This window comes from Calliphora vicina, chromosome 3 (genome assembly GCF_958450345.1).
Source record: "Calliphora vicina chromosome 3, idCalVici1.1, whole genome shotgun sequence".
Taxonomy (NCBI): domain Eukaryota; kingdom Metazoa; phylum Arthropoda; class Insecta; order Diptera; family Calliphoridae; genus Calliphora; species Calliphora vicina.
This window is the reverse complement of record NC_088782.1, coordinates 28532264-29664471: the sequence shown is the minus strand read 5'-3', so window position 1 is coordinate 29664471 and position 1132208 is coordinate 28532264. Positions and strand designations below refer to the sequence as shown.

General features: G+C 29.9%; 9 protein-coding genes and 4 non-coding genes across 22 annotated transcripts; 9 read left to right on the top strand and 4 right to left on the bottom strand.

The window, feature by feature from the left end:
• The first annotated feature begins 13657 nt into the window (after positions 1–13657).
• LOC135954066 (intermembrane lipid transfer protein vps13F) lies at positions 13658–24237 on the top strand. 2 transcript variants are annotated; one of them, XM_065504121.1, is made up of 2 exons: positions 13658–14036; positions 23764–24237. In XM_065504121.1, the coding sequence occupies exons 1-2, from the start codon at positions 13770–13772 to the stop codon at positions 23965–23967; spliced, it is 471 nt and encodes a 156-aa protein (XP_065360193.1). In that variant the 5' UTR covers positions 13658–13769; the 3' UTR covers positions 23968–24237. The 2 variants fall into 2 exon arrangements, with proteins under 2 accessions (XP_065360193.1, XP_065360191.1); XM_065504119.1 differs by having other exon boundaries at positions 13664–14063.
• A 13390-nt stretch (positions 24238–37627) lies between these two features.
• Positions 37628–49406, top strand: LOC135955369 (uncharacterized). Its single transcript, XM_065505720.1, has 4 exons — positions 37628–37961; positions 41137–41819; positions 41904–43489; positions 47684–49406. The coding sequence occupies exons 1-4, from the start codon at positions 37628–37630 to the stop codon at positions 49404–49406; spliced, it is 4326 nt and encodes a 1441-aa protein (XP_065361792.1).
• A 12234-nt stretch (positions 49407–61640) lies between these two features.
• LeuRS-m (Leucyl-tRNA synthetase, mitochondrial) lies at positions 61641–64809 on the bottom strand. Its single transcript, XM_065505068.1, has 4 exons — positions 64654–64809; positions 62792–64592; positions 62350–62591; positions 61641–62288 (listed from the first exon to the last, which is right to left on the bottom strand). The coding sequence occupies exons 1-4, from the start codon at positions 64741–64743 to the stop codon at positions 61803–61805; spliced, it is 2619 nt and encodes an 872-aa protein (XP_065361140.1). The 5' UTR covers positions 64744–64809; the 3' UTR covers positions 61641–61802.
• Positions 64810–66307: 1498 nt separating this feature from the next.
• LOC135955950 (dynein heavy chain, cytoplasmic) lies at positions 66308–95211 on the top strand. 3 transcript variants are annotated; one of them, XM_065506383.1, is made up of 19 exons: positions 66308–66657; positions 70684–71255; positions 71321–72352; positions 72445–72848; positions 72961–73066; positions 75211–75366; positions 75426–76350; positions 76406–76970; positions 77057–78446; positions 78507–78629; positions 78692–79744; positions 80194–80972; positions 81074–81447; positions 81843–83226; positions 83618–84342; positions 89619–89817; positions 90345–90462; positions 91173–94780; positions 94847–95211. In XM_065506383.1, the coding sequence occupies exons 1-19, from the start codon at positions 66414–66416 to the stop codon at positions 95010–95012; spliced, it is 13923 nt and encodes a 4640-aa protein (XP_065362455.1). In that variant the 5' UTR covers positions 66308–66413; the 3' UTR covers positions 95013–95211. The 3 variants fall into 3 exon arrangements, with proteins under 3 accessions (XP_065362455.1, XP_065362453.1, XP_065362454.1); XM_065506381.1 differs by having other exon boundaries at positions 70681–71255; XM_065506382.1 differs by lacking the exon at positions 89619–89817 and adding an exon at positions 84488–84683 and having other exon boundaries at positions 70681–71255.
• Positions 95212–96403: 1192 nt separating this feature from the next.
• Positions 96404–119709, top strand: LOC135955951 (dynein heavy chain, cytoplasmic-like). The gene is made up of 19 exons (XM_065506384.1): positions 96404–96662; positions 100373–100947; positions 101021–102055; positions 102149–102552; positions 102620–102725; positions 102831–102986; positions 103047–103971; positions 104027–104591; positions 104663–106052; positions 106117–106239; positions 106306–107358; positions 107412–108190; positions 108307–108680; positions 108833–110216; positions 110624–111348; positions 111479–111674; positions 115115–115232; positions 115665–119272; positions 119339–119709. Exons 1-19 carry the CDS (start codon positions 96419–96421, stop codon positions 119502–119504), a joined length of 13926 nt encoding a protein of 4641 aa, XP_065362456.1. The 5' UTR covers positions 96404–96418; the 3' UTR covers positions 119505–119709.
• Positions 119710–119940: 231 nt separating this feature from the next.
• On the top strand, positions 119941–120012 carry TRNAQ-CUG (transfer RNA glutamine (anticodon CUG)). The gene has a single exon. It is a non-coding gene; the product is annotated as a tRNA-Gln (tRNA).
• An 8476-nt stretch (positions 120013–128488) lies between these two features.
• Positions 128489–128560, top strand: TRNAQ-UUG (transfer RNA glutamine (anticodon UUG)). Its single transcript has one exon. It is a non-coding gene; the product is annotated as a tRNA-Gln (tRNA).
• A 303-nt stretch (positions 128561–128863) lies between these two features.
• Positions 128864–128935, top strand: TRNAQ-CUG (transfer RNA glutamine (anticodon CUG)). The gene has a single exon. It is a non-coding gene; the product is annotated as a tRNA-Gln (tRNA).
• A 98-nt stretch (positions 128936–129033) lies between these two features.
• On the bottom strand, positions 129034–129105 carry TRNAQ-CUG (transfer RNA glutamine (anticodon CUG)). The gene has a single exon. It is a non-coding gene; the product is annotated as a tRNA-Gln (tRNA).
• An 8754-nt stretch (positions 129106–137859) lies between these two features.
• Positions 137860–143815, bottom strand: LOC135953523 (esterase B1-like). Its single transcript, XM_065503461.1, has 6 exons — positions 143676–143815; positions 142627–142945; positions 142416–142566; positions 138801–139349; positions 138573–138742; positions 137860–138507 (listed from the first exon to the last, which is right to left on the bottom strand). Exons 1-6 carry the CDS (start codon positions 143720–143722, stop codon positions 137953–137955), a joined length of 1791 nt encoding a protein of 596 aa, XP_065359533.1. The 5' UTR covers positions 143723–143815; the 3' UTR covers positions 137860–137952.
• Positions 143816–287046: 143231 nt separating this feature from the next.
• On the top strand, positions 287047–1041246 carry Mp (Multiplexin). Of its 6 annotated transcripts, XM_065503879.1 has the most exons (20): positions 287047–287160; positions 373504–373592; positions 379783–380321; positions 656463–656540; positions 673907–673924; positions 687277–687340; positions 696699–696856; positions 723439–723576; positions 740136–740327; positions 779851–780015; positions 811326–811895; positions 817906–817983; positions 837289–837529; positions 849532–849695; positions 849825–849917; positions 905512–905634; positions 935630–935760; positions 976037–976216; positions 1030083–1030310; positions 1041028–1041246. In XM_065503879.1, exons 1-20 carry the CDS (start codon positions 287129–287131, stop codon positions 1041086–1041088), a joined length of 3342 nt encoding a protein of 1113 aa, XP_065359951.1. In that variant the 5' UTR covers positions 287047–287128; the 3' UTR covers positions 1041089–1041246. The 6 variants fall into 6 exon arrangements, with proteins under 6 accessions (XP_065359951.1, XP_065359946.1, XP_065359947.1 ...); XM_065503874.1 differs by lacking the exons at positions 287047–287160; positions 373504–373592; positions 379783–380321; positions 656463–656540; positions 673907–673924 and adding exons at positions 734110–734154; positions 916547–916573; positions 935327–935341 and having other exon boundaries at positions 687280–687340; XM_065503875.1 differs by lacking the exons at positions 287047–287160; positions 373504–373592; positions 379783–380321; positions 656463–656540; positions 673907–673924 and adding exons at positions 724851–724868; positions 916547–916573; positions 935327–935341 and having other exon boundaries at positions 687280–687340.
• Positions 1041247–1066600: 25354 nt separating this feature from the next.
• On the bottom strand, positions 1066601–1090175 carry LOC135954900 (GTP-binding protein Rhes). Its single transcript, XM_065505144.1, has 4 exons — positions 1089550–1090175; positions 1078159–1078352; positions 1067123–1067306; positions 1066601–1067060 (listed from the first exon to the last, which is right to left on the bottom strand). The coding sequence occupies exons 1-4, from the start codon at positions 1090173–1090175 to the stop codon at positions 1066664–1066666; spliced, it is 1401 nt and encodes a 466-aa protein (XP_065361216.1). The 3' UTR covers positions 1066601–1066663.
• Positions 1090176–1105453: 15278 nt separating this feature from the next.
• On the top strand, positions 1105454–1111322 carry LOC135954481 (uncharacterized). Of its 2 annotated transcripts, none has more exons than XM_065504660.1 (3): positions 1105454–1105740; positions 1110356–1110820; positions 1110882–1111322. In XM_065504660.1, the coding sequence occupies exons 1-3, from the start codon at positions 1105572–1105574 to the stop codon at positions 1111133–1111135; spliced, it is 888 nt and encodes a 295-aa protein (XP_065360732.1). In that variant the 5' UTR covers positions 1105454–1105571; the 3' UTR covers positions 1111136–1111322. The 2 variants fall into 2 exon arrangements, with proteins under 2 accessions (XP_065360732.1, XP_065360731.1); XM_065504659.1 differs by having other exon boundaries at positions 1110350–1110820.
• Positions 1111323–1132208: the final 20886 nt, after the last annotated feature.

Here is a 1132208-nt window from a genome sequence, read left to right as displayed (position 1 = left end):
TGCTATCAATGGCTGTCAAACTCAAACTAAATGACGAAGCTTGTTCAAATTTTGACCGGAGGGTTTTATTCGTTCATATTTACCTTCAATCGAAAATCTATATTCGGTCATATATGACCCTCAATTGAAGACCTTTATACAGTCATAGTTTACCTACAATCGTAGGTCTTTATACCGTAAATATGTTTGCTTCGATCAATGTAATATTTTAGATTTAATCGTAGTCATTCGATTGGCAACAAATTCGGTTGCTATCACAAATCAGTTTTCTCTGTGTATCAACCGAGAACTCCTTCTGTTTAGGCTATATTGTGTTTTCAACAGACAGACAGACGGACGGACATAGATAGATCGTCTTATGAGGGCCCAGGATATATATACTTTTTAATTTTCGACGCCTACTAAGCATTATATTATTTCAAATTGTGCAATCAAGCAAAAATAAGAAATAGCTAAAATTTAGACACATGTAGTGATCATGTGACAGCTAAGAATATTGAATTTCGTTAGCGGCATTCAGCTATTACGGTCATTAAGCGGCAAATGTATAAAAAAGCAGCTGTAAAGATCTATTTTCATTTAAATCATTCTTAAAACAGCCCACGTATGTATGTATGAATATCAAAAATTTCCTCTCTACTGGATTTTTATTAACCAAACATCAGCCGTCAATGAACTTAACTCATTTTTCACATTGAATGTACATAAAAACAAGCATACAAAATTGTACATGCAAATTAAATGCATTTTCATCTACATTTTTTTTTTCATTGTATGATTTCAGCTTATTACCCATCCATCCATCCGTTTATTCATTTATTTGATGTAATAAAGAACATAAAATTTAAACAATGATGAGAGCCCTCAATTGTACAAAAATCAAAAAAAAAAAACGTATAAAAAATGGTGAAAAAAGAAACAATGAGTGTTAAAAAAAACCTACTTAAAGTTTAAGAGAATAACTGTAATAATAAGAGAATAGCACTTAAATGTGTATAAAATGCATATGAGTACGTACATACGTACGTAGATATGTAATGTACATGTGTACGTAGTACGTACCTTCGTACGTATGTGGAACAATATTTACATTACATTCATTGACATGTGTAAAACAATGTATTGTAATTGTTAAGCATTTTTTAAACAAATAAACATACTTTTGCCTGCATTTAACTCGCACATACAAATTGTATAATTTGTTTTTTTGTTTTTTGTAATTGTTTTCTTCTCCCAACAATGCAATAGATACTTGTACTTAAGTGTGAAGAGAAGTAAAATAAATAAAAGTGTAATCAGTAAGGGGTTAAGTGTTGGTACTCTACAATTTTTCATTTCTCATTTAATTGGTTTAAGTATTTAATCATTTTGTTACAATATATATAACAAATGTTGGTAAAAAATAAATATGTAACCAAAAGAAGTTTCGATACGTATTATTGCAATAAATAATTATAAAAATTCCGAAGAATTCAGAACAGGGGTTGCTGCTGAAAAATTGCCGTAATTGCGATATTGGTTTGTGCAATGATAGCCAGAGCAAATTTAAATGGCTTTATCTTCAAGTAATATCAGGTCCAAAGACATCGATGGTTGTCATACAGCGGCCCTTAAAGCCAACATAACCCATTTTATATTCAAGAGATAATTTTTGTTTAAAATTTTCACCTTCGAAACAAGTTATACTGAATCGATTAAGAACGATTCTGGAACCAGTTTTTGAATGTACAATTTTTCCTTAAAATGTTTAGCATTGGAAACGATAAATAGCAACCTTTAGAATTATTTGAAATTATCATAACTGGGAACTAGTTTCGAGAAACAATTTAGGAACTAGCACAAGCGCAATATTGATTAACAGAACACTTATGATATCACTAGTTCTATCTGGTTATAATCGTGATCGAATTCGGAACTAGGAATTCTCTAGTTCGAACATGTTTTCTCTGATGGTCTCTTTTTTTTACTTTGTATATAAAAAATTAACTGATTTTTATACTATAACAAATGTGGGTGTTTATTGGGTTTATAACTGAAAAATGCGGGATTTACAATAGATGGCGTATCTTATGAACGCGGTGAATGTGTTTTATCGGTTTCAATGTCAGCGAGAGATGGTTTATTTGGTTCAGAAGTAGGGATTTTGACACGGCAGACAAAGATCGCCCAGGGCAGCCAAAACAAGACCAAGAATTGGAGGCAGTACTCCATGATGATTGTTGTCAAGCTCAACAAGAGCTTACAAAAGCATTGGGAACAACTCAATAAGCAATACGTTTGCAAGCAGTAGGATTCATTCAAAAGCATGGAAATTGCGTACTATACGAATTGAGGCTGAGAGACCTCGAAAGACGATTTTGTCTGTCTGAAATGCTGCTTCAACGCTATAAAATAAAACCATTTTTGCACCGAATCATTATTTGCGATGAAAAATGGTTCCATTACAATAACTCAAAGCGTAAGAGATCGTATGTGAAGCCCAGCCAACCAGCCGAATCGGCTCCAAAGCCAAATATCTATGACGCTGGAACCAAAAGGGTCCTATCTATTATGATCTGCTGAAATCTGGTCAGACCATCACAGGGAACCAGTACCGAATGCAACATATTCGTTTGAAGCGAGCATTGGCCGAAAAAAGCCCAGACATGAAACCGTTGTATTCCATCATGATAACGCTAGGCCACATGTTGCAGTAACTGTTAAAAACTATGTAGAAAGAAGTCGACCTTACCCCGTCAGACTGCTATTTGTTTCGATCAATTCAGAACGCTCTCTCTGGGATATGCTTCTCTTTAAAACATAGTAACCGTTAGAAATTCTAGTGTATAACAGTATTTTCTATAGAAATTCTAGTGTATAACAGTATTTTCTATAGAAAATCTTGTGTATAACAGTATTTTCTATAGAAAATCTTGTGTATAACAGTATTTTCTATAGAAAATCTTGTGTATAACAGTATTTTCTATAGAAAATCTTGTGTATAACAGTATTTTCTATAGAAAATCTTGTGTATAACAGTATTTTCTATAGAAAATCTTGTGTATAACAGTATTTTCTATAGAAAATCTTGTGTATAACAGTATTTTCTATAGAAAATCTTGTGTATAACAGTATTTTCTATAGAAAATCTTGTGTATAACAGTATTTTCTATAGAAAATCTTGTGTATAACAGTATTTTCTATAGAAAATCTTGTGTATAACAGTATTTTCTATAGAAAATCTTGTGTATAACAGTATTTTCTATAGAAAATCTTGTGTATAACAGTATTTTCTATAGAAAATCTTGTGTATAACAGTATTTTCTATAGAAAATCTTGTGTATAACAGTATTTTCTATAGAAAATCTTGTGTATAACAGTATTTTCTATAGAAAATCTTGTGTATAACAGTATTTTCTATAGAAAATCTTGTGTATAACAGTATTTTCTATAGAAAATCTTGTGTATAACACTATTTTCTATAGAAAATCTTGTGTATAACACTATTTTCTATAGAAAATCTTGTGTATAACACTATTTTCTATAGAAAATCTTGTGTATAACACTATTTTCTATAGAAAATCTTGTGTATAACACTATTTTCTATAGAAAATCTTGTGTATAACACTATTTTCTATAGAAAATCTTGTGTATAACACTATTTTCTATAGAAAATCTTGTGTATAACACTATTTTCTATAGAAAATCTTGTGTATAACACTATTTTCTATAGAAAATCTTGTGTATAACACTATTTTCTATAGAAAATCTTGTGTATAACACTATTTTCTATAGAAAATCTTGTGTATAACACAATTTTCTATAGAAAATCTTGTGTATAACACAATTTTCTATAGAAAATCTTGTGTATAACACTATTTTCTATAGAAAATCTTGTGTATAACACTATTTTCTATAGAAAATCTTGTGTATAACACTATTTTCTATAGAAAATCTTGTGTATAACACTATTTTCTATAGAAAATCTTGTGTATAACACTATTTTCTATAGAAAATCTTGTGTATAACACTATTTTCTATAGAAAATCTTGTGTATAACACTATTTTCTATAGAAAATCTTGTGTATAACACTATTTTCTATAGAAAATCTTGTGTATAACACTATTTTCTATAGAAAATCTTGTGTATAACACTATTTTCTATAGAAAATCTTGTGTATAACAGTATTTTCTATAGAAAATCTTGTGTATAACAGTATTTTCTATAGAAAATCTTGTGTATAACAGTATTTTCTATAGAAAATCTTGTGTATAACAGTATTTTCTATAGAAAATCTTGTGTATAACAGTATTTTCTATAGAAAATCTTGTGTATAACACTATTTTCTATAGAAAATCTTGTGTATAACACTATTTTCTATAGAAAATCTTGTGTATAACACTATTTTCTATAGAAAATCTTGTGTATAACACTATTTTCTATAGAAAATCTTGTGTATAACAGTATTTTCTATAGAAAATCTTGTGTATAACAGTATTTTCTATAGAAAATCTTGTGTATAACAGTATTTTCTATAGAAAATCTTGTGTATAACAGTATTTTCTATAGAAAATCTTGTGTATAACACTATTTTCTATAGAAAATCTTGTGTATAACACTATTTTCTATAGAAAATCTTGTGTATAACACTATTTTCTATAGAAAATCTTGTGTATAACACTATTTTCTATAGAAAATCTTGTGTATAACACTATTTTCTATAGAAAATCTTGTGTATAACACTATTTTCTATAGAAAATCTTGTGTATAACACTATTTTCTATAGAAAATCTTGTGTATAACACTATTTTCTATAGAAAATCTTGTGTATAACACTATTTTCTATAGAAAATCTTGTGTATAACACTATTTTCTATAGAAAATCTTGTGTATAACACTATTTTCTATAGAAAATCTTGTGTATAACACTATTTTCTATAGAAAATCTTGTGTATAACACTATTTTCTATAGAAAATCTTGTGTATAACACTATTTTCTATAGAAAATCTTGTGTATAACACTATTTTCTATAGAAAATCTTGTGTATAACACTATTTTCTATAGAAAATCTTGTGTATAACACTATTTTCTATAGAAAATCTTGTGTATAACACTATTTTCTATAGAAAATCTTGTGTATAACACTATTTTCTATAGAAAATCTTGTGTATATCAGTATCCGTGTCTCATGCTACTAGAACAAGAATTATAGGAACAAAATTAAAATATTTTGATAAATATTAAAATGAAAGCTCATCTTTGCTTAAAATGTATCCATATTTACTTGTATAAGAGTTTTTGTCTTCGTAGGATACCGTTAACCTATTCGCATGTGTGACCAAAAAAATAAAATTTTTTAACGGCAGTTGCAAAACTGCTTTTTTCAAATTTTTAAAAATTTTGTTAAACAAATTTAAGAATTTTTTGATCATCTCATTGGGATTTATTGAGAATATAATAGGGAATAAAAAATATGAAAAAATTATGAAAATATCTCTTATAGTTTTTCCGTACCTCCGATTTAAATTTTGAAATTTTCGAGAAAAACCAATTACTTGGCCATTTTTTGGCGAATGAGCTCTATTTCCTTACTGTTATGTATTTTAAGTAAAACCTATTCAGAATATTAAGTCCAGATAATTCTAAATATACTCTGAAAGTTTTACTAAAATTTAAATTAAATTAAAACTTTTTTCAGGAAGATTTTTTTACTAATGTTCTCACCCACCAGTTTGGGTGAGAATGGCCAAAATCCAACTTTCATGTATTAAGGGCCACCCTAATGAACATCTTCTAAGAAGTCTGCCCCAATTATTGGATGGTTAATGTCGGCGACAATAAACTTTCAGGAGAAGCTTCTTCTTAAACCAAGTATTGGGGATAGGATAGCATCACATATTGATAGGTGTTCCATTAGCGGCAAATAGTTTATAATTTCCTGGACGTTTCTTAAACTTTTGGTTTGACAAAGGTTGACAAAGGCTGAGTTCCAGTATCAATTAAAAAACCTTTTTAAAGTTCCCGTGATCTTTAACGGGAATTAGAACGTGCTGAGCGACTGTTTCGAGAAATTTGGAGATTCTTTATTGCGTTTTTAGGGCCGAAATTTGTTTGAAGATAAACAAGAAATATCTAAAATCTTGTCGTCCATTATAGCTAAAGTGTCCAGGGGTTCTGAGGAAGTGGCTTGAGTTTAAGGAGGTAAACGCTTAAGCCAAATAGTGCGGAGGAACTCGTCTTTGACACCACCGTTGGCAAGATTAGGCATTTCGCGTAGAAAAAAAAACTTGGTTTCTTGTCACTGATTGGTAATTTATTTAGTAGGGTTTTTATACTTTTCTCTTCAGAAATGGAGAAGTGGTCAATGAGACGCTGTTTTATTTTGGTGTAGGCATCGTTGGGGCGTTCAGTAATTATGTCACTGACTTGGGAGAGAACTTCTGGGTCTAGTTCCGGTAAAACTGCAAAATACTTCAAGTTTTCATTGACTATGTTATGGTTCTCAAATTGTGCCTCCAACTGGGCAAACCAAATTGCTGGATTTTCTTTCCAAAATCGTGGATTATGGAGTTTTACCGTTGATGGAGTTACAACATAAATTGAACATGTCTTGGACTCTTTCGTGAATAAGTCGGCAAGTATTTTCAGGTAGAGTAGTAGTTGCAACAAACAGTATTACTATAGAAAATCTTCAAAAGTATTTTCAATAGAAAATCTTCAGTGTAGCAGTATTCTCGATAGAACAACATTTGTTTTCTTCTGTGTAACACTATTTTAAATATAAAATTTGATATATTTTTTATAGAAAATCTTGTGTATAACGGTATCTTCTATAGAAAATAATTTGAAGGGAATACAAATTTGAAACTGTTCGACACAAAGACACAAATTATCGGTCCTCTAGCTTATTTCAATATTTGACTGGGCTAAATATAGACTAAATATCTTTAAAGCGTGAATGAAATTAATTAAATTAAAGATGTTTTTCTTTAAAAATCAAACCATGACTAATAGGGGGTTATCGCAAAAATTAGCATACATTCCATAAGTACAAGTAGATGCACATACATATTTCTGTATGTATTTTTTTAAAATTTAATTCTTAATCATATTTAACACAAACAAAGAATTCTTAAAACACTAACCACATAATTAAGTGTTGCTTTTTTTTACAATATTTTTTGGTCAAGGGGAACCCTAATTATCTACATACAAAACCAATGATAGTGAGAGATTTAAGCAACAATAACAACAAAAATGTAAAAAATATAAATAAAATTCTATACGAATGAGTAGAAAGAATATTTTACAAGCAGAACAAACTGACTGACATGAAATTGAAATTGAAATTATTTGCACTGAGATTCTTAATTTTAGTTTAAAAAGCAAATTTTACGTGAACGGTTTCATTTGCTGTGATTTTAATGCGATATTTATTTGTTTTTCTTTTTTGTTTGTTTGTTAATTAAATTTTTATACGTTCGTTTGTTTGGTTTTATTCTTTTAAACAAAGTTCATATTAGTGGTTGTTGTTTTTATATGGTTTTTTTTTTGTTTGTTTGTTTATATTTCCACAAATTTTGGAGGCATTTAATTTTGTGACAATAACAATATAGTTGCAAAAATTCGTGCTAAATAGATTCCAAAAAAAGAAAGACAAAAAAAATGTGTGTAATTTGTGCTAAAATTTATATTTGAAACTATGTAATTAGTATTTGTATGTGACTGTGTGTTCTAATTTAACATGCATTTGTTTTATATCTACAAATGTATCTGCAAAATACAAATGAAAACCACTGTTACATAGATTCAAACATCGATATATGTATATACGCGTATCTATATTGTTACTTTTGTATTGCAAATTTTCAACATTTTCATTATGTCACAATTGTTTCATTAATTCTTAACTCTGGCTTTTTAATTTTGCAAATGAAACTGCTGCAAATGTTTAACAGAAACTACAAAAACCCCTAGTAAAAACAGTGAAAATATCAAATTGCCAAAATGATTTTTAATCAAAGCAATTACATATTTTGTAGGTTTTCCAAAAAAAATAATAATTATGTATGTGACTACAATGTCTATATGCAATGTAATGCAAAATCATGGAAAAAAATACAGTTGTATAAACATTTGTAAAATAATATATACAGAGGCGTAGAGATAAGGGCACGTTGGTGAATTTATGTGCTAATTTTACTCTAAAGTACTAAATATAGCAGAGTCATAAATTTGATCAGTTTTAAAAACAAATAAACATTTGCTTTCTCAGTTACTTGAATTTTTATTTTAAGAGAAAATACCAAATTTCATACTGTTATACACAAAATTTTCTACAGAATGTACTGTTTAAATCAAAAGTTTCTATAGAAAATATCAATAAGTACAAATAACAGAAAATACTGTTAAACACAAATTTTTCTATAGAAAAAGCTGTAAAACACAAAATGTTCCATAGAGAATTTTGTTAGACACATAGTTGTCTATAGAAAATACTGTTAAACACTCAATTTTCTATAGAAAATACTTAAAAACACAATTTTTTGTGTAGAAAATACTCTTAAACACAAAATGTTCTATAGAAAATACTGTTCAACACAAAATGGTCTATAGAAATTACTGTTATACACAAGCTTTTCTATAGAAAATTTTGATATAATTATTATTATATTTTGTTATGCACAAAATTTCCTGTAGAATACACTGCTATATTTACGAGGACGCGTCAATGAGTCCCTGACTTTTTGAATGAAACACAGGTTTTTGGATAAAATATCATTTAATTTTTCAATATAGTCTCCTTTGAAATCTATACACTTTATTCAATGTTTATCCAATTTTTGTAACCCCTCCAAAAAATTAGAGGTCATCAAAATAGGTATTTTTATTTTTATACCCTACACCACCATAGTGGGGAGGGTATTATGCGTTTGTGCAGATGTTTGTAACGCCAAAAAATATTAGTCTAACACACACCTTAAAGTATACCGATCGACTTAGAATCACTTTCTGAGTCGATTAAACGATGTCCGTCGGTCCTTCTGGCTGGCTGTCCATGTACTGCGCAGAGTACAGGTCGCAATTTTGAAGTTATTTCGATAAAATTTGGTACATATTTTCTTTCGGCCCAAGGACCAAGCCTATTGAAACTGGCTGAAATCGGTCCATTATTTCACCTAGCCCCCATACAAATGTCCTTCCGAAATTGGACCTTATCGATCATAAATGTTTAATTTATAAATTTATCTCCAGAAATTGCGCTCCAAATAAGTTTTATATATACAAAATTCATGTCACCAAATTTTGTTACGATCCGTCCATAACTAGCCATAGCTCCCATATAGACTCGCTTCCGAAAATCACTTTAATGTGCATAAATCGCTTAGAAATGTTGGTATACTCACAAAATTCAACATATTAAACTTTCATATAGACATAAATCACACGAACAAATTTCATGGTGATCGGTACTACAGAGGAGCGATCCCGTGATTGTTGAAGAACATCGTTCTCAGTGAACGTGATTTATAAATCACTGTTCTTTTAAACAGTGACTGTGATTACGTTTTAAGCAAAATAACAATTATGTTAAGAAGAATATATTATGTATTATTTCCAATTTAAATATGCTTGTATCTTAACCAGAAACTAATATTTGCTGATTTAAAAACGTTTTTTTAAAAAATAGGAAAATAAAAGAATTAAGCAAATGCAACAAAATTTTAAAAGAATTTTATACACTGTGTTGGAGTTAAATAAAATGATGCGCCTAAAAATAGTCAGTAACTGTTGTTACCAGTGAATGTTGAAAAATATAAAAGAACGACATTTAACAGTTTGTTAAAAATACGTAAAAGAACGATATTAAGTACCTGTTACTTTCTTGTTTTGTTACCAGTGATTTTTTAAAAACGTTACAAATGAATGTTGAAAGAACGATATTAAAAGTACCTGTTACTTGCAATATTCAGTAACTGTTGTTACCAGTGATTTTTCAATCATAGTGATTAAATCACAGGTATGAAAATATCGCTCATCTCTAATCGGTACATAATTGGTCATAGCCCCCATATAAGGCCCACTTCCGAAAATCACTCAAAAACATAAATTATTGAAATTTTAAAAGAAAAATGTTTTTGCTCATTTACTTAGTGTAGGGTATTATATGGTCGTGCTTGACCGACCATACTTTCTTACTTGTTTGAGATGATTTCAACGTTGGAGTCAAATCTCTTTCCGCCGTGCCATTTCTTTAGGTTTTAAAAACAAGAAATAGTCACTCGGATCTAAATCCGGAGTATAGGGCGGAACAGAGATCAATTCGTAGTCTAATTCATGGATTTTTGCCTTGGAAACTGTACATGACAGCCTTCTCATACCCAAGTGATCATTCAAAATTTAAACCACTGAGCTATTTGAGATGCCCATGATATCCACAATCTCCGACCGGCCAACACCATATCTTGAATTATTTCAATTGTTTCGGCTTCCATCGTCCGTGGTTTTTTACCACTGAAATTGATAGTGCTCAAGCCACTCTGTAGTCTGCTATCAATGGCTGTCAAAAAAAAACTAAATGACTGAGCTTGTTCAAATGTAGACAGGGGTCAACTGACAGATGCCTGTTGACAGGCTCAGTAATGCTCTTTCAATTAATAGGTAGGAAATTAAAGAAGTCAGGGACTTATTAACCGCACTCGTACACAAAATTTTATTTAGAAGATACAGTTATACGGACGAAAGGAAAAATTATGATCAAAAAAATGTATATTATAACCTTTACTCTTCTGAATTCGATAATATTTTGTATACATGTTTATCATGACAATACAGATATTAAAGTTCTCCAGAATTTCGAAATTTGCTTTAGTTTGGTTTCTATATACGATTAGGTTCAAAGTTAATTTTTATACCCTAAACCACCATAGTGGAGAGGGTATAATGCATTTGTGTTGATGTTTGTAGCACCCACGTTTAAGTATTCCAATCGACTTAGAATCAGAATATGAGTCAATTAGACAATGTTCATCCGTCCGTCCGTCCGTCTGGCTGGCTGTCCTTGTAAACCTTGTGCGCAAAGTAACAAGCCTATTAAAATTGGCTGAAATCGGTACATTATTTCACCTAGCCCCCATATAAATGTCCTCTCAAAATTGGACTTTATCGGTCAATACCTTTTTATTTATATAGGTAACTACAAAAATTTCACTCCATATAAGTTTTATATAAAGGAAATTCATGCCACGTAATTTTATGATGATCGATACATAATTAGTCACAGCTCCCATATAACGTATGCGGAATGAAATTGCAACAAATATTTGACACTGGCCAAAAGAATAAGTTTATGAGGACTTATTTTGACTTATTAGTTTTTTAGGACTTATTTTGAATTAAGTTATGTTTTACCCACTTCTGAAAACCATTTCAACGGGCATAAATCTCTTAAAAATGTTGGTATACACATAAAATTCGACAGAAATATATAGACATAAATCCCATGACCTAATTTCATAGCTATCGGTCCATAATTAGGCAAAGCTCCCATATAAGGCCAACTTCCGAAAATTATTCACGAAAATAAATTATTGAAATTTAAAAAAAGATTTGGCTCAGTTACTCAATGTAGGGTTGACCGACCATACTGTCTTACTTCTTTTAAATACATGCATGCATAATCCCTAAGTAAAACTATTAACATTTTAGAACTGTAAGTTAATTTAAATTTTAGCTTCAGTTAATGACAGACAAGTCGAAGGATATTCCCACTTAGATAAAAAGATATACATAGACTTTAGCTACCAGAACCAGTAGCTGATCCCCTGAATAATAAAAATCATAAAAAAGCCATAGAACCCTTGATGTAGAACATCTGATCAGAGTAGACCCTCTATTTAAATTACTAACGGCATGAAAACAGACGAACAATCCACTAGTCGGTTTCTTCGTATTGCAAACGAGCAACGGTTTCAGCTAATTGTAACATAATTGTCCGGTCTGTCAGCATAATCCGGCACCCAGAATAGCTCAATATTCACCTGAATGGTTTTACAATTCCCCAAATGTTCGAATGATATTTCTTGGATCCCATGGTTATGTAATCCTCAGCATGACCGCCAAGGGCAGAGCTAACTGTTTAGACAAGAGGTTAAACGACATGCAACAACTTTTGCATGATTTGGTCGTCTTGAAAGTGCTATGTAGACGCTCTATATTGGACTTCATATTGGGTGTATGTCTTTAAAATGCGGGATTAACAATAGAACGCGGCTTTTGTTTTAAATAACTTCTATGTCATATTGAAGGGATGTCGAATTTTGTGCCAACAAAGCGTCACCAAAGCTTATGGTGAATCTATTCCATCGGTTTCAACGAGCAAGAGATAAGTAATTTGTTCAGAAGTTTGAAGATTGGAGGCATTACTCCATGAAGTGTAATGCCGTATCGATACCAAAGCCAAATATCCAAAGCGATAAGGTAATGCTCTGTATTTGGTGGGAGCAAAAGGGTCATATCTATTATGAGCTACTAGTCAGGCCATCACATGGAACCTGCACCGAACGCAACAGATTCGTTTGATGCGAGCATTGACCGAAAAACACCCAGAATATGCGGTAAGACATGAAACAGTAACATTCCTTCATGACAACACTCGGTGACATGTTGCAATACAAAACTATTTAGAATGAATTGGTTGGAAAGTCTTGCCTCACCCGCTTAATAGTACAGACCTTGCCCTGTCCAACTACTACTTGTTTCGATCGAAGGAGAACGCTTTCTCTGGAATAAGATTCACTTTGTAACAGAGTATCCGATATTGGCTTGATTCCTTCTTGGCCTTAAAAGATCAGCAGTAATTCTAGCGCGGAATTCATATGAAAGATGGGAAAATATCATAGCTACCAATGGCCAATACTTTGAATAAATTTTTATTGTACAAATATTCCAAAATAAAATCTAAAAATTTGAAAAAGACCTGCTTTTTTATATAATACACCCATTAAATAAATCCACGTTTTTTTTGTAACAAAGTTTTATTAATCTAATTGACACGATATTTTCGATTAGAAATATTTCGATGTAGTAAATATATTTTTAAAGGCTACCTGAACTAGCTATAGCTGATATGATTTAGAAGATATATGATTTATGTCAGACTACACCTAAAGAAAAAATATAATTGTACATGATCATCACAATCATTTCAATATGATTACAAATTTTTTAAAAATATTATGATCACTTTAATTATTTAGATAATTGCGGGTACCATATTTATAATATGATTGCAGTAATTATCCATAATGATATAAATAATATTGTCAAAAACTTGTAATCATTTTGAATTGATTGCGGTCATCATGTACAGCTATATTTTTTCTCTGAGTGTACTTCAATGTTATTTTTTAGATTTTAAACAATCGGAAAAGGTCATAGATCTATAAAAATTAATGTTAAACCAAAGAAAAAAATGTATTTATAATTTGGTAGCAATTTCATACAAAAAATCCATTTCTAATTAACATTTAAATATCTACAATTCTAAAAACATAATTAAAAAAAAAGCACAGTATATTCCATAAATTAAAAAAATGTACATTTAATTTAAACAACATGCATTGTCATTGTTTATCTTTATAAAAGTGAAATTAAAACAAACAAATAAAAAATCAAAAGAAAAATTTAACAAGCACATGTCAGTTGAAAAGAAAACCCCAAAATAATTGTAAAACAACAACAACAACAAAAAGAAACCAAAAATATAAAATTGAACAATAACTAAAAATGACACCAGATATTATAACGAAAGCAACAATGACAGCTGCAACAGCAACAGCACCCAGCATATCGAAAGCAATATATACAGTATCATCAGCAACAACAAAAACATCAACATCAACATTATCATCATTGTCAATGAGAACAGCAACAACAGCAATATCAGCAGCAACATCAACAACAACATCATCGCCATCGACAACATCAATTGTGCAGCGACATCGATTAACAATCGAAAAATTGCGACATCGAGTGCATCAAATATTGAAATGTGTAATTAATTTGCATATTGATATATTGGTAAATGAACAATACACAACTACATACATACATAACTATTGTATATACAATACATATTTAAATACACTAACAATACATGGCTTTTACTTTTACCTTTTATATTCATATTTCAGTTTTTCCATCTTTTTTGTTTTATTTTGCTTTACATTTTTGCATTAATGAATATAGTTGTATAATGTATGCAAGCTTTTGTTTCCAACATTTAAATCAAATGCATATTTAAAAAAAACAAATTCTGAAATCTTTATCATTAAAATTTAAAAAAAAAAAATATTTGGGGGATTCAAATGGTCTGCTATTAGGTCGTATTGTCATAATGTCCTAAAATATTTTTTAGTTTAAACAAATTTTTGTTTAAACTTTCAAACAAAAAAGTTGTAAACTAATAAGACTTTTTGAACCATTTTTATTCTTTTGTCATAAAATAACACTTTTTTTGTTTGCAGCACAACAACAATTTGTTTAAACTAAAATAATATTTTAGGACATTATGACAATACGACCTAATTGTAAAATTTTTGAACATAGAAAACATTTTTGTTATATTTATTAGCTACGAGCACTTAATTAAATTTAAGTCCACTTTGCCCAAAATCGGTCCAAAATATATAACATTTTGCTATATTTTCATTAGAAATTCCAAATATTGAAAAATTTGACCTTTGACCTTCACGATTAGTGGTTAACGTTTTCCGATTTTAGTAAAATTTTCAGACCATATTTAAAATTGCCAGGACTATAATATTATGAATAGGTTTTACTCAAAATTTATAACAGTAAGGAAATTGGTCTCATTCGCCAAAATATGGACAAAAAAATAGTTTTTCTTAAAAATCACAAAATTTAAATCGTAGGTACGGAAAAACTATAAGAGATATTTTCATATTTTTTTCACATTTTTATTCCTCATTATATTCTCAATAAATTCAAAAGATCAAAAAATTCTGAAATTTGTTTAACAAAATTTTTAAAAATTTGAAAATGGAGATTTGAAACAGCCCTTAAAAAATATAATTTTGTTTGCCATACCTGCGAATAGGTTAACGGTATCCAATGAAGACAAAAACTCATACACAAGTAAATACGGATATTTTTAGCTATTATATATATATATTAATTTTTTTTTCCTAAATTTCTTGTTCAAGTGACCTGAGAAACGTTAATGGTCTGGCGAATTTGTAATAACTTTAACATTTTTTAACCAAATTTTGTCATTCGATTCATTTGCATTCAATTTCAAAAGTATTTATTTAGTAGCACCATTTTTACAAAAAACTGAAAAAATTGCATTTTTTCCGAATTTAAGCGATAATACAGTTTTTGGGTAATTTTCAAAAAAAAAAAATTAATGTAATATTCATTAATATAAATAAATCTACATATTTTAACGAGTTTCACCTATTTATTTCATATAAATAGTAAAATTTTGCATATATCTGAACTTTGACCTCGATGCGTCCAGAAATCGTTGTCCGATTTGGCTCAAATTTTCAGCACTCAACTCTTAGGCCTAGTGTCACAATATTCAACCCGGCGCTCTTTGAAATCTAAAAAAAGCAAGTAAGAAAGTATGTTCGGTCAAGCCCGACCATATAATACCCTACACCAAGTAAATGAGCAAAAACATTTTTCTTTTAAAATTTTAATAAATTATATTTTTGAGTGATTTTCGGAAGTGGCCTTATATGGGAGCTATGACCAATTACGGACCGATCACCTTGAAATTAGGTCGTATGATTTATGTCTATACGAAAGTTATTTATGTTGAATTCTGTGTATATACCAACATTTTTAAGAGATTTATGAACGCTATAGTGATTTTCGGAAGCAAGTCTATATGGGAGCTATGACTAATTATGGACCGATCGTAACAAAATTTGGTGACATGAATTTTGTATATATGAAACTTATTCGGAACTAAATATGGCTGATAAAGTCCAATTTCGAGAGGACATTTGTATGAGGGCTAGGTGAAATAATGGACCGATTTCAGCCAGTTTCAATAGGCTTGGTCCTTGGGCCGAAAAATTTATATGTACCAAATTTGATCGAAATATCTTAAAAATTGAGACCTGTACTCTGCGCACAAGGTTTACATGGACAGCCAGCCAACCAGCCAGCAAACCCTCCCCATTATACCCTCCCCACTATGGTGGTGTAGGGTATAAAAATCGTCTGTCACTCTAATGTAGCACACACATTGTACAAAAATATACAACCAACATTTTTTCTCACCTAATTTTATTTTTTTTTTAAACCAAAATTTTTTTCACCTAAATTTTATACAAAATATTAGTTTCATCAAAATTGTTTTTAATATTTGCTGAAGGATACATAAGATTCGGCCTAACCGAATATAGCACTCTTACTTACTATACCCTTCACAATGAGTGGCAAGGGTATATATAATTGTAATTTCTACATCGTAATAGATAGCGAAGTCGATATAGCCATGTCAGTCTGTCCATTTGTATGTTGAAATCAACTTTACGTAGCCCCAAAATAACTTACAAACATAATTGATATATCAATATATCAGGAATTCTCCCGGAACAGTTGCTATTTAAAATCGAGAAAATCGGCCCACAAATGGCTGAGCTATAAAGAAAAAACCGGGAATCCAGATATATATTTTTTATATATATCTGGATTACTAAGTCATTAATATAGACAATATGGATATATAATGATAGATATTTCAAAGTCCATTGCAACGATGTATATAGGGATATAGAATTTTTTTTAACCAGAATCAAAAGAAACTATTTTTTTAACAATTGTGAAAAAAATTTAATTTTGTTTACATAAAAATTTGTATTTGAAAGTATAATTGGTGAAGGGTATACAACAAATGCAACTCTACTAAAAAAAACATGTATTTTGTTTTTGTAAAAATATTTCCTAGCTGTCAAACAGCTAAACAACAGCTGACAGCCAAAAAAAATAAAGAAGTAGAAATTTACTTTCACGGAGAACAGCATCTCATTATATTTATACTTATATATGCTGATTATTTAAAACGATTACTTTTCTACTGTTTTATATTTGTTCTTAAAAGAAACAAAAACGTTATTGGTCAATTCACATGGTCTTCTATCATGTCATATTGTCATAATGTCCTAATATTTCAAAATGGTTGTTATTGCCTTTCAAGCATAAAATGTCCTAAAATAATACTACTCTATATGCTATATTTATTGTGTTATCGTAACCAACCAGCAGAGACCTGTGCCGAAGTCGTTTAAACCGAGCCGCCTAGTCGTGAAATCTTAGGACAATATGACATGATAAGAGACCATGTGAATTCACCATATATTTAAATTAAAAAACCAGTGTAAACAAACTTTGACAGTTAGAAACTACTCAGCTGGCTCTTTAACGTCACCTGTAATAAATTCGCCTTGCAATAGTTGATGTTTTTCTTATATTTTCGGTACATATTCCTGAGAGTTCTTTAAAAACAGGAAAGTTGTGTGATATGGTATCTTTTGTAAGCGGTTTTTTTAAAGAACTTATATGTCATTTTTAAGAGTAAATATCTGTCATTAATTCTCACTTAGTTTTTGCTTCGAAAATGTATAATGTTGTGCCACCAAAGCATCATATGCGGGAAGTTTTGCTTTAGTTCTTTAATTTGAAAAAATTGCCGTGAAGCACATCGATTGCTCTCCAAAGCTTATGGTGAATGTGTTTCATCAGTTTGAACGTGCGAGAGATCGTTTGTTCGGTTCAGAAGTGTTGATTTTGACACGGAAGACAAAAAAGTTTGAGGACCAAGAAATGGAGGCATTACTCCATGAAGATCGTTGTCAAACTCAACAAGAGCTTGTAAAATCAAAAATTTCAAAACTTTTGCGAGCAGTAGGATTCATCCAAAAGCAGGGAAGTTAGGTACCATACGCATTGAACCTGAGAGACCTTGATTTTGTTGCTTAAACGCTATAAAAGAAAATAATTTTTGCACCGAAACATTACTTGCGATGAAAAATGAATCCATTACGATAACCCCAAGCGTAGGAGATCTTATATGAAGCCCGCTCAAGCATCCGAATCGACACCAAAGCCAAATATAAATGGTAATGCTCTGTATTTGGTGGGACCATAAGGACCATATCTATTACGAGCTACTGAAATTTGGCCAGACCATCATGGGGTACCTGTACCGAACGCTACTGATTAGTTTGAAGCGAGCAATGGACGAAATGCGCTCAGACATGAAACAGTAATATTTTTAATAACGACAACGATCGGCCCCATGTTGCAATACCTCTTAAAAACAATTTAGATAGAAGTTGTTGGGAGGTTTTGCCTCACTTCCCAAGTACAGACCTTGTGCCGTCGGACTACTATTTGTTGCGATCGATGCAGAACGATCTCTGAGGGATACGCTTCACTTCAAAATAGAGTATCCGAAATTGGTTTGAAAGGCCTCTTCACGACTTAGAGTCTTAGATCAACAATTGGCCACTTTTTAGAAAAAGATGTAATGATTATGTTGAAAAACTAATATTTGATACTGAAAAACCTATAACATTTTCATACAGCTTTCTTATGCTGATATTTACCATATTAATAGGTTTTTAATATGTAGGTTACTTATGTATAAACATAAATATTTATCACATTTTTGGGTTAATTATTTTTATTTCCTCAACAACTGATTTAAGGTAAGCATCTGCTTATTATTAATTGATTTTTGTTACCCCATTTCCCTTAATCATTTCTTCCATTTCTTTTATATCTCTCTCACTATTTCTAATGCCTACTTAACACTGTCGATGATTTAACAAACTAGAACGCTCTGTCAATGTCATATGTTGATATGTGGTGTTTAAAAAATGCAATAGAAAAAAAAAATAAGTCAACAACTTGAGCACAAACTAAGCAGATTTGAAATATGAAACTATATACAGTGTTGATGAAATCTGGTATTCTATGATGCAGAAAAATACTTGTACAAAGCTTAAGTACTTAAAAATCATAATATTGTTCCACTGAACAGGTTCCAGAAATGATAGCGGATGTCAATAATGAATCGGAAGTGGTTGTGATTAAAATTATGTTCCAAAATATCAATCATATTTTTGATTGAAGATTTTGGGACATTTTTGGTACCAAATAATTCGTCACAGTATTGCAGTACAAAGTACTCGTTGTAGAGCTAGTTATTTTAAAACAAGTTCTGAAAAATATTCCCGGAGAATTATATCATTCATTAAAAAACCACTTATGATTTATGAAAAATGTTTGTTATTATTGCCCTACACTGTATGTTTGAAACACCGGCCGGCATACCTGTATCTTTATGCATCTTTAGTTTTATTTTGATTCATTATTTATTTACTCATGGATACAGATGAATAGAGATGTTTAGAAAAGCCGTCGTTTAAAATGAATAATGACAGCGGAAAAATTAAATGAAATATGAAGTAAATTGATATTTGACTAAATGTTAGCAGGTATTGGGGTATTTAAAAAGAATTTAGTAACAGGAAATAAACAACATTAGTCATTGACTAAATATTAAAAATTATTTTCAAAAAAACATGAAAAACTAAATTTTAGTATTGAATTCTTGAAGATCTAGGTTCATATAAAACTTGTTTATGTCCAATTTCAACACGATATAATTTTCTGAGGGGGACCTTGTATGGGGACTAGGGACAAATGTTTCCCGATTTTCGTCATACTTTACAGTATAATTTAAGAGGACTTAGAACTAAGTTGTACATAATGTTATTGCATCATAATCAACATTTTTATTACGGCTCAAACACTATTTCGGGGGGACATTTTTATGGGGACCGACATTGCTCATTTCCAATACCAAACAAATCTTATCAACAGAAAGTATTTCGAGGGTTTATATCAGCGATGTTCACGCCATACAACAATTGTTTGAAAAATTTACACACATTTGTTATTCTCTTTTAAAGACTTTTGTTCATTCATCGCTGAGCATGCGAAGAAAACACATGTGGCGGACTATCGTCATTTTTTTCAGAAAATTATTAGGCATTGTTGTTGGTTGTTTCTGTTCGAAGCATAGCAAACACACGCGTTTCAATTACAATTGAGGTCAATAAAACAAAGTCAAAACTAAATACAAAATTTAAGAGAATTTCGGACTTACAATGTATATATTTTCATTTCCTTAAAATTTAAATTACATTCATTTAATAAATTGGTATTATTTGACATAAATTCTAAATCAAAACTTTCTTCATTTTGTTATTATTTTAAGTGTTTGACATTATGTTTGCTGGGTAGCTCTCTCACCAATACATCTTAATTTTTATTTTTGAACATCACTGGTTTATATTCAAATAGTGCTATATGGAAAATCAACATTTTACAGGAGAGCGAAAAAACTGTTTTTTTCGTTAACTATAAGAGTAATAACTAAAGTTTATTTTACAATGCTATTTAAAAATGACGTCTAAATCCTACATATGTTAAGTTTATATTAATTCCTGATATTCGCGCTTATTTGTTAGATAGCACTTTTTACAAGTTGAAGTTTTTTGATACTAACAGTGAAATAAGCAGATAGCACTATTTGAACAAAAATAAAAATGAGCTTTAATGTATACTTTGAGGATTTTATGTAAGTAATAGGGTTCATACACAACACCATCAATGATGTGCCATCAAGTGATTGTGCAATTAAGCTGGACACACACACTACATCAGCATGCTGGTACAAAATAAATTTTTTACCAAAAATTGTGTGGAATAACGATAAAATTTGTAATTCATTTATTATTGCTATTATCCTAAAACAAAAATAAGAAAGGAGTAAAAAAACGCGTTTGGATGAAGAAATTGCTAGAAAACAAAGGAAAGCTAGGTTTTATTTAACTTGTATGAGCTAATTTTACAACACTCGATTCAACCATACTGGTACAATCAAAAAAATATCAAACTATTTTTGATAAAGCACCAGCAGCTGATACAATCACACTTCAAGGTCATACACGGCCAATCAGCTGGCACAATTAATGATGATGTAGTGTATGGGCCCAATAACACGAGTTTTTAATATTTGCTTAGTTGAATAGGACATAGTTTTACATACGTGAAGAACTTCGTAGTTGTAAGAAAGTTTATACATAAATCTAATCAGCTTTCTAGAATTTGCCACAGAATTTCTTTTCTAGGAAGCTGTGCTTTGCTTAATTTGCTTACTTTCTCAGGACATACTCCAAAACGTTTCAAATGTAGGCTGTAGGGAATTAATTTTGTTGGTTGATCGGGCTTGTCCGACTATACCATTTTACTTGTTTATTAAAAAGCCTTCTTCGTTTCTTTTCACAACGATTTTTGTTTATTTTTTCGAATGAAATATTAAAATAAAATATAAAAAATCAAATAATGCAAATTTAAAATATTATTTATAACTTAAGTAGTGAAGATAGAAGGATACAATTTTGTCATGTGGTATTCAGTATTTGGATCTTTAACTCACTATTTTTTTGAAAAAAAATTATTGGAAATCTAAAATGATATTCAAGGATACAAATTTTAAAGGACATTTTTTAACATATTTTGATCCTGACATGATAAAATCAAAATAATACGAAATATTTTACAACCCTTCTTGATCATTTGACATCAAATTTGGCATAGTAGGATGATCACAAGTATTTTAAAACATGTTTTCAAAAATTTACTCCTCTGAAAATTTTAAGTCCTTTTAAAAGCAAACAGTATTACGAAATGAAAACACAGTTTTTCTCCATTTAATTTATAGTTTTAGACGTATATCATCCGGTTCGTGTCTAATATTGAGTGTCGTACGGTGTAATATATATTATCTATTTATATAAAAACAAGTAAGAAAGTATGGTCGGTCAAGCCCGACCATATAATACCCTACACCAAGTAAATGAGTAAAAATATTTTTCTTTTAAAATATCAATAATTTATATTCGTGAGTGATTTTCGGAAGTGGGCCTTATATGGGAGCTATGACCAATTATGGACCGATCACCATAAAATTAGGTCGTGTGATTTATGTCTATATTAAAGTTAACTATGTTGAATTTTGTGTGTATACCACCATTTTTAAGCGATTTATGCACGTTAAAGTGATTTTTGGAAGCGGGTCTATATGGGAGCTATGATTAATTATGGACCGATAGTAACAAAATTTGGTGACATGAATTTTGTATATATAAAACTTATTTGGAGCGAAATTTGTGTAGATACATAGATAAATTAAACATTTATGACCGATAAAGTCCAATTTCGAGGGGACATTTGTATGAGGGCTAGGTGAAATAATGGACCGATTTCAGCCGGTTTCAATAGGCTTGGTCCTTGGGCCGAAAAAGTAATATGTACCAAATTTGATCGAAATATCTTCAAAATTGCGACATGTACTCTGCGCACAAGGTTTACATGGACAGCCAGCCAGCCGGCCAGCCAACCAGACGGACGGACGGACATCGTTTAATCGACTCAGAAAGTGATTCTAAGTCGATCGGTATACTTTAAGGTGGGTGTTAGACTAATATTTTTGGGCGTTACAAACATCTGCACAAACCCATAATACCCTCCCCACTATGGTTGTGTAGGGTATAATGAAATGGTCCATGTGTATAATGGCATCACGTGAGAACGGCTGGACCGATTTGGCTGATTTTTTTTTATTCGATTCGAAGTTTTCAGGAGATGGAATATTTTTGTTTATTTGAGTCCAGTCAACTGTAATAAAAAAGCTACCTAAAGTATGCAGTACAAATTTAGATATTTCAATTGCAAATAAATAAGAACAGGCAGGCAAACATGAAGAACTAACATAGTAACATAGTCAGCTAGTATTTTATAAAAACACTTTTAATATTTTATTATATACACGAATATTTCATAAGCATATAGCACTTTTTTACTAACAAAATAAATTGTGTCTTAGATAGCACAATACAAATTTTATGAAAAAAACCATTGGAAATATTTTTATTTTTTTAATTTAAATGACAGATGTGAAATTAGTCAGGGAATACGTTGCTATAAAAAACTAATTTTCGAGAAAATGTCATATAGCACTATTTGAATATAAACCCTCGATTTGTAGAAAGCTAGCTAGCTCGTTTCGTTTGGCCCCTATCGTGTTTTCAACAGATAGACGAACAGAGGGTTATGATTTACTCAGAATATATATACTTTTGTGGGTCTTCGATGAATATTTCGATGTTATTTCGACAAACGGAATGACAGACTCAATATGCAACCAATTTTAATATCAGTGGTCGGCACTCATAACCATCAGAGTGAGCATGATTGGAATAAATAAAAATTATTAAACAAAAAACAAAGATCACAATAAATAACTGGTCAGTTTGAAGCAGATAATAATAAACCATGTTCTCTTTATGCCTACCACTGCTCAGTGGGGCAGAATCAAATTTTTTTTGGAAATAGATCTGGTATTTCTAAACGGCTGGTCTGATCGGGATAAAATTTGACGTGGGCGTAGCCAAGAAGTATTCGAGTTTAAGTAATTAAAATGGGCCCTACAAATGATTCAAACACGTGCAATCCCATCATATCGGACCAGCCGTATAGAAATGCCAGATTTATTTCCAAAAAATTTTGATTCTGCCCCACTGTGCACTGCTTTATATTAAATCGTTTCCTAAATATAATAAATAACTATTCAAACTAATTGTAACTTAAATCCTTTGTCTACTTTCAGGTTCTTGAGTCGAATGTAAATCAACTGTTAGACGAGGTTAAAGAATTCAATGCCGATTTAATGGAAGTCAAGAGATTAGATGATCTTATCGAGACTTTAAGAGACTACAGTGGACCCACCATATACCATGAATGGCCATTTCCCTTAGTATGTCATGCTACTATAGATGAAGCTGATTTAGCACAAACTCTTAATACATCATGATGCTAATTATAAAAAATATATATACTCGTACTATACTACTATCTATCATTTAATCAGGAGCCTAAACATCTAAATTTAAATTTTTGTATTAGAAATATGTAATTCTGTTTAATATTTATTTTGCTCCTGCATTTAATTCAACAATGGACTGTTATTTATGTAATTTGTATTAAAATATTTAATTTTTAACCATATGTAAATGGAGTTTGTTTTTCCTTTTTTCTAAATAAACAATAAAGACCGAAATGTTTTTAATTATTTTAAGCAAAATGTTTACTTATTTATTTGTTTGTTTGTTACTCCACTCACTTTTTTAAGTTATAAAATGGGAAAAAACTTGCTTTTATTTTATTTACAATAATTTTGTTTTACTATGAATGAGTTTTTATTTTTCAAATTTTCATCTCTACATACTTAAATGTTTACATTTGAAATATTCGTACCCGTACTCATGCACAAAAACCAGATGTTTGTGGTTAAAAAGTTCTAAACGTTAACATGATATAGATTAGGTTAAGTTCAAAAAACAGTTTAAACAAAAACTAAACAGAAAAAAAAATATGTATAAACTCTCAACATTATTTTATTTTATTTAATTTATCATTGGAAAAATAACAACGTTTCAAAGTTTCAGTGTGCCTTTGAATTAAATATTTGTGGGAAACAAAATCCAACTGATTCATTCTGCTGGGTGGGCAAACAAAATATGGACATATTCAAATAGTATATGTAAAAAATGTTGTTTGTATTTATATTGTTTATATAAAAAATTCGAAAAAATATTTTTTGGTCAGCTATATGGAACGTTTTTGCTGAGTTTCAAAAACAAAATTCTTGGATGTATATCTAATATATTGATATAAGAAGTGGGTCCGTCAGATATCTGGGGCCTGAGGATATCTGATGAACTTCCAGAATAAATAATTTGTAGGAACCTAAACTCTACTCTTATTCAAGTTAAGTAATGAAATAGAATGCATAACGATCGTAACGGAGTAAACTCCCCTTCTTGAAAACGACTTTAGATCTCGTAGTGTTATCAGTGATTTATATTTGAAGCAGTCACGATTGAAACATGTTCCGAGAAGAACTTAGAGACATATTTCCTTTGTTTTGATTATGAAATCTAAATTGTCGACCTGCGTCTTTCCTATTGTAAAGACTCAAACGATTAATAAACATCTGAGGAGCAAGATTGCTAGAATTATGAATTCGTGCCTTGTGCAGGAGAGTCTTAGGACTAGAGGAAGATTACAAGGTGGGGTATCATCACCCCTATTGAGGCAACTGGTTGTCAGCGTTATCCTGAAAACTTTTGAGACAAGAAATCTTAAGATAGTATCTTATGAGGAAGAAAGTTGTGATACTTTTTAAAGGGATGTTTCATACACATAAGATACTTTCTTATGATTTCTTCCTACTATCAGTGAAATCATGCTGACATCGCTTGGCTAAATGGTTTCTTGGACTGAAAGTACGGGCTGAAAATCGGAAGAGTAGATCTTAAATTAGCTGAAAAGGCAAAGTAGTTGGACAACATCTGGGATAACAAATTATCTTGGAATAGGAACACCCAGGAATGCTTCAAAAGAGAACACGAAATCCCAATTATATTTCATAGGTGAGAATTAAGGCTTGCGACCAAGGTTATGCCATTGTCAGGTGGGAGTCTATGAAATTTGATATCGATAAGACTCAGATCTGCGCCACACTTGGTATCACAGGTGCCACTAGAAGCCTACAGCTTAGGATATCATAATATGCCTACTACATTTTGAGGTATATGTAGAAGGAGTGGTGGCAAAATACTTCCTATGACTCTATGAGTTTGCAAGGTCATACTAGGATTTTGTATGAAATCTCGAAGATTGGAAGAATGGCTGGATCAAACGGACTGTTTCAGAATATGCATTATTCACAGACAGATCTAAGATGGATATAGGCTCATTGATGGTCTCAAAGAGGAGACTGATACTCGGTTGTCATATAGACTTCCCGGCGAATGGAATGTCTTCCAGGCTGACGGTTTTGAATTTCCACGTGGTCAACTTCAAAATAATGTAACGAGCATCGAAATGAGATAGCAGACGATCGTATAAAGCAAGGTTCTGTACTGGACTAAAGATGAGAGGTAAAACCAACGTTGTGTCAATATTACATAGTACTATCTGAGAGGTATGCACTTGGATGTAACCAACCAATCTTAAGAGAACAGACTGGACTGCAAAGCTTCAAGGGTCATATGATGCTAGACATTACAGTTACCAGATTTTTATTAGGGTTGGACAGCGAGAGTTTGAGGACATTGGATAAGGATGATAAAGAGTCACTAGATAAAGTCTAGAAAAAATGGGGAACGGCATTTTTTTTCGATCTACGTGTCGAAGAGATTAAGACGATGGAATATATCATCAGTAATTGCCCAAGTCTACAACGCAATATTATGACTGGGCAAGCGACTCTACGATGGACATTACTACATGTATACTGGGACATACTTTCTGTTTCATTGGAGATATCAGATGGCATTATGACCAGAGTGTGTGAATTGGGGGGGATGTTTTGCTTCCTACTTCTTCATATTTTCAACCAACAATATTTGAAAATTATCATTATCTTTCGTTCTTCTTTTTAATGTATATTCTCTCTTATAGTATTTTGAAGGGATATAAGAGGTGTCACGTTCACTATCTATATACCACCCAATTTTATCCTAACTATGAGCAATGGTAACAAAGTAATTCGCAATAAATTTTGAAGAATAAAAGTTTTGGAAATATTCGATAATAACTGTTACTTTGTATGGTAGGTTCCATGCGATAATAATTGTTATTTTATATGGGAGATTCCATAGGCTAGGTGAAATCAGAGACCGATATTACCCATTTTCAATACTAAACAAACCTTATCGTTTGCGCTCAATCGTGTTTTCAATGGGCAATATGTGATATCATCTAGTCCCCATACAAATGTCTATTAAAGAGGAATAACTAATGATTTTCATATCTTTATATTTCTGTCCATATTTTGTTGTGTACATTTTAGTGTTTTCTATTTGCTGCTAACTTATTTAAATCAACGACTAGCACTGTTGCAATAGTAAATAAAAATAAATTCAAATCAAAATAAAAATTAATTAAATCAAATTTAAATAAGTTGAAACATTTGAAGTGGTTAATTTTGAGCATAATAAACAAAAGTTGATTTAAGAACAGAAATCAAAATTCTCTTACTTTAAGCACAATTAAAAGAGTACAAATCATAGAGAAACATAGAGCGGAAACTAGAAAAAAACACAAACATAAAAATTACTCAAAATAATCACACATACGAGAGTTGTTTTTGTTTTCACATAGTTTTTTCTACTAATATATTCTCACCAGTTAGGTTTCTGACAACTGAGTTAGGTCTCTGACAGAAGAGTTTCCGCTCTATGTCTATTCTCTATGGAACAAATATGTCTATCTATATATATAAAAATGAAATGGTCCATGTATGTAATGGCATCACGTGAGAACGGCTGGAGCGATTTGGCTAATTTTTTTTTATTCGATTCGAAATTTTCAGGAGATGGTTTGTAAAGAAAAATTCTGAAATTCCGGGTAAAACTCGGAAATTTTTTTTCTTTTTTAATCCAGTCAACTGTAATAAAAAAGCTCCCTAAAGTATGCAGTACAAATTTAGATATTTTATTTACAAATAAATTTGCTGGCAGGTGTATGTGGGTTGGAGAAACTTGAAGAACTAACATTAGTAAATGCTACCGGGCGAAGCCGGGGCGGTCAACTAGTTGTTAATATAAGGGAATTCCTAAAGGGTAATTTTAAAATTCATCAATAAGAATTAACTTTTTAAATGGATAATTTTTATAAGAATTAAACAAAACAAATACACTTTTATGCTCATGTATCGTAATTAGGGTTTTTATCCCGGGAATTCCCGGGACAAATTTCCAGGGAATTTTGCCAATTTTTTACTACCCGATTCCCGAGATTTTTAGTCGGGATTCCCGGGAATTATAAACTGACGAAACTACAAAGAAAACAAGTTAGAACTCTATTTTTTTAAAAAAAAAGGTTAAACATTTTTTTTACAGTTTTTCGTTGTTGCTGTAGCAGCAGTGTTTGCTGAGGTGAAAGCCCTTGGCCGAGTGAACTCGGGTCATTCCGCTGCGTAGAACCGGGTGTCGTGGGAATGACAGTTTTTCGTTTATATCTCCGCTTATTATTATTATTATTTATTTGGGGTTGTTCGAATGAACATTTAAAAAAGCATATGGAAAACTACACGATCTGGAAATAAAGGTGAATAATCTTCAGTGCCAAGATTGACCGGTGCGAATTATTCCAGAAAACACCAGTAGAACAAGGGCCCCTATTTTTGATGGCGGCACACCATTTGGTATTTTCAAGTATAGAATTGATTTTGGCCATTTTGGCAACAATGACAGCTTTATAATGAGTGTGTTCTGCAGCTGTTCTATTATAAAAAATTCACCTTTGAATCCAATAATTTTGAAATTTTCGAAATCAACATATCTCTTAACTATTCAGTTAAATGTATTGAATTCATTTCTTTTACTAAAAGGCTTAAGATATTTTTTTTCAATTCATTTTGAAAATGATTAAAAGCTAAAAAAAACTGAATGAAGAAAAAACATTTTAACTCAATTTGTAGTAGATTTGAATCAACAAAAATTTAATCGTTCAAAGTTAGAATAAATTCTGTTATTAATTCACTTCAAAATTAATTCAATTAGATATTGCGAATGGATTTATGAAATGAAAGGCTGACATTTTTTAATTACGGATTAAAATTTTATTCAATTAAGATCAAATTGAATTAATTAATACGAAGTTCTATATATAATGATTATAACACAAAGTTTTTATATGAAATTTTGCTATAATATTCATAGTTTACGGTATTATTATATATTTCGGGAATAGCCGAGTACCCGGGAATGTAGAGAAAAATTTTAACGATTCCCGAGAATCAAAAAAGGTCGGGAAATTAAAAACCCTAATCGTGATAAAAACAAACAGTGGTTCTATTTTTGTGGCCATAATTAATTACATCCAAACGGCTGGACCGATAGACTTGTCGATAGTCTGCTAGACTATTATTCTGATGGTTGCGAGTTCGATTCGCAGTTTGTGTTTGTTTAAAAAATTTTTGGATTTTACCTTTTAAAACTCCCTTAACATTTTACATTTACTAACTTTCGAAAATAACAGCAAACATTTTGTTTCAGTTGTAAAGGCAAGCTGCGTTCCACTTGTTATTATCGAATTATTGGCTTTAAGCCAAACTGCATGACGAATTTCCAAATCCTTCAAACACCTACAACTCTATTGACACTTCAGATACATATTTGAGCAAAACATTGGTGACTGCTCCTCTAAATATTATTTAAAGTTTTCGGAAAATGAGAATAAATAGTGGCTCCTACGTCAGCTTCGCTATGATTCTCTCTTTATATTGTTGCGTTTTAACCTTTTCAAAACGTTGGTTTATTTCCTTTAAATAAACCGGATACTTTTGATTGCAAATAAAAGCCGTTTAGTAGTTTGAAAATGGTAACAACTCTTTATTTATTTATAATGAACAACAACAGAATTAAATAGTCACTCAATGTTTGTTTATAAATTTGCAGAAATACAGACACACTTTATAATGTACACGAATTCACTTGAAAAATACAGCACACTTTAATGCACTCAGTTGATGTTTATTCGAATAGCGTCTCTGATAAACTAACTAACGACTGCAACCTCTGCCACTATTTATAACACTGCCATCTGCACTCTAGATTGTTCTTTAACTGTCAAAGCTCGTATTTTCGAAGCCTAGAGCATACGCCATCTCTGGTGAACTTTCTACAATGTTCATTAACTGTCAAATGATCAACTCAAAGCTTTTATTTAATGTTAATAATGCCCACAGATATGTTATAGTTTGAGAGGTACTGCTTTCAAATAGCATTATGCAACTTTAAATCAGCCGTTAAAATCGTTATATTTGAATTCAAGTACAATTTCATACACAGAGAAAACAGATTCGTGATAGCAACCGAATTTGTTGCCGAGTTGTTGATACTGCCTTAGTGACCGAATTTTACAGTTGTGGCTACAAAATTTTAGAAGGGATAACCAACGATTGGTTTCTTCAACTGAAATTCTTCTTTATCAACTGACTTTCAGTTGATAGAACCGAAAAATTCTATGTGTACAACCGAATCATTCGATTGGCAACAAATTCGGTTGCTATCATGAATCTGTTTTCTGTGTGTAACAATATGTATAGTAACAAATTCTTCAACACAAATTAGTTTCATAGCGATCGGTTCATAATTTATCATAGCTCCTATAGCTCCGAAATTCACTAACAAACTAAAATTATTGAAATTCTAAAAGACAAATGTTTTTGGTCATTTACTCAGTGTAGGGTATTATATAATATTTTCGTGCTTGGCCGACTAGAGTTTCTTTCTTGTTTGAGTTTAAAGAAGTAAATTTATACATATTATTCTTTTGATGATACGAGTAATAAACAATAAATACAAAATTGTAGATATGTATGTATGTGGTTTCCCAGCTTCTGTAGATTACTCAACGCTTGAACGCATCCATATTTCCTCTGCATTTAATATTTAAAGAAATGTTCATTCCGTTGTTTATTATCACTGGCCGAAACCCTTTTATACTTTATTCTATATTGATATGAATATTAATTATTATCATTTGTTTTTTTTTTTAAATAATAATAATTTTTATTTTTAAACAATGTCAATATCAATTCGTAAATAAAAGAAGTAAATTGGTTGAAACGAATTATAAGTACCCTACAAAATCATTAATGAAATTATGTAAAGTATTGAAATATTAAATTTCCATATAAAAATTATTTTACAAACGTTTAATTTAGTGACAACAAAAACGTTTAAATTCTTAAAGCTCTCTTACCACATTCTTTAACTTTAAGACAGCACTATCTCACTACAGTTAGCCGCTGTGTTACATACAACATGAACAACCATTAAAATTAACAATCCTCGTGCCACATTGAAGGGCATAATACCAAGTTTATTATTAAAAACCAACAACGAAATGAGGAAAAACAAGCCGGAAAACTGCAGTACTTATTTACTGATAATATTTATTTATAATGAGTCATTCAATGTCAAAGTGAAAGGAAGATGATGGAAAAATATATTGTTTAATGTCTGTACGAGTAAAGACATAAATAAGTAAAGCCACAATTTAAATAACATCCATCATGATGCATCATGAAACACGAAAAGTGTCTCATTATCGTATGGACATAATTGCGAATGTTGTATGTTTTATGGTTTGTTTCACTGACCACACTCACTACATACAAGAGCATTAGGGTGACACAAAAAACTCCTTGTGGATTTTCCCAATTTAAATAAAAGTACATAAAATAGGACTAAATTTTTGGACAAACGATTCTACGATGGAATGGGAGACATTACTAGTTGTGTACTGAACTAACTAATTGAAGTTTTGATATAATGTGAACCAGAGATAACTATTTATATACACAGTGACATCTTCTAGTAGTTTCATGAATTATCTAGCGGGCTAAACTATAATGTTCTATTTTTAAAGCTTTTAGTAGCTTTAATGTTAATGTTAGCAGCTTTAACATTTATCAAAAATGTTAATAACAGCATATTAATAACATTGTTGCTAAGTAGAAGTTTCGAGAAGTTTTCGTTAAATTCAAATTGATAGTAAAATTTCGTCTGCGACGGATATTTCAATATGTTACAAACGGAATGACAAAATCAATTTACTCCCCATATTTTTTGATGGCAGGTATAAAAACCTTAAAAACGTATATTTTTATACTTTGATCTAAATCACCAAAAACTGACGCCCGGACAAAAACATTGAAAAATTGTTTCTTCAAACAAACTAATCATTAATTTTAGTTGAAAAAATCTATATCTTATTTTTAGTCCATAAAAACTAGGACACACTAATGTAAATGTTTGTATGTAGGAAGAGTATAAGATGTATTAACTAGTAACTTCACAATCGTATTAATTACACTGCGCAACAAAACAATAAAAAAATTACAATATACTCATCAAGTTGAAGGCACTGTTAAATATTTCATCAGACTGTTTTTTAAAATTTTTAAGCTAAAACTAAAATTTATATTATTTGTTAAACATCTGAACAAATTAAATAATTTTATAAAATTTTGGGACTTCATTTACCTTAAAAACTAAAAAAATTTCATATGCTGATTTTCCACGAATAAAAATATAAAATTTGAATTAATGTACAATTTTAACACTTAAAGATATCATAACAAAATTTGGAACCAATATAGACTCAAATGTCCTGAAATCAGTGGCATTAGAATTTTTGAATTTTTTTATTTTCAAATACGGAAATTCCTAAAACGGGCAAAATGTGTTCCGAAAACTGGGTTTTTTTAGAAAGTGCCTATTGTGACGTTATTTACCGTGTGATAGTAAAAATACTTTGTAGGTATTTAAGAAACATATGGTTTTATACAAATATGGAGCTTTTTCATGTATCAGTGATTTGCCTTTTTAGTATTTTTTACTCAAACCGAATTTTTTTTTTCAAAATTGGCCAGTTTTGCTTAAGTGAGCCAAATTTTTCTTTGGACGCTTTTGCATTAAGTTATCTTTCTGGATCATATAAAAATTCTTTTAGTCCGGAAGAAATTTTTTTTCTACAAAAGAAAAAATATATGTGCTTTTTGGGAAAAAAAACGTAAAAAATACGGCCAAATACGACAAGTTCCAAATTTGGATGCGTATAACTTTTTATAGGCAAGAGATAACTGCTAGCAACTTTCTTTTATTTTATTTAGAATTTTATCTAGCTGATAGTTTAAAAATAAATTTGGTTCCTCCGTAAGTCCGCCATATCTAAAAAACTATAAAAAGATCGAGCAAAATTAAAAAAAAATCAATAAACCTGAATATCTCTTCAACTAATAACCTACACTTGTAATTTTGTAGATCTTCTTAAGGACTATTTATATTTAAAATTTCAGCTCATTCGGATCATAAATGGATTTTTGACGATTTTTTTTAAAAAATTTGAGACCCGAGGTTATCAACTTTGAGGGGCTACGTACTGACCCCCATTAGCGCTAGGAAGCTGAACAAACGTAAATCAACTCGAAAACACCTCAGCTCAAATCATGTGAAATTTCGTAACAATATCTCAAATAGTTCCCAAGATACCGAATTATTTCCAACAAAAAAAGTTTTTAAACCACTGTGTCGGTTTTTTATATTCAATTTATAAATAATCTATTTCTAACTAAAACTTCAAAATTTCCTTAACCAGACCTACAATCTGCACTTAATGAGTATTTTTTTTGTAGCACTGTGTTATTAATCATGTAAAATATAAATATGTAAATGCATTAATATTTATCAACATTTAAAAATATAGTGGTGGTAGTTTTTTATTAAGAATATTGTCAATTTTAATTATTGTTTTCATGCCCTCCGTTGGTGGTGGAGGAGGAAGTAGGAGTGTTGGTAGTCGTGTTGATTTAATGTATATACAAGTTTGTAATTCCGTTTATAAATATTCATCAAGGACTCAATAATGTTTATATGTTGTGGATTCTTATAATATTCATCATTTATTTAGCTATTTCCGCATTTCTATCTATCTAGGGAAAACATGTGCAGTCGCGAAATATGAAACCAAAAAAATAAATTGTATTCCCGTATAACTTCTTGAAAAATTATTTAGGTTTATTGTTATTGTCAGAAAATCAGCAAAATCGGTTCATTATAAATAAATGTGGTTCTTAAATTTAGACAAATTCGAAAAAATGGGATGAAAAATTAATGAAATATAATACGAAATAGTACAATACACATCTGCTATATGAACTTTATAAAACTTGGTTTTGTTTTTTAAAGCATTTTTCCTTTTCTAGTTAAATTAATTTTTCACTTTAAGAAACTTTGTAAGGATATTAGAATTTGATGACCCCAATTCATTACATTCTGTATTACATAGTAATGAGTTCATAGGATGTAGGATAATTATACCATTATACAACATGAATGGGCAAAGGTTTATATAAGTTTGTCATTCCGTTTGTAATTTCTACATCTTTCATTGGCGACCCCATAAAGTATATGGGAGATTTCAAGTGAATAATTTTTCAACAAAATCGGTCAAGAACTCTCTCTAGTTAGAGGGAGCCAAAATTTTACATTTTGCCCAAACATGTGTTTTTTCTCATCCATGTAACTTATTATCTATTGTTCTTATCAAAATGTATCCCAAATAATTTAGATAGCTATTTCTTCAATCTTTCAAAAAAAAAAAATAATTTTTTTCCAAAATCAAAAACTTATTTGACTTTTTTTTGTTTTCTTTTTCTCGAGCTTTTTAGTCGCTTAGTGGGATATGTATCAAAATATGTGTTTTGTAACTCAAGCTATACAATTTTTGACTTTTTTTGCAAAATCAAAAACTTTGTTGACTTTTATTCAAAATGGGCCCTTTTCTATTTTTGCTCGAAAGAAAGCTTAGGTCTTTTCCTTTGAGAGTTTTTTGGTCGCTTGGAAATCGAGTGGGATATACATATATCAAAATAAATGTTTTGTAACTCAAGACATACAATTTTTTACTTTTTTTTTGCAAAATCAAAAACATTTTTGACTTTTTTTTTCAACATTTTTTATTTGCGATTCCATAAAGTATATATATTCCGAATCGTTATAGATATCGGAGTCGATATAGCCATTTCTGTCTGTTGAAATAAAATTTCCAAATAACAGTCCAACTTATAGGACCACAAATGGCTGAGATGTAAGTAAAAAACCGAGACTACCCCTAATTTTTATACCCATCACCTTCGTGAGAAGGGTATATGTATATAAGTTTGTCATTCCGTTTGTAATTTCTACATTTTTCATTTCCGACCCTATAAAGTATATATATTCTGGATCCTTATAGATAGCGGAGTCGATTAAGCCATGTCTGTCCGTCTGTCTGTTGAAATCAATTTTCTGAAGACCGCTGATATCTTTTTCACCAAAAAAAAATATAAAAAAAAAAATTAAAATTTAAAAAAAAATATTTTAAAATTAAAAAAAAACAATTCGAAAATTTTTTATTCCAAAAAATTAAAAAAAAAATTTGTTCACCTACAAATATTTAAATTGTTTATTTTGAAGTATAATTTGGTGAAGGGTATATAAGATTCGGCACAGCCGAATGTAGCTCTCTTACTTGTTTTTACTCATATTTTTTTTTCACCAAAAATTGTTTTAAATATTTATCTTAAAGTATACTTTGGTGTAGGGTATATAGATTTGGCACAGCCGATGCCGTTTATGTTTATTTGCAAATAAGATTCATAATTGACCATAGCTCCCATGTTATACCCACTTCCAATAATCACTTTAACGAGCATAAATCTCATAAAAATGTTGGATATAACAGAACAGGTTTCATATGGAAATAAATTACACGTCCGAATTTGATGACGATCGGTACATAATTGGTCATAGCTCCCATATAACGCCCACTTCCTAATATCACTCACAAAAATAAATTATTAAAATTTTAATAGAAAATAGTCATATACGAAATTCTGATTGAAAATAGCGAAGTTAGCTACATATTCGAGAATGTTAAAAAGTTTAAAGACGCAAACCGTGACCGAAATAAATTTTATATTATTACGGTTACAGTTTGTGGATTTCAGTTATCATATTTAATCGGTAACGGTATTTTCTGTTACTTCAGTAACGATATTTTTATACCCTACACCACCATAGTGGGGAGGGTATTATACGTTTGTGCAGATGTTTGTAACGCCCAAAAATATTAGTCTAAATACAAGTATACCGATCGACTTAGAATCACTTTCTGAGTCGATTAAACCATGTCCGTCCGTCTGGTCGGCTGGCTGGCTGTCCATGTAAACCTTGAACGCAGAGTACAGGTCGCAATTTTGAACATATTTCGATCAAATTTGGTACATATTATTGTTTCGGCCCAAGGACCTGAAATCGGTCCATTATTTCACCTAGCCCCCATACAAATGTCCTTCCGAAATTGGACTTTATCGGTCGTAAATGTTTAATTTATAAATGTATCTCCACAAATTGCGCTCCAAATAAGTTTTATATATACAAAATTCATGTCACCAAATTTTGTTACGATCGGTCCATAACTAGCCATAGCTCCCATATAGACCCGCATAAATCGCTTAAAAATGTTGGTATGCTCACAAAATTCAACATAGTAAACTTTCATAGAGACATAAATCACACGACCTAATTTCATGGTGATCGGTCCATAATTGGTCATAGCCCCCATATAAGGCCCACTTCCGAAAATCACTCAAAAATATAAATTATTGAAAATTTAAAAGAAAAATGTTTTTGCTTTTTTACTTAGTGTAGGGTATTATATGGTCGGGCTTGACACACCCTACTTTCTTACTTGTTTTATTATATTTTAATCAAAGATGTGTACGATAGTCGAGGTGTAAGGCTATGAATTGTAACGACAGCACAAAACATGTTACATATTTGTAAGAAAATAATATAATTTTATAAAATATAAAAAAAACTGGTTGTTCTACCAAATTTAATGATGCATTTAAACAAATGTTGACAAAAATAAATACATATTTGTGTCACTTGAAATGTTTACATTTGTTGAGCAATTTCTAATTCCATCATCTAACTACATATGTACGTAATGGTATGGCAACTTACAGCAAAGGGCAAAATAAAAGCATTTAATGGAAAATTTTGTAATTTATTGCAGTAAAAGTAACCACTTGAATACAATTAAGGGAATTTTGAATCAACTTTACAACGAATTGTGGTTGAAAAGCTTTACGAACTATTCGTGAACTATTTCCTTTAATGCTTTTCTCATAGCCACCAGGGAGCGAAAACATGATAGGTTATAATATAATTGATTAAGTTTGATTTTGTTTTCCACTACACTGTCCATTTAAGAATAATACACCAATACAGAAATTCATTCAAATTGCCAGAAAAACTACAATAACAAATTGTTAAATAAACTCCAAATATATGTATGTAAGAACTATTTAAACTATAGCAACCGTATGCGACTATATATAACCCGAATAAACAAACTAATAAAAATACTAGATACTCTACTAGTATTTCAACGAACGAAAGGAATATTCAACAAAAATGTTGTTTTTTTTATAAAGAAAATATAAAATAAATATTGTTAAAAGAAATGTTGTGTTCAAATAAAACATACTTTTATTTCGAGTTTAGATAACAACAAAATAAACTGAAATAAACTGAAACAAACCATAAATGAATGAAGAAAATATAAATTTTTTTCATTTAATTACTTATTTACAAAGTTCACCCATGAATATACATGGAAAAAAGCAGCAATGGTAAGACCAAAAAAAAAATAAAAAAAATAAAATAAGATTTGAAGAACACAACTAATAAATGAAAATAAAATATTTACAGTTTATAAAGAAATTGTTATATACAGAACCAACAAGGATTGTGAAACTAGCAAAGAAATAAGCCAAAGCCAATATTTATAGAACGGAAAAAAAACATACAAGAGAAAAGTAGTAAAGGAAGGCTTTTAATGAAATGTCTATTTCAAAAATACGAGTAAAATCGGCCGTAATAAAACATAATGACAAGACCAGCAAAGAAACAACTACAACAACAAAAACCACAACACTACCACTTAAGGGAACAAAAAATCCAATTACAACAACCACAGCATCTACAACATTTGAAACATCATCATTATCCACCCCATTTACCAGAGGATCACCCAAAACAAATGACCAAAATAAAGCCAAAATATTACCAATGTCATCATCATCATCTTCAGCAATTGCAACAACAAATAAACAAGGAAAAGCTTTAAATGCAACTACAACAACAGCAGCAGCAGCATTAGCAACAACATCTTCAAGTACTTTACCATTTCTATTTTAAATTGATATTGAAACTATTTTCATAAAACCGGCTGTGCTAAACACTTTTTTTGAAGCTAGATTTTCCCTTGAAGACAAGTGCACAGTGGTACAGATAGAATCAAAATATTTAGGAAATAATTAAGCTATCTCTAACACAGACACTTCACGATCCGCTGCGTGGATTCTCAAAGTAGTTGTTATCTCATACATGCAACATTTTTAGAAGCTAGCGAATTTTTTGTGTAATCAATGGTTTTAATATACACACAGCCTCAAAAATGAGTAAACTCCAGTGAATTGTATTATTTTTTTTTAAAATAATGAAATACTAAAATCTCCCACCTAAACTTTTTTTCAAAACCGAAACTTTTAAATTTAAATAGATGGATAGATTTTATGATTTTCATTATCTTAAAAAAATCAATTAATTCACTGGTGTTTACTCACTTTTGAGGCAGTGTGTATTCCTTAGAATCATGCTAAGTAACATGTTATGTTTATCTCTTATAGTTAAAATTTCAAAATTTCATCATACCTAGGTCTAGTTTATTCAAAAGATACACACACCCAGAGAAAACATATAATTTTACAAGTTTTGAAACCAAATCAAAATAAGTTCAAGTTTTTTTTAACAATATTATGTTCACTGTAACTATTTATATAATTACTGCAACCATAATATGTTAAAATTTCCATTCACATGATTATATTATATCATATTATGTTGTTCTCAGATTAACCATAAACCGAGAACAACATAATATGGTAAATCCTTCATCATATAAATGGTTGTGACAAACATATACTTCTTTACTACAATCATATATATGATTGCTACAATCATGTGAATCGTAACTTTAATATATTATCGGTAACCATAATCATATAAATTATTACAATGACCATAATATTGTTAAAAAACGTGTTAACATTTTGAAATGGTTACAGTAAACATGCACAACTATAATTTTTCTCTGTGTGTAGGATACAATTTTTGACCAAATTCATTAAAATCATATTAAACATTTTCAAAGCATTAGATTGACTGGTTGATGTTCTCACGGGCTCACTGCATTACCATACAGATGTTTCTAGGACCATCTATCGATGCTTCTTGAAAGTTCTATTTCTACAATGATCAACTCAAAGCTTTTATTCCATGTTGTATGTTTCACAACTGTGTTAATAATATCAACAGATATGTTAATGATGTCCACAGCTATGTTAACTGCCTTTAATCGACCGGTAAACAACATTGTCCACAATTAGAAGTCTCCAGAAATAGAGAAATATGATGCAACTTGAAACCAGCCGTTAGATACAATTTCGTAACAATATGTTACAACTTAACAACGCGTTGGTGCATTACGTCATCGACAGTTTCGTACTTGATTAAAGAAACAGGTTGCATTTTATCTTTAATCTATTACGAAACTGTCAATACAAAGTGGGGAAACTTAAAAATTAAGAATTTTTTAAAATTCAATCCAATATCGGATACTGTGTTCCAAAGAGAATCGTATCCCAGAAACAGTGTTCTGCATCGTTCAAAACAAATAGTAGTCCGACGGAGCACGGTCTGGACTATAAAGCGGGTGAGGCAAAACTTCCCAACCACTTCTTTCTAAATACGTTTTAACAGTTATTGCAGCATGTTGTCGATCGTTGTCATATTCTAGGCGTTTTTCGGCCAATGATTCCTTCAAACGTATCAGTTGCGCTCGTTACAGGTTCCCTGTGATGGTCTGGTTAGATTTCAGCAGCTCATAAGAGATTGAAACATTTTGCTCCCACCAAGTACATATAATTACCTTAGCACCATGGATATTTGGATTTGGTGTCGATTCGGCTGGTTGGCTCGACTTCACATACGATCTCTTAAGCTTCGGATTATCGTAATAGATCTATTTTTCATTCGGTACAAAAATGCTTTTCTTTTATAGCATTGAAGCAGCATTTCGACTATTCGTATTGTAATCAATTTCCCTGCTTTTTTGATGAATTCTGCTGCTCGAAAACTTTTTGAAATTGCTGATTGAGTAGCTCCCAATGAATTTTCAAGCTCTTGATGAGTTTAAAAACAATCTTCAAGGAGTATTGCCTCCAATTCTTGGTCTTCAAACTTTTTTGGCTGGCGTGGGCGATCTTTGTCATCCGTGTCAAAATCACCACTTCTGAATCGAATAAATCATCTATCGCTCGTTGAAAGAAGTAAAGCAAAACTTCCCGCATATGACGCTTCGTTGGTATAAAATTCGACAATTTCGAAGCAAAAAAAAACATTTTTAAGAGAGAATAAATGACTGAAAATGACATATAAGTTATTCAAAACAAAAACCGCGTTCAAAAGTTACGCCATCTATTGTAAATCTTGCATTTTAAGTTATTTGCACAATATTACTAAGAGGTCCGAGCCTTCTGAAGTAGACCTACATAGTTTTTATGTAAATTTTAAATTTATGCCAAATTTTCTTCAATCGCATAGCTGCATTCAAAAAATTAAAACCTGTTTTGTATGCTCCAACATGTTGTTAAATATTTTGCAAAGGGAATTTATAGCCCGAAAAATTCAATTTTTTCGAATTTTTGATAAGATTTTTAAGAATTTTGGGATTCTCAATTTGTTTCCCTTACTTTTGCAGAAAATCTTCTCTGATTTTTTTAATTCTTAAAAATTTTATACATTTTTGAAAATAAGATACAATTTCCTACACTTTGATCTTATCTCTTCCACCCCTGGGCTACCAATCGGAGGGTTGCTGGTTCGATTCCCGCCAGAGACTCTGGGCGTATCTTCAAACAAGCTAAAAACTTCAAAGATTGTGTTTGTTTGTTTATAAAAAATACAAAAACTTATCAACTAGGATAGCGAGTCATTGTCTTTATAAGCGAAGTTTGTTTTTTTAATGATTTTCTGGAAATAATACAAGTTGTTTAGACGAATGTTGCCCACGATTGGCTATTAAGTTGATGATTGTAGCTTTTACTCTTTAAATCAATATTCTGAAAATTTCACTGGTCAATTTTAATAATATATTTTTCAATCTGGCTGCTACATTACTAGCCCAATTTAAGCTGTTTTAAGTTGTTTTAAACAAATTTAATAGAAATTAAATTGAAACTAAAATAGAAATGGTGTAGTAATTAAAAGAACATCCTATTCATTCACAGCAACAACATCATCAACAACAACAACAATTTTACCTCAAACAAATTTGCTGAAAATAGAACCATTTGTTCCTAGTCTTACAAATCGACCACAAAAAACTATACGACGTTCTTATAGTACTTTATCGAATACAACATTAAAAAAACACAATATCCAGCATGTAAATAAAAACTTACTTAATCAACTAGAAATACAAAAGCACGCAAAAACCTTAAATGGCGCAAGAGTTGCAGGCAATATTAAGGGAATAAATAGTGTAATTAACGGCTTGCCCAAAGTATTAAGGCAGCCGACAACGGCAACAACGTTGCGCAGAAGACCTGCCTTAAGAGGTCCCATTAACCGACAACGTTCCAAGTCGACTTCATCATCAAACTCCAATTCGAATCGTCCCATTACAGCGGGTGTTGCTGTAAGTGCAACACCAACAGGCGGCACTCCTTGTGCCTCACCATATTCTGCCATAGTAGTACAACAACCGAATGGCATCTGTCGCATACAGCGCAATGCCAAAGAACAAGAAAAGCTACCAGATCGTATAAATTACGATAAACGTGGTCTGACCGCGATACCCATATTTGAGAATGAAACAAATCTAAGATTGTTATCTCTGCAACATAATCTCATAAATACATTTCACATACCCCAAGAACAAGACGAACTGCTGGAGGAGGAGAAGGAACAAGTAGCAGCTGAAACGGAAACGGCCACCAGCATCAGCACCACCAGAGAACAAGTAATTAATGGTATTTCTTGTAGAAATGCAGAGCTAAATATTTTAGGAAACCAAACTCATCAACATCATCAGCATTTTTACAATAACAAACAGAGATTACCTTTGGCTGTGGCCAAACCAAATGTAGAACAATTGCAACCACAAGTACCTGGCCAGTTGATGTTGCCTTTGAATGCACCACCCCTAACAAATCCCATGACTTTTGGTAGCTACATATTGCAACGCAACAAACTGCTGCACAGATCTATTAATATGAACAATTGTCAAGTGAATAACCACAAAGGCAACTTGCAACATCCGGCTCAATTACGTTTTAGCATGCGTAAATCAAAAAGTTTTGTTAGCAACTTAAATTTGCAGTTAAATTTAACTAAACGTGCCATGCAAAATCAAAAGACCGCTTTACTAAGAAGATCTGAGGCAATGGGCAACTTAAAAAGTTTCGATTCTTCCACCAGCAACATAACAACAGATTCTACACAATCCACCTTATTAACAACCGAGGTAGATGAGTCTCTAGTGGAAGATGAGGAAGAGGAAGATAGACGCTCTACCTCATACTCCCCTCTGGCAATTAAGAACAAACAATTAATCATAAGTTATGATAATATCTTTAAAAATTTAGTGTTTTTGGATTTGTATGACAATCAAATAGAACGTGTCTCAAATCTGGATGGTTTGCCAGCCTTAACAGTACTGCTGCTAGGCAAAAATCGTATATCAGACATCTCGGGTCTTTGTTCCTTAAAGTCAACTCTGCGTGTCCTAGACCTACATGGCAATAAATTGTGCTCGATTTCCAACAAAATCAACTGTCTTAAGGAGTTAAAGTCACTTAATTTGGCCGGCAATCAAATACGACAAATTAATCACAATGACTTTATGGGGCTACACAATCTCAAGGAATTGAATTTGAAACGCAATAAACTGAAACGTATAAATGGTTTTCAACATTTGCTGGCATTGGAGCGCTTATGGTTGTGTCATAACGACTTGCACAAGGTGGATGATATGTCATCGATAGCCAAGGCTCAAAATTTAGTTGAAATAACCATAGAAAATAATCCCTTAACACTGGCCGGCGATTGCGTGTCGTTTCTAGTCAGTTACTTACCCAAATTACAAACACTTAGTCAAATGCCCATCACCGAACAGGTGAGAAAAGCTGCCATGACTTGGCGTACTAATAAGGAATTATCGGATGCTAATTGCAACCTTAGCAACAGGGAGGTATTCAATATTATACGCAGAGAAGAAATCATATCGAATGCCCGAACCAATTGGGAACTCTTAAGGTCACAGCAAATGGTGCAAAACTCTTTAAAACAACAGAAGGCAGCAAATAAAACCAATACGGAGTTGGAAAAAATAACGGAAACCAATGAAAACAGTTATGAGGAATTTATTAAATTACCACCCATCGAGAGTCAGCAAATTGGCGGTGGGCCAAACAATAAAGATACTGAGGAACGTTCATCTTCTGCTTCGAGTTTGGGACCAAATGTAAATTCATCTTCCAGCTGTTATAGTTCACAAGACGAAGATGACACTGGGGTTATAGGTAAAGCGGAGAAACCATCAAATCACATTGATAAACCACCACCAACATCATTGTCGTCGTCGTTGTCATCATCGATGAAATCCAAACAACAAATGGAAAATATTATAAATCATACATCGTCAACTGACAATAATCATCACCATCAACATCAGTCATCGTCTAAGGTGAGTCAATCATGTTAGTAACGATTAAGTACACTGTTAAAAATTATAATTTTAAACTAGATAATTTTAATTAGGACTTTCAAGAGTACTAATATATCTTGATCATAGAATTTAATTTACTTAGACTAGCTCACTATCACCTAGAGTACGAAACTTCTACAAATTAAGGATGCGTTCCTCATAGGGTTTCTTTCTAAAATAAGAAATATCTGGCATTAATATGGCCCATCAATAACGAGTGTGGTTTCCATTCTAAATAAGCCAGATTCCGTTATGAATAAGTAAGTGAATCCATGATTCATCCTCCATAAATAAGAGTCTCTGGAGAGAATCGAATTTGTAATCCCCAGACTGATAGACTAGCTCACTATTAACCAAATGACCCAACTTATACAAATATAAGATGCGTTTTTATAACAAAAAGTATTTGGAATTGATATGTTCCATCAATTGACGCGTGTTGTTTTCAAGATATACTAGCCATTAATAAGTATATAAATCTGAGATTAATCATCCATAACTCAGAGTCTTTAGAAAGAATCGATTCCGTATCGATATCGCAGACTGATCCCCTATTACTAGGGGATCCAATTTATACAAATTTAAGATGCGTTCCTCATAGGATGCACAAAATTAGGATGCATTCCTCATAGTCTTTGTTTTTATAACAAAAAGTCTTTAGGATTAATATGTTCCATCTATTTATGCGTGTTGTTTTCATTCTAAACTAACCATATTCTCTCATTAATAAGTAAATAAATCCGAGATTCATTATCGATAACTCAGAGTCTCTGGAGAGAATCGATTCCGTAACTCCAGGACTAAAAGAATAGCTTACTGTCAACTAGGAGACCCAACTTATACAAATTTAGGATGTGTTCATCATAGTACTTGCTTTCATGCACAGTAAATAAATAAATGAATCCGATATTCATCCTCGATAACTCAGAGTCTCTAGAGGAAATCGAATCTGCAACTCCCAAGCTCGCTATCAACTAGGGGACTCAATATAAGTAATATAAGAAATCTCTGGGATTAAATTGAGTCGTGTTGATTCAATTCGAAACCAACTAGATTATTTCATAAGCAAACATTGAAACTGTCTGTAGATAACGTAAAGAGCAGTCGAGTGACAGAAATAGTGGAAACAGTGGATCCATCATTTGCTGCGTGTTGTTTACTTGGTAAACAAACCAGATTATTTCATGAATAAGTAAACGAATGGGAGATACGTACTTGATAACTCTTGTTAGCATTGAATATATGGGAAGCTTAGTTTGAGCTTGCCCCTGCGTTACATTGACTGAATCTCTTTCCTTTCCTCATTGTGAAAACTTCTGCAATAATCGTTGAACATTATACCTAGTTTCCTAGCTTGCGACGGAATCCAATAAGTTGTCTGGTCCTACAATCATTATATAAAGGTCATAGCAAACTCGAAATAGAACTAGTGGTTTCATTTAACCAACTAATTTTAGCAAGCCCATGTCCAGAAATATCGCAATACCTGTTAAAAAGTATTTAGAATGAAGTTGTTAGGAAGATTTCCCTCAACCGCTTTATAGTCCAGTCCGTGCACTGTACGACTACTATTTGTTTCGATCGATACATAACGCTCCCTCTGGGATACGCTTCACTTTGGAACACTTTGGCTTGTTTCATTATTGTCCTCAAAAGATGAGCAGAATCCATAAATTTTCCTCAATTCTGGAGATTTGATCCAGCAGTTATTCTAGAATATCTCGCTATCTCGTTCAGAGACATCCAGGATTTTTCGGTTAACTTGGATGTAAAAAAAAACGGTTTCAGGACGGTTTCAGGGATTGTAGACTCCACTAATCCACCTGTATTTATTCAGGATAAGTGTGAGGAAACGCTTATAAAAGAATGATTTAAGTATGTAGAAGTCATGATTATTATAGATATCCTCATAGTATTTCAAGATCCCGGCATGCCCAGAGTCCATACAAATCCATGTTGTTCCATCGTTAAACCACACCTTAGAGTTGAGTACAAATGATATCGTCATTAAATCTACTAGACAGTTAAACATATCAATATATACCTTTAATGCTCCATATCATTCTACCATACTATCACCCTAACAAATGGCTTCACTACTGTCTTGAAAATCCAATTGATACTTCTCGTAGTAATCTTCCTATTTGTCCTAATGCTCTGGCCCTATTTATCATATTCTGGATGTTAATATTACAGGATAGTCTCCTATTTATGATAACTAGCATAACCCGGTGCACTTCGCCACCCATATCCTAGTAAAATTAAAAAAATATGAATGGAAATACGAAAATAACACATACAAAATTTGAGAATCTCTCAATTACAGTTCACTTGATTTCGAAAATAACTAACTAATTTTGTATCGGAGATACCACTCCACTGCTCTGATCCCACCCATTTTTAAACCTTTTATGTAAATATCAAGCTTTACTTTAACTTTCCTTATTAAGGGGGGAGGGGTCATTGCTACTAAGCCTATCATGCTTAGCTAAACTTTGTTTTTAGCTAAACTCCGTGGAAGGGTAATAAATTGATTGATACAGAGTTTAAATTCTTTAAGAATTATAGTTCTCCAGATATTCAAAATTAATAATTTACTTTGTGCCACAACCGCTAATGCAATCCCGATAATTTTCAGCCAATCTGTGTAAAATGGTAAGAGAGCTATGCGGACAAAGTTTGAAGAACCATGCAATTACTACTTTGTATGGGAGGTGACTCACCTCCTTCTCCGACATCTCCCATTTTGGGTGCTATGCCCTCTAATCTAATTCCGTCTATATTCAGCTAAACTCCGCACAGTAATAAGAAATTAATTCGCTAAAAGTTTAAACACTTTTACAATTATAGTTCTACAGATATTCGAAATTATTTATATACTTTGTATAGGTTGTGCCACGCCCACTATTCCAATCCCGAACAATTTCAGCGAAACTATGCAAAATTATAAAAGAGCCATTTAACTAAGTTTGAAGAATCTTGCAATTATAGTTCACAAAATATTGAGAAATAACTATTTACTTTGTATGGGTGGCGACTTACCATTTTTTCCTACCCGTCCCACTTTTGATTAAACTTCATGCAGTGATAACTTATAAGTAATTGATTCGTATGAAGTTTGAAAACCGTCACAATTATAGTTCTGCACGAATTATAAAATAACTATTTACTTATGTACAATTAGAAAATAAAAAAAACTCCTTCAAAATATATTTTTGTGACTTTAAATTACTAATGTCTTCTTCTATGTTTTCTAAAACAACAATCACGTAAAACAGAGCGAAATCAATACTGTTTAATTGTTTCTCTTATTTACAACAACAAATTGGACAAACATGCATTGCTTAGTAACATCTTTAAACGCTTATAACTCTTAAAAAACTGAAAAGATTTCAATGAAATATATATCTGCACTTCTGTGAATAAATCCCTTTAAAATGGTATATTTCTTGCGCAAATTGAATGTATAATGTGAGCGTAAAAGGGGTCTAAAGAAATCGACTTGCCTATTAATAGTATGATGATACCAAGATTTATTTATATTATGTAGTTTTCAGTCTGATTCCAATCAATTTTTAGGGAATACAGTTAATAACTTTTACATCATTGTGAGAATTTCCAGTTCAGTCTTCATAGGGTTCACAAATGTCAGATTTGATGCATCTATTGGATTTTCTTCTTCCAGAAAAAACTCACTAAAGACTACAGGAAATGGAAAGTAAAATGAGGACGAAAATAATGTTTTTTCTTAAGCTCTTCGGTTTATGATATCCTTATTAGAGCTGGCATTACTGTTTGCTTGGGATCTTATGATAAGTCGATTTTTTATGATCTTCTGAATTCCTTATACGATTTGACATAATTAATTGCTTGGGAACTTAGGAAGAGTCGTTAAAATGAAACTAGGAGCAATCAAATTAGTTCCGCCTTTAGAAATTTTAAGTGTAACAAACACAAATAAATTTTCTTTTCCAACAAACATAATTTTGTTAAACTTTTACATTACACCCAACATAACTATTTTTAATATTATCCAATTTCATCTTTCAGTGCAACAATATAACCAGTACAGAAATAGCAACCCCAACAATAGCGCTAGCTAGCAACTGTGCACCCACATTAAATTTACAATTTCCTATGGAAACTAACAGAGTGTCAGCTAACCAACAAAATCAAGCAGTCACATCAGCAGCAACATCCGTATCATCTTCAATATCCTTCACACAAACAACAGCAACGACAACTGCAACGGTATCATCTTCTATGGCAGTTGTTTCTCCAGCATCATCAGCAACATTTACTAAACGCTATATGACGGGTAGTTTAATGAGATCTCAAACAATTGTGGGTACAGTAACAGGTGCAGGTGGTATTGCTGTGGGTGTTGGTTTTGGTGGCAACAATGGTGGAGGTGGAGGTTATACAAACGGATATACGGTTAAAACAAATACCGTTGCCACAGCGAATAACATACGTTACCAAAGTAAACTGAACCCTAATGCGACCACTCAAACAGCTGCAATAACCACACTTCAGCAAACAATAACAACAGCAGCAGCAGCAACAATAACAACGACAATGATGACGACTACGACGACAACAACAGGTTATTCTATTGCTAGTGCAATAGCTAGCAACTACACAAACAATAGCTTAATGGCATCATCTATGAATGCCAACAATACAAGCTTAACATCGAATACCAATAAGACTTCGGTTACAGGAGCCTCTAATAGTATTACAGGTATTGCAACAGCAGCAACAACATCATCATCAACTGGTCCCTGTGGTGCCACTTCAACTAAATTAACAGCTATTGAAAGAGAACGCGAGCAGGGTGGCGACTATTTGATCGAAATTTGTGGTCGTTATTTAAACATTTATGGTCAGGGTGCTTTACGTTTCATTGACAAACAATGGAATCCCACAAAAGCTAATGATGTTCATACCTTAAATTTCAGCTACATAAACTTCAACAATATTGCCTCCATACTGGGGCGCATTAAGGTGAGATTTACACATGCTGAGAATTTTGTATTTCGCGAAACGAACATCAACTGTTTGGGCCAGCTGAATGCATTGGCCGAACTGCAGGGCATCAGTTCGCTGAGCATCGATGAAGAGGGTAATCCCATAACCAACAAGGACTTCTGGCGTCAATATGCCATCTATCGTCTGTCGCATTGGGGTCTCAAGACCCTCAATAGTATGGAGGTTACAGCACAGGAAATTGATAAAGCCAATTCCATTTATGCCGGTCTCTCGGATCTTATACTTTGGTCTATGCCAGATGCCATGCTACAGCCATTGCTAACACGCCTACGTCTAGACGAATCTTGTACGGCCAGCAAATTGTTGCCCAAACAATGGCTGCGTAAACCTGATAACAAATCGTTGCGTTTAGTTGTGGGTAAAGAAGCTTTACAGTGGAAAAAATCAAATAATCCTGAATGTCAGCACCTACCCACACCCCAGCAGGTACGTCATCTACAAAATCAATACTATAGCGGTGACACGTTAAACACAAACTACAACCAAACTTTGGCATCATCCGCCTCGTCATCATCCGCTGCAATGATGACATCCCCAAATGTTGCTTTAACGACACGTGAACGTGGTAAAATACATTTTACCTTAATGATGGAAAATACATGTAATGCGGTTGAGAAGCTACATAAATTGGAACAAATATGGCCCACCATGCTGCTGAGCATTGTACGCAATACCTTATTAGACTATTCACAATTGGATGTCTACATACGTAATTTAATGGCGGAAATAATGAAGTAATATTAAATGCATATCGCATCTACTTACATACGTTTACGTACGAGCAGAGATTTAAAGGAATTGTGTAATTTTTTTGGAGAGTGGAGTGGTATCAATGAACTAAAGTAGTTAATTTTGTTTAAAAAGAAACAAAAAGCGTTTCTTTTCCGGTAGTTAGTATATGTCTATTCCTAAGTTCTGGAAAGGTGTACTCGGTGGAACTCCAACTGCTTCAAAATAAAATACTATATTCGGATAAGATAAGCAGATCTTCGAATTCAATTTGAACTTAATCCACTAAAACCTTAATTTGGAATTAAGAAATTTCAGCCTTTTACGCCATAAAATTATTCCAAAAATCTAATTATCCAGCTTCATTCAAAGGCTAACATTTAAATAGAATTCATTAATCGTTGTGTTAATGCATTATAGAACTAATTCATAGTAGAATTAATTCAAATTTTAATGAAAATATTTTTTCTTCATAAATTGAATTGAAAAAAATTGACTTACCCCTATTTGTAATAGATTTGAATCATTCAACACATGTTAGCAAGCTATTTTGTAAAGGATTTGATTTAAAGAAAACTTTATTGATTAATTATATAAAGAATGAATTCTTAAAGGAATGATAAGTATGGAGTACTAGGGAATTAGGACAACGAATTAATTCGTGGTGAATGCTTTAATGGAATTGTGAGAAAAATATAGTTAATTTGATTTTGAAAATTGAACAAGTTCGCTCGTCAGACCAAAAAGATGTATATGATACATATCTCTTACAGACTGTAATCGTAACTAATGTCTGACTACTTGGCTAACTCCAATTTACATATTTCGGGTCATTTGCATTAATAAGTCGATTGGTTACGGTTTTTTCTGAGAAATTTGTACAAACTGGTTTTATACAAATTGCGTTGCGTTCCATATAACCCAGTGTGAAATCAATTGTCAATTTACCGTATTTAAGACGTAGAGTGCAGTCACTTGAAACGTTTATTTTGTACTGAACTCTAACTCTATTGCAGAGTTGTCGGAGAAAGGTTTGTTTACAAGCAATCGGTTATTGAACTATCTATGAGATCCTTTTTAACTGACTATTTGAGGTGAATTAGCATCCGTACATTTTAAAATAACTAGCTATGTAGCTGACTCCATGTAACTGGTATGTGGTACTTTGGGCCAGCTATCAGACAGTCTCATTTTAATCCAAAAGGGTTCAAATAACTAGTCACTTAGCTAGTTATTTAACTAGTTGTCACTGTTAAAAAAAAAAACATTCCAACTAGCAATTAAAAAAATAATTCTTTTAAATCTCTGCACTTGCACTAACTACAAGAATCGTATACATTCTAGATAATATTACGTATTATACTTTTATAATTGGCGCAATCCTACTACTACTCCAGCATGCAGCATAATAAAGTGTTCATATTGCTTGTTAAAGTAAAAAAAACTGCAGACAAAAACACATAAAAATTAAAGCCTCTTAATAACAAAAGAGTATAGACCAATTATATACATATATAACAATTTTATTTATAAATAATAATATTTACATTCATATTCGTATATACATACATACTATATTCTTAGATAAAATAAATTTAGAGCGATTTTTAAAAACACACACTGAATTGTCTTACTTTAAACAAATTAATAAAAGCATACTTAAACTAACCAACCTCCTTATTCAAAATCAATTTTAAATTTTATAAACAAATTTCCATACAAAATTTGTTTTATAAACCTGTAAGAAATTTAAAAATTTATTATGAATAAGGACATTTAAATGTTTAACCTTCCGTTAGTCACAATCTTTTTCAATCGAGACTAGTCGTAATGTATCAAATTGTATCAATAAAAAAGGCTCGTTTGAAAATAATCCCTTAACATTTTATTTCGAAAACATAAAAACAATATTAAATTCAAAGTATTTAAAAGAGTAATACAAAAAAATTGCAGTAAAAATATTATTTTATCAAAAAATTGCTTAAAATTTAGGATATTTAAAAAAATGTATGTCAAAAAAAGGTTTGTCTGTATCAACCAAATCAGTTGCGAGTAACTGAGGGTTAACTGAACACTGAAATAATAAACAAATTCTAAATTGTTTATTTATACATATATAAAAATCACGGTTAATAAGGGTACAAATGGAAAAATTATGATAATCTGTGATCAAAAGGGCAAGTTTTTCAAACGATTATCTAAGGTATATTTTCAACCAAAAATTTATTTTTTATATGAAAATGCAAAAAAACATAAAAGTGGCTATAAGTCGGTAAATAGTGCTTCAAAATGGAAAAGGACGATCATCTGTGATCACCTATTTTTTCAACCAAACATTGATTTTATATATGAAAATCCAGAATAATATAAAATTGGCTATAAGTCGGTAAATAGTGGTCCAAAATGAAAAAGGACGATTATCTGTGATCACTTATATTTTCAACCAAATATTGATTTTTTATATGAAAATGAAGTAAATCATAAAATTGGCTATAAGTCGATATATAGTGGTCCAAATTGAAAAAGGACGATCATCTGTGATCACTTATATTTTCAACCAAAAATCGATTTTTTTAATGGAAATCTAATAAAAAAATAAAATTGGCTATAAATCAGTAAATAGTGGTCCAAATGGAAAAAGGACGATCATCTGTGCTCACTTATATTTTCCACCAAAACTCGATTTTTTATATGAAAATCCAGAAAAACATGAAAGTGGATATAAGTCGGTAAATAGTGGTACAAATGGAAAAAGTATGATCACTTATATTTTCCACCAAAACTCGATTTTTTATATGAAAATCCATAAAATTGGTTATAAGTCGGTAAATAATGCTCCAAAATGAAAAAGGACGATCATCTGTGATCACTTATATTTTCCACCAAAAATCGAGTTTTAATATGGAAATCTAGAAAAACATAAAATTGGCTATAAGTCGGTAAATAGTGGTCCAAATGGAAAAAGTACTATCATCTGTGATCACCTATATTTTCAACCAAATATTGATTTTTTATATGAAAATGAAGTAAATCATAAAATTGGCTATAAGTCGGTAAATAGTTGTCCAAATGGAAAAAATACGATCATCTGTGATCACCTATATTTTCAACCAAAAATTAATTTTTTATTTGAAAATCCAGAAAAACTTAAAATTGGCTATAAATCGGTAAATAGTGGTCCAAATGAAAAAAGGACGATCATCTGTGATCACCTATATTTTCAAACAAAAATCGATTTTTTATATGAAAATTAAATAAAACATTAAATTGGCTATAAGTCGGTAAATAGTGGTCCAAATGAAAAAAGGACGATCATCTGTGATCACTTATATTTCCAACCAAACTTTTTTATATGAAAATGAAGTAAATCATAAAATTGGCTATAAATCGGTAAATAGTGGTCCAAATGGAAAAAGTACTATCATCTGTGATCACCTATATTTTCAACCAAATATTGATTTTTTATATGAAAATGAAGTAAATCATAAAATTGGCTATAAATCGGTAAATAGTGATCCAAATGGAAAAAGGACGATCATCTGTGATCACTTATATTTTCAACCAAAAATCGAGTTTTTATATGGAAATCTAGTAAAACATAAAATCGGCTATAAATCGGTAAATAGTGGTCCAAATGGAAAAAGAACGTTCATCTGTGATCACTTATATTTTCAAACAAAAATCGATTTTTTATATGAAAATTAAATAAAACATTAAATTGGCTATAAGTCGGTAAATAGTGGTCCAAATGGAAAAAGGACGTTCATCTGTGATCACTTATATTTTCAACCAAAACTCGATTTTTTATCCAGAAAAACATGAAAGTGGATATAAGTCGGTAAATAGTGGTCCAAATGAAAAAAGGGCATTCATTTGTGATCACTTATATTTTCCACCAAAACTCGATTTTTATATGAAAATCTAGTAAAACATAAAATCGGCTATAAATCGGTAAATAGTGGTCCAAATGGAAAAAGGGCGTTCATCTGTGATCACTTATATTTTCAAACAAAAATCGATTTTTTATATGAAAATGAAGTAAATCATAAAATTGGCTATAACTCGATAAATAGTGTTCCAAATTGAAAAAGGACGATCATCTGTGATCACTTATATTTTCAACCAAAAATTTATTTTTTATATGAAAATCTAGAAAAACATAAAATTGACTATAAGTCGGTAAATAGTGGTCCAAATGGAAAAAGGACGATCATCTGTGATCACTTATATTTTCAAACAAAAATCGATTTTTTATATGAAAATCTAGTAAAACATATAATAGGCTATAAGTCGGTAAATAGTGGTCCAAATGGAAAAAGGACGATCATCTGTGATCACATATATTTTCAACCAAAAATCGATTTTTTATATGGAAATCTAGTAAAACATAAAATTGGCTATAAATCTGTAAATAGTGGTCCAAATGGAAAAAGGACGATCATCTGTGATCACCTATATTTCCAACCAAAAATCGATTTTTTATATGAAAAATAAGTAAAACATAAAATTGGCTATAAGTCGGTAAATAGTGGTCCAAATGGAAAAACGACGATCATCTGTGATCACTTATATTTTCAACATTTATATCACTTATATTTTCAACAATATTTTTTATATGAAAATCCAGAAAAACATAAAATTGGCTATAAGTCGGTAAATAGTGATCCAAATGGAAAAAGGACGATCATCTGTGATCACTTATATTTTCAATCAAAAATTTGTTTTTTATATGAAAATCTAGAAAAACATAAAATTGACTATAAGTCGGTAAATAATGGTCCAAATGGAAAAAGGACGATTATCTGTGATCACTTATATTTTCAAACAAAAATCGATTTTTTATATGAAAATCTAGTAAAACATATAATAGGCTATAAGTCGGTAAATAGTGGTCCAAATGGAAAAAGGACGATCATCTGTGATCACTTATATTTTCAACCTAAAATCGATTTTTTATATGAATACCAAGTAAAACATAAAATTGGCTATAAGTCGGTAAATAGTGGCCTAAATGGAAAAAGGACGATCATCTGTGATCACTTATATTTCCAACCAAAAATCGATTTTTTATATGAAAATCTAGTAAAACATAAAATTGGCTATAAGTCGGTAAATAGTGGTCCAAATGGAAAAAGGACGATCATCTGTGATCACTTATATTTTCAACCAAAAATCGATTTTTTATATGAAAATCTAGTAAAACATAAAATTGGCTATAAGTCGGTAAATAGTGGCCTAAATGGAAAAAGGACGATCATTTATATTTTTATATGAAAATCTAGTAAAACATAAAATTGGCTATAAGTCGGTAAATTGTGGTCCAAATGGAAAAAGGACGATCATCTGTGATCACTTATATTTTCAACCTAAAATCGATTTTTTATATGAAAATCTAGTAAAACATAAAATTGGCTATAAGTCGGTAAATAGTGGCCTAAATGGAAAAAGGACGATCATCTGTGATCACTTATATTTCCAACCAAAAATCGATTTTTTATATGAAAATCTAGTAAAACATAAAATTGGCTATAAGTCGGTAAATAGTGGTCCAAATGGAAAAAGGACGATCATCTGTGAAAGTCGATTTTTTATATGAAAATCTAGTATAACATATAATAGGCTATAAGTCGGTAAAAAGTGGTCCAAATGGAAAAAGGACGATCATCTGTGATCACTTATATTTCCAACCAAAAATCGATTTTTTATATGAAAATCTAGTATAACATATAATACTATAAGTCGGTAAATAGTGGTCCAAAAGGAAAAAGGACGATCATCTGTGAAAGTCGATTTTTTATATGAAAATCTAGTAAAACATAAAATTGGCTATAAGTCGGTAAATAGTGGCCTAAATGGAAAAAGGACGATCATCTGTGATCATTTATATTTTCAACCAAAAATCGATTTTTATATGAAAATCCAGAAAAACTTAAAATTGGCTATAAATCGGTAAATAGTGGTCCAAATGGAAAAACGACGATCATCTGTGATCACTTATATTTTCAACACTTATATCACTTATATTTTCAACAATATTTTTTATATGAAAATCCAGAAAAACATAAAATTGGCTATAAGTCGGTAAATAGTGGTCCAAATGGAAAAAGGACGATCAAAGGATGTGATCACTTAATTTTCAACAAAACTCGATGTTTTTATATGGAAATCTAGTAAAACATAAAATTGGCTATAAATCGGTAAATAGTGGTCCAAATGGAAAAAGGACGATCATCTGTGATCACTTATATTTTCAACCAAAAATCGATTTTTTATATGGAAATCTAGTAAAACATAAAATTGGCTATAAATCGGTAAATAGTGGTGCAAATGGAAAAAGGACGATCATCTGTGATCACTTATATTTTCAACAAAAAATCGATTTTTTATATGAAAATCCAGAAAAACATAAAATTGGCTATAAGTCGGTAAATAGTGATCCAAAAGGAAAAAGGACGATCATCTGTGATCACTTAATTTTCAACAAAACTCGATGTTTTTATATGGAAATCTAATAAAACATAAAATTGGCTATAAGTCGGTAAATAGTGGTCCAAATGGAAAAAGCACGATCATCTGTGATCACCTATATTTTCAAACAAAAATCGATTTTTTATATGGAAATCTAGTAAAACATAAAATTGGCTATAAATCGGTAAATAGTGATCCAAATGGAAAAAGGACGATCATCTGTGATATTTTCAACCAAAAATCTATTTTTTATATGAAAATCTAGTAAAACATAAAATTGGCTATAAGTCGGTAAATAGTGGTCCAAATGAAAAAAGGACGATCATCTGTGATCACTTATATTACCATCCAAAAATCGATTTTTTATATGAAAATCCAGAAAAACATAAAATTGGCTATAAGTCGGTAAATAGTGGTCCAAATGGAAAAAGGACGATCATCTGTGATCACCTATATTTTCAACCAAAAATTATTTTTTTATATGAAAATCCAGAAAAACTTAAAATTGGTTATAAATCGGTAAATAGTGGTCCAAATGGAAAAAGGACGATCATCTGTGATCACTTATATTTTCAACAAAACTCGATGTTTTTATATGGAAATCTAGTAAAACATAAAATTGGCTATAAATCGGTAAATAGTGGTCCAAATGGAAAAAGGACGATTATCTGCGATCACCAGGGCAACCAAAAATATGCTCTAAAAAAAGTGTTTTATGCGCATAAAATATGCACTTATAAACGAAAAATATGTTCTTAAAATAAAAAAATATGCACTTAAAAATAGTTGGTTATTGTTTGGTTTCAAAATTTCATTAAAAAAATATATATGAAGTAAATAAAATATTGAGCTGATTAATTAAAATTGTTTATTATAGGATTAAATTTCATTGTACTGTCTTTGCACTACATGAAAATAGTTTGATTCAATTAATTTTATTATAGTTAGCAGTAAAATACTGTCTTTTTTCTTAAGTTTTAAATGTTCAAACTAAATCTTTGTTTTAGATTTCCGTAGAGTTGATTTGTGTCATCTTTTAAACGTCCTTATATTTCAAACATTGTTTTTGTAAGTAGTGGCATAATATTTTACTTGCTCAATCCATGTGCCCCATGTTCCGGATAAATTTCTCGAAATATTTCTATTCTACATAAAGCTTTAAAAATCACTTTTATATCATTTCAATATGATTAAAAGACTCTATGGAGAACGTGTGTAAGTTGTTGGTAAAAATTGCAATCGATTTTTTTTTTAATTCGGCTTCCAAAATTTAAATAGAATTATAAAAAAGCCTTACAATAGTGGAATGATTTTAATAATTGTGTGAAACTAAGCTCATTTAAGTCAACGAAAATTCATTTAAGATAAGTCTATTATGGATACTCTAATTTTTTTCTTTAAGTAGCCTAGTAGCCTAGTAGTAAAATATAGAAATAAAAAATTACAATACAAACAATAAAATTGTATTAAGAAAACAAACTAATGAAAAAAAGAAAGTATGCAATAAAAATATGCAGTTATGAGTCAAATATGCAAAAATATGGTATAAAACGCAAAATATGCTAAAATATGCAGTAAAGAGCCAAATATGCAAAGATATGCACTAACAAATCGATGCCAAAATTCTTAAGATTGTCTGAAACGGATAAATAACTAACTCATATGTTTATACGACGCACAGCAAAAAATATAATATTGCATAATTTTGGTTGCCCTGGTGATCACTTATATTTTCAACAAAAAATCGATTTTTTATATGAAAATCCAGAAAAACATAAAATTGGCTATAAGTCGGTAAATAGTGATCCAAATGGAAAAAGGACGATCATCTGTGATCACTTAATTTTCAACAAAACTCGATGTTTTTATATGGAAATCTAATAAAACATAAAATTGGCTATAAGTCGGTAAATAGTGGTCCAAATGGAAAAAGCACGATCATCTGTGATCGCCTATATTTTCAAACAAAAATCGATTTTTTATATGGAAATCTAGTAAAACATAAAATTGGCTATAAATCGGTAAATAGTGATCCAAATGGAAAAAGGACGATCGATCATCTGTGATATTTTCAACCAAAAATCTATTTTTTATATGGAAATCTAATAAAACATAAAATTGGCTATAAATCGGTAAATAGTGGTCCAAATGGAAAAAAGGCGTTCATCTGTGATCACTTATATTTTCAAACAAAAATCGATTTTTTATATGAAAATTAAGTAAAACATAAAATTGGCTATAAATCGGTAAATAGTGGTCCAAATGAAAAAAGGACGATCATCTGTGATCAGTTATATTATCATCCAAAAATCGATTTTTTATATGAAAATCCAGAAAAATAGTGGTCCAAATGGAAAAAGGACGATCATCTGTGATCACCTATATTTTCAAACAAAAATTAATTTTTTATATGAAAATCCAGAAAAACTTAAAATTGGCTATAAATCGGTAAATAGTGGTCCAAATGAAAAAAGGACGATCGTCTGTGATCACCTATATTTGCAACCAAAAATAGATTTTTTAGATGAAAACTAATTAAAACATAAAATTGGCTATAAGTCGGTAAATAGTGGTCCAAATTGAAAAATGACGATCATCTGTGATCACTTATATTTTCAACAAAAATCGATTTTTTATATGAAAATAAGTAAAACATAAAATTGGCTATAAGTCGGTAAATAGTGGTCCAAATGGAAAAAGGGCGATCATCTTTCATCACTTATATTTTCAACCAAAAATTGATTTTTTATATGAAAATGAAAAAAAAAACATAAAATTGGCTATAAGTCGGTAAATAGTGGTCCAAATGCAAATAGGACGATTATCTGAGATCACCTATATTTTAAACCAAAACTCGATTTTTTATATAAAAGTGCAGAAAAACATAAAATTGGCTAAAAGTCGGTAAATACTGGTCCAAATGATAAAAGGGCGATAAACTGTGATCACTTATATTTTCCACCGAAACTCGATTTTTTATATGAAAATCCAGAATAATATAAAGTTGGCTATAAGTCGGTAATTAGTGGTCCAAATGGAAAAAGGACGATCATAAAATTGGCTATAAGTCGGTATAAAATTGGCTATAAGTCGGTAAATAATGATCCAAATGGAAAAAGGACGATCATCTCTGATCACTTATATTTTCAACCAAAACTCGATTTTTTATATGAAAATTAAGTAAAACATAAAAGTGGCTATAAGTCGGTAAATAGTGGTCCAAATGGAAAAAGAACGATCATCTGTAATTACTCATATTTTCATCCAAAAATCGATTTTTTATATGAAAATCAAGTAAAACATAAAATTGGCTATAAATCGGTAAATAGTGGTCCAAATGGAAAAAGGCGATCATCTGTGATCACTTATATTTTCAACAAAAATTGATTTTTTATATGAAAATTAAGTAAAACATAAAAGTGGCTATAAGTCGGTAAATGGTGGTCCAAATGGAAAAAGGACGATCATCTGTAATTACTTATATTTTCATCCAAAAATCGATTTTTTATATGAAAATCAAGTAAAACATAAAATTGGCTATAAATCGGTAAATAGTGGTCCAAATGGAAAAAGGCGATCATCTGTGATCACTTATATTTTCAACAAAAATTGATTTTTTATATGAAAATTAAGTAAAACATAAAAGTGGCTATAAGTCGGTAAATAGTGGTCCAAATGGAAAAAAGGGCGATCATCGATTTTTTATATGAAAATGCAAAAAAAAACATAAAATTGGCTTTAATTCGGTAAATAGTGGTTCAAATAGAAAAAGGAAGATAATCTGTGATCTCTTATAATGTTTATGAAGTCAATACAACAATACAATGATATTAACAAATGTACAAGAGATATCATACCTGTGGCTCATGTAGTCATATTTCGAGACATATGCGTTGCGCCCAATGAAGAAGATTTCTATAAACACTCACTTTTTCACTAATATGTATCAGCAACCACTTTTTAATATAAAAGGCCATAAAGCTTTAATGCTTTTTTATATTTAATAAATTGCAAAACATACTAATTAATATATGTTATAATAAATGGATTTAATTTTTTTCCATTTTTTCATTTCACTAGACACAATGTGGCTGCTCCTTCTTACAACTCTTAACACTTAAACACAACCGTTTCTCTGTTTTTATCATAATGATTTTATATCAAATACTTTATCTAATTAACAATTAATCAACTTATCCGAGTTATTTTAATATTATTTCAATTTGTTCTTAAGTTTTCCACAATTTAGCAAAATTCTAACTAATAGAAATTTAAAACTTAAACACAATAGAATCTCTTTATTTATCATATCGATTTCATAGCAAACACTTTATTTATCCAATTAACCATATAAAATACAGTATTTATCCGTGTTATTTTAATATTTTTTGGATTTTTTCTTAAATTTTCCACAATTTAACAAAATTCTAACTAATACATGCCATTTGCAAGATGAACTGAAAGGAAATGTCAAAAAGTAGGCAGAGGAAACCGCCAATTGTATGCAAATATTGTAATAGATTAAAACAAACTTTTTTGTGTGAGCAGCTAAGTTCTGCGGCAGAATTATAAAAGCAGCAAGATCAATTACAAATTGTTTTGTTTACATACAATAATAATGAGAAAAAAGTAACGGCATTTTATTAACGATAAAAATAAACGTTAAATTGATTAAATATATAGATTTTTTAGTATTTAATTCTAAAACTAGTGATTCTTTTTCTATAATAAGTAGTACTCGTAGTTTCTATGATGAATTTTTGATATTTTTTTTAATTGCAGACGTTTTATTGAAAGTATATTTATATTTTTGTTTTAATTAGAGTATGAAGTAAAGTTCTAAGTGTAGTCTGTTGCATATCTTATAAAAATTTTAAATAAGCATTTTTTAAGGGATATTATTGCAGTTTTGGCGGAAACTAAAATTAAGACTTCCTAATTTTGAGATTTTTGGCAATTACTCGAATATAAATTTATTCTGGTTCAAGTTCATTAGTTTTATGATTACTCTGTATTAATTTAAAAAATAGCTTCTTGGAATGCATTCTCCACCCTGTCAGGGCGTCCTCAACAAAAATACCAATAATAAATTTGTAATAACAAGAACAATACACACAGGAGATTGTCCCGAACTAGTGAATTTACCTACCATTTAGGCTGACAACTAGTTACGTGGCTAATTATTTTAACGCGTTTATGTCATAAGCAGAGAGTCAATTAACCCATTTTGGATTACAATGAGACTGTCCGATAGCTAGTCCAAAGTAGTCAACGCATTGGATTCACATGCCGGTTACATAGAGTCTGGTTACTGTTTACTTCAACAGCTACATAACTGGACATCTCATAAACATAAACTACAAAGTGTACATTCGTGTCAAATGACCCAAAAATACATAAATTGGAGTCATCCAAGTAAACAGACATTAGTTAACATTTTGTCTATTAGGGATACATTGACTACTTGCTTAACTGCTGGGTTATGAAACATGTCAATAAATATGAATTTATTTCAAATAATGTTGAGTTAAATAGATGATATTTACAGCAGACCTTGGACATGTAAGATTTCTGAGGAGTCCCTTGGCAGGATAGAAAGAAAATACATTCCTATTTGCGAATCTTTGACAAATAAAGGTAAAATATTTAAATACGTAAAGGTAACTTCGTATATATATTGCAAAACGATAATTATTCTGTCTAATCGAATTACTAAGTAACCCTCCAGTTTAAAACACCTTTTCACCTTATGATTTAAAAAAAATAACAAAATGCTTTTAATTTTCACTTATCAAAGTGTCATTTATTTTGCGCTCATTTGTCTAACTTACTTTAACCTACTTTTAAATATGCAACACCTTATAAATTAAATAATTAATCAATCCACTTATTAACAATATATTGTAATGAAAAACAATTTCAATACAACTCTATACCTTAATGTACAATTTCTTCATTATTTGCTTTGGAAGTGGTTGTTTGTTTTTCCTGCTTAACTTTATCCACATAAATATTTAAAATCGCTTCAATGCCCGGATACAATACAAAATTCGTTGTACGTATTTTCTTATCAATTAAGTACGATGTCACTGAATCGGTATTAAATGCCAAATCTAATGCATCATTATGCGTTACCTTGTCAATATGACTGCGTGGTATTTTAATGCAACAATTTTCAAAACCATTAACTTTAATGGCTAAATCCAATTGATAATGCTGATCGATTTCCGGCCACATTTGTGACAGAACATCTTCATCCCACTGCAATTCAGGAGCGCTACTGTTTAAACGATTTTGTGCTGAGGCAAACTTAGACCATAATTCTGATGCAAAATGTGGTGCCATAGGTGCTAACATAATAAGTTGTGCGGCCAAGGCACGTTCGTAATGTTTGCCATAACGTATTATATGTTTAGGAGTACGCTGTGTTAAAGATACAAACACAATTAACTTAAATTTTATTGTGTATTTTTAAATTACTTACTCTTAGGGAATTTGTAAGTCCCTGCATTTTAGAAATGGCCACACTAAGTTGATGCGTGTGTCTGTAGTTAAATGTGGCGCCTTTAACATAGAAATTTCTAGCATCGAATAATTTTTCATCTTCGGCCTGAAATTCGCTAGAGTTGACATCAATTTGCAATTCATCCAAGGAGGAACGCAGTTCACAGAATTCATTCACTGTCAGCCACAAGCGTTTTTGCCAATTGAGAATACCAGGGAATGCTGAAATTTAAGTAGAAAATATATTGTAGGGTTAAAAAAATTTGTATTTGTTGTTCTGTAGAATTTGATCAAAATTTTGAATAACAATTCTATCTCACTCCATAGGTGGCATAGATGTATTTATTCTATGCCAGATTCTATCATTTATTGAGAACAAGCAATTGATCGCTTCAGTTTAATATAAAACGCTAAATACTTACTTGCACTTGACCAATTTCTATGAGACGTCGGCGCCACATCAGCTAATATTATCAGTCTTGTTGTATCGGTACCATATTCCTTGAACATATCTCCAGGATCGACACCATTCATTTTAGATTTTGACATTTTCTCCCATGTCATTACTACCGCATCTTTGGTACCCTTAAGTACTGCTTGATTTTTCTTAGCATTTACAATATCCACTTCATCTTCTTGCACATAACGGCCACTGCCTTTAACGCGAAAAGATCTGCCCATGACCATACCCTGCACCAGCAAACGTGAAAACGGTTCCGAACTTGGCACCAGGCCTTGAGAATGAAGAAAATGATTCATAAAACGAGCGTAATATAAATGCAAAACGGCATGCTCTTTGCCGCCAATATACAAATCGACTGGCATAGATTCTGCTATAATATTTTTGTCAAAGATCTCTTTTGTGTTGGCGGGATCCAAGTAGCGTAAATAATACCAGGAACTGTCAACAAAGGTATCCATTGTGTCCGATTCTCTAAGTGCATTGGGATTATTACACTTGGGACAGGAACATTTTAACGATTCATCGCGATTTTTTTCAAGCAGCAATTTTTCAGGCAATACTACGGGAAGTTCTTCGTCTGGCACTGGCACTACACCACATTTGTCACAGTGGATCATGGGTATGGGGGTACCCCAATATCTTTGTCGTGATATTAGCCAGTCCTGCAATTTGGAAGATACCTTATATCCACCAATTTTTAATCTTTGTGCAGCCTCCAATACTTCCTTTCTTAACAACTCTTTATTATGGTCCACTGCATTATACTCCTCATCGGCAAAGAACGAAAGACTTAGGGACTCTTGAAGTTCTTTGTCTTCTTCCCTAAAACTAGGTGCGGCCAAATAAACATCGCATTTGTTGGCAAAGGCGGGCACATCACTGAAAATAACGGGCATTATAGTGCCAGTAAAAGGATTTTCTATAGTCATATTGAAAGCTTTGTCCTTGGCTTTAGCCAAGAAATGATTTGTTTTCACGACCACAAAAGCATTAGGATCCTTAAGATATTCTGGATGTTGAGTCCATACCCTCAATGAACTAGCTTCGGAGGTGAACAGTTGAAAGCCATAACCATCACATTCTCCTATCCAATGTCTTTGTAGATTTATAATATCCCTCCAATCTCTTAGTGTAGGATCATCCAAACCCTCTAACAGCTGTTGGGCAAATGCTGTAGTTTTTATGAACCATTGTTTAAGCAATTTCTTTTCCACTTTAGCTCCCGAACGCCAAGAGCAACCATTTGCATCCACCTGTTCATCGGCCAACACAGTTTTATCAATCGGATCCCAATTCACTAAAGCCTCATTCTGATAAGCCAAACCTTCTTTATGCAGCATCAGGAACAATTTTTGAGTCCACTTGTAGTACGAAGGACTGCATGTTGACAGCTCATGTTTCCAATCAAATGAGCAACCTAAATCTTCCAATTGCTGTTTCATTTGTTGAATATTTTTCTCAGTCCAGTCTTTGGGTGCTATACCCCTTTGTATGGCAGCATTTTCCGCCGGCAGGCCAAAAGCATCCCAGCCAATGGGTTGGAAGACATTTAGACCGCACATGCGTTGAAAACGCGCCACTGTATCACTTATAGTGTACACTCTCACATGGCCCATGTGCAAATTTCCCGAGGGATAGGGAAACATTGACAAGACATAGAATTTCTTATCCAACTTGTTGTAATTGAATTTTCCTTCATTTAATGTACTGCTCCAATGCTTTTCAATTTTATGTTTCATATCATTGGTCAATTCCAAATCCTGCAGAGAAAATAAATACATTTAGACGTTGCATCATCCTGGCATATTGTTGTACACTTACTTTTAGCTCTGTACAACTTTGTCTCAACCATCTTCTTTGGCAAATTTTCCCAGCTTGTTGCAGCCAACGTGACTTAAGTAAAATCAGCATTTTTTTTAACTTTTAAGTTAGAAATTTCAAGGAAAATTATTCTTTTTTTCAACTAAAATACTACATTAACCACCTCCGGCGGCGTTTATAACAAAACCGAACAGCTGATGCTTTCTCTTTGCTACAGCTGTTTTACTGTTGCTTTTGTAATAGAATAAGGGGAAACAAGGTTGCCAAGTCATGAATAAGCAAAATTCGATTATTGCTTTTGCTATAAAAACTGTACATCAGTAGAGAATTTAAGCCAAATGGCTTAAATTCTTAATTAATTATAGAGAAAGGTTTAGTTATTTGGTTAAATGTCAGTGATAAATCATAATCATCGGATTCTCAATAACAAATCTCATTTATTTCACTTTTGCATTTTGACTGTAAATTCTGTAAACTAAAATTATATTGCATTTAAAAAAATGTTCTTTATTTTTGCAAAAAAGTCTTTACTGAATTTTTAATTCTTCAAATGCGAATATCTCGTAAGCTAAAGAAGATAATATGTATAAATGTAGCTTTTGTAGATCACTTTTAGTATATTCCATATAACTTTCAAATCAAAAACAAAAATTTGCCATCATTTTGAATTTTGATTATTTTTGAGTCTTGTGACTCGGCTCCCCCTTGGTATTTTAAATTCAAAAACTAATCACAACTACAACTGCCACATAGCCATTGTAAATTTTAAAATCGGACTATCCTTTTAGAATGAACAGATTTATTTCCACTTTGTTTAGTTCTTCCACTGTGTGAATGAATTCTGTCAATCTTTCATTAATGTCAACTTTCAGGCCGTCTATTAAAAATATTCAGACATATTTGCAAAACATGTTTAATATTTAAAAAAAACGTTCCATTTTAAATTTGGCATGAATTTGTATTAAAATTTTATTTATAGTATTATTTAAATTTTACAAAATCAATATACATTTTTGCTTCAAAATTATAAAAATTTTATAAAGAATAAGAAAGATTGTTGTAAAACTGTCTAAAGTCTGAAAAGAAAATATTTTATATAATTAAAAATATTATTGCACATTGTAAGCTTTCAGCACTACATATTTATTTTTACAATATAAAGATTTTATTTATTCACTTATTAGTTTCGTAGTAAAAAGCCAAATATAGATATAAAATTATTTATGAATTATTGATACCAGTTTAATACGTTTAGTTGCTATAATTATTTTCCTTATTATTCCTAATAATCTATTACAATTTTATATTATGTTAATGCAACTCTGTACCCAACTAAAATATAATGCTGCCATATCTTTATTTTCATTTGCCATTATTACAGGAAATTTTTATTGCATATATTGAGATAATGTTTTTAATAAAACAACAACCTTTATATATATTTTATAACTCGTTTTATATGCAAAATTTTAAATTAGTTATAGTTTAATTCATCAAATACTATAAGTTACTAAATGTATAAAGAAAATTTTAAAAACATGTGTGAACGATTTCCCCGTACACTCAATAGAAATCTACTGAAATCAAGGTGGCATCAACATTTCATATTTTTTGCACAGTCGATTGAATTTTCACATAAAGTGCGGACGTAATCAATCGACGCTCCGTGAAAAAATTTTGCAAACAAAGAAAACTGATACTAAATTCATTTCAAATACACAAAAACATCATAAATATAGTGAAAGTATAAGTGTTTCCTTATGGGTGATTCTTTGGAAAATCCCGACACTTCGGTGGAGGCAGTACAAAATGTTACCATAGTGGATTATGGAGCTTTCGCTAATTACATACGCAAAGCTGTTACCATTCTTTTGCCGGAGGAAGATGTTGTTCCACCGGCATTGAATTTAGCCCTGGAGGATCTGGATAATCAGGAAAGGATTAAAAAATTCTTGTCGGATCCCCAAGTGCAAGCTTTGTACATACAAAGAAATTGCTTAAAAGGTTAGTATGTATTGAAGAAAAATTCTAACGGGACTTGGGATGAATCAAAGGTTACGCCCATAAATCGATGCAATTGTTAGAAATGGAGCTTATATTTGGTTTTATATTAATAATTTATGTAAACAAAATGCAATTCCAAAAAATGTTTCATTTATATTATAATTTTTTCATTTTTGCTATACATATTTCATTTTTCAATCTTCTAATTGGAAAAAATCAATCTTAGTTTTTTTTCTCATTTTGCTGAAAAAATTGACGTCATTTTAATTTTGATGACTCATGTTCATCTATTACTTTGAAATATAAATTTTGTTCTAGTACAATTTTGTCGGCAAGTCAAAACCGGTATAAATAAAAGACAGCTGTTAATTTGTTTGTAAACAAATGCTTGTTATTTATATTCTTTTACATTTTTTTTTGCATTGTTATCAAACTACACGTTTTTTTGTTGTTTATAAACAAATCATAACATGTGTGCTGATAATAGCTATGACGTCACTGTGTATGGTCTATATGACCTGTCCTATACATTAATAAATCTATTTATATTTAGTGCAAATAGAATACGTAATACAGTGTATGGAAATAAGAAAATATTAACCAATTTGTTTTTTTAATTTAGAAATGCTGTATTCCTATTATGTATTAGATTTACATGTTTAAATTATAATTAGTACAAAATAAGAGCCTATTTATATTGGCTTTTCGTGCGATAAATTGCAGCAACTTGTTTGTTCGTGAGGAAGAAGTGTAGAGTATCAAAAGGGGTAGGAAATGTTGCACTATGTCGCATGACTTTTCATGTTTTGCTTTTGAATTGTTGTTAATTGTCAAAAGTTATTATGAAAAGGCACAATTTTATGGATGCAATCGTGAAATGGGCTTTGAAGCAATTTAAAATAAAATTGCTGCGCTTAATCCCCAATATAAATAGGCTCTAAAAAATATCTTTTGTATTTATATTTACCTAGTAAAATTCTATAAAATATTTTGGGGTGAATTATATACCTACAATTTTACATCTCCTTTAATATGCGTGAACTATGTACCTACCACTCAGTTGTTTAGAAACTTTTTATATTGGAAATTTCACATAGTCACTGCTGAGTTATTTCTGAGTTGATTTGTATTTACATGATGTAATAAATAAGGTGAGAGCGTTTCGACAACAAACACAATCACCCTTGTCGTGGTTGGCGTAAATTTCATACGCCTACGACAGTTTCGTACTAGATTAAAGAAACAGTTTTCATTTTATCTTTAATATAGTACGAAACAAGGGTGAATATTTCTTGCTGACAAGTGCATAGGTTCTGTCAAAATTGAATTTATCAAATAAACAATAAACTAATTTTATTTTGGCATCTCTTAGATTTTTTAATGGGTTGTTTATTTTTTAAGTTCAATTTTATTGATACCCACCTGATTATTTTGTATCTTTTTGTTATTATTTTTATTAAAGTTGATTTTAGCAAAATTTTGCTTCAAAATGTTTTTCAGAATTAAAGAGATTTTAATTTTTGTTAGAATTTTTAAATTTATTATTTTTTATGTCAACACATAATGTAAATAATCTTTGACAAAACCGTTACCAATGTAAACACAAAGCTTTTGTTATTTTTGCATATTAACTAAAAAGCGGCCGTTAAATTTTAATTATATTTGAAAAAGAACAACGTGCTTTATCCAAATTTCATTACCAGCCCAATTATGAACAAAAATTCCCCTGGAGTTTTCTCCCTTTTCTCATTTTTCCTATTCAAATTCAATGGGAAAAAACTCCCGCGAAATTTTTTATTCATAATTGGGCTGTATATGAAATGTTTTTATTCACATTTTCATTGTTGATTTCACCTTACTTAGTGCATCCTGCTACTAACCTAAAAAGTAAATGTAAATTTGTTGAATTTTTTGAATTTTTCTGAATTCATTTTTTGATATGTCGTAGCGGAAATTTTTTTCCCATGCCAAAAGCTATCGAAAAATCAAATCGATGGTATAATATCGAAATTTTTTTGTCAAAATCGGCCCACCCTTACATAGCTACATACATTAAATCGTCCCCTTAATAAAACAATAGTGTATAATTTTTTTGTCATTTCGAAATACTTGAGTTTAAAATTTTTGTGTCTACTAACCCACTTTGTGGAAGTAGAATTTCTGCAAATTTTGACGACATATAGAATTAGTTATGTAAATTCTTATTGTGTAATATAAAAAATAATGTATGTATATGCTTATACACTATTGTTTTATTGAGGGGACGAAATGCAAATGGACGGAACTACACAAACATTTAAAATCTATTTTTTTATTCGTTTTATCCATAATTGGGGGTAGTGCACTAAATGTTGATTGAAATAATCATTTCACTATCACTCACTAAAATTGCAAACAAATTAGTTTGCACTATTTTTTATCAGCTTTAGTGATAATGCTTATTTCTTAACTAGCTCTAAAAAAATAGTGATAATTTTTTAACTATCACTAAACGAAGATTTAGTGCAAAAATCTGCACTACAATTAATTAGTGTAAAATTTTAACCTGCAATCAAAAAAAGGCTGCATTATCTACTATCACTAAATTTTCAAAAATGAGTAGTCATGAAATTGTTGAATCCAATTTCGAAAAATAAAAATTTTAAATATTTTTTGTTATTTTTAATGAAATATTAGTCTTAAGTTTTAAAATAGTGCACAGAAATAAACTTAAACCATTTTGAACTTAAAAATTTAGTGCACAATTTGAAGTTGCACTCATATTAGAGCAGAAAAAAAAGTTGCAATAAACTGATGATTGCATTTTTTTTAAATCAACTAATTTAATTTTGAGTGCAAAATTTTTTAACTCACTATCACTAATGTTTAGTGAGGCTGCTAATTTTCAACTCAGCACTAAATATGAACAAAATTATTGCACTAAAACGCGACTTTATTAAAGAAATTCAAAGGGACGCAACTACAAGTGCATGTATTTCAGCTTTTATGGTAAATGATATTCTGAAATCTTATATTTTTTTTAAATTTTGATAATTCTGGTGGAAAATGTAGACTTGATCGAAGCTGTCTGTATTGCACTTAAACCCAATAAAAAAGTATAGGAGGATGTTGAAAACCCCGACAGCTATTTCACAAAAACAGTAGTTTTTTATTAAAAAAAAAACATTATTTTCACTAAAAACCGTTTTTTATTTCACCAAAAACCTTTTTTTTCACCTGAAGTAAATTTTTAAAAATCTAAATACTTCAAAAAATATTTATTGCAAGCAATACAACTTTTATAATGAATCATGAATGGAGATCATTCATTCCTAAGTCCTCTCTTTATTGCAAATAATTCATTATCATTACACTCTGCTACCTCCTATTCTATAAAACAACACTCATTTGCTGTTTTATAATTCTGCATTATTTCTATAACAATAAAATAAATATTCTCCTACCCCCGTTCGAGATGTATGAGCGTATGCAAAATATGTGCTTAATTAATAATAAAACTGACGAAAAAAAACTCTCTTCCGTGTTTGTTTCGACATCAAAAAAAGCTTTTTATTAGCTTTTTAAATCATTTTTGTTTTGTACTTGAAATAAAATATCGAATGACCTTGAATAATTATCATACTTTATACAGTAGAAGCGCACTGAAAACAGTGACATTGAATTGAAGGTTGTCGTTTGCGATTCAATGCCATCACATTGAATGCGAAGGTTAAAATATTGTAGGGAGTAATGGACTGAAATTACCTTCATAATCAAGGTGAGAACCTTGAGTGTGAACGAATGAAATGTGTGAATTTGTATTGTGAAGGTTGTTGTCGAGGACATGAGTTGTATGTTTTTAGACGTAGACTGACTATTGGTTGTGTGCTTACCTTGATAATGAAAATGTGTTAAGAATATATAGATCAAGGTTATTAATATTTATTCGTTTTATTTTTTCGTAAATTGTTGTATTCTAAACGAAGTAAACTTGTTTTTGTTTTGCTTTTAAATGAATATGTTTATTCTATTATTTTCTTGCAGAAGACGAAAATGAACAACCCGCTGAAGGCGAGGAAGAAAAAGAGTTCGTCAACTATCAAATCAGCAACGATGTTCATTTCACCAACAGCCGTATGGCATCGTTGGCCTGCATCAAACGTGGTGCTGTCATAGAAGCTGACAAGTCCATACATTCCCAATTGCGACTTATTAACTTTTCGGATGGTTCGCCTTATGAGACTTTGCATGCTTTCATTAGCAAATCATTGGCACCCTATTTCAAATCGTATGTCAAAGAATCCGGAAGAGCCGATCGTGATGGCGATAAGATGGCTCCTTCCGTTGAGAAGAAATTGGCTGAACTTGAAATGGGTCTTTTGCATTTGCAACAAAACATTGACATACCCGAAATAACTTTAACTGCCCATGCCATGGTAAATTCAGTTATACGCAAGTGTTCCGATGAGAATCGTAAAGCTAAAGTGGGAGACTTTGGCGATAAAGTAGAAGACTCATCGTTTTTGAATCAACTGCAGAATGGTGTAAATCGTTGGATTAAGGAAATCAAAAAGGTTACCAAATTGGATCGTGATCCTTCTTCGGGTACTGCTCTGCAGGTTAGATTTTCTTACACATAGATACATAATCAATTGTTTATAATTTAAATTATGTTTGATTTTAGGAAATTTCCTTTTGGTTGAATTTGGAAAGGGCTCTTTATCGCATCCAGGAGAAACGTGAGAGTCCTGAGGTAGCTTTGACCTTGGATATTTTGAAGCATGGCAAGCGTTTCCATGCCACCGTGTCGTTTGATACTGACACCGGCCTTAAGCAGGCTCTGGCCATGGTGGCTGATTATAATCCTTTAATGAAAGATTTCCCCATTAATGATTTACTCTCAGCCACAGAATTGGAGAAAATTAGACCTGCTGTCCAGCAGATTTTCTCTCACTTGCGTAAAGTTCGTAATACCAAGTATCCCATACAACGTTGCCTTAAACTTATTGAGGCTATTTCCCGTGACTTGTCTCAACAATTGTTGAAGGTTTTGGGTACTCGTCGCCTAATGCATATTCCCTTCGATGAATTCGAACGTGTCATGAATCAATGTTTCGAAATCTTTAGCTGCTGGGATGATGAGTACGATAAACTGCAAGGACTCTTGCGTGATATTGTTAAGAAGAAGCGTGATGAGCATTTGAAAATGGTATGGCGTGTTTCGCCAGCCCACAAGAAGTTGCAAACACGCATGGAACATATGCGCAAATTCCGCAGACAACATGAACAATTGCGCACTGTAATCTTGCGTGTATTGCGCCCAACTAAACAGCAACAACAAATTGAAAATGCCATTGAGGCCAAACAACCTTATAGCTTGGAAGCTGATGATGCCAATGCAATTGAAGAAGTCAATTTGGCTTATGAAAATGTCAAAGAAGTAGATTGCTTAGACATTACGAAAGAGGGTTCAGAAGCTTGGGAAGCTGCTGTAAAGCGCTATGAGGAACGTATTGATCGTGTGGAAACACGCATCACTGCCCATCTACGTGATCAGCTAGGAACAGCTAAGAATGCCAATGAAATGTTCCGTATTTTCTCAAGATTCAATGCTCTGTTTGTGAGACCTCATATTCGGGGAGCTATACGTGAATATCAAACTCAACTTATACAGAGAGTCAAGGATGATATTGAGGCTTTACATGAAAAATTCAAGGTAAATAATCGTTAGGCGGTAATACTTATTACTATACTTATTAATAAATATAACAAATACGAATGAATTTTACATTAAAATTATTTCTATAGGTCCAATATCCTCAATCAAAAAGTTGTCGCTTATCTACCGTACGCGATTTGCCTCCGGTGGCCGGCTCCATTATATGGGCTCGTCAAATAAATAACCAACTAACCATGTACTTAAAACGTGTCGAAGATGTTTTGGGCAAGGGCTGGGAATCACACATTGAGGGACAAAAACTTAAAGCCGATGGTGATAGCTTCCGTGCTAAACTCAATATCGATGAAGTATTCCAGGAATGGGCTCGTAAAGTACAAGAACGTAACTTTGGCAGCACCGGTCGTATATTCACCATTGATTCGGCCCGTTCACGTTCGGGCAAAGGTAATATCTTAAAGTTGCGCGTTAACTTTTTGCCCGAAATTATAACATTGTCCAAGGAAGTGAGAAATATTAAGAATTTAAGTTTTAGGTAAGTTATTTCAGTAATAATCCGTTTTCATGTTAATATTGTTTAATTTCTGTAGATTTGTCGAGGTATTGGAATTTAACTTATGTTTTTTTTTTTCTTTATACAATTTTAGAGTACCCTTGACAATTGTTAACAAGGCCCATCAGGCTAATCAAATTTATCCTTATGCCATTTCCTTGATCGAAAGTGTACGCACTTATGAACGTACTTTGGAAAAGGTAAGTTTTATTTTTATTATTATTTTTGCAATTTTTGCAAGCAGAAACAAAGCTTAAGCAAAATACATTTAATTAGAAATTAAATTTTAAAGAACTTTGAAAGAAAAACCATGTTATTTATATCAAGGAAATTTAAAATTTGGAAGAAATAAGCGGTTTTTTTAATTTATAAAAATTCGTTTCTTTTTAAGAAATTTGAGTTAACTTTTTGTTATATCAGCATTTTTTGTTATATGAACAGGGATTGGTATTTTCATAGATGAGACGGATACTCAGGTGTCAAATAGACTTGGAGGTCTTAAAAGCCTTGAAATTCATATTAAAAACATATTTTTGTTATCGACAGACATTCCGATGCACATAGCTAGATCGTCTTTAAGTTTCATAAGGACTCAAAATATATATAAGTTGTGGGGTCTACAATCAATATTCGACGAATGGTGTTGGGTATAAAACTTTCCTTAATGAAATTATACCTGATTGAAGTGCGTAATATGCGTATGCAACATTCAGAAAATTATGTTTTCTCTAAAAACTTCTGAAATATGCAAAAACTAATTTTTCAAAAGGCTTGCAATTTTTTAAAAATTCTGCCATTGGAAAAGTTTCTGAAAAAATTGGTAAACAACTTTATGCAGTCATGGTCTTTTACTTGTATCAGGGCATACTTAGAAAGGTGACTGTGATGAAACAGCTGATTATTTTTTTTATTCAGTTTGAATTGTCAATTCACTTGTGGTTGTTGTGGCTAAAAATACAACAACCCAAAAGCAAAAACAACAACAGGCAACTTTGACAGTTCACCTACTTTTTAACAAAAACAAAGTACATGTTGTTTTTGTATTGTTGTAGTGATGCAGTCACCTTTCTAAGTGTGCCCTGACTTGTATCTTAGCCATTTGTGGGCCCATTACCCCGATTTTCAATATAATATACCATAACTGATATATTGATATACCAATCCTATGTGAGGGTTGATTTCAACAGAAAGACATCGCTATACAATTTTAATGTAAAAGATTTTGTTGATTTTTTTTATTCGGCTTTCAAAAACCAATATTTTAAAACAATTCGTTAACAAAATTAAGATTGTTTTTATTATTTTTTTGGTAAATATAAAATAAAAAAAGGTTTATTACTTGCTTAATATTTGTTTCTGCAATCCATTTACTTTTTATTCAAACTTTTATATACCTTAAACATTATAACCACACTTTTTTTAAGTTAAACAAATACCTTCTAATTATTTTTCAAATATATCACATAATTTTGATTTTTGTTATACTAAGGGTATTATTATTCATTTAAAAAAATGAAGAATTACACTCTGATTTTTTTAAACTTTTAGACAACAAACATAAAGAAAAAAATTGGAAAAGTGGAATTTTTTTCTTTGTGTTTGTTGTCTAAAAGTTTAAAAAAACCAAAGTATAATTTTCCATTTTTTTTAAATGAATACCCTCATTATTTTAAGATTTTTTAATTTCAAATTTTAATAATCAAAAAAAGTAAACGCATGCACCTTATCTAAAAGGTCAGCAGCATAAAAAGCTTTAGTATTTATAATTTTGACACAATTTTACAATTTTTACTCGTACAAATATACCTTCAGCAGTATTCACAAATGTTTATTAAAGTTAATAAAAAATGTTTGCCAAATAAATTGTGTATGGTCATTTTACATTTATTAACTTTTATAATTTTTTGTGTTTAAAGCAGTTTATTTTTAATTTAAATTTAGTTTTCGTAATAAAACAATATTCATGCATATACATACATATTTTTACCCTTATCTCACCCACCTTCTCAAAACCTACAAACAAATATCATTATCCTTTTTTACTTACATGCAGCTAAATAATAGGAGTTTAGCACAAAATTCTGTCTTCAAGGTAGTAATTGAAAACGAAAACAAAAATGGTTTATTATCATGATTTTATATTTTAATTTCTTATCAAAACCAAAATTATTATTAGAGTAGAAGTTTTTAATTTTACTTTAATAAAAATTATTAAAAAAAAATCCATAAAAAAGCATGCTTTTGTCTAAAGGCACTTAAAAGTAGTAATTGCTAAACATTTTTATTGAATTTAATTGAGATGTGTTATGAGATTATTTTTAAATTTATTTATTTAATAAATTAGATTGAAGATCGTGCCAGTATTGTGCCCTTGGTAGCTGGTTTGCGCAAGGATGTTTTGAATTTAGTTTCTGAGGGTATTGGTTTGGTATGGGAGTCTTATAAATTGGATCCATATGTATTACGTTTGTCGGAATGCGTTACCCAGTTCCAAGAAAAGGTAAGTTGAGGGGAAATATTATTTAAGACTACTTTTTTAATATATTTGTTTGTGTAAAGGTTGAAGATCTTTTGGTGGTTGAGGAACAATTGGATGTTGATGTACGCTCTTTGGAAACTTGTCCTTATAGTGCTGCCACTTTTGTAGAGATTTTGTCTAAAATACAACATGCTGTTGACGATTTATCTCTACGCCAATACTCCAATTTAAGTGTCTGGGTAACACGTCTCGATGAAGAGGTGGAGAAAAAACTAGCTATGCGTTTACAGGCCGGTATACAAGCCTGGACTGAAGCCTTAACTGGCAATAAAAAAGAAGTCGATCTTTCTATGGACACTGATGCTCCAGTTCAGCCTACTCACAAGCTAGGCGGAGAGCCACAAATCCAAAATGCTGTTCACGAAATACGCATTACCAATCAACAAATGTATTTGTATCCTTCCATAGAGGAGGCCAGATTCCAAATTATGCAACAATTGTTTGCCTGGCAAGCTATTGTTACATCCCAAGTGCGTTTGCAAAGCTCTCGTTATCAAGTGGGTTTGGATAAGCCTGTATCGCAAACTTATCGCAATCTGTTGACAAAATTGCCGGAAAATAAAATATTGGAAAATGCCTACGATGCCATTGAGAGTAAAATTGGTGAGGTACGTAACTATGTCGATGAATGGCTGCGTTATCAATCTTTGTGGGATCTGCAAGCCGATACTTTATATGGCCGTTTGGGCGAAGACGTCAACTTATGGATCAAATGTTTGAACGATATTAAGAAATCCAGAACTACATTTGATACATCGGATACCAGACGGGCTTACGGTCCCATTGTTATTGATTATGCCAAGGTACAAGCTAAAGTCACCTTGAAGTATGACTCCTGGCATAAGGAGGCCTTGGGCAAATTCGGCACCCTATTGGGTAATGAAATGTCGACATTCCACACTAAGGTATCCAAGTCTAGAACTGATTTGGAAATGCAAAGCATTGGTAAGTTTGAAAGATGTTTAAAAGAAATTAAAATTATAATAATTTCAATTTACAGAGGCTGCCAGCACTACAGACGCCGTCAGTTTCATTACTTATGTGCAATCTCTCAAAAAGGAAATGTTGGTCTGGGACAAACAGGTCGAGGTGTTCCGTGAGGCTCAGCGCATTTTGGAACGTCAACGTTTCCAATTCCCCAACAATTGGTTGCATGTCGACAACATCGAAGGTGAATGGTCGGCCTTCAATGAAATCATTAAACGCAAAGACACTGCAATACAAACTCAAGTGGCCAGCTTGCAAGCCAAAATCGTGGCCGAAGACAAAGCAGTGGAAACTCGCACTATTGATTTCCTTAAAGATTGGGAAGATAATAAACCAACTGGTGGCAAAATACGCCCTGATGATGCTCTTCAACAATTGCAAATGTTCGAGAGTAAATATTCTCGTTTGAAGGAGGAACGCGACAATGTGGCCAAGGCTAAGGAAGCTTTGGAATTGCAAGAATCTGCTGTGCCCAATAATAGCTCAGAACGCATGAATGTGGCTTTGGAAGAATTACAAGATTTGCGTGGCGTTTGGAGTGAGTTGTCCAAAGTTTGGACTCAAATTGATGAAACTCGGTAAGTTTCAACATAATATTCTGTTTGAAAAAATTGTCTAACATTGTCTTTCAATGTTCCGCCTCTTATTATTTACTTTATTTCAGTGAAAAACCTTGGTTATCCGTACAACCACGTAAATTGCGTCAACAGTTGGAGGCTTTAATGTCCCAACTCAAAGAGTTGCCCGCTCGTTTACGTATGTACGAGTCATATGAGTATGTTAAGAAATTAATTCAAAGTTACATCAAGGTTAACATGTTGATTGTTGAACTCAAATCCGATGCTCTCAAAGAACGTCACTGGAAACAATTGACTAAAGAGTTGCGTGTTAACTGGGTCATTTCCGATCTAACTCTAGGTCAGGTTTGGGATGTTAATTTGCAAAAGAATGAGAATATTGTAAAGGATATAATGCGTGTTGCTCAGGGTGAAATGGCCTTGGAGGAGTTCTTGAAACAAGTCAGAGATACCTGGCAAAGTTATGAATTGGATTTGATTAATTATCAAAATAAATGTCGCATTATACGTGGCTGGGATGATTTGTTCAATAAGGTGAAGGAACACATTAACTCGGTGGCTGCCATGAAATTGTCACCTTTCTACAAGGTCTTCGAAGAGGAAACAATCACCTGGGAAGAGAAATTGAATCGCATTAATGCTCTCTTTGATGTTTGGATTGATGTACAACGTAGATGGGTTTATTTGGAGGGCATATTCTCGGGCAGTGCTGACATTAAGTCTTTATTGCCTCAGGAAACTTCTAGATTCCATAGTATTAGCTCAGAATTTTTGGGTCTCATGAAGAAGGTGGCCAAGTCCCCTAAAGTAATGGACGTTTTGAATATACCGGCTGTACAGAGATCTCTCGAACGTTTAGCTGATCTTTTGGGTAAAATTCAAAAGGCTTTGGGTGAATATTTGGAACGTGAACGTACTTCCTTCCCACGTTTCTACTTTGTGGGCGATGAAGATCTTTTGGAGATTATTGGCAACAGTAAAAATATTGCCCGTTTACAAAAGCATTTCAAGAAAATGTTTGCCGGCATTACTGCCATTCTGCTGAATGAAGACAATACAGTTATTTTGGGTATTTCATCACGCGAGGGAGAAGAAGTTAAATTCATGAATCCCGTCTCCACTGTGGAGCACCCTAAAATCAATGAATGGCTGTCAATGGTGGAGAAACAAATGCGTTTCACTTTGGCTTCTTTGTTGGCTCAAGCTGTCCAGGATATCAAGCAATTCCGTGAAGGACAAATTGAACCCCAAAAATATATGGAATGGTGTGACAAATATCAAGCTCAAATCGTGGTTTTAGCCGCTCAGATTCTCTGGTCCGAAGATGTAGAAGCTGGTTTACAACAGGCCTCTGAGGCCAATAGCACCAAACCATTGCAACGTGTTTTAGGCACTGTGGAATCCACACTCAATGTATTGGCTGATTCGGTATTGCAAGAACAACCAGCTTTGCGCAGAAAGAAATTAGAACATTTGGTACGTTTTGTTAAAGAGTCGTATTTTTGGAAAGTAATATATTAATAAAATTGATTTTAGATCAATGAATTTGTACACAAACGTACGGTAACTAGACGTTTGATTACCAATGGCGTCACCAGCCCCAAATCCTTCCAATGGTTATGTGAAATGAGATTCTATTTTGATCCCCGACAAACCGAGGTAATTACCATTGTTTTGTTCATTTGATTTTAGGTTTGATTTTATATTATCTTTTTATATAGGTTTTACAACAACTTACCATTCACATGGCTAATGCTCGCTTCTTCTATGGCTTTGAGTATTTGGGCGTACAGGATCGTTTGGTCCAAACTCCTTTAACCGATCGTTGCTATTTGACAATGACTCAAGCCTTGGAATCACGTTTGGGTGGTTCGCCGTTCGGTCCCGCTGGTACGGGTAAAACAGAATCCGTTAAAGCTTTGGGCAATCAATTGGGTCGCTTTGTGTTGGTCTTCAATTGTGACGAAACATTTGATTTCCAAGCAATGGGTCGTATCTTCGTGGGTCTTTGTCAAGTAGGCGCTTGGGGTTGTTTCGATGAATTCAATCGTTTGGAGGAACGAATGCTTTCCGCCTGTTCCCAGCAAATTCAAACTATACAGGAGGCATTGAAATACGAAATGGACTCAAATAAGGAGAGCATAACTGTGGAATTGGTGGGCAAACAAGTGCGTGTCTCAACCGATATGGCTATATTCATTACCATGAATCCTGGCTATGCTGGCCGTTCCAATTTGCCCGACAACTTGAAGAAACTCTTCCGTTCTTTGGCCATGACCAAACCTGATCGTCAACTTATTGCTGAAGTTATGTTGTTCTCGCAAGGTTTCCGTTCGGCCGAAAAGTTGGCCTGCAAGATTGTGCCCTTCTTTAAGTTGTGTGACGAACAGTTGTCCAACCAATCTCACTACGATTTTGGTTTGCGTGCCTTGAAATCAGTGCTCATTTCAGCTGGTAATGTCAAACGTGATCGCATTATGAAAATTAAGGAGACTCTAAGAGCTCGTGGCGAAGAAAACATCGATGAGGCCCAAGTAGCTGAAAATCTACCGGAACAAGAAATTCTCATACAGTCTGTATGTGAGACCATGGTGCCCAAATTGGTGGCTGAAGATATACCTCTATTGTTCTCTCTCTTGAGTGATGTCTTCCCCAACATTGGTTACACCAGAGCTGAAATGAAGGGCTTGAAAGAGGAAATCCGTAAAGTCTGCCAAGAGGATTATTTGGTATGTGGTGAAGGTGATGAACAGGGAGCCGCTTGGATGGAAAAAGTAAGTTTCTCTTTTTATTCAAATGGTAAAGTTGGTAAGAACTTTTGCCATTTACTGTTTAGACATTTTTTGTAACCGTTTTTCAATTTAAACAATTTGTTTTTTATTAAATTTCTTCCTTATTAATTTCAAATTTCTCTTAAAATCATTAAAAAAACAAACTTACACAAAACTAAATGAAAACCTGTAAAAATTATTAACAAATTTGTATATACATAAATGAAAACAGGGATTTGGTGAAACTTGGGTTGATAAAGTAAGAAATTTTCTAAGCTTTTGCTTTGCACTTACAACAGACAAGTTTAAAGAAGGTTTAAAATAAACTAACAATACAATTCGTTAAAAACCACCTTTTAAACTTGTTAAAAACGCTGTTTATTTAGTGTTTATTGCGTTCTATACCCTTAAAATAATTATATTAACTTTATCCAAATACTTGTTGTATTTAGGTTTTACAACTTTATCAAATCTCCCGTCTCAATCATGGCCTTATGATGGTGGGTCCCTCCGGTTCGGGCAAATCTACCGCCTGGCGTACTTTACTCAAGGCTCTTGAACGTTTCGAGGGCATGGAGGGTGTGGCTCATGTCATTGATCCCAAGGCCATTTCGAAGGAAGCTTTATATGGTGTTTTGGATCCAAATACTCGTGAGTGGACTGACGGTTTGTTCACTCATGTCTTGCGTAAAATCATCGATAATGTTCGCGGTGAAATCAATAAACGTCAATGGATCATCTTCGATGGTGATGTCGATCCTGAGTGGGTTGAAAATTTGAATTCTGTGTTGGATGACAACAAGCTGTTAACCCTTCCCAATGGTGAACGTTTGTCATTACCTCCAAATGTACGCATTATGTTTGAGGTACAGGACTTGAAATACGCCACTTTGGCTACTGTATCTCGTTGTGGTATGGTTTGGTTCTCCGAAGATGTTCTTTCGACCGAAATGATCTTTGAAAATTACTTGTCACGTTTGCGTTCAATACCCTTGGAGGATAACGATGACGATTTTGTGGGCATTGTTAAGCCGGTTAAGGATAAGGAAGACGAAGTCTCGCCTTCATTGCAGGTACAACGTGATATTGCGTTGTTGTTGCAACCCTTCTTCTCGGCCGATGGCATTGTGGTGCGCAGTTTGGAATATGCCATGGATCAAGAGCACATTATGGACTTTACACGTCTGCGGGCATTGAGTTCTTTGTTCTCAATGTTGAATCAAGCTGCAAGGTAATGAAATTATAAAATATTTAGTAGTTTAACACTTTAACTGGAAATACATAAACGTTATTTTTTAATAATATTTAATATTACTTTTGTTTTTTAAATAGAAATGTCTTGAATTACAACTCCACCCATCCCGATTTCCCTTGCTCGGCAGATCAACTAGAACATTATATACCCAAGGCCTTGGTTTACTCAGTACTTTGGTCGTTTGCTGGTGATGCTAAACTTAAAGTACGCACTGATTTGGGTGATTTTGTACGTAGTGTTACAACCGTACCACTGCCAGGATCAAGTGGTGTTCCAATTATAGATTTTGAAGTCAGCATGAATGGTGAATGGGTACCCTGGTCCAATAAGGTTCCCGTTATTGAGGTGGAAACTCATAAAGTGGCTTCGCCCGATATTGTGGTACCTACATTGGATACCGTACGTCACGAATCTTTGCTGTACACCTGGTTGGCTGAACATAAACCTTTGGGTAAGTTCAAAATAATATGAAAAAAACTAAAAACAAGAGTGTAAATTTTTTAAATACCCTGTACAAAGTATACTTGATAAATTTAAAAAAAAAAAATTTGGTGAAAAAAATTTTGGTAAAAACAAAGGTTTGTAAAAAAATTGTAATCCCGCTATAGTCGGAACGATAATGGGTCAAAATCTGGAAAAAATATTTTTTAGCTGGACTTTTTTCCATGTAATTTTTTAACAAACATTGTTTTCATCAAAACTTTTTGTCCACCAAAAAGTATACTATGTGTGGATAAGTGTGTATAAGATTCGTCACAGCCGAATATAGGTCTCTTTAATTTTAAATTATTTAAAATTTTCCATACAAAACAATAAAAATCTATTTCTTCTTGTTTACTTTTTCAGTTTTGTGCGGTCCACCTGGTTCTGGTAAAACTATGACTTTGTTCTCCGCTCTGAGAGCTTTACCCGACATGGAAGTCGTTGGTTTGAATTTCTCCTCTGCCACTACACCTGAACTTCTACTCAAGACTTTCGATCATTACTGTGAATATCGCAAGACACCGAACGGTGTTGTCTTGTCGCCCGTACAAATTGGCAAATGGTTGGTTTTGTTCTGTGATGAAATCAATTTACCCGATATGGATTCGTATGGCACACAACGTGTCATTTCATTCTTGCGTCAGTTGGTCGAACACAAAGGCTTCTATAGGGCCAGTGACCAAGCTTGGGTCTCCTTGGAGCGCATACAATTTGTGGGAGCTTGTAATCCACCCACTGATCCGGGTCGTAAACCGCTATCTCATCGTTTCTTGAGACATGTGCCAATCATTTATGTCGATTATCCTGGAGAGACTTCATTGAAGCAAATTTATGGCACATTCTCACGTGCCATGTTGCGCCTCATGCCCACTCTACGCGGCTATGCTGAGCCCTTAACCAATGCTATGGTGGAATTCTATTTGGCTTCACAAGATCGCTTCACTCAAGATATGCAGCCGCATTATGTCTACTCACCTCGTGAAATGACCCGTTGGGTACGTGGTATATGTGAAGCTATACGCCCTCTCGATTCTCTGCCTGTTGAAGGTTTGGTGCGCATATGGGCCCATGAAGCTTTACGTCTATTCCAAGATCGTTTAGTAGATGACACCGAACGTAGATGGACCAATGAAAATATTGATGTTGTGGCCTTGAAACATTTCCCTGGCATTAATTCCGAAGAGGCTTTGGCCCGTCCTATATTGTACAGTAACTGGCTGTCCAAGGATTACATGCCTGTCAATCGCGAAGAATTACGTGACTATGTACGTGCTCGTCTCAAGGTGTTCTACGAGGAAGAATTGGACGTACCTTTGGTACTTTTCGACGAGGTACTCGAACACGTTTTACGTATAGATCGTATTTTCCGTCAGCCACAAGGTCACTTGCTGTTGATTGGTGTTTCGGGTGCTGGTAAAACTACCCTCTCACGCTTTGTTGCTTGGATGAATGGTCTATCGATATTCCAAATTAAGGTACACAATAAGTACACCGGTGAAGATTTCGATGAAGATTTACGTTCCGTATTGCGTCGTTCGGGTTGTAGAGATGAGAAGATTGCCTTCATTTTGGACGAATCGAATGTATTGGATTCTGGCTTCTTGGAACGTATGAATACGTTGTTGGCAAACGGTGAAGTACCCGGTCTGTTTGAGGGTGATGAATATACTACTCTGATGACTCAGTGCAAGGAAGGAGCTCAACGTGAGGGTCTTATGTTGGATTCCAGTGATGAATTGTATAAATGGTAAGAAAAACTGTATTCTTGAAAAAAAAATATATATTTTTTCATTAAAACACTGGCGAATCTTATATAATCTAACCGATGATATAAATTGAAAAAAAAATTGGAAGATAAATTTTTGGATGAAATTTTTTTTTCATGAGCAAATTTTTGTTTAAAATAAAAATGTTTTACAAATTAATTTCCTTAAGAAAACATATTTTCCGTCACTCTGAACCTTTCTTTGAGAAATACCCATATAATTTATGAGATTAGAAATTACTAACGGAATGACAAACTTATCTTTCCACCAAAAAATATTCTCACGAAATCGCTAAAATTTCCTTCGAAAAAACCTTCACCAAAAATAATGTTTTTACAAAATTTATAATAACTTTTCCTTCCAAATTTTCAGGTTCACTCAACAAGTTATGCGTAACTTGCACGTCGTCTTCACCATGAATCCTTCTACAGATGGTCTTAAAGATCGTGCTGCCACCTCGCCAGCCCTGTTCAATCGTTGTGTACTCAATTGGTTTGGTGACTGGTCCGATTCGGCCCTCTTCCAAGTGGGCAAAGAATTCACCACACGTGTTGATTTGGAAAAACCAGCATGGTCAGCACCCGATTTCTTCCCATCGGTCTGTCCCCTGGTGCCAACTCAGCCCACACATCGCGATGCCGTCATCAACAGTTGTGTCTATGTACATCAGACTTTGCATCAAGCCAATGCCCGTTTGGCAAAACGTGGCGGTCGCACAATGGCCGTTACACCACGTCACTATCTCGATTTCATCCATCACTTTGTCAAGCTGTACAATGAAAAGCGCAGTGATTTAGAAGAACAACAGTTGCACTTGAATGTAGGTCTTAATAAGATTGCCGAAACTGTGGAACAAGTAGAGGAAATGCAAAAATCGTTGGCCGTTAAGAAACAAGAACTACAAGCCAAGAATGAGGCTGCCAATGCTAAACTGAAGCAAATGTTCAAGGACCAACAAGAGGCCGAAATCAAAAAGATACAATCGCAAGAATTGCAAAATAAACTGGCCGAACAGACTGTCAAGATTGATGAAAAACGTAAATATGTCATGGCCGATTTGGCTCAAGTGGAACCGGCTGTTATTGAAGCACAACAAGGTAAGACCTACAAAATCCAATACCCTTTAAAATTACTTAAGTTTTGCTCCCAACAAATTAAGTTAATAATAAGAATTTCCTAAAAAAAAGAAACTAAGAATAAGTTTAATTAAAAATTATTACCCCCCAAAAATGAAATCTTTAGCTGTTAGCGGCATTAAAAAGAAACAATTGGCTGAAATACGTTCCATGGCAAATCCACCGCCACCTGTTAAATTGGCTTTGGAATCGGTGTGTGACTTACTCAATGAGAGTGCACCCGACTGGAAGGCAATGCGTGGCATCATTGTTAAAGATACTTTTATATCGTCCATTGTTAACTTCCAAACCGAAATGATCACGTACGACCCACTTTATATTTTTTTTCTATCTTTTATATACAAAATATATAAACATATAATCAAACGTATTACATACATATTATTTAACTACTATACCTCCTAACTGTTGTCCTAATCTTATCCATCTTACTCATATTTTTTTTACATTTATTCTAAAACAATAGTTCTAATTTTTTTGTTTTTTTTTTTTAATAATTCATATAACTAAATTCATTTGCTAAAACATGCCAAATTCAATTTTTTTAAACTAAATTAAAACGAATTCTGAATTAATGAAGTACTGTTAGGACTTTTGTACATAAATTTAACCTTGTTTTTGGCTAATTTATCAATTTAAAACTCTAAATTCTCTAATCGGAAAAATTTAGTCTCCATTTATGAAATGACACAACTACTTTTCCCCCCATCTATCCAACAACAACAACTACCACCAAACAACCACCCAACACCATATGCAAAATGCCGCGCACTCTGAATACTATTTTAATTTATTAAGATTTAAGTATTTATTAATTATGTTTTTTTAGATGCATTTTCTTTTTAAACAAAAATTAAGTTTATTTTTAAAAATAATCTAAATCAGTTTTAGTCTATTGAAATGTTTTTTAAGTAAAAATATTCCCTAGAACCATATATAGTTGGTTAGTTTTTGCGTTGAGTATTTTCTCCCCAAAAAAAGAAACTAAACTGTTTGCTAACACTTACCTAATAATATTAAAGCCGTTCTTAAGACCCTCAATTCCTGCCATGTTAATTGACCCTGAGACAAGTTTTATGACAATATATTGTTACGTTTTATTGTGTATAGAACATCAGATCAAATTTTAGTAGATTATTTTGGACAAAAATACTCCAAAAAGGCGTATTGTGGAGATTCCACTTTTCTAACTTATCTAATTTTCCATATCGTCATTATATTTTTTTTATAATCCAATCAGTACCCATCACAATTTCAACATTCTCAAATATGTAATTTGATGTTAATTCTTTCGACTTTATTTACTTTATATTTTTTTTTCTTGATATTTCGTTAAAAAATTAGAAATTTGAAACCGATTATGACCAAGAGTCTAGGTTACTGACTGCTGACAAATAAATGAAATTCAACAAAAAAAAAAGTTAAAAGTGTTACTTCTTCAAAGTGTAATTTAAAATTAAAAATATTTTTTGTTCAAAATTGGATTTAGTTTTCCATTAATTTGTTTGACTTGCATTCCTTTCGACATAGAGAAACTTTTTATTTTTGATCCAGACGTTTATGACATTTCCTTTTCTAAAAATAAATGTTGCTCTTTTACGTAGTCAAATAGAACACGCTTCTTTACCTTATATATACTATGCCCAACATTTGGTTTTAAAAATCTTCTCAGTCCTTTAAAAGTACTACAATACATAAACAAAAATATTAAAGCCCTTATTTCGTCATTTTCTAAACTAATTCTATGAATAGTAATGTTGCAAATGTCCATTTAAAATAGTTCTAGATCTTGTTCATTGATCAATGATTTTTTTCTTATATAACTATATGATGATAGGTGTTACCTAATCTCTAGAATGCTAAAATTCTTTCTGGGTGATTTCTGGGTGACTGTCCTGAACTTGTTTACCTATCGATTTGGATCACCACGAGCTACATAATTAGCCAGGTAACTAGTTACTTGTATCCTAGACGGAAAACAATCTGGCTTACAAAAGTACATTTGACTCTCAAATTGATTAATTATGGTGCATTAGAAAAAATGTTTAACTGACTACACCCTACATTACATGGGGACACTAAAGTGACAATTGACTTCACGTTAGATTACATGGAATGCATGAAGTAACCAATTGACTTCTGCTTGCATTAAAGAGATTACATATGTGTCAAATGACCCAAAAATATATAAACTGGAGTCGAGCCAAGTAATTAGACATTAGTGAAAAGGGAAACATTGTCTACTGTCTCATGCATTAAGTGGGGAAATATTGGCGAATGAATTTCTAAAGATTATTTAGAGACACTAAAGTGACAATAGACTTCAAATGATCCAAAAATATATAAATTAGAGTCACACATGTGTTTTTAGACATTAGTGAAAATGGAAACATTGACTTCTGTCTCATCCATTAGGTGGGGAACGAGTGGCGATAAGATCACAGAGCGCATTAATGTGTAAATCGATTTCTTTATGGAAAAAAACCCCAGCATATATCATTCCTGTCACTTACAATATTGTAAAATAAATTAGATTTGCATAAATACATATCGTTAGCTTATTTATATGATTTATAATGATAAATATACACAATTTAGAACAAGAGCTTTGGCTACTTAAATATGGAGACACCGGGTAACTTTATGATCTATCAAGTATTTGTAAAGTGGTTATAGCGTAATGTGCAGATACTAAATTGGGCTAAAATACTACTGAATCTGAATGGTATTTGTATTGGCTTTAAGCAATCACCTCTGTCGCGAATCAATATTTCACATGAAATATTTTCCCTTTTCCTTTTTTCGTTCATCAACTTTGTTCACGTAAAGAAATTCCCCTTGTTGTGAAATTTTTAGATGGAATTTTGTAAACAATAAACAGCTGTTACTGTGGGGTAATTCACAAATAAAATAAAATACGTCCGACTCAAATAGTTTCAAAATTAAAATATGTGTTACAGTAAGTGCCACATTACCAACAAAATCAACTATTGTGAATGTAAAGTTCATCGTGATATTCCCGATAGCAATTTTCCCTTCGAGGGAAATGGATATTTCATGGGAACAAAATTTCATATGTTATTGCCGATAGGGGTGAATATTCTCAGCTTACCACCTCAAATAATTACGTCAGTAGTAAAGGTATTTTCTAACAAACTTATCTATGCAAATAGATGTTTATGGAGCTCTTCTCCTGTGGTATAGAATTGTTTACGTGTTAGTGTTAAAGTCTAATTTAATATATGTCTCATTGTACATTATAGTACATACATTTTTTTTATCCAAAAACCCTACTGGATCATATTTTTATTTCCTTCATTTCATAATTTTCTAATGCTACACTATGTATCCCCAAAATATGTAACTTGCAGTCATATATGATACAATATTATAACGGGTATGGGTCCGAGAATTGAAAATATTATGAAACAATTAACTATCTACTTAGAACTGTCAGACTACTTTCTAGAATCTCAAAGAAATATAGACAAAATTATCAACTTTTTTCGCAGGTTACCGAGTTTTCATTTATGAATCGATTCTTATGATTTCTGATTTTTTTCTTTCATTTATACTAAATGTACACTGAATTAAATCCATACCTTATATACAAGTAAACTGACACTATACAAACTATTTCATGGTTTCGCACCACGAAATTCTGATGTACAATGTACGAAATATTTTAGTATAAGGAGACACAATTTTATTTAATTTTCGATACAAGTTTCAATATTTATATTATGAAATAATTTTTTAATTTACTGAAAATTGTATATTTTAAACAATACTTCAGTGAAATAATATATCGAGACATAACAGTGAAAATATCTTAACGTCATAACAACAAACTGTACATGAGATGAGATTTGTTATAGTTTTTGTTATAAACTTGCGGTACTTGGAACACCTATAAAATTTCAACAGATTATGTAAACGATTCTAAAATAATCGTTTTTCATTGAAAAAAAATCGAATTTATTGTTGTTTAAGATATTTTCTATGTTATGGAAATACATACATTCTTGTGAAAATATTGCAAAATAAATTTGCGAAAGTAAATGAGATTTTCGTTAGGTATTTCAATTGCAAAAATACCTATTGCATAATGTTCGTATTAATAAATAATTTTTCTTAAATCCTGCGAAAAAAGTAGTTAGCAAAGTTTTTTGTTATAATAAGGCATGGCTTATATTCAGTGCAAGATTCGGCTATAAACAATTTTTGAAAAGGCAAAATTTTCACCCCGTAATAAAAATGAGAGCTAAAAATTTAACATCCATTGTCAACCGTACATAATTTTAACGTTTATTTTTTTCAAGAAAGAATACAAATAATGTAACGGGCAAAAAGGGCAACATTTACTACAGAAAAGAAATCGATATTAGAAAATAAACTGGGGGCAATTCTCGCACTCGTAATCGAAATAAATAAATAAACTCGTTAGTTATCATAATACATTTTATACGATATCGAATAAGAGAATCCCAAAAATAAAAAAGAAAACTAGCAAGTTGAAATAAGTATTCGCTAGTATATAACTGTGAGAATTGGCCACCTGTTCCCCGTTTTCAATATCTCCATAAGATTTGTTTTGGGTAATCCGTTTTGGATTACTAAATTAACTTTTGTTAGTTCTTTCTCTCACATTTGTAAAGTAATTCTCGACTCAATTCTTATGAGGCTTGCTTTTTCCCCTTTTTTTAAAAGAAACATTATCATGAACATTTCATATTTCATTGAGAATAATCACTGTATTCTAAAGATCATTTCTCAATATATATTTAATAAGCTAAATTGTCTGATTGTTGGGTGATCTTATTTAATTTCCGTTAAACTTATAAACTAGCACTTCAAAATATTGTGTGGTTATATCAAACTACTTTATACAAGGATTCCATACATTTTTCCTATTGTTGTCACGGTTTTACCGCCACCACCTCCACCATTGACTGAAATTATGATAAATTAATTAAAATATTCACTTACTAATTTAAGTAGATGAAAAGAAAATTAATAACCAAACAAGCAAACAGTAATAGTGCAGTGCAGAAATTATGTACTAGTCAGAATGAACTTAGTAATTAATGTTTTTTAACCATTGTCTAATATTTTTGTTTGTATAATATTAAATAACCAAAACAAATCTCTATATATATTAATTCTACTTACCAAACCAAACAAAACGAAAAAAAAACAAAATTTCTGGAACGAAAATAAAATTCATCCCCCCTCAGCTGTAAAATCGATACGCAAACAACAACTTGTTGAAGTGAGAACAATGGCAAATCCACCTTCCGTGGTGAAATTGGCACTTGAATCGATCTGTTTGTTACTGGGTGAAAATGCCAACGATTGGAAATCGATTCGTGCTGTTATAATGCGTGAAAATTTTATAAATTCAATTGTATCTAACTTCAGTACTGAAATAATAACGTAAGCATGTTTATAAAGATTCTTAAAAAAAAATGAAAAAGAAAAACAAAACAAAAAAATTTTGTTCATGTTTTTTTTTTTAAACAAACTTCTGAATTCAATTCCTCTTTTAATTATAATTTTGAGTTGTTGTAGTTTTGATTTGTTGATTTTCCAGTAATGTTGTGATTTGAGTTTTCTATTATTTATTGTTTTTTTTTTACTTTAGTTGAGTTATGATTTTTCTAATTTTTTTGTTGTTGTATTTGTGTAGTGTTTATTAACCTGTCGTATTTTGTTAAATTTACTAATTCTTTATTTAATGTAATTAACATTTATTTTGTATGATTTATGTTTTTCTTTTATTTTAATTTTTGTTCATTTCTAATATTTTCTTAATGGCTTCTGGTTATGTTGCTTTTTGCTTTTAATTGCATTTCATTCACCTGCTTGTTAAATTAACCTAAATGTTATACTACTGACGTGATTTTTTTATTAATAATTAAATTTTTTCATCGTTTTCTTTCAATCATATGTTTTTAAAACAGCGATGATGTCCGTGAAAAGATGAAGTCGAAATATTTAAGCAATCCTGATTATAACTTTGAAAAGGTTAATCGTGCTTCGTTGGCTTGCGGTCCTATGGTTAAATGGGCTATTGCACAGGTAAGTTAATAATTCACATCAATTTTCACAACCAATTTGAACCAACCAATCATTAAAAACTTGTAATAAAAGAGCTATATTTGGCTGTGCCGAATCTTACATCCCCTTCACCAAGTTAAATTTGAAAATAACAATTTTAAATAATTTTATTTAAACAAAATTAAAAAAAAATTTCCTATTTTTTTTTTTCAATTTTAAAATAAATGAAAAAAAATTTATGGAAAAAAAATTTTTTGACGAAAAAACTCGGGTTAAAAATATTTTTCCCCATTTGGAGGCCGCTTTTCTCGATAGACCCTAAATAGGGTATATATTCAAAAACCGTCTGTCTGTTGAAAACAACTTTCCGAATCCCCAAAATAACTTTCAATATATCCGCTATAGTCCAACATAGATTGCTATTTAAAATGAGAAAAAATTAGCAAAAAACATCGGCTACCTCGAATTCCAACTATTTCCAACTGCTACAACAACATTTCCAAGTTTAGAAAATTTTTTTCCAACATTTTTTTACCAGTTTTTTTCACCAAATTTTTTAGAAATAGTTTTAAATATTTATCTAAAGCATCAAAGATATTTCAGGATAATCTTGAAATTAAATACAATTTCTCAAATTCATTTTAAATATACTTTGGTTTAAAATGGATTCGAATCTAAAAAGTAATTCCTTCATTATATGTATGTATATCTTTTTTTTCTCATTTTGCTAGATTGAATATGCTGACATGTTGAAACGTGTTGAACCCCTGCGCGATGAATTACGCTCTCTGGAGGATCAAGCTGAGGTTAATAAGAATAACGCTGACGAGACTAAATCTTTAGTGGAACAATTAGAGCAAAGTATATCCGCCTATAAGGAGGAATATGCTCAATTGATTTCACAAGCTCAAGCAATTAAAACCGATTTGGAGAACGTACAGGCTAAGGTCGATCGTTCGATCGCCTTGCTCAAGAGTTTGAACATTGAACGTGAACGTTGGGAGTGTACCAGTGAAACATTCAAATCACAAATGTCCACCATTATTGGTGATGTTCTATTGTCGGCCGCTTTTATAGCATACGGTGGTTATTTCGATCAACATTATCGTACCAACTTATTCACCACCTGGTCACAACATTTACAAGCGGCCAATATACAATATAGAGGGGATATAGCTCGCACTGAATACCTATCGAATCCCGATGAGCGCTTGAGATGGCAGGCCAATGCTTTGCCCACTGATGATCTTTGCACAGAGAATGCTATAATGTTGAAGAGATTCAACAGATATCCATTGATCATTGATCCTTCTGGTCAGGCCACCACTTTCTTGTTAAATGAATACGCGGGCAAAAAGATTACCAAAACTAGTTTCTTGGATGATTCGTTCCGTAAGAATTTGGAGTCAGCCTTGCGTTTCGGTAATCCTCTATTGGTGCAAGATGTTGAAAATTACGATCCCATTTTGAATCCGGTCTTGAATCGTGAATTGAGAAGAAGTGGCGGCAGAGTTTTGATAACATTGGGTGACCAAGACATTGATTTGTCACCTTCGTTTGTTATCTTCTTGTCTACACGTGATCCTACTGTCGAATTTCCACCCGACATTTGTTCTCGTGTAACATTCGTCAACTTCACTGTGACCAGAAGCTCATTGCAATCTCAGTGTTTGAATCAAGTACTGAAGGCCGAGAGACCTGATATCGATGAGAAGAGATCCGATTTGTTGAAATTACAAGGCGAGTTCCGTTTACGTTTGCGTCAATTGGAAAAGAGTCTGTTGCAGGCTTTGAACGATGCCAAGGGTAAAATTTTGGACGATGATTCTGTTATAGCCACTCTGGAGACCTTGAAGAAGGAGGCTTACGACATCAACCAGAAGGTGGATGAAACCGATAAGGTTATAGCCGAAATAGAAACCGTATCGCAACAATATTTGCCTCTATCTGTGGCCTGCAGTAACATCTACTTCACCATGGACAGTTTGAATCAAGTCCACTTCTTGTATCAATATTCACTGAAAATGTTCTTGGATATTTTCTCCACAGTGCTGTACAACAATAGGAAATTGGATGGAAAATCCGATAACACCGAACGTTTGGGTATTATCACTCGTGATCTATTCCAAGTTTGCTACGACAGAGTTGCCCGTGGTATGTTGCACAACGATAGATTGACATTTGCCCTGTTAATGTGCAAGATTCACTTGAAGGGTACTTCGGAAATGAATCTAGATCCAGAATTTAACTTCTTCTTGAGAAGCCGAGAAGGACTGTTGGCCAATCCTATACCTGTGGATGGGTTGAGTTACGAACAAGTGGATGGAGTCAATCGTTTGCAGACAAGAGTTCCCATATTCCGTAAATTGATAGATAAATTACGTTCAATCCCCGAATTGGGAGCTTGGTTGCAACAAAGTTCACCCGAACAGTGTGTGCCTCAGCTTTGGGATGAGTCGAAGGCTCTGACTCCCATTGCCACCTCGGTGCATCAATTGCTGTTGATACAAGCTTTCAGACCAGATCGTGTAATTGCTGCTGCCCACAATGTGGTTAATGCTGTGTTGGGAGAAGACTTTATGCAAACGGCTGAAGATGAATTGGACTTTGCTGCTGTAGTGGATAAACAATTGAATGCCAATACCCCGGCTTTGTTGTGTTCCGTACCCGGTTTTGATGCTTCGGGTCGTGTGGATGATTTGGCGGCTGAATTAAACAAACAAATCTCCAGTATTGCTATTGGTTCGGCTGAAGGTTTCAATCAAGCTGAAAGTGCTATTAATATGGCTTGCAAGACTGGACGTTGGGTATTGCTGAAGAACGTACACTTGGCTCCTCAATGGTTGGTGCAACTCGAAAAGAAATTGCACTCTCTACAACCTCATTCTGGATTCCGTCTCTTCTTAACCATGGAAATTAATCCTAAAGTACCAGTTAACCTTTTGAGAGCTGGCAGAATCTTTGTCTTTGAACCACCACCAGGCATCAGAGCCAATTTGTTGAGAACCTTCAACACCGTGCCACCAGGCCGCATGATGAAGACACCTAGTGAAAGAGCAAGATTATACTTCTTGTTGGCTTGGTTCCATGCCATCGTTCAAGAACGTTTGCGCTATGTTCCTCTAGGTTGGGCCAAGAAATACGAATTCAATGAAAGTGATTTGAGAGTGGCCTGTGACACGCTCGACACTTGGATTGATACCACTGCCATGGGCAGAACTAATTTGCCACCCGAAAAGGTACCATGGGATGCTTTAGTTACCCTGCTATCGCAATCGATCTATGGTGGTAAAATCGATAACGATTTCGATCAACGTCTGTTGACCTCGTTCTTGAAGAAACTCTTTACCGCAAGATCGTTTGAGGCTGACTTTGCTTTAGTCGCAAATGTGGACGGAGCCAGTGGAGGACAACGTCATATTACCATGCCGGATGGCACCAGGAGAGATCATTTCCTTAAATGGATTGAGAATCTAACAGACAGACAAACACCTTCATGGCTGGGTCTACCCAACAATGCTGAAAAAGTGTTGCTCACCACTCGTGGTACTGACTTGGTCAGCAAATTGCTTAAAATGCAGCAGTTAGAAGATGATGAAGAGTTGGCCTACACCGTAGAGGAAACCAATGAACAAGCCGCAGCTGCCGCCGCTCAACGTCAAGAAGATGGCAGACCTTCCTGGATGAAGGTATTGCATAATTCCGCTACCGCTTGGTTGGAATTGTTGCCCAAGAATTTGCACACCCTTAAGAGAACCGTGGAGAACATTAAAGATCCTTTGTATCGTTACTTTGAGCGTGAAGTTACCATGGGCGCTAAATTGTTGCAAACTGTTATTTCCGATTTGCAAGATGTCGTGCTCATTTGCCAAGGCGAAAAGAAACAAACCAATCACCATCGTTCCATGCTGTCTGAGCTGGTGCGTGGCATAATTCCCAAGGGCTGGAAACGCTATACTGTGCCAGCTGGTTGCACAGTCATTCAATGGATTACCGACTTCAGTAATCGTATCAAACAATTGCAAAAGGTCTCTCAATTAGTATCACAAGCAGGCGCAAAGGAATTGCAAGGTTTCCATGTTTGGCTCGGTGGTCTATTGAATCCAGAAGCTTATATTACCGCCACTAGGCAATGTGTAGCTCAAGCTAATAGCTGGTCTTTGGAGGAGTTGGCTTTGGAAGTTACCATCACCGAGACGGGTGCCAATGCCGAGTCGAAGGATAGCAGCTTTGGTGTAACTGGCTTGAAATTACAGGGAGCTCAATGTAAAAATAATGAATTGTTATTGGCTTCCACAATTATGATGGATCTACCAGTTACCGTCCTGAAATGGGTCAAGTAAGTTTGATTGATTTTAATTTGATTTACCATATAACTTCATTAAAATTGTATAATTTTCTTTAGATTAACAACTGAGCATCGTGTTAGCAAATTGACTTTGCCTGTGTATTTGAATTCTACTCGCACAGAACTATTGTTTACTGTTGATTTGGCTGTAGCGGCTGGACAAGATCCTCACAGCTTCTATGAACGTGGTGTAGCTGTATTAACCTCAACATCATTAAATTAAATATAATATTATTTAATAAAAATATTTTAACATTAAAAAATATGCTTAAAATTTAAAACTAATTCCCTTTTAAAACCTATTCCAAATTGTTTAATCTAATTAACTATTCCAATGTTTAACATTATACAAATTTTAAATTAATTTCTTAAAAACTTTATTTCAATAAAACTTAATTTTCTTTTCAAAACCCTAAAACAAACATGTTTTTTCAATTGCAAACAAAACATTATACATAGGATATGCTTTTGTTGTAGAGTTGATAAGGATAAATGTCCTTTTTGTTGCTTAGAAAAGGTGTTAGAAAAATGTTAAATTGACTAAAGAACAGAACCGAAGTAAATTTTTTTGTGACGAGAAGTTCTACTATTTTTAATAATTTGTTTATATTTATTCCAAAAATTAAATTCGCGAATAAAATCGCGAGTTACTAGAAATTAAAAAAATAAAATGTCCAAATTTTTCTAAAGCAGGCTCGGATCCAGGGGCAAACAGGAAATTCTAACACCCCCTCCCCCCCAAACCGAAAAGATATAATATTAAAAAGGGGAAAAATGTAAATTACATTTTATTTCCCCTTCTCCCAAATGGATGACCTGGATCCGTGCCTGTTCTAAATGCTATGTGGTTACCGAATACGATCAAAATAGGAAGACCCTAAGTCAATTTGTTTTGTGACGTCTTATGGAATTCATGATATTTATTTTCTATACTTAACAAGAGTGTTATATTCGGCTGTGCGGAATGGTGGGTATACACACCATCAATATGTGACAATAAAATATTTTTCTGATATAGGGGTTATATGGGGGGTCGGGTCAATTATGGACCGACCCTCACAATAGTTGGTATAATGATTTAAAGAAGGATTTTTACATAAAAATTATATTAAACCTGGGACATATTAGGGAACAAGTTCGCAAAGAATTCGAAAAATTGAATATAGAGACTATATATGATGGATTATTAGAACTAATTGTTTTATAAAAAACTGTAAGTAAGCTGACATTAACCAAATCAACCACTAACATTAATAAAATATACATTTTTATTAAAACCACTTAACCACTAAACTTAACAAAATATTATACTGTATCAACATTTATTTATATCTACATGTATAATAAGTTTGTACGTATACATAAGCTCGATATTGCAATCTAGAGCTGATGGTCGGTCTATGCAGATGGCCAATGCTCATAATATATATTTAGTCTTAGAATTCATTCTGCAAATAAAATAAATGAATAATAATAATAATATTTTTTGCACAGTCGATTGAATTTTCACACAAAGTGCGGACGTAATTAATCCGTGATATAATTTTCCAAACAGAGAAAAATTTATATAAAATTCATTTCAAATACACAAAAAAATTAAAAATATAGTCGAAGTATACGTGTTTCCTTATGGGTGATTCTTTGGAAAATCCCGACACTTCGGTGGAGGCAGTACATAATGTTACCATAGTGGATTTTGATGCTTTCGCTAATTACATACGCAAAGCTGTTACCATACTTTTGCCGGAGGAAGATGTTATTCCACCGGCATTGAATTTAGCCCTGGAGGATCTGGATAATCAGGAAAAGATTAAAAACTTCTTGTCGGATCCCCAAGTGCAAGCTTTGTACATACAAAGAAATTGCTTAAAAGGTTAGTAATTGAAGAAAAATTTTAATGGGACTTGGTATGAATCAAAGGTGACGCCCATAGATTGATGTAATTGTTAGAAATGGGATTTTTATTTGGTTTTATTAACAATTTTTGTAAACAAAAAAATGTAAACAGTTTGGAATTTCTTTACCTTAATATAGGAAAGTCCTAAGTCGAGATTTTTTTTGGCTAAATATGATATATGAACCATTTATCGAAATAAACGAAAATCTGGGTTTACAAAATGAAAAAAAAAACTAGAATTAGGGCCTTTCTATATTAAGGTAACGATTTATATTATAGTTTTTTTTTTGCTCCTATACATATTTCATTATTCAGTTTATTAATTCGAAATAAAATCTATCTTGGTAGTTTTTTTCTCATTTTGCTGAAAAAATTTTCATTTTGATGACTCATGTTCAGCTATTAAAAATTTTGGCTAAATTGTTTTTATATCCTTCACAAGTCGATATAGCCTTGACCGTCTGTCCGTCTGTATGTTGAAATCAACTTTCCGTAGCCCCCAAATAACTTACATAAAAATGGAGAGATATAAGGAAAAACCAGGACAACCTTGACCTATTTTTTATGTATATCTGTCATTAATATAGACAATACGGATATCCGATAATAGATATTTTAAAGACCTTTGCAACGGCGTATATAGTGTCAAAGTAAGTAGGACTTACAATGGGTGAAAATCGGGAAATATATTTTTTACCCCGAATTTTTTTTCACCAAAAAAAAATTTTGTTTTCGCTAATAAATTAAAAAAAAAAAAAATTTAAAAATAAATTTAAAAAATGTTTTTTCCATGTTTTAAACATCTTTTCATAAAAAATCAGATTTTTCACTAAAAACCTTTTTTCTAACATATGTATATTTTTAAAAATTCTAATACTTCATAAAAATATTTATTGCAAGCAATACAACTTTTATAATGAATCAAGTCCTCTCTTTATTGCAAATAATTCTTTATCATTACACTCTCTTGCCTCTCGTTCTATATATTATTAAAATAAATATTCTTCCTCCCCTCGTATATGCAAAATATTTAATCCATAATATAGATTCTATATATACTTATAAAAAAGTAACGTACGTTACTGACTGATTCATCATCACACAGCCCAAACCGCAGAAGTTAGAAGAATGAAATTTTAACTGCAGGTTTCTACATCCCCAAATAGATCAACTAATATGTGATTTTTGGGAATTCGAATGGTTATTGCGTAAAAACGGGTAAATTTCTAAACTATACAGATACAAAAAAAATTAATAATGCATCTTACTCCATTAAAAAACAAATAAGAGAGTTATATTCGGCTGTGCCGAATCTTATAAACCCTTCACCAAATTATACTTAAAACTTTTTTTTTTTAAATATTATGTATTATATAAACAAAATTAATTTTTTTTTTAAATTGTTTTTAAATATTTTTTTTTAAATTTTTAAAATTCTTTTTTTTTCCAAATTTTTTTTAAAAAAGTTTTTGCCATTTTTTTTTTAATTTTTTTTTTTGAAAAAGAATTTAGGACGAAAAAAATTTTTTGATGAAACAAAAATTCGGGTTAAAATATATTTTTCCCGATTTTGACCCATTGTAAGTCCAACTTACTATATATAGCCTTATAACATCGTTGCAATGGACTTTAAAATATCTATTTTTAGATATCCATATTGTCTATTTTAATGACTTATTAATCCAGAAATAGATCAAAAATAGGGCAAAAAACGAGGTTGTCCGATTTTGTCGATTTAAAATAGCAACCGAGCCGGAAGAATTCCCGATATATGTATTGATATATGAATCATGTATGTTAGTTATTTGGGGGCTACGGAAAGTTGATTTCAACATACAGACGGACATGGCTATATCGACTTTGTTATCTATAACGATCCAGAATATATATACTTTGTGGGGTCGCAAATGAAAAATGTAGAAATTACAAACTTATATATACCCTTGCCACTCATAGCGAAGGGTTAATAAAACTGATAGGTATTTTGTTCATTTTCGAAATTTGAACGGGTAAATACTGTATTTTGGTACTTTTTTGGCACCCTATGTTCTTTATACGATTTAAATTTTGAAATTTATTAGCTTAGAAATAAATTTTAAATCGTATTTTTTACTTAACAAAAAATACCAAATATGAATTTGGTCTATTTTGGAAATTCGATAAAAATTGTGTTTATTTTTGTTACATTTTTCATAAAATATTATTTACTCTAAATGAATATTTTGAAACTTTTTTTTTTTTTTGAAAATAAATCAGTATCTCGGGAACTATTTGAGATATTGTAACGTTGATTTACTTTAGTTGATTTACAATTGTTCAGCTTCCTGGGGATTGGTCACCTCGGGTCTCACATTAAAAAAAAAAAAAATTGCAAAAAATTCATTTATGATCCGAATGATCTGAAATTTAAAATATCAATAGTCCTTGAGAAGATCTACAAAAAATACGTTTAGTTGTAGAAATATTTAGATTTATTTATTAATTTTTTATCTTTTTTTTCTAAAAAAGTGCCTATATTTTTTCATTTGTAGAAACAAATTTTCTTCGGGACTATATAAAATTTGTATATTATACGAAAAGAGAACTTAATGCAAAAGCGTGTAAAGTATAACTTGGCTCACTTAAGTGGACCTATTCCCCCCAGACCTATCCAAACTTGATCAATTTAAAAAAAAAAACAAAATAAAAAATTTGGATACGTTATATTGCTTTCCTTGGTAACTTTACAAAGTTTATAAGAAATTTTAACAAACAATTTAGTTGATTTTTCGAACATAGAAATCAACTAAAATTTTTGGTACATTAACTAAAAAATTTCGTAAATGTCATTCTAACCTTGCTCTTAGTTAAATTTATACTCGAATTTTAGTCAATTTTACCTATGGATTTTTTTGTGTGTAGTGGTATTATTTTGTAATGGGATACGAAAGAAAATAATTTTCAAAATACAATAGCGGTATTCAGTGTTTGGTGCGTTTACTTTTGTCATTGACAGTGAGCGGTATTTTACGCGGTACTTTGCAATGCTAAATGCAAATTAGGTAACAGCTGATATACAGAATTATTGGTCGTGAAAATTTACAAAAATGTGTTTGATTATTTTGTGAAATTGTTTTAAAATGCCACGAAATAAACCAGTATAGTTTTTATTTCATCTAGCGTCGACTTTTTGTTGAGTTTTTGTCTTTTTAATTTTATATTTACAGTTTTCGGCTCCATAGCACAGTGGGGGAATTTTAATAAAATGGCTAAAGTATTGTTTTTTGTATATCTCTTCTAGTAGATTCCATATACATATATAAAAATCTTTCAAATCGGATCGCAAACAAATATTTTTAATTTTTGATATACCCGATGTGGCCCATTTGGGGCTCGGCCTCCCCTTGGTATAAGCCCAAATATAGAACATAAACATATCAACACCTATTCTATAGCCATGGGAAATTTTTATTAAAATCGGGCTATTCGTTTAGAAATTACAGATTCATTTCCAATTTTTTTTTCAATTCCCCCATATTTGTTGAATGTTGGATTGCAAACAAAAGCTACAGTATTTTGCATTTACACTTTCGCAAGACCATAATCATCAAACACTGAACTCCGCTATTATTTCTTTCGAAATGAATTAAAAAATCGCAAATGTTTAATGTTTCTTCTATTATTTGAAATAATTTATTTCCTTCCAGAAGACGAAAATGAACAACCCGCTGAGGGCGAGGAAGAAAAAGAGTTCGTCAACTATCAAATCAGCAACGACGTTCATTTCACCAACAGCCGTATGGCATCGTTGGCCTGCATCAAACGTGGTGCTGTCATCGAAGCTGACAAGTCCATACATTCTCAATTGCGACTTATTAACTTTTCGGATGGTTCGCCTTTTGAGACATTGCATGCTTTCATTAGCAAATCATTGGCACCTTATTTCAAATCGTATGTCAAAGAATCAGGAAGAACAGATCGTGATGGTGATAAGATGGCTCCTTCCGTTGAGAAGAAATTGGCTGAACTTGAAATGGATCTTTTGCATTTGCAACAAAACATTGATATACCCGAAATAACTTTAACTGCTCATACCATGGTAAATTCTGTTATACGCAAGTGTTCCGCTGAGAATCGTAAAGCTAAAGTGGGAGACTTTGGCGATAAGGTAGAAGACTCATCGTTTTTGAATCAACTGCAGAATGGTGTAAATCGTTGGATTAAGGAAATCAAAAAGGTTACCAAATTGGATCGTGATCCTTCGTCGGGTACTGCTCTGCAGGTTAGTTTTTCTTATACATAAGTATATACATACATAATCAATTGTTTATAATTTAACTTCTGTTTGATTTTAGGAAATTTCCTTTTGGTTGAATTTGGAAAGGGCTCTCTATCGCATCCAGGAGAAACGTGAGAGTCCTGAGGTAGCTTTGACCTTGGATATTTTGAAGCATGGCAAGCGTTTCCATGCCACCGTGTCGTTTGACACTGACACCGGCCTTAAGCAGGCTCTGGCCATGGTGGCTGATTATAATCCTTTAATGAAAGATTTCCCCATTAATGATTTACTCTCAGCCACAGAATTGGAGAAAATTAAACCTGCTGTCCAGCAGATTTTCTCTCACTTGCGTAAAGTTCGTAATACCAAATATCCCATACAACGTTGCCTTAAACTTATTGAAGCTATTTCCCGTGACTTGTCTGAACAATTGTTGAAGGTTTTGGGTACTCGTCGCTTAATGCATATTCCCTTCGATGAATTCGAACGTGTCATGAATCAATGTTTCGAAATCTTCAGCTGCTGGGATGATGAGTTCGATAAACTGCAAGGACTCTTGCGTGATATTATTAAGAAGAAGCGTGATGAGCATTTGAAAATGGTATGGCGTGTTTCGCCAGCCCACAAGAAGTTACAAACACGCATGGAACATATGCGCAAATTCCGCAGACAACATGAACAATTGCGCACTGTAATCTTGCGTGTATTGCGTCCTACTAAACAGCAACAACAAATGGAAAATAATGCCATTGGGGCCAAACAACCTTATAGCTTGAAAGCTGATGATGCCAATGCAGTTGAAGAAGTCAATTTGGCTTATGAAAATGTCAAGGAAATAGATTGCTTGGACATTACTAAAGAGGGTTCGGAAGCTTGGGAAGCTGCTGTAAAGCGCTATGAGGAACGTATTGATCGTGTGGAAACACGCATCACTGCCCATCTACGTGATCAGCTAGGCACAGCTAAGAATTCCAATGAAATGTTCCGCATTTTCTCAAGATTCAATGCTCTATTTGTGAGACCTCATATTAGGGGAGCTATACGTGAATATCAGACTCAACTTATACAAAGAGTCAAGGATGATATTGAGGCTTTACATGAAAAATTCAAGGTAAATAATCGTTAGGCGGTAGTACTATACTATCGAGGAAATTGATAAATATAACAAATATTTATGAATTTTACATTAAAATTATTTTTATAGGAACAATATCCTCAATCAAAAAGTTGTCGCTTATCTACCGTACGCGATTTGCCTCCGGTGGCCGGCTCCATTATATGGGCTCGTCAAATAAATAACCAACTAACCATGTACTTAAAACGTGTCGAAGATGTTTTGGGCAAAGGCTGGGAATCACACATTGAGGGACAAAAACTTAAAGCCGATGGTGATAGCTTCCGTGCTAAACTCAATACCGATGAAGTATTCCAGGAATGGGCTTGTAAAGTACAAAAACGTGACTTTGGCTGTACCGGTCGTATATTTACCATTGATTCGGCTCGTTCACGTTCGGGCAAAGGTAATATCTTAAAGTTGCGCGTTAACTTTTCGCCCGAAATCATAACATTGTCCAAGGAAGTGAGATATATTAAGAATTTAGGTTTTAGGTAAGTTAGTTCCTAAGGTACTGGAATTAAGCTTATATTTTTTTTGTTTTTTTATATAAAATTGTAGAGTACCTTTGACAATTGTTAACAAGGCCCATCAGGCTAATCAAATTTATCCTTATGCCATTTCCTTGATCGAAAGTGTTCGTACTTATGAACGTACTTTGGAAAAGGTAAATTTTATTTTTATTAAAAGTGGTAATTGCTAAATATTTTTATTAAATTTATTTAAGATGTGCTATGAGATTATTTTTAAATTGATTTATTTAATAAATTAGATTGAAGATCGTGCCAGTATTGTGCCCTTGGTAGCTGGTTTGCGCAAGGATGTTTTGAATTTAGTTTCTGAGGGTATTGGTTTGGTATGGGAGTCTTATAAATTAGATTCATATGTATTACGTTTGTCGGAATGCGTTACCCAGTTTCAAGAAAAGGTAAGTTAAGAGGAAATATTATTTAAGACTACTTTTTTTAATATATTTGTTTGTGTAAAGGTTGAAGATCTCCTGGTGGTTGAAGAACAATTGGATGTTGATGTACGCTCTTTGGAAACTTGTCCTTATAGTGCTGCCACTTTTGTAGAGATTTTGTCTAAAATACAACATGCTGTTGACGATTTATCTCTACGCCAATACTCCAATTTAAGTGTTTGGGTAACACGTCTCGATGAAGAGGTGGAGAAAAAACTAGCTATGCGTTTACAGGCCGGTATACAAGCCTGGACTGAAGCCTTAACTGGCGATAAAAAAGAAGTCGATCTTTCTATGGACACTGATGCTCCAGTTCAGCCTACTCACAAGCTAGGCGGAGAGCCACAAATCCAAAATGCTGTTCACGAAATACGCATTACCAATCAACAGATGTATTTGTATCCTTCCATAGAGGAGGCCAGATTCCAAATTATGCAACAACTGTTTGCCTGGCAAGCTATTGTTACATCGCAAGTGCGTTTGCAAAGCTCTCGTTATCAAGTGGGTTTGGATAAGCCTGTGTCGCAAACTTATCGTAATCTGTTGACAAAATTGCCGGAAAATAAAATATTGGAAAATGCCTACGATGCCATTGAGAGTAAAATTGGTGAGGTACGTAACTATGTCGATGAATGGCTGCGTTATCAATCTTTGTGGGATCTGCAAGCCGATACTTTATATGGCCGTTTGGGCGAAGACGTCAACTTATGGATCAAATGTTTGAACGATATTAAGAAATCCAGAACTACATTTGATACATCGGATACCAGACGGGCTTACGGTCCCATTGTTATTGATTATGCCAAGGTACAAGCTAAAGTCACCTTGAAGTATGACTCCTGGCATAAGGAAGCCTTGGGCAAATTCGGCACCCTATTGGGTAATGAAATGTCGACATTCCACACTAGGGTATCCAAGTCTAGAACTGATTTGGAAATGCAAAGCATTGGTAAGTTTTAAAGATGTTTAAAAGCAAATAAAATTATAATAATTTCAATCAACAGAGGCTGCCAGCACTACAGACGCCGTCAGTTTCATTACTTATGTGCAATCTCTCAAAAAGGAAATGTTGGTCTGGGACAAACAGGTCGAGGTGTTCCGTGAGGCTCAGCGCATTTTGGAACGTCAACGTTTCCAATTCCCCAACAATTGGTTGCATGTCGACAACATCGAAGGTGAATGGTCGGCCTTCAATGAAATCATTAAACGCAAAGACACTGCAATACAAACTCAAGTGGCCAGCTTGCAAGCCAAAATCGTGGCCGAAGACAAAGCAGTGGAAACTCGCACTATTGATTTCCTTAAAGATTGGGAAGATAATAAACCAACTGGTGGCAAAATACGCCCTGATGATGCTCTTCAACAATTGCAAATGTTCGAGAGTAAATATTCTCGTTTGAAGGAGGAACGTGACAATGTGGGCAAGGCTAAGGAAGCTTTGGATTTGCAAGAATCTACTGTTCCTGATAATAGCTCAGAACGCATGAATGTGGCTTTGGAAGAATTACAAGATTTGCGTGGCGTTTGGAGTGAGTTGTCTAAAGTTTGGACTCAAATTGATGAAACTCGGTAAGTTTGAACATAATTTGTCTCCCATGCAATTAATTTCAATGTTCCCCTCATTATTTACTTTCCTTCAGTGAAAAACCTTGGTTATCCGTACAACCACGTAAATTGCGTCAACAGTTGGAGGCTTTAATGTCCCAACTCAAAGAGTTGCCCGCTCGTTTACGTATGTACGAGTCATATGAGTATGTTAAGAAATTAATTCAAAGTTACATCAAGGTTAACATGTTGATTGTTGAACTGAAATCGGATGCTCTCAAAGAACGTCACTGGAAACAATTGACTAAAGAGTTGCGTGTTAACTGGGTCATTTCCGATCTAACTCTAGGCCAGGTTTGGGATGTTAATTTCCAAAAGTATGAGAATGTAGTCAAGGATATAATGCGTGTCGCTCAGGGTGAAATGGCCTTGGAGGAGTTCTTGAAACAAGTCAGAGATACCTGGCAAAGTTATGAATTGGATTTGATTAATTATCAAAATAAATGTCGCATTATACGTGGCTGGGATGATTTGTTCGATAAGGTGAAGGAACATATTAACTCGGTGGCTGCCATGAAATTGTCACCTTTCTACAAGGTCTTCGAAGAGGAAACTATCACCTGGGAAGAGAAATTGAATCGCATTAATGCTCTCTTTGATGTTTGGATTGATGTACAACGTAGATGGGTTTATTTGGAGGGCATATTCTCGGGCAGTGCTGACATTAAGTCTTTATTGCCTCAGGAAACTTCTAGATTCCATAGTATTAGCTCAGAATTTTTGGGTCTCATGAAGAAGGTGGCCAAGTCGCCTAAAGTAATGGATGTTTTGAATATTCCGGCTGTGCAGAAATCTCTCGAACGTTTGGCTGATCTTTTGGGTAAAATTCAAAAGGCTTTGGGTGAATATTTGGAACGTGAACGTACTTCTTTTCCACGTTTTTACTTTGTGGGCGATGAAGATCTTTTGGAGATTATTGGCAACAGTAAAAATATTGCCCGTTTACAAAAGCATTTCAAGAAAATGTTTGCCGGTATTGCTGCCATTCTGCTGAATGAAGACAACACAGTTATTTTGGGTATTTCTTCACGGGAGGGAGAAGAAGTTAAATTCATCAATCCCGTGTCCACTGTGGAGCACCCCAATATCAATAAATGGCTGTCAATGGTGGAGAAACAAATGCGATTCACTTTGGCTTCTTTGTTGGCTCAAGCTGTCCAGGATATCAAGCAATTCCGTGAAGGACAAATTGAACCCCAAAAATATATGGAATGGTGTGACAAATATCAAGCTCAAATCGTGGTTTTAGCCGCTCAGATACTCTGGTCCGAAGATGTAGAAGCTGGTTTACAACAGGCCTCTGAGGCCAATAGCACCAAACCATTGCAACGTGTTTTGGGCACTGTGGAATACACACTCAATGTGTTGGCTGATTCGGTATTGCAAGAACAACCAGCTTTGCGCAGAAAGAAATTAGAACATTTGGTAGGTTTTCTTAATGAGTAGGAAATATTTTTGGAAAGTAATATATTAATGAACTTGTTTTTAGATTAATGAATTTGTACACAAACGTACGGTAACTAGACGTTTGATTACCAATGGCGTCACCAGCCCCAAATCATTCCAATGGTTATGTGAAATGAGATTCTATTTTGATCCCCGACAAACCGAGGTAATTACCATTGTTTTGTTCATTTGATTTTAGGTTTGATTTTAAATTATCTTTTTATATACATAGGTTTTACAACAACTTACCATTCACATGGCTAATGCTCGCTTCTTCTATGGCTTTGAGTATTTGGGCGTACAGGATCGTTTGGTCCAAACTCCTTTAACCGATCGTTGCTATTTGACAATGACTCAAGCCTTGGAATCACGTTTGGGTGGTTCGCCGTTCGGTCCCGCTGGTACGGGTAAAACAGAATCCGTTAAAGCTTTGGGCAATCAATTGGGTCGCTTTGTGTTGGTCTTCAATTGTGACGAAACATTTGATTTCCAAGCAATGGGTCGTATCTTCGTGGGTCTTTGTCAAGTAGGCGCTTGGGGTTGTTTCGATGAATTCAATCGTTTGGAGGAACGAATGCTTTCCGCCTGTTCCCAGCAAATTCAAACTATACAGGAGGCTTTGAAATACGAAATGGACTCGAATAAGGAGAGCATAACTGTGGAATTGGTGGGCAAACAAGTGCGTGTCTCAACCGATATGGCTATATTCATTACCATGAATCCTGGCTATGCTGGCCGTTCCAATTTGCCCGACAACTTGAAGAAACTCTTCCGTTCTTTGGCCATGACCAAACCTGATCGCCAACTTATTGCTGAAGTTATGTTGTTCTCGCAAGGTTTCCGTTCGGCCGAAAAGTTGGCCTGTAAGATTGTGCCCTTCTTTAAGTTGTGTGACGAACAGTTGTCCAACCAATCTCACTACGATTTTGGTTTGCGTGCCTTGAAATCAGTGCTCATTTCAGCTGGTAATGTCAAACGTGATCGCATTATGAAAATTAAGGAGACTCTAAGAGCTCGTGGCGAAGAAAACATTGATGAGGCCCAAGTAGCTGAAAATCTACCGGAACAAGAAATTCTCATACAGTCTGTATGTGAGACCATGGTGCCCAAATTGGTGGCTGAAGATATACCTCTATTGTTCTCTCTCTTGAGTGATGTCTTCCCCAACATTGGTTACACCAGAGCTGAAATGAAGGGCTTGAAAGAGGAAATCCGTAAAGTCTGCCAAGAGGATTATTTGGTATGTGGTGAAGGTGATGAACAGGGAACCGCTTGGATGGAAAAAGTAAGTTTCTCTTTTTATTCAAATGACTTTATCCAAATACTTGTTGTATTTAGGTTTTACAACTTTATCAAATTTCCCGTCTCAATCATGGCCTGATGATGGTGGGTCCCTCCGGTTCGGGCAAATCTACTGCCTGGCGTACTTTACTCAAGGCTCTTGAACGTTTCGAGGGCGTGGAGGGTGTGGCTCATGTAATTGATCCCAAGGCCATTTCGAAGGAAGCTCTATATGGTGCTTTGGATCCCAATACTCGTGAGTGGACTGACGGTTTGTTCACTCATGTCTTGCGTAAAATCATCGATAATGTTCGCGGTGAAATCAATAAACGTCAATGGATCATCTTCGATGGTGATGTCGATCCTGAGTGGGTTGAAAATTTGAATTCTGTGTTGGATGACAACAAGCTGTTAACCCTTCCCAATGGTGAACGTTTGTCATTGCCTCCAAATGTACGCATTATGTTTGAGGTACAGGACTTGAAATACGCCACCCTGGCTACTGTATCTCGTTGTGGAATGGTTTGGTTCTCCGAAGATGTTCTTTCGACCGAAATGATCTTTGAAAATTACTTGTCACGTTTGCGTTCAATACCCTTGGAGGATAACGATGACGATTTTGTGGGCATTGTTAAGCCGGTTAAGGATAAGGAAGACAAAGTCTCGCCATCATTGCAGGTACAACGTGATATTGCGTTATTGTTGCATCCCTTCTTTTCGGCCGATGGCATTGTAGTGCGCAGTATGGAATATGCCATGGATCAAGAGCACATTATGGACTTTTCACGTCTTCGGGCATTGAGTTCTTTGTTTTCAATGTTGAATCAAGCTGCAAGGTAATGAAAATATAAAATTTTAGTTTAAACGTTATTTTTTTCTTTATTGAGGAAAAGTTTTTAAATTTGTTTAAAAACTTACAACAATATTTAATATTCCTTTTGTTTTTTCATAGAAATGTCTTGAGTTACAACTCCACCCATCCCGATTTCCCTTGCTCAGCAGATCAACTAGAACAATATATACCCAAGACCTTGGTTTACTCAGTACTTTGGTCGTTTGCTGGTGATGCTAAACTTAAAGTACGCACTGATTTGTGTGATTTTGTACGTAGTATTACAGCCGTACCACTGCCAGGATCAAGTGGTGTTCCAATTATAGATTTTGAAATCAGCATCAATGGTGAATGGGTACCCTGGTCCAATAAGGTTCCCGTTATTGAGGTGGAAAACCATAAAGTGGCTTCGCCCGATATTGTGGTACCCACATTGGATACCGTTCGTCACGAATCATTGCTGTACACCTGGTTGGCTGAACATAAACCATTGGGTAGGTTTCAAATAATATAATTTTCACTAAAAATTTTACTTTGGTGAAGTGTATACGGATCAAGAGAATATAATAGGTCTCTTTAATTTTAAATTATTTAAAATTTTCCATGCTAAACAATAAAAATCAATTTTTTCTGTTTACTTCTTCAGTTTTGTGCGGTCCACCTGGTTCTGGTAAAACTATGACTTTGTTCTCCGCTCTGAGAGCTTTACCCGATATGGAAGTTGTTGGTTTGAATTTCTCTTCGGCCACTACACCCGAACTACTTCTCAAGACTTTCGATCATTACTGTGAATATCGTAAGACACCGAACGGTGTTGTCTTGTCACCCGTACAAATTGGCAAATGGATGGTTTTGTTCTGTGATGAAATCAATTTACCCGATATGGATTCGTATGGCACACAACGTGTCATTTCATTCTTGCGTCAGTTGGTCGAACACAAAGGCTTCTATAGGGCCAGTGACCAAGCTTGGGTCTCCTTGGAGCGCATACAATTTGTGGGAGCTTGTAATCCACCCACTGATCCGGGTCGTAAACCGCTATCTCATCGTTTCTTGAGACATGTGCCAATCATTTATGTCGATTATCCTGGAGAGACTTCATTAAAGCAAATTTATGGCACATTCTCACGTGCCATGTTGCGCCTCATGCCCACTTTAAGCGGCTATGCTGAGCCCTTAACCAATGCTATGGTGGAATTCTTTTTGGCTTCACAAGATCGCTTCACTCAAGAAATGCAGCCGCATTATGTCTACTCACCTCGTGAAATGTCCCGTTGGGTACGCGGTATATGTGAAGCTATACGGCCTCTCGATTCTCTGCCAGTTGAAGGTTTGGTGCGCATTTGGGCCCATGAAGCTTTACGTCTATTCCAAGATCGTTTAGTAGATGACACCGAACGTAGATGGACCAATGAAAATATAGATGCTGTGGCCTTGAAGCATTTCCCTGGCATTAATTCGGAAGAGGCTTTGGCGCGTCCTATATTGTACAGTAACTGGCTGTCCAAGGATTACATGCCTGTCAATCGCGAAGAATTACGTGACTATGTACGTGCTCGTCTCAAGGTGTTCTACGAGGAAGAATTGGACGTAGCTCTAGTACTTTTCGACGAGGTACTCGAACACGTTTTACGTATAGATCGTATTTTCCGTCAGCCACAAGGTCACTTGCTGTTGATTGGTGTTTCGGGTGCTGGTAAAACTACCCTCTCACGCTTTGTTGCTTGGATGAATGGTCTATCGATATTCCAAATTAAGGTACACAATAAGTACACCGGTGAAGATTTCGATGAAGATTTACGTTCGGTATTGCGTCGTTCGGGTTGTAGAGGTGAAAAGATTGCCTTCATTTTGGACGAATCGAATGTTTTGGATTCTGGCTTTTTGGAACGTATGAATACGTTGTTGGCAAACGGTGAAGTACCCGGTCTGTTTGAGGGTGATGAATATACTACTCTGATGACTCAGTGCAAGGAAGGAGCTCAACGTGAGGGTCTTATGTTGGATTCCAGTGATGAATTGTATAAATGGTAAAAAAACTGTTTTCTTTAAAAAAATATATTTTTTCATTAAATTACTGGCGAATCTTATTAATCTAACCGAAGATAAAAATTTAAAAAAATTTGGAAGATAAATTTTTTGGCGAACAATTTTTGTATGGAAAATTTTTTTATGATAACATTTTTGTTAAAAATAAATATGTTGGACAAAATAATTTGCTTATGAACATATATTTTCGGTCACTGTGGACCTTTCTTTGAGAAATGCCCATATAATTTATGAGGTCTGAAACGGAATGACAAACTTATATAAATACTTATCTTTCCACTAAAAAATATTCTCACGAAATCGCTAAGATATAATTTCCTTCGAAAAAACCTTCACCATAAATAATGTTTTTACAAAATTTATAATAACTTTTCTTCCAAATTTTCAGGTTCACTCAACAAGTTATGCGTAACTTGCACGTCGTCTTCACCATGAATCCTTCTACCGATGGTCTTAAAGATCGTGCTGCCACCTCACCAGCTCTGTTCAATCGTTGTGTACTCAATTGGTTTGGTGACTGGTCCGATTCGGCCCTCTTCCAAGTGGGCAAAGAATTCACCACACGTGTTGATTTGGAAAAACCAGCATGGTCAGCACCCGATTTCTTCCCATCGGTCTGTCCCCTGGTGCCAACTCAGCCCACACATCGCGATGCCGTCATCAACAGTTGTGTCTATGTACATCAGACTTTGCATCAAGCCAATGCCCGTTTGGCAAAACGTGGCGGTCGCACAATGGCCGTTACACCACGTCACTATCTCGATTTTATCCATCACTTTGTCAAGCTGTATAATGAAAAGCGCAGTGATTTAGAAGAACAACAGTTGCACTTGAATGTAGGTCTTAATAAGATTGCCGAAACTGTGGAACAAGTAGAGGAAATGCAAAAATCATTGGCCGTTAAGAAACAAGAACTACAGGAAAAGAATGAGGCTGCCAATGCTAAACTGAAGCAAATGTTCAAGGACCAACAAGAGGCCGAAATCAAAAAGATACAATCGCAAGAATTGCAAAATAAACTGGCCGAACAGACTGTCAAGATTGATGAGAAACGTAAATATGTCATGGCCGATTTGGCTCGTGTGGAACCGGCTGTTATTGAAGCACAACAAGGTAAGAACTACAAAATCCAATAGCCTTTAAAATTACTTACATATGTATTGCTTCCAACATATTAAGTTAATAATAAGAATTTTCTAAAAAAAAGAAACTAAGAATAAGTTTAATTAAAAATGATCTTTAGCTGTTAGCGGCATTAAAAAGAAACAATTGACTGAAATACGTTCCATGGCAAATCCACCGCCACCTGTTAAATTGGCTTTGGAATCGGTGTGTGATTTACTCAATGAGAGTGCACCCAACTGGAAGGCAATGCGTGGCATCATTATTAAAGATAATTTTATATCGTCCATAGTTAACTTCCAAACCGAAATGATCACGTACGACCCACTTTATATTTTTTCTATCTTTTATATACAAAATATATAAACATATAATCAAACGCATTACATACATATTATTTAACTACTATACCTCCTAACTGTTGTCCTAATCTTATCCATCTTACCCCCATTAATACGAAACCTGGTTAACCGTTAACTAACAGTTATAATGTCGGTTAAAATTATTTTTGTATGAATATTATCAGTATAACTATTAGTTAACACATAACCAGACTTCGTGTTACTGGGGGTTACTCATATTTTGTTTTACGTATATTCTAAATCAATAGTTCTAATTTCGTTGTTTTTTTTTTATTTAATAATTCATATAACTAAATTCATTTGCTAAATTATCCCAAATTATATTTTTTGAAAACTAAATTGCAACGAATTCAGAAGTATTGAAGTACTGTTAGGACTTTTGTACATAAATTTAACCTTGTTTTTGGCAGTGCAGAAATTAAGTACTAGTCAGAATGAACTTATGTAATTAATGTTTTTTCACCATTATCTAATAATTTTGATTGTATAATATTAAATAACCAAATATATATGTATATGTATATTAATTCTATTTACAAACAAACAAAACGAAAAAAAAACAAATTTCATCCCCTCAGCTGTAAAATCGATACGCAAACAACAACTTGTTGAAGTGAGATCAATGACAAATCCACCTTCCGTGGTGAAAATTGGAAATCGATTCGTGGCGTTATAATTGTATCTAACTTCAGTACTGAATTAATAACGTAAGCATGTTTCTAAAGATTTAAAAACAAAAAAGTTTGTTCATACACAGAGAAAACAGATTCGTGATTGCAACCGAATTTGTTGCCAATCGAATGATTCGGTTGCACACATAGAATTTGTCAGTTCTAACAACAGAAAGTCAGTTGAAGACGAAGAATTTCAGTTGAGGCAACCAAACTTTAGTTGCACCTTCCAAAATATTGTAGCCACAACTGTTAAATTCGGTCACTAAGACAGAATCATTCGATTGGCAACAAATTCGGTTGCTATCACGAATCTGTTTTCTCTGTGTATTTTTCTTTTTAACAAACTTCTGAATTCTATTCCTCTTTTAATTATAATTTTGATTTTCCAGTAATTTTGAATTAAGATTTGAATTTTCTATTATTTATTGTTTTTTTTTTTACTTTAGTTGAGTTTATGATTTTTCTAATTTTGTTATTGTTGCATTTGTGTAGTGTTTATTAATAGGGTGTCACACGGTACGTATTGCATGTGTTTTGTGACATGTATTATGACAGTATGACATGATAGGAAACCTTGTGAATTGACCAAATGTGTATTTTAATTGTGAGTGCAAAATAAAAAACACAAAACAAACAGAAAAAAAAAACAAGGAAGAGTGCTATATTCGGCTGAGCCGAAACCCTTCACCAAATTATACTTCAAAATTTAAAATATTTTTAGGTATGTTTAAATATTTTTTTTTTTTTTTTTTTTTTTAATTTTTTGGAAAATTTTTATTTTCGATTATTATTTTTTTTTTTTTTGTTTTTTCAATTTTTTTTTGTGAAAAAAAATTCGGGTTAAAATTTTTTTTTCCGATTTTGACCCATTGTAGGTCCAACTTAATATAGCCTTATATACATCGTTGCAATGGACTTTGAAATATCTATCATTAGATATCCATATTGTCTATATTAATGTCTTAGTAATCCAGATATAGGTCAAAAATAGGTAAAAAATCGAGGTTGTCTTGGTTTTTTCGTCATATCTCAGCCATTTGTGGACCGATTTTGCTGATTTTAAATAGCAAACTTCTCGAAAGCATATCTGGCAGAATTATTGAAGATTTGGATCCCGAAGGTATCTGGGGTCTTCAGAAAATTGATTTCAACTGACAGACGGACGGACGGACAGACAGACGGACATGGCTTAATCGACTCCGCTATCTATAAGTATCCAGAATATATATACTTTATAGGGTCGGAAATGAAAAATGTAGAAATTACAAACGGAATGACAAACTTATATAAAAATCATAACAAAATAAGTTTCATCGAATTAAATATATTTATTGTTACTATAAACTAATAAAGGTTATGTCACACACAATTACATATGTATGTACGTATGAAGGTGGATGTTATTAATCGTATTATAATTTAGACATACATACACAAGGAATTCCACATGTATCGAATACATGTCCCAATACATATGGAATACGTACCGTGTGACCCCGCCTTAAACCTGACGTATTTTGTTAAATTTAATAATTCTTTATTTAACGTTTATTTCTTTTATTTTAATTTTTGTTAATTTCTAATATTTTCTATGCTCCCTCGAGGAGTGAAATGAACATATCGCACTGGTTCCTCTGAAGACAGTCAACTCAAAATTTAAAAATTTTTAGTAGAGTCAAAAAACTGTTTTTTTTAAAACATTACAAAGTTCAAGACGAGTTGTATCCGTTTTTTGGAGAAAGAGTAGAGAAAATGATGAAAGATTTTTACAGTTGAAAATTGAAAAATTTTGAGTTGACCGTCTTTAGAGGAACTATTGCGATATATGAGGAGCGGCAGAACGAAAGGTACTTTTTTGAAAATTTAAAAATTTTGGGAAATTGATTTTTTCTAGAAGATTTATTTCAACACAAATTATATAAAAATACCAAAAAATCAATAAGGGTCCTCATGTAAACGCTTAAATGCCTCGCAAACTGTGCATTTTTACACTCTCGCAAATGAACTGTCAAAAAATTTATGGAAATTCGTTTGCACAACTCCGATAAGTTTGCGCGACAATTTAGACTCGCAAACTTGAATTTATTGTGCATTTGATGAATCAGCTGCTTTTGTTTGCTTTTATTAATAAGAAATAAAAATCAAATAAAATATAAAAATTTTGTGCATGTGAAAATTGTGTAACTTTGGAACAGAATGATTGTATTAAATGGCATTGTGTATGAAAACATTAACCAACAGCTAGAACATAAACAAAATCTTGCAAACTATGTATATCACCGTTTGTTCCAAAGATTTAACTTTCATTCAACATTTTTAAAATTAAAATTTATAGAATTTGAAAATTTTGTTTAAGGCTTTTGCTGAATTTATTTTTATTTGACATTTATATCAAATAGAGAGAAATTTAATGTATAAACTTGCACAAAATTGAAAAGGTGGTTTCATGAAACACGTCGTGCAAATTTGCACAATTGAACAAATGGGAAACTTAAGCGTTTAAATGAGTACCCTTAATTTGTAAAAAAATTCTTTTGTTTATGCGGCTCCTCATATATAAATATTTTGTTAATGGCTTCTGGTTATGTTGCTTTTTTCTTTTAATTGGATTTCATTAACCTGCTTATTAAATTAGCCTAAATGTTATACTAATGCCGTGATTTTTTAATTAATAATTAAAATTTTCCTTCGTTTACTTTCAATCACATGTTTTTAAAACAGCGATGATGTTCGTGAAAAGATGAAGTCCAAATATTTAAGCAATCCTGATTATAACTTTGATAAGGTAGATCGTGCTTCGAAGGCTTGCGGTCCTATGGTTAAATGGGCAATGGCTCAGGTAAGATAATCAAACACATCTATTCTCACACCATTTTTATTGAAAATTTACCCAAGGCTTTGAATCAACCAAATCATTAAAAACAAGTAAGAGTCCTATATTCTGTTGTTACATATTGTTGGTGATATGTTTCAGAATATATATATTCTTGATCGTTATAGAGTCGATATAGCCATGTCCCTATTGAAATCAACTTTCCAAAGTCTAAGCTATATATTTTTTTTCATTAGAAATAGTTTTTAATATTTATCTTAAAGTATACATTGGTGAACTAATAATTACATACTTGTTTATTAATTCAAAGATATTTCATAATAATATTGAAATTAAACACAATTTTCCAAATTCATTTTAAATACACTCTGGTTAAAATTAAAATTAAACTTTAAAATGGACTCGAATCTAAAATGTATTTATCTCTCATTTCCTTAGATTGAATACGCTGATATGTTGAAACGTGTTGAGCCCCTGCGCGGTGAATTGCGTTCTCTGGAGGATCAAGCTGAGCTTAATAAGAATAACGCCGACGAGACTAAATCTCTGTTGGAACAATTAGAGCAAAGTATATCCGCCTATAAGGAGGAATATGCTCAATTGATTTCACAAGCTCAAGCTATTAAAACCGATTTGGAGAACGTACAGGCTAAGGTCGATCGTTCGATCGCCTTGCTCAAGAGTTTGAACATTGAACGTGAACGTTGGGAGTGTACCAGTGAAACATTCAAATCACAAATATCCACCATAATTGGTGATGTTCTATTGTCGGCCGCTTTTATAGCATACGGTGGTTATTTCGATCAACATAATCGTTCTAACTTATTCACCACCTGGTCACAACATTTACAAGCGGCCAATATACAATATAGAGGGGATGTATCTCGCACTGAATACCTCTCAAATCCCGATGAACGCTTGAGATGGCAGGCCAATGCTTTGCCCACTGATGATCTTTGCACAGAGAATGCTATAATGTTGAAGAGATTCAACAGATATCCATTGATCATTGATCCTTCTGGTCAGGCCACCACTTTCTTGTTAAATGAATACGCGGGTAAAAAGATTACCAAAACTAGTTTCTTGGATGATTCGTTCCGCAAGAATTTGGAGTCAGCCTTGCGTTTCGGTAATCCTCTATTGGTGCAAGATGTTGAAAATTACGATCCCATTTTGAATCCGGTCTTGAATCGTGAATTGAGAAGAAGTGGCGGCAGAGTTTTGATAACATTGGGTGACCAAGACATTGATTTGTCACCTTCGTTTGTTATCTTCTTGTCTACACGTGATCCTACTGTCGAATTTCCACCCGACATTTGTTCTCGTGTAACATTCGTCAACTTCACTGTGACCAGAAGCTCTTTGCAATCTCAGTGTTTGAATCAAGTATTGAAGGCCGAACGGCCCGATATCGATGAGAAGAGATCCGATTTGTTGAAATTACAAGGCGAGTTCCGTTTACGTTTGCGTCAATTGGAAAAGAGTTTGTTGCAGGCTTTGAACGATGCCAAGGGTAAAATTTTGGACAATGATTCTGTCATAGCCACTCTGGAGACCTTGAAGAAGGAGGCTTACGACATCAACCAAAAGGTGGATGAAACCGATAAGGTTATAGCCGAAATAGAAACCGTATCGCAACAATATTTGCCTCTATCGGTGGCCTGCAGTAACATCTACTTCACCATGGACAGTTTGAATCAAGTCCACTTCTTGTATCAATATTCATTGAAAATGTTCTTGGATATTTTCTCCACAGTGCTGTACAACAATAGGAAATTGGATGGAAAATCCGATAACACCGAACGTTTGGGCATTATCACTCGTGATCTATTCCAAGTTTGCTACGACAGAGTGGCCCGTGGCATGTTACACAACGATAGATTGACATTTGCCCTGTTGATGTGCAAGATTCACTTGAAGGGTACTTCCGAAATGAATCTAGATCCAGAATTTAACTTCTTCTTGAGAAGCAGAGAAGGACTGTTGGCCAATCCTATACCTGTGGATGGCTTGAGTTACGAACAAGTAGATGGCGTTAATCGTTTGCAGACAAGAGTTCCCATATTCCGTAAATTGATAGATAAATTACGTTCAATTCACGAATTGGGAGCTTGGTTGCAACAAAGTTCCCCCGAACAGTGTGTGCCTCAGCTTTGGGATGAGTCGAAGGCTCTGACTCCCATTGCCATCTCGGTGCATCAATTGCTGTTGATACAAGCTTTCAGACCAGATCGTGTAATTGCTGCTGCCCACAATGTGGTTAATTCTGTGTTGGGAGAAGACTTTATGCAAACGGCTGAAGATGAATTGGACTTTGCTGCTGTAGTGGATAAACAATTGAATGCCAATACCCCGGCTTTGTTGTGTTCCGTGCCCGGTTTTGATGCTTCGGGTCGTGTGGATGATTTGGGGGCTGAATTAAACAAACAAATCTCAAGTATTGCTATTGGATCGGCTGAAGGTTTCAATCAAGCTGAAAGTGCTATTAATATGGCTTGTAAGACTGGTCGTTGGGTATTGCTGAAGAACGTGCACTTGGCTCCTCAATGGTTGGTGCAACTCGAAAAGAAATTGCACTCTCTACAACCTCATTCTGGATTCCGTCTCTTCTTAACCATGGAAATTAATCCTAAAGTACCAGTTAACCTCTTGAGAGCTGGCAGAATCTTTGTATTTGAACCACCACCAGGCATCAGAGCTAATTTGTTGAAAACCTTCAACACCGTGCCATCAGCCCGCATGATGAAGACACCTAGTGAAAGAGCAAGATTATACTTTTTGTTGGCTTGGTTCCATGCCATCGTTCAAGAACGTTTGCGCTATGTTCCTCTAGGTTGGACCAAGAAATACGAATTCAATGAAAGTGACTTGAGAGTGGCCTGTGACACGCTCGACACTTGGATTGATACCACTGCCATGGGCAGAACTAATTTGCCACCCGAAAAGGTACCATGGGATGCTTTAGTTACCCTGCTATCACAATCAATCTATGGTGGTCGAATCGACAACGATTTCGATCAACGTCTGTTGGCCTCGTTCTTGAAGAAACTCTTTACCGCAAGGTCATTTGAGGCTGAATTTGCTTTAGTCGCAGATGTGGACGGATCCAGTGGAGGACAACGTCATATTGCCATGCCGGATGGCACCAGGAGAGATCATTTCCTTAAATGGATAGAGAATCTAACAGACAGACAAACACCTTCATGGCTGGGTCTACCCAACAATGCTGAAAAAGTATTGCTCACCACACGTGGTACTGACCTGGTCAGCCAATTGCTTAAAATGCAGCAGTTAGAAGATGATGAAGAATTGGCCTACACCGTAGAGGAAACCAATGAACAAGCCGCTGCTGTCGTCGCTCAACGTCAAGAAGATGGTAGACCTTCCTGGATGAAGGTATTGCATAATTCCGCTACCGCTTGGTTGGAATTGTTGCCCAAGAATTTGCACACCCTTAAGAGAACCGTAGAGAACATTAAAGATCCTTTGTATCGTTACTTTGAGCGTGAAGTTGCAATGGGCGCTAAACTGTTGCAAACTGTTATTTCCGATTTGCAAGATGTCGTTCTCATTTGCCAAGGCGAAAAGAAACAAACCAATCACCATCGTTACATGCTGTCTGAACTGGTGCGTGGCATAATTCCCAAGGGCTGGAAACGCTATACTGTGCCAGCTGGTTGCACAGTCATTCAATGGATTACCGACTTCAGTAATCGTATCAAACAATTGCAAAAGGTCTCACAATTGGTATCACAAGCAGGCGCTAAGGAATTGCAAGGTTTCCATGTTTGGCTCGGTGGTCTATTGAATCCAGAAGCTTATATTACCGCCACCAGGCAATGTGTAGCTCAAGCTAATAGCTGGTCTTTGGAGGAGTTGGCTTTGGAAGTTACCATCACCGAGACGGGTGCCAATGCCGAGTCTAAGGATAGCAGCTTTGGTGTTACTGGCTTGAAATTACTGGGAGCTCAATGTAAAAATAATGAATTATTATTGGCTTCCACAATTATGATGGATCTACCAGTTACCGTCCTGAAATGGGTCAAGTAAGTTTGATTGATTTTAATTTGATTTACCATATAACTTCATTAAAATTGTATAATTTTCTTTAGATTAACAACTGAGCATCGTGTTAGCAAATTGACTTTGCCTGTGTATTTGAATTCTACTCGCACAGAACTATTGTTTACTGTTGATTTGGCTGTAGCGGCTGGACAAGATCCTCACAGTTTCTATGAACGTGGTGTAGCTGTATTAACCTCAACATCATTAAATTAAATATATGTAATATTATTTAATAAAAATATTTTAGCATTAAAAAATATGCTTAAAATTTAAAACTAATTCCCTTTTAAAACCTACTCCAAATTGTTTAATCTAATTAACTATTCCAATGTTTAACATTATACAAATTTTAAATTAATTTCTAAAAAACTTTATTTCAATAAAACTATTAATTTTCTTTTCAAACACCTAAAACAAACTTGCCTTTTCAATTGCAAACAAATCATTATACATAGGGTATGCTTTTGTTGTTGAGTTGATAAGGATAAATGTCCTTTTTGTTGCTTAGAAAAGGTGTTTTATTTTGCTGATTTTATCATTAACATGCGCATTGTCTGTAGCAGTAAGTGTGTATTTGATAATGTGTATGTATAAGTGCATTATGAAAAATATCCTTTTTGTTATTGGTTGCAACATTGTATCCTTAACGGGTTCCATGGTGTAATGGTTAGCACTCTGGACTCTGAATCCAGCGATCCGAGTTCAAATCTCGGTGGGACCTAAGAGTTATCTTTTGTTTTTAATATTTTCAAATATTCTAATTTTGGAAAGGATATTTTCGATGTTAACAGGCTTTAAAATGTGTCTTTCAAGTGAGGTTTCTTAATTTTTGTAGATAAAAGTAATTGCGAAAATGATTTTTTTATTATTTTCTTTTATGTGGAATTTCGGATTAATGAGATATTTATTTGAGTACATTTGAGTACAGAATTTTGAAAATAAGCTTAGAAGCAGAAGAATTCTCGTTGCAAACATTTCATTTTGACATTAGTAAACTACGTTTGCAAAGCTTACATGTCTATCAAAGTTTTGCAAGACCACAAGAATAAAATGCGAACAGGCCTACCTACTAACAGTTTAATAAATTTATAGGATATGTAAAAAACTGCAAACTCTAAATTTCTTATAGTAATAGTCCACAAACCTTTATACGAATTTGGTTTAAACTTGATTCATATCTTCATCTAATTCTATTATACTGACTAACAAAACATATCGAGGGCTTATATTCAAAACCCTCTATCTTTGTTTTTCACGAAAATTACTTTTTGATGGTAAAATGTTCAGTAAAACAGCCCTTATCTATGGTGTGAATTTCATAACAAACATATTTATTTTTGTTGTTTTATTTGAATTTTTGTTATTTCTCTATCTTGTACAATTAATTTATTCCGAATGCAAAACCCTCTATCTTTTAAAATATTTTGTTGGAATAATTTCTTTTTGGAATTCATGTTTTCTTACTAATTTTTGCATGCTGAACATTTTACATTTTTCAATCATTTATCAAAATAGCGAATGCCGTTTCTGAATTGAGTTACCATGAACATATTTTACCTTTTAGTTTTTGGAAAATAGATTTACTTAAAAAGTGTCTACTTTTAGAGTGTCATCTATTATTTTAATATAATTTACACCAATCGAACTGCAAACAAATTTAAAAAAGCTAAAATAATATAAAATATATTGTATTATTAGCCGTTATCTTAAATAAATCACGTTAAAAACTGCCAGAGGGCACAAATGAAATCAAAATAATTTAATTTTATTAATATGCAAAATCCTCTATCTTATCATCATTTTCATACATACACATTGAATCTTTTGAAAAACCCTCTATCTTTCATAAAGTCCCCAATAATGCAAAATTTTAAAAACAATTATAGGTGAGATTCAGTAGTTGCTTAAAAAAAAAATATTGTAGAATACTATTTGTGCATATGTATATTAATCTTCATAAATGTAAGATGTGAAGGAATTTAATTCTACAGATCTGTCAATCATAAGTTCAAAAATCTAAATAAATACAAGTTATAACTTCCGTTTTAAGTTAAAGCTCTGGCACTTTTTTCAAAAATATGGGAATAAAAAAATCTTAGCCGATTTTTTTAGAAAATTTTAATTTTTAAAATGCAATAGAAGTTTTGTTTATGGATCGTTTTTTAAGAAATTTTACACTTTCCCACAATTCCCAAAAAACTTTTCAAAAATGGTATTTTTAAGTTTTTTGATTCTGTTGATGGTACCGAGGCTCGGACTATAAATTCTCTTTCCACATATTTAAGAACATATTGGGACATCGATTAGAGGTTTTGGTTTTTTGAAAGCAGTTATGCTATTAGAGAAAATGTTGTCTAAAGTTTTTTTAAAATTAAAAAAAAAACATTTTAAAATTTAAAATAGCAATTTGAAATTTTTTATTTTCAAAATATGAAAAAAACAACTGGAAAAAAAATAAATTTTGTTTACCTAAAAATATTTAAAAAATTGTATTTTGAAGTATAATTTGGTGAAAAGTATATAAGATTCGTCACAGCCGAATATAGCTCCTCTTACTAGTTTTTATTTAATTTAAATGCACATAACTTTTGACTCAGTCGAGGTTCTAAAGAATATTAATAAATTTGTTGTTAATTAAAAAAAAAACATTTCAGGCAAATCGGGATAGATTTGGATCCGTTATTAGCAAAAAAAACAGACAAAGGTAGGTAAAAAAACTAAAATTTTAATTTTCAAATGAGAATAACTCGTAAACTATAAGAGATAACATATAGCTATGTCTATGTTTTTTTGTAGAACTCTTGTAGTAAATTCTATATACATATATACAAATCTTTCGAATCGAATTCAGAACAAAAATTTGGCATAATTTTTAATTTTTGATATACCCTGGTGCCCCACTTTTGGGCATTGTGGCTCGGCACCCCCTTGGTGTTTTAAGCTCAAATTCAAAACTTGAAGTTATCAACGCCTCCCCTATAGCCATGGGAAATTTTATTAAAATCGGGCTATCAGATTAGAAGTTACAGATTTATTTCCAATTATTTTTTCAGTTCAAATAATATTTCATAACAAAATTGTTTTATCCAATTTAGCCATAATTTTTGTTTTTGCAAAATCAGTATGTACTTTCTTTCAAATCCTGTTGTTGTTGTTTCCACAACATCTTATTGCATCAATAATATTCCGTTATTCTGCCGCAGTTCTGCTTTAAGCTTTACTAATACAAAGCAGAGCAATCACTAAAATTCCTTTAATCTATTACAATCGTTGCATACATTTGGCGGTTTTCTCTTTCTATTTCTGACAGTTCCTTTCAGTTTCGTTAGTAAATTGCTCGTATTAGTTAGATTTCTGTTGAATGCTTGAAAATTTTAAGAAAAAAGTGTTAAATATTAAATTAATTGAAGTAAATGGTATTGTTATACATATGTTTAATTTAATAAATAAAATGTTTATTGTAAAATCTGTGTGGAAAATAAAGTGTTTCGGTCGTGTAAGTGTTTATGATTGTGGTTGAAGAAAGAAGAGCACCTACTTTGTGTCGAGTGAAATAAAATTGAAGATTTGCAAAAAAATTTAATGCAATGTATTAAAAAAAAGCCATAAAAAAAGCCATAATGCTTAAATTATGGCCTTTTATATTTAAAAGTAGGTGCTGTGGTTATTGAAAAAAAATGCAATAAATTAGTGAGTGTTGTTAGTTATATTCGTATTCGTCTGGATAATGTTATTGGTTGGTAGCAGCATCTTAATATGTGCAACAGGTATGGAATTGCAAATTAATTTTTCTTTGTGGATCTTTGTTATTATTATTGTTTTAGAATAATTGTTATACTGTCGGTTAAAAATATTTTTATATGAACACTGTCGGTTTAACAATTAGTTAATACAAAACCAGACTTCGTGTTAATGGGAGTTAGAATAATTTGTATACCCTCATCATGTGTGGCAAGGGTATATGTATATAAGTTTGTCATTCCATTTGTAATTTCTACATTTTTCATTTGCGACCCCACAAAGTATATGTATATATTCTGAATCGTTATAGATAGCGGAGTCCGTCTGTCCGTCTGTGTGTTGAAATCCACTTTCTGAAGCCCCCAAAAAAACATACACGAATGATACATCAATATCTCCGAAATTCTTCCGGCTCGGTTGCTATTTAAAATCGAGAAAATCGGTCCACAAATGGCTGAGATATAAGGAAAAAAACCAGGACAACCTCGATTTTAGACCTATTTTTGACCCATATCTGGATTACTAAATCATTAATATAGACAATATGGATATCTAATGATAGATATTTCAAAGACCTGTGCAACGACGTATATAAGACCATAGTAAGTTGGACCTACAATGGGTCAAAATCGTAAAAAAGTATTTTTTAACCCGAATTTTCAACAAAATTTTTTTTTCACTAAATATTAAAAAAAAAATTAAAAACTAAAAAATAAAATTTTTAAAATTAAAAAAAAAATTTAAATGTTTAAAAAAAAATTAAAAAACAATTTCGAAAAAACAATTAAATTTTGTTTACCTAAAAATATTTAAAATTTTTATTTTAAAGTATATTTTGGTGAAGGGTATATAAAATTCGGCACAGCCGAATATAGCTCTCTTACTTGTTTTTGATTATACAAGTTAACAAAAACAATATTTGTTTTTGAGATAGGCTGGGTAGGACAACCTCGATTACTAAGTCATTAATATAGACAATATGGATATCTAATGTTAGATATTTCAAAGACCTTTTTCTGCGACGTATGTATATAATGCCATAATAGTCGGACCTACAATTAGTCAAAATCGGGAAAATTATTTTTTTAACATGAATTTTTTTCACCAAAAAAATTTTTTGTCATAAAATTTTTTCTCTAATTATTTTCAAAAAAAAATTTTATGAAATTAAATCGAAATTTGCAAAAAAAAAATTTACCATAAAATTTTTTTCACTAATAAATTTAAAAAAAACATTGGTTATCAAAAAATATTTTAAATTTGTATTTTACTTGTTTATTTTTTTATTTAATGATAAACTTAGAATTTTGTTTCAAAAATCACTATTTCGGACCATTGCCTGATGGTAGGATGCAGATTTGCATCGATTTAAAAATTTATAAATATTAATTTTTGTAGCTAGATTTATTGTCAGTATTAAAATTTTTTCTTAAAAATTTAAAAAAAAATCAAGTTCAGTTTTTGTAAATTTTTTTAAATTGTCAAATTTTCGCGACTAGGCGGTTTGTGATTTTGGAAACAAATTTTGAAGTCTTAGTTTATAGTTCTGACATATTAACCCGTGTATATTTGCGGTCAAAATTGTCCAAGACAGCTCAGTTTGACATTTACACTGAAAATTATTAAAAATGTAGAATACATGAAGTTTGTGTATTGGAATTCATTAACCCATGATAACTAAACTATAACTAAAGTAAAAACAAATTTTTTAAAGTAATTTCAATTAGACCATTAATAATGCTAAACAACGAAATTAACAACCAAAATAAATGTTAAAACTTTTTTTTCAATACTATAAAAGTATTTGCATTATTTTTTGAAAGGGTTAATAACGCACGCAAAAAATATTTCATGTTAAACAAAAAATTCGTACAGAAAGGGTTAATGTTTGTAAAACTCTATATTAATTTTAATTTGTATTACTAAAAAATTGTTTTGGAATTTAAATTGGTCATAATCACAATATGGGTTAAAGTAAAAAGTATATTGTTACGTTTTTACCTTTTAAAAACGTTTGTTTATTTGCTTTAAATAAACTGGATTCTTTTAATTAAAAGCTATAAGTAGTTACTTTACTTATTAAAATCTACAGAACAGTTTAAATATTAACTCTCTTGTAATACACACTGGTAATACAGTTGATGTTAACTATAACTGCGCATACTATACACTGACTGCTCTGACACTCGCTGTTTATTTATATAGCTAGTGCCATCTTCTAGTAGATTCATGAATTATATAATGTATAAAAATAAACGTTCCACATCGATCGCCTAGAGCTTTTATCAGTTTTAACACTTAATGTTGACATACTTATAAACAATGCACAGTGGTTTAGAAACTTTTTTTTTGGAAATAATTCGGTATCTCGGGAACTATTGGAGATATTATTACATGGTTAGAGCTGAGGTGTTTTTGAGTTGAATTACATTTGTTCAGCTTCCTAAGGGTAATACGGGCCAGTTTGTGCCCTCTCAAAGTTGCTCACCTCGGGTCTCAAAATTTTTAAAAAAATCCCCAAAATTTATGATCCGAATGAGCTGAAATTTAAAATATAAATAGTCCTTGAGAAGATCTACAAAAAATACCTTACATGTGTAGGTTATCTCCTTCAGTTGAAGAGATATTTAGGTTTATTTATTTATTTTTTTTAATTTTGCTCGATTTTTGTTTGTTTTTTAGATATGGCGGCCCTACGGAGGGTCGAATTTTTTTTTCAAAATATCAGCTATATTGGCAATAAAATTCTAAATAAAATAAAAAAAACTTGGTAGTTATCTCGTCCGTGTAAAAAGTTACACGCATCCAAAGTTGGAACATGTAAAATGGGCCTAATTTTTTACGATTTTTCCTAAAAAAGTCCCTATATTTTTTCTTTTGTAGAAACAAATTTTCTTTGGGACTATATACAATTTTTATATGTTCCGGAAAGAAAACTTAATGCAAAAGCATGTAAAGTAAAATTGGGCTCACTTAAGCGGACACAGTATCCCCCAGACCTATCCAAACTTGGACAATTTAAAAAAAAAATATTTAGGTTTCAGTAAAAAATTCTAAAAAGGCAAAGCACCGATCCTCGAAAAAGTTCCGTATTTGTATAACCCTATATGTTGTTTATAAAAAGCCTTTATTTACTCCTCAGAAGTTCCACAAACCTTGCCCGCTTTGACAAATTTGTACGTTTTTTCATATAATGCGTGTAAAAATCTGTTACACTAAAATTTCTGTTAAGTCAGTATGTGTTTGAATTCAAAATTTTCATTTGATATGTTAATAACATTTTGTACGCATTATATGAAAAAATGTACAAATTTGTCATAGCGGGCAAGGTTTGTGGAACTTCTGAGGAGTAAATAAAGGCTTTTTATATAAGTATTTGATACTGTTGAAAACATTATGACCTGAGGATTGATATTTTAGTAAAATTAAATAATTTTATAAAATTTTGGGACTTCATTTACCTTAAAAACTAAAAAAACTTTCATATGGTGATTTTCCACGAATAAAAATATAAAATTTGATTTAATGTAAAATTTTAACGGTTAAAGATGTCATAACAAAATTGGGAACTAATTTAGATCCAAATGTCCTTAAATTAATGACATTATAATTTTTGACATTTTTTATCTTCAAATACCGAAATTCCTAAAACGGGGAAAATGTGTTCCAAAAACTGAGTTTTTTTTAGAAAAGTGCCTACTGTGACGCTATTTACCGTGTGATAGTAAAACAACTTTCTAAGTACTTAAAAAACATATAGGGTTATACAAATACGGAACTTTTTCGAGGATCGGTGCTTTGCCTTTTTAGAATTTTTTACTGAAACCTAAATATTTTTTTTAAAATTGTCCAAGTTTGGATAGGTCTGGGGGATACTGTGTCCGCTTAAGCGAGCCCAATTTTACTTTACATGAACATATAACAATTGTATATAGTCCCAAAGAAAATTTGTTTCTACAAAAGAAAAAATATAGGGACTTTTTTAAGAAAAATCGTAAAAAATTAGGCCCATTTTACATGTTCCAACTTTGGATGCGTGTAACTTTTTACACGGACGAGGTAACTGTTACCAAGTTTTTTTTATTTTATTTAGAATTTTATTGCCAATATAGCTGATATTTTGAAAAAAAATTCAACCCTCCGTAGGGCCGCCATATCTAAAAAACAAACAAAAATCGAGCAAAATTAAAAAAAAAAAATAAATTAACCTAAATATCTCTTCAACTGAAGGAGATAACCTACACATGTAAGCGTATTTTTTGTAGATCTTCTCAAGGACTATTTATATTTTAAATTTCAGCTCATTCGGATCATAAATGAATTTTAGGGGATTTTTTTAAAAATTTTGAGACCCGAGGTGACCAACTTTGAGGGGGCACAAACTGGCCCGTATTACCCCTAGGAAGCTGAACAAATGTAATTCAACTCAAAAACACCTCAGCTCTAACCATGTGAAATTTTGTAATAATATCTCCAATAGTTCCCGAGATACCGAATTATTTCCAAAAAAAAAAGTTTCTAAACCACTGTGCAATGTTAATAACAAAAATTTATCTAAACAGATCATTTTCATTTATTTTATATTATATTTTAACAGATATAAAAGGGTTAAAAATGTCCTAGAAGTTTAAAATTACACACGTAAATTAGCAACATAAAGAAACAATCTGAAATGCAATATTAGAAAATAGGTTTAAAATGTATTTTTATTAAGAAATAATGTTAAAAAATTTAGGCCACAAACTTTATTTCTTCAAAATCGTCTAATTTCAAAATGTTCCCAGTGCTAACTCAAATTAAGTACAACCTTTAAAATTTTTTAGAATCGAAATTATTTTTTTTTTTTTTTGGAAATTTCGTTTAAAAAAAAGATTTAAATGTAAAATTTGAGATACATATACATATATATTAATGAGATTTTATATCTATGGTTATAATTGGTTCATTATTTAATCTAGAGCCCATACAAATATCACAAATATATTTTGGTTCATTTGACACGTAGTGCATATACAAGTCAATTGCTTACTTTATACATCCCAAGTAATCTAGCATGAAGTCAATTGTCACTTAATTGTCTCTAAGTAAATAATATAGAGTGTAGTCACTTTAAACGATTATTTTGTACTGCACTTTAGAAAGACTGATACAAGCTCTGATACAAAATGTTTTAACAATTTAAACGAATAAAATAACTTTAGTTGCATTTCTGAACTTTAGAGGCGATGTAACATGTCTAAAGATCATCTTAATTTGAAAAAGGTACATATTTTTACAATAAAAGAAATTTTTTGTTTCTCCATAAATTTGGAGCAGTCTAGTAATGCTATTTTATGTACTAAATAACTATGAATGTAATTTTGCTACATACTATGAAGGGATTTATTTAATTGACTAAATGGGATCATCTTTAAAGACAAAATAGAAAACTATTAATTGACACAAATTTTTTAAGCGGTTCTATGGTGTAATGGTTAGCACTCTGGACTTTGAATCCAGCGATCCGAGTTCAAATCTCGGTAGAACCTGGTCAAATTAGCCGATTTTTTTAATAGATAATAGTGTGGACAATACAAATTCAAAAAAGAATTTGTTGTTAAAATAAATAAAGCCAAAAATAATTAATCACATTATTAAATAAATAAAAATAGCCAAAAATAATGTTAGAATGAAATAACATATTTATAGTAGCATATTTTAGGGGTGAGTCAATAAATGGCAAACAAACACCTTGTGGATGTTAATGGTTTTAAATGTGGATTGCATTTACTCACATGCGCATTGAAGAGCTGATAAATTTATGTATTAAATTAAACTCGCGTAAAGCAAGCGGTTCCATGGTGTAATGGTTAGCACTCTGGACTCTGAATCCAGCGATCCGAGTTCAAATCTCGGTGGAACCTGCAAACCGGAATTCTCTTTTTTTTAACTAACAGAATCAGCATAAAAATATAATTATTTATAAATAGATGAAAGGATAAAATTAAAAAAAGATTACTCAAGGTTCCACCGAGATTTGAACTCGGATCGCTGGATTCAGAGTCCAGAGTGCTAACCATTACACCATGGAACCATGTGCTTGAAGGTCGACATGATGTTGTTTTTGTAAATTTGTTGTTGGCCTTGATAATGTTGTAGAGTTTCCAATGCTTGGTTTCTGTGTGTTTTATAATTCTACAAAATGTTTTTAGTGAGTTTCCAAACCCATCGTATGAATACAGTAGTGGCGTACAATAATATTTAGTAGTTTATTCACAGTGGATAGAAACAAATAATATGGAGTTAAAGGTATCTTAATCCAAATCATATTAGCACAAAGTATACAGAGGCGACACGGCAAAAAAAATATATTTGTCTCTTTCGCTCGAAACAATTTCAACTGGTTTGGTTTTGTGCTCATTTATATAGTTGTTTGTTTTAACGCACTGTCTGTATTAAACCGCAAATTTGTTTTCTCTTTCTATCGAAACAATTTCAAAAAAAGCTGATTTTAGTGTTTTTGAACGCCTCTGTATACTTTGTGATATTAGGATTCAGCTGAGAATTAATTCATGTATTGGGTATATGACTTTTTAGTTTTTATTTTGAAACATGTTTCTAGAATATTTCATGATGGAATATTACGGCATCGTATTCGGGGCGTTTTTCGGCAGCTCATAATAGATAGGACTGTTTTGCTCCCACCAAATACTAAGCATTATCTTAGCGCCATGGATATTTCACTTTGGTGTTGATTCGGCTGGTTGGCCGGGCTTATGAGCTGCTGAAATCAGACCAGGCCATCACAAGGATGCTGTACCGAAAGCAACTGATCCGTTTGGAGCGAGCATTGACCGAAAAACGCCCACAATAAGGCTTGGCCACATGTTGCAATACCTTTTAAAAAGTATTAAGTGTTTGGGAAGTTTTGCCTCACCCGCTTTGTAGTTCTTTATTTATTGTCCTGTATAATTTTGAGAATATTTTCTGTTTGTTTTCTTATTTTGGGAATTCCACGATTGCAATATTTTTAGTTTAATAAAAGTTTAGTTAGTATTCTGTTTAATTTTTAATGTGATGATTTGAAATGTATATTTATTATTAAATGTTACGCTTGTTTTAAGAATCTAAATATGTATTTTGTTCGAGGAGTGCAGATAGAAGGATATTTTGTAATAAGTTTGGCATCCTTTTTAAAATTCGAATAAAGCATTTTGTCCTTTTAACTTCGAAGCCAATAATTTTCCCATTAATTTATCTAATATCAAATATTTTCTAATTCAGTGTTATAATTTTTAGTATAATTCGAAGTTTAGCTAAGACATAAACTGCTTTTTCATTCACAATAGCTTATTTTTTATAGTTATGCCATAATTTGGCTTAATTTGACTTCCAATAGTAAATAAATATTAAAGAGCAAAAAGAATTTAATAAAATCACTTAAATTTAATGCAATTCATTTACATTTCTATTGTTGATTATTAAACTAATTAGATTTAACTGTTTATTAAACCACAAAAAATTAAAACAATTTGTTTACTTTTTATATATTTTTTTTTGAAATATTAAGAACAATTATATTTTTTAAGACAAATTCTATTATTTATTCAACTTCTCCAGTTTCACTATGTTAATTTTTAATTGCTACGTTTACTAATTTGTTTATTAACTTATATTCATTTGTTAATTTTAAACACTTTAAGATTTAATAACAGCGCCAGTCACAAGTATAATTAAACAACCTTTTCTATAAGCACCCTACTTTTGGTCAAATAAATGTGTATTTTATTTGTATTTTTAAATTTATTGACAAAATTCTTATTCATGAATGATTAGTCAATTATTCATATTTATGATGAATCAAAAAATTTAAATATTCCTGATTATGAGATTGATAGGAAATTTTAATAATTAGTAGCCCTAGTAACTATTTTATAAGTTTGTCATTCCGTTTGTAATTTCTACATTTATCATTTGCGACCCCACAAAGTATATATATTCTGGATCGTTATAGATAGCGAAGTCGATATAGCCATGTCCGTCTGTATGTTGAAATCAACTTTCCGTAGCCCCCAAATAACTAACATACTTAATTCATACATCAATATGTTTTTCTTGATTTTAAAAGTTCAGGGTCATTTGGATGCCAAGTGCTATTAAGGGTTAATTTCCATTTTTGTACTGTTATTAGAAATACTAGACTTCATGTTATATTTTTCTTAAGTTTCATCAAAATCGGTCAAAAAGTATATATTATTTCCATTAGAAATTCCAAATATTGGAAAATTTGACCTTTGACCTTCACGATTTAAGGGTTAAAGTTTTCCGATTTAAGGAAAACTTTCAGACTATATTTAAAGTTACCTGGACTATAATATTCTGAACAGATTTTATTTAAAACTAATAACAGTAAGGAAATTGGGCTCATTCGCCAAAATATGGCCAAGAAATTAGTTTTTCTCGAAAATCGCAAAATTTATATCGCAGGTACGGAAAAAATATAGGAGTTATTGACATACTTTTTTCACATTTTTATTCCCTATTATGTTGTAAATAAATCCTTATGTGATAATCAAAAAATTCTGAAATTTGTTAAACAAAATTTATAAAAATTTGAAATTGGAGTTTTTAACCTGCGAATAGGTTAACTGTATCCTATGAAGATAAAAACTCATATACAAGTAAATATGGATATATTTTAAGTAAGAATAAAATTTTGTTTTAATATTTCTCATTTTTAATAACTTTAACATTTTTTAACAAATTTTTGTATTTTATATCTTATTAGACGGACAATTACGTACACATTTCGATTCTTTTAAATTAAATTGCAAAATTAATTATTTAATGGCAAACATTTTAAAAAAAACTGACAAAATGTATTTTTTTAGCACCTCAAAACTAAATCGGAAGTCGGCACGGGTTGCCCTTCTTAGAACAAGCTAAACATATTTTTGGTGGTATTTTAGGTAATTACGAAAGTTTTCACCGGGTACCATTTCAACATTTCAAAAAATTTAATTCTAAGGGACACTCTAATATACATATATCCGCTATCCCGATTAGGTTGCTATTTAAAATCGAGAAAATCGGCCGACAAATGACTGAGATATAAGCAAAAAACCAGGACAACCTCGATTTTTGGCCTATTTTTGATCTATACATATCTGGATTACTAAGTCATTGATATAGTCAATATGTATATCTAATGATACTTCTTTGCAACGACTTATATAAGGTCATAGTAAGTTGGACATACAATGGGGTCAAAATTGGCAAAAATATTTTTTTACCGAATTCTTTTTGTCACAAAATTGTTTCAGCAATAAATTAAAAAAAAAAATTTAAAAATATTTTTTTTAATTTGGTGAAGGGTATATAAGATTCGGAACAATATAGCTCTCTTACTTGTTTATTCTCGCTTAGTTATTGAAAATTATAGTGTAAACAACAAAGTCTTTTTTTGCTTCGAATTTTGTACCAACAATTTTCTTTACTTCTTTAATTTTTAAAAAAAAGTGACGGTTTCAACGTGCGAGAGATGGTTTGTGCGGTTCAGAAGTGGTGATTTTTACACGGAAGACAAAGATCGCCCGGGCCACTCAAAAAAAGTTTGAAGATCAAGAATTGGAGGTATTAATCCATGAAGATTGTTGTAAAACTCAACAAGAGCTTGCAAAATCATTGGGAGCTACTCAAACAGCAATTTCAAAACGTTTGCGAGCAGCAGGATTCATCCTGCATGTCCGAAATGAAGATTGAACGCTATAAAATAAAATAATATTTGCAACGAATCATTACTTGCGATGAAAAACGGATTCATTGCAATAACCCAAAATGTAAGATATCGTATGTGAAGCCCGGCTAACCACCCGAATCGACACAAAAGTCAAATATCCATGGCGCTAAGGTAATTCTCTGTATTTGGTCTATTATGAGCTGCTGAAATCTGATCAAACCATCACACGGTACCTGTACCTAACGTAACTGATTCCTTTGAAGCAATCATTGGGCCAAAAATCCCTGGAATATGCTGCCAGACATGAAACCGTAATATTCCATAATGACAACGCAATGCCATGTTGCAATACCTGTTAAAAAGTATTTAGAATTAAGTGGTTGGGAAGTTTTGCCTAACCCGTTTTATGGTCCAGACCGGGACCCTTCCGACTACTATTTGGTGCGATCGATGCAGAACACTCTTTCTTGGATATGCTTCACTTTGGAACAGAGTACCCGATATTGGCATGATTCATTCTTGGCCTTAAAAGATGAACAGTTATTTTGGCTCAGAATCCATATGTTGCCAGAAAGATGGGAAAAGGTAATAGCTAACAATGACCTATACTTTGAATAAATTTATATTGAACAAATGTTTCAAAATTAAAGCTAAAATTTAAAAAAAAATTTCGAATTTTTAATTCATTTTGTTAAATTTTATAAAAGTAGAAAATTATCATGTATTGGATGATTTTCTACTTTTATAATGTATGAACTTTTATAGAGCGTTCTTCTAGTCGTTGTTGCCATGTCTAATCTCAACTCTTATTATATAAGTAACAGTCTTCTAATATTTGATCTGCTTTTAAACATCAATATTTAAGACATATTAATAAAATCATTAAAGTTTGAAAAAACAAATCAAATATTTTAATTTACAATACTTAATTTATGCATCACTTTTAAATCAATACAAACCATAAAAGATCTACTCGATATAGATAAAATTTAAAATAAATAACTTAAATAATATTGCAAATGCGTCAATAATAAAATATATAAAAACATTTAAATGAAATTAAAAATATCAATAATATTTAAAATTGGCATAAACGTTGACAAATGGATTTTTAAATTTATTGTAACCCCCTGGAATGTTATATAGATACCCTGGGGTTTGCGGTTCCGTCCTCTGTGTTAACATTGGTTTATAATACAATGAAAGGTGTATAAAATTCAACCTAAATCCTATTGTAGTTTAAATGTATGTTATTGTACATATAAATTATAATTTTAAAGTGTGCCGCTTGTGTTTTTTTTATTATTTTGTCACTTTAATTGTATATTGTTTTAGAAATTCAAAACATTTATGCCAATTAAAACAAAGTTATTAAATAAATTGTTTATGCTTAAGCTAAACGTATAAAAAAAAAATATTTTGACTTATTTCTTTGATTTATGTCTTAATTTTAAACTCAGACAATTAAATATTCAAACAAGTTTTCGAAACTTGAAAATGTCTGTATGGCAGTTAATTCAATCAACAAACTTTAAGTTTATTTTCATATACATATGTGCTGCATAGGATAAAAACAAAAACTAGATTTGAAACAGAGTTTTCATTTAAAAAAAACTATAACTATTTTTAAAACGTCTCTATCCTGACAGCAATTTTTAAATTTGAGTTGACAGGCCGCTTTCCTTGACAAATGTTGTGTAGTAGATTTATGTAAATGGTTTTAGTTTTCAAAGTTATATCTAATTATGGAGAGGAATTTAAAAAGTAGTGTAAATTTTAATGGATTTTTAAAAAGAAGATTATTGATAATAAAATAAATCTAGTTTTAGAAATTGAAATTAAAATAAAATTATGACAAGAGGAATTTATTTTTTAATTTAATGTAAAACAGGAAATTTATACTGCACCTAATTAAATTTTGACTATTAATTAGTTGTCATACTATGGTCAGCTGCATGATAAAAACTTTTTTATTGGATAAACAATATTAATGACATAATCATACAGAACATGTGTCACACGTGTCAGTATTCTATGTAGCTAATAATGCTATCAATTACCAAGAGAATTGCATAACTTGACAATGTTTAGTTTGATACTTGTCGCTGTTTTTTTTATAATTCACTATGTTCAGGTCTTTAATATCAATGATACTCGAAGCGATCAGCTTCCGCACCATTCCAAATAATACCGACATTTTTGTAAAGAGTGTAACATGGGAAAACCTCAGAATCATCTAGAACATTGGTAGGCGTTCATATTGTTTAGATTACGAACATTTTCGTGAATGTACAAGTATACAACCCGAAAGGAAGCAAAACACACAGCAAGAGCGTAAAAAATACAAATAACTCATTTAGTTGTAAACAATAGAGCGTAATAATACACATATTTCATTCTGTTGCTTGATGTTGTTGCGGATTTTTTATTTTTAACCCATACATGCACACAAACTACAATTTCTCTTTTTGCGCTTCCCTGATCTAGAATAACAGAAACTATTTATAAATATGTGTACAACTTCAACTCTTTTGTTATTACACAGAGAAAACAGATTCGTGATAGCAACCGAATTTGTTGCCAATCGAATGATTCTACCTTAGTGACCGAATTTTACAGTTGAGACTATAAAATATTGGAAGGAGTAACAAAAGTTTGGTTGCTTCAACAGAAATTCTTATTTATCAACTGACTTTCTGTTGATAGAACCGACAAATTCTATGGGTGCAACCGAATCATTCGATTGGCAACAAAATCGGTTGCTATCACGAATCAGTTTTCTCTGTGTAGTGCCGGTTTACACCATGATTTTTATGACGTCGTTTTTTCTTAATTCTCTTTTGATATTTTGAGTTTGTGGTTAAGAGGGTTGGAGTAAAAGCAACTTCAAAAGAGAATTAAGAAAAAAACGACGTCATAAAAATCATGGTATAAACCGGCACTAAGTCTTAAGCTAATTTCTCATATAAGAGTTAAAAAATCGTGATCATATGACTGAGAACCTAATTATCACATCTTGATCAGTAAAACATTGTGGCGACCATTAAAAGTATACAATATGAAAGAAAAATTAATATTTTAAACATTTATCTCCTTTTTACCCGATATTACAATTGGCCAATTTTAATTACAACCTTAAGTTATTGTTAATTACTAGGAAAAGTGAAGGGTAATGAAAACAATTTAGACCGAAACATTTAAAAGTGCAGGTGGTGTCAGGAGGATATGACTTGGGAATAATAAAACGACATCGGACACCAATTGCTGTCACGATATATTGTGCTTTAACAAATCTAATCCGTGACAAAGACAAATTCAGCTGTATGTCATTTACCCCCTCTAACGACAACGCCATACTAAAGCGTCAGGTCTCATTCTTATCGCCGAAGAGCGTCTTTCTAGAGGAATAACATGTGGAAAATCAAAACATTTTAACGAAATGCTTTGCAACTAATATAAGAAACTTGATTTATCAGCTCATTTTCTTTAGAAATTTGGCTACCAAGATAATTTCCCAAGTCTTGCAGACTTATCTCCAAAGTTGTGGATTTTGAAAGGCTTTGGGGAAATATAATTTCTTTCATGTTCTTGGAATGGTCTTTTCATTCAGCTTTATTTCGAAACATTTGTACAATATTTATTCAAAGTATTGACCATTATTAGCTATGATATTTTTCCATCCTTCTGGCAACATATGGATTCCGAGCCAAAAGAACTGCTCATCTTTTGAGGCCAAGATCGAATCAAGCCAATATAGGATACTCTGGTCCAATGTAAAGCGTATCCCAGAGAGAATGTTCTGCATCGACCGAAACAAATAGTAATCGGAAGATGCAAGGTCTGGACTATAAGGCTGGTGAGGCAAAACTTCACAACCACTTCATTCTAAATACCTTTTAATAGGTGTTGCTACATGTGGCCGAGTATTGTCATAATGGAATATTACGGTTTCATGTCTGACCGTATTCGATCCAAACGAATCAGTTGCGTTCGACACAGTTTCCCTGTGATAGTCTGGTCAGATTTCAGCAGCCCATAATAGATGTGACTCTTTTGCTCACACCAAATATAGAGAATTAACTTAGCACCATGGATATTTAGCTTTGGTAACCATTCGGCTAGTTGGCTCGGCTTCACATAAGATCTCATACGCCTCGGGATATCGTAATATATCCATTTTTCATCGCAAGTAACGATTCGGTGCAAAAATTATTTTCTTTTATAGCGTTCAAGCATCATTTCGACATGCAAAATCTTCTTTCAAGGTCTCTCGGCTTCAATTTGTATGGTACACAATTTCCCTGTTTTTGGATGAATCTTGAATTTTTGCTTGGGTAGCTCTCAATGATTTTGCAAGATCTTGTTGAGTTTGACAACTGTCCTCATGGAGTAATGTCTCCAATTTTTCAAACTGTCGCACGTTGAAACACTTTCACCATAAGCTTTGGTTAGGTTCAGCGACATGATATATCAGTATGTCGGGAATTCTTCCAGCTCGGTTGCTATTTAAAATCAACAAATCGGCCCACAAATGGCTGAGATATAAGGAAAAAATCCTTATATTGTTGTGTCATGGGTTACACTATAATGCTCAATAAATGACAGATATGTATCGTTTTAAAATGACATATACATAAGTTATTAAAAACAAAAACTGAGTTCAAAAGATACGCCATCTATTGTAAATATCGATTTTTTAAGTCATACACCCCATAAAATTACGGTTACCAACGCACAGTGGGTTGGACATATTTCAACCCACTGTGCGCTAGTTTAAATTTCAACTGGTCGCAGGCTTTTTGACCACCTATAGGCTTTTTGACCACCTATAATAGTCGTTTATTTGGACATTCGAGAAGACATGATTTTTGTGTGATGGAGTCGAGCACTTACAACAACTTCTATAATAATGCAGACGGTATGTAGTAGTCACTGAAAAGTATGCTATTCAGTAATTGCAAGTCGTTACCCAGTATTCGCAGAATTCTGGCATAACTTTCCCGGTAACCCTCGCAACTATATTTGCAAAATATATAATTTTATTATCAGTCTCTGCATGCGTTGCTAAAATCTCCATCACTTATGTTTTTAGATAGCGATACAATGAAATTAACAGTTTATAAAAACACATTTTTATTATTAAAAAAAATTATCTGGCTGAAAGAAAACAAGTAATTTAAGTTTTTTTTTTCTCAGCGCGCCTTATAACGATGATTTAGCACTCGTATGAATTGGTTTGGTACTCTGCGGCAGCGTGCGATGCAACTCATATAAACTTTTCCATACCATTAGTTTCTTCATTTCAGGCAATTCAATAAATTTTAAATCATCGTTGATATTCAAACATTTGAAAGAGTCGCTGTCGTGGCGTTGTAATGAACGCCATTTAACACCCTGCATGCCAGGGATTTTAACATTATTTGGATTTCCAGTCTCCGCAAATGTTGTCCACCATGAAATCATGCGTTGAATGCAGCGATATTCGCGGCTTTGCCGTTCCATTGGTTTGGCCAAAACACTACTAAAAAGATACGCAAGTTCATCGGTGTGTGCAACGCCAGTAACAGTAGCTGCTGCAGCAGCAGTATCTGGTCTACTGCATTCACCATCAAGGGAGCGCATTAAACGAAAGGGATTAACAAGTTTGTTTGAGTTAAAGTCGAAACGATATAGAAATGTTGAAGTTTTACGGCCATACTGTAAGCGTGCATCAATGGTCTTTTGTATGGGATGCCAATTGTATGCATAGGTAATGATCTGTAAAAAGGTTTAGTGTTTAAGAAAGTATTAAAAGTTAAAAAAGTTCAATTACTTCCACTTACTTCATATAAGTCTTCCAAAGTGGATTCTACACCTTTAACATGAATTTCTCTTAATTTCAAGCCTTTTTCTTGGCACTCTGGACTATTAGTTTTAAAAGCAGCCGCTTTAGGTACATATTGGCAGCATGTTTCCAAGAGTTTTAACATAGCTGGCTTATTTTTGATAGCAGCTTTAGGAAATATAATAACATTAAAACTTATATAAATTAAATTCTAAGCTGTACTTACCCCTTTGGAAAAACAAACCCTCCATAGAGTTTGCTCCCAAAATCACCGGAATATTGTTACCCCAAGCGTTTTCCAGTAGCTCCTCCACTGGTTTACAAAACACCGTATGAGCCGTAAAGTAGGGTTCTACATTTGGACCAAAAACAAACATTTCTCTATGATTGGGCTGCAAACTTCGTTCCGCTTCTACAATTTCTGCAGCCGTTAAACTCAGCAGATACTTTAAAATGTGCTTCTCCTTGTGTGACCCTTTATAGCCTGCTGCTACTGCTAAATCATAGTTGCGTGTAGTACATTCAGAAGTGGCCCAGTCAGCAGTTGCCACGCCAGACTGTAAAATGGCACGATGGAACAAGCCTCGAGCATGCTCACTTAACATTAGAAATTGCACGGCTGCTGCTCCGGCACTTTCACCAAACAACGTTACACAGTCTGGGTTACCACCAAATCTAGCTGAATTCTTTTTAACCCACTTTAATGCTAATATAATGTCTTTTAATCCTGCATTGCCGGGGGTATGTTGGACTGGATCTTTTAGGCTTAGGAAACCTTAAAAAAAATGAAAAATTTAGTATTTTTTTTATAAAATTAAACAAAAGGTTTGTAATAATAAATTAAATGTGTATTTCCTTAAATTCTTTATAGATTGGAGTCTTATTTACGTTTCAAGCTTAAGTAGAACTGTATTTGCTAGAAGTGGATATCGATATATGATATTTACTCCTCCTTCGCTCCTTCACTTAAAAGAACTTGTTTGCAAAGAACTACACTATAACAAACTTCAATTAATTCTTAATTACACAGAAAAAACTATATTTCAATTCAAACATTTATCACATATTGAACTGGTAATTGAAAAATTATCAAATTCAAAACTCAGAATTCAATAGAAAATATCAGAAAATTGAAACTTGATTCAATTATGAAATAATTGAAACCAGTTCAATATGTGACAAATATTTGAACTGAAACGGTTTAAGAAATAGTTTTTTCTGTGTAGGCAGACTGTTGTAACAGTTCTACAGTTGTCGAGAGTTCTTTAATTTAAGATATTGAAGAGCTGGAGAAATTGTGCCACGTAGGTCGATCGTAACCATATGTCACAATTCAGTAGACTTTTAAGAAGTTTCATAAATGCATAGTATCGTTAGGGCTCTGAAGTGCCAGAAACAATGTGTTCACTGCAGCAGTTAAGGAATTTGCACCTTAATTCTGCTAGGTCAGATCTTGTCTACGAAGTATTTCTCACTATCCGAAATGTTCATTAAGGACCTTGTTGCATCTATAGTCATTAGTGGCTTTGGAGACTGTCAGTTGATACAACGTTTTCTGAGTAGTCACTATAAACAATCGGATGACGTCGGATGGAACGACGTCCTGGATGTCATTACGCATCGAAGATGATCCTGGATAATAATGTAACGGTTGGGGTGACTAGGCAAATGACAAGCCATTAGGAACTGTCTGGTCAACAACGCATTATGTTGACTGACCGACTACATCCTGGTCTCCCCATAAAGGTGAACCACATTCGTCATTTTGACATATTCGGTTGAGATACGGAGTGCATTACTCTGCCCCGTTTGTAAGGAACGAAATCCATATTGGGCCTTATATGTCGCTCATCGTTTAGTTGATATAGGGGTCATGCGAGGAAAAGTGTAATAGGCTGTCAATGCCGTATTCCTTGGTTCCAGATATGAAGAGTAGCGGGCTTATCTGGTTTTAGAATGCGAATTATACGAGCTAAGTTGGTGAATCGAGAGACCTAGCAGTTGTGTAAGGTATTCCAACCTCCTGAAATGCCGTCAGGGCCAAGAGTTTCCGATGGTTTTGAATTTGAAATGATGTTCTCTACTTTACTACGAGTTCATTGTGCTACAGGCCTTTGTTTCCTGCGATTTATTAAACGCAATATCTTCTATGATTTCATCCTCAATTTTACCAGATTCTTAATACTAGTCCAGAGCCTTTTGAAGTACATCATGCAATGGTTAAAGTGGACTAACCATTTATTATAGCGATATTCATTAACTATATTATCAATCTGTGCTGCATGGGCTCTAAAATATGAGATAATTATATCAACCGGAAGATCGTGTAGCTGATTATTTTTGTCATCCATCTGACTTGTCGAGTTCTAACAAGTTCTATTTGTGTTTTGAAACTTTATCTCGGTCAAGAAAATTAATTAAATCGTGAACATTTTAAGAGTGGATATTTTGTAATTTCGTAAGCAATGGTCTAACAGCATTCATGAATGCTGACCAAATTTACTTAAGTTTTTCCTTCGATTTGTAACAAATGTTGTGAATGCTGATCAAAATCGGTCTTCGCTTGGCCATCAGAAAAAAATGTATTCATTAGATGAGTCATACTTTTCCATTTTCTAAAGAAATAAATCAAGACTTGTTGAACAAATTTAAGATCGTGATAAGGAACGAATTGTTGACGGTGTTGTTCTTTAAACATTGACCAAATCTAACAAAAGTTTTTGGCTTAGGATACGCTTTATCAAAATCGACATTTTACTGAAAAAAGTGTTTTGATATTCATTATAAACTTTGAATACCGCAGAATTTGGTTCATAAAGTCCAAAGTATTTTAAGAAAAGCAAGATCTTGTCGATTCGAAAATATTGTGAACTATGTGGGTTTTAAAATCATAGACCAAATCCGTAACACCAGTTATTGGTGTAAAAAAGGCTTTGAATATTGAAATGGTCGTCAAATTATCGGGACATCGTGTACAATTTTCGTTCGCTTCCGATGAAGCGCTCAAAACCGGCTGTCTTTGAATATCAAAAAGTGTTCTGATATTCATTATAAAACATTGGAGAACGTTGTTGGATATAGGTCATTCAAGACAGATCATAATCCTTTTTTTTCGAAAGCAGTTGTCGAATTGTCATGCACTAAAACTAGACAGACGTTTTTGGAAAGATAAGATCTCACAGATCGTCTCAAATAAATCCAATTAAACATCGAATTGAAGGATCATGAAAGATGCACCAGATATCTTTGATTTGACAACCAGATTTGTGTTCTTTCACTCACATCAAATGTAAACCGAGAGATCAATACTGTTCGAACGTTTTTTTGAATGCTTCGGAGAGGAAAAATATGTTTCGATTATCAATAAAGTACTTTTTCCCCATTCATTTTAAAATATAAATATTTGTTTAAACTAAAACTAGCCAGACGTTTTTGGAAAATTAAGGCAACCATAAGATCTCACAGATCGACTCAAATAAATGTCTTTTAAAACCCATTTACCCCCATTTTCTCAACCTCAGGATATTTTTTATCGTTACGAAAAACTGACAGTTCTCATACAAAATAAAAAATGTTAATTGGAGGTTTATCGTTACGAAAAACGATAACCAGATATTGAGAAAATGGAGATTAAACATAGAATTGAAGGGTCATGAAAGATATTTGTAAAATAAACAGAGAGTTGAATATTATTCGACCGTTGCAGATTTGAAATGCTATTTGGAAAAGGAAAAAAGTATTTAGAAATGTGTGATCACACATATACAAAAACTGTTTCGATTATCATTAAAAGTACTTCTCTTCTATTTGTTTATATAAAATAACCTTTTCTAAAACTTACCTAAAGCTCCCAAACGATATTGTACTGTAACTAAAATTACACCTTTTCCCATAAAATAATCCGGTCCATACCATTCACGATTGGCTTCGCCAAATTGAAAACCACCACCATAAATCCACACCATTATAGGTCTAGGTTTAATTGGCCTAATCTAAAAGAACATTCAAAGCAAATCATTAACCCAAAAACATTTAATCCAACAAAAACTTACATTATTTGTATAAACATTTACAAACAAACAATCTTCGGAACCTTCTATTGTTTGCGGGTCCATAGGAGAATATTGCATAGGCTTTTCACCATACATGCTACAATCTTTCACATTTTTCCATGATGTCATGGGCTTGGGAGCCCTAAATCTTAAATCTCCCACTGGCGGCAAAGCATAGGGTATACGCTCAAAACTATAGTAGATCTTTTTATAGAGGCTATACCTTTTGGAGCCTCTGATTTTGCCCGTATGAATTTTAATTTCCACTGGTTCATTGTCGACCGGTTTTTGGCATTGTTGTATTTTAAATTCCAAAGTTCTGTGAAATAAAAACAAATGCAGGTGACAAAATTGCTAACAACTTGGTGTTAATATATATTTTATTGCTTTGTTTTAATGATAATATTTATTAAGGGCATTCATTTAAAAGAGTAAGTTGAACTTTGGTCATCGTTTTCTTTACAGTTTATTACACTGTACAACAAATGAAGATTTTTGAAAAAAATACACGGTTCGACTGTACTACCAAAGGGTAGTAAAACCCTATACTCAGTTTGGCGATTTTGGTGACCAATTTTTTTTTATGGCCCTCCAGAATTTTTGAAAATCAATGGACCCTCAAAAAAAGGTGACATCAGTTTTTGTCCAACAGCAAATTCAGACTTGTTGATACCGCTTAACTATATATGACAATAATATAGCTAAGATTCGACTGGACAAATTTTACTTAAATTTTTTCCCAAAATAATAGCTTTTTTGTATTCTTTTTTTTTTGAAAAAAAAAATATAGGAAGACATTTTTTTCTAGTTTTTTTAGAAATCATCTAAATTATCGTTGCTGTTGTCTTTTCACCGTCTCAAATCGTTAGTCACACTTGTTTGCAAAAGTTTTCTTTACAAATTAAAAAACTTGTCATGCTTTTTTGATACATCAATTGAGACGTCACTCGATTGTTTTTCCTTTGAATTTTAGTTCTTTTAAATGAATCTCCTTAATATTCTTATTGTTTATTTATATTTATTATTACTACAATATTGCTTGGCTTTACTTTATTTTATAAAATAATTTATCGTTTTCACTTAATTCATAAGCCATTTTTAAGCGTGTTTTTATTTTGTTTTTCTAATAAACAATAACAATTTTTTTTATCACTTTATTATTTAGTACGAATTAATGTTTTCAATTCGAAAATTATTCTAATACTGAATGCATTTTGTGTCAAGTGAAGTGAACTTGTCGTTAGCATGTACGAATCTCATTTATTATTTTGATAATAGAGTAAATTATACTCACTCATATGTTATATTTACGGTGTCTTATCGCCTCAGTTGATAACAATAATAGGGTACAGTGAGACCTCGTTAAATGATCACAGAATAAAAGACACTTTTTACCGGAGTTTTTTCCATGTAAGGCAGATTATATTCTAACATAATTTAACGAGCTGAGTAACAACAAATAAGAGTGTGACAAAAAAATATTTTCTGCTATAGAAGTTGTATAGGGGGTAGATTCAACTGTTGACCGATCCTCTCAGAAGTTGGTAGAAATATTTTTGTTCATATAAAACTAGTTTATATCCAATTTCACCTCGATATTAATTATTATAAGACAATTATGAATGTTCAAGTCGTTTTCTGAGGGGGACCTTGTATGGAGACTAGGGAAAATGATGCCGATTTTCGCCATTCTTTACAATATAATTTCAGAGTACTTAGAACCAATTGGTGCAAAATTTTATCAGGATTGCCGCATAATAAACATATTTATGGCAGCTCAAGCAGCATTCCGGGGGGCTAAGTGAAATCATGGACCGATATTGCCCATTTTCAGAGGGTATTTGTGGAAAATTTCAGCAGCTAGCTTCTTCCGTTTGGGCCCTATTGTGTTTTCAAGAGATAGACAGAAGGATCGTCTAGATCGTCTTATAATCTTATGAGGACCCAGAATATATATTATTTTTGGTTCTACGATCAATATTTCGATAGGATACAAATGGAATGACAAAATTAATATAGCCCCAATCTGTTTTGATAGTGGGTATAAAAGCTATAAGATCGTTGTAGTGAAATATATCAAAATCTTTCGGGGAAATCAAACCCGAGACTGATATATTAAAAAATTCGATTTTTTTTTACCTTTTTTCCCTTGTTCAGGTCCATTGGTAGCAAACCGTTCAAAATTTAAGGAAATAATCAATTAATCAATAAATTAATACAATAAAAATGTACCTAAGAGCTCAACAAACAAATTTCTAGAACACCGTTTAGGTAACATCAATATAAGTTAGTAAGAAAAAACTAAAGGAATTAAGTGTTCTTTATGACAAGGGCTACAACTTTGCCTCAGAGAGTAAATTCCGAACTGTTTGCAAGATATGAGCATGAGAAATTGAACACTTTTTTGCAAAAATGACACCGAGGACCCTAATCTTTGGGGGCCCATAAAAAAGTGCATGACTTTGGGCAAATCTTTTTTTTGTCTTTTACCACGTAGTGGTGTCCGTATATGGTTATATTTTTTCGTGTTGCACAGTGTTATTAATAGAATTTTACATCTAAACTTACTGTGTCATCATTTGAAATCACTCGAAATCCTATCATTTTAAGTTATAATGCATTTTACGGCAAATTTCAGTTTCAAATTACATCAATTGATTTTAAGTCCCTCTTTAATTGCAAGACTTTCAATACAGAGCATGATAGGTTTTAACAAACACACATATGTTCTTATACTGTAGGGTATTTATACAATAAATAAATAAATTTATATATTTTTATTAAAATACACAATAAAATGACAACAACATAATAAACTGTAGACAAGTGGAAAATGAAATTAATATGTTTAAACGGACAGACGGCATACTACATCCATACACTTGTCCATTATTACATTTAGTGAGAGTCCGTACCTATGAATTTATGTTTCGGAATATGTATGGTTAAATAGTAAAGAGCATATAAAATAATAATACATAATAATATTGTATTTTTTGAAATGAAAATACCGCATTATGGTTGTTAAAAAAAAATACAAACATTATTTACATATTGTGAATACAATAAGTAGGTATGCACTTTAAACTAAATATACTTTGGTTTGTATAAATAAGTATAAATAATTTAAATTATGCCACTAATTAATTAAAACGATCGCTGCAGAATGTAGTAAAAGAGATCAAATGTTATTATCATGATATAGCAGATTAAATCTCTTTAGAAGTAGAAGAAGTTGTCATGATAAAGAAAACAGTAATACACTTTTTCTGCTACTAATCAGACCTAGCTAGATTCTTAGATTAAGAAATCTGTGGTAAACAGAATTTACGGGACTTGGAAAACTCAAAAAGTATGTTTAGCTAATTATGATCGATTAAAGAAAAAAATACCAAACAAATTTTATTTTTTACACCCACCACCAAAACATTTAGTCATTCCGTTTATACCACATCGAAATATTGGTCATAGACCCAGAAAAGTATTTATATTCTGGGACCTTATACAATTCTAACACGATCTAGTCATGTCTGTCTGTTGAAGGCACGATATGGCCTTGAGGGAATGACATTAAACTCGAATATATGTCTTATTATATTCATCACCAAAAATATGGGCATAAACTGTTCATCCATCTCTCTGACGCTTAAAAGCAAACTGGCAGTCCTAGAAATAAGTAACAGATAGTTATTGCTAAATTAAATATCGGTTTTAACCTATACCAAGGTATTTTAAGGCCTAAAACATACAATTATTCTTCGGTTTTTACTTATAAACTATGTATTTTCAATAGAAAAATTAAAAATTTAGAAATGAAAAACAAACTTTTTATCTGTATGGAAGAAAATTATAAATAATAAAGTTTTAGATTCATCATGATTCATGCAATTTCTCTAAAAACAAATCGATGTAAAAATATCTTTAAATTGAATTGTGTCTGATGATGTAGTAGCAGGCTGTCTTTCGCAGACTAGGCAAGGGAAACCTTTTAATAAAGAATGACACAAACTCATTTAAAATAAGTAAGAAAGTATGGTCGGTCAAGCCCGACCATATAATACCCTACACTAAGTAAAAGAGCAAAAACATTTTTCTTTTAAAATTTCAATAATTTATATTTTTGAGTGATTTTCGGAAGTGGGCCTTATATGGGGGCTATGTCCAATTATGGAGCGATCACCATGAAATTAGGTCGTGTGATTTATGTCTACATGAAAGTTTACTACGTTGAATTTTGTGAGTATACCAACATTTTTAAGCGATTTATGCACGTTAAAGTGATTTTCGGAAGCGGGTTTATATGGGAGCTATGACTAGTATGGACCGATTGTAACAAAATTTGGTGACATGTGGAGATACATATATAAATTAAACATTTATGACCGATAAAGTCCAATTTCGGGAGGACATTTGTATGGGGGCTAGGTGAAATAATGGACCGATTTTAGCCAGTTTCAATAGGCTTGGTCCTTGAGCCGAAAAAATAACATGTACTAAATTTGATCGAAATATCTTCAAAATTGCGACCTGTACTCTGCGCACAAGGTTTACATGGACAGCCAGCCAACCAACCAACCAACCAACCAACCAACCAACCAGCCAGCCAGCCAGCCAGCCAGCCAGCCAGCCAGACGGACGGACGGACATCGTTTAATCGACTCAGAAAGTGATTCTATGTCGATCGGTATACTTTAAGGTGGGTGTTAGACCAATATTTTTGGGCGTTACAAACATCTGCAAAAACGCATTATACCCTCCCCACTATGGTGGTGTAGGGTATAAATATTGATCAGGCAATTAAAATTCAAATATCTATTTATTTAATTTTTAAAATAAAAAATGCAACATTTTAATAACAAAGTCTAGCTGACTCAGATTGCTTCGCCAACTTAATCGTAAATTAACCATATTACAGTTACCACAATCATGTAAATAGTTACTGTGACTATAACATTGTTAAAAAACTTGTATAAATATTGAAATGGTTACAGTAAACATACACAACTATATTTTTTCTCTGCGTGTCGGTTCAATATTATAGAAAAAGTACCAGTTGACAAAATGAAAAAGTACTCCTTAGTTTGGTTTACTTGTCCATTTTTGGTATCATAATATCATTGAGCCTCCTATTCTTAATTATTTATTTACTGAGAAGCATATAAGCCGACTTTAATTTATATAAGCAGGGTCGCATTTTTTTCCAAAATGGGATCTTTAAGATCTTGTTGGTCTTGTAGTGGGATGCGAGTGAAATATATATCAAAATAAATGTTTTAGCTCTAAAATTTAATGTCTTGAGTTAGAAAACATTTATTTTATATATATTTCACTCGCATCCCACTACAAGACCAACAAGATCTTAAAGGAATATACCTAAGCTTTCTTTCAAAAAAAGTCAAAAAAGTTTCTGATTTTGCCAAAAACATAAAAAATTTTATATATTGAGTTACAAAACATTTATTTCGATATATATCCCACTTGCATCTGACTAAGCGACTAAAAGCCTCTTAAAGGAATGCACATAAGCTTTCTTTTGAGCAAAAAAAATTAAAAAAGTTCCCATTTTGGAAAAAAAAGTTAGATTTTGCAAATAAAAAGTCAAAAATTGTATGTCTTGAGTTACAAAATATTTATTTTGATATTTATTCTACTCGCATCCCAGTAAGCGTCAAAATAGGTCTTAAGGGAAAAGAGCTAAGCTTTCTTTTGAGCAAAAATTTTTTTTTTAAAAAACGGACCATATTGGAATAAAAGTTCGATTTTGCAAAAAAAGTCAAAAACTGTATATATTTATTTTGATAGATATCCCACTAAGTGACCAAAAATATCTTAAAGGAATGGACCTAAGCTTTCTTTTGAGCAAAAAAAAATTTTTTTAAAAAGGGCCCATTTTGAAAAAATGTTAGATTTTGCAAAATAAAAGTAGAATATTGTATGTCTTGAGTTACAAAATATTTATTTTGAAAAGGGTCTTCAAGGAAAATATCTCAACTTTTCTTTGAGCTAAAAAAAAATTAAAAAGGGTCAATTTTGAAAAAAAAGTCAACAAAATTTTTGATTTTACAAAAAAAGTAAAAAATTTTATGTTTTGAGTTACAAAACATTTATTTTGATAGATATCGAACTCGCATCACACTAATCGACCAAATAGGTTTTCAAGGAAAATATCTAAGCTTTATTTTTTGAAAAAAACGACCAATTTTTTAAAAAAAAGTCAAAAAAGTTTTTGATTTCGAAAAAAAATATTAAATTTTTTTTATTTTTTTTAAATATTCATTTCGAAAGATTGAAGAAAGAGCTATCTAAACTATTTGGGACACATTTTGCTAAGAACAATAGGTAATAAGTTACATGGATAAGAAAAAACACCTGCTTGGCTAAAATGTCAAATTTTGGCCCCCTTCTTCTTGACCGATCTTGTTGAAAAATTCAGCCGGATCGGAAGACATCGATTTCAAAAGTTGGTTCACTTGACATGAAATGCCCCATATATAAAATTCATGAATTGAATCGCGAGTTTTTCAATAATAGAAATATTAAAATTGGAAATCCATATAGGCCAAAATAGATTTTGTATAAATCTTGCATGGAATGAATGATTTATATCTTTCTTTTAATAAATGTTGTGTACCTTTTATATCCATCCCAAGTGTATCTGTATAAATACGAATATTTATACAACCTATGTATGTATAACATTTACTACCACAATTGTAAATACATTTAAAATAATACTATACATATGTAGGTATCTACGTATAAATATTCATATTTGAAAAGCAATATTTAAATCAAAATTATAATATCAATTTTATATAAATACGCACATATAAGAGTACATTTATGTAAATTGTTGGCAAACTTTTGTTCGTACCTGACAATGGGTTTTATTTTAAAATTTTCTTTTAATTGTTTAATTAAGATTCTAAATCTAAGAATGTAAAGCATGAACTTGACAACATATTGAATGTTATCATGTTGGGTTAAATAAATTTTATTTTATTATATCGATAATTAGAATTAACCAAAGCTTCCCTCTGCATAAATTATTGTAACAAATTATAAAACTTTTGTCCAAAACTAAATTTATCAAAAACTGTAAGCTATTAAATTCAAATTAAATGTTGGGATTAAATTATATAAATATATTGCCGAAATTTAAATTGTCACTTAATTACAAAATTAACATAATTTCCATAAAAGTTTAGAGTGCTTGAATGTCGGTACATATTATACAATACTCATAAAAATGTTTATATATTTTATGGTTTTCAAATTAATTCCTTTAACATTAAACATTTGAAACTATTAATTAATTCCTGTTAGATTTTTAATGATCGTGAATTTTTTTATTCTTTATTTAAATTTTTATTTTGGGCCAATCTTTTTTGCTACTACTATGAATAAACAGATTTGACATTTCTATAAGACCTAATAATACAAGTAATTAAACCAGACTATAACATATTTCGCATAATAATGGAAATTATTTAAAACAAAAACATATTGATCATTAAAAAGTAATAAAAACTTAAAAATAGTTAAGCGTCATTAAAAAAAAACTGAAAACAACCATAATATGGTCCACAAAGAAATAATAATAATAAACACTTGTTAATTCTTCAACCCAGTTTTGAAACTTTTACAGACAAATAATTTCCTTAATAGAGTTTTTTGTGTCTCTATTATTAAATGAACGTATTCAGTTTCAAGGTGTGTTTATGCTGGCAAATTCTCTGAAGTACTTCTATTTTATTTTTGGAAAAATGTTTTTATAGTATAAATACACGAAAATTAAACTGAAAATCAAGTATGAATATGGTTGGCCTAGGAGACTATTAAACATTTTAAATTAATTACGAGGATTGAACACTTTTTGAATTTCCCGGCACTTAACTGAAAGGGCAGCACTGCTGCTGTTAATAGGCATCTGTCAGTAGACTCCTGTAAAAATTTGAACAAGCTGCGTCATTTAGTTTGTATTTGAAAGCCATTGAGGAGAAATTGGAAAAAAGTGAATTTCATTTGCCCATTAAGCATTACTTTTTTGCGAAGAAACCATCATTCAAATATAGGCTAAGCTTAATAAATATTATGGGGACACTTCACCATCAATTTCAATGGTAAAAAAGTGTTTTACGGATTTTCCTTGTGGTCGCACAAGCACGAAAATGCCGAATGTTACGAGTTCAGGTTTCTACACCCAATATAATTGAAACAAGTAAGAAAGTATGGTCGGTCAAGCTCGACCATATAATACCCTACACTAAGTAAAAGAGCAAAAACTTTTTTCTTTTAAAATTTCAATAATTTATATTTTTGAGTGATTTTCGGAAGTGGGCCTTATATGGGGGCTATGACCAATTATGGACCGATCACCATGAAATTAGGTCGTGTGATTTATGTCTCTATGAAAGTTTACTATGTTGAATTTTGTGAATATACCATAATTTTTAAGCGATTTATGCACGTTAAAGTGATTTTCGGAAGCGGGTCTATATGGGAGCTATGACTAATTATGGACCGATCGTAACTAAATTTGGTGAAATGAATTTTGTATATATAAAACTAATTTGGAGCGCAATTTGTGGAGATATGTTTATAAATTAAACATTTATGACCGATAAAGTCCAATTTCGGAAGTACTTTTGTATGGGGGCTAGGTGAAATAATGGACCGATTTCAGCCATTTTCAATAGGCTGAAAAAGTAATATGTACCAAATTTGATCGAAATATCTTCAAAATTGCGACCTGTACTCTGCAAACAAGGTTGTAATCGACTCAGAAAGTGATTCTAAGTCGATTGGTACACTTTAATGTGGGTGTTAGACTAATATTTTTGGGCGTTATAAACATCTGCACAAACGCGTAATACCCTCCCCACTATGGTGGTGTAATCTATAAAAACTCACGATTAGGAGTTGGCCGATCGAAGATTGAAAGGGCGAGAGTTTGTGGAAGGCACAGGCATCTCACAGGCATCTCACATGACTCAATGTTTTCAATTTTGAATGATCACTTGGGTATGAGAAAGCTTTCCGCAAGATATCTGCCGCGTTTGCTCACAATCGGGTGCACAGAAGGGTACTCATGTGCAGTTTCCATGGCAAAAATCCATTAATTAGGCTACGAAATGTTCCTACGTGCACCCTATTCTGCGGATTTAGCATCGAGTTACTATTGCTTGTTTCCAAACCTGAGGGAATGACTAAATCACAACAAATATTTGGATGACCTCCACAAATCTTATTTTTTGGAAGGGATACAAAATTGGAGAAACGTTGGGCAAAGTGCATAGAGCGCAAAGGAGACTATGATAAAAAATAAAATAATTTTTTATTAAAAAAAAACTGTGTTTCTTTCAAAAAGTCAGAGGCTCTTTGACCCAAAATGGACAATGTTAACTGGGGTTCCCAATATCGCTAATATATTTAACAAATTCTGTTCAATAATGGGAATTTCTTAGTACTAAATTAAGCCATAATTCAGGAAATTTTTAAAATTGAGAATTCGCTCCGAAAGAGCGAACATTTCTTTATTTTTCCTTTTTTTATTTGAAAACTTTTCGGTTTTATGGGGGTGGGGAAATTCCTATTTCTGGATCCGTATTAAGATGGATATTGGAATAATATTTGTGCACATTACAAATATCAGAACTAACGCAATATACTCTCCCCACTATGGTGGTGTAGGATATAAACACGTCAACTTCCAATACATTCTCAACTACTTAAGTTTTTGACAGCAGAGTTTCCTAACTATGTCTACTTCTTAATACATCAATTTCGATATCAGCCATTTATAGAATATTTTCTCACTTCAGATAGTTTATTTTGGAATATACGAGTAATTGGGACAAAAACTAGAATTTGTAACGGAAATGCGCAACACCAAGACGATTTTGTTGAAAAATGCGTTGTTTTCATTTTATTTTTCAAAAAACCTATTTACAGAACCACAAAGATTGACGGCTCAATTCTTGACATTTCATGAACAAATGTGTGCCAAACAACACTCATTGATTTTGATGAATGGGAGACCAATGCAGGTCAATGGTTTTCCAATGTCAATACCGAAATAAGTTTCATGAAAGTCGTTTGAAATCGGCTTTTGCGCCATATACAAGAAATATTTATGTCTGTTACTCTTCGAAAAGATCAGGCATATTTGAGTGTACACATTCTGACCGTCAAACATATTTCTTTACATTGGATAACGCATAATTGGAGACACATATAAAAATAGAAGTATGTCGAGTTTTTGTAGGTCTTCTCATACAACTGACTTTTGAAGCACTTTTTTAAACATTGAACGAGGTAAACGTTTCTTGAAGAGTATAGAAGCTATAGATGTAATTAAAATGAGTTCCATTAATTCGTTAGGAGAGCAAAAAATGTTTCGAAAATTGGAAAAGTGTAAAAAAAATTGAATTTTTCCCAAACATGCTTTTCCTCGGAGGGGAAATTAATAAATGTTTGACCTTTTATGACATGTCTTTGAACTAACTTAAGTGAATTTGTTTCCGATATTATTATACTCTCAAGAAATTGTCACAATTCCAGTCCCATTTACATTTTAAAATGTAAAATAGTTTCTAAGAGTTCATTACTTGTACAACATTTTTATAAACATATTGTTACGAATTTGCACTAGCGATTTCAATTTAACGGTCTGTAGCAACTACCAGCAACATTCATCGTGTTTATAAACATTTCCATCAGTAGAAGCTTATCAACAATGTTGATAGCATGGGGTTGTTAGCATTGTTTGAAAGTATGGCAACACTGAACTTTAAAGTCAAAAGCTCTAGAATTCGAATATAGTAGTCGTCCATTAAGATCATTGTAGAGTTAACATCAACTGTCTTGTACATGATAAAGTGTTTCTGCATTTCTGCGAATTTATAAACGTGTATAAAAACACTGAGTGAGTATTTAATTCTGTTGTTGTACATTTGAATAAATAAAGAGTTGTTACAATTTTTAAACTACTAAACAGCTTTTATTTACAATCAAAAGTATCTGGTTTATTTAAAGGAAATAAACACCCGTTTTTAAAAGGTTAAAACGTAACAATATATTTCAACAAAACCTTATTAATTAATGTAATTGTTAGAAAATACCGAAAAAGCTTTCCGTAACAAATCACCTACAAAATTTAAAATTGCCAGTCTTGCTATGTAGGGTATTCAATTACAATAACACATTTCTTTTGATAATTTAAGTTTGCAATGAAAAAACACCTACATACATAAAATTAAACAAAAAAAAATCAATACAGAAATGAGAATTGTATTCAATAAATTGTGCAATTGAATTAACGATTCGAAACAACCCAACTGGAAATTTGGACGCAAAATTAATGTCAAAACTAATTCTTAACAAAAAGACATCTTCATTGTTAATTGTTACTTAAGTTGCAGTTGACAAATTAGAACCATATTGGAAATATGTAAATGACAAGTCTGAGTTGTAATGAGTTTTTAGCTGTAAATTTATATTCAGTTATAAATTTAAACTTGTGTTGACAGAAAAATCTGATAAGGATCTCTGAATTTATCATAATTTTTGTCGAATAACTGTAGGATTGATTAGGTTGTTATTATTGTAGCAGCAATGTCAACCGAGTTGACAGAATTGGTTGAGTGAACTCGAACCAATCCAGTGCTTAGAACCTGCTGTCATGGGAAAGTGAACCATTAGGTTGCGTATAATTCAGAAATATTGTAATATGGAAATGTAATAGATTTTTCAATGCTACTGTCAAGCTGCTGATTTTATCCTGCTGACATTTTAAAAAAAAAGTATTAGCAATTCATGGGGTCCGTAGCTTTTTATGCTGTCGCTAGTATAAAATCAACGTGGACCTAAAATGTTCAGCTGCGACTGTATTGCTCAAAATATTCTGTGACTTGTATGACTTTCACTGTAATTGTTCTGCAAAGAGATTGAATTCTGTCGCAACGGTTTCATTTCATTAAATGAAATTTCATTTCATTGCTTTCATTAAATAAAGGGTCTTCTAATAGGGACTTCTGAACTTTGACAGTTGATAGCGGCCATATTCTTGAAGGTACATCTGTCGAATTGGCTGGCATTTATTCAGTTGCTTTGCCAAATCACCGTGGACGGATATAGCGTTCAAAAACCCTAATTTTCATCAAAAAAACATCTTCAGCGATGAAGCTAATTTCTGGATAAATGGGTACGTCCTATGACCTATGACGCCCCATATTTCTTTGATAACGGCCTTGTCCAGGTCATCACCGTCAACGGCGAGCGCTATAGGTCGATGATTACCAAATTCTTTTGGCCTGAATTGGATGAAATGGACACCAACGACAGTGGTTTCAACAGGCCAGCGCTACGTGCCACACAGCTCATGTCACATTGGACATTCTGAAAGAGCGATTTGAGGGCATGGTCATTTCACGTGGAGGTGATGTGAACAGGCCACTGAAATCGTGCGTTTTGACCAGTTAGACTTTTTCTTTTGAGGTTTTCTTAAGTAGAAGGTATATGCGAATAAGCCACAAAACACAGCGGTCCTCAAAACCAACACAACCCATACCATCGATCAAATTCAGCCATTTTGCCTGTGCGCCATACCGCGAAGCCGAGGCGAACAAAAACCCTTTACATCCTTCGATTCTTGCACACTGACACAAAGAAGACATGTCATAAGTTAGTCAACGCTAGTGACGATATTCTGATTCGTCGGTGACTCCATCAGCAAATGACCGATGCATATCATGACTTTCCTATTGGGTATCCACTTTACGATTTTAACATTTTGCTCAATTTCATGCATAAAAACTGTTAAAGTTTTTTTTATATATTCTATTTATAGTCAATACAACGTGTTAGTAATGAAATTAAATTTTTTGGCTTCAATCGATTACAATGTTAATTTTTTTTATATTTAACACAAACATTTAGTTACTTTACTTAATACAATTGACATTCTTTAATTTTTTTTTTCTGTACATTAAATTAAACAATATTTCTGTGTAGTTTGTTGTTTTCTTTCCATCAGAAATCCCTCCATTTAGGTGTGTCTCGATGAATGAATGAATGTGGATGCAATGCAAAAGAAAACAATACGAGTATAAAACAAAAATTTTAAATGCATTTAACGTTTATTGTCTTGATGTCTTAAAATTTTTGACGTTGCGTTCTATTCTGTTGTATTCAAATGACTCACTTTACGAGTTTTTGTTCATTTGGTTTTGTAATTTATAAGGTGAGTGAATGAGTGGTTTTCAATATTGATTTTTTTTTTTGTATATTTTTGGTGTGTGCATTGCTAAGTTCAATAGCATTCATTTACAATTTGACAGTTGGTAAACATTGAAATTTATGTTGTCCCATTTAGTCACAGCCAATGCGAATAAAAATGGGATGTGAATATGGACAGGCATAAAGTATAATTGATGATGGTTGGGAGGAATTGACCTTTAAAAGAATTAGTTCATTGCTGATGTGATCGTTAATTTTGGGTTTTTACAAAAATAGATTTCGGATCCATCAAAAAAGATGGGTGTCATCGCTTTTCTAACTCATCAAAATATTTGTCGCAGACTCTCATTAGTAGTATATATATTCTGGGTGCTAATAATATTCTTAGGGCCTAATTCAGAAACACGATAGGAAAACAATTTTAAAATTTTTGTATGAAAAACCCTCAAAAATTATTTGAAAACTGAGTGATTTTCATACAAAAACTTTAAAATCATTTTTCTTTCGTGTTTCTAAATTAGGCCCTTAGACGATAAGGTCCAAACGAATGGAGTTAGCTTTATCAACTATCTATTGATAAAGTTTTTTTGGCATTGAAAATGGGAAATATCGATCCATGATTTAACCTAGCCTATTGTCCCCCGGAATACTGTTTGAGCAGTCATAAATATGTTGATTATACGACAATCCTGCTTAAATTTTGCACAAATTAGTTCTAAGTACTCTGAAATTATACGGTCAAGTTTGAATATTTTTTCATTGTAAGCGTTTATTACAAATATGTATTTAGGACAGTAAATAAGGAAATTAATTCGGAAAATTTTCATTCGACAATGTTGTTTGATTTGCAATGTAGGTTAACTCAACAAATATAAGTCAATTAACACACATTGATTCATCCTGTTCTCTCCGGGATCAATTTTGGCTGTTATGCCAGAGAACATTGTTACATTGAGGTAACTAATATTGAAAGATTGTTGACATGTTTAACGCATAATTACAGACACATACAAACAACGATTTATGTAGATTAGCGAAAAAAAGGCGATCGTGGTAGACGACCAATCATTGAGCCTTAAGATCATGAAGCAATTACAAAATTTTTCTTCTGAAAATAATAGAAAACCAACCGATAAACTCGTGTAATTCCTTATCATGCATCGAGGTTTTGCTAGTAGCTCTTTTTATATCCTTTACCATGAGTGGCAAGGGTATATATAAGTTAGTCATTCCGTTTGTAATTTCTTTGCGATCCCACAAAGTCGCAAAAAGATAGCGAAGTCGATATAGCCATGTCCGTCTGTATGATGAAATCAACTTTCCGTAGCCCCCAAATAACTTACATACATGATTCACACATCAATAAATGGCTGAGATATATGGAAAAAACCGGGAAAACCTCGATTTTTGCCCTATTTTTGATTTATATCTGGATTACTAAGTCATTACCAGGGAAACCAAAATATGCAAATGCATGTTTTTTCTGGTGAGTCTAATGAGCACATGGATAAGATATTTACACGTTTCAGAACTATTTAAGAATTTTGGCATCGATTTGTTAGTGCATATTTTTGCATATTTTACCCTTAAATACATATTTTTGCATATATTTGTTTTAAGAGCATATTTATGTCATATTTTGCGTTTTTAGAGCATATTTTACTGTTTAATAGCATATTTCGAGTTTATCAAAAACAAATTTTGTCTTACTTATTTTTCGCTGTTGTGTTACAGGTTTTTAATTCCTTTGTTTAAAATTCAAAATTGAAAAATAGATGGCTTTTCACCAAAAAAAAATTAAAAAAACAAACATTTTTTTTTTAAATTTAAAATAACAATTCGAAAAAATTTTTTATCCAAAATATGAAAAAAATGTTCACCTAAAAAAAATAATTTTTTTTCCAAAAAATTAAAAAACTGAAAAAAAATTTTTGTTCACCTAAAAATATTTAAAATTTTTATTTTGAAGTATAATTAGGTGAAGGGTATATAAGATTCGGCACAGCAGAATATAGCTCTCTTACTTGTTTTAATATAAAATAAGCACTATTTTAATAATAGCTCCATCTAAATATCAAATTTTAGTTCTAATTCAAACTTAACCGTTCTAAGTGTTAAAGAAATATTGTTTTTTAAATTTGCTCCTGTAACATCAGTTGATGTCGAAAGAACATTTTCTATGTATAAAAATGTTTTCAGATCCATTAGACAACGATTTTTATTTGAAAATTTAAGTAAATTTTTTTTGGTTAAATATTATGTAAAAGTTTGTTTTTTTAAGAGCATATTTTTTAAATTTTAAGAGCATATTTTAAAGTTTTTACTGCATATTTAAAGCGCCTAAAACGCTTTTTTTAGAGCATATTTCCGGTTTCCCTGGTCATTACTATAGACAATATGGATATCTAATGATAGATATTTCAAAGTCCATGTATAATGGGTCAAAATCGGGAAAAAATATTTGTATTCCGAATTTTTTTTTAATCAAAAATTTTTTTCCCAAACATTTTTTTTTTAAATTGAAAAAAATTAAAAAAAAGGTTTTGGGGAACACTTTTTTAATAAACAATTTGAAAAAAAAATTTGGAAAAAAAAATTTAATTTTGTTTAAATAAAAATATGTATTAAAAAAAAAATATTTTTATGTATAATTTGGTGAAGAGTATATAAGATTCGGCACAGCCGAATATTGATCTCTTACTTGTTTAAACATTGAACTGATTAGACTTATTCAAATTAACGTTTCGTGAATAGTAAAGAAGCAATATATCATTAGTTCATTGCCTTTCATGCTAAAGTGTATAAATATTGTTAGGATTTTAATACGGGTTTCCACACCCAACAGCTTTTGTATAGATTATCATAAGTGGATACTTGGCATCACAGTGCTGCCAATATTAACTGTCAAATCTGCTAACAAGAATATTGAGGCTGCCAAAAGCTCTGGAAATAGAACCTTCTAGTTTTGTCCGTTAGATAATTCATGTATCTTCTAGAATGCAGTCAGAGTTGTTACAAATTTAAATTACTAAACTGCTTTTATTTGCAATAGTTTTGATTGCAAATACGGTGGTTTATTTAAAGGAAATAAACCACCGTTTTTAAAAGGTAAAAACGTAACAACATTAAATATTTGTATGCAAGATTGTCCTAGATAATAGAGAACTAACACAGAACTAATCACATGATTGGTTCCTAGGCGAATGGTTGTAACTATTTATGTAAAAGAGATCAGTCACTTTTACATGACGTTGTTCTTGGAGGGGATAATTGATAGCTTTTAGGCCCTTCTAGATATGACATCGAACTAACTTAAGCGAATTTGTTCTGTTTCGGATATTTTTTTTTAAAAAAAAACTCTAACTTCAACCCAGATCGAGATTATAAATGATAAACAAAGTTATTGATTTAGCAATATATTTAAAAGAATGTGCTATAAATATTGCAATCATTTTGTAACATTAAACCATATTACCATTTACTGAGCTAAGTTGGCAAACATATACCTGTATGTATTAATTTCCCAGCAGTTCTGCATTGAATACTTAAGAATTTATATATTTTACGATAATTTGACACATATGTATGTGCTCTTTGTAAGACAGAAATATGTCAATTAGTTACTTTATACATCCCAGATAATGTATCGTGGAATTAATCGTTACTTTAGTGACTCTAAGTAATCTAGGGTGTAGTTACTTTAAACTTTTTTGTACTGGACTTCAGAACTTAGTTATTTTACCCACCAAGTGTCCTTTTATAATGCAGAATTTAGTCTCCGCCATTTATGCAGGGTCAATTCTCTTCCGCCTTGAATTAGTAGTCACATAGTGAATTAAATAATGATAGGTTAAAGAACTAGTTCGGAACACTTAACCAGAACTGCTGGGTTATATACCTATATGATTCTTGCTAAATATATATTTGAATTTGCATATCATATTCATATTATTTGAAACTAAACTTTCTTTTACAATTTCTAAGGATTTACAGGGAATTTAAACGCAATATACTCTTACGACGACTCGATTTGTTCCTGTTTTTTTCTTCTCTAAACACAGATATATACTCATACTCACTCTTATTAAAATACAAAAGCCATGAATATGAATGAATAGAATGTAATAAATACTACATTCATATAGTCGTTAGTTAGTATGTCTATGTATTCTTAACTGATAGTTTATTTAAAGATTTGCATATAAATTTAAAAATATTTTTATTATTTGCTATAGCGTTAAAAAGAAATGAAAACCATTTCTAAAGATTTACAAGGAAATACATATATAAGCGTTTAAATCCATATTTGTATTGTGTGTGTAAAGACTGTAAAAAAGCTATTCAAGTAAAAGTCAAATGTCTAGCCAAGGATATTAAAAAAGGATGTTGAAAAAATAAATAAAATAAATGCATTCATATTTGTTTTTTTATATTTTACATAGTAAATCTATCAATATATCTACATATATAGTAAAGGGGTAACGTTACTGAGTGACTTTGCCCAGCTCAAACACTATAAGGTAGAGACATGAAATTAGGACTATAGCTTCCACTCTCCCTATGTAGATCTAATAAAAAGGGATTTTGTTTTTAAATTCAAAGGTTCAGGGGGTAAAAACGTGTAAATTCGGTAACCTTGTACATATCTTCTAAATTATACAAATTCAAAAAAAGAATTAAAATACATCTACATCTACACAAAAAACAGGATAGATGTTTGGTACTTTTTTAAATTGGAACCTTTAAGAAGAGAAAAAGAGTTAAAACTGCATTTTGGTACTTTTTTGGCCATCAATGTATCTTTTAAAATGATAAACTTAGAAATACATTTAAACTCGTATTCTTTACTTATAAAAAAAAGAAATATAAATTTAATACTTTTTGAAAATTCGTACTCTTTAGGGGTGAAAATTGTACTTTTTTCATAATAAAGGGTTTCTATAAATTGACATAGACATATGAATATTTTATTATAATTTCCAACTACAATATTAAAATTTAATTGAATAAATTTGGTATCATGTGAATATTAAGAAATGTCCCAAAAAGGGGTAAAAACAGGAAAATACACTTTATACCAAATTATTAAAACACTTTTGATAAAATCTTATCCAGTTGTATACAAATTTACTAAAATAGTGATATTTGAAACTCGAGTACTAAGGTAAAAAATTTGGTACTACTTTTTTTAAAAAATATCTTCTCTTGAGCACAAGATCACCAGGGAAACCGGAAATATGCTCTAAAAAAAGAGTTTTAAGCGCTTTAAATATGCAGTAAAAACTTTAAAATATGCTCTTAAAATTTAAAAAATATTCATTCAATTTTGAATTTTAAACAAAGGAATTAAAAACCTGTAACACACCAGCGAAAAATAAGTAAGACAAAATTTGTTTTGAAAAGTCAAAATATGCTATTAAACAGTAAAATATGCTCTAAAAACGCAAAAATATGTCTTAAATATGCTCTTAAAACAAATATATGCAAAAATATGCATTTAAGGGCAAAATATGCAAAAATATGCAGTAACAAATCGATGGCAAAATTCTGAAATAGTTCTGAAATGTGTAAATATCTTATCCATGTGCTCATTACACTCACCAGAAAAAACATGCATTTGCATATTTTGCTTTCCCTGGTGATCACAGATAATCATCGTTTTTCCATTTAGACCAATATTAAAGGAACTAGGGCCTATTTTAGGTTTTCGTTTGAATAAAATCTAGTTTTGTTAAAAATATAAGTGATCACAGATGGTCGTCTTACTAGATTTTCATATAAAAAATCGATTTTTGGTTGAAAATATAATATGTACCACTATGTACTTCAATATGTACCACTATTTACGGACTTACAGCCAATTTTATGTTTTACTGATCTGATTATGTTTTAGATGATCGTCCTATTTCCATTTGGACCACTATTTGCCTACTTATAACCAATTTTATGTTTTACTAGATTTTTATACAAAAAATTGATTTTTGGTTGAAAATATAAGTGATCACAGATGATCGTCCTTTTTCTATTTGGACCACAATCTACCGACTTATAGCCAATTTTATGTTTTACTTGCTTTTCATATAAAAAATCGATTTTTGGTTGGAAATATAAGTGATCACAGATGATCGTCCTTTTTCCATTTGGACCACTATTTACCGACTTATGGCCAATTTTATGTTTTACTAGATTTTCATATAAAAAATAGATTTTTGGTTGGAAATATAAGTGATCAGAGATGATCGTCCTTTTTCCATTTGGACCACAATCTACCGACTTATAGCCAATTTTATGTTTTACTTGCTTTTCATATAAAAAATCGATTTTTAGTTGGAAATATAAGTGATCACAGATGATCGTCCTTTTTCCATTTGGAACACTATTTACCGACTTATGACCAATTTTATGTTTTAATAGATTTTCATATAAAAAATCGATTTTTGGTTGGAAATATAAGTGATCACAGATGATCGTCCTTTTTCCATTTGGATCACTATTTGCCAACTTATAGCCAATTTTATGTTTTACTTGATTTTCATGTAAAAAATCGATTTTTGGTTGAAAATATAAGTGATCACAGATGATCGTCCTTTTTCGATTTGGGCCACTATTTACCGACTTATAGCCAATTTTATGTTTTACTTGATTTTCATATATAGAATCGATTTTTGGTTGAAAATATAAGTGATCACAGATGATCGTCCTTTTTCCATTTGGATCACTATTTGCCTACTTATAACCAATTTTATGTTTTACTAGATTTTCATACAAAAAACTGATTTTTGGTTGAAAATATAAGTGATCACAGATGATCGTCCTTTTTCCATTTGGATCACTATTTGCCAACTTATAGCCAATTTTATGTTTTACTAGATTTTCATATAAAAAATCGATTTTTGGTTGGAAATATAAGTGATCACATATGATCGTCCTTTTTCCATTTGGACCACTATTTGCCTACTTATAACCAATTTTATGTTTTACTAGATTTTCATACAAAAAATTGATTTTTGGTTGAATATATAAGTGATCACAGATGATCGTCCTTTTTCCATTTGGACCACTATTTACCGACTTATAGCCAATTTTATGTTTTACTTGATTTTTATGTAAACAATTGATTTTTGGTTGGAAATACAAGTGATCACAGATGGTCGTCCTTCTATTTAACGATTTATAGCCAATTTTATGTTTTACTAGATTTTCATACAAAAAATTGATTTTTGGTTGGAAATATAAGTGATCACAGATGATCGTCCTTTTTCCATTTGGACCACTATTTGCCGACTTATAACCAATTTTATGTTTTACTAGATTTTCATACAAAAAATTGATTTTTGGTTGAAAATATAAGTGATCACAGATGATCGTCCTTTTTCCATTTGGACCACTATTTGCCTACTTATAGCCAATTTTATGTTTAATACCATTTTTCATATTAAAAATCGATTTTTTTTTGAAAATATAAGTGATCACAGATGATCGTCCATTTTCCATTTGGACCACTATTTGCCGACTTATAACCAATTTTATGTTTTACTAGATTTTCATACAAAAAATTAATTTTTGGTTGAAAATATAAGTGATCACAGATGATCGTCCTTTTTCCATTTGGACCAATATTTACCGACTTATAGCCAATTTTATGTTTTACTTGCTTTTCATATAAAAAATCGATTTTAGATTGGAAATATAAGTGATCACAGATGGTAGTCCTTCTATTTAACGATTTATAGCCAATTTTATGTTTTACTAGATTTTCATATAAAAAATCGATTTTAGATTGGAAATATAAGTGAGCATAGATGATCGTCCTCTTTCCATTTGGACCAATATTTACCGACTTATAGCCAATTTTATGTTTTACTTCATTTTCATATAAAAAATAGATTTTTGGTTGAAAATATAAGTGATCACAGATGATCGTCCTTTTTCCATTTGGACCACTATTTAACGACTTATAGCCAATTTTATGTTTTACTTGATTTTCATGTAAAAAATTGATTTTTGGTTGAAAATATAAGTGATCACAGATGATCGTCCTTTTTCGATTTGGGCCACTATTTACCGACTTATAGCCAATTTTATGTTTTACTTGATTTTCATATATAGAATCGATTTTTGGTTGAAAATATAAGTGATCACAGATGATCGTCCTTTTTCCATTTGGATCACTATTTGCCTACTTATAACCAATTTTATGTTTTACTAGATTTTCATACAAAAAACTGATTTTTGGTTGAAAATATAAGTGATCACAGATGATCGTCCTTTTTCCATTTGGATCACTATTTGCCAACTTATAGCCAATTTTATGTTTTACTAGATTTTCATATAAAAAATCGATTTTTGGTTGGAAATATAAGTGATCACATATGATCGTCCTTTTTCCATTTGGACCACTATTTGCCTACTTATAACCAATTTTATGTTTTACTAGATTTTCATACAAAAAATTGATTTTTGGTTGAATATATAAGTGATCACAGATGATCGTCCTTTTTCCATTTGGACCACTATTTACCGACTTATAGCCAATTTTATGTTTTACTTGATTTTTATGTAAACAATTGATTTTTGGTTGGAAATACAAGTGATCACAGATGGTCGTCCTTCTATTTAACGATTTATAGCCAATTTTATGTTTTACTAGATTTTCATACAAAAAATTGATTTTTGGTTGGAAATATAAGTGATCACAGATGATCGTCCTTTTTCCATTTGGACCACTATTTGCCGACTTATAACCAATTTTATGTTTTACTAGATTTTCATACAAAAAATTGATTTTTGGTTGAAAATATAAGTGATCACAGATGATCGTCCTTTTTCCATTTGGACCACTATTTGCCTACTTATAGCCAATTTTATGTTTAATACCATTTTTCATATTAAAAATCGATTTTTTTTTGAAAATATAAGTGATCACAGATGATCGTCCATTTTCCATTTGGACCACTATTTGCCGACTTATAACCAATTTTATGTTTTACTAGATTTTCATACAAAAAATTAATTTTTGGTTGAAAATATAAGTGATCACAGATGATCGTCCTTTTTCCATTTGGACCAATATTTACCGACTTATAGCCAATTTTATGTTTTACTTGCTTTTCATATAAAAAATCGATTTTAGATTGGAAATATAAGTGATCACAGATGGTAGTCCTTCTATTTAACGATTTATAGCCAATTTTATGTTTTACTAGATTTTCATATAAAAAATCGATTTTAGATTGGAAATATAAGTGAGCATAGATGATCGTCCTCTTTCCATTTGGACCAATATTTACCGACTTATAGCCAATTTTATGTTTTACTTCATTTTCATATAAAAAATAGATTTTTGGTTGAAAATATAAGTGATCACAGATGATCGTCCTTTTTCCATTTGGACCACTATTTAACGACTTATAGCCAATTTTATGTTTTACTTGATTTTCATGTAAAAAATTGATTTTTGGTTGTAAATATAAGTGATCACAGATGATCGTCCTTTTTCCAGTTGGACCACTATTTACCGACTTATAACCAATTTTATGTTACTAGATTTTCATACAAAAAATTTATTTTTGGTTGAAAATATAAGTGATCACAGATAATCATCCTTTTTCCATTTGTTCCAGTATTTACCGACTTATAGCCACATTTATGTTTAATACCATTTTCATATTAAAAATCGATTTTTGGTTGAAAATATAAGTGATCACAGATGATCGTCCATTTTCCATTTGGACCACTATTTAACGACTTATAGCCAATTTGATGTTTTACTTGATTTTCATATAAAAAGTCGATATTTGGTTGTAAATATAAGTGATCACAGATGATCTCACTTTTTCCATTTAGACCATTATTTACCGACTTATAAGCACTTCTATGTTTTACTTGATATTCATATAAAAAACCGATTTATCTTGCAAATATAAGTGATCGTTGGTCGACCTTTTTCCATTTGGACCAATATTTACCGACTTATAGCCACTATTATGTTTTACTTGATTTTCATATAAAAAATTGAAAATATATACATATATTTCATTGTTGTTTTCATACCTTTTTTTACACTCTTAAGGGGTTAGGAGGCATTAATAACCCGAACTTCAAAATATATTGGAAATGTGGTCTCAGTTCACTGACATATAAACGGAATAGGTTTATTTTATTGTTTTCCTTCTTTCACAAAAAATTCTCACAATATTTAAGTATTTCTAGGTATTAAGCAAGGTTTTTGTAAATCATTTAAAAGTCAAAAGGTTTTCAATAATTAATAACACTTACAACAAACAATCAATCGACAAAAAAATAGGAAATAATATTTTAATGCTCGTTGTAAAATTTTTAATGAATTTAAAGTATTATGAATGAATGAATGTATCAATACATTGATATTTATATAATTACATTTATTGAAATTTAAATGAATTATTGGTTGAATTAATATCAAGACAGAAGTGCACTCGAAAGTGAACAGTGTGCAAATACTTGACATTGTGCTACATTGATTTTATACTTTACAACTGATCTATAAATAGTACAATTGTGTGGCGTGTAGATGTCGTTGACCTATTTACATTACAATAAAAGTGCTCTATAACATCCCTGCAGTTTTACACTGACTACTTATACATAAGTAAACAACTGGATACTTTGTAAATTCCTAATAATCTAGGGTGAAATCAATTGTCATTTTAAACTTTTTTTAAATTTTCAACAATAAAAGAAAGAAAAATATAAAATACAGTTTTTATGGTTCAAGAGTCTGTTACAGAAAAACAAATTATGCAGAATTTCTGTAAACGCTTTGAAACGACCACTTAAAGCGATTACTTTTTTCATGAACCAATTAATGTTTCTTCTTTTAAAAAAATACTCCTATTTGTCTTAAGGTTATTTTAATTTAACAAACATTTACAACAGGCATTAAACTATTTTACATTGTCTGACTGTCTATAGATTCACACACTTCATTCATACACAGTGTATTGTATATTATGCCAGTTTTGTCCTAGTGACTAACTGTCACTCAGTCCCTGAATTTATCTGCCTGGCTGTGGTTCTATTTACTTGTATGCTTTTTCCATTACACATATTTGTACGCATAAGCACAAGTGGCCACTAAAGTCCAAGTACTTTAAGTTGTCATCAGCTTGCATTTGAATGTTCGCATGTGTATTCCTCTGGTTTCCTCCAGAAGATTAATGAAGTTGAATAATAAATTTAATTATTTTGATTACATTGCGTTAAGCTTCAATGCACATTTTATACCCAGCATTTTTATACAATACCAAACAAACTAAGTACATACAACATTTTCAATGCAAAAAAGTTGGACAAAAAAAAAAATAAATAAATGACCATCTGTGTGGTTCTGTAAATCAATAAAAAAAATTGCTTTAAGAATAACAAATAAAAAAAAAAGAATTTTAACTCATTCATTCAGTTGTTATTGAAAAACAAGTAAGAGTGCTATATTCGGCTGTGCCGAATCTTATATACCCTTTACAAAGTATAATTTAGAATAAAAATTAAAAAAAAAAATTTGTAAAAAAAATGTTGGTGAACAAAAATTTAAGAAAAAAAAAATATCGCGGTAGTCGGGAGTTATTGCCTACATCTCTTATATTATGGGCCGATTTTCTCGATTTTAAATAGCAACCTGAGATGGACTATAGCGGATAAATTGATGATAAAGTTATTTTGAGGCTTCGGAAGGTTGATTTCAACAGACATAATGACAGAAGGACATTGCTATATTGACTACGCTATCTAAAACGATCCAGATTATATATATCGCAAATGAAAAATGTGGAAATTACAAACGGAATGATAAACTAAGACTGGCACTTGTGGTGAATGGTATAAAAAATAAATAAAAATCAATTTATATTTACAATTTTCAGAGTTCAGTAAATTTTTGTTAAATAACACAAATATCTAAGGAGCTTTATCTCGTATTAAATTATTCAAATATACACTTTGAAAAAAATATTAGAAAGTTCACTCCGAAGATTCTTTAAAACCATAAGAATATAAAAGTTTGGCATTACGTTTTATTAGGTGTATGACTTAAAAATGAGGGATTTACAATAGATGGCGTAGCTTTTGAACGCGGTTTTTGTTTTAAAATTTTACAAGAGAGACAAATACAATCAAACTTTTTTTTTTTGCGTAAACATTTTGAAGTTATATAAACCGTACTTTTTATATGAACTTTTTCTTGTGATAAATTGGACTTAGCGCTTTTGCTCATCACTACTAAACAACAACAAAAAATGAGAAAACTGCAATTTTTTCTTTGTAAACAATGTATATTTACTTATTGAAATAAAATCTCAATTTCTAAAAAAAGTGGACTTAGAGCTTTTACATGTCAAGCCAGCGATATGTCATTTTGATGTTTTTGAACAATTGTAGTGTAACAACAAAATTTTTTTGCTTCGAAAATGTCTAATTTTGTACCAACGCACAGTAGGTCAAAATCGAAATTTTTTGGAAATAAATCTAGCATTTCTAAACGGCTGGTCCGATCGGGTTAAAATTATACGATGGCGTAGCCAAGGAGCATTCGAGTTTTAGTTATTCAAATGGGCCATACAACTGCTCCAGGGGCGTCGATATGAGGACTCAAAGTAGGGTATCGTCGACATGTAAAATTTTTAAACACGTGCCATTTTTTGTTTCCCATCCGATTTCAAAGATTTTAATATTATTGAAAGACCAAAAATTAACAAAATAAATGTTCAGAATAAATGTAGACCAAATTGTTCCTAATATTTGCAATCCTATTAAAATTATGATATAAAATTTAGTTTTAGAAACTCAATGAATATGTAATATGTAATAAAATCTTTATTTATTAACGAAACTCAATGAAATTTTTAACGTTTTTTATGTTTGTCATTCTAAACAACAAGGTGTAAAAACACTTGTCAAAAGATCAAAGGCAATTCCTAAAAATTGGAGCGAAAATCCAAAAATGATATTTTTTACAATTTTGCCTATAGGGTCCACATTTCCTTCGGGGCTGGGAAAATACTTTGGCGATAAATAGGGAACACATCAAGGTTTCCAAAGCTGCTGTTTGTTTTCTGGCCCAAAGTTGAATTTTTGATAAAAAAATAGGTCAAATTCCGAAGGGCGTAGGGGCGACATATTCAAAGAATGGGACATGTTTTTTATATCAAAATTTTCTCCGTAAGGATATCTTTCCGACAAACATAAAATTGTTATATGTTCTTAAAGACAGTTTTTTTTTTAAAAAAAGAGTTAAGTCACCTTATCGCCCAAAAAACAGCAAAAATCTATTATTATTTTAATATTTAAATTGAAAATCGTTTATTTTTGGATCCATAATAGATATTGACTCAAGTCTTTTGTATATTATTATTAATTTAGTTGTCTAACTAACAAAAAAAATTCGAGTCCATTCGGTCCAAAAGTACGACCCATATTTTTAAAAAAGCGGACCAAGGTATGGCAAAATTTTAAATTTTGAAATGCCTATAACTCGGAAATTATAAGAGATAAATAGCACACGCAAAAAAGACCTAGCCGAGCGCTTTCCGAAAATATAAAACCGGATGGGAAACAAAAAAATTGCACGTGTTTCAAAATTTTAATTTTAACGCTATAAAAGAAAATAATTTTTGCATCGAATCATTACTTGCGATGAAATCATTACGATAACCAGAAGCGTAAAAGGTCGTCTGTGAAGCTTGGTCAACCAGAATCTACGTCAAAGTACAAATGTTTCAAAATAGGAGCTAAAAATTAAAAAAAAATGCCTTATAGTTTGTAACACATCGAAATATTGATCGTAAACACACAAAATTATCAGAGACCTTCACGGTAATAAGTGACTTTAAAAATAAAAGTCCCGCCAAAACAGTTGTTTTTCAACGTAAAACTAAAAGTTGGGATGAAACTATTAAAAAGGAGTTTTAATTAGCCGTTATATAATAAAACTCATTTGAGGAGTTTAATTTTCCCCTCATAAAATAATGTATTAGTAGAAAAAACTATGTGAAAACAAAAACAACACTCGTATGTCTGATTATTTTGAGTAATTTGTTTGTTTGAAAAAAAGTAGAAAGTAAACGAAAAGAGTTTTATTTTATGAAGGGAAAACTAAAACTCCTCATATGAGTTTTCTTTATGACGGCTATTTAAAACTCTTTTTTTAAGATATCAAAAAAGTTATTTTATAATTTTAAAATAAAAATCCCTCTAAAACAATTATTTTCCAACGTGAAAAATAAAGTTCGAATGAAACTGATAAAAAGAAAGATTTAATTTGCCGTCATAAAATAAAACTCATTTGAGGAGTTTTATCTTTCTCGTCAACATAAATTATATATATTCTGTATTCTTATAAAATTTAAAGACGATCTAGCTATGGCAGTGCATCAGTTTTTATTTAGTGATCGAACAACAAAACAATTTTTTCTGTGTACTTTAAAACAATTCGTATTGAGTTTATTTGCCAAATGTTTTAAATGCTAATTTATTAGATTTTTTCGAGCAGTGTTTTTTTTGTTAAAACAAAACAAGAACTGGTTACAAAAAAGTGTAACAATTCATTGCTGTTGTTCCCTCAAGAGGTTTGATACAAAGCAGGCCATTCAAAACGAGGTGTTGTAGTAGGCTGACATTAATTTATTAAATTTTTTAAATTTAATTGTGCATAAATTTTACTTTTGCTTTTGGTATATTTTTCTATAAGAAAAACTAATAACATTTGAAAATGTAATTGTGTTTTTACGATTTCTATAAAATAACATTTATAACCGGCTTATCCTCTTAAATACCTAAGGAATTTTTCTTCTTATACTTTAATCTATTTGTTTACAAGGTCAATATTCTAAAAGAAAATCCATTCATCTGACAATAATGTTTATTTTTTGTTGGTGTTTTGGTCTTTTTTTTAATCCGAAAACACAAAAGATGTGTAGATGAGATATTTATTTTTGTATTTCTCATAAATTAAGATTTTTTTTGTAAAGAAATATAAAAATTTGTTTAAATTGTTTTATTGCTGCTGTTGTGATGGGGTTCTAAATATAAATAAATAAAAATGGCCAAGCATCAGGTCTACAAATGTGATGACACATAATGACAGTATTTATTTATGTCAATTGTCATCATATGCAGTATAGTATTTTTGGATGCAAATGTTGTTCACGCGCATATTAGATCGAAATAATAAAAATTGTCTTGTCTTAATGCAACTTTTGTATACCAGTTTGTAAATATTTTTTTGAATTTTCTTTATCATTACTTGATATAGATTAAAGCGGACATGTCCAGCCAACATTTAACACAAAATTGTCGTTATGGCAACAGGTGTCTTTTTTTTTAACATACATTTAGTATTAGAGTGCTATACGATTGTATGGAGAAAAAAGAAATTAAAACCTTAATTCCTTCTCGAATTGTTTCATGTATTGTTAACCTTCTAATGCTTAAGCATGCCTCAAGGCACTCATCGCAAAATGCCAATAAATGCAAATATAACTGATATTTCATTTCAAAAACTTTGAAAGCTTTTTTAAAATAATTTAAGTTTGTTTTTAAGCAACTGTTAAATGAGTTTTTGAAAGGAAAAAATATTTGCATTTTTGTGATAAGTGCCTTGGATATGCTTAAGCATTAGAGGGTTAATGGATGTTCTGCTGCTGTTGATGCAAAAATATTATATTATTCGGACGCTTTTGAATTCTAAACAATTCTAGAAGGAGTTATTATTTAAATTCCCCTAAACATCTTCATGCAGCAGTCTAATGCACATCAAACTGTTAAAATTCGTTGCCCAGTTAAGAGGTTGCTTCGATGATTTCTGCAAATATTTAAGCATATTTTTTTTTACATTACAGCCATTAAATAACAATTAGTAGTAATCGCAAGAACAAAATACACCACAAAAAACTAAAGTGGCAAATTGTAACGAATTCATGTTTACAGAAAGACACTCACACACATCTGTAAAATTAATCGTAATCTGTGGAAAATAAATGTTCAAACATTATTTCATCTCAATTTAACACAGACATTGCGAAAAGAAAATCTTTCTTTGCCAAAAATAAAATGTAACCCTCTCATGATATTTGCAGAATATTGAGACAGAGACACAGAAAACACACATACAAAAAAAAGTTTTTATAAAAAGTGCAACAACACACACTTGCAAATAGAGAAATTTAAACGTTAAATTGTTTGATTCAATGTAACGATTTTTTCATTTAAGTATTTTGGAGGGTAAATATTTATACACAGTGAGAAATGTTAGCGAATTTATGTTTTTTTATATAACCTTCATCATGGATATAAAACTAACTAAATAACTAACTAACTAACCAACTTTCCGTAGCTCCCGAATAACTTACATACATGATTTATACATTAATATATCCTCTATCGACCCGATTTGGTTGCTATTTGAAATCGGTCAACAAATGGCTGATATATAGTTGATATAGCCATGTCCGTCTGTATGTATAAATCAACTTTCCGTAACGCCCAAATAACTTACAAACATCACTCAAAAATGGCTGAGATATAAGGAAAAAACCGTGACAACATCGATTTTTGGCATATACAATATGGATATCTAATGTTAGATATGTCAAAGACCTTTGTAACGGTATATATAAGGCTGTAGGTATTTGGACTTATAATGGGTCAAAATCGAAAAAAATATTTTTTAACACGAATTTTGTTTTTTTCACTAATAAATTAAAAAAAATTGGAAAAAAATAAAAAAAAACAATTTCAAAAAAAAAATTTAATTTTGAATTTTTTTTTTTAAATTTTGTTTACCTAAAAATATTCCAAATTTGTATGTTAAAGTATAATTTGGTGAAGGGCACAGCCGAATATAGCTCTCTTACTTGTTTTTATATATATCTGGATTGCTAGTGAACCTTTGCAACGACGTATATAACGCCATAGTAAGTCAGATCTATAATGGGTCAAAATTGGGAAAAGTATTTTAAAAAAAAAAAATAAATTTTGGAAAGTTTTTGTTTTGTTAAAAATTTTGAACTGAATATTAAAAAAATAAACCGCTTTCCCATTTGTTAACAGCTCACCCCGCAATAATTCCCAAGGTAGCTCCAATTTTGAATTTGATTATTTTGACAATTGAATATACAATTTTCGTTATTGGTTGAACTTTAAATACAAAAATTATTGAATAGATAATTTTCGTAATTGAAACACAAAAAATAACTAAAATGTGTTTTCAATTACGAAAATTATCTATTCAATAATTTTTGTATTTGAAATTCAACCAATAACGAAAATTGTATATTCAATTGTCAAAATAATCAAATTCAAAACTCAAAATTCAATAGAAAATATCAAGAAATTTTGTTGAAACCAGTTCAATATGTGACAAATCTTTGAATTGAAACGGTTTAAGAAATAGTTTTTTCTGTGTAGGGGCACTCCTGCATATGTTTTATAGTATTTCATTGTTCTGTTTGAGAAATAGTGTAACCAATTATTCTTCTTTTTTTTAAATTTTCTATATAATCAAAAATTAATGTAATTTTTTTTCCGCAAAAAATTCTGAACTGCTTAATAAAGATTTTTAAATAAATTAATTTTTATAAACTTTTCTAAATTTGTTGTTAATTAAAAAAACATATTTAAAAAAAATTTGGATTCGATATAAGCAAAAAACCGTATTAAGGAGGTAGGAAACTACCCGGGAAATCCCGGGATTTCCCGTAAAATTATTGTCGGGAATTCCCGGGAAATTTAAATTTTTTTCTCGGGAAAAACGGGAAATTTAAAGTTAATTAAAATACTTTAATATATTTAAATATGACATCTCTGCTTGATGAATGGCTTGTTCCAAATATTAGTGGAGGTTTTAAACACCATTAAGGATACAGTAGAAGCATTAAGCCGAAATGAAAGCATTTTTCTGATAGGTGATGCTATAATGAACACACTTTATGAACAGCAGTTATCTAAAAATTCTACGATTTCTCAAAAAACGGTTCATTCAATTAAATTAAACCTAAAAACTTCAACATTATATAAGATAAATTGTAATATAAAAACACAATGTTAAAAATTTATGGATAGCAAATGTATGAACGTCTATTTGACCACAATGTTCAATCATCTGTTCAAAGCGTTGATGATGAGGTTTCCGAAATACAAATGGAGCAACATTTTAAAAACCAATTAGAATATTCAATCAATATTGAAAAGGAAAGCCCTAAACATTTAAAATCAAATGCTGAAAATTTTAAGCGGGAATTAGATTTATTTGAAGCAAGTAGCAATCGGAGAATACATTTTGATTGTCTTTATAATGCTTTAATAACGATAAAGCCAACACATGTTTAAAGCGATAGAGTTTTCTCGTCGAATGACTTATTGAATGCATTAGTAATTTTGACAAATCAATTTTTTAAAAAAATAGTTCTATGACGGACATATAACATAAAAATCAAAAGAAAGAATCTAAAAAGTACATTAAAAATCCCATTAACATATTAATCAACATCGAATTATAAAGATACATTCAAAATTTTTAACATTTTGTGACACTTAATTTCTCTTTTACTCTACTATATCATGAATACCGCTAATATATAATTTTATAGAACAAGTGCTCTCCAAATATTTTAACAAACTTTTTTTGGTTTTATGTGGGTACAATTGAATTGTAATGTAATGTATTGTTTTTTCTTTTTTTTTTAATAAAATGACACAATTTTATAAAATAATTTTCTTTTATACTTATTTTTCTAGTTAAAAAAACATTCCCGGGAATCCCGGGAATCCCGGGAAATGAAAGTTTTCATTCCCCTTTCCCGGGAAATTAAATTATCCGGGAAACCCCAAACCCTATTCGTCATCCATTATGCAACAGGTATATTTTTTTTTATAAAATTTGACTTCAATTTTCGTGCTCTGTCTTTGGCCTCTAATTTTTAGCAGAGTTCCTGTTGTTAACTTTTTGAGCCTTTTATGTTTTTAAACCTTTTCGTACCAAATAGTCCAAGTACTGAGATAACCGGACTGCTTTCCTACTGGATGCGTTTGGAGCTCTTTTGAAAATGCTTTCTATTTCTTATTCTTTTTATCAACGGACAAGTTCTCCCGATACTGTTTAATAAGATTGGAATCAGTTTGATGGCAGACCTTTGTTTGGCCAACTTTTTGTAGGACCAAGTTGGGTTTTGATGAAAATATATAATATTTTCAGTACATACATTTTCATCAGATTAACAACAAATGAACATAATTGGCATTAAAAATAAAAAAAAATCAAATAATACTTGGGTTAAAAGTTTGAAGGAAAAACTTGTGTTAAGGTTTTTTCGATCTCACTCCTTAAACACATCAATACCTCTTCTATAGCCAAGGATTATTGAAATCGAACTATCTGTTTAGAAGTTATTAAAAAACGAAATCACTTCCTCAACAATTTTTATTTTGAGTGTATTAGTAGCAGAGCTGTAAATGAATCACTCATTTTTGAATTAATTCGCGAATCATTCACACAAAAAAATGAATTGAATGAAATTTGAGTCAATTCAAATGAATTTGGTAAAAATGAATTGCAATTCGTTTCCAATTCAAATGAATTGAATTGATTTTGAATTAATTCAAATGAATTTGGTAAAAATGAATTGCAATTCGTTTCCAATTCAAATGAATTGAATTGATTTTGAATTAATTCAATTCATTTACAATTCATTTGAATTGAACAAGATTTTGAATTAATTCAAACGAATTAGAAAAAAAATTAGCAATTCATTTGCAACTCCGACGCGAAATTCGCAGCATATTTAGCAGATTCTTCAATGTCATTAAGTATGCAGTATAATTAATCGACGGTTAAAGAGTCTTCCTTTAAATATAATGCGCCGTTACCATCGTCAGCTGGTATTGAAAGATTATTTTCGTACGCCTCTATTCTAAACATCCCTAAACGTGGATCTCTTTCAGATGATAATTTTGAAAAGCTATTGTTGTTTAAGGTGAATGAAGTATTCTAATTAAATCTAATTAGCCTTATTTATGAAACTCAATTGTGTTTTGAACTACATACATTGTTATTTTTCCTGATTTTTGATTATTTTTGGAAGATAGTTTTATTTTTTTGAAATAAATATAATATAAATATTAGCAAAAAGTTTGTTGTTGGGTGGTCGTGGGTCACAAAATTTCAAAAATTATTAATTGCTTCTTGAATATTAAATACGTTATGTCGTTCAGCGTATTTCAAAATAAAAATCAGTTCTTCTTGAAGAAATAAACTGCAAACACCATGTTTTCATTGATCAGGCGCGTATACAGGACAAGGCTTTTCAATTTTTGTACTGGAAATTTTCATTTTGGTAGGAGAAATCTTTCATTCCCCCTAGAGATCTGCTCTTGAATTTGATTGATTGCAACTCATTTTTGAATCATTCATTTGAATTGCTAATTCTTTTTTCTAATTCATTTGAATTAATTCAAAATCAATTCAATTCAAATGAATTGTAAATGAATTGCAACTCATTTTTACAAATTCATTTGAATTGGAAATGAATTGAAATTCATTTCTGCCTAATTCGTTTGAATTGATTCAAATTTCATTCAATTCATTTTTTCAATTCAATGAATTAATTCAAAATTTAGCTAATTCATAATGAATTAAAATCAAAAAAGAATGATTCATTTACAGCTCTGATTAGTAGGTTAAAATTTAATTGTATTCACATGATATGAATACAGGGAAAAACACACACACAAACATCTACATACTACACTTTGGAAAAAGTTTACAGAAAACACATGAAACAAAACAACAACAATAACAACAAGAATACAAAAGCAATATCGATGTTAAAGTTCCATTAAAAAGATTACACGCCCTTGTGGCAATTGAGTGGCTTTTAAGCCGCTATAATACATGACAAAAACAAAAGCAACAACACGAAACTATAAGCGAGGGGTGCACAATTGGTCTGGCCTGATTGCAGGCACAAGTTGCAACAGAAGAAGGGTGGTTTTCATTGCAAAAAAAAATATTGCCAACACGTTTTTAAACTGAGGGTGAATTTGTATGTGCTGTGTTATTTTTTAATAAATTGTTTTTTTTTTGTTAAGGGTGTTGCATAAATACTACTGCTACTACTAGACTTACTATGTTGAATATTGTGCGTGCATGTGTGTACGAGTAGTTGCATTTAGGTGGGTGTAGTGGGTATATATACATACATATTTTTAGCATACAAAATCAAATTATTTTTACCAAGCTATAACGCATGTAGTAAGCAAACATACACACAGTCACACACAGTCAAGTATTTTAACCATTAAATGCATTGACTCGATTCTGCAACATGTAGCATGAATGCCAACAATATCAAAGAACAACAACGACAATGTTGTGTGTAGAAATCAGACAAAAAAATATTTAAAAAAAAAAATCCCGACAACTACCAACAATATAAATTACACAATCACACACACTTACATACATACATATACATACATATGTATGGATGTGTGAACGTAGAGCTACATACAATCACGGACAATATCAAACTATTTTGCAACACAAAGAGAAAATAAAGGAAAACAACTTTCCACCAACGAACACACACACACACTCACACTATATCACTTTTGTTAGACCACTCCACACTACCCAGACAATTTTACTTGTCGCCTTTCTTCTTCTCATTTTCTGTTTTGCACCCAAAACAATACAACTTGCCACACTAACTATATGAGAAAGCGCAACAATTGTGTTTTAAGTGGAAGACTTAAAATAAACAAGAACAATATTGAATGAAAAGTTTTACAGTGAAACGAATGCGGCAAAGTGTATAGTAAAATAAAGGTGGCATAATTCTACAATTTATATACCAAGTCTGTGGGTAAAACAAATCTGTGTGTTTCAATTATCGCATAGCACTGGGAAACAGGACGAAAAATGGTTCTTAAATTGCATAAGTTTTCTATTTAGAATATATAAAACTAAACTTATCTCGGTTTCATTTCTGATTCTTTCAATTGCGCCATGATTATTTTAATGTCTATTATCTTCTCCATCTTCAGGTAATCTAGTGTGAAATCAATTGTCACTTTAGTGTCTCTAAGTAAACGCCGGTGTAGTCACGTCAACAGCACAATCAGCGGCACTGTCTATGGTATTACATCGCGGGGCTGCATCTAAACTAGCTTCAACTTCCAACTTCTCTTTGCTCTTACTACTCCTTTCTTCAGTTTGCAGCAACGCGTTTTTATACCCTTCACCTTCGTGAGAAGGGTATATATAAGTTTGTCATTCCGTTTGTAATTTCTACATTTTGCATTTCCGACCCTATAAAGTATATATATTCTGGATCCTTATAGATAGCGGAGTCGATTAAGCCATGTCCGTCTGTCTGTCTGTCTGTCTGTTGAAATCAATTTTCTGAAGGCCCCAGATATCTTCGGGATCCAAATCTTCAATAATTCTGTAAGACATGCTTTCGAGAAGTTTGCTATTTAAAATCAGCAAAATCGGTCCATAAATAACGGAGATATGAGCAAAAAACCGGGACAACCTCGATTTTTTACCTATTTTTTTTATCTATATCTGGATTACTAAGTCATTAATATAGATAGTATGGATATCTAATGATAGATATTTCAAAGTCCATTGCAACGATGTAGATAAGGATATAGTAAGTTGGACCTACAATGGGTCAAAATCGGGAAAAATATTTTTTAACCTGAATTTTTTTTTCATCAAAAATTTTTTTGTCATACATTTTTTTTCCAAAAAAAATGTAAAAACTAAAAAAAAAATATTTTTAAAAAAATGTGGAAAAAAACTTTTTTTAAAAAAAATTAAAAAACAATTTCAAAAAAAAAAAATTTGAAAAACAATTAAATTTTGTTTACCTAAAAGTATTTAAAAAAAAATTATTTTATTTTAAATTATAATTTGGTGAAGGGTATATAAGATTCGGCACAGCCGAATATAGCTCTCTTACTTGTTTTCGCTTATAAAGTTCGAAATTAAAAGCTGATTTCCGTCTCTACCTAACATGACATCTATTATGTTTTCTGGAGTAATTGTGTGTCTTATCTTTGCCACAAGTAGACGTCTCATATTCTCGAATCTATTGCATTCAACCTAGGACATATCATTCTTGTGATTACACAGGAGGGTCTCCCATATTATCTGTGTGAGCTCATAGTAAAAGTCTCTAATGTGCTGCTTACGTGTGGATAACGAAATGTCGCATATGTATATGTCTCTGTCAGGAATCATGTCATCTTTTTTCCCCAGGTTGTCAGTAACAAAGTTGCCTATTTTATCTCTGTGTCCACGTACTCATATGAGTACGACTTTTGAATGTCTCGCCATCCTACTCAAGGATTCCTGACATTCCAGAATCAAACTCGATGTCGTGTAAACACCCATCAGATACTTTATTGCAGTATATACACGAATATCCCTGCCAGATATCTTATTATAACTGAGCCTATTGGCCGCTTATTTTATAAAAGATATTTCAGCCTGAAGAATACCAAATTATCCCAAATTCTTGGATGTAGACACCTCCGCCAACTCGATCCCTTTTTTAGAGCCATCCGTATATACCTAGTGACTCTTCGCATAAAGGGGAGGACCTCATCTTTCGCTAGTGTTAGTTCAACACCATTTAACTTATGCAGCGGGTAGTTTGGAATCTTGAGAAGGCCACTAATATGATGTTTTAGGGCTGATCCTATAGTCACAGATACTACATTTGTAAAAGCCCCTTCTATATCCAGAAGGACTACTAGCGTAAAGTTGTCAAATTCGATCAAATTCTCAATATAACTTACTAATGAGTGAAGTGCTGTGAGTTTCAGTGATTCTCTCCTAGGTATTCAGCAGAAAGGATGATAAACTTATTGGTATAAAATCCTATAATTTGTGTGTGATGTTTTCCCTCCTTTCGGAATGAATGTAACAATCGGTCCAAAGATCTGGTAAATATATACGACCATGTGAGATACATTTTGATCAGCCAAGGAGTAACCAGATCTACATTGTCCGGGTCCGGAGATTTAAATTTTAATAGAAATGTTATTTAAAAACCATTGAGCACAAGGCGCAATAAAATTTATTTTGGCCTACTGTTTTAATACACTTGCAAAAATATACGCATATTTTTACACCCATGTAAATTAGGGTGGCTACAAAAAATTTAAATTTCATACAACCGATTAGTTGATTTGTAAGTGTGTATTATATTTTGTATAAATTTTAGTTAATAAAGTCAGCAGCAGTTACAAAATTATTAAATTTTTATACATGCTTTAGGTATGCCCATATTTGCTTAAAAAATAATACGTGTATAATTATTTCGTATTAAACCAAAAACAGGGTTTCGGTCAGGCCAAAAACTAACTATTTAAGGCAAACGGTTCAAGATGATCATACAAAATGGAATTGAGAAAAAGTCAAGGGGGTGCTGCAAGGCACTTAACAGGCAAACAAAATCACACACTAAAATTTCACGTGCTAAAATTATGATATCACTCACAAAACAGCTGACAGAACAAAAACTAAAATTCAGAATTCATTTCGACCTTCGAGAGAAATGTTAACAAAATCTGTAACTAACGTTAAATTTAAAAAAAAAATATAAATTCTTTTTGAGATAATTGATTTTTTGTAATGTATGCCTTGAGGCACTCTTGCTGGTTAGACGGCTAAAAATTAGTTGAAACATGCTATAAAAGTAAGATAATTAAATTACATCGGAATTTGATAATTCCTTGAAAAAGTTTCGGTTTGAATCTGTAATTTTTATACCTACCATCAAAAAAGATTTGTCATTTCGTTTGTAAAACATCAAAATATTTGTCACAGACCCACATTCTGGGTCCTCCTAAGATTCTAAGACGATATAGCTATGTCCGTTTATCTGCCTGGTATTGAAATTAGGCAATATAGGTACATGATTTCTTTTTCTTTTTTCTTTTATAGAAACAAATTTTCTTCGGGACTATATAAAATTTGTATATGACCCGAAAAGAGAACCTAATCCGAAGGCGTGTAAAGTAAAACTTGGCTCACTTAAGTGGACCTAGTCGCCTCCAGACTTATCCAAACTTTTACAATTTAAAAAAAAAAATTGGTTTCAGTAAAAAATTATATAAAGGCAAAGCACCGATCCTCGAAAAGGCATCATGCTTATATAGCCCTATATATTACTCAAATACGTGCAAAGTTATTTTGCTATCACGCGGTAAATAACATGGCAGTAGGGTATTTTCTAAAAAACTTTGTTTTTGGAATACATTTTCCCCGTTTTAGGAATTTTGGTATTTTAAAATAAAAAGTGTCAAAAATTGTAACGCCATTGATTTAAGGACATTCGGATCTACACTATTTCCAATTTTTGATGTATTATCTTTAATTGTTGAAATTTTAAATTAATTCAAACTTTATATTTTTGTTCATCAAAAATCCCTATATTATAATTTTTTAGTTTCTAAGGAAAATGTCGTCCGAAAAATTCATAAAATTATTTCACTTCTCCAAACTATTAAGGTTCAAGTCCTAAAGCTACGTACACACGGTTGTCAGATTTTACAATGTTGTCAGATCTGGCAATGTGCTCGCAATGTACTGACAATGAAATATTATTACCAAAAGGTAAATTGTCAGTTTAGACGATTGTAAGAAAACCTTACAATTTCATTGTCAGACAATTGTCAAACAATAAATTTATATGCCAACAAAAATTGTCAGTTCACACGGTTGTCAGATTGTTGTATGGCAAAGGTAACCAGATCTCTTGTTAGACATTGTCAGAAGAAAATTCAAATCTTTTGACAAACAATTTTAATTGTCATCTGTGTTTATTTATAAAAAAGTCGGATATTTAAAGTATTATTATGGAACAGAAAAAAGCCATTGCATGAAGGATGAAGGCAAAATAGCAAAAAATCGTCGCAAAGTTTGGGTAAAGGATTGGGTACTTCGCCATCAGTAGGAAGGATTTTACGCTACATTGCTCATCCACTTACGAACTGACGAGCCGGAGTTGTATCATAATTTATTGCGAATGGTCTCCGAACAATTTGATAAATTTTGGCGATTTTTTTTTAAATGTGTGATTTTAAGGGTCCTCCCACTGATCCCCATTCCGAACACCTCAGCCGACTAAATAATACAGCACAACATAGAAGTGTGGACTTGATCATACTATTTCAACCAACAATCTTTGTTTTAGCGTCAAAAAATAGTAAAAACGAATGTGCTATTTAGAGGGACTAGACACGTTCATAATGCATTGATATGTTCACAAGAGTTATTCAGATTTACCGTAGCTACAACATTACTCAATATTGTTAGTGAAAAATTAGGAGTCCCTGGAAGTTATTCTAAAAAAAGTAAAAAAAAAATTTTTCTTCCTATATTTTTTTCAAAAAAAGTGCACGAAAAAGCTATTTTTTGGGAAAAAATGTTAACAAAATTTGTTTGGCGGACTCTTAGCTATATTATTGCCATATAAAGTTAAGCGGTATCACCAAGTCTGAATTAGCTTTTGGCCAAAAATTGATGACACCATTTTTTGAGAGCCCACTGATTTTCAAAATCTTTGGGGGCCCATAAAAATAAAAATTGGTCACCAAAATGGACAAACTGAGTTAGGGTCATGATCGTGTGTTTTTTGCACTGACAATGATGCCATTGTCAGATGCATAAACTTCGCACATATGACAATAAAAAGTTTCTGACAATGATCTTACAATGATCTGCCAATGGCAACGTAAGGTGTTTACTCGATTGTCGGATGTCTGATAATATTATTGTCCTACAATGTACTGACAATACTTTTTCTGACAACGTTGTAAGACAAAAATTTTAAGTTTACACGGTTGTTAGAAATTTTCTGAAAATTTTTCTGACAATATTGTAAGATCTGACAACCGTGTGTACGTAGCTTAAGGTTTTCAACAATACCAACCACTTATACAAAAAGCTTATATTTATTCACCAGGAGCTCCACAAACCTTGCTCCATTTTGAAAAATTTTAAAATTTTTTTATACATTCCATGCAAAATGTGTTTTTGAAAAAAATATGGCCATTTTTTCATGTTCCAAATTTGGACGCGTGTAACTTTTTATAGGGATGAGATAACTGTTAGCATGTTATTTTTATTGTTTTCGAAATTGTATAGCAAATATAAATAATATGTAAAAAAAAATTTCAAACCTTCGTAATTCCGCCATATCTAAAAAACAAAAAAAAAAATCAAGCAGAATTAAAAAAAATATATAAATAAACCTAAATATCTCTTGAACTAAAAGAGATAACTTACATATATTTACATATATTTTGTAGATCTCCTTATGGACTATTTACATTTTAAATTTCAGCTCATTCGGATCATACTTGGATTTTTGGAGATATTTTTAAAAAATGTGAGACCCGATATGGCGTGTAATTTTGCTAATTAAGCGTAAAGGGCTCTATTTACAACTTTTGTGTCTTTGGTGACCCCCAATGAAATTTTACGGCAAAAAGTTTCATAGAATATTTTAATCCTTAAATGTCCTTTTTGAAAGGACTTTTTGCGATTTTCTCGAAATAGGGGTCAATTTTACCCCTAAAGATAGGAGATAGGGGTTTAAGATCTTCCCCATAAAATTCCACAATATAACTCTGACAATAAGAATTCTCTCAGATATTAATTTACAAAATTTTTTTCCGTTAGTATAATGCTACCTTCGATCAAGAAATTAAAACTTTAACCCACTGTAAAAAAAATTCAGACCAGCTGGACTGACTATAAGTTTATTCTACAAAAATGATCTACTCAACATGACCTTTCAGAATTATGGGGTCGCTGTTCTGTTCCAATCAAAAATTCTCAATTTGTTGGACAGTGTTATTAATGTTTTAAGACCTATAACCCACGCTGGGCCAAGTTTTTTTCCACCGTAGCTCCGTGAAATTAATTTATATATAGTGATATTAACCTAAATTTCGGACTATAACTGATTCAAATCGCCATAGAAGGCCAAAACTACATATTGATGGTGGGTATACAAGATTTGGCACAGCCTTGTTTTTGGAAACATTAATACTTTTTCAAATTCCATACAAATGAAGCCTTATTAATGAACATACACAGTTGTAGTCATAGAGAAATATGCATGGAGCGGAAAATAGAAAAAAAATATACTCAAAATAATCACACATGCCAGTGATAATCACTACTACATTCTCACACATAGGTTTTTGACAACTGAGTTAGGTCTTTCACAGGAGAGTTTCCGATCTATGTGAATTTATCTATGGTTGTAACAAAATAACGCACAAGTGACATTAAAAACTCCCTCGATTAAGTTTTCCTTAATATGTTGCATTAGCAATCATACATTTATCACCCTACATAATTATTGGTAGAGAATATTTGTATTTTTAGTTTAATGTTTAACACAATCAAAATTAGTAAACCTAATACCTACTATTGAGTTTGAAAATGAGCCACATCCAAACATACTATGGTTGCCGCAATCATATAAATAAGTAAATTTGAGCTTAATTCACTAAAAGCATAATTCGGAATTAAAAAAATTCAGCCATTTATTCTATAAAACCATTCCCAACATATAAGCTTTAGCCTCATTCAAATAGAATATAAATGATTAAATTGTTGTTAATTCAAATCTAATATAGATTTTATTATTGTATTGGGTGTATGACTTAAAAATGCAGGATTTACATTAGACGGCGCGCCGAGGCGTATCTTTTGAACGCGGTTTTTGTTTTTAATAACTTATATGTCATTTTGAATGGTACATATCTGTTATTTATTCTCACTTAGTTATTGAACATTATAGTGTAAAAAACAAAGTTTTTTTTGCTTCGAAAATGTAGAATTTTGTACCAACAAAGCGTCATATGCGACAAGTTTTGCTTTATTTCTTTGAAAAAAGTGCTGCTGAAGCACCACAATTGCCATTAGTTTCAATGTGCGAGAGATGGTTTGTACGGTTCAGATGTGATAATATTGATACGGAAGACAAAGATCGCCCAGGCCAGCCAAAAAAGTTTGAAGATCAAGAATTGGAGGCATTACTCCGTGATGATTGTTGTCAAACTCAACAAGAACTTGCAAAATCATTGGGAGCTACTCAAGTAGCAATTTCAAAACGTTTGCGAGCAGCAGTATTCATCCAAAAGTAGGGCAATTTGGTATCATATTGAAACTGAGAGATCAGGAAAGACTATTTAGCATGTCAGAAATTATGTTTGAACGTTGGAAATGAAAATAATGTTTGAACCGAATCCGGTCAACTAGACGAATCGACAATAAAGCCAAAAGCTCTGTATTGAGCTACTGAAAACTGCCCAAACTATCACATGAAAAATGTACCGAACGCAACTGATTCATATGAAGCAAGCATTTGACGAAAAACATTCAGAATATGCGGCCTGACATGATCATGACATTGATCGGCCACATTATTTAATACCTGTTACTAAGTATTTAGAGTGAAGTGGTTGGAAAGTTTTGTCTCACCCGCTTTATAGTCCAGACCGTGCCCGTCCGACTACTATTTGTTTCGATCGATGTAGAACGCTCTCTCTGGGATACGCTTTACTTTGGAATAAAGTATCCGATATTAGCTTGATTCATTCTTGGCCTCAAAAGATGAACTAGTTTTTTTTGGCTCGGAATTCATATGTTGTCAGAACCTTATACTGGAAAATTGGAACAGTAACAAAACAGGAGCAAAATGTTAAAAAAATATTCACGTAACCACTCTATCAGAACTGCAGAGTAAATTTCCAAGTCCGTCAAGTGCATCGACATTAAATTCTAATCCTAAAAGTTATATGCAATTATTTTGTGAAATTGCTGTCCATATCGCATGTATATCAGATGTAGGGTGCCACATGACCGGAATTGTGCGACTATATATTTTCTTACTTGTTAATTTTTACTAGTCTTTTTGTCCATTTACATATATCAAGGTATAATAAATATAATATAAAAGTAACACGCCAAACACCGATTGTCGCAATAAACATGCAAACACTTTAACTTCCTTTTTCATCTACCTACACCAGCACACTAGCAAAATGTATCCTACATAGACTCTCTCCCAGGCTCAGGACAGACACACGAAACGAAACGACACTACACTGTACTGATTGCATTATGTGCTTGTTATTATCTAATACGTATGTACGTAGATATATTCTATGTATGCATGGATGTGTCAGTTGGTACTTTTACACTTGAAAATTTTCATCACTATTGTATCATCATCATTATCATCATCTGCATAAACCCCTGAACACTGCTGGATGCATCTCCATATGTAGGCTTGCTCTCCTACACACACAACACCGACCGAATATAATAGAATTTTAACATCATTTAGCATTTTGCTTTGACTTCTATTTGTAGTCTCTCCTCTTCTTTGTGATAATACAATTCTAATCGCTTGATAACGATGCTGATGATGATACACAAATGTATTTACATACATGCAGATACATCCTAACATGCATGTTTAAATGTTTGTAAATTGTAGATGGCACTCAGTAGTAGATACTTGTGTTTGTACGTACGTACGACTCCAAGTCTAATGGCATAACAGTAGCAAACATTAATAAAAACGCACCAACAACAACAACACCAACAGCTAGAAAAGAAAAAAAATAATAACAATAATATCTATTCTGCTGCAGTCACTGCTTTAGTATCAGTTAAAGTCAACGTTTACTGTTGACGTTAGCAAAGACGTCTACGCTAGTTGGGTTCTCTCATACACACACACACTGTTAAAAATATTGCATGTGCTCACACTCATTTGGTTTGTTTACATTTTTTTTGTTGTTGGAGCAGCTTCATTCACATTTTGTTGTTTTCGTTACCCCGTAGTTGGTTTTTGCGCTTTTTTTGTTGTTAATGTTAAATAGATTTTTACGCACAACAACTTGTTTGATTGCCGACGACCGGTAGAAAACACACAGATACAAATTACACATACATTCATATTCAATATAGATACATACATACATATATATTTTTGCATTTGGATGTAATAAAATATGTAATTTCGCTTTACATTTTTTTTGTCATGACTTGACAACGTTAAAAAGTGTTATAATTGCATTTTTGATATTAAATCCCATAATTCCCCAAAAAAAAAAATTGTCTTGATTTCCAAAAAATTGGATTATTCAGATATTTGATTAATGATATGTATACGACTAAAGCTAAATTTGGACTACAATTAGAGCTAATCTAATATCTACGATTAAAACTAAACTAAGACCATATTAAGATCTACGAGGACTATATAAAAAACTACGATTAAAGCTAAACCAGGATTAAAGCTAAACGAAGACTATATAAAGATCCACGTTTAAAGCTAAATTAGGACTACGATTAAAGCTAAACTTAAGCTATATAAAGATCTACAATTAAATCTATACTAATCTATATATATATAATTCTTCTGTACGTGTGTTAGTAACTGAACTCCTCCTTAACGGCTGGGCCGATTTCAATGAAATTTGTTGTGTGTGTTTGAGTGGGTCCCTGGATGGTTTAGATTCACAATTGATAGGTACAATGGGCATGGTACCTCCCATATAAAGCAAAAATTTATTATTGTATATCTGGAGTACTATTATAGCGGGAGTCTTGGCAGAACAAAGTTTGCCGGGACAGCTAGTACTATATAATGATCTACGATTAAAGTGAAACTAAGACTATATTAAGATCTATAATACCTAAACTAGTAGAGTTTCTGTGCAAATTTGTATTATGGGCTAAAATATTTGGTCAATTCACAAGGTCTCTTATCAGTCATATTGTCATAATGTCCTAATATATCACGACTCGGCAGCTCTGCTTAAACGACTCTTAGGCATTCGGCGCAGGTTTCTGCTGGTTGGTTACGATAACACAATAAACATAGCATACAGAGTACTATTATTTTAGGACACTTTTTTCTTGGAAAACAATAAAAACCATTGTGAAATATTAGGACATTCTGACAATATGACAAGATAAGAGACCTTGTGAAGTGACAAATTTTACAGATATACAAACTTTTTTTTTTTAAAATGCTTTACTGTCAAAAACAGTTGCAGATATGTTATTGAAAATCCCTTAATTGTTAATACAATTTTTAAAAAATCACAAAAATGCTATTACAGTAAACCATTGATAATCTGGACATCAGTTTTCATTACATTATGTACTCTATAATCTGGATTGATTGCAGCTGTATAACTTTATAATTCGTTTATTTCTTGTTTTTTCTGCTGAAGTTCAGTGTTTGTGCGAGATGCATTCAGTAAAGAGTCCACACAAAACTTTATTTCTGTTGGATTTGTACCTTTTAAATGTTATCATTTATTTAAATGATACATAAATATTTTTTTTTTCGAAATGTTTTTTTTTAATTTTTTCCTTAAAATCTCAGTATTCACGAAATTATTAACGATTTAAGATATTTTACTTTTTTTTATACCAAAAATTGATTTTGGATATGAACTATAAGTGATCAATGATTGAGCATATATTCCCTAAAATCGCAGTTATTATTACAAAGTTATTAAAGATTCAAAATATTTGAGTTTTTATATTAAAAATCGATTTTTGATATGAATTATAAGTGATCACAGATCGAGCGTTTTTTCTTAAAATCACAGTATTTAAAATGTTATTAACGATTTAAGTTATTTGAGTTTTTTATACTAAGAATCGATTATAGATTATGAGTGATCATAGATTGGGCTTATTTTCCATAAAATCATAGTATTTACGAAGCTATTAATGATTTATGATATTTGAGTGTTTTATACTAAAAATCGATTTTTGGTATAAAATGTTAATGATCACATATTAAGTTTATTTTCCCTAAAATCACTGTATTTACGAAGTTATTAATGATCACATAAAATATGAATGATCACAGATTGAGTTTATTTATCCTAAAATCATTGTATTTACAAAGTTATTAACGATGTAACATATTTGAGTTTTTTATACTAAAAATACCAAATATTCACAGATTGATTTGGTTTATCTACACCTATGCACTCGAGTTCCAAATATGACTGCAGGAACTATTTTGGGAATCCTCATTAATATTATTAACACATTGACTGCCACGTCGGACACATATGTGTGACACTGCACTATATGTCTGACACGACTTTTATTCTCTCTAGCCATGTCAGACAATAGTGCTGGATTTTAAGAATTTTTTCGATGTTGTCTGGAAGTTCCTCATCAAAACTGTAATCTTCACATTCTTCATCAATTTCTGAAATTGTACTGAGTATTTTTTCTAACTCAGTATCTCATAAAAAAATCCTTTTCGCCATTTCGTAAGACCCTCTTATTTATAAAAAAAAATCGGTTTCTAAGCAGTAAATATTACTAACAGTAGCCTAAATTCCAATATTGACGTTTTCGAAGAGATTACGCAAAGAAAATGCTGTGGCCCCCAGCATCTTATTTGGTGAAAGTGCCTTGGCAGTCAATGTGTTAAAGATTTCTTCTGTTTTGACTCACAGTAATGTACATTATAGGTAATGTCTAGGGGGCGGACTTTCATGCATTTATTACTGAAAAATATGCTCCAAAAATATCGAAATATAAGATTTATTTCAAATGTTTAGAAAATATTATTTAAATGGGGAATTTTTTAAAATATCCAAAAAGGTACCATTATTTACCAAATTTTACAAAAAAAAAATATGACTCTTCCAAAGCAAATCTATTTCTTAATGGCGTGTCTATAATACAAGTATAACATCATAGTCTTTAGAGCCTCATTCATTCGACTTACATTTTTAAATGTTGTAAAGTAGCAACCAATCATGATTTTAATCTCGTAATAAATGGCTGTGAAGTGCGGGTAATAACTCATCTATAGAATTTTGACATAATTTCGTCATCAATATTTGTATGCAAATATGCTTTTTGAAATAAAATATAACAAAATATGCAAAAATATGCCCTAACAAATTGATGCCATTTTATAGCAAAATGTGTGATTCGGATAGATAATTAGTCTACATTGTATATGGACGTTTCGAGAAAAAACATGCATTTTTTATCCAACAATTCTACTTATAAATCGCCAATGCACTTATTTTGAACTGTTAAGATCTTGTCATTATAAATCAGTAAAACAAATTAGGAAAAAATTGTATTAGTAAATACATATTTAAACAATTTGAAATTATAAATATGCATTTAATTAATTTGAAAATAAAGTATAAGTTTAATAAAAAAATTATCTAAATTTATCCCCATATAGCCTTAAGCATTTATTTGGGAAAATAAGACTAATATTCCAAGAACTTCTTAAGTTTAAAAACTTTTTATACATTTTTATAGTAAATAGAAATATTTAATAATTTTTCTTAATACAGTAATTTCTCCTAAAAGTTAATTTTAAACATAAAACAGCTGTTTTATGTTTAAACTTCAATGCATTTAAACATAAACATTAATAGAGCAATAATCAGTCTTATGTAAGTGCATATATAAAAGCATATGTGTACTAGGGTGGACCCTGTTAAAGAGATATACATGTTTTTAATTAAATGTGATATTAGTTTGTTTCAGTATTATATATAATTGTTGGATTTAGAGTGTTTAAAAATATTTATGTTAGTTTTAGTACCAATATTTTTGAAATTTTATGTTTTAATGAGCCAGATTAATTTCTATGTATTAATATTATGATGATATGAACAATTCACAAGTGCATTCCTAGCCACACATTCATATGTATAGACATATGTATGTAGATTTGACTAATCAGCAAATTGGCTTTGTCACCCTTTAGGCTGCAGAATACAAAATTATGTGAATCATATGTGCATATTTATTTATGTAAATATTTAAGAGAACTAGTCACTAAAAGATTGAGTACTTGCACTTTTGAAATACATAAATTTGTATACAGTTAAAAAACACTTGTATGTAGAAATATGTACTAAATATATAGAATACAGCACAGTTTATCTCATAAGTTTTGAAAAATATAGTGCTGACATTTCCTTAAGTGCCATTTAAACACTTCGAAACTAAGAAATTTCAAAAATTGGCAGGAGTCGAACTAGGGGATTTTTTGACACAAAGAGAAGTACTATAGCCATTGATGACAGGTCCTGATTTTGTCATTCATTTAGTAGACTGTTAGTAGGATGTAATTAGTATGTACTTAATAAAAAGCACAGAAATCTGGTATTACAGATTTGTTTAGTGAATGATAAATATTAGCAGCGATGTGACATGTTTATATTAGATGCAGTTTTACTGACAATATATCAAGTATTCTTTACTAAAAGCTTATACCAACATAAATATAACTTCATAAATAGGTTTATATGTATAGACTGCCTTAAAATTCTATTCATAATTAAGTTAGAATCGAAATTTATTTGAATATCATTCTTAATTTGTTCAATAGGTGGCAAGGCGTAGAGTTTATTTGGTTGACAATAGCATATTTCTGTTCGTTTAACGTACATAAACAAATAAAATAAAGGTTGTTTTTTTAAGACTGTTAGAATTTACGTTTAACTGTCAAACGAACTGTCATACTGCTGTCATTTTTTTGACATTTATGATCTGTATACTCTGGCATAACATCATGAATAGATAGATGCTTGAACAAAGCTATCAAATTATCCAAATTTACTTTGAAAGTCCGTAATGGATTCGGGAAACTTTTTGGCTTAAATGGTTTTTTAATAAACAAAATTTACACATATTACATCCATTACAACCAGAAAAATGTACTGTTTGGTGCGGTTTAATGCTGGTGGCATTATCGTATTTTATTTTTTCGATGAGATCGATTAATGAATATCGTTACCGCTCCATGATCAATGATTTTTTGTTTGAAAATATGGACAACTCACAGATAATTTACCTAACATAGAAATTCATAAAAAATCATGTTGCCTACATAACACCATTTTTAGGAATGTAAATAACAGTGCACTGCAGTGTTAGGTAAATTCTCAGCGAGTTGATAAGTTTTACCTAATTTATTTGACACGTAAAAAACATAAGGTGGACATGTTATATATCAATGGATAGAGGATTTTGTCTACTTTGTATATAGCTTTTGACAATTAAAAAACTCATGGAATAATTTTTTGAAAAATATGACAAAAAATGCTTGTTATTGAGATTTTGCTTAGATACAAATTTTTCAAATTGAAATAAAATTTTTATTTATGAATATTTTTTAATGAAATTTTACACTTATATAGACTTTTTTATTCAAAATGGAAAAATAAAAACAAATTTTGAAATTTTTAATCAGGAATCCCGCAATTCCCAAAAAAGTATTGAAAAATTCCAAAAATGGTATTTTTTCGTTTTTTGGCTATAATATCTATACCAGTGGCGGGGTTATCGGAACCCTTTACAAAATAATTAAGAACATATTGGGCCATCTAAAATAGGTTACTATATTTTTATATCGAGTATGCGATTTGAGAATTTTTGCCCTAAAGTTGAATTTTACATAAAAAATATGTATTTTTTGAATGGACCTGGTCCCTTAAGTATCAAAAAGTATAAATGTTGTTTTCATTTAAAATATTTGACGTAAAGTTAGATTTGCAAAAAGTACAAATTCATTATACATCCTCTTAGAAATTTTTTAGATAACTTAAAAAGAATAAAAGTACTTTTTTCCCAAAAAAATTGCGAAAAATCACCTTTTTTAATTTTTTAAATTCAAATGCATGTAACTTTGGACTCAGTTGGATTTTTAAACACTTCTTTCTTTATTTGATATATACATCTATTGTTAATCATATAAAAGAAAAATGGATAAATTCGGGGAATATTTGGAACCGCGGTCACTAAAAAACTGGAGTAGGGTGGGTAAAAATTTTGAAAATTAAATTTTCAAATGCGAATATCTCCTAAGCTATAAGAGATAATTGATAGCTACGACGAGGTTTTATGTACGAGGATTTATCGGAACACAGACGAAGAAATAGGATCATTTTAAAAATTGAACATACCCGAGGTGTCCTACTTTGGGAACCTGGTCCCGCTCCTGGTGGGCTCATGAGGTCGAATACACTTCCTCTTTGCGCATGTGAAATTTCATTCAAATCGGAGTAAGGGTTTAGAAGTTACAGATTTATTTCCCTCTTTTTTTATTCTCATACCACTGTGCGACATTGATCCGGTCGAGATGTGGTTGCAACAGGATGGCGGTACGTACCGTACGGTGACCGCAACCATAATTTATTGAAATCAATATTGGGCGATAACTTGTTTTCGAGAAATGAACTTGTCATTGGCCTCCAAGGCCTCTCGATTATTAACTGTGGGCCCACTGGTTTATGCAGTTAAACCAACTGACCAATTGACGGCTTAGAGGCCAACACATGACCTAAAACATATTCAAATGTTAATGACATGTACTGATCTTTCGATTAAACAATTTTTTTTTTATTAAATTTTACTTTTTTGTGTTATTTTTTACAATTTCAAGCGTTAAAAACACCCTTTATTAGAGCTGCTCACGTAAATATAGTACTCCTCAATCATTACCTAGAATTTGAGTTTGGTTCAGTTTGTTTTAGGAAAAACAAAGAAAATCAATAAAATCGGTACAGTACAAAAAATGTAAGACCAACTTAAAACAAATTTTTATACTGGTTTTTTTTTAAACATTTATACAATATAAATTTATTCAATGTATTAACCATTGTTAGATATGATATTTTTCCATCTTTCTGGCAACATATAGACACAGAGCCAAAAGAACTGCTCATCTTTTGAGGAAAATAATTAATCAAGCTAATTTCGGATACTCTTTTTTAAGGTGAAGCGTATCCCAGAGAGAGGGTTTAGCATTGATCTGTACTATAAGGTGGGTGATGCAAAACTTCCCAACAACTTCATTATAAAACGTTTTTAAGAGCTATTGGATTATGAGGCCGGGCGTTGTCATGATGGAATATTACGGATTCATGTCTAGCTGCGTATTCTGGGCATTTTTTGGCAAATCCTCGCTTCAAACGAAACAGTTGCATTCGGTACAGTTCCCATGTGAAGGTCTTACCAGATTTCAGCAGCTCATAATAGATAGGACCCTTTTGCTTCCACCAAATACATAGAATTACTTTAGCGCCATGGATATTTGGCCTTGGTATGGATTCGGCTGATTGGCTGGGCTTCACGTACGATCTCTTACGCTTCGGGTTATCGTAATGGATCAATTTTTCATCGCACGTAATGATTCTGTGATGATTTCTTTTATAGCGTTCAAACATCACTTTGGACATGCAAAATTGTCATTCAAGGTCTGTCGCACAGTGCTTTGTTTTCATATAGGCAATGGACAAAAATAGAAGGAGTTGTTGCAGACGAATAAAAATTAGTGGAATATTACCTTTTGGTAAGATTAAGAAAAAATATAATTCTTGAAAAAATCAGTGAAAGGACACGGGTACCTCCCATATATCCTGAACATATAATTTTTAATAAAATTCACAGTTATACTCCTAACATTTTAAAATTTGGTTATAGTCATTTTAATAAAGTTATTGTTGTTTGTGAAAATATTTATTACAATCGCAGCAAGGATTCGGGTGGCTGCCATACATCCTTTTCCTTAAAAAACCTATAAACCTGAATAAAATTATATTTTCAGAAATTATTGTTCTCTTATAATATCAGATTAATTTAGTTATTAACATTTCAATTCTAGCAAGGATTTACATAACTGCCATATATCCTTTAAAAAAAAAAATACTGAAATATTTTATATATTTTCTAAATTCGGAAGGACGGATGGACGGACATTTTCAAATATTGATGGCCTTATGGTTCAGCTGTAATATTAGAAACTGGATGTTGGACTATACTTTAAGTGTTCCTAATATCAGCAGAAGCTCATATTAATATCTAAATCTAAGGATATGTAGGTTATATTAAATTATTGAGTTACTTACATTTACGGTAAAAATGTATTATTTATGGGTGCCATCAAAAACAATTTTTTTTTAAAGTTCTAGTCAAAACGGACAAATAATGATTTCACATTATAATAAATAAGAGATAGGCATTAGTAAAAATTAAAGAAAAATTAAAATGGATTAACACGTTTTTTTTCAAAATTAAATCCAACTTTGGAATTTTGTTTGATTTCAGCAAAAAAACATACAACATCAAGAACCAAATAAAGACCTATTAATACACTTTATGCCATTAAACTACTTTTTTTAAATAACGCAATATTTCTTAGTTATTTAAAAGAAAAAACTGGTATTATTTTTTAAAAACCCAAAAATCTGGAGCTATTTCCCAAAACCATCAAATTGAAAATTTACGAAATGGTAATTTATACATTTAAACAAAAACAAAATTTTAATAGTTTTCATGAGAAAGGACAACTAATGATTACATTTTCTTATAGATAATACTTATGGCTATTCTATAGTAAAACATAATCAAAATAGATTAACACGTATTTTACTAATATTCCAACAAAGTTTTAGAATTTCAGGCTTACAATAAAAAAAATGTTAATTATTAAAAATTGCGCAGATTAAACTGTTCAACATTTTTTGACAAAAGCAGTAATTTTCCATAATTCTACATTCATATTCTTTTATTTGCAGCCAATCGCGAGTTTATATCTTTTTAAACGAACTTTTAACAATGATTTTAGTTAACCTTAAAAAAAATATATTTTTCTCCATAAAATTTATGTTGAAAATGTACTAACTTTAGCGACCTCTAGTGACGACAAAAAAAGATATTTATAAAAAAGTATTTTTTACATGAATGAGTTATTTAGTTGTCTATTGAAAAATATAAATTTCATTAACATCAAAGACATGATCTTGTTTTTGATTTTTGTCCATTGAACAAAGCACTGTGTGTCGGCTTCCCTGCTTTTGGATGAATCCTGCTACTCGCAAACGTTTTGAAATTGCTGCTTAAGTAGCTCCCAATGATTTTGCAAGCCTTTGTTGAGTTTGACAACAATCTTCATGGAGTAATTTCTTCAATTCTTGATTTTAAAATTTTTTTTACTGGCTTTTGCGATCTTCTATCTAAACCGCAAAAACCATCTTTTTCACTTTGAAGCCGATGGAACTCATTCACCATAAGCTTTGGTGAGCAATCGAATAAGTAAAGCAAAACTTCCCGGATATGACTCAGTAACTAAGTGAGAATAAATGACAGATATGTACCCTTCAAAATGACATATAAGTTATTAAAAACAAAAGTCGCGTTCAAGAGATACGCAATCATTGTAAATCCCGCATTTTTAAGTCACACACCCAATAAAATAGGATATTTCTATTGTGGCATCTTAAAATGAACTAAACTGGCGATTACGGTCAAAACGATTTTGTTTTATGTCGAAACCGAGCCGGTCTAATAAATATGCTTGAATGCAAAAATTTATTAGATGCAAAACATCATGCATATATTCTCGTTTAAAGACGAAGATGCACTTGCATGACAATGAAAACTTAGGGACCATTTTTGAGTGTATTTTTGTGTACTTTACCCCCCCCCTTCTACATATAAACATAAATACTTCATAATGAAGAGTTAGTTGGTAGAAAAACGAACTGCTGTACAAACATTTAGTTTCTAGAAAGTATGAGTAGTTTGACACAAATTGCACTATGAATCGAAAATTTTAAATTGAAGTGAACATGAATGCAGTCTAATGTAATCCACATAGTTTCCGATTTAGTTTGATCTAATCTGGACTTACGTTAAGTGAAATATTCTTAAGCTATTCAAAATTGTTACATGTAGATTAGTGTTTCAAGTAAAAGTGCTAAGTGCATTTTTAACAATTTTAAAGAAGATATCAAAAATGTTCCAAAATCATTTGAGTATATAAATTTCCTCATCTCATAAAGCAGTATTTTCAATCCAATTGTTTTATATTGAAATCTAAATTTTCCTAAAAAGTGGACTTAGCATATTTACACACTAATCTAATCCTTAGAACAAATGTTATACCCAGATCAAAACATGCAATAAAATCTTTGGGAGATCTAATTTCTGTTAATTTAGCTTTTTAATTATTTCTGTTTGCCATAAATTTATACAAATGCAGGCCCATAGTGCATATAACCAAAAATTCCTACAACTCTGGCACAACATCTAGTTAGTAAATTTTTCCTACAACTTCAGCATCAACTACCAAAGAAGGTGTTTCCTTTTATAATCCAACAAACATTCACACATTAGGAAAGTTTTTTATGTCTTTTTTATTTTGCAGTTTTATGCCATCATCCGCACATGCTGTAATGTGGTATGTCACACACAAAAATGTGACAGACAGACATACTAAATATCTATTTGACTCCACTACCTAAAACATGTTCCAGCAAATCAAGTCTGACATGAGCAAAAAAAATTCACTTTAATTTTTCAGCAACTTAATCGAAAGAGAAAATGTTTTTGAAACAATCAAAAATGCATTTACTACTTGGTCGAATATAAAAATACCCTTTAGCATTGGACTGGTAATGAAAGCATAAAGTGTGATTGCTCAGTTTAATTTCATATAATTTAAAATGAAAAATAAAAAAAATAATAGGGTCTGAAGATAAAGAGATGCTGTAATTAGTATGTGAAGTGTTTCTTTTTTTTTCTCAATATAAAAAAAAAAACATTGTCTTCAATATATTTTTACACGTTGTATGCTGCTATATTATGGCATTAAAAAAACACTTGTACAAATTGAGAAGAATTCTGTGTAATTATAGTGGAGAAAGGGATACAAATTCCACCTTCATTAATGTTAAGGGCAAACTGTCATTGTTGCAGAGAAAATGGGAATATAATAAACAGAAACATATTTCAAGACATACCTTGTGTACAACAAATATTTTCACTTTAAAATATCAAACGGTATTTTCGTTTAGAAAGATCATTTGTAACACTCAACTATTTTTAAAAGAAGAATAATTGTAAACTTTTAAGTGTATTGCATATGAGGATTTTCGAAGTCATGAACGCGACATTCGTACGTTTTATAGTTTCTGGTTTCCAATATATTAGCAATAAATATTGGGTGTATGACTTAAAAATGTGGAATTTACAATAATTTAACGCGTTTTTTGTTTTTAATAACTTATATTTCGTTTTATGAAAATGTTGAAAATTATAGTGTAAACAACAAAGTTTTTGTTTTGAATTTAGTACCAACAAAGCGTCATATGCGGGAAGTTTTGCTTTACTTCCTTAATTTCAGAAAAGTGCCCCTGAAGCACACCGATTGCTCTCCAAAGCTTATGGTGAATGTATTCTGGTTTCAAAGTGCGAGAGATGGTTTGTTTGGTTCAGAAGTTGTGATTTTGACACGGAAGACAAAGATCGCCCAGGCCAGCCAAAAAAGTTTGAAGAATTGAAGACGTTACACCATGAAGATTGTTGTCAAACTCAACAGGATCTTGCAAAATCATTAAGAGCTACTCAATCAGCAATTTCAAAACGGACTCATTTAGCAGCAGGACTCATTTAAAAGAAATTGGGTACCATACGAATTGAAGCCGAGAGACCTTGAAAGACGGCTTTACATGTCCGAAATGATGTTTGAACGCTATAAAAGAAAATCACTTTTGCATCGAATCATTATTTGCGATGAAAAATGGATCCATTGCGAAAATCCAAAGTGTAAGATAGCGTATGTGAAGCCTGGTCAGCCGAACCGAAGCCAAATATCCATGTCACTCTGTTAGTTCTCTGTATTTGGTGGGAGAAAAATTATCATATCTATTATGAGCTGCTAAAATCTGGCCATCACAGCTAACATGTACCTAACGCAACTGATTCATTTGAAGAGAGCATTTGCCGAAAAACGCCCAGAATATGCGGCCAGATATGAATCCGTAATATTCCATCATGACAATGATCGGCCACATTATGCAATACCTGTTGAGAAGTATTTAGAATAAAGTGGTATGTTTTGCCTCACCCGACTTATACTCCAGACCTTGTCCTGTCCGACTACTATTTGCTTCGAGTCAAGCAGAACGCTCTCTCTGGATTTTGCTTCACTTTGGAACAGAGTATCCGATATTGACTTGATTCGTTCTTGGCCTCAAAAGATGAGCAGTTCTTTTGTCTAGAAATCTTTTTATTGGCGAAAAGATGGGAAAAGGTCATAGCTAATAATTGCCAATACTTTGAATAAATTTATATTGTACAAATGTTTCAAAATAAATGCTAGAAATTTTATGTAAAACACAAAATATACGATCAGAACGCTAGAAAAAATGTGACTTGCATCTAATGTAATGCAAAAATTAGAAAAATTTTAATAATATAGCTTTCTGTGGAAAATTCTCATGTTAAAATATGTGCATTCTTTATTTGTAACAACATCTAGTATGATTTATCACGCGACATAGTTTAGTTTGTCCTTGTTAATTTTAATAATAGTTTATAACTGCCGGCGACTCAGTTTAAAATAACTAGGTTTGGTACTTATACATGTAATGTATATGGGCATTTCCACAGTCCAGAACGCGACATTCGTATGAATTTATAGTAAATAAAAAAACGAAATCTTAATTTTTTTTTTTAATTTTTCGATATTATTTTTTTTTGTTTAGTGCAAAAGCTAGATTTTATCGTTTCTTGTTGCCAATATACATGTTTTTAAAATAATTAAATGTTGAAATTTTTGCATTCGTTGTTTGTAACAAAATCTAGAATGATTTAGCACGCGACATAGTTTATGGTAATTTTTAATAATACTTTTTAAGTACCTAGTGACTCAGTTTAAAAGAACTGGGCATTTCCACAGTCCAGAACGTGACATTCGCATGCATTTGTGAAAAAACGAAATTTTAAATTTTTTTCCATTTTTCGATATTATGTTTGTCTGTTTAGTGCAAAAGCTACGTTTCTTGTTGCCAATATATTAGCAAAAAATGAATTTGAATCTAGAATGATTTAGCACGCGACATAGTTTACTTTGTCGTTGTTAATTGGTGACTCAGTTTAAAATAACTGGGTTTGAAACTTATAAGTGTAATGCATATGGGCATATGTATTTGTAAAAAAACGAAATTTTAATTTTTTTCCATTTTTCGATATCATTACAGTAGCATCATTTCAGTTGCTGTTTTAAATATATTATTAATAAACATGGGATCCAGAACGCTACAAAAAATAAAACCTTTTTTCTAGAATAAAGCTATATTTTTCAAACTAGAGTAGAATTATTTGATTTATGTTGATTGTTGTCAAGTTGAAATATTTGCATTCAATATTTATAACCTTAAGTATGATTTAGCACGCGACATATTTCCCGAAACGTTAAAGATAAAGATTAATTTAAGTTATTGTATTTCAGTAAAAGCTTCGTATATATAGTTTATTTATTACACTATACAACAAAATTAAATTTTTTCCAAAATTACAAGGTCCGAACAATAAAGGATACAAAAAAAGGACATGTGTATCGGCGTTTTCAAAGTTTACATCTGAATTTCATTTGACGGGGGGTTAAAGTTTCCCAACTCTGGAACATTCTTATTGTTAATCGGCATAAAAAACCATGTGATCCTTACATTTTAGGTATAAAATGTTACGGAGAACATTTTTGTAAAATATATTAACCCTCTAAATCCTCAAGACATGGGTCTTTTTTGTCCTTCTTTTAAAAAAGAGCAAAAACACCATTAAAACAGGGATTTAAGGGGTTAAAATGTTCCGCAAAAATATTATCCGTGAAATTTTACTATAAGTCCCTGAATACACCAATACTGAAAATTCAACCAGAAAGTCAACAAAAGAGAGCCTAGGGTTAATTTCGCATTTATTAAGAATTTTATTTTAAAGTACCCCAAAAATTTAGCATGTAAAAAAATAGTTCAAATTTAACTAAAAATCACTAATATCCCTATTATTTTACCTTCGATAGCAAATATAGATAGGAACTCCACTTCATTATCTTACAATGTCCAGCTTACAGGTATAAAGTTAAATTTCAATCTAGGTTACTTAGATACACTAAAGTGACAATTGACTTCAGGATAGGTTACATGGGATGTCAAAACCAAAAAGAAAATTATATCAACACAATTTTTATAAAACTAATTTGTGCGAATTGCCCACAAAACTAGACACTTAAGTGGCAATTGACTTCACGATAGATTACCTGGGATGTATAAAGAACCAATTGACTTCGCTCTATACTACAAAGAGTATATACGTGTCGAATGTCACAAAATATATAAATTATAGTCTGCCAAGTGAACAGATATTACTGACAATTACTATATAAGGGCTACAATGACTACTTGCTTAACAACTGCTGGGTTATATAACCAACCTTCAGTATGTTTGTTCATTTCCCTGCAATTATATCCATATCGAACGAAACAAAACATTATTACACTTTTACTACCCACAATCAGCTACTGTTTCGGTTAGTTCCTTTCTTCAGTATCCCTGCTCACACAAAAAAATCTACTAAAAACACAACAACAAAATCATCAAAATGCATTTATATGAATGAATGACTGACTGACTGAATGAATGACTGAGTGAACAAAGGAATGAAGGAACAAGCGAGCATCAGTTGTAGACAACTTAAAACTCATAAAGTTGTTGTAGGCGCAAATATTGTGTAAAAAAAAGAACAGTTTCTGTAACAAAAACATAAAATATTTTCTTTCTTGTAAAGTAGTTTGTCAGCATGTTGGTTTAACAGCCGACTGCTGTCGTCTACTGTGCGCAAGAAGAGTACTTGAGCACAAGCATCTATCTATACATTTTATAGTATATATAGGCTGATGTAGATATATTTACTAGGGTGGTGTTAATCAATAGTTCGACTACAAGTCATGATTTAAGGACATAACAGTCAGTCAAAGAGACACAAAATAAAAACAAATTAAAATGGAATGAATGAAATTTTAACCCATTAACACACATTCAGTGCAAGCTATTGTGGCTATTTCTCGCTAAAATACATAAACTTTTTTGGAGGTTGTCTCACATTTTTTTCTAGAACTTTTTTTCTACTGAACTTATTTGGCTAATTTTCAATAGCAACCTCCTTAAAACAATACTAAACATTTTGATTGAATCTTATTAAGATCGGTTGTATATTTTGGACATGAGCGTGATTTACACACACATATTTCTGTCTGGACTTACAATTCATAACAATCAATCATAGATATATTTCGTGCGGTCTAAGATGAATATTTCTCAGTGTAACTCACGGAATTATAAACTTTTGTATATAAGTATAACGTCATTCCGATTTATATTCAGGATATTTAAAGACAACGGGTCGCACTTTCCGTTGTCCCCAAATAACTTACGTACAGGAATGATACATCAATATTTACAATAATATTGCTGCAGTGATGTGCAGACAAATATAAAAACAAGTAATACCCTAATGAAAATAGCTATAAGAAAAATATTGCTTTATAACTGTGACTAAAACTGAAAATAGCAGTGGAAGTAGAAACAAGTTGTTGTATAATATTGTTATTGTAGTTACGTATTTACACCAGACACCTACAAATGTATGAAATGTATATGTTCGTTATAAACTCTCAGGAGAATAAGTTAACAGCAAAAATGGTTGATTCAAGTTTACTACATTAATTTTTTTTTGCACATACTCCTAAGATCTTTTGTATGATTTGTATGTTCACAAATAGGATCGGTAATGGGCACAGTAAGCGTGGCATTGTATTTATGAACTATACAAAATAAGGCAATTTCAATCACCAAGGGATTAATAATGATATGAAACAGACAAGCTAAATAGGATGGGAAATTAATAAGAATTGTGGAATTGACAAATTAAAAGCTGCAAGAGCTGTATGGAGAATGGAATCTTCAAGTTATTAACAGTTACATTTTCTGGAAATTGATCAACGTTTTTATAGGTTTATCGTAAAATCACAATATTTTTAATAATATTTAGTGTACAGGTCTAAATTCGCTGTTTAGAAATTGAAAGTTACAAAATCGTAAATTAGAAACTCAAAGAAATAACTAAAAGTAAATGTTAGAAAATAGGCTACGATATGTTTTTCAAAGAAATCATTTTAACGAATTAACATAGTTAACTTTGTCATAGTTAATTAATAAATAACTGGGTTTGGAACTTATAAGTGTAATGCATATGGGCATTTCCACAGTTCAGAACGCGACATTCGTATGACTTGAAGTGAAAAAAACGAAAACTTAACCATTTTTTTTTTAAATTTTTCGATATCATTTTAGCATAATTTTTATAACAAATGGTAGGTTTTGTCGTTTTGTTGTTTCTAATATATTAACAATAAACATAGGATCCAGAACCCTACAGAACGGAAATGCTCTGTATTTGGTGGGACCAAAAGTGTCTTATTATGAGCTGCTGAAGTCTCATCAGACCATCACAAGGAAGCTGTACCGAACGCAACCGAAAAACACGAATATGCGACCAGACATGAAACCTTAATATACCATCTTGACAATGCTCAGCCACATGTTGCAATACCTAAGTATTAAAAAGTATTTAAAATGAAGTGGTTCCTCACCCACTTTATAGTCCAGACCATGCCCCGTCTGACTATTATTTGTTTCGATCTATGCAGGACTCTCTCTAGTATACGCTTCACTTTGGAACAGAGTATCCGATATTGGCATGATTCGTTCTTAGCCTCAAAATATGAGCAGCTCTTTTGCTCGTAATCCACATGTTGCCAGAAAGATGGGAAAAGGTCAGAGCTAATAATGGCCAATACTTTGAATAAATTTATATTGTAAAAATGTTTCAAAATAAAATCTAACAATATAAAGCCAACCCATTAATTTTTAGTTATTATATATGTTGTTTGAAAAGCTTTGCAAATTACATTTAATATTACCTGTAATTTTAAAACATTAAACATCAATTGCTATTTTTGAAAAATTTGATCAGGATTGCCACAATACATAAGCAATATATTTATGACTGCACAAGCAGTATTCCAAGGAGGATATTTTTCTGAGGTCTAGGTGATATCATGGACCAATATTGCCCATTTTCAATACAAAACAGAGAGTATTTGTGGAAAATTTCAATCAGCCTATCAAAGCTAGATCATCTTAGGATCTTATGAGGACCCCGATTATATATGGATGATTTCGTGTCAAGTGAACAAACTTTTGACCCCGATGTCTTTCGATCGGGATGAAATTTGAAAATTTTTCAACAAGATCGGTCAAGAACTCTCTGAACTAGAGGGGGTTAAAACTTGGAGGTGTTTTTTTCTCATCTATGTAACTTATTCTTAGCAATATTTGACCCAAATAGTTTGATAGCTATTTTTTCAATCTTTCGAGAGAAAAATTTAAAAAAAATTAGATGTTTTTTTGCAAAATAAAAAAAGTCAAAAATTGTTTCTCCTCCTTTAACCACCTTTTCTTCTACAGTCTATATTGTTAGGTAAACAAAATTTAAATTTTTTTTAATTTTTAATTTTTTTTTCTTTGGAAAAATAATTTATGACAAAAAAAAATGTTTGATAAAAAAAAATTCAGGTTAAAAAATATTTTTCCGATTTTGACCCATTATAGCTCCGACTTACTTTGGCCTTATATACGTCTTAAAATCTATCATTAGATATCCATATCGTCTATATTAATGACTTAGTAATCCAGATATACATAGGTCAAAAATAGGTAAACAAATCAAGGTTGTCCTGGGTTTTTCCTCACATCTCAGCCATTTGTGGACCGATTTTGCTGTTTGATAGCTAACTGTTCGTTTTAATTTTGTGCGAAAGAAGTGCTTCGTATGTTATTTCGTGTGGAAAAATAAGGTTGTCAGATGTATTTCACATGTGTTCCACAATAAAAACCAGAGTACTGCTTTTGCGAAATTATTTCGCATATACAGTGGTTGACAAAACAATGGAAACTTTTCCAAATATTTCATTAGTGGTCTAAAATCTGAAATTTTTTAAAAAATTTTAACATTTTGGTAGTATTTTATTTGTATACTTTTATTAACTTAATTTAACAAAGAAAAAAGGACATAATTAATTAAATTCTAAAAAGAGAGAACAAAATTAAAAGATTTCTTTATTACGGCATTGACAAAACAATGGAAATTTAGGTATTATTTTAACAAATATGGTCTAAACTTTGCAATAACTCAATATTTTGTTGGGTATCCGTTATTTTTTATAACTGCTACACATCGACGATGCATTGAACCAATTAAAGAGTCAATGGTCTCCTTTGAAATATTGTGCCATTCCCTTATAACCGCCTCCGATAAATCTTCCTTCCTGGTATCGCTGCTAAATTATCTTGTCTAGGAGTAGTCTTACGAGGTCTTCCACCTAAATGTTGAGTTTTTACAGAACCGGTCTCATGAAATTTCTTTATAATTTTTGAAACTGCTGATTTATTTATTGAATATTTGTCACAGATACTTTTTTGTTTTAAACCAGCTTTAAAATCGTTAATTATTTTATTTTTTAAGTCTTCACAAATCTTAACTTTAGCCATTTTCGTTAACTTTGAAAAAAAGCAATTATGCGAAAAACTTAAAAAAAAGAAATTGTGAAAAATTGCCAGAATTTAAAAATAAAATAACTGTAAACAGGATGCTTTTTACATCGTTCTTTTAAATATTATTTTCGTGTTACACTTCTTTCTTGAAGTTTGTTTTGTCAGTAGTGAAATATTTAATATTTTTAATTTTGTTCCCTTTTTTCAGAATATAATTAATTATGTTGTTTGTTTTTCAGTTAATTTATATAAACTATACAAGTAAAATACTAAAAAAAAATTTATTTTAAAAAAATATTTTAAATTTTGGGCTACATATGGAATATTTGGAAAAGTTTCCATTGTTTTGTCAACCACTTTATTTCATTCCAAATATTTTTTATGTAGTTTGACAGCATTTCGCACGAAATTTTGAATAGAGTACCTAGCTTTATATAAACAAATATATAATTATTTACTTGTGTATAAAATATTTTTGTAATTTTACGATTTTTTGGTAGGTAAAACTATTTTTTTTACATATTTAAAATCTATACAATATTACCTTTTCAGTGATACCAATAATTCATACCAAACCTCAGCCGTTTCCATGTAGGTTCATGATCCATATAGGTCTGCCCCAATGTGCATTGTAGGTCCAACTTACTATAGCTTTATATATCTCAGCCATTTGTGGGCCGATTTTAAATAGCAACCGAGCCGGAAGTATTCCTGACATATTGATGTATGAATCATGTATTTAAGTTATTTAGGGGCTACGGAAAGTAGATTTTAACATACAGACGGACATGGCTATATCGACTTCGCTATCTATAATGATCCAGAATATATATACTTTGTGGGGTCGCAAATAAAAAATGTAGAAATTACAAACTTATATATACCCTTGCCACTCATGGCGAATGGTATAAAAATACACCCATTTTGAAAACAAAGTCAAAAAAGTTTTTGATTTTGTAAAAAAATCAATTTTTTTTTCGAAAGATTGAAGAAATAGATATCTAAACTATTTGGGACAAATATAGCTAAAAACATATAAAAAAGTATATATTGTCATTCACTGTAATTGCTGAAATTTTTACTGGTGAATGCTACTGAAATAAAGTGTAATACAACTGTAATTCAATTGCTTGACTATACTTCAAGGCTTGAATACACTTGCTTTCAACTTGATTTCCAGCAAAAATGCTTATTGGGACTCTTTCCCAAAATCTGATATCAATGTCTTGAATTTATTGAAATTCAAAGCTGAACATTAATAAACAGCTATGATTGCCATGTCAATGTGACAGACCCAATGGGAAAACAGATTTATTTCCAAAAATATATACATATTTTAATTATAACCCACTGTGCACTTAGAACACATGATGCCGCCACATAATGCAGGCAAATGTTAAAGATAACGATGACAGTGATAATAATTATGATGATGATGATGCTGCTGCTGCTGTTGCAATGGTGCATGCAACACTCAATGTAACACATTAAATAATATAACCAGTAGACTGTTAGTAAATACTTTATTCTCATTAACAACTAATTTAATATTACTTACTACAAATTTCGCTTTTATTTTGAGTAAACAAAAAAAAAATGCCGGGTTTTCTTGCATTTTGCTTGTTTTATATTGGTAACATGTATCTATGTGTGTAAGTATCTTTTTATGTTCTTTTGTTATTGTTTTGTTTAACACAAAACTTAAGTAAAGCCTTCTCTCCCAAGTGCTGACTGAATGTTGGCGTTGCCGTTAACGTTGACGCTGTCGTACAAGTTGCTGTGTTTTTGTTCTCTTAACTTTTGATTTTTTGCTTGCTTTTAACAATTGTCTTTACATTTGACTAAGTTTTTGTTGTTGACTGGTTTTTTTGGTTGTAACTTTTACTACTTAATGTTTGTAATGCATGCTCGATTGTATGTAGTACGTGTTTGTTGATTTTTTTCTGGATCATTTGCTTTCTTCTTGTTGGCATTGGGCTGCTTTTCTTCTTTTTTTGTTTGTTGCTCCATGTATATATGCCTTGTTGTTATTTGCTGTGGCTGCTGCGGTTGCTACTGCTATGCTACTCGGCAGCAGCAGCAGCAACTTATGCTGCATATCTATATGTATAGCTTGATTTGACTTTGCCTTTGTATCTACAAGTGTGGCTGTGAGTTGTCGGCCTCCTTCTCAGTTGGATTTTGTGCTTGTGTTGTTGCTATTGTTGTCGTCGTCGTTTTGTATCTGTGTGTATGCCAGCCTGCCTGCCTGCTTGGTTGGCTGTGTTTTGTGTGTGTTTTTTATTGTTGTTCTGTGTTTGAGTGAGTATCTGTGTGTGTGTTTTTGTTTGGAGGGTATCATCGTTCTAAAAGTAAAAAGCCTGCTTCAGTCTGTCGTTTGGCGTTCACAGAAGCATACATTGTGCAGGCGTGAATATACAATTTTTTTCGTATCTTAACAATAAAACGTGCGTTTTTTCCATTCTACATTCAGTTGTTGTGTCTCTTGTTTTTAGTTTTTGTTATTGTATCCCCAACATACGTATTTTTGGAATACACCGTGTTTTTCTGTTATTAATATTTAAATATATAAAAAATTTATTTTGTTGTATGTAGTTTTCATTAATGAATGAAAGTTCTTTAACATTTTTTTTGTTATTTTTAGTATTTTTGTTTGTTGAAAAGGCGCGATTTTCGTTTTATTATTGTATATTTTGTTTTTTGTGTAAAGAAAATCTAGTGAATTTTGTTGTTATTATTTTCAGCAAAATATAAAAAAAAGTAAATATTTGTGAAAATATAAATTTTATATGAATTTTCATATAAACTTTAACAGTCTGTCCAAAGGCTATAAAAATACAACCATATAAAAGTAAAAAAAGGAAATTGTTTTTGGCAATTTTTTGTATATTATTGTTTGTGCACCAATTGTTGCCAAAACAATATATTACCAGTGTAAAAAAATATTAAGAAAAAAAGTTTAAATAAATTTACAACTAAAAAATAAGTTTTTTTTAACAAAAAAAGTGCTTATAAGTTAAAAAATAAAAAAATAAAGTTCTCGAATAAAATATTAATTTGAAATACATATTGGGGCTTGAATTTAATAAAATCAATTAAAACAATTACGAGTTAATTCTGGTGCTACATAAGGTAATTTTTATAAACAAAATAATATTTGGTTACAGTGCAGTGCAAAATAAAAGTAACAAATGTAAAATCATAGCTTTCAATTTCCAATAAGATTTTAAGATTTTTTTTTAAATTAATAGTTTCTGAAATTTGGAATATGTGTTAATAAAATTCTTATTCGAATAAATATAAAAAATGTATTGTTTCCAATAAGAATTATTCGAATAATCTGGTATTCGAATAATTAGTTTAAATTGCTATAAAAATAATGTTAAATTAAATTTTTGGGAAATTTGCTTTCATTTTTACAATAAACTAGCTAAATCCGGAGAGTTACGCCACCACAGTGCACTCGCGATAATGTGAACTAATTAAAAGCAGGCCATTTTACTTTTGCAAGATTGTTCGCGAGTGGCATCTAATTCCCATCTACAGCTAGGAAAATCCCGAAATTATTATGCAGTTAAATTATAACTTAGCCACTATCCTCTTGATTTAGATTTGAACTCTGTGTAGGTAGATAAAATACGTTAAAAAAACAATAATAAGCTGTACATATTTTAAAGCTTTGTTCATATTTTAGAGTAACAAATGGAAGTAAAAAGTGTTCATATTATCGCGAGTGCACTGTATTCGGCTGTGCTGAATCTTTAATACCCACTATCAATATGTAGTTTATGCCTTCTATGGGGACACGAATCAATTACGTTCCGAACTGTACATAATTTGATAGAGTGATTTTTTATTTTTTAATTTTATCTGCTCATTAAGCATTATTTTTTGCGGAAAAAAAATCCTTACACAATTAAAGGCTAAGCTTGATAAATACTATTGGAACTCTGCGCCATCAATTTCAATGGTAAACTAAAACTATATTCGGCTGTGCCTAATCTTATACACCCTTCACCATATTACACTTCAAAATACAAATTTTAAATATTTTTAGGTAAACAAAATTTATTTTTTTTTCAAAGTTGTTTTTTTAAATTTTAAAAATAATTTATTTTTGTTTTTTAATTTATTTTTTTTGTGAAAAAAAAATATTCGGGTTAAAAAATATTTTTCCGATTTTGACCCATTGTTATTTTAATTTTTTAGTTTTTAATTATTTTTTTTTTTGGTGAAAAAAAATATTCGGGCTAAAAAATATTTTTTCCGATTTTGACCCATTGTAGGTCCAACTTACTGTGGTCTTATATACGTCGTTACAAAGGCCTTTGAAATATCTATCATTAGATATCCATATTGTCTATATTAATGTCTTAGTAATCCAGATATAGGTCAAAAATAGATAAAAAATCTAGGTTGTTTAAATAGAAAAATTCTCGAAAGCATGTCTGACAGAATTATTGAAGATTTGTATCCCGAAGATATATTACAAATCCATATATTTGTTGATGGTGGGCATTTTATAAAAATTAAGTGAATTAATTAAAACTTGATTTTTTTTAGAACCAATAATTATTAAATTTGACCTTGACTCACTAAAACCTTAATTCGGAATTAAAAATGTCAGCCATTCATTCCATAAATGCATTCCCATTTATGGAATTCAAAGACTTTTATTTAAAAATAATTCATTTATCGTTAAATTAATTCATAATCACCATTATCGTGGTTGGCGTAAATGTCTTATGCCTACGACTGTTTCGTACTAGATTAAAGATAAAATGCAAACTGTTTCTTTAATCTAGTACGAAACTGTCGTAGGCGTATGACGTTTACGCCAACCACGATAAAGCTGGAGGTCCACACCACGCGTTTTACGCTTTCTCGCATTCTACGCGGCTGTCAAAAAAGTAGAATCAATATATTTGTACGCTGCAAGTTACAAGTACAAAAGCGTGGAATGCCATGACGCGTAGAACGGTATATCTCGAAAATATGAGCTAACCTAATCAAACATTTAGTACCACTGAATTCAGCGTATCCGAATTAGTTTAAGCCGCTGGGTGCCCCTCTTGCCAGAAAAAAGTGTCAATTTCTTGCACAGTGTTATAATTTACATAGACAGTTTGGTATTGAAAATCCGCAAAATCGATTCAGTAGAACCCGAGTTATGGACCAAAATATGAGAAAAACTCAAAATGAATATATTTCAAAATTGTTTGCTATTTTGTTTAAACTTTTTGCAAAATATGTCATGAAATTTTGCACACTTCATTCCTATTATGACTTTGCATAGCTGCCATACAAATTTCTTCCCGAAATATGGCTCTATGTTACATAAATGCCAATAGAATAGCAGTATCAATTAAGTGGCCCTTATGTTGAAATTTTTAGATTTTTGGTGCTTCTATGGTCTAAAATCGTTCTCCGTCATCTAGAAACCAAATGTGCACATTTTATATGAAGTTTCGAAAATTAATAAAAAAACAAGTAAGAGAGCTATATTCGGCTGTGCCGAATCTTATATACCCTTCAGCAAATTATACTTCAAAATACAAATTTTATAATTTTAGGTAAACAAAATTTATTTCTTTTTTAATTTTTTGGAAAAGAATATTTTTCGAATTGTTTTTTAAAATTAAAATTTTTTTGTTTTAAATTTTAAAAAAATTTTTGGTTTTTAAATTTTTTTTTGGTGAAAAAAAAAATTCGGTTTAAAATTTTTTTTCCGATTTTGACCCATTGTAGGTCCAACTAACAATGGTCTTATATACGTCGTTGCAAAGGTCTTTGAAATATATATCATTAGATATCCGTATTGTCTATATTAATGACTTAGTAATCCAGATATAGGTAAAAAATAGGTCAAAAATCGAGGTTATCCTGGTTTTTTCCTCATATCTCAGCCATTTGTGGACCGATTTTGCTGATTTTAAATAGGAAACTTCTCGAAAGCATGTCTCACAGAATTATTGAAGATTTGGATTCCCAGATATCGGAATCGGGTCTTCAGAAAATTGATTTCAACAGACAGACGGACATGGCTTAATCGACTCCGCTATCTATAAGGATCCAGAATATATAAACTTTATAGAGTCGGAAAATTATATTGTGGAAATTATAAACGGAATGACATACTTATTTATACCCTTCTCACGAAGGTTAAGAGTATAACAAGTAATCTTCAAATGTAAATTTTAATTATTTTTAGGTAAACAAAATTAAATTTTTTGTTTAATTTATTAGCGAAAAAAATTTATAAAAACATTTTTTTTTTAAATTTCTTTTGTAATTTTTAAAAAAAACTTTTTTTTAATTTATTTGTGAAAAAAATTTCATAACAAACAAATTTTTTTGGTGAAAAAAAATTCGGGGTAAAAAATATTTTTCCCGATTATGACCAATTGTAGGTCCTACTTATTTTGGCCATATATACGCAAAAGTCTTTGAAATATCTATTATTGGATATCCATATTGTCTATATTAATGACTTAGTAATCCAGATACAGATCAAAAATAAGTAAATTTTAAATATCAATCGAGCCGGGAGAATTCCCGATATATACGGAGAGAGGGGCATTGCTATATCGACTTCGTTACCTATAACGATCCAGAATATATATACTTTGTGGGGTACCTAGGTGAAATCATGGTCCCATATTGCCCGCTTTTTGTGGAAAATTTCAGCCATCGAGCTCCTTTCGTTTCGGCCTTATCGTGTTTTGATCAGACAGACGGATAGAAGGACAGACATTGCTATCTAAGAATCTTATGAGGACCATGAATATACATATATGGGGCATTTCATGTCAAGTGAACCAACTTTTGAAATCGATGTCTTTCGATCGGCACCAACGTAAGTTCTATTGGATAGTATCTCAGACAGAACTTTTCAACAAGATCGGCCGAGAACTCTCTGAGTTAGAGGGGGTCAAATTTTGACATTTTGGCCAAGCATGTGTTTTTTCTTATCCATGTAACTTATTATCTATTGTTCTTAGCAAAATGTGTTTCAAATAGTTTAGATAGCTCTTTCTTCAATCTTTCGAAAAAAAATAAAAAAATTTTAATATTTGTTTTCCGAAATCAAAGTTTTTTTTTTACTTTCTTTTCAAAATGGGCCCTTGATCTTTTAGTGGGATGCGAGTTCGGTATCTATCAAAATAAATGTTTTGTAACTCAAATTATAACAAAAATTTTCCAAATATCGTCTTAAAATGAACCAAACTTCGTATTAAGGTGGTGGAGGAAAGCTCCATTCACTACAACCCCCATTATCTAGATTTTTATTGGGACTATCGATAGTCTTTGACTCCTTATTATTGCTGCCATCGTATTATACACTTTACAAATGAAGATTGTGAAAATTTAAAATTCTCTTACTTAAAGTACTTTTCAGGTTCACAAATAAGTACCTCTAGCTAGATGTTGCAAACGGAAAATATACTTTTTTCAGGTCTTTTAGTGAAGGGTACAACAAGAGAACTAATGGAATCTTTTTGTTAAACATTTTTTGCTAGTTACTTACTTAACATGTCCTTCACTATTAAGGTCCTTTAAAACATGAAAAAACTGTGAACAGTGTTTAACTCATAATAAAGCTATCCTTTGCTGGTATATGATCTGACTACATTTCACAAAAAATTACAGCAAATTTGTGAAAAATGTTAAATAATTAAATTTAACGTCAAAATTAAATTATTCAATTAATAGTGTGCAGAAAATAAATTAAATAAGACCACTTGTTGGATTCACTTTGTTGTTTGTGGCTTCGTTTTTTTTATTTTTGGGTTGTTATTGCTTTTGTGTAACGATTTTGGTATTCGGACATTTACACACAGGGACATAATAATAGGTACAGGCTAAAAAATATATAAACAACCACTCAAATATAAAGTAATCCATTAATTTAAGCAAGCACTTACAGCTTTAATTGAGAATTGAAGGAATTTTAAAAAAAATAAATTGCTCATTGACCTATTTATATTGTAATATATCCAAAAAAAAAACAGCCAATAATAATAAGTAGGTTAACAAAATGAACTACTTCAACTCTTAAAATGTAAATGTCAAATTAAGACAAAAAATACTACTGTTTTAACTCCAACAATGTCAGTATAATTTATTAATCACCAAATCGATTCAATTGTTGAGGAATTTATCCAGCTAAAAAATAAAATACACAAAAAGTTTGTATGTAAATACATAAACGACTATCTAGAGTTTAAATTTAGTTGTGTAGTTTATTGGTAGTTCTGTATTTCTCTCTTGATAGTTTTGTAAAAAAAGAATTTAAATAATTGCTTTTGATTAGCATATTTTAAGTTTTCTACAATATTTTGTTTGCTATATTTTTCTCTCTTATCATCTTTTTTTTTGTAGTTCTGGGCCCTTTGTTGTTGTTGTTATAAATAATTTGTAAAAAAAATTTATTATTTAAGCAAAACTATTGGCTATTTGCAAAAAATTCATATTGTATTCATTTTACCGGCATTTCATTTCATTTCATATACATATTTTTTGTTGGTTTTTGAGCCAACTTGTTTCATTATCTATACATTTGAATTTTTAATTTATTTATGGGTTTGTAGATAAAACAAATAAAATCAAATTGAAATAATAATGAAACAATAACAACAAAGAAAAAACCGTTTTAAACATCGATTTACATATTTGTCAATAAACGTTCTTTAATTGAGATTTTGGTTTTCAATAATAATAATAATAGACGGCCAACAAATATTCAACTTTATCGGTAATTTAATACACTCTACTCAACTATTAGAAATAATGAGATTTGTTTGTTTGAAATGTCTGTAGTAACATACATATTTATTGCTTAACCCTAACCTAGGGCTATTTTTTCATATTTTTCATGCTTACTCAGATATTTAGAAATTCGGTGTGGTCCAAGAAGAAACAACACGTGCTGGATAAATCAAGGATAAATATTGGTGAAATAAAACCAATGACCAAATGTTTTACAAATAGGAGTCGTTATATAAACACACTGATCCAGGACCAATAGGAATAGGTGAAGCAGAATTTCAAAAAGCTGTCAGAAGTCAATCAACAATCAAAACATTTTCTGATTTGCAAACACAAATGGACAATACTGCGAAAACCACAATCTGACATTGACTACAGAGTTATAGCTTAAAATCTACGATTTCGAATAGCCATCTGTGGTCAGAAACAACTGATCGTGAGATGACTGAAGATCTCACGATCGTTAAAATAAAGATGAGGCATATACTGTCAAACCTAGTTTTTTAAAGATAGATCGAGAGATTGGGTTGGATGGGATGCTCAATCTCAACATCTATGAGAGAAAAACTGCCCAATATTGCTACTTGTTGCGAAGAGTTAAAGTTCTTGCAGGTCTGAAATGTGTGTTTCCAATACTATCCTGATAAGTATACTACAAATAATTTTAGGGCTAAAATGAGGTTTTACAAAATTATACTCCTATGGACGACAAAACATTATGAATTCCGAGATTTTTCATAGCCACACGTCTCAGAGGTTTTATGTTTCTGATGCTCAATAAATATTAAATAAAGTTTGTATAAATACTAGGGTATTCATTCGAGTAATGATCGTAGGATTAAACGAAGAATTTCTTACGAATAATTATTCGAACAATTTAAAAATGGCCATTTTCGAAAAAGAATAATTCGAAAAATTTTATGTAGAATAATCGAATAAAACGAATGGGCAGACTTGGTATTGGACTATCTTAAACAAGAAAGGTGTTCCGCGATATAAGCAACAATTGTAAGGAAGAAAGAAACCGCAAAAGATCTTTAATCGAAGACAGTCCGAAGAAGGGCAATCTGATGCTACTATATATGTATATAGTTTTTTTGTTAATGTAGATCGTATTTAACAATTTATTTGGAATATTATAATGCAAGATTTTGAAAGGAAAAATTGCACGAAAAAGTTTGGGAAGCATTGTCCTAAACATTTAAAACAGGGAAGTGCAAAAAGAGAAATTGTAGTTTGTGTGCATGTATGGGTTAAAAATAAAAAATTCGCAACAACATCAAGCAACAGAATGAAATATTTTTATTTTTACGCTCTATTGTTTGCAACTAAAATTTAGTTGCTAAATGAGTTATTTGTATTTTTTACGCTCTTGCTGTGTGTTTTGTTTACTTTCGGGTTGTGTACGTGTTAATTCACGAAAATGTTCGTAATCTCAACAATATGAACGCCTACCAATGATTTAAAATCTAGGCACTTAAATGCTTCGTTTGACAGTTGAAAAATGAGTTTAGTCAAGCGGACTTTACACTGTATCAAGAGTGTCAATTCGTTAATATTTTCACCACACATAAATACGGATGAAGAAACATGATTTCTCATGTGTTTGTGAATCAAAATATAACATTTATATCTGAAATCAATTTTCAGACTGAGCGAATCAACTGATTCATTTCCTCAGCCTCGGTCATTCGCAAGATAATAAATTGGAATAAAAGTTTGACGTAGAATGTATTTTAGGAAAATAATGAATAGAGTAGGAGAAAGAACGTAACTTGTCGGTATTTCTGAATTAATCTGTATTAATAACACCGCATATTAAAGAAAGCTCGATATAAATTGAGGATAATAACTGACACCAAAGTTAATTAGTTTTGATTAAAGTTAACAATGCCACTCCCTATCTTACACCTGGGAAATATATAGAGCCACCACTTTATTTTTGCCAAAACGGTGAATGGAAAGATACCTATAGGAATTATGTAGCGGTTGGAAGTAGAAAGTTGTCTAACAAAGCCTCGCTGGTGCTAAATATACTGTTAGACTCTAAATTCTTAAAAAGATGACAGTTTTTTTGCTTTCCATAAATTTCGAAAGTCCTGAACAGATTTTAGTTGGGCGATAATCTTAAGCATCGAAGAGAACGATGTTTGTGGCCTTTGATGGTTATTTGTGATTCCTTTTAGCTGCTTATTTATAATGAGATTTGCTTGTAGGACGCATATTTACCGATATTTATGCAATAACCGATGTTTTTGTGATCTTTGACCTCTTATATCTATGATTTATGGTGAATTTTAGCACTTGAATTTCAATTAAGAGCAAAGAGGTATTTTCCTGACCTAATAACGTTTCGGTCAATGATGAACTTTTAATCGTGTTCTGTTTCCACTCCTCTGCATGTCATTGCATGAAGAGTCATTTCCCTCGACAAAGGGCATAGCTTCCCACTTGAATACAAATGCGTTTTAGTTCCCGAATTCACTTGGGAAACAAACATATTAGTTCGTCATTCGAGAAATTTTTGGTGTCTTTTTTCTAATCATGAGTGATCTCTTTCACATCTCCGTTTGGCTATCTGATCCCGAAGTTTCTATTAGAAATGAGTATAGGGGACAATATTGACACTCCCATTTTGCGTATTCTGATGCAATAAACAATACGATTATGTCTGACTGAAACTTTGAATCCTGAGCAAATATAGAATGGATGAAGTTATCTTCATGCAGTATTTGCATGTGATTGTCAAGTTGTGGATCATCCAGTGGCAAACATTAACACTACGAACAACTTTTACATAACCTCAATTGAATTCAAAAAACAACGAAATACATTGGCCTAAGATGTAGTATAGAACACCTGAAAATAGAGTCGGGATGTTAAATAAGATTTGCTGTAAAAAAAGAGTTTTTCATATATCTGTAGGATCACAGGATGATCGATTCTTCTTACGATAGTATTTAATACCTTAGTCGATTGTGGATGATGTAGAACACAATAAGTGTTTGGTAGTTTTTAAAGGTTTTTAAATTAACAAAAACCATTAAGAGGGCTATATTCGACTGCAGAATCTTATATACCCTTCACATAATTATGCTTAAAATAAAAATTTTAAATATTTTTAGATAAACAAAATTATTTTTTTTTTTAATTTTATGGCAACTTTTTTAATTTTATTTGTGAAAACAATTTTATGACAAAACAATTTTTATGGTGAAAAAAAATTCGGGTTAAAATATATCCTTCCCTTCCCGATTTTGACACATTGTAGGTCCGACGCTCTACGTCGTTTTAAAGGTCTTTGAAAAATCTATCATTAGATATCCATATTGTCTATATTAATGAGTTAGTAATCCAGATATAGGTCAAGTACAATTTATGGACCGATTTTCTCGATTTTAAATAGTAAGCCAACCGGGTCTATAGCGGATATATTTATGTGTCAATCATATACGTAAGTTATTTGTGGACTTCAGATCGTTATATACTTTGAAAAAAACATATGAAAAAAGTAGAAATTACAAACGGATTGACAAACTTATATATACCCTAGCCTCTCATGGTGAAGGGTATACAAATTAGACTAAACAATTTAATAGATGATTATAATTACTTTCTTGTCGAGTATTTCGAAAATCCGATCTATTCCTGTTTTTACATTCAAGATATCATGAAATTTTGGAATATTTAATTGCAAAAGTTTCATACATAAAACACGTTTAAACATATTTCACATATCCTTAATTATTTTTGTTTCTCTTGATTTAAGAATTATTAAGTTTTTTTTTATAATTTTCACTCGTTTTCTTGAATAGAGGATTATTTTGTCATTTATAAATAATTTTAGCATTTTTGCTATGTTTTTTTTACAAATTTAGATTTAATATTTTCTTTAGCACAAGTAGCTTATCTTTTGAATCGACTTGACCGAGAAATTATTTGTTTATATTTTTATTTTTTTTTAATTTGCTTGATATTTTTATGGTTTTTATTTATTGTGTCAACTTGTTTAATTAAAATGGCTTAAGCATTTCAATTTTTTTGTTTAATTTTTATTTAATTGTTTGTGGGTGATTTTTATTTTGAAAACAAAATAAAATAAAAAGCTGACAAATTTTGTTATTTATAGACATTTGGGATTAATTAGCAAAAGAAACAAATTTTTAAATATAATTAAATAGGTAAAATATTTAGACATTAAATTGTATAATTTTGTTCTAAGTATAATGACATGACTCTACATTAATTCTAAGCAGACATTAAGTCCTGAAGATGTTATTACTAATAGGGACTTAAATAAGTAATTATTTGATCTCAGTAAAACAATAGTAAGGAAATTACAAACAATCTGTTTGGTGGCTGAGCCTTTGCAACAAAAACTTTCGAATAGTCCCTCGTGAAGGATTATATACATCCATAGCCACATATTTATTCCTTGTAATTTATGATTGTGCATGGAGAAATCATTATTCTTTATTTCATTTTCGAATGTTTAAAGACAATTTATTAATTCCTCTTTATGTTTGTTTATTAACAAATTAAACAGACAAGGTTTTTTTTATAATTCTCCAAACACACTTACATTTAATAATGTTGTTTATACCCAGCAGTAAAGCAAGTAGTCAATGTATCCCTTACAAATAGCAATTGTTCCTAACGTCTGACCACTTAGCAGACTCCAGATTTATATATTTTGGGTCATTTGATACGTATGTGCTCTTTGTAGTGCAAAGAGAAGCCAATTGGTTACTTTATACATCCCAGGTTATCTATCGTGAAGTCAATTGTCACTTAAGTGTCTCCAAGTAATCTAGAGTGTAGCCTCTTTAAATTTGTACTGCATTTTTTTGTGAGTAATTCGTACAAATTGGTTTTATTCGAATTTATTGATGTAATTATGTTAATGTAATTCTCATACATTTAGTCAAATGTCACTTTAGTGTCTCTAAGTAACCTAGAGTGTAGTCACAACGTTTATATTGTACTGCACTTTAGAAAGTGTTTATTTTACACACCAGAAGTAATTTATTGGTGAGTTGTCGGAGGAAGGTCTGCTTACTAGCAATCAGTTATTGAGCTATATTTTTAACTGACTATTTGAGGTCAATAAGCATCCGAACATGTTAAAATAACTAGTTATGTAGCTGAGCAAGTAACCAGTTAGGTAACTATAAAGGTAATTGACTCTATATCAATCCAAAGCGATGACTATTTTAGACCAGCTTTCAGACAGTCTCATTGTAATGAAAAAGGGTCATGAAACTAGTAGTCACCCTAAATGTTAGGTAAAATCACTAGTTCGTGACAGTCTCCTAGAACTGCTGGGTAGGCATCGAAATAAACATGGATATGAACATGAGCATAAACATGGTCCCACGGACATGGCTCATCATTACAAGCATTTGTATGTATGAATGGTGAACCATTGTTTTAATTAAAGAGTATTAAAAAAATAATAATTTATTTACTTTTAATTGACTACAAAAATGCAGAAAATAATAAACAAAACTAACTTTAAATGTTAAATTTAAAAGCTGATGATATATGGCTACACAAATTGTATTCCCTGGCAAGGAATTTATTTATATGTGAGTGGGTTTTCTTTTATTCTTGTGATTTTATTAGTTTCTTTTTAAATTGTTGTAAATGAATTATAATTGTCAAGTCGTAAAACAAATTATTTAAAGCCCCCTGCATAAATGAAGGATTTTTTTAATTTGATGGGTACTTTGTTGTATTATAAAAATGAAATTAAGTTGTTGTTGAGGGCAATTAAAGTGAAATGAAGTAATGAAAGAAATAAGTTAAAAATTTCAAGTATTCAAAACTAAATTTGTAGAATTAGGAAGGGGGTAGACAAGTTAAATGTTATAACCAGGGAAACCAAAATATGCAAATGCATGTTTTTTCTGGTGAGTCTAATGAGCACATGGATAAGATATTTACACGTTTCAGAGCTATTTAAGAATTTTGGCATCGATTTGTTAGTGCATATTTTTGCATATTTTACCCTTGAATACATATTTTTGCATATATTTGTTTTAAGAGCATATTTATGTCATATTTTGCGTTTTTAGAGCATATTTTACTGTTTAATAGCATATTTTGAGTTTATCAAAAACAAATTTTGTCTTACTTCTTTTTCGCTGTTGTGTTACAGGTTTTTACTTCCTTTGTTTATAAATCAAAATTGAAAATTTAAAAAACAGAAATTTTTTTTTTTAAATTTAAAATAACAATTCCAAAAATTTTTTTATCCAAAAAATGAAAAAACTGAAAAAAAATTTTTGTTCACCTAAAAATATTTAAATTTTTTATTTTGAAGTATTAATTATATAAAGCGTATATAAGATTCGGCACAGCCGAATATAGCTCTCTTAATTGTTTTAATATAAAATAAGCACTATTTTAATAATTCAAACTTAACCGTTCTAAGTGTTAAAGAAATATTGTCTTTTAAATTTGCTCCTGTAACTTCAGTTGATGTCGAAAGAACATTTTCTATGTTTAAAAATGTTTTCAGATCCAATAGACAACGATTTTTATTTGAAAATTTAAGTAAATTTTGTTTGGTTAACAATTATGTAAAAGTTTGTTCTTTTAAGAGCATATTTTTTAAATTTTAAGAGCATATTTTAAAGTTTTTACTGCATATTTAAAGCGCCTAAAACGCTTTTTTTAGAGCATATTTCCGGTTTCCCTGGTTATAACTATAATGGTTGATATTAAATTTAAGGGTTGATGACTAACCATGGGTTTTATTATTTGTTGGAAAGTAGTAAAACTCTTAGTTTTAATTTAAATTTAATCAATTTCATTTAAAGCTAGTAAGACCACTATAAAATATCACTTATAACAAATATTGGAAATCTTAAAAAATATAAACATTTTCAGATATCTACTGTAATTTTTTTTTGTAATATTAGCACATTTTATATTAATTTCTGAGTTCAAGGCCAAGGTAGCACTCTTTACCAAAATATGAAACAACATCCTAAAAAGTGGATATTTTTCAAAACTTGTTGCAATTTTTCTTTATTTTTTGGTGAAATTTATTCATTGGCAGCCTTCTCATGTTAGTTTAAACCTATCAAAATTTGAACAAGATGCGTCATATAGTTTGTATTTGACAACCATTGGTAGTAGACCGCGTTGAAGAGTGGTCGAAATTAATTTTTTTCATGATCGCCGATTTGGATAATTTTTTGGTATTTTGTTATCAGATATCTGAATATTATGATTCCGTAATATTAGGCTGATATATTTATTATTTATTTGGACAGACACGATCGAAGATCATATATGTTCGCTTGTTTAAAATGGCATGCAAATTTACTGTATATTCAATCTTTTGGTACAATCACAGTAAACTTATCATTTGACTTTGTTGCATATTTTCGTAAATGACAATTGCCATAGATAAGACTCACATTAAAAAAAGTTGGAAAGTGCATAAACTTCAGTGGACTGCATCTTTTTAGCGCTGAGAAGCGCTTTTTAACTAAATATATCAAATTACAGCCTGAAGTCACAGCTAAAAGCTAAAAAAAATTCATCTGCTGCTACCTGCTCCTTTTCCAAAAAAAAATAGTAAAAGCTATAAAGTGAAAAAACATGAATTTTCGTTATTGTTGCCATATGACTGGTACTACATGCCGGTAACTGTGCATAAGATTCTGGTGCATGGAGCCAAAATTATAGCAGAATATAGGAGGAATAGCTCCAATAGGTGTGTTTCTATATAAAAGCCCTTATTCAATGATTTCGTTTTTATACAAGTTGTATGAGATGTGGGCGTAAAAGTGGGCGGATATTTTTCAAATTTCACACAAATGATTCTGAGGGTTGAAAAATGCTATGTGCCAAAAAACAATGCCGTACGTCAAAATTTAATTTTCTCTTTGTATAGGAGGTGGGCGTAAAAGTAGGCGGATCATTTTGATTTTTCCAATTTTTCTTGATTCAAACAAAAAATGTCTATGTGCCAAGAAAGCTTAGGTCCATTCCTTTAAGATATTTTTAGTCCCTTACTGGGATGCGAGTGGGATATCTATCAAAATAAATATTTTATAACTCAAGAAATACAATTTTTTAAATTTTTTTGCAAAATCGAAATTTTTTTCCAATATGGGCCCTTTTTTTAATTTTTTTTTTGTTCATTTGACATGAAATGCCCCATATATAAAACTATATATAATATATAATATATAATATATATTATATGTTATAGTTCTGTCATGATTGGAATCCGTGCCGAGTGAGCACGCCGAAGTTTTGAGGTATATTTATAAGGGGAAAAATGCAATTTTTTCAGTTTTTGTAAAAATGTTGCCATTAAATAATTATTTTTGCAATTTAATTTAAAATAATCGAAATGTGTACGTAATTACCGTTATAATGAGATATAAAAGACAAAAATTGGTTAAAAAATGTTAAAGTTATTAAAAATTTCCCAGGCTATTAACGTGTCTCAGGCCACTAGCACAAGAAATGTAGGAACAAAATTAAGATATTTTGAGAAATATTAAAATAAAAGCTTATTTTTACTTAAAATATATCCGTATTTACTTGTATATGAGCTTTTGTCTTCGATACCGTTAACCTATTCGCAGGTATGACCAAAAAAATAAATTTTTTTAACGGTAGTTTCAAAACTCCAATTTCAAATTTTTAAAAATTTTGTTAATCAAAATTCTGAATTTTTTAATCATCACATGTTGATTTATTGACAACATAATAGGGAATAAAAATATGAAAAAAGTATGACAATATCTCCTGTAGTTTTTCCGTACCTGCTATTTAAATTTTTCAGTTTTCGAAAAACAAATTTTTTGGCCATATTTTGGCGAATGAGCACAATTTTAGTGTTATGAATTTTAAGTAAAACTTATTTAGAATATTATAGTCCAGGTAATTTTAAATGTAGTATGAAAGGTTTACTGAAATCGGAAAATGCTAAGCCTTAAATTGAGAAGGTCAAAGGTCAAATTTTTCAATATTTGGAATTTCTCATGGAATGATAGCGAAATGTTATATATTTTTGGGTTGATTTTGATGAAACTTAAGAAACGTATAACACGAAGTCTTGTATTTACAATAACAGCATAAAACTTAAAATTAACCCTTAATAGCACTTGGGGTTAAAATGATTATAAACTTCACCCTAGAATATAGTTGTTTACAACCTAGAATAAAATATAGAAGAGTTACTGAGAGGCAAAAACCTAAGTCTGCTGTCAAAAGCCATACAATTTTGGAGAGAGTAAATATTATTAATATATTTAATATATGTCATTAGGTATCTTAATGCAATTTGATTTTGAAGGGTATAATCGATTCGCTACAGCCGAAAATCAATCTCTACATTCTTTTAGTTTGTTTTCCTAATGTGACCTATAATGCTAAAAAAATCATACATGAATTTTGCATTAAATATTTAAAAATTTCCAAGAGACTACTTAATTTTTCTTTATTTTCTCCAGACTAAAAAAAATAACATTAAACATATTGGCCATAGTGAACATATACATAAACTAGTAGATTTATGCATTAAACTGAAAAAAGAAATTGTTTATGGAATTGTTTTTTTTTAAAAATAACAAAATTGCTTATAATTAGGTCATATTCATATGTCTTATTTTGAATATATGAATGCGGCAGCATAATTTTGTGCAATGAATTTTTGTATATGAATTTAAATTAACTAGGATTAAGGAAATAAATTTCCTTGTTATTAAATTAAAAATTATCATTGGATCTGTAAAAGCATTTTACTGCTTATGACAACGATTTATTGATTATTTAAAATTATACCTGTGTGTTTGTAAAGCAAAAAGACCTAAGTGCAATTACCCAAAAAAATGTAGTTAATCATTTAATAGCGTTTTCAATTAACAACATATTAAAAAATATCTGTTATAATTTCAAAGTTATTTCAAAATATCATGTGCAAATTTCTTTGGCTTCATATTAAAAATATTTTTTTTTTGGGTCTCCTGAAAAGTTATTAAAAGTACTTAAGCTTTTTTGCTGTTAAGACGAGGATATGTGAGTTGTAAGTTTGTATATGTATAATTCATTAATTTACTTTGAAGTTTAATATTTACGTATGCAACACATTCTAGGCTGAGTTTTTATTAAAAGTTGCTTTTTAAGTGCCAGTAAAAACAATTTTTTTTCATAGTTTTTCATAGAAATAGCCAACTTTTATAATTTATTATGTATTTCTAATAATTTGAAACACAAATTCAACGATAATATCAATGACAAATTTATTGTTAGCATTAAATAGACATTTCTTTGCTTTGGATAGTAAACAATTTCTATACAGTAAACAAAATCTAACTAAAAAGGTTGTGTACATAGAAAGTCATTTGTTAAAAATGAATTAATATTGAAACAATAGAAAAATTCGGCCATGATGGCTGAATCATTCGTTTGCCCTAATGAAACATTTTTTTTATTTCTGAGTAGTTTACATATTATTCAATTTCAAATAACTAGGACTCCTCCTTCTCACGATATTTTTTTTTTCTAAATCAGACTATGTTCAACCTTCAACAAAATCATGTTAATCAAATCATGCTCAAAAAGCTTTTTACCGCCGCCAAATGTTACAACATTCTTACAACGTCTAGCAATTAATATTCAAATAATGCTAAAAATGTATGCAAATTACAGTTGTCATTTTTGAAATGTTCTAGTCATTCGGTGGAATTATCTCACATTTAAAACAAAATATACAAAAAAAAAAAAATAAATAAGAATAAAAATGCGTCAACAAGTTTAATTATTAAAATGTGACTAATAAATATGTAAGTGTTGTAGTTATTATTATTGTTTTAGATTAATAATTCATTTTACATGTCAAGTTTGATAACCTACTTAAGTGGCATTCAATCACACTTTTAATTGTTGTCAAATTGTTTAGAAAATTCAAAAACAGAGACGATTTGTAATGCTCGTGAAAAAAAAAATCACAGAATGTATTATTCATCGTATTATCTACGGTTTGGAAGTAGTTTGTGGTTGCAAGACCGATCGATCGTTTGAAACTGATGATCTCAATCAATTGTTATACAAAAAAAATACAATCACAATAACTAGACGGACACAACGAGTGTGACAAATGTAACTGTATAGAATTTAATATTTAGGGGAATTAATTAAATATTTATGTCAGATAATACGATATACATACATATGTATATTACCAAAATATCACATACTGAAAGTATACATAAACAAAACGAGTAGATCATGATGCATGCATGCACAAGCGAAAAGTTCTTCCGAATTTTTATTCAATATAAAAAGGTCTACTTTTATATCAAAATCGATATTTGGTGGCAAATAGGAGTAATCACAGCTTATTGGTTTTTTCCTCTGAAAAATCGATATTTGGTGGGAAATAATTTTTCCTTTTTCTTCCTGGACCTCTTATTAATGATCTATGAGTGATTTTAGATTTTTCATATAAATATCGATATTTGGTGGGAAATATGAGTGACCACAGATTATTATCCTTTTTTCTCTAGGACCTCTTATTACGATCTATGTGTGATTTTAGATTTTTCATATAAAAATCGATATTTGGTGGGAAATATGAGAGATCACCGATTACTGTCCTTTTTCTTCTAGGACCACTTGTTAACGATCTATGAGCGATTTTAGATTTTTCATATAAATATCAATATTTGGTGGGAAATATAAGTAATCACAGATTATTTTCTTTTTTCCTCTAGGACCTCTTATTAACGATCTATGAGTGATTTTAGATTTTTCATATAAAAATCATGGTGGGAAATATGAGTGATCATCGATTATTGTCCTTTTTCCTCTAGGACCTCTTGTTAACGATCTATGAGTGATTTTAGATTTTTATATAAAAATCGATATTTGGTGGGAAATATGAGTGATCACAGATTATTGTCCTTTTTCTTCTACGACCTCTTGTTAACGATCTATGAATGATTTTAGATTTTTCTTAAAAAAAATCGATATTTGGTGGGAAATATGAGTGATCATAGATTATTGTGCTTTTTTCTCTAGGACCTCTTGTTAACGATCTATGAGTGATTTTAGATTTTTCATATAAAAATCGATATTTGGTGGGAAATATGAGTGATCACAGATTATTGTCCTTTTTCCTCTAGGACCTCTTGTTTACGATCTATGAGTGATTTTAGATTTTTCATATAAAAATCGATATTTGGTGGGAAATATAAGTGATCACAGAATATTGTCCTTTTTCCTTTAGGAACCGTTTTAACAATCTATTTAAAATTATTTACATTTTTCATAAAAAAATCGATATTTGTTGGGAAATATGGGTGATCACAGATTATTGTCCTTTTTTCTCTAGGACCTCTTTTTTATATAAATATCTATATTTGGTGGTAAATATGAGTGATTATAGATTATTGTCCTTTTTCTTCTACGACCTCTTATTAACGATCTATGAGTGATTTTAGATTTTTCATAAAAAATTCGATATTTGGTGGGAAATATAAGTGATCACAGAATATTGTCCTTTTTCCTTTAGGAACCGTTTTAACAATCTATTTAAAATTATTTACATTTTTCATAAAAAAATCGATATTTGTTGGGAAATATGGGTGATCACAGATTATTGTCCTTTTTTCTCTAGGACCTCTTATTAACGATCTATGAGTGATTTTAGATTTTTCATATAAAAATCGATATTTGGTGGGAAATATGAGTGATCACCGATTATTGTAATTTTTCCTCTAGGACCTCTTGTTAACGATCTATGAATAGAAATATGAGTGATCACAGATTATTGTCCTTTTTCCTCTAGGACCTCTTGTTAATGATCTATGAATGATTTTAGATTTTTCAAAAAAAATCGAATGTGGGAAATATGAATGATCACAGATTCTTTTTCCCTTTTTTTCTTCTACGACCTCTTGTTAACGATCTATGAATGATTTTAGATTTTTCTTAAAAAAATCGATATTTGGTGGGAAATATGAGTGATCATAGATTATTGTGCTTTTTTCTTAGGACCTCTTGTTAACGATCTATGAGTGATTTTAGATTTTTCATATAAAAATCGATATTTGGTGGGAAATATGAGTGATCACAGATTATTGTCCTTTTTCCTCTAGGACCTCTTGTTTACGATCTATGAGTGATTTTAGATTTTTCATATAAAAATCGATATTTGGTGGGAAATATGAGTAATCACCGATTATTGTCCTTTTTTCTCTAGGACCTCTTATTAACGATCTATGAGTGATTTTAGATTAGTGATCACCGATTATTGTCCTTTTTTCTCTAGGACCTCTTATTAACAATCAGTGAATCACTCATCAGACAAATGAGTGATTTTAGATTTTTCATATAAATATCGATATTTGTTGGGAAATATGAGTGATTACAGATTATTGTCGTTTTTCTTCTAGGACCTCTTGTTAACGATATATGAATAATTTTAGATTTTTCATATAAAAATCGATATTTGGTGGGAAATATGAGTGATCACAGATTATTTTGCTTTTTCTTCTACGACCTCTTGTTAACGATCTATGAGTGATTTTAGATTTTTCATATAAAAATCGATCATAGATTATTGGGCTTTTTTCTCTAGGACCTCTTGTTAACGATCTATAAGTGATTTTAGATTTTTCATATAAAAATCGATATTTGGTGGGAAATATGAGTGATCACAGATGATTGTCCTTTTTCTTCTAGGACATCTTGTTAAGGATATATGAATGATTTTAGATTGTTTTTTAAAAAAAATCGATATTTGGTGGGAAATATGAGTGATCATAGATTATTGTGCTTTTTTCTCTAGGACCTCTTATTAACTATTTATGAATGATGTTAGATTTTTCATATAAAAATCGATATTTGGGGGAAATATGAAATATGAAAGCCATACGTGCTTCATGAATAATTTTCTTTAAAACGATCACAAGATTTTTTCTTCATAAGTGTAAATTTATCTACATAAGTGTGTACAAGATGTATGTATTTAAGAAAATTTCTACTAAACAGCCAAATAATTTTAATAATTTGCTTCCAAAAATTACATAGAGAAATAAACATTAGCATTATTTTTAAATTATTTATTAAATTTTCTAAACTGTGTTATAAAAGTAAGTGCAAATATACCATAAACAGCCATTATATTTATTATTATAATGACAGCTAATCCTGATGGTGTCAAGCAAATGCTGTTATGTGTCAGTTACTGAATTGTTATGCTAAAAATGAACATCCGATAATATTTAAGTATAAGAATAAAATTCAAATTATCGTTTACGACGAATCTTTAATGCCTTACAGCAAAATATGTACAAAATAGGGTAATATCCGGTAATACTATTATAGTAAGTACTATTTTATCATTTAAAATTCATAGCTGAAAAAAAATCTCTGGATTAACTTGTAAACCATTTAATAAATGATCTGTCAATTCGACAGATGCTGCTTCAACAATATGGCCGTCAAAGTTTGAAATCCTTATTGAAAGATCCTTTATAACCCGTTATAGATCAGATTAATTCAGAAAACAGTACTTGCAAATAAGCAAAATTGTATAATTTCAAATTCGGAATATGGCTACACCTTTTTGATATTTTTCTTTTAAATTAATGCAAAAACATGGTAAAAAAAACACATGTATGTGCTATGTAATGAGATATCTTTCTTCATTTATAGATTATGAGGCCAATTTTTGTATGAGTTACAAACAAATAATCAGTTTTAGCATACGGCACAATTTTTTGGTGGCACTTTTAAAAAAGTAAAAAAGGAAGTATACATGAAAAAATATGTAGAATTTGCCAAAAACAATAGTTGATATTTTGCAGAATAGGCAAATAATGAATTCTTCAAAGTTGAAATTTGAATGTACTAAAAAGAATTAGTTATGTTTTATGACTCAGGAATGTAATTGGTCTCAGCCTTTTTGCAATTTCTATTGTTATGGTTCTTTAATTAAGATATCTGTGTCAGCAACAGTCGAATAAAGCACTCTTACTGGTTTTCACAGAATTAGTGTTCGTTAAAAAAATGTTCAGTAAAAAATTTGTTTTTATTTTGGTAACTAAGATTCGAAATATTCTTCCTTTGCTTCTTACTTTTTGTAGAATATGCCTTATCTAGGTTTTTCAAAGTGTCTTAATATGTAAAAAATCGCCATGGAGACTTCTATTTTCCTAGAAGTTATCAATTAATTCTTTTAAATTTCTGTAAATACATATATAAAGGTTTCTTTTTGTTCCTGTTGCAAAAAAAATGAAAACACACACACCAACAAATAAGAGCAACTACAAGTACTGTCAGTGATATTTCAACAAAAGTTGTACTGGTATTACTCCTGTAGTAGTCATTGTGAAGCTCTTACCCATCTACTGGCAATAGCAATAAGTAGCAACATTAACATGTTGTCAACACTAACAGAGACATGGTGCAAACAGTAAAAAAAACGACATATGCAAGGCATTCATACCACCAGCACCATTATCATCATCATCATCATCATCACCAAACCTACAACAATACACAGTAATATGATGACAATGAAAAGTGACGGACTGACTGAAATAACACAAAAATACTCATACGAGTTTGTTTGTTCTTATGTATTTTCATATTTATTATTAAAAAAATATCACACTCGTACGTTGAAGTACTTGTTTTTAAACAGATAGAATGTGTTGAAATTAACATTTTTATGATGATTTTTGGTTCATTTTTACTTTACTTTTGGTTTTTTTTTTGTTTATTTTTCTGATATTTCAGGAGAAAGTTTTATACTTTGAGAGGGTGTATATAATATTACCTCCTTTTCGGCTTTAATGTAGAAGACTTTTTAATTTAAATTTTAAATAATTTTTAAGCAATATTTACTTTGCTCGTGTGTATTAGGGAATCTTACAGTGCCCTATTAAATTTGAAAGGACCTGTGAAGAACTCCTATTAAAAATATCACTCATTTTTATACTCATTTCTTATTTTCTTTGGCCCTCAAAAGATTCTAAGACGATCTAGATATGGGCCCAAACGAAAGGAGCTAGCTATATATACTTTTTGGTTCTCCAACCAATATTTCCATAAAAATAAGTTAAATTCAGAATGCTCTATTATTATTATTATGTCCTATGGTACCTGTAAGGAACAGTGGAAAATTTTGGTCATTTTCGGATCAAAAATCTGTAACTTTCGAATGGTTGAGTATTTCTGTAATATTTTTCTCTGTTAAATAGGTGGGACTTTAAGCTTTAATTTGTATTTTCGAACGTAAAAAGCGAATCATTATAAAAAAAGTTATGAACGCTTAAAAATACATTTTCTATTTTTGTTTTTAAATTTTGTATAAAATTGAGATATTAAAACAAGTAAAAGAGGTGTTTTTATGTATTTTCTCATTAGATTTATAGGTCTCGTTGAGTACATTAGAAATTGTGAGTGATCACCGATTATTGTCCTTTTTTCTCTAGGACCTCTTATTAACGATCTATGAGTGATTTTAGATTTTTCATATAAATATCGATATTTGGTGGGAAATATGAGTGATCACAGATTATTGTCGTTTTTTCTCTAGGACCTCTTGTTAACGATCTATGTGTGATTTTAGATTTTTCATTAAAAAATCGATATTTGGCGGGAAATATGAGTGATCACAGATTACTGTCCTTTTGCTTTAGGACCTCATGTAAACGATCTATGAGTGATTTTAGATTTTTCATATAAATATCGATATTTGGTGGGAAATATGAGTGATCATAGATTATTGTGCTTTATCTTCTAGGACCCCTTGTTAACGATTTATGCGTAATTTTAGATTTTTCATATAAAAATCGATATTTGGCGGGAAATATGAGTGATCACAGATTATTGTCCTTTTTCCTCTAGGACGTCTTATTAACGATCTATGAGTGATATGAAAATCACAAAAAATTTCAGAAACACCCTCAACAGAAGTTATTCTAAAAAAAACGTTTTCAGTGATGTTCGTCAACTCAGTAATTTTTTGCTTATTTTGATATGAAAGCTTATACAAAGTTATATCAATGTATTAAGAATATTTAGTTATTAACAAAACACGGTTTTAATTTTTCAAATCGGATGAAAATTGTAAAAGTTATTCAACTTTTCATTAACACCTCTTTTAGTATTTTCTCCCCCAGTGCATATGAATAAAAAAAAAAAAAAACTATTAAAAAATATTTGTACAGTTTTTAATTTTCAATGTAAATTTTTTCGAACTTTTTTCGAAAAAGTTAAATAACTTTTGCAAATATAAACCGATTTCTGCAAGGGATGTCTCGTTTATTTCTACATAAAATTATCTTTAAGACAATGTGCAAAAAAATAGGTTTTCACAGAAAAAATTCAAATTACTATTGTTGAATTTGAAAAATTACAAAAAAAATAAAACAGTATGCGAAACTTTTTAAAAAAAAACTTATATAATTTCTTGGAATGTGCATTTTATGCATATATTTTATGAAAGCTTAATTCCTTGTCTCTCCATAATTGTTTAAATTATATTCTTGTTTAATAAGAAATGCAAAACTGCCAAGATAAAAAAGCTCATTAAATTTAAAATTTTTTTGTTTTAATTTCTGAGTTGCTCAACATTTTTTCATGCCATTTGTCTATAGGCATGAAAAGGTAGCTAGTTTTAATATATCTTTTAGATAATAAGTTAAGCTTTAATTCTATGTTAAAACTAGATCGGCGTTAAACGGCGCCAACAGCTAAAATCCTAGTCAAAGTTGCGTAGGTAAGCCAAAAAGCATTATATATTTCAAAGGAATAAATTTCAAATCTGCTAACAACATATACAAAACTCATAACCAAAATCGAATCTGAACAAGATGCCCTTTCCAACAAGGTATAACAATCTTAAAAGAAATAATTATAAATATTAAAAATACGCTCTTGAATATTGTTTAATTTTAACTCCCCAAATCTTTAAAGTCTTCAAATCTTCTGTCGCCATTTTCGAATACTTCTGTTGACATAAGACTATTATTTCTGCAAATGGTTATTGCTTGATATCTTAACTTTAACTTGGCTTATGGATAATTTCAAACATTTGCAACAAGCATTCTTATAAAGCAATTGGTTAAGATCTATAAGATTCAGTGTAATACCTTTACAAGCAAGACCGCTTTTTCGAAGTAGATATATATAAAAAGGGGACTTCCACTTGTTGGACTGTTCCGCAATTATCCGCAAGGTATTGGTGCGATCAGTGCAACACTACTGTGGGAGGAACCGAGCTTGTTCATAACGAAGTTCCGGAAAAATAGCTTGGATATTCTATTATTTATAATGTGCGCTATCTCTAATTTTGACATTGCGTAAGGTCTCCTTTTTTGGAGCTGTTTACAAAAATACCTTCTTTGAACTGGAAATTTAATTCGTTAGTAGAGACGAGGATGTTTGCTGTCCGCTTCGAGCATTTTTGGTGCGATGTTATCTGCTCCTGGGGCCTTAATTGCCTTTAAGGTTGAGAAAGCGTTTAATATTTCGCTAAATTCCGGAGCCTCAATTGGGATATCTTATGGTTCTTCGTCGTACTATCTGGCGATATCCAAAAAGCTTTGTGCACTACTCTGTGTGACCTTTTCAGTAATATCTGATATCTCTGTAAGTGCATAGCACTGCACACATGTTAGGTTTGTGAAAATTCGCTCAGATCAAATAACAAACCCATTGTTCGAGAGCTCGGGTTATCTACCTAGTAAGAAGCAATTTGTGGCCCGAAATTTGTCACTAGCCCAAATATCAGCCTTTTAACCAAAGATCTTCTACCCGCTTTGGGTTTTAAAACACAGCCACCACGTTCTCACCCAAGTGACCTCACCAATGATCCTACAGGACAGAAGTCCTGGGGCCATAGGATCCCCGTGGCACTAAATAAAACTATAGCCAGCTGTGAATTTAATAAATTAAATTCTTACCAGGAATGAGGTCCATGCGCCTCGGAGCCCCGGTTTCGCTCCATATTCCCCTCGTAGCACAACATCAAGATGTGGAGCTCACCAAGATGCATATCCCTGCCCCCAGGGGGGCTTAGTTGGACAATAGTATGCCGACACCATTTGATTTTGGTTGGTTCTCTGGGTTTCCAGAGTATAGAAGTGTGAGGTTGTCAGAGGTTTTGTATTCGCCTGTTCCTGGCAATCTGGTTTCTCAAGTATTTACAAATTTTTCATGTGTGAGGCACCCTACTTTGAAATCCCACAGCCCCACTTCTGAGTGTCCTGTGGGCACGGGAAATTTTAACAATTTTAATTCTCATGCACTCACGCTTGTATATGCTTGTTTAAATTTTTTTTTTGTGATTAATTCGAAGTTTTTTCTTGTGGTTAATACGAAGTCATCCGATAGCAAGCAATTTAGCTTAATAAAAAAAAAATCATGTTAGTGAGCGCGAGAATTTTAAAGTTTTATATCGGGAGCCAGTTATCACTCACGTTCAGTTCTGTAGTTTTTATATTATCTCATTTCAAATATTGTGTTGTATAAATTTCAAAGCAGTGCATTTAAACTTTGCAAGTATTTTAGGGAAAGATCTCTATTATTCAACCTCCCATTACTAGTTAATATAATGATATCTTCTTAAAACAATATGGTAGTTTTTTTTATCAATAACATGCATAAATTTAGTGTATCTCACTGATGTAGTTCTATAGATATAGGAGAATTAATAATTCATTTGTATGGGGGGAAGCCGATTCCACCCACGTATACCCTTCCGATTTTGGCGGAACGTGTAGTTTGTTTTTAGAGTTACCCGCAGCAAATTTAGTGTGCATAACTATTGTAGTTCTAAAGATATAGCACAGTTAATAATTATTTTATATGGTGGGTAATTGAGTTCCCCCTCCTATATCCCTAAAATTTTGTTACAATATGCGGATTGGTCTAAGGGCTATCCACGTAAAATTTTGCGAGCGTCGCTTTTATTGTTGTTGAGATATTAATAAATCCGTAAAAAAGGGGCATTTGACCCCACTGTGCGATGGTGCGATACTATTAAGAGCAACTGATCTTCTTTCTATGTATACAAATGAGTTACATATTGAACGTCTAGACTTGAGAAAGAGGATTCAAGGTACCAGAAATTTTAACAAAAAGATGTATGAAATATCGATGATTACTTGTTCACACCTCGTAAATTGATTTTCATGATGTAGGAGCCATTTCGCATGATGACTTATCTCATCAAAAAAAAATGTTAATTACGAGCTGTTAACTAGACTGGAGTTTTACTAGACTAAAGACTGCTGGGCTTTCCATAGAGGAGATATTAGCCAAACTCCGACCAATAATATTCTAACGAAAACTCTAATGGACCCAATTTCAACCATGGCCAAGGCAGACTTTGTAAAAAATACTCTCATTGAATGTAATGTCACGCCTTAAGTCATATCATAAACATTTGCTCCAGTTCTGGACTTCTGTCAATTAAACCTCATAGCTAATTAAATGTCAAGTGTAATTTGTCAATATATTTTTTTGCCACTAAGGTGGTTTGCAAATTCTCACTATCACTGAAACAAAGTTTCCTTTGATACTTACTTACCAGCAAAAGCAAATGGTATGTGGTCTTATTTATATGCTGGTATTTACTAGGAAACGTGTCATATTTATTTGTTGACACATTACTGACACATCAGATTTAACACGCTGTCAACAACGTCATCATGCCTTGATGTTTTTGTTTCTATTTTGTTTTCTTTTTTTAAATTTGTCCTTTATCTAGTTTTTATGACATTAACAATACAAAAAATGTTATAAATATAAAAAAAAACAAAACAAAGAAAATATTTTTATTTTAAACTTAAATAAATACAACTGCTGTCACATTCTATGCAATCCACATAAACATACGACGAGTATTACCACTATTGTATAATTAAAGCTGTCATATTGTAAATCTAAATGTATTTACAAGAACACTGGGCTACAGATCCCCATACGTTTTTAATCATCATTGTGTTGTTTTTGTTGGTAGTAAAATGTCTAAAAAAAGTGTCTTTGTTTACAAATGTAATTTTTTTTTGTTTTTATTGTTGTTTTCTATACTTTTTTAATTAAAATTCCTGTCCAGTTTGTGCTCGTCTGCATATTTTTCTTTTTGTTTTTGTAAATAATGCTCATACGCAGTGTTCGGCAGTTTGAGGGCGTTGGAAGTAAGAGTGAGAGAGGGAGCTGAGAATGAGGCTACTATAGTAGTAGACTTTTTTACTAGTTGATATTTCTTGTTTTGCATTTTTAATTGATTTATAATGCGTGTAGTTTTGTTTTTCTTTTTTTTTAGGATTTACTATACTGTAACAGTTGTTTTGTAAACATTGAATGGTGTTGGGTTATTTTGAAAGAAAATACTAAACAAGTGCCCTATAATAGGTCAATTTGAATTTATACAAAGTGACATGCTTCCAGTAGACTTGTGATTTATATTTCAATTCAATGACCGCTTATTTTAATTCATAGTTCAAAAACAAATTAGCTCATCCAGTTGTAGTTTTTAAAGAGTTATATGAGTTAATTCATATTTGTTCTGAAATAACTACTCGTCATCATACACTAGTTCTACAATGCATTCTGCTTCTGTTGTATTCCATTGAGAAATATTTTCATAAAACTCTTGATATCAAACCAAGTAGAGATCTAAGGCTTGTAAATCATTTTTTTTTACATTTATGAAAAAATTGATTAGGGCATAGTATAAAATTAATCCTTTGATTTATTTCTTCACTAAACACGGATTTCTCGGCTTTGCATCACTATAATAGGGGGGAGTATTTAATTTTTGTTTGCATTAAACGATGCACAGTGGTATGAGATAAAAAAGAGGGAAATAAATCTGTAACTTCTAAACCCTTAGTCCGATAAGGAGATTCTATATATGTAATTTTTTTGAAATCGGAACACAAACGATGAATGGGATCATTTTTAAAATTGACACTTCCCCTTTGCGCATGTGAAATTTCATTCAAATCGGACTAAGCGTTTAGAAGTTACAGATTTATTTCCCTCTTTTTATATCTCATACCACTGTGCGATGCATTTACCTTTACATAGCAGTAATCGCCCAATAACTCAATTTGTATTTTTTGTTGCTTGACTGGTTTTTGTAATAAACGATTCAATTATATTCGGGATATGTTTTTTGCGACCATTCTGGTACACAATTTTCTAGCCTGCTCTGGTAAATACTTATGTTCGATTATTTAAGATCATTGTTTTTCATTCCGTCTAATTTCTATGAGGTTCAGAAAGTCTACCGCCGAGCCGCGCCGTATATCAACATAACATTCAGTACTATTGTATAAATTTAAATACGCTACCATACTAAATTATTTGTTTAACAAATATTTATTATCAAGGGGAACAATTCTAGAAACGGTTACCAACAAATTTAAATATAGAGATTTCCATGATGAAGAACGCGACATTAAAAAAATCTTAATTATTTGTTTTTCTTGTTTACGATAGCATTTAAGTAGCTCTAGGTTTAGTGCAAAAGGTGACTTTTGTCATTTTGTTGTTTCCCATATATGAGCAATAACTTAACACTGCACTATGGTCCCAAATAGATTTTTTTTTGGCAAAAATTAAAAAAAAAAAAATTTAAAATTGTTAAAAATTAATTTATTTTCCTAAAGACAAAATACTCCAAGCAATCAAGAAAATATATTTAAAAAAAACAGTTGACAACACTGCTGGTCTGCTAGGCTTTCAAAGTTGAAACTTTAAACACGTATTCTTAAATAAGTGTTAAAACAGTATTACAATTGTATAACGAGCAAACCTTTAAAAATAAAGTTATAAAGTATTTCAAAAATGGAAAATGTAGCCCAAGTTAAGTAGTTTTATGGCATATTTTTGAATTTTATTTTTGTTGAGTCCTTGTCGTAATTCTTGATATTGTGATTGTGTAGTTTTATAGTCTCGCCATAACCTATAAGTTCCGTGGACCAAAAGTTGTGTTTAGGCACGAACTTGCATGGAAGTTTAAATGTGGAAGTGTTCGCGAAAGTGTGTATTTTGAGTGTATATTCATATCTCGCCAGCATTTTTCAGCAAACACCCACAATTGTCATTTTATTTTAGCACAATTTTTGATTACCCGTACCAAAATGCTTTCGGATTGGACAATTAACGGGCGCAAATATGATGTACTAATACAGTGGGTTCTTTAAAAAATCAATAAAAATCTGAATAATAACAAAAAAATTAAATAAAACATAGATATATAATTTTCTTTTACATATAAAAAAAGAGTTCAGTTTGGATACCTTCCCATTTAGTGGGCGTAGAGTGTGGGCGTGGTACAATTGACTATTTTACATATAAAAAAAGAGTTCAGTTTGGATACCTTCCCATTTAGTGGGCGTAGAGTGTGGGCGTGGTACAATTGACTATTTTTTGTTTAAATTTATTTATATGCCATGGACTCATTTTCGAATGCAACTAGAAATTTGTTCTTTTAAGATATCAGTAATTTATCAGTTTTATGCTCGAGAAAGTAATTTTCGTAAGTATGCATATGGGAGCTATGGTTAATTATAAATTGATCCGAACAAATTTTTTATTGTGGATTTATTTCCGATAAAGTCCTATATTTAGAGTATAAATATGCGAATTGGAGCATAATTTTTAAAGCTATTTTTCATCTCCTTCACCATGAGTGGTAAGGGTATATATAAGTTTGTCCTTCCGTTTGTAATTTAAACATTTTTCATTTGCCGCCCCATAAAGTATTCTTGATCTTTATAGATACCGATGTCGATATAGACATGTTGAAATTAATTTTCCGAAGCCCCTATGTAACTTTCATACATATTTAATACATTAAATACTACCAAACTTAGGTTGTAATTTAAAATAGAGGAAATCGATAGGCTGAGAAATAAGCAAAAAAAAACGAGACTGCCACGATTATATCACCAATTTTTTTTTGACACTAAATTGGTTTTGTTTATTTAAGCAAACATTTTTTAAACAAAAATTTGTCATTCGCTAAAAATACCACTCTCACTTGTTTTACTATGTTTACATTAGTTTTTAATTGTACAATATTTATTATGATTTAGCATGCGACATTTATAGTGCGATATATTTTCCAGTCACGTTTGTAATATAATATAACTAGTTGACCTCCCCGGCTTCGCCCAGTAGCTATTTACTAATATTAGTTCTTCAAGTTTCTCCAACCCACATACACCTGCCTGCTCCTATTTATTTGCAAATAAAATATCTAAATTTGTACTGCATACTTCAGGGGGCTTTTTTTAGGATTAACTGGATTCATTACAGTTGACTGGAATCAAAAAAAAAAAAATTTCCGAGTTTTACCCGGAATCCTCCTGCTCCTGAAAATTTCGAATCGTATAAAAAAAAATCATTTACAAAAAAAAAATTTACAACCTTTCGTATGATTTACCATGCGGTAATTTTCCCGTCACGTTTGTAATAGGGATTAGTTCAAGTAATTTTAAGTCAAAATTGCATTAAATACCAAAATCTTCGTATTTAATATCTATTCATTCGAAATTCTTTAACGTAGCTCAATGGTAACGCATTTTATGTCATCTTTACAGCTATTCCCAAAGGTTCAATCAAACTTTTTCTTTCTATCGTGCAATTTTGTTTGCTTTATACGATATTTTTTCCTTTATTCTTTTAGTAGCTTGTTTTGATAAGAGATACAATTATGATAGCGAACGCGACACATTTTGCAAATCAAGTTAAAATGACTAGTGTGATAATATTGATTTCAATAAAAATTTTCAGATACATCGGTTATGGAGTACTGATTACTAAAGATCATTTAGGTGCAAGAACGCGACATTAGAACATGAACAAAATTCAAATGAGAAATTTTCTGTTGAGAGTGCTTTGTTGTTTGGGCTCTTTTCAGTGCTTTCATTTTAATTTATTGAGATTGCTAAGAGAAAGAAAATAATAAGCATATTCTGGTTATCGATATCGGTGGACCTTTCATTTCTTTTCTGCATTATTCTATGGCCATTTCATTAAAAAAATAGTCCTTCCTTAGTCGACTCCTATGTATAGAATATTTGATTTTACCATTCTAGTATCTATATTATTCCATGGCGTTTATTAAAACCAAATGTTTTGTCGACTGTCATATAGTTGCATGAGTGTATTCATATGTTATTTTCTTCTTTTTCTTCCATATAAATAAAATAAGTTTTTGTTATGTCTCGTTTAGCTTTGTTAACTTGATGGTGATTTACATACAGTCATTCTTATATACATATCTGTATGTACTACATTGTTCCATATTGCAATTTGTTGGCAAAATAAATTTATTATGACATTTTTTGTATATTTTATTAACATTCATTCTTTTTTTTTCCCCATTCTTTTCATTTAACTTGACTAAACAACAATTTATTGTAAACAATGATTTTTTTTAGAATTGCATCCCTCATGTGGCAAATGGATTAACTGCAGTTTTGGGATTAAGTAATAATGCAAGTTGTACCTATATATAAGCATTAAAAGGACAAGATTTGCTTGATTTTTCTAGATCACAAAATTTTAGTATATTTTACGATTCCATTTTAATTAAAAACAAAAAATCGATTTACCAATTTGTGATAGCGGTAACCATAATACGGTAAAGTAACGATTCACAAATTGGTCACAATCATAAATATGATTGTAGTAAATAAATATATGCTTACGGCAATCACAAACATATACTTATTTACTGCAATCATTTATATGATTGCTACAATCATGTGAATCGTAAGTTAACCATATTATGGTTGCCACAATTATATAAATATTACAGTGATATTGTTCAAAAACTTGAACAAATTTTGAAATGGTTACAGTTAACAGGTACAACTATATTTTTTTCTGCGTGTGTACATGAACATTGTTAGATTTGGTTCAGATTTTTCAACATATAGTCTTGTTGTTTTATTCAGATCTGTGTCTAGATAATGATCCTGAATATTTTATCACATTTCTCTACTAAATGTTTTAGAGAATTAATCTTTTTGCCAAACAATTTAAACTAAAAAAACTAACTGCAAAACTAAATAAAATATGAATAAATTAAATATGATCTGAAACAATAGAATATTGATAAGAATATACAATAATGAAATAATAAATATGTATGTAACTTAATTAAATACTAAAATTTCTTTTAACTCAAATAAAAACTCTAAAATATTTAATTTCTACAGCACGTTTTCGATAAATATTGAATAATATTTACAAACATTAGTTAAATACTCGTGCGAAAAAACCACTTCCTCTAAATTCTAGCATAATTAGATGCAGCCTAGAAAAACTAATTACAATTTCTTTGAAATCGTCTTACTATTATTCATATGCAAACAATGTTACTTTTACTTAAAAATCAATTTTTTTATTCAGTTAAACGGATGTGGTATTAAATAACAATAACAAAAGCTTATAATAAATTTATAGTATTAGTAACAATTGTCGATAAAATAATACAAATAATAGACGTCATAAAAAATACATTTCTTAACAAACAAATATTTGCTTAGTCCACAAAAGAAATTCCCACAGCGTCATATACACGACGCCATCCATACATAGTCCAATAAATACTTGTGCAAGTACTAGTTATATGCAAGTATGAATGGAACTTGCATGTACCATTTCATACTACAATAACTACATACATGTATGAATGGAATGCATGAGTACATTTATGCCACAGATACTTACAACCAACCAACTACATACTACATAAATTAAGGCATTTTATTAATTTAGCCCGAAACTAAATATGACACTTTATACAACTTTATGCTGCATGTACAAGTATCTTTATCAGATTTTCATTACGCTTGTACATACTCGCACAATCGATATTGGTTGCCTAACTTTTTTCTGTTTTTATTTTAATTTATAGGTTTTTTTTTTTGCTACTATTTCAGGCACTATGTATTTTGGCAGCAGTTTGTTCGTTCGAGAAGTTGGTAACCTAATTATTTATAACCAAAATTAAAATTTGTAGCATTTTTTGGAAAACTAAGCTGAGAACTCGGCTAATGGATAGGCTATGGATCCTAAGGACCTTATCAATACTGGTCTATAATTGAATTTTATATGTTCAAGTTGCTTTTATAACCTACACCACCATATTGGGGAGGGTATATTGCGTTTGTGCAGAGTTTTGTAACGCCCAAAAATATTGCTCTAACACCCACCTTAAAGGATACCGATCGACTTAGAATCACTTTCTGAGTCGATTAAACGATGTGCGTCCGTCCGTCTGGTTGGCTGGTTGTCCATGTAATCCTTGTGCGCAGAGTACAGGTCGCAATTTTGCAGATATTTCGATAAAATTTGGTACATATTATTTTTTCGGCCCAAGAACGAAGCCTATTAAAACTGGCTGAAATCTGTCCATTATTTCACCTAGCTCCCATACAAATGTCCTTCCGAAATTGGACTTTATAGGTCATAAATGTTTACTTTATATATGTATCTCCACAAATTCCGCTCCAAATAAGTTTTATATATACAAAATTCATGTCACCAAATTTTGCTATGATCGGTCCATAATTAGTCATAGCTCCCATATAGACCCGCTTCCGAAAATCACTTTAACGTGCATAAATCTCTTAAAAATGTTGGTATACACATAAAATTCAACATAAATAATTTTCATATAGACATAAATCACACTACTTATTTCATGGTGATCGTTCCATAATTGGTCATAGCATCCATATAAAGCCCACTTCCGAAAATCACTCAAAAATATAAATTATTGAAATTTTAAAAGAAAAATGTTTTTGCTCTTTTACCTAGTGTAGGGTATTATATGGTCGGGCTTAACCAACCTTACTTTCTTAATTGTTTTTATATAGGAAAACTTTAATAGTAATCAAGGCTTAGCTTAATTGGTCACTGATTTAAGAGTGAAGTCTGAAGTCATTTAATTTAATGTGAAGATTCTGGATTTTCTTATGACGAGTCTCACAGGTGGACAATTTTTTTTTTTTTTTTTTTTTTATTAATTCTTCAATTACATAACCGAGCCCTTAAGGGCCTTCTATGGTTAATAAAAGCTACTAACTATATAAAAACTACAATTAACAAAAATATATACATTTAAATTTAAAGTACTATACATAGTAAATAAAGTACAAAATAAGTAATCATTAAGATTTGAGATCAATAAATAGTAAAAGTGAAAACAAGCCATAATGAATGCTGGATAAGATTCTTATTGTTTTTCATTGCTTAACAGTACATAGTATAGTTTTAAATAATCTTTATAAATCTGTTACGCGTTAAGATAAACATGCGATTCTGCAAGTTCTAATAATTTTAATTTTAATTGAGGAAGTGTATAAGAAAATTTTCTCAATTCTCTCGGTAAGGCATTCCAAATTTTAGATAAACGAATTTGAAACGATTTCTGAAAGCAGTTCAAGTGTCTAATGGGAAAAATTATCTGAGTGTTTCTGGTCGAACGAGAAAAATTAAACATGCCAACAATATACCCAGGGTAACCTTTAACAATTGATTTATAAAAAAATAATAGCATCCTAATACCAATAAAATCATCAAAAGATGATCCAAGGAACTTATATATATGCTGAGTAACATGATCTCGTATTTTCAAACCAAAAACGTAACGGATAATCCTGTTAAAAATCTGTCTATATTTTCTTAGTATCTGGGCCCCTGTACCCGAAAATACTTCGGCGCAATATAGTATATGTGGCATTAAGACAGCCGAAGCAACTCGTCTTCTGATTGAGCAAGGTAAATGAATATTTAGTGAATATAATCTTTTTAATATAAATGATATTCGGGAGGATAACAAATTGAGATGTGGAGAAAAATTCAATAGGTTATCTATAACAAGACCTAGACATCTCATCTTATTAACAAATTCAACAGGAACATCATTAATTCTGATATGCATACTGCCAGTATCAAAACCAAATCCCATTAACTTTGTCTTGATTGGGTTTACACGGAAACCATTGTCAGATGCCCATGATGCAACACTATGAATGATGTAATTAACACCCTCCTCCAACACATCCACAAATTCAGCATCAGAATAACAAACAAATTGGACATCGTCAGCATATACAAAGGAAACAGGAAACGCCGTTAAACCTAAGTAAGAGGTCGTTAATATAGATCATAAAAAAAAGTGGGCCAATTACGGATCCCTGTGGAACACCACTAGTGATCCGTAGAGTGTGGGAAAGAGAAGTGCCAATGGATATATACTGATGTCTATCTTGTAGGTAGGATTTAATTAAGTCACAAGCATGACGTGAAAACCCAAAATCATGAGACAATTTAAAGAGTAATTTTGAGTGTATTACCCTATCAAAGGCTTTGGAAAAATCCACAGAAAGTAATACAACATTCTTACGGCTATCTAAAAACTGCCTGATCGAATCAGTCAAGGATAACAGTAGAGAAGTAGTGCTATGGCCACGTCGAAACCCCGATTGTGAGGGATGAATCAACGATCTACAATCTATGTACTCAATCATCTGGTCCTTTAATATATGTTCCACAACTTTTGAAAGGACTGGAAGTATAGAAATAGGACGTAGATTATCCAATTCAGTGGACTGTCCTTCCTTAATTATGGGTACAACTCTAGCTATTTTCCAGTTACAAGGGAAAGATGACGTAGTGATTATTGTGTTCACAAGATGAAGCAAGTGTGATGAAATAAACGAAAAAATAATCCTTAAAAATTTTAATGGCATGGCATCATGACCAATAGCATTCGATTTAATTCTCAGAAATGCTTGATACAACACATCAGGACCAATACCTGAGAAAGAAAAGCCGCTACCAGACTGACTATCTATGTAGTCATTATAACACCCTACGTCTTGTATTTGGCAACCAGCAAAATAATTATTCACACCATCTGGGTCAGACAACGATAAATGTTCCCTAGACTCAAGACATCCATTTTTCTTTAAGAAGCGCCACATATTATCCGGACTACAATCTTGAAAAATTTGTTCGTGAGCACGCCTCCTGAGCCTCCTTATAACTTTTTTAACCCTATTCCTGTAGCCACAGAAGATTTTCCAATTCTGTGGAGTCCTACACAGTAGATAATGGTTATACGCCAAATCTCTTAGTGAAATCTGGTAACAAATTTCTCTATCATTGAACCAATCATCCCTACTCAAACTCACCCTGCGACGAACCATCGGAACTAAAGCATGTAAGATATTAATATTCGACATAAAAATCGAGAGTTGCATATTGACATCATTGGTCAAGTACATGCCACTGAAATCACAGTCGTAACTAGCAGCCTCCAAATCCTCAATTGCTACTGCATTATAATCTGGGTATGATACAAATTTCGGACAAACTGGATTTGGAATGTCAATAGCCATAAAAATTAGGGAATGTCGAGATACACCAGGACATTGCATTTGGCCTGATATACCTAAAGAAACTGTGTTACTCAAAAGGAAAAAGTCTATTAATGAAGTCCTATCGCAACCAACATGATAATGGGTAGGTATGGAATTATGATGGTAAGTCAAATCCAAGCGTTGACACATAGAACGGACCAAAAGTGAATCAATTGGACAAAATAAATTCGTGTTAAAATCACCCATCACGACACAGTGAGAATATCTGACAAATAAATCACCCACAGAGCTCTCAAACGCACTCAAATCACCATCAGGCAGATAACAAACACCAACAAGTACTTTAATGTCCCGTATAGTGACCTCTACAAACAATGCTTCGCAGACGTCACCACTTGCAGACTTAAATATTGTTTTGTATTCGAGACTTTCTGATAGCAAAAGAGCAACACCTCCACCTCTTCTTCCATCCGATCTATCATTTCTACAAATCTTATACCCAGGTATATTTATCGCCTGTGACAAAACGTAAGGCCCTAACCAAGTCTCACTCAACCCAACAATGTCCAGATAATTTCCTTCCAAAATATGCCTTATTTCATTAAGCTTACCAGAACCCGCAGATGCGCAGAAACTAGTAATATTCCAATGTCCGATCTTTAAAAAATTTTTAAAACTATTTAAACTGTTACATATTAAAGAGTTATTACTGCAAATAGGACCCAAATTAGCAGCATTCATTATAGGTATGTATGTACATGTAAAATATGAAAAAAAAATATTAAAATAAAATATATAAAAAATATAAACTAAAAGAAATTTAATTTTCTCTGGCAAAAAAAAAAAATGAATAAGCTTTTCATTAATGTATTAAAGAAAAAACATTTTTTTGAGGAATATAAAATAAAGATTAATAGCTCCTTATTAAAAATTCAATAGTGCCGAATTGATATTGTATGTTTATAAATGCAACTAGGCAAAAGAAGTACTTCTTAAGAAGTTGTTAAAATTTAAGTTGTATTAAAATGTAAAACTGGGTAGTAAATGCTACTAGATAAGATAATATGAAGCCGAAAATCAACATCAAATTAATTATTTGTTCAATTCACAACCTGCATTGTATTGTTGCAGTATTATAAGGCAAAAACATTTTTAAAACATCATTTAAAAAAAAAATATACAACGTACATCGATACAACACCGGATGTGAATTGGACAATTATATATAAGATAAAAAAAAACCCATTGAATAAGTTTGTATAAGATACACAAAATATAAAACTACCAAAAAAAATTTCCCCTCCTTATTGCTTTAACTAATTCAACAATGTCTCCTCACGTTTGAGATTGTTATCTGGTTGACTGACTAGATGTTATGTTTTGCTTTGATTTTTGTTCCAGCACGTATGCATGTATTAGGAATAAAATATAGTAAATTCAAAAATAATTCCTCATGTAACTGTATTTAATAGCTCAGAAGTAAACATTTGATTTTATATGCGAGACTACAGCTAGTAGTTCATATTGGCCAGATTAAGAAGCCGATCGGCTAGTTAAAATAAAACTGTACGAATTTGAGGCAAAATCATTCTCTTCATTCTCTACAGCGAAAAGTAACAATAGGCTACATTTTATTTTGAAATTTCAAGTGGGCGTGGCACATCCCTTATACTGTAAATGGTTATTATTATGAACAATAACTGTGAAAGCCGCTGAATTTACTTCGGTACCATTGAGCGTAATTTGGCTGAAAATTTGCGGAATTGTATAAATGGGCGTGGCACCACCCATACAATGAAAATAGTTGTTTTCGAATATCGGGAGAACTATAATTGTGAAAGTCTTCAATCTTTACACGATTCAATTTCGTATCACTTCATGAGGTTTAACCAAAAATTGGAGGGTGAGTCAGTCACCTACAATACAAATAAATTAGCTATTTATAAATATTTTGAGAACTATAATTTAGAGTTGGGTTGTTCATGAACGAACAAGTTAAATTGAACAATTCAGTCAAATGAACAATGTGAAGTTGTTCAATCATCTTGTTCTTTATTGTTCTTTTTATTCACTTTATTCTTTTGGTCATCTGACATTACTTTAGATGTTTGAAATTTATATTTTGAAAACGCTTTTAAATGGGATTTATGTTGTTTGAATTTTATATAATTCCTTATTTTCTTTATTATTAAAATCATGTTATAATATGCCAAATTCTTATTCCAAAAGCAGAAGTGACCTGTTCTTTTTGTTCACAGCAAAAACATTAAGAGAGCAATTTTTCATTCACTTAGTTCAGTCAAACACCACGGAATAGAAGTGAACAACTGAACAAAAAGAACGAACTTGATCATTTATTTGTTCTGAACAAAAACGACCAATCAGTAAAAAGAACGATTATGCCCAACTCTACTATAATTGCAAGATACTTCAAACCTTGTCTAATCATTTTAGATAGTTTGGCGAAAAATCGTCGGTATTGGATTAGTTATATTCATTTATTTTTTTTATAAAATTCTTTTACATTTTTTTTATTTTACTACGACAGGGGTAGCTAAAGGGTTAAGTTAGTGTGACTATTGAGCGACATATAAAACTATTGCCGATCAATATTTTTGTTTACTTCAAAAGGTTGTCTTATCTCTCCAGTTAGGCGATTAACATGTTCAATTGTTCAACAAGAATAAGTTATTTTATTTGAACAATTAGTTCGAATACAGCAAAATAAGAATGAAATATATAAATTCGATAAAAATCACGTACATAACACAATTATTAGCACGTTTGTTGGAGTTATTAAATCTGGATTAAATCTGATCCTGGTGATTTGATCAAGTTTATATTCTCTCTGAAACTTGTTTGGGCTTACAGCTGGTATGCCAACATTATTCTAAACTTCAAGATAATTTGTTGGGGAGCTTATTGTTAAAATACTGTACTTAGGTTAGACGGCTGCCTGGTCTAGTCGAAATAAAGAAAAGCTAACTTGGGTCAGATAGATTAAAAGTGTAGATGAAATATAGAGGAAGAGGTCAGATGAGGAGTAAGATGAAGATTAGTTGCCAATTGCAATTCTTTATAAAGTCGTTGATGCATTCTAACTGCATATTCAAAAGTTCGGAAATACTATTAATGGAAAGATGTCCTAGAAACCTAATCGGTAGATCTCCTAATGCCGGGCAGTGACAAAGAAGATGAAAAATGGTCTCATTCTCCCAATTCATTAATTGAGTTAATTTTAATTTTTCTGCTTTTTTCCCCTATTATATTCTCAATAAATTCCAATGAGATGATCAAAAAATTCTAAAATTTGAAATTGGAAATTGGTCTTAACCCCAACCGATTTACCTAAAATTTGTTCAGGATGATTTTTTTACTAATGTTCACCATACTGGGGGATGAGAATGGCCAAAATCCAACCTTCGCTTATTAAGGGCCACCCTAGGGTTCACACCCCCCATCTTGCCTTAGCGAGCTCATAGTAAAAGTTACTAAATCTCTAATTGCATTTGGATAATTGAATCACTCATGTGAAGTAAAATGAAAAGGATGAAGAAAATTAATTTATTTTCATAAAATAATAAGAAATATACGTATTTTTTAATTGTTTTGAATGCACATAAGTACATTATGGCCACCTAAAAGTTTCTTCGGATTTTCTTAAGCATTTGATAGTCTTTTCGTTCGGTTTTGACATTAACTTAAGCTAGCTTATGCACATTATAGATAGGCCTTTAGCAACACAGTTGCCTAAAATACGGAGATATTTTACCCATATGAGTATGACTGTTGATATATTGTTATAACTGAGCCAGTTAGCCGCCATTTTAATAGCCGATATTTTACCTTGATTAATACTACATTCATTTGGAATTTTAAAAGATAACCTGATTCCATAATCCTGAATATAGATACCTCCGCCAACTTGATCTCCCTTTCCAGAGCCGCCCGTATTGACAGAGAGACTTATTGTGTCAAATGCAGGTCCATCCATTAATTGCAGAGTTTCTCAATAGTTTTTGGTAGTAAATAATACATTTCTATTATCCGGAAGATTCTTTATACGATCCGATTATATTTTTTTTTGAAAATTCGAAATTTTATTTTTTTCAAATTCGAATTTATTAAAAAATTATTTCGGTAACCGTATTTGATTTGATTGCTTTAGCGGTATTTCAGGATTGTTGTTATTATTGTTAAATTTAGATTTAAATAAACATAATATTTGAAAATACTGTTACCTGGAAATTTTCGAATGGTATTTCAGCGGTATGGTAATCGCTGTTATTTAAGTAACAGTATATTAGAAAAACGATTACGCTAAGCTGGGTTATGATAGCCAACCAACTTTTTAAATAAAATTAATGATTTATTTTCAAAATTTATTATAACTCAGGTGAACAGCAAAAAAGGCTTCACTAACCACTATATAGATTTGATGATTACATACTTAAGTACAAAAATGGTAAAATTTTTAAATTATTTGGATAGATTTTTTTTTAAATTTTTATACCCTTCACCATGAGTGGCAAGGGTATATATAAGTTTGTCATTCCGTTTGTAATTTCTACATTTTTCATTTGCGACCCCACAAAGTATATATATTCTGAATCATTATAGATAGCGGAGTCGATATAGCCATGTCTGTCCGTCTGTGTGTTGAAATCAACTTTCTGAAGCCCCCAAATAACTTACATACACGAATGATACATCAATATCTCCGAAATTCTTCCGGCTCGGTTGCTATTTAAATCGGTTCACAAATGGCTGAGATATAAGGAAAAAACCAGGACAACCTCGATTTTTGACCTATTTTTGACCCATATCTGGATTACTAAATCATTAATATAGACAATATGGATATCTAATGATAGATATTTCAAAGACCTGTGCAATGACGTATATAAGTTGTAGTAAGTTGGAACTACAATGGGTCAAAATCGGAAAAAATATTTTTTAACCCGAATTTTTTTTTTCACCAAAATTTTTTTTCACTAAATATTAAAAAAAACTTTAAAAACTAAAAAAAAAAATTTTTAAAATGAAAAAAAAAATTATTAAATTTAAAAAAAAAAATTAAAAAACAATTTCGAAAAAACAACTGGAAAAAAATTAAATTTTGTTTACCTAAAAACATTTAAAATTTTTATTTTAAAGTATATTTTGGTGAAGGGTATATAAAATTCGGCACAGCCGAATATAGCTCTCTTACTTGTTTTTTCTAAAATTGTGATTTTTTTAGATGTTTTTCAACATAATTTATGATAACTCTTAAAGGGTTAATCCGATATTATTGAAGTAAACTTAGAAAAGATCAAATTTACACAGCCTTTAATCCGTTTATATATTGCGTTTTAATCTGCTGAGTAGTTTCGGATTTATAATAACAAATTTAAGAAACAAATATATTTTTTGGAGAAAATAGCAAATTTTTGCGATTTAAAAAACTAATGAAAAATCGAAAAAATTCGCAAAGCCGCATATAATAGCATGAAAATGATATATCGAACATAAAAATCGATTGATTCTTTTCGAAATTATTTACAATTAAGTGAATTCGCTCATTTTCACAAAATTTTATTTTTTTGTTTGATATACATAAAATTGAGTAGCTAATGTTCTTTTTTCGATTGAATGAATTTTGAAAACATTTTCCCCATGCTATGTACAAATTTTCACACATATATTGCGTTTCAATCAGTTCAGTAGTTTCGGAGTTATAATAACTAATTGAAGCAATAAATATATTTTTTACGTGAAAATAGAATTTTTTTTGGTTTTTAAAAAATCATGAAAAATCGAAAACGGCAGAAATTGCTTAGATTTATTGCTTTATAGCAAAGCCACATGTAATGGGAAGAAAATGAGATATCGATCATAAAAATCGATGGACTTTTTTCGAATTTATTCACAATTAAGTGAATTCGCTCATTTTCACAAAATTTAATTTTTTAGTTTGATATACATGAAATTCAGTTGTTAATGTTCTTCTTTCGATTGATTGTATTTTGAAAACATTTTCCCCATGCTATGTACAAATTTTCACACATATATTGCGTTTTAATCGGTTCAGTAGTTTCGGAGTTATAATAACAAATTTAAGCAAAAAATATATTTTTTACGTGAAAATAGAATTTTTTTTGGTTTTAAAAAAATCATGAAAAATCGAAAACGGCAGAAATTGTTTAGATTTATTGCTTTATCTCAAAGCCACATGTAATGGGAATAAAATGAGATATCGATCATAAAAATCGATGGACTTTTTTCGAATTTATTCACAATTAAGTGAATTCGCTCATTTTCACAAAATTGTATGTAATTACATATGTAAACGTGATTTTTCATCGATATTGCAGTAAGTTTTGAAAGGAATCTATTGATTTTCCTAAGATATTTTTAATTATTTATCGATAGTCTAAAGAAGGGTTGGCATAAAAAGAACACGTATTATAATAACATGTAATACTCTTTTAAATCCTGTGTCATAATCCGACCAGCTATTGCTAGAGATTATTGCTTCTTTTTTGATAATTTTTATGAACTTTGTTGATATTTGTATTGTTCACAGCTAAATAACCAACCAAGTTTGCCTCCCCTGTAGGTTGTGACTGCCGACCACTGATCTATAGCATACAAATGACTATAGCTAGATTACATACTGCATATGTTTAATTGTTTATCCAATAGTTCATATTTCCTGGTTTCTATTAATCATGCTGCACCATTTCTTTATTACTTTTTAAATATATTTTCCTTTGGTTTTATTAAAAATTTGAATCTCCATGATTTTCTCACCTTAAACTTTTACACTTCCAGCATGTGGCATTCTAATCAAAGTCAATAATCACATAAATATGGTATTTTTTTTAGTAAACTTTTGCTTACATTAATGTGGTATAAATATACTGAATAATTAATGAATGAATTGCATTATTGTTAAACCAAACAATTGTCAAGAATTATTTTGTAGCTGTCTGTTTGATTTGATTTTGTTTATGGCAGGGCATTTAACAATCGCTAAATGCTAAAGAGATTTTCGAATTTTTAATATTACAGAAAAATAAAAAAAAACAACACAAAATTCATTTAACATCAATATTACAATCTAAACCGCTTTAATATAATTTACATAATCTATAGGAAAAAATCACTGCAACACTACGAGTATTGAATAAATATGCAAAACAATAAATTTATACTCATTCGGTACTGGTGACTGGCGCTTAAATTAAGACCATGTTTGAACTAAAGCTACTGCAATCAACTGCTATTACTACTTACTTACTTGATCATGATGATGGTGGTGGTGGTTGGTGGTGCTGGTGACTGGGAGCATATTTATATAAACACACCGTTACTTACACATGTACATTAAGGTGGTCCTTAGATGGAACCTTTTCGATGCTCGCAAAGTTTAAAAATCAGGGACCGTTACGGTTATAAGTTGTGTCAAAAAACTTATTTTATAACAGTTATTTTGTGACTTTAATATGAAACTCTTAAGAAAAGAGTTTTAAATAGCCGTCACAATAAAAATCATTTGAGGAGTTTTATTTTCCCGTCACAAAATAAAACTCATTTGAGGAGTTTTATTTTTCCTGTCACAAAATAAAACTCATTTTATGTAAATTGACACCTAAAGCTTGCCGCTGGTCAGATCATTACAATTTGTAAAGCACCTTGCATTGCAATTGAATAAATTGCCATTAAAATAAAATCAAGTGGGATTTTAATTTGTTATTGTTTGATTCTTATTATTGAATTGTTGTTTATTTCTTATGTGCTGTTTTTCTATAGCGAATGAGCGTTTTGAGTGGACGTTTTACATGTATTTTGTTTATGTTACAATAACAAAACACATGTTAAAATTCCACTCAAAGTACTCGTTCGCTATAGATAAACAGCACATTAAACAAATACTTACTAGACTCATATCAGATAGACTCAATAAAAAGAAGAAAATAAAATAAATGAGTTTTATTTTCTGACGAGAAAAATAAAACTCCTCAAATGAGTTTTATTTTCTGACGAGAAAAATAAAACTCCTCAAATGAGTTTTTTTTCTGACGGGAAAAATAAAACTCCTCTAATGAGTTTTATTTTAGACGGGAAAAATAAAACTCCTAAAATTTTTTTTTATTTTATGACAGCTATTTGGAACTCTAGAGTTTTTGATTTGGATAACCGTTATTTAATGTCATATAATGTTGGCTACAACTGCCCTATTCACCACAATTTTTATATAAGCTGAACTCGTACTATCAAATTTGGTACCCATTTTCGAAAATTTTTTAAAAGAGTATGGATTTCTTAAAAATGTTGGTATCCAAATAAAATTCAACACAAATAAGTTTAAAATATACAGAAAATACGCCACCTTATTTTATGGCGATCGGGATCGGGTATATAAATTTTAAAAGAAAACTATTTATTTATAATGATATACTCGATGTAGTGTATTAAGGAGTGAGATCGAAAAATTCTTAACATACATATATGTTTATAAAAAAGAAACCACTAAACTTACAGCTTTAATTTTTTTTTTATTTGATTGAAATTATTATTACAATTTACAAAAAAAATTATTTTTATAGTTTTAATCACTAGTGATGAAATTTTGAACCTTTTTCGGAAACCCTTCCATTAACGTTTTTATAGTGCTTTCTGTCACTTTGCTCGAACATGTAGTCCATCTCCGTTTAAAATCTACCACACTTTTGGACACCTTTTTTGTACTCTTCAATTCTCTTTTAACAAGAGCCCAATATCTCTCCACTGGCCTTAGCTCCGGGCAGTTTGGAGGATTTGCCTCTCTTGGTACAAATACCACATTATTGTTCTTGTACCACTCAAGGGCTTGTTTGCCATAGTGACAGGATGCCAAGTCAGGCCAAAAATAAGTGGACACATTATGAAGTCTTATGAATGGAAGCAGCCTTTTTTGTAAACATTCCTTGATGTAAATTTCGGTATTTATAGAGCCCGTTGTAACAAATGAGTGGCTTCTTTTGCCGCAACTGCATATTGCTTGCCATACCAAGAACTTTCTGGGAAATTTTGTCTGCTTTTGGGTCCTAAACTTTTCTTCAACATTCCCTCGAGCATCAGCAACATAAAATTTTTGACCTGGAAGTTGCGAAAAATCTGCCAGAACATACGTTTCGTCATCCATTATGCAGCAAGAATATTTTTTTATAAAACTTGACTTCAATTTCCGTGCTCTGTTTTTGGCCTCTAAATTTTTAGTAGCGTTCCTGTCAGGAACTTTTTGAGCCTTGTATGTTTTTAAACCTGCATTAGCTTTAACTTTTCGTACCAAATAGTCCGAGCACTGAGCTAACCGGGCTGCTTTCCTACCGGATGTGTTGGGAGCTCTTTTGAAAATGCGTTCTATTTTTTTGGCTTTAGAAACATCATGTGGACCATTCCTTCTACCTGAACCAGGTTTTCTATCAACTGACAAGTTCTCCCGGTACTGTTTAATAACATTGGAAACAGTTTGACGGCAGACCTTTGTATGCTTGGCCAACTTTTTGTAAGACCAAGTTGGGTTTTGTTGAAAATATTTAATAATTTCAGTACGCACTTTTTTCTGGTCACTCATTTTAATCAGATTAACAAAAAAATTAATATAATTGACATTACACATAATAACTGACATGTTTTTCAAAGGTAACTTGATCAAAAAAAAATTCAAATAATACTTGGGTTAAAAAATGTAATGAAAAACGTGTGTTAAGAATTTTTCGATCTCACTCCTTATATGTTTGGGCTTGACAGACTATACTGTCTTACTTGTTTTATTTGGGAACATCCACTACTTTTTTTTGGGGGAGCCACCCTACTATACATATGTACACAAGCATAATAAAATATTTTCCAACTATTTAATAAATGAGTAGTAAAGTCATAAAATAATAACTAGCTGGCTGGCTGAATATGAATAACTTGGCTGGATGGCTGGGCGGCTGGCTGGCTGCCTGATTGACTGGCTGACGAGAATCACACTGATTGTGTATCCGCCTTCTTCTATTCCGATAACATACTACAGCTCAGCTACAGCAGCACCATCACTGTGTAATTACAATATGGGCTTTTTAGTAATATTATATGTAGCTTTAATGGTTTGTAGTGTAGTGTCGATAGCGGGTATTACAGTGGCCAATGGCTGAAAATATGTTTGACAGTGTATTTAGTAGTTATAAAATGACTGCTGATTTTACTGGCAGTCGTTTTTATGAGAACAGCTATCACTACATCGACTACGACTAGATAATATTCATGATAAATTGATAGTGGTGTAATATTGATTGTCAAACCATGAATTATAAACGTTTATGGTAACATGATAAACATTATAAATTTGTGTAGCTACTTATAAGGGGTATTTTGTTAATGGAAGTGCTAAAGACTGACGGATTTTGGATTCTGCGACAGGATCAACAGAGATATTTTCATTATATTCCATAATTGAGAGTTTTAAATACAGTAAACTTTTCGTAAAACTGGTTTATTTGTTGATGTAAAATCTTCCACTAACTATCTATATATTTCGTTGTATTTTTATTCAATCATTAAAATTATATATTGCTTAGATTAATCAAATAAAACTCCTTAATTTAAGTCATCAATTCTTAAAAAGGGTGAACAAGTTTCTATTAAATTTTCCCATAAAATCCATTTACATATACATGTGAATTTAATGTCCAAATATCTAACTACACGCAGAAAAAAACATGGTTTTTGAAAACTTAATCTAAGATAAGATTTATGATTGTAGACCAAAGATATTATGATCATTATTAATCTTAATATGGTCAAATATAGACGTAATATCATAATATGTTCTGAAGCTGGAATTGAAAAGTTGATGTAATCGTAATATTTTTGATACTATTTCATATTGAAAGGTACCATGTAGGGTATTCATTCGACTAATGATCGTTCGATTAATCGAATAATTTCTTACGAATAATTATTCGAACAATTTAAAAATGGCCATTTTCGAATAACGAATAGAATAATCGAATAAAACGAATAAATGTTCATATATATTTAAATTTATTAAATTGCTTAAAATTTTTCATAATTCCAAATTTATATAAGTAATAATGACTCACAAAAATTGTATTGCTTCTGAAATTCGACAAATAATTCAACAAATTCACTGTAGATGAGTGTTCCGATAGCTCCTTCTATAAATATATAAATATTACTGCAAGAAGTTACAATTCTTAAAACAAATCTTTCAAAATTTTTTACTTGACCAATGAAAATAAAAGATTCGGAATAAAATATTTGTTATTTAGCTGGCGAAATATTAGAAGAATCGCTATTAATAATCAAAATATTAACTTAGATTCAAGTGGAGTTGAATGTGATGGAGAATGTGATTTTAAAACGGTCATCGAAAGTGATATTGAGGATGACATTTATAATGATTACATTGATATAGATGAAGGCCATGATCTTAAAATATATGTATATAAGTGTTGCAAAATATTTAATAAATCGAATGATAAACACAAATATTGCAAACTAACATGATTTTGAACATAGTTGAACATCTTTGTCTAACATGGTAATAAACTTTTTGTATATTTGTAAATGCGTCAATCATGCACTGCCTGACTTCAAATTAGCCACGTTCACTGACAATGATATCAAACTTTGGACAGATTCCCTTTATTGTGTAATTTCCCAAGACCACTTTATTAAGCAAAGGGTTTGCTAGTCAATTGTTTTGTAGATTGTTCGGGAGTTAATCTGATCAGAGTATTTCTGATGAAAATTTAATGATGAACTTTGTTTTCGAATGCTTTTTAACATTATCAATACTTGAATGTTAACTTTAACATCAAAACTTAATTTTTTACTTTTTTTGAAAAATATAAATTATTCGAATAATTCAATTAATTTTAAACATGTGATCGAATTATTCGAATAAGTTAAAATCTCTTATTCGAATTATTCGTTTTATTCGAACAAGAGAAAAATCGAATAATTCGATTACCCTAGTACCATTTGATACTTTCAAAGAATTTTCAGTGTTTTTTTATATTCCGTGTATGACTTAGAAATGGGATTCACAATAGATGGCGTATCTTTTGAACGTGGTTTTAGTTTTTAATAACTTATATGTCATTTTGAAGAAAACACATCTGTCATTTATTCTCTATTAGTTAATGATCATTATAGTATAAACAGCTAAGTTTTTTTCTTCGAAAATGTTGAATTTTGTACCAACAAAGCGTCATATGCGGAAAGTTTCGCTTTACTTCTTTAATTTGAAAAAAAAGGTACCGCTGAAGCACACCGATTGCTAACCAAAGATTTTGGTGAATGTGTTCCATCGGTTTCTACGTGCGAGAGATGGATGGCTGTTCAGAAGTGATGGTATTGAAAAGGAAGACAAAGATCGCCTAGACCAGCTAAAGCGGTTTGAAGACAAAGAATTGAAAGCATTACTCCATGAAGATTGTTGTCAAACTCAATCTCAAACATTAATATGTAGTCATTACGATAACCCGAAGCGTAAGATATCGTATGTGAAGCCCGGCAAACAAGCCGAATCGACACCAAAACCAAATATCCATAGCGCAAAGGTAATGCTCTGTATTTGGTGTGACCAAAAGAGTACTATCTATTATGAGCTGCTGAAATATGGCCAGACCATCACAGGGAACCTGTATCGAACGCAACTGATTCGTTTGAAAGGAAAATTGGCCGAAAACGACCAGAATATGTGGCCAGACATGAAACCGTAATATTCCATTATGACAACTTTAGGCCGCATGTTGCAATACCTGTTAAAAGCTATTTAGAAATAGGTGTTTGGGAAGTTTATCCTCAGTGTTTTTCACTAACAATTTTCAATCCCGAAATCCTGGAAAATTACGAGAGAATTTCTTAGTTTTATGTTATGTTTTTTGAACTTGACTTTCTCTAAAAGAGAAATTTAACCCAAATAAACCATTAACAAGTTCATTATTTAAATTATTCCAAAAACTCGTGAATGTTCAGGGCTGTCACATAATTCTATTCCGATTGAAAGTGGAATTATTTTTTCACAAAAAGTAAAACTAATATTTTTGGAATAAGAATTATGTATAATATTATTGGGTTTTCTTAAGTTGTAATTAACATTTTTAATTAATTTTTGATTTTAAATGATACAAATGGATGACAGGTAGTCAGTTTATCTCTTTATATTCAATTATTAATAGTTTTTTTAATTTGTATAAAATTACTTTGGTTTGTTTTTAACACATTTTTTAGCTTTTTAAAGAAGACAACATTCTTAAAATTGAATAATTTGTTCTAGGCGAGAATTGCTGGGATCCCGCGAAATTTCAAAATTGATACCGATTTCCTGGGAAATGAAAAAGTTCGAAAAAAGAAAAATAGTTCTCACCCGCCTTATAGTCCAAACATTGTTCTCTCTGTGATGGTTCACTTTGGATTAGATTATCCGAAATTGGCTTGATTCGTTCTTGACCTCAAAATGAGCACTTCTTTTGGCTCGAAATCCATATGTTGCCAGAAAGATGAGAAATGATCATACTTTGAATTAATTTATATTGCACAAATGTTTCAAACTAAAAGCAATATTAACAAGTAAGAGAGCTATATTCGGCTGTGCCGAATCTTATATACCCTTCACCAAATTATACTTTAAAATATATTTTTTTTTTTTTGGAAAAAAAAATGTATGACAAAAAAAATTTTTTGATGAAAAAAAAATTCGGGTTAAAAAATATTTTTCCCGATTTTGACCCATTTTAGGTCCAACTTACTATAACTTTATCTACATAGTTGCAATGGACTTTGAAATATCTATCATTAGATATCCATATTGTCTATATTAATGACTTAGTAATCCAGATATAGATTAAAAATAGGTAAAAAATCGAGGTTGTCCCGGTTTTTTGCTCATATCTCCGTTATTTATGGACCGATTTTGCTGATTTTAAATAGCAAACTTCTCGAAAGCATGTCTTAGAGAATTATTAAAGATTTGGATCCCGAAGATATCAAGACAGACAGACGGATATGGCTTAATAGACTCCGCTATCTATAAGGATCCAGAATATATATGGGGCATTTCATGTCAAGTGAACCAACTTTTGAAATCGATGTCTTCCGATCGGGATGAAATTTGCACCAAGGTTAGCTCTATTGGATAGTAACTCAGACACAATTTTTCAACAACATCGGTCGAGAACTCTCTGAGTTATAGGGGGTAAAATTTTGACAATTTGGTCAAACAGGGGTTTTTTCTTATCCATGTAACTTATTACCTATTGTTCTTAGCAAAATGTGTCCCAAATAGTATAGATAGCTATTTCTTCGATCTTTCGAAAAAAAATATTTAAAAAAAAAAATAAAAAATTTTTAATATTTTTTTTCCGAAATCAAAAACTTTTTTGACTTTTTTTTAAAACACGTCCTTTTTTTTTTTTGAACACCTACTTGGTCGCTTAGTGGGATGCGAGTGGGATATCTATCAAAATAAATATTTTGTAACTCAAAACATAAAATTTTTGACTTTTTTTGCAAAATCAAAAACTTTGTTGACTTTTTTTTTTCAAAATGGACCCTTTTTTAATTTTTTTTTTAGGTCAAACAAAAGCTTAGATATTATCCTTGAAGACCCTTTTGGTCGCTTAGTGGGATGCGAGTGGGATATCTATCAAAATAAATATTTTTTAACTCAAGACTTACAATTTTTGACTTTTTTTTTTGCAAATACGATATTTTTTTTCCAAATGGGCCCTTTTTTTAAAATTTTTTTTGTAGTCAAAAGAAAGCTTAGGTCCATTCCTTTAAGATATTTTTAGTCCCTTAGTGGGATGCGAGTGGGATATCTATCAAAATAAATGTTTTAACACAAAAATTGTATGTCTTGAGTTACAAAACATTTATTTTGATATATATCCCACTCGCATCTCACTAAGCGATCAAAACCATCTTAAAGGAATAGGCCTAAGCTTTCTTTATAGCAAAAAAAAAAATTACAAAAAGGGCCCATTTTAAAAAAAAGTCAAAAAAGTTTTTGATTTTGCCAAAAAATCAAAAATTGTATATCTTGAGTTACAAAATATTTATTTTGATAGATATCCCACTCGTATCCCACTAAGGGACCTAAAATATCTTAAAGGAATGGACCTAAGCTTTCTTTTGACTAAAAAAAAATTTTTAAAAAAGGGCCCATTTTGAAAAAAAATTCGAATTTGCAAAAAAAAAGTCAATAATTGAATGTCTTGAGTTACAACATTTTTATTTTAATAGATATCCTACTCACATCTTCCTAAGTGACAAAATAGGTCTTAAAGGAAAAGACCTAAGCTTTCTTTTGAGCAAAAAAAAATTTTTAAAAAAAAGTCCCATATTGGAAAAAAATTTCGATTTTGCAAAAAAAAATTAAAAAATTGTTACAAAATATTTATTTTGATAGATATCCCACTCGCATCCCACTAAGGGACTAAAAATATCTTAAAGGAATGGACCTAGGCTTTCTTTTGAGCAAAAAAAAAAATTAAAAAAGGGCCCATATTGGAAAAAAATTTTGATTTTGCAAAAAAAAATTAAAAAATTGTATGTCTTGCGTTACAAAATATTTATTTTGATAGATATCCCACTCGCATCCCACTAAGGGACTAAAAATATCTTAAAGGAATGGACCTAAGCTTTCTTTTGACTACAAAAAAAATTTTAAAAAAAGGGCCCATTTGGAAAAAAAATCGTATTTGCAAAAAAAAAAAGTCAAAAATTGTAAGTCTTGAGTTAAAAAATATTTATTTTGATAGATATCCCACTCGCATCCCACTAAGCGACCAAAAGGGTCTTCAAGGATAATATCTAAGCTTTTGTTTGACCTAAAAAAAAAAATTAAAAAAGGGTCCATTTTGAAAAAAAAAAGTCAACAAAGTTTTTGATTTTGCAAAAAAAGTCAAAAATGTTATGTTTTGAGTTACAAAATATTTATTTTGATAGATATCCCACTCGCATCCCACTAAGCGACCAAGTAAGTGTTCAAGGAAAATATCTAAACTTTATTTTAAGAAAAAAAAAAAGGACGTGTTTTAAAAAAAAGTCAAAAAAGTTTTTGATTTCGGAAAAAAAATATTAAAAATTTTTTATTTTTTTTTTTAAATATTTTTTTTCGAAAGATCGAAGAAATAGCTATCTATACTATTTGGGACACATTTTGCTAAGAACAATAGGTAATAAGTTACATGGATAAGAAAAAACCCCTGTTTGACCAAATTGTCAAAATTTTACCCCCTATAACTCAGAGAGTTCTCGACCGATGTTGTTGAAAAATTGTGTCTGAGTTACTATCCAATAGAGCTAACATTGGTGCAAATTTCATCCCGATCGGAAGACATCGATTTCAAAAGTTGGTTCACTTGACATGAAATGCCCCATATACTTTATAGGGTCGGAAATGAAAATTGTAGAAATTACAAACGGAATGACAAACTTATATATACCCTTCTCACGAAGATAAAGGGTATAAAAACGAATTCACAAATTCCTAAAAACTCAGAATGATTTTCGGCTACTGCTAACTATTTTCTATAAAAAATATTCAGTATAACAGTTTTATTCTTTAACAAATTTTCAGTATAACAGTTTTTTTCTATAAAAAATGTTCAGTATAACAGTGTTTTCTATAGAAAATATTGTGATTAAGAGTATTTTCTATAGAAAATCTTCAATAACAGTTTCTGCTATATAAAATCTTCAGTACAAAAGCATTTTCTATACAAAATGTTCAGTATAACAGAATTTGTTATAGAAAATCTTGCTCTTGAAAATATTTTCTAAAGAAAGTCTTGTGTATAAGGATATTTTCTTAATATTTTAATAATCTTGTGCATAACAGTGTATAAGATTATTTTCTATAAAAAAATCTTTTTGTATAATAGTATTTTCTATAGAAAATCTTGTGCATATCAGTGTATAACAGTACTTTCTATAGAAATTCTTGTGCATAAATGTATTTTCTTAATCTTTTTATAATCTTGTACTATAGAAAATCTTCAGTATAACAGAATTTTCCTTAAGAAAATCTTGTGCATATCAGCGTATAATAGAATTTTCTATAGTAAATATTTTGACTAACAGAATTTTCTATAGAAAATCGGCAATATAAAAGTAGTTTATCAAAAAGTTATACGGGAAAGATTCGATGATCCAAAATTTGATTGACAATATATTGCTATAAAAAACTCAGTATAGTTGTCGTAACCATGTTGAACCATATTTTTTTCTCTGTGTGTACCAGATAAAAAAATAATTTATATCTTGTTACCTGATGCATCATTATTATTTTAATAAAATACAAGTTTATTTTGTTGATTTTGTCTTTTTTTTTACATTTTACTAGTTGTGGTAATAATGCCATTTATTTTACAGGTTTCAATGTATAACTACGAGTACTAGTATTCTGTGGAACTAATGGTTTATTCATTAAGTTTTATTTTTCATTCATTGATAGAGCAAGTGTACCTTACCTGTGTGACACACTCACAAACAACATACATATGTATCCATTGAAGTTCAGGTGTTTAAGCGTTTTTGTGTTTGTAACTATTATTTTTTTTGTCTCTAAACTGTTTGTTGTAGCTAAACCAAGCAACCACAGGCAACTTCAACTGGATGGATGAAGGAAGGCATGGGTGAATGGATGGACGTTTTTGTGGTTGAATGGAAATTGCAACAATTTGTCTTTTACACTGTTGTTTGGTTATTTTTTTTTATTGTAGATTTTAATTAAAATAAGCATTTTTCTGTTGTTGTTTTTATTTCTTCTATTTGTTTGTAATTAATTTGGTGAATATATAAAAACACGTTAATTGATGTGTAATTGGTAGGAGTGATTTGTTATTAATTTGTTAGTAAGTAGTTGTTTGTGGACACAAACATGGGAATATTTATATAGATGTTTAAAGTTTAGTCAAAGTTTTGATTAAATTGTTGGCAAGTTGGAAGGGGAATTGACAATTACTTATTTATGTTCTTCTATTTATTAAGAGTGTAAGAAAACTGGTACAAGCCAGAATTTAAACCTCATGCTGGAAGGAATACAAATAAAAGTTAACGATAAGTCCCCTATGCTGTTGGGTATTGAAAATCAGCATAATCGGATCCTTATAATAAAAGCTATAAACCACAATGCACAATGGGGCAGAATCTAAATATTTTTTAAATAAATCTGCCATTTCTAATTGGCTGGTCCGATTGACATGAATTTTCATATAGAAGTAAGATTTTAAGGCGATCTAGCTATGTCCCTCCGTCTGTCTGTCAATTGAAAACACGATAAGGCCCAAACGTAAGGAGCTAGCTGGCTGAAGTTTTCCACAAATACTCTCTGTTGGGAAGGTTTGTTTGATATTGAAAATGGGCAATATTGATCTATGATTTCACCTAGTCCAGTTATAAATATGTAGATTAGTTCTAAGTACTATGAAATTATACTGCATATCATGGCGAAACTCGGGAAACATTTGTATCTAGTCCCCCTCAGAAAATGACTTCAACATTTATAATCTATATATATATAAATGAAATGGTCCATGTTTATAATGGCATCACGTGCGAACGACTGGAGCGATTTGGCTGATTGTTTTTTCATTCGATTCGAAATTTTCAGGAGATGGTTTGTAAAGAAAAAAAAATAAAAAATTACCCGGCTTAACCCGGCTTTTTTTGAGTCCAGTCAACTGTAACAAAGAAGCCCCTAAAGTATGCAATACAAATTTAGATATTTTATTTGCAAATAAATAAGAACAGGCAGGTGTATATAAGTTGGAGAAACTTGAAGAACTAACATTAGTAAATGCTACTGGGCGAAGCCGGGGGCGGTCAACTAGTTGTCTTATAATAATTAAAATCATGATGAAATTGGACAAGTTTTATATGAACCTAAATCCTTCTACCAGAAAAATATTTGATTGTCACATATCGATGGTGGATATACAAAATTCGACACAACCGAATAAAACACTTTTAGTGGGTGTTTGACTTAAAAAGTAAGGATTTTTTTTTTAATTTTTAGCTTTTATTTTGAAACATTTGTACAATATAAATTTATTATACCCTACACCACCATAGTGGGGAGGGTATAATGCGTTTGTGCAGATGTTTGTAACTTAGACTTAGAATCACTTTCTGAGTCGATTAAACGATGTCCATCCGTCTGTCCATGTAAACCTTGTGCGCAAAGTACAGGTCGCAATTTTGAAGATATTTAGATAAAATCTAGTACATAACATTTTATCGGCCCAAGGACGAAGAATGTTGAAACTGGCTGAAATTGGTCCATTATTTCACCTAGCCCCCATACAAATGTCCTTCCGAAATTGGACTTTATCGGTCATAAATGTTTAATTTATATAGGTATCTCCACAAATTTCGCTCCAAATAAGTTTTATATATAAGAAATTCATGTCACCAAATTTGGTTACGATGGGTCCATAATTAGTCATAGCTCCCATATAGACCCGCTTCCGAAAATCACTTTAACGTGCATAAATCGCTTAAAAATGTTGGTATATACACAAAATTCAACATAAATAACATTCATATAGACATAAATCACACGACCTAATTTCATGGTGATCGATTCATAATTGGTCATATCTCCCATATAAAACACACTTCCGAAATAAATTATTGATATTTTAAAAGAAAAATGTTTTTGCTCATTTACTTAGTGTAGGTATTATATGGTCGGGCATGACCGACCATACTTTCTTACTAGTTTAAAGTATCAGCTATTGTTAGCTATGACTTTTTTCGAACTCTCTGGGAAAAATATTTATTCCGAGTCAAAAGAACTGCTCATCTTTTGAGGCCAAGATCAGATCAAGTCAATATCGGATACTCTGTTCCAAAGTGAAGCGTATACCAGAGAGTGCGTTCTGCATCGATCGAAACAAATAGTAGTCGGACAGTGCACGATGTGGACTATAAAGCGGATGAGACAAAACTTTCAACCACTTCATTCTAAATATCTTTTAAAAGGTCATGTCATGAGGGAATATTACGGTTTCATATCCGGCCGCATATTCTGGGTGTGTTCAGTACAGTTTCCGTGTGATGATGTAGTTAAATTTCAGCAGTTGATAATAGATAGGACCCTTTTGCTCCCACCAAATACAGTGAATTTCTTAGCGCCATGGACATTTCGCTTTGGTGTCGATTCGGCTGGTTGACCGGGCTTTACATAGGATATCTTACGCGTTGGGTTATCGTAATGGATCCATTTTTCATCGCAAGTAATGATGCAGTGCAAAAATTATTTTCCTTAATAGCGTTCAAGCGAATTTCACACCTACAAAATTAACTTTCAATGCATCTCAGCTTCAATACGTATGGTACCATATTTCCCAGCTTTTGGATGAATCCTGCTGCTCGCAAACATTTTGAAATTGCTGCTTGAGTAGCTCCCAATGATTTTGCAAGCTCTTGTTGAGTTTGACAACAATATTCATGGAGTAATGCCTCCAATTCTTGGTCTTCAAACATTTTTGGCTGGCCTACGCGATCTTTGTTTTTCATGTTTTCTAAACCGCACAACCCATTCACCATAAGCTTTGGTGATCTATATTCTAGTTCTCATTGTTATTTTAATACCTTTTAAAATAATTATTTTCACTAAAGAAATCCCTCCTTTTAACTGCTGAACCATATCATTAGCATATTTTCCTCCATTTATTGACGTCAATTAATTATTTATGGTCATATGAGAAGCACATAAACTATTTTATGTTTGAAACTATTGAGACACAAACCAGCAATCATCTTTATATTGCCCAGATACATAGATAAATAGATAGATACGTATTTGAAAAACATTAATTAAGTGCTTTAAACCATAAGTGAAATCTGGGAATAACATCAGTTAAACAATAAATAATTTCCACATAAATAATTTTGCTTAGTTTTTATAGCCATTACGATGAGTGGCAAGGGTATATTTAAGTTTGTCATTCGGTTTGTAATTTCTACAAAAAGTATTTATATTTTGGATCGTTATAGATAGCGGAGTCGATATGGATAAGTCTGTCTATCCTTCCGTCTGTTGAAATCAACTTTTCGAAGCCCTAAAATAGCTTTCATACATTACAGATACATCAATATGTGCGCTATAATCCAACTTAGGTTGCTATTTGAAATCTATAAATTCGGCTCTCAAATATAAGCAAAATTCCGCGACAACCTTTATTTTTGTATTATATTTTTTTTCACAAATTTTTTTGTTCACCAAAAATTGTTTTTAAAATTTATCTTCGGTGAAGGGTATATATGATTCGGCACAAGCAAATATAGTATTCTTACTTGGATTTTCTTTCTATTTGCTGTGTGCATTTGTTGATATGATATATTTATTTAAACTAAAAGATGAAGAAAATTTTATAAAAAAAAAACATGATAGAAAATACTCATGTTGTTGCTAATGGCCAAGTTTGTTTGTTTGTAAATATATAAACATTGGAATTTATTTTGGCCAACAAAGTTTTAGCCATATGTGTATGGTAGAAAAATCTATTGGCCATAATTTAATAATTTAAACATTTTGTTTGTCTTTTAGTAGGTATTATTTATCTAAAATAACAGGGCTCTGTGTATAAGAACTACCACAGTTTCTGGCGTTTAGTTTTTTATCACAAAAGTTTAAAGAAAATGCTAAAGAAAACATATGGTTGTAAGACAGACAGATGTTGACAGGGGCATAAATTTCCAACTCAATGGCTAAATATTTAGAAACAAATTTATAGTTAACAAGTAAGAGAGCTATATTCGCGGCTGTGCTGAATCTTATATACAGTTCAACAAATTATATTATTTTTAGGTAAACAAAATTTGTTTTTTTTTCCAATGTTGCTTCATCATTTTTTGGAAATTTTTAAGATATTTCGATCAAATTTGGTACATATTATTTTTTCGGCCCAAGGACCAAGCTTATTGAAACTGGCTGAAATTGGTCCATTATTTCACCTAGCCCCCATACAAATGTCCTTCCGAAATTTGATTTTATCGGTCACAGAATTCATGTCACCAAATTTTGTTACTATCGGTCCATAATTAGTCATAGCTCCCATATAGACCCGCTTCCGAAAATTCAACATAGTAAACTTTCATATAGACACAAATCACACGACCTAATTTTATTTGGTGAAAAAAAATTCGGGTTAAAAAATATTTTTTCCGATTTTGACCCATTGTAGGTCCATGTTACTATGGTCTTATATATGTCTATGCAAAGGTCTTTGAAATATCTATCATTAGATATCCATATTGTCTATATCCAGATAAAGGTCAAAAATCGAGGTTGTCCTAGTTTTTTCCATATATCTCAGCCATTTGCTGACCGATTATCTCGATTTTAAATAGCAACCGAACCGTAAGAATTCCGGAGATATTGATGTATGAATCGTGTATGTAAGTTGTTTGGGGACTTAATCGACTCCACTATCTATAAGGATCCAGAATATATATACTTTAAAGGGTCGGAAAATTATATTGCGGAATTTACAAACAAATTGACAATCTTATATATACCTTTCCCACGAATAATAAATACAAATTTATTCGTATAGGATATGTGAAAGAATGGGTGTATGGCTTAAAAATGTGTAATTTTTTTGTTTTTAATAACTATTTAATAACTTATGGTTTTTTTGCTTCGAAAATGTCGAATTTTGTGCCGACGAAGCGTCATATGCCGAAAGTTTTGCTTCACTTCTTTAATATAGAAAAAAGTGCCGCTAAAGCACACCGATTGATCACCAAAGCTTATGGTGAATGGGTTTTAACGTGCGAAACAGAAGTGGTGATTTTTATATGAAAGACAAAGATCTACCAGGTCATCCAAAAAAGTTGAAGAAAAAGAATTGGAGGCATTACTCTATGAAGATTGTTGTTGAACTCAACAAGAGCTTGCAAAATCCTTGGGAGCTACTCAATCAGCAATTTCAAGACGTTTGCGAGCAGCAGGATTCATCCAAAAGCAAGGAAATTGGGTACCATACGAATTGAAGCTGAGAAATCTTGAAAGACGATTTTAATGCTACTTGAACTCTATAAAAAATAATTTTTGCACCGAATCATTACTTTCAATGAAAATGGATCCTTTACGATAACCCGAATCGTAAGAGATCGTGCATGAAGCCCGGTTAACCAGCCGAGTTGACACCAAAGCATCCATGGTGCTAAGATAATGCTCTGTATTTGGTGGGAGAAAAATGGTCCTATCTATTATGAGCTGCTGGTATCTGGCTAGACCATCACAGGGAAGCTGGACCGATCGCATTTTCTTTGTTTAAAGCGTGCACTGGCCGTAAAACGCACATGAACCATAATATTCCATTCTTCCAGATGTTGCAATACCTGTTATAAAGTATTTAGAATGAAATGGTTGGGAGGTTTTGCATGAGTCGGTTTAAAGTTAAGACCGAAAATCCCTGGGTTTTCGGGATTTGCTAAATCCCGAAGCTCGGGATTTTTTAAATTTTAAATCCCGGGATTTTCGGGATTTTCCAAATCCCGTTTTTCATAAATAAATAGGGGAAATTGTCATTTTTGTGTACCTTTTCATGCATTTTGACATTCTACATGCCCAAATATCACAAAGTGATGTTCAGAAAAGTTGTTAAGCTCAAGTACTGCTACAATAAGTTAATAAAGGAAAACGGTATTTTTGGTTTTCCTTGAGTGGGGCTCTAGAAAATCAATTCTTCACCTTTTTTTGTAAGTTGTCTAACAAAACTCAATCTAAATCCTCTTCAAATGAAATAGATTTTATCTCAGATGAGGAGCTCGAACAAAATGAAAATATTTCGATTGCTAAAAGATAAAAGATAAGCTACTGTTTTTACCAGTATGTACATTAGGTTGGGTCGATTTGTATGGACGATCAAAAACTAAAACAATGTATAGCAGAAACGCAATCTACGGGAAATTCTAAGAAAGTTTCCTCAAGAAACCATCGGTCTAAAATCAAATTCTATCTTGCAAATTTCGTATTTTATCCAATAAAAAAACTATTAAAAAAAAACCGAAATATCATTGGATAAAAGACGAAATTCGCAAGATAGGATTCGATTTTAGACCTATGGTTTCTTGGTTAAAATTTCTTAGAATTTTCCGTAGAATGTGTTTCTGCTATACGATTTTTCGTGAAAATCATCGACCCACCCTAATGTATTTATTGTTATTTCTTCTTATATAATGTACTCATGCAAGTATTTTTTGCTTTTTAGTGTCTTATATAAATTAAGTGCTAAATTAAAAATGTTCTTTCAATTGTAAAGACATAATTATGTACGTTTCATTCTTATAATTTTCGGTATTTTAGATTTCCCGAAAATTTCGGGATTTTTTACCAAATCCCGAACTCCGGGATTATCAAAAATCAGTCCCGATTAGCATCTCTACTTGACAGATACTTTAAGAACGTATGTATATGATTTCGTACCACTGTGGCATATATTTATTTCAAACCAAATTCTTTCGCACTTTGACTCACTGTGTGCTAAAATTAGATATACCACCCCACTTCTACATAGCGTCAAATAGTAAAAAAAAGAAAACTTTTCTTTTCATTTAAAACCCATAAAAAAATTAAACAAGAAAAAACATAAAATATTAAGAGAATTTAATATACAAATATTTTGGAAAATAGACAGCAAATAGATGATTACAGCAACAAAAAAAATAAATAAACAAATAAATAGAAAACATTTAAATTTAAGACAAATTATGATTTTTGTGTATCTAATTGGAAATAGCATCATCCATCGTCGGGAAGACTCCAATTTATTTATAAAACTTTTTGATGTTTTGTCTATACGAGACACCTGCTTTTGTACTAAAAATAAAATTTAGTTTTGCTTCTAATTGCAGTGGGTGGCTATGAAGAGGAAAATACTTCAAATTATTTTTAAAACTTTTTATGTCTACTACATAATTATTGAATGCAATAGAGTTTTTTGAATATAAATTTAATTTTGTTTTATAAATTGCTGAAAGATGAAAATTTCTTGTACACCCTCCATCCTTATTGTACAGAGGGGTAATTGGAAAATTAATTTTTATTGCAGGTACTTTATGATTTGATATTGGGAAATGAATATAGAAATTCGTTTCTAATATAGAATAATTTTTTATGCTAAATTGAAAAATGTTATTCTTTCGAATACAATTTTTTTCGATTATTCGAATAATTTTTATTCGAATGATAACCCTGGAAATACTTAATGTAATGAATGAATAATTTCTTTTCTTTTTAATAACTGATTTTTTTCTTAATAATTCATTTACAAATATGAAATAAATCAAATATAGTTGCATGATGTTTATTTTTTTCTAGTTATATATTTCGTAAAGCTTCTTAAACCCATATCTGTCAGTTGCAATGACAGCTAAATACTTTCCCTTTCATTCATTTAATACATATGTTTTAAAACAGATTTTTTTCTCTTTTTTGTTCATAAAAAACTGATAACAATAAATATTAATAATAATCAATAATATTGTACATTTTCTGTCTAATTTTAAAAGATTTATTTATTTTTTAGTTTGCTTTTCTTAATAATCAATTATTTTTTTTTCATATTTTTATGTTTATTTATTTATGTGTGTTTAGAAGAAGACAATAATCTAACTGGAACACAGAGAAACCTTTTAAGTTTATGAACTTTAGCAGACAAACAAACAAAAAATTAAAGTCAAAATAAATGACTACAAAATATAACACAAACATTTAAATGATGACTTATGTGGGGATTTAAAATTAAATGTGAAATATATTTGAAATGTGCATATAACAGGTTGAAGGGGAAGTAGATGGAATGAACTTTTCACATTAGAAAAAATTCATAATAAAAAATTTCATTAAAGTAGTATTCGATCCCACATACGACCCAGGGCCTAAAAGTTAGACACTTTAGTCATACCCAATTTTTAAAAGCTTGCAAATTTATTGTGCTTTATTATCAAGTTTTTTAACCGGAAATACTTGTGTTTGATATCGCTGGAAATCTTGCATTTATTAAAGTCAATTTACATTATTTTCAAATTTAAAAATTTTGAAAAAATCAAAATGTTCATGATTTTTAAAGTGTTTTTAATGTAGTTTCAGAATATAAAGTTTTTAAAATATGTTCGAAAATTGGAAAAAAAATATTGACCATTGTTAGCTATGACCTGTTCCGATCTCTCTGGCAACCGTTCAAAAACAACTGCTTATCTTTTGAGACCAAGAACGAATCAAGCCAATATCGGACACTCTGTTCCAAAGTAAAGCGTATACCAGAGAGCGTTCTGAATAGATCGAAACAAATAGTAGTCGGATTAGGCAAAACTTCCCAACCACTTCATTCTAAATAATTTTAACCAATTGTTGCACATGCTCGCTTCAAACGAATCAGTTGCGTTCGATACAGGTTCCTCTGTAATTGACTTTTTTCATAATAGATAGCATCCTTATGCTCAAACCATATACACTCAGGTCTCGTTTTATGCGATAGATGCGTTCCAAAAAAAATCGCATAAATTGAATTCGCATAAAACGATACTATAGCTTCATATAAAAACTAATGATTCGTTCCAAAATTCTGAAAAACCGCATAAATTCAAATTTTAATTAAAAAACCAAAGCAAAATCGCATAAAAAAATCAACAAAAATATAATTATTTCATTTATTTAAACAGTAAAAACAAAAACCCTTTAAAAAAAATAAACAAAAATATAATATTAATTCATTAATTATAGAAAAAACAGAAAATGATCCAAGAATTAAGCAAAAACATTTTTATGCAAATTCTGTAAATATGTATGATCAATCTGAATGACTGAATAATTGTCGGCATCGCTTAGGAATTGGTTCAACGTCACTTTCATCACTAGATGATATAATCATATTGTCATCATATTGTAAAATATCATTTTCATCAGTAGAACTTAAAAAAAAACATCTAAAATTTTAAAATCTATTAAAATTCCAAAAAAATCGTTAATTTAAAAACCGCATAAATTTGAATCCGCACAAAACGAGACCTGAGTGTACAGAGAATTACCTTAGCGCCATGGATATGGTGTCGATTCGGCTGGTTGGCCGGGCTTCACATATGATCTCTTACGCATCGGGTTATCGTAATGGATCCAATTTCCATCTCAAGTAATGATTCTGTGCAAACATTTTCGTTTATAGCGTTAAATCATAATTTCGGACATGGTCTCTCGCCTCAAATTTCTCTGTTTTTATAGCATTAAATCATAATTTCGGACATGGTCTTTAGGCTCAAATTTCTCTGTTTTTTAATGAATCCTGATGCTCGCAAAAGTTTTGAAATTGCTGCATGTAGTAGCTCCCAATGACTTTGGGATAATGACTTTGACAAAAATCTTCATGGAGTAGTGCCTTCAATTCTTAGCCTGCAAACTTTTTTGGCTGGCCTACGCGATCTTTGTCTTCCGTATCAAAATCAGCACTTTCGAACAGCAAAAAATATCTTGTACGTTGAAACCAATAGTCCGTTTTATACTTCAATTGTAAATCTTGTTTTTTATACCAATTTTATATTCAATTGCAAATCGTTTTATATACTATTTTTAGTTTCAAACATGGGCCTTGTTATCCTTCAATTTTATTTTCCATCATAGATGTGTTTTTACCCCAATTTGGGTTTAAAAATTATAAATTTTTTACCCCAATTTTTGTTTCAAATGTAAGCCAAACCTTAATTTTATTTTCAAACGTAGGGCCTTTCATACTCAAATTTTAGCTTCAGTGGTAGGTACACCCATTTTATCTTCCATCGTAGTTCATTTTATACCTCATTTTAGTTTTAAACGTATACGTTTTGATACTCGAATTATAGCTTCAATCGTATGTTTTATTATACCTCAGCTTTAAAAGTTAAACTTTGTCCATTTATTACTCTAATTTCAGATGCAATCGTAAGTATTTTTATCCTCCAATTTATGCTTCAATCGTTGATCTTTTGGAACCTCAATTTTGGAAATGTAAGCCTTTTTATATTCCAATTTTAGCTTCAGTCGTTGGTTTATCTATACTCCAATTTTAGATTCAAGACTGCAATTTAAGCTTCAATCGTAGATCTTTTTATGTCATTATAGTCTAATTTTTCGAAGTTTTTATTATTAATTTTCTTTATATTTGAGGTCACTTTTTTATAAATATTGGTATTTTTTATTTATTTTCAATATTTCGCTACACAAAGAGTAGCTCAATTAAATATTGTTACGAAATTGTACTTGAATTCAAATATAACGATTTTAATTTTAATAGCAATGCCCAAACTTTAACATATTTGTGGGCATTATTAACATTGAATAAAAGCTTTCAGTTGACCATTGATCGTAAGTTGGCAACGCTGTTTGCTGCGACCGTATATTCGAATTCGAATATTCAGTTAAAGAACATTTTAGAAAGTACACCAAAGATGGCGTATGTATTAGAAAACTCTAGACAGTTAAGGAGCAATCTAGAATGCAGATGGCAGTGTTATAAATAGTGGCAGAGGTTGCAATCGTTAGGGAGTTTATCAGAGACGCTTTTCAAACAAACGTCAACTGAGTGCTGTGTTTTTAAAGTGAATTCGTGTACATTATAAATTGTGTCTGTATTTCTGCGAATTTACAAGCGTGTATAAAAAAAACATTGAGTGACTATTTAATTCTGTTGTTGTACATTTTAAATAAATAAAGAGTTGTTACAATTTTCAAACTACTAAACGGCTTTTATTTGCAATCAAACGTATCCGGTTTATTTAAAAGAAATAAACCAACGTTTTGAAAAGGTTAAAATGTAACAATATAAAGAAAATCTTTTTATGCCTCAACTTTAGTTCCAACCGTAGATCTTTTTATACTCCAATTTTGCGATGAAACCCCTTACAACTGATATTTTTCTTAAAATATTTGTAGATCTTAAAACTTTATAAATTCTTGAAATTGCAAAATCTAGATTCTAAGATATTTTTCATGTAAAATCCCAGCATTCGAGAAAAACCATTCCCGTTTGAGATTCCTAATACAGGGTATATGTCAAGAGCCATTTTTAATATCTGCAATATTTTCATTCCGCCTGTCATTTTGTCGGTTGACATCATATGTTTTATTTATATATTATATTGTTATATTTTTACCCTTTAAAACGGTGGTTGTTTCCTTTAAATAAACCGTATTCTTTTAAATAAAAGTGATCAGTAGATTAAAACTTGAACAATTCCTTATATATTTAAATTTAAACAACAATTTAAATAGTCACTGTGTCATACTTTAAAAAAACACACTGGTAATACAGTTGATGTTAAGTCTAACAGAACCTACATTACACTGACTCACACTGCAACTCGCTGTTACTATCTTTATACACAGTACCATCTGCTAGTGGTTTCATGAATTATCTAACGGACAAAACTAGAATGCAGCATCAATGTTAACAGCTTTGACTGTTAATGTTGTCATAGTTATAAACAATGTTAATAACAGCGTTTTATCAACATTGTTGATAAGTAAAAGTTTCTACTGATGTGAAATGTTTACAAACAATTTCGTAGCAATATAAACAAATAGTGGTCATACAAAAATATTCAAATAACAGTTTCCATTCAAACACCCTGTTAAACAAATCAATAATATACATAGTACTCGTAAGTAGAAATGTTTTAAATAAATATTGACATACTTTGTAATAAAATTAACTTTTTTTTCATATTAATTAATTTATTCTACATTATTGTAATGTTGTCAAAATATAGTTCATTGTCATAACAACAACAGCAACAACTAGACAAGACAACAGTAACAAAAACAACATCATCTCTGTAATAAATTTTCTACCACAATTCCTACTCCTCCTGTGCAGCACAAAAATGATGCTGTAATAATTTATATTTTTTATTTAAAACCACTTTTTATAATAAAAAAAATTTATTCGACAATTGCATTGATAAGACGTATTACTAATAATATGTACAAATGTACACACAGAGTACATGAGTATTTGCTTGCATGTGTTTATTATAATAATTTTTTTTATTTTTTTTAAAGAAAAAATAAAACACTTTTTTTCCATTTAAATACAATTTAAACACTAGAAAAATACTAAATGAATTCATCATAGATGCTCGATAAGAATGTAACAAATTAATCATTTTATTCAAAAGTTGTATTTAGTTGTTGTTTTTCACAATAAATTAAAATTAGAACAAAATAGCGCCATTAGGTCCGACAATTTAATAAAACATTATTTTTTTTTTTTTGCTTTATGCACAATTACTTTTTAATAATTAATTTAAATTCACTTTTAAATACTTAAAATTAATTACACGATGACATGTAAATTTTCTGAGGTAATATTTTATATAGAAAATAATGAAAATGTTATACAAAATATAATACATACACCCTTAATACAATGTTGATAGTAATGAGGCAGGCATTTGAATAATTTTTGTATTGGTTTTCCTAATAGATAATTATTAAGTTTATTTATTAAATATGAATGAAAAAGGGCAAACATATTAAACAAAAATCTTATATATTTAAATGCTTATTGTGAAAGAAAAAAATCTTTGCTAAATTAATGTTAATAATCACAAATACTTTAAGCGGCTTAAGTATAAATATTTGCTTAATGTAGCGATTAAATGAAATAAAATTCTTCAAATACTTTCTCAAAAGCAGTACTTTATAAGGGAAGGCATATTTGGTTAAACAGAAAGGGATGTCTAAGCAACTTTGTTATTTGACTTTCGAACAATATTTCTAACTCTATGGGCACTTCTTAGCCATTTGGTTCTGCACATTGTCAATATTGGACAGTCGCATAGTAGGGTTCTATAAGGTTCTTTTTGCTGAAAAAAGTCGAAATCGACTTTTTGGTCGGAAAAAAGTCGAATAGTCGATAAAAGTCGAAAATAGTCGATAAAAGTCGACTTTTTAGATTGTTAAAAAATATATAATTTCAACATTATACTAAAACTATTGCAATTTGGTACACTTGCATTTTTTTGTAGTGTATGCTAATATAAATAATAAATAAATGTTTATAAAATAAAGCATTTTTTCTACACAAAATTCTTCCAACATTCTCCTAACTATTATCGACTTGATAAATTTTATTTTTATTGCTAAACATTACAAAAGGCGCATCAATAAATGTAGAAACTATGTATTTTATACAAGAAATGGTAAAAAGTTGAAAAAAGTCGATAATAGTCGGAAAGTCGAAAATAGTCGAAAAAAGTCGATTTAACTAAAAAGTCGAAAGTTCGAAAAGTCGATTTTTTAAAAAACGAAAAAAATCTAAATGTCGAAAAGTCGACTTTTTGTTTCAGTTATAGAATATGATCAGATATTTCAAGAACTTCACAAATCCTGCACTGTTCATTCTGAATTTTACCTAAAATAAATTGGTGATATCTATATCTACTGAGTCCGGTGAATACCTAATCTAGTAAATATTATGAAATTACCCTTTCCGAGCGATACCAACAACTGAGATCTACGTTTGGACAGTTACCCAAAATTCGAGTTCACTCAAAAATGTTCAGCAGTCCATGACGACACAAGACCTCACTTCATATAGTGATAAGTCTCTTAGAGCAACCTGGCTATCCGACATAACAATGATCCCAGTATTCCTCAATTTCCTTCATTAACATTCATTCGAGCATATAAGAATGGCGTAAATCTCCGCCTGAAATATTGATGGGAATGTACCCATTGGAATACCCTTTTGAAAATTGTGCCCATAAATACAAGACCCAGTGTCATCATTAGCCTGGTTGCAACCAGCGGTAAACCACACTTGATTGGCATTATTCAGCCTCCATGTCTGATTTATCCACTCATCCCATTCAGGTATAAGAACCCTAAACTTCCTATGTAACACCAAATTTGGTGACATATATTGAAGGAAATTAGTCTTAAGAACTTAATCATGTCATAATACCAAAAGCTTATGAAGGAGTGCTATCAAGGTGAAAGGTTGTAAGGTGAAATTATATTGTGTCCCTTCTACAATTCACATTGTCAGCGATGAAATTTAGCTATCTGAAATTGTGAACTATCCACAGCGTGTGATAATTTGGCACCAATTTCGAATGGGTCACCTGAATTAACTTGTGTACGGTAGACGAATTCTGCTACTTAAGCAGAATATCACATATTTCACCAGATTGCGGATCATGGATTTACACATTCCTAACAGAATAAAGAAGGTAAAATCTGCGTTTGCTAATTTGTACAAAATTTACCGCTCCAATCAAAACAGTATGAGGAAAAACTGCATACATATATTGCGAAACCTGGGTCTGCTTCAGTGTAATTGAGATCAAGCTGCAAGCATTTATCACTAGGTCGGTGCATCTTATAAAAAATAATGTCTTATCCGTGTTGTTATATGTTACGAAACCTGACACTGCTCCAGCTAAATTGAAATCAAGCTGCAAGATTTTGTCAATAGGTCGCTGCGTTATTGGATATCAGATGCCAAATTATACTGAAGATGTAACCTAAAGCTGATGGTAGTTGAAATGCCGGAAAGGAAGTGTATGGAAGGGTTGGACATGTTCTACGCAAACCTGCCAATTTTACTACAGACAAGCCTTTGACTTGAATCCCTAAGGAAGCAGATGGTTCGCTAGAGGTAACTGGAGACGAAGCTTGGAAATTTATCATGGAATAGAGCTATAAAGTTTTGTTCAAACAGAAGTGATTGGAATAAATGGAGCTCCTCCTTGTCATTAAAATGTCGAGATCATTGATGTCGGGCCTACATCACACTTAATTACAGCACATCTTAGACGGAAAATTAAATTCAACTACTTTTACGTATAACTATGCGATGCAGTTTTGGTTTCCATCCCGGGTATGCCTAGTTTAAGTTCTTCAAAGTTAAAACAAGGAGCTTTACCACAGAGCTACATTGTGTCTATGCGATCTATAAACTTCTAGGGACCATACGAAGAGAGGGATTCTAAAGCTCTCAGTCAGCATGCTACAGTTATTAGTTCCTCCCTTGATCGGCTAATAACTTGTGGAATCCAAACCAGATTGTGTATGCAATCCGATGAAATAAATTCTTCGGCTCTCAATTGTCTCACTAAAAGTTATTGGATAAGACTAGCTATCAAGACAAATGCTTCGGATATCGTTAGCTTTAGGAAATAATAACTATCCAAAAAGATAAATTTTTCGGTCCTCAATTGGTTCTGTCTGTCTAAATGGGATGGTATTGTTGTGGAAGACATGACGATGACAATAGATAAATGCTTCAGCTCTCTTTAGCCTAACTACTCGTTTCAGATAGGTACAAAGTAAGAAATTTAGCTCCGTCTGGTTAGACTTTGCTGCCTGGGAGCAAACTACAACTAGATTGTTACTTCTATTCTTTTATTGTTAATTAACTATGACATTTTCGCATCTTTCTGTCAACATGTTGCAACATATGGATTCCAAGCTAAAAGAACTGCTCATCTTTTAAGGCCAAGAACGAATCAAGCCAATATCGGATACTCTGTTCCAAAGTGAAGCGTATCACAGAGAGAGCGTACTGCATCGATCGAAGCAAATAGTAGTCGGACGGAGAACGGTCTAGACTATAAAACTAGTGAGGCAAAACTTCCCAACCACTTCATTCTAAATACTTTTTAACAGGTATTGCAAAATGTGGCCGAAAATTGTCATGGTGAAATATTACGGTTTCATGTCTGGGCGATTTTCGTCCAATGCTCGCTTCAAATGAATCAGCTGCGTTCGGTACAGGTTCCCTGTGATGGTCTTGTCATGTTTCAGCAGCTTATAATAGATGGCACCCTTTTGCTCCTACCAAATACAGAGAATTACCTTAGTGCCATGGATATTTGGCTTTGCTGTCGATTCGGCTGGTTGTTCGGGCTTTCCATACGATCTCCTACGCTTCGGGTTATCGTAGTAGATATATTTTTCATCGCAATTAATGATTCAGTGCAATAATGATTTTCTTTAATAGCGTTCAAACATCATTTCGGGCATGTAAATTCGTTTTTCAAGGTCTCTCGACTTCATTTCGTATGGCACCCAATTTCCCTGTTTTTGGATGAATCCTGCTGCTCGCAATTATTTTGATATTGCAGCTTGAATAGCTCCCAATGATTTTGCAAGATCTTGTTGAGTTTTTCAACAATCTTCATGGAGTAATGCCTCCAATTCGTGGTCATCAAGCTTTTTTGACTGGTCTGAGCGATCTTTTTACACAGTAATTTTCACTAATGTCTGATCACTTGGGTAACTTCAATTGATATATTTTTGGGCCTTTTTGGACAAGTGTAAGCCTTTTGTAATGCAGCGATGAGTCACGGTATACACCCTAGGTAATGTAGCGCGTAGTCAATTGTCATGTAGTGTCCCTATAGGTGGCCTTTGTTAATCCGGAGTTTAATCTTTGTAATCAATACTGGATTTTTTGACTACCGCCTAGGACACAAACGAACGAAAGAACTCGTCAGATAGGTAATTCTCTTAAGAGTGGGTAACAAAATGAGTAGTTCGGGTCAGTTACTCAGAACTTCTGCAAATTACATTTGGAAATTCTTATTATGTATAAGTTACTTTCAAAGTTCCTGCTCTTTAAACAACTATTGTAAATGTTTTCACAATATTGTGATCTGAATTTAGCAAACAATTTAGGGTATTCGAAATTCTCTTTTTGCTCAACTAAACACTTTTATACACAGAACTTCCCACATATTTGGCCAAATAAATACACACAAACATAAGCCAGCAAAGAATTAAAACGTTGCTTAACTTTTTGATGTCAGATTATTTTATTTCAAACAGCTTTTCATATTAGAATACCTGATACAACATGCAAACATTTATTTATTTTCTCGTTTTCATTTGTGCTAGCGATTTCCTTATAACCTGAGGTTTTAATTTCTATAGTAAAAGTTCAAATAACATCAACAGTATCATCATCAACTCCAGCAGGCTCATCAGGAATATAAAAAGACAACATCTGTGTTGTTATTAATACGAATGATAAATGAAAGATGTGCGTGGTTGCTGGCCGTTCATTGTATCCTTTGAGGGATGTATAGATGGATTTATTAAGTATGTAGTTTGTTTATATGTTTTCTTGTATTTTTTGCACTTTAGTTGTTAAGTTTTCCCAGCCTATATGAATATTGGCAGCATTTAAAAGGTAACACTTTCACAGCAACAACAACAAACAACCTTTTAAATGCTTTTCCAGCAAGTATGACCAGTTTGGAGTTGAAATGACATGTAGATGAACATTATTGTTGCTGTTGATGTTTCCTTCTCGAACTTTATTCATCAAACATCTTGAAAGGTTAAGTATTATGAGGATGAAATAAAACACAAAACGAAAAAAGAAAATCTTGATGATACTTAAGAGGATACACACATACATACATATGTATACGCAGCCAACAAAAACAAATCTAAGAAAAATGTTAGGGGAAAAAACAAAGATAATAAAGAAAATAATATCATCAGCATCATCATCAGTCGTATCATTGTTGCTAAACACACGTAGTTTTTCTCCTCCATCGTTGTACCTTCATCTAGTCTTTGTTGTTTTAACTCCGAAGGCCTTTTAGCTGTATTTTTTCCACAGCCTGAATCTACCATTTTTGTGATTGTTGTTGTTGTTGCTGTTGTTGTATTTGTGTGTTCATTATTATATTGTATGGGCGATATTATTAAAACGGAAACGGAAGTATTTTTGCAGTAAACCAACCATGTTGATGTAATGATAAGTCAGGTAAATAAAGTCATAACACGACGGCTTAACAAAACACGTTCAACGGATATTGAGTTGAAAGTTTTTCTTTATTTTTTTTTTTCGTAGCCTTTTTTTGTGTTTTTATACTTATTGAAAATTATTTATATTAAAGCCTGTCAAAGTGTAATGCAAAACTACTATATTCGGCCAATTAAGTTTATTTATTCTGTAGGGCACTTTTTATTACAAATACACTAAAATATATTGCTTGCAAATCATACGTGCTTTCACCAGTTCTACATTAAGTAACTACAGCTGCTTATTTTGCTTAAGGTTCCAAGCAAATCATTTTTTTCTTCTTTTTATTGAAAAATTATTTTAAAGACTTTAAAGCTTCTCCCCCTTTAGATTAATAAAACATGTGTTACTAACGATATGAGAAATAATTGATGCAAAAATACCCCTTAAACACCAAATCCTGCATTTATTTTAAAGGTCACTGGAAAAAGGTTTAAAATTTATGTACAAAATATCCAAAATCTAACCATGATTTATTGACACATATCAAAAACTGAATGCATAATTCATTAATAAACCCCTGGTTGAGTTTTTTTTTCTAAAAGGAATCCTTAAGAATCAATAGGTTTCTTGTTTTAATCTTAGAAAACATGTGTTACTGACACTACAAATTGTTAGCTGTATTTTTCTTTTTGGAAGACAATTTGCCAAATAACCCTTTTTAGGGTTAATTCATTTAATATAATTCCAATACTATATTGAGGGTGTTAGAAACTCTTCCTGTTTTATGAAACCGAATTATTAATAGTATTGGGTTAAATTGTTTTTATTGAAATCATCTTTAGTAGTGATGAGATTAAAATGACGATGAGGAAAGTATATTTAGTAATGGGGGGATTTAATACACTTTGCGTATAGTAAATCCTTCTCATAACGCATTGATAAAATATATTTGTTCTTTTACCAAATAAGTTTTTACAGCAGTGAAAAATTAATTTTTTATCCAAAATATAAGTGGTCACTAGGGTATTTATTCGACTAATGATCATTCGATTAATCGAGTAATTTCTTACGAATAATTATTCGAAGAATTTAAAAATGGCCATTTTCGAATAACGAATAATTCGAACAATTCAAACAATTTTATGTAGAATAATCGAATAAAACGAATAATATTTAAATTTATTAAATTGCTTAAAATTTTTCATAATTTCAAATTTAAATAAGTAAGTAAAATTGTATTGTTTCGGAAATTTGACAAACGATCACTGTAGATGACTGTTCCGATAGCTCCTTCTATAAATATATAAATAATACTGCAAGAAGTTACAATTCTAAAAACAAATCTTTCAAAATTTTTAACTTAGTACTTGAACCAATGAAAATAAAAGGTACGGAATAAAATATTTGTTATTTAGCTGGCGAAATATTAGAAGAATCGCAATTAATAATCAAAATTTTAACTTAGATTAAAGTGGAGTTGAATGTGATGGAGAATGTGATTTTGAAACGGTCACCGAAAGTGATATTGAGGGTGACATTTATAATGATTACATTGGTCTTTTAAAATGTATGTATATAAATGATCCTATTATCCGCGTATGTAAGTGTTGCAAAATATTCAATAAATCGAAACCAATATTTCAAACTAACGTTTTGTTGCAAGAAAAGCATGGAGTTCGTCTTATACATGATTTTGAACATCTTTGTCTAACATGGTAATAAACTTTTTGCGTATTTGTAAATGCGTCAATCATGCACTGCCTGACTTCAAATTAGCCACGTTCACTGACAACGATATCAAACTTTGGACAGATTCTCTTTATTGTGTAATTCCCGCACACCACTCTATTAAGCAAAGATTCGGCAACGTTGATAGAGCTTGATGTATAATACAATTTGTTATAAATAATTTTGAAATAGTGAATAATTAATTTACTGAATAATTAGTTACTCAATTTAAAACCCGAATTAATGAACGATATAAAAAAGTTCTTAATGCGTTTATATTGTAGTTATTTGAATTCAGGATCATGCCCAACTAGCTCAAGTTTTTTAAAGTATAGCTCCAAAACGGGTTTGCTAGTTAATTGTTTTGCAGATTGGGAGTTAATCTGATCAGAATATTTCTGTTGAATATTTAATGATGGGCTTTGTTTTCGAACGTTTTTTAACATTATCAATACTTGAATGGTTAACTTTAACGTTATTTTTTGTTTTTCTTTAACAATAAAATGATAAAAAACCGATATCAAAACTACATTCTTTATTTTTTAAAAAAATTAAAATTATTCGAATAATTCGATTAATTTTAAACGTGTGATCGAATTATTCGAACAAGTTAAAAATTCTTATTTGAATTATTCGAATAATTGGAATACCCTAGTGATCACAGATCGAGCTCGTTTTCTCGATTAAACACTTATTTACAAAGTTAATAAGGATTTTAGATTTTTCGGTTTTTCCATATGAAAAATCTAATTTTTATCAGAAATATGAGTGATCACGAATCGAGATCCTTTTTTCAATTGAACGCTTGTTTACAAAGTTATTAAGGATTTTAGATTTTTGTGTTTTTTCATATGAAAAATCGATTTTTGGTCAGAAATATGAGTGATCACTAATCGAGTTCCTTTTCTCGATAAACTCTTATTTACAAAGTTATTAAAGAATTTAGATTTTTGGGCTTTTTTTTGGCCAGAAATATGAGTGATTACAGACCGAGTACCTTTTCTCAAGTAAAAGATTATTTACAATATCGATGTTTGCTACCATTTATGAGTGAGCACAGATCGCGATTAAACGCATATTTACAAAGTTATTAAGGATTTTAGATTTTCAAGTTTTTTCATATTAAAAATCGAATTTTGGTCAAAAGTATGAATGATTACAGATCGAGCTCCTTTCTCGATTAAATTTACAAAGTTATTAAGTTTTTAAAAGCTTGTTTAAAAAGTTATTATGATTTTCGAGTTTTTTCATATGAAGTATCGATTTTTATCCGAAATGTTGTGATTACAGATCGAGCTCCTTTTTTCGATTAAACGCGTATTTACAAAGTTAATAAGGATTTCAGATTTTTGAGTTTTTTCATATGAAAAATCGATATTTTATCCGAAATGTTGTGATCACAGATCGAGCTCCTTTTTTCGATTAAACGCTTATTTACGCTTATGATATGAAAAAGTCGATCTCCTTGTTATTACGGATTGTAGATTTGTGAAGTATTTCATATGAAAAATCGATTTTGGTCAGAAATATGTATGATCACAGATCGTGCTTCTTTTTTCGATTAAACGCGTATTTTCAAAGTTAATAAGAATTTTAAATTTTTGATATTTTTCATATGAAAATTCGGTTTTTGGTCAGAAATATGTATGATCACAGATCATGCTTCTATTTTCGATTAAACGCGTATTTACAGAATTAATAAGGATTTTATATTTTCGAGTTTTTTATATGAAACACGATTTTTGGTCAGAAATATAAGTGTTCAGAGATCGAGCTCCTTTTTTCGATTAAACGCTTGTTTACAACGTTATTAAGGATTTTAGATTTTTGAACTTTTTCATATGAAAAATCGTTTTTTATCCGAAATATGAGTGATTACAAATCGAGCTGCTTTTCTCGATTTAAAGTTTGGATAAGGATTTTTGATTTTTGAAGTTTTTCATATGAAAAATGTGGTCAGAAATATGAGGGATCACAGATCGAGCTCCTTTTTGCAATTAAACGATTATTTACAAATATAATAAGGAAAAATGGAATTTTGGTTAAAAATATGAGTGATCGCAGATCGAGCTCCTTTTCTCGACTAAACGCGTGTTTACAAAATTATTAAGGATTTTAGATTTTTGATGTTTTTCATATGAAAAATCGATTTTAGGTCAGAAATATCAATGATCACGGATCGACCTCCTTTTCTTGATTAAACGCTTATTTATAAAGTTATTATTGTTTACAAAGTTACTAAGGATTTTAGTTATCATATGAAAAATCGGTTTTTTTTATCCGAAATATGAGTGATCACAGATCGAGCTCCTTTTCTCGATTAAACACGTATTTACAAAGTTATTAAGGATTTTAGATTTTTGAGTTTTTTCATATAAAAAATCGATTTTTGGTTAGAAATATAAGTGATCACAGATCGAGCTCCTTTTCTCGATTAAACGCCTGTCTAAAAAGTTATTAAGGATTGTAAATTTTGAAGTTTTTCTTATGAAAAATCGATTTTTTATACAATAATTGCAAAATCACCCTATGAAACATTTCTATAAAAATTTAAAAAATTAAAGGTAAATTGGACATAAAGTGAAGTTCCACTGTCGCGTTCTTATACCATTGTTATGAGTTAGTCGCTTTAACTACAAAAGTTTATTGATTATAATAATCTCACTAAATATTTTGGTTTTCAAAGACTGTCGCGTTTGCTATTCTAAGTATATTATTATATTTAATAAATATTTAGATCTGAGAGCGTGTACCAGTAAAACAAAAATGAAGTCATTGGGAGAAATTAAAAGAGGTGCACTAAAGTATTAAGAATACTGCTTTAATGTAATTGCGAAGACAAAATTGACAAAATAACTAAAATTAAAATTAAGCTTAAGAAACTTCAAAGTTTGAGCATTATATATAGCTTTAAGCAAAAATAAGGAAAAAATTAAATTCGATTGGGATTTCAAAATGTTGAACCAATAAATCTCATAAATAATAGCTACGAAACGTTTATTGATATTACTGGAACTGATCGTGAATGTAGCGTGCTAAATCATAGTAATCATAGTAATTGTGTAAGAAAATATTGAAAATATTTGCAAATGCCAATTATCAACAGTAAACCACAGAATTTACTTTAGTTTAAAAAATATCGTTTAAAAAAATTATGTTCCAATTTGCAGATTTTAAAATTTAACAAATATATTTTTTTGCCGTGTCGCCTCTGTATACTTTGTGATAATGTCACGTTCTGAACCGTGAAAATACTCATGTAACTTTTAACCCGGATAACACTATATTTTTCTACATATTTTCAATAACTTAACAGCATGTGAGTTTTCCAATCTAACTAATTCAATAACTCAGAGAAAATTAAACCTTAAACTATAATCACATTTATCTCTCTTAGGAACGCATTCTTGCTTCACACAATACCCAACTGTTTATCTTTATACCAACTTTAATGTTGTTTTGTAGACATAAGTGTATTGCTTGCTTCTTTTTTTCGTTTAATAGTTAAAATGTGTGCGATAAGTACGTGTGACTAGTTTTTAATTCGTTGCTGTAAATGTTACGGTTTCACCATTAAGTGGTTGGTTGGAAGATTGGTTTGTTCACAGTATGTCTGGCTGGCTGGGTGGATGAATGGTGAACGGAGTGGTTAATAGAAAGGATAAAAGTATCCTTGTTTATAACCATGTGTTGGTGCGTGAGGCTGTCTGTCTGTCTGCTTTTTTATATTTAGTTGTGCTGTGTCCTTTGTGAGTGTTATTTAGTAGATAATGTAAATTATGTGTGCTACCACATTATAAATACACACCATTTACGGCACATTATTACGGTGTGATCGCACAGATACTGTTACACATTTATGTATTTAAACGTGAATTTTTGGTTAAATGTAAATAATGAATTATTGAAATGGTTTGCATTAGTTATTTAGTTTGTTCATAAATCAATAATAAATACGTTTAATAACTTAAAAACAAAATAATGTTTGTTGTGGTGGTAAAATGGTCTCAATGGTCATGTATAGAACTGATAACATTTTTGAAATATTAATAAAGTATAGTCGGTTAAGCCAGACCATATAATACCCTATAGTGTATCCTAAAGTTTTACTAAAAGCGGACAATGTTAATCCTTAAATCTTGAAGATCAAAGGTCAACTTTTGCAATATTTGGAATTTCAAAATGAATGATAGCGAAATCTATATATATAAAAATGAAATGCTCCATGTATGTAATATCATCACATGAGATAGGCTGGAGCGATTTTTTTTATTCGATTCGAAATTTTTAGGAGAAAAAAAATTCAAAAAATTCCGGGTAAAACTCGGAAATTTCTTTTTTTGTGAATCCAGTCAACTGTAATAAAAAAGATCCCTAAAGTATGCATTACAATTTAGATATTTTATTTGCAAATAAATAAGAACAGGCTGGTGTGCGTAGGTTGGAGAAACTTGATGAACTAAAATTAGAATATGCACCGATTTTAATGAAAGTTGCGAAAATTTAAAAAAAAATCTTAAATTTACAATAACAATGCAAAAATGTAAATTAACCCTTAAGAGCACTTTGGGTCCAAATGATCCTCAACTTTTAAAATCACGAAAAACCCAGTCAAATTTATTGTCATTTGATCAGTAGTGATCTTAAGAGTTAATTTCCATTTTTGGTGGTGGAGATTATACAAATTGTTGCCATATTCAGCAAATTTATCGTGTTATAATATTTTCTATTACTGCATACAAAAAAATTGTAGACCGATGGATATTTAAAACCAAATTTCCTTATCGACAAAAAGTATTTATTTATAATACTGTAAAATTTAACTTCAAATATTCATATTAAATTTTCAATAATGTTTTTATTTTGTTCTATTCTCTTTACAGCTCCACTAATTCCATCTAAAAAGTAGTTTATTGTATAGTTTCGTTACACAAATAAAATTAACGTGTATTGAATTTACTGTCAACTCATTTTAACCAAGTTGATTGGTTAAAAAAAAACAACATCAAATGGATTTAGCATTTAAAATACAAATAATGTGGTAAGTGACAATTTTATTTTGCAAATTTATTTGAGTTTTCTAAACATGTATTAGAATTTTTGTATTTTTAATTAAATTTAATGAGTTGTACTGTTTGTTTATAACATTGTCATAAATGTTGGAAATTGTAATAAATTTCTGGTCATTGACAATATGGGCGGGAAATAAAGAGAATATTAGAATTTACATTTAAACAAAGTATTGTTTATAAAATTGATGGTGTTTAATAAAAAATCTTTTACGGAATGTGTAAAATGTATCAATTTACCACCTCTTAGGACACAGATGACAGCCTACCAGATCACCTGAATTACACTGCTCCCGATTTGTCTTGTCAATGTGAAGATAAATTTTCATACTTTTGTCAGTTCTTCTCTTTGCGAGCTACTAGAGTCCGTAGCTTTCTCACATTGACAAGACAAATCGGGAGCTGTTATTTCAGGTGATCTGGCAGGCTAAATACTGCCTCGTCGCGGATTATACTAATACTTCTTGTTCCATTTAAATCATTAGTTGATCCTATTTTTAACCAGTCCCGATATTTTATTATTATTTCTACTTTGACGAGTGAGAAAAGATTTGGCATAGAATGCAAAATTCTCACTTAACTTCTTTAAGGAAATACTCCATGCAATGAAACAAAAAAATTAGGTTAATTGAAAACAAAATGCGTGAAAAGAATAATACATTAAAATAAAAGGCGTACTTTTTCTCCCAACAAACATTGGACAGGCAACAGTTTAACTCTTTCAGCCAAGGGTTTTATGTTTATAAATTTATAATCTAAAACAATTGTATTTTTAATTTAATTCAGGTTAATTTATTATGAAAAACAAGTAAGAGAGATATATTCAGCTGTACCAAATTATACTTCAAAATACAAATTTTAAATATTTTTAGGTAAACAAAAATTTTTTTTCCAAAGTTGTTTTTTTTTAATTTTTTGGAAAAAAAATAATTTTCAAGTTGTCATTTTAAAATTTTTTGTTTTAAATTTAAAAATTTTTTGTTTTAAATTTAAAAATTTTTATTTTTTTAAATTTAAAATTTTTTTTTTGTTTTTGAAATTTTTTTGGTGAAAAAAAATTCGGGTTAAAAATATTTATTCCGATTCTGACCCATTGTAGGTCCAACTTACTATGGTCTTATATACGTCTTTGCTAAGGTCTTTGAAATATTTATCATTAGATATCCATATTGTCTATATTAATCCAGTAAGTAATCCAGATATAGGTCAAAAATAGGTCAAAAATCAAGGTTGTACTGGTTTTTTCCTCATATCTCAGCAATTTGTGGACCGATTTTACTGATTTTAAATAGGAAACTTTTCGAAAGCATGTCTGACAGAATTATTGAAGATTTGGATCCTGAAGTAAGTCTTCAGAAAATTGATTTGAACAGACAGACAGGCGGACATGGCTTAATCGACTCCGCTATCTATAAGAATCCAGAATATCCCAGCAGTTCTAGGAGACAGTACCGAACTAGTAATTTTACCCATCATTTAGGGTGGGAGCTAGTTACTTCAATAGCCACGTGACTAGTCATTTTAACATGGGCATGTCCTAAGCAGTGGGTCAATTGTTTCTTTTTGATTAAAATGGAACTGTCTAATAGCTGGTCCAAAGTAGGCAATGCATTGGAGTCACATACTGGTTAGATAGCGTCAGTTACCTTACTAGCTTTGTAACTGGTTACTTGATCAGCTACTTGACTAGTTATTTCAACACGTGCATGTCGTAAGCAGGGCGTCAATTGACCCTTTTGATTACAATGTGACTATCTGATAGCTGATCGAAAGTAGTCAACGCTTCTGGTGGGTAAAATAAAGTGCAGTATAAAAAAAGTTTAAAGTGACTTCTCCATAGGTTACTAAGAGACACTAAAATGACTATTGACTTCATGCTATGTTACATCGGGTACCAGATACTTAAGCAAAAATAAAAATAAACTGTATGAGAATCATATCAACATAATTTGTATAAAATCAGTTTGTACGAATTACACACAAAACGTTTAAAGTGTCTACACTATAGATTACTTAGAGACACTTAAGTGTCAATTGTCTTCACGTTAGATTACTTGGGATGCATAAAGTAACCAATTGTCTTCTCTCTAAACTACTAAGTGCACACACGTATCAAATGACCAAAATATATATAATGGAGTCTGCCAAGTGATAAGACATTTGTGACAATTACTGTCTTTAAGGGATACATTGACTACTTGTTTAACTGCTGGGATATATACATATATAGGGTCGGAAAATGATATTGTGGAAATTACAAACGGAATGACAAACTTATATATACCCTTCTTAAGAGGGTGAAGGGTATAATAAGAATAAATTAATATATAACTATGGGTATTTATGGAATGGGGTGGTTAGTTTATTAACCACCATGACGATTGACATTAAAAATATTGTAATTATGATAAAAATGTTCGTTTGAAAGCTAATTATTTTGATTAAATTTTCTCACCAAAACAAACTAAATAGCTGGGTAGCTGAGATATTCTTCAATTCTATTGTATAATTTGATATACCTCACTCCGGTTCTTTCAATCGAAAATTTGTTCACCATTTTGGTTTCGGCATAGCAGTTTTGGTAGTTAAGTCACTAACAGAAGTAACTATTAGCCAAATTTGAATTTTTTTGATTTTTTTAATATTATGAAAATCATTATAGTCCGACTTAAATATTCTTCTTCAAAACCGAATGTATTATTCAGCCCAATCTCCAGCTAACTGAAATATTTAAATTCTAATCGATGGATAGCTGCTAGTATTTTTATTATCTTAATAAAAATCAAGAAATTTGTGGTGTATACTCACTTTTGAGGTTCTCTGTATGTCATCATCCTAATAAAAATCACCAGAAACTTTTGACTGGAGCCCCGAAGGTATGTCACCGAGCACAATAGGGATCGGTTTGCACGTTATAATTCTCTTCTTCGTCGGATTCAAGACATCAGACACTTTCACAATCCGAAAGTATACCTTCCAACAAAATATCTTCTATATCACGGAATCCTTACAAAATAACATACAATTATGTAGAGAAACACATTATATACTATATTACTTATGTTATTTATCAAAGAGTATAGTATAAAATATTACTCTACCAGCAGAAGACAAAGAAACACTAAATAACAAAGCTTTTGTTATTAAATGTGGAAAAGCCCCTTAGAAAAACTGCTGCTTACAACATTTTCAAATTAATATATTAATTTGAGGGCAAAGTTTTTACAAAAAAAAAAAACATAAACGATGACTTCAAAAAATTTAATAGATGCCACTAATGTTTTGCAGACTCTAGAAAAGGTGGTTAGAAAAGTGACCACCAAACCTCAAGGAGTTAATCAAACAGTCAAATTATCAACTCTTGATAATTTATCTTTAATGGTTATGAATACCAGCATGTATATAAAACCTATTTTATTACGTTATTTATCAAAGAGTATAAAATATTACTTTGTTAGCATAAAACAACTAAACAAACACTTTTATTATTAAATGCGGGAAGGAGCCATAGAAAAACTGTGGCTTACAATTTATATATTAATCTAGCACTCTGACGGCAAAGTTTTTACAAAAAAAACATTTACGATGACTTCAAAAAATTTAATTTTTTTTAGCGAAATGCCAATAGATGTCACTAAAAAATATTTTGAAGGCTCTAGAAAAGGTGGTTAGAAAAGTGACCACCAAACCGCAAAAAGTTAATCAAACAAATTATCAAAAGTTGATAACACAGGCAACAAAATCGAAAAAATTGTATAGGCTTTTTAAACCACTACACAATTTTGATGTCTTGTAGATCCAAGAATACAAACATGGTCCAAATTTTAAATTATATGGAGAAGTTTTTTTTCTAAAATTTTTTTTGTAAAATTGTGATTTTTTTTAGACGTATCTCCACATAATTTATGATAATTCAAATGGGTTAGTCCGCTATTATTAAAATAAACTTAGAAAAGTTTAAATTAAGTTTAAAAACTCATGAAAAATTTAAAACGGCAGAAATTTTTCAGGTTTATAGCCACAAGTATTAGGAAAAAATGAGATATCGATCATAAAAATCGATGGTTTCTTTTCGCATTTATTCAGAATCAATAATATGTAGCTAAAAAACAGAAAAAAAATTGCCTTGTGTGGGAATCGAACATGCTGATTGTTTTCTGTGTTTTTGAAAGTTGTTTTTCAATCAATAGGAACAAAATGAGATATCGACAATAAAAATCGATTGATTCTTTTCGAATTTATTCACAATTAGTGAATTCGCTCATTTTCACAAAATTTTACTTTTTTGTTTGTTATACACAAAATTGAGTAGTTAATGTTCTTCCTTCGAATGATTGAATTTTGAAAACATTTTCCCCATGCTATGTAGAAATTTCCACATATATATTGCGTTTCAATCGGCAAACAATTAATTTTTTATGTGAAAATAGCAAATTTTTTTGTTTTAAAAAAATCACGAAAAATTGTAAACGGCAGAAATTGTCAAGATTTATTGCTTTATCGCAAAGCTACAAGTAATAGGAACAAAATTAAATATCGATCGTAAAAATTTATGGTTTCTTTTCGAATTTATTAAGAATCAATAATATGTTGCTAAAAAACAGAAAAAAATTGCCTTGTGGGGGAATCGAACTGGCATGCTGATTGTTTTCTGTGTTTATGAAAGTTGTTTTTCAATCAAAAGCATTAGAAGCCTGTGTTAAATGCAAAAGTTCATTACCAACATGTATAAAAATAAGTGCCTACTCTACTACTGCAAATAAAATAATGTGCTTAGTAATGACCACTCATTACAAAATAATGTATGTGGTAATTAGTTGCTATTACCAAAATTGAAAAAAAATTTCTGGGTAAGGTGCTATCAGTAGGTTATAATATTATAATTGCATAGTTTTTTTTATATAACTGATACTTGTTGTTGTTGGCGACTATGAAAACTACTTTTCATATTTATTTGAAAATTCTGTTCGCTGGGTTTAAACACTACAATCATGTGTTGAGTATTTGGTGACTGTGAGTGTCTTGTAGTTGCGCTTTTTGGGTATTTTACATGCAGTACGAGTAAATAAGTAAATATAAATAATATAAAACCAACCTAAAACAATTAGTTTTTGTTTGTTTTTTCTTTTTGTTCATTGTAGCAAGTGTCGGAGAAAAAAAAACTTTGTGGCAAATATAAATTTATTTTTGGTGGGAAGCAAAACAAAAACTCATATAAAAATTCAAAAACTTAAACTTGCTGCCTTTTTGATAGTATAACGTAAAAACACATGTAGGTGGCAGTTTTATAGGATGTTGTTTGTTGTTCATGCATTTCGGATGACATTTATTTTGTCAAATTTTTTTTGGTTTTCAAAAAATAATTTCAAGGAGCAATGACCGGAGTTAATGTAGATAAAAATGAATTTAAATAAAGTTTATAATTTAGTATGTATAAGAAAAATATTTATTGGGGTTTCAAATTATGGTATTTAAGACATTATATTGTTGGTTTTGCAAAATAATTTATGATTGTTGAATATTTGTATGGGCGCCAAAAATAAAGCATCATTGTGGCAATAAATTTAATTATTATTTGATTAAGACAAATTTGTTGTGGTCAAAAATTATATTATATTTTTCACATAAATAAAATAATTAATTATATTTAGACAAATTAATTGCACAATGCAATTATGAGTACAAAAATTTAATACGCTACTGACTTGCTTAAATACATTGCTGTGAAAACCAACAAATTTCCCTCTAAAATTTAAGGAAATAAAGTGTTTATTATCAAATTATTCATATGTACCTATTTTAAGAATGTTCAATTTGTTAGAGAGCGCAGATCGTAGTAGAAATTGTTAAAATTCAAACTATTAGAGTAAAGAATTTCGCATTTTTAACTAATTACTTCTGTTTCCATAAATGTTTTATCAATGCCCTCATAAATCAAGTATATATTCCTACATTTCATCCAAAGATTTGAAAGTATTAGTTCTTAATTCCATTTTTGAAATAAAATTAAAGTTTAGCTTTTAACCACTAATTCATTGGCTTAATTCCTTTGTACTTCAAATGTATTGAATTCATCGCTTCATTCTTTACAGAATCATTAAAATTGTTTGTCATTCAAATCCACTCATTTTTAATTTTTTCTTCAATTCTAGGCTTAAGTGAATTGTTATACCCACCATCAAAAAAGATGGCGGTGTATTGATTTGTCATTCCGATTGTAATACATCCAAATATTCTGGATCCTTATGAAATTTTAAGGGCACTGCTACATGTTCAATATATTGTGATATTTGGATCGCGATCCATTGTAATGGATCACGCAAAATTAGGTTATTCTGTGATTTGGATCGCGATCCATCAATACTGCATGCTACACGTTCAATAAATATCGCGATACTGGATCGCGGTCAATATATATTGAACGTGTAACAGTGCCCTAAGATGACCTAGCTATGTCCGTCAGTCCGTCTGTCTATTGAAAAGACGATAGAGCCCAAACAAAATAAGCTAGCACAAATACTCTCTGTCGGTCCATGATTTAACCTAGCCCCCATACAAATGTCCCTCCAGAATACTTTTTGAGCAGTAATAAATATTTTGAATATGCGGAAATCCTTATAAAATTTGGCAGAAATTAGTTCTAAGTGCTCTGAAATTATACTGTAAAGTATGGCGAAAATCGGACAAAATCGCTAGTCCCAATACAAGGACCCCCTCAGAATTAATAAATGAAATTGTGATGAATAAAGAATAAATATTTTATTTCAATTTGAATTAGATTTGAATTAAAAAAAATAAATAATCACTCAAAGGTTGGAAGAATTCTGTTATGAATTAATTCTTTTATAATTAATTCCACCAAGAATAAATTTTATTTAAATAAAAGAATGAATGACTGATTTTTTTTAATCGCGAATTTAGATTTTAGTGAATTAAGCTCAAATTGAATTAATTAATTCAAAGCTCTGATCTCGTTCTCGTTTTACTAGTCTATATCAGACTATTAAAACAAATTTTAGGCTTTAAAGATTATGGAAGTGACATTTTTGTTTATTTTTTATTTTTTTGTTTGTAGATTTTATTTAATGAGTTGGCTTTAGGCCAACTAGAATAATTTTGATGTTTGTACGCTTTCGTTTTTTTTTTCAACATTGTTTTGTAAACATATTTACTTATATATTTAGTACTTAAACGTATATAATATACCACAATATCGTGTAGATTTGTATAATTTTTTTGTTCAAATTTTATTGATCAATGAAAGTATATGAAACATGAAAGTGAAAATAATGTGAATATATCGCCAAATAATATTTAAAAGTGTATATGTTAACAGTAAATTATAAATACTATTTATTATCGCCTTGTTGGCAAATTAAATTTAATAATATATGATAGCCATGCTATCAAATTTTCAAATATTTCGGAAAATTCCACACAGGAAGTTTTGGGGATTAACATAGGACGATTTTGCTGGAAAAAACCTATTATTTTCACATTTTAGGTTAAGATATCTTAAATAACGAACAAGATATGATAGGGGTTAAACCTTTATTTTGAAATTTAAGAAAATAAGCTCTCGAATATGGCGAAAACATGTATGTTAAGATATCTCGTAAACCTTCTGAGGTCATATTAGGATTCAGCGCAACTCAAACTATTAAAAAGTATACTCTAGTCTTTGGGTTTCAATTTTGTCAGCCTTTTTTATACCGGTATATGTGGGGACCATTTTGATATTGTAAAAATTTGTTTCGGTTTCGGTCACAAATTTGTGGGCCTTATATGGGAACTATGACTAATTATGAACCGATCATCACAAAATTTGATGGGATGATTTGCGTAGATATGAAACATATTTGATTTGTATTTGGATACAAACATATTTCAGGGATTTATGCAAATTAATGAAATTATCGAGAAAGGTGCTTATATGGGTGCTATGGGCAAATGTAGACCGATCGGTACTAAATTTGATAGTACGAGTTCAGCTTATATAAATCTTATTTGTGCTGTATTTAGTTTGGTTATGTTTATAATTATGATATTTATGAGAGCTTAACTATTTGAAGAAATAATGGATCCATTCTAAGCAAATTTAATAGACTTAGTCGTTGGGGCAATACAAAAGACAAATTTTGTCTAATATCTTTAAAATTGCGACCTGTAGTTTGATTACAAGTTTTACATGGACGGACAGAAGGACGGATGCTTAACCGGCTCAGAAAGTGATCCTTAGAAGATTGGCATACTTTAAGGGCAATATTTTTGCACGCTACAAACATCAGCACTAATCAAATATACCCTCCCCACTATGGCGGTATAGGATATAAAAAGTACCGCTGAAGCACACCGATTGCTCATCAAAGCTTATGGTGAATGTGTTTCATCCGAGAGATGGCTTGTTCGGATCAGAAGTGGTTATTTTGACACGGAAGACAAAGATCACCCTGGCCAGCCAAATAAGTCTGAAGACCAAAAGATTATTGTCAAACTCATAAAGAGCATGCAAACTCACTGGTAGCTACTCAAGCAGCAATTTCAAAACCAGCAGCAGGATTCATCCAAAATCAGGAAAATTGGGTAGCATACGAATTGAAGCCGAGAGACCTTGAAAGACGGTTTTGTATGTCAAAAATTAAGCTTGAACGCTATAAAAGAAAATCAGTACCGAATAATGTGATGAAAAATGCAACCATTACAAGAAGCCCGGTCGTCCGGCAGAATCGACACCAAAGCCAAATACCCATGGTAATTATCTGAATTTGGTGGGAACAAAAGGCGAGCTTTGGCGGAAAAACTCCCAGAATATGCGGCCACACTTTATACTGTAATATTCTATAATGACAACGCATGTTGCAATACCTGTTAAAAAGTATTTACAATAAAGTGGTCCAGACCTTGCCTCATGCAACTACTATTTGTTTCAGTCGATGCAGAACGTTTTCTCTGTGATACGCTTCACTTTGGAACAGAGTATCCGATATTGGCTTGATTAGTTCTTGGCCTTAAAAGATGAACAGTTCTTTTGGCTTGGAATCCATATGTTGCCAGAAAGATGGGAATAGGTTATAGCTAATATTGGCCAAACGTTTTAATAAATTTATTTTGTAAAGGTTTCAAAAAAATTCCGCATTTTTAAGTCATACAACCAAAATACGAACTATGTCATGTTAATTAAATAGGTTTTTGAAATTTATTTTAAAACTGAAAAATTTTGGATTTGAGTTATGCGTGGAATTTTATGACTTTTTATACCCTACACCACCATAGTGGGAAGGGTATAATACGTTTGTGCAAATGTTTGTAACGCCCAAAAATATTAGTCTAACACCCTACTTAAGGCCGATCGACTTAGAATCACGTTTTGAGTCGATTAAATGATGTCCGTCCGTCTGACTGGCTAGCTGGCTATCCATGTAAACCTTGTGCGCAGAGTACAGGTCGCAATTTTGAAGATATTTCGATCAAATTTGGTACATATTATTTTTCGACTCAAGGACCAAGCCTATTGAAACTGGTTGAAATACAAATGTCCTCCCGAAATTGGACTTTATCGGTCATAAATGTTTAATTTATAAATGTATCTCCACGAATTCCGCTTCAAATAAGTTTTATATATACAAAATTCATGTCACCAAATTTTATTACGATCGGTCTATAATTAGTCATAGCTCCCATATAGATCCGCTTCCTAAAATCACTTTAACGTGCATAAATCGCTTAAAAATTTTGGTATACACACAAAATTCATAACATAAATAACTTTCATATAGACATAACTCACACGACCTAATTTTATGGTGATCGGTCCATAATTGGTCATAGCTCCCAAATCCGAAAATCACTCAAAAATATAAATTATTGAAATTTTAAAAGAAAAATGTTTTTGCTCTTTTACTTAGTGTATGGTCGGGCTTGACCGACCATACTTTTTTACTTGTTTTGTTATAAAATTATGATAGCTTATCGAGTTTAGAAAATTTTTATATTTAAACATCTATGTAACATCTGGGTAAATAAAATGCAAAAACGAGCTTTAGTTGGATTTTTTTTAAGATTTAATATTTATAATTATTGCTACTATGACCCAAAACTAGAGACTTCACATAAAATGTGCCACTTCTAAATTTGAGCCGATTTTACTCCTATTTTAAACAATTGGTTGTCAGAGAACATGGAAAAATTTTAGACTTTGGGAGCGATGAAAGGCCAATTTATTGTAAAATTTGAGCCAAAGTGAAGTATCGATAAAATTATTTGCAATAATTTTAATTTTTTTGTAAAATATTTCTTGAATTACTGCATACATTGTGTATTCCTCATTGCCTATTGTTTTGTTTTAAATTGCAAATGATTTAATTTTTCCATTACTAATAAGGCAGACATTGAAAAATCAACTCGAGTACTTTATGATGACACTTAAATTTAAACACCTCCACTCCTGTTACCAACAAAGTAAGCAATTTCTGTTCTTTTAATAGATACTTCAGAGAAAGAAGGAAAAAATACGAATGCACTGTATCTAGATACATCCTCAAGTCATGTGTAATGAAGCATTACGTATCATTGAACTTTATTGTGTATTGGGTTGGTAGTGAAATTCACATAGCAACAACAATAATAACAAGTAAGACAGCTATATTCAGCTGTGCCGATACCCTTCACCAATTCTTTTTTTTCATTTTGTTGAGAAATAAAATTTTGTAAAAAAAATTCGTATTAAAGAATATTTTCCCGATATACATCGTGGGAAAGGTCAATGAAATGTCTATCATTAGATATCCAAATTGGCTATATGAATGACTTAGTTATCCAGATATATGTAGGTTAAAAATAGCTAAATAAATCGAGCTAGTCATGGACTTTTGCTCAGCCATTTGTGGGACGATTTGCTCGATTTTAAATATCAATCTAAAATGGACTATAGCGGATATATTGATGTATCAAGCAAGCATGTAATTTATTTGAGGGCTTTTGAAAGTTGATTTCAACATACAGAAGAACATTGAGTCGATCCGCTATCTATAACGATCCATTGAGTATAAAAAATGTGGAAATTACTAACGGAATGACAAACTAATATATACCCTTGACACTAATGGTGTAGGGTATCAAAATATGTATTGATGACAACAATGTCAGCAACGAAGTCGCAACAAAACATTAGTCATTAAACGAATGCTACTTGAAAACATGTGGAGTTTTTCAAAATGAAATGATTACTCCTCCCCAGAAATAAAAATGAAATAATAGAACAGCAGCCAAGTGTATTTTTCTTCGAATGACACTTTTACTTCTTTTCCCTCTGTCGTTCTTTTGAAATGTGAGCAAGTACGTTTGTTTGTATTTGAGTTGTCATAATTTCTTCAGTGTCTACATTTTGAATAATTTTTGTTTTCCTGCTGTTTTGTGGCACAATTCATAAAGATCGCTTAATGAAGAAGTTTTTTTTTTTTGGTTTCAATTTGAAGTGTGTTATATTTAAGTAGCAGTATTGAAAGTACATATTTCACTTTACTCTACTCAATACTGCTATATTTTTAGTTGCTGTTTTTTTTTGTGTCTATTTGAATTTTAAGTGGAAAACAATCTAAGAGCAAGAAGCAAAGTGTTTGCATAATGCTGCTGCTTATGACGATGCTGCTGCTGATGATGACGTTTGTTTCAGTGCACTAGATGTGTGAGCATGTTTTTATATGTTGCAACTACTAGCAACCATGGTTGAGTTGGTGGGTGCCGCCAGTTTTATGAAAATGAAAAATCAACTGAAAATTTATTTTAAGATTTATAAACTAGTGACTCAGTTTTGAGATTTTGTTCGGTATTACTTTTTTGTTTCTTTAGTATGGTGTTGATTTTTTAATATTTTTAGAATGGCACATACATACTTGTACTTTAAGCTGTATGTAAGTGGATTCACTTGATTAATGTAGTTGGCAAATGATTTCCATAATTCTTGTTGTTGAAATAATTAATCTACTTTAAATAGTATTTGAAAAATCGAATAGTGTTGGGCTAGATTTATAGATATTGAATAATGAATTTCATGTATTTTTTGGTGGGAGGACAGTTTGAAGAAATATTGAACTAATGGAACTGAATACTTTCTAAAATTTTGGTTTAAGCTTACAATTTTGTCAAAAAGACAAACAATAAATATATTGAAACTAGAGTACATACGTATAACTATGATGCCAATATTTAAAAAATTGGATAAGCTGTTAAAAGTTCTATAAAATTGAAATTGCGCCATTTTATTACATTTTCGTATACAATTTTAACCTCAAAAAAGCGAATTAAAAATATTCAAATAATTTCGTATGACCATAAACAATATGCACATCAAGTTTTAACAAATTTGGAATACGAAAAGGCCATTTGAGTTTTTTCGTTGTTAAAATAAATTTTGAACCAAATGAGATAATCAAAAAATATAGAAGGCATATGATAGATAATTGATCAACATATGAAATCAGTGTTTGAAAAGGGTTCTGGCTTTTTTGGTGTCTATTTATTAGGGTATTCATTCGACTAATGGTCGTTCGATTAATCGAATAATTTCTTACGAATAATTATTCGAACAATTTAAAAATGACTATTTTCGAATAACGAATAATTCGAACAATTTTATGTAGAATAATCGAATAAAACGAATAATATTTAAATTTATTAAATAGCTTAAAATTTTTCATAATTTCAAATTTAAATAAGTAATAATGACTCACAAAAATTGTATTGTTTCTGAAATTCGTCAAATAACTAAAGACAAAGGGACTTTCGATCAATGTAGATGAGTTCTCCGATAGTTCCTTCTATAAATATATAAATATTACTGCAAGAAGCTACAGTTCTAAAAATCTTTCAAAATGTTTAACTTAGGACTTGAACCAATGAAAATAGAAGAATCGCAATTAATAATCAAAATTTTAACTTAGATTAAAGTGGAGTTGAATGTGATGGAGAATGTGATTTTGAAACCGTCGTCGAAAGTGATATTCAGGATGACATTTATAATGATTACATTGAAATAGATGAATGCCATGATCTTAATATATATGTATATAAATGATTTTATTAACCGCGTACGTAAGTGTTGCAAAATATTTAATAAATCGAATGATAAACATAATTATTGTCTAATACATGATTTTTAACATCGTTCAATAAATTTGTTTATCATGGTAATAAACTTTTTGCGTATTTGTAAATGCGTCAATCATGCACTGATTTCAAATTAGACATGTTCACTGACAAAGATATCAAACTTTGGACAGATTCCCTTTATTGTGTAACTCCCCAAGACCACTTTATTAAGCAAAGATTCGGCAACGTTGATAGAGCTTGATGTATAATACAATTTGTTATTAATAATTTAGAAATAGTGAATAATTAATTTACTAAAGAATTAGTTACGACATAAAATTAGAACGACATAAAAAAGTTCTTAATAAGTTTATATTGTATTTGAATTCAGGATCATGTCCAACTAGCTCAAATAGCATAGCTCCAAAACGGAAACTAATGGGTTTGCTAGTCAATTGATTTGTAGATTGTTCGGGAGTTAATCTGATCAGAATATTTCTGTTGAAAATTTAATGACGGACTTTGCTTTCTAATGTTTTTTAACATTAATACCCTACACTAAGTAAATGAGCAAAAAAACATTTTTTTCTTAAAAATATCAATAATTTATATTCGTGAGTTATTTTCGGAAGTGGGCCTTATATGGGAGCTATGACCAATTATGGACCGATCACCTTGAAATTAGTTCGTGTGATTTATGTTGAATTTTGTTATTAATGTTGATTTTTTTTGTGTATACCAATATTTTTAAGAGACTTATGCATATTAAAGTGATTTTCGGAAGCGGGTTTATATGCGAGCTGTGAGTAATTATGGTCCTATCGTAACAAATTTTGGTGACATGAATTTTGTATATATGAAACTTATGTGGAGCGAAATTTGTGTAGATACATATATAAATTAAACATTTATGACCGATAAAGTCCAATTTCGGGAGGACATTTGTATGGGGGCTAGGTGAAATAATGAACCGATTTCAGCCAGTTTCAATAGGCTCCGTCCATGGGCCGAAAAAATTATATGTACCAAATATTATCCAAATATTATCCAAATATTTCCAAAATTGCGACCTGTACTCTGCGCACAAGACAGCCAGACGACTAAGAAAGTGATTCTAAGTCGATCTGTATACTTTAAGGTGGGTGTTAGACTAATATTTTTGGGCGTTACAAACATCTGCACAAACGCAAAAAAAGTTGAGAGTAATTTCATTCAAATGAAAAAAAGTGTTCAACAAAAAGGTAAAAACGAGTCAACAAGTATATATTGGATTAAATAGGACATTTTGGCATTCTCCTGGTAGTAAAATTTTAACCCCTTTTGACCTATTCCACTAAAATTTAACTAAAATATAGAACCTGAGAAAAGAGAAATAATAACACAGCAGGTATAAACGGTACAGTAACATATCACACCAGTTCTTAAAGACATTATCCTACCAACATAACAAAACAAATTATCGATAATAGTTTGCGAGTAATGATAATTTACTTCTGATCAAATTTACAAAAATCTAATTTTTTATAAAATAACATAAAATATTTAAATTTAACAGCAATACTTTTATCTAATTTTTTGGCTACCTTAGTTTCAATGTATTTACTATAGAATGGCATTAAAATTTTTGAAATCGGAGTTAAAAAAAGTTGGACATTTTGCCGATGAAATTAAGTTCTGAGTCGAAAATTTGTGTTTTCTCCCCATTTTCTTTCAAACTATTTTAAGTTACAATAATATTTATATATTTCTTAAGTGGACTTTTTTCAAAAGAACAACAGAATCCATAAAAATATTTTATTTATTTTAACAAATTTCACTTTCAAACTTAACATTTAAAACCTATAAACACTCAGAGAAAAAGTATAGATTTACATGTTTATTGTAACCATTTCAACATTTTTTAAAGTTTTTAAACAACATTATGGTCACTGTAGTTTTTATATGATTACGTAACTAGAATATGGTAAAGTTACGATACACATGATTGTAGTAATCTTATCTATATAGGATTATAGTAAATAAGTATATGTTTGTTGCAAATATTTTTATGATGAATATGTCATAATATAATAATAACATCTGAACATATAATATAAAGGTTCACAATGAACACGATTGCCATAGAAATATGGGGCATTTCATGTCAAGTGAACCAACTTTTGAAATCGATGTCTTCCGATCGGGATGAAATTTGCACCAAGGTTAGCTCTATTGGATAGTAACTCAGACACAATTTTTCAACAACATCGGTCGAGAACTCTCTGAGTTATAGGGGGTAAAATTTTGACAATTTGGTCAAACGGGGGTTTTTTCTTATCCATGTAACTTATTACCTATTATTCTTAGCAAAATGTGTCCCAAATAGTATAGATAGCTATTTCTTCGATCTTTCGAAAAAAAATATTAAAAAAAAAAAATAAAAAATTTTGCAAAAAAAAATTAAAAAATTGTTACAAAATATTTATTTTGATAGATATCCCACTCGCATCCCACTAAGGGACTAAAAATATCTTAAAGGAATGGACCTAAGCTTTCTTTTGACTACAAAAAAAATTTTAAAAAAAGGGCCCATTTGGAAAAAAAATCGTATTTGCAAAAAAAAAAGTCAAAAATTGTAAGTCTTGAGTTAAAAAATATTTATTTTGATAGATATCCCACTCGCATCCCACTAAGCGACCAAAAGGGTCTTCAAGGATAATATCTAAGCTTTTGTTTGACCTAAAAAAAAAGATTAAAAAAGGGTCCATTTTGAAAAAAAAAGTCAACAAAGTTTTTGATTTTGCAAAAAAAGTCAAAAATTTTATGTTTTGAGTTACAAAATATTTATTTTGATAGATATCCCACTCGCATCCCACTAAGCGACCAAGTAGGTGTTCAAGGAAAATATCTAAACTTTATTTTAAGAAAAAAAAAAAAAAAAAAAAGGACCCATTTTAAAAAAAAGTCAAAAAAGTTTTTGATTTCGGAAAAAAAATATTAAAAATTTTTTATTTTTTTTTTTAAATATTTTTTTTCGAAAGATCGAAGAAATAGCTATCTATACTATTTGGGACACATTTTGCTAAGAACAATAGGTAATAAGTTACATGGATAAGAAAAAACCCCTGTTTGACCAAATTGTCAAAATTTTACCCCCTATAACTCAGAGAGTTCTCGACCGATGTTGTTGAAAAATTGTGTCTGAGTTACTATCCAATAGAGCTAACCTTGGTGCAAATTTCATCCCGATCGGAAGACATCGATTTCAAAAGTTGGTTCACTTGACATGAAATGCCCCATATATTTATTTATTACAATCATATATATAATTGCGACAATCATGTGAATCTTAACTTTACCATATTATGTTTACCACAATCATATAAATAATTACTGTGACTATAATATTGTTAAAAAAAACTTGTAAAATTATTGAACTGGTTACAGTAAACATGTACAAATATAGTTTTTCTCTTGGTGCAGTTGTCTCAACTCAAAATTAGCACTTTAGCATTCATGCAAAAACTCTTATTTCTAAATATGTATTTATCCAGTTCTAACAACTATTATGCAATTTTCATTTTAACGATTATAGTTTTCCTAACAATTCCTAGATATTTATTTACTTTTTTTACAATTCTACACTTTATTTTAGTTCTTATGCTGTTTTTTTGTTGTTGCTGGTCTCTTTCTATTGACCACTTTAAATTGTCTCGAAGCCAATAATATGCATGAATAGCACAGAAGAATCTCTACAAAACGAAAGCAAAAAAAATCTTTGGCTGAGTGACTTCATAATGGTAGTAATATGCCTGCTTTAACACTCACAATGACGTTTCTACTGCAAGAGTTTACCAGTAAAAGTTTACAACAAAATACATTAGAAGAATGAGAAAAAATAGAAATAGAAATGGAAATGTTTTCTTTGGTTGTGTCTTTTTTGTATTCTTTGCTGGCCTTTCTATCCCCTTTTCTAGGCTTTGCGGTTGTAGTGTGTTTGGCTGGTTTGTGTGTCGTCTTTATTTGTGTGTCGGCTGGCATTAAGTGCCTACCCGGCGCCCAATGGAGCTGAACACTCAAGCTCCTGTCACATTGATGGTATTGTTATTGCCAATCATTTTCTTTAAACTTCAACTAACATGTTCACATCATATTTTGCTGGGAGTTTGTTCTTTTTCTTGGTGTTTTGTGTTAGAATATCTGTCTTTTTGTATTTATGCTTTAAAATAGCCGGAGTTAAATAGTTTGTACTTTTTTTATGGCCTTTATGTTTTTGCGGCATTTTTAATACTTTGCTACTGGAAAGTTAGTGATGGGGGGACATGGCGCTTAAGTAAGTTTGGTTGTTAGATAAAAGAATTTGAAAAAGAAAACAAATAGAAAAATATAAATGTATGATCAAATCCGCTTAGAAAATACCCTAAGCCTATTATTAGAATTTATATGGGTATTAGTGTCAATTAAATTCGCTTTAAATTCTAACTTCGTGATGTTGTGTTTATTTATTACTTACATATATGAGAACTTGTTATGTTTCAACTGCATTTTAAGTTAATATTCACAAGGATTCGTTGAAAAGGACGTGTTGATTGAAAAGTACTCAGAACATGTTACGTACGGTCATAAAATTTAACCTAACTACTTGATATTCTTCATATTTCCAATACTATTAAAAATTTGTTGGCGTTTCCCGCGTTTCTCAAATCTTCGATATCAGACATCATGTAATGACTGATCAAAATCTTTAGCGTCTGCTTCGAATAGGGTTGTAGTTATTATAAAGAAATTGGGTGAGGTTTTCAAAAGTGAACCACAACAATCTTTAGTCTGTCATCATAATTATTAGAAATATTGGTAACACCGGCTCACGTCCATGTCAGGAGCATCCTTTCATCTGCAATACTCGTATTTTAAAGAAAAGTCATTGGAAATAGGCTTCAATGACGTTTTTGTTACTACGAAGGATACAATCGACAAGAAAAAGTAAGTTATGCCATCATTTTTGGATTGAATCCTGAATACTAGAAGCCCCAAGGGGTTTATCGGCCAATAACAAACAGGATGGGGAACATGCTCAAAAACAGAGCGATAGATTTATATTAAGTTATGGTTGTGACAATTCGCCAGATGGTGTTTTATCGCTACTCTTGCGACATCTGTCGTAAATAGAATCCTTTTTAAGTTTAAAGAGAAAAACTTCAAGTTTCATATGCAGATGACATCATGGTGCTTATAAAAGGAAAATTTCTTCTCAAGATATGTTTGTTTTTGACATAGTACTAACATGTTTCGTCATGGAATTCGAAAATTCCACTTTCTTCGATTGGTTGGCATTACTCTGGAATTCACGAAACTCTAAGCTCTAAGTGGTGAGAGTCGTATGCGCTCGTAAAGCCCTCTATGGTTGTATATTTGAGGGTGGAGAACAAAATACACAGCTCTACAGTGAAGAGACACAGCTCTAGTAAAGAGACTAGTCTGTCTATCGGACATTTGGGTGATGAATTCTGCTTCTCAAGCCAGATATTTTCACCAAAAACACTTCTGATAAGTCTGCCTTAGATTCAAAGAGTCAGGTGTACTATGACCGTGCTGTAAAAAGTATGGAAAGGCCAATCTGATAACATTAACCGGATTTCTCACCGAATTTTTGCAGAAGTTTTAAGATCAGAACGCAGACCACAGTAGAGGACACCCCGCAAAGTCTGTATTTTCGGGATTATGTGAACTCAATATACACTGGTGTTCCAAAGATGGAAACGGGCATGGATTTGTTAATTTTCTCTGATGATCTTGACCTGTTCTTTATTAATTTTTAACACCGCGATATTTGATATTTTTTGCATTGAAATATATACTCCGAAAATTTACCTTTAACCTTTCGGAAGCAACCAATGTTATGCACACCATTTTAAGGAGAATATCTTTGGCTATAAAATGGAGTAAAAAATTGTGCTGGCCTTTGAGTAGTTTCAAAGTTATGGACAATTATGTGAATATAATTTTCGACAATTTTAATAAATTTTTAAATTTTCAAATCGCGATATTTTTACATCGAAATGAGTTTCCATTGAAAAAGTCACTGATATGAGGAACATATTGGATTTATTATGTATGTGGTAAATTTCATTAAAATCGGAAATGGTAAATCCGACTGCTGTCCGCTTTCACATGCCTCCCATTAGTAAGATTGAGAGTGGGACGTATGTGCACTTAACGGTTCGTCTTTAGACAAATCAATGATGCCCAGTGTGAAATCGAATATGATCGAATAATGATCGATCATTCCGCAATCAAGCCCATTAGTCTCAACGTGGTGATGTGGACATTGGACATAATGATGTCAGGATAAGATGCGTCCCGGAACATGCTTAGGTAGTTTGAGAATGTTGACGAATTTACACTACATGTGTCGTTCTAAGACACATCTGTGTCTTGGGAATCTAATGTGATCGATGAATGGGCATTCAGAGAGTCGGCATTGTGGTGGTCTGCGATCTTTGGCTTGGAAAGCACCAACGCTCTTATTTGAACGAAGAGGTGAAAGAATCTATACAGCACCTTAACAAATATATTAAAAATGTCAATGCTTTAAATAAAGCAGCCTATTGTAGATGATTTTGTACTAAAAAGTTTCACGAAAGACTTATTAACATTTCTGTATAATAGCTTAGACATCCGATGTCAAAAGTCTCTTAAATATTATAATTTGGTTAGACTCATATAATATTATCTGCCTAGTAGGTCAACCTACAATTACAGTTCAATTACTGTGTACTCCATATATTTTCCTAAAATTTTCATTAACCATTTATTTGCTATATTCTTCCTATATATAAATAGTATTTTTTCTCATCAAATTTAAATATTTAACTAACCTAAATAATTTAGAATAACACTTGTTTCTTTACAGTCTGTTTAATCCCCATTGTGTATTCTGGCAAATAGTTTTTGCTCTTAAAAATTGAAATCAAACCAAAATTGCAAAATAGAAAAATAAAAACTGAAACTCTTCGAATGTATTTTGTAAAGAACTTGTAAAGAATAGTTAAAGCCATCCATACGAGCAAAAACAATGTATTTATACAAATATAGTATTTGTTCTAGGGGTTTCAATTATGGTTAAACTAAAGATTTCAGTAAACTATTGTAACATTATGTATACAATTGGTCAATTCACAAGGTCTTCTATCATATCATAATGTCCTTATATTTGAAAATGTTGTTATTGTCATTCAAGCTAAAAATGTCCTAAAATAATACTACTCTGTATGCTATGTTTATTGTGTTATCGTAACCAACCAGCAGAAACCTGCGCCAAACGCCAAAGAGTCGGTTAAGTCGAGCAGCCGAGTCGTGAAATATGTGCGATAGGAGACCTCGTGAATTGACCAAATATGTTTGGAATTTATTTCAAGATATATTATTTGGATGCATTTTTTGATGAAAATAAACTTTACTCTGCGATATCAACTATCAAAATGAATACATGTCAGATCTTCCAATGACATAATGTTCATAGACATTTTATCATTTGTCGAAAGTACCAATAGTGGAAAATTCAAAATTTCAAAAGTTATTTTTTTAAAACTGCCTTAAATCGTATTTCCATTTCCTAGTTTTTTCCCTTAATCGCAACCCCTATTTTGTCTAGCCTGCAGCGAAATTAGTTTTTTCTTCATTTTCAAGCACTTGTTTCATTGTTGTTGATATTTTCCTTTTGTATCTAAAATTGGTATCAAACTCAGTGCCGAAAGAAAGAAATAAAATGGAAGGGCAAAAAAAAAAAAACTATAAATGGCCACAATAAAAGTGTATTACTGAAGCAGAAGCTGGACACAAATATAGAAATCGAGTAAAGAAAATTTAATTCAAAAGAAAAACACAGTTACATCAATAAACTCATGGTATTAGAGGTAATCAATTTCTATAGAAATCATATGGTTAGATTAGAGTTTTTGTTGGGTAAAAGTGTTTAGAAAATAAAAAAAAAATATTATTCGTATTCATTAACTATTACAGAAAAGTGGAACAGGTTCCTAGTCAATCTATCAAATTTTCTGATATGTTGAATCGATTGTTAGAATGACCAATATCTTTTACTGAAAAGATCCATTTCATACTTTATATTAATGTTGTGATTTCCAGAATTATATGGACTCTAGATACATAACTCCAATTGAATTGGATGTAATTGGAATTTCCAGAAGAGTTTTAACAGTATCCCAAGTAATGAATATTAAATATAAAGTGCTCTGCGATAACTGATATCATATTACTCGCATAAGGACGTTATAGCTACAGGAGATACGAGCATATGGGCAGCTAATTCCTCCATCCAATGAGCGATTTCAAAGAAACCTAATTAATACAATGCCTTAAGGCAGAAATTTGAATACCCCGTAGATCATCAATATCCAGATTGAGTAGCATAGATTCCTTATTCGCCACTTCATCTACAATATATTTGAAAACAAGTAAGAAAGTATGGTCGGTCAAGCCCGACCATATAATACCCTCCACCAAGTAAATGAGTAAAAATATTTTTCTTTTAAAATATCAATAATTTATATTTTTGAGTGATTTTCGGAAGTGGGCCTTATATGGGAGCTATGACCAATTATGGACCGATCACCATAAAATTAGGTCGTGTTATTTATGTCTATATTAAAGTTAACTATGTTGAATTTTGTGTGTATACCAACATTTTTAAGCGATTTATGCACGTTAAAGTGATTTTCGGAAGCGGGTCTATGTGGGAGCTATGACTAATTATGGACCGATCGTAACAAAATTTGGTGACATGAATTTTGTATATATAAAACTTATTTGGAGCGAAATTTGTGTAGATACATAGATAAATTAAACTTTTATGACCGATAAAGTCCAATTTCGAGGGGACATTTGTATGGGGGCTAGGTGAAATAATGGACCGATTTCAGCCAGTTTCAATAGACTTCGTCCTTGGGCCGAAAAAGAAATATGTACCAAATTTGATCGAAATATCTTCAAAATTGCGACCTGTACTCTGCGCACAAGGTTTACATGGACAGCCAGCCAGCCAACCAGACGGACGGACGGACGGACGGACGGACATCGTTTAATCGACTCAGAAAGTGATTCTAAGTCGATCGGTATACTTTAAGGTGGGTGTTAGACTAATATTTTTGGGCGTTACAAACATCTGCACAAACGCATAATACCCTCCCCACTATGGTGGTGTAGGGTATAAATATAGTTTTACATCCTAATGAGTGTGACATTCGAGCTCTTCGCTACTCCTGTTTTTAGCGGAACCTTAATGCTTTTATGATATTCATGCTTGCTAGCAGCCCTGCGTATGTTGCTTCGGTCTGTGTTTTTAACGCTCCTTGACACCGGCTATAATGGAATTCGTCGTTTTCATTCATTGTGGTAGATTCCCCATTTTCTTCAGGACATACAGTGGTGGCCAGCTAATTAGGGACAAAATTCTTTGCTATGTTCCATGTGATTTTCAATTAATTTTTGAAATATTTCCACAAATATATATGCAAAAGGACTGCTCAATTAAAATATTTATTAGCGGAGTTACTTGTGCACGATGTGTCACTTCAACATGCATGATCTGTTATTCTCGATTAATTTGAAAGATCGTATTACAGTATTACAGTTATTGCGCCTCTTCCAAATAAACGTAAGCCAGATTTCTTCAAAAAAAGAAAAAAACTCATATCGACACCGTATTATTAGAGTAGCTGCGGCACAAGAAGAACATGCCAAACAAACATATTAAATATATTGTATTTCTGATAGTGTTGTTTTTGCACAATCTCCATTTAGTTTCTCTTTTGATAATTTTAAAGAGTTTTACTAACATCTATCGATTTCGGTCCCTATATACCGCATGTTTCATGGAGAACAAAAGAAAAATAATATGCAAACAGGAAACACCTGAATGCGTGACAAGGTTGGCTACAGTTACTGCTAAGCTACCATTATCCCTAGATTCCCTTTCAGTTCAATGACAACATTTAACGCTACCGATATAGTCGTATGTTGTCGTTGATCTTATAAGGAGCATTGGACCTTGGTTGAATATTTTCCTGTCTTGTATTAACGCTCTCACTTCGCTCCAGCCCTTATCCATTCCGGATATTTCTTCGTCGATTTGCCTCCTCCACGTATGAGCAGGGCGTCCCCTTCTTCTGCTGCATTGTCGATTCCACTCAATTGCATTTCTTGTGATGTCATGGCCATGGCCTTCCATGGCAGAGTTCCACGCCTCACAACCGTAAAGAAGAGTGGATTTCACATTCGTGTTAAAAATGGTTACCTTTGTATTCTTTGAAATGGAAGACGAATTCCAAATAGGTCTTAAACGATCGAAAGTTTGTCGCATTGCAAAAATGGCTGACATCTTCTATTTGAGTATTGCAAATTGTAAATAACTTTTGGGATGTCGCACTAACCCAGAGGGCTTTGGTTTTAGCAGTTTTTATTTTTAGGCCAGTCGCAACTTTTGTTGTTGTTATGATTCGAATATATAATTTTTTTTCGAGATCTTTCAGACGAGTCCCTTGCCGTTTTGGAGAGCACTTCGTTAAATTGTATCTATAACAGTAGTGGTGATAATACACAGCTTTGCCAATCAACGATTTCCACCTTACAGTTCTACTTAGCACTTTACAGTGTTTAATTCGACAGCTAGAGTTTTGGTAAAGGCTCTTAACCCTTAAATGCATATTGTTGCCAATTGTCTACATTCCCCTTCCACTTAATTTTAGACCAATATATGCTTGATACTAATTCAGATTCTCCTTCAGCAAAATCAAATGGAGTACAATAAGTCTCAGCTAAAGAAATTGTAAATCAAATTAAAGCTATAGGAAATATAATAAATAAAAATCAAATAAATATTTGATAATTTATAGAAAAATAAAAGTAAAAATCATGCATTTAAGGGTTAATAAGTGAGATAAGTTTGTTTACACCTTAGTGCGCTCCAAATCACACTGGGATTTAATTTGTCGATGGCTTTCTCGAAATCTATAAATTACATATAGAATGGTGATCGGCATTCCACAGACTGCTCGACGATAACACGGAGACTGTTTATATGGTCGAAAGTGGATTTGTGGGGTCTGAATCCCGCCTGTTCTTGTCTTAATGCTGGTGTCACCCTAATGGAGATCCTTTTGGCGATTATTTGCCGCAATTTGTATACGTATGGAACGAGTAGGTGGTGATCTGTTGCCATATCTACATCTCTGCGATTTCACACATCCAAAAGGGACCATCGCAATTTGCTGCTTATTGACACGTGATCAATTTGATTTTCCATTCTTTGGTCAGGAGACACACATGTTACCTTGTGTATCGTCTTGTGTAGGGATATCTCTAAATACCAATATTCTATAAAGCATTTATGTTATAAAAATAAAAATTTTTGATTTCAATAATAGAGTTTATAGAAATCTTAATTGGAATCACCCTTGTCAACACATTTTTAATTTTTGTAAATTTTATTAAGAACACTATACAACAAAATCATATTTTTTCCAAAATTACAATGTCCGACCAATAAATTTTGATAGAGGAGACTAGAATTCATTTGAGGGCGGGTTAAAGTTTCCCAACTCTGGCACATTCTTATTGTTAATCTTCATAAGAAACCATATGATCCTTACATTTTAGGTATAAAATGTGTTCCGCAAAGTTATGTAAAATGTTACGGAGAATATTTTGGTAGAATATGTTAACCCTCTATATCCTCAGGGCAAATATATTATCCGTAAAATTTTACTATAAGTCCCTAAATACATCAAAAGGGAAAATTCAACCAGAAAGTCAGGATTTAGAGGGTTAACATATTCTACAAAAATATTCTCCGTAACATTTTACATAACTTTGCTGAACACATTTTATATGACGATTAACAATAAGAATGTGCCAGAGTTGGGAAACTTTAACCCCCCCCTCAAATGAAATTCAGATGTAAACTTTCAAAATGCCGATACACGTGTCTTTTTTTTTTGTCTCCTCTATCAAAATTTATTGGTCGGACCTCGTAATTTTTTTTGTTGTTGTATAGTGTAATTTAATTTAGGAAGAAATTGTCGTTATTATGAAAATACCGTTATCGAAATAACAACAAAAACCGTTACCTTTTAACCGATAGTCAAACTTGTTCTACACATAAGGAATTATCTATCAAACTAAACAAATTTTTCATCAAATAATTATAATATTTAAATTCCACATTGTAAAGTTACCTCGTTCGAAAGAAACTTCGAAAGATTAGACTCCACATTCTTTGGAAGTTTGATAAACAAAATTTAGAATTTCATAGAGCAAGATTTTGTTAATAGCTTCATTTTATTTCCAATCTAGTTATATTTTATGTCTTATATTATTAATAGCAACTTATACTTATGTATATTCAAGCCACAATTTTATTTGCCTTAGAATTATCCAATTTACAAATTATTGCTTTTAAGCTTTAAATAAACACACAATTTAAAGATTAATTTATTATTTAATATCTATAATTTCAAGTCATATTTAGTCAAACAATTGAAAAACAAATCTGCGATTAAAATCATAATTTAACATTGATCTTTGAGTTGTGTAATTCTGTTGCATTCATTCTGTTCAACATTTAACTTGTGTAGTTTTATTTTTTTTTGGATTTTTGTATAAATTATTTACTGAAATCCCCCCCAAAAAAAATGTAGAAACAACTTTTAGTTATCAATTTGGCTTCGTCTTCGCATCTCATCTTGATTATTTTACAAAAATTATTTTTAAATCCTCCTCGCTATAACTCAAGTTCAAAACCTTTTGTGTGTGTTTAGGTTTGTTTTTTTTTCTCATTTGCTTTCCAAGATTTCATACGACTTCTGTACAATAGCGCGGTGGTGGTGGCTGTTTTGGAGCAGAAGTTGTGGGAATGCATTTTAATTTTATTTTATTTAATTTTTTCTTCTTTTCTTAGTTTGTGGATCATTGTTATAATTTTACTTTTTATTGTGTCTGCAGTTGGTTGCATGACTGGTATCGCCCGCATATCATTGTGTTAGCGACATGCAGCAGCAACAACAAAAAAAGAAATACTACAACATATTTTATTTTTTTGCACTCTGTAGGAGTTGTTGTTAAAATAGTTACTGCGTTTTTGCTGTGATTGTGTTGTAGTTTCGTGAACAAAAAAAAACCCAAAACATACAAAAATGTTGCCGGTTTTTTTAAGAAAAGTGTGTAGAGACCAGGGGGAGAACAAACTTTATTTGAAATGTGGGCCATGTTCTAATATTAAGAAATAGTAATTTTTAATATTTGTGTTTTTCACTTCTCTCGTCTAACAAATAATTTTATTAAATGTTTTTAATATCTAAAAGTTCTTTGTAGTCCTAAATAGGTTACTATTGAAAATAAGCCAAATTTTACCTTTTGAGACTGAGATATGAGCAATTATCATCTTAACTTTCAGCTTGAAGTGGTGTAAACTTGAAAATAATCATTTAAACACAGTTCTTATTGGGTGTATGACTTAAAAATGCGTTGGGAGGTACTCAAGCAGCAATTTCAAAACGTTTGCGATTCATGCAAACACAGGGAAATTGGGTACCATACGAATTGAAGCCCAAAAACATTGAAATGCGATTTTGTATACGAAATGTAAATTATTTTTGCACCGAGTCATTACTTCTGATAAAAAATGGATTCATTACCATAACCCGAATCCATGGCGCTAAGGTAATGTTATGTATTTGATGGGACCAAAAGGCACCTATCTATTATTAGCTGCTGAAATGTGGCCAGACCATCACAGGCAAACTGTACCAAACAAAACTGATTCGTTTGAAGCGATCATTGGTCGAAAAAGCCCAGACATGAAACTGTAATATTCCATCGCTTGGCCACATGTCGCAATACCTATTAAAAAGTATTTAGAATGGAGTGGCTGGGAAGTTTTCCTCACCACAACTTTCTGGACTATGTGAAGTGGGGTTGTCAGGTATGATTGCGACTCTATGAATGTCTTTTAAAGCTATGGTATACGATCTCCGATCCAATGGATCCTGCACATACATCAGAATATTCTCCAATGTCCTTTCTGACTTGCTTTGTTGGATGCTCCTCTGATGAATTTATTATTGATTATGTCGCATGGCTAGGACCAACTTTATTTCCACCGAGGCCCTCAAAAGATCTTGAAGATGAAGTTTTTTATATTTTATATGTTCACAATTTTTATTCTTTATGACAGAGGCTACAACTTTGGCTCAAAGAGTAAACCAAAATTCCGAACTGTTTGCAAGATATGAGCCTTAGAAAATTATCACTTTTTTGCAAAAATGATACCGAGGCCCCAAATCTTTGGGGGCCCATAACCATTTAAACTCTTTTCTTATTATCTTAAATAGCAGCTGGGAATATTGTTGTTATTGTAACGGTTAAAACTACACAATTTTACAATCGAGGTCATGATCAAGGAACTGTTCAACTTCTACTGGGTTATCTATTGGACGATGTGAAGTGGGTTTGTCAAGGATGAACGGCGACTCTATGAAAGCTACTGTTTAAGATCTGGGATCCAATGGATCCTGCATATACCTCTGAATATTATCCTTTCTGACATGCCTCGGGGGAAGCTCGTAGTTTGGATGACTTTTCCGATGAATATATTGTTACGAAATTGTACTTGAATTCAAATATAACGATTTTAAGGGCTGATTTAAAAGTAGCATAATAATAACAGTGCTGTAATAGCAAACTGTAACATATCTGTGGGCATTATTAAATAAAAGCTTTCAGTTGATTTGGTCGTAAGTTGGCAACGCGGTATTCGAATTCGAATATTCAGTTAAAGAACATTGTAGAAAGTACACCACAGATGGCGTATGTATTACTAAGATCTAGAATATTAGAATTTTGACAGTTAAAGATCAATCTGGAGTGCAGATGGCAGTGTTATAAATAGTGGCAGAGGTTGCAGTCGTGAGTGAGTTTATCAGAGACGCTTTTCGAATAAACATCAACTGAGTGCCTTAAAGTGTGTTGTGTTTTCAAAGTAAATTCGTGTACATTATAAATTGTGTCTGTATTTCTAAGAATTTATAAACGTGTATAAAAAACATTGAGTGACTATTTAATTTTGTTGTTGTACATTTTAAATAAATAAAGAGTTGTTACAATTTTTAAACTATTAAACGGCTTTTATTTGCAATCAAAAGTATCCGGTTTATTTAAAGGAAATAAACTAACGTTTTGAAAAGGTTAAAACGTAACAATATTATTGATTTTGTTGCATGACTGGGAGCACCTTCTTTGCCACATGTAGATGATTCTCCGACGTAATTTGAATACATTCCGTTAGTCAGTCTTCAAGGCAGCTTTGAATATTTCTCTTCTGGCTATCACTTAACGAAGGTGGCCACACTATATCAACGGAATTGACAACCAGATTTCTTTAACCTAAAATTCCCACGACAGCCAGTTCTAGTTACCCGAATGACCCGAGTTACCCAGTCAATGGCTGTCAATACCAGCAACATCTTTAGCTCCTAATGTCGTTAACCTCTGCTGGTCTTGCTCCCCTATACTAAATCCAGTAGTTTATTGTTACTACATTCCTATAGATTTAATTTTACTTCACTATGTTAAAGTGATGGCTTTTAAAAAAATTTCCTTTCGCTTTTTGCAACACCAACAAAAAAATAAATCACAATTTTTTTAATTGTTTTATAAATTCTTAATTTGCAAAGAAATTTAATCTTTAACAAATTCAAAAAGATCTCAATGTCTGAAACATTGTGCGGCAAATTTGTTCATTTGTTGACTGGTAGACTGCTAGTAGTTTTTAATTTAATTGCATTCCACAATTATTTATTATGTGGAAAAAAATTTGTTTAATTTTTTTTTTATTTTATTCAATTTACAACTTTAAATACTTGTTTTATGTAGTGTTAAATTGCGTTGAAGTCAACATTATTTAACATTTGCTTATGCGCATTTCACATACAATTTTATGGAGTTAAAAACATGTCACTGTTATGATGTAGTGAAGGCGTTTGTAGTGTAGGACGAAAATTTTATATGTTCAGCTTGCGATAACAAGCTTGATTATAAAGATTAATGTTGAAGCAATGATTTAGTGTTTTTAAAATTTGCACGTACATATTTTGTATGATAAGTTTATGGCTGTGATTGAAATGTAATTGTTGGAACAAAACAAAAAAACTGCATACATAAATAAAATTATTTGTTTTAATATGTTTTGATTGATTTTGATTTTAGAGACAGATTCCACTTTTCACAACGGGGTCTAAATGCAAGCATACATAATTTATTTGCAACTCTGTCAGGCTGTCAAACTTAACATGTTAAAGATAACTATGTAATGTTCCTTAAGAGATCACTAGTTTATAAAAACAAAGACACAATTTTCACATTTTCTATTTGCCTGCGGAAATATCAAAATGACAGCTGTTATTTTGACATATGCGTTTGACAACATGACAAGCATTAAACCATTATTAATGAACTTTAAAATTTTCTTTCACAATTTTTTTCCTCAAATGTTTTTTAAATAATAAAAGCCAAAGTCATTGTTAAAAGACAAACCATAACAGACAGAAATGGAAAAACTCATCTGTCATAAACAAATTTATTTTTTCCAAACAGTATCTATCGATTATTTTACTAAAAACAGTTCACTTGTCATTACTTGCACAGCTCTCCCCTTTCGCATGTAAAGTAAAAAATGTAACAGATAAAATAAAGTGTTACAAACACAATGACAATTTCAGTGCCTCCCTCGGTCATTTGTAGTGAATGAAGTGTGTGTAGAATTGATTTAGCAGTAACAACTACAGCAGCTAACTACTACTAGTACTACTGCTGCTAATAAGTTTAGTGTTTTGAGCCAGGATTGCGATATTGCAATTGCAAACCGTACCAAAGTTGTACCATTTTACACCCTTATGTAGAGAAAAAATATAGTTGTTAATGTTTACCATAACTATTTCAACTGTAATTATTTATATGATTTCGGAAACAATAATATGTTTAAGTTGCCGTTCACATGATTGTAGCAATCATATATATGATTCGAGTAATTATGTATATATTTGTGGTAACCATGTTTATGATGTAATTCTTCACCATATTGTGTTGATCTAGGATTGTGGCTATCATATTCTGAGAACAACATTTTATGATATATACATAATTACAGTGACCATAATGTTGTTAAAAAAACCTGTATAAATATTTAAATGTTTATGATAAACATGTATAGCTAATGTTTTGCTCTGGGTGCACCATCAAAAAATATCGGGGGTATATTAATTTTGCCATAACGTTTGTAACATATCGAAAGATTCATCACAGATCCACAAAAGTATATGAATATAGTTTGGTCCTCATAAAATTCTAAGACGGATATGTCCGTCTGTGTGTCTGTCTGGCTGGCTGAAAGGTTTGTTAGTTATTGAAAATGGGCAATATTGGTGAATGAATTCACTTAGCCCACATACAAATGTCACACCGGAACAATGTTTGAGCAGTCATAAATATGTTGATTTTGCTAAAATTAATTCTAAGTACTCTGCATACAATTTTTGAGTTAAAACATTTATTTTGATATATATGGCATTCCACTACGAGACCAAAAAGCTCATAAAGGAATATTTCTAAGCTTTCTTTCGAGCAAAAAAAAAAAAAATTAAAAAAAGTTAAAAAAGTATTTTGGAAAAAAAGTCAAAACATTTATTTTTAAATATATCCCACTCGCATCCCACTAAGCGACTAAAACCCTCTTAAAGGAAGCTTAATTTTGAGCGAAAAAATGTAAAAAAGGGACCATTTTTGAAAAAAAAATTAGATTTTGCCAAAAAAATTCAAAAAGGTCTTCAAGGAAAAGACCTAAGCTTTCTTTTGAACAAAAAAATGGCCCATTTTGAAAAAAAGTCAAAAAAGTTTTTGATTTCGGAAAAAAAATATTAAAATTTTTTTATTTTTTTCAATATTTTTTTCGAAAGATTGAAGAAATAGCTATCTATTTGGGACACATTTTGCTCAGACCAATAGTTAATAAGTTACATGGATGAGAAAAAACACATGATTGGCCAAAATGTCAAATTTTGACCCCCTATAACTCAGAGAGTTCTTGACCGAACTTGTTGAAAAATTGTAATTGTATTGTGTGGTCTAACCTTGGTGCAAATTTCATCCCGATTGGAAGACATCGATTTTAAAAATTGGTTCACTTGACATGAAATCCCTCATATTTGTTCTGAAATAATTATTCGTCATCATTAGGGGGCGGATTTATATGCAAATGCATGTTTTTTCTGGAACGTCCAAATACAATGTAGTAATGTACAATGTAATCCGAATCGCATACTTTGCTTTAAAATGGCATCGATTTGTTAGTGCATATTTTTGCATATTTTATTGATAATGCATATTTTGTTATATTTTACTTCAAAATGCATATTTATAAGCATATTATTCAAGTTTTTAATAAAAATCGAGAAAATGGCATCAAGTTCTTCATTTCTCTATCAGTAATTGAAAATATCATATCAGTTTAGTTTTTTTAAGTATCAAAAATTCATTGAATGTATCGAAAACATTCATTTCGATTTATAAGAGATTTTGTTATCATAGGATTTTGTAACTTCACATACACAGTTACAGCTCCTGACAGTCATTTCCCAGCAGTTCTAAGAGACTGTCCAGAACTACTGATTTTACCTATCATTTAGGGTGACAACTAGTTATATAAATATTTTAACATGTTCATGTCCAACTTAGATAATTTAGAGACAAATGCACTACACAATTAATGTTTAAAGTGACTACACTATAGTTTACTTAGAGACACTTACATGAGATGTATAAAGTAACCAATTGACATTTCTCTGCATTACAAATAGTATATACGTGACAAATGACCCAAAATATATAAATTGGAGTTAGCCAAGTGATCTGACATTATTGACAAATACCGTCTATAAGGGATACATTTACTACTTGCTTAATTGCTGGGTTATTACGAGGTGAAAATTAAGGTTGGATGCTACTTTACATAACAATCAAAATATTGATGATATTAAAAGGAAAGTGATAATATAAAAGCTCTAAAGATTATGGTTTTAAACCAAGATATTACAATTATGGCCATTATTACAACTTGTCTTTATTGTTAATTTTAGAACTTTAACTGTTTAATTCCTGGTACTATTTGAACAATCCTGACTGCTGGGAACAGTGTTGTGTATTTTTTGAACATTGCGAAATCACAGTTAATTATTTTATGTTTCTGCAAAAAAGTGCATATTTTTTAACTTTTTAGGTCATATTTTAATTTTTTTAAGCATATTTTAGGCGCATATTTTCCAATAATAAGTGCATGAAAATCCGCCTCCTATTCATCATATACTCGTTATACAGTGCATTCTGCTTCCCATAAAACTCTTCATATCTAACCAAGTAGGGTTCTAAGCTTGTAAATCTTTTATTTTTTCACATTTATTGGGACTAGTGTTTGGGGTTTCCCAGATAATTTAATTTTCCGGGAAACGGGAATGAAAAATTTCATTTCCCGGGATTCCCGGGAATCCTAGAAAAATAACTAGAAAAATAAGTAAAGAAGAAAATTATTTTATAAAATTGTGTAATTTTATTAAAAAAGAAAAACAATACATTACAATTCAATTCAATTGTACCCACATAAAACCAAAATAAGTTTGTTAAAATATTTGGAGATCACTTGTTACTATAAAATTAAATATTAGCGGTATTCATGATATAGTAGAGTAAAAGAGCAATTAAGTGTCACAAAATTTTATAAATTGTGAATGTATCTTTATAATTCGATGTCGATTAATATGTTAATGGGATTTTTAATGCACTTTTTAGATTCTTTCTTTTGATTTTTCTGTTATATTTTTTTTTTATATAAAATATATATATTTTAAAATAAAATTAAATTCATTTCAAAGCAAAAATATGAAATTCAAAATTACCTCATATAGTTTAAAAAGAGTAAAGCAGTAAAAAAGTAGTTCTAATGTATTTTGTTTTCTGCTAAACTCTTTTGCTACTTTGCTGTAGAAAGTACTCTACATTGTGAATACCGCTATTATATCATAAAAATAATGTTATATGTCCGTCATAGAACTATTTTTTAAAAAAATTGATTTGTCAAAATTACTAATGCATTCAATAAGTCATTCGACAAGAAAACTCTTTCGCTTTAAACATGTGTTGGCTTTATCGTTATTAAAGCATTATAAAGACAATCAAAATGTATTCTCCGATTGTTACTTGCTTCAAATAAATCTAATTACCGCTTAAAACTTTCAGCATTTGATTTTAAATGTTTAGGGCTTTCCTTTTCAATATTGATTGAGTATTCTAATTGGTTTTTAAAATTTTGCTCCATTTGTATTTCGGAAACCTCATCATCAACGCTTTGAACAGATGATTGAACATTGTGGTCAAATAGACGTTCATACATTTGCTGTCCATAAATTTTTAACATTGTGTTTTTATATTATAATTTATCTTATAATGTTGAAGTTTTTAGGTTTAATTTAATTGAATGAACCGTTTTTTGAGAAATCGTAGAATTTTTAGATAACTGCTGTTCGTAAAATTATAGCATCACCTATCAGAAAAATGGTTTCATTTCGGCTTAATGCTTCTACTGTATCCTTAATGGTGTTTAAAACCTCCACTAATATTTGGAGCAAGCCATTCATCAAGCAGAGATGTCATATTTAAATATATTAAAGTATTTTTAATTAATTTTAAATTTAAATTTCCCGGGAATTCCCGACAATAATTTTACGGGAAATCCCAATATTTTCTGCGAGGGAATTCCCGGACACCAAACCCTAATTGGGACCTACGATATTAATGGAAAAAATAAATAGAAACCAGTCAAACGCTGTCTCTTGACTTCTTGCTGAACTAAAAACGGATTTCTCGGCATTGCTTCACCATAATAGGATGACACGATTTAATTTTTTTTGCATTAAACCTTTATAAAACAGTAATCGCCCAATATCTCAATTTTGTATTTATTGCTGCTTGACTGGTTTTTGAAATTAACGATTCAATTACGAAAACATAAATTAGAAACGCAAAGCAACAATATGAAATTAAATATTAGAAAATAGACTACCAAATATATTTTAAGAAATAATTTTAACAAATTTGTGACGAAAAACTTAATTTCCTCTAAATCCTACAATTTCAAAAAGGTCCACACGCTGACCTATAATAGTTAAAATTTGTGTTTTTAATTATCATTTCGCGTGTACTTGAATCGAAAAAAAAAATTATTTAATATTATGAAATTTCGTTTAAAAAATCTTGAAAATATTAAATTTGGGATTTGAAATACGTATTCACACGGTAGTCATAAAATAATAACACGAAAAATATGACAGCAGTCATAAGTTAGTGTGCTATTTCAAATATGAGTCAGCTGAAAAAGAAAAAAAATTTCAAAGTTTTTTTTTACTTTTCATTTCAAAATTATTCAAAAAAGAAATAGTTTTTTTAATTTTTTAGTGAACAAAATTTTATGGCAACATTTTTTTTTATTTATTAGTGAAAAAGTATTACGATTTTGACCCATTGCAGGTACGATTTATTATGGCGTTATATATGTCGTTGCAAGGGCTCGATGAACAGTTTTTCCCATTCGACTTAGATTTACACAGTTTAGTCTTATTATTTTAGGACATTTTGCTTTGAAGCACAACAACAATTTTTTAAAACCATTGTAAAACTTTATGACAATATGACTTGATAGCACACCGTGTGCATACCCCAAGTATGTATACAATTTTATGATTTTTTTGTTATCAAATTATAATGTGTTATTGATGTCAGAAAATGACGAAGAACAATTTTTGAGCTTGGGGCATCGAAAATCGCTAAAGTGCAATATAAGACCCACCCTAATGAATAATGATAGAAAAAAACGGATCTTTAATAAAATCCTTTTATACATAAATAAAAATATAAATAGACTATTCAGTATTTTTAGTACTATATACCTGGTACTTTTGAAATTTCAAAAGTACTAAATTAAAGTGCATTTGTAGAATTGTGTACCGACCTGCATTAAACATGTAGGCATCAAAAATGTACTTCTGTCTATGCACGGGTATGCATGCAGTAAGTAAGTACATAAATATGTAGTGGCTGTGTAGACATGTTCAAACATTAGTTTGCGTTGCACATTAGTTGAATAGTTTTGCTGCAGTAAGCGTTGCTGTTGTTGGGGCCGCTTTAATTGCCTCCACTAAAAACGCGTGCACGCTTGTATTTTTATTTTTTTTCTCTTTATTTTGAGTTGATGTCTGGCATGTGCATTTAAGTTTTTGTAGTGTTGATGTCTCGTTGTTGCGGCTTATGATCGTATTGTTGTTGTTGTTGATGTAGTATAAATGTTGCCTTCTATTACATTAAGTCATTGAGTAATCATCATGACTTTATAGCTTCTAGTCAGCATGCACTTGCATTTTAATTTGAATATTTAACGTTACAAAGGGGGATTCCTTAATATTTGTTTGTTGTTGTTGTTTCTGTTCTCTATTTATTTACTTATTTTGTTTGTTTTTATAAAAGCAACAATTTTTCAGTTGCTGCTGTGTCTGATGTCTCTGCTAATTTATGCTGTTTGTTTTAGTTGTAGTCATAGTTTCTTTTTAAAACATTTATGATACATGATCGCTGTGTTGATGATGATGATGCTGCTGCAACAGAAACCGAATGTAACATATGTAAATGATTTAATTTTTCTTGTTTTATGTATTCAGAGTAGCTATCAATTTAGTTCTGGTTTTGACTTTAGATTTGTACTTTAAATTAAGAATTATGGGGCTTACATTGTTTTGAGTCAATTTATACACTTAACGAAATGTTTAAATGTATGCTTGATATGATGATACTTGTTTTGAAAGTGTAACATATTTATTTAATTCTTTTTCTGTTTCATGGGAACTGTTGTATTTATGTGTGTGTTATGGAAATTTTATGGCATTTCAGTTTCTAAATTATTTTTTTGAAATTAAGATGTAAAAATAATTTGTTACAGAATGTAGACTTTTATGATGAAATAACAAATTGATGGACAACCATTAATGTTTTAATAAGTTTCTTTGAATATGTTTTGCTGCCAGCAAAATTACGAAAAAAAGACTTTTTGGGGTGAAATTTCATATGAAAAATAACAGCATTTTTATACCATTAGATGAAAGGCAAGGGTACATAAATGTATATAAGTTTGTAATTCCGTTTGTAATGTCTACATTTTTCAGTTGGGACTTACGGAAGCTACCAAATAACTTACAAACATAATTGGTATTTCAATATTTTAGGTATGGTCTCTGTTCGGTTTGTTATTGAATATCTCCAATTTCAAGACATGTCAGATATGGATATCAAATGAAAGGCATTTCAAAAACTTTTCAAGCGACGAATACAAAATGTCTGAAAAATTTGGACATACAATAGGTCAATTTAGTTAAAAATAATTATATCATATTAAAGACTATTCAAGCGATGTATATCACGGCTTAAAAACCTTCCCAAGACAAGACTCACTCTAATTACCAGAGTTCACTCGGCTAAGGGTTTTCAACTAAGAAAATATTGCTGTTAAAACAACAGAAACGCATAGAAATTCGATCACAATGGGTCAATTTCTGAAAAATTTTAACAAATTAGTTTTTTTAACAAAAATTTTATTTAAAAAAATTGATTGTGTGTAGCTTTTATTTTAAAACATTTCTAGAATTTAAATTTATACAAGGTATTGGCCATGATATGATATTTTATAATCTTTCTAGCAACATATAGATTCCGATCTAAAATAACTGCTCGTATTTCGAGGCCAAGAACGATTCAAGCCAATATCAGATCCCTATTCCAAAGTGAAGCGCATCCCAGAGAGAGAGCGTTCTGCATCGATCAAAACAAATAGCATTCGGAAGGGACAAGGTCTGGACTATAAGGCGGGTGAAGCAAACCTTCCAACCACTTTATTCTAAATAGTTTTTAACTGGTATTGCATAATGTGGCCAATCGTTATTATGATGGAATATTACGGTGTCATGTCTTCTTTCATGCGTTTTTGGCCAATACTCACTTCAAACGTGAGTAAGAAGTGAGTTCCCTGTAATGTTCTGGCCAAATACAAAGCAGCTCCTACCAAATACAGAGCATTACCTTAGGGCACAGTGGAAAATTTTGGTTATTTTCGGATCAAAAATCTGTAACTTTTTAATGGATAAGGATTTTTGTAAGACTTTTTTTGTTGAATAGGTGGGACTTTAATCGTTAATATATATTTTTAATAATAAAAATCGAATTATTAGAAAAAAAGTTATGAACGGTTAAAAATTAATTTTTTTAATTTTTTTATAAAAGTCAAATTAGTCTTTCATAAATCTTTAAAGTCGAAAGTAGTGTATTCTGTCACCATTTTCGAATACTTCTGTTGACATAATAACTATAATTTCTGCAAATAAATATTGCTTGACATCTTAACTTTACGATAGAACTTGTTTTATGGTTAATTTCAATCATTTGCAAAAATCAATTATAAGATGCATACACATTATATAATCCACTGTGTAGTGCCATGGATATTTGGTTATGATGTCGATTCGGCTGGTTGGCCGGGCTTCACGTACGATCTCTTACACTTCGGGTTATCGAATTTAATGATACGTTGCAAAAAAGATTTTCTTTTATAGCGTTCAAACATCATTTCGGTATGCAATCGTTATGTTTCAGCTGCACTTTTTGCAAAACTTCCCGCATATGACGCTTTGTTGGCACAAAATTTGGAAGCAGAAAAAAACTTTGTTTTTTATAGTATAATTTTCAATAACTAAGTGAGAATAAATGACAGATATGTATCCTTCAAAATTGCATATAAGTTATTAAAAACAAAAAATCGCGTTCAAAATCCCGGTCATTCACCCAATATTTTTCACCAAACATATTGTTACGAAACTGTGTTTGAATTCAAAAAAAATTCAACTAAGACATATTAAAAAGATCATTTTCGAGGCGCCCAAATAATCGATGGCAGAATATCGACAAATTTTTGTTCTTACAAATCGGCCCACCCTACTGTTCATTAAAAGAAAGTAAAATTTCAAAAATTGTATTTCTTGAGTTACAAAATATTTATTTTGATAGATATCCCACTCGCATACCACTAAGCGACCAAATAGGTCTTAAAGGAAAATATCTAAGCTTTCTTTTGAAATAAAAAAAAAATTAAAAAGGGTCAATTTTGAAAAAGTCAACAAAGTTTTTGATATTGCAATAAAAGTCAAAAATTGTATGTCTTGAGTAACAAAATATTTATTTTGATAGATATCCCACTCGCATCTCACTAAGCGACCAAATAGGTCTTAAAGGAAAATATCTAAGCTTTACTTGAAGAAAAAAAGGGCCCACTTTAAAAAAAAAGGCAAAAGAGTTTTTGATTTCGGAAAAAAAATATTAAAATTTTTTTTATTTTTTTCGAAAGATTGAAGAAAGAGCTATCTAAGCTATTTGGGACACATTTTGCTAAGAACAGAAAGTAATAAGCGGGGCAACCAAAAGTATGCAATATCATATTTTTTGCTGTGCGTCGTAAAACATATGAGTTAGTTATTTATCCGTTTCAGACAATTTTAAGAATTTTGCAATCGATTTGTTAGTGCATATTTTGCTCTGTACAGCATATTTTATCATATTTTGCTTTTTATAGCATATTTAGCTCATAACTGCATATTTTTGTTGCATATTTTCTTTTTTTTAATTATTTTGTTTTCTTAATATAATTTTATTGTTTGCATTGTAATTTTTCATTTCTATATTTTACTATTTTTCAGGGTTCAATGATAATTGGTCTAAGTTACTTAAAGAAAAAATTAGAATACCCATAATTTAAGGAAGCTTAATTTCCGTATATTTGAATTAAATTAAAAAAATACAAACACAAATATCAACATTTAACAAATAATAAAAAATACGTAAAAAATTTACCCAGTAAGCACCAAAGTCCCAAAAATTCAAGCACTTGAACATTTTGTTATAATTTGACTTGAATGCAAATGTAATTATGTTTTAAACTTGAAAAATATTTGAAAAATTAAATATTTTTCAAACAAAAAACATATGGCTTAAATTTATGTTTCCTTTTTACTGGATAATGATATTGAGATAAAGTGTAATACAAATGTAATTAAATTGCTTGACTATAATTAAATCCTTGAATTACACTTGCATTCAACTTGAATTCCAGTAAAAATACTTATTGGGTAAATAAAATTTCAAAATTTTATGTATTATGGACAATTTCTTAACAAAATTTTGTATACATTTTCAAAATACAAAAAAACTTATGTTTTCTTTAGACAGTTATTGTTGGGCATTGACAGTTTACCATTAATATAAAATTATTAAACAAATGTTCAGAATATTTAGATCCATTGAAAACCTCGCATTCATTGTTCGTTGATAGATTTACACAAATTCTAACGAAGATATTAGATAGATAGAGGAAACAATGCTAAGCGTTTTGCTTGTCTGCTGATACAGCCAGAGTCTCTGACAGGAATCGAACTCGCAACTCTCAGATTGATAGTCCTGCACACTATCTTCTAGTATATCGGGTCACCCATTTTGAGTCCCAATGATAATCGCCGCAGTCTTAAATAAAAAAAATCATTCAACAATTGTAAGGCTTTTTGATAATTCTATTTAAATTTTTGAAGCCGAATTTATTTAGATGTTAACCTAAATACATGATGAATGCTCCAAAATCCATTTAAATTTTTTCACCAAAAAATTAAACACCCTCTCCAACGTGTTTTTTTTAAATATAATTCAAATGATAAAGAAGTGGTTTTTCAATCTACATGTAGAATAGAAACATTTAGAGAAATTTATGCAGAACATCCTCTCCCTACTGATCCTATACATATTGGGGCACATGAATTCAGAAAGTCAAATATTATCCTAATAATTACTAAACAAATTTGAAGTATTAGACAGTTTAAAATTGAATTGATCAATTGATTAAGATTGTCTAAGAAACTCTACGGAAATTTAAAACAAAGAATTTGAAAATTTGAAAACTTAAGTAAATACATAGTAATTTATTGCAATAATAAAATGAATTGCATCAGACTATTTTCATGTATAATTACCAAATTTAATTTATGAGCTCAATATGTTGTTTACTTTCTACTTATTTGTTTAATAAAACTTTGAAATTCAACAAAAACCAACTATTTTTAAGTGCATATTTTTTATATTTTAAGAGCATATTTTTCGTTTTTAAGTGCATATTTTATGCGCATAAAACACTTTTTTTAGAGCATATTTTTGGTTGCCCAGGTAATCAGATACATGGATATGAAAAAAAACCTGCTTGACCAAAATGTCATATTTTGACCCCCTCTAACTAATTGTGTCTGAGTTACAATAGAACGAACCTTGTTGCAAAATTTCATCCCGATCGGAAGACATCGATTTCAAAAGTTGGTTCTCTTGACATGAAATACCCCATATATATTATTTTTAAATTTTAGCTAAAAAATAAATTTATTCGAATAATCGATTATTCGACAATTATTAATCGAATACTTTTTATTCTAAACTGAAAAATTGTATTCATTCAAATAAAAATTATTTTCGTTATTCGATTATTCGACTAATTTTTATTCGAATGACAAAACAGTTCGAACTTAATGAGGTAAAGAAGTTTTGAAGCAATGTATAGAGCATAGTGTTCAAATTGGTAACAGGATAATAGTCGCAACTAAATGATAATTATTTATATTAATTCTTTGTCAGGTACATTACAATTTTTCTTGTAAGTAATGTATTAGTTTGAGTTCAGAACAGAATATTCTGAAGAAGATTCCCTACAAGTAGGTATTTTATGTAAGCTTATATGACAGTCCTTACTGAATAACTTCTAAGTAATGCGTAAAGTATGCAGAAGTCTTCGCAAAGATTGTTAACCAGCTATAGCATGTCATTATCAAGTCTATACTGGGCATGATATATATAAGGAACTTACTAAACTACTTTCTTAAACAGTCTTGTCATAATTGTTTTTCCAACTTTTTACACCACTTTCGTAAATAGAGGCCTACTGTGTTAGAAATAAAGACACGAGACACATTTAATAATAGGAGTATTTAGGTTACATTTTAATTTATATACTACATTAATTTGCAATATTTTCTTATTAACATCTATACAAATGTTTTCGTCTAGCAAATTCCTTTAAACAAGACACAACAAAATATTACAATTCTATTTAACGCTTACTAATAATTACTATTAAAAAAAATTTGCTGAAATATGTTCGTCATTAGAAATAATTGGAGCATTTGAAGGTTAATAAGCTGCTTATTTGAGATTTATTTTTTTTATATTTTGATTTAGAGTCGTGTAGTAGATTTTATGCAAAATATTTTTCTATAATTATGTAACGTTCTAAGAGTTTTGGCGTACAAAACAAATAATTCAAATATCTTTAAGGTTAAATTTAAGTTTAAATGAAAAAATATTTATTTATTTATTTATTTTGTTTAGCTTATAATACAATTGCCAATGAAATCTAGTAATTATGACCTAATTGGGACATACGACAAGATAAAAATAAATATTTGAAATATTTTCACAAAATAAATTTGTTAAATCACAACATTAATGATATGCAATATTTTGCTAGATTATTTTGTTTAGATATATGAACTGGAGTTGTTAAACTAAAGTTGAAACTGAGAAGCAGGAGAATGTTAAAGACAAGTAGTGCAGTAGCTTTAAGAATCAAAATAAATCATTAGGGTGGCCGTTAGTTGGGTGTTGTTGATTATATTAAAAATCTTTAGAATCTGAAGAAAGCTTATAATTTTGAAAGTAAAAAATCTTTATTTGCCCTACTATTCTCATAGATTTGCAACTAGACACATTACTTCCCCATCCTGCCCAATTTACTGACCTATTTTCATATAAACAAATATCCTGCATTAAATTCCATTTTCATATTTTTCAAATTATATTACAATTTCGTTTAGCATTCCAAAATCTATTAATACATTTTGTTTATAGGCCATCCTGTCCATAAATTATTTTTAAATTGCAACAAAAATAAAAATACAAAATTTATTTATTTAGAAAGCATTTTTATGTTTCCTTACTCACCCAACGAAACAGAAATACACTTTTCAGTTTAAAAGAAAAACTCCACAAAATTTTGAGCAAAAACCATGGGGAGTTTTTATGCGAATTTTCATGGGATCTAAATATAAGAAAAAAATAAAGATGCCAGAAAAAATGGCACATAAAACTAATACGAATATAAATCTGCATGTACATAATATTTGTACATATTCGTACTGTCTAGTACTCACTCGTAGCTTGCAGATAAACATTGTTTGTGTGTGTATTAAGAAAATTTAAATTTTATTTACCAACAAATCTTTTTAAGTCATACCAAAGTCAATAAAATATGCACTCACAGAAAAGTTAAATTTTGGCTTAAGATTTTCAGGTTTGTTTTTAAGCTAATGGAGGGAAAGATTAATAGAATTGGTTGTATCCAGTAAAAACTTATCCAAAACTGATTAATATACTTTGTAGTCACTACTACAAACTACTTATCTGTATTACCTGGAAGTAGTTTAGTAATGTATGGCTTAAAAGCTAAAGTAGTTTTAATATGGCAGTCCTTATTTTCCACATTTTGAATTTTCGATGCTCCCAAGGTAACGTTTAGAGGTTGCACACTTTATTTGATTTTTCGAGTTTTGGTAGCAATATATTAAGAATATTAAATATTGAAGAAATATTAAATGTTAAATTAAATGTCGCACAGTGGTATAGAAAAAAAATAAAGGGAAATAAATATGTAACTTCTAAACGGTAAGTCCGATTTGAATGAAATTTAACATGCGCAAAGAGGAAGTATTGTCGAGTTTAAGTTTTGAACTTGGACTTCATGGACCCAACATTACCACGACCATAGGTCCTCAAAGTAGGACACCTCGGGTATGTTAAATTTTTAAAACGATCATATTTCCTCGTTTGAGTTCCGATTTGAAAACAATTACACATATAGAATCTCCTCGTCGTAGCTATCTATTATCTCTTATAACTTAGGAGATATTCACATTTTAAAATTATATTTTCAACATTTTGACCCACCCTACTCCAGTTTATTGATAACAGCGAATCCAAATGTTTCCCGATTTTCTTTCTCCAATTTTCCTTTATTAAACTAACACATGTGTGTGTCAAATAGAAAAAGAACTGTTTAAAAATAATGACTAAGTCCAAAGTTATATGCATTTGAATTTAAAAAAAATAAGATGATTTTTACCTAGTTTATTGGAAAAAAAAGGTACTTTTTTCTTTTTATGTTATCTAAAAAATGCCTAGGAATATGTATTCGGTATTTATACTTTTTGAAAAGTAACTTTACATTAAATATTTTAAATGAAAAGAAATTTGAAAATTGATGATACTGGGAGGACCTGTTTCATCCAAATAAACGCCTATTTTTTATGAAAAATTCAATTTTAGAGCAAAAATTCTCAAATCGCACATTTTAGATGGCCAAAAATGTTCTTAATTATCTTGTAAATGGTTCCGATATCCCTGCCCCTGGAGTGGATATTATGGCCAAAAAACTTATTTTTAGGATTTTTTTTTAACAATTTCAAAATTTGTTCTTACTTTGCCATTTTTAATATAAAATTCTATGTAACTGTAAAGTTTCGTTAAAAAATATTCATAATTAAAAATTTAATTTCAATTTGAAAAATTTGTATCTTTGCAAAAACTCAATAAAAAGCATTATTTCTCATATTTTTCAGAAAAGTATTCCATGAATTGTTAAAAGTTTTGAAAAATAGACAAAATACCCTATCCATTGATATATAACATGTCTACCTTATGTTTTTACGTAGCAAATTAATTAGGGAAAAATGTCTGCGAGTTGTAAAGTTTTACCTAATTAATTCGACGGGGCAATGTCTGGGCTATAAAGCGGGTGGGGTAAAACTGGGCGTTTTTCGACCAATGCTCAGATGCATTCAGTACAGGTTCGCTGTAATGGTCTGGTCAGATTTCAGCAGCTCGTAATAAATAGTATCATTTTCCTCCCACCAAACACAGAGAATTTCATTAGAGCCATGGATATTTTTCTTTGGCGTCGATTCAGCTGGATGACCGGACTTCACAAATGATATCGGGTAATCGTAGTGGATCCATTTTTCATCACAAGTACTGATTCTCTGCAAAAATGATATTCGTTTTTAGCATTCAAACATCATTTCGTAAATGCAAAATCGTCTTTCAAGGTCTCTCGGCTTCAATTCGTATGGTAACCAATTTTCCTGCTTGTTTATAAATTTTCCTAATATGATATTCAATGGTTGTTACTTATTTTTAAAGGACGGAGTTTTAAATGGTATTTTTTACAATTTTGCTCATAGGGTCCACATTTCTTTCGGGGCTGAGGAAATACGTTGGAGATAAATAGGGAACACATCAAGGTTTCCAAAGGTGCTTTCCTTTTTCTGATCCCTGCTTTGGCATATTAGAAAATGTGGCCAAAAAAAAATGTTGATAAAAAATAGGTCAAATTCCGAAGTGCGTAGGGGCGTTATATTAAATATAGGACATGTTTTTTATATCAGAATGTTCTCGTAAAGATACCTTACAGAAAAACATAAAACTGTTATATGTTATATGTAAAAAATACTTAAGTCACCTTTCCGACCAAAAAAAAGCAAAAATCGACTATTTTTTGAAATTTTTATATTAAAATCGATTACTTTTGTATCCATAATTTATATTGACCTGAAATGTTTTGTATATTATTGGTAATTTAGTTGTCTAACTAACAATCCAAGTCCATTCGGTACAAAATTATATCCTATATTTTTAAAACAATTTCAATTTTGAAATGCCAATAACTCGGAAATTATAAGAGAGATTATAAATAGCTCTAGCCGAGCGTTTTCAAAAAATATAAAAATATTTCAAATCGGATGGGAAACAAAATATTTGAGCCCCCATAGCGCCTACCCTGGAGCATTTGTAGGGCTCGAATACTACCTGGCTAATCCCACGTCAAATTTTATCAAGATGAGATGAGCGGTTTAGAAATGCCAGATTTATTTCCAAAAAATTTTGATTCTGCCCCACTGTAAGTAGTTGGGTTCCCCTCGGGGCACGGATAAGCATCTTGGTTAGCTCCAGACCTTGGTGTTGTGCTTCGAGGGAATATATGGAGCGAAACCGGGGCTCCGAGACGCACGGGTCTCATTCCTGGTGAGAATTTAATTCTTTTAAATTCGCAGCTGACTAGAGTCTTATCTAGTAGCTCGGGGGTCCTCTGTCCCAGGACTTCGGTCCTGTAGGACCGTTGGTGTTGGTCACTTAGGGTGATGTCGAGCTGGCTGTGGTTTAAACCCAAAATCGCGGGAAGAAGATCGTTGGTTAAAGTACTGATGTTCGGGCTAGTGGCGAATTTCGGTGCACCAAATGAATCTTCTGGGTGCTGTTGCCGAGGACAACAGAGCCATTGAAAATAGCAGATAACAACTAGCGTTTGTGCTCAGGAAATGTGTTGGGATAGTAGCATCCGTGATGTACTGATTGTTGGGCTTGGCTCTTGATCGAGGTCTGTAGTGTGCATTATTGTGGCACACACTGACTTTTATCGGTCGGGAGCTTTTAAAGCCAGAGATCATACATTGGACTGGATTACCAGGCCGGAGGTTGCTGTTCTGATAATTGTCCAGGGCTTGTTAGTTGATTAGCTAGCTATGAATGGCAGGGATTAGATAGACCGAGCTCTCGAGCAAGGGGTTTGTGCAATGATCCGTGCAATCATTGTGCGAGAATTTGCAAATTGAGCGTTCTTTGGCGAGACGTTCAATGGCGGTGATAGACGCATGTTTCTATCCGGTGTTTACACCACCATGAGATTAAGCCTAAGCGGCAGGAGCTCATGTTAATCTGAGATACTTTGTAAGTAGTTGGGAACATAGAGAAACATAGAGCGGAAACTAGAAAAAAACTCAAAAAAAAATTACTCAAAATAATCACACATACTAGTGTTGTTTTCGTTTTCACATAGTTTTCTCTACTAACACATTCTCACCACTTAGGTTTCTGACAACTGAGTTAGGTCTATTCACTATGGTTGGGAAGGTCTTTGAAATATTTATCATCAGATATACTTTGACATAATACTTCAAATAAAATGTGAAAGTTTTCAGCATTTGGTTTTCAGACTACGGAGAAAATTTTTTGACGAGCATCGAAAATTCAAAAAGAGAACAAAAAACCCCAGCCGAATATACACATTTAATTACCAAATTTTACATTGGCCTTGCGACGAATCAATTCGATTCTCATTTAGTTAAGATTTCTTTACTCATAAGGAGTAATGTTTTCGTCAAAGGCAATGGAATAAACTATGTAATGACTTTCTTAAGTCCATATGCTAGAACTAGAGGCGCAACTGAGAGAAAAATATTTTAAAAATAAAAATTATGCCTGACAACAACAAAATAATTTGAATTACAAAGAATAACTAGAAGTGAAACGGTATCAAAAATAACCTAAGTATACCTAACTCTAACATTATATTTATATATATTAGTGTTCAAACCACTTTCACCACACTTCTCAAACATGCATAGTTGTTAAAAAGCGACCTTAAAAATTATAACCTTTTTACCAAGAATACGCAGATTTCTTTCATTACCATTTTTCCTTGAGCGTACTACTAAAAGGTTAATAATCTTTGCCACACATAAAAAATCCTACATTATTCCCCAATAATGCAGAAAATGTTGTAGATACTACAAAAAAGAAATACAATAACACCCTCATCATCATCGTTGAAAGCAGCAGCCACCAGCACGACACAAAAAACAACTTATTAGCTGTTTGCAATATTGTCAATAGCGAGATGGAAAAAAAACACAACAACAAGCTAAACCAAATAAAATAACACACTTGCAACATGTGTCTCCTGTTAACTCATCTTTAACAAACAAGTGTTTTTGCGTGTTTTATAAAAAAAACCAGAGTGTGTGTATGGTTACACATTCTACATCATGTTGCAAATGAAAATGTGAGACAAACATTTAAAAATTGTGATTTTTTTTTCTGGTTTCCTTTCAACTTCAATCCCCAAATCATTTGTTTACTTTCGCTTTTTCTGTTTTCTTACTTTTGTTATTGTTGATGTTGGATTTGTAGTCATCATCGTCTTGTTTTCTTTTTGTGTGTTTTTCAGTTTCCTGTGTTCTATTTATGCAAAATAAAATAGCGTTAAATGAAATTTGTATTACATACATTTGAACAAAAAAAACATTATCCATTTTCTGTTTGTAGAAAGCACACACAGATACAAAGCTTCTTATTACACTCATACATATGTTTTGCCACACATTTGTTGGTGTTTAATCAAACGTGTCCCAGCGGCGAAAAGAAGTAGTAAGCAGGCCTTCTGGAAGGCCTTATTTATCAGACACAAGGCCTCATTGCTCCATTCCATACTCATATATTTTTTACACACGATGTCCTAGCCAGCCAAGGCCTTCTTCAACAGGCCTGATAGAAGGCCTTCTTCAACAGGCCTGGTAGTAGGCCTTCTTCACAGGCTTGTTATCAGGCCTTTTGTATATTATTTGAATAGCTGTCACAATTATTTAAAAAACTGTCATTTCTAAAGGTAATTTTAATAATTACCTTTAAAAATTAAACATATTACAAATTATTTTAATTTGTTTATAATAAAAGCTCGTAAAAAAATTCACACAACGCACAACCGCGTTGTCAAAGAATTTAAGCAAAACTATTTTAAGTTTACTTCTTTTTTCTTTTCACTTTTTGCATTTTATTTTGTGTTTGTTGTTTTGTCTTTGGAATGTGATTTTTTTAACGGTATTTTGTGCTTGTACTTTTTTTGTACCAATAAAAAGAAGGGAGCAGGTAGGCCTTCCATAAGGTCTTCCTGAGAAGTCAAGCGAGCATGAGTACTGGATCTAAAAAAAGGTCTAGGAAGGTCTTACAGAAGGCCTTATAGCTGAAGGCCTCAAAAATTTCACCGCTGGGTGTGTTTAGCACAGTGAGTATTTGTGTCTGCGTTTACAAGAAGTTGTTTACTTTTCCTTTTTTTATTTGTTGGTTTTCATTTGTTGTTGTTGTATTTAAATATTTGTTGACTGACAACAAAATGTCGAACAAATTTGTTAAACAATTTCATTGTCAATTGATTTAGTTTATTTAGTTGTTGCTTTTGGCTTTGGTGCGTTGGTTTTATTCCGGTTCATGTGTACCCTACATCTGTCTCATCTGGGGCCTATTTCACTAAGCTACAAGTTCACAATTTTTGCCTGTAAAATTGTGAACTTGTGAATAATTGCGTTTCATCAAAATACAATTACAAGTTTGTAGCTACAAATGAAGTTTACAAGTCACAAGTCTACAAGTCATACTTCTACAAGTGGTTTTGTTTCACTAAACTAAATTTGCACTTGTAAACTTGTAGAATTGTAGAAAAAAAGCTTAGGGTCGACGGAGACCCTCAGAAAGTGAAGTTACAAGTGAATGATAAATTGAAATAAAATTTGATTTTTAACTATTTTTTAATAAAAATTAGTTAAAATAAACACAAAATCCAAAATTTTTAATATTAATTAGCATTTGGTTACCTTAATATAGAAAGGCCCTAACTCGTGTTTTTTTTCAGCCGAATTTTTTTTGCTAAATATGATATATGATTGGACCATTTATCGAAATAATCAAAAATCTGGGCTTATAAAAAACACGAAGGGGCTTTCTATATTAAAGTAACGATTTATTTATTTTGTTTATTATTAAATAGGTTTCATATATACAGAAGTTATGCCACCTAATTTTAATTTTCTTACTTGTTTTTTTTTTTGCCTTTGGGAATAGCCACTTTGGAAATCTAAACATATATAGACAATTCTAAATTAGTACCCAAAATTGCAAAAGTATTTATTTTTCTCAGTCCCCGCACATTATCCGATAGATTGGGTATAAACAAGTAAGAGAACTATATTCGGCTATGCCGAATCTTATATACTCTTCACCACATTATACTTCAAAATACAAATTTTAAATTTTTTTATGTAAACAAAACTTTTTTTCCCATAGTTGTTTTTTTTTATTATTTTGGAAAAAAATATTTTTCGAATTGTTATTTTAATTTTTAAAAAAAAATTTAGGTTTTTTAAATTTTTTTTTTGATGAAAAAAAAAATTCGGGTTAAAAAATATTTTTATATAAGAAATATTATTGAAATATGTTATATTGCGTTTTTATAGGATATTTTAGCATTTTGAGGAATAAAAAATAAGAATTGTAAAATTAATATCACAATATATATACAAGAACTTGTAATTGTAGAAATTGTAGTTTACAGGTGCAAAAAGCTACAAATGTTGTGAAAATTTTAATGAAACACAATTCATCAGCACTTGTAAGAATTAGACTTGTGATTGTAACTTGTAAACTTGTAGAATTGTAGTTTAGTGAAATAGGCCCCTGTTCTTTCTTAACTTTCTCAGTAGTTTTTAGGAAAATAATTATTATGCTAAAAAGAATAATTTTTTCAATTGGAAGATATCGAAAATAAGGGCCCCACTTATTTTCAAAAGGTTAAGTTGAGAGAGAATAGAACACAAATAGTTCTCAATCTCAAACATAAAACATAATCAATGTCTTGTTAATCTCATATCAAAACATATAAACGAAACTCATGTGAAACAAGTGGACGTGTTTTGGGTCAAAGTAGCAATAATTAAACAAAAATTTAAATTTCAATTACCCATAAATTAAAAATGTTCTGCCATCGATAATATATTAAAATCAATAAATTTCATGCCTATTTCAATTCCTAATTTTATTTTTTATCTAATTTTTATTAAACAAAATTTCATATAATCATTTGATTTTAATAAACTCTAATTTAATATTAAAAACTAGCAGACCCGACAGACTTTGTCCTGTCCAAACAACAACAGCATACATGTAAATTAATGTACATATTTTGAGTTTTTATATAAGTAATCGAATTTTGATCTGAAACATGAGTGATCACAGATCGAGCTCCTTTTCTTGATTCAACGCTTATTGGCCAAGTTATTAGATTTTAGATATTGTGAGTTTTTATATCAATAGCGCACTTATTGTCCTCGTTGTGATAAAATTGATGACAAAATATAAAAGGAAAATTGATTTAAATTATGTTATTATGTTCGTCATTAAGAGTTTTCCGGTTTTTCAACTTCGAATATCATTGATAGGTCTGTTCCGATGATTTTTATGTATGTATTGTACCTAATTAACATTTTAAAAGCTGCTCCATAGAAGTTAAACTGGCCATTATTTCACATATTTGAAATGAAAATGAAAAGTATGTGTACAGAACCATGATTTTATAACATAATTAATAATTGCAATATATTTTATTCCTTTAAGTTTTACATCGAGTTTGCATATATAATTTGAACGTACACACCATTTTTTGGTTAATTTTATGCACCTCTGATCTTAAATCAATTATTTTTCAATCGAAAATTTGTGAAATAAAATTTATAATGAGCTTAAATATGTAATCAAATCATATCTCGAGTGAAATGTTTAAATTAAATTTATGTGCTGTTTTTCTATAGCGAACGAGTACTTTGAGTGGAAATTTAACATGTGTTTTGTTATTGTAACAAAAACAAAATACATGTAAAACGTCCACTCAAAGTAATCGTTCGCTATAGAAAAACAGCACATTAATCCATAGACATTGGTGTTGCAACCATAGAGAAACATAGAGCGGAAACTAGAAAAAAACTCAGACAAAAATATTACTCAAATTAATCACACATACAAGTGTTGTTTTTGTTTTCACATAGTTTTTTCAACTAATACATTCTCACCACTTAGGTTTCTGGCAACTGAGTTAGGTCTTTGACAGGAGAGTTTCCGCTCTATGTCTATTCTCTATGGTTGTAACTTTCTATAACATTTTGCTAGATATTTTGACACAAATAAGATATTGAGTACGACCAAAAATTATAAATTTAAAGACGGAAAAATTTAATCGAAATATTTTGGAAATAATTTGAAAACATTCTAAGCTAAAATTTGATACAAATCAAGGCACTCTAATGTATATATAGCCATCCATCATTTAGACTCTGGGTCAAATTTAATTTACCGGAAGTGAAAATAGTCTGAAATACAGTGGTCTATTTGCCCATTGACACAAAAAGTAATTAATTTTAAATCATCTACGTACCATTTTGAAGATAATGGTGCAGATTTAGGTAATATGATATTATTTTAAATTGCATGTGTAATTTTTTATCGAATGTGTAATTTTGGTGTGACCAATGTGTAATTTATAATTCTCTCGGTGGCAACACTGATCTGCACTCTATATTGCTCTTTAACTGTCAAAGCTCGAATATTCTAGATCTTACTAATACATACGCCATGTGTGGTGTACTTTCTACAATGTTCTTTAACTGAATATTCGAATTCGAATATACGGTCGCAGCAAACAGCGTTGCCAACTTCAACAATCAATGGTCAACTGAAAGCTTTTATTCAATGTTCATAATGCACACAGATATGTTAAAGTTTGCTATTACAGCACTGTTATTTGAAAGCATTAGGCTACTTTTAAATCAGCCGTTAAAATCGTTATATTTGAATGCAAGTACAATTTCGTAACAATATTTTTGTTGATTTTTTATGCGATTTTGTTTTAATTTTTTTAATTTGGAACGAATCATTAGTTTTTATATGAAGCTAAATTATCGTTATATGCGATCGCATAAAACGAGACCTGAGTGTTATACAAATATGGAGCTTTGTTGCAGATCGGTGCTTTGAGTTTTTACAATTTGTACTCAACCTTTTTTTATACCCTTCGCCATGAGTGGCAAAGTTTGTCATTCCGTTTGTAATTTCTACATTTTTTATTTGCGACCCCATAAAGTGTATACATTCTGGATCGGAAAATCGGCCCACAAATGGCTGAGATATAAGGAAAAACCATCACAACCTCGATTTTTTTATCTATATCTGCTAAAAATCGGGAAAAATATTTTGTAAACCGAATTTTATTTTCATCAAAAAATTTTCAAAAAACAATTTCGAAAAAAAAATTTTTTAAAAAATTTTAAAGACAATAAAAAAAACATTATTTTTTTTATAAATAAAATCATATAAAAAAAATATTTTTAAGTATAATTTGGTGAAGGGTATAAGATTCGGCACAGTCGAATATAGCTCTCTTACTTTTTTTTTTCAATTGGCCATGTTTGGATAGGTCTTGTGGATACTGTATCCGCCAAATGTTACTTTACACGCCTCTTTCTCTTTCTGAGTCTGTTTCTGAATCATATACAAATTGTTTATATTGTCTACAAAAGATTAAATATAGGGATTTTTTGGAAAAAAAACGTAAAAAATATGTCCCTTTTTACAAACTCCAACTTTGGATGCGTGTAACTTTTTATATGGTCGAGATAACTGTTAGCAAGTCGTTTTAGTTTTAATTATAATATTAAAGCTAATATAGTTTTTTTTTTAAAATTTGTAAAACCAAAAAAGATCAAGCAAAATTAAAAAATAAATAAATAAACTAAAAGAGATAACCTACACATGTAGATCTTCTCAATGACTATTTATATTTTAAATTTCAGATCATACGTTAAACCTTGATAAGATTATAAATTGCAAAAGTATGAAATAAAGGTCAACCTATATTACACAATCATATGTTTTTAAATTAAAAAAAAAAATTAAATTTCAAAATTACTAATAAAATGTTTTCTTTTATTTACAAGCTGGGAACTTCAGTATACCAGTTATTTGCAGAAGGTTGTCAACTGTCATTTATCCAATAATGGTCTGTTTATGACAAATGTTAATATAATTTATATAAATACCATTTTTATTGATTAATTTTTTACAGAAAATAGAAAATAGTTTCAAACACATTTATTTCAGAAGCAGTTATTTTAAGTCACTACTTAACATTGTACGTATATTGCTGGAAAATAGCATCAGTAATGATAATCATACACATATAACAAAATCCTACGTTCTGTTAAATATCCACCCACTGTGCACTAAGTCCTACACATTTCCTTTATTAATGCTTGTAAGTGTTGTTAAAAATTATAGCATACTTTTAGTGCAATTTCCTTTAAGGCATGTTTTTAAAATATAGCTTACAGCGTATTTTAAATTCGTGTTGGCCTTAATAAATATAACATACTACAGATTATTTTTTTTCATTCACAGTCTGTACATCATTATTGTCATGCAGTCAGTCAAAGTTTATCAAAATAATAACAAAAAAAATAAAATTACAAATTTGACTTTTATTACAAGCTTTGCATCAATGTGTGTTTTTCTCTTTTTTTCCATAGCTTATGTAGTTGTGTTTGTACTGAGAAAAAAACAATTTGTTTTTGTTTCGTATTAAAAGGGATTTACATGTTGATTAACTTGCTGACTGCTCTTGGTGGCTGTTGCCATCAAACATGTAAATTTGTTTGGTTATTGATGTTTGCTTGTGGCTCTGTACGATTGTAGATTTGGTTTTTGAAGGATTTTTGCTTTATTAATGTAATGTTCGTTGCTGTTTATTTAAATTTTTGTTATTTGTTAGACAGAGAGATCAACAAGTTTGTTAATACTTATAAAGCTAATAAAATTTTCGATAAAATTCTATTATTTGTTAAGCTGTTTTATTATGCAAAGCCTTTGTATTATGTCCAGTTTATTCAAATCCAAATCCTTTGTCTTAAAACAGGAAACATGTGGGTTTCGGCTGGTAAGCAAATATATGTATGTATGAGCAATCCTATAAAAAAGGTCTATTGGAATCAAAAATAAAAATGTTAATAGGCAAATGATTTTTTGCATATTTATAAAGGTGGTCATTATTTTGCTTTCAAAAAATATTGAAATTTTTTAAAATTTTGAAAAAAAAAATCCAATTAAAAATAGGTTTTGTATTTCATTTACCCAATTATAACTTGATACCAAATCCCAATTTTACATTTAAAAAAATTGCAAAAAATTACAAAAGTGTATTCGATTTTAATAAATTCTAACTTGTCCGCTTTGGACAGATAAATATTTTAAGCTTTATGTCAACGGCAACATACCTGGGTATGTTTTGCATTTTTAAAATGCTGTAGCTCTAAATTGGATAATCAGATCGACTTGAAATTTCTTGATATCCTAGCAAAAATAGGATCAAGATAAAGCCCATTTACAAAGTTGCACCCTTACGTCAACAGTATACATACCTGGGTATCCATAGTAAATCTCATGCAAATATAATGATAAAATTGAAAAGTATAGTACTTTGTTAACGCTTTTACCCAACCTACTCCATATTTTTGATAACAACGGGTCCAAATATTTCTCGATTTTCTCCATTTTTCTTGTATTGGACTAACAACTAATGTATATGTCAAACGAAAGAAGAGTTATTTTAAAATCGTTACTGACTCCAAAGTTATATGTATTTGAATTTAAAAAAATTTAAAAAGGCGATTTTTCTCTAGTTTTTCTTTATTTTTAAGTTATCTAAAAAATTTCAAAGATGATGTATTAGGAATTTATACATTTTGAAAAGATAACTTTACACTAAATATTTTAAATGAAAATAAATTTAAAAATTCTTGATACGGAAGGGACCAGGTCCATTCAAATAACGCCTATTTTGTATGTAAAATTCAAATTTAGGGCAAAAATTCTCAAATCGAATAGTCGATATCAAAATAATGTAACCCATTTTAGGTGGCCAAATATGTTCTTAATTATATTTTAAAGGTTTCCGATAACCCCGCTCCTGGTGTGGATATTATAGCAAAAAAAAAAAATAAATAATTCCATTTTTGGGATTTTTCAAAACTTTTTTGGGAATTATGGGATTCCTGATTATAAATTTCAAAATTTGTTTTTCTTTTTCAATATCTAATAGAAAAGTCCATACAACTGTAAAATTTCATTACAAACTATTATTAAATAATAAAATTATTTTAATTTGAAAAATTTGTATCTTTGCAAAAACTCAATAAAAGCATTTTTTTTCATACCACAGTAAGGGTGAAACTGGTTATCATAAAATTTTTTAATCTTTTGTCTATTTCTAATAAAATAAAAAAAAATAATACATTTTTATGCTAACGGCAGCCATTCACCATACAAAACGTATGAATATACCCAGGTATGTTGCTGTTGACGTGCGTAAAGCAGTTCTGCTGTTGACATAAAGGTTAAAGGAATCTCATTTATTTTAATTTTGTATTTTGTACAAGATTTTGTTTTACACAGACAGACGGAGAGACATTGCTAGATCCACATAACAAAAAATTACAAAATTAATTATGAGTGCCTTAAACGGCATGAGTCCCATTTAAAAAGCCTTTAAGTTTCAATTTATATTTTAATTTTCTAAATGTATGTTTTAATCTAGCAGATGTTAAACTCTTACTAAGGCATTTGCAAATATTAATTAATTCCAACATAATAAATAATAATATTGTAATAATTTCTAAACAAAATTTCTTTTTATTTACATATGTATCTATATTAATAAACACACAATAATATTTATGAACATAAACTCATAAATAAAAATAATTACTATCTAATGATAGATTTCATTCATTACACATGATGAATGAATGACATGTGTGCGCCTGCTTTTTTTTATTATACTAAATACTTTATTTTGTAATTATTTATAAAGTATTGTAGTGAACTATAAATAATTACAATATGCAAATATATTTGCATATATTTCAAGTTCATTAAAAAAATATAAAAAATAAAAATAAAATGGTCATTGCAACAATATCAAGTATCCTTAAAATACTCTTGTGATTCATTTACAGTACAAAATCATACAATACAATTTTTTTATGTTGGTAAAATAATTTTCAGTTCATAATAACTTTTTTATACCCATAAAGCAATGAATTGTAGTAAATTTTTAAATAAAAAAAATTTTAAACATCAGCAAAAATCGTCATATGATCTGGGAAAAAAATTTAACACATTTTTAAATATCATTTTTATTTTAGCTAGATATAGTAAATTAAAGAATCATTCATATGCATATCCATAGAGAATATACTGGAAACTCACCTCATAAATACCAAACTCAGTTGTCATAAACCTAAGTGGTGAGTATGTATTAGTAGAAAAAACTATGTGAAATCAAAACAAGTAAGAAAGTATGGTCGGTCAAGCCCGACCGTATAATACCCTACATCAAGTAAATGAGTAAAAATATTTTTCTTTTAAAATATCAATAATGTATATTCGTGGGTGATTTTCGGAAGTGGGCCTTATATGGGAGCTATGACCAATTATGGACCGACCACCATAAAATTAGGTCGTGTGATATATGTTGAATTTTGTGTATATACCAACATTTTTAAGTGATTTTCGGAAGCGGGTCTATATGGGAGCTATGACTAATTATGGACCGATCGTAACAAAATTTGGTGACATGAATTTTGTATATATAAAACATATTTGGAGCGAAATTTGTGTAGATACGTATATAAATTAAACATTTATGACCGATAAAGTCCAATTTCGAGAGGACATTTGTATGGGGGCTAGGTGAAATAATGGACCGATTTCAGCCAGTTTCTATAGGGCCGAAAAAATTATATGTGCCAAATTTGATCGAAATATCTTCAAAATTGCGACCTGTACTCTGCGCACAAGGTTTACATGGACAGCCAGCCAGCCAACCAGCCAGACGGACGGACATCGTTTAATCGACTCAGAAAGTGATTCCAAGTCGATCGGTATACTTTAAGGTGGGTGTTAGACCAATATTTTTGGGCGTTACACACATCTACACAAACGCATTATACCCTACCCACTATGGTGGTGTAGGGTATAAACAGCACTCGTATGTGTGATTATTTTTAATAATTTTTTGGTTTGAGTTTTTTTCTAGTTTCCGCTCTATGTTTGGGGGATTGATTAATGTCCTAAAATATTTTTTTAGTTGAAACAAATTTTTGTTGGGTTTTAAACAAAAAAGTTATAAACTAATAAGACTTTTAAAAATTGTTTTAATGTGTTCAGGTTTAAATGTGTTTCTCAAATTTTAATTAAATTTATAAAATATTTTTATATTTTAGGCCAACTTTTCTTATCCACAGTATTTTGTATTTTACAATATTTGTGCGTTATGTTTACATATAAAAGTATTTTCAAAACCAAGCACGTAGTATATTTTTTTTTAACACAAGACAAAATAAATTCATAATGTTAAAACAATAAAATCATGAATTATATGTTTTTTAGTTCACAATATTGTGATGTGCGAAAACTTAATTTTAATAAAGTGTTTGAAATAAATTACAATTGGACATCTGAGACTGGAAAGACGGGGAAATACAGGACAAAGGGTGTCAATGATATTTCTGGCACATAGGTTTTCACTATTTTGTAAAAATTTTCCATGGTCAGAAATAGCGGCCAAGGATTCCTCTATTCCAGGTTGACAAATAAATTTATTTAGAAATAAATAAATTTTTGTTCACTGCATTGCCGACTACTGCATTACCAAACATCGGAGAAAACAAGATGACGCTAATTTCTGCGAGTTATGTTTTTTGAAGCCATTAATGAGACAAAATATAGCTACAGCAAAGTTTTATTTTTGTAACTTTAAAATCAGATTGAGAACAAAAATTTGTTTTTTTAGAAGTTTGAGATTTATATAAATTTTTTTTTATTTACCCCACAAAATAGGTCACAGACATGCAATATTTTGAAACGCTTGCTTTGAAAGATTTCATCATACCTTGTTCCGGATTTTTACATATGTATATCGGATACAAATTGTTACCGATTTCATTCATTTCATTTGGTTATTTTTCCCTTATAACGGTAAATATGTGTACAGAGACAAACAATTTACTTATTATGATAAACAATGGACCGATTTTAGCCAGTTTCAATAGGATTTGTCCTTGGCCGAAAATATGATATGTTCCAAATGTTATCGATATATCTTCAAAATTGCGACCTGTACTCAGAAATTAATTCTGAGTCGATCAGTACACTTTAAGGTGAGTGTTAGACTAATATTTTTGGGCGTTACAATCATATGCACAAACTCATTATACCCTCCCTACTATGGTGGTGGTGTAGGGTATAAATAGCTAACAAATTTAGGTGGTCTTGGTATTTTGCTTATATCTCATTTTCCCGAATTAAAATTGCAACCGAACCGTGATTATAGCAGATAAATTGATGTGTCCATCATGTATTTACATTGCTTGCGGACTTCGAAATGTTCCTTTCAACAGAAAGTCGGACATGGCTAAAAAATGTGAGCAATTTTTGTATAGGGGTCCTTCCAATTTGAACCCATTTTATATACAAATTTAGGATTTAGGCTATTTGTTCTAAAATCTCAATGCAGTAGTCCCCAATGGAATACAGTTCTATATGCCCCGGTGTGTTTTGAATATGCCATAAGTATTTTGCTAATCCACAAGGCCATTCATTAGGGGTCTCTGGGATTGGTCGTTAAAACTTGAACTAAAATTGCCTCTGCAATGTCAAGCCGAGTCGAGTTACTTTACAAAAATAGTGTATCATGAAATACGAGTAATTGGCCAACTGATATCTTAATATCTCCGTGCTGTATAACAAATAATTATACATTCTTTCGTATATAATCTAAACTTTTAACTCGTCTACCGAGGTCTCACTGCCACTCTTTTATGACTCAACCATAAGTTGTTTTGTTAAGTAAAACATTTAATATTAGATTTCTTCGAAAACTTTACCAAAATAAGAAGAAAACACACACACACAATTGACCGTAAACAAATAAAGTTTGTTATTTTTGTTTCATTGTTTGTTGCTGTTTTACATTTAAAGGCAATCACCAGAATCATGATGTAATTTTTTTTCAATTACCACCAATAGGAAAAATCTAATAATGAGTTGGTTTTTTTGCCCAACTTTGATTTTCTTTTGTTCATTGCTACGTTATCGTAGAAACTTTAATGAAAATATAGCCAGATGTTTCAATAGAAAACAGATGATTAGAAATAGATTTAATTAAATTTATTGCAAATGTAGTAAAATGAATGTAAACTAAATAAAGTATCTTTGTAAATGTACAAGCAAACTGTATTTATGTTGAAGATGATGTTTTTCTTTTTTTTTTTTTGTAAAAAACATTTGAATAACATTTGCCTTGACTTTCTCGTTTTATTTGTAGTTGTGTTGTGTCTGGTAGAGTTTTTCAGTTGGTTGCCAAGAGACCTTTTGTTGAAATTTTACTTTTAGTTTTTTGTTTATTTGATTTCTTAATATTGTTGGAGAATTGTTTGTTGTCTGTATCTTAATGTGTAATGTGATCAAATAGTTTAGTTTAAATTTGAGATTTACAAACAGATGATCTAAGGAATTGGAGCAGTGATCGGCATAAAGAGTTATGATGCACTTCCTTTCTCTGTAGAAATCTGATCATTAATTGATGTTGAAATATGATTGTTATTTTTAGCATTTTTATATACTTTGTTGACTTATGTGTTGTTTGCAGCTAAAAAACCGATTATGTTGAGTCGCAGGTGTCTAAGAGTGCCGAGCATTGAATTAGAGCATTTTTAATCAAGGTCAATTTTATGATATCAGAAAGAGAGTGATAGAAATGTAACCAACTTAAGCTTTAAACTAAAGATAAATACTTTACAATAGTTCCTTTCAAGACTTTTATAAAGCAAAACATAACTAGTCAAGTAATATATTAAAAAACAGTTTATTTTTATAAATTATTTTTTAATAGATTTTTCCCTGGTCACACTTTTTTTCCATTCAATATTTACAACAAATAAGACGAATGTATTTTTTTACACAATTAGTGTGTATTTAAAATAAAATAAATTTTGTGTGCACCAGCTGCAATATAAATATTTAATTTACATTTCATTAAATTATTCAAATTCAAACTTAATTCTCATTTTCCAAAACAATACACGAATTGTTTTTATTACAATTTAATTTTATTATATGTACAACAAAATAACACCACAAACTAAACTAAAAAAAAAAAACATTTACACATGTCACTCGCTTGCTGTCACATGTAAAAATTGTACATGATTTAGTTAGAAAAATACTTGTTTCGAATAAAATATCTATAAAAAAATGCATAAATCTTTCAAATATTGAAAGCAGTACCAGAGAGTGTGCAAGTAGCCCAACTTATGTTGTCTGTTGTCATCTGAAGAAGTAATATTGACATATTGATGTGGACAATGAACTGTTTGCGTAAATGCAAATAAATGCCAAATATTTGTTAGTTTTAACATATTTTTTGCACATAAATGTTGAAAAAGTAGACAATTTAACAGACAAAAGTAAAATGCAAATAAATTTGAAATTTTATTGCAGAAAATGTGCATATATTATTATGTGTCAGTTTAAAGTATACTTTTAAAATAGTTTAAGGTTTTAAGAGATTTTTTAATTTGTTGCTTTTAGCAAAATAAATAATGCATGCCGGACCAGAATGAGTTCTCATTCAGGATAATATGATCTTTCATTAGAAAAGTGTTAAACTTTTCCATGCTAATAAATTTGTATAAATTTTCTTAATATTTTATTCAACAACAAGTCAACTTTGACACATTTTATACTAAAATATGAAAAAGTGCAATATTTTTAAAGGACGATATTTTAAAGTGGCATATTTTTCAGTCCAATTGAGATATTGACTTGAAATTTATTTTGTAGTAACAAAAATTAATTTGTCTAAAAAAAACAAGTAAGAAAGTATGGTCGGTCAAGCCCGACCATATAATACCCTATACTAAGTAAAAGAGCAAACAAAATTTTTCTTTTAAAATTTCATTAATTTATATTTTTGAGTGATTTTCGGAAGTGGGCCTTATATGGGGGCTATGACCAATTATGGACCGATCACCATGAAATTAGGTCGTGTGATTTATGTCTATATTAAAGTTAAGTATGTTGAATTTTGTGTGTTTACCAACATTTTAACATAACATAAGCGATTTATGCACGTTAAAGTGATTTTCGGAAGCGGGTCTATATGGGAGCTATGACTAATTATGGACCGATCGTAACAAAATTTGGTGACATGAATTTTGTGTATATAAAACTTATTTAGAGCGGAATTTGTGTAGATACATATATAAATTAAACATTTATGACCGATAAAGACCAATTTCGGGAGGACATTTGTATGGGGGCTAGGTGAAATAATGGACCGATTTCAGCCAGTTTCAATAGGCTTGGTCCTTGAGCCGAAAAAATAATATGTATCAAATTTCATCGAAATATCTTCAAAATTGCGACCTGTACTCTGCGCACAAGGTTTACATGGACAGCCAGCCAGCCAGCCAGCCGACCAGACGGACGGACGGACGGATATCGCTTAATCGACTCAGAAAGTGATTCTAAGTCGATCGGTATACTTTAAGGTGGTTGTTAGACTAATATTTTTGGGAGTTACAAACATCTGCACAAACGCATTATACCCTCCCCACTATGGTGGTGTAGGGTATAAAAAATTGTTCGGAATAAATGTGGATGAAATTGTTCCTAATATTTACAAACCTATTAAAATTTTAATACAAATTTTAGTTTTAGAAACCCAATAAATATGTATGTAATATGGGCAATTCCACGAGAATCGCTACCACGACTGAAAACACAAAAACCCTTGAAACTTTTTTTCAAGATGATTTGAATAGAAGAAAATAATAAAATGTTACTATGTGAAAGTTTTAGATCATATTACAACATTTAAAAGACAAAAATATTACTTTAAACTGATCCCAGTATGCAAAATGATTCGAAGTTATGTCGAAAATGAATCATTTTTTCGTAAAATTTTATCGATATCGACTTCGATATAATGTCGAGAATGTGCGTGTTTTCCTAAGTAGAGTGCAGAGCGATAAAGAGTCGAAAATTAATTATTATTCTGATTCTAATTTTTATCGATATACTATACCTTTTTCGGTATTAAAAATGTTCTAAAATGATTCGATTTCGATTAAATATATGAACAATTTCGTATACTTTATACCATCGAGCAATTTCTTCTTGAAATAATGCATATTCAATACTTTTATTATTATCCAATAATGTTGCGTTAGATGTGTTTTGATTTTCAAATACAATAAACTCTGCACATATTTCTGATGTTTGCTAATTATGAGATTCGAATTGTCAAAAACAACATCAATAATTGGCTGCACTTTTCTTTTAAGACGTCTTTGATCCATTTTTCGTGTTAAACTATATTTTTATGAATATGTTATTGATAGGATAAGAAATTAAATTTTATTTTCTCACAAATTGACAAAAGAATAATATGTATGTATATGAATTTGTCAATTTGTGCAAAAATAAAATTTGACATTAAAAAAAAAACTCGAACATTATTCGCCATTTCAATAAAATATTGAAATACGTTATTCTAAAAAATGTAGATTGGATAGAGCATCATAATAAATTCATATTTTCGATTTTAATTCGAAATAAGTTCGATAAAAAGAACTGACTCGAAATGTTGCATACTGGGATTATATTTAATTTTTTGATGTTTTAGGCTAAAATTGCGGCGAAAACTAGGCTACCAATTAGCTTGTAGTATGAAATGAATCTGATTGTTTTTTTGCTATTGTCAAATTGTTTATTGAAACCGAATGTATATTTTCTATTCCCTTTTTTAGTTTTTGTATACATATATTTACGGAATATATATTGATTTATTATAAGAGAAAAATCTGTCACGTACGGTGTGTCACGTACGATATTAAATTTTATTTATTATAAAATCATCCAAAGATTATTTTTATTTAAATATGATGGATTGTAAAGGAAAAATATTTCGTTTAGTGTAAGAAATTAAAAGAAAACATAAAGCCGCAAATTTTCGCATATTTCTACATGTACCTCAAAATGAGTTCTGTTTTATCTCACATACGAGGCGGCATGAAATAACCCCCCACGAAATAACACCTCAAAAATAAAATGAAATAACCCCCCAAAATTTGGGGCCTTATTTCATATGCAATAAAACCCCAATTTTGAAAATGAAATAAGACCCCAATGAAATGTAATAATACCCCAAACAGAAATGAAATAACACCCCATTATTGGGGTCTTATTTCATATGAAAAAGAACCCAAATTTTTAAAATGAAATAAGTCCCCAAACACAGTGAAGGTGATCAAAAACAATTGGGGGATGCAAACGGTCTGCTATTAGGTCATATTGTCATAATGTCCGCTAGTTTAAACACATTTTTTTTTGTTTTTCACAAAAAAGTTTTAAACTAGTAAGACTTTTTATACCCTTCACCTTCGTGAGAAGGGTATATATAAGTTTGTCATTCCGTTTGTAATTTCTACATTTTTCATTTCCGGCCCTATAAAGTATATATATTCTGGATCCTTATAGATAGCGGAGTCGATTAAGCCATGTCCGTCTGTCTGTCTGTCTGTTGAAATCAATTTTCTGAAGGCCCCAGATATCTCCGGGATCCAAATCTTTAACAATTCCATCAGACATACTTTCGAGAATTTTGCTATTTAAAATCAGCAAAATCCGTCCATAAATAATGGAGATATAGCAAAAATCCGAGACAACCTCTGAAAATTTCATCAAAAAACACAATGTATTGCATGCTTTGACAAAAAAGCAACAAAACGTATGTTTTTGGATGTGCATGCTTTGCGTATTTGGTTTTTTTTGTGTTTGGTTTCTTTTAGCGTTGTTGTTGTTTTTTATACAACTAAACGTTTGTTTGGTTGTGTATTGGTTTTTTTGACAAAAAAGCAACAAATCGTATGTTTGGATGTGCATGCTTTGCGTATTTTGTTTTTCTTTTGTGTTTTGTTTCTTTCGGTGTTGTTGTTTTTTATACAATTAAACGTATGTTTGGATGTGTGTTGGTTTCATTGGCTTGCGTATTTTGTTTTAGTTTTTTCTTTTGGTGTTTTGTTTCGTTTGGCGTTGTTGTTGTTTTTTGTGTTCTTGATAAATTTAGGATGTTGTACGCTGAAAGTGGGCAATGTACATACAGTGAATGTCACTTAAAATCGTACACCATCGTAGTCAAATTTTATTCATTAGTTTTAGAAAGTTGATGTTTTGGAAATATTTTAAAATGCTATTTTTATATTGTGTGTGCTATTACCTATAAGAAAATTGGGTATAATTTTAATTGCCCTTATCCACAAATAAAAAAATTGGGTAAGACTGTCAGTGCCCAGAATATCAACGCTTCATTTAAAATCGTAAAGGCACTAAAAAATAGCAAATGATACCCTACAAAGTATTAGGATTATTTAATATTAACATTTTTTTTAATTTTTAAAGTTTTAATTGTAATTTAACATAAGTGTACGAATTTAAGTGAAATATGAATTTTGTGATGTTCATTAATTTTCATCAATATTTTTTTAACGAATTGAGGTTTTGTTAACTTTTTTGTTGAAATACATATTTTTTGTTCCAATTAATAAAATGACTTTTAATTTTTTATATAATCACCTATTATTGCCTGTATAATTTCATAATATTTAAAAAAAAATATGTTGTACGATTTTGAGTGACACTCACTGTACATATATACTAATTATAAAAAATAATAATGCATCAACAACAAAGGTGAAGGGTATATAAGATTCGGCATAGCCGAATATAGCACTCTTACTTGTTGAACTTTTTTATTGTTTTATAATAAAATACATTGTTTTATAAATAAATAAACTATAATACGAAATATATTTGGGTTTAATGAGATTTGTTAAAATATTGATTTGTAAATATATTCTGAATTAGTGTAATATTTTGTAATCAAGCGCAGGCGAAAAATTGTGTAAAAAAAAAAAAAAATGAAATAACCCCCCAAAAATCGTTGTTGTTGCTCTCTGTACTAATTTTTGGGGGGTTATTTCATTTTATTTTTGGCGGATTATTTCGTGGGGGGTTATTTCATGCCGCACACATACGATATACCCTTATTTCGCTCAATATTTTGGACAACAATATTTCGAAAGAACTTTTTATTATTTTAAAATATAGTACCGTCTGAATGGAATATAAAGACCAAATTATTTCTCAGATACTCTTATTTTTGCAAAATCTATTTCACTCTATAGGCGTACAAATGTCACATACGATGATATTGAATTGCCCATATGTAATAAAATCTTTATTTATTAACAAAACTCAATGAAATTTTCAAAGTTTTTCATTAAAAAGTGAAGGGGATCCCGCAATTCCTAAAAATTGGAGCGAGAATTCCAAAAATCTTATTTTTTCTTCGGAGCTGGTAAAATACTTTGGAAATAAATAGGGAACACATCAAGGTTTCCAAAGCTGTTTTCCATTTTCTGATCTCTATTTTAGGATTTTAGAAAATGTGGCCCAAAATTGAAACTTTGATAAAAAATAGGTCAAATTCCGAAGGGCGAAAAATATGACAGTTTTTTTATACAAAAATATTCTCCGTAAAGATACCTTGCAGAAAAATATAAAATTGTTATATGTAGCAATATCTCAACACCGGTTTTTTTGACCTTTTAAATAAATAACTTTGGCTTGACAATGTTCTGCAACTTTTTCCAGGAGTGTTAGGTCTACATTTTTACTGAATGTACTAACATTGAAAAAAATCCAAATAAAAGATATTTTTTTAAATTTATAAGAAAAATGTGTTTATCACCACCTTGCTGACATTTTTGCAACAATTGGTGAAACAGATAATTTCCAAACCTTTCAAAAGAGGTATCTGTGATGAAATTCTGACAAAAAATAAGGAATCTAGACGTACAAGTAATTAATAGTACACCGAATCTGTTTTTCTTTATAATTAAGTTTATTAATATCAAACGAGTTTTTTCAATTTTATATGTATATAGCAAAATTTGTCACAAATAGTTGAGATAGCTATTTTTTCAATGTTTCGAAAAAAAAATTAAAAATATTTTCCTTTTATTGGCAAAATCAAAAACTTTTTTGATTTTTTTTTCGGAAGGCTGAAGAAATTGCAATCTAAAATATTTGAAACAAATTTTGATAAGAGCAATAGGTAATAAGTTACATGGATGAGAAAAAATTTTATTTTTTTTTGCCGAACGTAGGAGTCGTCTTTTTAAATTTTTGTCGCGAGAAGAGCAATGTTTTTCTCTAAGGATAGAAAAAGTTCTAGCGAAATCATTAAACTTTAACATTACGGTGATACATTAGGTTGGTAAGAACAGATCACTGTTGTGGTTAAATCTAGAACTGGATACTTAAGGTCAATGACCCTTAGCGCCTTTTAAAGATTTTTCAATTGATCTGATCTATTCACATAGTTTTTTAAATGGCACAAAAGCTGCTGAAGAGTTTTGCTCGAAATTTTGAACACTACTCCAGAACTTTATTATCTAAAATGCCATGCTTAGTTTCTGAGATATTCATAGCGAAATAAAAAAACTAAGAATTTTGAATTTTTTCAGTTTTTTTTAGATTTTTTCCATTTGTGTCCGAACAAAACATTCTATCGTCAAGCGGATTTAAGGAATTTTAGATACTGAAGTTCCAAACTAGAGCGAGTAATTTTTGCATGTTGTGATTTTTGCATTTTCACATAATTCTTTCAGCAATTTTTTTTTCAGTTTACTGATAAATTTTTTGTCTTAAACCAAAGATTGCTATGCCAACTAAGTATCCCGAAATTAAAAACAATTGTTATTATATTATTAAAAAAAAATACAGCATCTAATTCGTATTCAGTTGAAAAATCCAAAATCTACTATTTTTATACCCTTTACCTTGTGAAAAGTCTATATATAAGTTTGTCATTCCGTTTGTAATTTCCACAATATAATTTTCCGAACCTATAAAGTATATATATTCTGGATCCTTATAAATAGCGAAGTCGACTAAGCCATGTCCGTCTGTCTGTTGAAATAAATTTTCTGAAGACCCCAGATATCTTCGGGATCCAGATCTTCAATAATTCTGTCAGACATGCTTTCGAGAAATTTCCTATTTAAAATCAGCAAAATCGGTCCACAAATGGCTGAGATATGAGGAAAAAACCGGGACAACCTTGATTTTTGACCTATATCTGGATTACTAAGTCATTAATATAGACAATATGGATATATAATGATAAATATTTCAAAGACCTTTGCAACGACGTATATAAGACCATAGTAAGTTGTATCTACAATGGGTCAAAATCGGAAAAAATATTTTTTAACCCGAATTTTGATTTTCACCAAAAAAAAAAATTAAAAAAACAAAAAAAAAATTAAAATGATAATGTCTAATTTTTCGACCTTTTTTATTTTAATTTTATTTATTTTTAGTTAAGCTTAAAAAAAATAAAATTAAAAAATTTTAAATTTTTAAAAAAAAATTTATAATAACAATGTTTTTTCAAGACCTAGGCGAGCGCTTTCCAAAATTATGAAATTGGATGGGAAACAAAATTGTACTCTACTTTGAAATTGAAAGTACCCTACTTTGAACCCCCATATCGCCACCCCAAGAGCATTTATAAGTCCAATTTAAATAACTTGAACTCGAATACTCCTTGGCTATGCCCACGTAGAAATGCCCCACTGTGCATTCGAGAGGCCTCGATAAGATCTACCAGAAAAATATTATAACTTCCCAAGCATTTCAAATTCATTATTTTTTTATCACTGTGTAATATATTGAAGTAACAATCATACATATATCGACTCCGCCATCCAAAACGATCCAAAATATATATACTTTATGGGATCGCGTATGAAAACTGTGGAAATTGCAAACGGAATGTCAAACTTAAATAAACTCTTGGCGCTCATCTGAAGGTTATTGAAGGGATAAGATAAACAATATCCCAGTTATTTAATATTTTACAAAACATTAACAATAATCCTAGCCACACTATTGTTGGTCTAAACATATATAAATATATCAGGTTTTTGGTTGCTGATTGTGATGCGGATCTAAAATTGGTGGTCATCGTTTCAAAGCTAAATATGTCAATTTATAAAATTTATCGACTTTATTAGCAACTTAATAGCAATGAAGAATTTTTTTGAAATATTTTAAATACTGTACAAAATTTAACTATTCTTGATCCAAAAATTATCTGGCACACCCTCATATAACAATTCCTTTTTTAAAAAAAAACGCTTTACTGGTCATTTAACATTGTTTTTAGCCTGCAGTTTTAGTTGGTTTTTTTGTCAATTATTTTTCAATTGTGGTGACAAAATATTCGTAAGAAGTTAAATATTTGACAGAAAATTAATTGTATTTGTTGTTATAACTAAATGTATGTAAATTAATCCCCAACAAGTATGAGTTAAATTGTTTATATTTATCAATGAATTTCACGTACAAACAATTATTTTCAAGACATCGAGCAAACAGTTGTAAATCTTTTTGTATGGTCTTGTCTTGTCAGTTGCTAGTGGTTGGTCGGTTAATCTATGCAAACTAAGGCTGTGGGTTTACGGGTAACCCAGCAAAATATTAAAAGTTTAAAAGTTTAGTTAAGTGATTGATTATATTACTTAATATTTAGTTTAAAAATTAGCGTAAAGCTGTTTTGGAGCTGCCAGTAAGTAATTGAAATCATCGTACATTTTTTGCTGGGTTATACTATGACAGTATGAGTATTAAGTAGCCTAATAATTGTTGGCTTGTGTCTATTACTTTATGTTATTTATTTATTTTTGTTTTGTTTTAATGAATGACGAAATATATGTTTTCACACTTGCTAATATTATTGTTGTTGCCTTGTTGGTTGGTTTTGTTTTGTAACAAACAATATTGAACTTAAATGTTTAAACATTCTTTGACGTCTGTGTCATTTAACATCATTCATTTACCCACAAATGACTTGATGGAAAACTTGTGTATTGCTGTGTATGGGTGTATTTTCCTTGTTAGACAAATACTCTTGCAGTCATTCACACACATATACACAGCAACAAAAACAACAAACACCCAATATTTGCATAATTTGGACATTTGTCAAATTGTATTCAAATATTCTTCTGAAACTAATTGACTTGTCAAATTAATTTTGAAATAATTATTGGTTTCAAATTAACCTACATAAACATTTTCATGAGTTGAGGAACATTTTATAGGCAATATATTGATTTTTTTATGTCGAACATTATACAGTGGAGGATTTGAGGAAAATTGATATTGAAAATGATACAACGATGTTAATGCTGTCATATCCCAATAGTTAAGCAAGTGGTCAATGTATCCTTTACAGACACATTAATATCTGATCACTTGGCTAACTCCAATTTATATGTTTTTGATCATTTGACACGTATGTGCTCTTTGTAGTGTAGAGATAGGTCAATTGGTTATTTTATACATCCCAGGTAATCTAGCGAGAAGTTAATTGTCACTTAAGTGTCTCTTAGTTACCTATAGTGTAGTCCCATTAACGTTTATTTTGTACTGTATTTTCTAATACATATTTTTCCAAAACTACAATAAATTATTTAAATATTTTATTAATAAACTAAATTGACCATATTCATACATAAGCATAACTGTATAGATATGTTAAACATGTAATTTATATGTATAAATACAGACATATGTAAATAAGTTCATATTTAAGCCCCACCATATAATTTATGACCACAATAACTTATGCGACATGTATTTAGTATTTATTTATTATTAACTCTGAAAAACGTTTAATTTTTATTTTTAGTTTTTAAATTATAACTTTATCAAAGTGTTGACAGAAATTAAACATTTGAGGGTGGACATGTGTTAATAAAAAAGCACCATAAATAAAATAATTAATCTAATGATAAATATTAAATATGAAATGATACTTATTATGAAGGGGATTAATGTAATTTTATTGGACTACAAAGTAATGAATGTTAACAAATTTGGCAACATTTTTGAGATTTTTTTTAGTATTTAGATGATGGAAAACAATTTTAGAACTTGGGAGGACAAAAAATCGAAAAAATGCAATTAAATTCAAATCGATGGATTAGAAAAGTTGTGATGAATTTCGATTGAATTTTTCAGGAATTTTTTTGTTAAACAATAGCCAAAAATACATTTATGATCCGAATGAGCTGAAATTTAAAATATAAATACTTGAGAAGATCTAAAAATCAAAAAAAAAATATAAATCGAGATTGAGAAAATAAAAAAAAACAAGTAAGAAAGTATGGTCGATCAAGCCCGACCATATAATACCCTACACCAAGTAAATGAGTAAAAATATTTTTCTTTTAAAATATCAATAATTTATATTCATGAGTGATTTTCGGAAGTGGGCCTTATATGGGAGCTATGACCAATTATAGACCGATCACCATGAAATAAGGTCGTGTGATTTATGTCTATATGAAAGTTATTTATGTTGAATTTTGTGTATATACCAACATTTTTAAGTGATTTAAGCACGTTAAAGTGATTTTCGGAAGCGGGTCTATATGGGAGCTATGACTAATTATGGACCGATCGTAACAAAATTTGGTGACATGAATTTTGTCTATATAAAACTTATTTGGAGCGAAATTTGTGAAGGTACATGTATAAATTAAAGATTTATGACCGATAAAGTCCAGTTTCGAGAGGACATTTGTATGGGGGCTAGGTGAAATAATGGACCGATTTCAGCCAGTTTCAATAGGCTTGGTCCTTGGGCCGAAAAATTATATGTACCAAATTTTATAGAAATATCTTCGAAATTGCGACCTGTACTCTGCGCACAAGGTTTACATGGACAGCCAGCCAACCAACCAACCAACCAGACGGACATCACAGAAAGTGATTCTAAGTCGATCGGTATACTTTAAGGTGGGTGTTAGACCAATATTTTTGGGCGTTACACACATCTGCACAATTTAAAAATTTAAACAATTATGGAGATGCATCGAACTAGTTTTTCATTAATGTCTGCATATTTCATGAAATTATGTAAGTTTTTATAAAAAGTTTCGCATTTTTTTTTATTTTTTTTTCGTAATTTTTCAAATTCAACAATAGTTATTTTAATGTTTTTCTATGAAAACCTATTTTTTTGCACAGCGTTTTAAAGATAATTTTATATAGACAAAAATGAGACTTTACTTTTTAAAATCGGTTTATATTTGCAAAACTTATTAAACTTTTTCGAAAAAAGGTTTACATGGACCGTCAGTCGACTCAGAAAGTGATTATGAGTCTATCAGTGTAGTTTAAGGTAGGTGTTATACTAATACTTTTGGGCGTTACAAATATCTGCACAAACGAACAATACCCTCCCCACTACGTTAGTGTAGGGTATAAATACACTTACGATATTCTACATAAAATACAGTTACATATAAATTTTTATACCCTACACCACCATAGTGGGGAGGGTATAATGCGTTTGTGCAGATGTTTGTAACGACCAAAAATATTAGTCTAACACCCACCTTAAAGTATACCGATCGACTTAGAATCACTTTCTGAGTCGATTAAACGATGTCAGTCCGTCCGTCTGGCTGGCTGTCCATGTAAACCTTGTGCGCAGAGTACAAGTCGCAATTTTGAAGGTATTTCGATCAAATTTTGTACATATAATTCTTTCGGTCCATGGACGAAGCCTATTGAAACTGGCTGAAATCGGTCCATTATTTCACATAGCCCCCATACAAATGTCCTCTCGAAATTGGATTTTATCGGTCATAAATGTTTAATTTATGTATGTATCTACACAAATTTCGCTCCAAATAAGTTTTATATATACAAAATTTATGTCATCAAATTTTGTTACGATCGGTCCATAATTAGTCATAGCTCCCATATATACCCGCTGCCGAAAATCACTTTAACGTGCATAAATCGCTTAAAAATGTTGGTATACACACAAAATTCAACATATTTAACTTTAATATAGACGTAAATCGCACGACCTAATTTCATGGTGATCGGTCCATAATTGGTCATAGATCCCATATAAGGCCCAATTCTGAAAATCGCTCAAAAATATAATTTATTGAAATTTTAAAAGAAAAATGTTTTTGCTCTTTTACTTATTGCAGGGTATTATATGGTCGGGCTTGACCGACCATACTTTCTGACTTGTTTCCCTTTTAAATGTTCTCATGAACTTTGACCCTCGTGTGGCACGCCAATTTTAAAAAGATCGAGCTCAAACTTTTGACATTTTTTTATCCTAACCGAACACAAAACTGCTCTTCGTTTTAGAAACAGATGAGTTTTCAGTTTTTTCATACATTGAAGGTTTAATCTTTATAGATAGATAAATCAATATTTAATAAATTTAATGAAATGTTTGAGAAAACTGAAAAATATATGTAAAATTTTTGAATTCGTAAAATGAATTGTATCTCATTATAGATGTAACAATTGAATCATAAAATTATGTGTTGCTTTTGGAAAATGTATTTCAACCATCATACGGATATAAATCTGGCATTTCTAAATGGCTAGTCCGATCGGAATAAAATTTGATGTTAGCGTAGCCAAGGAGTATTCGAGTATAAGTTATTAAAATGGGCAAAGTCTACTCTACTTTGTCATGTAAAATTTTTAAACACGTTTTTTTGTTTCCCGTCCAATATCAAAGATTTTTATATTTTTGAAAGCCGGTATGAAAAAACATGATTGATTGATTTATCTCTTATAATTTCCGAGTTATAGGCATTTCAATATTGAAATTTTAAAATTTTGCCATGCTTTGGTCAGCAATATTTTCAAGGACAGAGATGTAAAGATCGGACTAGCCGTTTAGAAATGCCAGATTTATTTCCAAAAAATTTTGATTCTGCCTCACTAAGGGATAGAGGTGATCATCTATCTTCAATCTAATATAACTTAAGGTACAATTCTTAATTCAAGAAATATTTGCTCAACGTGAGCATTAATTTGCATTGTGAAAATAATATTGCATCAATATCAGTTTAAATTCCCATTAATGTTTTATTGTACATTGTGAAAATGACTCCAAAAGTATTTTTTTAAATAAAATTCTCCGAAAACTATTTTAAAAAATTCTTTTCCCATGGTTATACAAAAGGTTAATATTCCTATTGAAGAATTTAATTGTGTGCCATAAATTGTTGACATATTAAAATAATTGACATGTATTTTTTTATTTCCCTAATTTCATTTTTAAATTTTAAACTATTTCAAATATTTTTCTACGAAGCAACACCCTTTTTTTTGAAAAACCCATATCACTAGAAATAAAGCAAAAATAAATATGTAAAACCTTTTTGTACTGTAATAGTTTGTTTCTAATATTAAATAAAATAATTCATAATGCGTTATTATAGTGTGTGTGGGGTTCATTTTTTATTTATTTTGAATTTGGGAAGCTTTTGATTTTGTATTGATTTGATTGGTCGGTCAAGCGTTACAAATTGTTTAAAATTAAACACTTTTGTATGCGTATTGAAGCAGAACATTTCGAAAGCAATTTTATTGATTGAAGAGAATTATTAGTTTGGTAAGATTTATGTAGATATTTTGTATTTCTAATTTTGTAGTCGTAATAAATAATCAAACTACATTTCATTAATTTTATTAAATACTTACGGAACTATGGGAGAATTCGAAAAGAGACACAAATATTTTCTTCAAAATCGATTTACATTTTTAGGGTAAATTTATGAAGTCATTAACAGTGAAATAAAAGCGTTTTTTCTTTCTATACTCAAGGCTAAGCATGAACTAGAAATGTATATGAGACTTGCATTTCTCTCTGTGTACTTTTAGTAATAAACCAAATTTACCACCGATTATACACTGACCATAAAATAAACTGGTGTCATAAAAAAAGTATTTAAGCATTTATAAGCGAAAATCGCACACAATTTACAAATGAACAAATTTCAATAAACAACCTGAGTAGGAAAATGAATATAGCAACAAAACTAATAACAAAATTCCCATAAATTCACCATTAAATTATATTTTTATGGTTGCAACAAAAAAAAAACACAAACAAATAAATAAATTTGGTAGTAAATCTAATGGTTGTTTACTCGTATTCTAATAGATACGTGTAAGAAAACGTTGCAATTATTTTTGGGAAACTTCTGTGTAAAATGAATTGATACTTAATTGATATTTTAAGTGGTTTAAGCTCAAACATATAAAATATTTAGCAAAAAATACTTAGGAGAAAATAAATCAAAGGTTTAAATCATAAAAAGTTATAGCTAGGTGTGACTAAATAAGTAAAAAATAATGCAATATGGGAAAACACTAAATTGTTCTTAATAAAAAGCTAAAATTTTTATTTGCACTTCTATAAGTTATTTGTTTTCTGGAAAGAAATGCTGAATTATCTGACCACTTGCTTATAAAGTCCTGTTTTGAAACTACAACGCACAGTGGTATGGGCAAAAAAAAAGAGGGAAATAAATCTGTAACTTCTAAACCCTTAGTCCGATTTGAATGAAATTGCACATGCGCAAAGGAGAAGTGTTGTCGAGTTTTGAATCTGGACCTCATGAGCCCGTCAGGAGCTGGGCCAGGGGTCCCCAAAGTAGGACACCTAGGGTGTGGTTAATTTTTAAAATGACCCTATTTCTTCGTTTGTGTTCCGATTTCATATATCGAATCATCAATTATCTCTTATAGCTTAGGAGATATTCGCATTTGAAAATTAAATTTTCAACATTTTTTTGATGACCGCAATTCCAAATATTTCCCGATTTTCTTCATTTTTCTTTTGTAGGATTAACAACAGATGTATATATCAAACAAAGAAAGAATTGTTTAAAAATCATGACTGAGTCCAAAGTTACATGCATTTGATTTAAAAAAAATTCAAAAAGGCGATTTTTCGATATTTTTTTGGGAAAAAAGTACTTTTTTTCTTTTTAAATTATCTAAAAAATTACTAAAAGGATGTATAATGAATTTATACTTTTTGAAAAGCTAACTTTACACCAAATATTTTAAATGAAAAAAATTGATAATTTTTGATACCGAGGGGACCAGGTCCATTCAAAAAACGCCTATTTTTTCTGTAAAATTCAACTTTAGGGCAAAAATTCTCAAATCGCATAGTCGATATCAAAATATAGTAACCCATTTTAGATGGCCCAATATGTTCTTAATTATTTTGTAAAGGGTTCCGATAACCCGCCCCTGGTATGGATATTATAGCCAAAAAACGAAAATATCCCATTTTTGGGATTTTTCAAAACTTTTTGGGGAATTGCGGGATTCGTGATTACAAATTTTTTACAAAATCCTCGAATTTATTTCCACAAAATTTTATGTGCTTACACTCAAAGTAAGCACATACAATTTTGTGAAAATGTGCGAATTCACTTAATTGCGAATAAATTCGAAAAGAGTTCATTGATTTTTATGTTCGATATCTCATTTTGTTCCTATTACACGTAGTTTTGCAATTAAGTAATAAATCTTAACAATTTCTGTCGTTTTCGATTTTTCATGATTTTTTGAAAACAAAAAAAATTGATATTTTCACATAAAAAATATATTTTTTGCTTCAATTTGTTATTATCACTCCGAAATTACTGGGCTATTGAAATGCAATATAAATGTGAAAATTTATACACAGCATGAGGAAAATGTTTTCAAAATTCAATCGATCGAAAGAAGAACATTAACTACTCAATTTTATGTATATCAAGCAAAAAATAAAATTTTACTTAATTGTGAATAAATTCCAAAATAATCAATCGATTTGTATGACCGATTACTTATTTGTTTGCTATTGGCTTTGCGATGAAGTAACAAACATGAACAATTTCTGCAGTTTTCGATTTTTCATGAGTTTTTGAAAACAAAAAAAAAAAATTTGCTATTTTCACGTAAAAAATATTTTTTTTCTTAAATATGTTATTACTAGCTGAACCCGGTCCGCGTTGCTGGCCCTTAGAAAACATCTGTTTTATATTGCATCTCGATTTTAATATACAGTTTCGGACAAAGTCGGTGACCCAATGAATTCAAAAATTCAGTAGGATAATCTACGGCTTGTTCTTCGTTCATTACTGTGTCAATCTATTTGTATTTTATTGTTTTGCCAGGCAGTTTCAATTGTATTTGCTTATTGATATTGTTAACATCATAATTTGTTGGTGGAAAAATTGCATGTTCCCACAGACAATCCGAATTATTGTAGTTCGTTGTAAGACTTGGGAATACTTTGTCGACAACGTCTTGAATATTCATTTGCATTTGGCAGAAGTCCAGAAATGAAATCTCATTTGTGGAGGGATCAATTGGAATTTTTCGTATCGTCATTGGAAAGCGTGAGCAATGATCCAAATCTGTGGTACATTTGGCCTTGAACTTTAAAGGTGGGCATGAAGCCGACGTCATTTGAAATCATGTGTTGTACTTTTGGATATTTTGAAGGAAGTGTTTGGAAATAGGATTCGCGCCGGAAATGTAACTTAGTAGCAGCTCAGACGGCTCAATAACTGGTGGCAGAATAACTTTACCGAACAGCACATTCCCGGGGATTCCTTAGGGAACTTCAAAATGATGCAATGTAAGTAATGTTTGTTCATTGCGCCAATTAGTACAGCCTTAAGATTCCTGTAGTCATCATACTTATTGTAATAAAATCCGGGCAACTTTAAATCGATACTTTCTCTTGATCGAGCCATTCTGTTTCTGCAGCACTCGATGAAGAAGCACTGCGACGCACTTGCTGAAGCTTTGATTCTCGTTCTCTTCCCGTTTCTGCGACTCTTGACGTAGATGCCCTTTCGAAAACAAATTTTATTTGAATAAAACCGCGGAGAGTTATTCAAAATATTATTTTTTTAATAGATTTCATATGGAAATTTTTTAATCGTGCACCTAATTTGCAAGAGTAAACAAAATTGATTATCATCGATTGATAATATAAAAGAACTTCTATAATACCGGACATGTGTTGGAATGTATTCCTTTCTTCGCTTACACCAAATCATTAATTTTTAGAATGATGTTAAGCAACAAAATGAAAATTGTCATTGTTTGAACGTTGGCAATAAAAAAAAGTATTTATGTATATGACTTTACAGTGTTACCCGCCAGGCTATTCTGAAGATTCCCTGAAAATTTCATCAAAATCGGTGGAGCCGTTTTTGAGTTCATTCGGAACATACATACACACATATAAACAATATATAAACGGATTAAATCTCAACTTTTCTAAGTTTATTTTAATAACTATAAATTTTTTAGTTGTCATTAATTTGATGGAGAAACGTCTAACAAAATTTATTTAAATTTAGTTTGCATATAAAAGCTGCATTAGTGGATATATATAAATATTTCCAGCCATTTTATTACTTTTTCTTCATTATCTGCTACTATTTACATATTATCTGGAGCAGGAGCTGGTAATGCTGGTAAAGAGCGATCTTAAAGTACTTAAAGTACTTAGCAGTGTTGCCAGGAGCTGGCAAAAAAAGAAGCTAAATTGACTTCAAAAAAAAAGGCCAGAAAAAGCTAAACCGCTTTAAAAAAAAGCCAAAAAAAAGCTAAAATATTATATATGGGGCATTTCATGTCAAGTGAAGTCGAGAACTCTCTGAGTTATAGGAGGTAAAATTTTGACAATTTGGTCAAACAGGGGTTTTTTCTTATCCATGTAACTTATTACCTATTGTTCTTAGCAAAATGTGTCCCAAATAGTATAGATAGCTATTTCTTCGATCTTTCGAAAAAAAATATTTAAAAAAAAAAATAAAAAATTTTTAATATTTTTTTTCCGAAATCAAAAACTTTTTTGACTTTTTTTTAAAATGGGTCCTTTTTTTTTTTTTTTTTTTTTTTTTTTTTTTTTTTTTCTTAAAATAAAGTTTAGATATTTTCCTTGAACACCTACTTGGTCGCTTAGTGGGATGCGAGTGGGATATCTATCAAAATAAATATTTTTTAACTCAAGACTTACAATTTTTGACTTTTTTTTTGCAAATACGATTTTTTTTCCAAATGGGCCCTTTTTTAAAATTTTTTTTGTAGTCAAAAGAAAGCTTAGGTCCATTCCTTTAAGATATTTTTAGTCCCTTAGTGGGATGCGAGTGGGATATCTATCAAAATAAATATTTTGTAACGCAAGACATAAAATTTTTTAATTTTTTTTTGCAAAATCAAAATTTTTTTCCAATATGGGCCCTTTTTTAATTTTTTTTTTTGCTCAAAAGAAAGCCTAGGTCCATTCCTTTAAGATACTTTTAGTCCCTTAGTGGGATGCGAGTGGGAATCTATCAAAATAAATGTTTTAACACAAAAATTGTATGTCTTGAGTTACAAAACATTTATTTTGATATATATCCCACTCGCATCCCACTAAGCGATCAAAACCATCTTAAAGGAATAGGCCTAAGCTTTCTTTATAGCAAAAAAAAAAATTACAAAAAGGGCCCATTTTAAAAAAAAGTCAAAAAAGTTTTTGATTTTGCCAAAAAATCAAAAATTGTATATCTTGAGTTACAAAATATTTATTTTGATAGATATCCCACTCGCATCCCACTAAGGGACTAAAAATATCTTAAAGGAATGGACCTAAGCTTTCTTTTGACTACAAAAAAAATTTTAAAAAAAGGGCCCATTTGGAAAAAAAATCGTATTTGCAAAAAAAAAAGTCAAAAATTGTAAGTCTTGAGTTAAAAAATATTTATTTTGATAGATATCCCACTCGCATCCCACTAAGCGACCAAAAGGGTCTTCAAGGATAATATCTAAGCTTTTGTTTGACCTAAAAAAAAGATTAAAAAAGGGTCCATTTTGAAAAAAAAAATTCAACAAAGTTTTTGATTTTGCAAAAAAAGTCTAAAATTTTATGTTTTGAGTTACAAAATATTTATTTTGATAGATATCCCACTCGCATCCCACTAAGCGACCAAGTAGGTGTTCAAGGAAAATATCTAAACTTTATTTTAAGAAAAAAAAAAAAAAAAAAAAAAAAAGGACCCATTTTAAAAAAAAGTCAAAAAAGTTTTTGATTTCGGAAAAAAAATATTAAAAATTTTTTATTTTTTTTTTTAAATATTTTTTTTCGAAAGATCGAAGAAATAGCTATCTATACTATTTGGGACACATTTTGCTAAGAACAATAGGTAATAAGTTACATGGATAAGAAAAAACCCCTGTTTGACCAAATTGTCAAAATTTTACCCCCTATAACTCAGAGAGTTCTCGACCGATGTTGTTGAAAAATTGTGTCTGAGTTACTATCCAATAGAGCTAACCTTGGTGCAAATTTCATCCCGATCGGAAGACATCGATTTCAAAAGTTGGTTCACTTGACATGAAATGCCCCATATATATTTACTATTTTTAAATAAAAAATTACAAAATATATTCATAAAATTAATAAAGGCAAATAAAATTAAAACGGTACACTGTTAATAATAAATATAAATATCAGAACTAGAATTTGCATAAATATAAATAAAATACAATAAATAATATTTATGTAATTTTTTTGATGATAATCTAATATTATTAACACATCAAACATTTTTTAACTTTACAATTTTCATTGTACTAAAAAGTCGGTCAACCTCTGCATTACTTAAAGGAAGTACTAAAAAGTTAAATACCAGTTTAACCATGTCAGAAAATAGATATCTTGGTTCTATATTTGTCCATTTGTAGTTTAAAATATTCTGCCCCTGAGCCTTAATATTCGCAATTTCACTATCATATATTAAGTGTATTTTAAGTGTATATCTACGGATCAATAATCGATTTTGCGAAGAGTTTTCATATGATAATCTTTGTCGCAATTGCTCAATTAGTTTAATTTGCCGTACTATTTGTTCATAACCTTCACTAATTAAACCATTCTTTATTTTATATCTCATTCTTCAAAATTGTATGAAAAATGTGGCGAAAACATTTAACAATTTTCAATTGGGGACGATAATGGATCAAATTCCTTGCATTGTATAACAATTTCAAAACACAAACTATTTAGAAGAAATTTTAAATCAGAATACAGATTTGTTGGATCCGCTGAATTGCTAACAAATGATTTATTTACGTTTTATACTTTGTGCAATACTGGTTTCAAAAACATGGTAGGCCAAATTATAATCAGTATATTAATCACTTGAATGTTTGGCTTTGTAGCATTGCTGGTTTGACGAAATCAAACCAAAATGGGTTTTAACTCGAAACATAGATCCACAATACGTTTAACGGCTATTGACAGCCATCGAGTATCACAAGCCTTCTAGAGTTTGTAGGGCTCTTGTCCATTATATAACGATGAATATAATGTGTAATAACAATTTTGTCTTGAAAAAAAATTTGCTAGACATTTTAGCTTTCAGATATAAAATACTCTATTTCATTTTGAATCACTTGATATTGTCAATTGTTATTTGTTCTTTTAATACTGCACAATTCTTGATTATGTTGAAAAACTAAATGAAAAACATGAATTAAAATGAAAATGGTTCACAAATATAAATTTAGCCTTTTTATTTACTCTTTAGTCTCAAAATTTTGGTTTTAGCCTTTTTTAATTTCAAAAAAGGCTATTTTGAAATTAAAACAAGTAAGAAAGTATGGTCGGTCAAGCCCGACCATATAATACCCTACACCAAGTAAATGAGTAAAAATATTTTTCTTTTAAAATATCAATAATTTATATTTTTGAGTGATTTTCGGAAGTGGGCCTTATATGGGGGCTATGACCAATTATGAACCGATCGCCATAAAATTAGGTCGTGTGATTTATGTCTATATTAAAGTTAATTATGTTGAATTTTGTGTGTATACCAAAATTTTTAAGCGATTTATGCACGTTAAAGTGATTTTCGGAAGCGGGTCTATATGGGAGCTATGACTAATTATGGACCGATCGTAACAAAATTTGGTGACATGAATTTTGTATATATAAAACTTATTTGGAGCGAAATTTGTGTAGATACATAGATAAATTAAACATTTATGACCGATAAAGTCCAATTTCGAGGGGACATTTGTATGGGGGCTAGGTGAAATAATGGACCGATTTCAGCCAGTTTCAATAGGGCTGGTCCTTGGGCCGAAAAAGTAATATGTACCAAATTTGATCGACATATCTTCAAAATTGCGACCTGTACTCTGCGCACAAGGTTTACATGGACAGCCAGCCAGGACGGACGGACGGACGGACATCGTTTATTCGACTCAGAAAGTGATTCTAAGTCGATCGGTATACTTTAAGGTGGGCGTTAGACTAATATTTTTGGGCGTTACAAACATCTGCACAAACGCATAATACCCTCCCCACTATGGTGGTGTAGGGTATAAAAAGGCTAGAAAAAAGCCACGAAGCTAAAACCAAAATTTCGAGGCTAAATAGTAAATAAAAAGGCTAAATATAGCCTCAAAAAGGCTAAACTGGCAACACTGGTACTTAGTTGTATCAATATGGGGCATTTCATGTCAAGTGAACCAACTTTGAAATCTATGTCTTCCGATCGGGATGAAATTTGCACAAAGGTTAGTTCTATTGGATAATAATTTAGACACAATTTCTGATTGTTTTTTGCAAAATCGAACTTTGATAGATAGTTTTTCATTTCGGAAAAAAATTATTAAAATTTTTTTTTTTTTTTTTAATATTTTTTTTCCTAAGATTGAAGAAAGAGTTATCTAACTATTTAGGACACATTTTGCTAAAAACAATAGGTAATAAGTTAAATGAATAATAAAATTTTGCTTGGGCAAAATGTCAGATTTTGACGCCATGTAACTCAGAGAGTTCTCGACCGATCTTGTTGAAAAATTGTGTCTAAATTACTATCCAATAGCATAGAACTAACCTTGACATGAAATGCCCCATATATGAAATTAAACTTATTTTCAATTGAACTAGTGTTAAAATTGAGAAACACTTTTGCATTTTGAAATTTTCTAACGTCCATCTATCTCGGAAGTGTCATTTATAAAGAAAAGGCTCTTGCATGTTTTAAAATTTAAGAGGTGAAATATTATTGTAGCACACCCATCTTTCACCAATATCTAATGCATAATAAGTTATGCATTGGTGTAGGGCATTTATGACTAAAAAATCGTAAATGTGAAACCACAAATGCTATTTATTATGTGGCTTCTGTAAGAACCTTATATAAATTATTAAAACATAACAAAAAAACCGTCTAAAATTTAGTTCTCTTGTTGTGTGTGTGTGTTTTTTTTTTGCGCTTTCATTTTAATCACAGACCCACAAGTGTATTGCGGTTTTTTTCGGAAGGATTTACTCAGTTTTGCTTTTAGTTTATACGTATGTATGTATTTATGTGTGTAGACACAACACATTCATTTGAACTTAACTGAAACATATTTATGTTATGAGGGTGTAATATTGTGTACATATTTTCATATTTCTTGGTTTTTGTTTTGTTTTTGCGAGTGTGGCCATTGTAATGTTTTTATAATCAAATCCATAATTTGTACTCCAACTGTTACGTTTCTATGTCTGGCTGGCTAGTTGTATAATATGTGAACGGTATAGTTAACCATACATACTCACACTACATATGTATACGGATATAACATTACATGGCATTTAATTATCCTTGTATTTTTACTTGTTTTTGCTGGTTAGTTTACTTTTTGTTTTTCTTTCCGTACTTACTTTGCTACGGTTTATGAATTTTCTTTTATATTTTTTCTTTATTTGTGAGTATGAGTGTTATTGTGTGGTTCATTGAGAAGTTAAGTCACCAAATATCATAAAGGGGAGAAATTGTTTTTACCCCCCATAATTTCTAGTTGTAGTAGTTTAATATGTTGAATCATTTGATGTTTATTACGGTTTGACACTTGTTTTATATTTTTTGCCACAACATATAGGCAGTTACTTTTTTTTATGTGAATGTGTGCAGACATACCCAGCAGTTCTGGGTGACTGTCCCGAACTAATGATTTTATCTATCATTTAGTGAGACCACTAGTTATGTGACTAGTTATTTTATTGACCCTTCATAGATAACAAAAAGTCTGTCTGATAGCTGATCCAAAGTACTCAATGGATTCACATAAAGTGTCACTTTTGTCTGCAAGGGCTAATCAAATATAATTAACCGACCAGCGCATATTAAAATAACTAGTCTTTTAGCAATTTATATAATAATCAATAGTTCGGGTCGTTCCCCTATTACTGCTGGGTACTAACGGATTTTATACAGATTGTGTTGAAATGTATAATTCTCATACCGTTTATTTACTTTTTCCATAAGTACTCAGCATTTTTATAAGTATTCAATGATAGTAATTTTCATTATTGTCAGATTCCAATGTATATTTAAGTGCAAAGAGAGTCAATTAGTTACTTTATACATCCAAGGTAATCTATTGTGAAGTCAATTGTCACTTGAATGGCTTTATGTAATCTACAGTGTAGTCACTTCAAAAGTTTATTTTGTACTCCACGTAAGAAAGGAGTTATTTTAACCAAAACGAGTAGAAGGCTTGTTTACAAGCAATCGGTTATTGAACCGTCTTATGAACTCACTATTTGATGTCAATTAATAGCCGCACATGTTAAAATATTCTAGCAGCCAGTCAAGTAACTAGGTAGCTCTAATGTTTGTCAATCCATGCGTTGTCACAAAGTCACAAAGCTAAGTATTTATCTAACTAGCAGTAAAATCACTAGTTCGGAACAGGCATTCAGAACAGCTTTTATAATTGTAAAAATGTTTAAGTGTGTGTATTTGTGCTTGTATGTGGGTTGGTTTATTATGTATTTATAATGTTGCCAATAATTGCGGTTTTTACAAATTACTCTGTGGTATGGTGATAGACCTTTACAAGTCTACATCATGAGTAAGTATGAAGGTTTAAATGGGCCTTTTAAAATGCCACATTGAGCAGGCATAAGACCAGCCTGGCAAACTTCATAGTTGTTCGATGTTAACAAAATATTCCAGAGCATTATGCGTTCGCGCTGAAGTTTGTAACGCCCAACAAATATGAGCCTAGAATCACAATCACTTTCTGTGTCAATTTAACGATATCCATCCTTTCGTCTGGATTGCTTGCTGTCTTTGTAAATTTTGTGCGCAAAGTAAAGGTTGTAATTTTTAAGATATTTCTATGAAATTTGGCCTGTTGAACCAGCAAAGTTAGTTTTATTAGATAGTAATTCAGACACAATTTTTCAACAACATCGGTCGAGAACTCTCTGAGTTAGAGGCTGACATTTTGGCCAAGCAGGTGTTTTTTCTCATCCCTGTATTTTATACCTATTGTTCTAGGCAAAATGTGTCCCAAATATTTTAGATAGCTATTTCACCAATCTTTCGAAAATTTTATAAATAAAAAAGTTTTAATATATTTTTCGAAATCAAAAACTTTTTTGACTTTTTTCAAAATGGGCTCTATATTTCTCAAAAAAAGCTCAAATATTTTCCTTGCAGACCTATTTGGTCGCTTAGTGAGATGCGAGTTGGATATCTATCAAAATAAGTGACCAAAAGTGTCTTCAAGGAAAATATCTAAGCTTTTGTTTGAGCTACAAAAGAAATTTAAAAAAGGGTCCATTTTGAAAAAAAAAAAAAAAAAGTCAACAAAGTTTTTGATTTTGCAAAAAAAATCATAAATTGTATATTTTGAGTTACAATTTTTGATTTTTTTTTTGCAAAATCAAAAACTTTGTTGACATTTTTTTTTTTTTCAAAATGGACCATTTTTTAATTTTTTTTTTTAGCTCAAACAAAAGCTTAGATATTTTCCTTGAAGACCCTTTTGGTCACTTAGTCTGCTGAGAGTGAAATATCTATCAAAATAAATATTTTGTAACTCAAGACATACAATTTTTGACTTTTTTTTTGCCAAATTGAATTTTTTTCCAAAATGGGCCCTTTGTTTTATTTTGGTTTGCTCAAAAAAAAGCTGAGTTGTTTTCCTTAAAGACCTATTTGCTGGGTTAGTGGGATACGAGTGGGATATTTATCAAAATGAAAATCACTCAGGTTTTAAATAATTTTTTGTGTTTTTCATACAAAAATTATGAATCGATCCGCATAAAACTTTTAGGTGTAATTAATTTGTATATGAAACTTATTTGTGGCAAAATTTGTGTTGATATTTATATAAATCAAGCCTTTTTTTGGTAGACCAAAAATGAACAAACAAAATTATTTCGGAATAAATGTGGATCAAATTGTTCCTACTATTTGCAATTCTTTTAAAATCCGTCCTTCCGTCCTACTTGTTTTTATTGCAAAGGTTAAATTTTTACTGCGTAGGTTTAAAAAGTATTTAGTTCCATCAACATGTTGTCAGCCATCCTCTTTATATTGAAAATATCCTGTAGTTAAGCGGTTTATGTTTTTTTGAATCCATATTTTATCAAGATATTCCAACAAATAAGAAGTATACCTCACAAAACATATGGAATATGAAATATAACATGAAGAAATTAAATTGTTCACAGGATTTGAGCAGTCATATTTATTACAATAAGTACTTATTTGGATTTATGCCAGAAAATATATTTTAAAAGTACATTGCCCTAAGAGTACTTTCCCTTTAGTATGTAAAGCATAATATCGAATTGTTTGGTGTTCTTTTATTTTTCTTAGTCTTGTTTTTGTGTTCAGTTTTGTTGTAGTTGTATTAGTTAATTTATTTTTGGAAGTAGTTTGCCGGATATTGTTCAGTTTATAGTGCTAATATTGACACCATGCGATTTTTGTAGTGTATTAGTAAGATTTTATGAATATTTTTCGTGTAATCGATTTTATGAAGCAGTCAATATTCAACATAACATTATAAGTATATATAAATAGAACACTAAAGGTGGTAATATAAGTATGGAAGATGAAAATATGTAAATGAAAGCGAGTTATTTATAATGATATTGGAATATTTAAAGGATTTAGTATATTTAAAGGATTAAACTAAATAGTGGTTAATCTAATCTAATTTAAGATTAAACCCCAGTTGTGTTGGTCTTTCTATTTTTGTCCGACTAAATAATAGGATTTTGTTAATACCTGTTTATAAAGTAAACAAGTAACATTATTATCCCTAGTCTATATTAGTTGATAGTTTTAAATATTGTACATAAATGATTTCGATTTTATAGTTTCTTACAATACAATTTCTTTTTTCTATTTTATTTACAGTTCGTGGAGAAAAATGCTGCTAACACTGGTTTTACTTCTAGCCATTGGACGTTCACAATCCATTGAGTTAACAGGTCAAGGCATCAAAGGTAAATAAAAATGATTTATAGTATATTTAAAGAAAATTCCCACTTTTAGAGACAGATGTTTTATTTTCTTCAACTTTTGATGGTAGCTGATTGGTTTTTTTCATTCGCCAATACTGTTTAGCGCAACAACATTCTGAATATACACAGAATCATTGCATACCTTTAGGCTTTAAAAATCGATCAGTGATCTGTTGGACTTTTTTGAAATCCATCCATATAAAGTATTTTTACGTATTTATTGGTAGAAGAGAGAATAATAATTTGAGCTACTTTGTTATTTATGTATATATATATAAATACAAAATAACAGTGTTCTAGGACTCATCGCTGTTTGTTTAGATTACAGGATAATAAGAGCATTTCAATTCGTATTGAAATAAAATACAAAATAAATAGTTTTCATTGTGAAAACGAAATAGAATTGTGGAATCTTCATATTCTCAAAAAAAATATGTATTTACGTACAGACATTCAAAGTTCCTTTACTATTTGTTTTAACTAAATTCAAGTTACATTTTGTTCTTCAATGTGGAACGTAAGTCCACTACATTCTGTATAAAAGTGGGTCATATTTTATGGCAAGAGTATTGAACAAAAAGGCACTAAAATGAATGTTGAATGATTAAATAAATTTACATATATAAAAAGTAATTGAATAGTGAAGATATTTGGCATATTTCTCATAACTAATTGGCTAGCATGAAAGTAATGTTTTATATGATACACAAAATATTTACAAATTTTGAGGTAACAAAACGCGTTTGTAGTTTGAAAAAGTCATCAATTCTAAAGCGGTAGTTTAACGATAACCATATTTTGGTGATGTAATAACACATAGATCACTTTGCCTGAATTGATTTATCGTATTTTTGTTCGAAAACCGTTTAATATAAAAATTCGTAAAAAATACATAATTTTTATTAAAATATTGGCATATTACTCTGTATGTATTTATAAATTTATCCACTTTTTCCGGAAATTCTCCCACTAAAGATTTTATAGTTGCATCCGTTACCATTTTGGACGACCACTTATTCCTAAAATCGGACATGTCCTGGGATACCTTTCATATGTTCTATAATAACACGGTGCTACGATGGAAAAAAACTTGGAAAACGGCCTAGCGTGGGTTATAGGTCTTGCTGAGTACACTTCAAATTGTCTCTAAAAATTTCAGAAACACCCTCAAATTCAGAAGTTATTCTGAAAAAACCGTTTTCAGTGATGTTCGTCGACTTATCGACCTGTAGCTTAGTCAGTTTTGGTCCGACTTTAAATTTGTTAACGGGTTTGCAAAGAAAACTGATTACGCTTTAAAATCATGTCTGTTTTTGATACATTTTTAAGTTATAAGTATTGTTTTTGTTAAGAATATCTAAAAGAAAAACAAAATGTATCAACTTTTTTGATTTTAGTCGCTTTTCATTGCTTATTTTGATATGAAAGTTTATAAAAATTTATATCCACATATATAGAAAATTTAGTTCATAACAAAACATGGTTTTAATTATTCAAATCGGGTAAAAATTCTTAAAGTTATTCAACTTTTAATTAACACCATTTTTAGTATTTTCTCCCCCAGCGCATATAAATAAAAATAATAAAAAAATATTTGTAAAATTTTGAATTTACAAGGTAAATTTTTTCGAACTTTTTTAACAAGTAATATCTCATTTTTTCCCATATAAAGTTGTCTTTAAAACACTGTGCAAAAAAGAATAGGTTTTCAGAGAAAAAAATTAAATTAACTATTGTTGAATATGAAAAATTTTGAAAAAAATAAAAAATAAAGCGATACTTTTTATAAAAACTTACGAAATTTTTTTTGATATACATCTTGTGCATACAATTTATTAAAGCTTAATTCTTTGTCTATCCATAATTGTTTATAATTTTGAAATCGTTCTAAAAGTGTGTGAGTTAGAGGTACTAAAGTACTACGATCTACCCTAAAACAGTTTTTTCAAAATATCTCAAAATTTTGAGGGTGTTTCAAAATCTTTGAAAACGGTTTTAGTATGTCCTCATCTAGGCCTACAACCCCCCATTAGGTCGCTTTTCAAGTTCTGACAAAAAGTGTCATTTTGTAGCAGAGTGTAATTATACCCTTCACCTTCGTAAGAAGGGTATATATAAGTTTGTAATTTACTCAAAGTGTATATATTCAGGATCTGTCTGTCTGTTGAAATCAATTTTCTGAAGACCCCAGATATCTTCGGGATCCAAATCTTCAATAATTCTGTCAGACATGCTTTCGAGAATCAGCAAAATCGGTTGAGAAAAAAACCAGGACAAATTCGATTTTTGGCCAATTTTTGACTTATATTTGGATTACAAAGTCATAAATATAGACAATATGGATATCTAATGATAGATATTTTAAATACCTTTGCAACGATCATAGTAGGTTGGACCTACAATGGGTCAATATATTTTTTAACCCGATTTTTTTTTTCAACAAAAAAAAAAATTAAAAAACAAAAAATTTTTTTTTTAAATTTTAAAAAAAAAATTAAAATTAAAATTCGAAAATTTTTTTTTCCAATGAAAATGAAAAAAACTTTGGAAAAAAAATAAATAAAATACCTTTGCAACGATCATAGTAAATTGGACCTACAATGGGTCAAAATATTTTTTAACCCGTTTTTTTTCAACAAAAAAAAAAATTAAAAAAACAAAAATTTTTTTTTTTAAATTTTAAAAAAAAAATTAAAATGAAAAAAACTTTGGAAAAAAAATTTTTTTTTTTTAAATTTTAAAAAAAAAATTAAAATAAAAATTCGAAAATTTTTTTTTCCAATGAAAATGAAAAAAACTGGAAAAAAAATAAATTTTGTTTACGTAAAATTTTTTAAAATTTGTATTTTGAAGTAGAATTTGGTGAAGGGTATCTAACATTCGGCACAGCCGAATATAGCTCTATTACCTGTTTCTTTACAAAAACCCAATACCTTTCCACAGGACGAAGTTATGGACAGTTGGGTGGATTTAACCTTGAATAAAATTCAAGGGCCTTTTTTCTATAGTAGCATGATGCCAAAGAAGTATGAAGACATCCTGTGCAGTTTTGATTAGCTTCTTTTGGCACAACTGCAAATGGCTTGCCACACAATATACTTTTTGGGGATTTTTTTTTGTTTTTTCTTCCGATATTATTCTAGGATGTCCATCAGTCATATAAAATTCTTAACCCCGAAGTTGTGAAAAGTCTACAGTACATAAGTTTAATTAATAATCCACGTATATTAAGTTGTAATCTATTATAAAATTTGACATCTAATTTTTCGCTCGTTCTTTACCGTATAGCGATCTGGAACTTTCTGAATTTTATACGACTTTACACCAGCATTAGCTTTGGATCTGCGCACAAAAGAATCAGTACATTTAACCTTACGAGTTTTCGGTGCTTCTTTTGCCTTACCAATATTTATTAGACGTTTTTTTCTTCATGATCCAGGTTTTAATTCAATATTCAAGTCATCCATATACTGTTTAATGGCTTTGGAAACAGATATTTTGCTATTTTTCTTGATAATGGATTTATTTAAAAAGTTTTAATAATTTTTTCGCTGTCCATTTTGACCGAAATAACAGTTGAAAATGAATGATTTAGAAAAGACAATAGCTGACGAATTTTTAAAAGCTAATGTGATTAAAAAAAAATAATAATTTGTTGGACCAAGGATAAGTTTTGGCTGGAATAGAGTGTATAAGTTTTTTTTGACGAGATTGAAGATATTATGAGTATCATATGAGGTCAAATTGTTTTTTTCCTTTTCAATTGAAATATTTTGAGGTTTTCACTAAAAATCAAGTTTTAGTCAAATTATGATTGATCAACACTTATTGAGGATTTATAAGAGTTTTTTAGATAAAAAATAAATTTTTATCAAAAATATAAGTAAGTTCAGCCCATTTTCTATTTTTTATACCCTACACCACCATAGTGGGGAGGGTATAATGCGTTTGTGCAGATGTTTGTAACGCCCAAAAATATTAGTCTAACACCCACCTTGAAGTATACCGATCGACTTAAAATCACTTTCTGAGTCGATTAAACTATGTCCGTCCGTCTGGTCGGCTGGCTGGCTGTCCATGTAAACCTTGTGCGCAGAGTACAGGTCGCAATTTTGAAAATATTTCGATCAAATTAGGTACATATTATTTTTTCGGACTAAGCCTATTGAAGCTGGCTGAAATCGGCCCATTATTTCACCTAGCCCCCATACAAATGTCCTCCCGAAATTGGAATTTATCGGTCATAAATGTTTAATTTATATATGTATCTCCACAAATTCCGTTCCAAATAAGTGTTATATACACAAAATTCATGTCACCAAATTTTGTTACGATCGGTCCATAATTAGTCATAGCTCCCATATAGACCCGCTTCCGAAAATCACTTTAACGTGCATAAATCGCTTAAAAATGTTGGTAAACACACAAAATTCAACATAGTTAACTTTAATATAGACATAAATCACACGACCTAATTTCATGGTGATCGGTCCATAATTGGTCATAGCTCCCATATAAGGCCCACTTCCGAAAATCACTCAAAAATATAAATTATTGAAATTTTAAAAGAAAAATGTTTTTGCTCTTTTACTTAGTGTAGGGTATTATATGGCTTGACCCACCATACTTCCTTACTTGTTTCCTTTTCAATTGAAATATTTAGAGGTTTTCACTAAAAATCAAGTTTTAGTCAAATTATGATTGATCAACACTTATTGAGGGTTTATAAGGGTTTTTTAGATAAAAAATAAATTTTTATCAAAAATATAAGTAATCTCAGTCCACTTTCTATTTTTTTTTATTTAAAAAAAAATTGGACAATTTAAAATATTGTGAAAAATATTTTGAAAAATCGATTTTTGGCCAAAAAAATATCAGTGATCACAAATCGAGGTCTGTTTATGGATTATCGTTTATTTACAATATTAGATCCCTTTCACATTATGCAATTTAGTAAAGCAAATCTCTTGTGTTTGTTGATGTCAGAGGTAAGGTTGGGCTAAGGAGAAGTATTCTGCATATTATTTTGTTGGCAAGAGACTTGCGCAAGAAGTTTTTGATTTTGTAAACATTAGACTGAGTTTTTCACATAGAAAATAATTTTTTTGTTACAAATATTAGTGATCACTGATTGTGTGACTTTTCTCAGTGAAACGCTTATTTGCAAAGTGGTTGATGATTAAGATATTTGAAGTTTCATTTGGAATATTAATTTTTCTTAGAAAGTTATTGACAATTTAATGCAATTTTCATTTTTCCTACTAAAAATTGATTTTTATACCAAAATTTCAGTGATCACAGAATCAGATACTTTTCTCGATTTAACACTTATTTACTAGGATATTGAAGATTTAAGCGCTTTTGAGTTTTTTACCTACAAAATAAATTTCTTTACAAAAATATAAGTGATCACAGATCTTACAACTTTTTTAGATTAAACGCTTATTTTGTTGTTTTTTTCAGATAAAAAATTAATTTTTAGACAAAAATATTACTGATCGCGCTCCTTTTCTCGATAAAATATTTATTCACAAATATATTAAAAAAAATCGATTTTCGATCAGAAATATTGGTGATCACAGATCGAACTTCATTTCTCGTTAAAACGTTTATTTATTAAGCTATTGAAGATTCAAAATGTTTAGAGTTTTTCACGAAAAAAATAAATTTTCAGACAAAACTTTTATTTACAAATATAATAACGATTAAAAAAACTTTAAGTTTTTTCCATAAAAAAACAATTTTTGGTCTCAATTGAACTTTAATTTACAAAGTTATTGAAAATTTAAAAATTCCGATTTTGTATTTCTAAAGATGTTCTCTATAATATTAACCGCTTATTATCCCCTGTCTATACTTGACAAATATTTATCATAACAATAATTGACGTTTATTGTCAAGACAAAGTTGTCTGTGCAAAAGCACAAACAATTTTGTTATAACGAAGCAATAATACTAATAAATGGGGACTATAGCTAATAATTCTTTATCTTGACAACCATTTTGATGTTTATCATGATAAAAATTTATCAGGTATAGACATGGAGTTATGAACTAGTGTAATTTGGCTTAAACATTTTTCAACCCATCTATCTTTTCACTCACTAACCAACATATAAAATTAACATAATTTTATCATTAAATTTTTTTTCCGTTTTTCATTCTCTCTTAGATGCCATTGCCGAATATGATATGCTGGCCATGATAAACGAAAATTTAAATGGCATTGAATTCGATTATGCTGAAGACGGTTTTCCTGCCTATAAAATATTACAAATTGCCGACATAAAATCACCATATCGTATGATTTTGCCAGAAAAACTCAATGATTTTGCATTGCAAACCACTCTACAACCCATTTCAGCCAAAGGTGGCTACTTGTTTAGTGTTGTTGATCCGTTGGATACGGTGGTACAATTTGGTTTGCACTTTTCGCCTGTAATCAAAGACTGCTGGAATGTGTCGTTAATATATACCGATGCCAGTGTTAGTCCAGTTACTAAGCGTTTGGTTAGCTATCAGTTGCCATATGAACCCAAGAAATGGGTTACACTGGCCTTTAAAGTGTTGAGTGATAAAGTGGTTTACTATTACAACTGTGAAGAGACAGAGACGACACCCTTGATGAGAGATCCCATGGAGTTGGTGTTTGCTTCATCTTCAACATTGTATTTGGCACAAGCTGGCGCTAAGTTTGGTGGTAATTTTGAGGTAAGTACTCAGATTTCTAATTGTTAAATTGAATTTATAGTTGTTCAATTTTAATTATATTGAATGAAAAACCAAACACGAAATGATAGAGGGCTCTTATATTTCAGGGGTTATATTTTAATTGAAATTAGCCATTAAAAGGTTAATGTAATAAATATTGTATTTTTAAAATTTTTCTTCCGAAACTTATTAAACATATTTTATCATTAAAAATTATAGAACATGTGGCTTTTTATGTTGCATATAGGAATTAATAAAAATTTTGTTTTTAAGTAAAATTTTATCTTATTATTGAAAATGGTTTTATGGGAAAAACTTATTTGGTTTAATGTTTAAATTCTGAAAATCTTTGAATATTTAATCATTTGTTGTGATTTTTTTTGAAAATTTTTTCAACAGTCATAAGCGTAGAGAATACACATAGAGCGGAAACTCTCCTGTCAAAGAACTAACTCAGTTGTCAAAAACCTAAGTGTCGGGAACAACACTAGTATGTGTGGTTACGTTGAGTAATTTTTTTTGTTTGGGTTTTTTTCTATTTTACGCTCTATGTTTCTCTATAGTTTTTTTACTAACACATTCTTACCACATAGGTTTTTGATAACTGATTTAGGTCTTTGAAGGTAGAGTTATCGATAGATGTGTATTTATTTATGGTCATAGGCATTGGAGGGGAACTTTTGCTCCATTAAATTAAGTATATCATATCATAACTTGAAATAGCACAGCAAAATGTCAATAAAACATCAATAATGTTTAATATGAAAAAGCGATGTTGATTAAAACTATGAGTTATCACATCGATATCACAATGCTTATTTACAAAGTTATTAACGATTTAAGATATTTTGAGTCTTTCATATAAAAAAAAGATTTTTATCGTTTAAACTCGTATTATTATTAAGGTATTTGGAAGTTTTCATATTGAAAATCGAATATTGGTTATAAACACTTTCATGGCCAAAAATATTACTGATTCTTTTCTCATTTAAACATAAATATCGATTTTTGAAGTAAAATATTAGTGATCAGAAATCGAGTTTGGTTTCTTAATTAATTAAGGATTTCTAAAGTAGTTGACAATTTATGCTATTGTTAGTTGTTCATATGGAATCTCAATTTTTTGTTAGATATATGAGTGATCGCAGATCCAGCACCATTTTTCGATAAAGCGTTTATTTATAATGATATCGATGTTTTAATATTTTAAGTTTTTATTTATTTTTACAAAACATATAGGCAATTGCATATCATCGTACGTGATATTTGTAAGCTTATAGAGTGAAATAGATTTTGCAAAAGTAAGAGTATCTGTAAAATAATAAAAAGTTCTTTCGAAATATTGTTGTTCAAAATATTGATCGAAATAGGGGTATATCGTATGTGACATAAAACGGAACTCATTTTGAGGTACATGTAGAAATATGCGAACATTTTCGAATCGTGAGAGGCGTTATGTTTTCTTTTAATTTCTTACACTAAACAAAATATTTTTCCTTTACAATCCGTCATATTTAAATAAAAACAATCTTTGGATGATTTTATAATAAATAAAATTTAATATCGTACGTGACATACCGTACGTGACAGATTTTTCTCTTATAATAAAACAATATATATTCTGTAAATATATGTATATAAAAACCAAAAAAGGGAATAGAAAATATACATTCGGTTTCAATAAACAATTTGAGAATAGCAAAAAAAAAATCAGAGTCAAATTCATTTCATACTACAAGCTTATTGGGAGCCTAATTTTCGCCGCAATTTTAGCCTAAAACATACCTAAAACATTAAAAAATTAAATATAATCAATTTGAACTATTATTTTTGTCTTTAAAATGTTGTAATATGATCTAAATACTTTTATTATTTTCTTCTATTCAAATCATCTTGAAAAAAGTTTCAAGGGTTTTAGTGTGTTTCAGTGGTGGTAGCGATTCTCGTGGAATTGCCCATATGTAAATTCGATGTATGTATAAAAATATGAACTCTTTGTCACAAATGGAACTCTTACTATAATTGCTTTGTATATAAAAAACGATTTTGGGCAACTATTGTTGCTAACTGATCTGGCTCTTTTTTTCAATTGAAAGCTTTTCTTACGTAGTTATTAACGATTTATGATATTTCAAGTTTTTACACAAATGGAACTCCTTTTCTCTATTAAATGTATTAAAAATCGTTATTGGTTAAAAATTGTAGTACTATCAATCATTTGGGAGGTAAAAAAAATAAAATTGTTTTTTTTTGAGGCCTGGGGGTGTTGGTTGTATGTGTTGTTAATTCCTATTTCAATATTTTATTTCTATTAAATGACGATTTAAGATATTTGGAGACTTTCATAGTGATTTTTGGAAAAAATATTAGTGATCACTGATCACGGAACGAGCTACTTTTCTCGATTGACATTGTTTACAGATCAAGATCGTTTTGTAATTAAACGCTTATTGAGTTTTTCAAATGAAATATTGATTTTTGGTAAAAAAAAATTAGTGAACACTGATCTCAGATCGAGCTCCTTTTTTTAAATTATGATATTGACGATTTTGTCGGTTTTTATTTTAAAATTTTTTTTGTTCAAAATATGAAACAGAAACTTCTGCAAATTTCCTTGTTTAAGGAAGGCTGAACTGATTTTGGCGATGTTTGGAGTCTTTCTTATACCAGAGAAAACAGATTTGCTGTGACAACTGCATCTTTTGGTAATCGAAAGCTTGTTTTTATAACCTTCACCATGAGTGGTATGAATATTGGAGTTTTCATCTCAAGTGACACAACTTTTGAAACCTTTGTCTTCCGATCGGGATGAAATTTGGATAGTACTTAGTTTAGACAGTTGAGTTAGAGGGGGTCAAAATTTAACATTTTGACATAAGTAAAAAAAAACACGATTACCTCTATTTGTTTCCATTTGTCTCACAAAATTTTGTTTACTAAATTTGTTTAAAAATTTTTACGCTTAAATTTTTTTTGACTAAAAATCCTTTTTACATTTTTTTTTACCAACATTTTGTTCATCAAAAAATTTGTTCACCAAAAATTATTTGTAATATTTTTCGTAAAAGTATACTTTGGTGAAGGGTATATAAGATTCGGCAGAGCCAAATATTGCATATTTTTTTATTTTAAATATTTGATTATGATAAATTAATTTTTTCAAAAATTTATATTACAGCATTTTAGGTTGTTAGCTTAAAACTTCTTTGAATCATGTTGTATTTTAGTATAGAAAATAAAAAAAATACATAAAACTTAATTTTATGTTTTCAAATATAAATAATTTTTAAATATATTATGTATTTATTATTTTTAAAAGTACTTATATTGAAATATAGTTATAAAGTCGTGTTATTCATTTAATTCTTTTTTTAATATTTAGAACGAATATCCTATGAAATTTTGTTATACCAACTGTATAACAAATTTCTTTAGTGCTTAATTTAACATTTCTGTTAAACTCTTAAAACCATAAACTCGTCGAAATTTATAACTACACTTCATATAAAAACAGCTTTTATTCGGCTTTTATAATACCGAAAAAAGCTTATAATTTACTGTTAGCAGCGCTTTTTTACACTCAACTGTTTAAATATTGCACTTGTTTCCACTAAAAAGAACTATAATACATTTTGTAGTATTGCTCTTTTAATATAAAACCAAGTTTAAGAGAAAATCCACCCTTAAATATTAAGCACAAACAAATATGCATACAAATGTAGGTATGTGTGTACGTTTAAGCATTCGTTTAACTGACCTATGCTAATAAAAATACGAACATAGTAGGTTTGTGATTACTTCGTTTTTTTGAGAGTTTCCTTTTTTTTAAAAGAGCATAAATATAGAGGGCGTTAAAATCAGTTGTTTTATTTACGCTAACTGTTTACCAAAGAGCATGAGAGTTTAGTTATTTATGGTGAGAGTAAGATAATGGGGTAATGATGATTTATTTGTTGTATTTGGTTATACTTTGTAACAAATTATTTAAAAATTCCTTTACTAAAGGGATTTTTTTTAATGACATTTTGTTTTTAGTTTATTTAGAGAGTTTTTTTATATAGCAAAAGAGAGCTGAATTTGTTTATTAAGCTAACTATGTATATCCTTTATTAAGGATTTTTTCTTTTTTGAGATGTTTATTTTTTGAACTCTCAGAGAGCTGTTTTCCTATTTTTGAGGCTATTGTTGGGTATTTTTACGTTTATGCTCCTGTTTTGTTGTTGTTTGTATTGTACATGATTTTCCTTCGTTTTTCCATATCTTGTTGAATGATTTTTCTGTGTATATGAATGTGTGTATGTAAGTTAGTGAGTTTTTTGTTTTTTTTTGCCTAAAAGAAAATGTGTAATGAAAAAAATTCATGCAACGAGTACATTTACCTCAGTCGTGTTTTATATCTTAACCGGTAAAGATGTATTAAGACGGGAATAATGTGATTGGAAATACGTTTAATATAGTACGTTAGTTACGGTAGCAAAAAAATTTAATAAAGAAAAAAATCCTTTGCTGGTTTAAATAAAAAAATCAAGAATTTAAAAAAAATTAAATAAAATTTTTAAATTATAAAATAATAACAAAATTTTCATAATAAATAGCAAAATATTAATTAAGTTGTTACAAAATCTGTAATACAAAATAAAAAGTGTTGAAAAAAATCTCATAAAAGAATTGATTTTAATTTTCTTTTTCCGCATAATCACTCACTCGTTTATACACGTGTATTTAAACGGTTTGTTTTTTTTAGAATTTCTTTAAATATGTCGATTTTAAACGCGCGCGGTTTTTTTGTTTGTTTGTTGGTTCATTCTTGCCTACATTAAAACTCGTACACCTAAAAGTATGCTATAACAAAGTAATGTAATGTAAACGAATGAAAAAAAATGTAAATAATTCAAAAATGCATATTAACATGCAAAATTATACATGTTCTTACATGCAAATGGAATTAACAAAATTATAACACATATACATGCAACATACATACTTACACATGTAGTACATACATACAAATACACCCTAAAGATATGCTCATAAAAATTACAAGTGTTTAGGAAAAGTATTATAATAAAATAACACTCATACGTCATGTAGACCCATTGTGTTGTACACAATACACTCGAAATGAAGCTATACACACATTTATACTTAAATATGTTTTGTTGTCCAGCTGAAAGTCTATAATAAAAATGTCTAAAAATTAAATTAAATCTGTTAAATTTATAGTTCCATGAATGCATGTAGCTTTGTTTACTTACGCTCAAGTATTGTCATCATATTTTTCAAAAGTGTTGTGATGATGATGATGATTTTTTTTTCTTCTCTGTCGTCGCGTGTTTTTATTTTCCAGTTAATTAAACATAATTCCTAACACGCATATTTACAAAAGTGTTTTAATAATTCTCTACCATGTGGCCGTTAAAGGATTTCGAAAGTACTCTTACATGCATACAAACAAACAAAACAAGTGTGATGACCATTTACCTTTTTTTTATAATTATAAATATTTTGTTTGTATGATCATTAAGTGTATGAAAACATGGAGAATATATAAAATAAAATTATTTGTGCATAAATTTAAAGCAATTTAAGAATTTAAGAGGCGGCTTTTCTTTTCATGTTGATGTTGCTGTAATGAGAAGTTACGTGTGTAACAAAATTCGGGGAAATCAATTTAAAATTTTAAACAAATAAAAAATACAAAAAATAAAGTAATTTAAAAAGATAAACCATAAAAATGACAGAAAATTGTTGAAAATTTTAATAGAACAGCAAAAGGAAAATAGCTCAAATGTAATTTTGACATAAGAAATAATTTAATAACATCGAGATATAATATATATAATAATAAATTAAAAAAAAAAATAAAATTTTATGGAAAAATTTTTAATTGTAAAAATATTCACAAAAAAACTCATAAAAACTTTTAAAAAATAATAAAGTTTTAAAATTTTAAAACTTTAATATATAAAAAATGTGTATAATTTTTAATATATTAAACTCTATTTGTCAAAACGGAATCATATACATTCTACATGATTGCTTGCTTTTAGCGATCCACAAATGTGTTTTCTAAATCTATTCAGAATCTGTTCAAAACCGTTAATATTTTCTTATATTAAAAGTGCAGCAATGCTGACTGAACATTTTAATTGAAAATTCATTAGGTTTAATACTCAATAGATTAAACCTAAGGATAATTTTCCATTTTAAATAAAAACGGTTGTATATTTAAATTAATTGATGAAATGAACAAAGCCGGTATTTTCAGCAAATATTTAGTTGATCTTCTACTTTAAAAAATTGAATATCAAAGGAAGGGAATAATTCTTTTATGACAGCACCTATTTTCGAAATGAAAAAATGTTCCAGAATAGTGGAAACTAAATCCAAATTTTATTTATTTTATGTTTCGAAATGATGAATTATTTAAAATTTTATTAAATCGTCTGAAGTTGAGTTTTAAAGACTATAAGGAGGAATCAAAACTTTTCGACAAGTCATCGGACGTTGCCCGTTCCATATTGTTAAAACTTGGTACAAAGGTCATTTATTTAAAATTTGTGGTTGCTCAAAAGTTTTAAATTTTGGTTTTATTTGAGGTTGGTTTTTTATTGAGGTTCAAAGTTTAATTTTTATAAAAGAATGGTGTAAAAATTGTATTAAATTTGTAAAATATTGATATAAAGTAGTGCTTATGTATTCTATTTTCAATTCCAAAAAACCTTTTATTTTGAACACTTTAGGATATTAAACTAAAACATGTCCTTTTTTTTTTATAGATTTTCCTCAATTATAAACCATTGTATGGTTAACTACATATAAGAAATACATGAGCGCACCTCGAGATAATAAACTTTTGATAAAAATGTTCTAATATTTCGAAGAATAATTCAAAAACTTTAAATATCTTCACCTGAAATGTAAAAGGGCGCAACAGCAAAAAGATTCAAAATTGAGTTTTTAATCGATATTGGTATAGCTCATCAAGTCACACGTTTTCACAAATTTTTAGCTTTCTATTTTTAAAAATAAATAAAATCATATTTGTAACCAGAACACTTTTTATTTTATTAAGTTTTTTGTCCCTCCTGTGGAATTTTAAAAAGTGATGATATGCCCTTTTGCATTTTATTTAACGATATGCTCAAAACAAAATTTTCTTATATTTTTCACTAAATTCTGGGTTTTGAATTTGATTATTTGGATAATTGAATATACAATTTTCGTTATTGGATGATCTTTAATAAAAAAAAGTTATTGAAAAGGCATTTTTGTAATTGAAAACACAAAACAAAAATGGTGCTTTAATTTTTTAAAGTTTATAAGACGTCGGCAATTTCTATTAGATTTAAATCCACAAAAATTTAATAAAAAAAACGTTAAATATATTTTATTATAAAATGATTTCGTATTTTGTAAATCATCTAATAATCAGGTACTTATTTATTGGATTATATGTCAGCCATTACTAAACTAATTCTAAGTAATGCAGGTGGTATGACGTAGGCATTGAAAAGTAAACTGTTCAGTAATTACAGTGACTAACCCTCCGTTAGTCACAACTGATTTGGCAAAATTTTTTTATTTTTATTACTCTTTTAAATACTTTGAATTTATAATTGTTTTTATGTTTACGAAATAAAAAGTGAAGAGATTATTTTCAAACGTGGCTTTTTCTTTATTGATATTAATTTGATACAGTGCGACTAGTCGCAATTGAAAATGATTGCGACTAACGGATGGTTAAAAACATTGTATTATTTGTAATTATATTTTCACTAACCTCTGGTTTAACTGTAATTTCACTCAAGCGGATTTTTAACTTAAAATCAAAAACAATTTTTATCTAATTTTCTTCATTAACTTTAAAAATAGAAATATATACGTTTTTTTTTATTTATTATAAAATACATATCTCCAGTATAAACTAATTTAAATGAAAACAAAATATAAAAATTAAGAACATGAAATTTGAGATATCCTTCTTCAAAGCACCCTAATCATACTAATTATCCCATTTCTGAATAACACATCTAAATAAAAAACGTTCAAGGATTAATATTAAACATTTTTTTTTTTAAATTAGACATAAAAACGTATATAAATTTCATCTCATTCTGAATTATTTTATATGTTTTTAATCGTGTAATTACTCATGTTTAAGAAAAATATTTGGAAAACGGAAAATAATTTTGTTTGAGATATTCTTTGTTCAAGTACGATTTTCTATTTTTTTTTGATGAGCAACGGATTTCTAGAAAAAAATTTAAATGATAAAATCTGAATAATACGAGTGGTTCTAAAGTTATTAACAGTCTTAATTTACATAGGATTTTGTATTCAAAAATATGAACCACAGAATAGATAAATACAATAACAAATTACACGCAATACATTCTCATGAATTAGGTTTTTGTCTATCGTTACGTATCTAGTTTTCATAATATGATCATTATCTGATAACATAATTTGAATTTGTGTCTTAGCGTGCTTATATAAAGCTAATAATTCGAAATGGCCTCGATCAGATTATAACTGAATAATCTGATTTAGTTATTAAATGCTAAATTAAAATATAATTTAAATATTTTATTCGCCATTTTGAATTTTTCAAAATTTATTATTGATTTGTAATTAGTGCTTATGAAAGTTTTTTTTTAAATCTTGTAATTGGTGGGTAATTTCCGAAGGGTTGATAATTTAACATAACACATTAAAATACAACAACCTCTTAAAAACACAAAAAATACAAATAATTACCTATATAAAAATTAATATAAAAATCTCTTTAAGCAGTTGATAACAAAATAAAAAATAATAATATTCCAAACATATTAAATGTCTTAAACTGATAAGAAAACGGCCAGGAATTCATATCATTTATACAACTAATTAATCAACACAATTAAAAAGCATATCGTTTTAACAAAAGAATAGAAACAAGATTTTAAACATAAAGAAATTAATCTCTAAACATTGAAAGCTGTAATAATTAAACACACTACAATTTCCATAATTCTCCAAGATACTTATTATTCAAATATAACTTTAAGAAATACAAAATGCTGCTAAACAAACAAGAATATAATTCTTATAAAATAAAAACCTTATAAATATAATTTAAAAATAAAACAAATCAAATAAAACAAAATTTACTAATTGTTACACTACAATTTCAAAATATTAAAACAAATAAAAATGTTAACAATTAACTAAAAATTTATTTAAAATAATAAAAAGTTACATATTTAAAAAAAAATTATAAATTGTATGTAAAAATCATGAGAGTTAAATAAATAAAGCAAAAAAATACCTTAAAATTAATTGTTTATAGCATATAATATAATTTCCAATACAATTCATACATGTCAATTTGTTTTTCATAAAAATAAAAATTATTAAATAAAATTTAAAGTGTTTTCCATTACAAAAAAAAGTAATTTTTTCATTTACATAGAGCAATAAATTAAATAAATAAATAAAAATTAAAAAAAAGTGAAAATAATGTTTGTTTAATTTAGAAAAATAAAAAATTAATTGAAGTGTGTTAAATATATAAAATAAATAAATAAAAGTAATAGATAAAAATAAATCAATAAACACTTTTGATTTAAGTGTCTTTGTAGTAAAAATTTTACATGCAGTTTTATGATTGCAAGCAAAATAAATAAATAACAAAGGTAAATAAATGTTTTCATTTAATATTATATATGTTTAGTTTAATAATAACAATTAAATATTCTCAAATGTTGAAGTTTTTTTTTTTTAAATGTAATAAATCTTAAAATTTAAAGTGTTATTTTTGAAAAGAAAATAATTTGCAGTTATCACTACACAAGGGCTTGTTCAAAATTTAAATTGCATACTTATTATTAGCTTATACTGAAATAAATCATAGCCTAATTTTAGGTGTTATAACAAAACTGTAATAAACCATTAGATTGACTCATGGAAACAAAATTTGTTTCAATTGTTTGTTTTAATAAACTTACTTAAACTTTAAAATAATAATTATTTGAGATTAAGGTCTTTTTTATAAAAATGTTTATATTTTTATTTCAATATTTCTTCACAGCATCAGAACGAAAATTTTTTTTAATTTAAATTTTTAACATTTAATTATTTAGTCAAATGTGCAAGCTCATGAAAAATATTTTATATGAAGAATCTGTCTGTGAGATATCATCGTCATTTTTATTCGTTGGAAATGCCTACTAATTACATTATTTAAGGAATATAATATCGTGCTAGGTGGGGCGCATCCGAAATGAAAATTTTCCAAGACTCTGGCTTATAAATCAAGCTGAATTTGGGCGATGCTCAGTGCGACCAAAGGCACCTTTGTCCGGCCAAAAGTCGAAAAACAAGGTTTTAGTTGGGGTTTTTTTGTCATTGGGTTGGTTAAAGAAATGCTCTAGGAGATGAAAAATTATCATAGTAAGGCCCCTTGCCTCAAATGCCTTTCATAATTTCAGTTTGAATGAGGCCTTCACACGAATGGCACACTACCGTAGGAAAGATCGACGAATAGGAGTTTCCTTTAAACACGTGTCAAAGTTTTTGTAATCAAGCAAATCAAACAAAACAAAATGGATTCTAGAGCAGAAGGTAAGAGCAATACACAAAATCAAAATCTGAATGTAAATTTCTAAATAGTAAATTGTTAGTAAGTGATATGTAAGGACTCATTTTTTATTTTTAAAACAAAATTGATGTGATTGAGTGAAACATTTTTTCCTGCTCTCTAAGCTACTGGAGGTAATAATTCAAAGAATTGTTCAACAAATAAAATAAAATTCAGCTGCAAGTATTTGCAAGTTGCCCTATGTTCGGCAAAAAAAAAATTATTTTTTTTTGTAACTGCCTTTCAAAAATACTTTCTAGAGGTGCCTTTGGCCGCACTGTGCGATGGCATGTTTTATGTTGGCTTTGAAAACCGCTGTGTTTTATGACCTGCGACTTAAAAAATACCTGCGACCATAAGAAAAAGTGCAACGTGAGATGATCATGTCATCAAATCACTTGTGCAGATTGTCCAATGTGGCATGAGCTGTGTGGCACCTAGCGCCGTCCTGTTGAAAACGTTGGTGTCCATATCGTCCAAGTCAGGCCGCAAAAAGTTTGTAATCATCGACCTTTAGCGCTCGTCATTGACAATGATGGCCTGGCCAATGTCTATCTCAAAGAAATATGAACTGATGACGACGCCAGTGCAAAATCTACACAAAGCAGTGACTTTTTCGAGATGCAGTGGACGCTTTTGGATCTCCTGTGTATTGGTATCGTCCCAAATTCGACTATTTGTTTGTTGTTCATTCAGAAATGGTCATTTCATAATCATTTACCACAAGTCCAGATGCTATGGTACCCACAAGTAATCTTGAGGCCGAATTACTGCATTCGTGATTGAATGAGCTTTCGTATCGTAAAGTGATTCTGATATCAAAATTGTAATAAAATGAGTGGTATATAAGTTTGTAATTTCTACATTTTTAATTTGCGATCCCACAAAGAGTGCAGAGTCGATATAGCCATGTCCGCTGGCCCGCATGCCTGTTGAAATCAACCTTCCTAAGGCTCTAAATAACTTTCCTAAAAATTACTTTTTTTTTAGCGTTCAAGCAGCATTTCAGATGTACCAAATCGTCTTACAAAGTATCTCAGCCTCAGTTCCTATGGTACCCAATTTCCATGCTGCAGAGAAAGATGCAGTTTTTTACAAGTTTTTTTAATAATATTATAGTCACAGTAACTATTTACATGATTGTGGTAACAATAATATGGTTAATTTACGATTCACATGATAGTATCAACCATGTATATGGTTACAGTAAACAAGTATATGTTTGTGACAACCATTTATATGATGAATGACTTACCATATTATGTTGCTCTCGGCTTATGGATATCATAATCTGAAAAAAATCTATAAATTTTGATTAAAATTTAAAAAAAAAATTTTTTTCCAAAATCTATCACGTGAGAATGGATGGAGCGATTTGGCTGATTTGTTTTTATTCGATTCGAAATTTTCAGGAGATGGTAAACTCGGAATTTTTTTTTTTTTTAGTCCAGTCAACTGTAATGAAAAAGCTTCCTAAATTATGCATTATAAATTTAGATATTTTATTTGCAAATAAATAAGAACAGGCAGGTATATGTGGGTTGGAGAAACTTGAAGAACTAACATTAGTAAATGCTACCGGGCGGGTCAACTAGTTTATTATAAATTTAGACTTGCATATTTTTGTAAAGAATAGTACCAAATATATAATAAAGTAATTGAATATGAAATTTCAATATCCTTATATAGTACAATATTCAATTAATCGGGTTTCTGGTTTAATCGGTTAATCGAGCAAATAATTAATCGAGGTTTATATTTATTCGGTTAATTTAAAATTGTTTGATTAACCGAATAATTTCTTTTTGTGTACAAAAAAATAAAAAAACAGCATATAAGGTATTTGAGATCATTATTGTAAACATATCGGCTATTTGCTGTTTTTTTGTTGTAAACATAAAAATTAAAATTCATATTATCTCTAATATTTGATAAGTAAAAATTTGGGTTAAATACAGATTAGAAAGATATTAACATCTACTATTTAAATCAGGTTTTCTTTCAGAAATCGCATGAGTTGTTGAAAATTTATTTAAGATATACATAGTAAAATGTCATAAAGTATTCAAAGACGTTTTTCTCGAAATGACTTTTTTTGAATTATGACGTTGTTGCAGCAAATGAGCGATGTAAGAGTTTTTTAGGGTTTTAGTGAGATGTTCTGAAATAATCTTTTATAAATAGAATATTATTTTAAATTGTTTTTTCTTTAGATTTAATAAAAATTTTCTTGGAAAAAGATTCTCTCGCAGATTGTATACGTTTCAGAAATCAAAAGCATGATAAAGAATATTCCTTTTTGAATTGTTTTAGATTTTGATTAATTTAATAGTTTCGTTTAGTTATGATAAAAGACTCATTTCAAAAAAAAGTTTCGTCTATAAATGTTAATACAAAGTTTCAAAGACATATAAATTAAATATGTCAGTTGTTATACATACTCACTAATCATGTTTATTGGATGTTCAAAAAATATCTAATTTTAATTTGAAATTTGTATTTGAATTGAAAGGGAAAAATAAATACAAAAAACAATTTTAAAGTGCAAAAAAGAGGAATTTCGGTTAATCGGAAAATCGGTTAATGGACACAAATTAATGGGTTTAGTTGTTATTTGAAAATCGTCAATTTTAAATTATTCGAACAGTTAACTGTACAAAATTAATCGGTTAACCGATTAACGGTTAATCGATTGAATACCATATTATATAGTGAAAGAGCTAACATCGGCAGCTTACAATCGATCCAATTGAATTAGAGGTGATTTCATCCAGAATTTCTGAAGAAATGTACGTACTTTACATGTATATAGTTATATTGGTACATTACCATTCATTATTCACCCCATTTGAAATGAGTTCCTGTGCAACCAAACAAATACATTATGGCAACCAAAATACAAATGACATTTCACTTAAAATGCCACTTGCAACATGGTAGACCAAATATTTATGTACATTTTGTGACACACAACAAATTTTTCTGAAATTTTATTTTAAATAATAAATTTCTGCAAATATTTAATCAACTTTATTTATATGCCGAAATACACTCACCAATAAAAATGCTGATTCCCCGGGCTATTAAACCACAAACCAAAAAAGAAAACACAAAAAAAAAAATGCATACAAGTGAAGTTAGTAAAATGTTTATTTAATTATATTTATTGTATAAATGTATATGTATTTATTTATACATATATAAATACATTTATATGTACTTATAGACCATGAGCCTCAAAAGTAAGTAAACACCAATGAATTATGTGATTTTTTTTAAGATAATGAAAATCATAAAATCCATTGTTGCAGATTAGGCCGAATATTTGGTGAGATTCTGAAAGAAGGTTTAGCTGGGACTCTAATGTTTTTCATTATCTTAAAAAATTAATATAATTCACTGGTGTTTACTTACTTTTGATACCCATGGTATATAAACAGGCAAAAATCAAATAAATTGTCATAGTTCACACTTCTGTGCTAATTACTGACTGTCAATTTAGTTTTAAATAAGGCTTTTAAATTAAAATAAAAATAATATTTGGTTTTTATGGAATTTCATGTAGTCGCGGGACAGACAGACTGAAGGACAGACATGCAAATAAATAACATGTCAGGATGTAATTAGATATTATGACAATACCAAAAAATAAAAAAAACAAATAACACATATATTTTGCATATAATATAAAAGTAATTTTAATTAATATATTTATTAGCGCACTTATTATGAAACTGTAGTTTTTTTTAGGTGAAACATTTAAATGCTCGTTGAATTGGCATGTTAATTGAGGAAAAATATGGTTTTATCTTTTTAATATTTATGAATAAAAACTAAACATTTTAATTATTAAGTATGCAATTTATGTGATATATTAATTAAAAACGGATTAATTAACACTTCATAAAGAAAAATGTAATTGTACATAACTTAATGTGTCGCAGTTAAGTCTAATGGCAATTATTTTAAGAATTAATAATATAAAATTAATCAAAATACAATTTCAAATTGCTAAATACTATTAACATCTTTGCATAATTTTTAACTAAACTTTGTAAAATATTTTTGCTTTTTTCCTCTACATTTTGTTTTACTTTATTTGTCTACCTCTTGTCTGAGTTCAACCTAGTTTTTATTAAATTATATAAAAACATTGTCAGATTTTAAAATTTTCCGCTTTGAAAGTTCAATACACTTCTTGCTAAACACCTTATTATATTAAATTTTAAACTTTTGTTTCGCCCCATAATAAGTTTTCTCAATTTAAGTTAATAATACACTGCTAGTCCTCAATTTTAAATATTTAAACGTTATTTTTTTTTTACAAACAAAAGTTAAACATTGCTTTATTATTAAGTTTAAAATAAGTACGTGTCTCAACAATAATGTACCACATTAAATTGCATATCTTGAGGGTGTAATAAAAATCTAACTTTCAGTGTATACTTTTAGGTTTAGTAGATTATGCTTTAAGAAAATCAATAATTTGTGTAACTTTGTTTGAGTTTTGAATAAGAGAAAGGTGTTTTTGTATTTGTTGGAAGAAAATTACAATAAAATTTAATTTTACTGCTGCTTTAAATTAAGTATATGTTTGGTATTATAAATACATATAATCTTTGTTGAATTTGAAATAAGGTGATTTTTTATTCTAGAGAGTATTTAACTGATGAGTCTAGCTTGGTGCATCATTCGACTGAAAAACGCTATATAAAGTGACCCTACACCACCATAGTGGGGACGGTATTATGCGTTTGTGCAGATGTTTGTAACGCCCACCTTAAAGTGTACCGATCGACTTAGAATCACTTTCTGAGTCGATTAAACGATGTCCATCCGCCCGTCCGTCTGGTCGGCTTTCTGGCTGTCCATGTAAACCTTGTGCGCAGAGTACAGGTCGCAATTTTGAAGATATTTCGATCAAATTTGGTACATATTATTTTTTCGGCCCAATGACCAAGCCTATTGAAACTGGCTGAAATCGGTCCATTATTTCACCTAGCCCCCATACAAATGTCCTTCCGAAATTGGACTTTATCGGTCATAAATGTTTAATTATACCCTACACCACCATAGTGGGGAGGGTATTATGCGTTTGTGCAGATGTTTGTAACGCCCAAAAATATTAGTCTAACACCCACCTTAAAGTATACCGATCGACTTAGAATCACTTTCCGTCTGGTCGGCTTCCGTCCGTCTGGTCGGCTGGCTGGCTGGCTGGCTGGCTGGCTGGCTGGCTGTCCATGTAAACCTTGTGCGCAGAGTACAGGTCGCAATTTTGAAGATATTTCGATAAAATTTGGTACATATTATTTTTTCGGTTCAAGGACCAAGCCTATTGAAACTGGCTGAAATCGGTCCACTATTTCACCTAGCCCCCATACAAATGTCCTCCCGAAATTGGACTTTATCGGTCATAAATGTTTAATTTATAAATGTATCTCCACAAATTCCGCTCCAAATAAGTTTTATATACACAAAATTCATGTCACCAAATTTTGTTACGATCGGTCCATAATTAGTCATAGCTCCCATATAGACCCGCTTCCGAAAATCACTTTAACGTGCATAAATCGCTTAAAAATGTTGGTAAACACACAAAATTCAACATAGTTAACTTTAATATAGACATAAATCACACGACCTAATTTCATGGTGATCGGTCCATAATTGGTCATAGCCCCCATATAACCCCACTTCCGACAATGACTCAAAAATATAAATTATTGAAATTTTAAAAGAAACATTTTTTTGCTCTTTTACTTAGTGTAGGGTATTATATGGTCGGGCTTGACCGACCATACTTTCTTACTTGTTTATAAATGTATCTCCACAAATTGCGCTCCAAATAAGTTTTATATATACAAAATTCATGTGACCAAATTTTGTTATGATCGGTCCATAATTAGTCGTAGCTCCCATATAGAACCGCTTCCGAAAATGACTTTAACGTGCATAAATCGCTTAAAAATGTTGGTATACTCACAAAATTCAACATAGTAAACTTTCATATAGACATAAATCACACGACCTAATTTCATGGTGATCGGTCCATAATTGGTTATAGCCCCCATATAAGGCCCACTTCCGAAAATCACTCAAAAATATAAATTATTGGAATTTTAAAAGAAAAATGTTTTTGCTCTTTTACTTAGTGTAGGGTATTATTTGGTCGGGCTTGACCGAACATACTTTCTTACTTGTTTTAAAATCTATTTATTTATAGAAAATCATATGTAATTTTCCAGTTTGTCTAGTGTAGGGTGTGAGTGTTGATTTACTATACTTTTGATTTAAAATGTTGCAAATAATTGTTATTATAATTTAAGTTGAGTGTTATATTCCCGCTGTTGTTATTGTTGTTTATGTTGCTATGTAAACGTTCATATGCTTATTCTGTAGACTCAAATAAATTACAGCAATTTACAATTGTACCACATACTATTTCGCCGTAAATATATTTCAGTGGGTGTATGTATTAGGATGATCACATTTATATGCAAAGAAAAACAAATTTTTCTTATATTATTTTAAAATTTAATTATTGAATTAAAACAAATTTAATGGCGATCGGACCATAATTGGTCATAGCTCTCATATAAGGTCCAAGTCCGAAAATCACTCACGAAAATAAATTATTGATTATTGATACCATATGGTCGGGCTTGAGCGACTATACTTTCTTACTTGTTTTAACATGATTTTTTCAACAGTTCTGTTGGACAAGAGATTTCTGTTATGAGGTGTCAATATGTGACCACCGGTATAACCAATTTGTAGCATCTCCAAAAAAAGAATTCTCAAGAAGCAAAAAAGGTGTAGAATTTACTATTTGGTATTGTTGTGCAATGAATTTAATATATGATGGATTACTTCCATTTCCATTCCTATTCTAGGAACTGTAAATTATGTTTTAATTTTTAGTGGGGTATAGATTTTTGTTGACATTTTTTTAAGTTATTAAAATGAACTACTTTTGAAGTAATGGAAAAGTTATTCTCTAAGAATTACTTCAACATGTCCACAAATATTTTCTTAAATGGGACACGAAAGTAGTTGGAAATTAAGCCAGTTTAAGTGACCAATGAAGTATTAAATGATATGAAAAAATAACTCACATACACGATTCATATATCAATATCTCCGGAATTCTTCCGGCTCGGTTGCTCTTTAAAATCAAGAAAATCGGTCCACAAATGGCTGAGCTATAAAGAAAAAACCAAGGCAAACTCGATTTTGACCTATTTTTTTTTACCTATATCTGGTGTACTAAGTAATTCGGTCCACAAATGGCTGAGATATAAGGAAAAAACCAAGGCAAACTCAATTTTTGACCTATTTTTTTTACCTATACCTGGTTTACTAAGTCATTAATATAGACAACATGGATATCTAATGATAGATATTTCAAAGTCCATTGCAACCATGTAGATAAGGCTATAGTAAGTTGGGCCTACAATGGGTCAAAATCGGGAAAAATATTTTTTATCCCGAATTTTTTTTTCATCAAAAAATTTTTTTTGTCATACATTTTTTTTCCAAAAAAAAATATTTAAAAACTAAAAAAAAAAAAATTTTTAATAAAATTTGGAAAAAACTTTTTTTAAAAAAATTAAAAAACAAATTTAAAAAAAAAAATTTGAAAAACAATTAAAAAAATTAAATTTTGTTTACCTAAAAATATTTAAAAAAATTTATTTTAAAGTATAGTTTGGTGAAGGGTATATAAGATTCGGCTGTGCCTTGGCTTAGCCTTCGGACTTGATAAGAACTTTCTTTTATATCATTCTTTCAATAACCTTTCAAAGACAATTATTTTTAATCATAAACTAATTATTTAGGAATCTGTTTATGGCAATTTAATACAAATATTAAGAGGCAGAACAAAGCTGAATTAATGGTAAATTTTTAATTTTATTCATTCTCCAATGTCGCGTTCTTAACCTAAATCATCTTTTATTATCTATGCTCCACCTACGTTCTAATCAAGTGTTTGATCATTTTAATTAAAATAAAAATTTAAGGCTTTATTCATAATCAATTTTAAAATTTTTTTAATACAGGTTTATAAAGAAATTTGGTTTTATATACCTTATATAAAATTAAAAATTGTTTATGAATAAGTGGTTTAGTGTCTTTAACTAAAACAACTTCTAATAATAATCACCCTAAACCTTTTATTTTGATTTTGCAAGTGTGTCACGTTCGCTATTGTACGTGCACATTTTTTTTTTTTTAATATTTTTATTAGTTTAGCATGTATATTTTGATGGGTAGAAATTTTGCAAACGATAAATGGATGCAACAATGCGATATCTTCGAAAAACTATCAGAAATATTTTAAAGTATAGAAATATATTGATAAAGCTGTTGAAAGATGACAGGAAAAATTTATGTTATTGAAGCTCTAAATAATAAATATAGTAAACCAAAAAACAATTAATAAATTATATGAACTAATCCTTATTAAAATAACGACAGGATAACATGTCACGTGCTAAATACTAATATAGGTTGTAAAAAACGAATTCAGATATTTCAACAATACAACTATTAACAGAAAGCCAAATTATTATACATTTGTTAAAAAAATGCCTTTTAAAATTATGCAGATTTATGCCTAGATGTTCTATTTGTTGTCGCGTTCTGGATTCCATGTTTCTTTCTAACATAAAGGAAACAACGAAAACTACCTTTTGCACTAAATACAGTGCTATTAAAATTCAATCGATAAATGAAAATAAAAAAATTAAGATTTCTTAATTTTTCCATTTCAAATGTCGCGTTCTGCATTTTGGAATTGCCTATATATAAAGACTAAACTAGTTTAATTTAAAATAAACTTTCATTTAAGTTGGGAACTTTTCTTTTTGGCCCCGCCTAATAGCTGTCTGTGTGAGTTTTAAAATTGTATTATTTTCATGTTATTAAATAGAGATAATGCGTTTACAACATGCGTGTATTGTTTATCTCTATGTTACTTCCATTTCGGTCGCTATGAAGCCAAACAAATTTAAATGGAAATAGATACAATAATCATATTTAAATATATAAAGAAATAATTAAAATAAAACCTGCAGCAAATGATTTGCAGAAAATTTAAATAATTTTTTAAAGCATAAATATTATTATAATTTGTTTTATCTATTGCTAGGAAATATTAAAATAGAATATGGAAAATATTTGTGATAAATTAAATTTATAAAAAAATGTATAGGGTCTGATTATAACACCATTGACTTTGGCTTACAGTTAAGTATTAATCTATGAAGTTGTACACCCAGCGAAAAAATATTGTTGTACATGTTTACTATAACCATTTCAAAATTTGTAAAAGTTTTTAACAATATTATGGTCACTGTAATTATGTATGCGATTACGGTAACCATAATATGGTAAAGTTACGATTCACATGATTGTAGATATCATATGCATATATGATTGTATTAAATAAATATATGTTTATGGCAATCATGTACGTGATGAATCATTGTATCATAACATGTTGTTCTCAGATCATCATAAAAATGGCTATCACAATATGATTCCTAAATCATGTGAATTGTAACTTTAACATATTATGGTTACCGCAATCATATAAATAACTACAGTGACCATAATATTGTTACAAAAAAACATTTAAAAATGAGGAAAAGGTTACAGTAAACATATACAACTATAATTCTTCACTGCTACAGTTTCATCTTGTATTTATTTTATAGAGCCTACAATCCATCTTCTCTTTAATCTTCTTTAACTTGTAAAATGTCTTGCATTTACTGTGTAGTCTTTTGTGAAATTTGCATTTACTTTCCATTATAAAATATATGATCCATAACAATTTATACAATATTTTCTCTAAACCAGCAAATAACAATAAAAACTCCTGGCAATTAGCAACATTTTATTTGTTTATGAGATTTCATAAACCCCTTTAAATACTTCAGCTCTTCAACCATATAAAAATAAATGGCAAAAATAAAAAATGCTAATAAATTATATAAAAAAAAATGTAATAAAAACAATTGACTATAAATGTAAAACAAAAAAATTAGACATAAATTAACCTTAACTTATAAACAAATAAAATTATGGTAATATTCTCACATAAATACACACACATACGTGCTCATAAACAAATACACTTGTATTTTCGTAAATACATATGTATGTATGTATGAAATGATGCATGACAATCTTTGTATAATCATGCTTATACACGTTAATACTCATATGAACAATTATGGTTTTAATAACAAAAGTCATAAACATAAACCATATGATTACTGTTGTTGCTGTTGTTATTATTTTTATTTTATTTGTTGTTTAAATTAACCTTAACTTAATTTGGTTTCTGCTTTATAGTAATAATTTTTTCGTCTTACCTTAAAAAGACATTCATATAATGTTTTCATGCATAATAATTAAACTCTTTTTTATTTCCTGCAATAAAAATCACGAGACTTTAAGTTTTGCAGGCCTTTTAAAAGACTTAATTAGACCTGATTTGAGATTCAATTTATATTCTAGAAAGACTTCCTTGGAAAGCCTATTAGAAGGCCTCTACTCTCCATTCTAATAAATCCGATATAAATGCCAACGAACATAACGGTCATTTCAATTTTAAATTCTCATTCGCAGCCATTTAAAAATAATTTTTTGTGATATATCACTGAGATAGTGATTTATTTGAGAACATTTTAGGTTTGGAGTTGAGAGAAACAGAAAAGAAACAAACACAAATAATGTGGATGAGTGATTTTTAATTTATTTTTTTCGTAAAAGTCAGCATGTGACTTTTATTTGCGAACATAAAAAATAAGTCGTAAAAATGCATTTGATGCAAATCAACGCTTCTGTTACTCAGACTTCATTACTTCATACTTATCATATTATTTCCATAATTTGTTAAAACATACTAACAATATATTATTGTATGTAAATAAAAGAGAAAGTAACAGTTATTAAGAACAGGAACAAATGAATTGTTTATCTCACATTAAACCATTAAAAAACAACAAAAACGAAAAAATGTCATACCAAACCATTTAAATAAAAATCATTTTATAACTGTTATTTTCAGTGATTTATTTTTATCACAAAAATATAATTCACAATTTGGGTTTTTTGGTATATGGACGAGTTATTTTCGATCACTGGTTTGAACTGGTTTAGTGTTTTAAAGAAGCATATAAGAATCACCCTAAACATTTTATTTTGATTTTCAAAATATGTCACGTTCGCTATTGTCGTTATTGGCGAACGGAAGTAATAATACTAAATCATGAAAAATTAAATGAAATCCATTGGAGTATAAATAATATTTTGATAATACAACTGAGATGACGTCGTGATAATACAACTGAGATGACGCTGTAGAGAGAATACAGCAAAAGTTACGCTATGGAATTGGGAAAAGCTGCAAAGGAGACAGAAAAGGTGGGCTTAGTTAAATATTCGAAGTTGATGTTATTGTACATACGAAGCTTTTGCTGAAATTAACATGTCACGTGCTAAATAATAAAATGTGTTTTTTTTTTAAGACCAATAGAACTTTCGAAAGGGTAAACTGTCAAACGTACTGTCATATTGCGCTCTCTTTTTAACATTTATGATCAGTATACTCTGGCAAATCATTATGAATAGATTGATGCCTGAACAATGCTACAAATTTATCCAAATTTACTTTGAAAATCAGCAAAATTGTGTTGAGCAATAAGACTTAATAAACAAAATTGCAACATATGGAGTGAGATAAATCTAACAGACTACATTATATCCAGAAAAATGCGGTTAAGACGTTTAAAAAATAAGGCCGGAGCTGTAATTGATTTGTTTGAAAATATGGATGACATTGATCAGGACGACAAGTGCCGCATGGGCCTGAAACCATCGATTTATTAAAATCAAAATTAGGCAATAACTTGATTTCGAGAAATGGTCCTGTCAATTGGACTTCAAGGTTGTGCGATTTGAAGTCTCTATATCATTTTCTATGAGACCACGTGAAGTTACTGGTTTACCCGAATCACTAACATACTGAAAATAACAAAACTTACTTGTTGCACTTCACTAGTTCTAACTAAAATCGAATGAATGAAAACAAAAAAATTAAAGATTTCTTAATTTTTTCATTTCAATCCACTACGAATGTCGCGTTCTGGATTGTGAAATTATCTAAATTACCTTAAAGTTTGTCATAACTCTCGTGCAGTTTTTCACATAACTCGTGTAGAGTATATCGGAGTATTCGTCGCGATCGGCGCCTGTTGGCTATGAATGCCGACCACTGTTAATTAGCTTCAATTATAGCTTATATTAGCATAGCAAGAGGAAAAGAGTGTGAAAGGCCAGATTGACAAAGAGTGTAAAAAATAAATATGAAGGCCTTTTAGAAGGCATCTGTACTCCTTATTTTTACAGCAGGGTTGTTATAAAAATACATAATAAACAATTATTGACATTCTTGTACATACATATGTATGCCTTCGTGAAGGTAGATATTATGTGTTCTGCAGTGAAGATACACTGAAATGTAAAGATTTAACAGTTCATTTACATACTCATACGAGTAAACATAATGATAGTACAAACTTTAATGTGCCAGTGAGGAAATGAAGCGATTATTTGAAGCTGTAGAACATTTTAAAAGTATATGCAATGCACGAACACAATTGTGATTATACTGGTTTAAAATTGTAGATAGGAATAAATTCTTAAGCCACAACTCCTTCAAAGAGTATTTCATATATTTTTAAAGTACTTTCGGCGTAAATCATGCTGGAATTTAGGCTATAATGAAGAAGTTTTTAAAAAAATTCAAAAAAAATTTGATCGAGGGTGTCTCACATTTTGGTCCATACTTTTTTTCCTGTTGAATCTATATTGTTGATTTTCAATACCAAATTGCGTAGGACATTGATATATATTTTTGATAAATCTCATTAATTTTCGTAGTGTGTTTTGGAACTGAGCGTGTTTTACACACACTGACTGATGGACTATAACACTAAATTTTTGAAATATTAAATAAATCTTCTTTATTTATGACTTTAAATAAACTGGACTGCTAGATCGCTATAAACAAATACGAAATCAGTTTTCATATCAAATTATTAAGGCGCTTGCAATAAAACAAGTTAAATTTCCTTTTTAGTTATTTATTACAATCCTAATGTGAATATGTTCTCATTATTATTATAACAAATTTTCCTGCTCCCTCATAAAACATTATTAAGTATTTTCCTTTACAACTCCCCCCAACCCCTTGCCGACCTTATTACATTCTATAAATACAAATTTCCTTGCGAAGTCATTGAATAACAAACAAGTTCATGCAAAATATCATTCATATGGAAGAAAATTAAAAAAAGGTTAATAATGCAACATTAACGTTTCGTTTGTTTTCCAGCTGGAAAGAAAAAAACATTAATAATTCTTAACTCCTGTTTAGAGGGATACAGACAAAAGACAATGGCAGTAATTTTAGAAAAAATAAAGGGTTTAAATGTTACCAACCCATATATGATGAATATGTGAGTGTGTTATGAGTTAAACATAATATAAATGATATTCATTAGAATACAAACAAAGTCATAAATATAGAAATGTTTTTACGTAAATATGTATGTGAATATAACTGAAGCTTTTTATTATGCATATGAATAAATGTGTTTATTAGGGAGGCTCTTAAAATATAAAACTTTAGAAAACAAATCTTAGCTATTTAGCAATATCTGCTAAAATTTATTTTTTCTGCCAAGGTCTTTACTAATTTATCCTTAAACATTTGTTTGTTTCTACTTTTTTATATATTTGTGTTGAACTATGTCAGTGTATATTTAGTTTTACATATGTATCTGAGTATCTGTCTATGACTGTTTACACCTGTAGTAGTGGGGAAAATCCTGTATGATTAATTATAATTCTTTGTAAGCATTTAGGAAAATTAGAATTGTTAATGTGTTCATGTAAAGAAACAATTTTTTAAAAAGATCATAAATTTCATTATTTTAAATATAAATATATTTTTATTGTTTTCGCTTGTGAAAAAAAAACAATTTTTAATAGTAAATATTATTATATCAGTTAAAAATGACAGCAAGCATTAGTTTTCTTTTTTAAATAGAAAAGGAGAATGACAAATGTTACAATATAAATAGTTTATTATAAATATGCTTATATTCCCAAACAAATTTAAATTTTACTTTATTTTAAGATAATATTTTTCAAAAATTTTGACCTAGCTAAGGAGAAACGGCCTATCTAAGGAGAAACGGAGCTTTTTATAATTTTTCTTATTATTTTCATATTGTAAAGTAATAGAACAATATTTTGCTCAAAAAAATTCTGTTGAATCAATAATTTGAAGACATAAGTTTTATGTCGTTATTCAGTTAGAAAGTCATATACGGTGATGGCCTTATTAAAGATCAGTTTTTTCACACGATAAGTGAACACGATATTAAACATGCTATTGTCATGGAGGGAATACGAACCAGATTAAAATAGTAATTTTTAATAGAGTATAAAGAATTTCGGAATTTAGGGGAATTCAGTGAATGATATTACTCTGGAATTACTTCAAGGAAAATCTAGTCCGTTTGGGGTAAGCTGTCTTGATAACCCATGTGCCCTTTTCATAAGTAGTTGCCCATTTTCTCCTTCAAAGTATTGGTGGATGTGTTATTGTTTTCATAGTTTTTTTTGACTTCAAATAACCCCATTAAAAGAAAGTTTGGTTAATTCACACGATCTAGGGGGCCAGTCATGATGACCGAAACTAGAAATTAAATAACCTGTAAATGTCTACTAAAGTAATTGAATTGCATCACGGAAGATGTATGACTGTCCACATGAATATCATCAAGTTAAGCATGTCTCCATATCAAGCACAATCACTGGGAATTTGATATTAATTGTAAATTTACTATTTAAATTAAATTTGCTATTTAAAATAAATTTTCTGGGAATTGCTATTAATAATAAATTAGCTATTTAAAGTAAATTTTCTGGGAACTTGCAATTTATAGTAAATTCTCTGGGAATTTGCTATTTATAATAAATTTACTATTTAAATTAAATATTCTGGGAATTTGTTATTTAAAATAAATTTTCTGGGAATTGCTATTAATAATAAATTAGCTATTTAAAGTAAATTTTCTATTTATAATAAATTTACTATTTAAATTAAATTTTCTCGGAATTTGCTATTTATAATGATTTTTTTTTGGAATTTGCTATTTATATTAAATTTTCAGGAATTTTCTTTTTAAAATAAATTTTCTGGGAATTTGCTATTCCACTGTGCATCAAATTTCGGGTCATTTCATATATATTTAATTTGTATTTTTTTTATATAGTTTATATAAAAATGAACTACATTATATAGTTCGAGATCTTTCCTGCTCTGGTGGATGCTCTGTAGAACCAGAATTTGAAGTAGACAAATTTTGTAGTTCACTTCCTATGTTTTCTTCTCCTTCTTGCTCCACCAACAAATTTCCGCTAACACAGCATCGGGAGACTTTTTTTATCGATATCTGCAAAATTTGTGTTGAAATGTATTGGGAAAAAAAAATATATGTATATTAAAAATTACCTCATTTCAAATGGCATTACAATTTGGTGGTAATGTTCACCTTGTTCATCTGATTCGGTTGCTAGTTGCTGACCGAAGTAGTCTAGATGATGATGTAGTAATGAATTTTGAGCGACATATTAACGCCTATTTTAGAAAAAGCATTCATCATTGCGTTAACAGATCTCTGATAGCTGTCAGACCTATTTTTACCCAACAACCCGCCAATAACCTCTTTGATTGATTGCCAAGCAATCAATTCGTTTTTATTTAAAATATTATCAAATTCCTGATTTTTGACCAGCTTCCGAATGTCTGGACCATTCAAAACACCTAAAGGAAGAAAAGTTATAAAAAAATATATATTTTAATCAGGAAAAATATACTTATTTTAAATGTTTTACCTTCTTTTAATTTACTTTCAGTGAGTGGGGGAAAATTTTTGCTAAAGTAGTGTAAACTTCATCCCTCTTAACCACAGTTTTCAGAAAACTTTTTACTATACCGAGTTTTATATGTAATGGTGGTAACAAAACTTTGTCTTGAGGGGATCTTCAATGTCGTTGGCATACGCATGTTTGCTTAATTCCCTACACTTCCATTCATGATTTGCATATTGATCACCCTTATATCTGGAGTCCCAGTCACATAGAAAGCACATGTTTTTAATGTATCCAGATTGCAATCCCCGAAGAATTGCTACAACCTTCAAGTAACAGCATATTTTCCATTGATGTTTATTGTAGTCTACTTCTTGAAGAATAGTTTTTAATGAGTCATACGTCTCTTTCGTTTCTACACTATAGGCAATTGGTACCGATGGTTTTGATTTTTTTTTGATGGTGCAACACTGCTTTTAAACTGGTTTTGGAGCTATCAATAAAAAGTCTCCACTTAGCCGCATTGTAATCAATGTCCATTTGGCTCATTAGTTTGTCCACATCCTTGCAGTAAGCAGATGTTTGCTCGTTATTTGCAAAAAACATTCTTGTAGTGTTGCTTGGCGATTATTATTCCACGATTATTCCAGTTTTTTTAATAATATTTTATTCTGATTTGAAAATTGTTTACGCTAAGAGTTGCATTTCTAATATTGATTTGAGTAGAGATGCATTTTTTGCACCATAACCGTTAAATTTAAATAAATTAAATTGTAAAAATACAAGTCTAAAAGTATTGAGTAACTACTACTAACTATACGACCCTATAATACCCTACACTAAGTAAAAGAGCAAAAACATTTTTCTTTTAAAATTTCAATAATTTATATTTTTGAGTGATTTTCGGAAGTGGGGCTTATATGGACCGATCACCATGAAATTAGGTCGTGTGATTTAAGTCTATATTAAACATAACTATGTTGAATTTTGTGTGTATACCAACATTTTTAAGCGATTTATGCACGTTAAAGTGATTTTCGGAAGCGGGTCTATATGGGAGCTATGACTAATTATGGACCGATCGTAATAAAATTTGGTGACATGAATTTTGTGTATATAAAACTTATTTGGAGCGGAATTTGTGGAGATACATATATAAATTAAACATTTATGACCGATAATGTCCAATTTCGGGAGGACATTTGTATGGGGGCTAGGTGAAATAATGGACTGATTTCAGCCAGTTTTAATAGGCTTGGTCCTTGAGCCGAAATATGTACCAAATTTCATCGAAAAATCTTCAAAATTGCGACCTGTACTCTGCGCACAAGGTTTACATGGACAGCCATCCAGCCAGCCGAGCAGACGGACGGACGGACATCGTTTAATCGACTCAGAAAGTGATTCTAAGTCGATCGGTATACTTTAAGGTGGGTGTTGGACTAATATTTTTGAGCGTTACAAACATCTGCACAAACGCATTATACCCTCCCCACTATGGTGGTGTAGGGTATAATAAATCTGTCCTAATATAATGTTAAAATTAATGAATTTTAAGTATATTAGGACCAGAACATTCAACTAAAATTACTTTATATAAATATTGACTTACTTCAATAGATTATTCATAAAATATATATGAAAAATTTTTACTCAAAAAAGCTGAACTTTAAAGGCGAATAACTTTAAAACACGAGCTAACTTTTAAAAACCCTTTGGGGGTTTTGGTATACTAATTATCTACTTTCATTTCCCGTTGGTCTCATTCGGGAAAGATTTTCTTGTTGCACAGTGTTCTTGGTAAATTTCTTGGAAATCTGCAATTTGAAGTAAATTTTCTGGAAATCTGCTATTTATAGTAAATTTCTTAGGAATTTGCTATTTATAGTACATTTCCTAGGAATTTGCTATTTATAGTAAATTTCTTAGGAATTCGCTATTTATAGTAAATTTACTATTTAAATTAAATTTTCTCGGAATTTGCTATTTATAGTAAATTTTCTCGGAATTTGCTATTTATAGTAAATTTTCTCGGAATTTGCTATTTATAGTAAATTTTCTCGGAATTTGCTATTTATAGTAAATTTTCTCGGAATTTGCTATTTATAATGATTTTTTTTTTGAATTTGCTATTTATAGTAAATTTTCAGGAATTTTCCTTTTAAAATAAAATTTTCTGGGAATTTGCTATTCATGGTAAATTTCCTGGAAAGCTGCAATTTGAACTAAATTTTCTGAAAATCTGCTATTTATAGTAAATTTTCTTCGAAATTGCTATTTATAGTAAAGTTTATAGGAATTTGCTATTCATAGTCAACTTTCAATTTAAATTTCGTCAATTTCAACCTAATAAATATGACAGATTTTTACTTTTTCCTGATACATGTTTGTGTATATGAGCCTGAATATCTAATTGATATATGAGATAATTGTGAACAACCTAAACCTTATGCTTAAATCTAATTTTAGTTTGTAAAATTTAAATCTTTGTTTTGCTGCCCTATAAATATATATATATATAGATTATGATTAGTTTTACTTAAGTATTTCAAATTCTGAAAATATATTAATTTTGTCCAGTTCAGTTTCTAACTATGAATATCCTGCATAATTTATGTAAATGAAGTAAATCTATTATATTGAATTGTATATAAAGCATGTAGTAAATTTAATTATAATCCGATTATTTACTACAACTATTTAAATAAAATAATTATAAAGTTAAATGCATTAACTAACCTACGCTTCAATAAATTGTTTGCTTAATATTCAATTAAAACATACATTAAATTGGATTTGCTTTAAAACTATAGCAATTATAAATTATAAAATAAATTTCAAGCTAAAGGAAAACAGGACGTATGATTAATATTTAAATAAATTACTATAGATAATACTCATACTCAAAAATCTCAATTTGGTCAAATAAAATTCACAAATACATTTAAACAAAAATTCATTTAAAAACAGAAAAAACTGCATAAAAACAACCGTATTCTTTAGCACATTAACTATTGTCAACTTTATGACTTTTTTATAGCATACCATTAGGCGTAGCAAAAGGAAAATGAGAGGAAAAATAAAAAAACAAGTGAACTTTTGTTTAAATTACATTTTAAATAAAGCAACTAATATAAAACTCATTTAACAGCAATAAAACAAATTTACATATAATTTAATTTCAATACAACAAAACGTACAAGAAAAAACAGATGAAAAGGTAGAGGAAAATGGTTAGAATAAAATTAATTTTTTTAAAAAAGGGAAAAAGAGAGAAAAAAATTAAATGACAAAATTTCTTAAAAAATTTAACAAAAATAAACCTTTGGCTATGTTTTGTTGAGGTTTTTATTTGTGAAAAAACCAAAAAATAAAACAGAAAAGGAGAAAGTAATTTAACTGATCATCATTGTCATCATCATCAAAGTAACAAGAGAAAAAAAAAAATGAAAATAAATTAACTTGATTTTAACTTATTTACGTGATTTTCTTTAAAAAATTTTTCCCAACTTTCCCTGGAACAAAGGCAAAATAAACAAGAAAAGGATATTAAAACTCTTGCCTTAATAGTTAAAAGAAAACTTTTTGTGCTTTACCACCACCGCCATCTGTACCACCATCAAAACTGAAAGTAGCTTATCTTGCCTTAACGAAGGCAAAGGCAAAAGACACAAGCAAAAAAAATAAAAATAAACCAAAGTCTAGTAAAAAAGCAAATGCCACTGAAAACAAGAACACAAACAGCCATGGGAAAAAGTTACTACACATATACGCAATTTTATACTACAAAGTATGTATGAATGACTGAATGTAGAATGTAGCATAGCACAAGGCGTTTAACATTTTATGCTGGGCATAATTACAATAAACGTGCAAGGTTACTGCAGTATATTGATGCCTCAACCAAACACTTTCTTGGGTTACATAGAGTCTTATTCATGTACTTGTACTATATAGACAAACAAGTAGAACAAATAAAAGTTTGCTTTAACAAAAAAGTTACTCTTAGCGTGTCTTTAAAATGTTATTATAAAGAGAGAGAAAGAACAAAGTGCACAGTAAAACCAAAATCTTTGTTTTGACTTTCTTAACGCTTTGTATGTTGTTTTATTGAGTCCTTTTTTCTCTTTGTTTGTTTGTTCACCATATCATACCCTACAGCCAGACAGATTAGTTTAGTTTTTTCTTTAAATTTAAGTTATACGGTTTTTTAATGCTAAATTATCTTGTAAATAAAAATAGGGGACGAAACGAAAAATTTCGATCAATAAATTAATTTTTGAACCTTTACTCTTCTGAATTCAGTAATATTTGGTTCATATATTTCCATTGTCATATAAATTTAAATTTCTCTTGAATTTTAAAATTAGCTTTTTGATATACTTGAAGAAATTCCAATAAACTGTTGCTTAAAACAGAAGTTATGCCTATATCCTCAAATATGTTAATAATGTGAACTTACCTTAATGTTAGTATCAAGTTTTTTTTATAGAAAGCTAACATAATTTTACAATTTCAAATATCATTCTAAATAGAAGTGACAGCTAACTTCCATCTCTACCATTTTAATATGATTGTTAGTTATTAACATAAATAATTTATTCAAAATTTATATTAATAATGCCACTTCCACTTCCATAACAATAACAAATTAGAATTTTCTTTGATATTTTTTTTTTGCACTTCCTTTTAAAATTTTACTTAGCGCCGTTTTCTGTTTATTTCCACTAACTAAACTCTTATCCTCTTTCCCCTAACAAAAAACAGTTTGTTTTCATTTTCAGCTTTTTAGCTTAAAGTTGGCTGCTGTTGTAGTTGTTGCTATCATTTTTGTTGTTATTTTTTTTAAGAGTCTTAAATTTTTTTGTAATGAAATTATGTACTTTAAGTTTAAAACTTTTTCCATTTTGTTTATAGTGTTATGCTTGCTTTTTGTTTGTTTTTTACAGTTTTTGCTAGACATTGTCATTTTTTTTTTTGGAAACTGAATTAAATCAGTTTTTGTGCTCTTTTTTTTCGGTAGTTGGTTTATTTCTGATGATGATGCTTTACAATTTTATGGAATATTTTATTAAAAAATTCGTAAAATTATAGTATTATTCTTTTAAATAGACATTTATGGTTTTTTTTGTTAGGTTTTATAATCTCTTTGGAAAGTGTATGTGTGTGTGGTATAAATTTGATAAGTGATGGTAACTATTTATTAAACTAGTTTTATAGTTATTGGTAAAGGGAATTATAAAGTTTCTCAATTGAGGAACATATTTTCTGTCACCCCCTATAACTAAAGGATTCAAAGAGGATTTGGAAGCTAGCGAGTAAGGAGTCATTAAGAACCTAATTTTCCGAGTAAGCTTCAGATAGAAAACGGGAAATCCGATCAGGACTTAACCTTCAAAGTATACCGATATTATTGAATCTCATAGCCCCTTGGATACAGAGGTTTCCTAGTATGGATTTGTCTTCATTCCGAAGGCAGGCAAAAACTTCAGACCGATAAGTTATCATCACCATTTCTTTTGAAATCACGGGAAAGAAAGGAAGACTACTTTATTTAACAGCAGGTGGCCAATCGATACGAGTCTATATGAGCTTGTCAGTACAATATATTAATCTCTCTCTCTGAAGGTGAATTTACTTCAGTAATTTTCTTAAGTGTTATCGATGTAATACATTTGTGGATAATGAATCTACTACTTGGAATAATCTTAGTAGCAATGTTGTTGTCTAGCCCATGATGTGCCACATAGTCCTAGTTCATGAATTTAATGAATAGTTCTTAATATCTTGATGTAAATATGGTAAGGCCGATGATTGGCTGGATATAGCAGACAAATCATAACAAAATGGAACACATAATTTTTCGATACATAGTTCTAGTTCATGAATTTAATACAAATTGCTAAATATCTGGTTGTCAATTTCAACTCCAAGTTGAGTGATAATTGTAATGTTTTCATTTTGAACTTCAAGCTGTGTTTTCAACCAAATATTCTAGAGAGAGTAAGATAGTCTATTTTCAAGGTACTAGATCGTGAAACTTTGAGGAAGATAGTTGAACTCATCCGCTCTAAGTCATGAATGATTCAACACAACACTGATACCATATCTTTATTAATGGTAGTAAAGGTATTCCGGTATTAATGCGAAATGGATTGGATTTGTACTATTGAAAAGCTAAAGGATAATGGGAAAATCTCCCCTACTCAGCCGTTAAAACACATAAGTACATATGTGCAATATATGCTTAACTAAGAAGAATTATAATAGTTCTTTGTAATGGCACGATTCTGTTTTTAGTGTAAGTAATCTGCAAGATAGTTGTGTTGATTGTTTTAAATGGAGTGGTGTTTCCCTTCATTACTTAATTTGTTCTATTATAGAAAAAAGTTAACACAAACTTAATTTCACTTTAATTTTTTATATAGTAATATCCAAAAGAGATTAATTTCGTTTGGGATACTTCTGTGACTTCAATTTACCCACTTCTAGGCTAAAACCAAGAACATACATTGCTAGTACTAGAACCTAGATCCAAGCATCTCGAGAAACTAATCACAGTTCTGTGTCAGTCTCTTTCGCTCTAGGTCATTTAAGTGCTATACTTTACTGACAGTCGAAAATCAAATATATTGCAACAGATGACTAATAAATAAATTCTTGTATATAAAATTATAAGCCAGTCTTTACTTAATTACTTCTTAGTAATGCACGCAATATATGTATATTAGTCTTAACAAAAAATTTTAAATATTAAATTCATGTCATTTCCATGTTATTTTTTTTTTGTTCGTTTTAAAATATAAATAAATATTAATTTCGCCTTCAAATACTCGCACCATAAATTCCAAAACTTCAATGACTTTTTCTCAATCAACATAAATAAAATAAAGTCATCATCTTAATGCTCCAGCAAAAGAGAATCCTAATTAATATTGTATACAATTCTAATGAAGACAGATAAGTATAAATATAATGTCTTCATTTTCAATTTACAAAATTGTATGCTGCCATTGCTTTATAATTTTTTAATGACTTTAATAATAATAAAAAACGACATACATACATATAGCATGCTTTTAGGGATAATAAAGGCATTTAAGAAATGACTTACAGAAAGAGAACAAAAACATAGAAAGTTTTTTCTTGTTTTGACATCCCTTTTTATTTTCTTAAATGTTGCTTAAGGTTTTTTATTTTTGTTGCCAAAGCTAATACCGCCTATGCCAAAGTCTTAAGGGATTTGTATTTTTTTTTCTTGTATTTCACATCTACCCAATACTTTTTAAACTTTTGTTTCTTTTTTTGTTGTTTTTTTTCTTTTTGTATAAGTTGACAGTTGTGTTTAAACTCTTTTGACGTATGTTAAGTTAGGCTACCACGTTATATATTTATTATTTTAACATAATCTCATATGTAAATTCTTGTGTCCTTTAGTTATATATAAATTTAAGGAAAAGTTATTGCCTGATAATGGCATAAAATATAAAACAAATTATCCTTTAATTTAAATTTTTTATCTAATTTTCTATAAGTTGTCCCTTAGCAATTGTTAAATTTTTTTTCTATATGTGCCAATGTCAAGAGTTTAGACTGTATTTAAAGGATATAAAAACTGTTAAGGAAAGAAAACAAAGCAGAGCATGGAAAAATTTTCTCGTTATGCTTATAAAGCCAAAACTGTCATCTTGGTGTTACAAGACATTATGCTAATTTTTTCTTTTTCATACGTTTATATATTGTGTTCTTTTTTTTTTGTTTTTTTTTGCCCTTTTTTAAATATATTGCAAACTAATTGCTTACTTCCGAGTCTTCTTTTTATACATTTAACATAGAGGAAATTAAAGAAGAATATAACAAAGATAAAAGAGAAAAAATTGTTATATGTATGTGTATATCGTAAAAAAAGTTTACTTCTGTCACCCTCAGAACATAAAGTTTCTAGAACTATAAGAACAAATTTCGATATTTCAAAATTTATAACTAACCTTTCTTTAGTTAGATCATAATATAAACATTTTGCAATAATTGCATTTTTATCGTGGAGAGGTTTTCTATTTACCAAGAGTGGTTAGAGTATATGTACATAAGTTTGTCATTCCGTTAACCCAATAAGAATTTTTGCTGAAATTCAAGTGGAAAACAAGTGTAATTCAAGCCTTGAGTCCAGTGTCAAGCAATTGAATTTTAGTTGTATTACACTTCATATCAATAGCGACACTCAATATTAGACACGAAGCGGATGATATACGTCTGAGACAATAAATTAAATGGAGAAAAACTGCGTTTTCAGTTTTTCATTTCGTGATCCTGTTTCCTTTTAAAAGGACTTAAAATTTTCAGAGGAGTACATTTTGAAAAAAATATTTTAAAATACTTCTGATCATCCTACTATGTCAAATTTAGTGTCAAATGATCAATAAGAGTTGTAAAATATTTCGTATTATTTATATTTTATCAAAAATGTCCTTTCAAATTTTTATCCTTGAATATCCTTTTAGTTTTCCAATAATTTTTTTTTAAAAAAAATAGTGAGTTAAAGATCCAAATATTGAATACCACATGCCAAAATTTCATCCTTCTATCTTAACTACTTAAGTGTTAAAAAATATTTTAAATTTGAATTATTTGATTTTTTTATATTTTATTTTAATATTTCATTCGAAAAAAATATAACAAAATCCGTTGTGAAAAGCAACGAAGAAGACTTTTTAATAAACAAGTAAAATGGTATAGACCTTATTATACCCTACACATTTTCGACAATGTTGCTTATATGAGAGCTATGGAATATTGTTGACCGATCGTCACGAAATTTGGTCGTGAGAGTTTGGTTTGAATATGTTTATAATTAAGATATTTATGAGAGCTTAACTATTTTCAAATAGGCCAATTGTATGGGAGCTAGGATAAATAATGGGCTGATTCTAACCAAATTCAATACCCTTTATCCTTGGGGCAATATAAAGGTTTGTGCCAAATTTTGTCGAATTATCGTTAAACCTGAGGCCTGTAGTTTGATTACAAGGTTTACATGGATGGGCGGACAGACGGACGGACATCGCTTAGTCTACTCAGAAAGTGATCCTGAGCAGATTGGTATAGTTTAAGGTGGGTGTTGGAACAATTATTTTGTATGTTGCAAACAACAGCCCTAACCCATTATACCTCCCCCACTATGGTGGTGTAGTTTATAAACATGCACTTTTCTTAATAAAACTGTTTTGTATACTAATACATTTTTTTTTTATATTTTAATTTGACCTTTATATACAGTGGTGGCCAGGAATTTAATACAAAAATTGTTTGCTAAATTCCACGTGATTGTCAATTATTTTTTCAAATATTTCCACAAATATGTATGCATGGGGACTGTTATAACACACAAGTGTGTTTTATTCGACTGTGTCAATTCATACATATGCACCACGAACACATAAAATTTTTCTACAACTTGACCAAACATTTTTTTTTTTAAATAAACATATTTTCTCACATTTATATCATTATATTTTTATTATTATAAAATATTCGGACCAAATTTCGTATTTTTAGTTCCATTAGTTTCGGTCATATCATGTTATTAACAGCGCATGTTCGCTGAGGTGGTTCAACGTATTTCCACATATCTTTGTCCATATATGTTTTACCGATTTTTCCAAAAATTTTTCAGAAACTAGAAACATTAATAATAAATTTCATACCCTTAGAGGTCCTTTTATTTTGGCTCTATCGCACTTAAAATTCAGTTGATGAACAAAATTCAAGTATTTGTCTTAAATTGGTGGCCACCACTGTATGTATATAAAGGATGAAATTTTGACATTTAGTATAGAATATTTGGGTCTTTAACGCACTATTTTTTCAAAAGGAATTTATTGGCAATCTTAAAGGATATTAAAGGATAAACATTTTAAAGGACATTCTTGACATCTTCTGATCCTTACAGGATAAAATAAAGATAATACAAAATATTTTACGACTCTTCTTGTTCTTTTGACATACAATTTGTTATTGTTGGAATATCAGGAGTATTTTTAAATATTTTTTGAAAAATGTACTTCTTTGAAACTTTGAAGTCCCTAAAAAAGGACACAGGATCACGAAATGAAAAACTGAAAACACAGTTTTTCTCCATTAAATTTCTAGTTTCAGACGTATTTGTCGGACGGTGTTATATTTGCATTCAAGTCGACTTCCAATAAAATGTTCAAGTGCTTTAATTTTACAGCTTAGGAGCTTATTTGGTATAATTTATACATCTCTCATTTGCGACCCCACAAATTGTATATATTCTGTATCGTTATAGACAGCGTAGTCAATGTCCGTCTGTATGTTGAAATCAACTTTCCGTAGCCCCCAAATAACTTTTATAAAAAAAACAAGTAAGAGAGCTATATTCGGCTGTGCCGAATCTTATATACCCTTCACCAAATTATACTTAAAAATATTTTTTTTGAAGTATTTTTATTTAAACAAAATCAAAATTTTTTTTTTAATGTTTTAAAATTTTTTTAAAAAAAATTTTTTTTTTCCAAATTGTTTTTTAATTTTTTTTTTTAAATTTCTTTAATTAATTTTTTTGAAAAAAGAATTTGAAAAAAAAAAATTTTTGATGAAAAAAAAATCTGGTTAAAAAATATGGTCGTTGCAAAGGTCTTTGAAATATCTATCATTAGATATCCATATTGTCTATATCAGGGGTGCCCACAAGTTCCTTATGGAAGAGTAAAAACCAATACATTTAAAGAAAAGCTACTTTTTATTCAATATTTGTTGTTGCTAAAACCAATTCATACAAAGAAAAAAGAAAAAAAAACTCACTTTCAACAAAAACAAAATCTACATGGATGATCGCAGTCGTCAATGTTTACCAGCTAAGCATACGAAACTGTTGTTGCTTTCAACATGCGTGTATTCAGTGAAGAACGACAAAAAAAATAATAAGACAAAGTTGTTTGTGTATTTTGTATTGCTAGTGCTGAGTGCTCTAGTGAGTATACAAAACACACAGCCTATAGCTAAGAGCAATTACAAAAACAAAAGAGTACCAAGAGTATAGGGCTTGGGCATGACTGGTCTATATTAATGACTTAGTAATTCAGATTTAGGTCAAAAATAGGTCAAAAATCGAGGTTGTCCTAGTTTTTTTCTTATATCTCAGCCATTTGTGGACCGATTTTCTCGATTTTAAATAGCAACCCAGCCGGAAGAATTTCGGAGATATTGATGTATGAATCGTGTATGTAAGTAATTTGGGGGCTTCGGAAAGTTGATTTCAACACACAGACGGACATGGCTATATCGATTCCGCTATATATAACGATCCAGAATATATATACATTATGGGTCGCAAATGAAAAATGTGGAAATTACAAACGGAATGACAAACTTATATATACCCTTGCCACTCATGCTGAAGGGTATAAAAATAATAAAATAAAATTTTATAAAAAATAATTTTTTCCAATAAAGTTTTTTCAATCAAAATTCGAAATAAAAAGAAATTTTAAAAAAAAAATTTAAATAAAATTTTGAAAAAAAAAAATTTATTAAATTTTTTTACCAAAAAATATTTTTAATTTAAAGTATTATTTGGTGAAGGTTATACAAGATTTGTCACAGCCGAATATATCTGTCTTACTAGTTTAGTTTTGGTTTTATTTGAAAATATATTTTGAATTGATTTAAAATCATACTTTCAAATATTTCAAAACAAAGATAATGTGACGACTTGTATTCCAATACTTTTAAAACAAAATTGTAGCATCCAGTAGTTCTGGGTGACGGTACCGAATTAGTAAAATTTCCTATTTTTTAGGGCACGCATTAGTTACAAAATTAACTATGTGACTAGTTATTTTAAAATTTCATTTAACCCTTTATACATTTCAAAGAGACTGTCCGATAGCTGGTCTAAAGTAGTCAACCTATGTTAATTCACGTGCCATTTACACCTTACTAGCTATCTAACTGGTTTTTGACTAGCTATAAATTTAAAGTTAAGTCAGCTTTAGTCCATTTTTAATACCAACAATTTCGAATCAACAGAAAATATTTGAGTACAATTTCATCCCCCATTAGACTCTATCGTGTCTTCAACAGGCAAACGGACGGACATATATAGTTCGTCTTGGAATTGTATATTGACCCAGAATATATATACAAATATTTCGATGTGTTATATATCCCCATATTTTTGGGGTTGGGTATAACAATTTTACACTTCAGATTACAATTAACTCTCTCCCGAGTCTTACTAATGGGTAAAATTGTATTCTAAAGTGCAATACAAACAAATTATAAAGTGACTACACTTTAGATTACTTAGAGGCACTAAAGTGACCACTAACTTCGAGCTATATTAACTAGAATGTATAAAGTGACCAATTGATTTTAATTTGCTTGACTAGCTATCAAATGCTCCAAAAATATATAAACTAGACACAACCAAGTGATTACACAGTTTAAAATGGCTAATTGTAAAACTGCTGGGATTCTATCCCTGGGCAAATCGTCTATGTAAATTGCTTTCTAAGGAGAAATTTATGAAGGAGTTTAATTTGTTGTCTTTATTACGCTTTATTTTTTATACTTTTTTCGCCAGCAGTAATTCTATTTTTCTCTTAATTTTTTTTTCCTCAAAACAATAAACCAGGGTTATAGCCAACAACTTTTATTTTGTTCTCTGGTTTCTTTAATGCTCTAGATGATTTAGGTTAAAAATTTTCCTGTTTGTTTTAAGGATTTCATTAAGTTTGTAAGTGTGTGAGACAGAATTTTTCTTTTTCAGTTTTAATTGTTCATAATGTGGCAGAGTTTGATTTTGGCTGCCATGGTGTCAAACTTTATTTTTTGGGTTACTTAGTAGGGATAAAGTAGGAATTGAACAGAAATAAGAAAATGTAAAGTACAAACAAAAGAGGAGAGTTTTGTAAGTCATTAAGTTAAATGGAATTATGATGTGATTAAAATTTAATTTTAAATAATGGATTTTTATTTTCTTGTTTATGTATTAGTATAAAAATTAAATTATTTATAAGCAAATTTTTTAAGAAAAGTTTAAGAATTTAAAGGGAAATGCAATAAAATATTGGCTAGTTATAAATAGTTTTCTAAATGCTTAAGTTCGTTAACAGTATTCTTTGTGAAGGAGTATGATAAATGTCATGACAGTTATAACCCTGAGCAAAATTTCAAAACATATTTGTAGCATACATTTCGGCTTAATATAATTGGCCAGTTTAAAGCCTACTTAAAGAATAATTTAAATAAAAAAATTACAGAAATAAAGCAAAACTTTATTAAAAATTTATGCTATTGCTTTGCCATACATCAGTTTTGCAACTCTAAATAGACACTGTCATTTAATGATACTAAACAAAAAGAAATTAAACATTCAGCTCACCTTGTACATGGGTTAAACAAAGTTTGAAAGGTTAATAATTTGCCGATGTTCCATTTACATGAAACAACACCCATTATTCACATGCATAAACTAATTGTGTGCCCTACACTGTGCCATGGTAACAACTATTTGTTTTACTAACAAAAATTAATTTAAATTTCAAAATCAAAAAGATTTTGTGCATAGTTATCCCTAGAGGAAAGTGGAACCGTAACATCACTGGTTTCGAGATTAGTTTCTCGGGGGATAGAGCCTGTTACTTTAATATTTCCTAGGAGGTAGGTTCGTTACCCATCTCATTTTTTGAGCAACATAACTCACATTAATTTTCCCTAATAAATTTTCTAATCTCTCTTTAGTTAATCATTTTAGCTGTACAACACCGTTCGTTCGTTCTTTACCCACTGCATTAGATTTCAACAAATTTTGTTTACTTTATACTTTTACCCTTTGCTTGTAAAATATATTATAGCTTAGGGAATATGTTTGAAAAAGAGGAACTGCAAATGTAAAGTTAAAGCTAAACTTTTGTTATTTTTTTTTTACATATTTTTTTGGTTTTTCCCTCTTCGGCTAAAACAAATGTTGGTTTTTAAGCTCCACTCCTCCTCACCTCTTTTATTCGTAGACAAACAAAATCAAAAGGTTGCCATATTGTATGCAAAAAATATTTGAACAAAAAAACCAACAAAAATGAAAGCAGATGTTGAATAAAAGTAGATAAAAAAAAGCACAAACACATGTACGTTACAGTTATTCTATCTTTTCTAATATGCAAACAAATGAAAGTTTTTCACATTGAATTGGGTTAAATTTCAAGAGAGAAATTAACATGCAATAAAAAGGGTTTTAAGTTTAAACAAACTAATAACAGGACGAGATAATTTTTATTGTTCAGAGGAAACAGCACAGAAAAAAAAGAAGAGGGGAAGTGGAGCAATAAACAGAATAATTATATACAACGAATAATAAATGAGCGTTAGAATATTATTTTCTGTCAAATTCATAAGAAAATTCGTACATAATTTTTACAATTAAATCTTAAAGAACAAATAAACCATAAAAAAACAAATATATGATCTTAAATTTTACTAAAAATATCAGTTTTAAATCATTAAAACTTTTACAAACTTAAAATATATTCTCTTCTTGAGTAGTGCTGAAAAATTAATACCTTAAATAAGTGGTTTAGCATAGAGCAATTTAAAACAATAATATGAAAAGCTTATGCAGTAGAAATATATGTAAATACAAATTAAAGCATACTTTAGGGGTTCACATAGCAATAGGAACATAAGTATACTTATGGGAACAATGAAAACATTGAGAGAGAATGATGGAAAATGTATAAAACAGCAGACGGAAGAAAGCATAAACTACAAATTATGAAAAATATTTATAAGGAAATGTTGAAAAATTGCTTGGAAGCATAACAGCAAATAAAAAAGTCATTCAACTTGTAGGAAGTCCTAAACATACTATTAAGAAAAAAATAAAAATTTCTAAATAAATTTTGTAAAAATAAGCATAATAAAAACATTTATTAAATTATAAATAAAAAATAATTTTAAGGATTTTAAAGCCATTAATGAGGGATGGGTAGAAAAATACACAAAACTAAGAGTTATCATAAATCCGTTTTTATGGATAGATAAAGTAAGAATAAAACTACTCAGGAGAAATTTGGTTTTGGTCTGGAAGTAAATGGCTCTGATATAGACTTGGGGGAATAGAAACCTATCTAGGTTCAGATGTCCATTATTTTAAAAAAAGTATAACCGTCTGGGTTGGCCGTTAATGGGTAAATAAATTTTATAATTATATATTTCAATGAAATACCATTAAAATCAAAATAAATGGTATGGCTCGTGGCAACGTCTGAAACCACATATCGTCCAGTTCATAGTCATCAATTTCAGGCTAAAATGAATCGGTTATCATAAGGCCATAGAACTCTGAATTGACGGTAACGGTTCTTCCAGTGTCGTTTTCGAAAAATACTACCCATATACATATCCAAACCATAATGATGCAATGCGACAATTTAGCTTGTTGAAATGAGGTCCATGCAGCCAAAAGTAGCCACATTTGAACTACATTTTGTTAAGTTTTAATTATTTTTACACATTCTTCGGTTGTTAAACGATCTACAGTGTTGGCCAGGTAATTAAGACAACAATTGTTTGCTAAATTCCATGTGATTCTCAATTATTTTATCAAATATTTCCACAAATATGTATGCATGAGGACTGTTTTAACATACGAACACATAGATTTTTCCACAACTTGACCAATTTTTTTTTTAAATAAACACTTATATCATTATATTTTTATTATTATAAAATATTCGGACCAAATTTCGTATTTTTAGTTCCATTAGTTTCGGTCATATCACGTTATTAACAGCGAATGTTCGCTGAGGTGGGTCAACGTATTTCCACATATCTTTGTCCATATATGTTGTACCGATTTTTCCAAACATTTTTCAGAAACTAGAAACATTAATAATAAATTTCATACCCTTAGAGGTCCTTTTGTTTTATCGCACTTAAAATTCAGTTGATGAAAAAAAATTCAAGTATTTGTCTTAAATAGCTGGCCACCACTGTATATTCGTAAATTTCAGAACCTTCATTGAATAAGTGACACTTTAGATGACAGATATTTAACAGCTGACAGCCAGCTCGGCGCTTTTGAAACCACTAAATGGATAAAAAATCTTACCTATTTTGTTCATATTATTTTTTCAAAGACCTTTCGAACGACATATATTTTATATAGTAGTTTGGACCAAAAATTGGTTAAAATTGGGGAAAATATTTTTTAAGCCGTTTTTTTTTTCACAAAAAAATATATTTTCAATCTTTTTGTCAAATTTTATTTTGGTGAATGGTATATTCGATTCGGTACAGCTGAATATAAATCTTTTACTTGTTAAATTTATGCTTTTCCTGGGAACTAAACTAATTCCTAGTACTTAGTATTTTATTTACACAAATATCTTTTGAAGTTTTAAATCATTTTATTTACCAAAAATTCGTTTAAACAAAATTCTTATTAAATATGTCTTTAATAGTATTTGAAATCATATTGATAAGCAGTACTTTGTGTAGATTTGTAAAATTAGTTTGTAATATGAAATTGCTTTTAAAATCGGGTTTTTATGATTATTTATTTCATAACTGTTCTAGGAATTGTACAAACTACACCATTTTCAATTGTATTTCAGTAATTTCTAATTATATTTCGGAAAATTTCAATTAATTTTCAGAAATTTCCAATTGAATTTCAGTAATTTCGAATTATATTTTAGAAAATACTAATTACACAGAAAAAATTATATTTCAATTCAAACATTTATCCCATATTGAACTGGTTTCAATTATTTCATAATTAAATCAAGTATTCATTTGCTCAAAAACAAAATTTCTTGATATTTTCTATTGAATTTTGAGTTTTGAATTTGATTATTTTGACAATTGAATATACAATTTTCGTTATTGGTTGAATTTCAAATACAAAAATTATTGAATAGATAATTTTCGTAATTGAAACACAAAAAATAACAAAAATGTGTTTTCAATTACGAAAATTACCTATTCAATAATTTTTGTATTTGAAATTCAACCAATAACGAAAATTGTTTATTCAATTGTCAAAATAATCAAAATCAAAACTCAAAATTCAATAGAAAATATCAAGAAATTTTGTTTTTGAGCAAATGAATACTTGATTTAATTATGAAATAATTGAAACCAGTTCAATATGTGACAAATATTTGAATTGAAACGGCTTAAGAAATAGTTTTTTCTGTGTAAATTTCAGAAATTTCCAATTATATTTCAGAATTTGCCAATTGAATTTCAGAATATTCCAATTATATTTCAGAATTTTCTATTCATTTTTCAGAATTACCTTCTTCATTTTCAGAAATTTCCAATTGTATTTAAGAATTTACTAATTGTATTTCAGAAATTTCCATATGTATTTCAGAAAATTCCAATTTAAATTTCTGAAATACAATTGGAAAATACTGAAATGCAATTAGAAACTTTTTAAGTACAAATGGAAACTTCTGAAATATAATTGGAATATTCTGAAATAAAATTTAAATTTCTGAAATACAAACGGAAATTTCTGAAATACAATTGGAAAATTCTGTAATACATTTAGAAATTTCTGATGTACAAATGGAAACTTCTGAAATATAATTGGAATATTCTGAAATAGAATTGGAAATTTCTAAAATTCAATTGTAAATTTCTGAAATATAATTAGAAATTTCTGAAATATAATTGGAAATGGTGTAGTAATCTACACATAAGTATATCCCTAAAAATTATTACTTATATTTTATTGGACTACTTTTTTGAAATTCTTTTATGCTAAATATAAGCATTATCGATTGAAAGAAATTATTTAAAGTTTTAGTAATATTATTAGCTTTAAAACTTGAAATCATTAGATTTGCTACAGCTTTGAAATCATTTGATATAAACTCTATGGTAAATTGCTACGAAACCTTCAACATTTGAGAATATTTATTAAGCCATTTCCATATTAACAAAAACTTGAAACATATTTTAAATTTATTTATTTCTTTTCTCTTTCAGTGTTCTATCTATCATAGTAATAAATCAACATATCATATTTAAAACAAAAATCCTTTAAACTAAATTTGTTTAAAAAAAAAAAACTATAATTAAGTGTTAACTAAATAAATAAATAAATTATTAATAATTAATTAATAAAAGACACGTAAAAACAAACTGCATTAAAATAGACAAAATGGCAATGGTTATATCGACACGTGCCAAACTTTTAATAACTGCGTTAATAGTCTTCTTTTTACTTGGTGTAGTTCTGGTTACCGGTTCAACGAAAGGTTGGTTCATACCAAATCGTTATAATGGCGAACGTGTTGCTGCTAGGATACAGGTAAATTTCTACAACATGTTTTGTGTTATGAACATATTCAGTTTACTTTTTCACGGGAATTCATTTATCTTAATATATTGAAATTTTTGGGCATAAATCTTGCTTCCATGTGTATTTAGAAACTATACCTAAATATGTAACAACAGTAACTGAATCTGAAAACTGCGTATATATAAACTAAATATTAATTCCATTGAAATTTAAATTGTTTTGCCTTTACACTAAAATTTTTTTTTTAAATTATATCTAATCAACGACCTACAAATTCAAGCACTTGAACAGTGTGTTGGAGTTTAATTTGAATTAAAAAAAAAATCTTTTAAACTTAACAAATATTTGCGGCTTGATTAAAATTCAATTACTTGTTTTTCTGAACTTGAATTCTAGGAAAATGCTTATTGTAATGCATAAAAATAATAACTTTTAATCAATATTCCTGTTAATTCTATTGTTATACATATCCTTGTGTTAAATTTATTTTTTATCTATTTTTTTTCAATTTGTTCTTTATTGCTAATTATATTGTTTTCATGAGAATTTCAAAGCTTCAATTATCAACTCTTTAGCTTGCCAAAATTATAAATTGTCAATGTTTCAATTGGTTATAGAGTCATTTACATATATTATTTTTGTTTAAATATAAAATAATATTCAACAATGAAAATGTATAAACAAGAGTTTATATATGTAAATATGTGCATAATATTTCTGTCATTGCTGAGTATTGCAGCAGAAAATTGAAATTGACTGAAAAGTATGAATAATATTATTGTTAGATTTATAGTTCAAAGATATGGTTCAAAATTGAAATTTCACAGTTATATAGATTTTTCTATTTAAAATGGAAAAATAAAAACGAATTTTGAAATTTATTATCAGCAATCCAGTAATTCCCAAAAAAGTGTTGAAAAATTCCAAAAATGGGAATTTTTAGTTTTTTGGCTATAATATCCATACCTGGGTCGAGGTTATCGAAACCCTTTACAAAATAATTACAAACATATTAAGCCAACTAAAATCGGTTACTATATTTTGATATCGAATATGCGATTTGAGAATTTTTGCCCTAAATTTTAATTTTACATAAAACAATAATTTTTAAATTTTTTTAAATTTAAAATATTTTATGAAAACTTAGCTTTCAGAAAGTATAAATTCCTTGTACATCCTCTTAGAAATTTTTTGCGATAACTTGAAAACTAAAAAAGTTCTTTTATCCCAAAAAATTAGCGAAAAATCGGCTTTTGAAAATTGTTTAAATTCAAACTTTGGACTTAGTCATTATTTTTAAATAATTATTTTTCTTCTTTGACACATACATGTGTTGTTAGTGCAATAAAGGAAAACTGAAGAAAGTCGAGAAATATTTGGATACGCTGTTATCAAAAAACTGGGTAAAAATGTTGAAAATTTAATTTTTAAATGCGAATATCTCCTAGCTATAAGAGGTAATTGATAGCTACGACGCACAGTGGCGCCGTTATAACAAGTGAAATAAAAAATACTGCAATCTCTTTTACAGTAAATGGTCCAACGATTTCAAAAATGCTACTCTTATTACAATCAGATTTTTGATTCAGAAGATATAGCCCTTCAAATTTGACTGATTTTCAGTTTTCAAAAAACAGAACATTTTTAGATAATTTTTTCCGCTTTCAGATACAATATATCGAAAACTATGTAACTGATCGTCATTATTTTTAGTTCCTTCGATAGATATATTTATTAAGAAAAGAATAAACAAAAATTGTACTGGTGGCTTTGTATTTGTCCAGGTAAATCGTTATTTACCAACTATCCATTTTTTCAATATTTCTCAATTTTGAAGGAAAATAAAAAAACTATCAATTTCTATATTTGCATATTTTCAAAATAAGTTCTTTGATTACTCCTTTACCTAATGCAAAAATTCCCAGCTGCCCGTCCTTGTCCCATTTTTTGCTAGAGGTCAAATTTTGAAAAAAGACATGGTTTCAAAAATGACATATGACCGTGAAAAACCAACCAAAAAATTTTTTTAATCTTTTCTGGAATAATTTTAAATCATAAAAGCCATTAAAAAGAAACATAAAAAATTAAAAAAAAATTAAAAAATATTTTATTTTACTTCCCATAAAATTGATTTTTCCACGAATTTCAACTTTGCTAATCCATAAGTATGCACCTGAAAGGCGTAGAACCTCATTTCATAGGCTGATCTATTATCTATCATATGCTTTTTAAATTTTTTGATTATCTCATTTGGTTCAAAAGTTATGATTTTTGCTACGGTTTTTTTTAGTGCTCGATGAGAAGATTTCATATGTGTAATGTTTTTGAAATCGGAACACAAACGAAGAAATATGATCGTTTCAAAAATTTAACATACCCGAGGTGTCCTTCTTTGAGGACCCGTGATCGCCTCCTGTTGGGTTCATGAGGTCCACATTCAAAACTTAACTTAGAAGTTTTACAGATTTTTATTTCCCTCTTTGTTTTTCTATACCACTGTGTGACGCTTACGATAAAATTCGTTTACTGTAAAATGTAAGCACTGACTTACGATAAAATCTTACCACCTGTAATTTTGAAGTTATTAACAATTTTGATATTCTGAGAACGCTAAAACATCAGTCGGTCCATAAAATTTTTATTTTTGCAATAAAAAAAGAAATTTAGAAAATGTCGCTTACAATAATTTGGCGCTAAGGGCTTGATATATAGTATGAATATAGAAAATAAATATATATTTTTATATATATTTTTTTTTTGCTATAAAGAAAGCTTAGGCCTATTCCTTTAAGATGGTTTTGATCGCTTAGTGGGATGCGAGTGGGATATCTATCAAAATAAATGTTTTAACACAAAAATTGTATGTCTTGAGTTACAAAACATTTATTTTGATATATCCCACTCGCATCCCACTAAGCGATCAAAACCATCTTAAAGGCATAGGCCTAAGCTTTCTTTATAGCAAAACAAAAAAATTACAAAAAGGGCCCATTTTAAAAAAAAGTCAAAAAAGTTTTTGATTTTGCCAAAAAATCAAAAATTGTATATCTTGAGTTACAAAATATTTATTTTGATAGATATCCCACTCGTATCCCACTAAGGGACCTAAAATATCTTAAAGGAATGGACCTAGGCTTTCTTTTGAGCAAAAAAAAAATTAAAAAAGGGCCCATTTGGAAAAAAAATCGTATTTGCAAAAAAAAAGTCAAAAATTGTAAGTCTTGAGTTAAAAAATATTTATTTTGATAGATATCCCACTCGCATCCCACTAAGGGACTAAAAATATCTTAAAGGAATGGACCTAGGCTTTCTTTTGAGCAAAAAAAAAAATTAAAAAAGGGCCCATATTGGAAAAAAATTTTGATTTTGCAAAAAAAAATTAAAAAATTGTACGTCTTGCGTTACAAAATATTTATTTTGATAGATATCCCACTCGCATCCCACTAAGGGACTAAAAATATCTTAAAGGAATGGACCTAAGCTTTCTTTTGACTACAAAAAAATTTTAAAAAAAGGGCCCATTTGGAAAAAAATCGTATTTGCAAAAAAAAAGTCAAAAATTGTAAGTCTTGAGTTAAAAAATATTTATTTTGATAGATATCCCACTCGCATCCCACTAAGCGACCAAAAGGGTCTTCAAGGATAATATCTAAGCTTTTGTTTGACCTAAAAAAAAAGATTAAAAAAGGGTACATTTTGAAAAAAAAAAGTCAACAAAGTTTTTGATTTTGCAAAAAAAGTCAAAAATTTTATGTTTTGAGTTACAAAATATTTATTTTGATAGATATCCCACTCGCATCCCACTAAGCGACCAAGTAGGTGTTCAAGGAAAATATCTAAACTTTATTTTAAGAAAAAAAAAAAAAAAAAAAAAAAGGACCCATTTTAAAAAAAAGTCAAAAAAGTTTTTGATTTCGGAAAAAAAATATTAAAAATATTTTATTTTTTTTTTTAAATATTTTTTTTCGAAAGATCGAAGAAATAGCTATCTATACTATTTGGGACACATTTTGCTAAGAACAATAGGTAATAAGTTACATGGATAAGAAAAAACCCCTGTTTGACCAAATTGTCCCCCTATAACTCAGAGAGTTCTCGACCGATGTTGTTGAAAAATTGTGTCTGAGTTACTATCCAATAGAGCTAACCTTGGTGCAAATTTCATCCCGATCGGAAGACATCGATTTCAAAAGTTGGTTCACTTGACATGAAATGCCCCATATGTTTATGGCAATCATGTATGTTGTTCTGAAATTAAATCCTTCATCATAAAAATGGTTGCCACAAACATATACTTATTCCTGCATTCATATATATGATTGCTACAATCATGTGAATCGTAACTTGACCATATTATGGTTACCGAAATCATATAAATTACTATTGTGACCATAATATTGTTCAAAAACTTGTAAATGGTTACAGTAAATATGTATATGTAGGGTTGACAGTGGGCCAATATCCCAGTGCGTTTGAATATATTGCACTTTTATTTTAGTTGTGTTTCTTTGGATTCTAAATAGTGGTCACGTATTAGATGACAATCAATTTGAATACCAAGGTAACTTACAAGGTTCAGTTAAGTGGACATATTTTCTATCATAAACTTTTATCGATAATTTGTGGTGCTATTTCTAAAAATTATTAATGTGAAACTATATTTTCACATGTGAACTCTCACAAATGCAGTTGAAACAACATGTAATAAAATGCTATTTATCTGCCCTCATCTGTTTACAAATAAGTGGTAAAATACATTAACTAAATCAATATGTTGATTATTATATACTTTCTATTATCATATAATTATGTAAATAAATAAACGAGGTGTACTTAACTAAGTTCATTTAAATTAAATGAATAAGAGGAAGTAAATGACTATATTTTCTAAATATGTTTGAGCACTTATATTTTCATATGTTTGTTTAGCTATGAGCAATTTAAAAAAAAATATAGGTTGTTCTCCGTGGAGTTTCAGTTAATAATGGACATATAATTTAGGTTTTCTGTGTAACTATTAAATGGGTCAATTGTGTGACACCTAAGGAGTCTTTAATAATTCAAGCTATATTTATTATTGTTTCCGTAAATCGTAATTACTAAGGGAATATATAGCTTGGTCATTCCATGAGTGACTCAAAGTTGTTTTACTAATTTCATTCGATATGTGTGTGTAAAACTTGCTGAAGTCTAAATTACAAAACCTAAATTAATGAGATTCACACAAAATGTTTATCATTATTCTATGTAGTATGGTATTGAAAATAAGCGAAATGGCTGCAGTATAAAAAACTTTATAAATCAAAAAGTGAACAATCTAAAACAACCTTTTTAAGTAACTTTCACCATGGTTTCCTTGATTTTTTGTAGTAAACTGTAAATGGGTTGTGGCAACTGTTGCAACAACAACAACATCAAAATGTATACATTCAGCATATTTTATCAAATATTTTTCTTTGAAATCATAAAAATACAGAATAATCTCCACTAAAACAACATTGAACTCATATACAGTTCCGAGAGTTCTTATTTGGTTCCTAGATTTCTTATTTGAGGAAAAAACTGGGTTGATACAGCTATTGCTGAGTTGAAAATTTTGATTTATGTTGCATTATAATTGTTGTTCTTTTATATCTATATATATAAAAATGAAATGGTCCATGTATGTAATGGCATCACGTGAGAACGACTGGAGCGATTTGGCTGATTTTTTTTTATTCGATTCGAAATTTTCAGGAGATGGTTTGTGAAGAAAAAAAAATTAAAAAATTCCAGGTAGAACTCGGAAATTTTTTGTTTTGAGTCCAGGCAACTGTAATAAAAAAGCTCCCTAAAGTATGCAGTACAAATTTAGATATTTTTTTTGCAAATAAATAAGAACAGGCAGGTTATGTAGGTTGGAGAAACTTGAAGAACTAACATTAGTAAGTGCTACCGGGCGAAGCCGGGTGGGGCAAATAGTTGTCAATAAAATTCCCTACTACACTCGTACTAAAAACAGTGTATAGTTGATTCTACAGCAAAAAGTTGTTAAATATTACAATTAACTTTAGTTTAAACCGCTGCAATTATAAGCAAATTGAGCGTATAAAAACCACAAAATATAATTTACGCATTTAAATGTTGAAATAAATGCAAGATTAACCAATAAAAGTAAAAAAGCTAAAAAAACACACAATTTCATATACATGCATAAATTCATACTTTATATAAAAAAACAAATAGTAATAAATATATGTTTATTTGCCTAGATTTGTATAAATATTTTGCTACAAAGCTAATAAAAATTTATTAAAATTATTTGAATTTTTTATTATCAATAGCTAAATAAATAATAGTATGTAATAATTGTTTTTTCAATAAAAATATCTAAAGTGAAAATCAAGCAAATCAATCAATAATGTGAGTAAAAAAAAATTGGTCGAATTTTTTTTACTCATGAATATATGAATTTGGAAAAATACTGAACTTAATCGAATTTTCGGTCGAATTTTTTTTATTCACAAAATATTGAATATATGAATTTGGAAAAATACTGAACTTAATTATAAGTAAGTTTTTTTCAACTAAATGACAATTATATTGATATTTTATATGCCTAATTAGGAGCATTACATGAGTATGACTTCAGAATTAAATATACTCATGAGAATTTCACATAAAAAAGCTGTTATATGATTTATATATTATTTTTGTGTTGTATTGACCACTACTTACCGTTTGCATTACAAAGAAGTTGTTTAGTAATGGTTTGCTTCATAACTGAACTAGTTCTGTAGAGTGCAAGTTGTAGTTAGTAATAATTATATAAGTAATGTCATGACATAACCGAGTTTTTGCTGGGTTATTGTAATTTAATAATAATAATTTAATTTTAATAATAAATTCTATTTTTCTGAAAAATTTTAAAAATAATATACTATGTCTATTATTCATTGGTTTTCCATTTAAATGCAAATTTAATTTAAAATAATTTTATTTCTAGTTTTCACTGAAACTACTAATTAGCCTTTTGTGTTTGTTGACCTTCGACATTATGGCGATCTATTCATGTAAATTAATTATTTATCAATCGTATTCATTGAAGTGGAAAAGAATTTCAAATTTGTGTTATAAATAAAATTAGGCATACATATGTACGGAAATATTATGGAATTACATAATTATATTGTTTTTGTGAAAATACTTAGATAAATATCATGTTAAATATTTAAAGGAGAGTAAGGTGTAGTAGGATAAATAATATAACTATTGTTAAAGCTTTAAATTAGTTAGGCAGAAAAAGGTTATTGGAAGGAAACATAATACAGGTCAACAGCAAAAAAAAAAAGATTGACTAACCACAATATAGATTTGATGCATCATGGCAACCTATACACAAAAATGGTAAAATTTTTCAATTCTATGAGTAGATTGTTTTAAAAAAAAATTTCAAGTAAAATTATAAATTTTGTTAGACGTTTCTTCACATAATTAATAATAACTCAAAAAGGGTTAATCCGATGTTATTAAAGTAAACTTGGAAAAGTTGAGATTTATATAAGCTTTAATCCATTTATATATTACTTTTCAATAGGCTCACTAGTTTCGGAGTTATAATAAAAATTAAACCAAAAAACATTTTTTTTTACATGAAAATAGCAATTTTTTTTGTTTTAAAAAAATCATGAAAAATCGAAAATGGTAGAAATTGTTCCGATTTATTACTCTATCGCAAAGCCACGTATACTAGGAACAAAATGAGGTATCGATAATAAAAATCCAGTTTATTCACAATTAAGTTAATTCGCTCATTTTCTCAAAATTTTATTTTTTTATTTAATATACATAAAATTCAGCAGTTAATATTCTTCTTTCGAATGATCGAATGTTGAAAACATTTTCCCCACGCAAATACAAATTGTCACGTATATATTGCGTTTCAATCGGCTCAGTAGTTTTGGAGTTATAATAATAAATTGAAGCAAAAAATTTATTTTTTACGAGAAATTAGAATTTTTTTGTTTTAAAAAATCATAAAAAATCGAAAACGGCAAAAATTTTCAGATTCATTGCTTTATCGCAAAGCCTCATGTAATACGAACAAAATGAGATATCGATCATAAAAATTTATGGATTCTTTTCGAATTTATTCACAATTCAGTGAATTCGCTCATTTTCACAAAATTGTATTTGCTTACAATCGTGTACTTTGAGTGGAAATTTTACATGAGTTTTGTTTTTGTTACAATTGCAAAACACATGTGATTTGTTTTTTGCTTAAAATAGTTTCAAAAGTAAAGTGTGGGTGGGTATATTGAAATTAGAGTGAGTGAGTAGGAGATTGTGAGTGAAAAATAGAATAATTTTTCAGGAAATTGCATTTTTGAGTGCAGAATTTATATGTATTTTTGTTGTTGTTATTGTATTTTATTACGGACTCAATACTTCTGAAATGCCCATCTACCATTCCAAACTATGACTTTTAAAATAATTAGGTTGGCAGCTAATGTAGAACTTCTTAAACGCCTGTGATTTAAAATAAACTGATACTTATTAAATACCTGCGATTCAAACCAAGCTTCACAAATATAAATGTATAACTGGGACTTCATAAAGTCAATCTTGGTTTTTTTTAATTCCTACGACTGAAGTCAATCTTGGACTTCTTCATGGTGAAGGGTCCATTCGTGGGAAGTTTTCTCGATTTCAAATAGCAGCCTAAGTTAGACTTTTGCTGATCTATTAATTTATTTTATAAACCTTTGATCAATGTATGCTTTATTCAACCTTAGAAAAGAAGAATTCTGCAAAAGTTCCAACATATTACAAAATATTTCTATGGATCACAAATTGTATGCATAAGAATTTTCTCATCAATTTTTCTTCCTTTCATTATCTGTCATCAACATTAAAATTTTTTTTTAAGACACATCCAACAGATCATAACTAAAATCTGTTAAGTACAACAGGAATATGCATGTATATGTGTTTTAGCCAGACGCGGATCCAGAGGGAGTGAAATAGGAATTTATCCCCCCAAAACCAAAACCGAAAATTTTTCATATAAAAAAGGAAGAAAAAAGAAAAATTTAGAACAAATTTTAATTTTCCCTCCCCCCCAAATGGTTGACATTTTACCGCGCCTGGTTTAAGCCTACACATATGTTTAAGTATGTGTGTTTGTTTGCTTGAATGCTTTCCTTTACACAGGCAAACACACAACGATTTAACATCAATAAAGTTAAATTCTGGTTATAAACTCCTTAGTTGTTGCAAGTAATATCGTCCTTTATATGCATCGAAAATTTGATGATTTGTAGGAGTTTTTTCCCTACTAAAGCATTTGAAATGATACAGAGTTACACATACTGATATGCGTTTGGTTCGATTTGGTTTTGGTATCGTTATGTACCTAGCGGGAAAATTTTCTGGGTCTTCACTTTGTAGGCCTTCAAAAATAACAGATTATACAATCTTTAAAATCCAATAGTCATGCCACCGTGCCTTCTCTAAGTAGGTGTTCTAGAACGCCTATGAATCTCCTTCGAATAACTAGTGATTGAATCAAAATAGTATAAACCAAAAACTAAATAAGTAGGCCTTCTATCAGACCTCTAACAGAAGCGTGTTGGTAAGTCCTTGGCCCGCATTGTCTCTCCGAGTAAAATTTAAGCGATTTTGCAAAGCGACTGATTGTTCTTTTGTCTGTAAAGTAAGGCCTTTAGGAAGGCATCTCTACTGCATCTTTTTCCCTCTGAGTAGTTTTAATACAGTTATATACACGTACCTATGCATAAATTCATTCACTGCACAGTATGAGTAGTCATTCAAAAGCCATATGATTTTGAGACTTCTCTTCAGAAACAACAATTGGAAATTCTTTATCTGGGTGGTTTTGTTGGGTGTTAGTTATTGGTACTTCCTCTATAGTTCCTTCGTTTTGTACTTGCTACGACTTTGCAGTTAGTAGGAGTATTTTAGGAAAACAATAAGAAAATTAATTTTTAATTTTTTTCGTTAGACTTAAAATAAGTTTTACACATCTTAAGTTTATCATTAATTTATCTTTTTGTCGACTACAATAACACTTGCAACTTAAATAAGCTGTTCTCAAAGACTTATTGCGAAAACTCTAGCGACTAGATTTCCTATCAGTCGGTCAGAAGTGGTAGTAAAAAAAATTAACGTTATATACACTTCTTTTACACTTAGTACCTTTAAATACCCTGCAGCCCTTAAAACTAGTTACAAGTTCACGACTATGTTAGCTTGAAAATTGGATCTCTGTTCATCAATATTTTCATATTTCCTCAACAACTATGATCAAAATAAGTTGGATATGAAGTCTTGTCTAAGTATCGTTAAAACTACAGTAAAATTTAAACTGCAGGTTCAGAGATGAATATGTGTGTGTGTTTTGCTTAAAATAGTTTCAAAAGTAAAGTGGGGTGGGTAAATTGAAATTAGAGTGAGTGAGTAGGAGAGTGTGAGTGCAAAATAGAATAATTTTTCAGGAAATTGCATTTTTGAGTGCAGAATTTATATGCATACTACGTATACTTGTAGTATTTTTTTGTTGTTATTGTATTTTATTACGGACTCAATACTATGCGGAGCACAATGGGCCAATGTTATACAAAATTTAAATTTAAAAATAAAGACCTACGTTTTGAACTAGAAATGGAACTTCTTAAAGCATATAATTGAAGCAAAACTGAGACTTTTTAAAGACCTATGAGTAGAGCCAAACTGGGACCTCTTTAAACATATGATTAAAGAAAGTTGGGCAACATAAAGACCTACAATTTTGGCTAATTCGGGCCTGTGATTAAAGCAGTATTAGGACTTTATAAATGCCCACCTACTATTCTTAACCACGACTTTTATAATAATTAGGTTGGCAGCTAATGTAGAACTTCTTAAACGCCTGTGATTTAAAATAAACTGATACTTATTAAATACCTGCGATTCAAGCCAAGCTTCACAAATATAAGTGTATAACTGGGACTTCATAAAGTCAATCTTGGTTTTTTTAAATACCTATGACTGAAGTCAATCTTGGACTTCTTAAATACCTACGATTGAAGTCAATCTTGGACTTATTAAATACCTACAATTGAATTATAACTGGCTCTTCATAAAGTCTATCTTGGACTTCTTAAATACCTAACATTGAAGTCAATCTTGGACTTCTTAAGTACTTACGATTGAAGTCAATCTTGGACTTCTTAAATACCTACGATTGAAGTCAATCTTGGACTTCTTAAATACCTACGATTGAAGTCAATCTTGTACTTCTTAAATACGTACGATTGAAGTGCAACTTGCACTTCATAAAGTCTATCTGGGACTTCTTAAATACTTAGGACTGAAGTCAATCTTGGACTTCTTAAATACCTGCGATTGAAGTCAAACTTGCTCTTTATAAAGTCTATCTGGGACTTCTTAAATACTTACGATTGAAGTCAATCTTGGAATTCTTAAATACCTACGACTGAAGTCAAACTTGGACTTCTTAAATACCTGCGATTGAAGTCAATCTTGAACATCTTAAATGCCTACGATTGAAGTCAATCTTGGACTTCTTAAAAACCTACGAGTGAAGTTAATTTTGGACTTCTTAAATACCTTCGATTGAAGTTAATTTTTTACTTCTTAAATACCTATGATTGATGTCAAACTTGCATCCATGATTTAAGCTAAACTGGAACATCTTAAAGATTGAAGCTACTCTGTTGATACGAAAAGATGATGGAAGCCAAGTCTGGTCTTGTTAAAAAACTTGTACGACTTTTACTATGTGATTTTATTTGTGTTAAATTTGTAATGTGAAAGAGTATACCAGGAGGCATTGTGTATTATTGGATACAGAATTGTATTTTCCGATTGCTCCCACTGTGTGAGTTTCATTATGTACAAACACGTGCATAAACATGCAAGAATATATGTAACAGTGTTCGAATAACTACAATAGTTAAACATGAAAACCAGCAGCAAACTGTGAAATCAGCAGTGGCAATAGTAACAATAACAAACAAAGGTCGAGTATGTTTGCTATTTTTTTCTCTCTGCTACCAACTACTACATCTACATAAAGCACACACATGCATAAATATATGTATACATATATGCAATGTACATACAAGCAATAACAACAACTATTGCATATGTAAGTATGTGAATAAATGCAAACTAATATAAAATTACTGCTATAAGCAAAATAACATTCTCTCAAATACACTTACACTCACTCACACACATACGTTTATGTAGAAGTAACAAACACATGCATATAAAATTTCAAAAAAAAAAAAACTGTTTTATTATCAAAATGAGAACTTAATATGCAGTAAGCAAAAAATTGAAAACCAGCAATATCAAGAAGGGAGGAGAAAGCAAACTGAATATGTTAGTAGGTAGTAGGTCAAGACTTTTGCATAAAATACTCTACACAATGTAAAGATGATTTAAAGGAAACATGGATAATTTCCTCTTAATTTGATCTTTAGTAGCTGTTTTAATGAGGAAATTGTTTTATTGCAAATCAAGTTCACAAATTTGATATTTTAAATGAATGCATTTGGATGCAATTAAATTTCATATGATGTTTAGAGAACTATTTAATAGGAATAGCTACAAAGATTTGCCTCTCATTTGCGACAAGATGGTCATAATTGAAAATCTGCAATGTTTGAATTAACCCTTTCAGTGGTTTTGTCGAATATATTCGACATTATAACATACTCTGTTTCTAAGCGCTTTTACTGTATAATAGTTTTAATTTTTTTACTTTAAATAAAAGACAGACACAGAGAGTCAGACAGACTTGGGAGCAACCAAATACAAACAATTTTATTTTACCCGGATTCAGCGTATTCAATTAGCATAAATATAAATTTTCATACTTTTAGCTCGACAAAATTATTTTTGATCCTGAAAGGGTTAAAACAAATACTGTTTCTTTTTGGATTGTTCTATTGAAGGGTATTTGACCTTTTAAATACCTGCGATTGTAGCTAAAATTGGACTTCTAGAAGACCTGCTACTGAAGCTAAACTGAGCCTTGTAAAGACCAACGATTGAAGTGAAAATGTTTCTTCTTGAGTTGTTCGATCGAAGATAATCTGTCGACTTTTTAAAGACCTACGATTGAAGCTAAACTGTTTGATCGAACTCTTCGTAAAGAGCTAAACTAGGACTTCTTAAAGACCTACGATTGAAGCTAAACTGGGACTTCTTAAAGACCTACGATTGAAGGTAAAATATTACTTCTTAAACACCTACGATTGAAGCTAAACTGGGACTTCTTAAAGACCTATGATTGAAGCTAAACTGGGACTTCTTAAAGACCTTCGATTGAAGGTAAAATAGGACTTCTTAAACACCAACGATTGAAGCTAAACTGGGACTTCTTAAAGACCTAAGATTGAAGCTAAAGTAGGACTTCTTAAAGACCTACGATTGAAGCTAAACTGGGACTTCTTAAAGACTTATGATTGAAGATAAGCTGGGACTTCTTAAAGACCTACGATTGAAGCTAAACTGGGACTTCTTAAAGACCTATGATTGAAGCTAAAATATGACTTCTTAAAGACCTATGATTGAAGATAAGCTGGGACTTCTTAAAGACCTACGATTGAAGCTAAACTGGGACTTCTTAAAGACCTATGATTGAAGCTAAAATATGACTTCTTAAAGACCTATGATTGAAGCTAAGCTGGGACTTCTTAAATAGCTATGATTGAAGCTAAGCTGGGACTTCTTTAAGACCTATGATTGAAGCTAAACTAGGACATCTTAAAGACCTATGATTGACGCTAAACTTGGTCTTCTTAAAGACCAAAGATTGAAGCTAAACTGGGACTTCTTAAAGACCTACGATTGAAGCTAAACTGGGACTTCTTAAAGACCTCTGATTGAAGCTAAAATATGGCTTCTTAAATACATACGATTGAAGCTAAACTGGGACTTTTTAAAGACCTATGATTGAAGCTAAACTTGGTCTTCTTAAAGACCAAAGATTGAAGCTAAAATGGGACTTCTTAAAGACCTATGATTGAAGCTAAAATAGGACTTCTTAAAGACCTACGATTGAAGCTAAACTGGGACTTCTTTAAGACCTATGATTAAAGCTAAACTAGGACATCTTAAAGACCTTTGAATGAAGCTGAACTAGGACTTATTAAAAACCTACGATTGAAGCTAAACTGGGACTTCTTAAAGACCTACGATTGAAGTTAAACTGGGACTTCCTATAATTGAAGCTGTAAATGGACTTCTGAAAGAGCAACGATTGAATCTATCTTTTAAAGACCTACGATTGAAGCTAAACAGTTTATTCTTAAAAAGCTCGATTAATGCTAATTTGGTACTTTTTAAATACCTACGATTGAAGATAAACTGATGCTTCTTAAAGAGTTTGCTAGAAGCTAAAAGTGGAATTGTAAAAAACCTATGATTGAAGCTAAACTGGGACTTCTTAAAGACCTACGATTGAACTAAATTTGAAAGACTTAAGATTGAAGCTAAACTGATTCTGTTGAAAGATCTACGACTGAGGCTGAACAGGTTCTTTTTAAATACCTAGGCTATAAGTTAAAGTGGTTCTTCTTCTAAACAGGGAATTCCTAAGGACCTATTACACATGTTAACAGCAAACAAATGCTTGAATAACCACTATATAGATTTGATGATCCTTGGTCCATGGCTATCTAAATACAAAAATTCTAAAATTTTTCAATTCTATGAAGAGATATTTTTTAAAAAATAATATTAAGTAAAATTATAAATTTTGTTAGTCGTTTGTCCACATAATTAAAGATAACTCAAAAAGGGTTAGTTCGATATTTTTAAAATAAAATCAAACAAAAAACTAAAATTTTCTGAGAATAAGCGGATTCACTCAAATGTGAATAAATTCGAAAAAAAATCAAGCGATTTTTATGACCGATACCTCAGTTTACTCCTACCATATGTGGCTTTTCGATAAAGTAATAAATCTGAACCATTTCTACCGTTTTCGATTTTTCATGATTTTTATAAAAACAAAAAAATGTGCTATTTGACATTAAAAATATATTTTTTGCTTCAATTTGTTATTATAACTCCGAAACTACTGAGCCGATTGAAACGCAATATGTATATGAAAATGTACACATACTAGGGGAAATTTTTTTCCAGCTTCAATCAATCGAAAGAGGAACATAAACTACTCAATTTTATGTTTATGAAACAAAAAACTTAAATTTTGTGAAAATGAACGAATTCACTTAATCTTGGATAAATTCGAAAATAATCAATTCATTGTTAGGATCGGTATTTCATTTTGTTCCCATTACATGTGGCTTTGCGATAAAGCAATAAATCTGAACAATTTCCGCCATTTTCGATTTTTCATGATTTTTTTAAAACTTAAAAATTTACTATTTTCACGTAAAAAAGATATTTTTTGCTTTTATTAGAGCCAATTCAAACGCAATATATAAACGGATTAAATGCTACGTAAATCAAAACTTTTCTATGTTTATTTTAATAACGTCGGACTAACCTTTTTGGAGTTATCATTAATTATGTGGTGAAACGTCTAAACAAATTTATAATTTTGCTTAACATTTTTTTAAAGAAACCTCTCCATAGAATTGAAAATTTGAACCCTATTTGTACTACTGGAACCACAATACTATAAATTATAAATTTTTGGATTTTGTTGCCTTGTGTTATTGAAGCTAAACTGGAACTTCTTAAAATCTACAATTGAAGTTAAACTGCAGCTACATTAAAACCTTAAGCTTAAGCTGAAAGATTTCATAACATATGATAAACAAAAGTTTTCATTTTACATTATTTCTATCCTTAACACTATACTAACCTCTCATTTAAAAGAAGGGTATTTAATAAATTCATTCATTCATATTTAGCTCTAATTTAAATAAATCTAAAACAATAGAAAAACTTATATGGTGATGTAAAACGACAACTCGCATAAAAATAATAATAAAAATATAATGATGATTTTAGCATAAAATCTTTTATTAAAAACAATTTCAAGGTTTTTATTCCCTTTTTGCTCTCTCTATAGATTTATACGCAAGACAATAAATGTTGAGTGAAAATAAAGAATAACTGGAAAATCATATTTTAAAATATGTATAAATATATAGTTTTTTTTTTTTTTTGTTTTATGCATTATATTTAATCTTCTTAATATTTTATCATAAAATATGATTTATTTTTTAGATTTTCTTTAATAATATACACACACTTATAAATATGTTCTCACATTTGCCTTGACTTTTTGTTTTTTTTGCTTTTTTTGCACAGAAAGAGAAAGTAAAGATTTATTTAACATTATCCTTTTTAACATGTATCCTTTTATAAAGTTTAACAAAAACAAAAAGAAAAAAGAAAGAATATGTATATTTTACATTATGGCTAAAAAGGATATGCTTTTATATATAATATAATTCATTTTTATATTACATTATTTTCTTTCTTTTTTTTTGGTTTATAGTTGTTATTGTTTTACTGTTGTAAAATATAGTTTTACCATTTTCATCCATGATGTTCTGGTTGATAAACTTTTTCTGCTACTTTGGTCAATCCGAATATGAACATATATGTACTATGTAAATGTGATTATGCTACGAGCCAAGTTAATAAATTGTTAAGACAAGAAATGGTTTTAGCATGTATATAAAAGAAAGTTACGAGTGGTAAGAGATAAAGGATATATAAGTAATTAGGTTAATAAAAGGGTATGGAATGGAATTTAATTTATTATATTTTGTATAATTTTTAAAATCATATGTAAATTAAAATGTTACCACAATCAAGGGAAAAATTGTTAAAATGTTGTAGGAATAATCTAATTAATTTGTTATGCAAATGTGGTTAAAAGTACTAAAATCCTTGAGAGAAAGCAAATGTTTGCAAAGGAAAAAAACTAAAAACTTGTTTTAACTATTTAGTTAAATAAACTTTTAAGAAATCTAACTAATTTTCAGTTTATGGTTAATGAATTTCTTAGTTAAAAAATCATATGAACTAGTTGTTTGGTACAATAGAGTTATGACAAGAGTTTTAGTAGAAAATTTAGTTTTGGTGGGAGGAGGCAAGTCGATATGAAATTTATTATAAAAATTCGTGGTTTTTAAAATAGAACAATGACCAATTTTGAACAAATATATCTATCTAAAAATGTCTAAAAAAGATAACGCTATATAAATACAATAAAATTACAAAATATCACCTGGCAAATAATGGCAGAATAGACACTTTTATGGAAAAACTAAATTTTTGTGACTTACTTTAGCCGTTTCAGGAATTTCGGTATTTTATTAAAGATAAGGCAAATATTATTATTCCATTGATTGAAAGATCTTCCGGTCTATATAAGTTCCATATGGTTACGGTTTTACCTTTTAAAAATGGTGGTTTATTTGCTTTAAATAAACCGGCTTGATTTGATTGCAAATAAAAGCAGTTTAGAAATTTAAAATCATAACAACTCTTTATTTATTCAAATTTACACAACAACACTTTAAATGGTCACTATTTGTCTGCATACAAATATACGTTTATAATTCACAATAATACTCACACTTTAATTACACTTTATAATGTACAAGAATGCGGATGATGTTAACTCTAACAGCGCCTATAATAAACTGACTAATGGGGTTTTCGAATTATTCGATTTTTCTCTTGTTCGAATAAAACGAATAATTCGAATAAGAGATTTTAACTTGTTTGAATAATTCGATCGCACGTTTAAAATTAATCGAATTATTCGAATTATTTAATTTTTTTTAAAAAAGTAAAGAATGAAGTTTTTATGTCGGTTTTTTAATAGTTTATTGTTAAAGAAAAATAAAAAATAACGTTAAAGTTAACAATTCAAGTATTGATAATGTCAAAAAACAAAGTCCATCATTAAATTTTCAACAGAATTTTCAACAGATTAACTCCCGAACACTCTACAAAACAATTGACTATCAAACCCATTAGTTTCCATTTTGGAGCTATGCATTAACAAATTTGAGCTAGTTGGACATGATCCTGAATTCAAATACAATATAAACGTATTAAGAACTTTTTTGTGTCGTTCATTAATTCGGGTTTTAAATTGAGTAATTAATTCTTTAGTAAATGAATTATTCACTATTTCTAAATTAGTTAATAACAAATTGTATTATACCCTCAAGTTCTATCAGGGTTCCGAATCTTTGCTTAATCAAGTTGTCTTGGCGAATTACACTATAAAGGGAATCTGTCCAAAGTTTGATATCATTGTCAGTGAACGTGGCTAATTTGAATTTAGGCAGTGCATGATTGACGCATTTACAAATACGCAAAAAGTTTATTACCATGTTAGACAAAGATGTTCAACGATGTTCAAAATCATGTATAAGACGAACTCCATGCTTTTCTTGCAACAAAACGTTAGTTTGCAATATTTGTGTTTATCATTCGATTTATAAAATATTTTGCAACACTTACATACGCGGTTAATACATCACTTATATACATATATTTTAAGATCATGGCCTTCATCTATTTCAATGTAATAATTATAAATGTCATCATCAATATCACTTTCGACAACCGTTTCAAAATCACATTCTCCATCACATTCAACTCCACTTTAATCTAAGTTAAAATTTGGATTATTATTTGCGAGTCTTCTAATATTTCTCCAGCTAAATAACAAATATTTTATTCCCTACCTCTTATTTTCATTGGTTTAAGTCCTAAGTTAAAAATTTTGAAAGATTTGTTTTTAGAATTTTAACTTCTTGCAGTAATATTTATATATTTATAGAAGGAGCTATCGGAACACTCATCTACAGTGATCGAAAGTCCCTTTGTCTTTAGTTATTTGTCGAATTTCAGAAACAATACAATTTTTAGAGTCATTATTACTTATTTAAATTTCAAATTATGAAAAATTTTAAGCAATTTAATAAATTTAAATATATATGAACATTTATTCTTTTTATTCGACTATTCTACATAAAATTGTTCAAATTATTCGTTATTCGAAAATGGCCATTTTTAAATTGTTCGAATAATTATTTGTAAGAAATTATTCGATTAATCAACGATCATTAGCCGAATGAATACTCTACTGACTACAGACTGCCATTATTTATACACAGTGCCATCTTCCTTCCAGTAGCTTCATGAAAATTATATTTCTATTTCAATGTTGTACGTTCCACAGCTATGTTTATAATGTCCAGAGTTATGTTAAGTGCTGTTAATCAGTTGGTAAACAACATTGTCCACAATTAGAAGTCTCCAGGAATTTAAATGATGAGAAACATGATGTAATTTGAAACCAGCCGTTGGAAACCGTTATATTTGAATCCAATATTTTATTACAATATCTTAATCCTATTCAATTTTACACTAATGCGAATTTACAACTTTTTCTTTAAAAGTTCTAAATCATTCTAAAAGTTCTTTTAAAATGTTTAATTTAATAATGCATTATTGGAGCCATAGACGTATGATTAATATTTATCTACCGAAGATAATATTTTCAATACGCAAACGTTTTTTTAAACGAAATTTAAAAACAATAAAAAATTGTTTTCGATTCTAATAAAGACTAAATAGTGCAAATTGTAATGGTTGTGTGTATTATAGGTTAGAATGGAGAACGTCTTGAAATATTTAGATTTCAAAAAAATTAAAGTTTTGGTTATACATATATTGTTAACTTTACCAAATTATACGTTTAAATTTTAAAATTTTTTTAAATAAACAAAATTTAAAATATTTTGCCGTAACATTTTTTCGCTAATAAATTAAAAGAAAAAATTTGTATAAAAAATTTTAAATTTTGTTTACTTAAACATTTTTAAAATTTAAAAGTATAATTTGGTAAAGGGTATAAGATTCGGCCAAATATAGCTCTCTTACTTGTTTTTTAGTAAATATGTTAAGCGATGTTTATGAAATGAAAAAGTGACGTTGCAAAGCGGGTGTGTGGTTTTCCACACATTTATAATTTCTATATAATCGACTGTCAACAAAATCTCTCATTGTTTTCAAAACTAATTTACGATTTCATAATTCTCTAATTTCCTTGGCAATGTTAACCCTTTTATATCTAGGGCCATAATTGTTTAAGACAGCAAAGTGAGACACTAAAAATTATTAAAAATATAATGTAGACGGAATTTGTTTGTTAAAAGCAATTATGGTATTAATAAATAATATGGCTGATAAATAAATAATATATTTTTTAGCTTGGACTTCAGAAGTTTGAAATTAAAAAACAAATAGCAAATATTGAATAAGGCAGACTAATTTTATCGATAGAAAGTAAAATAAGTAAAAATAATGTCACGTTAAAAAGGTCGCGTGGTAAATCATGCTAAAGATTGGAATTTTTCAACGTGACAACTATCACTACAATGTCACAGTATTGTATTGTAATTAAATAAAATCGCTTTAAAAAATTATGTTCCAAATCGCTGATTTTGAATTTTTCTTGAGTAATTCTTAAAAATAACGTGCCACAATGACCGATATATTTACTTAAGGACCAATTATGCACTCAAAAGGAAAAATCTAGGATGATATTTCAGATCCTGGCACAGGAATGAACAAGAAATTATATTTTTGTCACGTTCTGTATACCAAGTTTATTAATAATATATAGGAAACAACAAAATGACACAACCTGCCGTTTAAACTAAACTTAATGATACGAAGAAGTTATCGAAAAATAGGAACAAGAAACAATATTGTTAAGATTTCCTTATTTTCTCAATGTCGCGTTCTAACCCTTGGCAATCCCATGAAAAGTAAAATTCAATTGAAAAAGTTATTGATGTTTTCATTGAATGTTTCTGATGGGTGTTTCAGCTAAATCAAAGTATTCACAGTATTCACTATTCCAATAAAACGACAAATAAATGTGAGACATATGCAAAGCGACTTATACTTAAGTAATATTTAGCAGAATGTAAATTAATCTTTTTACAAACAATATTGTGGTCTATTTATGTATGGTTTGTCTTTGTTTACGTGAGATTGTTGGTGTATATATATAAATGTATACACCTGTAAATTACAAAATTGAAATTAACTTAAGTCAAATAATTGTGGTCAACCACAAACTGACTGTAGTTAAAACACAAACTAACATAAACTAAACCACAAACATATGTAGATAAAATTTATACTAATGTCTGCGTGTATATTTGTAATTTAGTTATGATGTTTTTGTACACATACACATATAACCATATTTACGTACATATGTGTGTGTAAATCTTTATGTAATCGTGTATATACTGCTTGTAAAACACTTATGTTTATGTTTGCTAATGTATTAATATGTTTGTTTTAAAAGCGTTTGTATGTGTAGGTTAAAATAGGTTTATTTGTGTGATTTTCGATGGCTTCCACTAATGAATACAATTATCATAATCAATTTACTTAAATGCTTTCTAACTTTATAAACAAAATTGTATGTGAACGAGTATCTTCAATTGACAATGTGTGAGAGTGTTTGCTTATTTTATCAGAAGACATATACATATTGTACGCTTAGTGTACAAATGTACTAACTCCACTTTTTATGAAAATTTAAATTTTAATACAAAACTTTGGTATAAGTAAAGTTACTATGTTTGCTTAAAAAATGTTTACATTCATTTTGTTTTTTATCGCTGTTATATTGTGGTATGCAAAAGGGCTGAGGCCATTTTTTTTTTGTCAAAAGTACAAAATTATTATCTCAGCCAAATAAATTGAGTATAACTACGTCATTAAGTATATAATTAGGTCAAAATTGTTTTAATTATTCATTTAATTTTAATCAGGTGTCCACTCTGTAACTGGAAATTTCTTTCCATTATTTAAGAAAATGATGCCAAACATTATGATGGAAGAATCTCGTACATGTTTGTAAAATAGGGTGACTTTTATTTTGAAATTTTTGGTTTTTGATACTCTTATGGTCTAAAATAGTCCTCTGTCATCTATGAAAAAGTGACGTTCCAAGATGGCTGTGTGGTTTTCCACACATATATAATTTCTATATATTTGGCTGGCAACAAAATATCAAAGTGTTTTCAAAACTATTTTTTATAACGCTAAAGCTTGGCATGTTTGACAACGACCTTGTAATTGTACTGTTAATAAACAAAATACTATTTCACCTTTCTACACATAATTACCCAGTTGGTTTTTGTCACAATTTTTCATGTTTCTTTTAATTCAAATATTCTTGAACTTGCCGGAGTCTATAACGTCTAAAACGTTTAAGAAAAATAACTTTATTTTGAACCTTAATTGGCATAAGAGTATTTCACACAATTTTCTCTTTCACACTCTTACATACACATACATATACCCCTGCTGCTGCAGGGTTTTTCATTTGGCAAAAGTCTTGAATCATCTTGTATTTACAAAAGAGTCCTACTGCTTAAACTAATTTGCTAGGGTAAAGAGAGCAGAACGTAATAGAGGGGAGACATTCTTTATGCCAATTCTAGAAAATTTGTTTCAATGTAGTTGAGTGTTTGCGAATGCCTGAGTACGTGTGAGTGTTTTGTTTTTGTTAAAGGAAAACCTGCATAAAATTACAAATGTCACGCGTAAATGACGCCTACAGTTCCAGAAAATAAAAACAGAGAGCAATGTTTTCATTTTCTGTGTTTTTTTTTTACTTTGCACGTCCATACATATTTTATTTTGAAGTTGCACCCCTCAGACAAATAGGCGTCTCAATGTAACACGACACCTTGTGGAAATGTTGGAGTTTTGTTGTACCTTCCTTTTTTTTTGTTTTTTCTATTGCTATTCACTGCTAATGATGTTTATTTGTTTGTTTTTATGTTTGTTTCCTATTACTGACATCAACATTAAGCAGTCCTGCTAGTTGTTGTTACCACTATTAGTAGCACCTCTTGAAGGACTGCTGTGGCAAGTGATAGAGGGAGCGAGAGTGTAGAAGTGGGGTGTTGTGTTAAATGACGACTGTTGACTGTTGATTAAAACATTAGTACAATTTTGTTTTTGTTAATGTATTTGAATTTGTTGTACCTTGTTACTATTTACTATTGACTGTTTGCATGTGGCCCTTGGTTTTTGTTAATATAGGCAGTATGACCAAAGGTAGGAGGGCAACAACTATTTAAGCAGTAGAGTTCATTATCAAAATTTTAAGATAAGGTGTGAATTGGATCAAACTGGAGTACCAAAGAAAACATTTAACTTTAAACATAATAACATAGAAGTCCTACTTTCATTACACCACCATTGATTGTATGGGAAACCATACAAAATTAAGATTTTGTATACATCTAAAGAGAAATTGCTGCGCGATGTTTATAAAACTCATTAATTGATTCAAACAAATTGTTTGGTAACAAGATATTTAAAAAGTGATGCTGTTTAACTGGTGTGTGGTTTTCCACACATATGTTATTTCTAAGTATTTCTCATCAGGAATAACATTTTTTGTTATCAAATGTGATGTTTCTGATGTAAAACATTTTACTTTAAAAATAAGGCCACAGGAGTCATCATTTTATTACTTTAAAATTATAACTTTCGATAGAATGACTATGAAAAAATACACAAGTTCTTCTTAGTTTCCATCCTATGCAAACCCAGCGCACAGTGGTATGAGAATAAAAAAAGAGGGAAATAAATCTGTAACTTCTAAACCCTTACGCCGATTTGAAATTCTCAGGGAGTTGTTTAGTTTTCCCTAATTTATTTGACACGTAAAAAACATATGGTAGACATGTTATATATCAATGCATAGATGATTTTGTCTACCTTTCAATAATGTATATAACTTTTGACAACTAAAAAATTCATGGAATACTTTTTTGAAAATATGACAAAAAATGCTTTTTATTGAATTTTGCATAGATACAAATTTTTCAAATTGAAATAAAATTTTTATTTATGAATAGTTTTTAATGAAATTTCACAGTTATGTAGATTTTTCTATTTAAAATGGAAAAATAAAAACAAATTTTGAAATTTGTAATCTAGTATCCCGCAATTCCCCAAAAAATCTTGAAAAATCCCAAAAATGGGATTTAGGGGCGGGGTTATTGGAACCCTTTACAAAATAATTAAGAACTTATTGGGCCATCTAAAATAGGTTACTATATTTTGATATCGAGTATGCGATTGGAGAATTTTTTCCCTAAAATTGAATTTTATATAAAAAATAGGCATTTTTTGAATGGACCTGATCCCGTCGGTATCAAAAATTATAACTCTTTTTTCATTTAAGGTATTTGGCGTAAAGATGGCTTTTCAAAAAGTACAAATTTATTATACATCCTCTTAGAAAATTTTTAGATAACTTAAAAAGAATAAAAGTATTTTTTTCCCAAAAAAAAATTGCGAAAAATCGCCTTTTTTATTTTTTTTATATTCAAATGCATGTAAGTTTGGACTCAGTCATGATCCTATAAAAGAAAAATGGATAAAATCGGAGAATATTTGGAACCGCGGTCACCAAAAAACTGGTGTAGGGTGGGTAAAAATGTTGAAAATTTAATTTTCAAATGCGAATATCTCCTAAGCTATAAGAGATAATTGATAGCGAGGAGATTCTGTATGTGTAATTTTTTTTTTAAATCGGAAGACAAACGAAGAAATAGGATCATTTTAAAAATGAACATACCCGATGTGTCCTACTTTGGGAACCCCTGGTCTCGCTCCTGGTGGGGTTATGAGGTCCAAATTCAAAAGTTAAACTCGACTACACTTCCTCTTTGCATTCAAATCGGCGTAATGGTTTAGAAGTTACAGATTTATTTCCCTCTTTTGCAGCGTTAACATGTTGCTAAAAATTTTCTTACTTTTTCGCTTCCCTGGAAGATATGTTTTGTTTATTAGACTTGCTATTTTCTATGGCAGTGGTTATGTGGATGATGTCTCTAACTTAACTTGTAACATTCATTGCTAGAAAATTAATGTATTTCTTTAGTTTTATATAAAATCCAGGGGAAAACTCAAATAATTAATTTTCTAGAATGAAAGTCAAAATTAACTTTTGACATTTTAAAATCCCTACTAAAATCCATCTTATTAAGACCTTTAGACATTTAGCAGCAAATGACAAAAAAAAAACACGTGACAATACTTAAATGTTGATTAATTAAATATTAGTGTAAATTTTCCCCTAAACTAGCTAAATGAACAAAAAAACATTCATTAATTTTAAGTTTTTTTTTTTTGCTGCAATGACGCTAAGATTTCAACATTTCAGCAGGAGGCCAAAATAACGACAACAAACAGAAACTGTTGCTAAAGTGTGACATTTGGCTGTCAAAATAATTTTTGCAAATAATTTGTTGACATTAATTTCCAAGAAATTTTGCATAAATAAAGTTATAAAGGGTTTGTTTTATTACCTTAAACAAGTAAATAAAGAAATTGTATAACAAATGTTAACATTTTTATATTAAATTAAATGACAATCCTTTAGACTACTTACGTTTTATTTTTTAACTAAATTTAATTTACTTATTTTTCCCTTTTATATGCTTAAAATAGAACCTTTATTCTTATAAATTTAAATGTTCCTGGTTCATCTTATAACGAACTAGATTTTTTTTTTGAAACTAGTATATGCTTTGTACATTCATATATCGAGTAAAACTGCTGGTTAAATTTTCTATGCAAACTAGATTTCCTTCTTTATCCTTTTTCCGTTGTAGCCATTCAATATGAAACAGGCTAAAACAACAAGAAAAAAAATTGTAAATAGAACAAATCGTTATTGAAGTTATAGACTCACACTTGACTACAACACAAGGTAAAGGGAAGTGAAGTGGAGTGCTTAAGGGAACGAGAAAAATCCATATGAAGTATAAAAAAAAGGTTCAATAGTTATAGGGAAGATTGTCATAAGGTGGTACGTATCTGTGATAAAGCAGTGGATTGTATTGATATTAACATTTCTAACAACTATATTTTGTGCTCTATAAGTCTCTCTATTTAGCTGAATTTTTTAAAACAACACAAAATTGCAATATTTTTCAAGAACGGAGATTTAAAGTGGTTTTTTGGAATCTCATTGAGATATGGACTTGAATTTTTTTTGGTAAAACCAAAAATTAACTTATCTATCCAAAAAAAATTAGTTTGGAATAAATGTGAATCAAATTTTTCCAAATATTTGCAATCCTATTAAAATTTTGATACAAACTCAGTAAATATGCAATAAAATCTTTATGTATTAACTAGGATTTTTAATTTCCCGACCTTTTTTGATTCCCGGGAATCGGGAAAATTGTTTCTATATTCCCGAAATATATAATGGTACTGTAAATTAGTGTTATAATTATTAAATAGTAGAGCTTCGAATTAATTAATAAAATTTGAAGTTAATTCACTTAAATCTTAATCCGTAATTAAAGAATGTCAGCCTTTCACTCCATAAATCCATTCCTAATATTTAATTTTTTAGATTCATTCCAAAACCTTTGTTTAAACTGATTTAATTTTAAAGTAAATTAATAACAGAATTTATTCAAACTTTGAATGATTAAAATTTTGTTAAATCAAATCATTTACAAATTTAATCAATTAATAAACTTATGAAGCTATTTTGTTATGGATTTGAAGAAGAAATATAAAGAAATTAGAATGGTTCAATAAGAAATTAATTCTATAAATAATGACTTCACTTTTTAAATTTTCATACGAAAAACCCCAAATAAATAATAATCGGTCTTTTATTGCCGAGATATAAGCAAAAACTGTAAAAAACTATTCACTGTTTTTTGGTGAAAAAAAAAATAGAGTTCTAACTTGTTTTCTATGTATTTTCGTCAGTTTTTAATTCCCGATATTCCCGACTAAAAATCCCGGGAATCGGGTAGTGAAAAATTGGCAAAATTCCCGGGAAATTTGTACCGGGAATTCCCGGGGTAAAAACCCTAGTATTAACAAACCCCAATTACATTTTCAATGTTTTTTAAACCTTTGCCTATCCCATACAAAAATAATTTATGCCGTACGTCCAAATTTTATTTGTTAATTAAAAAAAAAATAAAAAAAAATTTAATGATAAAAATAATATCATTTGTGAATCATATGTGATGCATGAGAATGTAAAAGCAATTGCTGTGAATCATATGTGATTCACAGGACAGGGAAAGGGTTAAATTTGTTATTCTAAATACCAAAGTGTAAAAAAAACTTTTCAAAAGGTTAAAGGGAATCCCGCAATTCCAAAAAATTGGATAGAATATCCCAAAAATGGTATTTTTTAAATTTCTCCCATAGGGTCTACATTTCCTTTGGGACTGAGAAAATAATTTGGGAATAAACAGGGAACACATCAAAGTTTCCAAAGCTTTGGGATTTTAGAACATGTGGTTCAAAGTTGAAAATTTGATATTCGAAAAATAGAACATGTTTTTATATCGAAATGTTTTCCGTTCTTAAAGAAAGTTTTTTTTAATAAAAAAAGAAACCAAAAAACAACCAATATTTACTATTTTTTGAATTTTGAAATTGAAAATCGATTGATTAGTTTTTGATTCTAAAACGATATTGCTCTGAAATCTTTTGCATGTTGTTGGTAATTTAGTTGTCCAACTAACATAGTTACGACTTATATTTTGAAAAAAACGGACCAAGGTGTGGCAAAATTTTTAAACTTAAATTTTGAAATGCCTACAACTTGGAAATTATAAGAGATAAAATATAAAAATCTTTGAAATTGGATGGGAAACAAAAAGTGGTTTTGGGCCCTCATAGATCCGCACCGGGAACATTTGTAGGGTCCATTTTCCCCAAAAATTTTGATTCTGCCCCACTGTGCATGTGTTCACCCTTTTGTGCACCCAATTGTGAGAGAAAGCGTCATCCTGAGGAAAACTTTCTCAATTAATCATTCAAAAGTTAGAACACTGAGCCATGTGATATGCCTATGACTTCCACAATCTACCACGCTTGTTTTTTTCCACAAAAAATAATGCTTAAAACATTGACTGCCACGTCTGACACATATTTGTGACACTGCACTATGCGGTTTACGCCACGTCGGACACATATGTCAGAAAATAGTTCTGGATTTTAAGAATTTTTTCAATGTTGTCTGGAAGTTCCTCATCGAAACTGTAATCTTCACATTCTTCATCATTTTCTGAACTTGTACTGAGTATTTTTTCTAACTCAGTATCCCATAAAAAATTCCATTTCTTATTTATAAAAAAAATCTGTTTCTAAACAGTAAATATTACTGACAGTAGTCTAAATTCGAATATTGACGTTTTCGAAGAGATTACGCAAAGAAAATGCTGTGGCCCCCAGCATCTTATTTGCCGAAAGTGCCTTGACATTCAATGTGTTAATGTGCGCACAAAATTCACTAAATTCAAAAAGTCACGTACTTACAAATGTGTAAACATGTCTCAGATGCCCTTATTTGACAACCCACTGTGCTGCTCATTGGGCATCACTGGTGTCCGCCATAAAACATTAAACTCACACACTCTTCTCCTACATGTGAGTGAAATATTATTGCAATCAGATTAAGCGATTATAAATGGGAGATTTATTTCCTAAGAATTTTGATACTCCATCTCTGTACAGCATTTAACAGTAGCTACAGATTGGGCAGCAAACCCTCAAAAAGTTGAAAGTGTACACGCAGAGAAAAAATATAATTGGGCATGGTTACTGTAACCATTTAATTAGTGTTACAAGATTTTTAACAATATTATAGTCACAGTAACTATTTACATGATTGTGGTAACTATAATATGGTTAATTTATGATTCACATGATTGTATAAACCATATATATGGTTACAGTAAACAAGTATATGTTTGTGACAACCATATTTATGATGAATAATTTTATCATAATATGTTGTTCTCAGATTATGATAAGCCTTAAGCCGAGAGCAACATAATATGATAAGTCCTTCATCATATGAATGGTTGTCACAAACATATATTTGTTTACTGTTGAAACAATCATGTGAATCGTAAATTAACCATATTATGGTTATCACAATCATGTAAATGGTTACTGTGACTATAATATAGTTAAAAAAACTTGTAACAATATTGAAATGGTTACAGTAACCATGCCCAACTATATTTTTTCTCTGCGTGTACGTACTCTTTCTTGTTAAACCACATACTAGATTAGAAAGTTTCTCGTAGTGACAAGAGTTTCGTAGTGACAAAACCTAATCGAATCGTATGATTGAACACTAATGATCAAAATTTCCAATTGTTTGGTTCACTCAATCATAATTCATCTTTAGCAATCTTTCGCAATTTCATCTGCTAATTAAGCAGTGGCCATTTTTCTATGACAAGTTCAACATGATTTTCGAACAAATCGAATAATTCAACTCTTCTATATCTTCAGAAACATTCCGTTGACAACGGCTCTAAGACAAGTTGTTGACACAGATCAACCGGGTGTCCAGTATTTCATAGTCTACGTCAAAATTGGGGAAGTTATCTTTTTATTTTTGGATATACGAAGGGTAACTTTGGAATTATTGAACTTTATTGTAGTATTGCCACAAAATTGGCTTATGAATGTCACTGAAGGACCATTAACTTTATTATCTTTCGTATTTCATGCAACGATTATGATTATGACACTGTAATCGGATTCTCCGGGTGGTGGAAAAACTAATTTCAGTATGAGAAGTAAATTTGTTGTCACTGGAATGATGAGGGAATTAATCACATAATTGTCTAGTACACTTGACTGCGAGTGACCTCATGCCTAAGTACCATCCTACTACTTACATATGTATGTAGATTTAAATTTAGCTTATAGAGTACATGTAGCTAAAAAACACATACATAGTTAGGGGTTTAAAGCTGCTGCATACATGAGCTACGGCAGTTATAACGAGGTAACATGCCTTTGTTACAGTAGAATATGAAAAAAGGATTTTGTTTTTTAGTACTCAACTGAAAACAGTTTATGAACCAAAAAAAAAATAAATAAACTAAGATAAAAAAGTAAGAATGCCATTGGCATTAGTTTAGTTTATTTTTTTTTTGCATTTCATTTTGCTATTTTTTACTTTTCAACTCTACGAAAGCATATTTTCTTGCAAACATTTAATTCAAATGGTAAAGGCATAAGCTCAAGTACACTACTACTTAAAATTGTTGAAGTACCTAAAAGCAAAAAATAGTTTATTGAATAAAGAGTCATCAGCAGTAAGGTAATTTCGATTGTAATAACCTTAAATATAAATAATTGCTAATCCATTGAAAAGTTACAAGTTTCCGATAAGTATTACTGCTAGGCTGATGTAGGGTATATCCATAACATGGAACAAAACATACATACAAGTAGTTTTTTGGAAAAAAAGGGAACCTTGTTATTTCTAAGCTTCTTCATTTTTATATTTCTTCTAGTGTGTTTTTTTTTCTATTGGTTTTTTATTTTTTTTTTTGGTTAGTATTCTACACTTGTTCTGTCTAGTTGTAAATACAATAGTAGAAATTTTACACTTGAGTGCAAATGTTTTTTGAGGATTTGTTTTATATGCTAAAGTTATGATAGTTTTCGGTTTCCCATAGAAGCCGGTGTATGAAGATAAATAGAAAGACTGAATGAAGCAACCTTAAGCATTTAGTATTTGTTCCACTAGAAAATGTATGTTAAACCATTTTGTTTCTTGTTTCCTGTTTTCTTTACGGTATATTTTAGTTGTTTTTTTTTCTGTATTCCTTGATTTTGGTTTTTTGAATATTTTAGTAGTTTATTTATGAGCCAGCTCTAAGTTTATGGTTTTAAGTTAGAATTTTTCTTACTTTTTTTTGAAGATATATAGTATAATAGAAATATAGTGTATTAGAAGAGTTTTGATTGGCTAAAACTATAAACTAAACAAATGAAAAGTTCTTTTAATCAGAGTAGATATGATCTCAATTGGTTTTGGCCATAAACAAATATACATAGAGCGGAAACTCCGCTGTTATAGACCTAACTCAGTTGTCAAAAAACTATGTGGTGAAAATTGAACTCAATGTTAAAATTGTATACATCTGATGACAATAAACTCTATTAATTTTAAGTGTTTACATTTGAAGCGCTGCACAGAGGGATGGATTAATACTAAATTAAGAAAAAAATTTAACTTTATCAAAATCGACCACGCCCAACGACCACTGCCACTACAATCCAAATTTATTTTTTTTCGCATAAAATTGTTTATATCCCAGCAAAAGTCTAGAAATTTGGTACATACATTTATTGAAACAAACAAAGGAACGCATGCCGAGTTTCAATTAAATCGGTCACGCCCACCGCCCACGAAACCATACATAGATAAGAATTTTTTGGATATTTCGTTTATTATTCGACAAAAAATGTTAAGTTTTCATCCTGTTCCGAAAACTTTCGAAAACTATTTTTTTTAATCGAAATCCCATCTTTCATTTTATTAAAAAAACAGATTTGGGGAAAGTGGAGCAACATTTTTTTTCTCCATAGAAAATCAAAAATAAAATAATTTTAAGAGCTTATAAATATGGCCACATCTTCTTAACGGTTTATGAAATCCCCATAATTTTTTTTTGTATTTATGGAGAAATGCTATATTTTTCGAATATGTTAAAGTTAAATGGTATTATTAGGAAAATTATACATAAATTAACCACTTAATTGCGTGAAAAAATAAGTAAGTTTTAGCTTAACACCCTTGCATGGACTTCACTTCAATTTCTTTAAAAAAAAATAAATTTTTCTTAAAACTATCAGTGTACATTTCACCTTTAAATATTTCTCTACAAAACTGCATCATTTGATTTTTAAAATTAAGTGTTTGAAAAATTAACTTTTTGACACCAAAATCCCTCTGTGCGCTGTTTAGATTTTCTTAACATTTTTAAGAGTTTTAGCTCTACGAAATTGCAAATAGAGATAAGGTTTATAAAAGCCAAAAGCTAGATTTATGCTTATAATATTTTTATTAGAAAAAAGTAATAAAATAGAAAAATAATATAAAATTTTTATGCATTAATGTTTGATATGAAATACAACTCAAAATTAATATCAATCATACGTATAGTGAAACTCGAACTAATATTAATCATACGTTTTATTTAAGTTACAAGCATTTTTGTTAAATTTTTCCTCTATTAGTATACTACGATTTATATGAAGATACAGCTCAGACTATTGGTTTAAAGATTTTATAATATTACTGTTTGTTAGTCTATCTAGTGTAGTGAAAAGATACAATTACAAAATAATTTGTGGTGAATTTTCAACAGTGCAATGACTTTTTTGTATGCAATAAGCAATATTGGCAAAACTACTGAGACAACTTGATTTTATACAATTTATTTCTTCTTTTATGTATTCAGACATTTGTACACAAATAATCCTCAAAATATATGCAAGAGCTTTCTTTTTATATTCTGGGTTTAACAATGCTTTTGCAACATTAAAAACGAAAGAAAAAATACACAAATTCGTTATAACGAATAAAAAGCCATACAAATAATAAATATTTTATGAAGATCTCAATAAAATAATAGAAAAACTCTCTATATAAATGTATGTATATGTAAACGAGAAGAGGTCAATATTTAAATCCTCTGTCAAAAGACTATAAATACCCAAAAATATATATTGACAAACAGAAGTTGTACGTATCCATAAAAAAATACATAGATATTAATAATATTGTTTGCAATCACAAAAAATAAAAGAAAAACAAATTCATTTTATTTTTTTTATAACATTTCTGTTTTATTTTTCAACATATTTTAAGTGATTGTGTGTGTTATTTTTCATATCAGCAAAAATTCATACTTGAATGCACAAATTTTCTTCATATAGCATGAAAATATATAAAAAAAAAATATAACATGAAATGCTTTGATATTAAAACCGATAATATCGGTAGCTTGCAAAATATAAAGTATTAAAAAGAAGGAAATAAAATAAAAACGATATAACCAATTATTAAGCTGGAATATTCAAAAAAAGAAAGAAATGTACAAATAAAATATTTAGAGATCTTATATTTGGTTTAGCTCTTTCTTAGAGCTTCAAAATCTATGTAAATTGCTTTTATAAAGCACAAAAAGAAAAATTGTTATTTTGCAATAATAAATAGATGTAGAATCTTTATGATTTCTTTCTTAAAGAAAAATAAGCGAATAAAATAAGAAAATACATAAAAAATTTAAAAAGTTTATTTCATTTGAATATAAATGCGTTACCAAATTGCAAATAGAGATAAAAACCATAAAAACCAAAAGCTAATTTGTTTTCTTATTATAATTTTTATTAGAAAGATGTTTTGAGATAGAAAAATATTAGAGAATTTTTAAGCATTAATGTTTGATATCAAATTTAACTCAAAATTAATATCAATCATACGCATAGTGATATTCGTAAATAATATTAATCATTCGTTAAATACTTTAATTATTTGATTTTTAGGTGCACAGAAAAAACTATTTCTTAAACCGTTTCAATTCAAATATTTGTCACATATTAAACTGGTTTCAATTATTTCATAATTGAATCAAGTATCATGTGCTCAAAAACAAAATTTTCTGATATTTTCTATAGAATTTTTAGTTTTGAATTTGATTATTTTGACAATTGAATATACAATTTTCGTTATTTGTTCAACTTTAAATACAAAAATTATTGAATAGATAATTTTCGTAATTGAAAACACATTTTTGTTATTTCTTGTGTTTTCAATTACGAAAATTATCTATCAAAGATAGATAAGATTTTAAGTCTCCAGCTTTTTCATTGTCTATGATCTTATAGTGACTTGGAACCTAAAATATCTGTGGATTCATGTATGTTGTGCACTCCTTCTTTCATTCGACTACTATCCTGGATGTCATAGTTTCATCTGTAACGGCAGACAGCTGCTTGACTGTTCGTGAAAAGTCTGATAATGTTACTGTTTTGGATGAAAATAAAAATAAAATTTTTTGAATTATTTACATATTAGAGTAATTCCAAATTGTCTAATAGAAAATACTGTTATGCATACAATTTTCGATACATAAAACTGTTATACACAAAATGGTCTATAAACAAATTTTAAACACAAAATTTTTTATAGAAAAAAAACTGTAAAAACATGAAATTTTCCTCAGGAGATTCAATTTATACCCAATTTTCTATAGAAAAACTGTTATACAGCCAATCTTGTACAGTAAATACTGTTATACAGTGAATTTTTTTCTATACTAAAACTGTTATACACAAAATTTTCAATGGAATTTGTTGCCAATGGAATGATTCGGTTGCACATATAGAATTTTTCGGTTCTAGCAACAGAAAATCAGTCAATAAGGAATAATTTCGGTTGAAGCAACCAAACTTTTGTTACTACTTACAATTTTGTATAGACTTTAGCTTTTCTTGAAATCCAAACAGATAATAAATATGATTACGTATTTTCAACACTTATATGGGTTTATCTTCATTCCAATGTCTATTGGGATTGCATGAATTTAATTTTTTCAATACGGCGAAATTAAGCGAAATAAAAGAAGATTAAGACGACATGAATGGACATACTTATAGCGAACATCAAATCATGTTGAGTATTTTGGAAAGTGTAAAATAGTCTTTTTAAATATAATAATAAATATAGCTTGAAAGTACCAAATCGAGTCGCATAATCACATGAAATTTTCCGTCCCTGTCCTTTTAGCTTTGCACTTTACCAGCTTCGATGATTGCAGCAAATTCATTTTGAAAAACCGAATTGTGATTGAGAAGTAATTCTAGTGATACAGTCAATGACAAGGAGACTTATTGTGATTCTGTCTCTTGGTAAAATGTTCAATATTTGTTGATTTGCGGTTGTATGGACGTCTTCTACGCCTTCACCCGTAACTCAAACTATGTTGCATTTCTTGCGCTACTATTTGTTTTACCTATATATCGATTGATCGCATTGAGAGGTATTTTGTAGAGATATATCTCATTGCACCACTTACGTTACGATCACCTGACTATTACTGAATAAGTTAGGATTTGACGAGAGTATAATCAATAGGTAATATCGTCATTTCACAAAAACTTATTAAGGAGTGAGATCGAAAAAACCTTACTACACGTTTTTCCTTAAAACTTTTAACCCAAGTAATATTTGATTTATCAAGTTATCTTTGAAAATTATGTCAGTTCTTATGTTTAATGTTAATTATGTTCATTTGTTGTTAATCTGATTAAAATGAGTGAAGAGAAAAAAGTGCGTACTGAAATTATTTAATATTTTCAACAAAACCCAGTTTGGTTCTACAAAAAGTTGGACAAACAATCAAAGGTCTGCCGTCAACTGATTCTAATCTTATTAAATAGTATCGGGAGAACTTATCCGTTGATAGAAAACCTGGTTCAGGTTCCTTCGGTCCACATGATGTTTCTAAAGCCAATAAATATAAAGACTTTTCAAATGAGCTCCCAACACATCCGGTAGGAAAGCAGTCCGGTTAGCTCAGTACTCGGACAATTTGGTACGAAATGCAGGCTTAAAAACATGCAAGGCCCAAAAAGTTCCTGACGGGAACTCTGCTTAAAACTTAGAGGCAAAAGACAGAGCGCGGAAATTGAAGTCAAATTTTATACAAAAATATACCTGCTGCATAATGGATGACGAAATGTATGTTCTGGACAATTTTTCGCAGCTTCCGGGTCAATATTTTTATGTGGCTGATGCTCGAGGGAATGTTGTCGAAAAATTTAGGACCCAAAAGCAGAAAATGTTCCCAAAAAGTGATCGGTATGGCAAGCAATATGTAGTTGCGGCAAAAGAAGCCAAACATTTGTTACATAGGGCTCTACGTCAAGGAATGTTTACAAAAGAGCATGCTTCCATTCATAAGACTTCTTAATGTGTCCACTTATTTTTGGCCTGATTTGGCATCCTGTCAATATGGTAAGCAATATGGTAAGCAGTATTGAGTGGTCGAAGAACAAAATGTGGTATTTGTACCAGGAGAGACAAATCCTCCAAACTGCCTGGAGATAAGGCCAGTGAAGAGATATTGGACTCTTGTTAAAAGAGAATTGAAGAGCATAAAAAAGGTGTCCAAAAATGGAGATGGACTACCTGTTCGAACAAAGTGACAGAAAGTTCAATAAAAACCTTAATGGAAGGGTTTTCGGAAAAGTTCATAAATTCATCACTATTAGAACTATACATTCACCGTTTAATTTCAAATATTTCCCAATATAATTTTGGATATTTTTCTTTACATAAATTTAAGTTTTCTCATTTCCACCCTTTCAAATTAGCATACAATTTTATAAATCTTCCAATATTTCACGAACTTTTCGTGAAAAAATATTTATAGTTGCCATTTAAAAATCTCACAAATTGTGGAAATGATAAGATTGGAAACAAAATATCTAGAACTCAAATTGATTCTCTTAACACTTTAAGATGAAGCAAATCAACACTTGCCATCCGACCAACACACTAAAACAAATTGAAAAATATAACAAGCAAGAATAGAACCAACCAAATCTAAAATGAAACAAAAAAAAAAACAGAATAACGATTTGTGGTTCTATCTTGACTTAAGATACATATCTACGAAAAATGCAATGGAGTATGTATTCGTAACATGCATGCATGGAAGCATGGCAGCAATACTGAATAGTAAAATGACACTGTCAATGGGTTATCAATCTTTAGACTCTACATACATAGCCGTTCATACATATAGTGGCTTAAAATCTTTCTTCATTTCATTTTATGCTACCAAAATAAAGGATAATGCGAGTAAGTGAGTGACTGTCTATATGTCTGTCTGTGAGAGAGGAGAGGGAAAAATAATTTAAGAAATGATGCTTGTGCTAATATATAATCCCTCTAGAATATTTTTTACTTTAGTTTTTTTCTAATACTACTGTACGTACAAGGATATAGATGTGTGTGTAAATGGCAAAAAACTCAATGTATCGTATAAACCAGCTTTAAATGCTCCATCTTCTTTTGGGTACTTTTAGTTTTTTTTTTCTAAGTTGCTGATTTTTTTTTTTTGCTTCTTAGATTATTTTCCCTGGCACGTACATAAAAGTTGAATTAGTGACGGATTTCACTGAAAACTTTTCAACACATTGAGCTTTATAAAAATCTATCTATGTATATATAAGAACGCCATGTGTTCGTGTAGATTCATGCATTTGCTAGATAAATTGTCTTGTCTAAAGTAAGTATCTTATTGTACGAGCAATGTCTAAGTAAACTTGTAGTTGTATGCGTGTTTTCGTCTATCTTGAATTACACTATTAGGTTTTTTTCTTCCTTTTTTCATATGACTGTAGTAAATTTGCTGTTGTTTTACTTTAAGTTTTTTTATTTTTGAAAATGCAGCTTAATTTTGTGTTTGTTAGTTTTCTTTTTATTTCTGCTGTGTTTTTCTGTCTCGATAACTTTGACTTGTAATGAATTGTTTGCTTTTAACTATTTGCACAAAAGTTACATTTTTGGCAACCAAAGAAAACCAAATAAAATCATTATTTTCTATTAAATTGAACAGAGACTGAGAGGTGGATATGTTGGGATGGAATGGTGTTTAATTTTTAGTTATATTTACTGCAGTGAGTCTTAGGAAATAGCTTAAATAAATTGAAAATAGCTTCAGACATTGATAATATATTGATTAATCTATACTATGACTTCAGTGTGTTGTAATTATTCTATTTTTAAATATGATATGATTTAGTGTAGGTCATATGTTTGAACAAATTTATTATGGAAAGCAAAGTTCTTCCAGTTACTTTTAAAAAGGTGTCTTTTTGATTTCAGAAAACATAAAATTAATGAGAAATGACTCAGACAGTCGAAAAAACCTAAACACACGTTTTTCCTTAAAACTTTTAACTCAGGTATTATTTGATTTTTTTTTTTTTTGATAAAGTTGCCTTTGAAAAATATGTTAGTTATTATGTTTAATGATAGTTATGTTCATTTGTTGTTAATCTGATCAACATGAGTAACGCTAAAAAGTGCGTACTAAAATTACTAAATATTTTCAACAAAACCCAACTTGGACCTACAAAAAGTTGGCCAAACAATCAAAGGTCTGCCGTTAACCTGATTTCAATGTAGAAAACCTGACTGAGGTAGAAGGAATGTACCACATTATGTTTCTGAAGCCAATAAATAGAAAGCATTTTCAAAAGAGCTCCCAACACATCCGATAGGAAAGCAGTCCGAAGGTACACGGACTATAGGTTCTGGAAAATTTGTCGCAGCTTCCTGGTCAATATTTTTATGTGGCTTATGCTCGAGGGAATGCTGTAGAAAATTTTAGGACCCAAAAGCAGAAAATGTTACCAAAAAGTGTTCGGTATGGCAAGCAATATGCAGTTGCGGCAAAATAAGCCAAACATTTGTTACATAGGGCTCTATAAATACCGAAATTCGTATCAAGGAATATTTACAAAAGGGGATCCTTCTATTCATATGCCTGATTTGGTATCCTGTCACTATGGCAAGCAAGGTCTTGAGTGGTGCAATAACAATAATCTGGTATTTATGCCAAGATAGGCAAATCCTCCAAACTGCCTGGAGCTAAGGCCAGTGGAGAGATATTGGGCTCTTGTTAAAAGAGAATTGAAGGGCACAAAAAAGGTGTCCAAAAGTGTGTTATATTTTAAACGGTGGTGTACTTCATGTTCGAACAAAATGACAGGAAGCACAATAAAAACCATAATAGAAGGGTTTCCGGAAAAGGTTCATAAATTCAACACTATTAATTAGAAGTATAAAAATTAAATTTTTGGTAAATTTTAATAATAATTTCAATCAGATAAAAAAAAATCAAAAATGTAAGTTTAGTGGTTTCATTTTTATTAGCCTCAGTCCTTATATTAACAGTTGATTTATTACTTTGTAGTGTAAGTTTTTGTAGAATTAGTATTAGGAAACCACAATTCTGTCATGAAATATTTGGGTTGTCATCAAAGCGCTGTGGATTCGAAATATAGATGGACAGAATTATAAAAATGCGTGTCTTCAGAATAAATTGAACTATATTTTTTTTATAATAGTTAACAAATCTAATAACACTTTCCGACTACATTTGTAGAAAAATGAATATAGAATAAACGTAAAGTCCAGTGGGTCAAAGTTTTAATTTTATACTAAACGAAAATAATGTTGTAATTTAATATCTTATTGTCAGAGTTATATTGTGGAATTGTATGGGGATAATTTTTGTGGAGGATATTGACCCTCTAGCTTCTCTCTTTAGGGGTCAATTTGACCATTTTTCGAAATATTAAAAATGTCCTTTCAAAGAGGATATTTAAGGACTAAAATATTCATGGTAAAGATACCAAAGTCATCAATAAAGCTATTAACGTTTAATTAGCAAAATTACACGCCACCTTGGGTCTCACATTTTTAAAAAAATCGCCATAAATCCATTAAGGATTCAAATGATCTGAAATTTGAAATATAAATAGTCCATAACCCTACGTTAGTCGCAACTTATCTGGTTGATACAGGTAAACATTTTTTGATTCTAAATTTTTTTAAACACCCTAAATTTTAAGCTATTTTTTGATAAAAAATATATTTTTAATGTATTTTATTTTTAGTAATCTTTTAAATACATTTAATTTAATTTTGTTTTTATGTTTACGAAATAAAAAATAAGAAATTATTTTAAAACGCGGCTATTTCTATATTGATATCAATTTGATACATTGCGACTATAGGCTCAATTGAAAATGATTGCGAATAACGGAGGGTTAAGAAGATCTACAAAAAAACATGCATATAATTAAAAGTAACACTTTTTGCGTTAAAACCAATTAGTATTGATAAAGTACTTCATTTAAAGTCAGACTTCAAAGCGGTAAATATTAATCGGTGATAATGGGGAATTACGGCTTTTGGTTTCAATCTAATTTTTTTACATTTTAGAACTTTGCCAAAAACAAGCACTTCCGTTTTATGACTGAAAAAATCTCTTGGTTGCTCGTATGCACAATCCTGTTTATTTAATGCATCCGTAATCCAAAATGCCTCAATCTGAGTCCCCCTATAACAGGGCTATGATAACGTAGGTTTTCCGAAGTCCTCCTTATCCTCATTATTATGTGTTTCATAGCAGTCGTATCCTAATTTCGTGTGAAGTAAGATATCAGTGGCAATAATATTACGCAGATGTGTACCAGGCAAATCTCGGTTCAGGGATTTTCTTTTCAGTACAAATTATTTCTTTCTCCCATCTCCTATTAACACAGAGGTATATTCTCTGTAATAGAAAGAATATGATGTTTTAATATGATGTATGATAAGTCAGATAGACACTCAAGTTACCTTTGAAGTTACCTCTAATGAGATGAACGGCTTTCTTGCTAGTGTTTGGAGTCATTAGTACACTACTCAGTAAAAAAATTATTCAATTCAATTGGAATTTTATGAATTATAATTAGAATTTTCTGAAATACAATTATAAACTTCAATTGGAAATGGTGTTGAACGAATTCCTAGAATTAATGCTGAGCTATAATTATTTGAAATGTTCACTATTAAAACTATTTGAAAGGTATATAACATACAGCACAGACGAATTTATTCCTGTTTAACAATTGCTGTAGTGTATAACAGCAATCCCTATTTTCATAAATTTTCTATTGTGAATAGAAAAAAAGTTCTGTAAATATTTGTAATTTCACCCATGTATTAATATTAATCATACGCTCCAGTATATGCTCACAATAATGTGAAATTGGCACATTTGTTTATAAATTTAATTAGTAAAGATATAAACTATTATAAATATGCCACATAATATTGTTATTTAAAAACAAGTAAGAGAGCTATATACGTCTGTGCCGAATTTAATATACCCTTCACCAAAATATACTTTAAAATAAAAATTTTAAATATTTTTAGGTAAACAAAATTTAATTTTTTTTCCAGTTGTTTTTTCGAAATTGTTTTTCAAAATTTTTTTTTAATTTTTTTTTTTAAATTTTAAATTTTAAATTTTTTTTACATTTAATAATTTTTTTTTTAATTTTAAAAAAATTTTTTTTTAGTTTAAATTTTTTTTTTAATATTTAGTGAAAAAAAATTTTGGTGAAAAAAAAAAATTCGGATTAAAATTTTTTTTTTTCCGATTTTGACCCATTGTAGGTCCAACTTATATACGTCGTTGCACAGGTCTTTGAAATATCTATCATTAGATATTCATATTGTCTATATTAATGATTTAGTAATCCAGATATGGGTCAAAAATCGAGGTTGTCCTGGTTTTTTCGTTATAACTCAGCCATTTGTGGACCGATTTTCTCGATTTTAAATAGCAACCGAGCCGGAAGAATTGTCCATACATACGGAGATATTGATGTATTGAAAGTTGATTTGAACACACAGACGGACAGACGGACATGGCTATATCGACTCCGCTATCTATAACGATTCAGAATATATATACTTTGTGGGGTCGCAAATGAAAAATGTAGAAATTACAAACGGAATGACAAACTTATATATACCCTTGCCGCTCATGGTGAAGGGTATAAAAATACTTTTAAGTAACATGAAGTCAACATATTTTGGGGTATCCACACGGTTTACTATTTGGTCATATTGTCATAATGTCCTAATATATTATGATGGCTTTATAAAATTTTTGTTGTGTTTCATACAAAAAAGTTCTAAACTAATAACACTATTTGAACTATGTTTATTGTTTTGCTATAAAATAATACTTTTTTTAACACAATAACAACTATTATAATATATTAGGACAATATGACAATTAGCAGACCATGTGAATACCCCAATTAATTTTTCTATAATAATAATAATGAAAAAAATATTTTAATATGTATAACAATTATCAAAATTAAAACTTTGGCTCATATTGTTACCTCATATTGTTACGTGTCATCAACATATTGAAATTAGAGATTATATAAAAAAACATTTAGTAAAACTGATATAAGGTAGGAAAAAAGTAGATTCCTTAAAATTGTTTAAACTATTTTAATTGAATAAAAATTAACCTACTTTTTCCATTAATTAATTTGATAACTATCAAAGGTTTATAAAAAATATTTTGTATGGACATTTTATTATTAAAAATAGCTTAAATCTTTAATAAATAAAAAATTTCTAAAAAATAATCGTTCCCTGAAGAAATCACTTGTCTGCTTACCAAATAATAATAATAACATCTATAGATTTTGTTTTCAAAAAACTACAACTTTTTCCCATACAAATAAACTTGGTTTAGTTTCTAATTTTGCTTAGAGATTTTCAAATTTTCCCACTTTTGTTTTTGTCTATCTGTCTGTGTATGTGTTTGGAAAAGTTTCTGGTTTAAAAAACAAGCAATTAATTTTAACTAGAGATTTTTTTGTTTAGTTTTATTTTTGTTAGTGTTTAATTTGAGTTTGCTGCTGTTCGAGTTAGATGTTTTTTTTTTGTTTGCTGCACATGTAACACAACCCATGTGGTCAACTGAAAATGGCCAATAAGGTAAATATTTGAAGCAGAGCAAAAATAACAATCACTTTTTGTTTAAAAGTTCAGAAAACAATATGATGGGCAAGTGATATTGGATAAAGTTTTTTTGGGGAAATACCTGGAATTGAGTTTTGTTATTCTTTGATATCTAACTCATAAAAAGTTTAATTAAGTGAAATACCTAATATTTGATTGATTCAATTTTCTCACTCATTCTCTATGTCTCTCTTTGAGCTTAATTTAGCTTTCAGCTTTGACTGTAACAAAGTAATAAACTTGTAATAAATTTCGGGATATTGAACTCAAATCTGAGAAGAAATTTTGTTTTATTCATTTGCGAAATTTCGAGACTAAACAATTTTGGTCTTGATGCTCCAATTATTGTTTAAGTTTTATCCTACTTTCTCATGGCTTTTTCTTTTCTGGCATAAATGATGGCTTTATTCAGCTTTTTTCCCTTTTCTGTGTTCTTTTCTAAAACAAATGTAGTTTGGTAAGTGTTCTTTTCATATAATGTTGCCCTAAAACCCCGAAGATATGCTACACGTTTCACCCTAAATGTTGTCAAAGGGTTAGAAATGCAGCACTTTTTAAACAGCAAAATGTATAGATTTACGACATTTAGAAGGTAAAAGAAAATAGCATAAATGGTAATGGTTTTTGTTTTATTGTGATAGTTTAAAATGTAAAACATTATGAGGGTATGGGTAACTTTTAATAAATGGTACAAAATAATCTGGCAACATTTTGTGTCAGAAAGGAAAACGCCATAAGTTTAATCACTCTGTTAGATCGCCAAGAAATACCAGGAAGTTCAAAGTTTTGCCTATTTTTGTCTAACACATTTAGCAACTAATTATGTAATTTTAACATCATCCTGAAAATAGTCTCCACAGTAAATGCTATTTTGTATTAATTCTGGAATTCTAAAGAAAACTTCTCTAAAACTAAAAGGAAATTTAAGTAAACTACTAAATAGGAAAACAAAAACATATTAACATTTTCTCTGCATGTTTCTCTATTCTTAGACAGTCTTTTTGGTGCATTCAATGGTGACAGTAGTTTTTATCCCAAATGTACATTTTTTTCAATTTTCTAAAAACACTTCTTGTTTCTCATCTTTTATTTTTTGTTGCCACAATATTTCATTTCTCTTGTTGTGGAAATCTCATCAGTGCTGACATACATTTTACTGTAAGACAACAACAACAATACAAAAGAAGGATTTAAATAAAACTTCTCTGAAATAAGTATGTATGTATGTGTGTATGCATGCATGTGTGTGCGTATGCAGCATTGAGTCTAACAAAAGACTAAAGATTCTCTTGTATTGTAGACGTATTAGTTGTACTTATGTACTTCTATGCAATAGGCTGGCACCGGAAGTTGTCAGTAATGAATGCTTACTTAATTTTAAGCTATAATTTCACAAGTTTATTTGTTCTAGTTAGATCAAAGGACAGCTACGTTTTCGATTTTCCCGATTTTGTTAATTTTTCTCATATTGAAACCACCCTAATATACAAGTATGCTGCACTCAACATAATTTAGTATAATGAAAGATACAAGAACTGAAATACCACAAACAGAACAACAAAAAAACTATTATAAAAAGAGGATCACACAAGGTGTTGGACTACTCGAGATAATTAATGAGAAACAAAATCCCGATGGACAGTAGTTGCCAAACAATAAAGTAATTTCATTCAAATGGAAAATGGTACAATGTGTGTATTCTATTTACAATACAAGCACACGTACATATATACATATATGTATACATGCATTAGGATAACATTTTTGTCACTTGTATGTGTCAGACTAATGACGTTATTAAGCCTACCTACAATGGGGAATTCGAACAAATGTTACCTGTTTCAGGAAATAATTTAAATAGTTCTTAAGAGTTTCTTTCAGTATAAAAACTTATCATAGTTTTAGTTTAACAAGTAATAGTTTGGAAAAATATTGGTAGAAACAAAAATGTTCGATATGGCATCGGATCTTACCCGTTTCAAAGTTGTTAAAATTTTGTACACAGGTCATAGACAATTTGAATTTGCTAAAAATAGTAAAATCTGATCAAGTTATTAACAGTTTTACTTTAGGTACTTTGCACGCCTCTATTAAAAACAAGTAAGAAAGTATGGTCGGTCAAGCCCGACCATGTAATACCCTACACTAATTAAATGAGCAAAATCATTTTTCTTTTAAAAATTCACGACTTTATTTTCGTGAATGATTTTCGGAAGAAGTCCTCATGAGGGTGCTATGACTAATTACACAGGGCAATAAAATCGAAAACATTTTAGAGGCTTTTTAAACCACTATACAATTTTGATGTATTGTGGTTCCAGTAGTACAAATATGGTACAAATTTTTTATTCTATGAAGAAGTTTTTTTAAAAATTCTTTTTTTTCAAAATTGTGAATTTTTTTAGATGTTTCTCCACATAATTTATGATAACTCAAAAAGGCTTAGTCCGATATTATTGAAATAAACTTAGAAAATTGTATATTTACATAACCCTTAGTCTGTTTATATATTACGTTTTAATCGGCTCAGTGGTCTCGGTGTTATAATAACAAATTTAAGCAAAAAATATATTTTTTACGTGAAAATAGCAAATTTTTGTGTTTTAAAAAAATGATGAAAAATCGAAAACGGCAGAACTTGTTCAGGTTTTGTACTTTGTATGTTATACAGTGGTTAGTGAAGCCCTTTTTGTGCTGTTGATGAAATAAGGTCAAGTTATGTCTATATGAAAGAGATTTTTGCTCGTGAAAATGATTTTGCAAGCGGGCCTTATATGGTAGCTATGACTAATTATGGACCGATCATCATAAAATTACGTGGCATGATTTCCGTATATATAAAATTTATTTAGAATGAAATTTATGTAGATACCTATATGAATTAAAAAAGTATGACGGATAAATTCCAATTTCGGGAGGACATTTGTATGGAGGCTAGGTGAAATAATGAACCGATTTTATCCATTTTCAATCTGCATTTTGCGCACAGAAAGTCAATATGTATACTTTAAGGTGGGTGTTAGAGTAATATTTTTGGGCGTTACAAACATCTGCACAAACGCATTCTATCTTCCCCACTATGGTGTGAAGGGTATAAATATGAACTTTGAACCTATGAAAGTTAAATTGAATTTCGAAATTCTGAGAACTTTAGTATATCAAATATTATCTCAATCAGAAGAGTTAAGGTTCAAAAATTAATTTGTTTTTATCGAAATATTTCGTTTAGTCTTTAACCTTCATAGGAATTTCGGGTCAAATTTGACCCATTTTGAAATTAAAATTGAATTTTTATAAAAGTGAGTGGTTGATATTTTATAAATTTTATTCAGTTTCAAATTTGAAAACCTACGTTAGGTTTTTCGAAAAAAATTAGGTCATATTTGAAAAAATCTCGAATTTTTGTTATGCACAATTAAGTTAAATGTTTGCTGCGCTTTGGTAGCACTAATATATATATTTCTATATTTGAATGAAAACTAGAATGCCCAGCGTAAATACCAAACAGTTACGTTAGGTTTTTTTTATAAAAAAATTGGCAAAAAATTTCTATTTCTTATTTGGGCTAAATTTGACCCGATAATCGTTGACGTTAATAAATTTGAAGACCCTATGAATGTTAAACAGTCTTCTCCTCGATTAATTTAATAATACTTTAAACAAAAATTCTCTATTTAAATGAAAAAACCTAATCCCTTTAGGCAACATTTAGCATTACACTAAAGCAGTAAAAACATTTACAAGACAAATTCCTTAAGGAATTTCTTAATCTTTAAATATATTTACAAAACATGTTTCACTAGACCTATTTCTTCTTCATATTCCTTTTTACCCACATTGACAGCTATTTACTGACGTTGCGATAACACAAGTGTGTATGTATTTGATTTGTTAGTTGTAACTAAATATCACAACCACAAAACAGTTTCCACAACATAAAACTACAGATTAATTTGATTAATACACTCTCAAATGTAATGAAACGTAAACGCATCAAAAAATATATACTAACGATGAAATATTCTAATATCCTTTGAGAAAAGGAATTTCTTTAACTCAAAAAGAAAAAAAAAAAACAGAGAAGGGAAGAGAAGCAAATAAAGAACGAAACTAACAAACAAACAGTAATTTAGTAAAGAAATTCTAATGCAAAATACAAGTAAAGTTGATAACATTAACACATACACACAGATACTTCCAAACAGAGACATTAATACATATATAGACGTTAGTATTAACACAAACATAAGTCATTTGTAGGAAAATTTGAGAGATTGTGTTTTATGTGCTGTTGGAGTCTGTAGGTTGCACGAGTTTATTTAATTCATAAATGCTCGAGTTCATTGCTCATTTACAAGATTAATGTGTATAAAATGACCGACCGTCTATAATCATTTTGTTTATGTCTGTATGAGTATTTTTAGTGGAGTGGTAGTGTAGATATTGATGTTTATTTTCACAAATCCAAAGCCACACTTAGCAGAAAGTATATACTTACTTTATAGTGGAATAAGTATGATAAAGAAGGCCTTTTGTTTCAGGTCCCAAATTTGTTAAAATTATTTCTTTCTTCTTATCTTCACAAGGACTACTAATAGCCCTCCCAATATAAATCTGCTCATATTCATTCCAGCATTATCGGATCCTACCCGTAGTATTTTTACGGTTTTACCTTTTAAAACGGTGGTTTATTTCCTTTAAACAAACCGGATACTTTTGATTGCAAAAAAAAACTGTTTAGTAGTTTAAAAATTTTTAAAGACTCGTTATTTATTCAAATGTACAACACAACAACCGTTTAGATAGTCACACTGTGTTTTAATACACACACACACATGTTTATAATTCACAACTTTTGCAGCACACTTTTAGGCAGTTAATTTATCTTTACTTAACTATGCTTCAAATTAGACTGGCTGATTGATGTTCTCATAGCCAATTTATATACACTGCATTACCATTTAGATGCTTCTTGAAAGCTCTATTTCTACAATGATCTTAACGGACAAAACTAGAATTATCGAATTCTAGAGCTTTCAATGTTAATGTTAGCAACTTAAACATTTAGTGTTACCATACTTACAAACAATGCTAATAACTGCGTGCTACCAACATTGTTGATAAGTTGAAGCTTCTACTGATGGACATTTTTACAACATGACGAATGTTGATGGTAGTCGCTATAGACCCTTAAATTCAAATCGCTAATGCAAATTCGTAACAAAACAATATTTAAGTTATCTATCCAATGGCAGATTCATTCGTTGTCTGACATGCTCATTAGAAGACAATTCCATGAGATCTTTTTGATCTTCCAGAAAAGTTTTGCATTGTTATACTCGTCAGCGTTTTTTGCCTACAAGTCATTCAGCTGTAGGTTCTCTTATTCTGAGTAGCATTTATTTCCTTCTTTAATCATAGTACTGATATGATTTTTACACTTTTATCTGCAAAATTAATTTCCTACTACCTTGGCTATTAATCCATTGATTACAGAAACTTCACCTTAAAATAATGTATTGACACAGGGAAGGCGACAAGATTTGAAATATTCATTCATGGATGGTTGTACTCAGAGGAAACAGATTCGTGATAGCAACCGAATTTGTTGCCAATCGAATGATTCTACCTTAGTGATCGAATTTTACATTTGTGGCTACAGAATTTTGAAAAGGGTAACAAAAGTTTGATTGCTTCAACCGAAATTCTTCTTTATCAACTGACTTTCTGTTGATAGAACTGAAAAATTCGATGTGTGCAACCGAATCATTCGATTGGCAACAAATTCGGTTGCTATCACGAATCTGTTTTCTCTGTACAACAATGTGATATACCGAATTATGAGTGTGAATAGGCATCAATGACGAGTGTTGAGTATAATTTGGTTTATATGCTTCGTATATTTAAGACTAGACTTAGAATTACTATAATTTAATTCGTTATCTGGATTTTTAATGTATATGAGACACAAAATTCCTATATTTACCCCTTAATATGTCCTGGAATGCATGAAGAATTATACAGTCCATATTTATTCCGATAAGAGGGCCATCGAAAAGAGCGTGAGGCTGACTTCTAAGATTACTGGTTTTACACTGCAATTGGTTGTCTGATTCATGGTTTCATAAAGTGGCTGGCTATGGTAAAAATAGTTTGTCAGGAATTGCTACAAATGTTATCGAGAATGATGGGTAATAATCCTCTTCGCACTATACCCACGAATGCCGCGGATATGCTCATAAATCTACTGCATGGGGTAGAAATGTGGTGGCGGTGAGCTTTGCGAATGTCAGGAAAACCCCTGAAGCAGTTTATGATGAATCATCGACTGCCCAATGCTGGCAATATGTAGAACTAAATGGCTAGGAAATGCCTTTATGGGACGTAATTGATCTCTCATCAAATAGAAGGTTAGGTTCTCAGGCAGCCGCATAGTGAAGATAGGAAAGAGAGCAGCTCACTTGGGTCCAGAAAAAAGGTCCCTTTGTGTTACCTGCTAATATAAAACAGAAGGGGAGAGTCATATTTAATGAAGAAGTAGATCAACTGAATAGGAAGGAGGTCCGAAGAAGAGAGGAGAATATTATTGTTATTATTGTCTGGCCTAATTAGCCAATTGCTTTTCCTGAACAAGGTATTGATGTCCGAAAGATCAGAAAGACTACTTAATGAACGATGTCCCAGAAACCTTAAGTGTAGATCTCCTAATCAAATAGAATAGTTGGCTTCTTATGTAGCCTAAATCTGTTGATATGAAACATCTAAGGCTGCCCAAAAAATCCTAGGAATCGCAGAGCATAAAGCCTAGCAAATAATAATAACAGTAATAATAGTGGATCATACGGATCATAAGAGATATGAAGTTCTCTAACCCTAGTACTCTGGGTGTGCCTGCAGACAAGCAAATCGCTTCACAGTTTGTGTTTGTTTAAAAAAAAATTATCAACCTTCTTCTCTCTGAACAATATGACTGAGCGGTTTAACGAAAGGTGGATACATCAATACTCTTGTAAACTTTGAATCGGTGTAGATTTGCCGAATGTTAGATGGAACAACAAGAGTGGTTGCAATATAGCTAGGCATATGTAGCCTCATCTGAATGTAGAACACTCTCATTACTGCCAGTGACTAGTAGAAGCTGCTGGAAGTATAGTAGAGCTTACAGTATTTTTAAGGTACTCCATTTATGCTGAATAGTAAGGTAGGTAAGAAAATATTTCTAAACCATACAGTTTTAAATGGAAATCAAATTTTTTGACACAAGTTCTGCTTACTGAAATATTCTTAAACTACTTTGCTATATCCCAATAAGCACCAAAGCCACAAAAATTCAAGAACTTGAACATTTTGTTGGAATTTGACTTGAATTCAAATGTAATTATGTTTTAAACTTGAAAATATTTGAAAAAATTAAATATTTTTCAAACAACAAACATATGGTTTGAATTTATTTTTCCATTTAGAATGTTATTGAAATAAAGTGTAATAAAACTGTAATTCAATTGCTTGACTATAAACCAAGGCTTGAATTACAGTTGCTATTAAAATGCTTATTGGGATATAATAAGGCCCTTTATTAGGATCTGCCATTAGTAAATTCTGGCTCTGAACCAGTTTAAATGTTCAATAATCCTGTGGTTCGACAGTCATTTAATTTAGATTAATGTTTCTTATAACTCAAAGTGATTTGTTGCTTAGCAGCGTGTCACTTCATCTTTGAAGTTTATTTCATGTTTTTTTTTATACTTTTTTCCAAATCATAGCCAGTAGAATTAGAATATAATAAATACGAATTTATACAATTAAACAATTTAAATATTGTGACATTATTTCATAAGAAACAATTAATTTGTTTTATAATGATATTTTTAACAAAGTAATTTCATAGAATTTTAAGATATAGTTTGTTGTTGATTCAAATTAATTCCAGTTTGAAAGAAAAGATTAAAGAGCATCTGTAAATACAATATATTAAATATATTTTTCCAAATCTTGCTTTACTTATTTTATATTAATACAGTAAATTTGTTATGTATTTTTTTACTAGCCTATTTAGAAGTCTTCCTTTAATTTTACCAATTTTCCTATTAATCTAAACATACATAACATTTTTATTTAGTAGCATATTTTCTAGCCTTCGTTTACCAATCAATCAATTTTCCTATTAACCCAAATATTTAAAACAATTTAAATTTGTTCTCTGCTACCTAAAAACAAAATTTCATTTAGTGCAATAAAATTTTACACAGGTGAACTTGTAAATATATGTATGTTTTGTTTTTTTCTGCAATTTATAAACCACAAAAATATACAAAAATTATTTTGTTTAATACTTAACAATGAAAAATAAAATTGATCATCAAAAAATTACTTTTTTCCAATATTCGTTTATATGCAATTTTTTTTCCCCAACATCAACAAATTTATTTTATAAAAAAAAAAATCCAATTATCATATAAATCGACAATATATGTATGTATATAAACGAGAGCAAAAAAAAAAGATTGAAAAAATATAACTAATGGGAATTTACATTTTACACGAATATTACAACACAACGATAAATTTTGATTTGATTACATTTGCTACATGTTCAAACGCATACACACACTTGTCACATGCACTCACATCCATTCATACATACATAAATAAATATACATACATGCATGTTTGATTTAAACACCCCTAACCTTCGATGTTGTTCTTGCCCCTCATTCCTGTGGAACAGCTTAAGCTGAGCAAATGAATATGTGAGAAGAGACAAAAACAAACACACACGGAAAATGAACACAATCTACCTCAAAAAAAAACATTTCCATAACAGAAATGAAAATATGGAAAAAACGAATTACAAGGAAATCTATATTGATATTGGAGGGGGTAGTGGGTGTCATTTAAATATGTACACCCACAAATATTTGTCAGTCAAATAATCAAACAGACATAAAACATATATACCCATTCCTACAGCAAGATTTACTTACATGAACTGAACTAAAAACGTTGAAATGTTTGTTGTCACAATCAAAAAAAAGGAAGATAGAGAAAAACAATGTTTGTAAGAATCCTGCTAGCATTTTCTATGGCAGAAGTTTTTGCCTTATTCTGATTTGCATATTCAGATCGAGGTTTTGACACCAGTCGGGAAAAAGTGTACATCTAAGGGAACACTTTTTAGTGTCTTCTAGAAGTAAAGAATATGTCTCATCTGGAAGTGTTACGAAAGTGTTTACGTAGCGATTATTGGACTTCTGGAAGTGTCGAAAAGTATAAGTTGTTAATGAAATAACTTAAATATATTTTATTCATGTTTCATTAGAAAGTAACCTTCCATTGAGTGATAGTTGTCCATTAGTCTTTCTGCCCATATTAGGTTAGGTTCCATGGTACCTACCTTGTCCTACTTGCCCTTTAAACTTAAAACCACTTACATATGGGGGATTTCACGTCAAGTGAACCAACTTTTAAAATCGATGTCTTCCGATTTGCAACATGGTTAGTGGGATGCGAGTGGATATATAGCAAAATAAATGTTTTGTAACTCAAATATAAAATTTTGGATTTTTTTTTTTTTGCAAAATCGAACTTTTTTTATTTTCAATTTTTTTTTGCTCAAATGAAAGCTTAGGTCCATTCCTTTAAGAGCTTGTTGGTCTCTTAGTGGGATGTGAGTGCGATAGTAACAAAAAAATGTTTTAACACAAAAACTGTATGTCTTGAGTTACAAAATATTTATTTTGATAGATATACCAAAAAAAGTTCGATTTTGCAAAAAAAAAAAATTAAAAATTTTATATTTTGAGTTACAAAACATCCCACTAAGCAACCAAATAGGTCTTAAAGGAATAGACCCAAGCTTTGAGCAAAAAAATTTGATTTTGCCATGATACAACAAAATAAGGTCCACCCAGTAGAAAATAAATTCTCAATTATGCAATTCTTGAAACGTCAAACAAAAGAAAATATAAAAAAATATGAAACAAAGTAAAATCAAAGTTTGACGTTATAGGGCTAAATATTGAAAACTCTCCCTAGTGATTCTACCTTCTACAATTATTGTATCATGGATTTTGCAAAAAAAAGTAAAAAATTGCGTATTTTAAGTTACAAAACATTTATTTTGATAGATATCGAACTCGCATCCCACTAAGCGACCAATTAGGTCCTCAAGGAAAATATCTAAGCTTTATTTTAAGGGGAAAATGGGCCCATTTTGAAAAAAAGAGTCAAAAAAGTTTTTGATTTCGGAAAAAAAATATTAAAATTTTTTTTAATGCATGGAATTTATTCAAGCTTTTTTCATTTGAAATGCATGAAAAATAGTTTAATTAGTCTTAAATTTAAATGCCCGCAAAAAGTGGTTCATTACTACCAGCAATGCTGAGACTGGAATTGTAGCTTTGATTATTTTAATTCATCCACATTTGTACAGATTATTTAGATAGAAAAAAAGTTATCAAGTTTTCTTTTGGCCACCCTAAATAAAACTAAAATATGGGAGGAAGGTGGAGCTTTATAAAACACAGAAAGTTCTGCTCTCACTACTATTATATTGCTTAGTTTTTGTTTAGGATTTTGAAACAAATATTAACAAAAAATCTAACGTAGTGCTGTTCTAAAGCTGCTAAATTAATGGTACTCCAATTGGAACTTCCGAACTTTGACAGTTGTTAACGGTCATATCTGTCGAATTGGCTTTAATTTATCCAGTTTGTTTTGCCAAATCATCATGGGTGAATATAACGTTCAACAACACGGGAAAATTATAAAATTACTTTATCAAAATGGGTGTTCTTTTCGTGCAAAGTTCCACTCACTTCGCTCATTTTACGGGGAGGTCCATTTCTGAAAGAATGTTTACGTCAACAAACAAAATTTTGCAAATGTAAAAATCAAAAATTTCATGTCCTCCTAAAAAACTTGAATAAAGCTAATTTACAGCAAATTATCCAACGATTTCAAATATGCTGCTCTTATTACAATCAGATTTTTGGTTCGGAAGATATAGCCATTCAAAGCTGACTGATTTTTCTGGTTCAAAATACAGACCATTTTTAGGTAATTTGGTTCGCTTTCAGATACAGTATCTTGAAAAATAGGTAATGCATCGTCATTACTTTTGATTCTTTTGATAGATCTATTTATTAAGAAAATAATTTGTACTGTTTGCTTTGTGTTTGTCCAGTTAAATCGATTTTAAATATTTTTTCAATATTTCTCAACTTTGATGGAAAATAAAAATAAAACCATTAATTTTCTATTTTGACATATTTTCAAAATAAGTTCTGTGATTATTCCTTTAGCTAATGCAAGAGTTTACAGCTGCCTGTCCTTACCGCATTTTTTGCTAGAGGTCAAATTTTGAAAAAAGACATGGTTCCAAAAATGTGTTGCCTACATTTTTGGGCAATCACATATAACCGTGAAACCCCATTAGATATACTACCTGCTTTTACGGATTGTGAGCAATATTTTACAAAAAATTTAAAAATAAATTAAAAAAAATAAATTTAAATCTTTTCTGGAATATTTTATAAAAAATTTAAGAAAAATTTTAATTCTTTTCTGGAATAATTTTATATCATATAAGCCTTTAAAAGAAACTTAAAAAATCAAAAAAATTTATTATACTTCCCATAAAATTTACACGCTGCTATATTCTATACATGGCATCGATTGGCCGGACTTTTTTTAACGAATAAAAAATGTCGATAATACCTCATCACACTTTGCTTTATTTTAATTTAGAGATAAGAAGACCTTAATGAAGGACCCTTTAGTTTAAATGAAACTAAAAGTTTTTTTCAAGAATAAAAATTCTAAAATTTTATTGCAACAGACTTTGGATGAATTAACCCTTTAACAACTCTGTGAGCAAAAAAAAAACACAGTTGAAACAGATACATTTTCATAGCTAATACACATTTGGGATTTTGTGGCAACCAAAAAAAAAGTGTGCGTATGTGAATGGGTAAGGTTACATTTTTTACCACAAACAAAAAGAAAAAAAAACAATTTTTACATTTTCTGTATTAGTATGAGGTTTAGTACCAAAAATGTTATAGTAAAAGCATATTTATCTCTCATCTGTCAATATGCATTGACATTTTAAAATGAAGAGTTTGTTGTTGTTGTTATATGCAAGCAAATACAAGCACACACCTACAAAAATACTCTATACACACATGAAACTACATATGAACACACAAGGATAAATGTGCTACCAAAAATGGAGAATTCAATACTGCATACATGTGTGTGTGTTTAGGGAAAAAGTGGGTGTGTATGGATATGTGTATTTAAATGTTGTTGTTTTTAAATATATTTATTTTAAATTTCATGTTTTAGAAACATAGCGTGCAGACAAATCCTTACAAATCCATTAAACACATGTATATATTTATTTATATGTATGTTTGAATACATATGCATGTATTTAAGCAAGTAGTAGGTGCTGTATGCTTTGTAAATTTGTGTAAGCTTGTATGTAGATTAGTTTAATATACAATTACATATACTTATTTATACATATATGTGTAAGTACCCAGCAGTTCTAGGAGACAGTCCCGAACTTGTGATTTTATCCATCATTGGATTCACATATCGGATACATAATGTTAGTTACTTTACTAGCTACCTGGTAACTTCAGTTACATAATTAGTTATTTTATCATGTACGGGTGCTAATTGACCTCAAATAGTCAGCTAAAAAGACATATCATAGAGAGTACAATAAACGATTGCTTGTACACAAACCTTCCTTCGACAACTCTCCAATAGATTGCTTCTGGTGGGTAAAATAACTAATTACAGTACAAAAAGAAAACGTTTAAAGTGATACTAAACTGGCTATTTTGAAAATGGGATAACAGTATACTTAAGCAAAAATAAAAATAAACTGTATGAGAATTATATCAACACAATTTGTATAAAAGCAGTTTGTACGAATCCCAGCAGTTAAGCAAGTAGTCAATGTATCCCTTAAAGACAGTAATTGTCACAAATGTCTTAACACTTGGCTGACTCCATTTTATATATTTTATTTAGTCACATTGTAATGAAAAGGGTGAATTCACCCCCTGCTTAAGACATGCACGTGTTAAAATAACTAGTCAAGTAGCTGATCAAGTAACCAGTTACAAAGCTAGCAAGGTAACTGAAGCTATGTAACCAGTATGTGAATCCAATGCGTTGCCTACTTTGGACCAGCTATTAGACAGTCCCATTGTAATCAAAAAGAGACAATTGACCCCCTGCCTAGGACATGCCCGTGTTAAAATAACTAGTCACGTGGCTATTAAAGTAACTACCTCCCACCCTAAATGATGGGTAAAATCACTAGTTCGGTAATGTCTCCTAGAACTGCTGGGATTACTCACAAAACGTTTAAAGTGATTACACTCTAGATTACTTGGAGACACTTAAGTGACAATTGTCTTCCCGCTAGATTACCTGGGATGTATTAAGTAAACAATTGTCTTCTCTCTCCACTACAAAAAGTACATACGTGTCAATTGACCTAAATAGGACATTGGTGACAATTACTGTCTATAAGAGATACATTGACTACTTGCTTAACTGCTGGGTATGGATAATCGTCTGTGGGTTTATGTCTATACTTAAATAAATGTAAATGCTTAAAACATGTTTGTCTACTTGTGATTTTCTGTTATTTTTCCATTTTAAATTTCCGAGAACAAAAAGGTCAAGGTAAATTTATTACCACCTTTTTATATATGTATATTTGCCTAATTTATCTTTAAAGCAATTTGTTAAAATTGTTTTTTTATTGCGCCAGTTTTTTTTATTAACAAATGTAATGGATAAATATGTATATAAATTATACAAATTAGAGTTTAATGCAGTGTTATTTAATAACTTATTTTAAAAGGAAGCAATGTAATATATAATTTTAAAATTTTTAATTTAACTCGAATTTTAATTATATAAATCTTTTAAAATGAAAAATGTATAAATATTATAAAGACTAATAAATTTAAATTGTAAATATATTTAAAAATCTGTGACCATGAAAAAAATATATTTTTCCACCCACTCGTTACGTGTGTTCTTGTACAACCAGGCATAAGTTTAAATACAAAAAAATCTCTCTTTATATACATACATATTTCATAATCCACGTGCATTATATTTTAATATAAAATTAATTTAACTAAATTAAATGTAATAACCCCAGTAATTGAGACAAACATCCATAAAATTTAAATGAAAGCATATCAAATAAATTAAAGTATAACTGTTGCCTACATTTAGGTTAAATTTTTTTTGTTGTTTTCTTTTTTATCAGCTAGCCATGCCAGTCTTGTACTTCATTATTGGTTACCTTTAAGGCATTTTAAAAATATTCTTTTAATTTAATATTCTTTTTTACGATTGCATAGTCCTTATATTATTATTTTATGAGCTGAAGTTGTAGGAATGTAACTTAACTGACTTTTGCTTAAAAAGGTAGAAAAAAGACCCTGACAGAGGGAGAGTGTGAGTGTGAGAGAAAAAAAATAAAAACGTATAATAAAGACAGGACTTAAAATCTTTGCGTGAACATGGTCTTTGTTGTTTTGTTTATGCTGTACAAATTATTGGCAGGTACAATTGTACGGCAATTACATTTGTCGGCAGCATACTTAAGGGGATGCTGTTTAAGTGATTGTATATGTGTATAAATATTTATTAAATAATTTTCATTTCCTGTTTCCTGTTTATTTGAAATTGTCGCACTGAGTAAGTGTTTGACGAAATATTCTGTGTATTCTATATTCCATAACTTTTGTATGAGAAAATTATTAAAAAAGGAAAATTCTTGTACAAGTTCAAGAGATAATTTATTTTTTATACCCTACACCACCATAGTGGGGAGGGTATTATGCGTTTGTGCAGATGTTTGTAAAGCCCAAAAATATTAGCCTAATAGCACTGACAGACATAGGATTTGTATACTATACTAGCGTAGTATACTACATGTGTGTCAACCTATACTATAATTAAACCATCAAACACTATGGTGTAAAGCTGGTTCGTATACTATGAATATGTACGTAGTATACATATCGTGGTATAGAAACCACATGTCTGTCAGGGCTATAACACCCACCTTAAAGTATACCGATCGACTTAGAATCACTTTCTTCGATTAAACGATGTCCTCCCGTCCGTCCATCTGGTCGGCTGGTTGGCTGGCTGTCCATGTAAACATTGTGCGCAGAGTACCGGTCGCAATTTTGAAGATATTTCGATGAAATTTGATACATATTATTTTTTCGCCTCAAGGACTAAGCCTACTGAAACTGGCTGAAATCCGTCCATTATTTCACCTAGCCCCCATACAAATGTCCTCCCGAAATTGGACTTTATCGGTCGTAAATGTTTAATTTATATATGTATCTCCACAAATTCCGCTCCAAATAAGTTTTATATACACAAAATTCATGTCACCAAATTTTGTTACGATCGGTCCATAATTAGTCATAGCTCCCATATAGACCCGCTTCCGAAAATCACTTTAACTTGCATAAATCGCTTAAAAATGTTGGTAAACACACAGAATTCAACATAGTTAACTTTAATATACACATAAAGCACACGACCTAATTTCATGGTGATCGGTTCATAATTGGTCATAGCCCCCATATAATTTTAAAAGAACATTTTTTTTTGCCTTTTACTTAGTGTAGGGTATTATATGGTCGGGCTTGACCGACCATACTTTCTTACTTGTTAGATATACATATTGTCTGTATTAATGACTTAGTAATCTAGATATATGTAGATCAAAAATAGGGCAAAAATCGAGGTTGTCCCGGTTTTTTCCTTATATCTCAGCCACTTATAGGCCGATTTTGTCGATTTTAAATAGCAACCGAGCCGGAAGAATTCCCGATATATTGATGTAAGAATCACGTATTTAAGGCTACGGAAAGTTGATTTCAACAGACAGAAGCACAGAAGGACATGGCTATATCGACTTCGCTATCTATAACGATCTAGAATATACATATATGCTATTTGGGGGGTCGCAAATGAAAAATGAAGAAATTACAAACGGAATGACAAACTTATATATACCCTTGCAACTCATGGCGAAGGATATAGTTACGATACCGTTAAGGAAATGGTGCATTTTTAATTATCGTTATGTATGAAGAACCTAATTTTCATAAAAAGTAGACTTAACACATTTACACTCTAAGCTATTATCTATATATAAAATAATGAAATGGTCCATGTATGTAATGTCATCACGTGAGTACGGCTGGAGCGATTTGGCTGATTTTTTTTTATTCGATTCGAAATTTTGAGCAGATGGTTTGTAAAGAAAAAAATTAAAAAAAACCGGGTAAAACTCGGAAATTTTTTTTTGAGTCTAGTCAACTGTAACAAAAATGCTCCCTAAAGTATGCAGTACAAATTTAGCAAATAAATAAGAATAGGCAGGTGTATGTGGGTTGGAGAAACTTAAAGAACTAACATTAGTAAATGCTACCGGGCGAAGCCGGGCGGTCAACTAGTTTTATATAAATAAATATTTTAATTTAATATTGATAATTCTAAAAATTAGTTTGCCTTTAAATTCGAATAAAATTTAATATTTAAATTTCTGAATTAGCTGCTAAAGGAAATTTATTTTTTTTAAATCTCTAATATTCAAAATTATTATTATTTTATATTTCTTTTAAAGTGCTTTAAATTCGTCTCCTATTGAACAATAAAAATATATCTCTTTCCATATAAACTTATACATATGTGTGTATTTTTTTATTATACATATAATAACCTTGTGATAATTTTCTCTTTGGCAGACAAAGAACAACATAAGTGTAAAATAATACTAAAAAAAAAGTTGGCGTAAAAATGTGAAAATTACACAATGCGGGTACAATAATATTTACAGGAGCGAGAGCATATAAAAAAATCCTTAATACATGTTTATAGTGGTATACATATGCACAAATTATTTAAAATTTATATACTGTCATTTCACTGCAGTTATTACACTATAAAGGGACTATAAACTGTAAAAGAAGCTATAAAAATAAAAAATAATAATAACTAGTAATTAAATATTAAATTTAATAAAGAAATAAAAATACAATTTAAAAAATTAATTCAGATTAAAAGGAGTGGAAATACAATAATATTTAATAAAGTTTTGTATAACTAAATAAACATTTATATTTAACTAGTTTTTAAATTTTGTTTATTTTGTATTGCAAAATCAGTATCATTACAAATCATCTACCTTAGGCTATAAATCAATAATTTAGTTTTATCTAAACAAAGATTTTTTTTTGTGATGTTTTCATCACGTATTTGATACACTGTGGCATAATTATAGTATGGATATTTGCTATTTACAGGGTGGTGTTTTTCAATTTTGTATATGAGATTTTGTCTAATATGTAAATGTGTGTAAATGTACTTGGCTTCAAATCAGCAATTCGAATTTTAGTAGTAAAATCACCTGTAGCCATATTACAAGTTATTTCCACACCTGTGAATTTTATGAACTCATTCAAATGTGGCATGTTATTTTGTTTTTTCCCCTAAAACCTATATTGAATAGCTACAATTTTCTGTTATTTTTTCAATAACTGGCCCTGAGGGTGTAAAGCATTTATTGTCTTTACGTTTCTTAGTAGAAATTGTGTGTATTCTTTTTGCCAACAGCAAAAAAGGGAAGTATGCCAAAATTCTACAATAAACTGTATTTGAAATTATATGTTAAATATGAAAATATTGGCTAAATCCTTTGATTATCTTACCTCTAAACGCACCTTCTCTTGCTATGCTCTAAAAATCTAAAAATTTCACACATTTTTCTTGTTTACGAATTCCAGACAATTGTGGTCCTTTACATTTGCTTTAAGGGACTAAAAGCTAAACATGTGTTCTTTATAAACCAAATATATATATTGTTTTTGTATAAATAAATATGTATGTATATTGAATTTTTACAACAACTTGTAGGTCTATGAATATAAAAATAGCTTACGCATATAAAATAACACAACAGGCCAGAGATGTATGGAATATGTTTAAGATTTTTGGTTTATTGCGTGTGTAGTTTGTCTGTGGTGCCACAAAATCGATAAATAAATAAATATTTCAAGGATTTGATTTGTTGGCTTCATGTTGTTTCGCTTTGTTTTTTTATGATACGAAATAAAATAAGAAGTTATTGAAAGAAAATTCAATTATGATTTATGTAGGCGTAAACCTAATTTTAAATTGTTTATATTAAGAATTTATGAATTTAACAAGAAGAGTATTTTTTTTGTTGTAATTTTTACTAGTTTTTAAGTTATTTCTAACAATGTTTTATTAAAAAAACACATGAGTTTCAATGCTATATTTCCTGCATAAATTGGTGCCTAAAAGCATGCTACAAATATGAATTGTTTTACATTATACAAATGTACGTATTTACATATTGCTTTTAAAATATCTTAAGTTATGTAAAAATAGTATGAATTGTCTATTGTAAATAAATTTCAATAAATTGTTCGTATTAGAAGTTTAATAAAATAAAATCTTTTTATACTTTGGGTTTAAGTTATAACAATTTTAAGCTTCTTAAACTTAACAATAAAATTATAGAATTTATTTTCAATAATCTTTACTTTGAAATGATTTATTGTAGAATAATTAAATCTATAATAATTTATTGTATTATAATTGTTACTTTATGCATTATAAGCAATTGAATTTATCAATAAAATAAATAAATTTGAAAAATACATTTAAGTTCTGAATATCTTGAGCCCGCTATGCTTCAAAATTAAATTTAAGTTCTTCAATTAAAATTATATAAGAATGAAGTCTATTCGTCGCATTTTCCATGTTCATTTCGTCATTATATTAAGCGAATCTGGTGTAGTTAAATTAGATACTGGAATAGCTATATGGCGCATAGACGTAATACTCTCTATACTTAGATGTATTAACATTCGTCTGATCTTCATCCAATGCCAATTCTTCACTTCTACGACAAACTCTATTTGGAATAACCCACAATGTTGTGATCAGTAAGAAAAACTAATCCACACTGACAACTATGCACCCCAGCAACCTTATGATATTTTTCAAACGCTAATCCAGACACAAGAATCGAACGAATAATAACAAATAATGGACCAGAAAATGATATATTGAGCTAGACTTCAACTTTCCAATGACATAATTTTGCACTAGTAAAGACAGATTGTTTGAAGATCGTCTTACTGTATGAAAATACACCGAGATATTTGTCCCAGTCAGTGATATTGATCTTATTGTTGTGACAAAAAAAGATGATCCGAGAACGGGTTCCCTTTTGTAAATGCTATTTTGAGCAAGACCTCAACTTACTAATGTCTTCCCCTTGAACTACTAAATATCGATTGATTGAAGCTTATTAAACTATCCCAACTGACACCAAAATATTTGTCTTTGTCAGTGATGGTGGTTTAGTATTGTTATACAAATATATACTTGCCTTTCATTATACCCTACACCACCATAGAGGGGAGGGTATTATGCGTTTGTGCAGATGTTTGTAGCGCCCAAAAATATTAGTCTATAGTATACCGATCGACTTAGAATTACTTTCTGAGTCGATTAAACGATGTCCGTCCGTCCGTCCCTCTGGTTGGCTGGCTGTCCATGTAAACCTTTTGCGCAGAGTACAGTTCGCAATTTTGAAGATATTTCAATTAAATTTTGTACATATTATTTTTTCGGCCCAAGGAACGAGTCCACTGAAACTGGCTGGAATCGGTCCATTATTTCACCTAGCCCCCATACAAATGTCCTTCCGAAATTGGACTTTATCGGTCATAAATGTTTAATTTATAAATGTATCTCCCCAAATTGCGCTCCAAATAAGTTTTATATATACAAAATTCATGTCACCAAATTTTGTTACGATCGGTCCATAATTAGTCATATCTCCCATATAGACACGCTTCCGAAAATCACTTTAACGTGCATAAATCGCTTAAAAATTTTGGTATACTCACAAAATTCAACATAGTTAACTTTAATATAGACATAAATTACACGACCTAATTTCATGGTGATCGGTTCATAATTGCTCATAGCCCCCATATAAGGCCCACTTCCGAAATTCACTCACGAATATAAATTATTGAAATTTTAAAAGAAAAATATTTTTACCCATTTACTTGGTGTAGGTTATTATATGGTTGGGCTTGACCGACCATTCTTTCATACTTGTTTTATATTACAAACATATTGTTAAACATAAATTGGAAAATTTAATTCTTTTGATTGCCTTAAGCTAAGTCACAATTTACTGTTTAGCGAAGACACAACAAAATGCTGATCATTTGAATACTTTGGATATGAACCCTGATGAAGTCTTTCTCGTCCATTATAAAATAGAAAAACTCACCTTAACAAATTTATTCTCTCTATCATGCTTTTCACAATCTACACTGCAACAATTTGTATAAATACTTTGGAAGCATTGGTCCCGTGACATGTGTAAAGAAGACATATCACTTAATGTGACCATTTTTTGAGATTTCAATAATCATTGACAAATAAATGCATTTTAGAACCATGTTATCAACTGGTTTCAATCCAATATTATGGAAAGTATTATAAGTAATCTTTCAGACACAACAAGTTGATTTGGATTCTCTTTCCCATAGAATATTTTCCTTAAAACCTACATAATATATATCATTGGTAAGGGCTTCCACTGAGTGATCATAAAAAGTCACAACCCTAATAATGCAAACCATTTAACATTTCCTCATTGTAAATTTTAAAAAAAAAAATAATTTCCCATTAACTTATTCAACATTTAGCTGTATCTATGTATATTATTTTAATTTGTCCTTTACACGAATTCCACAATATTAATTAAGTTCTATTTTTGCATTCCGCATAATACCTTCATGCCATGTGCCATCATACATAAATGTCTACATATTGGTTAACCAAATAATTTACATGTTAACTATTGTTATATTCATTCATACGTTCATTTATTCGTACCTACTTTTGTTCAGTTATACATTTATAAATTCATTCAGATATGTTCTTTTTTGTTATTCTATTCTACATACGTTGTTGCCATATAGAGTTTCGGGTACAATACAAAACCATATCCTGTCATAGGTAGACATGCATCTTAAACAATTGTTAAAATTCTCACGTAAAATGTATAAACATTTGTATAAAATGAATATGAAAAAGACATAATGAAATTTTAGTAACAAAAAAAAAAAATAGACATAATAAAATTGGAAAGGAATATCAAAAAGGGTAGAAGAGGTAGGGGAGCAAAACAGCAAAAACTAACAAAATGAACATAGAAACATATTTATTATTACATAAATACATATCTACATGGTTACACATGTATTTTTGCTGTTGTTTTCAAGAAAAGCCTAAATGTAGGCAACATATAACACTCCAGTTTGGTTTAACCCATTTTTTAAGGATACAAAATGAAAAATAAACAATTTGTGGACAATTTTTAATAAATAAAATAACATAATTTGTGAAACAAATGCATTACAATACTGCCACGCCTTTTTGGGAATTTGTCGGTGTATATACCCATGTATTTAGCTAAATTTATAACTTCTAACACTTTAATATGCAAAGTTATATCCTGGAAACGGAAATGGGTTAACATATTGATAAGCAGTACATGTGACAATAATTCTATTTATTTTGTTTTCCTCTTCGTCTAGCGTTTTAGTTCTTTGTAAAACTTTGTATTTTTAATGAAATGTAAACATATAATAAATGTTTAAATTGCATGCATTCGTGTTGACAAAAATCAACAAAGCCAAGGGAAGTAGAAAAAATAAAGAAAACATGCTACATATATAATAAAATTTTCTTGCATTTTATAGACATTTTTGTTTAAATACTGTACTTAACATGTAAGAGACCACATATTAATGTGGCCCTAATTTTGCACATTTTTTAAATTTGAAAAATTTCTGACGTCGATAACTCTTTACCCCCCTGTGTATACCTAATAAATCTGTATCTGTATCATAATAAACTTCAAAATGGTTGTCAAGATAAAACAAGTAAGAAAGTATGGTCGGTCAAGCCCGACCATATAATACCCTACACTAAGTAAATGAGCAAAATAATTTTTCTTTTAAAATTCCAATAATTTATTTTCGTGAATGAATTTCGGAAGAGTGCTGTGATCGGAGCTATGACTAATTATGGACCGATCGCCAAGAAATTATATCATGTTTTTATGTATATATGAAAGCTATTCGTGTTTAATTTTATGTGTATACCAACATTTTTAAGAGATTTATGCTCGTTAAAGTGATTTTCGGAAATGGGCCTTATATGGGAGCTATGACTAATTATGAACCGATCGCCATGAAATTTGGTTGTGTGATTCATGTCTGTATTGAAGTTATTTATGTTGAATTTTATGTGTATACCTACATTTTTAGGTGATTTATGTACGTTAAAGTGATTTTCGGATGCGGGTCTTATATGGGAGCTACGACTAATTATGGACCGATTTGGTGACATGAATTTTGTATATATAAAACTTATTTGGAGCCAAATTTGTGTAGATACCTATATAAATTAAACATTTATGACCGATCAAGTCCAATTTCGGGAGGACATTTGTATGGGGGCTGGGTGAAATAATGGACCGATTTCAGCCAGTTTCAATAGGCGTCGTCCTTAGGCCAAAAAAATTATATGAATCAAATTTTATCCAAATATCTTCAAAATTGCGACCTGTACTCTGCGCACAAGGTTTACATGGACAGCCAGCCGACCAGCCGACCAGCCGACCAGCCGACCAGCCAGCCAGACGGCGGGCGGACATCGTTTAATCGACTCGGAAAGTGATTCTAAGTCGAACGGTATACTTTAAGGTGGGTGTTAGACTAATATTTTAGGGCGTTACAAACATCTGAACAAACGCATTATAGCCTCCCCACTATGGTGGTGTAGGGTATAAAAATACCAGCTATAGCCTCCATTTATTAGTAGTATTGCTTCGTTTTGGTAAAATTGTTAGTGCTTTGTCTTGACAACAAACATCATTAATTGTTGTGATAAATATTTGTCAAGTATAGACAGGGGGTTATAATTTGATACAAAAACATAAAATTTCATGTACAGTAAAACCTTGATAATCCGGACCTCGTTAATCCGGATTATACGATAATCCGTACATCAGTTTCTATTACATTGTGTACTCTATAATCCGGATTGATTGCTTCTTTATAACTTTATAATATGGATTGTATACAAACTGCAGTGTTAATCACTATTAATTTTTACTCTAAAAACATATCTTTTCTTCTGTTTTTGATGAAAAAACAAACTATTTTCTAAGAAATTCCATGTTTTTTTTTCTAAAACATAGAAAACATAGAAAAGTACCGTACAAGACCTTTTTATCCGGATAATCCAGATTAGGGTCTACAATCCATTATCCGGCTTATCAAGGTTTTACTGTATATTTCAAATCCAAGATTTTACATTTTCAAAATTTTATTTATTTTTACCCAAAATAATATGAGCAACCTCTAAACTTTATCCGATTTTGCTGAAATTTTTGGGTTTTAGATGTTGACGAACAATTTTAGACCTTGGTAGCATCGAAAGTGCATAATGGGGACCTCCCTAATAAACATTTACTTATCGAAACATATATGTATGTATTTATGTAAGGGTATGCGTGTCTGTATCTGTGTGTGTGTTTAAAACAAATGACATGCCAAGCTTATACTTTATGTTGCAAAACTTTTGTTTTTGTGCTCCAACCAATATAAATACCAAGTCATACACAAAAACTATGCGAACACAACTTTCAAATGTATGCAAATAGAATAAAAATAAAACCAGGATTACATTCCCAAGAATTTGAATAAGGTTTCAAAGGTATTATTTCGAAATTTCAAATTTATTGATAATTTCCTAGGCTGGCCATGTGATGGATGTCAACCAATAGTAATATAATGAATTTTGTCCCCCTTCTTAAGGTTTGATCAAAACTATGACAAAGCTTTCTGTGTGGGCTGGACCACCTTCAGCCCCATTCAAATGACACCATTGCTTTGTCCCCCCTCTTAAGGTTTGATCAAATGTATGACAAAGCTTTCTGTGTGGTCTGGTTAAAAGACCTTGATTTTTAGGCTAAGACCACCTTCAGTCCCATTCAAATTACCCTGGGTGTTGACATTTTCTGCTGGCAGTTAGTAATATTAAACTTGCATATCATATTTCATATTGTAAAGATAAATTATAAAACTAAAATGTGAATAAACTTTAAAAATTGTCACCTTCCTGCTGTTTGTTAACAACAAAATCACACACATATACTACACAAGAAGAGAGGAGAAAACAAAATGAAATAAAAAATATAAGGGGAACACACAAAATGAACATAAAACGGCGCTGAACACCAACCGGGTTGTGTGAACAGGCAGTTATTTGCCAGTTGTTTGTCTCACTGTTATAAAACAGACTTCTGATTTCCGCTGTTTTAAACAAAAACAACAACGACAATAACAACACAGCAAATAAAATAACAACTACAACGACTTACAGAACTCAAACACCTTTAGGCAAAATTTCTTATGAATTTTATTTTATTTTTTTTAAAAAAAAACCAACTAAACTCCTCATTTCCCGCTTAACCTGCACTAACCATTCCATGCCACCCCTTTCACTTTTCATTTACACACTGGTAGCAGACACATAAATCCCGGATAAAGTTTGTAAATGAAAATAAACCAGAGAAAAAAATAAAAAAAAACTGGGGAGAATGTAAACAAATACGTTTAAAACGCTTGATGTAGTATTTGTTTTCCAGGTATAGACAGACATCAGCTTTTCTATATAAAAAAAGAAAAATAATAAAACTAAAACCTTATATGTAAAAGCATATTATGTGAAATGGAAAAAAAAAAATTAGGAAAATCTGTTCATTGGTCTTAACGAACCGTTTGCATGACAAATTGTAAACGAAGTGTTTTCAAAATAATGCAGATTGTTAGGGAATTGAACAAAATGTGTTGGTATTTAGTGGAATACGTTGGTTTTAAAATACTTTTGATGGGTATGTAACGGTGTTTTAGGTATAATATGTGATCAGAAGGGTATTATTGTTTTGAGTTAAAGCTTGTTACTAAATTGGTTGGAATTGTTTAAATAATAGTTAGAGATTTGTATTGTTTGGCAATAAAACATTGCTTTAGGGATTTTTTGTTGAAACAGAAAACCGGGAATGAAGACTAAATACCAAATTTATATTTCTAAAAAAGAAATAAAACCAGTAGATTTTGTGTACTTTTTATTCACTTTATTTCATAAACATCATTTACCTGCCAGTTTAGCATTTTCTAATATTTTGTTTACTTTTTGTATTGAAAATATCCAAGGGCTGTAAAACTAGTAAAAACAATGCAACATATTCACATAAAATTTAACAATTATGTATGGGACGAAATTTCAATAAAACATATTTTGAAACCTTTATTCTTCTAAATTCAAAATATTTTGTATACATAATATCCGTGGACATACAAAATTTTCTCACAAAAAGTTCTTTAGAATTTCGAAATTCGCTGTAGTTTTGTTTTTAAATAGATTCGAAGTTCATATTTTTTAATAGATACGTGCAAAATACCTAAGTTAAACTCTTAATAAATGTTGAAGAGATTTAAAAGCTAAAGATTTTTAATTTTTTTTAGAGAAATCAGTTTCTCATCAAAACAAAATCGTAGAAATCCATTCCTCTTCAAAATCAGCATAGATAATCATCATGAATAAATTATACAGTGGCCGACATAAGTCTACGTACGACCATTATTTTCGTAACTCGTGGACTTCTAAACCATAATACGTAAAAGTAATGATGCAGTTTTATTTCAAATGCATTTTTATTAATATAACAAAAAAATATCGCTATATTTATAATTAATTTAAACTGTTATTCACAAAAAATTAAAAAAATATGTTGACAAAAGTCTACATACGATCTGTACACTAAATAAACACTTTTCAGCGAATACAAATTTTCATTAAATTCAATATTTCGTTGGGCCACCACGGACATAAACAAGCCTCTGGGCATCGAATTAACTAAATTTTCCAGTTCTGCGGACGTTATATTTTGCCATTCTTCTGGAAGCTTCTCCTTTAATATCGGCTCACAAGTAATAAGATGTTTTCGGATCATCCGTTGTAGAATTTCCCACACGCTTTAAGGTGGTGTGTACAATTGTCGTAGAGTAGCCAATCTTTGACCGTTTGAGACGTATGTTTCGGATCGTTATCTTGCAGAAATATCCAACTTTAACCAAGAACTATCCAACTTAATCCAAAATGGATTTGTACTGATAACGATCCATATTACCCTCAATAAACACTAACTTTCCCACTCCAGAAGCAGCGACAGTACCCCAAACCATCACACTGTCAACACCATGCTTAACTGTAGCGAGTAAGTTTTTCGGATCCATTGCTGTATTTGTTTTGCGCCATACTTTATCTCTCTCCAACACTTCCAAATATGTTAACTTCAACTCATCAGTGAACAAAACTCGCTTCCAGAATTCCATGTCCTTTTCAAAGTGATTTTGGGCGAATTCCAAACGAAGTTTGCGATCCGTTCGCTAATTTACGAGGATTTCTGCTTTAATTACCATTATTATTGAAGGTTCTTTGAATTGTTCGTGAATAAATAATATCTTCTGATGTTGTTGTGAGTTCTTCGGCCAATTTTGTGGTATTTACTTTTGGGTTTTTGTTGACTTCTTTTAAAATGAAGATTACATCTCTACGATGCATTTTATTTGGGCGACCACTTTGCGGCTTGTTTTTAACTGTACCAGTGTTTTCAAAGTAACTGAATATTTCTTGATCTGTAGACTTAATAAATTGCATTGCTTATGTGTTAGCATTCAAAAAAACCAGGACATGCTGTGGTCGTATGTAGACTTTTGTCAATGTTTTTTTATTGTTTTTTATGAATAATTTTGCAAGTTTACATCGCACCAAAATTTTTTTTGCATAGCAATAAAAATGGATAGAAAAACAAAACTGCATTATTATTTTTTTATTTACCGGGTTTTCTCACATAAAGTGGCAAAAATTGTGGTCGTACGTAGACTTATGGCGACCACTGTAAAAACGTAATATTCCATAATGACAATAACAATGCCTGCTGTAACCTGTAAAATAGTCTCACCCGCTTTATAGTCCAGAACATGAGCGTTCCGGCTACCAGAAAGATACGCTTCACTTTGGAACAGAGTATTGAATTAATTCGATCTTGGCCTCTAAAGATGAGCCCTGCCAACCAGCCTACTCGATACTAAAGCCAAATATCCATGGTGCTAAGATAATTCTCTGTATTTGGTGGGAGCAAAAGATTCCTATCTATTATGAGCTGCTGAAATCTGGCCACACCATCACAGGGAACCTGATCCGAACGCAACTGATTCGTTTGTAGCGAGCATTGACTCTTGGCCACATGTTGGAATACTTGTTAAAAACTATTTAGAATGAGGAGATTGGGAAGTTTTGACTCACCCGCCTTTTATCCAGACTTTGTCCCGTCGGATTCAATACGGAACGCTCTTTCTGGGATACGATCCATTTCAGAATAGAGTATCGGAAATTGGCTAGATTCGTTCTTGACCTCAAAAGATGAGCAGTTTCCATATGCGCGGAATTCATATGTTTCCAGAAAGATGTTAAAAGGTCATAGCTAATAATGGCCATTACTTTGAGTAAATTTGTATTATGCAAATGGTTCAAAATAAAAGCTAAATTTATTTGCGAATTTATTTGCGAATTTTAAAGCGATTTCTGTCTGCCATATTAAAAATATAGTAGATTCCTAGAATGTGGGGCTTTTAATGGCTGTCCCAAAAATTACGCACGATTTGATGATTTTTGCTGTAAAGTATTGCCAACCAAAAAAATAGGGTTGGGAAAAAATTGGAATAAATGATGAATTTGAGTGATTTTACATCATTTGAAAAGTTTGAAATATGAACTTCCATAAAATACAAACCAAAGCGAATTTAGAATTTGTCAAATATTGTATTATGATTAGGTTTTTTGTGCCCCATAGTGCGTTGGACTATTAATCTGAGGGTTGCGGGTTCGATACCCACCAGAGCCTCTGGAGGTATATGCAGGCATTTTGAGACAGGTAAGACCTTGTCGAAAAATTATAATTCCTCGCAATGATAAACTGTTTTTGGTAAATCTTATGTAAGTGTCCTATTTTACACTGACAGACAGAGGGACATAACTAACTAGACTTAGAGTTTCTTAAGTTTGAAAAATGATAAACTTATATGCACTTGTATTATACAGAACATTTTCTGCATATTCATAAACTGAATGAGAATAATATAGATTCGTTATATTTTCTGCTTTGTTTTTAAACCAAAAAATTTAATTTAAAATTAAATTGTCACATTCCTCATCCATGCATCTCTATTACCTCTTATTTCCCTGTAGCATCATAGGACACAAAAACCTTCAACATACTTCTAGGCACAATACTGTCAACAACAACAATTTTTTTCCACTTTTTTCTTCTTCTTACCATTGCGGTTGATGGTGTCTTGTTGAGAAGTGCATTGGATTGCATTTTGAAAAAAAAAAATGAAAAATTTCTCTTTCCTTCCGTTTTATTTTACGATTCTATGTATTTTGTTAAGAAACCTTTAAGCAGTTTACCTTCACCCATACCTTGGTTGTTTATATGATTCTTTTTATTATTTTTCTTTTACCTTCAGCATTTGAACAATATTATTTGTGGCTTTTTTTCTAGCTTTCTTTCAGTTTTTCAGGTTTTATTTTAGTTTTGCATTTACTTAACACTTTTTTTTGCTATCTAGCTTCTTTTAACAATTTTGCTGGTAGTTTTGCATCATCTGTGGTGTATGTAAATAATATGTGGCGGTTCTTATTTTAAAGTTTATCTTTTTTTCGGTGCCAGGTGGGGTAAACAAAAACTTAAACTGCATTTTGCTATGACACCTTTAGTTTTGAAAAATTTTTTATGGCTGCAAATTTTATGTTTGATTTTTTTTTTCAGATTTTTAATACAATACTTTTGAAAAAGTTATGTTATTTTTTAAGTAAATAAGCTTAAAATTGTATGTGTGCATTGGTTTACTTTTTTTTTCCTCAATTCCTATTGTAGTTTTTGTTTTATTTTATGAAATTTATTTGTAGTTTTTTGTTGCGTGTTTGTTTTGTTAACACCACTAACAACTTGTACAAGTTTTAAGTGACAATAAGCACCTCTTGTTGTTGACGTTGATGCTTTTTTCCTCCCGTTTTGTTGCTGTTTAATTCTACATTCTTTCACAAGACTGACAGTGGCATCATTTGTTACCAAACACAGCTTTATTATGTAACAACAGAAAAAAAAGGGAAGAAAGTTTGCTAACAAATATTGCATTCGGCAAGAATGCAATATATGATGCTCTACATTGAACTTATCAAAAGCTAAGGTAGGCACTCATAGCCATTGGTAGGCATTCATATTATTCAGGTTACGAAGATGTTCGCCAATGTACATGCACACAACCCGAATGTAAACAATAGAGCGTAAAGATGCAAATATTTCATTCAGTTGCTTGTTGTTGTTGAGATTTGCCTACCAAGGTTCATAGCAACCAGGAGCCGAACAGGATCGTTGATTAATCTGTAAGTAACACGAGTGCCAACGAAAAATCATTAAAATTATTTTCAGCTTATGACAGAGAAACTGAGAATGTGCGTAGCATGTTGTTATAATCCATTGTCTACTTTCTCTTTATGCCGACCACTGGTCTAAAGGCTTCTTCTTTTCTAAACATAAGATCATGATCTATTACATGGTAGAATTTTTGACTGATTCATGAAAGGCCATATTATTAAACATTTCATTAAAAGATAACACAACTTTTCTACAAATTTAACTTTAACATGTAGTTCCCCTCACTATTCGACCTATTTGCCTGAAAACAATTGCAACTAAACTTTTTTGTTTTTTTTTTTATTATTTGCTGTTATGTTTTATTTGTATTTTATTCTGATGCTTATTCTCGTTGTTTAGTTGTATTTTATTTAGTTGTAAACCTTTAATGTAAAACTTTTCTGTAATGCAAAAGTTTTTCGATTAAAAGTATTATTTTGTATTATTTGTTTAAGATTTCGTTTTGAATAAGAAAATGATAAAACACACGGCAAACAACAAGCAACAACAAGAAAAATAAGCTAAAATAAAGTAAATTGTAGATATTTACACTGTGCAACAAAAGCAAAAATAAATAAATTAATTGTACCTGGAAGGCAAAAATGTATTTGTTGTTGTACTCGTAAGACGTTTAAAAGTTCTTAGAGTTTTATTCGTAGTAATTTTCTTTCTCTTGTTTGTCATATTTAAACAATCACGCTTTAGATGATGAGGTTTTGTAATTACGCAGGTGTTTGTTTGCTGCAATGTGCTGAGTTGAGAATTTTTGGGGGAGTTTTTCTTTAGTTTTGAATGATGGGGTTTGTTAAAAGTAGTGCAAGTTAGAGGGAGGAAAATTTGGTGGTTAGATAGACAAATGGTTATAGGGGATTTTAAAGACTTTGGAAATTGATTATCTAGTATTGTTAGTGAAATTTGTATCCAGCAGCGGAAAACAAATCTGCAATTTTTCTTATTTTGTTCATTATACTGCTAAATATTGGTCCCAGACTGGATAGCACATCTGGATTTGACTACATTTACAGTCATAATGCAAGAAACTAGCATTCTTGAACAATACATCCTTTTTTTATATTTTCTTGTCAAATATACATATTTAATTGCTTCTTTCCTGTATGCCCAACAAAAATTTTGTGAATTTTGGTACTGCCAATTAGTAAGCACATTCATTATTTTGTAATGAGTTGTCGTTACCCAGCACATTATTTTATTTAGTAGAGTAGGTACCTACTTATTTTTATACTTGTTGGTAATGAACTTTTTGCAATTAGCACAGCTTTATAGTGTGTTTGACTGTAAAACGAGACGTTGCTATTTAAAATCAAGAAAATCGTCCCTCAAAAATGGCTGATATATAAGAAAAAAACTGGACATTACTAAGTCATTAATATAGGCAATATGGATACCAATTTATACATTTTTCAGAGTCCATTGCAACGATGTATATAGGGCTATATATTGTAAGTTGGTTCAGATCGGGAAAAATATTTTTTAATCCGAATTTTTTTTCACCAAAAAAAAATTTTAACATTTTTTTGGAAAAATAAAAAAAAATTAGTTGGAAAAAGTTTTAATAAAAAAATTGGAAAACAATTTCGAAAAAAAAAAAAATTAAATTTTGAAAAACAATTTTAAAATTTATTTTTTTTTTAAATTAAGTTTAACTAAAAATATTTAAAATTAGTATTTTAAATTATAATTTGGTGAATGATTTATAAGATACAGCACAGCCGAATATAGCTTTCTTACTTATTTTTATACCCTATACCAACATACCAGAATATTGTCCCAACACCCAACTTAAAGAATACCAATCTGCTCAGGATCACTGAGCGATTCTGAATCGATTGAGCGATGTCCGTCCGTCCGTCTGTTCGGCCATGTAAACCTTGTAATCAAACTACAGGTCGCAATTTGAAAGATAATTCGACAAAATTTGGTATAAGCCTTTTTAATGTCCCAAGGACGAAGCCTATTGAATTTAGTGAGAATCGGCCCGTTATTTCTCCTAGCTCCCATACTTTTGCCCTATCTGAAAATAGTCAAGATCTCATAAATATCTTAGTTATATAGATATCCAAACCAAATTCAGCACAAATAAGTTTCATATAAGCCAAAATCGCACCACCAAATTTTGTGACGATCGGTCCATAATAAGCCATAGCTCCCATATAAGGCCCACATCCGAAAATTACTTTAACTTGCATAAATCTCTTAAAAATGTTGGTATTCAAGCCAAATTCAAAACAAATAAGTTGTTAATATAAAAAAGTCGTGCCACCAAATTTTATAACGATAGGTCCATAATTAGTAATAGCTCCCATTAAGGCCCACTTTTGAAAATCACTTTAACTGGCATAAATCTCTTAAAAATTTTGGTATTCAAATGAAATTCAACACAAATAAGTAATATGTATTCAAAAGTTTGTAACTATGGGTCCACAATTAATCATAGTCCCATATAAATTTTGAAAGAAAACTGTTTATAATCATCTCCTTGGTGTAGGGTATCATACTTTCTTAATTGTTTGTTCATGTTATTGGCTGTATAACTTAAAAATATGGAATTTTCAATAAATGGCGTATCTTGTGAACGCAGTTTTTGTTTTTAATAACTTATATGTAATTTTGAAAGGTACATATATGTCATTTATTCCCACTTAGTTATTGAGCATTATAGTATTTTGTGCCACAAAGCGTCATGTGCAGGAAGTTATGCTTTAATTTGAAAAAAGTGCCGCTGATGCACATCGATTGCTTACCAAAGTTAATGTGTTTCAAGGTGCGCGAGATGTTTTGTGCAGTTCAGAAGTGGTAATTTTGATACCGAAGAGAAAGATCGCCGCCCACATCAGCCAAAAAAGTTTGAAGACCAAGAATTGGAAACATTACGCCATGAGGATTGTTGTCAAACACAACAAAAGCTTGCAAAATAATTGGGAGCTACACAAGCAGCAATTTTAAAATGTTTCCGAGAAGCAGAATTCATCCAAAAGCAACGAGTTGAAACCGAGAGACTTAGAAAGACGATTTTGTATGTCCAAAATGCTGCTTGAACAATATAAAAGAAAATCAGTTTTGCACCCAATCAATACTTGAAAAGTGGATTCATTACGATAAACTGAAGCGTAAGAGATCGTATGTGAAGCCCGGCAAACCAGCCGAATGGACACGAAAGCCAAATATCCATGGTGCAAAGATAATTATCTGTATTTGGAGGGAGCAAAAGGGTATTATCTATTATGAGTTACTGAAATCTGACTGGACCATTACAGGGAACCTATAACGAATGAAAACTGATTAGTTTGAAGCGAGCATTGGTCGAAAAACGTCCATTATATTCGGACAAACATAAAATCCTAATTTATCATACCAATGCTAGAAGTAGTTGGAAAGTTTTGCCTCATCCACCTTATAGTCCAGACCTTGGCCCATCCGACTTGTATTTGTTTCGATCGATGCAGAACGCTCTCTGGCATACGCTTTACTTCAGTATTCAAAATTGTCTTGATTCATTCTTGGCCTCGAAAGTTGAGCAGTTCTTTTTTCAAAGGTTTAAAATAAAATCTAAATGTTTGAAAAAATTCCGTATTTTTAAGTCATATACCAAATAATTTATATGTTTTTGTTAAAACCATTGCTAATTTACGATAAAATAACTCTTACATGGAGCACTGAGTAAGCAGCTAGATTTTCAAACACAAGAAACTATCAAGCATGCCGGTTCGATTCCCACACATGATAATTTTTTTCTCTTTTGTACCATTGGTTTAGCAATATCACTAAAATTTTTCTCTTTTCCAGCTACCCTTTTAATAATTAACCTTAAAAAACTTTCACTTTTAATCTTTTACATTATTACAAAACAATAACAATTTTTGTAAAGTATTCCACGTGCTTTTTTTTCTGCATAATTTAATAAACTCAACTTTAGTTAACAACAATTTTCTTGCCATATCTGAAAATCAACTTTATTTAACCATTTATAAACATATTTAACCACATTTATAAAATTCTATAGAAAAAAATTCGACTAACAAACATTTTTGTGAATAAAATAAAAATTCACTTTATGAACAAATAATACAGTTTTTTTGTTTCGTTGATAAAGGTAAAAGATAAAAAAAAATTTAATTTTAAATTCTCTAAGGGCCAACCAAATAGAATTTTTGTTGTCATTATACGGCAAAACAATTTCCAACCAGCCAACCCAACTCTGCCAAGTCAAGCCAAGCCAGAATAGTCAGGCAAACAGACAGTCAGCCAAAATGGTCAACAAAAAAAAATGAAAATAAAAATGAAAAACGAATGAACATTTTATTATAAATCCGTATGGTTGACCAAAATTGTATTTTCCAATTGTTATTCCTTTTTTTATTTTTGTTTTGTTGCTGCTGCTCGTCCTCTAAATCCTTCAGTTGTTCGTAACTACTGTCGGCATGTTGTTCTAGATTTAGAGCAGAACATTGTTTTTCACTTTCTCTGGGGTTTTTTTTTTCCTACATACTGTCAGTATCTGTCTGCTAGAGAGTATGTATGTAAGTGTGTTGCTATAAATTCATTGTGTTTTAAACAACATTGTTTCAATTTTTGTTTGTTATGTGAGTGAGAGTTTTTTTTCCTCTTGTTTTATAGAATGAACACTTTTCTAACAACTATATAGCATAAAAAACACAAACAAATACACAATATGTCTAAGCCTATTGTAAGGAATATAATATAGATACTTGCAAACAGGGGGAGCTGGAAAATAAACCCTCAACCTAAAAAAAATTATAAGGCAACTATTTGAAAATTTGTGCTAAAAGTTTTTCAAAAACTTTTACATTTTATTTAGTACAATACAATTTAAACTAAGCGTGGTGTCCTTTTTCATACCAGCCTTACTGTTAATATGCATGTCTGTTTATATTAGTTTCTGTTTCGGTTTTAATTCTTATCTTTTTAGTTGTTGCTGTTGTTCTTGTTGTTGCTTTGTTTCCAATACAAATACTATTGAAGTGACGCATGTTTAGCAGTAGTTGCTGCTACAAGGACCAAGTCTAAAAAATAACACATCTTGTGTTTTGAGTTTTTTTTTTTTTTTTCATTTTCAGTTTTTCATTTCTAAACTTTTATTTGTTGCTGTAACAGTTTTTCCACTCATACATACATTCGTATACAAATAGTTACTCATTTATTTGGTTTTGCTTTTCATTTTGCTATTTTGTTGCTGTTTATTTTGTTTGGTATTGTGAAAGTATTACAAGAATTTTTCTCTTAAATTGACCTAAATTTTTATTAGCGCGAAATTTTTGTGGTTACTTAAAGTGCCATTTACATTTACAAGCATTTTGTTTAATTAAGTTTATTTTTTCTCTCCGAGTTGATAGAAAAGAAAAGTACATTTTGTGTAATAAATATAATTAAAATAAATTTAAACAGAATAGGAGTCTTAGAACTTAAAAGAAAAATTGAAACTCACAAAAGTAGGCTATACTATTTTTTAGTAATAATAATATAGAAATATACATAGAGGAAACTAAGGAGTGAGATCGAAAAATTCTTAACACACGTTTTTCATTACATTTTTTAACCCAAGTATTATTTGAATTTTTTTTTGATCAAGTTACCTTTGAAAAACATGTCAGTTATTATGTGTAATGTCAATTATATTAATTTTTTTGTTAATCTGATTAAAATGAGTGACCAGAAAAAAGTGCGTACTGAAATTATTAAATATTTTCAACAAAACCCAACTTGGTCTTACAAAAAGTTGGCCAAGCATACAAAGGTCTGCCGTCAAACTGTTTCCAATGTTATTAAACAGTACCGGGAGAACTTGTCAGTTGATAGAAAACCTGGTTCAGGTAGAAGGAATGGTCCACATGATGTTTCTAAAGCCAAAAAAATAGAACGCATTTTCAAAAGAGCTCCCAACACATCCGGTAGGAAAGCAGCCCGGTTAGCTCAGTGCTCGGACTATTTGGTACGAAAAGTTAAAGCTAATGCAGGTTTAAAAACATACAAGGCTCAAAAAGTTCCTGACAGGAACGCTACTAAAAATTTAGAGGCCAAAAACAGAGCACGGAAATTGAAGTCAAGTTTTATAAAAAAATATTCTTGCTGCATAATGGATGACGAAACGTATGTTCTGGCAGATTTTTCGCAACTTCCAGGTCAAAAATTTTATGTTGCTGATGCTCGAGGGAATGTTGAAGAAAAGTTTAGGACCCAAAAGCAGACAAAATTTCCCAGAAAGTTCTTGGTATGGCAAGCAATATGCAGTTGCGGCAAAAGAAGCCACTCATTTGTTACAACGGGCTCTATAAATACCGAAATTTACATCAAGGAATGTTTACAAAAAAGGCTGCTTCCATTCATAAGACTTCATAATGTGTCCACTTATTTTTGGCCTGACTTGGCATCCTGTCACTATGGCAAACAAGCCCTTGAGTGGTACAAGAACAATAATGTGGTATTTGTACCAAGAGAGGCAAATCCTCCAAACTGCCCGGAGCTAAGGCCAGTGGAGAGATATTGGGCTCTTGTTAAAAGAGAATTGAAGAGTACAAAAAAGGTGTCCAAAAGTGTGGTAGATTTTAAACGGAGATGGACTACATGTTCGAGCAAAGTGACAGAAAGCACTATAAAAACGTTAATGGAAGGGTTTCCGAAAAAGGTTCAAAATTTCATCACTAGTGATTAAAACTATAAAAATAATTTTTTTTGTAAATTGTAATAATAATTTCAATCAAATAAAAAAAAAATTAAAGCTGTAAGTTTAGTGGTTTCTTTTTTATAAACATATATGTATGTTAAGAATTTTTCGATCTCACTCCTTATAAAAAAATTACTCAAAATTATCACACATATCAAGCGCTTAGCGCCAAATTATCGTAAGCGACATTTTCGAAATTTTTTTTATTGCAAAAATTAAAATTTTATGCAGCGACTGAAGTTTTAGCGTTCTCAAAATATCATGTGTCACATAGTAAAGGAACTGTTTAAAAATAATGACTAGGTCCAAAGTTATATGCATTTTAATTTAAAAAATTTTAAAAAGCCGATTTTCGCTAATTTTTTGGGAAAAAAGAACTTTTTTTCTTTTTTAGTTATTGGAAAAAATTTCTAAGAGGATGTATAAAGAATTTATACTTTCTGAAAGCTAAATTTGCATAAAATATTTTAAATGAAAAAAAAATTAAAAATTTTTGTTACCGAGGGGACCAGGTCCAATTAAAAAACACCTATTTTTTTATGTAAAATCAAATTTTAGGGCAAAAATTCAAATCGCATATTCGATATCAAAATATAGTAAACGATTTTAGATGGGCCAATATGCTTTTAATTATTTTGTAAAGGATTCCGATAACTCCGATCCTGGTACGGATATTATAGCCAAAAAACTAAAAATTTCCATTTTTGGGATTTTTCAACACTTTTTTACGAATTACGAGATTACTGATAATAAATTTGAAAATGTTTTTTTGTTTTTCCATTTTAAGTAGAAAATTTTACATAACAGTCAAATTTCATTAAAAACTATTCATAAATAACAATTTTATTTCAATTCGAACAAATTTTATCCATGCAAAAATCTAATATAAAACATTTTTTGTCATATTTTTCAATAAAGTATTCCATAAATTTTTAATTGTCAAAAGTTATAAATATTTTTGAAAAACAGAAAATAGTTTGAACGAAATTATATTATATCGCTTCATAATATTTTTAATTCTATGTATAAATTTTAAAATAATCGAAAAATCCTTCTCCTGTAAAATTTGTGTTTTGTCGCTTATGATAATTTGGCGCTAAGGGCTCGATATGAATGTTGTTTTTGTTTTCACATAGTTTTTTTACTAATACATTCTCACCACTTAGGCTTTTGACAACGGAGTTAGGTTTTTGATAGTAATAGTATCACAAAGATAGTAGATTTTGTAAAAACTCTCAGTTTTTGGTAAGACCCTGTACAAAAATATACTCATTAGAAAAGTAAAAAAATAATTAAGTGAAATATTATCTAAAGCTTGTTTTATATGTATGTAAATAACACAAGGGACCAGAATTATAAAGGCTTTTTAAACCATTGCACAATTTTGATGTATTGTGGTTCCAGTAGTACAAATATGGTTCAAATTTTAAATTCAATAAAAATTTTAATTAAAATTAGACGTTTCTCCACATAATTAATGAAAACTCAAGAAGGGTTAGTCCGATATTATTAAAATACACTTAGAAAAGTTGAGACTTATATAGCCTTTAATCGGTATAGATATTATGCTTCAATCGCCTCAGTATTTTCGGAATTATAATAATAAATTGAAGCAAAAAATATATTTTTTACGTGAAAATAGCAAATTTTTTTTGTTTTAAAAAAATCATGAAAAATCGAAAAATTAAAAAAATTATCTGATTTCTTACTTTATCGCAAAGCCACGTGTAACATGAACAAAACGAGATATCGGTCATAAAAATCGATATATTATTTTCGAATTTATTCACATTGAAGTGAATTCGCTAATTTTTACAAAATTTTAGTTTTTTGTTTGATATACATCAAATTGAGTAGTTAATGTTCTTCTTTCGAATGACTAATTTTTAAAAGATTTTTCGCATAATATGTACAAATTTTCATATCTATATTGCGTTTGAATCGACTTAGTAGTTTCGGAGTTATAATAACAAATTCAAGCAAAATATATATTTTTTATGTGAAAATAGCAATTTTATTTTGTTTTAAAAAAATCATGAAAAATCGAAAACGGCAAAAATTATACAGAATAATTAATTTATCGCAAAACCACATGTAATACACATAAAAGGAGATATAGACCATAAAAATCTATGGATTCTTTTCGAATTGATTCACAATTAAGTGAATTCGCTCATTTTCACAAAATTAAATTTTTTTGTTTGTTATATGTACATAAAATTGAGTAGTTAATGTTCTTTTTTCGATTGATTGAATTTTGAAAATATTTTTCCCATGTACAAATTTTCATATATATATTGTGTTTCAATTGGCTCAGTAGTTTCGGAGTTATAATAACAAATTGAAGCAAAAAATATATTTTTTACGTGAAAATAGCAAAATTTTTAGTTTTTAAAAAATCATGAAAAATCGAAAACGACAAAATTTTTTCAGATTTATTACTATGTCGCTAAGCTACATGTAGTAGGAATCAAATGACATATCGGTCATAAAAATCGATAAATTATTTTCGAATTTATTCACAATTAAGTGAATTCGCTCATTTTCACCAAATTTCAGTTGTTTGTTTGATATACATAAAAGTGAGTAGTTAGTGTTCTTCTTTCGAATGATTGAATTTTGAAAACATTTTTCTCATGCTATGTGCAAATTTTCGTATATATTTTGTATTTCAATAGGCTCTGTAGTTACGGAGTTATAAAACAAATTGAAGCAAATAATATATTTTTACATGAAAATAGCAATTTTTTTATTTTAAAAAAATCATGAAAAATAGAAAACGGCAAAAATTATACAGAATAATTACTTTATCGCAAAACCACATGTAATAGACACAAAAGGAGATATAGATCATAAAAATCTATGGATTCTTTTCGAATTGATTCACAATTAAGTGAATTCGCTCATTTTCACAAAATTAATTTTTTTTTTTTGATATATATACATAAAATTGAGTAGTTAATGTTCTTTTTCCGATTGATTGAATTTTGAAAATATTTTTACGTGAAAATAGCAATTTTTTGTTTTAAAAAAATCATGAAAAATCGAAAACGGCAAAAAATTTTCAATTTTATTACTCTATCGCAAAGCTACATGTAATGGGAAAAATAGCGATATCGATCATAAAAATCGATAGTGGATTTTTGAATCTATTCAAAATTATTTTTGAATAGTTGATATAAATTCAAAATTAATTTTGAATCTATATCAACTGCTTACTTAGGCAGTTGATGCTAAACTCCAAGGTTTAGACTTCAAAATACATATTATCTTACAGTCCATTGGTTGGATTTGACTCGCTTTAAAAAACAACATCAAATGCTATAAGAATCAAGATTCAACGATTTCTGTTTTCATATATAAGCTGCCCTACTGTGAAAGCTTTTTAAATACCTAACATCCTATAAATTTGCACATCCTGTACAAGCTCTAGCAAATTTTACTAAAATAATGCAACAAAGCCATCAATTTCCTAACAGTTGTATAAATAATTGTTTTATAGAAATTTGCAGCAAACTGTATGTATGTGAAAAAAAAAATTCTAACCATACTTTGTTGGTTTCTACTTCATCTGCTCTTAATACTTGAAACACTTGGACACTTAAAACCATAAAACCTTACATTTCCTAATACTTTTGATTATAAAGCTTTTTATATTTTGTTGTTACACTTCCTTTCTCTCTTTCTCTCTCTCTCACTCTGTGTGTGTTTCTCTTATTTGCTTCTATGCGATTTTGATTTTATTTTATTTAATTTTTGTCCCTCTTCAGGCTTTTCCGCTTGAATTGTATGGTGGGGTATTGTAGGGACCATTAAACTACATTAAGTGAAATAGTGTCACGTTGAAACCTTTCATTTCGTTCCCAAATCACCAAAACAATTGTAATATACGATTCTCTTAAAACCACTGCTGCAAATACACAACTATGTGGGGTTGGAAAACAATACATTGCTATGAACATACATATGTAACAGTATTATATATATTTCCCTGTTTTTATGGGAGTTCAGATTTAGTATTATTTTACATTTTCTCACCCTATTTTTTTAGGGTAAATCTATTATTTTTACTGATTTGTGTTGTTGTTTTTTCTTCATATTTTTTTTTTTGCTCTTTTGGCTTAATGTTACTATTGGTGCAAGTAATAAAATTGCATTAGATTTGAGTAGTTCTTTTGTATATTTTTTACACTTACATTTAATCTTTTTGTTATTTTCAATTTTCATGCAATTTGAAAATCTGTAATGAACAATGGAAACCCACAAAAATAACAAAAATAACAAAAAAAACACAAACAGAGAGTGCAAAAATAAACCAAATGTGAAAGGAAACAATGTGTATAAAAAGACCATTAAACTTCAAATAGAAAAAAATTACACGTTTTCACCTGCAGCTGGAAAAAATCTAAAAATTCGAGAATCATTTTTTTTTTATCGAAGGAAGTTATAAAAACTTAATGTTTTGTAAATATGCAATGTTGTGTAACAAACCAAAAATGTGTGTCCGTTTGTACAGATGCATGTTTGCATATGTTTTTTTAAAAATGTGTTTAAGCATTTGCCGCATACGTGTAAAACATAAAATTTGTGGTTAAATTCATTCATGTTGACATATAAACTGTATGTAATTTGGAATTAAGTCAGGCTTAAAAAAGAACTAAAATGTGAAGCCTACTTTTAGGAATATATAGTAAACTAAAATAAAGGGGCATCAAAATGCACTTAGACATGTTGGAGAGAAAAAGTAACATGTTTTTTAACGGCTAAAATTAAATTGTGTGATCTTTGCCCTTATTTTTTAATAATTCTAGAGTATTAAATACACGATAGCGGTTCACATACGATCTCTTGCACATAGGGTTTCATTGCAATATTAAAAATCGATTATATTTGGACTCCTAAAAAAATAACTCTGAAAATTTGAATAAAACAAATATTTTTTTATATTTATAAAATCCAATTTTATATACCCAAAATCTTCATTTAGAAATTTAAAATTCCAATTTTTCATTAATTGCATACTTTTAGGGGGCATATTTCACAGAATAAATAAAATTTATAAAATACAAATTTGTCATAAATTCGTTTAGAAATCGTACACAAGATCTTTATTTAGAAATGTAAAATTAAAATTTTTCATTAAAATTATCTGGCAGCTTTGCTTGCCACCCATGGTGACGGCTACAAAAATATTGCATACTTTTAGGGGTGCATATTTCACAGAACAAATATCAATTCAATTTATTTTAATTTTTGAAAGCGTATTTATTGGTTTTTTATTGAAATGTACATACACAACTATTGTTTGCTTAAAATGCAAAAAATTCTGGGAAAACAGGTAAAGGGGAAATTGTTCTATAATTGTCAAAAAAAAAAATATGTATGTAATTGAAATTTTAAAAACTAACAAAAATATACATGAACAAATTGCAGTGAAAGGTCTCTTGTATTTTTCAACGAAAAAACGTTTTAATAAAACTATATTTTCAAAAGAGTTGATTTAGCTTTATTATACCAGGAAATACAACTATTTGATAAAACTTTATTATTAAGAGGTATTTTCCCCACTTTTTTCGTTTACCACAACTAAACATTTTAAATTAAACTTTGTATATGTAAAACTTTATTTAAAATGTAATATTTGATATGTAACATGGCAATATTTACATTTACGTATGTATATGTTTGTAATGAAAGGCAAATTATTCTACATTTATTTACATGAGAAAAATAGAAATAGAACATCATAACTTTATTATTAAAATGTTTCAACTAAATTGCCACAATAAAATGTAAATATGTTGTGATGTAGAAAAGTTAATAGCAAAACATAAGCATCTTATGATGTGTTTGCAAATTATGAAAAAAAAAAATATAGAAAATTAAAACACCAAGCTGGAAAAAAGTAAAACTTTCTCCTTTTATTTTTTTTGCTTTTTTTTGTCAAAACATGGTCTTAGAGGAGATGATTATGAAATTATACAGCTGGGACTAAGTTAACGGATACTTAGATTAAATATTAAAGAGTTCATTAAAGTTTAAAATCTTTAAAATTTGTTGTTATTTAAAAACAAGTAAGAGAATAAGTACACTTTAAGAAAACACTTATTTAGTATTCTTGATATAAATAAACAAGTAAGAGAGTTATGTTCGGCTGTACCGAATCTTATATACCCTTCACCAAATTATACTTCAAAATAAAAGTTTTCCTTATATCTCAGCCATTTGTGGACCGATTTTCTCGACTTTAAGCAACCGAGCTGGAAGAATTCCTGAGATATTGATGTACAGTGGTGGCCACCAATTTAAGACAAATACTTGAATTTTTTTCATCAACTGAATTTTAAGTGCGTTAGAGCCAAAATAATCGGACCTCTAAGGGTATGCAATTTATTATTAATGTTTCTGGTTTCTCAAAAATGTTTGGAAAAATCGGTAAAACATATATGGACGAATATATGTGGAAATACGTTGACCCACCTCAGCGAACATCCGCTGTTAAAAACATGATATGACCGAAACTAATGGAAATAAAATACAAAATTTGGTCCGAATATTTTATAATAATAAAAATATAATGATATAAATGTGAGAAAATATGTTTATTTAAAAAAAATTTTTGGTCAAGTTGTAGAAAAATCTTATGAGTTCGTGGTGAATATGTATGAATTGATACAGTCGAATAAATCACACTTGTGTGTTAAAACAGTCCTCATGCATACATATTTGTGGAAATATTTGAAATAATAATTGACAATTACATGGAATTTAGCAAACAATTTTTGTCTTAATTACCTGGCCACCACTGTATGAATCGTGTATGTAAGTTATTTGGGGGCTTCGGAAAGTTGATTTCAACAGACAGTCGGATGGACAGACCGCCGGACAGACGGACATGGCTTAATCGAATCCGATATCTATAAGAATCCAGAATATTTATACTTTATAGGGTCGGAAAAATATATTGTGGAAATCACAAACGGAATGACAAACTTATATATCGAGGGCCTATATTCAAAACCCTCTTTCTTGAAAAACACAACTTTTCAGGAGAGTTATTAAAATTCGGTATTCTACAACATTTTTTAAAAGCTCCTACTGAATCTCACAAATAATTGGTTTTTTAAAATTTTGCATTATTGTGGATTTTATGATAGATAGAGAGTTTTGCTTTTCAAAAATATTCAATGTGTATGTATGAAGTGATCAGATAGAGGGTTTTGCACTTTAATAAAAATTAATTATTTTGATTTCATTTATGCCATCTGTCTGTTTTTAACTTGATTTATTTAACATGGCGTCTAATAATACAATATTAAACAAGAAATTGTAGAGAAAATGTTATTGTAAATTTTTTTGAAATTTGATTGAAGAAATTATTTAAAAAAATATTTGAAAATAAATTTTTTTGAAAAGATAGAGGGTTTTGCATTCAGAAAAATTGTTTGTGTAAGATATATAACAAAATGCAAATAAAACAGCAAAAAAGAACATGTGTGTTATAAAATTCACACCATAGATGAGGGCTGTTTTACTAAAGATTCTGCCATAAAAACGTAATTTTCGTGAAAATCAAAGATAGAGGATTTTGAATATATTCCGTCGATATACCCTTCTCACGAAGGTGGAGAGTATAAAAATGGGTAAAAATCGAGGTAGTCGTAGTTTTTTGCTTATATCTCAGCCATTTGTTGCTATTTAAATTGTTTCGAATTTAAATAGCAACCGAATCGGGACTTTAGCAGATACATTGATGTATGAATCATGCATTTAAGTTATTTAGGTGCGTCGGAAAGTAAATTTCAACATACAGACGAATATTAAAATCATATTTAATCTTTGTTATTAGAGGCATTAGTGTATGTATAAGTAAATAAAATAAGTATTCATATATGCATACAGTCTCATCATTATCACCATCATAAATGAAATGAAACGTTTCTTGTTTTTTGTGTGTTTTGTGTATGAGCATTATACGTGAGTGTGAATTAGTAAAACTTGTGAGTTTTTAAGACTATGACTTAATGAAAAGATGATTGTAAAAGAACACACACACACAAATACATACTTACTCCCTTTACATATACATACATATATATGTCTCCATCTTTATCTAAATGTTTTCAAATGTCTGTATTTTTCAAAATATACATAAGTATGTGAGTGTCTCATTCAAAGTGTTTATTATCATTTGCATTTTACTTAAGAAATCCCATACTTCTACCATCTCCAAGTCATACAAACATATGTAACGCCCGACGAAAACAATTAGAATTTTTGGGCGTAATTTGTTATAGCATTTTTTTTTTTTTTACTTTTCATGTTTCTTTTGATTCATTATGTCTCCATGCTCAACGCATGTTCTTACTAAATATTTACACTCAATTAAAAGATAATTTGTAAATAGCTTAAAAACATTAAAATGTTTTTAATGTAACTGTTTGTAAGATGTCTGTCTGTCTGCTGCATGGAGGAGTGTGTAAAAGTTGTTTAGGTGGTGTGTGTGTGACTAATATGGATTAGCTGTAAAAGTTTTTGTAATTACAGTTTTATTTCCAAGTATTTGAGTATCACTGATTGTAGGAAATGAATTGAGCCTTGTTACAGTGCCAAATATTTGGGACTTGTGTGGTTAAATATTCACGAAATTGTGCTGAGCTATAAAGGAAAATTATTCGCTAAATGACTAAGTGTAAGTGGTATTACAAAAATTTCGAGTTGTGACTTAGCATATTTAACAGATCTTGATTCAGTAATTTTCTAATCAATTTACACTTACAACATATTCCTTATGGATTTTCCATAATCATTAAAAATGGAAGTGAGAGTCTTGAAAACAACTGATTTTCACTAGTCCACAGTCGCCGCGAAACTACAAAGAATCTTGTGAAAAAGTATTTCATCACATCGAAGAAGGTATATAAAAATCAATAATTCATAATATCTTAAATGATCTACGAAGTTCCAAATGAACCGACTTAACCTATCCACATAAGTACATGCTGCAGGATGTCCATTGAAGGCAGCATAATCTGAAGTGTGTACCCTGGGTACATATTACTCCATAACTAGAATACATTTTTCAAATCTATCACAAAAGAACTGCCACTTACGAAGACAAAAGCAATCTAAATGTTTTGAAATGTCAGCAATAGTATTCCTTCTAGCATCAACGGCAAGATTAATATATTCCTTATGAATGTTGTAATTCCGAAGTCGTTTTGTTTTGGGTCTATTGGATTCATAGAGGATATCATTGACAAAACCAATAGTGTTTGCTCTTAATGGAATATTAAATCTCAAAACGCCATCAGTGATCCGATAAACGACTTTTAACTTTATATTTCTTCTTTTGTTTCTTAAATTCAGTGCTCATACTCGCAAATAATCCTTGATTATTGCCACGAGGTATGCTGGGATGCTTAGTCAAATAAGAGAATTCACAATATTCTCAAAATTTGTTGAACACTTCGTTGACCTACGTTTCATAAAACCGTATTTTGTTGAACTTTCGATACATTCCTGAAACCAGCTACAGATTATACCTCCAATCCAAATTTTGCATAGAGGTCGGTATGATTAAAGTACGAGCTTTATTGCCTTCAAATGTTGAGGCAGCCAATTGAATATCATTGAAGGTAACCACAAGAAAGATGGGGGTTTCTCAAGTATTGTGAACATACACGAATCATTGCCTCCTGTTTTGGGAAAAGAAGAGTACAAAAGATGGAGAAAAAACATTTAAGTTTCTTTGCCGTAATTTTCTATCTAAATCAGTGGTGCCCGAACACATACCATCAAAGCTTTGGTTGTGTTGGTAAAACAGCGGAGAATTTGATTTGATTTTGTTCTGTGAGATGAAATCAAAGCAACAAACACATGATCATTATAAGAACAGTGGAGAATTTGATTTGATTTTGTTCTCTGAGATGAAAACAAAGCAACAAACACATGATCATTATAAGAAAATGCACAAGTAAGCTTATAGTGCATGTGTATCAAAGTAACGTCAGCAGAATTTTCTTGCCCTATTACGCGTGCTAGGGAATTGTGATTTCGGGCACCACTGATCTAAATCCATTATTCCTCTTCGGAACATAGGATGTCTATGTTGAATGACATGTTCAGTTTATCAATTTCAAACATCAAAGTTCGCGCTATCTGCGCCCTTCGTCATCTATTGATTTGATGGTTGGGTTCTATGATGCTTTCGGGAAGAGTGTGACCTACCTATTTCCACTTCCTTCTCATACAGTTTGGTTGTTTTGTTTGATCTTCTCTGTTAAGCCCGAATCTGCTAAAATTTGTTAATTTGTATTAGAAGTTTTTCTACCATGTCTGTTATAGTTTGTCACGTATGGAGTTATTAGTTCATATGACATTTGTGTTTTTCATGTTCACTTCCAAGTCAATATGTTTAGAATGGATGACCAAATCGATCACCTTTCTCAGCATGTCGCTATGTTTGTGGATATAAGTCATCATCATTCTCAAAATCGAGGTCTTCAAGATGTGGTTGGAAATTCCTGACAATTCCTCTTCTTTTTTCGCCAATGTTAGACATGATGTTGTTAAGAACTACTTGACATAATAGTGGAGATAGAGGACATCCATGCTTTACACCTACATTTATAGTAAAGGTTTCGCAATACCATCCTTTGTGGAGAAGTTTCAAAGAGGCGTTGTCATGCATGACCCTTATAAGGTTTACTGTTCTTTTCTTTGTTGTAATTTAAATCTAGCGGTCGTTTTCTTTATCTAGAAGGGGTGGTGATGTATATGGTGGTCTGGTCTACCATGAGTTCTTATGTATTTCCGAAGTTTAGATATTTCATCATTCCTCTAATATACAGTAATTTTTTTAACACTGCGCTTTCTTTTCTTCATGGAGACGATATTTTCGGGGAATTAGTTTAAATCTATTCCTTCCAGATATTAGCAGAATTTGTCTCTGTCGAATGTATCGCTATTCTAACTATTTTTGTGTGGCTGCTGTTTGCAGTGATAGTATAAGACGTATGTTCAGCTCTGCGGTCACTGTGGGTATCACAAATATGCAAACTAAGTTCGTTATAGATATTAGAACTAACCGAAGCAATATCGATTAATAAAATCCTTCTATTTCGATTGAATGTCTTTTCATTTTAATAGTTCATCAAACTCATACTATATAACGCAACTACCATTCGAGTAAAATCTAGCACAGACATTCAGTTCTGACTATACGAATTCCCCCAGTACCATTATTTGGGAAAGCATCAATGATCAGCACCGATATCAGGGATATGTTGCAACAATATATATGCAAAATCCGGAGACTATAACTTGAATAAGGTTTGCTAAAATAGCTAAGTATAAGTATAAATTCGCGAACTTTGTGCCCCACAAGTTCCTGAGCAGCATTTCATTGATTAATATTCATGAGGCTGAAATTTCTTGTTACACAGTATAGAGTTTATTTTACAAACAATAAAATTCATTTTATCAAACTCACATTACTTCCATTTCATATTGTTAATCATTTTAACACTGCGATGGACAGATAAAACAAATCTCGTAACTATTACTTAATAGTTTGAAAAGTTTTTGGACATTTTTATATATTTCTATTATTTTTCCCCTGGCCACAGCCAGGCTATATATACAATCCATCACTGTCTAATAAATTACACTTAGTTTGTGTGCAAGTATCTGAATGAATGAATGAATGTGCTGGTATGTGTTTTAATTAAAATAAACATGTCTTCATCTCAGATTTTTCATTATACGGCATTTGATGTTAAACTTTTCATACAATACATGTCCAACAACTCATTATATTGAAATTTGTGTAAATACACACACACACACACAAACAAACACATACATATGTACATTCTAATGTTTGGGAGTGTGTGAGAGTATATGTGCTTTACAAAGAAACATGATTAGTATTCATGTACATCTACTAAAAATACTATTTGTCCAACAAAAATATTCAATTTTTATTCATACAATGAAATAAGAAGGATTTTGCTAAAAACAAAACAAAACCAAACAAAAAAAAAACTCTTTCTATTTTGTACATTTTGTTGGAAATGTGTATGTGTAAGTAAAAACATACTGATTAGACAAACATACAAGGAATAATTTCTATACATGTTCTAACTATTGTTGTAACTACCCAGCAGTTAAGCAAGTAGTTAATGTATCCCTTATAGATAGTAATTCTCACTAATGTCTTACCACTGAAATGACTTCAATTTATATATTTCGGTTCATTTGTCACGTATATTCTCTTTGTAGTGCAGAGAGCAGCCAATTGGTTACTTTATACATCCCAGGTAATCTAGCGTGCATACAATTGCCACTTAAATGTCTCTAAGTAATCTAGAGTGTGGTGGTTTTATACAAATTGTGTTGATATAATCATGAAGTCTGTTTTTGCTTAAGTATACTGATATCCCATGTAACATAGAGTGAAGTCAATAGTCACTTTAGTGTCTCTAAGTAATCTATAATGAAGTCATTTCAAACGTTTATTTTGTACTGGACTTTAGAAAGTAGTTATTTTAGCCACCAGCAGCAATCTATTGTTAAGTTGTAGGAGGAAGGTTTGTTTACAAGAAATCGTTTATTGGACAGTCTTTGATATGTCTTTTTAGATGACTATAATAACTTGTTATGTGGTTGATCAAATAATCAGTTAGGTAGCTAGTAAAGTAACTGATGCTATATACAGCCGGTATGTGAATCCAATGCATTGACTATTTTGGACCAGTTATCCTAAGCAGGATAATGTAAGTGTTAAAATAACTAGTCTCGTAGCTATTGAATTAACTAGTTCCCACCCTAAATAATGGATAAAATCCCTAGTTCGGTACTGTCTCCTAGATTTGCTGGGTATGTACAGAACTGTGTTTGTTTACATGGGGTATATGCTGAAATTACAAATGTAATTTTAGCTCATATTTTAATGTGGTAGTATGTGTTTTTTTATACTGTTGAAATGCAAATGTGTACAAATTCATATGAATTTATGAAATATAATGTTTTTGCAAAGATTAAGTTTAATTTGAAAGTATAATTAAGTAATTTCAATAAAGCTTGCAGCAAAAATGTTTAACATTATGGAATTTATTACGAATTTGTATTATTTTACTGTTTTATATTTCAATCTAAAAGTAAATGTTTTAATACAATTGCAAAAATAAAACAAATTTTATTAGAAATATGTATATATTTATTTAAACATTTTAAATTGAAGTATTTGGAAGCATTTAAATTGTTAAGTGTATAAATTGTTTTTAAATGAAGAACTTAACAAGATTTGTTAAAAAAATTAAAACATATTTAGAATCTCTTTATTTTGATTAGTAGTTTTTATAATTGAAACTTTTCAATAGAAAAACTAAACAAAATATTGGAAAATAGCTAAAATCTATAAGTGACTGTAAATATAAGGCGACTTCAAAAGAGTTTATTTTCTACTATCATTTTTCTTATTGTAGCAGTCATTTAATGATGCCCTCATTTATACATATATAGAATTTCTGGAATTTATTTTTTCTAACATTTTAACCTTCATAGGGTCTTTGGGTCAAATTTGAGCCATTTTTAAATTAAAATAGATTTTTTTTTTAAGTGTGTGGTTGATATTTTCGATATTTTATTTAATTTCAAATGTCAGTAACTTCGTTAGCTTTTTCGAAAAAAAAAATTGGCCAAAAAAAATATCTATAAAATTTTGGGTCATATTTGACTCGAAACAAAAATCTTGATTTTTTCTTACTTTCAGAGCTTTGGTAGCACTACAATATATCCTACAATATAACACCAATATATATCTGTTTCTTTTCATCATACTTGCTAAAAATTATACTTCTATGAAAAATGGTATTCCCCCACCAAAGCTATGTTTTCTTATCCTTCATAAGGTCTTCTGGTCAAATTTGACACAATTTGAAATTAAAATTTAATTGACAAAAAAATATATATATCGTTAAAGTTAGCAAATTTAAAGATCCTATGTATTGATAATCAATTTATAAAACAGAATTTCCATAACAAATTTGCTTTATAAACCTATAACAAATTTAAGAACTGATTTTGAATAGGCCTATAATGTCTAAATTTTTATATTTTGTTTTTATATCCCGAAAACTGAGGCCAAACAATACTCCATTAACTGTTCATTTTCCAATTAATTTTGCTCATGTTTGTGTGGCTTTAACTTAAATAAAATAACCAAAAACATTTCAATTTGTGTCGCGTTCGCTATAGCAAGTGCATCAAACACGTAGGTGAAAAAATATAAAGAATATTGCGATAAAACAGTTAATGAGAAGCCAAAAGAAAATCTGAAAATTTGCAAAATACAGTGAGTTCCTGTAAGAAAAAAGAAAAAATATTGTATATGACAGATAAAGTAGTGTGATAGAAAAATAAATTATGCAAAAGAAAAATATAATTTGGAGCATTGCAAACAAACATTGGGAATATCAATAAAGAAGGCAGATAATGCTTAATAAGTAGGCTCCTTATATTACAAACGAGAAGGGAAAACATGTCAAGTGTTAAATCCCATTAAAAGTATTCTACTGTAGATTAAACAATCTCATTTTAAATATTTACATTGCAATTTGCAGATATTTTTGGATTTTTCTGGATGCACTAGAATAAGAGTTCTATATTTTGTCGCGTTCTTAATCGCATGTTTCTTGCAAAAACTACCTTTTTCTGTACTAAAATGATATAAAAAAATTGAAACAAGAAAACATTTCTTATTTTTCGCTTCAAAGGCATACGAATGTCGCATTCATGATCGTATTGTTTAATGCAAATATTAATATGATGCTTATTAGATTATGATAAGCGTTACTTATATGATTTCGGAAACAAGGAAAATTTTTTTTTTTATTTTTCGCCTCAAAAGTGTGCGAATGTCGCGTGACAACGACAGCCTTACTTATATGATTTCGGAAAACATTATATGATTGTTAAAAAACTACTTCTATTTTTTACGTCCCTGCTTCCATGTTTATTGCTTATATATTGGATAAAACAATGAAATGACATAACGCTTTTGCGCTAAAGCTAGCTAAGATTCTATAGAAAAATGGAAACAAGCAAAATTTGAATTTTTATATCCAAAGGCATAATAATGTCGCGTTCTTGACCGTGAAAATGCATATCTTAATTAACAAAATTGTTAATATGATGCTTAATTATGTTAAAAATATGCCAGCAATACTTATAATAAAATATTGCGGAAATCTTTGTATGATTATGGGCATCATTGTGATTGTTTAAAATTGTATAAGTACTTTTGTGCTATTTTGGTACCTTATTCTAAACTGGAATGGTAAAGACGATAAAAATTTAAAAATTTAGTATTTGTCACTCTTTCAAATAGTAGTATTTTTTAGTACTTTTTTGAAAAGGTAATATTTGCAAATTTGTCTTATTAAAGTAATTTTCTTGAACGAAAAATTACTTTAATAAGACGAACGAATGTAAAAAGTACCTTTGTGCTATTGACGTACCATATTCTAATTTTTTCATTGAATTAAATTTACTAAAATCACTGTAAAAATTACCCCATTTTAAACTTTATTCAAATGGTTCTATTACTAGTGCCTTATTCTAAATTAGTATGGTAAGGAACTTAAAATTTTTAGTTCGAATTTGTTACCATCATTGCAAAAATTCAGCATTATTTATATTTTTGAATAGGTAGTATGTTTAGAACTTTTCTTAAAACTAAATTTTTGTCAACAAAGTATTTTTCTTGAACAATTTTGTCCTCTTAAATTTATTATTATGCAGAATTTTCCCCAACTATAAGATTTAAATTATTAAATTTCTTTTACTCCTGTTTGCACACAATTTCTAGATGTTTTTGCTTAACATGAAATAAATTCTTATGATAAAATATGTATGAATTCTTAAACAAACACGGAAATTGACATCGTTTAAAGTGTGCCACTTAAGCCAGCCAGGCAGCCAACTTCTATTGTTGCTACTGCTTTGCTTCCTTAATCTGTCTCTCTCTTTTTCTCCCTTTCTCTTTAAGGATAAAAGTGAAACAAACTTGCTTAACTCTACTTACTAGAAGCACTTGAAGAAGTGGTAGAAACAGTTGAAGAGTTAGATAAAAAATACAAATGCCATAAAATGTTGTTTTTTTTTTACATTGTTGCATGTTACAGATGTCATTATTAATGCTGATGTAATGTTGACATTTCTGCAACAAAACTAAGGAAAACTTTGGAAAAAAAAAATTTAATTTATTGCTGTACAAGAGCTCAACAATAAAACTAATAGAATATTTAGCGGCGCTTTTCATTTAAAATGATTTTTTAAGTTCATAACAATTCAACATTGTCAACATTTTGTCATTGTTTGGTTTTTTATCAACAAATTAGCTTTGGATATACAAAAAATTGTTTAAAATAGAGGCTTGAAATAAATAAAAATTTAAACTACATGGCTTCATATTTATTCTTGAATGAGATCAAAAAGGGTAGCTCACAGTGGGTTAATATACATATATTCTTAGCAATAGTTGGGGCTAAGGCAAAAATTATATGAAAAAGATTTTAGTACGAAATGTTAAAAACATAATTTCAATAAATCTAAGTTCCTTTCCCTGCATTTAAAGCTGACCCACCAGTAGCTCTACATAAGTACTTACTCTATGTGTATATACAAATATTTCAAACGCCAGCTGCCTACAAAATTTGTCCTCATTTACCAGCAACCAACTTCTTTCGCATTCCCAGATCATTGAATAATTTTGCAAAATTCAAATTTACATTTTAGTAATAATCCGAAAAGTATACATTTTATTTAAGTCAAGGTCTACGTATTTATGTATGTTAACAAGAAAATATTTAACAAAAATATGTATGAGAGAGAAAAAAACGAAATAACAAAAATCCTACAAATATTTGTTCAACAATTTTCTTTAGAGAAAATTTTTAGCTTAAGTTTTTTTTTGCTACTCTGTTATATTATATACATATTTTTTGCTTTTAACATAAATATTTTTAATGTTTTTACTTAAATTCGTAACCTTGGCTAAAAGATATGCAGTTTCTTGTGCTTGAGTTAAAAATATATGAGAAGAAAAAAAAACGTAAGGATTTATACTGATGTTGGATTTTTTACGTTTTTTTTTTCTGCTACGCTGAAATCTACCTCAAATATTTTTATTTTATGTATATAGTTTGGTATAAGTTACATTTTTTATGTTATATTTCTTATAGCAAAGAAAATGTGGAACAGAGAAAGAAAAAAAAAGGAGCAAATATGTAAAGTAATATTTAGAATAAGAGCTGAGGCATATAGGAATTAAGTAGAGGTGCTACTATATGTTTTTTTTAGCAGTGTGGTTAATTTAATCTTAGAGATTTTATTTTCTTGATATTTGAAAACTAAAGAACAAACATGAGTGGTCCACTTATCTGCAAAAAGTTATTCACTCAACCCTCAACTCAACTTTGATAAGCACTAAAAAACATTTATGAACATAAATTTAAAATTAAAACAATTGCATTTTTAATTTAATTTTATTATGAAAATACCATCTCATTCTAAGGTTTTTTGTAGAATGAGGTGGTTAGTTTATTAACCACCATGGCGGTTGGCATTAAAAATAATTATGATCATTAAGGTTATTTATTATGAAAAAATCATCTCATTCTAAGGTTTTTTTGTAGAATGAGGTGGTTAGTTTATTAACCACCATGGCCGTTGGCCTTAAAAATAATTATGATACACATTTTCATAGCGTATAAATTTGTGTGAAAGCTGTTTATTTTGTGAAAATTTTGTGACAAAACAAACGAATTGAGAAGCCACAGAACAAAAGGTACTTTCTCGAATTTTTTTACAAATAGATTTTTTGGTATTTCTATAATATTTGGGTTGAAATCTTCTAGAAAAAATCCATTCCCCAAAATGTTTAAATTTTGAAAAAAGTACCTTTTGTTCTGCGGCTCCTCAATTAACAAAGTAACACTGAATTTGATGAACAAAAAAAACTTCGTGCATTTTTTATTAAATGCCTGAAAGTCTCTTAGGAAAACTGCGGTTCACAATATCTTCGAATTAATATATTAATCTAACCGAAGCATCCTGATGGCAATGTTTTGCAAAAAAAAACATAAACGATGGCTTTAAAGAATTGAATTGTTTAGCAAAATGCAAATAGCTGCCAATAAACTATGTTTTAAAGACTATATAAAAAAGGTGGTTAGAAAAGTGACCACTAAACCGCAAAGAGTTAAAATAGAGAAAATCGGCAGACAAATGATGTTTTTACATATTTTTCACCAACCATTGTTTTATTTATAAACAAATAATGAAAAAACTAAGAGCAAAGTCATGATATATGTATCAGTAATGTTAAGTGATTTATTTTTTTGTAACTGAAAATAAGCTGAAATTTCTAACAACTGGATTTATGGACGAGTTATTATGCAGAAAAACTATACAACTCTAAAGATTTCCAAAACATTTCTTCAATTCAATTCTTCAATAAATATATGAAATTTATTGTAGTATCTTGCGAAATTAGTCTATGAATTTTATTAGTGGGATGAAACGAAACATTTCAAAAAAAAAATTACTTTTTGAACCTTTAGTCTTCTGACTTCGATAATATTTAGTAACATATATAAGAATGTTCATATATTGGGTGTATTACTTAAAAATGAGGGACTTTTTCAACATTTTGAGACATTTGTACAACATAAATTTATTCAAAGTATTGACCATTGTCAGCTATAATTTTTTCCCATTTTTCTGACAACATATGGATTCCGAGCCAAAAGAACTGCTTCTCTTTTGAGGTCAAGAACGAATTAATCCAATATCTGTTCCAAAGTGAAGTGTTTCCCAGAGATAGCATTCTGCATCGATCGAAACAAGTAGTAGTCGGATAGGGCATGGTCTGGACTATGAGTCAAAACTTTCCACCCACTTTTTCCACCACATTTGGCCTAGCGTTGTCATTATGGAATATTATATTTTCATGTCTGGCTGCAAATTCTGGGCGGTTAACAGGCCAAAGAACCTGTGCACCAAATTTTAACTAAATTGGAACGGGTAAGGTCCGTTGTGTTCCCGAAAATGTTTTCTTCTTCCCATTTCCCATTTAAAGATCAAATTCTTAACTCCTCTCTTTCGCCAATATAGGCCATCACCAAACCGCCTTTATTCTCCATAAATATTCAGCATATATCACATTGTTACAAAAACTACCTTTAAGCCTTCATACTCCTACAAACAAAAGTCTATAGGAATAAAAAAAAAACAGTAAAAATATTTCTCTTTTCTGTATAAAATTTCACTGCAACTTTTGTCGTATAAAGAAATTCTTAAGTTTAACTACAATACACAACTAAAAACTCGGTTACTATGGCAAAAATATACAAAAAAAAATAATAAAACTTTAAAAAAAACGAAAATAGTTTAACAGCGTTTAAATAAGGAAATAAAACTGCAATATATTTTCAATAAAAGAAATAATAAAGACGTGTAAAATAAAAAATACAAAACAAAGTTTCTACTTTTATTTATAACATTTTAATATAAAATTAAATTTCCACATTGCTTGCAACACAAATTAACCATTTTATGAGGCCATGATAATTATTATATTCTATAAAATAATATTTTTTTTTTTGCAAACCTTTATATATATAAAAATTATATATATATTAATAACTTTTGTAATGAGCATGTTTGTGTTCTTTAATTAGTCTAGACGACTTTTGCTCCATTTCCTTTTCCTTTGCAATAGGCTGGGTTCTATTTTATTTCTGCATACTTTTTATACTTGCATGTTTTCTGCAAATTTTTTAATAAGCTAAAGAAAAATTTGTTTTTTTTTTATAATTTTGTTGAAGAAAAAGAAGACTAAAAAAGGACTGATAAAAAAAAATAAAAAAATGACATGTAGGTGAATTTCGTAGAATTGAAACAATATAATTTTCAATAGAATTTAAGATTATAACAATTAAGATTTTACATATTCATTTATTTGTAGAATTTATTTTCTTTTCCTACAATTTTGAATACAATTAAGTCTGCTTTGATTGGGTTGCAGGAGGTAATTTTGCTAAAGAATAAAATGTAGGTTGTTGATCTTCATCTAAATAGATTTAAGACTTAAAGTTTTTTAAAATTTTTAGCTTTTATTTATACAAATTTATTGAAAGTATTGGCCATTGTTACATCTGATCCTTTCTCATCTTTCTGGATTCCAAGCCAAAAGAACTGCTCGTGTTTTGAGGCCAAGAACGAATCAAGCCAGTATTGGATACTCTGTACTGAAGTGCAGCGTAACCCAGAGAAAGCGTTCTGCATCGATCTAAATAACCAGTCCGACGGGGCAAAGTCTGGACATGTGACATAGTGTTGTCGTGGTGGAATATTACAGTTTCATGTCTGGGCATTTATCGATAATGGTTGCCTGTAATGGTCTGACTAGATTTGGTGGGATTCTTTGGTCCCACCAAATACATAGGATTAGCTAAGCTCCTCGAATATCTGGTCGATTCGACTGGTTGGACGGACTTCACATACGATTTCTTACGCTTCGAATTATCGTGATAGATCCATTTTTCATCACAAGTAATGATTCAATGCAAAAATTTCTTTTGTCTCTCAATTTCAATTCATAGTCCTACATTTGAATAAATCCTACTGCTTGCAACTGTTTTAAAATTGCTGATTGAGTAGCTCCCAATGATTTTGTAAGCTCCTGTTGAGTTTGACAACAATCTTCATGGAGTAATACCTCCAATCTTTGGTCTTTTCTGGCTGGCGATCTTTGATTTGCGTGTCAAAATCACCACTTCTGTACTGAACAAACCATCTCTTTCATGTTAAAATCGATAGAACACAATCGGGGTGCTTCAGTGGCACTTTTTATTCAAATTAAATAACACTGTCTGTAATTTTTTAAGTCATGGAACTATAACCTTATACGGAAAGCAATACGTGATAAAAGATCAAAAAAAAGTCCCTTGTCTTCCAGTTTTGCCCAAAGTCATGCACTTTTTTATGGGGGACCTCCGGGGGACTCGGAGTCGTTTTTGCAAAAAGAGTGATAATTTTTTCAGCGTCATATCTTGCAAACAGTTCGTAATTTTGATTTACTCTCTAAAGCAAAGTTGTAGGTAGCCCTTGTCATAAAGAACAAAAAAAATCTCAAAAAACTTTAAAAAATTCAAAATAAATTAAGAATAGATTTGTTTAAAGCTGCCTAAAATTATGCTTTAGTTTATAATAACTTAATACATAGAGAATTATACTCCGATTTGTCATACAACAAATCATATGTATGATACAACAACAAAATACATGGACTAGCATGTATTTTGTTGTTGCCAGAGATAGGTTTTTGACAATTACGTCTCGTCTCTATGTTACCCTATGACTTCAGTTTATGGTGTGTTGCACTGTGTAAGTAAAGTATAGCAAATCTTGCCGCTATGACGCACAGTGCTTTGTTTTCATATAGGCAATGGACAAAAATAGAAGGAGTTATTGCAGACGAATAAAAATTAGTGGAATATTACCTTTTGGTAAGATTAAGAAAAAATATAATTCTTGAAAAAATCCGTGAAAGGACACGGGTACCTCCCATATATCCTGAACATATAATTTTGAATAAAATTCACAGTTATACTCCTAACATTTTAAAATTTGGTTATAGTCATTTTAATAAAGTTATTGTTGTTTGTGAAAATTTTTATTACAATCGCACCACGGATTCGGGTGGCTGCCATACATCCTTTTCCTTAAAAAACCTATAAACCTGTATAAAATTATTAATTTTCAGAAATTATTGTTCTCTTATAATATTAGATGCAAAGTTATGAAAATTTTATCGGAAGGATATTCATAATTCCAAGACATCAAGATTTCATTATCCTGCATAACATCTAATTTTTTTTTTTTAAATTTGTAAAAATCGTTTCTTATTTTGGAACCAATTTGGTTATAATCATTTTAATAAAGTCATTGTTGTTTGTGAAAATTTGTATTACAATCGCAGCAAGGATTCGGGTGGCTGCCATACATATTTTTCCTTAAAAAACCTATAAACCTGAATAAAATTATTTATTTTCAGAAATTATTGTTCTCTTATAATATCAGCTTAATTTAGTTATTAACATTTCAATTCTAGCAAGGATTTACATAACTGTCATATATCCTTTTTTAAAAAAAATACTTAAATATTTTATATATTTTCTAAATTCGGAAGGACGGATGGACGGACATTTTCAAATGTTGATAGCCTTATGGTTCAGCTGTAATATTAGAAACTGGATGTTGGATTATACATTAAGTGTTCATAATATCATCAGAAGCTCATATTAATATCTCAATATAAGGATATGTAGGTTATATTCAATTATTGAGTTACTTACATTTACGGTAAAAATGTATTATTTATGGGTGCCATCAAAAACAAATTTTTTTTAAAGTTCTAGTCAAAACGGACAAATAATGATTTCACATTATAATAAATAAGAGATAGGCATTAGATAAAATTAAAGAAAAATTAAAATTGATTAACATGTTTTTTTTTCAAAATTTAATCAAACTTTGGTTTTTTTTTTGACTTCAGCAAAAAAACATACAACATCAAGAACCAAATAAAGACCTATTAATGCACTTTATGCCATTAAACTACTTTTGTTAAATAATGCAATATTTCTTAGTTATTTAAAAGAAAAAACGGTATTATTTTATAAAAATTCAAAAATCTGGAGCTATTTCCCCAAACCATCAAATTGAAAATTTTCGAAATGGTAATTTATACATTTAAACAAAAACAAAATTTTAATAGTTTTCATACGAAAGGACAACACATGATTACATTTTCTTATAGATAATACTTATGGCTATTCTATAGTAAAACATAATCGAAATAGATTAACACGTATTTTACTAATATTCCAACAAAGTTTTAGAATTTCAGGCTTACAATAAAAAAAATGTTAATTATTAAAAATTGCGCAGATTAAACTGTTAAACCTTTTTTGACAAAAACAGTAATTTTCCATAATTCCACATTCATATTCTTTCATTTGCAGCCAATATCGAGTTTATATCTTTTAAAACGAACTTTTAACAATGATTTTAGTTAACCTTAAAAAATATATATTTTTCTCCATAAAATTTATGTTGAAAATGTACTAACTTTAGCGACCTCTAGTGACTACAAACAGAGATATTAATAAAAAAGTATTTTTTACACGAATGAGATATTTAGTTGTCTATTGAAAAATATAAATTTCGTTAACATCAAAGACATGATCTTGTTTTTGATTTTTGTCCATTGAACAAAGCACTGTGTGACGATTCCTTAGTACAATATTCGACATTTTCGAAGCAAAGAAAAATGTAAACAATGTAATGTTAAATAACTAAGTGACAAATAAATTATTTTTTAAAATTCACTGAAATAAGTTTTTTTTACGTTTCGTTTGAAAATTATAAAATTCTTTTAATAAAGACAAAAACAAAATTTCTTTCGCATTGTGTCACCCAAAAGTTTTATAAAAACTTGGATTAAATCCTTCTAAAGCGTATTTAGAACGAAATTACTTCATAAATCATATTCCCTATGTTAAAATTACTATTTTCTATTTCTCCATTACTGAGGGCGTATGATTAATTTATTATTAATCAATGACAGCAATCATACGCATCAATCAGAATATATCTTCGCTTAATAAAAAGGTACTTTTTCGAATTTTTTTACAAATTGATTTTTTGGTATTTTTATAATATTTGGATTGAAATCTTCTAGAAAAAATCAATTTCTAAAATCCTTAATAATTTTGTAAATACGCGTTAAATCGAAAAAGGAGCTCGATCTGTGATCACTCATATTTCTAACCAAAAATCGATTTTTCATTGAAGAAAACTCAAAAATCTAAAATCCTTAATAAGTTTTTAAATACGCGTTAAATCGAAAAAAGGAGCTCGATCTGTGATCACTCATATTTCATATGAAAAAACTCAAAAATCTAAAATCCTTAATACTTTTGTAAATACGCGTTAAATCGAAAAAAGAAGCTCGATCTGGGGTCACTCATATTTCTAACCAAAAATCGATTTTTCATTTGAAAAAACCCAAAAATCTAAAATCCTTAATAACTTTGTAAATACGCGTTAAAACGAAAAAAGGAGCTCGATCACTCATATTTCATATGAAAAAACTCAAAAATCTAAAATCCTTAATACTTTTGTAAATACGCGTTAAATCGAAAAAAGAATCTCGATCTGTAATCACTCATATTTCTAACCAAAAATCGATTTTTCATATGAAAAAACTCAAAAATCTAAGATCCTTAATAATTTTGTAAATAATCGTTTAATCGAAAAAAAGAAGCTTAACAAAAGATACTTTTTGAAAATTTAAAAATTTTGAGAAATTGATTTTTTGGTATTTTTATAATATTTGGATTGAAATCTTCTAGAAAAAATCAATTTCCCCAAATTTTTAAATTTTTCAAAAAGTACCTTTTGTTCTGCGGCTCCTTATATATAACGTAATGTAGAAAAACTTGATAACGCTGATGAGAACTGTTTAATTTCATACATTACAATTTAACTTCCAAGAAGCTATTTTGGAAGTGATGTAAATATAATAAAATAAACTGTTGGCGGCTCCAATGGAATCGGTTTTCATTAAGAATTCAATCATATATTGAAGACATCAATATTTAAAAGCAGTTAATAATTTGTTAATAATGTTAAAATAAAATATATAAATTGCTAAAATGTTTAGTTTCTAATAATCATTTCAAAACAGTGTAAAAATAAACGTTTATTTAATTTTCTATACGCTTAACAATGATGTGTTTTATACTCATTTCTCTTCCCTTTTGACCAGTCTAACGAAAATACTCTATTAACATTTATGCCTGGGAAAACATTTCACAAAATAGCGTTTAGTTTTGTAACTGCAACAGAGCTCAGACTCATCGTTAAACGAAACATGTACAAGTTTTATTTTCAAACTTAATTTTCGTTGTTATTCTATATAAATTTTTGTTAGTTTTATTTTTATTCTAGTATATCTAATTTTTTTCTGTTGCTTTTATAAACAACGTAATTATCAACTTAATTTTTAGTGTATTTTTTTTTGCAATTTATTTATTTTCTTATAATATTATAGCTAGAAGAACAAAAAGTAAAGAAAATAATATAAAAGTAAAATAAATAAAAAAAATAATAAACAAGTAAGTTTTCTAAAGTTGTAATTAAGAATACTAATTAGCAGGGCAAAATAACAGCAACAATAAAGTTTTTCATATAAACTTAGATGCCTGAAGTTAGAGAAAACCAAAACGAGAGTGCTGTGGTAACTGCAGTTCTTGACTGAAAATGTTCTTAACAAAGATCTGTTGTATTTTAAATGTAAAATTGCTAAAGATAAATACAATTTGTTTTATAATAAACTATAAAACTATGCAATAAAATCTGCTTAGTGTAGTGGGAGTTTAACATTTGTAATTTCAAAATAAAATAAAATATTTTGTAATAACTAGCTAAGGTAAAAGTTTGTATGTTGTAATGGTTTTCTTTATTTTGCTAGTACAATAATTCAATTGCAACTAATGTGTTAAACTTTTATGGATTTTACTTAAATGTATTGTATCAAAGAAGTTTGTATTCTACAGTAAACTCAAATTCAAATGCGGACGAACAATAATAATTGTAAATGCAACAATTATTTTAGTAATTTAAATGTGGCCTTTCTTCTTAGAAGTAGATGATGGACAAAGCTGCACATTTAATATACAAAATTCGAATATTCGTAAAATGTATTCCTATTCTCATCCCTGGTAATCAACGATACCCAAAATAAAACATTTAAAATCCTTAATATCTTTGTAAATACGCGTTTAATCGAAAAAAGGAGCTCGATCTGTGATAACTCATTTTTCTAACCAAAAACCTAATTTTCATATGAAAAAACTCAAAAATCTAAAATCCTTAATAATTCTGTAAATACGCGTTTAATCGAAAAAAGGAGCTCGATCTGTGATCACTTATTTTTTTAACCAAAACCCGATTTTTCATATGAAAAAAGTCAAAAATCTAAAATCCTTAATAATTTTGTAAATACGCGTTTAATCGAAAAAAGGAGGTCGATCTGTGATCACTCACATTTCTAACCAAAAATCAATTTTTTATATGTAAAAACTCAAAAATCTTTTAAAAAGGAGCTCGATCTGTGATCACTCATATTTCTAACCAAAAATCAATTTTTCATTTGAAAAAACTTAAAAGTCTTAAATCCTTAATAATTTTGTAAATACTCGTTTAATCAAAAAAAGGAGCTCGATCTGTGATCACTCATATTTCTAACCAAAAATCAATTTTTCATATGAAAAAACTCAAAAATCTAAAATCCTTAATAATTTTGTAAATAAGCGTTTAATCGAAAAAAGGAGCTTGATCTGTGATCACTCATATTTTTAACCATAAATTGATTTTTCATATGAAAAAAGTCAAAAATCTAAAATCCTTAATAATTTTGTAAATACGCGTTAAATCAAAAAAAGGAGCTCGATCTGTGATCATTTTTAGCCAAAAATCGATTTTTCATATGAAGAAACTCAAAAATCTAAAACCCTTAATAATTTTGTAAATACGCGTTAAATCGAAAAAAGGAGCTCGATCTGTGATCACTCATTTTTCTAACCAAAAATCGATTTTTCATATGAAAAAACTCAAAAATCTAAAATTCTTAATAATTTTGTAAATACGCGTTTAATCGAAAAAAGGAGCTCGATCTGTGATCATCATATTTCATATAAAAAATCGATTTTTCATATGAAAAAACTCAATAATCTAAAATCCTTAATAACTTTGTAAATACGCGTTTAATCGAAAAAAGGAGCTCGATCTGCGATCACTCATATTTCTAACCAAAAATCGATTTTTCATTTGAAAAAAATCAAAAATCTAAAATCCTTAATAACTTTGTAAATACGCGTTTAATCGAAAAAAGGAGCTACATCTGTGATCACTCATATTTCATATTAAAAATCGTTTTTTCCTTTGAAAAAACTAAAAAAATCTAAAATCCTTAATAACTTTGTAAATACGCGTTAAATCGAAAAAAGGAGCTCGATCTGTGATCAACAGGGAAACCAAAATATGCAAATGCATGTTTTTTCTGGTGAGTCTAATGGGCACATGGATAAGATATTTACACGTTTCAGAACTATTTAAGAATTTTGGCATCGATTTGTTAGTGCATATTTTGCCCTTAAATGCATATTTTTGCATATATTTGTTTTAGGAGCATATTTATGTCATATTTTTGCGTTTTAGAGCATATTTTACTGTATAATAGCATATTTTGACTTTATCAAAAACAAATTTTGTCTTATTTATTTTCGCTGTTGTGTTACAGTTTTTACTTCCTTTTTTTAAAATTCAAAATTGAAAAATATATTTTTTTTAATATAAAATAAACTATTTTAATAATAGCGCCATCTCAATATCAAATTTTAGTTCTAATTCAAACTCAACCGTTCTAAGTCTTAAAGAAATATTATCTTTTAAATTCGCTCCGTAACATCAATTGATGTAGAAAGAATATTTTCTATGATAAAAATGTTTTCAGATCCAATAGACAACGATTTTTATTTGAAAATTTAAGTCAACATTTTATAATTACAATAATAATCTTAATTGAAGAAGTGACTTTATATTTATATAAAATATCATCAAAAAATACCTCTGGAGGACTTTTCATAACTTAAGTTCCTATTGTTTTTATGTTGTATTTATTTTTTGTTATACTTTTTAGTTCTTGTTATTTTTGTTTATTTTATGTTACTTTACCTTTTTAGAAATGAATTGTATTGATTTTTTTAAATAAAAGTATACTTTTTGGTTAACAATTATGTAAAAGTTTGTTTTTTAAGAGCATATTTTTTAAATTTTAAGAGCATATTTTAAACTTTTTACTGCATATTTAAAGCGCTTAAAACGCTTTTTTAGAGCATATTTCCGGTTTCCCTGGTGATCACTCATTTTTCTAAGCAAAAATCGATTTTTCATATGAAAAAACTCAAAAATCTAAAATCCTTAATAACTTAGTAAATACGCGTTTAATCGAAAAAAGGAGCTCGATCTGTGATCACTCTTATTTCTAACCAAAAATCAATTTTTCATTTAGAAAAACCCAAAAATCTAAAATCCTTAATAACTTAGTAAATACGCGTTTAATCGAAAAAAGGAGCTCGATCTGTGATCACTCATATTTAATATCGAAAATCGATTTTTCATATGAAAAAAATCTAAAATCCTTAATAACTTTGTAAATACGCGTTTAATCGAAAAAAGAAGCTCGATCTGTGATCACTCATATTTGATATAAAAAATCAATGGTTTTTAATTGTACCAAATATTTCTCTTGACTTTTTTTTTGGGTTTGTGGTTTACTGCAAATCTTGTGTGAATTTTGGAACACTCTTTATAAACCTTGTAAAAATAATTTAATTTATTTATTGTAAAAATCATATTTTTGAAGTTAAAATTACTTTTAGTTCCTATACAGTTATGGCGTATGATTAATTTATAAATAATCATACGCTTTGAGTTTGCTTGGTTGGCATTAATTTACTGTACAGTTATGGCGTATGATTAATTTATAATTTTTTAAATAATCATACGCATTAAATTGATTTAGTTGGCACTGTACAATTCATTTTATAGTTTTATGCTAGTGGTTTTTGTCTCGGCTAATGTATTTAAGTTTTTATAATACAGAAAGAAACGCTTTGCAAGTATAATTCGGAAAATTTACTTTTTTAAGTTTCAAATTTAATTTCGTAGAGAACACTTAAACTCCCTGCAATTTAATTCAGCTATTATTGACAACTTCTTTTTATTTGCAAACTAGTTTTACATAAGATAATTATTTCCAGCTTTACTAAATGGAAGGAAAATAAAGGAATAAACTACAAAGATTAATAGAAAAACAACAATGAGAATTTCAACAAAGACATTTCCTTTTAGCAATTTTTTTTTCTAAAGAAAAGAAAGGATGTGCAAACAAAAAGCATCATTTTAAAATACGAATTACATAGTAAGAAAGTAGTTGATATGCGTATGCATTTCTACTTTAAAGAAAAGACTCTTGATTTAATAATTGTGTTCAAGTAGAAACAGTTTTATATGTCAGGTTTCGCTGAATTTTCTGTTAATAAATTTCTTTGTAATTTTGAACAAAATTTAAAATTGGTTTTAAGAAATTGGATGCTGCTACTGCTGCTGTTAAGTAGCAAAGTTGTGCAGAAGATTAAAAAAAAGTGCTAATGTAGGTATTTGTTTTGCTGTTCTCATTTCTTTAGCTTATTTTGCATTTATATCTTTTCATGCAACTATTTGCTTGTTATGTCTTATGATTCGAATGCAGCGCTTATGAGTGCGTGTTCTGTAGTAAATGACAACACCTGCTGTTGTAAGCTTATACGTAAATACATGCAATTGTTAAAACGGAAATCGTGAAAGTAGTTTCTTAATACCATTCTCAGCTGCAGTTACATACACGTAACTTTGCAATTCTTCCTGCCGGCAGTATGAAGAACAAAAAGTTAGTGTTTCTATTTTTATATTTTATTTGCTGACGTAGAATGATGATGACGAACATGGTGATGAGTGAAGATAGTCCACAGTGGAGAAATGCATAGGAATATTAAAACAGAAGAGCCTTAGCTTTGAAAAAAATTAAACTTGTAACTGGGTTGCAGAGTTTAAAAGTTGATTCATATGAGTGGAAAAAAGCTCTTATACCTGTGAATGCTTTTAGAAATGAAACTTTACAAAGTAAATTTTTAACATTTAAAAGCAAAAATATATTTAAATATATTTTACAATACTTTACAAAAACTATTTTACAATTTAATTAAGTTCCATGAACAAATACACTGCATTTTTAAAAACCCTAATCCAGATAATTTCTAAGTAAATATTTAAAAAAAATTACTTATGCAAAATACAAATATTTATTCAAAATTTTCTGTTTTCTCACCACTTTCTTGCCTCACTAACTCTAATAAATTTCTATTTATGTAGCTGTGTATGGAAAATAATTTTCCTGCTGCACTTTATAGATATCAGATTATGTAGATTTAGTAAATAATTTTAAGCTTATTTTAGTTTTAAAATTTATTAATATTTTATAATCATAGAATTTTATTGAAAATCCATAATGGATTTTTTCCCCTCTGACAAATATTTTTGCTAAATATTATATAAATATTTATAAATGTGATTTGGTATTGTATATAATTATAAATTCTTTTGTTGTATTAAATATTAATGTCCACGCAAATATCACAATGTACATATGTGTGTTTAAGTTGGTGTGTATATTATGAAATAATTATTAGTTTATGCTAATAATGTAAATATAAAATAAATTTGAAACTCAACTTAGAAATTGTGGTAAATGTGGGTATATATATAATTTTCCCTTTTCAACACCTACTAATATTCAGAGAAAAGCCCATTAAGTAAGCGCAAATTTTTCTCTTATTTTATAGTTTCAAAATTTATTACAAACAAAAAAATATTTAAATTTTTTTTTACAATTGTTACCGGTTTTTTTTCAGAAATATTTTAGAGGATGATATTGCGATAATGATATGTATTCTATAGAAATTTAAATAAATTTAGCTATGTTTAAATCATAAAATAAAGATTTTTAAATTTTTGTTCAGGGTGGCGTATGATTGATATTAATTAGGGACTTATTACAGAAAAACCTTAATAATTTTAACTAGGTAAAAGATATTGGTCATAAATAAACAGTTTCAGAAAGAAAACACTACGAGGAATAAAATAAACCGTAAAATTGTATTGGTTTATTATTTTGAATTGTTTCAAAATATATTACAAACAAACAAAATTTTTGATTTTAAAATTTTTACTAAAAACAGTTTTTAGTTGCCATAATGATACCTAAAATCATAAAATAAAGATTTGTATGTGATATTTCCGCTTTTGTTGAAAGTTAAGATTTTATTACTTCAAGCAATTTAACCAGAAATAATTATGTTATCCTGTAGCTATATCCTCATTATCGAAGAGAGTACAATAATGCTTCTAGCCTAAAATCAGTATTAATGCTGAATTTTTTCAAACGTTTAACTTTGATTTTGAAACATTTGTACAATATAAATTTATTCAAAGTATTAACCATTGTTAGCTATGAACTTTTCCGAGCCAAAAGAACTGCTCAACTTTTAAGGCCATGAACGAATCAAGCCAATATCGGATACTCTGTTCCAAAGTGAAGCGTATCAAATAGAGAGCATTCTGCATCGATCGAAAGAAATAGTAGTCGGATGAGGCAAGGTCTCGACTATACGGCAAGTGAGGCAAAGTTTCTCATCCACTTCAGCTTAAATAGTTTTTAACAGGTATTACTACAGGTGACCGAGTGTTGTCATGATGGAATTTTACTGTTTCGTGTTTTGCCGCATATTCTGGTCGTTTTTCGGCTAATGTTCACTTCAAACTTCAGATTACCTTAGCATCTACGATCTCTTACGCTTCGAATTATCGTATCCCGTATATCGTATTCATTTTCAGCACAAGTTATGATTCGGTGCAAAAATGATTTTGTTTTATAGTCTAAGCATTGTTTCGGACATTCAAATTCGTATTTAAATTTTTACCCAATTTCCTTGCTTTTAGATGAATCCTGCTGCTTTCAAACGTTTTCAAATTGCTGCTTGAGTAGCCCGCAATGATTTTGCAAGCTCTTGTTGAGTTTGACAATAATCTTCCAGGAGTAATGCATCTAATTCTTTGCATTCGAAAATTTTAGGCTGGCCTAGGCGATCTTTACATTACTTGTCAAAATCATCACTTCTGAACCGCACAAACCATCTCTAGCAGGTTGAAACCGCTAAGACACATTCACCAATAGCTTCGATGTGCAATTGGGGTGCTTCAGCGGCACTGTTTTTTAAAATTAACGAAGCAAAGCAAAACTTCCCGCATATGACGCTTTGTTGGTTCAAAATTCGACATTTTCGAAGCAAAGTAAAAACATGTTGTTCAATAACTAAGTGAGAATAAATGACGGATATGTAAAGCTATTGAAAATCCTGTCGTTATTATTTTTTAGAGCAATATTTGTACGGGATACTCTGCGCATTTAAGAGTTAATTAATTTATTTCTTTAAAACTGAAAATTTGTGGTAATTTCTGACTTTTGGAATTATGGACGAGTAATGTTCGCTATCTGCTTATAGATCTAAAAGTGATATTTAAATAAAATAATCCTCAGTAGTTTGTTAAATAATATTTATAAATAAATAGCCTATGATATGTGTGGTTATCACATCCTGCTAAACAAATTTAAAACAATATTTTTTTTCGTTTTGTATGGAGGGTATTTGCGGTTCGTTACAGCCAAAAATATAGCATTTTAAATTGTTAATAATAATTTTAAACAAAGGAAATAGTTAATAGTGGTTAAAATCATTCAATATTATTATATATGAAATACAACAAAAGTGTATAAATATTTAAAAATTAAAATGTATGGTTCGATGAGCGAATACATCAATACTAGGGTGGTATTTCCCAACTAAAATTAAAGTTTCCTTAGTTTAAAATGTTTTGAGAATATTCCAAGAACTTGCATTCGTGTTATTTACATTAACATCAAAGCCTTGGAACTCAAATGTGGAAAAAATATGACAAAAATCTAAAAAAAAAACAACTTTATAAGAACCTTTATATTCTTTAATTTTATATTATATTCTTTAATCTAGCAAGTACTTTAGTAAAAGCTTTTTTTAAAGAAAAGTAAACTTTCAGTTCATTTGGTTTGTTCCAAAACTTTTGTTTGGGACCTCCTATTATATGTTTATATACATATTTATTTAATTTAATATGGCTAATGCATTTTTATACAAACCAAAATGTTTAAATAAATAATTATGGATTTTGTACAAAAAAAAAATAAACAAATTAAATATGTAATATTAATAAAGTCAGTTGGTTAAGTTTGGATTAAATAAATAACAGTAAACTATAAAATCAAAAATAAATAAACTGACCTAGTGACTCTTTAGGGTTAAGACCTGGTTGAGTACTTCAAAATTGCAGTTCTGATATTTGAAATATATTTATTATGTGGATATTTATGCGTGTTTAGAATCAAATACATTCACAAATATGTTGTTTTATTTATATATAAGTTTATAATAAAGCTATTACTTAACAAGTTACAAGTAGTAAAGACTGCATGTTGTAGTCATTATATCATCAAAGTTATATTATCAGCATATTTCTGCTGATAATCAACCAATAAAGTTCATGAACTCTTAACATTTTTTTTTTGCTGTTTTAGCTTTTCCATTGAAATCAAATAACTTACAATTATAATCATATTAATTTAAAGTAAAGCTAACAAATAATTGAATAAAGTTTTAGCCCACAATGGCTAACCAGCTGTTAACCCAAAAAATACAAAGCTTGTTAGCTGTCTACCACTGCCTAGCTTCCATTTCCATTTCTATTTCGTTATTTTTTTTTCGTCTGCTACTTTGTTGCTCATTAAAATTGGCTTTTGTGTGTGTATTTTCTATCTTTTTTTTTAATAGATTATTGTGTTTTAATTATAATACATTTTTTTTTGCCTTTTACGAATTTTAATTAATTCCCAATCGTCAGTGTACCACATTTTCTTTTATACATAGTTCGTTTTTTTTTTGTAGGGGTGAAGCTGTTACAAATTAAGTGTATTTATTTGTTGGGGTTTTTTATGCATTTAGTAGAAATATATGGAGTTTTTCAGTGTGTTTTTGTGTCTGTGTGCGGTTTTGGCAACAGCTCAAAAACAGTTATTGGCAAAATTAAAAAAAAAATATACAAAAAATTGGCATTTTCGTGGTGCTTTGTTAGTTTGGAATTCAATATTAAATACACAAACGCATTTATAAACATTCATACACAACCAAATTGTTCCTTTCTCAAGCACACCTGCAATTATATTGATTCCATTTGCTTTTTGGATTATTTAATTATTGTTGCTTCAGGTCAGTATTGTTTTATATACACAGAAATTCATAAACATAATGTTAGTGTTTTACCTTTTAAAAACGGTGGTTTATTTCCTTATTCTTTTAATTGCAAATAAAGAGTTGTTACAGTTTATATACACTGTTGCATTATCTAGTAGTTCCATGAATGTTCTAATGGACAAAACTAGAATTTTCTAATTCCACAATGATCACCTAGAACTTGTTTTGTTCTGCGCTTGAAAAATAAGTTATTTATCCACCAGAAGTTATCTATTGAAAACTAGATTGTTACGTTTTTACCTTTTAAAAATGGTGCTTTGTTTCCTCTAAATAAACCGTATTCTTTTAATTGCAAATAAAGAGTTTTTACAGTTTATATACACTGTGCCATCTTCTAGTAGTTTCATGAATTTTCTACCGGACAAAACTAGAATTTTCTATTTCCAAAATGATCACCTTTAGCAGCTTTAATTATACCCTACACCACCAGAGTGGGGAGGGTATTATGCGTTTGTGCAGATGTTTGTAACGCCCAAAAATATTAGTCTAACACCCACCTTAGATTATACAGATCGACTTAGAATCACTTTCTAAGTCGATTAATCGATGTCCGTCCGTCCGTCTGGCTGGTTGTGCGCAGAGTACAGGTCGCAATTTTGAAGATATTTCTATAAAATTTGGTACATATAATTTTTTTGGCCCAAGGACGAAGCTTATTGAAACTGGCTGAAATCGGTCCATTATTTCACCTAGCCCTCATACCGAAATTGGACTTTATCGGCCATAAATATTTAATATTATTTTCACTAATTTGTAATTACTTGGCTGACTACCATTTATTTATTTAACTTGAAGTCTAATGTTACTTTATTGTATCTAAGTAATCTATAAGGTAGTCGATTTAAATATGTTTGTACTACGGTTTAAAAATAAGTTACCAGATAAATAACTTATTTTCAGCAAGTGTCATTTTGAAAGCCGGAGTTGAATCTTTGTTATCCAAGAAGGGGTCAATTGGGTTCCGCATAGGACACATACGTGTTAAAAAAACACTTGTTCGAATCAATCACCCAGAACTGCTAAATTAAAACTAAGTCATCTTAAAACTTATGAAATTATGAAAATACTGCACAAATAGATTTAAAATATTTTCTAATATAAAATATTACTTCTGTAAAATTTATATAAAGAATCTGAGTTCATTTGCAAACTAAGCATTTCATATTTCATTTATAAAACCAATATTGTAACACTTTCAAATTATTGAATTTTTTAAAATGTTTACAATTTATCAGCTTGTAAATAACATTCTAATTGCTCAGTTGATGTTTCATTCTGCAAAATAGTTTTACATTTTCTTTGTTTTTTATAGCAAATATGTATAAATTTCTCAAACTATTTATGGATTAACAACAATATAAAGACTTAAGACAAAACAATAAAGGTGAATCTGGCTACAGTAAATCTTTAGTTTAATGAAAAGAAACAATGCTGTACAAAATTGTACAATACACAAGTTAAAAGATCAATGAAAATATATTTGGGAAAAAGAGATTAACTACTCTTTTGCCACAGTTTGATCAATGGCTTTGCGTATTAAATGATGATGTTTGTAACAGTAACTATTGACGAAGATTCATCTTTATGAAAACAACTTACACAAGACCTAGTAATATAAATATTTGCCAAAAACTAAATTTATAAGCTAATTGTTGATACGATAAAGAACTTAAATACTCACATACGATTTTCTTATAACTAGCAGTGAATTTATGATACAGAAAGGATAACAATAAATGTTATATATTTATTTAGACTTCAGGCAAGCTAGTATTTCTGCCTTTATGAAAATTTTACAACCCTTGTCATACTAGAGTCCGCCTTTAACTCGATATTTTCCTTTAAAATTAATTTTGGCAAATATTGTTCACTACAAAATGCGTCCTTTCTTAAACGAAATCCACCCAAGCATTTCTGTTTAAATATTTAGTTTAAACATTAATAACTTAAGAAGTTAGCAAATTTAAAGACCTGATAAATATTTACATTTAGTTTTCACTTCTTCTTTTCTTTTTCGTTTTTTTTTCATGTTTTGGGACTCACTGTAGCCTAAACAAATAAAATCCTTTAGAATTTACCAAGAAACAGACCCATACACAGCAATACATATGTGTGCAGGGAAATTTAAGGAAAACATTTACTTATGCACAGTTACTTGCAAATATTTAATAGAAATATAGTTTGTTATTGTTTATGGTTTATATTGTTAGAAAAATAAATAAAAATAACAAAATTGTAACAATTTCATTGTGTTAAATATAACTACATAGTAAACATATGTATCAGTGCATACATACATATGTATGTATAACAATGAATGTGTGAGTTTGCATATACATATATACAAATTCTTTTTGTATGTATAAGTGTACATATGTTAAAGAAAATAATAATAATTGAAACTTGCACATATACAGGCATTTAACAACATGTCGACACACATATGTATGTATCTACATCTACATCAATAAAGATATATACCCAGCGGGAAAAAAATATAGGTTTTCACTTTGTAGGCCTTCTACAAGACTTGTTGTTACATTCTACACTTTACTCTGCCTGATCGTAGAAGATATTCTAGAAGTTTTATTCTTTATTCAAAATTCATATATGATTGTTTTGTAATTATTCCTCTATGTTGCCAATATCAATTCAAATTGAAACCGGAAAAATGTAAAAAATCATCTAAAAATGTTAATATTTTATATTTGGTGTATGACTTAAAAATGCCGGATTTTTTTTAAAATGTTTGACTTTTATTTTGAAACATTTGCACAATATTCAAAGTATTGGCCCTTGTTAGCTATGACCTTTTCCCATCTTTCTGGCAAGATATGGATTTCGCGCCTAAAGATCTGCTAATTTTTCGAGACCAAGAACGAATATCGGATACTTTGATTCAAAGAGAAGCGTATCACAGAGAGATACGCACAGTGGTGCTATTTGAGTTTTTTCGTTGCAAAAATCATAACTTTTGAACCAAATTAGAAAATCAAAAAATATATAATTGATCAGCCTATGAAATGAGTGTTGGAAAAAGGATATCAATGTTGAAATTTGTGGAGGAAACGATTTTATGGGAAGTAAAATAATTTTGGTTTTAAAATTTTAGATTTTTGATTTCAAATTATTCCTGAAAGATTTAATTTTTTTTAATTTATTTTTAAATTTTTTGTAAAATACTCCAAAAAGATTTAAATTTGTTTCTAAAATGTTGCTCACAATCAGTAAAAGAAGTTTATAAATGCCCAAAAGTGCATGCAACACATTTTTGGAACCATGTCTTTTTTCAAAATTTTACCTCTATCAACAAATGGGGCAAGGGCGGGCAGCCGTAAATTTTTGCATTTGGTCAAATAACTTATCTTGAAAATATGGCAAATATAATAATTTATAGTTTTTTTTTATTTTCCATTAAAGTTGAGAAATATTGACAAAAATGGATAGTTGGTAAATATCGATTTACCTGGACAAACACAAAGCAACCAGTACAAGTTTTTTTCTATTTTTTTCTTAATAAATACATCTATCAATAGAATGAAAAGGAATGACGATCCTTTACCTAGTTTTCGAGCTACTGTTTCTGAAATTACGTAAAAAATGGTTACGTAAAAAATGAAATTCATTCAAAATTGAAGCCCTATTTCTTCTGAACGAAAAATATGATTGTAATAAGAGTAGTATAATTGAAATCGTTGGACAATTTCCTGTGAAATAGGTTTATTAAATATTAGGGGCACATTATTTTTTTTTCTTTTAGGAATTTCACTTGTTCTACAGACGCCTCTGTGCGACGGTGCACAGTCTTCATTCTAAATACTTTTCTACAGGTATTGCAATACGTGGACATGATGGAATATTACAATTTCATGTTTGATTCAAGCTTCAAGCGAATCAGTTGATTTCGGCACAGGTACACTGTGATGGTGTTGGCATAATAGATTGGATGCTTTTGGTCCCACCATATACAGAGCATTACCCTAGCGGCATTGATATTTGGCTCACATACGATTTCTTACGCTTCGTTTTATTTTCATCGCAAGTAATGGTTCGGCGCAAAAATGATTTTCTTTTATAGTGTTGAAGCAGCATTTCATACATACAAAATCATCTTTCAAGGTTCCTATGGTAGCCAATTTCCCAGCTTTTGGATAAATCCTTCTGCTCGCAAACTTTTTGAAAGTGTTGCTTGATTAGCTCTTAATGATTTTTCAAGGTCTTGTTGACAACAATCTTCCTGGAGTAATACCTATGATTCGTGGTCTGAAAACATTTTTGGCTGGCATGGATGATATTTGTCTTCCGTATCACAATCACCACTTCTAAACCACATGTTGAAACCGATGGAAGACAATCCTCATAAGCTTTGGTGAGCAATCGGTGTGTTTCAGCGGTAATTTATTTCAAATTGAATAAGTAAAGCAAAACTTCGCGTATATGACGCTTTATTTGTACAAAATTTGACATTTTCAAAGTAAACAAGTAAGAGTGCTATATTCGGCTGTGCCGAATCTTAAATACCCTTCACCAAATTATACTTCAAAATTTTAAATATTTTTAGGTAAACAAAATTTAATTTTTTTTTTAGTTGTTTTTTGAATTTTTTGGAAAAAAAAATTTTTCGATTGTTATTTTAATTTTTTTTTAAATTAAAATTTTTTTTTTTTAAATTTAAAATTTTTTTTTTAAATTAAAAAATTTTTTTTTTTTTAAATTTAAAAAAATTTTTTTTTGTTTTTTTGTTTTTTAATTTTTTTTTTTTTTTTTAAAAAAATCTGGTTCAAAATTTTTTTCCCGATTTTGACCCATTATAGGTCCAACTTTCTATGGTCTTATATACGTCGTTGCAAATGTCTTTGAAATATCTATCATTAGATATCCATATTGTCTATATTAATGTCTTAGTAATCCAGATATAGGTAAAAAAATAGGTCAAAAATCGAGGTTGTCTTGGTTTTTTCCTCATATCTCAGCCATTTGTGGACCGATTTTGCTGATTTTAAATAGCAAAATTCTCGAAAGCATGTCTGACAGAATTATTGAAGATTTGGATCCCGAAGATATCTGGGGTCTTCAGAAAACTGATTTCAACAGACAGACAGACAGACAGACGGACAGACAGACAGACAGACAGACAGACAGACAGACAGACAGACAGACAGACAGACAGACAGACAGACAGACAGACAGACAGACAGACAGACAGACAGACAGACAGACAGACAGACAGACAGACAGACAGACAGACAGACAGACAGACAGACAGACAGACAGACAGACAGACAGACAGACAGACAGACAGACAGACAGACAGACAGACAGACAGACAGACAGACAGACAGACAGACAGACAGACAGACAGACAGACAGACAGACAGACAGACAGACAGACAGACAGACAGACAGACAGACAGACAGACAGACAGACAGACAGACAGACAGACAGACAGACAGACAGACAGACAGACAGACAGACAGACAGACAGACAGACAGACAGACAGACAGACAGACAGACAGACAGACAGACAGACAGACAGACAGACAGACAGACAGACAGACAGACAGACAGACAGACAGACAGACAGACAGACAGACAGACAGACAGACAGACAGACAGACAGACAGACAGACAGACAGACAGACAGACAGACAGACAGACAGACAGACAGACAGACAGACAGACAGACAGACAGACAGACAGACAGACAGACAGACAGACAGACAGACAGACAGACAGACAGACAGACAGACAGACAGACAGACAGACAGACAGACAGACAGACAGACAGACAGACAGACAGACAGACAGACAGACAGACAGACAGACAGACAGACAGACAGACAGACAGACAGACAGACAGACAGACAGACAGACAGACAGACAGACAGACAGACAGACAGACGGACATGGCTTAATCGACTCCGCTATCTATAAGGATCCAGAATATATATACTTTATAGGGTCGGAAATGAAAAATGTAGAAATTACAAACGGAATGACAAACTTATATATACCCTTCTCACGAAGGTGAAGGGTATAAAAAAGTAAGAATGTATGGTGGGTCAAGCCCGACCATATAATACCCTACACTAAGTAAAAGAACAAAAACATTTTCTTTTAAAATTTCAATAATTTATATTTTTGAGTGATTTTCGGAAGTGGGTCTTATATGGGGGCTATGAGCAATTATGGACTAATCACCATGAAATTAGGTTTGATTTATGTCTATATTAAAATTTACTATGTTGAATTTTGTGAGTATACCAACATTTTTAAGCGATTAATGCACATTAAAGTGATTTTCGGAAGCGTGTCTATATGGGAGATATGACCGATCGTAACAAAATTTGGTGACATGAATTTTGTATATATAAAACTTATTTGGAGCGCAATTTGGGGAGATACATTTATAAATTAAACATTTATGACCGATAAAGTCCAATTTCGGAAGGACATTTGTATGGGGGCTAGGTGAAATAATGGACCGATTTCAGCCATTTTCAATAGGCTTGGTCCTTGGGCCGAAAAAATAACACGTACCAAATTTGATCGAAATATCTTCAAAATTGAGAGCTCTACTCTGCGCACAAGGTTTACATGGACAGCCAGCCAGCCAACCAGACGGACGGACGGACATCATTTAATCGACTCAGCTCCCGATGACAGGCCTTGTAAAATTGAAAGGATTTTGCAAGGCGAATGGGTGTTCTTGTGTCTGCAAAATAAGGCCTTCATGAAGTCCTGTTTACCGCATATTTGTCCTGCTACTACATATACATATGTATACACTCATATATTCATAAGTAAACAATGCTAAAAGTAAATAAAACAATTTATTTTCTAAAAACAACAACAACAAACACCCATACACAAATATTTTCTGTTTATATTCAGCAATTGGTATATACAGTATATATATTATTGCATTGTAAATATGCACTCATAGTACATGCAAAATTTTAATATGGCTAAAAAGTTTATTTGAAAAATGTTGCTTAAAATTAGAATTTTGAATTTTTTGATCTAAGAGATATTTTTTTGAATATTTTGTTTATAAATCACAGATTAATTGAATTAAACAAAATAGGTTTAAAAGGTATTGAAATATATCGTTTATACCATTAATGATTTTGAAAGTGTTTTCCAACTGTGTGGTTTTTAACCTTCATACGGACTTCGGGTCAAATTTGACCCGATAAGTGATAAAGTTATTGGTTGATATTTTATGACTTATATTTAATTTCAAATGTAAACAACTACGTTAGGTCAAAAAAAAAATTGTCAAAAAAATATCTTTTTTTTTTTATTGGGGAAAAATTTCAACCGAAGATCTTTAATAATAACTTAAACTTTAAGACCTTATGAAGGTCTTAACATCTTAAGAATTATGTTTTCATTTTGTAAAATAACTTAGTTATATAAACTATAGCTAGTCTAAATAGTTAATAGACACAAATTAAAACAATTCCAAAAAATATTAAATATTCAGAAAAATTGGAATTATGGTCCGAGGCTGATAAAAAGCATACACTACATATTCAAAACATACTAAGGTGTATAAAACTAAATTCCAATGGTAACTCCATGCTTTTGGATTTTAAAACAAATTCGGAAATTTCGACATAAAATTGATACAATTTACAAGAACGATTATCAAAGCCTTCAAGGTGAAAATAAGCTTCATCCTTTCTGATGATGTTTCTCCAATGGTGGCTGCCAAATGTAATTAACTGTGAAATATTGTTTAATAAGTTATATGCATTGTTTTCTTGTGTAATACTCATTTTTAGTGTTGGTTTTCAATGGTCACTCAAATTACTTGAACCCTCATCTAACCCTTGTGTGGAAAATCACACAACATAAGTTTTTTTTTGCTACATGAAAAAATGTATTTAGTAAGATGAACAAAATTGTTTGTCTTAAAATGAGCTGTTTTTGTTTTAAACTTATTACAATAATTTGTATGTAAACTGTATTGAAGATAAACTAATTTGATGTAACAGATAACAAAATATAAAAATAAGAATGATATTGATGGTAAATTAACACACGATGTTAAACAATGTAAGTTTTTTTGAGGCTGAGTTGAAGGTTAATCGAAAAATTAGGTTATTAACAGCTGTATACAAAGTTTCAAATGTTTACTGATTACTATTATTAAACTTAAACTTTAATGGATTATCTACAACCTTAAATACTTTAATATTGTGCTCTGAGTTAAGACTATAATTTAAATGTGTCCTTCAAATCTATAAATCACTTGTTACAAATGTACATCTAATAATACATTAGTAAAACATATAAAAATTCCATTTTCCAAAATTTATCAACAACGCATTGAAATTTTCTCAATAACCAATAAACAATTGTCCATTAGGATGGCTCCCTTGTTGCATAAACAAATATGAGGTTATGTTCCAACTAAAAATAAAGTTATATTTTTTATTAAATGAATTCGCAGAAGTTCTGTTCTATAATTAAACCATGGAAGAGCTGTATCAAAGGTATATTTTTTCAGAATTTCAGGAATTTCTCAGAATTGCAACAAAGGAAAATAAAAATACAATTCAGTATAAAAATAATATACCCACATTTTTATAATAATTAACAAGAAATTTACATTTAGAAATATTTCAAGAAATAGTGGGTTCTGAAATAAACTTAACTTTTAACTGATTAATTGAAGCATTGACAATTTCTTTGCGGCTCTCCTAATGTTAAGCAAACCAACAGAATACATACGACAAATACTCGCATGTTTTTATATATTTAACAACTCATGTAAATACTAAGTATGACATAAATCTTTAATGATTGTTATTACATTTCACATGTACTTATGTATTTTCACATAAAATTGTTTATAGTTTAATACAAATACACACACACTCATATATAAATACATACATATGGTATATAAATGTGGGAGTATTAACAGGAAGTCAGGCAGGTGATTACATATATATCAGAATAAGCTTATGTTTGTAAGTACAGCTACTTACTTACTCACTTACTGGCACCAGCAGCTACAGAAAAAAACCCATATTTTACAAATTACAATACTACTTCACATATAAATACAATAATTGCCTAAATGAATGTATGAATTGATGAATTCAGTTAGATACAAGTTTTAGTTAAATATTAATTTCTAGCAATAGAAAATGAATTCCTGCTTATGAAAATGAAAAATTTGATCTAGCTAAGCTAAGAAATATTATTGTATCCTGCTTTCCTTCTATCTAATATTATTATAAATAGATTTCCAAAACTGAATTTGTTTTTATAACATTTAGCTACATATAATTGATTACTTATGTATTTGATTTTATGAATGTATCAATTTCCGGTTCTGCATTTATTGGATTTTTGTATTAATTTCGAACATAATTTATGTATGGTATAATTTGTATCAACAATTTTCATTTGGGGCAATTCCAAAGTTTTTGGATAGAATAAGGATTTTTGAATTTATAGAGCAGTTCCAAAGTTCCCTTTTTACTATTTTATAAAATCCTTTTTAGTATTAAATGGTTTTCTTTATTATAAAACCATTTTCCACTACAAAACTGATTTTCACTTTTTTACAAAAAAAAAAGTTATTCACAAAAAACATATTGTAAACAAGTAAGAAAGTATGGTCGGTCAAGCCCGACCATATAATACCCTACACTAAGTAAAAGAGCAAAAAATGTTTCTTTTAAAATTTCAAGAATTTATATTTTTGAGAGATTTTCGGAAGTGGGCCTTATATGGGGGCTATGACCAATTATGGACCGATGAAATTAGGTCGTGTGATTTATGTCTATATTAAAGTTAACTATGTTGAATTTTTTGAGTATACCAACATTTTTAAGCGATTTATGCACGTTAAAGTGATTTTCGGAAACGGGTCTATATGGGAGCTATGACTAATTATGGACCGATCGTAACAAAATTTGGTGACAAGAATTCTGTATATATAAAACTTATTTGGAGCGCAATTTGTGGAGATACACATATAAATTAAACATTTATGAACGATAGAGTCCAATTTCGGAAGAACATTTGTATGGGAGCTAGGTGAAATAATAAACCGATTTCAGCCAGTTTCAATAGGCTTGGTCCGTGGGCCGAAAAAATAACACGTACCAAATTTGATCGAAATATCTTCAAAATTGAGACCTGTACTCTGCGCACAAGGTTTACATGGACAGCCAGCCAGCCAGCCAACCAGACGGACGGACAGAAAGTGATTCTAAGTCGATCGGTATACTCTAAGGTGGGTGTTAGACTAATATTTTTGGGCGTTACAAACATCTGCACAAACGCATTATACCCTCCCCACTATGGTGGTGTAGGGTATAAAAATCATTTTTAGTATTAAACGGTTTTCTTCATTATACAACCATTTCCCACTCTAAATCTGAAAAAAAACATTTTTCATTGAAAACCATTTTTTCTACTAAAAACCCGTTTTTCTACCAAAAACCCGTTTTTATACTAAAAACCCGTTTTTATACTAAAAACCCGTTTTTATACTAAAAACCAGTTTTTCTACTAAAAACCAGTTTTTATACTAAAAACCAGTTTTTATACTAAAAACCAGTTTTTCTACTAAAAACCAGTTTTTCTACTAAAAACCCGTTTTTATACTGAAAACCCGTTTTTATACTAAAACCCGTTTTTATACTAAAAACTCGTCTTTATACTGAAAACCCGTTTTTATACTGAAAACCCGTTTTTATACTAAAAACCCGTTTTTATACTAAAAACCCGTTTTTATACTAAAAACCCGTTTTTATACTAAAACCAGTCTTTCTACTAAAAACTAGTTCTTCTACAAAAAACCAGTTTTAAATCCAGTTTTTCTCCTAAAAAACAGTTTTTCTCCTAAAAACCAGTTTTTCTCCTAAAAACCAGTTTTTTCCTAAAAACCAGTCTTTCTACTAAAAACCAGTCTTTCTACTAAAAACCAGTGTTTCTACTAAAAACCAGTGTTTCTACTAAAAACCAGTGTTTCTACTAAAAACCAGTCTTTCTACTAAAAACCAGTCTTTCTACTAAAAACCAGTCTTTCTACTAAAACCAGCTTTTCTACTAAAAACCAGTTTTTCTACTAAAAACCAGTTTTTCTACTAAAAACCAGTTTTGCTACTAAAAACCAGTTTTGCTACTAAAAAAAAGTTTTATTCTAAAAAACTAGTTTACTCTAAAAACCTGATTTAGTACTAAAGAACCGATTTTCTATTAAAAAATTAAACTGTTGTCTTTAAAAAATGTTATCTTACTAAAAAACCCGTTTTAAAAAAAGAAGTTTTACACTATGTAACTTTAGAACAGATTTGAGTGATTATAGTTCTAAACATTATCTGGGAGCTTTAAAAAATACCAAATTTTTTTGAATAAATCCTGTGTTAAAAATCGGAGTACCTTGGCTCATATATCAGGAATTTATGAACCCATTTTGATGATCGCATAAATATATCAGAAAAATATATTAATAACACATTTTAACCCATCCATAGGTAGTTTAGCATCCGGTTCTATATATAACTCTACCACTTAAACTTAAAGTTTCACCAAAATCGTTTAGCAAATTTTGTAGATTTTTGTTTTTAATCATATTTCCTAAAGACATGGAATACCCCCAATTATATTTTATTGTACATGATGAAAATATCAATATATTCAATAATATTTGGCAATTTTATGTGTAATCGAATTTATGAAACAATTAGTTGGGAAAACTTTTCAAATTATTTATTTTCTAACATAACGATTATGTACAACACAAACACATATTAGTATATTACTAAAAACTCTAACATACATACATATGTATTTTGTTTTATAACTATATAATTAATATGGAAATACTTTATACAAATATTTGTGTACATACATGCATATGAAATGAGTTAGTTGTATGCAAGTGTAAATGGAATATAAATATTAATGAATATAAATATATTGTAACTTTTATATTAAGCTAGACCCCTTCTTAGTAGAAGAAATTAAACATGATAACGAATTTTTCAGCAATATTGTGGATAAACAAAATATGTTATAGTTACCATTCAAATGTTTGCTGCAGTCATATATATGAGGCTATCAGCCCAAAAGTGGTGTATATTTGATAAGGGAAGGGATTTTATATTTGATAAATATATTTTTTTAATTTAATTTCTTTTATGAATATTATTTTATTGATAGTTGGTAATTTAAGGAATGTATGTAACTCCAGAACAGCAAACAAATAAAATTGTGGGTTACACTACTTTTGCGCTGATGGAATCATATATGGTTGAATATATAAGCTTATGTTTATGGAAATCATTTCTATGATGAATGTTTGTATTTAACAAACATTATTATGATATAATCATTCATCATAACATAATTGCCACAAACAAATTCATGATTACTACAACCATAATTGTAACTTGTAGTAACTATTATTGTAGTAACCACTGCCGGAAAGCTAATAAAACTGGAGAGTTGTACGAATTTTTAAAAAAAGTTAAATATGATTTAAAGGGCAGGTCTAATATACAATCATATTTGAAGTGTTATTTATAAATTTATGTATGGAGTTTAATATCAAAATATGTATGTGTTGTGTTGATGTGTCAATGTATTAATATTATTAATTGTTAAGCCAGATATTATTGTGGTTTTAGCACTTACATTCTATTGCACATAGCTTTTTGGTCTTTAGGCCAGCAAGACCAAGAAAAAAAGGTTAAATGAAATAAGCAAAAACATTAAGATAAGATCATTAACAACATTTATATTTAATAAATTTAGGACAAAACTATAAATGGAATTGAGTGTTTAACAAAAATGTTATTAAAGATAATTCACCATTTTACAATTTTAAAATATAAGAAATTGAAAAACAAGAACATTCGATAAAATTTATAAATACCTACATTACAGTGGTCCCAAAAACAGTTGTTAAGTTTCCTTCTTAACATAAAGATACAACTTTATCTTTACCAAAGTTAAACAATCTTATAAAAAGTAATTGAGATTTCCAGAATATCAATTTCTTCAAACACACGTGTGTTGAGTGCTTTGCTCAAATTTGTGTTGTGCCAGAACCTTTAGCTAAAAATAAAAGTTTAGAATGATAAAAATAAATATACATTTAATTTTATGCTAATAACTTGGATACACTAAACGAAACGCTGAGCGAAATTCCTGTGTTAATAAAAATAAATCATGCATAATATTAGAATATTAACCTTTTTTTGGTGCTCTCCAATAAACTAAGACTTTGTTGTGGGTAAACTTGAATACATTTTGGTTTTTTTTAATTTAAAACAATATTTTTTTTCTTGCTTTTTTGATTAGCTGGAAGTTTAATAAGCATTCAATCAAGATTATTAAACGTTTTGGTAAAAGATTTTCCAAAAAAAAGTTATAAGGTGTTTAGTATAAGGAATTTTTTTTTTTAATAAGAAAAAAAATATTTTACTTTAATCATTTTGAAATTGTTTGGAAAAAGAAAACAAAAAATTCCAATCATTATTATAAATTTAGTATAAATATATTCTATCAAGCAGTAAGCTTCTACACATACAATATGTATGTATATACAAAGTTTATAATGTTAATGAAATTCCTTTTCAGAAATCTTTGAAATTTTTTTTTTATATTTTTCCTTTTCAGTTTCCTTTAAAACGGTTTACCACTTTGTCAGCTGTGTGAATAATTTCTGTTTTTTGTTTCTGTGGCTTTTCTTTTTAATACATAAAGAAAAATGCGAATAAAATAAAACGTAAACATTTTCTTAAACAAAAAGTAATCAATAATTCATTTTGAATTTATTTTCTTCATCTTTCCTTTCGTTTATTTGCTGTAGAATTCTTTTTGTTGCCAGTTTAAAATTTATGATTATTCTTTGGTTGTTCTTTTTTTGCTGTTGTTGTCTTTACAACTTATAGATTTCTCGGTTATTTGTTAAGCAGATAACACAGAGTATTTATTTTTTTTTTATTTTCTTTTATTTCATGTGTCTGTTTAGTATGAATAAATTGTTTATGTTTTATTGATATATCTGTGAAATTGTATAAATTATAATTGTTTTCAAATGTTTTGGGGGGGTATTAAGAGACTCAATACATAGTTATTATTATTGTTTTAAAGTTGAATGCCTTAAAATATGCAACATATTTTAATAAGTATGTATGTATATGTGTTTTGTTTGTGTGAGTGGGGGGATTAATCCTAGCGGGAAAAATATGTAGTAAAGAGGCATTTTTGGCATCATTTCACACAGAGTGTCATTGCGAACCTAGGCCTTGCATACTCACTGCTGTTAGAGGGCCGTGAGAAGGTCTACTTATGATGGGCTGCAAGCAATTTATTGTTGTAAATTTGTAAACAGAGTTAATCAAAGAGATGCAGAGTATTTGTTTATTTTTTGATATAGACTATTTTCATTTAATCACTTGTTATAAGAGGGGGATTCGTAGGGCTTCTTGAACACCTTTTTAGAGCAGGCAGAGTGGAATGAGTATTGGATCTTTTAGAATGTGTAAGTAGCCTTTAAAAGGCCTATAAACTGAAGTCCTAACATTTTTTCCCGCTGGGATGCTTTAAATATATTTATATGATATTAAATTTCATTTTTAATTATAAAATGTTTATATAAATATTAGGACAGATATAGGTGTCTGATGAATAAGTTTCAGACAAAATATAAAAGTCTTTTGAAAGAAAAAAAACAAGATTTTCCAAAAAAAAAAAACATATTTCACCAAGTTTGGCTAACGATTCGATACACAGAGAAAAAAGTTTTGGTTGTGATAAGTGTAGCTAATCGAATCACAATGTGTGTAATTTAGATCATGGAAATATAACCATATACGGACAGCAGAACGTAATTAAAGACCAAAAAAAGACTTGTGTCTCCCAGTTTTGCCCAAAGTCATGCACTTTTTTTAATGGGACCCAAAGATTTGGGGCCTCGGTGTCATTTTTACAAAAAAGTGATCACTTTCTCAGGCTCATATCTTGCAAACAGTTCGGAATTTTGATTTACTCTCTGAGGCAAAGTTGTAGCCCTTGTCATAAAGAACAAAAATTAAGAACATATAAAATCATCTTCAAGTTAAAAATCGCAAAAAACCTAAAAAAAATCCAAATAAATTTAGAAAAATATCTAAAGCTGCCTAAAAGTATGCTTTAGTTTACAATAATTTAATAGTTTATGTCCCAATACACTTAATTTATTTAGTTTTGTCTTAGGGCACTGCTATTGAACGTGTAGCATGAAGTATTGATGGATCGCGATCCAAATCGCAGAATAGCCTACTTTTGCGTGATCCATTACAATGGATCGCGATCCAAATATCACAATATATATTGAACGTGTTGCAGTGCCCTTATAGGGAGGTAAGACGGCATGTATTGCATGTGTATTGGGACATGTATTCGATACATATGGAATTCCATGTGTATGTCAAAATTCACGTTATACATACGATTCATAATTTCCACGTTCAAACGTACATATGTAATTGCATGTGACATAACCTCTATTAGTTTATATGTTTGTTGTTTTTAATAATACATTTATTTAAAACATTTTTAAATCACACTAAATATATTTAGTGCAATGAAACTTATATTATTATGATTTTTCTTTACTCTTTTTCGTTTTGAGTTTTTTTATTTTGCACTCACACAGTGTTGTATTTCAAAATACAACACTTTTATACACACAAAAATAGAACATGCTCTAATTGCAAAAATGTCACAAGTAATACACATGTATTTTACATACGCAAAGTTTCATATGGATCACACGGTATGTATGTGTTTACATATGGAAAAATGTCCCAATACATGGCACAAAACACAAGCAATACATGCCGTCTGACCCCCCTTTTACTAACTTATATTGACCTACCCAAACGGTGTTAAGAATCATTCCTAGGAAGTTCATATGATCTAGAAAGTTGTTTATTGAGATCTTAAATACATTTTTGTAGTTGATTGGTCCGCAGTTAGTCCTAGCTCTGATATACATTTTAAAGAAAACTGTTCATAATCATATTATGGTAGGGCTAGACCAACTATACTTTCTTACTTGTTTTTGTAGTGGCTATAAAATTTAAGTCGTGGTGACAAAAATTTTAATATTTCAATTGTAATTCTTCTTTCTAAACTGATATTCTTTAGCTAGAACCCGAAAAATCTATTATTTAAAATTATTTTGTTTTGCAATAAGACATCTTTAAAACACCTTTTAAAATTTTCAAAAATTTTAAGATTAGCTGTTACCATAACCTTTGTTAGCCCAACATACATTTATTATAAAAACAAAGAAAAAACTATAAACATTTTTGTTTATACCCAAAATTAACAGCCATTACAAATTCAATTTCATTATAATCTTTTGTGCTTGAGGCTATAATTTCCCCAACACTTGCGAGTGTCAGTTGTTACATTTTTCAAAAATTTCTTTTATAAAAATTACAGCTTTTCAAACTCCCCACAAACAAACAGAAAATCAATTTAGTATTTTGCCATAAAACAGAGAGAGAGACCTTACAAAAGCTACAGCAACAGTAAAACGAAAAAAAATAAAGAAAATAATTGAAAACCGCGGAAACGGAAACGGATATGAGTAAATTCCGTTATTTCTGTGTTTCTTTTCATACAGCGACTGTTTTATTTTATATGATTTTATACATATTTTAGAATTTTTGTTGTTCGCACAAAATTGCCAAAAAAAAAAAAAACTAAGAGAAATAACGCTTAACATTCTAAATTGTATGAGAAAATGAGTGGCAAAATAAAAAAAAAAACCAAACGAAAACAAATTGATAGAGGTTTTGTTTGCCTCGTGTTCCACCTTCAATTTACAAATATTGTTGCCATGTTATTTTGTGCGTGTTAAATACAGTTAAAGTGTGTTTGTTGGTATTTTTCAGTTTCCTTTTTCGTACTCCCACATTTTGTTGCTATTTGTTGTTTTTGTTTTTGTTATTTTTTTTAATTTTTATAAGTACTTGTATGTGTATGCAGAAGTGTGTGTGCATTTGAAGCCAAATACAAATTGAATTTTTGTATTTATTTAAACTGCTTTGGCTCTTTGCGTGTATTTCTCATAAAAAATTCTTGTTGTACATGGTTTTCAAAGGAATTATATTTTTTTAAATACCTTTACTTCGCATATGGAAATTTCCATGTTGTAGAACGCGACATTTGTATGTTTTTGAAAAAAATCTTAACAATTTGTTTATTTGTTGGCATTTTTGACAACAACTAAGATTATTTCTAAACATTTTGACAATTCGTTAACCCTCAAAATTATTTACCCTCGTGTGTTGTTTTCCACACATATGGTATGTCTACGTGTTTGCAGAAACAGTATATTTGATAACAAAAAATGCTGTTCTTAGTGCAAAATACATAGAAATTATGTGTGTGGATAACCACACACTAAGGTTATCAATGTCACTTTGCAAACATCCCGTTATTTAAAAATATTTTTAAATCAATTAATGGGTTTTCTGTGCTAAATTGAAATTTCGTGAATTTCGCTTAACATATTTTTTAAAAATGTGCGGTTTTCCACACAAGGGTGAGATGAGGCTTATTAGAATCATTTGCTTATTAAAATTTTATTTTTCGGTGCCGCTGGAACTTTGTATGGAAATACTCATCTGCATGAATGTATATAAATGTGCGTGTATTGCCACATATGTGTTTATATGTTTAAAAGTGTTTGTTTTTAACATGAAAATAAATACCAGGTTTCCCTTTCTGTAATTTTAATGTTTTTTCTTTATTTAATTTTTCAGTGATTGCTTCAAATCAGGTGTGATTTAAGGGTCTTATTTTTAAATTAACACCATATCAAATGATTAAACGTGGATTTATTTCTTAATCGTTGTTTAGAATTTGCCAAACAACTTGATTGCATCTGAAATATATGAATTTACTTAAATGGTATTTGAAGTCAAAGAAATTTGTTAATAAAGCCATTTAAAGTTGAGAAATATTTCCAAATTTGTTGATTCCCTAATGGACCAGACGAATTAACTCATTTTTGAATATATTTTTAAACTATATGTCCTTTGAATATCATTTAAATTAATACCATGAGTGTGGTAGTTGAATGGATTAGATGAATAGAAGCAACTTTAGTTATCTATTTTTAATGGATTTTTAAAACTTTAATATCTAGCTATTTATACCCTACACCACCATAGTGGGGAGGGTATTATGCGTTTGTGCAGATGTTTGTAACGCCCAAAAATATTAGTCTAACACCCACCTTAAAGTATACCGATCGACTTAGAATCACTTTCTGAGTCGATTAAGCGATGTCCGTCCGTCCGTCCGTCCGTCTGGTTGGCTGGCTGGCTGGCTGGCTGGCTGTCCATGTAAACCTTGTGCGCAGAGTACAGGTCGCAATTTTGAAGATATTTCGATGAAATTTGATACATATTATTTTTTCGGCTCAAGGACCAAGCCTATTGAAACTGGCTGAAATCTGTCCATTATTTCACCTAGCCCCCATACAAATGTCCTCCGAAATTGGACTTTATCGGTCATAAATGTTTAATTTATATATGTATCTCCACAAATTGCGCTCCAAATAAGTTTTATATACACAAAATTCATGTCACCAAATTTTGTTACGATCGGTCCATAATTAGTCATAGCTCCCATATAGACACGCTTCCGAAAATCACTTTAACGTGCATAAATCGCTTAAAAATGTTGGTAAACACACAAAATTCAACATAGTTAACTTCAATATACACATAAATCACACGACCTAATTTCATGGTGATCGGTCCATAATTGGTCATAGCCCCATTATAAGGCCCACTACCGAAAATCACTCAAAAATATAAATTATTGAAATTTAAAAGAAAATTTTTTTTTGCTCTTTTACTTAGTGTAGGGTATTATATGGTCGGGCTTGACCGACCATACTTTCTTACTTGTTTTAACTGTGTCTATTCAAATGAAATTCACAAATCTATTGAGATCGTAAACTACAATTAAGAGGTAATGTTTTTAATTTTACTACATTCGTCTAGTTCATATTTTAGGAAGTTTCTCCATTTTTCTATATTTCTTATGAAAAGTTGCTTAATATTCAAGCATTAGCAAGAGATTCATATTCCAAATGCTTTATAATCTTCAAATGAAATGCATTCAATTTAATGGCAGCTTTAAGCTTATCGTATTTTCAGAAATGCAACTCATATAAACTGGTAACATATTAATAAAGCATTTTAAACTCTCTGATTTTCTACAAGATTTTAAAATAAAATATTCTTTAGAACTTATTACAGGAGCAACCAATTAAATATATACAAGCATTTATAACATTTCAACATAATTTGCCATAACTTAAGGTTGAGTTTATTAAAATCTTTACTTCATGAACTGGCTTATGCTTGCTACACTACACTACTATACCTATAAACTATTTCTATGCTTTTCCAGTTGGTATGGTTTCATCTAGAACAATACAAGTATATGTATCTAAGAACATTACTAATTAGCTGACAGACTAATAGACAGTCAGTAAGATAGACAGACAGACAGTCACTCAGTCACACACTTAATTTAAACTCGTATTTCAATCTAATTTTACAAAGTACAAAAAAAAAATAAATCTGAAATACTCGTATGTTTATATAGAACCTAGAAAATCCTCTTTATTTTTAATCAGATTTATATAAATCTTACTTTTTTGCCTCCCTTGACTCTCTAGCGCACGTCACAGGTTTATTGCAACTGTTACAATTCAATTTAATACATTTTATATGTATTCGACAATGTAGTTGGTAGTAAGAGCTTAATAAATTTCATTGGAATCAAATATCATCATTAACAAATGCATTTTAGCTTTAGTGAATAAGTATTTTATAGGATATATTTACGGAAAGTGGTGTTACAGTGAAACAAGTTAGAGTGATATTTAGAGTGATATTTTTAATACTATTTACTGAATGCAAAATTATGAATAAATATTTAGAATTTTGGGCTAAAACTTACAAACTACTTTTTGATCTTAAACCAATTGCATTATGAAATTTATTAGGATCGCCTTGATATAAAACCTCGGCACTCAAAAATCTCCTGACATCCAATTTAGTTTCTCGTATATGATAAATTATGCAAAATAAGTATTGGTAAGTGAATAACTAACCATAGGTCCCGCAAGGCCATCATTTGTAAGTCAACTTAATGCGGTATAGTTGTTTATTAATGCTGGTGTGAATATTAAATTTGGCTCATGTATGAAATCTAACGTCGCGTTCATGTACCTAAAATCCTGGCTTGTTATAAGTAGTCTGCAATTGTTCTAAAGTGGCTGAAAATTTCAATTCAAATCAAAATTGTATGGCTTTACATACAATGTTCGTCACGTTCACCAATATATACCACAGATGTGGGCTCGTTTGCGAAATGTTTTGCCATCAACATATCTTAGCTACTTTTAAAAACATTTTAACTTATGAGATTTTTCTATAAACAAATTAATAGTGTTCGATTAACAGTAAATTTTTCATTTGATTTGGCTCATGTCGCGTTCTTTTACATAAAATCCATTTTTGTTATTAGTACTACGCAATCGTTCTTATCAAGTGGCTGAAAGTTTTATCTGAAACCAAAATTGTGTAGCTTTACATAAAAAGGTTAATGCATATAATGATATCACTAAACATTTTATTATGAATTTAAATGCTTGTCGCGTTCGCCATCGTATACCACAGATGTGGTATAGCTACTTTTAAAAGCATTACCTAATTTGAAACACATTTTATTTTGTGAGATTTTTCTATTAAAAATCAATTAATACATATGAATTAAATGAGGCCAAATATCATTCGATTAAAAGTACATTTAATCATTTGATTTGGTTCATGTTTTAACGCGTTCATGTACCTTAATTTTAATCGAGTAGCTGAGCATTTTAATTCAAATAAAAATTTAGTAGCTTTAACTTTAACAAATGTAGTGCATTAATTTTTAAAGTGTATCGCGTTTGCTATTGTAAGCATATCTTGTTTCACTCACAATTGATTTTATTATTTTAACCGAATTAAAATAGATCCAATATAGTATAAAGTATCATCGCTCAGTATTCTGTGGACTTTCAGTTCAAGTGTTTGAAAACGTTAATTCTAATCAAAATTTAGTGGATTTAAGAAAAAAGGTTTGTCGCGTTCGCCATTTATCTTTTTCAAAAACAAATTTTTTCATAAATTTAACATGCTACAATGTGGTACTTAGAAAATATTAAAACAGATCCAATTAAGTATACAAAATATTGCTATAAAACATCTTAGAGTAAGAGTGAAGATCTTTCGAAATTGTAAAAAAGAAATAGCAAGCGATTGAAAGAACAAATACGAAAAATATCTTATAAGGCAGAAAAAAAACTTCACGACAGAAAAATAATTTACAGAATAAAATTAAAAAAAAAGCATTATAGAAGACAGAAAATACTAAATAATACACATTTGGTAGTTAATATCATTTCAAGTAAAAATTGCGTAAAGTAATCCTTATCAGAAACGTTATGGGAAAATATGTCACGTTATAAATCATAAAAAGTTTGTAAAAAAATGCATTTATCATCGCTCAAAATAATGAAATGCGAAGGTTTTGGTACTTAATGAAATTTTGAATTGAAATTACTTGAGCTAATTTTTATTTCAAACTTTTTTGGAAAATAAGTCGCATGATAAATCATAATAAAGTTTTTAAAATAATGTAAATGACAACTATCAAAAGAAAAAAATACGAAATATTTGCTAGTTAATGCAATTTTGAGTTGAAATTGCTGTAACAAATCCTTATTTCAAGCTTAACGCGAAAATTTGTCGCGTGCTAAATCATGCTAAAGAATGCAAATTACAACTATCAAAATCATTTTTTAAATTATTTAAAAGAGAATAGTTTTAAAGATACTATACGACATAGAATTTATTGTCGCGTTCTTGTACCCATGTTTATTGCTAATATATTGGAAAAAATAAATCCTACAGTTTGCTTTAAACATGTGCTACTAAAATGATATCGAAAAATAGAAACAAATGTTGCGTTTAAATTACCACATATAATTAATATTTACTTTTAACATATGTAGAGTATCATATAGTGGGGCTTTCTGTACCATATATTCTCACATTAATGGGCTTTTAAGCAATATAGTCATCAAAATTATAATTATGGCAGTTTGTTGGTATTAAAATTAGGACTTCGTTGATCGTTTTTGTACACAATTTACAAGATATATCGTAGCAGCTAAGATGTATGAGTAATTTTGTAATACAAATTTATAATAATGTGAAATTGTAAGGGAAACTTTTATTTAAAATATGTGAGTATTAAAGTTTTGTAATAAAGTTTCAACAAAAATGTTGTGTTTAATTATATAAAAAAAAAATTATAGTAAAAAGTTCTTATATGCATTTTTGGTAACTCTTCTCTTTCAACAACGAGTTGTTAAAATAACTATTTAAAAATACCATAGCAATTTTATCAGTATGTAATTAAAACTTTAAAAATTTCCTTTTAGTATGAACAAAGTAATGGTTGGTGGGAAGTGTATAATAGAGAAAACAACAAAAGAATTACCAAATAATTTTAATTAATTTTAAAGCAGAAAATAAGCTTTAGTTTATTTCTACCATAGAGAAATACACATAGAGCGGAAACTAAGAAAAATTACTCGAAATAATCACTTATACGAATGTGGGTTTTTTCACATAGTTTTTTACTAATGCTTTCTGACCACTTAGTTTTTTAAGAACTGATTTACTTCTTTGACAGGAGAGTTTCTGCCCTATAAATGTTTTTCTAAGCTTTCACAACAAAACCAGGAATAGAAAATTTAACAGTATTGTATAATAATCGCCGTACTTTGTTCTTTTAAACTCCACAATTAATTTAGTACGTTTAATCTCAAAAAAGTACCAGTCTAGTTAGAGATCAAAACAATCTCAAATTTTCCATTTATTAGTTCTGCTACTCAACTAAAGCACTTCCTGGTAAAAGTTAATTGAACTTAGTTGTTACTACACCTTCTAAATATATGTTGGTGGGATTTTATTTTTGTTTGTGTTATATTTAAAATAAAATAATTTCTTTTAAATTAAACTTTCCACATTTAAAATGATTTTAAATCCCCTTTAGAAGGTCTCTTCATTCATAACGATGCCATTAATTTATCGAAATAAGACAATTTATATTTACTGTAATAAGTAAAAGAAATATAGTGTGAAATTGTAAGGTTTAACTTTTTATCTTTTAGTTTTGTGTTCTTTATTTAAATACAAATTTTAAATTCTTTATTGAATGCCACAATTTTTGTTTAAAGTCTTTCATATTGTTTATTGAACTTTACTCCATTATTTATGCATTGATAATTGTTAATCCCTTGAGCATGAGAAAAGAAGAATTCAATTAACTTTTGTTATTGATGCAATAAAAATACACACTCATTTATACAGTGAAAAATCATTGTACAGATTGATTTTATCTCTTGTTCGCTCTGCATTTTTTTTCTGCCGTTCTCGTTTCTACTTTGACAGCAATTTAACTTTGTAAGTAACTGACAGCACTAACAATTTTCCCGAAATCTTTTTGCACAAATGTATAAACGAGCTTATAGACAGATAAGAACAAATGTATTGATTTAAAACAAAAAAAGATAAAAACAAAACAAGAATAGTATATAAAATGGTGTGGGCAATATGAAGGCGCGCTAGGATAATTGTAGTGAAAATTAGATTTAAGGATACAAATACTCTACAACAAGATTATTGATGGCTTAAAGTAGAATATATGTAAATTCGAAAGTCTATTACGATCCTTAAAATGCAATCTGTTGATTAATTATAGTTTTTTTGTAAATGTTATTTTATGGAATACAAACATTATGGGAAATATGTCGCGTGCTAAATTATACAAAACGTAATTACAAATAAAACATAAATCGAAGATTTTGGTAGTTTCAGCAATTTTGAGTTGAAATTACTTACCTAATTTCAAACGTGACGCGAAATAAAGTCGCGTACTGAATCATACCAAAGGTTATAGAAACGACTGCAAGTAACATCTATCACCAGAAAGCCACTTTATTCAATTTTTTTTTTTTTTTTTTTTATTAACGTTTTATTGATTTATTGAATCTGTCTATTTTGACCTTACAATAAGTATTTAAATCTTATAACTAAAATTAAAACTATTTGCTCTTCAGCAAGAGAGCCATTATGGTAAACTGTCACTCATCTTAGCGGGGTGGTAGATCTGCTCTACGGAGCCTGGATCGGGTTTGGGTCTGCACAAGTTGTCTTGCAAGCGTATTGGGATGGTTACGCAGCTTCACAATATATTTCTCACGGACTTTCTCGAACTCTTCCTTTACCAATGTCACTTCTAAGTCTCTGTGGATGTTTTCATTTCTTATGTACCATGGTGCTCCCGTCATGGTCCGAAGAATTTTAGATTGGGCCCTCTGTATAAGATCAATACTGGTGTTGCTAGCCATTCCCCATAATTGAATTCCATATGTCCAAATTGGTTTTAAAACGGTCTTATACAGGATGACTTTATATTCAAGGCTTAATTTTGATTGGTCACTGATTAACCAATGAAAGCTAGAGGCTTTTAACTTCATGTGAAGTCTCTTGGTTTCTATGTGTCGGCGCCAAGTAAGCCGTCTATCTAGATGAATACCAAGGTAGGTGACATAATCAGACTGCGGTATATTAACGTTGTTGAGTGTGACAGGTGGGCAATTTCCTCTCCTTAGAGCGAACGTAACATGTTTACTTTTCAGCTCATTTACCTTTATTCGCCAGTTTTTCAACCATGACTCCACACGTACGAGGTAATTCTGTAGTTGACTAGATGCCATGAGTGGGTTTTCGTCTGAGCTAATAATGGCGGTATCATCAGCAAATGTTGAAATTGTTAGTTTATCGCACGTAGGGAGGTCGGAGGTGTAAATCAAATATAGTGTAGGTCCTAGTACACTTCCCTGTGGAACGCCAGCTCCAATCTTGCATTCTCTCGTCACATAATCATTGTACTTAACTCTGAAAAGTCTATTCGATAAATAAGACTCCAGCAATTTATGAGTACATAGTGGTAGTAAACATTTGATTTTATGTATTAGACCCTTATGCCATACCTTGTCAAAAGCCTGAGCAACGTCTAAAAAGATGGCAGAACAATATTTCTTTAATTCAAAAGATTTTCGAATCTCTCCAGTTAAACGATTGACCTGTTCAATGGTGCCATGATGTTCACGGAAACCAAATTGGTGTACTGGGATAATGTTTCCATCATTCAAAAAAGGTATTATCTTTTCCTGGAATATTTTTTCGAATAACTTCGACAAACAAGGGAGTAGGCTAATAGGTCTATAAGAAGATGGCAGGGTTAAATCTTTACCCGGTTTAGGTATCATTATTATTTGAGAAATTTTCCAATTTTTTGGATAAATTCCTAGTTTCAAGATCGCATTAAACAATATAGATAGCAGAATTATTGCCACATTTGGTAGGTTCTTAATCATTGATGGCGTTATTAAATCATATCCCGGTGATTTTTTCAAGTCTAATTTATTTTTAATTACTCTATTAACATCCTCAGGACTAATATCGAATTGGGCTGCATTAGCCATTGTTGAAGCTGGCAGTTCTTCTAGTTCAAACTCATTTGCCGTGGAGTTGGGTTGAAATACTTCACTTAAATGTTCAGCAAATACTGAGGCTTTTTCTATAGCACTTCGTGCCCAGGTTCCGTCAGCTTTTCTTAAAGCGCTTTGTGCCTCTACCGGTGGCTTAATGTTCCTCGTTGCCTTCCAAAGAGAGAAATTTGTGTATTTTGTACTCGTCAAACTTTTAATATATTTTTCGTTTATGCGATCCTCCTCTAAATGAAGGGCTCTTTTCAGTTTTCGTACTGCTGCGGACAGCCTCTGCTTTGCAGCAGGTGATCTATTATGTTGCCATTCTCTTCTGAGTCTTCTCTTTTCGAGAAGAAGTCTTTCAATATCCGAACTTGAAATAGGCGTATTAGTTTTTGGAGGGATCTGGCACCTAGAGTGTTCCAGAGCCGAAACAATCAATGACGTGAAGTCATTAACGGTCCTATCTATGTCTTCCTCACACTGTAAATTAGGATTTGTGTGGATATGACTGCTGATATATTTCCTATATTTTAGCCAATTTGTCTTAAAATACAAAGAGTCCTTAGGAAATCTTGGGGTGTTGGGTCTCTCACAATAATTTATAATTACAGGAGAGTGGTCAGAAGATAGATCATAGGATATTTCTGTGGATATTGCATTCCGAATAATATTTCTGCATATGGCGAAGTCTATTAGATCAGGAATTTTTCTAGGATCAGTTGGCCAATAAGTTGGGTGTCCAGGAGACACAAAATCTAAGCAATTTTTGCGATCAACTAGAGCTTTATACAGCTGTCTACCTCTGGGATTTACCAATCGCGAACCCCAATATGTATGTTTGGCATTGTAGTCTCCACATGCCAGAAACCGATCTCCTAGTGTTATAAAGAATTCTTCAAATTTTTCCTTGGTCATCGAAAAACGTGGTGGGCAATATATAGAGCTCAGAGTTAGGTCTCCAGCTGGGTATTCAAGGCGAATAGATGTTGCTTGCATATAATCCTTTGAAAACGCTTCTAGGGCATAGTGTCTCAATCGGTTTCTAATTATGATACCGGTACCGCCATGTGCCTTACCATCCGGATGGTTTGTGTAATAAAATGAGTATCCTGATATATTAAAGTTATATCTATTTGTAAGATGTGTCTCCGAAATTAACATCACATCGATGCTTTTATTTAACATAAAATGGGAAATTTCCGATTTGTGTTGGTTTAAACCATTTGCATTCCAGAAACATATCTTCAAAAAATTCATTTTCTTGTTAATAGAATTTGAATCATTTGGTTCTGTGCTCTCAGAAGCTCTTGTATTGTGTTTTGCATGGATGACATGAAGTTAGTCATATTTTGATTAAGAGAGGAAATATTCTCAGTAAGTGTTTGCATAAGGTTTTCCAACCCTCCCATATTTTGGGGGACTTTTGGCTTTTGATAACCCGTTTTTAAAATACTGGCGTATGAGCTGGCTCCAGCATTAATTGTAGCTCCCTGGCCATTTTCCTGTGATACTGGATGAGCCGCATTTATTTTATCATTTGAAAAATCTACTCCAGAACTTAGTGGTCTAGATGTAGATACCGAATTTGTAGGTGTTGATTCAACTATTTCACCTCTCAACAGCTTTTGCCTCTCTCTTAATCTTTTTAGTAACTCCTTGTAGACCGGGCATCCGCGATAATTAGCGGAATGATCTCCACCGCAGTTACCACATTTCCTACTGAGACCATTCTCAACTATATCACATTGTGACGAAGAGTGCAGGCCTCCGCATGCAACACATACTGTGCGTAGGGTACAATAATTACGTGTATGTCCAAATTCCTGACAATTACTACACTGAACTGGACGATTACGCTTAAGAGGTTCCTCTATATTCACTCTACGATTCAACAAATATCTTAGAGTGTATATAGGGTGAGTTTCATTATTTTTTAATTTCCTATCATCAGGCTCTAACTCAACCCTAAACATTGGCTGAGGAACCTTGTCTCTATTAAAGATATTGACTACATTCTTTGTCTGATAGCCCAATTCTTCCAGGGCCTCCTTGATTTCGTTTGTATCTACACTGGACTCTATACCTTTTATGACCACTATCAAGCCCTTGCAACTCTTAAGTTGATATGTATAAAAGTTTTTCTTACTGTCATTTAGGTGTTGAGAAATTTTTCTATAACAATCCTCAGTGTATACAACTATTTTTGTCTCTTGCACACCTCCTTTTCTTATTGGAACAATATGAAAATTATTTTTTCCAATGAGTTCAATAAATGATTTCACTAAGCTATTAGAGCTAGTTTCACGAAGGAATATTGGTGGTGGTTTTAACGGTTTACGGATGGATTTATCATCATTTTTTTGACGATTAGAATCTTCCTCACTCAAGAGAGCAAAACGGTTACTTTTCAAGGGGTTATCAGTAATTTTTTGCTTCTTCTCAGAAGGCAGACTTTTCTGGGGACTTAAATTTCGCTTATTAATTCTTATATATCTAAGCATACCTGTTTGAACTGGAGATTTAGTTTTACTTATCTTATTTCCAACCTTAGGTATAGCACCACTTGATGTTCCATTATCTTCCATCACGGTATTTTCAGTGTTAAATACATTAAAACTCTCACTAGGTGTTGTTAGTGGATTACCATAAGCTTGTGTATTTATCATTGTCGACTCTGTTATATCTACTGCAGTATTTGTTGTTGTACCAGAACACTTTTTATTTTCTTTTATGCTTTGTTCTAAACAAGCATTACTAGGTGATGATGTGTGTGCAATATTGTTCTCATGTATTTGTATCACGGGGGAACAAGAGCGCGCTCTCTCAATCGGTTTGGCGGTTAAATAATTTTTGTTAAAGTCTGGATCTCTTATATTTTTGTTAGCACTTCTATTTTCACCCTCCCCGTTCAAAAATATGTAGGCATTTCTACCGTTTAAACTGAGTCTACTCTCATTATGAGAGTTCATATGCTCACAGTAATTTAACGAAATTTGAAAAAAGAAAATAAACAAAGCACTTTTAAACAAATTTCTATTTTTTTTGTTATATTGTATATTTTTTTTTGTTTGTTTATATTAAACACTTAGAGAAATATTTTTTTTTTTTGCGTCCAATCGCTAAATTTTTCCTTTTTATTTAAATTTTCACTGAAACCACTTAAATCGCGGAGCGAATAAAAAACACGTCTGCTTCTCATAAGAATTGCAGATAAATGATGAAAAAATGTTTTGCCTTAATATTTTTTAAGGTTTGAAAATATTTAATTTCAATAAATTTATGAAATTTTTGTTTCTTTAAAAAAAATGGAGGACTTAAAAATCTTTTATTAACCGAAAAAAGTAAGTAAAACACGTCTTCCCAATTTAAGTATATATTATAAACTGTAACTATGTATTTATTTTCAATTTTCATTTCAAGTTCTTTTGTTTTTCTTTTCAGCAAACAGTTACATTTTACATTTGATGAAATTTATAAAAATAGAGTTGCCATTTCTTTTCTTATGTCTATGTTAAATTCATATTTAAGTTTTATTTTAGTTTTTCAGTTTAAATTCAATAAATTATTAATTAAAAAAAAAAACAATTAATAAATTATTATTATTATAAAAAAAAAGATTTAAATACAAAACGTAAGTAAAAAAAAATTTAAAAAAGGGATAAAAAAAAATAATTTTAATTATATAAAAAAAAACCATTTGTGGAGAAAACCATCAAAGGCCAAAAAAACTCCACGCTCCAACATTCCGGCCCCATTGAAGGACCGTAGGTCTTCAAGCAAGTGGTAGTGGTGCTAATTTAGTGATTGGGCGTTTATATACGCCGTTTTTGGTTTTCACCTCCGCCACTCTGACCTTGCCGTCTTGGCCTTCGATTACGCGGACGACTTTCCCGGTCAGCCACTCTTGGGGCGGGAGATTGTCCTCGTGTACTACCACTAATTGTCCTATTTGCAGATTCGGTTCTTCTTTGATCCACTTGCCTTTGTCCTGCAACCCCAGAACGTAGTCTTTGGACCAGGCTCGCCAAAACCTCTGCTTGAGAGCGCATAGCATCCGCCATCGCTTCAAGCACCGCAGATTGTTGTCGTTGACGTCTCCGACGGATCCTGGCGGCAGCGAACGCAGACCCTCTCCTATTAGTAGATGCGCTGGTGTTAAGGCATCTCCGTCGTTCGGGTCTGGAGACAGCGGTGCTATTGGCCTGCTGTTGAGCACCGCCTCTACCTCTACGAGCATTGTTATCATCTCTTCCTGAGTGAGCAGTGCATTGCCCACGGCTCGTAGAAGTAGGTGCTTCGCCTGCTTCACGGCTGCTTCCCATAGTCCTCCGAAGTGAGGTGCCCTGGGTGGTACGAAGCTGAAGTCTACCCTGTACGACGCTGCGTACGACACGACGTCCCCTTTGCTCTTCTCGAACGCTTCTATTAACTCCTTGAGGATTTTGCTGGCTCCGACGAAGTTGGTGGCGTTGTCGCAGTACACTTTGCGGGGAAGACCTCTCCTGGCAATGAACCTTTTGAAAGAAAGAATAAAGCAATCAGAGGACAAGTCAGATACCAGTTCTAAGTGAACAGCCTTCGAAGTGAAACAAACATATACCGCTATGTACATTTTTATTGGTGGTCGACCGCGAATACGCAACGATATATTCACGGGACCACAAAAGTCTACGCCAACTATCAAAAATGGACGTAGACCTCTCACCCGATCGGTGGGCAAATTTCCCATTATTTGGGTCATAAGCTTTGGTTTATAGCGGTAACAGTGAATACATTTACGCACTATTCTGCTACACTCTTCTTTAGCATTTATCAGCCAAATATTTTCCCTCGAAAGAGATATCAATGCTCTTGTGCCAGCATGGCAATTTTCAAGGTGCAGATTACGTAAATATCGAGTCACAAAAAGAGTTTTCTTTGGCAATAAAAGTGGGAATTTAGTATTGTAAGGTAACGGTGCATTTAGCAACCTCCCACCTACCCTTAATAGTGAAAAGTTTCGCTTATTCTCTGTAAAATTATGTATAAATGGTGTAAGCCTTTGAATATTCGATGGCAACACCAGAGATTTCTGCAATTTTTGAATCTCCTCAGAAAAACTTTCTTTCTGGACAATTTCCACAAGTTTATAAAAGGCCCAACTCATTTCCTTAGCAGTAGGAGTTTTTGATTTGGAAATTTCACATTTCTTACAAAAATCTACGAATCTAAGCACATAGCACATGATTCTTAAAATCTTTTTATATGAAGAATGATCTTCGATTAACATCAAAAAGACATTTTCAAAATTCAACGAATTCTCTACTGCACTTAGAACATTAGTTTTTCTTTTTTCTAAAGACGATTGTTCCTCTGTCAAATCAAAATGATTATTAACAGGCCACATTGAATTGTCTTTTAAAAGAAATGAAGGACCAGCAAACCAAATCGAATTTTTAATATCATCTACATCACATCCTCTTGATACAATATCAGCTGGGTTTTGCTTAGTAGGCACATGGCGCCATGAAACATGGTCTGACCATTCTTGTATCTCTGCAACTCTATTCGAAACGAATGTTGCGAGACTGGATGGATGAGTTTTTAGCCAGTGTAACGTTATTTCTGAATCTGTCCAGAATGTTACACTCTCGATTTCAAAGCTTATCATTTTCTCAATTCTAGTCCACAACTTTGACAATAAGTGAGCTGCACATAACTCAAGTCTCGGAAGAGACTTTGTTTTGAGTGGGGCTACTTTTGATTTCGCTGTTAGCAAGCTACAAAAGACTTTATTTGAGTCACAACTTCTTATATATAGACAGCATCCATAAGCCCGAATTGAGGCATCTGCAAACCCATGAATTTGGATTGATGCTGAAGAAGTGGTGTGGACGAATCTTGGGATTTCAATAGAATCAATTTTCAACAAATTATCCTTTATTCAATTTGATTTTATTGGATAAAGACTGATTCAGAAAAAACGTATACCTCCTATCCCTGATAAAACTTATATTTGTTCCAACAAATTATTATTTTTATACCCTTCACCTTCGTCAGAAGGGTATATAAAGTTTGTCATTCCGTTTGTAATGTCTTCAATATAATTTTCCGACCCTATAAAGTATATATATTCTGGATCCTTATACATAGCGGAGTCGATTAAGTCATGTCTGTCCGTCGGTCTGTCTGTCTGTTGAAATATACTTTCCGAAGCCCAAAAATAACTTACATACACGATTCATACATCAATATCTCCGGAATTGTTCCGGCTCGGTTGCTATTTAAAATCGGTCCACAAATGGCTGAGATATAAGCAAAAAACCAGGACAACCTCGATTTTTTACCTATATCTGGATTACTAAGTCATTAATATGGATATCTTATGATAGATATTTCAAAGACCTTTGCAACGACGTACATAGTAATCTGGACCTACAATGGGTCAAAATCGGAAAAAAAAATTTTTAACCCGAATTTTTTTTCACCAAATGTTTTTTTTTCGCTAAATATTAAAAAAAGATTATTTAAATTTAAAAAATCAATTCAAAATTTTTTTTCCAAAAAATGAAAAAAACTCATTTGGAAAAGAAAAATAAATTTTGTTTACCTAAAAATATTTAAAATTTTTATTTTGAAGTATAATCACGTTAGATTTCAAAAATATGGCAGTTATTATATTTTCTAAATCATTAATTTCAACTGTTATATTGCTCGGTACGTGAAAAAATAATTCAAAGTTTTGAAAAAAATACAATATGAATTTACAAAAATATAGCAAAAGATCTGAAGGTTCATCATCATACTGTTTCAAAAGCCATTAAACTATGTATATAGGAAAGACTTGAGCATTGAAAAAAACCCTGGATCATGAAGAAAAAAGGTCTAACAGATATTGGTAAGGCAGAAGAAGTTCGTAAAAGTAGTAGAAAAGTAGCTCGTAAAGTTTCTAATCCGATTCTTTTGTGAGGAGAGCCAAAGCTAATGCTGGGTTGAAGTTGGAAAAAGTTCATAAAATTCTAAATCGCAATTCGATTTATTTAGGTAAAATTTTATAATAAAACAAGTAAGAATGTATGGTCGGTCAAGCCCGACCATATAATACCCTACACTAAGTAAAAGAGCTAAAACTTTTTTCTTTTAAAATTTCAATAATTTATATTCGTGAGTGAATTTCGGATCGATCGTAACAAAATTTGGTGACATGAATTTTGTATATACAGAACTTATTTGGAGCGCAATATGTGGAGATACATTTATAAATTAGACATTTATGACCGATAAAGTCCAATTTCGGAAGGACATTTGTATGGGGGCTAAGTGAAATAATGGACCGATTTCAGCCAGTTTCAATAGGATTGGTCCTTGGGCTGAAAAAATAATATTTGCCAAATTGTATCGAAATATCTTCAAAATTGCGACCTGTTCTCTGCGCACAAGGTTTACATGGATAGCCAGCCAGCCGACCAGACGGACGGACGGACATCGTTTAATCGACTCAGATAGTGATTCTAAGTCGATCGGTATACTTTAAGGTGGGTGTTAGACTAATAATTTTGGGCATTACAAATATCTGCACAAATGCATAATACCCTCCCCACTATGGTGGTGTATAAAAAGGACCTTTAGTGGTGTTCATACAATAATATCAAAATATACCATGGGAGGCAAATCCACCCAACTTTCAAGAAATTCGGCCTGGGGAAAGGTATTGGGTTCTACTAAAAAAGAATTAAAGAACGCTGGAATGGTATCCCAGTGTTATTTAAAAAAAGTACTTTTTATAGAACGAAATATTACCTATAATAGGGTACCTTTTAAGTGAACTTATTTAAAAAAGGAACTTTAAAAAAGTTGATAATATTTTTTAGAAAAGTTTTAAAAATTTACTTTTTTAAAAAATGTATTTTTAAATAGTTATGTACTTGAAATTATTATTTTAATATAGGTACATTTTAAAAAAGGTACTTTTCAAGAAGTCCTTAGTTATGAAAATATTTTGTTGAAAAAGTACTTTTTTGCTGAATTTTTCTTATATTTACAAATTAAACAATGAAATTTCGAATGGTAGTGAGTTTTTGCATTTCAATTCCATAAAAAAATGTTGGACTCCCCTTTACATTTTAAAGCAGATTTATATGTATATTGTTTTATTTTTATAACTTTTGTTCTCTCCACTTTCCTACTAAAAATATTTTCTTACATTACAACTGTAACGAAAGTGTTGTAACAACTATTGCCTCAACTAAAAGTGGCACGCAGATAAAATGAAATAAAAATAAAACAGAAAAAAAATCTTTTTAAAAAAACATGTATTTCTTCCCAAGTTCCAACTAAAGCGAGTGTAGAAGATTTTTTTTAATGCAATCATGTAGCATAGTAAATGTTATTGTATATAAAGGATTTTTCAGATACAGTATAGACATCCAATGTACGAGTATATGTATAAATGTGCATGTATGTTTTTGTATCCTTGTAACATTATGTATCCCTGGTGTATTGTTTGGAACTTTAAAAAAAAAAATCTTGTGTAGATTTAGTAAATATGTTAACAGTATAAAGTAGAGAAAACTCTTTTGTTTTTAAGTTTTTTAAAAACAAGTATGTTTAAGAAATTGCTGCTTACTTTGAAAGAATTTTTATGTTTACGTATAGAAAAAATTCAACTATTTTATCTCAAGTGATATTTTAGACATTTGTGTTAAGCTCGTATTTCCATTAAATTTAAACATTTAAATGGTTATAAAAGCAGTAAAGCTAGTTTTTCCTTTATTACCCTGCTTATTTAAGTGATCAGCCGCTGTCTTTGTTTGTGTAAAATTTATTTAAGTTTCATTTAAAGAAATTCACAAAAGCTGGCAAAATTTTTAAAACAAAATATTGCTGGTCACTGGTGTTGTATGCAAATTATTGTTTATGTAGTGTGTTTCTCTTTTTAAAATGAATTCCAGAATTCATTGTTTGTCTATTCACAAATTTGTCGGTCTGTTAGAACAATTGTTATTTGGCGCACATGTGCCAGTGCACAATAAAAAACATGAACTACTACAAGTGCTGGCGATCAAAAGGTTTTTGTTATTTTAATTTAACATTTTTAGAGCTGTTGATTGTTGTATTTAGCCATTGACGGTCTACACAAATCATCGTTTTGCCGGCTAAATGACCTAAGTATAGTTTTTACGATATTTTTGTATCATACAAAATATCTTTACTGATTTTGAAGTTATCACAAAGGATCATGTTAAGAATTGTGTGTTTTCTATGTAAGATTAAATTGTTTTTTTTTTTTGGCTGTCTTAAAAATTCATTAAATATCAGATAGGCTTTTTTGCTGGGCAAATGTCATTTGCATATATGCATTGCCATCTAAACCTAACACATGTATTTTCCACAAAAACAATTTTTCATGTTGCCAACAAAAATTAAAGGGAATATGTTCTACTATTTGTTAATATTCTGTGAGAAAACTAACAAGTTATCGATGATGAATTGTTTGCCTTTTGTTTGGCAAAATTTTCATTTTAAGGAAAACCATATTTAACATGCTTGTGTTCCTCTATTGTTTGTGTGTTGATGTGTGTATGATGAAATTTTTAGGAAAATATTGACAAAAAAAAAAAAATTGCCAAAATGTATGCATTTGACATGTTGCTTTCATTAAGGAAATACAAAATTGAAAAATTTCTAAAAAATGTTTGTGTCTATTTTTGCATACTAAAACAGATGTACACATCCTGCAGTTTTAAAGGTGGATATTGGAAAATTAAATCCATTTATAACTCTGCTTAGATAGGTGTTTATGTCCGTCCAACTTATTATGATCGTTTTTACTTACTATGACCGTCATTCTGGTGACTGATCTTGAACTGGTGTTTTTAACTTCCCTTTATGGTAACCATTGCTTGTCCAATTTATTAGGTATTTCAACATCTAGATTAAATGGATTACAAAGACACAGTCTGGTAGCTAATTTTACCTTATAAATCTAAGGTCACGTATATTTTAAAATAACTAGTTAAACAAATTATAAATTTTTTTGAGGCCAAGAATGGATCGAGCCAATATCGGATACTCAGTTCCAAAGTGAAGCTTATCCATTAATCGAAACAAATAGTTAATAGACGGGGCACGGTCTGGACTATAAAGCGGGTGAAGCAAAACTACCCAACCACTTTATGCTAAATACTTTTTAACAGGTATTACAACATGTGGCCGAGCATTGTCATAATGGAATATTACGGTTTCATCTCGCATATTCTGGTCGTTTATCGGAAAATGCTCGCTTCAAACGGTTTCCTGTGATGGTCTTCTCCGATTTCAGAAGCTCCTTTTGCTTCCATCAAATACAGAAAATTACTTTAGCGCCATGGATATTTGGCTTTGGTGTCGATTCGGCAGGTTGGACGGGCTTCACATACGATATCTTACGCATCGGGTTATCGTAATGGATCCATTTTTCATCACAAGTAAATATTCGGTACAAATATGATTTTCTTTTATAGCGTCTTTCAAAGTCTCTCAGCTTCAATATGTATGGTACCCAATTTTCATACCTTTGAATGAACCCTTGTGTTTGCATACGTTTTGAAATTGCAGCTTGTCTAGCTCCCAATGTTCTTGCAAGCTCTCTTAGAGTTTGACGACAATCTTCATGAGGTAATGCCTCCAATTCTTGGTCTTCAAACTTTTTTAGATGACCTGGGCGACATTTATCATCCGTGTCAAAATCACCTCTTCTGAACCATACAATCCATCTCTCGCACGTTGAAACAGATAGAACACATTCACCATAAGCTTTGGTGAGCAATCGGTGAGCTTCAGCGGTACTTTTTTTGCAAATTAAGGAAGTAAAGCGAAACTTCCCGCATATGATGCTATGTTGTACGAGTACATATTATAGTGCGATTATGGATGACCCAGTTAATCTCTGACTGCTATAATTGCCGACCACTTATTCAGGCATTATAACTACATACAACACAGTTACGCTGAATGCGAGTGTTGCTCCAAAATACATTATCACAATAAATCAGTTGAATGTGAGTATAAATTAGTAGTTTCCTGGAATACAACTTGACAATAAATTACATTTTTGTGACCAAAATTCTTTTTATTTTACATAAATGTAATAACTATTAAATATACTTTATAGTGGGGCAGTTCTACTGTTACTGCCCTTTTCATATTTTTTAAATTCATAATTTTCTTGTACCTTTTTTTTTTGAAAAGTTTCTCTCTTAATAAATAATAAATCATTTTATATAAGATGATAAGCTAAATATTGAGAAAACAATTACGTTTGGTATGGTTTTCTTATTTTTTCTTCTTATATTCTACAAATTGTTTATACTTAATACAAAAGGGAACAAAAAAACTAAGATGAACAAGTAAGAGAGCTGTATTCGGCTGTGCCGAATCTTATATACCCTTCACCAAATTATACTTCAAAATACAAATTTTAAATATTTTTAGGTAAAACCAAATTTTTTTTTTCCAAAATTGTTTTTTCATTTTTCGAATTATTTAAAATTTTTTAAATTTAATTTTTTTTTAAATTTAAAATTAGTTTTTTAAATTTAAAAAAAAAATTTTTGGTGAAAAAAAATTCGGGTTAAAAAATATTTTTTCCGATTTTGACCCATTTTAGGTCCAACTTACTATGGTCTTATATACGCCGTTGCAATGTTCTTTGAAATATCTATCATTATATATCCATATTGTCTGTATTAATGACTTAGTAATCCAGATATAGGTAAAAAATCGAGGTTATCCTGGTTTTTTCCTTATATCTCAGCTATTTGTAGACTGATTTTGCTGATTTTAAATAGGAAAATTCTCGAAAGCATGTCTGACATAATTATTGAAGATTTGGATCCACAAGATATCTTGGGTCTTCAGAAAATTCATTTCAACAGACAAACAGACGGACATGGCTTAATCGACTCCGGTATCTATAAGGATTCAGAATATATATATATTTTATAGGGTCGGAAAATTATATTGTGGAAATTACAAATGGAATGACAAACTTATATATACCCTTCTCACGAAGGTGAAGGGTATAAAAACAATAATGTACAACAAGTTATTACATCATTAGAGAAAACTTAAGTACTAAAATTGCTAAAACTTGGTAAAATCCTTAAGTATGCAGTTGAATGATTTTTATTTTTTTCTTGTATTAAACAAAACAAAAACAAATACTATATAATAAATAAAGTCAGCTACAGGTAAATGTAAGAAAATATAGATGGAAAGTTCTAGCAACCAGATAGTATACTTGAACAGCTTTTATAAACTCTCATTTCTCATTGTTCTTTTATTCTAAAAATTGATTAATTGCTCATTTTTCTTGCAATATTCCAAGTTCACTTTATTATTATGAAGCATCATTTGGAAAACAAACTAATTTATGGCTTAATATTTTTTTAAGTTTATTACATTGCAATTTAAGTAATAAGTAACACAGCGTTTATTATTGCAATGCAATTTACTTGATATTTTTAATATAAAATTTCTATGATTTTTACATAGAAATTATGATTTTTAAAAAAGGAAATTTCAACAATATTCAAACCTTTTATAAGAATCCTTTTGAAAAACATGCGATTTAAACTGCTTTACATCATCACTTGTGAATTGCACAATTGATTTTATTTTTATATTAATATGAACAGTATTACTCAGAAATTCCTGCATTTCATCCATTAATGAAAATCCCTCAACATTATTATTAAATCAGCTTTAAACTATTTAAACAATATTGCAGAGAAAAATAAAATCAATATTCCTTTAACAGAAATTAAAACTATCATTATTATTTAAATAATTTTTTTTTTCTGGAAACTTATTTCCTTAAAATCTGCAGCATATGGATGAATTTTATATCCTAGCAAATGGTTTCAATATTTAGTCACAGTATTACTTACATTTCTACATATGTATGTATTTGAAAGTATGATGTATACACGCAGAGAAAAAATATTGTTGTACATGGTCACCGCAATCATTTCATTTCACCATTACATGTTTTTCTAAACAGTAACCATAATATGTTACAAAAACGGTGTTCATGATTGCAGAAGTCATGATTCATGAAAGCAATAATGCCCATGATGAATCATTACACCATAATATCTCCATAAAAATGATTGCCAAAAATATATGCTTAATTTCTACAATCATATGATTACTGCAATCATGTAAATTGTAACTGTTGCTGAGTAATGTAAATAATTACTGTGACCATAATATGTTTTAAAAATATATGATCATGTCGAAATGATTGCGGTGATCATCTACATTATTTTTCTAGGTGTGCAAACGATTCGTGTGCGTATAAGTACGTATGTCTCTAGGTCTGTAGGTAAACTTACATATACTTCACAGCAATGTTCGTAAGTGTATGTGCATTAAGTAATGATTATATTACACAAAAAGCATGATGACAAAAAACAAACAAACACTCACAAAGTAATTCCCATACATGCAAACAAAGAAACCAAAAAATGCTCACACACAAAAGAAAACCCTCATTTTAATTTCCTACTTTTTTTCTCTATCTCTCTCATTATTTTCTTTTTCTGTAAGAGTACTCACTATATTTAAACACATTTTACTACTACTTTGTAACTGAAGTTGTAACAATGTGTTGCGACGACAACTGAATGAATTTCAGGGACATTTTTTTAAATCAAAACAAATCTTACATTGTTTTTGTCTTCATTTGGAGCAAGTTATCTGTGGAAAATTCCATCTCAACTGAGAGCTGCTTAAGGAGACAACTTTTTCTATATAAAAGTTGCTGCCCAAGGAGACATCATTTTCTATAGAAAAGTTGCTGCCCAAGGAGACATCATTTTCTATAGAAAAGTTGCTGCCCAAGGAGACATCATTTTCTATAGAAAAGTTGCTGCCCAAGGAGACATCATTTTCTATAGAAAAGTTGCTGCCCAAGGAGACATCATTTTCTATAGAAAAGTTGCTGCCCAAGGAGACATCATTTTCTATAGAAAAGTTGCTGCCCAAGGAGACATCATTTTCTATAGAAAAGTTGCTGCCCAAGGAGACATCATTTTCTATAGAAAAGTTGCTGCCCAAGGAGACATCATTTTCTATAGAAAAGTTGCTGCCCAAGGAGACATCATTTTCTATTGAAAAGTTGCTGCCCAAGGAGACATCATTTTCTATAGAAAAGTTGCTGCCCAAGGCGACATAATTTTCTATAGAAAAGTTGCTGCCCAAGGCGACATAATTTTCTATAGAAAAGTTGCTGCCCAAGGCGACATAATTTTCTATAGAAAAGTTGCTGCCCAAGGCGACATAATTTTCTATAGAAAAGTTGCTGCCCAAGGCGACATAATTTTCTATAGAAAAGTTGCTGCCCAAGGCGACATAATTTTCTATAGAAAAGTTGCTGCCCAAGGCGACATAATTTTCTATAGAAAAGTTGCTGCCCAAGGCGACATAATTTTCTATAGAAAAGTTGCTGCCCAAGGCGACATAATTTTCTATAGAAAAGTTGCTGCCCAAGGCGACATAATTTTCTATAGAAAAGTTGCTGCCCAAGGCGACATAATTTTCTATAGAAAAGTTGCTGCCCAAGGCGACATAATTTTCTATAGAAAAGTTGCTGCCCAAGGCGACATAATTTTCTATAGAAAAGTTGCTGCCCAAGGCGACATAATTTTCTATAGAAAAGTTGCTGCCCAAGGCGACATAATTTTCTATAGAAAAGTTGCTGCCCAAGGTGACATCATTTTCTATAGAAAAGTTGCTGCCCAAGGCGATATCATTTTCTATAGAAAAGTTGCGGCCCAAGGCGACATCATTTTCTATAGAAAAGTTGCTGCCCAAGGCGACATCATTTTCTATAGAAAAGTTGCTGCCCAAGGCGACATCATTTTCTATAGAAAAGTTGCTGCCTAAGGCGACATCATTTTCTATAGAAAAGTTGCTGCCCAAGGCGACATCATTTTCTATAGAAAAGTTGCTGCCCAAGGCGACATCATTTTCTATAGAAAAGTTGCTGCCCAAGGCGACATCATTTTCTATAGAAAAGTTGCTGCCCAAGGCGACATCATTTTCTATAGAAAAGTTGCTGCCCAAGGCGACATCATTTTCTATAGAAAAGTTGCTGCCCAAGGCGACATCATTTTCTATAGAAAAGTTGCTGCCCAAGGCGACATCATTTTCTATAGAAAAGTTGCTGCCCAAGGCGACATCATTTTCTATAGAAAAGTTGCTGCCCAAGGCGACATCATTTTCTATAGAAAAGTTGCTGCCCAAGGCGACATCATTTTCTATAGAAAAGTTGCTGCCCAAGGCGACATCATTTTCTATAGAAAAGTTGCTGCCCAAGGCGACATCATTTTCTATAGAAAAGTTGCTGCCCAAGGCGACATCATTTTCTGCCAAAGGAGACAACTTTTTCTATAGAAAAGTTGATATAGAAAATAGAAATTATTGTAGTATCGTTTTTATTCGTTTTATACTTATTATAAATTTAATAAACTCTGGTTGTTTTTTTTGCTGTTCAAAAATTTTAGTAAATGAGTCTTATAAAAGTAAAAGAAATAACGAAAAAGCACATTTATAATCTCATAAAAAATGACAGAAAACACAAAAAAAATAATATTTTGTTTGTTTGTAAACGTTACACCAAAAAAAGAGAAAAAAACTAAAAACACTAAACGAGTAGTTAGTGTTGACATATGCATGTTTGAGAGAAAGGTTAGGGAGCTGTTAGCTGTTTCAAATATTTCCCTGAAACCAAACAGTCATAATTATGCTTGTAAGGGAGGGTGCAAAAACGTTTGTTATAAGTATGAATGTTTGTTGTTTTTGTATGTGAAAGCTTAAAGAACAATTAACTTTAAGCAGGAATTATGATGATTAAACATGTCTTTTTGTTGGTTACTTACTTGCTAAACTTCATTGTGGGGTTTTAGGTGTGTGGCTATGTTTACGAATGTGTTTGTGTAAATGTCAAGCAATAATTAAATATGAAATTCACATGAACATTACATTTAACTTTTTTTATATATTTTATTTTTGGTTATTTGATATTAAAGAGACGAACCTCAAAGCAGGGAAAAGGGAATGAGTATCAAAATAAAAAAATAAGTGGAGAATAAAAAGGAAATTAATGAGAAAAATGTATGACAATGGCTTTTTTTGTGGCATTGTGTTGTGTTTTCTTGTGTACGTTGTCATTTTCATTGTCTTCAATTCATATTTTATTTAATATTAAATATAGTGTTGACATGATTTATGAATTATTAAGCTTAATGCGTTTTTATATGGTATTTGCGAATGAGTATGCGTTTTTACAATATTGTATGTACTTTCGTCCGTCTTTCCCTTTTATTCCTTTTACAAGTTTTTTGCAAATATGAAATTGAAATGATTTTCTAATGATTATTAGCCAATATTAATTAAAATTATTGTGGCTTTTATTGCACATATTAAATTTTTATGGTTTTGTCATTGAATATTTTTTTTTCTTTGTTTTTCATTACAATAATTGATTTATGATTAAAAATATGTATAAATTTCGTTTATATAATTATTTATTTAACATTTTATTGTTCACATTATTTATAATTATCTTTTTACTCTAATCTCGTCTAATAAATCTATAATTTTTAATGATATAAATTTATGCAAAATTTATACAAACAATACAAATTAATACAAAGCTTTTTTATGCAAATATACATAATTTTTAATCATATTTTGTGATATGATTTGCATACCTTATTTATATTAAAGCTAAATATTATTTCAATTGTCTCATTTAAGAAAAGTAAGGCGGATTTTACTTTATTCATCAATTTGTACTATTAAAAATTTTGATAATTATAATCAGATAATTTGTTTAATCAGAATAATATGACTAAAAGTATACAATTTATATTTTGTTTCATGTATTCAAAAGAAATTTCTGCTTTTTATACACTTATGTATGTACGAGAAAATAGGTGAAGTTTAATTTATGTTTCTATATATTTACAAAGACACATACTTCTAGATACGTATATTAGGGTGTATGTGTAGTTATTGTCGTTCTCAACTAAAATAAAAGTTTAATTCATTAATTTCTCAAAATGTTTGTCCTAGGTTTTATATTTGATTAGCTGACGCTAGCACAAGTATTTTAGGAAATGATCTCCTCAAACAAACTAAACCATAATTTTAGTTGGGAACATCCACAACTTATTTTTCCCTCATACAAAAACAACTACCCTAATCTACATACGAGCATATGTATACGTTTGATTTCTTCTCCTATCAACCAGCACAATCTTTTTGTTTTTTTATTTCTTATAAATAAAACTGTATTGCTATAATTGTGTCTGTATTTGCTTTGGTATGTGTTTATTTTATTGTCAATAATTATTATTGAAATAATCTATTTAGTGATTAGTCATAGTTATTTGATTTGTAATTAATGATTATCATAGAAAGTGTATTGGTGTGGAAAGATTTATGCATACTTAAATATGCACGTAAATGATTGACGTAAATGAAGCTAAATTTATTAATAATTATTAATAATAGAACATACAATAGAACACCAAATTATACTTTAATATTTAAACAATATTAAATGAATGAATAAAAGATAGGCTGGTTATTGAGCTAAATTAAATCAAAATCAATAGCCGGTGAAACAGCATTGTCATAAGAATATTAAGATCAACAGACACAAATGATTTACATAGCTCCGATCTTAGTAGACTATTTGATGATCAGTTCCTTACATGCAGGGAAAAAATATAGTTGTACATGTTTACTGTAACCATTTCAATATTGTTAGAAATTTTTTTAACAATATTACAGCCACAGTAATTATTTACATGATTGTGGTAATCATAATATGGTTAATTTATTATTTATATGATTGTATCAACCATATATATGGTTACAGTAAACAAGTATATGTTTGTGACAACAATATTTATGATGAACAATTTTATCATCAGAAATTGATATCAACATAATAAGTCCTTCATCATATAATTGGTTGTCACAAACATATACTTGTTTACTGTAGCCATATATATGGTTGATACAATCATGTAACTCAAAAATTAGCCATATTATGGATACCACAATCATGCAAATAGTTACTATGACAATAATTTTGTTAAAACATTTCTAACAATATTGAAATGGTTACAGTAAACTATAATTTTTCTCTGCGTGTAGTTTTTTGAATGCGGATTTGGATTAACTGACTGTCTTGATTGCTTTGTAATGGGTCTTTTTGTCAAGCATCTGCGTACCATTTATGCCGACTTCCAAAAGCATACACATCAATATCTAAATCAAAAGCTGCCATCAAGTCGAGAATCCAGCACCAGTGACAATTAATAGAATTTAATAAAAACAAGTAAGAAAGTATGGTCGGTCAAGCCCATACTTTAAGTAACCCTACACTAAGTAAAAGAGCAAAAACATTTTTCATTTAAAATTTCAATAATTTAAATTTTTGATTGATTTTCGGAAGTGGGCCTTATATGGGAGCTTTGACCAATTATGGACCGATCACCATGAAATTAGGTCGTGTGATTTGTGTCTATATTAAAGTTTAATATGTTGAAGATTGTGTATATACCAACATTTTTAAGCGATTTATGCACGTTAAAGTGATTTTCGGAAGCGGGTCTATATGGGAGCTATGACTAATTATTGACCGATCGTAACAAAATTTGGTGACATGAATTTTGTATATATAAAACTTATTTGGAGCGCAATTTGTGGAGATACATTTATAAATTAAACATTTATAACCGATAAAGACCAATTTCGGAAGAACATTTGTATGGGGGCTAGGTGAAATAATAGACCGATTTCAGCCATTTTCAATAGGCTTGGTCCTTGGGCCGAAAAAAATAATATGCACCAAATTTTATTGAAATATCTTCAAAATTTCGACCTGTACTCTGCACACAAGGTTTACATGGACAGCCAGCCAGCCAACCAGACGGACGGACGGACATCGTTTAATCGACTCAGAAAGTGATTCTAAGTCGATCGGTATACTCTAAGGTGGGTGTTAGAATAATATTTTTGGGCGTTACAAATATCAGCACAAACGCATTATACCCTCCCCACTATGGTGGTGTATGTTTTTAAAATTAACCTCCCTCTAAACAATTCATCCAGGAAGAACCCTAACCACCCCAACCCATTGAAAAGAGGATAACATCACTTCAAAGGTCTGACAGCCAACCAGCCCCTGGGAAGAAGGTAGGAATCAATGATTAGCAAGGTTCCCCACCACTACACCTTTTGTTAGGCAACGACAGATGGCAGCCCCATTACACTAGACTATCTACAGCAGACTAATCATCTAGTTAGCTGGAACAACCACCGATTTTCGAAACTGATACAAGACAAAATTACAAGAGACTGGATCTTATGGCAACATGGTTCATATATCCAAGGACCCGTTACAACAGACTAATCATCTACTTAGCTGGAACTACCATTTAATGAAACTGATATCCAAAAAACAATAGGCAAGATCTGATGTCAAGATCGTACATGGATACTCTAATAACTAGGACAGTGCAATCTTACATGGAAAATACGCGAAAACTACAACAAATCGTATAAGAGATGCTTTGTGGAAGCCAAATGCTCCCTAGATGGGTACTGGAGAAAAAAAAATTTACCATAAAATATTTTAAGATATTGTTACGTTTTAACCTTTTCAAAACGCTGGTTTATTTCCTTTAAATAAACCGGATACTTTTGATTGCAAATAAAAGCCGCTTAGTAGTTAGAAAATTGTAACAACTCTTTATTTCTTTAAAATGTACAACAACAACAACAGAATTAAATAGCCACTCAATGTTTTTTATACACGTTTATAAATTCTCAGAAATACAGACACAATTTATAATGTACACGAATTTACTTGAAAAACACAACACACTTTAAGGCACTTAGTTGATGTTTATTCGAAAAGCGTCTCTGATAAACTCACTCACGACTGCAACCTCTGCCACTATTTATAACACTGCCATCTGCACTCTAGATTGCTCTTTAACTGTCAAAGTTCGAATATTCTAGATCATACGCCATCTGTGGTGTACTTTCTACAATGTTCTTTAACTGAATATTCGAATTCAAGCAGCGTTGCCAACTTACGATCAATGGTCAACTGAAAGCTTTTATTTAATAATGCCCACAGTTTGCTATTACAGCAATGTTATTTAAAAGCATTATGCTACTTTTAAATCAGCCCTTAAAATCGTTATATTTGAATTCAAGTACAATTTCGTAACAATATGCAGCATCCTTTGGTATAAAATAAATCTAGATTCTGATTTAAGTTTTTTGAGTCTACTATAGGAATGTGAGACATATTTACTCCTTGTAATTGTAAAGAAAATTAAAGTATTTCAAGAAGTCAAATTATTATTTAAGTATATTTTTGGAATAAATCTTCTTCTACAACCAAAGTTATTAAAAACAAAAAACTGCGTTCAAAGCGTAAATACCGCATTTTTAAGTCATGTAGCCATGTACGTTTGTATGTTGAAATCAAGTTTCCGAAGTTATCCAATAACTTAAGTACTTGCCTTATACATTAATATATCAGCTATAGTCCAACTTAGATTGATTTTTAAAATCTATAAAATCGGCCTACAAATGGCTGGGATATAAACAAAAAACTGCAACTACCTCGATTTTTTACCCACATTTTTTTTCAACAAACATTTTTTTATACCGAAGTTAGTTCTTCCCCAAAATTAGTTTCATCTTAATTTGTTCACCAAAATTAGTTTTTATTAAAATTTTTATTGAAAATTTTTTCCACAAAATTTTTTTTTCCAAAATTTTTTCTTAAATATTATTTGATGAAGGCCATCTAAGATTCTGCATAACCGAATATAGCACTCTTACTTGATTTTTATATGGTTTTTAACTTTAACCCTCCAACACCAAATCAACACAACGCACTCTATTTGTATACAATATAGTTGCTCCAACATAATGTTGGCTTTTATATGTTTTGTTATTGTTGTTACCGTTGTTGTTTTTTGTTGTTGTAGAAACTATAAACGGAAATGAAATTCAGTTGTTGCGGAAATAATGTTTTCCTGTTATTTCTCATTAAATATTTTGCTGATGACTTTTGGGTCTGTTGTTTTTAAGGATTATTTTAAATATACCAAAAAAACATGTAAACCAAATCCAAATGGACAAAGATTTTTTGTAGGTTAGTTGACAAAAAAATTTAAAAAAAAGAAATAAATAAATGAAGAAATTAATTTGTGCATTAAAAGTAAGAATATTTAATTACGGTTTGGGGGAAAAGTGTGTCAGTGTGTTAAAAAAAAAAAAAAAAATTAATTAAAAGAAAATGTGGTTTTTATTAAGATTTTTAATGATTTAAGTTTCTTAAATACTGGAAAAGACATTTTAACGATTTCAGTGCACATTTGAAATTGCATTATAATTTGTTTTCTTAACAACCAAAACTGCTGAAACACTCACAATTATTTGGGAGAATTGAACCCGCAAACCTCAGACTGCTAGTCCAGCACACTACTATCTAGTCTATCCAGGAACGCTTTTAAATGAAATAAGTAGTCATTTCAAACAACAAAGACTGCTTTGATGTAGTGTTTTTATTGCAGTATAATGCTTTTTCCTACTTACAGACAAAAGCAATGTAAGTTGTTTTATATACTTTACATTTTTACACCCTTCACCATATTGTTGACTGCATAATATATATTAGGGTGTCACCCTTAATGTTTACAAAAATTAAAATAAAAACATTTCTGAATTTCTCATTCAGAACTTTCAGAAAATTTATTCTGCCCCTCCCCACCTTTGGGACTTGGTTTCTTAATGACTTTTAACTACTTACCTTGGGAGTTCATTCCCTGCTAAAGTTCTTCTTTTTATTTACACCAAAATATTCACACATTTAGCCTTCAATCAACAAGTCACAACAACTTCATCATGCAACACAAGTTTAATAATTTGACATACAACATAAATTCAGCCAAGTGTGAAATGTTTTTCCATAATGTTCGAGTAACTTCACTGTTACAGACATGTTATGTATATTGACGCAGCAAACATTGTTGTAACGGCGGCACACTTGAAGGAACAACATAAAAAAATAACGTATGTATAAAGGAAAATAAAGAAAGAGCGAATGAATAGATGGATGAGTGAATGAATGAATGGAAGAAATAAAAACATATGTAATGTTAAATTTATTGTTTGATGTTCATACTCAGACAAATAATAAGAACAATAATAGCTAATACTACAACACAAGTGGCAGTCATGCAATGTAACCCACAAATACTTTGCCTTTATACATTATTTTCGAGAAAAGCTGTTATTGTTAAATAGCGTTTTTATGTAGCATGAAACGCCAGAGAAATAAATATTGTTGGAGTATATTATAACACTTAAAAATGCACATTGTTTGAATTATGTCATGTTGTTGCTATAACTTCTTTGTGGACCTGAATAGCTTGCAATATAAAATTGGCTGAGATAGTTATTACAAGCAGTTTTATGGATTTATATCAACTTTATTCTTTAACATAATCCCTTTGAAGAGCTTTAGGTTTCTTTTAGAGGTTCTCTTAGATTAAGAAAACTTTGCAAATTTATAAAACTCTTCAAAGTAGGTGTTTTCGATAAGAATTTTCCAGTTCGTATAAGATCTATTAGCATGCAGCCATAGTTTTATGTTTTTAAATATATTTAAAGTGGGCAAATCATCATTCATATGTTTGCTATGGAAATTCAAAATCAAAAGCCCATTTCCTTATATCATTATAAGTAAAGCAAACATACAAAAAACTCTTCTATCTCTTGTATATAATTTTGTTACGCATAATACAAATCGTCCTGTCAATTTTGCGATATATTTTCACTTTAAATGTTTACCTCAAGAACGTAGAATTTATCGGGTAAATTATTGATATTTGTCCAACTATAACTAATAAACCAATGTAAACCGATTTATAAATTATGTGAAGAAAATGCGCCCAAGACAAGTTTGGAACAGCATGAAGACGCCGATTTCATAGTAAACGTAAACGAAAGGTTATTCCGTGTCCTCTAAATGTGAAAAACCCAATGTGTATGAGCTAAAAATTACATATCTTTTGAACGCTTTATGTTTTAATAACTTATATGTCATTGTGAAGGGTACATATCTGTATTTTAATCATACTTAGCTATTGAAAATTATAGTGTAATTAACAAAGTTTTCTTTTGCTTCGAAAATTTCGAATTTTGTACCAAGAAAGCGTCATATTAGGAAAGTTTTGCTTTACTTCTTTAATTTGCAAAAAAGTGGCACTGAAATACACCGATTGCTGAGGTTTTTTATTTCCCGACCTTTTTTGATTCCCGGGAATCGGGAAATTTTTTTCTACATTCACGGGTACCCGGCTATTCCTGAAATATATAATGATACTGTAAATTAGGTATATTATAGCCAAATTTCATATAAAAACTTAGTGTTATAATTATTAAATATCAGAGCTTAGAATTAATTAATAAAATTTGAGCTTAATTCACTAAAATCTTAATCCATAATTAAAAAATGTCAGCCTTTCATTCCGTAAATCCATTCCTAATATTTAATTTTTAAGATTCATTACAAAGCCTTTCTTTTAACTGAATTCATTTTAAAGTTAATTAATAACAGAATTTATTTAAATTTTGAATGATTAAATTTTTGTTAAATCAAATCATTTTCAAAATTAATTGAAAATATTGTCTTAAACCTTTTTTGTACTAGATTTTAATTGAAGAAAAATTTAATCATTTAATAAATTTTTTAAGCTATTTTTATGGATTTGAAGAAGAAATAAATTCTATAAATAATGAATTCTCTTTTTAAATTTTCATACGAAAAACCCCAAATAAATAATAATAATAATAACCGGTCTATTATTGCCTATTAATGCCATGTAAAAAACTTTTCACTGGTTTTTGGTGAAAAAAATAGAGTTCTAACTTGTTTTCTATGTATTTTCGTCGGTTTTTAATTCCCGGGTTTCCCGACTAAAAATCCCGGGAATGGGGTAGTGAAATATTGGCAAAATTCCCGGGAAATTTGTACCGGGAATTCTCGGGATTAAAACCCTATTGCTGACCAAAGCTTATGGCGAATGTGTTCCATCGGTTTCAAAGAGCGAGAGATGGTTTGTGCAGTTCAGAAGTCAAAAAAGTTTGAAGACCAAGAATTGGAGGCATGAAAATTGTTGTCAAACTCTACGAAAAATGATTATGAGCTACTCAAGCAGCATTTTAAAGACGATTGCGTGCAACAGGATATAACCAAAATCAGGGAAATTGGGTACCATACGAATTGAAGAAAAGCGACTTTGAAAGACGGTTTTGCATTTCCGAAATGCTGCTTGAACGCTATAAAAGAAAAAAAATTTTGCACCAAAAAAAATGGATTTAAAATGGATCCTTTGCTATAACCCGAAGCATACGAGATCCTATGTGAAACCCGGCCAATTAGCCGAATCGACGCTAAATCCAAATATCCATGGTGATAAAGTTCTATCTATTTGGTGGGAGCATAAGCATCACAGAGAAACTTTACCGTACTCAACTGATTCATTCGAAGCGAGCATTGGCCGAACAACGCGGCCAGACATGAAACCGTGATATTGCATCATGACAACTATCGGCCATATTATGCAACACTGGTTAAAAAGTATTTAGAATGAAGTGGTTGGGAAGTATTGCCTCACCCACTTTATAATCCAGACCATGCCTTGTCTGACTACTATTTGTTTCGATCGATCCAAACCGATCTCTCTGGGATACGCCTCATTTTGTAAGATAGTATCCAATATTGTCTTAATTCGTTCATGGTCTCAAAAAATAAGCAGTTCTTTTATCTAGGAATCCATATGTTGCCAGAAATATGTGAAAGGGTCATAGCTAATAATTGCCAATAATTTGAATAAAATTATATTGTAAAAATGTTTCAAAGTAAATGCTAAAAATTTTTAAAAATCCTGCATTTCCTCAATAAGTAACTCTAAGGTTTCTGGATATATTTTATTGTGGTTGAAGATTATTGATTTCGGCATCAGTGACCTATATTTATACTAAATATTTTATTCCAAAATTAAACAAGTAAGAAAGTATGGTCGGTCAAGCCCGACCATGTAATACCCTACACTTAGTAAAAGAGCAAAAACATTTTTCTTTTAAAATTTCAATAATTTATGTCTACATGAAAGTTTAGTATGTTGAATTTTGTAAGTATACCAACATTTTTAAGCGATTTATGCAAGTTAAAGTGATTTTCGGAAGCGGGTTTATATGGGAGCTATGACTAATTATAGACCGATCGTAACAAAATTTGGTGAAATGAATTTTGTGTATATAAAACTTATTTGGAGAGCAATTCGTGGAGATACATTTATAAATTAAACATTTATGACCGATAAAGTCCAATTTCGGAAGGACATTTGTATGGGGGCTAGGTGAAATAATGGACGGATTTCAGCCAGTTTCAATAGGCTTGGTCCTTGGGCTGAAAAAATAATATGTAACCTGTACTCTGCGCACAAGGTTTACAAGGACAGCCAGCCAACCAGACGGACGGACATCGTTTACTCGACTCAGAAAGTGATTCTAAGTCGATCGGTATACTTTAGGTGGCTGTTAGACCAATATTTTTGGGCGTTACAAACGCATTATACCCTCCTCACTATGGTGGTGTAGGGTATACAAATTCATCAAAAATGTCATACAAATTTTAAAATAATTTTTTGTCCAGTTTTAACGACGAGCCATTTCGTCAAAGTGAATTGAAATTCGAACCAGAAAAACATGTTAGGCAATCATATAGAAATGGATTGCATGATACAAATGTAAATTCCACAAGTTAAAATAAAGAAAGTTAAAAATCATTGATACAAATTGAATGCAGAAATCAATTTGTGACTTGTCAGACTTTGAATTCTGGGTTGTTGTATATATCTATACTAAATTTTGTGTAACTTTACTTTAAGACTTGCAAAAAATATCAAGTTAAATAAACTTACAAAGGGATTCTGAGTCGATCGGCAGAAATTTAATATACCTTTCCCACTATGTTGGTGAAGGGTATACAAAGTATTCCTTATTACACAATAAATATGAAAAGAAACAGTACTTGCCACTCATACTCTTTCAATTCCACCACATTCTCATTATTTTCGAATAGTCATACTGCTATCTCCTGCACAACTCCTTTGTCGTCTATTATTTAGAATTCTTATTTGTTTTGTTTTTCTTTTCGTATTGAATTTTTCAACACTTGCCAAATACAGTTTGAGTGGTTTTTAAAAAAATAAACAAAAGGCAACAACAGCAATAACTTTAATATTACTTTTAGTGTGTTTTTTATACATGTGAGTGTGTGTTTTTTTGTTGTTTTGGTATAAGGATGTTGTTAAAAAAATCAACAGCAGCAACAACAACAATAAAAAAACATAAATTGAACGTTGAAAAAGTTTAACTTTTTCCCGCTATAATATTGTTTCTGTTGTTAGTATGCAATGTTTTTATTGCTGCTGCCACATTGCTGCGGCTGCTACTGATATTGTCGTATGTGAATAATGTTGCATGTGTTCTAGTGTACGTTTGTATGGTGTAGTGAATGCAGTCGTGCGTTATGATTTTTTCGTTTTTTTTTTAGTTTTTTTTTCTGAAACGTTTAAAATTTCCACACATTTTCATTTAAACAAACAAACTTATACAGTTTTTTTGTATAAGGTTTCTTGTTTCGGGGAGTTTTATGTGTGAGTGTGTGTATGAGCAGTTCTTAAAGTAATAAATTCATATGTAAGGGGGTATTTTTGGTGCTCAATAACACTCTGCTACAAAGTGACACTTTTTGTCAGAACTTGAAAAGCGACCTAATGAGGGTTGTAGGCCTAGGTGAGGACATACTAAAACCGTTTTCAAAGATTTTGAAACACCTTCAAAATTTTGAGATATTTTGAAAAGCCTGTTTTAGGATAGGTCGTAGTACTTTAGTACCTCTAACTCACACATTTTTAGACCGATTTCAAAATTATAAACAATTATGGATAGACAAAGAATTAAGTTTTCATAAAATGTATGCACGAAATGTATAGCGTAAGTTTTTATAAAAAGTTTCGCTTTATTTTTTTTCGTAATTTTTCATATTCAACAATAGTTAATTTAATTTTTTTCTATGAAAGCCTATTCCTTTTTGAACAGTGTTTTAAAGACAACTATATATAATGAGATATTACTTATTAAAATCGGTTTATATTTGTAAAAGTTGTTAAACTTTTTTGAAAAAAGTTCGAAAAAATATACCTTGTAAATTCAAAATTTTCCAAATATTTTTTTTTCTACAGTTTTTTGTTTATTTTTATTTATATGCGCTGGGAGAGAAAATACTAAAAATGGTGTTAATTAAAAGTTGAATAACTTTTAGAATTTTCATCCGATTTGAATAATTAAAACCATATTTTGTTAAGAACTAAATTTTCTATATATATTGGTATAAATTTTTATAAACTTTCATAACTAAATAAGCAATAAAAGCGACTAAAATCGAAAAAGTTGATAAATTTTGTTTTTGTTTTAGATATTCTTAACAAAAACAATACTTATAACTTTAAAATGTATCAAAAAATGCACGTGATTTTAAAGCGTAATCAGTTTCCTTTCCAAACCCGTTAAAAAGTTTTAAGTCGGACAAAAACTGACTAAGCTACAGGTCGATAAGTCGACGAACGGTTTTTTCAGAATAACTTCTGAATTTGAGGGTGTTTCTGAAATTTGTAGTGTACTCAGCAAGACCTATAACCCACGCTTGGCCGTTTTCCAAGTTTATTTCCATCGTTGCACCGTGTTGGAATAGATTTGGAAAATTGAAACGAAACTAAAAATATCGATAAAAAAGGAAATTTTTACTCTTCGGAATTCGATAATATTGGATAAAAGAATAACTAAGATAAAAGACAAACCAAAGCTAAGAATATTTATAATAAAAATCGAAAATTTCTGAGTAACCACAAAACTTGTATGACCACAATTAACCTTTGTACCACGTTTTATTACAACGTATGTGTAATACTAATTCAAACTACAATAATATTAATCATACGTAGACTTAATAAGTACAACATATAGTTAATTGAAGCATACTGAAGCATAAGGTTAGGCGTTACGCTAATTCAAGTAAGAGCTGAGGACGCAATGTATACATTTATAATTGTAGCAGTTATTAAAATTCAGTTTCTTTTAAATAATGACATACTTTTTATTCTCTATCATCTCTGATGATACTTTTTATAGAAAGTAACTAAAGTCGAAATTATTTTTTATAGTTTGTTCTTATTATTGTTCGGTTGCTGCCGCTTTCGCTGCTGTTGTTGATGTTTTTTTTGTTGCTGTAGTACTTATAACAAAAAGGTGCTAGAGATGATGATGGTTATTCATGTATACTTTTACACTACAACATATTCAATAGCTTTCTCTGCCACAATACACACACTCTTACAAATACATAGTATATAAACATATTTTTTTCTTTTTGTTTCATTGTTGTGTTGTTTTTTTTTCATTCTTATTTGAGCAGACATGTTGATTTGTTTAAACGTGTAAGTTTGTGTATGTTTGTAAAATGCAAGCTTAAGTGTGTGTACCTACATAAATATATACATACATATGTATCTGAGTGTGTGTTTATATAACAAAACATACCATCATACAATATTGTTGCATGTCATGTTATCGTAAAGCAATTGCTGTTAATTATAGACGTCAGTTCGTGCATGTGTTTCCAAGTGGTAGTCAAGTATTTGAGCATTTTGTTGAATAACAAAAAAATGCCATAATACACAGATAAACACACACACACATGCTACTCAAAATAAGTTCTATTTTTCCAAAAAAAAAAATGAAATTGGTAAGGAGCAAAAAAATGCCAGCAACTGCAATCTTTTAAGGCAATTTGTTGTGTGGCTAAAGAGAGGTTTACTGTTTTAAAGGGATTTCAGTTGGTGTTGTTGTTTGATTTAAAGCGGATGTAAACATTTTGTTTATGGTGCTTTGCAGCAAAAACTGCTATAATGAAATAACAACAAAATTGTTTTTAGAAAATTTTCAATAATTTCCTTTTTGTTCAATATGCTGGTTTTTTGTTGTACTAATTAAAAATAAATTCAAACTAGAAGGCATACTGCTAAGGGAGCTTAAGGTTTTTTAAGGAAAGGAATTTCTATAGAAGTTTAAAGGATTTTGTAGCATTACATAGAGACATTTAAAAACTAAGACCATTTTAAAACTCTCTTTTTATAATTATAAATATAACCATATACGGAAACCAGTACGTGATAAAGACCCATGTCTCCCAGTTTTGCCCAAATTGATGCAATTTTTTATGAGCCCCCAAACTTTTTTTATGCGCCCCCAAAGATCAGTGATCATTTTCTCAGGCTCATATCTTGCAAACAGCTTGGAATTTTGATTTACCCTCTAAGGCAAAGTTGTAGTTCTTGTCATAAAGAACAAAAACTCTGAACATATAAAATCTAAAAACTTCATCTTTAAGATCAAAATCGCAAAAAACTTTAAATTTCGAAATAAATTTTTTAAAGCTGCCTAAAAGTATGCTTTACATTATAAAGTTTAACAGTTTATGGCCCAAAACACTTAATTTCTTTAGTTTTGTCTTACTAACTTGTATTGACCTACCTAAACGGTATTAAGAATCATTCCTAGGAAGTTCATATGTTCTAAAATGTTGTATATTGAGATCTTATCCAGCACAATCGAATTGCAAAGTATAGGTTTGTAAGAGAGTAGGTTTCATTTAAAATCTAGTGGTAAATTGTCTGTCAAGCAGCTTTTATTATTTAGCTATCTCTGTAAAACAGTTGATCTTTTTTAAAAATTCTTGCAAAATATTTGATTCTTCCTTCACCCATTCTGCCTCACAAAAAGGTACAAAAATTCTCTCAAATTACAAATAACTATAAACAACCACAATTTGTTGCCACAGCCATAAATTGTACATTTCTCCCCAAACAAAATGGCAACAAAACTCTAAATCTTGCAAAAAAAAAAATATAAAATCTAACGCAAGAAGTTGAAACCAAAGAAAGCAACAAGAAAAAATAAATACAGAATACAATTTCTTTTGAAATTAAGAAGCCACAAATAACTTAACTTTAGTTTCTTAAGCTCTATCGGTTACTTAATTGGTGTCTATTTTAATCCCTTGCAACATGTGTAACAGTGGGTGTTTATTTTTGCACCATTGCATGGAATTGCAACTGTAAAGAAGCAAAAAAATTCCCTATTATTTTGCACAGGTTTTCTTTTCAATGCTTCTACTCCCTAACCCACTCTGTTAAATTGGTATTATGGGAGTATTGAAGCTGAAGAAGTAAAAGAGTTGGAAAGACTAGTAATTATTGTTTTGTCTTACATTTTTTTCAATGTTCTATAAATCCTTTTTTTAGGTTTTTCTTTGTTTTGCTATAAACATTTCCTTCGAATGCGAAATTGAACAGGAATATTTGAAATATATAGTTTGAGTATAGCATAGTTTAAGGGGCAATAGAGGCTAAAAATGTATGCAATGAAAAATAAAAGAGAAGTTGGAATGTTTAGATCTACGTATTGCATTTAATTATTTTCTATTTTGAAATGCTTTTAAACAATACATGTAGGAATTCTGTCTTATGTTTCATTCACTTAATTATTTTTATGTTTCTTGTCATTCTTGTTTTTTTTTTTGTGATTCTAATAAGCAGTGTTAATTGTAAGTCAGTTGGATGGGTGAAGGAACTCAAAAGTAATGAAAATAGTGTGAAAAGAATTTGGAGTATTTTTTAATAGTTACATTTTTCAAAGCTTCGATAAAAGAAAGAAAAGAATATTTTTTTAAATTTATTTTAAACAGTTTTTGCAAAAATACTTTCTAAAAAATTAAAATTAAGAAAAAGTACTTTTTTAAAAATAAAACTTATGAAAAAGTACATTTTAAATACAAAATTTTTGAAAAAAAACATTTTCGTAAAGTACTTTTTTAAAAATAAAATTTTTTTTTACTTTTTTAAAAACAAAATTTTTGTAATAGTACTTTTTTTAAAAATAAAATTTATAAAAAAGTACTTTTTTAAAATAATATTTATGGAAAGGTACATTTTTTTAAAATATGTAACTTTAAATTTTACAAAAAATTTATTTTTAAGAAAGTACTTTCGAAAAAGCACCTATTTATAAAAAAGTACTTTTTAAAAAATTTTAATTTTAAAAAAGTTCTTTTCAAAAATTTTATTTTTAAAAAATTACTTTTCCAAAAATTTAAAAAAGTACCTTTCATACATTATTTTTTATAAAAAAGTACCTTTTTAAATATTTTATTTCTAAAAAAGTACTTTTTCATAAATTTTATTTTTAAAAAAGTACTATTACAAAAATTTTTTTTTCAAAAAAGTACTTTAAACATTTTTTTTACAAAAAAGTACTTTTTCATAAATTTTATTTTTAAAAAAAGTACTATTACAAAAATTTTGTTTTTAAAAAAAACCTTTTCCAAAAATTTAATTTTTAAAAAAGTACTTTTCATAAATTTTTTATAAAAAAGTACTTTTATTATACATTTTATTTTAAAAAATCTCTTTTTCAAAAATTTTATTTTTAAAAAAAGTAGTTTTTCATAAATTTTATTTTTTAAAAAAGGACTATTACAAAAATTTTATTTTTTTTTGTATTTGAAAAGTTACATTTTTTTAAACTGACTTTAAAAATACTATTTGTAGGAATATCTTTTAAAAAGGTTTTTTATAAACGATATTTTGCACAAATAGTTACGGTTTCAGTTTTTACTATTATTTGTTGCAAATATTGTGATTAATACATCGAGTACCACTGTATCCTCTTACTTAATGTTAAACTGCTACAATTAGCAATTAAAATTGTTTTAATTTCATTATTGCTCTCCTGTCAACAATTTCATTAGCCTCACCGTTTCATTTCATTTTCCTTTAATTTCTTTATACTATTGTATTTAAGAAATATTACTTATTTTAACTTTCATTTCTACCTACCACCCAGCCATTACTTATCTAATTGCTAATCTCCTAAATATGTAGAAAATGCTAAGTATTGGCTTACCCAGCAAAACTACAACAATTTCCTAAACACTGCTCTCATGAAACTGCAGTCATTTGAAAATTACCATAAATTTCCTGTTCTACAAAACGAAACCCTAAATGATATTTTAAGAAAAATTGAAAACAGCATAAAATTAGCAAACATGCTACCGAAACTAAATGCCTCTATAAAATAGCAAACTCAAACAAAAAATTCGCTGCCACATAAATGCAGCTATACAACCACACATGAGAAATTCAAACCATACCGGGGCTAGGAACACTGACCAACTCAATATATTTTCATATAACACCATAAACCGACATGAATATATGGGGGAATAGCTAAATATTACTTAGTTGGTATGTTTATACTACATGATAATCATGTAGAGCTATTTGTTTAAAAATACAACAACAGCGTTATATATTATACATTTTTACAATAAAAACGTTCTTCATATACATATATTGTAAAATAGCAAGAGCATGCATAAAATTGCAAAAATGCTTCATTTAAACTGTAAACCACCGCCACCATGCACTAATTTCACCAGAAACCTGCTGAAATATAAAAAATGGGAAAAAAACCTGAAATTATTTTTTGTATATAGAAAATAAAATAGAAAATTCAATGCAGCAGAAATAAAAAAAATTTTTCTGTTTGCACAATGTTTCGATATTTTCCTTTTATTATAAAACATTATTGCTGGTATTTTGAGTTTATACTTATTGATAGATTAGTGTGCAAAATATGTTAAGTCTATTTTTATATGAGAGAAAAAAAGATCTAAACGTGCCCATTGTAAAAACTGAAATCTCGAAAAATGTACAAAAATATTTAAAAAAACTTGAAGTTCACCCAAACCCGCTGGCCCGTAACATATTAGATAACCGTGGCCACACTCGATTAAGAAGGAGGGACACATCAGACCTAATCTGGAAGGAAGAATGCCAATTTAACCAAAACAACCATGAACACAAAATTTTTTCGTTCGGCACTGGCTGGACTAATTAAATAATAATATTAGATATAAGATTTGAACCACTTATTGTTAGTTCATTAAATAATGAAGATACAATAAATAAATAATGAAAAAAAAATGGTATTATAACTCCGAAAACTATGTGAAAATTTGTACATACCATGGGATAAATGTTTTCAAAATTCAATTAATCGAAAGAAGAACATTAACTACACAATTGTTTGTATATCAAACAAAAAACTAAAATTTTGTGAAAATGAGCGAAATCACTTAATTGTGAATAAACTCGAAAATAATCCATACATTTTTATGGTCAATATTTTCTTTGGTTACCATTACATGTGGCTTTGCGACAAAGCAATAAATCTAAACAATTTCAGCCATTTTCGATTTTTCATGATTTTTTTAAAACCAAAAACTTTGCTATTTTCACCTAAATTATATATTTTTTGCTTCAATTTGTTGTTATAACTCCGAAACTACTGAGCCGATTGAAACGCAATATATGTCTAGAAATTTGTAAATAGAACGAGAAAAATGATTTCAAAATTTAATCAATCGAAAAAGGAACATTAATTACTCAATTTTATGTATATCGAACACAAAACTAAAATTTTGTGAAAATGAGACAATTCACTTAATTGTAAAAAAAATCTAAAAGAATCCATAAATTGTTTATGATCAATATGTCATTTTGCTCCTATTGCATGTGGCTTTATGACAAAGCAATAAATCTGAACAATTTTAGGCGTTTACGATTTTTCATGATTTTTTTAAAACAAAAAAAATTGCTATTTTCACATAAAATATATATTTTTTGCTTCAATTTGTTGTTATAACTTGGAAACTATTGAGCCGATTGAAACCCAATATATATATGAAAATTTGTACATATCATGAGGAAAATGTTTTCAAAACTCAATTAATCAGAAGAAGAACATTAACTACTTAATTTTAGGTATATCAAAGAAAAAACTAAAAGTTTGTGAAAATGAGAGAATTCAGTTAATAGTGAAAAAAATCGAAATAAATCTATAAATTTTTTTGGTCAATATGTCATTTTGTTCCTATTTCATGTGGATTTGCGATAAAGCAACAAATCTGAACAATTTCGGGCGTTTTCGATTTTTTATGATTTTTTTAAAACAAAAAAAATTGGCTATTTCACGTGAAAAATATATTTTTTGCTTAAATTTGTTATTATAACTCCGAAACTATTGAGCCGATTGAAATGTATTAAATATATGAAAATTTGTACATAGCATGAGGAAAGTGCTTTCGAAACTCAATCAATCGAAAGAAGAACACTAACTGCTCAATTTTATGTATATCAAACAAAAAACTAAAATTTTGTGAAAATAAGAGAATTCAGTAAATAGTGAAAAAATTCGAAAAGAATCCATACATTTTTTATTAGCAATATGTCATTTTGTTCCTCTGACATGTGGCTTTGCGATAAAGCAATAAATCTAAACAATTTCAGGCGTTTTCGATTTTTCATGATTTTTTTAAAATAAAAAAATTTGCTATTTCTACGTAAAAAATATATTTTTTGCTTCAATTTATTATTATGACTCCGAAACTCCTAAGTCGCTTGAAAAACAACATATAAACGTAGTAAATGTTATGGAAAAACTCAATTTTTCTGAGTTTATTTTAATAATATCGGACTATCGCTGTTTGAGTTATCATTAATTATGTGGTTAAACATCTAACAAAATTTATAATTTTACTTAAAAAAAACTCTCCATAAAATTTAAAAATTTTAAAATTTTTGTACTTAGGTAGCCAAGATGCATCAAATCTATATAGTGGTTATTCGAGCTTTTTTTGCTGTTAACCTGTGTGATCTATCAAAGTCCATTTTGGGGACTTAGCACATTTGCCTTCACTGATTTCATATTGTTTAGTTGACTTTTAGCAGTTACTTATACAAACATTTGAATAATTGTATTGTTTTAACTTTACTATTCTATTAGTAGCCTACTTTGGGGGAAAGTTGTTACCTTGACGCAATGTTATTTATATCATTAGTAGATATGAAACCCTACTATTAAAATTTAAAATATATGTACTAATACTTCTATAAAAATTTGGTTAAGATTGAATGAATAAATTAATATAAATTATGCTTTTGATATCTTGTTGGAAAGATAACTCAGTATAGATTAAGACTTTAATATCCCGTTAGAAATATCAAGGTCCTGCCAATTTGTATGAAATATAGTTACAATTTTACATGATATTTGTTAGGCACTATATAAGTAATAAAGAACCACCCTAATGTATTCATTCACAGGTATATATGTATATTACGTTACACTGTAAATAGTTATGGTTTTGCATACATGATTAGAGAAATTGTTATAATAAGTGATGCATTATATTTGATGGCTAAGAGCTGTGTAATTACAAGTCACCACCTCTCACGGTGGCAAACAATTATTTTATAAGTACTATTTTCCACCACATACTGTACCATGTTCACACGCATTCATTCATTCGTACATTGATGCATGCATACATACCGACCTAAACATTTGATTATAAATTAGGTATCCATTTTGAATATTAAGAGGTTTCATAACACAATCTAAAATAGCACCAAAGTGCAACATTCATTGGCAGTGTATCATGGTTGAATGAATGACTGAATATTACACGCTAAAGTTTGTCCAAGAGTTGACATTTCTATTAACATGACCGGGAATAAAATCACTTTAGGAAATTGAATGAATAATTTGACTTAAGGTATTTTATGGCTGGACATAACTATGTACATATGTTGTTTTAGAAATTGTGTACTTAAAATAAATGACACGAATGACATGAAACACTAGTGACATGGGTATAATGCATAAAATAGAGTTTATTTATTAAAGAAATTAGATGTTATTATAAAATTAAAAAATTATTATGAAAGAGTTTTGTAAACAAAAGTAATAAAATTATGTTGGAAAGTTAAGCATATTATTATTATCATACAATAAAATTAATTTTCAACTACATAAAAAGTTGATATACATAATTTATCTCATTTATTCTATAATTTATCAAGCCAAATCATATAAAATTAATATCTTAATATTTACCTAAAAGTATGCCACACTTATTGTGTATATACTAATTGTATAGTCTCGGTACTGAGAGTAAATATAATTACTCTCTACCAAATATTATGGCTGACACAACAACAAAGTACATTGATTTAGATCAGTGGTGGCCAACGACAGAGTGCTTAAAATGCATATGTAGTAGTGAAAAAATAAAAGAGTACACAAATGGAAATGCGTGTGCTTTGCACTGAAAAAACTGTATGAAATTGTTTTTGTTTTGAGTTTACTTTGTGTTTTTACTCAGAGCATTCGTATTGCGTATGTATTTAGAATCTAAATTTTAGATGTATTTTTCTGTTCCAAAACTTAGGTTTGTATTGTACATTTTATTCTATGGTCTCGCCTTTAACGAAACTAAGATACTAGCAAACAAATTCCAGGAATATCACGAACAAATTTTCATCATTTTAATATTTTTGCTTAAAAACTGTTAGATTGTTTGCATTCAAAACTATTTTTTAGAACAAATAACTCCTTTCCAAGAACTAATTTACATTTAACTACTTTTTCACCATATGGCACACATATAGTTCCCCTTAAAACAAATTTCAATTGAAAAATTGAATTCTTCTAAATTCCCAAATAAATAAATAATAAAAAAAATCAACATTAACATAATTTGCAAAAATCAAATAAATTTCGCTGCATAAAACCATTTGCAAATACAATATAAACATTTAAGAAAATTGAATTGTTTTACTAGGAGAAAATGCTCACGCACATGTGTGTGATTTTAATAAATTGAAAATTTGAATTTTAAATATTTACACACGCACAATAGAAGCCCATGAAATGAAGAAACAGTGAATTAAATAAGTATACATACACAAAAATTCACTCATTGGAAACTGGCCTATAAATAATAAAAATATATTATAAATTCAGTAAATAATACATGTTTTATTTAGCAGCATTTTGGAAACTAAGAAATTTGGAATTCGTTAGCCTACTTTCTCTTTTAACTGTACCCGCATTTTTATTTTGTTTTGTTCTAGCATTTACTCTACACATGGGACATATGCCAGCCTGCCGTACAGTCTGCCTTTTACTACGTACTCATTACACTCTGTTGCAAATATTTAATGGTATTTAAACAGCAACATTTAATAAAATTCACTGGCATTTAATACAAAATAAAAAAAGCGCGTGATTTATAATAAATATTTATAAATGTTATATAGAAAGAAGAAACAAAACAAACACAACAATTTTGGCAGGAAAAATAAAAACCATTTTAAAGTGGTTTCTGATTATAATCGCGTTGTATTATTTTGTTAGGGAAAAAACAAAATTTATTTTGCATATGTAGGTATTTTTTATTTTTTGTTTAGTTATTTTCCATTATCTGATTGTATATTAAACACGTATAATTTGATTTAGAAATAAACCACATAAATTTTCTCTCTTTATTATAATAATTTGTTGCAAATTAATGATAATGATCGGTGCTAAATCTAGTCTAAAGGGAATAATTTATGAATTCTCTATAGTGAGCGTATGATTAATATTAAATTTTAATGATATTTAACATACTGGTTTTGTATGATTAATATTAAATTCGAATTATGGGAGCGTATGATGAATATTTATTTTTTATAGAAAATGGGATTGAAATAATTTATAGTTTAAATAAAAAAATATGGTCTGTCACAGACTATATTTCTAGACAGAAATATGTTCTGTCACAGACAATATTTCTAGACAGAAATATGTTCTGTCACAGACAATATTTCTAGACAGAAATATGTTCTGTCACAAACAATATTTCTAGACAGAAATATGTTCTGTCACAGACAATATTTCTAGACAGAAATATGTTCTGTCACAGACAATATTTCTAGACAGAAATATGTTCTGTCACAGACAATATTTCTAGACAGAAATATGTTCTGTCACAGACAATATTTCTAGACAGAAATATGTTCTGTCACAGACAATATTTCTAGACAGAAATATGTTCTGTCACAGACAATATTTCTAGACAGAAATATGTTCTGTCACAGACAATATTTCTAGACAGAAATATGTTCTGTCACAGACAATATTTCTAGACAGAAATATGTTCTGTCACAGAAAATATTTCTAGACAGAAATATGTTCTGTCACAGACAAATTTCTAGACAGAAATATGGTCTGTCACAGACAATATTTCTAGACAGAAATATGGTCTGTCACAGACAATATATCTAGACAGAAATATGGTCTGTCACAGACAATATTTCTAGACAGAAATATGGTCTGTCACAGACAATATTTCTAGACAGAAATATGGTCTGTCACAGACAATATTTCTAGACAGAAATATGGTCTGTCACAGACAATATTTCTAGACAGAAATATGGTCTGTCACAGACAATATTTCTAGACAGAAATATGGTCTGTCACAGACAATATTTCTAGACAGAAATATGGTCTATCACAGACAATATTTCTAGACAGAAATATGGTCTGTCACAGACAATATTTCTAGACAGAAATATGTATGTCTCAGGCCCTATATGGCATGATATGAAATATGATCTTAAATACAGTCGAGTTAACTCACTCCAATTCACTCAGTCGAGTTAACTCACTCCACCTCCCAATTCTGAGATCTTACAAAAATAGCTTTTCATTAACTTTTCTTCTTCAGAAGTTGCATCATTTGTAAAGAAAACACCTATGAACATGTGCATGATTGCATGTTGTGCAATGTTTTGACGTTTTAATAAAATCAATTTTAGTAAAATGTGTAAGGTATTTTGGTTACAACTTAGACGACTATAGCTTGCCTACTTAAACCACAATTTATTATTTTTCTTAAAAGTGAAGCAAAATATTTCTGTCTAGACAGAAATATGTTCTGTCACAGACAATATTTCTAGACAGAAATATGTTCTGTCACAGACAATATTTCTAGACAGAAATATGTTCTGTCACAGACAATATTTCTAGACAGAAATATGTTCTGTCACAGACAATATTTCTAGACAGAAATATGTTCTGTCACAGACAATATTTCTAGACAGAAATATGTTCTGTCACAGACAATATTTCTAGACAGAAATATGTTCTGTCACAGACAATATTTCTAGACAGAAATATGTTCTGTCACAGAAAATATTTCTAGACAGAAATATGTTCTGTCACAGACAAATTTCTAGACAGAAATATGGTCTGTCACAGACAATATTTCTAGACAGAAATATGGTCTGTCACAGACAATATATCTAGACAGAAATATGGTCTGTCACAGACAATATTTCTAGACAGAAATATGGTCTGTCACAGACAATATTTCTAGACAGAAATATGGTCTGTCACAGACAATATTTCTAGACAGAAATATGGTCTGTCACAGACAATATTTCTAGACAGAAATATGGTCTGTCACAGACAATATTTCTAGACAGAAATATGGTCTGTCACAGACAATATTTCTAGACAGAAATATGGTCTGTCACAGACAATATTTCTAGACAGAAATATGGTCTGTCACAGACAATATTTCTAGACAGAAATATGGTCTATCACAGACAATATTTCTAGACAGAAATATGGTCTGTCACAGACAATATTTCTAGACAGAAATATGTATGTCTCAGGCCCTATATGGCATGATATGAAATATGATCTTAAATACAGTCGAGTTAACTCACTCCAATTCACTCAGTCGAGTTAACTCACTCCACCTCCCAATTCTGAGATCTTACAAAAATAGCTTTTCATTAACTTTTCTTCTTCAGAAGTTGCATCATTTGTAAAGAAAACACCTATGAACATGTGCATGATTGCATGTTGTGCAATGTTTTGACGTTTTAATAAAATCAATTTTAGTAAAATGTGTAAGGTATTTTGGTTACAACTTAGACGACTATAGCTTGCCTACTTAAACCACAATTTATTATTTTTCTTAAAAGTGAAGCAAAATATTTCTGTCTAGACAGAAATATGTTCTGTCACAGACAATATTTCTAGACAGAAATATGTTCTGTCACAGACAATATTTCTAGACAGAAATATGTTCTGTCACAGACAATATTTCTAGACAGAAATATGTTCTGTCACAGACAATATTTCTAGACAGAAATATGTTCTGTCACAGACAATATTTCTAGACAGAAATATGTTCTGTCACAGACAATATTTCTAGACAGAAATATGTTCTGTCACAGAAAATATTTCTAGACAGAAATATGTTCTGTCACAGACAAATTTCTAGACAGAAATATGGTCTGTCACAGACAATATTTCTAGACAGAAATATGGTCTGTCACAGACAATATATCTAGACAGAAATATGGTCTGTCACAGACAATATTTCTAGACAGAAATATGGTCTGTCACAGACAATATTTCTAGACAGAAATATGGTCTGTCACAGACAATATTTCTAGACAGAAATATGGTCTGTCACAGACAATATTTCTAGACAGAAATATGGTCTGTCACAGACAATATTTCTAGACAGAAATATGGTCTGTCACAGACAATATTTCTAGACAGAAATATGGTCTATCACAGACAATATTTCTAGACAGAAATATGGTCTGTCACAGACAATATTTCTAGACAGAAATATGTATGTCTCAGGCCCTATATGGCATGATATGAAATATGATCTTAAATACAGTCGAGTTAACTCACTCCAATTCACTCAGTCGAGTTAACTCACTCCACCTCCCAATTCTGAGATCTTACAAAAATAGCTTTTCATTAACTTTTCTTCTTCAGAAGTTGCATCATTTGTAAAGAAAACACCTATGAACATGTGCATGATTGCATGTTGTGCAATGTTTTGACGTTTTAATAAAATCAATTTTAGTAAAATGTGTAAGGTATTTTGGTTACAACTTAGACGACTATAGCTTGCCTACTTAAACCACAATTTATTATTTTTCTTAAAAGTGAAGCAAAATATTTCTGTCTAGACAGAAATATGTTCTGTCACAGACAATATTTCTAGACAGAAATATGTTCTGTCACAGACAATATTTCTAGACAGAAATATGTTCTGTCACAGACAATATTTCTAGACAGAAATATGTTCTGTCACAGACAATATTTCTAGACAGAAATATGTTCTGTCACAGACAATATTTCTAGACAGAAATATGTTCTGTCACAGACAATATTTCTAGACAGAAATATGTTCTGTCACAGAAAATATTTCTAGACAGAAATATGTTCTGTCACAGACAAATTTCTAGACAGAAATATGGTCTGTCACAGACAATATTTCTAGACAGAAATATGGTCTGTCACAGACAATATATCTAGACAGAAATATGGTCTGTCACAGACAATATTTCTAGACAGAAATATGGTCTGTCACAGACAATATTTCTAGACAGAAATATGGTCTGTCACAGACAATATATCTAGACAGAAATATGGTCTGTCACAGACAATATTTCTAGACAGAAATATGGTCTGTCACAGACAATATTTCTAGACAGAAATATGGTCTGTCACAGACAATATTTCTAGACAGAAATATGGTCTATCACAGACAATATTTCTAGACAGAAATATGGTCTGTCACAGACAATATTTCTAGACAGAAATATGTATGTCTCAGGCCCTATATGGCATGATATGAAATATGATCTTAAATACAGTCGAGTTAACTCACTCCAATTCACTCAGTCGAGTTAACTCACTCCACCTCCCAATTCTGAGATCTTACAAAAATAGCTTTTCATTAACTTTTCTTCTTCAGAAGTTGCATCATTTGTAAAGAAAACACCTATGAACATGTGCATGATTGCATGTTGTGCAATGTTTTGACGTTTTAATAAAATCAATTTTAGTAAAATGTGTAAGGTATTTTGGTTACAACTTAGACGACTATAGCTTGCCTACTTAAACCACAATTTATTATTTTTCTTAAAAGTGAAGCAAAAAAACACTCAAAATATTAATACTCCTAAAAAATATTTGTAATAAAAAACCCAAAGTTCAGCGAAAACATATCAAAGAAAACTTTAAATAGTTTTTGGCTTCATTTATTTTAAAGTTTTGAAATCAAGTTTATTTTTTTGAAGTTTTTTCCTACAATCCAATGCAGGTGTAAGTTGCCAAATATATACAATACTTGACTTTTTAACAGTTGTTTTTATATATTTCTTATATAACGATATTTTTTACTGTATTTTCTTTTATTGTATAAATATAGAGAATTGTGTGAAAATCTTGAACTTCTTGTCTAAGTTTATCTAAAAGTTATTATTATTGCTGCATTGAACTCATTGTATTACATATGAAAAAGAAGTTAGTGGTAAAAGGAAATAAAAAAAGAACTCTAGTTTGAATGTAGAGAAAGTAAAACAGAATACAATACCAAGGGGTATAAATATACAACAGCTCTAAAACCAATCAAAAGCTCATAGTAACTATCATTTACCCAAAAGAATTAAGGGAGTTGCACTAACTACTACTACTAGCACAAAAATGTTAAACAATAGGGAAAAATAAAAACAAGAAAGTTGAGAAAATCAGCAGTGTAGAGAAAAAAAAACACTGATAAGTTTTCCTTGTTTTGTTGATTTTTTTTTTCTTGATTTTATTCCAACATTTTAACTTTTCTATTATTTTTAGAGATGAAAAGCAAATAGCATTTTTATAAGTAACTAACTAAAGGGCTGGTTGTTAAGGTATAGTGGTTTATTAAGAGTATACGTTGCAAAAATATTTGGTTTAATTTAACTTATTTGTTCAGTGTAGTGGAAAGTAAAACAACTCAGGCTAAAATGGTAAAAAAAAAAAAATTAAAAACAGAATAAGTAAAAACAAATACAAATATCTGCTTAATTAAAAACTAAAATCAAACAGAGATGGCCAGTGGTGGTAGTAAACGAAACTGATGTATTTTACACTAATTATGACTGCGGTAGAATTATTGATTTATTTTTAATAATATTAGTAGAAATCTTGTTTTATAAGTGGTACAATTTTGTTAATATTTAAGTGATTTCAGTGAGCGTATGATTAATTTTCAATGCTACTCATTGTGAATATGATGGGTGCGTATGATTACTATTGAATTTGAATGATGTTTAACAAGGGCAGCGTATGATTAATATTCATATACATATATTTTTTAAAGGAAATTTATATTAATTTTCTATATGAAATAAGGTTAGAACGATTTAATCTAAAAACAAAGCAATTTTATGTATTTTTTAAGTTATGACAATTTTTTAAAAAACTATTTCTAAAGAAAACTGTTACAGAAAAACTGCCGGCTGTTCTGCGAAAGTTTAATTTAAATGCGAAAACTTTGCTAAAATAAACAATTAAATTTTTTTCTTAACACAGCGCGTTAACAATTACTATTTACTTTGCTCTTAACTAAAAATAAAATAATAAAATAAATATTTTGTTTCTATTTTAAACAACAAAATATACTATATGAAAAAAAAATAATACAAAGCAACCTTCTTTTTTATTTTAATGCCCGATAATAAACGAGTTCTTTTGTTTCTACCTCTTGTTTTCTTTTTGATTTTTTTGTTCAACCAAGAAACTGCAATAGAAAAATTAAATAAAAAATAAAGAATTCTTTTTATTTACTTAGTTCTTGTTGTGCCATAGAAATTTATAACAAAATAGTAGTTTATTATTATATTCTGTTTCATTATATTTTTGTATTTTGTTGAAAAATAAAATGCAATTACGTAAATAATTGCAGTTTTCTGGTGCGTTTTCTGCAGCTTGTAGTGGAAATATTAAATGAAAAGAGTTTAAAAAAATAAGTTCTTTTGTTTTGCTCACATTTCAAAGAAAATTGTTTTCTTAAACAACTGCTTTTTAATATTGCGAAAACCATTTTCATTTGCAAGATTTGTGAGAAAATTTACAAATAAAAAAATAAATTGTTCAAACCTTAAAAAAAGTTTAATATTTTTAACAATATTTATACATGTAATAAATTTTTAAATAAAGTTTCTTGTAAATTTTGTTGTGCATTTTAAAGCTAAAAAAATATAAAAATACGGACTAAACAGAGATCTAAATAGTCTTTAAATAGTACTCCACCCTTAAAATTTTTAATTCCTGTCATGCAAATAGTCTATATAGTTACACACCACATTTTCTGTTGCAAAAACTATTCTACGCAACATTTTATATAGAAAATTATCTTCTACGCATAAAATTCTACAGCAAATAAAATTTTCTACACGCAGAGAAAAAATATAGTTTGGCATGGTTACTGTAACCATTTCAATATTGTTACAAGTTCTTTAACTATATTATAGTCACAGTAACTATTTACATGATTGTGGTAACCATAATATTGTTAATTTGCGATTCACATGATTGTATCAACCATATATATGGTTACAGTAAACAAGTATATGTTTGTGACAACCATTCATATGATGAAGGCCTTATCATATTATGTTGCTCTCGGCTTAAGGCTTCTCATATTCTGAGAAAAACATATTATGATAAATATGGTTGTCACAAACATATACTTGTTTACTGTAACCATATATATGGTTGATACAATCATGTGAATCATAAATTAACCATATTATGGTTACCACAATCATGTAAATACTTACTGTGACTATAATATTGTTAAAAATCTTGTAACACTATTTAAATGGTTACACTAACCATGCCCAATTATATTTTTTCTCCGCGTATATAGAAAAGACTACTAAACACAGAAATATTATATACAATATTCTTAAACACATAATTTTCTATAGAAAAAATGGCTTTCACAAAACTTTCTATAGAGAAACAATTCCACACACTATTTTCTATAGAAAATACTGTTAAACACAAAATTTTTAGATTTTCTTGAAATCTAGCTGCACACTAAACGGGATTGCAATTGTCAGCAAATTATCGTAAGTCTTCATATTTTTTTTCTGGTATAAAATACTAGAGCAGTACTACGGCACTTCTAAATATGGAACAGTATCAACAAAGTGCAAACGTAAGAGGGTGGGTTAATAAGTCCGCGATTTTTTAAATTTTCTGGTTCTTAACTGAAAGCGTAACACCGCTCCTGCGAACAAACTGCATAATTCAGTATGCGTTTGACAGACATTGATAGCAATAAAGGCTCAATTAAAGGCTAAGATTGATAAATACTATGGAAACTCTGCACCATCAATTTAAATGGTAAAAAAGTGGTTTACTGAATTTTGTTGTGGCCGAACATGCACATAAGCAGACGAATGTTCTGGATGCCCGAAACAATTGGAAAAAAATCACAATATGGTGATGGCAGCTAGGATATTGAAAGTGCGAGATATTGTTGCTGTCATATGCATCTCATATGGCTCAGTAGGTTTAATTATGAATGATCATTTGGGTATGAGAAAGCTTTCAGAAAGACGGCTGCCTTTGCTCAAAATCCGATGCAAAGGCGTACATACCGGTGTACTTTCCATGGCAAAAATTCATGAATTAAGGTACAAAATACTCTTTCTTCCACCAAATTCTCCGGATTTAGCTGCGAGTGACTATTACTTGTTTTCGAACCTAAAGAAATGTCTCCGTGGAAAGATATATGACTCCAACGATAAAATCAATTCACAAAAAATACCTATTTTGAAAATTTCGACAAATTTCATTTTTTGGAAGAGATATCAAAATTGGATCTTAAAGGATAGTCTCCAAAATAAAATAATTTTTTTATTCAAGAACATGTTTTTGGCCTTCCTCATATCAAAATTTTCATCCCTGTGCTATAATATAGCTTTAACAACACGATCTTACAGTTTACAAGTCCCTAGGAAAAAGCTTTTATTTACATATATTTTTGTCTACTAGATACATACTGCGAATGGTTCATGACTTTGCTTTTTATTGTTCTTTTATTAGCATTTACATTTACCTTTTATCAATAACTCTAATAACAACAACAAAAGGTTGAAGAATATGAATGAGAGCGTCTCAGATAAATAAGAGTATCAATAAATGTATATGTAGTTTTCTCTTTTGGATGTTTAGTTTAGCGGTAAACGTCGTGGTGATAGAAACATGTTTAGTGCGGTACGCGTAATTCGAAATTCATTTAAAACTTGATTTGATATCAATTGCCTTAATTGTCTTAAATCATTTAGAGCTCTAAATGATTTCATGTTATTTCATTCGGAATGCAAAATGTGCTTTGAAAATAGTTTAAACTAAAAATTTCTACATATAGCAAAAGCAGAATGTCTTAATTACACTCTGCTACAAAATAACACTTTTTGTCAGAACTTGAAAAGTGAAAAGTCACCGAGTTGTAGGCCTAGGTGAGGACATACTGAAATCGTTTTCAAATATTTTAAAACACCCTCAAAATTTTAAATTATTTTGAAAAAACTATTTTAGGGTAGGTCGTAGGACTGTAGTACACATTTTTAGACCGATATAACAACTTTAAACAACTATGGATAGGTAAAGAATTAGGCTTTCATAAAATGTATGCATAAAGAAATTGTGTAAGTTTTTATAAAAAGTTTCGATTTCTTTCTTATTTTTTCGTAATTTTTCAAATTCAACAATAGTTGTTTTTTTTTCTATGAAACCCTATTTCTTTTTGCACAGAATTTTAAAGATAATTTTATGTCGATAAAACGAAACATTACTTGTTAAAATCGGTTTATACTTGGAAAACTTATTAAACTTTTTCGAAAAAAGTTCGACAAAATTTACCTTGTAAATTAAAAATTTTACAAATATTTTTTTTTGTATAGTTTTTTTTTTATTCATTAGTGCTGGGGGAGAAAATATTAAAAAAGGATTTAATGAAAAGTTGAATAAGTTTTACAATTTTCATCCGATTTAAATAATTAAACCCACGTTTTGTTAAGAACTAAATTTCCTTTATACGTTGGTATAAATTTGTATATCAAAATAAGCAATGAAAAGCGACTAAACTCAAAAAAGTTGATAAATTTTGTTTTTCTTTTAGAAAGTCTTAACAAAAACAATACTTATAACTAACAAATGTGTAACAAAAATGCACGTCGTTTTCAAACGTAATCAGTTTTCTTTCCAAACCCGTTAAAATGTTTAAAGTCGGACAAAAAAATTACTGAGTTACGGATCGATAAGTTGACGAACATCACTGAAAACGGGTTTTTCGGAATAACTTCTGAATTTGAGGGTGTTACTGAAATTTTTGGACACAATTTGTAATGTACTTTATCCATCGTAGCACTGTGTTATTAGTAAACACATTCCAAATTAAAAGAGTTGAAAGAACAGAAACAAAAACAAAACATTGAGATAAATAACAAATTACAAATACACAAAAATTATAAAAACAAAAAAACGAAAACAAAACACTGAGACAAATTACAACAACAATTGTAAAGAAGAAGAAATAAATTTGCATAAACACCCGCTCCCACACTCACACAATGTATGAAACAACAACAAGGCATGAGAGCAAGAGAATCGAATTAAAAATAAACAAAATTTATTGAGCAAATTACAGCAACAACACAGTGGGTAAATAAAAACAGCTAGAACAATAACATGTGGATTATCAAGTGTTTATGAAAATATACATACATATGTATGTATGTATGTAGATTATTTCGGAATTGTGCTCAGGCTTGCCAAACTGGGGGGGATTTGGCGCCATATATTTGTTTTATTTAAATAATTTCAATAATTGAGATAATTTTTGTTTATAAAAACCCGAAAAATTCAATATCCCACTTTTGCTTAGAAAATCAATTCAATATATTTATACTTTACTGTATTAAATTATTGGTATCCTAATCACTATGCCACAAATTAACTATCTATTACGAATGCTACCCTCTTTTTTCACACATTTCGAAAGCAGCAATTTAAAAAATAAAAAAAAAACTACAATACTAACCGTTGTCATTAAATATTTAACATTCTTCCCAATCATGTTTAAACTTTACCTCCTGCAACATTTTTATAACAATCGCACAATTGCACCAAATCGCTTGATTGTCTATTATGTTGTTTTCTGTTTTACGTTTCCTTTTTAATGGCTTAATAACCTTTATATTGAAGCCAATTTTCTAAACCAGTTTTTAAAATTCTTAAATACTCTTTACACCTCCAAACTTAATTACCTGTACCTGTGAGTTTATGTGTAAATAAGGGAGTTGAGGGAAATAACAAAGTGAAATATATTTAGCGCTACACGGCAAAAAGGGAATGAAACTAGTTTGACGAAATATATGTATTACGATCCTATGGAAATCATCTCAATTTTCCGTATAAAATATTTTATGCACAATATATTCAGTAGAAACTAGGAAAAACCTTTTTTATGAATTTCTATGTTAGGTAAATTATCAGCGAGTTGTTACGTTTTCCCTAATTAATTTGCCACTTACAAAATGTCAGGAAGACATTTTATATACCAATGGATAGAAAATTTTGTCTACTTTTCAAAAATGTATATTTCTTTTGACAATTAAAAAATTCATGGAATACTTTTTTGAAAAATATGGCAAAAACATGCCTTTTATTGAGTTTTTGCATAGATACAAATTTTTCAAATTGAAATTAAATTTTTATTTATGAATATTTTTTAATGAAATTTCACAGTTATGTAGGTTTTTCTACATAAAATGGAAAAATAGAAACAAATTTTGCAATTTGTTATCAAGTATTCCTCAATTCCTAAAAAGGTCTTGAAAAATCCCAAAAATGATTTTTTTTCGTTTTTTGCCTATACAAGGGGCGGGCTTATCGGAACTCTTTACAAAGTAATTAAGAACATATTGGGCCATCTAAAATAGGTTACTATATTTTGATATCGAATATGCGATTTGAGAATTTTTGCCCTAAAGTTGAATTTTACATAAAAAACAGGCGTTTTTTGAATGGACCTGGTCCCCTCGGTATCAAAAATTAGAATTTTTTTTTTGATTTTAAATATTTGATGTAAAGTTAGCTTTTCAAACAGTACAAATTCATTATACATCCTCTTAGAAATTTTTTAGATAACTTAAAAAGATTAATGGTACTTTTTCCCAAAAAAAGTACCATTAAACTTTTTAAATTCAAATACATGTAACTTTGGACTCAGTCATGATTTTTAAACAATTCTTCCTCTGTTTGATATATACATTTGTTGTTAATTAAAAGAAAAAAGGAGAAAATCGGGTAATATTTGGAACCACGGTTATCAAAAAACTGGAGTAGGGTGGGTAAAAATGTTGAAAATTTAATTTTCAAATGCGAATATCTCCTTAGCTATAACAGATAATTGACAGCTACGACGAGGTTTTATGTAGTGCTCGGTAAGAAGATCTATATGTGTATTTGTTTTGAAATCGGAACACAAACGAAGAAATAGGACAATTTTTAATATTGAACATACCTACTTAGGGACCCCTGGTCCCGCTCGTGGTAGGCTCATGAGGTTAAAATTGAAAACCTAAACTCGAATACACTTCGTCTTTTTGCGTGTTAAATTTCATTGAAATCGAACTAAGGGTTTTGAAGTTACATATTTATTTCCCTCTTATTTTTTTTCATACCACTGTGCGGTGTTCAAATTAAAGAATTAAAGCAAAACTTCCTGCATATGACTCGCTTGTTTAAAATTCGACATTTTCGAAACAAAAAAAACTTTTTTTTACCAAATGTACCCTTCAAAATGAACGATTTTCTGTGCTATATCTTATTTTGATGAGAACCGGAGTTCTAGAAAAAACTTTAAAATCTAGTATTAGTAGCTTTAATAGGAAATTGAAAAAAATCTGACCAATAGTTCTAAGTTTATTAACAATTTCAGTTAAAAAATATGAACTTTGAATCTATACAAAAAACAAATTGAAGCAAATTTCGAAATTCTGGAGAACTTTAAATTTTATATGGCCTAGGAAAAAATATGTACCAAATATTATTTAATTCTGAAGAGTAAAAATTCAAAAATTTTTTTTTAATTTTTTCGTTTTATGACATTAATTAATTGACTTATTTGGTGTTTAATCTTTAGCAAGCCTTTTTTGATATACTTTCAATTATTATATTTTATACAATTATAAATCTGCAAACTCTTGAAGTGTACTCGTAATTCGTTGTTTTATTGAAGTTTTCAGTTTTTTTTTGTAATTTTTCTTGTTCTTTTTTTTTTAACACGCACAATTACTCTAGTGTTGTTTGGTGTGTTACCCCTTTTTTTATTTTATATTCTCTCTATAATTTACAGTGCTTTAACTCCTTATAACTGTTAATTGCTTTAAAATAGTTTGACAATAAAAATTTACGAGCTTTTAAAATACTCCAACAGAATCGAATGGTTTTTTATGGCATTTTCCTTTGGCACAATACCGGAAAAGCGGTTTAAGCCAAAAAACTATATAAGAGAATCATGGCAAAATTCAGTTTATTTTTTTTTTTAACATGATTTCTGTTTATTTCACGATTCGTTTGGGGTGGTTTTTTTATATGTATTTTTTTTTTTCAAGAATCAGTATGGCAGCAGCACAAGTAGCAGTTATAAGTAGTCGTAGTTTTTAATGACTTTTGGCTTATAGTTTCCAATGTAAATTACCATTTCACTTGTTTTTTTTTGTTTGTTTGTTGTGTATGTGTACCATTGGAAGGTTTTAAAATTGAGCATTAAGTTGAGTCATTTAGATGGGGATTTCAACAGTAAGGTTTTGTTTTTCTAATGGATTTTGCTGGATATTTTTTCACGTTCGCTTTAATTTGGCTAAAGTGTTAATAACAGTGTGAAACAAAATGAAAATAGCTAGTTTATACTCGTACTAAACCAGCAATTAAAATACCACAAAATGTCGAAAATAAATTTAAGCTAACAGGTTTTTTGGTGGTGTCTTTTTCTTCGTAATAGTATTTAAAAATTACACAGATACTGGATATGTGCGGCAGCGATTGGATTGTTTAAGTATTATATGAAACTAAATTGAACATCTTAAGGGCCATACACTTATTATGATTTATTGTTCAGCTTCTAGTGTAGAGTTTGTCATAAAAATCTTTTTAGATTTAATTTAATCCTTTTGAAATTTCGTTCAAAACTAAACTAAAATTTACTCTACTATCTGTTATAGTTGTAAGGTCATACTTAATAAGATTTCCCTAAAGCTTATTAATGAAAGCAAAAGCATTTCAAACTAAAAATCTGCAAAAACAATCCAGTGACAGATTGTCTAAGCGCAAACTACTACAAACTGTTTCATATGAAACCTAAAGAAATTCAATTTTGTAGCCGTTTTTATTATTTCTTTCTCTTTTTAATTTCATTGAGTCAACACAACGTTTTTATTTCAATAATTTTTTTTTTTTCATTTCAACATTTTTCAAATTTTGGCTCTAATTCAAAACTAAAATACGTCTAAAATGTTACCTCTGCTGTATTTTTTTTTATTATTTTCAACACCATATGTTTCAAATACATTTCATTCTCCAAATAGAAGAGTAAGCACGTTAGAGGATGCCAAAAATAAAATCGAATAGAGTAGACAGAACAGAACAGAACACAAACTAGAAATTCATTTTACCAATTGAAACTCGTAAAAGGATTAAGTGTTAACACAGGTTTTTATGAAATCCAAATGAAATGTTAAATAAAAAAACAACAAGAAGCAAAAAAAAAACAAAATATATTAAATTTTTATGTTTGAACATGGATGGCAGCCAGCTTAAAATAGTTAGGGGGTGATGGTGGGGTTGAGATGGTCATTCAAACACCTGGTTAAACGATTTTAGTTGTTAATATTTTTATAACGTTTAGCTGGCAACAAATGTTAGCATATGAAATAAAATGAAGAGCATACGCTAGATTTTTATAATTAAGTACTAACATTTTTTTATTAACGCTTTTAGTTTGTTAATAAAAAATATACATACTACTAAAATTTTATTTAAATATTTTACTACGCAGCACTTAAGAGTTAAAAACGTTAAGGAAAGAGTTCTTTTTTGTTTTAAGAAAACTTTATTAGTAGTGTAGAGTAGTAATTTATATATTTTATGGTTTATTTTTTGTTTAAGTGCTGTTATATTTAGTGTTAATTTCCTGTTATTCATATTTTTAGTTTAAGGTTGCTGTTTCAGAAATAAATAATTGTGAAATTGCATAATTTGACAGCACTGGTATGAATTTATGGATTAGTATTAAGAACTTTCTATTTCATTATATATATTTTTTTAATATGTTTAACACTTTTGTTTTCTTAGGTTTAAAGAGGGAATTATAATTTTCGATTTTACTGGTTTTAAAAATCTATACAAAAGTGTTTAAGTGAAAAGTTTTAGGTCACTTTGATTTCAAATAAATTAATTTTTAACCAAAATTTAAACATTTTTTTATGAACGCAGTGGATTCAATAAAAAATTACTAAATTACTAGGCCGATTGTGCAATAAATAAGGTACGAATTGTAGAGGAAATGTTAAAATATTGTGTGTATAACTTAAAAATGCGACATTTGTACAATGTAAATTTATTCAAATTATTGGCCGTTGCACAATGGTAAGAGAAAAAAAAGAGGGAAATAAAGCTGGAATTTCTAAACCCTTAGTACAATTTAAACGAAATTTCACAAGCGCAAAGAGGAAGTGTTGTCGAGTTTAAGTTTTGAACTCGGACCTCATGACCCCACCACGAGCGGAACCAGGGGTCCCTAAAGTAGGACACCTCGGGTTGTTCAATTTTAAAAATGATCATATTTCTTCGTTCGTGTTCCGATTTCTTCTCATCGAGTACTACATAAAACCTCGTCATAGCTATCAATTATCTTTTATAGCTTAGGAGATATTCGCATTTGAAAATTAAATTTTCAACATTTTTACCCACACTACTCCAGTTTTTTGATGACCGCAACTATTTCCCGATTTTCTCCATTTTTTTATAGGATTAACAACAGATGTATATCATGACTGAGTCCAAAGTTACATGCATTTGAATTAAAAAAAAATATAAAAGGTGATTTTTCGCTATTTTTTGGGGAAAAAAGTGCTTTTATTCTTTTTAAGTTATCTAAAAAATTTCTAAGATGATGCATAATGAATTTGTACTTTTTGAAAAGCTAACTTTACATCAAATATTCTAAATGAAAAAAATTCAAAATTTTTGATACCGAAGAGTTATTTCAAAAATGCCTATTTGTTATGTAAAATTCAAATTTAGAGCAAAAATTCTCAAATCGTATAGTCGATATCAAATTATAATAATTTCTTTTAGATGGCGCAATATGTTCTTAATTATTTTGTAAAGGGCGCCGATAACCCCACCCCTAGTATGGATATTATAGCCAAAAAACGAAAAAAACCCATTTTTGGAATTTTTCAATACTTTTTTACTAATTGCGGGATTCCTGATTACAAATTTCAAAATTTGTTTTCATTTTTCCATTTTCAATAAAAAAATAAAAATTTTATTTCAATTTGAAAAATTTGTATCTATGCCAAAACTCATTGTCATATTTTTCAAAAAAGTATTCCATGAGTTTGTTAATTGTCAAAACTTATACACATTATTGGAAAGTAGACAAAATCCTCTATTCATTGATATATAACATGTCTACTTATATTTTTTACGTGGCAAATTAATTAGGGAAAATTTAACAACTCGCAGATAATTTACCTTACATACGATGTCTTACGCTTCAAATGATCGCAATGGATCCATTTTTCTTTGCAAGTAATGATTCGCTGCAAAAATAATTTTCTTTTATAGCGTTAAAGCTGCTTTTCAGACATACAAAATCCTCTTTCAAAATCTCTCAGCTTCAATTCGTATGGTACATAATTTCCCTGGTTTTAGATGAATCCTGCTGCTTGAAAACGCTTAAAAATGCTGATTGACAAGCTCTCAATGATGTTGAAAGCTCTTGTTGAGTTTGAAAATAATATTCATGCTGGAGTGCCTCCAATTCTTGATAATTTTTTTGCTGGCCTGGGCTATATTTGACTTCCGTATTAAAATCTGGGTTTGCCGACATGGTGCACAGTCATATATATTTGACTGTGCACCTATATTGCAACCACATCTCTTCCAATACTAGTACTTATATTTTCAACAAAATAATCATGTTAGTCATGGTTGTGTTTTGCTCACCACAATGTTACTAACAATGCCTCCGAATAAATAAAGCTCCGGCGAAAATAACATTCTATACTGTGACTCTGATCAGAGGTAATGATCTTTGCTACATATCAGCTTTGTCGATCATTATAAATATAGCCAATAGCACTGACGAATAATAACTTTAACGTATAGTCAAAATTAGGAGTATTTTTTACCTTCTTGAGGAGTAGGTGTAGTTTGTCAACATGCATTTTGCATCTGTTTACTTCACAAATACCAAAAACAAAACTGCAATAGTTATAGCATCTTCCATTAGGGTAATTTGTTTTGGTCTCCAGAATTCTGTAAATAAAAATCAGCAAAATCAGTCAAATTGAGTTATAAATAATTTTTTTTTTGCAACATGCAAATCTTTAAAAAATCCGTCATTGAAAAAATAATTAAAAAATAAAATATTGGTTTTAGCAAAGAAAAGTATATTTTCACCAGAAAACCATTTTTTCATAAAAAAATAAAATTCTCAATAGAAAACCAAATTGTTTATCAAAAAATCGGATTTAAAAAATTATGTTTACCAAAAATACAAATTTTTCACCATGAAATCTATTTTTCTCCAAAAAATAAACAAATTTTCACCAAAGTATTCTTTTAGATAATTTATAAAATATTTATTAATTGCAATCATATATATGATTGCTGTAATCATTCGAATGGTAACTTAAACATATTATGGTTAAAAAACTTGTTAAAATTTTGAAATGGTTATAGTAAACATGTACAACTATATTTTTTCTCTTAGTGTATCTCCAATGTTTTTGCTTTACTCTATAGTGTTTGACCATTGGGTAAAAGCGTATTTGGTTTTGGTATATTGAATGATCACAAACATTGACAAAATGTAACTGAATGAAATTATTAAAAAAGTTATCGAAAAAATACAGATTGCAGACATTGCTTTTATATTTCTCATGTACCCTTTGTCATTCATGGTGAAAGATATAAAAAGTTACTTGCTTGCAGACAATCTTATTAACTTATTAGCTTAACTAATTATTTTAAACACATTAAAATTCATAAAAAAATGCACAACAACAAAAAATTCTAAATAAAATGTAGAAATAAATTGATAAGTTGCATTAAATAGACACGCTTTGAGGTTAAATATAACTGCTGTATACTCCACTTAGCCATATCTACATAATATATTCTTAATACTGGTAATTACTTATAATATTATTAATAATTCGTTTTGCCTTCAAGACACAGATAACGAGTGGTTTATTTGGTAGAATAGCAAGGGACAAAGACAGTGAGTTTACTAATTAATAATTTAGCTTAATAATGCAAATCATGTTACATGATACATATTTCAACAAATCTATAAAAGAAAATAGTCAAAAACTAAACAGCTATCGAATCATACTAATTAATGAAACATGACAAAATTTTCTAATTAACTCTGTTATTCTTTACTAAACACAAGAACAAAAGAACTATAATTAATAGAAATTAGATGGAACAAAAATATATACATTTCTAAAACAAAATAGCACGAAAAATTATTAATTTAATAATATTTATTTAATCTAACGATAAATGCTTTCATATTAACCAAAAACAAAGGACAACAGACAATGAGACAACAAAGAACAAAAAAACTATTAATAATTATAACTAATAATAAAATGACATTAAATGATTAGTAATAGATTTAGATTTATTTCTATAAGGACTGCAAGCGTTTTATTTTAGACATTTAATGCGTATGTAAGTCAAGTAGTTTATGGGGGTATCGGTTTTCGGTGGTCATTAGTTAATATTGTTTTGGTGTTGCGGACATTTATCTGGTAATTTAGTCGTGAATAAATGAGGTTATTAGTGCATAAATATGGTTTGGAGCAGTATTGTTGATTAGCTTTGTTGGGTGTTCAAGGTAATTTTTTATGTTTGTTTGAAGTGTGGAAAAGATTTATGACAATTTTATTTTTAGACATTTTTCAATGAGTTGGGGAATAAATAGCCTTTAATGAAAGGCTATTTATGAATAATGAATGACTAAATATAACTTAAGAATGCGTGATTTACAATAGATAGAGTAACTTTTGAACGCGGTTCTTGGTTTTAATAACTTATATGTCATTTTGAAGTACATACCTGTCATTTATTCTCACTTTGTTATTGAATATTATAATGTAAATACCAACGTTTATTTTTGGCTTCGAAAATATTGAATTTTTTTTGCCAAAAAGGTGTCATATGCGGGAAGTATTGCTTCACGTCTTTAATTCGAAACAAGTAAGAAAGTATGGTCGGTCAAGCCCGACCATATAATAGCCTACACCAAGTAATGGAGATACATTTATAAATTAAACATTTATGACCGATAAAGTCCAATTTCGGAAGGACATTTGTATGGGGGCTAAGTGAAATAATGGACCGATTTCAGCCAGTTTCAATAGGCTTGAGCCGAAAAAATAATATGTACCAAATTTCATCGAAATATCTTCAAAATTGCGACCTGTACTCTGCGCACAAGGTTTACATGGACAGCCAGCCAGCCAGCCATCCGACCAGACGGACATCGTTTAATCGACTCCGAAAGTGATTCTTTTTGGGCGTTACAAACATCTGCATAAACGCATTATACCCTCCCCACTATGGTGGTGTAGGGTATAAAAAGCGACGCTGCACAGTGGCACCCGTAGAACAAGCGAGGTTGAAAAAATCAACCTGAATAAACCTCTTTTACAGTAAATAAACCAAATATGCTACTCTTATTACAGTCAGATTTGTGGTTCAGAAGATATAGCTCTTCAAAGTTGAATGAATTTTATTGTTCAAAAAATTAGACCATTTTTTACATAATTTGGTCCGCTTTCAGATACAGTAGCTCAGTAGATCTGTTTATTAAAAAAAGAATAGAAACAAAATTGTACTGTTTGCTTTGTATTTGTCCAGGTAAATCGATATTTACCAACTATCAATTTTTCCAATATTTCTTAACTTTGAAGGAAAATAAAAAAAAACTATCAATTTCTATGTATATTTGCCATATTTTCAAAATAAGTTCTTTGATTGTTCATATGTTCAATATGTAAAGGATTCCAATATAATTTGAATTATTAAAACTTTGAAAAACAATTCGAATTTAGCTACAAAATTCAATGATTTAAAGTTCTAATGATAAGCTGATTATATCCATTCAATACCAAAACTATTTATTTTTCTCTACACACATTAATTTATTGTTTTACCACAACTAATTGGAAATGGATCTAAACCAAAAATCTCTAATACAAGTGTGTTCACATTGTTATCAAACATTCCTTGTCTGCTTTTCCCTTAAAGCATAAAATATTGCTTTTCGTTTGAACTAATTTGACCTCAACTTTTCAAAGCTCTTGTTACTGTTTTGTTGCCGATTTGTTGGCGGCTCTCATCATAGATGCTAGATACTGTATCTTATAGTTTAGTGTAGCAAGGAAGTAAAAAACACAATATTAAATTTCCCAACATAAAAGAAACGTTTCTCTATAAAGATTTTTTTTATCAGTTTCTTTCATTCCATAGCACTTAATGCGGCGTTTAATATGGCGCGGTTTGACGTTTCCATTACAACATCAAAGCTGATGTTTTCATGTGTACACACGTTGTAATATCTTATCGTAAGATAGAAAAACAAAACTTTATAAATATAAAATGCTGGTAGTGTGTGTAAGGATCTCTTGAAAAGCTAAAAAGAAAAAAATAATTGTTGATTTTAGCTTGTTTTTTTTTGCCACTGCAAAGGCAGTGTTTATTTAGGCTCTAAACTGCGATAGACAACAAATGATGCGATTTCCTTTTCGCTCATTGTCTTTTATTTAACTTTTTTTTTGCAGAAATTTTAAAGATATTTTTTTTATATTTATTTGGCTTGTGTTTTGGTGGGAGTAAAAGCATATGAGTTTTATTTGGGCATAAAGTGGGAAAGTATTCATATGTATTAAAAGTTAATATGACACATACATACATATATAGATGTAGAAAACAAAACGTGGTGGAATTGAAAATTCATGAGAAAATTTTTGGAAAATTCATAAACACTTATTTATATAAATGGTGTAGAAATACTTTCACTAAAAGCTAATGTAAATATCAGAAGATTATGGAGATAACTTTTAAAAAAAAATTTGTTTTGTAACTTTTTGTTTCACATTGAAAATTGAGTTTGGATCACATTGAAAATTGTCAGGTTTGAATGATTTTTTATGAAAAAGTTTTGAATTTAGGGTTTAAAAAAATTTTAACAAACTAATTTTTAAAACAATTTTATAAGATGCACTTTTTCAAAAGAACAAGTGGTACTTTTTAAATTTTTTTTGAGCTATTGATATTTTGATCTTCTGGAAAAAATCAATTCCCAAAAATTTTTTAATTTTAAAAAAAGTACCTTTTTTTCTGCAGCTCCTCATGACATCTTCTAAATTTTTATACCCTTCACCACCATAGTGGGGAGGGTATAATGCGTTTGTGCAGATGTTTGTAACGCCCAAAAATATTATTCTAACACCCACCTTAAAGTATACCGATCGACTTGTAATCATTTTCTGAGTCGATTAAGCGATGTCTGTCCGTCCGCCCGTCCGTCTGGTCGGCTGGCTGGCTGGCTGTCCATGTAAACATTGTGCGCATAGTACAGGTCGCAATTTTGAAGATATTTCGACGAAATTTGATACATATTATTTTTTCGTCTCAAGGACCAAGCCTATTGAAACTGGGTAAAATCGGTCCATTATTTCACCTAGCCTCCATACAAATGTCCTCCCGAAATTGGACTTTATCGGTCATAAATATTTAATTTATATATGTATCTCCACAAATTCCGCTCCAAATAAGTTTTATATACACAAAATTCATGTCACCAAATTTTGTTACGATCGGTCCATAATTAGTCATAGCTCCCATATAGACCCGCTTCCGAAAATCATTTTAACGTGCACAAATCGCTTAAAAATGTTGGTAAATACGCAAAATTCAACATACTTAACTTTAATATAGACATAAATCACACGACCTAATTTCATGGTGATCGGTCCATAATTGGTCATAGCCCCCATATAAGGCCCACTTCCGAAATCACTCAAAAATATAAATTATTGAAATTTTAAAAGAAAATTTTTTTTTGCTGTTTTACTTAGTGTAGGGTATTATATGGTCGGGCTTGACCGACCATACTTTCTTAATTGTTTTTTATTGCAGAAATTAAAATTTTATGGACCGACTTATGTTTTAGCGTTCTCAGAATATCAAAATTGTTATTAACTTCAAAATTATAGGGGGTAAGATTTTATCGTAAGTCAATGTTTATGTTTTACAGTAAACGAATTTTATCGTAAGCCACACACAGTGGTATAGAAAAACAATTAAGAAAGTATGGTCGGTCAAGCCCGATATATGTGCCTTATATGGGAACTATGATCAGTTATGGACCGATCACCATGAAATTAGGTGGTGTGATTTATGTCTATATGAAAGTTATTTATTTTGAATTTTGTGTGTATACCAACATTTTTAAGAGATTTATGCACGTTAAAGTGATTTTCGGAAGCGGGTCTATATGGGAGCTATGACTAATTATTGACCGATCGTAACAAAATTTGGTGACATGAATTTTGTATATATTTGGAGCGAAATTTTTGTAGATACCTATATAAATTACAACTTTATGACCAAATTATAAATAAAATTTATAAAGTCCAATTTCGGGAGGTGAAATAATGGCCCCATTTCAGCCATATTCAATAGGCTTCGACCTTAGGCCGAAATAATAGTATGTACCAGATTTTATCGAAATATCTTTAAAATTTCGACCTGTACTTTGCGCACAAGGTCTACTTGGACAGACAACCAGCCAGCCAGACGGACGGACTGACATCGTTTAATCGACTCAGAAAATTACAAGTCGATCGGTATACTTTAAGGTGGGTGTTAGATTAATATTTTTGGGCGTTACAATCGCATTATACTCTCCCCACTATGGTGGTGTAGGGTATAAAAAGATTGAAATAAATTTGTAACTTCTAAATGGTTAGAACCTTCTCCTGTAAAATTTATATTTTTTCGCTTACAAAAATTTGGCGCAAGGGCTCGCTATGAACAAAATTGAACATTTTTAAGAATCTTTGAATCTCTCTTCAAATAGCATGTACTTTTTTGTATTTCGATATGAAAAAATCAGTGTCTTACTTATATCATAAAAAACCTGTGAGTTTGTATTTAATTTCCAAAGCAGCTACTTTTATCTATTTATATATGAGGAAAATCAAAAAAATTTAAGGGTCGCTGAAAGTGAAACCACACAGAAAAAACTATTTCTTAAACCGTTTCAATTCAAATATTTATCACATATTGAACTGTTTCTAATTATTTTATAATTGAATCAAATACTCAAAAACAAAATTTTCTGATATTTTGTATTGAATTTTGAGTTTTGAATTTGATAATTTTGACAATTGAATATACAATTTTCGTTATTTGTTGAACTTTAAATACAAAAATTATTGAATAGATAATTTTTGTAATTGAAAACACATTTTTGTTATTTTTTGTGTTTTCAATTACGAAAATTATCTATTCAATAATTTTTGTATTTGATGTTCAACCAATAACGAAAATTTTATATTCAATTGTCAAAATTATCAAATTCAAAACTCAAACTTCAATAGAAAATATCAGAAAATTTTGTTTTTGAGCACATGAATACTTGATTCAATTATGAAATAATTGAAACCAGTTCAAAATGGGATAAATGTTTGAATTGAAATATAATTTTTTCTGTGTAATAATAATACTAAAATGTTTTCTTTTCATTTAGAAATATTAAATTTGGAATAGATAGTTTAAAGCACTCTGTTAGTTCTTAAAGAGTTTTACGAATTGCTTGCATTTGAATATCAATTAAGCAAAAGCTATGTTTTTAATTTATTTTTTATATTTTCAATTTTCAATTTAAACCAATATGAATTTTGAGAAAAATTATTAAAGCGAACAGCTTTTAGCATGTACAAGTAACTACATGTCGTTAAGACAGAAAATTTAAAAATATTTTCAGTAAAATTCTCCAAAACTTTTGATTTTCCTCATATATAGCATAAAAATTCTTAGTAAGCTTTTTAAAACATTAAAATGATAAAATAGCATTTGCAGAAAAATAACGTTACCAAAAAAATAAAAAAACATTTCAGTTGAAAAGGACGTTTGTTGTTTTACCGTATAAAGAAACTACCTAAATACATGCTGCCAAACACCCACTCACACAAAGCCGCTTTATACAGTCTTGGAAAATCAGGACTCTTTTCACACCAATTCGTATGTATTTTCCAAACACACACATAAACAAGAGCAAATGGATAACATCTTTAACAAACATAAACATCAAAAACAGCATTTAATTCTTTTTTCTAGATTTTAACTGACAAAAAAATAAATAAAAATAAAATGACAGTGTTTTTTACTCGTTCTTACTTGAAATGTGTGTGTGTGTGTATCATTAATTCCTTTTCTGTATCCTTCAATGAAAAAAAAAAATCTGATGGCATATAAAATAGCTCATGTAGGTTTTTATTTCAGTTTTGAAGTGAAAACCTTTTAACTGCAATCAGTTTAAAAAAATATAATATGAAATAAAATAAAACAAAACTGAACATTATAATCTACAAAGTAGCAATCTTGTTATTTTATATTTTGTTATATAAAATAAAATTTCTTTACACATAGTTACATACATTTATATAAAATGTATGAGTACATGGGGTGATTTGGTATTATGCCACATTTAGTTTTAGTTAATCTGGTATATTTAATTGCAAAGGCTGTCAGGAGTTATTTAGGTTGTCCTTTAATAGTAAATATTATCAAATGGACTTTAACTTTGAATTTAAGGAGAAAGCAGAAACGTGTTTTCTTTAGCTTTGCTACACCATAGTATGGAGGGTATTATGCGTTTGTGCTTATGCTTTAACGCATCAGTATACCGATCGCCATAGAATCACTTTCTGAGTCGATTAAACGATGTCCCTATTTGGCTATTTGTCTGTGTAGTGAAACTAAAGCGCAAAGTACAGGTCGCAATATTGAGGATATATTCGATTGAATATATGGGAATCTGCACAAAGTCATGTCACCTAAGTTTATGATGATCATAATTCATCATGGATCTCATATAAGTCCCACTTCCGAAAAACCTGTTTATCGAGCTTAAATATCTTAAAAATGTGGGTATTCACATACATTTCAACTGAAATAAGTTCCATATAGGCATAAATCATACGACCTAAATTCATGGCGATCGGTCCATAATTGATCATAGCTCACATATAATGCAATATTCCGAAAATCACTTTAACGTGCATAAATCTCCTAAAAATGTTGGAATCCAAATAAAATTTAACAAAAATAAGTTTCATATATACATAAATCACTCAACCTAATATCATGACGATCAGTCCATAATTGATCATAGCTCCCATATAAAGCCGTCTTCCGAAAATCGTTCACGAAATTAAATTATTGAAATTTTAAAAGAAAAATATTTTTGCTCATGTACTCTGTCAAGTCTTTCTTATTTGTTTTTTATTGAATCATAAGGTTAACAGGATAGGGTTATGAATGGCATAACACATCGGGAAAATTACCTACTCTTGTTTGCTAGCAAATGCAGAATTAAAATATTTTGGAAATAATTCCACCATTTCTTACTGGCTGATCTTATTACATTAAAATTCACATATGCTTAACTGAGGAGCACTTGAGTTTCAGTTTTGATGAAGGATTCTACAGACCTCGCAAGAGTGGCGCTTTGAAATCTCGCGGTACGGCACCTCAGATATGCAAATTATTTTGGTGTTCGTGCAAAAATGTTACTATATTCTTCCCTTGTTTGCATAAGATATTTATCTCTCATTGTTAGCGACTTATGGAATTTCAAACTTTCACCATACCTTTGTTTTCTCAATATGAAGGATACAATTTATGGCCCTTTTATGAAAATTGTACCAATGGTTTCTCTCATTTGTCATACTGTTCTTTTAGTTGGCAACAGTTTTCTGCACAAAAGGCGGTAAATGAAACTATGGCTTGAGTTTTACAACTAAAGGCATAATTAGTTTAAAGTTCTATTCCGTAACGAATCAGCTCTTTTGTTTTTAGCTAATGGGACGTTTTATAAGGCATTAGTTTTTCTGTAACGTTGCCGTTCTGTTGCGGATGAATCTGTTGAAAACTGAATTTTGTCCCCTACTTTAAGTGACAGCTAAACCAGCTGATATCATGTACAGAAACAAAATGCTAACAATTTGAAGTCAGCGGTAGCAACATTTTTTGAAAGTAAAATATTGTTACGTTTTTACCTTTTAAAAATGGTGGTTTGTTTCCTTAAAATAAAGGGCATTCTTTTCATTGCAAGTAAAATCAGTTTAGTAGTTTAAAAGTTGTAACAACTCTTTATTTATTTAAAATGTACAACAACCACAGAATTAAATAGTCACTCAATGTTTTTTTATACACGTTGATAAATTCGCAGAACTACAGACACACTTTATAATGTACACGAATTCACTTGAAAATACAGCACACTTTAAGGCACTCAGTTGATGTTTATTCGAATAGCATCTCTGATAAACTAAACTAACGACTGCAACCTCTGCCACTATTTATAACACTGCCATCTGCACTCTAGATTGTTCTTCAACTGTCAAAGCTCGTATTTTCGAAGCCTAGAGCATACGCCATCTCTGGTGGTTTTTCTAAAATGTTCTTTAACTGTCAAAGCTAGCAAACATTCAGCATTGCCACGATCTTACGATCAATGATCAACTCAAAGCTTTTATTTAATGTTGATAATGGCCACAGATATGTTACAGTTTGAGAGGCACTGCTTTCAAATAGCATTATGCAACTTTAAATCAGCCGTTTAAATCGTTATGTTTGAATTTAAGTACAATTTCGTAACAATATTGTTACGTTTTTACCTTTTAAAAACGCTGGTTTGTTTCCTTTAAATAAACGGCACTCTTTTGATTGCAAATTAAATCAGTTTATCAGTTTAAAATTTTAACAACTCTTTAATTATTCAAATCTACACGGAAACAGTTTAAATAGTCACTATGTGTTTTTATAAAAAACAAGTAAGAAAGTATGGTCGGTCAAGCCCGACCATATAATACCCTACACTATGTAAAAGAGCAAAAACATTTTTCTGTTAAAATTTCAATAATTTATATTTTTGAGTGATTTTCGGAAGTGGGCCTTATATGGGTGCTATGACCAATTATGGACCGATCATCATGAAATTAGGTCGTGTGATTTGTGTCTATATGAAAGTTTACTATGTTGAATTTTGTGAGTATACCAATATTTTTAAGCGATTTACGCACGTTAAAGTGATTTTCGGAAGCGGGTCTATATGGGAGCTATGACTAATTATGGACCGATCGTAACAAAATTCGGTGACATGAATTTTGTATGTATAAAACTTATTTGGGGCGCAATTTGTGGAGATACATTTATAAATTAAACATTGATGACCGATAAAGTCCAATTTCGAGAGGACATTTGTATGGGTGCTAGGTGAAATAATGGACCGATTTCAGCCAGTTTCAATAGACTTGGTTCTTGGGCCGAAAAAATAACATGTACCAAATTTTATCGAAATATTTTCAAAATTGCGACCTGTACTCTGCGCACAAGGTTTACATACACAGCCAGCCAGCCAGCCGACCAGACGGACGGACATCGTTTAATCGACTCAGAAAGTGATTCTAAGTCGATCGGTATACTTTAAGGTGGGTGTTAGACTAATATTTTTGGGCGTTACAAACATCTGCACAAAAACGTATAATACCCTCCCCACTATAGTGGTATAGGGTATAAAAACGTTTATAATTCACAATAATACACACATTTAAACTACACTTTATAGTGTACAAGGATGCAGTTGATGTTAACGCTAACATCGCCTATGATAAACTGGATAACTGCAATCTGCTACCACCATTTATATACAGAGCCATCTCCTTTCTAGTAGCTTCATGAATGGCTAGCTATATTTCTGGAGCTTTCAGCAGCTTCAATGTTAATGTTATCAGCATTAACATTTAGTGTTGCGATACTTACACACAATGCTAATTACAGCGTGCTATCAACATTGTTGATAAATAGAAGTTCCTACTAATGGAAATGTTTATAAACATGATGAATGTTGCAAGCAGCCTTTACAGCCATTCAAGTTATATTATATGTATTCAAATTGATAGTGCAATTTCGTAACAATATTTAACATTTCAAGAGGATACAAATATAAAAACATTCAGCATTTTATAAAATATTTATAAAGGTTTTTAGTTCAAAAACAGCTGATTCGTTCTTACGGAAAAACTAACTACAAAATACGAGCCTACTGAAACGATACAGAAAGAAAAGACTAATGTAGCCTAAATATTTGGTATTAACAATTCTGTATATTTAATTTTTAATAAATTGTTTAAAATTCTCATCTTATCATTTTATACTCACTATACAATTTAATAACTCCAACTATACTAACCTTAAAAAATACATAAACAATTTTTCTTAAATCATAATATTTAATAGTCTATCAAGTTAAAAATATGAAAGAAAAAAAATGGAAAGTATTTCAAAATTTCTTCACAGACAGTTCGTGTTTAAACTATGTAGTTGGAAGACATAAAGAAAAACAATATTGTTGGTGCGTTGTCAACAATGTTGACGTGTCGTATTTATGTCACTGTTGATTTCCGTTTGGACTGCAATTGCCAATGCTTTTTCACTGTCTCCTTTTCTCTCTCTCTCTCTATCATTCAGCTAACTTATCACTTGTTTATTTTTTCACATTTCCGGTATGCATGGCTAAGAGTGTGTGTGTGCATGTGTGAGTTTTCTTTATTTATTTAGAAAAACTAACTAACTGTAAACAGTAAACTACATACTCTAACAAATGTCGAGCTATAGCTATATTTATATAGCGTTAAAGTTAAAACGAATATTTTTTTTAAAGAAAAAAAAGTATTTTTTCTTATTCATATGTATATAGTATATTTATTTGTGTGTGCGAAGACACAGGACATACATATTTCCATCACACTGAAACAGGTATAAAGACAAATGGTTTGGTTTCCGTAGAATAGCAAAACACAAAACCAAACAGTTATAAAAACAACAAAACCCTGTGGGTAGCTTTATGTGGAAAAGGAGGAGAACGTACAAGAAAAAAAAAAACAACTAATGTAGCATATCCATCAAAATGTCGTAAAAATGAAATCATGTACAATCAACACACGTTTCTATAACTAAACACATGCACCTACACCCACTTATATACCTGTATACGTATCTAGATATGTATACCGTACCGTAACGTAGTTTGGGCATAGATACTGAGAAATACTCTTGAATTCATGTTTTAGACTTAAACATGATTCGAAAATGTGGTAAAACAACAACCGGAAGTAAGTCATTGAAAGATAACCTGGCATGTCACTCCATCTATACGATGGTATTTGTTAGATGATTCAAACTGCTGAGGTAAACACAAAAAAAAATCTATAAAAATTTCTTGTTGGGAAATAGGAAGATGGAAAAAGGAAGAGCAACTCAAAAAACCCAATTTTATTGAACAACATGAAGATATAAACAAACAGAACAGAACAACTGGAAGCCAGACAAATAAAATGAGAAATATGCCTAAGAGGCGAACATATGGATGGCTACTACTCTCTTCATTAATGTAGGAATTTAATGTAGAAAACTTGCTGGAAACTATGGACAAAGTTCTTCAAAAACTAATAAAGGCTCTACCATTTGTAGCTTTGTAACACTGTATTAGAGCCAACTATTCGTTAATTGACTAACCATAGGTTGTAGGCCTAGCTGAGGACATCGATAATCATTTTATAAACCCATTATCTTGAGACATGTTCCACTATGTATTTCTGACAGATCTGTGCCTCCAGAGAGATAAAAAGTGATATTAACAGTTTTCTCTTTAGATATTTTGCACTCATCTATTAAAAAATATGTTTTTTAAACAAATTTGAAATTCTGGAAATTCATGATATTATCGAAATCCGAAAAGTAAAAGTTCAAAAGTTATTTTTTTTATCGAATTTTTTTTGTTTCCTCCCAATAATGAACAAGTTTATAGCATTACACAAACATCGATTTTTCTTACATTGTTAAGCCAATAACGATTGATTTCCCTGCCTGGTTTTTATATCTACAAAAAACCTTTAAAAACTATTGTAACATTTTCTTCCTAAACCAAAGTTTACAAAATAGTATTATGCACAAAGAAAACAACTACATGGATTTACTATGCGTAAAAGAAAACTTCAAAAAAAAGTCTTGCCACACTACACTTTCCACACACTCAGACACTATTGAGTCTTTGACGATATAAGTATTCTTAAAATGTTCTTTACAGTTTGTTTGTCTGTTTAAGTTTGTTTTGGTAGAATGTTTTAACATGTTTCTGTTGCAAGTTTCTAGCCGGAAATAAAATCTAAGTTAAGCTTTCAACATCACGTGATATGAATAATATGTGTGGAAATGTGAGCTAGGGAAATTGCAATAATATGAGGCAAATAAGATTTATGTGTGTTTAATTTAAGAGTGGCAAATAGTAGTTATGATAATAAGGCATATATTTACATATAGCAGGGTCCAAATCGTCGCCTAAAATGCAAAACAACGTATCGTCAAAAAATTCGAAATTGATTCACTACATCATATTACATGTGTACAAGATTGTACTAAAATTCAAAACAACGTATCATCAAGTGCATGATTTTCTTAAACAAAATAACGTATACATTTTGAATAATTAATTAATAAATAGTATTTCACCTTATCTTAGATAGTTTCCTAATATTTATACCCTACACCACCATAGTGGGGAGGGTATAATGCATTTGTTCAGATGTTTGTAACTCCCAAAAATATTAGTCTAACACCCACCTTAAAGTATACCGAACGACTTAGGGCCATTACTACAACTTCTATTAAACCGTCCGTCCGTCTGGCTGGCTGTTCATGTAAACCTTGTGCGCGGAGTTCAGGTCGCAATTTTGAAGATATTTCGATCAAATTTGGTACATACTATTTTTTCGGTCCAAGGACCAAGCCTGTTGAAACTGGCTGAAATCGGTTCATTATTTCACCTAGCCCCCATACAAATGTCCTTCAGAAATTTGAAATTTATCTACGCAAATTGCGCTCCAAATAAGTTTTATATATACAAAATTCATGTCACCAAATTTTGTTACGACCAGTCCATAATAGTCATAGCTCCCATATAGACCCGCTTCCGAAAACGTGCATAAATCGCTTAAAAATTTTGTATACATACAAAATTCAACATAGTTAACTTCATATAGACATAAATCACACAACCTAATTTCATGGTGATCGGTCCATAACTGGTCATAGCTCCCATATAAGGCCCACTTCTGAAAATCACTCAAAAATATAAATTAATGAAATTTTAAAACAAAAATGTTTTTGCTCTTTTACTTAGTGTAGGGTATTATATGGTGGGGATTGACCGATCATACTTGTTTTCGATAAATTTGATGCAACTGAATTATTTTTTGCAGTCTTTATGAAGTTTTAATTAATGATATACCTTTTTTATACCCTTCGCCATGAGTGGCAAGGGTGTATATAAGTTTGTCATTCCGTTTGTAATTTCTACATTTTTCATTTACGACCCCACAAGGTATATATATTCTGGATCGTTATAGATAGCGAAGGCGACATAGCCAAGTCCGTCTATCCGTCTGTATGTTGAAATCAACTTTCCATAGCCCCCAAATGACTTAAATGATTCATACATCTATATGTCGGGAATTCTTCAAGCTCCGTTGGTGTTTAAAATCGACAAAATCGGACCATAAATGGCTGAGATATAAGGAAAAAACAGGGACAACCTCGATTTATGCCCTATTTATACCCTACACCACCATACTGGGGAGGGTATAATGCGTTTCTGCAGATGTTTGTAACGCCCAAAAATATTGGTCTTACACCCACCTTAAAGTATATCGATCGACTTAGAATCATTCTCTGTCGATTAAACGATGTCCGTCCGTACATCCGCCAGTCCGTCTGGCTGGTTGGCTGGCTGTCCATGAAAACCTTGTGCGCAGAGTATAGGTCGCAATTTTGAAGATGTGTCGATCAAATTTGGTACATATAATTTTTTCGGCCCAAGGACGAAGCTTGTTAAAACTGGATGAAATCGGTCCATTATTTCACCTAGCCCCCATACAAATGTCCTTCCGAAATTGGACTTTATCGGTCATAAATGTTTAATTTCTACATGTATCTACACAAATTTCGCTCCAAATAAGTTTCATATATACAAAATTCATGTCACAAAATTTTGTTACGATCGGTCCATAATTTGTCATAGCTCCCATATAGACCCGCTTCCGTAAATCACTTAAACGTGCATAAATCTCCTAAAAATGTTGGTATATACACAAAATTCAACATAAATAACTTTCATTAAGACATAAATCACACGACCTAATTTCAAGGTGATCGGTCCATAATTGGTCATAGCTCCCGAATAAGGCCCACTTCCGAAAATCACTCACGAATATAAATTTTTGATATTTTAAAAGAAAAATGTTTTTGCTCATTTACTTGGTGTAGGGTATTATATGGTCGGGCTTGACCGACCATACTTTCTTACTTGTTTTGATCTATATCTGGATTACTAAGTCATTAATATAGACAATATCGATATCTAATGATAGATATTTCAAAGTCTATTCCAACGATGTATATAAGGCTATAGTAAGTTGGACCTACAATGGGTCAAAATCGGGAAAAATATTTTTGAACCCGAATGTTTTTTCATCAAAAATTTATTTTTTGTGCTGGCTTAGGTGATCTTTGTCTTCCGTATCAAAATCATCACTTCTGAAACGCACAAACCATCTTTTGCACGTTGAAACCGATGAAAAACATTCACCATTCATCATTTTTTTCAAATCAAAGAAGTAATGCAAAGCTTCCCGCATATGACGCTTTGTTGGCAAAAAAAGCTTTCTCGACAGATATGTACTTTTCAACCGGACATATAAATTTTTTTAAACAAAAACCGCGTTCAAAAGATAAGCCATACACAGAAAAAAATTTACTGAACCGAGGTGAGAAACTGTGAAGGACCGACTACTAGCACCCGTTCCAACTACGAACACATGTAAATACAAATCAAGGCGGCACTGACTGTGTGAAATTTCATTAAGGTATCTCTAATCGTTCACGAATTATTTTCCAAAATAAAAAGTTTGTAAACAAGTGTGAGTAGTAAATAATATTAATGGTGAATTTCTGAAATTAGAAGTCATATTTAGAGAGTTTAGGATACTTTTTGGTTGACTTGGATTTGAATTCCCTGAATTCAAAACGCATGCTATGAAAGCCCTAATATAATTATTTGTCCACCTACTGTATACATCTGTTTTAGCTTTCCTTTAAAGTAACTAATCACCTTATTATTGAATTTTAAAGTATTTCAATTTATATATTTTTTTCCTTTTTAAATTTATTAAAAGTTAATGCTTTCTAGTTAGTTCAGAAACCCCCTCAACCGCTTTCCTTTTAAAAAAGGGATGATTTATTATTATGTTGTCTCTCATTTTTTTTTGTCATACACCCTTCAACGCTTTTATGTACATTTTTTGTTGGCCTTAAGATCATAATAGGACAAAAAAACAACAAAGAACTGAATGACGATTTCGGCATAAATTGTCATTTCTTCCCTTTTTTATTTTCTAGCCCATGTTTGTTTAACCAACATGCCAAAAAGCTCTATAGAAAAATCATTCATAAGTTTTATGACCAACATTTTTCTTGTGCTTTTTTTATATATTTATTTTCATTTATTTTGCCTTTTTTTCGATACGGTGTATTTGGTGACCCAACCCTCCTTAAACGCATCATAAATGTACGTGAGACCGTAAAATAATTTTCTTTTTATAGAATTTCTCATTTCATTTTGGTATGTCATGGGTAATTTTTGTGTTGGGTGTGTGGACACTCTATAGTAGGTATTGCAGAGTTGAGGGAATAGTTTAGCACAGAAAATAATTAGAACTCAATTTTGCCTCTCAATTAGGCTAAGGGACTTTAAACAAAACAATTGTATGGAAAATACTGGACATCTTTGCTTTGGTAGCTCAACTCTGAATTCTTTATTGCCGCCTAAATTTTTCAAACTCATTTTTCTTCTACATATTTTCGTTTAGTCACAAGCCGAGCAGATGAGAATGAAAAAAAAACACACGTAAAACGAAATCAAATTCTCCGCAAATTGGCTGAAATCTATCAAAGCATGTTCTCTGTATTGATTTAGATTGAACGCAAGACAAAGTAGTAAATTTATCTGTATTGAATGTTGACAAATAACTTGTAATAAAATTATGATATTTATGCTGTTAATAATAATCATAATAGCAGTAATGATGATAATCATGATGATGGCAATGATCTTTAATTTAATAAATTTAATACAAACAACAAAAAGGTCATACTTAGTAGAACTATAATAGACTGGATAACAATACAGATGTTTTATAGTTATCTTTCTTTTTTACTACATTTTATGTATTCGGGGTTATAAAAACTTGTGTCATTTTATTTGATTTTATTCTTTTATGAGTTATAAGTCATAAATTATGAATTACTACTACTACAACCCACTATTATTATGACAGCAGCAGCTCATATTGAAATAGTGTTTAATTTTTTTACGATTGTCATAAAACCAGTGACACCTATGAGGTAATAAAATACTTTCCAATACATATTTTGTCAATGAAAAGTTTTCTCAACTATATAAAACATAAAATATGTGGGTGAATTTAACAAGCTGGTAACTGTTCGTAACATAAGAGGCATATAAATGAGGTATATTTATAGCTTATTTGAAAGGTATCTTAAGTAGCATGCAGTTGTTATAAGCAGATTTTAATATAAAGGATTTCTGTTATGATATAAAAACATATTATTCATGTATTCTATCGATTGACTTGTTACCTTACTGGTCATGGTAACAAATGGGATTGGACCTCATTTGGATTGCTATCGTTCTATCAGATAAAACAATTTTAAGATTTTCCTCCATGGCTCAGTGGGGCAGAATCAAACTTTTTTGGAAATTAATTTGACAAGGAGAATTTGAGTTTAAAATATTAAAATGGACCCTACAAATGCTCCTGGGGCGTTGCTATGGGGGTTCAAAGTAGGGTGTCTTCGATGTGTACAATTTTTAAATACGCGTCATGAAAAAATTCAATATTTTTGAAGGACGGAGTTTTAATGTGCCATATTTTTTGAATCTAATTGAGATATTGACTTGAATTGACTTGGAAGACCAAAAATAAACGTATCTAAACAAAAATAATTAGTTCGGAATAAATGTGAATCAAATTGTTCCTAATATTGGCAATCCTATTAAAATTTTGATACAAATTTTAGTTTTAGGAAATCAATTAATATGTAATATGTAAGAAAATCTTTATTTATTAACAAAACTCAATGAAATTTTCAACGTTTTTTAAATTTGTCATTCTCAATAATAAACTATCAAAAACGTCAAAGCGAATACCGCAATTCCTAAAAATTTGAGAGAAAATTCCAAAATGGTATTTTTTACAAGTTTTCTCATAGGCTCCATCGGAACTGGGAAAATACATTGGTAATAAATAGGAAACATATCAAGGTTTCTAAATCTGCTTTCGGTTCTTTAATCCCAGCTTTGGGATTTTAGAACATGTGGCCCAAATTCGAAACTTTGATAAAAAAATAGCTCAAATTCCGAAGATAGTAGGGGCGACATAGTCATAAAATGGGACAGTTTTTTATACCAGAATGTTCTCTGATAGAAACATAAAACTGTTATATCGAGCCCTTAGCGCCAAATTATCGGAAGCGACATTTTCTAATTTTTTTTTTTATTACAAAAATTAAAATTTGGTGGACCGACTGATGTTTTTGCGTTCTCAGAATATCAAAATTGTTAATAACTTTAAAATTATAGGGGGTAAGATTTTATCGTAAGTTAATGTTTACATTTTACAGTAAACGAATTTTATCGTAAGCGACATGTCGCGAAATAAATCTGTAACTTCTAAATACTTAGATTGGTTTGAATGAAATTTCACATGCGCAAAGAAGAAGTGTTGCTGAGTTTAAGTTTTAAACGTGGACCTCATGGGCCCACCAGGGAGCGACCAAGGGTCCTCAAAGTAGGACAACTCGGGTATGTTACATTTTTAAAACGATCGTATTTCTTCGTTTGTGTTCTGATTTCAAAAAAAGTACACATATAAAATCTTTTCATCGAGCGCTACAAAAGTAGCTATCAATTATCTCTAATAGCTTAGGAGAAATACGCATTTGAAAATTAAATTTTCAACATTTTTACCCAACCTACTCCAGTTTTTTGATAACATCGTATACAAATATTTTCCGATTTTCTCCAGTTTTCCTTCATTGGACTAACAACATATGTTTTTGTAAAATAGAAAAAGAAGTATTTAAAAATAATGACTAAGTCCAAAGTTATATGCATTTGAATTTAAAAAACCGATTTTTCGCTAATTTTTTGGGAAAAAGAACATTTTTTCTTTTTAAGTTATCGCAAAAAATTTCTAAGAGGATGTATAAGGAATTTATACTTTCTGAAAGCTATGTTTTCATAAAATATTTTAAATGAAAAAAACAATAAAAATTTTACTTACCGAGGGGACCAGGTCCATTCAAAAAACACCAATTTTTTTTTTATAAAATTTAACTTTATGGCAAAAAATCTTAAATCGCATATTCGATATCAAAATATGGCCCAATATGTTTGTAATTATTTTGTAAAGGGTTCCGGTAACCTCGACCCAGTTATGGATATTATAGCCAAAAAACTAAAAATTCCCATTTTTGCAATTTTTCAACACATTTTTGCGAATTGCGGGATTGCTGATAATAAATTTCAAAATTCGTTTTTATTTTGCCATTTTAAATAGAAAAATCTACATAACTGTGAAATATTATTAGAAACTATTCATAAATAAAAATTTACTTTCTATTCGAAAAATTTGTATCTATGCAAAAAAATCAATAAAAAGCCGTTTTGTCATATTTTTCAATAAAGTATTCCATGAATTTTTAACTGTCAAAAGTTATAAATATTTTTGAAAAATAGACAAATAGCTTGAACGAAATTATATTATATCGCATCATTTTTAATTTTATGTATAAATTTCAAAATAATCAAAAAAACCTTCTCCTGTAAAATTTGTGTTTGTCGCTTACGATAATTTGACGCTAAGGGCTCGATATGTTCTTAAAGAAAGTTTTATTTTAATAAAAAAAATAGTTAAGTCACGTTTTTGTCCAAAACCACAGCAAAAATCTACTTTTTTTTAATTTTTAAATTGAAAATCATTTGTTTTTGGCTGCTCTGAAATCTTTTGTATATTATTAGCAATTTAGTTGTCTAACTAACAAAAACAAAATTCGAATCCATTCTGTCCTAAAGTACGACCTACATTTTTAAAAAAGCGAACCAAGTTACGGCAAAATTTTGAAATGCATCTAACTCGGAAATTATAAGAAATCAAGACCAAAAATATAAAAATCTTTGAAATCGGATGTGAAACAAAAGATCGCACGTGTTTACAAATTTAACAAAGGTTGAAGGTACCCTAATTTGAGCCCCCATAGCGTCGCTCTTAGAACATTTGAAGGACTATTTTTAATAACCTAAACTCGAATGCTTTTTGGCTATGCCCACGTCAGCATAATTTAAATCTTAAATAGTTTAAACCAATTCGGAGAAAATTATTAAATTACAAGCTCAATTGAATCACCAGCTAAACAATAAATGATTAAGAAAATACTTCCAACGTTTTTTAATACAATAAAACTTAATTATCTTACATTTTACTCTCCTAAAAATATATAAAAAAGGGGTGGGTCGAAAAAAGTTTTTAAAATTTTATTTAAAATTCCATTTATCAACTAACAGAAAACATCCCCTGCACCATATGATGACAACTTATAGTTTTTAGTCTGTAGAAAAATTAAATCAAGAAGAAAGCAGGCAAATTGTTTTCGTAGTAAACTTTAATCTGACTGTAAGCAGAAAATGGAAAACTTTTTGTGTTTTGCCAGCAACAACATCTTTAAAGAAGGATTTGTTTTGAAGGTTTTAAATATTTTAAAATACAGCAACAATACAAAAGAATACAATTTTGGCCGTAACACCTTAACAATACAATACTGATGATATTGTTGTTGTTGTTATTGTGTTTGTCGCACGAAATTGTTGCTTGTTTTGTTTTTTATCTCTATTGTTAACAGAAACTTTTCGAAAACAAGGCCAAGACAAGAAGCATGCAAGAAAAAACAAAAATAAAGCAAATAATGAAATGAAAAGTAAATAATGAAAAATCCTAATACACTTAAAGAAACAAACAAGATGATAAAATAAAATTTTAAATATTTTAATACTTATCCTAAAAAAAATTAACATTGTTTATCCTCATGTGTTGTTTTCCACACATAAGTTTTTTTTTGTAGTCAAAATTAAAAATATTGGTTTCTATTTGTTATACCTAAATGTGTTTTCTTTTTCCTAGTGTAATTCTCTAACAAAAAGTCTTTCTTTTCTGGTTTTGTGTAACAATAATAATAATAAAAAAAAACTGTTGTTTTGGTAGTCATTTAGGCCTTTAGGCTCTTTTTGTTTTAAGTGGACTAAAATTGTTTGGCAATAGTTATAAAATGTCTCTAGGGCCAAACGATAAACTAACAATGTTGCAATGAACAACTATAACTAAAAGTACAAGTACGTAAATAGACTAACAGAGTGTGTACGTTGTTATATAAAGGGCTAAATTAGAATTTTGTAGTGTGAATTTGTTTTTTATTATACAATACAATATTTTTTGGTACTTTTACTTATTTGCCTTCCCCATTTTACTTTTGTTTAACAACAAGAATACACTTTTTTCAAGTTTGTTATTTGTTATTTCCTTAACTTGCTGTTGCTGCTATTGTTCTAGGCCATGTGTTGTGTTGCCATTGTTAGTACAATTGTTTGTGTTTCTGCTGCAATAGTTTGCAAAGAAGTCAACAAGTAGAAATATTTTGATCATAAAATATAAGATTAAATAATAATCAATGCTTTAAAGTATCTCTTGTAAGCCAGGATTCTTTTCTAGTTATAAATGGCCTTGACTAAAATCTAAGGAACTAAATAAAAACAAACAAATTTAATATTATAAAGAAAAATCCGAAACATATATTGTATATTTTGTGGCATAACAAAACTTTAAGTAAATGTTAAATCAAAAATTAACATTTATTTAATAACATTAGCCTTAAAGCATTTTTATAAACTAAAAATCAATGCTTAAACATATGTATGTCTTTAAAATCTATTTAATTGAATATTTCATTTAACAAAAAATCCTCAAAATTAAAAATCTGTTAGAATACCAAATTCCAAGACAAAATATTTTATATGTTAATCATGTGGTTAATGCCATATGTTGGCATATTTAAAATCCCTGCTTTAAAACCTTTTTCAAACAATTAAAAAAAAAACTTAAAAAAAATAACCACAATTCCTTACAAAGCATCATTGAAAGGTTATTGAAATATTGTAAATACAATAATGCAAATAAAATCTACACACAAGCAAACAAAAAGTTTTCACACACACACTAACATTATATAAAACATATCCCTACAAACAATTTATATCTAAAAAGTCTCCCAAACTTATCATCAAGTTGCTAATCATCGAATATTATATCGATAGTGGGTCATGCCCGACCATATCGAGCCCTTAGCGCCAAATTATCGTAAGCGACAAAATACAAATTTTTCAGTAGAAGGTTTTTTCGATTATTTTGAAATTTATACATAGAATCAAAAATATTTACAACTTTTGACAATTAAAAATTCATTTAATACTTTATTGAAAAATATGGCAAAAAATGTTTTTTATTGAATTTTTGCATAGACAAAAATTTTCGAAATGAAATAAAATTGTTATTTATGAATAGTTTTTAATGTAATTTCACAGTTATATAAAATTTTCTATTCAAAATGGAAAAATAAAAACGAATTTTGAAATTTATTATCAGCAATCCCGCAATTCCCAAAAAAGTGTTGAAAAATCCCAAAAATGGAAATTTTTAGTTTTTTGGCTATAATATCTATACCAGGGTCGTAGTTATCGGCAAACATTTAAAAAATAATTAAAAGCATATTGGGCTTTTTAAAATCGGTTACTATATTTTGACATCGAATATGCGATTTGAGAATTTTTGCCCTAAAGTTTAATTTTATATAAAAAGTAGGTGTTTTTTAATGGACCTGGTCCCCTCGGTAAATTAAATTTTTATAATTTTTTTTTTCATTAAGAATATTTTATGAAAACCTAGCTTTCAGAAAGTATAAATTCCTTATACATCCTCTTAGAAATTTTTTGCTATAACTTAAAAAGAAAAAATGTTCTTTTTTTCCTAAAAAATATGCGAAAAATCGGCTTTTTACATTTTTTTAAATTCAAATGCATATAACTTTGGACTTAGTCATTATTTTTAAACAGTTCTTTTTCTATTTTACAAATACATATGTTATTAGTTCAATGAAGTAAAACTGGAGAAAATCGGAAAATATTTGTATACGTTGTCATCAAAAAACTGGAGTAGGTTGGGTAAAAATGTTGAAAATTTAATTTTCAAATGCGAATATCTCCTAAGCTATAAGAGATAATTAATAGCTGCGACTAGGTCTTTTGTAGCGCTCGGTGAAAAGATTTTGTATGTGTGCTTTTTTTGAAATCAGAACACAAACGAAGAAATATGATCGTTTTAAAAATGTAACATACCCAAGGTGTCCTACTTTGAGGACCCTTGGTCGCGCCCCTGGTGGGCCCATGCGGTCCACGTTCAGAAGTTAAACTCAGCAAACACTTCTTCTTTGCGCATGTGAAATTTCATTCAAACCAATCTAAGTATTTAGAAGTTACAGATTTAATTCCCTCTTTTTTTCTATACCACTATGTGTCGCTTACGATAAAATTCGTTTACTGTAAAATGTAAACATTAACTTACGATAAAATCTTACACCCTTTAATTTTGAAGTCGGTCCATAAAATTTTAATTTTTGTAATAAAAAAAAATTAGAAAATGTCGCTTACGATAATTTGGCGCTAAGGGCTCGATGTGATACAACATACAAATACATGTTTTGGTGTTCCGCACCAATGTTATTTGTTATTGTACAATTTGTTTTATTAACTGAATAACATTTCTTCGTAACGAAGTAGACACATTTCAGTGTATGTATCGAAAATATAATTTGCAATTGCAGGCAGGGATATGGACAAACACATGCATAGAAATAATATTGCAAAATATGTGACATTTATTCAATAATTTTTATGAATGTTATATGATACACATAATTTTAATATTACAGATATATTAGGGAGGTTCTCTTGTTCGAATAAAACGAATAATTCGAATAAGAGATTTTAACTTGTTCGAATAATTCGATCACACGTTTTAAATTAATCGAATTATTCGAATAATTTAATTTTTTTTTTTAAATTATTGAAGAATGAAGTTTTGTTGTTTTATTCGATTTTTCTACATGAAATTGTTCGAATTATTCGTTATTCGAAAATGGCCATTTTTAAATTGTTCGAATAATTATTCGTAAGAATCACGCAAGAAAATAAATTATTGAAATTTTAAAATGTTTTTGCTCAGTTTAGTATATTATATGGTCGGACTTCACCGACTTTTAATGTGCAAGTAAAAGTTTGATTAGAATTTTTTTTAAAAAACCCCAATTTCAAAGCGGTCACCATGAGAAAACAATTAAAATAAATTTAAAAAATTTTTATGTTTAACATTTACACATCTATAAAAAAATATAAAAACTATTTTTAATTGGATTTTTTTTTCAACATTTAATTTTTTATTTTTTTTTTTGAACACAAATAAAATGTGCAACCTCTAAACGTTATCCGATTTAGCTCAAATTTTTATGCGACTTTGTGAGCATTGAAAGTGCTAAATATAAGCTACCCTAATACTTATGTTTGTAAGTATGTATATATGATGTTTTGTTGTATATAATACACTTTTAAAACAGTTTTCCAATAATAATAGTCCAACAGAAGTTTATTCCTACAATATGTCTAAACTGACCAACAATGTGCAGAAAATGAAAATAATAAAAACTCGTTTAAAATACAAATGAAACTAAAAATAAAAATGAGTTGTACAAGAATGAAACTCAACCACAAGAATGACATGACAACTTTCATTATCAACACATACAGATGCAAATATTTTGTGGACAAATGTGCCACGGCTTACGAATATGATCTAAGTCAAAATTGAGGCAAAGTATCGATTCAAATTTTGTACTAGTTTGAAGCATAGATCAGAATTCTTCTATAAGTATGTGATAAAAAAATTATTCAAATAAAAGTTTTTGTAAAATTTCAAAAACATTTAGTCTTTGACTTAGACCAGTTTTACAAACACTATACAACTTGTCCCATCTATGTGTCTTTATTTAGCTAGAACAAATGTTTTTGAGTATTAAATGATGGTTGGCTGCTTGACTACAGCTGAAGTTGTATGGTTTCTTTGTCTATGTTTCAATTTGTTTTTGATGCTGACATTTGTATTAAATTGTTAGGGAATTGCAAATGATTTAATCGTTCTTTTCATCAGTTAGCTAGGACGTTGTTGGTTGTTAAAACAAATAAACTTAAATGGTTGAGTTTTACAAAAAGGTGTGGAAGCAAGATAGTTTATAGTAACAAGTGAAGAGAATAGAAAATATTAAATGCGTTTATAAGAAACTAGGCTGTACCGAATCTTATATACGCTTCACAAAATTATACATTAAAATAAAAATTTGAAATATTTTAAGGTAAAGACATTTTATTGTAAAATAATTTTCTTTACAAAAATTTTTTTTTTAAATTTTACTACATAAAATTTTTAAAATTTTAGACAAAAAATAACAATTTTTAAAATTTTTTTGTTTTTTAAATTTATTAGTGAAAAAAATTTTATGACAAACAAATTTTTTAAATTCAAATGCATTTAACTTTGGACTTAGTCATTATTTTTAAGCAGTTCTTTATTCTATTTGATACATACATACGTTGTTAGTCCAATGAAGAAAAACTGGAGAAAATCGGAAAATATTTGGATACGCTGTTATAAAAAAACTGGAGTAGGCTGGGTAAAAATATTGAAAATTTAATTTTCAAATGCGAATATCTCCTAAGCTATAAGAGGTAATTTTATAAGTGTAATTTTTTTGAAATCGGAACACAAACGAAGAAATAGGATCGTTTTAAAAATGTAACATACCAGAGGTGTCCTACTTTGAGGACCCTTGGTCGGGCCCCTGGTGGGCACATGAGGTCCACATTCAGAACTTAAACTCGAAAGCACTTCTTCTTTGCGCATGCTAAATTTCATACAAACCAATCTAACTATTTAGAAGTTACATATTTATTTCTTTCTTCTTTTTCTATACCACTATGTGTCGCTTACGATAAAATTCGTTTACTGTAAAATGTAAACATTGACTTAAGATAAAATCTTACCTCCTATAATTTTGAAGTTATTAACAATTTTGATATTCTGAGAACGCTAAAACAGCAGTCGGTCCATAAAATTTTAATGTTTGCATTAAAAAAAAAAAAAATAGAAAATGTCTCTTACGATAATTTGGCACTAAGGGCTCGATATATCCATATTTTCTACATTAATGACTTAGTAATCTATATATAAATCAAGAATATCTCAAAAATCGAGGTTGTCCTGGGTTTTTCATTATATCTCGATTTTAAATAGCAACCGAATATAGTTTATATATTGATGGGTGAACCATGTCTGTAAGTTATTTGGGGGATACGAAAAATTGGTTTCAATACACAGGCGGACAATGGGACAGACGGTTATGGCTATATTAGGGTATTCAATTAATCGGTTTTCTGGTTTAATCGGTTAATCGAGCAACTAATTAATCGGGGTTTAGATTTAATCGGTTAATAATCAATTAGTTTTAAATTAATCGATTAATCGATTAATGAAAAGAAACACAAAAATTTTGTCTACTTATATAAGTATTTTGTTAATAAAAAGAACAAAACATGAAAAACAAACAAAAGATAACAATTCGACAAAACAGTAAATAAATATATTCACATGTGAGTTCTTTTTAGGATTTTAGGGCGATCTTCTGAAATAATCTTTTAAAAAAATAATATAATTTAAATGCTTTCCTTTTAAACTTTTTTTTTAGTTTCAGTAAAACTTGACTTGAAAAAACTCTCTAACTGATTGAAGATGTTGTAGAAATCGAAAGTAAGGCATGATAAAAAATATTAAATTTCTCAGTTTTTTTTTTATTTTTTTCTAAGCATATAAAATCCTCTATCATACCATTGGAGTTATTTTTAGATTTTTTTTAGGTTTTGAATATTTTAATAGTTTCGATAAGTTCTGATAAAGGACTCGTTTCAGTAATAGCATCAGTTTCATCAATTACCATGTCGTCCTCCTACTCATTAGATCAAAGTTCATCTTAGAACATTCTAGAAAAAAGGTCATTTCCAATTTCCTTAGTTTTACTTTAAGTACTATACTTCAAAAGAGTTAAGAAATAAAATTTGTGTGTTAAACCTATATTTCTAAATAAAGTGCAAAAAAAATCGGTTAATCGGTTAATTGACATAAATTAATCGGTTTATTTGTTATTTGAAAATCGTAAATTTTAAATTATTTGAACAGTTAACCGGCAAAAATTAATCGGTAGGCTATATCGAATCGGTTATCTAAAGCGATCCAGAATATATATACTTTGTGGGATCGCAAATCAAAAATGTAGAAATTACAAACGGAATGAATGACAAACTTATATATACCTTTGCCGCTCATGGTGATATAAAAATTTTAAACCATTTATAATAAAAGTTTAACTTAAAGTTAGCCTAAATATAGGTCATGATTTTGAAAAATATTAACTGAAATTTTAACCAAAATAAATATTGTGTTTTTATTTAACTACAACTTAGAGTATAAAAAATAATGTGACATATGAGCAATTCCACGAGAATGACAACTACGGCTTAAAAAACAAAAACCTTGAAACTTTTTTTCATGATGATTTGAATAGGAGAAAACACTAAAATGTTACTATGTGAAAGTATTTAGCTTATTACAACATTTTAAGGGCAAAAATAATAATTAGTATTTAATATTTTAATTCAATTGGTATGTTTTAGGCTAAAATTGAGGCGGAAACTAAGCTTCCAATTAGCATTGTTTTGTTAATATTATCAAATTGCTAATTGAAACCGAATATAAATTTTCAATCTATTTTTTTAGCTTTTGAATACATATGTATATTTACGGACTATATATGGTTTTACTACAAGAGAAAAACCTGTCACGTACGGTATGTCACGTACGATATTAAATTTTATTTATTATAAAATCAATCAAAGATTTCTACATGTACCTTAAAATTACTTCCGTTTTATATCACGGCCGATATACCCTTATTTCCCTCGATATTTTGGGCAACAATGTTTCGAAAGTTCGTATTATTTTTTTAAAATTATTTTTCAGATACTCTAATTTTTGAAAAATCTATTCCACTCTGTAGTCGTAGAAATGTCACGTACGATGATATGGAATTGCCCATATTTCAGTAAAACTGTTCAATATTAAGACCTATAGTTATTGCTAATTTTAAGTTAAGTTAAAGACCTTCGCTTAAGCAAAATTCAAAACTTAAAAAACACAATTCTAAACTTACATACCAACTTATGTACGTATACATAATATTAATTTATTAGCGTATTAATAATAAGTATACGCAAACTCAGGCTTTACTTAATAAACATAGTGACAGCTATTTTTTGTAAATTTTTGAAGTATTTATCACTTTTAATTGACATGAACGAAGAAAAATTAGGTAAATACGATAAAACTATTATAAAAAAGGTAATTTATTACCTTCATTGTTTTAAAATCTGTTTTATTCTTTAACGAAAACATAAAATAATTATTTTTGTAAAAGCATTCATATTTCCAATTAATTACTTTTACAACATACATGCATATACCGTGATTTCCATCAAATCACTGTCTAATGGAAATAAATGGTTAATAAAACAAACATAAACATTTACTGTTCATAAATCACCACATTTTCATTAAAAAATTAATAGAATTTTTTTTTTCTTTATATTTTTTTTTTACTGCCATAAAAATTTTCACTACATATTTTAATGCACATGAATATAAAAAGAGAACAAAAAAAAAATACCATAGAACTTTGATAATATTTTGCCTGTCACATAGTGTGTGATGATTATGTTATAAACAATTTATGACAAAGAAAACGATTATTTATCAACAACATAAAAAAAATAATCAAAGTTGTTGTCTTTTTTTATTTTTGTTTGCCCCAACTATTATTTTTTTTTTTTACTACAAATTTTATTTAAAATTGCTGGTAATACGGGAATTCTTTTTTAACTACTAAAATATAAAAATGAAAAGAAAAAATAGAAATTACATGCTGTCATTCTTTCAAAATGAGTGCATGGTGAGTGAGCGACTGAACTGTACTGCACTGCACTGCTGCATACGAACCAACCAACAAACAGCAAACAACATTTTTCGAATATTTTTGGTGTTGTTTTTGTGTGCATAGAATTTCATTAGGAACATTTATCAAACTGCATGATGATGAGTAGCTGGATTTTTTGTTTATGTGTGTGTAGCTACTGTAGAATTTAACAAGAACAACTATAATATTTAGTGTAAAAAAATAGAGAATTAATATTGCAAAACTTCCTTTAGAAATTGCACTGTTTTCAAAAAAGTAGCAGTGGTAGTGGTGTATGTATGTCGAGTTTTTGTGTAGAGTATAACAACAACTACATGATGACATATAACTAGTTAATGTTTTCAGTTTTGTGTATTCATAAAGACGTGGCTGGTTTGAAAATTAATTTGTAACCAAATCTATTAAAATTAATGGAGACTTTATACTTAACACTCAGCTCTCCCTTGTGTGGGAAACCACACAATCATACCTTGAGTTTAATTCAGCACAGAAAACTCATTAATTTATTCAAAAATATTTAAAAAGTGACGTTGCTTACCTTCTTGTGTGGTTTTCCACACAACATGATAACATCTAACCAGTTATTGTTTTCAGTTTTTAAATATTTTTGATTTTAACATTAATTTGTATATAAATTTATTAAAATTAATTGAGATTTTATAGCTTAGCATGCAACTCACCCTTGTGTGGGAAACCACACAACCATACCACACAACCATGGGAGACTGATAAATCCGTGTGGAGTTATCAGTCTCCCATCGGACGCGTCCCAGGTGGCGGATAGGGGGAGCAATTGCCTAGTCTAGTGATACTGTTTTCTACAACAGGTCACTAGCCCTGTCAAATGCTCGAGCGTTGTCAATATTTTTAGACACTTTTTCTAAATGGTCTAAACTTCTTGACATAGCTAGGTCTGTAGAACGGTTTGCGATAGCCAACTATCATAATACTGTGACACTTTTTATGACATATGGTCACAGTATGATATAATTGGTGTTATGAATATGCTATCACAGGCGATGTGTTATTACAACAAATGGTCGTCTAGTGATAGCACTTTCTTTCTCTTTCCTGTGCTACAACCCGCGGACCAAAACTGTTCTTTCCTCTCTCTGTTCTTTCCTCTTTCTCTCCTTCTTTCCTTTTTCCCCCACTTGTAAGGTTAACGTGGTTGGTAGCAGTGCCGAGAACCTGAATGGCTAATTAGTGGTTAAAGAAGATTAGTCGCTAACAGCTCCCCTCCGGTGCTTATGACACGGGCCGGTTGTAATCACTTCTGTCTAGTCCATGTACGCCGTCACTGCATGGATGGTCCATCCCCTTACGTGCCTACTCGTGGGACCAAAAATGAAACCATCTAACTACAAAGAAAAAAACAACAACAACAAACCCCTGATGAATACTGATGATCTCGGTTCTTCATCAGAAGACGACCTATTGGCCTCTAGCCAAGAGACCTTGGTCGAAATGTCAGGCAGCGTGGGTGACCGTCACAGCACTCTACTGCCCTCCAAAAACTTGACAAATGCTTCTCTTCAATCGGATGCCAAGGCAGGCGACCAATTGAAGAAGAAAAGAAAAAAGAGGAAGAGTCAGAAAGACATCCTCAAATCCCGATACACCAAGGCGCGATTTATTCTTGACAAGATTGACAAGAATGCTGCCAGCGGTGCTCCCCATGAGCGTGATGAGGAAGATCGCGCCAAATACCAGGCTGTGGTAGACGAGTACCAAAAGTTTTTGGATGCCGTACCCAGCACTTCAAAGGCAGCAGCCGATGAAACAGAGAGGTCCAAGCGAAATCGCTCTCAGGCAGAGGGAGAAAAATCGCCTAAACGGAGAAAGGTTGCCGAAAAAAAAGCCGCTCCGGGACCTACATCCACCACGACTACTTCCGCCAGACGGCCTTTCAATGAGGTGGTTAAAGACCATCTTCTTATGGCTCTGGCGACCGAAAAAGAAGTTTCCTGTCCAGTCACTAAGGCTAAGAAAAGCTTCCCTCCATGGTGGAATTCGGAGCTATCTAAACTACGTAGGGAAACTCGTAGGGCCTTTAACATTAGCTATAATAGTAAATCATGGCAACCCTATCGTGATCTATTGAAAACTTACAAAAAAGCTATAGCAGTCGCAAAAAGAAACTCATGGCGATGCTTTTGTGAATCTATAGATAACACAAAAGACTCTGCAAGACTAAGCAGAATTCTAGCCAAGGGGCAATCCAATCCTACCTATATCAAAAGGATGGATGACTCCTGGTCCGAATCCTCAGCAGAGTCACTTGACATCCTATTGAATACTCACTTCCCGGGCTGCAAGGATGTTGCTACGGTTATTGGGAATGAAGGTAGGGCTCCATCCAATATCGATAGTAACATCATCTCCTATGACAGGATATCATGGGCGATTGACAGTTTCGCACCATTCAAGTCACCTGGGCCAGATGGTATTTTGCCAAAGATGCTACAAAGCGCAAAAAGGCATATCATTCCCTGGCTTCATAGAATTTTTACGCTCTGTCTCTCCCTCAACCATGTTCCGACTAATTGGAGGAGAGTCAAGGTCGTTTTCATTCCAAAAATTGGCAAAAGAAGTCATGAGAAGGCGAAGGACTTTCGTCCAATTAGTCTTTCATCTTTCCAGCTTAAAACGTTGGAAAGACTCATTGACGCTCACATTAGGCATCGTCTAGAGGGTACAACATGGCTCTCTAATAGTCAGCATGCCTACCTTAAGGGTCGCTCTACAGAGACAGCTCTGCATGAGGTTGTAAGAGTTATAGAGAGATCTCTCGAATTTAAACAATATACAATGGCAGCCTTTCTAGATATAGAGGGTGCTTTCAATAATGTAACTACTCTTGCTATTCAGCAAGCTCTTGCTAGCCTAGATGTTGAAGAATATATCAATAACTGGCTAGTTACCATGTTGAAATCAAGAATAGTCACAGCAAATCTTGGTAATAGCGTTAAGTCCAAGCAAGTGGATAGAGGCACTCCTCAGGGTGGGGTAATCTCTCCACTACTGTGGCTTATCGTTATTAACTCGATTCTCATTGATCTAGACAGAAAAGGGATAAAAGTTGTCGCTTATGCGGACGATGTGGTGATACTCGTATCAGGTCTGTTTCCGGACGTGATCAGTGATATTATGTCCACTGCTTTAGGGTTGCTCGACAACTGGGCCACCGTTAGTGGTCTCGGAGTGAACCCAAGCAAAACAGAACTTGTACTTTTCACGACGAAGACCAAGATTCCAAGCTTCAAACTTCCACGGTTGAAAAACTGCGAAATCCCCCTTTCAAATAATGCGAAATATCTAGGTATTATACTGGACTCTAAATTGTCATGGAAGCTAAATACTCAACATAGGGTAAAAAGGGCTACGGTGGCCTATTACACCTGTCGCAAGATGTTTGGTAGAAAATGGGGACTTAGTCCCAACATAGTTAAATGGATGTATACGGCTATAGTACGTCCAATTCTTACTTACGGATCTCTTGTATGGTGGACTGCAACTAAAAGGAAGTATGTCGTAGACCAACTATACAAAGTCCAGAGATCAGCCTGTATTGGTATAACCGGCGCACTAAGAACTAGTCCTTCAGAGGCACTGAACACTATATTGCACCTTGTGCCAATAGACCTTCACATAATGGCCACCTCTGCCTGTAGCGCAGCGAGGCTTCAAGCATCTGGTTGGTGGAGATCGAGAACATATGGCCACGCGGGGATTTTGGGCCAGTTGCCTCCGATCGTTCTCCAACCATCTGACTATATTACTCCATACACAGATTTTGATAGGGTATTCAAGGTCTTTATTCCCTCCAGGAGTGAGTGGGGTAGGGGTAATCTTGTGCGCGAATATGACACTAGGATATATACAGATGGTTCTAAAATGAGCTGTGGTGTTGGTTCTGGCGTCTTCTGTGACGAACCTGAGATAGGCATTTCGTATCGTCTTCCGAATGAGTGTAGTGTCTTCCAGGCGGAGATTTTTGCAATCATGGCAGCTTGCAATACACTACATGATCATAATACCCGCGGCAATATAGGTATTTTTGTCGACAGTCAGGCGGCACTTCTCTCACTGAATGCCTATACAATTTCATCTTCACTAGTTAGGCAATGTAGGAATTCTCTGTCAAGGCTAGGTCGTCTATCTGACATTACTTTGGTTTGGGTACCTGCGCACAGGGACCACTACGGTAATGAACAGGCAGACGAACTAGCCAGAATGGGATCTGCCTTAGATATCTCCAATGCGGTCTCAGTAGCAATTCCACTGGGGACTATTAAAGGTATCATCCTCAGACTTTTTCTTACAAGGGCTGAGAATAGATGGCGCAATTTAGACACATGTAGGGTAGCCAAGTTGATGTGGCCATCTTTTAATGAGAAACGCACTATGCAACTGATAACCAGGAATAGGAAGAATATATCAAGGTTGCTGGCAGTATTAACGGGACACTGGGCGTTAGGCAAGCACGCAAATCGCCTGGGACTCCCTTTTAACGACCATTGTCGCAGTTGTAAGGATAGGGAAAAAGAGGAAACGATTTTCCACCTCCTCTGCGAATGCCCAGCTCTGAGTGTCAAGAGACATAAATTCATGGGCAACTATACATTGACCAACCTTAGTGAGGTAGCCGGGTTTAAACTCAATGACCTTCTGAGATATCTCACGGCTACAGGTTGGGTCTAGTAAGCACACTTTAGTTACATTGCTATGTAATCGTCATTACATCTGACGAGTGGTGTGGTCTCATCAAAACGGGGTCCCTTCGACTCTACTTGATTGTTCGCACGTAGTGAACTACCACGTAAACCATAACCATAACCATACCTTGACATCAATTCAGCACAGAAAACGCATTAATTTATTCAAAAATATTTAAAAGGTGGCGTTGCTTACCCCCTTGTGTGGTTTTCAACACAACATGATGACTTATATGTAAGTTGATGTTTTCAGTTTTGTGTATTCATAAGGACGTGGCTGGTTTGAACATTAATTTGTTACAAATTTATTAAAATGAATGGAGATTTTATAGATTAACATTCCACTCGCCCTTGTGTGAAAAACCAATTCAATTCAGCACAGAAAATGCATTAATTTATTCAAAAAATATTTAAAAAGAGACGTTGCTTACCCCTTTGTGTGGTTTTCCACACAACATGATGACATATAACTAGTTAATGTTTTTAGTTTTTAAATTTTTTGGGTTTAAACATCAATTTGTATACAAATTTATTAAAATTAATAGAAATTTTATAGCTTAACATTCAACTCACCCTTGTGTGAGAAACCACACAACCATACCTTGACATCAATTCAGCACAGAAAACACATTAATTTATTCAAAAATATTTAAAAAGTGACATTGCTTACCCCGTTGTGTTGTTTTCAACACATATGTAATATTATTTTGCTGTAGGAACAGTATTTATTCCTCTCATTGTGTAAAATTTTATAATAATCAAGCCGGTATATGCTATTTATCTATTATAGTTATCAAGACTGTTTATTTAATATATTCTCATAATTTAATATTTCGTAACAGTTTTGTTGACTTATTAATTGTTCTCCTTTCAACTTATAGTTTCTGATAAAAACATGATGAAAAACAACCTTACAGTGTAAATGACAAGGTTGTTGATGAGTTTTTTCCTGTATGCACACTCCAAAAATATGTAGCCATACAATAGTTAAAAGATAACTTAAGTTTATCAAAAGATTGGTAACATTTCAAAAATCCTTAATAATTTCAATAATTTCGAAGTGTATGACAGTAAGTTCCTACTTTTGACATGTTGTCATTTATAGTGCTTACCAACTTCATTACTTGGAAATAGTTTGGTAATAACAGTTGTGGTTATATTAGATTATGAATACACAGCTTTTTTACAATGTATCAATATGATTCTCATTTAAATACGAATATTTTATGCCCACGATCAATGAGGTTTTACAACTAGTCATTTTGGTGAATTCAAATGAATTAAAGGGACTTATTTGTAAGCGTGAATGTTGGAATTTCCCTCCAATGCATCAGGTTTAAATAATGAGTTGCAATAAACAAAAGTATTAATTGTGCAGAACAATTACGTTGCCATTTTAAAGCATTAATTAGTAACGAAAGTTTCTGTTCAGATTCTTTTCAACTTTTTCAATAGAACTAAGATTCATTTTATTAAAATTTTAAGAAAGCTTGCAATTTCCACATAGTAGCTTAATTCAATTCGACTTGGCTTCCATTAAAATTTATTTTCTATTAGTTGCAAGATTTTGCTACCATCATCAGTATTCATGTACAAACAACAGTACTCACTCCCCCACTCTCTATCTCACACTCCTTCACTAGCTGCAGTTTAGTGAGAAAACATTGTCATTTATTTAATTTTTGTTGACAGTTTTGTTGTGCTGTTGAATGAGGTAAAAATGAGAAATTGTAATGATTAAAAATAAAAAAAAAATAGAAATAAAATCAAACATTTTTGTGTGGAGTTCATAGTGAACTGTAATTTGCAGAGAAATTTATAGAGGAATTAAATTAATTCGTTTAAATAAATATTTTATATTTGTTTTCTTTTTGCTGAATATGAAATTAAGTTGAGCTTTTCCCAAAATAGCGTTTTTATTGTAATTTATTTTATGACTTAACCTCCTTAAAAGTAACTTTAACTATTACCATTAAGTATATCTATGTATATGACATATTGAAGTACATGTAAAGTAACTAAAACAATAATAAGTATTTTCACTTAAACAAATATTTAAGTTTATATGAAATATTTGTCTTTCCATGTTGTTTAGGATTCCTAGAAAATATAATTTTATGTATGTTAGTCTTTAATTAAACTCTTTTTCATAAAACTTTGTATTTTATATTATTTTAGATATTTCAGAAAAGTAAATATAAATTATTTATTATTCTTTATTTACACAATGTTTTCTGTTTGTGTAGATTTTGGAAAAATAAATAATATTACAATTACAAGTGGCTCAAAGTAGCAAATTGGTGTGAATAAAACCATTTAATGAACACAACTTAAATAGATATTAATAAACAAAAAAACATTCAAATAATTAAAAAAAGTAGATGAAATTAACATTCATGTTACTATTGTGTGGGAAACCACACAAAATTTATAATTTGTATACATTTTTAAATAAATTTGTTCATGAAATTTCTTTATGTTTCCTGGAGCATCAATTTAGCACAGAAAATGCATTAAATGATTCAAAAATTGATTACAAATTTGCATTACTTATCCTGGTGTGTGGTTTTCCACACATATGCAATTTCTAATAAATAGCAAAACATCAGAGTTCTATAACAACTATTTGGTAACGCGGTATTTAAATATTACCATTGCTTACCCTGGTGTGTGGTTTTCCACACATATTCAATTTCTTAGAATTTTGCAATAGGAATAGCAAAACATCAGAGTTCTACAACACGATTATTCTACTTTTTGGTATTGTAATTTAAAAATTCTCATTGCTTACCCTAGTGTGTGGTTTTCCACACATATGCAATTTCTATGATTTTGTACTTGTAATAGCAAAACACCAGAGTTCTATAGTGATATTTAACTCGATATTTAAAAATTCACATTGCTTACCCTGGTGTGTGGATTTCCACACATATGCAAATTCTAAGAATTTTGCACTAGGAATAGCAAAACACCATGGTTATATAAGCCGATTGTTATACTTTTTGGTAACGCGATATTTAAAAATTCACATTGCTTACCTTGGTGTGCGTGTGGTTTTCCACACATATTAAATTTCTTAGAATTTTGCAATAAGAATAGCAAAACATCAGAGTTCTATATAACACAATTATTATACTTTTTGGTATCGTGGTATTTAAAAATTCACATTGCTTACCCTGGTGTGTGGTATTCCACACATATGAACTTTTTAAGAATTTTGCACTAGGAGTAGCAAAACACCAGGGTTCTATAACACTATTGTTTCACATTGCTTACCCTGGTGTGTGGATTTCCACACATATGCAAATTCTAAAAATTTTGCACTAGGAATAGCAAAACACCATGGTTATAGAAGCCGATTGTTATACTTTTTGGTAACGCGATATTTAAAAATTCACATTGCTTACCCTGATGTGTGATTTTCCACACATATGCAATTTCTAAGAATTTTGTCCCAGAAATAGCAAAGCGGAAACTAAAAATTTAAAAAAATTACATTTTTCTCGTCAATAAATCAAGCAAAAATATATATTTTCACATTACAATTGGATAAAATAAAAAAATAAATAATTCATAAATAAAATCGAAAAGTAGACTAATGAAAAATTTTAAAAAGTCGAAATTTGAAAAGTAAGTAAAAAGTTTACTTTTTGTTTCAATTCTAAAGAGCCTCTATCAAACGGTTTGGTTTTTCATATTTACCATTTTTTAAGTTCTTTATTTACAAATTTTATTTCTTAATTTTTCAACAAACAGGGTTATTTGCAAAAACTAAATGTTTATGGTAATCCAGATGCTTTGTCCATAACATGTATACCACCTCCCAAAAATACGGTAAGTTTCAAAATAAATCCTACAACAATTAATTAAACAGAAAGCTAATAAATAAGTGAATTTCAACAAACAAATTTTCTCTTTAACAAAAAAAATTCAACATACATTTTTTGCAATTAAATGCATTTTATTAAATTATTTAAAAATATTTTGTAAATATTTTGCAATTTTAAATTAAAATCAGCAAATATTTATGTGAAAAATGCAAAGCAAATGAAAAGTGAAAGAAGAACAAAAAAAAAACACAACAAAAAAAAAAAGAAAAACGAAAAATAATAATGATTGTGGTTTTAATGTTTGCGAATGTTCTGTTGTTTGAGTGTAATGGAGCGCATGTATGTGAAACTAACCAGGATATTAATAATTCACAAAGCAACTACATACATATCCAGCCATAACAGCGAAAATATCTTAACCAAGAATTTAATCGAATTTTAGTTTTTTATTGCAAATCGATTTGTTAAGGATCGTTTTCATAATCTGATAACATGTTACAGGTATAACAAGTATCTTTTATGATCAAAAAATTACAAAAAAATCTGTTCCTCTAATGTTTGCACTTAAGTTATTTTCGAGGTTAGGGCTCGAATAATGTATACATATGAATGTGTATATATATGTGACAACCAGAGCTACCATATTTGGGTGATTAACGAAAAAATGCTGTAATTAAAAATATGAAAACAAAACCTAGAGCAGCACAGGAGCTGATTATTTGGCGACAACCTTAATAAGGTTACAGAGGCATTCTATGGAGAAAAACATGTTGCTTATTTTCCAGGACTTTTTTAATATTTAATAATATTTATATTAATTACAATTTGTTTTTTAAGTCTTTATAGTAAAGTATTTATGCAGTAGATTTTAATATCAATTTGATGTTACATTTTTACGGAATACCCCTTATATCATTATTAACAGACAATGAAACCATTATCATGGCCACAACATACTTTTAATACTGATATTTTTTTTTATAAACAGAGTATGGATACATATTAGGGGGTCATTCGAAAAATGTTCATTAGTGCTAACTAAGATTAACATATAAAAACTATTTTGACAAATTCTAATTAGTTCTTTTATACTTGACACTTCTATTACTATATATCCTTTAAATATCCTTTTACAATTGAACAATGTTCACTTATTAGTCACATTCAATTGTTTTACTTCCATAATTATGAAAAAAGTTGTACATTTTCAAAAAGCGCCTTAACAATATTGAATAATAGCTTTTTTAAAATATACTAAATTTTCCTTTTTATTTTGGAAGATGAACAATTTTTTTTGTTATATACAATTGGTGCCGCCCTAAGATATGAGTTTATGTACATATGTCTATATTTTTAAGTTTTAATTAAAAGTAATAGGAAAAATGAGCATGAACTGAATTGTTTTTTTAATTTTTTTTTTCTTTGTTTGTTTTTGGTTTCAGTTTTTAATTCATGTAAATGTACCAAATCAGATTTTAACTGGAATAAGGTCAAATTAACCAATCATTTCGCATCAATTTTGTTTAATCCTTTTGCACATTATTGTGTGTTGCTGGTAACAGAGTAACATTTAAAATTGAAAATTAACAGAATTGTCAAAATCAAAATAAGTGGGATTTTTATAGAATTAACAAGATTTTTTTTAAACATTTGAGATATTTATATTTAGATCAAAAATCAAGGAAATCAATTCATAAATGAAATGATATGTGATCTATTTATTGTACATTTTGTTGATTTAAGATGTTTTGAGATATAGAATAAAATTAATATAGGGAAAATCAACGAAATCAATCCATATATTGCTGACAAATAAGCGAAATCAATCCATAAATGATGTCATTCATTTATTTACTTTAAGTCGATTTAAGATATTTTGACACAGATTTTAAATAAATATGAAAATAAGCAAAATTAATTAATAATTAGTTGATATATGATATATGTATATGTATACATATTATTTACGTTACGTTGCACAGGTGCGCCGTATAACAACTGAGGTTGCAAAAATAAAAAATTTCTTGTGCCCCCAAAAAATATTGAATAAACCTATTTTACAGGAAATTTTCCAACGATTTCAAATATGCTTCTCTTATTCCAATCAGTTTCAATTTAGTTCAAAGTTGACTGATTTCAGTTTTCAAAAAGAGACCATTTTTATGTAATTTGGTCTGTTTTCAGATACAACATCTCAAAAACTAGGTAACGGCTCGTCATTATATTTACTTGATAGATCTATTTATTAAGAAAATAATAAAATAAAACTACACTTTTTGTGCAGGTGAATCGGTATATACTAAGGTATTCGAATTATTCGATGAAGTTTTTATATCGGTTTTTTAATATTTTATTGTTAAAGAAAAACAAGAAATAGAGTCAAAGTTAAGAATTGAAGTATTGATAATGTTAAAAAACATTCGAAAACAAAGTCCATAATTAAATTTTCAACAGAAATATTCTGATCAGATTAACTCCCGAACAATCTACAAAACAATTGACTAGCAAACCCTGTAGTTTCCGTTTTGGAGATATGCATTAAAAAAATTGAGCTAGTGGACTAGTGGACATGATCCTGAATTCATATTAAGAACTTTTTTATGTCGTTCATTAATTCAGATTTTAAATTGAGTAAATAATTCTTTAGTAAATTAATTATTCACTATTTCTAAATTATTTATAACAAATTGTAGTATACATCAAGCTCGTTGCCAAATCTTTGCTTAATAAAGTGGTTTTGGGGAATTACACAATAAAGGGAATCTGTCCAAAGTTTGATATCATTGTCAGTGAAGGTGGCTAATTTGAAGTCAGGTAGTGCATGATTGACGCATTTTCAAATACGCAAAAAGTTTATTACCATGTTAGACAAAGATGTTCAACGATTTTCAAAATCATGTATAAGACGAACTCCATGCTTTTCTTGCAACAAAACGTTAGTTTGCAATATTGTGTTTATCATTCGATTTATTAAATATTTTGCAACACTTACGTACGCGGTTAATAACATCAAATACATACATATATTTTAAGATCATGACCTTCATATATTTCAATGTAATCATTATAAATGTCATCCTCAATATCACTTTCGACGACCGTTTCAAAATCACATTCTCCATCACATTCAACTCCACTTTAATCTAAGTTAATATTTTGATTATTAATTGCGATTCTTCTAATATTTCGTCAGGTAAATAACAAATATTTTATTCCGTACCTTTTATTTTCAGTTTTATAGAATTAACAAGATTTTTTTTTAAAACATTTAAGCAAATTATATTTGGACAGAAAATCAACGAAAGCAATCCATACATTAATGATATCTGATCTATTTACATTAAGTCGACTTAAATAAATATTTTGGGTGTATGACTTAAAAGTTCGGGATTTACAATAGGTGGCGTATCTTTTGAACGTAGTTTTTGTTTTTAATAACTTATATCGCTGGCTTAACATGTTACGCAAAAAAACAATAAAACTGATTTTTGCGTAAACATTTTGAAATTCTGTAAACGCAATTTTTTTGGTATTTTTCTTTGTTTTCCATGTTCGTAAAAGTAAATTACAACAAATTAAGACGTTTTGATTGGAGCAGAATATAATTCTAAAAGGGCATGTTGAGCAGATCATTTTTATAGAATAAGCTTATAGTCCAGCTGGTCTTATTTTTTTTATAGTGGGTCAAAGTTTTAATTCTTTGGTCAAAGCGTGCATTATACTGAAAAAAGGTGTAAGTTAATGTGTGAGTGATTTCTTACTGTCAGAGTTATAATGTGGAAGTTTATGGGGACAATTTTTGTGGAAGATCTTAACCCTTTACCACCTCTTTTTAAAGATCAATTTGACCTTTTTGTCGAGAAAACCAAAACAAAGTTTTTTAAAAAACGACATTTAAGGATAAAAATATTCTACTAAAATTTTTGCCTGAACATTTTAGTTGGAGTCTCTTTGGTCCCCAAAGTTGTAAATAACGCTATTTACGCTTAATTAGCAAATTGTAAGTCTTCGAACTTTCTGGCTGTTATTTTTCTTCTTTCTTGACGAAGTAGGTATAAATCCGACCACTCCAGTGCTACTAAATTTCTATTTATTTTTAGGGGGTATTTTTCAATTCATCAGGAAATCTAAGTTTAAAATTAAGTTCACTATCTGGTGTATATTTGCAGGAATGGTTAAACTGTTCCTTTTATAGGGACTCAGAGTTCATCACTAAAAAACAACAACAAATAACGTAATCAATGTATTTGATTGTAATCAATGTATTATTACTTTTTAGACATTACTAAGTACATTAAAATGTAAATTTCTAAAAATTAGACTTAGAGCCTTTGCATGTTAAGCCAGCGATACGTCACTTTGAAGGGTACATATCTGTAAAGTTTTTTTTATACCCTACACCACCATAGTGGGGAGGGTATTATGCGTTTGTGCAGATGTTTGTAACGCCCAAAAATATTAGTCTAACACCCACCTTAAAGTATACCGATCGACTTAGAATCACTTTCTGAGTCGATTAAACGATGTCCGTCCGTCCGTCCGTCCGTCCGTCTGGTTGGCTGGCTGGCTGGCTGGCTGGCTGGCTGGCTGGCTGGCTGTCCATGTAAACCTTGTGCGCAGAGTACAGGTCGCAATTTTGAAGATATTTCGATCAAATTTGGTACATATTACTTTTTCGGCCCAAGGACCAAGCCTATTGAAACTGGCTGAAATCGGTCCATTATTTCACCTAGCCCCCATACAAATGTCCCCTCGAAATTGGACTTTATCGATCATAAATGTTTAATTTATCTATGTATCTACACAAATTTCGCTCTAAATAAGTTTTATATATACAAAATTCATGTCACCAAATTTTGTTACGATCGGTCCATAATTAGTCATAGCTCCCATATAGACCCGCTTCCGAAAATCACTTTAACCTGCATAAATCGCTTAAAAATGTTGGTATACACAAAAAATTCAACATAGTTAACTTTAATATAGTCATAAATCACACGACCTAATTTTATGGTGATCGGTCCATAATTGGTCATAGCTCCCATATAAGGCCCACTTCCGAAAATCACTCAAAAATATAAATTATTGATATTTTAAAAGAAAAATATTTTTACTCATTTACTTGGTGTAGGGTATTATATGGTCGGGCTTGACCGACCATACTTTCTTACTTGTTTTTGTTTCGAAAATGTCGAATTTTTTTCCAACAAAGCGTCACATGCTGGAAGTTTAGCTTCAATTCTTTTATTTTAAAAAAAGTTCTGCTAAAGCACATCGATTGCTCACCAATGCTTATGGTGAATGCGTTCCATCGATTTCAACGTGCGAGGGAAAGTTTGTTTGGTTCAGTTAAACAATTTTGAAGACCAGAAATTTGAGGCATTTCTCCATTAAGATTGTTGTCAAACTCAACAACAATTTGCAAAATCATTGGGAGTTATTCAAGCAGCCAATATAAAATGTCTGCGAGCAGCAAGATTCGAATTGAAGTCGACAGACCTTGAACGATTTAGCATGTTCAAAATGATGTTTGAAAGCTATTAAAGAAGATATTTTTTACACCGAATCATTACTATGTTAAGCCCTGACAACCAGCTAAATCGGCACTAAAGACTGTCGGTTAAGAAGTCTTCAATGAACCAAATGTTAACCTTGTCCTAGTTCTTAAAAATTAATCTTTTTAAAATCATTCAATCATAAATATTTGTTTTTAATGCTGAATGGCGCCTGCAAAAATTCAATATGATGAATAAATTTTCAAATAAATTTAAAAAATATAATAGTTTGGCTCAGCTAAATTAGAATGTGACGTTGGGTTTTAAAAATTAGTGAAGCAATTGGCAAAGTCAAGTCATATATGGCTTGACACGAATTTTTTAAATATTTTTTAATGTAGCTCGGATACTGAGTTCTGTACATAGACAATATGTATTATGTCTATAACTTAAAAATGTGGGATTTTTTTTTAAATTTGTAGCTTTTATTTTAAACATTTGTACAAAATAACTGCTTATCTTTTAATGCCAAGAATGAATCAAGCCAATTTCGGATAATCTCTTCTGAAACAAATAGTAGTCGGATGGGGAAAGGTGTGGACTATAAGGCAACAAGTATGGTCATGATGCATCATGGTGGAAGATTACGGTTTCATATCTCGGCGCATATTCCGTGCGTTTAACCTATAGTTAAATTGCAAACACAAATATACCCCATTTGTTGTTCTTCATTTCCCAATTTCCCAATTTCAATACTAACTTTTTTTATTAAATTTCTATCGTGTATTTCCTGTCCTGAATTGTCTTAATTTAATACACTTAAAGAAATTGTTTTTACAAGACATTTTTATTTCATTTATATCATTTTATATTTTCATTTGTGTTTACGTAAATACTGTAGTTTTAACAACCGACATCCCTTTTCATGTCTGCAGCAATAAATTATAACAAAAATACAACTATTTGCAAACACTTTCACTAACTCACACACAGGAACACATCCTTTGGAATATCAAAAAAAAAAAGGAAACGGTTAAGCACACCTACGTTTGTTTTAACAACGACAACAGACAGTGGTTCTGGAACAATGAATGGAAGGAAATGAAACCGAGAGAAGTGATGGTGATTAAAAAGTATTGTGTGTAGTTCAAAACAGTGTGATCAAAAAGAGTAATTTTTTAATAGTAAGAAGTAATCACTCAAAGTTTCATCAGTCATATAATAATAAAAGTTTAAGCTGCTAATATTATGACATAATTGAATATTTATAATGATTGGGTGGCAAATGAATGACCACTGCTAGTAAAGGTTATAAAATCTACTTCATTACCGAACTTTCTCTACCCTTTTAATCCCACTGTGCCTATATTATAACCTTTTATACACATATACATTAATTTTGTTCTTTCTACATCCCTTTTAAAACTAATATGTACCTGAGTTTGTTTTTTCCACTTAATATTTTTGTAGAAAAACGAGAGAAAAAAAGGACATTATATCTTTTTATTTTGTCCACCCTCCCCTCACACTTTGCTGCCACTAATGATTGTTGTTATTTGCACAGAAATACATATAAGGAGATAGAGAGAAAAAAACTAGTAGACACGACAGAAGAAAAAAAAGAAGTGGAAAAGTTAAAAGGATAAAAATTGTTTATAACAGCATCAACATCCTCATCAGTAATGTCCTCATTTTGTTTTGCTAAGTTTTTTGTTTTCTTTCATTTTCACATCCATAATAGGCGTTTTATACAATTATTGCTATAAATTGTAAGTGTATTATACAAGTGGATGATACTTTTAGCCATGCAAACATGAGCAGGGAACGTGTAAATGCCGACATAAACATACATATATATAGACATAAAATAGTGGAATACATATGTATGTGATATGTTTCCCAGCAGTTCTAGGAGTCTGACCCAAACTAGTGATTTTACTTAGCACTTAGGATGACACCTTGTTATGTAACTAGTTACTAGAGCCTAGTTATTGTACCAGTTGCATGTCATAAGCAGGGGATTAATTGAGCCCTTTTGATTACAATGTGACTGTCCGATAGCTGCTCAAAAGTTGTCAACGCATTGGACTTACATTCCGGTTGCATAGATTCAGTTACCTTACTAGCTACCTAACTGATTACTTTTTGATTACAATGAGACTAGCTGATAGCTGGTCTAAAGTAGCCAACGCATTGGATTCAAATACTGGTTATATATAAAGTTATATCCTGTTAGCAAAAATAAAATAAACTGTATGAGAATTATATAAAACCAATTTGTATAAAACCAGTTTGAAAGCATTACTCACAAAAAAGAGATTACTAGGAGACACTTAGTTGACAATTGACTTCACACTGGATTACCTGGGAGTTATAAAGTAACCAATTGACTTCTCTGTGCACTATAAAGATAACATACGTGTCAAATGATCTAAAATATTTAAATTGGAGTCAGCCAAGTGGTCAGAAATTATTGACAATTACTGTTTATAAGGCTACATTGGCTATATGCCTAACTGCTGGGTTGTTATTTATTTTTACATGCATAAGTATATAAAAATATAAACGTGTCAGTAGCCATTTTAAGTGAATTTAATGTTGTTTACAAATAGTGTCCAATTTCCCCTGTACCTTTAGTACAAATGCTTAATAAACATTGAAAAAGTGGACCGCATACACTGGTCAACTGACCATTAGTAGCATTTATCAAATGCGAGGTAATTTATACATGTTTCATATTTCAGCATAATCAAAACAGCTTAAGTCGCTTTTTCATTAATATGACATTTACACAGGAAGATTATTCGGAATGTTACACTTATTGTTATGAACAATAAGGTTATTTGTTTTACCAAATATTTGTCTTATACACGCAGAGAAAAAACATGGTTGTGGTAACCATAAACTAAGAACAACATATTATGATCAGATTTATTTATTGGTTTCATGAAATATCATAATATGTTCTGAAATAATCATATTATGATATAAATCAATCATAATATGACCCAAAGAAATCATATTTATGACTCAATTAAATTATATTATGATCCAAAGTAATCATATTATTATTAAAATTTATTTTTATAAATACAAAATTTTGTTTTAATAGGTTTTAGTTTTGAGGTACTAAATTCCCAATTAAAATATTATTGATAAATTCACTGAAATTTATTGTTATTCGCTCTAGGAAAGTTAAAGTTAATATACAAATAAAACTATAGAGCGAATGGGAATTAGAGACAATCAAAATTTACTTGTAAAAATAACACAGCTTTGACAAACACCAGCACTTACAAATGGTGGGAAAAAAGACTATTAAAAGTAAACATATTACGCCTATAGAAACTTAACATTTAATGGTTGTACATAACATAATATGTTTACCTATTTATCATTATTTAGTTCTCCGAACCATTCGGTGAACCATATTCATATTTATAATATTTAATGGTTAAATTAAATTAAAACAACAATTATATGTTTTCTACAACAACATATTGTTACAACGAACATAGTAGTTGTCGTAACCATGTCGAACCATGTTTTTTCTCTGCGTGTAGAAAGACATAAATTAAATTTCACAGCATAGTTAATAAATTATAATAAAATGAAAATAAATTTGAAAAAATACTTACAAGTTTGCGGAAAGAACCCGAATCGTTTTACGGATTTTTTTTTTAATTTTACTTCCTAGAATATCTTTTGGATATTTTATTTAGTGATTAATTTTGTAAATCCCGGAGTCATGTGATAGTTTTTATGGAAAACAAACAAAATTTAACAAATTAGTTTTATATACAAATAAAAATGAAATCAGCGTCAAAGTGTTGTGGTTTTAACACTGGATAGAATCAATGTGTCTATCACCGCAATTGTGTGACCTACAAGGAACACAAAATTGGCAACTTTTCGTACACTGTCTGCATAGATCAATAACAAACCCCTTGCTCGAGAGCTCGGGCTATATAATCCCTGTCATCGTAGCTAGCTCGGCAATAAACAAAGCCCAGAACAATTATCTTAGCAGCAACATCCGGGCAGGTAAACCAGTCCGATATATGATCTTTGGTTTCAAAAGCTTCCGACCGATTAAAGTCAAAAAGGATGTATTTCTGACTCCACACACAATACAACTCGACCGAGAACCAAGTCCAAAGATCAGTATATCACGAATGCCACCACTCCAGTACATTTTCTGAGCACTGAGCGAACTGCTATCTGATATTTTTATTGGCCTTGTTGTATTGCCCAAATATCAGTCTTTTAGCCAACGATCTTCTACACACTTTGGGTTTTAAACAATAGCCACAGCTTTTCACAAAAGTGACCTCACCATAGATCCAACAGGACAAGTCCAGGGGTTCAATAGATCAACCGCTGTACTAGATTAACACACTAGTTAGCTGCGAAATTACAAAACAAATTCTTACCAGAATGAGTTCCGTGCACCTCCAAACCCCTGTTTTGCTCCATATTTGCCTTTGAAGCATAAGATCGAGGTGTGGAATTTCACCATGATGTATAATCATTCTCCAAAAACCACATGTCATGACATGTCATTGGTGTCTATATTATTCAATTCAGGAAAAAATAAGTTGATAATCATCGAAATATAGAGATTAACGGTGATTGCCTAGCCAATGCACAGTGGTGTCATTTGAATTTTTTCGTTGCAAAAATAATAACTTTTGAACAAAATGAGATAATCAAAAAATTTAAAAAATTTATCTATATATGATAGATAACACGGTGCTACGATGGAAAAAAAACTTGGAAAACGGCCTAGCGTGGGTTATAGGTCTTGCTGAGTACACTACAAATTGTCTGTAAAAATTTCAGAAACACCCTCAAATTCAGAAGTTATTCTGAAAAAAACGTTTTCAGTGATGTTCGTCGACTTATCGACCTGTAGCTTAGTCAGTTTTTGTCCGACTTTAAATTTGTTAACGGGTTTGGAAAGAAAACTGATTACGCTTTAAAATGACGTGCATTTTTTGATACATTTTTAAGTTATAAGTATTGTTAAGAATATCTAAAAGCAAAACAAAATTTATCAACATTTTTGATTTAAGTCGCTTTTCATTGCTTATTTTGATATAAAAGTTTCTAAAAATTTATACCAACATATATATAAAATTTAGTTCTTAACAAAACATGGTTTTAATTATTCAAATCGGATGAAAATTCTAAAAGTTATTCAACTTTTAATTAACACCATTTTTAGTATTTTCTCTATAAATAAAATAAACAAAAAACTGTAGAAAAAAAAATATTTGTAAAATTTTGAATTTACAAGGTAAATTTTTTCTAGTAATAACTAAAACAATTTCAACATTTCCACACGTTGTTGAACGTTATGTCCGTTTTTGGTGATTGATCAAAATAAACTGAATAAATGACAGCCAAATCGACAAATGTAACTTCAACAATGTGGCCGCTATAAACTCTCAAAGTTCGGAATTCCCTATTTAAAGATCATTTAGTAGTCTAATAATCTTTTAGTAAAATGTTAGATTGTCCAACATTTAATATTGACAAGATAATACCAAATCTTTGCTTGCTTTATTTTATTTATTTTTTTGCTTAGGAAATGAAATTTTATAGTTTCATCTATCATGATTATTTTATGTAATGAGTTTTCTAATGTAATATTCCTCTGAAATAAATAAAAACAGCATTTAAATGTATTCCATTAAAACTAGAACCAAGTGTTTGCCTTTTTAACTACAAGTGCTAACCAAATGATTTAAACATTTAACAGCAAAGTAGGACAACGTATAATTAACAGGAATATGTTAAAAAACTAAAAATTGTTTATAAAATTTAAAACTTATTTAAACAACATGCATAATTTCTTTTCGAATTTAAAATGTTGGAACATTTAATGTTTCTTTGTTAGTCTTTAAATGAAAACTTGTAAAATCTCTTATAAATGTATCTACTTTCAAAGATAACCTGTACAAACAAATATAAACAAAAATGTTCGTATAAAAAAAACAACTTTCTATTTCCCTCTGCTCCTACATTCACTACTAAGTGTTAAAAATAAGCTTTTTTCCTACGTCCATCATACAAATGTAATAAAAAGAAATTGAAATAGTAGTGACCATAACGACGATGACCAAGCTGTTAAGGATGATGGTGATGAAAATTAACTATGATCATGTACCACACATAAACCGTCAAATGGTTTTTGCCATTACGTCCATATAATAGTGTTTCATATTACACACACACATATTCTATTTCATTCCTCTCTTTCTCACTCTCTCTCTCGCTGTGTGGCACTATGTCTAGCTATTCTTAGTTGTTGTAATCACTTTCAGATGTCAAGTGTTCAGGTTGCCAAACGCACACTCAATCTCAAACGTCAATTGCCATCAGTTAAAAGTAAAGTGCTCGCTCGTCAATGCATTTCTTTCAAAGTAATATCAATAACTTAATGTATATAGATTTTTAGGGATTTGAAGGACATTATAGTTTGGAAAATTGAAAATTGTAGTGCGAAAAAACGATTTTTTTGCAATTTAGTTAAGTAATTTTTTGGAATATTAAAACAGATTTTGCATTGAAAGAAATTAATGTTTCTAGCTACATAATTAGTATTTACAGATACTGAATATTTCCAATTAAAAACTTAACAACCAAATATTAACCTAAAATTAGTTTTGCATAAACAGTATCGATTAATCGAACTAATAGTCGTTCGATTAATCGAATAATTTCTTACGAATAATTATTCCAACAATTTAAAAATGGCCATTTTCGAATAACGAATAATTCGAACAATTTTTGTAGAATAATCGAATAAAACGAATAAATGTGCAATTTAAATTTATTAAATTGCTTAAAATTTTTCATAATTCCAAATTTAAATAAGTAATAATGACTCACAAAAATTTTATTGTTTCTGAAATTCGACAAATAACTAAAGACAAAGGGACTTTCGGTCACTGTAGATGAGTGTTCCGATAGCTCCTTCTATAAATATATAAATATTACTGCAAGAAGTTACAATTCTAAAAACAAATCTTTCAAAATTTTTAACTTAGGACTTGAACCAATGAAAATAAAAGGTACGGAATAAAATATTTGTTATTTAGCTGGCGAAATATTTGAAGAATCGCAATTAATAATCAAAATATTAACTTAGATTAAAGTGGAGTTGAATGTGATGGAGAATGTGATTTTGAAACGGCCGTCGAAAGTGATATTGAGGATGACTTTTATAATGATTACATTGAAATATATGAAGGCCATGATCTCAAAATATATACATATAGTGATGTTATTAACCGCGTACGTAAGGTTTGACAAATATTTAATAAATCGAGTGATAGACACAAATATTGCAAACTAACGTTTTGTTGCAAGACAAGCATGGAGTTTGTCTTATACATGATTTTGAACACCGTTGCACATCTTTGTCTGACATGGTAATAAACTTTTTGCGTATTTGTAAATGCGTCTATCATGCACTGCCTGACTTCAAATTAGCAACGTTTACTGACAATGATACACCCCAAGACCAATTTATTAAGTTAAGATTCGGCAACGTTGATAAATAATTTAGAAATAGTGAATAATTAATTTACTAAAGAATTAGTTACTCAATTTAAACCCCGAATTAACGAACGACATAACAAAGTTCTTAATACGATTATATTGTATTTGAATTCAGGATCATGTCCAACTAGCTCAAAATTTTTAAAGCATAGCTCCAAAATGGAAACTAAAGGATTTGCTAGTCCATTATTATGTTATTCTTTCTTATTCTTTAACAATAAAATATTAAAAAACCAACATCAAAACTTCAGTCTTTACTTTTTAAAAACAAATTTAAATTATTCGAATAATTCGATTAATTTTAAACGTGTGATGGAATTAATTGAACAAGTTAAAATCTCTTATTCGAGTTATTCGTTTTATTCGAACAAGAGAAAAATCGAGTAATTCGAATACCCTAATAAATAGTTTAACTCTTTGAAGAGAATAAAAATTACTCGTCCACTAATTCAAGTGCGGAATATAACCACTTATTTTCAGATATAAAAAATAAATTAATTCAGTTTTGGTAATAGTGCTGCTAATCTGGCACGATTCAGAATATTGCTACGTTTATACCTTTTAAAAACGATGGTTTACGATAAATAAGCCGGATACTTTTGATTGCAAATAAAAGCAGTTTAGTAGTTTAAAATTGTAACAACTCTTTATTTATTAAAATTTATACAACAGATTAAGATTCGCAGAAATACACACACTTAAATTACACACTTTATAATGTATAAGTATACAGTGGTAATGCAGTTGATGCCTTTACTTAACAATGTTTCAAATTAGACTGACTGATTGATGTTTTCACAGCAAATTTATTACATTACCATCTAGATGCTTCTTGAAAGCATTATTTCTACAATGATCTTAAAATTAGTATATTCAAATTCTAGAGCTTTCGATGTTTATGTTAGCAGCTTAATCATTTAGTTAATGCTCATCTCAAAGCTATTATTCAATGTTCTATGTTCCACAGCTATGTTAGTTATATTCATAGATACATTAACTACTGTTAACATAAAACAGAATGGTTGAGAAGCATTATTCAACTTTTAACCAGTCGTTAAAACAGTTGTATTCAATTGCAATTTAGTAACAATATATTGTTTAACAAGGAGATTAATTTTCAGCTCGGTATGATTGCAATTTATTTACTAAGTCCTTAAATGAAAAATATACTTGATTTTTTAAATTACTTTATTATTTTAATTTAATTTATTATTTTTTTTATACATTTGTCATTCCATTTTTATTTTTTATTAATTTCCCCTTTTTTATTTTATTATTTTTTTTAGGAATTACCTTTTGATTATAATGAAATTGATGTTGATGTAGGCGGTTCTGGCCTGGTATGTTTTTTATTTATTTTACTTTTCATTTGATTTTTTTTAATTTTATTATTATTTTTTAATTATTTCTTTATTATCCTCGTTTTATCAGTTTTCTTCTGACGATGCTTCCGGTGATATATTTGATTGGGATGTAAGTAAAAATAACATTATTTTTTATTTATTATTTTTGTTTAATTAAATTATGCAATAACTAAAGGAAAATAGAGAAATAATAGACAAATAAATTTTTAAGAAGGCATTTCCATAAAAATTTAATTTTTAAGAAGATACGTTTTTAATAATGTACTTTTAAGGAGTTTTTATAAAAATATAATATATTTTAAGACCGTAATTTTGAGCCTATTACCTCCGATCTTACAACAACCTTCTGACAACCTTCTTAAAAAAGTACTTCTTAAGAAGCACTTTTCTAAAATGTTACATCATTAAAAAGACCCATTTCAAAATGGCGCGTATAAAGTACTTTTGTAAAGTAATTAAAAAGTGCTTTGTTAAAGAGATATTTCTTAAAAAGAACTTGTTTAATAAAATCAATTCTAGAAAGGATTTTCTTCATAAGTACTTTTTTAATAAATTCAAAAATACTTTTTTAATAAAGTACTTTCTTCAAAAGGACTTTGTTTTTAAAAAGTACTTCGATAATAAAGTACATTTTAAGAAAAAAAGTAACTTTTTCAAAAGGAATTTTAATTTGAAATTCAACCAATAACGAAAATTGTATATTCAATTGTCAAAATAATCAAATTCAAAACTCAAAATTCAATAGAAAATATAAAGAAATTTTATTTTTGAGCAAATGAATACTTGATTTAATTATGAAATAATTGAAACCAGTTCAATATGGGATAAATGTTTGAATTGAAATAGAATTTTTTCTGTGTAAGTTGCCAAGTATCTTAAAGTTATTATATTCTATTATTAATATCTAAAAATAAAAACATTAAATTTCATTTCTTTAAAAAAATAACTTTCATTTCAGTTGCTTTACACTTTATTGTTCTTTTTTTTAGGTATTTTTGTAATGTTTGCAAATTGCTTTAAATTTATTAAAAAAAAAATATTATTTGTTTTACTACTTTTATATATTTTTTTTTTGTTCATAATTTCCATGTATTTTTCATTATTTTACCTGAAAAATTTATTACATCCAGTGGTGTGCCTTTGATAAACTTCGAATGGATTCCAAAAAATTGTGTGAATGTGTGTATTTGGCCTATAACACATGTCAATTTGTAAAAATATTTCTCTGTCTCTCACTCTATATTTTGTGGAGTAATAAAACAGCAACAAATTTGTTTTGGGTCATGGCTGTCTGTAAAGTAAAATTAAACAAGAATTTTTAATACAAATAAAATGTGGGGATAAAATGAAATATTTTATGGAAAAACAGTAGCAACTCGATTACTATAAGGAAACTGGAATAAAAAGCAAATAATTCAAAAAGTTAATCATTCGGCTCTCACTACTAAAGCTACGTTTCCGCATACACCGTAATCGGCACACAAAACGAAATTCCATACATTTGCATCGAGAAAAAGTTCGTATTAGAACATTTTTTCGGTGCAAATGTATGGAATTTTGTTTTCGGTGCCGATTACGGTGTATGCGGAAACGTATCTTAAGGCCAGATATTCCAACATTACGGGGAATAAATGGTTTTCTTCCCTAAAATACTAGAGAATTTCTTTCTTTTAGAAATATTCTTTATTTTATTTTTTTTTGGAAAAAATCAATGTATTTTTGAAAAATATATGTAGACAATTTGATACCATTTACTTTACATTTTTCTGATTACTTGAAATTTTACTGTTTATTTTATTGAAAATATTCTTTTATTTTTTTGCACACAGTACGGTCTGTGCTCCATTGTTAGTTTCATCTCTTATAAAGTTTTTAATAAATATAAATTGCGAAATATTTTTCACTTCAAACATCCTTCGGCATAAGGGGAGACTTGCCAGATGCATACAATATTTTACATGTTGTACATGTGTATTTAAATATCAATCTGAAAATGCATACAGTATGCTAAGCCGCATAGCATAGACCTACAAATACTGTTCTTTTCAGATAAGCCCAGCAAAATACATCATACTTCACTACTTACAAAGCAAAAGTGTTATTGTTCTTATGCACTGGATTTAAGCTACTTTTTGGAGATGTCTACATATCCCACTAGCTTACAAATATGGACCAAAATTAGTAATTGCTTTGATGTTACCAAAATAAGAGTTACATATGCGGGGTATAGAAGCAATGAATTCAAGCTCCTACAATAACTTACGGAATTGTATAACAGAATCAGTTCTTTATTAGTTCAAAACACATTTTATTTATTGTATCTTCACAATAATTTGTTCAAATCTTGAATCTAAATATAAATTTTTATTTACGTCCCACCACAGTTGGATGAAAAATTAGTTCAAAACATATAAAGAGTTAGTTCCAGGTTACGTACTTGAAAAAAGTTATAGGAAATGCAAACGGTATGTAGTAGTCATTACAAAGTAATCATTAATTTGTTATAGCATGTCATTACCAAATTTTTGATATGTTTATATTAAAAGTCACACCATCTGTAATATAATTTATTACGAATATTCAAATATCTTCATACTTCAAAAAGAAAACTATATTTTTTCATTTCAAAAAATTATCGCAAAAGAATTCCACAAAAAGTACTATGTGCTCGTTATAATTTCTATGTGTCGAACTCATATCCTTATTAGACCATGTAATCTGAACAGACCTATAAATTTCTCACTGTATAGACATCTTATATTAAGAAAGCGGAACTGCTGACAATCTCCTTATCTTTCAGACAAGAGTCGGTTTTCACACGCAACGTTGTTGATAGGCCAGTCAGCATATACCATAACTGAGAATAGCTCCAGATAATTAATTAATTCTATATGATCCGACTGCATGATCCTCTCCCCCCTTTTGAAAGAAAAAATGTGAAGGCACCACCCACCTCAGCCGTAGATTTGGATCTATATAAATAGGTCTGTAATGTGTTATCAAATAGGGAAATATATTCTATTAGACACGACGCAATCAAAGGAGAAAATCTTCTCTCAAAGTTAATATTTACATTTTTTAATATGGGCATCATTCCCAGGTTTTATGATTCTGAGTCTAATCACCGAGTTCAGGGACACTATTTAATCTAAAAATTTTAGTTTTTTTAGTCCAATGACTTTAACCCTTTTTAACGCAGTAATATTGTCTTATAAAGCAGTAATATTGTCTTATAGTTTTGAAGCTTTTTTCAAATAAAAACAAAAGTTCTATTTTAAAATAAAGTCGACTTTAACAAAAATTAACTTTAAAATCTTTCATAGTTAGGGCGAATGAATATAAAAAAAAAGAAATTTCAAAATAATAAAAAAACAAAATGTACATATAACATAGAATAAACGCATAGAACGGAAGGAGAGAGTAATATATTACTCTCTTTTCACACATACGGCTGATACAAAAACAAAATACATGCAAAAAATTCTCATGAATTAGGTTTCTGACAACAGACTTAGGTTTTTGGCTCTCAGTTACCTATCTATTTGTTGTCTATGAAATAAAAGTTCAAAACAAAAAGCGTTTTTTTGAAATAATAAAACAAAATTTTAAATTATATTTGAAATTTGTTTTATGGTTGGAAATTTAAAATAATAGTCAAATTTATGGACTTAAAATCGACTTTAATGCTTGTGTAGTTAGGCTGATTTATTTTAGTTTTGGTATCTTACCCCCTGTCTATACTTGACAAATATTTGTCATAAAAATTAATGACTTTTATTGTCAAGACAAAGTTGTCTGAACAAAATCAATTAAAATTTTGTCATAACGAAGCAATAATACCTGATAATTTTTTTTTTGAGAACCATTTTGATGTTTATCATGATAAAAATTTATCAGGTATAGAGAGGGGGTTATTTGATAATTAGTATGAGTTTGGTAGACATTAGTGTTGTTTTCAAGTAAATAACCGATCATGTCGTCACCTGGTGGCTATGAGTGCCGATTACTGTTTTAGAAAGTTTAAAATCTTTTTTAAGTTGTTAAGATTTGCTATTACCAGGGTATTCAATTAATCGGGTTTCTGGTTTAATCGGTTAATCGAGCAAATAAGTAACTAGGGTTTAGTTTTATTCGGTTAATAATCGGTTAATTTTAAATTATTCGATTAACCGAATAATTTCGATTTAAATTTTAAACTGAAAATAAAACCTTAATAAAAAGAACAAAAACGTGAAAAATATATAAAACATAACAATTTAACCCAAAAATAAAAAAAATCTTTAGTTTAAAAAAAACTCTTGCTGATTGTAGATGTTTTAGAAATCGAAAGTAAGGCATGATAAGGAATATCCAATATCTCAGTTGTTTTTTTTTTATTTTTTTCTTAGTGTATAAAATCTTCAATTATACCATTGAAGTCCTTTTTTGATTTTTCGATAAGTACTGATAAAAGACTTTCTTCATATCATTTTCTCATCCGACAAATACATGTAAATTAAATATTATTACGAAATTGTACTTGAATTCAAACGTAACGATTTCAACGGCTGATTTAAAAGTAGCAGAATGCTTTCAAATAGCAGTGCTGTAATAGCATTATTAACATTAAATAAAAGCTTTCAGTTGACCATTGATCGTAAGTTGGCAACGCTGTTTGCTGCGACCGTATATTCGAATTCGAATATTCAGTTAAAGAACATTGTAGAAAGTACACCACAGATAGCGTATGTATTAGAAAGCTCTAGACAGTTAAAGAGCAATCTAGAATGCAGATGGCAGTGTTATAAATAGTGGCAGAGCTTGCAGTCGTTAGTGAGTTTATCAGACATGCTTTTCGAATAAATATCAACTGAGTGTGCTGTGTTTTTGAAGTGAATTCGTGTACATTATAAAGTGTGTCTGTATTTCTGTGAATTTATAAACGTGTATAAAAAACATTGAGTGACTATTTAATTTTGTTGTTGTACATTTTAAATAAATAAAGAGTTGTTACAATTTTCAAACTACTAAACGGCTTTTATTTGCAATCAAAAGTATCCGGTTTATTTAAAGATAATAAACCAACGTTCTGAAAAGGTTAAAACGTAACAATATGTTAGTTGTTATACTTACTAAACATGTTTCTTGGATGTTCGAAAAAATATGTAATTTTACTTTGACATTTGTATTTGAATTAAAACGGAAAAATAAATACCAAAAAATATGTTAAATTGCAATAACAAATAATAAATTTCGGTTAATCGGCTAATATATACAAATTAATCGGTTTATTTGTTATTTGAAAATTGGCGAATATGAATTATTCGAACAGTTAACCGATTAACGTTTAAAATTGGACCAAATGGGCTTAACCTAACGGTATGGTTAATACATATGTAGTTGGAGGTTCTTAGTTGTTTCTTCGTCCATATTAAAAGTTTAAAATCAATATTTGTTCGAATTTCATTTCAAGAAACCCTTACGAAAGTAGCTGCATATAAAATTCGTCTTTGCCTTTTCTTTAACGATTCTTAACATATTCATTTTTATCCAATAAAACTTAAATAAAATATTTTCCCAACAAATTTTTGGTACATGCTGTCTTTTTTTGCAGTAACTTTATTAAATATGTTTTTTTTTCTTCTTTTTCTACAATGACAGTTTCATTGTGGTTGGCTTTTGTGTTCTCTTGTAAGGAAAAAAATTAAACTTTTAGCACACTTCCATAAATACATATGTGTTTGGGTAGCATATTAAGGTACTACTACTAAAAATATATAAAAAATTTTGTATTGACACTATAACTATCAATTTGAATTTAACTGCCACTTCCTATATTCATCATGATTGTAATTATTACCATCATTAGAAATATCTATCAATGTTGATAACACGCTGTTATTGACATTGTTTATAATTATGACAACATTAACTGTTAAAGCTGCTAACATTATGAATATAGAATATTCTAGTTTTATCCGTTAGATAATTCATGAAACTACTAGAAAGTTTAAGTATTTTAGAGAATTTTCTTATTAAACGGTTTAAGTTTTATTTGATAGTTTATGTTGACCCTACTATTTCATGCTCATACTTTAGATGACAATGTCTACATGTGTATTGAACAAAAAGCCCCAAAATGAAAACAAACAACCTTGTAAGTGGTGACATGTTTTTTTGACATGTTTCTTTTCTTACCAGTAGTACCAACAATTTTTTTCTACAACAAGTTAAATATTCTTGATTTTCTCAAGTTTTTCCGTTTCAGTTTTTTATTTCATAAACTTTGTTTTATGTTGTAAGCTTTTTGTTTGTTTTCATTGTAAATACTTGTAAATAAAAGTGATTAAATATTTTTTGTTGTTAATACTTATTCTTTTTTTTTTGTTCTTAAGAAAATAAACTAAAGGTATTTAAGGTTAAGTTTAACATCAGATAAAGACATTTAGTTTAATAAAATCAGCAGGTTCTTTTATGTAGTTAAAAGATATGTGTTATTGACAGGCGAATGTATGTATATAAACATAGAAAATGATGTCAAATATTATCTCGTACTTGTAATGATATGTTACTTCATTGTAAACTGTCTGGCAACGCGGGAGGTAGGGAATGTTTAAGGCAGAAAGTAACTTCATGGAAACCATAGTGCTGAACGGAAGTTTAAAAATTCAATATTTCCGTTTGTCACAGCATGTTTTGCTAGGTCACATACAACATACATTTGCTGTAATCTTTTCATACATTGTTATTTATATAAAATACATGTTGAATAAGTAAGAGTGTTATATTCGGCTGTGACGAATATTTTATACATCACCAAACCTTATCGACAGAGAGTATTAGAGCAAAATTTCAACCATTTAGCTCCCTTTCTGTGGACGCTATCGTGTTTTCTACAGACGGACGGACATAGCAATGAGCACCCAGAATATATGTATGTAATTTTGTGGGTCTGTAACGAATATTTTAATGTGTTACCAACGGATTGACAAAATCAATATACCACCCTTATTTTTTTGATGGTGGGCATAAAACTTAACAATTTGTTGATGAATTTTTAAGCCATGACCTTTATTTTAAAATATGTATTTCCAGTTGTGGACATATGTATATATTTTGTTTGCTTTAAATGTGAATACAAATATAAAGAATACTTTTATGAAATAAAAATCGTTTATATAAACAGTTTTTTTAAATAAATTTCAAACAAGTTTTTAATACAGTTACCAAAAAATACTCCACTAATCGAATATCTCTAAACACTATTTTCAAATATTCATATTTTTCCCTCTACCAAAAAAAAAAAATACAATCACGTTCATATAGCTTTCTTTGCCGAAACCATTTATCAAAATAGCTATAATTTAAATAAAAATATAAAATTCTCAATAGTTGGTATAATTTTGTTCAGTTTTATTGTTTTTATTGATGTTTTTTAAACACATTTCTCATTCTATATACAAACACATAAAACATTTAAACAATTTTTATATATATTGTGTATAAAATACATACATATGTATGTCCATGGCATTGTTTTATTGTTTATACTGCCGCACTATTATTTTTTCATAAACTTTTTTGTTAAAAAAAATGCAAAATATTTTTAATAAAAAAACTTTAATACTTTTGTTTAAATGAAGTTGTATGCAGACAATGTATTGCATCTATTTATACTAGAGAGCCTCGAGAAAATATGTACTCTATTTACACCCCGAAAATAAAGTAATTTTAAGACTAATTGTTAATATGTTAAACTCAAGGACAAAAGGTAATTTTTGTAACATTTGCTCTCAAAAATAAAATGATATTTTCTTTGGGAAGTGACTCCAATAATATGTAACATCGGCCCAAGTAGGTTTACGCTGTTCAGAAATTGTGGATATAGCACACAGATTATAAATTTGTATGCAGATTCGTATTCAAAAATGCCTAACTTAAAGAGTATAGTGAAGTTGATTTCTCGTTTGGAGAGACACTTTTGCAGTTTCGGAGTATAATCTCAATTCAAGGTGGTCTCTGTTCAAGAGTGACAAAAACACTATGAACTTTACGCCTGCTGGGAAGTTGTACTCCTCCGTATTACTGAGTCAGAGTGGAGTAGATCTCCTCTAAAGGATCTCTCCTCAGAGTTTGTCTTCGAATAGCATCGCTCGTACTCTCTCATTAATAGTCGTATCCTCGGTTCATATTACGCGACTAGTAATATCGTTACGAGATGATTAGAATTGGTCGAATGCTTAAGTTAGGTGGCGGTCTATCGGCGATACGGTTTAGTTTTAGAGAATTTTCTAAGAAAATTTAGTAAAACTGAACTGGTCGCTTCTGTTTATTTTGTTCTAAACAAAAATAAATATTTTGGAACGAACAATGAAAGCCAAGCATAAGACACAAAACGTGTCGTTACAATGCCCCCAAGCAGGGAGCATTTTTTTCTAGAGATTTCATTTAAATCGTATTTAAAATATTATTGAGTTTGTAAGTTACATGAAGAGTAGATATAGGCCATATATACAAGTACTTGTTACTATTAAAAAGCGTTACCTCATTTAGTTCAGAGATATTCAAACATCTTTTTTTAGATATTGTTTAGTATTATCTTAATAAACTAATTTTAATATTATTTTTATATAATTTTAATTATTATTTCTTGACATTCGCATAAGAACTGAATTTTTGGGAATTTTTTCAATTGTGTAGGCTCGAGATGAGCAATTTTGGGTTCCGCCCATTAGCCCATTCCAAGTATGAATTCATATAAATACCAGTGTTTAAAAAGCTACAATAACTAACAAATTTTTAACTATTGCTACAACTACTGCTTTAAAAAAGTGTATGTAGCGGTAGCAGTAGCATTTGTGTTTTTTCGTTTTCTTGTTTTTTTAAAACAACTGCTACCTTCAAAATATAAAACTCTTAACAGAGCAGTAGTAATAAAACATGAATTGTAAATGGAGTAGTAGCATAAAAATACAAATCATTGCTACTGCTCTATATCGAGTTTTAATTTTTAAGGTAGCAGTAAAGTAGCAGTTGATGCAGCAGTTAAGGTAGCAATAAAAGTAGTCAAAAAAGAAAATCTTCAGTCATAACACCAAAATTGACAGAATTAAACACTGTGTGTTGTTTTTGTTTTGAGAGAGTTTGAAAAAATTATTCGTTTTTATTCGTCTCAGATGTTCGTGTTGCTAACAGAAAGATCGTGTTTTCTGTGTGTATAACAAAAAAGCCGAACTTTTGAATACAACACGACCAACTTACACAAATATACATTCACAACAACAACACATAATATACTTTTTTGGCTGAAGATTTTTATTTTTGACTTATTTTATTGCTACCTCAACTGCTACTTAGCTGCTACTTCAACTGCTACTTAACTGCTACTTCTTCTACTACCTCAACTGCTACTTCTATTACTACTAAATTTTAAAAGTAGCAGAATTAATAAAAAACTAATGACTGCTACATCAAAACTTTTCCTTTTTTATGGTAGCAATAGAAAATAAATTACTCTGCTACTTTTAATTTTTGCTTTTATTAGTACTACTACAACTACTGCTACCAAAATGTGAAGGTAGCAGTAGTAGTAGTAATTATTGACTCCGAGTTTTTATTAATTTTTTAACTAGACTACTTGTGTTTTTTCGTTGCTACTGCTACTTGTAGTCTAGTCTAAACACTGATAAATACAAATCAACTCAAAAATACCTCAGCACTGTTTACGGGGAATTTCATTAAGATATCTCCAATCGTTCGCAAGCTACAAAACTATTTCCAAAATAAAATGTTTCTTAACCACTGTGCAACAAAATCATACAAATTTAAACTTTATTTGTTTAAATCAGATGGAACCATAGATAAATGCACATAGATTGGAAACTCTCCTGCCAATGACCTAAATCAGTTGTTAAAAATCTAAGTGCTGAGAATGGATTTATAAAACAACAAGTAAGAAAGTATGCTCGGTCAAGCCCGACCATATAATACCCTACACTAATTTCAATAATTTATATTTTTGAGTGATTTTCGGAAGTGGGCCTTATATGGGACCTATGACCAATTATGGACCGATCACCATGAAATTAGGTCGCGTGATTTGTGTCTATTTGAAAGTTAACTAAGTTGAATTTTGTGAGTATAAGTGGTTTATGCACGTTAAAGTGATTTTCGTAAGCGGGTCTATATGGGAGCTATGACTAATTATGGACCGATCGTAACAAAATTTGGTGACATGAATTTTGTATATGCAAAACTTATTTGGAGAGGCATTTGTGGAGATACATATATAAACTAAACATTTATGACCGATAAAGTCCAATTTCGGAAGGACATTTGTATGGGGGCTACGTGAAAGAATGCAGCGATTTCAGCCAGTTTCAATAGGCTTGGTTCTTGGGTTGAAGAAATAATATGTACCAAATTTGATCGAAATATCTTCAAAATTGCGACCTGTACTCTGGGCACAAGGTTTACATGGACAGCCAGCCAGCCAGACGGACGGACGGTCATCGTTTAATCGACTCAGAAAGTGATTCTTAGTAGATCGGTATACTTTATGGTGGGCGTTAGACTAATATTTTTGGGCGTTACAAACATCTGCACAAATGCATTAAACCCTCCCCACTATGGTGGTGTAGGGTATAAATATGAGAAACAAAATCAGAATCGAATGTGTGAATTTTAGGAATAATTTTTGTATGAGATTTTTTTATAGTTTCCGCTATATGTACATTTCTCTATGGATAGAACATTTTAAATATTTTGAGCAGAAATTTACACAGTTTGTTGTTCTATAAGTCATATGATAGTTTTGTTAATCGTCAAAATTGTCACATTTGGACTTCAGAGAACCCTAGTGATTTTCGAGAACTGAAGCACTTTTTGCTGAATATTTTTGCATGGAGCCATTATTAAACCATATTTCTGCGAAAATGAGACTGGACAAGCAGTAACTCTTACTGGTGTTCGAGACTTTTTCTGGTCATGTATTCTCACGTTTCGGTAATCAGAATTGACAACCTAGATCGTGTGATATAACACATTGGATTGCCTTTTATAGAGTTATTTTATAAAAAGCCCTCAACCACACGTATTTAGAAGTGCAATGTTTAATGATGCATTAACGAAATTCAGCCACACTTATGCAAAATGATAATGGAAAATTTCAACAAAAGATTGCGCCTGTTCAAAGATCGATTTGCTACCTCACTGAACCCTTTTATATGATAACAAAATTTCTTATAAAGCCAATGGACTATTTTGTCCATTAGTCCTAGAACAAGTTCTCTAGAAATGGTAACCTATAATAATAGAAACTTGATTTTAAGGTAATGACTAGATCAGCTGTTTGTTGTGAGCTGGTCTATTGTACTTGTATTATTAAAATTTGTTCGATATTTTGTTCATGATGAATCATCATTTGTTATTTAAATAACTTACAATACATTAATAGCAAAATTTCCCTTGGAATTTTAGTGAAATTGGAAAGAAACATAATAAAGACAGTTCTCAATTATTTCATTTTAAACCCTGTTTAAACTACAACCCATACAAGTTAACACACCTAAAACTATATTTAGTTTTCATAACTTACAATAATTCTATAAGAATCTATTTACTTTACTATTTTATTCGCCTTGAATTGGCATAATTTGTAATTGAATTGCAACATTTTTTAGTCATTAAGAATAGTCGAGGAATATTCAGTTTGGGAAATTTTGTACAAAACAATCTTCCAAATGCTAACTGGGATCGTGTATATATGCAAATGTTGCAGTTGGGGCAGTAAAACCTCTGTTATGTTTGCACTGCTTTTCAATAGTACGAACTACGTAGTAAGCAGTGGTTGCTGCAGAAAATGTTGTTCATGCAGTTGCATGAGAAATTCCAAGTAAAAGTAATAAAAAATCTCAGTATGAGTAAGTAGTTTTTATGTTTTCCAACATCTATACATACATGCCAGTAGAAACTTTCATTTACTCAGAAAAGAAGAGAGAAAATACAAACAAGTACATAACTGCACTCGAATTTCATTCAACTGTAATGTTTGGAGAGTTTTACATTGAGACGGATATCATCTATGAATTTTCTTAAGTAGCAACATGAAAAGGTAAAGATAAAATAAAATTTTACAAGTAATACCATAATTATTAGGTACTTAAGTGTACGCTAAAGTATTTGAAAATTCATTAAAGATTGTTAAACAAAAGGCCAAGTTAAGAAATTACTAGGAAAATCTAAATATGATTTTTGTAAATTATTGTTGGTTTTTAAGTGTTTTCTTCCACATCAATTAATAATCAACAAGTTATTAGTAAATTTTGTACTGTTTTTTTTTAATATAAAACTGCCCTTAGACTGTAGCAGTTTTTATTAATAAAAGGGTGGTATATGTAGTTAAAATTTTTAAAAAAGTTTAAACAAAAAATGGTTTTTTGCTTTTTCGCTAAAGATTTTTCACAATAATTTTTCCATCAAAAATTTCTTGCTAAAAATGTTTTCACATGATTTTATTACCAAAGCTTTTCTCAAAAAATTGTTCATTAAAGAGCTTTTGACACAAAATTTCTACAAAGAAAATATTCACTCGAAAGCATTTACCAAAAAATGTTAATTGAAAAGCTTTTGCACCATAAACGTTTTACTAAAAACTTTTCAGGAAAAAAATTCAATGAAAATTTGTTCACAAAAAAAAAAAAATTCCAAAGACGTTTTAAATTCTTTTTTTATTAAAAAGATTTTCAGGTAAAAAATTTCGCCAAAAAGCTTTTACAAAGAGTCTTCCACTCAAATTTTTATTTTAAACATTATTTGCTTCAAGTTTTTCACCTAAAAATTTTTATCAGAAATTACCCCCTGTCTATACTTGACAAATATTTATCATAACAATTAATGACACTTGTTGTCAAGACAATATTGTCTAAGCAAAAGCAATAACAATTTTGTCATAACGAAGCAATAATAGTAATAAAATGAGACTATACCTGATAATTGTTTATCTTGACAACGATTTTGACGTTTATCATGATAAAAATATATCAGGTATATATATAGAGTTATATACTAATGTTTATGTTATAAGATATTTTACAGTTCCACCATACATTGATCCTAGACATTGTCTTCTGAGTTTTTCGAGGTCGGAGTATTTTAGCCCAAATTTCGTTGGCTAATTGCTTGCTTAAGAAGTTGTACTAAAATGTTTTCACATAATTTTATTAACAAAGCTTTTCTCTAATTTTTCATTAAAGAGCTTTTGACTTAAAATTTCCACAAAGAAAATGTTCATTCAAAAGCATTTACCAAAAAATTTGTATTCAAAAGCTTTTGCACCAAAAACTTTTTACTAAAAAGCTTTTCATGAAACAATTTCCATTAATTTCCAAAAGGAAAGGAAACGAAAAAGTTTTCAAAAATTTTTTAATGATAAAAATTTCTAAAACAGATTTCAAAAAAAAAGCTTTTCACTCAAGTTTTTCATTAAAAAATGTTCTGCTTCAAAAAAGTTTTCATTCAAAATCTTCTCACCAAAAATGTAATCTAAAAAGCTTTTTACGAAAAGCTATTAAAATTTCGTTTAAAATAAAAAGTTTTCACAAAACAAAACAAAAACGGTTTTTTAAAAACTTTTCACAAACAAATTTTTAACGAAAAGCTTTTCGTAATTTGTTTAGACACAAAGTGTTCAGAAAAACATTTCTCTAAGAAGCTTTACCGAACCGAAGCTTTATCAAACAACTTTCACAAAACATTTTTCAATAGAAAGCTATAAAGTTTTATCACTAGAAACTGTTTTCACTAAAAATATTTAACAAATAAATGCCTTATAATTTTGTTTAAGTATTTTCTCGAAAACTCTTTTTTCCTTATCGCTAAACGTGAAGTAACGCACGTGTAGTGTTTTATCATTTAAAAGTGTTGGTCAGTCGTAACTTGGCAAGGTCATTTCTCATCAGTGACTGAACTACAGATGGCTACCAGAGATTGTCAAGATCGACCAGCACTTAAGTATTTGAAAACCTTTTACTTCTGGGTTCACAATATTTAAAACATATCGGAAATATTAGCTTTTCTCTAAAAATGCTTCTTACAAACATTTTTTAAATGAAAGATTTTTCACCAAAAACTTTTTTACTAAAAAGCTTTTCAAACTATTTATACCCTACACCACCATAGTGGGAAGGGTATTATGCGTTTGTGCAGATGTTTGTAACGCCCAAAAATATTAGTCTAACACCCACCTGAAAGTATACCGATCGACTTAGAATCACTTTCTGAGTCGATTAAACGATGTCCGTCTGGTCGCCTGGCTGGCTGTCCATGTAAACCTTGTGCGCAGAGTGCAGGTCGCAATTTTGAAGATATTTCGATGAAATTTGGCACATATTATTTTTTCGGCTCAAGGAACAAGCCTATTGAAACTGGCTGAAATCGGTCCATTATTTCACCTAGCCCCCATACAAATGTCCTCCCGAAATTGGACTTTATCGGTCATAAATGTTTAATTTATATACGTATCTCCACAAATTCCGCTCCAAATAAGTTTTATATACACAAAATTCTTGTCACCAATTTTTGTTACGATCGGTCCATAATTAGTCTTAGCTCCCATATAGACCTGCTTCCGATAATCACTTTAACGTGCATAAATCGCTTAAAAATGTTGGTATACTCACAAAATTCAACATATATTACTTGCATATAGACATAAATCACGACCTTCATGGTGATCGGTCCATAATTGGTCAGAGCCCCCATATAAGGCCCATTTCCGAAAATCACTCAAAAATATAAATTATTGAAATTTTAAAAGAAATTTTTTTTTTGCTCTTTTACTTAGTGTAGGGTATTATATGGTCGGGCTTGACATTTTGTTGAACAAAAGAAATATTGTACTATTGGTACTCTAAAATATTTGTACAGCTAAAACGTTCGTTACCAAGTAATGAGTAAAAATGTGACACTTCACTACTTACAAAATGACAATTTAGACATATTTGTATTTACTACAGCCATTTATAAATAAGTGGTTAACTCATTGTTCGTAAGAACTCACACAAGCCTTTCTCTATAAAAACTATTAATAAGCAGTTATATATCAGATAATAAATAAGTCATTACCCCACTACTTCTAAGTAATGCAGGCGATATAAAATGGTTATTGAAAACATTGCCAATCAGTAATAGCAAGACATTAACAAGTTTTTCACAACATTTTTCATTTTGTTGCAATAATAAAAATGTTGTGAAAACAAGTAACCACCCTACTGTTCTAATAGATATTTGCTTCTGTGCATCAGAAGTATACACTTGTTTTCCATATTAACTATATGATGACTGAGTTTTTAAGTGTTTGTTTTACAATTTCATAGATTTTATATTTCCAATCACTGGAGGTAATAATATCCAATACATACTCCCATATAAATACAAATAAATTCACTCGCACTTCACATACACACACAAACTAGCATTCCTGCAATCTCACTCTCCCGCCAGCACCACTCTTCCTTTTATTGTTAGTGTTATAGTCTCTCGCTCTCTATCTCTCTCGCTCTAATGATAGTTTTGTGGCATTTTGTATTATGTGAAATATTGCTGTAGTAAAACCATTGTTGCTGTCATTTGAGGATTTACCGACTTTTTGCATAAGTGATTTTATTGGCATTTTGAGTTTGTTGCCACACACAGATACAAATACCAGACGAACGTTCGTATCCACACACACACAGAAATATTTATTATTTGTATATGTATACAATAAAAATAGTTTTTTGTAGCTATTTTTGCTCAACTGCTATTTTGCATTTTAGTTTTTATATTTATTTATTATATACATATTTTTTTATTTATTTTTTTTATTTTTATTATTGATTGGTGGTTACACTGTGTGAGTACTTTAACTTGTCCAAGTTTAATAATGGATTTTTCTAGTACTTTTAAAACAAAATGTTTATATGTGTGCTTATATATAGGTATATTTAAATAAAATATTTATTTTTATGCCAAGTTATTGACCTCTGTTTGTTGTAACTGAAACATCACTTAAGTGTTTAGTTGGCCAATTGGGTAACCAACATACAAATATAAAAGTTTATTTTACGATACACATTTCAATTAAAGTTAAAAATTTAATACAGGAAGTTTAGATTTTAGCATTTGATGTGTAAAATTAAGGGAAACAAATGATATTTATTTTGCTAAATTGAAATGTTTTGCAACTTTTTTTTTTATATAAATTAATTTCATTTCACCAACTTTGTTTATTTTTCTATATTTCCATATAGTTACTTTAATAAATAATAATTATTTTATTTCTTTATGTTTTCAGGCCACAAGCATTTACGATGGCAGTGGCATGCCGCCTCCACAGTCGCAATACCCACATGAAAGACGTAAGTATTTTTAAAATTATTAATAAATAATTATAGTGTTATGCTCGGCTGTAGTGAATCTTTTATACCCAGCTGATTTTTATGCATTTTGCACCCAGAGAAAAACCTTTTCAACATTTATACAAGTTTTTTTTAACAATATTATGGACACTGTCATTATGTATATGATAGCGGAAACCATAATATGTTTGAGCTACCATTCATTGCAGTAATTAAATATATGTTTATGGCAACCATTTTTATGGTAAATATACCACTTGTATCCCACTAAGTGGACCTAAGCTTTCTTTTGAGCAAAAAAAAAAAAATTTAAAATTGGGCCCATTTTGGAAAAAAATTCAAAAATTGTATGTCTTGAGTTACAAAACATTTATTTTGATAGATATCGCACTTGCATAGCACTAAGCAATCAAATAGGTCTTCAAGGAAAATATCTAAACTTTCTTTTGAGCAAAAAAAATTAAATTAAAACAAGTAAGAGTGCTATATTCGGCTGTGCCGAATCTTATATACCCTTCACCAAATTATACTTCAAAATTTTAAACATTTTAAGGTAAACAAAATTAAATTTTTTTTCCAGTTTTTTTTTTCATTTTTTATAAAAAAATTGTTTTCGATTGTTATTTAAATTTTTTTTTTGTGAAAAAAAAATTCGGGTTTTTTACGATTTTGACCCATTGTAGGTCCAACTTACTATGGTCTTATATACGTCGTTGCAAATGTCTTTGAAATATCTATCATTAGATATCCATATTGTCTATATTAATGTCTTAGTAATCCAGATATAGGTAAAAAATCGAGGTTGTCTTGGTTTTTTCCTCATATCTCAGCCATTTGTGGACCGATTTTGCTGATTTTAAATAGGAAAATTCTTGAAAGTATGTCTGACAGAATTATTGAAGATTTGGATCCAGAAGATATCTGGGGTCTTCAGAAAATTGATTTCAACAGACAGACGGACAGACAGACGGACATGGCTTAATCGACTCCGCTATCTATAAGGATCCAGAATATATATACTTTATAGGGTCGGAAATGAAAAATGTAGAAATTACAAACGGAATGACAAACTTATATATACCCTTCTCACGAAGGTGAAGGGTATAAAAAGGGTCCATTTTGGAAAAAAAAAATGTCAACAAAATTTTTTATTTCGCAAGAAAAGACATAAATGTTATGTTTTTTGTTACAAAACATTTATTTTTATAGATATCGAGCTCGCATTCCACTCACCGACCATATAGGTCTTCAAAGAAAATATCTAAGCTTTATTTTAAGAAAAAAAATAGGGCCCATTTTGAAAAAAAAAATAAAAAAAAAATTTGATTTCGGAAAAAAAATAAAATTTTTTTTATTTTTTTAAATATTTTTTTTCAAAATATGGATGAAAAAGATATCTAAACTATTTGGAACACATTTTGCTAAGAAGAACAGGTAATAAGTTATATGAATGAGAAAAAACACAAAAATGTCAAATTTCGAATCGATCTTGTTGAAAAATTGTGTCTGAATTACTATCCAATAGATCTAACCTTGGTATACATTTCATCCTGATCGGAAGAAACATTTTGTTTAAAAATTTTGAAAAAAGTTTTTTCAAAATTTAGCCATTTTTCAAAAACATTTTAAAATTTTGAATTTGATTATTTTTCACGACTAGGCATATTGAGATATTGGCCAAATGATTTTATCGTGATTAGAAACAAGAAGTTATTTTTTGAAAAATATTTGGACATGGATTACCCAAGATATTTGCGAAAAATAAAATCAATAATAAAGTCAAGGTAAAAAACTAAAATTTAAAAATTTTAACTTAAATATCTTTCAGAATATAAGGGATAACTTAGTGATCTAGGAGTATCTTTATTCATTCGTTGAAAATAGTATTACGAAGCCATTTTCAAAAATGTTCAGAATTTTGACTAGACATTTTTCAAACCGCAAAATATTGTATTTATACCTGATTTTTGCTTTAATAACGTAACTAATATTTTTTTTTTGAACAACAAAATTGATTTTAACCCTTTAGTGTACTTGTGCTTTATTAAGTTTAAAAAATAACTTGAATGATTGAGTTTATTTAACTTTATGAAAAACATTAAACTTAGCAACTTGAATGAGTTTTTCGTGATTTTAAAAGTTGAGTGTCTTTTTAACCCCAAGTGCTATTAAGGGTTAATTTTAATTTTTGTGCTGCTATTATAAATACTAGACATCTTGTTATATTTTTCTTAAGATTCATCAAAATCGGCCCAAAAATATATAACATTTCGCTATCTTTCCATTTCGCTAAATTCCAAGTATTAAAAAAATTAACTTTTGAACTTCACGATTTAAGGGTTAACGTTTTCCGATTTTAGTAAAACTTTCAGAGCTGGACAATAATATTCTGAATAGCTTTTACTTAAAAATCATAACAATAAGGAAATTCGACTCATTCGCCAAAATATGGCCAAAAAATTAGTTTTTCTCGAAAATCGCAAAATTTAAATCGCAGCTACGGAAAAACTATAAGAGCTATTGTCATACTTTTTTCATATTATTATTCCCTATTATGTTCTCAATAAATCCCAATGTGATGATTAAAAAATTCTTAAATTTGTTTAACAAAATTTTTAAAAATTTGAAAATGGAGTTTTGAAACTGATGTTAAAAAAATATTTTTTTTTGTTTATACCTGCGAATAGGTTAACATATAAAAGTAAATATGGATATATTTTAAGTAAAAGTAAGCTTTTATTTTAATATTTCTCAAAATATGTTAATTTTGTTCCTACATTTCTTGTTCCGGTGGCCTAAAACACGTTAATGGCCTGGCGATTTTTTAATACAATTTTTAACCAATTTTTGTGCTTTATATCTCGTTAGAACGACAATTACGTACATATTACGATTCATTTAAATTAAATAGCAAAAGTAATTATTTAATGGCAAAATTTTTGCAAAAACTGAAAAAATTGCATTTTTTCCCCTTGTAAATGCACCTTGAAAACTGAATCGCAAGTCGACACGGGTTGCAATCATGATAGAAAGCCAAAATTTCATATTTAACTATAGTTTTATATATATATAAAAAATAGAGGGTATGCGTTCCTAAATTCCCAAAAAAAAAAATGTTTGGGACACTCTAACCCATATTTGTACAAGTTTCAAGCTGTACAAAGTTTTCCGAACGATGGATATTTTGTTTAATTTGTTTTTTTGTTGGACAGATTTTTCCCAGTTTGCCCATATCTGATCAACAGAGAATATATTTGGGGAAAATGTGATTTCTCTAGTTCATATCGTGACTTCAACATGCAAACGGACACACATAGCTAGGTCGTCTTAGAAATTTAGAAGGACACTGACACTTTTGTGGGACTATGACCGACTCATCGAAATGTGTTACAAATAAAATTACATATCTATACCCCCTTCTTGTTGGTGGTGTGTTTAAAACTCTAATGGAAAGTATTATTTCATATTTTTTAATTTTTTCCTCTTCACAATCGAAGAGTACCAAATGCATTTCAATAACCTTGGCGTTTGTTTCTATAAACAGTTTAGTTTTTAAAGGGACACGCAATATACATATCTCCATATTATGCCAAAGCGAATGTAAGTAGATTGTACTGCGTGATTATTGCAGAATATTAAACAAATATTTCAGCATTAATTCAAGTATCTATCAATAGGGTTAAATGTCTGCCAACATCGATATAGAACTAGAAAAACGGTTCACTTAAAAGAACAACTCCATACAACATCAGTGTGTCTTAATTCAGTTTGGAATTTAATAATCATAACAGAAGAATTTGTATCAATGCATGGATACAAATAAAATGTTAAACTTAGTATATAACCATGTGATTTGGTTCTGTGTGTTTATCAGGCTTTGTAGCACTTGCGAATAGCTTTCTGAACAGTCAATTACACTGTATGTAATTTGTTAAGTCATGGAAATATAACCATATACGGACATCAGCACGTGATAAAAGACCAAAAAGTCATGCACTTTGGGTCCTCGGTGTCATTTTTGCAAAAAAAGCGATCATCTTCTCAGGCTCATATCTTACAAACAGTTTTGAATTTTGATTTACTCTCTGAGGCAAAGTTGTAGACCTTGTGATAAAGAACAAAAATTGTGAACATATGAAATCAAAAAAACTTCATCTTCAAGATCAAAACGCAAAAAACTTTAAAAAATTCGAAATAAATTTTTTTAAAGCTGCCTAAGAGTATGCTTTAGTATATAATAATCAAGGCAAGGATTTTCATGCACTAAAAGATTAAAAATATTAGCTTCTAATATGCAGAATAAAGAGAGAAAATATGCACTAAAAATTACAAAACTATGTAATAAAAATAAGATTTTTATTTGAAATATATTTACTAATACAAGAAAAATATAAATTTCTGGTCATAGCTTCAATATATATGTGACAGCCGATTTTTTTTAGATTTCAAAGAGTACCGGATGGAATATTGTGACTCTAGGCCTAAAAGTTAAGTGCTGAAAATTTGAGCCAAATCGGACAACGATTTCGAGACACGCATCTAGGTCAAAGTTCAGATATATGCTAAATTTTACTAATTATATTAAATAAATAGGTGAAACTTGTTAATTTTCTACATTGTTTTCCAGAAATATGTAGATTAATATTAATGAAAATTACATTAAAATTTTTTTTTTGGAGTTTTTGTAAAATATTTGCTACTATCTAAATACTTTTGCAATTGAATTCAAAAGAATCGAAATGTGTACGTAATTGTACTGTTTACTTTTATTGAAATTATGCAACACAAGATAGTGCCTTTAAAAACACTTTTTCCATTAGAAATTAATAAATCTATATCTTCAAATTGAGATCGAATTTCTTCGGCTACTCAATGTAAACCATGTGCTAAACTTTTTACATGAATAAGTTTTGAATAAAATACCTTTAGACTATTTGCTGCTACAAATGGAAAAATATGCCAAAAATAAGCATTTAAAAGAAAAATAAGCAAAACATGCATTTATAACAAAATATGCAAAAATATGCAACAACAAATCGATTGCATTTTGTTGCAAATTCTTCGATTCGGAAAGATAAATTGTCAAAAGTGATTTTTAGTTACTGACTACATACATGCATTTGCATAGAAATCCTTGCCCTAATAATAATTTAATAGTTTTCTTTTTTTTATTGTTTTTATTAAAAAAAAAAATTCAAATACAAAATTATACAAAAATAAAATATTAGTGCCTCAGCGCCAGTAGGCTTTGTAAATGGTTTATGGTCCAAAACATTTAATTCCTTTAGTTTTTTCTTACTAACTTATATTGACCTTACTAAACGGCGTTAAGAATCATTCATAGGAAGTTCATCCGAACTGTTTGTAAGATATGAGCCAGAGAAAATTATCACTTTTTTGCAAAAATGACACCAAGGCCACAAATCTTTGGGGCCCATAAAAAAGTGCATGGCTTTGGGCAAAATTGGGAAACACGGGTCTTTTTCGTGTTAAACTGAGAAAGGAATATCTCTTTCCGTTAGTAATTGAAGATCGATTATCAGATCATCAGAAAGCTCTGAAAAGAAGCGTTTATAAGACATTTAGCATTACGTCTGTTAAAACTATATCAACAATTGAGGGGTATAGAAGCAAAGACTGCAATCTCCATTTATTAATTTCCTATGATTTGGAATTTAAAGTGAACCGTTCTCCAATATTTTACAAAATTTATTTACATACTAGGACAGCATTTATAACGATTATGTGTTATTGCAATGATTTGCATTTGTAAACACATACATTGAATAAAAATTGAGTGATATTGTACTCATAAATACATAAATAAATTTGCACACACACTCTGTTCTACATATTTTTTACATATATGCACAATAGAAAATTGTAATTATTTTGTGTGTATGGTTGAAAAATTTTCTATGAAATCAGGACAATTTTCAATTGCAAAAAAAAAAATATTAAAAAATTTATAAACTTGGAACGCAAAGTATATATTTGCATAAAAGTAAACATCCTAAAGCTGACGTGATGCCGAGGAAGTGTATGTTAATGTAAACAAGGATGACCCTTTAAATGTTTGTAGCATTTACTCAATATAAAATTGCTTACTGGGTTGGTCTATAAATTATGTATGGAATCAAATTGATTGTGTGTTTGAGTGAATATATAACAATTTGTTTGTGTTATATTATTACTATTTATGTTTACTTTTTATTTTTATAGTAATAGGCATGAAATATAGAAAAAAACAATGAAATTTCTTACACACTGCATATGACATGTCAATGAAGTGTCAAACAAAGAATACAAGCGGATGTTTGAAAAATATCCTGCTTAGAAAGTATTACAGCCTTAGGGGACACCTTTGTTATTGTTACAAATAATGTAATAGTTTCTTTTGAATTTTCGTAATTGTGTGAAATAATGTTAGGTAATTATTTTGTATTGCAAAAACTTTTATTTAATAGTTTAAACACAAAAACAGAGAAAAGGTCGACTTAAAATGTGTGCTATTGCAGTTTTAAACATAAAACAGTAATAGTTGAATAAAATTAATGGAATTATTTTAAAAACCTTTCCACAGGAATATTAGAAGATGCAGCTAAGAAACTTAAAAAAATGTGTAATGCAAATTTAAATAGTAAACAAAGCAAAGATTTTTATAAATATCATTTAATTTTTTAATATTTTTCATAAAAAATTTCTAAAAAATATTCCTATTGATGCCTGCAATTGTTCATTGTTCAAAAATTCATCCCACATATATAGCGAAACCAATTCTAACTAAATAAAATTACTTAAACAAAACATATTTATATCGCAATTTTATTACTAAGAGAACTTTTCATAATAAAATTCATATAAGAACGAAACGAAAAATGTGGATAAAAAAAATTTACTTTTGAACCATTCCTCTTCTGAATTCGATAATATTTGGCAAACATGGCCTTATAAAAGTTCTCCATAATTTCGAAATTCGCTTTAGTTTGGTTTTTATATAGGTTTAAAATAAATCACACAGAATAACAGTTATGAAAGCATTTTTGTTAACATGGTTAGGTAGTGCATTTATTAGTCGATTAGTTAACAAATTATAAAAAGAATATGATGAATATTAAGTAGTGCAGTGCTGAGTTGGGTCGAAAAATTAACAGAATTTTTTTTTATACTACCCACTATCAAAAGAAAGGATTTTGCCATTCCGTTTGTAATACATCGAAATATTCATGGCAGACCAACAAAAGTATATATATCCTGTATATATGAAATTCAATAACGATCTAGCTATGTCCGTCCTTCTGTCAGTCGGTCTGTTGAAAACACGATAGGGCCCAAAAGAAAGGAGCAATTTTTAACTTTTTAACTTTCTATTGATGAGGTATATCTGGTATTGAAGATGGGCAATATCGGTCCATCATTTCACCTACCTTCCATACAAATGTTCCCTCGAAATACAGTTTATGCAGTCATAAATATGTTGATTATGAGGCAATCCTGATAAAATTTTGAAAATAATTAGTTTTAAGTACTCTGAAGTTATACTATAAAGTATGACTAAAATCGGGCAACATTTGTCCCTAGTCCCCACATAAGATCCCCCTCAGAAAATAATGTCAACATTCATTATTGCCTTATAATAATTAATATCATAATGAAATTGGACATAAACATGTTTTATATGAGCCTTAATATTTCTAGCAACTTTTGTGAGAATCGGTCCATAATTGACCCCATTTCCCATTTAACCCCTATATGAGAAAAATATTTTATTGTCACATATTGCTGGTAATTATACAAGATTCGGCACATCCGAATGTAACACTCTTTCTTGTTTAAGTTAAAATTACTACTTTTGCTTGATAATGGATGGGGGCGTATGATTAATTTTTAATTTATAAATGACAACAATCATACGCATCAATCAATATCGCTTAACAAATAATTTATAGCGTAATTTAGAAAAACATAAAAACACTGGTGACAACTGTTTTAAATTTCATACATTATGATTAATCCTACCTCCCATATAGCGCCTATATTAGAGAATGTAGAGTAACGAATTGTAAAATTGGTGAATTTTTAAAAAATTTTATTTGGAGAAATGATTTGATTTTAAAAAAATTAAAATTTTTAGTTTTTAGCTTTACATAAAAACAATGCTTAATTATTATTTTATTTTCAATATTTCGCTACTTCATTGAGTAGAGTCTCCAGGAAAAAATTTCAATAAAAAACAAGTAAGAAATGGGTCGGTCATGCCCGACCATATAATACCCTACACTAAGTAAAAGAGCAAAAACATTTTTCTTTTAAAATTTCAATAATTTATATTTGTGAGTGATTTTCGGAAGTGGACCTTATATGGGGGCTATGACCAATTATGGACTGATCACCATGAAATTAGGTCGTGTGATTTTTGTCTATATGAAAGTTTACTATGTTGAATTTTGTGAGTATACCAACATTTTTAAGCGATTTATGCACGTTAAAGTGATTTTCGGAAGCGGGTCTATATAGGAGCTATGACTAATTATGGACTGATCGTAACAAAATTTGGTGACATGAATTTTGTATATATAAAACTTATTTGGAGCGCAATTTGTGGAGACACATTTATAAATTAAACATCTATGACCGATAAAGTCCAATTTCGGAAAGACATTTGTATGGGGCTAGGTGAAGTAATGGACCGATTTCAGCAAGTTTCAATAGACTTGGTCCTTGGAAAGAAAAAATAAGACGACGGACATCGTTTAATCGACACAGAAAGTGATTCTAAGTCGATCGGTATACTTTAAGGTGGGTGTTAGACTAATATTGTTGGGCGTTACAAACATCTGCACAAACGCATAATACCCTCCCCACTGTGGTGGTGTAATAAATAAATTATAATCCTTAAAATCATAAATTTTTCCAAATCGAATCAAAAATTTTTAAAAAGTCACCAATTTTAAAATTTTTTTTTTTTTGATTTTTTCAAAAATATGATTTGTTGCAAAATTGTAGATTTTTGTAAAATTTGCAGATATTTGAAAAAAAAAATTATTATTATGATTTATTTAAATTTCTGGATTTTTTTAAAATTTATTATTTTCTTGTAAAATTTAAAATTTTTTAAAAATTTTAATATCTAACCCAGATAAAAGTCAAAACAAATAGAATTTAAATATTTGAGCAATTTTAAATTTGGTCATACAAAAGAATTGTGTGGCATGTTTTAATAAATTTGAAAGGGGTAAAATTCTGATGCCTTGTCCAGCAGTTTTGTTTCCTCTCTATATCAATTTTTAAATAATGTTCTTTATTAGTAATTCTATAAAATTTGTATTAACTTTCTTTCGTTTTCTTTTATTTTTAGCATATCGTACCATAAAAGGCGAGAAAGGTGAACGTGGTCCTAAAGGTCCTCCTGGTGATAGTATACGTGGTCCTCCTGGACCACCAGGTCCTGCTGGACCTAAAGGCGAATCAGGTTCATTTCCTCCCTTTATTGATTTTGCTAGCAATCCTGAGGCGGTAAGTAAAATTAAAAAGTACTCTTTATAAGAAACAAAATATTAATAAAACTAGTAAATATGCTATTTCAATTCGTGCCGAATCATAAAAAACTTTATCTAAAAAAACTTCATATTCTCAACATTGAAGACGATTCCGAATAAAGTTAATGCGTTTCAATTGGCTCAGTAATTTCGGAGTTATAATAACAAATTGAAGCAAAAAATATATTTTTTACGTGAAAGTAGCTATTTTTTTGTTTTAAAAAAATCATGAAAAATCGAAAATGGCAAAAATTGTTCAGATTTATTGCTTCGTAGCAAAGCCATATGTAACAGGAACAAAATAAGATATCAATCATAAATATCGATTGATTCTTTTCGAATTTATTCACAATTAAGTGAATTCGCTCATTTTCACAAAATTTTAGTTTTTTGCTTGATATACATAGAATCATACTACGTACACATTTTCACATATATATTGCGTTTCAATCGGCTCAGTAGTTACGGAGTTATAATAACAAATTAAAGCAAAAAATATATTTTTTACGTGAAAATAGCAAATTTTTTTGTTTAAAAAAAATCATGAAAAATCGAAAATGGCAGAAATTTTTCAGGTTTATTGCTTTATGTAATAGCCACATGTAATAGGAATAAAATTAGATATTGGTCATAAAAATTGATGGATTCTTTCGATTAGACTGCATCTTTCCGTTAATGAAAATAATCGCCACTAGGCACAATGATATGTGGTTTCAACGTGAAGAGGCACAACTATAAATCTGTCCTTCTAAAATTTCCTAATCATACACTTTTAAGATTACTTCGATTTCGGTTGTTTCCACAATAAATCAATAACATTATTGCAGTCACGTATGAGTAATATTTAATTCATAAATATTAACCATACTTGCATTAACCCTTCACTCTTTACTCATTTATAGATTTTTATTTAACCTACTCTTAAACTTTCCAACAATTTTGTTTAAATATAACTAAACCGTTTTGAATTTATTTATAAATCCCCCTGAAATATGTTTCACAAACAAACAAATTTATTATTTTTGAATTGAAAATCATTATAAATAATTTAAAATTCACCTTTAAATCAGCAAAACAAATTTTGTAATTAAACTAAATCCCTGTGTTTTCGCAATTACAGAAACACTCAAATAATTATTGTACGATTTCAGTGTGTTAAACAGTTGTTAAACAATATTGAAATACATAATAATATAAACATTTTAGAAATAAAATGAAATACTTATTACATGTTTATACAGTTTAGTACATATTTGTAAATCATAAATGAATAACAAACTGCTTAACTAACTATCTTTGTTTGGGAAAAAGGTCTAAATGTATATAAATGTTAACATTCCTATGTACATACATTTTAAAACAGACAAAAACAGATATTCTAACAAAGAGAATGCATACATACCAAAAATTTTAATTTCGAAAATTGATTTATTTTATAATTTACAAAAAAAAAGTTAATTTTCAATTATAAATGAAAACAACATTATAATAAAGAGCACATACACATGCTGCCTCATATACATACACACACACATAATGTATTTGTAAAATATTTTGCAACAACACAACACTCATAATATAAATAGAGAAAAATACAATTATTTATTCGATAAATTAATGCAATCAATATATACAATTTAGCATTTTCTCTTTACTCTTCTGACTGTTCCCGTTAATATGAGCCAAATTATACATGTGTATGAGTACATGTGTGCGTGTTAATGTTCATTTCCGCTTGGAGAAACTAAAATTCTATTAAATTTGTTTATTGTATTAGTGATGATGTTATTAAATGCAACAACATTAATACCAACTACAACAATATATGTATTTATGCATGTATCTATACAAAATTTAGTTTTTAGCTGAAAAAGTACAAAACTAAAACTATAAATTGGAATTCCACGAAAAAAATGGGAAATAATACACAAAGACTAAAAACAAATATAATACAACCAAAAACTACAACCATATAATTTAAACTTACATAGTAAAATTTCCACATACATAAACACATACATACATATATAAACATGTAAACATATGTTAACTAATACAGGTGTTTATTTATGTATGTTTGTGTGTCAGGTATTCCAGTGGGTGCATTGTTAGTATTAGTTAGAGAAAAGTGTTGGTAATTTATAGAGCTTACATGATTTCTGCTTTTTTCATATATACGAAACTTGCTGTGCACTATGGTTCGGTTTGATTGAAAGGTATATGAAAGTGAAATACTATGTTGGGTTTAGGAATTTCTTAAACTTATTTTCTGCTAGGTTACCATAACTTAGTGTCATTTTACAAAAAGTATTTTGAAGCTAGCTTGTTTCTGTATCCAAGTATAAAAGTCCTATTATTTTCAGCTTTAAACAATTTTAACACTTTTTGTCAGAACTAAAGACATAATAAACTCGTTTTCAAGGAATTTGAAACACCCTAAAAATTTTGCGTTAAGTATTTTGAAAAAACTGTTTTAGGGTAGGTCGTATTACTTTAGTACCTCTAAGTCAAACATTTTCAGATTGACATACAAATTTTAAACAATTATGAAAATTTTTTAAAGACAATTTTATATAAAAAAGAGATATTACTTGTTAAAATCGGTTTACAAAAATTATTAAACTTTTTAGAAAAAAGTTCGAAAATATATACCATGTAAATTAAAAACTGTACAAATATTTAATTTTTTTTAGATTTTTGTTTTTTTTATTCATATGCGCTGGGGGGCAAAATTCACAAAAAAGGTGTTAATGAAAAGTTTAATAACTTTTACAATTCTCATGTGATTTGAAACCATAACAACATGTTTGGTTAAGACCTATATATATTGGTATAAATTATTATGGGATCTTATATCAAAATAAGCAATGAAAAGCTACTAAAATTAAATGACTTGATAAATTTTGTTTAAGGTTATTTGGGAATAAAAAATTAATATTTCAGTAAAATTTTAGCCTTTTCCCAAAATGCTTCAGATAAACTAAAAATATTATACAAATAAAACTATAGAGTGATTGAGAATTACAGACACTTAAGCTTTATTTGTAAAAATATCAAAGCTTAAACAAAACACCAACAATAAACAGTGTTTTTATCTTGATTTTTTTTAGATATTTCTAGCAAAAACAATACTTATAACTTACAAATATATCATAAAATTCACGTCATTTTAAAGCACAATCAGTTTTCTTTAAAAATCCGTGGAAAACATACAGTGACCGACAAAAGTCTACATACGACCATTATTTTCGTAACTCGCGGACTTCTAAACCATAATAAGTGAAAGTAATGATGCAGTTTTATTTCAAATGCATTTTTAGTAATATAACAAAAAAAATATCGCTAAATTTATAATTGGTTTAACTTTTATTCACAAAAAAATTAAAAAAATATGTTGACAAAACTCTGCATAAGATCTGTACACTAAATAAAAATTTTTCAGCGAATACAAATTTTCATTAAATTCAATATTTCGTTGGGCCACCACGGACATCTACAAGCGTCTGGGCATCGAAGCAACTAAGTTTTCCAGTTCTGCGGACGTTATATTTTGCCATTCTTCTGAAAAGTTCTCCTTTAACATTGGTGCACAAGTAATAAGATGTTTTCGGATCTTCCGTTGCAGAATTTCCCACACATGCTCAATAACATTTAATTCCGGGCTTTGAGGTGGTGTGTACAATTGTCATGGCGCATGGTAGAGTAGCCAATCTTTGATAATTTGAGACCAATGTTTCGGATCGTTATCTCGCTGAAAATTCAACTTTAACCAAGAGTTAAAATATCAACGGATGCTCTCAAATTTTGTTCCAAAATGGATTTGTACTTATAACGATCCATATTATACTGTCGCTGCTTCTAAAGTGGGAAGTACCCCAAACCATCACATTGCCATCACCATGCTTAACTGTAGCGAGTAAGTTTTTCGGATCCATTGCTGTATTTGTCCTTTTCAAAGTGCTTTTGGTCGAATTCCAAAAGAAGTTTGCGATCCGTTCGCTAATTTATAAGGAGTTCTGCTTTAATTACCATTATTATTTAAGGTTCTTTGAATTGTCCGTGGATGAACAATAACTTCTGATCTTGTTGCGAGTTCTTTGGCCAATTTTGTGGTATTTACTTTTGAGTTTTTGTTGACTTCTTTTAAAATGAAGATTACATCTCTAAAAATAGATTTCAAACAAAACTGAATTATTATTTTTTTATTTACCACGTTTTCTCTAATAAAGTGGCTAAAATTGTGGTCGTACGTAGACTTATGTCGACCACTGTATGTATATACCAAATATTATAGAATTCAAAAATTAAATATAATTGATCGAAATTTTTGGCACATTATTCTGTAGAGCAAAAACGGTTATATTGCAAATCTGATTTCACCAGTCGATTCTACATCAAAAATGAATACAATTGTGTTGAGTCATACCACATTTTTTATTTTTTTGATTTGAATTTGAATTTTTTTAATGAATTAATTATTTTAAATCATTGCTAATTACCCTTGCATTTTGACAATTAACTATCTTTGAATTACCTACTCTAATTGTCAGAATGCTTGGGTAATTTTACTTAAGTGTTATATTGTCAAATAGAATAAGAAACCATTTTTAAAAAATAAATTACTCTTGTACTAATATTGAAAGCCACCGGTTTTGTATTTTTTACCTTTGCGAAATATTAGATTTTTTTTAATTCAGTTCCGAAAACATTTTGAAAAGTTTGCTAAACCTTAAAAATTTTTAATTAAGTGCAAACGGTCCTTAAAAAATATTAAGGAAGAACATTTTGGCGCCCGAGCAGGGACTGTTTTTTAAAATAAATTCGCTATTTACCGAGACCGTACTTTTTACAAGTTTCCGTGAGTTCGTTAATAAAACAACCCCGTTAACAAGTATATTAAAAAACACATAATAAACATTTAAAAAACTAAATAAACAAACAAACAAACCAACCCACAACACATAAACATCAACCAAGGAATCCATCCATCAAGAAGGAAGACCATACCAGATGCCTAATTGCAACTGCATTTTGTGCCAAAAGGAAAGTGCCGAACGTCAACAAAACCCTAACCAGGTATTTAAGAACAAATAATTGTGTGAGACTTTGCATTTTATTTATCTTTGAAATTAAAAAAAAAATAATTAATTTGATTGCCAAAGTTATTTCCACACCTAAAATTATTTGCTCTTCTAATAATTTTCTTATAAATCTCTTAAGTAGTGAAACACACAAAAATAGTGATAAAGTGCTTTATTGTTGTTTTTTATTTAAATTCAAATACACAAAACTTAATTATTAAGTTAAAATTAAAAACACCACAATTAAAAAGAAAGTCGCCTCCTCGCTGCAATTGTTAAAATCACTTATCGGTCGTTCTCTTATTTTTTTTAACACTCTCACTGTTTTCTTTGGAAAAATAATTAAAGTTTTATTAAAGTGTAAAAATATTTACATCTTTCCAATTTACCTTTTTTGTGCACTTGTTTCTTTTATTAACTCGATTGTTTATTTTTATCAACTCGCTTGTTAAGTTATTTGACACTTGTTTTGATTTATTTTCTTATTATTCGTTACAATAAATAAAACCGTTTACCAACACTGTTGAGTTGTAATGATCAAAGTGGCAACCGCACTGATCATATGGTAACAGACGGACAAATATAAGAACATAAACAAAAGAAAACAATACAAATAAAGGTGACAAAAAATAAATAAAAGTATATAAGTGAAAATAAATAAAAAGAAGTATATGTATACATATAAATAAAAGAAAATATATAAAAACAAATAAGGAATTATAATTGAGAAATTTTATAAGAAAAAAGTGATAAAATAGTGTAATTAAAAATAAAAATCATAAGAGGTAAAATTATTATTATCGGACGGACATTTATAAAAGTGATCGCGAGTAAATTTAATAATAAAAGAGGCAGTGGTAATTAATTGAACAACAACAATAAAATTAAAGCATTAAAAAATAAAATTGCGATAAATTCAATTGTTTACATTTATTTTCTGTTGCTTGCTTTTATTTAACTCTTATTCTTCTTAATTTGTGATACAACCCAACGAACAATTTATCGAAAATTTGAAATATAAAAATAAAATAATATTTTTTGTTATAATTTATAAAATTTGTTCGGGTACGGAAAAAATTTATTTGCGAACTGGTTTATAACCCAGCAAACAATATTGTTCAGAAAATTTTTCCGAGAATTAATAATTGCTATTAATTTATAAATAAATAAGAATATTGGTATAAAATAATTTGAATAAAAAGTAGTTGAAACCTTAAAGTCAATTGTTGTTTCTGCAAGTGCATTGAAACCGTAAGTTGATCTCGGAAAGTTTATTTATATTATTCTATTTTGTCTTTACGACAAATTTCCTTGAGATCCTTTTGAAAATTGATTTAAAATACAATTCAAAAAGAATTTAAACTTGGTTTCCGATTTTTCTTAGCAAGTTAGTTATTTAAACCTCGACTACAAAATGGGAGGCGGTAAAAAGCAAAAAAGTTCTACTAGTCTTGAGAGTTTATACCAACAGAAAAATAAAATTTTGAATAACGTTTCGAGAATTAGGCGATCTATTAAGGAAAAAACTATTTCGTTTAATCAAAATGAATTACATTGTCGATTAGAAATTTTGAATTCATATATTGAAGATGCAATGGACATTCAAACTGAAATCGATATTTTAGATCCCTCAAACGATGAAAGGTCCGATTTAGAAAATTTATGCGTTTCCACAAAAAGTATGCTTTTGGGTTATTTAACTCCCAGAGAACATAGTATCGCTGAAACTACTCTTGGTTTCTCAAGTCATCATAGCCGACTTCCAAGTATGAAGTTGCCTAAATTTAGCGGTAAATATGCCGAATATAAGAATTTTATTAGTTTATTCGAGAGTTTGGTAGATAGTGATATAACGTTAACTGAAATTGAGAAATTTAATCATTTAATCTCGTGCCTATCAGATGAAGCTCTGGGAACTGTGAAAGCTTATCAGATAAGTGAACAAAATTACTCCAAGGCTCTACAAAGTTTAAAAAGAGTTTATGACAATCCATGTTTAATATTCTTTGATAATATTACTAAATTGTTTGATTTACCGGAAATGTCTAAACCTTCTGCAACTTCCTTGAGGAGCATGATTGATACAGTTTCTGCCATTTATGGCTCACTTTTATCAATCGGAGATGACAAGGCAATTACTAATGCGATAATAATTCACTTAGTAATGACTAAAGTAGATCCAATCACTAGATCCAAATGGGAAGAGCAACTTGATTATGAAAAGTTGCCCTTATGGAGTGATTGTGAGGTAGCTTTGAACAAAAGATACCAACATATTTCAGCTGAAGAAGCTTCAAGTTCGAGATTAAAACCGAATACCAATTTTACGAGAAAAAATGAAAGTTTTAGTAAAAAGAAGAAATCCTCCTTTTCATGTCAAACTGATAACCAACAATCAGTAGCTAAATGCTTATTTTGTAAAGCAGCGCATTACTTATCGAACTGTCCTTCATTCTCTGCAGTGCCGGTGCAACAGAGATTTGACTTTGTCAAAGGCGTTCCCGCCTGTATTAATTGTTTGAAAAAAGGACATACGGTGACAAAATGTAAATCAACAAAATGTAGAGTTTGTAGTGGTTCCCATCATACATTATTACATAAATATGCTGCAAATGATGCACAACCTGAGAATGTTGCAAATTCTGATCCTAATGTAGCTTCAACTTCAAGAGCTTTTGTAAATCATTCATCTTCGGCGAAAGATAATGTAATTTTAGCAACAGCTTTAGTGCAGATCAAGAATAAATCTGGTCAGTATGTTTTAGCTAGAGCTCTTTTGGATTCCGGTTCACAAATAAATTTTGTAACCGAAGAACTATCTCAGCGATTACAATTGCAAAAACAAGAAAGAAATCTCAGTCTTATTGGTATTGGCAGAACGAATTCGTCTGCAAAACATAAACTTCAGGCTACAGTGAAATCTCGAATGAATTCCCATGAATTTTCTGCAGAATTTTGGATTCTTCGATCGATTTCCAACTATCAACCAGATCGTATAATTTCAACAGCTGGATGGAATTTGCCCGATAATATAGAATTCGCTGATCCATATTTTAATAAACCGCAAAGAATTGATATGTTGATCGGCGCTGAGATTTCGTCTGTCAAAAGAACCACAAACAAAAGAGATGTACAATTCATTCATGAAAGAGTACATTAATTTGGGTCACATGTCTATTGCAGATAATAAAGTACCCGATGTTTCTCATTATTTTATACCTCATCAATGTGTATTACGCCCGCAAAGTTCTACTACAAAACTTCGGGTAGTTTTCGACGCCTCTTGTAAAACATCTACACAACTTTCTCTTAACGATCTACTAATGATTGGTCCTACCATTCAAGAGGAGTTGTATTCAACACTTCTTCGTTTTCGAATGCATAAATACGCTATTACGGCTGACATTGAAAAAATGTACCGTCAGGTTTTAATTGACGAGGCCGATAGAAATTATCAATTAATATTATGGCGTGAAAATCAGTCTCAAAATATTGAGATTTATAAATTAAATACAGTGACTTATGGCACATCATCAGCTCCATTCTTGGCAATACGTTGCCTTACTTATGTGAGCGAATTATTCGAAAAGTCATTGCCAATTGGCTCTAAAGTCATAAAGAGAGACTTTTATGTCGATGATCTTTTAACTTTTGCTGACTCAATAGAAGATCTAAATATAATAAGGTCCCAAGTCACACAAATATTGCAATCGGCAGGTTTTAATCTGACTAAATGGTTTTCAAATTGTTATGATCAAGACTCGATTACAATTCAAAAATCAGTACAGATAAATCAGGATTTCACTAAAACTTTAGGCACTTATTGGATTCCGAAGAGTGACGTATTTAAATACCACTTGGATGATTTGTTTCAAAACTTGAAAGCAACAAAACGAAATATCTTGTCAGTTTCGGCAAGACTTTTCGATCCGCTCGGACTTTTGTGCCCTTTGATTATCAAGGCAAAAATTCTTCTTCAAGAATTATGGCTAATGCAGCTAGATTGGGATGAGTCTATTCCCACGCGCCTTGATACTTCTTTTACAGATTTTAAAGCCAATTTATTGAAAATTGACATAATAGAAATTCCTAGATTTGTTTTGACCTCATCAAATACTGAATGTCAAATTCATGGGTTTTCTGATGCCTCTATGCGAGCTTATGGCTGTTGCATTTATATCCGGAGTAGAGCTTCTGGTAAGACTTCTTGCCGATTACTAACGGCTAAATCGAAAGTTGCTCCTCTGAAGACCAAGTCTTTACCAAGACTTGAACTATGCGCAGCGCATCTACTAAGCAAGTTATGGTCCAAAATAAAGCATACAATATTATTTAAAGTGGAAAACGTTACATTTTGGACTGATTCAGAAATTACGTTGCACTGGATTCAAACTCATCCTTCTACTCTGGCAACATTCGTATCAAATCGAGTTTCAGAAATACAAGAACTATCGGGCCAGGCCACATGGCGTCATGTTCCAACTAAGGAAAATCCGGCCGATATTGTTTCTAGAGGATGTAATGTTGAAGAATTAGTGGACTCTGTTTGGTTTAATGGCCCAAAGTTTCTACTCGAAGAGACTAATATGTGGCCAGTAAATGAGCATTTCGAATTAACTCCCGAACAAAAGTCACTTGAAACAAGGAAAACTAATGTGTTTTTGGCTGTAGAAGAAAACGAAATTAATCCTATTGCGAAGATTATTGAAAGTTACTCATCATACAACAAAATGATTCGAGTATTTTCGTATGTTTTTCGCTTTCTCGATATTGCTCGAGGAAAGCAATTCCGCAATATAGGTATACCTACAGCGAAAGAGATTAATTGGACTTTTCTCCAGCTAATTGAATTTATTCAAAAAAGAGAATACGCCGAAGAGCTGAAAAAGTTAAGCAAATCACAAGTTTTGCCTTCAAATTTGCAACGATTAAATCCTTTTGTCCACCAATACAAAGATGAATACCGCAGTTTTTCACTACTTAGAGTAGGCGGGCGGTTGCTAAATGCACCAATTGCTCACGATGCAAAATTTCCCCTTTTAATGCCTAAAAAATCATATTTTATGGTCCTATATTTACGACACTTGCATTTGGAACACTGTCATGCTGGAGCGAAAGCCTTGGTAGCCATTTTACGTGATAAAATTTGGCTGATAAATGCCAGAGAAGCATGTTCAAGAGTAGTTCGCAAGTGTATTCATTGTTTTCGCTACAAACCTAAACTAATGAATCAAATAATGGGAAATTTGCCCGCCGATAGGGTGAGAGCTCTACGCCCATTTAAAGTATGTGGTGTAGATTTTTGCGGCCCAGTTAATGTAACACTTAAAATACGTGGCCGTCCACCTGTTAAAATGTACATCGCCATATTTGTGTGTTTTACGTCAAAAGCTGTACATATCGAACTTGTTACTGATTTGTCTTCAAATTCTTTTATTCTCTGTCTTCAAAGGTTCGTCGGCAGGAGAGGGCTCCCAGAGCGCGTATACAGCGACAACGCAACGAATTTTGTCGGTGCCAGTCGAGAGCTGCTCCAGCTCAGAGAAGCAATGGCCAACAATGCCGACGCCATGAAAACGTACGCTGCCAACAAAGGAATAGACTTTGTCTTCATTCCTCCTCGAGCTCCACATTTCGGCGGTCTGTGGGAAGCGGCCGTCAAATCCGCCAAAACACTTCTAACCAAAACCGTAGGCAAGGTGCTGTTGACGGTAGAGGAATTACAAACGGTTCTGGTTCAAATAGAGGCAGTCCTGAACTCCAGACCGATCGCTCCCATCAGCAACGATCCCAACGACGGCGAAGCGTTAACTCCAGCGCATCTACTATTCGGAGAGAGCCTTCTAGCGCTGCCGCCAGAATTGCCTCACGAAGAAGTGGACAGGCTGAGGTACTCCAAGAGATGGCGGCTTACCTGCACTCTCAAGCAGATGTTTTGGCAATCTTGGGAGAAAGATTACGTCCGCAGCCTCCAAGCCAAAACCAAGTGGGCGGAAGAAGAGCCAGATCTCGTCGTCGGCAAGCTCGTCGTCGTTCACGAAGACAACATGGCACCCCTGAAGTGGCTGACAGGCCGAGTATTGGCGGTAACCCCAGGCGCGGACGGCAAAGTGAGAGTAGCGGAAGTGAAGACTAGGAATGGTATTTTGAAGAGGCCAATCCATAAACTTGCGCTACTACCAATGGATTGAAGACCGTAGGTCCTTCAATGGGGCCGGTGTTGAGTCATACCACATTTTTTATTTTTTTGATTTGAATTTGAATTTTTTTAATGAATTAATTATTTTAAATCATTGCTAATTACCCTTGCATTTTGACAATTAACTATCTTTGAATTACCTACTCTAATTGTCAGAATGCTTGGGTAATTTTACTTAAGTGTTATATTGTCAAATAGAATAAGAAACCATTTTTAAAAAATAAATTACTCTTGTACTAATATTGAAAGCCACCGGTTTTGTATTTTTTACCTTTGCGAAATATTAGATTTTTTTTAATTCAGTTCCGAAAACATTTTGAAAAGTTTGCTAAACCTTAAAAATTTTTAATTAAGTGCAAACGGTCCTTAAAAAATATTAAGGAAGAACAAATTGATTTTTTTTGAATCCTTAAAATTAGATTCAAAGACCCACAACAGCTTATCAAAAAGGTACTAATATTTCCCTTCTATCACTACCCGTTAAAAATGTGTAAGGCTTATAGAAATGAATCGAAATCGGGAAATATATTTTTTAACGGAATTTTTTTGTCATACATTTTTTTATAACAAATTAAAAAAATAAATTTTTTAAAAATTTAAAAAAACAATTTCGAAATTTTTTTTTTAAAAAAAGGTAAGAAAATTTTTTTTTTTATATTTTGTTTACCTAAAAATATTTAAAATTTTCATTTTAAAGTATAACTTGGTGAAGGGTATATACGATTCGGCATAGACAAATATAGCTCTCTTATTTAGTGTATATAAAACACCAACATTTTTAAAAACCGATTTGTCGGTTAACCGAAAATTGGCCTTTTTTAGAAAACCGGTTTTTCGGTTAACCGACATCGAAAAAACCGTTTAACCATCATATATGTGTACAAAACATAAAATGTCCAATACAGTACATACAGCTTTAAAATTTGTAGTTTTTAGTAGTCAAGAATGGTTAATATTATATTAAATATAAAAAAGTGCTAAGTCCATTTTATTTTGTAAAAATTTCAAAATTATTATCTCAGTCAAATGGAATTGAGTATAAATATGTTACGAAATATATAATACTTGTTTTAATTATTGGTTTATTCATTAAATTTCAACCAAAAAATGTATTTTTTAATTAAATATTTGATAATTTTGACTTTCTGATATGAAACAGAAAATGTTACAAGTCCCAAAAAAGGACCTAGAAGATTCAAACGCTCTTCTTCTTAGCTGTGATTATTTGCCATTATAAACCATACCAAATATATAAGTAATCAAACTCCATTATCCGATTTCAAAAATTTTTCAAATCATGGATTTTAGAACGTTTTTTGTCTGTCCTGTAATATTTCTGAAAATTACTTTGTACCCTAAGCTAACGAAATGATTAATAAAATAAAATTTTAAGAACAAAACACACTATAAAGTCAGATTGATTGACTTACTTAACTTAACGTTTAATAAAAGCATCACTAAGTTTATAATGAATCATTATTAAGATTTAGCTTAACTCCTATAAGTATGCGAAATTTAATTTTTAATAGTTTCATTATGTGCAATTTATTCTGAAAAAGTCTCTACTGTTTAGAATCATTGTAATTCTTAAAAAGTTTTATCTAAAGCGGATTATATTGTAAATCAGCAGTTTAGGTTTCAAATCACAAATTGCACAAAAACATGAGATTTAATAATTTTAGTCCCAAATTTTAAAAACCGGTTAACCGAGATATAAAAACCGGATAAACCAGTTAACCGAAAATGAAAATTTTAAATTAACCGGTTGGCAAGAAACCGACATTTCAAAGAAAAACCGGTTTCTCTGTGAACCGGTTAACCGGTTTATAAACACTACTCTTACTTGTTTATAGAAAAATTTTATATAACGCTTGCAAGATCCAAACCCGATCCAGGCTCCGAAGAGCAAATCTACCACCCCGCTAAGATGAGTGCCAGTTAACTTAAGGCTCTCTTGTTGAAGAGCAAATAGTTTTAATTTTAGTTATTAGATTTAAATACTTATTGTAAGGTCGATAACAGACAGATTCAATAAATCAATAAAGCGTTAAAAAAAGTATTTTCTATTGAAAATATTGTATATAACAGTTATTTTTATAGAAAATGGAGTGTTTAATAGTTTTTTTTTTCTTTAGATAATGTTGTGTATGTAGTTTTTTCTATAGTAAATATTGTTGTGTGGAGTGTAGAAAATTTTCTAAAAAATCGAAATGTTATCAAAAACTTTCCAAATCAGAGAACAAAAGAGTCTCTTACTAAATCTATGTGTTTGTTACAAATGTTTCGTTCATGCTGCATGACAGAAATGTTGTTTCTAACAACTTTGTAAATTTAAATTTTGTAAAATGACCTTAATGTACAAACAAACCCATAGTGTAGCACCACTTCACATTATACATATGTATGGATGTGGGTTCATGTGTATATGTTTTCGTATACACATGTATTGTTGACGCGCTTAGACAGACATATGGCCGGAAGCAAATACCTGATTTCCCCAGATAACAATGTGTAAGAACTAGCGGATTTTCACTAACGTTATTTATACATACATACATACATTCATACATATGTGAAGTTGAAAATGTGTTTTTTTATATTATTTTTATGTCACCAACTAACTGATGCTAAAGCAGAGGTACTAGCAATAGCAGCAGCAACAGCAAATAGCGACAACAACCGTTACAACACATCACTTTTAAATTATTGTTTGTTATTTATTGTTTAGTTAGTATTTGTGCAAGTGGTTGTGTGTGTGTAGATATATGCAACATTCACATGGAGGTAAAATGCTGGAAGTCTATAGTTGAAGAGCTAATGTTTGCTTTAACAAACAAACTAAAAATACTACAAACTGTAGTTGTATGTAGTTAGAGCTGTTGCTGCTATTGCTAGTGCTGCTGATTTTACTGTTGTTTATACTCCTGTTGTGTTTTAGTATAAATACGTACAAATGATGCTTAACATAACAAGCTACACTCGCACACAAAACAATTTATAGTTAGATGAATTGTTAAAATCACATACATTTATACATGCATGCATATGTATCTAAGTGTTTGTGTGTGTTTATAAACTTACAAATACATTTAAACACATGTTTATGTGTTCGTGTGTTTATATTCACTATAATATGTTAGGATTATAGAGCAATTTATTCAAGTGGGCTTAAGGACACAAACATACACGGAATATACAGTACTTACGTTAGGTTGGCACATTTGTACTGCAACTAACTACCAACACACATAAAGTGTAAATCATTTATAGTATGTATGTATGTTCATTGAGGTGGCCCTTATTTTGCATGAGTATCCACAGGTATAAAATTGTTCTCTGTCTTCTAAAAATCAAATGCTGAAAATTTGAGAAAAATCGAATAACGTGGTTTGGGTCAAAATGTTTGAAAAACTAGTTCATTTCCTCCTAAATATGTAAAATATAAATTTCCTAACTCCCGGTCCACACTGTGAAACATTTCCTGCAAAACATTTTTAAATTCTCTTTTGAAACTGCATTCGTGTCCACACAGTGAAGTTTTTGCTTTTCAGTTTTTGACATTTCTGTACAGTACGAATACGAACGAATAAATGTGGATGACATACTCAACAAAAACTTCATGTACATGAAACAAAGTTCCTTTTTTCATTCCTCTTTCCCCTTTCATCAACAAACTCAAATGTTTTGCAGCAAATGTTTCACAGTGTGGACCGGGACTAACATCAATATCTAGTTTAACAGTTTTTCCTATTGTGGCTTTTCGTGGAAAACTTATTTGAAATTTTCGGATTTTAAAGTGATTTACTTTTTGGTCACAAATACGTTTCGCAGCATATTTTCAAATGTGAAAAGTTCAAAGTAAGGACCACCCTACTGCACATATTTGTAGTATGTGTTTATATATTAGTATTTGTAACAGTGTTTAGGTCAGCATTTATTCATTTATTTATTTAGTTATTCCTGTTTTGGTGTTCTATATGGAGTTTTTCATAGATTTTTTAAAACAGAAACTTTAATCAGTGTTATATTTTTCATGTTTTCAAAGAAAACGTTATTAAATTTTAACTTTTATGAAGGCTTAGATACCGTTCTACAATAACAACAAATTCTATTTAAGAAAATACAGACTTAGTTATTATTATTACTATTATTGGATTTTCGATGCTCTCAAATTGTTTTCCATCATCTTAAAACAAAATACTGAAAATCTGAGCCAAATCGGCTAATGTATAGAGGTTGCTCATTTTATATGAAGTACCAAGACTGTATTAAGACCTACGATTGAAGTAAACTAAAATTGTATAAAGACCTACGATTGAAGCAATGTAATCTGTATAAAGTTCTTACATTAATGCAAATTAATACTTGGATTGAGACAAACTAATGGTGTATAAATACCTACAATTTAAGTAAATTATAACTGTATAAAGACTTCGGATTGAGACAAACTATGACTGTATAAAGACATCCGATTGAAGCTCACTAAGACTGTATAAAGATATACTAAAGCAAACTAAAGCTATGTTCAGACCTAGAATTGAAACAAACCAAGACTTTGTAAAGACCTACGACTGAAGCACAATAAGACTGTATAAAGATCTATCTTTAAAACAAACTAAAACTGTATAAAACCTACCATAAGACTGTATAAAGACCTACGATAATACTGTATAAAGACATACGACAAGACTATATATATAGACCAACGATTGCAGGAAATTTAGATTTTGTAAAGACCTACTGAAGCAAGCTAAGAATTTATAAAGCAAACTAAGACTTGGGAAAGGCCTACGATTTTTGAACTAAGATTGTATAAAGACCTACGATAAGACTGTATAAAGACCTACTATCGAAGGAAACAAAGAATATATTGACCCCTACGATCGAAGTAAACTAAGACTGTATTAAAACCTACAATTGAAACAAGCTAAGACTGTATAAAATTCTACGATTTAAGTAAACTAAAAGAAAGATCTGCGATTTAAATGAACTAAGATTGTATAAGGACCTACGATAAAACTATATAAAGACTTACGATTGAAGTAAGCTAAGACTGTATTAAGAGCTACGATCGAAAAAAACCAAGACTGTAGAAAGACCTCAAGTAAGACTGTAGAAAGACCTGCCATATAAAGATCTACGATTGAAGTGAGCTAAGGCTTTATCTTAATACAGTCTTAGCTTCGATTGAAATAAGCTAAGACTGTATTAAGACCTGCCATCAATAGAATTAAGCTAAGACTGTATTAAGGCCTGTGGTCGAAGGAAACCATGACTGTTAAAGACTGTATAAAGACCTATGATTGAAGTTAGCTAAGACTGTATTAAGACCCACTATCGAAGGAAACTAAGACTGTATTAAGACTTACGACTGAAGCAAACTAAGATTCTATAAAGTCCTACTATTAAAGTAAACTAAGACTTTAGAAAGGCATACGATTTATGAAGTAAGATTGTATAAAGACTGACGCTAACTAACCCCCATTAACACAAAGTCTGGTTAGGTGCTAACTAATATTTATACTGTCGTTTAAAATTATTTTTGTATGAAAACTGTCAGTATAACTATTAGTTAACACATAACCAGACTTCGTGGTAATGTGGGTAAGACTGTATTAAAATCTGCGATTAAGGCAAACTGAGACTATATAAAGACCTTTCTGATTCCCTCAACCAATAAACCTACAAGCTTTAAAACAAACAAGTAAGAAAGTATGGTCGGTCAAGCCCGATCATATAATACCCTACAATAAGTAAAAGAGCAAAAACATTTTTCTTTTAAAATTTCAATAATTTATATTTTTGAGTGATTTTCGTAAGTGGGCCTTATATGGGAGCTATGACCAATTATGGACCGATCACCATGAAATTAGGTCGTGTGATTTATGTCTATATTAAAGTTAACTATGTTGAATTTTGTGTGTTTACCAAAATTTTTAAGCGATTTATGCACGTTAAAGTGATTTTCGGAAGCGGGTCTATATGGGAGCTATGACTAATTATGGACCGATCGTAACAAAATTTGGTGACATGAATTTTGTGTATATAAAACTTATTTGGAGCGGAACTTGTGGGAATACATATTTAAATTAAACATTTATGACCGGTAAAGTCCAATTTTGGGAGGACATTTGTATGGGGGCTAGGTGAAATAATAAACCGATTTCAGCCAGTTTCAATACGTTTGGTCCCTGGTCCGAAAAAATAACATGTACCAAATTTGATCGAAATATCTTCAAAATTGCGACCTGTACTCTGCGCACAAGATTTACATGGACAGCCAGCCAGCCAGCCGACCAGACGGACGGACAGACATCGTTTAATCGACTCAGAAAGTGATTCTAAGTCAATCGGTATACTTTAAGGTGGGTGTTAGACCAATACCCTCCCCACTATGGTGGTGTAGGGTATCAAAACTAAATTTGAATTGATAGCTGGTGCCAAATAAGCTGCGAAATGTTAGTTAAGAATCTGGAAATTTTTTAAATTTAATTTTTTTTTTGTTAATAAAAAGTGAGTCAAGAAAATTATGTCAGATATTATCTATTCTAAATCATTAATATTCAAGTGTAATTTCTGTCAAAATGGTCACCGAAAAGAAGTAGGTGAAAAAAAATTAAAAATCCAATATGGACTTTCAAAAAAAAACAGCTAAATATCTGAATGTTCATCGTCAGACTATTTCAAAAGCCATTAAACAGTATTAGGAAGTCTTCAACAGTGAAAGAAAACCTGGATCAGGAGAAAAAAAAAGTCTTATATATATTGGTAAGGCAAATGATGTCGTAAAACTCCTTCTAAAGCATCGAACATTTCTATCAGAAATACAGCTGGTAAAGTTAAATTCTCTGATGATTATGTGCTCTGAGTAGGGTTTTTAATTTCGCGACCTTTTTTGATTCCCGGAAATCGGGAAATTTTTTTCTACATTCCCGGGTACCCGGCTATTCCCGAAATATATAATGATACTGTAAATTAGGAATATTATAGCCAAATTTCATATAAAAACTTAGTGTTATAATTATTAAATATCAGAGCTTCGAATTAATTAATAAAATTTGAGCTTAATTCACTAAAATCTTAATCCGTAATTAAAAAATTTCAGCCTTTCATTCCATAAATCCATTCCTAATATTTAATTTTTTAGACTCATTCCAAAGCCTTTGTTTAAACTGAATTAATTTTAAAGTTAATTAATAACCGAATTTATTCAAACTTTGAATGATTGAATATTTGTTAAATCAAATCATTTACAAAGTTAATTGAAAAAATTGTCTTAAACCTTTTTGTACTAGATTTTAATTGAAGAAAAATTTAATCATTTAATAAATTTTTGAAGCTATTTTGTTATGGATTTGAAGAAGAAATTTAAAGAAATTAGAATGATTCAATGGAATAAATTAAATAATGAATTCTCTTTTTAACTTTTCATATGAAAAACCCCAAATAAATAATAATAATAGGTCTATTATTGCCAAGATATAAGCAAAAAACTGCAAAAAACTTTTCACTGTTTTTTGATGAACTGTTTTCAATGTATTTTCGTCTGTTTTTAATTCCCGGGATTCCCGACTAAAAATTCCGGGAATCGGGTAGTGAAAAATTGGCAAAATTCCCGGGAAATTTGTATCGAGAATTCCCGGGATAAAAACCCTAGCTCTGAGCCAAAGCTAATGCTGGATTGATGTAGTTAGTATAAAGTTCAGAATGTTCCAGATCAGAATGCATTAAAGAACTTAGAAGCAAAACAAGGAGCGAAAAAATAAAAAATACACCGGTTGTGTGATGGATGATGACACTATGTAGTGGTAGAATTTTCACAACTTCCGGGTAATTTTTATATGGCTGATGGACAATGTAATGTTTCAGAATAATACCGGATAAAAGCAAACAAAATTCTCCAAAAAGTTGCAGGTGTTGCAAGCCATTTGTAGTTGTGTCAAAAGAAGCCAATCATTTGTGACATCAGGCACGATAAACACTGAAATATATATTACGGAGTGTCTACAAAAACTGATTTTACCTTTCTAAAAACAGCACAGAGTGCCTTCATTATTTTTGGCCCGATTTAGCATCATGCTATTATGGAAAAAATGCCCTTGAGTGGGTCAGTTTTATACCACGGGAAGCAAATCCATTCAACTGTCCAGAAATTCGGCCCGTAAAAGGTATAGGGATCTTGTAAAAACAGAATTAAAGAACACAGGAAAGGTAGCCTAAAACATGTCCTGGGTGTCGATTCTGGTTCTGTGAAACGGTGAAATGAAAAAAAATCTTTTCATTTTCGTTTTCATTAGAACTTTTCATATTATTGCGATTCCCGTTCTTTAATTTGTTTTATTCAACATTTTCTTTTCATGTGAAAATATTTCAATTTATTTTTCATTTTTTCACTTAACGAGAATCAGAAACTCTATGAAAATATGAAAAACCTTTTCATTTCACTGTTTCACAGAACTATAATCTATCTTAATGGACATGACAAAAAAGTTAACGGCAGCAACTATAGAATCACTAGTGGGAGGATTTTCGGATAAATTTTTAAATACCCAGTAATATTCAAATATTTCAATGTTTAATAAATTTGTACAATATCTTATATATAAATATGCCATACGTTTTTTTGTGGTACACTTTTTAGTATGTTATTGTCCACCAATTCTGATGAAACTTTTATGGTTTAAAAGGTTATTTTCTCTAGATGTGCACAATATAAAGTTTTTTTAAAAAATTCTTTCCATAAAAGTGGTAAAAAGCATTTTAAATTAACTTGAAAAACAACAGCAACATGTTTATGCACATCTAAATACATACAAGTGCATTTGTACACAAACGTGAATAAACAAAAGTAACTGTATAATTTCGTTATTAGTGGTCGAATTTTGACCAACAGGCGATCCTAGTTTAAATAAATTTACGTTTATTTATTTTAATAAAGGAATAAGTTCTTTCTGACTCACTCTTTATTGATACTTTGTACCAAAAATTTGAAACTTCAAATAAAATGAGCAACCTCTAAACATTATCCGATTTTGCTCATTCATATATTTACTATTTCTATGGAGTCACCCATAAAATCTTTTTTTTTTAAACAGATTTCTATAGTTTGTTTGGTGCATTTGAAACATACACGTTTTTTTTCGTTTTATAGTACGTTTTTTTTTCATCTAAAACATTTCATTAACACGTTTACATTACTAACACATCGTAGCTGACACCCAATTTACAGAGGATTTATAAAAGCAAATTACCACAGCTTTAGCAAGATTTAGCCAACCTAAGGGAAGACCAGGGGAAAAGGGCTTGTATTTACAACTTAAAACCAAAATCCCATATACATAAATTTATATTTACGCTGTTTGTATGTAGCGACAAACAACATGACAACGTATTTATTTATAATTATTAATGAATTGATGTTTAGAAAACGATTGCAAATAGAGGACTTTGATAATTACAACAGATGCCACATCATGCAGTTTTACAACAGGCATGACCTGAATAAATAACTAAAAAAATATTTTAAACACAACAATTTATATGTTGAACCTAATAATAAAATGTAAATTTAAAGCATAATTTACAACACGTTGTTTAGTTTAGGCTGAGTTTAAATTTAAATTTACAGCTGTGAGGTAATTTAGAAAATATTGGTTATTTGGTCATTGGTCAACTTCTTAATTACTTATGGAAAATTAATTACAAATTCTGCCGAAATAAAAAACCTTTTTAAAAATTTAAATGATTTTCCAATAATTTATTTTGTAACCAAAAAAAGTCAAAATAAATATAATCGTTAGCCTAATTACATTTTCCATTAGTAGTGAGTGGTGTAAAGCTTAAATTAGCACTTCCGTTTCCATAATATGTAACACAAAACAATACATTTTGGTCTCTCTGTATGTGAGTGTATATTTTAAAGTGAGGTTTCTCTCTTTGTTTTTTGTGTTAAATTTTTCATACATTATAGAAATTAAACAAAAAACAAAATGTGTCATGTCTAAAATTGTTTTGTAAAACTTTTGGAACATAAATAGAGTAAAGTAGTAGTAGTAGTAGTAGTAGTCGTGTGGCATACTAATTGAAGTTAAAAAACATTAAGTGGTTTACGATGTTTTTAATTATTTTCTTTTACCCCAAACAAATTTCAAAATGACATTGTTGTTTATTGTCAATCTTTTTTTTGTAGTGCATCCATGTTTTATGGTTTCTGATATATAGAAATAATTATTTCAAAATGTGTTTGTATATAAATCATTTTATAAATTAGACCTTAGCTGATATGTTTGTTTAATGAAAGTTTTTCGAAAATGCCTAAAACTAATCTGTTCTAATAAATGATATGGTTTTAGCAGCGTTCTACTTTTTCATTGTAAATTAGTTTACACCATTTTTTTGGGAAAAGTTTTTATACTCTTCACCATGAGTGGCAAGGGTATATATAAGTTTGTCATTTCGTTTGTAATTTCTACATTTTTCATTTGCGACCCCACAAAGTATATATATTCTGGATCGTTATAGATAGCGGAGTCGATATAGCCATGTCCGTCTGTCCGTCTGTCCGTCTGTGTGTTGACATCAACTTTCCGAAGTCCCCAAATAACTTACATACACGATTCATACATCAATATCTCCGAAATTCTTCCGGCTCGGTTGCTATTTAAAATAGAGAAAATCGGTCCACAAATAACTGAGATATAAGGAAAAAACCAGGACAATATGGATATCTAATGATAGATATTTCAAAGACCTGTGCAATGACGTACATAAGACTAGTAAGTTGGACCTACAATGGGTGAAAATCTAAAAAAATATTTTTTAACCCGAATTTTTTTTTCACCAAACAATTTTTTTTCACTAAATATTAAAAAAAAAATTAAAAAGTTTTTTTTTTAAATTAAAAAAAAATTTAAAAAACAATTTCGAAAGAACAACTGGAAAAAAATGTAAATTTTGTTTACCTAAAAATATTTAAAATTTTTATTTTAAAGTATAATTTTGTGATAAGATTCGGCACAGCCGAATATACGAATATACTTTAGTAACTGTGTGTAGCTCTCTTACATGTTTTTTGATATGTTTACCTATTGAAAATTGTTAATGGTCTGTTTTTCAAAATATAAAAGATGTCCTGTTTTTGTTTTATCTTTGATTTGCGTTAGTTTGATTTGTAAGTTGGTAAAATGCCAAGTAAGTAATTGAGGCAGATATTTTGGATGAAATTTAAATTTTTGCAAAATAAAAATTTATGAAAATTTGTCGATTCACCTAAAATTAATTTGAAAACAATTATTCGGATAAAAAGAAAAGTTTCTACATCTTTCTTTATAAGTCAAGGATATACTTATATGCTGAATGCTTATACGTACATACCAGTATCCATCTTTCAATGTTGGGCGGTCCGTATGTCTGTTAAAATCAACTTTCTGCATCCCTATAATTTCTAGCATAATAGGCATTAATGACACGGTGCTACGATGGAAAAAAACTTGGAAAACGACCTAGCGTGGGTTATAGGGCTTACCGAGTACATTAGAAATTGTGTCAAAAAATTTCAGAAACACCCTCAAATTCAGAAGTTATTCTGAAAAAACCGTTTTCAGTGATGTTCGTCAACTTATCGATTTGTAACTCAGTCAGTCTCTGTCCGACTTTAAATTTTTAAACGGAGTTGGAAAGAAAACTGAATGCGTTTTAAAATGACGTGCATTCTTCGATACATTTGTAAGTCATATGTATTGTTTTTGTTAAGAATATCTAAAAGAAAAATAAAATTTAACAACTTTTTTGATTTTAGTCGCTTTTCATTGATTATTTTGATATGGAAGCTTATGTATACCAATGTATTAAGGAAATTTAGTTCTTAACAAGCCATCGTTTTACTAAAATCGGATGAAAATTGTAAAAGTTATTAAACTTTTCATTAACACCTTTTTTAGTATTTTCGAATAATAAAACAAATACAAAAAAAAATTATTTTTGTACAATTTTTAATTTACAAGGTAAATTTTGTGGAACTTTTTTCGAAAAAGTTTAATAACTTTTGCAAGAATAAACCGGTTTTAATAAGTAATGTCTCATTTATGTCTATATAAAATTGTCTTTAAAAGACTTTGCAAAGAAAAATAGGTTTTCATAGAAAAAAATTAAAATAACTATTCTTGAATTTGAAAAAGTACGAAAAAAAATAAAAAAGAAAGCAAAACTTTTTATGAAAACTTGAACAATTTTTTGAAATATACCTTTTATGCCTACATAGAAGGAAAGCTTAATTCTTTATCTATCCATAATTGTTTAAAATTTTGAAATCGGTCTAAAAATGTGTGAGTTAGAGGTACTAAACTTCTACGACCTACCCTAAAACAGTGTTTTTTAAAATAACTCAAAATTTTGAGTTTGTTTCAAAATCTTTGAAAACGGTTTTAGTATGTCCTCACCTAGGCCTAAAAACTCCATTAGGTGGATTTTCAAGTACAGACAAAAAGTGTAATTTTGTAGCAGAGTTTGATACATGAATATATCTACTTCCAGAATTTTGCTACTAAAATGTCGGTCCATAAATAGCAGCGTTATGATCCAAGATATGCCAAAAAGTTTTAGTTAAACATTAAGTCGCATAATGGTTGCGAAAAACAAAAAAAAAGTTTACAATATTAAATATTAGGAGCTCGACTTAAAAATTTATTTTGAAACATTTGTATAATATATGTAAATCTAGTATTAGCCATTCTTAGCTATAAACTTTTCCCATATTTCTGGCACATATGGAATCCGAGCCAAAAGAACTGTTAATCTTTTGAGGCCAAGAACGAATCATAATCTATTCTTCAGAGAAGCGTGAGAGAGAGAACATTCTGCATAGATCGAACGTAATAGTAGTAGGACGGGGCATAGTAGTCGAAGAGGTATTGTAAAATTTGGTGTTGTCATAATGAAATATTGCGGTTTCATGCCTGGCCGCATTTTCTGGTCGTTTTGGGCAGCTCCTAATAGATAAAAACATTTTGCTCCCAACAAATACAAGGAATTAACATAGTGTCATGGAAATTTAATTTTGGTGTCGATTCGACTGGTTGGTCGGTCTTCACATACGATCTCTTACGCTTCGGACTATCGTAATGCATCCATTTTTCATACCAAATAATGATTCGCTGCAAAAACTATTTTCTTTTTAAACGCTCAAGCAACATTTTAGACATGTAAAATCGTCTTTCATTATCTCTCGGCTTCAGTTCGTATTTTTTTCTAATAAATCCTGCTGCTGGCACACGTTTTCATATTGCTGATTGAGTAGCTCCCAATGATTTTGCAAGCTCTTTTTGAGTTTGACAATTATCTTCAAGGAGTTATGCCTCCAATTCTTGGTCTTGAAACTTTCTTTGCTGGCCCGGGCGATCTTTGTCTTTCGTGTCAAAATCATCACCTCTAAACCATCTTTCGCATGTTAAAACCGATGAAACACATTCACGAAAAGCTTCGATCAGCAATGGGTATGCGTCAGCTGCACTCTTTCTTTTAAAATTAAAGAAATAAAGCAAAACTTCTCGCATATGACGCTTTGTTTCACAAAATTCGACATTTTCGAAGCAAGAAAAACTATGTTGTTTACAATATAATGTTCAATAAATAGGTGAGAATAAATGACGGATATGTACCCCTAAAAATGACATATAAGTTATTAAAAACAAAACCCGCTTTCAAAAGATTCGCCATCTATTGTAAATCACGAATTTTTAATTCATACACCCAAGAGTTTACGCATCGGATTTCAGTTAGCTACAACTTTTAGAAGGACATTTTCAGATGATAATTGTAGATTTAAATTTGTGACAATAAATATATGGTTGGCCGGCCACACTGTATACCAAATCTGTTTGAGATTAAATTCTTTTAAAAACCATTTGTAAAAATTAAAATTTTGAGAAATTTATGTAAAACATAATTTTAATCTAAGGAGTGAGATCGAAAAATTCTTAACACACGTTTTTCATTACATTTTTTAACCCAAGTATTATTTGAATTTTTTTTTGATCAAGTTACCTTTGAAAAACATGTCAGTTATTATGTGTAATGTCAATTATATTAATTTTTTTGTTAATCTGATTAAAATGAGTGACCAGAAAAAAGTGCGTACTGAAATTATTAAATATTTTCAACAAAACCCAACTTGGTCTTACAAAAAGTTGGCCAAGCATACAAAGGTCTGCCGTCAAACTGTTTCCAATGTTATTAAACAGTACCGGGAGAACTTGTCAGTTGATAGAAAACCTGGTTCAGGTAGAAGGAATGGTCCACATGATGTTTCTAAAGCCAAAAAAATAGAACGCATTTTCAAAAGAGCTCCCAACACATCCGGTAGGAAAGCAGCCCGGTTAGCTCAGTGCTCGGACTATTTGGTACGAAAAGTTAAAGCTAATGCAGGTTTAAAAACATACAAGGCTCAAAAAGTTCCTGACAGGAACGCTACTAAAAATTTAGAGGCCAAAAACAGAGCACGGAAATTGAAGTCAAGTTTTATAAAAAAATATTCTTGCTGCATAATGGATGACGAAACGTATGTTCTGGCAGATTTTTCGCAACTTCCAGGTCAAAAATTTTATGTTGCTGATGCTCGAGGGAATGTTGAAGAAAAGTTTAGGACCCAAAAGCAGACAAAATTTCCCAGAAAGTTCTTGGTATGGCAAGCAATATGCAGTTGCGGCAAAAGAAGCCACTCATTTGTTACAACGGGCTCTATAAATACCGAAATTTACATCAAGGAATGTTTACAAAAAAGGCTGCTTCCATTCATAAGACTTCATAATGTGTCCACTTATTTTTGGCCTGACTTGGCATCCTGTCACTATGGCAAACAAGCCCTTGAGTGGTACAAGAACAATAATGTGGTATTTGTACCAAGAGAGGCAAATCCTCCAAACTGCCCGGAGCTAAGGCCAGTGGAGAGATATTGGGCTCTTGTTAAAAGAGAATTGAAGAGTACAAAAAAGGTGTCCAAAAGTGTGGTAGATTTTAAACGGAGATGGACTACATGTTCGAGCAAAGTGACAGAAAGCACTATAAAAACGTTAATGGAAGGGTTTCCGAAAAAGGTTCAAAATTTCATCACTAGTGATTAAAACTATAAAAATAATTTTTTTTGTAAATTGTAATAATAATTTCAATCAAATAAAAAAAAAATTAAAGCTGTAAGTTTAGTGGTTTCTTTTTTATAAACATATATGTATGTTAAGAATTTTTCGATCTCACTCCTTATACCTCATTTTCCATTTATATTTACAGAAATACACTGGCAAATGTACATGCAATGCGTCTGATATCCTAGAAGCCATCAAAGACAACGATATACTAAGAGAAACATTAAGAGGTCCACCAGGACTACCGGGTAAAGAAGGCAAAACTGGTGCACCGGGACGTACGGTAAGTTAAACATAAAAATCTTTAAAAAAAATAACACAATTTCGAGTTTCAATAAAAAATATTATGTTTATTTTGGTTTTTATTTAAAAATGCAAAAAAAAATTTAAATAATTTTAAGTTACAGTCACACAGGGTAAAAAGGAGGAACCACAATTATTAGCAAACATTTATTTAAAGTTGTTTACTCTTACAAGTGTTCTGTAAAATCAAACAGCTTCATGTAAAGTAAAACTAAATATCTATTGTCATTTGGTATAAGCTTTTCAAATAATTTAAATAGTTAATTATAATTTATTTTATTAAAGATTTTCAATGTGTGACAGTACCATATATCAAACAGATTTGTAGGAAAAATCACTGTTTGTTGCAAACTACCCCTGAAAACCAAGCATATACACAGCCTCAGAAGTGAGTATACATCAGTGAATATTTTGATTTTTCTAAGATCATAAAAATCATTAAATTCCGACTTAAATCTTCTTTTTTCAGAACCGAGTCTATTATTCAAATCAATATCCATAAAACCGAAACTTTTAAATTTGAATCGATGGATAGATTTTAGGATTTTAATTATCTTAAAAAAAATCAAATAATGTTTGGTGATTCCTCACTTTTGAGGCTCACTGTATGTTGCAAATCTAGCTTAAGTGCTATATTTTGCAGTAATACAACAACAAAATATTGCATATTCAAGGTTTGCAGTGTAGTTTGCATCGAAGAGTAATTTCCGCATGATCATTTCGAGCCTTAACAGCGAAAATATGTTAAGTGCATTACAACAAACTTTATAGGAGAAGCTTTTTTTGTGATAGCTTGCATGTTCTAAATCAATGTAAATTGTAATGGTACTTGGTTCATCTACAAAATTTGAAGAAATTATGTAAACGATCCAAAATTATTGATTTGCATTAAAAATTGAAAATCAAATATTTTTTTGGTTAAGATATTTTCGCTGTTAGGGCTCGATTTCAACTGATACTTTTTTATGTGATTACTAGGTTTTAACCAATATTTATAGAAAATCAAATAAAATTTTGATAAAAATATGTTTTATTTAAACAAAATTTATAAAGTTTGGATTCTTTAACACCTTTAGGGAAACATTTATATGAAAATTAAACATTTTATTCTTTATTGTATTTCTATGAAAATTTAACTGAAAACAAAACCATATACATCTAACGAGCATTTTGTATTTTTTTCATGAAACTCACAAAATATAAAATAAAAAATAATCAAACAAAAATCCCATCCCCCATGTTGCTTTGTTTCAGATGAATATAACGATTGAGGTAAACATTTGTATTGATTTAAATTGGCATTATGTCTAACATGTTTAATATTTAACAGTTTTAACAAAAAATAACTAAATTCTGCCTCAAACTAATTGTTTTAGCCAAAATTTCCAACTAATTTTAGTAGAAAAAAAAATATTTTAGTTATACCAAATCACTAAATTAATTTAACTTTAAAATGTTGTTTAACTGATATTTAACTCTATACTTTATCACTAATCAAATAACTTTCCAATAACATTTCTAAAATAACTGAGAATTTAAATAATATAGAAAATTATTTGGTGGAGGCTAAAACATAAACATAGTATAAACAAGTAAGAGAGTTCACCAAATTATACTTTAGAATAATTTTTTTTTTAATATTTTTAGGTAAACAAAATTTTTTTCCAATTTTTGTTGTTTTTAAATTTTTTCGAATTTTTTTTTTTATTTTTTTTTGGCAAATTTTTTTTTTTTTTTTAAATAATTTATGACATAAAAATGTTTCTGATAGAAAAAAATTCGGGTTAAAAAATATTTTTTACGAGAAAAATTTTTTTTATTTATTAGTGAAAAAAAACATATCACAAAAAATTTTTTTGGTGAAAAAAAATTTGGGTTAAAAAATACTTGACCCGATTTTGACCTATTGTATTTCTAACTTACTAACAACAACAAAATCGGACCACAAATGGCCGATTTTTGGCTTATATATATATATTTGGATTATACCTGGATTACTAAGTCATTAATATAGACAATATGGATATCTAATAATAGATACACTGGTGCATATTCTTATAAACGCACTTAATTTTTTTTTTCTGTATTTTTGTTATATCTTTGTTGTTCTCATTCAAATGCAAAATTTAACTTTTTTAATGAGAGACAACTTAACGGTACTTTTTGAAAGTAAACAGGTTTTTTTTCTTACTCTTGTTGTTTGCCTTAATTATGCGATCAAATGTTCTTGGTGCTATTTTAAGTGGAAGATTCGTATAAACGCAGACGTGAAATTTGTTTTTAAAAAAGTTACCAAAAATAAAATATTTTCAATTTTAGTTTTTTTTCAACCAAAGGTACGTTTCTATTTGAATCAATAAATTTTATCACTTTTAAAGATGCCCAAGGGAACTTTTTTGGCCGATCAAGAAAAGATTTGAATTAAATTTTTTCACGACCAAGGATGTTCCAATAGAGAAATTGGACGTAAAATCGATCGTTCGAAAAGTGTGGTTCGAAATTTCTTGAAGAAAGGTCAAAATTATGGAGTTCGCAAACCTACAAAGGGAAATACAAAACTAACAAGAAGAAAACCTAAACTAATAAAACAAGAAGCAACCCGCAACAAATTAAATTCCACACAAATAAAATATAAATTGAATCTTCCAGTGACTTCCAAACAGGTTGCACACATTTTACGAAACGATGAAAACATAAAATGGAAAAACCCGAAATGTAAACCAATGCTAAAAAAAGCACCATAAAGAAAATCGTTTAAAATTCGAGACAAAACATATGAAATGGACAGATGAGTGGAAAAAAATAATTTTCTCTGACGAAAAAAAATTAATTTAGACGGTCCTGACTCATACTCATGCTATTGGCACGATTTGAGATCAAACGATGTTTGGATTTCAAAATGTAATTTCGGTGGTGGCAGTGTTATGGTTTGGGAAGCGTTTTCTGCAGTTGGCAAGTTGAAGATATGTTTTGTTCCGACAAAAATGAACAGTGCGATTTATAACGAACTGTTGGAAGATGCTCTTCTCTCATTTATGGATGAAAAAATGGATGAAGATTGCATATTCCAACAAGATAATGCTGCAATCCATGTTTATAAGCAATCGAAATCATGGTTTAATGAACATAGCATTCCTCTGTTGGACTGGCCGGCTTGTAGTACGGACTTAAACCCGATGGAGAACTTGTGGGGATACATGGCCCGTAAAGTTTATGCAAATAATGCCCAGATTGAAAGCGTAATGACTGTGACAGAGCTGAAACTAAGAATTAAACAAGTCTGGGAGGAAATTGATTCCAATCTGCTTAAAAAATTAGTGGAATCAATGCCAGACCGTATTTTAGAAACAATCCATAACAAAGGATCATCCACACATTATTAATAATGCTACAGTGACCCATAAATTAAAGTGCGTTTATAGGAAACTACCCTTAAAAATGGCTGTTAATCTCGAAAATTAAGTAAAAAAAATAAATATAGAACAAATGAACTTTTTTTGTAAACAATATTTTAAGTGAAGTCTTAACTAATTTAATAAACATATTTGTAGCCCCCTAAATATATTCATGTTTAATTTTTACAATCTTTTTAAAAAAAAAGTAGTGTGCGTTTACAGGAATATGCACCAGTGTAGTATGTTGGACATACAATGGGTCAAAATCGGGAAAAATATTTTTTAACTCAAATTTTCAGAAAAAAAAATGTAAAAAAATTTAAATAAAAAATTTTAAAATAAAAAATTGGAAAACAATTAAAAAACAATTTTTTTGTTTATCTAAAAATATTTAAAATTTGTATTTTAAAGTATAATTTGGTGAAGTTTATATAAGATTCGGCACTGCCGAATATAGCTGTCTTACTTATTTTTATCTGATTTTGCCCATTTTCAATACCAAATTTGGTATAGATACAACAATTCTATAAACATTCTTATGCACATCCGCCAGTTTTCAAACAATTCCCGACGGTGTCAGGAAGTAAGCATTTTTTTTAACATATGTGAAATCAACTTTTCTCTTAACTAATAATTTCTTCGACTGCTTGTATATAAAAAAATATTTAATATAAAATAATACAGGAATAGGTATGCAAACAGAAAACAAAGCAAACCACAAATGGAAGAGAAAAGAACAAAATGCACTAAATGAAAATACAAAGAATTTTCATACAGTGGAAGCTTAAAAAAGAAGCAGGAATATAGCAATGAACATTTCCAAAGACAACTGGAAATGGAGTCATGAAATTTATAAAAAAAAACAAAACAAAACGCAATGAATATTTTCCTTGATATGTCCTCCCTATTGAAATTTCTTTCACTGTTATGGAAAAATGTTTTATGTTTATGTGAGAAGCATTAATGATAAAAATCTAGACAAAATAAAATGTAATGTAAATATGACTAAAGCATACATTTGATGACATTTTCTCTACAGTTTTTTTCTTTATTTTTTTTTTCATATATTTTCCAAATGCATTTTATTTGTGGGTGTAGTATTTTTTTTGCTATCATTTCATTTTGAACTTCATCATCATATATCAAAGTGCAACAAATGTACAATTTGTTGTAAAATTATTCACTATAGAGAATAGATGAGAAATGTTGGCATATACAGAAAGAAATCTGGAAGTTAATGGGTCATTCATTCGTTGTAGCTTAGTTGCAAAAAATAAAGTGTACTCATTTTGACGGCAATAAAAACAACCGACAACAAACGCATTAATTTATTCAATACTAATGAAAAAGTGAAGTTGATTACCCTTTTGTGTGGGTTTCCACACATATGTAATTTCTAGTATTTTCAAGGCATATCATTAATTTAAGGTCATTATGCTGTTTCTGCCAAAGATCATGTAAGCGTACTCATAGCCCAAATATTAGTGTAAAAATGTAATTTAAAGACAAACAAATAAAAAAAATATAAAGATAAACGTGTAATTGAAAGTAAATCATGATTTTGACAAAAAAAAAAATATGTGTGGAAAACCACACACAAGGGTAAACCATGTAATTTTGTGTAAAAATTTAAAAAAATATTTCTAAAATTATGTAGAGTGCATCTTAAATTCCAATCAGCTTTATTTATTTCAGCAAGTTGTTTTTTTTTTTAAATAATAATTTTAAAAATCTTGTTGTTCTGTTGTAAATTCTCTCAACTGTGTTTTATTTGGATTTATGTTGTTCTGCATTTATGTATATTTACATTTCTGTCCAATTCTCTTGTTGTGTATTTTGTCAAGTTGAAAATAACACAAACACCCAGATACTCAAAAATACTCATGCAAAATACTTACACACTTATAAAATGTTATTTATGTCAAAATACAATATATGTATATGTATGAAGTTGTAGTAGGAAATGGATACGAATGGAGAAAAGGATAATAATAGTAATGCGTAAGTTACTATTTATAACTGTATATACATATTTAGTTAGTCAATAGAATGGACCTTAAAAAAGTAACAAATATTAGAAAAATATTAGAAGAATTTTTATTTCTTGCTCCATTAAAAACCTCTTCGTCTTTCTTGAAAAACATCAGTAATTTTATTTTGGTGTAGAAATGGTGCCATCCTAATATATATGTATATGTACACCGGTATGTATATTTGGACATTTACGGAAGTAAATTCTTTTAATGTAAATGTCTGCCATTACTTAAGAGAGCTGTTACTAACGCAACAGCAGTGATATGAGAATTTTTGCAAAAGGTGCTATTTTGTTTTACATAAATATATTTACGAACATTATTTTAATAGAAATAATGTAGGTAAGTTTACTATCTCAAACTAGGATTAAGAAGATTTTAAATATATGAGACTTAAAATAGCTGGGAAAAGGGAATACAACTAGTAAAATGTTCTTAATTCTTGGTAAGACAATTGTCATATTTACCAACGAAACATTTTTCGGAAAGACATAATTAAAATAGGAACAAAATCATTATAATTTTCAAAAGGATATTCAAACGTATTTTTCGATCAACCAACACCAGATAAGATCATCTGATTTCAGATAATAAAGCAGTAAAGAACTTTTTTTTTACAATTCCTTTAGTTATTGTACAAATCTCGGCTGAAACTTATACACCCTTTACACACCATTTTTTCAAATATATTTTAAAAACTATTTTTGGTAAAAAAAGGTCCTGAAAAGTAAGTTTTGGTGAAAATATAAAATTTAGTGAAATTAAATTACGCAGAAAAAAAATTTAAAAAAAAAATGTTGGTTTTGGATATTTTTGTTCCTTGCCTTACTAGCTGTTACTGGTTTTACTAGCCATGGACACTTTCAATACAGAAAGTAAATAAACTATTGGAAAATAGTATAACTAGCCAGCAAACGATTAGCCTGATTGTTTGATGTATCAATCGCGTATGAAAGTTCTTTAGGGGCTTCGGAAAGATGACGTCAACAGACAGATAGATAGGCAGACATGGCTATAGAAATTACAATCTTGGCGCTCATGGTAAATGCTATAAAAATATTCAAGTCTTAGAACTAAGATTGAAAATATTTGCTCCTTAACAAGTTTTGATAGCCGAATGCTCTCGCGATTTCCTGTGAATATTAGAATTTCATGGTCAAAATTGTATTTCTTATATAAAAATTTATTTTAGGCCTCATCATGCAAGCCAAACAACTGCAAAAGTCGATTAACTAATAAGTATAAATTGTTGCACCTCTCAGTAATTCGGATTTCATTACTAACATTTCAAGAACACTCTGGAAATGTTATAACTATTGCAATGGAATGTGTCCTTCTAAAATTAGGAAACTTATTTCTGATACCCGCAATATTCAAATATTTTACCCAACACTCTACGTTGAAAATTAATTTTTTCGAATGTATGAGTAATTAAATTCCTGCAAAATTAATTCGAATTGAATGTCCACAGAACCATCTCTATACCTTCCATATTTTGATAGTTACAATAAAATTGACCTAAATTTAAAAAAATATATCAGGTGTATGACTTAAAAATTTAAACATTTGTACAACATAAATTTATTAAAACTATTGGTCATTGTTAGCTACGTCTTTTTCCCATCTTTCTGGCAACATATGAATTCCGCGGCAAAAAAACTGCTCATTTTTTGAGGCCAAGAACGAATCAAGCCAACATCCGATACTCCCTTCCAAAGTGAAGCGTATCCTAGACAGAGAGCGTTCCGCATCGATCGAAACAAATAGTAGTTGGTCGGGCACGGTCTGGTCTATATAGCAGGTGAGGAAAAAATTCCCAACTCTTCATTCTATATACTTTTTAACAGATATTTCGACATGTGTCCGAGCGATGGAATACTAAGGTTTCATGTCTGGCCTAATGTTCTGTGCATTTTTCGGACAATGCTCGCTTCAAACGAATCAGTTGCGTTGGGTACAGGTTCCCTGTGACCCTTTTTCTCCCACCAAATACAGAGCATTAGCGCCATGGATATTTAGCCTTGGTGTCGATTCGGCTGGTTGGCCGGGCTCTTACGCTTCTGGCTATCGTAATGGATCACAAACAATTATTTCAAATTAGAAAGCAAAACTTTCCGCATATGACGCTTTGTTGGCCCAAAATACAACATTTTATTATAATTTTCAATATCAAAGTGAGAATAAATGACAGATATGTTCTCAAATGACATATAAGTTTTTAAAAATAAAAACTGCGCCCAAAAGATACTACATCTATTGTAAATCCCGCATTTTTTAAGTCACAGATGAATTATATTTGTGCATATTTTGTTTTAATTTGAGTTTTCTTAATTTTTCAAATTATTTTCGCAAAACATCATTCTTATTTGATTTTAATTCGTTACGAATTAGCTAAATTTTGAATTAATTCTTTTCACAACAAATAAAATTTGAATCAATTCAAACGATTTGGGCAGAAATGAAATTCAATTCATTTCCAAATAAAATTAATTTGTTTTCAATTCAAATTAATTTGTTAAAGTTAATTGCAATTCATTTCCAGTTCGTTAGAATTGAATTGATTTTGAATTCATTTAAATTAATTGTAACAATGAATTTCAATTTAAATGAATGAAGTAAAAAATTAATTGCAATCAATCAAACTCAAGAGCAGATCTAGGGGGAATGAAAAATAATAATTGTAAGTTTCTTTTAGCAAATAAACAAAATTTTCCTATTTTGATAGGATTTTCGCCGATATCTAATATCAATATCAATTCCTATTCTGAAGCTAGCTGACAAATCCGGTATATCGTGGGAATTTTTGGACTAAACTAGGTGATATACAAAACGAGAGAAATGCTTGCTCTTGTTGAATAACAAAACGAGATTGATTACTGTAGATTTACTTACAAAATCAATTCAATACAAATGTGTTGGAAATGAATTTCTAATTATTTTATCTAATTCATTTGAATTAATTCAAAATCAATTCAAAAGAATTGGAAATGAATTGCAATTCACTTTGACAAATTCATTTGGATTAGTAATGAATTGCAATTCATTTCACAATTCATTTGAATTGGAAACGAATTGGAATTCATTTTTACAAACTTCATTTGAATTGGAAACGAATTTCGAAATTCATTGGACAAATTAATTTGAATTGGAAATTAATTGCAATTAATTTTTACCAAACTCATTTGAATTGACTCAAATTTCATTCAATTAATTTTTTTTTTGGGAAAGAATTAGTTCCAAATTTTCTAATTCAGTGCATGAATAATTCGCGAATTAATTAAAAAATGGATGATTCATTTACAGCCCTGCCAACAACAAAGTGAGACATTTTCTGACATTATTAATGGTAATACTTATAAGTTGAAACTAGAATTCAAAAACAGCAAAGTGAGTTAATGTTAGATTATGTCTACACGCAGAGAAAAAATATAGTTGCGCATGGTTACTGTAACGATTTCAATATTGTTACAAGTTTTTTAACTATATTATGGTCACAGTAACCATTTACATGATTGTGGTAACCATAATATGGTTAATTTATGATTCACATGATTGTAGCAACCATATATATGGTTACAGTAAACAAATATTTGTTTGTGACAACCATTCATATGATGATGGACTTATCATATTATGTTGCTCTCGGCTTAAAGCTTATCATAATCTGAGAACAACATATTATGATAAAATTATTCATCATAAATATGGTTGCCACAAACATATATTTGTTTACTGTAACCATATATTTGGTTGCTACAATCATGTGAATCATAAATTAACCATATTATGGTTACCACAATCATGTAAATGGTTACTGTGACTATAATATAGTTAAAAATCTTGTAACACTGTTTAAATGGTTACAGTAACCATGCCCAATTATATTTTTTCTCTGCGTGTAGGATGAGATTAATAGGCATTTAATCATTAAGTCAAAAACCAACTCTAAGTGCTAAACAAAATTTCTAATATCTGACACAATTATCTGATATTAGAAATTTTTTTCTTATGAAATCCTTTCAAATGTATTTATTTTAAACCTTAGAAATTCTTGGAATATACTTAATTCTAGAAAATGTTCAACTCTTAAAAATATGTTTACAAAACATCGTTCACGTTGGCTTAAAATTTCAAATGCATTTCAGAATATTTTCCATTTTATCTCAATTTTAAGAAGCTCAGACTCATACACTAAGAGCTCATATAATCATACATGGAAAATACACTGACAGACATAAATTCATGCATTCTAGTATCAACATTTTACAGTTTCGTTTCGTTTCTTTTTTTTATTATTATGTATTCAAATACGGGTATAAAAGTGTGTGTCTGTGTATATTTTTTTTTTATCTATATGCCCAAATGTCAAGCAGGAGAATTTATACAAAATCCTTATCGTAAAAAAATAAGTTTTTCTTCTTTTTTTACACAAAATAAGTAAAGGAAAATAAGAAAAAAGAAATAGTAATGTTTTCTATACCTTAGAGGGGTGAAAATGTGCATAAATGAAAGGAAAGTAAGTAGTTGTGGTTGATAGTAGTAAAAACATCTACAGCTGGAAACACTTTTTGTTGCTACAACACACGCATACTTGAGCATCTTAAGGAGGGTGACCAATTTTTTTTTTCTTTCTTTCTTGTTGCCACACAAAAAATGCCAAACTATTAAATTGTAAAGTAAAAATACGAATTACGTATACATTTATTTGCAGTAAATATCAGTATTAGGAAAATATTTTGTAAGAATTTGATAAGAATATTTCCAGGGAAATGTATTTAAAGTTTTAACACTTTATGGAAAAACTTAAGATAAAAAAGTTTTACCTCCTGATAACAAACAAAATTATTGTACTAATTTTCATGAAATGAAATTGTTAAGATTACCAGTCTTCTTAAATTTATTGTTTCAATTTCTTATATTTAGCTGCCACTGGCCGCTTAAGTTATTCAGCTTAGATACTTAATTCCCCTGACCCATAATAGTCATTTATTTCAGTATTATGATTATTCGTTTTTTTTCCTTTCCCCAAAATTTACATTCATTTATTTTATATAATTTTGTTTGTTTATATTTTATAAAAACCAGCCTCTTGTGGAAAGAAGTCTCTTGCAATATATTAAGCGTAAAACGGTTGGTAACTGTATTTTTGGGTATTATTTATTAATATTATTTGTTTTTGTACTTAGATTGTTTTTTTTTATTTCTTAATTTTCGTTTGCATTTGTTTGGTCAAAATTAAACCATAATCTTTACAAATTTCCCCCTATAAATCAAACTAAAAATTAAATGAAAAAAAAACAGCTTCATCTTAGTCTTGTTGTTCATCTGCTCGAGAGTAAAATATTTGAGGCGAACCATAAGTATTCCGCTAAATATAGCCAACCATTGGAAGAATAAAACAAAAAGAAAACATCTTCTTAACAACCACTAGAGAATGATGAGTGGTGGAACACAGCGCAGGGAAAAAAATATAGAAATAAAATATGGTTTATGCGTTTCTTAATCTCTAGACATTAAAGTAATCATAAGATGTAGTTATTATTATTAAAGTATTTAGATACATTTTTGAAATGTAAAATTGTAACTCAACAAAACATGTTTACTGCTCGTGCAACCTCATTAAAGTATAAAATAAAATATTTCCTATTACTTTATGTTAGAAAAATTACTGGAATTTATTTAAATATAAAAGGGTAATCCTTATTGTCTATTATTATTATTTAAATCTAAACTTACTTAAATATTTGTTAAGAATTCCGTATGTTCTTTTCTGTGTCACCCTTTTATACAAACATTTATATACCAACACTTAGTTTTCATTACACAGACTGATGAAATATAGCGAAATGTCGGAAATTCCGGTATGGCCACCATCATACTAATCCCTTTTAACTTATAGCAATTAATTTAATCCGATAAGTAGAAAAGAAACACTCTTTAACTATGCAGACTAACAAAAAAAAAACTTTAACTTGTACTAGAACAAACGCACACAAACATCAATAAATAAGCGCTCGCATGCGAACCCAACTGTGGAGAGTTTCATATTTAAGATTTAGTTGAATGGGTCTTGTCTTTAATACAAATAGACTTTTAGATAATATATAAAAATATCTTGCATATTTTTTAAAACATTTTTGAATTTTGGATAATTATCAGCTTATGCATATTTAATTTTGAAAACAATTTCTATTATTTCTATTAAAATCGAACATGAAAATCTATATCAAAGTCTTATTTATGAAAATATATTTAAAAGAATAGTACAGGAAAAGATTTAACATAAATTACAGCTTGGTATTGAAAATTATATACCGTTCCAACAAATACATGATCTGTAACCAATATGCACCAAAGCCCCAAAAATTCAAGCACTTGAATATTTTGTTGGAATTTGACTTGAATGCAAATGTAATTATGTTTTCAACTTGAAAAATATTTGAAAAAATTAAATATTTTTCAATCAAAAAACATATGTTTCCTGTGGAATACTATTAAAATAAAGTATAATACAACTGTAATTCAATTGCTTGACTATAATTCCAGGCTTGAATTAAACTTGCTTCAAATTGAGTTCCAGTAAAAATGCTTATTATGTATGATTTATAAGACAATTGCTGTACAACATGACGTATAAGTATTTTTAAATCTCGGGAAATAATGATAATAAACATACGCTACAGTGTACCACTGGGCAGAAAGAAAATATTTTGGAAATAAAAAACTGGCTTATCCGATTGTCATGAACATACAAGAGCATTATTCGAGTATCTTCTTATATATATGTAGGCCACACGTTTTTTTGTGGTACACTTTTAAGTATGTTATTGTCAACCAATATTAATGAAACATATAAGGTTTAAAAGGTTTCTTTCTCTAGATATGTACAACATAAAAAATTACGTTTTAAAAGTTTTAAAAGTGGTTGAATTTCAGCTAACAGGCGATCCTAGTAGTTTTTAATGACACACCTCAAAGACTCCTCGAGAGTTTCGCTGTGGAGTGTCAAAGTAGGGCACCTCAGATATGCAACATTTTTAAACGCTTGTGATTTTTACGAATTCAAAAATAATAGATTTGAATTTCAAACTTTGAAATTAATTTTATTTATTGATAAAATTTTCAAATAAAATAGAATTCAATGTTGTACATTGCTGCTCGGAACATAGTGAATGCTCCTATAAGCGGACACTAGTCATCGATTAAGTTTTTTTCCGTTAGCTGGCGCTGTCCGTTAACAAGTGAATGGTAACATAAACATATTATGGTTGCAGTAATCATACAAATAATTATAAAGAAAATAATATTGTTTTAAAGCTTGTAAAAATGTATAAATGGTTATGGTAAACATGTACAACTATACTATTTCTCTGCGTGCAGTTGTAGTGTCAAATACTACCCAGTATGCAACATTTCGAGTCAGTTCTTTTTATCGAACTTATTTCGAATTAAAATCGAAAATATGAATTTATTATGATGCTCTATCCAATCTACATTTTTTAGAATATCATATTTTAATATTTTATAGAAATGGCGAATAATGTTCGAGTTTTTTTTTAATGCCAAATTTTATTTTTGCATAAAATGGACAAATGCATATACATACATATTATTCTTTTGTCAATTTGTGAGAAAATAAAATTTTATTTCTTATCCTATCAATAACATATTCATAAAAATATATTTTAACACGAAAAATGGATCAAAGACGTCTTAAATGAAAAGCGCAGCCAATTATTGATGTTGTTTTTTGACAATTCGAATCTCATAATCAGCAAACATCAGAAATATGTGCAGAGCTTATTTCATTTGAAAATGAAAACACATCTAACGCAACATTATTGGATAATAATAAAGGTATTGAATATGCATTATTTCAAGAAAAAATTGCTCGATGGTATAAAGTATTCGAAATTGTTCATATATTTAATCGAAATCGAATCAATTTAGAACATTTTTAATACCGAAAAAGGTATAGTATATCGATAAAAATTAGAATCAGAATAATAAATAATTTTCGACTCTTTATCGCTCTGCACTCTACTTAGGAAAACCCGCACATTCTCGACATTATATCGAAGTCGATATCGATAAAATTTTACGAAAAAATGATTCATTTTCGACATAACTTCGAATCATTTTGCATACTGGGTATGATTCTATGTAAAGACCAATATTATTCTTAAACGAAATTTTCTGTCCTCAAAAACCTTATAGACACCCCAACTTTGGGCCGTATTTATATATATTTTATGTATATATCGAGAGCCTATATTCAAAACCCTCTATCTTGAAAAACACAACCTTTCAGGAGAGCCGAAAACTGTTTTTTTCGCGTATTATTTGAGTTATTAAAATTCGATATTCTACAATATTTTTTTAAAGCAACTACTGAATCTCACATGTAATTGGTTTTTGAAATTTTGCATTATTGTGGACTTTATGATAGATAGAGGGTTCTGCTTTTCAAAAATATTCAATGTGTATGTATGAAATGATCAGATAGAAGGTTTTGAACATTAACCCATTTATGCCGATTGCTTGAGCTTGATCATTTAGAAATTACTTTTATATTATTTTGGAAGCAAATGAGAAATGTGCAATTAGAGTTTTTTAAAAATTTATTGAAAAAAGTGGATTTTTAAGTCGTCCAATTTAGAGGACATTGGGGTCACAACAACAAAACTAAAACGCAATAATGAAACACTCATACATATAACAATCAAGCTACTCTTCATAAATATAAATTCCAAAAAAATATAGTATTTATTCACTTGTAAATGTACAAAATTTTACTTTCAGTACAAACGAGATATGTCCATAAACTAAATATGGGAATTATAAAATATCACAAATTAAAAATTCAATAACTCAAAAATAGTAGCAAAGCGATCATACAATCTCCAATGAGGTATTGGTGAGTACTAAGTACGTGAACAAAAAATATGGTACTTCGATAAACGTGACGTATCCTGTAAACAAGAACTACATGTAGTACAGTCGGCATATCTAGGTTAATAACAATTAATTATTTTGATTTCATTTAAGCCATCTGTCAGTTTTTAGAGTGATTTATTTCATATAACTTAATTTATTTAAGATAGCGTATAATAATACAATATTAAACAAAAAATTATAGAAAATATGTTTTTACTTTGCTTTTGTAAATTTTTTTGAAGTTTGATTGAAGAAATTATTTTAAAAAAATATTTGAAAATCATTTTTTTTCTGTAAGGTAGAGAAATAACAAAAATGCAAATAATATTTTGATATGCTGTATTGAAAATTTGTTTTCCTCATGTCATAACCTATCGAAAAATCGATGGCACAATATCGCCAAATTTTCGACCTACCTAATCATTAGGGTAGAGAAGTTTTAGCTTCGCACATTTAAGCTAATATTAAGAAAAGCAGTGAAGAAGGCAGAAAATACCTCATTTGGGCACTATGTAACAAGTATGGTAAAATTACTAGAATTAATCCTTATTGTAAACGTCATAGGAAAATATGTCGCGTTCTAAATCATACTAAATGCTGTACAAAACTAATGAAAATATTACGATTTTAGTTAAATAAACTAACTTTTTTATAAACCCTGATGATGAACAAGAAAAAAATATCGCTTTCATCACCGTGAAAATCCATATTTGATTTACTTTTAGGCATAGAGAAATATAAATAGAGCTGAAACTCTAGTTTTTCTGTAGTCTTCGCTCTATGTGTATTTCTCTATACTTTTAAATATATAAAACCTTTAAAATGTTGTGCCTAAAAATTAAAATCTGTTAAATTTATAAATTCTTAAATAAAATTATATTTTTACCTAAACTCTCTAGTAAAACTTTTCGTTAGCTTTAATGAATCAGCGCCATAATTAGATTCATCATTTATTTCTTTCCCCTTTTTTTGGGAAATATAATTCTAGACATTCTGTTTCCTAATCATATTTCCTTGTATATTAATTTGAACATAATTGTTATAATCTTGCATTGATGACTTTTTATATATTTTATATTTAACTACAACTTTTATTGTAAACTACAAAATGTAATCATCATTCTTGGAATATGTCAGAATTAACGCTAAAATTACTTTTTATTTAAGTACAACTATTTATGATTTAAACAACAACCTCTAAAGATTTATCCACCGACTTAAAACCTCAATTACAAAATGATTTGTTTATGGCCATTAAAATGAAACTCCCCCTTTTAAGCAATTTCTTACATATCCATACATATATACTTATACTTACACACATACTACGATTTCCCACCAAAAGAGTTTCAAGTTTAACACCAACACTTTAGCAACGAAGTACTACAATAACAATAACAAAAAAGGGAAAACAATAACAACAACAATATTGTAACACGCAATCATCAAGAAAACATGATTATTTCTTGTAGTTTTTCTTTATTTTATTTTTTTTTGTTTTGTTTTTATTTTATTGTGATAAATTTTTGTAAAGAAAAACACCAGAGAAAATGTGTTGGTTTCTTAGTTTTTTTTTTTATTTATTTATTTTTGTCTTAAAGAAACATTTTACCCTCCCACTGGCACAGTGTTAGTTGAAGTCATAAAAATATCTGACAAGGAGTGTCAATGTAGTGTAAATTTTATGGCCCTAAAAAAGCTTTTAATTTTTTCATGTTGTTTTTTTTTAGTCTACCAAAAATTAAAGTTGCTACTTTCTTCATTCTAACATTTAAGTTAAACAGAGAAAGAGAGAGTGAGGGACAAAACATTTAAGGAAATAAAAAAGTATAAAACAAATTCACAACCACATAAAAATTACCCATAATTTGTCTTTGTCTTAAAGCCATAAACACACCTTAGTTTGTTTTACTTACTACTGTAACTGCTACTACTAAATACTACTAGATACTGCTGCTACTACAGCTGCTTTACTCAGCTCCAAAAACCTTTACATTTATTCAGTTCATATACTGAACTGTTTTGCTGCTATCTCTTGCTTTTAATATTTATACATTCTTTGTATGGCTTTTTATTTTTATTGCTAATACTTAGTCTTTTATATAAAAAAACAACTCATTAATTTTATGTGTATTTTGCTTTGTTTCTCCCTTTCTTTTCATTTTTGAATTTAGGGTGCTACTGGGGTGCCAGGTGAACGCGGTGCCCCCGGTCTTAAAGGTGACCGCGGTGAAAGGGGCGATCCTGGTCCTCGTGGTCCCGAAGGTCTGCAAGGCAACAAGGGTGAGCCAGGTGTCGATGGTATGCCTGGCGTAATGGGTCCTTCAGGACCCCCAGGTCCACCTGGTTTGCCAGAGAACTATGATGTAAGTATTCATTTGTTTTATTACTAAAAATATTATATTCATTTTTTTAAATCTTAAGTTTAATAAAAAAATGCATAAGTTTCTTTAAATATATAGATTAATCAATGACAAATTGTATTCTGATCTTTAATTTTAATGAATTCAAGTACTAAAATGTTGCATACTTTTAGGATATAAAAAACAGATTAAAACTTTGCATACTTTTAGGTTATTACAGATATTTTATATAAATTTTAGTATAAATAGACCATAATAAAGGATGTAATACATATAGTAGGGACAATACCAAAATTACTTTCAAAATCTTACAAAAACTAACAAAATATTTATTGTTCTACATGTCTAGTCTTAAGCCAACCACTTATCTGTTTTAGCAATGTAATGACACACTTTTATACACCCTCATTATCTGAGTTTAGAAGTGTGAGAGGATATTAAAAATTAACCAAACAAATTCACTTATCTTCTCGCCTTGATTTTATGACTACCCAAAAATAAAATTAAAAAAAAAATCTGTTTTATATTTTTCTGTTTTTTTTCCCTGCTTATGGGTGTAAACAATAAAAAAAGGAGCAACAAAAAAAATGAAAAAGAATTAAAATCGTTAAAACATACGGCCATCGGGCCACACTATTACAAGTGTAGCGAATGGGAAAAAAATTAGAAAACGTGACTAAAATAGAAAGCCAAACGCACGTAACAGCTAAAAAACGGACGAATGAACGAACGAATGAATGAATGAGTGACTGACTAAAAGAAGGAACAAAGTCCATTAAAAACCTCATGATGGCTAAAATAAACAATAAAATTAGCTCTACAAATGCCTACTCGGCATCTATAATGTTCCATCTACTTTTTTTATGTTTTTTAATGCCATTCCATGCCTGGTGTTTCTTTACTATTTTCATCCTTTGCCTTTTTCGGTGTGTGTGTGTCTTCACGAGTATTTTTTGTGTGTGTGTTTTAGGCCACACAATTAACCTAAAAGGTTGAAAATAATAATAAAGAAAAACAACAAGAAAACTTCAGAAAACTTGAGCTGAAAAACAAAGTTTAACCCAAATAAATTTCAGTTTCTTTTTTTTTTTTTTTTGGGGAGACAATAAAAAATTCATAAAAATTAAAAGAGGTTTATAAATAAAACAAAGCGAAAAGTTACAAAAAAGTAAATGTATTTGATTTGGGCAGTTGAAGTAGAACTGTGAAACAGCTACCTACATATTGCACTGGTTCCTTTAAAGAAAGTTAACTCAAAATTTTTCGATTTTGACATTTTGCAAGAAATCGATGTACAGTGGTCATATCTACACATCATATCTAAAATCTTACATCATTTCCTCTAATCTTTGTATCGGAAGATTTCTTTTCAATTCATGTTAGGTCATGGTAGGTTAATTCGTCAGCCACCCAAAATATTTCCAATTTATATCATGTGTTAGGTTTCGTTGTGATATTAAGTTGGATCGTTTGATCTAACTAATCTTTCGACTTGATAAAGGTATGAATCACTCCTTCTTCTTCTTTTCTGTCGTCATAACTCACTGTGGAGCATAGGGCCTCTACAAAATTTCTCCAAGATATTCGAGCATTCGCAAGTATTTTTACTTCATTCCAGCTTTTCCCGCTTTTTTCTATGTCTTTAAGCAAGCTTCTTTTCCATGTGGTCTTTGGCCGACCTCTCCTTCTATTACCTTGTGGATTCCTGATTGGAGATAACAAGAATTGTATATTCGTTATACACTCGATTTTATTATATTTTAAATTCGTTCTTAAGTACTATTTACAAGAATCTTAAACTAGTCTAGTAGGTACGTGACGTTGTGCACATTTTCTTATCTATAATGCGTACGAGAAGACATATGATAACACAAACATCCCACGGACATGCGAGAATGATGGGTTTTATTATCTACTAAACGCACACATGCGTGGTGGAAAATGTAAACAATTATATATTTAATTTTACAATGATAAGATTAAATTACTCTAAGAATAAGGCTTGGCGTCTTATTTCATCTGTATCCTTCCTAAGAGTGTGCCCGATCCATTTACACTTTCTTCTTTTGATAATAATTTGGATTGGCTCAATGTTACATTTTCTATATAGTTCGTTATGGTTATGACGTTTCGCCACCAGATTTTCAAAATGGAACGCAAGCAACGGTTTGTAAAACTTTGTAGTTTACAGTTCAGTGCCATTGTCGTCAGCCACGTTTCGCAGCTATAAATCAAAACTGATAGAACGTTCGACTTGAATATGTTTATTTTAGTATTGACTGAAGTAAAGGTTGTTTTCCAAATATTCCGCAATTGGAAGAACGCACTGTTTGCCTTACCAATCCTATGTTGAATATCTGATTTTGCACTATCTGTTGATGAAACCATGCTTTCCAGGTAGCAGAATTTGTCAACAAACTAAACCTGCTTCTGACCAATGACAAAAGGGTTGTTGTTTGAGGTTCTTATTTTCATCGCCTTTGTTTTCCCTGTGTTAATTTTAAGACCAACATTTGCTGAGTGGACAACCAAATCATCAAGTTTCGATTTATGTCCGAGTGCTTAGCGGACAGAAAACAGATGTCGTCAGCGTAGTCTAAATCCTCGAGATGGCCGGTTAAGTTCCATTGAATACCGCGTCGATTAGTTGCAACCGTATTTTCAAGGACATTCTCTATAACAATCAGAAAGAGTAGTGGAGACAGTAGGCATTCCTGTCTTACACCCGATTTCGGAATAAATGGTTCTGAGAGCCGGTTGCTGTACAAGACTCAGCAATGGAAGTTTTCATAATCACTCCTACATAACAAGTAGAAATACTAGTATCATAAGTGCGCCCAAGATGAGAGCTTCAAGTAGTGTCTACCTGGTTGTTACCGATATTAAGTTCAGTAAATTGTGTTTTTATAGAGTGACCGAAGTTCGTATTCTCTATGCATCCATGTAGATTTTTGAATGCATCTAACGTATTTATGAACACTTATATGTAATTGCGGAATGACATGTGTATGTAATCTTAGTAACGTTAGGACTTGTAATATTCTGGAATACTTTTCCTGTGTTATTTAGTTCTTTTTTTAGAAGAGTCCAATACCATTCCACAGGTCGTAGTGCTAGATAGTTGAATGGATTTGCCTCCCGTGGTACAAAAATTTTATTATTGTTTGAATCCCACAAAACGGCCTTTTTCGTAGTTGCATGATGCCAAATTTGGTCAAAAATATGAAGGTATTCTGTGCTCCGCGGTTTTTGTACACACTTCGTAATATATATTTCTGAGTTTATCGTGCCTCATGTCACAAATGATTGGATAAGGTTTGTTTGGAATAGTGTTTATAATTTTTTTGGACTCACTCTTCTTATCGAGTATTTAAAATAAGGAAAAGGATTTGTTAACAAAAATGTATTAAACATTTTTGTGTTATAGTATACTTTGTTAAAGAAAGCTGAAATGGAGTTGGAGTTGTGTGATCTCACTCCGAAAACCAGCCGATAACTTTGCCAAGAAATGCATAGAATGAAATCCGTGGGGAAGCAGACGAGCTGTTCGAGCGCAAACTAAAAATAGAACTTGCGATATTGCAGATGAAGTGGATTGAAGTCAAGCATCGAGATTATTGCAACCACCTTGTTCTCGTTCTGTCCCTTTGCACGCTCGAAGAGTGAAAGGAACATATATACTTTAACGAAGGGTATACATTTGAAAACAGATTGCATAAATACTACCTTTGATTTTTAGATCCGCTACTTATTATTAATTAAATTCTGGTTTTGATGATCTAACAATTCATGTCTGTAGATTATTCTATTCGATACCAAATCTTCCTCAAATTTCTGTAAAATTATTGAACAAAATTTATTTATTTGTAGTTGTTTAGTGAATTACTATAGTTCTTTTTATAGTTCTTAGAAAGAATACATTTAATTGAAATAGTTACTAAATTCATTAAACTATTTTATTTCCCCCGCTTTTGTAATTAAAAAAAGCCTTTAAAAACACAATATTTCTTGTAAACAAGCCTTGTTTTTCTTTAAAAGAAACAACACTTTAAAATATTGTTTTTCTTTTAACCCTGACTAGTTAAGTATATACCCATGTATGTATCTATATACTAACATAAAACTCTTTGTGTTTATATTCTTCTTTAAGGTGCTATCACGTTAGGCTGACAGTGTTTAACAAAAATATTTGACTTGAGACTCAACCCTTTTCTGACACATTTAGCGTGCATGACACTTACATAAGCGAGCATTCGCACGATAACAATGCGATAATGCCAGCAAACATGAAGACGACGAGCAACAAAAAAATTATACAAAAAAAAAAACCAAAACGGAAGCCACCATTATTCTTATTTTTTTCCTTACTTACTGCTTCTAACAAGTAAAAAAGTAAACAAATGTATTTCTACATTTTTTTTGTTTTGTTTTGTCCTCTTCTTAGTTATGTTGTTGTTGTTTTTTTTTACTTGTAACAGACTTACGTTCGGAATACCGGGTATTATGGTGCTTGTATTCCATCTACTTGTATGCTCTTCTTTCTGTTGGTTACAAGTACACAAGTATTAAGTTGAGTGAAAGGCCTCAAGCTTAATAGTAAGACGACAGTTTGATATGACTTGGTAAAAGGTACAAAAAAAATATATATAAATGGAAAATATCAGTACAACAACAGTAGGAACAAACAAATGTACGTAGATACATAGAGTATCTTTTGGTTAACATGTTACCAAACTGATAATAATAATAATGGCCACGAAACGCACAAACACAAAGGTATCTACTTACTTACAGCAGGAACACAATGATGGAAAGTAAATGAAAAGAGAAACTTCAATCTACAGCAAACGAAAGATATACATATGTAGGTGTTGGTATGTGCTGAACGAGGGGAATATGGAAAATACTTTCAAATATTCGACACAAATATTTTTTGTAGAAACATTTTCGTTACTACTTAGACGATACTAGGATTTTACAAAGATGTTAAAACTATTGCATACATTTAGGAGTTACATTTTTACCACCACACCCACATTTCGTGTTTCAAAATATGAAAACTTATTTGCTTTAATTCATAAATCATCGGCAGTTTAGGAAAACTTAAGAGTTACAATTTGAGTGCACTACATAAGGAACGAAGCGATTTTTGAAACTTTGCTCTTTTAAATTCGATAATATTTGGTATACATGTTCTCCATGGCCATACAAAATTTAAAGTTATCCAGAAGGATAGACCTGTCCATCGGTCTAGATCGTTTTAGATCTATACTTTTTTGGGTCTAAGATGAATATTTCGATGCATTAAAAACGAAATGACAAAATCATCCTTTTGGTATAATACTTTATGATATCAATTTATTTGACATATTTACATATTTTTACATTATGGTTTATTATTAAAATGATAATGTTCAAAACTTAGATTTATATGTATATTGGCTGTATGACATACAAATTTGTGATTTATTTTGAAACATTTCTACAAGATAAATATATTCAAAGCATTGGCCATTATTAGTTATGACCATTTCCCTTCTTTGTGGCACCATGTGGATTCCGAGCCAAAATGACTGTTCATCTTTTGAGAATAAGAACGAATTAAGCCAATTTAGTTCGGATACTCTGTTCCAAGGCGAAGCGCATCCCAGAGAGAGTGTTCTGCATCGATGAATACAAATAGAATTCGGAAGGGCTAAGGTCTGGACTATAAAACCACTTAATTCTAAATAGTTTTTAATTGGTACTGCAACAAATGACCTATCGTTGTTGTGTCGCAATATTACGGCTTCATGTCAGCCGGCGGCTTCAATGAGCCCGTCATTGGAATGTCCACCAGGATGCCCATTTGTTTTCTTAGTTCTAGTTGAATTTTTGTTTGTTGAACAATTTCTTTATTTTGTTTTTATTGGTAGTCTGTACGCGATATGAATTATACACTCAAAGCAGCGAATCCACGCAAGGAGTGTTGATAATCCATACTCGTACAAATGTTCTTGTGGTTGTCTCAACTGAATCATATTCAGATTGTTAAACAATTTTGGAGTTGCTCCACAAATTCCGCAAGTCTGTGATGATGACTCCGCTATGGCGTGAAAACTTTCCCGTCAATCATTGTCTAATGGAATTCATGTTGTATTTTCAAATGATTTAATGTTGTAGGTAAAATTTGAGCAATTTGCCTTTTAACATTTTCAACCTCATTCCGAACTAAGTCTGCTGACTCTTTTTCAAAAATTAGTTTAATAGGTCTGCAGAACCTAGTTGAAGAAGGTCGATTATTTTCCCATAGTATTGACGATCCATTTTTTATTAGCAAAGGTACAATACATACAGCAAATAAATGCTGATCAATATTTCCAGTTTCGGGACATTAAAGCATTGCCTGTAAGTAGAGTTACCACTGCTTCCATCACAACCCCATTTATAAATGGCTTTTATGCAATCGTTGTTATTGCATTCAACTACGAGGTCCTCAAATGCTCGCTTAAAACGAATCAGTTGCGTTCGGTATAGTTTCCATCTGATATATTACGCTTCAGGTTATCGTAATGGATCCATTTTTCGTCTTTCATGATCTCTCCGCTTCAATTCGTAAGGTAATCAATTTGTTTGCTTTTGAATGAATCATGCTGCTTGCAAACATTTGGAAATTGCTGATTGAGTAGCTTCCAATGTTTTTGCTATCTCATGTTCTACATTAATCTCTATGGAGTTGTGAATCCAATTTTTGGTCTTCAAACTTTTTTGGCTGGCCTGGGCGATCTTTGAATTCCGTGTTCGCCATAAGCTTTGGTGAGCAATCGGTGTGCTTCAGTGCCACTTTTTTTTTAATGCCTTTTGGAACATTTTTGTTTCCTCCCATATTATATTGTAGTAAAAGTACTTTTTGAGCCATCCTTCGTATTACACTTTCAGATATACTAATTCTTACATTTGTATAATAGCATAGAGTTCTGTATGTATATTGCTGGGTATATACATACATATATATGTACGATAATAGACATACATGTAGTTGCAAACTCCATTACCACCTCGTTGTTAGACGAACATGACTCTAAATTGGCATGGTACATTTACAATACCTACTGCATACATTTACTACCCAGCAGTTAAGCGAGTAGTCAATGTATCCCATATAGATAATAATTTTCACTAATGTCTGATCACTTTGTAGACTCCAAATTATATATTTTGTGGGTCATTTGATTGTGGTTATGTGCTCTTTGTAGTGCATAGAGAAGTCAATTGGTTACTATATACATTCCATGTAATCTTGCGTGAGGGCAATTGATTCGTTTATTTCAAAAACCAGTCAAGCAACAAAAAATCTAAAATTATGTTATTGGGCTATTATTATTTTGTAAAGGTAGACGCATCAATTAATCAATTAATGCAAAAAAAAAACAAGTAAGAAAGTATGATCGGTCAAGCCCGACCATATAACACCCTACACCAAGTAAATGAGTAAAAATATTTTTCTTTTAAAATATCAATAATTTATATTCGTGAGTGATTTTCGGAAGTGGGCCTTATATGGGAGCTATGACCAATTATGAACCGATCATCATAAAATTAGGTGATTTATGTCTATATGAAAGTTATTTATTTTGAATTTTGTGTATATACTAGGGTATTCAATCGATTAACCGTTAATCGGTTAACCGATTAATTTTAGACGGTTAACTGTTCGAATAATTTGAAATTGCCGATTTTCAAATAACAAATAAACCGATTAATTTGTGTCGATTAACCGATTAACCGAAAATCCTTTTTTTTGCACTTAAAAAAATGCTTTTGTATTTATTTATCCGTTTCAATTCAAATACAAATTTCAAATTAAAATTAGATATTTTTTGAACATCCTATAAATATGATTAGTGAGTTGTATAACAACTGACATATTTAATTTACATGTATTTGAAACTTTGTTTATATTTACATGTATAGACGAAACTTTTTTTGAAATGAGTCTTTTATCATAAATAAACGAAGCTGTTAAATTAATCAAAATCTAAAACAATCCAAAAAGGAATATTCTTTATCATGCTTTTGAGAGTTTTTTTCCAAGAAAAGTTTTATTAAATATAAAGAAAAAAATCGTTTAAATTATATTCTTTTTATAAAAGATTATTTCAGAAGATCTCACTAAAACCCTAAAAAACTCACACATCGCTAATTTGCTGCAACAACGTCATAATTCAAAAAAAGTTGTTTCGAGAAAAACGTCTTTGAATATTTTATGACATTTTACTATTTCTTAAATAAATTTTCAACATATCATGCGAATTCAGAAATATAAATAGATGTTAATATCTTTCTAATCTGTATTTAACCCAAATTTTTACTTATCAAATATACGAGAAAACATGAATTTTAATTTTGATGTTTACAACAAAAAAACACTCTCACACAAAAAATAATTGACTTCTTTGAAAAGTGATACAACTATATGAAAGATTATAGAACAGCGCATATTTTGTATTACTCAGTTCAAAAAACACGGATTTTGAGTTATGACGTTGTTGCAACAAGTAGGCGATATGTATACAAAAATGATCTCAAATACCTTATTTGCTGTTTCTATAAAATTAAAATAGAAATTATTCGGTTAATCGAATAATTTTATATTAACCGATTATTAACCGAATAAATCTAAACCTCGATTAATTATTTGCTCGATTAACCGATTAAACCAGAAACCCGATTAATTGAATACCCTAGTATATACCAATATTTTTAAGTGATTTAAGCACGTTAAAGTGATTTTCGGAAGCGAGTCTATATGGGAGCTATGACTAATTATGGACCGATCGTAACAAAATTTGGTGACATGAATTTTGTATATATAAAACTTATTTGGAGCGAAACTTGTGTAGATGCATATACAAATTAAAAATTTATGACCGATAAAGTCCAATTTCGAAAGGATATTTATATGGGCGCTAGGTGAAATAATGGACCGATTTCAGCCAGTTTCAATAGGCTTCGTCCTTGGGCCGAAAAAATTATATGTACCAAATTTTATCGAAATATCTTCAAAATTGCGACCTGTACTCTGCGCACAAGGTTTACATGGACAGCCAGACGGACGGACATCGTTTAATCGACTCAGAAAGTGATTCTAAGTATACTTTAATGTGGGTGTTATACCAAAATTTTTAGGCGTTACACACATCTGCACAAACGCATAATACCCTCCCCACTATGGTGGTGTGGGTATAATTAAATACTGGCCCTATATAGTGCAGAAATAAATGGCCTACAGCGGAAGAAGAATGTAAACTTTATATTATTTTTTAAATACATAAATAAAAAAAGTTTTATGTTTATCAAACAGTTATACAAATGGTATAACTTTCATAGGAAACAATATAAATTTAGTATAAGTAATTTATAGGTTGCTAGGGAGATTTATTTGATTTACTCAAAATCAATCATTCGCTACTTGACGGGTTTATAAAATAAACGATTCAAATGTCACTTAAGTATCTCTAAGTAATCTCGAGTGTAGCCCTTTAAACTTTTATTTTGTATGACACTTCTTTGTGAGTATATTCGAAGTATACTGACATCCCTGTAACAAAGCGTAAAGTCAATTGTCACTTAAGTGTCTCGAACCCTAGGTCTCCACGTAGCAATATTTATTGCTGCAATTGTCAAATTTGATTGCGTCAATGAAATTTGCGAGTGTAGACCGCAAATTGCCATATGTAGCAATCCATTGCGCAATGATTGCTCTACTGATTGCCTGAGAAATTATTGCTAAGCAATAAGCTGTCAGATCAGTTGTCATTAATGTAAAATTTCTTCTTTCTATGATTCGATGCGATTAATTCATACATATTTAATTTATTTAAGTACCAAAAGTAAGAAAACAATGAAATTCGTGAAGAAAATCATGCAATAAGCAAAATACACCTAAGTTTTTCATAGAAATTCTCGCGTTGAAAATTTTGTATTTGTGACGAACGTTTTCTCCACTTAAAGCAATCAGCAATCACTTGCTGTTGTTCTGCCGACGTTATTGCTTGAGTTTAGCAATAAATATTGCTACGTGGAGACATGGGGTAAGTAAACTATAGTGTATTAGCTTTAAACTATTATTTTATACTGGACTTTAGAAAGTATTTATTTTACCATCCAGAAGTAATATCTAGGAGAGTTGTCGGAGGAAGTTTTGTTTACAAACACTTCATCGGTTATTGGACTGTCTATGAGATGTCATTTTAATTGAATATTACATGTTAAAATAACTAGTTATGTAGCTAATCAAGTAACCAGTTAGGTAGCTAGTAAGCCAACTGACTCTATATAACCGGCATGTGGATCCACTACGTTGACTACTTTGGACCAACTATCAGACAGTCTCATTGTAATCAAAAAAAATTCAATGCTTAGAATATACATGTGTTAAAATAACTAGTCACGTAACTACTTATGGGAGATAACTAGCACCCTAAGTGGTATGTAAAATCACAAGTTAGGGACAGTCTCATAGAACTGCTGGTTTTCGTTCATACTCGTACTGATTCAGTTATTCACTGACATACACACAATCGTACCTACCTCAAGCGGTGGTATACGTTTAACTTCACAATAATCGTTATTCGTATGTAGCTGTAACTGTGTCTGTATCACTTTTGTATGTTTGTAGTACAGTTTGTTACTCTAGGTTAGTAAAACTAGTATCACTACTTTGACTACTACCAAACGGAGGTTTTTGCGGTTTAACATTAAGGTACATATGTATATAGGTATAAGATTGAGTGTGTGTATTTTTCAGTTTATATAAATTTTCATACACATACATATGTATTGTCGTTCCATGAGGTATTTGAGCATTTAGCAAGTGGCAGTTTTCATTTTACTACTTTGTGGTCTTGTGAGATTATGTTGCGGCTGTTTTTCTTACTTACCACATTTTTTCCTTGTATCCTTGATAGTTATTTTTTTTTTTGAAGCTAGTATAGGCTTGAGTGACCAGACGTTTTAGTATATGTTTTAAATAATAAATAATTACAAATACGAAAAATTAAACTTTTGACTAAACACAATACAAAATCTTATATTTGATAATAATAAATAACTCAAGGCAACAAAATCGAAATAAATTTAGAGGCTTTTTAAACCACTATACAATATCGTGGTTAAAGTAGTACAAATATGGTTCAAATTTTAAATTCTATGTAAACCTCTACATAGAATTTAAAATTTTTAAAATTTTGAAATAAAATTATAAATTTTTTTAGATGTTTATCCACATAACTAATGATAACTCAACAAGGGATAGTCCGATATTGTTAAAATAAACTTAGAAAAGTAGAGATTTACATAACCGCAATTTTAGCTACACAATTTTATTTATATCAAACAAAAAACTTAAATTTTGTGAAAATGAGCGAATTTACTTAAATGTGAATAAATTCGAAAATAATCAATCAATTTTATATGACTGATATGTCATTTTGTTTCTATTACACGTGGCTTTGAAATAAAGTAATAAATCTGAAAATTTTTTGTCGTTTTCGATTTTTCATGATTTTTTAAACCAAAAAAATTTTATATTTTCACATAAAAAATATATTTTTTGCTTCAATTTTGTTATTATAACTCTGAAACTACTGAGCCGATTGAAACGCAATATATATGGAAAAATTTGCACATAGCATGGGGAAAATGTTTTCAAAATTCAGTCAATCAAAAGAAGAACATTAACTACTCAATTTTTTGTATATCAAACAAAAAACTAAAATTTTGTGAAAATGAGCGAATTTACTACATTATAAATAAATTATAAAAGAATCCATCGATTTTTATGACCTATATTTTATTTTGTTCTTAATACATGTGGCTTTGCGATAAAGCAATAAATCTGAACAATTTTTGTCGTTTTCGATTTTTTATGATTTTTTGAAAACAAAAAAATTTTTTGCTTAAATTTGTTATTATAACTCCGAAACTACTGAGCCGATTGAAACGCAATATATAAGTGAAAATTTGTATATAGCATGGGGAAAATGTTTCCAAAATTCAATTTAAATTTTATGTATATCAAAAAAAAAAACTAAAATTTTGTGAAAATGAGCGAATTCAGATAATTGTAAATAAATTCAAAGATGATCAATGGATAATTATGATCAATATCTCATTTCGTTTCTATTACATTTGGCCTTGATATGAAGCAATAAACCTGAAAAATTTCGGTTGTTTTCGATTTTTCATGATTTTTTGAAAACAAACAAATTTTATACTTTCATTTAAAAAATAATTTTTTTGCCTAAATTTGTTATTATAACACCGAAACTACTGAGCCGATTGAAACGCAATATATATGGAAAAATTTGCACATAGCATGGGGAAAACGTTTTCAAAATTCAATCAATTGAAATAAGAACATTAACTACACAATTTTATTTATATCAAACAAAAAAGAAAAATTTTGTGAAAATGATCGAATTCACTTAATTGTGAATAAATTCGAAAATAATCCATCCATTTTTATGGCCGATATGTAATTTTCTTTCTATTACATGTGGCTTTGTGATAAAGTAATAAGTCTGAAAAATTTTTGCCGTTTTCGATTTTTTATGATTTTTTAAAACAAAAAAATTAGCTATTTTCAAGTAAAAAATATATTTTTTGCTTCAATTTGTTAGTATAACTCCGAAACTACTGAGCCGATTGAAACACAGTATATATGTGAAAATTTGTACATAGCATGGGGAAAATGTTTTCAAAATTCAATCTCAATTTTATGTATATCAAATAAAAAACTAAAATTTTGTGAAAATGAGCGAATTCCATAATTGTGAATAAATTCAAAAAGAATCAATCGCTTTCTATGCCCCACAGCACACTTTGTTCCTACTACATGTGACTTTGCGATAAAGCAATAAATCTGAAAAATTTTTGTCGCTTTCGATTTTTCATGATTTTTTTAAAAAAAAAAAAATTGTTATTTTCAAGTAAAAAATATATTTTTTGCTTCAATTTGTTATTATAACTCCGAAACTACGGAGTGGCTTAAAACGCAATATATAAGCGAATTAAAGGTTATATAAATTTAAATTTTTCTAAGTTTATTTTAATAATATCGGACTAACACTTTTTTAGTTATCACGTCTAGCTAAATTTAAAATTTTTCTTTTTTTTAAAAAAATCTCTTCATAGAATTGAAAAATTTGAGCAGTTTTGTAATTAGGCCATGATGCATAAAATCTGTATAGTGGTTATTCAGCTGTTGACCTGTGTAATCATACTGTTAACATAATTAAAAATTACCTGGACACACGTTTAAAAACCAAAATAAACCTTATTTAAATACTAAATAATTGCTTTAATAAATTTTTATTTAAATCTATATTTATATACATCCCATAAGTCACTTATCAGATATTGCACATTATCATTTCCTTAAACATTTGCCATTTGAAATGCACCACTGAATTATCCTGTTTCACTGGTCACCCTTCAATTTCCGTATCTAATGTAGCGGTTATTATTAGCACTCTTGCGGTATACTAGAGCACAGGAAGGAAATTAGTTTTCTTAGCAAATTGTTTTAGCAGTTCAAGTAACTCAACTCCTATACCCTGGCATGCATATAGTAGATGTGGCACTGTTTTAGTATCTAAACCTTACCTCACCAACTACTCCATAAATACCACTATTCATTGTTATAGCTGTAGTTGTTGTGTTCGTTAATTTTCATTAGCAAAAGATTTTTCAAAAAAAAACATGAAGAAAACACTGCCATAGAAAAAACCCAGCGAAGGGTTTCAATAATTTCTTTATGAAGTTCATTAACCTAATTTTAAGTTTCAACTACAAGCCAAGCAATAATAGCAGCATTTACAAAAAAAAAAAGAACAGGACCAACCGTCTATAGTCAATTTACTATTTTAGTTTATTGTTTCGTAGCTTTCTTTGCTTCTTTTCTTTTGTTTTGCTATTTCCAGCTTTTAACATTTTAATTTATTTTATTTTTTATTTGTTCTCGTTAATTTTTTTCTTTCTACCATCATCTTCTTCAATTAACATTCTGGTTTATTGTGTTTCATAGTAGAAGGCATCTAATAAAAGGTGTTGATTGTAAAGACTCTTAAACACCAGCACAAACACTCTCCTCCAAACATATGTAATTCATTTATACAATCTTTAGAAATAGCTTTGTATAGAGAATTTTAATTATGAAAAATTGTATTGTTTTGTTTGTTGGCAGCATTTTAATGAAGATGTGTTGAGTGAATACCAATTTATTGTTTAATTTTAAATTAAAATATTTTCCATTTTCTAGCATTTACTAAGTAGTTGAAGTTATTTTATATTAAAATTCTTTTGAATGGTAATAAATATATTAATTGAGGAATTAATAAATTGTTAATTAGGTTAGTTATTGTGAAAGCATAAATTTTAAGTGCTAATTTCTACACATCGTCATTACAGCAATCATTTTATCATGATTGCAAGATATTCAACAATATTAAGGTCACAGTATATGATTGTCGCAATCATGTTTATGATGAATTACATCACAATATGTTGCTCTCAGACTATGATTATTATACATGGTATAATCCTTCATCATAAACATTATTGTCACAAACAATATCAATTACTACAAACGTATATATGATTGCTGCTAACATGTGGATTGTAAATAAAACATATTATGGTTTCCGTAGTCATATAAATGACCATAATAGTGTATATCCTGCAATCCTGTTAAAAGATTGCTGTGATCACATGGAACTACATTTTTTTATCGGTGTGCACAGTGGTTTAGAAACGTTTTTTTTTTTTTGGAATTAATTCGGTATCTTGGGAACTATTAGATACATTGTTACGAAATTTCATATGGTTAGAGCTGAGGTGTGTTCGAGTTGTTGACTCCTACGGGTAACGAAGACCAGTGGGTCAAAGTAGCTCACACCGGGTATCACATTTTTTAAAAAAAATCACCAAAAATCTATTTATGATCCGAATGAGCTGAAATTTAAAATATAAATAGTCCTCGAGAATATTTATAAACGTAGGTGTTTAACTTTATTTATTTAATTTTGCTCGGACTTTTTTTGAATTTTAAGATAAGGCGGCCCTACGGAGAGTCGTTTCTTATTTCTAAAAAATCATCTGTATTGGCGATAAAATTCTAAATAAACTAAAAACAACTTGTTAACAGTTATCTGGTCTCTATAAATAGTTACACGCATTCAAAGTTGGAACTTGTAAAAGTGCGGGTTTTTCCCAAGAAAGTCCCTATATTTTTTCTTTTATAAATAATAAAAAACAAGTAAGAAAGTATGGTCGGTCAAGCCCGACCATATAATACCCTACACTAAGTAAAAGAGCAAAAACATAATATTTATATTTCTGAGTGATTTTCGGCAGTGGGACTTATATGGGGGCTATGACCAATTATGGACCGATCACCATGAAATTAGGTCGTGTGATTTATGTCTATATGAAAGTTTACTATGTTGAATTTTGTGCGTATACCAATTTTTAAGCAATTTATGCACGTTAGAGTGATTTTCGGAAGCAGGTCTATATGGGACTAATTATGGACCGATCGTAACAAAATTTGGTGACATGATTTTGTATATATAAAACTTATTTGGAGCTCAATTTGTGGAGATACATTTATAAATTAAACATTTATGACCGATAAAGTCCAATTTCGGAAGGACATTTATATGGGAGCTAGGTGAAATAATGGACCGATTTTAGCCAGTTTCAATAGGGTTGGTCGTTGGGACGATAAAATAATATGTAACAAATTTAATCGAAATATCTTCAAAATTGCGACCTGTGGACAGCCAGCCAGCCAACCAGACGGACGGACGGACATCGTTTAATCAACTCAGAAAGTGATTCTAAGTCGATCGGTATACTTTAAGGTGGGTGTTAGACTAATATTTTTGGGCGTTACAAACATCTGCACAAACGCAAAATACCCTGCCCACTATGGTGGTGTAGGGTATAAAAACCGGGACAACTTCTATTTTTGGCCTATTTTTGATCTATATCTGGATTACTAAGTCATTAATATAGACAATATGGATATCTAATGATGGATTTGTCATAGTCCATTGCAACGGTGTATATAAGGCTATAGTAATTTGGACCTACAATGGGTCAAAATCGGGAAATATATTTTTTAACCCGAAGTTTTTTTAACCAAAAAACGATTTTGTCTTAAATTTGTTTGCCCTAATAAATTAAAATAAAATAAATAAAAATTAAAAATAAACAATTTCGAAAAAAAAAATTTTTTTAAAACTATTTTGAAAAAATAAATGCTTTTTTTATTATCAGTCGGTAAATAATTCCACATTAGTCAATTTTGTAAAAAAACTCAGTTTTTGGAAAACATTTTCCCCGTTGAAGGATGACGCGCGCGAGGCAGAAGAGAGCTCTCATGGCTAGGAAATATTCAAGAATGGACAGGTTATCGTGATGAACTAAATCTCCTCAATACTGCAAAAAAATAGAGAGTTAATAATTCCTGAACTGCAATATGAAAATTACATTAAATTTAATTCAGTTTAATCTATATCTCTGTAAATATGTTTGTTTTTTTTTTTTAAAAATTTTAAAACTTTATATTTGTATGATCGCTGACATCCGAATAACGGATTTGCAAATAAAAAAAGATGAAGGAAAATAAAAAATGTCAAAAATTATAATGCCGTTGATTTAAAGACACTTCAATCTACATTAGTTTCAAATTCTGTTATGATATCTTTAACTGTTTAAATTTTATATTAATTAAAATTTTATATTTTTCTTAATGGATCTTTTTAGTTTTTAAGGTAAATGACGTTCGAAAAAAACACAAAATTCTTTCATTTTACTAAAATGTCAATCTACAAGTCCCAAGGTTTCTACCAGTATCAAAAACTTATATAAAAATCATATATTTACTCTTCAGAAGCTCCACAAAAAATTTCAAAGATTTTTCATATTTTGCATAAAGTCGATCTTGCGTGATCAAGATTGAGCAACATGATGTTCCCGGATCATATCGATAACGATTTGCCCATTCTTCATTATTGCAGCACAATAGAGAAGTAAAAGTTCGAACATACTTCTTTAACAAACAATGTTTGTTTTAGCGTCAAAAAATAGTAACAAACGAAAAATTTTAAGGTACAAAGTGATTTTTGTGAGGTATTTAGAGTACCTAGATATGTTCAGATTGTATTGATATGTTCAGCTTTACTGAAGTTATAACATTGCTAAATATTGTTAGTGAAAAATTAGGAGTCCCTAGAAGTTATTCTAAAAAAAGTGAAAAAAAAATTTTCTTCTTATATTTTTTCAAAAAACTTGCAGGATAAAGCTATTTTTGTGGGAAAAAATGTTAACAGAATTTGTTTGGAGGACTATTATCTATATTATTGCGATATAAAATTAGGTGGCGAATTATCTGTTGGCCAAAAACTGATGACACCAATTTCTAAAGGCCCACTGATTTTCAGAAACTTTGGGGACCCATAAAAAAAAAAATAGTTACGAAAATGGACAAACTGAGTACAGGGCTTTACTACCACTTGGTAGTAGAGTCGAACGTGTACTGTCAAGGTCGTGTGTTTTTCAAAAAGTCTTCATTTGTTGCACAGTGTAATTAGTCATAGCTCCCATATATGGCCATCTTCCGAAAATAAGTTACTGAAATTTTAAAAGAAAAATATTTTTGCTCATTTACTTTCTTACCTGTTTTCTACTGACCTTTTCAAAATATTTGGTCAATTCACAAGGTCTCTTATCAGTCACATTGTCATAATGTCTTAATATATCTCGGCTTAACCGACACTTCGACACTTCGGCATTCGGCGAAGGTCTCTACTGGTTGGTTACAATAACACAATAAACATAGCATACAGAGTACTATTATTTTAGGACATTTTTTACTTGAAAAACAATAAAAACCATTGTGAAATATTAGGACATTATGACAATATGACATGATAAGAGACCTAGTGAATTGACCAATTGTATCTAATTTGTATATAAGACTATGATAAATAGACAACTGCCATTTTAATTTTTCATTTAAAATTAAATTCCCAAAATCGTTTGGTAAACACTCAGAATTCTAAAAACCCATTAAGCTCAGTAATTCAAATGCCACTAAATGTAAAGAAAAACCAATAAACGAAAGTTCATTATAAATCTATCTAGCTGAAATCAATGTTAAATCAAATTAATAAATGGTTAAAAGTCCTTAATTTCTGTCCTGCTTTCTCTGTGTTTTGGGCAAAAATCAAAAATTATTTACTTTTTCAATTTTCCCCAGCAAAAAAAAAAGGCAAATTTTACCAAACTCATCTGTTTTTAACATCAAGTGTATGTGTGTTTTGAATTTGTTGGTTTTTTTCTTCTTCTCAATAGCATTTTATAACCTAAATCTAAAAGAGATTTTCACGTAGTTTAAATAAAAATTACATTTTGTTGAGAAGAAAAAAACCGGAAAAATTTATTTTTTTTTTCGGTTTGTTGCCATCACATTAAGTTGAAAGGTGGTGGGGTGGGGATTGAATTGTATTCGGTGAAGTGATGAAAAGAAAACAAATTTCTTAAAAGCATGGCGAGTAAAGATAGAGGAGGAAAAGGAAAAAAAGCTGAATAAACCAGAGAACTGCAGTATAATAAGTACAACAAAAATACCAATGACCTAATAAGGGGAAAGGCTATACTAAACTTTAGAAAATAGAAATTCATAAACAAAATAATACACATTTCTTCTAGCATCTTTAATTCATTATTGAAACAAAGCACTTACTTCCGTAGTAGTAGAACGAATTTGGCAAAAATCACACCTGATACCAATAAAATTACAAACCAGCCTACAGATGCAATCATATAAAAAACCTGGCCTTTATACCAAATAAATTATATTAACAATATCTTCATTCTTCAAAAATTTTCTTTTCCCCAGACCTACCCCAGACCTTAAAAAGAAAAATTACACTAGCAATGACAAAAAAAAAGACACAGAAAAAGAAAAGTAAATTAGCATTAAACATCAGTCGAAAGAAATAAATAAAATAAAAAACAGAGTTCACAGCATAAAAGCTCTTGAACAGATGGTAACAAATTCATTTAAGCGTATAGAATATACAGCTACAAAAAAATATAACAAACAAATATATAAAAACGAAATGAAATTGTACAAAACGAAAAACAACTTGAGAAATCTCTACTAATTTATTTGGCAAGATACTACTCTGTCTCAAAACTAAAAAAAATACAATAATAATAAAGAAAAAAAGTAAAACAACCAGTAAAATACTTACCAGCGAGAGTGTTATTTCTTTTTTTTTATATATAAAACAAAGCAATTCCCTACATTATACTTTTTCGTTTTTTCGTCTTTTAAAAATTGCACTAAAAAGTATTTATTGTATCAGTGAACTTAACGATGTCATATGGTTGTTTTGCTTTTTTCGCCCACTTTTTTCTTATTGGTTGGGCAAAGTGTTGAAAGAAATGAAGTAGAGAAGAAAAATAAGAGTGGCTGCTGCAACATGGAGAATTTAAACACGATTAAGATGTTTTTTGTTTCACAGCTTTTTATGTTTCGCAAAGTTTTTATATGCGAAACAAATTTGTTTTACGTTTTGTTTTTTTTTTTCTTCAACATTAAAATCAAAAGGAGATTTTTGTTTTAATTTGATTTTTTTTTTGCAACAAATAATCATTTGGGAGGAATGATATGACCTGAGACCTGCGACTGGGTGAAACAAACAAAATTGTCGAATTTGTAACAATACCAATCCACATGAGAACCAAGATCAAGAGAAAACACAAGGCCAAATCTCATTGCAATCGGTCTACAATTGCTCAAGCTCCCATATCAAGCCCACTTCTGATAACACTAGTTTACAAATCAAACATTTTTGTATGCTCATGGAATGAAACTTATATTTTTGAGAGGACCTAGGGACGCTAGTTAATTGACCATTTTTTGTCTCCCACCTATACGTCAAAATTTTGAGATATATGGGTTTTTATTTTTCACCTGTCATGAGTACTACTAATGCATACTGTAGTGTACCGAATTGTAGTAATTAAGTATTTACATCTTTTTTGGATACTCAATACTCTGGCGAAGCTACTAGATACTTTTAGAGTTGAATTTTTTTGACAAATTCCAAAAAAAATTAACGGGAAAAAAATAAATACTGTTTAAAAGTACATCTTTCCTGTAGATAAACGTTAATAAATCGCTATTAAATACAAAACTCTAAAGTAAAAACTATTTTAAAATGTCTTCTAGAAAGTGTAAAATAAACCCAGGCCATTTTTGATTTATTTGCGGAAAAATTATTCAGTCAAATCGAGGTTTTCCTATAACATAAACACTGCAAAATGCTTATTTACATTAACAAATTTCGTAAAAGCTTTAGATAAGACAAAACTAGCATTTCAATATGTATGCAGCGTGTTCCCGAGTCTTTCTGAGGCTAAACTAAAAGAAGGGATATTTGTGGGTCCTCAAATAAGAAAAATTTTGGTTGATACCAAATTTGAGAGTCGATGTTGAAAATGCAGCATGGAATTCTTTTAAACTGGTTGTTAAAGAATTTTTGGGGAATAAGAAAAGTCAAAATTACAGAGATATTGTTGCGAATTTATTACATAATTTAGTACTGATGGGTGTAAATATATTCCTCAAAATTCACTTTTTACATTCTCATGTGGATTTTTCCCGGAAAACCTAGGACACATGAGTGATGAACATGGAGAGCGTTTCCATAAAGATTTGAAGTTTTTCGAGAGGAATTATCAAGGTTTTTGGGATCAGAATATGCTAGGAGACTACTGTTGAAGTGTCGTGAGGGAGACAAATGAAAATAATTATAAAAAGAGGACTAAACACTTCATTCTTCATTTTTTGTCCTAATTTAATGTACATTTTTACACGTTTCTTTTTTAATAAATATCTCAAAAGTTTGACGTCCAGAAAGTTAGAAGACCTAAATACACAAATCCCCATATGTTTCAATTCATGAGCAAAAACCTTGTAAACTAGTGTAATCACTCACGAAAATGTATTATTGAAATTTTGCTCATTTACTCTGTGTAGGGTATTATATGGTTTGGATTGACCGACCATATTTTATTAGGAAGTGCTTAATGTAAGACCTTTTATATGAAATTTCCACCATTTCACCTTAAAGTAAGTTGCTCCAGACTTACAAAATAGCAATGCCAGGACTACCTACCATACTTTCTAACATTTTGCCTACAAAATGTTGGCAAATTTGAAACCAGATGTTATCAGAATATTCCGTTTTTGAATACACAGAGAAAAGAGATTCGTTATAGCAACAGAATTTGTTGCCAATCGAATGATTCGGTTGCACACACAGAATTTTTCGGTTGTAGCAAAAGAAAGCCAGTTGATAACAAAGAATTTCGGTAGAAGCAAACAAACTTTTTTTACTGCTTCTAAAATTTTGTAGCCACAACTGTAAAATTCGGTCAATAAGGAAAAATCATTCGATTGGCAACAAATTCGGTTGCTATTACGAATCTGTTATCTCTGTGTATGCAAAATATCACATACCAGAGTATACTTGTTAAAATTATCACATATTAATCATACGCAATCATGGTCAATGTAGGAAAAAAGTCTATTTATTGTAGATTATTATAGAAAATTCAAAAAGTACAATTTGAGTGCTAAAAGGTGCAAATAGTCGAGTTCAATCGTGATTGTCATGATAGACGGACGTATAGCGGAAAAAAATATTTTGCAAGTTTTCAATATGATTTATATTTTACGTTTTGTTGTAATACTTACAATTTATTAAATATTGTTACAATTACAACATTAAATCTCAAGAGATAGAGACTCTTTACACCAAAATAAAATACAAAAAAATAAATTAAAAAAATGAGTGAACACAATATTCCAAACTCAGAAGAAAATAATGACAAAAAAAATACAATAACTTCATCTAGTAAAAATAATAATGATCATTCCACGAATGAAAGAAAAAGAAAAAGTGAAACACAAATCAACACAATGAGTAAACAACTTAAAAATAATTACTATGCTCTTTTGGACAATGATAAACATTGCAATAAAGAATATTTATGTAAATTTGAAAAACATGTTAATGAGCATGGTACATCAACATCTCAAAATGCTTCGTATGCAAAGAAAAATATAAATAACGAAAATGAAGTACAAAATCAAAACAAAAATAGAAAAATCCCACCAATTAATATATTTAATATTGAACCTAATGAACTGATAGAGTTTATTAAAAAAGGTTTAGAAATTGATCACTTTAAGATCAAAGAACGAAATAACAAAAAAACATCGTTATTTATGTCATCTATGGATGATTATATTCGTGTTAAAGCCTATCTTGAAAAAACCAAAACCGAATTTTTTACATATACTCCCAAAAGTTTAAAAACAAAAACTTTTCTTCTAAAAGGCCTTAGCGCTAACTTAGACAAGGATGAAATCTGCAGGGAACTCTGTAAATATAACAATGATCGTCTGAAAATTTTAAAAGTCAACCAATTTAAAACTAAAAAGTCTATTACAAATGGACAAGATCTTCCTATATATTTGGTTCAAATTAGTGGTGAAAGCAATTATAATGAACTTAGATCAATAAAGGGCCTTTTTCATCGCTGTATACGATGGGAACCTCTTAGAAAATTGGAAATTCCTCAATGTAGGAAATGCCAAAGTTTTTTTCACAGCGCTTCCAACTGTTTTTTAAAACCTAGGTGTGTAAAATGTGAGAAAATGCATAATATCGGAGAATGTGAACAACAAAAAGTATCTGATAATGAAAGAGATAAGCTATTTTGCGTACTGTGTCGTAAATATGGACACCCTGCATCATATCGCGGTTGTGAAAAATATAAAGAAATGCAACAAAGACTCCGAGCCAAAAAACAAAGTTTATCAGAAAAAAGATCATCAAACAAAACTCTAAATGTACAATCATCTATGAGCTTTGCAAACGTTTTGAAGAACAACATACAAACAACAAACAGTCCTAACCCAATTAATCAAATGTTGGAACAATTAAACAATACCATGCAGAATTTATCTAACCAACTACTAAATTTACACAAACAGCTTCAACTACAAACAAGTAGAATAGATACTATATTTTCTATGTTAGATTAAAATGGATGAATCAACTGCGAAAAGTCTTAAAATAATCGAAATTAATGTAAACTCTATAATAAAACTTAATAGAAGATACGATTTATTAAATTTTATAAATTTACACGATCCAGATATAGTTCTGCTAAATGAAACAAAACTAAATACGAAACACAATCTTTACTTTGAAAAATATGATATAGTACGAAAAGATAGACAGAACTCCACAAGAGGTGGTGGTACTGCAATATTAATAAGAAAAAATATTAAATTCAAAAATTGCACAAATATTTTCAGCAATTCACTTAAATGTTTAGAAGCTTGCATAATTAAAATACCATTACTGTCAAATAAAACCCTATACATTATATCATCATATTACCCTTCCGGTAATAACAGCAATTTTTTAATCCCAGATTTAAACACCATTTTCAAATCATTAAATTTACAAAATTCGGATATATTTTATATAATGTCAGGTGATTTAAATTGTAAACATTCCGATTGGGGTAACTCTACTAATAACCCTAAGGGTAATAAATTAAAAGAATGGTTAGAAAATAACGAGATCAATTTTAAATGTAGCCTTTATGCATCCACTACCCCCTCTTATCCTAGATGCGATTCGTATTTAGATTTGTGTTTAGCAGACACTCGTCTATCTATTCTTAGGTCTAATAATACTGTTAACTCTCTAAAATCGTTAGATTATGATAGTGATCACAATGCGTTATTAATTGTACTCCTAAATGATACAAATGATAATACTTTTTCTTTTTTTGTAAAATGTCCCAATTCTAAATTTAATTATAAAAAAACCAATTGGAATAAATTCAAAAAGAATATAAGAAATGTATATAAAGACACTGATCCCATTCCTAATAATAAAAATCTTTCTAACTCTGAAATTGATTATTACTTAAGTAAATTAAATGATGTCATTATAGACTCTACTAATAAAATAGTTCCGAAATTTAGAAGTAATGATATTATGAACAAAATTGTAAATCCAATTATAAAAAAACTACAAATAGAAAAAAGTAAAATTTTAACTATAATAAAAAAACATAACAGATTTGAAATTATATGTACTCTCCAAGAAATTAATTTTTACAAATCTAAATTGAAACTAATCAAGAAACTGATTATTGATAATTTTAGATTATCTGTTAATAAATACTATAAAGATATACTAATTAATTTTGATAAGAAAAATTCATCTCGTATGTTTAACGATGTCAAAAGACTATTTAAACCTAAGCAGTCACTGGATATAGATATGATAGAAATCAGTCAAGAGGAAGAAAACTTATTAAGTTATGTTGGTATAAATCCTCTCAATGCGGAGAGAGATAACGAGAATTTCATAATAAGAGATCATCAACAAATTTTAGACGTAATAGGAGCTTCATTTGAAAAAACCCATTCCTTTAAAGAGATTGACTATAATAACATACTACATGTAGATGTTGACAATTGTTTCACCAGATTTTTACAAGAAAAATCTGTTTACGAATACAATCAATCATCTTATACAAATTTTAATACAGAAAAAAGGGCAAACCAGTTAAGTGATTTACAATCTGAGGATTTTTTTATTACAAAAGAAAGAATATTTTATATTTTTAAAAATTTGAGAAACAAATTATCGGCAGGTATTGATACTATTCCTAATATAATATTAAAGAATATCCCAGAAGAATTGATCCTTGAATATTGCACATTATTTAATAATATGCTTAACAACTCATATTTCCCTCGAGCATGGAAATTAGCGAAAGTTGTAATATTGCCCAAAAAAGATAAAAACATCAACAAGCCAAAAAATTTTAGAGCTATAAGTTTGTTACCAAACATCAGTAAAATTTTTGAAATCTGTGTAAATTCTAATATTATTAATTTTTGCCAGAAAAATAATTTAACGAATGATAACCAATTCGGGTTTAAATATAAACACTCTACAATACATGGAATTCACCTACTAATTTCCAATATCAATTGGAATTTAAATAAATCTCTTTGTACAGGCGCATGCCTTGTTGACTTTGAAAAAGCTTTTGATAACATCTGGATTCCTGGTCTTGTATACAAACTTTTGAAATACAAATTCCCATTTCAATTTGTTATTCTAATTCACAACATGCTTTCTAATAAATCGTTTGTGGTTTGCAATGGGAACGAAATCAGTCAAAGAAAGTTCAATATTGTTAATGGACTACAACAGGGGACAGTTAATTCACCTATACTTTTTAACATATTTATTCATGACCTTTTACATAGCATGAATAATATTATTGGTTTCGCAGATGATATTATAATATATCACGCTGATAACAAAATTGACAAAATAAATGAAAATTTACAAAAATATTTCAATATTATCGAAAAATATGCTAATGATTGGAAAATGAAAATTAATATAAGTAAATGTGAAACTATATTATTCCGTCCTCCCGTAGGAAAGTGCAACAACAATATAAGAAATAACTGGAAATCCTTTGGCATAAAATCCAGTGATAATATATATATCCCTAATAAAAAAACGGTCAAATATCTAGGAATCAATTTAGACAAATTTCTTTACTTTAATGATCATATTAACTTACAAATTTTAAAAGCTAGAAAAGCCTTCTTCACATATAAACAACTTTTCTTCTCCAAACACGTTAAACCTCAGATTAAGCTTCTCCTTTATCAAAGCTTAATAAGGCCTATTTTAACCTATGCTTGCCAAATTTGGTTCAATGTTTCTCCTTCTTATATGGAGAAACTACGTAAATTTGAAAGAAAATGTCTAAGAGCATGCACCTCACTATACAAAGCTCCAAATAGTAATTACACAAAATACATAAGCAACCAAAAACTTTACAACGCAGCCAAAATCAGTCGAATTGATAATTTCATCATACACCTAATCAGAAATCACGTTAGAGAAAGTTCTATATGTTATGAAAACAACTTAATAATGGCTCCCTATTATGTAAATGATGAATACATATCTAAAACGTTACAAAATGGCTATGTACCACCTGAAGCATTTGTGCATCTAGATAAAAACGGCTATATACAAGACGAAACGGGCGCCCCAATATTTTTTCATATTAATAGAAGGGCCAATGTTAAAGCTGTCACTAGCAAACAACTTACAATTGAAAACAAAAGATTCGATTGTAGTTTTTTTGGTGGGGATAGAAATATCCTTCCAAATTTGAAAATTAATAAATACTGGTGGCTTAGTTAAGTACCGGAAATTCTTTTTCTTTTTATATCCTCTTGACTCTTTTCTTGTTATTATACTAATGTAAAGTTTTTCTAAAAATTTTTCTTTACGATGTAATAAATTGTTATTAATACAAAAAATACCTTGTATATATTTTGTACAAAAAATTATAATTAGATTTAAAAAATGTATTTATTGTATATTTTATACATATATGTAATATACTAGAGAACTCGTTTAAGGGACAGTGTATATTAATGTTACTTAAAAAATTCTGGTTTGTTTATTCCCAATGTAAAAATAATAAAAAATTTTATTAAAATAAACGATAATAAAAAAAAAAAAAAAAAAAAAGGTGCAAATAGTCCATTTTTGTTACCATAATATTATTAAGTCCTCTGTCATTGATACATTCTTTACTCAGAAGTTAAGTTAAATAATTTAATATATTAAAAGAGTACCACTACACGGCGCACAGAGTGATGGCTTCATACATTTTTTTGCAAAAATTATAAAGAGTGGTCGTAGAGCGCTGAAATTTGGTACCGATAATTATATGGACCAAACTAAGAAAAAAATTAAATTTTATCAGAATCGACCAGGCCCAACGCCCACTGCCCATACAATCCAAATAGATTTTTTCGCATAAAATTTTTTCTATCCAAGTAAAAGTCTAGAAATTTGGTACATATATTTTCTGAAACAAAACAAGAACGTATGCTAAGTTTTATTAAAATCGGCCATGCCCACCGCATACCGCCCATGAAATTTAAATGCAATACATTTTTGTGCAAAAATTATAAGCAGTGGTCGTAGAGCATTGAAATTTGGCACCGAGAATTATATGGACTAAATTAAGAAAAAAATTAAATTTTATCAAAATCGACCACGCCCAACGCCCACTGCCCATACAATCCAAATTGATTTTTTCGCACAAAATTGTTTATATCCAAGCAAGAGTCTAGAAATTTGGTACATACATTTATTAATACAAAAAAGGAACGCATGCCGAGTTTCAATTAAATCGCCCACGAAACCCATACATAGATAAGAATTTGTTTGATATTTCGTTTATTATACGACAAAAAATGTGAAAACTATTTTTTCTTATAATCGAAACAAGACAATCCCACCTTTCATTATACCCTACACCACCATAGTGGGGAGGGTATAATGCGTTTGTGCACATGTTTGTAACGCCCAAAAATATTGGTCTAACACCCACCTTAAACTATACCGATCGACTTAGAATCACTTTCTGAGTTGATTAAACGATGTCCGTGCGTCTGGTCGGCTGGCTGGCTGTCCATGTAAATCTTGTGCGCAGAGTACAGGTCGCAAGTTTGAAGATATTTCGATAAAATTTGGTACATATTATTTTTTCGGCCCAAGGACCAAGCCTATTGAAACTGGCTGAAATCGGTCCATTATTTCACCTAGCCCCCATACAAATGTCCTTCCGAAGTTGGACTTTATCGGTCATAAATGTTTAATTTATAAATGTACCTCCACAAATTCCGCTCCAAATAAGTTTTATATGTACACAATTCATTTCACCAAATTTTGTTACGATCGCTCCATAATTAGTCATAGCTCCCATATAGACCCGCTTCCGAAAATCACTTTAACGTGCATAAATCGCTTAAAAATGTTGGTATACTCACAAAATTCAATATAGTAAACTTTCATATAGACATAAATCACACGACCTAATTTCATGGTGATCGGTCCATAATTGGTCATAGCCCCCATATAAGGCCCACTTCCGAAAATCACTCTAAAATATAAATTATTGAAATTTTAAAAGAAAAATGTTTTTTCTCTTTTACTTAGTGTAGGGTATTATATGGTCGGACTTGACCGATCATACTTTCATACTTGTTTTTTGCTTTGTCTAGATAAGTTAAATTTTGGTCTTGCATTCAAGATCAATATCTCAATTAGATTCAAAAATATTCTACTTTAAAACACCGTCCTTCAAATATATTGCACTTTTCGAAGGTGCCCTTCTTTGAGTGCCCATGGCGCTGCTCCTTGAACATTTGTAGGATCCATTTTAATAACTTAAACTCGACTGCTCCTTGTCTACACCCACGTAAAATTTTATCAAGTTCGGACGAGCAGTTTTAAAATGCCAGATTTATTTCCTTAATACTTGAGTTCCAAATAAAACCATGTTAGTTAATTTAATTCACGACTATAGGAATAGGAATGTTTACACTTTTAATAAAATTGGCTTAATCATTTTAATAAAATTTATTTTCCCATTTACCCCTAAAGGGTTTGTATTTCTAAAAAGTACCAAATTATATTTGGTATTTTTTTATAACAAAATAAAACGATTTAAAATTTATTTAAGTTATTCATGCTTTAAAATATACATATTATGCCAAAAAAGGACCAAAAACTCCTGGTTTTTACCCATTTTGTCAGCTAAATAATGAGAATTTCAAAAAAGTACCAAACTCTTTTCTGTTATTTTTTTAAGTAGATAAGGGTGCAATTTAAATGTTTTTGTTATCTGTATTAGTTAAGGAATTATAATATTACCGAGTTTTATCTTTAGAAAATGAAAGAGTTCCTTGTTTTGATATATCTTTTGTTCAAGGACAAGTTTAGAGTTCAATATCCTGTGTTGAAAAGAAAATGATTTTTAAGGAAATGTATTGCAACATAAGCAGAGATCGAAAATAACTCGTCCATATACCAAAAAACCCAAATTGTGATTTATATTTTTGTGATAAAAGTAAATCACTGAAAATAACAGCTATAAAATGATTTTTATTTAAATGGTTTGGTATGACCTTTATTCGTTTTTGTTGGTTTTTAATGGTTTGGTGAGAGATAAACAATTCATTTGTTCTTGTTATTAATAACTGTTACATTCTCTTTTATTTACATACAATAATATATTATTGGTAATTTTTAACAAATTTTGGAATTAATATGATAAGCATGAAGTAATGAAGTCTGAGTAACAGAAATGAGATTTTTTTAAATTATTATTAATCTTTTGATAAGTTTTATATATTTAAGCGCTGATTTCCATGAAATGCATTTTTGCGGTTTATTTTTCATGTTCGCAAATAAAAGTCACAAGCTGAATTTTACGAAAAAAAAAATTATAAATCACTCATCCAGATTATTTGCATTTGTTTCTTTTCTATTTCTCTCAACCCCAAACCTAAAATGTTCTCGAATAAATCACTCTCTCAGTGATGCATCACAAAAAATTATTTTTAAATGGCTGCGAATGAGAATTTTCCATTGAAATGAAAGTGAACCCGTTATTTTCGGTCTCTGAACATAAGCATTAGTCTGAGACTAATATTGTGAAATTTGGATAAGTGGTTAAAAAGTTATTTTCAATTTATATCATTCTTATGTAAAACATAAATTTTGAACCACGATAAGCCAAAAAAAAAAGAGAATTTAATATTTTTTAACCACTTCAAATGTTGTATGACCTTAAATATACCAAGTTTTAAAACATTAGGAACGGGTAAGTACCGATGACTTGTCGAACATTTTTGTTTTCTTCCTATGAGTAAAGGATACTAAAGATTATTCACAATATAGGACACTAGATTAAAAGTATGCAATATTTTCAAGATAAATAATTTTTCTAAAATCTTAAATATTTACTAAATTAGGGGTAAAATAATAAATACTTTAAAGAAACTAATGCATTTTTATAATTTTACTTACTCTTATTTTAATGTTTAACCTAATAACACTAAGATATTAATCCAATACTATATTATTTTCCTTTAAACTTTATAAAAATTATGAAAACCAAATCTCTGAATATTAAAACTTTTAAAAAAACACTAAACAAAACAGATCAATTGGAATCCTACAAGGACCTTCAAGGTATAAACTTAAGTATTTTTTTTCCTTAACACTAATAAATGAAAATAAAAGGTTAATGGTAAGAACAAATATAAACACTAAAGGTCATAAATTTGGCCTTGCAAAAGAAAAAATAAAAACTAAACTTAACAATGACCAGTATTTTAAAAGAAAATTAAAACAATTGTTAGTTTCTTTAGGTCTTGAATTCTTTAGTTTTTTTTTCTTTTTATATATATTTACAAAATTCTTAGAATAAACCAAATTAAAATGATAAAGCACATTCAAACTGTGATTATTTGCTGTGATTTGAAATGATTTCAATGCACCCCTGCTAACATTTCGGTTAGGGTTAGGAATATGTGAATGACTGATATTAAAAAAATAAAATGATTTATTTTTTGAACAATAATTCTAAATAATTCTATGGTAAAATACAATAAAACGAAGACAGTGACTACATTAAAAAATCTGCATATATTTAAATATAAAGATAAATGTATAGTACATTGTACATATGAATAAGAAATATTTATTTTATTTATTTATTTGTTATTTGTTCTGTCAGACATGTTTTATATTTTAATTATTATTATTTTTTTATTATTACTACGAGTATTTTTTGATAAACCACAATGGTAAAAAGACTGTAAATAATAAAAAATAACAACAGTAGACATGAATGGTTGAACGAACGTAGGTACATTTGAATGAATGGATGAATGACATTTGTGTTTACATCATGAACATCAAACGAAACAGCAAAAAGTATAAAAAAACAGAACAAATAGTAATAAAAATATTGCATAATAAAGACTAATTTTATAGTATTTCAATTTTCTTTCATTTATTTAAACAATAAAGAGTTATAAAGAAAGTTGTATAGAAAATACAGCACTTAGGTTTTTGGTAAATGAATTTTTTCTCATTCAAATTTTGTTCTAATATTTGTTGCAAATTAACCATAAGTATTTGGTAGCTTTCCAAAGATATATAACACTCATATCAATATTTTAAAATTACTGATTTCCTTACCAATTCTAACAGTCTGTGACCACCCCAAATAAAGTACATTTTTTTTAGTAACAATCATTATTCTAGGCCTCTTTCAGTTTACACAAATAAATTGAAACATTTTAGACAGTTTAGACATTTAAACAATACATCCATGTATTTTTTTCCAAATACTTGTAATTTTGCCCTAACACAGACACATTTGTACATCAATCTAACCATCCATCCAACAATCCGTCAATCAATCAATCAGTGAATATAACCAGCCAATCAAGAAATTTGTGGTGTTTGTTTAATGCCGTTATGTATTTAACGCCAACTCAAAAATATGTCAGTTGACGTATTTGCTTCATAAACAAATTATTGATTTATTTATATTGAATATTAATAATAAAATAACATGAAGTGTGCACAATAATAACAAAAGCCATGAAGCAGGAAAATAAGGAAAAGTTTTATTTTTAAATAAGAAATGAGAAGACAAATTAAACTCCTACTCAACTTAAAATATGTATTTAATTAAAACAACCTTTAATTTTGAAAAGAGTACAGTGAAGGTCGTTAGTTTTTTATTTGTCATTGTTTCATTTATCAAAATTTAGGTATGAAAAAGTAAAATTTTTTTGGGATTCATCAATTCATATATCTGCAGATCTTATACGACTTCCTCATGATCCTTTTAAGTATTAATTTGTATATTAAGGACTGAAATCGAACAAATCTTATCAAACTTACAGTTTTGATTTTTTTTATTTGATTGAAATTATTATTACAATTTACAATTCGTATTGTCATAATGTCGTAAAATATTATTTTTAGTTGAAACAAATTCTTGTTGTGCTGCAAACAATAAAAGTGTTATTTTATGACAAACCAATAAACATAGTTCTACAAGTCTTATTAGTTTATAACTTTTTTGTTTAAAACCCAACAAAAATTTATTTAAACTAAAAAAATATGTTATGACATTATGACAATACGACCTAACAGGAGACCGTTTGAATCCCCCAATTATTTTTATCGTTCTGTTCAATAGTGATGAATTTTCCAGAAACCTTTCCATTAAGGTTTTTATTGAGACTTCTGTCACATTGTTGGAACAAGTAGTCCATCTCCGTTTAAAATCGACCACTTTTTTGGACAACTTTTTTGTGCTCTTCAATTCTTTTTTAACAAGAGCCCAGAGATATTGGGACTGGACTTAGCTCGAGGCAGTTTGGAGGATTTGCCTATCTTGGTACAAATACCACATTATTGTTCTTAGACCACTCAAGACCTTGCTTGCCATAGTGACAGGATGCCAAATCAGGCAAAAATTAACATTCCTTGATGTAAATTTCAGTATTTACACAGAAAAAATTATATTTCAATTCAAACATTTATCACATATTGAACTGGTTTCAATTATTTCATAATTGAATCAAGTATTCATGTGCTCAAAAACTAAATTTTCTGATACTTTTTATTGAATTTAAGTTTTGAATTTGATAATTTTGACAATTGAATATATAATTTTCGTTATTGGTTGAACTTTAAATAAAAAAGTTTTGAGTAGATTATTTTCGTAATTGAAAACACAAAAAATAACAAAAATGTGTTTTCAATTACGAAAATTATCTACTCAATCAATTTTGTGTTTAATATCAGAAAATGAATATATGAGCACATGAATACTTGATTCAATTATGAAATAATTGAAACCAGTTTAATATGTGATATATATTTGAATTGAAACGGTTTAAGAAATAGTTTTTTCTGTGTATAGAGAAGAAAAACATCATACTTGGGTCATATCATGAGAAACCCGAAATATAAACTTCTTCAATCCATAATTCGAGGAAATATTGAAGGAAGATCTACAGAGGAAGAAAAGAAACCACATGGCTTGATAACATACAAATGTGGACTGGTATACGATATGTGGGAAATCTTTTGAGCAAAGCCAGAAATAGAGATTCTTTTTCAGAAATTATGAAAAATATTTAAAATTATTATAAAATACAATAAAAAAATGATTTAATGCAAATAAAGAAGAAGAATGAAAGACCCTTTTAATTAACACTTTAAATCCTCATTTGGCCTTTATTGAAATTGAAAATAACTTTTGGAAATTATCTTTAACGCTTTAAAAGTTAATTTAGTTCAAAATGTAACAAAATTGTTAACAAAAGGCATTTGTGTTTAAACACAAGATTTTCCTTTTAGAGTGACTAAATATAGATAGAAAATACCCTTTTCAAGAACAACATAACTCTTTGGCTTGTCTAGTTAATGAAACGTAATAGTTTGCGATCCATCCATTCAAAAAAATTACTATGAACTTATATAGATCCAAACTAAAATGAATTCCGAAATTCTGAAGAACTTTAAGTTTCATATATTATCGAATTCAGAAGAGTAAAAATTCAAAATTAAATTTGTTCATAGAAATTATTCGCTTCTTCCCTATATTATATTTCTATATCCTTCGCATAAATAATTAATTTGCTCAAATATATTTTATTTTGTCTGTTGAGTAAGTCATTATCCAGTTTATTTAGGTCATTGCTAACATTTTGTTTCTTTATTAAATATTTTAATGGCTATATGTATAAAAATTATAAATAAACATTATTTACTGTAATGATCTAAGTAATGTACTGATAACAATGACAAACAGCAAAATGTTTAATAATGTTTTTGTAACAAATGTTTGGCATTTTTTAGCAAGAACTTTTTTGGAAAATTTTCTGCTTTTGGATCCTAAACAACATTCCAGCAACATAAAAATATTGACCCGGAAGCTGCGAAAAATTGTCCATGCGTACATTTCGTCATCCATTATGCAGCAGATACATATATTTTTTGTATAAAATTTTACTTCAATTTCCGTGCTTTGTATTTGGTCTCTAAATTTTTAGCAGAGTTCCTGTTCCTGGAAATTTTTGAGCCTTGTATGTTTTTAAACCTGCATTGGCTTTAACTTTTCGTACCAAATAGTCCGAGTACTGAGCTAACCAAACCGCTTTCCTACCGGATGTTTTGAGAGATCTTTTTAAAATGATTTCTATTTATTGGCTTTCGAAACTTCATGTGGACCATTGCTTCTACATGAACCCTCTACTGTTTAATAACATTGGAATCAGTTTGACGACAGACCTTCGATTGTTTGGCCAACTTTTTGTAGGTCCAAGCTGCCTCACCCGCTTTATAGCCCAGATAGTATCCCGTCCGATACGCATCACTTCAGAACAGAATGTACGAAGTTGGGTTGATTCGTTCTTGGCCTTAAAAGATGGGTAGTTCTTTTGGCTAGGAATCCATCTGTTGCCAGAAAGCTAACAATGACCAATATATTGAATAAATTTATATTGTACAAATGTTACAAATTAACAGCTAAAAATTTAAAAAATTCAGCGTTTTTAAGTCATACACCAAATTCAATAAATGCATTTTTTTTCCTATATTGACCATGAATGCGTATGATTAATATGTGATAATTTTAAACAAGTATACTCTTGCATTTGATATTTTTCATTTAAAAGAAAGGTATATTCTAAAAACATCCGCATTTAGTAATAAAAAAAATATAAATTTTGGACAATATAAAAAAAAAATAATCAAAATTCATAGATTTTTTTAAAAATAAATAAATTCGCCAATTTAATTTTTCAAAATTTAATTTTTTCAAAAAAAAAAAATCAATAAATTTGAAAACTTGAATTTTATTTAAAAAATCGTAAATATATTTATTAATTTTTTTTTTTAAAATTTAATTTTTTTTTTTTTTAAATTTAAATTTTTTTTTTTTTAAATTTAAATTTTTTTTAAAAAAAAAACTCACCAATTTTACAAAAAAAGTAAAAACTTTTAATCCTACAATTTAAAATTCGCCAATTTAATTTTTCCAAAAAAAAAAATCAATAAATTTCCAAAACTTGAAAATTTTTTAAAAAATCGTAAATATATTTATTAAATTTTTTTTTAAAAATTAAATTTTTTTTTTTAAATTCAAATTTTTTTTTTTAAAATTCAAATATTTTTTTTAAAAAATTTTTAATCCTACAATTTAAATATAAAAAAAATCGCTATTCTGTTACTTTTTTGACGCATCTAGGCACTGCATTGCCACAAACAAAAACTTAATGTCTACAACCATACTAGATTTGATTGCAGTGTTCATATGTATAATGATTAAAATTATTTACTAGACACAAAATATTTAATCAATCATAATTTAAGCATGACAAAATGCATAAGAATTCATCTAGCTAACGAAACACCTTTTATCTTTTATATATTGAAAAACATTGTAACAATGTAACGAAGTAAAGAAAAAAAAACAATAATATGTCAATATTAAAAAAACAATCTGTCCAAAACTCACACTCTGTCACCAACTGACAAAACCAGACAATATTTCCTATTAATGTTTGAATAGATGTAGTTAAAGAATGTTTTTGCTAACTAAACAAAGTTAAATAAATATGAAAAAAAAACAAAGTATCATTAATTTGACAATAAAAGCAAAAATTGTTTAGAAAACAAACAAGTCATAACAAGGACATAATGCACGAATACTGGCAACTCATACTCACAGTTAAACTAGTTTGTTCAAATGTTGGTACAGGGGTTAAATATATTAATAATAAAACCTTAACGTTTTGAAAAAAGTCTCACTAAGTCAAAACCAATTTAATACTCACACATCTTTACATTCTCGCTAAAAAAAATGCATTAACAAAGGCAAGTAATAATATGGCTAACATTAGTTTAAAAACTCAAATGTATGTATATTAGGAAAACTCAAATGTATGTATATTAGGGAAACTCGACATTTGTCAATGTTTCCAACTAAAATTGAAAATTAACATTTTAAAATACCACGGCAAAATTAGAAAAGTACTTTTATACACAAAAGTACTAGTACACGCCAATTTTGTTCCATCAGAAGCCATTAACAAAAAGTTTAGGATCCAAAAGCAGAACATTTTACCAAAAAGTTCATGGAATGGCAAGTAATAAGCAGTTGCGGCAAAAGCAGCCAAACATTTGTTACAAAGGGCTCTAAAAATACCGAATTTCATAAATTCATCACTATTTTCATTTAACAAAATGTCTCTTCTTGAATAAATCTTGGAATCTAGAGAATTTGAAATAGAATAAAATTAAAAATCCATTTCGGCAAATTCCTATGCCAAATATAGTGCGAAATTTTAAGCTTATAACTTCAATTGCACCTATGATGAACTGACTGCAACCTCTTTCACTACTTATATACAGTGCCATATTCCAGCTGTTTCATGAATTATCTTAGTGGACAAAACTAGAATATTCTATTTCTAGAGCTTTTAGCAGCTTCAATTGTTGATAAGTAGAAGTTTCTACTGATAGAAATGTTTATAAACATGATCAATGTTGCAAGCAATTGTTACAAATCGTTAAATTCAAATCGTTAATGCAAATTTGTAACAAAATTCGGTTTCATTCAAACGGGACCACGCTAATATACATACAGTCAGCGTCGAAAGAAAGTGTACAACTTGTTTTTACATTTAAAACATTTTATTTACATATTAAAAAACTATTTTTTCTCCAGTTCTAGTATATTTAACAAAACATTTAATTGTTCTCTTGCAATATATAAACAAAAAACTAAACTAGTTCAACTGCAACAAAAACAGTAACAACAAAACCAAAAATACTCCATTTTTAACGCGTCAAAAGAAAGTTTACAGTTTAGGGAAATTAGAAGAAAAAACGTGTTTAGTATTTTATTTGACATCTTTTGGGTTTTAAAACAGTATCAAGCCTCCTTGGCATTGTTTCTACTAATTTTGATGTCACCTATGTTGGGATTTTGAACCACTCTTCCTGCAGGATTTCGTGTAGAGAGTCATTGCTGGTAATATTTCATTTTCTGATCTGTCTGTCAAAATGCTCCCACAGATGTTCAATGGGATTAATGTTCGGTGACTGTGGGAGGTGTTCCAGTTGTTTCGGTGTTTGATACAACAACCATTCTTTAACAAGTTAAGAAGTATGCTTCGGATCGTTGTCCTGTTGGAAGATCCAGATTCGGTCTAGATTTAATTTTCTAATGATGGGTTCCATATTTTCTATAAGAATGTTTAGGTAATCGGTTTTTCTCATCAAACTATCAATAAATATAAGTTTTCCCATTCCACTTGCCGCCATACACCCCCACACCATCACCTAACCACCACCATGCTTTACGGTGGATAGTACATTTTTTGGTCGAACTCTTGATTTTTGCTTCTCCAAATTTTACTCCTTTTTTTACTTCGGAAAATCTCAAACTTGCTTTCGTCCGTAAACAGCACATTATTCCAAAACAATTTTCTTGGTTTTTATACCTGTTTGCGAATTCTCGAAGTCGCTCTTTATTTCGTTTGGAAATGTGGGGATATTCTCTCGGAACTCCACCATATAGAGCATTTGGGTGTAGCGCTCGGCGAACCGTACTGTTACTAACTCTCACTCCAGACGAATCTGTTAATTCTTCGCATATTTTTACTGCACTTACTGTGAATACTTTCTTCACTGCTCTCACAATCGATCGTATTTCAAGGTTGTTAAGGCGTTTTGGTGTTCCGGCACGTTGCTGATCTTCTAAAATTCTAAATTTTTTTGTTTGTCTATAATTTTTTTTACAGTATTATGGCTTCTTCCTATTATAGAGGAGATTTCACGTGACGATTTGCCTTCATTTTTAAATTTTATGACTTACTTTCTTGTTTCAATTGCAGTTTGTTTTCCCATTTTGGTTTTTAAGTTCTCGCGATCAAACAAGAAAAGCTACTATCTTAAAATCTCATGAGACTAACAGCAAGATCCACAAAATATTATAATCTAGGCAAAAATAAAGAATAACAATATATTTTTGTATGTAGCTAGAAAAATCTTATTGCAATTCTAAATGTGTACACTTTTTTCTGACGCGTTAAAAATGGAGTATTTTTGGTTTTGTTGTTACTGTTTTTGTTGCAGTTGAAATAGATTAGTTTTTTGTTTATATATTGCAAGAGAACAATTAAATGTTTTGTTAAATATACTAGAACTGGAGAAAAAATTGTTTTTTAATATGTAAATAAAATGTTTTAAATGTAAAAACAAGTTGTACACTTTCTTTAGACGCTGACTGTATATATATTTCCATATACTTTGACATTCAAAGTGACACACAATTTACAATGAAGGCCATACTAAATGATTTGAAATATTGACAACTATATAAAGGTCACAATTCACATAGAGTCTATAGACAAATAAATGAATTAAACTTTTGTTGTGTGGACAATAATGACAATTTATGGAGAAGTCGTGTGGCGGATGTGAAATGCTTTTAAGGGAAATTGTAGATTGGCTTATAAACACAATTGCACTAATCATACTTTGGATGTAATATCTTAAGTTAAAACGAATATCTATCTTAAGAGGGTTTGTACCAAAGAAAAATTGTTATAGTAACAATACATAAATGTTTTCTTCAAAATCTCTTTTATTAAATTGTAATAAATAATAAATTTTAGTTACTAAACTCTACTCATAGTTTCAATTTAAACATTTAATAAATATTCTTCATAATTTTATACAATTATTTAGAAAGATTAAATTACAACTTCAAGCATCTACTTATTTAGTTTTACCATGGCAATTTACTCCTTTAATAACCTAAACGAAATGGTAGCAATAAAACAGAAATAAGATTAAACTTCATTGTACTCTTTATTTTTTATTTGAACATAGAATTTTATATATCGTTTTGTGCAGACTTTAGAAAACAAATTGAACATTAATCAAAATCCAAAAAAAGGTACTTACTTATCACTTAGTAACGTAACTGTAGCATTTAATACCAAATGATACATTCTACGAAAAACGTCCACCTTTCTAAAATTGCTACAATAAAATTGAGCAAAAAATAAATAAATAAGAAAAGGGAAAAAAACGAAAATCAAAAGTATTCTACTAACATTCAAGATAAAAAGAACCAGGAATCAAATAAAATGAACTAACAATAAACAGAAAATGAAAAAAAAAAAGAAATGTTATAACAAAATATTGTTGTTAACATTTTGCTTAAGATTACTACTCTATTAATCCTTAAATAGGAAATGAAATATATATTTTGAAACAAATTGCTTACAAATTCTGTTTTTACTCTCTATCTCTTTCCCCCCAAAAATCTACCCTCACACACATGTAAATGCTGAACAATAACAACTGTAACAACAACAACCTGAACAAATGTTAAATAATGATGGTGATGTGCAAATAAATAGGAATCTTTAATGGGCAATTCAATGGGAGCATTGCGTAGCAGTTCACCAGGACCTAAAGGAGAGCCAGGTATTAAAGGTGAAATGGGCCGTAGTGGCGAAAGAGGTCAACCAGGACAAAAGGGTGAACGTGGTGATCCCGGCATGACGGGTGAAAAAGGTGATAGGGTAAGTACCATTAATATTAAACATACATACTTAGATTTGTAAATACAAATACATAAATTTTCTGTGAATAACATATTTTGTGTATTTAAGAATGAATATAAATTAAAGATTTATACAACCGCACACAGTAAATACACAGTATGTGTGCGTATCTACGTATAACAGAAATTAAACACCCACACAGAACAATGAACAGTGTGGTGTAAAAGTGAAGAGTTTAATAAAACATTTTTAAGTTTTAAGAACAATTTTACCACAAATTTATTCTAATCGTTATAAAAATTAACAGACTAGTTCCACCTGCAGGAAGATTAGCAATTCAATTTATATTATTTTTGAAAAAATATTACTCATACAACCAATAGTACACCCACTTATATGTTTTTACAATCATATGGTGGTTTTACAATTTTAAAGTATCCCTTTTTGTCAATCATTTTCTCCAATGTATATAACAGGCTGGGCCGATTTTTTTCATAAAAAATCGTATAGCAGAAATGCATTCTACGGAAAATTCTAAGAAATTTTCCCCAAGACACCATAGGTCAAAAATGAAATCCTATCTTGCGCATTTCGACTTTTATCCAATAAAAAAACTATTAAAAAAAATATATACTGAAATATCATTGGATAAAAGTCGAAATGCGCAAGATAGGATTTCATTTTAGACCTATGGTTTCTTGAGGAAACTTTCTTACAATATTCCGTAGATTGCGTTTTTGCTATACGTCCATAAAATTCGACCCGGCCCAGTATATAACATAGCTAACTCCATTTTATACAAGTATGGGCCATTTGACAGTTTTGTTTATAATGCAAAGAAAGGAAATTTAACGTGAAACCAATTGGCATTTTAGTATCTCGAAGTAATCTAATATGTAGTCACTTTAAACATTTTTTATACTACACTTTAAAATGTAGTTATTTTACCCACCAGATGTACTGTATTGGAGAGTCAACTAATTGTCCTTTTTATACCCTTCGCAATGAGTAGCAGTGTATATATAAGTTTGTCATTCCGTTTATAATTTCTACATTTTTCATTTGCGACTTCACAAAGTATATATCGCACACCCAGTTCAAAAGTGACTCAACTCAAAATTAATTTTTTGCGTTATATATGAAAAACTTTGAACTATTTTGTTATACACTGCACATCGTTATATGTAGCCTTACGAACTCTTAAGCACCCATCCTTCAGCCTTAGAAATGTATATAAACAAACTCATACTTGCACAAGTACTCCATGATGATGATTGTGTAGTATTGTATTGCTCATATATGTATGTATTTATATGCTTGCGCGTGTGTGTATATGGTTGTAATGCGTAAGGGTGTGTGTGTGAAAATAATTTCTGCTCTATTGATTACTTAATTGATTTGCAATAATAGATTTTGGGTTCAAGAAACGAAATTTCCATTTATTTTTTTGCTACACTAACACATCTACACACACATGAGCAAATACAATACAAAACTCTTACAATATGTTAAGTAGATGCAAAAGGGGAACAAAATAAGTTTTCGAAATTTCCTTTTTTGTTTTTTTGTTCATTTGCTACCCATGAGTATAGTTATAGCCTTGATATAAAATTTAGGCATACGTACATATGTATTAGGGTGGCTCTTTTACAATTTTCAATGCTCCAATTTTTGATAACCTTGATAACATGATTCCAAAGAAAATAAACTTCACTAAAATATCAAATCCCAAATTTTTTTAAACGAAATTTCACAAAATTAAAAAAAAAATCGGTTTTATTAATTATGGGTTAGCGTTTAATTTAGTATTTTGGCTAAAAATTTATTAAAATAATTTTTTAAAAATTCTCTTCGTTTTTAATCCTCGTTGAGCGTTTATTAGAATCTAAAAAAAATATTTAATTTTTGAATATTTCGTTTAAAAAAAAATAGATTTTTAAATGACAAAAAAACATTTTTAGACCTTGGATTACCGGAAATCGGAAAAGTGCAAAATAAGCGCCTCCCTAATATGTATGAATAAATGTGTAAACATTCGCATACTTCTACTACATGTTCATATAAGGAGTATTTGTATTAAAATGTATTTATTTCTTTCTCGTATGTAGTTTTCTGAAAAGTCATGATTAGCCAATTTCTATGACTTGATGAAATCTTAAATCCCTTCATTATGTGTGTGTTTAGTTTGGTTTCATTTCATTTTATTTAATTTTTTTCCTTTCATTTCAGTTTGTTGTTTTTCCTTTTATATTGTTCATTTGATTACTCCTTCTTGTTTTATGTTCATGTGAAGTTAAGTAGCATGATTTGTAAAAGTTTCTTTCTCTATGTATGTTAATAAAATCGTATGTATAAATTAGAGTTTTTTTTTTGCTTTGTGTTGTATGAATTCTCTTACATTTGTAAGAGTAATTTTTACAGCTAAGTAATGTGTCATTATGATATTTAAGTTTTAGATTATTATTTTGAAAAATGACTGCTTAATGAGGAAGAATAAACATTGTGTCTGTAGATATATGTATGTGAGAAAATCTGCAAAGTAAGTTGTAATAATGGAAAATTTGTTCATTAGTTTGTGTGCTTAATATGTGTTTGCTAATAAAGAGACTTTTTATTTACTAAATTCTTAAATCTATAGGAAAAATAAGAAATAAATACTGATGCTAAAGAAAAATAACATACAGTTGAATGTAGCTTTAATAAACTATAATAATTCCCTATAAAAGGAGTTTGTATTATCGTAGCCCTAGTGAGCAAATGAGCTAAGTCCACTTTTTATGCAAATTATAATTTTAAAGCAAATTATATTTCTTGAAATAGATCCGATACACACTTTTTAAAGATGATTTTGAATCGAATGAATACATTTGTATACCATTCAACATAAGTGGCTAGGGTATATATAAGTTTGTCACTCCGTTTGTAAACAAGTATATGTTTGTGACAATCATATTTATGATGAATAATTTTATCATAATATGTTGTTCTCAGATTATGATATCCATAAGCGGAGAGCAACATAATATGGTAAGTCCTTCATCATATAAATGATTGTCACAAACATATACTTGTTTACTGTAACCATATATATGGTTACTACAATCATGTAAATCGTAAATTAACCATATTATTGTTACCACAATCATGCAAATAGTTACTGTAACTATAATATTGTTAAAAAACTTCTAACAATATTGAAATGGTTATAGTAAACATGCAAAACTATATTTTTTCTCTGCGTGTACTTTTTTCATTTGCGACCCCACAAAGTATATACAAATAACTTACATATATGATTTATATAATAATATATTCGCTATTGGCCTGGTTCGTTTGCTATTTAAAATCGGGAAAATCGATCAACAAATAAACTTTTTTTAATTAAAAAATTTATTTTTTTTTTTAATTTTTGAAATGAAAATTTTGGAAATAAATTTTTTCCATAACAATATGAATTAAATATTAAAAAACTTGTTTTTAAATTTTATAAAATATATTTTTTTCTTTAAATTTAAATTATTTTTTAATATTTTAAATTTTGATTTAAAAGTATAATTTGGTAAATAGGATTCGGCACAGCCGAATATTGTTCTCATACTTTGTTTTGTTTAATAATTGTCTAATAATCGAATACTCGAATAAAATATTATCAAGCTAAAATTTTAAGAGATAATTTATACAAATGAAACCAATAACGAATCAGAATCACTTTCTGAGTCGATATGCGATGTCCGTCCGTCTGGCTGGCTGCGGCCCAAGAACGAAGCCTGTTGAAACTGGCTGAATTTATTATATTATTTCACCTAGCCCCGAAATTGAACTTTACCGGGCATAACTGTTTAACTTATTTAGGTATCTACACAAATTTAGTCAAATTAGTCAAAGCTTACATATAAGGTCCGCTTCCGAAAATCACTTTAATGAGCATAAATTTTTTTAAAATGTGGGTACACATATAAAATTCAACAGAAAAACTTTCATATAGACATAAATTACATGACCTAATTTCATGGCGATCGGTCAATACTTCGTCAAAATAAATTATTGAAATTTTAAAAGAAAAAAGTTTTTGCCCATTGGGCTTGACCGACCATACCTTCTACCGACCATTTCGTTTGTAATTTCTACATTTTTCATTTCCGACCCTATAAAGTATATATATTCTGGATCCTTATAGATAGCGGAGTCGATTAAGCCATGTCAGTCTGTCCGTCTGTCTGTTGAAATCAATTTTCTGAAGACCCCAGAAATCTTCGGGATCCAAATCTTCAATAATTCTGTCAGAAATGCTTTCGAGAAGTTTGCTATTTAAATATCATTTTTGATCTATATCTGGATTACTAAGTCATTAATATAGACAGTATGGATATCTAATGATAGATATTTCAAAGTCCATTGCAACGATGTAGATAAGGCTATAGTAAGTTGGACCTACAATGGGTCAAAATCGGGGAAAATATTTTTTAACCAGAATTTTTTTTTCATAAAAAATTTTTTTTTTTCATACATTTTTTTTCCAAAAAAAAAAAAATTCAAAAAAAAATTTGGAAAAAACTTTTGAAAAACAATTAAAAAAAATTAAATTTTGTTTACCTAAAAATATTTAAAAAAAAAATTATTTTAAAGTATAAATTGGTGAAGGGTATATAAGATTCGGCACAGCCGAATATAGCTCTGTTACTTGTTTTTAAATTAAAGAAGTAAACCAAAACTTTAATTTTTGTATAAAATTTAGATGTTAAGACAAGAGGTGTTTTTATGTATTTTCTCATTAGATTTATAGGTCTCGCTGAGTACATTAGAAATTGTGTCAAAAAATTTCAGAAACACCCTCAAATTTAGAAGTTATTCTAAAAAACCGTTTTAAGTGATGTTAGTTAACTCATTCAGTTCTTGCTTATTTTGATATGATAGCTTATGCAAATGTATATCAATGTATGAAGATAATTTAGTTCTTAACAAAACACGCTTTTAATTTTCCAAATCGGATGAAAATTGTAAAAGTTATTCAACTTTTCATTAACACCTCTTTTAGTATTTTCTCCCCCAGCGCATATGAATAAAAAAAACAAAAAACTATAAAGAAAATATTTGTACAGGTTTTAAGTTTCAATGTAAATTTTTCCAAACTTTTTTCGAAAAAGTTTAATAACATTTGCAAGTATAAGCCGATTTCTGCAATTGATTACTCGTTTATTTCTATATAAAATTATCTTTAATACACTGTGCAAAAAAAAATAGGTTTTCACAGAAAAAATTCAAATTAATATTGTTGAATTTGAAAAATTACGAAAAAAAAAATAAAACAAACTTTTTAAAAAAAACTTATATAATTTCTTGGAATGTGCATTTTATGCATATATTTTATGAAAGCTTAATTCCTTGTCTTCCTCCATAACTGTTTAAATTATATTCTTGTTTAATAAGAAATGCAAAACTGCCAAATTAAAAAAGCTCATTCAATTTTAAATTTTTTGTTTTAATATCTGAGTTGCTCAACATTTTTGCATGCCATTTGTCTATAGGCTCGAAAAGGCAGCTAGTTTTGATATATCTTTTAGATAATAAGTTAAGCTTTAATTCTATGTTAAAACTAGATCTGCGATCTGAGATCTGAGAACAACATTTTATGATAAAATTATTCATCATAAATATGGTTGCCACAAACATATACTTGTTTACTGTAACATGTATATGGTTGATACAATCATGTGAATCATAAATTAACCATATTGTGGTTGCCACAATCATGTAAATAGTTACTGTGACTATAATATTGTTAAAAATCTTGTAACACTATTTAAATGGTTACAGTAACCATGGCCAATTATATTTATTTTCTGCGTGTACCCAAATCTTTAAAGTCGAAAGTAGTGTATTCTGTCGCCATTTTAGAATACTTCTGTTGACGATTTTCTATGAGAAAGAATGAGAAACATGTTTCTAGAGAAACCTTTGGTATTATAAAAAAAAATCATATATAAATTTTACTAATATGTCTAATATAACTTTACTGTGACACATGTTTTCATGTTTTTTTTAAAAAATTTAAGAAAAAATAATTAAGTATATCAACAAAATATTCTGTATCAGGCAGCTGCTAAAGGCATGTGTAACCTAATAACAGATTAAACACTTCACTAAGAAAAAACCAAAAAAAAAAAATGGTAAAATTTTTCTGAGAAAATATATAACAAAAAAATCCAGAAATCATACAGACACACATACATGCAACACTTGAGATCCTGCATGCTCAATTGTCAGCACACTAAATACATAAACTCTTACTCAAACAAACAAACATTTTTTTGTATACTTCTGTCCATAAAGGTAAAAGACAACGAAAAAACAAAAAAAAAAAAAAACTAAAGGATATTGCGTAATTGTCTAATAAGCGTATAAAAACTTGGGTATTTTATAACATTTACCATTTTACAGGGTTTGAGGAGTAACACATGTGTCTGTCTATTTTTTTATGAGACACAAATATACGTGTTTGTTGTTGCTGTTGTCATACTTGATGCTTGACTGACTGACTAACTCTTCAAGCTTTAGCTGAGCAAAAAAAAAAGAAAATAAAAAAGAGGGCATAAAACCAATCATGGTTGAGTGGTAAGAAAAAGTGCCAAACTTAAAGGAACAATAGCAAGAACTTTATTTCTTGTATATGTATTTTCTATAAATTGTATATAAAAGTATATATCTGTATCTGTTTTTTTCCCTGTTTCACATTCTTCATCTAGATATTTTTTTTTTGGTCTTTTAGTAGTTACTGATGATTTTAAGTTGTTGCTTTGTTGTAGGGTTTTGCCTTTTGGGATTTGAATTTTGTTGGCTTGCAACACATTTTATTTTTTCTTTTTTTCTTTTTTTAGATTTTATTTTTTCTTTTTTTTGTTAGGGAAATGTTCTTTAAGTTTTTTACTACATAATTCTTTTTTTTTATACAAGTTTTGCTGTAGGGGTTTTTTATTATTACCATTTTTTGTTGTTGTTGTGCTGTCGTTAGGGATAATTTGGTAGTAGTTTTTTGTACAAAATTTTCACTTCACATACACGTAATACCTCAACTCTACATGTTTAGGGTTTTGCTTTTTTTTTTGTTGGTATATTATGCTTTTGCAAGCAAAACAATAGTATGCAAGGACTAAATTTTGGTTTCCACATATTTTATAAAAATTATTACTTTGTATCTTTCTTTTTTGTTTTGCTTGAGAATGCTAAGTAAGACCAACATATGCCAGTTTATTATTAAAGTGAAAGTTTTTCTATATTAGGTCTAGTAAGTAATAACAAAAATACCATTTTAAAGTTTTCATAAATTTCTCGTCCACATAGTTTTAATTTAGTTGGTCACTTTTATCATTAAATTATTTTTAGTTTACAGGCACTTTAAAAAATAATATATATGGTTTGATTTTGCTACGTAAGGTTAACTGCAAGTAACTAGTCTTTGTTGTTATACTATTACTATATGTTTTATACTCAAGTCTTTTTGTATTTATGTGATGTGAGTTAGGATGGCTCCCAAAAAGGAAATAAACTTTTCGATTTAACAACTAAACTTTTCAGAGTTTTGCTAGGATGCTTGGTATTGAAGGTTATCGAAATTCAATAAAAATACAATTATAATTCTAAATTTAAGACTGGCTCAAAAAATGTAATACAAATTGCATCAATTCGCTTTCATTACAATACTTATAAATTCCACAAAATTGCATATTTAACTGATCCTTGTTGTGTGTCCAGAGTTTAGGCCAAACTTCATCTAGTTCGTTATTCATTGGACAACCAGAGTTTTCAATAAAAAGGATGGCAGACTGAATTGTCTTGGCAATTAATACCCCTGTAACCCCCTAAAATTCGAATGAGTCGTATCATAATGACAGGTTTTGATCATTATGGATCTGAGATGGTTTCATTAGGAGTCTTAGCGTACATGAATATTTATAGCGAAAAGTTATCATTGGTACTTTATAAATCTCCATATATCCTCTTCCATTATCGGTTTTAAACCATCTGACGAAAATCATCCCAACTCCGATAATATTGGTTCCTTTTTACACTATTGCTTCATCTGTCTAGGATTCATAAGTTCCTACCGCTCTCTACACGAATCATACAGTCCAAAAATGAAATTGGATTACCCAGATCCTGTGTGTCGTCCAAACTTTCCATTGAGTGGAGTGGCATGTCATCAACGAAACTGCTGAATTTAACCCAGTCAACTCTCCTACGATTTCTAAAAGCTGTGGCCTTATATGTAAGATGTAACGTTAAAATTATCCTATGATGATTAGAAAGAGTATTCAAGTGATACCCCCAAGCAAGAACCTATCCTTCATCATTAGTATCTCAATGTGTAATATAAATAACCTGTTCTCTGATTACATTGACAAACTTTACCACGCTTACGTAGAATATTAATAGAGAGAAGGTATTTTAGTAAACACTTACCACTGTTGTTAATGTCCGTCCTCGTCAACATATTATAATGGTCAGCATCACATCGTATGCTAAAACCATGGTCCCCTGAGGGGTGATCGGCTTTAGAGCTGCCGCCGTTCAATTTCCCAATCTGTAATTAGAAAGGAGACAAATATTAATGTTTTTGGCCAAAATAAGTTTCTTTCTTTTTCTTCGTGTTTTAGGGACTTTATGTCTTCAACTTTACTAGTAAGAAGCCGGTATTATTGGGCAGATTCTCACTGAGTTTTTATGTGGGCAAAATCAGTCAAAGTAGATTAGCTTATATTTGCTGACGGCTTGAGAGGGACACAGTCACTTATTCCGACGCTTATGATTCACGATTAATGAACCAGTTCCAGAGACAAATACTTTTCTTTCCTTCGGAAAGAATTCGCCAATTCCAGGGTTTAAGTTTTTAAATAAGCTTAGGGCATTCTTATTATAATCACAAAAGATTTATTGCTACAAAAGAAGCAATTATTTTAACCTAAGGTTAATTAGGTTCTTTTGTGGCTGCTTATAGCTCAGGTCCTGAAATCAAGCTGGCTGTTGGCCGCTTCTAAAAAAAATCAGCCTGTTTACAAATAAACGAAAATGAAAAATAAGAAAAGTGTTATATTCGGCAGTGCCTTCACCAAAGGTAAATTTTTGGTGAAAAAATATTTTTTCCGATTTTGACATTTATATGAGGGCTATGTGAAATAATGGACCGATTTCCATGATTGATACAATCATGTGAATCATAAATTAACCATATTATGGTTACCACAATCATATAAATTATTACTGTGACTAAATATTGTTAACAAAATTGTAAAAATGTTGAAATTTTTACAGTCACTGTTTTTTATGGAACAAATGTCAAAGTGCGATTTACAAATTTTAGTCCTCACTCGCACCTGATCAACAAGAGGGTATTAACTCAAAATTTGAAGACAATTTGAAAATCCGAATACATCATAGTAAGCAAATTCCATTTGCAAATATATCTACATTGGTTTTCGCTTAAATTGTTCCAATTATTACAAAAAAAATCTATTTTTTGAGATAATACAATTTGTCTGAAAAAATGTGAAAAATTTGTTTCTAGAAAGAGTCATATTTCGAATTAAAATCATAAAGTAAAATTAATTTTATCAACAAAACAGTATCAAATCAAAATACAACCAAATTTAAATAAAACAAGTAAGAAAGTATGGTCGGTCAAGCCCGACCAATTAATACCCTACACTAAGTAAATGTTTTTTTTCAAAAACATTTTTCTTTTAAAGTATCAATAAGTGGGTTTTATATGGTCAGTTATGGACCGATCACCATGAAATTAGGTCTTGTGATTTATGTCTATATGAAAGTTATTTCTGTTGAATTTTGTGTGTATACCAACATTTTTAAGAGATTTATGCACGTTAAAGTGATTTTCGGAAGCGGGTCTATATGGGAGCTATGACTAATTATGGACCGATCGTAACAAAATTTGGTGACATGAATTTTTATACCCTACACCACCCACTATGGTGGTGTAGGGTATAAAAAATATAATAGTTTAACAAAATGGCTATAGTTGGCAATAAACTATGTTTTAAAGACTATTGAAAAGGTGGTTCGTAAAGTGACCACTCAACCGCAAAGAGTTAAACCTTCTTACATTTCTTTTGTAAATGTAAAAGCTGTGACGAAAATCAACTCAGCTCCTATAACATTCGTTCTTTTTTGCAAAATTGCTGCACTTGTCTAGTATTCGTTGGTTCCTGCCACTCTCTACACGAATCATAGAGTGCAAGATAGGAATTGAATGTCCAAGAATCTCCATTGAGTGGAGTGACATAGCATCAGTGAAACTTCTGTCTTATCAAGTGTAAGCTGCATCGTTAAAATTATCCTATAATGATTAGAAAGAGTATTCATGAGATACCCCCTACCAAGAACCTATCCTGCATCATTATTATTATCTAAATGCGTAATATCAATGACCTTTTTTCTGATCATATTCAAAAACGTCCCACATTTATGTAGAATATTAATAGATAGAAAGTATTGTAGTAAATACTCACCACTGTGATCATTATGATGATCATTAGCATAGCATTGTCTGCTAAAATCAAGGTCCCCACGTTTACCAATTTACTAGGGTACACGATCGTCTTCATCATAATGTTGATTCGATGATAATATTTCGTGTATTCACAACCACAGTCGCTTTAGAGCTGTTGCCGTTAAATCTTCCTAGCTGTAATAAGAAAGAAGACAAATATTAATATGTTTGGTTATTTCAACATTTTACTTATAAAAATGGTTGTCACAAACATATACTTATTTACTGCAACCATATACTAAATGATTGATACCTCCATGTGAATCGTAAATTAATCATGTTATGGTTACCACAATCATATAACTTCTTACTGTGACTATAATATTGTTAAAAAACTTGTAAAATTGTTGAAATTGTTACAGTAAACATTCACAACTATATTTGTTTTCTCTGCGTGCAGTAACATGATTAGCTCCACATATATTTTATGCTTTTATCTAGGAAACAAAATAAATTTTTGTGCAAGTTGTTCGAAACATTAAAGCCATTTTTTTGTAGCAATTAACTGGAGCCCTCCTAATATGAATGGATATTCTTATATAGTGTAAGAATATGTGTATACTTATATCAAATATGGCTATCATTAACAGCATTAAGGCCTTAATGTGTTTTCTTTTGAAATTTTTTTTGGCCAATATTAAGAAAAACAAGTAAGAGTGTTATATTCGGCTGTGCCGAATCTTGTATACCCATCATCACTATATGGATATTTTTTTATTGTAAATAAAATATTTTTACTAACAAAAGTTTTTAGAAACATTTAGGTTCAACTTGTTTATGTCCAATTTCATCACCATCATAACTATTATAAGACAATTATAGATGTTCAAGTAATTTTCTAAGGGGGCCCTTGTATGGGGACAAATTTCGGCCGACTTACGCCAAGTGCTTAAAACTAATTTGTGCAGCATTTTATCACGACTGCCGCATAATCAATATATTTATGACTGCTCAAATATTATCATAGACCGGTATGGTCTCATTTTAAATACCAAATCAACATTATCAACAGGCAGTATTTATAGAAAATTTCAGCCAGATACTTAGCTCCCTATCGTGTTTTCAACAGACAGACAGACGGAGGGATATAGCTAGATCATCTTAGAATCCTATAAGGGCCCAGAATATGTATACTTTTGTGGGTTTGCAATGAATATTTCAATGTGTTACAAACGGCATAACAAAATCAATATATCCCCCAGATTTTTTGAGGGTGGGTATAAAAACTACAATATTTATGTTCAAATTGTTCTCAAGATTGTTTAGTGAGGTGTTGCAATTCGTTTCCTTTACTTTTCCCTCAAATTATTCTTGTAGTTTTTGTTTCACTAAATCTCGATGATGGCATTACGGTTGTGAATAAAATAAACTTTATACACGTTTTCTTGCGTCTTTTTCCGGGTTTAATTTTTTGTTTGCCTTTTTTTCGTTCTATTTCTAGTCTAAACTGATAGAGCGTATGACATCTCAATGTAGGATATAGAAGATAGAAAAAAAAGAAGAAGATTTATTTGACCTTTGTCACATTATTTATCTTACTTTGGTTTGAATTTTTATTTATTGCCCCAAACAATACCATACCCCAACAAAAATTTCATAGAAATATTGTATTTTGTCGCTACAAAAAAAACAAACTCCTCTACTGCCAGCTTTTCTCCTTCTCTACAGCAGATACTGAACTGTGACATGATGGTATTTTGAGGATTGAACAGATGTTTGTTGTATTTACACGCATGGGAAAATAGACAGTTAGTATCTGATGTTGGGTATTTATTTGCGGAAATATGTTGTGTGTTTTAATAAAATAAAACAAATTTGGGAATGAAGTTTTAAATATTTTTTTTGTTAGAATTATTTTCAAACTCTAGTGTTGTTAAATTAATCTTATTGTAATATAACTGTTGCTGTAGGTTAAACTGCAATCGACTTTTACTTTTATTTATATTTTTGTGTAGCAATTTCCCTTGTTATTCTCATTTTAAATTTTAACAGCTGACAGTTATGCCCTCCAATCATTATTGTGTAAACTCAATATGTTGATTCAATGAGAATGAAAGGGTTTGACAAGCCCCAAGCATATCAATTTTTAAGTAGAGTGTAAATGGGATTTGCTTTATTTTGCTTTGCAGCTTTAGATGAATTTATTTTGTGGCCAAAATCATGATTTTTATTTATTTTTTCTCTGTAAAAAAGCAATAAAATATTAATGGAATTTATTTAAATTTAATTCCTATTTATTTGCGTTTAATATTTGGGAAAAAAGGTCAAACTTGTCATTCATAAATGTCGAGATTAGTTTCTATTAAAAAAATTAAATTATTAAATTTATTTCTAACACTAACATTTAAAAGAGCTGAAATTTTAAACATTAAATTTATTTCATTTATGTGCAAACACTTTAAATTCTCATTCAACAAAAGTTTGTTTCAAATTTTTGTTTTCTCCAAAAAAAATAAGAAAAAACATAACAGAAAAATCAACGTTTTAATAAACTTATTGTGCTAGTTGATGCAGAAGAATTTTTAGTTTCAAAACCCCATAAAAAGGTGCTTGAATTTTATTGTCATTATTATTGAAAGTAAACAACAGACACAAAAAGTTTTCTCTAAAATGTCAAACTTTTTCTAAAATCAACTACCAACTCATGATTTCTATATTAAATTAAAATGTGTTGCTGTATACAATAAAAACGAATATTTTCTGTTATAGATAGAAATGTCAAAGGTTATCAATGAGTTGGAAAACATTTTTGTTTTGTAGTTCTATTTTATAAATTTGTGGTTATTCTTCTTACAGATAGATGATGTATATATTTTATTTGTTAAAATAAGTTTAAATGACTTTTAATGGTTGTTGGTTGTTGAGCTTGCCCCCTACCCCCGCAAAAATATTGTTTAATCAGGCATAAAAAACAAATTTAATGGCATTGAATATTTAAGTAATTACCTATAAGTTTACGAATACTGTTTGTTGGTAAATCGTATTTTTATGAAACTTTTAGTTATCCAAATAGTCATTCATTGGTTCATTTACTTTAATCTGGCAAGACACACACACAAACAACTAATTTTATTACAAATGTAACAATTGTCCATAACGGAGTATTAAAACATTAAGGACATTAAGTGCTGGTTAATCAACTGAATAATTAATGAAATATTCTGAAGGTTTATTAACAATTTCTAGCTGTATTACTCCTTTACTTTAGTTTCATTATGCAGATGGGCAGAGTTCATTTGAATGTTAATTAAAAAGGACAGTACAAAGGACAGTAAAGATAAATACATATATATTTTTTTCAATTTATTTGTTTTAAACTGTTTTAATATGAAGCTTTTGAACACGTTACCACCATTTTGCTCCAAACTATTTAGAGCATGACTTAACAAAGTAAGAGAGCTATAATCAGCTTTGCCCAATTTTATATACCCTTCACCAAATTATACTTCAAAATACAAATTTTAAATATTTTTAGGTAAACAAAAATTTTTTTTTTCATTTTTTGGAACAAAATTTTTTTCGAATTGTTTTTTTTTAAATTTTAAAATTTTCTTTTTTAAATTTCAAAAATATTTTTTTTTTAAATTTTTAAATTTTTTTTTTTGTTTTTTTTTTCAATTTTTGAGAGCATGACTTAACAAGTAAGAGAGCTATATTCGGCTGTGCCGAATCTTATATGCTAGTGTTGCCATTTTGACGCTTTTCTGGTATTTTATGACGCTTTTTTGGTCTCGTTACCCTTTTATTTTTTCCAACGCTTGACGCTTTTTCCATATTTTGTGGCGCTTTTGGTGCTTTTTGTTAAAACCATGTGATTTTGTAACAAATCAAACTTATAAAAGATCTGGGGGCTAATTATCGCAGTCGAAACGATCGAATACTTATTCGAACGTGCGTTTTTTAATTTTTGGTTTTCTCATAATTGATATCGAATAAATTGTATAGAAAATTAAAATGTTTGCGTTCGAAATTTATTTCGATTATGCGTGAGACAATTTGCCCCCTGAGTATTTCATTAAAATCGTTTTGTGGCCCGGTGATGATGATGATTATTAAAAAGATGTATTTGAAAATAAAATTGTTTTTCTATAAAAAGTTATTTTTATTGAATTGTTATTTTATTTTAAGGTTTTATTTACTCCTAAGTAAATAATAAAATAAATAATTTAATTCAAAATTTAAACCTGCTTTTTATATTTAAAGTTTTTTGCTTTTTACCCTTGTTTTGAGTGTCAATTTTATTATCGTTTTTACACGTTTTGAATGTGTTATTTGCAAAGCGAAAAAATAAATTATTTTAAAAATTTTAAAGCGAATAAAACATTTTTTTTTTCCAAAGTTGTTTTTTCATTTTTTGGAAATTTTTTTTTTTCGAATTGTTTTTTTTTTAATTAAATTTTTTTTTTTTAAATTTGAAAATTTTTTGTTAATATTTTGCGAAAAAAAATGTTGGTGAAAAAAAAATCGGGTTACAATTTTTTTTCCGATTTTGACCCATTGTAGGTCCAACTTACTATCGTCTTATATACGTTATTGCAAAGGTCTTTGAAATATCTATTATTTGATATCCATATTGTATCCATTAATGACTTAGTAATCCAGGTATAGGTAAAAAATCGAGGTTCTCCTCGAGGTTATATATCACCCATTTGTACACCGATTTTCTCGATCTTAAATAGCAACCGAGCCATGCGCAAACTAGCAATAGCGGGCATGGCACCTCCCAAAGATATGACAATTTATATATAGGGGAAGTTATAGCAGCAATCAGTGTTATTATTTAGTATAGAAATGCGCGGACTACCAACAATATTAAGAAAATGTTAAAATTTGTATAAAATTAAAAACCTTATATATTTTCATTGTCAAGTGAACCAACTTTTGAAATCGGTGTCTTTCGATCAGCATACAAGTTTTGACTTTTTTGGTAAAATCAATTTTTTTTTGTTTTTGACTTTTTTGGTAAAATCAAATTTTTTTTGCAAAATCTAAAATGGACCATTTTTTTATTTTTCTCAAAAATTCCCATTTTTAAAAAAAGTCAAAAAATATTTTGATTTTGGAGAAAAATGTCAAACATTTTTGGAATATAACGTCGTACATACGAAATGTAAAATTTTGTATGACTCTGCGGTTTAATTTAATTTTATTTAAAAAAATAAGAAAATTTGTAGCTACATTTTGTTATTACGAATTTGTATTTACTTAATTAATATACTTAATATTTATATAGTTTATGAATTTGTATTAACCTTGAGAAACTGGCTATAACTACGAAAAACTATTTCATTCTATTAATTGGATTGGCATTCATTGTTTGTTGCTATTTTAAAATAAATAAACCAAAAACAATCTAAAAGTTAAATACAATTTAATTAGAACAGAGTATTAAAATCTGTTATTTATGAAGTATTTATTTTAAAAATAGTAATCATAATAATAATAATATTATGTGGACCGAAATAATTTGAAATGTAAATATTTTTGTTTTATATTAATAAAACATACAATTAAATGTATATAGAAGAAGGACACTTGGTTAAATAATAACATATTTATAAATTGCTACAACTATTATTTGTGCTTATATACCTTTTAAAACAAAGAAATATTTTATAGTTAATAAAACCCTAAATAAGCAATTTTCTATTCTATTACTATATGTTTGAACTTAATTTTCAATTTCAATTTTTAATTAAGTTATAAATAAAGTACTTTGTTACTGTAACATTCAAAATAGTTGCCCAAGAAAATCCTGCTTAATAACTCTATTATATTTAATAATGCATTTACAGTTTATTAAATTCATTTTAGTTTTCTACCATAATAATAATAATCCTTTAATATGTCTTTGTGGGAGTAACTTCCCTTTTGTGGCAAACTATTTATTTTCATGCATAATAGTAGTAGAGTACTTATTACATACATATTTTAAAATTTAATAAACTTTGAGGTTTTTAATGTTTTTATTGTTGTTTCATATTTAAGTAAATATGTTTAAGTAAACTTTGAGTGCACACACATGAATGTATGTAGTTTAATAAATATTTGAACATAAGAATAGTCTTATTTGTTTACAGCAAATAAAGTGTAAACAAGTTTTAATAAAATTTTATATTTGGGGTATTCAAACGGTCTGCTATTAAGTCATATTTTCATTATGTCCTAATATATTATGATAGTTTAAAAAAATTTTGTTGTGTTTGACACAAAAAAGTTCTGAAGTAATACAAATTTTTGTACTATTAGTCAATTCATAAGGTCTCTTATCATGTCATATTGTCTCAATGTCCTAATATTTCACAATGGTTTTTATAGGTTTTCAAGCAAAAAATGTCCTAAAATAATACTACTCTGTATGCTATGTTTATTGCGTTATCGTAACCAACCAGCAGAGACCTGAGCCGCATGCCTAAGAGTCGGTTAAGCTGAGCCGCCGAGTCGTAATATACATATTAGGACATTATGATAATATGACTGATAAGAAACCTTGTGAATTGAACATATGTGTATTGTTTTGTCGTAAAATACAACTTTTTTTGTTTGAAGCACAACAAAAAATTGTTTAAACTATCATAATATATTAGGACATTATGACAATATGACTTAATAGCAGACCGTATGAATACCCAATTGTTTTTCCTTATAGAATTTTTTACTTAAAATGAATTGTACGCCTATGCAGGGAGATATGTGGTAAATTTTCAATTTAAATGGTCGCTTTGGACCAAATGCTAATAACACAGGGCAACAGAATCGAAAAACACTTAGAGGCTTTTTAAACCACTACACAATTTTGACATATTGTGGTTCCACTAGTACAAATATAGTCCAAATTTTAAATTCTATGGAGAGGTTTTTTAAAAAAAAAAATTTTAAGTAAAATTGTGATTGTTTTTATACGTTTCTCAATTAATGATAACTCAAAAACTGTCACTCCGATATTATTAAAGTAATCTTAAAAAAATGGCCTTTAGCCTTTAATTCGTTTATATATTTCGTTTTAATAGCCTCAGTAGTTTCGGAGTTATAATAACAAATTGAAGCAAAAACAAGTAAGAAAGTATGATCGGTCAATATAATACCCTACACTAAGTAAAAGAACAAAAACACTTTTCTTTTAAAATTTCAATAATTTATATTTTTGAGTGATTTTCGGAAGTGGGCCTTATATGGGGGCTATGACCAATTATGCACCGATCACCATGAAATTAGGTCGTGTGATTTATGTCTATATGAAAGTTTAGTATGTTGAATTTTGTGAGTATACCAAAATTTTTACGCGATTTATGCACGTTAAAGTGATTTTCGGAAGCGGGTCTATATGGGAGCTATGACTAATTATGGACCGATCGATTCATGGTGACATGAATTTTGTGTATATGAAACTTATTTGGAGCGGAATTTGTGGAGATACATGTAGAAATTAAACATTTATGACCGATAAAGTCCAATTTCGGGAGGACATTTGTATGGGGGCTAGGTGAAATAGTGGACGGATTTCAGCCAGTTTCAATAGGCTTGGTCCTTGAGCCGAAAAAATAATATGTACCAAATTTGATCGAAATATCTTCAAAATTGCGACCTGTACTCTGCGCACAAGGTTTACATGGACAGCCAGCCATCGCTTAATCGACTCAGAAAGTGATTCTAAGTCGATCGGTATACTTTAAGGTGGGTGTTAGACTAATATTTTTGGGCGTTACAAACATCTGCACAAGCGCATAATACCCTCCCCACTATGGTGATGTAGGGTATAACAAGTAAGAAAGTATGATCGGTCAAGCCCGACCATATAATGCCCTACACTAAGTAAAAGAGCAAAAACACTTTTCTTTTAAAATTTCAATAATTTATATTTTTGGGTGATTTTCGGAAGTGGGCCTTATATGGGGGCTATGACCAATTATGCACCGATCACCATGAAATTAGGTCGTGTGATTTATGACTATATGAAAGATAACTATATTGAATTTTGTGTGTATACCAACATTTTTAAGTGATTTATGCACAAGTGATTTTCGGAAGCGGTTCTATATGGGAGCTATGACTAATTATGGACCGATCGTTACAAAATTTGGTGACATGAATTTTGTATATATAAAACTTATTTGATGCGCAATTTGTGGAGATACATTTATAAATTAAACATTTATGACCGATAAAGTTCAATTTCGGAAGGACATTTGTATGGGGGCTAGGTGAAATAATGGACCGATTTCAGCCAGTTTCAAAAGGCTTGGTCCTTGGGCCGAAAAAAAAATATGTATTAAATTTGATCGAAATATCTTCAAAATTGCGACCTGTACTCTGCGCACAAGGTTTACATGGACAGCCAGCCAGCGAGCCGACCAGACGGACGGACGGACATCGTTTAATCGTCTCAGAAAGTGATTCTAAGTCGACCGTTATACTTTAAGGTGGGTGTTAGACTAATATTTTTGGGCGTTACAAACATCTGCACAAACGCATAATACCCTCCCCACTATGGTGGTGTAGGGTGTAAATATGTTTTTTACATGAAAATAGCTAATTTTTTTTATTTTAAAAAACTCCCGAAAAATTTAAAACGGCAGAAATTGTTCAGATTAATTAACTTATCGCAAAGCTATATATAATAGCAGTAAAAGGAAATATCGAACATAAAAATTGATTAATTCTTTACGAATTTATTCACATTTAAGTGAATTCGCTCATTTTCATAAAATTTTAGTTTTTTGTTTGATATACATACATAAAATTGAGTAGTTAATGTTATTCTATCGATTGCTCAATGCTATGTACAAATTTTCACACATATATAGCATTTCAATCGGCTCAGTAGTTTCGGAGTTATAAAAACAAATTGGAGCAAAAAATATATTTTTTACTTGAAAATAGCATTTTAAATTGTGCATAAATTGTTCAGATTTATTGCTTTATCGCAAAGCCACATATAAATAAATTAAGTATCGATCATAAAAATCGATGAATTCTTTTCGACATTATTCGCAATTAAGTAAATTCCCTCATTTTCATAGAATTGAAAAATTAGGTAGCCACGATGCATTATATAGTGGTTAGTCATGCCTTTTTTAGCTGTTGACCTGTGTAATGATCATAAGATGTTTGCACTAGTTTGGCAAACTATAAGCTATATTATTGCCATATATAATTAAGCGGTATCACCAAGTCTGAATTAGCTGTTGGCCAAAAACTGATGACACCATAGATTTTCAGAATTTTTGGAGGATCATAAAAAAAAATTGGTCACCAAAATAGGCAAATTGAGTATAGGGATTTACTACCCTTTGGAGGTAGCGTCGAACCTATACTGTCATGATAGTGTGTTTTTCCAAAAGTCTTCATTTGTTGCACTGTGTAATTTTTGAGATTCCACTGATTTTCAGAATTTTTGGGGGCCCATAAAAAAAAATTGCTCACCAAACTAGACAAACTGAGTATAGGGTTTTACTACCCTTTGGTGGTAGCTTCGAACCTATACTGTTATGGTTGTCTGTTTTTCCAAAAGTCTTCATTTGTTGCACCTTGTTATTTTTGAGATCCTACTGATTTTCAGAATTTTTGGGGGCTCATAAAAAAAAATTGTTCACCAAAATAGACAAACTGAGTATAGGCTTTTACTACCCTTTGGTGGTAGTATCGAACCTATACTGTCAAGATAGTGTGTTTTTTCAAAAGTCTTCATTTGTTGCACTGTGTAATTTTTGAGATTCCACTGATTTTCAAAATTTTTGAGGGCCCATAAAAAAAATTGGTCACCAAAATAGACAAACTGAGTTTAGGGTTTTACTACCCTTTGGTGGTAGCTTCGAACCTATAAAGTCATGATCGTGTGTTTTCCAAAAGTCTTCATTTGTTGCACTGTGTAATTTTTGAGATTCCACTGATTTTCAGAATTTTTGGGGGCCCATAAAAAAAATTGGTCACCAAAATAGACAAACTGATTCGGTAGTAGAGGCGAACCTATGCTGTCGTGGTCGTGTGATTTTCCAAAAATCTTAATGCTCAGAGTAATTTGTGGCTGTCTTATATTTAAAAATTTATAATATAGTTAATTAATTCCAGGTGAATTTTTAAAAATACATACTTTCACCACCACTTTAAAATCATTTAAAATCTTTACCCAATCAGCTTTAGCTCTTCTGCCGTTCATGCTTAATCCCTTACAAAACTTTCTTCCTCATTTTGCAGCTGCATAAAACCCTCAACATATTAATTTTAAGCCCCTACTTTAAATTTTTCATATTAAAAAATAAAGAAAAAATATATAAATCCAACACCTACCTACACAAACAACCAATTTATTCGATACACCACAACACTCTAGATAAAATATCACTAGAGATGAGCAAACAAACAACCTTCGTATCAGTCAGTGATAAGCATTTTGCCATCTATCCTCTGAACATGCATAAAAATAAAATGGCTGCTTATAAATTAATGTTAAATAAAGTTCAAACTTACCTTCATTAATGTTCAGCTACATGTGAGATAATATAAAATAATATTTAATAACAAGTAGGGGATGCTAACCTGTATAAAATGTTATGTAGGTTGTTTATTTAATGTTTACAAAAGGTAAATATTTATATTCAAATCTACCCTCGTATTTAAAACCATTACCTCACAGTAAATTATGTATGTCAACAGTGGGAAAAAGGTTTTCTTTTGAATTATTTTTCTCTTCCTGTCAACTAATTCCATCAACTTTAGATTAAAACTCAACACGTGTCTGTAAGTTTTAAACCTTTTAACTTTTCCATAAATTTCTTAGTCAAAACTGACATTTCATTACCTTTGATTTTTACTTATCTCCGTGTAATCTGTTTGACACTTGCTGCTGTTAATAGTGGGTCAATATTAAGGAAAAATAAAGAAACAGAAATACATTTATTTCTAACTGCAGTTAAAGTAACTTTTCTAATAGTCTTTTAAAATTGTTTTATTTATTCATTTGTGAGAAAAGCCTTTTAAAGTTTTGTGACAAACAATTTATAATTTCAATTGCAATTTTACATGCAATTTACATTTAAATGTCATCAGTTTTTTTTTTATTTTTATTTCAAATGAAGTTTTGTCTACTTTGTGTTAATTCAAAGAAATTTGTTGCTGACTATTAGAAATTTTAGGAAATGAGTAATTTGGGTAAGTTAAAATTAATAAAAGAAAAAAGTCAAAAATTGATTGGGTTAATGAATTAAAATGAGGATTTTTATTAAAATTTTTTGCTTTTATTTAAAACATTTGTACAATATAAATTGATTCAAAGTATTGACAATTGTTAGCTATGACATTTTCCCCATCTTTCTGGTAATATATGGATTCCGAGTTGAAAGAACTGTTCTTCTTTTGAGGCCAAGAACGACTCAATCCAATTTCGGAGACTCTGTTCTAAGGCGAAGCGTATCCGAAAGAGAGCGATCTGCATCGATCAAAACCAATAATAGTCAGAAGGAGCACGGTCTGGACTATGAAGCGGGCGAGGCAAAACTTCACAACCGTTTCATTCTAAATACTTTTTAAGAGGTATTGCAACATGTGGCCAAGCATTGTCATTACGGTTTCATGCATGACCGAATATTCTAGGCGATTTTCGGCAAATCTTTTCCTCAAACGAATCATTTGCATTCGGTATAGGTTCTCTGTGATGGTCTGGCCAGATTTTAGAAGCTCAAAATATATAGGACACTTTGGCTCCCACAAAATACAGAGAATTGCCTTAGCGCCATGGATATTTAGCTTTGGTTTCGATTCGGCTGGTTGGCCGAAATAATGATTTTCTTTTATGGCATTCCAACATTATTTCACAAATACAAAATCGTCTTTCAAGGTCTCTCGGCATCAATTCGTATGGTATCCAATTTTCCTGTTTTTGGATGACTCTTGCTACTCGCAAAAGCTCTGAAATTGCTGCTTGAGTAGCTCCCAATTAATTTCTAAGTTCCTGTTGAGTTTGAGAAACATTTTCATGGAGTAATTCTTGGTCTTCAAACTTTTTTGGCTGGCCTGGGTGATCTTTAACTTCCGTGTCAAAAGCACCACATCTGAACCGCGCAAACCATCTCTCGCTCATTGACCCCGATGAAGCAGATTCATGATAAGCTTTGGTGAGCAATCGGTGTACTTGAGCGGCATTTTTTTAAAACTAGAAAATAAAGCAAAACTTCCAGCATATGAAGCTTTGTTGGCACAAAATTCGACATTTTCGAAGCAAAAAAAAACTTTTTTTTTACGCAATAGTGTTCGATAACTAAGTGCGAATAAATGACAGATAAGTAGCCTTCAAAATGATTTATAAGTTATTAAAAGCTGAAACCTGTAAATCCTGCATATATTCTGGGTCCTCTTAAGATTCTAGCTATGTCCGCCCGTCTTTCCGTCTGGCCTATCACCATATATTCAAAATAAGATGTTGATTGTCATCGCACCATCAAAAAAACTTACATTGTTTACCCTTGTGTGTTATTTTTCACACATACGTTATGTCTATATATTTTACACCAGCAAAATAAATCATAATTAACCATCAAATTAGTTTTTCTTCAACATATTTTACACAAGCATTTCGGAAACCGAAAAATTTTAATATAAAAAAGGAAGAAAAAAAAATTAAAATAAATTTATATTTATTTGATTCAAAACGCTCATTCCCTTCCAAATGGTTGACCAGGATCCGTGCCTGTCTTATATAATAAACCTTTTTGGCAGAAACAGGACATTTTGAAACAAAAATTGATGTTGCTAGTGCAAAATACATGAAAATTACATATGTGTGGAAAACCACACAAGAGGGTAAAAACTTCACTTTTTAAATATTTTGATGTCAAACAATTTTTAAATAAATTAATGTGTTTTACATGATAAATTGATGCAGCAGCAAAAGTCAAGCCATTTCATAAACATTTCTTATTATTATTTTTTCTTTTAAATTAATTAAAAAGAATAATTTTGTGTGATTTACCTACCACACAATGTTGAGATTAGGATTAAGTGTTACATACTGAACCACAAATGAGGTTAATACAGGGTATATATTTTTATTCAAAGACCACCCACCCATTTATATCAGCTGTATTATTAATTAACATATGTATATTCCTCGGATTTTTTTTTACTTTCCTTAAACCTTTCAACAAAAATTTCAATGACAAAATCCTTTATTCCTAGAATTTTAATTACCCACTTTTTGTTTGGGTTTTTTTCACATATTTCCCACTTTCATCAAGAGATAAACTTTTCAGCAATTCTGACACAAAAATATAGTTCTTAACCATTTTCCATATTTCTGTTTACCATGACTAAATAAAACAACACAAATGACCAATTTGTTTTTCTAAGTGAAAAAAACGGAAAATTTTGTTTTAAGTGAAGAATAACTAAGTGGTGGTGCAGGAGAGAGGAAGAGACATTTGTAGGGACTTGGTAATAAAAGTGAAATGAATTTATAATTCTACGAGACCATTTAGCTAGAATACGGTATGAATGGGTAGAAAATAATACTTATTTATCATATATTTAACATAAATATGTATATACAACACAAATGAATGAGTAAATGATAGAGTGAGTGAATGACTGGACACTTTTTGCCATAAACGAAAAACTCATTAATTATTCATTAGAAGTTATTGTAGCTAAACTGTAAACTACTTGTCACTGCTACCACTACTGCTAAATGATACCTACCTACACATCAACACATAACCATTCAATTTCCAACAGTTGTTATAATAACATTATTGAAATACAGTTATATGCGTGGCTAAATTTATAAGAAACTGTAAAAAAATGACTGAAATAAATATATATTTCACAGTTCAGTTTCAGTACTCTAATTTATATAATATATTATTTACCCATCTTTTACAACTGTCTTTTAGTTACTTATAAATTTAGCCATTTCGACATAAATTTACATATTTGTTTAAATATACAAACATACATTATACATGTATACTACATACATATTTATGTAGTTATGTTGAAGTTCAAAACCTTTTTTACTCTTTAGTCACTATAAATACAAATACATATTGAAACTTTAGCTTTGCAATAATGCATATTAGACCTGGCCTTCAAAAATAGATTTGCTTTGCATTTAATTTTAGTATAAACGATTCATATTTTCTAGAAAATCAACTTTCTAAAAAGGTATAAAACGTGAATATCGTGTGAAAACTAACTAAGTTATACACATTTTATCAGACCACATGTTAAGCAAAAAATGCTAGTTTATACAGTTTTTACGAATTTTTATATAAACAAGTAGAGATCTATATTCTTCTGTGCCGAATCTTATATACCCTTCACCAAATTATACTTTAAAATAAATTCTTTTAGGTAAACAAAATTTAATTTTTTTTTTAATTGTTTTTCAAAATGTTTTTTTTTTGAAATTGTTTTCTATTTTTTTTTTAAAAAATTTTTTCCAAATTTTTAAAAAAGTTTTTTTTTTAAATTTTTGTTTTTTTTTGGAAAAAAAATGTATGACAAAAAAAAATTTTTGATGAAAAAAAAATTCGGGTTAAAAAATATTTTTCCCGATTTTGACCCATTGTAGTAGGTCCAACTTACTATAGCCTTATCTACATCATTGCAATGGACTTTGAAATATCTATCATTAGATATCCATATTGTCTATATTAATGACTTAGTAATCCAGATATAGATCAAAAATAGGTCAAAAATCGAGGTTGTCCCGGTTTTTATCTCATATCTCCGCTGATTTTAAATAGAAAACTTCTCGAAAGCATGCATTATTGAAGATTTGGATCCCGAAGATATCTGGGGTCTTCAGAAAAGTGATTTCAACAGACAGACGGACATGGCTTAATCGACTCCGCTATCTATAAGGATCCAGAATATATATACTTTATAGGGTCGGAAATGTAGAAATTACAAATGGAATGACAAACTTATATATACCCTTCTCATGAAGGTGAAGGGTATAAGTATAAGTAAACTGTTAACAATAAAGTAAATTTGAATAAAAAAATATTTTTACGATTAACACGAACAATACTTGGCTCCAAGGCGTCAATTGAATCGTTTATTTTAAAAACCAGTCAAGCAACAAAAAATCCAAAGTTGAGTTATTGGGCGATTATTGTTGTGTAAAGGTAAGGCCCATTTCGAAAATCACTCACGAATATAAATTGTTGAAATTTTAAAAGAAAAATGTTTTTGCTTATTTACTTAGTGTAGGGTATTATATTGTCTGACTTGATTTCTATTGATATTAATGTTTTCTATCTTGTTTCAAAGATAATATTTTCTTGAAGGTACGAATGATTTAAAACATTTAAACAATATTATTTAAATATCAAAATTTTTGAAAAATTCGGAAAAATTACCATTGCTAGCTATTTGATTGGCCTCAAATTACCATTAAAGATCTTTGAAAAACTAATCTTTTTTTAAGAGCAGGTCTATTGCACACCTTTGTTTGTGTTAGAGTGTCTGTATAAGACACATATACTTACAATGTATAAATATAATGGGTTTATATACCTTTTAACGTATGCAAAAACCAATATTCTTTTGTATATTTATAAATACATCTATCTACATACATAAGTAGTTCATGTATTTCTTTATGTATATAAATACATAAATACAACTACATGCCTGTATATGGTAGTAAATGAAAATACATCGTATCATCCAAACACATTAGATTATTTTAAACATCATTATATGTAGTATAATTTTAACTGAATTTTTAATAATAACTTCATTTGGATTTTAAGAAGAATTACTACAGAATATACCAGATTAGGTAGGATGTTCTGGAAGGATTTTGATTTTATGATAATAAGTCAGTTGATATTTCAAGACCTCCTGATATATTTCTATGGTCTTGCGTGGTAATACTGTGTATCAAAATTGTTAGCTAACTCTTTTACAGATCTGTCTTGTATGTAATTCTAAACGTATTTTCTCTATGTTAAGTGTAAAGGGTCAAAATAAGTTTATATAGCCATGTACAATATGTATTCGCACAAATGTTCTCTAATATACACATTTTCACACAATTTACATACACATAAAAACATTAGGGAGCCATAAAAAACTCTGATTTTCTAAACTAAAGTTAAAGTTTACTTTATTTGAAGATAGTATTTGTCAAAATTTTCGTTGTAGGATAAGTAGCTAGATGAAAGGATTCAATTGGTTGCCCGAAATCTTTAACATGTTCACAAAAGTGACCTCGCCAATAGACAGTCAGGACAAGTCCTGGGGCTACTGACTCCCATAGTACTATATAAAGATTAATGATTCAATAGATTCATTGCTTCTTAAAGAAAATTGTTGTTATAAACGGAATGTGGTGTGTAAATAGAAAAGTATAATTTTTATTTAAAAAAAAATAAAAAAAAAATTTAGAGAAATTGAGAAGAATGGAAAAAATAAACATAATCTTATTGTTAAATGTTTCAAAGTTGATTCGTCCATATTAATATTACCAGCCGCTTTTTGGCGAGTATAAACTATAGCGTCTATAAACTAAACTATAAACTAGAGCGAGTTTGGCGACCATAAGCTAGAGCGACTATAAGCTATAGCGACTACAAACTGTAGTGACTATAAACTAGAGCGTCTATAAACTAACCCCCATATGCATAAACAGTTTATAAATTTATCAAAGGTTTATGAAACAGATTTTGTATGGAAATTTTGTTTTATAAAACTTTGATAAATTTATAAACTGTTTATGCATATGGGGGTAACCCTCTACAAACTCGAGCAACTATTAACTATACTGACTATAAACTTGAGCGACTATAAGCTAAGGCGAGTATAAACTATAGTGTCTGTAAACTAGAGTAAGTATAGCGACCATATGCTACAGCGACTATAAACTAGAGCGACTATAAACTAAATTGACTATAATATAGAGCGAGTATAAACCATAGCATCTATAAGCTATAGCAAGTATAGCAACTATAAGCTATAGCGACTATAAACTATAGTGGCTATAAACTACAGCAACTATTAAATATAGCGACTATAAACTAGAGCGTCTATAAACTAGAGCTACTGTGAATTATAGCGACTATAAGCATATATATCGTTTATAAACTAGAGTTAGTATAGCGACTAGGGTATTCATTCGACTATGATCGATCGATTAATCGAATAATTTTTTACGTATAATTATTCGAACAATTTAAAAATGGCCATTTTCGAATAACGAATAATTCGAACAATTTTATGTAGAATAATCGAATAAATGTTCATATATATTTAAATTTATTAAATTGCTTAAAATTTTTCATAATTTCAAATTTAAATATGTAATAATGACTCACAAAAATTGTATTGTTTCTGAAATTCGACAAATAATTAAAGACAAAGGGACTTTCGATCACTGTAGATGAGTGTTCCGATAGCTTCTTATATAAATATTACTGCAAGAAGTTATAATTCTGAAAACAAATCTTTCAAATTTTTAACTTAGGACTTGAACCAATGAAAATAAAAGGTACAGAATAAAATATTTGTTATTTAGCTGGCGAAATATTCGAACAATCGCATTTAATAATCAAAATTTTAACATAGATTAAAGTGGAGTTGAATGTGGTGGAGAATGTGATTTAGAAACGGTCGTCGAAAGTGATATTGAGGATGACATTTATAATGATGACATTGAAATAGATGAAGGCCATGATCTTAAAATATATGTATATAAGTTATGTTATTAACAGTGTTGCAAAATATTTAATAAATCGAATGATAAACACAAATATTGAAAACAAACGTTTTGTTTCAAGAAAAGCATGGAGTTCGTTGAACATCTTTGCCTAACATGGTAATAAACTTTGTTCGTATTTGTAAATGCGTCAATTGTGCACTGCCTGACTTCAAATTAGCCACGTTCACTGACAATGATATCGAACTTTGGACAGATTCCCTTTATTGTGTAATTCCCCATGACCACTTTATTAAGCAAAGATTCGGCCACGTTGATAGAAATAGTAAATAATTAGTTTACTAAAGAATTAGATACTCAATTTAAAACCGGAATTAATGAACGACATAAAAACTTTTTTAATACGTTTATATTGTATTTGAATTCAGGATCATGCCCAACTAGCTCAAATTTTTTAAAGCATAGCTCCAAAATGGAAACTAAAGGGTTTGCTAGTCAATTGTTTTGTAGATTGTTTGGGAGTTAATCTGATCAGAATATTTCTGTTGAAAATTTAATGATGTACTTTGTTTTCGAATGTTTTTTAACATTATCAATACTTGAATTGTTAACTTTAACGTTAGTTTTTGTTTTTGTTTAACAATAAAATATTAAAAACCGACATCAAAACTTTTTTAAAAGAATTTAAATTATTCGATTAATTTTAAACGTGTGATCGAATTATTCGAACAAGTTAAAATCTCTTATTCGAATTATTCATTTTAGTCGAACAAGAGAAGAATCGAATAATTCGAATACCCTAATAGCGACCATCGACTATGATGACTATGAACTATAGCGACTATAAACAAGAGTGTCTATAATCTAGATCGACTATAGTAACTTATAAAAGCAATTATATAACAGATAATATAGTCATTATACGACAACTTCTAAGTAGTGCACATACCATGTCATTCAGTAACTGAAGATCGTTATTAAGTTTATGCTGGGTGTATATGAAGAAAAACTACATATCAAATATGAGAAAAGTAACAATAAACTGAAAAATAACTTTTTATTCTTTCATACAGTTCATCAACGGCTAAAGATTAGCATAATCCAACATTTTGAGCAGTGGCATCTTAAAATTCATTAAACCTTAATTTTAAATAGAAACATCATTAACTTTTTCCAAGTTATACAAACAGGACCACCCTAAGACACATATGTACATAAAAATATACACAAACACATGTTAAACTTATAAGCATAACCTCAAAATACAAAATGAAAAGGACGAAAAAAAAACAGAATAAAATACAAAAATACCCGTAACGCGCAACTAAGTTAAGGATTTATGGCATACAACTCATTTTATATGATGATGGCTTATGAGACGTAACCGTAACATTTGAATACTTGTACCTTTTGCTCTTACTACTACCTCTACAGCTTTTCAATGGAATACCATGGTATAGAAACTAAAATAAACATACAGATGCATGTATGCTTCTATGTATAAAAGCGAGTATTTGTGTATTTATTTATTTAAAATCATGTGTATGTGAATATGTTTGTAATTGTATTTGTAAAGGGAATTTTAAGACGGTTATGTGAAGTTAATGCGGTTAAAATGTTAAATTTTTCCTTCCCTTTTGTTTTCCTGTGTTGCTTTAAACAAGGTAAATTTTCAAAAATTTCATAAACTGAAATCAGCTTAAAAATTATACATATTTACATTGTCTGCTTTAGTAGATGGAGAATTTCATTTTAAACTTATTTGCTTAGTTAGTTACTCACAAGCATACCCCGGCTAAATTTTTAAATTGTGTGTTTTTTTTTTGTATTTTTTTAACAATTCTTTAAAACACATATGTATTAAGCATAATGGGACTGATTGCGATTATGTAAGAACAAATCGCGAGTTTATTAAAGATTTCAGAAAATTCAACGAACTTTCTTCCAAAAATGTAAATGGTTAGGATCTGTGGGCAGCCACTCTTTAATTAGCTCACTTCGATCTATTCAAAAATCTGATCCCATTGTGATACCCAAGAAGTAAACAGCAGGAATCTTATTCGACACTCAATATTGAACCAACCAGATTTTCCAATGAAGGAATGGAAGCGTCATAGATTCATCCCTGATAACTCTTCAAAACACGGCAGGAAGGGCTTTCCAAGAATACGTACTCTGATGTTGGCTAGAGAAGTGCAATGATAGAATAGGTGGGATACAGTCTCCTCATCTTCTTCGTGTTGATAGCTTCTACAGTAGTAGTTAAACCGTAGGCCTATTCTTCTAGCATGTTCCAATTATGTATTGTTATGTGATTAAAGACACAGTTAGCCTTATTTGCTCACGATGCAATTCTCTTATACGGGTCTGGTAGACCTCTTAATAACACAGGTGGATTAAGAGGTCGACCAGGTCGAGAAACTATATGGTCTCTTCAGTCTCATATAGTTTCTGCTGGACAACAGTCTTACAATTTGCAAAGGAAATATCAGAAAAGGGATCAATCGCCTACCCAACCATCATCGTTTCTCCTCTGGTTAATTCGTGAATAATTCGAGAATACCTCAGCCAGTTGGATGCACGTTCTATGTAACTTCTCCGTCTAAAGAGCAGTGGAGAAATGAGGAAGTTTAAAGTTGGATTTTTAACCCATAGTTCCAGATAATGAATCCACCACCTACCCTATTACCCCTCTCGGAATCGTCAATACAAATTTAGATACTTTTTTTCAAAATATACAATACATTGGAAGTGTATAAATAATTTTACAAACAAAACCACTGTGCCTTAATACATACATACATATATATAGGAATAAAGGTGTGTTATAATGATATGGCGTTTGTTGTTGTCTGTAAAGTGGTTTTATTAAATGGCAACCAAAGTGCTTTGATTCCTTTTCTATATACTGAAAATAAGCATACGTGGTGGAAAATTGAATTTTAGCGTTATGAAAAAAATTGGCTTAACGCCTTTTTTAACGGACAACTTAAGCATATTACAATTTTTTTAAGCTTAACAATAATGTTATTACAAAATTATTTTTAAATTTTTAATCTTATAATATTTCAAACAACTTTAAACACAAAATATATTTTCTTTTGCTTACAGGGTCACACAGGACCTCATGGACCAGCCGGTATCAAAGGTGAACCAGGTCAACCTGGCATACCCGGTCTTTCAGGATCACCCGGTGCTTCAGGTCTTAAGGGTGATCGTGGTCTGCCAGGTGAAATTGGCCCCATGGGTCCAGCCGGAACTCCAGGACAAATTGTTTATGCTGATACGCCGTTTGGTTTACAAAACACAACACAGTGCACGTGTCCCGCTGGACCGGCCGGTCCCATAGGCCCACGCGGACCTTCGGGCTATGATGGTGCACCCGGTTTGAACGGTGAGCCGGGTCCAGCTGGTTCGATCGGTTTGACCGGCCTGCCTGGTGCTAAGGGCGAGAAAGGCGAAAAAGGTTTGCGTGGTTTGGCTGGACCGAAAGGTGATCGCGGACCTGAGGGTCCACCAGGACAGGCCTTTTTCGCTGGTGGTTTCGAAGGCATGGCTATGAATGGCACCAAAGGTGACAAGGGTGATAAAGGTATGCGTGGTCGTCGCGGCAAACCGGGAACAGCTGGACCAATCGGACCTCCGGGCAAACCAGGTTCAATGGGCGAAATGGGACATGCGGTAAGTTGATGAAATTTTTTATTTTTATGGCGATTTTACAATAACAAAACATTGAGAACTAATGATATATTAGAAAATTTGTCTACAAATTTATTGGTCTAGGAAGCGCTATGTGATTTTAACAAGAATGAAATATATATACTTTTTAATGAAAGTTGAGTTTAATAGATAGTGTTGCAACTTGATATTAAAAACCGCGAGGAATGCTGATAGCAAAATTGACTATTAAGTAATTCAAAAACTAAATATATTTACTGGAATATTTACTGGAATACATATGTAATTATTTTTTGGAAAGATGTGCTGTTCACAGACGAGAGAAAATTTAACATATTTGGTTATAATGGAAAACCATATTTATGGCGAAAGGCTATAGCTCTTATCAAAACATGTCAAATCTGTGGATCGTGGTGGTGGATCGGTGATGGTTTAAGGGTCTTTCCTTTTAGGTGGTCCAGGTTATCTTCATTTCATCGAAGGCATGATGGACCAAAAAAAGTATTTAGAAATTTTAAAACTAAATTTGCCGTTATCAAAGGCAATACTGACTTTATCAAACACTTACTATTTCTACCAGGATAACGACCCTCAGAATAAAGCTTACAATGTCAGTTCGTGGTTATTGTACAATTGTCCTCATGTAATGGAGACACCTGCCCAGAGCCCTGACATCAACCCCATCGAGAATCTTTGGAGCTCGGGGAAAATATTTTCCAAATTAACCACTAAATCACACAATAAACTAAAATTTTGTGAAAATAAGCGAATTCACTTAATTGTAAATAAATTATTGTATGAAGATATGCGATAAAATAATAAATCTTAACAATTTTTGCAATATCAAATTGTTCATGATTTAAAAAAAAAATATATATATAAAAATATATTTTGTATTCAATTTGTTACTATAACTCCGAAACTACTGTGCCGATTGAAACGGAATATATACATGAAAATATGTCCATAGAGTGGGAAAAATAATTTAAGAATTCAATCAACCGAATGAGGAACATTAACTACTCAATTTTATGTATATCGCAGAAAAAAACTAAAATTTTGTGAAAATGAGCAGTGAATTGTGGATAAATTCAAAAAGAATAAATCGATATTTATGATCGATATATTATTTTGTTCCTATTACATGTGGCTTTGCGATAAAGCAATAAATTGGAACAATTTCTGCCGTTTTCGATTTTTCATGATTTTTTTAAAACAAAAAATTTTGCTATTTAATTATAACTCCGAAACGGATTAAAGGTTATGTAAATCACAAGTTTTCTAAGATAATTTTAATAACATCGAACTGTGGAGAAACGTCTAAAAAAATATATAATAAAACTTAAATATTTAAAAAAACCTCTCAATAGAATTTAAAATTCGGACCATATTTGTAGTACTGAAACTTCAATACATCAAAATTGTGTAGTGGTTAAGAAAACCCTTAAATGTTTTTCAATTTTGTTGCCTTGTTTTATTCATTAAACAATTTTTATGATACCTTAAACGTACGTTTTTTATGAGCAAACCAAACAAAATATGTATGGATGCAAAATAAAACTATATTTTTATTAAAATTCGGACGTATATGAAGACAGTTTAGAAAAGCAATTGTTTAGAAAACTTAAATAGAGAAATATGTTTTTAATCTTATTGTTTATAAAATTTAAACAATTTCAATTAAATTCCAAATAATGTTACTACTTCTTTTTTTAATTAATATTATTTTCAAAAACATCGTAAAACTTTTTGCAACTCTAAACCATACCACATCAGCATTTTAAAACTCGACATAAATATGTTTATACTCACTCCTCACAGCTATTTTATCGCATATTTTGTATGATTTTCATTTTATTTTTTTTTTGTTTGCCAGCTTAAACAAAAATCTTCTTTTAGTAGCAAAAATCTCTCCATAACTAACTGTGACAATGGCCTCTGAAGTTTGATGTTATTTACTGTGATACAAAAAAAAAATCATAAAAAAAAACTAGAAAAATATTTAATGGAAAAAATTGTTTGCAACACTACGCAACTGACCCCATAACTGTGTAAACAACAATAACAATATTCTATGTAACAACTTACAACAATAATAGCAACACACAGCTAAAACTAAAACTAACACTACAACTACTTTTACTATTACAATAGTTGCTACAACTACTGCTGCGACTACTGCTGGCAACAACTTCTAACATTAACCAACCAACAACTTTTTAAATTTTGTTGCCAACAAAAAAAAAAGAAACTTTGTCTTTAGCGGCAGCATAAAACCTGTTTATTTCATATTTGAATAAAGTGGGGGTTTTGCTGGCGATAGAATTCTTATTTTAGTTGTTTTTGTTATTGTGGCTGCTGCATTTATTCATTCACACAAACACAAAATCTTTCAACTGAACTTAAAAACAGGATAAATCCTGTAAATGGAAAAACATATTCGTATACAGATGCATAAATATGAGAATGATGTAAATTGTTTAGGCAAAATGGACTGGCAATGAGTTCTATTTATGTGATTAAAATATGAATTTAAAACAAATCTGTCCCAAATACTTTTAAGGATATTTGTATCAGCCAAATAGGTTTATAAATACGATAAAAATCGTATGTTTATGCACATCACCATGAGCGGCAAGGGTATATATGAGTTTGTCATTCCGTTTGTAATTTCTACATTTTTCATTTGCGACACCACTAGGTATATTATATATGTATTCTTGATCGTTATAGATACCGAAGTCGATATAGCCATGTCTATCCGTCTCTATGCTGAAATCAACTTTGCGTAGCCCCTAAATAACTTACAAACATGATTGGTACATCAATATATCGGCAATTCTCCCGGCTCGGTTGCTATTTAAAATCGAGAAAATCGGCAAACAAATGACAGATATAAGGAAAAACCGGGACAACCTAGATTTTTGGCCTATTTTTAATCTATATCAGGATTACTAAGTCATTAATATAGATAATATGGATATCTAGATAGATATTTTATAGTCAATTGTAAAGCTATAGTAATTTGGACTTACAATGCACTATAGGTCAAATGACCACTTTTTCTGTGCTAAATTAATAACGACTACAAAATCATGTTATTCAAACCAAAACCTGTAAGAATTTCATAAGTAAGAATAATTCTATTAAAAAAATTGGAATTTAACCCACTAACGACCAAAAATTACCCCTTTTGCAACCATTAATGCAACCACAATACATTGCATTCATTCATTTATTTTAATTATACTAAAACATTTAGTAATTGCTTAAATCTAATTCATGCAGTATGCAGTAAAATATATTTCAACGAAACTTTGGCAAGGGTCTCATTTGCCTTTATCAGTTTTCTTTTAAAATTTGAATAATTCATATTCTTGAGTGATTTTCGGAAGTGGGCCTTATATGAGAGCTATGACCAATTATGGACCGATCGCCATGAAATTAAATCGAGTGATTAATTTCTATATGAAAGTTATTTCTGTTGAATTTTATGTATATACCAACATTTTTAATAGATTTATGAACCTTAAAGTGATTTTCGGAACCTGGTCTTATATGGGAGCTACGATTAATTATGGACCGATCATTAGAAAATTAGATGACATGAATTCCGTATATATAAAACTTATTTGGAGCGAAATTTTTGTTTTTACCAATATAAATTAAACATTTATGACAGATAAAGTCCAATTTCGGGAGGACATTTGTACAGGGGATAGGTGGAATAATGAACCGATGTCAGCCAGTTTTAATAGGCTTCGTCCTTGGGCCGAAAAAATTATATATACCAAATTATGGTGGGTGTTATACTAATATTTGTGGACGTTACAAACATCTGCACAAACGCATTGTACCTTACCCACTATGGTGGTGTAGGCTATATAAATGTATTGTTTGCGTTATATGCTTCTCCAACCATCTGAAAATATGTTAACATCAATTAAAAACAGCATAATTTTTTTCTTTTTTTGTGCATTCTTTTCGTCATATTTCAAATAGATAGTTTTTTTATACAAAGGTTACCTAAAATAAAGAGGCATTACTCCTAAAACGAAAAAATCACAGTTTGAGATAAATTGTTAATAACTCACTAATTATTATTTAATCTATTATTAAAATTTGAAAGAGGTCAAATGGGGTCAACATTTTTTATGGCTTACGAAAAGTCAAAGTTTTGGATAAATTTTACCGCTTTGAAGTTATGTAGGAAAATGAGTTATTTTGAGGTATAGCGACATATATATAAAGCAGCTTTAATGAAACACATTTATACTTACTTGTCTCTTTATTTTCCATTTTATACCAATGAATTATTACGAACACAATTCGAGAAACACGCACTTAAATTTGAGCAAGGACTACTGAAATTGCAAGCACATTTATAGAAAAAATTACATCTATTGACTTTGACGCATAGCTGTGTAACGGTGCTTGACATTTAACTCAAACAAAAAACAGGCGTCTCTTATTTGAAGTGTTTCCAATTAAAAAAACAGCAAAAACAAATGTAAAACGCCACTTTGATTTTATGACTTTCGTACAGAAAAAGGTGTCATTTGACCTAATGTGCAATGGGTCAAAATCGGGAAAAAATATTTTTTAACCCGAATTTTCTTTTTTGTCATACATTTTGATCACTAATAAATTTAAAAAAAAATTCCAAACAAAAATTTGAAAAAAAAATTTCAAAAACAATTTTGAAAAAAAAAAGTTTTTAATTTTGTTTACCTAAAAATATTTAAAATTTGTATTTTAAAGTATAATTTGGTGAAGGGAATATAAGATTCGACACAGCCAAATATAGCTCTCTTACTTGTTTTACAATAAAAACCAGGATTTTTTATAATAACCGGAAAAAATAAAAATCTAAATTTTTAAGGTTGACTAACCATTAACTGTCGTATGTCTGATACAACAAACTTTGATTAATATAAATTTTGTTGTTGCAAATGACTACAATCTAGATTACTTAGAGGCACCTAAGTGACAATTGATTTCACGATAGATTACCTGAGATGTACAATGTAACCAATTGACTTATCCCTGCACTACAAAGAGCACGTATATGTTATATGACCCAATATATATAAATTAGAGTCAGCCAAGTTATCAAACATTAGTGACAATTATTGTCTATAAGGGATACATTGACTAATTGCTTAAATGGTGGGTTGGCTGTTCATTGACAAATTGCCATAATTAGTTAAGTCCCTTAGATTTGTTCTCTCTTTTAATTTGTTAAGAATTTCCCTTTACCAATTTATACTTTAAAATACAAATTTTAAATATTTTTAGGTAAACAAAATTAATTTTTTTTTTTCAAAATTGTTTTTGAAATTTTTTTTAATTTTTTGTTTTAAATTTCCCTTAAGGAATATGTATATTGAGTTGAACAGTTAACGAATTTTGCACACTTTTATTTTAGCATAAATAAATGAATTAACAATATCTCAACGAGACATAAAACCCAACATTTCAAACACTTCAATTGTAGGGTAAACACACAAAAAGCAACTACAAAACAATATGGACATTTTCAGACTGACAACTAATGTTACTGCTTTAAGCGGTAAATATGTTTGAAACTTTTTTCTGCGTTCCAGTTTCTGTTTTATTTCACAGCAAAAAAAAAAAATATGAAAATTTTTTCCCCATCATGATTACATTAGAGGCCGGCTGACATGCCCCTCTGGAAATTTTTATACACAGACTACTTTTTACTTTAAAACTTTTTTTTTAACAGTTCTCATATTTTCCAGCAGTTTTTGTTTAGTTGAAATGTATTAGTTTTCTTTTTAATTGAAATGTAACATACGTTTTGGTATAGAGTTTAAAAAGAACATTTTAATAATTGTACAAAATGTTGGTGGAGGTAGGAGAGCAGGGAAAGAGAAATATTATAAAAGGGAGTGTTAATAATAGGGTTTAGCAAAGTTCTCAATTATTATGTTTTTAAATTTATTTAACAAATGTTTTACTAATAATTAACTTTTAATTAAACTTTTAACAGGGTCGTCCAGGTATGCCAGGACCTAAAGGTGATATGGGTCTTAAGGGACCCAAAGGAGATTCTGGCGGTCGTGAAGGGGTAAGTCAAAAAATAATTTGAAACTAAATTTAATTAAAATACTTTTAAATATGTCTTGAAAAACCCCTCTACATTACAAATATCTTATAAACACACTTAAGAGTTTAAAGACCTGTATAAAGCCACTTGTATTTATGTCAAAATCTTGTATATTTTTACCTGTGACATTTAAAATATATCTAAATATAACCTAAATATCAGCAAAATAAAATATAAGAAATCATAATCATCATCATTTCAATCACAAAAATATGCTCAATTGAGATTTGTTTAACTTAATTCTAGCGTAATGAATGACAACTCTTCAAACTGAAAATTGTACTTAAATAAAAGCTCTTTTATAAAATATAAATAAGTATTTTTATATGTAGGATTTTTTTTACTTACAACCAACCAAAATTGTCAGCCATTGAAATGTCAAAAGAAGATGTCGGTGAAAAAAAATTGCCAAAAAAAAAACCTTAGCTATATAAAATATAAATATTTTTAGCTTATCTGGAAGAATTTCTAGAGCAGCAACACTAAGAACTCGTTTAACTTTAATATATGTTGATCGGTTACATGTTAAATAATAGTCAAATAAATGTTTTAATATGATTCACTTAGAACTTTTCATTCTGTTTTATAATTTGTATCTGTCTGCTATAATACAAATTAGCATACGGTAACATAGAGACGAGACTTAATTGTCAAAAACCTAAGTCTGTTGTCAAAAACCTAACTCTTGCAACAACAAACTACATGCTAGTCAATGTATTTTGTTGTTGTAACAAACATATGATTTGTTGTATTTTTGTTTGATAAATTGTCGTCTCTCGTCTCTATGTATAATTCTCTGTGCAAATTAGTTTAACCCATTTTTCCAGCCCTACGAGGGAGTTGTGTTACTTTCTATACCCTGTCTTTTATTTTTCCCCAAAAACCTGCTCAGGTATTTTAAATATGCCCTTTTAAACCATAAACTTTAGCAATGTTGTGAATGTAAAAAAAAAAAATGTCATTCAAACATATAACGAAATAAAAGCAAAATGAAATTGGCACTTTAATAAATTTGCCTGAAGGAAGTCATAAAAAATATTTTAAAATAAAGTGAAAATACATTAATCATAAATAGAATCAGTGCATTTAAATTCAATTTATATGTCAAACAATATTTTACTTAAAACTACAATTAATTGTGGTAATTGTGTGCATTTAGTTGGATAAAGAAATCAATCACAAATAAATGGTCTTTCATTAAGCACTTTTTACCCAAACTACAGTTCATGTTGTAGTAGGGAATGTATGAAAAGATAAAATCACGGTTTATTGCAATTCTCATTCGCTCTATAGTTTTATTTGTAGAATATCGTTAGGATTTCTTAAGGCTTTTGGGAAAAGGTTTCCCGATGATCTGGCATAAGCAACCAGTGAAATGCGCATAGAAACTAGCTTGTCCCCAACAATAAATTTCAGTGAATTTATCAATTCACAGCTTTGGGGAATAAATCAGGCTGAATTTGAAAGTAGACCTGTGATTTAAGGAAACCCCAGAAGAAGAAGAAGTACACTGGCGGATATTTCTACTTTTTTTTAAATGATTGTAAAAATTAAACATGAACATATTTAGGGGGCTACAAATTTGTTTATTAAATTAGTTAAGACTTCACTTAAAATTTTGTTTACAAAAAAAATTAATTTGTACTTTATTTATTTTTTTTTTACTTAATTTTCGAGATTAACAGCCATTTTTAAGGGTATTTTCCTATAAACTCACTTTAATTTATGGGCCACTGTAGCATTATTAATAATGTGGGGATGATCCTTTGTTATGGATTGTTTCAAAAATACGGTGTGGCATTGATTCCACTAATATTTTTAAGCAGATCGGAATCAATTTCCTCCCAGACTTGTTTAATTTTTAGTTTCAGCTCTGTCAAAGTCATTATGCTTTCATTCTGGGCATTATTTGCATAAACTTTACGGGCCATGTATCCCCACAAGTTCTCCATTGAGTTTAAGTCCGGACTACAAGCCGGCCAACAGAGGAATGCTATGTTCATTAAACCAAGATTTCGATTGCTTAGAAACATGGATTGCAGCATTATCTTGTTGGAATATAAAATCGTCAACCATTTTTTCATCCATAAATGAGAGAAGAGCATCTTCCAACAATTCGTTATAAATCGCACTGTTCACTTTTGTCGGAACAAAACAGATTTTCGACTTGCCAACTGCAGAAAACGCTGCCCAAACTATAACACTGCCAGCACCGAAATTACGTTTTGACATCCAAACATCGTCTGATCTCAAATCGTGCCAATAGCATGAGTATGAGTAGGAGCGTCTAAATTAAATTTTTTTTTGTCAGAAAAAATTACTTTTTTCCACTCATCTGTCCATTTCATATATTTTCTTGCGAATTTTAAACGATTTTCTTTATGGTGCTTTTATAGCATTGGTTTACATTTCGGCTTTTTCCATTTTATGTTTTTATCGTTTCGTCAAATGTGTGCAACGTGTTTGGAAGTCACTGGAAGATTCAATTTATTCTTTATTTGTGTGGAATTCAATTTGTTGCGGGTTGCTTTTTGTTTTATTAGATTAAATTGTCTTCTTGGCAGTTTTGTATTTCCCTTTGTAGGTTTGCGAACTCCATAATTTTGACCTTTCTTCAAGAAATTTCGCACCATTCTTTCCGGACGATCGATTTTACGTCCAATTTCTCTATTGGAACATCCTTGGTCGTGAAAAATTTTTCTTGATCGGACAAAAAACTTCCCTTGGGCATTTTTAAAAGTGATGAAATTTATTGATTCAAATAGAAAAAGTTGCAGTAGATTGAGATGTTACTATTAGAAACGTACCTTTGGTTGAATAAAACTAAAATTGATAATATTTTATTTTTGGTAACTTTTTTAAAAACAAATTTCACGCCTGCGTTTATACGAATCTTCCACTTAAAATAGCACCAAGAACATTTAATCGCATAATTAAGGCAAACAACAAGAATAAAAAAAAACTTGTTTACTTTCAAAAGTACCGTTAAGTTGTCTCTCATTAAAAAAGTTAAATTTTGCTTTTGGGTGAGAACAACAAAGATATAAGAAAAATACAGAAAAAAATTAAGTGCGTTTATATATGCACCAGTGTATAAATCGGTCAAATTGTACGATATCGGTGGCCAGTTCACATTACCTCCACGTGGGATGGATTGCTATCATCCCAAATTGGTAAATTTTGTTTGTTTTTCGGGATAGATTGGACGCTCTTAGATCTCATGTGGATAGGTATCGTGCCAAATTGAGCAATTTTTATTGTTGACGTACCCATTCATCCAGAAATAGGCCACACCACAAATAAGCGAAGCGCACGAACAGAATACTAATTTTGATAAAACAATTTTATCAGTTGCACGTGCTGTTCAACGCTAAATCTGTCCATATTGATTTGGAAAACCAAACTGAAGAGATGACAGTCAATTCGACAACTGTAGCTTTAAACATATTTACTTTCAAAGTTCAGAATTTAAAAAATTTCATGAATCATCGAAGGGTGCTGTGGTTTAATTAGTTAGCGCTTTTGATTAAGCATGATATGGTATTTGCGAGATGGGCTCGATTCCCAGCCACTGCCAATAAACAACATCTGTTTATATTAGCTTAGCATTGGTATAGCATTGAAATGCCGGCGAATTAAATAGGGGCTATAAAATAGCATGCATGATGTGCATACTCACCACCAGAGGCGCTGTACTAAAGACAAGCATAGCGGGCAACTACAGAGTTGTCCACCTTTACCTCTCCAATCTATCCCCTTTCTGAATAGACTGAGTGTTACTTACTTCTCTTTAGAATAAATAAATTAAAATAATAATACTAATGACTATTTACATAAGGATTATCTCTACATATTATTTATTATTCATGTGATAATAAACGCATTTGTATCAACATGAACTCAATATTAAAAATTAAAATTTAATTTAATAAAAAAAAACTATAAAAATCAATTAAGCATTATTAAAATGCTGCTGTTAGTTGTTGAGAAGTTCTAAAATGAAAGTTGTGAAAATATTTGTCATCCTCAAAGCAGTAAATGAATGCAGAAAGTACATACACCTTATAAAATTAAATATCTTTTAAATACACACATTTACCTTGTTACATACACAGATCTACATTATACATAAAAAATAAGTATTAGCGGAAAATATTGAAAGGCGCACTTTTTTCAGAATTTTATTGAAGGCCTACGCTTTTCTTCCAGACAATACGAACCCTATTCATTTGTAATGAATGAAGCAGTCATTCATTGTTCTATTGTTTTAGAAACTAAGTAAGAAGTGGGTCTTAGAAAAAATAATATAATGATGATTTTTGTAACAATGTGACCAAGGCCACTGCACTAAACATTAATCCATTGAGCGTACTCAAATATGATTACCAGGGTAGTTCAATATGTTAAACTTTGCACAAGCTAGGCATAAATTTGGGATGAAACGTTATCGGTGGGTTCAAAGCTGCCGTTCATATATTTCTCCTCTGCACATCACTCAACAAAGCTAATCACACTGCAGCTCAAAGATCATTGACCGATTAATCTAAGCCTCAAGCATAGTTTTAGTTTCTAAAAGTTATTCCAAATTACACGCAAGATTTTTATTTAGGGTTAGTATTAATGAAGCATTACAAGAAACATATGTATTTTAAAAACAAATAAGAAAGTATGGTCGGTCAAGCCCAACCATATAATACCCTACACCAAGTTAATGAGTAAAAATATTTTTCTTTTAAAATATCAATAATTTATATTCTTGAGTGATTTTCGGAAGTGGGCCTTATATGGGAGCTATGACCAATTATGGACCGATCACCATAAAATTAGTTTGTGTGGTTTATGTCTATATGAAAGTTGTTTATGTTGAATTTTGTGTATATACCAACATTTTTAAGTGATTTAAGCACGTTAAAGTGATTTTCGGAAGCGGGTCTATATGGGAGCTATGACTAATTATGGACCGATCGTAACAACATTTGGTGACATGAATTTTGTATATATAAAACTTATTTGGAGCGAAATTTGTGTAGATACATATATAAATTAAACATTTATGACCGATAAAGTCCAATTTCGAGAGGACATTTGTATGGGGGCTAGGTGAAATAATTGACCGATTTCAGCCAGTTTCAATATTATTCGTCCTTGGGTCGAAAAAATTATATGTACCAAATTTTATCGAAATATCTTCAAAATTGCGACCTGTACTCTGCGCACAAGTTTTACATGGACAGCCAGACGGACGGACATCGTTTAATCGACTCAGAAAGTGATTCTAAGTCGGTCGGTATACTTTAAGGTGGGTGTTAGACCAATATTTTTGGGCGTTACCCCTGCACAAACGCATAATACCCTCCCCACTATGGTGGTGTAGGTTATAATAATGAAAATTTGGCAGTTACAAATCGAGCAAATTCATTTGAAGCGATTAAGCACTTTTTACCTTAATAGCTTTGTTATTCCTCAAAATTTACGAGGTTCAGAGAACCCACATTTGGTGCGGATTTTGGGCTATCTTATGTTTTTACTTCTTCGAAAATGAGGAGTGAGTGTGACTGGTGGTGTTCGATGTCACAACATTATTTTTTCTGTCAAAATTACTTGATATGTAGTTTTAACAATTTAATTACTGCATGAGACATTTCCTGCTCGTATACTCTCTTGTTCAGTTAACAGAATTGGGAGCCTAGGTCGTGTAATTTAACATTATTGGATTATTCTTTGAGGTCAACTATCCATGCCAACAAGCATTGAAGGAAGAAATTCAACGTCGCATGAAGAAAATTCATTTGATTGCCGAAAAGCAAATGCATCCAGAAGGTAAGGATTTTGGGGTGGAAGCATCATATGGCCATACAACCCGTGATACAATTCAATTACTGCACAAGACATTTCCTGGTCACGTACTCATATCATTTCGGTTATTAGAATTGTCACCCTAGACTCTGTGAGTTAACACCAAAGTCTATGCTACCAAGCCCACAACCACAATTCCACAACCCAGGTCGCCCAAAATAAGTTCGGGTAGTTTAAGTTCGTTCCTTCTATACCTCCTACGTTCAGGTGGAGAGAGGGTGTTGCATTTGAATTGCCCGGTGATAGTTGCGAATTGAAGAAGTGGTCCTTAGAAAAAAGGATATTCACGATCCTTAAATTAAAGAAGGCCTTTAAGAAGGCTTTTTAACTCTCTTCTTTAACACTGGGTGGGACTGAATATACACACACATACACATATGTGTATTGCAGTAATATGTTGATACATACACACATATATAAGTAGAGTGTGTGTACTAGTTTGTGTGTGTGATAAGTCTTTAACGACTAATAAAGCCTCTTGTTCTTTTATAGTACTTGAAATGACTTTTCTTGACTACTTTAGAGACTCATTACGCCAAATACACAAACACTCGTACTCACACACACTTACACACAACTGCAAATATAAAAAAAGAAGTAAAACTTCATCACACATAGTAAATACTAACAAAAACTCATATACACTAGCACATCTCTATATAAATTAGGAAGGTTCAGTTTCTTTAAAAGTTGTAAAAATTATCATTTTGTCAGCAATGGCCATAGATCAGTAGACGGCATATAGAGAATAGTGTTATGGACTCTCTTTCCCTGTTTCAAAACTTCCCAATCACTACATTTTAACAGGTATTGGAACATGTGGCCGAACATTTTCATAATGGAATATTACGGCTTCATATATGGCCTCATATTCTGGGCGTTTTTCCTCATATTCTGGGCGTTTATTCCTACCCAATACAGAGATTTATATTAGCGGCATTGATATTTGGCTTTGCAGTCGATTCGGCTGGTTGCACGAGCTTCATATACGATATCTTACACTTCGGGTTATCGTAATGGATCCACTTTCATCGCAAGTAATGATTCGGTGCAAAAATGATTTTCTTTTATAGCGTTCAAGCATACAAGATCATCTTTCAAGGTATCTCAGATTCAATTCGTAAGATCATCTTTCAAGGTCTCTTAGTTTCAATTCGTATGGTTCAAAATTTCCCCGCTTTTGGATGAATTCTGGTGCTCTCAAACGTTTTGAAATTACTGATTCAGTAGCTCCCAATGATTTTGAATGCTCTTGTTGAGTTTGACAATAATCTTCATGGAGTAATGCCTCCAATTCTGGATCTTCAAAATTGTTTGACTAAACTGGGCAATCTTTGTCATCCATGTAAAAATGAGCACTTCTGAACCGCACAAACCATTGAAACCGATGATTGAACTTCGGTGAGCAATCAGTGTGCTTCAGTGAGACTTTTTTTTCAAATTAATGAAGTAATGCAAAACTTACACTTATTATACCCTTTACCTTCGTGAGAAGGGTATATATAAGTTCGCCATTCCCTTTGTAATTTCTACATTTTTCATTTCCGACCCTACAAAGTATATATATTCTGGATCCTTATTGATAGCGGGAGTCATGTCCGTCTGTCTGTCCGTCTGTCTGTTGAACTCAATTTTCGGAAGCCCCTGATATCTTCGGAATCCAAATCTTCAATAATTCTGTCAGACATGCTTCCGAGAAGTTTGTTATTTAAAATCAGCAATATCGGTCCAGCACAAACTCGATTTTTTACATATTTTTTACCTATATCTGGATTACTAAGTCATTAATATAGAGAATATGGATATCTAATGATAGATATTTCAAAGACCTTTGCAACGACGTATATAAAATAGTAAGTTGGACCTACAATGGGTCAAAATCGGAAAAAAAATCCGAAATCGATTTTTTTTTTTTTTTTAAAAAAAAAAAATTAAAAAAACAAAATTATTTTTACAATTAAAAACCAAACATTTTTTTTTTTAAATTTAAAAAAAAAATTAAAATTTAAAAAAAAAAATTTAAATTTAAAAAAAAATTTAAAATAACAATTGAAAAAAAAATTAAAAAAAAAAACAACAACTTAGTAATTTTGAATTAGCTCTCTTACTTGTTTTTTTGCAAAAATTCAGATAAAGTTGAATGTTTGGTTCTAGCTTTATTAGTCTCTTAGATGTAGAGCTACCGATTTTAACCAGCGTTTTTAGGTATCCAGAACCATCTTCACAAAATTGCCTTTCTAATGAAATCGGTTTAAAGATCGTTAATTGGTTCGGAGTCTATAGGTAGGTAGAATATTGGAATGAACTTCGCTGATACTGGTGTTTTTCAAGGGTAAATAACTGATCATGTTCGGCCCCTGGTGGCAATGATCACTGCCGATCACTGCTATACACGTTATAAAGCCAGAAAATCTTAAAATTATGTAACTTCCATTCCAAGTTGGGGAGTCATCCTAATCTACATACATATGTACACATTTATGGTACTTGTATCTACTTACATATACTGCAGTGTTGTTTTGTTTTTCTTCAGTTTGAGTTTGCTTTGTTATTTTAACACATACATTCACATACGTTCACATATTGCTACATACAACTGTGTTTCAGGAGTAAGTATGTTTGTAAGTATATGAACCAGCTCGGGTTTTATTTTAGTCCAGTCTTTTAATGATGAAGTTTTGGTTGGTTGTCGGGTTAAATGGTTCCAACTGATTTCATATGTAGAAATGGTGTTACACCCTCTTTCTACCTTGCTGCTTCCATATTCCTTCCCTTTAGAAATTACATATATTTCTATGTGTTTTGTTAAAAAGGTAAAAACAAAAAAATATATGTGAAAGACGCAATCTAAAGTGAAACTCATTACAATGTTTATAAAGTATAGTAGTAGTGAACATAAAGCAAATGAGGTAAGAAAAAGTTAAGATCATAAATACATATTGTTGTTATAACAAGCTGTTTAGCTACTTGGCTTAAAGGACTAAATATAATAGTTAAATGTTTGTGTGTATACTGTTGAGTAAATAAGTATATACAGTAACATGAAGATTTATACAGCATTGTGGTGCTCTGTGTAAAACGGAAATATTACCGGCAACACAAAATGTATTCAAGTTTAGAAAAAAAACAAAAAAAAAAAAAACTAAAGAAACATAAACATATAACTTTTGCTGCAATATTGTTGTCATTGTATCTAAGGAGTGAGATCGAAAAATTCTTAACACACGTTTTTCATTACATTTTTTAACCCAAGTATTATTTGAATTTTTTTTTGATCAAGTTACCTTTGAAAAACATGTCAGTTATTATGTGTAATGTCAATTATATTAATTTTTTTGTTAATCTGATTAAAATGAGTGACCAGAAAAAAGTGCGTACTGAAATTATTAAATATTTTCAACAAAACCCAACTTGGTCTTACAAAAAGTTGGCCAAGCATACAAAGGTCTGCCGTCAAACTGTTTCCAATGTTATTAAACAGTACCGGGAGAACTTGTCAGTTGATAGAAAACCTGGTTCAGGTAGAAGGAATGGTCCACATGATGTTTCTAAAGCCAAAAAAATAGAACGCATTTTCAAAAGAGCTCCCAACACATCCGGTAGGAAAGCAGCCCGGTTAGCTCAGTGCTCGGACTATTTGGTACGAAAAGTTAAAGCTAATGCAGGTTTAAAAACATACAAGGCTCAAAAAGTTCCTGACAGGAACGCTACTAAAAATTTAGAGGCCAAAAACAGAGCACGGAAATTGAAGTCAAGTTTTATAAAAAAATATTCTTGCTGCATAATGGATGACGAAACGTATGTTCTGCCAGATTTTTCGCAACTTCCAGGTCAAAAATTTTATGTTGCTGATGCTCGAGGGAATGTTGAAGAAAAGTTTAGGACCCAAAAGCAGACAAAATTTCCCAGAAAGTTCTTGGTATGGCAAGCAATATGCAGTTGCGGCAAAAGAAGCCACTCATTTGTTACAACGGGCTCTATAAATACCGAAATTTACATCAAGGAATGTTTACAAAAAAGGCTGCTTCCATTCATAAGACTTCATAATGTGTCCACTTATTTTTGGCCTGACTTGGCATCCTGTCACTATGGCAAACAAGCCCTTGAGTGGTACAAGAACAATAATGTGGTATTTGTACCAAGAGAGGCAAATCCTCCAAACTGCCCGGAGCTAAGGCCAGTGGAGAGATATTGGGCTCTTGTTAAAAGAGAATTGAAGAGTACAAAAAAGGTGTCCAAAAGTGTGGTAGATTTTAAACGGAGATGGACTACATGTTCGAGCAAAGTGACAGAAAGCACTATAAAAACGTTAATGGAAGGGTTTCCGAAAAAGGTTCAAAATTTCATCACTAGTGATTAAAACTATAAAAATAATTTTTTTTGTAAATTGTAATAATAATTTCAATCAAATAAAAAAAAAATTAAAGCTGTAAGTTTAGTGGTTTCTTTTTTATAAACATATATGTATGTTAAGAATTTTTCGATCTCACTCCTTACTTAAATAAAAATTTACCGACAGAACGCACTCTAGTATTGGGTGTGTATTAAAAGTTTTGGGAAAAATAGTTATTTTCATAAATAATACGGCTTTGAGTCAATATTATAAGAAATCTACTTTGTTTGCAAATTGTTTAAATATTTATTTTCGTCCAAAATCTGTTGCTTTTTGAACTTGGGTTATCCATATTTCATTAAATATTTCTTAAATTTTTTTCAGAATTTAAAATCTAATTGCATTTTATTTTCCATTATTTTTCCCCCCATCCAACATGTTCATGGCCACTAAACCCTCTACTTGAGGTTGTTCTTAAAATAATAAGTCTTTACTTTGTTCATTCTAAGCATTTCATATTATCATAAATACCCCTTAAACTCTGACGACTAACGTTAAGGGAATACTTATTACAATAAACGTATAATAATACGGGTATTTATTTGTTTTGATTCTCTTTTTTATTTTATTTTCTTGAAGTTGTTATTTTTTTAAACTTTTACCATGAGTCGTAAGGGTATATATAAATTTGTCATATTTGCGAACCCATAAAGTACAGCATATATATTCTGGATTAGATATAGCCACGTCCAACTTTCGGAAGCCCCCAAATAACTTACGTATATGATTGATAAATCAATATACATATTAATTGTAGTAAAACTGAATTTAAAATCAAGAAAATTATCCAATAAATGTCTGGGATATAAGCAAAAAGTCGCGACTACCTCTATTTTTCACCATTCATTTCACGATTTATTTTTTTACCATACATTTTTAGTTCAAAAATTTGTTTCACCAATTTTTGTTTAATAAAAATAATTTTTTATATTTATCTTAAAGTATTCTTTGGTGAAGGGTATATGCTTTTCACTTATTTCTTTATCAACTTATTCATAATCAATTTTTAATTTTATGGCTTTTTGTAGCTGTTTACCAAAAAGTCTGAAATTTGAATTGGAATGAATTACGTTTTTGAAATTAAATTTTTTTCTCCAACCTCTTGGGAGCATAAGACTTCCACAAATCATCTCCATTTTACACGATCTGTTATTTTCGCGTATTTCCCATTTACGAATACACTGTCTTTGTTCTTGCAGTATCGTGTGTCCCCATATACGATGTTGCCATAAGATCCAGTCTATTATTATTTTTCCTTCTTAGCAGTTTCGTTAATCGGTTGTCGTTCCAGCTAAGTAGCGATTGGTCTGCTGCAGCATGTCCTAGGATAATAGGGCTGCCATCTGTCGTTGCCTAGAAACTACGGTTAGTGTTGGGGAACCTTGCTAATCCTTTATTCTTACCTTTTTCCCAGTGGCTGCCTGACCTTTGCCATACTCTTTTGCAGGACAAGTGTAGGCGGCTTCTTGAATGCATTCCTGGCAGAGGATGAACAATGATTTTTCATTCTCTGCCAGGGATCGAACCGGGAGTGCTTGGTTTTGTAGGCAAGCACTTTAACCATTACACCACGCCGCGGCGTTATATACGATTTTATAAGATTTTTTTTTTAAATTCCAACAAACTTTTGTAATTTTTTGATTTTTTTTTTAAAAAAATGTATTTTTTTGAGCGATAAAAAAATGTTTGTCGAAATTATTAATAAAAATTTTATTACTGCCGAATTTTAAAAACACTAAAGATCTCAAAAAACAAAAATTTGAACTAATTTTTACAATAAAGAATTGTTGAGAATTATTTTCTTGAAGCAATTCAATTAATTTTTGTATTCATTAATTTTTTCTTAAATTTGACTGACTTTAGCGACCTCTGGTGAAGTCTAAGAGAGTCAAATAAAACCAATTCCTACAAATTTATTTGAGCTGTGTTGTTAGCTATCGATCAACGTATATTTTATAAAATTTTGAAACCAAAACTTTTTTTTGATTTTTGTCTATGATACAAAGACCGTGCGGCGTACAGTAGAAGATTTGAACGAGGTTCTGTCAACAATTTGTATGGGATTTCGCAAAATGTCTGGAAACTTTTTGCTTTATTTCGATTCAAAATAATAAAGAGTGTCTTAACATTCACACAAGAGTTGGATTTGCCGTTAATTGTGCCGCAAAGTGTTGACAACCAAGAAAAAATTGTTTGACTGTTTAGTTTAAGTAAATACAGAGTTATACAGGCATTTACGTTGTTAAAAAGTATTTAAAATTTGGCGATCTCAATTCAGGCAAAATCATTATCTCCTCAATGGCTTTGTTTGTATCACGTATCACTGTTTGTGTTCGAATTTTGTACTGGAGGTATCATTGGATTGTCCATAAACGTAAATAAATGCAACGTGTCGATGCCAATTTTGGGATGGAGGCATCATTAGGACACACTTCTTCAAAAGTGAGGCTGGCCAAGCAGTGACTATTACTCGATATCGAAACGATAATAAAGTTATTTCTGCTTAAATTGCATGATAATGAGGTGAACGACTTGCGGTTTCAACAGGGCGATACCACATTCAACACAACTCGTGAAACAATTTAATTACTCCTTGACTCCTTGGTCGTGTACTCTATCGTTTCGGAGATCAGAATTTGCCCCCATAGAAACCTTATAAACAAAAATTTCTCTTTGAGGTAAATTTTTATAAACGTTTAGAAAAGAGTCTTGCAAAAATTTATCAAAATTTTTTTTAAATTTTCATTATTGTTACAAATCTCTCCTAAAGGGAAATCTGTTATTTTTTAAAAAATGTTGATACAATTTTTACATTAACCCTTTCAGGGTCAAAAATAATTTAGGTCGAGCTAAAAGTATTAAAAAGAAATATTTATAATTTGAATACGCTGAATCCGGGAAAAATAAAATTTTTTGTATTTATTGCTCTGGTTGTCTGTGTCTGTCTTTTATTTAAATCAAAAAATTAAAACTAACTGTATTTTATTATACAGTAAAAGCGCATAAAAACAGAGTATGTTATAATGTCGAATATATTCGACAAAACCACTGAAAGGGTTAATAGAAATTTGGAAAAATTTACCAAATTTTCAATTTTTGGTACATTAAATAAAAATTTAAAAAAAAAATTACAAAATTTCCCTTAAAGGGAAATTTAATTTTATCAAAATGTTTTAAGTAGTTTTTAATATCAAATCGTTCCCTAAATAAAACAATAGTGTATAAGCATATACACCATTATTTTTTTATTATATAATAAGAATCCGATTCTATAAGTGGTCAAAATTTGGTGAAATTCTACTTCCACAAAGTGGGTCAAAAGATCAACTGAAATATAACTTGTTCTAGACGTCTACTAAAACAAAAATTTTAAACTCAATTATTTCGAAATGGCAAAAAATTATGCACTATTGTTTTATTAAGGGGACGAAATATAATTTAAACAACATTTTTGAAATTTCCCTTAATTTAAAAAATTTCCTTAAGGAAATTTATTCTTTTTTCAATTTTAAAATTTATCAATTTTGATTTTTTAAAAAAAAATTTGAAATGAATTTAAAGAATATACAAATTTAAGAACATTTTTTAAATTTCACTTATTTCAAAAAAGTTCCCTTTCAAAACGAAAGTTCCCAAAAGGGAAATTTTATAAATTGTATTTTTTTTTTTATTTTAATTTTTTAATTAGACTTTAGCTATGTTCAATAACCTAAAGTTGTTACTAGTTAGTAACAATTGTTACTGGAAAAGCGTTCAGTAACTCAAAAACTTGCAAGTAGAGAAAAAATCAAGAGCGTATAAATTTTAGAGAGTGTTCTCTCGTTACAAACTATTACAAGTTCTATTTTGAACTCGTAATAGTTAGCAGCTTATATTTTATATGTTTTGTGTTATTGTTTATTTATTTAAAATTTTATTTTTGTGGTGAAAAAATTTCAAAACAAAAGAATTTTCAATAAAATTAAAGAAAATGTGAGTATTTATAAATTTTAAAAGGAATAAAATAAGAAAATTGTGTGTATAAAACAATTGTTACTGGAAAAGCGTTCATTTACTTTTTACTATTTTTGAGAATTTAAGAAATTTTGGTTTTATTCTCTCGTTGCAAGTACTTACTGGGAAAGTAAATGAACAGACCTTTTAATATAAAATTAAAATTGAACAACATTTTTGAAATGTTCCTTATTTTAAAAAAAGTTTCCTTTAAAAACAAAGGGGAAATTTTAGTTTTAAGACTCTATATATTCTTTGTTTTCTACTGTGCAAAATATGTCCAAAATATTATTAATTAAATGAGAATTATATTCATTCTTTGTACGGCATGTTACAATTACTTGTTTGTGTATTTAAATGCTCAAATTATTTCAAGACAACTTCTTTGTTATGCCGATGGTATGTAGTAGTAATTGAAAAATATGTAATTCAGTAATGGTAAGTTATTACCAACTTTTAGCTGGAATACATACTGCTGCGTACTTTTAAATGCCATTGTTCGGTTAGTTCCTTTGTCACCGACTCTGCTCACATTGTCTCAATTTTTCGAATTTAAGATACTTAATCTTCTTGTGAAGCAAGTTTTGTAAGTAACATGATCCCAGTTTTCATGAGTGCAATAATAGAAAAATTAAAGGGTGTTACAAAAACTATATACGTTTCTGAGTTAATTTCTTATTAACATGTCCCCCATAAAGAAAATAGTTTATTAGTTTGTATATAGTTTAGTGTTGATATATATCCGCTTCCTTATTCCACAATAATGGTCAAAACAACTAAAAATGCAACAGAAAACTCAGTTAGATATACAGCTTGGCTTCCAAGAATCACATAAACAAGCAGGGCGACTAAAGCAACAACTAAATTTTAATAAAATTTTATGATTATGACTCCACTGCAAAAAGAATTTTATAATAATGTTGCCAGGACCAATAAATAGGGGAAGGTTACCAATTATTTAAATGATTAAAAGAGAATAACTTAAAAAAAAAAAACAAATACATAATCCAGTTTTAGATGCTTACAAAATTTTCTACAGCCTTGCTATATTTTTTTTTGCAATTTTCTTTTAGTCTTCAATTATTTTTCCACATTTTACAAATGCTTATACTTCCCATTTTAAGAGCTGAACACTGCTTGCTTATAATTGAAACAACTGTATGGGTTTGAGTATTTCCCGGTACATGTCATTGTCTTGGCCATGTTTCGTTAAACATGGTTGGTTATTATGAAATTTTCTCCTCCCCCAACGAATTGTTTAGAGTCTCCGGTGTTTTGCTGAGAACAACAACAACAATTTACCCCCATCCCTCCAACGTTGACACTTCCATCCGCAAAACAGTACCATCCAAGTTACTAATAAGTCTATTCATGCTTCCCGGTATTTTGTGTGACTGTAACGTTTTTGGTCGTTGATTTGCTTGTTTATTTGTATTGTTTGTGTATTTTCCTTGTTGAGCTACTTCAACAACAACATATTTATTGTGCGGAACACAAATACTGTGGAAAATGTACTCGGATAAACCCGTCAGATCTTGCAACTAATAAGCCCAGACTGACAATATAGAGTTCCAAGAAAATATTATACCACAACAATACATGAAGAGCAAAATGAGTCTATTTTGACTTCAAAAATATATTGGGAGATGGGAGAAAGTAGTTTTTCTCAATATGAAAACGATATTTTATTGATTTTTTTATTAAAAATCACTACTAGTTACACAGTAACCTACTTGCAATAGTAATATTAAAATCAGGATCGTACGTAAGTTTGAATGAGTACAAGAGAATCAAAAGGCACGGGGTCCAAGTTTTGCTTAGCTCTAATATGGATAAAGATCGAACTATTTACCGGAGAAAAGTTGTACATAGGGAACTTATGAACGCTTTCTTTCTAACTTGTTGGCTACTTTAAAACTACAGGGTATTAATATTAGTATATATATGAAAGTTTGTCTTGCTGACTTTATTAGTAGAGAACTGTGACGAAACAAGTTACATTTGTATTGTACTACGTACATTCGTATATCAACAAATTTAGAAATAAAAGTGTTTGTACTACCGTCAGATATTTTAGCATTAGCTGAGGAGTAACGGCAACCGTAACAATCACTTCTACAAATTATACCTGATGATCATTACGTTATTGCCGTCAATGCTGTAGTGTCGTTGTCGCAGTTATTTTCATTATTAATATCATGATTTGCTCGATTCGGATGTGACACTAAAACAGTGGATCTTAGAAAAAAATATACTAAAATTTTGTATTTAGCCATTGATAAAATTTGCTTTGATACAGCTGATATAAATAATTCTTTCATTTTTAAAAAATTTGTAATTGGGAGGAAACTAAATTGTTCGACAAGGCCGTTCTAAATTTGTGCTTTATTGTCATACAAAATTTTAAGTTGTTAAAAGATTTTAAATACAGGATGGCTGATGAATTTAGCTACATTAAGAAACTGGAATAACTTTTTTTGTAATGCATGAAAGTTATTCAACCTTTTTTCATTTGAAAGTCCATTGAATTGTATTAAAAATAAATTAAGTAGTTTTTATTTAAATGATCATCCTCATCGTTAATGCAGGTGCGGCATCTTAGCAAGAGGTTGTTCATTACTGCCCGCACAGTTGAGGCTGGTTTAGAAACTTTTTTTTTGGAAATAATTCGGTATCTTTTGAACTATAGGAGATATTGTTACGAAAGTTCACATGGTTTGAGCTGAGGTGTTTTCGAGTTGATTTACGTTTGTTGAGCTTCCTGGCTTAAATGGAGACCAGTACGTAGCAACTCAAAGTTGGTCAGCTCGGGTCTAAATTTTTTAAAAAAAATCGCCAAAATACCTAATGAGCTGAAATTTTTAATATAAATAGTCCTTGAGAAGATCTATAAAAACTACGCTTACAAGTGTAGTTTATCTCTATTAGTTGAGGAGATATTCAGGTTTATTGATTTATTTTTTTTTAATTTTGCTCGATCTTTTTATGGTTTTTTAAATATGGCGGACCTACGGAGGGTCGAAATTTATTTTTAAAATATCAGCTATATAAAAAAGTTTTTAAACCACTGTGTGTCGCTCGAATTGATTGTTTTAGATCATCCACATTTGCCGCTTGCGATTTGTACACTTCCTGGTTACAATAACGTCACAAGAAAAAGTCCGGTGGTGACCAACAGAAAGTTGAGTTTCTTGAAATAAGTCTGTTAGGAAATTTTATCTGTAATTCTACCATAACCGGCTGACCAATGTGTGCAGTTGCACCATCTTGATGAAACCACACAGAGTTGAAAGGAGTTCTCTTCGGCGTAGTTCCGGATAGAAAAATTCTTTTAGCATGCTCAAGTAACGGTATCCAGTAACCGTAATGCTTTGTCCGTTTTTTCGTAGAAGTATGGCCCGACAATACAGCGTAAGGAAACTTTTGTGACGCGAATTGTATGCAATTCCCTCTCATGCAGTATTTATAGATTAGAACCACTCCATATGCGACAATTTTCTTTCTCATCAGACATGAAAGAACAATTCAGTTTTTCAAGCATCTTCTGCCAAAATTCCAAGCAAATCGGCAAGTCTCCTGCATTAAGTTTATTAGTCATTTGTAAGTTCCAATACTTATGCATTATTGTCTGCAAAGTCTGCCTAATGACAGCCATTTGTCAATTCCCTTGTTAAAATACTGGGGTTGCGTTGTGTGCAGCTAAGGCAGCAATAGTTTTCTATGTTCGAACGGAATAGTTTCGACTATAAGGCCTTCTAGTGACTGTCTCATGCTCTGCAAATTTATTCACTAGTCTCATAACGATACATCTACTCGGAGGATTGCCACCAAACGTGCGCCTATATTCTCTTTGAACCAAAACTACAGACTCAAATGCATGATAGCAAGGAATTTAACTCTCGATTGTTGAACTTTTGTTTGGTTATTCGTATGATTCTCTACGTTAAATAAATATTGTATGCATTGAGAATAGACATAGAGTGGAAACAAAGACCTAACTCAGTTGTCAAAGACCTAACTCAGTTGTCAAAGACCTAAGTGGGGAGAATGTGTTAGTAAAAAAAACTATGTCAAAACAAAAACAACACTCGTATGTGTGATAATTTTGAGTAATTTTTTGTTCGAGTTTTTTTCTAGTTTCCACTCTATGTTAACCTATATTTATATGTGCTTTTTCGATCTCTCCAATCTCAAAACGTATGCTATATTCTGTTTTGATGAGAAACGGATTTATAGAAAATAAATACTATAAAATCTACTATTTATTAGCTTTATTATGAGGTCACACAATTTAAAATCTGACTAACAGTCCTAAAGATATTGACAATTATTAACCTATCTTTTAAATAACATGAACTTTGAATCTGTGAATATACAAACCGATCTCTAGTATTCCGGAGAACTTTAAATTTTGTAAGGCCATTTGTACTAAATATTATGGAATTCAAACGATTTTTTTCGTTTCTTTAAATTTTTGTTAGTTTATTTTGCTGTTTGACAAGAATATTTTCAAACCTCCAGAGAAAAGATATACTATTTTATTTCTCTCTCTTCTAATACAACCACTGTACACCGTTATGGTATGTTGTTTGCAACTAATTGACAATAATATACATACAAACAAACTCAAAGACTTACACACATACGTACACTTACCCCACCCTCTTAAACATAGCAACAAATTGTAGCACTTTGGTTGAGACTATTGTCGTTTGGGGAATTAACCAAGCAATTATTTAATAATTCTAAAACATTGTTAAAACACAAAATGACTTAAGTTGTAGATTTTTTTTAAAGATCCTTAAAGCTGAATTACACAACTTTAGCAACCATTTAAAAAATATTTGTACTCAAGGTCCCTTAAGTATTTGTTAAAAATAGTACAATAATTTTATTAGTTTTCTAATATTTATTTAAATGACTTTGACAACATAGTCAAACAAATAAGATTGCTTTATCGAAAAACTTTACTCAAATAACTTTTCTTTACCATTCTCCTTTGTTTACACTTGAAAAAACTAAAGCCCAAAGGCGATAAGGGTGATAGAGGACAAGATGGTCGTGATGGTATGCCGGGGCCACCAGGTTTGCCAGCGGCAGCAGGAGAAGGTGTACAATATGTTCCTATGCCAGGACCACCAGGTCCGCCGGGTCCACCCGGCTCACCTGGCATGCCAGGTCTAACAATATCAGGACCCAAAGGAGAACCCGGCATGGAAAATCGTAATGGTTATTATGGTGATGCCTCCTACTATGGACGACCGGGTATGTATAACTACACAAAAAAAAACATTAAAAATTAATTTCAAGTATCACCTGGCTAACATATTTACTGAAGTTATACTTATGTACTATATATTAAAAGCAAATATTTAATCCTTCATTGTAAAATATAACAATTCTAACCATTAATTTTTTATGTTTCCTTTAATATACCCTCACACTACAAACCAAAAAAAATCCTTACCATTATTGTTAAAATAAAAATAAAATAAAAAAACTAAAACACTTTAGATGAACTCAAAGCTTTGCGTGAACTCCAAGATTTAAGAGATCGCCCAGATGGCAGTTCGGGTAAAGATTTTTTTCCCTCTCGATTCATATATACTTTCTTCAATACAGCTTTTAGAAATTCTTGTTTTAATTTGTATCCTTTTGAGTTCACAACAACTGTATTGCATTCTATTATATCTTATTTATCTTTATTTTTTTTTGGTCTGTTGTTGCTTTTCTGGCGATTGTGATTGAGTTTAAAAATTTCTTGTGCGTTCAATTTATTTCTTATAGTTTTTTTTCTTTATTTTTCTTGCACTCAGTTTTATTATGGACGAGTATTATTTTCATTTATTCTTTTGTGCTCGTAACTGATTTCATATAATTTGTCTTATTCTTGTATGGATACAATTGGTTTTTTGTCTGGCTTTATACTAGTTGTATTTCTGTGAAAGATTGTTGAATGAGTTTTCGTGGCGTTTTACTCTGGAGTATAGAGAGATTGAAAATATAAAGTTGTGCAATATGTTGGAGACAGTATTTTATTTAAGTCTATATATAGATTTTGTCAGTGGCGTAGGTTGTTATCCAATGTCAGTTTTCACAGTTCCAAAAGAAAATATTTCTATAGTAACATGTCCGAATCAGTTTTCTATAGAAACTTGTTTGATCAGTTTTCTATATAGAAAATTATTTGATCAGTTTTCTATATAGAAAATTATGTGATCAGTTTTCTATATAGAAAATTATTTGATCAATTTTCTATATAGAAAATTATTTGATCAGTTTTCTATATAGAAAATTATTTGATCAGTTTTCTATATAGAAAATTGTTTGATCCGTTTTCTATATAGAAAATTGTTTGATCCGTTTTCTATATAGAAAATTGTTTGATCCGTTTTCTATATAGAAAATTGTTTGATCAGTTTTCTATATAGAAAATTGTTCGGATCTGTTTTCTATATAGAAAATTGTTCGGATCAGTTTTCTATATAGAAAATTGTTCGGATCAGTTTTCTATATAGAAAATTGTTCGGATCAGTTTTCTATATAGAAAATTGTTCGGATCAGTTTTCTATATAGAAAATTGTTCGGATCAGTTTTCTATATAGAAAATTGTTCGGATCAGTTTTCTATATAGAAAATTGTTCGGATCAGTTTTCTATATAGAAAATTGTTCGGATCAGTTTTCTATATAGAAAATTGTTCGGATCAGTTTTCTATATAGAAAATTGTTCGGATCAGTTTTCTATATAGAAAATTGTTCGGATCAGTTTTCTATATAGAAAATTGTTCGGATCAGTTTTCTATATAGAAAATTGTTCGGATCAGTTTTCTATATAGAAAATTGTTCGGATCAGTTTTCTATATAGAAAATTGTTCGGATCAGTTTTCTATATAGAAAATTGTTCGGATCAGTTTTCTCTAGAAAATTGTTCGTGTCAGTTTTCTCTAGAAAATTGTTCGTGTCAGTTTTCTCTAGAAAATTGTTCGTGTCAGTTTTCTCTAGAAAATTGTTCGTGTCAGTTTTCTCTAGAAAATTGTTCGTGTCAGTTTTCTCTAGAAAATTGTTCGTGTCAGTTTTCTATAGAAAATTGTTCGTGTCAGTTTTCTATAGAAAATTGTTCGTGTCAGTTTTCTATAGAAAATTGTTCGTGTCAGTTTTCTATAGAAAATTGTTCGTGTCAGTTTTCTATAGAAAATTGTTCGTGTCAGTTTTCTATAGAAAATTGTTCGTGTCAGTTTTCTATAGAAAATTGTTCGTGTCAGTTTTCTATAGAAAATTGTTCGTGTCAGTTTTCTATAGAAAATTGTTCGTGTCAGTTTTCTATAGAAAATTGTTCGTGTCAGTTTTCTATAGAAAATTGTTCGGCGCAGTTTTCTATAGAAAATTGTTCGGCGCAGTTTTCTATAGAAAATTGTTCGGCGCAGTTTTCTATAGAAAATTGTTCGGCGCAGTTTTCTATAGAAAATTGTTCGGCGCAGTTTTCTATAGAAAATTGTTCGGCGCAGTTTTCTCTAGAAAATTGTTCGTGTCAGTTTTCTCTAGAAAATTGTTCGTGTCAGTTTTCTCTAGAAAATTGTTCGTGTCAGTTTTCTCTAGAAAATTGTTCGTGTCAGTTTTCTCTAGAAAATTGTTCGTGTCAGTTTTCTATAGAAAATTGTTCGTGTCAGTTTTCTATAGAAAATTGTTCGTGTCAGTTTTCTATAGAAAATTGTTCGTGTCAGTTTTCTATAGAAAATTGTTCTGTCAGATTTCTATATAATAATCGTAACTTAATTCAAATTATCTTTAAACTAAATAGCACAGTGTTGCCAAGTTCGTCACTGCCTTAACTTTTCATAAATCTCTATATTCCTTTCAGTTGTTTATACAGTCTACTGAACTCACGTTTCTTTATATTTTGCGAATGCACTTTGTCATTATCTATGAAAAATTAAACTACAACAATTCTCTAAAAATATTTTGTTATTTTCCATGTATTTGTATTGTTTTTTGGCTATTATTATAGAAAAGACGACCCAAAGAAATGAAAATTTCATTTAAAACAGTTTTGAATTTCAATGAGTTTTTTTGTAGTTGTTATTATTGTTATAGAGATTGCAAGAGTAGGAAACATTAGAAAACAACATAAAAATCAAATTTCATAGCAACATTAAATCAGGAATTTTTATGGAAATTATTTTCCTAGAAACACCCAGACACATACATATACCCAAACGAAATGTCAAGTAGAAAAACTTGGACAATTTTTTCCAACCATTAACTAACTTATATTGTCTTGCAAAATAATTGTTACAGAAATAGCAAGAAATTTTGGTATTTAAAATAAATTCTTAGCAAAAATCTTATTATAAACAAAAAATTAAAAAAAAATGTGAGTCTTTACAAAACATCTTGTAATTATACACACAAAAAAATGTACAGACTAATTGGCATTTTTTTTTCTAAATTTTTACTGTTTAAACTTTAAAATCATGTTCAAATGTATGTTATACATTAGTAAGGAAAAAGTTTTTCCTTTGTTGTCCTTTGAAACATTTTCGTTTTCAACAAATTAATTAAAACGAAAAAAATCTGTATAACTATCTTTGGCCAGTATATAGAGATAAAATACAAAAAAAAATCAAAGAAAACTACTTAATTAAATCCCCAAAAAAACGAAAAATTCCCGAAACTAATACACTTGGTTATATGTTTATACATATGTACATTCACTTATATAGACGGGAAACAAACTTGATAGAGAGAGAGGAAGATAGTGTAAATAAAAAGGAAATTTAATACAACATTATTTCTATCATTTATACGAAAAAATAATATTTGTCCAGAATCAAAAAAAAAGAAACCCAAGAGACAACAACAAAAAAGGAACAAATCAATGCCGATAATGATTATTTTCATGTACATGCTGCTGAGCAAATTCTTTTTTCTGAGCTGAAATAAAAAAACTATAAAAAACATGAAAAGAATTCCTTTAATGCTGTGAAACTAAAAAAAAATGATGATTGAAAATAAAATAAAATTGTTATTGTCTTAAGACAATTGTCTTTTTTTTTGTCAGTTCCTTTATTCAACATTTTTTTTACAGCTTACCAACATTGTTGTAGTTAAATCACTGAAAAGAAAAGAAATTGATTAAAAATAATATAAAAAAGACGAACAAAATGGAAAACGGAAGCAAGCCGGAATACAGTAATATCGACTTAATAGAACATTTAAAAAACTAAAAATTACGATGGGTTTGCGATAAATTACTGGTGCATAGGTATTTGAATTTCTCTAATTGTAAGGAATATTTAAAAATACATTAATATATCTTTCTGATAAGATCCTACGAATCGTCGTATGCGAAAGGTTTTGATTTACTTCTATAATTAAAAAAAAAGTGTCGCTGAAGCACACCGATTGCTCATGAAAACTTATGGTGCATGTGTTCCATTGGGTTCGCACGGAAAACAAAGATCGTTTAAGCCAGCAATAATAGTTTTAAAACCAAGAATTGCAGGCATTTGTCCTTGAAGATTTTTGTCAAACTCAACAAGAGCTTGCAAAATCATTGGAACTACTCAAGCAGCAGTTTTAAAATGATTGCGAACAGTATGACTCATCCAAAAGAAGGAAAATTGGGTACCATACAAATTGAAGCCGAGAGACCTTGAAATACGATCTTGCATGTCCGAAATTATGTTTGAACGCTATAAAAGAAAACAAGTAAGAAAGTATGGTCGGTCAAGCACGACCCTACGCTAAGTAAATGAGCAAAAACTTTTTTCTTTTAAAATCCCAATAATATTATTCGTGAGTGATTTTCGGAAGTGGGCCTTATATGGGAGCTATGACCAGTTATGGACTGATCACCATTAAATTAGGCCCTGTAATTTAATTCTATATAAAAGTTATTTATGGTGAATTTTGTGTGGATACCAAAATTTTTAAGAGATTTATGCACGTTAAAGTGATTTTTGGAAGCGGGTCTATATGGGAGCTATGACTAATTATGGACCGATCGTAACAAAATTTGGTGACATGAATTTTGTATATACAAAACTTATTTTTAGCGAAATTTGTGCAGATAAATGTATAAATTAAACATTTATGACCGATAAAGTCCAATTTCGAGAGGACATTGGTATGGGGGCTAGGTGAAATAATAGACCAATTTCAGCCACTTTCAATAGGCTTGGTCCTTTGGCCGAAAAAATTATATGTACCAAATTTGATTGCAATACCTTCAAAATTGCGACCTGTACTTTGCGCACAAGATTTACATGGACAGACAACCAGCCAGACGGACAGACGGACATCGTTTAGTGGACTCAGAAAGTGATTCTAAGTCGATAGGTATACTTTAAGGTGGGTATGGGGTATAATCCCCATTATGGTGGTGTAGGGTATAATTATTTTTGCACCAAATCATTACTTGCAATGAAAAATAGATCCATAACGATAACCCGAAGCGTAAGAGATTTTATGAGAAGCCCGGCCAACCAGCCGAATCTACACCAAAGCCAAATATCAATGGCTATAAGGTAATGCTCTGTATTTGGTGAGACCAAAAAGGGTCCTATCGTTTATGTACTTCTGAAATCTATCCAGACCTACAGGGCTTCACAGCTGATTCATTTGAAGAGAACATTGACCGAAAAATGCCCAGAATATGCAAATATGAAACTGTTATATTTCATCATGATACCACTCAGCTACATGTTGCAATACCTGTTAAAAACTATTTAGAATGAACTGGCTGGGAAGTAGGGTTTTTAATTTCCCGACCTTTTTTGATTCCCGGGAATCGGGAAATTTTTTTCTACATTCCCGGGTACCCGGATATTCCCGAAATATATAATGATACTGTAAATTAGGAATATTATACCCAAATTTCATATAAAAACTTAGAGTTATAATTATTAAATATCAGAGATTCGAATTAATTAATAAAATTTGAGCTTAATTCACTAAATCTTAATATGTAATTAAAAAATGTCAGCCTTTCATTCCATAAATCCATTCCTAATATTTAATTCTTTAGATTCATTCCAAAGCCCTTGTTTAAACTGAATTAATTTCAAAGTTAACTAATAACAGAATTTATTCAAACTTTGAGTGATTACATTTTTGTTAAATCAAATCATTTACAAAATTAATTGAAAAAATTGTCTTAAACCTTTTTGTACTAGATTTTAATTGAAGAAAAATTTAATAATTTTATAAATTTTTGAAGCTATTTTGTTATGGATTTGAAGAAGAAATTTAAAAAAAATTGGAATGCATAGAATAAACGCATAGAACGGAAGAAAGGTGAGACTAAAAAGTATTCTTTTCACACATGCGGGTGACACAAAAACAAAATACATGCAATACATTCTCATGAATTAGGTTTTTGGCTCTCAGTTACATATCTAGTTGTTGTCTATGTTATAATGAATTCTCTTTTTAAATTTTCATACGAAAAACCCCAAATAAACAATCATAATAAGCGATATATTATTGCCAAGATATAAGCAAAAAACCGTAAAAAACTTTTCACTGTTTTTTGGTTGTATTTTCGTCAGTTTTTAATTCCCGGGATTCCCGACTAAAAATCCTGGGAATCGGGTAGTGAAAAATACACTTTATAGTCCAGACCTTGCCCGACCGACTACTATTTGATTCGATCGAAGTAGAACGCTCTCCCTGGGATTAGCTTCTTGGCATCAAAAGATGATCAAAGTATATATATTCTGGATCGTTATACATAGATAGCGAAGTCGATATAGACATGTCCATCTGTAAGTTGAAATCGACTTTCCGTAGACCCCCAATAACATAGAAACATGACCAATATATACATCAATATATTGGTAATAATCCAGGCTCAGCTGCTGTTTAAAATCGAGGCAATCGGCCTACAAATGGCTGAGATATAAGGAAAAAACCAGGACAACCTCGACTTTTGACCTATTTTTTATCTATGTCTGGATTACTAAGTCATTAGTATAGACAATATGGATATCCAATAATAGATATTTCAAAGACCTTTGCAGTGGCGTATATAAGGCCAAACTAAGTCGGACCTACAATGGGTCAAAATCGGGAAAAATATTTTTTACCCTGAATATTTTTTTCAAAAAACAAAATATTTTTTTTTATAAAATTTTGTCCCCAAAAAAAAAAAAAAAAATTTTTTTAATTAAAAAAAAGTTAAATAATGTTTTTCTCATAAAATTTTTTTCGCTAATAAATTAAAAAAAAATAATATTTTTAAATTTTGTTTACATAAAAATATTTAAAAATTTTATTTTAAAATAATTTTTTGAAGTATATATAAGAATCGGCATATTATACCTTGTTCATCGTGTAATGGCTCATAATTAAGCAAAATATTTGGTAAATTGAAAATAAGATTTTTGATATATCATTTGTTCAAGGATGATATTCTATTGATGAGAAACGGATTTCTAGAAAAAACTTTAAATTTCAACGATTCATTAGCTTCGATTAATTTCGTTTCATACCTAATTGGTTAGACAATTCAATCATTTTATTATCAAACATATTCATAGTCTATTAGTTTTTGCTAAACATGTATCTACTGTTATGATGCGTATGATTAATATTAGTTTTACATGAATGCATTTAGATATCACTCATACGTTCATTAACCTACAAGGTTAAGGTTTGTCTACTATAACATTTTAAAAAGTTTTTATTGATAGAAATAAAAAAAATCAAATTTTTGTTATTAAATTACTGCACTATTAAATCATTAGTGGTCGAGATAAGATTTCCGAATCTGACATAAATTTTGGCCAACCTTTATTTGAATTAAACAGACGGATTAACGCAAAACTTTCAGCACATCTACCTGAAGTTTTAATGAAGTCGCAAATAAATTTTGCAGAAATTACACATGGAACAACAATGAACTCATATGTACAGCTACCTTCCACGGTGAAAAAAATCAGCACCAAGACATTGAAATTCAAGCAAAGCGTAACGTAACTAAGAATTACTTATACAAAGCAAATATTTACAATAGTATGTATTCTCAGAATTAAAACAAAAAAAAAAACACATCCAAAATAGATGAAAAAGGCTAAATTCCGCCATGCTTTTGCAGCTGAACTCAAGAACAATGAAGTTAATGATTAAAAAAAAAACTGCAGTGTATAAATAAAGACAACAATTCAAGTAATCAATGAAATATATAAAATTAACGATAGAAATCTGGTGGGACATGAAGAGACTGAATCTATAAGAATGCAACATTAAGTATTGTTATCATGATGTTGCCTCCAACAATGATGCTGCCATTACTGTTGATGATGATAATGATGCTGTTGCAGTAAACAACAACAACAATATTGCTAACGACATATTACAGTAATGAGTTAAAAGCCAAAAAGGAGAAAGCGTAAAAACAGAAGAATAATTAATTCATTGCTGTCATTTTTTTGTTTTCCTTCATTTTACAGAAACCTCAGCTGTGATTTTTGTACCCTGTAACAAGATACATGGGGTATTGTGTGTTGATGCTAACGTTTGTAACGAACTTGCCTATTTAATTCCTTTAGTATGTTATTGTTAATGTAATGTATTCAGTTTTTGCTTTCCAAAAAATAGCAAAATTATAATCATTTATCGATATCAGAAATTCACCAAAACCTAGGTTGAACTCATTACCAGTAAGGAGAAGAAATTTCAGAGAACTGAAAATGTTTGAATAAAATGTTATAAAACCTATATAAGCCGAGTTACCTAAATCTAATATCCAAAATTCTATAAGTTCCAAAATCGTGAGTATGGACCATTCTTGCTATGAATATGGACTCCGAGCCAAAATAGCTGCTCACCTTTTGAAGCCATGAACGAACAAAGCCAATTTCCGATACTCTTTTCAAAAGTGAAGCGTATCCCAGAGAGAGCATTCTGCCTCGATCGAAACAAATAGTAGTTGGATGGGGCACGATCTGGACTATAAACCAGGAGAGGCAAAACTTCCTAACCACTTCATTCAAAATAGTTTTTATCAAGTATTGCAAAATGCTCGCATTAAACGAACTAGTTGTATTCCGTTCATATTCCTTTTGATGGTTGGGCCAGATTTCAGCAGCTCACAATACCTTAGCGCCATGGATATTTGGCTTTGGTGTCGATTCGGCTGGTTGGCCATGCATCGATCATACGATCTCTTGTAATGAATCTATTTTGAATCGCAAGTAACGATTCGACGCAAAAACTATTTTCTTTTACAGCGTTCAAGCATCATTTCGGACATTCAATTCAAATGGTAGCCAATTTATCAGCATTTGGATCAAACCTGCTACCCCCAAACGCTTTTAAATTGCTGCCTGATTAGTTCCCAATGACTTTGAAAGCCTCCAATTATTAGTCTTCATAATCACAATTTCTATAGAAAATTATTCGTGTCAGTTTTCTATAGAAAATTTTTCGTGTCAGTTTTCTATACAAAAATTGTTCGTGTCAGTTTTCTATAGAAAATTGTTCGTGTCAGTTTTCTATACAAAAATTGTTCGGGTCAGTTTTCTATACAAAAAATGTTCGGGTCAGTTTTCTATACAAAAAATGTTCGGGTCAGTTTTCTATACAAAAAATGTTCGGGTCAGTTTTCTATACAAAAATTGTTCCGGTCAGTTTTCTATACAAAAATTGTTCCGGTCAGTTTTCTATACAAAAATTGTTCGGGTCAGTTTTCTATACAAAAATTTTTCCGGTCAGTTTTATATACAAAAATTTTTCCGGTAAGTTTTCTATACAAAAATTGTTCGGGTCAGTTTTCTATAGAAAATTGTTCGGGTCAGTTTTCTATAGAAAATTGTTCGTGTCAGTTTTCTATAGAAAATTGTTCGTGTCAGTTTTCTATAGAAAATTGTTCGTGTCAGTTTTCTATAGAAAATTGTTCGTGTCAGTTTTCTATAGAAAATTGTTCGTGTCAGTTTTCTATAGAAAATTGTTCGTGTCAGTTTTCTATAGAAAATTGTTCGTGTCAGTTTTCTATAGAAAATTGTTCGTGTCAGTTTTCTATAGAAAATTGTTCGTGTCAGTTTTCTATAGAAAATTGTTCGTGTCAGTTTTCTATAGAAAATTGTTCGTGTCTGTTTTCTATAGAAAATTGTTCGTGTCTGTTTTCTATAGAAAATTGTTCGTGTCTGTTTTCTATAGAAAATTGTTCGTGTCTGTTTTCTATAGAAAATTGTTCGTGTCTGTTTTCTATAGAAAATTGTTCGTGTCTGTTTTCTATAGAAAATTGTTCGTGTCTGTTTTCTATAGAAAATTGTTCGTGTCTGTTTTCTATAGAAAATTGTTCGGGTCAGTTTTCTATACTGACCCGTTTTCTATAGAAAATTGTTCAGATTCATATTACTGTTTATACAATTTATCGCTTAGTTGAAAGTGATGGAATACATTCACCATAAGCATCGTTGAGCAATCAATATTCTTCAGCGGTACTTTTTTTTTGAAATTAAAGAAGTAGGGCTCAGGGCTCAGGAAACATGTTTCAAAGCTATCATAAAGTTTAGTAAGGACACAATGGTAAAGAAAAATACTCAAAAACCTAAAACAAGGAAACTGGGTTTCAATTAATGACAAGCTTCTCAAAAAAATATAATTCTTGAACATATTTAAGACAACACAATAAAACGTACTTTTGCAAACATCGATTGAAAATATGTCAGCCCTTGATGTTCTGGAAAACTTGTGGAATTCTAGTTAGTATGGGGAAATCAGTAGCAGTCATTTGATTTCTATATATTGGAAAAGTTATATTACGTTATATTTCTCACACAGAGAAATCAGATTCGTCGTAGCAACTGAATTTGTTGCCAATCGAATGATTCGGTTCTATTAACAGAAAGTTAGTTGATAAAGTAGAATTTCGGTTAAAGCAACCAAACATTTGTTACTGCTACCAATACTTTGTAGCCACAACTGTAATAATCGGTTATTAAGACAGAATCATTCAAGTTACTACAATCTGTTTTCTACGAATCTGTTTGCTCTGTGCATATATGAAAGTACTTATTAAAACACTATTAATGCCCAGAATTTATTAAGCCAACTTTTGACTAAAGCTCATTGTCTATAGAATAATTAATGTTACTACTTATTTCTTGAATGTATTATTATTATTTTATGATGCAAAACTTATAATAGCATCTAAAAACATCATTTAAAAGGAATAATAAATTCATTACTGCATTGCCTCATATTATTAATGCAATTTTAATCATATTGATTTCTATGAAATTAACTTTAAATTCGTACAGTAACGATTGACGTCAAAAGAAATTTATTTTATTTCCAAGAAAGTAGAATATAAAAGAATGTATATTATGTTCAAGTCAAAAAAGCAATCAAGTAGATATAACACCTCTAAAACCTTTAAATTGAAAAGCCACTTTAAATCTGTGTTAAAGTTATATTGATAAACATTTTTGTACTTTGTGTAAAACATATTATAATTACCATCCTCCATAACTTTTAAATGCATAATTAAATACAAAATTATATTCCTGTATGCTTTTTATTCTATATATATTTGTTTGTTTTTTTTTGTTGTTGGTTGTTTGGTAAAAACCAGACCGGAAATGGTGTTGTAGTACTTAATGTTTGTATATTATTTTTCATATTTTTCTGGGGCTCGTTGTTTTTTTTCTTTTCTCATGGCTCATGTCTCATCCACTGTGTTGTAGTATTTCACTCGGTTATAGTTTATTATAAAATTCATTGTTGTCGTGTATGCCAGCCAGCAATCCAGCCAGGCCATTAATGTTGCAGGCAATAAAAAAGCCACAGAAATGAAATAAAAATGGGAGAAATAATAGTAGCAGCAGTAACAGTAGCATTAACAACTACAACAAAGTTGTAGCCAACTCATCACTATACACCAACTCATATTTTCTGTTTGTTTTCTTTTTTTTTGCACTTCCGTTTCCTGTTTGTAGCTACTACTAGTATTAATGTTGTGCTTGTTCTGTGTGTGTGATGATGTTGCTTGGTGTTGCTACAACATCATAATAATTTTTGCTTCATATTCTTTTTTTTTGTATTTGTATTTTTCTCGTTGTTTTACACTATTTTCTTTATTTATTTTATGTTTTATGAAATTATGTTATGGCTGTTGCATTATGATTATATCTTTTTTTTCTCATATTTAATTCTCTATTTTTTTTGTTATTTTATAGTTCCTTTACTTTTGCAATACACATATAATTCAATTGCTTTGTGTTCTTTCTTTTTCTGTTTGCTTTACGTTTTCTATTAACAGGACCTCCTGGTCATCCAGGGCCACCCGGACCCCCATTAAGCGGCAGCCGCCATCATGATCATGATGAAGAGGAGGAGACCCCCTACTATTCAGCAGCTTCTTCTTGGAATATGCGTATTGTTCCGGGAGCAGTCACTTTTCCCAATATTGATGAAATGACAAAGGTAAATTGAATTTCAGTTTTCTGCTGTTTCTCCTTTGTTACTTATGCTCTTTATTTTATTTTCTTAATGTGTCGTTTCTTTTCATTTTGGTTTTAAATATGCACTTTTTTTATTGTCCTTTTTAAATAGAAATCTGCCATGAATCCACCCGGCACTTTGGCATATATAACTGAAGAGGAAGCGTTATTAGTGAGAGTCAACAAAGGTTGGCAATATATTGCGGTAAGTGATTTATTTTTCATTTTTAAGCAAAAGGAAAATTCTTTTATTTCGTTAAAGAAAAGCTAAGTAAAGCTAATTTACTTTATTTTAAAAGTGTAACGGAAAGAAAACTTTAGTAAAATAAAGTTATTTTTAATAGATTTTTTCGATATTAAGGTTTGTCTTTAATAAAATATTGCAATATTTCCATTGAGTTCAAAGAAGATTGTAGAATAACATAAAAAATAAAATAAACTCAATAAATTTAAAAAAAAAACATTTTCTAAATTATAGGATTTGTAATTCAGCACACTGTCACTAAAGTAAGAAACCAGTTTTCTGTAGAAAATTCTTCGGGACAGTTTTCTATAGAAAATTTTTTGGGACAGTTTTCTGTAGAAAATTCTTCGAGACAGTTTTCTGTAGAAAATTCTTCGAAACAGTTTTCTGTAGAAAATTTTTCGGCTCAGTTTTCTACAGAAAATTGTTCGGCTCAGTTTTCTACAGAAAATTGTTCGGCTCAGTTTTCTACAGAAAATTGTTCGGCTCAGTTTTCTACAGAAAATTGTTCGGCTCAGTTTTCTATAGAAAATTGTTCGGGTCAGTTTTCTATAGAAAATTGTTCGGCTCAGTTTTCTATAGAAAATTTTGTTCGGCTCGGTTTTCTATAGAAAATTTTGTTCGGCTCAGTTTTCTATAGAAAATTTTGTTCGGCTCAGTTTTCTATAGAAAATTGTTCGTGTCAGTTTTCTATAGAAAATTGTTCGTGTCAGTTTTCTATAGAAAATTGTTCGTGTCAGTTTTCTATAGAAAATTGTTCGTGTCAGTTTTCTATAGAAAATTGTTCAGGGCAGTTTTCTATAGAAAATTGTTCAGGGCAGTTTTCTATAGAAAATTGTTCGTGTCAGTTTTCTATAGAAAATTGTTCGTGTCAGTTTTCTATAGAAAATTGTTCGTGTCAGTTTTCTATAGAAAATTGTTCGTGTCAGTTTTCTATAGAAAATTGTTCGTGTCAGTTTTCTATAGAAAATTGTTCGTGTCAGTTTTCTATAGAAAATTGTTCGTGTCAGTTTTCTATAGAAAATTGTTAGTGTCAGTTTTCTATAGAAAATTGTTCGTGTCAGTTTTCTATAGAAAATTGTTCGTGTCAGTTTTCTAGAGAAAATTGTTCGTGTCAGTTTTCTATAGAAAATTGTTCGTGTCAGTTTTCTATAGAAAATTGTTCGTGTCAGTTTTCTATAGAAAATTGTTCAGGGCAGTTTTCTATAGAAAATTGTTCGTGTCAGTTTTCTATAGAAAATTGTTCGTGTCAGTTTTCTATAGAAAATTGTTCGTGTCAGTTTTCTATAGAAAATTGTTCGTGTCAGTTTTCTATAGAAAATTGTTCGTGTCAGTTTTCTATAGAAAATTGTTCAGGGCAGTTTTCTATAGAAAATTGTTCGTGTCAGTTTTCTATAGAAAATTGTTCGTGTCAGTTTTCTATAGAAAATTGTTCGTGTCAGTTTTCTATAGAAAATTGTTCGTGTCAGTTTTCTATAGAAAATTGTTCGTGTCAGTTTTCTATAGAAAATTGTTCGTGTCAGTTTTCTATAGAAAATTGTTCGTGTCAGTTTTCTATAGAAAATTGTTAGTGTCAGTTTTCTATAGAAAATTGTTCGTGTCAGTTTTCTATAGAAAATTGTTCGTGTCAGTTTTCTATAGAAAATTGTTCGTGTCAGTTTTCTATAGAAAATTGTTCGTGTCAGTTTTCTATAGAAAATTGTTCGTGTCAGTTTTCTATAGAAAATTGTTCGTCTCACTTTTCTATAAAAAATTGTTCGTCTCACTTTTCTATAGAAAATTGTTCGGGTTACTTTTCTATAAATTTCTAAAGCAAGCATTTCCAAACTTTTTGATCTGATTTGTATATAAACTTTTTTGATCAGTTTTTCTATATAAAACTTTTCGGTCAGTTTAGTAACTGTTATTTTGTTTCTATATATTTCACAATTTCATCAATTTAAAAAGTTCTATTTATCATATTATATTTAAATTAAACTAATTATATGTTTAACCAGTGAACAATTCTTAACTAATGCCTATTGTCTCTAAAATAACTTATGATCCTGTTTCCTTTGTTAATATATGCTTATTATTTAATGATACAAAACTTAAATAGCAAGTATGAATTTCCTTTAAAAGGGAATAATAAATGTATTAATGAATTGCCTCAATTTATTAAGACAATCTTAATTATATTCCTTTTTAAGAAAATATTTCTTTAATTTACAAAAGATATTTTTCTCATAATTTATCTTTTAATCTGGAAAACTGCGCTGCTTTCATACGATATCCTTATAATATAAATACTTTTGTATAAATTTTATATACAGATATGACAAAGAAATGTTATTTATACACATTTATTTAAAGGAATTTTAAAGTTCTTCAAACAAAGACAAATTAATAATATATGTGAAAGAGATTTTTTCTCTTTAATCTGTGAGACAAATGTTGGAATATACAATTTTTGTTTTACAGAAGACAGGGACAAAGTATTTCTTTAATGTAATAAATTTGAAATTGTTGAAGGAAAATCATAATTCATTTTATTTTTGCATGAAATTACTTTTGAGCAAAATTTAGTTTCAGTTTCTAGGGAACTAAAAAAACAATTGCTTTAAAAAATTTGTCACAAAAAAAAATAATTTCATTGGCAAAACTCAGTTATTTTTAATTAATAGTAATCATCATCAGGACAACTTCAATTTCCCAGCTTCGAGATATACATACATAAATTATAGCTAGTTTCATTCAGAATAATCAATTACTTTAATAATATTTGACTTAATTATTGAAATATGTGTTATAAATATCCATATAATTTTCGATTATTTCTTAAATATTATAATAATTTCCAAACGATTTAGAAATGCATTAAGTTTACAAAATGTGTTAGTTTTAAAAAAAATTCCTTTAAAATATCAGAGAAATATACATTTCAATGGCATAAGCGAAGTACTTTTAAATAACTGAAATACAAATTCATGTCTTCTGTAGTGCACTATGGGCAATCTAAAAAATTTTTTAATTTTTTATTTCCTTGAATTTCATAAATTTTAATACATTTTAGATTGGTATATTATGCCACTGTGCATCGTCTGGTGGTATTTTTATGCCGCATAAACAAAACTCAAATAAATACCATAATGGCAGCAATAAGAAGTACACAAGCAATTACTTGCTAACCTTATTATAATCTTTGTTTTCAAATAAAACAAAAATTCATCATAAATTTAAGCAAAAATAAAAAACATACAAAATAAACCAAAATGTAAATATACAAACAACTGCCAGTTGATGTTTGCATACAAAACGTCAGACGTTTAAAATTACACTTTCTTCAAAATAAAACAAAATAACAAGTCTGAATTAATAATTTGGCTGTATCCTCCACCGTCTGCCAATATGGAACATACACAAACAAATTTCCTCTGTTTAAGAAAACTTTTCGTTATCTATAGATTTCTATAGAAACCAATTCGGTCAGCCTAAGTCCTGTATAGGACTTCTTGCTAAGTTTACTTACATTTAGTCCCGTTGTGTGTTGTTTTCCACACATATGGTATATCAATGCAATTTCCACTAGCAACATATTATTTTATAGTCAAAATTATGACTTACCAACAATAATATTCTGAAACAGCTTATTTAATGATAAATAATGCTTTTTCTAGTGTAAAATACACCGGTGCATATTCCTATAAACGCACTTAATTTGTTTTTGTATTTTTGTTATATCTTGGTTGTTCTCATCCAAATGCAAAATTTAACATTTTTAATGAGAGACAACTTAACAGTACTTTTTGAAAGTAAACAAGTTTTTTTTCTTATTCTTGTTGTTGGCCTTAGGTATGCGATCAAATGTTCTTGGTGCTATTTTAAGTGGAAGATTCGTATAAACGCCAAAAATAAAATATTATCAATTTTAGTTTTTTTTCAACCAAATGTACGTTTCTAATAGTAACATCTCAATTTACTGCAACTTTTTCTATTTGAATCAATAAATTTCATCACTTTTAAAGATGCCCAAGGGAACTTTTTTGTCTGATCAAAAAAAGATTCAAATTAAATTTTTTCACGACCAAGCATATTCCAATAGAGAAATTGGACGTAAAATCGATCGTTCGGAAAGTGTAGTGCGAAATTTCTTGAAGAAAGGTCAAAATTATGGAGTTCGCAAACCTACAAAGTGAAAATACCAAACTAACAAGAAGACAACTAAATCTAATAAAACAAGAAGCAACCCGCAACAAATTCAATTCCACACAAATAAAGAATAAACTGAATCTTCCAGTGACTTCCAAACAGGTTGAACACATTTTACGAAACGATGAAAACATAAAATGGAAAAGCCGAAATGTAAACCAATGCTAAAAAAGCACCATAATGAAAATCGTTTAAAATTCGCAAGAAAATATATGAAATGGACAGATGAGTGGAAAAAAGTAATTTTCTCTGACCAAAAAAAAAATTGAATTTAGACGCTCCTGACTCATACTCATGCTATTGGCACGATTTGAGATCAGACGATGTTCGGATGTCAAAACGTAATTTCGGTGGTGGCAGTGTTATGGTTTGGGCAGCATTTTCTGCAGTTGGCAAGTCGAAAATATGTTTTGTTCCGACAAAATGAACAGTGCGATTTATAACGAACTGTTGAAAGATGCTCTTCTCTCATTTATGGATGAAAAAATGGATGATGATTGCATATTCCAACAAGATAATGCTGCAATCCATGTTTCTAAGCAATCGAAATCTTGGTTTAATGAACATAGCATTCCTCTGTTGGACTGGCCGGCTTGTAGTCCGGACTTAAACCCAATGGAGAACTTGTGGGGATACATGGCCCGTAAAGTTTATGCAAATAATGCCCAGAATGAAAGCATAATGACTGTGACAGAGCTGAAACTAAAAATTAAACAAGTCTGGGAGGAAATTGATTCCGATTTGTTTAAAAAATTAGTGGAATCAATGCCAGACCGTTTTTGTGAAACAATACATAACAAAGGATCATCAACACATTATTAATATTGCTACAGTGGGCCATAAATTAAAGTGCGTTTATAGGAAAATACCCTTAAAATGGCTGTTAATCTCGAAAATTAAGTAAAAAAAAATAAATAAAGTATTTTTTTTTGTAAACAATATTTTAAGTGAAGTCTTAACTAATTTAATAATCAAATTTATAGCACCAGTGTATGTATATAGAAATTAAATGTGTGTGAAAATACCAGGATAAGCGACACAGTTATGCCCACCATAAAAAATATGGGAGGTATATTTATTTTATCATTCCGTTTACAACATATCGAAAAATCTGTCGTAGAACCAAAATATATATAGAGTCTGGGTCCTCATAAGTTTTCAAGATGGTGTAGCTATTTCCGTCTGCCTGTCTATCTGTAGAAAACACGATGGGACCAAAACAAAAGGAGCTTGCGGGCTCCTTTACTCAAACATGATTTTACTCCTTCAAAAGTAGCTGCATTAGCAATGCAAAAAGAAAACACAGCCACATTTCTGTGGGTTTTAAAAAAAGACGAGGTTATGAAAAGATAATGTTGATGGTTTTTTATTTCAAATACCTTTTTTTATTGTGTATTTTCATTTTTGGTTGTTTATAATCTGAAATTTTGCTTTTTTTTGTTGCTGTTGAGGGCACAACAATAAAATAACAGCAGAAAAGTCAAAATCAAAATAATGACTGTGTATACAATTGTTGTTAAGCTTTTACATGTGTTAAAGTTGATGTTTTGTTATTTGTCTCACAGACTGATTGTCAGTCTGTTTGTTTGCTTGTCTGCTTTTAAGAGTATTTTAGAAACATGTAAACATGCATGCACTCACGCAAACAGATGAACACAAGTATTTACTTGGTATACACGTGTAAGGACAGTGGGTGACAAAACAGTTTAAAATACAAATTAAGAACTTAGCAAGAAATTAGAGAGATACTTTGAAGTATACTTAATAATGTTATAATTAATGGATTTTGTTATCGATTGAAATAATTTATTTTAAAATGTTGACTGAATTAAAATTAAATTTTCTTTAAATCCTTTCTGCATGCAGAAGAAAAATATAGTTGTACATTGTTACTGTAACCATTTCAAACTTTTTACAAGTTTTTTAACAATATTATAGTCACTGTAATTATTTATATGATTTGGGTAACCATAATATTTTAAAATTATAATTCAAATGATTGTAGCAATTATATATATGATTGTGGTATACATATACATCAATATATGATTGTGACAACCATTTTTATGATGAAGGCCTTACCACATTATATTGTTCTGGTCTTGTGGTTATCATAAACATAAATTCATTTACTACAATCCTATATATGATTGCGATAATCATATGTATGGTAAAATTTACCATATTATGGTTACCGTAATCGTATACATAATTACAGTTACCATAAAATTGTTAAAAACTTTTAAATGGTTACTTTAAATATGTATAACTACTTTTTTTCTGCGTGTACTGTCACTCACTGTATTTTAAACATATAAGGGTGGTCCCAAAAAAATGCGGATGTTCCCAACTAAATTAAAAGTTAAATTCATTCTAAGATACAGCTTTTCAAAATAGTTGTCCTAATTTCAGTATTTGTAGAGCTGGATCAAAAAATAAAAAGGTCCCTTTTAATGATTTTTATGATTTTTTTTTTTATTTCTCACAAAAGACATATCTGAGATATTGGTATCATGCGAAAGGCCTTTAAAGGCTACATTTCTATTGAGTTTATGACTTAAAAAATGCGGGATATACAATAAATGGCATTTCTTTTAAACGCACGTTTTGTTTTTAATAATTTTTTTTATCATTTTGAAGGGTACGTATCTGTCATTTATTCTCACCTAGTTATTGAACTTTATTGTGTAAACAACAACGTTTGTTTTTACTTCGAAAATGTACAATTTTGTACCAAAGAATCGTCATAAGCGGGAAGTTTTGGTTTACTTCTTTAATTCGAAATAAAGTGCCACCGATTGACCACAAAAGCTGGTGAATATGTTTCATCGGTTTCAACGTACGATGGTTTATTCGGTTCAGAAGTTTTGATTTTGACAAAGATCGTCCAGACCTGCCATAAAAGTTTGAAGTTCAAGAATTGGATGCATTACTAAATGAAGATTGTTGTAAAACTCAACATTAGCTTGCAAAATTAATGGGAGCTACTCAAGCAGCAACTTAAAAACGTTTACGAGCAGCAGTAATCATCCGAAAGTAGGGAAATTGGGCGTCATACGAATTGAAACCGAGAGTCCTTGAAATATGATTTTGCATGTCTGAAGTGCTGCTTGAACGATATAATAATTTTTGCACTGGATCATTTGCGACGAAAAATTAATCCGTAAGAGATTGTACTTGAAGCCCGGCTAATCAGCCGAAACGACACCAAAAGCCAAATTTCCAAGGCGGTAAAGTAATGTTTTGTATTTGGTGGGGTCCCATATATTATGAGCTGCTGAAATCTGACCACAATACCACAGGAAACTTGTACCGCATGAAACTGATTCATTTGAAGCATGCTTTGTCCGAAAAATGCCCTGATTATGCGGTCAGACTGGAAAACGTAATATTCTATCATGAAAACGCTCGGTCACATGTTGCAATACCTGTATGAAAAGTATTTAGAATAAAGCGGTTGGGAAGTTCTGCCTCATCCGCTTTATAGTCCAGACCATGCCACGTCCGACTACTAAGTATCAAATATTGGCTTGACTCGCTAATGGCCTCAACAGATGAGCAGTTCTTTTGCCTGGGAATCTATATGTATGTTGCCTGAAATTTGGAAAAAAATCATAAATAAGAACAAATGATTCAAAATAAAAGCTAAATTTTGAGAAAAAAAAACACCGCATTTTTAGGTCACACATCTAACAACTAACATCAAGTCGAGGAGAAATGGGTTTACAAAACTCCAAATAAAATTTAAACCAGATGGAATTTTGGAAAACGAAAAATCCATTTTAGTGAATTTATATGAGGTTTGAAACGTGCTAATGTAAACTTATTACTTTCAATATCTCTACGAGTAGTCAAAATTTAAAAAAACTACAAATGTTGGCCAAAAATTACATAACTTCAAATATTTTCAGATTTGGACGAAAATTAAGATGATACTAAAATATTGTTACGAAATTGTACTTGAATTCAAATATAACGATTTTAACGGCTGATTTAAAGTTGCATAATGCTATTTGAAAGCAGTGGCTCTCAAACTGTAACATATCTGTGGGCATTATTAACATTAAATAAAAGCTTTGAGTTGATCATTGATCGTAAGTATGGCAATCTTTGCTGCGACTGGTATCCTCGAATTCGAATATAAGAGCTTTGACAGTTAGAGAACATTGTAGATAGTTCACCAGAGATGACGTGTGCTCTAGGCTGCGAATATACGACCTACGACAGTTAAAGAACAATCTAGAGTGCAGATGGCAGTGTTATAAATAGCGGCAGAGGTTGCAGTCGTTAGCCAGTTTATCAGAGACGCTATTCGAATAAACATCAACTGAGGGCCTTAAAGTGTGCTGTATTTTTCAAGTGAATTCGTGTACATTATAAAGTGTGTCTGTATTTATGCGAATTTATAAACGTGTATAAAAAAACACTGAGTGACTATTTAATTCTGTTGTTTTACATTTTAAATAAGTAAAAAGTTGTTACAATTTTCAAACTACTAAACGGCTTTTATTTGCAATCAAAAGTATCCTGTTTATTTAAAAGGAAATAAGCCAACGTTTTGAAAATGTTAAAACGTAACAATACCATATGTTGCTTTTGGGAAAAATAGTTATAAAAAAACATAAAAAACTTATAAAGGACATTTTTGATGCTAGGACAAACATTTTGAGAAATGTTCCCGTCAAAAAAATAAACATTAATTGTAAATGGGAACATCGCCACCTTATTTTTCGTCCTTACTAACGGCGCCACTCTAATACATATATGGCCTTTATGGTTGTATAAGTATGTAGGTTTTTTTTCGCTATTTGAGAAACAAATACACAAATACAATAATAATAAAACAACACAACAATTTAATGGCAAACATATTAAAACGAAAAAAACAAAATTGTTCCCTAAGGCAACATTATTATATTGACAATGATTTCAAGTTATTTCTTACGATTGTTATTTTTTTTACTTCTTCAAGTTGATGTTGTTTTGATTTTTGTGCTGCTTCTTTTTTTTTTTTTTTGCTCGATTTCAAGTAGATCATTATTACAAACAGATGGGTTCTGTTAGATATCAAATACAATAAAATAAAAGAAATAACAACAACTAAAATCAACGAAAACAATTTCAAGAAAATTTCGTTTTAAGAAAAAGAATAAAATAAAAAGAAATTCTGCTTTCAATATCAGCCCAATCGCATAAAAACATGCATGCAGAAATTGACATCAACATCACACACACACACAGCACTCACAAATAGACAGACACACATCCTTCAAATGCCAAAAAGCAGCAATAACATGGAAAATCAAACAAACTTTACACAAATCCACATGAACTTATCTTTGAAATGCTTGTCTTCGAAATTGCCTTTCAAATTTTACTTATATTGTTTATTTGTTAGTTTTTATATTTTGTTCATGCTCTTGGATTTTTCGGCTTAAACCAAATGGCTGTAGAGTTCGATAGATATTGTTAACAGTGTAATAGGAATAATATAAAAACTCGCTTACCATATTATGTCTAAAATAAAGTAGAAAATTTCTAAAAAAAAAAATAAACACAAAATCATCTACATGTAATAGAATTGTTCTACATATCCACGTCTTATACACTATTTCCCAGTTTGTTATACTTTTTTTCATTCATATTATTTTCACTTGTAAAATCATCTACCATTCTCTTTACAAATTTGAACTGCCAATAAAGAGCATAAAATGTGTAAAAAATATTACCACTTTCAATATTTTGTTTTGCGTTTTAACTCTATCGAACATCATTGAAACTTGACATAATGTTTGCTTATCAAAAATTTCGTATTTCTTGTGTTTTTTTTTCGGAAGACTGTTGGATTTTTTTGTTGGTGGATGGTTTAATCCCTTTGCAATTGTTATCTCGGTGTACAAAACGTTTTGACAGCAGACAGTGTGGGTTTTAGGCTTAAGGGCAAATATATTTGTTCATGCTAGTTTGTATCTTTATACTTCACATGGAACCATGTGAACAGTTAAATTCAACAAATTGGAAAAAAATATAATACTAACTATGTAGGCAATACTGTTTCATTAATATTAATGAAACCGATTTATTTAAAATTTTTGGCAAAATCTTCTTTAACTGTTGAGGGATTTATCTTAACTACACTAGAGGGAAGATAAACGATTTATGTACTTTATATGAAAAGGACATATCATATTAACATGGCGTTGAACCCAGAGTGTATACAATAAAGGGGTTATAAAAGAACCACCGTTATTTAAAAATCGGTGTATTTAAAATCCACATTTACATAAACCACGATTATTTAAAAACCGGAGTATTTAAAAGATCCACGTTTACTTAAACCACGATTATTTAGAAATCGGTGTATTTAAAAGATCCACGTTTACTTAAACCACGATTATTTAAAAACTGACGCATTTGACAGAACCAGAAGTGGAACCACGATTGCTTAAACCACGATTATTTCAAAACTGGTAGATTTAAAAGAACAACGATTACCTAAACCACGATTATTTCAAAACTGGTAGATTTAAAAGAACCACGATTATTTCGAAACCGGTAGATTTAAAAGAACCACGATTATTTCAAAACTGGTAGATTTAAAAGAACCACGATTGCCTAAACCACGATTATTTCAAAACTGGTAGATTTAAAAGAACCACGATTATTTCAAAACTGGTAGATTTAAAAGAACCACGGTTATTTCAAAATTGGTAGATTTAAAAGAACGATTATTTCAAAACTGGATGATTTAAAAGAACAACGATTACCTGAACCACGATTATTTCAAAACTGATAGATTTAAAAGAACCACGGTTATATCGAAACTGGTAGATTTAAAAGAACCACGATCGCCTAAATCACGATTATTTCAAAACTGGTAAATTTAAAAGAACCACGATTGCCTCAACCAAGATTATTTCAAAACTGGTACATTGCAAAATCATTGGGAGCTAGTCAAGCAGCAATTTTAAAACGTTTTCAGTAGCAGGATTCATCCAAAAGAAGGGAAGTTTTGTACCATACGAGAGACCTTGAAAAACAATTTTGCATGTCCGAAATGATGTTTGAATGCTATAAAAGAAAATCATTTTTGTACGTAATCATTAGTTAGAATGAAAAATATATTCATTACGATAAGCCGAAGCGTAAAAGATCGTACGTGAAGACCAGACAACCAGGCGAAACGACAGCAAAGCCTAATATCCATGACGCTAATGTAATTTGGTGGAACCAAAAGGATCATAATTTGCCGAAAAACGACCATAAGATGCGGCTTGATATGAAACCGTAATATTCCATCATCAAAACACTCGGCCACATATTGAAATACCCTTTAAAAACTATTTAAAATTAACTGGTTAGGAAATCTTTCCCCACCCGCCTTATAGTACTGACCATGCCTCGTGCTCTTTCTGGGATACTAGTGCATTTGGAACAGAGTATGCGACATTGCCTTGATTCGTTCTTGTACTCAAAAGATGAGCAGTTCTTTCTGCTCGGAATCCATATGTTGCAAGAAAGATGGGAAAACGTCATAGCTAACAATGTCAAATACTTTTGAAAATTAGATAAAAGTGGAACCTCTAAACTTTAACAGATTTTGCTAAAAATTTTCACCACTTGGTTTGTATATGACAGTGAAAAGTTTAGGTCTTGGGACATTTGAAAATCGAAAAATTCGAACTTTTGAATGAAAATTATAAATTCTTCTAATTTTAATCTGAAATAAATCTGCCCCTGAAATCAATGAAAAATTCAGAACTCTTAAGTAGATTGATCGTATTTGTTTCACTATAGTAACTGAAATTTTTATACCCTACACCACCATAGTGAGGAGAGTATAATGCGTTTGTGCAGATGTTTGTAACGCCCAAAAATATTAGTCTATACCGATCGACTTCCAGAGTCGATTAAACGATGTCTGTCCCTCCGTTCGTCCGTCTGGTTGGCTGGCTGTCCATGTAAACCTTGTGCGAAAAGTACAGGTCGCAATTTTTAAATATATTTTGATCAAATTTGGTACATATTATTTTTTCGGCCCACGGACCAAGCCAATTGAAACTGGCTGCAATCGGCCCATTATTTCACCTAGCCCCCATACAAATGTCCTTCCGAAATTGGACTTTATCGGTCATAAATGTTTAATTTATAAATGTATCTCCACAAATTCCGCTTCAAATATGTTTTATGTATACAAAATTCATGTCACCAAATTTTGTTACGATCGGTCCATAATTAGTCATAGCTCCCATATAAACCCGCTTCAGAAAATCACTTTAACGTGCATAAATCGCATAAAAATGTTGGTCTACATACAAAATTCAACATAGTTAACTCTAATATAGACATAAATCACACGACCTAATTTCATGGTGATCGGTCTATAATTGGTCATAGCCCCCATATAAGGCCAACTTTCGAAAATCAAAATTATTGAAATTTTAAAAGAAAAATGTTTTTGCTCTTCTACTTAGTGTAGGGTATTATATGGTCGGACTTAACCGACCATAATTTCTTACTTTTTTTAAAATATTTCTTTCCAATTGTAACTATTGCTGCTAATCTTAGCTCCTTTACTGTATCCCCTAAGAAAACTGCGGTAATCTAAACAATGTTGTTGTTATTCTTATTTCAGGTTTTTTTTTTGTTCATTCTCCTTTAACGAATGCAATAAAATCAACATTTGCTACTTAAGTGCTGTAGTTCGAAATACTAGTATGTTTGTAGTATATCTGTAGTATAGATAGTACTGGTAGTAGCTGAATCAGTTGAAGATATGGCTTAAAGAAACGTGTACTATTCTCTTACTGGCAACTCAATGGGTTTCTTCAAACACAATATGAACTAGATCTGTTTGTGCTTGGAATACAAACCACGTCATGTAGTCGTACTGACGTACACACTAGCTGGTATTCATCTTGTGTAGTAACTTTACTCTACTGCAAACAAAGGCCAGACAGGGAAAGAAATTTTAGTCAATAATCCTACAATTTGTTTAAAGCTAATAGAACTATTAATGGAAAAAAAAGGAAAGATGAAATTGAATTTAAAATTGAATGATATACACATTTGAATTGAATTATGAAAGGCATATAATGTGTGTATATTAGGGTAGCCCCGATTTTACTACTCTTAGAATTTCGAAATGTTCTCCATTATCCAAAAACCAAATGCTGTAAATTACTGCCAAATCGGTTAACGTTGAAAGGTTGCAGTTTCAAGTTTTGGGTCAATGAATATAGAACATTTAGAAGCATATTTTCCAATATTCAATTTCAGATTGTTTCTTTGGGGTGCTCATTTATGTACATGTTAGATATAGAATTTAAAAAACATACTTTTTAATTAAAATAAACATAAAAATATAGCCATATATTTGTTTATTTGTATTACAACATCCTCAATTTTATGTTTTTTTATAAAAATTTTTATAACTTTATTTCATTGAAATTCCACAATTGATTTTCATTCTTTATCAATTTAATTAAAATAAATTTATTGCCATTTTTCTTAAGGTTTTTCAGTTAACAAAATAAAATAATATACAAAGAAAAAGAAGGAAAACAACCAAGTTAAACAAACAAACGAAAAAGTTAAGAAAAATATTTAATGGATTTCTTAATTATCTTGTAATTTTTATTTATTAAAAATCTACAAAAGTTTCTCCATGTAATGATATTAATCTTTTAAAATTCAAAGGAAACAAAACACACACAGACACAAAGTAATAAAATAAAAATGTATACAAATAAAAAAAAGGATATTAATACAATAACAACGAAATAAAAAGGAATAGCAAAGCAACAACAACAATAAGAAGGAAAAAAGTCAACTGCACAACAACAGCAAGCAATACTTAGCAACAAAAAGTAAATAAATTTTAATTGGCACATGAAAAATTGTTGTTGTTACTCGTTGTATCACTCACTCACTCTCTTACTCTTGCGCTCACACAATGAAAACGAAAAGTTTCTGCTGCACAAAAAGTAAAATTTCAAAGAATTTCAAGAAGCAAATTTCTTATATTTTTTCAACTAGGACATATTCGCATTTAAACAAAAACACAAAAAGAAAAACTGAACAAAATAAAAATCTGAGAAAAAAATTTTCAGGAATACATATTGTTGTATGGTTGAAAACGAATGGAAAATAAAGAAAAATTGTATTTATTAGCTTAACAAACCAAAAACGAACTAATTGCTGGCAATTTGTAAACTCTAACGTGTTGCCAAATTCTGAAAAATGCTACAAAAATTGAAAGTTTTTATTTTCTTTGTAGATTACAACCATTAAGAAAAAAATGAAGAATATATTTCTTTGGTAGGATTTTGTTTAACAATAAAACAATTAATGGAAATCTTAACAATTTGAAATTCATTACATTTAAGGAAAAGAAAATATTTCAAAATAATTCAATAAATAAAATGAATGAAAAATACTTGAGATCAATTTATTATGTTACGAAATCAAATTTATGATAAATTGAAAGCTTAAATGGAATGAAATATGTTTTTAGAATGTACCAAAATTTGCATATGAGTTGATAACCATATAAAAATAAACAGTGAAACAGCCTACAGTTCAGATTTAGTAAAAATGGAGCTTCACAGTCTGAAAATTTAATACAACTTCGTCAACTGTAAAGATAGTAATTACAAATTCAGGGATGTTGAATCAATTGATAATTCTAAACACCACTGGTCATCCAAAAACAAGCCGCTGAAATGGCAATATCGAAGTAGTGAATCCAGGAAAACAAAATCGCCTTCGTAGGCAAGAATTGGAAGCTTTTTACAGCGCACAGTGGGGCCTGCAAACCTGCAAATTTTAACTGTTTGATACGATTGACATGATATTTCACATAGTCTTGGAGTTTAAGTTTTGACGAAGGATCCCACAGACCCTTCAGGAGCGGAGCTGTAGAAATTCAAAAATTTGAACGCTTGTACACGCAGAGAAAAAATATAATTGGACATGGTTACTGTAACCATTTATATAGTGTTACAAGATTTTTAACAATATTATAGTCACAGTAACCATTTACATGATTGTGGTAACCATAATATGGTTAATTTACGATTCACATGATTGTATCAACCATATATATGGTTACAGTAAACAAATATATGTTTGTGGCAACCATATTTATGATGAATAATTTTATCATAATATGTTGTTCTCAGATTATGATAAGCCTTAAGCCGAGAGCACCATAATATGATAAGTCCTTCATCATATAAATGGTTGTCACAAACATATATATGTTTACTGTAACCAATTTCAAAACCAATTGAGACAATCATGTGAATCGTAAGTTAACCATATTATGGTTACCACAATCATGTAAATGGTTACTGTGACTATAATATAGTTAAAAAACTTGTAACAATATTGAAATGGTTACAGTAACCATGCCCAACTATATTTTTTCTCTGCGTGTAGGCTCATCGCAAAACCCCTTTCAATATTATATAATATGAATGACAAGATCAATACACCCCCTTTTTTGGTGGTAGGTATATTGAAACATAAATAAAACAAACTGTATTCGAGATATTATCGAATATTTTTATTCGTTTGAAAATGCATATCGAGGATAACTACATTCATATATCTACCGTGGTTTTGCTGGAATGTGCGCATCCGAAATGTCAAATTTTCTGTATAGGTCTGTGACTTTTTCGCATAGACCTGCGACTTAAGAAAACCCCAAAAACAATATTCTAAAGGGGTCAAATCTCACGATATCGGTGACCAGTTTACATCACCTCTACGTTATATGAACATGCCCTCAAATCTCCCGTGCAGAAAGTCCAATGTTGTTGCCCATACCATCCAATTCTTGTCAAAAGAAGTTGGTAATCATCTACCGCCGTTGACCATGATGTCCTGGCCAACGTTGTTCTCAAAGAAATATGGACCAGCCAAAAATTTACTCTAAAATTATAGATTGATATCGTGCCAAATTTGACAATTTTCTTTGTTGACGTGCGCATTCATCAAGGAATGGGTCTCACCGTAAAATTGGCTAATCGCGAGGAACATTGGCCGAACAAAACAAAAATTTCGAAAAAACAATTCTATCATTTGCACATGTTGTTGAACGCTATATTTGTCCATGGTGATTTGACAACTATACGAATTATATATGCGGAATTTGTTGAAATTTTTAGCTTTTATTTTGAAACATTTGTACAATATAAATTTATTCAAAGTATTGGCCATTGTTAGCTATGACCTTTTCCCATTTTTGTGGCAACATATGGATTCCGAGCCAAAATTACTGATCATCTTCTGAGGGCAGGAACGAATGAAGCCAATTTCGGATACTCTGTTCCAAAGTGAAGATTATCCCAGAGAGGGATAGTATTCGGACTTCCCAATAACTTCATATTAATTAAGATCTGTTACGCTTTCGATTATCGTAATGAATTAATTTTTCATCGGAAGTAATGAGTCGGTGAAAAACTATTTTCTTTTATAGCGATCAATCAATATTTTTGGACATGCAAAATCGTCCAGGGTCTCTTCAATTCGTTTGATACCCAATTTCCTTGTTTTGGATGAATCCTGAAATTGCTGTTTGGGTAGCTCCGAATTTTTTTGAGTGCTGTTGTTGAGTTTAACAACAATCTTCATGAAGTAATACCTCGAATTATTGCTCTTCAAACTTTGTTGACTGGATTCCGATCTTTGTCTTTCTTGTCAAATTCACCACTTCTAAACCACACAAGCCATCTCTCGCATGTTGAAACCGATGGAACGTATTCGCCATAAGCTTGGATGATCAATTGTTATTCTTAAGATGCACTGTTTATCAAACAAAAAAAGTAAAGCAAAACTTCCCGCATATGACGATTCGTTAGTACAAAATTTGATATTTTGCCTAGTCCCATTTTTTGAATTTAATAGGAGAGACAAAAAACGTTCTATCTTTTTTTGCTTTCAATATTTTTTAGATCTGTAAACGCAGTTCTCTCCTATGATCTGTTGGCTTTAAGTATCAGTTGAAAAAATAAAATAATTGAAATGACTTTAGAAACTGCAGTCATTTTTAAGGACTTAGCTCTTTTGATATTTATGATTTTCTGTTTTTTGGCTGGACTTAGCACATTTTCTTATAATAAATTTTAATTTCTCGTTTTATTATTTTACAAATTTGTTTTATTATTTTATATTATTTAAATACATTACAAAAAACAGTCTTATTTCATTGCTGTAAAGGAAAATAACTCAAAATTTAAAATAAATTTGTTTTTTATTATTATTTCTTCAAAATTTATTTTTTTTTTATTTTACAGTGAATTGTGTAAGCATACTATAGTGATTACATTGAAAAATGTTAATCTTCAAAGTATTTTAGCAAATAGTATTGAAAAAGTAGATTAACTTAGCATGTTTTCTTATTATTATTTTTTTGTGGACTTAACACTTTTGCGTATCACTGAAAAATCATCAGTTAGAAACAAAATAACGAAATTTTTTATTGCAAAATATGTATTTTATGTTTTACTATCTTTCTTCACCAAAATCTTAATGTAAAACAAAAGTGGACTTGTTACGTTTGCGTACTAAGCTAACGATATGTTATTAAAAACCAAAATCATTTTTAAACGATATGTCATCTATTGGAAATCCGCTTTTTTAAGTCATGTGTCCAATAAGTGACAGTCGACAGAAGTAGCTTCAACATTATGGCCGCTGTCAAATGTCAAAGTTCGGAAGTACAAATAATAATGTACAAAATTTTCAAAATATTTTTTTAGCTTAAATTAAAATAATTTTTGGTTATTTATATATTTAGAAAATTGAAGTTAAGGAAATTGTTTAAATAAATGTATCTTTATAAATATTTAGTACATACGTTTTGCATACATAGCTTATACATTAACTTTAGAAAGCTAAATTCAATTTAACACAATTGAATTTTTATTATTAACAAAATGTGTGAGAAGTTTACTTCAACAATCACAATACATCAATACTAAATTTTTACAAAACATATTACAGATTTAGAAAAACATATTTATTACAAAGCAAAGAAAAGCTTAACTAACAAAACCTAAAACTTTAACTAATTTAAAAACTAAAATAAATCTTTCTAAATAAGGATTTCTTAAAAACCGTATTTATTATCACAACCTTAACGTACAACCCATTACATAAATACCATAGAAAACCCATTTTCTACAATATAATAAAAAGCAAGAAAATTGATGATGTTGAAAAATACAAATTGAATAGAATGGAAAATTTCTTTTCAATTTCCCCATGGACACTGGCAGTTAAGAAAAAAAATTTTAAAAGAACAAAAAAAAAAATGAGACGAAAAGTAATGTAAAACTGGTTAAAGTTTACTAAATAAATATTTGATCACCACCATTTTATTTGCATTTATTTTTTTTCTCATTTTCTTTACTTTTTCTTTATATTTTTTTCGATTCGAAGAAAAAAACTTAAATTCAATCTAAAGTGTCACAAAGATGAAACAAATTTATTTTTGGCCATTTATCGCAATACATTTAAATAAATTGAGGGAAAATAATTTAATAGAGATTAAAACGTATAAGAATGGTGTAAAAAGGGACACAATTGTAGTTAAGATTAAGTTAAGGTAAAGAAAATCGTTTAAAAGGGAGATAGATAAGGAGCTTTGTTGGAATTGAATACTTGAAAACAATATCAATAAGTATTGAGTTAGAAATTGGAGAAAATTAATTTTACTCAAATTAATTTCTAAACCTTCAGATTAGTCCCCAATTTCTCTCGCAGATATTTTATTCACGACTTTATATATTGTTACGAAATTGTACTTGAATTCAAATATAACGATTTTAACGGCTGATTTAAAAGTAGCCTAATGCTTTCAAATAACAGTGCTGTAATAGCAAACTGTAACATATATGTGGGCATTATTAACATTGAATAAAAGCTTTCAGTTGACCATTGGTCGTAAGTTGGCAACGCTGTTTGCTGCTACCGTATATTCGAATTCGAATATTCAGTTAAAGAACATTGTAGAAAGTACACCACAGATGGCGTATGTATCAGAAACCTCTAGACAGTTAAAGAGAAATCTAGAGTGCAGATGGCAGTGTTATAAATAGTGGCAGAGGTTGCAGTCGCTAGTCAGTTTATCAGAGACGCTTTTTGAATAAACATCAACTGAGTGCCTTAAAGTGTGCTGTATTTTATAAAGTGTCTGTATTTCTGAGAATTTATAAACGTGTATAAAAAAACATTGAGTGACTATTTAATTCTGTTGTTGTACATTTTTAAATAAATAAAGAGTTGTTACAATTTTCAAACTACTAAACGGCTTTTATCTGCATCAAAAGAATCCGGTTTATTTAAAGGAAATAAACCAGCGTTTTAAAAAGGTTAAAACGTAACAATATCATAGCTTTAAACAATTTTCCTAATCTAGAGTACATTTTCCATTCTACGATACCTAAGTTTTATGAAAAAGGTCCTGTGGGCCAATTTAAATATAGTTTTACCCCTATTTGCTTTATTTTGAAGTCTAGTTCCTGTCTAGCCTATTTAATTACTAAAGTATGATTCATTTACTTAAAATATTAATATATGCATTGATTTAATACACAAAAAACTATGTTTTTTTATAGAGAAAGAGTAAAATAAGTTGTTTTTTAGAGTTATGGAGATACAATTTTTAAATGAAGCATAAAATTACTGAAACTTATCCTTTGTAACCCGTACATAATAAAATGTATATAAGGATTTCTACATATGTCTGCTTTTTTATTATTGTTGTTGCAAATTTATTGAAGTGTAAAATGAATCAACATACAGACAAACAGATTTTAACACTCTTTCTCTCATACATAAATATCCATACAATAGGAAATATGCAATGATGCCAATTATCAGAGATTCTTAATATTTTTCTAAAACTACATTTACACTAGATTTTCAGGCACCATATCAGCTCAGCGGAAAAAAATGCTGTAACTAAGCCTCCCTAAAGACCTTATTTTTCAGAAACAAGGACACCCTGCCGTGTTATAACATCGCACAGTGGTATGAAAAAAAAATGATGGAAATAAATCTGTAACTTCTAAACCCTTAGTCCAATTTGAATGAAATTTCACATGCGCAAAGAGGTAAATTATCTGCGAGTTGTTAAGTTTTCCCTAATTAATTTGCCACGTAAAAAACATAAGGTAGACATGTTATATATCAATGGATAGAGGATTTTGTCTACTTTCCAATAATGTATATAACTTTTGACAATTAACAAATTCATGGAATACTTTTTTGAAAAATATGACAAAAAATGCTTTTTAATGAGTTTTGGCATAGATACAAATTTTTCAAATTGATATAAAATTTTTATTTATGAATATTTTGTAGTACAATTTTACACTTACATAGATTTTTTATTAAAAATGGAAAAATGAAAACAAATTTTGAAATTTGTAATCAGGAATCCCGCAATTCCCAAAAAAATATTGAAAAATTCCAAAAATGGGATTTTTTCGTTTTTTGGCTATAATAACCATACTAGGGGCGGGGTTATCGGAACCCTTTACAAAATAATTAGGAAAATATTGGGCCATCATTATTATAATTTGATATCGACTATGCGGTTTGAGAATTTTTGCTCTAAAGTTGAATTTTACATAAAAAATAGTCATTCTCTTAATGGACCTGGTCCCCTCGGTATCAAAAATTATAATTTTTTTTTTCATTTAAAATATTTGACGTAAAGTTGGCTTTTCAAAAAGTACAAATTCATTATACATCTTCTTAGAAATTTTTTAGATAACTTAAAAAGAATAAAAGTACTTATTTCCCCAAAAAATTGAGAAAAATCGCCTTTTTTATTTTTTAAATTCAAATGCTTGTAACTTTGGACTCAGCCGTGATTTTTAACCAATTCTTTCTTTATTTGATATATACATCTGTTGTTAAACCTATAAAAGAGGGGAAAATCGGGGAACCGCGGTCGTCAAAAAACTGGAGTAGGGTGGGTAAAAATGTTGAAAATTTAATTTTCAAATGCGAATATCTCCTATGTATTAAGAGATAATAAAACGAGATTTTATGTAGTACTCGACGAGAAGATTCTAATATGTAATTATTTTGAAATCAGAACACAAACGGAAAAATAGGATAATTTTTAAAATTGAACATACCCGAGATGTCTTACTTTGGGGACCCCTGGTTCCGCTCGTGGTGGGGCCATGAGGTCCGACTTCAAATCTTAAACTCTATAACACTTCCTATTTGCGTATGTGAAATTTCGTTTAATTAGGACTAAGGGTTTAGAAGTTACAGATTTAATTCCCTCTTTTTTTTCTCATACCACTGTGCATCGTTTCAATTTTATACAGCGTGTCATTGGGGGCCATGGCTTTGCATATACTCTTCTTTTACAGCGCTGGTAGAAGGCATATTATAATATCTTTCCTATGCGTAATGTTTATATAGGGTATTCTAAAACTGAAAACGAAAGCCTAATTGAAGTTCTGCAGAAGAAATCCTTGAAAAAAGGGTTGGAGTGAAAATATTCTTAATGAATTCAGAATGTACCTTAGATTATTACGGTTGTAGTTTTATATATAATAAACTACTTCACGCAAACTTCACAATATCAAATATTATTAAAAACCAAATTCTTTACAAGATTTTATACTTTCTTCTGGTTTCACTACCGATTTATAATAAAGATATTAAAATAAATTTTATTATAGAGTAGGAAGCTAAAACTGTATTTGTTTTTTTTGTGGTTTGCTTATTTTATTACATTGTTTTTCACTAAAGTTAGAAATGTATTAAATAATGTAAATATTCCTTGAGTCATGAAAAAATAGCAATACATTCGCTTAGCATGTGCATTCGTCGCTGTATAAGTGACGACTAAATAAAAGAGAACAAGTATATGTGTGTGGTTAGCTTGCACAATTGTTCTATGAAATGGACATCAAAATTATAGAGCGACAACATATAAATGTAATGCAAGTTTGCATGTGTATGAAGGTTTTCAGAAGGAGAAGCAAAGCCCTTCTAGAACATCTTCCGAGAGAAGGTAGAGCGAAATGAGTATCGGATCTTATAGAATGTGTAAACAGTTATTTTAACCCTAACCATACTGACAACATTTACACACGTAGACTCCTGACAAGGGTACCGGGGTACCCGTTGTATTTATAAGTCCGTTATTATTTAAATTACTGATTTCAATTTAAGAACTTGATGCTTTTATTGGAATTTTTCTGGTTCTTTACAGAAATTACAGTCAATAGTGTCAATAGATATCAGAAAATTCCACGCGTAATACGTTTCGTTTATGTTTACTTGTCCGATAACAGGAATATTTTGATACAGAATCTACGCTTAAATAATTGTCCAGATTGAAATGTGACAGCAGACGAACAGTTATTTCCATTTAGAGGCAGAACCAGATTCACTCAATATATAAAAATAAATAATACGAAACTAAAATATTTTCGTTGTGTTATACAGCCAACAGCTATCTTTTTACACAGGCGAGCCACATGGCTAGAAGAAAACATTGTTCTACAAACAATCTGGAATACTATAACAACAGACAATATTTTACCTCACCCCCTTGACCAATCGACTAAAAGTTAGAGGAATAAGTCTCGTCGGTACCTTCGGCAAAACAAAGCCTATATTCCAAAAGAGCTACGGCCAAACCCAACGTACGATATAGGTAAATGGTTTCAACAAAAACGGAACACTTGTCTGTTGTGACCAAGAATATGAAGTGTGTTTTCTTTCTGTCAACAATACATTATACTCGAGGGGAGCCAATTATTATTGGAAAAAAGGCGGAGTGGATGTTATAGTCCAGATGGTGTCTAAATATACCACCAAACGCAAAACAAATAGATTTTTGTTGGGAACTAAAAGTATGAACAAAAAAGCCAATAATGATCAAATACGCTAACGTCCGGGAAGCTCTAGAGCTTTTGGCAAATGAAACCATCCCTAAAGATGTTTGATAGGATGCTGCTGTACCATCGGATACAAACAATTGATATAAAACTGTACGGTTGCCAATAAAGGCTCGCTGATACGTACTGATCCAAAATCTGATCGAAAAACACGCAAAATATGCGATGGCTATAAACGACCAATGTGCAATACGCATAGTAAAACTGTTTTTATTCTTTTCTTTTATGCAACAATATTAGTCCAAAGTTTGGTCTAAAATAGTTTTTATTTCTGAATAACCAATAACCAATAAACATAAAAACACTATAATTTTTACTTTTTCCATACAAAATGTAAAAAAATATATGAGGGTACCCGGGTTTGACTTTGGGTGGCTCCAGAGTCAATGCAAACGAATCAAGAGTACTTTGGATGGGAAAAAACGTCAGAAAATGGTTATCTGAAGGAACTTGGGGAACATCAAATTTGTATTAAACTTTGTTTAAGAAAAATTTGATTTCAAAGTTAGTTCGGGTACCGGGGTATCCGTGTTAGTACGGTTAGGGTTAAAAGGCCTATAAAGGTAGACGCCTAGCAAATTTAATAAGGCGCGGCCATATGCTAATGCAGAAAATTTTCTCATATCTGGTTATTAAAATGATTTTGAATACATTCATTTAAATTTAAGCAACTCTGTTATAAAATACTAAAAAAATTTTATTCGAAATTCTCCAATCGGTTCCCACGCTTACTCATCATAGGCATTATCCATAAAATATACATGTTTAACCCTCATTTCGCACATATGAGAATCGAAAACATTTTTTTTTTAATTTCGTTTAAAAAATTTTTGAAAATGTATAATTTGGGATTTGAGAATGAATATGAGGGGTTTCTTAGAACGATTTTGCTAGAACTATGGCCGTCGAATTTTCTATAGTTTTGGAAAAATTTTCATCAAAGTTAAAGCGTGAATTACAACACCAACTTTCATAATATTCTATGGGATAGTGCTATTTCACACACGTAAAGTTTAGTTGAGCAAGTCTTGAGTTTGTTGATTTGAGAGGAGATAAGATTGGAAATATGTTACTCTTTTCCTTCCTCTCTCTTCTATAAACTCATGACTTTCGCAAGTAAACTTAAAGTGTGTGAACCAGCACTTAGTTACAGTTATATGTAAACAAAATTCAACTATTACATGTTTTTGTATGTTTGAGCAAAAAGAAATCAAAATAAACCAAACCAATAGTCTATAAAAAAACTCCCAATCGAATACCCAGTACAACTGTATAAGAAAATATTCTGCAGAAGATATTCTACTAAGCACACATAAACTTATGTATATTCAAAAGTCAAGTACAAAGCAAATTTACAGATATCTTTGTGCAATGATGTTTTATTGTTAGACAATTGATGTTGTAGGAAGAAAAGTATTTAATGGCTATCGAATGGTTTGTAACAAATGCAAGGGACGGAAAATAATTTACTGAAATGGAGAAAACTTATCGGATGTTTATTTTTAATCAATTTTATACTTTTGTGAATTTCATAACAGTTACAAAATCTGCTTGAAAACATTAATTCGGAAACAAAACTTGTATAATTATATAAATAATGATAGAAATTGTTACATTCTTATTCCAAATCTTTATCTTCAATCTCAAGAACATGAAATAAGATACAATTGTGAATAGTTAACATACTTATTGTCATTATCCATAATAATCAGGATAAATCTACAAGTCTAGCCATCCTTATTGTAGGGCGTTCATTATATGTAACATCTTAACATTCCATCAGTTTACTTGCTCTATGTCTTCTTAGATTTAATATTACACATTTGCGCATTAGACCTGCCCTAAAAAAAATATATATTTACATTGGATGGATCTTAGTTTATTGTTTCTACATAAATCAAAATAAGTTTACCCAACTTTGCAACTTTCAATCGACTTCCAGCTCGAGTTCTTGTTATCTCACTATTGGCCTCATATTTAGCATCAGGTACTAAAGAATAAAATATAACCTATCCAAATCATATACATTTTTTAAGAGCATGTCTAATATACATATTTCCATTGTGCACTTCTGTTGCACTCACAAGCATCTTTTCTATTATTTGATTTGTTAGTTGGGCAATAATACCCATATAATACATAGATGATCAATATTTATTGAAGAATTATGACTTGAATAATAATTTTCTTATTTTATTATTACAATATGTATTTAGTTTCTCTACTTATTGACGTGATGCAGAAATGTATGCTGAAAGGAAAATGTAAAAAAATAATCCAGTAGTATTGCAAAAAACAATATTTTGTGAAATATATGCAGAACGTTTTCAGAAATATTTCTGTTGAGCAGCGAAACCGAAAATATGTTCTAAAAAGTGTTTTTTATGGACATAAAATATGCTGTAAAAAAACCAAAAATGTACTACTAAAATTTCAAAAATATGTTCTACAAAACAAAATTTATATAATTTCTTAAATTTTTTTAAAAAAAATAAGTAAATTTTTCTAAATTTCTACTTGATGTTTATTAGAAATAAGCAAATATTTATTGCTTTTTTGTACTGAAGGGTTTAACCGGTACATTTTGTTAAAATTGACATCCAATATTTTTGAAGAATTGTATTCTACAATTAGTTTTTTTCCAAAAAGGAAGAAAAAACCATTAGGAAAATATGGGCGGTCAAGCCCGACCATAAATTAGCAAAAAAAATTGCCTCTTAAAATTTCAATAATTTATTTCCGTGATTGATTTTCGTAAGTGGGTCGATCGCCATGAAATAAGTTCGTGTGATTTATTTCTATACTAGTTGACTGCCCCGGCCTCCTCCGGCAGCTATTTACTAATGTGAGTTCTTCAACCCTCATACACCTGCCAGTTCTTATTTATTTGCAAATAAAATATCTAAATTTGTACTGCATACTTTAGGGGGCTTCTTTTATTACAGTTGACTATACTAAAAAAATGTCCGAGTTATAGCCGGAATTTTTTCTTTTTTTTCTTTACAAACCATCTCCTGAAAATTTCGAATCGAATAAAAAAAAATCAGACAACTCGCTGCAGCCGTTCTCACGTGATTCCATTACATACATGAACCATTTCATTTATATATATATAGATAGATAATACTGGTTTTTGTTCAGTTATATTTGGATTGCAACATTTTCAAGAGATGTAAGCTCGTCAAAGTCATTTTAGGAAGTGGACCTTATATGGGAGCTATGACCAGTTATGAACCAATCATCATAAAGTTTTGTGATATCGCTTCCATATTTGAATGGGGGCTAGGTGAAATAATGTACCAATTTAAGACAATTTCAATAGGTTTCGTCATTGAGACAAAGCAAATTTGATATGTATACAAAATATGCTCTGAAAATGCAAAATATGCTGCAAAAACTAATAAATATGACCCAAAACATGTAAGACAGCTATATTCGGCTATGCCGAATTTTATATAGCCTTCAACAAATTATACTTTAAAATTATTTTTTTTTTAAATATTTCTAGGTAAACAAAATTAAATTTTTTTTTCAATATTTTTGTTAAATTTATTTTTTCCAAAATTTTTTTTTTGGCAAAAGAATTTATGATAAACAAATTTTTGTGATGAAAAAAAAAAATGTCGGCTTAAAAAATATTTTTCCCGATTTTGACCCATTGTAGTTCCAACTTACTTTGCAAAGGTCTTTGAAATATATGTATATCATTAGATATCGATATTGTCTATATTAATGACTTAGTAATCCAGATATAGATCAAAAATAGGTAAAAAATCGAGGTTGTCCCGGTTTTTTCATTATATCTCAGCCATTTGTGGGCCGATTTTGTCGATTTTAAATAGCAACCGATCCGGAAGAATTCCCGATATGAATCGTGTCTCTACGTTATTTGCGGGATACGGAAAGTTGATTTCAACATACAGACGGATAGACGGACATGGCTATATCGACATCGCTATCTATAACGATCCAGAATATATATAGTTTTTGGGGTCGCAAATGAAAAATGTAGAAATTACAAACGGAATGACAATCTTATATATACCCTTGCAGCTCATGGTGGAGGGTATAAAAAGTAAGACAAAATTAGAAGCTTTATTTGGGTGAACCTTATCTTATACAGTGACGGACAATACAATAGAATCACTACATATGAATTCGATTAAAGCGGTAAAACTACAAAATTTGATTTCAAAATTTAAAATTTGTTCATTACATATTAATGCTCATAACGTAAACAATAAATAGAAAAAAATAAAATAAAAAAATAACACATTATTATGTTAAAAACGATGTCAAATCTAAAAGACTAAATAAAATATGCGACATTCAAATAGAATCAATCAGTCTTAAAATGATTAAAAATAAAAAATCATCATAAGAATTCGTCGTTTTCTTAATATTTTGTTGCATATCAATTATTTCTAATAACAGCATCAAATCTTTTGGGGATTGAATTTAACAAACTTTCGCATGTAGATCAGGAAATTGCATACCATATTTCCTGAATTTTCTGCCAAAGTTCTTCCTTGTTTTTAAATTTTTCAGGTCCGAGTTTGTCTTTTACTATTTTCCATAGGATTTAAGTCTGGTTATTGAGACGGCCATTCCATAATATGAATTTTGTTATATAAAAACCATTTTTTGGCAAGACCTGACGTGTGCTTTGGGTCATTATCTTGCTGGAAGAGCCATTTTAAGGGCATATTCCATTCTGCATGTGGCTTTATAACATTCTACAAAATATTTACATACATGGTCGTTTCGTCCGTCCACAACACATTTTGCCACTTCTTTATATTTTCTGGCCCTCACCAATCCTTATGATTGCTCCTAGTTTTAAATGAAATATTGATAGTGATTCTATTGTAATGTCCGTCACTGTATATCCATCACCTAAGTATACATATTTTAAGATAAACATTAAAAACAATGTTGTCCCTGAAATTTTTTATGAAATACAAATTTTGTGAAATAAATGTTGTTGCCTTTTTTTAATAAATACAAAGTTAAAAAATGTATAAAAAAAATAGTAAAATATGCTCTAAAAAGGCCAAATATACTCTAAAAAAATCAAAATTTGCTATAAAACCTAGTAAATGCAAAAATAAAAATCGATGACATCCATCCTAAAAATGTTCTAAAAACGGATAAATACCTTATGTATGGCTCCATAGCACATATTAGAAAAACACATGCATTTGCATGATTTCGGTACTTTACAAGCAAGAGTATACTTGTTATAATTATCACATATTAATCATACGCCAGAATGGTCAATGGCAAAAATACAAATGAAAGTAATTTGCTACAGGTCAACTTTAAAGTTGCCACGATTAGCATTCTTAAAACAAACCCTTGATAAATTTAAATTGCTAATTGTCTATGAATAAGGCCTTAAAAATATATGACATTTTCAAATTAACTAAATTAATCTCGCTAGTCTTTTATATTATAATTGTTTTAAATGCAATGTTTTAATTACTGCTTTATATTTTTTTTTTATAATTTTATCTATTAAACAATTTAAATAGTTACTCCCTATGATTTCCACATTCTTGCTTGTTTTCCACAATAAATAATAAATATTTAATTAAAATGTTTTCTTCGTTAAAGTTGTAATATTCGATTTCTTGGAAATCCTAATGAATTGTTTAATTATTCTAAGCCTTCCTTTGTATTTTTTTTCATATACATTTTAAGTGTATTTGTATGTCAGATTATAAGTAGTTATTTATTTAAATAATATATACATAAGTACGCATAAATATGAACGTACACATATATGTAAAAAACAACTTACGTCAAAAATTAAATAAAATGTTGTAAAATCTTCATTTGTAATTAAACGTAAACTACTAATATGTCTTAATTTGTAAGTCGACTTAGGGGAATTATATTAAAAAAAAAAAAATTTCATCAAAAAAAAATAATTAACATAAGTCAACTTACGATATTATGCAATATTGTCACAGCTATCTATGTATATATACATATCTGATTATATGTATAAGTCTGTTTAGCAAAAGTTTATTTTGTATTGTTCTTTTCCCGCCCCTTTTGGTTTGATGCCATTGTTGTTGTTGCGTTTTTTTTTGCTTCCTTCAAATAATACTGTTTGATATCAAAGTAATTACGAATTTATGATTAATTAACTTGAAAATTGAGTTACTTTGCTACCACCATAAGCCAACAACTAGAACCACATCTTATACTGTGATTCTCACACTTCTAAACAATGAATGAACTATAGACACACACACAAATATTTAATTTCAATACAACATTGATACTAACTATAGATCTTAATTATATATATATATGGGGGATTTCATGTCAAGTGAACCAACTTTTGAAATCGATGTCTTATGTATATAAGGATGATATATATGTATATAAGGGAGGCACTCATTTTCCACTTTTCGGATTAAAAATGCGTCATCTGAAAATTAAATTTTGAAAATTTTAGCAAAATTTTCAAAATTAAATGTTAAAAAAAATAGTTTTTTGTATTTCCCAATAACTGTTTTCAATTGGAATTTATTTCTAACATTTTTTTTTGATAATATTGAATTTTTTGACCCGGGGAACAGCACAAATAAAGAAAAACCAGTATAAGTGCCATTCTAATGTATATTTAAGTTGTATATATATATTTATTACTTAAGTAATTGTGTGTATCAGTATAATACTCTGATGAACAAACAAGACAAAAGCTTAATAGATAAACCGTTTATTAAATATTTAAATGACAGAGTTGTGACACGCAAGTGACACACAGGTAATCTAAAAGTTAAATTAATTTTCCTCAATTGGCAATGTTCTTATCGATATTGAAATGTTATAGCTGAATCGAACGAAAACTTAACATTATATAAAGCTCAAAAATCTCCAGATCGCATGATAAAATTTCAAGGACTTCCTTGACCCACTCCAATTTAGGCTTCAAAATAATTTCAATGTTTAGCATTCTTCTCTATTAAAAAAGCAAACCTAGTTTCTTTAATTTTTTCAAAATTCAAACAAATTTTCTTACTGCACTTACATGTGAATTTAAACTCGACCATCTCTGCTTTAAAATGCTGTATCATTCTATCATTATAAATATAAATGCTGGATTTGCGTGCGTATAAGTTTATAAACACTATGTCTCATACAAATATGTATATTAGAGTTGCCCTTGAAAAATTTATTTTCTTTGGATGGTTCTTATTTTGTTCTTTAGTAACTAAAACTAAATGATGCAAAATCTATTAAACGGGAATCGATTAGAAGTTGTAAAATTTTGCAAACCGATTTTTTAAAAAAATAATAAAAATAATTTGCTTATAACATTTACAATAAATCTTATCCTCGGGAAGAAACTATATGTTTTTGAACAAACTATATTTTCTTGTTAGGAAAATTTTGTACAGCTTGTAACTTATACATATGAGACTATCAGTGCAAAAATGGTGTAACCCCAAACTATTTATTTAGTGGTATATTCAACTTACACCACTTTTTCAGGGCCATATGCTTTTTTATACCAAAAAGTAGGTTACCCCACTTTTGTGTTCAAATTGATAATGTAAATACAGTTTTTACAACACCAAAACAGCAACCAAAAATTGTGGGTTACACCACTTTTGCGCTTATGGCCTCACATATGGACAGATTGAATAGACAATGACTGAAACATTGTTATAATGCTAGTAAAGAGAGTTTAATTAAGCTCTTCATGTCTTTAAATTTAAATCAGATAAATTGTGTGTGAGATATCATCGATACCGCGGATTCGATGACTGGCACATAAATCAGGCTGAATTTGACCGATAACATGGATTATGTTGGTTTTGAGGATTGCAGTAGATTGTAGCTGGAAACTTCAGAAAACCCCACAAGAAAAAGTTTAACGGTGTCATATCGCACGATATCTGTGGACTGTTCACATTAACTCCACGTGCCCATGCATGAGCTGTGTGGTACTTAGCGCCGCTCTGTTCAAATCACATGTCGCTGCTGTAAATATCATCCACTTCAGACCAAAATAAGTTGGTAATCATCGACCTATAGCGCTGGCTGTTGATGCTGATGGCCTGGTAAACGTCGCTCTCAAAGAAATGTGGAACGATGACGTCTGCCCAAAATCCACATCAAAAAGTAAGTTGTTTGGGATGGATGCGGGACGCTGTTGGATCTCATGTGGTTTGGTGACGTTCCAAATTTTGTTTGTTGACTTACCCACTCATCCAGAAATGCACCTCTTCGTAAAAAGGACGAAGTCCGCAAAACTTTGCCCGTTCTGTTTGGGCGAAAATAATTTTATTATTTTTACTTGTAGTTGATCGTTATATCCATCCAAGGTCATTTGGCAAAACAAACTCAATAAATGACAGCCAATTCGGCAGATGTAGATTCAACAATATGACGGCTATCAACTGTCCGAATTCAGAATATCCTAAAGTTTAAAAGTTAGATGAACCTCGTGTGTTGTTTTCGACACATAAGGCATGTTTAAGTATTTTTCGGTAGCAACGTTATTTGTATGTCTTCGAGATATTTTATACAAAAATATCGGTTTTTAATACGCTTTCATAGCAGTTACAGCTTACAGAAATTACATATGTGTGAAATTACATATGTGTGGAAAACCACACATGAGAGTAAGCAGCCTCATGCTTTAAATATCCCATTATCAAAACATATTCTGAATCCATTAATGGAAAAAGTACTTGTTTACACATATTTTACCCGAATTTCTATATAGAAAGTTGTTTAATATCAATAACATATTTATTTATTTTTATATTTTGTTATCTGTTACATCAAACTTGTTTATCTTAAACAAATTTTATATAAAAATATCGGTTATTGATACGCTTTCATAGTTCTTACACCTTTTAGCAGCATATTTAATGATAAAAAATTATATTTCTGATGCAAAATACACAGAAATTACATATGTGTGGAAAATTACACACGTAATTAAGCAACCTCACGTTTTAAATATCACGTTAAAACGGGATATTTTTAGTCAAAATCATGATTTACCATCATTATCATATTTATTTTATATTTTTCTATGTGTTACATCAAATTTGTTTATCATGTTTTTATACACAAATGTTGGTTATAAATACGGTTTCCGAGTACTTACACGTTTTAGCAGCTTTTAATGATAAAAAAATTCTGTTTCTGATGCAAAATACACAGAAATTACATATGTGTGGAAAACCACACACGAGAGTAAGCAACCTCACGTTTTAAACATCCCGTTAAAAAACATATTTTTGAATCAATTAATGAAAAACGTACTAGTTTTCACATATTTTACCCGAATTTCTGTATAGAAAGTAGTTGTTTACACAATTATTGCCTGGATAACAGTGGAAAACAAAACCAAAAAAGTCCTTTTTTTAAATAAATGATGTGGAAAAATGTTAATAACTTGTTTTTATACCTTGTGAGGATGACAAAATAGCAAATTTACTATTATATACCCTTTTTACAACCCTCAATTGAATTCCGTAACGGGTTATAGCTATAAGATTGCGCCCTTTTTTTGCATTAGTTAGTTTTAGCTACTAAACTTCAAAAGGAAATATATTTTGTAAGGGCAGATCTAATGTATGTTTAGTAAAAAGCATTGCTGGTGGTAGAGTGGGAAAGTGTATGCGACAAAGAGCAAAATAGCAACATAGTTAATTGAGTTATGCTTCACTAAATTGAGGCTTTTCTAAAGGCGTTTTCTTAATTATGTGCGATTATGTATAAATGTTTGTAATAATGCCCTGCAGTTTTAAACGTAGCAATTGTCAAAATTGCACTAGATACAAACTTAACATTAACTTAAATTAAAGTAGAAAGCTCAGAGCTCTTGGTATCCTTTAAAATAATGTCGTTTTGTCATGATAAACTTGAAAGTCTTATCAAAAAAATCATTGCGGCGTTATAATACAGCTTTAATACTGATAATTTTGTCTTGCTATTAAACGTTGTTGTAACTGTTTCTATTGCTATTTGATATTAAAATATTTTTACTGATATTAACAAATTTTAACTAGAGATTTTCCTAGAGAATGGTTGCAATAAAATTTGTGAGGTTCTGAGTAACAATTGTAATTTAACTAGTTCCACGAAATGCTGGGTTTTATACACCAGTATAGTCCCGTGCAATTGTGTATTTCTTGGCGTTAGTGTTTGAACATGTGTATTATATACATACTATGGTAATTACTTTCTGATGACAGTTAAAGCACTTTAACGTGTTTCTATCAAGAATTTTACTTATAAAATGAAAAGAAAATGTTTTGAAAAGTTTATGGTCTTTTGTATGATACAAAAATTAGTATAGATAATGCAAAAAAACAAATTAAAATACATGTTTACACTCAGAAAAAGAACAGCAAGAAGCTATAAATTTAAATAAATAATATCAAAAAGTTGTATACGCCAATATTATTACTCTGCAATGAACAAATTTTGTTGAGTCTATCTTGACAATGTTAAACAATGAACTTTTGCAAACAATGTACCTAATTATAGGAAGACAATTTGAACAATTAGAATATAATAATTTTATCTAATTATAATTCATTTCTTAACATCCATAATGTAGATTTATAAACATAGAATCTATATAAATCATTTTCAATTTTTATAATTAAATTCCCATGCCATTGTTAATAAACCCCTTTAAAACTTTAAAACCCAATAGCTACTTAATTTATTTTTTAAAAATTTAAATTTCCTTTTATACCAACTTTTGTTTATAGATTTTATTATTCAACATACATAAATATTTGTGCTGTTCCTGACTATATTTTTTTTATATATATATTTTGTTCTATCCTAGTGGTTTTTGTGGTTTCTTGGAAAAATTCTTATACTCATATTTTATATTCAATACTTGTTATTTATGTGTGAAGCAGTATGCTTATGAAATCCTTGCTTTAAATTTTCTTAATACATTTTAATATCTATATATGTAGAGAATTTGTATAAATTTTATAAAAAAAAACGAAAAAAAATCTTTAGAAAAACTTTTTCCTAAAACTATGCTACTAATCATCTTAATGTTGCCTTACTGGTTTGTTAAGAACAACTTGACTTTAATGTGGTTATTTTGCCTTAAACTTTTTAATGGTTTTAAAGAATCCTGTATGTATGTAAAAATATTACAAACAAAATTGAAATGGTAAAATTTCTATTTCCCATTACTATTTTTAGTTTTTAGAAACATTTTTTAAATTTGTTTACGATATGTGTTTGCCTATTATGACAATAGGTTAAACATATTTTGATTCGGTTTAACTACGATAACCTGTCTGTTGAAATCAACTTTCCGAAATTATCAAATAATTTCTAGAACATGACTCAAAAATCAGCCAAAAATTATTTTCTTTTATAGAGTTCACTCTCGGCTTCAATTCGTATGTTACCCAATTACCATGCTTGTGGATGATTCCTTTCGCTCCCAATAGTTTGGAAATTGCTGACTGAGTATCTCCCAATGATTTTTCAAGCTCTTGTTGTATTTTCTAAAAATCGTCATGGAATAATACCTTCAATTCATGGTCTTCAAACTTATTTGACTGGCCTAAGCGATTTTTGTATTCCGTGTCAAAATCACCACTTTCATCTCTTGTATATTGAACCCGATGCAACACATCCACCAGAATCGGTGTGCTTCAGCGGCGCCTTTCTTCAAATTAAAGAAACAAGGCAAAACAGCACTCATATGATGATTCGTTGATACCAAATTCGACATTTTTGAAGCAAAAAATACAACTTTGTTGTTTACCCTACAATGTTCAATAACTAAGTGAGAATAAATGACAGATATGTATCCTTCAAAATGACACATAAATTTTTAAAACCCAAAATCTCATTCAAAGATTCTATTGTAAATAGGGTTTTTAATTTCCCGAATTTTTTTGATTCCCGGGAATCGGGAATTTTTTTCTACATTCCCGGCTATTCCCCAAATATATATGAAACTGTAAATAGGGAATATTATAGCCAAATTTCATATAAAAACGTAGTGTTATAATTATTAAATATCAGAGCTTCGAATTAATTAATAAAATTTGAGCGTAATTCACTAAAATCTTAATCCGTAATTAAAGAATGTCAGCCTTTCATTCCATAAATCCATTCCTAATATTTAATTTTTTAGATTCATTCCAAAGACTTTATTTAAACTCAATTAATTTTAAAGTTAACAGAATTTATTCAAACTTTGAATTATTAAATTTTTTTTAAATCAAATCATTTATAAAATTAATTGAAAAACTTGTCTTAAGCCTTTTTGTACTAGATTTGAATTGAAAAAAAAAATTATCATTTAATAAATTTTTGAAGCTATTTTGTTATGGATTTGATGAAGATATTTAAAGAAATTAGTATGATTCAATAAGAAATAAATTCTATAAATAATGAATTTACTTTTTTAATTTTCATACGAAAAACCTCAAATAAATAATAATAATAATAATAAGCGGTAAATTATTACCGAGAAATAAGCAAAAAACTGTAAAAAACTTTTCACTGTTTTTGTAAAAAAAATAGAGATCTAACTTGTTTTCTATGTATTTTCGTCAGTTTTTAATTCCCGGGATTCCCGACTAAAAATCCCGGGAATCGGGTAGTGAAAAATTGGCAAAATTCCCGGGAAATTTGTACCGGGAATTCCCGGGATAAAAACCCTAATTGTAAATCCCACAGTTTTAAGTCATATATAATATGACTTAATATTTTTTATAAAAATTTGTTGTCTATTGAATATTTTGTATAACTATCTTTTAGGAAAGTTTTTCTATAGAAAATCTTTCGATAGGAAAGTTTTTCTATAGAAAATCTTTCGATAGGAAAGTTTTTCTATAGAAAATCTTTCGATAGGAAAGTTTTTCTATAGAAAATCTTTCGATAGGAAAGTTTTTCTATAGAAAATCTTTCGATAGGTAAGTTTTTCTATAGAAAATCTTTCGATAACAAAATTTTTTCTATAGAAAATCTTTCGATAACAAAATTTTTTCTATAGAAAATTTTTCAATAACAAAATTTTTTCTATAGAAAATTTTTCAATAACAAAATTTTTTCTATAGAAAATCTTTCGATAACAAAATTTTTTCTATAGAAAATCTTTCGATAACAAAATTTTTTCTATAGAAAATCTTTCGATAACAAAATTTTTTCTATAGAAAATCTTTCGATAGGAATGTTTTCCTATAGAAAATCTTTCGATAGGAAAGCTTTCCTATAGAAAATCTTTCGATAGGAATGTTTTCCTATAGAAAATCTTTCGATAGGAAAGCTTTCCTATAGAAAATCTTTCGATAGGAATGTTTTCCTATAGAAAATCTTTCGATAGGAAAGCTTTCCTATAGAAAATCTTTCGATAGGAAAGCTTTCCTATAGAAAATCTTTCGATAGGAATGTTTTCCTATAGAAAATCTTTCGATAGGAATGTTTTCCTATAGAAAATCTTTTAATAAGAGAGTATTTCTTTAAAAAAAATTGTATAGAAAATATTTCGATGTGGAAAAAATTATTTATTTATTGATCTATTAACTTATAATTACAAATTATAAACTAACATTATTATGAACAATAGCATCAGAGGCCTTCAGCTCTAAAATGGCAAAAATTACTCATATCGTTTACATATGAAATAACCACTTATATATTTACATATTCTCCCTTCATTCTTAATATTTTCTTATTAGTTTAACCCATTTAGCAACGGAAGCTAATTAATGTTGACATATTAGGAAGCAACAAAAAAAGTTAAAGAACTTTTTAGGGAATAACATTTTCATTTCTTCAAAGAAAAAAAAAATATTAAAATTTTTTAAAACCAAATTTTTTTTTAAAGTTGTTTTTTTAATTTTTTCAAAATTTTTTCTTAATTTTTTTGTTTTAATTTTTAAAATATGAAAATAAATTTATGACAAAAAATTTTTTTGGTAAAAAAAAATAATTTTCCCCATTTTGACGTATATACATTATTGCAATGGACTTTGAATTATCTATCATTAGATATCCATATTAACAATATTAATGAATTAATAATCCAGATATAAATCAAAAATAGGCCAAAAATCGAGGTTGTCCCTCGATTTTTTCCTTGAGCCGGGAGAATTCTCGATATATTGATGTATCAGTCATGTTTGTAAGTTATATGGGGGCTACGGAAAGTTGATTTCAACATACAGACGGACATGGCTATACCAACTTCGCTATCTATAACGATCCAGAATATATATACTTTGTGGCATCGCCACTCATGTTGAAGGGTATAAAAATTAAAATATCCATCGTTCAATATGGTGATTGATGATTATGGTATTTTTCAACAATTACAAAACTTACAGTTTTTTTTTATATTTCGGTTCCCTTTAATATTTTCGTTTCTATGTCCAGCTTTCATTACATACATTTGTTTTTTTATGTATGTATTTGTTTTTTTAAAATTGTTGTAATTTTTAGTGTTTAAAAATCTACCGCTCCCACGTGGGTAAATATGAAGGCAATTTATGTATATCAGTGTATAAAATTCTTCTTTTATGCTTTTGTTTGTCAAGTTTATAAAATATTTAAGAAAAAATTTACTAATTTTACTAAACAATAGTACAACAGCAACAAGAAAACAAAAGAACAACTTTTGTCATGTTGTATTCGAGTTATTTAGTGATTAATTTATACATACTTGTGCAAAAAGTTTAAAACTTTATTTAATTTTATTAAAAGACTAAACAATATAAGAAATAAATGGCAAAAAAAAACAACTTTACATTTTATTTAGAAAATGTTTCCAATTAGTTAAACATTAATATACATATTAAATGAAAGATGTATTTAAATAAGTGATAGAGGGAATTTCTTAAAAATATGTAAAAAATCACTGATTAAAAGTATTTCTAGGAGTAGAAGGTAATTAAGAGTGAAGAACTTCAAATAAAAACAAGTAAGAAAGTATGGTCGGTCAAGCCCGACCATATAATACCCTACACCAAGTAAATGAGTAAAAATATTTTTCTTTAATCAATAATTTATATTCATGAGTGATTTTCGGAAGTGGGCCTTATATGGGAGCTATGACCAATTATGGACCGATCGCCTTGAAATTAGGTCGTGTGATTTATGTCTATATTAAATTTAACTATGTTGAATTTTGTGTGTATACCAACATTTTTAAGCGATTTAAGCACGTTAAAGTGATTTTCGGAAGCAGGTCTATATGGGAGCTATGACTAATTATGGACCGATCGTAACAAAATTTGGTGACATGAATTTTGTATATATAAAACTTATTTGGAGCGAAATTTGTGCAGATACATAGATAAATTAGACATTTATGACCGATAAAGTACAATTTCAAGGGGACTTTGTATGGGGGCTAGGTGAAATAATGGACCGATTTCAGCCAGTTTCAATAGGCTTGGTCCTTGGGCCGAAAAAGTAATATGTACCAAATTTGATCGAAATATCTTCAAAATTGCGACCTGTACTCTGCGCACAAGGTTTACATGGACAGCCAGCCAGCCAGCCAACCAGACGGACGGACGGACGGACGGACATCGTTTAATCGACTCAGAAAGTGATTCTAAGTCGATCGGTATACTTTAAGGTGGGTGTTAGACTAATATTTTTGGGCGTTACAAACATCTGCACAAACGCATAATACCCTCCCCACTATGGTGGTGTAGGGTATAAAAATGCTTCTCTCTGTATTTCTGTAAGGACACTATAAGTTAAGATGACATTAAGCAATCAACTTCACACTATAACTAGTAATACAAATGACTCTAAAGGTCTCTTCTTTACCTTTAATAATTTTTAAATAAGCAACATTAAAGATTTCGATTTTCTTATTCAATCACTCGTGCACCAAATTACTCAATTGTTTACTCTTTTTTCCTTTTAAGCCAACAAAGGCCAGCCAATTTCCATTAAATATGATAATCACAACACTAAATAAATTTTTAAAATCACTTCATAAATTCTTAAAAATGCAAAAACAAAATGTTTGCCATAAAATATTGTACTGCAAGTCAGCCACAAATCTCCGCTGGTAAGACAAAAAAAAAAACACTTTTCGCCTTTCCATGACTTTATAAATAAAACTCAACGAAAATAAAAACAAAAAAGGGAACCAGAGCACAGTGTCCTTGGTGTATGTTTAAAATTCAACGTTATTTAGTTCATCTAAATATGGACGAATAAAAAAAAACTGCTAAAATAAAATAAAAGTGAGTACTTATTTTCGCTTGCTCCTTTTTTTTTTTGGTTGTTGTCGATGTGGATGGAGTTTGTACTAAAATGATGACAAAAGTTTTAATTACTATTTTGCCAAGTTAAGGCAGTTAACTCGTGCTCTGAAATCTAATTAGATTGCTTGACTTAAGTTCAGCGCAACTAAAGTAGAACATTACAAGCTTGCTAAGAGCTGTACAATGTAGACTGACGGTATAAGTATGTTTGTGTTAATGGTGCAACATGATGTTGCAACTGATAGGTATACATGTATATTTGCTATACTTCATGTTGCTAAATTGTGAAGCTGAAAATTGCAACGGTGTTGTTCGCTGGCTCCATGGCAATGTCTGTCTTTCTTACATTGGTCTATTTATGGCTCGCCTGCCCATCTATTCTGCGATGTGCATATTTTTAAAAGATACTTCTACATACAATACAGTTTTGCATCATTTGCTGTAGTTACTTTAAAGTGCATACTTTTGTTTATTTTAAAGCTTTTTTAATAATTTTTTTTGTATTAAATATTTTGCTGTTTGTCATTGTTATCAGTACATTATTTAGACCATTACAGTAAATAATGTTTATTTATAATTTTTATACATACAGCCATTAAAATATTTAATAAAGAAACAAAATGTTAGCAATGACCTAAATAAACTGGATAATGACTTACTCAACAGACAAAATAAAATCTATTTGAACAAATTAAATATTTATGCGAATTGTATAGAAATATAATATAGGGAAGAAGCGAATAATTTCTATGAACAAATTTAATTTTGAATCTTCACTCTTCTGAATTCGATAATATATGGAATTTAAAGTTCTTCAGAATTTCTGAATTCATTTTAGTTTGGATCTATATAAGTTCTAAGTTATTTTTTTTAATGGATGGATTCATAAACTAGACAAGCCATAATTTTACCTTGAATTATGGATTGAAGAAGTTTATTTTTCGGGTTTCTCATGATATGACCCAAGTATGATGTTTTTCTTCTCTTTACACAGAAAAAACTATTTCTTAAATCGTTTTAATTCAAATATTTGTCACATATTGAACTGGTTTCAATTATTTCATAATTGAGTCAAGTATTCATGTGCTCAAAAACAAAATTTTCTGATATTTTCTACTGAATTTTGAGTTTTGAATTTGATAATTTTTGAATATACAATTTTCGTTATTGGCTGAATTTGAAATACAAAAATTATTGAATAGATAATTTTCGTAATTGAAAACACATTTTTGTTATTTTTTGTCTTTTCAGTTACGAAAATTATCTATTCAATAATTTTTGCATTTAAAATTCAACCAATAACGAAAATTGTATATTCAATTGTCAAAATTATCAAATTCAAAACTCAAAATTCAATAGAAAATATCAGAAAATTTTGTTTTTGAGCACATGAATACTTGATTCAATTATGAAATAATTGAAACCAGTTCAATATGTGATAAATGTTTGAATTGAAATATAGTTTTTTCTGTGTATTGTTTGTATAAGTTCTCTTTTACGTTGTATCCTTATCAGAACCGATGAATTAGGTATGAAGTGTGTCCAGGGAATTTTTAGGATACGGCAATAAATCCACATTTCAAAAGCTTCCAGTTTCCTTACATCTACGGCTTTTATTGTCCATACCTCTGAAGCATATAGAAGAACTGACCATATATGTGTTTTAATGAAGCGCAACTTTGTCTCAATATTGATGTCATGACTGCAGAGTACTTTCTGGTATTTGAAAAATGCATCTCTCGCTATTTCAATTAGGCATCGTATTTCCTTTGAACTGTCCCATTTTTCGTTAATTGTGCCCCGAGATATTTAAAGTTTTGTACTCTCTCGACGTTCGCATTATTTATTTGTAATGTGGCTGTAGTGTTATCATTTGTCTTACTTACGACCATTGGAAGCACTTTCATTAAGTGCTTCCAATTCTTAAATTTAAATCTAAGATATCATCGAAATTTTTTATTCGTTTGAAATCTATGCCATTTTGTACGGAGTATAACATCATTCAAATGTCCACCACGGCTTCGTTGGAGGGCGCGCATCCGAAATCCTAATTTTCCATGACTTCAGCCCATAAGTCAGGCTCAATTTAACCGTCGACATGAGTTATGTTGGCTGTTAGTGGTTTGTGGCTTATTACCATAGACCTGCGACTTAAGAAAACCCCACAAGAAAAATTCTAACGGGGTCAAATCGTACCATATCGTTGGTTAGTTCACATCACCTCTACTTATCCCCAAGTTGGTGGTGACGAACGATCAATGTGACATGAGCGGTGTGGCAGTTAGAGCCTCCCAGTTGAAACCACATGTCCTGGGTGTTATACCTCAGTCTACATTGTATCATCCAATTCAGATTAAATAAAGTTGGTAATCAGCGACCTTTAGCGTGTTGTTTAAGGGCGAATGCCTGGCCAACGTCCTTCTCCAAAAACTATGGACCAGTCGACAATTTTTTTTGTTGGCGTACCCATTCATCCAGAAGTGGGCTTCATCGTAAAAAGGGCGAAGCATGCGGAGCGTGCCATTTTGATAGCCAAATGAACAGATGTAAAACAACCATAAATATAGTTTTTTTTAAAATCAAATGCAAATAAAATCATATATTGTACGAATATTGTCCAACAATTACAAAAAAATATATATTGTGTATGACACACATTCATATTTTGCAATCCTCAACAGTGTGTGTTAGCCTGTGTTGGTTGCTATCATAATTTGTTTATATGGTAAACTGTATGTAAATATATACTAGTAGTAATAAAAACAACAAACTATAATTAAAATGTCTTCTAATTTAATTGGTTTTTATAAATAAACATTTATAATTAACAAAAACAATATAAATATTATTACAATTTGCAAAAAAAAAATAAAAACAAACAAGCAAATATTTATTATAAATTTAAAACAGATTTGCTGTTTACTTTTATGCCCTACACCAGGATAAGGGTATGCATTTGCGACTGTAAACAATATGTTTTCCAAAAAACCGTCAAACTTCAAAACCGCGGTTTCGGTTTAAAAAAAAAATACAATATCCACATCTTATTCGTCAAATTCCAGCAGCTTGGCACCAGCATCGATTTCGTAAGATGCACAGAACCATCATCTCATTAGCTGGCTTAATCACTCGGATCTCACAGGTATTGAGCTAGCAGAGGTCCTGTTAATAGATTATTCTAGTTGAACTTGACCTGTCCTGTCAGTCACACTCTTCCAGGAATAGTGGTCAAGATGTGTCTAAGATTATCTAGCACACCTGCCGCGAGGCACGATGCTATTAACACCAGATAGAAATAATGCGTCCATTACCACCATTGTGTGACTTGCAAGGTACACGCTATTAGCAAATATTCGTACGGGTTATCTAATCCCTGCCATACTAGCTAGCTAGTCAATCAGGTAAGCCCAGGACAATTATCAAAGTAGCAGCGTCCGGACTGGTAAACCAGTATGGTCTCTGACTTTAAAAGCTCCCAGCCAATGGATGTCAATGTGTGTGCCAATAAACCTCTACCGAGAGCCAAGTCCAACGACCATTATGTTATGAACACCATCCAACCCAGTACATTTCCTGAGCACTGACGAATTTGCCATTTGCTATTCTGAATAGACCTGTTGAGTCAGCAACAACACTTAGCACAAACATTAGTCATTTAACCAACGATATTCTACCCGCTCAGGGTTTTGAATCACAGCCACTACGTGTTCACCAAAGTGACCCCTCTAATAGCCAGTCAGGACAAATCCTGGGGCTACTCCTGTGGTTCTAGATAATACTCTAGTCAGCTGCGAATTTAATTTAATAAACTCTTATTGTGATCCTCAGAACTCCAAAGATAAATATATAGAGAATCCATAATTATCTTTGAAACATAACATCAAGGTGTGGAACTTCACCGAGATGTACAACCATACCGACGAACCATAGGACGAAGATATGAACAGTATATTATCTGCACAAGAGTCAATTGCCCAAAATTGCAGTTACTTAAGGATGGATCTTGTCGCCGATCTTTTTGGCTTTTACTTCTACTTACCTAAATTTTATGTTGAGGTATGGTCCAATGTAGTCCAAATTTTCTTAATTGCATGAAGGTTTAATATTCAACTTATGCATCGTAATTGAAGGCGTACAGATTATTTTTACCTCCGTAACATATGTCATTGCGATCACGCAAAAACTTCGAAATAAAAAAAAAGGTCCTCCTATGGATAAGGAAACTTTGCTAGATACGATTGGTCATTGTGGTCGCCTTCGTTTACTGATACCCTGTGTTGAAATAGTCAATGCTGTAAAAATTCAGCCTTGATGACTATCATAGACTGTCGTCGAATTATAAACGAACATCATGCATGAGAATGCTAAGGCTCTATAACGACATGCTAACACAAAATTTCCTTCTGAGATGTCAGGGCAAGTACATGCAGAGCTATGTGAAGGATCCATTTGATCGCAGTTACGTCATCCATAGAGACGACATCAATTCTGGGGTCGCAAGATATCATATGAATGTAGTACTTTAAGGTCCTCATATGGATAAGAAAACAATTAAGAAAGTAGTAAAAGAGCGAAAACATTTATCTTTTAAAATTTCAATAATTTATATTTTTAGTGATGATGATATAGGGCCTTATATGGGAGCTATGATAAATTATGGACCGATCACCATGAAATTAGGTAGTGTGATTTATGTATATATGAAAGTTAACTATGTTGAATTTTGTGTGTATACCAACATTTTTAAGCGATTTAAGCACGTTAAAGTGATTTTCGGAAGCGGGTCTATATGGGAGCTATGACCAATTATGGACCGATCGTAACAAAATTTGGTGATATGAATTTTGTATATATAAAACTTATTTGAAGCGGTATTTGTGGAGACACATATATAAATTAAACATTTATTTCCAATTTCGGAAGGACATTTGTATGGGGTTTAGGTGAAATAATTGACCGATTTCAGCTAGTTTCAATAGGCTTCATCCTTGGGCCGAAAAAATAATATGTACCAAATTTGATCGAATCGTGGGTTTAAGTTAAGGTGGGTGTTACACTAATATTTTTGGACGTTACAAACATCATACCAACATGATGTAGGGTATAAATACAGCTTTGAGGACTATCAAAGACTGGCGTTAAATTAACACCGAACGTCATCTATATGAGGAGACTAAAACCTTATAACGCAATGTTAACGCAAAAGTTCCTTCTGTAATGTCATCGGAGAAGACAGACGCAGAGCGTGCATGATCCATTTGATTGCCGCTACTTGACAGCTTTAGAGGATATTCATAGAGACGCCATACATTCTGGAGCTGCAAGATATCATAAGAATGTCATACTTGAAAGTCGCCCACTTCCTATAGCAGACTCAGTTATGATTATGCCCCGTAATATACAAGTCATCCTGGCATAATAGAACACAGGATTGATCAGCAAGCTTAATGCCTTTACTAATTAAGACCACTGGGCTCATCATGTAGTTGAAGTATTAAAATGCTTTGGGCTTGATCTCCTTGCAGGACTCTAGATTAACCATTGTATTTGTTAATTGCTTTCAAAATTACAAAAGAAGTAATGAAATCATTTGCTCACAAATCAAACTTAACAGATTTTAAAAAAATATTTAAAGCAAATTTAAAGCACACAAATCAAACAATATTTATACTCATATGCGAAAATTTGTTTTTATTTTTTTAAATACATAGCTATAAAAAAACAAATATTGTAATTAAAATTAATGAGCATTTTCTGCAGTTTATTATTAATTACATAAAAACACGAACTCCTACCTAAATATTTACATTTATATGTTTTACACGAGCACATACTATCGAAAGGACAACTAATTACAATCAATTTAATAGAAGTGCGAGCAGTGTGTCTAAATGACATACATTTTGATTTTAATTTGAGTTAATAATAAATCATTAAATTGTATACTTTAAATAGCTACAATGTTGTACATAGATACAGAAATATACATAATACCTGTAACATTAATATGCTTGTTCTGGAAGAGAGAGAGAGGAATGAGGAGCGCTTTTAATATGAAGTCTCTATTGGGTTCTTTTGTTATAATCCTTAAGGACTTATAGAGGGAGGTGTTCATAATTATATTTAATTATAATTTTATAGGAGTTCATTTTTACAGGGAATTTAAAATGAGATTTTATTAAGCAGAAGTTCTATTTTTATATTTGAGTTGTTTGGAGAGGGTTTGGTTTAACATAATTATTGTTATTGTTTTAAAATTGAATTTTCTTAAAAGAATGAATATATTACCCTGGTGAGATCTAAAACGCTGCAGGACTATTGTATAGACAAATGAGGTGTTCATTTTTTAAGGCTTTAAAAAATGTTCTATTTGCTTTAATTACAAAAAAAATATATTTTTTTTATAAAGAACCATTTCTAGGTATGTAACAATCTGCTGCTTTAAGTTTTCTTGTGATTGTACATTTGAGCAATATAATTTGAAAAATATGTAATTCATTACTTTATATGTATCTAATCTGTCATCCCATTTCAAAATATTAAATTTTTACAAATAAATAAATTCTGTATACGATTTAAAGGAGTATGTACGATTATGTATATATAAATTAACTTACATATGTTAACCTTTTTTCGTTACGCATCAATCAAAAATTTTGTAAAGGTTAAAAACAAGCATAAACATATTCACTTGTACTTTTAGATTTATTAAAAAAAAAAACAGAAAATCATGTTGTAATGTATTCCTGGAAATCCTTGTATAAAATAGCCTAAATACATAATGTTTGCTAGTTGTATAGCAAGTATATAAATCTAAGGAAAACGAATCTAAAACAATACAAAGTGCTCCATTAAAAACATGTTTCATCTTTTTGGGCCATAAAACACAGCAAAAAGAAAATCTATATAACATTATGATAAAAACTTAAGGCAAACAGTAAAGGCTTTTGAAATTGGTCATGTATTTTGCAAAATTTTAAAATAGACTTAGAGAGCATAACTGCCAAGTCCCAGTTTATAAAGGGTATTTTTTTGAACCAGATAGAATATAAGAAAGAGTTAGCTGTCAAATGAACCGTAATACTGCGCTTACTATTTAACATTTATGATCTGTATACTCTAGAAAATCATCATGATTAACATAACGCTTAAAAAATGCTACCACATTATCCAAATTTATTGGGTGTATGACTTAATAATTCGGGATTTTTTACATTTTTAACATTTATTTTGAAACATTTGTACAATATGAATTTATTCAAATTATTAGCCATTGTTAGCTATTACCTTTTCCCATCTTTCTGACAACTTGTTGATTCCGAGCCAAAAGAACTGCTGATCTTTTGAGGCCAAGAACGAATCAAGCCAATATCGGATACTCTGTTCTAAAGTGAAGCGTATCCCAAAGTGAGTAATCTGCTTCGATCAAAACAAATAGTAACCGGACGGGGCAAGGTCTGGACTATAAGGAGGCTGAGGCAAAACTTTCCAACCACTTCATTCCCAATAGTTTTCAACAGGTATTGCAACACGTGGCCAAATGTTTTCATGATGGAATATTAAAGTTTCATATTTCATTTTTCGGCAAATTCTCACTTCAAAAGGATATGTTGCATTCGGTGCATTTTCCATGTGATAATCTGGCCAGATTTTAGCAGCTCGTAACAGATAGGACCCTTTGGTCCCACGAAATACAGAGCATTTCCATATTTAGCTTAATTGTCGATTCAGCTGGTTGGCCGGGCTGGCTGGATCTCTTACGCTTCGGGTTATTGTAGTGGATCCAGTTTTCATCGCAAGTAATAATTCGGTGCAAAAATTATTTTATTTTATAGCGTTAAAGCATCATTTCGGACAAGCAAAATCATCTAAGGTTTCTCGGCTTCAATGCGTTTGGTATCCAATTTCCCAGCATGAATCTTGCTGTTCGTAAACGTTTCAAAGTTGCTGCTTATGTATCTTCCAATGATTTTATTAGAGTTAGTTCAGTTTATCAACAATCTTCATGAAATAATGTCTCCAATTCTTGTTCCTCAAACCATCTTTCGTACGTTGAAACCGATGAAATATATTTTCCATAAGCTTTGGTGAGCATTCGATGTGCTTCAGCGGCAGTTTATTCTCAAACTAAAGAAGTAAAGCAAAACTTCCCGCATATGACGCTTTATTGGCAAAAAATTCGACATATTAGAAGCAGGCAAAACTTTGTTGTTTACATTATAATGCACAGTGGTTTAGAAACTTTTTTTTGGAAATAATTCGGTATCTTGGGAACTATTGGAGATATTGTTACACATGGTTTGAGCTGATGTTTTCGAGTTGATTTACGTTTGCTCAGCTTCCTTGGGCCAATTAAAGTTGGTCACCTGGGGTCTCAAATTTATTAAAAAAAATCGCCAAAAATCCATTTATGACCTGAATGAGCTGAAATTTTGCAAGTGTAGCTTATTTCTATTAGATGAAGAGATATTCAAGTTTATTCATTTATTTTTTTTTAATTTTGATCGATCTTTTTATGGTTTTTTAGATATTGCGGGCTTACGGAGGGTCGAAATTTATTTTTAAAATATCAGCTATATTGTCGATAAAATTTTAAATAAAATAAAAACAACTTGCTAACAGTTATCTCTTCCCTATAAAATGTTATATGCATCCAAAGTTGGAACTTGTAAAAAGGTCCGTATTTTTTATGTTTTTTCCCAAAAAAGCCCATATATTTTTTCTTTTGTAGACAAACAATTTCTTCGGGACTATATAAAATTTTTATATTATTCGAAAACATAACTTAATAAAAAAGCGTGTAAAGATAAATTTGGCTCACTTAAGCGGACATACCACCCCCCCAGTCCTATCCAAACTTGGCCAATTTTGAAAGAAAAATTTCGGTTTGAGTAAAAAAGTCTAAAAAGGCAAATAACCGATTCACGAAAAAGCTTCATACTTGTATAACCCCATATGTTTCGTAAATACCTACTAAGTATTTTTACTATCATACAGTAAATAACTTCACAGTAGGCACTTTTCTAAAAAAACTCAGTTTTTGGAACACATTTTCCCCGTTATAGGAATTTCAATAAATTTCAATAAAAAATTTCAAAAATTTTAATGCCATTGATTTAAGGACATTTGAGTCTAAATTGGTTCCAAATTTTGTTATGTTATCTTTAAAAATTTTTAAATTAAAAAATTTTACATTAATTCAAATTTTATATTTTTATTCGTGGAAAATCACCATATGAATTTTTTTTTAGTTTTTAAGGTAACTGAAGTCCCAAAATTTTATAAAATTATTTCATTTTATTAGAATATCAATCCACAAGTCATAGTGTTTTCAACAATATCAATTACTTATACAAAAAGCCTTTATTTACTCCTCAGAAGTTCCATTGGGGCAAGTACGTAGCCCCTCAAAGTTGGTCACCTCGGGTCTCAAATTTTTTTAAAAAAATTCCCCAAAAAACGTACAAATTTGTCAAAGGGGCCATGGTCCTTATTTTTTTGAGTTCATTTTTACAGTTTTATGTTCTATCAGGCTTACAAAACACCCTTTGTATTTTACAGGAACATGAGAAATTCTTCTGAAACCGTTTGTAAAATTAAGAAATTTTCATTTAAATATCAGATGTGCTCTTTTTTATTTTTACATATACACAATTTCCTTTTCCTGTCAAGTGATCCCTCTATTTTCATAGGTAATCACTGTAAGATTTCGATCATACATCATGTTTATAATATTTAGCAATTTAAGCAGACAAAAAAAATGCTTTGCAACCTTCACGATTTAGAAAACATTTGTTTGGATGATTTTCTATGTTTAATATTTTTTTACTCTCTACAACATCTGAAACTAGTAAATTTAATTTAGCGTTTATTTCATTCTCACCCCTCAGCCCCTTAGTTTGCCGGGTTAAAAATCGTTTATCATATTTTGATGAACAATCTTGAAAAACTCATGGATTATAGGAATATTACATGAAATTTATAATGTAATATTTATGTATATGTATGTATGTATGTATCTATTTGTAAGTATATGTGTATGTATATGACACATTAGGTAGGGTGCATTTGCATGGACTCAATTTAAAGTTTTTTATGTTTTATGTTTTTATTTCTAAAAATCTTTCATTTAGTGAAAGAAATTGTAGAATAAATTATAAATCGGAAACCTGAAATTTTATCTACTATGCCAGAGCCTAATACTAATTAGTATTAATTTCTCGTATCAAAAATTTCTGTTAGGGGGAACAGTTCACACTTTTTTCTGGGGCCATGCTAATACAGATACACATACATATGTTTATACTTACACATAAGGTCCTGAGGTTTTTCCAGACATTCATCTTTACAGCTGGAAAAAAGGAAAAAAGTCATTAACACAATTTTCGCTCAAAAAAAAAATAAAGAAATGAAAATATAAGAAAAATAGTATTTTATCGTATTAAATGTTACTAAATTTCGCTGCTTGTGCTTTGGTGTTTTGTATGGTTTGTTTTGGAGAACTAGAGTGGCCAGTTACAAAAATGCATAATCATATTTTGATTACTTCAAAATCTGATAGCTTCGCTATATTTGGAACTAATTTCAGATAAATTTCTAAAAATTTAATCACTAAAACAGAATTTATTTAGAAGCCGCTAAAAAAAGTTTCTTGAAACTATTGTACGAATTTGATTTGAAAATGGGCTGGATCGAAAAATTATAAGTTATTTTCGAATATCTAAAGAACTTTGAAAATTGTTAAACTTTGTGCGAATCAATTTCTTATAAAATATTGGGTGTATGACTAAAACATGCGGGATTTACAATAGATGACGTTTTTTTTGAAAGCGATTTTTGTTGTTAATAATTTATATGTGATTCGCTTAGTTATTGATCATTATAGCGTAAATAACAAAGTTATTTTTACTTTGAAAATGTGGAATTTTGTACCACGGAATCGTCATATGCAGGATGATTCGCTTTATTTCTTTAATTTTAAAAGTGCATCTGGAGCGAAATATCGCACAGACCAGCCAAAAACACTTTAAGACCAAGAATTGGAGGTACTAATCTATGAAGGTTGTTGTCAAACTCAACAAAAAAATCATTGGGCTTGAGTAACTCCCAATGATTTTGGAAGCTTTTGTATCAATTTCAAAATGCTTGCGCGCAGCAGGATTCATCCAAAATCAGGCGAATTTTATACCATATGAATTGAAGATGAGAGACCTTGAATGACGATTTTGGATATCTAAAATGTTGTTTGAATGCTATAAAAAAGTCATTACTTGCTATGAAAAATAAATCCATTATGATAACCCGAAGCGTAAGTGATCATATGTGATGCCCGGCCCACCTGCCGAATCGACACAAAATCAAAACATTCATGGTGCTGAGGTAATGCTCTGTATTTGGTGGGAGCAAAAGGGTCTTTTATGAGATGGTGAATTCTGGGCGGACCATAACATGCAAACTGTACCAAATGCAGTTGATTCATTTGAAGCGACCAATTTCTGAAAAACACGCAGAATATGCGGCCAGACATGAAACTATAATATTCCATCATGACAACGCTAGGCCACATGTTGCAATACCTGTTAAAAACTATTATTTATAGTCCAGATCTTGCCCCGTTTGAATACTACTTGTTTCGATCGATGCAGAACGCTTTCTCAAGGATACGCTTCACTTTGGAATAGACTATCCATTATTGTCTTGATTTGTTCTTGGTCTCAAAAGATGAACAGTTCTTTTGGCTCGGAACACATATGTTTCCAAAAAGATGGAAGAAGGTCTTAGCTAAGAATGGCCAATAGAATTCTTGACAGTGAGCTTTTACATTTTGAATTATAATAGTTACTTAAGTTGAAATTTTGTATGAATAGTCACTAATATGGAAATCTCCATGGGTTAGAACGCGACATTCTTATGTCCTTAAAGTGGAAATAAATAAAGAAATCTTACAAAATTTGTGTTCCTTTATCCACTTTTCGTTAGCTTTTTAGTAGCACTATGTTTAATGGAAAATGTTGGTTTTGTCATTTTCAATATTTTATAAATAAATATGACTTCAACAACAAATCAGCGAACTGGAAATTTATTATACCCTCCACCACCACAAGTGATGAATGAGATATAAGTTTGTCATTCCGTATGTAACATTGAGAAATATTCATCTGAAACCCAACTAAGTATATATATTCTTGATCCTTATGAAATTCTAAGTCGATTGAGCCGTGTCCGTCTTTCCGCCTGTCCGTCTGTGTATCTGTGTAAAACATGCTCACGTCCAAAATACGCAAACAAAATTGGTAGACTTGCAAAAAATATGTTTGTTATTGTCCTAATGTTTGTTATTTATTGAAAATCAGCAAAATCAGTTCAGTAGAACCAGATCTATAAACCAAAATGTGAGACAACCTAAAAAAAATTGACAATTTTCACATATTTTTGGTAATTTGTGTAAGTATATTGCAGATAATACCATAAAACACGTTATTTTTATAAAAAAAAGAACTAACTCTGGTGAAAATTATAAGAATCGGTTCATGATTTTTCCTAGCCCCCATACTAAATTCTTCCCGAAATATGGTTCTATGGTCTATAAATGCCTTCAGAAATGCAGTATTCATACAAAATTCAGCATAAAAAAGTTTCGTGCTAAAAGAAATCACAACACTAAATTCTATGTGGATCGGCCCATATTTGACCATAGCCTCCATATAAAGTTCACTTCCGAAAATCACTTAAATTAGCATAAATATCTTATAAATATCGCTATTACGTTGAAATTCGTCATAAGTAATCCCCATATATACCAAAATCACTCTACCTAATTCTACGATGATCGGCTTATAATTGGTTATAGGTCCCATATATATATCAACCTAAAATATATGTATGCAGGTGGAGGGTATTTAAGATTCGGCAAAGCCGAATATACCGTTCTAACTTGTTTTTTATAGCGATAGTTGTCATGGTGAAGTACAATATTTGCTGTCGATTTGTTTACAACCTGTAGTATAATTTAGCATGCGACATATTTTCCCATCACGTTTGTGGTAAGGATTATTTCAATTAATTTCTACAAAAGCTTGGTAATTATTATTCATTTATTTATTGATTTCTCATACTTTCTATATAGTTTTTCACTATCATTAACTCTTTAACTAAGACCACTGGCAATGAATTGTCTCCGTTCTTTATTGTTTTTCCCAATGTTTGCATGTGGAACACTTAAACTTTTTTTTAGCTTTTGCAAATATCGATAGCTTTTTCCTAATATTTGTCGTACCCTAGTGGATCTCTTTCTTTTCTCTCTGGACACATTTTAGCCATTTAAATATGCAGTCACACTTACAATAGCGAATGAGACTTATTTCGAAAAGTCACTCAATTTTGATTTGAATTGTAATTTTCAGCCACTTCAATAGAGTGAAGCGAAGTACTGATATCAAATTATGATTAGGTAGGTACAAGAACGCGACATAATAACATGAACAAAATTAAATGAACACTTTACCATTAACAGAGATTTGTTTGAATTTTTTTCCTTTCCATTCATCATGTCTGGTAAGGGTACATCGTTATATGTTGAAATCAATCGAAAACAAAGCCCATAATAAATTTGATTGTAAATTTCTTTGGTTTGGTTTCGACACATATAGCTGACATATAAATTTGTTGACATGTATAACGATTGATTAACATATACAATTGGGTTATTCACACGGTGTGTTATCATGTCATATTGTCATAAAGTACTAACGTTTTACAATAGTTTTAACAAATTGTTGTTATGCTTCAAAGAAAAAAGTGCTGTGATTATTGTTGTGTTATAACTAAACAATGTAAGTCTTAGTCGAATGGAAAAAACTGTTCATCGAGCCCTTGCAACAACGTATATAACGCCATAATAAGTCGGACCTACAATGATTCAAAATCGAGAAAATTATTTTTTAACTCGAATTTTTATTTTCACATAAAAAATTTTTCATCATAAAATTTTTTCATTAATAAATTAAAAACAAGTAAGAAAGTATGGTCGGTCAAGCCCGACCATATAATACCCTACACCAACTATGAGTAAAAATATTTTTCTTTTAAAATATCAATAATTTATATTCGTGAGTGATTTTCGGAAGTGGGCGTTATATGGGAGCTATGACCTAATTTTATGGTGATCGGTCCACCATAAAATTAGGTCGTGTGATTTATGTCTATATGAAAGTTATTTATGTTGAATTTTGTGTATATACCAACATTTTTAAGTGATTTATGCACGCTAAAGTGATTTTCGGAAGCGGGTCTATATGGGAGCTATGACTAATTATGGACCGATCGTAACAAAATTTGGTGACATGAATTTTGTATATATAAAACTTATTTGGAGCGAAATTTGTGTAGATACATATATAAATTAAACATTTATGACCGATAAAGTCCAATTTCGAGAGGACATTTGTATGGGGGCTAGGTGAAATTATGAACCGATTTCAGCCAGTTTCAATATGCTTCGTCCTTGGGCCGAGGAAATTATATGTACCAAATTTGATCGAAATATCTTCAAAATTGCGACCTGTACTCTGCGCACAAGGTTTACATGGACAGCCAGCCAACCAGCCAGCCAGACGGACGGACGTCGTTTAATCGATTCAGAAAGTGATTCTAAGTCGATCGGAATACTTTAAGGTGGGTGTAAGACCAATATTTTTGGGCGTTACACACATCTGCACAAACGCATGGTGTAGGGTATAAAAAATTGTTAAATTAAAAAAAAAATTTGGCTAAAATTTTTATCACTAAAAATTAAAAAAAAAAATTTATAATTTTGATATGAAAATTAAAAACAAAAAATTTAAAGATTTTTTTTTTCTTTTTCAAGCTGACTCAAATTTGAAATATTACACTAACTTATGAGGGTTGCTCACAGCAGTCATTTGTTTTAGTGTTATTATTTTATGACATACGACTTTATGACAACCGTGTTAATATGTATATGAAATGTAAGGCATTCTAACCAAATGTTAATATTTCTCAAGCTGGTCGCCTCATTTTCTATAAATTTATGTGTGCTAATGTGTGAGTGTTGCAAATAGCTCTATGGGGAAATGTGGTTGAACTCCTTAAAGTTTTTTTTCTTCTACTTATAAATATCAGTATGTATGTATATTTTTTGCTTCATCTTCATTTCATGCATACCAACACGCACGATTTAAATGTGCGAAAAAAGCGATTTATCATTTACACAATTACGCATTCTGTTAGTAACGTTGTTAACGCTCACACATACTGTTTCTCTTACTACCAAACAACTTAACACTGCTCAACTCACATTATGATAGAACTGATGATGATGATGAGGACCACGATGGCGATAATATTGTTAAATTATAAGAGATGGTAACATTGAATCAAATTCATTCTAGTGCACCACTTCAAGATCCTTCGCAATGGTAGTAATAAAATGTATAAAAATAATCGCTCATACTTATGAAAGGTACTCTCAAACATTATAATTTCACCCAAAAGATTAGCCACACACTCTAGTACATCATTTGTAAAAAGGATTCTCTAGAAAAAAATCCTTTTTTCTGCGTAAGCCTGCTGCCGCCGTTAATATCTAATTTATATGCATTTAAAGTATTATATTGTAACGTATTGTACAAGTATGTTAATAATATTTCTATAAATCTTAAGTTTTTAATGTTTTTATGGTCATGATAAACAATCTGTTTCACAGTTTTCCTTGGTTTTTATTTTCAGCTGAATTTCTGTTTCGCTCTGTATAGGTTTTTATATGGTAATTTTAAAGCAATTTACAAAAGAATTTATTGATGCTGAAAATATGTTGTAAATACAAGTAGAACTCATAAATATTATTAAATGCGAAAAAAGGATAAATATTATTGTAAAAGATTAAAAATACTTTTATGTTCAGTTACTTTTTTTCTAGCAGAGGTCAATTATTCAATTATAACAAAGGCACTTAAATTATATAGAGTTATATTTTAAAAAAAAAACTGTTGATAAGAAATTAAATTCTGAGTTTGGAAATTATGTTTCGAAATGAATACCTTTGCAATATTAAAATATATATATTGGCAGGATCACTATAAATATTTCAACAATTTCCTATATATTTTTTTAATCTGTTATGTGTTTGGTTTTGCTTTTCCTTTGCAGCTTGGAACATTGGTACCAATTGCCACACCCGCCCCACCGACAACAATTGCACCACCAGTACGTGTTGATATACAATCATCGAATTTATTAAATAATTTACCACCATTACTCAATACACCTACGGTAAGTGTGTGCTCCAAATAAATCTATTTTTTTTTTGTTTTACGTGATATCTTTTTTATTGGATGTTTTTTTCTTATTTTTTAATTTATAAACGAATGTTCATTTTATGTTACCCGCGAAAAAAGTAATGCTAGAGAATACAATGAGAAAATCCCCCAAAATAATTTTTAAAAGACAATTCAATTAAATTCATTTAAAATGAATTTATATCATTTATTTTTTATAAAAATGTGATTGCTGAATCCTATTTATTTACTTTTGTTTTCGTTTTTAATTTTTCTCACTGTATTCAGTGTGTAACATGTGCAAGAATTGTGTTATTTTGTTTGTAGTTTTTTCTTTTATTATTTTATTTCCATATAATTTATATTTATTTATTTGTATGTATTTAATTTGTTTTATGTTTATTAAAATATAATCTATAGTTTGTATACAAACAAAATAATTAAAGATCACCATACAGACACTTAATCAATAGATACTCATACATACTTCCATATAAACTATTTTATTTACAATACAATATTTATTTCAATTTTCGTAAAATGTGTACAGTCAAGGGCATAGAAATGGCATATTTTTATTTAGATGTAAAAAATATTTATAATTTAGGTAAGTTAGGGTGATTAGGGTTAAAAATATTGCTACTAATTGCATTATCTATTTCAATATTCATAATGTTAAATAAACAGTTCTATCAGTAGAAACTACTACGTATAAAAAATAACAGCAACATTCTTTATTAGTATGACAACATTAACTGTAAACTTTGAATAGAACATTCTAGTGTTTCCCTTACATTATTCATAAAACTTCTAGAAGATGGCGCTGTCTACACAGAAAAAATTATATTTCAATTCAAACATTTATCACATTTTGAACTGGTTTCAAAACTAAATTTTCTGATATTTTCTATTGAATTTTGAGTTTTGAATTTGATAATTTTGACAATTGAATATACACTTTTCGTTATTGGTTGAACTTTAAATACAAAAATTATTGAATAGATAATTGAAAACAGAAAAAATAACAAAAATGTGTTTTCAATTACGAAAATAATTTATTCAATAATTTTTGTATTTAAAGTTCAACCAATAACGAAAATTGTAAAAAAATGTTTTTTATTGAATTTTTTCATAGATAAACATTTTTTAAAATTCAAATATAATTTTTATTTATGAATAGTTTTTAGCGAAATTTCACAGAAAAATAAAAACAAATTTTGAAATTTATTACCAGCAATCCCGCAATTCCCTAAAGCAGAGGTTCGCAAAAATAAATCCTCTCACCAATACACTTACTCTCACCAACACATTCAATTCTTTATTTTATTCAGTGCACCTACAAACACACAAATACAAAAACTGAAAAAATAAAGAAAAAGTCATACACCAGTGCTCATGCGTATTCCTAGTTGTCTCGTTGAGTGGACAACGACTACTAAAATGTAAGAGCATAAGAATACGTGTGATTTTATTTTCCACAATTGTGGTATGGGCTGCGCATTACTGCCCTAAAGTGATGAAAAATCCCTAAAATGGAAATTTTTAGTTTTTTGGCTATAATATCCATACCAGGGTCGGGGTTATCAAAAACCTTTACAAATTAATTAAAAACATATTGGGCCATCTAAAATCGATTATTACATTTTGATATCGAATATGCGATTTGAGAATTTTTACCCTAAATTTGAATTTTACATAAAAAATTGACGTTTTTGAATGAACCTGGTGGCCTCGGTATCAACATATTTCAAATTCTTTTTCATATAAAACATTTTATAAAAAGTTAGCTTTTCAAAAAGTATAAATTCCTTACACATTCTCTTAGAAATTTTTTGCGATAACTCTAAAGAAATGAGCGGAAAATCTATTTTTTTAATTTTTTTAAATTCGAATGCATACAACTTTTCTTTTTTTCTGTTTGACACATAAATGTGTTGTTACTCCAATAAAGGAAAATTGTAGAAAATCGGGAAATATTTGGATCCTCTGTTATCAAAAAACTGGAGTAGGGTGGGTAAAAATGTTGAAAATTTAATTTTCAAATGGGAATATCTTCTAAGCTATAAGAGATAATTGATAGCTAGTATTTTGTAGTGCTCGATGAAGGGATTCTATGTGTGTAATTTTTTCATAACACAAACGAAGAAATAAGGTGTCCTATTTTGAGGACCCTTGTTGGCGCCTTTGATGGGCACTGAGGTCCAAGTTCAAAACTTAAACTCGACAACACCTCCTATTTGTGCATGTGCAATTTCATTGAAACCGGACTTACCTTTTAGAAGTTACATATTTCTTTCCCTCTATTTTTTTTATACCACTGTGCGACGTATATAGTTAGTCGGAACTACAATGGGTCCAAGTCGGGACAAATATTTCTTAACCCGAATTTTTTTCACCAAAAAAATTTGTTTGTCATACATTTTTTTCAGTAATAAATGAACATTTTTTTTTTTAAAAAATTAAAAAAAAAAATTTGCCATAAAATTTTTTTCATCAACAAATTAAAAAAAAAAATAAATATTTAAAATTTTTAAAGTACATATAATATTTTTTTTTAAATCAAACACAAACTACGAAGCGTTTTGCTTGTCTGCAGCTACATATAGAGTCTCTGGTGGGAATCGAACCCGCAACCCTCAGTTCAATAGTCCAGCACACTATCGACTAGTCTATCAGGGTGAAGGGTATGTAAGATTCGGCACAGCTTCTTTTATTTGTTTTTTAATTTCCCCACTGTGCATTAGATAAATTAAAGAAGTAAGAAAGTGTGGTCGGTCAAGCCCTACCATATCTTACCCTACACTAAGTAAATGAGCAAAAACATTTTTCTTTTAAAATTTCAATAATTTATTTTCGTGAGTGAGTGATTTTAGGAAGTGCGCTTTATATGGGAGCTATGACGAATTATGGTGGGGAAATTACAAAAAAAATTAAAATAAATCTGTAATTTCTAAACGGCTATATGGAACACATATGTATATGGGGGCTTGGTGTATCATAAATACTAATTTCAACAGTTATTTAAGTCTGAATTTTATGAATTATTGATAGTGGTATTTAAAGTGAATTTTAATATGCAACCTTCTTAAAAATGAGAAATTTGTCAATGCATTTTAAAATGTTATTGTCTGTCAAAAAATGTGAAAAGGCCAAATTTATAAGAACTTCGGAATTGTCTTTCGTCCGCCAAAGGATGGACAGGTGTATAGGATTAATAAATATATTAAAATGTATATGAGGCATTTATTCGAAATGTAAATTATACAGGTAAAATCCATCGTTTGGTATAAAATCATATTAATATTTGGTACAAAAATATTTGGAATAAGTTTAATAGATTCACATATTCAAATAACAAGATCGAACATATTTGAAACCTTGAAAATGATATTCATAACAACTTGCATTGATCATAGTGGAAACGTAATATCAAATGTATGTACTTGATATAATCATATCATATTCTATTTTTATGCTCTTGATTGTACATAGAAATGTAACACATTTATTCAGCATATAGCAAAAATTATAAGTAAATAATAATTGTATTGTGCTTGCAACACATTCGTTACATAAATAAACATACTTTGATGAGGATGAGTACAATACAATTTGTAAAAAAATATATATTTTTTAATTAGAAAACCATTTGCACACAAAAAGGATTTAATTTGAAAACACACATATTTAATAAAAGGATTTATAATTCGTTTTGTTAGAAACAAGAAAAATTACTAAGAATAATAAAAACTGTAGTAATTGTTTAATTGTAATATTTTCGATTGGTAATATGTGGTGTTATAAGTACGGACTTGATTCTCACTAATACAATTTGAGGGATTTAAATTTGTTCAGCTATTATTTGCAATAAATGAACACATAATTGTTATTTCGGAACTTTTAAATTGTTTAAATGTTTGAATTTGTTTGAATGCAAATAATATCAACTACTGATAATAACTCTCGAAATGGAAAGTAGATTTTATGTAAAATATATAGATAGAATAACCTCGAATAACTTAAAAGTATAACTTTATTGGGCGTATGACTTAAAAATTAAGGATTTTAGCTTTTGTTTTCCAACATTTGCATAATATAGATTTATTCAAAGTATTGGCCATTTTAAGCTATGACCTTTTACCATCTTTCTGACAACATATGGATTCCGAGCGAAAAGAACTGCTCATCTTTTTAGGACAAGAACGAATCAAGCCAATATCTGTTGCAAAGTTAAGCGTATTCCAGAGAGAGCGCTCTGCATCGATCGAATCAAATAGTAGGTGGACGTGGCGCGATGCACAGAGGCGCCAGTAGAACAAGTGCGGTTGCAAAAATCAAAATTTCACGTGTCTCTAAAAAATAATGAATAAACCTATTTTACAGTAAATTGTCCAACGATTTCAGTTATTATAATCAGATTTTTAGTTCAGAAGATATAGCCCTTCAAAGTTGACTGATTTTCAGTTTTCAAAAAAATAGATAATTTTTAGGTAATTATGTAACTGATAGTCATTATTTTTGATTCTTTTGATAGATATATTTATTAAGAGAAGAATAAACAAAAATTGTACTATTTGCTTTGTATTTGTCCAGGTAAATCGATACTTACCAACTATCCATTTTTTCAATATTTTTCCAAATTGAAGAAAAATAAAAAACTATCCATTTCTATATTTGCCATATTTTCAAAATAAGTTCTTTGATTAGTCCTTTACCTAATGCAAAAATTCGCAGCTGCCCGTCCTTGCCCTTGTAAAAAGGCTTGGTTCCAAACGATGTTTACCAACTATACATTTTTTCAATATTTCACAACTTTGATGGAAAATAAAAAAAAACTATCAATTTCTATTTTTGCCATATTTTCAAAATAAGTTCTTTGATTATTCCTCTACCTAATGCAAAAATTTTCAGCTGCCCGTTCTTGCCCCATTTTTTGCTAGAGGTAAAATTTTGAAAAAAGACATGGTTTCAAAATTGACATATGGCGGTGAAAAACCAACCAACGATTTGAATGAAATTTCACATGCGCAAAGAGGAAGTGTAGTCGAGTTTAAGTTTTGAATTTGGACCTCATGAGCGCACCAGGGGTTCCCAAAGTAGGACACCTCAGGTATGTTCAATTTTTAAAATGATCCTATTTCTTCGTTTGTGTTCCGATTTAAGGTAAATTCTCAGCGAGTTGTTTAGTTTTCCCTAATTTATTTGACACGTAAAAAACATAAGGTAGACATGTTATATATCAATGGATAGAGGATTTTGTCTAATTTTCAAAAATGTATATAAAAATTTTTTGACAATTAAAAAATTCATATAATACTTTTTTGAAAAATATGACAAAAAATGCTTTTTATTGAATTTTGCATAGATTTTTATTTATGAATATTTTTTAATGAAATTTCACAGTTATGTAGATTTTTCTATTTAAACTGGAAAAATAAAAACAAATTGTGAAATTTGTTATCAAGTATCCCGCAATTCCCAAAAAAATCTTGAAAAATCCCAAAAATGGGTTTTGTTCGTTTTTTGGCTAATATCCATACCAGTGGCGGGGTTATCGGAACCCTTTATAAAATAATTAAGAACTTATTGGGCCATCTAAAATAGCTTACTATATTTTGATATCGAGTATGCGATTTGAGAATTTTTGCCCTAAAGTTGAATTTTACATAAAAAATAGGAATTTTTTGAATGGACCTGGTACCCTCGGTATCAAAAATTATAATTTTTTTTTCATTTAGAATATTTGGCGTAAAGTTAGCTTTTCAAAAAGTACAAATTCATTATACATCCTCTTAGAAATTTCATAGATAACTTAAAAAGAATAAAAGTACTTTTTTCCCAAAAAAAATTGCGAAAAATCGCCTTTTTTAATTTAAATTCAAATGCATGTAACTTTGGACTCAGTCATGATTTTCTTTCTTTATTTGCTATGTAGATCTATTGTTAATCCTATAAAAGAAAAATGGATAAAATCGGGGAATATTTGGAACCGCGGTCACCAAAAAACTGGAGTAGGGTGGGTAAAAATGTTGAAAATTAAATTTTCAAATGCGAATATCTCCTGAGCTATTAGAGATAATTGATAGCTACATACCATTGAACATACGTCTGGTGTCTTACTTTGGGAACCCCTGGTCCCGCTCCTGGTGGGCTCATGAGGCCAAAATTCAAAACTTAAACTCGACTACACTTCCACTTTTGTGAAGTGAATGTGAAATTTCATTCAAATCGGCGTAAGGGTTTAGAAGTTACATATTTATTTCCATCTTTTTTTATTCTCATACCACTGTGCGATGGTCTGCTCAGCACCTCATGATAGATAGGATCGTTATTCTCCCACCAGATACAGATCAATAACTTAGCGCCATGAATATTTGGCTTTGGTGTCGATTCGGCTGGTTGGAAGGGATTCACAGCAGATATATACCCTTCAAAATTACATATAAGTTATCAAAAACCGCATTCAAAAGATACACCATCTATTGTAAATCCCGAAGTTTAAAGTCATACATCTAATAATAGTTGTCCAACTCTATGATCAAATTGCTTCATTTAAGTTAAGGAGTGTCTTTAGGAGTGCGTTCAAAAAAAAGCAATCTTCCCATTTGACCTGATATAAATATCTAATCAAAAAGAGTTACAAAAATCAGAAAAGAGACCCATACTACTACGCCGTTTGTTTTCAACATAACAATAAAACCGTTAAATTTCGATATCCTTTGATAAAAAGGATAAACAAACAAACAAAAAAAACGAATATAATGAAAAGTCCTTTTTGTTTATCTTTTATTTTCACTTGTTTGTCCTTTATCTTTTTGTAACGTGTTTTCATGCTGAAAAAGAAAACATGATATGAGTAGAACGCCATTTGATTTGTGCAAAAAAAACTAAAAGAAATTTAAAATAATATGTTTGTTTTTTGTTTGCGAAATAAATACCCTTACAATTTTGTGGCAAATTGTTAAGGCAAAAAATAAAACCTTAAATAAATGTAAAAGAAAAAACAATTGCAAATAAAACATAAATAAATGTTGGCGTTAGGGCAAAATAATATCGTCAATGCGCTGCCAGAAAGTAACTGTTCAAAGCACTGTTAGGAAATTGTAAAATTTTTGAAACTAAATAGGGGCTATCTTAGTGTATTTGTTTAAATAAATAAAAAGAAAACAAAATAAATAATACAAAAAAAAGAAATAGTTTAAGAAAAGGGACCCGAAAAGCTTTAACAAGATTATGTCAGTAGATGCTTTCTTCAAGTGGAGCATATTTTCATAACAAACAAACCCTTCTTTTCAATACTTCTACTTACTTTTTTCACTCCCCTACTTTTATTTTTATTTAATTCTCCCCTACACAATACAAAAAAAAGTGCACAAGATTTTCTTACTTTCTGCCCTTAATGTTGGCTCCATGTGTTTTTACCTTTTATTTCCTTACAAACGTTTCTTTCATTCTGTGTCATAGTTGCCGTTGTTTGTTTTAAGTGAATCAAGTGTATGCTGTTGGTTGGTGCTTGAAAACACAAGATCCGCTATGAAGAAAATTTTCTTTTGAATTACATAAAATCTCTGGCCTTTTTTCCCTGCAATTTAGCATTTTTTTAGTTTTCGCTTGTTTCCTGCTTTCATATTTTAGGGTATTTGACTATGGTTTAGAGTGTGTTTGTGTATCTATTATGGGTTTCTTAATGGAAATTAAATTTTGTATCCTTTTGTATGTGTCTCTTCTATGAGAAAATATTTCAAGCGGAAATCGTTGTTGTCTGTCTTTAAAACAGGTTTTATATTTTTAAATATCCAGTTAAATAAATGTATACTGTGTCAGGTTCTAGTTCAGGTGCTAGTTTAGGTGCTAGTCCAGGTTATAGTTCAGGTTATAGTTCAAGTTCTAGTTCAGGTTATAGTTCAGGTTCTAGTTCAGGTTCTAGTTCAGGTTCTAGTTCAGGTTCTAGTTCAGGTTCTAGTTCAGGTCCTACTTCAGGTTCTAGTTCACGTTCCATTTCAGGTTATAGTTCAGGTTCTATTTCAGGATCTAGTTCAGGTTTTAGTTCAGGTTCTATTCCAGGTTCTACTTCAGGTTCTAGTTCAGGTTCTAGTTCAGATTCTAGTTTAGGTTCTAGTTTAGGTTTTAGTTCAGTTTCTAGTTCAAGTTCTAGTTCAGGTTATAGTTCAGGTTATAGGTCAAGTTCTAGTTCAGGTCCTAGTTCAAGTTCTAGTTCAGGTTCTAAATCACGTTCTAGTTCTGGTTCTAGTTCCATTTGTAGTTTAGGTTCTAGTTCAGGTTCTAAATCACGTTCTAGTTCTGGTTCTAGTTCCATTTGTAGTTCAGGTTCTAGTTCAGGTTCTAGTTCAGGTTCTAGTTCTGGTGATAGTTCAGGTTCTATTTCAAGTTCTATTTCAGATTCTATTTCAGGTTCTAGTCCAGGTTCTAGTTCAGGTTATAGTTCATGTTCTATTTCAAGTTCTATTTCAGATTCTATTTCAGGTTCTAGTCCAGGTTCTAGTTCAGGTTATAGTTCAGGTTCTAGTTCAGGTTCTAGTTCTGGTGATAGTTCAGGTTCTATTTCAAGTTCTATTTCAGATTCTATTTCAGATTCTAGTCCAGGTTCTAATTCAGGTTCTAGTTCAGGTTATAGTTCAGGTTCTAGTTCAGGTTCTAATTCAGGTTCTAGTTCAGGTTATAGTTCAGGTCCTAGTTCAGGTTCTAGTTCAGGTTCTAGTTCAGGTTCTAGTTCAGGTTCTAGTTCTGGTGATAGTTCAGGTTTTAGTTCAGTTTCTAGTTCAGTTTCTAGTTTAAGTTCTAGGTCAGGTTATAGTTCAAGTTCTAGTTCAAGTTCTATTTCAGATTCTATTTCAGGTTATAGTTCAGGTCCTAGTTCAGGTTCTAGTTCAGGTTCTAATTCAGGTTCTAGTTCTGGTGATAGTTAAGGTTTAAGTTCAGTTTCTAGTTTATGTTCTAGGTCAGGTTGTAGTTCAGGTTCTAGTTCAAGTTCTATTTCAGATTCTGTTTCAGTTTCTAGTTCAAGTTCTATTTCAGATTCTATTTCAGGTTCTAATTCAGGTTCTAGTTCAGGTTATAGTTCAGGTCCTAGTTCAGGTTCTAGTTAAGGTCCTAGTTCAGTTTCTAGTTCAGGTGATAGTTCAGGTTCTAGTTCTGGTGATAGTTCAGGTTTAAGTTCAGTTTCTAGTTCAGTTTCTAGTTTAAGTTCTAGGTCAGGTTATAGTTCAAGTTCTATTTCAGATTCTATTTTAGGTTCTAGTTCAGGTTCTAGTTCAGGTACTAGTTCAGGTTCTAGTTCAGGTTCTAGTTCAGGTTCTATTTCAAGTTCTATTTCAGATTCTATTTCAGGTTCTAGTCCAGGTTCTATTTCTAGTTCAGGTTCTAGTTCTGGTGATAGTTCAGGTTCTATTTCAAGTTCTATTTCAGATTCTATTTCAGGTTATAGTTCAGGTTCTAGTTCAGATTCCAGTTCAGGTTTTAGTTCAGTTTCTAGTTCAGTTTCTAGTTTAGGTTCTAGTTCAGGGTATATAGTTCATGTTCTAGTTCAAGTTCTATTTCAGATTCTATTTCAGGTTCTAGTCCAAGGTCTAGTTCAGGTTCTAGTTCAGGTTCTATTTCAAGTTCTATTTCAGATTCTATTTCAGGTTATAGTTCAGGTTCTAGTTCAGATTCCAGTTCAGGTTTTAGTTCAGTTTCTAGTTCAGTTTCTAGTTTAGGTTCTGGTTCAGGGTATAGTTCAGGTTCTAGTTCAAGTTCTATTTCAGATTCTATTTCAGGTCCTAGTTCAGGTTCTAGTTCAGGTTCTAGTTCAGGTTCTATTTCAAGTTCTATTTCAGATACTATTTCAGGTTCTAGTTCAGGTTCTAGTTCAGGTTCTAGTTGAGGTTCCTGTTCAGGTTCTAGTTCAGGTTTTAGTTTAGGTTTTAGTTCAGGTTCTAGTTTAGTTCTAGTGGAGTTTTTTAATTTGATGCTACAAAGTTGTAAGTGACAAGTTTTAAGTAGAATTGTTAAAAATTTAACACGATTAAACAAAACATGCTGCATTATATTTATGGTTACTATAGTTTACAATCATTAATGTATTTTTTTTTTAATATTTTGATAAGTTTCCATTTAAAATCCATAACTTCAACTTTGTAAAATGTTTTTGAAATTTAAAAGTGTTAAATTCCACATTTTCATAAAATGTTAAATTGCGATGTTTTTTTCTCGAAAATTTAACTTAATTTTGTAGGCTTTAAAAGAACATTAATAGTTTACCAAAATAGTTATACATTTCCACTTTTTTTATACAAAAAAAATTTTTGCTTGAAATAATACAAACACGCAGCGTATGAACATTATTTGGAATACAAAACACTCATACCACCAGTAAACTCAATTAAACTGCTACCAAAATGAGTTAAAAAATAACACAATTTTATTACTATAAATAAAACGATAAACAACAAAACAAATATTTTCCTTTATACATAAGTACTCATAAATTATTAAACAGACAAACAAATATTTTAAACTTTCACCATACAAGCACAAACAAGAGTTCAATAAACAGCAAACATTTTTTTTAAAAACATTTGAGTTTTTTCATTTTTTCGTTTTAACAGCTATTTGCAAATTAATATGAATAATTTTGTTATTTTTTTTGTTGAGGTTTAAATAATTATCATTTAGTTACTAATAATTTTTCATGCAAATTATTAAAATTTTTTTTTATTTAAAATATTTAAATTTGAAATTAAAAAAAAAACAAAAACAGAACAGGAAATTTAAATGAACAAATTAAAAACTATTAGCCATATTTCCAATAACTATTTCAGCACTTTGAAACATTTAAAAAAAAAATCTTATTTGTTTCTGTGTTTTTTTTTATATTTTCCGTAATTTCTGCAATTCAATTTCAATAGTTTACAACAGCTCCGGAATATGAAACGGTAAATATTTTTTCGAGTATATAGTTTTTATTGTTTATAATTTTTTTTCCAACTTTGTTAAATAAAAGTTTGCAAAATAAAAAAAACAAATAAATAAATAATTTTCTCTATGTGCATGTAATGCAAATAAATATTTGCAGTTTAAATATTTGTTTATAGTATTTTTCATACATATTTGTTTTAATATTTATTTTGCTATAAATAAAATGAATTTTCAATTGTTTTATTTAATGTTTGTGATTGAATGGAGCATTGGGGAAATAACTGAGGGAATATTTTACATTTGTGTGTTAACATGTTTTTAAATAACAATTATATTTAAACATTTAAATTATGGAAATTATTTTCAAACACTCACTATTTGAATAGAAACACAAATTTAAAAGAAATGTTTTCGATATGAAATTATTGTCCAGAACACAAATTTAAAACAAATGTATTCGATATAAATTTATTGTGCAGTTTCAAATGTATTTTTTTTTGAGGATTTCTTAACATATTTTAATTATGTAAACATATTAACTCATTAAATGCTTTTAATTTCATTTAACATTCTATAGCTGTCAATAAATAGAGGCAGCTACCTTTCACTTTTTTATTCTCTATTGTTTATTATCTTTAATTCTAAAAAAAATGTTTGACACTTTTATTTAAATGTCGTTGTGATTTTTTTTCTGAGTCACATTATATTGTTGAAATATTTCATTTATGTATTTTTTTTGCTTGTTATTGTTGTTAAATTTGTCACATCCATACGAGCAGGTGTCAATATTCCCAACAGATAACAAATACGCAGCAATCACGTTTATTTTATGTTTTTTTTGTTGTTTACACCAAATATTATTCATGTTGTATGTTAACACTTACAATTTGTTAAACATTATTAAACTTGTTGCAAAAAAAGAAAAAAAGTAAATGTCTAATAAATAATAAAACTGTGTTCATCAAATTGGATTTAGATGAGATATAATAATTAAAAACAAGTAAGAGTGCTATATTCGGCTATGACGAATCTTATATACCCTTCAGCTTTGTTGTGGATGCATTATCCGTTATTTGTGGACGGATTTTGCTGATTTTATATAGCAAACTTCTCGAAAGTATGTCTGACAGAATTATTGAAGATTTGGATCCCGAAGATATCTGGGGTCTTTAGTAAATTGATTTCAACTAACAGACAGTCAGTCAGACAGACAGACGGACATGGCTTAATCGACTCCGCTTAAGCGGAAAATAATATTGAGGAAATTAAAAACGGAATGACAAACTCATATATACCCTTGTCACGAAGGTGAAGGGTATAAAAAAATATATAATAATCCGCAAAGGGGAAAATTATTTACAAAATATTGGGTATTTTAAACTACATGTGTTTACACCAACAGCAAAATTAATAACTATGTTTTTGTGAATTCTTAATTAAACCAAAACTAGCTGCTTTATTTAATACTGTAATGCAGTCAGCTTTTTAATAGCAAATTACATTTCCAAATTTCCACCATGTTTTGTTATTTATCATGCCTAGTATATGCTAAACCATGATTAATCAGATATTTTATTTTATAGTTTTCCATATACTAAGGTAGTCACTCATACAAACATTTGATTTGAGCTGTAATTTAATTGCTGTAATACAAATTTCTATCATTATACTCTGCTATTTATTTCCTCATTTATGTAGAAATTTACATATCTACACATCACGTCTCAATGACACATGTAGACAAAAAGAAAAAAAGCCAAAAAAAGGGAACAAAATCGTACATGAATGTTGTTAGAAAGTGACAAACCGAAAATATTGCGTTTTTTTTTGTAGTTTGTAATAAAAATACATGACACAGAATTTAATATTTCAACTTAAAAACATACAAAATGTTGATAGATTTAAGTAAAAGTTTAATACAATTTTAATTACGAAAAACTCTAGATATTATAAGAAAAATCCTAAATATGTCTCAAGTTCTTTGAATATAAAATCTATATGTCGTCATTCAATCAAAGTTTGGATGGATTGCGTTGAAATTTGCTCTCTTTTCATAGTCTCGTGTATTAGGTTTTTGACAACAGACTTACACTTTTCGCTTTCAGTTACATATCTAGTTGTCATATATGACTAATAGGCCTATGAATTGAAAACAATATACATATAAAGACCTATTGGATATAAACCAAGGCTTTATAAATACCTACGATTGGAGCTAAAAAAAGACTGAAGACTAAATATAGAGCTACAATTGCGGCTTAATCACAAATATATAAAGAACTACAATTTTTAAAGGCCTACTATTGGAGCAAAGCAATGATGTAACAAAAGCTTTCTAATATTCTATGATTGGAGCTAAATCTTAATAAAACTTAAGGATTGCAATTAAACAATGACTAAATAAAAACCTTCTATTGGAGCTAATACAAAACTATAAAAATACCTACAATGAAGCTAAATCAAGCCTACGATTAAAAATAAACCAAAACCATTTAAACACCTACGACTTAGGCTCAGCCAAAACTACATACAAATACCTGTGATTAAAGCTACACCACGTCTATTGAATATAATTCTAGGCTAAATAAAGAACAATAATTTAAACTAAACTGGCAAGACCTACGACTGAAGCTACACTAAGACTAAACAAGGAATATGATTGAAGCTAAACTGATACTATAGATAAACCCACGATTGAAGATAAACAAATATTATTGAAACAACAACGAATGGACCTAAACAAAGACAACAATTGTGGCTAAACAAAGAATATACAATTAAAGCTACACTAGACTATAGTAAGACCTTACGAATGAAGCTAAACTAAGACTATAATTGTAGCTAAACAAAGAATATACAATTAAAGTTATATTAGACTATAGAAAGACCTACGATTGAAGCTAAACATAGAATAAGATTGAAGCTAAACTAGACTACAGATGGACCTACGATTAAAGCTAAACTATGACTAAGGAAAGACCTACGATCAAAGCTAAAGTAAGACTATAGAAATACCTAAGATTGAAACTAATCTAAGACTATGGAAAGACCTAAGATGGAAGCTAAACAGAGACTATGATGCTAAACTAGATCATAGAAAGACCTACGATTAAAGCTAAACTATGACTGTAAAATGACCTATAATTAAAGCTAAACAGAGACTATTATTGAAGCTATTCTAGACTATGGAAAGATCTACGATTAAAGCTAAACTAAGACTGAAGAAAGACCTACGATTAAAGTTAAACTAAGATCATAGAAAGACCTACGATTGAAGCTAAGCAAAGACCTATTATCGAAGCAAATTAAGACTGAAGAAAGACCTACGATTAAAGTTAAACTAAGATCATAGAAAGACCTACGATTGAAGCTAAGCAAAGACCTATTATCGAAGCAAATTAAGACTACAGAAATACCTACGATTGAAGCTAAGCAAAGACTATGAGGCTTTATTGGTACAAAACTCGACATTTTGGAAGAAAAAAAACTTTCTTGGTTACACTATTATGTTCAATAAATAAATTAGAATAAATGACAGATGAAAAATGACATGTAAGTTACTAAAGATAAAAAATGGCGCTACGAACTAAGTCCCCAATGAACAATGTCCCAAAAGGGCAAATGAATTAAGGCCCTAAAATTTTATATAGAAAAAACCAACAACAAAATTTAGGGACTTAGTTAATTTTTTGGGGATTTATTTCATTTCTATAATTGGGGATTTAATTCATAATGAAATTATTATTGTGGGGCGTATCAAAAATTGGCTTCGCTCAGAGAAGTTGTTTTGCATTACCGGCCTTCTGGGGTGTATCAAAACTTGGCTGCGCTGAGAAAAGTTCCTTTGAATTGCGCATTCTGGTCGAAGCCTGTTTTTGATACACCCCAGAGGAGAACACCTTTGCGCCCGGCCGAAGCCCGGCAATGCAAAAAGTTTTTAATATGCGAATACGGTTTCTTTTTCATTTTGGTTGGGGGTTTAGTTCCTTTGGTTGGGGATTTATTTCATTTAGATCTTTTGGGTTTTAATTCATAATGAATTAAGCCCACAATTTTGGGGTTTTAATTCATTTGTGGTTTAGGGAATTTTTTCATTGGGGTCTTTGTTCGTAGCGCCACAAAAAATGTGTTAAAATGTTACTTCATCTGTTGTAAATCCCGCATTTTTATGTTATACACATAGTAAACCAAATCTGCACTCAAAGATTAGATGTCCGAAATCCGGCATTCATTTCTTTAAGCTTATATAAGTAAAATATCAAAAATTTATTAATGAGAAAAAATTTTATGGAAAACCCGTTTGACCCACTATAGGTCCGAATTACTATGGCCTTATACAGGTCGTTGGAAATGTCTTTTAAATATCAATCATTAGATATCGTATTGTCCATATTGATGATATAGTAATCCAGATATAGACCAAAAATAGGAAACAAATTGAGGAATATATATCAAAGCAGACATTGTAGGGTCCAGATAACGATGTCCGTAATGCCAGTGGTTAATTGTAATAGTAAAAAGGCAATTATTAAATAAAAAACAATAATTCGATTAATTTTAAACATATACTTGGATACCCTAATAAATAATTTGTTTATTTTTTGGGTATAGATTTTCTATATTCGTAAATACAAGTAGTAAATGAATTTCATAAGAATTTTATTAATTGTTTTCGATATTGAGGTTTTTCAGGCAATCGAACTAGAGTTAATGCTGAGTTGTAAAACCATTTTTATCAGAAATTTTTATTTAATGGCCTTTACACTTTTCAACATGATGTTTTCATGTTGTTTTTGTTCTTCAAATATTTTTCAGTTAAACGTGATGAATTTGTTTATTCCATGGAAAATTTCGTGTGGTATTTTTTTAGTATTATATATGCAATTCATCATAAAATACATATTTTAACTTTAACACTTTAAGTTTGTCCTCTTGTTTGCCTACCAATTTGTACATATATGCGTTTGTTTTTTGAAACAATAATTGTGTCATGTGCCAAATAATTCAAATGCTGAACGACATTCATATACAGAAAGAGACCAATAAAACAATTACAACATCATTTATTACAATAATGTCAAAGCTGTTAAATATAATTTTTTGTGTTTTTTTTGGATTGTTAAAACATCAACTATAATACTGTTATTCTAGTGTACAGCAACATCAAGTTTTTTTTTGGAAATTTTATTGTATCCTTTAATTTTTTTGAAACATTTTTTATTTCGGTATTTAAATTGGTAAATTTCACATACTATTTCACTGACTCACTCACATAAAGTACAGTCAGTGAAAAAATATATATGTTGCCCTTTTGTCTTTTTTATTTTTCGTATAGTCATGGATTATAAAAATAGATCCTTTAACATGAAACAACAATTTATATGCCAAAAAATGTTGGTTAATATAAATTGTTGATTCAATGCGAAGTACCTTAAATCGTCATTATTTTCAGTTTGTCAGCTTTCTGAGAACTTTGAGGTCTTCCAATAGAAACTTTCAAACTTTAACTGTTGATAGCGGCCATATTATTGAAGCTACATATGTCGAATAACTGATCAGAAACAATTTTATGAAAGTTCGTATATCATGTTCTCTTTATGCCGACCATAGACGTAGAGTATTTTGTAAAATGTCACAGCTGGCTCTTGTTATATCCCATCTACATTTTATTTTATTTAAATATTATTGTTGTATTTACTGCTGCTGCTGTTGTTATTATTATTTTATTCGTTATCTTTTGACTGCAACATCATGTTGCTTTTGTTTCATTTATTTATTTGTTTCATTTATTTATTTTTTGTTAACTTAATACCCAAAAATCACTCACAATTTGTTTATTTGGTTTACTTTTATTCGTCAGATTTTGCATTTTTTATATTAACTAGTGAATAGTGTTGGCATATTTTAATTGATGGAGCTTTTGCTGCCGTAATTTTTTTTTTTACAGCACACTTTGTAGCATCAACGGTATTAAAATCGCAAAATGAAAATAAATAATAAACGTTGTATAGTTTACTAAATAAACTCTTGTTGTTAATATACATATGTATGTTGAAATTCAGTACTGTTGTGAGTTTAGTATTGAAATTTTAAATTTGATAAATATTAACTAAAGACACGTTCACATGATGGAAATATTTTACAAAATATGAAAAAGTGAGAAATGTGGTGCTGGATTTATGGACTGAAATAGTTCTCCATCATCTAAAAACAACTTCTGAAAACATAAGCAAAATCGTTTCACATTTACATGTGGCAAATTCAATTAAAACAAGTAAGATAGCTATATTCGGCTGTGCCGAATCCTTATTATACTTTAAAATACAAATTTAAAATATTTTTATGTAAAAAAAAATTAAAATTTTTTTTGACGAAATTTTTTTCAAATTTTTTTTTTTATTTTTAAAAAAAAAAATTATTTTATTACTAAAAAAAAAATTATGAGAAAAAATTTTATTTGGTGAAAAAAATTCGGTTTAAAAAATATTTGGTCCGATTTTGACCCATTGTATGTCTAAATTACTATAGCCTTATATACATCGTTGCAATGGACTTTGAAATATCTATCATTAGATATCCATATTGTCTTCATTAAAGACTTAGTAATCCAGATATAGATAAAAAATCGGCCAAAAATCGAGGTTGTCCCAGATTTTTATATCTCAGCCATAATACATTTGTGACTTTAACGAAACCCAAGAGCATCCTGACCTTAAAATTAAATACAAATGTGTGAGATATCATAAAAATTTGTTAATCGTACACAGAAAAAACTATTTCCTAAACCGTTTCAATTCAAATATATCTCACATATTGAACGGATTTCAATTATTTTATAATTGAATCAAGTATTCATGTGCTCAAAAACATAATTTTCTGATATTTTCTATTGAATTTTGAGTTTTGAATTTGATAATTTTGACAATTTAATAATAAATAAATTTTCGTTATTGGTTGAACTTTAAATACAAAAATTATTGAATAAATTATTTTCGTAATTGAAAACACATTTTTGTTATTTTTTGTGTTTTCAATTATGATATTATCTATTCAATAATTTTTGTATTTAAAGTTCAACCAATAACGAAAATTGTATATTCTATTGTCAAAATTATCAAATTCAAAACTCAAAATTCAATAGAAAATATCAGAAAATTTTATTTTTGAGCACATGAATACACAGAAAAAAGTTTCAACATAAATATTATGATTTGATTTCATTGATTTCAATTCATAAATAATTTCTTAAATATTATGAGTTTATTCATATTTTATTTTTCAAATTAAATCTAGAAGGCTTGAAAAATATAATTTCAATTTCATTTATATTTTTATATTGCTGAAAAATGTTTGAAATTTTCCTTGAAAATTTTTTTATTTATTTTTATGATTTTCAGCTACAAAATGAGCAAATATCCGCGAAATTGATTAAATTTTTTTTTTTTTTAAATTTAAATTTCCTTCATGAACAATTTTATAATATTTATGAACAAGTTCTTATTCTGAATGAAAAAAGTTTGGGAAAAAAGTCAAGTTCGATTAATAATATTTATTACAAAATTCATTCCAATTATGAATTTTTTTTTTCTGTGTACTTGATTCAATTATAAAATAATTGAAACCAATTCAATATGTGATATATATTTGAATTCAAACGGTTTAGGAAATTGTTTTTTCTGTGTACGATTAACAAAAATGTGATAAATGTTTGAATTGAAATATAATTTTTTCTGTATAAGGCCTATCGATGACATATTAACTAATGAGGCCGCCAACCCAAAATCCTCCAAACTATGGCGTTTTCGGGATATATTTGATCTCATGTCAATTGGTATTGTTCAGTGGACTCAATTTTGTCCACCACACTGCGAATAGTACGATTATGACGACCATAAAATAAGCGAGATTTGCGGAACATTGCTCGAATAGAACACCCATTTTTATAAAACAATTTTATCATTTGCTCGTGTTGCTGAACACTGAATAAATGACAGTCAATTCGATGACCGTTTAGAATACGCAAATTGTTCTTAACAAACAAATTTCATGTTTCAAACTCTAAATTTGTTGTCTGGTACAATTTTGACCCCAGTTATTAAAGGGTTAATAATGTCCCAGATATTTAATATTACAAAATCGTAAATCCAAAGAAACGATCTGAAATTAAATATTAGAAAATAGGTCTTTAAATGTATTTTAAATAAATAATTTAAAAAAACTTCATTTAGCTTTTATTAGAACCGAAAACAATTTATTTAATTTTTTAAATTTCGTTACAAAACTTTCAGATTTGATGCAATTTTATAAGTTTTTGTTGATATCAATTTATATATCTGGCTTAACGATGTCATAAAATGTTTATATTTTATGTTTAAACATCTCCCAATAATCACCAAGCTCCAAAAATTCAAGCATTTGAAAATTTTTTTCGAATTTGACTTGAATGCAAATGTAATTATGTTTTAAATTTAAAAAATATTTGAAAAACACTTGCTTTCAACTTGAATTCCACTACAAAAGCTTATTGGGCTATGGGTAATTGAAATACAAAAATTATTTTTATTTGGATTTTTTTGTAAAAATTAATTTTATAAGGTATAAGTTTGTTATTCCGTTTGTAATTTCTACATTTTTCATTTGCGGCCCCACAAAGTATATATTCTGGATCGTTATAGATAGCGAAGTCAACTTTCCGTAGCCACCAAATATCATATATACATGATTCATACATCAATATATTGGGAATTCTTCCGGCTCCGTTGCTATTTAAAATCTACAAAATCGGCCCACGTCGGCTGAGATATATGGAAAACACCTTGATATATGGAAAACCTCGATTTTTGGCCTATTTTTGATCTATATCTGGATTACTAAGTCATTCATATAGACAATATGGACATCTAATGATAGATATTTTAAACGCAACGATGTATATAAGGATATAGTAAGTTGGACTTACAATGGGTCGAAATCGGGAGAAATATTTTATAACCCGAATTTTTTTTGTTAATAAATTTTTTTTTACAAAAAACATTTTTAAAAATTCAAAAAATATTAAAAAAAAATTTAAAAAAAAAAATTGGAAAAAACTTTTTAAAAAACAATTAAAAATTAAATTTTGTTCACATAAAAATATTTAAAAAAGTTATTTTAAAATATAATTTGTTGAAGGGTTTATAAGATTCGGTACAGGCGACTTGTTATACCCTACACCACCATAGTGGGGAGGGTATAATGCGTTTGTGCAGATGTTTGTAACGCCCAAAAATATTAGTCTAACACCCACCTTAAAGTATACCGATCGACTTAGAATCACTTTCTGAGTCGATTAAACGATGTCCGTCCGTCTTATCGGCTGGCTGGCTGTCCATGTAAACCTTGTGCGCAGAGTACAGGTCGCAATTTTGAATTGAAGATATTTCGATGAAATTTGGTACTGGCTGAAATCGGTCCATTATTTCACCTAGCCCCCATACAAATGTCCTCTCGAAATTGGACTTTATCGGTCATAAATGTTTAATTTATATATGTATCTCCACAAATTCCGCTCCAAATAAGTTTTATATATACAAAATTATTGTCACCAAATTTTGTTACGATCGGTCCATAATTAGTCATAGCTCCCATATAGACCCGCTTCCGAAAATCACTTTAACGTGCATAAATCGCTTAAAAATGTTGGTATACTCACAAAATTCAACATAGTAAACTTTCATGTAGACATAAATCACACGACTTAATTTCATGGTGATCGGTCCATAATTGGACATAGCCCCCATAGAAGGCCCACTTCCGAAAATCACTCAAAAATATAAATTATTGAAATTTTAAAAGAAAAATGTTTTTGCTCTTTTACTTAGTGTAGGGTATTATATGGTCGGGCTTGACCGACCATACATTCTTCCTTGTTTTTTTTTTTTGTAATTTGTTTGAAAGTATTGCTACTTTGACCCGAAACTCGAATATTCAAATAAGCAATGCAACCTCTAAATGTTATCCGATTTCAGCATATTAGACCTCGGGAGCATCGAAAATGTAAAAATTGCAAAATAATAGCCACCATAATACTCATATTTGCAAAATATTTTGTGAAATACTGACAGTGTAAGGCTTTTGTAATATCATTCTACTTTGTTTGATCTGGCAAAAGTAATGTAACTTCAAACATATGTTTGACAAAACTCATATAAGTTCAACATTATATTATGTACAAAAGCAGAAACTTAAGTTTCTTGTACTGAATCAGTACTCAGAAACATAAATTTATGAATTCTCCACAAAATATTTCTTTCTATGTACCTTGACCTAAATACCCAAAGACACAACTTCTGCTTAAATTATTAGCCATTACCCTTTAAGATGTCAATCTAAATAACATTTTATTGTGATTATTATTGTTATGTATTTCATAAATTTTCATTGAAGATTTATCTGGTGAATCTTAAAATTGCCAATGACATAAAACGATTTTGAACACGCTTCAAAATCAACACATACTTCATCTTACACACTTTCACTTCAAAAAACCATGCAAACATACATACATTATGTTTAAATGATTAAGTCTATCAATTTGATATATATGTAGACATTTTCTTTATTTTTTGCTGATGTTGGCTGAAGAGCCATGTGTTGCAACTACAAAGGATAATCAATTATCGAATGCCATAATGATTTATACAAGTGGCATGTTAAACAAATATGCTTTGTCGCAGTACCAGGCTCAAAGTTGTGAAAGTCTGGGGTGTAGAGATGAAGGTGTATGATTTATATACTACTAAAACGTGTGTATACATAAAGATATACATATGTTTTAATACATGTATAAGGGCAATATAAATACAATATGATTTTATATGTCATTAAAATGACTATGACAGCCACCTGTGAACTTATAATACAACTTGAGATTTTTCATAACCATTTCAATTTTATTTATTTATTTTTTAATGTATTTTCTGATTAAACTCAAAGACAAAAGACACAGACAATATATACGAATTTATGGTTTTTTTCTTGGTTGTCAAGAAAAACAAAAGGGCATAACAGACACAAAAATTAAATAAATAAATGATGTATTATGGTATGACCTTTATACATAAATTCTTGGCATATGTTAAATATTAATCAAATATGTATAACAGTGCTAGCTAAAGGTATTCGAACAGCTTAATAAATAATATATTAGTATGTAAATCCATTGATAATGAATGTAGCTGAGAATGAATGTAATTCCTAGTCCACTAGTTGCAGAGTGTTGCAGAGAGTTAGTTAAATTAGTGAATTTATATTTATTTATAAAATAAAGAATAAGGAACGTTTGATATTCTTGATTATTTTTCGTTTGTTTTTGTTAGCAACAATACAGATTTAACACTTTATATAAAAAGAACTTATCTTGTGTGAATAACCACACAAAATTAATATTTTTTATACCTACAACATTTTGTATACACAGAAAATACACAAATTTATTAAAAAATATTTGTTTATATCCAGATATTTCAAAAGTGGCTTCTTGTGTGGTTTTCCACACACTGTAATTTCAATAAATGTTGCATTACCAACAGATTTTTTTATGAAAATTCAGCCGCATCAATTTAGCACAGAAATTGCATTAATATATTCAAAAATATTTTTAATGTCGAAATATTTCAAAAGTGGCTCTTGTGTGGTTTTCCGCACATATTAATTTTAATTAGGAACGGCATTTTCTATGAAATTTAGCACAGAAATTGCATTAATCTATTCAAAAATATTTTTTATGTCAAAATATTTCAAATGTGGCTCTTGTGTGGTTTTCCACACATAGTAATTGCAATTTTGCACTAGGAACAGCACATTTTATGAAATTCCTTCTGCATCAATTTAGCACAGAAATTGCATTAATATATTCAAAAATATTTTTTATGTCGAAATATTTCAAAAGTGGCTTCTTGTGTGATTTTCTACACATAGTAATTTCAATGAATTTTAAACTAAAAACTGCATTTTTTTATGAAATTCCTGCTGTATCAATTTAGCACAGAAAATGCATAATTTCTTCAAAAATATTTTTTTACATCGTGATATTTTTTTTGTGTGGTTTTCCACACATAGTAATTTCAATGAATCTTGCACTAGGAACAGCATTTTTTATCAAATTCCTGCCTTAATTTATTCAAAAATATTTTTTATGTCGAGATATTTAAAAAGTTATCTCTTGTGTGGTTTTTCACACATAGTAATTTCAATGAATATTGCACTAGGAACAGCATTTCGGCAAATGTACTTTAGATGTTTGCGAAAATAGCTTAAAGATAAAATAATTTGATGACAAAAATATATAACAATAAATATGACAACAAAATATGTTGCTATGTGTGGAAAATAACACACGAGTTTAAATAACGTAAGTGAGGGTTAACATGGCGTTGCTTTAGCTAAGCGTAATATATACACTATACACTATAGCCTAAGCTTACACTAAGTTTCTTCTTCACAAGTGACCTACTGAGACATAATTTCATTTAATCTTTTTATGTGTATAGACCAGTCATGGGCAAACACATACCACCATGAGTATATTTGTGTGCGTTAAGCAGCAGAGAGATGACTGCACGTTATAACAAAATAAAATTTTTTCTAGGTGTAATAAAAGAGAGAAAATCATAAACATAAAAAAATCCGCAACATAACCTTGCTTCTACAAATGCTAAACAGCAACTGATTTGATTTTGATCTCTGAGATCGTAACAAAGCAACAAACAAGTGGTCATTTCAGTAAAACACAGACACACTAATACACACAAGCTTATAGTGTAGGTGTGTCAACAAAGCGTCAGCAGAATTTTTTGGCCTATGCACGCGTGCATTAGAATCCCAATTTTGCTCGTGACTGGTATAGACTCTCAGGTTTTTAAAAATTGTGTGGTCCTTACTTTAACTGATCTCTTTCCTTTAATGCTTATATTTTTTTCATCTGTTTTTTATTGATTTAATATATTTTTTTTTGGAAATTTCGTCTTTTTCCTTCATTTTTGCACAATTTTCTGGTTGATCAATGTATTTCTTGGTATTTTGTATTTTGATGGATGCATGATTGACAAAATATTTATTTATTTAGTTTTATTATCAACTTGCTGTTGATATTGCTTTGTCTATTTTCTTTCCTGTTTTCTTATTATCGTCAATATTTTCTTGAAAACTGTTTTAGTTACACATACACATCAAAGTACATGCATTCATGTGTGTACCCCGCAGAACTTGCAACTAAGAACCATTTATTATTACCCACTAAGTGAATTTAATACATGAAGAGGTCAAGCGAGAACCACTTATTAGTTATGAACTAGTGAATACTGATAATTTGCTTTAAAATTCACCTAATAAATTCAAAATTATTTTTATATTTTGTCCAAAAATTTGCCTCTTTTTTTATTTTTTAAAACATATCTTATTACTGATTTGGTTTGTCAAAAATTATTCGAATAATCTAAAATAGAATATACTTTTTATTCGAATGAATAATAGTTATTAATTTAGAAAAAAAAATTATTCGATCACTAGTTGTGGATTAATCGAATAGGAATAGAATTTAATCAGAATAATAGCCTCTATTATCATTTCCAATTTTTTGAATACGTGGTACAAAGGTTTTTTATATGTATGCAAACTTTGAAGTTTTAAATTCGCTTCGTTTTGTCTTTTATCGCGATTCAAAGTTAAAATTTTATATAAGAATGGTTTGAAATTTATCAATTTAAATTGTATTGGTCTCATAGTAATTCTTATATATTCATAAAAATTATTTCTTTTTTTTAAACAAATAAAAATTGTCCTTGAACAAAGGATATCTTGTAAAAGAATTTTTCCACTTTTTTAAAAAATATTTGGAATGGTTTATTACTTATTCTGAGATAATAAACATTTAGTAAATATTTCCTAATGATCCGAAGAATAGTCAAAAATTTCAAATATATGTTTGGGCATATCTTTGCAATTCTACGATTTTTATAAACTTAGTCTCATATATAAATCGTAAGGAGTTCAATTTTCTGAGTATATAACCAAAAATAAAATTATTCGAAGATTCCGAGCCAAAACAACTGCACATTTTTTGAGACTATCTGATATGTTGTAGAGGTTGAGGCAAAACAGCCCAACCACTTCATTCTAAATACTTTCTAATAGGTATTACAACTTGTGGACGAGCGTTGTCATGATGGAATATTAGGATTTCATATCTGGCATTATATTCTGAGCATTTTTTGGGTAATGCTCCCTTAAAACGAATCAGTTTCGTTAATGACAGATATGTACTCTTAAAAATGACATACATACAAGGTGGCGCAAAAGTAAACTTCCGATGTTTTTTGGCTGTAATTAAAAAAAAAATGAAAAACTTTGATTCTTCTTGTGGATTATTTTTATTTGGTCTTTTAATTTTTTTTACATCAAGTCGAGAATATGATGTCATGTAAATGGCCGCCGCCACAGTTGATTGTCATTTGAGCCCTTTTTATGGCATTTTCCATCACTTTGGCCAAAACTTCCGGCGATAGGTTCTCACATTCTTGATGGATATTGTCTTTAAGAGCTGCAAGAGTCTGAGGCTTTTTGACATAAACCCGCGACTTCAAAAAGCCCCACAAAAAGAAGTCTAGAGCGGTCAAATCAGGAGATCTCGCAGGCCAGTACAAATCGCCAAAACGGGAGATTAAGCGCCCGGGAAGTGCAGCCTTCAGCATATCGGTTGTGGCACGTGGAGTGTGTGCCGTTGCACCGTCCTGTTGGAACCACATGTTTTCCAATCCCAATTCATCAAGTTGCGGCAAAAAGAACTCGATGATCATTGCTCTGTAGCGCTCACCATTCACAGTAACCGTTTGGCCAGCGACGTCTTCGAAGAAAAAAGGTCCGATGGCTCCTCCAGCGAAAACAGCACACCATGCAGTGACTTTGAGCGGGTGTAATGGCTCTTCGCTGATTTTCAGTGCCCCATAAGCGTAAATTTTGCTTATTTACGTACCCGCTAAGATGGAAATGGGCCTCAAACTCATGATTATTTTTGATTCACGTTGTGCCAAAGTCACCGACCGATTATTGGTCAAATAAATAGTCAGCAATATTCCGCGTTCTGGAGCAGTGTAGCGTAACATTATTTATTAACGTGTATTTTGCATGTGTTTACTACACAAATGTCAAAACAGAACTGACATTAGGGGCCAATCGCAAAATTTATAGCATATTCTGATAGGAGGATTACTTTTGCGCCACCTTCTATAAATTAGTAGCAACAAAAACCGCGTTCAAAATATATGCCATCTATCCCCCATTTTTAAGTCATGTACCCAATAGTTTATAATTTTATTCGAAGTTGGTTACATTAAAAATTGTATCAGAAACAACATTCTTCATCATTTTCCAATTTACTTTGGATTAAAACACAAGGGAGAAAGCGAAAATCTTATCTTATCCCTTCCAAATTTGTTAAAACACGGTAAACAGGTTCTTTATGATCATAAATATTTTTAAGTTTTAAATTGGCTTCTGTTTGTATTTTAAGAATGGTTTAATTGTATATAACTTTTTAACTTCTTATCAAATTTTCCATTGAAATTTTCTTTTGAACACAAAATATTGAACCAAAACATTTTTTCTACAAACGTTATCTTAAAAATTATTTCTTCCATTTTTTTTGGAAGATTTTCATGAAAAATTCAACAACTTCAAATAAACTTTAAATCGCATTAGAGGAAAGACCACTTGCAATTGCCCAATTAACGAATTTGACAATTGGTTTACATATTTTTGGAAACAGATATAAAATTTTTATCCAAAAATAGTCTGCCAACATGGCAAGTAAGCTTTTTTAAAGGTGCGAACATTGGCTTAGAGTTTTGGTATTCTTTTCTTGACGCTGCCCACTCGTGAATATCAATATGATAGAAATGTGAAATTTAAATGACATTTTGTAAACATCGTCTAAAAGCTTTGGTACTAATTTTGAGCAGTTGTGAATCTTGAATGATATTTTGTAAATCCTCTATGCAAACAAAATAAAGTTATATAAGAGTTATTTTCAAACTCTGTGAAGAGGTTACAACTGAAGTAAATTATGATTAGTTATCAAACATTATTACTTAATTAGTTATTTCCAATGACATTCACATATTAAATTTATATACCAAATTGTAAGATAACTAGTTCTTAGATGTTGTGATGCTAGTTCTATGAACTGCTGGGTATCTCCAAAACTGCAGGATATTTATTTTATTAAATGTTATTATGTAAATGTAGAGAAATTATTTACATGTATCTATGTGAAAACGAGTATGAGTGTCTGTATGTGTAGCTGTAAGCATGTTAACAATATATGTTTATTGAATTCTAAATACAATTTTATTTATTTATCTATCTATTTATTGTTTAAGATAATATTATTTTCTTTAATACAAATTCAGTAAATAACAGTTTTTTTTTTCAAATATTATGTAAATAAAAGCCAATTTAAAATATCTCTAGTTGTGTTAAAATAAAATATAACAAGTAAGTGGGTTATATTCGGCTATGACGAATCTTGTATACCCACCATCAATATGTGACAATGAAATATTTGTATGATATAGGCTGGTAGAATGATTAGGTTCATATGAAACTTTTTTATGTCCAATTTCATCACGAAATTAATTATACTGTCCAACAAATTGAGACTTTTTGATTGGAACAGGCTAGCAACCCTATAATTCTGACATCCGAACATCGTTTGATCTCAAATCGTGCCAATAGCATGAGTATGAGTCAGGACCGTCTAAATTAATTTTTTTTTCGTCAGAGAAAATTATTTTTTTCCACTCATCTGTCCATTTCATATATTTTCTTGCGAATTTTAGACGATTTTCTTTATGGTGCTTTTTTAGCATTGGTTTACATTTCGGGTTTTTCCATTTTATGTTTTCATCGTTTCGTAAAATGTGTGCAACCTGTTTGGAAGTCACTGGAAGATTCAATTTATATTTTATTTGTGTGGAATTCAATTTGTTGCGGGTTGCTTTTTGTTTTATTAGTTTAGGTTTTCTTCTTGTTAGTTTTGTATTTCCCTTTGTAGGTTTGCGAACTCCATAATTTTGACCTTTCTTCAAGAAATTTCGAACCACACTTTTCGAACGGTCGATTTTAAGTCCAATTTATCTATTGGAACATCCCTGGTCGTGAAAAAATTTAATTTGAATCTTTTCTTGATCGGGCAAAACAGTTCCCTTGGTCATCTTTAAAAGTGATGAAATTTATTGATTCAAATAGAAAAAGTTGCAGTAAATTGAGATGTTACTATTAGAAACGTACCTTTGGTTGAAAAAAAACTAAAATTGATAATGTTTTATTTTTGGTTAAGTTGTCTCTTATTAAAAAAGTTAAATTTTGGTTTTGGATGAGAAGAACAGAGATATAACAAATATACAGAAAAAAATTAAGTGCGTTTATAGGAATATGCACCAGTGTATAACCTTGAATATCCATTTTTTATGGATTTCAAGCAATATTTTACAGCAAATTTAAAATTTATTTAAAGAAAAATATTTTAATTTTTTCTGAAAAATTTTACAAAAAATTTAAAAATAAATTAAAAGCTTTTAGATTTAAATCTCTTCTGGAATAATTTTAAATCTAAAAGCTTTTAATAACAGAAAAAAATTTAAAATTTAAAAAAAAAATATTTTCTTCCCATAAAATTGACTTTTCCACAAATTTTAAATTAGCTAATCCACAAGTAGGCACCTAATAGGCGTAGAATCCTTTTCAGAGACTCATTTCATAGGTTCATCAATTATGTATCATATGCTTTTTTAAATTTTTTGATTATCTCATTGGCTTCAAAAGTTATGATTTTTGCAACGAAAAAACTCAAATGGCGCCACTTTGAGACGGTCGGAAAGACGGACATAGCTATATCGTCTTAGAATTTAATAAGGACCCAGAATATATATACTTTTGTGGGTTTGTGAAGAATATTTTTATGTGTTGCAAACGGAAAGACAAAATCAATATACCCCCCATCTTTTAGTGACGGAGATATAAAAAATAAAAACACTTTAAATGTCAATATTTAATATGGCAATTTAAAAATCAACAGAATGACATCTTTCAAATGTATGTAATCAAAAATTAAACTTAGTTTTATATATTTTTTTTTTGTTTTGCTATGAAATATATACTTTTATCTTATGTATGCAAAGTATTCATAAGGGAAATCAAATGTCTAAACGAAAACAAACCAACCAGCCAACCAACAAACAGACAGACATTAGATACATATCACCATGGCCACCATGGAATTACAACTGTCTGTCTGTATTAATTTGTGTAACCAACATTTAGGTTAAAATTTATAATTTGTTTAAGTTTGCATGAAATTGTGGCTATGAAATGAAACAATAAACTAAAATCCTACAAGGACAGGTCAATAGGTTATTATTACTTAATATTGAAGTGTAGGGAACGATATTTAAAGTTAAATTTTAACAAATTTAATTTATTCTTACACAAATCCAATCAATTAAGATTAATTTTCTTTTTTTTCTATTACATTTTTATTTTGTTATTTTATTGTATATTTCTCTGTTACTAAATGTTTGTAATTCTTAAAATAGTTTTCGAAAAATATTTTACTTTGCAAAACTTTTTAACAAACAAAACAAAAAATTAAAATACATATTTTCATAAATAATTTGTTTTCAAAAAAACTTTTTTCTCTCTTTCATTGTTTCAAAATTGATTAAATCATTAATTAGTGGTATCCACGTATGGTAAGTTTATCATTAATAATATAAACATTTTCAAACATTTCATATTTATACACACAAATATTATTATTACTATTATTATTTTTATAATAAATATTTAAGTATTTATCAGTTCATTTACTTTATTATTTGTTTAAGTTTTAATTTACATTTGCATAAATATTTATTATAAAATACTACTACTACCACAGTTATACAGTACACTTTAAATACTATTTCAATATTTATTTAATTAATTAAACCACGTATCGTTATTAAAATGTTACAAACATTTTACTTTTTTTAATTTAGTTACGAGTGGCAGCCTTGAATGAACCCTATATTGGCGATTTACAGGGAATACGTGGAGCTGATTTTGCCTGCTATCGCCAGGGCAGAAGAGCTGGTTTATTGGGAACATTTAAAGCATTCCTGTCATCAAGGTATGTTGTGTTTTTGTATTATGATTATTTCCTGTTATTTTATGCTGCTTTATTTAGTGATTTAAGGTATTTGCTTTAAATATCAAAAGCTTTATGTTTAACTTGTCAAAATATTGTTTTTAATTAACATTTTGCCAGAATTCATAACAAAGGATATTGAAATAATGTTTCTAAGTACTAGGGAACGGAAGAGCTGTTTCCTCTTTTCCTTTTTTTTTTTTTTGGTGAAATGTCAAAATACAATTATAAATAGTTAATTATGGTTTAATTTTGGAAGAGATGTTTTTAATAGAACTTGTTATTTTTGTTCTGTTTTATAAAATCACAGTTTAGTTATATCCTGTAACTCAGGTGCGGATTCTGTGAGAGGGGAAAGGAAATTTCCCACGACACATTCCGTTTGTAATCTCTACATTTTTTATTTCCGATCCTATAAAGTATATATATTCTGGATCCTTATAGATAGCGTCTGTCTGTCTGTCTGTCTGTCTGTCTGTCTGACTGTCTGTCTGTCCGTCTGTCCGTCTGTCCGTCTGTCCGTCTGTCTGTCCGTCTGTCTGTTGAAATCAATTTTCTGAAGACCCCAGATATCTTCGGGATCTAAATCTTCAATAATTCCGTCGGACATGCTTTCGAGAAGTTTGCTATTTAATCAGCAAAATCGGTCCATAAATAACGGAGATATGAGCAAAAAACCGGGAAAACCTCGATTTTTTACCTATTTTTGATCTATATTTGGATTACTAAGTCATTAATATAGACAATATCTAATGATAGATATTTCAAAGTCCATTGCGACGATGTAGATAAGGCTATAGTAAGTTGGACCTACAATGGGTCAAAATCGGGAAAAATATTTTTTAACCCCAATTTTTTTTTCATCAAAAATTTTTTTTGTCATAAATTTTTTTTCAAAAAAATAAATTTGTAAAAAATTTGGAGAACACTTTTTTTAAAAAAAATTAAAAAAAAAAAAATTTTGAAAAACAATTAAAAAAAAATTAAATTTTGTTTACCTAAAAATATTTAAACAAATTTATTTTAAAGTATAATTTGGTGAAGGGTATATAAGATTCGGCACAGCCGAATATAGCTCTCTTACTTGTTTTACCTACCTTAGTCTGAATTTTGGCTAATTGCGGATCCAAATCTCTCTCGATTAGTATTAGGAAAAAAGAATTATTTTAAAATCGATACTAAGTCAAAGGTAGTTTTTCGCGATTTTTTTCGAGACAATAAAAACAAAATTAATAATGAGTTTACGTTTTTCTCAAAGATAACATTTTGGGAAGTAGCACAGAAGACAAATAATTTCAAAATTGCGATTTCCAGAGCCTTCCGAACTAGACCTATATTTAATGTAAATTTAAAATTTATGCCAAAGTTCTATAATCGCATAGCTCCTTTCAAATAATTAAAACCTTTTTTGTATGACCCAATATTATCCTATATATTTTGCTAAAGGAATTTATAGCCCGGACCTTGGTACCGTCAAAAAAGTGAAGAAGCTAAAAACTTTTTTGCAAATTGTGGAATTCTCAATATAAAATCACCAATTTATTTTTCACTTTTGCATTTTTATCAAAAGTTTCTATATAAGGGTAAAATTTTAATAAAAACGATTCATAAATAAAACTTTTATTGCATTTTAAAAATTGAAATTTTCCAAAAAATCAGGTACTATTTTTGATTCCCATATTTTTGAAAAAATTTTATACATTTTTGAAAAGAAATCATCAAAATTCACAACTCACAGTAACTTGATTTTGAATCCATAAATTGGAATAGTGGAAAAGAAAATATACATATATTATATGTCAACATATAGGAAATTGCTTCTTCTTTTAAGAAATTTATAAAATATTAAAGAATTACAAAACGTATAAAAGACTTTTTGCCAAAATAATGAAATAAAACTTCTTTGCTGATTTTTTTTAGAAATTTTAATTTTTAAAATTAATCGTTTCTGATGGTATTTGGACAACACATATAGCAATATTATTTCTCTAAATCTGCTGAACAGATATCCAAGAGTTGAAATTTGTGGTAAATAAATTAAAAAAAAAGATAAAAAACTCTCCATCGTTACAATTGGGGGATTCAAACGGTCTCCTATTAGGTCGTATTGTCATATCAGTTAATCAGTGCCGAACATTCTGGATGCCCAGTTGAGGGGTCTAACACCGGAAAAATTCACCATATGGTGTTGGCCGATTAGAGATTGAATACGCTAGAGATTGTGAAAGCCATATGCATCTCCCTTGGTTGAGTGATTTTAATTTTGAATGATGACTTGTATATGATAAAGCTTTCCGCCATAGGGTGCCGTGGGTTTCTCGAGGTGAATTAGCGTCAGAGAAGGCCAAGATGGGTTTGTCAGCCAATAAAGTTGACCGTTTTTTGGTATGTACGCGATATAATACCTTCAGAAGGGTAAAACAATCAATAGTTATTATTAGCCAACTTGTTGGGTCGATTTAATAAGGATTGGTTAAATTTTTTTTTTCACCAGGACAATGCAAGCGTTGTTTTTAGGGTGGGTCAATTTAGCCATCGATATTGTTCCATTGATTTTTCTATAGCTTTTGGCATGAGGAAAAAAATTTCCACTACGACATATCAAAACAAGTAAGAAAGTATGGTCGGTCAAGCCCGACCATATAATACCCTACACTAAGTAAAAGAGCAAAAACATTTTTCTTTTAAAATTTCAATAATTTTAATTTTTGAGTGATTTTCGGAAGTGGGTCTTATATGGGAGCCATGGCTAATTATAGGCCGATCACCATGAAATTTCGTCGTGTGATTTATGAAAGTTAACTATGTTGAATTTTGTAAGTATACCAGCATGTTTAAGCGATTTATGCACGTTAAAGTGATTTTCGGAAGCGGGTCTATTTGGGAGCTATGACTAGTTATAGACCGATCGTAACAAAATTTGGTGACATGAATTTTGTATATATAAAACTTTTTTGGAGCGCAATTTGTGGAGATACATATATAAATTAAACATTTATGACCGATAAAGTACAATTTCGGAAGGACATTTGTATGGGGGCTAGGTGAAATAATGGACCGATTTCAGCCAGTTTCAATAGGCTTGGTCCCTGGGGCAAAAAAATAACATGTACCAAATTTGATCGAAATATCTTCAAAATTACCAACCAGCCAGACGAACGGACGGACATCGTTTAATCAGAAAGTGATTCTAACTCGATCGTTATACCTTAAGGTGGGTGTTAGACCAATATTTGTGGGCGTTACAAAAATCTGCACAAACGCATAATACCCTCCCGACTATGGTGGTGTAGGGTATAAAAATCAATTTCGAGGAAGAAATGACTCGGCGAAAATACATTTTACTCCAACGATGAAATCATATCATAAACAAATACTTATTTTGGGATAATACAATTGGAGAAAAGTTGAACAAAGACCATAATGTTGAAACGATTTTTTATCCAAAAATCTGTGTTTCATTCAAAAAGTCACGAAGTTATTGAGCCACCCTCGAACTCAATTATTTTGCTCACCTTTTTTGTGCAATCATTCTTACTGTTGAACAAACACTTTATAAAATCTTATTTATTTCTCTTCTCTACTCTACACCTTAATAATACTAATCAATTTAATTAACTATGTTTAAATCCTCTTCCAGCACAGATAACTAATCATAAATTAATTAAAACTTGCCTCTCTACAACATACTTACCTACCTAAAAACCATACAAAATATCTTCATTAATAACTAAACAATTTTGCAGAACTAAAAAAAAATTAAATTACAAGCACACACTTACTTATTAGTACAGGAATTTTTAATAAGACACCTACAAATAGACAGACATACAGCCACACTCTTGCTAAGAAAAGTCTTATACTAATTGCTGCTCTACTAACATTTGATGGCACTTAAAAATATTTCATTTCATGTTGCTTTTTTTATTAATTAAAAACATAAAAAATATAAATACAGTTTCTATTTTTTCTTCATATTTCAACTAACAACGCCTTGACTTAATGAACAAAATTAAAAACTTTCTACAGCTATTATTGTAATAAACTTAATTACAGGTTATTGTATAGAAGAGAAAGACAAAACAAAACAAAACAAAACAAAATTTTAAATAATAGTAATTTGTTGCAGGAAGAAAACACATTCTTGACACTCATATAACTTTGCTTTTTTTTTAATAAAATGTTGATGTTGTTTTATTAATAAAAATACAAAATATTTGTTTAAGTAATTATTTGTTGTATTGTTCTTTTAAAAGTTTAATATTATGAAAACAGAAAAACTTAAATAACTATGATCTTGTTAGGAAACTTATAAGTCCCAACTCTAGTAGAAAATTTGGGAGCAAAAAAAAATGTATTTTATTACTTTTAATAAGGCGTTCAACATAAACACAAGCACAACAGGTGCCCATAATGATTATGACAGGACTAAATAACAAATATAGCAACAATAACAGCAAGTAGTACAAAATGTATTTTTAGATTTCCATGACTGGGTTTAAAAAAAAATCCACGGCTACAAAAAAATATAAAATGTGATACTTGTGGAAAAAATTTTGCCAACAGCCGAAAAAAGTATGTATATTGCAAACTTTTATATTTTGTGGTGGCTAAAAAGTTTATATTTTCTTTTACGAAAATATTACTGGTCACTAAAATTTAACATGATTTGCCAGTAGATTAGGGCAAAAGTAATTTCCCAGAATTTCATGTGCAGGTTAAATACAAACAAAATCTTATATACCCTTCACCAAATTATACTTGAAAACAAAAAATTTTAAATCTTTTTAGATAAACAAAATTAAATTTTTTTTTTAAATTTTTTTTTAGATTTTGAATTTTTTTTTTTTAAATTTTTTAGTAAAAAAAAATATGACAATAAAATTTTTTTGTGGTTAAAAAAATTTCGTGTTAAATGTTTTCCTATTTTGACCCAATGAAGATCCAACTTAGTGTGGCCTTATATACGTCGTTACAAAGGACTTTGAAATATGTATCTATCATTAAGTATCCATACTGTCTATATTAATGACTTAGTAATCCAGATATATATATAAAAGCCAAAAATCGAGGATGTCCTGGTTGTTTCCTTATATTTCAGCCATTTGTCGGCAGATTTTTTCGATTTTAAATAGCAATCGAACCGGGTCTATAGTATATATATAAATCATGTATGTAAGTTATTTGGGGGCTACGGAAAGTTGTTTTCAACACACAGACGGTCAGACGGACATTACTATATTGACTCCGTATTTTATGGAGTCACAAATGAAAAATGTAGAAATTACAAACGGAATGACAATCTTGGGTGAAGGGTATAAAAATAAAAAGTTTTCAAAATTATTGGAAATAAAATTAATTTTACAAGCTTGTGAATATCCTCAACCATTTCATCAAATTTTATTCAAATCGGTGACCGATAAAATACTTGTAAATATACAATTTAAGTAGGTGCTCATTTTTATTATACATTTTACCTTGAATACTTTCTGCAATATTCATTTATATATTTTTTCAATCCTAAACTAAATATGTAAATTTCCACGATGAAGAACGCGACATTCGTACAACCTTGAAGTGAAAAAATAAAAAATATTTTCTTTCCATTTTCAAGTGGTATTTTCGTAGCACTATGTTTAATGCGAAAGGTATGTTTTTTAGTTCTGTTTTTTCCAATATACACGCAGAGAAAAAATATAATTGGGCATGGTTACTGTAACCATTTAAATAGTGTTACACGATTTTTAACTATATTATAGTCAAAGTAACTATTTACATGATTGTGGTAACCATAATATGGTTAATTTATGATTCACATGATTGTATCAACCATATATATGGTTACAGCAACCATATGTATGATGAATAATTTTATCATAATACGTTGTTCTCAGATTATGACAAGCCTTAAGCCGAGATCAACATAATATGATAAGTCCTTCATCATATGAATGGTTGTCACAAACATATATTTGTTTACTGTAACCATATATATGGTTGTTACAATCATGTGAATCATAAATTAACCATATTATGGTTACCACAATCATGTAAATTGTTACTGTGACTATAATATAGTTAAAGAACTTGTAACAATATTGAAATGGTTACAGTAACCATGCCCAACTATATTTTTTCTCTGCGTATATTAGCAACAAACATGTGATCTAGAACGCAACAACAGATGATACCCATTTTGGACTGCATCCAGAAAAATTCAAAAATCTGCGTATTGGAACAGACTATTTTGAAGTAATTTCGTTTAAACTAAAGTTCAATTATGTTCTTATTATGTTGTTCCCTCCCGTTTGAAATAACAATTAGTTCAAATGATTTCAACTCTAAATTCATTTAACTGCCAAATGCTTCGTATTTATTACACTGCTTCTGCTAATGCTTTTACTGTTTTCCCAATGAGTTCCTGCAGATATGAGGCTTAAACTTTCATATTGTAATTTTTCTTTAGCATAATTTGTCTAAATAAACATCCCGCAAGTTTTTCTGATTTGTACGTTATTTTCTCTTTCATAATTGAATATTTTCCAATTTATTTTTCCTAATTCCATACGTTTTCACTGCGTCTTCTCAGCTACTTGATCGCCACATTCCTTATAATTTAGCAGATCTCTTTTAATATTTCCCAAGTAACGCTTATCGTTTTCCTTCTTCTTTGGCCACACGATTTACCCATCTTAATCTGCATATTATATTCTTAATATATCTTATATTAATACAAATATTTATTTTTTAAATAAGATACACTTACGATAGCGATCGCGACCCTCCTTGAAAATCTAAACAAAATTTTTAGTGTGATTTTTATATAATAACGACAAAATTTTGATTTGATTTTAAATTTCCAGTTACTTGATTAGAAAGATCGCGGAAAACTGATAACAGACTTTAATTAATGTACAAAAACGCGACATTATAACATGAATAAAATTAAAGTACCTCCTTTTTTCTTCCCTTCATCTTTGGACACACGTTTGATTTCGAAACAAACTATAATTAAGATACAAGAACGCGACATTAGACTATGAATGAAATTCAATGATAATTTTTATTTATCCATAATTGGGAAATTTAGCACAATTCTTACTATAATATTAATTTTGTATTCCCGTATAACTCTTGATAATTTTTAAAATTTTTAAAAAATTGCTTCCCTTCATCTTTTGGCACACGTTTGATTTCAATAGCGATCGAGAAACAATTTGAATTATAATAAAATAAAAAAATGGTTTTTAGTTAAATCAATTTTATTTTGATTCAAAAACAATGTTCAGCCACTTGATTAGAATGATTGATGAGTACTGATAGCAAGCGAAAATTTAGCTACAATAACGCGACATTAGCTCATGAGCGAAATAAATAAATCTCTTTGAATTTGTCACAAGTAAAAAATGTTTGCTTCCACGTTTGACTTTTAAAAAATATATTCTTACAATGTTCAGTCTGATTTTTAAAAGCTGTAATTTTCTTTTAATTAATGCTACTAAATTTTGATTGTGATTTAAAATGTATGCCACTTTATTTGAACGCTCGCCTTGTACTGATAACAAGCAATGACAAGAGAGAATTCAATTGAAAAATGTAGCCATACTCGAGCTATATTTGGCCCCTTTTAATTTTTTTGTATTATTTTGTTGTAACAAGCAATGATCTAGGTACAAGAACGCGACATTAGAGAGAATTCATGAATTCAAGTCAAAAATTAACCCTTAATCGAGCTGTATTTAGCTTCTTTTAATATGTTGTTGATAGAAATATTTCATAAAATGTGGGCATGATTGTCCATGTAAACATGTATGTAAATAATTAATATTAAAATGTCTTTCAAAGTGGCTAAGAGCAAGAGAAATATTGTAGTGAAATTGAAAATATGGATATATTGGAAATATGGCTAAAAGGTTTTTATAGTTATGTATGTTAAAAATGAATAAAACTGTTTCCTTTACCCAACATACACTTTAAAAAGTTCACTATTTTGTTTTTGTTTGGCTTTTCCTGCTTTTGTCTGTGTGTAAGTGTTATTATGTGTATTTTTTTTTATTTTTCATAAAAATAATAAGAGCAATAACGAATGAAAAAAACAGAGAATATGAAAAAAAAGAAAGAAAAAAGTTTTCATGGTTCATAATGAGGAAGTTTATTAAAATTAAAACGGTTACAACGCACAAACAACTACAACAACAGAAATGATAAAAAATATAAAGAAATAACAACAAGAAAAAATTACGGTAAAATAAAACAGACTCTCACATGCACACACACACACGCATCCATGAAAAGAAATGTTTGCTGCTTCTTGTTCATTTCTCTTTACTTGGTAAAGATTTGTTTGTAGTTATTGTTCTTGTTTGTTGGCAGAGCAGAGCTGCTGCTACTGCTGTTTCTATTGCCATTGTTGTTGTTTATACAGCCATAACAATAATAACAATAATAATTTGGGTCAAGTTAAAGCAGTAAACTTATTATGTGAATGTACTCTCTTGCACTCGGGTATACAACAAACATAATAGTGTTGTTTTTGTTGAGTGAGTAAGGATTTGTGTGTGTAGCGTGTATGATCCTTAAGAAACTATATAACATTTTGTTAAATATTTTCACACTTTCAAAGAATAGATGATGGCAGTAGTAACCTTGTTTCCTTTTATATATTTATTTATATTTTTTTTGTCTGCAAGGATGTGTGCGTGCATTTCTATTTCTTTTCAGTACGTAGTACTATATATCAAAGTGTGAACATTAAGTGTAAATGGTAGTATATTATATTCATGTATGTAGATTAGGTTGGACCTTATTTTGCACTTCTCCGATTTTTTCCTAACTATAAACGGAATATTGAAATTCCACATTTTATTTGAAGTTTCGAGATTTGAGTAAAATTTTGCTAAAATTTTCAGCTAAATGACGGAGAATTATTTTAAAATTTGGCAGCATAGTAAAACCAAAAATTGCTAAATAAGGGCCACTCTAACGTAGATATAAATATAAATGCATACATACGTATGTACATGGACATAAATATAGCCTAGATTTTTATATTTTAAAGACAGTCACATTAAGTTCACAGCTAAACCCTGTCAAGAGAAAGTCACCCAGTTTTTTTTGTTGTAAACTACATAGGACAATTCAAATACATTTTATATTTGTTTAACATATTTTGAATTTACAATCTAATATACACAGATTTATTTCATATATCATCTTTTGGAACAAACCTTCCCTGTGTTAAAAATATTAAAGGTTTACTTTGGCTTTTACAAAAAAATCTTAGGCATTTCACTTATTGTTGTTATTACTACATCATCTTTCTTTCTTAAGGTTTTTGTGCTCATTTCTTGCAAAACAAACCCACCAAATAACCTCGAAACTTTACCTTTAAAAAAATCTATTTTCTTTTTGTATAAGTATAAATATTTTTTTCTACACTCATGGTAAGATGAAAAAAATAACTTGAAATATTTTTATATGTTGTAAAATTTGGTGTCATGTTTACTTGGCTCTTATGTACATTTTAGAAGCGTGTGCCAGCATCATTTTACTACAAATGTTAACGTCATGATGTTTAAGCTTAAGATATCCTTGGAATATTTTTTTTGTTATATTTGGTAGGGTAATACTAAGAATTGCTTGAACAATTTGAAGCGAACAAAATAAAGTTTTCTGCAATTTTCCATTTTCCCTATGTTACATCTAGAAAAATGCAAATCTCAGCAAATTAGAACATAATTTTTCAAAGAGATTTATTTATTCTAAAATGTAATAATTAATAGATGTCATATTGAAATATTTTCATTCGTTTTTTTATAAACTATAGTACAATTTAGGATTCTAATTTTTTTCCGTCATATTTTCATATTATAAACAAGTAAGAAAGTATGGTCGGTCAAGCCCTACACTAAGTAAAAGAGTAACAACCATTTTTCTTTTAAAATTTCAATAATTTATATTTTTGAGTGATTTTCGGAAGTAGGCCTTATATGGGGGCTATGACCAATTACGGACCGATCACCATAAAATTAAGTCGTGTGATTTATGTCTATATTAAAGTTAACTATGTTGAATTTTGTGTGTTTACCAACATTTTTAAGCGATTTATGCACGATAAAGTGATTTTCGAAAGCGGGTCTATATGGGAGCTATGACTAATTATGGACCGATCGTAACAAAATTTGGTGACATGAATTTTGTGTATATAAAACTTATTTGGAGAGGAATTTGTGGAGATACATATATAAATTAAACATTTATAACCGATAAAGTCCAATTTCGGGAGGACATTTGTATGGGGGCTAGGTGAAATAGTGGACCGATTTCAGCCAGTTTCAATAGGCTTGGTCCTTGGGCCGAAAAAATAATATGTACCAAATTTTATCGAAATATCTTCAAAATTGCGACCTGTACTCTGCGCACAAGGTTTACATGGACAGCCAGCCAGCCAGCCGACCAGACGGACGGACGGACATCGCTTAATCGATTCAGACAGTGATTCTAAGTCGATCGGTTAGACTAATATTTTTGGGCGTTACAAACATCTGCACAAACGCATAATACCCTCCCCACTATGGTGGTGTAGGGTATAAAAATATTTCTTGTAATTTGTCATTGATATTTCTCATTTGTAAATATATTTTACCTAAATAAACTGCCTGTTCCACGATGTAGAAAGAAAAATGAGTCGAACAAATTTGTATGAAAAACACTCAGTTTTTAAAATTCTTTCGAAAAGTTTTCATACAAATTTGTTCGAATAATTTTTCTTTCGACATCGTTAAACAGGCCTAAAGTTTCTTTTTTGCTTCGAAAATGACGAATTTTGTATCAACAAAGCGTTAAATGCTGGAAGTTTTGCTTTACTTCCTTAATTTAAAAAAAGTGGCGCATTACTCCATGAAGATTATTTTAAAACTGAACAAGAGCAAAATCAAGCGATTTCCAATCTTTTGCGAGCAGCAGGATTCTACAAAAGGAGGTAAAATGGGTACCATACAAATGAAGCCTTGAAAACTTGAAAGAAAATTTTGCATGTTCAAAATGATGCTCGAGTGCTAGAAAAGAAAATAATTTTTGCACATTGCGATGAAATATTAATATATTACGATAACCGGAATCGACTACAAAGCCAAATATCAATGGATCTAGGACGAGCTGCTGAAATCTCTTCCAGACCATCAGAGAGAACTTGTATCGAACGAAACTGATTCGTAGCGATCATTGACCAAAAACCGCCAGAATATGAGGCTAGACATGAAACCGCAATATTCCATTATGGCAACGCTCGGCTAGAATATGAGGCTAGACATGAAACCGCAATATTCCATTATGGCAACGCTCGGCTACATGTTGCAATACCTGTTAAAACGTACTTAGAATGAAGTGGATGTTTAGTTTTCCCTAACCCGCCTTATAGTCCAGACATTGCCCCGTCCGACACTTCACTTTGGAACAGAGTATCCGATAGTGGCTTGATTCGTTCTTTGTCTCAAAATATAAGCAGTTCTTTTGGCTTGGAATCCATATATTGCCAAAAAGATGGAAAAAGGTCATAGCTAACAATGGTCGATACTTTGAATAAATATATATGATACAAATGGTTTAAAATAGAAGCTTTGAAAAAAATCCAGCATTTTTAAGTCATACATCCAATAATAAAATTATTTGTTTTCTATAAAAAAATAAACTTACGATAACAAATGCGACATACTTGGAAAATCAAAATAAATTGTTTATTGAGATAATTTAGTGATTACTTTTTTAGTTTGGCTGTGATTATTTTGATAATTTTTTAAAATTATTTTCGTTCTCGTACATCTATTTTAATTTCTCCCAGGATCCTTTATTTGCTTGCCTTCTTCTTTAGACTTACGTTTAATATTTGAAAAAGAATCAGCCACTATTGTGAACGCGACACACTCTTAAAATCAAAATATTTTTTAAATTTAATTAAAATTGATTACAATGATTGTGGAGTACTGATAAGAAAAGGTGATTTACGTACAAGAACGCGACATTAGAAAACTGACAAAATCAACTGCAAAATATAATTAACTGAATATCTTTAAATTTTTCCCAAGTACCGCATTTTTGTTTCCTTCATTTCGAGTGATTTTGAGAATAGATAAACTAACAACATCGAACGCGACATAATTTGATTTGAATTAAAATTTTTAGCCACATGATTTGAACGATCGAGGAGTACTGATAACAAGCGATTTTTTAGGTAAATAAAATACATTAGAATATGAACAAAATCAAATAAAAAATGTACTTTACTAGATCTCTTTTAATTTCTCCCAAGTAAAAATACATTTACCATAGCGAACGCGACACACTTAAAAAATCCAAATAAAAAGTATTGATTTAAATTAAATTGTTTAGCTACTTGATTAGCACTATCGAGATGCACTAATAACAAACAATGATTTTGGTACAAGAACGCGACCTACGAACATGAACGAAATCAAATGAAAAATGTGCTTTACACGATCTCATTAAAATTTTCCCAAGTACCCCGTTGTTGCATCCCTTTTCTTCGGCACATGTTTGTTTTTGAATACAGATACAGTTACGATAGCGAACGTGATACGCTTAAGAAAAATAAAGTGTTTTTAGTTAAATCTACTAAATTTTAATTTGAATTCAAATGTTTAGCCACTAGGATTAAAACGATATTAACGAACTGATAACAACCGATGATTTAGGTATAAGAACGCGACATGCTAAAAATTTTTTTCAATATTAAGTTTTTAATTTTAAATGCAATGAAGAAATCAACTAATTTTAAGCCAATTTTGTGACCAGAATAGCAATACAGAACACATTAAGGGCCAACTCCATGATAAAGTGACATATCATTTTTATAAAATGTGTTCAGTTATATTTGTATTCAAATAGGATGATAACAAGTGGATCTATAATTATCTAAAATATGGGCCAGTAGTTTACAAGAAACATATTTATTGCTCTAAAGCTAGAGTCAAAAGGAGTCATATAATATTTTTCAAAAAAAAATTTACTCAAATTACTGTCACTCTATTAACCACACATACACTCACACGCCTAGTTTACGAAATATAATAGTAGTTATTTTAAATGTATCTTTTTTAATTAGTAGCATTTCTTTAGCAAACACTTGTTAGGACAAACAACTACTTTTATGTATAATATTTTCTACTATTTATAAATACAAAAGAGAAAAAAAAATACATGAAACTATGCGAATCAGGAGGAAGATGAACAGACAGCAACAAAAAAAAAACAAGAAATTATAGAGGAAATACGTGCATGAGGATAACTAAACACATACTAGCACTCATACGATGAGACATTCATTATTAGTGCAACATTGTACAAAGTTAAATAAGTAGAAGAAGGCAACAAAAAAAGAAGAGGGGGTTGTGTTGCATGCAAGGAGTGTACATTATACAAATACTGCACAAGATGTTAGACTTGTTGTCTTTTTAAGTTGTTTTAGTTTAATAACTTTTATGTAATTATATTTAATAACATGATGATGTCGTGATGCGTTTTGTTTTTTGTTTTTTTTATGAGTATAAGTATGTGTATGTAGGTATGTTTACTAGTTTGTACATTATTTTAGGTGCAAATATCTTTAGAACACTTTTATGTTGTTGTCATTTAGTTTTTCTTTTTCCTGCTACTTTTTGTAATTTCATTTAATTTTTAATTGATGCAGTAGTAGCTGTTTCTTTTTTTCATGTTTTCCAAAGAATGTGTTAAGATAATTATGTAAGTACATATACTGCAATGTACGTATAAGTAATATTATTTTGTTTACCAATTAAATATTACTTATACGTTGTTGGTTACTAGCTTTTTATGGTTGTACAGTAAACAAGTGGTAGCGTATAAGTGATAATTAACTGGAGAGATAAGAAAACTATGCAAAAGAAAAAAATAAGTTTTACTTTGTTAATTATTTTTATTAAAATCTCGTTACTTTACTTGACTTTAAAAATCCATTTTAGTGGTAAAAAATAGTGTTACATTTAGTATAAAATAATCAATTCTAGAACGACTTCAGAACCCGTTTTTTTATAAAAGATATTGTAATTCTAATGAAATTCTTTAGAGGTTTATAAGAACTAGTTGGTTAGAACTAGTAACATAGTGGTTCTAAATTTTGAAATTTGGTTTAGGACAAATTTAATTGTTAAAAAAATTAAATTGAGTTGAGTAATAAATATTTAAGATATGATGTATGACTAGAGATGCTAATCGGGACTGATTTTTGAAAATCCCGGGGTGCGGGGTTTCGGGAAATTTAAACCCCGAAAATTATAAGAAAGAAAACGTTCATAATTATGTTTTTACAATTGAGAGTAAATTTTTTATTTAGCTATTAATTTTTATTACACACTATAAAACATAATCCATAAATAAATCACATTTGATTGCAATAAAATACTTCCATGAGTACATTATATAAGAATAAATAAGTCTAAAGTATGTACATTAGGCTGGGTTGATTTGTATGGACGATTTAAAAGTAAAAAATCGTATAGCAGACACGAAATCTACGGAAAATTTTAAGAAAGTTTCTTTAAGAAACCATATCAAATCCTATCTTGCGCATTTCGTCTTTTATTCAATGAACATTTTCTGATTTTTATTTTTTTGGTATAGTATTTTCCTCTTGTTCCTACAGAAATCTACATTGTAATTTGGTTTCATTATAGTTATTTATGTTTCTTAAATTGAGTTTTGTTAGACGACTTACAAAAAGGCTTTCCTTTATTAACTATGTTGTCGCAGGCGTTGAGCTTAACAACTTTGATGAATAAACATCACTTTGCGATATTCGAGCATGCAGAATGTCAAAAGGTTCCGAGGAAGGGGAACGGGATTCGTAACAACAATCATTAGTCGCATTGTCAAACTATAACGAGTACTGGCTATATACATATATGCATTCTAGAACTAGTTGTGGAACTAATAAAGTTAGGCGCTTTTATTATTACATAAATAATTTTCCCTTTAAAACTCGGCTTCTGTTTTTAATAATTTTGAAGGGTATCTTTCATTTATTCCACAAAGTTTTTTTTTTGGTTCGATAATGTCGAATTTTGTGCTAATAACGCTTCATGTGTGGGAAGTTTTGTTTTACTTCTATAATTTGAAAAAAAAAACAAGTAAGAAAGTATGGTCGGTGAAGCCCGACCATATAGTACCCTACACTAAGTAAATGATATAATATTGCTTTCATAAAACTATTTATTTTTTTTATTTTTCTATTTTTTCAATATTTTATATTAAAACTAAGAAACAGTGATTGTATAAATAAAATATAAAACAAGTATTTTTTAGGAAAGTACATTACAGTTCGGCCAATCTGACAATTTGATTGACCTCAATCAAAAACAACAACAAAATGAAAGTGGTGTGGCATATAACATAAATAAATTAATTTGGTGTTACCCATTTTCTAAGTCGTTTAGCTTCTACAATTCCTTTGTAAGGAATTTGAGTAAGCTGACAATTATCAACATCCTTTATAATATAACGATCATTAGATAATACCTTTTCTACAATTAAAGGCCCGCGATATTTCTCGATAAATTTTTTATTTTTACCAACAGTATTATCAGTATTCATGACTACAACATAATCTCCTACTGAATATTGTTTAGCAGGTACATGACGTTTGTAAAAATAGTTCTCGTTGTGTTTCTGAGATCGTTCAATTTCATCTAATGCTCTTAATCGTTGTGATACTAAGTCTCGACCATCCTGGGTTTCTACCTTATCATCCAAATATTCTGTTAAAGTATCAATTATTGTACCGCGTTGTTTCACACCAAATAATAATTTACTTGGTGTGTCTTTTGTAGAGCTATGTACGGTGTTATTTATGGCATACTCAACTTGAGATAATTTTAAGGACCAATCAGCATGGTCAATTGGATTACTTATCTTACTTAAAATCCCTTTTATCACTCGATTTACTCGTTCAACTTGACCATTAGCTTGAGGAGATGCTACTGCTACTTTAATGTGCTGTATATTGTTCTTCAAAACAAAATCTGCAAACTCAAGAGATGTAAAGCATGAACCTCTGTCTGATATTAATCGTTTTGGTCTACTGTAGTAGTTAAAGTACTTTTCTAAAGCACAACAAACTTCCTTAGTACTGGTTGAATTTACGGGATATAATCTAACAAATTTTGTAAAAGCGTCTATAACAACGAGTATGTGCTTACGTTTTGATTTTAACGATGGAAGGGGTCCAAAATGATCTATATGAATTGTGTCAAAAGGTATAGGCCTTTTTGGAATATTATACAAGTTTTGTTCATTTACACGAGCAGGAGTTGAATATGTAATACATTTTATGCAGTTTTGTATATAAGAAACAATTTTAGTCTTCATATTTGGAAAATAATAATTTAAACGAATTTGGTCATAACATTTCCCTGCGCCTAGATGACCAATCTTTTCGTGAATCATTCTTATAACGTTTTCTTCCATTTCTTTAGGTACATATAGCATTAATTTATTCATATCATCCCTTCGAAATAAAAGACCATCTATAAGTTCATATCCATTAACTTTCCTAGATTCCAATTCTGTAATTAACTTTCTGATATTACAATCTCTTCCCTGAGTTAATTGCAGTCTAGTGTCAAGTTCATTCAAATCCACAGTTGCTATCATATTACAATTTGTTATAAAATTGTAATCATTTTCGTTCAAACATCTACTAAGAGCGTCAACGTGACCCATAGACGTCCCTCTGCGATGTTGAATTGAATAGTCATAGTTTTCTAATTCCAAAGCCCATCTAGCAATTCTAGGATTTACTTGTTTCCTATTCAAGGTCATTGTAAGAGAATTACAGTCAGTTATTATCGTGAAGTGAATACCTTCTAAATATACTCTAAACCTTCGTAATGCGTAAATAATGGAAAGGGTCTCGAGTTCAAAACTATGGTAACGGGTCTCTGCTGCAGAAGTGGATTTTGAAAAATAAAAAACAGGGTGGAATTTTTTATCGTCTTGTTTCTGCATCAATATTGCTCCGAAACCTTTTGTGCTTGCATCACAATGTAATTCTGTCTCTTTTTTAGGAGAATATATTGATAATACTGGTTGTTTCATTAAGCACCGCCTGAGTTCATTAAATGACGTAACACAATCTTCCGAAAAATCATATTTTCTCTCTTTACGTAGTAAATCTAATAAAGGTCTAGCAATGATTGAAAAAGATGGTATAAATTTTCGAAAGTAAGACAGAAGACCTATACAAGTTTGAAGTTCCTTCTGATTTTTCGGTAAAGGGATATTCTTTATCGCATTTAAATGATTTTCAGTTGGACGAATTCCCAAAGGATCTATAAAGTATCCTAAGTATTCTATTGATTGATAACAAAATTTGCACTTTTTTAATTTAAACTGTAGTCCTGTTTCGTAAGCACGTTTTAACACTTCAGTTAATGTTTGAAGATGAGACTCGAAATCTCTTGAAGCTATTAAGATGTCATCTATGTATATAACAATTTTTCTATTATCTATTAAATCTCGAAATATATTTGTGACAAATCGTTGGAAATTTGCAGGAGCATTCTTTAGGCCGAAAGGCATTCTTAAATATTCATATTGTCCATGTGGTGTCACAAATGATGTTAATGGTATCGAATCTTTTTCAACTTCTATATGATAAAACCCATCTTTCAAATCCAAAAGGGTAAACCATTTGTTTCCTCCTATATATTCTATACAATCTTCTATCAGAGGTAAAGGAAAATTATCTCGAATGGTTTTCTTGTTTAATGCCCTATAGTCTACACACATTCTTGTTTCACCACTTTTTTTTTTAGTTAACACAATAGCGGATGCATAAGGTGAATTACTAGGTCGTATAATATTTCGAGACAGCAGATCAGATATTATGTTTTGAACTTCATCACGATCTCGTACTGATAAACGACGAGAAGGACTATAAACTGGCACATTATCAGATAACCGAATTTTCATGGTGTAGTCATGTGGTTTTTTAATAATATCTGTTGGATTCATATAATATTTATCAACTATGTTTTTTAATTTAAATATTTGTTCCTCATTAAGTTTCAAATTATAATTAATGTAATCTTTTGAATTTTCTTGTCCATTACCCACATGAAAATCTGAGTTAACTTTATCATTAATTTTAGACACCAAAGAAATTTCTTCTATATTATTTATTTCCTCTGTAGAATCAAATATGCGTACATTATTTTCATCTAATTGTTTAAAATGAATTAATTTTATATTAAATTTGTCCATAAAATTCCTACCTAAAATCATAGGAATTTTTATATCATTATCTGGTATTACAAGTAATTCAATAAATTTAACTGTATTTTGAAATTTAATTGAACATAAAAGTTTGCCGTGTATTTTCACATTGCAGTTTCCAATTCCAACATAACGAGTTGGAAGAAGATCTTCAGAAAGTTGAATGGATTTTGGCACAACAGCATTTGAAATTAGACTAATTGGGCTACCCGAATCAATTAGACATGAAACATTAAAATAATTAGCATATTTGTTTCTTAGAGGTATGAAAAATGCCACACTCACCGTTAACATTGGATCAACTACATCATTAGTATTGACGATCGTTTCTGGAAAAATAGATGCTGAAACAGGTTGACGGTTAGGACAATTTTTATAAATATGTCCCATTTGTTTGCAAATAAAACATGACCCAGGAGGACGTATAGGTTTCGGACATGAACTTTTCATGTGACCAAATTGAGAACAATTAAAACAGCGTTTGGAATCTTGTTTATTGTCATTGTTACTTGGCTTTTTTACTTGTGTTTTCTCACGACGTTTTTCATATCTATCAATGCAAGCAATCAATTCTTCCACAGAAGTTGAACCATACAATAAGGAAATGTTGTTTGAATTGTCTTGCATACCATCAATAATAATGTCAACAAGTTCCTGGCCTTCAATTTCAGCTTGTGATGCGATGGTTTGCATGGAAATGATGTAACTAATGCAGGATTCAGAAGGTTTCAAAGTGCGTGTACGTAATTTGCGATATACATCCTCACGAGTAATATCCCTTCTAAATATTCTGAACAGAGACACTTTTAAATCACCATATGTCCAGTTATTTGAGTTCTCCATAAATTCTCTAGCTGTTCCTTGCAATAACCACTTAAGACATAATAGTCTTTCTTCATCATTATAATTATAGGTATATTCCTCAAGTTTTCTAAACCATTTCACAATATCACCATCGTTATTTCCATCGAATTTCGGAACCATTTTGTCTAATTCATCGTAATTAATCCTGTGCATATTACTAACTGTGTTATGTTCCAAATCGTTAAGCTGTTTTTGTAGATTTATCATCTCACATCGCATTTTTAAAATCTTAATTTGATTTTCAAGCTCTAATTCTTGAGATGATGCAGTAGTATTAGTAACAGGAGGGACTGTTCTCGATAAATTTGAATAAACAGAAGTACACCTTGGTAATCCATTGTTTACAATTGATGTAGCATCAGTTAATGCAGCGGCTGAAGGAGAAGCTGCACCAAATATTGTTTCAGGCATTCTTGCAGAAATTATAATGGGATTTGCATAAGTAAAAGAAGCGGAAGTTGTAACGGAAGTTGTGACGGAAGTTGTAACGGAAGATGTATAAACAGCTGCGGAAGTCGTAATCGAATTTTCAGATGTTAATACAGCAATACTGGAATCGGAAGTTAAATCAAGAGTTTCAGGAGAAGCAATCATTACATCACATGGAATTGGCTCATTATTACGGGTTTCATTCATATTTAGGGAATCATATAAACTTCTTAACTGGCTCATTGTTGCTGATTCAGGAAATTGTATTCCCGATGCAATTAAAGCATCCACAATTTTTTGTCGATTTGGCCGTAGATCCATTGCTTATTTCGTTTTTTTTTTTTTTATAATTATTACCCCACACCTGATTTATAATATTGCTTTCATAAAACTATTTATTTTTTTTATTTTTCTATTTTTTCAATATTTTATATTAAAACTAAGAAACAGTGATTGTATAAATAAAATATAAAACAAGTATTTTTTAGGAAAGTACATTACAATGACCAAAAACATTTTTCTTTTAAAATTTCAATAATTTATATTCGTGAGCGATTTTCGGAAGTGGGCCTTATATGGGAGCTATGACCAATTATGGGCCGATCACCGTGAAATTAGCTCGTGTGATTTATGTCTATATGAAAGCTTTTTGTGTTGAATTTTGTGTGTATACCAACATTTTTAAGCGATTTATGCACGTTAAAGTGATTTTCGGAAGCGGATCTATATGGGAGCTATGACTAATTATGTACCGATCTTACGAAATTTGGTGACATGAATTTTGCATATATAAAACTTATTTGGAGCGGAATTTGTGGAGATACATATATAAATTAAACATTTATGACCGATAAAGTCCAATTTCGGGAGGACATTTGTATGGGGGCTAGGTGAAATAAAAGACGGTTTTCTGCCAGTTTCAATATGCTTGGTCCCTGGGCCGAAGAATGTTTATGTACCAAATTGTATCGAAATACCTTCAAAAATGCGACCTGTACTCTGCGCATAAGGTTTACATGGCAAGTCAGACAGCGAGACGGACGGACAGATATTGTTTAATCGACTCAAAAATTGATTCTAAGTCGATCGGTATACTTTAAGGTGGGTGTTAGATCAATATTTTTGGGCGTTACAAACATCTGCACAAACGCATTATACCCTCCCCACTATGGTGGTGTAGGGTATAACTAAGTTGGAGCACACCGATTGCTCACCGAATCTTATGGTGAATGTGTTTCATCGGTTTCAACGTGCGAGAGAAGATTTGTTGTTCAGAAGTGGTGATTTTTACACAGAAGACAAAGATCGCCCAGGCAGATCAAGAGCGCATGAAACATCAATTTCACAATGTTTGCGAGCAGCAGGATTTATCCAAAAGCCGGGAAATTAGGTACCATACGCATTGAAAAAGAGAAACATTGAAAGGCGTTTGAACGCTAAACAAAAAAAATCAATTTGCACCGAAACATTGATCCATTATAATAACACGAAGCATAAGAGATCGTACGTAATGCCCAACCAGCCGAATCGATGCCGAAGCCAACAATTCATGACACTTAGGTAATACTCTGTATTTGCTGGTACCGAAAGGGTTGATTCTTTAGAAGCGAGCATATGCGAAAAATATCCGAACAATCGTCATATGCGGTAGGTTTAGCTTTATGACACTTAGGTAATACTTCATGACACTTAGGTAATACTCTGTATTTGCTGGTACCGAAAGGGTTGATTCTTTAGAAGCGAGCATATGCGAAAAATATCCGAACAATCGTCATATGCGGTAGGTTTAGCTTTACTTCTTTAATTTAAAAAATAGTGCCTCTGAAGCTCACCGAGTGCTCAACAAAGCTTGTGGTGAATGTGTTCCAGCGGTTTCAATGTACGGGAGATGGTTTGTGCGGCTCAGATCAAGAATTGGAGGCATTACTCCATGAGTATTGTTGTCAAACTCAACGAGAGCAGCTAAAATCATTGGGCGCTACATAGTTGTTAATTTAAAAGCATATGTAGGCAGATGGAGTCATTCAAAAGCAGAGAAATTGGGTGCCATACGAATTGAAGGCGAGCAATATTGAAAAATTATTTCGCAATGTCCGAACGCTATAAATGTAAATAATATTTCCATTATATTCGATGAAAAATGGATCCATTACGATAACCCGAAGCGTAAGAGATCGTATGTGAAGCCCTGGCAACCAGCCGAATCGACATCAAAGGCAAAAATTCATGGAAATAAAGTAATGCTCTGTATTTGATGGGACCAAAAGGTCCTATCTATTATAAACTGCATCACATTGAACCAGAAACTATTGTAATTGATTGAGCGATCATTGGCCCGACATGAAACCATAATATTCCATCATGACAACACTTGGCAACATGTTGCAGTGGCTGCTAAAAAGTACTTAGAATGAAGTGGTTGGGAAGTTTTGCCTCACCCGCTTTATAGTCCAGAACATGCCCCATCCGAATATTATTTGTTTTCGTCCATGCAGTATGATCTTCAATAGAGTATACGATATTGGCTTGATTCGTTTATGGCTTCAAAGGATGAGCAGTTCTTTTGGCGGGAAATGCCAGAAAGTGTTGCTAATTCAACCAGTGTTGCTAATTCATGGTGAACAAAAAGGGCTAAATACTTAAAAAAAAAAACTAAAAAGTGGATAAAAATGGGCTAACATTTTTAATTAAAGAAATACATACATTTGACATAAAAAAACAACTTATAATGTTACATTTGGCTATGCCAATTGTAATTTTCTACATTTGATCAGAAAAAAATGTTCATAGCTAAATTATTATAGATAAAGAACTGAATTTTTCTTTATAAATTGGTTGGATTATAGACTTTGAAGACGGTCTTTGAAAACGGTATACTACATGGCATGTGTTATAAAATATTTGTTAAAGTACTATACATATTTACGTCAATACATCGCCCAGATAAAGTTAAAAGTATTCTCTTCAACCCTATACATGACTTTATAAACGCCCGGACCCGAGCGTAAAAAATTAACATATTTATTAACAATTTTTATTCAAATAACGTTCATTTTCTCTATATTAGTTATGGCATTTTTTTAATGTATGGAAGGTGCAACAATTTGTATGTGCTTAAATTGTTTATTGGTTCAACATTTTTAGTTAATTTTTGTCATAATATCCCTACCAATTTTTTTGAACTGATTTTACTAATTTTCAACAGCAAAAATTTCAGATCATTAGAATAAATATATATGGCTAAATGAAAATAAAAAAGGCTAAAAATGGCTAAAGGCTAAATTATTTTTTTTGTGGCTAAACAAGATTGAAAAGGGCTAAATCTAGCCTAAATTGGCAACACTGCAGCTAACTATGAAAGCTAAAAATTTAAAAAAAATCCCGCATTTTTAGGTCATACACCCAATAAAAATAATTGTTTTATTATTCACCAAAATCAAAACCACTGTCTTTTCGTTTTTTGTAATTATTCCCAAAAATTAAAAACTTTTTTCAGAAAAATCGATTTTGCACAACAATTTAATCTCTAGTTTTTTAAAAAAAAAACCGGTGAATTATTTAAAAAACCATTTCTTCACAAAGACCATTTTGAATTCATCGTTTACTTTCAAATTCCCATATATCACATAATCGAATTCACAGAAGTTCAGATTCAACTAAAGCAGTTCATATTTGTGGAAACTATTGGATCGATTTAGGTATACACAATAGAGTGACAGCCGATTTTTTTTTCTTAGATTTCAAAGAGTGCCGGGTGGAATATTGTGACACTAGGCCTAAATGTTAAGTGCTGAAAATTTGAACCAAATCGGGCAACGATTTCTGGACGCGCATCGAGGTCAAAGTTCAGATATATGCAAAATTATACTATTTATATGGAATAAATAGGTGAAACTCGTTAAATTTCTGCATTGTTTTCTAGAAATGTATAGATTTATTTATATTAATGAATATTACATTAAAAAAAATTTTTTGGAAGTTAACCCTGCATCTCCTTTGGGTCAAAATGACCCAAAAACTGTATTATCGCCAAAATTCGGGAAAAATGCAAATTTTTCAGATATTTTAAAAATTTTGCTACTAAATAAATACTTTTGCAATTGAATGCAAAATAATCGAAATGTGTACGTAATTATCGTTGTAATGAGATATAAATGACAAAATTTGGTTAAAAAATTTTAAAGTTATTACAAATTCGCCAGACCATTAACGTGTTTCAGGCCACTTGAACATAAAATTTAGAAAAAAAATTAACATATTTCGAGAAAATTTAAAATAAAAGCTAATTTTTATTTAAAATATATCCGAATTTACTTGTGTACGAGTTTTTGTCTTCGTAGGATATCGTTAACCTATTCGCTGGTATGGCCAAAAAAAAATATTTTTTTTAACGGCCGTTTCGAATCTCCATTTTCAAATTTTTAAAAATTTTGTTAAAGAAATTTCAGAATTTTTTGATCATCACATTGGGATTTATTGAGATCAAAATAGGGAATAAAAATATGAAAAAATTATGTCAATACCTCTTACAGTTTTTCCGTACCTGCGATTTAAATTTTGCGATTTTCAAGAACAACAAATTTTTTGTCCGTATTTAGGCGAATGAGCCCAATTTCCTTAATGTTATAAACTTCAACTAAAACCTATTCATAATATTATATTCCTTGTAATTTTAAATATGGTCTGAAAGTTTTACTAAAATCGGAAAACGATAACCTTAAATCGTGAAGGTCAAAGTTCAAATTTTTCAATATTTGGAATTTCTAAAGAAAAGATAGCGAAATGTTATATATTTTTGGGCCGATTTTAATGAAACTTGAGCAAAATATACATTGGGGTCTAACATTTACAACAACAGTGCAAAAATGGATTTAGTCCTTTAAGAGCACTTGGGGTCAAAATGGCTGTGTTTTTCGTGATTTTAAATGTTGAGGGTAATTTGGACCCCAAGTGCTGCTAAGAGTTAAATTCCATTTTTGTGCCGTTATTTTAAATTCTGGACTTTAAGTTATACTTTCCTCAAGTCTCATTAAAATCGGCCCAAAAATATATAACATTTCGCCATCTTTTCTTTGGAAATTCAAAATATTGAAAAATTTGACCTTTGATCTTCACGATTTAAGGTTATCGTTTTCCGATTTTAGTAAAACTTTCAGACCATATTTAAAATTACAGGGACTATAATATTATGAATAGGTTTTAATTAAAATTTATAACATTAAGGAAATTGGGCTCATTCGCCTAAATATGGACAAAAAAATAGTTTTGAAAATGGAGATTTGAAACAGCCGTTAAAAAAAATAATTTTTTTTGGCCATACCTGCGAATATGTTAACGGTATCCTACGAAGACAAAAACTCATACACAAGTAAATACGGACATATTTTAAATAAAAATTAGCTTTTATTTTAATTTTTCTCGAAATATGTTAATTTTTTTTCCTAAATTTTTTGTTCAAGTGGCCTGAAACACGTTAATGGTCTGGCGAATTTGTAATAACTTTAACATTTTTTAACCAAATTTTGTCATTTATATCTCATTACAACGATAATTACGTACACATTTCGATTATTTTGCATTCAATTGCAAAAGTATTTATTTAGTAGCAACATTTTTAAAATATCTGAAAAATTTGCATTTTTCCTCAATTTTGGCAATAATACAGTTTTTGGGTCATTTTAACCCAAAGGAGATGCAGGGTTAACTTCCAAAAATTTTTTTTTAATGTAATCTTCATTAATATAAATAAATCTATACATTTCTAGAAAACAATGCAGAAATTTAACGAGTTTCACCTATTTATTCCATATAAATAGTATAATTTTGCATATATCTGAAATTTGACCTCGATGCGCGTCCAGAAATCGTTGACCGATTTGGCTCAAATTTTCAGCACTTAACTTTTAGGCATAGTGTCACAATATTCCACCCGGCACTCTTCAAAATTTTAACAAAAAATTTTTTCCATACAACTGATTGTCACTCTAATACACAATCTAAATTTGGATTTACTCCAACTGTAGCTTCAATAATTTTTACTTTTTAGTAAAATTTGCATTCAATTTCATTACAAAAATATTACAAAAATTACTCATTTACAACTTAATTTAAAAAGCATTCATTTGTTTTCTCATTAAAAAAAGAAACGGTTAAAAATATTTAAATTATATTTTAAACCAACAAAGAGAAAAAACAAATATTTTTGTTTATGATTTACATGTAAGAATGAGTGATTTTTAATTATTTAATGCCAATCATTCATGTTTGCGGTTTAACATGTAAAGCACAAAATAAAAATTATTAAAATAAAATAAAAAAAATAAAAGAAATCACAAACTCGTTAAAAATGTATAAACAGAAATATACACAGTTGTTTATGGCCATTTGTTTGTGTGTCTGTGTTGAAAAATTTTTAAAATCTGATTTTACCGCAAGTTTAATTTATGATTTATTAAACGTGAGCAAAAACCATAGTTTTATTGAGAAAAAAAATGGAATTTCACAAAAAACAACAATCCTAATTAAACAACAACAAATGTTTTGTTTTTTTTCGTACTCTGTTAATACGGATTCATTTGATTAAATTCTGACTAGAGGCAGATAATTTTGATTTATTTTCCAACATTTGAACATGCTTAGTGTAGTTTTGTCTGTGAGAATTTTGAAGTTTTAATGATTCTGCATAATTAGTTTTCCAAATAGGTAATGTTTTTGGAAATAATGAGTCAAAAATAATATCATGTAAAATGGTTAGCAAAATTTACAAATCTGATTATTTTAACGAAATTTCCATATACTACGAATGCTTGAGAACAGAGAATAAAAAAGTTCCAATTTCACTTTATTTCTCTTACCTGTTTTGTCTGTTACTCATATTAATAAGAACTTTCCTTTTCACTTTTATTAATATTTTATTTTCAACTAAATATTGCTCACGTAAAACTTAGATTTATTTACATTGACACTGACCTCATTTACACTTTGGCTCTTTTACAATGATTTATATTTTGAATGCTAAACACTTTTCAACACATTTTTTTTTTCTTTTTTGCTTTGTTGTTTGTATTTTTTTTTATTTTGTTTTATAATAATTTAAAATTAAAATGAAATGTGATTTTTTTTCTTTGACTGAAAATTTTGTTGTACAAGTGATAACGCAAAAACTGAAATTAATAAAAAATTCTTTAATAATAATTCAAACTAAAATAAGTAAAGAAAAGCAAAAAAAAAACAAGAACTGAATAAGAGCAGAAAAATAAACATCAAATACTGCAAAATATGATGTTGAATTTAGAGATAAGGCACACTCTTTTTATAGAACGCCACCAACAACAAATGTAAAGAAAGAACAAACTAAAAGACTTAGTGTAGACTGTGTGTATTGGTTAAGGGAAAGAGTTGATTTCGTGTGAAGAGTAGAATGTCTATTCAAATTTCGAAAATATTTTTAAAGAACTTTTAATCTATCTATCTACTGCATATATACAGTGGTGGCCAGGAATTTAAGACACAAATTGTTTGCTAAATTCCATGTAATTGTCAGTTATTTTTCAAATATTTCCACAAATATGTATGCATGAGGAATGTTTTAACACACAAGTGTGTTTTATTCGACTGTGTCAATTCATACATATTCACCATGAACACATATAATTTTTCGACAACTTGACCAACATTTTTTTTTTTAAATAAACATATTTTCTCACATTTTTTCTCATTATATTTTTATTATTATAAAATATTCGGACCAAATTTCGTATTTTTAGTTCCATTAGTTTCGGTCATATCATGTTATTAACAGCGGATTTTCGCTGAGGTGGGTCAACGTATTTCCACATATCGTTGTTCATATATGTTTTACCGATTTGTCCAAACTTTTTCAGAAACTAGAAACATTAATAATAAATTTCATACCCTTAGAGGTCCTTTTATTTTGGCTCTATCGCACTTAAAATTCAGTTGATGAAAAAAATTCAAGTATTTGTCTTAAATTGGTGGCCACCACTGTAAGAGAGTAATGTTAATGAAAATCATCCAACCAAAGCCCAAACACCAAAAGGTAAAGATGTAAAAAGTAGACTATACATTGCCTTCTCCCTATGTAGATCCACCAAGAAGAGAGTTTTGGAAATTCGAAAAATTGGGTGGTAAAAATGCTGTAAACACATATCTTCTGAACTAATACAGATACAAACTAAATTCAAAATGCATATTCATCGTTATAAAAAAAGTGGACAGTTGTTGGGTACTTTCTCGAAATTTAGGGCGATAAAATTGATAAACAATTTATTTTGGTACTTTTGTAGAACCCTATATATCTTTTGAACCATTAAACATAGAAATACATTTTAAATCCCTTTCTTTATTCTCAAAAAATACCAAATAAGAGCTTGGTACTTAGGGGTTAAAAATTGTATTTGTTTTTGGTACTTTTTTCATAAAATATATTTGGCTATAAACAAGGGATTGCCATTTCATAGCACAATTGTGCAGACGAACAACACACATATTCTTATTCTCTTTAAAAGAGCATAACAAATGTCTCATGTTTTCAGAAATTCATTAAGAATTGTTGCTGGTTGGTTTTTGTACGAAGCATAGCAAACACATGCGTTTCAATTACAATTGAACACAAAACAACAAAGTCAGAAATAAATAAAAAATTTGAGAGACTTTCGGCCGTATAATGTATATTATTCTTTTATTTTCTTATAATTTAAATTACATTCATTTAATAAATTGGTTATATCTGGCAAAAATTCTGAATCTAAACACTCTTTATTTTGTTCTTATTTTAAGTGTTTGACATTATGTTTGCTGGGTAGCTCTCTCACCAATACAATGACAGTTTTAGTTTTGGCAGTCCATGCTATAAACTAATATAGACATATGATGAGCTCGTGCTATGATTCTAAATTTTATTTTTCTATACTTTGTATCCTCTCAATATCCCTTTTAAAAGGGATAAAAAGTCCCAAAAGGGAGTAAACCAATTTTGTTCGAAATATTAATCCAATTATTATAAAATTTCAAACATTGGTTCTTCTAGTCATACAAAAATTAACTATAAGTTTGTCATTCCGTTTGTAATTTGTATTTTTTTTTGCGTCCCAACATTTTGGATCGTTATAGATAGCGAAGTCAATATAGCCATGTCTGTCTGTATGTTGAAATCAACTTTCCGTAGCCCACAAATAACTTACAAACATGATTGATATAACAATATATCGGGAATTCTTCCGGCTCGCTTGCTATTTAAAATCGAGAAAACCGGCCCACAAATGGCTGAGATATAAAGAAAAAACGGTTACAACATCGATTTTTGTACTATTTTTTATCTATATCTGGATATATAACGATAGAATTTCAAAGTCCATTGTAACGATGTATATAAGGCTGTAGTACGTTGGACCTACAATTGGTCACAATCGGAACAAATATTTTTTTACCCAAATATTTTTTTACCGTTTTTTTTCACCAAAAAATATTTTTTGTGAAACATTTTTTTCATTAATAAAATTAAACAAAATTTTAAAAAATTAAAAAAAAAATTTTGGAAAAATAATTAAGAAAATAAAAGTATTTAAAATTTGTATTTCTAAGTATAATTTGCCGAATATAGCTCTCTTAATTGTTTTCTAATAACTTATGTGTCATACAAAGTTTTTTTATGCTTCGAAAATGTAGAACTTTGTACCAACAAAGTGTTATATGCAGGAAGTTTTGCTTTACTTCCTTAATTTTAAAAAAAGTGCCGCTGAAGCAAAACGATTGCTCACCAAAGCATATAATAAATGTATTCCAAGGATTTCAACGCGGGAGAGATGGCTTATGCAGTGGTGATTTTGATCCGGAATACAAAGATCATTGGAGGCATTACTCCAAGAAGTTTGTTGTCAAACAAAACAAGAGCTTGAAAAATTATTGTGAGCCAATCAGCAATTTCAAAACGTTTGCGTTTCATCCAAAACCAGGGAAATTGGTTAACATGCGAATTGAATCTGATGGACTTTGAGAGACGATTTTGCATGTGCCAAATGATGCTTGAACTCTATAAAAGAAAATCGTTTTTGCACCGCATCATTAATTGCAATGAAAAATGGATCCATTACGATAAGTCGAAGTGTAACAGATCGTATGTGAAGCTCGACCAACGAGCCAAATGAACCCCAAAGAAAAATCCATGGCACTAAGGTAATTTCCTGTATTTGGTGGGACTAAAAAGATCCTATATATTACGAGCTGCATAGATCTCGCCATACCATCACATGGAACCTACACCGCATGCATCTGATTCGTTTTCAGCGATCATTGACCGAAAAACGCGGCCAGATATGAAACTGTAATATTCTAGCTTGACAACGCTAGGCCACATCTTAAAATACATGTTAAAAGCTATTTAGAAAGAAGTCGTTGGGAATTTTTGCCTTATCCGCTTTATAGTTCAGGCCAAGTATTTCCCCGCCTGGCTACTATTTGTTTCGATCGATGTTGAACGCTCTCTCTGGGACGCTCTTCAGTTCAGAACAGAGTATCCGAAATTGGCTTGATTCGTTCTTGGCTTCAAAAGATGAGCAGTTCTTTTGGCGCGGAATCCATATGTTACCAAAAAGATTGGAAATGGTCATAGCTAATAATGCCCAATACATTGGATAAATTGTTATTGTACAAATGTTTCAAAATAAAAGCTAAAAATTTGAAGAAAAAAATCCACCATTTTTAAGTCATAAACATAATAATTGTTCTAAAATTCTTAAGATGGGTTTCTTAAAATATCTTTCTAAAATTCTAAAGCCGGGTTTCCCATTTCGTCGTCGGACCATACAATTTATGATGACACAAAACCATTTATTTTTATTTTGTTGGTTTTGGTTCTACTGAAAATTGTATGGAAAAGTTATGAACGCAAACCGTGAATTGTGTCAAATCGAGTCGTTGTGATCATAACGAGTTACAATAGATGACATTATTACTTATTTTTTATTTAATTCTGAATTATGAAAATTTAAAAAATTATGATAAATCAAAATAAATATTTTTAATCGTTTTATTCGATTATTCTTCATAAAATTGTTCTATTATTCTTCATAAAATTATTCGAAAATTGTAATTTTTAAATTCTTCGAATAATTATTCATGAGAAATTGTTCGATTAATCGAATCATTACTCGAATGTATACCCTAATTGACACATTGTAGATCTCGTTCGCATCAGGGTTGATAAGGAGATGTTTCATTTTCATTTTCATATTTTCCATCTATATCTTATTTCAATCGAAACCTTACGCCCCATTATTTAGAACTTATTATTTAGACCTCTTCCAGCATTAATCGACAGTCTTATTTCCCCCAGCCAATAGTTCATATAAATGTTTACAAACCTTTAGAACTAAAGATTTTTTTTGTTTGCAGCTGTTTTGTATGTAGTTTTTGTTGCTAGCTTAGGTAAAAAAAAAGTAAACAAAAAGCTGAAAAGATGAAGTGGATGAAAAAACAGGACCAGGACCAGAAGTTGTGTAGGAATAAAAAGAAAAGACATACTCAAACACAACCGCTATTTTACTTGTAGAGCATAATAACAGGTGCTTAAATATAAAATTATTTTAATTTGATCAAGACATGATAAGGAAAGTCTTAGCTCCGTTGGTCTGCTGTTGCCACGTACTTAGTTTATTTGAAGAAGAGAACACAAAAAATTATATTGTACAATAAATATAAAGAAAAATTTATTTTAAATGCCATTTAAATAAATTCGTTGGTTTGCTTCGTTTATTATTTTATTTTATTTAACTTTTTTCTGTTCATGTTACAACAACTGAAATTGGTGTATTTCTAAAATGTTACAATTTTTTGCTTTTCTTGTGGTTTTAAGAAAAATTGTTTTAGCATTCAGTTTTTTTTCAGCTTGCCCCCTAACCTTAGTAACATGAGGGAAATAAAAAATATTTTGTTTGTTTTTCTTGGTATTATTTTATTTTTTTTTAAGAAAAATGTGTACATTAAATATTTTTTCTTCTATGCTTGACTGCTTAAATGTTAAGAACACCTTTTGGAAGATTTATGTTTTCGTTTCGTGTGTCTAGCACAGGAAGGTAAGCTCAGGCATTTAATTAAATATGAATAAGCTGGAGAGAGTGTCATTTGCTTTTAATTCCCATTTGTAGCCAACTTAAGCTTCAGGGGAAAAAAATCGTTTGCTTTTAGGTAGCTATACTTCCCCTACTCTCCCTGTAACAACCACATACATACAATATTTATAAGCTTATCATTATTATACATACAATTTTTGGAAAATAATAAATGTGGTGGCATTTAAATTGGCCATTACTTTGAAAGATGAATGTTTTTTAATGAATGGCATTTTAATTTATTGAAATTACTCTCCTTTTTTATTTGTTTGTTGTACACAAACAAACAGAAATACATATTTGGTTTTATTTTTTATTTATTTTTTATGTACTCTAAAGTCCTCACATAAATTATTTATATAGAAAAGTACCATTTAAATGATTTTTATAGGAGTCTCTTTTGTGTATTATTTTTTTCATTTTATTAATTTATTTGCTAATTGTATAATGGCATTGAATTTCTCTCTAAATGCTTCATAAATTTTTGTTTTATTTATTTGTTTTGTGCTTAATATTTAGTGAATAATTTTTTTCAAAAATAAATAAACCTACATACATATTTGTTTTCAAGCTGTTTTTTTTGACAATTTTGTTTATTGTAACTTTGAACTTAGAAGAGATAGTTTTAGAAAGACATTTTTGGGGAATTATATATTTAGCAAAAGTTTGGTTTAATTTCACAGAAATTTATGAAATGTATATTTCAGTTCATTGAATTTTATTTTTGTATTAAGTATCAGTTCTATTGAATTTATGTTTATCTTTAAATATTCATAGTCTTTAGAAAATATATTTTGAAACTTTAAAAGCCAGCAAACATATTTAGAAATATGGCAGGTTTTCTTTAAGCCTACCATTGAACTACTAAGAATAATAAAATGTAAGTCAGTGCTCGCCAAAAAAGAGATTAACACATATAACTGAAAAAAACAATCTTTTTCAAAATGATTTGGAACGAGAAAAAACAACATTTAATGTCAAAAATAATAGATTAAACTGACTGTATTTCATATTTTAATTTAATTATTATGTTTTAGGCTAAATTGGCAGTGAAAACTATGCCCTCAATTAGCATGTAATATGAAATGAATTTGAATCTGAATGTTATACCCTACACCACCATAGTGGGAGGGTATAATGCGTTTTTGCAGATGTGTGTAAAGCCCAAAAATATAGTCTAACACCCACCTTAAGGTATACCGATCGACTTAGAATCACTTTCTGATTCGATTAAACGATGTCCGTCCGTCCGTCTGGCTGGTTGACTGTCCATGTAAACATTGTATACAGAGTACAGGTCACAATTTTGAAGACATTTCTATAAAATTTGGTACATATAATTGTTTCGGCCCAAAGACGAAGCTTATTTAAACTGGCTGAAATCGGTCCATTTTTTCACCTAGCCCCCATACAAATGTCCTCCCGAAATTGGCCTTTATCGGTCATAAATGTTTAATTTGTATATGTATCTACACAAATTCTGCTCCAAATAAGTTTTATATATACAAAATTCATGTCACCAAATTTTGTTACGATCGGTCCATAATTTGTCATAACTCCCATATAGACCCGCTTCAGAAAATCACTTCAACGTGCATAAATCTGTTAAAAATGTTGGTATACACAAAAAAATTCAACATAAATAACTTTCATATAGACATAAATCACACGACCAAATTTCATGGTGATGCGTCCATAATTGTTCATATTTCCCATATAAACTCACACACGATTTAATTTAAAAGAATAGAAGTGTGTACGTAATGTTTGTTCTAATGAGATATAAACAAGTAAGAGTGCTATATCTTATATACCCTTCACCAAATTATACTTCAAAATAAAAATTTTAAATATTTTTAGGTAAACAAAAATAAATTTTTTGGAAAATTTATTTTTTGAATTGTTATTTTCAATATTTTTTTTTTAAATTTTAAAAAATTTTTTTTTAGCTGAAAAAAAAATTCGGGTTAAAAAATATTTTTCCGATTTTGACCCATTGTAGGTCCAACTTATTATGGTCTTATATACTTCGTTGCAAATGTCTTTGAAATATCTATCATTAGATATCTATATTGTCTATGTTAATGGCTTTGTAATCCAGATATAGGTCAAAAATCGAGCTTGTTCTGGTTTTTCCCTCATATCTCAGCCATTTGTGGACCGTTTTTGCTGATTTTAAATAGTAAACTTCTCGAAAGTATGTCTGGCAGAATTATAGAAGATTTGGATCCCGAAGATATCTGGGGTCTTCAGAAAATTGATTTCAACAGACAGACAGACAGACGGACGGACGGACATGGCTTAATCGACTCCGCTATCTATAAGGATCCAGAATATATATACTTTATAGGGTCGGAAATGAAAAATGTAGAAATTACAAACGGAATGACAAACAAAAATTGGTTAAAAAATGTTAAAGTTATTAATAATTCTCCAGGCCATTAATGGGTCTCAGGCCACTAGAACAAGAAATTAACATATTTTGAGAAATATTAAAATATAAGCTAATTTTTACTTAAAATATTTACTTGTATATGAGTTTTTGTCTTCGTAGAATATCGTTAACCTATTCGCAGAGATGACCTAAGAAATTCAATTTTAAATTTTTAAAAATTTTGTTAAACAAATTTCAGAATTTTTTTTATCATCACATTGAAATTTATTGAGAATATAATAGGGAATAAAATTATGATAAAAGTATGGCAATACCTCCTATAGTTTTTCCGTACCTGCGATTTAAATTTTGTTATTTTTGAGAAAACTTAATTTTTGGCCATATTTTGGCGAATGAGGTCAATTTCCTTACTGTTATTTTTTTTTTTTTTTTTAAAGAGAAGTAACACTCAGGCAATTAATATACCTATATTAAATGTGTTACTTTCTTTGGAAAGGGATAGAGTGTAAAGGAAAAGGTGGTGAAAGGAGGAGAAAAACTTTTTAATTGACAACTGTGCAATTGCGCGTTATGTTTGTAATTAGTGCAGGTTGCAGCACCTCTGGTGGTGAGATGGCGCCTTATTTAAGCCAACAACCTTTATTTAATTATTTTACTTCGGTGGCGTTTTAGTGTTATACCACCGAAGGTGTGCGCTGTGATAAATATTAGTTATTAGTAAACTAATAATTATTATAAACTGATGTTTTTGATTGGCAGCGGCTGGGAATCGAACCCAGGCCACAAATTCCATATCATGCTTAATGATCAAACGCGCTAACCAATTAAGCCACAGCACCATAGTCCATATAAATCTAAAGAAACTCTGAAAGTTTAAGTTAAACCTTAAATCTCAAAGGTCAAAGGTAAAATTTTTCAATATTTGGAATTTCTATTGGGCCGATTATGATTAGACTTTAAAATAAAGTTTTTTAATATTAAAAAAAAATTTTTAATATTTTTTTAATCTTTTTTTTAAAATTTTTTTTTGTAATTTTTATAAAAATGTCTGGTTTTTAAATTTATTACTGAAAAAAATTGTATAACAAAAAAATTTTTTTTCAAAAAAAATAAAAAAATCAGTGTGAAAATATCTTTCCCAATCTTATATTTTTCTATATCTAATACGGATCAAGAAGAAAAATTAGGCATAATTTTTATTTTTTCATATACCGAAAGTTTCCTTATTTGGGGCCATAAGTGTGCGCCCCATGTCGTAGTTCTTGTTTGTTTATATTCCATATATTTTATGAAATTAAGATCAGTGCCTCTAGAAAAGAATTTATTTGAATGGCTTTAGTTATTTCAGTTTCTATATAAATAGTGAGTTAAAGTATTTATATATTTTAGACAGTTACAGCTTCAAGTTTGCTATTTTTATAAATTTCAGATCAATTTCTGGAGAAAAATGCGATTGTTATAATAAATTGTTCTAACTTTTTATGAAAAAATTGCATTTTTCTTAAATTTCAATAAATAACTGTACCAAATATGTATAATCAATTTGTATAATCTGAAAATTATGTGTATCTTTTGTCAATTATTTGAACAATGTGGACTACCTTAAGTAATTTGTTAACCATGTTTTGCTGTGTAACCGTATTGTTATTCTTTGATTTGAGTCTATTACAAATTTTAATTAAATTTCTTTAACAAAAACAAATCTTTATAATTCCAACATAAACTTAATACCATTGAATGGCTTAAGGAAACAAACACTTGGCAAACAAAAAATAAAATATTTCTATTTACTTTTTCAATTACAATTTATTACAACAACTCAAGTATTTTAATCCTTAGATGGCGTATTATTTTAATAAACTTGTCCTTACTTTTTCTAAAGATACTCAAATCTGCAAATAATTTATAATTTTTGATTTAATATCTACCATTTGTTTGAGAAACTTTTTAGGTTGTCAGCAACTACAATTGAAGAATATTGAAATTAAAAACCATCACATAAAACGTATAATCCCAGGTTGACTGTTATTATTTTGTTGGTAATATTATATTTTTTTTTCTAACAAATTTAAAAGCCAACGACAACTGTTATTTTCAAACAGAAAAAAAAAATAAAAACAATGACAGCCATAATCACAATGTTTTACAAGTAATGTTTACCATACAATTTAAAACAATGACAACAACATTAACTAACACCATTTCATTTCATTTCACTCCACCCCTCTACCTAAAAGGACTCAAAAGGACAGCAAACAATTTATGAAGGAAGCATAGCAAACATAAAATAAAGCGAAAAACAAAGAAAGTTAAACATAGAAATTTAAAACAATTTCTAGCAATTTATTTTTTACCACCTCCAAAAGAAACCATTAAAATGAAAAGACTCATTTAGAAAAAAAAACCTATGTTCTTGGCTGGTATCAGAAAAAAAACATTTCTTTTATTCCCTGTAATCTGTAGTACGCGATATCATCAAGTTTTAAGTGGTGTTTGTCTGCTGGAAAAACTGTGTAGGAATTGGGAAAGCGGGAAAGCTGCTTATTTTATAGAAAAACTACATGCTTTTGGTAGTATTGTCATTGCGTTAGTCTTTGAGCAATAATGAGTTGAGATAAAACTTATGTTTTCTTTCTTCTTTTCTTATTTTTTTAGTAAGTACTTTTATTATTTTAAATTTCTTTGGTTTTTCTGTTCTATATCCATCATTTTTATCTGGAGCACATTAGAAATTAGAGCAAGTAGCGGGAATTTGTGGTTTTTAAAATGAATACGAATACTTATTTATAAGATTAAATTAAGAAGAACAAAACAAAGTATTCTTTAAAATTAAGCTAAAACAGCTTATTGTGGCTAAATAAATATGTCCCAGAGAAAAAATATAGTTGTACATATTTACCATAGCCATTTCAACAATTTTGCAAGTCTTTTAACCATAATATGTTTAAGTTGCCTTTCACATGATTGTAACGATCTTATATATGATTGTAGTAAATAATTATGAGTTTATGGCAATCACGTTGGACTCTCTTTTGACCACTACATCTTCCACCAGAATATATTAAAAAGAATAATCCGTTCCCTTTTAAATGAAACACAGGTTTTTGGAGTTTTATGTACTTTTTCCAAAGTTTCTCCAATTTGTTCATCATTTTCAAAAAATAAAATTTGTCGAGGTCTTCAAAATAGGGTTTTTGTAAGATGATTTCATCGTTGGAGTCAAATCTCTTTGCGCCGAGATATTTATTCAGGATTGGAAACAGGGCTAAATCCGGTTAATAGGGCGGAAGCATTAGTCTTATTTATGATGGATACTACCGTTTTGAAAGCTTTATCATACCCAAGACTTGAAAGCACTACCACAATCTCTCGCATTTTCAATTTCCGATCGGCCAACACCATAATGTGATTTTGTCAATTGTTTCAACTCAACTGGGAGTTCAGAACGTTCGGCATCTTCCGTGCTTAGACGGCCACAACGAAATTCAGTAAACCACACTTTTACCATTGAAATTGATGGTTTGAGTAATTGATTTTTTTCGGAAAAAGTAATGCATAATGAGCAGACGAAATTCACTTTTTCCAATTTCTTCTCAAGTCACGAGACAGCCTGCTATCAATGGCTGTCAAACACAAACTAAATGTTATAGCTTGTTCAAATTTTGACAGGAGGCAACTGACAGCTGCTTGTTGACAGAAAGCAGTGTTGCCATTTCAGTTAAGAGCCGAAAAATTAAAAAAGTCGTGGACTTATTGACCAATCCTCGCATTATATGTTAATGAGAATGTTAATTCTCTTGATTCCGCTGAAAACAGGGATTTGATAACTTTAGCAAATTACAATTTGTCTAATATTTTTGTTGTTACATGGTACCTTTAAAAGGCCATTCACATGATACGCATATTTCATATTGTTACGTTTTTACCTTTTACAAACGGTGGTTTATCTTCTTTAAATAAACCGGATACAGTTGATTTCAAATAAAAGCAGTTTAGTGGTTTAAAATTGTAACAACTTTTTATTTATTCAAATAAACACAACAATGGTTTAAATAGTCACTTAAGGTTTGTTTCACGATGTCAAAAGAAAAATTATTCGAATAAGTTTTTATGCAAACTATTCGAAAGAATTTTAAATACTGACTGTTTTTCATACACAATTTTTGGACTCAGTTTTCTTTTGACATCGTGGAACAGGCAGTTAGTGTTTTTATACTAATACACGATTATAATTCACAGTAATACACACACATAAATTACACTTTATAATGTAAACTCTGACAGCGCCTATAAACTGACTACCAACTGAAACCTCTGCCACTATTTATGAATGATCTTAACGGACAAAACTAGAATATTCGAATTCTAGAGCTTTTAGCTGCTTCAATGTTAATGTTAGCATCTTAAACAGTTAATGTTGCCATACTTAAAAACAATGCTAATAACTGCGTGCTATCAACATTGTAGTCGTTACTGACTGTTAAATTCAAATCGATAGTGCAATTTCGTAACAATATCTTTCCTCTGCGAGAAATATAAAAAAAACTAGTAAGAGAGCTATTTCCGAGCCGAATCTTATATATCCTTCGCCAAATTATACTTTAAAATACACTTTTAAAAATTTTTCAAAATTAAAAAATTTAAAAAAAAATTTTCAAATTCTTAAAAAAAAATTTTTTTTTAAAAACCTTTTTTTACAAAATTTTTTAAATTTATTGGCGAAAAAAATTTTTTGATTTAAAAAAAAATTCGGGTATTTATAAATAATTTTCTCGATTTTGACCCATTGTAAGTCCAAATTACTATAGCCTTATATACATCGTTGCAATGGACTTTGAAATATCTATCATTAGATATCCATATTGTCCATAATCAAGGTATATGTAAATCAGCAATAGGCAAAAAATTGAGGTTGTCACGTTTTTTTTCCTTATATCTCAGCCATTTGTGGGCCGATTTTCTCGATTTTAATTCCCGATATATTTATATAACAATCATATTTGTAAATTATTTGAAGGCTACGGAAAGTTGATTTCAACATACAGACGGACATGTCTATATCGACTTCGCAATCTATAACGATCCAGAATATATATACTTTATAGGGTCGCAAATGAAAAATGTAGAAATTAGAAACGGAATGACAAACATCATTGCCACTCATGGTGAAGTGTATAGAAATCATAAAAACCTCAAAAAGTTACCTTTTTATACCTTGATTCAGCTTACCAAATTCTGAACTCAGGACAATAATTTTAATAAACTGTGAATTTCAATATGGGTCATTGCCATCAATATTTTAGGCGCAGATTAACGCCATCCTTTAAGAACGCTATTAAGGAAATATCATTATTATGTCGAATAGTCAGGCTGATCATAGAGCCTTATCATCATAGTAAGTAAGGTCTGGTGTTGTCATTGTTGCTATCTCTCGTAAAGGGTGACTCGACAATACATACTGGATTATTTACCGGACACTGCGGTTTAAGGTATCACCAATATATTTTAGGTAATGTTGAGAATAAACACTGTAGGTTTTGTGAACTTCATGCCCAATGTTGGCAATGAACTTAATGGCTTGGAAGGGCCTATATGGCCCCCGGGATGTAATTCATCTCTATTAAAGATCCTATAATTTTAGTTGGGAACTTCCACAACATATTCGTTTGTGGTCACTCTAATGCACATCGTGAAGTCGACTTTTCTACCTTAAAATGGGACTCATAGGTTGTTCGAATTGTTCTATGAAATAGAAATAAAATAGGTATAATCAGTTAACTGATAAAGTCCTTACTTGTTTGTACTCGTTTATATACATCTAACACCCAAGCGAAATAACATAACATCTGTACATTATTAAGTTTATTTGTAATTAATGTATTTTATAAAATATTCATACAATCTAATGAAAATACCTAAAGGTTTTTAATTTTATTAGCAAATAATGACCCCTCCTATAAGGTCTATACAATACATATAAAATATAATTAAATATTAATTAACAAATTCTCTGACGTCTTTAATTTCTTCCGAAATAACAAAGAACATATTTTCTTAACATAAATTACAAATTTTATTTAAAACATATACAGAAGAAGCAACATTCTTTAATAATGTAATTGTTTTTCATTTGCAGAGTACAAAATCTTGATTCAATTGTACGTGTCGCAGACCGCGATCTACCAGTCGTGAATACCAGAGGTGATGTTCTGTTCAACTCATGGAAGGGCATATTTAATGGACAAGGTGGTTTCTTTTCACAAGCGCCACGCATTTATAGTTTCAGTGGTAAAAGTGTTTTAACGGATCCAATGTGGTAAGTCTAATATTAAAAGAAAATAAAAAATATAAACAAAAAAAATACCCTCATATAATATTAAGTTTGTAGCAGTTCTAAATCTTGCTTGTTTTATATTTCTACTAGGTTTTATAATTTTTTAAAATATTTGTTAAATTCTTGTTCATCTATAAATTTGTTTGCCATAATACGAGCATTTGCTTGTAATCAGCAGCAAGCATTCAGCATCATTATTATGACCAACAAAGTGAAACCAATGCCCAGCCATAGTCATCCCTTACCTAAGCCAACATTTCTCGTGCAGAAATTTATAAAAGAAAGTTTGTTTTGGGGAGCTGGAGGTTTCACTTGTTTATTTGTTCTTCATGGTTGTAGTAATATTTTATTTTTCAGTTTTGTGTTTTGTTGCTACTATGGAATGTTGTTATTTAACATTAAGCCATGTAATTACGTTCCTTAAACAATACAATACATATAATAACAACAAGAACAACAGGATTTTGAACAATTACAACAACTTTAAGCCATAACAAGTAACAACTGAATAAGAGCTGCCCTTTCCAAAATTATTTTCTATGGTCACTTGTTGCACAGTGGTGTTGAAGTTCAGTAGGGTGTTGTTTTTAAATTTTATTTAGAATTCTTATATTTGGCTCTTTAATTCGTACAAGTTTTCAGATCATTGCGTTTTAAGTGGGCCTTTTTGCAATTAGTTGTGAAATTCATCTCGTGTGATGATCTTTTATGATTTTTCAAGTTTCTCCACATAATTAATAACAACTCAAAAAGGGTTAGATCGAAATTATTAATATAAACATAGCAAAATTTAAATTTGCATAGCCTTTAATCCGTTTATATATTGCATTTTAATCGGCTCATTAGTTTCGTAAAAATAGCAAATTTTTTTTGTATTAAAAAATCATGAAAAATCGAAAACGACAAAAATTGTACACATTTATTACCTTTTCGCAAAGCCACATGTAATAGGAATAAAATGAGATATCGATCATAAAAATTAATTAATTCTTTTCGAATTTATTTACAATTAAGTGAATTCGCTCATTTTCACAACATTTTAGTTTTTTGTTTGATATACGTAAAATTGAGTAGTTAATCTTCTTCTTTCGATCAACTGAATCTTAAAAAAAGTTCCCCATGCTGTGTACAAATTTTTAGATATATATTGCGTTTAAATCGGCTCAGTAGTTTCGGAGTTATAATAACAAATTGAGGCAAAAAATATTTTTTTTACTCGAAAATAGCAAATATTTTTGTTTTAAAAAAATCATGAAAAATCGAAAGCGGCAAAAATTTTTCAGATTTATTACTTCATTGCAAAGCCACATGTAATAGGAACTAAATGAGATATCGGTCATAAAAATCTATTGATTTTTTTTAGAATTTATTCACAATTAAGTGAATTCGCTCATTTTCGCAAAATTTTAGTTTTTTGTGTGATAGACATAAAATTGAATAGTTAATGTTCTTCTTTCGATTTATTGAATTTTGAAAACATTTTCCCCATGCTAAGTACAAATTTTGACATATATATTCCGTTTCAATCGGATCAGTAGTTTCGGAGTTATAATAACAAATTGAAGCAAAAAATATATTTTTTATATGGAAATAGAATTTTTTTTTGTTTTTAAAAAATCATTAAAAATAGAAAAATGCAAAAATTTTTCAGAATTATTACTTCGACGCAAAGCCAAATGTAATAGGAACAAAACGAGATATCGATAATAAATATGGATTGATTTTTTTAGAATTTAGTCACAATTAAGTTAATTCGCTCATTTTCGCAAAATTTGAGGTTTTTGTTTGATATACGTAAAATTAAGTAGTTAATGTTCTTCTTTCGATTGATTTAATTTTAAAAACATTTTCCACATGCAATGTATAAATTTTCACATGTATATAGCGTTTAAATCGGCTCAGTAGCTTCGGAGTTATAATAACAAATTGAGGCAAAATATATTTTTTTTATGTGAAAATAGTAAATTTTTTTGTTTTAAAAAAATCATGAAAAATCGAAAACGTCAAATATTTTTCAGAATTATTACTTTATCGCAAAGCCAGATGTAATAGGAATAAAATTAAATATTGGCCATAAATATCGATTGATTTGTTTCGAATTTATTCACAATTAAGTGAATTCGCTCATTTTCACAAAATTTTAGTTTTTTGTTTTAGGCTGTTAATTCCCTTCTCTATAGGGAAGGTACATATATATTGACCACATGATTTAAATTTAATTACAGTTTACACTTACAGTCTTCCAATAAATCACCAAATCATCCCTTCCTTAACCACTGTGTGACCTTTGAAATATTTTCCTTAGAAAAAATACCACAATTGTAAGAATTCCAATTCATTTTTTTTATCATTATTATTATTATATATTCCTTTTGTATTTTTGTGTGGCTTAAACCACAAACAAGATAAAATTCATTGTTTCAATTGTTATTTTCTTATATATATTTTTTTTATTTTACAATGCTTTTATTTTTTTTTATTTTAACTTGGGGTACTTTTAATACAATTTGTGCCCCACCGCTTTGTATACATAAAATTTAAGTGGCCATCAATTTGGTAGGTATTAAAGATTGTACGTACGCATACATTTTATTTGTGCATTTGTCCACAATTTAAATGGTAGATACCACCAATATTATATTGTTATTCTGCTACCATGACTCAATAGACCTTTTGTCCTTTTAAAAGACTCTCCCTGATGAGGTAGGGGATTGTAAGGTCATTTCGCAGTTTATCCTTAGCAGTCTCATATACATAAGTATGAGTTGTATTTGGCTATAAAGCAAAAAATATGTTTGTGTTGGGAACCTTTTTATTAGATTAACAATTAAAAATTGGACAATGAATGTTAAATGGAAGATTTATTTTGTAAGCGAAATGTGAAATTTATATTAAATAGCTGGAATGTAATAACAATGAAAATTAAAAATAATTATAATTTGGAGGAGATTGGAAAAACATAAGTAACAGTCATTATATTACCATATAATTTGTTAAAATAAATTATTTCATAATATTACCCATAGATAGGCAACTATCCTGTCAAAGACCTAACTCAGTTATCAAAACCTAATTTATTCATATTAGATTGATTCACAAGGTCTCATATCATGTCATATTGTCACAATGTCCGAATATTTATCGACTCGGCGGCTTGGCTTAACCATGGCACAGTGGGGAAGAATCAAAACTGTGCACGAGGCTTGACCTCTATCTTAGTAGTTTAGCTTTATCTCGATCAAATAAATTATATTAGATATATTATAAATTTAAGGCAAATACATTCTAGAAAAATTTCAAAACTTAACCTATATTTTATTATTTATCTTTTTTTTATTTCTTTACTTTTTTCGGTCAATGCTTATAACTTATTTCTTATTCTTTAAATGTATGCTAAACAATTAAAACTCCAAAAAAAAAATATACCTAATTGAATTCCATAAAATTTTTGTGCATTTATGTATAAAAATCTACAATAAATGCTTTTAAATCTACATTTATAATAAATGCCAACTTTTATTTAATTTACCTTTAAAAGTCATATTTAGTATAGAAATAAAATAAAACAAATTTCAATTATATGCCACAAATAGATGAAAGAAACAAAAGTTTTAAATACACAACTAAAATGAGACGAACAATAGAAAACATGAAATTTGCATACAAGAATTTAATAACCGTAAAAGTGTCGTTTAACCCCAAGACCAGTCGAAGGGTCGTTTGTAACTTGAAGAATACTTAATGAAAGAAAAAGCTATAAATAAGCAAACATGATTTGTAAATTTTTATAACAAAAACTAGCTCAAAATTAAAAAATTATTTAGTGCACTATCACATAATAAGTTTTCGTAAAAAAAGTCTTGATTTTATTTTGATTGTAAGAATCATAAAGTTCTAAATAATCTATCTGGAGCATAGAATTAAACTAGCATATTTTTTGGAATAACAGATGTCGGAAGTGGAATTCTTAAGAAAATCAAATTGGTTAAATAGGCAACTGTTTAGTCAATATAAAAGATGTAAAAATAGTTTCAAAATTTCTCAAACATTTATGTTATTAAAATAAATTAAATAAATATTTCGAAAATTTACAAATTTAAATTTGTTTATGGAAATATTTGAACATGACAATAATTTATGATTAAGTAAGGACGAAGTACTGAGGCCTTCGTCCTTACTTAATCAGTTCCTAATTTCTAATATTAATATGTAAATTTAATTTGCTATTAATAAATAAAAATAAATAAAATAAAAATTTGAACATGACATTAAATATATAGGGGATTTCATGTCAAGTGAACCAACTTTTGAAATCGATGTCTTCTGATTGGCATAAATTCGATAACTCTCTGGGTTAGAGTGGGCAAGCAGGTTTTTTTTCTCATCCATGTAACTTATTACCTATTGTTCTAAGCAAAATGTGTCCCAAATAGTTTAGATAGCTATTTCTTCAATGTTTAGAAAAAAAATTTAAAATTTGTCTTCCGAAATCAAAAACTTTTTTGACTTTTTTTCAAAATGGGCACTTTTTGCTCAAAAGAAAGCTGAGATATTTTCCTTGAAGATCTATTTGGTCGCTTAGTCGAATGCGAGTTGGATATCTAACAAAATAAATGTTTTGCAACTCAAAACATGCAGTTTTTAACCTTTTTTTGCAAAATCGAAAACTTTGCTGACTTTTTTTCAAAATGGGACCTTTTTTACTAACGCTCTCATATAAAAACTTTTTGTATTCCTTCTAAGGTTTAATTAATTTTTAGTATGTGTGCCAGTAAATAAATTTATACATACATAAATGTATATAAATACAAAAATTTACATTTAAGCATAAAATTTTAGATATACAAATTGAAAATGAAAAAAAAAACTTTTTATTTCAAAATACTTTCATTGTTAGTTGCTCATTTTAACAAGTATTTCATACGAATGTTCTCAACTTTACTTAATGTGTCTTTAACTTTTCTGTCTTTTTGCTGTGCCATTTTTGTTGCTTGATGACTTCTTGTCTTCTTTAAATTCAATTGCATTTAATTATGCAAATGTTTAAAATTCTTTGAAATACTTACATAAAAACTTTTCTATATACACACTCAGATATATTAAGGTACTTTTTTTTTGTATATAAAGACAAAAACAAATACTACACATATAGAAACTTATAAATAAATTATTTTTGGGAATTTCTATATGACACAAGTAACACACATTTATGCAAAACAATTCAAATAAGGTATTCCCAAACTGTTTTTAAAAAGGAAGCCAAACTTATGAAGATAGTATTTAAATTACATTTTTTATAAAATGATTTTTAATCTTAATATCTATAAAGTAAATAAAATTTCAATTAAAAATTCCGAATTTCTAAATTTTCAATTTTTTTTTTTAAAAATTTAAAATAAAATTGCTTTCGATTCCAATAAATGCAAATCTTAACTGAAATTGGAGAATTGCGAGGAAATTTTGTTTTTGTTCACAAATTTCAGATTTTTTCTTTGCTTATTTTCTCGGACATTTTTAACCCTTTTATATGTGGGGTCAAATTTGTTCAAGACAGCAAAGTTAGACCTCTACACTAAAAATGTTTAAAATTATAAAATACATCAAGATTGACAGTTTTGACCCCAGGCTTTGACCCAACACTTCGTATAATTTTGCTGAAACGTTCAAATGTTTTTTTTTTAATTTCTCTCCTTCTCTCTGCTACTTACTCTCTATAAGCTTTTTGATAGTATTAAATTTTTTGCAAATTCCTTACTAAAAGATTTAATTCTTTTACACTACTGCCACCTAACATCGCTCCATGGAGACCTAAAGAATCTTAGAATATTGTATGTGGTTACGAGTTTGATCAACATTCAAAATTTGCATTTATTTTCAAAATTGTTTTTTGGTATATAAATTTATATGATTGTATAAATGTTAAACTTACTTTTATTTAAGTGTGTGAATACATATAAAAATTATTTACAAATATAAATATTTTAAATGTCTTAGTTTCTACATAGTTCTCTTAACAAAACATATACCCATGTAAATATGTAGATGGAAATCTGAAATTGTTGACAAATTTATAAATATAGTTTTGTTTTTGTTGGCAAAGTGTCAAAAAATACTTATTTGTCGTAGAAGTCATAAAATTTACATTTGAATTTTCCAGTGAATGAATGTGGTCAGATATAAATTCATACAAAATTGAGAAAAATCATACATTAATATGTAGATATACTCCAAAACTTCTGAGATAATCATCATAACAATAAAGTAGTGGTTTGAATAATTTAAGTCACTCTTCAGTTTTGAACACACTTGGTTTGTAATTTCAACATTTTTCATTTGCGACCCCATAAATTATATATAACACAGGTCAACAGCACAAAAAAAGGTTTGACTAACCATTATATAGATTTGATGCATCATGGCTGGATAAGTACCAAAATGTTAAAATTTTTCAATTCTATGGATAGATTTTTTTTAAATTTTTAAGTAAAATTATAAATTTTGTTAGACATTTCTCCACATAATTAATGATAAGTCAAAAGGGTTTATTAAACTTAAGTTAGAAAAGTTAAGATTTACATAACCCTTAATCTTTTCATATATTGCGTTTTAATCAGCTCAGTAGTTTCGGAGTTATATTAAAAAAATAATTATGCAAAAAATATATTTTTTACGTGAAAATAACGAATAAAAAAACTCACGAAAAATCGAAAACTGCAGAAATTGTTATAGTTTATTGCTTTATTACAAAGCGACATGTAATAGCAACATTTCTTTTCGTATTTATTCACAATTACCTGAATTCGCTCATTTTCACAACATTTTAGTTTTTTGTTTGATATACATATAATTGAGTAGTTAATGTTCTTCTTTCGATTGACTGAATTCTGAAAACATTTTCCCCGTGCTATGTAAACATTTTCACATATATATTGCGTTTAAATCGGCTCTATAGTTTCGGTGTTATTTAAGCAATTTTAAGCAAAAAATATATGTTTTACATGAAAATATAATTTTTTTTTGTTTAAAAAAATCATGAAAAATCGAAAACGGCAACAATTTTGCGATTAAAAAATTACTTTTGCAATTTAAGTTAAAATAATTGAAATGTGTACGTAATTGTCGTTCTAATGAGACATAAAAACCAGAAATTGGTCAAAAGATGTTAATGTTATTAAAAAATCGCCAGGCAATTAACGTGTCTCAGGCAACTAGAACAAGAGGGGTAGGAACAAAATTAACATATTATAATAAATATTAAAATAAAAGCTCATTTTTACTTAAAATATGTCCATATTTACTTGTATATGAGTTTTTGTCTTCGTAGGATACCGTTAACCTATTCTTAGGTATGACCAAAAAAATGAAACTTTTTTAACGGCAGTTTCAAAACTCCATTTTGAAATTTTCAAAAATTTTGTTAAACAAATTTCAGAATTTTTTGAATCTCATTGGGATTTATTAAGAATATAATAGGGAATAAAAATGTGAAAAAATTATGAAAATATCTCTTATAGTTTTTCCGTACCTGCGATTTAAATTTTGAAATTTTTGAGAAAAAACAATTATTTGGCAATTGTTTGGAGAATGAGCTCTATTTCCTTACTGTTATGAATTTTAAGCAAAACTTATTCAGAATATTATAGTCCGGATAATTCTAAATATACCCTGAAACTTTTACTAAAATCGGAAAACGTTAACCCTTAAATGAAATGTTGTATATTTTTGGGTTGATTTTGATGAAATTTAACAAATTTAAAAAAAAAAAACTCATATACAAGTATGGACATATTTTAAGTAAAAATTAGCTTTTATTTTAATATTTATCAAAATATGTTAATTTTGATCCTACCTAACTTGTTCTAGTTGCCAATTTATTTTAAATTAAATTGGAAAAGTATTTTTTTAATGGCAACATTTTTACAAAAACTGAAAAAAATGCATTTTTTCCCCTTGTAAATGCATCTCAAAACTTCAGAGGGCTTGCGGCACGTCTTAACCCCGACCGATTTACCTAACATTTGTTCATGATTTTTTTACTAATGTTCTGGGGGGTGAGAATGGCCAAAATCCAACTTTCATTTATTAAGGGCCACCCTAAGCTACATGTAGTAAGAACAAAATGAGATATCGATCGTAAAAATCTTTTCAAATTTATTCACATGTAAATTTTACATGTGTTTTAGTTTTGTTACGATCTATCAAAAGGTTTAAACAGCCTCTAAAATGTTTTCGATTTTGTTGCCCTGTGTAATAGATACAGGATTCGATATAGCGTGCTCCAAAACCCAATGTTGAAATTTTGGATAATCGGGTAATTTTTAGTGGTTGGACATTTTCTTTGAGTTTTCGAATTTCGAGTAACGATTTTTCAATGAAATTAAAAATTAAAAAAAATCATTTAATTTACGCGTAGATATTTAATGTTTCAGCATATTATTGGTTTGCGAGGGAACCGTTTTGAATTTGGTGTATTTCGAGGACATTTCATTTTAACAGATTCGTTTAAAATGATATCACTCTGAAGGGAATATATCTGTCATTTATTCTCACTCAGTTATTGAACAGTATAGTGTAAACAACAAAGATTTGTTTGCTACGAAAATGTCGAATTTTGAACAAATTTGCTTATTTAAAAAAAATGAAGCGGAAGTACTGCGATTGCTCACCAAAGCTTACGGTAAATCTGTTCCATTGGTTTCAACATGAAGTGGTGATTTTTACTCTGAAGACTCAGATCGCCAGCCAAAAAAGTTTGAAGTCCAAGAACCTAAAGATTATTGTCAAACTCAACAAAAACTTGCAAAATCATTGGGAGTTAATCATGTAGCAATTTCCAAATGTTTGCAAGCAGCAGGATTCATCCAAAAACAAGTAAGAAAGTATGGTCGGTCAAACCCGTCCATATAATACCCTACACCAAGTAAATGAGCAAAACATTTTTCTTTTAAAATTTCAATAATTTATATTCGTGAGTGATTTTCGGAAGTGGGCCTTATATGGGAGCTATGACCAATTATGGACCGATCACCATGAAATTAAGGCATGTGATTTATGTCTATATGAAAGTCAATTATGGTGAATTTTGTGTGTCGAACAACATTTTTAAGAGATTTATGCACTTTAAAGTGATTTTAGCAAGCGGGTCTATATGGGAGCTATGACTAATTATGGACCGATCGTAACAAAATTTGGTTACACGAATTTCGAATATATAAAACTTATTTGGAGCGAAATTTGTGGAGATATATATATAAATTAAACATTTATGACCGATAAAGTCCAATTTCGGAAGGACATTTGTATGGGGGCTTGGTGAAATAATGGACTGATTTTAGCCATTTTCAATTATATGTGCCAAATTTGATCGATATATCTTCAAAATTGCGACCTGTACATTGCCTGTGGTTTACATGGACAGACGGACGGACGGACATCGTTAATCGACTCAGAAAGTGATTCTAATAATTTTTTCACTGAATCATTACTTGGAATGATAAATGGAGCCATTACGATAAAAAGAAATGTAAGAAGCCCGGCCAGGCCAAACAACTGAATTTACTCCAAATCCAAATATCAATGGCAATAAGGAAGTTCGCTGTATTAAGTGGGAGCAGAAGAGTCCTATCTATTATCAGCTGCTAAAATTTTTAAATAAATTTATTTAATTAGCCTAACAATTAATATCCTGCCTGCAACAAACTGTATAATAAAATTGGTGTACTTATCTGGCTGGTATGCGGGCTATAAGAATGAACAATTTAAATAGCAAATGTTAAATTTTAATTTCTTAAGTGTTATTTGCTTAAAGGAAATCTTGATTTTATTCAAATGTCCTTAAACAGTTTGCCAACAATTCTATTGTTGTAGTTATCATTGATATACGCAAACACACATATATAGTACATGCTCTTCAATAGAGATGAAAAACATATTGGTACTTAAGTACTTATCTAAGCTGAAAGTACCACAATAACAATGATACAACTGAAGTAGATACTAGTTCTTAGCAATTTTTAAACTAAACCATTTAACACTAAATATTTCAAATATTTTACACAAGTTGTGATAAAATGCTTTAAAACAATTAATCAAAAACAAGTAGGAGTGTTACATATTGTACACCCACCATTAATATCTAGTTTTGGCCTTCCATGGGGACTTAAATCAGCTATGACCTAACTGTAAATAATTTGAGTGAATTATTTCTTAAAACTTTAAATGATATATGAATTATAGCAAATAAAATTTATCAAGGGATAATGAAATATTTGTTCATTAGCTTGAAAAAGTACTTTTTTTGGCTTGATTTAAGTACCATCCTCTAGTATACCATAAAATGTAAATAAATACTTGCACAAAATGCAGTATTCACAAATTCAAAACCCAAAAAATTAATAGCTTGAAAAGGTACTTTTTAGTTTGTTATTTAGTACCATCATCATTGCTCCGCCATATACTTTTGAACATATATAAATAATTGCACACAAAGAAGTACGTGTGATGTAGTAGACTAGAGAATACCATAGAAATAGATAAAGAAGCATTGTTGGAGAAGAGCTCGGGAGGAGATGGAGGAACAAAACAGCAGCAATGGCAGTAAAAAACAGAGCTTAAAAAACAACTTGAATTTTCTAGGGTACAATTTGGCAATTTATGAATGTATGTGTTAAACAGATATATACATTCAAACATTTTGGGCTTGACCTAGTGTGCAGTATTTTTCAAATACATACATATATCTATATGTACTTACATATATGTAAATATACACACTCTTAGCTGTATTTGATAAAATAAGAGAAATGAAAATATTTGTATGTTAAGTGTTAAGCTTATACATTTGAGTGTAGATATATATTTGTAAGTTAAAGCTGTGTTGGTAAGTTAGTTGTACTGTGGGCTGAAATGCTTACAAGGCACATCCGGCATGCAGCACTAATGTTTCTACTTTAGTTTCCTGCTAGTATTCACCCATTTAGTAAGTTTGAACTTTTTCTCAAATTTGTCTTTTTTTCTCTTTTCTAGATCTACAACATTTATTCTTGTATTTTTGACATGCTGTTGCTAGTTTATGTATGTGTGTTTGTTTGTTAGTGTGTGCGGTATGGCCATTTGTCTGCTTGTCTCTTGAGAGTCAAGGAAACATTCATTCATATATACGAGTTTATATGTTTTATATTTACATACCTACATAAATATACTCACTTACTACAAAATTACATATGAATGTTGTATTTGTTACTAAATATGTTTATTGAAGACAGTAGCGTGCTGCTAATTTGAAGCGACTATAGCGTTTGTTTTAGTTTTTTTTATTTTTTAGCTACCACTGTCATTGCTCTTGATTGGAGTAATAACAAGTTGTTGTAAACAAATTTGTTATATCAAATTTACAGCAGAGACCAAAAGGGGTTAAGTTTAGCATTTTCATTGTTAAGTTAGTTTATACCTTAAAGTATCAACATTCTAAATTTTCAATGCCCTGCCGAAAATATCCGATAACATAATAAAGCAGGGGATGAACAAATTTGAATTAACCTCAAGTCAAGAACGATTTTGGTCATTGATTAACAGTATCAACGATAATAATAGTTCCTCAACTCCCATTCGTTTAGATGCTGGCTAACCATTCACATATCCATATTTTGGCTAATTTATTTACAAGTAATTATTTAGCGCTCATACTTTTAAAGATGTTTTAGCGGATCTCAACATAAATAATTCATGCTAAATTTTAAACACCTTCCTGTGACAGTAAAAATCCAAAATTTCAACAAGATCCACACAATAAACATTCGTTTCGCAAAAGTACGATAGGCGCATAAACCTCTCTTCTCACTGTTCTCAGGGGCAATAAAATCTTAAGTCATGTCATTCATGAAAAAAAAATAAAATGAAATTTAATTATTTTTAAATAATTCTAAATTACTGAAAAGCAACCAAGCATCGAAAGATCGACATAGTATCAATAACTATGCCAAGTAGCTAATATTTTCAGCACTTTACAAAGTTCCGATGAATTTCCTGGAATGTTGCCAAACTAACCCCAATTTCTAAAATAAAAGAAGAGCTTCCCATTGGATTTAGCTTTGCCCTTTCCAAAGTGCAAAAAGTACCATCTTGTTAACAATATTGACTCAAAAATTTTACCTAATGAAGCACAGTGAAAAAAATGGAATTAAACCTATAACTTCTAAACGAATAGACAGATTTTAATAAAATTGTCAATGGCTAAAGAAGAGTTTTGAATTTGCGCTTAAAACAATAAGGGAGGCCGAGCCACAATGCACCTAAGTGGAGTATTTTCGTTGCAAAAATCATAACTTTTGAACCAAACGAGATAATCAACAAATTTAAAAGGCATATGACAGATAATTGATAAACGTATAAAATGAGTGTTTGAAAAGGGTTCTACGCCTTTTACCCGCCCACTTATGGTTGAAATTTGTGGAAAAAAAATTTTATGGGAAGTAAAATAAAATATTTTTTTAAAATTTTTGGGATTTCATATTTTATTTTAAAGGCTTTTATGATTTAAAATTATTCCAGAAAAAATCTAAAATTTTTGTAAAATTTCCAGAAAAAATTTAAAATTGTTTTTTAATTTTTTTTGTAAAATATTACTCATAATCCGTAAAATAATGTATATCTATTACGTTTTCTATTTTTGTAACCATGTCCTTTTTCAAAATTTTACCTCTAGCAAGGACGAGCAGTTGGAGGAATAATCAAAGAACTTATTTTGAAAATATGGCAAATATAGAAATTTATAGTTTTTTTATACCCTAAACCACCATAGTGGGGAGGATATTATGCTTTTGTGCTGATGTTTGTAACGCCCAAAAATATTAGTCTTTCTGAGTCGATTAAACGATGTCCGTCCGTCCGTCCGTCCGTCTGGTTGGCTGGCTGGCTGGCTGTCTGTCCATGTAAACCTTGTGTGCAGAGTACAGGTCGCAAATTTGAAGATTCGATCAGATTTGGTACATATTACGGCCCAAGAACCCAGCCTATTGAAACTGGCTGAAATCAATCCATTATTTCACTTAGCCCCCATACAAATGTCCTTCCGTAATTGGACTTTATCGGTCATAAATGTTTAATTTATAAATATATCTCCACAAATTGCGCTCCAAATAAGTTTTATATATACAGAATTCATGTTGCCAAATTTTGTTACGATCGGTCCATAATTAGTCATAGCTCCCATAGACCCGCTTCCGAAAATCACTTTAACGTGCATAAATCGCTTAAAAATGTTGGTAAACACACAAAATTCAACATAGTAAACTTTCATAGAGACATAAATCACACGACCTAATTTTATGCTGATCGGTCCATAATTGGTCATAGCCCCCATATAAGGCCCACTTCCGAAAATCACTCAAAAATATAAATTATTGAAATTTTAAAAGAAAAATATTTTTGCTCTTTTACTTAGTTTAAAGAGCAAAAATTATTTTAAATCGTTGCACAATTTCCTGTAAAATTGATTTATTCAATATTTTTTAAGTTCACACGAAATTTTTGATTTTGGCAACCTCACTTGATCTACAGGCACCACTGTGCGACGGCCAAGGGGACGCTTTACGGAATAACTGCCATTTTAACTCCTACTTTATTTCTTATTTCGATAATTGCCCTACTACTGTAAAATTCATAATTAATTAAACTCTCCTTTCAGCAGATATTTAAGATTACCCTTACACCCTTCCCTAAATAATTTTCCACATACGTCCTAAATATGACACGACCCTGACACCATGTGTGTTTTCATTTTTACTTAGTTTTATTAAAAGCCTCTTCCATTTGTCTCCAAAAAAAAGAAGAAGCTACATATAAAATAGCAAGATAAAAGTCAAAAATTTCGTTTTTCCTGCAAAAACATTTCTAAACAAAATACAGACAAATAAGACTACTTTTTTCTCCCTACATACTACACTTTTCTTTCTATGAAAACAAATTTCTATGAATGAAACTAAAGAGAAAGTAGTTTTTAACTGCAAAAAAATAAACGAATGAATGAAAGAAAAAGAAAAAAAAAAGTTTTGCTTTTATTTAAATTTTAATTCGTAACAGCCTCAGGTTGTAAATTAAGTGCAGCAGCTCTATAGTAATAGAAAGACTATAAAGACTAGAAAGAAAACTAGGCAGTGAGGTTTTGCACTGTGTTTTAAATAGAAGAATATTAAATGACTGAAAAACTAAATGAACTAGTTGTGTATGTGTATGAATGAAATATGAATGTATGTATGTAATTATGATGCTTAGGTATGTGTTTTCCTAAATAGACACATTTTATGAAAAAATTAAAAAAAAAAACTTAAAACCATTACATTAATAAATGTGATGCAGGAAAAAAGTAAAAATATAAAACTGAAAATTTGAGCATAAAGGAAATTAAAAGAAAAAGCTTTTTGTATCAAGCCATTTTCAAACAAATTTAGTATTACACATTTTTATAAAGCATAAAAATAGACTAATCTTATTTAAATCTTTATTTCGTATACAAAAAAGTTCTCAATAGGTTGATAATTTTTCACATTATTCTGATATATAAGGATTGCGATGTATTTGTACGAAATATATTTTATTGCGAAGAAATATACATAGTAAGTCTAAATCTTCTAAATTACTGGTCCGATTGAAAAATGCTGTATGAGCGATTCGAAGAGGAGGCGCCTGAAGATGGAGTGCATGTCTATATCGATTTGAAAATGTCTTGTTAGTTATTTTTAAATCATTACAGACATGTTTGGGCAATCTTTGAGAAATGTTAAAAACAATTTTTAGACAAAATTGTGCATTTTTCAACCTAATTTTCCAATTTTGATTATTTTTCACGACTAGACGAAATTGCCAAAAGGCTTTTTATACCCTTCACCATGAGTGGCAAGGGTATATATAAGTTTGTCATTCCGTTTGTAATTTCCACATTTTTCATTTGCGACCCCATAAAGTATATATATTCTGGATCATTATAGATAGCGGAATCGATATAGTCATGTCCGTCTGTCCGTCTGTGTGTTGAAATCAACTTTCCGAAGCCCCCAAATAACTAAAATACACGATTCATACATCAATATCTCCGAAATTCTTCCGGCTCGGTCGCTATTTAAAATCGAGAAAATCGGTCCACAAATGGCTGAGATAAGGAAAAAACTAGGACAACCTCGATATTTAACCTATTTTTGACCTATATCTGGATTACTAAGTCATTAATATAGACAATATGGATATCTAATGATAGATATTTCAAAGACCTTTGCAACGGCGTATATAAGACCATACTAAGTTGGACATACAATGGGTCAAAATCGGAAAAAAATATTTTTTAACCCGAATATTTTTTTTATCAAACATTTATTTTTCATAAATTCTTTTTCCAAAAAAATTAATTAAAGGAATTTAAAAAAAAAATTTTGAAAAAACTTTTTTTAAAAAAAATTAAAAAACAATTTGGAAAAAAAAAATTTAAAACATTAAAAAAAAAATGTTGATAAAAATATTAAAAAAAAAATATTTGTTTGTATAATTTGGTGAAGGGTATATAAGATTCGGCACAGCCGAATATAGCTCTCTTACTTGTTACGTTTTATCTTGGGATTTATTTCAAATAAGAGGATGTATTTAGAAAAATATTTGGAAATCTACTACCGAAGAAATTTGAGAAAAATAAATTAAAGTCAAGGGAAAAAACGAAAATTTGATCTTAAATATATTCAAACTGTCACAGATAACTTAGAGAAATAAACATGAATTTTTTACAAAGTTACATTCATTCATTCATTCATTCTACAACAAAGTTGTTTTGCTTCGAAAATGTCGAATTTTGTACCAACGAATCGTCATATGCGGGAAGTTTTGCTTTTCTTCTTTAATTTGAAAACCAGTGACGCTGAAGCACACAAATTACTGGATAATATGGTGATTTTAACAAGGAAGACAAAGATCGCCCAGGCCAGCCAAAAATGTTTGAAAACCAATAATTGAAGGAATTACTCCATGAAGATTGTTGTAAATCTTAACAAGAGCTAGCAAAATCATTGGGAGTTACTCAAGCAGCAATTTCAATACGTTTGCGAGCAGTTGGAAAAATGGGAAAATTGGGTACCATACGAATTGAAGCCGAGAGAGTATGCAAGAAATTTTGCGTGTCTGAAATGATGTTTGAACGCCATAAAAGAAAATCGTTTTTGCACTGAATCATTATTTGCGATTAAATATGGATCACTTACTATAACGTGAAGCGTAAGAGATCGTATGTGAAGCCCGGCCAACCAGCCGAATCGACACGAAAGCCAAATATCCATGGCAATAAGGTAGTTTGCTGTATATGGTGGGAGCAAAAGGATCTTATATATTATGAGCTGCTGAAATCTGACCAGATCATCACGGTGAACCTGTACCGGACGCAACTGATTCGTTTGAAGCGAGCATTGGCCAATTGATACAATTATGTCAATCGTAAATTAACCATAATATGGTTAGCACAATCATATAAATAGTTACTGTGACTATAATATTGTTAAAAAGCTTGTAAAATTATTGAAATGGTTACAATAAACATGCACAACTATATTTTTTCTCTGCGTTTGACAACGATCGGCCACATTTTGAAATTCTTATTAAAAAATATGTAGAATGAAGTGGTTGGGAAGTTTTGCCTCTTCCACTTTATAGTCCAGACCGCGCCCCATCCGACTACTATTTGTTTCGATCGATGCAAAACGTTCTCTCTGCGATACGCTTCACTTTGGAATGGAGTATCCGATATTGGCTTGATTCGTTCTTGGCCTCAAAATATGAGCAGCATTTTTAAGTCATTCACCAATATATAAATATCTGTTTAGTTTTCCTCTGTTTTTAACTAGCTGGCTAGCTGTCCATGTAAACCTTGTGCGCAGAGTACAGGTCGCAATTTTGATGATATTTCGATCAAATTTTGTAAATATTATTTTTTCGGCCCAAAGACTAAGCTTATTGAAACTGGCTGAAATCGGTCCATTATTTCACCTAGACCCCATACAAATGTCCTTCCGAAATTGGACTTTATCGGTCATAAATGTTTAATTTATAAATGTATCTCCACAAATTGCGCTCCAAATAAGTTTTATATATACAAAATTCATGTCACCAAATTTTGTTACGATCGGTCCATAATTAGTCATAGCTCCCATATAGACCCGCTTCCGAAAATCACTTTAACGTGCTAAATCGCTTAAAAATGTTGGTATACTCACAAAATTCAGCATAGTAACCTTTCATATAGACATAAATCACACGACCTAATTTCATGGTGATCGGTCCATAATTGGTCATATCCCCCATATGAGGCCCACTTCCGAAAATCACTCAAAAATATAAATTATTGAAATTTTAAAAGAAAAATGTTTTTGCTCTTTTACTTAGTGTAGGGTATTATATGGTCGGGCTTGACCGACCATACTTTCTTACTTGATTTGTCTTAAATTGATAATTTTTAGGAAACGATTAGGAAAGTTTTAAAAAATATACACCAAGGCCGAACAAGGCAAATGTCAATGAAGTTCATACACATTATAATAACATGTATCAGAAAGTACATGTTATTATAATCCATTCTCCATGTTCTTTTCTATCTTAATGGGTTCATATCCCAAAATAGTGGTTAAACCATAGAGAATTGTACACTTCGTTTTGTCAAACAAAAATAAAGCAAAACATGAGTCTGATATAACAAGAAAATACATTGACTAACATATGTATATTTTGTTGTTGCAAAAACTTAGATTTTTGGCAATTGCGTCTCGTCTCTATGCTACCTTATGGATTAAACCATAACCAAATTAATTCCGGTCACTAAAGTGTTAAATTCCCCAAAACTAAGACGACCAACAAAATCACTGCACAATTACAAAAAAAAAAAAAAAACGAACAAAAACTCCATATTCTCCTCTCTATGTTTAAAAGAGTTATAAAAATTTAAATTAAAAAAGACATAAATTAGAATATTTGACAATCTGTATGGCTTTATGACCAGCAATTAAAGCTTTATTTTATTTCATTTTATTTTTATTGTACGTTTTGTGTTTTTTTTTTGTTTTTGTTCGTTGTATTTAAAAGACATGCTAAAATAAAAGAATAAAATTAAATATTCTGAAAACTTTAAATGTCAAAATTAATTTCAAAAGTAATTAACGTATAAACTTTTTATGTCAACATTTTTGTTGTTCTCACTCTCCTTCTCTCAATTTTGCTTAAAACTTGTAATAGTTTTTGTGTGTGTGTATGATGTTTAGGGGCAGAGTTTAAAAGGAGTGTATTATTTAGTTCGTTTTCAGACAAGACAGCATGCTAATGAGATGAAGATAAAATAAATTTAAATCTATCACAAGCGTCGTGAAATAAACTTAAGTATTCGACTAACCGATAATCATTGATCGAATAATTTCAAAAAATGTATTCGTTCGAATAAACACATATTTTTCCCTTGATTTATCAGATTTTTTCTACCAAAAATACATCTCAAATGTGTAGTTAACATTAAATTACAGAGAAATTACACAAATCCATGAAATTTTATGTGTAATTTTTGGATATTTATATAATTCATTAAAGAGTGTTTCAAACAAAACGATTTCTTGTACTATTTATTGGAAAGTAGGTCTTACTAACGTAGTACGAAATAATATCCAACTTTGCACCTTTAAAAAAATGGAATTTCACTCACTTGACCATCACTCAAACCAAAACTAAGCTTGACAAATAGTATGGGAACTCTGTATTATTACTATTTCAACTGGAATAAAGTGGTTTACTGAGCTTCGTTTTAGCCCTACAAGCATGAAGTATGACGAACGTTATGGACACCCAGTTGAGGTCTCTACACCAGTAGGTTAGGTTAACGGACAGCCGTCTAGTTGAAAATGGAAAAGAAAATCTCTCGCTTGGGTCCATACAGTAGGTTCCTTTGTGTTACCTGAAAAATAAATAAAAAAGGGCCAGATAGAGATAAAAAGAGAAGAGGAAATTCAGACAGAGTAGAAGAAATATAAAGGATGTGGTCAGAAGAGAAGAAGTAAGAAGATTAATGGGCACCAGTCATTTGCGGATACTAGGTCACCCCATGGACATTTCCTTGTATGGCGTGAGTAGGCAATTGCTGTTCCTAATAAAGGCATTGGTGCCATCTAACTTCATGTCCGATAGCTCAGCTATAGCTATTGAAGGAAAGATGTTCCAGAAACCTGGGAATTCTCCTCTTCATTCTGACAGCGTGTACAAAAGTCGTTACAGGACAGGCCAATTCTCCTCGCATGGTTGCCAAATTTGAAGTGACTAGTTATCTTCTTGGACTGACACTCTGAAGAGAAGAAGTAAGAAGATTAATGGGCACCAGTCATTTGCGGATACTAGGTCACCCCATGGACATTTCCTTGTATGGCGTGAGTAGGCAATTGCTGTTCCTAATAAAGGCATTGGTGCCATCTAACTTCATGTCCGATAGCTCAGCTATAGCTATTGAAGGAAAGATGTTCCAGAAACCTGGGAATTCTCCTCTTCATTCTGACAGCGTGTACAAAAGTCGTTACAGGACAGACCAATTCTCCTCGCATGGTTGCCAAATTTGAAGTGACTAGTTATCTTCTTGGACTGACACTCTTATTTATTTGTGAGCGTGTGAGGCCAAGAATATATATGGTCCGCCCTCTGTTTAGTCGGGGCCATATCATTCTGGTAATCATACAGGTGGGTTCATACCACCATCTTGTCTGAGTGTTTTCATAGTAAAAGTTATGCTGCTTGAATTTAGATAACGGTATCCCGCATAGGAAGTCTATGTCTCCGTCAGGCATCATGACACCTTTTTTCGCCAGATCATCAGCAACATAATTGACTAAAATATCTCCGTGTCCGCTTACCCAAATGCATACGACTGTTGAATGTCTCGGCATTCTATTTAAGGATGCCCGGCATTCCTGGACTATGTTTGATGTTGTCTACACACCTGCCTGAGATTTTATTGCGGCTTGTCTATCCCCGCTGATATCTTGTTATAATTGAGCCAGTTAGCCGCCCATTAATTCGGAATTCTAAAAGATTACTTAATTCCGTATTCCTGAATGTAGACGATATGTTGTTGGTCGATGAGAAATTTAAAGTTTGAGAGATTGTTGAAGAACATAGGGATTTCACATATGTCAGACGTTTAAACATTGAATGATCAGTTGGGTATCCGAAAGCTTTCAAAATAATAGCTGCCGCGTTTGCCCACAAACATAATTGTATGACAACATTGCAGGAGTGTTTGGCGTTGTTTAACCGCATTATGGACGAAGTGTTTGAGCAGCAACACACCAGAGACAATACAGCAGTCAAAACAGTGGCCTTCTTGGGATGAGTCGACTCCAAAGAAGGCCAAGGTGGTTTTGTCAGCCAATAAAGTCATAGCGACAGTTTTTGTGATGCACGCGGTATAATCCACATTGACAAACTTCAAATGGGTAATACAATCAATGGCGAATATTATGCCAACTTATTGGGTCGATTTAGTGAGGATTTGAAGACAAACCGACAGCATTTGGCCAAAAAAAGTTATTTTTCACCAGGACAATGCACGCCTGCAGTTTTCATGACAATAATTCATAAATTAGGCTACGAATTGCTCAATCATCCTCCCTTTTCTCCGGATATAGCTCCGAGTGAATATTTCTTGTTTCCAAAGCTGTAGAAATTTCTTGGCGGAAAGATATTTGACTCTAACGATGAAATCTTTTCACAAAACAAATACCAATTATACAAATATTACAAAAATTGAAGAAACGTTAGAGAAAGTGTATAGAGAAAAGTTGAAAAATAAAATGATTTTTTTATCCAAAAAGTATTTGCCCATCCTCATATTAGAAATTATAATTTAATACCTTTAAATCTCTGACAAAGGTCACGAAGCTCTTTCTTATATATTTTTTTTTTTTGTTTGTATATTTTTACTGAGACTGAATGGGTTGAACTTTTCAACTGTATGCTAAAGTAGAAAAAGCAACAGCAAAAAGGTTTTTTTTTCCTTTTTTTTTGGTTTTGTTGTAATGGAAGTGGTAATTTAAATGAGAGAAAAATATCACTTTGTCCGTTTTTTTTTACCCGAACAAGTTTTCATGTTCTTTATGAACTCACACATAAAAGGAGCCACCAACTCATACAAACAACATCTATATAAATCTCTGTTGACTGTAAGTGGAGTGATATACACACTCACATAAACATCGAGGCAGTCACATAGACATTCAGTCATCCTCTCTTACATGGAGCCATAACCATCTCTACGAAATTTGTCTGTTTCCATTGTTTTATGTCCTTAAGCACTTGTTTGCATGGTGTGTTGTCAGTTTTGTTTGGTTTTTGTGTTGTTGTATAATTTTTGCCCCTCTCAACAGCCGACGACCACGTCTATCTCATTCTGTCTCTCACGGTCATTAGTAAAATTAAATACAAGTTGTCATATCAAATAGTTTTACAGTTGTGTCGTTCGTCTTTTTTTCATCTTTGTTTTTTTTTTTTATTTAAATTCTTTTCATTTTTCTTGTTCTTGTAAACAATTTGTTCATGTTGAAGTTTCTGTTAAATTCATGTTTTTCACTTTTTATTTATTTTGCCATTGCTTGCAGTGTGAGTTTCATTTCAATGTGTATATATAAGAGAGAGAAAATGTATGTATGTTGTAGAATGTTGAAAAATATCCTTTGTCATAATTAAACATTATAACATTATTTAAGACACAAAGAAATGGCAACAGCAAGCAACTGCAAAAACTGTAATGAAATTGTATTTTAGGAGTTTGTAAATTGATGTTTTTAAATTTTATTGTTTCTCTTACAGATTTAATTTTGTGTAAAGTTATTTTTCATTAATATGACAAATGTTTTAAATGATTTTTGTTGGAAGGCCATTAAGTATGAGTTTTAATGGAATATTTTCCAACACACAAACACACATACTTTAAATTCACTTCAGCGTATGATTAATGATGTATTAATTTTGTAGTTTTTTTTTATTTTATTTTATTTTTAAATGAAAATATAAAAGAGAAAGAGAAAGACTAGGGCAATGTTTATATACAATTTAATAATATTAATCTTGAAAATGTATATGAACATAAAAACCCCAAAAAATGTCGAAACTTTAACATATTATGGTTACCACAATCATATAAATAATTACAGTGATCATAATATTGTTAAAAATGTTTAAAAAATGGTTATAGCAAAGATGTAAATCATACACAGAGAATACAGATTCGTAGTAGCAACGGAATTTGTTGACAATCGAATGATTCGGTCATAGAGAACACATAGAGCCGAAACTCTGCTGTCAAAGACCTAACTCAGTTGTCAAAAACCTAAGTGGTGAGAATGTATTAGTATAAAAAACTATGTGAAAACAAAAACAACACTCGTATATGTAACTTTTTTGAGTAATTTTTTTGTTTGAGTTTTTTTCTAGTTTCCGCTCTTGTATATTTTCTCTATGGATTCGGTTATACACATAGAAGTTTACGGTTCTATCAACAGTTCTATCAGTTGACAAAGAAGAATTTCACTTTTAGCAACCAAACTTTTGTTATCCCTTCTAAAATTTTCTTTCCACAACGGTCCCTAAGTTAGAATCATTCAATTGGCAACAAATTCGGTGGCTATATGAAAATTAATTTTTGTAAAAAATAAAATTTGTAAATAAATCAGAATAATAATTAAGCTTAATGTTTTCCTGAGTTCTTCGCGGTCCCGTTCAATATTCATACAGATATCCATTGGAGAATCATTGTACTAGAGTGTACATTTTACTCATATAGGCTTGTGATCTAACCCAACACTTTAAAACCAGTGAGAGCTGTATGTTGACTAATACTGTAATATATCGTGATCACTGTTTTGTATCGCTCGTCCTGGTAAATGGGCACTTCAAAACTCCGTCCTTCAAAAATATTGCACTTTTTCATATTAAAATTTTTTTATAAATTTTCTTAATACTATTTTAATCAACAATGGTTCTGACACAGTCATATTTTATACTAAAATATGAAAATGTGAAACATTTTTGAAGGACGGAGTTTTAAAGTGGCATATATTTGAATTCAATTAAGATATTGAATTGAAAGTTTTTTTGTAAAACCAAAAATTAACTTATCTAAACCAAAAAAAATTTAGTGGATCAAATTTTTCCTAATATTTTCAATTTTTTTTTATTTATTAACAATCTCAATGAAATTATCAAAGTCAAATTTTCAAATTTGTCATTCTAAATAACAAAATGTAAAAAACTTGTCAAAATTACAAAGGGAATCCAGCAATGCTTAGAAAATTTAGCGAAAATCCCAAAAATGGTATTTTTAACAATTTTATCCATAGGGTCTATATTTCCACGGGGGCTCAGAAAATACGTTGGTGGTGAATAGGGGATACATCCAAGTTTTGGGATTTTAGAATATGTGGCCCAAAGTTGAAATTTTGATAAGAAATAGGTCAAATTCCGAAGGGCGTAGGGCCGAATTATTCGAAAAATAGAACATGGTTTTTGTACCAAATTATTCTCCATAAAGATACCTTATAGAAAAATATAGAATTGTTATGTTCTTAAAGAAAGTTTATTTTTAATAAAAAAAGAGTTAAGTCACCTTTTCGCCAAAAAAAAAACAGAAAAACTACTATTTTAATTTTTAAATTTAAAATAGTTTATTTTTGGCTCCATAATAGATATTGATTGAAATCTTTTATATGTAATTGGTAATTTAGTTGTCTAACTAACAAAGAAAATTTGAGTCCATTCGGTCCAAAAGTATGTCCTACATTTTTAAAAAAGCGTACCAAGGTATGGCAAAATTTTATAATTACATATTTGAAATGCCTATAACTCGGAAATAAGAGATATATAGTACACGCAAGAGCTACCTATCCAAAAATATAAAAATCTTTGAAATCGTCTAGGAAACAAAAAAATGGCACGTGTTTAAAAATGTTTGTAGAGTCCATTTTATTAACTTAAACTCGAATGCTCCTTGTCTACACCCAAGTCAAATTTTATCCCGATCGGAAAATCCATTTAGAAATGCCAGATTTATTTCCAAAAAAAAATTGATTCTGCCCCACTGTGCGTGGGAATGCTAATTTGCACAAGGCGGCTTATATATGTAAGTTACCAGGATGAGCTCTATGCACTTTTTCCAAAGTTTCTCTTTTTTTTATTCCTTCCAAAAAATAATATTTGTCGAGGTCATCAAAATTAGTATTGTTTTGTGAGATAATTTTATCGTTTTAGGTTTGGAAACAAGAAATAGTCACTGGGTGTTTAATCCAAAGAATAGGGTGAAAGAGGGAGCATTTCGTATCCTAATTCTTGTGTACTCTTTCTCATACTCAATTGATAATTCAAAATCACCATGTGAGATGCCTATGGCTTTCGCAATTCCTCGCACTTTCAATCTCCGATCAGCGAACACCATATCGTGATTGGTTCAATTGTTTCGGTTGTAAGAGCTCAGAACGTTCGGCATTTTCCGTGCTTGTTCGGCCACAACGAAATTCAGCAAACCACTTATTTACCATTGAAATTGATGGTGCAGAGTTCCAATAGTATTTATCAAGCTAAGCCTATATTTGAGTGATGGTTTTTTGAACAAAAAATAATACGTAATGAGCAGACTAAATTCACTTTTTTCCAATTTCTCCTCAAGTCACGAGGTAGTATGCTGTCAATGGCTGTCAAACAGAAACTGAATGATGCAGCTTGATGGGTGTCAACTGTATTTCCATCTCAGTTAAGAACCCTCGTACTTTTTGTCTACTCTTAACAACGACTTCTACTTACCTCTGATCTAAACATAACTGAAAATTCAGCATCTGGCTGATACAAGGATAATTTTTTTTATTGTAATTTTTATTAAATTCCCTAAATTTTAAGTTATTTTGTATAAAAATATATTTTTACTGGAATTTTATTTTTATTACACTTTTAAATGCTTTCAATTTAATGTTGGTTTTGTGCTATCGAAATAAAAATTTAAAAAATTATTTTCAAACTCGACTTTTTCTTTATTGATATCAATTTGGTACATTGCGACTAGTCTCCATGGAAATTGATAGCAACTAATGGAAGGTTAAGTTAACTATTAACGTAACTCAATAATAATTTTTGTTGGAATTCAAGTTGAAATCAAGTGTATTTCCAGACTTGAATCCAGTATCAAACAATTTAATTATAGTTATACATTATACAGCAATAGCACTTTGATTTCAAATAGGAATTCAAAGCCAATGTCTTTGTTTGAAAAATTTTAAATTTCAAGTTTGTTGGAATTTTAAAATCAAGTGAAATTAAAAACATAATTTCAAGTACTTGATATTTTTAGGGGTTTAGTGCTTATTGTGAATAGCTATCTGTATAAATTTTATTTTATTAAGTTTTAATAATGATTTTTCTTTAAATTTCATAATAAAATACCAAACTCTAGATTCTAGAGTCTAGAACATTCATGCATAAATACTTTACATGGGTTTGAATGCTGGCATTTAAACAAGTGAAGCTGTGAGAACTATCTATATAATATGAATAACTATGTATGTATGTTTATATAATAGTATTACCAAGTCGTACTACAACACATGCTCAAGTTCTTTATTGTTTCAAGAAAATGACATGTAAAACTTCTTCAAAACTATCTCAAGCGTATTGTATGGTTGCATCAATGGTTAACAATCATCTAACCCCCCTCCTTTTTCATTTTTACCAAAATGTTGTAAGTTGTTGCTATGGAATAGAGCAAGCAAAAAGAAAGTAACGAAATAAAAAAGACAAAAACCAAAATGTTGTTCTAAAAAATTTCAATATTTTTGTATACTCAAACACTTTTATATATGTAGATATGTATGTATATAAACTTATAGTATAGATTTTGTGGTTTATTTTGCAAACATGTATAGTTTGAAAGTATGCAGCTTGTGAGAATTCAAATGTTTTAGTGATATATTGAAAGAAATAATATGTTCCCTGAAAAAAATATTTATTTTTTTTAGAGAAAAGAAAACTGTCAAACTGTTTTTCTATTTTTAGTGAATAACCGTTTCACTTCACTCCAAATATACATACATATTTAAACAAATTGCAAGTAAATCAAAAACATTCAATAAATGTCATTGGTCTATATAGTTGTCAGCACTTTTGTGACACATTCATTGCTGAAGTTTTGCCTGTTTTAGTTTATCGTTTAGAGAATCGATATTTAATGAAGATTTTTACTATCTAAATAATTTGTATAAGAGTTTGTTAATGAATATGTAAAATGTTTTAGCAACAGTTTTATGCTGAGAAGAATTCATGAACTTTTGTGAATACATATTTTATTTTCATAATTAAAATATGTTGTTGATAACTACACAGAGAAAACTGATTCGTAGTAGCAACCGAATTTGTTGCCAATCGAATGATTCTGCCTTGGTGGCCGAATTTTACAGTAGTGACTGCAAAACTTTAAAAGGGGGAACAAAAGATTGGTTCCTACATCCGAAATTCTTCTTTATTAACCGGTTTTCTGTTGCCAGATCCCAAAAATTCTATGTGTGCAATCGAATCATTTTATTGACAACAAATTCGGTTGCCACTACGAATCTGTTTTATCTGTGTAAAGGGTCTTTCATTACGCGCTTCTTAGCTTTAAATTTAAATAAAACAAATTTTCCATTAATTTGAAAGCCCCATCAATGCCATTATTTATGGAATATAACATCGTGCAAATGTCCGCCGAGGATTCGCTGGGTAGAACGCATCCGAAATGTGCAATTTTTCATTACTCTGGGACATAAATCAGGCTGAGTTTGATCGACGGTATGGGCGTTTTTGGCTCTGGGGGCCGCGGAAATTTTTGGCTTATTCTCATAGACCTACGACTTAAGAAAATCCCACAAGAAAAACTCTAAGGGGGTCAAATCAAATGGTCTCAATGGCCAGTTCACATCACCTTCTCGTGAGATGACCAATCCCTCTAATCGCTCGAGCAGAATGTTCAATGTGGCATATAGCACCCTCCTATTGATGTCCATATCATCCAATTCAGGTCAGAAGAAGTTGGCAATCATCGACATATAGCACTCCCCAAAAATTCACAACAAACAGTGACTTTTTGTGAATACATTGAACGCTCTTGAATCTCATGTGGTTTGGTACCATACCAACTTCGACATAAATGAGCCTTGTCACTGGGGATGATTTTCTGAACCGATTTAAGTCAGTTTCCAACTGCTCCAGGGCCCATTCAGCGAACACACGTTGTTGTTGCACTATATATCACTTCATAGCGATTTGGCAAAACAAAACGAATAAATGACAGACAATTCTACAATATGGCATCTATGTAAAGTTCGGAAGTCTCTATTGAAAGACACTTTATAGAGAAGTAGACACATTAAAAATTAAAATAAACAAATATTCATCCATCAATAACAATACACTTGGTACCAAATGCATATATAGCTGGACAATATTATATAGTGGCCTTCTTGTATGGATCCAAAAATGATATTTAAAATTTTATCATGATTACCGCATAATCAACATATGTATGGCTACTAAAACAGCATTATGGGGGATAGGTTAAATCATGGACAGATATTACCCATTTTACCAAACAAACCATATCAACAGAGAGTATATGTGGAAAATTTCCGCCATCTAGCTCCTTTTGTTTGGGCCCTATCGTGTTTTCAACAGACAGACAAACGGACTGATGCAGCTAGACCATCTAAGAATCTTATGAATCTTACAACTGTTCAAGTTCGGAAATCTCTATTTATACAGAAGAGGACACATTAAAAAGTTAAATAAACAAATTTCCATCCATCAGTAACAATGAATTTGGTTTCAAATTCAAATTCTGATGGACTAAATTATTTAGTGACCTTTTTTATATGGATTTGTAGCATCTGAATCCAAAAATGATGTTGAAAAAGCTCTGTATTGCACAGGTCAACAGCAAAAAAGGATTAAATATCCAGTATATGGATTTAATGCAACATGGCTACCTAATACAAAAATTGTAAAATTTTTCAATTCTATGGAGAGATTTTTTTTTAAAAACTGTTTAAGTGAAATTATTAACCTTGTTAGAAGTTTCTCTATATCATTAATGATAACTCAAAAATGGTTAGTTCGATATTATTAAAGTAAACTTAGAAAAATTTTAATTCACATAGTCTTTAATCCGTTTATATATTGCGTTTGAATCGGAGTTATAATAACAACTTGAAGCAAAAAATAAATTTTTTACTCGAAAATAGCAAATTATTTATGTTTTAAAAAAATCATGAAAAATCGAAAACGGCGAACATTTTTCAAATTTATTACTTTATCGCAAAGCCACATATAATAGTATTAAACTGATATATCGATCATAAAAATCGATTGATCTTTTTCGAATTTATTCACAATTAAGTGAATTCGCTCATTTTCACAAAATTTCAGTTTTTTGTTAGAAAAACATAAAATTGAGTCGTTAATGTTCTTCTTTCGAATGATTGAATTTTGAAAACATTTTCCGGTGTACAAATTACCACATACATATTGCGTTTCCATCGGCTCAGTGGTGTCGGAGTTATAATAAAAAATTGAAGCAAAACATTTATTTTTTTATGTGAAAATAAAATTTTTTTGTTTTAAAAAAATCATGAAAAATCGAAAACGTCACACATTTTCCAGTTTTATTTCTTCATCACATAGCCACATGTAATATGAATAAACTGAGATATCGATCATAAATATCGATTAATTTTTTTCGAATTTATTCACAATTAAGTGAATTCGCTCATTTTCAAAAAATTTTAGTTTTTGTTTGATATACATAAAATTGAGTAGCTAATGTTCTTCTTTCGATTGATTGAATTTCGAAAACATCTTTCCCAAGCTATGTACAAATTTCTACGTATATATTGCGTTTCAATCGGCTCAGTAGTTACGGAGTTATAATAACAAATTGAAGCAAAAAATATATTTTTTATGTGAAAATAGCAAATTTTTTTGTTTTAAAAAAAGCATTAAAAATAGAAAATGGCAAACATTTTCCAGATTTATTACTTCATCACAATGCCACATGTAATAGGAACATATTGAGATATCGATCATAAAAACCAATGGATTCTTTTTGAATTTATTCACAATGAAGTGAATTTGCTCATTTTAAAAAAAATTTAGTTTTTGTTTGATATACATAAAATTAAGTAGGTAATGTTCTTCTTTCGATTGATTGAATTTCGAAAACATCTTCCCCATACTACGCACAAATTTTCTCATATATATTGCGTTTCAATCGGTTCAGTAGTTTTGGAGTTATAATAACAAATTGAAGAAAAAAATATATTTTTTATGTGAAAATAGTAAATTTTTTTGTTTAAAAAAATCATTAAAAATCGAAAACGGCAACAATTTTCAGATTTATTGCTTTATCGCAAAGCCACATTTAACAAGAACAAATGGAGATATCGATCATAAATATCGCTTGATTCTTTTCCAATTTATTCACAATTAAGTGAATTCCCTCATTTTCACAAAATTTTAGTTTTGTGTTTGATATACATAAAGTTGAGTAGCTAATGTTCTTCTTTCGATTGATTGAATTTCGAAAACATCTTGCCCATACTATGCACAAATTTTCTCATATATATTGCGTTTCAATCGGTTCAGTAGTTTTGGAGTAATAATAATAAATTGAAGCAAAAGATATATTTTTTACGTGAAAATAGTAAATTTTTTTGTTTTAAAAAAATCATGAAAAATCGAAAATGGCACACATTTTCCAGACTTATTACTTTATCAAAAAGCCACATGTGTAGAAACAAATTGAGATACCGATCATTAAAATCGATTGATTATTTTTGAATATATTCACAATTAAGTGAATTCGCTCATTTTCATAAAATTTTAGTTTTTTGTTTGAAATACATAAAATTGAGTATCTAATGTTCTTCTTTCGATTGATGAAATTTCGAAAACAATCTCCGCGTGCTATGTACACATTATTTTGTTCCTATTACATGTGGTTTTGTGATAAAGTATTAAATATGAAAAAATTTTTCCGTTTTCGATTTATCATGATTTTTTAAACAAACAAAAAAATTGATAGTTTCACGTAAAAAAATATTTTTATTATTAATTATGTGGACGAATGTCTAAAAAAATTTATAATTTTACTTAAAATTTTTTTTAAAAAAAACCTCTCCAAAGAATTTAAATTTTTTTTTTCGATTTTGTTGCCTTGTGTTATATACTTCTCGAGTTATGATAATGTTTTTGGAAAGTTGTATAATATTATTATTTGTTTTTATTTGAGACCCAACCAGGGTTTTTATCCCGGGAATTCCCGGTACAAATTTCCTGGGAATTTTGCCAATTTTTCACTACCCGATTCCCGGGATTTTTAGTCGGGAATCCCGGGAATTAAAAACTGATGAAAATATATAGAAAACAATTTAGAACTCTATTTTTTTCACCAAAAAACAGTGAAAAGTTTTTTACAGTTTTTGCTTGTATCTCAGCAATAATAGACCGCTTATTATTATTATTTATTTTTGGAAAATTTAAAAAGTGAATTCATTATTTATAGAATTTATTTCTTATTGAATCATTCTAATTTCTTTAAATTTCTTCTTCAAGCCCATAACAAAACAGCTTCAAAAATTTATTAAATGATTAACTTGTTCTTCAATTCAAATCTATTACAAAAATGCTTAAGACAATTTTTTCGATTAATTTTAACTAAAATTTTATCATTAAAAGTTTGAATAAATTCTGTAGACCCCTTTCACACTAGGCAATTTAGTTGCGCAAGTCTAAATTTGGCTATAATATTCCTAATTTACAGTATCATTATATATTTCGGGAATAGCCGGGTACCCGGGAATGTAGAAAAAAATTTCCCGATTACCGGAAATCAAAAAAGGTCGGGAAATTAAAAACCCTAGATCCAACTTTAAAGGGCTACAAAAGGACAAATATGAGCACCAATAAACCAAGGCATACAGTTAATATCAATGTCCATGGAAAAGTGAAAAATTTATTTAAATATTTACAACAGTTACATTTTATTTTACTCCTTTTTCAATTAACCCACGTATAGTGGATAAACTTTTGTACGTTTTAGTAGTAAAGGTGTAGAGTTGCTCTCAGAATTGTATGTATTTTATCTTTTTAACTTAATACTTTGTTCGAGTAGTTTTATCTTAATTTTTTTTACACATATAATGAACTCCATGTGTGTGTGAGTGAGCGTACCTGATGCACAAGTGTGTGTTTATGCTGTTTTTATCTTGTTTGCTTAAATTTACAGTAATGAGTGCGTTGTCTTCAATGTTGTCATACGTGCTTTACCCGTATGTATGACAAACGTTTACACAGATACATATGGATGGGTAAATGTAGACCGGCTCATCTAATTTAAATATTTCTATCTACAGCATCAAAATCTCTTAATATAAAATTTGTACAATAAATGAAGCACAAATTTTGAGAGAGCTGTCGCCATTATATTTACAGTATTTTGTTACTTTGGAGGAAATGAAAAAAATGAACCGAACTTCAGTTTGAGGTAAATAGAGCCGGTCTAATGTATGTACTCATGCTCTCTCATAATATCCTCTTTATGAATGCGTAAAAGTATGATTGTTTATGTGTGAGTGTGTTTATGCGATAGTGTGTGTGGGTGTGTTTAATTTAATGTATGCAAACACGAATTTGGTGCATTCTTCTTCATCTTTTGTTAAACTCGAACATACCCCAGTTATTTTATATTGTGATCTTTTGTAGTTTACTGTTGCTGACATTATATAAAATCTGGTGTGTACCTACATACATACATATCTATTATAAATATAGTACGTGTGTCAGCATGTTTATGTATTTGCAGTTAAATAGAAAACTAACCAAGTTTAAGGTATGAATACTTGATATTCCTCTTTTTTTGGTACGAGTACTTGTGTTTTCCATTTTTTTTCAAATCCTTTTTGTATTATAATAATAAGAATGTAAGAGAGAGGTTGTATTTAACCAACTTAGCGTGCCACATAATACTTACTTTGCTGTTCTGTGTACTCGTTATATATGTGTGTTCAAGAGCATAAATTTATTTGTTACAGCAAAACCTCAAGATGTTTTGATATTTTCTTTGAACCTGCCTGGTTGTTTTTATTGCTTATGTGTTGGTAAATTTTTATATTTACTTTATTACTCAACATATCGTTTACATACAAATAATTATCAGTCACATACTTTATATCACTTTATGCATTTTATAAACTTTTTTGTGGATATTTCATTAAAATTTGTTACAAGGTAATAGATATTCCTGATGGATTTTAACTTTATATAAAAGTCGAATATAAAATATTCAAAGATATCTGTAGATTATGGTTAATTTTTTAAAAGTGGGATGTAGTTGTTCAATATGTCATCTAACTGTCATACACAGAGAAAACAGATTCATGCTAGCAACCGAATTTGTTGCCAATCGAATGGTTCTATCTTAGTGACCGAATTTTACAGTTGTGGCTACAATATTTTGAAAGGTTGACTAAAGTTTGGTTGCTTCAACTGAAATTCTTCTTTATCAACTGACTTTCTGTTGTTAGAACTGACAAATTCTATTTGTGCAACCGAATCATTCGATTGGCAACTAATTCGGTTGCTATCACGAATCTGTTTGCTCTGTGTACCATTAACACTTAAACAATTAAAAATAAATAACAATAACTTATTTTCGAATTACCTTTCACCTTGTTAGAATCAAAGTCATCTATTTCAAATTATTCAGATATACAATTTCCTTTAAGTTGAAACAATGGAGTAACATTGTGTAATTGTCAAAAACCTAACTCTCACAACAACCAAATATATGTTAGTCAATGTATTTTGTTGTTGTCTCAGAGATATAATCTGTGTTAATTTTGTTTGACAAAACGGTCTTGTCCAATTCTCTATTTTTGAAACTAGAAATCAATCGCCCAAACAGTAGCATACTTTTAGGCTGTATAAATTTATTATTTATACCATGGGTAATTTTACAACATTGCGAATGATTAATTTTTATTTGAACTTATCAAAATTACACATACGCTTATATAAGACTGTCCCAAACCGATTTTAGCTAAATATGATAGATAGGTCTTTTTCTTTAGACTGTTATTGTTTTATTGAATCATAAAGAAATGCCAAATAGCATTACAGTCAAATGACATCCCCGGTTTTGCTGGCACAATGTAACAAAATTTCCTTATAAATCATATCAAATTATTAACAAAACTGCATTCACTGATAGCTAAAAAATTAAAACAAGGGATTTTAAAACGTCTTTATTGTCTTCTGTAAAATTTGTTTGCACACTAAGCTAACGATATATTAATTTCAATTCAAAAATCCTTACAAAACAAATGTAAACTTTAAAGCAGAAAACTAAATTGTATGAAATGAAATACAATCAAGACATAATTGTATTTCCTTAACTTTGAACTGTCATAATAATCATCGCCTTCATACACCCCTCACATTAATATTTTTGTAAAATCTTTAAAACTCTACCAGACCGGCGAAAACTCACAAACCTAGCAACATATACTTCTTACATTTATTCAAATATTCATACACACATACATTTATTAGAGCTGTCCTTCAAAAATTTATTTATTTTGAATTGGAATTTAGAATAAATGTTGTATTTTTATGAATATAATAAGTTATATATCATTTTGAAGGGTACATTTTTGTCATTTATTCTCACATAGTTATTGAACATTATAGTGTAAATAACAACGTTTTTTAACTTTGAAAATATCAAATTTTGTACCAACTTAGCGTCATATGCGGGAAGTTTTGCTTTACTTCTTTAATTTGAAAAAAAGTGACGCTGAAACACACCGATTGCTCACCAAAGATTATGGTGAATATATTCAGTCGATTCCTAAGTGCGAGAGAAAGTTTCTGTGGTCAGATGTGGTGATTTGGACACGAAAGACAATGATTCTATCGGCTTCTACGTGGGAGAGAAGGTCTGTGTGATCATAAGTTTGTTGTAAAAGAAAACCAGAGCTTGCAAAATCATTGGGAGCTACTCAAGCAGCAAATTTTAAAAGGTTTGCGGGCAGCAGCATTCATCCAAAAGCAGGGAAATTTAATACCATACGATTTGAAGCCGAGAGGCCTTCAAAGACAATTTTACATGTCCGAAATGATGCTTGAACACTACAAAATAAAATCGTTTTTGCACCGAATTATATCTTGCAATGAAAAATGGATTCATTACAATAACCCGAAGCATAAGGGATCGTATGAGAAGTCCTGCCAATCAGACAAATCAACACTAAAGCCAAATATCCATGTCGCTATGGTAATTACCTGTTTTTTGTGTTAGCAAAAGGGTCCTATCTATTATGAACTGCTTAAATCTGACCAGACCATCACAGGGAACTTGTAAAGAATGCAACTGATTCGACAAGACATGAAACTGTAATATTCTATCATGACAACGCTCGGCCACAGGTTGCAATATCTATTACAAAGTATTTATTATAAAGTGGTTGGGAAGTTCTGCCTCACCCGCATTATGCTAAGAAATTTTAAATAATAGTCGACTTTGGGGGTTTAAAATTGTCTTATACTAATATCTTGCTTATTTTTTCATTGATTTTAAAAGATTTATTTCAAATATTTAAGAAATATTATATTGTAACGTTTTCAGTTGTTTTATCATAGGAACTGTTAGAGTTAACATCAACTGTCTTGTACATTATAAAGTGTAATTGTGAATGATAAACGTGTATTTGTATAAAAACACATAGTGACTATCTAAACTGTTGTTGTGTAAGTTTGAATAAATAAAGAGTTGTTACAATTTTAAACTACTGAATCGGGTTTATTTAAAGGAAACAAACCACAATTTTTAAAAGCTAAAAACGCAGCAATATGTTTTCAGAAGTTAACAAGTAAGATAAATTTTTTTATTTAAAAAAATAAATTTTTTTAAATATTTTTGGGTAAACAAAATTTAATTTCAAATTTTTTTTTTTTGTTTTTAATTTTTTTTTTTTGGAAAAAAATGTATGACAAAAAAATTTTTTGATGAAAAATAAATTCGGGTTAAAAAATATTGTTCCCGATTTTGACCCATTGTAGGTCCACGTTACTATAGCCTTATCTACATCGTTGCAATGGACTTTGAAATATCTATCATTAGATATCCATATTGTCTATATTAATGACTTAGTAATCCAGATATAGATCAAAAATAGGTCTAAAATCGAGGATTTCCCGGTTTTTTGATCATATCTCCGTTATATATGGACCGATTTTGCTGATTGTAAATAGCAAACTTCTCGAAAGCATGTCTGACAGAATTATTGCAGATTTGGATCCCGACGATATCTGGGGTCTTCAGAAAATTGATTTCAACAGATAGACAGACGGATCCAGAATATATATACTTTATAGGGTCGGAAATGAAAAATGTAGAAAATACAAACGGAATGACAAACTTATATATACCCTTCTCACGAAGGTGAAGGGTATAAAAATATTAAAATGTATAAACAATTTTACAACTTTCAATCGACATTCGAGGTTATAATTTTGCATTAATTATTATACCCTTAACCTTCGTGAGAAGCGTACATATAAGTTTGTCATTCCGTTTGTAATTTCTACAATATAATTTTCCGACCCTATAAAGTATATATATTCTGGATCCTTATAGATAGCGGAGTCGAGTAAGCCATGTCCGTCTGTCTGTTGAAATAAATTTTCCAAAGACCCCAGATATCTTCTGGATTCAACTCTTCAATAATTCTGTCAGAAATGCTTTCGAGAAATCTCCTATATAAATGTTGAGATATGATGAAAAAACCAGGACAACATAAATTTTTGACATATATCTGGATTACTAAGTCATTAGTATAGACAATATGGATCTAATGATAGATATTTCTAAGACCTTTGAAACGACGTATATAATACCATAGTAAGTTGGACCTACAATGGATCAAAATCGAAAAAAATATTTTTTAACCCGAATTTTTTTTCACCAAAAAAAAAAATTTAAAAAAACAAAAAAAAAATTTAAAAAAACAAAAAAAAAATGTTTAAAATTTAAAAAAAAAATAAAATTTTAATTTAAAAAATATTTAAAATTTGTATTTTGAAGTATTATTTGGTGAAGGATATATAAGATTCGGCACAGCCGAATATAGCTCTCTTACTTGTGTCTAGTTAATAAAGGACAAAATAAGATCCATCCAAATATAATTTATTTTTTTAAGGCAGGTCTACTATATATATTGTTATGTTAGTATAATCATATAAACTAAAAGCCATAAGATTTATAACACTGATATGAAACATATTATACCTTTGAGCATACATTTGAATTATTACATGATATAATTTACTTTCTATGCATACAAAACAACAAGAGTAACGAAACAATACAAGACAAAACAAATATGTATCTGTGTATGTAATACATAATAAAAAAAATACCAACAAACAAAAACAATTAAATTAAATTTTCTTACATTTTGCACAAAAGATTTATGGTTTAGATGCATGAAATCCCTTTCCGTATCTCTAATGACTTGAAGAGATTTATAAAGAAAAATATAAACATTTTTTTTGACTTTTTTTTCATTTGATGTCTGGATTTTATGCATCTTTATTAAATCACTTCTAAAAAAATTACATTTTTGCGTATAAGTAAAATAATTTAATTTAAATGAAAGAATGTATTTAAAAAATTCTGTATTTTTGTAAGATAAGAGCAATAGTAATTGAAAAACCTTAAAACTAAAATTTCGTTCTTGAATTAAAATGTTTTGAAATTGTTTCGATTTTTATTAAACAAAATTATTTTTAAAGAAATATGAATAGTAATTAATGCTTGCAGTTTTAAATTTCCTTCTATTTACAACCATAAATATTATCTAACCTTTTATAGCATATTTTAGAATTAAACTTCTTAATTCCTTTTGTTTATTACAACTTATTCATTCATTACATTCATTATTATCAGTAAATACTTATGACAAATTCGTTTTCATAGTTCATTTGTGTCCTTTATATGCATATGTCTGTCTCTGACCATTAAAACACTGCATTTAAATTCATAATTATTTATGTATACAAAATTTATTTCTTAAAGGTTACTATAATAATACCTACAAGTGTCTTTAACCCTATAAATCTGAAGAAAAAGAAAAAATTCATAAAATATTGAATAATTTTTGGGTTTTGCCCAATTTGGTTTGACTTTCAAACAGTCTCCCCTACTTTGTTCGTTGCCTTTATTGGTTGAAAATAATAATAATTTAGAATGCAGTCATGTAAATAAATTATTGACTTGTGTTGAGACCTCTGAGTCGAGAGAAAAGTCAAAGCAAATTTACAAATCTACACAGCATATTTAAGTTTATGTGTATGCATATATTTCCATGTGTTTGCATTTAAAGGAAACCCATATAATATGATAAATTTTAATATAGTAAGTAATTGTACACTTGAAGAAAAAATATTTAAATTGTAGTAAATTGATGGTAAGAATAAATTGAATAACTTTTTAAATGTTTTTTTCTGTTAAACTAAATACGCAATTGTTTTAGCTAAACTTTGAAACTTTCCAGTTGAACTGTCATAATTATCGCCTTCATATGCCTAAATTATAATTATTTTCAAAATACTAACACAAGAACTGAAAACTAATGATCATATGTAACGGAGAGATTTCGAAGAGAATCCCAACCTGAGATTTTTTTTTTAAATACAACATTCATGGACTATCCAATCGAACTAAGAATACTAATTTTTCAATTCCCAAAATTAATAAGACAAATCCCAATTTTGGTGTTTTTAAGCCCTTGAATGTGAATGAGAAACTTAAGTTACAAATAAATTTAAAGAAATTAAACATTTAAACTGTTAATTGTAATGTAAATCACATTTCTACAAATTCCCAAAGTTGAAAAATTTAATACCCATCTGGGGATTATAAATTTTTTTTTTAGGAATTTGCACAAAACTTTTATATATAGCTTCAATACGTTGCTAACAACAACTTTTTTAATATTTCCATAAAAAAAACGTAATTAGTACAATTTCTGTGAAATTCCCAAATAGCGGAAAATATGCGGGGAAATAAAAATATTCGGATTTAATAAAAATTTTTGAGATTTTGTTAATATACAACATTTATGAACAGTCCAATCGATCTAAAAATACTAATTTTTCAATTCCCGAAATTAATATGACAAATCTTCATTTTGGGATTTTTTTAAATTTTGTGGGAATTTATTTTAATTTGTTTTAATTTACCATTTTAAGCAGTTTTGTCATATTCCTAAAGCTTAAAGTCAGAATTCCCACTATTGGGATTTTTAAGCACTTGAATGTGAATTTGCGGGGAACTTAAATAACAAATAAATTAAAAGAAATTAAACATTTAAGCTGTAAATTGTAATGTAAATTACATTTCTGCAAATTCCCAAAGTTGAAAAATTAAATACCCCCCTGGGGATTATAAAATTATTTTTAGGAATTTGCACAATACTTTAATATATAGCTTCAATACGTTGCTAACAACAACGTTTTAATCTTTTCATAAAAAAAACGTAATTAGTACAAGTTCTGTGAAATTCCCAAATAGCGGAAAATATGCGGGGAAATAAAAATATTCGGATTTAATAGAAATTTTTGAGAATTATGTTTTCTTTTAATTTCTTACACTAAACCAAATATGTACTTTTTCATTACAATCTGTCATCTATCTATATATACATATATAAATGTAATGGTCCATGTATGTAATGACATCACGTGAGAACGGTTGGAGCGATTTGGCTAGAAACACAACCATAGTGGGGAGGGTATAATGCGTTTGTGCAGATGTTTGTAACGCCCGAAAATATTAGTCTAACACCCACCTTAAAGTACACCGATCGACTTAGAATCACTTTCTGAGTCGATTAAACGATGTCCGTCCGTCTGGTTGGCTGGCTGGCTGGCTGTCCATGTAAACCTTGTGCGCAGAGTACAGATCGCACTTTTGAAGATATTTCGATCAAATTTGGTACATATTATTTTTCGGCCCAAGCACCAAGCTTATTGAAAATGGCTAAAATCGGTCCATTATTTCATCTAGCCCCCATACAAATGTCCTTCCGAAATTGGACTTTATCGGTCATAAATGTTTAATTTATAAATGTATCTCCACAAATTGTGCTCCAAATAAGTTTCATATATACAAAATTCATGTCACCAAATTTTGTTACGATCGGTCCATAATTAGTCATAGCTCCCATATAGACCCGCTTCCGAAAATCACTTTAAAATGCATAAATCTCTTAAAAATGTTGGTATATACACAAAAATCAACATAAATAACTTTCATACAGACATAAATCACACGACCTGATTTCATGGTGATCGGTCTATAATTGGTCATAGCTCCTATATAAGGCCCACTTCCGAAAATCAGTCACGAATATAAATTATTGATATTTTAAAAGAAAAATATTATTACTCATTTACTTGGTGTAGGGTATTATATGGTCCGACCATACTTTCTTACTTGATTTTATTCGATTCGAAATTTTCAGAAAAAAAAATCAAAAATTCCGGGTAAAACTCGATTTTTTTTTTTTTGAGTCCAGTCAACTGTAATAAAAAAGCTCCCTAAACTATGCAGTACAAATTTTTATATTTTATTTGCAAATAAATAAGAACAGGCAGGTGTATGTGGGTTGGAGAAACTTGAAGAACTAACATTAGTAAATGTTACGGGGCGAAGCCGGGGCGGTCAACTAGTATTTAAATAAAAAAAATCTTTGGATGATTTTATAATAAATAAAATTTAATATCGTACGTGACATACCGTACGTGAAAGATATTTATCTTATAAAAATGCCATTATTCGGTGCAATTATCGTCTTTAAAAATCAAAGTGAAAATGGTTGATCGAAAATTCGAAAATCAATTATTAGCTTTTCATATGATTTATTAATTCCTTGTTTGTGCAATAAGTGTTAATTTTTCTGTAGATTGGGCATGTTTACTTACTCTTTCTATCTACTCGGCTGGTCCCATGTTATTTATAGTGGTATTAGTTGTTATTTGAACTATGTTTGCATCTATTGTGAAGAGAATGACCTGGTAGAAAAATAAGAGCAGCTATCAAAGGATAACTAACATTACATTAAATCTATTACACATGAAATTGTATGAAATTTTTCCCAGTGTAGTTATTTCTAAAATAACATTAATATTTACACAAACATGTACATAATGAAAACATACACATGTAATCATCTGTATGTATGTACAATATATAATTTACAAATATTCAAAACTTAACGAAATTGAATAATGATTTGAAAATATTCTACTTTTATACTGGTTTTTGACTCAAACTATATAACTATTGCCCTAGTAGTGTTCCTGCATTTTACTTAAAGTTCGTTTGAGAGCGTTGTTGTATATTTGTGTTGTGACTTTTTGAGTACACAAGCTATAAATTTCATAATGCAATTAGTAGATTTGTAAACATTCTAATGTTCAGTCGTTCGAACATTCATATATTCTAACACATGCTTATTAGGAGGGTTGTAGTTTTAAGGAACCAATAATTATGGCAAAAATTCTTGAAAATATAGTTCAAAAAAAGAAAAGTTACCTTTTCAGATTTATGATTTTTCTAGCAGTATTCATATTTTGCACCAACGACATTAAGCCTTAATTTAAGTGGGATAAATATTTTGGAGCAATCTTAATTTACATGCAGCCAAATGTATTTGTAGAAGTGTATATGTATGTACTTTATGACAAGGCGAATATGTTATTGATAAACATAAATTCATACATACATTTAGCTCATAAAAACATGCATTTACATATATTTATATGGGAATTAGGGTAGGTCCAACGTTGTTATCCCCAAACAATATATTGAAAATTTGAGAAAAATCGGATAATGTTTAAAAGTTTGCAGATTTTATTTGAAGTTTCGAGATTTGGGTCAAAATATTTTCCGAAAAATTTACGTAAAATAGAGCCACCCTATTTTACATACATTTGTAAGTATGTTTAAACGGAAATTCAATGCTACAAACATATGTATGTGTGTTCTTGATTATATATTTGAATGTTGTTTAAATAATTCAACATTCAACAGCAACAACAACAATATAAGTTGTATTTTGTTGCAGCAGCAGTTACATTTACCTACATGCAAACACTAGCAATTATACATATTGCCAGCAACTATGTATGTTATGTAAAATATTTAATATGTCCCTGTGTATGCTTCAATAATAACAACTATCAGAGATGTTTCTTCCAGTTGCATCCTGCATGGCATTAGCATTTACTTAATAGGTCCAGGTCAAACTTGTAACACCACCATCTAAGATTTTCATTTATTTTCTTGTACAGGAAATAATGTTGGAAGTCAGTTGTAAAATAAATTGGTTAGGGTAAACAAATTGTTACGATTTTTAGCAAAATAAAAAGACACTTTATTTATTTTCCTTAAAAGTTTTCTAAGATTTATGTTATTTAGAGCTAGATTTTTTAAACAAATTTTACATTTTCAATATGAAGTTTCGAATTCTTTAACCTATATGTTTTTATATCAGAAATTAGTTTTAAACCAACCCAATTTGTCACTAACTTATGCTGGAACACACAAAATTGCCCCTGCATGTGCGTGCTATTTTGGTGTGTGTCCAAACAGACTTTATAAATAATTGATTCCTTAATGTCAGATTTAGTTTATGACTTTTGAAATTTTCTAAGAACTTTATAATAAATAATGTTAAGCTAAAAGTTTTGCATATGAGCAAGTAATTATTGTCTTAAAGTTACATTCAACTGTTATTAGGCAGAAAAAATTCTTGAAAACAGTTTGAAAATGACGACTTAAAGAGATGCAAATCTATAGAAATATTTATTTCTGCAACACAGGCCACATTTTCTAAAGAAGCTTATTCTTGAAGACAGATAAAGTTACAGCAATGAACACATAATGAGAACTAAATTGAACTATTCTAAATTGAAACATTACTATGTCGGACGGTGTGGACTATAAAGCGGATGAGGCTAAATACATTTTAGCAGGTATATAAACATGTGCCCGAGCCTTGTCATAGTGAAATATTACGATTTCATGTGTGGCAGCATATTCTGGACATTTTACAGCCAATGCTCGCTTTAAACGAACAATCTAAGCGTCATGGCTTTTTTGCTTTGGTGTCGATTCTGTTGGTTGGCCGGGCTTCACATAAAATATCTTACTCTTCCGATTATCTTTATGGATCCATTTATCATTGCAAGTAATGATTTTCTTTTATAGCGTTCTAGCATAATTTCGGACATTCAAAATCGCCTTTCCAGATCCTTCGGCTTCAATTCGTATGACGATTCGTTGGTACAAAATTCGATATATTCGAAGCAAAACAACTTTGTTGTTTACACTATAATGTTCAATAACTATAAATATTGTTAGGTCAACAAAAGAATATTAAGTTTTTCTTTTTTAAAAATTTGAATATTTTTTTTCCAAATTTTTTTTTAATTTTTTAAAAAATGTATTAGTGAAACAATTATGAAAAAAAAAAATTTTTGGTAAAAAAATCGATTTAAAAAATATTTTTTTTTTTTTAATTTTTTAAAAATTTATGAAAAAAAAATTTTTTTTGTTAAAAAAAGATAGGGTTAAAAAATATTTTTCCCGATTTTGACCCATTGTAGGTTCAACTTACTATATATATATATAGCATTATATACATCATTGCAATGGACTTTGAAATATCCATATTGTCTATATTAATGACTTAGCAATCCATATATAGGTCATAAATAGGCCAAAAATCGAAGTTCTCCCAGTTTTTTCCTTATATCTCAGCCATTTGTGGGTCGATTTTTTTCGATTTTAAATAGCGAGTCGGAAGAATTCCCGATATTCCCGGAAATTTGATTTCAACATACAGACGGACATGGATATATCGACACCGCTATCTATAACGATCCAGAATATATGTATGTATATAATTTGTGGGGTCGCAAAAGAAAAATGTAGAAATTGCAAACGGAACGACAAACTTATAGATACCCTTGCCACTCATGGCTAAGGGTATAATGACAGATATGTACCCTTAAAAATTTCATATAAGTTATTAAAAACAAAAACCGTATTCAAAAGATTTTTTGCAAATCCTGCAATATTATGTCATACACCTATTAATATGTTATGCACTAATATTATCTGTTATAATCTGAACAGCTAATGTTTGTGATTTTTGTTGCATTTTTGATAACATTTATGAACTTTGTTTACAAAATATTTAAATGTTTACAACCTTTAGTATAATTTATCACGCAACATTTATAACGCGACATAATTATTTAGTTAAATCAAATTTAGAGTCGAATTAAAATTTTCAGCCAAGTGATTGTAGTAAATGTAGAGGGCTGCTAGCAAGCAATTAATTTGGTACAAGAACGCGACAATGGGAAATTATCAAATTCAAATTTCAAATTTACTGTTAATCGAGCTTCATAAAATTGTTTAGTATTAATTTGTTGTTGATGTTTCGTATATGTTTGTATAGATATATTTTTGAACATTTTATAATTTACAAATAATTTTGAAGTGAAAATATTCTTTTATATCGAATTTTATCAATTTTATATCAAAAGTAAAGAATTAAAATTTTCAGCCAAGTGATTGTAGTAAATGTAGTGGGCTGCTAGCAAGCAATTAATTTGGTACAAGAACGCGACAATGGGAAATTATCAAATTCAAATTTCAAATTTACTGTTAATCGAGCTTCATAAAATTGTTTAGTATTAATTTGTTGTTGATGTTTCGTATATGTTTGTATAGATATATTTTTGAACATTTTATAATTTACAAATAATTTTGAAGTGAAAATATTCTTTTATATCGAATTTTATCAATTTTATATCAAAAGTAAAGAATTAAAATTTTCAGCCAAGTGATTGTAGTAAATGTAGTGGGCTGCTAGCAAGCAATTAATTTGGTACAAGAACGCGACAATGGGAAATTATCAAATTCAAATTTCAAATTTACTGTTAATCGAGCTTCATAAAATTGTTTAGTATTAATTTGTTGTTGATGTTTCGTATATGTTTGTATAGATATATTTTTGAACATTTTATAATTTACAAATAATTTTGAAGTGAAAATATTCTTTTATATCGAATTTTATCAATTTTATATCAAAAGTAAGGCTAGTGCGTATGATTAATATTAATTAGAGATAGCAATAAAGTTTTATTTAAAACTATTGTAAAAATCAACGGATTTGAATTAAACAATTATCAAAATAAAGCTAAAAGATCATACTACAAATCACAAGCTACAAATAAGTTAAAAAGTTGGTTGGTTTATGTGGTAGTTCACTACGTGCGAACAATCAAGTAGAGTCGAAGGGACCCCGTTTTGATGAGACCACACCCCTCGTCAGATGTATTGTCGTTTACATCGCAGTGTAACTAAAAAGTGCTAGCTAGACCCAACCTGTAGCTGTGAGATATCTTAGTAGGTCATTGAGTTTAGAACCGGCTACCTCACCAAGGTTGGTCAATGTATAGTTGCCCATGAATTTATGTCTCTTGACACTCAGAGCTGGGCATTCGCAGAGAAGGTGGAAAGTTGATATCATTTAAATATATCATTCGTTTCCTCTTTTTCCCTATCCTTACAACTGCGACAATGGTCGTTAAAGGGGAGTCCCAGGCGATTTGCGTGCTTGCCTAACGCCCAGTGTCCCGTTAATACTGCCATCAACCTAGATATATCCCTTCTATTCCGGGTTATCAGTTGCATAGTGCGTTTTTCGTTAAAAGATGGCCACATCAACTTGGCTACCCTACATGTGTCTAAATTACGCCATCTATTCTCAGCCTTTGTAAGAAGAAGGGACCCCGTTTTCATCAAAACGGGGTCCCTTCGACTCTACTTGATTGTTCGCACGTAGTGAACTACCACGTAAACCAACTTTATTTTATATTAATTTTTTAATTTAACTTTAATTTGAATACTTAATTTATTTTATATATATTTTTTTAATTTTTCACTTAAACTTTAATTTTTTACTTAATTGTTAACTTCCTTTTATTAAATTAGTTGAAATTTATTTACCTTTGTTTCAATTTTAGCAAGATTTCTCTCTAAAAAACTTGATTTTTGAAAAATCCCAACTAGTGCGTATGATTAATATTAATTAGAGGTACCAGTTAACTATTGCGTACAGCAGCCACAAAAATCAACCGATTTAAACAAAATAAAATTTAAACGAAAGCTAAAAGTTTACACATTCATTTAATATAACTAAAAAATTTTAAACATAATTAAGTTTAATATTTTATAACATTTTCTGTAACATTTATTTTTTTTAAATTTTCTTAAATTTCAATTTTATAATTACTGGACCTTTTGGGGAACCTTTTGCCAAATAATACTATCGAGGGAATGAGAATTACACACACTTAAGCTTTATTTGTAAAAATATCAAATCTTGGGCCAAACACCAACAATAAACAGTGATTTAACGTTTCTTACAGTCTGTAGTTAATTATTTATGATCCGACAAATTTTATCCAGTTTATAAATTTGTAAAGAAAATTACCTTATTTTGGAAAATTAAGTGCGACATATGTAAATATATATTTTCAGTATCATTTATCTCTAAACAATTCTTTATTTTATATAATTCAACTATTTTAATATCTGCTTCATCTATGAAACACAAACAGCTTCATATTAGAAATTCCATAGTTTGAATGAGTTCATTCCACCCTAAACATAAATTAATTACTCTAGTGCCAGTCACACCACCACAAACTGTTTGTCACATCTTAAAATCCTTGCCCTTGTCCACAAAATGTAAAACATTAAGAAGTAAAGTCATTAAGTTCAACTCTATAATCATAGAGAATAATATTTCAATATTTAATGCTATGCAACATATATAAATACATATTTACATTATTTGAAAGTATTTGTCTTTATAAATATACATAAATAGTAAATAATAAAGCAGAATGTAAAATAAGAAATTAATATTTTTAATAGTTCAACAGTATCATTATTATAATAAATTGAAAAATGAATGCAAATGAAATTGCAATATTTAATTTCTTTATAAATATGATTGTGTTATAAAATAAATATTGTACATACAACATTTCCTTTTAAATTTTCTTTCAAAATGTTTCCTTAATTCCCTGTTCTAAAATTCTAGCTTTCCTTTATGATGATTTACTTTCCATTTTTATAATTGTTTTCTCCATTGAGGTGTTATGTTTTCAAATATAAACCTTTTCATTTAAATTCATCTTGTTTCGAATGTTTGTATTTATGTTAAAAATATTTATATAAATTTGCTAGAGATTTTATGTAAACGAGTTTACAAATGTATTGCATTGTTTCATTAACAAATGCTAAATTACTTTTCACAAAATCACACTCCAGAGACTCCAAATAGTATTTAAGAATTCATGCATAAATTTGTAAAATTATTTATATAGTAAGTATAGTATATACACAAGTAATCTTAATTTTGGATACTTATTTTTAAATACAACGAAGAATATTCATGTTATAATCGACCTTTTGTTAATTGCATTTGGATATGAATGTCAAATATATCAAAATATAAACACTGTCAAAAATATCCTTCAAAACATTAATCGTTTATTATCCTTGAAAGTTCCCATTAAATTTATTAAAAAAATTCTAAAATGTCATATTTAGTGCAAATAACAATTTTGAATTATCTAATGGAAACAAAATGTACTAAATTATTTACTAACCGGTTTTTGAAAGTTTAAGAATCTAAAGTTCCATAATAATGCCTTCAAAATATAGAACCAGTTATGGGAGAAGTTTAGGGATATTAAAGGATATTATTTTTGCAGGACATTTGGGAAGCCACTGAAAAATTAAAACATATAAATATTCTGAAAATCTAAATATTAAAGTGCATAGAATATTTAACGAGATAAGCTTTACCGATATCTTAAGCAGATTTTTACTTGATTTTATATAGGAACAGGATCAAACAATATAAATATTTATTTAAAATAAAATGAAAATTTTACGCTTATTTCGTCAAATATTTGAAAAATTGTAACGAATTACATTCTCTGATTTTAAATTCGTTATGAATTAAAAATATTAATACAGCAAAGATGAGAAACTGTCCTTTAAATAAAACGTTGAAATGTAATTCTTTAATACCCTTGCAAGTTTTTTCAAATAGTACAAATATCTATGGTAATTCACCAATTAATATATTTGTAAATTTGAATAATTAAAGAGTTGTTACAATTTTAAAACTCTTGGCGCTTTTATTTACATTTAAAAGAATCGGCTTATTTAAAGGAACCACAGTTTTCAGAAGGCAAAAACGTAATAATATATTTTTTTATTTTTCGAATAGTAAATTAATTTATTTATTTTGTATGAATGATTTACTTCGTTGTGACATATTTATCGTTACTATTTTTGTTAGAATACTTTATGGAAAAATCTTAATAATATTACAGGATTAAATTTTTTACGAAATTTAAAATAATTTTAAATCGAATTTTCTGCCTTTGCAAAAGGGTTGTTTATGTGGGTTTATTTCAATTCCATAAATCTTAAAAATTTACTTATTTGGATAAGCTTAATTTTACTGATTCTTTACAAGATACTAGATTTTGGGAAAATAATACCTAGTGCGTATGATTATTATTAAATAGTATATCGAACAGGAAAAACAATTTCAAAAAGTTAATTTTTTTTTTGACTACAAACTAAACAAATTTTCTTAATTATAAAAAAAAACTTTTACAAAAACTGGTCTTCCGAATTATTCCAAAATATAAAATATCCAAAAATGATAAGTTTTTCAAGTAATTGGTTTTAGAACAAATTTTAACAATGCGTATGATTAATATTAATTAGACGCAGTATCCAACATTGGTCTATAACAGCCATGAAAACCAATTGATTATCATTGAACTTATAGCAAATAAAGGTAAAACATTTATGGCTGTATTAATAGAATTTAAATAATTTTAATTTAAAAATGTTCATTAATATTGAGAGAAACTTTTTTGTTAATTTTGTTTTGAAACTTTCGCTTAAACTACAACTCCTTATTTGCTGTTTATTAGTCTCGTCTAATTACATTGACCCTTGTTAATTTATTCTTAAGCAAATCTTGGTAAGTTTCACTTAAAAATGGTATGAATGTTGATGGCAAAAGCTACGAAAAGCTGTTTTTTAGTGGAGCATTACTTAAAAATTCGAAATTTTTTTTAAAATTTTAGCTTTTATTCTGAAGCATTTGTACAATATAAATTAATTCAATGTATTGGCCATTGACCTTTTCAAGTCATTCTGGAAACATATGGATTCTGAGCCAAAATAACTGCTCATCTTTTAAGTCCAAGAAAGAATCAAGACAATATTAGATATTTTGTTCCAAATTGTTCTGCGTTCTGTATCGAACGAAACAAATAGTAATGGGAAGGGACACGGTCTGGACTATAAAGCGGGTGAGGCAAAACTTCCCAACCATTTCATTCTAAATACTTTTTAAGATGTAAACTTGGCCAAGCATCATGATGGAATATTACGGTTTCATGTCTGGCCGCATGTTATGCGCGCTTTTGGGACAATGCTCGCTGTAAACAAAGGTTAGGGCCATGAGTACATGGCTTTGATGTTAATTCGGCTGCTTAGCCGGGCATCGCATTTGTATAATCTCTTATGGTTCGGGTTATTTTAATGGATATATTTTTCATCGCAAGTAATGATTCGGTGCAAAAAAATATTTTCTTTTATATCGTTTTTCAAGGTCTATCGGCAATCGTTATAAAATTGCTGCTTGAGTAGCTCCCAACGTTGAGTTTGACAACCATTTTCATAGAGTAATGCCTCCAATTCTTGGTCTTGAAACTTTTTTGGCTGGCCTGGGCAATTTTTTTTTCCGCGACAAAATCACCACTTCTGAACCGCACAAACCATCTCTCAAACATTGAAACCAATATAAATTAAAAGAGTGAAGCAAAACTTACCGCATATGAGCGCGTTCAAAAAATACACCCGCAATTTTAAGTCATACACCCAATATATGTGTACTGAAAATCTTAAAATACTTTTTTGGCTACGAAAATAAGGATAACGTTAAAATTCAAAAAAGTAATACATTTACTATAAAATACGGTTACATAGATGCCAAACAAATTATTTGTCTTTCTAAACCATTGTCTTAAATCACAATAATTCCCATAGATTTTCAAACCCAATATATCCCACCCTTGAAAGTAGGGCATACTAAGAACACACAATATTTATTTGAAGGCCATTTTAAATTTGACCTCGTCAACATTGAACACATTTCATTCTATATATATTTAATTTCTTCAAAAATCTTAAACTCCCAATGTGAATTGATTTGTATTTATATTATGAACCCTGAGTGGTTTGTATGCGGTTGACATCGTTTAGGTAAATACACATTCAAAATACATTTATTTAAATTTATATACACATGCACAACCAAATCAACCAACCAACCATTACATAAAACATCTACAATAATAAATTATTGAAAATAATGTACATAGTCTATATATAATATATATATATGGGAGATTTCATATCAAATGAACCAATTATTGAAATCGATGTCTTCTGATCATCAACATCGGTTGAGAACTCTCTGAGTTAGATATTTGATATTTTGGCCAAGTTTCTCATCCATGAAACTTATTGTTATTAGCAAAATGTGTTCAAAATGGTTTATATAGCTATTTCTACAACCTACAACATTTTTTTTCAAAATTTTTTTTTCTCAAAAGAATGACCTATTTGGTCGCTTAGTGGTTTGCTAGATGGATATATGTATATCAAAATAAATATTTTGTAACTCAATCGATGTCTTCCGATTTTGACTTTTTTTGAAAAAAGTTGGTTCACTTGACATGAAATTCCCCATATGTATGTATTTAATATAGAAATATATTAAAGTAAGTATGTTAGTTTTGAGTACAATAAGAAGTCTTATGAGAAAATTGTTAAAACCTGAAGAATGTAAGAAAATGTAAATATTTTTATTGACTTTTGCAGGCTCAATTCAAGGCATGTAAGAAGTTTCTATAAATTAGTATATGTGTTGTGGGGTTTGAGGATTGGTTTGTAAATACAACTAAAACCAAAATAAATAGAAATAAATTTAGAATTTTATTTATAAAAACATTTGCATATTGTAAGCTTACACAAATAACACACTAGGTCTTCTAAACATACATACAGTAATGGAAAATTTAAATTTTAAAATGAAACAATTAGGTGTTTAAAATTCGTCTGTGGCGAATCTTGTATACCCACCATCAATACGAGAGGTAGGGTCAATTATGAACGGATCCTCACTAAAGTTAGTAGAAAGATTTAAGTTCATATACAACTTATTTATATCTAAATTCATCACGATATTAATTATTATAAGACAATTATGAATACTCAAGTCATTTTCTGAAGGGGACCTTGTATGGGGACTAGACAAAAATTGTGACCGATTTCCACCATACTTTACAGTTTAATTTCAGAGTACTTAGAACTAATTTGTGCAAAATTTTATCAGGATTAACGCATAATCAACATATTTATGATGGTTCTAACAGTATTCCTGGGGGGACAATTGTATGGAGGTCAGGTGAAATCATGGACCGATATTGGCCATTTTCAACACACAAAGCAACCTATTGTGTTTTCAACAGGCAGACAGACGGACAGACCTTTGGACATAGCTAGGTCATCTTACAATGTCTCAAAGAATCAGAATATATATAATTATATGGGCTGCGATAAATATTTCGACGCGTTATAAAATGGAATGACAAAATCAAAATACCCACTTCTTTTTTGATGGGGGTATAAAAAGTACTCTTTAGTAAGTAGTAGGGTATTCATTCGAGTAATGATCGTTCGATTAAGCGAATAATTTCTTACGAACAATTTAAAAATGGCCATTTTTGAATAACGAATAATTCGAACAATTTTATGTAGAATATTCGAATAAAACGAATAAATGTTCATATATGTATATTTAAATTTATTAAATTGCTTAAAATTTTGCATAATTTCAAATTTAAATAAGTAATAAGGACTCACAAAAATTGTATTGTTTCTGAAATTCGACAAATAACTAAAAACAAAGGGACTTTCGATCACGGTAGATAAGTGTTCCGATAGCTCCTTCTATAAATATATAAATATTACTGCAAGAAGTTACAATTCTAAAAACAAATCTTTAAAAATTTTTAACTTAGGACTTGAACCAATGAAAATAAAAGGTACGGAATAAAATATTTGTTATTTAGCTGGCGAAATATTAGAATAATCGCAATTAATAATCAAAATATTCACCCTTATTCTACTTGGCGTCGTCAATATTGAGTCAAAAAATGGTATATGTTTCTCCGAAATCGATAACAATTGGTAACTTTTGACAGAATTTTATATACTTTTATAAGTCGGGTTAAAGTACAAAACGCTGTCAAAAGTTACCAATTGTTATCAATATCGGCGTAACATATACCATTTTTTGACTCAATATCGACGACGATGTCGACGACTTCAAGTAGAATAAGGGTGATTAACTTCGATTAAAGTGGAGTTGAAAGTGATGGAGAATGTGATTTTGTTACGGTCGTCGAAAGTGATATTGAGGATGACATTTATAATGATTACATTGAAATAGATGAAGGCCATGATCTTAAAATATATGTATGTATATAAGTGATGTTATTAACCGCGTACGTAAGTGTTGCAAAATATTTAATAAATCGAATGATAATCACAAATATTGCAAACTAACGTTTTGTTGCAAGAAAAGCATGGAGTTCGTCTTATACGTTCACTGACAATGATATCAAACTTTGGACAGATTCCCTTTATTGTGTAATTCCCCAAGACCACTTTTATAAAGCAAAGATTCGGCAACGTTGATAAAGCTTGATGTATAATACAATTTGTTATAAATAATTTAGAATTAGTGAATAATTAATTTACTAAATAATTAGTTACTCAATTTAAAACCCGAATTAACAAACGACATAAAAAAGTTCTTAATACGTTTATATTTGAGGGATTCAAACGGTCTGCTATTATGTCGTATTGTTGTGCTGCAAAAAAAAAAGTGTTATTTTATGACAAACCAATAAACATAGTTCAAAAAGTCTTATTAGTTTATAACTTTTTAGTTTGAAACCCAACAAAAATTTGTTGAAACTAAAAAAATATTTTACGACATTATGACAATACGACCTAATAGGAGACTGATCAGAATATTTCTGTTGAAAATTTAATGATGGACTTTGTTTTTGAATGTTTTTTAACATTATCAATAATTGAATTGTTAACTTTAATGTTATTTTTTTGTTTTTCTTTAACAATAAAATATTAAAAAACCGACATCAAAACTTCATTCTTTACTTTTTAAAAAAATTTTAATTATTCGAATAATTCGATTAATTTTAAACGTGTGATCGAATTATTCGAACAAGTTAAAATCTCTTATTCGAATTATTTGTTTTATTCGAACAAGAGAAAAATCGAATAATTCGAATACCCTAGTAATTCCCCAAGACCACTTTATTATGCAAAGATTCGGCAACGTTGATAGAGCTTGATGTGTAATACAATTTGTTAAAAATAATTTAGAAATAGTGAATAATTAATTTACTAAAGAATTAGTTACTTAATTTAAAACCCGAATTAATGAACGACATAAAAAAGTTATTAATACGTTTATATTGTATTTGAAATCAGGATCATGTCCAACTAGCTCAATTTTTTTAAAGCATAGCTCCAAAATGGAAACTATCTAATGGGTTTGCTAGTCAATTGTTTTGTAGATTGTTCGGGAGTTAATCTGATCAGAATATTTCTGTTAAACATTAAATGATGGACTTTTTTCGTAAACAAAGTTTACGAATGTACGAATGTTTTTTTAACATTATCAATACTTGAATTGTTAACTTTAACGTTATTTTTTGTTTTTCTTTAACAATAAAATATTAAAAAACCGACATCAAAACTTCATTCCTTACTTTTTTAAAAAAAAATATATTATTCGAATAATTCGATTGATTTTAAACGTGTGATCGAATTATTCGAACAAGTTAAAACCTCTTATTCGAATTATTCGTTTTATTCGAACAAGAGAAAAATCGAATAATTCGAATACCCTAGTAATGCCCGTAATTTCAACAAATAGATATCTATCAGTGCTTAGTTACTTATAGAGTACAAATATTTAGTAATTTTTACCCGTAGATATTGATTTGAAATGAATGTCAAGTTACCTTTTAGTTACATTTATCTGCTGGTTACCTTACACCGTAGATATCTATTTGTAGAAGTTACGGGCATAAGTAGTAAGTAATGTCACATGAAAGGGTTTGAATAAATAAAGTATTAAGCTAAAAATTAAAACTTTCCAGCTCTGGAATAAATTTAAATTATAAACATTTTTACATTTGTATACAGTTCAGTTTCAGGTGTAAAAATTCCTAAATATTTAATATCGAATTAGAATCTGTGTGTGTGTTTTTTTTTCAAAACTTTTTTTTTCTATTTTTGCTGAAAATTAAAACATTTAATAAATTATTTATAGACACATACAAATGAATTTTAAATAAATGCTGTTATTTTTTGTCTCTGGCCTGTATGTAAATTAATTTTTTTTTTGTTGTTTTCATTTCTTTTTGTGTGTAATTTTAGGCCACAAAAACATGTCTGGCATGGTGCTCTGCCCAATGGAGAACGTTCAATTGACACATACTGTGATGCCTGGCATTCGGGGGCAAGAGATAAATTTGGTTATGCCAGCAATTTGCTGGGGAACAAACTGCTGGATCAGGAGCGTCTAACATGTGATAGTAAATTAATAGTATTATGTGTTGAGGCTCTATCGCAGGATCGACGAAAAAAGCGAGATTTGAGTGACAGGTAAGTAAATTACAATAATAGTTTTTTTTTTTAAGTTACTACTACTCCATTTAGGTATTTGTTTTCTTTTTTCACTTTTCATTGTGTTTGACATATGTGTGTTATAAAACTATTTAATATAAATGTCATCTAAATACCTAGGGATTAGCATGTACAGAAATGTGAGATAAATATCATTTTTTTTTTAAACTTGGAATATTACTTTGGGGAGAGACTTAAGTGTAGAGGCATGTGTTCATACACTTATAGAAATTAATGTGGAAAATTATGGAAAAAGTGTACACAAACATGGGAAAAGATAAAACGATGTAGCTAAATCGTTGTAGTATAAAACAGAATCCTTAATTTTTGTTATAATATAAGCAAGATTTCTCTATAAAATTCTTGATTTTTAAAAAATCCCTACCAGTGCGTATGATTAATATTAATTAGAGGTACCAGTAAACTTTTGCTTATAGCTGCCCAGAAAATCTACCGATTTTTATAAAACATATCAAAAATTAAAGCTAAATGTTCATGCTTTCAGAAAATAATACTAAAACAAGTAAGAAAGTATGGTCGGTGAAGCCCGACCATATAATACCCCACACTAAGTAAAAGAGCAAAAACATTTTTGTTTTAAAATTTCAATAATTTATATTTTTAAGTGATTTTCGGAAGTGGACCTTATATGGGGGCTATGACCAATTATGGACCGATCACCATGAAATTAGGTCGTGTGATTTATGTCTATATGAAAGTTTACTATGTTGAATTTTGTGAGTATACCAAAATTTTTAAGCGATTTATGCACGTTAAAGTGATTTTCGGAAGCGGGTCTATATGGGAGCTATGACTAATTATGGACCGATCGTAACAAAATTTGGTGACATGAATTTTGTTTATATAAAACTTATTTGGAGCCGATAATGTCCAATTTCGGAAGGACATTTGTATGGGGGCTAGGTGAAATAATGGACCGATTTCAGCCAGTTTCAATAGGCCTGGTTCTTGGGCCGAAATATCTTTAAAATTGCGACCTGTACTCTGCGCACAAGGTTTACATGGACAGCCAGCCAGCCAGCCAACCAGACGGACGGTCGGACATCGTTTAATCGACTCAGAAAGTGATTCTAAGTCGATCGGTAAACTTTAAGGTGGGTGCTAGACTAGTATTTTTGGGCGTTACAAACATCTGCACAAACGCATAATACCCTCCCCACTATGGTGGTGTATGTTATAAATATGTTAGCGAAATAAGTGAAATCGGTGTACACACTTTAGCGATAATTTTGAAATTTAAAATAAATATTTTCTAGCGTAATTAAAGAAAAATATTCAACCGAAACGAAATTAGGCATTAAAATTTCGCAGTGGTTCCTCTAAAAAGATTCAACAATAAATGTCAATGAATTTATCCATAATTTGGAAATTTAGCACAATTATTACTATAATTAATTTTGTATTCCCGTATAACTCCTGAAAATGTTTAAATTTTCACTTTTTGCAAGAAATCACTGTAAAAATATTACATCATTTTCTCTACTTTTTTGCCAAAAAAAAATACCACATTCAATGTAATGTACTAAAAAAACAGTTTTTTGCCTCTAATGAAAATTTTTAAATTTTGAGTTGATTCTCTTTAGAGGAACTAATGTGATTTATGAAAATTTATGCCGTATAAAATGATTTTTATCTATATAAAACTCCAGTGGTATATTATTTACAACATTTTATTTAAAGTTTATCTTTCTCTCTGTGTAAAAGTACTTTAAAACACACACTTTTACATATCTCATAAAAAGTAGGTCATTTAGTGATTGTTATTTGAAACGCGAAATCAAATCCGCATACAAAACAATAAAAACAACAACAACAAAAACAACACACAGAATTGGCAGAAAGTGAAGTTGATTTGAAACTTAATTTTGCATTTTGCTATCAATTACTGCAAAATCACATTTGGGGAAAAAGTACGATGAAAACTGATGATTAAAATCGCATCGTAAATACAATAGACAAGCAGAACATACGGCTAAAAATTAACACGCCATAATGAAATCAACGCAATTGTTAAACAAGGGAGATAAGAGAAATGTTTATACTCGTATTATAGCTATTCGTATATATCAAATCCAAGGACTTATATGGTGAAAATACCAGCTGCAATTGATGTTTAGGGGCGAATAATTTTTGAAATTTTCAATTTGCAGTAAAAAATTATGTTGTCGGCCAAAATAAGGTGTAAAAATTGCTTCGCTATAAAAGATAACTCACGTTAACAGCAAAAAAAGGCTTGACTAACCATTATATAGATTTAATGCATCATAGCTACCCAAGTACAAAAATAGTAAAATTTTTCAATTCTATGAATAGATTTTTTTAAAAAAATTTTTAAGTAAAATTACAAATTTTGTTAGACATTTCTCTACATAATTAATGATAACTCAAAAGGATTAGTTAAATGTTATTAAAATAAACTTACGAAAATTGAGATTTTTATAACCTTTTATCCATTTATATATTGCATTTCAATCAGCAAAGAAGTTTCGGACTTATAATAACAAATTGAAGCAAAAATATATTTTTTATGTGAAAATAGCAAATTTTTTGGTTTTAAAAAAATCATGAAAAATCTAAAACTGCAGAAATTGTTCGGATTTGTTACTTTATCACAAAGCCACATGTAATAGGAACAAAATAAGATATCGGCCATAAATATCGATTGACTTTCTTCGAACTTATTCACAATTAAGTGATTTCGCTCATTTTCTCAAAATGTTAGTTTTTTGTTTGATATACATAAAATGGAGTAGTTAGTGTCTTCTTTCGATAAATTGAATTTTAACAAAATTTTCCCCGTGCTATGTAAATATTTTTATGTATACAATGCGTTTCAATCGGTTCAGTTGTTTCGGAGTTATAATAACAAATAGAACAAAAAAATATATTTTTATGTGAAAATAAGATTTTTTTTTGTTTTAAAAAAATCATGAAAAATCGAAAGCGTCAAAAACTTTTCAGATTTATTACTTTATTGCAAAGCCACATGCAATAGAAACAAAACGAAATATTGAAAATAAAAATCGATTGATTCTTTGCGAATTTATTCACAATTAAGTGAATTCGCTCATTTTCAAAAAACTATTGAAATTAGTAAATTAGTTAGTGTCTTCTTTCGATAAATTGAATTCTGAAAAATTTACATCTTGCTATATAAAAATTTTCACATATACAGTGTGTTTTAATCGGTTCAGAAGTTTCGGAGTTATAATAACAAATAGATGCAAAAAATATATATTTTTACGTGAAAATAGTAAATTTTTTTGCTTTAAAAAAATCATGAAAAATCGAAAACGGCAAAAAAATTTCAGATTTATTACTGTATCGTAAAGCCACATACAATGGAAATAAAATAAGATATCGGTCAAAAAAATCTATGGATTATTTTCGAATTTATTCACAATTAAGTGAATTCGCTCATTTTCACTTAATTCATTTTAGATTATTGTTTGATATATGTACATAAAATTGAGTTTTTAATGTTCTTCTTTTGAATGTTTGAATTTTCCCCACGCTATATACAAATTTTCACATATATATTGAGTTTAAATCGACTCCTTAGTTTCGGAGTTATAATAACAAATTGAAGCAAAAAATATATTTTTTACGTGAAAATAGCATTTTTTTTTGTTTTAAAAAAATCAAGAAAAATTTAAATTGGCAGAAATTGTTCAGATTTATTACTTTATCACAAAGCCACTTGTAATAGGAACAAAATGAGATATCGGTCACAAAAATCAATGGATTATTTTCGAATTTATTCACAATTAAGTGAATTCGCTCATTTTCACAAAATTGTATGTGCTTGCAAGCAAAAACTAAAATTTTGTGAAAATGAGCGAATTCCCTTATTCTAAATTAAAAGTCAATTAAAATCACTTATGAACTGAATTCTAGTAATAACTTGCAATTACTCAATATCTTACTTTTCAATGACTACTACATACCTTCTGCATTACATAGAAGTGTTCAAATAATGACTTAATTATTATCTGTTATATAAATGCTTCTGTGACACCTAGCTTTCTTAGCCGCACTTTCTCAATCTCTGGTTATCGTTTTTCGTAACGATGTACTTCCAATTAATATAATAGTTGTATGAGAACTGTCTGTATATCGACACTTGAGTGCTCCAAGATTATATGGGCGAAAAACATTTCTAGGTACAGGCCGTCCCCCCCTCTAGAATTGTTCTATGTATTGTAGAAACACGTTCTGTAAAATATTAGGATGATAGGATAACGTTATCTGGTGGCGCAACGACGCTGAAGTTTTGAGGTGCGTTTACAAGGGGAAAAAATGCAATTTTTTCAGTTTTTGTAAATTTTTGCCATTAAATAATGACTTTTACAATTTAATTTAAAAGAATCGAATTGTCGTTATAATAAGATATAAAATTGTCGTTATAATAAGATATAAAAGACAAAAATTGGTTAAAAAATGTTAAACTTATTAAAAAATCGCCAGGCCATTAACGTGTCTCAGGCCTCTAGAACAAGATATGTTAATTTATGAACAAAATTAACATATCTTGAGAAATATTAAAATAAAAGCCTATTTTTTCTTAAAATATATCCATATTTACTTGTATATGAGTTTTTGTCCTCGTAGGATACCGTTAACCTATTCGCAGGTATGACCAAAAAAATAAAAATTTTTTAACGGCAGTTTTAAAACTCCATTTTCAATTTTTTAAAAATTTTGTTAAACAAATTTCAGAATTAGCTGATCATCACATTGGGATTTATTGAGAACATAATAGGGAATAAAAATATGAAAAAAGTATGTCAATACCTCCTATAGTTTTTCCGTACCTGCGATTTAAATTTTGCGATTTTCGAGAAAAACTATTTTTTTGGTCATATTTTGGCGAATGAGTCCAATTTCCTTACTGTTATTAATTTTAAGTAAAATCTGTTCAGAATATAATAGTACAGGTAATTTTAAATATAGTCTAAAAGTTTTCCTAAAATCGGAAAACGTTAACCCTTAAATCGTGAAGGTCAAAAGTCAAATTTTTCAATATTTGGAATTTCTGATGGAAAGATAGCGAAATGTTATATATTTTTGTGCCGATTTTGATGAAACTTAAGAAAAATATAACATGAAGTCTAGTATTTACAATAACAGAATATATCCATATTCTAAGTAAAAATGAGCTTTTATTTTAATATTTCGCAAAATGTGTTAATTTTGTTCGTACATTTCTTGTTCTAGTGGCCTGAGACACATTAATGGCCTGGTGATTTTTTAATAACATTAACATTTTTTAACCAATTTTTGTCTTTTATATCTTATTATAACGAAAATTACGTATACTTTTCGATTATTTTAAATTAAATTGTAATAGTCATTATCTAATGGCAAATTTTTTACAAAAACTGAAAAAATTGCTGTTTTTCCCCTTATAACAATTCTAGATGGGAGGACGGTCAAAATTCGGAATTTTATATTTTTGGAGCACTCTAATCGACATGATAAAAAATAGCCAGATATTACTTGTAACTAATTTTATTGATATTAATGTAATGACTTGTTGATAAGCGGTTAGGGTAAGTACTTGCCTAAAATGATATCACCTTGTTAAAAAAATGAATTAAAATTCTCTTCTGCAAGTAGCAAAGTGCCAGAAACTAGAATTTTTATTCATAACTTGGCATTGAAAGTCTTTGCTGGGATTCTAATATCCTCTTCCAATTCCAATCTAAAAATTGCATTTCTAAATAACAATTTAATATGAAAGTAATTCCAACAAATCTCATTTAATCGAAATCAATTGAGATTAATTAAATCAAAACGAAATCAATGCCCGCATTATTATTCCATATCCTTGCAATCAACTAAGTACAACAACTGTTAGAATTCCCTGTCAAAACTTTCACTATTAAACTACCACATATATTCTTTCCCTTTATATACGTTTTTATTCCTACAATTTTATATCTATTATACAGTTACACTTTAGTTTTATTTTTCCCTTAACATAATTTAACGTTCATCTATATATATAAAATAGTTCAAACAATATTTTCTATACTTTTGTGTGTTTTTGTTGTTGCTGTTGTTGTTGATACTTGTATCCTGAAATCCTGAAAATTAATAAGTTATTGTGTTTGTTCGAAAGTCCAGAAATCCCTTTGCGTTCTATTATTGAATATATTGCCAACAAGTACGTTTAACATGTTCGTTTTACCGGAAAATTGTTATTACTTTTACTCAATCATCTGTATTCGAACAAAGACACACACAGACATACTACTACATCTACGAGTACATTAGGGCGGCCATTATTTGGTACTATTAAGATTTTCGATACTCCTAAGATTTAAAATTTGTATCCCTCATCTAGAACCCAAATGGTGAAAGTTCAGCAAATCGAGGTCTCCCACCAAATATTTTTTTCGCAAATTTTTTTTATTTTTTTCACTCAATTTTTTACACACATTTTTTTCACTAAACACTTCTTTTATTCAATTTTTTTTAATCATATTTTTTTATTTTCCAAACATTTTTTAATATTTATCTAAAAGTATACTGTGAGTAATGGTATATAAAATTCAGCACATCCGGACACAGCATTCTTACTTTTTTTATCTCGATTTTAAATAGCAAACTAATTCGGAGTATAGCGGATATATTGATGTATCAAACACGTCTGAAAGTTATTTGGTGGCTCCAAAAAGTTGATTTCAACATACAGACGGACATGGTTATATCGAGTCCTCTATTTATAATGGGGTCACAAATGAAAAATGTGGATATTACAAACGGAATGACAATCATTTCCAATCATACCCTTGCCACTCACAGTGAAGTGTATAAAAACTCGAAATTTTAATTAAAACATCCATTGGAAATTCAAAAACTGCTAAATAAGGGCCACCCTAGTATACATACAATGAATTTTTTTTGCACACAAACACACGTTTTATAATACCCGACTAGTAGAACATATTTAGTTGTCTATGGCTGTGTGTAAAATTTTGCTGTAGTGATTGTAACACTCACACAAATAATAAAATAAATCAGTTTCCGTAACAGGATATGAAATATAAATTCCTCTACGCCATACCCAATAACTACATAAATAGTGTGAACAAACAGCTCTCTTACATCCCAGCGGCGAAATTTTTGAGGCCTTCAGCTATAAGGCCTTCTGTAAGACCTTCCTGGACCTTTTTTTAGATCCAGTACTCATGCTCGCTTGCCTTCTCAGGAAGACCTTATGGAAGGCCTTCCTGCTCCCTTCTTTTTGTTGCTACAAACGTAGTACAAGCAGAAAATACCGTTAAAAACTCACATTCCAAAGACAAAACTACAAATACAAAAAAATGCAAAAAGTGAAGAGAAAAAAAGAAGTAAACTTAAAATAGTTGTGCTTTAATTCTTCGACAAAGCGGTTGTGAGAATTTTTTACTTGGTCATTATTGGATTTTATTATAAAAAAATTAAAATAAATAAGATATCGCTTAGGCCGGGTAAGTTATTAAATTTTAAACATAGTTTAGGCTTAATCAAAGATACAAATAATTTAACAAAATTTATTTACAAAAGGCCTGAAAACAAGCCTGTGAAGAAGGCCTGTTACCAGGCCTGTTGAAGAAGGCCTTCTATCAGGCCTGTTAAAGAAGGCCTTGGCTGGCTAGGACATCGTGTGTAAAAAATGTATGAGTATGGAATGGGTCAATAAGGCCTTGTGTCTGCTAAATAAGGCCTTCCAGAAGGCCTGCTTACTACTTCTTTTCGCCGCTGGGATACTATATACACGTACACCTCTCTATATATAGTTATACAAAAGCCATACATGGACGTAAATGCCTCAATGGTAAAATGGATTAACTCACTAAATACATTATTTAATGTCTAAACAGAACTTGACATTTAGTTGTGTCTATGCTTGTGTTTTAAGAAAACTTCTTTAAGATACAATATAAATAGGAGGCACTAAAGAGGCTTGTGATTGAAATTGTTAAACATTCCGTAAGAGGATTTGAACTATTTGACAAATAAAACACTCAAAATAATGTTGCATGATGACTAAAATGCGAATCAATTTGAAGATTTCTATAAAGTATATAGAGAATAATTATTACACGTGCGATGCCATTGAAATTAGTCCACGCAAAATGTTCAATTTATTCCAGGGCGAATTCAAACCCAATTTTTTTAAATTATTGGTTATATGACTTAAAAATGCAGGTTACTCAAAAAATGGCGTATCTTTGGTTCATGGTTTTTGTTTTTTTTTAACTTCTAGGTCATTTTGAACGGTACATAAAGAAGTGTCCACTTAAAATCCGTACGCACTAAAGTAATCATAACAACGCCCCCTGTTATCAAAATGGAAAAAGATTTACATACGTTTTTAACAACAAATCTACCATTATTCTACAATGAATTGCATGTCATATTGTTTAGTTTTAAAAAGTGTAGACACAATGGAAAATGAAGCTAGAGATAAAATTGTGCACAAATATGTAGAAAATCCGACTTTGTCGGGTTAAAAGATAGCCAAAATCTGATTTTCGGCAGATATCAGGTCAAAAATTTTATGTCTCGGCAGCTCGAGGTTGTGTGGCCTTTAAATATGAATACGTAAAATTGAACAAAAATATTAATTTGTCAGGCAATCCGCAGCTGCGGTTTGAAGAGTCAAGCTTTTCAGACATGTTTTTAAAGAATTTTCAGAATTATTTATAAAAAGAGAGTTTGGGAAAGCGATTGCTGTCATTTGTAAGGCATCATACATCTGATACAAAGTTTCAGCCAAGTTATCATTACTCAATGACAAGTTGTAATTATTCAAATACAACTATAATGTGGTATAATGAGAATAATATTGATATTATACCAAAACACATCAATTAAACAAATTGCCTAAATCTTCGTCCGATCGAGATATATTGGGCAATTGTTAAACGTAAATTGAAAAAGACTGCAGGTACAGATTTTGATGGGAACAAAGTGGAATAACGGTAGAAGTGGGAAGAAAAGCTGTGCAGCTATTAATAGGAGGCATAAGAAGAAAAGCCAGACAATTTATTCGCAATAATGACACATAAACCTACGTTATATTTTTTTAAAGCTTAATAAATTAACTTTAATTTCATGTATAAAATGTTAACATACGTTGTTTCATTTAAAAGTTTTGCTCGCATTAATCCGTACGGATTTTAAATGGCCACTTCTTTATCTGTCATTTATTCTCACGTAATTAATGAAGAGTTTTTATACCCTACACTACCATAGTGGGGAGGGTATATTGGGTTAGTGCTGATGTTTCAAACGTGCAAAAATATACCAATCTGCTCAGGATCATTTTCTGTCCGTCCATGTAAACCTTGTAATCCAACTACAGGTCGCAATTTTAAAGATAATTCGACAAAATTTGGTACAAAATTTATTGCCTATTGAATTTGGTTAGAATCGGTCCATTATTTCTTCTAGCCCCTTACGATTTCCCTATCCTAAAATAGTTAAGCTCTCATAAATATCTTAGTTATATAGATATCCGAACCAAATTCAGCTAAAATAATTTTTATATAAGTCGAAATCGCCTCACCAAATTTTGTGATGATCGGTCCACAATTAGTGGTAGCTGCCATATAGGCCCACTTCCGAAAATCATTTTAACTAGCTTAAATTTCTCAATACAAATAATTTATATCTGTACAAAAGTCATGTCACTAAATTTAATAACGCTCGTTCCATAATAAACCATAGCTCCCATATAATGGCCACTTCTTAAAAATGTTGGTATTCAAATAAAATTCAACACAAATAGGTTTCATACATATATACAGAAGTCATGCCACCTAATTTTTTGGTGATTGGTAATTAGATTGGTGTAGGGTATCATAAGGACGGGCTTGACCGACTTACTTTCTTATATTTTCCGAGTTATAGGCATTTCAAAATTGAAATTTTAAAATTTTTACATACAATTTTATACCGAATGGACTAAAGTTGCTTTGTTAGTTAGACAACTATGTCAACAATTATATATAAAAGACTTCAGCTCAATATCTATTATGGATCCAAAACTAAACAATTTTCAATTTAAAAATTCAAAATATTAAAAGGTGACTTAACTGTTATTTTATTACAAAATAACTTTCTTTATGCACATATAATAATTTTATGTTTTTCTATAAAGTATTTTTATGCTGAGCATTTTGATATAAAAAACATATACTATTTTTCATATATGTCGCCCCTACGTCCTTCGGAATTTGACCTATTTTTTTTATCAAATTTTCAAATTTGGGCCACATGTTCTAAAATCTCAAAGCTGGTATCAGAAAACAGAAAGCAGCCTTGAAAACCTTCATGTGTTCCATATTTACCTCCAAAGTATTTTCCCATTCCAAAAGGAAATGTGGACCCTATGAGCAAAATTGTAAAAATAAAATTTTTAAGATTTTCGCTCCCTTTGACCTTTTTACAATGTTTTTACACTTTGTTATTTAGAATGGCAAATCTAAAGAAAGTTGAAAATTTCATTGAATTTTGTTAATAATAAAGATTTTATTATATATTAGATATTTATTGAGTTTCAAAAACTAAAATTTCTGTAAAAATTTTAATAAGATTCCAAACAATTTAAACCACATTTTTTCGAACTTTTTTTTATTATATAATAATTTTCTTTCAACTATTTTTTCTCTCTTTTCAGTGAATTAGAGTTCCATACGGCTGAAGCATATGAGCAGCATTTAAAAAGAGTACTGACTTGAAATAAAAATCATCATTGAACATTTATTTTCGAACTTCCAACATCATCATTATTAAATACTTAGAGTATCACTCCGTAACAATTACACTCACACACAATGAAAATTGTTTTATTGACATCAATTTAAAAACCAATAATTTCTAGATTTACCAAAATAACTACGACGACGAAAATGAAATTTTGTAAACATTGCCATTAAAAATTACCTAGAAACAAAAAAAAATCCATTTATTTCGCAAGAGATAAAAACAGGCATTGCCAAAATTTATGAAAAAAAAAAACAAAAGAATTTTTTTTATTTTTACATAAATTATTAAAATTTAAAAACTACAAGCTAAATTTTTAATTAAAAATACAAAAAAAAAATGAAAATGAATAGAAATTATTTCCCCAAAAATTCTGACATTTATTAATTGAAAAATGATTATGGGTTTTTTATATATAAAAAAAAAGAAAAATAAATAAATAAAATTAATTAAAATTATTTTTTATTTAAATAGGCTAAACATTTAAGGAAATTATAACAATAATTGAAATTGAAAATAAAAATTTAAAACAAAAAAAAAATAATATTTTTAATATAAATAATTATAATAATAATAATGAGAAAAAAAGTAAATAAAATTTTTGTATATATTGTAATATTTTATTAAAAACAAATAGTAACTACTATTTATATACATACATACTTATATAAATACATACAAACATACATACAAACATACAAACACCCATACATTAAAATTATTACTTATAATAAATTGAAAACAAAGAAAAAATAAAATAATTAACAAAAAAATAAAAATAATAATAAACATAAATAAATAATACATCATGGTCATTATGTAATTAAAACAAAAAAACCAATTGCAACACAAAACATGCAAATTCAAATGAAAACATTAACAATTTTAATAGTAAATTTAATGAAAATTTTATAAAATTATGTTAAATTACGGCAAAAAAAAAACAATATCTATAGAAAACAGGTAAATTATAATTTGAAAATTATTTAACAAAAGCAAATCACAGCAGGCATTCATTGAATTTTCAAACTAAAACCTTCAACCACATGATCCGCACCAAGAGAGAAGTGCATGTATGGATGTTTTTACACTAAACGAAATTTCAGGTTTTATTATTTAATCATTCGTTCCTGACAAATATTCAAAGTGTACTTTTTTAATAAATGTGTTTTGTATTTTCCAAGCAATGCGGCATCAACCTGCCCTGCTGAAAACTATCATACAACTAAATTGAATCATTGCTCTAGCACCCCTGCAAATAATAATATTTAACTACTTGCTCCATAATATTGTACTACTCCATTTTCAAAACATCGCTAAAACCGTATTTGTTTTCGTGAGCGAAAGAGAAGTCCACTGAAAGAATCGTTTAGTAAACTAACAAACTAATTTCAGTATTTATCAGACTTTATTTGTTTATAATAATGAAGTCAACAACTTAATCAAATTGTCTGGGATATATTATTATAGCTCATTAATTGAGAGCTCTGTATTAATAATTTTCGGCAAATTTGTATTAATTATTACGTTGTTTTAATTAAATTAATTTCAAATCTGAAAAATTTGTTCATAGAAGTAAATTCAGGGAAAAAACGAAATGATTTTTTAATGTTCGAAATATATTATACAATTCAAATATAACAGCTCACCCGGATGGCATGTGCATACGTCATTGACGTAGTGATGACAAAACAAAAGAGAATATGAATATGTGTGTAAGCTAACCACACACAATTGTGCTATGAAATGGTCATAAATGCTCTAGAATATTGGTAGGCAAAAAGAGGCATTTAATTTGTGTGCTCTTTTGGGTAAAAAATATAATATCCACAACAACATCAAGAAACAGAATGAATTGTGTGTATTTTTATGCTCTATTACGCTCATTCACATTCGGGTTGTTTGACGAAAATCATCGTAACCTGAACAATATGAATGCCTACCATGGCTCTAGAAACTAGACTTGTGCTTTATATTTGTAGTTCAATGATCGCTCATATTAGTTCATAGTTCAAAAATGGTAGGTAGTTCATATAAAGCAATCGCTCTTTTTTTGATTTGAAACGAAAATTTCCGATATTTTCTTTGATGAAATAAATTATTGGACTTTTGTATGTTTGGACTACTTAAAATGTTCGGTAATTACAGAGAATAGTTACAAAATTAAACTAAGTGAGCAAAACGTGAATCAAGTTAATCGTTCAACAGAACTAGTTCGTTCATGAACTTCCCAAGTCTAGATACTAGAAACACACATTACAGTGAACAACATTTTTTGTAATATGTAATTAATACATATATAAAGTTTAACAATATGGGATTAAACTCATTCTTTCTGCAACAAAAAAATAGTACTATGTGAATTTAAAACACTTGTGAGAAAGAGAAACAATATCAAACCTTTTTCTTAAAAATTCTTCACATAATATTTTTTAATTTTTTTTACACATATTTATCGCACTAAAATAACCGAAATTATTTTTTTAGTTAAAACTGAAAAACCAATGTTGTAAATTTGGAAAAATAATAAAAAAAAATTAAAATAAATTTATTTTTTTTATAAATTATTGAATAAAAAGAAGACAACTATTTTTTCCGGATCAAAAACACCTTAAACAATTTGAAAAATGTTGTAATTTAGCAATTAAGTGTAATACAATTTTGTTACAAATATTTAGGTCGGTTTTTTACAACTATGTGTGTTTGAAAAGTGTGGTGAAAGTAGTTTGAACCACAAATAAATACACATAGATCCGAAACTCTGCAGTCGTAGACCTAACTCAGTTTTCAAAAATCTATGTGATGAGAATGCACACGCAGAGAAAAAATATAGTTGGGCATGGTTACTGTAACCATTTCAATATTGTTACAAGTTTTTTAACTATATTATAGTCACAGTAACCATTTACATGATTGTGGTAACCATAATATGGTTAACTTACGATTCACATGATTGTCTCAACCATATATATGGTTACAGTAAACATATATATGTTTGTGACAACCATTTATATGATGAAGGACTTATCATATTATGGTGCTCTCGGCTTAATCTCATAATCTGAGAACAACATATTATGATAAAATTATTCATCATAAATATGGTTGTCACAAACATATATTTGTTTACTGTAACCATATATATGGTTGATACAATCATGTGAATCGTAAATTAACCATATTATGGTTACCACAATCATGTAAATGGTTACTGTGACTATTATATAGTTAAAAATCTTGTAACACTATATAAATGGTTACAGTAACCATGCCCAATTATATTTTTTCTCTGCGTGCATAGACAAAAAATCTATTTGAACACTAACAAAACAATCGTATGTGTGATTATTTAGAGTAATTTTATTTTGTTTAAGTTTTTCTCTAGTTTCCGCTCTAGTATATGACATAGAATAAACACATAGAAGGAAAAGTGGGAGAAGAGAAGTAGAGATGTCAGTGAAAATAATTAAACAAATTTACAGCGTTTCACTTCTTGTTATTATTTAGTTTATATTTAAAAATCTATGGACAAAGAAAACATAACAATTTTTAATTGGATTTAATTCAATATTAAATTTTTTGAAACTTCAAAAAAAAATTATGCAAATTCCAAACTTTGTTCACCGAAAATCGAAAAAGACAAATATAAACGCCATCATAATATACATATTGCATTCCATTTACTTAATAATAATTTTTCCACTTAGTGGAAAAAGATGTAGTCCAACTTTGCAAAAACATTTGGAGGTTTTGTTTATCACATGGGTCTCTTTTATTTCTCTTTGGAATCATTGGAGTTTAAATTTATTTTTGCACAATGTATAAACAAATGTTTAATAGGTTATTTTATCATGAAGTTTTTATTTAAGTCTCATTTTACGAAATGACGACATGTCTTTACCCATTATTTATAGAATGAGTGAATTTCTTAACTACTATGGTTTCTAATTTCCCAAAATGTTCCCTTCCCGGGAGGAAATTGATAAATGGGTTAGCAAAGTTGAAATTTGTGGAAAAATCAATTTTATGGGAAGTAAAATAAAATATTTTTTAAAATTGTTTATGTTTCTTTTTAAAGGCTTTTATGATTTAAAATTATTTCAGAAAAGATAAAAAAAAAAAAATTCAAAATTTTACCTATAGCAAAAAATGGGGCAAGAACGGGCAGCTGGAAAGTTTTGTATTAGGTGAAGGAATATTCAAAGAACTTATTTTAAAAATATGGCAAATATAGAAATTGATAGTTTTCTTTATGTTCCATCAAAGTTGAGAAATATTGAAAAAATAGATATTGTTTGGAACCATGTCTTTTTCAAAATTTTACCTTTAGCAAAAAATGTGGCAAAGACAAGCAGCTGGGAATGTTTCATTAGGTAAAGGAATAAACAAAGAACTTATTTTGAATATGGCAAATATAGAAATATATAGTTTTTTTTATTTTCCTTCAAAGTTGAGAAATATTGAAAAAATGGATAGTTGGTAAATATCGATTTACCTGGACAAATACAAAGCAAACAGAAAAATTTTCAAAAATAATGACGATCCGGTACATAGTTTTCGATATACTGTATCTGAAAGCGGACTAAATTACTTAAAAATGGTCTATTTTTTTGAAAACTTAAAATCTGTCAACTTTGAAGGGCTATATCTTCTGAACCAGAAATCTGATTGTAATAAAAATAAAAGCATATTTGAAATCGTTGGACAATTTACTGTTTATACAATATAATTATACAATATTATTTTATTCTACAGGTGCCACTGTGCGACGGATAAAGCGTCATAGAAATCTGGACCGATATTGGGTCAAAACCGTGAACAATATTTTTTGACCCGAATTTTTTCTTATCATAAACATTTGTATTAAAAAACATTTTTTTTCCTCGAAAAATTTTTTTCCCCAAATTTTTTATTCACCAAAATTTTTTTATAAAACAAAATTTTAATACAAACTAATAAAACTTTGATAAAATAATCATTTTATTATGAATGAGGGTGTTAGTTTAAAATTGTTCCTTTAGTGAAATGTCTGATATCTGTAATGGGCTTTAACGAGAAGTAAAAATGTTGTTATTTATAAAACATTTCAACAAAATCTAGTTCATTTTGAAATCTCGACTTAGGGTTTCATTAGAAAGGAATTTTCAACAAATTAATATGGTTGAAATGTTTGAAGTTTTTAAAAATTATTTTAAAAGATGCTCTGCTGTGAAAACGATTATCTTACTGAAATGTGTAAAAACTTTATTTTTATCAAATGTAAATTTTTTTAAAAAATGTAATTAAAGCAAGCAAATAAAACAAATCTACACTGACATACTTACTTACAAAACATTCATCCAAAAGCCTACAATCATACTCCGATTTAATATATTTTTATTATTAAAACAAAATAATTATGAATTTTTTGATTTTTTTATACGAGAAAAAATATACCTAGAAAAAAACAAAATAAAATGGAAATGCAAGTATTCTACATAATTATAATTAAATAATAAAATAATTTAATTAAAAAAATGAAAACAAATCCAAAAAAAAAAAATAATAATGTTTAATTAAGCCACCCAAAAAAAAAATAAATCATATGAATAGACTTCCAAACCAAAATAAATTCACACAAACATAAATCCATACAAACCAACTCAAACAATCATATTGTAATTGTAAAAAAAAAGAAAACATTATATTGAAATTCTTTTATTTCATTTTATTTGAAAAGTAAATTAAACCACAAATTGAATTAAAATATCCTACACTTACACTCTCATACATATATACAGAGATACATAGACCTACTTCCTATTAATACATAAATACATATTCATACATTTACACACTACCAAAACTACTATTAGCCATAGTTTAGATCTAATGACTACCAATAATAATGAAATCATGCAAACCAACAAAAAAAAAACACCTTTAAACTAAATACTTAATTCTTATAAATAAAATTATGGTTAAAACGAAAAAAAAGTAAAAAACCAACTAATCTTGCATTTAAAACAACAACAAAAAAACCAAAAGCCACAAGTCTTTAAATTATATTGTGTTTATTCATAACTTTTTTTTTGATATTTTTAAAACAATTTAAAGAAGCAAAGCAAAAAAATAGTGAATTAAGTAAGAATACAATTAAAATTTCACGTAAAATAAATTGAACTTGTAAGTCAGTCATCATGTATCATTAGGTGGTAATACTCAGATTATTTGTTAAGAAACAATTCTAGTCCTAAGGCAATAATTATAATAAAAAAATAAATAAAACAACAACAACAAAACAAACAAAAAATTAATAATAATAACAAAATAAAATAAAATTAATTCCAACAAACAACTGATTTAAAATAAATGGAAAGAATTAATTAATAAATAAAAACAAAGTTTACTTTATTTGTTAACGAAAATTGGGTATGGCAATTTAATTTTGTTCTCAATAAATAATATTCTGTTTTGATAATTTTTAAATATTTTGTTAATGCTCTGCGAAAATTGTTAGACAGAATTCATTCAGCTTTTTAAACGACCAGTTTTTATACCACCTTAAAGTATACCGATCGACCTAGAATCACTTTCTGAGTCGATTAAACGATGTCCGTCCGTCTGGTCGGCTGGCTGGCTGGCTGTCCATGTAAATCTTGTACGCAGAGTACAGGTCGCAATTTAGAAGATATTTCGATGAAATTTGGTACATATTATTTTTTCGGCTCAAGGACCAAGCCTATTGGCTGAAATCGGTCTATTATTTCACCTAGCCCCCATACAAATGTTCTCCCGAAATTGGACTTTATCGGTCATAAATGTATCTCCACAAATTCCGCTCCAAATAAGTTTTATATACACAAAATTCATGTCACCAAATTTTGTTGCGATCGGTCCATAATTAGTCATAGCTCCCATATAGACCCGCTTCCGAAAATCACTTTAACGTGCATAAATCGCTTAAAAATGTTGGTATACTCGCAAAATTCAACATAGTAAACATTCATATAGACATCACACGACCTAATTTCATGGTGATCGGTCCATAATTGGTCATAGCTCCCATATAAGGCCCACTTCCGAAAATCACTCAAAAATATAAATTATTGAAATTTAAAAAAAAAATGTTTTTGCTCTTTTACTTAGTGTAGGGTATTATATTATTATTTCTTACTTGTTTTTATTAATAGATGCTGCATAATGTAGAAAGTGGGCGTGGCAATAGGCGCTGAAATTCCTAATTCAATAACCCAAGCTCTTTTATATAAATTGCGTCAATACTTATTGCCACCTTTTTGTTCGTTAGCGTGATATAGTGAAAAAACGTAAAAAAATAGTAAGAATTAGGGTAAGCCAATTATTCGATTGTTCTTTTGTTTGAAGAAAACTCAAATAAGATATATTTCAAATAAGAAGGAATATGCAGAATCGTATATCGTTTATGTGGCCCTTATCTTGCACCTTTTGGTCCCAAAAAGTCAAATACTAAACATTTGCTCACAGTTGGCTAATGTTCACAGCATAGAGAATTATACATAGAGACGAGACACTCCGAATTGTCAAACAAAAATACAAAAAATTATATGTCTGATACAACAACAAAATACATTGACTAGCATGTATTTTTTTGCTGCCAGAGATAGGTTTTTGACAATTACGTCTCGTCTCTATGTTACCCTATGGTTTACAGGTTTCATATTTGGTTCGAAATTACTACACCATTTCCAATAGTATTTCAAAAGTTTCTAATTGTATTTCAGAAAAATCTAATTGTATTTCTGAAATTTTCAATTATATTTCGGAATTTTCTAATTATATTTCAGAAATTTCCATTTGTATTTGAGAAAATTCTAATAGCAATACCTATAGAATCTTCTGAAATACAAATAGAAATTGAGTTACAAAACATTTATTTTGCTATATATTCCACTCGCATCCCACTAAGCGACCAAATAGATCTTAAAGGACTAGACCCAAGCTTTCTTTTGAGCAAAAAAAAAAAAAATTAAAAAAAAGGACCCATTTTGGAAAAAAAGTTAGATTTTGAAAAAAATTTGAAAAATTGCATGTTTTGAGTTACAAAAAAAGTTCGATTTTGTCAAAAAAAATCCAAAATTGTATATCTTGAGTTACAAAACATTTATTTTGCTATATATCCCACTCGCATCCCACTAAGCGACCACTAAGCCACCAAATAGGTCTGAAAGGAAAATTTCCATGCATTCTTTTGAACAAAAAAAAATTAAAAAAGGGTCCATTTTGAAAAAAAAAGTCAACAAAGTTTATGATTTTGCAAAAGAAAGTCAAAAATTGCATGTTTTGAGTTACAAAACATTTTTTTGATAGATATCAAAATTGCATCCCACTAAGCGACCAAATAGGTCTTCAAGGAAAATATCTAAGCTTTATTTTAACCCATTAATGCCTGACCATAGATCCGCTCGTACGATTTTATCTAAATTTTTATAAATGTACCTGGTGGCCCGTAGAAGTTGTTTGGAGTGAAAAAAAAATTTTACCTCGTTACATACCCGGGATAGGACATGGGTATTTAAATACCCAACAGGCTTTAAAGAGATATTTTTGGAATATTTTAAAAATATTTATCTTAGTAAAGCAAAGTGTAAAACTGTATCTCTGTGTAAAAAAGCAAACAATATAACTATAAAAAGTGAAACAATGGAATATTTGTTATATTGGTTGGCGTATGTGTTTTACGACTACTACAGTTTCGTACTAGATTAAAGATAAAATGTAACCTGTTTCTTTAATCTAGTACGAAACTGTATTAGGCGTAAAACACATACGCCAACCACGATAAGGGTAATTATAAAAATGATTCATCAGAAAATCCTTACTACTGCCGAATTACAAGACAATATTGAAAATTGGTCTGATACAGAAGAACATTTTTGTATCATGCCATTAGTGAAAATGAGAAATTAAATGACAAAGTGCAATTGTTGCAAGACGAATAAAATCTGACTCGTTAAATTGGAATGAGGAAATGCGGTTGAGTGAAAGAGAGGACGATGGTGTACCAGTGACCTCAACCTCCAGTAATGTTGGACATACATCAGCAAGGAGCTCTAATAAGGGTTCAAAGCGACTTAAAATCGATAAGGGAACAATACCAAAATGGTCTATGCGACTAAACTAACAGTTTTACAAGTTGCCTTCTGATGATACCATGACATATAAAACTTTGTATGAAAACATAGCATTATTACAAATTTTTTCGATGGTTAATGCATGGAAGCTACATTGTCTTTGTCGCAAAATGTCGCAATTTGATTTTCGAGTAGAGGTATGGTGAAATCAAATCATCAAAATCCCGGGAAAATTTTGATTTCCGGGGTATAAATGGGGTTTAGGTATGATCGCATTGATCATTTAATCGGAAAACTATCCAGTCGTCATCGTTGTCCGCATTACAATGGAAAACCGAATATGGATGTTTGAAGTGAAAGTTGAATTTGCACCCAGCTCCATGCATCCGGCACTACCACAATGGAGCAGCTCCAGATAAATCTAAAATTTTAAAGCCTAGATAATTTATAACTTTAATTAAATAAATAAAAAAATACAAATTTTCTTTTTATTTACGATAAATAAAATTTTTTTGATATGGAAAAAGTTGTTATATTTGGAACTAATTAAAGTCTGTTGGGTATTTAAATACCCATTTACATTATACACCGAGTGTGGAGCAATTGAGTTTACAAACTACTTTTTACTTTTTTACATTATAGATGGGATGTCCAAAGCTATCTAAATCCGCCGGGTGTTTTTGGTTTTTCGCATTTTCCTTTATTTGGCAACGCTTTTCCCGAGCATTTTCCGACATAGAAAAAATCACCATTTTACATATACCGAAGATAAAGTCAAAAAGCAAAAAATTTTACTTTTTTAATTTTTTCTGGGCTAATCAATCTCTTCATCTAAATAAAAATGCATATTGAAGTCATAATCTATAATATGGCACTCGCTAGAGTTTTTTTACTGTCATCACTTTTTTGGGTATTTAAATACCCATTAGGCAGGAATGGGTTAAGAAAAAAAAGGGCCCATTTTGAAAAAAAAGTTTTTGATTTCGGAAAAAAATATTAAAAAATTTTTATTTTTTTTTAAATATTTTTTTCGAAAGATTGAAGAAATAGCTATCTAAACTATATGGAACACATTTTGCTAAGAACAATAGGTAACAAGTTACATGGATGAGAAAAATCACATGTTTGGCCAAAATGTCAAATTTCTCTAACTCAGAGAGTTCTGGACCGATCTTGTTGAAAAATTGTGTCTGAATTACTATCCAATAGGTCTAACCTTGGTGTAAATTTCATCCCAATGGGAAGACATCGATTATAAAAGTATTTTTAAACGTTGCAAACCGAATTTGTTATTTAAAAATTTGTGTAAACTCGAAAATATTAAAAGTGAAAAATATAAGTCACCCTAATTAATATGTATGTATCAACTATCTATGCTGTATCTAGTTGTGTTGAGTATTTATAAAACTCAACATCATTGTTAGTACATTCACCATTTCTTTTAATACATAAGCATTTAATTATAATTAAATACACAAACTGATACTAAAATCGTGTAGCTTTGCATGTGAAATATTAAAAGCTCCGAAGCCATCTAGCGCAAATATTTTGTTATAAAATGTTTGTACCTACAGAAATAGTATACAATTTTCGTTATTGTAGCTTTCGTATGTGTTAATAAAAGCTTTTAATATTTATTTTTTTCTTTTAAAGTGTAGTGTCTGTACTATACATATTAGGGCGGGTCGATTTGTAGGGACGCAAAAAAATGGCCCAAGTGACAAGGTTAATCGCATTCTAGGGATCAAAATAAGAAACTTTGTCCAAGGAAGCATACCTCTAAAATAAATTCTGATGTTCGCTATTTTGACCCGAAGGTCAAATTTGGAGAATTTGACTAAGCATATTTTTCCAAATTTGTTTATTATGACACGAACGCCATGTGTGCTTGTTGAATACTCCGCTACTTAAGTACGCTAAAACTATTCGTGTTCATCATTTCACTCATTGCGAGCAAAAGTTATGTTGGTTTAAAGTTTAAACTAAATCTAAATAAGTAAGAGAGCTATATTCGGCTATGCCGAATCTTATATACCCTTCAATAAATTATACTTTAAAATAAATTTTTTTAAATATTTTTAGGTAAAAAAAATTTAATTTTTTTTTTAATTGTTTTTCAAAATTATTTTTTAATTTTTTTTAAAAAACGTTTTTTTTCAAATTTTTTTTTTTTTTGGAAAAAAAATTTATAAAAAAAAAATTTTTTGATGAATAAAAAATTCGGGTCAAAAAATATTTTTCCCGATTTTGACCCATTGTAGGTCCAACTTACTATATCCTTATCTACATCGTTGCAATGGACTTTGAAATACCTGTCATTAGATATCCATGACTTAGTAATCCATATATAGATCAAAAATAGGTCAAAAATCGAGGTTGTCCCGGTCTCCGTTATTTATGGACGGATTTTGCTGATTTTAAATAGCAAACTTCTCGAAAGCATGTCTGACAGAATTATTGAAGATTTGGATCGCGAAGATATCTGAGGTCTTCAGAAAATTGATTTCAACTAACAGACGGACAGACAGACAGACGGACATGGCTTAATCGACTCCGCTATCTATAATGATCCAGAATATATATACTTTATAGGGTCGGAAATGAAAAATGTAGAAATTACAAACGGAATGACAAACCTATATATACCCTTCTCACGAAGGTGAAGGGTCTAAAAAGAAAGCTGTGTATGCTGATTCTCATAGACTTATGATTAATATTATTTATTACCTACATCACATTTATATTTATCATACGCTCTATAAACAAAATTTATACATAATACGTGATTCATGTAAAGTGCCAAAAATGGCGAATTTTTGACACTAGCATTGGTCGGTCCTCCAAAGTTATTGGGGGTCGTTCATACATTTAGACTCGATTGGGGCACTTTAAATGGATATAAGTGGAATTTTTAAAAATTTGCACTTTGGTTCAAAATACGGAACATCAGAATTCAATTTAGAGGTATGGTTCTTTGGACAAAGTTTCTTATTTTGATCCCTAGAGTACGATTTTCCTTGTCACTACAGCTGTTTGTCAATTTGTGTTGAGTATTTATAAAACTGAACAACATTGTTAGTGCAAGCATACCATTTCTTTTCATATATAAGCATTTTACACAAGCAGGTACTAAAATCATGTAGATTGGCATGTGAAGTATTAAAAGCTCCGAAGCCATCTAGCGCAAATATTTTGTTATAAAATGTTTGTACCTATACAAATAGTAGAAAACTTTTTGTTATTGTAGCTTTCGTATGTGTTAATAAAAGCTTTTAATGTTGTGTATTGTCTGTACTTTATACATATACCCATAAAATAGAGAAAAGGTGACGCGACACTTTTTATAAAATCAAAAGTTCAAAAAAGCTTTATTATTTTCATATACCCTTTACCATGAGTGGAAAGAGTATTTATAAGTTTGTCATTGCGATTGTAATTTTTCGTTTGCGAATCTATAAAGCATATACATATGTATATTCTGGATCGTTATATATACCCATTTCGTATGATACCCAGTTTCCGAAGCCCACTAATAATATTTTGGAGGCGCTTGAGAGATTTGGTTGCAAAAGTTCTTTGAGTTCATCTTGTATCTCAGTATACATTTCATTGCGTTTATAGTGAGCACTGGCTTTGATGGTTGACGAGTCAGTTTCTAGTGTTTCTGTTATTACAGAATATAATAATGGTGTTGTTAGGGGTTTAAGGTGTTGTAGAGGTGTTGAACTTGTTGGCATAGCCTGATAGTTTTTAGGAAAACTATGTCAAGCTGGTGTTGTATTAGACATAAATATATTTGGCTCTTAAATATGTGGCTAGTGAGAAACGTAAAGTTTTTAGCAATGCTTTAAGAGTAACTACGGATGTAGTTTGTTCTAGTGTATCTCTGACTTCTTCTAGAAGATGTGCTCTTAATTGATTGGCTTTAGCCTTGGGATCCGTGAAATCCTTACTGGTAAATGTGTTGTTTGGCTGCTTTTTGTGTGTGACCTAATTTCTGGCAAAGTATTCTGAATTTGGTTAATGATGTTCAGCACTATATTTAAATCCGTTTTCCCAATGATTTGTGGCGTTTCATTAGCATTTATAATACCTTAACTGGAGATTCATGAATACAACTAAAAGATTTTACGTTTTACTCCGGTGCTGAAAGGGTTAATGTTTGTGATTTTAATCGATTGAACAGTAACATTCTGTCTATGTTTCACAAAAGTATAAAATAATTACATATTGATCAAATTATAGCCAAAGGTTTGAAGTTAAAATGAAGAATTTGAGAGGTATTGAAATTATCCGACTTGACTTAAAAAATTTCAGAGTTGGACTATTGTAGCAAATGTGACAGTAATCCCCGTAACTCCGAAAAATAACTTTTCATATAAAAAAAACAACCTCATATGAAGTATTAATAAATTATAGTAGATATGCTTTGCTGATGTAAGTAATACTACATGTTAAAATCTGTCATTTATTGTAATTATATTATTCCAAAATTCTGTAAATAATCTAATGTTTTTCTTGTAATCATGTAACGTAAGAAAAAGCTTTTTTCCGTTTAATACCCCCAAAACAAAATCTGTTATAATCCTATGTATTTGGCATGTAAACATAATGTCAGAATGTACTATACATAATGTTTATAAACCGAAAAGCGTTTGCGAGTGATAAACTGATAAAATATGTTTGGTGTAAGCTTTTGCCAAAAGTTTACAGCATAGGGCAGTGATGGGATTTATGGCACAATTGTGCCATTTTTGGCACTATTACGTATTGAGTGGCACAATGGCACACTCGATACCATTTTGGCACTTTCTATACTTTTCAAAATAAACCAAAATAAAAATAGTTTTTTTGAATTAATTTCGGAAATAGATTTCAAGTTTTATTTTCTTATTTTAAAAACAAGTAAGAAAGTATGGTCGGTCAAGCCCGACCATATAATACCCTACACCAAGTAAATGAGTAAAAATATTTTTCTTTTAAAATATCAATAATTTATATTTTTGAGTGATTTTTCGAAGGGGCCTTATATGGGAGCTATGATCAATTATGGACCGATCACCATAAAATTAGGTCGTGTGATTTATGTCTATATGAAAGTTATTTATGTTGAATTTTGTGTGTATACCAACATTTTTAAGTGATTTATGCACGTTAAAGTGATTTTCGGAAGCGGGTCTATATGGGAGCTATGACTAATTATGGACCGATCGTAACAAAATTTGGTGACATGAATTTTGTATATATAAAACTTATTTAGAGCGAAATTTGTGTAGATACATAGATAAATTATACATTTATGACCGATAAAGTCCAATTTTGAGGGGACATTTGTATGGGGGCTAGGTGAAATAATGGACCGATTTCATCCAGTTTCAATAGGCTTGGTCCTTGGGCCGAAAAAGTAATATGTACCAAATTTTATCGAAATACCTTCAAAATTGCGACCTGTACTCTGCGCACAAGGTTTACATGGACAGCCAGCCAGCCAGCCAGCCAGCCAACCAGACGGACGGACGGACGGACGGACATCGTTTAATCGACTCAGAAAGTGATTCTAAGTCGATCGGTATACTTTAAGGTGGGTGTTAGACTAATATTTTTGGGCGTTACAAACATCTGCACAAACGCATAATACCCTCCCCACTATGGTGGTGTAGGGTATAATAACGAAGCTTTGACCGATACCAGCATTTTTTGCAATACAAAATAGAATTTCTTCTTCAAATTGAGTCATTAAATTAAAAATCAGTACTGAAGTACGATTATTATTAAATAATTGCCTGAAAAACTAAAATGTATTAGATTTTAGTAAAATTGTTTTATGCTAAATTCCCAATTTTTAATTTGATAAATTCACTGAAATTTATTGTTGGGGATAAGCTAGTTCCTATGCGCATTTCACTGGTTGCTTAGGCCAGATCATCAGGAAACCTTTTCCCAAAAGGCTTTAGAAAAACTAAAGATATTATACAAATAAAACTATAGAGTGTTTGAGAATTACAGACACTCCAGCTTTATTTGTAAAAATATCAAAGCTTAAACAAAACAGCAACAATAAACCGTGATTTATCTTTTCTTACATTTCCTTAATACAATTAGTTGGTTTCTTGCCGATTTATCAGATTTAGTTAGACATGTTAGATTTTCAGTAAAAATGTATGATTGTCACAAAATTTACGAAGAGGTTATAAGCTCTTTGAATTCATATTTTTGTTAAAGATTGTTGTTATTTACTAATCAATTTTAAGACGATTTGAGTGGAATTTATTTAAAATGGAAAACTTATATATATAAACAAAATAATGTAGAAATGATAAAGAATATTTCCAATTTTATTTCCCATAATCATAGTCAAACATTAAAAAAGGTAAACAATAGAAGTAACCGCGGAATCTAAAGAAAAAGGCAGTTTGTGGTGAAAAAATGGAAAATATAAGATTAATATCATATTTAGGATATTATGGTTCTAATTTTATTGATAACTGTTCAATAATTGCAAAATCTTTCCCAATGTCTTTTCACTTAAACATTTTTACTTTTTGCTTGGCGAAAAACAGCTGATGCTCTTGTTAACCGAGATAAAAACAACTTCAGTTAGTTTGATATTTAGAGTCGACTACAATGTCAGAAGTTGGTACTGCACTTCTATAAATATATGCGACGAACGAAATTTTAAAAAATCGAAAAAACCTTTTAATAGTTTAAATTCTATAGAACTCTAAAATTTGTTCAGTGAGTATAAATTTCATTTAAATCGAAACAAAATTAAAAAAAAAATATTAAACCAATAAAAACGAAGTGGTCACCCGGGTGGGTATTGGTAAAGCGAAGGTTAATTCTTTTAAAATATACTTTATGTTTGCCTATGATTATGGGCCAATTTCTTTCATTGTCCGAAGACGATATCTGTGGTGGTGATGTCGAATTTGGATTTCTCTTGGGGGCTTTTTTATTTATTTATTATCAACAACCTAGCCTTATTGGCCATAACCGGTTATAAATTTCTTCTTAAGAACGTTTCGTAATTTATCCATAGTAAAATTTGCTAAAGTTAACTTAAACTAATTGAATGAAAGGCTCCGAAAATGTATCAATCCGACCAGATACATTTTGATCAAAATTATAATATTTATCTTGAGGAACCCAAAACATCCGAAGATTAAACTTAATTTAATATCCAATCTTCTAGTCATAACCCTGCCTGAGGTCATCATAATCACATTATGCCATTTGCAAATACGAATTCAATGTTTCGATTGAATTACCATTACTTTTTAACAAATTGTATAAAAAATTCTGTTAAAAAGGGATACATATTCGTTTTATATTGTGAGAAGTTGTTTTGGTACTATTGAACCCATTTTGGCACAATTTTTACATCAATTTGGCACTAAATATAAATGTTCAAATCCCATCACTGGCATAGGGTAGAACTAGAGGCGAAACTGAGAGTAAAATGTATAACAAATATTTACTCTCTCCCAAATTTTATGGCCGGTAGGTACAGCAACACAATACATGGTTTACAGCTGTTAAAAAAAGCTTTATGTTAACTTACATCAAGGTTTGTGGCCACGACAACCAAATAATTAGCTAGCTAAGAAAAGCTTTTTTACACTGACATGTTTCTGAGAAAAGACACAGGTATTTTATACTTACACACGAAATTTAGTTTTGAGTTTATTAAAAAATAAGTTTTTATAAACCTAAAAAACTGAATGTTTGAGCCAAATGAAATAGTAGCAGTTTAACTAAATCAAACAAAATTTTATTTATATTTTTCTATATGATTTTTTTTTTATTTATTTGAACTTAGAACGAACAAATTTGTAATTCTTTTTATATTGTTTAATGGTTTGTTTTTTGTTTTTGGTTTTATGTCAAAATGTTAACAATGTATTTGATTCATAATTATTATAAATATAATTTTTATTTATCATATAAATATTTCGTATTTAAATAAATGTTTATTTACATAACTAAAATAATAATAATAATAACGATGTTTGTTTCATCAATGTTTACATAATTAAATTATTTACTTATCGTTTATTTATTTAACGTATTCTCGTTTTAGATTATTTAATAATTGTTAATTAATATATTGTATCATTAGTTTTTATTATAATTTCAGTCAAAAATGTTTTTTAATAAATATAACTTTAAAGCAAGCTTTTTCTTTTTGTTTTCTTTTTCATTGATTAATAAAAATTATTTTATTTGTTATTATATTTTAGAAAGAAACCTTTTATTTTTATGTTTTTGGATTTAAAATAGGGTTTATTTTATTTGAATAAGAAATTGTTTTATAAAAAATACATAGTTCTTTTTAAATTTGTTAAGTATGAGTGTGTAAGTAAGAATAGTTAGATTTGTTAGTGTTTTTTTTTAGGAATTTAACAAATGCGTTTTAAATATTATTGGTCCAAAATATGTTTTTTTTTTATACTTAAGATATTTTTTAATGTTTTGATTATTTAGGCGGGGTATAAGAGATAAATTATTAGAAACGAATATTTAGAGTAGTTTTGTAAATATGAGTTGTATAAAATAGGTTAATTAAATAATAAGTTATTACAAAATTTATCTAATGATTATTACAATATTAAATTAAAAATTTCTCTACAAACATAATTTAGGAAGTAGTGGGTTTTTGAATAAACTAAATTTTAGCAAGATATTCATTACAAAAAACCATTGAAATCAAGTAAGAAAGTATGGTCGGGCTTGACCGACCCTACACTGAGTAAATGAGCAAAATAAATTTTCTTTTAAAATTTCAATAATTTATTTTCGGAAGTGTATGGGAGCTGTGGTCAATTTTGAATCGATCGGCAAACAAATTTTATATGTGATTTAAAACATCTAAAACATCACAAAACTGAAATCTATGGGCTTTAAATTCCTGTTTCGTTATGAAATTCGTATAGGTGATAGGTGGAATAGAAGTGCTTCTGAGTCGGTCGATATACTTTAAGATTGCTGCTAGACCAGTATTTTTTGGCGTTACAAGCAATTTCCCCAGTATGGTGGTGTAGGGTGTCATTATGAGTTGGGTCAATAATTCCGTGACTTTTTTAATTTCCCGGCTCTTAAATTTTAACAAGCTGCTACATTTAGTTTGTGTTTGACAGCCGCTGATAGCAGGTTACCTCTTGACTTGAGGATAAATTGGAAAAAAGTGAATTTCCTCTGCTCATTAAGCATTATTTTATGCGCAAAAATCATCACTCAAATAATGTCTAAGCTTAATAAATACTATGGGAAGTTTGCACCATAAAGTGGTTTACTGAATTTAGCCCAGTTGAGGTCTCTACACCCGAAACAATTGAAAAAATCACGAATGGTGTTGGCCGATCTGAGATGGAAAGTGCGAGAGATTGTGGAAGCCATGGGCATGTCACGTTGCTCAGTGGTTTCAATTTTGAATGATCACTTGGGTATGAGAAAGATTTCCAAAAGATGCCTGCCGCATTTGCTAATAATCGTCGTATACACATGAGCAGTTTGCATGACATAAATCCTTGAATGAGGCTACGAAATGCTCCCCCATCCAGCCTATTCTTCGGATTTAGCTCAGAGTGACTATTTCTTATTTCCAAACCTCAAGAAATGGCTTAGCGGAAATAGACTTGACTCCAAAGATGAAATCATCTCACAATAAATACCTATGTTGATGACCTAGACAATTGTTATTTTTGGAAGAGATAAAAATCGTGATTATTAAATTTTATTTAATGACTAGCTTAACCTCAATCGTAGTATTGGGTGTGTAACTTAAAATTGCGAAATTTTTTAAAATTTTGATTCTTCACTGTCAGATTATCGTAATGGATCCATTTTCATTGAATTAATTTATCAAAAATTATTTTCTTTTATAGCGTCCAAGCAGCATTTCAGACATACAAATCCTAGTTTTAAGGTCTCTCAGTTTAAATTCGTATGGTACCCAATTTCAATGCTTTTCGATGAATACTGCTGCTTGCACATATTTGAAATTGTTGATTGAGTAGGGCCTAATGATTTTGCAATCTCTTCTTGAGCTTGACAACAATCTTCATCCAATTCTTTGTCTTCAAACTTTTTTGTCTGTCCTGGGCGATCTCGCACGTTGAAACCTATGAAACACATTCACCATAATCTGCAGTGAGCCATCGGTGTGCTTCAGCGGCTCTTTTTATACCCTTCACCGTCGTGAGAAGGGTATATATAAGTTTGTCATTCCGTTTGTAATTTCTACATTTTTCATTTCCGACCCTATAAAGTATATATATTCTGGATACTTATAGATAGCGGAGTCGATTAAGCCATGTCCGTCTGTCTGTTGAAATCAATTTTCTGAAGACCCCAGATATCTTCGGGATCCAAATCTTCAATAATTCTGTCAGACATGCTTTCGAGAATTTTGCTATTTAAAATCAGCAAAATCGGTCCACAAATGGTTGAGATATGAGGCAAAAACCAAGACAACCTCGATTTTTTACCTATTTTTGAACTATATCTGGATTACTAAGACATTAATATAGACAATATGGATATCTAATGATAGATATTTCAAACGACGTATATAAGACCATAGTAAGATGGACCTACAATGGGTCAAAATCGGAAAAAAAATTTTAACCCGAATTTTTTTTTCACAAAAAAAATTGAAAAAACCAAAAAAAAAATTTTAAATTTAAAAAAAAAAAATTTTAAATTTAAAAAAAAATTTTAAATTTAAAATAACATTCGAAAAAAATTTTTTTCCAAAAAATGAAAAAAACAACTGTAAAAAAAATTAAATTTTGTTTATCTAAAAATATTTAAAAGTTTGAAGTATAATTTGGTGAAGGGTATATAAGATTCGGCACAGCCGAATATATATAGCACTCTTACTTGTTTTAAATTAAAAAAGTTTTGTTGGTACAAAATTCGACATTTTCGAAGCAAAAAAAATTTTGTTTACACTATAATGTTCAAAAAATAACTATAAACTTTTTATTGGATGTTCTACATACACGACTCTGAATCCAACAACTTACATCCCAATAAAGTTCGTCAGATATTTGTACCCTTCGCCATGAGATGCAAGGGTATATACATTTAATTTTTTCATTTCGTTTGTAATTTCTACATTTTCATTTACGACCCCACAAAGTATATAAATTCTGGATCGTTATAGATAGCGATGTCGATATAGCCATGTCCGTCTGTCCGTCTGTGTGTTTAAATCAACTTTCTGAAGCCCCCAAATAACTTACATACACGAATCTTACATCAATATCTCCGAAATTCTTCCGGCTCGGTTGCTATTTAAAATCGAGATATAAGGAAAAAACCAGGACAACCTCGTAAGTTGGACCTACAATGGGTCAAAATAGGAAAAAATATTTTTTAGCCCAATTTTTTTTTTTCACAAAAATTATTTTTCACAAAATATTAAAAAAAAAAATTTAAAAACTAAAAAAAAATTTTTTTAAAATTAAAAAAAAAATTATTAAATTTAAAAAAAAAAATTTAAATTTAAAAAAAAAAATTAAAAAACAATTTCGAAAAAATAACTGGAAAAAAAATTAAATTTTGTTAACTTAAAAATAATTAAAATTTTTATTTTAAAGTATATTTTGGTGAAGGGTATATAAAATTCGGCACGGCCGAATATAGCTCTCTTACTTGTTTAATAAAAGTTTGTTGGGCTTTTGTTACTTAGTTAAAGAATTCTAACTGGACTGAATTAATATAAAAACTGAATATCAAAAATTTTAATATAAAAAACTGTTTGTAAAATAAGTAGTTTAAAAAAATAAATTTGTACATAAATATTTATTTACTTAACATAAGAATTATTTATATTTAAACTTTAATAATTAAAATATGCTTTCTTTTTAACAAGCAACAATTAACTAATTTATTGTCTTATAAAAAAAAAGTGTTAACAAAAGTTTTAACTTCAATAAATTACTTTAAGACAAATTTTTATTAATTATAATAGGAAGTTAGAGATAGTAAGTAAAAGAAGATCATAGATTAACATTTCTAATGTCTTTAGTTTTATGTTTAGTTTTCATGTATTTTCTTGTTTGGTTTTGGTCGGGTTAGTTTCCATTCTTTATTATTTATGGTAAATAAAACAAATATCGTTTTTCTTTTTATTTCGGTGAGATAGAGTTTAAAATAGTTTAGTTACAAAATATTTTATATTGGCATGGTTTTCAGTGTATTAAAGATTTGTATTGTAGTTTGTTGTTGAAGATATGTTTTATAAATTTAAATTGTTATTGATTATTTAAGTGATATTTTTGTGTTAATTTAAGTTATTAATTATTTATGTAGAGCTTTACATGTTTGTATGTGGTATATACAAATAGGTTAAGTAAGAAAATGAATTTGTATTTACTTTCAATTAAGTAATTTATTTGAAAATTTTAAATCAATATGAAGTATTAGTTAAAGTGTTTTGGTTGCATTGAATGTACAAGTGATTTGTAATGAAATATTTAGAAATTATAAATCAATTTATCATAATTTTGCAAATATCACTGTTATTCTTGTGAAGGTTATAATTTGAACAGTAAATACTTTACTTATTTCTTATTTTCCTCATTATTTTCATTTCTATTGAGTATGTATATAATATATAACCTTTTAATTATGTAATTTTTTGTTTGTTTATTTTCAAAAGAAATATTTTATTGATTTATTATATTTAAAATGTTTTTCTTTTTCTGTATATTTTAATTATTGCTTTAAGCGCGTTTTATAAAACTATCAAAGCAAATGCTTTAATTATTTGTAATAAGTACTTTTCATTATAAAATGTTTGATAAATACTGTAGACACCATTTCCAACAAGAATTTTAATTAAGTAAAAACAATAAACTGTAAAAACGGTATAAATTTTTTAATTATTTATGAAAATGTATTAACTTAAAATTTTTAAAATATTTAAAATTTTTATTTTGAAGTATAATTTGGTGAAGGGTATATAAGATTCAGCACAGCTCTCTTACTTGTTATTTTTTCTTAAGTATACTGATATCCCAAGTAACATAACGTAAAGTCAATAGTCACTTTAGTGTCTCCCAATAACCTAAAGTGAATTCACTTTAAACGTTTATTTTGTACTGCACTTTAGAAAGTAGTTATTTTAGCCATCAGAAGAAATCGTTTATTGGACTGTCTGTGATACTTCTTTTTACCTATTTTATCAATTACATGTTAGAACAAGTAAGAAAGTGTGGTCGGTCAAGCCCGACCATATAATACCCTACACTAAGTAAAAGAGCAAAAACATTTTTCTTTTAAAATTTCAATAATTTATATTTTTGAGTGATTTTCGGAAGTGGCCCTTATATGGGGGCTATGACCAATTATGAATCGATCACCATGAAATTAGGTCGTGTGATTTGTGTCTATATGAAAGTTTACTATGTTGAATTTTGTGGGTATACCAACATTTTTAAGTGATTTTCGGAAGCGGGTCTATATGGGAGCTATAACTAGTTATGGACCGATCGTAACAAAATTTGGTGACATGAATTTTGTATAAATAAAACTTATTTGGAGCGCAATTTGTGGATATACATTTATAAATTAAACATTTATGACCGATAAAGTCCAATTTCGGAAGGACATTTGTATGGGGGCTAGGTGAAATAATGGACCGATTTCAATAGGCTTGGTCCTTGGGCCGAAAAAATAATATGTACCAAATTTGATCGAAATATCTTCAAAATTGCGACCTGTACTCTGCGCACAAGGTTTACATGGACAGCCAGCCAGCCGAGCAGACGGACGGACATCGTTTAATCGACTCAGAAAGTGATTCTAAGTCGATCGGTATACTTTAAGGTGGGTGTTAGACTAATAATTTTGGGCGTTACAAACATCTGCACAAACGCAAATTACCCTCCCTACTATGGTGGTGTAGGGTATAATAACTAGACTAACCATCAATTGTTCAATTGATTTTGGTTACGTTCCAATGTCGCGTTCCGGTTTGCTGCAGTACTCCGCGATCGTTCTAAAAAAGTGGCTGAAAATTTGAACTCCAATCAAGATGTAGTGGCTTCAACTAAAAAACAAATTATTGCCTAAAATAATCAATTTAAAAATTTTATATGTATCTGACATCATATGTGTATCTGACATCAATTAAGATCATGACATCTGCTTTAATTTTAGTGTCATAAAAACATTTCAGTCTGCTCTCTTAGTTCAGCAGTTATAGTACGTTAAATTCATTATATATAATAGTAAATATCTCCTACAAATTATAAATTTTCTGCATAATAATTTTGAATTTTATATCGAATTTACTTGGCTAAGTGGTATTACAAATATGGCGGAAAAACATGTCACGTTACGAATGTTGCGTGACAAATCATAGTAAAGGTTGTTAAACAAAAACCAATGCAAACATTTCAAAAAGACAATTCGCAATTGATATCTTATTATTTTTAATTTAAAAAAATATAAATTTTATAAATTATTTTCCATCTCGTTGAATTTCGCATTTCACTTTTTGTCACGTTCGGTATACCATTTTTATTGCTAATATATGGTCAGTAACTAATCGGCAGAACCTGTATTTTGCTCACAGCATTTTTATGGCACTATGTTTTGGGCCATGCTAACGAAAAATGTAAATAATAAGGTATTCAATTAATCGGGTTTCTGTTTTAATCGGTTAACCGAGCAATTAATAAATCGGGGTATAGATTTATTCGGTTAATAATCGGTTAATTTAAAATTATTCGAATAACCGAATAATGTCTATTTTAATTTTAAATTGAAAACACAACCACGAATTTTTTGTACAAAAACATAAAAAAACAAACAAAACATAACCATTCAACCAAAAAATATAGTGAGATCTTCTGAAATTATCTTTTAAAAAAAGAACATAATTTAATTTTTTTCCTTTTAAACTATTTTTTTCGTTATATTTAATAAAACTTGACTTGGAAACTCTCGCTGATTGTAGATGTTGGGGAAATGGAAAGAATGATAAAGAATATCCAATATCTCAGTTTTTTAGTTTTTTCTAAGCATAACAAATCGTTCGTTATACCATTGTTGTCCTTTTTGGACTGTTTTAGACATTGAATACTTTTGATAGTTTCGTTAAATTCTTCAAATACATGTAAATTAAATATGTCAGTTGTTATTCTCACTAGACATTTTTCTTGGATGTTCGAAAAAATATATAATTTTAATTTGAAATTTGTATTTGAATTGAAATGGAAAATAAAAATGAATACAAAAAATATGTTAAAGTGCCAAAAAACAAAAAAGGAATTTCGGTTAATCGATACAAATTAATCGGTTTATTTGTTATTTGAAAATCGGCAATTTTTAATTATTCGAAAAGTTTACCGTTCAAAATTAATCGGATAACCGATTAACGGTTAATCGATTGAATACCCTACTAAATAAAAAAATAAATATCTTAAGATTTTGTTTCAGTTCAAATGTTTAGGAATGTCACGTGCGGGACTGTGGAAATGCCTATATGCAAAAACGCTGATAACTCATGAATTAATGGTTGAACCAAAATGTCGACTTTTCGATTTTTTTATTGCCGACCTTTTTTTAATATTTTTATAATAAAAAAAAAATTAAATAAATAAAATCTACTTTTTAATTAGTCAACTTGTTGACTTTTATGTGATTCTTGGACTTATTACCCACAAGAAATACCATTTTGACTTTTTTCAGCACTCGATAGTTGGAAAGTCTATTTATAGAAAGCAATTAAACCCGAATTTTTGTAATTTTTAAAAGGAACAGTTTTTAAAACTGTGTCCGACATATTGATGCAACATATGGACCTACAAAATCAGATAAAAGTTTTAAAGTGATTTTAACGTTTAATATTTGAAACATAATTAATTTTCTCCCGGAAATGGTGTATTTTTCAATTTATTTTTGCTCCTGATATCTGTACAACATTATAATTTGTCTCCCGTTTGCATAAATATTTATTAATTTTAATCTTATAAGTAAATATAAACATTATAAAAATCAACAATTTGTATTTAAAACAAAAAACATTAACAAAAAGTTACAAATAAATAAAATCATATATTAATATATTTAAAAAATATATGTACACTTGTATGTATGTAAGTTTTTTCTCATAATAAAAATTTAACATAAATCTCATTAATTATTCATAATAAATATTTGACTATAATATTTAACCTCATAGAAAAATAACAATATTTTATTGTATGTATTAAATGTTTTTAATATAAATGTATGTATATGTTTTATAAGTAAGTATTGTATGTATAAATATTTATCAATTATTAAATTTAAATTTGGTTTTTTTTTTCTTCTTTTTTTTTTGTTCAACTACTATCACAATATGGAAATATTTTTTTTATCTTTAATTTTATGTCATTTGGTTTTGGTTTTTATTTAATTAGAGTTTAATTCTTGTTTTTTTTTGTTATAGTTAAACGAAATTTACATAATTACACATTTTTTACGTGCCACACTGCCATCACCTTCACTCATTTGCATAGTCTTGGAGCGCATTAAATTCAAATCTGTTCGTATGCTGGGCCTTCGTGCATTGGGTGTAACCACACCACAAGCATCACTAAAACGTCTCTTAATGGAGAGGGCATTCTTTTTCGAACCACCCGTCGATGAGTGTGGCGGAAGTGGTGAGGGTGCTCCAAATACGGTTACAACTCGGCGATGGTGATTGGGTGCCATTTCGAGGGGTAAATTAGAGGCGGTAAAAAGCGCATAGAAAAGATCATCAATTCGAAAATTTTGTTTAGCCGAACATTCAACAAAGACACAGCAATTGTCTTGTCCTGCAATGTAGCCCATTATTTCGTCCAATTGTACAGTTCTGTAATAGTTTTTAGGTTGCTGAGGAATTAATTGGAATTGTAAATATTTTTCATCGCTTACCTTTGTTCTTTATCACATTTATTGCCCGCCAGTATCATTGGTATTTTGGGCAGAGCCTTCTTTTTGAAACCCGATCCTGGATTAAGAGCTGCCCATTTTGTTTCCAGTATGTTTTCTCTTAAACGTACCACCTCTTCGAAGGACTCTCTAGAATCCATGCTGAACACCAATATGAATATATCGCCTGTAAAGATAGTATAGAAATAAATAAAGGTTAGAAACTTAAGCATTTAAAAAAAATTAAACAATTCTGTATTCTTGTTATTTTTGCCTAAATTTGATAATATTGATCGGGACGAAATATAGATTAAAACAAAACACAATTTTATTACTATGTGACACATTTTCTATTCGTGTACTCTATCCATTCAGTGATCAGAATTTATACCCTAATACCTGTGACTTAATACCATTGGACTGCACCCTATAACAATTTTAATATTATTTTCATAATCATGGAATGATCGATATATACGTTAATGCAGGCCCTGACAATATTCCTTCGGGACTTCGCAAATATGGCACGCCGATAATAGCAATAAAACTACAAACAATTATAATAGAGGTATGGGACACAAACCAGATGCCGTCGTCATGGAAAGAATGTGTCGTAATTACGATTCCAATGAAGGGTGATTTAAGTGAATGCAATCTCCAAACTAATGGCAACGAATAAGCAGTACTCCGAACTGGTAGAACCTGTGCAGACCACATAAATTCTGTTGATGTCATCATTAACCTTCTATTCGTTGACTTTGAAAGAGCCGTTGACACAGTCTCAAGGGTTCACTTGTGGGATACCCTTTTATCTAAAGGTATTCCCAATAAAATTGCTATGCTCATCCGAGAACTACATAGCAAGTCTACCAGTTAAGTACGTGTTCTTCTGCTTCTTGACTATATACTTGAGCAACTTAACATAGAACTGAACTAGAACTGAACTAGAACTGAACTAGAACTGAACTAGAACTGAACTGAACTAGAACTGAACTAGAACTGAACTAGAACTGAACTAGAACTGAACTAGAACTGAACTAGAACTGAACTAGAACTGAACTAGAACTGAACTAGAACTGAACTAGAACTGAACTAGAACTGAACTGAACTAGAACTGAACTAGAACTGAACTGAACTAGAACTGAACTAGAACTGAACTAGAACTGAACTAGAACTGAACTAGAACTGAACTAGAACTGAACTAGAACTGAACTAGAACTGAACTAGAACTGAACTAGAACTGAACTAGAACTGAACTAGAACTGAACTAGAACTGAACTAGAACTGAACTAGAACTGAACTAGAACTGAACTAGAACTGAACTAGAACTGAACTAGAACTGAACTAGAACTGAACTAGAACTGAACTAGAACTGAACTAGAACTGAACTAGAACTGAACTAGAACTGAACTAGAACTGAACTAGAACTGAACTAGAACTGAACTAGAACTGAACTAGAACTGAACTAGAACTGAACTAGAACTGAACTAGAACTGAACTAGAACTGAACTAGAACTGAACTAGAACTGAACTAGAACTGAACTAGAACTGAACTAGAACTGAACTAGAACTGAACTAGAACTGAACTAGAACTGAACTAGAACTGAACTAGAACTGAACTAGAACTGAACTAGAACTGAACTAGAACTGAACTAGAACTGAACTAGAACTGAACTAGAACTGAACTAGAACTGAACTAGAACTGAACTAGAACTGAACTAGAACTGAACTAGAACTGAACTAGAACTGAACTAGAACTGAACTAGAACTGAACTAGAACTGAACTAGAACTGAACTAGAACTGAACTAGAACTGAACTAGAACTGAACTAGAACTGAACTAGAACTGAACTAGAACTGAACTAGAACTGAACTAGAACTGAACTAGAACTGAACTAGAACTGAACTAGAACTGAACTAGAACTGAACTAGAACTGAACTAGAACTGAACTAGAACTGAACTAGAACTGAACTAGAACTGAACTAGAACTGAACTAGAACTGAACTAGAACTGAACTAGAACTGAACTAGAACTGAACTAGAACTGAACTAGAACTGAACTAGAACTGAACTAGAACTGAACTAGAACTGAACTAGAACTGAACTAGAACTGAACTAGAACTGAACTAGAACTGAACTAGAACTGAACTAGAACTGAACTAGAACTGAACTAGAACTGAACTAGAACTGAACTAGAACTGAACTAGAACTGAACTAGAACTGAACTAGAACTGAACTAGAACTGAACTAGAACTGAACTAGAACTGAACTAGAACTGAACTAGAACTGAACTAGAACTGAACTAGAACTGAACTAGAACTGAACTAGAACTGAACTAGAACTGAACTAGAACTGAACTAGAACTGAACTAGAACTGAACTAGAACTGAACTAGAACTGAACTAGAACTGAACTAGAACTGAACTAGAACTGAACTAGAACTGAACTAGAACTGAACTAGAACTGAACTAGAACTGAACTAGAACTGAACTAGAACTGAACTAGAACTGAACTAGAACTGAACTAGAACTGAACTAGAACTGAACTAGAACTGAACTAGAACTGAACTAGAACTGAACTAGAACTGAACTAGAACTGAACTAGAACTGAACTAGAACTGAACTAGAACTGAACTAGAACTGAACTAGAACTGAACTAGAACTGAACTAGAACTGAACTAGAACTGAACTAGAACTGAACTAGAACTGAACTAGAACTGAACTAGAACTGAACTAGAACTGAACTAGAACTGAACTAGAACTGAACTAGAACTGAACTAGAACTGAACTAGAACTGAACTAGAACTGAACTAGAACTGAACTAGAACTGAACTAGAACTGAACAGGAACTACATGCATGGAAGATTCCGAACGTTTAGGATGCCCAGTTGAGGTGTCTACACCCGAAAAACTTGTAAAAAATCATGTTACTGTGTTGGCCGATCAGATATTGAAAGTAAGAGAGATTGTGGAATCCATAGGCATCTCACATGGCTCAGTTGTTTTAATTTTGAATGATCACTTGGGTATGAGAAAGCTTTCTGCAAGATGGCTGCCGCGTTTGCTCACAATCGGGTGCTTTCCATGACTTAGGCTACGAAATGCACCCTCTTCCGCTTTATTCTCAGGATTTAGCCCCGAGTGACTATTTCTTGTTTCTAAACCTGAAGTAATGTGTCGTCAGACAGCAATTGTCTCCAACGATGAAATCGTCTTACAAAAAATACATATTTTGATGACCTTGATAAATTTGGTGAAATTTTGTATCCATAATCTTGTGAATCATTCAAAAAGGCACTGACTTTTTGAATGATTTCTTTCATTAAAAATCCCCACAAAAGATAAAGTCCTCCGTCATCTGATAACGTTTAGAAGACCTTGAACACACCAAAACTCATATAACTGCAATATTAGGGTCAGTATCTAGTATACATTGAATGACAGATTTAAAATCGATCTCTTCATCGTTCAATTTATTGCCCTGCCTATAGTAATCCAAAAGACATATTTACTTCATTTGGTTACAAATGAATTATGTTGAAAAGGTCAACATTCTTACAAAGTTTATTTATCAGAAAAGCTGCTTAAAATATTTCAACAACTTACAAAGATTAAAGTTACTTCCTAACATATTAAATAAATAATATTTATATATTTTTAAATAAATCTAAGCCTTATAAAATCTTTTCTAATTGTAAAAGTTCATGTATTTAACTTTTCTGTTGCCTCTGACAATCGTTAAGATAATATTTTTGTAGCCCTATAAAAACACACACAAGCCAGATATCAAATCAAAAACAAATGCTGAAAAAATGACTACATAAGCAATTTATATGTAAAAAAAAAACACATAGAAATGCAAAATTTGGCAAAAAAGGGATACTAAAAATCACTTAGGTAACTGTCACAGGACAATGTAAAAAAAAAATATTGCAAAGAAAAAAAGCTGGAATAACGGAAGCAATGATGGCGGTTCCATATTGACAACCATAAAAGCACACATACGCCATAATATGAAGACACTTGTCGGCAACAAAATATAGCAAATGTATTTATGTATATACGTACCTATGGATGTTGTCTTGGCAAAAAGTATTAGAGAGGCAATTTAAGAAAAAAATGGCAGAATTCTAACGAAAAAAAAGAAGAGGGTCCAACAAACACAAAAAGACAAATAAACAAGACTCTGATGTGTAAATAAGACAAGACAACAAGCATCCAAATGGGAAGCAAACACGAATAGATGAAGACGATGTCACAGAGTGGGACAATTGAAAAGTTAACATAAACAATTTAGATTGTATCGAAGACAGTGACAATAAAAGTAAGCTTTATAATCAAAAGCAAATGAAGCCCATTCACTTCTCGATCACGCCACTTTCAAAAATAAAGAAAATATTTTCTTTTTGACATTTATTTTTCGTTACTTTATTGTCACAACAATAATGGACAAAAATATCTAGAATATAAATTGGGTTACATTCAAGGTTTTTGTCATTGTTATTTTCTGCTTCTCTGTTTTTTTTTTGTGCTATTAAGCCAAGAAACATCCTAAGCATACAACGTGCACACATTTAGGCGCATAGACTAACAAATCACAAGTATTATGAGCCGGCAAAATACATATGGACGTAGATATATAAGGATGTAACATAATAAAGACTAAAAAAGCTAAAAAGAGAGAAAAAATAAGCAGAACTTTCAAAGAAATAAGATAAAACATCAAACAACAAATTGGCAATATAAATACTCGTACTTGAACATCTATAAAAAAATAAATACAGCTGAATTTAAAGTATGGGACAGTAATAAGAAAATTAAACAGATGGACAAATGTCTGTACATAGGAAGCTTTAAGCCAGATACACATGTGGCTGTGTATTAGACCAGCCCTCAAATAATAGATTTGATTTGGGTGGTTCTCATGTTGATCTTAAAAAATTAAAAAAAAAACTACTGAGGCAAAATCCAATTGGATAACGAGATGCCGCGCCGGAAAACTATTGAAAGTTGTCAAATCGGGTAAATAATGGTACTTATTTTTCTCAAACATTTAAAAATACAGTTTATAGCTACATTATTAAGAGTCATCCATAATAAATCATTTTTTTAATGACCGGTCTACTGTGTATGCATTTGGAAATGTGAGTATCTGTATATAGACATTAGGGTATTCAATTAATCGGGTTTCTGGTTTAATCGGTTAATCGAGCAAATAATTAATCGGGGTATAGTTTAATCGGTTAATAATCGGTTAATTTTAAATTATTCGATTAACCGAATAATTTCTATTTAGATTTAAAACTGATAATAAAACTATGGATTTTGTGTTCTTATTTAAGTATTTTATTAATAAAATGAACAAAAACAAAAAAAGAAGTAGAAGAGCTATACTCGGCTGTGCCGAATCTTATTAATTTAAAAAAAATTAAAAAAACGACTTTGGAAAAAAAAATTTGTTTACCTAAAAATATTTAAAATTTGTATTTTGAAGTAAAATTTGGTATAGTGTATATAAGTCGTTTTTTAATTTTTTCTAAAATTTTAGAAAAAAAATTTAGTTTTTAAAGTTTTTGGTGAAAAAAAAAATTCGGGTTAAAAAATATTTTTTACCGATTTTGACCCATTGTAGGTCCAACTTACTATGGTCTTATATCCGTCGTTGCAAAGGTCTTTGGGTTATCTATCATTAGATATCCATATTGTCTATATTAATGACTTAGTAATCCAGATATATGTCAAAAATCGAGGTTGTCCTAATTTTTTCCTCATATCTCAGCCATTTGTGGACCGATTTTGCTGATTTTAAATAGGAAACTTCTTGAAAGCATGTCTGACAGAATTATTGAAGATTTGGATCCCGAAGATATCTGGGGTCTTCAGAAAATTGATTTCACCATTGGAGTCCTTTTTGAATTTTTTTAGATTTTTAATACTTTTACTAATTTCGATAAGTTCTGGTAAAAGACTCGTTTCAGTAGTGTTTCCAGTTTCGTCTATTATCATGTTCTCATCCGTCAAATACATGCAAATTAAATATGTCAGTTGTTATACTCACTAAACATGTTTCTTGGATGTTCGAAAAAATATGAAATTTTACTTTGACATTTGCATTTAAATTAAAACGGAAAAATAAATCAAAAAAAATATGTTAAACTGCAAAAATAAGAAATTTCGGTTAATCGGTTAACCGACACAAATTAATCGGTTTATTTGTTATTTGAAAATCGGCATTTTTGAATTATTCGTACAGTTAACCGACAAAAATTAATCGGTTAACCGATTAACGGTTAATTGTTTGAATACCCTAATAGACATACATACATATAAATGTAACAAGATTAAGTTGCTAAATAGAATTACGATTTGTTGATAAAATTAATTTATTTTACTGAAGTCGGACAAAAAAAATTAAATCAATGTTTAAATGTAAGATAAAATGAACCATTAGCTTTGGGTTTGCTTACATTCGGTAAATATTTCTAAAATTCGTAAAAGTCTTAAGAATTGAAAAAATTAATTGCAAAAGTCTGTTATATGAAATATTTAAATATTTTAAAGTACGCTTTGAAGCTTACAAGGGGTTTATTCAGGGACCGACAATAATAGTAACTAACTTATACCTCAACAATAAATTTGAGTGATTTTATCAATAATTAAATTTAGAATTTAACAAATAAAAACTAAATCTTACTAAAAAACAAGTAAGAAAGTATGGTCGGTCAAGCCCGACCATATAATACCCTACACTAAGTAAAAGAGCAAAAAAGCACCCACCTTAAAGTATACCGATCGACTTAGAATCACTTTCTGAGTCGATTAAACGATGTCCGTCCGTCCGTCTGGTTGGCTGGCCGGCTGGCTGGCTGGCTGTCCATGTAAACCTTGTGTGGTGTTTTCTTTTAAAAATTAGCAACAAAATTAACTAACAGAAAATTATTTTTCTTTTTGCTCGACAAAATAACTCCAATTTTATGACTTTTATGAAAAATTTCGTAATTGTTATGGTCCCTGAATTTTCTTTAATTTTATTGGTGTATGACATAAATGTTTAGATATTATTTTGAAACATTTCACTGTGGTTCCAAATCAAAATCTAGGTGAACAAAATTATTTGGCTCTCTAGAATTGGTGTCTCCGATTCCAAAAAAAATGTTATAAACTTTTTTTCAAGGTACAGTAGGGTATAGTATGGTAGGATATATAAAAATCATTAATAAATGTGTTTCTGAAACTAAATTTTTAAAAACATCTGTATTTACTGTATTTCAAGTTACAGTAGGGTCTAGATATATAAAAATCAATAATAAAAAAAAAATATTTCTAAAAATTTCATTCCGTAAAAAATAAAAATTTTTTTACAAAGCCATTCCCCAGAAGTTTCATTAAATGATTTATATAGTCATTGGACGGGCTACGACGATCTTTTTTTTGGCAAGCTATATAATATTCTTAGAAAAAAAAAATATCATTATATTTGATAACAGGAAAATGGAGAGGCCCATAAATACAAGATATACACCTAATGAAAGCATATATCAATGTTTATCTATGTTTTAAAGTATGAATTTCTGTATGGTAAAACAATTGAGATATATGTAATTTAGTTAATCAGTAAAATATAAAAAAAAATTAACGAAAATATGATTCAAAATTTTTGAACTTCTGACGCTTCTGTCGAGAAAACGAAATGTCCAATTGAAAAACCCATTTGTATTGGAAGAGAGCAGATTGTCAGCTTCCGAAAACACTTTGTTTTTCAAAATCCCGAAGATACCGATTTTTATAATTTTGTCCACCTAGATTTTGATATGGAACCACAGTGCATTTGTACAATTTTTCTGGCAACATACTATGGATTCCGTGCCAAAAGAACTGCTCATCTTTTCGGGATAAGAACAAATCAATCCAATTTCCGATACTCTTTTCTAACATTAAGCGTATCCCAGAAAGAGAACGTTCAGCACCGATCGACAAAACTAGTAGTCGGGCGAAGCAAGGTCTGGACTATAAGGACTATAAGAAGAAACTTCCCAACCACTACCTTTTAAATAGTTTTTAACAGGTATTCCAATATGTGGCCTAGCGTTGTCATGGTGGTATATTACGGTTTCATGTCTGCTCGCTTCAAACGAATCAGTTGCGATCGGTATAGGTTCCCTCTAGCAGCTCATAATAGATTGTAGCCTCTTGGTCACACCACTTCTGTCCACTTCTGAAACGCACAAACCATCTCACGCATGTTGAAACCGATGGAACATATTCAGCATAGGCTTTGCTGAGCAATCGGTTATCTTCTGCGGCACGTTTTTCATTCGTTGGTACAAAATTCGACATTTTCGAAAAAAAAATTTGAAATAAAACAATTAAGAAAGTATGATCGGTCCCTTAGCGCCAAATTATCGTAAGCGACATTTTCTAAATTTTTTTTTATTGCAAAAATTAAAATTTTATGGACCGACTGATGCTTTAGCGTTCTCAGAATATCAAAATTGTTAATAACTTCAAAATTATAGGCGGTAAGATTTTATCGTAAGTTAATGTTTACCTTTTACAGTAAACGAATTTTATCGTAAGCGACAAATAGTGGTATAGAAAAAAAAGAAGGAAATAAATCTGAACCTTCTAAATCGTTAGATTGGTTTGAATGAAATTTCACATGCGCAAAGAAGAAGTGCTGTTGAGTTTAGGTACTGAATCTGGACCTCATGGGCCCACCAGCGGCGCGACTATTGGCCCTCAAAGTAGGACACCTCGGGTATGTTACATATTTAAAACGATCCTATTTCTTCGTTTGTGTTCTGATTTCAAAAAAATTACACATATAAAATCTTCTCATCGAGCGCTACAAAAGACCTAATCGTAGCTATAAATTACGTCTTATAGCTTAGGAGATATTAGCATTTGAAAATTAAATTTTCAATATTTTTACCTAACCTACTCCAGTTTTTTGATAACAGCGTATCCAAATATTTTCCGATTTTCTCCAGTTTTCCTTCATTGGACTAACAATATATGTATGTGTCAAATAGAAAAAGAACTGTTTAAAAATAATGACTAAGTCCAAAGTTATATACATTTGAATTTTAAAAAGCCGATTTTTCGCTAATTTTTTGGGAAAAAAGAACTGTTTTTCTTTTTAACTTATCATAAAAAATTTCTAAGAGGATATATAAGGAATTTATACTTTCTGAAAGCTAGGTTTTCAAAAAATTTTTTAAATCAAAAAAAAATTTTAAATTGTTGTTACCGAAGGGACCAGGTCCAATCAAAAAAACACCTATTTTTTTAAATTAAAATTTAGGGCAAAAATTCTCAAATCGCATATTCGATATCAAAATATAGTAACCGATTTTAGATGGCCCAATATGCTTTTAATTATTTTGTAAAGGGTTCCGATAACTCCGACCCTGGTATGGATATTATAGCCAAAAAACTAAAAGTTTTCATTTTTGGGATTTTTCAACAAAGTATTTTCAATAAAGTATTCCATAAATTTTTAATTGTCAATAGTTATACCTATTTTTGAAAAATAGACAAACAGCTTTAACGAAGTTATATTATATCGCATCATAACATTTTTAATTCAATGTATAAATTTCAAAATAATCGAAAAAACCTTCTCCTGTAAAATTTGTGTTTTGTCGCTTACGATAATTTGGCGCTAAGGGCTCGATATAATACGCTACACTGAGTTAATGAGCAAAAACATTTTCTATTAAAAGATTAATAATTGATTTTAGGAAGTGGACCTTATATGGGAGCTGTGACCAATTACTGACCGATCGCCATGAAATTAAGTCTTGTGATTTATGTCTACTAGGATCGCCTGGTGGTCAAAATTCGACCACTGATAACGAAATTATACAGTTACTTTGAGTATACGCAACAATATTTTTCACGTTTGTGTACAAATACACGTGTATTTAGATGTGCATAAACATGTTGTTGTTGTTTTTCAAGCAAATTTAAAACGCTTTTTAAAATTTTTATGGAAAGAATTTTTTTAAAACAAAATTATATTGTGCACATCTAGAGAAAATAATCTTTTAAACCATATAGGTTTCATCAATATTGGTGGACAATAACATACTTAAAAGTGTACCACAAAAAAACGTGTGGCCTATTTATATATAAGATATGAAACTTAATTGTGTTGAATTCTATGTGGATACCAACAGTTTTAAGAGATTCATAATCCTCAAAGTGATTTTCGGCAGTGGCCCTTATATGGGAGTTATAACTACTTATCATCACAAAATTAGGTGGCCGATTTTAATCAGTTTCAATAGGCTTCGACTGTCAGCCAGCCAACCAGACGGACGGACATCGTTTAGTCGACGCAGAAAGTAATTTTGAGTCTAACATCTACCTTATAGTAGGTGGGTGTTATTATTTTTGGTCGTTACAAATATCCCCACTATGGTGGTGTAGGGTATAAAAATAACTGAAGATGCTACAAAATCTTTTAAAAAAATCAAATTTTTACTATAAGAACATCTTATAAAAACGTCAAATAAAATTATAAAGATTTATTAATTAATAACTTGAACATAGCTGTTGTTAGTAATACAATAAACATAAAACAATTTATTTATTAGTTTCAATTTTATTACTATAATTGATGAAATTCTTATTGAATTGAAAGATTGTAGGGTGCCTAAATTATAAGTATGTATTTCTATCCAAAAAAAATAATATAGCCTAGAAACGATAATCTAAAGATACAAAAAATGGAAAGAAAAATGTGATAATAAAATACACACTAAGGAGACTATTGAACAAATGGCTCTAATATTCTTTATTTATTTTCATAAAATATCAAAAATGTGCGAAATATTTGTTTTATTTATTAAATTCATCAAAAAAAATATTCTAACTAAATAAATGTATAGGCATATGACATTATTATTTCCATTTGTTTTACACTTATACTTATGTCTTTAACTATATAAACACATTTTTATTTGTCTGCTTTATACAGGACATTCAGATACATACAAACATAAATTTTAAGCACATTTACACGTTTGACCACTTACCCGTCAGAAAGGATAAACGACGCATTGCTGGAAAAGGATGATGACCAGATGTGTCTAGAATATCTAATTGATAGACCTCATTACGTATACGATACAATTTACGATGGAAATCCTCAATAGTTGGTGTATAAGCTTCGTCAAAGCGATTACCCAAAAAACGTGCCACTATTGATGATTTGCCCACACGTGAAGAGCTGCAATAAAACAAAAAAAAAATAAAAATTTAGAGATAAAAATAAATGATTTATTGTATAAAGGTAGATTAGAAACATACATAATTAAATTAATGTCGCTATTGAAGTAAATGCAAAATAGTTTAACAGTAAATTTCAAATTACTTAAAAAATAAAACTCTCGAATTATAAAAATGTGTATATCGAATATATGTAAATGATAATTAAACTCCTTCAAATTGCTGGTTTAGTCTGCCTCTCATAATACTCATCATTGTAAAAACAGATCCAGATAAACAAATATTATAACCAATTAAAACGTATTGTTAATTAAATGTAAAGACGTGATTAAATTTTATTCCTACCTACAACAACAAACCAACAACAGTCATATAAACTCACACACGGTCTGTCACACATGGTATCTCAAAAGAAAGTGTATGTTGACGCACGTGCTATGTGAGCACAAGATTATGAAAATTAATTAAATCTCCAACATAAAATTAAGTCTAATTTCATAATTACAAGTGTGAAAAGGTAGAAATCTACTTGGTTAATTGTCGGTGTTCTTCCTCATATCAGCAAATACTCCTCCTGCTCATTTATATTTATGGAAAGTGACAACAACAACAATTTGTTTTTTTTTCTTGTGGGAAAGGGAAGTAAACATATACATTAGGATGGCCCTTATTTTGCAGTTTTTGGATTTTCAATGCTGTTAAGGTCTAAAATTGTTATTCGTTATGTAAGACAAATGCTGAATATCTTCGAAAAATAAAATAAAGTTTAGAGGTTTCGCATTTTGTTTGAGGTTTCGAGTTATGGGTCAAAATAGCAATATTTTCAAACACATAAAATGTTGAAAAAAATCCAATTAAAAAAGTCTTTTATACCCTTCACCATGATTTGTATATATATTCTGGATCATTATAGATTCCAAAGTTGATATAGCCATGTCCGTCTGTCCATCAGTTCAATGAAATCAACTTTCCGTAGCCCCCCAAATAACTTACAAACATGATTGATACATCAATATATCGGGAATTCTCCCGGCTCGGTTTCTATTTAAAATCGGCCCACAAATGGCTGAGATTTCTAAGTCATTAATATGGGCAATATGGATATCTAATGATAAATATTTCAAAGTCCATTGCAACGATGTATATAAGGTTATAGTACATTGGATCTACAATATGCGTCAAAATCGGAAAAAATATTTCTTAACCCGAAATTTTTTTCACCAAAAAAAAATTTTCATAAATTTTTTTCAGTAATAAATGAAAAAAAATGAAAAATAATTTCGACATTTTTTTCAAAATTTTTTAAGCTTTGTTTACCTAAAGGCTTAAATTGGAAAAGGGAATATATAAATTGACCTGGACTATAATATTCTAAATTGGTTTTACTTAAAAATAATAACAGTAAGGAAATTCGGCTCTTTCGCCAAAATATGACCAAAAAATTCGTTTTTCTCGAAAATCGTAAAATTTATATCGCAGGTACCGAAAAACTATAGGAGGTATTGACATACTTTTTTCACATTTTTATTCCCTATTATGTTGTAAATAAATCCCCATGTGATGATCAAAAAATTCTGAAATTTGTTTAACCCTAACCATACTGTCAACATTTACACATGTAGACTCCTGACAAGGGTACCGGGGTACCCGTGTGTATTTATTTGTCCGTTATTATTTAAATTATTGATTTCAATGGAAGAACTTGATGATTTTATTGGAATTTTTCTGGTCATGGGTATAAATAGTGGTAACGATGATCCTCCTTCAATTCTTTACAGAAATTACAGTCATCCTTTGTATAAAGCATCGTTAAGTGTCAATAGTTTTCAGTAAATTCTACGCGTAATACGTTTCGTCTATGCTTAAGTTTACTATGTCCGATAGCAGGAATATTTTGATGCAGAATCTACGTTTAAATTATTTTCCAAATTGAAATGTGACAGAAGACGAACAGTTATTTCCATTTAGAGAACCAGATTCACTAAAAGCCAGCTAAATGCGGAATTAAAATATTTTGGTTGTGCAATACAGCCAAAAGCTATCCCAACGAAAAACCCAACGTACGATATATGTATGTAGTTAAGCCCCGATATGGTTTCAATAAAAACGGAACACTTGCCTATTGTGACCAAGAATATGAAGTGTGTTTTCTTTCTGTCAACAATGCATTATACTGGAGAGGAGACAATTGTTATTGGAAAATAGGCGGAGTGGATGCTATGGACCTAGATGGTCTAAATATACCATCAAATGCAAAACATGTAGATGGATATTGGCCGTTTTTTTCAACATGATTGGCGTGGCTGCATTGGGTGTATTTTGTGTATACTCCAGCCTCAATCCATGCGCCAAAAAAAACGAAGCTCTCGTCGAGGTTTTTTGACATCATTATGCATGGAGTTGGCAACTAAAAATATTGACAATAGAGCCAATAATAATCAAATACTCTAACGTCAGGGAAGCTCTAGAGCTTTTGGCAAATAAAATCATCCCTAAAGTTATTTGTTAGGAAGTTGCAGTACCATCGGATACAACTAATCGATATACAAGTGCACGGTTGATGGTCGCTGTCACCTTTGTGTGACTACTGATCTAAAATCAATCGAAAAACACGAAAAATATGCGATGGCTGTAAACGACCAATGAACAATACGCATAGTAAAACTATTGCTCCACTATGCACTAGATGTTAATTGATTTTTTTTTTCTTTTATGCAACAATATTAATACAAATTTTGATCTAAAATATTTTTATTTCTGAATAACACATAACCAATCAACATAAAAATACTATAATTTTTACTTTTCTTCATATAAAATGTAAAAAAATATATGAGGGTACCCTTATCAGGAGGGAAAGGACTATGTGACTTTGGGTGGCTCCAGATCAATCCAAACGAATCAAGATTACTTTGGATGGGAAAAAACGTTAGAAAGTTATTATCTGAAGGAACTTGCGGAACATCAAATTTGTATTTTATTTCGTTTAAGAGAAATTTGATTTTAAAGTTCGTTCGGGTACCGGGGTACCCGTATTAGTACGGTTAGGGTTAACAAAATTTTAAATTGAAGTTTTGAAACTGCCGTTAAAAAAAATATTTTATTTTTGGTTGTACCTGCGAATATGTTAACTGAATCCTATGAAGATAAAAACTCATATACAAGTAAATATGGTTATATTTGAAGTAAGAATAAACATTTGTTTTAATATTTCTCAAAATATGTTAATTTTGTTCCTACAATTCTTGTTCTAGTGGCCTGAGACACGTTAATGGCCTGGCGATTTTTTAAATAACTTTAACATTTATTAACCAATTTTTGTCTTTTATATCTCATTAGAACGACAATTACGTACACATTTTGATTATTTTAAATTAAATTGCAAAAGTAGTTACTTAATAGCTAAATTTTGAAAAAAACTGAAAAAAATGCATTTTTTCTCCTTGTAAATGCACCTCAAAACTAAATCGAAAGTCGGCACGGGTTGCCCTTCTTAGAACAAGCTAAACAGTTTTCTGGTGGTATTTTAGGTCATTACGAAAGTTTTCAGGGGGTACCGTGTCAACATTTCAAAAAATTTAATTCTAAGGGACAGTCTAATGTATATAACTTAAACATCTATGACCGATAAAGTCCAATTTCGGGAGGGCATTTATATAGGGGCTAGGTGAAATAATGTAGCGATTTCAGCCAGTTTCAATAGACTTGGTCCTTGGGCCGAACAAATTTTAAGTACCAAATTTTATCGAAATATCTTCAAAATTGCGGCCTGTACTTTGCGCACAAGGTTTAAATGGACAGCCAGACGGACGGACATCGTTTGTATACTTTAAGGAGGATGTTAGACTAATATATTTGGGCGTTACAAACACCTGCACAAATCCAATATATCCTCTATACTATGGTGGTGTAGCGTATAACAAGAAGTGAAAAGCTGTCAAAATACCTATCTTTATAAAGTAAGGCTTGTAGTGCACAGACAAATCAATTGGTAACTTTATACATCCTATGTAATCCAGAGTGAAGACTAGTGTTTATAAACCGGTTAACCGAAAAACCGGTTTTCATCGAAATCTCGGTTTTTTGCGAACCGGTTAATTTAAAGTTTCGGTTAACCGGTTTATCCGGTTTTTAAAATTTGGGACTAAAATTAATAATTCTCATGTTTTTTTGCATTCTTAATATTCATTGTATACATATTATTGGTCTGATTTTAAACCTAAACTGCTGATTTGCAATACAAACCTAGATTAATATTTTTAAGAATTACAATGATTTTAAATAATAGAGGACGATGAGTTTACTTAAAAACTTTTTCAGAATAAATTAACATAATGAAACTATTAAAAATTAAATTCCTCATAATTCCATAAGTTTAGGCTAAGTCTTACCAATATTCATTAAAAACTTAGTGATGATTTTAACAAACGTTAAATTGAATTCAATGTACATACCTTTCAATAAATTTGACTTCATTAATGTGTTTTTAATTTATTAGTCATTTCGTTAGCTTTTCAGAAATATTACAGGAGCGACAAAAAAAGTTTTAAAATCCATGATTTTAAATATTTTTGAAATCTGATAATGGAGTTTTATTAATTCTTTAGTATGATTTATAATGACAAATAATCACAGCTAAGAAGAAGTGCGTTTGCATCTTATAGGTGCTTTTTTGAGACTTGGAACATTTATGTTTCATATCAGAATGTCGAGGTGATTTTTTTACCCATCATAAAAAAAATATTTGTAAGACATCGAAATATTCATCACAGATCCACAAAAGTATATGTATATATTCTGCATCATTAAGAAGTTCTAAGACGATCTAGCTATGTCCGTCAGTCTGTCTGTTCGTTGAAATGATGACAGAACCCAAACGAAAGGAGGTAGCTGGCTGAAACAAGTTGTATGGTTAATAGATGCCAGATGATATTTATATTTAATTTTTAAACATCTATGGGTTAATGAAATACAAAATTTTTTAATCAAAATTTCTTTTTAAACATTTAAGTTTTTTGTCAATATTGCTACTTTGTCCCAAAACTTAACATTTTCAGCATAAAATACCAAATGCTGATAATGCTATTTGAAGTTTGATGACGAAGAACAAATAAAATTGCTAAATAAGGTCCACCCTTCTATTCCAATATATGTATTTATCTGTCTAACACTAATACACACATACGAATTCTGTTTTCCACAAGATAAAACATAACATTTTATCACATTTATTTTCTATAGATTTTTACCTTTTTTTCTTCTAAAAGAAAAGGTAGTAAGGGACACTTGTGTCTTTTCATTTATTATTTTTTTTATGTTTTGAGTGGTGATGGCAAGATTTATGCTGAATGTCTTTGAGACTTTGTATCAAGCAGTTGATTGAACGAGGAGAGCAACAAAAAAAATGAAAGTAAAGTAAAACATAATCAGTTAATTGCTTTATATGAATTACAGTGTATTTTTAATTGTTCAATTAATTAATTAACTAAAGTAAATAACTTTTACTTAGCAGATTATGAATGACAGGGAAATCCATTAAAAGCAAGGGAAAATCATAAGTTGTTTACCGATGATGATACAGATAGATGCTTTAACAGCAATTTTATTATCTTCATTTTCTAAATTTATATAGATTTGAAGCATAGATCAAGATCGTTCAGAATCGTTGGTTGTGTCGGAAAGGTGATTAGTAAATTAACCACTAAACCGCAAAGAGTTAAGGACCTCCATCGTTTATGCAAAATGGTTTGTTTTCGTTTTTTTACCCATTGAAAAAAATAGTATACAGTTAGAATCAGAGTATCGAATATAATTAAAATCAATTTTAGTTTTTGATTTTAATCCGCAAGAGTGCCTCAAGGCATGCATTACTATCTTAAAAAGTAATTATAATTTTTTGTTTAAAATTTATCTGTGACTTTAGTTACAGATTTGATAACATTTCCCTCGAAGGTCGAAATGCATTCTGACTTTTAGTTTTTATTCTGTCCGCTGTTTTGTGAGTGATGCCATAATTTTTGCACGTGAAATTTTGTGTGTGATTTTTTTTAAGTTTTATTCGCCCGATCTATTCGAAATTAATTTAGTTAGTTCTTTTTCATATAAAATCGTTTTAAAATAATTTTTTTTACACCTAATTATTTGGTCATAATTATCCTAAAAATAATTAATCGACAACTTTTTTTTAGCTTTCTAAAGTTTGTGGGTTAGAGGGTTAAGTATAACAGTATCATTAGTTAAAATATAGTGTTTATAAACCGGTTAACCGAAAAACCGGGTTTTCTTCGAAATCTCGGTTTTTTGCGAACCGGTTAATTTAAAATGTTGATTTTCGGTTAACCGGTTTATCCGGTTTTTATCACTCGGTTAACCGGTTTTTAAAATTTGGGACTAAAATGAATAAATCTCATGTTTTTGTGCATTTTTAATATTCATTGAATACACATTATTGGTGTGATTTAAAACCTAAACTGCTGATTTACAATACAAACCTATTTAGATTAATATTTTTAAGAATTACAATGATTCTAAATAGTAGAAGACGATGAGTTTACTTAAAAACTTTTTCAGAATAAATTAAACATAGTGGAGCTATTAAAAATTAAAACTAAATTTCTCATAATTCTATAAGTTTAGGCTAAATCTTACTAATGATTCATTAAAAACTTAGTGATGATTTTAGCAAATGTTGAATTGAATTCGATGTATATAACTTCTTTCAATAAACTTTCAATAAGTTTGATCTTAAAATTTAAATTTATTAATCATTTCGTTAGCTTTTCAGAAATATTACAGGAGAGACAAAAAACGTTCTAAAATCCATGATTTGAAATATTTTTGAAATCTGATAATGGAGTTTTATTAATTATTTGGTATGATTTATAATGACAAATAATTACAGCTACGAAGAAGTGCGTTTGCATCATATAGGTCCTTTTTTGGGACTTGTAACATTTTCTGTTTCATATCAGAAAGTCGAGGTGATAATAAATTTCTAAATTATTAAATATTTAATTAAAAAATTGATTTACATTTTTTGGTTGAAATTTAATGAATAAACCAATAAGTAAAACAAGTATTATATATTTAGTAACATATTTATACTCAATTCCATTTGACTGAGATAATAATTTTGAAATGTTTACAAAATAAAATGGACTTAGCACTTTTGTATATTTATAGTTATATAATATTAACCATTCCTGACTACTAAAAACTTCAAATTTTTAAGCTGTATTTACTTTATTGAACATTTCATGTTTTTTTACACATATATGACGGTTAACCGGTTTAACCGGTTTTCTAAAAAAGGCCAATTTTCGGTTAACCGACAAACCGGTTTTTTAAAAAGTTGGTTTTTTATAAACACTTTTACAATATATATATATTAGAAAATTTCCTTCACATCTTTTGTACAACCCTGTTCCATTAAATAAAATTTAATGGTGGCTAACAAATCATTCAAAAATATCAAATGTTTTATTTCTTTGTTTGTACACGTCTAAGTGCCAGCCAGAAAGATGTTTTATATAAATTTATTTGTGAAACGCAGTCAATTTGTATTCTCAAAGATTTTCCTCAAATGTATTTCACAGATTTGTTATTAATCTAACTAAAAGCGTCAAAGTCATGGCAAAAGTAACTTCTATTTGGCATCAGTAAATAAGTAAAATGAATATAAATATATGTATATACTCAATAGTAGTAATATGTAAAGACCCTTCGATATAATACAATAGTTTTGCAGAAAGCTCTTGATTGAAGACTTTATTCAATTAACAGTATAAAATAAAGGTTATCTATTATTTCATAAAAAAATGGATGTTTGATGAGAAATATAAACAATCGCAGATTCACAATGGTTCGCTTATTAACATGATTGTTTACAACTACAGTGAGAAAAACGATCCAAAATATTGGAGAATTTTGTATGTGCTGAAAAAAAGAATTGCAAGGAGGAAATAAAAGAAACATATCTAAACTTCTGTTAATAATTAACTCACAACATTATTTTTTAATTTAACATTATATTACAAACTAACCTTAACATTTCATATTCCTTGTATCTTTTTCCATTTACGAAGATTTAATTTTAAATTTTCTTTTAATTACATTTCACTAATAAAACCATATTATCTTTATACTTATTAGATCATCAAAGTAATTATGGCTTACATTATGCTTTTAAATATAGTCTTCTTACCATTTGCTACATTAAAAATAAAATGAAAATATGTGTTGAACAAAAGAAAATTCTGGATAATACTCGCACATAAAGGAAGACAATAAGTGGAAGCCATTAGCAGAAGTTTTTGTAATTGCTTACAACGAATTTTAGAGGCACTTCAACACAAATTTGATTTTATATTTAAATTTGATCTTAATTAATCAAATTTGCCAGCCTTCAAATATAAAAGGCTAATTAGCGTTTCAGAGAATGAAATCTATTGATTAAATATTGGAAAATGACATAGATTAGATTTGGTAAATATTAGTGAGTACAAACTGCTACAATGTAGAATTTTCTATCAACGAATCGACATATGCGGTAAGTTTTGCTTTACTTCTTTAATTTTAAAAGAAGTGTCGTTGATGCACACCGATTGCTCACAAAAGCTTATAGTGAATGTCCATCGGTTTTAAAGTGCGAGAAATGGTTTGAGCGGTTCAGAAGTGGTGATTATAACACGAAAGAAAAATATTGCCCAGGCCATCCAAAAAAGCTCGAAAACAAAGAATTGGAGACATTACTCCATGAAAATTGTAAATATAAAACGTTTGGATACCATACGAATTGAAGCCGAAAGACTTTTAATGACGATTTTGTATTTCCTAAGTGATGATTGAACGCTCTAAAAGAAAGTAATTTATAAATATTTTTCCCTCAACCAGAATAAATAGTTTGGAATTCCAGGAGTGCTCTTAAATCAGAACATCGAGAAGTGAAAAGGAGGCAATAAATTGAACATTAAAATTTCCGAATTTTTTAATTTTTTCTTTACAAACCATCTCCTCGAACTCGTAGTGTTAAACTACACATGCAGACACGCTACAATAAGCTCGACAGAGAAGTGAAGCGTAGTGCTATTCGGGAAGAAATCAGCAAGGAAGCACAAATCGCAGCAGATAGACATTGAACTATCGCCATGTAAGCTCTCTGAGGAAACTCACTAATTGTTATCGCAAATTCATCGCAAATGACAGATGATCAACAGGTTGAAGTATTGGCGGATCACTAAGCCGAATGTCGGAGAATGTCCCTCCTCTACGGAATTCTTATGTGAGTCTCACGTGGATGAGGAAATCGCAAAATCAATTATCAGTCTCAAAGGAAACAAATCACCAGGTGTTGATGGAATCTCTGCTGAGCTCTTGAAGTCCGACCCAAATACGAGTGCTGGAATAATACTGCCAATGATTTGAACATTCTGGGAGAGCTAAAATCTCGACGACAATGAGCTGACTGAGGGTGTGATAATAAATATAGCAAAAAAAAAACGCGATTTCACAGATCCTAATAACTAGCGCGGCATTACTCTGCTATGTGTTTATTTCCGACAGGATAAAACTGTTTTTAAAGCAGGAACAAGCTGTATTTGGACCCATAAGACCACCATCGATAACATAAACAGCCTACGTGATATTATGGAACAATCTGTGACCAATGTATTTATGCTTCATAGAATTCGAGAAGGATTTCGACCATTTGATTTGGAATTCATTGGCATGTAGGAGAATATCTCTCAAACCCATCAACAGGTTTGAAAATAAATGTCAAAAAGACAAAAACTTAAAGTATTAATGCGTAATAAAAGATGTCAGCCAATTCGACTATCTTGGGAGCATTACATCTAACTACGGAAGATCGGCTGAGGACATCGATAATCGCTTGCAAAAGGCACCTCAAACATGTGGCCGTCTAAAACCTATTTGGAAATAACCCTTTTTATATCTGCGTACGAAAATTGCAATCTTCAATGCCAATGTAAAATCTACCCTTCGGCATGGCTGCGAAACTTGGACCGCTGCGACTCGTGATATACGAAAATTGCAAATATTTGTGAAACGCTGTCTCGGCAGGAACCTACACGTAGGTTCTAATTATATTATCTAATTGTAAGCTCTGGGAAAAACAAGCCAACATATCCTTTCGATGGAAATAAGGAGACGAGGGACGGCCACACCGTTAGAAGGCAGACTAATGACATCACTAGAACTGGGGGATTTAATGTCAAGTGAACCAACTTTTAAAATCTATGTCTTCCGATCGGGATGAAATTTGCACCAAGGATAGACCTATTGGATAGTAGTAGAGGGCGTAAAAATTGTATTACCTTAGAAAAATGTGTCCGAAATGTGTCCGAAATGGTTTTATTTCTTCAATCTTTCGAAAAAAAAATATTTTAAAAAAATTTTCATTTCTTTTCCGAAATCATTTAATTTTTTTTATTAAATGGGCCCTTTTTCTCAAAAGAATGCTTGGATATTTTTCTTGAAGTCCTATTTGGTTGCTTAGTGGGATCCGAGTTAGATATCTATCAAAATAAATGTTTTGTAACTCAAAATATAAAATTTTGGATTTTTTTTTCCAAATGGACCCTTTTTTAATTTTTTTCTTGCTCAAAAGCTAAGCTTTCTTTTCAAACCTGTTGTCTTTTCCTTGAAGACCCTTTTGGTCGCTTATTGGGATGCGAGTGGGATATCTATCAAAATAAATATTTTACTCAAAACATACAATTTCGATTTTAATTTTTTTTTTTTGCTCAGAAGAAAGCTGTTCCATTCCTTTAAGATGTTTCTTATTTTGATAGAAATATCTATCTAAACTATTTGGGACACATTTTGCTTTAAAGAATAGATAATAAGTTAAATGGATGAGAAGAAACACCAGTTTGGCCAAAATGTAAAATTTTGACCCCCTCTAACTCAAAGAGTTCTTGACCGATCAGTCGATTTCAAAAGTTAGTTCACTTGACATGATATCTACCATATAAAAATCTAATAACTAAATATGTTTACGTAAAAATATGATAAAAATACTATTTTTCAATAGCAAAAGTGGACTATTCAAAGACGTTAAAAGTCGATTTTTTGTTTCAGCTATAAAACTTTTTGAATTTAAAAATTTATCTACGATTTTAATAAAATTGTTAAACTGTTATTTTGATTTCAATTACACAATTAATACTACGACTTACCCCAGTATCACAAGACGGTAACAGTTTTTCGAAGTTGGTAGTGTATCATCACACAGCATGGCCGAACTGACAACATGATTGGCTAAAAAATCATCCGTATCTAAGGCATCCAAATCGTCAGACGTATGATGATCATAATAGTGCTGTTGCTGCTGTTGCAGATCGCTGTTGTTCATTAAACGTGTAGTCGTATTAACGACACCATTACTGCCACTGGGTACATCATCCAAGAATGTAACCACATGTGAACCCGAACCAGCAGTATTGGCACTTGAGCCAGCAGCACCACTACTACAATTATTGTTGACACTCGTTGTACTCGCTGTTGTGGTTCCTGCAGCGCCTGTTGAGGCAGCCATAGTTGCTGTTGTCGCTGTTGTATTGTGCATTGCATGTGCTGCTGCTGTATTATTGCCAATTGTTGTTGCTGCTCCACTTAGTTTACCATTAGCCGGCTGTTGTTGTCGCACAACGTTGGACGTTGTCGTTGTGTCCGTTGTTGTTGTTGCTGTTGCGGCTGTAGTTTGTGTTGTGGATTTGCTATCACCAAATAGAACCTCAGCATAGTCATTGTTATTGCTGCGAGCGCAAAACCAATTTTTGCAACGAATCATATTGACCTCCATCAGTTTTACGGGCGTTGAATGAAATGAAAAACTGCTGTAGTTGTAGGTTTTGTTGTAGTTGTTGTTGTGGTGGCGGTGATTGTATTTTATTCAAGTTTCCAACATTTAGTTCTAAATACATGTATCAGTTGGGAATAGTTGATATTGTCTTTATTATTGCAGAAAATTTCCTGTTTGAAGTAAAAAAAAGTTTTCTACTCTTTGTTTTTCCTTTTGTGTTCCGATAAAGTATTAATTTATCGTTTGGTTCCACCTACACACCATTACACACACGCACACATTCGTATTTATTAATGTCGGTATATCTGTCCTTATGTATGTATAGGGAGTGCGTTTGTGTTTCTTTACATGAGTGTTAGTCAAGTGGTGCGTTATATGAAGTGGTTTTAACTTTGACGTAAATATTGGCAAACAGCAACTGCCCCCCACTTTTTCTCAAGTTGTCTATATCCTTCACCATATACCACTTCTTTACTCTTCACTTCACTTTTGGTTTTGTTTTCGTTTTGGCTTCCTACGATTTGGGTTTATTCGATGGTCTCTCTAACAGCCATGGCTGATTTTCCAATGTGATGTGCTGTGCTGTGATGTAAATATAATTGCCTATTTTGGAGCAAAACAAGTGGCCATAACTGGGCAGAAATATTTTATATAGAACTACAACTTTAATAGTTAGTAGCTGTAGCAGCAACAACCACTACAACAATGGTAGTTATAGAGAGAAAAAAATTGAAATTTATTTTCATCAATAATGTATAGATTGGTTTTGTTGTTATTTGTTGTTTGTTGGACCTCTTTATCGGTGGTTTATATTGTTGTTCTGTAGTGGTGATAGCACCCAGCAGTAGTAGCAGTAGTAGTGTGGTGAATTGTTGTCCAATTTATTTTGAAACTTGCATGTTTGTTTGTTCGTTGAGCTACTGAAATGAAAGTAATAAAAAATTATTTAGGAAAATTTTCATAAAAAAGCAATAACAACATTAAAATTCCAATTTCAAAAAGGACATTATCGAAATGAATTTATATTTGTTGGAATTAATTATATCATTGTATGAGGGGTAGAAATTGAAAAAAGGTTAGACCTGAATGTCACCCTTTACTTTTATATCCTTTTATTTTATATCCTAAAAACACAGAGAAAACAGATTCGTAATATCAACCGAATTTGTTGCCAATCGAATGATTCAGTTGCACGCATAGAATTTTTCGGTTCCATTAACAGAAAGTCAGTTGATAAAGAAGTATTTCGGTTGAAGCAACCAAACTTTTGTTAACTCTTCTAAAGTTTTGTAACCACAACTGTAAAATTTGGTCACTAATGGGAATCATTCGATTAGCAACAAATTCGGTTGCTATCACGAATCTGTTTTCTCTGTGTACTTGTAAATTTACACAGAGAATACAGATTCGTAATAGCAAACGAACTTGTTGCCAATCAAATGATTGGGTTGAACAGAAATTCAGTGGATAAAGAATAATTTCGGTTAAAGCAACCAAACTTTTGCTACCACTTCTAATATTTTGTAGGCACAACTGTAAAATTCGGTCACTAAGGCAGAATCATTCGATTGGCAACAAATTCGGTTGCTACTATGAATCACAATGCGCTCCCTATCTTTAAATTAAACTACAAGAAAGTGTGAGATATCATCGTTACTTTCTATGCGTTTAAATGGTCATTATGTACGTACTATAACATTGTGCAAATGCACGCCGCGGCTTCGGTGGGTGGCGCTCATCCGAAATTTTAAATTTTCCATGACTCTGCCGGATAACTCAGACTGTATTTGAGCGATGGCATGGGTTATGTTGGCTTTGGGAGCCGCCTGCGGCTTACTCGGATAGACCTGCGATATCTACGTCAGATGGCCATGCCCTCAAATCGCTCGTGCAATGTCGCATAAGCTGTCTAGCACATAACGCCTTCCTGTTGAAACCACATATCCTTGGTGTCCATGTCATCCATTTCAGGCCAAACGAATTTGGTAATCATAGACCTATAGTGCTCACCGTTGACTGTAATGGCCTGGCCAACGTCGTTAGCAAGTAAATATGAGCCAGTCCAAAATCCATACCAAACAGTGACATTTTCGGTATGCATTGGATGCTTCTGGATCTCAGGTGGATTGTTATCGTCCGAAATTCGACAATTTTGTTTGCTGACGTACCCATCCATAAATGGGTCACAACGCGTAAAATGGTCGATGTTCGCGGAACGTTGCCCGAACAGAATACTAATTTTACCATTTGCATAAAAGAAGTTTTACTTAACTTCTTTAATTTTAAAAAAAAGTGCAGCTGAAGCACACCGACTGCTCACCAAAGCTTATGGTGAATTTGTTCCATCGGTTTCAATGTGTTTCAAGAGATGGTTTGTGTGGTTCAGAAGTGGGGATTTTGACACGGAAAACAAATATCGCCCAGGCCAGTCAAAAAAGTTTAAAAACCAAGAATTAGAGGTATTAATGCATGAAAATTGTAGTCAAACTCAACAAGAAGCTACTCAAGCAGCAATATCAAAACATTTGCGAGCAACAGGATTCATCTAGAATTAGGGAAATATGGTACCATACGAATTGAAGCTGAGAGACCTTGAATGATGATTTTGCATGACCGAAATGATGATAAAAGAAAATAATTTTTGCATCGAATCATAACTTGCGATGAAAAATAGATCGTATGTGAGCCCGGCCAACCAGAACAATCGTCACCAAAGTCAAATGTCAATGGCACAAAGATAATGCTTTGTATATGATGGGATCTGACCAGAACATTACAGGGAAGCTGTACAGAACGCAACTGATTTGTTTGAAGGGAGCATGCGGCCTGCCATGAAATCATAATATTCCATCATGACAGCGCTCGGACATATGTTCCAAATACCAGTTAAAAACTATTTAGAAAGAAATGGTTGGGAAATTTTGCCTCACCCCGTCCGACTACTACTTGTTTCGATCGATGAAGAACCCTCTATCTGGTGTACGCTTCACTTTGGAACAGAATATCCGATATTGGCTTGATTCGTTCTTGGCCTCAAAAGATGAGCAGTTCTTTTGTCTCGGAATCCATATGATTCCAAAAAGAGGGAAAAGGTTATATCGATGCCTTAATATAAAAATGCCATAACTCGTGTTTTTTTAAGTAGTGATTTTTTTTGGCTAATTATGATATACTAGGATCACCTGGTGGCCGAAATTCGATCACTTTTAAAACGTTTTTTACCACTTTTAAGGAAAGAATTTTTAAATATTTTCTTATAGTGTGTACATCTACAGAAAAAACCTTTTAAACCATATATGGTTCATCAATATTGGTGGACAATAACATACTTAAAACGGACTATTTATCAAAATAAACGAAAATCTGAACTTCCAAAAAAAAAACACGAGTTAGGGACTTTTGATATTAAGGCATCGATATATTGTACAAATATTTCCAAATAAAAGCTAAAAATTTTTGCATTTTTAAGTCATACTATTTGATAATGATTTTTTATGTAACACAAACACTTTCTTAAGCACTTGGTTTAAAGTGGATACATTTGTCTTCATAATGATTTTTTATAAATCAATAAAATCAGACAAAGAGAGTTGAAATCCAGGGAGATTGGATGACTTAATCATCCAAAATTAAGCCGTTTAAATTTCAACGTCGAAGAAGTAGGTGAGAGATTTTGGCAAGAGTCAAGGAATATCAATTCGGTCTCTCAAAGATGCTAACTACATCGTAAAATTACCGGTTTTCGGTGCTCCCATGATCTGAAATGTATTCCGATTTTGCTCAAATTTTTAGTTTTTAGATGACAAAGAACCATTTTAGTCCTTGGGAGTACCGAAAATCGATAAAGTCCAATATTAGTGTCTCCATTTTCCATACTAAAAATGCTCAATTCGCACATTAACTGAATCCTCATGACCAGGCACACTATATCGAGCCCTTAGCGCCAAATTATCGTAAGCGACAAAACACAAATTTTACAGGAGAAGGTTTTTTCGATTATTTTGAAATTTATACATAGAATTAAAAATTTTATGATGCACTATATTATAATTTCGTTCAAGCTATTTGTCTATTTTTCAAAAATATTTATAACTTTTGACAACTAAAAATTCATGGAATACTTTATTGAAAAATATGACAAAGAAATATTTTTTATTGAATTTTTGCATAGATACAATTGAAGTAAAATATTTATTTATGAATAGTTTTTAATGAAATTTCACAGTTATGTAAAATTTTCTATTTAAAATGGAAAAATAAAAACGAATTTTGAAATTTATTATCAGCAATCCCGCAATTCCCAAAAAAGTGTTGAAAAATTCCAAAAATTTAAATTTTTAGTTTTTTGGCTATAATATCCATACCAGTGTCGCAGTTATCGGAATCCTTTACAAAATAATTAAAAGCATATTTGAAATCGGTTATTGTATTTTGATATCGAATATTTCGAATTTTTGCCCTAAAGTTTAATTTTACATAAAAAATAGGTGTTTTTTGAATGGGCCTGGTCCCTTAGCTTTCAGAAAGTATAAATTCATTATATATCCTCTTAGAAATTTTTTGCGATAACTTAAAAAGAAACTGGAGAAAATATTTGGATACGCTGTTATCAAAAAACTAGAGTAGCTTGGATAAAAATGTTGAAAATTTAACTTTCAAATGCGAATATCTCCTAAGCTATAAGAGACAATTGATAGCTACGATTAGATCTTTTGTAGCACTCGATGAAAAGATTTTATGTGTGTAATTATTTTGAAATCGGAACACAAACGATCATTTTAAAGATGTAATATACCCGAGGTGTCCTACTTTGAGGTCCCTTGGTCGCGGACCTGGTGGGCCCATGAGGTCCACCTTTAGAACTTAAACTCGAGAACACTTCTTCTTTGCGCATGTGAAATTTCATTCAAACCAATTTAACCATTTAGAAGTTACAGATTTATTTCCTTCTTTTTTTTCTATACCACTATGTGTCGCTTACGATAAAATTCGTTTACTGTAAAATGTAAACATTGACTTACGATAAAATCTTACCCCCTATAATTTGGAAGATATTAACAATTTGGATATTCTGAGAACGCTAAAACATCAGTCGGTCCATAAAATTTTAATTTTTGTCAAAAAAAAAAATTTAGAAAATGTCGCTTACGATAATTTGAGGCTAAGGGCTCGATATATTCGCTTCTATATGCAGAATTTGGTATTCCAAATTAAATTGCCTTAAAGTGTATTTTTACAAACACATTGCCTGACAAAATTGCAACTTTTGGTTTATTGAAAATCTCAAGATTGCCAATGCAGGCTCTTGTACTCAAATGTTTATTCAATGTTTTTATTTTGTGAAAAGTTATGATTTTAAAACAATCTCAATTTAATAACAGCCCTGAATGTGTGCAGCATTTATTTACCAGAATAAATTTTCTCAAAAAAATTTCATATGAAATATTTATAAATGGAAGCAAACGTGTTTATTTCCCCATATCACTGATTAATAAATTCATATATATTTCCCTTAATCTTAACATTTGATTCACTGAAGCAAAAATAAAAATATTTGCATAAATCCCTGAAAATATTTTAATACACTTCCACATTAATTTACAGAAACTCAATCTTTATTACCCGCTTACAATGAGATTCAAAGATATTTTATATAAATTGTTTTATTTCTCAGGAAAAAAAAATTAAAAACTCACACATATTGAGGTTCAAAAATATTTATTTTTATTTTTAAGTAAAGCACATTGCAAATATTTTTATATTTTAATCTGGCCTCAAGCTCATCTCATCGTTTAGCATCATCCACTGTGTGAATGAATGGCTGGCTGTACATAGTTGTGAACATGAATGCGGCGGAAACAATTGCTGTAACCATTCATTCATATGAACTGCATGCATTTCATTACTCGCACAGACAACACTACTTTTTCAGCCAGCCACTGTTTCCAAACCTCATTCATCCATTAGACCATTTTTCATTTCCGTTAACAAAGCTTTTTGAAATAAACACATCCTGATTTTCATTCATGGACACAATAAAAGCTGTTAAAATGTTTTACTCCCCCACTAACACGCTCTCTCTCGCTATCTCTCACACATATTAATTCACTAGAATGTATGCACTAGGCTGGCCCTTGTCTTGCAATTTTTGGATTTTCAATGCTCCCATGTTCTGAAACTTATTTGAAGATTCGAGTATTGAGTCCGATGTAGCAATGTTTTAAAAAAATATTTTCAAATTTGCAATATTTTTTTTAATGTTGAGAAAAGACTTAATTAAAAATAGTTTTAATATCCATATATTGGGTGTATGACTTAAAAATGTTTAGCTTTTATTGTGAAACATTTTTATAATATAAATTTATTAAAAATATGACCTTTTCCCATCAATGAATTCCGATTCAAAATAACTGCTCATCTTTTGAGCCCGAGAACGAATCAAGCCAATTTCGGGTATTCCGTTCCACGGTTAAACGTATCCGTTCGAAACAAATAGAAGTCGGACGAGGCCTGGACTATAAGACGGGTGTGGCAAAACTTCCCAACCACTTCATTCTACATACTTTTTAAAAGGTATTGCAACATGTGGCGGAGCCTTGGTGGAATATTACAGCTTCATGTCTTGCCTCATATTCCGGTCGTTCTTCGGCCAGTGCTCACTTCAAACGAATCAGTTGCATTCGGTAGAGTTTTCCTGTGGTCTAGTCAGATTTCAACAGCTCATAATAGGATGGACACTTTTGCTCTCACCAAACACGTTATAATCTGGCCAGATTGCAGCAGCTGATAATAGATACGACCCTTTTGGTCCCACCAAATAAAGAGCATTACTTGGATATTTGGCTTTGGAGTCGATTCGTCTGGTTGATCGGGCTTCACATACGATCTCTTTCGCTTCGGGTTATCGTAATAGATCCATTTTTCATCGCATGATTCGGTGCAAAAATTAATTTCTTTTATAGCATACAAAATCACATTTCCCTGCTTTTGAATGAATCCTGCAGCTTGCAATGATTTTGCAAGCTCTTGTTGAGTTTGACAACAACGTTCATGTAGTAATGTCTCCAATTCTTTGTCTGTAATCTTTTTTGGCTTGCATGTGTGATATTTGTCATCCGTTTCAAAATCACCATTTCTGAACCACACAAATCTTTTCTCTCACATTGAAACCGATGGAAAACATTCACGTTAAGCTTAAACGACTATGTGAGAAAAAATGACAGATATGTACCCTTCAAAATTAAATATAAGTCATTCAAAAAATACGCTAGGTATAGTAAATACCGCATTTTTAAGTCATATACCCAATATATAAATTTATAGACTTATATGCGCCTAAACCACCATACCGATGCTCTTGAATGTTCCTCTGTATCTGGAATGAACAATAGGCTACTTCTTTGAAAATTCAGGTGGGCGTGGCACCTGAAAGTATATTGTAGTTATTATAGAATATCTGCTAATCTATAATTGTGATTGCCGCATAACCTCAAAGGATTTATTTCGGTACCATTGTTCGCAGCTTGGCTGCTATAGGGCATGGTTGGATAAAGGGGCGTGGTACCACCGATACAAAGCAAATATTTATTTTGGAATAGCTGCACAAATATAATTAAGAGTCTTCAAACTTTATACCGATCAATTTCTTATCACCGGTTCGGGTCGGATCAGGAGGTGTGAATGTGGTTTTTAATGTCCCAAACTATTTGATTCCCGGGAATCAGGAATTTTTTTTAAACATTTCCGGGTACTCGGGTATTCCCGAAATATATAATGATAATGTAAATTAGGAATATTATAGCAAGATTTCATATAAAAACTCAGGTTATATCAGAGCTTCAAATAAATTAATTCAATTTGAGATCAATTCACTAACATCTTAATTCGCAATTAAAAAATGTCAGCATTTAATTCCATACATATCGAGACCTTAGCGCCAAATTATCGTAAGCGACATTTTCTAAATTTTTTTTTTATTGCAAAAATTAAAATTTTATGGACCGACTTAAAACATCAGTCAGCGTTCTCAGAATATCAAAATTGTTAATAACTTCAAAATTATAGGGGGTAAGATTTTATCGTAAGTCAATGTTTATATTTTACAGTAAACGAATTTTATCGTAAGCGACACATAGTGGTATAGAAAAACAAGAATTAAATAAATATGTAACTTCTAAATGGTTAGATTGGTTTGACTGAAATTTCACATGCGCAAAGAAGAAGTTTAAGTTCTGAATGTGAACCTCATGGGCACACCAGGGGCGCGACCCAGGGTCCTCAAAGTAGGACACCTCGGGTATGTTACATTTTTAAAACGATGCTATTTCTTCGTTTGTGTTCCGATTTCAATAAAATACATAAAATACATTAAATCTTTTCATCGAGTGCTACAAAATACCTAGTCGTAGCTATCAATTACCTCTTATAGCTTAGGAAATCTTCGCATTTGAAAATTAAATGTTCAATATTTTTACCCAACCTACTCCAGTTTTTTGATAACAGCGTATCCAAATATTTTCCGATTTTCTCCAGTTTCTCTTCATTGGACTAACAACATATTTATGTGTCAAACAGAAAAGGAACTATTTAAAAATAATGACTAAGTCCAAAGTAATATGCATTTGAATTTAAAAAATTTTAAAAAGCCGTTTTTTCGCTAATTTTTTGGGAACTGTTTTTCTTTTTAAGTTATCACAAAAAATTTCTAAGAGGATGTATAAGGAATTTATACTTTCTGAAAATTTTTTTTACCGAAGGGACCAGGTCGATTAAAAAAACACCTACTTTTTATGTAAAATTAAACTTTAGGGCAAAAATTCTCAAATCGCATATTCGATATCAAAATATAATAACCGATTTTGGATGGCCCAATATACTCTTAATTATTTTGTAAAGGGTTCCGATAACTCCGAACCTGGTATGGATATTATAGCCAAAAAACAAAAAAATTTCATTTTTGGGATTTTTCAACACTTTTTTGGGAATTGCGGGATTGCTGATAATAAATTTCGAAATTCGTTTTTATTTTTCCATTTTGAATAGAAAATTTTAAATAACTGAAATTTCATTAAAAACTATTCATAAATAACAATTTCAATTCGAACAATTTGTATCTATGCAAATGTTTCACCTTTTACTGCTGAAAAATAGCATTCTATTTGTATTCTTTGTTGTTTCAATGGACTCCCGACTAAAAATCCCGGAAAAAATTGGCAGAATTCCCATAGAATCTTTCCCGGGAACTTTCAAGAATTATTGCTAATTTGGCCCAAAACTTGTGACTTAAAATAAAATGTTATCCGTATAATTTTTGTCCTTGATAGCATTGAAAATCCAAAGGAATAAGGGCCACCCTAATATGTGCATTAAGGCATTTTTGGGGCATCATCAATGGTGAAGCAAACAATGTATTACATCGTATAGTGTGCTTCAGTTTTTTTCCAGTTGAATTTTAACTGAAATAATTAAATTTTAAATTAAAAAGAGTAGAAAAACGAGACAAAGGCTTTTATGTGACCAATTTACCTACTGGCCAAATAATGACGATGATGATGTGATGGTGACATTGGCATAACCAGCTAAAGTATAATATTGACGTTTATCAACAATACCAAAAATATCGTATGAACCAGTAAGTTTATGGCAAAATTGAAATTTAAAATATATGTAGGTATAACAGAGTTTATTTTTAAACTTAGCACTTGCCACAATTAACATTATGAAAATAATATAAAGTTTTTTTTTCTTTTCAATTTTAATTTTTGTTCACGCCGAAATGTGTGCGTATTCAAATATTAATAATTTAAAACACCTTGTCAATGTTTATGCAAATTTCCTGCTCTGTTTCTGTGTCGCTAAGGCTATGTATATGTATGGAATGGTTTTTTCATTACAACCAAAAATAATTATGTTAATTAAATTACTGCTGATTAAAATATTAATTAAAAAACATACGGCTGGTAAGGCACTCGTACATATTTTGATGATAGGAATAATTATCAAAACCAAACATAAATGAAACAAACATGAAAACTTCATTTAAACATTGCTTGTACTGTAATAAAGTTGGTAGAACTGTAGAAGATCTTAATTAAGAGTAATTGAATGAAACATTAAGTGGAAAATACTTTAATCGGCTTATCTTGCAAAATAAGCATAAACGTAGTTAGTATAGAATGGAACATTTTTTCATAATTTATAAATTAAATATGTTGTATTTTGGTATAAATTTAGTAATGCAGAATCTGGTATTTCTAAAGACTTTTTATTGTAACATTTGTCTTAACATTTTTTATTCAGAGTTATTAATTCTAGGAGTTAAGAATAAACTAAAATTAATTGGATATATAAGTAATAAATATGCTCACGGCGCACAGTGAAAAATCGAAAAAAGGTTGAATAAATTTGAATATTCACACCTACTGGTCCAATAGCAAAATGATGCATATAAGAATTGTAGTTACGAGTTCAAGATTAATCAATATATATCATTTCAACGATTATAATATAATGGGCCATTCATTAAGCTCTACCTCTCTTTAAATTAAAAAAAAAAACCAAGGATCATTATTACAACTTGCATTTAAGTTCGTAATAGTAAAAGTTAACTTTAAGGGTACCTTTTTCTATTGTAAAAGTTAACTTTTACTATTAGGATCTTAAAGGCAAGTTGTAATTATGCCCCTAAGTGTGTGTGAGATATTAGCGAAATTTTGTATTCGTTGGGTGGTGGGCATCCAAAATATCCAATTCGACCCTGTGTATAGTACAACTTTAGCTTCAATGATAGGTATTTGTAAAGCAAAATTTTAGCTTCAATAGGAGTCAAATTTCTCTCTCGCATAAATCAGGCTAAATTTTACCGATGTCATGGGTTATGTTGGATTTAAGGCGCATTGTGGTTTGTGGTTTATTCGTATAGACCTGCGACTTAAGAAAACCCAACAAGAAAATGTCTAACGGAGTCAAATCGCACGATCTTGGTGGCCACTTCACATCACCTCCACATGAGATGACCTTGCCCTCAAATCACTAGTGCAGAACGTCCATGAACACCAATTTTTATAAAACAATTTTATCATTTGCACATGTTGGTGAACGCTATATCCGTTCATGGTAACTTGGCAAACTGAATAAATTACAGTCAATTCGACAGATTCAGTTTCAACAATATGGCCGCTGTCAACTCTCAAAGTTCGGAAATCCCTAATGGAAGAGCCTTTAGATGTCAAACTTCACATTGGTTTAGAAACTTTTTATTTTTGAAATAAATCGGTAACTTCTGAGCGATTGGAACGAAATTTCTTAATTGAAAATTCACATATTGAGTGCTGAGGTGTTTCTAAGTTTATTCATTTTTACGTATGTTCGTAGTCGTTGGCAGTTGTGGCGTCCCCTAAATTTGCTCAACTCGGACATATAAACATTAAAAAAACATGTATTTTCACTTAGTTATTGAAAACTACACCACCATAGTGGGAAGGGTATTATGCGTTTGTGCAGATGTTTGTAACGCCCAAAAATATTAGTCTAACACCCACCTTAAAGTATACCGATCGACTTAGAATCAATTTCTGAGTCGATTAAACGATGTCCGTCCTTATGGTTGGCTGGCTGGCTGTCCATGTAAACCTTGTGCGCAGAGTACAGGTCGCAAGTGTGGAGATATTTCGATCAAATTTGGTACATATTATTTTTTCTGCCCAAAGACCAATACTATTGAAACTGGCTGGTCCCCATACAATTGTCCTTCCGAAATTGGACTTTATCGGTCATAAATGTTTAATTTATAAATGTATCTCACCAAATTTTATTACGATCGGTCCATAATTAGTCATAGCTCCCATATAAGGCTCACTTCCGAAAATAACTCAAAAATATAAATTATTGAAATTTTAAAAGAAAATTTTTTGCTCTTTTACTTAGTGTAGGGTATTATATGGTCGGGCTTGACCGACCATACTTTCTTACTTGTTTTACTTCGAAAATGTCGAATGCTAACAAAGCGTCATTTGCGGGAAGTTTTGCTTTACTTCTTTAATTGAAAAAAGTCCCGCTGAGGCACACCTTTTGCTAACCGAAGTTTAGTGCAAATGTTTTCCATCGGTTTCAACGTGCGAGAGATGGTTTGTTCGTTTCAGAACTGGTGAATTTCACACGGAAGACAAAGATCGCAGAGGCATTACTAAATGAAGATTGTTGTCAAATACAAAAAAAGTCATTGAGAACTACTCAATCAGCAATTTAAAACATTTGCAAGCAGCAGAATAAATTCAAAAGCAAAAAATTGGGTACCATACGAATTGAAGCTGACAGACAGACCTTGAAAAACAATTTTGCATGATTTAGCGCTATGAAAGAAAATCTATTTTTCTCCGAATCATTACTTGTGATGAAAAACGAATCCATTTCGATAAACCTAAGCGTAAGAGATCAAATGTGAGGTCCGACCAATCAGCCGAATCGAAAGAGGTTCCAATCTATTATGAGCTGCTAAACTCTGGTCAGACCATCACAGGAAATTTCGACTGAACACAAGTAAGCATTTACAGTTGAACGTTATCTCACTTTGTCCTCAAAAGATGAGCAGTTATTTTGGCTCGGAATCCATAAGTTGTCAGAAAGGTGGGAAAATGTTATTCTTTAAATAAATTTATATTGTACAAATTTTTAAAAATATAAGCTAAAAATTTTAAAAAAAATATTATGCAGTTTTAAGTCATATACCCAATAAAAAAACAATTTCTTCTGCCACATGTAAATATTGTGTAGTATGTTTCTAAAAGAAAAACAAGTATGAAAGTAAGATCGGTCAAGTCCGACCATATAATACCCTACACTAAGTAAAAGAGCAAAAACATTTTTCTTTTAAAATTTCAATAATTTATATTTGTGAGTGATTTTCGGAAGTGGGCCTTATATGGGGGCTATGACCAATTATAGACCGATCACCATGAAATTAGGTCGTGTGATTTATGTCTATATGAGAGTTTATTATGTTGAATTTTGTGAGTATACCAACATTTTTAAGCGATTTATGAACGTTAAAGTGATTTTCGGAAGCGGGTCTATATGGGAGTTATGACTAATTATGGACCGATAGTAACAAAATTTGGTGACATGAATTTTGTGTATATAAAACTTATTTGGAGCGGAATTTGTGGAGATACATATATAAATTAAACATTTATAATCGATCAAGTCCAATTTCGGGAGGACATTTGTATGGGGGCTAGCTGAAATAATGGACCGATTTCCTTAGGCCAAAACAATTATATATACCAAATTTTATCCAAATATCTTCAAAATTGCGACCTGTACTCTGCGCACAAGGTTTACATGGACAGCCAGCCAGACGGAAAGACGGACATCGTTTAATCGACACAGAAAGTGATTCTAAGTCGATCGGTATAGTTTAAGGTAGGTGTTAGACTAATATTTTTGGGCGTTACAAACATGTGCACAAACGCATTATACCCTCCCCACTATGGTGGTGTAGGGTATAATTAACACAGATAGGCCGACTGTACTACATGTAGTTCTTGTTTACAGGATACGTCACATTTATTGAAATACCATTTTTTTTGTTTACATACTTAGTACTCACCAATACCTCATGGGGGATTGTGTGATCGCATTATTTTTAATTTGTGATATTTTCATAATGCCCATATTCAGTCATTATGGACATATCTCGTTTGTACGGAAAGTAAAATTTTGTACATTTGCAAGTGAATAAATACTATATTTTTATATTTATGAAGAGTAGCTTGATTGTTATATGCATGAATGTTTCATTATTGCGTTTTAGTTTTGCTGTTGTGTCCTATATTTATGTAGGACGACTTAAAAAAAAACATTTTTCAATAAATTTTTAAAAAGAAATAATTGCACGGTTTTTTATTTCTCATTTGCTTCCAAAATAATATAAAAGTACTTTTTAAATGATCAAGCTGAAGAAATCGGCATATCTGAGTTAAATGGTTAGGAAGTTTTGCCTCACACGCCTTATAGTCAAGACCTTGCTTTGCCCGACTACTATTTGTTTGGATCGATGCAGAACGTTCTCTTTGGGATACTCTTCACTTTGGAACAAAGTACCCAATATTGTTTTGTGAAAATTTTCAGATTTATCTAAATACATACTAAAGCCTCGTTTACATTGTCCCATAAGTAATATGATCTGTCATATTTTTTTGTAGAAGAGTAGGAAGTGATATACGGATGAAAAGTTTAAAAACTCTGTTTATTTCTTGAACTTTTTCAACAAAAAAAACATGCATATTACTTTAGTTCAGGGTTGCATTTTACTTTATACGGATCGTGTGAAAGCAAAATACAAAAGTCAAACTACTTTCATCACATTTGTTATTTTCTCTTCGTAAATTCTTATCGTCTAAAGGTACCTTTAACAGGTAGAATTTCAAAACAGATTGTGTCTAGTTTGACTGCTTTGTTTTTTCTTTTGTAACATGTGTTGTGTAATACTGGTCAAGATTTATCCTATGATAGCTGTGAGAGATAAGTGGTTGCTCGGTGCATTTTCCACCCTTATACAAATGCATAGGTAGTCAGATTTAATTATATGACATTTTACTAATGTTTATGTTAGATTAATAATATTTGTAAATAATATAAGTTCATTTTCCAATGACGTTAAAGGTCGAGTCACGTAATCTTTATTTACTGGTCCTTCAGAAATTAATATTTTTAAACTTTACAAAATACTTTTATTATTAAAACTCTCACAAATTCCAGAATCAGTTTTAAAGGGTTAAAGTATAACGAGATACCTAATTTAATTTTTCAAAATTGTTTACCAAAATTAAATTTTTGTCAAAAAATATGCATTTTTCGTACTCATTTCAAAATATGGAATTTTATTATTTTTCACGATTAGACGAATTGAGATCTTGGAAAAAGTTTTTACGACTTAGTTTTGATTTTACCAGATATAAAGAAATGGCTTTAGAAAATGTTGTTGACGACTATTTCGAGAGATATTTGTGAGAACCCTAATAAATTCAACATAAAATCGAGAATTTAAAAATTTTAACTAAACATCTTTTAAAGTATAAGAAGATAGTATAAATTAAATTTTTGTAACAAAAGAAATCAATTACTCTCAAGATTACAGCCCTTTAAAACACTGACCTATTGACAAATGAGAGGTTATCACTAAAATGTATAAACAACAAAATACTTATCAGCTACAAAAATAATTTCTTTTAGGCGCAGCACTACTCCAAGTATATTGAAAAAACATCTCACTTTATAGTCTAATTTTAACAGCCGGTAAGAAACAAACCGAGAGTGCTGTTGTGCGTGTTGTTAAAAAAGTGCATTTTATTTTCGATACAAATTTATTTAAATCAATATTTCACTTTATAGATATAAATGATGCCTTTCAGCAAAGAAAAAAATCGTCGCATTTATATTACGGCATTAGTTATATCGTTTCTATTGATTGTCGGCTCCATCTATTTGCACTTGAGACAAAAAACTCATTTGGGCCGCATGAGTTTTAATTTAGATCGTGATCGTGTAAAACCAACCAGTGGCGTTGGTATGTAAATTTAAAATTTAAACAAACAAAAAAGCAATAAAATAAAATATGATGAAAATTTTGTGTTTGAAAAAAAAGCAATTAAATTAAAATTGATAAAGTTAAACAAAAAAACAAATTCAATGAAATATACATACGAATAAATTATGGTGAATATTTATTATTTTATATATTAAAATTTTAAATGAACAACAAAATAATACTTTAAACTAAATTATTTAAAACTATTATATCAATCTGCTGAGTAGTTTTTTTTTTTGTTGCACTCACTGTATTGATAAGAAATAATACATTGTTAGCGTATTGTAAGCATGTGGGGCCAGTTTAAAACAAAACAAAAACACTACAGACATAGATAAGAGATTAATAGAATAAACATTTCTGTACAGATTTTATATATGATTATAATATTGAACTCTTCAGAAAATGAGTAAACACTTAATTTTAATAAAAAAACACAATTTTAATAAATAAATTTTCTCAAATTATATGTTTTTATTTTATTTATTCAATCTTTAAGTAAATAAACTAAAACCTAATGACATTTTTGTTTTGGAATGCATTGTACAGTGGGGCCTACAGATACACTATCTGTTGATAGGAAATACTCCACGAATCAAACAAATGCAAGCAAGTCTTTATATTAAACTGCATAGAGGGGCTGAATCAAAACATTGAACTCTCAGGAGCGTCGCTGCACAGTAAGATCTATCGAAATAAATTGGCAACAAATCAGAATCTTCTAAAATGATGTAAGAACGAATTGTAGAGGAGGCTATGGGCTTTGAGAAAATTAAAATTGTGACCAACCCGCTAGAACACAAGCTGAGATACAAGTAGGGTTTTTAATTTCCCGACCTTTTTTGATATCCGGGAATCGGAAATATTTGTTTCTACATTCCCGGGTACCCGGCTATTCCCGAAATATATAACAATATGTACTGCAAATTAGGAATATTTCATATAAAAACTTAGTGTTATAATCATTATATATAGAGCTTCGTATTAATTAATTCAATTTGAGCTTAATTCACTAAAATCTTAATCCGTAATTAATAAATATCAGCCTTTCATTCAAAAGCTTAATTTAAGTTTAATTAATTTTGAACTGATAACTGATTATTCAAACTGTGAATGATTTAATTTTCGTCGATTCAAGTCTACCAATCGAAATTCTTTTTCTTCATTCAGTTTTATTTACAAAATGAATTGAAAAACATTTTCTTAAGCCTTTTAGTAAAAGGAATGAATTCAATATTATGGCCGAGATATAAACCAAAAACTCTAAAAAAAATTAAATTTTTTTTTTTTGAGAAAAACATAGAGCTCTAACTTGTTTTCTTTGTTTTTTAATTCCGAGAGAATCCCGGTGAAAAATTCCCGAGAAATTTGTCCCGGGGTAAAAATCCTAGATACAAGGTGTCCAAATCGACCACGTCTGGAAATAAAATAAAATTCAATAAATAAAACTTTATAACTCAAAGACAAAATTTAAAATGAGTTTGAATTGGACCGATCCTCACAAAATTTGTTAGAAACATAAAAGTTCATATAAAACATGTTTGTGTTCAATTTCACACGATATTAATTATTATATTGGGTGTATAACTTAAAACTGCGTGATTTTTTTAATATTTTTAGCTTTTATTTTGAAACATTTGTACAATATAAATTTATTCAAAGTACTGGCCATTGTTAGCTATGGAGTTTACTAATCATTCTGGCAACATATGGATTCCAAGCCAAAAAAAACTGCTCATCTTTCGAGGCCAAGAACGAATCAAGCCAATAGCGAAAACTCTGTTCCAATGTGAATCGCTTTACAGAGAGAGCATTCTGCAAGCTATGGATTATAAGCCGGGTGAGGCAAAGCTTCCCAACCACTTCTATCTAAATAGTTTTTAACGCATTTTTTGGCCAATACTCTCTTCAGCCGAATCAGTTGCCTTCGACAGGTTCCCTATGATGGTTTTGCCGAATTTCAGCAGTTCATACTAGAGAACACCCTCTTTGTCCCACCAAATATAGAGCATTATCTTAGCGTCATGGATATTTGGCTTTTGTGTCGATTCGGCTGGTTGGCCGGGTTTCACATACGATCTCTTGCACTTCAGGTTATCGTAATTGATCCATATAAATTAAAGATTCGATGCAAATATCATTTTCTTTTATAGCGTTGAAGCAGAATTTCGTACATGCAAAATCGTCTTTCATGAGCTCTCATCTTCAATTATTTGCTTTTGGATGAATTCTGAATTTGCAGACTTTTCGAAGTTTCCGCTTGAGTAGCTCCCAATGATGTTGCAAGCTTTTGTTGAGCTTAACAACAATCTTCATGAAGTAATGGCTCCAATTCTTGGTCTGGCCTAGGCGATTTTTGTCAAAATCACCACATCTGAACCGGACAAACCATCTGTCGCACGTTGAAATCGATGGAACTCAATCACCATAAGCTTCGGTAAGCAATCGGTGTGCTTCTGGTGCACTTTTTTTCTTTCAAATTAAAGAAATAAAGCAAAACTACCCGCATAAGACGCTTTGTTGGTACAAAATTCGAAATTTTCGAAGCAAAAAAAACTATGTTGTTTATACTATAATGTTCAATAATTAAGTTAGAAAAAATAACAGATATGTGCCTTTCAAAATGACATATAAGTTATTAAAGACAAAAATCGCTTTCACACGATACGCCATCTGTTGTGAATTCTGCATTTTTTAAATCGGCATCAAAGCCAAAGAAATGATTATGAGCTGCTGAAATCTGACCTGACCATCACAGGGAATCTGTACCGAACACAACTGAATTCTCTGAAGTGAGCAGTGGACGAAAAACTCATGACAACGATAGGCAAGAATAAGGATGTGGTTGGGATGTTTTGCCTTATAGTCCCGACCTTGCTCCGTTCGTCTATTACTTGTTTGTTTACTCTCTCTCTGGGATACGCTGCATTTCAGAATAGAGTATCTAAAATTGGTTTGATTTGTTATTGGCATCAAGAGATGATCAGTTCCTTTGGGTCGGAATCCATTTTTAAGTCACACATCTAATATATTTTAAAGTATAACCGATAACTTATTTAAATAAACTGGAATTTCTTTGCATTTCCACATGATTTATTACAAAGTTTCATTTATTGAAATCTGCTCATAAGTTACAAGCTGTACAAAGTTTTCCTAACCAGTAGTGTTCGATTATTTTTCTAAATAAGCTGTATTTTAAAATATGGGGGATTTCACGTCAAGTGAACCAACTTTTAAAATCGATGTCTTCCGATCGAGATGAAATTTTGATGAAAGGTTTGACCTATTGGATAGCAATTCAGACACAATTTTTCAACAAGATCGGTCAAGAACTCTCGGAGTTTGAGGGGGTCAAAATATGACATTTTGGCCAAAATTGTGATTTTTCTCATCCATGTAACTTATTACCTATTGTTCTTAGCAAAATGTGTCCCAAATAGTTTAGATAGCTCTTTCTTCAATCTTTCGAAAAAAGTAAAAAAAAATTAAAATTTTTTTGCCGAATCAAAAACTTTTTTGATTTTTTTTAAAATGGGCCCTTTTTTCTTATAATAAAGCTTAGATATTTTCCTTGAGGACCTATTTGGTCGCTTAGTGGGATGCGAGTTCGATATCTATCAACAAAATGTTTTGTAACTCAAAACATGGAATTTTTGATTTTTTTTGCAAAATCAAAAAATTTGTTGACTTTTTTCTTTTTAATTTTTTTTTTGCTCAACAGAAAGCTGAGATATTTTCCTTGAAGACCTATTTAGTCGCTTAGTGGGATGCGAGTGGGATATCTATCAAAATAAATGCAATTTAATATGGAATTTTTACTTTTTTTTTTGCAAAATCTAGCTTTTTTTAAAAATGGGCCCTTTATTTAAATTTTTTCGCTCAAAAGAAAGCTTGGGTCTATTCCTTTAAGGCCTATTTGGTTGCTTAGTGGGATGCGAGTGGGATATATAGCAAAATAAAGGTTTTGTAACTCAAGATATACAATTTTTGATATTATTTGGCAAAATAGAACTTTTTTCCAAAATGGGGCCTCTTTTTAATTTTTTTTTTGCTCAAATGAAAGCTTAGATCCATTCCTTTAAGAGCTTTTTGGTCTCTTAGAGGGATTCCAGTGGGATAGTATCAAAATATATGTTTTAACACAAAAATTGTATGTCTTGAGTTACAAAATATTTATTTTGATAGATAGAATTTAAAGCAAAAAAATTTTAGCGATTGAAACCAAACACAAGTATTTCTTGACAAAAAAATTGTAATTATATCCATAGTCTTTGACCGGGAATAATTAATTTGTTCAGCAATATTTCTTAGCCTGAAGGGTCCGTGTCTTTGCTCTTATTTAATTTTTTATTTATTTAAAAAATTTTTAAAATCGCTTAATATTAGCAATATTATCAAGGCCGGAAATGTTTTTCATTTAAAATTACCACCTATACTCTGGTGATATTCTCAGTTTCTCTTTTTAAATCTGACCAGTAGTTTAGAAGTTACATATTTATTACATTGACTTAGAGATTGATCCCACTGTTCGTTTGCAAATGATACAAGAAAATTTTTATAAATGTTTACATATGTATATATTTTCCAGTTTTAGAGTCTACAACCTGGATGGATGATTATGATTCGAAATATAGAAAAGTAAGCGATGAAAATTTTAATACTGCAGAGGACGATACTGACGTAGAAAACGATATAGTCGAGGCATCGTCACCCGGAGATGATGATGAGATGCCATACATAAACGCCAGACAATTTGAGACAGATGATGATATAGATGATGATATTAATGAAGATATTGATGATGATATTGATGGAGATCTAGATGAAGATCTGGATGATGATATCGATGATATAGCTGAAAATTCAGAGTCTGATATGATATTAATATCTAATGATTCCAGTGCCTGCCTTAGATGCCTGTGCATGACGGTAAACGAGTGTCTGCCAACGTTTTGTGGTTCCGGCAATCCTTGCGGTCTATATAGAATATCAAAATTGTATTGGATTGATGGTGGCAGACCTACAATAGCAGGTGGCAGTACGGATAATGAAGATCAAGGTGGGTAACAATTTACTTGTAACATAATTTTATTTTACATTTAACCATTTTCTTCTTACAGACTATCTGACTTGTGTTAATGATGACAGCTGTTCCGCCACAGTGATACGACAATATTATGACCGCTATAAAAGAGATTGCAATAAAGATCAACTATTCGATTGCAAGGATCAAATAGCATTACATCTGTTGGGGCCCAGTGGTTGCTTAACACAAAATCTTAGTAATATTCATGCTAATCGTATGAAAAAATGTTTTACTGAGAGTTATCCCGATTATTATGGATATTCTTCAGAGGAATACTATGTTCAATAGAATTTATTATTACACTTTATAAATGATAACTACTAATGTGTTTAGTTTCACAAGCTTTATTGTGTAATTATCTCTTTGTTGATTTTTAATTAGTTTTTAAATTTGTATCATTAAAATCATCAAAAAAATAGTAAGTTAAGTTCTTTTTTGTAAAATTTCTAAATAATATACATATGTTTGAAAAACAGCCTACTAAATATTTTATTTATATACCCTTTGCCATGAGTGGCAAGGGTTGAAATCAACTTTCCCCCAAATAATTTACATACAATATATATCAATATATCGGGAATTCTTCCGACTCTGTTGCTATTTAAAATCAACAAAATCGCCACACAAATGACTGAGATATAAGGAAAAAACCGCGACAACCTCGATTTTTGTCCTATTTTTGATCTATATCTGGATTAATAAGTCATTAATATAGACAATATTGTTACGTTTTAACCTTTTCAAAAAGTTGGTTTATTTCCATTAAATAAACCGGATACTTTTGATTGCAAATAAAAGCCGTTTAGTAGTTTGAAAATTGTAACAACTCTTTATTTATTTAAAATGTATAACAACAGAATTAAATAGTCACTCAATGCTTTTTTATACACATTTATAAATTCGCAGAAATACAAACACACTTTAGCACACTCAGTTGATGTTTATTCGAAAAGCGTCTCTGATCAAAACTCACTAACGATTGCAACCTCTGTCACTATTTATAACACTGCCATCTGCACACAAGATTTCTTTTTAACTGTCTAGAGGTTTCTAATACATACGCCATCTGTGGTGTACTTTCTACAATGTTATTTAACTGAATATTCGAATTCGAATATACGGTCGCAGCAAACAGCGTTGCCAACTTACGATCAATGGTCAACTGAATGCGTTTATTCAATGTTAATAATGCCCACAGATATGTTAAAGTTTGGGCACTGCTATTTGAAAGCATTATGCAACTTTAAATAAGCCGTTTGTGTTTTTCTTTTATTCTCCTTGGTGTTGATTCGTTGAATGAAACTGGAGATTGATTCAACGAAAAACATACATAGCTGAATTGTTAACCAAAGGTTGACTACAGCAACACTAATAAAAATTATAAATTTGTAATAATAAGAATACACATATATAATAAAAATATTTGAAATTTCGTCTAATTTACAAATAATATAAATATGAATTAGGCTTCCCATATTCTAATTCCTAATAATAGTAAGTTAAATAGATGATATTTACAAATAGACCTTGACAATGAAGATTGTTGATGACGCCCTTGGCAGGGTAGAAAATGCATTCCAATTTGTCAATTGTCTAAAATTTTAGTATTCAGTGATATTCTTTGAATTATTACAAATAAATTATAATAAAACTGAACTTAAGCCTAATTAAAAATTTACTTTCAAATTATATATATAAAAAGTTCGAATAATTTCGAAAAATCTATAAATATGGATATCTAATGATAGATATTTCAAAGTCCATTGCAACGATGTATATAAGGCTACATGTATATAGTAAGTTGGACTTACAATGGGTCAAAATCGAGAAAAATATTTTTTAACCCAAATTTTTTTCACCAAAAAATTTTTTTTGTCATAAATTCTTTTATCAAAAAATTTTTTTTTTAATAATTAAAAAAAAATAAAAAAAAATTGGAAAAAAAAAATTTTAAAAATTTAAAAAAAAAATTATTTTGTTTAAATAATAATATTTAAAAAAATATTTTTAAGTATAATTTGGTGAAGCGTATATAAGATTCGGCACAGCCGAATATAGCTCTCTAACTTGTTATATTTAAGATCAATATTGGAAATTTAAAGTCTCATAGGAATTTAGTTTTCTTTTGTCTCCTTATACATATATTGTACTAAACGCCTTCAGTTTAAAAATTTTCTTTATGTTCAACAAAATGGTGATGAAATTTAGTTAGCATATACTATTTAGCTCATATATAAGTGTAAATGTTTGCAGACACATTTATTGTTTGTATCCCAGTAACATTTTGTATTGCAATTTCCATTTTCTTGAAATTTTATGCTCAAGATGATGTAGACTTTGAACTTTATAGATTTTCGATGCTCATTTGTCATCTCAAAAACGTCTCCAACATGTTGAAAATTTGTCTAAAATCGGTTGAAGTTAAGAAGTTGAACATTTTAATAAAAATAGAAAATATTTTTTTTAAAATCAAAATTTTAACAACTGTACCTATTATGGGTTAGCGTTAGAGCTTTTCTTTTTCAGCACTTTTTCATTTCCCGGGAAATCGGGATTAATTTTTAAATTTCCCGGGATCCCGGGAATTCCCGCCTGGAACAAATTATTCAATCGTTAAGATTCTAAAAAATGTCCTTGGTTATTAAATGTAATTGGATAAAAATAAAAAAAGTCCAATAAAAATTTAATAAAAAGAGATAAACTGACTCGATTTCTAATATACAAACTTTTCACCATTAGACATTTTTATCGGAATGGCTTCAATTTCAATTATATTACCTTCGTTAGATTCCAATTAATTCTGTTAACCCTTATGTGCCCTTCCTATGATCCTTTGACGACCCAACATTTAAATGTAAACAAATTTTCATATTTAATATAGGAAAATCTAAAATAAATAAGCACCTCCTGAGCAATTATTAAAAAAATATATGTATATATATAAAATAAAATTAAATTTGACTTTGACAACTTTTTTTTGAATAAAAATTTAAGAATTTTTGTGACAATTTATACACAATGTGACCATGTGATCTTTATAAACAAATTTAACCAAGCCTTTATATCTGTAACAATAGATCTTGCTCTTTTGGTAGGTCCAGGCTTATTCAATAAAATTAGATTTTTGGTAACCTGCCTGTTTGAAGTGGTGGCTGTTCCAAGCTACACTTTTGTCCTAAGATAAATATGTAACTGAAGTGATGCGATCTATTTCTACTACATGTTCCACCTCCACGCTTTCAACTCTAATATTTGATGATGAATATGATTCGTCTTCTGCATCGCTGTCGTGTAAAAAACCACAAGGCTCCGTTGTTTCTATGTCAAACTTACAACTCTATCTAGTCTATTGCAGACGACAGCAACATTTGCCATTCATATTCATTCAGTTATAGCCAAGCATGTCTGAAATTGGTGCAATCAGGCAAAACATGAATGATTCCCACAATCAGTACCTTGTGACAATCTCTTAATGGGGTCGTGTGATTAGGGTCGCTTAAAACGCTCGCAAGATTCAGTGTTGCATGTTGACACAAAAACGATCGAAATACTATGTTGCTTCATCTGTATTTATGGATGGTGTAAATATTGTGGAATCAGACGCCCTTGATGTTCTCTTCATGAAAATACAATGTGATGTCAGTTGGTCTATATACATTTTTCAAGTGTCGAACCCGCAGATTTTTACGTAATACACGTTTTTATCAAGAACATATATCTTTGTGGTCGCTTAGGCAGTTGACCGCACAATATACTACAGGGAAAATTTTGAATGAAAAAATATTCAATGAAAGCGATTTTATTGATTATTTTACTGAACAAATTATTGGTCGATGATTCTGAATGAAGATGAACAAAATTAAATTATATTCAATAGGAAAAAACTTGCAATATCGCTTGTTGGGTCAAATTTACCCAAAGGATATTAAATGTGTGTAAATCGTGTTTTGAAATGTGGAGGGAGAAGAAAAATTTAAATTTTATTATTTTCTTTTAAAAGCATACTTTTCGTCCCTGTAATGGATCAATTAAAGTTTCGCGTTCATATCTTATAATTAAACGGAAAAATTTTGCATTTGAAAACCAAAATTGGGTCAAATTGACCCAAGGATTGTAGAAGGGTTAATATTTTATTTTTTTGGTTTTGAATTGGAGATGTTCAATAAATTAGGAATTGTTCAAATGTTCAAAAAATATGACTAAAACTAAAGAAAATAATTCCGAGGAATCCTCGCACAATTTCCCGGGATTTCGGAATTGAAAATTTTGTGGAATTCCCGGGATTTCGCGTCCCGGTAATTCAAGAGAAAAACTCTACTTAGCATGGACATATAGTTTTTTTGTCACAAATTTGTTATAGTTGTTTCTAAAAATACATTTAGAAGCCTATTTTCTAATAATTAATTTCAGATTATTTCCTTGAGTTGCTTATTTACGTGCTGCAAATTTAAACTATATCGGGCCAGAATTGTCCAAGTCAGCAAAGTTAGACCTCTACACTAAAAATTATTAAAAATATAAAGTTAATGAAATTTGTTTATTAAAAACAATTTTTGTATTGTACTGAATCGTGGTTATTAAAACAATTTAATTTTTTTGACTTGGATTTCATTAACCCATTAAAACCCATTAAAATATTTTCTAACCCGAGTTTTTATTCTACAAAAAAATTGTTTCACCGTTCTATTTTTTCCCTGATAAAACGACAAGCTCTGTTGACTTTTAGATGACGGAGAACAATTTGAAACTTGGAGGCATCGAAAATCTACCAAGTGTAAAATGTATATGTAAATCCTAATCTATACATCCGGTATCGTATGATCTGGCTTTTTGCAATTAGGACCAATATAAAAATGGGATTAACTTTGAGTCGAATCGAAATAGGAAATAAGCATTCAGATACTTCATTCACCTCTGGTAAAATAAGTAATCTAATCACAAAAGAACTGAATAAGAGAATAATAAAAGTCTAAGGATTTGCAATAATATGTAGTTATAACAAACATAATAATAATAATATTTCAATTGTTTCCCCAAAACATTTGCTGGACTATGCTTCTTTTAGTTTATTTTAACAATTGTATATGTCGGTGCACACAAAGTATGTCTATGAATTGCTAAAATATTCAAGTCACGCAAAATAAATTAAGGTAAGTTTGTCTATTTTAATGACTATATTTTTGCACTTAAAAGTCATTTTGGGACCAAATATACACTATTGTTTCTTTGAGTGGGGATAGGAAACTCATATTTTCCCACCAAAACGTTTAATAAACCTTTTTGGGTACAAATATTCTTAAAACATAAAACAAACATCATTAGATCTGCTCAAAAAAGATTTGCTTTGGAAGGCTGTTATTTTGATTATTTAGTAGCAAAATTACAGGCCCAAGTAGATTGTTATAAAATTGCTTAAAAAATGGTACCCATCTAAAACAAATCTGATTTTTAAGGGCAGGTCTAATGTACATACATTCATATATACATGAAGAAATAATTTAAGCTTCAGGTGTATGCTTGGCTTCTCATAAAAATTTCATACAATTTATAAGAAAAATATGTGTAAGTATTTAAATATACCATCAGCAGCATTGTACGCATATTGTGACAAAATACAATTTAAAAGGAAACCTTTTTACGTACTCGTAAATACAATGGAATTCATTAAAATAAACAATGAAAATAAAAGGATTTGTCATTTTTGAGTAGTTTTAAAGGCAAAAAAGTAATTACTTTAAGGAGAAAAATATGTAGGATGAAGTAAAAATCCATAAAGGATGATGACGAATTTAAATTAAAAGGCCTTACTGCAATAACTTGATAGATTATGAAATTCAAATAGACTTGAAAGTTTCACAAATTTATAAAAACATAAGATATGTTTTTTTATCTCTAAAACACAGTCATTTAGAAACTTTTTTTGGAAATAATTCGGTATCTCGGGAACTATTGGAGATATGTAATTCTCTTTCAGTTCTTGAGATATTTACGTTTATTTATTATTATTTTTTTTTTTTAAATTTTGCTCCATATTTTTTTGATTTTAAGGAGGGTCGACATTTTTTTTTACAAATATATAAAATAACTTGCTAACAGTTATCTCGTCCTTATAAAAAGTTACACGCATCCAAATCTGGAACATGTAAAACCTGTATTATTTAAGTTTTTTTCCCAAAAAAGACTCCATATTTTTTCTTTTGTAAAAAAAAAAATTTCTTCGGTAGTATATATCACTTTTACACGATCCTGAAAGAAAGCATAATACAAAAGCGTCTAAAGTCAAATTTGGCTCACTTAAGCACACATAGTCACCCACATACCTATCCAATATTGGAAATTTTTTTTAAAAAAATTAGGTTTGAGTAAAAAATTCTAAAAACGCTAAGCTTTGATCCTCAAAAAATCTCCATATATGTTATAACCCTATATGTTATTTATAGATAAACAATGTTCTTTTACTATCATAACTTGACAGTGGTCAATTTTTGGAACACATTTTCCCCGTTTTAGGAATTTCGATATTTGAAAATAATAAATGTCAAAAATTATAATGCCATTGATTTAAGGATATTTGGGTCTACGTTAGTTCTAAATTTTGTTATGATATCGAGCCCTTAGCGCCAAATTATCGTAAGCGACATTTTCTAAATTTTTTATATTGCAAAAATTAAAATTTTATGGACCGACTGATATTTTATCGTTCTCAGTATATCTAAATTGTTAATAACTTCAAAATTATAGGGGGTAAGATGTTATCGTAAGTCAATGTTTACATTTTAAAGTAAACGAATTTTATCGTAAGCGACACATAGTGGTATAGAAAAAAAAGAGAGAAATAAATCTGTATCTTCTAAATGGTTAGATTGGTTTGAATGAAAATTCACATGGGCAAAGAATAAGTGTTCTGAACGTTTACTTCATGGGCCCACCAGGGCCGCTACCAAGGGTCTTCAAAGTAGGACACCTCGGGTATATTACATTTTTAAAATGATCCTATTTCTTTGTTTGTGTTCCGATTTCAAAAAAATTACACACATAAAATTGTTAGGAGATATTCGCATTTGAAAATTAAATTTTCAACATTTTTACCCAACCTACTCCAGTTTTTTGATAACAGCGTATCCAAATATTTTCCGATTTTCTCCAGTTTTCCTTCATGGGACTAACAACATACGTATGTGTCAAATAAGAAATGAACTGTTTAAAAATAATGACTAAGTCCAAAGTTATATGCATTTGAATTTAAAAAATTTTGAGAAGCCGATTTTTCGCTAATTTTTTGGGAAAAAAGAACTTATTTTCTTTTTACGTTATCGCAAAAAATTTCTAAGAGGATGTATAAGGAATTTATACTTTCTGAAAACCAAGTTTTCATAAAATATTTAAATGAAAAAAAATTAAAAATTTTTGTTACCGTTTTTGTTTTTTTATGTAAAATTAAACTTTAGGGCAAAAATTCTCAAATCGCATATTCGATATCAAAATATAATAACCGATTTTAGATGGCCCAATATGCTTTTAATTATCTTGTAAAGGATTCCGATAACTCCGACCCTGGTATGGATATTATAGCCAAAAAAACTAAAAATGTCCATTTTTGGGATTTTTCAACACTTCGTTTTTCTTTTTCCATTTTAAATAGAAAATTTTACATAACTGTGAAATTACATTAAAAACTATTCATAAATAAATATTTTATTTCAATTCGAAAAATTTGTATCTATGCAAAAATTCAATAAAAAATATTTTTTGTCATATTTTTCAATAAAGTATTCCATGAATTTTTAATTGCAAAAGTTATAAATATTTTTGAAAAATAGACAAATAGCTTGAACGAAATTATATTATATCGCATCATAACATTTTTAATTCCATGTATAAATTTCAAAATAATCAAAAAAACCTTCTCCTGTAAAATTTTAAATTGATTAAAATTTTGTATTTTTCTTCATGGAAAATCTACATATTATAATTTTTTTAGTTTTTAAGGTAAATGACGTCCGAAGAATTTATAAAGTAATTTAATTTTACTAAAATACCCATCTTCAAGTCCCAATCTTTATATCAATATTAAATACTTATGTATAAAACCTATATTTACTCTTCAGTAGCACCACAAACCTCTATAAATTTTAACGTTTTTTCATATATTGCAAGCAAAACCCAATTTTACGATAAAAAGGTTGCGCGAATCGATGACTGTAAAGTAAAATTTTTTAAAGTGGTAAATACTCATTATAAATGTCAAAAAGTGAGCGCAGTATGACAGTTCGTTTGACAGCTAACTTTTTCGTAACAAAACACACTTCACAAATGTTAGTGAATAAAATGTTCACAAATATGTAGTAGGTTTATTATTTTCTTCAGGATATAACTGCAGAGATTATTACTACATATAAATTGTGACCAATTTTGAATAGGGTCCTTCAAAGGTCATTCAAAGTTTAACCAAATTTATATCGAAATTTCGAATTCGACCCATTTGTTCTAAAATCTTAAAGAAGGGAAGCGCCCAGTATGTTTTGAATATTACATGATATATTCAAAACATACTGGGGCACTCACTGCTTTTTTCAGCCTTAAAATTTCTAAATTACTCTAGGAGTAATCAATTACATATGTCAACAGCAAAAAAGGCTTGACTAACCACTATATAGATTTGATGCATCATTTTTTTTTAAAAATTTTTAAGTAAAGTTATAAATTTTGTAAGACGTTTCTCCACATAATTAATGATAACTCAAAAAGGGTTAGTTCGATATTGCTAAAATAAAATATTTGAGATTTACATAACCTTTAGTTACATATATATTGAGTTTCAATCAGTAGTTTCGGAGTTATAATAACAAGTTGAAGAAAAATACTTATTTTTTACGTGAAAATAGAAAATTTTTTGTTTTAAAAAATTCAATAAAAACTTTAAAACGGCAGAAATTGTTTTGGTGTATTGCTTTATCTCAAAGCCACAGATAGTAGCAACCAAATGAGGTATCGATCTTAAAAATCGATTGATTCTTCTAGAATTTATTCACAATTAAGCGAATTCGCTCATTTTTACAAAATATTAGTTTTTTGTTTGATATATGTAAATAAAATTGATTAGTTAATGTTCTTCTTTCGAATGAATGAATTTTAAAAAATTTTTCTATGCTGTATACAAATCTTCACTTATATTATGCGTTTCAATTGGCTCAGTAGTTTCGGAGTTACAATAACAAATTGAAGCAAAAAAAAATTTTTTTATGTGAAAATAGTAAATTTTTTTGATTTAAAAAAATCAAGAAAAATCGAGAACAGCAGAAATTGTTCGGGTTTATTACTTTATCACAAAGCCACATATAATAGCAACAAAATGAGATATCGATCATAAAAATCGATTGATTATTTCCGAATTTATTAACAATTAAGTGAATTCGCTTATTTTCACAAAATTGTATGTGCTTACAAGCATGGACTTTGAGTGAAAATCTTAAATGTAGTTTGTTTTTGTTACAATGACAAAATACCTGTTAAGTTTTCGTTCAAAGTACTGGCATGTAATTATAGAAACAGGAGGTAAGAAATATTTAAATTTTTATACATATTTTTTTTTTTTTAAATTAATTGAAAATGTTTCTGTGGTTATTAAATTTACGCATATTTAATATTTTTTTAGCCATACTTTTTTTGTATTTTTCCATTTTGTGGGTTTCATTCAAATGTTATTTCTGTTTGTTTAAAACCTATTGAAAATTTGGACAAAAAGCGTAAAACTTATTACACAAAGTGGGTGTATTTCATAACATAGAAAATTGTTAAAGAAACATTTTCTTTTGAATGTAAAACATACAAATACTCTTAAAATGTCGAAAAGTATTTCAAAGTATTTAACAATTTCTTTTCTTTGCAGTTAAATAATCACACTTCAATCAAACGCCTACAATTTCTGCCCACATGTTAAAATGAGTTTGTATTTGAAATTGTGTGTCACAGATTTGGTGGAATGGAAAAGATTTTTGCATTGAATTGAGGATAAATGACAAATCTTAAGGATAGATAAAGGACACTAAGAATTATTCACAATAAACGATTTTTGTTTTGTTATTAGCGCAGAATGATTAACATATGAGCCAGGTTTCTATGTTCTTTAGGGAGGTCCTTAAATTCGAGCCATCATTTGAAAAATAAATGCTAGAGATTTAAGCAATATTGAATAACGTTTAAAAGTTGCAGAAAATCCACTTACAAATTTTTTTATTTAAACTTATATGGGTAAATGAAGAAAAAAAAACGTATTTTTATTGAAATTTGTTTGTAAATTTTGATTTTTTTTTTTGGAAATCTTGCTTTTTTAAGCCAATACTCGAAACATCAATTAATGTGACCAGTTTTATATGGATTTCCCTCCCACTAGTGATAAAAACTTCATGCAATAAAATTTAGGGCCATTGAAATGTTAATTTCAACAGACAAAGGGACATCGCTAATACGGTACCAATAACTATAAGGATCCGGAGTACTTTATGGAGTCGTATACAAATTGCATCTAAATTCAATCCTATACTGCACACAAACTTTCCCCACTTAGTGAAGAAATGTGCTCTAATGCATAGTACTTTAACTAACTTTAAACAACCTTCAATGAAACACATTATTATAAATGATATTTTGTCATACTCAAGTATTAAAAGAAATGAAGAGCTGTCTGCTGCTTCTTTTCGACACATTCATTTCACATCTCCTCCTGTTTGTCCTTTAAAGGCAATATGATGGCAGCAGTTTGGTGTGTCTGCATAAATAAAGTGTTTAAATGTTTGACAGCACTTAACAAATTATTGTTTTTGACATTAGAATTTACTTTATGGAATTTGCTATAATTTCACATAAAATTTTATCAATTTTATTAAATATTTGCTAAACGTATTTAAGGTAAATGTCAAATGGTATGAAAAATATTTCCCATTTAAATGAAACACGACAACAAGAAGTAATAAAATATAAACAAAAAAATAACAACAGCAATAAACTGTTGTTATTTTTTATCATAAAACCAAATAAAATATGACAGTTTAATTGAAAATAAAACATTTTATATAATATTCTCAATATTTAACTTTATATAGAAATATTTTTGGAAAGGGAGGCTTTCAACAAAATCATCATCATCATTGTCATCACAACCATCAATGTAGACAGACATAATCATCATTATCACTGAAGCATTGTTATTATTTTTAGTTAAATGTACAAGTGCGAGCGTATTTATTTAATGTTTAAAATTTTTCTTTTAAGAAACAGAAAACTGTTTCAGTGATTTGTCTGTTGATGGTTTTTATGCTACACGGAGCTATCTTTATTTCAATTAAGTTTTTTTTTTCTCTTGTTTCTTTTGTGAATTTCTGGTGGAAATATTTTTCAAATGGAAAATTGGTTTGAAATGTTTTTGAACCAGAAAAACTTGTAATTTTAGGAATATTAATTTGTTATTATAAATCAAATTTAGGTATTATCTGTAAATAAAATGATTAGATGTATATACCATCATTCATTAGTGGAAATATTTTTTTCAAATTGAACACACATTTTCTTTAATATTATCATTACTTTCCACATGAACATTTCTTTAAATCGGTCTAGTTGATTGAAATATACAAAGATTTTTCTATATATATAAAATAATAACGTTACTATTTAAATAAGTAACCGACTGATTCGACATCGTCCAGGTGAAACAACATCAGTTACAGACATGAAATTTGGACTATATGGTCACATCTCCTTATGTAGAGCCGCTAAGACGACACCTTAAGAAATTCGAAATATTAGGGGGTTAAAACGGGAAAATTTGGTAACCTTTATCTTCTAATCTACTTTAAAAACTTGCACTTTTGTGGTACTTTAAGGGGTGAAATCAATTTTTTTGTACTTTTTTGATACCCCACGTATCTTCTAAATCAATAAACACAGAAATAAACCTCAAATCGTATTCTTTATTTATTAAAAAATAACAAACATAAGTTTGGTACTTTTTGGAAATTAGAATAATTAAGGGGTAAACATTTTATTTACTTTTGGTACTTTTTATTCATAACAAAATGTTTGTCTATAAATTGGCATATACATATCATAGTTGGGGGTAGTGCACTAATTTTTAACTATCACTAATAGTTAGTGGTAGTGTAAAATATTTCACTAATTTTTTTAATGTTTAGTGATGAGTTGAAAAATATAAGCCTCACTCAATAATAGTGATAGTGTAGTTAAAATTTTTTAACTAATAATATTTTGAAAATAGTTAAAATATTTTTTTTGCAGCCTAATGAAATAATTTTTTCTACACTAAAATTTTTAGTTAAAAAAATATTCCTGCACTATTTTTTTCAACAAAGAAATGTTTTACTCTATTCATAGTTTAAGTTAATATATTTAAGGAAAAAACGTAAAAGCGGTATATAAATATACAAATTACAATAAAAAGAGAAATAAGCAATTACACATAAAATAATTAGCGACTATTGGCTTTAAGTAAAACAAGCTTTTCGAAATTCGAATCACTTAATTTATTTCTCGGAGGAGAATCCACCATTCCACTAAAAGAAAATAAACGCTCTACTGGAGCAGAAGAAGCCAAAGGCGTGTTAAATTTAAAAAAAATTTGCCTTATTATTGGATATTTTTTGAGACTGCAAATATCAGTGTCCGAGCTTAAAAGGAATGCACGTATTTCACTTTCTATGCCATCTTTCTGAACAAATGTTGTCCTAATATTGAAGATGTTAATAAACTAAGTAATTTCTTCAATAACTTTTTCACTTACTGTCAATTTCCCCAAAATCTAAGAATCCTACATTATCAGTGTTTTTTTGTGTTATTATTTCTTCGGATGCAGAAAAACACTTTGAAGCTTGCTCAACAAACATCTGTATATTTAATATTCTAGTTTAAACTGGAATAACTTCATGATCACTAATTTTGAATATATTAGTGCAAAGAAAATTATTCAAGCTTTTTTTTAGTTATTGTTAAATTTTTTAACTATTTGAGTTTAGTGCTTATTTCTACACTACCACTCAATTGATTTATAGTTAAAAAAATATCACTATCACTAAAAAATATTAGTGATAAAAATATAAGCTTCACTACCACTAAAGCTGATAAAAATTAGTTAAAACTATATTTTTTAAAATAATATTTAGTGCTAGTGAAATGTTGATTGCACTCAACATTTAGTGCACTACCCCCAACTCTGATACGTATGAATATTTTATTATGAACTCCCACCACGATATTGAAATTTATTTAAATCAAATTTGTATCATTTAAATGTGAACAAAAAAGTACAAAAAAGGGGGCAAAAACGAGTGTGAATCCAATCGAAATCAATCTGTTATGACTCATATTTTATATCAAAAATCATTATTTAGTACAAAATATTTTAAATCGTTAATAACTTAGTAAATACTGCGATTTTAGAGAAAATAAGCTCAAAGTGTGATATACCATAAATCGATTTTTAGTGTAAAAAACTCAAATATCTTAAATTGTTAATAACTTTGAAAATACTGCTCAATCTGTGATCACTTGTATTTTATACTAAATATCGATTTTAACTATAAACAACTCAAAAATCTTAAATCGTCAATAACTTTGTAAACACTGCGATTTTAAGCAAAATAAGACCAATCTGTGATCACTTTTATTTCATACAAAAAATCGATTTTTAGTATAAAAAACTTATATATCTTAAATCGTTAATAATATCATAAAAACCGCGATTTTAAGGAAAATAAGCTCAATGTGTGATCACTTGTATTTTTTACCAAAAATCGATTTTTAGTACAAAAAACTCAAATATCTTAAATCGTTAATAACTTTGTAAATACTGCGATTTTAAGGAAAATAATCTCAATCTGTGATCACTCATATTTTATACCAAAAATCGATTTTTAGTACAAAAAACTCAAATATCTTAAATCGTTAATAACTTTGTAAATACTGCGATTTTAAGGAAAATAATCTCAATCTGTGATCACTCATATTTTATACCAAAAATCGATTTTTAGTATAAAAAACTCGAATATCTTAAATCTTTAATATCTTTGTAAATACTGCGATTGTAAGGAAAATAAGCTCAATCTGTGTTCACTCATATTTTATACCAAAAATCGATTTTTAGTATAAAAAACTCAAATACCTTAAATCGTTAATATCTTTGTAAATACTGCGATTTTAAGGAAAATAAGCTCAATCTGTGATCACTCGTATTTTATACCAAAAATTGGTTTTTAATAAAAAAAACTCAAATATCTTAAATCGTTAATATCTTTGTAAATACTGCGATTTTAAGGAAAATAAGCTCAATCTGTGATCACTCAAATTTTATACCAAAAATCGGATTTTAATAAAAAAAACAAAATATCTTAAATCGTTAATATCTTTGTAAATACTGCGATTTTAAGGAAAATAAGCTCAATCTGTGATCACTCGTATTTTATACCAAAAATTGGTTTTTAATAAAAAAAACTCAAATATCTTAAATCGTTAATATCTTTGTAAATACTGCGATTTTAAGGAAACTAAGCTCAATCTGTGATCACTCGTATTTTATACCAAAAATCGGATTTTAATAAAAAAACAAAATATCTTAAATCGTTAATATCTTTGTAAATACTGCGATTTTAAGGAAAATAAGCTCAATCTGTGCTCACTCATATTTTATACCAAAAATCGATTTTTAGTATAAAGAACTCAAATATCTTAAATCTTTAATATCTTTGTAAATACTGCGATTTTAAGGAAAATAAGCTCAATCTGTGCTCACTCATATTTTATACCAAAAATCGATTTTTAGTATAAAAAACTCAAATATCTTAAATCGTGAATATCTTTGTAAATACTGCGATTTTAAGGAAAATAAGCTCAATCTGTAATCACTCATATTTTATACCAAAAATCGGTTTTTAATAAAAAAAAACTCAAATATCTTAAATCGTTAATATCTTTGTAAATACTGCGATTTTAAGGAAAATAAGCTCAATCTGTGATCACTCATATTTTATACCAAAAATCGGTTTTTAATAAAAAAAAACTCAAATATCTTAAATCGTTAATATCTTTGTAAATACTGCGATTTTAAGGAAAATAAGCTCAATCTGTGCTCACTCATATTTTATACCAAAAATCGATTTTTAGTATAAAAAACTCAAATATTTTAAATCTTTAATATCTTTGTAAATACTGCGATTTTAAGGAAAATAAGCTCAATCTGTGCTCACTCATATTTTATACCAAAAGTCGATTTTTAGTATAAAAAACTCAAATATCTTAAATCGTTAATATCTTTGTAATACTGCAATTTTAAGGAAAATAAGCTCAATGTGTGATCACTCGTATTTTATACCAAAAATGGATTTTTAATAAAAAAAATCTCAAATATCTTAAATCGTTAATATCTTTGTAAATACTGCGATTTTAAGGAAAATAATCTCAATCTGTGATCACTCATATTTTATACCAAAAGTCGATTTTTAGTATAAAAAACTCAAATATCTTAAATCGTTAATATCTTTGTAATACTGCAATTTTAAGGAAAATAAGCTCAATCTGTGATCACTCGTATTTTATACCAAAAATGGATTTTTAATAAAAAAAATCTCAAATATCTTAAATTGTTAATATCTTTGTAAATACTGCGATTTTAAGGAAAATAATCTCAATCTGTGATCACTCATATTTTATACCAAAAGTCGATATTTAGTATAAAAAACTCAAATATCTTAAATCGTTAATATCTTTGTAAATACTGCGATTTTAAGGAAAATAAGCTCAATCTGTGCTCACTCATATTTTATACCAAAAATCGATTTTTAGTATAAAGAACTCAAATATCTTAAATCTTTAATATCTTTGTAAATACTGCGATTTTAAGGAAAATAAGCTCAATCTGTGATCACTCATATTTTATACCAAAAATCGGATTTTAATAAAAAAAACTCAAATATCTTAAATCGTTATTATCTTTGTAAATACTGCGATTTTAAGGAAAATAAGCTCAATCTGTGCTCACTCATATTTTATACCAAAAATCGATTTTTAGTATAAAAAAACTCAAATATCTTAAATCGTTAATATCTTTGTAAATACTGCGATTTTAACGAAAATAAGCTCAATCTGCGATCACTCGTTTTTTATTCCAAAAATGGATTTTTAATAAAAAAAACTCAAATATCTTAAATCGTTAATATCTTTGTAAATACTGCGATTTTAAGGAAAATAAGCTCAATCTGTGATCACTCATATTTTATACCAAAAATCGGATTTTAATAAAAAAAACTCAAATATCTTAAATCGTGAATATCTTTGTAAATACTGCGATTTTAAGGAAAATAAGCTCAATCTGTAATCACTCATATTTTATACCAAAAATCGGTTTTTAATAAAAAAAAACTCAAATATCTTAAATCGTTAATATCTTTGTAAATACTGCGATTTTAAGGAAAATAAGCTCAATCTGTGATCACTCATATTTTATACCAAAAATCGGTTTTTAATAAAAAAAAACTCAAATATCTTAAATCGTTAATATCTTTGTAAATACTGCGATTTTAAGGAAAATAAGCTCAATCTGTGCTCACTCATATTTTATACCAAAAATCGATTTTTAGTATAAAAAACTCAAATATTTTAAATCTTTAATATGTTTGTAAATACTGCGATTTTAAGGAAAATAAGCTCAATCTGTGCTCACTCATATTTTATACCAAAAGTCGATTTTTAGTATAAAAAACTCAAATATCTTAAATCGTTAATATCTTTGTAATACTGCAATTTTAAGGAAAATAAGCTCAATGTGTGATCACTCGTATTTTATACCAAAAATGGATTTTTAATAAAAAAAATCTCAAATATCTTAAATTGTTAATATCTTTGTAAATACTGCGATTTTAAGGAAAATAATCTCAATCTGTGATCACTCATATTTTATACCAAAAGTCGATTTTTAGTATAAAAAACTCAAATATCTTAAATCGTTAATATCTTTGTAATACTGCAATTTTAAGGAAAATAAGCTCAATGTGTGATCACTCGTATTTTATACCAAAAATGGATTTTTAATAAAAAAAATCTCAAATATCTTAAATCGTTAATATCTTTGTAAATACTGCGATTTTAAGGAAAATAATCTCAATCTGTGATCACTCATATTTTATACCAAAAGTCGATTTTTAGTATAAAAAACTCAAATATCTTAAATCGTTAATATCTTTGTAATACTGCAATTTTAAGGAAAATAAGCTCAATCTGTGATCACTTGTATTTTATACCAAAAATGGATTTTTAATAAAAAAAATCTCAAATATCTTAAATTGTTAATATCTTTGTAAATACTGCGATTTTAAGGAAAATAATCTCAATCTGTGATCACTCATATTTTATACCAAAAGTCGATATTTAGTATAAAAAACTCAAATATCTTAAATCGTTAATATCTTTGTAAATACTGCGATTTTAAGGAAAATAAGCTCAATCTGTGCTCACTCATATTTTATACCAAAAATCGATTTTTAGTATAAAGAACTCAAATATCTTAAATCTTTAATATCTTTGTAAATACTGCGATTTTAAGGAAAATAAGCTCAATCTGTGATCACTCATATTTTATACCAAAAATCGGATTTTAATAAAAAAAACTCAAATATCTTAAATCGTTAATATCTTTGTAAATACTGCGATTTTAAGGAAAATAAGCTCAATCTGTGCTCACTCATATTTTATACCAAAAATCGATTTTTAGTATAAAAAAACTCAAATATCTTAAATCGTTAATATCTTTGTAAATACTGCGATTTTAACGAAAATAAGCTCAATCTGCGATCACTCGTTTTTTATTCCAAAAATGGATTTTTAATAAAAAAAACTCAAATATCTTAAATCGTTAATATCTTTGTAAATACTGCGATTTTAAGGAAAATAAGCTCAATCTGTGATCACTCATATTTTATACCAAAAATCGGATTTTAATAAAAAAAACTCAAATATCTTAAATCGTGAATATCTTTGTAAATACTGCGATTTTAAGGAAAATAAGCTCAATCTGTAATCACTCATATTTTATACCAAAAATCGGTTTTTAATAAAAAAAAACTCAAATATCTTAAATCGTTAATATCTTTGTAAATACTGCGATTTTAAGGAAAATAAGCTCAATCTGTGATCACTCATATTTTATACCAAAAATCGGTTTTTAATAAAAAAAAACTCAAATATCTTAAATCGTTAATATCTTTGTAAATACTGCGATTTTAAGGAAAATAAGCTCAATCTGTGCTCACTCATATTTTATACCAAAAGTCGATTTTTAGTATAAAAAACTCAAATATCTTAAATCGTTAATATCTTTGTAATACTGCAATTTTAAGGAAAATAAGCTCAATGTGTGATCACTCGTATTTTATACCAAAAATGGATTTTTAATAAAAAAAATCTCAAATATCTTAAATCGTTAATATCTTTGTAAATACTGCGATTTTAAGGAAAATAATCTCAATCTGTGATCACTCATATTTTATACCAAAAATCGGTTTTTAATAAAAAAACTCAAATATCTTAAATCGTTAATATCTTTGTAAATACTGCGATTTTAAGGAAAATATGATGTCATTATAAGATAAGTTCATGAAAAAAATTGAGATAGCTAACTTTGCTTCTACAGCCCTCAATTAAAATTCATACTCTTTTAATACTTATTTCTAAGAGTTATATCATTGTCAAGCTATAAATGATTACAAATTAGAAGACTGCTCTGACTGTGTTATAATTTTCATTTATTTTTTAACAATTTCAAAAACCAATTACAAATTAAGCATTTTTATTAACATAAAATTAACAATAAACAAAATTATATTGTTGTCCTAATTTAATAATAATACACATAATTTATTTTATTGTTTGGTCATAAAATCTTAAAAAGACAACACTTAAAATTAACACCAATTGCAACATTAAAAAAATTTCATTAAAAAAAAGGGTAATTTAGACATAAAAATATCTATTTCGCTACAAATCATTACAGTGTCAATTAGAGTTGACAAAAGAAATAAAGAAAAATTGTTGAAGTCTCCTAAAACAACAGATTCTATATTTATTTTATTTTTTTCTCTAGTATAAAAGAAAATGTAAACCTTTATTTAGCAAAACGAAACAAAACAGACATCTTTCAAATAAAAAAATTATATCTCTTTTTTTATTTTTGTTTTGCACAAGAAATATAAAGAATATACAATATAAAATGGTAGATGATGATGGTTTGCAATAAAATAGCAACAAAATATCACACTAAACATGGTGGGAAATAAAAAGCAGCAGAGGTGAAAAGGAATTAATTCTTTGTCTTTTCCTTCGACAGTTTATGTTTCAGTTGACTTCTTTACTATTTATATATACAGTGCCATATTCTAGTAGTTTCATGAATTATCGATTTTTATAGCTTTTAACTGCTTTAATGTTAAGATCTTTAACATTAAAGTTTATTTCAAAATAATTTTGTTGAAAAAAAATTCGGGTTACAAAATTATTATTCCCAATGTTGACCCATTGCAGGTCGGATTTACCTTATATTCGCCGTTGCAAAGGTCTTTGAAATATCGATCATTGTATATCCATATTGTCTATATTAATGGTGAAGGGTATAAAAAGAAACCATACATTTTTACAAAAAGTATACATAAAGTATAATAATATTAAGCGAGCAATACTATGTATGTTTGCATATCAATACGATTTTTTATTTTATTTTTTTCTATCTAAACTTTTCTGCTGTAAAAGTAAAAAATACATAAAGAAAAGAATCTTATTATTCAGATGCTAAAAAAAAGTACAAGAAAATAAATACAAACATACATATATACGAACGTAAATAAATAACAAATATACAACTTATGCAAATCATAGAAAAATAATAAATAAAATAAAAATATCTACATATTATAATTTTTTTTTAATTTAACTGTTACGTGAAATAAAAAATTATAAAATATGCTATTTTATATTAAAATTAAAATTTCTGCTCTGTTTCTATTTGTGAAATTTATTATTTATTATTTATATACACGCATTCAATTCTATACATTTTATATGTGAACATGCATGTGCTTGCATGCATAGTACTTGTGATGGAAGCCATGCATTTGGGTCCTTATAATGCCATAAAGGAGTATTTTATATTTGCATGTATTCCAAAAAAAGAAATAAATAAAAACTAAAGAATTAAATGAAATAAAGCTATACATTGGAAAATTCGCAAACATACATATAAATTGTATGTCAATGTCCCCTAGAGAAATAATTACGTATGTAGAAATATGATCAAGGGTGCAAGTGCAACGCTATGTGCAACAATTGGCTGATATGGGTATGAAAATTAAGCACACATATTCATAAATATCGTCACCTAAAATGCAAAACAACTTAACATCATTTCAAAAATGTATAAAGTGATTGAAAAATTAAAAGTATCTATGATATAAACTTAATTTCTCCCACTTGATCATTAAACAGAATGACAAACACATTTCCAAATTAAAATTTAGCTTTTTTGTATTATTTTTTAACTTATTCGTCATCATCATCATCATAATATTAATAGGCAAGTCGATTTCTTTAGACCCCTTTTACACTCACATTATACATTCAATTTGGGTAAAAGATATACCATTTTAAAGGGATTTATTCACAGATGTGCAGAATATATATTTTATTGAAATCGCTTCAATTTTTTAGGAGTTATAAGCGTTTAAAGATGTTACTAACACATATGCAAAAACGTGTACATGTGAACCTTAAGCTAAAAAGTAAACAAAGCAATGTGTGATTGTCCCATTTGTTGTTGTAAATAAATAAGAGAAACAATTAAACAGTATTGATTTCGCTCTGTTTTAAGTTAGAGTTTTTATAGAAAACAAAGAAGAAGACTTTAGTAATTTAAATTCGCTTTAGTAAATATATTTTGAAGGTGTTTTTTTTATTTTCTAACTCTCATATGCATAAACAATTTTTAAATTTATCAAAGATTTATAAAACAAAATTTCCTATACAAAGTATATTATTAATATCGAATATCTGTAGAACTATAATCGTAAAAGTGTTTAAACTTTTAGCGAATTAATTTCTTATTACTGTGCGGAGTTTAGCTGAATATAGACGGAATTAGATTAGATGGCATAGCACCCAAAATGGGAAAGGAAAAGGACCGGAAAAGGATCATACAAAGTAATAATTGCAAGGTTTTTCAAACTTTGTCCGCATAGCTCTCTTACCATTTTACACAGATTGGCTGAAAATGGTCGGGATTGCATTATAGTTATGACGCAAAGTAAATAATTAA

What these genes read in the sequence shown, in the direction of transcription:
- LOC135954066 (XM_065504119.1), top strand. Translation starts at nt 13,770, where the DNA reads ATGACACCAGATATTATAACGAAAGCAACAATGACAGCTGCAACAGCA. An exon ending in ATTTGCATATTGATATATTG is followed by an intron (nt 14,064 to 23,763) that starts GTAAATGAACAA and finishes GTCTACTTTCAG; the next exon opens with GTTCTTGAGTCGAATGTAAA.
- LOC135955369 (XM_065505720.1), top strand. Translation starts at nt 37,628, where the DNA reads ATGTCTATTTCAAAAATACGAGTAAAATCGGCCGTAATAAAACATAAT. An exon ending in TGGAGGAGGAGAAGGAACAA is followed by an intron (nt 41,820 to 41,903) that starts GTAGCAGCTGAA and finishes AGAAATGCAGAG; the next exon opens with CTAAATATTTTAGGAAACCA. An exon ending in CCACCAACATCATTGTCGTC is followed by an intron (nt 43,490 to 47,683) that starts GTCGTTGTCATC and finishes CAATATAACCAG; the next exon opens with TACAGAAATAGCAACCCCAA.
- LeuRS-m (XM_065505068.1), bottom strand. Translation starts at nt 64,743, where the DNA reads ATGCTGATTTTACTTAAGTCACGTTGGCTGCAACAAGCTGGGAAAATT. An exon ending in AAAGTTGTACAGAGCTAAAA is followed by an intron (nt 64,593 to 64,653) that starts GTAAGTGTACAA and finishes TTTTCTCTGCAG; the next exon opens with GATTTGGAATTGACCAATGA. An exon ending in GACTTACAAATTCCCTAAGA is followed by an intron (nt 62,289 to 62,349) that starts GTAAGTAATTTA and finishes TCTTTAACACAG; the next exon opens with CGTACTCCTAAACATATAAT.
- LOC135955950 (XM_065506381.1), top strand. Translation starts at nt 66,414, where the DNA reads ATGGGTGATTCTTTGGAAAATCCCGACACTTCGGTGGAGGCAGTACAA. An exon ending in CTTCGGGTACTGCTCTGCAG is followed by an intron (nt 71,256 to 71,320) that starts GTTAGATTTTCT and finishes GTTTGATTTTAG; the next exon opens with GAAATTTCCTTTTGGTTGAA. An exon ending in TTGATCCCCGACAAACCGAG is followed by an intron (nt 78,630 to 78,691) that starts GTAATTACCATT and finishes CTTTTTATATAG; the next exon opens with GTTTTACAACAACTTACCAT.
- LOC135955951 (XM_065506384.1), top strand. Translation starts at nt 96,419, where the DNA reads ATGGGTGATTCTTTGGAAAATCCCGACACTTCGGTGGAGGCAGTACAT. An exon ending in TTACCCAGTTTCAAGAAAAG is followed by an intron (nt 102,987 to 103,046) that starts GTAAGTTAAGAG and finishes GTTTGTGTAAAG; the next exon opens with GTTGAAGATCTCCTGGTGGT. An exon ending in TTGATCCCCGACAAACCGAG is followed by an intron (nt 106,240 to 106,305) that starts GTAATTACCATT and finishes TTATATACATAG; the next exon opens with GTTTTACAACAACTTACCAT.
- LOC135953523 (XM_065503461.1), bottom strand. Translation starts at nt 143,722, where the DNA reads ATGGCTTATGAATTAAGTGAAAACGATAAATTATTTTATAAAATAAA. An exon ending in AAATTATTTTATAAAATAAA is followed by an intron (nt 142,946 to 143,675) that starts GTAAAGCCAAGC and finishes TTTATTTCACAG; the next exon opens with AACTTTGGAATTTAAAATAC. An exon ending in TAAATGTTTATACAAATAAT is followed by an intron (nt 142,567 to 142,626) that starts GTAAGTTTTTGT and finishes ATGTTCTTTTAG; the next exon opens with ATTAGGCCAATTAAACCTAG.
- Mp (XM_065503879.1), top strand. Translation starts at nt 287,129, where the DNA reads ATGGATTTAGCATTTAAAATACAAATAATGTG. An exon ending in GCAATACCCACATGAAAGAC is followed by an intron (nt 687,341 to 696,698) that starts GTAAGTATTTTT and finishes TTTTATTTTTAG; the next exon opens with CATATCGTACCATAAAAGGC. An exon ending in TTGCTAGCAATCCTGAGGCG is followed by an intron (nt 696,857 to 723,438) that starts GTAAGTAAAATT and finishes TTATATTTACAG; the next exon opens with AAATACACTGGCAAATGTAC.
- LOC135954900 (XM_065505144.1), bottom strand. Translation starts at nt 1,090,175, where the DNA reads ATGGAGGTCAATATGATTCGTTGCAAAAATTGGTTTTGCGCTCGCAGC. An exon ending in TCGTTTATCCTTTCTGACGG is followed by an intron (nt 1,067,307 to 1,078,158) that starts GTAAGTGGTCAA and finishes CTATCTTTACAG; the next exon opens with GCGATATATTCATATTGGTG. An exon ending in AAATGTGATAAAGAACAAAG is followed by an intron (nt 1,067,061 to 1,067,122) that starts GTAAGCGATGAA and finishes AAACTATTACAG; the next exon opens with AACTGTACAATTGGACGAAA.
- LOC135954481 (XM_065504659.1), top strand. Translation starts at nt 1,105,572, where the DNA reads ATGATGCCTTTCAGCAAAGAAAAAAATCGTCGCATTTATATTACGGCA. An exon ending in AAAACCAACCAGTGGCGTTG is followed by an intron (nt 1,105,741 to 1,110,349) that starts GTATGTAAATTT and finishes TATATTTTCCAG; the next exon opens with TTTTAGAGTCTACAACCTGG. An exon ending in TACGGATAATGAAGATCAAG is followed by an intron (nt 1,110,821 to 1,110,881) that starts GTGGGTAACAAT and finishes TTCTTCTTACAG; the next exon opens with ACTATCTGACTTGTGTTAAT.